At 36.6% G+C, this 1,036,128-nt stretch overlaps 52 protein-coding genes, 1 long non-coding RNA gene and 1 other non-coding gene across 108 annotated transcripts; 28 read left to right on the forward strand and 26 right to left on the reverse strand.

Annotated features, from left to right (window-relative positions):
* The first annotated feature begins 2,493 nt into the window (after nucleotides 1-2,493).
* LOC105232632 (uncharacterized) lies at nucleotides 2,494-16,010 on the forward strand. The gene is made up of 5 exons (XM_011214394.4): nucleotides 2,494-3,035; nucleotides 13,602-13,783; nucleotides 13,902-14,059; nucleotides 14,135-14,312; nucleotides 14,632-16,010. The coding sequence occupies exons 1-5, from the start codon at nucleotides 3,000-3,002 to the stop codon at nucleotides 14,813-14,815; spliced, it is 738 nt and encodes a 245-aa protein (XP_011212696.2). The 5' UTR covers nucleotides 2,494-2,999; the 3' UTR covers nucleotides 14,816-16,010.
* A 910-nt stretch (nucleotides 16,011-16,920) lies between these two features.
* Nucleotides 16,921-23,229, forward strand: LOC105232631 (serine/arginine repetitive matrix protein 1). Of its 4 annotated transcripts, XM_019992599.3 has the most exons (7): nucleotides 16,921-17,096; nucleotides 17,210-17,255; nucleotides 17,308-17,420; nucleotides 18,338-19,716; nucleotides 20,166-20,663; nucleotides 20,775-21,406; nucleotides 21,463-23,229. In XM_019992599.3, the coding sequence occupies exons 3-7, from the start codon at nucleotides 17,409-17,411 to the stop codon at nucleotides 22,683-22,685; spliced, it is 3,744 nt and encodes a 1,247-aa protein (XP_019848158.2). In that variant the 5' UTR covers nucleotides 16,921-17,096; nucleotides 17,210-17,255; nucleotides 17,308-17,408; the 3' UTR covers nucleotides 22,686-23,229. The 4 variants fall into 4 exon arrangements, with proteins under 4 accessions (XP_019848158.2, XP_049313222.1, XP_019848157.2 ...); XM_049457265.1 differs by having other exon boundaries at nucleotides 16,921-17,255; XM_019992598.3 differs by having other exon boundaries at nucleotides 17,210-17,420.
* A 1,186-nt stretch (nucleotides 23,230-24,415) lies between these two features.
* Nucleotides 24,416-26,116, forward strand: LOC105232630 (40S ribosomal protein S4). The gene is made up of 5 exons (XM_011214391.4): nucleotides 24,416-24,565; nucleotides 24,867-25,125; nucleotides 25,192-25,289; nucleotides 25,546-25,717; nucleotides 25,778-26,116. Exons 1-5 carry the CDS (start codon nucleotides 24,563-24,565, stop codon nucleotides 26,029-26,031), a joined length of 786 nt encoding a protein of 261 aa, XP_011212693.1. The 5' UTR covers nucleotides 24,416-24,562; the 3' UTR covers nucleotides 26,032-26,116.
* Nucleotides 25,327-25,471, forward strand: LOC115066610 (small nucleolar RNA psi28S-3327). Its single transcript, XR_003846162.1, has one exon. It is a non-coding gene; the product is annotated as a small nucleolar RNA psi28S-3327 (small nucleolar RNA).
* A 2,968-nt stretch (nucleotides 26,117-29,084) lies between the features above and the next one.
* On the reverse strand, nucleotides 29,085-38,733 carry LOC105232629 (mucin-17). 2 transcript variants are annotated; one of them, XM_011214390.3, is made up of 4 exons: nucleotides 38,453-38,733; nucleotides 31,993-36,448; nucleotides 29,940-30,328; nucleotides 29,085-29,870 (listed from the first exon to the last, which is right to left on the reverse strand). In XM_011214390.3, the coding sequence occupies exons 1-4, from the start codon at nucleotides 38,456-38,458 to the stop codon at nucleotides 29,628-29,630; spliced, it is 5,094 nt and encodes a 1,697-aa protein (XP_011212692.2). In that variant the 5' UTR covers nucleotides 38,459-38,733; the 3' UTR covers nucleotides 29,085-29,627. The 2 variants fall into 2 exon arrangements, with proteins under 2 accessions (XP_011212692.2, XP_011212691.2); XM_011214389.3 differs by having other exon boundaries at nucleotides 31,825-36,448.
* Nucleotides 38,734-48,210: 9,477 nt separating this feature from the next.
* Nucleotides 48,211-53,119, reverse strand: LOC105232628 (uncharacterized). Of its 2 annotated transcripts, none has more exons than XM_011214387.4 (3): nucleotides 52,887-53,119; nucleotides 50,615-50,740; nucleotides 48,211-49,587 (listed from the first exon to the last, which is right to left on the reverse strand). In XM_011214387.4, the coding sequence occupies exons 1-3, from the start codon at nucleotides 52,896-52,898 to the stop codon at nucleotides 48,457-48,459; spliced, it is 1,269 nt and encodes a 422-aa protein (XP_011212689.2). In that variant the 5' UTR covers nucleotides 52,899-53,119; the 3' UTR covers nucleotides 48,211-48,456. The 2 variants fall into 2 exon arrangements, with proteins under 2 accessions (XP_011212689.2, XP_049313689.1); XM_049457732.1 differs by lacking the exon at nucleotides 52,887-53,119 and adding an exon at nucleotides 52,173-52,356.
* A 17,704-nt stretch (nucleotides 53,120-70,823) lies between these two features.
* Nucleotides 70,824-85,093, reverse strand: LOC105232627 (uncharacterized). Its single transcript, XM_049457688.1, has 14 exons — nucleotides 84,347-85,093; nucleotides 82,999-83,097; nucleotides 82,829-82,912; nucleotides 82,587-82,745; nucleotides 82,340-82,525; nucleotides 80,865-81,206; nucleotides 80,586-80,791; nucleotides 74,507-74,684; nucleotides 72,676-72,774; nucleotides 72,324-72,407; nucleotides 71,935-72,093; nucleotides 71,642-71,827; nucleotides 71,230-71,571; nucleotides 70,824-71,161 (listed from the first exon to the last, which is right to left on the reverse strand). Exons 1-14 carry the CDS (start codon nucleotides 84,536-84,538, stop codon nucleotides 70,979-70,981), a joined length of 2,499 nt encoding a protein of 832 aa, XP_049313645.1. The 5' UTR covers nucleotides 84,539-85,093; the 3' UTR covers nucleotides 70,824-70,978.
* A 4,964-nt stretch (nucleotides 85,094-90,057) lies between these two features.
* On the forward strand, nucleotides 90,058-114,862 carry LOC105232807 (uncharacterized). Its single transcript, XM_029552990.2, has 15 exons — nucleotides 90,058-90,770; nucleotides 92,242-92,576; nucleotides 101,099-101,294; nucleotides 104,914-105,050; nucleotides 105,487-105,612; nucleotides 105,678-105,782; nucleotides 106,326-106,417; nucleotides 106,567-106,803; nucleotides 106,920-107,078; nucleotides 107,566-107,744; nucleotides 107,938-108,125; nucleotides 108,191-108,814; nucleotides 108,931-109,862; nucleotides 109,924-110,177; nucleotides 110,357-114,862. The coding sequence occupies exons 3-15, from the start codon at nucleotides 101,099-101,101 to the stop codon at nucleotides 110,608-110,610; spliced, it is 3,483 nt and encodes a 1,160-aa protein (XP_029408850.2). The 5' UTR covers nucleotides 90,058-90,770; nucleotides 92,242-92,576; the 3' UTR covers nucleotides 110,611-114,862.
* Nucleotides 114,863-120,384: 5,522 nt separating this feature from the next.
* On the reverse strand, nucleotides 120,385-128,908 carry LOC105232625 (glycogen-binding subunit 76A). 14 transcript variants are annotated; one of them, XM_011214383.4, is made up of 3 exons: nucleotides 128,777-128,908; nucleotides 122,143-122,332; nucleotides 120,385-122,073 (listed from the first exon to the last, which is right to left on the reverse strand). In XM_011214383.4, exons 2-3 carry the CDS (start codon nucleotides 122,308-122,310, stop codon nucleotides 120,433-120,435), a joined length of 1,809 nt encoding a protein of 602 aa, XP_011212685.2. In that variant the 5' UTR covers nucleotides 122,311-122,332; nucleotides 128,777-128,908; the 3' UTR covers nucleotides 120,385-120,432. The 14 variants fall into 14 exon arrangements, with proteins under 14 accessions (XP_011212685.2, XP_011212686.2, XP_019848166.2 ...); XM_011214384.4 differs by having other exon boundaries at nucleotides 128,461-128,825; XM_019992607.3 differs by lacking the exon at nucleotides 128,777-128,908 and adding an exon at nucleotides 128,280-128,414.
* Nucleotides 128,909-131,157: 2,249 nt separating this feature from the next.
* Nucleotides 131,158-166,056, reverse strand: LOC105232624 (heparan sulfate 2-O-sulfotransferase pipe). Of its 10 annotated transcripts, XR_007423026.1 has the most exons (7): nucleotides 165,134-165,946; nucleotides 159,574-159,740; nucleotides 159,129-159,187; nucleotides 133,523-134,082; nucleotides 133,309-133,463; nucleotides 131,584-132,810; nucleotides 131,158-131,310 (listed from the first exon to the last, which is right to left on the reverse strand). XR_007423026.1 is itself a non-coding variant. In XM_019992630.3 (6 exons), exons 1-6 carry the CDS (start codon nucleotides 165,220-165,222, stop codon nucleotides 132,629-132,631), a joined length of 1,212 nt encoding a protein of 403 aa, XP_019848189.1. In that variant the 5' UTR covers nucleotides 165,223-165,959; the 3' UTR covers nucleotides 131,161-132,628. The 10 variants fall into 10 exon arrangements, 9 of the variants coding, with proteins under 9 accessions (XP_019848189.1, XP_029408848.1, XP_019848188.1 ...); XM_019992630.3 differs by having other exon boundaries at nucleotides 131,161-132,810; nucleotides 165,134-165,959; XM_029552988.2 differs by lacking the exons at nucleotides 131,158-131,310; nucleotides 131,584-132,810; nucleotides 133,309-133,463; nucleotides 133,523-134,082 and adding exons at nucleotides 134,113-134,819; nucleotides 134,888-135,042; nucleotides 135,128-135,687 and having other exon boundaries at nucleotides 165,134-166,051.
* On the forward strand, nucleotides 149,209-155,531 carry LOC125778919 (uncharacterized). Its single transcript, XR_007423027.1, has 2 exons — nucleotides 149,209-149,488; nucleotides 155,178-155,531. It is a non-coding gene; the product is annotated as an uncharacterized LOC125778919 (long non-coding RNA).
* Nucleotides 166,057-169,482: 3,426 nt separating the features above from the next.
* Nucleotides 169,483-176,204, reverse strand: LOC105232623 (uncharacterized). 2 transcript variants are annotated; one of them, XM_011214373.4, is made up of 13 exons: nucleotides 174,741-176,204; nucleotides 174,523-174,626; nucleotides 174,368-174,449; nucleotides 173,655-174,306; nucleotides 173,457-173,566; nucleotides 172,789-173,004; nucleotides 172,482-172,674; nucleotides 172,035-172,183; nucleotides 171,743-171,977; nucleotides 171,479-171,556; nucleotides 170,950-171,299; nucleotides 170,719-170,877; nucleotides 169,483-170,281 (listed from the first exon to the last, which is right to left on the reverse strand). In XM_011214373.4, exons 1-13 carry the CDS (start codon nucleotides 174,813-174,815, stop codon nucleotides 170,084-170,086), a joined length of 2,601 nt encoding a protein of 866 aa, XP_011212675.1. In that variant the 5' UTR covers nucleotides 174,816-176,204; the 3' UTR covers nucleotides 169,483-170,083. The 2 variants fall into 2 exon arrangements, with proteins under 2 accessions (XP_011212675.1, XP_029408893.1); XM_029553033.2 differs by lacking the exons at nucleotides 174,523-174,626; nucleotides 174,741-176,204 and having other exon boundaries at nucleotides 173,655-174,302.
* A 394-nt stretch (nucleotides 176,205-176,598) lies between these two features.
* LOC105232622 (putative aldehyde dehydrogenase family 7 member A1 homolog) lies at nucleotides 176,599-179,788 on the reverse strand. The gene is made up of 4 exons (XM_011214372.4): nucleotides 179,635-179,788; nucleotides 177,831-178,479; nucleotides 177,326-177,763; nucleotides 176,599-177,191 (listed from the first exon to the last, which is right to left on the reverse strand). Coding segments are annotated over exons 1-4 (1,653 nt in total). The 5' UTR covers nucleotides 179,637-179,788; the 3' UTR covers nucleotides 176,599-176,627.
* A 191-nt stretch (nucleotides 179,789-179,979) lies between these two features.
* Nucleotides 179,980-182,001, forward strand: LOC105232621 (acetyl-CoA acetyltransferase, cytosolic). Its single transcript, XM_011214371.4, has 6 exons — nucleotides 179,980-180,431; nucleotides 180,493-180,614; nucleotides 180,671-180,783; nucleotides 180,845-181,274; nucleotides 181,344-181,529; nucleotides 181,589-182,001. Exons 1-6 carry the CDS (start codon nucleotides 180,380-180,382, stop codon nucleotides 181,868-181,870), a joined length of 1,185 nt encoding a protein of 394 aa, XP_011212673.2. The 5' UTR covers nucleotides 179,980-180,379; the 3' UTR covers nucleotides 181,871-182,001.
* Nucleotides 182,002-182,402: 401 nt separating this feature from the next.
* On the reverse strand, nucleotides 182,403-184,326 carry LOC105232620 (putative neutral sphingomyelinase). The gene is made up of 5 exons (XM_011214369.4): nucleotides 184,178-184,326; nucleotides 183,926-184,105; nucleotides 183,674-183,857; nucleotides 183,443-183,600; nucleotides 182,403-183,289 (listed from the first exon to the last, which is right to left on the reverse strand). The coding sequence occupies exons 1-5, from the start codon at nucleotides 184,213-184,215 to the stop codon at nucleotides 182,596-182,598; spliced, it is 1,254 nt and encodes a 417-aa protein (XP_011212671.1). The 5' UTR covers nucleotides 184,216-184,326; the 3' UTR covers nucleotides 182,403-182,595.
* A 266-nt stretch (nucleotides 184,327-184,592) lies between these two features.
* On the reverse strand, nucleotides 184,593-186,321 carry LOC105232619 (tubulin alpha-4 chain). The gene is made up of 2 exons (XM_011214368.4): nucleotides 186,163-186,321; nucleotides 184,593-186,097 (listed from the first exon to the last, which is right to left on the reverse strand). Exons 1-2 carry the CDS (start codon nucleotides 186,163-186,165, stop codon nucleotides 184,712-184,714), a joined length of 1,389 nt encoding a protein of 462 aa, XP_011212670.1. The 5' UTR covers nucleotides 186,166-186,321; the 3' UTR covers nucleotides 184,593-184,711.
* A 686-nt stretch (nucleotides 186,322-187,007) lies between these two features.
* On the forward strand, nucleotides 187,008-188,321 carry LOC105232616 (lipid droplet-associated hydrolase). The gene is made up of 2 exons (XM_011214366.4): nucleotides 187,008-187,273; nucleotides 187,333-188,321. The coding sequence occupies exons 1-2, from the start codon at nucleotides 187,075-187,077 to the stop codon at nucleotides 188,064-188,066; spliced, it is 933 nt and encodes a 310-aa protein (XP_011212668.2). The 5' UTR covers nucleotides 187,008-187,074; the 3' UTR covers nucleotides 188,067-188,321.
* Nucleotides 188,242-192,449, reverse strand: LOC105232618 (RNA polymerase-associated protein CTR9 homolog). The gene is made up of 9 exons (XM_011214367.4): nucleotides 192,294-192,449; nucleotides 192,130-192,228; nucleotides 191,133-192,065; nucleotides 190,441-191,075; nucleotides 190,168-190,378; nucleotides 189,757-190,095; nucleotides 189,481-189,599; nucleotides 189,071-189,408; nucleotides 188,242-188,993 (listed from the first exon to the last, which is right to left on the reverse strand). Exons 1-9 carry the CDS (start codon nucleotides 192,333-192,335, stop codon nucleotides 188,347-188,349), a joined length of 3,363 nt encoding a protein of 1,120 aa, XP_011212669.2. The 5' UTR covers nucleotides 192,336-192,449; the 3' UTR covers nucleotides 188,242-188,346.
* A 1,735-nt stretch (nucleotides 192,450-194,184) lies between these two features.
* Nucleotides 194,185-196,915, reverse strand: LOC105226506 (uncharacterized). Its single transcript, XM_011205397.4, has 5 exons — nucleotides 196,585-196,915; nucleotides 195,724-195,800; nucleotides 195,315-195,662; nucleotides 194,930-195,184; nucleotides 194,185-194,853 (listed from the first exon to the last, which is right to left on the reverse strand). The coding sequence occupies exons 2-5, from the start codon at nucleotides 195,744-195,746 to the stop codon at nucleotides 194,586-194,588; spliced, it is 894 nt and encodes a 297-aa protein (XP_011203699.1). The 5' UTR covers nucleotides 195,747-195,800; nucleotides 196,585-196,915; the 3' UTR covers nucleotides 194,185-194,585.
* A 165-nt stretch (nucleotides 196,916-197,080) lies between these two features.
* On the reverse strand, nucleotides 197,081-200,212 carry LOC109579554 (RING finger protein vilya). 2 transcript variants are annotated; one of them, XM_049458783.1, is made up of 4 exons: nucleotides 199,547-200,212; nucleotides 199,225-199,376; nucleotides 197,359-197,585; nucleotides 197,081-197,292 (listed from the first exon to the last, which is right to left on the reverse strand). In XM_049458783.1, the coding sequence occupies exons 1-3, from the start codon at nucleotides 199,922-199,924 to the stop codon at nucleotides 197,420-197,422; spliced, it is 696 nt and encodes a 231-aa protein (XP_049314740.1). In that variant the 5' UTR covers nucleotides 199,925-200,212; the 3' UTR covers nucleotides 197,081-197,292; nucleotides 197,359-197,419. The 2 variants fall into 2 exon arrangements, with proteins under 2 accessions (XP_049314740.1, XP_029406134.2); XM_029550274.2 differs by having other exon boundaries at nucleotides 197,081-197,303; nucleotides 199,547-200,202.
* A 533-nt stretch (nucleotides 200,213-200,745) lies between these two features.
* LOC105226504 (claspin) lies at nucleotides 200,746-204,302 on the forward strand. 2 transcript variants are annotated; one of them, XM_011205395.4, is made up of 10 exons: nucleotides 200,746-200,935; nucleotides 201,102-201,227; nucleotides 201,298-201,368; nucleotides 201,420-201,578; nucleotides 201,640-202,152; nucleotides 202,217-202,448; nucleotides 202,512-203,269; nucleotides 203,331-203,589; nucleotides 203,644-203,970; nucleotides 204,029-204,302. In XM_011205395.4, exons 1-10 carry the CDS (start codon nucleotides 200,873-200,875, stop codon nucleotides 204,137-204,139), a joined length of 2,619 nt encoding a protein of 872 aa, XP_011203697.2. In that variant the 5' UTR covers nucleotides 200,746-200,872; the 3' UTR covers nucleotides 204,140-204,302. The 2 variants fall into 2 exon arrangements, with proteins under 2 accessions (XP_011203697.2, XP_011203698.2); XM_011205396.4 differs by lacking the exon at nucleotides 200,746-200,935 and having other exon boundaries at nucleotides 201,160-201,227; nucleotides 201,436-201,578; nucleotides 204,029-204,301.
* Nucleotides 204,303-205,220: 918 nt separating this feature from the next.
* On the forward strand, nucleotides 205,221-209,753 carry LOC105226503 (ubiquitin carboxyl-terminal hydrolase 36). Its single transcript, XM_011205394.4, has 4 exons — nucleotides 205,221-206,010; nucleotides 206,163-206,878; nucleotides 207,108-208,829; nucleotides 208,958-209,753. The coding sequence occupies exons 1-4, from the start codon at nucleotides 205,677-205,679 to the stop codon at nucleotides 209,294-209,296; spliced, it is 3,111 nt and encodes a 1,036-aa protein (XP_011203696.2). The 5' UTR covers nucleotides 205,221-205,676; the 3' UTR covers nucleotides 209,297-209,753.
* Nucleotides 209,668-210,708, reverse strand: LOC105226502 (nucleolar protein 12). The gene is made up of 2 exons (XM_011205393.4): nucleotides 210,553-210,708; nucleotides 209,668-210,471 (listed from the first exon to the last, which is right to left on the reverse strand). Exons 1-2 carry the CDS (start codon nucleotides 210,591-210,593, stop codon nucleotides 209,829-209,831), a joined length of 684 nt encoding a protein of 227 aa, XP_011203695.2. The 5' UTR covers nucleotides 210,594-210,708; the 3' UTR covers nucleotides 209,668-209,828.
* Nucleotides 210,709-210,847: 139 nt separating this feature from the next.
* On the reverse strand, nucleotides 210,848-213,946 carry LOC105226501 (fidgetin-like protein 1). The gene is made up of 9 exons (XM_011205392.4): nucleotides 213,836-213,946; nucleotides 213,414-213,746; nucleotides 212,836-213,349; nucleotides 212,607-212,776; nucleotides 212,381-212,520; nucleotides 212,033-212,322; nucleotides 211,884-211,961; nucleotides 211,469-211,810; nucleotides 210,848-211,281 (listed from the first exon to the last, which is right to left on the reverse strand). Exons 2-9 carry the CDS (start codon nucleotides 213,545-213,547, stop codon nucleotides 211,153-211,155), a joined length of 1,797 nt encoding a protein of 598 aa, XP_011203694.2. The 5' UTR covers nucleotides 213,548-213,746; nucleotides 213,836-213,946; the 3' UTR covers nucleotides 210,848-211,152.
* Nucleotides 213,771-220,556, reverse strand: LOC105226500 (NK-tumor recognition protein). The gene is made up of 4 exons (XM_011205390.4): nucleotides 219,922-220,556; nucleotides 219,404-219,851; nucleotides 215,805-219,347; nucleotides 213,771-215,735 (listed from the first exon to the last, which is right to left on the reverse strand). The coding sequence occupies exons 1-4, from the start codon at nucleotides 220,280-220,282 to the stop codon at nucleotides 214,487-214,489; spliced, it is 5,601 nt and encodes a 1,866-aa protein (XP_011203692.2). The 5' UTR covers nucleotides 220,283-220,556; the 3' UTR covers nucleotides 213,771-214,486.
* Nucleotides 220,557-220,929: 373 nt separating this feature from the next.
* Nucleotides 220,930-223,733, reverse strand: LOC105226499 (transmembrane 9 superfamily member 3). Its single transcript, XM_011205389.4, has 8 exons — nucleotides 223,356-223,733; nucleotides 223,103-223,298; nucleotides 222,688-223,049; nucleotides 222,479-222,610; nucleotides 222,252-222,418; nucleotides 221,732-222,166; nucleotides 221,421-221,651; nucleotides 220,930-221,300 (listed from the first exon to the last, which is right to left on the reverse strand). The coding sequence occupies exons 1-8, from the start codon at nucleotides 223,437-223,439 to the stop codon at nucleotides 221,156-221,158; spliced, it is 1,752 nt and encodes a 583-aa protein (XP_011203691.1). The 5' UTR covers nucleotides 223,440-223,733; the 3' UTR covers nucleotides 220,930-221,155.
* Nucleotides 223,734-225,004: 1,271 nt separating this feature from the next.
* On the forward strand, nucleotides 225,005-236,225 carry LOC105226497 (multidrug resistance protein homolog 65). Of its 3 annotated transcripts, none has more exons than XM_011205386.3 (12): nucleotides 225,005-225,112; nucleotides 227,758-228,127; nucleotides 228,715-228,960; nucleotides 229,083-229,254; nucleotides 229,736-230,050; nucleotides 230,184-230,640; nucleotides 230,913-231,013; nucleotides 231,086-231,467; nucleotides 231,638-232,331; nucleotides 232,497-232,793; nucleotides 233,201-233,567; nucleotides 235,491-236,225. In XM_011205386.3, exons 2-12 carry the CDS (start codon nucleotides 227,823-227,825, stop codon nucleotides 236,046-236,048), a joined length of 3,894 nt encoding a protein of 1,297 aa, XP_011203688.2. In that variant the 5' UTR covers nucleotides 225,005-225,112; nucleotides 227,758-227,822; the 3' UTR covers nucleotides 236,049-236,225. The 3 variants fall into 3 exon arrangements, with proteins under 3 accessions (XP_011203688.2, XP_029406124.2, XP_049313110.1); XM_029550264.2 differs by lacking the exon at nucleotides 225,005-225,112 and adding an exon at nucleotides 225,412-225,435; XM_049457153.1 differs by lacking the exon at nucleotides 225,005-225,112 and adding an exon at nucleotides 225,418-225,439.
* Nucleotides 236,226-236,265: 40 nt separating this feature from the next.
* On the reverse strand, nucleotides 236,266-239,233 carry LOC105226498 (enhancer of mRNA-decapping protein 3). The gene is made up of 7 exons (XM_011205387.4): nucleotides 238,711-239,233; nucleotides 238,381-238,653; nucleotides 237,695-238,329; nucleotides 237,406-237,628; nucleotides 237,189-237,340; nucleotides 237,035-237,119; nucleotides 236,266-236,899 (listed from the first exon to the last, which is right to left on the reverse strand). The coding sequence occupies exons 1-7, from the start codon at nucleotides 238,872-238,874 to the stop codon at nucleotides 236,674-236,676; spliced, it is 1,758 nt and encodes a 585-aa protein (XP_011203689.1). The 5' UTR covers nucleotides 238,875-239,233; the 3' UTR covers nucleotides 236,266-236,673.
* Nucleotides 239,234-240,639: 1,406 nt separating this feature from the next.
* LOC105226493 (E3 ubiquitin-protein ligase Nedd-4) lies at nucleotides 240,640-245,275 on the reverse strand. 2 transcript variants are annotated; one of them, XM_029550271.2, is made up of 15 exons: nucleotides 244,773-245,275; nucleotides 244,334-244,416; nucleotides 244,098-244,179; nucleotides 243,992-244,030; nucleotides 243,746-243,915; nucleotides 243,350-243,488; nucleotides 243,165-243,292; nucleotides 242,917-243,019; nucleotides 242,607-242,847; nucleotides 242,395-242,519; nucleotides 242,202-242,343; nucleotides 241,986-242,142; nucleotides 241,483-241,776; nucleotides 241,028-241,426; nucleotides 240,640-240,963 (listed from the first exon to the last, which is right to left on the reverse strand). In XM_029550271.2, the coding sequence occupies exons 1-15, from the start codon at nucleotides 244,815-244,817 to the stop codon at nucleotides 240,861-240,863; spliced, it is 2,250 nt and encodes a 749-aa protein (XP_029406131.2). In that variant the 5' UTR covers nucleotides 244,818-245,275; the 3' UTR covers nucleotides 240,640-240,860. The 2 variants fall into 2 exon arrangements, with proteins under 2 accessions (XP_029406131.2, XP_019845913.2); XM_019990354.3 differs by having other exon boundaries at nucleotides 243,350-243,491.
* Nucleotides 245,276-245,721: 446 nt separating this feature from the next.
* LOC105226496 (putative RNA-binding protein Luc7-like 1) lies at nucleotides 245,722-247,680 on the forward strand. Of its 2 annotated transcripts, XM_019990339.3 has the most exons (5): nucleotides 245,722-246,992; nucleotides 247,104-247,137; nucleotides 247,199-247,359; nucleotides 247,420-247,488; nucleotides 247,541-247,680. In XM_019990339.3, exon 1 carries the CDS (start codon nucleotides 245,858-245,860, stop codon nucleotides 246,902-246,904), a length of 1,047 nt encoding a protein of 348 aa, XP_019845898.1. In that variant the 5' UTR covers nucleotides 245,722-245,857; the 3' UTR covers nucleotides 246,905-246,992; nucleotides 247,104-247,137; nucleotides 247,199-247,359; nucleotides 247,420-247,488; nucleotides 247,541-247,680. The 2 variants fall into 2 exon arrangements, with proteins under 2 accessions (XP_019845898.1, XP_049315247.1); XM_049459290.1 differs by having other exon boundaries at nucleotides 247,104-247,359.
* A 1,559-nt stretch (nucleotides 247,681-249,239) lies between these two features.
* Nucleotides 249,240-250,087, forward strand: LOC109579190 (SOSS complex subunit C homolog). The gene is made up of 4 exons (XM_019990338.3): nucleotides 249,240-249,377; nucleotides 249,440-249,570; nucleotides 249,638-249,744; nucleotides 249,808-250,087. The coding sequence occupies exons 2-4, from the start codon at nucleotides 249,537-249,539 to the stop codon at nucleotides 249,991-249,993; spliced, it is 327 nt and encodes a 108-aa protein (XP_019845897.1). The 5' UTR covers nucleotides 249,240-249,377; nucleotides 249,440-249,536; the 3' UTR covers nucleotides 249,994-250,087.
* Nucleotides 249,914-251,287, forward strand: LOC105226492 (rRNA N6-adenosine-methyltransferase Mettl5). Its single transcript, XM_029550262.2, has 4 exons — nucleotides 249,914-250,129; nucleotides 250,453-250,584; nucleotides 250,666-250,892; nucleotides 251,044-251,287. The coding sequence occupies exons 1-4, from the start codon at nucleotides 249,998-250,000 to the stop codon at nucleotides 251,201-251,203; spliced, it is 651 nt and encodes a 216-aa protein (XP_029406122.2). The 5' UTR covers nucleotides 249,914-249,997; the 3' UTR covers nucleotides 251,204-251,287.
* On the reverse strand, nucleotides 251,223-256,961 carry LOC105226491 (probable E3 ubiquitin-protein ligase HERC4). The gene is made up of 16 exons (XM_011205381.4): nucleotides 256,806-256,961; nucleotides 256,399-256,594; nucleotides 256,185-256,347; nucleotides 255,492-255,728; nucleotides 254,854-255,431; nucleotides 254,633-254,790; nucleotides 254,314-254,572; nucleotides 253,935-254,249; nucleotides 253,694-253,867; nucleotides 253,498-253,617; nucleotides 253,300-253,437; nucleotides 252,761-253,221; nucleotides 252,591-252,678; nucleotides 252,397-252,534; nucleotides 252,212-252,325; nucleotides 251,223-252,159 (listed from the first exon to the last, which is right to left on the reverse strand). Exons 2-16 carry the CDS (start codon nucleotides 256,465-256,467, stop codon nucleotides 252,007-252,009), a joined length of 3,165 nt encoding a protein of 1,054 aa, XP_011203683.2. The 5' UTR covers nucleotides 256,468-256,594; nucleotides 256,806-256,961; the 3' UTR covers nucleotides 251,223-252,006.
* A 6,636-nt stretch (nucleotides 256,962-263,597) lies between these two features.
* On the reverse strand, nucleotides 263,598-264,926 carry LOC105226490 (uncharacterized). The gene is made up of 2 exons (XM_011205380.2): nucleotides 264,805-264,926; nucleotides 263,598-264,511 (listed from the first exon to the last, which is right to left on the reverse strand). The coding sequence occupies exons 1-2, from the start codon at nucleotides 264,805-264,807 to the stop codon at nucleotides 263,726-263,728; spliced, it is 789 nt and encodes a 262-aa protein (XP_011203682.2). The 5' UTR covers nucleotides 264,808-264,926; the 3' UTR covers nucleotides 263,598-263,725.
* Nucleotides 264,927-291,007: 26,081 nt separating this feature from the next.
* LOC105226489 (cytadherence high molecular weight protein 1) lies at nucleotides 291,008-292,422 on the forward strand. Its single transcript, XM_011205379.3, has 2 exons — nucleotides 291,008-291,147; nucleotides 291,257-292,422. Exons 1-2 carry the CDS (start codon nucleotides 291,145-291,147, stop codon nucleotides 292,223-292,225), a joined length of 972 nt encoding a protein of 323 aa, XP_011203681.2. The 5' UTR covers nucleotides 291,008-291,144; the 3' UTR covers nucleotides 292,226-292,422.
* Nucleotides 292,423-299,114: 6,692 nt separating this feature from the next.
* LOC105226517 (uncharacterized) lies at nucleotides 299,115-401,906 on the forward strand. 3 transcript variants are annotated; one of them, XM_049459381.1, is made up of 28 exons: nucleotides 299,115-299,372; nucleotides 330,710-330,909; nucleotides 331,262-331,483; nucleotides 334,162-334,273; nucleotides 337,506-337,663; nucleotides 340,150-340,940; nucleotides 344,265-345,067; nucleotides 346,948-347,068; nucleotides 348,854-349,016; nucleotides 355,194-355,343; nucleotides 359,093-359,214; nucleotides 363,552-363,644; nucleotides 364,627-364,773; nucleotides 365,286-365,444; nucleotides 374,856-375,000; nucleotides 375,564-375,658; nucleotides 375,891-376,050; nucleotides 376,161-376,258; nucleotides 378,318-378,408; nucleotides 378,809-378,922; nucleotides 386,493-386,687; nucleotides 387,081-387,238; nucleotides 387,662-387,795; nucleotides 390,747-390,856; nucleotides 395,158-395,327; nucleotides 395,582-395,763; nucleotides 395,946-396,070; nucleotides 398,760-401,906. In XM_049459381.1, exons 2-28 carry the CDS (start codon nucleotides 330,757-330,759, stop codon nucleotides 400,116-400,118), a joined length of 6,330 nt encoding a protein of 2,109 aa, XP_049315338.1. In that variant the 5' UTR covers nucleotides 299,115-299,372; nucleotides 330,710-330,756; the 3' UTR covers nucleotides 400,119-401,906. The 3 variants fall into 3 exon arrangements, with proteins under 3 accessions (XP_049315338.1, XP_049315337.1, XP_049315336.1); XM_049459380.1 differs by having other exon boundaries at nucleotides 299,116-299,430; nucleotides 331,253-331,483; XM_049459379.1 differs by having other exon boundaries at nucleotides 299,116-299,372; nucleotides 331,253-331,483.
* A 5,264-nt stretch (nucleotides 401,907-407,170) lies between these two features.
* LOC105226488 (protein scarlet) lies at nucleotides 407,171-416,770 on the reverse strand. 2 transcript variants are annotated; one of them, XM_011205378.4, is made up of 7 exons: nucleotides 416,004-416,770; nucleotides 412,589-412,638; nucleotides 410,804-410,940; nucleotides 409,771-410,736; nucleotides 409,366-409,607; nucleotides 409,133-409,233; nucleotides 407,171-407,533 (listed from the first exon to the last, which is right to left on the reverse strand). In XM_011205378.4, the coding sequence occupies exons 1-7, from the start codon at nucleotides 416,543-416,545 to the stop codon at nucleotides 407,358-407,360; spliced, it is 2,214 nt and encodes a 737-aa protein (XP_011203680.2). In that variant the 5' UTR covers nucleotides 416,546-416,770; the 3' UTR covers nucleotides 407,171-407,357. The 2 variants fall into 2 exon arrangements, with proteins under 2 accessions (XP_011203680.2, XP_049315339.1); XM_049459382.1 differs by lacking the exon at nucleotides 416,004-416,770 and adding an exon at nucleotides 412,833-413,239.
* Nucleotides 416,771-420,060: 3,290 nt separating this feature from the next.
* Nucleotides 420,061-427,340, forward strand: LOC105226516 (proton-coupled folate transporter). 6 transcript variants are annotated; one of them, XM_049459384.1, is made up of 9 exons: nucleotides 420,061-420,224; nucleotides 423,293-423,526; nucleotides 424,610-424,690; nucleotides 424,774-424,944; nucleotides 425,445-425,808; nucleotides 425,875-425,981; nucleotides 426,044-426,382; nucleotides 426,447-426,781; nucleotides 426,865-427,340. In XM_049459384.1, exons 2-9 carry the CDS (start codon nucleotides 423,509-423,511, stop codon nucleotides 427,058-427,060), a joined length of 1,611 nt encoding a protein of 536 aa, XP_049315341.1. In that variant the 5' UTR covers nucleotides 420,061-420,224; nucleotides 423,293-423,508; the 3' UTR covers nucleotides 427,061-427,340. The 6 variants fall into 6 exon arrangements, with proteins under 6 accessions (XP_049315341.1, XP_049315343.1, XP_049315345.1 ...); XM_049459386.1 differs by having other exon boundaries at nucleotides 423,362-423,526; XM_049459388.1 differs by having other exon boundaries at nucleotides 420,078-420,216; nucleotides 423,362-423,526.
* Nucleotides 427,341-429,337: 1,997 nt separating this feature from the next.
* On the reverse strand, nucleotides 429,338-601,231 carry LOC105226514 (elongation factor-like GTPase 1). Of its 3 annotated transcripts, XM_049457680.1 has the most exons (9): nucleotides 600,670-601,229; nucleotides 600,378-600,611; nucleotides 599,681-600,304; nucleotides 599,273-599,619; nucleotides 598,920-599,208; nucleotides 598,068-598,854; nucleotides 597,891-598,004; nucleotides 446,802-446,986; nucleotides 429,338-429,629 (listed from the first exon to the last, which is right to left on the reverse strand). In XM_049457680.1, the coding sequence occupies exons 1-9, from the start codon at nucleotides 601,030-601,032 to the stop codon at nucleotides 429,441-429,443; spliced, it is 3,132 nt and encodes a 1,043-aa protein (XP_049313637.1). In that variant the 5' UTR covers nucleotides 601,033-601,229; the 3' UTR covers nucleotides 429,338-429,440. The 3 variants fall into 3 exon arrangements, with proteins under 3 accessions (XP_049313637.1, XP_049313639.1, XP_049313638.1); XM_049457682.1 differs by lacking the exons at nucleotides 429,338-429,629; nucleotides 446,802-446,986 and adding an exon at nucleotides 489,151-489,179 and having other exon boundaries at nucleotides 600,670-601,231; XM_049457681.1 differs by lacking the exons at nucleotides 429,338-429,629; nucleotides 446,802-446,986 and adding an exon at nucleotides 543,944-544,220 and having other exon boundaries at nucleotides 600,670-601,231.
* Nucleotides 451,855-487,947, forward strand: LOC105226487 (protein giant-lens). The gene is made up of 5 exons (XM_011205376.4): nucleotides 451,855-452,267; nucleotides 455,054-456,355; nucleotides 484,578-485,254; nucleotides 485,332-485,503; nucleotides 485,681-487,947. The coding sequence occupies exons 2-5, from the start codon at nucleotides 455,756-455,758 to the stop codon at nucleotides 485,891-485,893; spliced, it is 1,662 nt and encodes a 553-aa protein (XP_011203678.2). The 5' UTR covers nucleotides 451,855-452,267; nucleotides 455,054-455,755; the 3' UTR covers nucleotides 485,894-487,947.
* LOC105226486 (uncharacterized) lies at nucleotides 535,628-596,906 on the forward strand. Of its 2 annotated transcripts, none has more exons than XM_029550278.2 (5): nucleotides 535,628-538,969; nucleotides 588,625-588,776; nucleotides 589,331-589,409; nucleotides 594,820-594,973; nucleotides 595,155-596,906. In XM_029550278.2, the coding sequence occupies exons 1-5, from the start codon at nucleotides 537,509-537,511 to the stop codon at nucleotides 595,919-595,921; spliced, it is 2,613 nt and encodes an 870-aa protein (XP_029406138.2). In that variant the 5' UTR covers nucleotides 535,628-537,508; the 3' UTR covers nucleotides 595,922-596,906. The 2 variants fall into 2 exon arrangements, with proteins under 2 accessions (XP_029406138.2, XP_011203677.2); XM_011205375.4 differs by having other exon boundaries at nucleotides 535,631-538,969; nucleotides 594,823-594,973.
* A 286-nt stretch (nucleotides 601,232-601,517) lies between the features above and the next one.
* On the forward strand, nucleotides 601,518-603,803 carry LOC105226484 (tyrosine--tRNA ligase, cytoplasmic). The gene is made up of 7 exons (XM_011205371.4): nucleotides 601,518-601,845; nucleotides 601,903-602,341; nucleotides 602,406-602,591; nucleotides 602,717-602,897; nucleotides 602,959-603,288; nucleotides 603,351-603,468; nucleotides 603,527-603,803. The coding sequence occupies exons 1-7, from the start codon at nucleotides 601,645-601,647 to the stop codon at nucleotides 603,653-603,655; spliced, it is 1,584 nt and encodes a 527-aa protein (XP_011203673.2). The 5' UTR covers nucleotides 601,518-601,644; the 3' UTR covers nucleotides 603,656-603,803.
* Nucleotides 603,804-604,399: 596 nt separating this feature from the next.
* Nucleotides 604,400-606,463, forward strand: LOC105226483 (probable glutamate--tRNA ligase, mitochondrial). The gene is made up of 7 exons (XM_011205370.4): nucleotides 604,400-604,614; nucleotides 604,684-604,918; nucleotides 604,974-605,384; nucleotides 605,443-605,829; nucleotides 605,890-606,038; nucleotides 606,113-606,261; nucleotides 606,326-606,463. The coding sequence occupies exons 1-7, from the start codon at nucleotides 604,506-604,508 to the stop codon at nucleotides 606,446-606,448; spliced, it is 1,563 nt and encodes a 520-aa protein (XP_011203672.2). The 5' UTR covers nucleotides 604,400-604,505; the 3' UTR covers nucleotides 606,449-606,463.
* Nucleotides 606,464-606,501: 38 nt separating this feature from the next.
* Nucleotides 606,502-609,411, reverse strand: LOC105226482 (serine incorporator 1). 4 transcript variants are annotated; one of them, XM_011205369.4, is made up of 7 exons: nucleotides 609,232-609,411; nucleotides 608,406-608,955; nucleotides 608,240-608,349; nucleotides 607,993-608,176; nucleotides 607,721-607,927; nucleotides 607,099-607,237; nucleotides 606,502-607,031 (listed from the first exon to the last, which is right to left on the reverse strand). In XM_011205369.4, the coding sequence occupies exons 1-7, from the start codon at nucleotides 609,265-609,267 to the stop codon at nucleotides 606,893-606,895; spliced, it is 1,365 nt and encodes a 454-aa protein (XP_011203671.1). In that variant the 5' UTR covers nucleotides 609,268-609,411; the 3' UTR covers nucleotides 606,502-606,892. The 4 variants fall into 4 exon arrangements, with proteins under 4 accessions (XP_011203671.1, XP_049313644.1, XP_011203669.1 ...); XM_049457687.1 differs by having other exon boundaries at nucleotides 607,099-607,246; XM_011205367.4 differs by having other exon boundaries at nucleotides 607,099-607,249.
* Nucleotides 609,412-609,599: 188 nt separating this feature from the next.
* Nucleotides 609,600-618,864, forward strand: LOC105226480 (aspartate aminotransferase, cytoplasmic). Of its 3 annotated transcripts, none has more exons than XM_011205362.4 (8): nucleotides 609,600-609,691; nucleotides 610,126-610,316; nucleotides 616,341-616,448; nucleotides 616,654-616,727; nucleotides 616,798-617,275; nucleotides 617,347-617,512; nucleotides 617,808-617,950; nucleotides 618,020-618,864. In XM_011205362.4, the coding sequence occupies exons 1-8, from the start codon at nucleotides 609,615-609,617 to the stop codon at nucleotides 618,157-618,159; spliced, it is 1,377 nt and encodes a 458-aa protein (XP_011203664.2). In that variant the 5' UTR covers nucleotides 609,600-609,614; the 3' UTR covers nucleotides 618,160-618,864. The 3 variants fall into 3 exon arrangements, with proteins under 3 accessions (XP_011203664.2, XP_011203665.2, XP_011203667.2); XM_011205363.4 differs by lacking the exon at nucleotides 609,600-609,691 and adding an exon at nucleotides 609,902-609,919; XM_011205365.4 differs by lacking the exons at nucleotides 609,600-609,691; nucleotides 610,126-610,316 and adding an exon at nucleotides 613,444-613,649.
* Nucleotides 618,865-631,235: 12,371 nt separating this feature from the next.
* On the forward strand, nucleotides 631,236-703,812 carry LOC105226479 (uncharacterized). Of its 2 annotated transcripts, none has more exons than XM_011205361.4 (6): nucleotides 631,236-631,749; nucleotides 639,714-640,230; nucleotides 684,243-685,388; nucleotides 688,840-689,390; nucleotides 691,376-691,665; nucleotides 701,585-703,812. In XM_011205361.4, the coding sequence occupies exons 3-6, from the start codon at nucleotides 684,327-684,329 to the stop codon at nucleotides 703,609-703,611; spliced, it is 3,930 nt and encodes a 1,309-aa protein (XP_011203663.2). In that variant the 5' UTR covers nucleotides 631,236-631,749; nucleotides 639,714-640,230; nucleotides 684,243-684,326; the 3' UTR covers nucleotides 703,612-703,812. The 2 variants fall into 2 exon arrangements, with proteins under 2 accessions (XP_011203663.2, XP_049313635.1); XM_049457678.1 differs by having other exon boundaries at nucleotides 631,236-631,490.
* A 10,695-nt stretch (nucleotides 703,813-714,507) lies between these two features.
* On the reverse strand, nucleotides 714,508-788,196 carry LOC105226513 (dual specificity protein kinase splA). The gene is made up of 7 exons (XM_049457684.1): nucleotides 787,121-788,196; nucleotides 748,094-748,868; nucleotides 730,561-730,675; nucleotides 727,319-727,541; nucleotides 724,840-725,017; nucleotides 719,101-719,237; nucleotides 714,508-715,951 (listed from the first exon to the last, which is right to left on the reverse strand). Exons 1-7 carry the CDS (start codon nucleotides 787,950-787,952, stop codon nucleotides 715,794-715,796), a joined length of 2,418 nt encoding a protein of 805 aa, XP_049313641.1. The 5' UTR covers nucleotides 787,953-788,196; the 3' UTR covers nucleotides 714,508-715,793.
* Nucleotides 788,197-804,142: 15,946 nt separating this feature from the next.
* Nucleotides 804,143-819,833, forward strand: LOC105226512 (uncharacterized). Of its 3 annotated transcripts, none has more exons than XM_011205405.3 (7): nucleotides 804,143-804,936; nucleotides 813,751-814,191; nucleotides 814,269-814,553; nucleotides 814,617-814,761; nucleotides 814,936-815,439; nucleotides 815,583-815,786; nucleotides 815,843-819,833. In XM_011205405.3, the coding sequence occupies exons 2-7, from the start codon at nucleotides 813,987-813,989 to the stop codon at nucleotides 816,546-816,548; spliced, it is 2,049 nt and encodes a 682-aa protein (XP_011203707.2). In that variant the 5' UTR covers nucleotides 804,143-804,936; nucleotides 813,751-813,986; the 3' UTR covers nucleotides 816,549-819,833. The 3 variants fall into 3 exon arrangements, with proteins under 3 accessions (XP_011203707.2, XP_049313642.1, XP_029406149.2); XM_049457685.1 differs by having other exon boundaries at nucleotides 804,143-804,558; XM_029550289.2 differs by having other exon boundaries at nucleotides 804,145-804,936; nucleotides 815,152-815,439.
* A 2,531-nt stretch (nucleotides 819,834-822,364) lies between these two features.
* On the reverse strand, nucleotides 822,365-831,560 carry LOC115066173 (homeobox protein 2). 2 transcript variants are annotated; one of them, XM_029550288.2, is made up of 3 exons: nucleotides 831,160-831,560; nucleotides 827,846-828,353; nucleotides 822,373-825,865 (listed from the first exon to the last, which is right to left on the reverse strand). In XM_029550288.2, the coding sequence occupies exons 1-3, from the start codon at nucleotides 831,269-831,271 to the stop codon at nucleotides 822,637-822,639; spliced, it is 3,849 nt and encodes a 1,282-aa protein (XP_029406148.2). In that variant the 5' UTR covers nucleotides 831,272-831,560; the 3' UTR covers nucleotides 822,373-822,636. The 2 variants fall into 2 exon arrangements, with proteins under 2 accessions (XP_049313636.1, XP_029406148.2); XM_049457679.1 differs by lacking the exons at nucleotides 827,846-828,353; nucleotides 831,160-831,560 and adding an exon at nucleotides 825,991-827,770 and having other exon boundaries at nucleotides 822,365-825,865.
* A 7,092-nt stretch (nucleotides 831,561-838,652) lies between these two features.
* Nucleotides 838,653-844,065, forward strand: LOC105226478 (tectonin beta-propeller repeat-containing protein). The gene is made up of 9 exons (XM_011205360.4): nucleotides 838,653-838,925; nucleotides 839,194-839,689; nucleotides 839,746-839,910; nucleotides 839,975-841,821; nucleotides 841,883-842,029; nucleotides 842,102-842,215; nucleotides 842,279-843,246; nucleotides 843,306-843,628; nucleotides 843,717-844,065. The coding sequence occupies exons 2-9, from the start codon at nucleotides 839,201-839,203 to the stop codon at nucleotides 843,753-843,755; spliced, it is 4,092 nt and encodes a 1,363-aa protein (XP_011203662.2). The 5' UTR covers nucleotides 838,653-838,925; nucleotides 839,194-839,200; the 3' UTR covers nucleotides 843,756-844,065.
* Nucleotides 844,066-844,452: 387 nt separating this feature from the next.
* On the forward strand, nucleotides 844,453-845,637 carry LOC105226477 (programmed cell death protein 5). The gene is made up of 3 exons (XM_011205359.4): nucleotides 844,453-844,615; nucleotides 844,914-845,034; nucleotides 845,091-845,637. Exons 1-3 carry the CDS (start codon nucleotides 844,553-844,555, stop codon nucleotides 845,312-845,314), a joined length of 408 nt encoding a protein of 135 aa, XP_011203661.1. The 5' UTR covers nucleotides 844,453-844,552; the 3' UTR covers nucleotides 845,315-845,637.
* Nucleotides 845,638-845,783: 146 nt separating this feature from the next.
* Nucleotides 845,784-847,652, reverse strand: LOC105226476 (protein disulfide-isomerase TMX3). Its single transcript, XM_011205358.4, has 3 exons — nucleotides 847,356-847,652; nucleotides 846,420-847,300; nucleotides 845,784-846,356 (listed from the first exon to the last, which is right to left on the reverse strand). Exons 1-3 carry the CDS (start codon nucleotides 847,414-847,416, stop codon nucleotides 845,970-845,972), a joined length of 1,329 nt encoding a protein of 442 aa, XP_011203660.1. The 5' UTR covers nucleotides 847,417-847,652; the 3' UTR covers nucleotides 845,784-845,969.
* Nucleotides 847,653-847,927: 275 nt separating this feature from the next.
* Nucleotides 847,928-850,520, forward strand: LOC105226475 (U3 small nucleolar RNA-associated protein 4 homolog). Its single transcript, XM_011205357.4, has 4 exons — nucleotides 847,928-848,168; nucleotides 848,231-849,104; nucleotides 849,162-850,199; nucleotides 850,273-850,520. Exons 1-4 carry the CDS (start codon nucleotides 848,044-848,046, stop codon nucleotides 850,390-850,392), a joined length of 2,157 nt encoding a protein of 718 aa, XP_011203659.2. The 5' UTR covers nucleotides 847,928-848,043; the 3' UTR covers nucleotides 850,393-850,520.
* Nucleotides 850,521-866,991: 16,471 nt separating this feature from the next.
* Nucleotides 866,992-1,029,476, forward strand: LOC105226474 (putative uncharacterized protein DDB_G0277255). The gene is made up of 6 exons (XM_049457683.1): nucleotides 866,992-867,246; nucleotides 871,234-872,902; nucleotides 1,010,849-1,011,036; nucleotides 1,026,302-1,026,390; nucleotides 1,026,505-1,027,195; nucleotides 1,027,264-1,029,476. The coding sequence occupies exons 2-6, from the start codon at nucleotides 871,906-871,908 to the stop codon at nucleotides 1,028,269-1,028,271; spliced, it is 2,973 nt and encodes a 990-aa protein (XP_049313640.1). The 5' UTR covers nucleotides 866,992-867,246; nucleotides 871,234-871,905; the 3' UTR covers nucleotides 1,028,272-1,029,476.
* Nucleotides 1,029,477-1,036,128: the final 6,652 nt, after the last annotated feature.

Below are 1,036,128 nucleotides of genomic sequence, written 5' to 3' on the forward strand. Positions count from 1 at the left end.
AGCCGTCAGTACGTTGGATTACCCAGCAGACAATTTGGATTTAGAAGAAGTTAGAAACTTTCTTTCAATTACGAAAAACGAATTGTAAACATATAACCGCACCTGAGAATTAAAATAATAGAGAAGGCGTAAATATTAGTTAAGACAACAATAACACTACGAGAGAAGACATTACCATTAAAGATTTTTCGATTGAGTATAATCTGCTAACTAACATTTGTGCTCCCTCCATTCTTAAAAGTCTATTTCTGAACGGTTAAATTAGTTTTAATAATTTAAATTAATTTTATGACTGATGGTCGTGGAGTTAATGTTGGATGTGGCTTCTTAAAATTCTCTATGATTAAAAGATCTTTAATCTTGAAACTATTTTTCATCGAAGGCGCCGATGTAAAAGGCCTTGTCTAAAGCAGATAATACCTGGGACGCAGTGCCGATGGATATTCTATAGCTTAGAAAAAGGTTAATGGATGTAGCTGGAAATTAAAATTTCGCACTTAAGGGAACTACTACATCAACAAAAGCACAACCCAATGAAAAAGAAATTATTTGTATGATTTCTTAGCAATGTTTCTAATGTGATGTTAAAAATGGTGATTTGTGTGTCAAAAAATTAATTTCGGGAAATTAAACTATTTGAAAACAGTTACCATTTTGGGCTAAGAGAAGGTGTAATAAATTGAATTATATATCTAGATTTGCATTTGCAAAGAACGAAAAACTCGAAGTTCAAAATTAAAACAACCTCGTTAAAATTTCTAAAGTTACATATATAAATTTTAATTTTTTTATATTCTAAACTGGGTATATTAAGTTTGCCTCGTAACACCCAGAAGAAAGCCTCGGTGCTCTATAAAATATATATATAAGCTGATTTAGCTACGATCGTCTGCCTGTCCGTCCGTTTGTATATATGTACATAGTTCTTCAGTTTTTGAGTTAGTTTACTTTATGCAAAAGTTTTTCATTAGATAAGATAACTTCATTTCGTACGGATTACTATATAAAACAATGCCACGATCTCTGAAGAAATTGTTGAGACAGTACCACTATAACATATATCTGCCATGCAAACTGAAAGTTCAAAATCAAGTTCTTCTAAGGAAATAAATTTTATTCGACAAGATATCTCCACAAAATTTGGAATGGATTATTTTCCAAAGTATTACTATAATATTTGATTAAATTTATTAGATCGGACTACTATAGCATATAGCTTCTTTGGAGAAGGGTATTCTAGCTTCGGTCCAGCCGAAGTTTACATTTTTTCTTGTTTTAAAGTTCCTATGGGGGAGAGTTGTTTCAAAAATATTTCGTTTCAGAAATGTTTGTATTCACTATGTTATGGTTCAGTTTTGTCAGTAAGGACAAAACGAACCCTCATCTCTAACTTACGTATTTTCAATTTAAATTTTATTAAACCTTTAAGACCTAAGTTAAAAAACATCAGCATTCTCGAAACGTTTATCATGATATCCGGACTTTTAAAATATGGCAAAATACACTGGGAGGTTTCTGTATACAATTAATTCACACTGCCTTTAAGTATTAGTTCGTTGTTAAAGAGGTGATCAGAAGATCCGATTAAAGTATACTGAGCTAGCTTTAAATCTACTTCTTCCAGCTATACTTGGAAAAAATTATAATGACTATTGTATTACAGGTTAAATGAGTATTTAACTTTGGAGCAACAATCAACATTGGCTAGTAGGTCGCTTATTGGTCGAAAGCGGGGTGGAAAAGTTGTCTGCCCTTTCCAAGTCCCGCTATAGCCATCGTTACACTCATTGTGTTCCAATAAGAGTTTATTATGTAAATCTTTTTGTCATAGAATCAGTTTTTCTCAGAACTTCCTTAAAGGAATTCATTTCTAACAAAAAAATTTATTGCGCACTTTGTACGCAACATTGTTTGCAATAAGCTGTTTGTAGGTTTTTTCTGTCATGCAAAAGATGTTGACTTAAGATTGTCAGCTTAAAAGGAAGGGTTTAAAATTCACATATTTCTACGAAAATGTTATATTCATTTGTAAGGAGTACTTGCAATTTTTATCTCTACTCAGGTACTTAAATATCAGTCATTGTCTCCTTATTAAGCTACTTAAATAAAATGTTCCATTATTATTATTATTACTATTATTAAGCGATTACGTATGTAAGTCTGGCTTTTTGATATGTTTAGTTGAAAAATAACACAAATTAATTTAAAGGCACGGTCGCGCTATCAAGGCAAACAGAATGGGAAAATGAAGCGCGAGAAATTTTCAGCTTCATCACACACATACTTATTTATACACCTGTACATATACATATACAAGCGCATGTGTGCGTGTGGATATAACCGCGAAGAAATTCGTATAGCATGAAATGCAATGGTGTGTGTGGTAAAAGAAGAAAACACAGTTCCTGTGGCAGAGAAAGAGCGCAAGCACAAAAACCTGCTAAGTCAAGCAAGCGACCAAATCATTAAGCTGGGGGACTGCTCGCTAGCAACGCCAAGCAGCTGTTGGACAAGAACTGGCTCCAAATCACAGGCGAACGCTTAAGAAATCGTAAAAGATATTTTAACCGTCAGTCTAAGGTGAGCGCTCGACTAGTTCGGTTCGTGTATTGTAAAGCAAACGCTCGTTATTGCCATTCGCTGATCGCTGCTGTCGTTCCTTACGCGTTTCAAACGGAATTCCGCTTAAAATTTTTACCATTAACCCAAACCTTGGCTCAAAAGAGAAACGTTACATGCATAAAAATAAACATATAATTAAGAATTCCAAAAAGTCACACACATGCACACGTACATATGATTATAGTGATCGATAAGTGAAAAGTGAATTGAGATTTCTTTTTATGTAAATGTGCACATTTTTTGAATTGTTTATATTTATAACATAAAGGCAATTTGAGAAAAGCATTCGTGGAGAGCTGCCCCTTCGGTTGTGACTTTGTGTTCTGTCTTCTTGGAAATAACTATCTGCTGTACAACAAATACGCGCATTACCCAAAATGGCATACCGGTGCTTTTGGAGAAGCATAACCAATGTAAGTGACCCCATTAAAAAACGAACAGGGAGAAAATCGTGTAGAAAATGGATGTTGTTGATTCTCTGCTCACTGCTTATTGCTCATTGCAACAGCATGTTGGTGTTGTATTGGTGCATGGCTATGGTATTATGGCCATGAACGTCTTGAATTCTGTTGCTGCTGTTCCCGACTTCGGTTTCTTCTTCGGTGGCAAACCAGTATCGCCTTGTACAATTTGGTCTGCTTACTGTTTTATTTATGTATTATGCATCTCTACATATGAGTGTAGATTAATACATATTTAGGCAACTATGCGGGATTTTGTATGTTAAAAAAGTCAGCTTCACAAAAAGCTCTTCAAAGGATCCACATTGTCTATATGAATAAGAAACATCGCAGAAATATGCTCTGAAGTACTGTTCAGAAATCACTTTATTTACACACATGTACTTATATACATACATACGTGCATATTGATGGTGGCACGACTCATGTATTTAAGTTTCCAACGCTTTTTTTAAAAGCAGGTGAAGTTGGTTTCTGTTTTTTTTTTCTTTGGTTGCCTGGCCACTTAGTTCCCTAACAATTCTGTGAGCAATTTGCGGTTTACGCATAAAAATATTAATTAAGAAATTTAATCTTTAAAGAGCTCTCTTTATACTCTTGCAAAATGTTGCTACAGAGTATAATAGTTTTGTTCATCTAACGGTTGTGCGTTTCGCCTAAAATGAATCGAGGTATATAGGGTTATATGATCAGGATGACGCGACGATCGTAGCAGTAAGGGTCTCCTGTGGCCAAACAATTTTGAAAAAGGGTGCCAATCTCGCCCTCTAATACATAAGTTTAATGTCCATATCTCCTAAACTGCTAAAGCTACAACAAACAACCTGAGCGCAAATATTATAAGAATTACTGACAGTGTGAAATGAATGAATCGGAAGCTAACCCCGCTACCTCCCCACATAACGGTACTTTTAGAACTACTAAAAGCGCAATAAATCAATAACTAAATATTTCAGAGACATTAAATTTTACCTCCGAAACGGTATGAGAGGAATTTATAGGAGCTAGTGCGAAAATTGGACGATGGGCGTGGTACCGAACGATTTTGACTAAATTTAGTACATAGTATTATTCCCATATTCCCACAGGGCAAAAATGGGCAAAATCGGACTACAACCCGGCCTACTTTCCATATAGCACAATTTTAATTCCATTTGATTCCAGTACACAAAACAGGAAGTAATTAATATAGCGGGATAAAATTTTGCACTAATAACTCCTTTAAAGTATGCCACCTTATGCCCAAAAATTGCTCCAATTCAACCAAAACTATTTAAGCTCCTAGGTGTCGAATATGTGGACCCCAGTCAGAGCGAATCCTTTCCTGACAATAGTAACTTTTTGTATCAAAAATGGATTGAATAGGGTCAATACTTTGAGCCACCATATACCTAATATAAAGATTTTCGAACTTTCAGGCACAAGTATATATCGGCTAATATTTGGGTTATCTCAATGAAAATTACAGACCTTGGTTTACTCATAACAGTGTATCTTTGTGCCTAAAATGGCTATCTTTCGGTGAAAACTTGACCTAGCTCCCATATAACTAATATCAGGATTTTCTTACCTACGGCTGACTTTACGTAACTGATTATGTGTAAGATCCCTTGATGAAATCTAGGAAATATTTTTTAGTATACGGCATGATAAGATTTAATGGATTAAATCGGGACGACACTATCCCAACTCCCATATACTACATATAATGATTATCGTTTTTCTAATAAACTTTATGCCGAATATGTCGGTCAGTTTATGAGTTATATAGATATGTATATATAAAATTACTTGGATTCTGAGGCTCTGGTTGACGTTTCACATCGTAGGCATTTCCCTGGCTTTGATTCTTGCAACTTGTAAGAGTATAACTTAGGCCTTACTTACCTGTTTTAATTTACGAAGATAGAAATTTCGGTCTGACTGTCTATCGGTATAAATATTATTATTTTTGGTTTTAAGGTTCAAAGCATAATTTTAAGCTAAAAAGGGTATACATCAGCAGAATGCTACTCGCTGAAGGATGAGCTGCCAAAGCTTTTTTAAAACAAATGTTGTATGGCAATCTGAGCTATATATACACCATAAGTTTATTATAAACGATTGTCAATAACGGAGAATATCGAATCTAAGCTTCTTCACTAATGCAATTTTCGAAAGACTTTTCACAGAACAAATGCGATAATATTACAAATAAATTTTAAACAATAATCATAATAGAAGAATAACTTCGCAAAGTGAAATTTCATACGTTGCTGTTTCCAATTGAATTCACTCAAAATATACTGCTTTATTGAAATAATCTCAATGCGGATAATGAGAATATTATCACACATACATATTTGTGCGTACACCCATATGATGAGCGAGATAATTATTCGAATGATTCATTTCGAATAAATCTGATTGCGAGGAGAGTAAGAAACTAGGTTAAGCATATTCACGGAGAAAGAGTCATTTCCATAGCCAGCAGTCGAATTAACAGATTTACATACACATACAAATATACATACATTTACTGTAATTACATACGATATTATAAAAAAAAATATTAAAATATTCAAGCGTAGTGGCGTGAAGCCCAACCCATTAACAGCGTCTTTCGAGTGTTTTTAGGTGAAAAAATACGTATTTTGGGTCAAACATTTTTGGCGCTGAAGCGATTGCAGAGATTTCAGAAAATTTGCTGTCAAATGGCAGTAATTACTGGCGTAATGCCAATGTCGGGTACCGCTTTGAGACTTTCGTTTTGATACGAACGCACAAGTTGGCGGGCTATTCTTGTTGTTTTTGTTGTGGAAATGTGATGGAAAATGAACATTAGCCTCCTCCGTCATCACATCATACACATAACGAACAGCATTCAACATCAATCTTAACTGCTCAATGTACATACTAGCTGTGTACGCTTATAATTTGAGAATACTCACAGGTAAGTGTGTGTGTGTGTATATGTGGGGCTTTGGGGGAATAACTATTATGGACAAAGTGAAATTCCTGCTTAAGGCGTTTGTAAAAGTAACTGGTTACTGGTTAGAGAATTCCCACGACCATAGGAGTCAACGGTAAATGGAAGCATCCAAATATTTGAACATTTTGTCTTCAAAGCGCTGTTGTGCATATTTCTATAATATTGTGTGCAACTGTTAATAACCATAGTCATGGTTATTTGGTATGAGGCACTCATTCAAATCAACCGTAAAACGGGGAATTTAAAAATTTTATCAGTTGCGCGCGGTATGTTTTCTATTAAAAAACATTTATGTGAATTTGGTAGAGAAAAAATTATACCCTCATTTCACACAACCTCATTGAGTTACTAAACTCTAATATAGGCGTATTTATTAATACATACCTGACGACTATTCTATATAGATATGATTTCTTAAAGCATCAATGCCACAAGGCTCCTACCAGCATTCGCTTCTTTCTCCATAATACAGAGTTGACCACCAACGGGTATTGAAAAATTACACCATTTATGAGATCGTATATTTTATATGTCTTTTCTCCTTTTCTATAGTTTCAGTAGCAAAATTCATATTTCTGTTGACTGGTTTTACAAATTACTTAAGCGTTATGCAGTCATCTTCGATGCCATCACTTCAAACGTGAGGCGACACAAACCGGTACTGTGATGGATTTCAAGCGTAAAAGTGCTAAACGACTAGAAAATGTATGTGAGTGCAGACATGTTGAAGTGTCTGGTGGACTGAAAAGAAGTTTGTAGGTTGTTTGTTTAGCCGGAAGCCATTACAGAACATGGGACAACTGAAAACGGTATTAAAACTACTCGAAAGTATTATAAATGGAAGTGCGCTAAACTTTTGGCAGCCAGCAGAGGTAGCGTTATTTTCAATAATAATTGCATATAATGTTAAATATGTTGAATAATTATAAGATTGCTTATCGAGTAAATGTTGGCTGTTTTCCACATCTTATACATTAACCTGTCCAATTTGTTTGCAATAGTTTATTATTGCTGTGATAAGCTTTTATCAGTCGGTTCAAAAGTTAGCTGGCGAGATATCAAAAGACTTAAGAAACGAACTTGAACTGGTGCAGCTGAAGCGGTGTAGCGAAAACTACTTAAAATCAAGGAAACATGGTAACTTTTTAGGTAGAAATGGACGTGTGCAAAAACTGGAAGACTATTTCGCGTATTTACAGACAGACGAACGGACGGACCGACGGAGATGCCTAATATATATTTTATAGGGTCTCCGACGTTTCCATCAGGATGTTGCAAACTTCGTGTCATACCTAATATGGCCTGTTCAGGGTGGAATAAATTACGTAGGTTGTCTTTTATATTTCGTGATTTTGAAACCCTAGCTTGCAATCGGGCAACTCACAACCTTAACGTAAAGTTTAACATTTTTGACAGTATACATACTCGAAACGTTTTGACATACAAGCGCTTTTTGTTGTTTACAGTAACTTGAAATATTCATTTCGGCCAAAAAATGGAATTAAATGATTATTATATTAAATGAACTAGAAAGCTTTACCTATGTTAAAATATTGTGTATTCAACTAATGATATGAGGAAAAAGGATTTAATCTATAACTGAACGGAGACTTAATATCTTCAAATCAATTATAATAATTTTAATGTAACTATATATAGTTCTTCTGAAATGATTTTATAAAAAATAGATATATATGATAATTTAAAATATTACTTCAAAGCTTCTATTGGAACTAACCAGAGGTTATGAATTGCACTCGAGTATAAGCGTGTGGGTTTAAATTTGTTTACTATAAAATTAAAGATATTCGATTGATCGGCGTTGAAATCATTCGTATAGTTCAAATGAACCCCGAAGCTAACGAAGGAAGCTTTAGGGTCAACAAACAGGCATAATGTTAAATTTTTACTGATAACTTATGCAGTCTTAATCCCAAGTTTACCTAATTTTTTGTCCCATAAAATTTGCATAAAAAAGCATATTAAAAAGTTTTATACTTTAACATGCCAAACGGAAAAACAGCAAAAACAAAAAAAAATCTCATTATCAGTGGTCTAGTTTCAATCCAAATTACATTTCCTTACTGAAATGTGTTGCGGAAATGCTAAAGCATACATATGGTATATAATATCTGCAAAGCCACACATGACAACTATTTTTATTTAGTAGAGTTCGTAACAAGCGACAACTGATCACCAAGAGGCTACGATACTAATAGCTGTTAATGGATTTAATTGCAAGCAAACACATTCATTATTACTCACGCACACTCACAAACACTTCTGTGCGCGGATGTAGAATAGAGATCACTGTGCTCGGCCGTTGTTCAACATAAGCATTAAGAACTCCTCTGAATACAGGTATATATGTACATACATATATTGTACAAACACACTAGACTGTATATATACTGCATACATATATACTTATTATTGTTATTGGGTATTTATTTCTGACCGAACAGTAGCGGTGAGTATTTAATTTTGATCGCCAATACAATTTTTACTTCCACTTGACCATATATGGGTCATCGACCTCAATCTAACGGTGTTTGTCATTTTCTATATACCACATTGTGCCAGTATCATTGGTGCGTACGCGTATATTTCTAAACATACTGCAAGCGGTCACCACTTGGTGTCTTCAATCCCGAAAGCTTGCAGAGAGACAGAAAAATTGTACTGCATGCTCCTCTGTCTGCTTGGAATCTGGAGAATAGAAAAATATACTTTTTTGGTACTCAGTTGTCATTGAACCGCCGTGAAATACATTAATCCGAATGCCATTGAAAGCTTTTTTCTCTATTGTTATGAGCAGCTAATTATCAGGAAATACATACTCTAGTATATCAGAAAAAGGGCTGAGCATTTAGGAAAATTACTCCTAAAAAGAGCCAAGTAATGAAAAAGTAGTAGAAATTGAAAAAAAATTATCAAAATATGTTAAAAAAAATAATTGCCGATACTATTCAAAATAATGAAAACAAATCATCAATTAAGCAGTGCTTATAATAAAAGAATCTGCAAAATCTTTGCATTGAATGCACTCCAATTTCATACGTATTGGTTTGAATATTGTGAAGAAAATTGGAAATATTCTACAGGACTTCATTGGAACTCTTAATATCTTTTAAAACAACAATTATTTGAACAGATAAATAATTATAGTTGCTAACAGAGATTTCTTACAGCCTGTAAAAGTCAGTTGATCATTAGGCTCGATAGCGATCCCGAAACCAAACATATTACGGCTCTCGGGTTTTACAGAAACAACTTAAGCCGTTCTTTGTTCTGTCTATTTGTTTTGTTTGTTCTTATGCTCTGTAGTGTTAGTTAGTTCACTTCTGTTGTGTTTTCTTTCTATGGAATGTTAGATGAGTGTGACCAGCAAAAAGGTTACAAGTACAACAATGTCTCCGCACTTTTCTATGGCAACAATAGATAGCCCGAATAGAGCAGAGTGATTGTTAACAGACGCGCACGCGTGTTGATTTTTGCTCGTGCGGATACTTATATGTATGGTATATTTTATGCCATCGTGTTGACGGAAAGGCCTTCTATGGCTCAATGCATAAGTCTTTCATTCGTTGCTTAAGAAAACCGATCAAAAGAAAGCCAATGAAAAAGTTAAGCCCATTTATGGATAAGTATTAATATGCAATACGAAATTATTAAATGGTAAATAAATGACCGAAGCAATTTGTATATGTATATAATGGTGATATGTAAGAAGCCAAGAAATGAATAACCAATTGGGTTATATGATACCAGGTCAGTGTGTAAAAACGAAAGTGCGTGTTTTGATTATTCTGTTCGTATTATTATTTAGATGTCGATATTTATTCAGTTGCGTTGGAAAGGGAAATTATAATTTCAAGTAAGTAAAACAGTGTCGATTATCTACTCGAAAAGTTTATCAGAGTTGAGGTTAACGCAAACATCTCTCAGATATTTTATTGTAACTAAGAAAAAAAGTAAGCAATTTTTATAAGGTGTTTGGAGAAATTCAAGTGTAAGGCTCATTTTCAGTTGAAAATTCTGCTGGAAGTGTTCTTTTTATCAAAGATTTATTTTCCTAAGCAGTTTTGCGGTAACAGTCAATTTTATTGACAACCAAATGCCTTTTGACTTCTTACAGAATGCCTAAAGGCTTAAAGTAATGCGAACAATCCTTTTATGATTCAAACAATCAGGAAACATTTTAAGCAAATAGTTTCGCTTTTAATCACAACTTTTGTCATGCTCGTCATGTCGTGTAAATCCTGTCCAAAGTATGCGCTTCCTTTGTTTAATTTTATTTTAAACCTTTCAGCACCATATATAAGGTTATAATAACATACATAAATGACTGAAAAGTCCTGAAACTTACTATTCAGCTCTAATTCATCTACCTCGGTATTCAAAACTAAAATTACCAGCGGTTCAGTATCCATAATGAAAATAAGTTTTTCGCCAAGTAATGAAAAACGAAACCCTATTGAGCATTAATAGTTTTCGAAAGTTGTTAAATAAACATGAATTTCGTGAAACAAAGTTTTTATTATTGCTTTTTCTTTTATTAAATCTCAAAACATAGCTTTTCTTTTTAACATTGCCGCTAGTGTGTGGCATTAACGGCATTTCATTGTATAACTTTAATGCCTTTAAACCATGTAATAGCCGAAGAAAAAAGATTTTGACTTCGTAACTGATAATTATGACGATGACGATTGACTAAAGTAGAAAGTCTCATTTGGTAGACTCGAGAAATAAAACATACGGTAACATTGGTTGGTCATTTTATGTTCAGTGTCTTATATATTAAAAAAACCAAAAACAAAGCAAAGAATAAAAAATTTAGCTTGACAAGCTATTAATTCAATGACAACAAATGTCATTGCCCTTCATTGCAGGCTATTTACCTAAGCGGCTCTGCAGAAGTATGTATTTGCCTGCAATGTTCAAATAAGCATACATACATATATGTATGTATATGCATAAGTAATTACATGTAAAAGACTATTGCATTAAATAGTGTTTACATTTTAATCGAGTTGAAAAACTTGTACATTTACAGTAAAAAGGCGAAGAAGAAGAGAATCATTGAAAAATAACGTGCCGTTATGAGTCGTACCGTGGGCAGTGAGATGAAAGTGCCGGGTGTTGGCGAGAGTGATTCACACGGTAGGCCATTAAGTCATACAAATGTACATACCAACGGGTATTTACGAAGCATGTGTGTGTATGTGTGTGGTAGCAAGTGCTATAGCCACTAAATCACATAGACACGACAGACTAACGACTCTGCATGCCGTGCATACATTTGCATGTATGTATATACTCGTATGTATGTATGTATAGGCGGCAGTTTGATGGGCGAATGTAATAGCAAACTTGATCGTCTTCTTCATCAAGGCGACGGCTCGGCCATATAAAGAATTGAATAATAGAATTTCGCTTTCGTTTCTCGCGGCAAATGAAACTCAAACTACAAACAACTACAAATAAAGTGCAAATAAAAATTCAAGCAAATTTAGCAATTAATATGATTTTCCCTTCATTATTTTACTAAGCATGTACAGTTGAGAGAAATTGGAATAGTAAGAAAAAAATTTCAAATATAAAATCAAAAGTAATGAATGGACATTCGCCGCCGCTGCGTACGTTTTTGAGAAGAAAAGAAAGTTTGTCACTTGAGTCTTTCGTTGTATTCGCATGCCCAAGCCTTACTGCATGCCGATCACTTGTCAGTTCACAGAGTTTCATGTACAAGTATGTATGTATGTGTGGGTATATTATACCAACGAATATTATCGTATCATTTGCATTCTATAAACACTCTAAGCTTATGGAGGTTAGTGGGGCGGCATGCAGCAAATATTTACCGGCGCTGATTGAGTTCTCGGCTCATAAAAGTAATTAATTTGCTCTTTACTTTTACACTCTATGCATAGATCGGCCACTTATGCAGAATTTTCGATACATATAGCGAAAAAGAAATTTATTTCAATCATAACAGACAATTTTATTTCCCTTGATTTTAATTCAAAAGGAGAGTGTAATCAGTGGGCGCATCAGCAGCACGTCGAGCGAATTACATACTTAAATATATGATTATACCATACACACACACATATGTACATGCACACATGTCTTGCTTTTCGCATAAAATCGTAATTAACAACTTCTAAAAGAGGAAGTTTGTAGTGAAAGTGAATGAGCTTATACACTCACTAACTTGGCTTGACCTATAAAGTTTAAAGAAGTCTCCAATTGATCGCCATATATAATCAAAAAATCGCGAAACAAGTCCACTCTCTTCACTTATATGTATGTATATATGTATGTATGTCTATAAAGTGTGTTTGTATGTATGGACAAAATTTCGCGTTTTAACTTTCACACCAACTATTTCTTAGACAATGAAATCACTAACGAAAAATAAAACAAAATTGAATGTTAATAAAACGAGGTACAATAAATAAATATATATACATACATATTTACACTTAATAATATACATATGCATATAGTTTTATAGCAAAGTGTTAACAGTTTCTATAGAAGAACAAAGCGTTTGTGAGCAAACGAAAGTGAATTCATGACTCGGAGCTCGTTTTATGCCACTTAAGAGTTACAGAAGTCAAAAAACTCATAACAATTTTTATAATTTAAATGGCATTTAGTTCTGCACACAAGCACAATTAAACACTTTATATGTTTGATTTTCGATTTAGAGGTAATATACTAAGATGTTTTGCTAATAAGCCTAAGTAATAATTTTATTCAGGTCGCAACAGATAGAGAGAATATTTATTTATTCAAATAAATAAAAACCAGGAAAACTCCTTACACCGAAGCTATAATATTCTTCACAGGTGTATTTTTATAGCATCTTCTTCTTCTCTACTGGCGTAGGCACCGCTTACGCGATTATGGCCGATTTAACAACAGCGCGACAGTCGTTTCTTCTTTTCGCAACATAACCAATTGGAAATGCCAAGCGAAGCCAGGTCCTCTGGAGAAAGCAGAACAGGTCCATTGGAGAGGCCAATGATATCAATATCTTCATTGTCGCCTTGTTTGAAACCTCGTTTGGTATCGAACGGCTCGGAGAGGTCTTCCCCGATCGTGACGAAGCTTTTGGTATTGCTCAACGTCAGCTGAAACAGCCGTATTAGTTTTGCGGGGAAATCTTCTGAATTAGATTTCCCCGCAAATCGCGGCATAAAGACAGCAAACTTAAAATTAAAGTACACATGAAAAAGTTTTGATGATCAATAAATATTTAAAAAATATTTTAAAAATTCCCAAATAATGGCGTACATATTTATAATTACTCGAAAAAACCTCACAGTTTTTGTAACCTAACCTTAATCTCTATCAGCTAACATATTTGTCCCAATATTTGCTATAATTTTAGAATTGATCTAATAATATGCAGCTCAAGCTACCTCACAAAAACGAAGCTAGATTTCGATTTAGTTCCTCATACATTCTTTTAGTCATTTTCTCATTCTGTTTCAACTTAACCGCATAATTGATATTAAATTTTTTTTCTATTACAGATGAAGTTGGCTATCGTTGTAATTGCTTTAAGTATGCACGTTGCAAGTGCGGCACTTTGGTCGAATTACGATACTGAAAAGGCGGAGAAATGTAGTGGCGGTGCGGGGTTGAAATATTTGTCCGGCGATGCGCTAATTGATTCTCCCAATTGTATGGGGCCGAACAACTCGCCCTATCCAAGGTAAAATAGAAAAAGCTGTTAGACTCTAAGGTGAAAATTTAAAGTTAAAATCTACACCGTAATTTTTAGCGTTTTCTTAGAATAAAGTATTTATTAATAACTTCCTTTTTCTCATCAGTGCGGCTGTGGCACGAACCTTCTCGAATTGGAACGGTAACTCCAGGCGTGGGCGTCAAAGTAAATTCCCCTCAACGCTAGATCCGGCGATAACAACGAGTGCTCTACTACGTGCCTATGACGAAGTCAATAATGATCTTCCTACCAGCAATCGTTTTGGTGAGCTATTTCAATCCATTTGATAGCTGACAACTTTTATAATTTTTTGTTAAATTTTTTTTATAAATCACATAGGTCGCTCTTTGGGAAGTGCACCTGTCAGTCAATGCAGAGAAACACCATCTCGTCTGTGCAAAACACGCTACAATACGACGGCGCCAATGTATGGAGTCAGTTTGACATCTGGACAGCCGGTTACCATTGTTCAAAAGTTCCCTGATCTGTTACAACAAGTCGTATTCGAAGTTTGCGAGTAAGTCGGTTTAATAAGAAAGTTGTGTGATGATATTATGTAGCAAAATTCGATAAGAAACGATATTTTATTAAATGCTTAATTTCCTAACTCTTGATCCATTATGTGTTTTAAGAAGATTCCGTAGCTTAGATATTTTTATGACTTACACTTCTAGTATCTTTCAAACGATTTTAGCTCTTACGCTGAAAAAGCTGTGTTCTGAATAGATGTTTTGAAAAATACTTGACTTGCGTCAGAGCTTATTTGTTTTGCAACTCTCCATAACTCCTATTCATATATCTTAATACTTTTATAATTCATTTATTATTCTCCCCAGATCGGGTGAATGTGACGTTGTACGTGGTGAATGCACTCAGACATATGTGCCGTATCTGTTTCTTGTAATTCCGTTGGGTCCAGTCACACTGACTGGTCAGGACTACGTATTGGTTGAGAGCGGGTGTGTATGCAAACCCAAATATTCTACGGGGGCCGCACAGGAGCCAAATATGATACCTTAGTTTATTTTCGGAACCAAATAAAAGTTTAATTTGTTAACATCTGATATACTGCTACACAACTACATACAAAGTAAACTGTTTAAAATGGACATTTGTACGCACAAATGATGTAACTTTTCGCTGTATTATATTTGCTACGAATGCCCATTTTTACTCTAAATAGGATCGATTCAACAAGTTTTCTCTGTTGAATTTACAGTTATTAATATACACACATATTTAGTTGTAACATATTTATTATTATAAATATACATATTTATGAATTCATATTGAGATAAATATGAGTAAATATATTTCTCTAGAATAGTTGTATGTTGATTTCAAATAATTTAATTGAACAGCAAATTACTTGAATATTAAGGTTAAAAGGGCTTAAATGAATATTTGCAATATTATTCTTCATATACAAAATTTTAAACAAAATTTAGCATATTTATTATAACGATAAAAATCATAAATTATGTAAGTGGTTAAAGAAAACATGAATTTCGCCATGCTAATAACGAATGCAATACGATTATTTCTCGATATTCAGGGTTTTCTTTCAAAATAGTTTTTTTAAATATCGTATTTTCATATATAGTATTCTCGTATCTGTCTATTTGCCAGGATATTTTGGTTCAAAACAATGTATTTCAAATAATTCTTTATACAGTATAAGAAAAAAACATACAGACATATGTATGTATAATAAGAGTACATATATACAAACTAAAATAAATACGATATTTTAATCGCATAGATTTGTTATTAGGGGTTTCGTTATAAGTCAAGTGTATGTACGCCTTTCCGTAACAGTATATCAGAAATAATTAAATATACGAACAAAAGCTTAAGTTTAAGATTGCCTATTTATTGTTTGCTTAAAAGTTTTCTCTATTAAATTATATTTAATATGTTTTATGCTAATGACATATATACAAATAAATACAAATATCTATCCTAAATGAAAATAATATGTTATATATTAAGCTAGCGTTAATATTCTTGTATGTACACTCGTACCAAACGCACTCGCAAGTGCGGATTTGTTTTTTGCAAATGAAATAAAAAACTATGAATGTATGTAGTATAAGAATTAAGGAGGAAAACTAAATTTTGCATTTACGTATGTATGTACATATGTATTTATGTATCTGGAACATTTGTAACAAATAAATGATTTTAATAAACCATAATATCAACAAACGTTAGTCTACTTCTGAAGCGTTTTTTAATAAATTTCAATTTGATATATTTTTATAGTCTAATGAGAGTACGAGTACTTCTATCAAGACGATGGACTGTTAAATCGAAATTTATAGAGGTAAGTTAATTAAATAAGACAAGTTCTGTTCAATAGTTTCACACTTGATTTAATCCTCTCAATTCTGTTATTCGGATTAATATTTAAAATAGCTTAAAACACCTCTGTAGTAGGTTGTATTTAGTAAAGAATTATAGTAACTTACTGTGACGAGGCAAAGTACATTGGTATATTATTGTTGTAAATAATTCACATTAGCGGCAAGAAAAATGCCTCTTTAATATCACATTATAAAAAGTAAATAATAATCAACTTGATTTGATAGTTAAAATTTTATTTAAAATAAATTGAAGCTGGTGTATTATCCTCAACTAGAATTGCGCTGAAACTTCCTGTTCCTGTGAATTTTGACATATTCGTTTGACATTCTTCTTTAGCTTCGGCTGAAAATATATGTATGTATTTACAGGGAAACTTAAAACTCTCAACACATAACTTTAAGGGAATAAAAAATGAAATGCGTCTACACAATTATGATTTAAATTTTATCAACATTTAATATTAGTACATTTAAAAAAAATATGACGCAAGATTTTAAAATGTATGCATTAATTATAAGATGATCCTGAATATCGATGTCCTGAATTATAATAATAATTGTAGAATACTTTAAATAATCACTTTTTCCATATAAACTTAAATTAATATCAAATATATATCATTTTCTTAAAGTTCAATGGTATTGTAAGGATTTTACAAAACTGTAGTTATTTTTAGACAGCAGCTATTGTGAATTTTTCGTTTTGTAATTACTTTTGTATTAATTTTCCTTCATGAATATGGCAGCCCTGATTTCGTTGAATTTTTCGTTGCGTCGTCTCCATTTTGCAGTGCAGCAGGCCGCATTGAAAAATTTTTAATGTGCGAAAAAAGTTTATTACTGATATAATAAAGTAAAAATATGTGGAGTTAAGAGATTAAACGTTGTGGAAATATATTAAATAAGTTTATTATACTGAGTTGATAACGTTTGAGGTTAGTTTGTGTGCTAAAATAACGAATGTGGTTACTTACCCCCGCCTCCTGTTTTTTTCTGTTCAAAACGCTGAATTTTACGCTTGCCGCCGTGTGCGTATCTGAAACCCCAGTTGCCGGGCGCAACTTTTTCCGTGTGGCAGAAACAACTAATTGAGAGTAATTAAGAACAAGGTATATAACTACTATAACTGAACCAAATCCATTAAAGGAAGATTTTGAAACACTGTCATGACGTGAAGGTGCTTATTTGTGGATATTTAAAAAAAATTGTAAGCCACTCGCAACTGTTAAAAAAAAAACTGCTTAAAAATGATGTTCACGGTAAGTAGTGTGATTACTTTTAAATATATAATAAGATGGAAATTAATATTACATCACTTCCTTTAATCAAATAATTAAATATATACAATTTTTAGAAGTAAATTTTTTCATCTCAATACATCATCTATTTCACATAAAAAGACGTATAAAATTGAAAATATGAAAGAACTTATGTTAAGAGAAAAATGCTACTCACACCTTATCGTATTTTTAATCAAAATGTTTTACATAGACATATTAAATATATTTCTGCGAATGAGGTATCCCAGAGGTTGATTACCCGCCTATTGCTATGCCTGTGAGAACTATAAACAAATAATGCGAAAAAATTAGGTTATGTCTTTAAATGCATGTTAAAACAATTTTGGATGTGAAGTTAAATTATTAAATAGTTACCACTATAAATTATTTAATATATGTTTAAAAATATTTTGTAATAGTTTCATATTTCATGACATAATTTTAATTACTTAAGGTTCATTACTTTCATGTAAATAACACAATCAAAGTAAAGTTAAGCGAAAAGAATCGCTCATGCTCTTGATGGATTAATGTGCAAATATTTATCTTTAACATTAGATTACTTAAAAGTCAATGTAAAACGTGCAATAATGTTGTATACGCTATCTTGTCTTAACATATAAATTTCTAGTAATTTGAATTGAATAATAATACATGCCTATTCCCAATATTTTTAATATTACCACTTATTTGTACTTATATTTACTTTGGGAAACTGGTGAAAATCATTCCTTTGAAATAAAAGTACACTTATTACTATGTCAAACAATTTTTGTCTGGAATAAAGTAAAAGGATGTGACGTTGAAATATGTATTATTTTTTTTTTTTAATTTTGAAACTACATATATTCTGTTTTGTAAAAATTAATTTATTCGGTAACAATAAATATTTCCAGGGCACCACCCAACAGCAGGACACTCGCTTCAGCGACAAGGAGAAGAAATTAATGAAGCAAATGAAGTTTGGAGACTGTTTAAATAAACGTGTGGATATGTCCAAGGTGAAACTAGATGTGTTGCGGCCATGGATCAGCAAAAAAATCACGGATATTTTACACATCGAAGACGATGTTGTGGTTGAATTTGTTTACAATCAGTTGGAGGAAGAAAAATTTCCTTGCCCAAAGAAGATGCAAATAAATATGACAGGATTTCTAAATGGAAAAAATGCACGACAGTTTATGGGTGAATTATGGTCTTTATTACTATCTGCACAAGAGAGCGAGAGTGGAATCCCTGCCGAGTTTATTCAGCAAAAGAAAGATGAGATACTTAAGAGGGAAGAGCAACAACGTCAAAATGATCGTTCGCGTTCACGCGATAGGGATAGAGACAGGGATCGCGATAGGGATAATGAACGCGATCGGGATCGCGATCGTGACAGACGCACCGGTAGAGATCGTTCTAACGACGGACAACGCGATGAAATGAGTCAACGTGAGCAGCAGTTACCACCAAGTACATTGAGCGCTATCGAGCAGGTTAGGTCACAATTATCAGCTAAATCTAGATCGAATTCGGCTGAAGAAACTAATTTAGGTAATGTTTCCCAAAGCAAGCAATTTGAGGGGGGTAATTCAGCCGGTGTGAATGCTGCGGCAGCAGCAGCTGCAGCTTTACTGCGCGATCGTTCCAGGTCACCAAATGCTAGTGCAAGATCTGCAGCAGCAGAAGCGGCCGCATCAAAAATACGCAATCGATCACCAAGAAAACGCTCCAGAGATAGATCAGTGGTGCGAAAATCATCTCGTGAGCGCAATTTGTCACCGCAGAGACGGCGCAATTCTCCCAGAGATAGAAGGCGATTATCGCGTTCACCGAGGCGAAGATCATCTGGCGGAGATCGTCGTCGTCGTCGCAGCACTCGTAGTCGTTCCAGGGATCGTAGTGTTAGACGGCCACCAAGCAAGAAACGTCAGATTTCACGCTCTAATTCGCCTCAAAAACGTCAAAGTCCGAAATCGAAAAGTCGTCGTTCGAAAGATAGACGATCGAGATCAAGATCACGTTCAAAATCACCTGTAAAACGAAAGCCATCCCCAGCGGCAGTAAGAAATTCCAAAAACACAACTTCATCTCCCTATCGGAAGCGTTCAAGCTCGCTACACTCTAATCCACATACACCTGTCAATGGGCATGAAGACAATGGACCTGCTAAAAAGCGCGACACTAAAAAGCGTACTCCCTCCCCGAATCATAGTGAAAGCTCTCGTGTATCTGATGGTGACCAAAGGGCCCCGGCACGCAAATTATCTAAAGGCCGTTCTCGTACAAGGTAATTTATACAAAATCTTTGTTATATAGTAACAACACATATTTAATTTAAAATGTTAGAACAATATTTTATAGTTAATATGTTTTTAGTTTTACATTGATACCGAAAAACAAAATAATCTGGTATATCCTGAACTACATGTGTATACGTATAATACGTTTTGACAACAAACATTTTTGGGATACACCATTTGAAGCTTTTATATATACACAAATTGTTCTTATATTTCCAAAAATAAGGAAAAACAATTTTGAAAAATATAACAATTTATAAAGTAATATTTAAAAGTAAGTATATTATGTGAAAAAAAAGGAAAAATATTTAAAAATAAACTAAGGTTCTTTTAAATTTACATATGTTTCTTAATATAAATTCTAAATATACATATATTTTTTATTTATATCAAACAATGGCTTATAGTTATGTACTATAATTTATAATTTTGATAGGTCCGCTAGTAAAAGATCAGCAAGAGGTGCTGTGTCTTCACGTTCACGTTCACGTTCAAGATCTTCTTCCCGTTCGTCAAGAGCTTCTGAACGTTTAAATAAAAAAGCTGTACGTCGATCTAGCTCACGAAACACCAGTCTTTCGCCATCGCCTGAGCGTAAAGAGGACTTTGAGATACGACGTAACAAGAACAGCGTTCAAAAGAAGCGACATTACCGGCATAATCGTGATTCTTCAGCGAGCTCCATGGATAGGGAACGTGACCGTGAGCGCGACCGAGACGGTGGGCGAAGAATGATGGCGGACAATAGAGGCAGACGAGGAGACATGCCTGGCCGACGATTCTCACCACATAATCGTAGTCCGCGAAATGATGGTGGTGGCGGCGGTGGACGCAATCAACGTTCTCGATCTCGTCGCCGTTCAAAATCTCGTAATCGTTCTAGATCACGAAATCGATCACGTTCTCCTATGCGACGTTCGCGTTCTCCTCGACGGTGAGTAATATTTTGAATACAGCAATATATTTTGTTCGATATACATACATATGTATATATGCATGCATATTTGATAAAAAATATGCTTATGGAAATTTTTTTATATTACAGTTTTAATAGACGCCGCTCTCCAATGATGCACTTTCGTGGTCGAGGTGGAGGAAATAATCGTGGTCGTATGAACTTCTGGCGCCGCAGTCCGAGCAGAGGTCGCGGTGGCGGAGGAGGAGGTATGGGTGGTCCTGGTGGACGCTTTGATCGCCGTTTCTCACCACAGCGCAGATACTCGCGCGAACGTGATCGCGATCGCCGTATGTCACCGATGCAAAATCAATTCCGCAAATTTTCTCCGCAACGGCGATTCTCTCCTCCCCAAAATATGCAGTACCAAAGAAGGTCAAGAGAACGAAGATTTAGTCCAGCTCCACGCGATCGCCGACCATCCTCTCCAATGCGTGACAACTCTCGTGATCGAGGTGGAGGAAACAATTTCGGTCGGTGGGATCAAAATAACCGCAATGTTCAAAAACCAAAAGCCAGAGCCTCATCAGAGAGTTCGAATTGGGAGGTAGACGATGAACCTGTCAAAGAAGCAGCGAACCGTCAGCCCAGCACAACTAAACAAACTAGTCCAATTAAAAACAACGGAGACCGTTCAAGAAGTCTCATACGGTCCCGCGATAGAAGCGGTCGGGATTCCAGTCAGTCTTCGGAAAGAATTTCAAAAGCTCGTGAAAATTCAGGTAACTATGCACATTAGAAGAATTTGACGAAATATTCTAATTTATAATCCATTCAGGACGACGATCATCTGTTGAATATGCAGGTCCCTCGGTCAAAACCATTGACTTATCCAAAGAAGAGCGTGGTGAAAATCGTAAAGCAAAGGTGGATGCAAATCAAAGTGAATCTCACCAAGTAAAGAAGCAAGCTCCGCTGACTGTAGCCGCTGCCGCTACTACTGGTTCAAATTTACGCAACGAGAAGTTACGTGATCGATACAGTTCGAGCTTGTCTCGCACACCGTCACCATTTTTGAAGCCTCACGAACGTGAAAAACTTCAGAAAAATGCGCTAAAGAAATCGCAAGAGAAGAAGCCACAAAAGAACCGTAAAGAAAGCTATACCTCGTCTTCAGATAGCTCCGGCGATAGTGATGACAGTGAAGATGAGGAGGAGCGTATTGCAGTTGAAAAGACAAGAGTGTCTGAATTGCGTACCAAATCTAAAAGACGAAAGTCAGTAACAAGTGAAGACGAATCTGACGATGATAGTGAAGATGACCAAGCTAAGAAAAAGTTGAATTCTAAAGGATCAAGCAAAGCTCAGATATCGGCAGAATTACCATCAAGTGGCAAGGCTGGGCGCAAAGAAAAGAATACACACGCGGAAGAGAATCGAGAAGAGCGGAATTCTGTTGAAGTGCAAAACAACCGCGGTAAAGGCAAATATGTAAACGAAGTACCAGAAGTAGCGGTTCAAAGTAGTTCGAAAGCACATAAAAAAATAGTGGTCGAGAAACATGCCCCAAGGGATAACGATTCATCCAATTCAAGCGATGATTCCGAAAAGGAACAGTCAGAAAGCAAAACAGCTAGCTCGAAATCGAAACAAACCGCTTCTCGTAAACGTGCAGTTTCTATTTCTGGTTTGAAAAAATCTAAGCGCGAATCATCGGATTCAGATGATGAACAAGTTTCAAAGAAGAAACGAAAGAAGGCAAAGAAAACATCAAAACGTAATTCAGACGATGATAGTTCTTCGGATTCCGAAGCTGAGGCAATGTCGAAAAAGAAAAAGCATAAGAAGCATAAAAAACACACCAAGAAGAGTAAGAAACACAAGAAACATAAGAAGAAGAACAAAAAGGCTGATAGCTCTTCAAGCAGTGACGAGGAAGATGAAGTCCGCGAACGTACCGGCAAGTCTACATCAGCATCTTTACTTCTAGGAGGAGTAAATGAAGATTTGGAGAAGCAGTTACGTGAAAGGGCTTTAAAATCAATGAAAAAGAACGAGTAAAGACCTGAATTAACAATGGTAGACAGACATGTGCAGGAACGACTGGATAATGTGTATGCTCCACATTTTATCATTTTCCCTGAATTATTTTTTTGTACTCCACAAAATAATTTAGTTTGTAACCCACACAATTATTAATACTATAACTTTAGGTAAGTAGGACTTTTGGAGACACCACCCCCAATAAGATCTAATTTTCAAAACGAATCCTACTTGCGTTAAAAATCTTGAAATTTGTTTTGAAAAACAATTCATCATCGCATGCTAAGAAATTTGTAACATACATACATGCCTACTTTTAATATAGCTGCAGAATGAGCAATTGGAAAAGATTTGGGTATAATTGCTGAACAGAAACAGCAAACAATACAATATTTAATTGCTACATACAAGATTTTACATTCTGTTGAGAGTTGTCAACATTTAATTGATTGATTTGAAGTTTAGGTTCTATTATTTAAGTAGATTATATATTATATAATGCATTCACGTTTGTCAACTCAAAGAAACAAACAAATAAACATAACTACTACGGAAAAATGTTTATATATTATATTTTTCTTAATGGAGCAAAAAGGGGAGTCAACAATTTGTCAAAATTGTAATTATTTATCAGGTTGACCGGAGACGGAGTAAGGTCGTTCGTCACACGACTCCTTAAAATCATAAGTCTGCCCCTAGATATACATATGTATGTATATGTATACATAAATATAACATCTTCCGACCGACAATTTTCAGGCTGTTGAGTAGATTATCTCACTAATCTACTGGATTAAACAAGATTTTGTTTGTTTTGAATGTTTACTTTTTGTAAATATTATTGAGGACAGTCGAGATAAGTGAACAGATTAAATGTAGTCCAATCATTTCAAATTATAAATTTACTTGATTCAACAACTATCTGATGAAATCCTAACATCCTTATATAGAATATGGGTTTCGGAAAGAAAACAATAAGAAGGTGAAGTTATTGATTCTTCCAAGAGCAAGGGGCCACCACATTCGAAATGCATACTTAAGTATTTATCCAATGTGGGGACATTCAAGAAGCTGTTTTAAATCCCTTATTCCTTCAATTAAAGCATTACATCTTTTTTCTGTGGTGGAGCAATCTAATTGACAAACAGCAAAACCAATAAAAAATTTAAAAATTACATTTAATAACATTCCTGAAAAATCATTCCTGAAAATTCAAACAAAGGTTAATTTATTTGTATTTGACAAAGATAAGTTTTCCGATAAGATTATAATACAACCTTTCATATTCCAACAAACTGTTTAGAGCGCCATCTTTCGCGAAATAGTAACAATAGGTACACCGGGTTTCTTAACTTCTTCTTTAAATAGCACTTAATAGTTTTCAATGTTTTTTTTTAATGCTCCTAATGTAAAAACTACAATTTAAAACATAAACGTTTAATATAGCGTTTTCCATATTAATTGTTATATTTTAATATTTGCTCATAGTATTTGTGAAATGATTATATTTCTTTAGAAATGGGGCGAATGTCTTTCAGGATGAAAACAAAAATAAAATAACTAAAATTAATTTTTGAGTGTAAATACATATGTACATAGAATATTGAATGTCTCCCATTTTTAAATAGCTATACTTGAAATTAATTCATAAATCTATTCAACACATTTATTACTTTTCAAATAAAGAATAAATTAAATTAAATATAGAATAAACTTACTTCACCCTTTGAAAACCACGACCTCGAGGTGTCGCTGTATATTCATTTTAGCCGGAGAAAATACTCTCCACTCCACTGAACTGTCACTGCATAATCACAACAAAGCGAACTGTCAAAAAGTCGATTAGCATCCGGCTGCGTTGCCGTCTTCCTTTCCTTTTCACGTATTTTGACAAGATGGTAGGTGGTGTAAAAGTTGCCGGGGAAATTCACTGCCATCGTACGTTTTAAATATACCAATTTATTGAATAATTTACAAAAGTGTTGCTGAATATTTTGCTTTAATGTATATGTTAATATTTCGAAGTTTAATGTACGGGTTCGTGCAGTTAACCAATAGTTTGTTGTCGTTATTTGTTGTTCGGTACTTGAGTGAAATAGCGAACTATTGGTACTTTGGTAGTGAAACTCGCAGCTGGCTAATGATTACTTTTAAAAGGATAGTGAGATGTGACAATGTATCAGTGTGTTTTGATTACAGGCGCGAGGTCCCAAGAAGCATTTGAAGCGTTTAGCAGCACCCAAGGCATGGATGTTGGACAAATTGGGAGGAGTGTTTGCTCCTCGTCCCTCCAGTGGCCCACACAAATTGCGGGAGTCATTGCCCTTGATGATTTTCTTGAGAAATCGTCTAAAGTACGCGCTGAATGGTGCTGAGGTGACCAAAATTGTTATGCAGCGTCTGATCAAGGTTGACGGCAAAGTCCGTACCGACCCAACATATCCAGCTGGTTTCATGGGTAATGCTTTTCAAATTTCTTGATATAGAATATTGTATATCATTATATTGAAATCTCTTATTACAGATGTCATCACCATTGAAAAAACTGGTGAATTCTTCCGTTTGGTGTACGACGTTAAGGGTCGCTTCACCATTCACCGTATTTCTGCCGAGGAAGCCAAGGTATGTTTCGTATTCACTGCTTTAGTAAGATTCAAATAAATTGGCTTGATCGAAGACCATATAATTATGATTCCGTACATATATGTGGTTCAAAAGTAAGCCAAAAGCAATTTTTGTTACGACGGTCACTGAATGTCTTGATTTTTGTGATACTTTGGTAACACTTACGTGCAATTACAAAACTTCTCGAAGAACTATGAAGACTCATGTTAGTTCTAAAAACATCAAATAATTTCTATTTCACTTATCCCTACAGTACAAATTGTGCAAAGTCAGGAAGACACAGCTCGGTGCCAAGGGTGTTCCATTCGTGGTTACACACGACGGCCGAACCATCCGTTATCCCGATCCTCTTATCAAGGCCAACGATACTGTTCAGGTAGACATTGCCACCGGTAAAATCACTGACTACATCAAATTCGACTCAGGTAAATACCTTGACCTAAATAAATTAAAATGCTGGTATATTCATATGTTGATTATTTTAGGAAACCTTTGCATGATCACTGGAGGTAGAAATTTGGGTCGTGTCGGTTCTGTTGTTAACCGTGAGAGACATCCAGGTTCCTTCGATATCGTTCACGTAAAGGACTCGCAAGGACATGTGTTTGCCACCAGATTGACAAATGTTTTCATCATCGGCAAGGGCAATAAACCCTACATTTCTCTGCCAAAGGGCAAGGGTGTTAAATTGAGCATTGCTGAGGAACGCGACAAGCGTTTAGCTGCTAAAACTCATTAAGTAGTTATTTAAGAACGGTTTCTAATTTAATGAAAGATGGAAAATTCGTAATAAATAGAAATCACTGTAGAATAACTCGGGAAAACTGCATTTATTATCTTATTTGAATAAGTTAAGATTTAAAGGTTAAACGCTATACTTTCCCCGTTGCAGTAAAAGAATTCAGTAACGCGGTTGTAAAACATACGTAGCAGATGTTATTTTGGCAAAAGTTGTGAATAAGCGAATATATAGTACGTGTGGAAACTGGTTAAGATTTTTCGCTAAAGTGCCAAAGCAAGAAATGAAAGGTTTTATGATCCCAAAATCGACCATACATAATTGTTATAAAGAAAGCGCTTGCTACAAAACCTGGAACAGCACCCACTCCTTAGAGTACATTGGAGGAGTGAGTCCTGCATACTCCTTGTTGAGGAGCATAGCGATATACTCTCCAAGCAAATTAATTCGAGGACAGACATGTCATTACCCTCCTTTTCGCTTTTCTAATAGATCTCATCCAAATGTTGAAAACAAATAACTGCACCAAAATTTCGACATTCTTTTTTTTTCTGGAGATACTTATACTGCAACGTTATTTTTTGCTTTGTTGGTCAAGAAAATTTGACCACACTTTGGGTGATACCATCCAAAGAAGATTCACCTTAGCAAAAAGATGGTCAGTAAACGTTGGGCTTAAAATAAACCCATCAAAAGTGGCCTTCATTCAATTCGCACGATGGAGATCTCTTTCATCCCTGAGAACGCTAACGTCCATTCCACTGAACAACAATTGGTCAGAATTGATAAAATAAAATATCTAGGGCTGATAGTTAGATTCAAAATTTAGGTGGTGTGCGAACGTCTAGCTGGCAGACTGGATGTACACAATGATAGCCAGATCAATGACCACATAAAGGGCGTCTAGAGTCTCGCTCACAACCGTTAAGAAACATTTGACAAAAGTGCCGAGGCTAGCATGCATTTGTATCAAGCGTACTATGTTTATGGGCTCAATTGCTGCACTTGAGGTGATTTTTGACCTCACTTTCCTCCATATCGTGGTGGAGATGAAAAAGGTCAAATTTAGCCCGCTGTCATCAGGGCATGGAGCGCCATTGGAGAGAGTTTACTATTGGCACCTTTTCCTAGAGGCGATTTTACTTTGCAAAAATAAAGGACTTTACCATTGAATAGTACCTTCGTAGTAGTACAATGCAACGTATACAGACGGTACTAAAATTTTAGCATTCAAGCTATGGCTTATGATTTGATGATTTGTTGTTCTCAGTGATAGTCAGGCGATACTTTACATAGTCTCGTCGGTTGAAATCCAATCAATAATGGTACTGGAATGTAAAAAAAAGCTTAGATGGGTTATCGCTAATAACAATATTATTAGTATGGATCGTTGAGCATAGGGGAATCAATGGAAATGGGCTAGCAGTTTTCCTTGCGAAGGAAGCTGCGACAAACAGCCGGTTAGTATCAGAACCGTTTCTCGCTTTAGCCCTCTACACGTTACGAGACCAGGACCAGTAGATAACTCCACTGGCAACAAATGTCTGCACGTTGATAGGCAAAGATGCTTCTTGAGGGTATGATACAAAAATGTTGTATCATGTTAAATAGGTCACATAATATTAGAGTGTCCGCAATTGCAAGAAGATGGATTCAGCCAATCGACCAATTAAATCCGCTGAGATAACACATTACAACCATTAACCTAGGAGCTTTACTAAGTCTCTTCAATGTTGAACAAATTGTTGTCTAAAAAGTTTTCCATACAAGAGCATGATTTTGATCAGACAGTTTACTATATATGACAGCTATCCTATAGTGGTCCGATATTGGTCATTGAGACAAAATTTCAGAACTTTATCTCAAAACTTAGGAGCTAGTTCGCCTATATATGTACATACAAAAGGAGAGACTCGAGAGCTCGTGTATGTATGTATATACAAGGTGCGTTCCAAAGAAAACAGGACTTTTTGAATCTAGCGCCCCTGGTGGTGCCATCTATATGTCGACTATTGCGTTTGAGTCTGCTATCTTTATCGATTGTCCAGTGTGAATCTCATGACATTTCATGGATTGGAAGTGAAGTTATTGCGTTTTAAGTGTCAGTATATTTGTTTTATCGGTGCGAAAATGAGCATCGAACAAAGATTATGGCGATGATTGCCTATCCCGTAGCAGAGTGCACGAGTGGTTTCAACGTTTTCAAAGTGGTCGTGAGGACATACATATGTAAATGCGATCAATATGTGAGGCAATCAGTATCCGTGATCACCGGAAATTCCATCGAAACTGTGCGTAAATTCATGAATAATCTGCTGAAGTCATCATTGAAATTCATGGAAATGAAATTGAACATCTCCAAAACATCGATTTATCGCATTTTGACCGAACATTTGGGCTTACGAATGGTGTGTGCACGGTTTGTTCCCCACAAATTGACTGGCGACCAAAAATTGCTCAGAATCCAACATTCGAAGGTCGATTATTTGACCAAAAATCACATTTTAACCATTAACAACTCCCCGTATTCACCTAATATGGGACCGTGCGACTTCTTTCTTTTCGGAAAAATGCATTTGTCTATGAAAGGAAAGCATTATGTAGACGAAAAGGCATTCAAAAGGCTTGCACCGGCATACTGGCGGCCATACCGGCCAACGAGCTAAAACATTCGTTCGACATGCTTTTGGATCGTGCAAAAAGTTGTATTGAAGCAGAAGGAGACTATTTTGAATAAAATAAATTGAGTTTGACGAAAAAACCATTTGTTCCGTTTTTTTTAAGGTCCTGTTTAGTTTGGAACGCACTTGGTTGCAAATTTTATAGTTTCCAGTGTTTCCTTCTGGGTGTTTCGTGGCAAACTTCATATACCTTGTGCAGGGTTTAATAAAGCAAAGTTTAAAAGATGGTTTTTCAAAATCTCAAATTTCTTTCTGAAATTTCTAGAACAAGAAAATTCGAAAAATCGTCTTCCAAAATCTTCGAAAAATTTCGAACATTAAAACTAGAAAACCGCGTCTCGACAAAATTCCAGATGTAAGAAAAACATTACATTCTAACTTATACGTATTTATTTTATTATTTACAACGATCTTTATCAGCTGAAAAATGGAGGGTCTTGATTTATTTGTGAAAAGTCGCGATTCGTCAATATCGTATGAAAGATAATTATTTTAAAAATATTTACATGCATATGTAATATAGAGTATATCTCTAACTGCTGGGATAATGCCACGCTATTCATACATACAAAGATATGTGCATAACTAAAATAGAAACACTTTAATGAAAGGCGCTTTCGATTTTCACTTTTTTTTAACAAACAAAACAAAAATGGTGGCAAGTTATGTCATAAGGTCTTGGACCAAACTTGTTTGGGGTTTTCGGATTACATAACACGACTAAAGGGAAAAGTATAAAATGACGATAAATATCTGGTTTTATATACATATGTACATATGTAATGAATATGTAAATGCTATGCGTTGTAAAGTCCTTTCATATTTCCTTTAAACTAACTACAAATACGTAAAAGATGATACAAAATGATGATGAGTGTATTTAACTAAATTTCATTCATTTATCTTAACAATTATTCACGATTTCGGTGAACTCCGTTTTGTGACTAATTTTCCGGAATCTCGACTATTAATGACTTCAGCATGGAATCCAGTCTCCCAATCAGCATAGTATTTGACTGTACGCACATTGCCATCGGGTTCCACCAGAGAGTATTCACCTTTTACAACATCACCGTCACGCTCTTCCTTTTGATGTTTGATATCGCCGGTATAAGGATCGTTGACACCATACTCGAAGGCGTATCTTGCATGATCACTCTGAAAAATTTATGAAAAGATACGGTCTTTTAGTACAAACTCTACATATTTCCTCACTATTGTACACACATAATGTTCGTAGTGCTTTTCTGGAATCGTTTTAATAACAGCTGGTTGTATTTTAAGTGCCGGTTGGGCTTTTAGGTACGCTGTGGGACTGGCACTCTGTGTCAGTAGGGGCGATACTGATGGCGCATATCTGTAGAGTCCACCGCCCAACGGTCCAATGCCGCCAATTCCATGTGAATAGCCACTAAGTATTTCTCCTTGACTCTTTAAAAGTGGCAAGGCTGGTTGGGTTCCTAATTTCAATGTTGAAATACCTAAATTACCCCCGAGTCCATGCAAAGCACTTTGTCCCGAACCATCTAGTTTCAAAATTGGTGATAGACCGCTGTGTCCTAAAGCGATCGCTCCATAGTATGAACCATGCGCAATGGGAGCGGGGGAATAGCCAACTGATGAATAAAAATACTTATTAATTTACAGTTTCGAAAACGGATTATTTTAAATATTTTTTTTTACACACATTTTGAGTTGGCCGATCTTGCACTTATCCGTTGATATATGTATTATAAAAAAATTAATAATTTTATAAATAAAGCGGGAAGGTCAAAACACAATTAGCGATTCAGGTGTTTAATATGATTGCCGTGTAAAAATTCGTTCTTGTAATTGTGTACGGAGATATAAGCATAGTGTATTTCTGACCTCATTTTGAATAATTCAAATTAGTTTGAATATATACTACTGTGATCAAATTGAAAGGTGAATTTTGTCCATTTAATCTGCTTCAAAGTAATCCCCTCCCTCTGCAATACGCTTACATCAACGAATTTTCCAGTCATCATAGCACTTGGAAAAATCCTCCGTCGTGATGGCCATCAGGCCCTTTTTCGATTCAGCTTTTATATCCTCAATTGAGTCAAAACGGTGTCCTCGGAGTGGTCATGTGAATTTGCTGAATAGCCAGAAGTTACACGAAGGTAAATCAGGCGAATGCGGTGGTTGCGGCACGATATTAGTTGAAAATGTGGCGAAATGATCACGAATAACCAATGCAGTATGAGATGGTATATTATCGCACATTTTTGTTCAAGGAAAAAACGAAGAATTCACTTTTAGAGCCTCACAAAACGACGCGTATCTCAAATACTAATGAATATTTTTACGTGAAATTTAGCATAGATGTCACTCACCAACTTACAGAAAAAGTTACCGATTCAAAAAACACGCGAAGTAGAAACTAAAAAGTCACCTTTCAATTTGATCAGAGTAGTATATAAGCCGTGATATATTGATATACATATTTTCAGCCCCTCACAAATTAACCAAGAAAATTGATTTCTATTCCAGCTAGCTTGCCCCGCTAAAGATATGCGATTCGAGGTATGAGCGTATGAGCGGGAAAGATAAAAAGTCTAGCCTCATGGATGCCAAGGCTCGAACTTCTGTAACTTCACGAACCTTAGGGCAAGGAGTTAACTGAAACTTATGTCTTTTTAAGTAATCTTAACCTCATCGACATAAAATAGCAATTATAAGGAGCTCAAGCAAACTGAAAGCTCATCAATAATATGCTTGTCTATATGAGGGTATAGTTAGTTCGAAGGTTTTATGTTACTTACTACATACAAGTATATCTTGCAGAATTAATAATATATAGGTATATTTACATATAGTTCAAAGAAACTCGGATATGTTGTTCAAACCCGTAAGAGGTATTTGCATAAATAATAAAGCATTTGGATTATATTTGGAGATATTACTAAATTAGCATATACATAACCTTTTTATTTTTCAAACAGGATTTATGAATTCTATTAGTAGGACAATAAAGAACTATGACAGGTGGGTTAGGTTTGAGGATTTCATATTTAGGTCACGGTCACCGGTTAAACAAATATAAGCAAGGATAATCGCAAGGATAATCAAATACATTTTATATTATTACTTGAGCTAAGCGGTGTTGAAGCGGAATAACTGTAGCTAGATTTGCCAGAAAGCGGTTGTGCCAAACTGGTTGCGATTGGAATTTGCTGCTGTTGTAGGATCGCGCCATTGGATAAATATTTACCCAAACCTAAACTGCCCGGTGAAGTTAGGGTTAGTCCAGCTATACCTGTTTTGGAAGATATACCGGAGTATTGAGTGGATATCGCACCACTCGTGGATAATCCACCTAAGCCAGTACTTGTATGGACCGTTGATGTTAAGGCAGGTGCGGCATAAGTTGCTACTTTAGCTATCGCAGGACTAGTTACCACTGTCGCGGCGGCGGGTGCTGTGTATGCGTTAACGTTGCTTATCGTGACGCTGGACCCCGATTGTAGTATGGGTTGTCTGGAGACGTATTGTTGTGAAAATGAGCCGCTGGAGCCATATTTTGCAAAGCCAGTACTTGATTGGATAGAGGTTAGGCCTGGAGCTGGATATGCTGACGTTTTTGTTATACCAAGTGCAGGCGCGAGATAACCTTTAGCTGGGGTTGTCAATGTTGCAGCTTGTGTGGCGAACAGCAGAGATTGTGCCGGCTTTGAAACTTGTTGGTGTGAAATAGCGCCTCCACTAGCGTAGCTTAGAGATTGTGAACCCGACTGTATCGATTTAATAGACGGACTGGCAAGTTGTATGGTTGCAGCTGCCGGAGCCGTGCCGTAGCTGTAGCCGGCTTGTGAAACTCCTAATCCAGAAGAATATTGGGTAATTGCAGGTGAAGCGTAAACGCCTACCTTTGCAACGGAGGGAACAGCAACTGCTGCTACTTTTGCCACAGGTGCTGATCCATAACTTACGACAGGTTTCGATACGTACTGGTGAGAAACTGCGCCACCACTTGCATATTTGACGGACTGTGCACCTAAGCCTGAAGAATATTGGGTAAGAGCAGGCGTTACTAAAGGCGCTGCGGCGGCGACTTTAGTTATTGCTGGGGACGCATAAGTCAAGGGCTCCGCTGCTCCGCTTGTTATACCGAGACCGGATGAATATTGCGTGATAGCAGGTGCGCTGTAGACTCCAACCTTTCCTACGGCAGGTATAGCAATGGCGGGAGCAGCGACTGCCGCTACTTTCGCCACAGGTGCTGACGCATAACCTACAGTTTTCACAGGCTGGGATACATACTGATGTGAAACTGCACCTCCACTTGCGTATTTCACTGACTGTAATCCCGTATGTACAGACGTTAAGCCTGACCCCGAAGAGTATTGGGTGAGTGCTGGGCTTACAATAGGTGCCACGGCGGCAACATTAGTTATTGCTGGGCTTGCATATGTCAGCGGTTGTAGGGGCTTAGAAACATGTTGATGAGAAATAGCTCCACTAGAGATTCCGAGACCTGAAGAATATTGCGTAGTAGCAGGTGCGGCGTAGACTCCCACTTTTGCAACGGCAGGTATAGCAATGGCAGGAGCAGCAACTGTCGCTATTTTTGCTACAGGTGCTGACGCATAACTCACAGTTTGTATTGGCTTGGATACGTACTGATGTGATACAGCACCACCACTTGCATATTTCACTGACTGTGATCCTGACTGTAAAGACGTTAAGCCCGACCCGGAAGTGTATTGGGTGAGAGTAGGCGCTACAACAGGCGCCACGGCAGCAACTTTAGTCAGCGATGGAACTGAATATGTTAAAGGCGTCGATACATGCTGCTGTGATATAGCTCCTCCTGAGGAAATGGATGGAATGGCTGGGACAGAGGCATAGGTACCATGCTGCGAAATTGATCCACTGCTTCCATATTTGATGGATTGCAAGCCGGAACTTATCGATGTTAGACCAGAGCCCGATGGGTATTGGGCCACAATAGGAGTTACAGATGATATCCCTGTAGCAACCTTTGCAATAGCAGGAGCTGAATAGGTTAATGGTTGAATGGGTTTCGAAACATACTGATGTGAAATAGCGCCGCTTGATATGCCATGGCCTGATGAATATTGTGTTACTGCAGGAGTCGCATAAGTGGCCACTTTAGCTATTGCTGGAACGGCAAGCGTCGGTACTTTTGCAATTGGAGCAGGTGCATAGCTCACTGTTTGCACTGGTTTGGATACATATTGATGTGAAACAGCGCCACCACTTTCGTATTTGACCGATTGTGAACCTGTATGTAATGAAGTTAATCCAGAGCCCGAAGCATATTGTGTTAAGACAGGTGCTACAACTGGTGCCGCTGCAGAGATCTTAGTTATTGAAGGAGCTGAATAAGTAACTGATTGTACAGGCTTGGAAACTTGCTGGTGCGATATAGCACCGGACGAACCGTAAGAAGCATAACTGCCGCCACTAATAGATGTTACAGCTGGAGTTGCATAGTTTATAGATTTCGATAAGCCTTGACTAGATGAATATTGGGTGAGAGAGGGGACGGCAATAGCCGGAACCGCTACCGGTGCCACTTTAGCTACTTGCCTTGCGACGTAATTTACAGTATTTAATGGCTTCGAAACGTATTGGTGCGAAACCGCACCACTGTTTTCATACTTGACAGATTGAACACCCGTAGGAATAGAAGTTAGTGCTGGTTGTAAAATTGGTTTAATGACAGCAACTTTGGGTGCTGCAGGTGCGGTGTAAGTTACTGTTTGCACCGGTCTAATGACTTGTTGATGAGAGATGGCGCCACTGGAAAGTCCGTGACCTGAAGAAATCTGAGAAATGGTGGGTGCTGCAATGCTGCCATATTTTGAAACTCCCAAGCCAGACGTATACTGAGTAATAGAGGGCGAGGCATAAGTTTCAACTTTACTTAGAACCGGAATGCTAGCAGTTGGGATTTTAGCAATTGGTGCAGCAGCATAGCTCACAGTCTGTACTGGTTTCGAGACATACTGATGCGAAACTGCGCCACCACCGGAATATTTTACAGATTGTGATCCTGAATGTATAGATGATAAACCGGAGCCTGTTGAGTATTGTGTAACTGCCGGTGTAACGACTGGTGCCACCACGGCAACTTTTGAGATCGCCGGAGCTGAGTAAGTAAGTGGCTGTAGAGGTTTAGAAACTTGCTGATGGGAAATTGCACCGCTAGAAATTCCATGACCTGAAGTATATTGTGTAATAGTAGAGGCTCCATAACCGCCAAGTTTAGAAATTCCAATTCCAGAAGAATATTGAGTTACTGTGGGTGCAGCGTAAGCTTCGACTTTTGATAGAGCTGGAATAGCAACAGTCGGCACTTTGGCTATAGGTGCGGCCTGGTAGCTTACTGTTTGTAACGGTTTTGAAACATATTGGTGTGAAACTGCGCCACCACTTGCATACTTTACAGATTGAGATCCTGAATGAATGGATGAAATGGATGGGGTTGCGTAACCTATCGGAGTTACTGCTGGCGCTACTAATGGTGTTGCTATAGTGGCCACCTTTTGTACACCAGGACTAATATAACCGACAGATTGTAGAGGTTGTGAAACAGCACTACTGCCAAGGCTTAGAGAAGCACCAGCGGTGGGATATTGTGCAATGGCTGCTGCTCCTATTCCTGATACATAGGATGTAGATTGCACTGGCTGTGAGATCTGTTGATGCGAATAGGCACCACTTGTTCCGTACTTTGAGACACCGGCGCTAGAGAGAACTGCTGGTGCGACATAAGATTGCACTTTAGATACTGCTGGTGCTACAACTGTAGAGATTTTGGGTAGAGCCGGAAGGCCGACGCTAATTTGTTGAATAGGTTTCGAAACATATTGGTGAGAAATCCCACCACTTGTGCTATATTTCGATAAATCTTGGGAAGACGTTAGATATTGGGATTGATATCCTGCTGAAGACGGTGCGGTTGAAATATATGTGCTTGCAAGCTTCGGCGCGTACGAGTAGGAGCCAAGTGGAGTGGATGTTTTTTCGGCCAACAAGTTACCTTCCAAATTCGTTAATGATATCGAGGCTAACGCATTTCCTAACTTTTGTGTGTATGGAGCGCTATAGGATATTGTAGGTGCATATGATCTTATAGGCCCAACCTGTAGTGGATTAACATACGCAGTGGTTTTCGAAATTGTTGGGCTGGACTGATAGTAAGAATAACCAGATGACTCATATGCAGCACTCTTTGAAATAGTTGGCGTAGACAAACTTTGTAATTGTATATTGGGTAATGGGGGATAAGATTTTGATAGTCCCGGTGAAGTAAGTGCAAGTTTTGGCACGACATTAGCGGCTGGCGGTAAATAAGCATTAGAGATCGTTTCCACCTTGGGCGGTAGAAGAACGGTTTTTGAAATAGCAATTTCGGGTTGTAAAATACCCGGCGTTTTGAGCGGTTGGTCTGCATATGTAATACCTCCCTCTTTTATTGCTGCATTTGTGGATATTTGTAGCAGTTTTTCACCAGCTCCACTCTCGTAATATGATTCGGAAGATTTTACCGTATCAACATTTAGATATCCGCCATCTGATTGACTTGATAATTTATATTTAGCTCTGGCAGGAGTCACTGAAAGCTGGACTTTTGGTGGTGGATAAGCATAACCGTCCGATGCAGCGAGTATACAATCTGGAATCGCAATTGGTTTCGTACTAGCCCACACTGTGCTACAAAGGCACAATAATGCTAATGCTACCTGAAAGTGAAAATAAAAAATACCATAACATGAGGCCGAATACATAGTTAAAAAAATATAATATAAGAGAAATTTAACAAACAATTTAAAGACCTTGGTGGCCAAAATGTCACTCGGTTGTAACATAGATGGTTTTAGATTACACACTTTTGTATATTTATACTCATGCAACATGTTGATACAGAGTATAATAGTTTGGTTCACCTGACGGTTGTTTGTATCGCCTAAAACTAATTGAGTTAGATATAGGGTTATATATATATAAATGATCGGGATCGAGACGAATTGAAATCCGGGTGACTGTTTGTCCGTCTGTTCGTGCAAGCTGTACCTTGAGTGAAAATTAAGATATCTTGATGAAACTTGGTACACGTGTTTCTTAGTAAAAAAGTGAAGGCGAGTTTGTAGATGAGCGTCCACAAAACGCCATTAATCAGAAACATATAAAGTGCCACAACTAACCCGTAAATTAAGAAACAGAAATCAAATTTGGCAGAACGAATCTCCTGTGGTTTGAAAATCTTTGAAAAGTGCGTGTGGCTCCGCTCTTAATAGTTTAATGCATATCTCTTCTTGTAATTGTGTGAAAATTGGTGAAATCGGATTTGACCCCGTTCACTCCCCATATAGCGGTACCAAAAGTGTGATAATTAAATTAAATTCGCCAGAGACATTAAAAATTATATCCAAGAAATCGGAAGAGGGCCGGTTTCAAAATAGGACGATGGGCATAGTACGCCCTTTTTTAAATTAAAATACATATCTCTATCCCTACTCAACCGATTTCAGCTAAATTCGGTTCATAAGATTCTTCTAATATTCCAATCTTGCAGTACTAAAATACTTCCCACAAAACATAATTTAATTTCCATCTGATCTTTTTACATTCTGGCATACAAGATAAAGCACCAACTAATGTAGCTGGATAAAACTTTTCCCTAATAATGTCTTAGCAGTGTGATACCTCAGTACTTTTAGTTGACTTTTTACCGAAAATATCGCTCATTGTGTGAGATATATAAATGAAATTCGGAGAGTGTTCTTTCCTGATAATAGTATGTCTGTGTGTAAAAAATGGGTTGTATCGGCTCAATACCTCTCTTAGTCACCATATACCTAATAGTTATAAAGATTTTCGAACATCCGGGTGTCTTATTAATATTAATAATATGTGTTATTGGTAAAAATACGTAAAAACAGGTTGATATTACCCTCAACTGCCACATTTTAATATAAAATTTTGCCAGAGCCTGAACGAATGTCGCAGGATTTGAGTTTTGAAAGTTGTAAGATCCCTGCTTGATATTTAACCGTACTCTTATTGTGTCTGGTATATCATGTAGCAAACAATTTTAAGTGTTCCGATTAATCTTGTTCCTCGCGTTAGTAAGGGAAATTGCAAAGCAATAATGCTGAGGGAGTCCCCAATGAGGGTGTTCCATATTTCTAGGAAATATCATCCTCATAATTTTCTTTAGAACATTCTATCTCCCACTAGATTATCAAATTAGCCAATAATTTCAAGGAGATTCAAAACTTTATTGCTAATTTTGAAATCCCTTTTAATTTACATGTAGCAAGGTAATAATAACTATTTTATATTTTATGCGAAGCTTTCTTCAAGCAAACTGATTTATGGAAAATTTCTTACGTTTGAAGTATGTAGATCAGAAGGATTTTCGAAAAAAGAATATCTATATTAGATTTATACTTAAATAAGTATTTGTAAGTGTTAATTTCCAAATCAATATTTTGATGGTACAATTCGGAACACACTCCACGAAGTATTCCTACACAAATTACATCATCACACATCCTTCAGAATTTTAAACATTTTCAATGAATTAGTTTCAGTTGTTTGTTATTGCACTGAAATTTATAAAATTTACACTTCCATTTATGGCTCCGACTAACTTACACACTTTCTACAAATCATACTCATACATATGCATGTAGATATGACGGATCACACCTCGACTGTTCTGTTTGTTTTTAAGCACTCACCTTCATGCCTTGTTCTCTTGATATTTTCTTAATTACAAACTGTTAATAATATAAATTGTTTTTTCGAAGACTTCGATTTCACTACATATTAAAAAGGTCCTTATCACATTGGACAGTCACTGGCAATAGATCACTGAATTCAATCTTTTATATTATATACACACACATATCCAATGATAGAATTGTTGATTTTGTCGCCGGCGCGCGTATCCTTTATAATGGGCGTTAACGGTATTATTTGCGCTCCAACGGACTGAAGCGTCGCGAAACACTACCAGCTAGCCAGGCCCTATTGTCGTTTATATACGGTCAATGTGGACCCCAAACGCTCACAGCATCAGCGACGGCGGCTGCATTGGCTGCAGTGGCGGCAGCAGCGGTGATGGCTGCGGCAGTGACAACAAAAATTGCCTAAACATCCAAAAAGGCTATGACAAGCAGCTCGAGATTGTGCATACACGCACGCACACACACATCTATGCACTCATATAATGGCATGAATCAAAATTATGAATTCGCAAAAAGGCGAAGCATGCGCCGAAACGCTTTTGAGCAAAACAAACAAAACAACGACAATTGGTGCGTCTATTACTATTGGTTGCGCCGACGCAATGCACTTTGCGGCTTTTAGTTTGTTTATTGGCGTTGCCGTTTGCTACACTTTGGTTTATGTTCTCTGCCAAGATTGTTACATATGTATGTATGTATGTGCAAGCATGTAATATATACATATGTATGAAAAAAACGAGTGCACGATTTTTCGGCAACCGAGCATGCGTAGCTGCTGCGCCGATACGGGTGCGTTGAGTTGCGTAGCTTTTCTTGCTTTTATTGTTGTTACTTTTGGTGGCAAGTTTTAGCTTTTCGCTTCTGAACGCATGCCCCACCTTCACCAATACTGACTTACTGATCTATGGTACATTATGAACGCGCCAGTGCGCGTACTATCTGCGCTGGTGAGTATGTCATGTGCACAACATATACACATGTACTTGTATAAGAGATGTTTGTGCATACATATGTGTGTATTTGGGTCCATGCGTTCTTTTATAATTTCTAGGAGCGTTTTCTTGAACAAAGCTAATTAGAAAATTGTCAATGACACAAAGAATGCATAATTTAGACATATCAAATTTAATGGCATGCTAAAAGGTGGTCTTCATATGCATACATAAGTACATACATACGAGTACATATATAGAATTCACATATGTGTACTTTATTTATGGATACTCAAATGTCGCGCTATACTTATGTATCTACATGCACATATGTAAGGATTGCCAAAAGGAAAATTATATTACAATTTTATCTTTTTTTTACATTCATAACTACATATGTATTTCTGATTACATGCTTACCAGCTCGTAAGAGAAAAAAAAGGAAGATAATGAAAAAAAAAATTTTAATATAGTATGATTGCATTATAGCCCTAATTGAGCGAAGATAAGTTCATAAGCACACCAAAGGAAAGAGGCGTCGGAAACCGGTTGATTTTTACGCTCCTCCACTTAATTTATCATTTAAATGTTTTACAAAATCTCTTAGGAATAATATATTAAACTTGTCTTTCACTTATTTCTTAATAATATATACATGTGGTATAAACTCCTTTTCGAATTAAATAGGCTTAATTAACCTAAATCACATTCCCTGGAAATCGGCGGATCTATAATAATGTTAGAAAAAAGCATTGCAAATTCTGTTACCGAGTAGTAGTTTGAGCTGGTCGACATTCATCAGAGAGAATGTAAAATTATCAATAATTTGTTTGACGTAAACAGCTGGAGGATGGAGTCCTGTGTAGAAGTTCACGCAGGGAAGGGAGTGGCCAGAAACGAATCTTTTACATTTGGCTCAAGCAGCTTATGACTTCCGGTCTTTGACCAAGTATCCTCTAGCTAATTGAAGGCTAGCTTAAAGTGAGAAGGCGAAACATTCCTTCCACAGAGTTGTGCGCTGGGGTTGGTTAGATGAGAGACCTCCCTTTTGATATAATTCGAGCTGCAGAACTTAATCGAGCAGGTACAATCTTCTATAGGAGTGTACAGCTGCTGCCGTATGCAGAAGATATTGATATCATTGGCCTCAACACCCGCGTACAAAAACGTTCCAGCTTTGAAAGTATTCGGCGCAATAATGTTGCTAACTTGGCAACACTCACGTAAGCGGTGTCTGCGCCAGTAAAGAAGAAGAAGAAACGTTGCTAATAAAGCTCAGTTAAATCGTTGGATCCGGCTCTACATTTTGAATATAAATCGAGATGGCATCCAAAGTGCGACCTACAGTTATTTAAGAAACAGCTTAGTTGAGTCTCAAACCTACTTCATATGGTATTGCTTGAAAAACTGGCATGTACTCGATACCCACAGGTCTTAAAGTGGGAACTACCTTAGTATATAGTACATATATATTAGTATATAGTACATATATAATCTCTTATTATATAGAAAAGAGTCGTGAATGCTGGACACTAATTTGTTATGATGTTACATTAGACTTCTTAAAATGCTGAAAGTAATTGTTTAGCAGCTGTTCTTATTGTCCATAATGTGTTTTTTACTGTAACGTGTTATGCCAGTGTCCGAGCAATTCCTGCCCTAATCCTTAGCAACATAATATCTACCCTCCGGTTATCAAATGCAACTGGTTATGTGTTTCTATGCAGTCTATAGCTTGTCATTTTGTGGTAATTGAAATTTTCCAAAGCCTAGCAATAGATTTAAGTGCGAAGGATGGAATATTTTCACTTATGCTTTAGCAGTGTGTTATCTCTTTGGGATAATAAAATTTATGTATGCAAGTTTAAATATTGCCTCATATAAATCTGCGTACATATGAACTTATGATCTCATGGCTTAATTACACACACACGCACACACCTCGATAGCCACAACTTCACACTTGGCATGTGTACAATTGTGTTTGCGTTACGAATTTACTGCTATAAATTTCAATAAACAAAAAACATTAAACTAATCCGAAATTTCGTCATGCAAATCGATATGAATATGTAATTTGGCGTTGGTCTGCTTTTTACACGCGCATGTGTCTGCGTGTTTCGCATCGTGTGCGTGTGTGTGAGTGCATGGAGCTATAAAGTACGGTACCGCAGGCAGTTCATAGTCTTATGTAATGAGAGATGCAGTTTTTCTCCTATGGCACATTCGCACTGTGGAAGGCGCAGGCGCAGGCGCAGGCGCAGGCACAGGCGCTGGCGCGTATGCGTGCTTGTGTCAACTAAACCACGCCAAGGCATGTTAGACTGCGTGCTAAAGCCAGCAGCACTAAGCCAAATGGCATGTAAATCGAATTGAGTTGAGATATACTGAACTGAAATGAACCGAACTGAACTAAACTTGTTCGAATTTAGGTTACACACGCACTTATTTTAGTTTATTTCGATTCGAGTGCAGAAATTAAAATTCAATCAAATTGCAAAACAACGCATTGCAGGACACTGAACTGCACTCCCAAGCCTCACAAGCCGAGCCAGCACACGCGCAGCCATATCGTCATTTGTCGTAGGTAACGCAGAAATGTTTGACGGCGAAAAATGTATGAATCTGTCGTATCTGCATGACCAAATAGTTTAAGCTGTTGGGTGCTAACTACGCAATACACACTCCCATGCATACATAACATGCGTGTACGTGAGCGTGTATGCATGTCGGTCCCGCTGTATGCTGGTCTACATTACGTAGCATATGCGTTTTTAATCTAAAGGAGCTGATCGCATTGGTCAACTGGGGCGGCGGTGAATTATAAAACGTGTTTATATTCAATTAACGTCTAAAATGAATAAGCAAATGAAATCGATATTCAGTTCGAATTCAAATGAAAAACTCATTTTTCTTTGCACAATTTTTGAATATGTGTATCAGCTTTAGACTGCGATGTGTGACCAGATCTGTTTCTAGGCAAGTCAAACATACTTACAATTACATACATATATATGTATATGAACTTGCAAATGTAGCTGTATTTGCGGATTTCTATATATTAAATAGATAAATATGCTTGACCACGACATACCGCAGATTCCACTTCGTCTTTCCTTTCACTTACTCTACTTTGCATACATATTGTATTTAACTTATCTGTTTTTGCAAATTAATGAAATAATTTTAAACAACTTACATATCTCTAAACTGGGTTCAAATGACCAATATTCAATAACGTAATCCACAATCTACAGTTCTTCCAACATGCTTCTTCTTATATTCAAGAAGATTAGACCACGAACCACTGCCTCTAACAGTCGTTTTTAAGCTCCCAAAAACTTCAAGGAAACATATGGTACATATGCAAACGATGACCATCCTGGCCATGGCAAAATGGATAAGTAGGACTTCACAACGATCTAGACTTCATTGACGTAATATTTAAAATAAAGAATATAAACAAGAAAAAATCTTTAACTTCGGTTGCGCCGAAGCTGGAATACCCACAGCACAAATAAATAAGTTTCCACATAAGAACTGGATTTTGATCATTTAATTTGGCAGTTATATGTCATATTGGTCCGATATCGGCGTTTCCAACAAATGAACATTTTCTTCAGGAGAAAATGACTTGTGCAAAATTTCGGATCGATAACTCAAGCAAGGACTAAAGAACTAGTTCGTGGATATACATACATACATTGGGCCACGTTTCCTTCTAGGTGTTAGAAACTTTGTAGCAACTTTAATATACAAGCACATAGCCTGTTCAGAGTATAAAAATTCCAAATACTGTGGTGGAGTGAGGTGAGGTTAGGTTAGATGGCTGATCAATGATCGCACGTGAACTGGTATATATAGTCCTTTGTGAAGCCATAGGAAAAAGAACTCCTGCATTCAGACTTACATATTGACAGAACGCTTTGTAGCCAATACAAATTTACAAAGGCAAAACCCGTTCCCATTCTATCGATAATGGTTTTGGGTGTCTTTCCTTGTTAGCTCATCAGCTTTTTAATAACCTGCGACTCCGTTATGGACCGGCACCCATGCCAGTCTTACCACAAAGACACTTGATGCTGTGGATAGTGATGTTAGGCACTCTTCCACCAATACTGAACACATTCTAGATGAGTTCAAGGCTGGTATCGCCGCTCTACTATCTGAGTGAATGGTCACTTCTCTAAAGGAGGCCGCACTCCGAGGCAGCAAATTTAAAGCTACCTTGATGGATGCAACCTTAGCCTGGAAGACCCTACAATAGTCAGGAAGTCTGAAACTGGAGTTGATAGAGGGCTTCAGACAGCCCTTCCACTAACCTTCCCACCAAGCTTTAACCTTCATCCATCCGTAAAGAAGCCCAATACCCCTCTCGTCCAACGGCTTCTTCCCACCTATAGCTCCCTCGTCGATATATGAGCAGAGAAGGAGCTGCCAGAGATCGGTTTGGCGACACCATGATCCAGGTGACCCGGTATGCAGACAAAGTGTGTGAGAATACGCGTTCTTTTTAGAACCTTATTCTCTGAGTCTAATAGCCACATTCGCGGCCATGCACCTTCCATGCACTCAACTTTAGTAGTGAGTTGTTTAGTCGGAGAGACAGAAACCCATGTCGTCGGGCATTATGTTCAGAATGACGTTAAGTGCCATGGTTGTAGTTGACCTTAGTGCACCACACATGCTGATGAGCGCAGCCCGTTGAACGCTCTTGAGTTTCTTTGCAAGTGTGGTCTTCTCTAAAGCCCTCCACCACATATAGGCTCCGTAGAACATAATGAGCTTGACTATGGTGTCATAGAGCCAAAGGACCACTTTCGATGAGAAGTCCTAAGACAGCGGTGCCACCTGGATCTTATATCTTCTACAAGGTATACAAAAAACAAAGGAGGCCTTGTCTATTAGCTTAAGTTCTCATAGAGCTTCTTGTTAGCCAAAGTCAATAAGCTGTGGTCATTTGCAAATAATGAGAATGCTAAAATATGTACCAAATATTACTGTTGAATTAGTTGCGATCTCTGAATATCAAATTAGTATTAAAGGTTACTCTTCTAGTTTTATTTCCAAACTTATGCCTGTAAATATTGTTGAGGCAGATACCAAGGAAGACAATAAAAAGTATTCTTTGGAGACTCAAAACTAATGAGATTTTCTATTTTCAATACACTATAGATAAGTTCCAGTAATATTAGGACATACTTACTCCATAACTCAGCAAAGGTGTAAGCACTAATTACATACTTATATACTCGAATATTTGTACATGTAATACTATAACATTAAAACTCGTATATACATACATAATTATATTTGATTTGAATAATGTTCGTGCATAAATTTTACTGGTAAGCAATGCATTGTAAAAATTCGAAACATCAAGAGTAATTAATTTTCGAATTTGTCAATAATAACTAAATATCTGTATCAGCGCAAGTATGTGATCTCGTTCTTACAACACGTACTTCATACAAAAGTATAAATAAACGAACACATAGAAGTAATTATAATCAATTCGAAATCCTTTAAAGCATCTGAATATCGGCAGCATTTAGAACCGGACCTGAAATTTAGGCGTATTTAGCCACATCATTCAATGGTAACCAGCAATCAAGTGACACTGTTTCATTTCGTTGGCTTATATATTCGCTTTTATTGGCATAATGTTGATTTTAAAAGCATTTGTTGGTGGCTCAGGTTACAGTGAAACTTTATGGAATGCAATTTTATGCTACCTTGGAATATAGTTGGGATTTGTTCAATAAATTTGAAAAAGTTTTCAATAATTTACGTGATATCAAAATAGTCACAGCTTTGGAACTAAATATGGGCGAGTAAAAAAAAAATTGGAAGCAAAGACCTGTAAGTTTTGCTCGTTGATAATAGTAGTCAGGTAGTAGTGGGGACCAAAACTCTCGAGACTCACTTTGATTAGTAATACAATTATTGGAGATATCTCTCTATTACTGATAAGTATAGTGAATGAAATTTCCCTTTTGAATGTTACCGACCTTTTCCGCAAAGCCTCATATAGCTTTGAGAGTCATGTCTAGGAATGACAATTTTTCTATTTCGTTGAAAAGCATTCCGTTTGTAGCCTTTACTAGTTATTCTTTATTGCAGAAATATTTCAGTACGGGCCAAACTCGATTAAATAGTATGCCAATAGTTCCTCTGAGGACTCAGAAGTCCACTAAATCACTGTTTTTTATCACTAAAAATATTAGGTATACCTTATTGACAAATACAACAGAATTAAATTTCTTAGTTAAATGCACTTATTTAATACAAAAACATTAAAGAAAAAAGTAGAGAATTATAAATAATAACATAATGATACAGAAAATGCGCTAAAGTGTGCCTTTGCTTGTCAGCAGCTGTTCAAGGGGTGTTATTAGAAGTGCGGCGGCGACACGACGTATGAGTAACATTTCATACTCGAAACCTATGAATTTAGGTAATTATTTGCAAACATATTTGTGAACAATTTACTTACCACCTATTAAAGTCTTTGAAAACACTGTTATGAAATAATTTCGCTACGCCGAGATACTGTGCACAGCTTGATATCCATACGACCAGCTGCAAACACTACAACAACAACAGCAAACAACCATATGCATCATAGCTTTATACAAGCTATTTGCTGTGCGGGTTTTTTGTTTTTGCTTTAGTGTTCGCTTTCAATTTAAGCTGCGTGTGATCATGCGTGTGCTATATTTATTTGCACTACACACACACACATACAAGCAGAAAACTATACAAATAGTCAATATTAAAAAGGTGTGTATGACAGGCTTAGAACTTTGCTTGTTGCTAATCTGCTTTGCTCGAGTTATTGGACGTGGGAGCACTTTGCGCAGATTGTGGGCTACACAAAATAAAAACAAATATTTATGCACGTTTGCATGTCTGTGCGCCGCCTGTAATGTGTCACATTGAGGCCCAAATATTTTTTGTTCTATTAATATTTTCATGATTGTTGCAAAAGCATGAATGTATGCGATAATTTGCTGCAATTCACGCTTCAAAAGTTGCCTAGTCTTGTCGCCAATTTCTTGACTAGAACGCTACACACACACACACTGGTACAAATATGTAGATAAAGCTACGCATGCAAGTAGATCTGTCTGTGTGTGTGTGTGCATGTGAATGTGAATGCACTCGCATGTATGCCAAACTTATTTGCATTTATTTTAAAAGGAGCTTGAGCGGATTACCTAAATTAGCTGCTGATATGTGTATGCATATTTGTACATTGTACAATTTCATGATTGATAAATAGTTGGTTGTTCGAATCGAACAAGTAGCAAAAGACAGACCATGAATGATTGAAGTTAATTAGATTAAATCAGTTCGAACATACAATTGCACAAATGCATGCATGCGATAATATAACTTAGTTTTCGTCTACATATGTATGTATTTATGTATAGTTGTAAGTAATAAGCGAGTGAGTGGTTAATATTGCGCCCGCTATGTATGTACGTATGTATATTGCAACTTTGATATATTTTAATTAGGCAAAACTCGTATTTTGCTGTCGAAAGAGTAAAAGATAAATGTTCCCTGGTAGTGGCGTATGCACCAGACGAAAATATTGTGGTAATTTTTCCAAACTCAGTTAATATACATACATACCTTTATTGAATAAAGCAATTAGCTAATCTTGCGCTACTACACACTTTTTTTATATAAAGAATTATGAATTTTTCCCACACAAAACTCGACAAGAGCCGATCATTCTTAGTTCTTAGTTTTTTCTAGCAAACATGCATACTTGTATATGTATGCCATACATTCATAGATATCTGGCTTCATGTGCAATTAGCCAGAGGTTGGTGATCTATTAAAGTGACCTTGAAATTTGAAAACAACGCGTAAAACTAATGTATTTTATTTATTTATATATACACAAGTAATTGTAGTTGCACTATGCAGGCGCTTATGCAAGCACATACCGGCGTACAAACGTATTTTGGTGTGTTTCAATTCGCTTGGGTGTACTCGTAGGTGCATTGGACGTAGACCGGTAAGTTGGTGGTAAAAATAGGCTTTGCTTTTTACTTTTGTTGCATGTAAAAGTGCGTGTACGTATGTTTGTGCAAAAGTAGTGCAAACAAATTGTGCCAAATTGTTGCATTTAATACGAAATAAAAAACTTTACTACTCTTGGTCTAAGGTACGACTGCGAATTATCAGCTACCAGCAGCTGTGGAGATCAAATTTAAGTCTTAAAACTATTTATAATGTTTGAGCAAGAGTTATGACACAAGTCTTGGTAAGTTTGCGAATTACAAATTACAAACCCAATTTACAATATAACAGAGATCCGCTGAAATTTCTGACTGCACGTAGATCTAATTAAAATCACACCTTCAAACGATCGAGAGCTTAAAATGATTACAGTGAGTGTTACTGACCATCCGATGCAGTTCTCCTTGCTATTCTCAACCAACAGAAAGTTTGTTCAGAGTTCACTTAGGTTGGAAGCTTTCGATATCTTAGGTATAAAAAGGCTACCAATAAAACTTATAGTCGCCTGACTTACTCGTATACTATACTATGTAGTATAATCTCTACAGATTCTGAAAATACCTCATAACATTATAACTATGTACTTTGTGTGAATATATTTTTATTTATTGTATGGATGGAGTAGAAAAAATAAAGAGAAACTCTTCTTATAAGACTTGAGAGCTACTGTGAGTAATAGGAGTCAAGAAATAGTGTATAGGCTAATTCGAAGAAGTAATTCGTTTCGAGCTCAGAGAGTGTTTTTAAGTTTCGGCAGAAGTTCAAACAACGAAAATACCAAAGATTTCAAAATTTATTAACGTGTAATTGCTATTGTATGAAAAAACTTAATTCTAGAAAATAAATAAATAAATATACAGCCACATACGTATACATTTTCATTGAAATTCAGGATACTTTTTATAACAATTTGTACAATATCTATATGTGTATAGTAATAGAAATACCTTATTGATCTTCGCCATATAATTTTCCATTACACACGAGAGTACCTACACAGAAAACTTAACTATCCGTATAGTAAGTCTAGATTGTACGGTAGCGTTGATGACGATATTTGTCCGAGCTGTAGCGATTGGCATACATGGGCATTATATGCTTTCGGTCGAGTCGAACCATCGATTGCACCATTTGTGCCGAAGCTGATTTCTGTTCGTCGCCGGTATGATTCGGAAAGACCACAGGGCCTGCAGATTCTTTGTGATTGAATTTCTTGGTTTTGCGTTGAAAGTAGTTAATGTAATCGGGGCGATTTTGTGGCGAAGACGCTTTGAAATTCGACTGATATTTGTACTGCGATGGAGCCGAGTAATGTTTTGGTGTGGTTAAGCCAAATTTTTTTCCATGCGATATGTTGTTTATATTAGGATCGGTGTAAGAGGCATGTTGCCGTTGATGTAATGGTACGGACGCAATAAAATCGTTGCGCAAGCCATTGCCAACGCTACCAACATTGCCTGCACCGCCTACTCCAATGTTCTGAGCATTTTGCGCTATATTAGCGATAGATTGTTTTGAAGCAATGTAAGTTTCTGCATTGTGGTAACTATTTGTATTATGATGTGGAGTAAATAACGGTTTATATTCCGAATTTTCATTCAGCACTAAAGCTCTCCATTCATTTTCTTGACTGCTGTACGAATCTTTCGCGGGGGTGACTATTTGCTGTGGAGCTTGTTTGTGATAGTACTCATCTCGGGCGACTTGCAATCGTTCGCGCATACCCGGCTCCAATTCCATAGGCACTTGCTTGATGCGGGCGTGTGGTTTGAATTCAATCAAACTGGGTACTTTTGGATGTGCATGGGAGAGGTCTTCAATCGGTTTCTTTAGAGGTTTAATATCTGAACTTAGTACTATGTGTTCTTGATCTTTACTATAGTGATTTATTTTCGACTGAGATGTATCGTCATTGAGACTATTTTCACCGTGCGGTGAATCGGTAACGGGATGGGAGTTTGCGCCTACGGTCTTTACGACAGCATTGAAACCATTTTTCGAATCAGCTGTGTAATGAACAGTACGTATGGAACCATCTGGTTCGAGTATGCTGTAATGGCCCTTAATCGAATCACCCTCTCTTGACTCCCATTGCGATTTGACGTCGCCTGTGTGTAGATCTTTCACCCCATAACTAAAAGCATATTCAGGATGTTGCTGAAAAATTAGTGTACACTAAGTTAGTAAAAAATAAAATGTTTTGAAGCATAGTTCAAAAATATGCTTTCGAACAATATTTTTAGTAATTTTTTTGAATGATTATGGTTGTCGATACATTGCTGTCGTTGTTTTCATAAACTCGAAATCGCTCGTAAAAGTAAACATTTTTTAATAACAAAGAATTTCTTTCGAATTTAAAAAAATATTTGTTTTTTTAGGTTTTAGATAAAATAAACAAAATTTCATAATTGATGTTTATTTTCAAAATTTAATTGGAAATGCTAAAAAATCCACCACCCTAATCATTATTTGCAGCAAATGTTTGAAAAATTAATCCTGCTTAGATATGCGTACAAAAAGCCTATAAGTTTCAAACACTCTTAACTGTTTTACATATTTTTTAGAAATAACTTATTGGTTTGAAAATATATTTTACACATATTCACGTATGCATATATATTTATTTAATTTAAAGCGAACACATTTTCTCACCATTAATTTTATTTAGACATGTGGACTTGTCAGTTACCACGGAGGCTTTGCATAATTTACTGACATACAAACATTTGCATGCTGGTATATTGTAATCGTAAATCACTCGAGACCCACAGTGTGCGACAAATAAAAGAAATGCAAGTATTACTTAGTCATACAATATTTCATCATAATAAAAGATTGACATTCTAGAGTTATTGTCACTAAATTTTGACAGCCATGCAACGCCCATTTTGTACATAGTACACTCACTTATGACATTTAACGAGATATATTGGAGTGGTTAACAAGTGTTTGCATATTCTTATAATTTATTGGGGTAGTAAAATTTTTCTGTCGCTCAAACAGCAATGTACTCGTACGAATAACAACTACGATAATGCGTATATTTAATAGAGTATTTTGGTTAGGTTATTTGAATTTTATTTATATCATAATTCAGATCATAGTTATGCAATAAATATATATTTTAAGTTTAACTTCATGTGCTTTGGAAATTTTTGTTTGAAATATCTACAATTGAACTTACGAATTCTGGCGCATATTTCATCGTTCCATCATCGGTCGCATTATTTTCAGCGCTAGTTTCCGAATCAGCGTTAATCGCAGGCAAATTACATAATAACGGCAACAATATTATACATAAAGTTTGCACCTATAAGAGATAATAATTAACATATGCAAATATCTGTAGTTTCTATTTATGTTTCCTATATTTAACAATTGTTGAAATTTTGGGAACTGTAAATATTACATAGGTATTTAAATATTAAGACAATTGGTTTTTGATTATTTTCTCCTTTTGATTTCGACAATTTGAAGTGAGTTACTCTTAAGGGGCTATATACCCTTAGGGTTCTGGTAAATATTTTCGGAGTTACACGCAAATTTGAAAGGCGATTTAGAGTGCTTGGAAGTGTATTCCAATCTTTAAACACATTTTTATTAAATAGTGTTTTCAAAGTATAAAATATGTTTTTTAATTCTTAATCGAAGATTTTTTCTTACCGATAAATTTTTTTTTGTAAATAATTTAAAGTCAAAAATTTGATCACAACTCGATTTTATTTTTACAAATGGCTACTTTGTCAAAAAATTTTATTTTGTTTATTTGAAATATCTGACTTAAGGTTTTGATTAGTTGCTATATTTAACATCACTTTAACGAAATCTGTTTGGTTTTTTTAATTTCAGACGATCCAATTCCGAGATATGTATGTATGATATGTGAATATGTGTACTTATTTTTGGATCAATAAATTTAAAAGTTTTCTCCGAACAAATTCTGGAAAATCGTTTATTCATTTCACAAATCACTCAAAACACAAATAAACCCAATAGAGTAGCATCTGGTCAAATGTGACTGGGATCTAGTCCATCTGAACTGCACGCGCATTACCGAAATAAAGATTTTTTTATTTCGGATTCAACTTATACTTTATCACGGACTTAGTTATCAAAAAAATTTCCTCATGCGCATCGTCATCAGAAAAATAGTAGAGGATAGTAGTACCAAATCGTACCAAATAAACCTCCATATTTTGCAAAAACGTCGACTTCGAGTAGAGATGGCAAAAGAGATGTTTGACAACGTAAGTGAGAATCCTACAGAGGGGTTTTCACTATAATGTCGAAACTATCCAACAATGAAACGCATGACGTTCTAAAAATTTACGGAAACTCATAAAACCAAAATTCGCTGAAAGTACAGAAAGCTATCCCAACCGAAACATACAAATGTATGGAAAAGTGGGGTTAGCCTCAAAAGGAGACTATTTTGAAGACAATAAATCCGAGAACAACTAACAATGCAAAGTGCAGTCAAGTCTCCGTCAATTCATGTTTACATCTTCTACGCCTTAACTTTCTGGGATTAGTAACTGTGGACATTTTTATTGTTGCTTCTTCTCATGTTTCAATCAAACTCCAACTTCTGGTTTTCGATGTTCTTTGTTGGGTACATGAATAAGTAGAGGGAGCTACTCCAAAAAGTTTTTCGTAGTAGAAATATGCTTTGGCGGTTTGCGTTTGCACATATGTAAGTATTTTTTGTGTTGGCCTGTAGACTACACGGTAGCAATGCATACCTTTAACTTATACTCCCCAGCCCTTCAAGATACTTAATAACAAGTTTAGGACGTTTATAAAAGAACTTCTGGATACTTTGGGATGCTCAGGAAACGATATTAAGTCGGCGAGAGAATTATTTTATTCAAGGAAGATGGTTTCTCAAAAAAAGCACTATTCCTTGACATGGATGGTCGGAAAAAATCGATTTACATCCCACAAAATAAGAACAAAACATGCCTAAATCAAAAGAATTAGATATATAATATCGATATTTCATTCATTTCATTTTTGTGCGATATACGTAAAAGGAGTAAATGTAATCATGGCAAGACCTTTTTTGATAGTAATACGTTCACATCTAATAAATATTTACTAGCACTGATATAACAGATGATAATTCGCATTATCAAAGCATGAAAAACAATGAAATCTTAGTCAAATATAATTTTATAAGAATATGTTCACTAAGTAAAAGAAATAAATTATTTTAATCTTAAATTCAATCACAAATTTTACACCATTTTTATATGTATTTGTAAGGACCTCAGGCAATTGCTTGTTATTTCAAATTTTCATTCATTAAAGAAACTCGATTCCACTTTCACTTTCGTTGGAGAAAGTTTTAATTTTCATAATCACTTTACACACACTTTCTATTATCTATGTGTATCTGTAATTGTGTGTTTCTTATCATAAACTAAAACTCATATGTATAAACACAAAACACTCACAACAATCTTCATTATTATCTTCACGTTGTAAATTATTTTGAAACACTTCGCTTCTGTAATAAATCTAATATTATCAATTTTCCCACGCACTCCAGTATATGTACATATGTTTTTATTTAATGTTTGTCTTAATCCCCGTTGTATTTATGTTTGTTTCGTAATCCAATTGAAGTAGTGAATATTTTCCAGCTTGTGATGTGCGTAAGTCAAGGACAGATTTGCACTAAAGTTGCAATCTACAATGCATACGCTATTTATATTTGGCTTACATGATTATAAATATACATATATTTCCATACTACACATGTGTGTTGTGTGTTCATATGTTTGTATGAAAACGCTTGATGACGTCGTTGTGTGGGCAGCTTTGCGCTACTCGTCGCATCAGTTTCATCTTCCCAGCCGGCCAAACAACTTTCGGTTGGTTTGTTTTGCTACAAATTTTCACTGGATTGACGGGATTTTCTTGTGCACATCACACACTGGTTTAATCTACTAATTTTTTGGATAAAACTTTTAACTTGTTCGAACGATTTATGACACGATAAAATCAAATGCAGATGTATGGGTATATATGTAAGCTTAAGTTATTAGAGCACATTTCAATAAAATACGATTTAATTCAATAAAAAATTTCTTTTGACAATATATTTGATCACGCCTTGGGTAAGTTGAATTACATAGTTTGGTATATCACCATGAATAAAGAACTAAAAAATAATTTTAGAAAAGTTTACATATAATCATCAAAGTGATATTTTATCATTCAGTTTCATATTTATTATAAGCAAGGACATATTTTCATTACAACTTTATTCATAATTTTTCGTCGTTTACTGATAAAAATTTATAAAACTTACGTTCTCTTGCACATGATCTTGGCGTTTCTGCATATCCTTAACCATGGTATCTTACCCTGATCCGTCTGTCAGCCCTTTGCGTATTTTCTGTATCGGTTCGGTACCCAAGAGGATGGGAGTTTTGGCAAGCGCATGGGCTATTTCACTTCATTTAACTCTCACAACATGTCACCACAGAGTATACTAGGTTTGTTCGGAAAAAAATTGTCTATAGCTGTTCTCGATCGTATATTTAAACATTCTATCTCTTCCAAAAAAATTTAAATTTTACACAATTTCATTTCTCTGCAAACCCCTGTAGTAGTAGAAAACTAAATTATATGACAATCCTGGAAAACATTTGAACTAAGTTATCTAGTAACTGATTGAAAAGCGTGCGAAACAAGTTACTTGGTCGCAATTGTCAGTGACACTTGGCGAAGTCAATAACCCCAAGGTCCGCTGATATTGCTAAGGTTGCTGTTCTCACTATAGGTAAAAGGGTAATTGACCTAATAAATGTTGTACTGGCTAAGTGTCAACAAAAGGATCATAAACTTTGTGGAAGGGCATTGTGGTTCCCTTGAACCAAATTTATGTTCAGTATATTTATATAAAACCTCGGAAATTATTCTCAAAGCTTTGATTATTTAAAAAAAAATTACATTTTCAGTTGTTGTCAAATATCATAAATTCTGATGTGGATTCCACCAAAAGCAACCATTTGAAATAAAAATGACTCAAGGCACGATTGCATGAAACTTACTCGTGTAACATTTTCTCTATGTAAAGCATTCCCTGAACTACGTTGATCGGCGCATTTGCATTACATCGCCTTTCCCCTGGGACCCTTTCCCAAGGAGCCTTTAATCATAAAAATTTAATTCAAATGCTGAAAATTCAATAAAATTCAGGCCTTCCTTTTATCATCTGATTCTAAATGTTATTCCGCAGTGAAAAACTCATTTTTCAAATATTTAATGAGAGTTGTTTTTGTCCATATAAGACGAAATAGAAGCAACTAAACCAAAAAAAGAAAGAGAGGAAGAATTGCAATGCCAATACTTGTGGAAAAGGTCATTACGAAAGAGACTTGCCGAAACAACGAATAACCACCAATGTTGCTACGCCACACTCGGTAAATAGCTATACCTCTTAGTGGGTTCGTGTGTAATCCACTCGTTGCTATAAATTCATACGAAACAAAGCATTTAGTGCCGATATTGATTTTGGTTTGTTTTTTGTGATCATGAAAATCGCAACTTTGGTGATGAATGTTAGTTGTGCCACAAACTCACAATCAACCTCATTGCCAAGCAAAGAAAACGTGTTTTGTTGCATTAGGTGCAATCAAAGTGATCATGGCTGTCAATGCGGCAACTTTTTCTCAGAAAATTTCAGCTTACAATGCACTGAGTAACTGGAAAGTCATTAAATCGGTATAATATTGGAGACAACGAACTACTTTAATGTTGGCGTAATTCTTAATATACTATATACATATATGTATATATAGATATGAGTGTGTTCTACAACGGAAATATATTGTGAGATCTTTGAACAATTTTTTGGGCAAAATATTTTTTCAACAGTTTTACAAAACGTTAACCGAAGCTACAACACTAAAGTTTCTATACAAGAGCTTGGTTTAGTTCGGTCTGTTTGTATGACATCTATAGGTATGTACGTATGCAATAGTGGTCTGAACAAATTGTTCCTAGACTGTACCGCTTCCTAGGACAATAATCTATGCCAAATTTCGTGGCAAACTTATTGCACCTTGTTTGGTTATCAAATTCAATGAAAATCGTATACCGTATTTTGAGCCATTAGAAAAGTTTGTTTGGCGTATGATTTTTGTATGGCCTGCACTGTGCAACTGAGCTTTAAGCTTTGTGTTTCATTTTAAGTGGTTAAAAAACAACGATAGCAAGTTTTGGGCGAAACAATTAACAATCGCTTTTCACGCTGTACTTTACAGACTGACTTGTTTAAAACTTTCGTTTTTGAGATTCTAAACGACTGTTGTATTTAAAAAGCTTTACATTTTTTTTCCTATTAAACAAATTTCTTTGAATCAATCATGGTATTTTAAGTGAAATATATACATATGCTACCATATAACATAATTCGGGGATCACTTTCTGATTCTGGAAAATAATGTACAAATCTCGATTAAAGACTTTCGAAAACAATTCAGAAGACATATTTTGGATTTGATGATTTCTAAGCTTATTTAATATTTATAAGCGAAAATTAATCGGTTCAGAAAATAACTTCTTTTGATTGGAATTCCAATCAAGAACAATACCTTGTCACTACGTAACACATGACTAATACTAACATACTTATGGGATCAGTACATATGAGGATAGCAGGTTTAGTTCGGATTAAAATTCCACTCTGACATGAGGTTCAGTATTTCGATGAATAAAAGTATTTTCTCTTCAGATAATGTCAGACCTATAAATGATTTTTATATGAGAAAATATTAATGGTGAGTTAATACGAAACACCTACACATTTATAGATATATTCTTACCTTACTAAACATATTCTCACGATCGATTTAATACGCCCAATCACAGCTTCCAAAATACCCAGTTAAACTTACTTACAGGGTATCTGAAAGTGGGGCATAAGTTCCTTTAATTTATTATCCACTATCTGAATGTAATTGTGTAAAACAGGACTTAACCGCAATCCCGCATTGCATCGCGCGACTTTAAATAGGCTCCCATGCTGTGCATATAAGTACGTATGTATATCTGAATGTGTATACGTATGTAAGTACGTCAGTTGCGGTCAAATGTTGGGCTATTTAACCATGTAACTACATATGAATGTATGCGTTTTTTATAAAATGTTCTTGTACTTACTCAGGGCCGTATGCAGACCAAGTTATTAACCAGGCGCGAGGCGGTAGCGACAACCGTTTACGAAGGAATAATGCTAATGGATTTTCTGATAATATACATATAACTAGTATATAAAGGCGATGTATTGAACTAAATTCCATGACATGACAATGCAGTAAGCTTCTAACGGTCTGCAAAATTCTCATCACTAAAGCTTTCGTAGTGGTATAACACTAACACTGACTTTCTGCCTCTTCCGTGAATTTTTGAATGACTTGTCACCCTTGAGTTTTGAATAGTTTTTGAATCAGTTCATGACAAGTACTAAATAATTTTGTGTCAAATATTCTGCGGAACTTTAAATTTCTAAACCTGATCGCCCCTCTTACTTAGTCCGCCATTTTTAGAGAAAGCATTTAAATCCTCCTCTGTACACACAGCTTTATTGTAGTTTGTATCAGTGGCCGCAAGGACGGATGGAAATGATAAAGCACACTTTGTATTACAAGTTCATTGCAAAAACGAAAAATTAACTAGCTCATTCCTGCGAATCATCACTTCAAACTATTATTTTGTTCTTACACAACACATAAACACACATACTAAGTACATATGGTGCATACATACATATACATATTTCAAAGTCGCGACATGAGAGCTGTTTACATCGCAGATAAACAAGTATCTACATATGTACTACATAGTGTATGCTGTGTATACTTTGTGTGGTTACGTAAATAGGGCCTTGAAAAGTTGAGCGCTAAAGCAAAAAGTGGAAATAAATCCCAATTGTGGTTACTATATACATACTTTCATATCCTTCCAGCCATATAGCAATATATTGTCAAAAAAGAAAGATCTAGCTAGGTAGTCCCAAAAATTATTTACCTAGGTTTGATATAGGGAAATATATCTTTGAGGTTTAACTTTCCAAAAGGTTGGACCTTGGGGTAGATTAGAGTGAATATACAAATATTAATTTTAAGCGGGAAATTGTTGCTTCCGTAACGTAGTTTTGGAACATCGGTGTCAAATATGGATGCATCCTAACCGGCTACAGAATAAAATCCGCAATTTTACAAGGATTACCAACTCATTGACTGTTTCTCTGTTCATGACGTCTGTGTGTACTTCAAAGAAAACATTAATTTCAATAAGAAAAATCAAATTAATATGTTTAAAGAATGTAAAAGTCTTACCAATTTTAGATTAAAATCAAAAGCCTTTCCTAGTAGTGTTTTACATTCTCCAAAGGTAAAAAAGCGTTGTACTTGCAATTTACTTTATTTTCTGTGAGCATCAGTATAAACAATCGTGATAACATTTATACTTGTATGTATGTGTATAGCTTATAGCCATAAATATTCCATGTGCATTGAGTTATGTGAGGGCCGAGTTGCGTTTACCACTTGCCAAAAGAGGCGGTTAGCCAACAAACAATAAAGTGTGAAAGTAAAAACAAATAAACGATAAGAACGAGCATAAAATTAATGAGGCCATAAGCTTCATTCGGATTTCGAAACATTTTGTGAAATTGCAAACTAAGCGTTATTGCATCTGAAAAATAGTCAGTGGCCACACGAGGAAACTGTTACGAAGTAAGGTTTAGAGCATTGTAAAGTTCGTCACTTGGACACGTTAACAAGACTGTAGGGTAAGGTTTCTTAGACCAGCTTAATAATTACAATGTACAATCCTGCCGTAGGCAGAGATGGTGATGGATTTCGCAAAATTATCGTTTCGTCCTCGGTCGCCTTAACCTCAGAGCGAATAATCGGGTTAGAGATGTTTGAGCGAAAACTTTTCGATTATTGCGCTGGCATTTCTTTTGCTTCAATGGCGAGGCAGCATTATGTTAAAAGCCTAAGTCATAATACATTCAATGACCTCTGGAAAGGCTCTGAGCTATCAAGTATTCCCATATCTCTGATTCTTAAAGTTAGATTTTTAATATTCATACTTAAAAAAAATACTTAGATTTTCACACTAAAAAGCTTTATTTATACATGTATCTTTTACCGGTTTGAAGAAAGGTCTCTTTAATTTTGAGAAATAACATGAAAACACCCTCCACTTAATCGAATAGTTGGAACTGTGAGCCTGTCAAAGTTGTAAGTACCTTATTATGTATGTGCGTATATTTTTGTTGCAGATATTGCGATCAAATCCACCAAATGAAATTTATGTAAATGACTGAATACACATATACACACATATACTCGATTAAATTCGCAGAAGTACCCAGTAAGAAATGTATCGCATGCTTTAACAGCCAATAATGTTTTGAAGTTTAAAGTTTAAAATCTCTAATGTAGTAGATATAAGTATGTATGTAGGCGTTAAAGGTAAAAAGAAAACCGAAATAAAAGTATGTATTTATCGGCTATTTATTAGATATAAAATTTATTTAGCTGAAAGAGTAAGTAAATATTTTTTTATATTTTTCACACTCTTACTAATGCCGTATACATTATTTCCTATGATTTCTTGTCCACTGAGCATAATATTGCACATATCGTTGTATCTATTTTCTTAGCATTTACGTTAGACAACCGTAATAATATTTATTGTGTGTCAAAATAAATGTTAAGTCGATTCAAAAATGGCCTAGTCAATTACGCGAAATGAGGGTTTCCTAATACGCTGCTATTTGGCCATAATACTTATGTTTCGACCATCTCTTTTGCAATCACGTTGTATCGAATAATGCATACCGATGTGTTTTCTTCTGAAATACACATACCAGTATACGAGTCTATGTTATGCATGTTGTCATAACAGAGGGGTGCTCCGCGAGAAAAAAAGCGAAAAAGGGAAGAAAAGAACAGAGCATACCCTAATCAAACCAGTGACCGAAAAAGCTCAACGAACAATTTTTTCATATTTGATTTCACGCATCGCGTATTTATGAATTGTTTCCTCTTTCATTTACTTGCCTTATTTGATATATGAACATGCACATATGTAAATATGTATATACTTTTAAACGGAATATAATAGAATATATAACTTCATATACATATACATATTTATATTATAAAATTAACATACAAATTATACATTATAGTTTGAGGAAGCAAATTTGATTTTACAGTGCCTATGAATCTTTTCAGGAGGCGCCTGTAGATTATTCGCCCATCGTTAGCTCATCTCGAATGCTCTTACACCCACTTGCAATATACATACATATGTAGTATATATGCATACATTTAGCCGATATAAGCACGTATTTAAGTAAATTGGGTTCGTAATAATTTGAAAGAATAACTTGAATAATTTAAAAGTGCATATAATTTATTGTCTATTTATGTATAGGTTTTTGGTTACGTTGACATGTCGTTATCTGATGCCAGCATTTTGAGATTTTCATATAAATAAGCAAGTTTTCAGATGGATAACACAATTAAGTTCAGCTTTAATTCCGGGTAAATGTTTACAGTTGCAAATATATATAGTATATTTTCCCCCCGAAATGTTTCGGTCTATTGTGGTTTCGCGGTTGGGGCGGCACCAGAAATACTTTTATGTGCAAGGTGGTAACTTCACCGTGTGAAATCAATTTGACAAATTCGGATTAGGGGTGCGGTAAATTCGCTGTATTTGCCTACCAGGAGTGGGACTCTGGCAGTGCGTGTCCATCTAACAGCTAGCAGCAGTCAATGTGAACGTTTGCAAAATAAAACCTGACAATTTCATGACCCCTCGGATGAAACCATCTATTGTTGATGGCAACCAATTCAAACGAACTAAAAAAAGTAAGGAAAGTTGGGGTGTAAATGAACATTTTTTCTCTCGCAAGGTAAAGTGATATATGGACAAAATATATTTCAATTAAAATAGGAAGTACTGCATATATTTTTTATAATCATAACAGTAGTGTACTCTGTTATTAGGAGATTATTTCTGATTTTATTAAGGAAATGTATGAATTTTGACCGAGAGATGCATAGTCGGAAATTCGATAATATTCATATGTAGGTTTATGGGTCTAAGGGAAATATTCACGTGATTTTATCCATTTTTGGTACAAGGACAGACTGTTATCACCAAAATATTCTCCAAGAACTTCAATACTAGAACTCAAAATTGACCGATATGTTCGATAAAATATTAGAAAATCGCGCTAGGGTCCAGATATTTGGTGTTTAGGTTCTTAAAAAGTTATAGCCCGATTTCAACAATAAAGATTAAACCTTGAGGGAACTTGATTGATTTTCATACTGGAAGTGAAATATTAAGATCGAATTTAATTTTTTTTAAGGAAAATAGGCGTGGTTGTTGTCCGATTTCATCTATTTTAACAACGTATGAAATGGTTAGATAACCTCACATACCAAGTCTTGTTAAGATTGGTTGGGTAGTTCCTGAGATGTATGATTTCAATTAATGATGGACGCCGACTTTAAACTTAGCCAAGAAGTGTGCCTTGTTACTGCGATCCTGTGTAACAAATTACTGTCATGTGTCATAACTTAGTGCTTAGTTAATGGCGTTTTGTGGGCGAGGCAGTAGTCCGATTAGCCCTATCTTCGGTTCTAAGGAAATATATGTGATTTTATTCTTAACAGACACTGATAATCTCTAAGTTTTATTAAGATACCTCAAATACGATCATCTATCTTGCGGGTGACTTGGAAATGTGATAAATCCCATACGGGATGAAGAAAATTGGAGATAGCTTTGTCTACTATACTTGGGCGACGAGGGTATAAAGCGTGAAATTGTAGCGGTATTTGTGAAAGGATAGAATACTACCGATGAATATGTAACTACGGGAGTAAAAAGGAAGGTATGGACCAATGTTATAATAATGGAAGTCCTTCTTAATCGAAAATAATACTCTTAATTTCGAAGTTCATAAGGTTTGGAATCACAATTTCTTTTTCTTTGCGCAGAACAAGAAATAAGGAGCGCATCCTCGATACCTCCATCTATCCAGCTATCCGTGCCGTGTGATACTGAAGAAGGATTCGGGCCGGGGCCGTTGAAGCAAACAATTAGAATAGCAGAGCAAAATCCCTCAGACATAATGAAAAAGTTAATTGAAAAAAGACATAGATTTATTTTGCGTTTCAAATTCAAATCGATGAGGCAGTTATATGACAAATCAACAAGAAAAAGTCAAGTCATAGTTCACAAAGAATATGAAATTCTAAATGCAAGATATCCAAAGAAACGTATATTTATACATACCCCCGTACATTTAAATTTAACTTTTGGCTTAGGCTTAATTTTGATACAACTTGAGCATTGTCACAGAGCTGTTTCCTTATAAATTTGCATTAAGTATTGTCGTCTACGTCTGCTGTTACAACAACTTCACAGTTATCAAGTCAACTTTCTTAGCCTTACTAAGTAATGAAGTAATTTTCCACACCTTTATTAAGCAATACACAAAAGCTAGGCGAACTCGTTCTCTCGCCCCTTCGACCTCGAGATGACACCATGGTTGTTAGTAGTGGGGGAATACGCTGCATAATGAAAACATTAGTCGTTACGCTCATGAAATTAGCCCAGAATGTGAATAATTCATAAAGATGTAATTGGTGTTGCTCTTGTTGTTGTTTTTTATCTTGTTGTTGGTGGTTTTATGCTTATCCTTCTGTCATTGTATCCACCTGTCAAGCAACTCAAGATTTCGACAATACGCGCGAGCTACAACTTCCTTTGTTCGTAACCAAGCAGTACTTACTCGTACAATCCTTTCACACATGGCTCTGTTGAGGTCCTTCAGGCCTTCAGGACGGTGGACTATTGTTGTTGTGACTTAATTTGCTGCATTTTAAGAGCTTTTGGGTTAGAATGGCGCGTTGCGGCCCCCAATACATTGCCTTTACTGCTACTGTTACTGCTTCGGTGGTGTTCTCGTTGAGTAAACACAACACAATTTAAATTTTAAACAAAACCAACAACACTTGCACACATACATACACAATGAATATTGGGGGTATTACGCCAACAGACAAATCCCTGTGAGAGTTTAGTTATTTTCGTATAACATTTATAGGTGTATTCATACTTACAACGGTAACGTGTGTTTAAATGTGGATGTTCTTGCATATGTGTTTTTGTAGGCTTCTTTTTTAATATTTTTTGTTTTAATTACTCATTTTGTTGTTTTGGTTACCTTACAAGGTAAGACATTTTATCTGGGGTACGTTGTGCATACAACATTAAAGTTAACCCTCGGCAGATGTTAGTGCGTGTGTGTGTGTGTGAGGGGAGAAAAATATTATACAAATAATTATTTTGGCTTATTAACAAAGTTCACAGCCCAATAAGGAAGGTTTAAAGTAATTTAAGACTTAAGTCTTAAATAACAGTTACTGAGGATTACATTTTAAAACACAGGCGAAGCTTTTGTATGCCGTAAAACAAATTAATATGTTGGCTATTTTTGTTATTTTTATGGAAAAGGATAATTGGCATGCTTGTGACTTTTAAACTTAGATTCAAATATGGAATTAACCTTAAAGTGCTCTAATTTAATGTATTTGAGTGTGAAGTAATATTGCTTGGATTATGCTAATACCATATGCTATATTACTTTATGGTATTGCGTACTTTATAAAGTGCGCAAGTTCAAAAAAGCACCTTTGAAAAATGAAAAATGTTCCGTTTTACAGAAAACTAGTTTAAACTGTTTTCAAATAAGCATCAATCAGATCTCTGATTAAAGAGTTTTAAGCCCCAACAGTGAGCAGAACTCTACATACGCAGATATATGCATTTACACATGCATATAATATGGCATATAGAAGCATTTATCTTCACATATTTGCAAACGTGTACATCACAACATCACAAGGGGCTATATTTAATTGACTTCCTACACGAGTTTTCACTTAATGTTGACATTGGTAAGTCACGCATTTTGTACAAAACCAAAACAGCAATGGTGGCACGCAAATGGAGTTCGCCGCTCGTCATCAGAGCGAATTAGAATTAAAATTTGTGTGCTTTTGTGGACATAGCCCAAATATTATGCACCTCACACCTAAACATACACACTCAACGTGGTGGGCAGTCGTAAGGAGTGAATTGTGTAAAAAAGCTTGTTGCTAAAGATACAAGACCATCAACTGCAGTGATATTTCGTGATAATTTATATTAACGATGCAATTTTTTCATTCGTTTGGTGCCGTTGTAATTCAATGGGCCTTACACGTTTTATAGTAAACGCGTTGAAACTCATTTTTATCGCTTTTTCGAAACAGAAGTCTTAATAGTTTATAGATGTTTTGGTCCTGATAATATAAGGTTAACTAACGACGGGAAAAGCTGAATGGACAATAGAGAGTACGCAATAGCTTTTAATAGTAAAGAACTGAACTGGTTTTATGTATGCATTTTTATATACATATTTGATTTTCAATCTATCTGAAGACAATCAGCAAATTTTATAAATATAAGCATCATAACAGAATTGATTGGGCTCCATTGAGACTAATCAATATATTCCTAATTAACATAATTTGCTTAAAAATATTCTTAAAACTAATTAAAATCTATCTGGAAAGTCCAAAACATGAGTTATTTTTAAGCGTCTAACATCCACACTGTTATCCAGTAGATGTATTGACGTAAATTTTCATGAATAGAAAGTCTATCAAGGTATCTTCGACAAGTTTTGCTGATTTCGTCTTTTTCAAAAGATACATTTAACTCTTTGTGGATTTCGAAGTTGCTTACATAACAAGGAGAACTTACAATGATTCTTAAAGTCTTATATTGCTATCTTTGGAGGATTTCAATGTTGGATGTACTCGCCGTCCCCGTCCATACTGGTTTAAGGATTGACTTGTGAGTCGAACTTTATTTTCAAAGCTAAGTTGTAATCGCGATCCTAAAAGCCAATACATTTTTATTTTTCAAATTTGAGCTGCATCAATTTCTCTTTTATGTGTGTCTTCCAAGTGTGTTTTCTGTCCAAATAAAGAATTATGTATCTGATAGTTCCACTTTCAGGTATTGTAGAGCCATTTAATGATACAGAAGCACATTTTTCGGATTTTAATGTAAACATTTTTTGAATGGACTTCTGTTTATTTACTTCTATCTTCCAATTCTTAGGCTTTTTTCGACAATATTAAGTTGTTCTTGTAAATGATGTGAATTGTCAATATGGGTAAAACTTGCGGCAATAAATGCCGTATCATCAACATAAGTTGCTACTTCTAGATTATTGATGATCGGCAGGTCAGCTGTAAATATTGTATATTAAACGGGACCCAAGACGCTCCCTAGCGGAACTCCAGCATCAATTGAATATAACTTAGAAAATGCACCTCTTCCTTCGACTTCATTAGTAGATAGTAAGGCGCTGGGAGCCATTTTTTTATTTAATGAAGTAACCCTGGATGCCATACTTTATCGAATTCTTGTTTAACTTGCAAAAAGACTTCTGCACAGTATTGCTTGCGTTCAATAACCTTCATGATAATTTTAACAATTCGATGGAACTTCTCAGGTGTTCCATGTCCTCTTCTTATCCCAAACTGGAGTTGTATGAGTAATTTTTATTCAATTAAAACAATTTCAGAATAAAATGACTGTTCACCCCGCCTTCTTTCGTCTTAGGAAACACAGTAACTTCATTTACTGATCCCAGACGTTTTAGCGATGATTTCGATTTAGAATTATTGGCACACACTTCCGGGAAGCAATAATTTCTTTAACTCTGCCCTCTTCGGAGTAATGATCTCTTCTCTGGGACTCTGAGCATGCTCTTTTGAAGAAACAACTTTCGCTCAGCCTCTACTAAGCCAACAGTTCTACTCAGTGATTCCGGCTGCTATTTTTTGATATGGGTGAACAGCTTTCTGCTTTTTAACCCTAATTTTGGAATTTTTATAACCTCAAAATACTCCTGCAACCACTGCTGAAAAATGAAAGAATACCAATATGAATTTACTTTCTAATTATTGAATATTTTCATGCCAAACGAATTACGAACAAATATTTTGATAGTTTTTCGATTTTAGTTTATTTAAAGTTAAAAAATTCCTTTTTCTTAATAACAAACTTTGCAGGTGCACTAAATAATTAGTAGGAAACACGAAACTTTTAATGCTTTGACTTAAAAATGCTTTTAACGGAAAATTGGCAAAGGTTTCGCTTGAGTTCACAAAAGCGAATCACAAAGACCCATTTGCCACTAGACAAACTACAAGACCCAGTGTCATTGTGTTATTTTCGAATCCGTGACATACGAACTGTGGCCATTGTTAGTGCTTAAAACTGAGTACACAAACAATTGAAAAGGAAAATAGTTTCGTTGCGCAGTTTTGGATATTATCCAAAAATGTATAACCTGCAGAGGACCTAACTCCGTGCACTCATAAAAATTTACTTCACGGAAAAGAGTGAACGTAAGGCAACACAACATGTACAAGTATACTATACATGTAGGCAGAAGAATAACTGAATATACCCGGTAAGAAAAAATTTAGCTCCTTCACGATCCGAATATTTTAACGAAAGCCAGCTTCTGTGTCTAAATAAAATCAGCTGTAAATAGTTAGGCACTTTAAAACATAAAAAATATATATTATATGTAAAGAAGGCAAATTCTACTAGAAAAAGAAATCTTGTAAGTTTTCTATTCGTTAAAAACATTCATTAAAAACGAAGAACTTTTCTTAGTATTAGAAAATAATTTATTTAAATTAAATTGCGATATCTTCAACAGTCAAAAGTTTAAATAATTCGTATTTTTAGTCAGGTTAGCAGAACAAAGAAGCAAACAGAAGCTATTGTTTAGCCGAAAAGTCAAACACAGCATGTCAGTAACTGAAGTAAGTAGTTATAAGACATTGAAGTAAATCACTATTTTTATTCCCGCACTTTCGATAACACATTTTTCCTACTCGGTCAATACAAACGCTTGCACGCAAAATCATATTCACAATTAACTAAACTCAAGAACGTTGAATAAATACATTTGTTTGTTTATATGTGCGCTGATCTGTTTGTTAGTGTATTTGTCATGATTTTAAAGCCACTTAAGCCTTGGATGGTAAAGTGACTATGTAAATAAATCCTTTTCTTTGCCTTTTATGGACTGTGTCCATTTTGTCAAAGTGATTATGTGCATACAAACACACATAAATTTTTATTTAAAATGGAGCATACTGTTTGCAACTGGATATCTTATAGAAAACGGCGAGTATTTGCTATAAGGTTGTCTTTTGTCTGCTAATTGTTTATCGTAGAATATGTTTTAAGTGATATATGCAGTACAGCGCCGTAGCGCCGTGGGCGATGAGGTGATGCATGAGTGGAAGGCTGGGTGCTTAAATCGTGACTGAGACATAAGCTTCAAATGTACATTTTATGAAAGCTACAACTATAAATTTTATGAAAGTTAAGAAAGATTTGTTTTTCCCAGTAAATGTCTGACATTAATAAGAATTATAAAACAATCTGTCACGCTACTGTCGGTAGGCAGGAATTTTAAACACGATCTCAAACACGCAAACCGAATCAATACTAATTGTTTCCTAACTTACTCAAATCTTTTCCATATGTAAATCACTCTATGTTTAGGAGGTGTGTGTTTACGACCCGAAAAGTTTGTCTGACAATTTTTACCACTCAAAAAGAAATTGGACAACGAGTTTATTTGAAATTTTGTGTTCTAATGGAATCAAGGCTTCCGAACCGTAGAAAATTAAACAATTTTGGGAGATTACTTTTTCACGAGAACAAATATTTGAGTGACGCAAAGTATTCAGATCATAGGATCTCAACAATTCTTATGGATTGAGCAACACATACATATTGGTTGATGTTTTGGGTATGAAGCGTGTTAATGCTACAATTGTACTAAAAGACCTGAATCTTTGGCAAAAAGGACAACGAGAGATCGCAAAAGAGATGCTTGACTATGTAGCTGAGGACCGTAAATTCATCAAAAGCACCAATACTGCTGACGAGACAAGGGTTTATGAACACTGTTGAACTGTCCACTATCCTACAATCTAGCGAAAGGCGCTCCAAAAATGAGCCAAAAGCGAAAAATCGAAATTTGCGAAAGGTATCGAAGGCCACCCCAGCCGGGGCTTATAGCAAGTTTATGGAAAATTTTATTAAACGTTAGACTGCTTTTATTGTCTTAAGATGCAATAACAATAATTTGTTATTAAAATATGTGAAAATGTAGTTCTTTTTAATATTTGATCATACCGAAGTTTGATCATACCAATCATCTAGTTTCAGCAAACCATCGGTTACATTGATAGATTTATGTAAAACATTATAATTTGTGCTGAAACTGAAATTAAAGATAGTAATTATTAACGAAAGTCATTTCTCAGCAATTTAAGCAAAGCCACGAAAGACGAATAATTTATTCAATATTTTGTCATTATGTACATATAAAAGTTATGCTTACAATTTGTAAGTACCAAAACCTTGGCAACAAATCCGAGTATCTGTCATCTAAGCGTCAAACCCCTGGAGGCGCATTTCATTTATCTCATGCATTTATTCGTTCGTCTAAACTGGCAATCAATAAACTACCCAACTGTTAAAACTTCACCAAAAATATTTTATTAATTCTCATACACATTCACATGCCCTGTGTTTGTGTGACGGCGCATCTTCTATTTACCACACGCAAACGAGCAAGAAAATTGCCGATTAATTTGCATTTTATTTACTTTGTCACTTTGGCAGCAAAGCTACAAAGTGATTGAAAAATTTGCATCGCAAAGCAAAACCCAAAAGGACTGCTGGATGAAGCGTTCCCTTATTGCTCGCATTTCCACACCGGCTCCTCTCTGAGCCGTCAGTCGGTTATTCCTTGGTGGTCACATTTAAAGTGTAATCGTTCGTTCGTTTCAGTTTCTCGTTTTTGTTTTCGCAAATTTTGACTCATCTTCAAACAAAGTAAAGCCACATTCATGTGCATGCTCATTGTTTTAGCCAGCGTTCACCCCATGATGTGAAATATATGATGATGGCCTCGAAATTTTACTCTTTCGGTGAAGAATATAACTGGAACGTTTTTATATATTCAATTGCTTAACTTACTCGCACTGGATCATAGAAGGTATATCGAAATTCGTTTACATGCTAAGTAGTTGGTGCGTCGAGCGGGCATACCGGAACCGGAGGAGTTACGAACTGTATATATATATGTACTCGTATATGTGTTATTAATTTGATTTAGATGAAGAAAATCTGAAAACTTTGAGCAAGTAAATTTCCTCTGAGCGATTGCTCCTCTAACTATATTAAAATTTTTTCCCAAATTACTTATATTTAGGTCCAAATTAGTGCGCGAATACGCAGAAAAACAGTTTAGAAGGAAACTATACTCAAATAAAGTTTTAAAATCGTCTGAATGCTCCCGGCATACTCTTGTTTGGTCGATAAGAGACATTTTTGATTCTTTGCTTATCTAGTTTTATACTGTATTGTTATTAACAGACATTGTGAACTACGACTTATTCCGGAAATAGATTGAAATACGTCTCTCAGATTCGCACCGCAACTTGAATGGTACAGTTAACACAGAACTCAACGATTTGTAGTTACGCACGAGACGCATCCTGCTCTGACAGTCGGAGATCAATCATTTGACGTTGATAATTTCAAACGTTCCTATCTATCAACTAAGCCATTAGTAATCATTAATTATATCAACATATACATACATATGTACATACATATGTATATGCTGTGCACGAGTATGCATGCGTATACCCCAACAAATTTCCACTAATGTACGTTCTTTAACGATTTGCATACCCATACATACATTTTATGCCGAAGTATAGCCAGTAGCGGAGATTCGGTAGCGCCAAACGTGGCAAAGCAACAAATTGAGAGGGTCTAGAGAATTTTCACAAGTACGCTACAAATTTACGGAGTTTCAACTACCTGAAGCACAAATGTTAAATCACAAAAAGTGCTAGTCAATAAGGCGTATCTAATGTTGCCCAACTTTACAATTCAACGGCAGCGTAGATGCGCACCAACAAAACTCGAATGAAGTTTAAGTTCAACCGAAAATGCTAATGCTGCTGTTCCGATTTGTTGAAGGTGGTTGCTGTGTGTTTGGGTCTGTATACACACTCCCAGATATGTTTGTGCATATACATACATACTACATAGAGTGTAAAGTAGTGGCGGGGTCTTGCACTGGGGGCGGCGAAAGGACAGAGAATGAAGTGATGTTTCAGTTTTGCAAAAATTGCAACTAATGCTGAGCGGCTCTTGAAAAACATAATGGGAACTTTAAATTGCATTTCCCTTTCGAAGCCGAGTAGTGTTTTTTGCTGCATTGAGATTGCTACTGTGCACTTACATACATGTGTGTGTGTGGGTTTTCAAGTATTTTCAGTAAACAAAGCATTTTTATATCGTTTGCTTTCAATGAGCGAGTTGGTCTGCATTTTTTCCTTCCTTAATTGTGGCCCTTGGAGTCATTCGCGTTTTTTAGTATGTAGAACGAATTTAAATTTATTAGTTGAGCAATGTGTTTTTATGTAAGTGTGTGGGTAAAGTGCGTATAATATTTAAAATTGTGGAACAAATAGTGTTTTCGAAACAATAACAATAAATAATTCGAAATCCGGGCTTTCTAAATTAATAGTGATCAATTTTCTCAGGATTAACTTTAATTTTCATTCATTAAATGCTTCCAAAATAAATCTGAGTTATTTGTTCTTGATGTGCTCGCCTAGAAGTAGATTGAGCTTCGGAACACCGTGCGTAGATTGACTTAAGATCCGACTTCGCTAACCTGATGCTGTAAAGTTTTATTTTTCTAAATTGTAAGAGTTCACTAACCAAGCAAGGAAACCTTTAACATAGTTTCGTCTTAGTATTTGAAAGAGCTAATGAACTACTAATTGTGTGGCCCCTTTCTTAGTGAGATTGGGATAACTCCTTGAAAGTAAATTTTGATTAGATCATTCTCTTCTCTCGTCTCACTAATATTCAGCGCTGGACGTAAAAACTGAATTTTTACATATTGAAGACAAGAGTTATTTTTCCAAGATATATTTCTCATGATTCTGTGGGAATGAGCATATTTCATATCAGGAGACTGCATCTCTTAGAAAAGTATTGGTGTTGAAGAAATTTTATAGTCTAAATATATAGTTGTACACATTTTTTGAACTATCATTTTATGCATTTTCCAATTAAGAAAGTAATATTGCTCTTAACGCTTCATTTAAAAACTCCTAAATCTACATAAAATTCCTCGCAAATTTCAAAAATCCAAATTATAAACAATTATCTATAAATTAATTTATTTCCACATACAAACAATTTCATTAAGAACTTAAAACTGAATTAAATTTAAATATTCGTGCAATAAATAAAATATTACAAATTAAATTACGCGTTATAAAAATACTTTTTTCTATGTATATATCACTTATGGTCCTTTGAGCGGTGGCTCCGTGAAACCTTCATTCTTTGAAGCACAACGCACATCATATGGCTCATTTGGAAGTACATCACCACTTAGTTCAATTAGTTGGTCTAAGGGGCATTGAAAATCACAGCCTGGTACTGTCAGCTTCTCTAACGGCGCTTTGGCATGACTTCGGAAGTAAACCTAAAATCACATAAGATCGCATTGAAGACGATTCGACAGCTGAATTTTCAACTATTTGAATAACTCACCTCTACATAATACTCTCCGGTAATCTTATTCTTGTGCAATTCAAAAATAGTCATAACCGAGTAACGTGGCAACTGTCGCTTCCATATTTTTAGGCTAGACAGAATATTGACTACTGTCGTGTCATGTCCGGTGTAAATAAATATTTTGCGAGTCTGTGGCTTCAGTTTGCCATCTCGTTTTTCCTGCATTTCCGTAAACATTTTCTGCAAAAATGGTCCAGCCTTTATCTTTTGCATCTCAGGCGTAAAAACATTATAAATGTAACTTTGATCGGTTAGGAACTGCATTTGTTGAGGGAAGTAACTCTTCGTCCAATCCGGAAGTTTTAGACCAAATTCTTGCTATATATACGTAATTAAACTATTATAATTAGTATTTATTTCATTATTTTATGGGGGACTGAATAACTACCTCTGCTAGAAGTGTTAGGTAAAGCGATTGTACGTCTTCGGGTTGCGTTAAATTCATGCCGGTTAAGAGTGACAACTCGCTCAGCATGCCGAGGTATGGTTCAATTTCCGCTTTTACATTTGGCAACTCTAAAACTTCGCCTAAAGCCTCAAAATAACGCGGACAAGGTGTGCGCACCAACAGTAACTGTAAAAAGATATACAAAAATAATTATAAATTTCATATTTTGCACAGTTTTATATATATAAAATCGAATGCAGTTGGCACATTAAGATGTTAAAATCTCGACTTACAGAATCCTCATTGAGTGGCTGCGAAAATACCGGCACCGGCTGCCAATTATATTTCGGATGCCATTCCATGGGCGTATCTTTTGGGGGGAACAAACTCGCCAGCACCGTCTGCAGTGTCATGTGGGTGCGTGCAACACCCGTTGCTTGAGCGTGTGCCTGCTGTTAAAACAAAAAAAAAAAACAATAACAAATACTATCATTACATAAATATTAGTACAACCACGCTACAATCGTAGCAACAGAATTGCTAATAAAATGCATCCAAACATTTTTGCCGGCCAGCGCTTGACCGGAATGGAGTGCGCATTACATTGATTTTCGATGCTAAACTACTACCACACTGCGACATTCCGTTTCCGGTGTCAAGCGCTGTGCTGACCTGCCCTTACGTCTGGCGTATAGTATGGCGACATGAAGTCTGCGTAACGCTTGCGCAGCCACGTTCCAATGCCAAATAGCTCACGCTTGCCGTTCTGCATAAGAGGCAGGTTGTTGAAGTCCGTTTTTGTGAATAATGATTTCCGTCAAATAAATTTCGATACCATTTGTAGCATATGTACATAGAAGGAAGGAGGAGGTATATAATATAAATAAAAAGTTTGTTAGTAAAAATGTAAGTCGGAGGATAAACTATGAAACAACTAAAATATATTATAAAAGTACACGAAAATAAATAAAAATCGCATAATTTCCTTGCAGTAATTATCAAAGAAAAAATGACTTATTCAAGCTATGACTTACATTGGTTATGTGCCCCCATCCGAAAGGAGAGAAGGTCTGGTTAATGTGTGGGTCATTTGGATATGTGTCTGCGGGTGTTCGTGGTCCGTGTCGGAAAACCTAGAATTATAAATGATAATCATAAATCGGTCAATAAACATAAGTATACATACATATTTAGGTAATATATACAAGTAATTATATAACTTTGAATCTTTCATATATTCGTCTTTATACTTTAAGAAGGGTATATAAAGTCTGTCACGGAGTTAGTAGCACCCAGAAGGAAACGGCGGATACCCTATAAAATATTTATGTAATTGATCAGCATGATGAGCAGAGTCGATTTAGCCATGTCGGCCTGTCCGTCTGTTTGTTTGTCACTCAGTTTTTGAGGTGTCCATCTAAAATTTTGCACATGTCCTTATCTCCCCAAAAAGCTGCTCATTTTCCAGTACCGCCATTATCAGACCACTAATCCTTACAGTTGCCATAACAACACACCGAGTAATATCAAGTCCTTGCATGGATAACTTTATTATTTGACAAACTGCCTTCACACATTTTGGCAGAGATTAATGTCCGAGACAATGTTACAAAATATGCAGAACGACCGGGTGTTATTTTCTTGTATGTGAAACAATCACGGCGCTTTCGTGTGATCGCAATTAAAGAGTTAAGGGCATCGATAAGAACTGAGACATATGCGACGCGCGCTTTGAGTAAACATGGTATAAAAAGTGAAAATTGTACACAATGATGTGTGCATAAATAATTACATAAAAATATTAACATAATTCAAGGACAGCGTCATTATTGAATATAACTTTTCACTGGTCTTAAAACATTATGGTGTGCATTTAAATTTTAATGCAAGTCAAGGCGTCTTTAAATCGAAATAGGCAATTTGTGATTATACGATTTTGTGTATTGAAGAAACTCAAACCAGTTTTAACAAAATCTTTCTGGATGTAACTACTTCATGTGAGACTATTTAAAAAAATTGAGGCTTTAACAAATAAGGAAAATTTTGCAAAAAAATATTAAAAATTGAATTCACATTTATTATTGAATTATAGAATAGTATGTGTGTTTCAGTTTTGTTTTGGTAGTCACTCAAAATTAAAAACAAAAAAATTGTTGATGACTACAATATGTCCTACACACACCAAAAATATTGCCACTTCACCGGTAATGGAAAATCTTAGTCTGCATTTTTAGCATGAAAAACTGCTAACGAACCCCTGCGCTATTCGGAGGAAGTTTTAAATTTAAAGAACCCGCCATGTACCGACATACATACATATTAGTTAAAATGTCGTCGAACTCTACAAAGAGATGGATGAGCACGTCCTGGTATTTATTTCATTATACTTAAGGTGGCATAGTATATATGAGTTTATTTTACATTGCGAATGAATAATTTTTTTAAACACTGTATTTGTATTAATAGTATAAAATAAAATATCATTGAGTGCGCATTTGAAAAAGTCCGCTATTGAAATGTATTTTCTTATTAAACGTAAATCTGTCGATCACTTTTCACAAAAATAACCGCAGTTAAAACACGTCCAATATCACTTTAATTGTCAATCCGATTATATTGATGACTTATAAAACCAATATTATAAGTGAACACGAGCTTATTACATGCACACCCATAAATGCACTTCCCTCACATAAAACACTATCACTTATCACTTTAGAGATGTAATTAAAACAAAACTGTCATAGAGCAGTTTCAAGTGCGACTTTGTCATGTGCTGGAGTATTGCACCCAGCCAAACGTGCGTAGTATTTGCATATGTTTGTTAGTAAGCACATTTGCGCGTTTACCGTATTATCAACTCACCACATGTAGTAATTCTAAAGTATCAGCATCGGCTTTGTCTTCGGACACGAATGAAAGAACGTTTGAACTTAGCAAACATAACAATAAAAGCACCACCGCCACCGCTGCGCCAGCCATAGCTAGACGATGTTTATTAGAGAAATGTGTGCGCGACATTTCAGATTTTACTTTTATACGAAAATTTCAAATATTCTATATTATTTTTTATCAATATTGCTTGTTTTTAAGTATGATCGCTGTAGTACATATACATATGTTTCTTTTTCAAAATTGCTTGTCTTTAGCCTGCATCTACATATGTTTGTATGTATGATTGTGTGTATGTGAGAGAGGTATAGGTGTGCGGCTTAACATACGTACATATGTATGTGCATACATTCTAATCGTGTGAGTACTGTGCTTATTCCATATTCTAATGTAGTGTTAAAACCTAAAATAAAAAGAGAAATGATAATTATTAACACAGTTGGTTGGTCTGAGTCGCAGCTGAAATACACTACACTTTTATTTAGTTCGATGGACAGGTTTTTTTTGAAACTGTAGTTTTTTTTATTTTATATTAAACGCGTTCGATAATTAATGACTTGTGGTGGCAACGACTTCAATTTCTGTTTAAAATTTATTTTTGTGCCCCAAATAGTCTTCAAAAGGATTGATTAAACCTCAAATTCAGCTTCAAAGCATGCATTTACACATGTACTAGAGGTTAACTGTAAAATGATTCAAAGTTTCACAGCAAAATGTAGTTATGATAGTTTTCAACTTCAGCAGAAATGTATTAAATTATAATTTACATGCTTGCGCACTTACATCTGCACAAATGAACAATTCATCAATAAATGACTTTACAATTTGAAGTGTTTCAACAATACGGATTAAAATATTATAGATGCACTTAATTGAACAGCTTGTAATTATGATTATCAAAGAATTTGCTGAATTACATTATATTCACACACTTACATATATAATTACTATCGTTGAGCTTATGATTCAGAAAGGTGTATGTAAAATTAATGAATCAATAAGTATTATGCGATACTGTATTATATTGTTGAATATATGTACAATGTTTATTTGAAGATCAAATTTTTTTTGAATATTGATATTTTCTCCCTGCATTGTGAAACAGTAATAAGACATGAATATGACTATTGTGAAAGCGTAAAACATTCATTTCGGACAAAATTTTTTACAGTGTACCGCAACTTTTCTGTTCAAGCTGATCCAAGTTATTCAAAAAATCCTAGCTTTAAGAATCCAAGCAAATTTCTATATTAACCTTTAATTTCCTACCTCAATGGTCAATTTGGTCTGCTTTGAAATATGTAAAAAAAGTAAACTGTAACGGTATATAAAAATGTAGCTAGATTTAAAAATGCCTTAGAATGAGTTCTTACTAACATCCTTACTTTTTTTGCCAGCCAGATTGGAGCACAAATTGTTTCATGAAACTTCGATCCGCTAACAAGCACATTGAGGTTACTTTGAGTTAAAATGAAAATATTCTTAATTAGCTATGTAGAGATGTTTTGAAGATTATCATATTTCAAAACAGCCAAGCTTAGCCGCTGCAACAGCTCAAGCACTACCTTCACCTTCCCGTTCCCAAACTTTCACTAAAGCTTTACAAACGCTTTATAATTTTTGGAAATCCACTTAAAAGCGGAACGCGTGCACCTATTGTAGAGTGCCGGCCAGACTGTTAGCGTATGCATTAACGGTAATTAAATTTATAACAGGTTTACCAAAATTTCGGTTTGACGTAAGGTGAGAGCTATTAAGTGTTAAGATTTTTTACAAACACACAATATAAACGTACATATGGATATTTGTATGTTTGTCAAAATGTATAAGGCGTGCACTGATTAGCTAAACGTTTAATTAACATTCTTAATCATCTCCACAAATCATAAGCAATTCTTATTTATTTTCTTCAAAGCTGGCACATAAAACACATCTAGTTTATAGGTACATTATTGTTTACTTTTAACTCATTTTATCTGCATTTATATATACATACATACATAGGTCGCAAGAACTATGACACTTATCAGACACCTGGATGTCGTTCCCATTCATTCTCTACCATGTTTTGTTTTTTTTTTTGCACAATTAAAACACACACGAAAAGAGACTACAGAATAAAAGAAATTAAAACACACTAGCGATAATAAAGGAAACTCCGCAAAATGACAGTTAGTCAGTTCAACGCGCAGCGATTGGCAGTCGAGCGGCCGATCCGCGTACTCCGGCGTCGAATAACTGGCAGTGGATAAGTTAGATAGCATATGAAAACGCAGTCACTTGTTATCTTCGCGTCGATTTTACTGTTCTCTCATTATGATCTATTACATGTTTGTGTGTATAGGTAGGTATGTAAATGCGAGTACCTATTGTATTCGAGTTGAACTCTCCGCTCAACGTAATAATTTATTTATTTTGTTTAATTTGATTGTTGTTATTGTTGTTGTTTCGTGTACCTTTTTTCGCCAGCTCGATTGCATTCGAGCGAATTGAAAAGCACGAGTAGGTTTCACTTTGCCCTTCAACTCTAAATTACACCTTTGTAAGTCGATTTATATTCACTTGCTTATTTATTTATTAAACGATTATATATACAAGTATGTATGGTATGTATGTCAAGCCGTTGGTTGTTTGTATAAATTCATATTTTTCCGAATATAATGCGGGTGTCTAAACGCTTACACATGACGACGTATACCATATGCACAGCACTAATTTGAACTTAATATAAGGCAAAAATTACTGCCTCGCTCCCATTTAAGTAAAAAATTCCCAATTTAAAACCGCAAAATTAGCACATGGTCGCTGTCTACTCATACGAAGGAACTTTTGATTCAAGGAACAGCGCGAAAGCGGCAGCTGTGTACTTACACGCGTATATGTATGTATTGATGTGCATATGTGTTCTTAATGAAAAGGCCCGTGCTCACAGGTAGACAGGTAATGAAGTTATTTATACGCCTCTTTCAACATTTAAACAATAAGACCATTTTGTCAATAAAACAATAATTAATTGCATTTTATTTTGGGTAGACTGTTGAAAGATTGCAGGCACTTGTAATGAGTTATATGTTTATCGTTAGGAATCCGGCGGGCAGCGGCTATTATTGGGTGTTTGAAGGAAATTGCGATTGCAGTTTCAAAATTCTTCCGTTTCCTTAATCAAGCGCAACTTTGCTTGTATTTGCAATGTAACGTAAAAAGTTATGTATACATGCGGATGCTTCCAAGGCTCGACGTAAAAAAAATATTACGAAATTCACTCGGGAAGCACCACGTTTGGTGCTTTTTGCGCAATTTCAAGTGTGAGTGAAATAAAATAAGAATAGCGAATCATATATGAGTAAGCCATTTCTTTAAATACCAAGATTTTAGTTGCATTTCAAAATCAGAAAATAAATAAAGAAATGCATTTTTGAAGATTTTAAAAATTTTTTATTTCCTATATTCAATTCAGAGAAAAATGATTGTAATTGATCTTAACGGCTGTTCGTAGTTAAAAAAAAAATCATGTTGTAGAATATTACATGTATAGGAATATAGAGATATATGTAAAACACCTTTCCAGTTAGCCTATGTATGATCAATGCTTTTCCTATATCCTTCACCGTTCCAATAAATAATAACCGAATTCCATTCGTATCCAAGTTTTTCTAATTCTTCTCATAAAACTCCTGGGTTATCTTTACAGTAATGCTATATAATCACTAATAAGCGCAAACCTTTTCGGCGTAGCGCTTTTAAATACTCACAAACACATAAGCGCTTAAAGAACAGTTACGTTTGCAGTTGTACATGTTGTATAAGCTTGATATTATTAGTGTGTGATTTCTGAGAATAAAACATAGTTGGTCTTAGTCAGTTTGAACAGCACGAGACTTGCACGAGTAAGCTCGGCTTTTCTTACTAGGCAAAGCAAATAGGACAGAATGATAAGCCGAGTTGAGATTTGTCTTGTATGATAGACGCCAATATTCGCAAATTATATACATATGTAGTAGTAATTCAACTATTATTCCGCTATAATTAGAATTATTTATATTGAAATCAAAATCACATTTTATTTTTTTTGTTAATAAAGTAAATGAAACTGTATTTTGAAATGAAATCTACGCTTATCTTATCGCAGCTTAAATTTTGATTAAATAAAGCGCAGTTTATTTATTATTATTTCCTTGGGTAAATCATAGAGATCAGGAAATTGCAAATAAAATCTTTTATGTACCACAAGACTTAACTATGTATGTATCGGAACCTTTAATTCACTTTATAGTATATGTGAGTTGTAAATATGTATGTATGTCAACTCAGCCCAAATCTTAAAGGAGGATTGAATATAAAACGAGCGAAAGCAATAAAATTAATACAAACCAAAATCAATGAATTTCATTGTTTTGGCAAACATTTAAATGAAGATTGTGTCTGTCGACAACACGTGACAGTCTGGCATAAAATTAGAAGTTCGACTTAAAGCACACACTTGGTTAATTATTTAAATCTTATTCTACAATCTCTTGAATTTTAATTGTTTTGATAAGACTTCAATAACAATATCATTTGTGTATGCGTATTATTATATTAAACGATGTTTTGTCCCATACTCACAATGAGACAGCACATGTGTGGCCATAAAATTATGCACGTGTCTGAAAAGCATTAAGTGACGTCAATAATAGTTAATACAGTGACTTTGGAGGCATGAATAATTATTGAAAGAAACTGAAATTTAAACTCGTTAGGAGCAACACTAATTTTGAATGATAATACCAAGTGGAATTTAAACTCTTATCAGATGTATGAAAGTCTGAGAGCTGTAGTACATTTAAGTCATAGTGGAAAATGATATTTGCGTAACAGCACCTGAGTTTTTTTTTATCAAAAAATGACCTCGAGGTAAGATATTTCTACCGAACATTTGATAATGAACTAACTCTGGAAGGGAGACAATTTTCTTTGTAGATAAAGATACCTAATTCATGGCTTTACGTTATTGCTAGGATAAAATAATATTTTTGATAAGGCTGGATTTGCAATGACTGCTTTCAAATTCAGCCCTTTCTTTAAGCTTTTGGTTAATTTCCTGTAAAACTTCAAAAATAGTTTCTTTCTCAGCTTAAAGTACCTCGTACCACCTCTAGTATTTAATGCAGTAGCAGAACTTTATAGAAGGCGTCTTTTGAAAGGTTGCAATACACTGTTACTAATTAAAAATGCATTTTATATAAACAATATCACGTTGTGTTCGAATGCAATTTATTACCTTGAACCTTTCTCAGGCATTGCAATATAATATACATATATGGATGTACCTATGGCTTATCTGTTCTAAGCAAATAATGTTCATAAAAAAGACCGGTATCAGTGTCTTGCAGCTACTTAGCTATTTTAAGTCTTGTTATTAAATTTTAATTAGATGTTGTTATGTCATCACATTTGTGCAATTGACATCTCATTACGACCTACGACTCGACAACTTAGCGAGATGATCGTAAATAATTTTTATTTTAAATTTTCCTATGTCGTGTAGGTCAATAATTGTAAACAGATAACATTTCATAGGGATAGGTCGTTACTAAAAAGAAGGTGGTGGAACAAAATCTTATGAGAGCGGATAGGCTATACTATGTATACAATGTTATCTAGACGGCAACCTAAAACTTTAGGTTGAAGCGCACAAAATTGGTTCGGCTTCATAAAATTTAGGTGACGAGCAGCATCTCGTTAGTTTTTTTTTGTTTTAAGCGGAACAGTTAAAGGCATAGCAGTAAAAATCTCGCTGAAAAGGTATGGACCCTTATCAAGCAACAAAAAATTACGGATATAATTAAATATGTTATTTAGATGAAGAGAGACGACAAAATATATAACATTTGCATATGTTTATTTAAAATAGTTTAAGTTTAATTTTCATCAATTAAAAGTAAAATAATTAGTACTATTTTACTCTTACACTTTTCAACTAGATTCGAAAATACATAACAGTAATCATAAATTAAATATGTTAATACTTTCTGCACTTAATATTAATACTTGTTGTATACATAACTTTTACTAAAGTTTCGAGTTCGGATCACGTTCCACCGCACGCTTTGGCGGCTCAACGAAATTAGCATTTTTCGCTTTGCAACGCTCCTCATACGTTTCATTAGGTATGACATCAGCATTCAAGTCAATTAGTCTATCCAGCGGGCATTGCGCGCCACAATTCGGCACCGACAGCAACTCAGCACAGCCGTCCTCACTATTTCGTAAATAAATCTGCAAAACATCAAAAGAAAACCATTACTCTCCATGCAATTAAGTAGGTCCAAGTATGTAAGCATGAACGCACCTCAATATAGTACTCGCCGGTGTGCTGATTTTGGTGCAACTCGAAAATAAGTGTGACCGCAAAGCGCAACATTTGACCTTTCCACAGATTCAACGACGCCATTATGTTGCCTACCGTCCAGTCATGGGCAGCGTAGATGAATAGCTTTCGATTACCGGGACTAAGTTTGCCGTTACGCTTTTCCAACATCTCGGCAAACATCTTTTTAAGGAAGGGACCTCCTTTAATCTTTTGCATTTCTTTGGTGTATGCGTTATAGATAAAGCTTTGCTCGGCTAAAAATTGCAATTTTTCAGGAAAGTAATCCTTGGTCCACGAAGGTAAGGTGTAGCCGAACTCTTGCTAAATATTCAAATAAATAAGACTTTCATTATTCGATTTTTAAACATGAGAAATTGGTGCCAATTGGAGGGCATAAAATTACTTCAGTCAGGCTGAAAAGTTGTGAACTTTTTAAAGCGCCAAATCATGCGTTTGGTTAAATTATTTGAAATAGTTGTTTCTACCGATATACAGGTTTTGTCCGGAAAGTAATAGGACTGAGACGATTTAAAAAATTGCAACGCTGCCGGCTCGATTTCCAAGCATTGCTGCATGGATCCCCTTTGCCAGCGTGTGCCACTCGGAAGATTGCCACTTTGTCTCAGGATCATACTCAAAGAGTTATGACTCGTCACCTGTAATTACGTTATTCAAAAATTGGGGGTCACTTTCACGCATGTTAAAATTTTCTTGGCACACTACCACTCGTCGCAATTTCTGGTCGTCAGTGAATACTTTTGGGACCATCTTCGCGCACCTTGCGTATGTTCAAGTGCTCTGTCACAATGTCATGAACACAGATTTTGATAAATTTAACATCTGCGCAATTAAATGAATACTTAGTCGACGGTCTGAATTCAAAAATTAGAGCACACGAGTCACATTGTCGGTATTTATCGAAGTCGCAGGTCTCAAAGCACGGTCGTCACCAGCGATCTCTTCCCGGCCCTTCAAAAAGCCCTGTTGCCACCGAAACACAGCACTTCTTGCTAAAGCAACATCTTTGTAAGCCTGTTTGATCATATCAAATGTCTCTGTCGCAGATTTACCGAGTTTCACACAGAATTGAATCGCGTACCTCTGCTCTAACGAACGCTGCATTTTCGACTTGCACCACTCACCGAAACACGTCGAGCGAAAATGTTTGTCCTGATTCTCCATGTGCTCGGAGATAACTGACCAGCTGCTCGTTCGTTAGTTAGGAACGCTCTATACCGAATCCAGTCGGTGCGCGCACGCTCCGAAGTACAGACACGGCCGACGAAAATCAGTCGCTTTGCTTTCCGGACAAAGCCTGTATATATATCGATTACAACTATACTTCAACTTTTAGTTTAGGATGATTGTAACTTTTGTGTTGTTGTATTACAAATACAAAAAACAGCTTCCTCAATTTTTGTATAATCTTAGAGATCGGTATAGTGATTACTCACCTCCGCTAATAGAGTGTTGTATAAGGAATTGACATCATCGGCATTTCTGATAGGCACGCCAGTCAATTTGGTCAAGTTTTGAAATAGATCTTCGTGCTCAGCCAATTCTGCTTTCACCTTCGGTAATTGAAATACTTCTTCGCGCGCCTCGAAAAAACGCGGACAGGGTGTGCGAACCAAAAGTAGCTGAAAATCAATAAGAAATCATTTAGTACAAGCTCTAGGTAGTAACGTTTTAAATTCTTACAGAATCTTGCTCTAAGGGCTCTGAGAAAACAGGTATTGGCTGCCAATTGTATTCGGTATTCCATTCCATATCGGTACCGCGCGGCGGAAAGAAGCTAGCTAGAACGGTGGACATAGACATTAGTGCACGCGGCGATGCCGTTGATTGAGCGTAAACGTACTGGAGTGATGCATTAGGTAATTAGTATATATATTAATTTTTATGGTATTAAAAAAGTGTCTTTTAACGCATATTAAACATACCTCCGGTGAATAGTGCGGTTCCATAAACTTTCCATAACGCCTGTGTAGCCACTCTCCAAGGTGATATAATTCGATTTTTCCTTTCTGATATTAAGTAAATATGTAAAGCAAAAAAGTGAATTACAATACAGTTATTGTTACTAAAGTGAAAGACCACATGTGATACTCACATTTGTCACATGACCCCAGCCAGTGGGATGAAACGTATCGTTCACGTAAGGGTCATTCGGATAGGTGGTTACCGGAGTACGCGCACCATGACGAAACACCTGTGAAATATGGTTCATTATTATTATTATCCACTTTATAATTCAAGCAATATTGTCTGTAAAAATATTTTGATGTTAATATTTCGGGAATGTTTATGCGAAAATCATAAATAATTATTCCAATTAATTGCTTATTGACATTGCTTGTTCACATTTTTGAGATTTTACATACTAATTTGTGTGACCCGAAAATCTCTTAATTAAGATAAAAAAGAAACACCTAATTAAAAGTCCTGAGTGACTCAAAGACGAAACGAGAAAGTACATGTCCTATATATGTATATGTATCATAATACAAGTATAATAAGTGTACGATTAAAGGGACTTCCCCTCTTACTTTAATCAACTGCGAAATTCATTGAATGAATTGAACTCATTTTAACCATTTAATTGCTTCAAAATTATTTTCGTAAATATAATATATTTAAAATTTTGTTTTTATACTCTCACAACATGTTGCAACGAGCATAGTAATATTTTTTATTTGAGTGACCTCCGTATGTTCTGTTACCTCCGAACTTAGATTTCCTTATTTGTTAAAATTTCATGTTTTAAAAAAGGTGAAAATAATTTTCAGAACACACATTAAACCGGACTACAAAATGAAACTTTAGAGTTTCCAACTGTTCGAACTTTTCAACCGCCAAATTGTAATTTTAATCAAGTATGGCGAGTTGATTCGCTATGTTAAAATGTATCTCAGTATGTCATCGGTGCTTTTTCTCACTGCAAAAGCGGCAGATTTGAGTTGGGGTTTTCGCTCGCATTCTGATTAATACCAAAAGCCATAAATGCTTGTAATTATATTACCCATGAACATTTTATCATTGCATTTTTGTTCAGCTGTTATGACTTATTGCTGTTGATTTGATTTAGTTCTGAATTGTCTACTGGACCAAAGCTGCATAAAAGCACAAATACATACATGAAGATAACAACACCAGAATAATATTTCCATTGTTATTATGTGATGGAAGAGTAAATGTCTGTTAGGACCTTTTCGTGTCTATTATATGCAAAACAGCACTTATTGACAAAAGTGACCAAGGTTTATGCAATTATCTGATAGTAACAGAAATTTTGACATTATTGTACATATGTCAAGAGTACGCTGAATATATACATATATTGTATGTAACTGAATTATTGTTGTAACTATATTTTATCAGATATCGGTCTGTAATACTATAATTAATTAAGCTTTATTAAAATTTCGATTTAAGACTAAACTTTCTTTACCAACACTTACCATATGCACCAGCTTTAGCGTGGATTTCGAGGTGTTCACTGATACTGTGGGACAATTAGCGTCATTTATCCACCTATCATCTTCCCCACGCCGACCAGTGGTGGTGTAGAAATATATGAGAATTACAGCTATTACAGTACAAAGGCTCAGCAATATTATCACATGTTTGCGCGTAATTTTCTGAAGAAACATTTTTGAATAAAAAACACAATTACACACACGAAAAAGTTATTTTAAACTCGTCGCTTAGCCAAACCGGTCATTAGGCGGAAGAAAAGTAATTAACGAACAAACGAACAAACCAAAAGCTGACAATTAAAATTAAAAACGAGCTTTAAAGTATATTTGTATTAATTTTTTTACAGAACTGCACTTAACAGCTTCAAACACACTCAAATCAGACGTTTAGCTCCGCGCTTAGTGTTAAAATGAATAATTATTGTAAACTGCTGCGTGCTTGAGACTCGCAGCTTTGTTTGTACACACAGTTGTTGATAAAAGTGAATGTGTACCGACCGACACTGCACTGAACTGCTTGGATTCGCTCTTGATTCTAAACCTTATGACTGATTCGACAGTGGATTATATCTGAGAAGTTGAAATGGTGCAGCAGGCGCTGCCATTCAGAATTGAAAATGAATTTCTGTCGCTCGGCGGTCTGTCCGGAAGGGAAATCACAAATGCACCGAAAGTCTGATTTTCAACAGAACCGTTGAATTCTTTGAACCAGCTAACCTCCAGCTGCCAGCCAAACTTATGCTAGACCGAATGCGTTGCTTAAGTAGTATCTTATAATTTTGTATTTGTATATGTGTATTTGCTCTTAAATCTCTAGAATGATTCTGTAGATACGCGATTGAGGTTGTGTGTTTGTATGTATTTAAGTACACTTGGGTACATATCGCTCTTTTTACTAGTGGTGCTTGGTTAAAAATTTAATTGAGCCATTATTATATGGTAAGTATAAACAACTGCAAATATTCATGTTTATAGACACCTATGGACATACAATGTATATGTGGATATATGGTGTGATAGTTAAACAGAATTTCTAACAATTCAATAAATATATACATATATAATTATGCATATACAATGTGAGCTTTACTAATAATACAAAGAATGTATGTAAGTATATTGAAATTTAGATATTTTCATGCGAATTAAATCGGTGCATGTTTGTGTTTGGTGTGACATTTTGACCAAATTCTTATGTTTTGTGGACTTTTCGTAAAATTTTATTAATAAATTGAATTCTTGTAAGGTAACAGAGCTATGAGATAGTGGTGATTGATATAATATGTTATATACTTCTACTAAAATGCTTGTCATAAAACAATTGAGATTTCCAGGTCTCACCATTTGTTGGATATAAGCAAATTTGCAAAAATTGTTTTTCAGCAGTGTTGACTGACTGTTGAATTTGCTGTTGCTAAAATGACACCCTGTATATACTATATACGGTAAGTTAATGCATGTGAGTAAAAAGCGAGAGATCAAAGCGCTTTTGTAGTATATTTTGTATAGCTAGTATTATATTAATTTTCACACAATTGAATTTAGCTTAAAACACAGCAGGCATAAATTGGACATCACCTCTAAATATTTTAAAACATAAGCTAATATTTTTTTGCGGTTTTCTTTGATTGAGGTAAATAATTGTATGTAAATATATTTTTCTTGTCCTTTGAAGTATTTTAGCTTCTTTTAAATACCATTCGGTATAATGGGAAATCATTAAGAAAAATTTTAATTTATAATTTTAAAACTTTTTTTTTAATTTACTAAACTTTATACAACTATTAAATAGTAAGAGAACTTCTTGAGGATATGACGTGTAAACATTACTCTGAACATATATATGTATTATTATAACTATATTTGATAAAATAAATTATGTAAATATCACATTTTCACCACAGCTATATCTTAACGGTTTTTAATTCTTATGTACACTTTTTTATGCCAAGAAATACCATGTTCAGAGGTTCAGAGGTATATATCATACCTCGGATTCGATTCCAGTCCACTCAATTTAATGTTCTTATTCGGCTCCAAAATTGTAGAAACAGCAAAGCTTCGAACACAAATGGTAATAAAAGTTCGGCCAAACCTCTACTTAAAGAATTTAAGTCCGTAATTATAGTATACTCATAGTGGAAATGTGTGTTAACCATACATTTATATGATATGTACATATAAATGACGAGTATGTATATAGTTTATATGGGATTTAAAGAGAAATATTGGCGTTTCGCAGACAAAAGATAAGAGCGCTTAAATATTTCTCGCGGCAATTAACGATCATAAAGAGTATACCTATGCATTATTCAGTATATATACTTATATACATGTACACATATATATGTACAGATTTATACAAGTTAAATTACAATGCTTTTAAGTTCATTGGTTTATTGTGTTGTGAATCCTTAAGAAAACAGAGCTATTTTCTTAGTTGATGCCGGCGAATTACAATCAGCTCAGTATGTACGATGATTATGAGAAATAAATGTTTCCAACACATCGTAATTCTTCTTGCTCAGAAGTAGTACAATTACAAAATAAATAAACGAATAATAACATAATAATATAATAACAACTTTTAATAGCGTTTAGAGTTTCTAATTGAAATTAATATATGGTGAGTATATACATATATCATTATTATAATATTATCGAAAAAAATAAAAAATTTTTTTTGGTACATTGAAATTTAAATTTATGTGTTTGAAAAAATTTCAATTGCTCGAACAATTAGTTTTATTAGTATTGTTTTTATATTATTATTTAATATGTTATATAATTTAGTACGGTACATATGTATATCAGCAATATCGCACGCAAATTTATGAATTACGCTATGAATATGTATGCAAGTACGTATTGCATACATACTATATGTGCATGGCTAAAATCATGAAAGGCTTTAATTAATTTTATCGCGCCTACTTAACCTAAAATCTAATATTTATTTGCATTTTTATGGTGTTTGCTGTTTAGTAAGCGAAACTAAATAGTCTGTGAACTTTTTGCGATAGTTATATATAGTATATACATATATAAATGTATATCAATAAAAAGATAGCGAGTACTGAATGTACAAGCATATAAAAATTTCTATGCATGCTACGCAATGCATACGCCATACATACCCAGCAGGAAATAGCTAGCTTTATAACGCCTATGCTCAATGCTGCTGACACCATGAATTTCCCTAATCGTAAATAGCTTATGCTTTTTTGCCGTAATAGTTTCTTGTTTATAGTTTTACAGTTACATTGCTTGCAATTACCTAATTATTTGTGGTTTATGCAGTTAAAATATGATGCAATAATGCAATTCCATTGCATAATTACTTACTAGTTGATAAATAACACGTGGATGCATTTACACAGTGCGCGTATGTGTGTTTATTTGAGTATGTATGTATGTGCAAGTTAGTGCATTTTTTGTACAAAAAATACGTAGACTAAATTAGATTAAATTTTAGTAAAACTTTGTCTATATTTACAATTTTATTCTCATTTTGAGTCAAAGTTCCTTGCGAGTACTTAAGTATAACAAATTATTATTTTATTTACTAAAATAAACATTGTATTTACATTCTAAATATTTATTACAGAAAGCAGAGGGAACAATTCGCCATGTATTTGACGTGATTTTTTATTTGCTGTTGTCTTCGGAGTGGCGTTCTTTACAACAGAGAGCTTAGCATCAGATATACCAGATTTTAATCACTTAATCTTCTTGAATTTCATTAAATCTACTTTTTGGATGATTTTGAGTAATAAAATAACTAATACTTCACGAAGTATTGCAAATTAAGAACGAGTTCGTAAATGACCGTAAAATAGAACTGTGATTTGGTGCAGAGGATCACAGTAGTAAGGGGCATCTATCGGCAAAAACATGGGGCTTGGCTCCGCCTTCTTATAACTTTAATGTACATATTTCCTGAACCACTTAAGTGACAATAACCAAATTCACTCAGAATAAATCCTATCGGCACTGTAAAAATAGATGAAATCGGAAGAAAAATCCGGCTACTCCCCATATAACGGTGCCGATAAAAGCTACTAAAAAAAACGATAAATTAATAACTAAATACGACAGAGACATAAAATTTTACACCATAAATGGTTGTTAAATTTAGTAGTCTGCATTCTTCACAACCACACCCACTTCCTATATAGCGCAGATTTTAATTCCATTTGAAACTTTCCCTTTCCAGTACACAAATCAAGAAACAATTATTTATAGTTGACATTTGACCGAAAATATCGGAAAATGTATGGGATATACAATTGAAATTCAGATATAATACTTTTCTGATAATAATACATATCTCTGTGTATCAAAAATTGGTTGAATCGAGCCAGTGCTTTCTTGAGCCCCCATATACCTAATCTAAAGATTTTCGAACTTCCAGGTGACTTCATACCACATAAGTTGGCCAATATTTGAGGTATTACAAAAATTTTACAGATTGTGTTTTACCTATAACAAGGCATCTTTGTGCCTAAAATAAACATCAGAGATGTTCGGTTGCTGCCGAACTTAGCCCTAACTTGTTTATAATATTATATGTTTATATCAGACTATGTGACTAGAAAAAACTAGCAAAACCTTTTTTGTTGGAAGCAAACCGTTGGCCGGTTACGTTCTCTGATTTAGTTATACATATAGATGCTATGAGAATTGCTGAGAGGAAGGGTATTAAAGCCGAAGTTATCGCCTTTCTCTAGTTTCTTTTTTATTATTATTACTTTGAGTTTTTCATCCCCCCCAAAAATAAATAATTCTAATAATTTAATTTTGGTTGGGAAGATAGCTTCATACCCATTTCAAAAACTCCGACGAGCTACCGACTTAAGGGGTTCAACTTCCAATATGAATTATCTATATAGCTTGATTGTTATGATTTTTTAAACAACTTGTTACAGGTTAAAATTTACCTGTATATGTAGCGATAACGTTCATTTTGAAAATGCGCTCGCTTGTTGGCGTAGATTCTTATTTTAGGGCTTATTTAAATCTTAATTAAAAAAATCTGAGTATATAAATTAACTTATATACACATATTTAATCAATTTGTTGTTTATTTTTAACAGGAGAAGGTCTATAAGTCAAGAAATGTGAATGTGAGTAACTATTTTTAAGCCATTTGTTACATATTTCTGTGTACATGTGTACATACCTATAAATATTACTACGAAATCCTGAACCATTAAAATGCCTTTTAATAAACCAAAATGTGTAGAGCATAGAAACGTGCACACACACACAAGCACATACATATATATATATATGTAGGTATTTCATTTATTAGTTTATTTATATTTAATATTCCATAGTTAGTGACATCTGCTTTTGACGTAGCTACATGCAAATAATACGAATATGTGTATGTGTATGGATATGCATGTTATAAGTATAAGCTGAGCATGTGCGTTGAAGCAGGCAAAGGCTCCTTATAATCATTATACGCACTGTAGCACCTCGAAACTCAAGGGAAACGAACCTTTGCTAACATTTAATGAGAAAATATGTCGCACATTATGATGCACAACAAAATATTTAGTAAGCAACGAACATAAACAAATGTTTGTCAAGGCGCATGTGCGTTGAATGAGTATGAATAAAGTCATATGTTTTTCGTTTTTCAACATTTGTTATCCTACACAGATGGAGACACGAACATGGCAGCAAGCTGGCAAGCGGCTCGGAATGTTTTTAAATAATATATGTTGGCACTACACAGTGTGTGTGTGTGTGCAAGTGTATTTATATGTATATTTAGCGGTAACAATGTCAGTATGGAACTTCGGACAACACGTGCACAAAATAGTTTGGATAGCCGAGACTTTGAGTGGCAGACGTACTGTAGGTGCACACACACACACACACGCATATACAAGCACGTACTGTGTTTGTTGGCCTCTAAGCAGAATTCTGGCCGACCGTTACGAAGTGTGGCAAATATCAAGTAGAAAAGTCAAATGTTGCGAATTTCCAATGCATGCGCACCAAGCGTTCGCTGAATGTAACAAGGCCGACAGGCAGCGCTGCTGAACCATAGGCATAACGCAGGTAGGCATACACGAAAGGGACAGCGACATGGTGCACCTAGCAGCGAGCAGTAGTAGCCGCACGAATGAGGCACGAGCTGAGCTGAGCGGATGTTGGTTGTCGTCGTGTGGCGAGAGCAGCTCGTTTCGTTTACTTGCCCAGGACCAAGTAAGCGACTAGCTGTGCAAGCTGGTAGCGGTTAGTTCGAATAAGGACGTGAACGACGATGAATAGCAACGGTGCCGCATAGCCGACGGTGGAGCTAACGAGTCGCAGAGGGATACCAATAGGGATTTTGCTGAAACAAGTATGATGAATTGATTAAAGTGTAGGGCACGAAGTGTAGCAAAAGGTGACAGAAAAGTGGCCAAGGTGTAAAAATAATAAATCAATGCGCTGCAATTCCTGTAAAAAGTGTATAAATAGCAATAAATGGATGCATAAAGGGCATGAATAGTTTAGCAGGCGCTCAAGTGTGAAATAAAGTATTACAAATGTGTATATGTATACGTGTGGGTACCTACATATATGGGTGCCTCTAATCGTACACATATATACATACATACGCATCGCAAATACCTGTGGGTGTGAATGCGCAATCATTTCCATCACCATGCAAATCTTATCCAGTGCTCTAGCGTACATATGTGTGTGCTTGTGTGTGTGTAAATAGAGTTAAATTTTGCCAATTAGATTATGCTTGCATAGAACGAAACTTCACAGTGCTCAGTTTTTTTATGCCGCCGAAATTGGTACACCCAAAATGTAAATAATTTGCATCGATTGCGAAATAAATACGAATTCGAAGCAAGCAAAGAATAACAAAAACAACAACCAGTACAATTCCTTCCAATTCTATTGGAATGGTGTTAGTGCAATTCTTTGATCATTTGTGTTGGTTGTGGGCCCCTCGAAATTGTCAGATTAAAAATTTATTCGCGAGCAGCACGGGGCATGAGTGGATACACCCGCGTCAGAACTACCAAACGACAACCCCACACTCACACGCACTCACCAATAGTGTACAACTTGGTCAAATGTGTGCTCGTTTTTTGTGGACGCATGGAATAAGGAAAAGTTGAGATCCGCAGCGCTCAACTGCTCTTTCCTGTGCACATTAACGAATTTGTGTTATGGTTCGTTAGATCCTGGCGAAAGAAGAACAAGAGCAAAATGCTTAAAAAAAAGTGAAACAAAAACAATAACACAAACAAATGCACGTAACATAAGCGTACGCCATAAGAATTGAAAGTGATTGTAGAAAAAAAATCGAAAGTGTTTTTTTTTTTATTTTTATTAATTTAGAGGGGAAAAATATTGTGACCTGTGAGATTTTTAATGATGAAAGCAAAAATCAAAATTTATTAATTGTGTGTGAAATTGAGTTAGCATTTTTTTTATTTATGAAAAAATATATGAAAAGATATATATTTATTTGCATATATGCCTGCGAAAAATTATTTATAGTTCTGCATTGCAATCTTAGCCCATCGACACAGATTACGCCATTGCGCTGGCGTCATTAATTATTAGGCACCCACTTGCGCTGACTTTCGAGTTTCGAGTTGTTGTGCTAGCAAGCGAGAGTGTTAAGTAATGAAAAGGCAGTTTGTTTTAAGCCTATACCTTGTATAGCTATAAATTTACCCAAAAAGCAGTTCGAAGTTTAAAATTTCAATACATGAAAAGCAAAAGAAATTATTATGCGCCAAAATATATTAAAAAAAAAAATCAAAAATTTGTATCCATTTATAAAAGAAAATTGTTTGTATAAAAAAAAAGAAAAATAAATATTAAAAGAATGTAAATTTTCATTTTTACAGTGCATTTAATAAAATCAACTGTGTGTGTGTGTGCGTAACAGCGCTCCGGTTCATATCAAATATATGCCTTTATGTATGCTTTACATACATATGCGTGACTTTATAGATAAAAATTGCAAACCGTTATTTGTGTGGCAATACAAATGTACACTTGGCTTGGATGGCAAACGACGGCACAGTAATAAGCCACAACAACAAAAGCAACAATCAACTATATTGGAGACGCGAATTCGCGCCGCTTCAAAGCAGTGGACCACGCAACGCGCAAGCATAATTGTGGCTGCGTCGAATCTTGAAACTCAATTCTTGCACCCTCGTTGGCATAAAGCACAAAAGTAAGTGCAAAGACACTTGTATTTATGTATGTATATATGCTTCTAGCTATGCATTGCATGTAAATATGTTTGGCATTTGTATATAGGCATCTGTGCAATTATATAAGGACAACGAACTTTTACTTATTGACAAACATACAAATGAGCAGGAGTGCGCAAATCTATGTATGCATTTGTAGGCACACATCTTTGCCCGTTAACGCATATTCACATTTAACCATCTGCGTGTGTGTGCGTGTGCATATGTTCAAATGCATCTTATGCCATGCAACACACATGTACAAATCCGCATCAGCATACCTACACAATCACATTCACACAAACACGCACACAACCACACGCATTCTCACACATGCCATTACACACTTTATAGGCAACGAATTCGTGCTAAAGTATAACTGGAAGGATTTTAAACACTTTGTCTCGCCCACATGTCAATACTCGCAATAATTCACCTAAGGCTGTGTGCTTTTGTGCACAACACTCGCCTTCGCAGTGCAAATGTGCACTCGTGTACTGAAGAGAGCGGTAGCAAGTAAGAGAGGCCAAACTTATCAGTTGTACATTTGTTAGATTTTTGCTTTCTGTATTTTATTTACTTTTATTTGTTTACTCAAGTATTTAGTTATGGTCGTCTATTTTCAGATAGAAATTTTTAAAATCTGTCGCTGTTATATCGAATTCGTGTACATCAAACACTTACATTCTCACACTCTCGCACCTTAATTGCATACGTGCGAAGCATGAAAGGCATCGTAGGACACACCTTGCTGTCTATGGCTTTTTATTTAACACATTAGTACTGTGAATTCGAATGGTTGTACAATACTCACGTATAAAGGGGGGTTCTGAAGTCATACTCTCGTGCCAGCAATCAGCAATATATTATATACATATATATATTACACGAAAGAAAACAACTGTTGGGGACATCTTTTAAGACATAACCAGGCTGTTTTGAAAATGTTAATGCAGTATACTGCTTGTATCTTTCATGTTTCCGAAAAGCATAATTGGTTATAATAAGTGGCTTAATTTGCATTTAATACGGTTCAGATGCTGAGAAGCTAAATAGAATTGTTAGGAAATGTATATATGGTAGTAAATACAGTTAGTATGGTTTTCACAGCCATTTGCTTCCTTATTGAAGAAAAATATGGACAAAAATGACTCTAAAAAATGCAATAAGAACACTCTCAGTGTTTGTTGTCCTCTAAAGTAGAAAGTGGGGGTAACTACCTAAAATCCTAATGATATTGACAATAAAAATATAATTTTATTTAAAAAATGTAAAACTTTTTTGTTTTAAAAGCTTGTCTTTTACGGTCAGAGCACAGTCTCGCGGCAGTTATTACGAACACTCCCTTTGTATATGAGATTAGGCTGAAAAAATTTCATTATACTGCTAAAAAGGATTACAATCATAGTACCTTATATCATGAAAGCTTCTTCCGGTCATGAATTCTTAAGAAACAGTTACGCGACTGACATAAACAGCTGCTGTAAACACACTGGTTGACAGAACGCGCTATGTTTTGGCATCATAATTAAAGACAGTTCTACCAACCTAGGAAAAAAATTTCCTTGTTTTCCATATAAGCGGGAGATGAGCGGTGGAAATGAAGAATTTCTTCTTTCTTGACAGGGTGTATACCATACTAAAATCAAATGTTGGCTTTCGAAAAGTGGAAATTAGTACTCAGCTTGGTATATAAGACTGAGTGACAAATTTAGTTCTGTTGAATACCCTTTATAGCGAGCCAACGAATAGCGAATACTGTTTCTTGCATTTGTCCCGTTTTTGAAGAGCCATTCGCTAGATTTTTGGACAGTTTCGATATCATAGTCGTAAACCCACGTCTTGTAACCAGTAATGATGCGACTGATGAATACATTATCCTCAGCTAAGATATCTTCTTTGCGACCTTTATTCGAGATCTCGATCTTTTGATACAAGTCTACCGTTGCCATTTTAAACAACAATGGTTTTCATGAATCTCAGTGTGAAATTTTCAAGGAATCGATTATTTTTGTTGAATTATCGGGCAGTATACACTATAATAAACATTCTCTCAAATTTTGAAATCGAAATTCAAATTATTACGGCCGCTACAGCATTTTCTTTAGAAACGGAACAGAGTGGAAACATAGCGTTTTTCTCAGAATGGTGTTTTCAAAATAGTTTCCACTCTCCAAGGAAGAGTTTTGAAGATAACTAGTCTCAATTTAGAGAGAATATTTTTAACGTCATTCGCTATAGCGCTATGGAAGCTTTTTTTATAATGTTCATATTTTTTCTGCGAAAGCCTGTCGAAAAGAGGACCAAACTCGATACAAATAAAATAAGCTTCCATAGTTGCTAGCTCGATAGCGACTTTCCTACAGATTAATACTTTTTTTGAAAATTTTTTTTTAGCCCAAAATTGGTGGACATCGTACAGGATCTTTGTTTTACGTGTCATTTCAATAATTTATTTAACTATTATATATAAACATAAAAAAATTATTTTGTATTTCTCATGAATGTGTTTATTTATAAAAAATTAGACTGATTAGTTAGTTTCAACATTAAAAAAAAGCGAAAAACAGTGATTTTTCGGAGGGGCACACGATCCCTTAAACTTTTTCAATACTATCGTCATTAACTGAGATAAATGGCTTACTTGCATTAAGCAAGCTACCATTACTTCACAACTTTCACTGAAAGTTTTGTGTCACTCAAACTCTTGAGTTCGTGATAAAGTAAACTCCAAAAAAACTTGTGAAACACTTTCAACGATCCTGTAGCCGTGATTTTGTTAGAAACACAAAACTTTAAGCAAGATCGTTGTTAAGTTTTTTCATGTTAAAAATGTTCAGACAATATCACAACTGCTAAACACACATTACTTGACATACGGAGATCAAACTTCTCACGAACATAAGAAAATGTTGTATCAAGATAAGAACATTTTTTTCAATTCAATGCATACTCAAGGTTTAAATAGACTAGTCTGGATCAAATAATCAGATGGATGACTAATTTTATTCCAATACAGAGCTCGGTGCATTTCTAATAAAATCAACCAATATCAAAAAATATGTTAATACATTATTGATAATTAAATAATTATGGAAAATACTTAGTCAATAAATACTTTTTTACCTAAAAGATTCAGAAAGATTGGCCACTCGTTAAAGAGTTTCATTTACTGCCCAGTGTAACATGAAATTTGTATATAATTTTAACATTTCATTTTTATTATCCACCAGACTACATTTCACTAACGAACATCACTAATTATATAAAGTAATTCTTCAGCTAGTACAATGGATGCCATCACTGGTAGTTTCAGTACACCAAAATACGCTTAAACTTTTATTTTATGGTTGCTGTGTTAGACTACCTCGGCTTATTAACTGTATGGAACACAACTTATCGCCCCTTAATAAGGGTTCTGGGTATTAAAAATAAATTGGGACATATTTTTTGTTAACCCTTGTAGCGGAAATCTAATACTTTAAATAAATCTTAATTAGGACTGCTCTTCTTTCAAGGGCGAGACGCTTAACAGGCGTACATACCTTACTAAATTGGTTGATTTATACGCAGTAAAAAGTTTTATATACATATCAATAAAGGTAGACTATTTTATCTGGCTCAATTGTACTAACATTTAGCTTCACTAACGCAGCGTGTTTATTTTTATTTTTTGCACAGTTTTTCATTATTTCTTTTGACTTTTTGATTGTTGGATTTGTTTATTTTTCGGCTAAACTCTAAACTGTTACCTTAAGCTCTGGCTATAAGAATGAAATTGAATTAAATACGAGTGAGTTTTGTGAAGCGATCACAAATAAAGGAAACCCTCTTTCATGAAAAACGTATTCAAGTCTGCTATATTAGATGCAATGAATATTGCAAGTTCGATAAGAAAGCGCTAGAATAATTTATGGTTAAAAGGACAAATGATATTTTTAGAAATAGTAAGCATAATTTATGTAAGATGATAGCCATGTAATTGTTATAGCCACAATGAAATAAAAAGGTTTATTATTTATGAATACATTTTTTTTTGTAAATTTCTATATACATTCTTAGAATCTGTTTAATTATAATACACAACAACTAAATTTCATGAAAACAAAATGAGGATGAATTATGATAGTACGACATTAAATAAATAATAATATAAATTTAAATTAAATTAAATAGAATTAAATTTTTACATAAATTAGTCAAGAGGTGAGGTCTAGCGTTTCATCACCTGAACCTGAAAATAAAAGGCAAAAAATAAATAAAATTCCCTTCAGAACGCTTGTATATGTTGAAAACCCCGCATTGTTAACCGTAATATTTTGAAGTGACACTTAAAAAATCGATGGCTGCTTTTTAATGCAGAAAAACTTTTTAAGCAAACTTCTGAAATTGTCCGCTTGTTGGGAATCAGAAGCCAAATTGCTTTTGCAATCGAATCACGTACGAGATACGCAGTAAACATCGCTATAGCTCCAAGGCGTGTCATCATCGTACAGCATTGCGCAACATTCCCATGCATTCCCGGCTAAATTTAAAGGACAACCAAACACACTGCCTACCCCACTGCCCGACTGCCTACCCACCAATCTGCCAAGCTGCCTACCTAGAAGGCAACGGAACCGGAGCTAACCAAACCCCGAAACCAGTGCAGCATCAATCACCGCAAGGTGGTTACATTGCCATAAGCCTCAACTCTTGAACAAACATAAGTACATAAGTACACATTCAATGGTATGAATGCACATACATAAAAGTGCTTATGTGTTTCAACATATGTATGTGTGTAAGTTCAAGTGAATACTAGCAAGCGAAGAAATAATAAAAAGAGCAGCAATACTAAACTCTGACACCAAGTGAAGTACATACATATGCAGATACACGTGTAGACTTGTACAGAGTCATAAAGTGTATAATGGTAATGTGTGTTAGTTATTGGTTAGTCATTCACAGTTTGTCGATAAAAAGTCGTATTTAGAATCGTTTTTAAGTAAATAAAAACACTTTTCTCTTGAGACCAAAAGTTTAAGTTTCTTCGCTGAATAAACAAGTATATATATAAGTGTGATTTTGAGTGACTTTAAATATGGTCCATTTAGGATGATTTAAGATGTGGAGAGAAGAGTTTTAATCTTAAATTTCTTACTACTGCAAACAAAGTTTTTACTTTTCATTTTATATTTTTTAAGCTGATATTCAAATTCATATAAATTCAGAAGAATACAAGTACGATAATCATAGCTTATATAAATATTTATTTTAAATTTATTTAACGATCTTTATTTTATAAATAAATCATGTCAGCCAAGTTCTAAGATAGTATAGTGTATAACTAAGTATAGTTTACTCATTTTGAGATGGTTTAGAGATGTTTTCCAAGAGACTAATAAAAATGCGGTGCGCCTAAAAGTAGGCTTCCATGAACTACAGTGGCGAATAAAATAAAAGTGATATATTTGAATATTCACTAGCGCTTTCTTAAATGCAGCTTTTGAAATTACCGTTTTCTTATCGTAATGTTACGTATACGCCCCACCCGCGATTGATATGGGACAATATTACTCATACGCCCAAGAGCCCATTGTAGCTCACGGAATTAACATAAAAGAAATTGAAAAACGTTAGCTTCGGCGATAATACCCTTCACAGGTGCATTTTTATAGCAAAAAGGAGTAAAAAAAAATCTTTTGATTAAGTCAGTTTTTATGACTGCTATAAGTCATAGTGGTCGGAACCGAATAGTTTCTTCGGAAATTGCATAACTGTTTTACATAATAATCCTTGCTAATAAAGATCCCTCGCCAAATAAAAAAATATTCCATTCAAGCATTTGATTCTGATCGTTTAGTTTATTTGCCAGCTATTAGCTATAGTGGTCCGATATCGACGGTTCCCAAGAATGAATAGGGCTTGGTGAAAAAGGGACGTATGCAAAATTTCTGGTTTCTCAATTTCTTAATAACTGAGAGACGCAAATATACAGACGGACGGATGAAAATACGGACATGACTAAATCTACTACGCTCGTCACGCTTTCTTTCTTTTGAGTGTTACAAACTTCGCGGCAAACTAAATATACCATGTTGAGGGAAGAACTTTAAACCAGAAATGTAAAAAACCAAAAAAATATTTATACACCAAAATATTTATTAGAAAAAAGTATCACTTTGAGGGTTGTAAGCAGCACGTCGAGTTTAGTAAACTATTAATGAATGTTGATTGTATAGTACATATGTAGGCTTTTTCTCCGAATCCTGTAAAATTAATGGGTGGTAGAATTATCCTTCATTTTTTAAAAACAATAACTTATTCTGTAAAGTATCTTCATTCAAATTTTAGTTTTCCAAATACATTTGGAACATTTCACTTGATCCATAATTATTGGAGTTGTCGTGATAGACATCAATTTTTATCAGAAACAAGTAACTGCTTTAAATTTTTTGTATACTGACTTTAAGAAACTCACTTGAAACCACCTAAGGTACATAAGTATTCGGAAAATGACATTAGAGAGAAAGATGATCTACCATCAAAGACGAATGTTCCCATATGGAGCAATTTCTTTTCTTTATAATTTTCAACTTTATATTTTAGTGTCAGACTTTTGTGTTTTACTTCATATTGTTATTTTTCATATAATTTTTCTTATATTTTTGAGCAATTATTCTCATTTTCTGTAAATTTATAATAATTTTATATAATTCAATTAGTAGTAACTTGTTAACAAGCTATCACAGCTTGACCCTTACACAACTCAAAATACAGGTTAATTGAAAGATTTGCGTAAATGGCCAGCCACGAGTGTCTCGTTTAATGCAAAATACAAAATGGCACAAAGTTGGACGAAATTAGTCTACTTTAAATTTTCTTTTGGCTACTAACTAAAACGTATACTAATTCCTTCAAATTGTGTGTACAAGAAGCACATCATCAAACTTGGTACATATGTATGTATGTGCGAGCACTAGCTGAGCAAGTGAATTTTCATTGAAAATTATCGATTTGAGGCAAACTAATTGTATTGTTAAATATTGAATGCCATCATTATATACATACTATTTGTATGTATGTACTTATAGTATATTATGTAATAGCTATGATTGTTTGCGTAAGTTTATGTGTTTGTATGAATATTTGCTTCGGTCAACAATTATTTCATAAGGATCCTTATAGTTTCACTGCCACTTTGAAAACAAACTTCAGCTACAGTATGGTGCAACATTTACAAGTACATACTTAGCAATCGCCAATGTTAACAACACGAGTCAGCGATTTCTATCGAATGGATATTTAAAGGAGAAAAGCTTGAAAAGTAAATTGGTCGGTACTCGCAACAAATACTCACACACACACATAGCCACACAAGCACATTTCTACAAACGTATATGCAATAAAAATAAAAAAAATGAATAAAGAAGGTAACAACAACAAAACAACAAAAAGCGCACAACATTTAAATAATCATTCTGCAACGATTTCTCGCCTTCCTTTAATACCTTTCGCTGTGGCCCCATTGTGAAGCGTTTGTGGGCGCTACTTTTATTGTTTGTTAGTTGAAAAGGCGGCGGTATTGTTGTTGCAAGGCAAATGGTGAATTTGATGGCATCATTTGTTGGCGAGTTCCTGTTAAGTTTAGTGCACTTAATACCCTCGCCTCGACTAAGCCACCCGCAACGGCACCGGCACCGACACCGGCACTTGCTCTGACTCTGGCTTTGGCACTGGGGCCGGCACCGGCTTCAGGCTTCGACTCGATTCCTGCAGCATCAGTGGCCGTGCTGGGTGCATGAAGTGTCTCTCCTTCCACCTTGGCGGTCACTACGAACAGCTGCTGGCTGAATAAATGAAGCGTTTTGATATAACAAACACAAAGAAGGCTGCAGGATGTGCAGAGAGCAGGATATTTAAGCAATTGAAAGCAGGCGCGCTCGATTCGCTCAACCACAATGGCAGACCAACACCAAATAGCCACCAACATAAACACACAAACACCAGCATCGGCAGTTGATCTCACCCCTATCATCCCACCGTTTTGCACCGTTTCCGGCTGTTTGACTAAATAACGGTACGGCGTAAGCTGAATAAAGTTTGTGAATGCGCGGTGACTGTAGCAAAATGCACTCCATTGTGAAGCAGTGAGCGACCGCAGGGAATTGCTGTCAATTATAAATGTGGGTGCCCACGGTGGCATCTTAACCAGCCAGCAATGGACGGCGTGAAAGTGGCAAACTTTGGATGATTTCAATTTAATGCAGAATACATTCGCTATTTGAGAACTGAATACAGTAAATGAAATCGTTTACCGTAGCTGAATTCACACACACACACATATACACAAACATAGTCATATGCATGTTATTTGTGTATCAACTGAAATGTTATTTACATACATTATGCAAACATAATTACACACTCGTTTTATAGATTTAAGGAAGGTTAATTATTTTGTTGCTGTTTAGCCAAAACTCATTATGGTAATTAATGTGTTTATGATTTCGCTTCGCAGATGTTCGGTTACACTGGCAAATGGGGTACTTGGTTCACACTGATTCTGGTGCAGCTGGCGATTATGCTCGGCTTTGCCTGCCGCGTCTCTGAGTTTTCTTGCAAAGGCAACAACAATATTTGCATACCGCTGGACAAATACTGCGACGGAAGAGCGGATTGTGAGGACAACAGTGATGAACCAAAGCATTGTTCGGGTAAGTAATACGCCAAACAATAATAAATTAAAGTGAAGCATGCCAAAGCTATATTGAGTATCATTAAAAGTTGTTTTAAGAGATCACCAGTGCAATTATTAGCTGCTAGATCAAAGCAGACAAATTCGTTATTTTTCTGAGAAATCCCTTTTTAAAAAAAAAGGGTCACAATTCGACAGAAATCACTGCGAATGAAGATAAGTTTAAAGTTCATCTAATAATAGTTTTCTTTACGTTTTCGAATATAGCTGTGTGAGGATGTGGTTCCTCTCCAAAATTTCTTTGCATTGCTTTCTCTAGGGATTCACGAATGAGGTATTATTGGAAATGACAGGAAGAAGTTAATTTTGAAATAAATAAATAACAGTTCCCTTAAGACCATATTTAGGTTTTGTAAATGTTGCCGAAACTCTCCTTAAAACATCTCTCTTTTATGCATTTGAAGAGAGGTTGTTATGTCCATGAATATTGTCTTTATACTCTTGCAACCTGTTGCTACAGAGTATAGTAGTTTTATTCACCTAACGGTTGTATGTTTCATCTAAAACTAAGCGAGATAGATATATGGTTATATGCTTATATAAATAAATAACCAGGATAATCAGGAAAGTTGAAATCCGGTTGACTGTCTGTCTGTTCATCCACCCGTGCAAGCTGTAACTTGAGTGAAAATATATACATATATCTACGAGTATATAAAACTTGGGATGAGGCTTCCTTAATACCAAAAAAATTACGAGCTCGTAGATGAGCGTGATCGGGCCACTACCATGCCCAGAAAACGCCATTAACTGTCGGGATATACCGGAAATATGGACTCCAATATCGGTGTTGACTTTTGAAAGCAAATATCGATCAATGTATGGGATATACAATTGAAATTCAGATAGAACCATTTCCTTATAATTGTATCTCTGTGTATCAAAAATGTGGAATCGAGTCCGTTCTTCCCTGAGCCCCCATATACCAAATTCAAAGGTTTTCGAACTTCCGGGTGATTTTATGCTGCGTATATCGGAGTTATCTCAATGAAAATTACACAAAGTCTTTTAATCATAGCAATGTGCCTAAAATAAATAAAATGGACCAAAACTTGATCTACCCCCATATAACTTTGTTTGGCAATATTTCTTTATTTATGGGATCTGCTTTTTCTTTTAAAAGACTAACAATAGGTTATAAATTCTTAAATCTATTTAAAAACTAGACAAGCTCAAGCAAGTGAATGAGCTATTTTTGTTATACGTTGCTCTGTAGTAACTTTGCAGACATATATTTTCTTTTTATGCGAGTTTGATGGCAGGAATGTACTAAAGCAGTAGCCAATGGGCTTGGGTGATCTCGGAGTTTAGATATATGTATATTTCATTATGCTGAATATATAGGAATCCCAAGATCTTAATGGATATTTTCATTATGCATGTGCCATAGCGAACAAATGATTGTTCTAAGCATTTTCGAATGGATCCTTTGTATTATATCAATATTAGTTACACAGGACGTACACCACAGTTGAATGCCATACATCCAAATCGACTTTATGACCGCATTAGAGTTTTTATTTAAAAGCCAATTTAAATTTGCAGCTCTTCATGCAAGTTATTTTACTAGATATATGTTTACTCCACGTAAGTCTTCTATCTGTGTGAATACTAAGATAAGTTACTTCATTCGCTTGGGACTCATTTTTACTGCCGACACATTTTGGGTCTTAGCTTTACTACTGTTCATTTACCTTTATACGCCAGTTGGCTAGCTATTCTTCGGCAGAACTTAAGTGCTCCGCTAATATTCTTGATTTTATTATGTGGCATTTGTTACTGCTAACTATAGCTGTGTCATCCGCAAAAGTTGATGTCAATACATTATTAGCTGTTGGTAAATCTGCCGTATATATGATGTATAGAGTTGATCCTAAACTACTACCCTGTGGTACACCAGCCCTTATCGGTCGTTCATCAGATATGAAATCTCCTAATTTAACCATAAATTTATTATTATTATAAGACTCCAATGTTTTATAGAAGTCTAAAGGTAGAATATAACTAATTTCAGGATTTTCAAACATTCGACTTTGTTTTTCTAACAGATCTAATGCCGGATTTGTCGGTCAATGTTTGAGTTACATTGAGTATATGTATATATAATATTTCCAGGTATTTCCCTGCCTTTGATTTCTGCAAGTTGCTGGTGTATAAAATGTTCCCGAACTTAGCCCTTCCTTACTTGTATAATATTAGTTTTATACAAAGGTCCACTCTAATAGCGGGATTCTGTAACCAGTCTCTAGTCTCTATTTGAGACATTTTGAGACAAAGTCTCAATTTGAGACTAGTTACTATTAACTAAATAGTCTCTAGCGTTAGTCTCAAAATGTTGAGACCTGGTAGTTAGCAGGTCACAAAACTAAAAAGAGCTCTTGTCTGCCATTTTGAATATACTGAATAGAGTTCATCATAGATATTAATCGATTGTCGTTTCTTTATATTTTGTAAGCAACTCAAAACACGAATATATGAAAAATAAATCAATTTTACATAAATTTCGTAAATATTAGGAAACAAAGTCAACATATATATTTATTTTTATTGATAATTATGTGTTTTGACTATGGTTTAGGAAATTTAATATTTGGTATCGACATATTTATTTTCATTCAAGTGTAAAAACATCTCTGAATAATGAAATGTAATAGATTTTGAGACTGTCACTTACAGAATAGCAAAATCATCTCAAGTCTCAAAAATTGTCTCTAACTCAAAATCTCAAATTTAGAGACTTGAGACTGTCTCACGTTACAGAATCGCACGGTAAAGTTTATATCGTTTATAAGAGCTACAAGCTCTTTCACTAGTCAGATAAAATTTTAATGCCGGCGCTCAGTCTGAGCTCACTGTAGGATAAAAAAGTGAAGAAAATAATAGCGAAATGCCGTCAGTGTCCTTAGCCAAAGTTGGTTCAATCAGATAAACCATCAAATGATTGTCGCTGCATACGAGTATCTCTTCAATGAAATTCAAAATGAGAAGGAAGGTCACAATAGACATTAAGCATGAATATAAATCAAAATGACTATGTATTAGTTAAGAGGTAAAGAAGCGAATTAAATAAAGAAACAAATTCATTATTTTTTTCATCATGTAGTGGTAAGTAGCATACAAATTTGGATTCTCTGTTGTTCATAAACAAACAAAGAGAGTTAAATTTAAACTCAAGTTGCGCAGTTTTAATTCACGTAAAAAGTAATAAATGTACTTTTTGGTCAACACGAGAGGTGCTCAAGCAGTGTTGACGATTGGAGGCTCGTCCATCTTTCAGGCAGGATGTAATCAGCAAATATATAAGACACTCCAAACAGATTTCCGGCATAGAAAAGTTCTAAATAAATTCAGCTTAAAATTAAAGTTCTAAATAAACTCCTTATTATTCAAGCAACGCAAAGATATGAAGAAAACCGTTTACAAATTTTAGAGTTCACCTTTATATAAAATAAGAACTGAACTTACAATTTTATTGAAAAATCATTGTAAAACACTAATTTTATATGCACATATATATGTATGTGTTACGAGCGCATTGCCATGCCTATATACATAAATAATTTATTTTCAATTTGCAGTGTGCAACCGAACTTATTATGGTGACGTTGGCCGCACCTATACATTAAAGGTACCAACACCACAATGGAACCGACTGCCTTTTTTATGTCACTTAACATTCACCGCTTCTGGGCGTGAACAAGGCGATATTGTGCAAGTAAGTATACTATTGAGTATCGCTTTCAAATTTACTGACTATTTATAAACGCATACAAACCAATGCGAGCATTCACAAATGCCCAAGAATACACACATTCATATATATGCTCCATTTGGCCTGAATACTCGATTTCTAAAGAGTCAGAAATAAAATTTTAAACTACACCTTTACCAACACCTGGGCGCACAAGTACAACTTACATCAATGTATTCCATTTGCATACACTCACACACTTGCTAAAGTACATGTATAAATATACAACTGCTCGAGATATATGTATATAAGTGTATGTATGTACATGTTCTATTGTGCTTTACCAATATCCTTTGCTACAAACCGCCTTAAATAAACCAAGATCTTATACGCGCTTAGCTAAAGCAGTGTACTCTACAATATTCAAACCAAAATAATTGCAACTTTTGCATATCTTCAGATTATTTTCGACAGTTTCACAGTGGGCCGCTTTGATGAGGGCATGGTCGACTCAGATGTAGAAGGTTATGAGAGTAATGTTAACCCCGTGGGCGAGTTGCCGGGTTGTCCGGAGGGTTTTATGCAGGCGAGTTTTAATTTATTTGAATTTGGAAATATGTTTTGTTTTTAATTTTAAATTATTTATTGCAGCTAAGTGAACTGGGGCGTCCATTCACAGGAGGCTCTTGGTGTGGGAAAGCCACTGGTCCACAATTGTATTTCAGTGAAACAACAACAGTAACAGCTTCTGTTAAAGTAAGTAAAACTAAAAACATTTGAATGTAAAATATTTTCAGAATTCAATTGAAAATACAATATGACAAGAATAATAATAATTAAATTATAAATTATAACCAAGCTGAATATTGGAAATACTGGTTATAGCTGAAAACGTTTGGTAAAAACATTCTAATTAGTTAGGGAATAGAAAATACATTTTAGTAACAGTATATATCTTTCACATTAGTCGCAAATTTTTCTTTCAAAGTTATGTACTTAGACAAGAGGAAATATAATAATACGAAACTATCAGTCAAATATAAAAGGATTGAGATAAATAAACTGTTAGCTGAAATATTACTTTGAAATTAACAAATAAAATAAATGTATAAATTATAAAAAAAAACATAAATGTGAACGGAAATATACGTCCGGTTTGGTCTCATGCTTAAGAATTCAATTTATCAAATATTTGGTACCGCCCGACCTTTTCCTCTTTTATTTTCTATATCGACAAATTCGATAAACATAATTGTCATTTTATGAATATTTCAAACATTTATTCAACTATATTTGCAGGTATTTCATCCGCCCAAGAATATACACGATGAAAAGCCATTTGAATTTAAAATACGATACAAATTTATCAGTCAAACCGATGCTGTAGTTAGGTACGTATGTAAATAAGAATGGATATAATGGATATTTTGAATACAGTTTTATTATATGCATGGCGTAAATAATTTTGCAAAATCGCTTAAAATTTTCTCACACACATATTTATATGCAACAATTGCATTGTTTTGATTTTGATCAATAGGTATGGTTTGCCTGATAAGCCTTTGGAATTGGGTCGTGTTACGCCCGGCACTTATTGCACACGCCAGTTCGATGAGTGTTATCGCAACAAATGCCATTTGCAGAGTCCAAATTACCCGGGAATGTATCCGAGAAATGTAACATGCTATTGGACTATAAGGCAAAAGGAGGTGCCGACTAGTAAACATGCCATGATTGCCGTTAGTCAAGAAAATCAACACAAAGCTCTCGTCAAAAGGTATTTATCGTTTTTCAGCTACAATAACGGGTGAAACAACTACGCGCTACCAGTTCTAAGTAAACTTTCTGAATACTTATATTATATTATATGTATATGTTTTATTATTTGATTAGATCTATTGCGAGCTTCAACAAAACTTCACGTTCCATTCGGGCGTGGTCGGACTGTACAGGGGAACGTGATCATCTAATTTTTTATGATGGCAGTTCAACGAATGATCCGGTTTTGGCCAAATACTGTGGTGGGGATTGGTTGCCACGTGTGGTATCACGGTAAGTGAATGGGTTATATATCACTGAAAGAAATAAGCTTTTATTTAGGCTAGTTTTTAACCCCAATCAGAATTTATATTTAAATGCTTCTAAGCACTGCGGTCAACTTAAATGTTTGTGGTAGTTTCAAAAGACTATAATTATTCAGGAAGTAAAGACCTCGTAAATCAAATTTAGTTGCATTTCTCGTTAGATTAAGACCAAAATAGTTTTGGGAAATTACGAGATTATAATAAGTCGTGATCGGTTATAAGTATTTTATATTAATATACTTGTAGACTCGGCTATCTTGGAAACTAGAATTAGGTGTTAGTTTTTTATCGACTGACTGTGGATAGACTTTCGGCATTTTGTACTTACAATTTGATATGAATATATGGATATTTATAAATTCCAATAGCACTGCTGTATGGGAGCTCCTTGGTTCAGTCGGATTCCTTTACAAAAATACCATTCGTTAAAAAATGTACCTCTTTTTTATTTCCAGTGGCCCAGAAATGTTGGTGGCATTCCACTCCAGCCCCTTTTCAGCGCCTCTACAACAAGGTGTGCCTAATCGCGGTTTTGAACTTGATGTCGATATAATTTTCACAGATTCAGACTCTTACGATTTTGCACAAGGCACAAAGAATACGTGCGAGTTCCATATAAATGCAACAAATCCAGGTGAGTATAGAAACTAGTTCATGCTGAAATTATATGTAAAATTTAAAGATCTTTTAAAGTAAAAAATATTCAGAAATAATAATAATTTGTACTAACCGCATATTTTAAAACATTTCTGTTCGATCGCGCTAATATACGATTTATAAAATTCTTAAAATTGAATTATAAAATAATTTAAATATAATTGCTCTAGATGACGTGCTATTTTCGCGGAGAGGACGCATGGGTCGCATCGTAAGTCCTCGGCATACTCTACCACCGAACACAACATGCACATACCACTTCCACGGCTATCCAGGGGATCTGATTTGGCTGTCGTTCACAAGTTACAACCTGCAGATATTACAACAAACTATCCATGACAACAACACCCTAGGCAGGGTATGTATTAACTCTATTTTCAACTTCCTCATAAATGTTTACCCTTAACTTCGTTAACATTTTAGGCTGATCTGCCACCTTGGATAACACGACTAAGAATGTGGGATAGTTATGGCACATATGTTTCTTCCAAAACCACAACAACAACCGGACTACCGCCCTCACCACCACCCGTGGTATCATCCGCCGCCGGTGGCAAACCGACAACACTAAATCAAAGCTCGTATGGTAACTACTATTACAGCGCTCAAAATCCGAAGCTAGGGAAAAATATACGCGTAAACATAGATAATGCGTGGAACCCCGTGGACACATACATATACGGTCCAACACAATCGAGTATTTTTAACAATGAAAATAAATATAGTGGTTACCAGCAAGCTGGAACTGGGGTGGGTGGAAAACAAAGTGGCGGTGTTGTAAATGGTGGTATAAGCGGCATTAAGGAGAGCCTGAATTATATTTCCGGTAGCAGTAGTGGCAAAAGTAGCAAGGACGCGACGTCAGCCGAAAAGACTTCAGTTTCGTTGATGAGCTCGAAGGGCAAACGACGTCTAATGTTGGAAATATACGACTATGAGACACCTAAACTCTGTGACCACACTGCCATTAGCAATAACGCACTCGGTTTCAATAAACTGAGACCTTGCAGTCCCTTGGAGAGCTATGTCAGTTCTGGACGGGACTTGGTAAGTGAAATAGTAACTAGTTTCTAAGAATTTAAAATTAATTAAAAGGAAGCATTTTATTTTTTGCAAATCCTGTTTCAAACAAACGTAAGTACATGTGTGCCCTCTTTTTGCAGAAATTGGAATTCCATACTCACACCGGCACTGCACTTTTCCCTGCTCAATTTTCTCTCAATTATGAATTCGTCGACACTGAGCAAGGTGGCGAATCATGGCTGGGACGTCGTGGTGAAGACCCTGTACCTCCACTTTGTTCACGTGTATTCCGCAAACGTAAAGGCAATATACAAGTGCCACGAAACGTATTTCTCTATGGGCGAGGAGGTGCCAAAAACCTGACATGTCTGTATCGCTTTGAGGCCGGTTCATCGGAGCGAGTGCGTTTGGTGTTACATAATGTTACATTTGGTGAGGGAACTACATGTACAACAGACTCCGATCTACACACCGGTCGACCACGTTGTAACCAATTGGATCCAGAGGGACGTATCACGGAATTACGTCTGTTCGATGTGCCATTTCGTGATGTGAAAATACAATTGGGTTGTTTCTGTGACAATTCTAGTACACTTTATAGCAATGCACCGTTAACATTTATATCCAATTCACGTGTTATGGAACTAACATTCACCGTTAATCGTTTAAATATATCGGAGGATTTTGCAGATGTTTTCTTTTTCGCTTCATACGAGTTCAAACGGGTTAGTGAATGTCGCAAACGTCTAAAACTGAAAGGATCCGGAGGTGAGGATGAAATTAAGTACCCAATGAAGTCACAAGACTCGAGTTGTGAGGGTCTCTCTTGGTGCATAGAAGCACAAACCTTGGAGCATTCACTCTTCGTTCAAACTTGGGGCTCTTATTTACCGATTGATCCGACGTCAGAGGATGCAATGCGTTGCCACACGAAAAATCGTTTAATTATATATGCTGGACGACCGTTGAAACCAATGCGTGTCGTTTGTCCGGCACAGAGTGGACCAAGACCAACTTCGTTGCATATATTCTCAGAAGATTGGACAAATGGTCAACCCTTGTTCACCAATAAGTAATTCACTTAGAACATATATACGAATATAAGCATTTAATTTAACTACCCTTAATTACAGGCCCGTTAGCTTGGTTTTGGAGCCCATATTAAAAGAACCAGGCGACATAGCTTTCACATGGTTGGAAATATACCGCACACGAAACTCGTTAATTCAACAATTGGACTTGCAAAGTAACGCCAGCGTTATGACTGGTGGTACCAGCGGTGGCAATGATACGCTGACCGACATTGGCTTTTATCCAAAAGAATCCGATTGTGAATATAAATGCCCCGAATTGGATGCGTGTATTGCGGGGAATCTGTGGTGTGACGGTAGGTAGATTTGCAGAAATGTTTTTACAATATTCCCAGTGAAATGTGGATTGGGCACTTTTTGAGCATGATAATATAGAAATTAAGGCAGAAATTAGTTTTAAATATCTTATTAGTGTACTAAAATTCCAGTTACATACAGATTGAGTAAAATTGGTTAATTTTTTATACAAATACAGGCCACAATAACTGCCCATCTGGATTTGATGAATCTGAACAGGAGTGCGGCTCGGCGCGCAAACTGCTCGAACTGCCTGGTGGTGTATTCGCGGCGCTCGGATGCATAGCGGCAGCTATTACAGCCTGCCTCATACTCTGTATTTTCGGTTTATTGAGAAAACGTAAAAAAACTGTTGGTCAAAAGATTACCATAAATGGTACACTCAAAAAGGACTTCAATAAGGAGTCATTATTTATTGATCCAGCCTCTTGACACGGGCTACAACCGGTCGAATATATACATGTCGATCGGGAAACGACTGTGTGATATGTTGCCGATGAATTTTAGTGCTGCTATTGCTGTCGCTTTAAAAATACTCCAACGAGTACGAAAGAGGGCGGGGCCTACGTCGGGGATGATATATCGATCCAGCATGCATGACCCAGTGCATTGTGTACGGTGTGCCCTAATTAAAAGATATACTTACAGACATACACATATAGTATACATAAGGAATTTTTCTAAGCGCTTGTTTTCAAACTACAACAATTACATACAACAACCAGAGAAAATACGAAGCAAAAAAAACTGTTAGAATTGAGCAAACGCAGCTAAGCTAATTTATGATAAGAAAACGATACAATCACTGCCTTTTGATCATACTTAACTAATCGTTTCTGTAATTAACTTAAACAATATTTTTAAATGATTACACAAAGTGACAATGCATATTCCGTCAGACGAAAGAATGCACGCTGAGTTTTAAATTCGAAATCCATTAAGAGAATGCGAGGTTATGACACAAATGCCATTTCACAAACTCAAATTGTTATTTTTTCAATAGAAATCGCCCTGCGACAACCAAGCTCAATCGTTCCATATATTTCTGGGAAAAAAACGGCTTTCGCAAAATCGAAAACGAGTTAACGTTTGTAGATCCCGCCATTTCACATAATATCAAGTAACGTTTAACAAATAGGGAGGAAATTCGGTCAAGCATCTAACATGACGATAAAGTTGGTTAAACAAATTTTCAGAAAATTCTTAAAAATTCGTATTGTAAAAATTTCCTCAGAATGCTCAGTGCTTTGGTTGTGAGTTTTACATTTTTAAAAGTTAAAAAACTGTTTTAACCCAAAAAACCGATTTTGAGGTTCAGTAGTTATATTTTCCCTGCCAGAGCAATACCACTCAGCGTGTTTGTATGATTAGTATGACCGAGTACGTTCAATTACGATGTGTAATTTCTAAATATTTATTTCTTCACACTAACTTGAGGGAATTTATGACTATAATAAGTTTGATTTACTCAGCTACAAAAGTTTTATTATGACTATTTTTTGTATAATAAAAACAACAGTGAGAAAACCGAACTCTAGACTTGTAGCAATAGTGGTGCCAAAATCAAAATGCCCAACAATCAAATAATTACGTTTTTTTTTATATTTTCTTATTAGGGTAGCAGTTGGTGTATTCAAGTTAATTGAAAAATTCAAAATTTCCAATAAATATTTCATAATTAAGTAATGAAAAGTCGTATGCATCACTTAAAAAGCAATATTCAAGAATTTCCGCTCTCTGTAAAACCCATACTCCTAATTCTCATGATTTGAGATTACTCAAAAATATTCGCAATACTGTGGTTTGGCATGAATTTCGCACATAAAAAGTTAATCTATTAATTGATTACTTTTTCACATTTTTTTATGTTGATTGGGTATTTTGAAAATATTAAATATTTGTAATGCAAAATTTACATTTAAGCTGTAAACTTAAGTATCGATAATGTTGTACGAGTATGTCCGATTGTAGCGAAAAGGTTGAAAATAGGAAAAAAAAATAAATAAGAAAACTATTGTAAATTAGGTACCTTTTAATTAATGGCATGAAGACTAGGTAATTATAGAAAGGATGAAAAACATAACAAAAAAAATCGCAAATTCTAGAGATACATTGAACAAACTAAAGTAATTTTATTAATATTCAGCCATTTTCAATCAAACACATTTGAAAACGAAACCAAAAAGGAAATACCATAATTTAATCTCGGAAAAAGTACGTTGAAAAGAAAAACTAAACAAAATAATATAGCGGAGTCATGAAGATGTGCTCACTTACCTAATTAAAGTATTGTATCTTAAGAAGGCTACACGCAAAGTATAAATTTGGCAGTTATGCAATGCATAGCAAAATGTCAGAAAAAATACGAAATTATGGGCATAAAAAATGATTTTGATTGGGTATGGACATGATTGATGGTACTATTTGCGTTATGCTGTTTTACGGAAATTCCACCCAAAATATATGTATGTAATATTAAGATTTATTTTGAATATATATTTATAATTTCATAACAAAGTTTCAATTGTATCTAAGTTTCTTACAACATATATATTATATGCAATAATTGCATATGGTCTGCATGGCGTATGAGTAACCTTATTGAAATATTTTTGTAAATACAAAAACACGTCTGATTCGTAAGATGCTTTATTACAAATGTATGAGCTTACTTTCAATTTTAATTATTTTTAAGAAATCAGAAAACTTTTATGATTTGATAAGTATTTATATTTTAAATCAAATTCGCTGTTTAAACCTATTAATTTGTTATCTGCTAACCAAATGTTGAAACTTTTAACAAAACTTTTATAGATTTTTATTCTTTTGATATTTTATTCACTACCTTTTAGGTATGAAGTTATTTTCTCTGTGAATATAACAATTTTAAAACATTATTGAAAAAGAAAATAAAATTTTCCAAAATTCGTTTTATAGTTAAATTTAATTTTAAATCGATTTATTTATTTTAATTTGATACTCGTATCATGCTATGAAGCTGTCAAATAAAAATATATGAAGCTTTATTTCTAAGCCTAAAATAATAATAATAAAATTAATTAGTATTTACATTTGTTTTAAGACTACTTTGTATATTTTCCATTCATCCATTTGTTTGTTATTGTTTAAAAAAGTGAGTCATAAGCGTTTTAAGACTCAAAAGTACTGTACTGCAAAGTGTAACTTTTGCATTTATGTATACTAAAAGAACTACTTACTAACTTAGTTACTTATTATCTAATTATAAGTAATATAAGTTTTTTTTCTATTTTACAGTAAGACACAAGCATGTACACCCTTTAAAAATGTATATATATAAAAATTAACTATAATTAGTTTTCTAATTTACCGACTCATATAAAAAACGTTATTCTTTAGTATCGAAAGAAATTTGTATATGCTTTTCAACAAAAATATATACATTCTCCGTAGAAGTCATGGGTAATTTTACTGCTTCTGATAATTTAAGGAAACTGCTAAAAATGCAGTGTAGTTTTTATAATTAAATTTGTTTTTTTTTATATAAATTTTATTGTGTCTGTAATAGAGAGAAGCAGACCCCTTTGTGCCGTGGAAAGGCCAAAAAGCAAATGGAACTTTAAGAACTAGTCATAATTAAGAGTAGTGGAATATATATTCTTTAGGGCACTTATATAATTAAATGAAAACACACGATTTAATGTGTAAGAGTATCGATGGCAAAGTGATGCAATTTATTTAGGATACAGATAAGTAAAGATATTAAATATCAACAAAGATATTAATTTTAATGTACTATAGTAAATAAATGGATATTTATGTTAATAATTTTAAGCAGCTTTCTTTTTCCTTAATCTCCCAGCAATTGGTACAACTATCTTCAAGAATGTCAAATAATTCGTTGGAAGTATTTTACCCTTTTATACAATCGTATGGACACTTTAATTTTTTTAATTCATAAATAAAATTTAGTATTTCTTAATACTTTAATCTGGTAGCAGTGCATATATGTATACAATATATGTCTGAGCGATAGGTCATCCCTACAACTTCCATCACTTTGCCATCGACGCCCTTTTCACATAAGAGAAAATATTCGTACAAGAATAAGAATATTACAAAAGAAATCTCGAAAGCGTTGTGACGATGAAGCACGTATGTAAATCTTATGTTATACGTAATAAAGACAGTTTATATAATAAGACTTACATTAACATACTACATAAATAAATGCATACATACATACATACTAGTATATTAAAAACACATTGCACTCAAGTACGTATGTACATTAGTAGGTATGTAATAAGTTATTGAAAGTATAGCCAAATAAGTACACATTTGCAAGGGCAAATGCAAAAGCAAATGAGAGCAATTACTATATACATACATTTATATATATATACATACACTGAAACATATGTATAGATATATATATATACATACATACGTACGTACGTACGATTATAATGTAAATCCCTGCACAAGTGGGTAACGACAACTTTGGTCTGTTATATTAAATAAAATAGATCATTATTTATAAAAATGCACCACACCTACGAGTAGATAACCAAACCTTAGAAAATATGAAAAAACGATGTTTCCAGCATAAATGTTTTAAAAACATATAATAAATAGTTCATATATATAAAAAAGACAAACATCACAAAAAATAGGCAAATAAAAACACACGAAAAATACAAAATTGCTTTAGTTTCTTTTTGTAGTTGAAGGGAAGTCTAATTTACTTCAATGGGGTTACGAAGACAAATATTCCGATAATATATGTATACAACTCTAAATAACGGTTGATCCAAGAAGAGGTAGTTTTTCAATAGCCTGTTTTTGACAGATCACACGTGAGTCGTTTTCAGCAGTCAAGTTATTTTTGTTCGGTATTGTTTGGCATTCCTTCATGGAAAAAATGACGCCTGAACAACGTTTACAAATTCTTCAACTTTATTCAAATTCACGTTCTGTAAAGAATGTGTTTCAGCCGTAGCTGAGTGTGTACACGAAGACCGTGAAGACTTGATTCGGCGTCGCTCACAGCATCTCGAACTGACGAATGGAATGACTCGGCGCCTTGTACGTCGAGATATTGAATTGAAAACGTACAAAATATAGTTTATGCAAGAGCCGAAGCCTTGACCTTCCCAAGCGACATCGCTTCGCTCTATGGGCTCTTAAAAGTTCCAAGAAGATCCGACGTTTTCGAGTAAAATTTTCTTCAGCGATGAGACCGATTTCTAGCCCAAAGGGTATGTAATCAAGCAAAATTGCCGCATTTGGGACGAAGAGCAATCTGAACTTTACAAGAGCTGCCAATTCAATAAGAAAAACAACGAGAGGGTGTAGTTTGTAGGCCGGCGGAATCGTCGAGGGCGAACGTTATCGGGAATAGATAGCCGACTATTTGACGCCTGAAATTGAACCTCGTGATCTCGGCGACATTTGATTTCAACAAGACGGCAGCAATGGATTTTGGGCCGTTCGATTGGCCATCAAGAACGTGTGATATCACACCGTTAGACCTTTTGCTGTGGGAATATGTAAAGTCCAAAGTCTATGCGGAAAATTCTGTTTCGATTTGGGCCAGCTACCAGTTGAAGTGGACCATCTGAGACGTAGTTGCGGCCAACATTTGAAAAAGATAATCTTCAAAAAATAAATATCAAAGATTAGTTGTTCTAGTGATAATAAATATTCCCCATTAAATTTGAAGTTTCCGTATTTTTATTTTTAAATACGGAGCTTTGAAATGGATCACCCTTTACAACGACTAAATCGCTTTTTGATCTGATGAAAAATAGAATCGAGATTTGGAATAAAATTCTACTTAAAAGGAAACGCTGCAATTTTGTCCATTTATAATTTTTTTCGTGGATCATTGTACGCAGAATATCTTTTAGTTTAACAAGAGGGTTTCATCCCCGGAGAATACCGGGATCACTGCAACAGTAAAGAACTGCTTCGCTTTAGGAGATGTCGTTTTCCATTGTATATTTTTAAAACATGTATAAACGTACTCTGAAATTTTCAAAAGAATCAATACAGTAGTTTCATTTTTAAACCCAAAAATCGATGTGTTTAGGTTGTCACAAGTTATTCGATCTCTTTCGATTGATTGTCTGGTATTCATCAGATAATACTTCTAAATTAATGTCGTCATTGCAACGTTGTTTCTTCAGATTAAGAAGTATAAATAGTTGAGAATGTTTGTTTGGCAAAAGTCTTGCTATATCACTGAGCGTAGTTAGTATGAGATATTCAAACTTTCGGCCGTCCGCATGACTATTTTTCGTTTAATAGTAATGTATTAAGTAAATAGGTTATATGCCTGATGTAGAGAGATCGTACTTGGACTGCTTTATGTGATCCTTCGTGAAGCCATAGAAAATAAGTGCTTCTGTGTTCCAACTTATCAATTATCAAAACGCTTAGTAGCCAATACAAATTTGCACAGGCACTTAATTTCCATTCCCGCCAGTTCGTGGGGACGTCTAAAGGTATGCGCTCCGAAATACTTAAGACTTGACCTCCCAAACAAGGGACAGTCAAGAAAGAAGTTATGCCATAAAAATATGCCAAAAATGTGCATAATTGCTCCATAAATCCACACCACATGCGCTGGTTCTACAATACATCTGATGATGATGATGTATTCTGGATATTAAAAAGAAAACATGCAAAATAATGCACCCCTTTTCTCAAACGTTTTGAAATTTCAAAACGGAAAGTTTGGAAAGAAATAGAAAAGTCAAATCAATTTATTTTTGAATTATAAAAAATTAATTTCTTCCGCAGAATTTCTTCAACGCCGATTCAAACAACATTGAAGGGTTAAAATGGATCTTTTGATTGCTTTTCGTTTTACTGTTATAGCAGTGTTGCTCTTTTTAACGATTATCGTTCTTTTGCTTCGTGTGGTAGCTACTTAATGTTAATGTTAATGAGAAGAAATAATTTACAAAGCAAAGGTAAGTTAATACTGATCAGATGCGTTTTGAGTAATAATTTATTTTTTTAGTTTTCGCAAATTTTGGGAAACCCAAAGCACAATATATACTTGTGTTCTAAATTGAAGAGCCAGGATAGATGGGCATAAAATACCAAACCAAGCAAGTTCACATACACATATGCATATGCGTTGCAAGCACTTTTAGATGTAGTTTCTTGTTCTTGAAAAAATATCTAAATACTTCTATGAAATGTAAACAGTAAAGATCTTGATTTCAGTACAGCATCGTGTATAGCAGCTCAGTTGCACCCTATGTTTCTCGCTGATACAGTTTTGTATTTATTGCCTTTAGTTATGTAAAATATATTGGTGAAGTAAATCAGTAATTACTCCGATCATAAATGTATCCCTTTCTGTAGTCGTTGATATTTACTTATCTCAGTCAGCGCTGCTGACCACTTTTGACTTCAGCACGAACATCATTTATGCAGTCGACAAGAAATGAAGCAGCCATTATTAGCGTAAAAGCTAACCTGTATAACCGAGACCTAGTGTACACATACTCAACAATAAAATATGGAACAATATGCCCAAAATATTGCAAAAGTAAGTTCTTTGATGAAGACGTACCTTAAGAAATAAATAAAGTTGGCTCTCTTTAGAGTTAAATTTTTTTATATGGAACGAAAATCTTACCAGTCGACTATTGTACGTTCAGACGCTTTGAAAGTAATAGGACTGAGTCGATTTAAAAAAATTTATTGAACCAACCGTTACAATTCTTTAAAAACTTCCAAAATGGGCTCCGGAATAGCCTTGAGAGCCGAGGTGCGTGCCGCTTGCATCCACTCTCAAAATGCTTGCTTTTCATCGGCCTTTTCAGGCAAGGAAACAAAAAGTCCAGGGGACCACATCTGGGCTGTAGGGCGGCTGCGGAAGCGGAAGCGTTGGGATACCGGCCTTGGTTAGGTTGTCGCGGTGCAACTTTCAATTGACTGCGATTTCTTGTCGGACCCGATTGACCCTTCGTTTGAGTCTCTTGAGGACTTCCACGTAAACTTGGCGTTGACGGTTTGTCCAGGAGGAACAAATTTATGGTGGCCGATGCCTTTGATGTCAGAAAAGACATTGAGCATCGTTTTAATTTTGAACATCAGCGAGCTCTTTCGGCCCTCCAAAAAGGTCTGGTGCCACCGAAACACAACACTTCTTTCTAAAGCAACATCTAGGTAATCCTGCTTGATCATATCAAACATCTCTATCGCTGATTTACCGAATTCAATGTAGTTTAATCACGTACCTCTGGTCTAATGAACGCTGAATTTTCGGATTGAGCCACTCACAGAAACACGTCGCGCGAAAATGTTTGTCCTGACTCTCCAGATGCTCGGAGACAATTGACAAGCGGTTCGTTCGTTAACTAGGAACGTCCCCTACCGAATCCAGTCGGTGCGCGCACGTTCCGAAGTACAGTCACGGCGGAAGAAAATCAGTCCTATTACTTTTCGAACAAACCCTGTATATACTTGCCTTTTGGAATCGTTTTGGGAGCGTCATTCCATAAAAAATTTATGTGTGCTTTTGTCTGTCAAACATTTCAGACAGCCACATTTTTTTTGATGATTCTAGCAATAAATTCTGCAAGTATGTATATATAAAGCGTTATCATCCACTTGACCTACGTCTACTTGCCAAAAATTCATTTGCATGCACTTGTGTATAAATACAGAAATGTTTTGGCTATTAACTGTGTTATGTTAGGAAGGCGAACTAAATGGAATAATTTCTCAATCGATTAGAAGCGATAAGCGATAAGAGCTAATCACGCATGCCAATAATATGCGATAAAGATAAAATGCCAACAGATTGCCATATAATTGTCGTAAAAGTAACGAATTAGGCGTACAAATAAATTGAAATACATACATACATACGTTCGTAAATGAGCGTTGTATTTAATCGTCGAATTATGATATAATATTTATAGGATTGCTTTCCGCTTAAATTATGGAAATGATTGGAGTACAACGCAGGAAAAAACCTTTAACTAAAGCAAAAATGAACTAGACGCATTTGCTTGTCGTCACGTGTGCTGAGATCTCGGACTATATTGCTAATAAAATAAAGCGGAACTATTGCTCTTAAACCCCCGACTCCCGCTTAGAAGCCGACTACTATATTTGCAGGTTGTTACCAATACCAGATAAAGATATACATACATACTTGTATATGATTCTGTAAAAAGGAAAACTGTTCATTCCAATAGTTACGAAATAGCCAATCATTCAGATTTATGAATGTGTATATTTAATTATACCATAAAAATTAAAAATTGCGTCAATTTAAAATAAAAATATAAAACTACTACAAAACAGAAATTATTTTAAATTAAAAATAAATAAATATGTATGTATAGTATTATTGCATTCGATAAATAATTTACACAATTTTTTCATATATTTTGTTTTCATTCCATAATTCTGTAACCATAACTGTTATTAGTTTTACTTTAGTTTTAATTTTATTGATCACTTTTTTGTTATCTTTGTTATACAAAACGGCAACATTTGTAGGGAGATTTTTCTAACAGCTCCACATTTCACTATGTTTGTATGTATAGGTGTAGATTTAAACTTTCTCTTTCAAAAAGATTTTCCTTCATAAATTGTATTCACTATTACGTACGTATGTACATGCACACATACAAAAACATACGTATGTATATGTATATAGGAAAATTCATATGTTTATTAGCTAATAACTCGATAGGCACATGCATATAAATACATATGTATGCACATATATGGCTGAGTATATTAAAGGCTGCTAACCGGCTGTAGTTTATTGTTGTTGTAAATTGCTAAAATTATTTAGTCTTTAGTCATCTGTTCGCAAATACAGAATATGCTTTCTAGTTCGTATCTACGTATTTATGTATGTGTGCATACACTAGTACATGTGTGTAGATTTATATTGTGTTAATATTTACAAAAAATATACATAATTCCATACATATAATAAGTTTATATGAATGTAACGTTCGTGATTTTGCTTGTTCTTTGGCTTTGGAAGGGTGGGTTCACTTGTTATATGTATGCCTGTGTATATGTATGTATGCAGGTGGAAAGTTAGTAGGAGTCTTGAGAGTATTTTCCCTGATTTTTTAGCTAAATGTCTATGTGTGTTTCTGTATATTCGTGTACTTGTGTGTGTGTGTTCGCATGCAGTTGCTCTGTATTAATAACATTGTAATATATATATATGTATTTGGTTTTTTTTTTTTTAACATTTTTCTCTCAATATGTCTCAGGTGCCTAGTAGAAGGAGCTACACCATGCATCACCGACCGTGGGGCTGAACAACCCAGCTGTGTGACTTGTAGTCGTGTGCACGTGTATTGGATGCGTGGTGGCACTAGCAGGACTTGATGCTGGCAAGCATTGGAAGCAGTAATTAGTTCCATAGTTGTTATCCCAAAACTGTTGGCCTTTACATTGGAAACGACAAGCAAACTCAATGCGCTGACCAATTTGCAAAGAATTACCAAAGAGATAAAAGGTAAATTTATCTGAAAAGCCGTCACAAGAGTTTTCAGCATAGTTTGCCTGCAGATCGGCATAGCTGCGCCAATTATCCAGCGTATAACGTATGTGCACTGACTTGTTGAAGTCCAAATTGCGTACACGCACAGTGCCGGTAATCGTCTGATTGATGTGATCCGTTACCGCGGCGTTCTCCAATGAAACTTGTTTTTCGCGCACAAGATCTAAAAAGTTCGGCAGTCCACCGGGCTGTTGAAAGAGCGGCATGAGCAGCTTATCAGATTTTGGTCCGAGCTGTATGGGCGGTTCCGATTCCAACACTTCCAAATCTTCAAATGCAGATTTCGGTATGGTTGGTATTTCGTCGAGAAACGTTTTGATATCGGCCAAATCGAGACCTAGTACATCTGCGAAACGCACAATCTTCTTGCGACCTGGTGTACCCGGTGGTGTTTTACCGGTTTTCAGTGATGAGCAGCGGCGCACACGTTGCGGCCGACAATCGTCTTCATCCTCTTCGTGTCCATCGAATGTGGATTTCTCATCTTTGGTTTTGTTGTGCAGTTGTTTAGTTTCAGTGGTTTCCTGAGTGCTTGTACGGGTGGACTCGTTTGTGTCTAACCCTATTTGTACTTCGTTTTGGGCGGTTTTTTCCGTATTGCTAGTTTCAGTCGTTTCAGTGTGCAATTGTTCAATATTGTCAAGATTTCTGTGTGCATCAGTTTCAGTGTCGCCATTAGAGAGATTAGTGTGCAAAGTTTCGGAAGCAGTACTGTTATTTTCGTTATTTGTTTGAATTTGCATGGATTCAATAATATTTCCAATACGTGCGCTGTGTTCTTGCAGTTCATTGATAATCTCATCTTGTATATTTGCCAAATCCACAGGTGTTAAAGTTTCGTCATGTTTCTGCGCCTCCACCAAAGGTTCTTCGGATAGTTCCTTATTTACAACCGCTGCATTGTCGACATCGTCCTCAGTTTTGCTGTTTTCTGTAGACACGTTGTCATGGTGGTCATGGACTTGGTCATTCGTGCCGTAGCCATTGTGTAGTGTAGGCGAAAATTCGGGTGCGTCGTTTAACGTTTGCTCATTGTGTATATGATCAAAGTACTGCACATCTGTGGAACCGCGACTACTCGAGGTCGACGCACAAACACATCCCGACTCAGCCGCCGAATTGTGTGGTGTATTCGATGCTGTCTCTATTAGTCGCAAATATTCACACTCATCCACCGGGCTACCTGGACTTTCCAGCTCACAGTCAAAATCAAAGAACGAATCGGACTCATGGCGCAGTGGTTGCAAGTCTGTCACCGCCTGTTCGGAGTCATTTGTGGTTTTCCATGTATTGGTTGTGTTGTTTTCATTAATTATCGACACCTCCTCAGGCGATAATTCGCCATCGTCATTCTACAAAAATATGTTTAACAAACTTGTACATTAATTATTTGCTATTGTAGATATTAAGCACCAACACACCTGTGTGCCCAATGTACGTAACTTCGATGATAAACTACGTGCAAAAGCCTCGGCTCTACCACGACATGATGACATGCCTAATGTGGGAATTACAGATATTATACTGCAGGATTTTGTGTCAGGGGTGCCACTGTTCTCATTCAATGGAATATCGCCGGGTCCGTTCATTGGCCTTAACCAGAATCACGATCTGAAAGATAGAAATAAAAAGATATGTTATTTATAAAATATTCGAGTAATTTAATAATCGTTAACACGTTCTTCACCTTTACAGCTAAAACCTATACGAGTTTAAGTTTGAGCTTCGTCAATTTTCTAAATTTTATAATTTATAATAGCTTGATTTGAATCTATGTATTTAGTTATAAGAATATAATACTAAATCTCAAATCTTTTTTTTTTTTAATCTCAAATTTCTGAATAATCAGTATGAGAATAGCAATTGGAGGAAATTTTTGCTTTCTGAGTGCCAATTTTAAACTCGTCCTTTGCAATTAATATCCAGTACTATATAATATCTTATGGAATTAAAGAATGTACAACTTCAATATTTTATAGTACCTTATTTCTTGCTTAACTGTGCTACAGCTACGCTCTTTCTAATCACAGATATATTCTCTTATACAGTCTTTAAAACTCGAAAGCAAAAAATAATACGCTTGCACTTATATTTAAAAATCAAAACGTTTATAACCTAAAACTGCGCTTGTTTTGAGAAATCACTCTTCAAACAGATGCATGCTTATATAAACTGAAAAAAAATTATCAAATTATGAGCAAGTTAATGCTTAATGCATTCGCTAATGATAACAACTTGTAATCTAATTGGCTTATGAATTATACAACGAGGCATTAAATAATGCAAAAATCAATAAAAACAAATGAAAATCGAAGGAAATTCAACAACGACTTTTCGGTGCGTTCGAATTTTGATTTTGTTTTTATTTTTTGTTTTTGGGTTTTTTGATCACACTCTCCTCTTCACAGCTAAAAATATTTCACTCTCTAACTTAGTGGCTTGTGGCTCGTGTTAAGAAAAGGAAAAATAAAGCAAATTAATTAAGATTACTTTTTAGTAGGTATTTATATATTGTTCATTGTGTGTTTGTGTGAGCACATGCAAATGTACGTTTATTTGTAAATAATGGCGAAGCGCAATTGTTAACGTACAGCCAAATAGCACATAAATAATTTTCATTTCGCTTTTTAGTTATCTCAATATGAAAAATTGGTGCAATCGAATTTGCACGTACATATGTATGTGTATGTACATATGTATATGCATGTATGTGTATAGATACTTAATACATTTCTGTTATTTATTAGGCGAAATAAATTCATAATTTAAAAACCGCATGGAAATGGAACTTTTAGTGACTTGCCTACATTCTATTTACCTATTATTATTATATGGTATACATACGCTTAATACCAACAACATATTTATCGTGAAGACAAGTTCTTCGGAAAGAATTATCATTCCCTCGCAAGTCAGTTTATATATACACATTAATCTAAAAGGAAATACTTGTATATATGCAAATAAATGCGTGTGTATATAATAAAACAAGTAAGGAAGAGCTAAGTTCGCGTGCAACCGAACATTTTATACTCCATCAACTTGTACCTAGGGGCTTGAATAGTTTTGGTTGGATTTGCACAATTTTTGGTCATTAGTGGCATACCTTGAAAATACTGTGCATACAAAGCTTTGAAAAATGAGGGGAATGCCACGTACCAAATTTGGTTAAAATCGGCCGGGAAAGGTACCGAAATATATAACTTCACCTAAAAGTGAGCGTTGCCACGCCTATCGTTCAGTTTTACCCCGACTTCTATTAAGCCCTCTCATATCATCTCGAGTATATAATTTTATGTCTCTGGCGTATTTAGTTATTGATTTATCGCGCTTTTAGTAGTGTTTATTAGCACCGTTATATGGTGAGTGAGCGGGGTTCTGGTTCGATTTGATTAATTTTTACAATTTCAACTCATCTCGTCATTCTTATTAGTTTTAGGTGATACGTACAACCGTTAGGTGCACAAAACTATTATACTCTGTAGCAACATGTTCCAAGAGTATAAAAAGGAAACCTTATTATAACGTATTCAAATCCACACGCAGTAATTACTTGTATTTGTATTTGTGTGGCTCCATTGTGGCCAAACCGACATGACTTAATAAAACAACTAGTCAATAAAAACAATTTCAAACTTTCTTCGTAGAGAACGACAAAATGATGATATTATCAAAGAAGTTTATGAAAAGTGCCCATCAGAAAATTAAAATCAATGTAGATGTGCTTCTGATGTACTGTATTCAGAAACTGGGTGGATGGTAAAAAAATGTTAACTAACAAATCACAGTTTTTCTTGTTGACTATGTAGAGAACAAAACCGATTAAAAGACTCCCTTGTTGAGTTAAGAGTGAAATTATTAAACATTTGATTATTAAAGAACGTAAGAAACCGTACAAATTTTAAAACCGAATTTAAATATCTTATATTTTAAGATTAAACTTCCGAAATTAAAAAAAAAAAACAAAGTGATTCAGTTCAAAGTCTCTACTAGCAGTAACAAAACCGAGTTTCAGCTTCCAATTCATGACTAAATTATTTTTTCTGTTAATTTGTAACTAGTATGATTTATCCAGAGTATACCGTACATGAAGCAATGACATAAAGTGTGTTCACTTTTGCAACTATCCTCCAATTGGTTACTTTGTAATACAAATTAGCATATACGAAATTATTTTACTTAATGCTGGTTATGATGTCATGCCATAAATACTGTAACGAGCCTCTATTACATAGCGCCAATAATTGAATAATTTTCTTTTTCACAGCCCATCTAATCAAATAACAATAGACAGCATTTTGACATGTCACTCGGCAGCTAACAGCTGGCATCTGCCAGCCGCTTTCGTCGCTGCGTAGCATATCAGCTGACAACCCGAATATAGACACATTCGAGTATACTAATTATTTCGACAAAGCATTTCAATTAAGAGTGATTCCTTTTCTCATTAACTTATATGGAAATGAGTCTTATGTAAAGATGTTTCACTCTCTGTTTGTGGAATGATTATAATTATATTTAGTACTTTTTGAACTTATAAAAAATATTTTGGTACTAAAATTTCAAATAAACTGCGTGAATTAATAAAATAAACATCGAATAAAGATGATTTTATCTGGTCTGGACTGTTATATATTTTTACAGACCTGCCATCCTTTCGTAAATTTGACTTTGCTATTATTGTTGCATCGTTCATGGTACTCACTATGTGGTCAGCCTAAAATTCGCCTATCACGTGAAGTGAAGTTTGTCACACTACGTTGAATCGAAAATATGTACATATTATATACTCGTATGTATGTACCTAACAAGCCACTCTTTATTGGCTTGTTGACTTTGAGCGAATTAAATCATAAACAAATTATTTTTAATTGCAAAAGGCAAAAAGTAAAGCATGTGAGAGAGGGAAACTTAAAACAACAATGTTTCTAAGCCCCAATTAAAAAGACAATAACAGTTTTGTTCTCAATATAGTATTGAAGTATTTAAAAGTTTATGGCATTTACAAAGTAACTGGAGAGCGATTTGCGAAATTTGGTTTGAAATGTTTGTTTTTTTAGAAATAGAATATATTAGTATTTCAGAATCCTACATTTCTGTAAATATATAATATTCGCTTTAATTATTTTGATAACTAAATTTATAAAACTAATTACATTGAAAATATCTCATGCTACTTCTTGCATTAAGACTAACATTTTATGTTTTAAATTAAGTAGTTAATTATTTTTATGAGCGTCGAAGAAACTTTTTGGGAAAAAAACTTGTGAAGAAATTTAATAGATTTAAAGTATTTTTTAATTATTGTGGCGTTAATTTTTACAAATGCATTTGAAAAAATATAATTTAATAGTAAAAGAACGCCAAAATGTAAAAAATAAAATAATTTTTCAATTCAAATATTAATTGTTTTAATAAATGAATTAATAGTCTTACTTCACGGTAAAAATGTGAATAATTTTTTCAAATATTTCAAAAAATATATTTTGACACATTTTGCTTTAAGATTTTTCATAATTCTTTATGCGTTTTTATGAATTTCAAAAAGTTTAGCATTCGTCGTTACATTGCTGGATTGAAACCCGGTTAAGTTTTATTTTCATGTGAAATAACTACTGTAAAATGTAAACAAAATATTGTACATATATTGAAAAGTTTCTGATATGTACAGGCTTATAAATAAACTGCTGTGTATATACAAACACATACTAGATGTGAGTAAATGTGCAATGTACTTCTGTGTGAAACTTTGGCAGCGCAGATTCCGGTTCAATATGAAATCAGCTGTCACGTTGCACCCGCCACCTAGCTTGTCCTTACCATTCAAAGCGATTAATTAATTTCACTGCGCAGAAATTTTTCAGATTTTCTACTTGATAAAAAATTAAAAAGTAACTAATTTTTGGCAAGAGTTTTCATAGTCGCCAATTTGAAATGAAAATTTATTAATGAAATTATTTCAATGCTAAATTTGTTTATTTATATTTTCTAATTTTTTTTTTCTTAAAAGTCACTTGTGGGCCGCGTGATATTATTAAATTTTCACAGCTGCTTCCATGACAAAGCTAATATTTTACTATTTTTACAAATAACTTTCCATTAGTGGAACTTGCGGTCACACAAGGCGGTTAAAAATCAAAACAAAATAGCAAAAACATACTCACACATACATACATAAAATAAGAAAATGACACTTACGTATGTATGTACATACATACGTAGTGTTTTTATATATGTAGGTATTTATGTGCAAATTCAGATGTATACACATCACATGAAATATACAAACAGACATAATACAAACTAAAATAAATTTTCGGCATTTAAAAATAGCATTATAAATTACACAAAAAAATCTCAAATTGATAGCGAATTAGAATTAATTAAAGCGATGACCCTTTGCCCTATAAACATTCGTTTACGCACTTATGTACATATGTACAATATATGCTAATATGCATATACAGTTAGTTGTATGTGACAAAGCAAAAGACATAACAGAGCGCAAAAATTTAAATTTGAAGTTAATATTTTCTTATTCCAAGCACATTTGTATGTATGTAGCTGTTACCACACTGTCTCTGGCGACGAGTCTGCTGCACCCGGTTAAGGAAATTAAAAGTACCTGTCATTCGAGATAAGCTTTCTTTGTTTATTATAATTATGTTTTAAATAGTTTTCGTGCGCTTATCAAAACAAAAAACAATTAGTTTGTTTAATAACACTTGCTCAATTTTGAAAAAATGTAATGATAGCTTAACAGAGACACTGCTTCACTTGAACGAGTTAACGAGTATTTGGATTTTATTTTTTACTTTTATTTTTATTATTATTATCAACTATGCATATACATGTGTACAGAGCATTTGGGGTTGTCCACCTTACGATTTTAGCTTTGACCTTGCGTAAAATTTCTCAAGTGAATTGACACAGATTTAAAGCAGCCAGTTGTGAACGTTTATGATTATATTGTAGTACATTTTATTTTAATCAATTTTAATTGATATTTATTTTCTTTAGCACATTTATCAATATTTTTTTCTGTTTTTACTTTTATTATTATTATTTGTAATAAGCGAAGGCATGAACTACACGAAAAGGCGAAAACACACAAAGTTCACTTTTAATATTTGACTTCTACCGTTGCGTCGCTTGTGTGCTCGTCTTCATCTTGGACACGGTGCGCACAATAAGAGTGTCATTCAAGGGTATTGCAAGGTCGTAGCGCGCAACTTGACGGGTATGGCTCGTTGGTATACGAATCCACGGCGCTTGCTTTAGCGTCAGCTATAGTCCTCCGCTCTCCGTTTATTTTTTGTATCTCATTTTGTTTGCAAATATCACCCTGCTCGCTGAATTTCGGTAGGTAGGTATATAACTTTTTTGTTTTGATTTTTTCGTGAATTTTCTCTTCTGACATTCGGCACGAGCACAGACTTTAGATACTCCCAATTAGATTTGTTCAGATACAAATTAACACAACACCTGCTATACTTAATATATGTATGCACATATGTAGAAAAACAACACAAAATTGACTTATATGTCGGCAGCATACAGTAACAACTGGCACAATTATTCACGTGCGGCTTTTATGTATGTAGTTAAATATGCAGTATGTGGTACGTGCCACAAGTACCATTCTAAGTATAAGCGCTAAACTTTCTCAGACGAAATTTGGCATTTGAGTGGGCGCTTATACACATATATTTTTAAGAAAAGCAAACAAGGCTGCTCACCAAAAATGCGCTACAGTGCTACTTGCATTTGTACATACAAACAAACTTATATTTGTAGTAATCATTTATGTTTGAGTTAACTTGTGTACTCTTATCTCTCCGGTGCGGTCCGGTAGGTCGGCGGTCTCACTCTCATTTGCCTCGAACTTGTATCGTGTCTCCTAACAATATACGCATGTTTATTTCTCGGTGGCCACTGCACTCCTTACTTTCGCTTTCAACTTTAGCATTTCGATAATAATTTGTGCGTCTCGCTTCTCACTATAATGGCATTACGCTGCAATTATGTAGAGTTTCATATACGAGGTACTCATACCTATGAAATTACTATCATATTTATTTGTTTATATGCTCGTATCACACCGATTATAAACAATTCCAATATTTGCAAAAACCTTTGCACTTGCACTGTAGTTATGAGTATTTTAAGCGTACTCCGCATTCATATTCTCAGTTGCTCTTCTATAAATACGAGTGCAAATCATAGGTAGCAGCGGTACGAATACAACAAGGGTGGTGTAAGAGAATGAGAGCGAGAGAATCAAGTGATTTTTATGTTCAAAACAAATAATGAGTGTGAAACTTTTCATCGTTGCCACTAAAATATAAATATTTTATCACCGATATTGATAATCTTGATAATTCGAAAGAGTATATAATTTTTTACTTTTCCTATTTCCAGCATTCCATATTAGACGCTATTTGTGTATGGTATACACTATTTGTACAGCGAATAAATGAAAATATTTCAAATATTTGTGCTGCTTGTCGAAACTAGCAACGAAAGCAAATTGTATGCATGTTGTATTTGGCAAACATTTGCTATCGATAAATAACTCAAGGAGAACTTTGACATGAATTTATTATCTCTCACTTTTACATGCGAGAGTAAAGTAAATTGTTTTAAGTAAAACGAGGTTTACAAAATAAACATTATAGTTACTAGAAGTATCTTGGTCGAACAAATTGATTAAAAAAAACTTAATTTCTTATGTTACAAAAATGCCTACAAATGTGGCTTAAAAATTAAAATCGCAGAATTGAAGTAGTCAAGTTTTTGTGGAACGTAGATAGAACATCGCGATGTCAAAAATGATAATGGTAATACAAATTTCAAATATTGGCTACTAGTTCTACTACCATCTTTTCTATATAAAATATTATTTTAGGTAGTAGTGGTTTTAATTCCATTTGTCATAAAGAACTCAGTACTACATAGTTTCATTTAGGCTATGTCAGCTTACATACTATATGTACATATGTATGTATGTATGTATGTGTACATGTACATATATTATTGAATGCTAGATTTAACGGTCATTAAAAATAATATGATAGTTATGATTCTATAAAAACTATTTCTAATGTCAATATAATTAGCAAAAAAATAGAGTAATGAGTCAAAGCATGAAATGAATTTTAAATTCAACCAAGAAGTGTCAGATAAGATTTTCTTTCCGATAACATTTTTGATTAGGCAATATTATTGTTAATTTTTTAGTAATAATTATTTAGTACATACCGAAAACTGGCTATTTTCAAGCTGAAACGATATCGTTTCTTACAAAGCATATTAGATCATATATTCACATAAAGCTTATATGCAGATCATCATATGCGGTTTTAATTGTAATAGGTCAAATAATATTTATACGAATCATTCTTCATTAAAGCAGAGAAAGTGGAAGTATAATATCTATAAATTCAAATAAAAACTGTCACACTTTTAGTTAACGTACGGTTCGATGATTCTGCAATAAATAATTCAATCTCTAATGGTGATTCCTAAAAGTAGTTCTCGAATATACTAACTCTTTACTAATAATGATTGAAATCCATACCTTTTCATATCACTGAAATTCTAACTAAATATATTTCTGTTTTTTTTTCGTTATTTTCAATACGTACTTTATATGTATGCAACTGTGATTAAATTGAAACGTGAATTTTGTCCATTTCATCTCCTTCAAAGTAATTAATTCCCCCTGCAATACACTTCTGCCAATGAATTTTACAGTCATCATAGCACTTGGAAAAATCTTCCGTCGATTCAGAATTTATATTCTCAATTGAGTCAAAACGGTGTTCTCGGAGTGGTCATGTGAATTTGCTGAAAAGCCAGAAGTTACACGAAGATAAATCAGGCGAATGCGGTGATTACAGTACGATATTAGTTGAAAATGTGGCGAAATGGTCACGAATAATCAATGCAGTATGAGATGATGCATTACCGCACTTCTTTGTTCAATAAATTCAGACATACATATGTAGTAAAAATCGAAGAATTCACTCTTAGAGCCTCACAAAACGAGTCGTATCTCAAATACTAATGAACATTTTGAAGACAAATTTAGCATAGATGTCACTAACAGTACTACCAACTTACAGAAAAAAAATAAACGATTTGAAAAACTTAATTAAAAATTCTCCTTTCAATTTGATCACAGTAATATGTGCATCAACTAGCTCCTTCGTTTCTTTACACTTAAATCTGCTCTTCGTCCACTTTGTAAACATATGTAGGACTGAAAATTTGTTCTATTAAAGTTGATATTGCCTAAAATGACTACGGAAATTCGTTTATAACCGTACCTTGTCGTCAGCGTTAGCTAAGTACGAGTAAGTAGCCAAATAACGAATGCTAATGATGAGATTGCTGAAAAAAACCCTTACCATACCATTTACGTAAAGAAAATATCTTGATTTTAAGTACAATAATATAACAGCATTTAATTAATTGATTATTAACATAAAGAAGCAGGAATTACAAATACAAAAATTTACAAATGTGCCATGTCAGCCGATACCGCTCAACATTTAAAGAATAAGTGATATTGATCGCTATTTTAGCTGGAAATAATTATATAAATGTAAATAATATAAATTAATGTTTGAAGACTAAGTCTTGTTGAGTATATAAGTGGTTTTAATGATTTGTCGTAATTTTAAAATACATAATAATATTTAAAATATTTTGTGCGTACGAATAGTTATCAAACCAACTGTTATTTGTTTAAAGGAAAGTAAAATGTTTTTTTTAAATATTTTCACTGTTTATTTTTCTGCCTTTGAAATAATTAAAGTTATTGTTGGAAAAATATCATATTTCACCCATATACATACGTTTTAGTTAATAAAGTTGAACTTCGCCCTCGTACACACATCCATACACACATAGATATACTATATGCATACGCATTAGCCTCAATCTAAATAATATAATCTGAAAGTGATTACTCTTCTTGCTCCTACAAAGATAATTGTCATACACAAATACACAAACATATGTACATATTGATTTTCGAATCCGCACAAATCTAGATATGCATGTAATTTAAGTGTAGCCACAAAAGTAATGAAAGCTGTGCACTTTTCACGAGTTTAGCCCTCGAGTAAAATCTCTCATAGAAGTTTCAAACAGTTAACTAAACCATATCTGAGTATTTTCAACGTATGCATATATGCAGTCATGTGCATACATATATACATACAGATAAACGTTTATAAGTTATTGACTAGAAATTTCGCATCATTTTTTTTTTCATTTTACTTCCATATATATGCACTTATGTGTGTATGTGTGTTTGCAATTTATAACTACATATGTTAATATGTATGTATGTTGTACTTTTTACGAGTGTGTAGTGGCTTTAGATTCTCAAACTTAGTTTTGACAAAACAACTTATCTCGACTTAGTAAGCAGTAAAAGAAATTATTCTTAAGTAAATCGAAACTCAACAATTTTGACAAATTATTTATGTATTGTTTAAGGAACCATCTTCTTTATTTAATTAAATAAAATATTAAATGTTTCATTAAAGATCAAATTTAATGTAATCAAAGAGGAACTTGCTAAAGCTAGAAAAGTTGTTTTGTCAAAAATTGTCTGATATGTGTGTGTGCCTAATAAAAAAATATATATTTTCATTTCAACAAAAATTAATATAACTGCAATTTCGCACTAAAATCACTATAATACTGGTTAATTAAATAAAACAAAATAATAATAATTATAATTTATTCCAGCTATTTACAAATAAGCTGATCAAGACATGCTCTTTGTGTCTCTGCGAAATCTCACTGGAAATCTGACATTTAGCCATGCACAGCAATTAGTGTACAACAATGCAATAACAACAATCCATCTATCATATGCGAGAAAAATTTTTAAGGTGCCAAAATCTTCTGCGGAATATGTGTGGCAAGGTACTGTTTGTGCAACCGTTGTAAGCAGAACTGATAGAACTCGATCTCGTTTGTGAAATTATGTCGCACTATATTTTTCACCTTCTCACTCACTGGCGGTTTGAAGTTGTTCTTATTGATCTTCGTTAAATACTCCGCGCTACCTAGGAAAGCAATAAGCAAAGAAATATTTTCAACAGGATATAATAAAGATCATTATAATATAGTAATTAATAGTATATTCATGGTTTGAATAATGATATATTTCCACTTTTAAAATCATATGTTTCTATTCGGTCTGCGGTAACAAAACCAATTTATTGAGTAAGGTCTCAGGTGATCATGAGATTAGTCTTGTTAATATGTTAGAAAATTTACTAATCGACTTTATATTTATATAAATTTGTATTTTTCTGTTGAAGAAAGTCCAGACCCAGATAACCGGAGCCACCTTTAACAAGCATGACCTGACATTTTCTTAATAATGCTTGATAAAATATACCTTGCTCACAGCTAAAGTGTCTTGATATGCATACTACATTGAAGTTATCACTGATCTGAGTCGTAGCGTTAGAAATAAAACTCATTCCTTCCTTCTTGACCCACTTGTTGCTACAAAACTTACACCCCAAATATACCTGAAACTGTATTTGTATACGTACTTTGGTAAATATCTCGAACACCTTCAAAGAACCGTGGTATATATTTCTCAAATACAGATAGGGTCGTATTCATATCCTCCAGAACACCCACAACAGCATATTGACTCTCAACAGCGAACTTGGCGCGCTCCAATGCACCCACCGTATTGAAGGGGCTGCAAAATCAAAATTATTATGCACATGCGTATATAAAATTCAATATTTTTATTCTCACGTGCATTCATAGGCATGACCACAGAAGAATAGACTCTGTCGCCGGTGATCACCTATACCTTCCACGGTCACACCCTGCGTATAGGTACATTCCTGATCGCCGGATAGCACACAAGTCTCGAAATCTTTTTTCAACCATGCTGGGTGTGGTAGCGGTAAATCGGGAAAGGCTGCTTTACGTTCGACAAAGTACCAGGGAGCGCGTACGTAGTAAAACCAACTAATCACACGTTCAATGGGATCTCTTACGACATTCACATAAATCGGCATGGGCAAATTGTATTTTGTAAAATTCGTGTAGCATACGTGCTTGATGAAAACAGATGGTTCAGGTAGATCGCTTATCACTTCGGCAAGCTCTTGCTGCTGATCATCGGCCAGGCGTATCGTTTCCACCTTTTGCACTGCATCTCGATGAAATTGAAAATTATTTCGCTCCGATAGGCGACGTAGAAGTTCCATAAATGTTTGACTGCCAACTTTTGGTACTCGATTAAAGAAAACTATACCCAATTCGGCTTTTCTCGTGTTGTTCAGCTCTAGTGCATTTAATGATTGCATCTAAGTGATTAAAAAATATGCGAAATTATTAAAGTTTTTATCACAAAATACCTAAGTAAAGAAATGCTGGGAACAAAAGTTTGTTTTATCCATTTCATGGTGCCCTTTCAAAAACTACTGCACTTATTCGTAACTCAAAAGGATTGAGTAAAAGAGATCCCTGATTCAGAGATTGTCATAATACTTACACGGTTCCTTTTATACTAAAGCGGTTATTCAACCACTCTTCCTCATCACGTCGCCAATATTTTTACTAATTTCAACAAGAAGATCTGTGTTTTAAACCTTTTAAATAAACATAATGACTTCACATCAAAAAATTAATCTGAATCTGGACAACTTACGATCACTCAGATTTTACTTCACATCTTAATTTACCATAAATGGTTCTCCTTCACTCAGACATTATTTTGTTTCATTAATTTTTTAAGAAGATAGTGTAGGCTGATGGTTCCAACTGTGTGAAGAGGATTACAACAAAATTTGACAAAAACAACAACATATTTTAAATATTATTTTATTTCTTATAACGAAATTTCATCTAGTCTAAATATAATTTTAATTAATCGGAAACTCCTTATGATTAAGAGCTAGATATTGCTTGAACAGCCGCTGCTTACAAAAGTGATAAAAATCGTATTCATTTGTAAAATTCTTACGTATCATCTGTTTCACATCTTCTGCCACGTATGGTTTCCGATTATTACGATTGCGATTTTCGAGACTCTCCTTATTTACTAAAAAACAATGAAAATAATATAATATTCAATAATATAGTAAAAGAAGTAAAATTGTGTAAAATTACAGTAATAAACGCGTTTTGCTCCGCTGAAGAAAAGTGGAATGTAGTTCTCCAAAACCGTTAAAGTGACATTTGTCTCCTCCCACGAACCAACAACGGCGTATTCACGTTCCACACGATCCTTCGCCATCTGTATTGCATATGGAGAATCGAAAGGCCTTAACAGCGATTTGGAAGGTGTAAATATATTTCATCATATAAGTTTACTTTTATCAATAATTGGTAGTATTTACATATACTTACAAGCAATCTAAATTTTGACCACAAAAGAACAGCGATTGCCTTTTGAAATTTCCTGTACTGTCCACAAATGTGTATGGCACGTATTGACATTCGGGATCTCCACTGCGCACACATTCGTTGAAATCCTTTTTAAACCATACAGCCGACTTAAGATTTGCATTTGGGTTTTTGCGAAATACCCAGGCATTTTTGTACGCGTTGCGTGCATAGAAATACCAACTGATCACCCGTTCCACTGGATCGCGCACTAAATTTATATAGATCGGTTTCGGTAAACCAAAATCATAAAAGTTTATCCACGAGATATGCTCAACATAAGCTGACCCGGCACCCAAGCGAAAGACATAGTCGGCAACTCTCTCTTGTTCTCTCGGAGGGAGGTTACGTCTGGTTCCTTTGCCCGGGCCAAAATGGTCAAGGTTGAACCCATTAATTGTTTCCAAATTGCCTAATAATTGGATCATCGATTCGCTTCCCACTTTTGCGCAGCGATTAAAAAACAGTATATCTATATCCGCTTTTCTTGTGTTGTTCAGAGATGAGGTGCTTAAAGAACGCAGCTAATTGAAGTAATGGAGTTTATGTGAGCTTATATTTTTACAAGTATACATACATATTTCATTTTATGCACACATATTCTAATGTAACTGATAACACTCTGCAGAGTTAAATGTTTTTAGCGAAGTGCTCTGACTTTATATGGTGGAACGCCAATATGTGAGTAACGCTCTTCAACATTAATGTTCACATATTGTACATATACATATATGTATGTTTGTATTAAAAAATTTAAACCCAAGTTATGTATTATTTACGAATGATTAACTCTTACTTATTAGGATACTGTAATGAAATGAAACGATTGTGTTCGTTTGAGACCACAGTCAACATGACATGAATTCTTATGTAATAAAAACACAAAAATACATATTGTGGAACAATAACATACTATATACTCGTATATGTGTAAAATGTGGATTAGCCGTCTAATAACTTTAAATAGCCGGAAAATCAAAATGGTTGCCGAAATCTTGGAAATATCTTCCTTGTGAATCTCAAACTCCAGAGGACGTATTTTATTCCTTATCGCTATTAATCGATATAAATTAATTTTTCAGCGAATTTTGTGAACTAAACGCGATATATTAAGTCCATTCACTATCCATGCTACTAACAAGGCCTGAGAGCAACTTTGTTTATTTCCCTGAATAGTGAATCCCATTCTAAACTACATATTTCTACTCTGCAGAAAGAAATAAAGTCAAGCAGGAATAATATATAAAGCAAAATTTATTTTTTTTATTTTTATTCGTTATGTATTTATTAAATCCAAATATTAATTCAAACTTTCTATGGTCTCTATGTTTTTAAGGTTCACAGCCAAATATTGTTTGTAAAGACGTTGCTTGCAGAAGTAATAAAAATCATACTCGTTGGTGAAGTTCTTACGTATCATTTCTTTGACATCCGCGTCTATTTTAGGTTTTCGTTTGTTCTTATTCCGGGTTGTTATTTCATTATTATGTACTGAAATGGGAATACAATTATAATCGAAAATGAACACGTTCGCTATATTTGAAAATACAAATTGTTTATTAAAATTCGAAAACCACATACTCTCAAACAGAATTTTCGCTCCCTGGAAGAAACGTGGTATGTACTTCTCAAAAACAGTAAGCGTTATATTGGTGTCCTCCCAAGAACCAACCACCGCATAATCTCGTTCGACATGCTCTTTTGCCATCTGCACAGCTGCCGGTGAATTGAAAGGTCTAGCGAAACAATTTATACAATTAATGCAAAGAGGTTCTCATGTGTCAAAAATACATCCAAAATCGCAGTTATTCGTTTTTCACTTACAAGCAATCCTCATGATGGCCACAGAAAAAGAGCGTTTGCCTTTTGTAATTTCCAGTAAAATCCTTGGTTGTGAATGGCACATATTGACACTCTGGATCACCGCTTCGCACGCATTCATTGAAATCCTTTTTATACCATTGCGTTGATCTTATTGGCTTATTGGGATCCTTGCGATATTCAATGGCATTCTTATAAGCACCGCGTGCATAAAAATACCAACTAATTACACGCTCCACTGGATCACGCACTAAATTTATGTAGATCGGTTTTGGCAAATCGTATTCTTCGAAATCAATCCAATTCACATGTTCTATATATACCGAACCATCAGCGAACCCAGATATGGTTTCGGCCAATTCAATCTGTTCTTTTTTCTTCAATTGACGTTTGGTAGGTCTACGCAAACCTTCACGCTCTATAACCAGGTTGTTGAAGTCTTCAAGTTTGTTAAAAAGTTCAAGTAACGATTCGCTACCAACTTTAGCACAGCGATTGAAGAAGATAACATCAATCTCGGCTTTACGCGTGTTATTCAAACGTTCAGCACTTAGTTTCTTTAACTATAAAAAAATGTGGGCATCCTTTGAAGAATGTTTGTAGAACGATATTTATTTGCGATATGACTACCGCACCCATTAATTTTCGAATGCCGTTATAAATTAGAAAATCTGCATCTAACTATATTACTACAGAACATATGTATGCCAATAAGAAGTGAAGAGGTGAAAAAGAATTGAAAGGATATTTTGAAATCCCTTATATACCCCGTTCCGTTATGAGAAATCTTGTTAAAGGAAAAATATAGCAGAAGGCCTAAAGTTCATATTTTGAAAATGTCTACAATTAATAGTAACTTAGAATTTAGATTAAATTTTCGCTTATTATTTAATTAAAGATGTATTCTTTTAATTCCGTTAAATTGTAAATATTTATTTATTCTCTCAAAATACATATTTTCATATGATTTAATGTCAAATTATCACTTAGTCTGTAACTTGAATATATTTATAAATTAGTTCAAATTCGGATTATTGGTACTAGGTAACACTATGTTCCCGTTTCCAAGCATATTGCGTTGTAAAACAAATCAAATGTTGAGCTGAGCAAAAAGTTAAGGCTGCAGAGTCGAAAAAATATTTGACCAATGCCAGTTTCAGTAGTCTCAAAACATATCACTACACACTCTTAGCTTTCACACATTTTACAAATAGTAAAATTAAAACAAGAGAGATATTCAGCATTCCAGCAATGAAATTGCGTCTCAACAACCCGCAACCGAATGAGCCCCAAGATAATGTCATTATTTGTTTTAAATAAAATTCCGATTTAAATTATTCTGTGAATATGAAATGGTAATTTTTAATACAACAAATTAATCTAATGTGATTTTGTTAATGTATTTTAAGTTCGTGGCGCTAAATCACGTGGTTCCTGCAAATCTTTATCAACCTGTTTAAGATCATTCAATTTGAGGGCTATATATTGCTTATGTAGACGTTGGCGGCAAAACTGATAGAATTCAATTTCGCGAGTAAAGTTTTTGCGTAACATATTTTTGATATCTTCACTAATGTGTGGTTTCATCGGATTATAATTCCGGATGTCCTTATTCAGACCCACTGTAAAAGCGCAAATATGTAAGGGTTTTGATTTCTATAATTTATTATTTACTCACTGTAATACATATTTTTAGCGCCGCGGAAATATGATGGTATGTAATTTTCCAAAACACTCAGTGTCACATTTGTATCCTCCCACGTGCCCACCACAGCGTATTCCCTCTCCACCGTTTGCATAGCAATTTCCAGTGGTAATTTAGTATTAAAGGGACTGAAGTTTAAAATACCAAAAATTAATAATAATGTGGGCGTTACTTCTAAACCAGCTCCAACTGGCATAACTCACGTGCATTTGCGCTGATTGTGACCGCAGAAGAATAATGTTTGCCGACGATGATCTCCTACTTGCTCCATAGCCGAACCCTCAATGTACGTGCACACTTTCTCTCCACTCAACACGCACTGATCGAACTCTGTATTCACCCATTTCGGGTTTGGCATTTCTCTGTTACTTTTGCGGCGATTCGGTACAAATATCCATGGCGCTCTTATATAGTAGTACCAACTAATGACCCGCTCCACCGGATCGCGCACCATATTCACATAAATTGGACGTGATTCGCTATATTTGGAAAAGTTTAAATAATTCACATGGCTAACAAAGACAGTGCCATCCTCTAAGTTCGCAATATTATCAACTAATTCTTGCACTTCGTACTCGTCGAGCAGGGTACGTATGCCGCCAACCTGCGGATCGACCTGCACCTCAAAGTTGTGTGCTTTTCCCAGTATGCGCATTAGCTCTATTAACTGTATGCTACCAGTTTTGGGCACACGATTGTATACAAGTATATCTAAATCGGCCTTAACGGTATTATTCAAATCGCGTGCATTCAAATTGTGAATCTGTGAAGCAACATTCGGATTCAGTGTTTTTAAAAGTATTATTTCTGGGATGTAAATATATTTGCGAATATTACTATGTCATGAAAGATGTGGCGACGCACAGGTACTACAAATGTAGATATGTACAGTTTAGGACTAAGTGGATGAAAATTGCCCGGTTTGAAAGAGAGAAATGATTCGTACATAAATTGGAACAAAAGTTGTTTCTTCTTATTTAAAAAATGCAGTGAAGGAAAAGTAATTCCGAATCTGAATATGCTCGAAAATATCATATATTTATGGTATTAATCTGATTTTCTTGAAACCCAGATATTATTGAAAATTTATTTAACATTTTTCTGCCACCAGTAATTCAAAGATATTAGCATGTAAATAATTGATAAGTAGATATTAAAAAGGAAATTAAAGCGACGAAATGTTAAAGGCAATTGCAACATAAACTGGGAAAAGCACATATGAAAGAGCTCCAAAAGGTACTAACGGTTTAATTATTAGGTCTACAACTTTGCTTCCGCCGTTTTTTTTGTAAATTTAAGTCTTTATTGTATAAAAGCGGTCCAAAATGTTTTCCCTTATTCCCTCAAAAAGCAATGCTTAATTAACACACGAAATGCGTTATGATCCATTTTTTTGTAAAATAACACAAGTTGCTTTACAAAAATTCTATATTTTTTTATACCTAATAGAAAGCATATAAATGGTAGTAGTAGAGTTATAGTATTATCTATGTACATACTATGTGTCAGCCTCAGTAAAGCGTGGACGGGTCCTCAGCTGCACTTTTCTTGGAATTAAAAAAGATAAGCGAAATTTCCCGTAAATGTCGATAATTCGGCTCAAAAAGTGACATTTTCAGTTGGGAATAACTTTGGGATGCAAACAGACCCCTACAAATATTTTGTTGGGTTAATGTTGACACAAATGTCCAAGATCGATATAAAACGATTTAATCGATCAATATTTTTAAATAAGCCCTTTAGAAAAGTTGTGAACATTATATTTAAAATAAGGACGAATTTGACATTAGAAAATGCGTTTTTGCAGGTTCTTTAGAAGTTCTTCGTCGTATCAAAGTAGATATTATACTCGTATTACTAGAATTCTAAGAATGGTATAACTAGCACTCGGATTCTTTGTTTTGTTGTAAAATCCAAATAGTTGGATTATATTTTTTCAACTATGGCAATGCGGTTAGTCTTACAATGATATATAAATTATATCATATCCTCGACATCTGATGCCATACAGTTCCGGATAACATTCGGATTTTCCCACTTGAATCATCAAATCTTTTACTTTCGATTGTTGAAAGATTAAAAACCTGAACCTAATCTATACAGAAACGTGCACAGTTAGAAAAAATATACTTTTTCTAAGACGCTACAACCAAACATAATAAAATATTGAAAAATCAGTAAATTTGTCAAATCGCTCTATTATTGTCGTATACTCGTAATATTAATTTAAAATTTGCACATTCGCAGGTATCCTGAGCTTATTTTATTTGTACATTATTCTATATGTATCGATGAAAATTCAATTAAATTATTATATATACATATATAGGACTAATTGAAATGTCTCATCATTTCATCCTTTTTAATGGCAATGTATTGCTTATAGAGACGTTGCTTGCAAAAATTGTACAATTCGATTTCGAAGGAAAATTGTACTTTCAAATGTTCTTCAATATCCGGATCCAATTCGTTCTTGTGTGGTGTGGCATTTTTATGAAAACGCTTTGGGTCACCTAGTCCAGAGAAAGGCGGTATTAGAGGAAGTGGTTTCGCTTTTTAATATAAGTGCGCAAACAGTTTTGCACTTTAACAGCTATTATTCGAATCTAGAAGCTTGTCAAATTAAAAATACTGTAAACTGAAGCCACGCTAAAATTAGAACGACAAAAATCATTATTATTTGCAATACTATAAAATTTACTTGATTTCGTTCAATCACAAAATCATCTTCAAAAGAAGCACTAATATATTTCCTCAAGAAACATATAGTTTTCGAAAATTAACCCATTATATTTGACATGCTTCTAGAAACAAAATAAAACAAACACACATAAATTGGCGTACACTTCAGTGTGGGAAAATAATTTAAAATATTATATGTGTCTTTACCCACCCTAATGTGTCACACATTTTGTATGATTGTTAAGAAAATTATATGTGAATGGGTAAAAAAACATACTGTAAAACACTTCAGTCGCGCCACGGAAAAATCTCGGTACGTAGTGTTCCAAAACTGTTAATGTTATGTTTGTGTCCTCCCATGAGCCGACTACCGCAAATTCGCTTTCAATATTACGTTTGGCTATTTGTGTGGCAGTCTGAGAATTAAATTGCCTGCAATATAATTGGAGTTTATGGCCTTTATGACTTTTTGAATTTTACTTATTGCATAGACGAATTCTTTCATAACCCTTTAACGGCATTATATTTTATTTTGAAATGCTTTAAGCTAATTCGAAACTTTTGATAAATATTCAACTTTTAAAACTTTTTTATTACTCAACCTAAAACTTATTTATAGCACTTAATTTTATTAATTTTCCTCCGCTAAAGGGTTAATTTAGAAATACCTTAAGAAACATTTGTCTGTGCATGTATGTATACATATATTTATACAATGAGTTAAAAACTCTAAACTTAATACTTAAATACAATACATAATTAGATAAGGAATAAACCATAATGTCAGTAATAACGTTACTGCTGCGAAAAGAAATTACATTTCATATACAATCAAAACTCAATAACTCGAGCAAGCATTAATTCCATGTAACAAATCTGTGAGCCGAATGTTTACTTCATGCACTTTCGTGTAAATGTAGATTTTTGGGACTTCTTCAAACAAATTTTCATATGTATAACTGTTAAAAAATTTCGGAAATTCGATAAGCTTTATCTATCAATAGTCCGAGTTATTGAGTTTTGGTTGCATTTTTTGGTAACTTCCACTTACTTGCATATCTCTATATTGCCGCAAAAATGCATAGCAAGTCTACGCCAGTCTGCGTTGTACGGATTATGGGAGTCAAATATACATTCTTTACGCTTTTGTCTTATGCAATCGTTGATATTCGTATCGAAATATTCCTTATCTTCCATTTTATGCCCGTTTTGTACGTAGAAAGCAAAAACAGCCGGATGACGTATATAATAGTAAGCGCTTACTACTTTGTCAATTGGATGGCGTACTAAATTTATATAAATCGGTTTATTATGACCAAATTCAGTGAAGTTAATCCAATTGATATGTTCCACATAAGAGAGTGGTTCATTTTCGGCAATTATCTCTTCAACAATTTGGCGCTGCACATCAACGTCCGTTAGGATAGCGGCATTCTTTAGCGGTGCATTACGGTAAGGTTCAAAATCATTTATTCTCGAGAGCACATTCAAAAGATCGGACATTGATTGGGAACCGACCTTTTCTACGCGATTAAAGAAAAGCACTTCTAGCTCGGCATTTTTGGTATTATTTAGTTGTTTCGCGTTTAACGTGTAAAGCTTTATGAATATTTTTGGAAAAGAATTGGAAACAATGGGAAGACTCAGTAAATCCTTGCATTTCTATGATGTATATTTTATGTTCAAACATGTGCGGGTTAATGGGAAAAAATTGTCAGAGTTGAGCTGAGATGAAATGGTACCGCTACTATGTAATGCACCTCTACTTATTGTTTGTGTTTTTATGTGGCGAATTTGAATTAATTGAAATTTCTAAAATCTAAATAAATACTTGTTAATAAAGTGCGGTACTCAAGTACCAAGATATTTTTTATTTTCTCATTTAATTTCTACACGATTCAAGCCGAATTGACTACCGGCGAATAGAGTCAAATTTGTATTCCTATAATATGTTTTTTTATAATGCGGAGACACCACATTCTCATCCAAATGTTACTTTATGAGATTGAATTTGACATTATGCAAACCACGCATACATATTTACTTACAATGCATAATGCATTTTTTTTATTTGGCTCTTTAAAGTGCATAGACTTATCTATCATCTATATATGCCTAAAAAAATAATTAAAATAATTACGAGCAGGTATTAAATTTACATTTTGCGGTTGTAACAAAATAGCCATTTATACCTTGTACATATGCAAGTAATATTTATGAAAAATCATTCGAAATCCACTGGATTTTGATCTTCTAAAACCGCAACGATATTAACGTTTTTTTTTAATCTTTTACTAAAACTTCAAGACATAATTTTGTTGAAATTTCGGATTTTACGATATCACTAATCTTATTATAAAACATACTTTTATACTTACACTAATACTTAATTGTATAATTACTGTTAACACAAAGATACCTAAATACATGCATCAGATAGGGTATAAAGAAATTACCAAAATGTATATTTTAACATAACTCAAGAATTTATATCTATGCAGCCATATACTGTACAGAAAAATACGTACTTGCAAACAGGATTATTTCCACAGAAATGCATCGAAAACCGGCGCCAATCACCGTTAAACTCAATATGCGGATCAAATATGCAATCGGGTATTTTGCCGGCTCGTACACAATCGTTGAATGAAGTATCGAAATATGCGAAACTTTGCGTCTTTTTTTTGGGATTTCTCAACAATCCATTGTTATAGATAAAGGGATGTCTCATATAGTAATAAGCACTCTTGACCTTTTCAATTGGATGTCGAACCAAATTAATGTAAATCGGTTTCGGCATATCAAGCTGAGTGAAATTTATAAAATTCCTATGCATTGTATATGCACTGGGTACGCCGTAATCGAAAATTTCATCGGCTAATTCTCTTTGCTCTTCAATTGTATCAAGCATATTGCCAACGGTGCGCACTCTGATGTTATATACAAAATGATTAACCCTTGATAACGCCCGCAAGAGTGTGCTCATCGACTGGCTGCCCACTTTTTCCAAGCGATTAAAAAACAAAATGTCGATTTCCGCTTTTTCGGTATTATTGAGCATCCTTGGGGTTAATGCATTGAGCTTGTTTCATTGAGAAAGGTAAATTTTTTTCATGAAATATTTTTTTCTATGAAATTTTACAAATTATTGCCATAGACGTGTGAATGAAAAGAATTTACATGTTGATGATTCGCCACTTTGCCGAATTTGAGTTGATGACATACTATACGAACCGCAATACACAGCAACTCTTTCAATCACGTTTTATGAGAATTAAATGATTAAAACATTTGTTTTGTTACTGAAGAAAATATTTGGTTTAGTATGGAAATTCTTATTGTCTTTCACTACCTCAATCTCCACAAAAAACCTAAGGCTGAACATTTTTAAGTTGTTTCGAAAAATCAAATTACACTTAGTAAAATATTTTTTAATTTTATATTTAAGTATTTTTCTACTATTATACTATATACTCGTATCATTACTAATAGGGTTTATTTATTTTTAAAGATATAATTCTTAAAATAACTTCGCAAAATGCATTTAAAAACAAGTATCAGAAATGTATTTTGTTGGGCATCATACGTAAATCTAATCTTCGTTTAAGATAACCGTTGTATATGTAGAATGGTTCATATGTATCAGATAATAATTTATGCTCACTGGCCGAATGACCCACAATATCACTTAACGATACACTTATACGAGGTACTTTCATTTTCATTGCCTCCACGTTTAATGAATTCATTATAAAACAATCACAATTTAATGACCGAGTTAAAAAATGTTTTTGCATATATGTACGAGTATGTGCATATACATGTAATATGCTTGCTATTTCAATAAATCGGTAACTTTTGCGATTATCGATTTAACAACTATTACACCATGTAGCACTGATTATTAACAATTGTTACGAAATGCCAAAAGGCAATTAACATCAGTCGAATAAGCAATGATAAGTGTGGATCACACATATATACGTGAAAGAGTTTTTATTATTAAGTTATAAATTTGGCATATTTTTAGGAATGGTTTTACTTTTCATAGCTTTTTATAGTAATTAAAAGCACAGAAACTATTACAAAATTCATAACAAAAAATTCAGAAATGCGGTGCATGGAGTGCATTTTTGTACGAAAAAGAGGGAATACAATTGAAAATGTTGCTTATGTGGGCATATCACTAATTATGACTACTAATGAGTACAAGTGGGTTACCACATAACTACAATAGATTCAGAAATATTTTATATATTTATTGATTTGAATTGTTTTCAGTGTATTGCTTGCATTGCGAAAATTTTTATTAAAATACTGAGTTGCAGACATCGAAAGTCCAAGCCAACCAAAAACTTCTTTCTCTTTCATCTCTTAACTTCAGACAAACCATGACTGTTTTAGACGAATGATCAATAAGTCACCACTAATTCACTTAAATATTTTTTTAGTATTTATTAATTGAATGCTTTCATGTTTTGCAGTGCATAATACTGCTTATATAACCGTTGTTTACAAAAATTATAAAACTCATATTCTCTTGTGAAATTCTTTCTAATCAGTTCCTTTATGTGCGCACTTATAGACGGTTTCCAAGGATTGACATTCATTGGCGTCGATATCATTCCATTTTCAACATCTATGAAAAATATTCAGTAATGAAAGAATGTTATACTTGTGAATCCAGGTCTTTATGTATAGAAGTTAAATTGTGTGAAGATCATCGGGGATGCCAAATGTTTCTTTAAGCGATCTCAATTATATATGTATATAGTATTTTTAGCAAAAGTTACCGTATTTTTAGATTTTATAATTCTCCGTTAAACGAAGATATTTTTCTTTCTAACATCGATACAAAAAAAATTTAATATTTAAAATGATTGTTTAACCTTAATGTATTATACTTGTAAATAATTGTTTTTAAGAGTTGCAAAGAGCTTATAGCTCAGCCAACTACAATGACCTTCTTCAAATATATGTAAATATATCAACTCTTGGCATCCCTAAAAATATATTTTTGAAAACTATTTCTCATTGTTTATAAGTTACTTAAACAATTTATAAGTTCTGTGAATAAAATGAGCTATTATGCGTTCAATTTACCAAAATACAGTTGCGTTGCACCTCGGAAAAATCTCGGTATATAATGCTCGAGTACTTCTAACGTAACATTCAAATCCTCCCACGAACCAACCACAGCGTACTCATTCTCTACATGCTGCATAGCCAATTGTAAGGCCCCGTTTGAATTGAAAGGCCTGGAATTATTTTAACTATGTAGATTCAAAAAAGACAACCGCGCTACCGGAAAACGAACATACTCGCAACTTGGATCATGTCCACAAAAAAATAATGTTTGCCGCTTATGATCCACAACGGAACTTTGAAATTTGGAGTCTACCTCATAGCGACACTCAAGATCACCTCTCACAACACAGTCTTCGAAGCCCTTCTTATACCATTGCGGTTTGCGGAATTTCTTAGTTAATTTATACATTTGCACAGCAGTCCAAGGTGCACGCTTATAATAGAACCAACTGATAACACGCTCCACCGGATCGCGTATCATGTTGATATAAATCGGTTTTGGCAGTTCGAAATGTGTGAAATCAATATAATTCACATGCATTGAGTATGCATAGGGTTCGCCAAAACCGAGAAGCTCATTGGCCAGCTCCTCCTGTTCATCCTCATCGAGACGTTGCCGCACAGGTTCGGAAAAGGGTGCACGACTTACACCGAAGCCATTGCGCTCACTCAACCGACGAATAAGTTCAATTAGCTGTTCACTGCCAACTTTTGGTACACGATTGAACAAGAGTAAGTTTGTTTCAGCAAATTGTGTGTTATTCACATCCTTTGGTTTTAGCGATTGCAACTGCGCCGTGTTTTTGGCAGAAAAGAAGGTAAAATAATTAGGATTTTTGTCCTTTTTTAAATATTTGCCTAATTAAAGCTTTTATGGTTTTCTAAAAAGCTCAGAAGCATTCATTAACATGCATAGGCGAAGTTGGAAAAAGCGAGCGAAGTTGAGTTCGAAAAATTAATAGAATGCCAAAAACTTTGTGTATATTTTGTTTTTAATATCTCTTATATTTATAATGCATACAAACAAAAATACTAGGGACATATATATACATATATGTACATATGTATTAGTAATCATCATCGTATATCTCATCATCATCACTGTGCTGCGGTAGTAGCACATAGTCATCATTGTCTATTCTGCCGAAATTACTGATCGCACTATATTGCAAATACAGACGCTGTTTACAAAACTCATAAAACTCAATTTCATTGGTTAAGTTCTTGCTAAGGATCTCACGCGTTTCCTGACTCGCTGATCGTTTCACCGGATTCTTATTAACTTTCGACAAGTGCTCTTTACCCACTGAAATATTGAGAGATTTGTATTGAAGATTGAATAAGTAAACACATTTAAAAATTCCTCTTACTATAGTAAACAACTTTCGCGTGTTTGAAAAATTTCGGTATATAATGCTCTAATACGGATAGGGTGATATTTGTATCCTCCCACGTTCCAACCACTGCATAGTCTTGTTCTACCGTACGCTTGGCTTTCTGCATTGCCGCAACAGAGTTGAAGGGCCTTTAATCGTGTAGAAGAACAATAGTCGATTTGAATTAATGTTTCCCTCTTACACTTAAACACATAACATAACTGCAAATAAACACGCTTGTATGTACATTAGGGCGGGAGGCAAAAAAAAATATAATAAATTTTACTAAGCCTCAAAAGCTTACAATGTGAAGTTTCCTAACTACATAATCACTACCACCGCAAAAATTAATCATATCTTTGGCTTTCAAGGCATTCGCTTTCAACAACAATTGAAAAAGACTAGGAAACTGCACAAAGAAAATGAAAAGAAATAACTCAACTATAAACTGGGAAAGTATTACCATAAATAATAAGTGAAATTTTCTCAAAGATCGGTGATTATATAGATATACATATTGGGTTGTCAAAAAAGTCTTGCGGTATTTTTATTGAATCAATTCGTGTGGCACCCATACATTGAGCTTCTTAGTGACTCCAAGCTTCTTCAAATGGTTTATAACGGTTTGATGACTACTATGCCGGTCTCTTTCGACCAATTCAGCGATTTTATCGCAATTTTCGACGACAGGCCTTCCGGAGCGTGGCGCATCTTCGACCACCTCTACACCAGAACGAAAACGTTGAAACCATCGTTGTGCGGTGGAAATGGAAACTGTATCGGGTCCATAAACTGCACAAATTTTATTGGCGGCTTGAGATGCATTTTTACCTTTATCGTAGTAGTACTGTAAAATATGCCGTATTTTCTCTTTATTTTGCTCCATGTTTGCGACGCTATAACTCCCGAACGCCTTAAAAGAAACGACAATCAATCTAACACGTGTTAGCGCGTGAAATGAGCTTTCGGAAAAGGTATAGCATGTCCCGATGCGACGAATAAAACTAGAACTACGCGCTTTCAGCGCCAACTAGCGAAAATACCGCAAAACTTTTTTGACAACCTTATAACGGGTGATTTTTTTGAGGTTAGGATTTTCATGCATTAGTATTTGACAGATCACGTGGGATTTCAGACATGGTGTCAAAGAGAAAGATGCTCAGTATGCTTTGACATTTCATCATGAATAGACTTACTAACGAGCAACGCTTGCAAATCATTGAATTTTATTACCAAAATCAGTGTTCGGTTCTTTTCTTTTTTATCGACAAATTTTGTTCAGCGATGAGGCTCATTTCTGGTTGAATGGCTACGTAAATAAGCAAAATTGCCGCATTTGGGGTGAAGAGCAACCAGAAGCCGTTCAAGAACTGCCCATGCATCCCGAAAAATGCACTGTTTGGTGTGGTTTGTACGCTGGTGGAATCATTGGACCGTATTTTTTCAAAGATGCTGTTGGACGCAACGTTACGGTGAATGGCGATCGCTATCGTTCGATGCTAACAAACTTTTTGTTGCCAAAAATGGAAGAACTGAACTTGGTTGACATGTGGTTTCAACAAGATGGCGCTACATGCCACACAGCTCGCGATTCTATGGCCATTTTGAGGGAAAACTTCGGACAACAATTCATCTCAAGAAATGGACCCGTAAGTTGGCCACCAAGATCATGCGATTTAACGCCTTTAGACTATTTTTTGTGGGGCTACGTCAAGTCTAAAGTCTACAGAAATAAGCCAGCAACTATTCCAGCTTTGGAAGACAACATTTCCGAAGAAATTCGGGCTATTCCGGCCGAAATGCTCGAAAAAGTTGCCCAAAATTGGACTTTCCGAATGGACCACCTAAGACGCAGCCGCGGTCAACATTTAAATGAAATTATCTTCAAAAAGTAAATGTCATGAACCAATCTAACGTTTCAAATAAAGAACCGATGAGATTTTGCAAATTTTATGCGTTTTTTTTTTTAAAAAAAGTTATCAAGCTCTTAAAAAATCACCCTTTATTTATAAATCCGTTAGTAATGTCTAGAATCAAATTTCATGATATAATTCCAAATCAGACGTATTTATAAAGCATTCACGTTAATCGAAAAAATTGATGAACAGACAAAATATTAGTACACCAATTTTTAATAAGAAAAAACAACATATTATATAACATAACAATGTTAATAAATCACAATATTTAAAAATACCATGGCTTTCGTTTTAATTGTTCAAATTCGGGATTATAGAAAGATTCTCAAAACATTTTTCTGCATTTTATCTCTAACAGGGAAATTATTCTTAAGCCGTGGAGAATGTGTTCTCTAAAAACAAAAGTTTATTACGAGCGCCCCACCCTAATGCACATATGCGCGTTTGATTGAACTATGATTGTGAACGTGCAAAATCTTCTTTGCAAATAAAGCCTTTTGGTTTTTGTACTATAAACTACTTACATGCACAGTTTTCTATTTTGTCCGCAAAAGAATAGCGTTTGCCGACGATGGTCACCGGCTGGATTTATTATCTCATCCTGATTGAACTGACAGTATAAATTGTTTGTTTTCACGCAAGTATCCAAATCCATATTCATAAATTCATCTGAAGGTCTTGGTGGAGCTTTATCTCCCAACTTATCCTTCATGTCTTTGTAATACCACTCGGCACGAACATAATAATGCCAACTTATAATACGTTCGATGGGATGTCGAACCAAGTTAATATAGATCGGTTTTGGTAAGTGGAAGCGGGTGAAATTTATATAAGCTAAATGTTGACTGTAAGCATGCGGTTTCGGCATCGTCAATACCTCCATCATCAATTCACGCTGGCGATGTGGTCCAATTAGAACAGTCTCGTAGCGTTTACCCGAATCACGTGATGTGGTGAAACCGTTAAGTTTGCCCAAGCGAGTCATCAGTTGCATTAACGACTGACTACCCACTTTAGCGACTCGATTGAAAAGTATCAAATCTACGTCCGCATTCTTGGTATTATTCAAGTCGTTAGTGCTTATGTCGTTATCCGCAGTTTCCTCATCATCGTCACTATCGTCGTCGCCTATTGCGTTTGCTGATTCACGAGTGTCTTCGAACTCGTCGTGATTATGGGAATCCTCAAATTTACTAGTATGTTGCCCATGTGGTCGCACTTTATGTAATTTTGAGTGAGGATGACCTTCCTTGTGTACCTTGCCGCCATGGTGCGCAGCATGGTGTCGTTGGTGCCCCTCATCAATATTATCATTATTCAGATTGTGAATATTATTATTAACATGATGTCGCCTGCGTACATTTCGCGGATTGCGCTGTTAGGGGATTGAGTTGTGGCAATAACATTCAGCAAGAACTTTCTTATTTCTTATCGTAATGAGACCGACTTGAACCTCAACCATTAATAGGCTTACAAACGATTATGGACAAAAATAAAGACGTAAAGCAGCTGAGGTATAATGATGGAAAGCTATTGGAAACAGGGTGTCCACTACGTGAAAATCAACGACTTGTAAGGAGATTAGTAGCACAAATGTATATAAGATGAACATAACCGATAACAAAAACGTTTAGGTCAAATGTGACAGCACATCATATACGTAAAACTAATCCAGAAGTTTTCAAATGTAATTACCTAATACTTTTTAAGACTCAAAAATCTCTCCAACAGTACCACTATTTTTTCCAACAGAGCATTGAAAATCATGATTCATATTCCAAAAAGAACATTTCTTTATTACGGGAGAAAATCTTATGTAACACTAATGAGTAAATATAAGTTCTTCTTGACAATTCTTTAATTTTTTTCGAAACTATAGCGTTTATCACATGTCAAATAATTTACGAATTTACTACTATTTTGATTATAGAAATAGAACATTTAGTATGCATATATTATGAGGGTCGACCTTCATAACTCAGAAAGAAAATTGGAAAATAAAGAATGTTTGTAAGTGGAGTAAATAGTATATGAATACCGCTTCGATAGTAGCACGAAAACCACTGATCTAATATAGTTAATTGAAATTTCAATTACCATTTATTCATTAAATTGAGAAGATAAAATAACAAATTAAAAAAGTAAACACAAAGTAAAAAGAGGAAAGTAAAAAATTACAAATTATGCTACATGATACTTAGTTGTTTATAAAGCTCACAAAACATATGTATGTCATATTAAATAAAACTAAAAACTCTTTCTTTCGATATAACAGCCTTTCAAGAAAATAACTTTGAACTCAAGCTTCTTATGATAGTAACATCCTTTCAAAGCGAATTCAAATTTCTTGACGTAACGATTTAATAGCAATATATTGTTTATAAAGACGTTGTTTACAGAAATTGTAAAATTCAATTTCATTCGTTAAATTCTTATGCAATATTTCGCGCACTTCCTGTGAAACACTGGGCTTAATTGAATTCCTATTAACGTGATGTAGACGATTTTTAGCCTCTGAAAATTTAAATGATATGATAAGTAAAATAAACATATTGAATAAATATGAGTAAAAAATTGCTTAAAATTTTGTTTTCAATAAAAAAACTCAACCTTATATGAAAATCAGACAGAGCGGATCAGAGAAGCACAGAAGTGCTTAAATTTTACGGAAACATCTAAGCTTAATGCAAGACGTGGTCTAAAATTTTTAAAATATCATTTGGTATGTCTGATATGGAAGCTTATATCGAAAAAAATAAATCAATACCACAGTTTTAAATTCATGTAACTTCATATGAATAAATTAGAATACTTCCCAAAAGCCAAATGTCTCGGAAGTAATTATAATGTCTCAACTAGTAGTCACAAAAAATTGTCAAAAATTCGTTCAACTTGGCCACAGGGTTTCGAAAATTCTCAAAAGTTGTACGAAATTTTCATATCAGCTTATTTCGATTTCATTTAGGCCTGCTTTTATGGCGACATTGAAATTTGTACATGTAGTATGAAAGCAAAAACCTGTATATATAAATGTAAAATAAGAAAAATGTATTACGGTAATATGTCTCCGTTGCTCCTGAAAAGAACCTCGGTATATAATGTTCCAGCACTGTCAGCGTAATATTAGTCTCTTCCCAAGTACCAACCACTGAATAATAATTTTCAACATTTCTTTTAGCCCGCTGCATTGCCTGGTATGAATTGAACGGCCTATGTGTAAAAAATATAAAAAGAAAAACATAATGTCTTTGCTTACTAATCTTTTTTCTCAAGTTCATTTCCCTCATCTATTCGTTAAAAGTAAATTTTAATATATTTTTCGATTAGCTACTCAAAAACTGAAATCCAATAACGACAAATTAATCTGTATAGAATTTCATTTTAAAATTATAGAATGAAGCAGAGAGTACTCATGCTTATGAAAGAAAATCTAGTTTGACCGAAGAAGTTGTCATATAGAGCCTATATAGGCAAACAAGAATGAAGCCGCCCAAGTAGTGAATGAATCGACAAATAATGTGTAAATTACTTTTCCACAACAATCGGTTATTCTCATCTATAAATGTCACTTGACGCAAAAACATTACCTACAAAAGTTTTACTCACATGCACAACTCTCTATTTTGCCCACAAAAGAACAGCATTTGACGACGATGATCACCCAAACTATGCTCTTCACCTTGCGTAAATGTACACTCCTCATGGTGTTGTAGTACGCAAGTTTCAAAAGATTTCTTCAACCATTTTATGGTGGGAACTTTATATTGCCCGGGGAAATTCCGCACACGTTCCGCAATGTACCAAGGAGCACGCACATAATAAAACCAACTAATTAAACGTTCGACCGGATGACGTACCAGATTTATATAAATGGGCCAAGGTAAATCTAGTTTCCCGAAATCAATGAATGCTACATGTTTTGTATATGTTGTTCCTTCCCCTTTCTCCATAATCTCATCTGCTAAATTATTTTCGAATGTCTTTGTCAGCATTATGGTCTCCATTGGAGAGGGCATATCGCGGCGTGCCTCGAATTCATGGCGTTTTGAGAGTAAATTTAAAAGAGCCATCAACGTTTGGCTACCCACTTTGGGAACACGATTAAATAGGACGATCTCTATTTGAGCTTTTGATGTCTGGTTGACACTTTCCGGTGTCAAATACGGCAACTGTCAATGGATCGAAGTGGAAACAAGCGAAAAGCAGGGCTTAGATTATCATATATTTTACTGTTATGTATTTACATATGTACAAGTATGTACATATTGATTGCTACAGCTTTTGTTAATTTGAGTTTATACCAAGTTATGAAGACGATCAGGCCAACCCCAAAATTGTTAGCGTGATGATTGCGAAAATATTTAAAATTTGTACGATAACCGGAAAGACAACTAACTCTGCTGATAAAGGGCTTATTACTGGTCTCATACGAATTTTGCTTCGACTTGATGACAAGTATTTGTATTGCCAGTAAAATACCTTAAATAATAACTGATACTTACCACTTATTTATATTTGAGAAATATCGAAAAATCATATATGAATAGGAAATATATATTCGAGCGTGCAAGCATATATAACAATAACGTACATATGGTATACGTACACAGAAGATATAGTGAATGAATTGTTAAACCAAAAAAAGCTCAACGCGTTGTTTAAGATAATACCAGTACTTAAACCAGCTTTGTTAATTTAATTGGCCATAGTCGCTAATTTGTGGTATACTTTCTTTTTATAAAATTAACGAACTACCAAGCCACCTTGTAACAAAATACTAATCAAAGAATGAAGAAACAAATGATAATATTCTCATAAACTATGTAACGGGTGATTTTTTTGAGGTTAGGATTTTCATGCATTAGTATTTGACAGATCACGTGGGATTTCAGACATGGTGTCAAAGAGAAAGATGCTCAGTATGCTTTGACATTTCATCATGAATAGACTTACTAACGAGCAACGCTTGCAAATCATTGAATTTTATTACCAAAATCAGTGTTCGGTTCGAAATGTGAAAATCCGCTTTTTTATCGACAAATTTTGTTCAGCGATGAGGCTCATTTCTGGTTGAATGGCTACGTAAATAAGCAAAATTGCCGCATTTGGGGTGAAGAGCAACCAGAAGCCGTTCAAGAACTGCCCATGCATCCCGAAAAATGCACTGTTTGGTGTGGTTTGTACGCTGGTGGAATCATTGGACCGTATTTTTTCAAAGATGCTGTTGGACGCAACGTTACGGTGAATGGCGATCGCTATCGTTCGATGCTAACAAACTTTTTGTTGCCAAAAATGGAAGAACTGAACTTGGTTGATATGTGGTTTCAACAAGATGGCGCTACATGCCACACAGCTCGCGATTCTATGGCCATTTTGAGGGAAAACTTCGGACAACAATTCATCTCAAGAAATGGACCCGTAAGTTTGGCCACCAAGATCATGCGATTTAACGCCTTTAGACTATTTTTTGTGGGGCTACGTCAAGTCTAAAGTCTACAGAAATAAGCCAGCAACTATTCCAGCTTTGGAAGACAACATTTCCGAAGAAATTCGGGCTATTCCGGCCGAAATGCTCGAAAAAGTTGCCCAAAATTGGACTTTCCGAATGGACCACCTAAGACGCAGCCGCGGTCAACATTTAAATGAAATTATCTTCAAAAAGTAAATGTCATGAACCAATCTAACGTTTCAAATAAAGAACCGATGAGATTTTGCAAATTTTATGCGTTTTTTTTTAAAAAAGTTATCAAGCTCTTAAAAAATCACCCTTTATAAGTCACCTATCAGTTAAAGCTTTATAAAAAGTTTTTGAGACTTTTAAATGTCACCGAATTAACAAAGTAAAGAATCGAGCGAAATCTTAATTTTTATAATATAATGTATGTTCACTAAAGCGGATCAATTTTTTTACTATGAAAACGCGCATGCGGTAAATATTCAACGGATCCTTCTAAACAACTTGCCTAAGAGACTATGGATCTAAATTGGATTCCGTGACAGCGATTTTTAAAGCAAAGTTTAAAAAAATCTCAATAATCGATTCTATGGGAAATATGCCGATTCCGACAAATAATCAACAGAACAATAAAATGCTCCTACGTATGATATTGAGATAGCTCAAAAGCTGCCGAACAAATTTTTATAGTCCCTAAAATCTTCGCCTTAAAAACCGCTAGCTCGCAGCCTCTTTTAGACCCAACGGTAAAGTTGTTTAGAATGATACATAGAACATTCCCTACATACGAAACTTTTTTTTGTTTTTTGGCTCCCTGTAAATCGAACCGCTCTAATATACACATCTGCATGCCACAAAATAGCTCACAAACGAATTACAAATAAAGCAGCAAATAAATTTTATTCTTTAGAAAAAAAGAATTTTACCCAAGCAAATATTCCTCAAATCCGTAGAATTCGACCAGAGAAATAAAAAAATGGCGCAATAGATCACAACCACTCTTCGCTCAGTACAAAACTTCTTTTACCCAGACGTTTCTGGAGGCAAAACATTGTTCTCTAACTTCGATATATTTAATAATGAATATATCTGAAAACCTTAGCTAAACTCGTAGCATTTAACCGTTAATTGTTCACAAGAATGCATACACGAAACTAACACTCTTATACGATTATACCTATGTACGTATGTATATCACACTATCAAAAAGATATAATCACTCATATATCAAATATCCATATGTTCATATGTATGCATATGTATGTACATGCATATGAGCCAATATAAGCGTAACTTTTTGAAAGACTTAAAATAATAAAATAATTACTAATTAAATACACTTTATTGATTTCAATTGCTCGAATTACAACATATTTTTTCAAACTGGGCCGATTTAAATAACAAAATATCATTGACATCGATAAGTTGTTGGTTTTTTATTTGCAATGCAATACTCAGCGCCTACATATGTATATACAAGAGTATGTATGGAAATGTTGGCAAGCGCAAACTAAAAATAATACAAACTGTTTCTCATTCAACCGGAAAAGTTGGCGAGAGCAGCAAGTTGCAGTCAGCTGAGCCAAAGTAAGAAGCCACTTTTGGAGACAAAGACATGCGATATTCAAGATGCCATAGAACCACCGTTGTGGTGAGCAAGTACACTACACCAAGTGTATGTGTGTGTGTGTGTCTTAATAAAGCCTACTCAGAGCTTACATATGTCAAACCACTTTATTGGACGATCTTGAAAATTCAGGTATTCTATACGCCGTGGCAAGGTCAGGGTAGCGTACTACTTCGAATGGTGTCTTCCACACTGATGGCAATAGTTATTACGTTTGCAGAAAATTAAATGAGCACCTGACTATAATTCGAAACATAAGTATGCAAAAGAAAATTAATAATTGGTGAAAATTTAAATATTTATGAAGACGCATGTCTTTAGTGCAACATAACATTGCTCTATTACGCCTTCAAAATGTTGTAAACGAAAATGATTTAAGTCGTCAAAGTGAACATTCAATAAATATTATTCTTTTAAAAAGCAGAAGGGTCAAATGTATAACAATATTTTTCCCTTTTTTGTTTAAGATATACACCAACACGCATCGTTTTGAATTTATCATAAAGTCAGTAAAATTATGAGAAAAGGGTGAGAGTAGACGAGCATATACGATTTAATGATGTAAATCTAATTATCAGTCATCGAGACTTGAAAAAATTGAACACGACATTTTCAAATTGCAGCAATTGAAGCATTATCAATTTTGTCTTAAGTCCTTTGCATTAAGGGAAATGAATTGATAATTTATAGCAAAGAAATATATATTCATATTTATGTCCATATGTTAAGGAATCCACTAATTTTCAAGAACAATAAGTACAAAGTCTTATTATGCCGCCATGTGTAAAAAACTTTCACATTTATTCATATATTCATAGTTATGTATATCTTCTATGAAAGTATTTAATATATTGTAAAATTTTTAAGGAAAAATATTTACTATAGCAAAATAATTTTCCCCAAACAAAAATTAAAAAAAAATAAGTAAATGTGGCAATCCGCTTTAACGCTACCGTTAAATATTTTGAAATGATGAAATTAAAGCGTTTCTTATAACTAAATAACACATTTTTCTTGTGTTTTATAGAAAGTTATTCCAAATTTGCACACAAGAAACTACCAATTCACTTATAAAAAATCAGTTAAACTCACACAACAAATTTCTGCAATACACTTTGTCACACTAATTCGCACAAGTCTATGTATAATTGTGTAAATAATTTTCAGCTTCGATTGAAATTATTTTCGCCTTGAACTTTTTCAAATACTATAATATAGTTTAAACCGCCTACCTGAATTATCCGAAATTTATAATTTTCCTTTAAATTTTTCAAATAATTCATAGACCCTGACACAAAGTTGAAAGGTTAGTGAGTGGCCAGAGACATGCAAAAGCATAGTCCAAGTAGAGTAGAGAATAGAGAGAACAGCATTTATAAATAGAAGGTATGTATGGTATGCTAAAGGCCAAAGGAGTAGATGGTTTAGAGCTAAAAGGCGAATTTTCGTGCATTGAGATGTGAACTTCAATCATTTTCAAATATGTATATGTGTATATGTGTGTAAAATATAGGATGTATTTATGTATATGTGTTTAATGTGTAAATTGGGCGTTGATCTGCTTTGGTATGTATGAAAATGTGTAAAAGTGTTTCTGCGGGTATGTATGTTTGAGTGTGTGTGCTCTTTTAGAAGGCCCCTTAAATATTCAATGCAAAAACAGAACATGTGAACGATGGATATATGTTTTTTATTAATGTCAGAAGGCAGATATCTTTCGCCCGATTTTTTGTACACAAACATTCCACGGGATCAATTACAAAATATACTATTTTGCGAAAAATTATTGAACATAAACTTTTATATTTAATTAAAACTTATTATGGCACTCAAATATTATTAAAAATGTTTTAATAAATTAGCATTCCGCTGTTGTAATTTTTTTATTAAAAATAACATATACTAACAATTGCAAAAAAAAATGTTTTTTGATACTTTTTTGAATCTTCACTTCTTTTAAGGCACATATTTTGCTTGACATAATCTCAGGCGAAGATATACGATACTCTTCGCACACACACCGAACAATGCATATGAAAACATGAAGATATGCATTTCAAGACGAAGTAATGTCCCGTACCACTAACGCGAGGCGTGCAAGCACTTCAAAGTAACCGATGTTGTATGGTATGAACGACATAAGATCTATTATAAGTATGTATATGCATACAGTTGGACCAAAACAATATATGTCCAGTACCATGACACCATGAAATGAATAATGGCGAATTTATGTAATGGCTTCGATGATTAAGCAATATAATTTTCTCTTTCTTTTAACGCTAAACATACCTGGCCGGTGCTCTTGAGATATTGATAGGTGCCATGAAGTGTGTTGATATTATCACGTCCTGAAATCGAAGAAATAAATATTGATTAAGTTACTACTATGCTCAGTGTACATAACTAGATATATGTATATATTTCTTAATATTTCGCACAATCTTTGTATGGGGCGTATACGTAACATTGCATTTTTCATTGATTTTTTTTTTTTTTTTTAATTACTCTAATTTAGCTTGTAACAGTATTCCACACAAACCAACTTATTTCTTTTTTTAATCTCCAACCCTTTGTATCTTTGGCTTATGACAAATTTCCCTCATGCATGAGCATTCAAAAGTGTTAGAACTACTAAAAATGTTTTTGAAAGGCGTGGTCCTCATAGGTCAAAATATTAGTAAAAATATAAATGCAAGAGCTTTCGTTGGTTATAACTCTTTTTTTTATTACTCACTTGATGACTCCCTAGGACTGATTTGATTGCCTGTTAAGCCAAGCGCTGAGAACTCCGATGGTTGAAGTTTGATTTCCATCTCTTTGAGGCGACTGTTTAGTTTATTTGTATGCATGAAAAGGAAAAATGTGCATGATATTGCCAAAATAGCGATGAGTTCAACGGATCTGCAGGAAAAAGAAGTCACAAATATGTTATTTAAATTATAAAAAAGAATTAAAATACATAAAAAAGTTATGAAAATATACTTTTACAAAGAATTTTAAATTGTTAAATAAAGTAGTATGTTGGCTCTTACTAAACTTGGAATAGTAAATAGACGCTTCAGTAGCGAACGAATTTACATCATGTTTATTCAACCCCAAAATTTAGTACTTATGCAAATAATCGAATAATTTTATAGGAAAAAGTCATCCTTAAGTGACACTGTCTATAAGAAGGCAGCAATATGTTAACCAGTGTGATCTCCTTTATATAAGATATCTTTCTTCACTAAAAAATATAAAAATGTTAAACCTGAGCACTGACAACATTTGAATGCGATGTTTTTGAGAATCACAAGAAAGAATCATTTGAATATTTAATTATACTCGTAATACATGTATGTACATATAACCATTTCTCTTTAAATAAACTAAATTTTGGAAAAAAATTACACGTCGCGGAACTAATGCTTAAGCTATTTTTTGATTTTTTTTCTACAGAAGTGGGATAGATCGCAAATTTGCTTAGAGATATTTCTACAGTCTTGTTGTAAATGTAAATGTAAAATTATGTATAATAATTCACTCTGGTGCTGCTAATGACCTAACAAAAAAAAGAACAGTAGTCGTGTTTGTTAGCAAGCATATTTTTTCTTCGAAAATTATTAATAAGCATCTCAAGATATTCAAATAGGTCTTTGAACTCAAGCGTACGCACCCGCAGGCAGGTGATATGGCGGTTAGCAGAATGAAAGCACGCAAAAACAAAGATAAGTCAATAATATCCATATGTTTGCATGTAAGTATGCTGTTTGTTTGTCTTCTACACATTGCAGATCAACCGTACAAGAGTTCAAGCACCTATGCCTCTTCACGAATAGTTGTTCAATAAATTATTTAAGTGACCAAGCCATGGGCCGACTAAGCAGCCGAACCAACGATGAATCGTCAAAACTAATTTGAATAATGAAGGTAAGGGTCGATTTGAATACCGGTTTGATGCATAATAACTGTAAGAAATTTAAATGAAATTTAAACCGGCGAAAAAAAGGGTCTGTCTGTGAGTTCAATGAACGTCTTGACTCCGAACGCATGTTGGACGCTTAAATGAACTTGCCAATATGTGAAACAACCCATTATACAATATTTTACGCTAATCCGCAAATTTTCATCTTATTAATTTAATTTTTTTCGTTTGATAAATACTTTTTGTTATATAGGAAGATTTATTTAATAATGACGAGGGTATGCTACTGTAGTATAAACTCTTACTAGAAAAGAAGTCTCACTAAGCTTTAAACATACAAGTATACTATATTAAATATTTTCAAGCCAATTAAAAATTTATATTTTCTTAGCGGGGTAATTTGGCCTGGGATTGTGGTTTTACTTCCAAATTTTATTAATTTTAAATTTTCTAGGAATTTCAAAATATATAAATCTCATATTTTAAAACTTATACCACTTTGATGAGGTGACATTCTTTCTAACATTGAAATTATTTGGCACAATTTTTAGTTGTTTTCCGTTAACACGAGAGCAGAGCTCAAACATAGCGCGCTCAACAAAAAAGTTGCAAATCAACAAAACTGAATTAATTGAATTTACACTTAATTTACATACTATTAACATCAAATAAAAATTATTAAACGCAGCTTGCCGTTACATCACTAAATTAAGCTATTCATATTCGGCAAAATAGAAATATTGTCATTATCTGCCAAATAAGTGCATAAGTGAAATGAGACTAATTTTGACCTATATCTATATTTAACTAAAATACACTTATTAGGTTGTCAAGTGTGGGTGTCAAAAACGTAAGTGAAATTTCGAACATTTTTTTTTAAATAGATGACACCCAAAACTTGTGAAAGTTTACATTGCGCTTTTAAGTGGTATAAATTAGCAAGATTCAAGTTGAAAAAAAAATATAATAAATAAATGAAAACAGGCGGCAATACGCAGGAGAAAATTCGCAAAAAGCCGTGACGAGAGCACATAATGCTAATCAATTTGACGGTAGCACACAACAACCAATCTTTAACGGCATACTTTGTGCATATACATACATACATATATATTTAAGTATGTCTATATGTATACACATATGTATATTATATGAGCAAAACCATTAGCATTTTGCAGACGTCGGTGTAAGTATCAAGATTCATATTTTTTCTTCTTTTATGTAAGTAAATTATTTGCAAAGTCTGAACATTTTACGTCTGTGCCGGATTTTATCTCAAAATCATTAAAATTACGCAAAAGAGCATTAGAAATGTAATGAAAACAATGAAGTGAAATGTTACAAAATTCACTATTGGCAGTCAACTTGCAGTTGAAAGTGAACATAGAAAGCGGCGACAAGATTTACATTACGGATAGGCAGAAGACCTTTGTTTATATTTACGGTTTTCAGAAAGAGAATAAAAATTATACTTATCTTTACATACATAAGACACTTTTAGCATAAATAATCCTGAATTAAATAGCTTAATATTTATAATATTTGGTAAGGTATCAACTCAAATAGCCTTTCATGCCCCACCTTCCAACTATAATTAGTGATCCAGATTTAATAAAAGCGTACAAACATGCACTCTTTGTAATCAACGAAAAATCAGTGAGAGAACAATACGTGTATAGGGCATGGAATATTATGCTAGCAAGTACTAAGTACTATATTTGATTGCTATTATTATGGGAGTTCTACAAAAATATTCGAGAGGTTAAATTTAGAACTGATCAACATAAACGGCTTCATCTTCCATTGGAGACAACGCTCGACCACACATAGCTTTGATGACTCGACAAAAACTGGGAAAGCTTGGCTGGGAAGTTTTGATGCATCCACTGCGTAGCCCTGACCTTGCACCATCGGACTGCCATTTGTTTCGGTCAATGCAGAACTTCCTTAATAGAGTAAAGTTGGTTTCAAGAAAAGCCTGATGGAATAATGTCTCTAGCGAAAGAATGGCAAAAAGTGGTCGACCAAAATTGTACACACTATCTTTAGTTCATTAAAGTTCATTATAAATATAAAAAAATAAGCTGAAGTTTGACTAGAAATATGAAAAGGCTTTTTCGACTACCCAATATGTATTGTAAAATGCGTTTCAAAGTATTTAGCCATGTAATTTCAATATTTTGCTGGTGCTGCTGCTGCTTTATGGAGACAAATTATTTAGCATCAAAGGTTCCATAAAACGGGTTGGAAATTTCATCAAATATATATGAAGTTAGGCAAAGGTATACGTAAAGGGGGATGGGAAAAAGTTTTTAAGTTCCTTACGAAACTTTCTTATATTGATAATTAATAAACGACCTTGCTCTTCTCAATATCCGTTGAGATATTGATATTTCGAAATTTTGAACATTATGGCTTCACAGCCCAGAAGACTGGGGACTGAAGGGGACCCCTGCAAGACTTTTACTAACCTTTATACTCGTATTGCTGCTTTTTCTCCTGAATGAATGACAAACCTTCATACTATACATCATCCTTTGAAGAATCGTAAATAATAAACAAAGCAAGATACGAAACTTACATTCAACGCTGAGCCCAGTGCTTGAATTATTTGTGGCATTTTAGCTGAAACGAAGTGATCAACCCGTAATCTTTCGTATATCTTCGCGGTTAAAAAAATTCGATCTTTCCAATTTCCATTTGTACCGCCATAGCCTTAAAAGACATGGCCAAAAAATGCACAGCTTTTTGAGAAAAAATTATTATTATTTTTCCAATTATTTATCAAAAATAGGTCCGAAGCATGAACGAGAGATAAACGACCTCTTTAATATTTTGCCGAATTCTACAGATTTTACAAATATTCATGGAAGGAAATGAGACGTGTTTTTATGAGAATATTGTCACTGGTTTCGCCTTGCTTTATTTCTGCAAATTTATTGCGTTAGAACCATTTCTGAAAACATTTAGAACAATTAAGCAGAGTTGGTGCGTTCCGTTGCAATGTGCTAGCAAATGTATCTAAAATGTTTTCATACTGACTTGTTTGGCTTAGAATGTTGAGTTAGCTATACATTCCGTCCCTACAAGTAAGCAGAAATGTTTAAGAAATGCATAAAAGGATTACTTAACCGTAGAAGCGACAAAGATAAAACCCAAAATCAAATTTGGCGCATTTCTGCACCAAAGAGAACGGCGACGAGGTATGGATGTCAAATTATCACAATTAAGTGGATCGTACACCTGTAATGCGCAAAATTGAATACATTTATTTGTATGTAGCTGTTTGCGCGTCTAATTCAAAAATAATGAATTTTAGCTGCGCACCAGTCGCATTAACTAAATTTGCGTCAATTATTTACAGACAAATTATATAGTAGTATTATAGCAAAGAAAAATGCTCGCCTAACACTTTTCCCAGTTGGTGTGTATAAAATGAAAATGGAGAGTATCAAAGCAGAGATTTCACCCATCTGGATGTTAGTTTAAGTTGCTCGAAATCTATAAGCCAATATTTATGTACGTATGTATATGTATGTTTATGTGCATAGATAGTTAGGCGTGTTCGTAGATTTATAAAATGCAATTCACTTTTCCACAGCCCAAGTGTGCTGTAGTCGCCTTCAAGCACACGCATATTTGCACTACATAGCCAACCAGTTATTATTTGCAACAGCCAACTTCAACTTTATTTGGCCGTAAATGGCGCTGTTGGCAACACGTACACATCTATGCACGTACATAGATTAAGTGTGCGTCTAAAACAATTGATACCGGTTTGCATTTAATTGGAAACTAGGTGATATCAATTTGGAACACAGCTCCTGCTGTAGTCCACTGCCACTTGCTTAGTTTCAATGATTTTTACTCCTCTGTTTTGGTGCTTTCTAATGCTTTCAATGTTTTTGTTTCTATTTTTTTTTTTTTTTGTTTTCTTGGTTTTTCTTCGGCCTTTTACCATTTCTGTAATGTCATTATGTTAGGAGTACAAACGTACCGTTTCGGTATTGCTTTATGGCTTCTTTTGCTCTCGCTTGGAGTCATTTCAATTTGATGACTTCAATTCGAGTTTAGTAGGTTTTATCTAGTTTTTATAGTGATATTTTTTTCATTATACTTTTTGTAAATGGGTGAGAGCGCGAAAAATTGGTCAATTGTTTAGTTGTGCAACTGACCACCAGGAAGCGGATTTTTCTTTCGAAAATATTTACAAGCTTTACAAAATATTCAACAGGAGAGCACACTCAATCCATTATAAGTACATAGTGCATACTATATATTATGTGTAATAGATATTTATCATATTTCCTGTAACACTAGTTTCAGTAGTGCGGACTTTGACAAAACTGGCCGATTCGGCCGCTTTAAAGCGTTTAAAGTGTAGACTCACCGTTTTGGGTATGGTATTCGGCGGTATTTGAAAGCGTTTTCCATGTCTCGCATCCGCATTTTGAACGATTTTTCCCCGCCCAAACTCATTTCGTCGACGCGATCTTGGCAATGGTAAAAATGCTATATATGTATATTTGTAAATTGTACACACGGAAATGTTGTTAAATGTGTATTCTAAAAAATCACTTCAACGTTTTGCAATAGTTAGTTGTTTCTAAGCACTTTAATACGCAAATATATTGTATTTGATTTGTTACACACACATCTATGCACATAAGTATGCACGCGCGTTATTAAAACAATTAAGAATTATTGCATTTGCGACTTTGTAACATGTGCATTCAATGCTTTAAACTTGGCTATTAACTCGATTCAATTTTTTTCTTCGAACTGTCTTGATATGTGAACTTGAAGCCAATGCAGAAAAGCAAAAATATTCAAGACCGACTTCCAACACAGTAAAACTTTCAAAGACAGAATGAATGTAAGCAACGAGGCGCCGTTGATGATTTTAAAAAACGTCTTAAGCGATTGGCAATCGCGGTTAAACTGAAATTTTCTGTCGGTCTCTGACCGCTTTTTGGCCAACTTGCTAGCTAATTATTGTCAGCAACAGCAATGAGCAGCGGCGGCAGCGGCAGCAACAGCAACAGCAACAGCCCAAGACATAACCATAGGCAGACAGAACCGTCGCTTCGCGTCAAGTCGCAGCAACTCAGCGTTTCCACTCGGTGAAGTTATGTGCGCTCGCTCGCTCGCAACGCTTCATGTCTTTGCCGCATTTCTACTTTTTCAGCTGCGATCGTTAGTGCGGCATCATGCTCCTATTACAGTTTGTGTTGTTGTATAGCTTTCATTTTGCTTCTTTCATACCATATTTCTTTGCACAGCTGCTGCTCCACTCAAAAGAGTCAATATACGAGTGTGTGTATGTATGCAAGTGCGTAAAGGTGTAGACAAATATGAACAGACTTAAGTATGTTGGATCTTGCTATGAACGCAGTGCATTTTTACCGTCCGTAACAGTTAAGCTAGAAGCTGAAGCTTAGAAGTAAACTGAAAAGCCCAAGCGTAGCATCGGGGCTCTCTGACCGCGTAGAAAAGTTGGGATACTTTTGCACATGATCAGCCCACTATGGGGCATATGAGTAAATGTACATATGTATGTACACTCAACGAATATTACATACATATATACATACATATGCATTTATGGGTGCTATGAGCTTAGTAGTAGCGTGTCGCTAGTATCTCCTTCATTTTGCTCACCTTCACTATTGGGGCAAGGTAGTAAGGAGAATTCGCTACAACTTGCCTAACAGTTAGCTAAAGGCGGTAGTTTAGTTTGGTTTGTTTGCACTCAGGTATATGCACATACATGCATACATCTAAATATAGATACGTACATAAATATGTCTAACTAAACATGTACAGTTGTTAGCATACAATAAGAGAATGGTTACCGTTTTGTAGAGCATGAATATATTTCTAATAAGAAATATGTGCATATGTACATGTACAATGCATATATGCACGTAAATATTAACCATAGTTGCAGCATTGCATGCACAGGTGTAAATGTTTGATCAACATATGTACATACATGAGTTTGTAAAATGTAGTACAGAAGTGCATAACATCGAGATGCACATGGTGGCTTCGTACGCGTTTCAAAGAGCATCACAGCAGCTCTGAATATATTCACGACCCTATGAAAACACACACAGAAGCTGCTTATTATTTCCTCCATTTGTGGCACATGTACGTATGTATGTATGTGCGATAGTGGAACGGTTTCAGCACGAATGAGAAAAAAAATTGCTAATCACATCAACGCTTATTAATGTTACGCCAGCAGTTCACTCCATACGCAGAAATGGCTAACTAAATTCGGTTATGACATTTGATGCGTGGGCGCCCTTATTTACAAATATACGAGTTCAACCGACTGTCTTTAGAAAGTGTTTTTATGCATCTATGGAACTTGTGTGCCGTTTTCGCCTCTGAAGAGATATCAACAACAGGATAAAACATATTATGCATAGAGGTTCCGCTCAGCGTTTATTTATATTTATATTTAAAATTACCTATCAAACGCTGAACAGTTTCTCATTTAGTTATTGTAAATTAGTTAGACTCTTTTCGTTCATCAAACCAAATCAAGTAAAAATTTCTAAGCAGAAAGTGCAAATGTTATATTTTACTGTATTCTAGTTAGCATCAAAATGAGTGATACTCTAAATATATTTCTTACGCATATTTTAAAATAGGTCACATGTTTTTTTTATAAAAACAAACCGAAGGAAACACCCATCAAACTGAAAACTTTAAAAATATCGTCCGTTCCACTACTAAATTAATTCGCAAAAAAAAAGTACCCAGAAATTGTAAAATAGCGCAAAATATTTAATTTTTCACCAACATTTATTATATTTTGTCGCCTTCAAAATAATCCCCTTCAGATGTAATACACTTATGCCAACGAATTTTCTAGTCTTCGAAACACTTTTCATAGGCACTTTTTGGTATGATTTTCAGCTCTTCAGCAAATTTTGTTTTATCTCTTCGATCGACTGAAAACGGATACCACACGAAGCCAAATCTGGAGAATAGGATGGTTGATCGATGGTATTCATTGCGTTTTCGGCTTTAAATTCGGACACAATCGTACTCTTTTAAAAAAACAATCATCCTTTGCAAATATCCTTTACTTTTTTAATATTTTCACCAGTTGAAGAGGTCGAAGATTATCCAGTACGTAGTATGTCTTCAACGATCTCTCGCCCGTCTTTGAAGACTTGGTACCACTCATAGACTTGTGTTTTTAAAACATCGTAAGCCTTTTCCAACATTCGCAACAATTCCGCTCACGAAATTTGATTGGAAATACAAAATTTGTGACAAATTCTTTGTTCGATATTTTTATCCGTTATAAAAATATTAACGGCTTACTGAGATGTACCGACTTAAGCAATTACTGTCAACAAACTGGTTGACGGATCGCGCTCATATTTGACATAGTAATCAAGGACAGTCCTACCAACCCAGCAAATTATCATATATCCGGGAATTTAATTACAATTTCCGGGTGCTTTCTTGTCACAATGTAGATCCACTTATATTTACTTGCGTACTTTGTAAACTATTGAAACAAGTGTTATGAATGTCAAACATTTGGGTAAATATACCAGAAACTTTTTACTATTAAGTTTATTTCTTCCAGAATTTCACCTAGATAAATGTTCAAATAAATAGGGCATTAAACAGGCTGTACTTTGTAATTTGCGTATAAAAAAATATATATATATATAAAAGTATACATTTGGTAAAATATGTACTTTATATTGCTTTCCATTCATTTTTTAATATTTAATCATTTTTAAAAGAACATAAGTATTTTCTACGATAAGTATTATCAAACAATGAAAAGGAGATTGGGCAAAAATTGTGCCTCCTTTGAACAAACCTATATTTCCGCAAACAGTATATACCTGTATTTATCATCTCATCAAATTTTACCCGCACTGGTTCATATAAATTGATACAAGTTTTTTCCTGGCAGGTATATTCTTTTTTATATTCGTGTGGAGTTTGATCTCCAATTAATGTATGAGAGGAGCTAAAATTTGGTGGATTTCACTAAATTGTGTCACATTGGTAATTTTCTAAACATATTTGCACCGCAATATTTTTATGTACTTTGGTTTGCATCTAAAATTTTACAAAATCCAGAATCCTTGGCAGCATGCGGTAAACGAAGAATGAAACCTGAAACGAAATCCCATACGATGGTATTGATAATACATTATTAAACAATCAGGAACAGTCTGTAAAAATGAGCGTAAACAGACCGACCACTGTAACACCAGCTAATGCAACCAAACATCGTGCTGTGGTTTTATCTAGGGTTCTTGGAAATAAAAGGACATTCAAACATTCTACTTAGTCTTTCTCAGTTTTTCTGACAACTGCTCAACCGTAAAAACAAAATAAATTTTTATGTCATATATAACCTACCAACACCTGTGTGAAAAATAATCGCAAAAAAAACTGAAACTATAGAAACCTTTCAGTTAATTCTTTTAAAAATGCAGCTGAGCGATTTCAGGTGCGTCTGTGTACTGTTCCATGATACGAATTTCTAACAAATTTACACAGATGTTTAATGACAGATGTCAGACCAAGCATGTCGGAATTATGTGCATTATTTATGCCATGCAGTCACCCTGTAAGTGTGTTTATGTGAAACAAATAATAAGCAATTAAGAAGATATAGTTCTTGCAGTAAGTTCAAATTTCTTGATTTTCCGTGTGAATTCAGTTCGATTAAATGTTTCTGGCTATTACAATTTTTTTGGCATCAGCAAAACATATAGATTATTTTACGCCCATAAAGAAATATGGGTTATATGCACTTTGCAAAAACTGCCATAAATAACGGTAAGCAAAAATCAGAAAATTACTATAGCAATACGCAAGTGCCTGAAAATGCTTTCGTTAGCATATTATTGAACATGTTGTTTTGATTTGTAGAATTACTTGTAAATGTGGTTTTTTGTTTCAATATAATTAGCAAAAAATACATTAGCTCTGCTCATTTGCAGTAGAACATCAAAAGCTTAGTAGGATTACCTTTTCCCTAAATTTTTTTTCTCATTTTTTTTATTTTCAGATCGACATACATATGTATGCATAGAATTATGACATTTGAATAGTTTTTGTTTAAATTAAGTTTTATCTAATTTATAAACTAAATCAATTAAAGCAGTCGTATACTTATTCCAGCTTAATTACTTCAATACCAAACCAATTACTGTCTACTGGCTTCACTTTTATTTATTGGACTACTGCTGCAAACACAGATTTTTACGCTAACAAACTAGCAATGTATGGTACATATGTGTGTATGTATGTGTATTTTAAGTATGTGTGTCAACTAGAAATATGCTTAAAATTTCTTTGGGTATTTCATTTTTTTCATGACTTGCGTAATACCAGCGACCATTGTCACCTCGGGCATTCTAAGCTTCGAGTCTTCCTGGAAATCGCAACGACGAGACAAATGCAACCATGCTCGTTCAGCATTCAAAGAAAGAGGTGTTTGAAGCCAAGTAATGTAGTCGATGTTTAGGACACCGCTGAGCAGCTGAAAAGAAACAATTATTTACATATATGGGGTACTACATATGTGGGAGTAACAGTGAGCACATAGGACTTGAAACAGACAGCGAAACGGTGGGATTGTTAGAGGGAGTACTTTTTATATATAATTTAATTTCAACCGCCCTCAGAACTTCATTAAATTGAAGGTCATAGAATATTTTTGTGGGCATTTTACTATTTCTCAATAAATGGATATGTTGTTTATAACTTGTCTTTAGTGACGATTACTTAATACATAACTAAACTATTTATGAAAATTGTTGATTTCCGAATAATGGGAAAGTATAAAATGCGCATAGAGCTCGTTAAATAATTACATATAAAAAGTAAAGATTACTAAAAACCATAAGATATTAATATCCTTCAAACACCCAGGCTATTATTATTTATTATATTTATTTCTTCATTTCTGTTTCTTACCTGGTCAAACGTATGACTTCCAACAAAAAACATTGTTGACAATATCGAATCCTTTGGTTCATTGATCCTTTGTCCCGGATTTGGCCCACTAACAGGAACACCTGAACCCAATTGTTCCTCTAACCAATCTGCATTATTCTTCAAATATCTATAACTTGTCTTTAGTGCGAATCAATGAAAATATGAAGTGTTATAAGCACTTATTAAATCTCTCATTAGATTTAAGATTACCTTTAAAGCTTGCCTTCCAATATTACTTGTAAGTACATCACTAACCAATATGTCTGCTATATAATCTGCTATTCCCACATCTAGCTCGGAGGCATAATTTATCGGTGGACTTTGTGTTAATCGTTCGGTGTTTGTGTTATTTAAATCATCAATCTTCACCGTACTTAATGTGCTCACCCAACTGCGGGCTCCACCGTTAGATTCAAAATGAGAATTTGTTTCGACAGCTATGGAGTCTCGTGCTTGCTTTAAGAATAAATCGATTTGATCGGTGTGTTTGTCGTCTTCGTCTATACAGCATATAGCTTCGGAAATGGAATAGCAGGTTGATGCCTTCTCCATTTTGTTTTCTATAATAAATATTATTTAACTTTTATCAACAAATTATTTATTTAGAGAGCATTATTAGAGAGTAAAGCAAGTGAAAAAATTAGATATTTATGTCTCTAGTTATATTGGAACGAAATAAAAGCCCCCAAAAGTATTCTTGTTTACACACAACCAATAAAAACTTTAAATTATTACTTACCCTTTTCATAAAATTTAGCTTTTCGAATAAGGTCTGTGTATAAAGCTGCAAAAACTACTTGCATGAGTACCGAATCGCCTTTATAATAAACAAAAAAGGATATATAATTATTATTTAAAGAGGGTCAGAGCTTATACTCTGCTTTTCGCTGCAAATACAAATTGACTACATGATACTCCCTGAAGTACCCTATATATCACACATATAATATATAATTGGAATTAATATTGGCGAGCATTTACGGCGTTCGCAGAATATACATACCAAGAGGACGAGTTGAAACTGGTATGATGTCTTGCAATAAAATTGTTACTTTGTAAAGGCTCTCTGGTATACAATCCCACATCTCGGAAACACATGTTAAAGCTAATGACATTGCCTGGTACATACTAGCTCCCGCTTCGACAGCATTAACTAACATGTCAACAACACAATTCAGAAGCGGATATACAAAATGCATGATTGCTTCCAGCCAAGGTGGTCGCTTTTGATTCCAAACCTGAGTTTATGAATTTATCAATATGAAATCAAATATTTCTCGAAAAAATTTTGATACCTGGCGCTTGTCAAGACAGTCACTCCAACCAGCAGAACTCTCTTCTAGGGTTTTAATGAGGCACGATTTAATATCGACAGCTTTTCCTACCGCCACCAGCAGATAAGTTAGGGATAAAACTATTTGGTAGTTAGACTGGCCGACAGGGTCTGCATCCAGAAGTCATGTTTAAATAATAAATACTAATTATGTTAAAGAATTTCACTCTAACTAATTCATATGAAAACATCTTTGTCTTGTGTATATTTGTACCAGTAAGTATTATGTATACCAGTACCAGTAAATATATAAAATAGTGTGAGCCATTACTTCTTTCATGCTGAACCTTAGAAGAATATTCAAATAAATGTTATAATAATCTTAGAAATTCGGTGGGGTTTTGCTTAAACCACGTCGCCGTCGCATTACGTAATATTTGGACCCACATTGTATTATTCATGACCTTACCTGCTTGATTTCTAATTTGATCCGACAAATCTAAACATTCACCCCGACATAGAAATGCCTCGCATTTTTTCTGTTCACCAACGTCGCTGAGAAATGAGCTGTTCTCGTTATTGAAATTCTCCGGTGATGGCAAATGTGAGAAAATATGACGAAGAATTATACCGGTCACCTGTGCGTTGCGCATTAAAAGCACCTTAATTGTAAAAAGAAAACTATGATTAACAAACTGCAAAATAATTAAAATATGTTTGGTCACAAAAACAACTTTCGCTACTTTTCTCATCGAAAATATTATAAATTTATTTACCTTCAATAAGTAGGCCCAATCCGCTTCGGGAAACGCCAAAAGTACCTTCAATTCCAACGATATTGCAATTCTCGCGCTGAGATCACCGAACTCAGTTACCCACTGAAAAGTCTTATCCGTAGAAAACAGACGTGGTGATGCAAATAAGATCCAAGCACATGGTAATCCTTGTCTGGATGAAAACATTTCCATGTTTTCAATATTCTTACGACAAAGCTGAAATGCAACAAAATTGTTGACTGCACAAATTGCTATATTCTACTATTTAAGGCGACACGTGGAACTATTTTTGATACTTAATTTTACATGCCAGATTTTAAAATAAAAACACACTAAACTTATGGGCATGCGCCGGACTATTGCAGTTGCTAATTTATGATATCGGACTCACTAGCTAATATTCACTAACATTCCTCTCTTATACCGATACAAATCATTTCAGATTTTTCGTATATATTAAGAATTCTATTATTGAAATACAACCATTGGTTTGAATAAATATGTTGAAGTCAGCTTAAAATATATCATCGAATAATAATTCGTTTGCTCCCCCAATCTACGCAAAGGCAAGACTGTGGGATATCTGACCCAATAAAAAGCCATATCCTATGTTAATATAAATTCAGTGGCTAGTAAGCATGCATATGTACATGGAAGTAGTAACTAACCTTTGACAACACTCCTAACGGCGCACCACGTAACAAAAGGCAGTAAAACAACTCTCGACACTTAGCGTGTACATCGCGGATTATAGCATTTTGAGTAGGAAGCTGTAGACCTGTTTACGAGATCCATAAAATACACACGTATTATATGTACAGAAATGATGTTTAATAGCAAAATTTCCATTTCCTACATTCACTCACCTATATAGGCTTCACCACTTTCACAGATGAAAGGCAACAATTCTGCCACGCAAAACAACATATTAGAGATATCTGCCAAGTGTAACTGAGCTCTTTCGACACTAGTTAAAATTAATGAATAACGTGCTGTAAGAACACCCAGAGTTTCATTTAAAATACCCGCAAAAATACGTTGGGCCATTTTTGGTGGTACTGAATTCCACAGGTCGTCCTTAATGCCCTGAATGTAGTGCCACCACATTTGTATGGTGTACGAACCGCGCTCTGATTCAAAAAACGGTTGACTATTTTCCCAATTCAGACAATCTGCATCTTGTATGATGTACAACAACAGCAGTCTGCAATGTAAATCTAATAGCCTTTCCGCTAGCGCTTCAGCCATTTGTAAGTATTGCTTGTAGGACAATCTTAATGCGCCGCCCTTTTCATTGCCCTTTGGGCGATAGACTTTTACATTAGCTGCTTGCATGTAAATATTTAAACAATTTTTTATGAGCGCCGCCGCACCAATTGTTGCAGTCAGCACAGATAGGTCGGCATGATCTAAGGACTCCTGCGATAGTATATGTAGATGCTCCAAAAGCATATCAGCCGACCGCGTTACGAGATTTACGAATTTTTCCGGATCTGATGTTTTCACAATAACAGCTGTCTAAACGTGACACGTACGTAAGTTAGTGCTTTTTTAGTTATATTTCCACCATACTCCTTACCGGATCATGTGACAACAGATCCCATTCTGCATGCAATAATCCAGAATGCTTTTGATAGGAAGCATAATATTCATCTTCCCACCTTTGTAACCGAAATGATAACCAAAATTTGTTCGCAATTAATAAAAAAATTAAGTTCGCGACATACTACTCACCATAGAACAATTTTAATCGCGGCAAAGGAGGCGTAACGTGGAAAATCTAATTTACCTCCTACCACACCAAGGCAAATGCGCTCCTGCAGAACTCTTTGATGTGTCTTCTCACAGGTTTTTGGTAGGTATGTAGATAAATAAAAAATTCAAAAATTGCATAATATCATCATAAAGCAAAAGCATTTACAAAAAACGATTGCTTTTTTTATTTTGCTTACCTGGTAAAACTGTAGATCTCGCTGCAACAATACTGGGACCCTGTCCATTAAATTTCCTTCTTCCATAACCTCCATCTTTAAGCCTTTTTAAATTGTTTGTTTTTTATTTAATTAATAAGCCAATTCAAAACTGAGCTGAAGAACAGCGCTGAAAGAGAACGAATTATTTATCGACTAAATAGATCGAAAGTGTCCATGGAAACTCCTCAAAATGGAAAAGTGATTTAAATTTGTAAGCCGACGAGCTGAACAAAACAAAAACAAGAAAAAAGGTTGGGTGCAACCGAACATTTTATACTCTTGCAACTTACTTGAATCATATCGACTAAAATCAGCCGGATGTTCGAAAATCCTGATATTAGTTATATAGAGACTAGGTCAAGTTTTCACTCAAATTTATCTATTTTAGGCACAAAGATACACTGTTATGAATAAAACACGCTCTCTTATTTTAATTGGGATAACTCACATATTGGCCTATATTTGCGTTACAAAGTCACTCCGATTTTCGAAAATTTTTATATTAAGTATATAGGGGCTAAGGGAAGTATTGGTCCGATCCAACCTATTTTGGACATACCATTATAAGAAAAGAATTATCCCTTAATTTTAGTTACATATATGTATATCACACATTGACCTACATCTTCTGTATTCTGTATCTTGGGGCTTGACCGATTTTCGTTGTATTTGATTAATATTTGGTCATAAGATGGCACACACTAAAGTCATTATTTGTGCAAAGTTTTATCTTGTTATATTAATTGCATTTTGATTTGCATACTGGAAACTGAACGAATTAAGTGGAATTGAAAATTGTGCTATATAGGAAGTAGGCGTGGTTTTTATCTTCTCATGCCATCTCGATGGTAAAATTTAATGTCTCTGGCGTATTTAGTTACTCGTATTAATTTATTGAGCTTTTAGTGGTTTTGATCAGTACCGTTATATGGGGAGTGAGCGAGGTTATCATCCGATTTCATCTACTTTCACACTCTCGATAGGAGTTCTTATAATATTTGTGCTAGGTAAATTTGATTGTTGTAGTTTCAGGTGTTTTCGGGATATGTACATTAAACTTACATATTAGAAAGCGGGCCACGCTCACTTTTTCAGAAATTTTTTCACACAGACGGCACTTACAACTGCGTCCTCTGTGCCAAAATACAGCTTTATATCTTAATTTAGTATTTAGTTATGGCACTTTTTGGGTTTTCGGTTAATGGCGTTTTGTGGGTGTGGCAGTAGTCCGATTACGCTTATCTAAGGAACTCGAACTTTATTTTTTGTACTAAGAAACCTGTGTATCAAATTTCATTAGGATATCTCCATTTTTGCTGAAGTTACAGCTTCCGAGGACGAACGGATATACAGACAGACAGTCACCTGGATTTCACCTTCTCTCGTCATCCTGATCATTTTTATATACAAAACTCTAAAACTATCGTTGAACAAAACTTATACTCTGTAGAACATGTTACTAGAAAGAGTATAAAAACGATAATTTCAACTAATCGGAGATTGTAGCAATGCCTTTGATAATAATCTTTGCCAAATTTAGCAAAGATTTTTGTGAAGATATTTTGTCAAAGAAAAAAGTTTACTATAGAAGGACTTGAGATTGACAGGAATTTCTAAATCCTCCCAGCTCGTCACGCTGATGATTTATATTTACAGTATAATTTAGGGTTAGGAGCTTCACATCCAATTATTTCGTATACTTTTTTATTTCTTTTACAATATAAATATAATAAAACATTAAAAATCCCACCATTTATACAATTGATCTCTACGAAATCTACACATTTTCTACACAAAAACACATACCTACACATTTATGGTATAACAATAAAAAGTATTTCATTTTTTCGTATAAGTACGTATCGTTTATTCTACATTGAAAACCACACCTTGTGCACATGCTAATTTACCGGAATGATTCAGTGTTATTGTCGAACGTTTGCAGTATTGTTTCCATGCATCGGAACCGGATTCTCTACCTCCACCGGTGTGTTTTTCGCCACCAAAAGCACCGCCTATTTCCGCTCCATTAGTTGTAGTATTTATATTTACTATACCACAATCAGAGCCTTGTGCGCCAATCCATTTAAAAGCATTCGATATGTTCTCCGTAAATATCGCTGAAGACAGACCTTGATCTACTTCGTTATTCCATTCGATAGCCTCTTCAATAGATTTAGCTTTCAGAATGTAAACAATTGGAGCAAAAGTTTCACGATGCACCACTGGCGAATCATGTGGCAAATCAATTATTATAGTCGGTTCCACATAGAAACCTTCAGACTCTATCACTTTTCCGCCAAATGCAACTTTTCCGCCGAGTTTGACAGCTTCGGCAACGGCGGCTTTATAATGTTCAATATTTTGTTGAGAATGCACTGGACCAACCAGTGTATTGGGATCTAATTGATGACCGACCTTTGGAAGAACCTGCAACATATTTATATGTAAATCTACGTATAGCAACAACGGCATATAAATAAATATACCAAAGACTGGATTTTTTTATATAATTTTCACAGTCTTTAGCCATTTTAAGAGGTCGAAAATAGTACAAAGCGTACCTGTTTGTATTTGACTACCAATTCCTTAACCAGGCGGTCATATAGTTTCTCATGTACGATTATACGACGTGTTGTGGTGCAACGCTGGCCGGAAGTGCCAATGCAACCGAAGAGTGCAGCTTCTAATACCATGTTGAAGTTAGCATCCTGGTCTACAATCAAAGCATTATTACCACCCAATTCCAGTATAACTTTGCCAAAACGTTTTTGGACCTCCACTCCGACGTTGCGTCCAGTTTCGCAACTGCCAGTAAACGACACAAGTTTCACTCTAGAATCGTTAACAAGTTTCTGACCCACATCGGCGCCTCCTTGGCAAAGCACTGCAATGGGTGGTAAATTATTACGTTTCAAAACTTCTGAAAAGATTTTCATGGTCGCCACTGAGACTAGAGACGTAGTAGGGGCCCCCTTCCAAAGAACGCTATTTCCTGTTGTCTGTACAAAAAACAAAGAATACCATAGTAAATAGCTCAATTGATACTTATGAATATAAAGAATTTACCAATGCGATTGCAGCATTCCAACCAAAGACGGCATTCGGAAAATTGTATGCCGATATAATGCCCACTAAGCCTAGAGGACGCCAAGCTTCTAAAATTGTATGCTCCGGCCGTTCAGAATTGATTACCTGTCCTGAGTAAATTCGCGAAAGCCCTGCTGCATAATCACAAATATCAATAAACTCTTGAACTTCACCCTGTCCTTCGCTAAATATTTTTCCAACTTCTAAGCTGACAAGCTTTCCCAAAGGCTCTTTATATTTGCGCATTTCTTCGCCGATTTGACGTATAATATCGCCACGTACAGGTGCTGGCACCTGACACCATTGCTGGTATGCATTCACTCCAACTTTTATCGCCTCATTCATTTCTTCAGATGTTCCCACACGTACGTTAGCGATCTTGCGCCCGGTTCCTGGGTCTATAGATGTTAATACCTCCCCAGAACCTTTCCACGATCCATTATATACACCACAGTTTTCGCGTTCTATACCAATATCCTTGAGGAAAGCATACTCAGGTGAATCAATTAGATAGTCATTCTTAGATTCTAATGAAGAGCTTTTGTGAAAGAAGCATGAGTGCACCACCAGTGCCGTCTGATTGCGCTTCAGCAAGATTGATCGGTTCAAATGCCTTACCAGTGACATCCTAAAAATATACAAATAAGTCATATTTTAATTAATAAAATTTTTATATTTACACTGATCGATTGTTATCCACGATATAAATTAAAAAATCCGAAATAAAAAAACATATTGCAAGGAATATATACATAATTTATCTGGATCAATACAGATGTAATAATACCTAGGGGTCTTAGTGTTATTTATTCGTCAATCCAGTCAATATATTTATCAATTATCTGTACTCTCCAAGTGTTCCTTACATTAAAGGATATTTATGTATGCATAAAGCACTAAATTTCTTGTTGGGGTTTTACCGGCATTATACACACATAATTCGAAGGAACAAAGTTTTAAATTGTTTGTTTGAATTTCCATATACAACTTTAATACTGCCATTTCATTCTTATCAATAATCCACAATCTAGCTGAAATACTTGTACATGGCATAAATAAATTAATATATGTATGTATGTATGTATGGGTGAGCAAAATCTTTATCGTTTCTGAATGCTGCGGTTATCTTGTTATTCTGAGCTGATTTATGAAGCAAAAACTTACGTACACACGCATCTATTGTCATAATCTCAAGTGTTTATTATATAAAAAGTACACACGTACATAAATCAGGCATTTTAGTTTATAATTTAGATAGTTGCTTTTCTAAACCAATTTGGTATTTCTAGTACTATACTTTGTTGGAGTGAACTGCAATTTCACTTGTTGTCATTAAAGTCGATCTTAGCATGTCAATCAATCCTTTTGTATATGCAAATTATATCAGATCAAGCAACTGCATATGTATGTATGTACTATATCAATATGTGTTTGTATGTATTTACAATCAACGATTAAGACATCAAGTTTATTGCTATAAACATTTTTTTATGATTATCTTCAAAATAACAATAATTAATTAAGTAGGTACCTAAGATTGTGCCATTTAGTGAAATATATCTGGGTAAAAAGGCAAAATCAATGTTTTGATAACAAGTTTAGAAAATGAATTGTTCTTAATTTATTTGCCCCACTAAATATGTATGTAGTATATTCATATATAAATACAGACATTTAGATGTTTATCCAAAGAAACCTTTTACAAAACATGCTTATGAACTTTTTAACTAACACACATACACATAGACATATGTATATTTAAATTGAGCATTTCTCTACTTACATGTAAAAGATTTTTTATACGAAATTTTAAATATTTTTTTTTATAAATTAACACAGGACTGTCTTAGCTTGCGTTTACTTCCGAACTGAGTGCTTTATACTGTACTCATAGTTGAGAGATGTATACGGAATGGACCTCCTGCACTGATAAGCAAACTTCAGCTGTCGTTATCTCTGACTGATAACAATATATTATTATTTAGTGGCTTATGGTGTAATCCCAAAGTAATGACTGACTGGTCTACTTTTCACTAGTAAAACTTTTAAGCTCTCATTGTGGCATTCGAAGTTTGAAGTCACATTTCATGAATATGCGTCTTTCACCGGAAACTGACAAATTTCCGATTATAACAACTTTTGTTATGGAAGGAAGCTGAGTATTAGCAAATTTTCAAATCGGAAAGCAAATATTCCGTATTTCTCATTTTAATCTATAAATTGTATAGCATTTTATAAAATATCTCTTTGAAAAAGGAAGTATTTCTATCAGGTGATTTCAGCAGTGAAATATTATCAAAAAAACCATATGATTTATAACAAATGACTTCATTATCACATATCAATCAGCAACAGAAAGAATACCACAACATAATTGTTATCGATTATTAAAATCGTTTTATTTATCGATATTTCACCACCACCACCTAGTGTACTTTGTATCAACTAATCGTCTACAGCTTGTTTGCAACCTGTTGGCACTTTCTAAATTTAGTAATTTTATTAATTTTGAATGAGAAGTTTGTAAAATGGCTAACACTGGAGACGTTTATATTGTATCCGCTGCGCGTACAGCAATTGGTAATTTCATATTCGATAGAGTCCTCCTCTATATGTGTTAATTCGGATCTAAAAATTATAGGAAGCTTCAATGGATCACTTTCTAAATTGAAAGCATCGGAACTGGGTAGTGTAGTTATTAAAGAAGTGCTAAAGAGAGCTAATGTTAACGGTGGTGATGTGGACGAAGTCGTCATTGGGCAAGTGAGCAATATTTGAAATTAAAAATTTCATGTCACTTTAATGAACATATTTTCTAGAGTCTTACCGCTGGACAGGGTCAAAATCCCTCACGACAGGCTACCCTACAAGCAGGACTTCCTATAAATGTCCCTGTTTATAATATTAATATGCTTTGTGGTTCAGGATTAAAGTGCGTACAAAAAGTATAATTCGTATATGTATGTCATTTTATAGTATGCTTTTATTTTCAGAACTGTTGCCTTGGGTTTCCAATCTATACGATGTGGCGATTCTAAGATTTCTATTTGTGGAGGCCAAGAGAGTATGTCTTTGGCCCCACACGTTATCCATTTACGAAATGGTATCAAAATGGGTCCTGGAACAATGTTGGATACAATGACTCACGATGGCCTCACTGATGCTATGCATAACATACATATGGGTGTCACTGCCGAAAACCTGGTAAAGCAATACAATATTACTCGTGACGAACAAGATGAATTTGCGGTTCACTCGCAAAACCTGGCTGAGAACGCGCAAAAAAATGGCTTCTTCGAAAAGGAAATTGTCCCAGTCGAATTGAAAACTCGTGCGGGTACTCAAATTTTTGAAAAGGATGAGTACATTAAACCAGGCACAACAATTGAAGCTCTCAAAAAACTGAAACCATGTTTTATTGAGGTAGGGAAGATATTATAAAAAAAAGTGTTAATTAAAGTTTCCATTTTGTTCAAACATATGTTTGTGTAGAATGGAACTGTAACAGCTGGAAACGCTTCAGGTATTAATGACGCGGCTGCAGCGGTATTATTAATGTCAGGGGAAGAGGTGACAAAGAGATCCATTAAACCAATGGCGAAAATTGTGGCTTGGGCACAGACTGGTGTAGATCCTAAAATCATGGGAATTGGACCCGTGACTGCTGTTGAAGCGGTTGTAAGTAAATTTTAACGCATTAGGCTTATACTGGCATTGAATTCAATTTCATTCTAAAGTTGCAAAAGGCTGGTTGGACAAAGGAAGAAGTGGATCTATTTGAATTAAATGAAGCATTCGCAGGTCAATCTATTGCAGTATTAAAGGAGCTAAAAATCAACGCCGATAAGGTGAATGTTAATGGCGGTGCCATTGCTTTAGGTCACCCTATCGGTGCATCGGGATGCAGAATTCTAGTTACATTGTTATATGCGCTTGAAAGGTTGAATGTCAAAAAAGGCGTCGCATCATTATGCATTGGAGGCGGGATGGGTATCGCCATGGCTATTGAACGTGTTTAAAAACGAGAATAATTATTATTTATATTGATATGATAATGAGACATATGTGTATGTAAATTATTTGTTATAACGAAAGTCAATTGTTATTAGAACTAGAAATGCAAATATATGTATATATGAAGCTTGCATAACTATTTTAGAATTCATTCAGTAAGCATACAGATTTTGGTCAGAGGAGAGTAATTTACGTAATGTTACCTTTAAACCTGTGTACTTTGAATTAAAAACAACAAGAAAGTTTGTGGTGAGCTTTTCTTATAAAACTTGTGGTGTTGTATACATATATAAAGTACACATGAATATAAAACTATATATAGTATCTGTAACTAGATTGATATTGTTCAGAGTCTATCACCAACGCTATTTGATTACATGTTCCACCGTTGCCTATTTTACGCTCCGAGTATACGTCGGTTGAATTATAAATAATATTTGCCGAATGAAAACCCATTAACGAGTATAAGTAACAAAATTCTAAAATCGCAAGCGCCTGTCTACTGTTTAACATATCTATACAAAATATAGTAGAATATATAGTTATGTATATATTTTATTCATTGTACTTAGTCATATATACATACATACGTTTACATTATGAGAACCAATGTAATATAAGTAATTCAATAATAAATGCATTTTGAGCTTATTTATGTAGTTGGAATAAATTAATGTGTCTTTTAAATATAGTTTTAACCAACAAACGTACGGTCACCAACATAAAAGCTTCAATTCTTTGGTACGCTTTCAAAAACTTCAATGGACCGCAACATTAATTCCATGGCTACTTTTCCAGATAATACACCATTCCATTCCATATAATTCCACACAGATGCCATGAAAATGCAAAATAATAAACCACCTGATATGAAGAGTTTCAATATTATGCACAATGTTCTAAATCCTAATGGAGATGGATATTCCAAGAAAACTACTAAAATAAACGCAAGAATAAGAGCGACACTGTAGTAAAATATGCGATCTATATTCAGTTGATCTAGTGATGTTTCGCATAACGATATTGATTCATGCAAAACAGCTACACGTCTCGATATAAGACATCCGTCAGCTTTAAGCGCCGCTTCTTCGCTAATGTGATGCTCTTTATTTATAGAAGTAACAATACATGCTCCTTCTCCAATATTATGATCAGCATCTCTTAAATGCAACTTTGCTAATACAGCTTCGTGGTCGGAATAGCTGAAATTTTGGCCAGGTACAGGTTCGGTCAACGGCAGTCCATAGTCAATAATAGAAAGAGCAATATTTTCAGGGCTTCTTGCGAATATATGATCGATATGAACTCCAGGTGACATATTGTTAATAGTATTAGAAGCAGTATACGAATTTTTTTGATATTCATTTGTTACAATATTTTTAGAATTGCAACAATCTTTCATTTTTGATGTATACAAGAGAACCCTAAAAGTAATAAAAAGCAATATATTAGCGATTAGTATTTTGAATAAAAAATTTACATTTAAAATTAGTAAGTAAATACATATATGTATATATTTATGACTTTTTGAAAATATTGTATTGTAAATTTAGTAATAAAATTTGGATATTAATTACTTGTATGTCAAATCATGAGGTTGAGCATTTAAGTCTCCAGCAAGAACTTGTAGAACAGAGTCACCTCTTGTTGCACGAATAAACTGTGCTGTATCAAAAGCCTGAATTACCCGATGAGTTTTGTAATCATCATTGTTGTTATTATATTCCGCATGAAGCTAAAATTATTAATATAATAACACATTTAATATATATACGTATATAGATTACTAGACTATATATGATATTTACATGAGTATTGTACAGATGTACCACATGCTTATCCACGAGGATTCTACATAAACCAACTCCTTTGCCCCCAAACCAATCAGCATGCTGAATACGGTGAAAATAACCATTAACACTCCAAGGATGAAAGAAAGAGCTTAAAATAGGATATTTAGACAATACCAGGAGGCCTGAACCTATAACACCACTGAAAATAACACAGAAATTTGCTTTAAAATTATGAACAACTCCTTAATATACACCATGAATTTTTACCTGTAGAAATAGTGAGCGTAAGGTAATACTGACTCGGTAGCGTTTTTCAGTGTTTCGCAGTCTTTACGAGACCAAACTTCTTGCAGAGAAACTATATCATATTTGCCTGAACTAAGCTCTAAGCCTATTGCAGCTATCCGTGCCTCACGGTCCTTTGAAATAAAAGGAAAAGGAATTCCCCTGGAATATTATAAAACAGATATTAAAATTTCCCTGGTGTTGACATGATTGTACTGCGACAAAAATACATACCAAACATTTAGTGTCAAAATACTTAAATTTAGCAACATATTTATATAAAAAAATATACATATAGATATGTAACAAATATATTTATGTATGTTTATGATAGTGATAGTGATAACAGTATCGGAATAGTCGGAACACAATAGTCGAAAAGTAAAATTTTGTGTTGATCGACGATGTCATCAAGAATTTATCAGCTCTAGTCTGTACTATTTTTTATTGCAAGGATTTTTAATATTACTCATTTATATAAATAATTAATATTATATAAATAAGTGATCATTGTAAACTTCCACAAAATGAAATTAATACAGCATTAATTTTACAGTTTTGTTTTTCAATTGTAGTTTTATGCACTTACTACTTCCACTTCTCAAAAACTACTTAAATATTACCTACCAAAAATTCTCTAGTAAAAAGATTAATTTGTTTCATTGCCTTTATTTAGTACACGTTAAAATCAAATTACATTGTTATATTTTATATTTAAAAATGTATTTTACTTAAAAAAAAAATTATTTTCTATTGAAATAAAACAATTTAAAGTTCATAATCGCCATTAACACTTTGTTCTTGATCATCTGTACCAACTTCTTCAAAATCTCTCTCTAATGTAGCCAAGTCTTCACGAGCTTCCGTAAACTCGCCTTCTTCCATTCCTTCGCCAACATACCAATGCACAAATGCACGTTTCTTAAACATTAAATCGAACTTGTAATCCAAGTTACTGAATGCAACAGCAATAGCAGTTGTATTTGATAGCATACAAACCGCACGAGGAGTCTGGGCTAAATCTCCTCCAGGTACGCATGCAGGCTTCTCATAATTAATTCCAATTTTAAAACCTGTTGGACACCAATCCACGAATTGAATATGTCGCTTAGATTTTATAGCCGATACTGCCGCGTTTACATCTTTTGGTACAACATCCCCACGATAGAGCATACAACAAGCCATATATTTTCCAGCACGTGGATCACATTTCACCATCATATTTGAAGCTTCGAAACATGAGTTTGTTAATGCCATTATAGTATTGTGTTCATGCGATGCATTTGATGAAGACACCAGTGGAGCGTATGCAACTAGTGGGAAGTGAATTCGAGGATAAGGTACTAAATTTGTTTGAAATTCATTAAGATCAACATTCATAGAACCACTGAAACGTAAAGAAGCTGTAGTTGAACTAACAATTTGTGCAATAAGGCGATTCAGGTTACGATAATTGGGACGATCAATATTCAAACTATTCTGACATATTTCATAGATTGCTTCATTGTCAACTATAAAAACGCAGTCCGAAGTCTCCAAAGTCGCGTGTGTAGTGAGAACTGCATTGTATGGCTCTACAACTGACGTTGAAACTCTTGGTGACGGGTACACTGCAAAATCCAATTTACATTTTTTACTATAATCTGCAGTTAAGCGTTCCATAAGTAAAGAAGTAAAGCCCGATCCAGTTCCACCACCAAGACTATGAAATATTAAGAAACCTTGAAGACTTTCACATTGTTCAGATAATTTTTGAATGCGATTCATAACTTTATCAATTGCTTCTTTTCCGATAGAGTAATGGCCACGTGCATAATTATTGGCTGCATCTTCTTTTCCAGATATCAGTTGTTCTGGATGATACAAACTCTTAAGGTTACCTGTACGTACATCATCTATAACTGTAGGCTCAAGATCAACAAAAACAGTACGTGGTACATGTTTGCCCAGACCAGTTTCTGCGAAAAAGGTATTCGAGTCATTCGTGGTTTCATTTTTAGTATCTTGTGATAATTTATTCGATCCATTTGTATTCTCTGCTTTACTTTTAGTAGAGCCGTCAACATCAATGCCGTGCTCCAAAAGGTACAATTCCCAGCAAGCATTTCCGATTTGAATTCCTCCTTGCCCGATTTGTATTGATATTACCTCACGCTTAAAAAATAATTATCTTTCATAAATACTCCTTCTAAAAGATAGCAATTATTGCTTCATCTTACCATTTTTAAAGAATTTGTATGTGAAAGTTAAAAAGGCGCCAATATTTCAACCCCAAAGCAAATTACAAAATAGCTGCTTTGCGAATATCTTGTATGCCGTTAGGAAAGATAATGTCCTTAGTGTCAAGGCACAGTTAAAGCCTAGCACATTAAGCTTATTCGCGTACATACTTATGCCGTAGTTTAACAAATGGTATATATTCTGTAGAAGGGAGGAAAACCGCCCTGACTGCTTTTGAAATATTTTTTCGCGCCATTTTAAATCAATTACACAATCGGTATCAACGTAGTTTTAACTATAGTATAACATTTAAATTTTTTAATTGAATAGACATATGTATGTACATACTATTTGAAATCAAATTTCATTTATGCTTTTATTTATATATGTATATTTATATAAAAAAATTGATATACATATTGTTTTCTTTAAAAGCTCAGAAGTTTAATTAATTTTACTAATTTTTAAAAAATATTTTAAATTTATAGGCTTGTGTGACCTCGACTTAAATGTATAACCAATAATTATAATGGATAACTGTTGTATATGTAGATAATTATATAAATAATTTAAATAATGATATAACTACCCGATTTATTAACTGGTATTAAAAAAGAAATTGTTTAAAATAATTTCTATTATTCAAATTTCCGATTCTAATTATCCAAAAAATCATGGTTTATTTAAAATATATTTTTAATATAGTTAGTACTTTCATTATATATGAAAACTTTTGCGATGAGGGAGATCTCTCAATCCAGATATATTCGATATTTCCAATAGTTTTCTATATTGCCACGTCGGAGAGAGTTTTCATTAAAATTTCGATATATCGATAAATACATTCGATAAAACTTTACTTAATCTTTACATATCGCTTATTAAACAATTTAATAACTGGTTTTAGGAAGATGAAGGAAGGTTTTATCAAAATCTCTGGTGGACCCACTCACGTAATTACTTGGGGACGTTGGATAGAAGAGCCCTTGGATGATGTGCCCGAGATTGTGATATGTATTCCAGGTAATCCCGGCTTAGTTGGCTTTTATACCGAATTCCTGCACTTATTGTATGAGCAATTGGGTGAAAAAATTCCGGTTTGGATAATTGGTAAGATTCGCAGTTTTTAAATTGATTTTTTTTTTCAATTGCTGTTTTTGTTTTTAAAGGTCACCTGGGACACGAAGAACCTTCAAAGGATTGCAAAACGGAAGTTCCTTGCCTTAAGGGAAATGAGAAAATATTTGATCTAAATGGACAGTTATATCATAAAAAGGAATTTATTCAACGTTTTGTGCCACGCAATACAAAAATTCATTTAATTGGTCATTCAATTGGAGCATGGATGGTGATGCATTTGTTAGAATTTCAGGATATTCGGCAGCTGGTCAAAAAATGTTACCTTCTATTTCCAACAATAGAGCGTATGATTGACTCATCGAACGGTTGGAATTTCACCAAAATTGGAATTCCACTATACACAGTTCTAGGATTTGTAATTCCATTATTTAATCGGTTACCAAAATATCTTCAAATATGTGGAGTACAAATATATTTCTGGCTCTTAAACATACCGAAGTCGTTTATTGAAACCGCTTTAGAATACTCGAAGGCTCCTGTGATGGAAAAAGTAATATTTTTGGCAAAAGATGAAATGGTTCGGGTACGTGATTTAGATCAAAGTTTGATGGAGAGACATTTATCATTGTTAAAGATGTATTATGGTACAACGGATGGGTGGGTACCAGTCGAGTACTATAAAGAAATATGCAGAAAGTATCCCAAAATTGACGCCGAATTAGATAAAGAGTCTATAGATCATGCATTTGTATTGAGAAACTCGGAGGCAATGTCTCGTATAGTAGGTAAAATGATTAAAGAACATTCAGAAATTTTGAAATGAATGCATATATGGATATACATATGTATGTAGCTTTACTTATATTTTCTTTGCCATAAAATTAATAATATAAAATAATTAGAAAAATGTTTAGATCCATATACATACATAGATATCCATAACTATCATTATCGGATCAAATTAGACTAATAATTATATATATTAAATGAAACAAATGTTATTGACATTTTACGCTGAGGATGATTTATATATATATATATTTAGTGGTATTTTGGTTGAATTAATACATAGCTACATATATTAAAACAAAAAACATAGTATTTTATTCAGATTCTGAAACCGATGGACTGCGTGAATGAGATTTTACTGAAGACTTGTCCTTTGTACGTTGGGGTGAAGAAGAAGGTGAGCGCGAAGCAGATCTCGACTTTGAAGGCGATCTAGATCTTGAGCTCGACTTTGAACGCGACCGTCTTTCAGATCCACTACCAGAACGTGATCTAGATCTAGATCTAGACCGGGAACCGGAACGAGATCTACTTTCACTATGAGAACGTTGTTCTGACGGTGATCTTGATATACGACGCACGCGCTTGGACTCAACACTACCGTCACTGTCACTTTCACTTTGATCTCTGTTAGCAACATGCTTTCGCTTGCGTCCACCAGCATCGCTATCGGATTCACTCGTGGATATCGTAGCTTTCGAAACAATCTTAAGCCGTTGTTTGGCTGACAACTTTTCTTTCGATTCCTTTGCCTCTTTAGCCTTCTTATTTTTCTGTTTCTTTTCTCTAGGTTGGATTTCACCATCACTGTCACTATCATATTTGTCTTGTGCCGATTTTCTCTTTCTACCAGCACCCTTTTTGCGTTCCTTGGGTTTCTTCTTAGAACGTTCAGCACCATCAACTTCTCCAACATCACTACCAGAATCGGAAGCATAACCATCCTTGCGTGGACGACCACCTCCATTGTTAAATGTAAATTATATATAATAAATGCCAATAGATGAAAATTATTTCTATATATAGATTTTACTGTACCTTTCTTGCGTTCTTTGGATTGAGGCGGATTTTCCGAAATAATCAATATGCCCTTAGTTTTCTCAACATATTCCTGGCGTTTTACAAGCATTTGTTCTCGGGACATCTTTTGTTCTTCTTCTCGGCGTTTACGTTCTTCTTCTTGTTTCGTCTTAAAGGCCAATCGTTCCTCTTCCTGCTTGCGACGCAAAGCCTTTTCTTCTTCATCGATACGACGAGCTCGGGAAACATGATATTGGGCTTGAGACAAGAGATCCTGACACTGATTGGCCTCAATGCCAGCAATCTCAATATTGAAACGTGTTTTATCACCACAAATCGAGAGGTATTGAAAATATCTTAGAATTTCAAACAAATGTTCTAATTAGCAAATTTTTCACATGAACCTGATAGAGAAAGCTTCACAATACCTTTGCGCTAATTCCAATTCATGAACAGCTTGCAACACTACATCAAGAGTTGACTTTTCGTCTTTAAGGATAGCCATAGCCAAACGTTGCAGTACCACAGCAATGTTGAAAAGTAATACCTGTAAATTTGAGTTTAACAAATTAAATAATATTAAAAATGTCTTGTTATTATTCGGCTGCACCAAAACTATAATACCACACACTGATGTACCAGAATTTAAAGATGTAACCACCCATTTTACTTAGGGTACAACTATCCCTATTTCATTATCTTACCGTATCTTGTGGCGCAACCCTTCTCGCTTTTAGCAGGACTGTTTTTGCTTCTTTGAGTTTACCTGCACGCAAGTATGCACGTGCCAAATACTGCATCACCTCGACATTATGATGTTTGTAGAATTTTTTCATACAGTTCTCGTACATTTGTATTGCACTGATGTATTGCTTCTGCTCAACATATATATGAGCAATATTTAACCAAACATCTGAGAAGTCAGCCGTTGCCTCTCGAACCTGTGCGAATATATCTCGTGCTTCTATAACACATCCTTTATGCGCCAATACAGCGCCGATGCCATTAGAAGCCCAAATATTTCGAGGATCATTGCGCAAAACCTGTCATTTAAAAATTTATAACGTAATGTAATGTAATGTAAACGGGTTGATATATCTATGTTAGTACGATACCTGTTTATATATAGATAAAGCTTTTTCCTGATGTTTTCGTTCCTTGTCCTTATCTCTGATCGGCTGATGAAGTGTTTGCAATGAAAAATTTCCTAGTGCAATCAACGAGTATGCATCCGTAGCAGTTGTAGGATTTTTCAAGATTGTTTCAAAATTTTTTTGTCCCAAAGCAAATTGCATTTTTGCCAAATGTAAATTTCCTAACAAAGACCTAAATAACATTTATGATAATTATCATCATATATGTATGTATATCAATATTAACCCAATTACCTTGCATCGGGGTTATCGTTATTGATATTTAATGCGTCCTTAAAGAAATCAGATGCTACGAAAATGAGACCCTTGTCACGTGCCATACATCCCAATCGTAAGTAGCAGTCAATATAATTTGGATGTTCTTTTAATATATCTTTGAACAATTTATCGGCTATATCAAAGCTGCACATAGCTTCATTGAGACGAGCTAAATTATAGGTCATTGTCACTGATATGGAATCATAATATTGTTTATCTGCATTCGAGCTATCTGCTTCCACTCTAGCTCTTTGTATTGCTTCGTTTAACTTTTGTTTAGCTATAGTTAAATTACCAATTCGATAATGTAGAGCGGCGACATTATTTAATATTTCTGCCGGTAATTCTACTTTAACCTTTTCGGTTAGAATATTTGATGCTGTAGCGTAGGCGTTTAGAGAAGCTTGAAGATCATTTTGTTCTAAAATTTGGGCTAGCTCTATCCAAGCTTCTACGTCATCAGGAAACTGTTCAGTAACCTTCTTTAAATGTGACTTTGCCATGTCACGTTTTGCTTGTGAGTTTGAGTTTGCATAAAGAGAGCCCAAAATCTTCATTGTTTCGTAGTTTCCTGGTTGAATTTTCAACACTTTTTCAAAACATTGAGCAGCCTAAAAAATAAATAAATGTAACTATATTTTAGTGGTTAATAACAGAGTATTTCTTACATTTTCAGTATCACCGCGATATATATACATCTGTCCGAGACCATAATGAGGTAACACAAAATTAGCAGGTGCGATTTGGGTTGATTGATAGTAGTATTGAAACGCTTGATCATAATCACACTGGGCATGGAAACTGCGTGCTAATTGGTAACAACTCTCTGCTCGCATCGCTTCATTTTCGGTGTTATGAAAAGCATGCAACGCCAAATGTTGAACTTTTTGGTAGTCTTTTTTGAAGAAAAAGTGGTTTGCTAAATGATTTAATACCATAGGGCTTGTAGAATCAATAGTATAAGCTCGGGATAGCATTTGGACACCTAATTTGTTTGAGTCGGGTTCATGCAAATTAAGTTTTAATATTGCCAACCCAATTAAAGCCCCAACACAATTAGAATCGAGTTCTAGTGCTCTTTCAAATGCCTGTTTAGCTTTTTCTTGATTGTTCATTTTAAGGAAACAATGACCCATGCCCATACGAACGTTCGCTGGACAATTCGGATTTGTACGTAGTGCTTTTTTATAAAAAGCTAAAGCTCCTCTATAGTCCTTTTTATTGAAGGCGATGCATGCTTTGCCCAAAAGCGATGGAATATTTGCAGGTGATTGGTTGAGTACGAAATTAAATTGGGCGTCTGCTTGTTCCATTTTATCGCCTTCTAACAAGCAGAAATAAGCTCTACCCAACAAATGATTTTGATCGTACATAATAATTTTATCAGCAGTTGTGTACAAGTTTGTGGCCTTCATAAATAACTCTCGCTTTTTCTCTTTCGATTTTTCCCGATTTGCTTCCTGTACGTAATGTGCAGCCAACATATCATATGCACGCATTTGATCTTTCTCCATGTCACGATAATCGGTATTCCCTTCAGTTCTAGCCGTTTCCAAAAGCCTTATAAAGTCTGCTGTTTTTTTCTCCTTGTAGTACGCCAACTATATATAGATTATGATATTAGAATATATACATTTATAGAATAATTGATATATAAAAACTTACCGCCACGTTCACCCAGGTATTTAACTGGGAACGCTCTTGGCGTAAAATAGCTAGTACTTCCTGACATTCTGGTAACTGATCTGGATGAACCTCAATAACCTGATAGCATTAAGAGAAAAAAAATTCATATCTATAAAACAATAAACTGCATTATGTTATATTACCTCGTCAGTATCCCGCAATGGAATTTCAATAGGCGCTGACATGATTTCTAATAATCTTGAAAACGCAGCAACCAAAACAACAAACTAAATTACTTCGCCAATGCTGGTTAACGTTGAGAGCAATATATCGATTATAAAAACTATCGACTAATTTACTTAAGCTAAGGCTGCGTGCCAAACGGTACAAAAATGAAAATTCTGACAGAGGAATGTGAAATTTTGACATTTTTTGTGGTGAATTCGAATGCTCCCGAGCTGAATAAACTTTTGACAATTTATAAATATGAATACAGACATGCATTACGCGAAACGAATTTAAAATAACAGCAGCATACATAACATGTATGTTATAAAATATGTTATTAACCTGTAATTATTATTTGTTTCATTCAATGCATTCTGAATAAGAATTTAATTAGTGGAAATAAAAAATGAAAAATTAAGAAGATAGAATTAAATTAAAAATAGTGTTTTAGAGTAGCAAATTTTCTTTTTGAATTTTTCAACTAAACGACTTCATGGTTTTGCTCTCAAGAGCTGTTAAAATGTGTACTTATTTTTACGTTTTAGTTGGTTTACACACCGCTACACATTTGTTTTTCAGAATAAGCAGCTCTTGGATTATGGAAAAATGACTTCGAAAGTATGCAATTCATTAAAAAAAAATTGCAACCCGTACAATATTGAATTTATGTATATTTTCCAACAATGAATATAAAGCAGTGAATGAATTTGAAGTAATCTACATTTGACATGCGAATATTAACTTCTTCTTCTTTACTGGCGTAGACACAGCTTACGCGATTATAGCCAGTTTAACCACAGCACGCCAGACGTTTCTTCTTTTCGCGACGTGGTGCTAATTGGAAATACCAAGTGAAGCCAGGTCCTTCTCCACCTGGTCTTTCCAACAGAGTGGAGGTCTTTCTATTCCTCTGCTTCCCCCGGCGGGTATTGCGTCGAATATTTTCAGAGCTGGAGTGTTTTTGTCTGTCTCTTAATTCGCTAAACTATGTCAATGTCATTTGATCGTATATCTCATACAAATCATCGTTCCATCGAATGCAATATTCGCCGTGGCTAAGGCGCAAATGACCTTAAATCTTTCGTAGAACCTTCCTCACGAAAACTCGTAACGCCGATGTTGTCATCATCCCTGCTACTGCACAGTCATGAACAATTATAAAGGGGCTGTGTGTTAGTGGGAGGATGGGGTCATGTGTAGAAGTTCACGCAAGTGAGGAAAGTTCTCTGATCGCCATTCACTTGGGAGTGGGCAGAAACGATTATTTTACATACATATGGCTCAAGCAGCTCACGACTTCCGGTATTTGGCCAAGTATCCTCTGGGCAGCCTAAGAACATCCGTTTTAAGGTGAGCTAAAGTGAGAAGGCGAAACATCCCCTACATAGGGTTGTGCGCTAGGTTTGGAACCCGCCACGTAAAAAAAAAACACCCAATGAAAACTTCGGCTATAATCGCGTAAGCGGTGTCTACGCCAATTAAGAAGAAGTGTGTTAGTGAGTGTGAAATTGAAAGTTTTGACATTTAAAAGTGAATTCAACATTTTTCGTAGTCTATATAGAAGTTAGGATCAACATACCGAATTAGTTACCAGTTTAATAAAAAAGTAAAAAGTGATAAGATTTTTTAATTTGAGTTGAAGAAACTAGTCCACATATGTGGTTTTAGTTTATCGAGGTATGGCTTATAAGACTAATAAAACTTTAACGCATGTATCATCACGCTTATCGTCCTAATAATGAAAATTTTGAAAATCCTTAGATGTTTTCATTCTGTATGAAGGCTTTTGGATTCCTTTGATTTAATATATGACATTGTCCAGTTAAATATATCAATCACAACGACCCTAATATTCATAACAAGTGCTTATATGTATATCGTGCTGTGTTAATAAGTGTTTTATATTTTGTATATATTTAAATAAAGTATATAGATACATAGGTGTGAAAACTTATTAACTGTAAGTACAACAACGTTAAAGTCCAACTTATCACACAAGTTGGCCCTGGTTTAATACATTTGAGTATGGTTTAAATACAATTCATTGACCCATAGTTAAAAATAAAATCCGATCCTTTTTAATATTGGAAATTGTAGAATTTCAAGTTTTTTTTTTGAAAAAGTTCCCTAATAATTTTAAAATACATTTCACTTTTAACTGTAACTATGGGTATATATTTTAATAATTCACAACTGATTAAATTAATCGATTATTAATATTAGTTTCGTCGTCATGAACACCTTTATAATACAACATATTCGTATTTTTAATAATGATTGCTACCACGATCTGAGTATTTTCCACTAACTTTGCTTATCGAATAATGGTCTGAATAACCGTCATATTTGTTCCCTTTATAAGAAATCTCTTTGGTAGGTATATAACCGATGTTATTTTGCCAATGTCTTGTCCAGTAAAGATTTTCATTACGCACTTGAGAAGGTGTTTTGGCGTCTCTGCAAACATGCACGCAGTATATCATGCACCCAATGAGAGTGAGGAATCCAAAAATTAAAAATATAATCCCAAGTATCCTTCAAAACAAAACAAAAAAAAACATTGGGGTATAATAAAGAAAATGAAAAATGAATGAAACTAAGAAATGCATACCACACATATAAGGGATCATAAAATTGCACAACAATCACAAAACCCAAAGTTACGAGAATTAAGCCCAGATTCAAAAGCAACATAAGACAGCAAACTCCTTTTATATTAGGGCAAAAAGGGTTTGGCGCTGACATCGCATCTATTTTTACACCTCTTTTCGTTGTTGAATGAACACTTGGTCCCGTCTTTGCTGTGCTTGCCATCGAGTAAACACTATGTGATGCCGCACGTGATTGTGGTCGATGGCTATACCGACTATGAATGGAATAAAAAGGAAACAAATTAGCAAAGAAACAAAAAATTATAAGATTTCCATTGTGTAGGAGCAACAAAACGTTATTAATTTTATAATTACAATATTTAGTATATACGTTTTTATATTCACCTTATTTCTGAAGGTTCTTTATAAGCAGCACTAGTCACATAAATTTCACTGCTTACATCACCCCCTTGGTCATAAGTAAGCGTAGAAAATGCGCGGGCTTGCGGTGATCCATTTGACCATTTTTGATTATAAATTACACTACTCTCCTCAGCTGGACTTTGCTGGTTTTGATATAAATTTGTTTTGCGTGCAGAACTGTATGGATACTCCTGTGAAACTGTATATCCCGCCGCCGATGCTGCATTATGTGATTCTTCACCATCAGTAGAGTAAGCGCGATTCGAATGCGTATATGCAGGGTATCCAACGGGTTGACTGTGTGTTGCAACATAATGGCCACCTTTAATTCTAAAGGAGTACAGATAATTTAATCGATTTGGAAAAACTATAAATTATATGTCACACTTACTTCTCAACGCGTCTCTCGTGCATTATGTCTGTGTATATTTTCTTATTTTAGTTGCGCCGCATTAATGTAGCAAGGACCTGGAAGAACATTTTTTAGTAAGAGTTTACAGACATCTTTACTAATATGTTATCAATTATAGCTATTATTCTTAAAGAAGTAATCAATGAAGCAGGTGTTAAACCAACAAATAACTTCAAACTAAACATACATATACATATATGTACGTGTGTGAAACTAAAAAATATATTCGTAAATGGCATATTCATATAGTACGTGGGTATGAAAATTGCAAGAAACAATGCATGAGGAAGCAGTCATACATAACTTTATACGTTCGCTTGTATGTAAATATGTATTTCAATAACCACGGGTACAAATTTACAAACGCAGAGGTATTTGCAAGTGGATTTTACCTTACAAAATGAATTTTAATTTTGAATAATTTAAACCGTATATATGTATGTATATTAAAAAAATAGTAGCAGGATACAAATGGAGTATTATAATGCAATATAAATGTAAGCACAGCAAATGCATTGTCTGCCCACCTATCTATATATGTACATATACCACATACATATATACATACATAAGTATGAAAATACGCGTAAAATAGCTGTTTAACATGTGTTCATACATGTATATGAATAACTAACTACATATATGAGTTATACACTTCCAAACTGACAAAGGTTCAGTGAAAACTGTATGCCAAATTAATCCAAAATGTCTAAAACTTAGGCGGAAAATAAATCTTTCGCACATACATACATATGTACGCCTCCACCTACGTGTTTTTGCATATTTGCTTGTAGTATATACAAAAAATATGAATAGTTCCTTTTTATATGGTATACTTACGTAATAATTTTAAAATAGCACCAACAAACACTTGTAAACTAAAGTAAACACTCACAGATTTCAACTCGCCATCAAGGTTAAATATTGAAATCTCTATTTGAAAAACTTACACCTAGAATTTCAGTCTATTTTCAACTTATTTATTTATGTTTTATATATTGTAAAACACTCCTAAAAGTAGCAGAAAATATTTTCGCAAATCTTATGTCTACTTTGTTCGCTGTATATGTATCAACAAACTAACTATTCTCCATTTTCTTATTTCTATAATCGAAAGCTTTTTATTATTGCCAGGTTATAAGAACCTACGCGTTTAGCGTCAACTCTAATATCATCAAGCAGAAAGTCGGCGCTTTTAGCTTTAAACATAAAATGCATTTGGAAACCAGTTTTGTACGCCAAGCTTAATAATCCCAAGCTCTAAGCCTGAACTTATTGTTGCTAAAAGTAACCGATTATTTGTTGCGTTGTTTAACTTTATCACAAGAAACAAAACTTACGTCACTATAAAAATCTTTATTTTACACTTATATCTCATTTTATATTTATATCTCTTACAGTCTCTAAAACGTAATTTTACTAATATATACGTATATAAGTTTAAGAACTCAAATGTATTGATTGTAATGTGGAATAAGTCCTCCGTAGTTAAAGTCCAATAATGCCAATAAGATGACACCTCTTCGATTCACTTCGGAAATGGACTTGCTATTTAGTTGCTAAAAACAAAAAACATTGATTTAATACAATTACCTTTAATGTGAAAAATATTACCTGCTCCTAAAATCTAAGTCGTAATATTCCAGATTTTTAATAACATTTCATAGGAACTTTTTTAAAATATAGTTAATGAAAATGATTTATTTAGCGCTGTATGTGATATATTATGACCACTTATACGGGGGTGCGTATTAGTGTTTGCTCGCTTAACTCCGGTAAAGGTATTAAGATTGAACATACCATTGGTAGAAATGTCTCCTTCTGTTGTTTGAAAATATTTACTGAAATTCAAAAAGAAATAAAAGCTGAATGAAATGAACTTTTATTTTAATGTTTACTTGGAAAAAATATGAAAGAAAATTCAGATTTTACAAATTGCAATTATTTTCATTATTTTTGAAACTATACTTCAGAATTTTTCTCATCCACAAAAGACTTAAGCACCAAACGTGCAGTGATATGTGTGTGTGTTCAAAAAACAACGGGAATTTAAAAATTAAAGCTTTGTGGGATTGGAGAATCCAATCGTCAATTTTTTTATTATTTCGATATACATACAACTGAAATACAATAAAATTTTTCGTTGTATTCATTCCTCTCTTTGTTGAGCTAAAAGAAATGGATCAAAGAATTTGTTCGTAAACCAATACTGTAACGATGTGTCATGCTTCATATTCATCAGACAAGGCTGAGTGCTCCTTTTCCTGTATTCAAAAATAAAGATAACCTTGAAGGGCCGTCATTTTACGAGCATAGGTGACATTAAAAGCGCATCGCTGAACCAATAAAGGCTATCACAAAAATCGAGTTTAAGAAGTGATGGCATAACTAAAATATTTCGAAGGCGACAACTTTAAGGGGTTTCACGACTCGAACACATTTTTTATTGTCTTCTTTAATTATACTCAACCGATCTTGATGAAATTTTACACAGGTCTTCGAGATATAATTTACAATGTGTTGAACGAAGGTTAGGTTCAATTATAATTGTTTATAAAACAAACAAACAAATTACTTAAATTATATTTTTTTATCGAAATGTGCGCGCAAAAACACACACTTTTTTGTTTTTCCTTCGTCCAATACCTAGTTTATGGTCTTAATTTGATGATCCTGTAAGAAGCTCTGCTGTCAACTCGGAGACACTTTTTTCCGAGAAACTGACGGAGATGACATCGTAGCCGAGTTTTGAATATTTTTCATTGCAAATTTCACAAAATCTTTGTAAAAAAAAATAAGTTTAAATAAAATATTTCATTTTTTAAGAGAAAGAAATATTGAAAATATAATTTTTTTGCTCTACCAAACACATGTAACCCCTTAAAGTAGACAAATTTATCAATTTTTTTCAGAAACGAAAATTTCCGTTACTTTTTGAACACACCTCGTACGCTGTCTGACACAAAAAATCATCAAAACAATAAAAATTACTTTGATTAAAGCGAAATTGCTTTCTAAGATGAAATTATTATATAAATAACGATATTGGTTACATATTTATATACATGATTTACACTAACAAAGTTATACTTGAAATCACAAGGTGATGCAAATTTTTCCAGTCCGTTTGACTTTAAATTAAGTGCACATATAAATTAATAAATAATTAATAAACACCTTGAAGCTTTCGTAAATATAATTGAATTACTATTTGAATTAAACTCTAGTTTTACTACCTCATACCGGATTAAAACAAAAATTAATTAAAGAAATCGGATTAAAATTTATTTTTAATTTTAAACTTCAAATATCGAATTTGAAAAAAAAATGTAATCCCATTTTTTCACGTTTGCGTACTTCAAGTTCTAACATTTTCATTATTAAACTTTTTTTGAGTAAAAAAATTTACCACTCTGATTATTAGCCATTTCTTACTCCTTACTCTTTACTAATTTACTTTATTTGTTTATAGATACAAACCTTTTCGGCTGCAATTCAAATTTCTTTATTTTAAGTACTTCCCTTTCCAATTGTTTACGCTCATATCGCAACTGCTCGTATTTTTCGTATTTCTGCTTTGAATTAATCTCCAAAGCATTACACTTTCTTTTAACTTTTTCCATTTCAGTTCGCTGAAAATTAAATAAATAAATATAACTGTATTTTGGTATGAATACTATCATAAACTACATTTCATTAAAGCTCAACATTATTGCGATAAAAAAAAAATTATAAACTACATTAATTTTAGAATTAGTTTCTACATTAAATAGAGGATTAATTTTTCATTTTGGTGACATACCTTACGAAACATCCCTATTTTAAAACTTTCTCGCTGTTTTGTCTGAAAATTCAAGATGCGTTCATTGGGTTCACGCCATGGTTCAGGATTTAAAAGCTCTTTTGCATGTGCTGGCATAACGTTGCATAATACTCGATAACGCTGTGTTTTATTACAAATTGGACAATTTACTTCACTGGACACATTTATATGATTAATAGCGAGCGTTGTTGTACATTTTTCGCATATCATATGATTACAAGATAGCAAGAATATTCTCCTTCGCTTACGTATATATAATTCTAAGCAACGGTTGCAGTGTATCCAATATAAACCCACATCTTTTGGCAATTTTAAATTTGAATTTGTATTAAGATCATCGAACGATTCTCTCTCCATAGTTTTTATTTCAGTAATTCAAATTTAAAGATGTAACTGGTTCTATAACTGTTTGTATAAATGATGTCCGTTAACATTTGTTAAGCTCATTTTACACAAGATAAATATCACAGTTGGTTTGTGCATTTTTACTCTAATGCCTGATTCACATACAACTTTGGCTTCGCTTTGCTTCAGACTTTTGCTTTGACAGCAAAGTTTGATGTATTCTTTTGTATGATTATTTGGCAAGCAAAATATTGGGCAAGTCTCATCTTTTTACGCATTGCTAAGCAACAGAGACTTCGTTGTTAACCGAACCGAATTCGTACTGGTTTAATGCTTCGCGATAGAATTCGGCTTCAATTTCTTGCAGACCTATGATTTTATTGATAAAAAAGTTTTATAAGAACTTACACAAACAAAGTACGTTATTATAAAAAGTTTTCAATGTGATGCAAAGCAAACCGAAGCAAAATGTTGTACAATAACCAGTTTCAGAAATATTAACCAAATTTATACATTTATTTTATAAGCAACATTAATATTATGTATTAACTGAATTGTATATATTTATGTATATTGCTTATTGTTTATAAGTATTTATTTATATATTTATGAATATTATTTATTGTTTTGACGCGGAAAGTCGATATTTCATTAATTAAACTGTGCATCTACACATGTTTTTTATATTTTATAAGTTTATTTTGAATAAGATGATATTAAATTCCATTTTAATGTTACATACGTAATATTAAGAGCTGCCAAAAACTAATGAATCACCTTAATATGTTATATTATTATAGTTATCGATTATTAAATTTTATCGGTAAAGTATTATGTGAAATAAGGCGGGAAATTTGCTGAGTGTGCGGAAAATATTAGTAAACATTTCAATGTGTTTGAGCACTCGAAAAGGAAAATTAGGCAATAAAACAAGAACTATAAGTGGAATATCGAAATAAAATGGAGAAAACTCTGGTTGACGAAAGCAATGATGATAACATTGCAAGCTCAAGTAATTTTAAGGTAACACATCCATATAAAAATATATCATTAAAAACATCTAACTCGAACAAAAACATACACATTTTGTAGAAAATAGTGTGAATTGAGGGGTTTTACGTTATAATTTCATATAATGACATGTTTATAAAACAAAACAATAAATGTAATTATTTCTATCAATATGTAGGAGATAGAAGATGATGACCCCAACAATAAAAATAAAGAGGACCAAAATAATATTTTTGATTTTGATGAAGGAACACACAAAGTGGAAGAAGAAAATATTTCTCATGTTCCGGAACAGGTGGAAAAGGTAAAATTAAAATTAATAAGGGTGTATGTATATATTTCGCTCTTTATTGATATAAAAATTTATTTTATAGCCATCGATACCAACTGATAAGCAAACCATTCAAAGCCAACAACAGCGTCTACAAAGAGAAGCTCAATTTAGGTAAGAGCACTGAGATTTTATCTACCGTATTTTTTACATTTAATTGTATAGCATTCCGTACCATAAGCCAAAAAAATATACGTTGAAGGAATTTCTAAGTCGGCGTACTATTATCAAACCATGTGAACCCACCAAAGAGAACTGTTTTTCGGAAGCCTTGGGAAGATCAAAAAATTTGAAAATGTCCAAAGAAGAATTAGAAATTTATTCGTAAGTCATGTATATTAGAAAAAAGAAACAGTTTTATTTTGAATCTCTTCTATGTATATAGGAAATTAATGGAAGACAGAGCCAAAGAAGCATCTGAATTCTTCAAAGATGATAACACCGATGATTCAAAACAGAAGGGCAGCAATTGTGAGGAAAAAGTTTCTAATAGTAAACATGAAACAAGGAATGAAGCCAGTACCATTTCACAAAAACTCAACGAATCAAATGAAAATGAAAAATGTCGAGATGAAAATGTGTCGAATATTGTAATTACGGAAATTGTAGAGCTTCCAAAATTGAATATAAGTGATATAGCTAAGGACTTAAATTTAAAAAATATCATAAATCAAACATTGATGTCCAAAGAAAGGACAGAATTTCCAATAGAATCAAATTCAAAAGTTACTCATCTATTAAAGGCGAGTCCTACATTAAACGGAAAACAGGACATCACATTCGATTTGATATCGACTGAAAATGATACCCCTAAAACAATTAGCAGGGCTAATAGTTTGCTGGAAAGACTTATGAAAACGAACACTTGCCATAAACCTAAAACTAATGACACTATTGGGTGAGTGGTTCAAAAGTGAATTTATTATCTTTCATCATCTAAGAATATAAAAATATCTTTGTAGAATTAAAAGAACGAAATGTAAAACAAATACTCTAATTGATGAAGCTGAAACTTATTCGAATAAAAAACCTGGAGAATCGTTTTTAAAATTGAAAGACAACCTGAAGTCCATCATCTTGGAAAAGCGTAGAGAAGAACTGAAGAAAAAACAAATGGAGGAAAATAATACGAAGAATGCTATTGATAATCCTGAATATTTTGAAGATTATATGGAATGCGAGGATAAACTATCGGTAAGAATGTGTTTGCAAAGTATTATATATAAATGCTATATCGATTCGTAATATTCATTCTAGCGCGATAGCTCTGACAACTCTGAATCCGAGACCGACGGAGAATCTGTACATGAAGAGCATTCGGAGGTTGATGATGAAGACGATGCGGTTGATAAAAACCAAACACCTCTCTGGGATTCTAAACCGTCAGACGTTGGCACAATTAATAATTGTCTCTTAAAAATTGACTCTGATGATTCCAATGAATCCCAACATTTTAACCCATCAGTCATTAGTCAAGTACCCGCAACACAAATATGTAATCCAGATGAGGAAGCAGATCAATTAATAAATTTATGTTCTGGCACTTTTGAAACGCAACCGACTAATACACCAAATGAAACCATCGACAAAGAAATTCTATCATCAAGTGAAGAAAATTCTCCACATTCAAGTGGTAAAAATATACGAACTAAAAAGTTTACAAAGAAAATAAAGAAATCCAAAATGAAATTGGGTTTCTCTGATGATGAGGCTGATGAGTCCGACGACCCTGACACAAATGAGGTCACAAGCGAAAAAAATTTTTCCATTAATGACGAACCTGATACTTATATTGATTATGACTCAGAAGAAAATGAAATAACTGTGGAACTGACCAAGCAAGACTGCTTAAAGAAAGCAGAAACCTTTTTCGAAAGGGAGGCAGAGCTTTCTGAATCCGATTGGGGTAGCGCAGATGAAGACGAAAAGAATTTGGATCAATACGAGAATGAAGTAGGGGACGAAGATGTGTTCGACAAAGAGGAAATAAGAGATGAACTAGGGAAAATACACGCGTGAGTATTGAACGTAATTTGTCGAATTGTATTTAATATAAATTTGGTGACAAATGTCTAGGCGTAAAATGTTAGATGAGGATTTGCGGCAAGTACATAAATTGCAAGAAATTCTATTTGAAGATGAAGACGAAGCTGCACAACGACAACGTAAATTTCGGTGGAAAAATTTAGACAATTCATTCAACCTTGAAATTAGTCAAAACAATGTCACAGAAACAAAACCGGAAGAAGAAGGTAGTGATGATGAAAACGAGCATTTATGGAGAAAAATTCGTTTTGAACGCGAACAGGCGATAAAGGATCATTTTTTAAATGAAGTATGTTATTCATAAGTTTGGTGTAGGTATTACTAAAAAAAAACTTATTTTTAGAATGTCTTAGAAGCGAGCACCTCGGATGTTACTTCCAAAATAAATGATATTAGAAATGTCACAAGGGTAAATATGTCGAAATCTATCGTCGATGGGTCTGAAGAAAAAGAGAAGTCGCCATTTTTGATATCGAAAGAACTTATCAAATCTGAAAGCGCCAAAGCTCGAAGCTCATTTCTGCTAAGGAATAAAAAGGTTTTATCGAGAACAATATGTTCGGTTAAAAGCAGTAACAACGATGTAAATACGTCACCAGACAAAATAGGAGTTAAAACGACAAATTCTAACAAATTTGTTTTTACTACGTTAACATTTGAAGAACATGAGGTATAATATCACAGCCTTAATCATATAATATCTAACGTTTATCCCATATTTATCTTAGACTTTAAAAAGGAAAGCCGATGATACGAATGGAGGTATCGACACCAAAATTATTAAGAAGACTAAAACCGAAACAAAAAAGGGGGAATATTTAATAGATAAATTATTGTAAATTTTATTTTTGTCCATAACATTATTTTTACTTGATTTAAATTTAAGAAAACACATGCACAAATAAGCTATATATAGTAGTATAACACATTTAATAAATTGGTAAAGTCTTTTGCTTTAAAATAAAGTTTTTTACACACAACGAACGAAAAAAAAAAATTTACAGAAAGGTGGTGCAGGATATATTTTTTGGAAAATATTGCCTATTTCATGGGTAATTATGTTCTCCTGACATTATTTGACTACCTAAGCCTGTAAATTTTTAGGTGTTTGTTTATTCAAGACTTTTTCTTCAAAAACTACAACTACATAAAATAAATTCGCATAACAAACAATACATTTTGATTATATTTAAATAATACAAGACAAAAATAACGGTAATTAATAGATAATTACATTTAAAGTGTTGCCAAGGTAGTGTACAAGTTTTGCTTGGCTGCTTAAAAGCGATGTATTTTATTTTTTTGTAATCTTTCATATCAAAATTAATTTATTGTTAAAATTTTTATAAAATACATTATATTCTCATATTGTTACTCTTGGTTGCAGTGTAAAAGCTGAAATAGTTTAAGAGAAAAGCCCTTTCAAAATCAATGCATTTCTGCACAAATATTCTTTTTTGGATGACAGTACGAAAAAATGTGGCAACTACGCGCCGTAACAATGTGAAAACATCACTAATGAGGTGTTCACGCTTTCAACATTTCTTATATACTGAAAACAAAGTTTTTTAAATTTAAAAAGCCACATTTGAAGCATGTATAAGTAATTTATATTCTGAGTGTCCGAAACCATAGCATAAAGTTAGGTGTTTTGTAATCATGAAGTGGAATTCATACAATAACCAAATCAGCTGTTCCTCATAACCACCAACGTCAGAGTATACAGGTATATATTTTATATGCCATTTCCGTTGGCATTAGTTGTAATTTCTTTAAAGTTAGAGCTATCATGTGAATATATATTTTAGTTCGAACTTATTCAGAAATTGTAAAGTAGTATATTGCTCTAAAATTAATATTGAATTTTGTACCCGTTTTTCTAAACATTTGTTAAGAAATAATAATTTTATCTGGCAATGCTAAAAATACCATCGTGTATAGTTGAATAACACGCATGTGGCTTTTGTCGCGTTTTTATCGGAAACAATAGGGGAAAATATATTGGAAACAAAACACACAGCGGCTAAGTTTTCGACATTTGCAAAATCGGAAAAGCGCATTCGAATTGTTAAAAATAACTTCAATGAACCGCTTTTGTTTTTAATATTTTTAATTTAAATAAAAATTTGATTAGAGCAAGTGATGTTTTATGAAGTTCCATAAAAGTGTTATCGAGAGAAAATTTGATAAACCCAGAAAAAAATTGGGTATACATTCTGTAATATACAGACACGCAAATGCTAAAGGTCTCGTTTACGACGTAAAGTTGTAATTAAAACAAAAATTGACTACATCAAATATAAGCGGCAGTCATTAAAAGGCTGTTTGATTAGATCTGTGTAAATTGGAATTCCGCCATAAATCTACTTTATACCCATGCCAGTTTCAGTGTGTGAACCAGTGGCTAACGTTAGCGCAGTTTTGCGGGAATCACTGGGAAATGGGTATTCAAGCAATGGTAGAAACATTTGTAAAACAGGAGGTGTGGGCGACAACTACAATGCCGATGATGATGGATGCCTACAAGCAAAACTTGCTGTTACAGCAAAACGTGTGTTACTATCGAAAATAGAATACGAGGAGGTAACAAACTACGGTCAATCTGTTTTAGGCGCACTAAAATCAAAATATGATATATTAAAAGCTAATACAACTAATAAAAATTCAAACTATGATTACCTCTCTCTTGGGAAAAATTCGGAACAAAATGGTAAGTTGATAGTGCATATATACATACATATATTATCAAACAATAAGAGTTTTTGTATATATTGATTTGAGCACCCATTTGTCACTAATAAAAAATTAATTCATACAAAAATAAACAATTACTTAATAATTATATTTCATCATCCAAAACAGACTCAATTACTAATGCAGCGCCGAATGGTGCTGTTGGAACTCCAAAGCGACAAAATCCTAACGAGTTGCCACAACCAAAGCGAGTGTTATATCCACGAGAAAATGTTATAATTGGTTGGAAAAATTCAGTACGTAAGTGGCATGTCGGAGTCGGTATGATGAATGTCGGAAATACATGCTACCTAAATTCCACATTACAAGCCCTATTTCATGTACCCTCTATGGCGAACTGGCTAATTTCAGATGCCAAACATATAGACGAATGCAATTCCTCGGAGAATTGCATAATTTGTGCAATGATTAAAACTTTGGAGGCATCACAGAATAATCAATCAGCGATTCGCCCATACTTGGTTTATTCAAAACTTAAGTTTATTTGTAAACACCTACTTATGGGCAGACAAGAGGATGCACATGAATTTCTTAGATATTTAGTGGAGGCAATGGAGAAGTGTTTCCTTACCCGTTTTCGAAATTACAAAGAATTAGACCAATATAGCAAAGAAACCACACCGCTCAACCAGATCCTGGGGGGTTATTTAAAATCTGCTGTACGATGTTTAGCATGTGGGCATGTGTCTGTAACTTTCCAACATTTTCAAGATTTACTATTAGATATAAGAAAAGCAGATACAATTGAAGAAGCCTTAGAAGGCTACTTTTCCAGAGAACGTCTTGAAGATATGGGATATAAATGCGAATCTTGCAAAAAAAAAGTGAGTATGTGATATGTTTCTTTCTTAATTAATTTTAAGAAAAATGAGAAACAAGTTGACTAAATTTTATATTATATTAGGCATACACATGTATGCACATATATAAATAACTATTTAAGTTTCAATCTATTATTAATTTTATTTAATAAAAATTAGTTTTTGTATAAATATGTTCTGCACATCTATTAATATTTGTCTCATAAATTCCATATTTTTTCCACATTTTTAGGTATCTGCTACCAAACAATTTTCATTAGAGCGCGCACCAATTGTGCTTTGCATACAGTTAAAACGGTTTTCAGTTATGGGTACCAAGCTTAATAAACAAATTACAATCAAACCACGAATCGACTTATCTAAATTTGTTTCTCGAAAAGAAGTCGGAGAACAATTAACTTACAAATTAGTTGCTATGGTTACCCATTTAGGAGCTTCACAACATTGTGGTCATTACACTGCCATTGGTTTGACCGAAACTGGCTCTTATTACAACTACGATGATAGCTATGTTCGCCCAGTTTCTGTACAGAATGTATGCAATACCAATGCTTATATTATATTTTATGAAATAGATAAACACCAGCGTATTCCAAGTAATACTGAGCCAAGCAGCATAAGTGAAGTTGTTAAGGAAAATTCACAAAAACAAAATGGTTATACAAAAAATGAAAATATATTCCCCTCGGAAATTAGTAGTTCAACAAATTCACAACAACATCTTGACAGTAATTTATTCACCGGAGGTATTAAATCATCACCATCATATATTAATAAACCGTCCACTAGTAATGGATCCATATCTAGTAAGTTATCCGTGAACCGTCAGCTTAATTTCAAATCTCAAACCACTAGCACACCTTTGACATCGAGTGATTCACCATCAACCAAATTCTCATTGCATTCAGAAAATAGAAATATTATTCAACGACCTTCGGAGCAAAACACTAGTACTTTGCAAGGAAAACATTATGATAATAAAGATGTGGAGAAAAAATTAAACTCATCAACTAACGATAACCATGTGGCTTTATCTATTGAAAAAAAGCGTAGTAAAGGTTCAGAGTTGGTACCGCTACATAAAGCAAGTGGAAGCCTGCCAAGTATGCCAACTTTATCCGATGTTCAAAATCAAACTTTAAATCAACCTGCCAAATATTCTGCAATTTCAATCACGCCTTTAAAGAGCCTTGTGCCGTATGAATCTGAAACCGATGAAGAATCGGCGTCAGAAATAGGTTCGGGAGAGAATGAAAAGAAAAAAAAAGATGTCAAAAGTGCTATTAAACGACCTATAGATAGCCCTTCACAGAACACTATCGCAACCATGGAAAATGTAAAGCAAAAAAGGATGGCTATTTTGAGTGAAAATGATTGCAATCCTGCTCCTAAGCAAACAATCACATGCAAAACTGATTTGAATACCAACAAAGCAGACGAAACAAATACCAATCGCTCAAAGGGTAAACATAAAGTTGATATATTTGATGAAATTTTTAATCAAAAGAAATGTGTTAGTAGCAAGGATGAGGATTTCATAAATAAATCATCACACGATGAGGAAGAACGTGATGATAATATAGTGACATCGAGTGTATCTCGTCCACCGTTTGTACGTTCACATTCTACACCACCATCACCACCTGTTATTAAAACGAAAACAGGTTTATGGCAAGTTACTACATTGCAGCCAGTGACTGCGTGTATCAGTCCGCCGGAGAAAAAAGTTTTAAAAAATGTTAAGAACCCATTCGCCAAGAAATCATTAGATACGTTCAATAAACGTCCGAAGCCCAAATCAGAAGTGAAGTCTGAAAAGACTTTTGCCGGTAATGGATATAGATGTAGCAATATAACTGAAGATTCCGTATCGGGTTTGTTGAAGCAGTCCCATCGCGGTTATGGAGTTCCCGTACTTTCGTGGAAGGGAGAACAAACAAAAATATCTAAAGAGGTAAACGTTTGTTTGAGGATTTTAGAATATATGAATAGTTTTTAGTGCTTTTTGAATATTTATGTACATGTTTATTATTGTTTTTGAATTTTGAATCTCACCAATTATTTTTATTTATCTTAAAAAAGGTGGAAATAGATGCTCAACAGCAACGGCAACACGACTGGCATAACGATGAAGATGCTGAAATCGACCGTGGACGTCAGAAAAAAGTTAAAAAAGAAGAGTCTTCACATTTGGATAATCGAATCCCGGGATGTAACCCGTTTCAAGAACAAGAAAATCAAAGACGTTGGAGAGCCAGCGGGGCCACAAATAGAAACTATAGCGGATATGTTCGACATCAATTCCAACGCAGCAAATTCAAGTTTCAACGGTTCAATTCAAAGTTCCAGCGAATGTCTGCGATGTCTTATAAGCGAAATAATCACAGATTGAATAACAGTTATACACGACGGAACTCATAACATAGCAATAAAATGATTTCTATAACTATAAATATTAATTATTTTTCAATATAACTTAAGTGACTGCTCGATTAAAATAGCTGAATAGAAATTATCCTTCGACAGAGACGCAGTAAAAAATATTTATTAAGTAAAAATAAGAAAATAGCACACAGTGCAGAAAGTATATAATATTAAGTAGGAATGTATTTAATAGTGTAGGGGAAATTGCATTACCTACTTGTAAATTTTTGCGATTTCTTCGGGATACTGCATATTATATAACTGTACCACCACTTATAATTTCCGTCATTAATCTTGCTTTATAATAAACAATAGTTATTTACTTACAACTGAAGTTGAAAGTTCCACATAAATTGTGAACAAAAGACTATATTGTACAATAGATGAAATTTTAATCATTTTTTAAGGTTTCAATTAAAATAAAATATAAATATTATTATATACATATATAAAAGTGTATCTGATTTTTTAATGCTGAAAGCAGCATACGAAAGTTTCGCCCGATTTAAAGATTATATGTGGTATATTACTATCTCCGTTTTCCTCGTCCTGAAGAATGGCCTCGCTTGAACCGATTATGTTTAGTTTTATTTCCAAATGTACCATTTTCGTTTGACTTAGATTTATGCTTCAGTGCACGTCTAGCTTTGTGTTGTTTCTTCTTATCCGCTCGTTCTTTTTGTTTGAAAATCTTGCTTTTTTTAAATTCTTTTAATGCTTTCTTTTTCTTTAATCTATCTAACGTTTTTTTGTTTCCTATTTTTCCTAACTCTGACAATGGGTTGTCTACTTGTTTGGGTTTCTTCTCCTTTTCTTTTTCTACTGATTCAACATTCAATTCCATTCCTGGTATAGAATTTATATGGAAGCCTTTGTCAGTGGATTCGCTTGAGTTAGAATCATTATCGCTTTCTTCATCCAAGTTTTTATTTCCTGGTGCCAATTCTATAACATTTATTTCGACCTCATCGTCTTCATACTCCTTTTCAAGTACCTTTTCCTCTATTTCGGGATCCAGGACAAGTGGTTGAAATGTTTTCTTCATATTTGCCATGCTGTTTTTAATATCATTTCTGATCCTCTTGCGTTCCTCTTTAATTTCACGCTCAAGTTGTTCTTTGGCACGAGCTCGACGTTCATTTTTTCGTTTTTGGAAACCAGTCAAAAAGTTTCTGTATAAAAACGTTAATAATTATTATATAAATACACATAAAGCTCATCTATAATAATAAATAAATTTGTAATGTACTAACTTCCTTTTTAGTGAATCAAACACAATTTCTTTTTTCTTCATTGTAGCACATTTACTTTTTATAAACTCGACCGCAGTCTGAACCAATATATTACAAATATCGATAAATTTTGCTGGTTATTTTTGGAAAAATCGATTAATCCAAATGCTTAATAAATTCCGTTGCTATTCACAATATACGAGTACATCAAGAATGATGAGTACATCTATCATTCTTGCGAGTACATCAATTGTATTTGCTTTTTTTTGTTGTACCAGCGGAAAACATAATTTTGGGGAATGCTTGAATTCTTTATTGCAAAAGATTTAGCATTACTATTTTTTCTTGAGTTGAGGGAATAGAATTTTCAATCTATAACCACCAGCATATTGTTACATTTTAATATACTCTTAGGTGCAATGTGATCCCTATTTGGAAACATCGATTCCAGGGCTTTTATGCGCCCGCAAACTGCTATGCATTTAGCAGGTGTTCTGGAGTTTTAGACTCCTTGTAAATTTTATTTAACATTAATAACGCATAACTTTTTGCACACTAAGTAGGAAATATTTATTTGTGTTCATTTACATATTATTTTAGTCAACCAGATAGCCAGAATTGTTATTTTAATTGTCGAAATGCGCCGTATTCTTTATTCCACTCTATATATTGAGCTAAGTCATCTTTTGACACGCTCGGGCGCACACTTTGCAAAGCTGACATAAAATCGTCGATATTTACTGGGCGCACCTGAAACAATATTAATAAAAGACTATTTAAAGAATTTTTAGGATCGCTTTCTCAATGTCTTGTTGGTGGCCATCTGACAGTTAAGGTAACCAAGACACCTTCTTCCGGTAAAGAACCTTTTTTTTTAACCAGAACTTACTGACAGATGGCTGCTAACAAGACATGAAAACTGGCCTTAGGCTATTACATTATCTTTTACTATATGGGGAATCTGGTCCGGTGGTATTGAACGCAATGGCTCCATGGAAGCTTCACGGCAAAGAATATCCATGTCTGCACCGGAGTACCCCTTAGTTTGATTTCCAACTTCCTGTATATTACTTTCATCTAAATCATTACATACAGTTCCCAACAGATTTTTTAGAATTTGTTTTCGAGCACTTATTTCCGGAAGGGGAATGTATAAACGTCGGGCAAAGCGCCTTCGTGCGGCATCATCTAACTCCTGTGGCCTATTAGTAGCGCCCACAATAAGCACCCGATCTTCATCATTCGTTGCAGCACCATCCAATTGCACCAAAAACTCGTTCTATCAAGATTTTTTTTATCAAACAAATTCCTAAATTAATTAATGTTTTTACATTTAATATTTAAGTACATACTTTTAATTTACGTGAGCTATCATGTTCAGATTCTGAGCGTTTTGACAAAAGAGAATCTACCTCATCGATAAATACTACCTTTGATAAAGGAAAATGCAAATAAATTATTCAAATAATTAAAAAATAATAATAATAAATGAAAAACTCACCGACGGTTGATAAACAGCAGCCACGGCAAATAGCGCTCTCACCATTTTTTCCCCTTCACCAACCCATTTTGATGTCAAAGCAGAGGAGCTAATACTAAAAAATGTTGACTGCGATTGAGAAGCAATGCATTTACCAATAAGCGTTTTTCCCGTGCCTGGAGGTCCAAAAAGCAATATACCACGAGGAGGACGACGTAAACCAGTAAATATATCAGGCCGCAGTAAGGGGTAGACTACAGCTTCTTTAATAATCGATTTTACGTATTCTAAACCAGCGATATCATCCCAATCTATTAAGTATTAGCAAATTTCAGAAAGGTTTTCATTTCTAATATCATATTTGCATACCCATGTTCTTATATTTGTGCATTATTTCATTTTTAATTAGATCAACCATTTTTGAATCTATATTTTTAAGTCTCTCATCAATGTCTTCAGGGGTTGAATTCAGTGGTGGTGATTGGGTATGATGCGGTGATGAATTCATACTAAATGTATTGGTCAATTTTGTTAAAACAGAAAGATCAAACATAATTTTTTACTTATACGACATATCTAATATTTTAAAAGCAACCTGTCTTTTGCTACTGGTGAAACAAATCCTGACTTCATTGTCCTACGAGAGCCCAAAACCTTTTTTGTTATGCCATAATTAAAATACATTGGTACTTCTGCTTTCTTAGGAGGATTTAGCATGTCTTTTAAATCATTGTCGCCACTGTTGCTGTCATTAGTATTTGCTTTCTACAAAAATCTGCAAGATCTGAAACGATCCTAAAAGCAAATTTCTAAAATAACCTTACTTGAATAGTTTTAGTCAATAGTATTTCTCGAGCTGTTCGAAATTGGTTTTCTCCAATAGACGGTTGTTGTTCTTTAATGTTGGCTTTTCCACAGCTTAGGAATTCTTTTGTAATTTTATTGTTCGATGCCTCAACACTTTCAATAAGTTTAGGTTGGGTTTGTTGATGTCCAAAGCTTAATGCACTTTTTCTCGGATATACGTCTTCATTCTGATTACAGAGTGTTTCAGGTTTTTCTCTGTAACTTGAATTTTGCAAACGCCTCAAATCATCGTCAGTTACTTCCATTTTTTTACAACTTTCATAAACACCGCTACATGAAGACTCAAAATCTGAGTCTTCAAATACGTAAATATTTTTCTTATAATCCTTGGACAGGGGAATGTGATTATTCTTTTTCAAAAGCGATTTTACCGAATCCACACGTTGCTTCTTATATTCGTCTAGGGTGTTAGAATTCAAACGAGCATAATGATGTTGTAGTAGTGCGTAGACTTCAGTTTTTGGCAAATTACTTAAATATAAATAAATAGTTAATTGATTATACTAGTTTTGATAAGCGTACAAGGGAAACCCACTGTTCTGGATCTTGTAATAAAATAAGCTGCCGTCGCCATGCCGCTGCTTTTTCCGAAGCACTAGAAGATGAAGAGTTCCAAATATTTTCATCGACAACATATTGCCTAGCGCAATCCTTTCTCTTTTCGCACATTTCCTTCAAATTGTTCAAAATCAAATACCCGCTTTAAAATTCTTGACATAAACAGTGGGCATTGCCAGATAAAACTGTGACGTTCAAATTCAATCATAAATATACTAGTTCACAGTAAATATTATTTATTAACAAGAATGTTTATCAGTACTTTCCTATCGATAATGTTTGAAGTATATAAGTATGTACTGTCAAAGATCTACGAAAATAAAATACCAATATGTATGAAGATGAATATTAATCTTGTATTTAAATGTACAATAAATAGAGTTGACAGAAGGTTCGTACTTGTTGAAGCTAGTATACTATACATAATCTATAGAAACCAAAACCATGACCAAAAGCTTTCGATCTGCCGATATAGACGACAATAACTTAGTAGTCGAATACAAAACGTAGTTAAAAAATTACTACCCAATGACGATTTCAAGCTTGCCTACTGAGGTCACGCTCCAGTGCTCAAGCAGATTACTCAAGGCGATGATGCTACAAGGATATCAATTTGTTGCACATCTGCCTATATATTCATTCAACTTACAATAAATAATTCTATTACCAAATGAAAAATTATGTATGAATTAATTTCATATATGTATGTATGTATGTAATTCGATGAATTTATGCATATAGTATTTAACTTCACCAATGCTTTTGCTAAGTTTTAAAGTATTCTATATTCATACATATATTATTACACAAATGTAGATATTGTTTCGCAATGATTATAAATATATACACAAATGTATATAGGTATGTACATAAATGGAGCCTTAGTCGGCAACTGATTCATATTTTCTATGTATTTTTCCATTTAAGGCGATTCAAGTAATAGAACATATTTGATTAAAAAAAAAAAACAATTTATGGCTAATCCTTTTAGTTTACAAATACTATTTCTATTCTATACTTATATATATATAATGTAAAATACCAGCTCCTTTACGGTCCTTTAAAATTGAATGGAATCGCCATCGTTTGTGGGCTAGTAAATTTATCCAAGTCGGAATTAGCAGTTTCTACGGGATCTACCAAGTGACCGATAGGCAAGTTCGACGAGGAGGGACTTGGTTGATTCTGCTGACCCATATAATTTGGTAAGGGCCGGGGCATTCGATGAATCGGGGGATTAAAATATGGTTGCACCCCAATTGCCATATGTGGGTTGTTTGTTTGAGCTATAGATGGGGGCACAGTGTAATTTTGATTAAGTGAATGATGTGGATGTGTATTTTGTAGCATTGTATGTGGAAATCCAGGCATATATGGTTCTGATGTAGCCGACATTACTTTAGGGACTACTGTTGGTGGTACACCTATAACTGGAATACGGGTGTGTGATGTGATTGGTGTATTTTGCGATATAGGAGGGTGAGTTACGGGTAAAGGTAACAATCCCATTGAAATATTTGTACGTGTGCTAACAGCGTCTTTTGGAGAATCTTGTCGCTTTGGTAATAAATGATTCGCTATCGGCCCAGATGAGATTGTATGAATGGTGTTACCCTTTATGCTATTAGGCGATGTACTCGGCAATGTGACATTACTAATTTCTGTGTGGTGCACATTTTCGATTGGCGAATAAATTTTAAGATTTATTTTCGGGCTTCCAGTCTGTTGCAGTGCTGAAGTTGAAGAAATCACTTTTGGAGAAAGATTTTCATTTCTATTCGGGCGGGTGAATGTTGCAAGGGTATCCTTTTTACTTGTATGCAAATGTGGTGCTACCGCGGTAATTGGTGACTGCATGTAAAGTGGAGATTGTGAATCAGCATGAGTAACTATGCCAATACTACTTGATGTTAAACACTTCGGATTAAGAAGTCGTGGAGGTATTGGTCTTTCCATTTGCGATACATACATTGAATGAACAACTCCATCGAAGTGAAAGTATAAAAGTGGTGTTGGTGTATGAGTTCGCAAATAAATTGGCTGCTCCAAATTTGTAGGTGGAAAACCATTTGGGGGTGGCGGTGGCTGTTGGTCCTTTTTATTGGAGCTTCCTTTTTGCTTTTCTTTACGGACTTTATCTTCGAACAAATTATAACATGATGGCGTAATCCCATGTTTCTTCTTCAATCTGCGCATCTTCACACGTATTTTCGCTTCTATCACCTTACGGTCTTCTTCGTCACTATTGTGATTTGGAAAGACTCCATCTTCGAAATTTACTTGTTTCTTCTTCGGTGCACTGTAAGAATAAATAAAACGGACTTATGTATCTACGAATATTTGCAATAAACATCAGGTTTTTTTTTACCTCACCAAGCCGGTCTGCAATGAATTTGTTTCACCATCCAATGCCTTCAAAATACTGCGTTTGTTTTTCTCACCGTTAGAACCGGAATTTTCTTCTATAACCTCTTCATTAGAACTATCTTTTTTTATTCGATTTTCACTATCGGCATGTGTATTTCCTGCGACGTTACCTGTTAGCAAGTCACTACATGGAACAATTTCAAGTACATTTCCCTTTTGCACTGCTACCGTGGCTTTGGGTAGCTCCTTTAGTAATGGTGACGGTTGATTATATCCGAAAGGCTGTGTACCAAAACGATTGTAGTAAAAGTTGGATGTATTCACGTTCATGTGCTGCTGTATTGATGAAAATACCTCTGATTCATCTGTACCAACAGGTCTAAGGTTTGGGTATGACTGTTGAATGGCATGTGTTGGAGGGCCACTAGCTCCAGAGTTTGTAATGTGTACGTATTGGTTTGCGTAAAAGCTATTGGTGTCGCCTGGTAAAGACATATAAGCTGCTGGCCCATACTGACCATAATGACCGTAATCTTCGTATGCTTGAATGTTATTGTTATTTTCATTGTTACCAGAAGACGGTCCATTGAGCACGATATTTATACGGGCATCCAAAGATATTCTATTCGGCGAGTGATTGAAGTAATATGATGTGCTGCTATGGTGGGTGGGATGTTGTTTATAAAGCCGATGTTTTGGTGATAATGATCGATGTCTGCTACTATCGTAAGATTTTTCAGACGGTGATGTAGTTCTCTTACTCGGTGAACGGGAGATAGAACGAGACCGTCGTTCTGGAGAAAAGCTGCCACGGCGTGAGACAGTTGGAGATAAATTGGGGTCTGTGGGTGGAGAGGGCGGTTTAAAAGGCAAAGGCGAACGAGAATATCGACCACCGCGATGGCGATTAGGAGGCGAACATGGAGATCGAGAATGTGAGCGAGAATCCCTTCTGGGTGAATGTTTCCGGAATCGGTCGTCGATATTTAAAAGGGATCGACGTTTTCTAGGAATTGGGCTGATATCACCGGAACGCCGACTAATTTGCCGGCTGAAACTGGGACTACGACTCCGGCTTCGGCGCTCGAAATTACGGTAGCGTGTTGGCTTTGAAAAACCACTGCGTCTTTGAGGCGATATGCAGCGTCCGCCACTATTTCTAGAGGGACTCACAGACAGTGAACGCACTCGTCCTCGCCTCGACCGAGACCTTGATTGGAGAGTATGGTGGGATATTATTGGTGATCGGCGACGTTTTTGATGATGAGCAGATGTTGACTCCTTAGTTTCCATTATAGGCTTGACTATTGCAACTTCTTTTGCGGGTTTTGGTAGTTTAACCGTAGAGTTATTTTTCTCAAGGGAATCTATTGCTTGTTTAGAATTTTCCATATCATTATCTACTTCGAATATAGCAGAAGTTTTAGGCAACTTCACAGGAGATATAGTCAATTTAATTACTTCTCGATTTGTGCTAAATATATTTGAAACTTCGGGTATACCGTCCTTGTTTGGCAATTTTTGTAAGGACTGCACGAACTGTCCTCGCGTGCATGAAGCCGATTGTATTGAGTCCACTGTCGGTTGGATGTTTGTATCCAAATCGCTGTGACTTTCTTTTTCAATCTTTACTGATTTATTTGCTGAAGAGTCCATAAATTTATTTAAAATGATATTTTTCTCGTGTAAGAAAAGTTTCTCCATTTTCAATAATTCATCGCTTATTTCATCAGCTGAATCATAATTAGCGCGCATCATTTGTATTCGTAATAAGTTTGCTTCCAGATTTTCTAATTTCTTTAGATCTCTGGCAACATTTGGCTTCGAATCATCCTTTGAGGCGGTAAGCGGTGTCGCTTTTTCTCCATCAGATGAACGACGTTTGATGACTTTTTCGGATGCGTTTTCATTAATGCATGCTGCATTTGAATCATTGTTTTTAATAATATCCGTATCATTACTATCGTCCGATGCTGAATCACTTGAGCTCGTAGTACTAGACGAGCCCGATGATGAGACCGAGGAATCAGATGATGAAGAGGAAGAGGACGAATAAGAAGTGGATGATGTCGATAATTGTTCGATTTCTTTCTCCTTATTAGTCTTGCTGATTGACATGTTTTCACTTGACCTCAGATCACTTTCAATATCAGCATTTTCAACACTTTTCATAAATTGATTATATAATAATTGCATATCTTTTGTTTCCTGACAAACTATATTTGGCCTTTGATGTTTTTTGGAATCGTAACTGAATTTCGGTGAAGGGCATAATTGAGGAGGTGGTGAATTTTTTGGAGTTGTACTTTGCACTTTTGAATTTGAATCTGATTCTGCACTGTCCAGAATACTTGACGATGGACTTTCCATTCCGATATTTGTGACATTTTTAGAAGTTTGCTGATTTATATTTGGAAAAACTGAGTTTAAATCCATTTCGTCATCATCATTCTCCCAATTATCCGAATAGTCATCTGTATCTGGACTGCCGTTGTTAACACACGTTACAAATTTCGAAAGCACACAAGGAGAATCTTCTAAAGAACTTGTAAGTTTGTCAGATTCTCTTTTTACAAATTGTGAGTTTTCAATTGGTTTTTGCTTAAAATTTGACGAATTTAGATTGACAGAAATGTTATTAACACTTTTGCCATCAGAGCAATCAAGAGAATAATCTGGATCACCTTTTGTATTCTTCCCTACATCAACCTTTGATTCTTCGAAGATATCGAAAGATTTGCCTTTTAATTTAGTTTCGGTTAGGGATTCATGTACCAATTCTTTCTCTTTAATACGTTTCTTTGAAAGTTTTCCGGGTAGTTTGTCCTCTGTTTTTGAACTATTAGGTGATGTGTTACCAATCGGCAAGTTCAAGCCCTCACATTTTTTTGTTGAAAGTTTCTTAGGATGACCAATTCCTATATGCTCAAGAGATTTTTTTAATAGTTTTTCCTTAGTTGCTTGTATGACTTCAAGTTTAAGTTCATCATCATCAAGTAGTCTGCCTATTCGATCTTGAATTTCTTGAAGCTTGTTTGTTATCTGAATATTCGATGATGAGTTTGAAGAGTTTTTCACGTCGATAGCCGGAGAATCTTGCTTTGGTGGAGTCAAACTTGCAAACATATCCAAAATTTGAGGTTTCGACGAGTTGACAGTTTTACTCGAAGCATTTGTATTTTCGTTATTTGTGTCTGCTTGTAAAGAACTTGGGACTACGCTCTCTGCAATTGGGTTTTCATAGCTGACGTTTGGTTCTGAATTATTAATTTTCATTGAAAAAACTTCGTCATTTGCAAATATGGAATTTTTTAACGGTTGTAATTGTAATGTTTCTCGAATTTTTCTAATTTTCTTTCTTTTACTCGATTTTCGTCTACTTTTGGGACTTGACTGACTTGACTTGCTTTCCTCCCGCTCTTTCGACTTTTTGTTCTTTTTCTTTTTCGAAATATTTAATTCCGATGCTTTCTTACTATTTTTAGAAGAATTCCTATCATGTAAATTGTATGCATAAGATATGGAAGGTTTGGTTTTGGTCCACCTAAATTAAGAAATTTTATATTATGTAGTTTGTTAAAAACTTTACTATAGACTTACAGTAACTGTGAATAAGGTATAGTGGGTTGAACTATTGAATGGCAAGACTCCTCCGATGGTGCGTTAAAACCCCCTGGATTATATTGTGAACGGAATCGTGGGAATCGTGTACGGTTGTGTTTGTGGAAATCATCTCCCCTATGCCGGAAATCAGTACGGTAAGTTCTCATAAATGGATTATATGAGCGATAATTCGTATTGTTATTCATTCCTGTAAATCCACGAGAAAAATTGGACGCTACATTAGTTGTAGGTGTAACAAAATCCAATGGCGGCAATAGTGGCATTGAAACAGCACTACCAATGGATCGCATGCTTTCGAATGACTCTACAATAGGTCGAGTAGAATTTATATGATCTTCATGGATGTTCTTCTTTTTAGTTTTTTTTATAGAATCATCTTGATACCTATCAGGAATATGATCTGCAGTGGCGTCAACCTTGTTTTCTAAGTTTATAAAATATATGGGAAAATATTCTTATTCGATATTTGTAATTTTTGAATGAATGCCTGTTACCTTCTTTAGTACTTTTGTGTCTCCTTTGTTCCTTTTTCTTATTTTTATTTTGGAGTGATAAGAACTCCGACTTCTGTTCTTTCTTACGTTCTAGTTCTTCCTTCCGTTTAATTGCGTCTAATTCCAGTATAGCACGCACTTTCTCTGCACATTTGTCAGTCTCTTTCTTAGAGACTGATTTCACGAAGGGTAAATATTGGTGTGTACCACATTTGGTATTTATTTCCTCAGACGTTTTTGGCTTCATTGACTCAGAGCCATGTGGAGGTGTTTTCACTTCACCAGGTTCTAAACTGCTGTCACCCTCCTCCATTAGTATATTGGTCTTCGCACTGTCTTCTTTGCAATTGATTAAAGACATGCCTTAATTCAGTCCGCTTATATACTAAATATAAATACGGTGATATTGACAAATACAACTTGCTTATCACTACAACTATATACTTTTCGTATGTAATATTGCAAATGGCAAAAGTTTTACAACGTTCACACTGTCACCAGTTAAACCGTAGTGAAAAATGTAATTGAAAAATTAATATTTTCACATTTTTAAATATCTTCAAAAGAACTAAACTCCAATCTAAAGATTTGTACATAAGCAAAGATAAAATCGAAGTTTATAGTTGTGAGCTAAACCTATCGAAATATCGATTGCAGCGATTACTTCATAACAAATAACTACAGGAACACACTTAAAACATTCTTGACCAAATATTTAAAAATATCTTTTAACAAATTGACATAATTGTTACCAAAATGCTCATAGGAGCGTATTTTATAAGTCTCGATGGGATGCACTGTCTCCATTGTGTTTCAAAACTAATATTTTAGGAATATATTTGAAGACTTGTTTTTAAAATCAAGATTGCTGAAAGTGAATATCATTACTTTTAAACTTTTTAATCTGGTATGCTAAGCTACTAAATGTGCTGTATTATTTCCAATCTTCTCTCTAAAAGCAGCCCTATAAAAATTATTATGCCTTCCGCAAAACATAGAACACAAATGTTTCTCTTTTTTCGTCATACTTAATATATGTATAACTTATATTTTTAGTGGCGACGAGATTTATGCGTTGAACATTTAATTACAATAAATAATTCAGAGTTGGTTCTAAAGAATTAACATTTAATTAAATTAAATATGAAATTAAATCGAACCAAAATACTAAATATACGTGGAGTTTAATAATTACAATAGGCTGAAGGGCCAAGAAGATTATAATATACGCATTCTAATCTATTTTAACATTAGAATAGATTTTTCGTACAAATACACTTGTGCCCAAATACCCAACAGTACCACATATAATTCCTAAAGCACCGCTGAACAATGCCATATATCCAAAGTAGAAAGCAGTTTGAAAAAGACCATACATTCTGAAAATAAATGGAAAAACATTTGGTAAAATGATGATATATTTAGAAGTATTGTTTAATTTGCAAACAAACCGGTGCTCGTGATAAAGAAAATAATCTAAACATAATAAAAATACTCACTTTGTTTTAAAGAAGAAATAGTAGAACGAATAAGCGTAAACGTAAATTGAAGTTGATGCCGCTGACATAAAGCTCGTCCACTGCCACCGATAATCCTCTGCGTTTAAAAGGAAATAAGTGCATACAATTGTTACGCATACCGTTACAATCATTAATATGGTGAAAACTAATAGCATGAAACCATACACGTAGTAAATTTTATATGCCCAAAATGACGTGAAAATAAAGTACCTGGAAAAGAGATTGTCGAATTATTTGCATATAACTCATATTACATTTCAACTTGACAACTGTTGATCATATTAAATTACATTTCTATAAAAATTGAGCCAAATGGTAATACTCCACCAAGTAAAATTATAATAGCTGGTTCCATAAACCACTTCTTTTCGGGTATTGGACGAGGCACAGCGTTCACTCGACAAGGATGATCTGGCTGTCCATCTAAATTGCGTCCTACCACTGTGCCTGCTAATGTAAGTGGCAAAACAACAAAAATGCATATACACGTGACGGCAATCATTGTTCCAAAAGGTATAGCACGCGATGCATGATAACCAATAGCAATAAAATTAATAAAGAATGCTGTGCCGCAAACAAAAACTGGAACCATAAATGCAGACACCAGCATTTGACGTATCCACATTCGGCCTCCTAACCGAGCATATAACGATCCACCAAAATATCCATTGACAGGCGACGTTGCTGCGTACACAAATATGGCAGTAGAAAGCATTGATCCACGCCTATACAAAAAAAGAAGTGGAAAGCAAAGAGCAGTTGATGATTCGTTCCATTATTGTATAAACTTTGTTTAAATATTATACTTACTCAGTGTATAGTTCCCCAACAATCGCAAATAATATGACGCCAAGCACTACGGAAATTAATTGACAACCAGCTCCTATTACAGCAGAAAATACTAATGCGTGCGGTGGAGTTCTAAAAACATCACCATGTACTTGCTTCCAGCCATATTCATCTCCTAAGTCCCGTTCCTGTTGTCATTAAGTGGATTTAGCTCAAAGTTTACAATAATTATATTAATTTAAACCAACCATGTCATCTATTTCTTCATCTTTACTGTAACGAGCGTAGTCTTTACGCAACGTTCGCATGAGAATCATTGACACCAATCCAACCAAAAATATTACCATCATAAAACTATTGAAAATACTGAACCAGTGGATCTGTTAAAGTGAAGTTTTATGTTGCTTAGTAAATGGATATATAAGTATAAATTAAAAACACATGACATCCAACTTACTCTATGTTGAAAAAATTTAGGGTCCAAATATTTATCAAAACGGTTTTTGAATTCAACTGAACTCTGTTTCCAGTTAACTTCATAAGAAAATTTAATCTTAGCTCCTGGTGTCAGTAACTCTTTTTTCTCGTTGTGAAGAGTTATGTCAACAATTTGTTGGCCATTGTAGCCAATTTCAAATCTTTTGTGTGTGAAAATACCATACTTTTCTTCCTGATCGTCCTTTTTACCAACTTCACCCCAAATAGGTAAACCATCTATATACATTTGATACCAGTATTGGTTTTTAACCGCATATGTAAAGGCTTTAACTTTATCAATAGTTAAATCGATCATGCATATTACGGTTGGTGATACGTCCACTGCACAATTCTCAATTAATTTTTGAAATTGAAATGTAATCCATAACACCCACCTTTAAAATCAATTTCGTAGCCACTGAATTCCAATTCAACTCCTTGTAGCGCTTCGCTAAGCGTCTCATGATAGTGGGAGATGCTTTGTTTTGCACCACTACAGAAAGGCAAAGAGAAGTATGCATATGTTTCTTGCCGGTTGTGATATGGGCCAACTGTATTCATCCATAATACGACTTCTTCACGGTCATTGTACTAAATAAAGGGTTTGAAATTAAATTAATAAAACATATATATTTTTTTTTTAACTACCTTATGATTATGCTCATCCGCCACTACACACCAAGTGCTCAATAATAATATCAAACAAATTGGGACCGCACTTATTAGCCACATCACAGTTTATTTGCAATAATATAAAACAAATAAGATTTTTCTATAGAATTATACTTGTCTCATTCGCATAACACTGTTGTCAAACTCGAACATTGAACTCCTTATGGGCACATATACAATCGTTCCCTTCAACAACAGCTATAAATCTTTAGGACATTTAAGCAGCTGGAATGCCAAGTTATGCTCTTTAAATTTTTAAGGTAATTGTATTCCTTTAAGTGGGGTAATACAAATTTAGGTCTTTCGGGAATCCAAAGACAATACACGTATTGAAAATTCTACGCAAACACGATAACTCGATATATGATCGCCCGGTCAGAGATTCAGATAAATGTTGTTATCGGACAGAGTTGTTAACTTTCTTTATTTCAATTTCTAAAAATTTTAGCATAGAGTATAGAAATTTGGATCTAGATCATCAGAGCTACGTCTCAAGTGAGGCAAAGCTGGCGACACTCCAATACCTTGACGGAAATCCACGCATACACACAGAGCGTAAGAAAGGGATGAACGATTACAAGTACACAAGAGTTTCGGTTGGATGTGTCAATTCGGCATTAAGAAACTCATAGAAACTTAAACAGAAATATTATTGTAGTGGCAGAATTCTGCCGAGTTGACTATCCTTGACCGGACAAAAAATCCGTCCCGGTCCAGAAACAGAAATCGCTGGTAGTAATGGTGGGTTATTAACCGGTGAATTAACCGACAGGTAGCTTTACGCAGATAAATATTATACTTATGCAGTCCGTGTGAAAAGGGGAGGGCCCTCAGCTCTCAGCTACAGTACAAACGTAATTTGTGGCATTCCATTCTATGCCATGACATCATTTATGCACGAAAGAATGAGCACATTTTTGTAAAATTGTAAAATAAAGATAAACTTGTTGAAATTATTGCTAATTGAGAATTAATCTATTGATTGCTCTGGTATGAAGTTATACAAATTTATGTTTAACTTTTTGAAGAAATCTTTTTCCCACTACGCTCATTTCTAAAAACAAATCCACTAATATAATTATGTCATTAAAAGCCCGAAAGGTCCATTCGCTTTACTTTTGATTTTCGGCACTAAGAAGATCAGGAAAATATTTACACAAAATTTTGTAGGATGTCTTGTAATTCAATGGATTACAGCATGACCAAAAACCGGATTTTAAATTTATGTTAAACCCTCTTTCAGAATTCAGGAGGTGGAACTGTACTTGCAAAACAAGAACAACAAAAACTAATAGCTAATGCCTGAATTCCATTTTAATTTTTGTTTTTACTTATAGTACACTGAATACGACTTATGTTAGAAAACAAAAAGATCCTATAATATTAATGCTTTATCCGCGATATATCAAGTTATCTATCAAGCGGCGCTATTTATCTGTTTATTATCATATATTGAAGAGGCTGATGCAGAAGACTTAAATAAAAAAGATTTCTGATCACTTCTTAAAAAATACTTTTTTTAATTAATTAATTGTCTTTAGCAAGCAAATTAATTTTGCTTTATTGTTTAAAGCTTCAGAAAGCGAGAGAAAATAAAACTATGAATTGATTGAGACAATCGAACACTGTTAACGAATAAAAAGATGCTTAGACAATTTCATTTCTCACATTAAGTGATCAGTTTGTGGAAAGTAGTCACTTGGGTCAGTGCTTTGATATTAAAGTGTGCATAGGTAAGAAAAACCAAATAATCGGGATTTTTTAAACGAAGAAAGGATTTTTTCAAACATGAAAAATCTGTGGGAAGTACCACCTACATCTATACATATCTATCTTTGTTATTTTCTGTTCAGTGCATGGATATTAGTGTATTAGAGTAATACTAGAATCCTTAAAAGCAATTCCTTTTAAGCATTGTTTACCGAGTTTCATAGTTAAACGACTAATATTGGAAGATGAAGTAAACGACTGATAAACTAATATTAAATAAATAATATAAAAATATTTTATTTTATTAGGAAAATTCAAATAGCCGTGGAATACAAATAACATCGAGGCAAGTAAGGAAATGAACCCAATATCCACATTTGATATTAACAATCTTATGGCGCTTATTCGCGTTATATTGAATAATAAGATAATTTTAAATATCACATAAAAAAAGAAAATTATAAATTTTACAAACAAAATGTAAACTCGCGTATCATTAAAAATTTTTGATAATTGGATAACATTAGTGGCGTTCAAAATAGAAATAAATTGTGAAAACTTTAGTGTTATTATTTTTCAGGAATGTTCGACTTGTATTTCGAAAACCAGAATGCATATATAAACTAAATTCTTATAAAAATGGCATAATCGTCATTTAGCTGCATTATTAACTTTATCACTATTTAATTATTTATATTTATTATAAACTTTCGTGTGCAGGAGTATAAACAGAAACCTTCGCACAGAAATTATTATTCTCAAATACCTCAAATATTAATTAAATTAAAGATCATATTCAATACTGTACGATTTTGGGTGATAAATTGGCTGAGAGGAGCTAGAGGCCGAAGGTGCATACGCTCATATCTTCTTTTACCTTTTTAATATGTGCAAAAGTTATGTGAAAATATTTAGAATTACTCTTTTTAATATTATGCATTGGCCATTGCCGTCAATTAATTTAAATTAGTGGCAAAGTTCAATAGTTTCGGTGCACATCTCTGGAAAAAATACCTTAAACGTTAGAGTGAGAGAAAGAAAAAAATAAATTGATTTGGAATGGATGTGTCAATACATGATTACAACTGTAGTGGTAGATCTATGCGTGACAAATGCGGTAATTTCTCAAGCAAACTCTATTGTCGTTACTTTAAATGTTTTTATTTTTTTACCATTTCAAACAATTTTAGACAAATTTAATGAAAACCTTTTCTAATGGGTCTACAATTGAACAAAATTAAATTTTGGTGATAATATGATTGATATTTGGATATACATAAGCCATTTTCAATCACTTACGTGAATACAAGAAATAATTCACTTATTTCCTGAAAGGCAGTACATTTGACTTATATCAGTTTTCTGTTCCATTCGCAATCCTTAAAGCCTTAGTGAATCGAAGACGATCTATAGTATGTTATTCTATGTTTAGTTTTAGCGCGCATATGACTAGAAAGAATATTTAAATTTAAGGGATCAGTAGGGTAATCTTTCAAAATTTTTTTTTTGCATTTTCTGTTTCGTTATATCTTTAGAATTAATGTAGAAACCCACTTTACCATTGGAAGGTTTCGAAAAAAACCAAAAAGAATAATACCGCTCGACGTTCGGAGCTCTCGGAGTGCACACCTCAAACTTTAAATACCTTTTTCTCAAAACACATTTGAGGTACTCACAACGTGTCCTAAAGCATCGTAAAATCATCAATTTTTATACTAGTTTAAAAAATTTGTTATGGGATTGCATACTAAAATACGTTTACGCAAATACAACTCTGAACGCTTATAACTTATGTGAAACCCCTTACCTTTTTAAACTGACGGACATGATTCAGGTCGAACTACTCAAGCGATTTGCTTAATTTTTTTTTTAATATTCAAAAAACGCCTGGCTATCGTCCCTACTAGATTCATTATTTTATTGACAATGTTATGACAAAATTTATGTACAAAAACATGGGGAAAAATTAAAAAAAAACGTTAATTACTTTTTTATTTATCAACATTTTTTCATGATTCTAGTAGGGACGATAACCATTCATGTACATTCTAAGAATAAATTGGGTTTTTGTGTTTAAGAAGATCCAAACATTAGAAATCGTGTCCGCTAGTAAAAAAAAAACGCATCTCATTCATCCAGCCAATTCTCCGACAGATGTCATCAAAAAATTCCGAAAAAATTTGTTTATACACTCCATGATATACCTCGTGATATATATGTATATGAAAAAAGTTCTATTTTAGAATAAAAATTTCTATGAACAAAAAAAAAAAAACAGGCCAGATTACCCTACTGACCCCTTAAAGAATATTTTTCTGATCGTACGCATTGTGAAAATATTTATATTTAAGATCATCTATAATTACTATATTTGCTTAACCTTATTATAGAAAACAATTTGAAATCAATATAAAATAGGCATTGACTACAAAATTTAATTACCAAAGAAATTAAAAAAAAATATATCAAATATCGTCACCTAAAACGCAAACAACGTATCGGCTAAAAATTACTAATGAAATTGAATTTTTCGTTAATTATGATCCTTTACATTATATTACACATATGTATCATACAAATTTCTGATATACCCAGTTATATCCAAAATTCAAGATTTCCTTTTCCTCTAAACTTATGAAAAGTGATGTTCTGTCATTTTGTATTTTAGGTGACGGTGCCTCCACATTAATTTTGCAGAATACACTTATAATATAACCATATAGTATAATCAAAATGAATGGAAAGGATGAAAACGACTATGACGAAAGGACATCCGCGGGTATGGAAGAATACTCAGACGAATGGGAGCATGGAAGCAAACGAACCATAAGTTTTTTCAAACTATATCGATTTTCATCGGCTTTTGAAAATATTCTACTATTTATTGGATTAATAATGTCCCTTATAAAAGCGCTTACACTCCCAGCAGTGGTAATAGTTTATAGTGAATTTACCGCAATGTTAGTCGATCGCACATTGGCAATTGGTACCAGTTCTAAAACGTATGCACTACCCATTTTCGGTGGTGGCAAAATGCTGTGAGTTTTTTTTTAATGTCATGTATTTAAAAGAGTAGTGTGTTCAAAACAGTTAACGCCAATATTCATGTTAGCACCTTCAAGGTCACTCTTTAAGAAACAATATCTACACTTTGGGCAACGCTTTTTTTTTCAAAAAGTATATATTAAAAGTACGTGTTTCGTAAATACCTTTCAGTATTGCATTTATAACACCTCAATTATGACAAATTAGTGGCTCTTCCATTGCAACAATTGGGTCTTGCTTCGAAATGATTATGATTAAGAGAAAGAAATGCTCCGGAGCTAAATGAGCTCGTCATTTAACAGATCACAACATATCTAAAAAATAGTATGCCATCTTTGCACGAGAAAAGATATCTGCCGCATCAGCATCTCCTCTGCTTCAGCGATTCCCTAACGAAATATTATTCACTCTTTAATGCATTCGCCAATTTTTGAAACACCAAACCGGTAGTAAATATGTACATAAGTTCGGCTTCGCCTTTGAAACATTCTCTGAAAGTCTTCATACTTTTTGAACACACCTCAAGTACAAAGTAAGAATATAGTATAGTAGATTCAAATATAGCCAAGCTAATTTTCAGAACGAACGCAACAAACGAAGAGAATATGTCGGAGTTGTACAATGATTCCATTTCTTATGGCATTCTTTTGGCAATAACATCTATAATTATGTTGATATCGGGTGTTCTAACTGTGGATATTTTTAATTTTGTGGCGTTGAGACAAGTAACCCGGATGCGAAAAATATTATTCGAATCTGTTATTAGACAAGACATTGCGTGGCATGATATGGCGACTAAACAAAACTTCACGCAGCAAATAATAGAGTGAGTAGATTGGAGAATTGAAATTATTACGTTTGCATTGCCTTTTCATAATGTAACATTTTTTTAATATACATTCATTATTTCAATGATCTTATGGGTGTTTTGTTTATTTTTAAATTTAGTGATGTAGAAAAAGTCAGGGACGGGATGTCCGAGAAGGTTGCTCACTTCTTATACCTCATATTTGGATTTATTATAACAATATGCATATCGTTTGCTTATGGTTGGAAGCTCACATTGGCAGTCAGTGTATACATACCAATTGTTATTTTACTGAATTATTATGTGGGAAAGGTAAGAAAAAGCAGTATCGTGGTATTAAACTTATTATTTTTTTATGATAACTGAAATTTTTACAGTTCTTAAAGTTTTGTGGGTAGAAAAAAGATTAAAAATACACCCAACACTTTTTTTACACGGTAAATACGTTCCTCAGAAATCCGTGTAAAAAAATAACGTATAAAAAAGAGCCTTGCGCCGTCGACTTTTTTACAAAAAAAAAAATTTTCAACCTTGTAAAAAAGAGTTGGGTGTAATAATAAATAACGATCAATTCAGTACAATTCTGTATTTAACAATATTAAATTATAAAAATTGGACCACCCTGTTAAAAACGAGAGAAAATTTTCATTACTGCGGTGTAAATTTCGCAAAATATATTTAATAATAAAGAAAGAATATCTTTATACATATGTATATGTATATCTGACTGCACTAACAAATTGTCTCCTAATTTTTCACTGTATTTTTTATATCGAATATGGTGCTTCAACAGTATCAAAGTAAGCTAACCAAAAGAGAACAGGAATCCTACGCCGGAGCCGGAAACATTGTGGAGGAAGTTCTTACTGCTATACGAACTGTCGTAGCCTTTGGTGCGGAGAAAAAGGAATCCGAGCGCTATGATAACTATTTGATACCTGCTCGTAAAGCCAGTCAAAGCAAGGGTGCGTTCTCGGGATTTAGTGACGGTGTTTTAAAATCAATGCTCTTTCTTTCTTGCGCTGGCGCATTCTGGTATGGCGTTAACTTAATTCTTGAAAATAGAAATTTGGAAGACAAGGAGTATACCCCTGCAATTTTAATGATAGTAAGTACTGTTACATAAATTAAGACAGCATATAAACAATTTTTTATCAAATATTCGCAAATTCATTAAATTATTACTTAACTTAAAATCAATACAAATTATACCCACTACTTTTGAACTCTACAAATTCTAGGCATTTTTTGGAATTATTGTTGGTGCTGATAATATTGCACGTACGGCACCATTTTTAGAATCCTTTTCTACTGCACGAGGTTCGGCCACAAATATTTTCAAAGTTATCGATACGAAATCAAAGATTGACCCATTATCCAGTGATGGCAAACTACTTAACTATGGATTGCGGGGAGAGATTGAATTTAAAGATGTATTCTTTCGGTATCCATCTCGTCCAGATATTATTGTACATCGCGGGCTGAATTTCAAAGTTAACGGGGGTCAGACTGTAGCTCTCGTTGGTTCATCTGGTTGCGGAAAATCGACTTGCATTCAACTTTTGCAGCGCTTCTATGATCCAATTTTCGGTTCAGTTACTTTAGATGGTTTGGACATTAAAAAATATAATATCCATTGGTTGAGATCTAACATGGCGGTGGTTGGTCAAGAACCGGTATTATTCCAAGGAACTATAGGTAAATATAATAAACAACTATATTCAATGCTCACACAATTTAATGTCCCATACATATGCATATGTATGTGGGGATCGAGTCTCGACGTTATGTTGCTATCAAATAATTGGAGTCGGAAGTTTCAAGTTCGAAAAAAAAAGATAACCAAATTTTTAGTACTTTAATTTAAGTCGACTTAAGCTACTTTAAAATATTTTGATATATTTATATCATATATATTATATACCATATCGGCATCAAAAAATAATAATAAAAAATACTTACTCGTGTAGCGGATAATATTAGTTATGGCAAAGCAACCGCTACTCAACGAGAGATAGAGGCTTCAGCCAAAGCTGCTGGTGTGCATGACTTTATTTGCAGTTTGCCTGAGGTGATTACTAAATCAGTTGTTGCATATATTGTGTTACGAAAACACTGTTTCAATAATTTCACAAATATTTAGAGTTACCTTACTGTTATCGGCGAAAAGGGATCTCAGCTCTCCGGTGGGCAAAAGCAGCGTATTGCTATAGCGCGAGCTCTTATACAGGATCCTAAAATACTATTGCTGGACGAAGCAACATCTGCACTAGATTATCATTCTGAAAAAGACATTCAACAAGCTTTGGACTTGGTAAGCAAAGGTCGAACAACCATTGTTGTATCTCACCGGTTATCAGCTATACGCGGGGCGGATAAAATAGTATTCTTACATGAAGGCAAAGTATTCGAAGAGGGTTCACACGAGGATCTCATAGCATTGAAAGGAATGTATTATAATATGGTACGCGCTGGTGATATAAATGTAGCGGATGCTACTGAGGACAATGCAATGGAAGAGAAGAGTAAGTACGAAAGTTTTACGAATCAGTGAATTTTGAGCGAATAATCGAGATACAATTTGACTTAAATTGGACTTTAAAGGCCATCCATCCGATTTTAAAAATAATTTCTCAAGTGCTTAAAACTATTTCCCATTCGTACAATTAAAAAAAAAAATTAAACCCTTTTCCAGAAATTAATGTCAGCTCGTTCGAGAAATCTTTCGAAACTGATTTAATAAATTTGGATAAAAATCATATTTCATATGAACACCCAGTCTTGCATGCCAATCATAAAGAGAAAACAACAGATGATGATGACGCTTCTGGAGGAAACTTCTTTATAACGTTCAGACGAATTTTAAAGATTGCACGCCCGGAGTGGTGTATGCTTCTTTTTGGTGCCGCATGTGCGATAGCGTTTGGCTTCACTTATCCAGCATTTTCGGTAATCTTTGGAGAATTTTATGCCGCTTTAGCGCAACCTGACGAAGAAGTTGCTTTGCATCGCACTTCGCTTCTATCAATTTACTGCTTAATATTGGGAGTCTTAACTGGTGTGGGCTGCTTTCTACAAACATATTTATTCAATTATGCGGGTGTATGGTTAACAACAAGAATGCGCTCAATGACATTTATGGCGATAATGCGACAAGAAGCGGCTTGGTTCGACCAAGAAACTAACTCTGTGGGCTCACTCTCAGCGAGATTAACCGGCGACGCCTCCGGTGTACAAGGCGCTATTGGCTATCCACTAAGCGGTTTACTGCAAGCATTTTCTAACTTTGTCATCGCATTAACGCTATCACTTTATTATTCATGGAAGCTGGCTTTAGTGTGCGTATGCGCTTGTCCCGTTATAATCGGATCCATCATATTTGAATCCAAGTAAGTAAATTAGATTACATACATACTATAACGAATCAGTTATATGCATGTATACATTTATATTAAAACTATTGTAATAAACTTTGATCTTTCGATCTATAAATACGAGTATTAAGTAGTATATTTATACCGGTCTGAGATATGCTTCCTTCGTTTTTATTTTAGATTCATGAGTGCTTCTTTGGTACACGAGAAGACAGCTTTGGAGGAGGCGTCTCGCATTGCAACAGAAGCCATATCGAATATTCGAACAATCGCTGGTTTGCGGCGCGAAGCTCAGATTATCGAACGTTATAACCTGGAAATTGACAAAGTTAGGTCAATAATCGGACAAAAGTTAAAGTATCGAGGTTTGATCAATGCATCTGGACAAGCATTCGTATTCTTTGCTTATGCAGCGGCCCTTTGCTATGGGGGAGTGTTAGTGTCAGAAGGAAAGGTTCCATTCCAAGATATTATCAAGTATGTTAATGTATGAATATTCTGTATGTATTGAGTGAAATCATGCACGTGCATGTACTTAAATACACCATTATGAATTCAAACTGCATGGCTGCTAATAAAGGAGAGACGACGGCGATTGGGAGTATCTCGAGTATTATTAGTAGGTACTTGCGCACTCATGAATAATATTTGTCACACTTTCTATGTATGCATGTATGTACATATTTGTTCTATATGTTAACATCCTTATATTATACGAGTATATCATACTAGATCATAAGTCTGCCGTATTTTAGTTTCTGATAGGTAAAAACATTTAAGCAAGTTGTCGCTAATTCACATTCAGACTCTTGTTTTAAATAACTGTTTGTTCATTGTCACGTTTGAAACTTATTGTATTTGTCATATATAATTGCAATTTACAGAGTATCAGAAACACTTTTATATGGGTCCATGATGTTAGCTCAATCATTAGCCTTCGCTCCGGCCTTTACTGCTGCTCTAGTAGCGGCCCATCGGCTATTCCAAATTTTAGATCGTACGCCAAAAGTTTTATCTCCTCATGGACGAGAGAACACGACCGCAGGGAAAGGGCCAATAATGTTCGAAGGTGTACGATTTTCAAATATCGAATTTAAATATCCCACACGACCGGATGTGAAAATTTTAAACGGACTAAATTTGGAAGTGCAAAAGGGAAAGACTGTGGCTCTGGTTGGACGTTCCGGCTGTGGAAAATCTACGTGTATACAACTTTTAATGCGTTTATACGATCCAGACAGTGGCACTATTGTAAGTTTAATTTTCTTACCACTTTATTTTTGTATTGACAATAACAGTTTCATTATTTTGAAACTCAACATATTTTCAAAAATTATAATTATTGAACGGTACTTATTTCTAAGCAATGTACGTGAAAAGTAGTAAACCAGAACTTCATTTCTTAAATAGGGTTTTAGTTAATTATTAAACCGATAATTAAAATTATTTGATCAGAACTGAAAAGTGAACCAATTTTAATAAATGTTTGTGGTTCATTTGTTTTCTCCCTATAAAATCCTGCCAACAATATATAGAGAACGACTCCAACCTTTCTCTATTCGTAAATGGCTTTAACACTGTTTTATAGAAAAAACGTAGAAACTTCAAATTTATTGGTGAATTTTTATTATTCGAAAGATCATTCTGTGGCATTTATTTTTTGAAGATCATCTTTTTTAAATGTTGGCCGCGGCTACGTCTCTGATGAGTCCAATTTTCGATGACTCGTTCGAGCATTTCGACTGTTAAATAGCAAATGACACGCGTAATGTGTTGCTCCAAGGCTGAATCGAAACGGGATGGTCCACATAGACCATATCTTCACAGGAAAAGTCTAATGGTGTGATATCATACGATTTTGGTGTCCTATAGACCGGCACAAAACGTTAAATTATCTGCCCGCCGAAGTGTACTCTCAAAAAACTCATTGATTGATGCGATGAACGGGAAGTGGAAACCAACTGTCGCCGAGATCACGAGCTTTAATTTCAGGCATCAAATTGTCGGTTACCATTGGGTGATAATGGTCTCTATTGACGTTTACGTTGTCATCACACAAAACCATTATTTTTTCTTCTCGGATCTTCTTGAAGCTTTTCAAGAGCGCATAGAGCGAAGCGATGTACAAGCTGTATTTTAAATGCGCCAAGTCGTTCCACACGTCAGTCCGAGTTACTCTTCGTGTACACTCTCAGCTAAGGCTGCTATATTTTCTTCACTGCGTGCTGGATGTCGTCTATTCGATCTCAAGATGGGTTGCAAATAGTACGGTCAGTAGACCGACAGTGTTGACCATAAGCCGAAGACCGAAGACCGAAGCTCGCGAAACACATTCTTAACAGAACGTGAATTTTCAAAATAAAGTTGAATGATTGGGAAACGTTGTTCAGGCGTAAGTCTTTCCACGATGAAAAACCAAACGATACGGAACAAATATAACATGACAGCTTGAAACGACTCACGGGTGATCTGTCAAAAAAGGTTATTGAAAAAGGTACCTCTACTCGTATCACCCGTTGGAAATGTTATACAAATTATATTTTTTTTTTTTGTTGGATTCCGAAATATTGAAATGGTCCGAAATTATGAAACGGTGATCCAAAACCACTTTAATGAACCAATTAAACATATATGCACATACATATGAATATGCGGCAGGAACCTCTTGAACCTAACCGATCAAATTCTCAATCCTATTAGTATAATTTAAACTAGATTTTTTTGATTGTGTAACTTGTACGGTCGTGTTGGACAAATTTAATCTTTCGGCAAGCTATTGAGTTGTTATTCAACGATTTGCCTCGACCAACCATTCATTGCCTTGGACAATAATCTGTGCAAAATTTTGTGAAGAAATATCACCAACAAATCTACTTTGACATGTACCTACATATGGCCCCTATATATAGAAAAGCTTCTTGGTGAGAAAAGGACATGGGCAAAATTTCAGATAAATATCTAAAAAACTGTACATACTTACTATATAGTCGGAATATTATAAACTTCATTGGTAGTCAAAATAAATATTTCAATAAACATAATTGCGTAAATTAATATTTATGCAATTCCATACATTAGATGTTGTTTGTATGTATAATAAATTATCTTTCTTATTAAATATGAGTTATAAAACGTTTATGTTAACATATTTATGATATGAATGTATAATTTAAGAGATTGAACGACGACGACATTCACAAAGATGTATCAATCGAAGGTTTGAGAAGAATGCTAGGGCTTGTCTCACAGGAGCCATCTCTCTTTGAGCGTACAATTGCTGAAAACATCGCATATGGTGATAATTCGCGCAAAGTGTCAATGGATGAAATAATAGCAGCCGCGAAATGTGCCAATGCACATTCGTTCATTGTGTCTCTGCCAAATGGATATGACACACGCTTAGGTGCACGAGGTACTCAACTATCTGGCGGTCAAAAGCAGCGCATTGCAATAGCTCGAGCTTTAGTGCGGAACCCCAAAATCTTGCTATTAGATGAAGCAACATCTGCTTTAGACTTGCAGAGCGAACAGCTAGTGCAACAGGCTCTAGATGTAGCATGTACTGGACGCACGTGTATAGTTATAGCACATCGTCTATCAACTGTTCAAAATGCTGACGTAATTTGCGTTTTGAAAAATGGTAAAATAGTAGAAATTGGAAACCATCAGCAACTTATTGCACTTAATGGAATTTATTCAAAGCTTCACAAAATGCAGAGTCACGAAAAATAATTCTTAATTGAATTAGGTTAGGGGATATTGTATGAAGGATTTTTAACGTGATGAATTCGATGTGATTGGAAATATCAAATTTGTATGTATATTTAAATGTATGCTTTTATGTTTACTAAGTGTAAAGATGAAAAATGTAATGTAACGTATGTATTTTGATGCTATAAATCCTTTTTACTTTGACATACATATACAAGTAAAACACAAACAAAAAAAATTAGACAATGTGGACAATTTTATTTGACAGGTTTGCATGAAATTAACAATTTTGAAAGAAACATAAAGACCGCTAATTGTTGCATATAATAAAAATGTAAAAGCTTGGATATTGCTCACTTAATTAATCTATGGTAGTCAAGTAAATTTAATACTAAAATAACATTTGAAATGTACATTTTTGGAAGCTAACAAAAATTTTCCTTTGTGATCACTAGGTGATTATAAGAAAAGAATATCAAGATGTCAATCTCTTAAGTAACAATTCAGCTTTTAGTGGTAGTTAAAAAAATTATCTGCCGAAGATATGGACTTTATCCTCAGCTGGGCTATGGAATATCCTTTCTTATAATAAAATTTGTTCCCATGCGTAAAAATTTATTTGAACATTTCGTTTCATAACATCTCCTTAATCTTTTGAGTGTATTGGTATCACAAATTTGTGGCCGAAGGGACTTTTGTATTTGATCCCAGCATCACGATAAAATTTATCTGGTATGCCTAAATTACATAAATATAATTTTCCGTAGTTATTAGATGAAATGCCATTTAAAGGTAATATCGGTAAGATAGCATATTTTATGCAAACATCATCAATTCCATCTGGGGGAGGGTCTACTGCAAGGACAGATGCTCTGAAAAAAGAAAGTTTATAATAATTCAATTTTATAAAACTAAGATGATCTATTTGGAAAAGCAACTTTTTTTTCATTTTGGAAAAGTTGTGTTCAATAATTTGCAGATGTATAAAAACAAGACTTGATACTCACCTATTTTCACTCAACCATTTCCTTACTTGGCTATTTAATTTTTTTGAATCCGTAGATAGGATTACAAGGTCCGGTGTAGGCAATTCTATAAAAAAAAAAAAAAAGTGGTATGTGTTCAACAGATACTTATTTGCTCTTTCTATATATAACCTACCATCGACGGAGTAAACAATAACATTGTCCGTAGCTTTGAAGAGACCAATTTCCCTGCTTTTGTTAGTTGTATTTTCGTTCTCCATATAAAGTAACACTTTTAAACCATGGGACGCCATTTGACGTCCAGTTGCAGCACCAATGTCACTATTCCTTTACAAATTAAAAATAATACATGCGTCAGAATGCAGTTGTTGCCCTACAACAATGTTACTGACCTTAAATTAATTGATTTTGTACATATTATTACAACTTTTGGCCATTGGTGGTAGTTGGTTGGTGTAAGTCTCCTAGCGCCTCCTAATATTAATATGGCGAGATCAGTTACTCCTCTTGCAAGTATGTCCAATTGTCGTGGGAGGGAAAGTCCTTCTTTTTCAGCTAAATTTTCAATTTTTGCACGTACAAAATATGGTATAGTTGGTATTATTAGTCCTTCATCTAAAATACATTAATTTTATTAACATTAACAAATTTTTCACTTAATTTTACTCTAGAACTCTTCACCCGTAACAAAATCAGTAGATCCATCGAAAATATTTTCAATTTGTCTCAGTCTTACAGGTTCACTGACCAATATATTTTCATCATGCCGGTATTTTTGCATTGATATTGAAGTTTGACGCACCAAATCTGGCTTTTGCTCAGACTCAATTATGTCCCAAATGGCTTGTTTATTAAACAGTGCTAAATTGCCCTCAAAATCGAAATCCTCATGTATCAGCGGATCATCGACTGACGTGCCAAATGTTTGGCTATGTTTCATGTTATCTTTTCTAAGTTGTTTTCTTTGTTTACGATTATTGCCATTGTTATTTGAACCGTTATTAACATATCGCGTTTTTGTATTTCCGTTTCCGTTACCAGGAATATCGGGTGCATTTGGAAACCCACCATTTAGGATTTTCTTTGATTTTATATCTATGGGTTTGGAACAAGAGGCCGCTTCTTCACCCACCATATTCGCAGTATCAAAGTTATCAACATCGTATACGTTCACAGAATTTGGTGAGGATGGAAATTGTGTACTTCCCAAACGAGCCTCGACTTTTGGCGGTAGCAAGTTTCCGAAAAATTCTTTAACACTGGAGTTAAAATGCATTTTTCCATTATCAAATACTTTACTTTCTAAACTTTGTACACTATGGGATATAATGTTAGTAATTATTATCAAATGTTAAAATTTTACTTACCTTCGATATTTGCCAGAGTCAACTTTCACTTTTGATATTCCTTTTGCAAGTTCACCAACAGGATTCTCATCTTTTGGAAAAGTGCTATTTGGTAATGAGGAAGCCTGATCTCTTTCAAATACATCATTTCTCTCTGGTAAGGCCAGTGCAATTTTACCAGCATTAGCGAAATTTGGCAGTTTTACAGATGCAGGTTTTTTGAAATCAGTGGTTGTGATAGTACTATGTCCATTGAATGTTGGTAATAGGGAAATGTTAATGATATCTGTTGATCTGTAATTACAAAACTTCGTAAATTTATTATAATTAAGGGAAAATATTTAAACATACCGTAAATTCACCTCCGCATCTTGCTTTTTTAATGGTATACCATTCCGAAATGCTCGTACAATAGTTATTACGTCTGCAGTTATATTTTTGATAACTCCTTGAAATACACCTAAATTTGCGTCGCACTCTATGGAAACCGCTTTGCCTAGCCAACCATCTCCCATTTCTTCAAAGTTTATGATTTGTAAATAAAATTTTTAGGTATATGAGCTATATGTATATATTTTCACTTATGTTTACAATGATAAATTATATTTGTTATAAAGCTTTTAATGTTGCAGGGGGTTTTGATCTCAAAAGTAAAAATTCATTTAAGTACCCGGCTGCAAATTAGCCAACCACTATGCAGTCAATATTAGAGATGCGTTAAAATATCGATATTTGTAGGCAATTTATAAAATTTCATCCAATCAAGTATTGTATTTCTAACTGAATAATAAAATGACTACGAAAAAGTGACTAAAATCTTTTAATAAATGATAAAAATTACAATACATAAATAATGCCGTTAGAAAACATTCTCGCAATATATCATCAATATATAACATAAATAATCGACTATTCATATATCGAAAAATACCGTAACATTGGTGCGATGTTTATCGTAAAAGCAATCGGCAAATTTGGCAAACTGGTAAGTTTCTTAATGTCTTATAAGTCAATGACAAAAACAAAGTTATATTTTAAACCCACCACTTTTATGGTTAACCATTGTATCTGATGAAAGACCTCGCTTCTCAAATTAATCGATTACGGAAGTTATCGGATATATGCATAAATACCCATTTACACCTAGAATAAAGAGCACATGCTCACGTATGCATCTACAGTGGATTCAAAAATAACGTTTTTCCTTCTATCTATACTCCCAACCATCACATGACAAAACATTTCAATACATTTTAAATTTCGCCTTTTCTTGTTTTACCTTTTTGTTAGTGTTCTTGAAGTCGGTTAAATGATTTGCGCTCTCATTTTCAAGTTAGGCATCTCTTTATCTCCGTTGAGAAACGTTTTCCTAAAGGACTTTAAACAAGTAAGGAAGAACCAAGTTCAGGTAAAACCAAATATTTTATACTATGCAAGAATCGTAGCCAGGGGAATACCTTAAGGTGTTGGAAAATCTGTATTTTAAGCAATGCTTCAAATGAACTCGACGAAAGGGTTCAAGGATTACAATCATATGTCGTTCCTATTAAGTTACGTACATATATTATAGTTCATGTACTCACTTAACCTCATTACCCTATTTTTATTTCATATCGGCGATATATGTAGGTACAAAAAGCGACATATGTATGTAGTTAACTCAAACAAAGTACATGCATACCATGTACATATTTGATTTAACTCAAGCAAAGGGACTACATATGTACATTAAATATGTATATTTTATATAAGAGGAAAATATAATGTCATAATCAAAATGTTGGGAATCGGGTGCTACTTGTAGTAATGACCCGATTTCATTCATTTTAGACAATACAATGTATTATTGACAGGGAAACATATTCTATGAATTGTCCACATTTTCTTTATTTGGGGGCTTGAACAGTTTGTCATAAAGGCACTATTGGTGTAAAATTGAATGCCCTTGGCTTATCGTGCTTTTAGTAGTTTTTAACTTAACCCTGATATGGAGAGTGGGGGTAATATTTTAGCTGATACACTCATCACAGTTTCCAGAAGCCAATCCAACGGAGGATGTTTGGGCTTTAATAAAAAAAAATATCAAGAAAACATGTAACGTCAAAAAAAGATTTCATTCGGTTACTCGAACATATCTGGCGGTCTCTTCCTATGGAATATGCTTAAAATGTAATTGCAAGATGTCAGGCTTTAATAGACAATGCGGGAGATTGGAGCAATTATTGAATACACTCTGGAAAACCGAAACGTCATTTGGAAATTAATATAAACAAGGCTATATTTCTTATTCATCAGCTTAGTGATTCTGTATTTGAAACAAAAATTGTTTGATATAATTTGGTATTTATATTTTTATAACAGGAAGTTCGTAAAATTATTTTTATGTAATAAACAGAAAAATAAGTACACAAGTCAGCGTAAAAGGCCTCGACACCGCGCTTTATCTTATATGGCGGATTTTTTCGTTGCTATTGGGAAATTTACAACTACTACCAGAGATATTAATCGACTCCAGCAAAGCCTTGACTACCCTCAATAGCTTTTACTAATTTATCTTTTAATTGGACGTAGCCTTCATAAGGTGGTAAATCCAGACGATTGAAACTGAAATAAACATATATGAGATTAATTTTCAAACCATTTGTAAGCTAGTGTTGAATATAAATACCAGGTATGTGCTCGAGGATAGTTATTAGGAGTGCCCCACTTTTCAATGGTGAACATTTGTGGGCCATTGGAACCGTACAACTCCTTAAAGCCATTCATTGGAACGCGTGAAGTGCCAGTTACAAACTGTAATAAGCGCGAACGCATCTCGTTTGAAAAGGAGAGTACAGCGCGCCAAAACCATTGTATAATTATATGATTTTGGTGATAATCTCCCTTATAGAGAGTATTTTCTCGCCAATCTTTCACATCAATGTTTTGTATTCCACACATTAATAACTCCAACTCGTGCTCATCAAATATCTTAATTAAATTTAATGGAATTATTGAGCCAAAGCCATCCAAAAAAGATGACATCTGTTCTTTAACACGTGCAACGAATCGCCATTCAATGACAAGCCTGGAAGAAACAATAAAAATAATATACTGATAATATTTAAGTTCATAACTCCTCACTTTATATATTCATCCTTGTTCTCATCCGTAACCTCAATATTAGAGCCTCCCGGCTTTAGTTCGTGTTGGCTCTTTTGGCCAAACGTGTCTTCGTCTAAAGAAAATGTCAATTCCAATTGCCGTGGGTCGTTCTCTTTTATCCACATCAAGGAATTATAATACTCGGTATCAACTGATTCCATATCTTTCAAATCAATTGGCTTTTGCAGCATCATTTTATAAAATGGACGTATGAAAAATGCATCTAGCAGTTTTCCATGGTAGACAGCCATACCGGCAATACGACCGATGAACCTGCAAGATATTATGTAGTTGTTTACTGTACTATTTGAAATATATTCACTAAAACTAAAAAAGTGTCATTCGGATAAATGTGTGTAAAGTTTTTGATGATAATTATCCGAAATTTTTTATGTGTTTCCAAATATATACAAGTAATTTTTCTATAAAATGTGGTTATCAGCCTAAGTTTAAATGCTAAAAACAAACTATTTTTTACGAACTTGAAATAACTTAAGTGCTCCTCATTGCACAAACCACTGCCATTATTAATTTGTAGCGTATAATTATCCATAGCTGAATACTCAAAGAGTCCATAGTATGGGTTAAACATTTCCTTTGATAACAAATAGAACCACTCTCTTGCCAGACCTCCATAATCTAAAAAGAAAATCACTTTTATATATTTTTCAAAAGGAAAAAGAAAATATTTCACTAACCCAATCCGGTTTCACCTTCGAACTCTACCCACAATTTAGTTTTTAATAAATCGGTTTTGGTCACAGAGTTTATGATTCTGTAAGAATCCTCTAAAATTGAGGAACGGCGAATACGAATCTCAAATTTATTCGGAACATTTGTCTACAAAATAAATTTATGAGAAATTTATAAAATTCTAAAAGATAAACTTACGGGTTTTCGAATATGACTCTTGAAATATTCATACTTTTGCTTGTAATCTCTGGAATATGGTACAGCTTGGCCAGCAATATTTGGATTAGATAATCGTGGATCTTCCCACTGGGTGGTGCGAGTATCTAAGAAATTATTCAATTTAATTTTAACAATCATATATACATACATACATGTAGTTTTAAGCAATGATTTTCTAGTTCAATACTTACTATGATCAATGTAAAACACTCGTCCATCTGTATGAACACGTTCTTCCCAACCTTCCGGCAAGGGACCCAAATCATCTTCAACTCTTCGTGTTTGATTTGGCATTGGGCTAGCACGACCATTCCTTGGATCTATCCATGTCGTACGCCGCGCAGCATGATCTATAAAGAAAGTTCTACCATTTGGTGCCACCTGCATTGACCAATTTGGCGGTAATGCGTCTTCATCCGATCTAGGGGTGACCTACAAAAAGAAAAAGAAATTCAGGAAAAAACGCCTCTATATACATATGTATATTTTTTCAGGACTTACTGGAGGTCGGCCAGAATCCGATTCATCCACACTAATGTGGAAACGTCGTTGGAAATCAGAAGCAGCTGCTTCAACGTTAACATTACTGTTGTTAGTTGCTGAGCTAATGTTAAAGAAGATTTGTTAAGGCATCTTCATATATTAAGAAATTTTTAGTAGAAAGTAAATAAAATTACAATAATTTTTGCATAAGCTTAATGAAAAGTGAAAAATAATTAATTGGGAAGTTAATTTAATACAATACTTACACTAATGGGCGTTCCCACTGCGTAGTCCGTGCAGTATGATTAACATAATACGTTCTTCCGTTTGCGTCTTGCCTTTCTTCCCAGCCCGACGGTAATGGCTCGTGGTTAACACTGGAGGGGAATTGGCCCTGAATAAAAAAGTAAACATTAAACATAAATCAGACAAATAAGCAATTTACTTTTACCGTTGGAGTTTCGCCCATCCGTGAGACAGTTTCCATATGCTCCCACTCTCCGTCAATGGTGTCACTTTCACTGGTCTCCCCTGTTTCATGTATAAATGCATGATATATCTCTAGTGTGCCTTTTATCCGTGACTTTGCGCTGCTTGAATATTAATGTGCATATTATAACATTGATATGTATATATATATGTATATTTTATTTCATTAAAACAAAAACTTTCGAAAAACAAAAATTAAAACAAAAATAAACAAAATTAATTTTTAATATATGTATAAAGAAACGAAAAACAGATAACAGATCTTCGGTGTAAAAAATACAGTTCACTCCAGTGCATCTTCTTTAATTCAAAACAAAAGGAATAAAATATAATTGTGTAAAAAATGAATTTAACATACCCTACTGACCTTCTCGGTCTTAGTGAATAAGATTGTGGGCTTATAGTGGTATCTTCTTGCTCTGTAGGTAAGTTATTGAGCGTTAGTTCAACCATGCCCAAAAAGTCATCACGTGTTAAGCGATTTTCGTCAAATACTTGAAACACTAATTTGTGCTCGGAAGGTTTGACCTGGAAAAGGATAACGAAATTGTGCACAAGTACAACTTTAATGTAGTTCTTTGTTTTCACTAAAAAGTTAATTTACCCTGAATACGAATTCTTCATTCCAGGTAGGATTGAGTGTCTAAAATACAACGATTAGTTATATATATAGTATATTAGATAGTCCTTAAAAAATTGTTAACACGTACCTTCTTTTTGGTCTTCGTTAAAACGGAATCTATATTTATATCACCATTAATTGTATTTAAATCAATCCTTACGTATGGGTCACTAAAAGAAAAAAAATATTTTTTCAAAACAAATTTAAGCAACATAAATATTTTTAATTAGAAATATCACATAAAAGTAGATTTAAAGTTTCCCATGTAATTTCAAATAAATTTTAAATATGGGAACATATAAATAGTAGTAAAGCAATCCTTACCTCGCCCCAAATATATCCTTTTTTGCTAATGATTTTCCATTAATGATTATAATACGTAAATGGCATGTATCACTTGAGTCGTTCTAAAAAAGATAAGAAAAACAAGGTCCATTCATAGAAAAGTACCACATACTTTATTAGCTTTAGTAAATTAAAATATTATCATCCATAAACAAATTTAAATTTATTAATGTAACTAATACTAATTACCTAAAGTAATAAATGTAACTTTAGTCTTAATTATACACTTGTTGAAAGCAAAAAATGGTGTAGGAGTAGATTAATAAGTGGTTCTCTATTAACTATTGTGAATGAATCACAATTTTCACAAGAACTAAAGATTTGGGATAAGTTTATAAAAAGAAACAAATGATTTTTAAATCTTGAACACCTTGTAATATATTAATTATTTAGCAATAACACTTTTATTTTAACTTACATCATGATAACCATGAATTTGCTCATTCGCTGCCGCCTCAGCCATATTTAAAACAAAATTAATATATAGTATTTTTTACAACGCAATGCAAACACCAGTCAATTATAGATTATTTAAGTTCTTCGTATACGCTCTCTAAACCACCAATGCTATAACTTTTACTAACTAATAAGTTACACCAATTTGTAATTTAATTAAAACCGTACTTTGCATTTAGTTTAGGTTTCATACTTATAGGTGTACGATATTTTCAATAATTAATTGGCCACTGTAGTATTTTTTTAACTTTTGGCTTCTCATATTCGCAAAAAAATATATGCATACACCTTTGCTATAAATATGTGGAACTTAAGCAAAGCACTTGGCCTGACGGTGTAATTGATTTATAACAAACACGTTGCAAAATTTACGCCCAAAATTAATTAAACATTGCTCATTTATTACTTTCGTTGTGCAAATTATCATCTGACAACCTACCGCGGCATACCCACACAACAACACTTTAGTAAACTTCACTTTCTTGAACAACCTGCCAATTATGCATTTCATAAGTGTAGCCACTTTTTACAATGTATTCAACATGGAGGATTTTTGAAATAAGCTCAGTTCTTTGTATACGACGTTATTATGTCATTCTCAACAAAAGATAATAAAGATAATTAACATTTCGTCACAAGCAGTAAATTTTTTTTTTTTTTAATCAGTGACTCTACAGCAGTTACTTAGATTCGGCTTAAAACAAGTGTTCCTATGGTTTTAAAACTATTGTTCAGTTTTGTTAGAAAAAATAGTAGAATTCTAATTGTTATAACTTAATCAAATTATAAATACTTCTTAAAAGTTTTATTATAAATATTTTTTAATTTTTTCTATTTTGTTGAACGCGCTCTTTCCAGATATTTGAATGCAGTAATCAATGAAAAACTCAAAATTTGACATGTTATCGAAACGCGTTAACATTGAAAAATATCGAAAATTCGCTGCAATAACATAAATTTCTTCTCTAGACAAGGTTATTGTGTGTGTTTGGGGAAAATATATATTTCGATCTTAAAAATATAAAATAAATAGATAAAAGTATCAAAATGTCGGCCACGGATCAAATGAGGGCAATGCTTGATCAGTTAATGGGCACAACTCGCAATGGAGATGATGGACGCGGTCTTAAATTTTCTGACGCCCGTGTGTGTAAAAGTTTTTTGCTAGATTGTTGTCCCCACGATATTCTTGCTTCAACTCGCATGGATCTTGGAGAGTGCCCAAAAGTTCATGATTTGGCATTTAGAGCTGATTATGAAAGCGCAGCCAAATCACATGACTTTTACTATGACATAGAGGCGATGGAGCATTTACAGGCTTTTATTGCCGATTGCGACCGTCGCACAGAATCTGCTAAACAGCGACTTAAGGAAACACAAGAGGAATTAACTGCTGAGGTGGCCGAAAAAGCAAATGCAGTACATGCATTAGCTGAAGAAATCGGAAAAAAACTGGCTAAAGCCGAAGCGCTTGGGGAAGCTGGAGAAGTGGAAGAAAGTATGTCTTTGATGAAGGAAATAGATGAATTGCGAACTAAAAAAATTAAAGCAGAACACGAGTATCGTACATCAATGCCTGCATCAACGTATCAACAGCAAAAGTTGCGTGTATGTGAGGTTTGTTCTGCCTACTTAGGTATTCATGATAATGATATTCGACTAGCTGACCACTTCGGTGGTAAGTTGCATTTGGGATTCCTCACTATTCGTGAAAAGTTGGTTGAATTGGAAAAAACTGCAGGTCCACGTAAAGCAGAGCTTAAACGAAGCGGAAAAATTAATGAACGCAGTGATGATAGACAAAGATCGCGATATTTTGTAGGTGGTCGTGAATTAGATCGACGTTCCCGTGTACATAGGTCTAGATCTAGAGACCGAGCACGCCGTAATGAACGGGGAGGCGGAGCAAGTAGTTCTGATAATAGATCCGAGAGACGATCAGAAAAGGACAAAGAAAGGGAAAGGGATCGTGACCGACGAGTAAATGCTGCTTCTCCTGTGAGGGAAGAAAGAAAACGGTCAAGATCACGATCCCGTGCACATAACTACAGTTCTAGACGGAGGTCACATTCACGTGAACGTCATCGTCGTTAAAAACAGATTTTGTTGAAAACGGAAATGCAACTGTATCCTACAACATCATCATATGATTTAAATGTGTACATGACGATTCCGGTAGCACGTATGTAATTAATAAAAATATTTTCCGCATTTTATTATGTAACTAATCATAAATTCGATTGAATGTTTTCTTTTTGCGATTTCTTGAATAAAATCTCTTTCTCGATTATAGAAAAATATCATAAACCACCATTGTTCAGATTTTGGTATGTAAAAACTTATTGCTTATAAATTAAATATAAGTACGAAAATAGTAAACTTATCTAGGTAAACTAATGACTGACCAGAACAGTAAGCTGAGTGGACTATTTCAGACCCAGGTGTCACGAAAGAGCGTGTAAGAGCGTGGTCTTATGATTTCAGTACTTATGGTTCACAAATTCACATTCTAGTTAAAATGATTTGTCTTGGTACATATTTTACTGATGGTATGTAGTAACTTCAAATACACAAAAATTTATTATGTAAAATGATTTTAACATCATTAGCATTGTCACCGGCTACCTAATTGAACTTAAACCAAATTCAACATAGTATCCTCTTTCCTGGGAATTTGGGTATGTATTTGAAGTACAACAGTTATTTGAAAATAACTGAGTTTTTTTGTAGCCCCCATCTATGAAATATTAATATGGTTGGGAAATGAAATACCTGTCTTATTGCGTATAGAGTTTTTAACAACCTGTGGATAAGAAAATTCTAATAAATGTTACAATTCAATTGGCCCTGGTATGTATTTAAGTATGTATTTTGTACAACTTTTCAAATATACATAAATCACAACTATTATAAATCTGGTTTTCTCTTTAATCGTTTTCTGCTATTGTAAAGTACTTAACTGCGGTAGGAGGTGTAAAAGATATATTTAGTAGTTTTAATTCAAGAAAACAAGATAATATAATTGGATGTCCAAAAACCAATTGATTACCTAGATGACAAAATATAACTATTTTTATTTATAAATCATCACAATGGAACAATTTTTGATGTGAGTAAATGTAGAAAGACAAAAGGAAAATGGTAAGCTTGTCCACTACAGATATATTGTATTAAACACATGAAATTAATATTAAGTTTATTACACAATTTGTGCGGAACTATCTTGACCGTGTTAAGTCGACAACTTCCGTGACAAATATATGTATGTAGGTCTGTATACGATATAATATATACCACATGAATACTGCTGAATTGGTACAGAAAATGTTGTCGTTTTGCTTAAGGGCAAACAAAAAAGAAGAGGGAGTACATAGATGACCAACATCTTGTGGATATACAAAACTATTAAATCTCTTCGAAAAAATATACATTTCATTAAATTTAATATGTGATTTAATAGTGAAATCAAGTATTAAGTAAAAACATCTCTTATAAATATATTAGTTATAGCTCAGTTACCGTGCGTCGTGGTGTCTTTCTAATTGTCAAGAGTGTCAGAAACTTCTATAAATAAATTAAATCGCAAAAATTAAAGAATGTCAATTATATCTGCTTATTTAAGAAAGTAAAATATGGCAACCATGAAGACTTGAAGAGCTATCAGCTGGCACGGTTTTACTGAGAATTACGAACTGTTGCATTATTTTCTATTCTCGCCATATTAGGCCAATTCACATAGAACTTTTGCTTCGCTTTGCGTTTGACATTTGTTTTGAAAGAAAACTTCTATGTACACTTTTGTATTGTTTTATATACGTTCACACAAAAAGTTTTCAAAGCGAAGCAAACTATAGGTAGGAGTGCAGCCCTATCGGGCTCAATTAGCACTGATGTGCCATTTTGATAAAGCAAACTATAAGGCAACAATCTTTTTTCGGATTGCCAAGCAAATGTTGTTTCAGTATTACTGTCACGCAAAGCGAGAAATGTAATAGGGTGACAATATTAACATATGTAAATACCTGAATTGCTTACTACGCCGCAATGCCTCAGTTAGTGACTGACGCAAAACCGTATCTTAAGAGAACGCAATGTAAATGAACATTCACCACCGCTTCTGCGATCCGTGTACGCAGTTTAGATATTTTGACTTGAATTTATTTGAAATGATCTTAAAGTAACTCATAGTCAGTGTCGAATAATATACCTATTTATAAATAGGTATATCATTCTTTAATAATTGAATTTTAGTTTTTTTGCAAAATTCTGTATATAGATTGAGTCAGTCTTCAATTCAGTCCTTGGATAAAAATACGAGTCTGTTTCGGTTCCGTAGAGTATTTACTTCACACAGCGTCAAAAGTTTGATGTCATATATGTCATACATATTCCGTATACGCATAAGAATGTAAACACATTTAGTCACAACATTACGAAAGTGCTAACTAGTCCATAATCAATGCTTGATTGATGATATATTGAACAGCCGTAACAAAAAAGTTTGTAAACTCTTAACTTAAATATCAGATGTTAAATAAAAGTTCTGAATTTTAAATACTTATATCAGGTATAAAACTTATATTATGCCTGGGCATTATACAAATAACAATTAAATATATTTTAATTTAGATAATTTTGTTCCCTTACGCTAAATATAACTTGTTCTTGAAGCACATTTTTTTGATGTTGCTTGTTTGTGAGTTGCATCTTGTAAGGAATATCATAAATGGCGAATTTTCCTACTTTAGGTGCTCAGCAAGGTGAAATATAATTTGAGAAAATAATTATCCTGAAGTTAATTTTGTATTGTGTTTCCTTGCGTCTTAGAAACGAATCGTAAAATTCTGGAGGATCTACAGTTAAAAAAACAACTTTTACAAAAAGGTAACATTCCAGGATTAGGTACTGGAATATCCACCAATACGCTTTACCAGGTATATAAGTTATATTTTATAAAACAAGCATATGGGTAAACATGCTCGTCTGTTAAATTGTAGATTCCTGCGAGCCAATTATTACCATCGTCGGATTTTTCTCAAAGTAGCGGATTGGCAAACGCGCCTCGTTCGGTGTTTAATGCAACTACATCCACAACGTTAGGGTATTTCGTCTCCCAGGACTCTTACTACGGAAATACCTTCATACCTGTGCTACCACGACTCGATCCAGTGCCTTTGAACTAAAATAATGGCTTGTATAAAGCTAAAAAAGTTGGAGGAGTACTTACATGGAGTAGATACATTTGAAAAGCCGAAAATCAAATTAGAACAATACATAACACCGCCCCACATAGCTAGTTGCGTGCTTTATAACATTCAGGTCGAGATCAAAGCCAAACAACTGCTGAGAAATAAGTAAGAACACAACCACCACGTTGAAACTTTTTATTTGAACATAATTCATGAGGATAGTTTTATCTTACCAATGACTAAAAGTTGTCTGAAAGATATCTTAAAGATTTGCATGCTATATGTTTCAAATACTTTGTCATATTTTGTTTCTAACTACTAACTTTTAATGTTTAATTCCACAGTTTAAGGAAATACGAGTACATTAATGTCGTGGTTGTGTTCCTTCCCAGTTTGTTTAATATTTCACACTTGAAATTGAAAGAATTTTGTTTAAATTAATTCCATTTTTAGACCCTATACGGAGATATTGAAGGAAAATATGTAGGAGACTTAGGGTGTGGAAGTGGCATGCTAAGTATCGGTTCATTCTTACTTGGTGCTGGCATGACCACAGGTTTTGAAATCGATGACGATGCTCTAAATGTAATTAACGTAAAACAAAAATTGAAAAAATGTGTATATGTAATAATTGTGAGTTTGTCCTATTTTTTTTTTTTTTTATAGATTTTTCAAACCAATGTAACAGACATGGAATTGCCTGGTATAGATTGTGTTTTATGTGACGTACTAACGTTGTCTAACAATGAAAAATGGGAAAACGCGTTTGACACAATTGTTACCAACCCTCCATTCGGGACGAAAAATAATAGTGGAATCGATATGTTGTTTGTTCAGACTGGTGTAAATCTAGCTTCGCGAGCAGTTTATTCATTTCACAAAAGTTCCACACGGTATAGATACATATAATCATATTTATGTTCATGGCTTTAAGTTTTCTTTAGTATGACATCAAAATTTATATATTTTTAGCGGCAGCATCGAACGCACATAATTACTAATTATTTGAATCTATTCACTGTATTATTCTTTTTATTTTCACAGGGACTACATTCATAAAAAGGTGAAAGATTGGAACGTAAAAGGGAATGTGGTTGCGGAACTGAAGTATAATATTGACACCAGTTATTCCTTTCACAAAAGCAAAAGCGTTGACATCAATGTGGATTTTTGGAGATTTGATGTATCTGAGAAAAACCTTTGATTTGATTCACTACATAAAATATTTTGAATTTATTCTTTCATTTATTTCAAATACCAAGAAAATGTATACATAAGTGTGTATGTACGTTTGTGTTTATGTTAAAACTAGAGTATCATGAAAAAAGGCAGACGTGTGTTTCTGATCACCCGCTTATAGCATTTTTCGAAGCATTTACAAAAATATCAAAAACTATTTCACTGATGACAGGAAAATAGTATTTTTAACAGTAACATTTCCTAGAATTTTCTATATACAAATGTACCAATACAGATGGTTAATAAGGACGATTGTTTTTAAACAGCTTTTATACAGGTACAAGCTAGTGTAAATAATAAGCAAAATATACGTATACATGAAAATAATTTTAATTTAATACAAGCTTTCAATTCATTTATTTCCTGTAGATAATATGGCATATGTACACACATGCAGTAATTTAAATTAGAATTTGGATAAGACAATAAAAAATTTTATGAAATCAACTTAAGAAAACTAGAAAATTCGTAATACATCAACATATATGTAATTGCTTCACGAATATATATTTCATTATTCTTAACGGCTTTTCTTTTAATTCATTCAACTCATTTATTACTTGTGGCTAATATGTTTAAATAACATATGTACACACATGCAGTTGGTTCAATTAAAAATTTGGATAAAACAAAATCAAAAAATAATGATATTAATCTAAGTCAACGAAAAATTAGGCAATACATGTACGGTTACTTGTAGGAAATTTTTGTTTAACGAATATGTTTCATTATTCTTAACGTAGGCTTTTCTTCCAAATGAATTTTTAGTTATACTAAACTAAAACCCTGAGTTTGTTGAATAGCCTGAAGCAATTTGTATTTTAAACGCTCTTTAGTCTTGTACTGAGGCAAATCTAATAGATTGAAGCACGTGTGGGCTACAGGAAGAAATCGTTCATCATTTGTTGGCTGTATACAAATCTGAAAATACATAAAATTAGAATTTAGGTCAACAAAAATAGTACTGGTCTACTTTGATCGCTTTCATTCCTTGAATGGGAATTCGGTCGCTTCCAGTCAAATATAGGAGAAACTTTTTCTTTTCACTCTCCGGCAACTCATGGAATACTTCCCAAAACCATCTTATCTAAAAGGGAATTATCAGTAGAAGCATGTCATACAACAACTTTTCTTTTCTACATATATGAATGTACTAACTGTTTGATCGCCAGAGTTGTAACCGTTTTTGTATTCACACTGTAGCTCGAGAGCCTGCCAGTCGTATTCCTCGTTTCCCACAACCACAGCCATTAATTCATCAGGTTTGAAAATTTGTAACACTCGTCCCCAACAAACCTATTAATTTTTAATATTCATTATTGTAATAAATATGGATTAATTTTTCTGTCTACCTTCATAAATCCTTTGCGAAAAGCTTTAAACTGAGTTTCTACCGCTTTGTTAAATAGAAAGTCAACATATAAATCGACAAACTCCTTTCTGTAAAAATTAAAAATAAATGAAGTCAGAAATATACCACAAACTAAGAATAATTTTAGTAAAAAAAAGGTGAACAACTAACTTATTTTCCAAAGTGACTGGTGTTTGGCTGCCATTTGGTTTCAATTCCTCCGTTTGTGATTCACCGAAAATATCGCGAGATATTTCAAAATTTAAATTAAACACTTCCTCAAAATCAAGTTCGTCGTATTTTAGTATGGACTCCATCGAATTTGCCAACGTTGGCGATAGGTCACGCAAGTCAGTTAAATCGACAGGTTCATCCAGGAGTTTTTTATATAACGCCAGCGGGAATGGTAGATTTATAATTATAAAATTATATATTGCTAAGCCGCAAATTACTCCAATCAAGAAGTACATATCATCTGTTTCAAATGTAACATCCGCAAACCAAAGTACGTGTGAGTCTTCATATTCTTTGAACATTCCATATTTCGGATCCAAGAGGTCCCTTAATAAAAGCATGAAAAATTCTTTTCGCACACCACCGGCATCTTCGGCCTCCTCGCCATGGAATTTGATCTTTTTTAATTGAAATAAATTTATACGTATCAACATTATTTTCTTAATTTCTATTAAAACTAAGCTGGCTTAAATTACCTTAAGCGGCTTTTTCAAGTCACTTTGATTATACTGCATAATTTCCCGTAAAGTGTCCTGCACTAGATTCTCACGTGAAACATTCAGCACAATAAATTGCGATATAGGTGTTCCAAATGTAAGAAGCGAGAGGATTCCCTAAAATCGTTAAAATTAGAAATTAACCGTTACTGACATCAAAATGAATTTTGAATATACCGAATTGGCAGCATTTTGCATGGCGGTGTGCATTTGTATGGCTTGATCTGTTTGTAATAGTGTGGTTTTAGCAGATGCGTTGAACAAAAACGGATAATTACAGATGTTAAAAGCTTCAGGCTGCAATGGTCATTTATCATAATGATAAGTTTCATTCATTCATTGCGAGTAGTCAGTAGGGGATACTTTCACTTACATTTTTTTCGAATAGCCAATGTATATAGTCTTGTTGGATATCAACGTAATCTGTCAGCTCTGGCCAGTGGAAAATGTCACAATCGATTTTTTCTAAACGCTGTTTGTGATTTATTTTATGTAGCACGACTAACAGGTTTAAAGCCGCTGACAAATTAGAATTATAAGTAACTAACTATATGTGAATGAAAAAGTGCATATAAAAATTATGTAAAATTTGATTTTATATTAATACTGGTTACCTTCTTTTCAAAGTGGCCGCCAGAGTTTGCAGCAATTTTAAAACTGATTATATGAGCTACCACGTTTTTGTAGTTCGATACCAGGTTTTCGAACCAGTCTATCGGCGTCTGGGCCCACCACATCACAACAATTTTTCTAGGTATTTCTTTAAGTCTGAGGACAGCATTGCTGAAGGGTGTATGTAATGTTTCATAGTTTTTAGAATTGACAAATTCATGATATAATGGCAAAATCAGATATAGTCTCAAAGTTTCAACGTCCGCTGGCGATGGCATGAGTGATGCAATTATTTCATTGCATATTTTGTCCCAAATCTAATATGGATTATAATACACACAATATCTGATGTAATTACATCCTTGCATTGAAGTTACTTACGATTTGCTTAATGCTTTCATGTTCCACTTTGCGTATAAAGTCAAAAGTTTGTTTAACTTGCAACAAATCTACGCCGGGCTGTTTTGAGGTACAACAGAAATGCTTATTTTCTATCAAAAATGATCCGTTGAGGCAAGCTTGACTTTTAAATATCACTTCAATGGTTGTTAATAAGTCCATATCGATCGACGAATCCTTCTCCACCATAGCACACTGTTCAGCCAGCTCCCTGGTCAAACACATAATTTGAGTCCGTGGCCTGGAAAGTATTTCCATTAATAAAAGGCATTAAAATATTATATTATCATTAAATAATTACTCGCTAATTCGATAATCTGCGGCAGGAATTTTATCACCGACTTTTGTGGTTAAGACAAATGAGTGATTGCCACCACAAAAGATTTGTCGTACTAAGAGGGAGCCGTCTATATTTTCTTTGGTATCAGTATCTACTAGTTTAGAGCTATTGGGAGAAACCTGATATTGGAGATATTACAGTTTTGTTGGAATGTTCACATAAATAAGGTATATATAACAAACCCACGGTCCAACTATAACATGCGGTACAGTACAGCTATTCACTTTTCTTGTGTCAAAATTTCCCATACAACCCAATCCAAAACCGTAGACCCGCCCTCGAGAAGGCACTAATGCGAGAGTATGTTGCGCACCACACGAGATTTGTGTAATAGTACTTCCCATTAACTCTGATACTTTGCGAGGCAGTGCTTCGTTCAAGGTACCACCATGTCCAAGTTGACCGTGTGACCCTTTGCCACATGTAAATACACCACCGTCGTTGGTCAAAAATACGGAATATTGTTCGCCACATGTTATATAACGCACGCATAAACTACGAAGCGTTCTCAACTGTGTTGGAAAATGTCGATGTGTACAATCGTTGAGTCCCAATTGCCCACAATTATTGCGTCCCCAACCAAACACAGCACCAGATTTCGAAATTATAAATGAATGATTGCCTCCACATGCTATAAAAGCTATAGGTATGCCAAGCAATGATTCCACCAGGCGAGGAGAAGTGGAGTGGGCCAATTCATTCGGCGGTGATATGCCCAGCTGGCCATAAATGTTTGAACCCCAAGCGTATAAAGCACCACCTATAAATGCCAATGGAAAATATATTATAATAATAGAATTAATTATAAGTGTTTACTAACAATTGGTTAACGCAAGGCTGTGATTATAGCCACTGGAGATTTGAATAACAGTTTGAGCAGCAAGCTTTTTCACAATTTTTGGTGAACGTACAACATCGGACGAATCTGGCAGCGCCAATTGACCATAGTCATTATGTCCCCAGCTGTAAATCTGACCCCATTCACTGAGTGCCAAAGAATGTTTAGCGCCACAACTTAAATCCGTAAAGACAGTATTTCCAAGGTCACTTATGAGTTCTGGAATATGAAAGTTGTTTTTAGTTTGTTGTTGAGGTAATACCTATTGTCTAAATTAGTGCTTGAAAAGATTAATTGCGGTTTCAAATATATGTATTAGATGACTAAAATATGCTGAATAAGACAACGAAAAACAGTGTAATAAACAACATAACTAGATAAAGAATGTGAAGGAAGAGATATGTGGTAATTGTGGTTTTTACATTTTACTTTCATTGTTACGTTGTTGAATTGGGTTTTGTTAGTAATATATATATATAAACTAGTAATCCTTGTTAGAAATAGGGGACACAATTTTTCAATCACAACTTTGGATGACCTAATCCTTGACTCAACTATTGTCATTTGTTATACCACGCACCTGCATACTCAGCTATGGTGCTAACATTGCTAAAAGTTGTTGAACAATACGTTCAAGGGAAATATGGAAAGATTAAAGTTTTTTATATCACATACGTGGCCGCTTTGTCATCTGTTGGTGACCCAATTGACCATAATCATTACATCCACTTGAATAAACTTTTCCGTCTTCCGTTAAAAACAGGGTATGTTTGAGCCCGCATCCTATGCTCACTACAGAACTTTCTGGATGCCAGGGTATTTCACGCGGTTCCAATATCTGAGAAATATATGTATCACTATAATTTCATTTTCAAGATAATTAACTAACCTCTTCTTCTTCAATGCCGCCCAGACCGAGTTCGCCATGCTCTGTGTTACCCCAGCAATATATTGACATGTTGGGTATTTGTCGATTATTTTGAAGTGAAAAAATTACTTTTATGATAAAATGTAGATAACATTTTCCAACAGAGACTTTTTGTTATATTATGTGCTCTGCTTTCTTCACACCAATGTTATTCAATCTGGAAAATTGGTGTTGAGATTTTATTTTAGTAGATATATTAACAACTTCTAGTTGCTTCGAATATTTAGAAATCCCACATTTCCTAATAATTATTTCACATTAGAAGTACAATTTTATGGAATCAATAATTTTCAAGGCCATCAAAGCAATATACAAATTTTTGAAGCCGTTCTCACGATTAATTTTGTAATTAGTCTAAAATATCATACCTTAAATCTTAACAAAGCCACTAATTTAAAATTCTAGTTGATAATTGCTATACGATAATCAGAAATATCCAAAAAGCACATAAAGATGACTTCTTCTATTTGTCTGCTCCTAAGAATTTTGAAATGAAAACAAACATATAAATTTGACAACGACAATGGGAAATGTCACAACTAATGAAATGGCAGAAAACCTCTTAAAACTATATTAACTGGCAACATTGTAGAGTTGCAAGGCTTCCATAAAAAAGATTTATACTGTTAATTTTTCTGGAACAAACCTAAAAACGGAACAACTTATTTTTAAGAAATCCACCAATAAGAGTAGGAGCTTAAAATGTATACAATATTCAGAATGCTTGTTTTTGGTTTACGAAAACTTTTTTTATTTAACGTATTTTTAATATAGCAGTTCCCTTGCGAAAATTCAGTTATTATAGGACACGTTTTGTCTTGTGCACAAAAATGGGTATAAGGATAGTTGAATTTACAAAAATGGAACTGAATGTTTGCAAAGAGCAAAACATTGCCATACACTTGTAAAAAATATCATTTAAGAGAAAATAAAGTCTGAGAGGCGGCAGAGTAGCGCTAAGCGTACGATCAAATTTGCCTTTTTCTAGTTTTAGTTTAAGTTTAGGGGGTGTTTTAACACCAATAGTAATTTGAGGGATTGCATTCAGGTGACTGAACTGATAGATAAGCACATACAACTTTGGTCAATTTTTTTCAGAAATTACATAAATTTTGCGTTTCTTCAGTGTTTACACCATCTTGTTTACTTTAATGCTCTGCACTGTTTCGAGTTTCTGTTATGAATAGATAGGTATTTATTTTGTTTTGCAGTTGAATGATACCGGAATAAATAACATATTGAATAGTTCTTTTGAAATTAATGTTTTGTTTGAAAATTAGCTCACTTCCAGCTGAAAATAGAATCAATTAAATGAACCATATGTGACAATACAATTTATTTTGCCCATAATTTTTTATATTTTTTTTCGTAACTTAAAGTATTGCGATTTCTCTACAATGAAGAAAATTTCTTTGAATTAGTAAATGTAAAATTGAAATGGAAACATAAATAACCTACATATGTATGTGTAACACGAATATTAACATTTACTACATACATACATATATAGGTATTACAAAATAGTGTAAATTCTATGATAACAGCTTTTGAAAGTTTTGAGATACAAGAAAATGATAAAAAAAATTACAACTTACTACGATGAAGCCAAAGGCAATGTGAAAAGTCTTCTGAAATTCCAACAAATCGTTTCTACTAGTCTTTAATTGTGAAATAAACGTTCTGCCTCTTTCTTTGAATGCTAAATAGAAATAACAAATAAATCAGAATTAAATTGTCTAATCAACTTACCGTATTACCAAAGCGTGCAATAACAAAATTTGTAAAAAAGAAATTTAAAATACATACATACATAAATATTTGTATGGTGCAGCTCTGACCTGTTCGACATGTCGTATGAGTGATGTCTTGTATATTGCTGTCTCCTTTTAATGATTACTCCACACCCAGAGGTTATCTGATTTATATATTTTTTGTTGTTTTTGAATTTCACGTCGTTTATTGTGTTTTCCTGTTTATTTTTCGCAAGAAAATCAGCTCAGCCCTCGGTCTGCTGCGCTGCTTTGCACGAGTATGGCAAAATATAATTAGGGCCGCAAGCAGCAAATTGTTAAAATTGTATTTATTAATATTACGGGTGTTTATGTCATGTTTTCATTGCCTTAAAACATGTGAATGAGAAAGGAACACGTCCTCCACATGCAAAATAAATTAAAAAATAATTGCACATTTTCGCGAAATTCAGAAATATGTATGTGTGCCTCTATACTATATCGTTGTATATATGTATCATATTGTATTCTTGTCTTATATATGAAAATATATTGTGAATTATACCCCAAACAGGGCTGTTAAGCATAAAGTATATATAAATGATTAGGATGATGAGCTGATTCGATTTTGCCATGTATTTCTGTTTGTCCGTCCGTCTGTCTGTAAATACGCTAAGGGGTCCCTAGGTTTTTGAGATATAGGTCTGAAAATTTTTCCCAGAAGTTCCATATTTGTTGGAATCTTTAATATCGGACCATATAGTATAGTATATAGCTGCCATAAAAATTTTGGTTTATCAAAATAAAGTCCTTGAACGAAAAATTCTTTAATTTGACGAGATATTCTCATGAAATTTGGCATAGATTAATGTCCAAGGCAGTGTTACAATTACCGAACATATTGTTCAGACCAAACTGCTGAACTGCTGTCTTGTAAACTGAACGATCAGAATCAAGATAAATATCTCTTTATACCCTTTTAAGCTATGAGAAATGCAAATACTATATTATCACACTATATATTGGTTGTCAAAAAAGTCTTGCGGTATTTTTATTGATTTTTTTTTTTATTGAAATTGAAATGAATTTTTGATGACTCATGCCCAGCTCTTGACCGATGCTACGGCTGCTACTAGGTCGGTCTCTTTCGACCAATTCAGCGATTTTATCGCAATTTTCGACGACAGGCCTTCCGGAGCGTGGCGCATCTTCGATCACCTCTACACCAGTACGAAAACGTTGAAACCATCGTCGCGCGCTGTATCGGGTCCATAAACTGCACAAATTTTATTGGCGGCTTGAGATGCGTTTTTGCCTTTATCGTAGTAGTACTGTAAAATATGTCGTATTTTCTCTTTATTTTGCTTCATGTTTGCGATGCTATAACTCACGAACTACTTAAAAGAAACGACAATAAATCAAACACGCGTTAGTGCGTGAAATGAGCTTTCCAAAAAGGTATAGTATGACCCGATGCGACGAATAAAACCCGATGCGAAAAAAACGAATAAAACTTTCAGCGCCAACTAGCGAAATACCGCAAGACTTTCTTGACAACCTAATATTTTCGGTGTTTTCTATTTCTTAACTAAACGCATATTATATGTATTTATTTTTATGTTTTTTAATATTTTTCGGCGCTTGAGTTTCAGATTCTATATATAGGTATATATATAGAATCGTACTTTACGTGGTTTCGTTTGAATTGAATTTACATACATTGTAAAATAATTTCTCGCATTTTTCTTTTTAATAAATTTGTAGGTAAATTCTTTATAATTTTTTTTTATTTCTTTAATCTACTCTTTCTTCCTTTGTGCACACACAATATTATATATAAAAAATTAAAAATCAAAAATTATTTCATCTAATTTTAAATGTGCACTTTACCAGCTTCACAGGTATGTATTTGCTCTCTTGTCTGGCAACAAGTGTGTCTTTGCTCTTTAATATTTAACGCACCCTTATTTAACCCAAGTGCCTCTTTAAAAATACATGTAATAATGAAATTGCAAACGAGTATTTTAAAGAATGCGCTTAACAACCGTATTCGTGGTGAGGGTTCCATTCATTTGGAGGGCATGCCAATTTAAGGGAATGGTATATATACCATATATTACATTTTAGATTTCAAAAGCTTTGGTATTGATCAGGGACTTCGCCATGGAAAATACTATATGCATTTCATAAAGTCTTGTTAAGTACGAAATCAGATTTTAAATGGTATGTTTTAATGGCGATAAAGTGATTTTTCGGCTTCAGTCGGCTATTCAGTATAAATGTTTAACACCATGTATTTCTCTAGTTTAAGAAATAAAGCAAGTTGCACGAGCTAAAAGTTGAAGCAATGAAATTTAAGTTTTTATTAATTTGGAAATCATATTGTGGGTTTTAAATATCCATTTATTTTATTCAATAAAACCGAAAAATTGCATCTCTTGTATCTTTCCAAAGCGCAATTGTGTCAGCTATTCCTACTGTTCGCTTCCATGGATTTCTTTTTTAATGGTGATGTATTTAGAACTAATTGAGCTGCTTTCGAAGTAGAGCTAACTTCGATCTGGGGTTGAAAATGATTCAGACATAACAGACATATTAGAAGGCTCAGAACTTAAATTTTGAGGTGCTCCAATTCGTAAGCATACAATATTACCGCCAAGTCTTTGTATGTTTTATGGATTTTTTTCTTTAGCTAGCTAGACATAATCTCGTATGATTGCGATGTTGAAAAAGTTTAGAGTCATTTGGGCATATTTTGATATTCGAACTACGATTTAAATTTTCGCCGTATAAGATTTGCACCTACAGTTCTCTGAGTGATGGTCTCGCTTGCAACGTACTTGACTGCGGCGGTCGCCCGCAAGTGTGCCTCTATTCATAAACCTACTTAATTAACGTTAACGCTTAAAACATCTTTAGATCTGAAGTCGCAATGGAGTAGCAATTCATCAAGAGGCTTAAGAATTTCACTCACGTACATTTTATACCCACCTTTTAACAACTTCCTCGCCGAATTTTTAGCCAACGAAATGCACCCTCTGAAATCGCTCGTATTTGCTTAAGTTTATTTTATGCGCCACCTAATATGATACACTCTTCCACAAATACTCATATGCAATAAACGGCTGCCATTCGCAACAGGTCTTAGCCTTAGACACATACTTATGTGTATACCCTACACACGTAAGTATGAGTTTGGGAAAGTAGCTCACCTTTGACTTTGCATTCGCAATTTGAATTTAGTCCAAGTTGAACTTTTGTCGTCACTACAGCAAAGTCGTTATTTCCCCGTAAATTATTTTACGCATAGCCATAAAAAAGTTATAGCCTCCGCTGTGTGCTTAAGGAATTGATTACCACCCACTGTGGTACCACAGTAATTGCGGTAAGACAGTAGACGGTATGTTTATGTCGTTAGTACTCATGTACTAGCTGTTGTCCTCTTGTTCCTTCACAACTGTGTCTTCTGGCTTGTGACTTCAACACACAGATATACTTGCATATGTGTATGTATGTCTAAGAATTTATGTGTTGCCTTCGCGCCCTCGATGTTTACCAATTAAATACAAAAATTTGCTGTCGCGCGTTCCACTGTATGCTATTTTATACAGTATTCTCTGCTGCTTTGTTCTTGGTTCATCAGCGTTTGTTGAAAACAGACGGCAACATTGCTTGTTTTGTTGTTGGCAGGTGAAGTTATGGCGCAGCAAGTGTCTTTGTTGGTATGCTTATGTGTATGTCTGTACGTGTTAATGGCTAATTTTCCCTTAATTAAGTGTAATTACTGGGAAACTGCATTACTCAAGAGAAGTGTGATTTACCTCAAGGAACTTATGGAAATTTGTAGTTGTTTGAAAACCTTTCGAAGTCTAATGATGCCATATGATATCGATGCCGGTTAAATAATTGATTTGCTCTTGAGAAGAAGTTTTTTTACTCTACGACGAAAATGTTTTAGGGTATTACAACGGCATGGCGGGATAAATAAATTGCTCAATTTATAAAAGTAGTAATATTATACTTCAGCTCACGTAATGTGTTATTTATATAGCTTATAAAGATCGATGTTAAGCAATAATTTAAAGCTACGAAATAAAAATGGAAAATTAGCAAATCGAAATACATTACGTTTTCGAAATAACATAATTAAACATTGAATTAGACTATCGTAATGAAATAAAGCTGAATAGAAAGAGGTTATATTACCCAAAGAAGCACAAATCATGTCAGTTTTTGACTTCATGTTTTGATGAGAATTCTATTCCGGTGAGGGTGTTCTACATCGTGGCCAGAAGAGGCAAGGTCTTGGTTATAAGTAAGTTGTTTTCTAAATAGTTTTTAACCGATCTCGTAACAGGAGTCCGAGCGATGTCATGACATTTTCCGAATAACCACTTAACATTAACGGCCCATGAAGGATGTCACATTTAGAAAATAGATTAGAAGGTGCTATAATGTTTACACAGTTTACTTGAACAATAGTTTTTTTTTTATTAACCAAAAGGATTAAAGTAAATACGGCCCCTACAATAATAATTTTCAAGAATAGTACAATAGGAGCCAAATTTATTTTGTGATTTCACAAATTTTAGGACAATTTTTATCATAGTCTATTCCCGATGCCCTTTTTATTGGTTATACAAACACGAGAGTTGTTTACGAAATCCCATTTTTGTTAGTTTTATTGTGTTGTTCCGTTGTCAACAATTAGAGATTCCAAGTGTAGTCAAGTTATCTACCTAATCTTTCCAACGAAGTGGAGGTTTTCCTCTTTCTCTGCTTCCCTGGCGGGTACTGCGCCCAATACTTTCAAAGCTGAAGCGTTTTCATCCATTCGGTCGACCAGCGTAGCCGCTGTCTCTTAACTCGCTGAACTACTTGTATGTCAATGTCGTCGTATACCCCATTCAACTCATCGTTCCATCGAATGCGATGTTCGCTGTTGCCAATGTGCAAAGGAGCATAAATATTGCGCAGATCCTTTCTCTTGAAAACTCGTAACTTCGATTCATCAGATGGATTTCGAAGCCTGTTGGTGGTGTTAATACTGATTCTAAGATAGATGAAATTACCTACGACTTCGAAGAAATGACTGTCAACAGTGACGTGGGAGCCGCGAGTGTGACGACTAGTAGTTTGATGACGGGAGATATTTTGTTTTCTCTCGCTCACTACCAGACCTATTTGCTTCGCTTTCGGCGGCTGTTTCCTTCTTTTCATTTGTAGCGTTTTTTTACGTGGTGGGTCCTAAACCGTGCGGAGGGATGTATCGCGTTCTCACTTTAGCTCGTCATCAAACGGATGTTCTTAAATGTTTCTGGCCATTCTCAAATGAATGGAGCTCAGAGAACTTTCATCACTTGCACGAACTCCTACACATGGCTTCATCCACCGAGGTTTTGTATTGATTTAAATAAAAAGGCAAGTATATATTTTTAAAATAATAAAAGTATATACATATATGTATGTATGTATGAATTTAATATGTGAATATTTCAATGAATAAACAAATTAATAAATTGTGCTATTTTCTTTTTACAATTAAACTAGTAAAACTTTTACAATCTTAAACGCTTAATAGCGCGGTAGTGATAGCCATCCTTGGCCAATACAGCCGTCTCCTCGGGACCCTCAGCCTCAGTCTGGCCTTGTTCCAGTGGTGGTAAATACTCACTGTCGAGTGCCTTCGGTAGAGCCATCTCTTCGGCGGGTTGCTTGTAATGATAGCCATCATCCATTAAAATAGCGCTATTTTGGGGGACTTCCTCCTCTCCTTCTTGTGAACGCACTTCTGGTTGGGCGTGTTCTTCTTGCTGCTGCTGTGCTTCTTCTTCTGGTACTGCTGGTGGTTCAGTCTCGACTTCTTCCACAACTATTGGCGCTTCGGTGCTCACTTCCTCTGCCGGGGGTGGCAAGTAGACTGGCGCCACTTTCGGGACGGCTGCATTTAACTCTACCGTATCATCGGCATTTGGTGGCAGATATGATGGGCTGGGTGGCAAGTAGCTTGGTGACAAGTGTGAGACGTCACGACGTACACGTTGACGGTATTTCAGACGACGTACAGCGCGATATTCATAACCGTCGGCACCGAGTACAGCGCTTTCTGGTAAGGGTTCGGGTTCTGCGTTGGCAACGGGCGTTTCAGTCTCAGCAATGATAGCCTCAGTTGTGGCTATTGTCTCCTCAGGCAATGCTAATTTAGGCTCAGGTGGCAGATAATTGTAGGCCGGCTGCTGTGCCGCTACCAACTCGGAAACATCGCGCTGCAAGCGCTGATGCGGCAATGCTGAAGCAATTGCTGTGGCTGCAGCCAGCACTAAACAAGGTACCAGAGTGAATTTCTGCAGAAGAAAAAGACGTAAAAGGTAGTAATCAAATAGTTGTCGGTTTATTGAGGCTATCTAGTGATTATATTTTTCGAAGTTCTTTTTACTATTTTTTATATTAAATCGTTGATTTTAATCTTAGTCCTTCTTTTTCATGTTTTTTTATGATAACACTGGATTTATATATTTCATATTTCCAACTTTTTAAACTGTCCTAATTTTTTGTTGAACTTTTATATTTTTGAATTGTAAGTTTTTTAATTTGAATTTCAAAATACACGTTTAACTATTATCTCTGTTTTACACACCATTTTTTATTGCTCCACACACAATTTATTTCGACTTTTATTAAATTTGAATGTTTTGTGAGCTTGCCGCTACAACCAACAGATTGTTAATGATATCATTACCGCCAAATGCAAACGTTTTTATACTAAAATATGACATTCAAAATTATTACTTAAAAATAAATAGTCAATATCAAGTAAAATTCCAGTTGAAAAGGCATAAACCAACGTAAAAAGGAAGAATTCATCGATAAAAGCTGAAAATCCAACTCATTCAGCTATAGCAAAACTAAGTGAAATAAGAGCAACAACAACAACAAAATAGCTCAACCTGTTCATCGATACCACAAAGTTTGCAGCTCAATTGCTCCGGTTGAAAATTTGAAGTTGAAGTGTCCACTTCGGCTGCTCTTAAGTCGCACTTAGCACGAAAATATTTCAAAGCTATGCATACATACATATGTACATAGAAATATATTTTTTTACACAGCCGCTTCATTTACTTGCTATTGTATAGATTTTGGCATGAGACCGTAGTTTTGTTTGTAAACAGTATTTACGGCGTTTAGGGCTCAATGTGTACATGTATGTATGTATGTATATATAAATATGTATGTACATACTTGTGTCAACCATTGTATTCATACTTTGTATGTCAGTTTGTATGGCTATTAACACGTATTCACGTGTTCATGGTCTAGTCATAATTTTGTTGCAATGTCAAGAGCACCACTTGTGGCAAAGCCAAATAAAACACATTGTTCTTCTTCCAGATTTGTTTTCTTTGATAAGAAGGCCATTTTCATAAGTAATTCAAAAGCAGTTTCTTTTTGCTGTTTAATTTTTATACTCTATTTATTATAATCTTGCAACATCTTGCTACAGAGTATTATAGTTTTGTCCACTTAACGGTTGTACGTGTCGCCTAAAATTAATCGAGACACATATATATACATTAATAATCAGGATGACAAGTCGAGTTGTGATCCCTGTGATCCCGGTCTGTAATTTGAGTAAAATTTGAGATATTTAGATGAGACTTGGCGTTCCTTGACAAAAAACCTGAGTACTGAATATGTGGACCCCAGAGCCTAAAGTTGACATTTTATCGAAAATATCGGTAAATGTGTAAGATATTTACATGAAATTTGGAATCCATTCTTGATAAAAGTATCTGTATGCATCAAAGATGGGTTAAATCAGGTTAATACTTCCTCTAGCCTAGCTAGATGGACCTAATATAATGATTATCGAAATTACGGGCAGGTTTATATCTCATATGTCGACCAATATGTGAGTTATCTTAATAAAATTGAGAAAGCGGGATTTTCTAATAATGGTTAATTTCTGCTTTGAACGAATACAAACGGGTGAAAACTCGCTCTAGACCTCATATAAATAACAAGATTTATTTAGCTAAAAGTATTACCCCGATTTTAGTCCTTGAAAGTTGCAAGAGTATGAAAATATCGGTTGCACTTGAACTTAGCCCTTCCTTAGGCACTCATTACACGCCATTTGTAAATATAATTAAATGTTATGTTGGATTTTGTAATCTACCATAGTTATGAGTAATGTTGTGGGAACTTTTTCCTTAACCTAAGAAGCAAAAGAAATCATATTAATTCACATATCGGCCATCAGTTAATCTTGTCTATATATATTATGTCATTATTTTGTTGACCGAGTGAGTTATAATAATTTATAGTCAGTATTGTGGCAGTCCCTTTAGTATCGAATAATCACCAAAAATATTTTTCTTCATCTTACAGCTGGTTAAGTGAACTTGGCAGAGCTCATAAGAGTGCAAAAAGTATTTCCTTTCTCGGATAATTGTCACTAATTCAAAACACTAAATATAGCCAAGTTACTTTCCACGTTATTCATTCTTGGAGCAACGATTTCTTCGATTAACTGAAGAGAACTCCCAAATCGCGGGAGAGTGATTCACGTCCGTAACAGGACTGACAAAGCCAGATTTTGTGCCCAAAGGCTAATTATTTTACTTGTTGTTAGGTGCAATTTCCCCTAAATCACATAATTTCTCTCATCCAATTATACTTGATGTGAAACACCGAGATGTTTATCGTGTTTTCATTTTCGTTATTTACAGTTAATCACTACTGGAACATGAGTACATACATATGTATGTATATCCCGGTGTGTATGCTGGCTGTCATTTTAGTAGCTGTTAATACTAGTTAGTAATAATGCAATTTATGTCACTCGAATTATGTGCGGTTTGGCTTTTGACATCAGCCCGCATTGTTCTGATCATTTTCGGATAATACATTTTGCATAAGTAGGTGCGGTTGTGCCACATATACACGTGTATGTACTTATGTACTATATAATCCAGGTTCATTAATGGAGTATATAGGCTCCATTGTTACACAGAAAATTAATAATTAAAAATAATAAGTATGTAAAGAATTTATTAACTTAATTGAAATTGCGTTCAAAATTATTCCGTTAGTATTTACTTACTCACGCTGCACCATATCTAATATTTGAAATAATAAAAATGGCATTATCCTAGGGTGAACTTTTTGGGGGGAGTCAATAAAGATTACTAAAGGCCATAGAAATCCCAGCATGACTTCTTGCTGTTTGCTTTCTCCCTCCTGCTGGGCAAGTTTCTAGTAAGGGTCGACTTTCGATTGAAAATCTCAAACCAACGAAGTTTTCAATAAATGAAATTTGTCAAAAATTGTTCAGAATCGCAACTAGCTCGTCGAAGTTGGCCGAAACTGAGTTTTTTAAGGTTGTTTTACCGACTATGCCAATTCACTACATAAGGTTAAGAATTCATTGATGAAATTTTCTAGATATTTTCCCAAGTAATACGTATTTATCGCTAATTATTGAGCAGATAACTCCAAAATTTTTGACCACGATTCATTTTCAATTCAATGGTTGCTATTAAGTTTTCCTATTCCTTGCACTTTGTATAGGCTACTAACGGCAGTTCAATGTGGGGATTAAACGCAATTTTCCCACTAAAGGGTGCCTCCTTCTTGGTGTGTTTTTGCTGGGAGCGTCCCAAACTCGATGAGAAAAAACTTTTTCTCAGTATAAAAACAAACGACTTTGTTATGAAACAAATTACACTTTATATCACATTTTTATTACAAATCTAAGGTAATTTGCTTTTAATTGGTCACATGAGGTTTGGATTACATAAGATACAAACGGTTGACTTCATTAAAACAAATTGTCTTGAACTGCTTTTGTTAGGTGTTTTTATATTGCTATCTAACTGTTTAACTATATACTCGTACACACATAGCTTCCCATTGTACTGTCAGCTTCACACAGTTATATGGGCAACACATGAGTCAAATGGTCCAGTCCTTATTGTAATATATGTGCTATGTGCGGAAAAATCAATTTAATTACTCAGTAAATTGACGCTAATTAGAAATTACGTTCATTGAGGCAGTAGCATCAGCTCACATGTATTCATGTACATATGTACTTATGTTTGGGTAGCCGCATTAATGCCTTCTTGTATACTTAAGTGCAAATTGTATTGTAATTGTAGACTCGTGTCATCTCATTTGGAGTCTAATGGCGCAGATTAAACTGATGTGTTTAGCAATTTTTGTATTGTCCAGTCATGATTAAGTTTTAAAATCACGGCAAATATTTTTAATATTAACATACGACAAAAGGAAGTAAGCAGAGTTCTCATTTCAATCATTTTGTACAAACGTTGAAAATTTTCGCTAAAAGCGGGGAATATTGTATCGGCTTCTAGAGCTGATTTTTTAGATATTGTGATATCCAAGTTAATGGCTTCGAATCCAACCAACGTAAAATCGGTCGTTTTTTTGAAAAAGTCATACGAGTAGTGGTAGGCGCTGGGCTGAATTCAATGATAAAGATATTATATTGGTTTTAGTAGCCGCCTTGCCTTTGAAGTCGGATGAAACTCAAAGCTCCTTACAAGAAGGCGCACAACACAAATGAGAAGAAGATCAAACAACGAATTTCACTAGTTTACAGTCATTTTGTAATTGTGGTGTTAGAGGCTGTTGCTAGCTAATTTTAGGTTGCCTAAACCGAAAATGTTAGTAAAAATTTCCTGACACCTGAGATTTTTCGTGTTGTAGTTAAGAGGTGTAGGGGTCAAATCACCACTATTTACTAAAATAAACTCAAATTCATAATCGGGACACCACAAATACTCCACCGACCTCTTAGCACATTAGTTGACAGTTTTTCCTTCAGATTTGTTGAGTAGTGTTATGAAAAGTAGCCGTGCTCAGAGACGAATATTTTGTCCACTTTCGACTAATTATTTATAAAAAAGCAATTTTTTTATTTTCTTAATCGCGGCAGGGAATTGCCAGTATTTACTCGATTGCCAGTACATTTCAAAAACGGTTGTCCACAAAAAGCATTGAAACAACCGCCATTTAATATACACATGTTTATATACATATGTATATATATATATGTACACATTGTAAATATATCGCAATATTTGTTTACTATACCACTAAATATATAGACATTGTATATGACTGTATAAATTAATTATGCGATAATGCAAATGTAGTCACAAATTTTACATCAACGCAAATATTTATGCGAACGTGTGGCAAATAAACAAGTAAATTTTGGTTAAACACAATAAATTGTTAGCATCCCAAATTATTTATATACAGAAACAAATCGGCGCGCTTCCTGCGATATAGTGTGTGTGCGTATTTTATGTGTGTATAATAAATGTATTAATGGCTAACAGTACATATTACCACCGCCCCCTCGTTCTGCGTTTGTTGCATTTGAATAAATTCACTTATTTATAGAACGCACTGCAAAACGTCGCGAATGCCAGTGCCAATGAAAACAAATGGACTTGTCAGGTACTACAACGATCCGCTATCTATGGTATACCAACTACAGTGGCACGAAGGTAAAAACCTTATTTGGAAATAAAAAACTATTGTCTATGAATACCCTTAACATATTTCTTCGAAAATAGCTCCTAATTTTATTGAAAGTACTTATATGCTTCGACTAGCATGAAGGGATGTAGGGTACACACACATGAAGCGCTTTGAATTAGAAGACACATTTTTATTTCTCAACAGTGTACCGGTTTGTTTTTCTACATTGTAATTTATTTGAAATTTCGCATACTTACTGTGCTATATTGCGGTTTGTGTTTAGTTGCCCAAATTTTGAACAGAAAACAGTAAATCCAGCCATGAATTATTTCACCGGAAACGGATGAGCGATGATACTCAATGGGTGTAACAAATTAATGGATTATAATTGAATCTAAAAATGTGGTTAATGTAAATGTTAATATAGGTAAGTATGTAGGTAGGGAAAAAAGTTTATATAATTTTATGCTTTTTTATATACTATGGCTGTGCATTAATGGCAAACCCAAATATTATATTTTCAATTTTATGCTCTTCATTATTTTGAAAATTTCGTTTTACTGCTGCTTAGATATTTTTGAGTTTTTATTCTCCTAGAGGAAATGAGGTTTACATTTTTTGGAGTTTCTTCTTATTTCTTTTAGATTTGTATTTTGAAATATAAATACTAAAAATCGAATAAATTGGATATTTTATAGACAGATTAGTAAAAGCAGCCACTAAATGAAATGTTTTGTCCACCAGTTGCCTCAGCAATAACGTTATCGCTGGCAATACCGTCACTAAGGCGATTATCTTTTACTATTCGTTTTGCAACAATGTTCTCACCGTTTTATGCTATTTTCTCTCACCTAAATGATACCGTTCTTAATTGCTGTTTTTTATTATTCTTTCTCCATTCGGAGATTTTTCGAGTGTTTTCTTAAACTTTCGTTTAATCCAATTCGCAGAACTTTTTTTCATTTAATTTACGACATACCGTTTGTTTCAAATTACCTACTTGTATAATTGTTAACCGTAAATTTACAACAATGAACGCTGTTGCCTCTATGCTTAGTTCAATCAAATAATGTTTCGGCCATTGTTGGTAGTAAAAGTCCATTTAATTGTTATGTAACCATAAAACAACCGTTTATCGTCGCTTACAATAAAACAAATTATTGCCACTTCACTCATCCCACCCTGTAGACAAACGCAAACAGCCTGTGACCAACGGCCAATACCTGAAATCATAAAAGTTAATGATTCTCCGTTGGACAGGCGCTTCGGGCTATTTCCGCAATTAGCGAGGAGGAGTCGGCTAATAAAAAATGCTTTGTATGGTATCGTATTGACCCAAGAAGCAGCCAATTGAGTAAGGTAAAAACGGTAAAATCAACAACAATGAAAAATAAGACATAAAATGACAATAACAACACCGTTAGACATATTTAAGGGAAAGTGTTCGCCGTTAACTCGAAAGGACGACAAAAGCGAATTGGCATGAATAGCCAGACCGTAGTTGATCGAGCATAACTGTTTCACAATGAACGTGTTTATGTTTTCACGGTGGTGACAGTTACATATATTTTCGAAAGTTAGCAAAAAAAATCATAAAAAAAAAATTTTATTACCAAAAATCATGGCAGATTTCAGCAAAATAACAACGACGATTAACATAAGCACTTACATTATTGCTAAGTATTACTTTGGCAAAGAACATATTGCTATAAAGTCGAAACAAATAATGAAATGCATATAAATTATAGAAGTTGTTCGTTCAGGCTGGTAAAATGTTCAGTTTTTAAAAAAAATTCTCAAACACTAATCAGGAACCTCATTGATTGTGATTGTTAATGCCACCACTTTATAGTAGAGTGCGTACTGTGGAATCGAAACGATATTTAGAATTTAGAGGCACGAAAAATCCCCTTCTATGCGTGATCTATTTTGAATTTCTTTGATATTTTTATGATTTCTTCTTGTTCTTCAATATGTTGACATCTACATACATATGTTAAGTAGGGCTATACTTACCCCAGAAGTTCGGGTATGATGTTTAAAAGTTCTTACTCATATTTTTAAGGAAATTAGTGTTATATATTTTGTTTAAAAAGTGAAAATCCCGTTCAGAACTGTTAACTGCAATTTCAAGAAAACTCTATAGACTTTATACAACTAATTATTTTAGATTGGACAATTGCCTTGTGCTGTGTAAAAAGGTAAGTGTTGATCAGAATTTTTCCACTATTGAAAGAACACTTTCTATTATTTTCTTCAAACGGGTGGAGAAATAATTCAATCTTCTTATTAGAAAATACTCCAGTTCCTTGTCACGCACCAGTCCTTATATAGGTACATATACATAGATCTAAATGTAAGTATGTATCAGCATAAAGTAAATTAAAACGGCATGTAGTGAAACCAACTGAATCTCTCGATCAGTTGCCAATGAAAGGTGAATTCCCAGGCCGATATCGAGTGCAATGCATATAATTTCCCCAGACACATCTATTTAGAACCAATAACAACACAAACAAATTACAAGCCAATTGCAGAAGAAAGCAATACAATATTTTAACATTGGACAAACAACAACAACAACAACAGGGTAGCTTAAAATGAAAAAGTCGACTGTGTCAGGAATGTTTGTTTACACCGAAAAGAAAAAAATAAACAATAAACAATTGTCAATGTTGATTCTGTCATGTTTATGCAATTTTATGAGAGTGGTTGTTGCCGCTAGTTAGTATACTTTGTGAAATTCCACACTTTCTCACCGCCATGGGTCAACGCCCTGCCCCACTACTGAAGCTGAACATAAGAATATAACACATTTTCCTGGTACTTCTGAAGTTTTCGGTTTTGTTTGCTTTCGCTTTCTTGTTTAACTTTCTCGTGAACATAGTTACCTGTGAAGCAAGTCTTGCACGGCGCGTTGAAGTGTAATTTTGTACTTTGCTGTCAAAATATGTACATAATTATATATGTATGAATGTACATATTTACCACGCAGTGCAGTTGCGGTGCGTCCTATGTAAATACTTGTTTCTGCTTTGGGTGGCGCCAATTAGAAAGTCCAAGCTGTGACAGACACTTCTCCATCGCAATATATTTGTATAAGGTTAAATATTCAACTATAACCGCAAGGAGCCGCCTTAGTGTTTGTAGCCATTTTTATGATATAATCTTAATAAAGTAACGTTTTGTTCTTAGATGGCAGCTCCGACGAAAGAATATTCAAACAGTTGTTCTTTGAAACACATTGGAAGCCGCAAAAATATTGAGCTGACTTGATTCGTACCTTCATCGCACTCCGAATTATGTATTTTGAGCAGTTTCCTAAACTTAGAAACAACATTAAATTACTCTTGCTACTTCGATAGAACTTGATCCCCCACTTGTTTATAAAATTGATAACTGAAAACCATTATTGCAAAAACTAACTTCAACACCAAACCATTCAATAGGTTTGCTCATGTCATTTTTTACTATAACGGTTTTCAGTTACCACTTTTATACAAGTAGTTTGTACTTATGTATATGGGTTAAATAAAAATAGTGCCTAAATTCAAACCCGCAAATTGAAAGAAAAGTTTTCAAATTATAATGATTAGAAACACAAAAGTTGGTTAAATTTTCAAAAGTTGCGTTGTTTGTTTCAACCACAATTCCACAAGTATAAGTAATATGAAACTTTTCATTTCCTTTACCTTTATCTATTTGAATAGCTCAAACCGTTTTTAAATTTTCACACAACAACATCCATATAAAGCTGGTTGTTTTACTCAATACTCTGCCATTGAATAGCGTACCAAATTAAAACTGAATTTTAAATAATATTTAGGCTGCCAGTGAGTTTGACCCTTTTCGGTATTATGCAAATAGCGGAAATGGAAGTTTCTATGTTGTAATGGTAGAAGGATAATCGCATGTAAATTTTGTGCGAAATGTTGGCAAGCTGTGAAATGAGTAAACGAGTAGTTGATGGAATTGTAATGAGCCGTACATACTTAGACTCATATGTATGTGAATCCATATGTATTTGTAGAGGTACTAATATTATATTTCGAAAGTTTAAAACTCTTTGTTTTGGTATAATGCTTTAAAAGCTGGGATGGAGTTCTAAAAATAAAAGTTATGAGAAAATTGAAGGTTAAAATTAGATTTTTGTCAAGCAACTTTGGAGAAATATACATAAATTACAAATATGCAAATAAATATGTTTCACCTCCCATGAGCTCTCAATAAGAACTCTTTCATAAGAATAACTAAATGTTAAAACGCTATTAATAAATAGGTTAGATTAGGTCAGAAGGTCGATCCTAAGAAGAATCTCATTTAGACAGCTTAGAACGCCGGGCCGTTGTGGTACCTATAAACTCCTTAATACTGGATATAAGACCCTTAGAAATCGATAAAGTGCTTTGAGCCTGTTACAAATTTGTTGAAACAGCTAATATCAATTCCGACTATATCTTCTGGTTCGCCGATAAATTGGTAAGTTTCTGTTATGTAATTTTATGTAAATTGTGGACTTTTATAAAGTATAAAATTATCAAGTGAGCAACAGCTGAATTTATTTCAATTCCTTATCATCTTTAAAAAATATAACAAGTGGTTTGAAAAAGGTTAAGTTATCGGTAATTTTCAAACCGTTTCAGGGTATTAACGTGATTCCAAATATCAGCAGAAGCCAAGTTTTCCTCTCTTCTCTCCAACTGCTAATGAAATAATTGCTTTTTTTTGGCTTTACAGGAGGATAGTTCTCATCCATCACTTACCGGACTTCACCATAAAATTCTGGATAGTCATACATCACCTAAACACAGATACTTGCCTTCCAGTCAGACACTTAAATGTAATCTCGAACATTTGTAGGTGTACTATGTCAAGTGCAAGCGGGTGTTAATTAACTGTTAAGCACTCGAGCTGCAAGTAAGTCCTTTCAAAGTCCATTGTAAATGCTCAGCGCCTAGCCTCAAAGCGCTTCACTAAGCCGCACACATATGCAAATCCCTATTCGTTTGCCTGTGTATGTGTTTGTAGGTGGAGGAAAGATTGAATTGAGGGCAAATGCCAACAGTTTCCAGCAAAAGCATTGCAGATTAAAGTTAAGCGCCGTCTATACGCCGAAGCAAAGGTTATGCCGAGTGGCTATGTAGCCGTACTTGTGGCACCCCGCAGCGGTTAATGTGAATTTTTAAATAGCGCGCAATTACAAGCGGTTGGCTGACATGCACAAATGAATGAATGGCTTAACATCATCAGCCGATAAGTGTTTGCGGTGCTTGGACTCTCTTTGTGGCGAGTTCATTAGCTGTTAGGTTCTTTAGCATTAACACGATATAATGAAGACGAGGGCGAAAGCTCCGGCTGATTAAAGAATATTTATTAACTAAATTGAATTTAAGTATTGGTTCAGTCTTCTATTTTTGTTGTAGTTGTATTTTTTAGTTCTTTAAAAATCAGGGAACAAGTCGATATGAAAGTTAGAGGAAAGCTAAGTAAACCTTGACAATTACTTCAACAAGGGAACCCAAATGAATATCTTTTGATAAAAGCTGTGCTACAATCTCCAAAGAAATTTCTCAGATGGGAACACTCCAGCATAAAGCTGTTGTTAAAACTGATCTATCAAAATCAAAATAAAGATCTCTTTATATCCTTTTGTCCTACAATGAATGTAGTTGTGAACGGTCGAAGTTAACGGGTTTTTTTGTAATCATGCTCAGTCTAGAACACGGCTTCTCGGGAACTACTGAGAATTTTGTCACAAGAAAGAATTAAAAACCAAGCTTTGTCAAGCTTTTCTTTTCCCAAAGAAGGGAAGTCATGGGTGTTCAAGATTTCAGTTAAATATGCTTATGGCGGGACTTAAAATCAATAATAAAATATTTTATTTTGATTTGGTAATAACAATAGATTTTTGATTTGTTCTATACTATATTTATATTTTCTTGTAAGGCTACAGGCTATATTACTATTATCATTATTTCGCCCGACCACTTTGTTTGCTAGCCCAGTTGGTATTAACCTCTTATTTCTGACCATAACTTTTTTGGTCCCATTGCATGTACCCCAGATTACCAGTTGCCTCAACTTCTTCTCTAAATCAATTTAATAGAATAAAACCCGTCAATGTTGAATAAAGTATGTCGGTATGTCTTAAGTAAATATGTATATATATGTAAGTATATTAGAGTGGGTAAAAAAAAATTTGTATTTTCTCTTTGTACTCTGAAAAACAGATGCTTAGACCCTTATAAAAAAGTTCCTCGAAGTATGAGCCTTTAATTGTTACGGGAAGGTCCTGCGCCTTACAGTTTTCTATATTTGTTTTTACTTAAAAAAAAATATCTCGCCTATAGCTTTTGTAGGAAATTGAATGCTAGAACCTATTTTTCAGATTATCAAGCGAAAAAAATATATAGGTTTTTTGATAAATCCTAAAATATATATAATATACTACAAGTGCATTGAAGTTAAGCCATTAGGTATTCCATTTCAACTTTCTCTCATAGGCATGTATGTATGCAAATGTAGTCGTGCGTAGTATATAAACATTGACACGCAAGTAGATCACAACTTTATGCTTACTTCGGGCTCCGCATGCAAGCCAATAAAAGTCACTGCTGTTAACGACTCCAGCGCCACGTTTTATCGCATATTTACACACTTGAAGTTATTTTGATAATTCCACATATGTAAAGTAAATTTACTACTACTACAAGTGCACACAAATACATATGCATGTTTATTCACGCCTAATGCTCCTCCATTTGTGGCGTCTACTCGCGCATTTGCTGCTTAAAAGGATTTTCGTGTTCTCACTTTGATTTGTGCGCGAACAAAAATTGTTATCCGCGAATATATTCAATCAGACAATACAAGCAAATTTGTGCACATAAGTAGAATATATAAATTATGTAAACGATTTTGAGCGAAAGTTAACAGCCTTTATTTACGATGCGCTGAAAATCGTGTCGAATTTACAATGTTTTTGTTTTTGTTCTTAGCATATGTAATGAAAATAACGACAAATGACTGCCGTTTTTCATGCTTGCTCAATTATGTAAAGCTTAAATGGTGAGAGTATGGAGGAGGGAAAATAGAGAGGTGAAAGGTGTGGTCTAAGGAAAGCTCATTCATTTCAAACAGCCGTGCTGCGGATTATGAGTGCTGAGTTAAGTGTGGCGAGTACTGTGCTGAGCAAATATATATTTTCAAGAAATATTTTAGAGTATTTTCTATTTTATTTTCATCAATTTGATTCTTGTAATCAGCCAGGGCTAACATTTTTCGACGAAAATTACGAACGACATTTTTCGATTGCTTTATTAACCATAATTAAATTGATTTGATATGTAAGCAAAGCTCAGGTCTAATAGCATACAAGAAAATATCAATGATCACGTTGGTAATGATACTGTCATCAGTTTTATATAATATATATATTTATTTTTGCTTCCTCAAATCGCCGCTAACTGGCTAGACTCGCATTTTGGTTGACCAACCTAAATACAACTCGATCAATATGTTGTCTGTGATAAACAGCCCCCAACAAAGCCCTTGTATCAGTATCTTTATAAGCCCACGCATATTTAGTACAGCTTCCCAAATTGTGGGTTGCATATTCGAGTTATTTCACAAAAGGTTCAAAAGTGAATTTCCCTCTTAATTTCAACTCAGCCAAGTTCAGGCGGCTCTTTACGCCTGCAGCGCTGTTATTCATTGACTTTTTGTTGGTATAGCTGATGAATGTACATAAATATGAAGATATGTTTGTCGTTTCATCTCTGCAAACTGTCATAAACAAATTATGGGGAAGCAGTGAATGCTCATATGACGATGTGTAACCCTTGGCGTATGAGCAACCCACCACTGACATCCTAATTTCATTTCCATACATCCATCATAAACATGAATATGTCCTGCGGTGCGGAAAAGGCAAATAGTGACTAAATTGTAAATAAATAACTGTGTTGAAAGTGAAAGTTCAGAAGAAGTCAATAAATTGTTTTGTTTTCGTGGATATCAGCTTGATAAATACCAATAGCATGTATAATATTAAACGGCCAACTAAACAGAGCAAACGAAACTTGTGTTTCTTGTCACAGTATTTAAAGTAAGTTTTCCGGAAATTTTCACATTCATTTCCAAATTCTGCTGTTCGTTTGCGTAAATGCCTGCGCGCGCCATTTTTTTCCTATCTCTCTTTTTTCACTCTTCAACTTTTTTGCGCCTAATTTTGAACATACAAATACTCGTATACATAAGTTCGTGGCAAAAAATCATAAATTTTCATAAAAAATTACTCATATTTACAGCGCAAACCGCATAATGAAGTGCGCTGAATATAAATATATAATAATTTATGTAAAATATGCGTAATATCAGTTTGTGCGCCTAATGGTATGCTTCGCATCATACAATATACAGACAATGGAAATGTTTCACAAACGCATACACCTACCATGTTTTCAAACTACGTTAACAATTTACAGCTATTTTTCGGCTACTTAGCGGTATGCGAAGTATGTATGTATTTGTATCCGCTTCTGAATACAAAAAATAAAAAAAGAAAATGTGCCATTCATTTATGGTTTTACTTTATTTACGATGAATACTTCGTTTTGGGCGCTTCCGCGTAAAATAATTCAATTCAAACTGCGCTGCAAAGCTTTCTCACATACATATATACACATAAAGGTTACGAAATATATATAAACTTTTTTCTCGAAAGTTTGTAAATTTTGCATTTATTTCATCAAAAAGCGTACGATAATTTATGGTTTCGCCGGAAATGGTTAGTTTTTTAAAATTACTCAGTTTTTAAAAATAATATTTTGCATTTGCGAAAACTTAATTTACATTATCGATTTTCACGTTTAAAGTAGTCTTCATCTGAGAGCGTTGTAAGTAATAGTTTATTTGTAAATATTTATTATAAATATTTGTACATATTTATTATATAATTTAAATTTCCACAAAATACCACAATTCATTCACATTCATACTTTCCATGCATTTCTGCAATCCACTTCGACTTTAAATTGGTTTGTTCTCCATCAATGGTGTAATTCAATATGCATTCCTCTAAATGCTCCTTTCCTTTGAAATTTATGCAAATGTAATGGCGTCGCGAGCAACACTTTAGATGCACGAAAATCGATGGGACATACTCGTAAACACGTGAATACACACACACATGTGCTTACATGAACATACGCGGATAATTCTTGATGCGTCTCGAGCGCTTAACGTTAATACGCAATGTTTTGAGCTCGTGTGGGACTAACTTTGAGTTGGCGCGTTATTTTTGAACTTAGCCGAAATGGTGAAAACAAAAAATATGATATTAAGAAAATTTGAGTGGAATTTGTGTCTTCTATGATTCATAAAAGACAAACATTTTTCCATTCGAAGACAGTTAGTCGTCAATACAATATAATATAAAATATATAAAAAGCGTTTTGTTTGCGGTGAAAATATAATTATTTTATTGAAGATAAACTTCCTCTGTTGGTCAAATTTAATTATACTAAAAACTAAAATTTAAAGCTCGAAACTTGTTTTACCATTCTTTGCAACCATTGGCCGCTTTTTTCATAAATCAAAGTATAAATATTTTCCAATTTTAATTAATCGAAGGATAAATTTCATGACTATCCAATTTAGCTTCACTTCTGCCTTTATTAACGTAAATGTGAATGAAACATTTCCGAAATTTTCTCATTCTACTTCTCAATTAATTGAAAGCCGTTAATTATTACAGCTTACATTGAATCTGATTGAAACCATGTCCGAAATATTGATTGAAATATGGGGTAAGCGAACTTGCGTTTAATTTTTTTTAGATATTTTAGTATTCTGGAATTTTAGCAATTAATGGCTTCTAATTAAAAGAGATCCGACAAATGCAAATCTCAGCAATTATGTACAAGAAAAGTTCCATAAAGAAACTCGATATTCTTCAAGTTCAAAAGTAGAAATATATAATATCTAAAAAGGTCACAAGAAAACCGTTAGGGAAATTTAAGTTACGCTTTCTTTTGGTATTCGCGCTAATTTTAGAATTTTTAGGCCCTTTTTCTCATTGCGAATTTGGTATTTGCTTGCTCCTCGCCAATTTTAATATTAAACGCAAATGAAATATAGGTGTGTAGAAGAGTGAACTCTTTCAATTTCACAGTTGTTTAATTAAATTCTTTTTATTTTTACACTACATAAGTGCGGGTATACTTATAATAAATATATTTGTGTATATAAATCTAAAATAATTAAAAAATAATAAAGTGCGAAAATGTTACTTTGGGTTCGACCTGTTTACAATATAAAAATATATGCAAAATTTCCATAAAAGGATACTCGTATTGACTCACTAATTTGTAATGAGAGCACTCAACCTTTCCATTTGGGAAGACTCTCCAACGCTTACATACGCGTTTTCGCCATTTTTCGCTTTATTTGCCAACCAATCTGGCACAATAAGCGCTAATCAAAGTCAATTCAACAATAGCCACATCAATCAAATACGCGCTTTGTGGCTGTTTGACCACACCAAGGCTAAACACTAAAGTTTTCATGTTTGGGAAAAGAGAAATTGATCTGCTTTGCAACTCAACAACTCTTACAACAAAGATATATGTGTGTATATCGTAATATCGGATTGCCAACTCGTCAAGGATTACAGTGTAAGAAGATAGCGTAACGAATGAAAAAGTTTGCCTTTGACTTTTTCTGACTGCTGGATAAACGTGGTAGTGCCACAGTCATTAACGGTTGCTCTTCGTAATTTGCGCCTGCTGGTAGGCTATACTTTTAATATCACGCAGCACCCAGCTATTGGCTTACTCTTCAATGCGGCGCCTATAGAATGTCCAGGCAAACAAGCAAATGCTTACATACATATGTAGATATGTGTGTACACGGTTTGCTGGTCAGCTTAACTGTATTACGCGCATTTCGCTTGTTGCTCTTTCCAAGAGAAAGGGGGGTGCGTTGCATAATTGCCACCGCAAATGTGACGATTTTTGCCTTTCATCAAATGGCTGCAGAGCGGATGTTGAATTTTAGTCACATGACTTCAGCTGCTGCACTTCCCTTCCACGTCTGACTCGCTTGCTCAGCTATTTGAAACTGAGACTTAAAGGTGTACGCATGCACGCCCATTTACTGCACGTCTTTTTATGTTTATATTTATATATATATGTATGTGTGTGTGTGTGTGTGTGTGAGGAAGTTGGCCAGCATGCATTCGTTGCGTTGCCTATTTATTGCCTGGCTTTCGATTTTAATTTCGAATGCAACACCATGGCCTGCTGTGTGCCACTTTCCACTTTGCCGTGGCCATTGGTGCAGCAGACGCCATTATACGGCTCGTGCGTATGTACCTTACTTGCATTGCGTGTATTTGACATAAGCAAGGCATGCATAAAAGTTTTTACTATCGCATTAAATGCAAAGCCGGCTTTGCTTCTCTAATGCAGATGCTGGTTTAGAAGTAATATATAATCAAAATAGGTGCGGTGAATTTGTTATGAATGAAGATGGAGGAGCCGCATGCAAGTAAAGTTAAATTTCTTCGAAAGTCGGTCGGACATGTGCAGAATGCGTAAATACCTTTTTTTGTTTATTTAATAAATTATGCTCTAATTAAAGAATGCGCAGGCTAAACTGATTAATATTCTTGGTGAGTGAGTTTTTAGTTACTATTTCACAGAAATATTTATGCTGTGTTTGGGATTTCATGGATGTGATGATTTAAGAGTAGTATTAAGTAAGGGAAAAAATTCAAAAGGCAACTGGCAAACATTCGTATTCTATTCGGTCATAATATACTTTTAAATCAATGGTGTTTCAGAAAATTTCCACGAGTTTTTATTTTAATAGCAAATCAAGATGTCTTTATTTATTTATAATGAACTTTAATGAACCAAATATTTACCATTTTTGTCGATAATTTTTTGCCATTTTTCCGATAAAAATTTTTCTGGTTTCTTGGTGAAAAACTGCGACAAGTAATTTTTACAGGCTTCTCTTGAAGCTACCTTAAGTCCACTAACAGAGTTCTGTATTGACCGAAACAAATGGTAGTTCGACGGTGCCATATCAGGGCTGGGTGGATGCATCAAAACTTCCCAGCCAAGCTCTCTCAGTTTTTGCCGGGTAATCAAAGATACTTCAAAATTTTATTATATATCCAAAAATTTGCATGCGATCGGTTTTATTTCTCCCATAAGTGGGAAAAATTATCTTTTTTTACGGTATCCTTCCTCTTAAAATATATCTGCATTTTCTTGCTTGACGTAGCCTACATTCTACGCTATTGCTGGAAAATATTATTCTTAAGAATCAATAAGCTTAGAGCTACTTCACTGAAAAATGTGGATGTTTGTGACATTTCTAATTTTTCAAGCTGAAAAATTAAGAGATCTCTCTACGTCTGGCGAAAATTGATGTATGACATTTATTATGAAAATAAATCTCACACATTCGATTAGCCTCACCATCATTTCATCTCTCTCTGCTCTTTTTTCTTCAAGCATAAATAAAACCAGCTTCGCACATACATATTTTGCACTTGCAATTTAACTTTTGAAAGCCGTCTTAATTGTACCAATTACAAGCGCAATGTTACCGCAAACTTTCAGCAACCTTTTGCCAGCAAGCTTACGAAGTTCACTCAATTTCTTCACTCTCCTACTCTGCTTTATCCACTCGCTTACTTTTCACTGCTGGCAGTTTTTGTTTTGTTTCTCAATTCAATTTGTTAATGGCTTAGAAAATTATATACGCATCGCATAATTTCTTTCATTGAGTGCACAACGCCGCGGCGGACTAAGAGTAAACTACAAAAGCAACAAAGGCAAAACAATTTTCATTTGGATCCTTCGCGCATTTATTTAAACTATGTTGTTTATTTACTCTGTTTTGTACATTATAAAGTTAATGCTCGACTGGTTATTGGAGGGAAATCGCTTGAAATTGCAGACGCCAAGAGAACGGGCAAGAGAGTGTTTGGAGATGATGGAGATCATTGTTTTCGTGTGTTTAGAATTTGCTATATATAAAAAAATAAAAGAAGGAGATTAAAATTGGAGTGTGATATTTTCCAGATTTTCATTAATGACAGAATTTTACACGGAGCAACTATGGAATGCCTAGTATTCGTTAAGCTAGATTGAGACAGTGCAGAATGGGTGTGTGTAGAATTAAATATAATTGTATAGAAAGAAAAGAAAGAGCCATAAAAGTTTAGAAAATATTATTATACGGTTATATAAAAAAATTATAATCAGAAAACTTTTAAAAATTATAATCTTTGAAGCATTCTTAACTCTGAAGAAACAATTACACAAAATTGAAGTTTCAAAATTGTTTAAACACTTTTTTCAATCACTGAGAAATATAACTTTGCACAGTAGCCACTCTTTAACAATTTATAATTAGTACGCCAGGACAGTCGTCACTAACCCCGGCGAAAATACTTTTGCATTATTTTGCACACGGTTGAGCGCATTCTTCCCTCATTAGCAAGCACCTGCGAGCCTGCCAGGCTTAACGGTACAACCTCAGTGAAGCAACTCTGCATAACTGAAGCGAATGTTAACGAACTCAAAGAAACAGAAAACCAAGAACGTAGAACACAAACAGCAAACAAAAAGGGTTTCGCATTACATAGCGCCAGGGATCAACACAAAAGTGCTGACACATTTCGGAATAAAATACGCTTTAGTGATTCAAGTACGTACAGGTCTGCTACACAAAAGGCATAAATAAGTGGAGTAAGGATAAAACAACCGCAGCACTGAGAACCATCAACAAAAAGCTTAACTAACAACGGCAAAACAAAACAAAAACAAATGATTGCGTGAAAAATTAAATTTTATTTAAAAGTTTGTTGGCTAAAACGATTTTCCTTTTCTTTGCCAACATAAAGTGAATTAAATACTTATTTACAAGGATCAGTGGTTTGTACGAGTGCGAGGATTAATAAAACCGCAGTCAAACGTTAGTGAGGGTGTGCGCTGGGTGTTAGCAAATTGCGGGTAAGCTTGTGCTTAAATAAGAACAAATGGAAAGTAAAACATTTCATTAAAACTAAGTTAGAAAGTAAGCAGTTAAGTAAACATTGTGAACTGTGCAAATGCTGTGTAATGCACTCTTAACTCTTGGCGCTGTAAACAAGGTGGGCTGTCTCTACACTTCAGTCTTTTCAGTTGTCGTGCAGGATGCTGTGGCGTATGAGCAACATTCGTGGCGCAAATAAACACAATTCGAGTTTAATTTAATTATTTTGCAATGCGCGGCGTTGGGGCTGTAGAGGGGATTGCAAAAATGTTCTGATAGGTTTTTTACTATTTTGAAGGTGACGAAATAGTATTGCGGCTTCGAGGGGAAAATTAGTTTCTAAAGCGAGTATTCTATATTAGAGGCCTGAGTTTCGAGTGTTTTTTATTGATTAAAGAAGCACTTTATAATTTTACTACCCATTTTTTAACATTTGTTTATTTATATTTGAAAAGTATACAAAAAAGAGACATTTATTCATCCCCCCGGTCCAGTTTCCACGACACTAAAACGGCCATAACTTCGAAAATAGTTTGAATTTTGAAAAGTTCTTTTAGGATGATATTCTTGAATATATTAGCATCGAATTATAAAAAATATAAAAGAAAGTTTTTTTTTTTAAATTGCGAAATTTTCAATAATTTTTTTAAATTTCTATAAATTTAAATATGTAATATATTAGAAATCTTAACGGTGTTTTGTTTTGTAAGCTTTTCATGTTGCGCAAAGATAGGAAATTCGGAACCTGGTATAATAGCTTCGTCGGCTTTTTTATGTCGGAAATATCCTCTTTTTAAGTGTCTGTACATCCTTAACGAGAGCACACTATACTCAAGTATACCTCTGGCTCAACAAACGACTTATTTGATTATTATTATTGGATAAGAGATCAAGCGCTTAGTGAGCCGTTATATTCGAGTTCTTCTTTTCCAATGCCCTACTCAAATCCATTTCGACTTATCCCAATATAATCATCAGCCCAATCCATCCTTTTAAGCCCACTTCCTCAGTCTTTTCGTCACATTTTCTGTGCTTTAAAACTAACAACTAAATCACTCCATATTACCATTTACACACACAAGTATTTCGCTCCGCGCCCAAACACCGAAATACTCTGCCAAAAATGTCACGGACTGCCATTATTTGTTTACAACCAACAATTTGGAAACAACTACGAAAACAATTTCAATCGAACACAATAAACCAGCATAAGCCCACATAAAATCCCCTCAACTCCCGACCTCAACAAATACATGATTTTTATGTGTTTGTTGTAGTCAGTTGTTTGCTTGGTGCTGCCACATTGCGTGTGCCACCAAATGTTGGTGTTTGCGTGCGACGGCGGCGCCAAATATGACAAAAGTAATAGTGAAACGAGTGAATTCGATTGTTTTTGTGGGTTTGTGCCACTTCGGCAGACATGATGGTGTGGATTAGTGTAAATTGAAAAAGTTGCCTCTACCGTGGGCGGTGGTGACCGGGATGCATTGGATGGCGGTATGTGCCCGGATGCAGAAAAACGCTGTATGAGTGTGAGTATGTATGTGTGGCACGAGGCACGTGTTGCACAGCGGCACGTGAAATGCCAGCACGAGCTTCAAATGTGCGCCAGGGGCTTCCTATTTTTATATTTTCGCTCGGCGTAAATGCTTGTACATATGAGCTTGTATTCATAGTCACTTCTATTTTCGTTTCGAATAACAAGCGAATAAATGGCTTGCGTGTGTTTTGTGGAAAAATCGCAAAACATTGAATTTAAGAGTTTTGCGTGAGTAAACTTTCAATTTCACGGATTGAATGGCTAGACTCCGCTTGCAGCCTCACAGTATTAAGCATACACACATATTTATACATACATATATATATATATATGTAGCAAAATAGTTAAAAGTATCTGGTGTACAGTTAGATATAATAAAAAATTATTTTCTTTTTACAAATCTTCATTGCTTTATTTTGCTTAGTAACTGTCATTTAGCATTGCAAGGGGAGGATAGAAATTGAATCACAAAAATGAAAAGTAACAAAGAAAGCGCGCCACAGGCATCTCTCCTTACCCACGCAGCCATCTTGACTTAATGCGTGTTGCAAAAGATTCCCGAAGAGCTATTTGTGGCAGCAAATTGGCCGCACAGCAGGTATTCAACACTGCTGCACTCAACTTTACCACAAATTGCTGTTTACGCAAAAGTTTAAACTACAAAGAAGCTGCTAACTTGTGCTTAGCGTCTTGCAAAGCTTCAAATAGCTGTGCAGCAAGCTCTTAAGGGATCAGAAAAATAAGTATTTGGTACTATGGGCTTAAAAGGCAAGTTTATCGCGTGACAGTAGCATGAAAAAAATTGGCTTGGCTCTTCAGATTGAGGTATAACTGAATGATTTTTTTTTAATCTCTGAACAGGGTATACTAAGGGTTTTTTTTAAATATTTTTTTCAAAATCTTAAAAAATTTTAGTTAAGGTTAAGGTAAAAAGTTTAATTTTTGGCAGACGTTTTCACTAAAATATGTAAATTTTGGCGAACATTCCACGTTTTTTTGTTTTTTTTTTTAATATACCTTCTTTCAAGACTTTGTCAATTTTCTAAGATTGGTTCAGTAGCTCGCGAAAAATCGTGATAATTGACTTTGAAAACATAGTTTCGAGGAGAAGGAGTTCAAAGTTTTAAGGAGCTGGGTGGGTTACAAAATTTCAAAAAACGCTTTCATCATATTAAATTGTACAATATGTTTAAAATATTTTCCCAAAATTTTATTTCGATCCGAGTAAAATTCTATGATATAGACCCTTCGGAAGTTCCGCCCATCGCACCTCGTCGGTGAAGCGCACCAACTTTAAATGCGTTTTTCTCAAAACTCCATTTTTGAAGTCGGTACCAAAAAAAGAGATTTTGTGTTCAAAGTCTAAGAAAATATGAAAAATTTAATTTTTGTTCTTTACTCAAACACGAGATTTATGTGTGTACTAACGGAATATTTTATTTATTTTTAGATGAACCAGTAATAAGTTATGCTGTCAACGGAGAGAGCACTTTTTTGTGAGACACCCAGGGAGATGAGGTCTCAACAGCTGAATTTTCAAAATTTTTATATCAAAATGTCAAATATGTACCTTTGGTATGCCATATTATATTTTTGGAATATACGATTATTTATATTAAAAAAATCAAAAAATACCTTTTTTGTACCTCTGAAACCCATCTAACCCCTTAAGTGACAACATAGCTGACCTCGAGCGTGCAACTTGCGCAATTTCCTGTATGGGTATTTAATATAACAAAATATCTTATTGACATTTGGCAAAGATTATTATATAAGACTACACTCTCCAAACAAATTTTTCAGATTGGGGCATACAAATTAAACGATTAAAAAAATGCTAAGACAACCTAATTTGTAACATTTTCTTTGCCTTTCATTTAATATTTATCATAATTTTCGCAACCTGGTATTTTATAATTGACGACAAAAAGTTTCATACTATTGCAATAATCCATGGCTTGTAAAGCTAAATCTACTTGGTCGGTTCTAAATAAGTGATAAAATATTTAATTTAGCATTTTAATGAATACTTAATTCCGTTTTTGTCATTCTTGGAAAATTATGTACTAACGATTTACTTTTAATCGAAATAGTATGAACAAAATTATGTACACATTGTATTTCTTAAATGACTAAGCTCTAACAATTGATATGTATATTCATAAAAACAATCGCAAAAATAATAATAATACAAAATATCAATTAAAGTTAACCACAAAATAAGTTGTTTTGTTTGTAAATTATTTTGATATGGATATTTCCGACTTTGTTTAATTGTTTTCCGACAAATTGGCGGCTAAGATTTCAATCGTCTCAACACTGCTTAAAGCTGATCACGATTTCTGCGCGCTAACAAGCATTCCACAAACAGTGTACTTTTTATTATTTGCAATAAATTGTTTTAAGTGTTCAATAACTAGAGGCTGTCAATATTGGCAACATGACAATGAACTTTTTGCCAGCACCAATCTGACGTCGGTGCGTTATAGGCCAATGGTAAGTAATAACAGCAAAAATAATAAAATATTTCAAAGTAATTGAAAAATGAGGAAATATGTGCGCATTCATGTTGTTTTAAGAAATATGTATATATTTTTTTAAACAATGTTATTTTGTTAAAATTACTCAAGTAATGTTTCCTCAGTCATGACGTGCTGACCCGAACATTCTTGGGACACTGACGTCTTATTAATATTTATATATTTTTACATTTTTATAATTGAACAAAAAATGTACGCCTACATCAACGAAGTTTAAAATTATTAAGTTAGCTGAACTGTCGATTTTTATTTTACGCTTTTCAAGTGCTTCAATTTCGACTTTTTGTTTGTGTTTGTGTTGCTTCGGTTTGTTTTTATTTGGTGTTCTTTTTGGCGTCGTCTACTTTTGTTTGCCTCTTCAGCTTAAGCGCGTGTCTCATTGCGGTTCTATCGCACTCGATGCCGCGCTTTTCGTTATTTCACTCTCATAACTGTGATTTTGTATGCCATACACACATAAATACAGTGCATGAAGCATTATTTTTTGTATATACAAATATTTGTCTTCGTTTTGCCCGCTGTACTGCTATTGACATTGAGTTTCGACGCAGCATAACGCTCATTGCGCTTGACATTGACTTGTTCAAAGTATTCCAAATGTGCGTTGAATGGAGTTGAATGAAGTTGAATAGAAAAAATGTGTAAGGCAGCGTTGAGTTGAAGCTGAAATTCGGCTTCGAGAGATTTGTAAAATAAATTTAAGATACAAACGTGTTATTTTCTTTAAAATGGATGACTCTTGCAATTTTTATTTTTATCTTGTTGGGAGAAGTGCTAGGAATTCTCTAATACTTTTTTGCATGCTTCTGAGTCTAATTCAATTAAAAATAAAGTATTGTTTCCCAACATTTTTTTTGTGATGAATGCAGATTGTAGTGATGTTATCAGCTCAGCATTCGCTATTTTCATAAAATCTTATGTAACAGTTTTCATGCGTTAGCGTTGAATAAAAGTATAATACCTTACATAAGCAAGGTAACCTGGGTTTCATGTGGAGTAATAACAATCTGCTTATTAGAGATAAAAAATGCGTATACAGTGGGCTGATACTTGATAAATGTGTTACACTTTTTCTGAAGAATGGTATATGAAATAATTTCCGGGTCGAAGGTTGGTTCCACGTATATTATTTTTGCTAAAAATCTTCCTTTCGCAGTACTTCCTGCAATTTTGCCATTTATATAATGCAAACGTGAAATAAAAATATCACATTTTTTTAATCTGTTGAAATTTCCAACTAACTGCATCAGAAGATCGAAATAAATTTGTGGAAAAGGGTTGTTCTAATGTTCGAATTACTCACATGTTTCATTTTATACTTATTTAGCATTCTTTTATTGGCAACTAGCTTGCAACATGAAGACAAGTATATGATTTCAGAAGACTGCAGTGTTTAAGATATATAATTAGTGTTTTAAAGAACAATTTAGTTGATGAAGTTCAACAATTTAATTTTTTAAAAGAGGAAATTTTTAATTTTATATGCGTTTTGCACCACAGTGCAACACTTTTAGAAATTTTTAATAACTAGCCATTAAACTATTGACAGTTCTATGAAGCAATATTGACAGTGTCAATTGTAGCGGAACGAACGAAGTTGAGAGCGTATATTTGAAAATAGCAATCAAATAAAGAATTATATAGCAACATTTAAGAATCTTAACATAATTACATGCTTCTCAACTCATTACATCACAAATGACGGCATTAAAAGCAGCAAATAATGAGATTGCAAAAACAAAAAAAGAGTTTGGGCATGCGTCACAGAATTATAGTGTTTAATCGATGCTTAATGGCTTTTATTTCAATTTTTTTTCATACTTTACTACATAATGTGCACTAAGTACCAAGTGGTCTATGACCGTGGTTCTGCATTACATGCCAAGCATTTAAAATCCAATTTTGGGTATTGTGACATTCAAAGGTCGCGAGGTGAGCCATTACACGCTTGTCAAAGCGTCAAAGTGCTTGGACCTAAGCTGAGTGTTGATCGAGTGCCAAAGCGGAAGGCAGCTGATGGATGCTGCCGACCGATGAGTGGTTAGATAGCAATAGATGTGCGTGTATATAAAACAGGTGAGCATATATCAGATACTACAATCCCGAAAAGGATTATACATACTATTCTTTGATTATATTTAGATTCGGAAATATGTCACGTTTTATTTTTTATAAGTTTGTAATACGAAAGGTTTTATATTTTTGTCAATTCGGGAGAATTTTGCCGCTACAACAAGAACAATAATTTGTTTGACCTATTATATATGTACTAGTTTCCAAAATTTTAATAATTTATTTAGACAACATTTTTTAGTTCGCTTTACTAAATTAGTCAAAAAAATATATTTAAAAGGTATTAGAAGCTTTCAAATATAATTTATATTATAATTTCTAACAAATAATTTGGTTATTTTTTATATCATATTCTTATCACTCTTTAATAAAAAGTTTTGAAATTAGGTTCTTAATGTGTGAGTCCAAAAAACGGAATCGGAACGTATTTTAAGCTTACCAGTTTCTCAAATAGAAAAGTTTATTGAGTTGAACACAATGTATCAATAGTTCCATGGCCTTTCATTTTTGGGATTTTCTTTTTTATTGCCTTTAGGTCTCAATCAAAAGGGTTTATAAACCATATATGAAACCAAATTCGGGATCCCGTTTTTACTTGCAAAAATCCCGAACCACTCAACTATTTTTGTGCATATGTACTGGCACACAAGCAGTAGAGTGTGTCTAGCAATCGTGCGCTACAGTGTCATATTCAAAAATGCTGCGGCGTCTATAGGCCCTCAAGCGAAGGGAGAAATAATGTGTGCTTGACAAAACGTGCGAGATGAGTGATCGATTTGTAGCGATCGGTAAACCATGGATGTTGACTGAATTCATTAACACTTGGCGGCAGCGCATGCGTACATTTTGCAGACAATTTCGATAATGCTCTGCGCACCTTTAACGCTCTTCACAGCGCTCAATTGGTTTGAGAGTTCGGCCGCTGCTTTTGCCGGCTGTTTGCTCATTGAGCGAAGTGTGAAAAGATACAGAGTAGCGGCAAATGAAAAAAAGAAAAAAAACGGAGTGCAGACAACCCACAATAGGAAGAGTTTACCGTGGATGATGGCAGAGATCGAAGAGATCGATTGTTGATTTTAATTTCATATTTCTTATTTTGGGACAGTTGCGTTGATGCGTTAATTTCTCGTATAAATAGAAATAACAATTTCGTCATCAACATCATTCGATTGCGTTCAGTTCAGTGGACCATACATCCAAACAGCAAAAACAAAAATCATAATTTTTGATAATTTATAATTTGGTTACACCGAAAATGGTAAGTGGCGATAATTAAATATTAAATATAAAGTAAACAATTCGAGAAATCAGATTGAAAATGTTACAATAATTGTTTTAAAATATTTTACTCCATCTGGCAACTTTAGAAAATCGCATTCGTTACTTTGTGTCTTGTGGCAGCCGTTGCGGCTATTCCTTTGCAACAGCAACAACTAAGGCGTGATGTCTCTGAAATTTTAGCAGAACCTTTAAACGAATACCTACCGCCAGCATCTGAGGCTGCTGAACCACAAAATATCTATTTGCCACCCGTGGAATCGGTCACCGAACCAGCAGAGCCAGTTGCTGAAGAAGTTCCAGCTGCAGAAGTTAACAGCGCCGTAGAACCTGAAGTTGTCGAAGCCGCTGATGAAGTAGTACCCGAGTCCGCCGTCCTCGGCGAAAATGGCTATGTATACCGCACTGTGCGCAAGCTTCGACTCCGCCAACGTCGTGATGTCTCACATTTAAATCTGGGTTATTTGCCACCGGTAGCAGCTCCAAAGCTGGCAAACAGTTATTTGCCGCCCCATTTAGATGTGCCAGAGGAAATTCCCCAATTGAAACTTGCCAACGAATATTTGCCACCTGTACATGAGCTCCCAGCTGAGGAAGCCACTACGGAGGCAGTTGAAACTGAAGCGCCAGAGACAGAAGCACCCACTACTGAGGCAACAACAACTACAACCGAAGCACCTACCACAACCGAAGCAGCACCTGTGGAGTCAGCAGTATTCGCAGATGATGGCTATCACTATAGAAAGCCAGCAGTGTTGCCAGACTTGGGTTTGTTGCCTTTGGTTAAAGTAGCTGAGCCAGACGCGGCGCCAGAGGCTGTAACTCAGCCAGAACCTGTGCACGAAGCGGAAGTTGAAGCAGAGCCCGAACCAGCGGTGATGCAAGAGCCCGAGCCAGTTGAAGACTCCGAGGCAGTTATTGCAGCTGAGCCCGAACGCGCTTATTTGCCTCCTCTAGAACAGGGTGTGGTCGAAGCTGAGGGTCCTGAGGGGGAGTCAGCTGCATTGCTCGATGATGGCTATCACTATCGCGTGGTCAAACGTGTTAGATTGTTTTAGAGCAAAATAAGTACAGTTATTAGAATATTAAGATGTCGCGACTTTATATTACTCTTTTTTCTTATTCATAAATTGTTGACTTGTTTTTAGCACACATTTCCAACAAACATGCCAACACGTATATATTTAATTATTGAAATTGGTTATTCATCATATATATGAAAAATACACATACATATTTACAAGATAAATGTATTTGTTCTTCTTTTTATATCTAAAGAAAAATTGTATTATACAGTATGGTTTATGACTCGATTTGGCTGTACAGGTACGTATGTATAGCTACATACATATGTAGCTCATAGACATATGAGTTCAGATTCATCTAATTTGAGAACTGACGATTGAACTAATCTCGAAGAATATCGATCTCTGCAAATTTTTTATAGAGTAACATATCTATTGGTATAAAATCTGATCAAGTACAATCTGGAACTGGACTCAAAATATATTGAGTTGTCGAAAAAGTATTTTGTCAATAGATGTCGTAGCAGTCGTATATCTCCCGTGCTACCAATCACATTTTGTCATACCGTATAGTGTTGGAAAGGTAGGATTTTAGGCTTCATTTAACCAAAAAAAAAAATTAAAATCGGGGAAGTTGAAGAAAAGTTACAGTTGTTCAAAAATGACTGAAAATAATGAAGATTTTTGCTATATTTTGAAATTTTTGAATAAAAAAGGGAAGTATGCCAAATAAGCCACTAATGAAACTTATGAAGTTTACGGAGACGATGCTGTTTCAATTAATTTGTGTAGCACAACAACAATGGTTCGCTCTCTTCCGTTCTGGATATTTCTTTGTGAGAAATGCACCTTGCTCTGGTCGACCTCTCGTTGAAAAAGTCGATGAAATTATGAAAAAGATTGATCAGGACCACATAAACACCCATGAGATCGCTAAGAAACTTAACATTCATCATCAAACAGTTTTGACCCATTCAAAAAAGGCTGGCTACCAAAAGAAACTCAATGTTTGGGTACCACATGAATTGTCTGTGAAAAATGTAATGGACCCAATTAACATCTGCGATTCTTTGCTGAAACGAAATGGATCAAATACGAAGTGGGCGAAAAAGATCATGATCCAAACGTGGTGAAGTTCAACAAATGGTCGCAAAGCCAGGACTGATGCCTTGAAAGGTTATTCTGAGTGCTTGTTGGGATTGGAAAGGAGTCATCCACTATGAGCTGCTCCAGCTTAGTCGAACGATTAATTCTACATTTTACTGTCAACAACTTATAAGATTGGGGCAAGCAATCGGAAAAAACGGCCAGAACTGATCAACAGAAAGAGCTTCGTCTTCCATCAGGTCAACGCTGGACCACACACATTTTTGATGACTCGACAAAAACTGGGGGAGCTTGTCTGGGAAGTTTTTATGCATACATATAGCCATATAGCCCTGACCTTGCACCATCGGACTACCATTTGTTTCGGTCAATGCAGAACTCCCTTAATGGAGTAAAGTTGGCTTCAAGAGAAGCCCGTGAAAATTAGTTGTCGCAGTTTTTCGTCGAGAAACCAGACAATTTTTACACTGATGGAATAATGTCTCTAGTGGAAAAATGGTAAAAAGCGGCCTACCAAAATGGTACATATTTGGTTCATTACAGTTCAAATACATAATTTACATATAAAAAATATGAAAAAATAAGAAATACGAAAAGACTTTTCGACCGCCCTTTATTTATATAGTGTATATTCTATTGTAGGCGTACTGACACCTATATCAAAATGAATCCAACTTTGACAAACAAAGAAGAAGCTAGGTTCTCTAAAGATAGTTTTTAACCGCTTGGTAGGCAGAGCGAATCGTTTATGAGCTGACTCGTTTACATTTCGGCTCTCATAGTTAATCAGAGATCTCGATTGTTATGGTCATCTAAGTTCCCAAAGAGCCGAAAAAAAACAAAAACTTTTGATTTTACAGTTTCAGAGAGTAGTGCAAATTGATAAATTATATTTTTGTATAAGACGCTTGTAATGCAGCGTAAAATAGTTCCATTTATTTAAATTACAATATTTATTCAAGTAAAGAGCATATCAAACCTATATTCACGTAACAGAGCCAAGCCAGCAATGTTTCAGTGTATTATAAATGCCATTTAAGCATGTTAACTCTGTGGAAATATGTTGAAACAAGCTAAGTTTACTTAAGCTAAGTTAGGTAATTTGGCTGCTAAATAAAGATTGATCACTTTCTTAGTATGTTCTTTTATTGCAATATTCAGCTACCGAGTATAAGGATTCTTCGGTTTTAAAAACAATATCGACTCTCGAATAAGTTAGTCGAAATAACCCAAATTTTTGCCAATAATTTATGTCGATTTACGTCACTTTAACATATTGCTATAAAACTACATTTGCGGCTTCGCAAGCACACACACATACACATACGCAGCAAAAAGCTGATTATCTCGACTCGAAATGATTATTAAAGTTTGACAGCTCCCAAAGCTGGGAACTTTTGTAACTGTCGGTTATTTTAATCATATTTTCACATGCTCATAAAGCCGTCGGGTCGATAGGTTCGTAGGTACACACACATATCACAAACATAAGTTTGCAATGTGCATATGTATATATATATATTGACATGTATGTATATATTGGCAGCTACTACCAGCAGGTTGTTGCTGTTAATTAACTTGAAGTTTAATGAAATTAAAATCACACATAATCACGCAGCGTTGGCGCGAAGGGTTGGCGAAAAGAGCGCTTAAGGGTCGTTATTGACGCTATTGCGAACTGGTCAGTTATTCGGTGGCGAAAAATGATTATATAATTAACATGCATAATGCATAATGCATACATGTGTCAAAATATGTCAAGAAAAGCGGAAAAGTAGAAATTGTGTGGTAAATTTTATGAAAAAACTGAACCACAATTTAATTTTCGGAAGCTATGGCCGTGAGGCCGAAAGTTCTGGGTGAAAAATTTTAAGGTAACGAAAAAAAATAAAAGACATTTAAGATTTGTATTCTTTGAAATTGAAGTGAGGTTTCTAATGTATTGGTGAGGTTTTGTTATTTAGTATTGAACTTAAATTATTAAAGAAATAGACAAGTGGCTACAGGTGAAACTTAAAGCTGCAAAATGTCCTTTACATCTTATTGTACTTTAGAGGCGGTTGTACTACTGTGATCAAATTGAAAAGTGAATTTCGTCCATTTCATCTCTTTCAAAGTAATCCCGTCCAGCTGCAATACACTAAAGCCAACGAATTTTCTATTCATCATGGAACTTGGAAAAATCCTCCGTCTTGATGGCCATCAGAGCTTTCTTCGATTCAGCTTCCTTAATTGAGTAAAAACGGTGTCCTCGGAGTGGTCATGTAAATTTGCTGAATAGTCAGAAGTTATATGAAGATAAATCAGGCGAATGCGGTTGATCACGAATAACCAATGCAGTATGAGACGGTGCACTATCGCACTTCTTCGTTCAATAAATTCAGATATAGTAAAAATCGAAGAACTCACTTTTAGAGCCTCACAAATCGACGCGTTTCTCAAATTCTAATGAATATTTTGACGTCAAATTTAGCATAGATGTCACTACCAGTACTACCAACTTACAAGAAAAAAATTTAACAATTTAAAAAACCCGCGAAGTATAAATTATAAACTCACCACAGTAGTAATTTAGGCTCGGCTACACCGAAGCTATATACCATTTTCAGGTGCATTTCTTATAGAAATTATATGCATAAGTAAGCCCGATTACGAATACACAAACGGTTGTATCTTATGCTTTTGCTAGTCCACTCTAGCCACCTTCAAGTCGTAATAAAATTAATTTATAAGGAAAAGGGATCAGTTTTGAAGATCTATATCTTAATTTTTATCGATCAGTTTGTGTGGAAGCTATGTGCTTTAGCGGTCCGATCTGAAAAATTTGTTCGTAGATTGTGGTCTTGTCTTGAACGATCATCAGTATCAAATTTCGTGAAGATATCTTGTCACATAAAAAAGTTTTCCATATAATGACTTGATTTTTATTGAATGGAAGTCTTATGTTATAGTGACCCAATAGCAGTGATTCCGACAAATGAGCAGCAGAAAAGGACGTGTTCAAAGCCTCTAAAGGATATCTAAAAAAATCAAGGGACTATTTCACGTATATACAGACAAACAGATGGACATGGTTAAATCGACAGAGCTCATAATGTTGATCATTTACAATATATATTTTATAGGGTTTCCGACGTCTCCTTCTGGGCGTTACAAATTTCATGACAAACTTAATATACTCTGCTCAGTGTGTAAAAACCCAATGTCGATTAGTGATGCTAATCAATTCCTTTCTTTGAGAAGTATTTCAGTATACTTTTATAGGATATTAATTTCAAAGTATCATGGGTTTTAAACGTAAAAAGTTGTAAGGTTAGCTTATTTTGAATTTGCGCGTGGTAAAACTTTCTTTTAGAAATTTCTGTATATCAACTCTCATTGGATATATTTTTATAATATTCCTTTTTGCTACTTGGTGCCAATTGGATATTCCAAGTGTAGCCAGGTCCTTCTACACCTGGAGTGAAGGTCTTCTTCTTTCTATGCTTCCTCCGGCGATTATTTCTTTTTTCAAAAATTTCTAAAAATTATTTATTAATTTGCTCTTGTCTAAGTTATACTTTCATTTATCGCATTTTAGAAAATTCAAGTACTTCAATAGTTCTTCGTTAAACATTTTTTGGATAACTTCTAAGGCATTACATAGACTATTATTATTTATATTTGAGTCATATAAATGGTACTCTTCTCAGCAGGCGGTGTAACGGATGCAGAATTGATCAACAAGTGGGTCGCTTTGGAGGTGGCAAGCAGCGAAGCAGCACACGGCATTACAATATTCTGTTTACTCAGCTCCTGAATTTACTGAGAGAAGAGCGAAACTTTGGTATTTGCTACTTTATTTGTTTTTGCCTAATTTCCCAACGCTGGTTAGCGGCTTTTGCTGGCAGACAGCTGTTGCGCATTCACAGCGTTGTATATTCTCTTATATAGGCGGCTAATGGGATAATGGCTAACGAAGGGTGTGCGTGTGATATTATTACTTCGGCGTGTGTGTTGCAACCAATTTTTGGCGGCAAAATTATTACTCATTTAGAAAGCACTTTAATAGTTTAATGAGAATATTGAATCGAATTAAATAATACACAATTTATTTTAATGGTATTTCGTAAAACAAAATAATTGCTTGCTGCATTTTTTTCGGAATATTTTATTATTAGAACAATAAAAAAATAAACCGGGGGAAAAACTAAAAGAAAACTGCTAATTTTTTACGAATTTAATTCAGAATTAATTTCCACTTTCATTCCATTAAATTTATTATATATGCTAAATTTGACATAAACAAATTTTTACCGCGAAAATTTGCCGGCACATTCGTATAAGAGCACCTTTCGCCGACTGTCGAAGAGCCTACGCACGGCATGTGAGAGCTTTTCCGTTACTGCGCAGCTTTCCGCACACATAAACAAAATTTCCTTATTCACGGACAACATATAAATTCAGGCACCGACGAGGAGCAACTTCAGTTGCGGATTTTACAGCGTTCGGAACAGTGCTAAAATGTAATAACGGTAAACGGACGCAGCGTTAACAAAAAAATGAGTCAAATATAAATAACAAAAACAAATATTATACTTACAGCTCTACATATACATACAAATTAATGTAAATGTGTTTACTTAGCAAGTAAAGTAGTGTGTGTATGTATGTGTATGGGGTGAAAAGTGCTTATATATGCACAAAGGAGTAAGAAAAATGTACTTATATGCTAATGTGCATATGTGTAACTAAGTGTCATGTTTAAAATAAATAAAAAATAATGAAGATAACCAAATTAGTTAAAAATTATTAACCGCCTATAAACAGTTTAAGTGAAACAAAAAATTGAAACAATTATTTAATTTGTGGTGATCGACAAGAGTAATACAACTTGTTTAAATTTTTTAAAGAAATCCCTTCTTTCTACTAAAAATTTATAGAAAATAGGATAAAAATATAAAAGTTTGTGGTTTCATGTTTTAATGATTTTAATTAATTAATTTAATTTAATAAATTATTATTAAAAATAAATTTTTATATTTTTTTAACAGCTTATCTATTTAATTTAATTCAGCTTCTAGAACAAAAAAAATTAAATTTTTTAAAATTTTAAATTAATTAAATTAAAAATTAAAAAATTAAATTAAAAATTAAAAAAATATTTTTTTTTAATTTAAAATTAAAATTTATTTTTTTTTCTTTAATTTAAGACATTTTCTATATTTCGTGTTGCGAATAATACATTAAAAAAAATATTATTAAAATTTGAATTAATTTTTTTGTTTTTATTTTGATACCTCTAACACGGGATTAATATACATATGTAAAATTTTAACCCCGCATACCGGAAAAAATAATAAAACAAAAATATTAATCTCAAGCATATAAGTAAGAGTTAAAAAAAAAATCGCGTTTACTAAAATTATGAAATACAATTTTCAATTTTTAATCCCAAACAATTGCAATTTTTAATTTTGAATCAAAACTTTGGGAAAAAACGAAAACTTAATTGTTATTGTAAATTTTTTTAATTTAAAAATTCTGAACCCTGTTTATGTTAATAATTTCTGATTTAAAAGATTTTAGATCGCATTCTATATAAGTAGATTTGAATATTTTATTTTTTAATATTTTTTATTTAGACATATACTGGTAATTTAATTGTTTTATTATTAAAAAAACAGTAGATAATAATTTTAAAAATTATTTTATTTATTTTTTTAGCGCTAATAATATTGAATATATTCTAAAAATAAAAAAAAAATTGTTTAGTTTTAAATAAAAATATAAAATACTGTAATCAAAAAAAAAAAACCAGATTAATTTTAAACGTGCTTGTATTTTTTCCTAAAATCCAAATAAAAGTTTGATTTCATTGCAAAAAAAACATATACAGTTAGTTTGGTTTTTGCAACCAGAAATATTTCAAAATATTGAAAAGAAACCCAAAACAAATTGTGAAAGTGTAAGATTTTAAACAGGAGTGTATTAAAAATAAAAGTGTAAAGAGAAATAAATTTAAAAATTTAAAAACTTTTCCCCAAGTTTCTTCCGGATTTTCTACAAGCAATGAACACAGCTGTCAGTGAAAGTGAATAAATTGTGCCAAATATTTGGAATATTACAATTTCTGGCGTGTGTAAATGTAGGTGAGAGCATGCATGTAATTAGAAGGTCGAATTTCAAAATTCCATTTCCAATTTGTTTTATATTCACCTTCACATTTAAAATACGCTTAGTTCTTTTTGTTGCTCCAATCACTTTATGCCGCCATTAATGTAGCAATAGAATCTTTATTCGATTTGCCTAATAGCCTTAATGCAAACACATTTTTATTTACAATGAAATTTACATATTTACAGGTTCGATGCTCATTATTCTTGAATTGTTTGCATGAAATGACAAGTGGCTGTGTATGTTCCCTTATAAATGCTACAAATTTGTTTTTGCTCAAGTGATTTCGAACAGACAATTGTCTGTGAATTTTGATTTGTTTACATGAAAGTGAATTTATGAATATTTAATGTACGCAAAGACACACGCACATACATACATACGTATTTGGAGCAGCAGCGCATTTTTTTTTTTCTATTTTTGTTAGATTTTTGCTTAAACGTTTGAGGAGGCAAACTATTGTTAAAACTGTAGCATGAGTGCTAAAAGAGACTTAATCTATGAACAAATGCTTTCGACAAGGATTTGGTGTTAATATAAGCTATGTAAAATTATGAAGCGTCCGTGGAGGGAACTTCTTACAACTGGGCACTTCAGTTATAGAGACGAGTGCATATATAGTAAGTACTTCAATATTGACTCAGTACACATTTTAAGTAGCTGATTCGAGTCTTCTTGCACCCGGTACATTTCGAAGAAATAAATTTTTGTGGACTTTCAACGCCAAAGTTGCTTTGATATCTCAAATTCAATGTGCTATACACAATTAAGCAATAGGGCGAACCAGCGCCACTTGTTGCTGCAGTTCATAAAAAATCCGCTCTAAAATCAAGTTTTGGTAAGGTAAAGCATCAAAGAAATGTTTATGAGACTCTTGAAACTGCAAATAGAAAATCTCTACTTTAACAAGTGAATAAAGTTTCCATAGTTACACTATCGTTGTTGATAAATATGTATGTGTATTTTGCCGCTATTTCTCATGATTGAAAAAATAGAGCAATATAACGGGTGATTTTTTTGAGGTTAGGATTTTCATGCATTAGTATTTGACAGATCACGTGGGATTTCAGACATGGTGTCAAAGAGAAAGATGCTCAGTATGCTTTGACATTTCATCATGAATAGACTTACTAACGAGCAACGCTTGCAAATCATTGAATTTTATTACCAAAATCAGTGTTCGGTTCGAAATGTGTTTTATCGACAAATTTTGTTCAGCGATGAGGCTCATTTCTGGTTGAATGGCTACGTAAATAAGCAAAATTGCCGCATTTGGGGTGAAGAGCAACCAGAAGCCGTTCAAGAACTGCCCATGCATCCCGAAAAATGCACTGTTTGGTGTGGTTTGTACGCTGGTGGAATCATTGGACCGTATTTTTTCAAAGATGCTGTTGGACGCAACGTTACGGTGAATGGCGATCGCTATCGTTCGATGCTAACAAACTTTTTGTTGCCAAAAATGGAAGAACTGAACTTGGTTGACATGTGGTTTCAACAAGATGGCGCTACATGCCACACAGCTCGCGATTCTATGGCCATTTTGAGGGAAAACTTCGGACAACAATTCATCTCAAGAAATGGACCCGTAAGTTGGCCACCAAGATCATGCGATTTAACGCCTTTAGACTATTTTTTGTGGGGCTACGTCAAGTCTAAAGTCTACAGAAATAAGCCAGCAACTATTCCAGCTTTGGAAGACAACATTTCCGAAGAAATTCGGGCTATTCCGGCCGAAATGCTCGAAAAAGTTGCCCAAAATTGGACTAAGACGCAGCCGCGGTCAACATTTAAATGAAATTATCTTCAAAAAGTAAATGTCATGAACCAATCTAACGTTTCAAATAAAGAACCGATGAGATTTTGCAAATTTTATGCGTTTTTTTTTTTTTTAAAAAGTTATCAAGCTCTTAAAAAATCACCCTTTAGTTTCGTTGTTATTGATTTTTGTTCAAGAAGCTTTATTTAAATGTTACGTATACGCACTGTTGCCATCAAGTACTTTAGTTGAGTATTTATTTTTAGTTTGAAATTTTATTATGTTTCGTGGAAACTAGCAGATTTTTGAACAAGCGTCCAGTGACACCTAAAATTATTACGTATACGCGGTGTTGCTCTAGTGAGTTTTTAAAAGTAATAACCATTATATTGCAAATATTGGCAGAATTAGTCTAAAAAATTATACTCATGAAATTAAGCAAGATTTCGAAAATAAAAATTAAAATTAAAATATGGTTGTTCTAGCATTAGTAAATATAATGGCGAACTAACTGTCGGAAATACAATCCACTAAGCTTGTCAATGAAGTATAATGCTGTGTTAGTAAGTTAACTAAAACCGATGGCATTTTTGAAAATTGAAGGCGCTATTTCTTAAAAAAATTTGCTGTTTTCAAACACAAATTTGCGTCTACAGATCTTTTAAGCCGCTAATCAAGTGTAAATCTTGAAGTTAAATAATTTTTTTAATTTCATTCTCGCAGTAATTTGCAGCTAGTTGCCCTTGCAGGATGTTAAAAATATGTTTTAATAATGTATTTGAAGAATATAAAATTTAGCATAAAATATTGCGTATACGCACCATATTACTTGTATTTCTTCTGTGCGCCAAAAGCACTCTACTGTGAAATAAATAATAAATTTAAAGAAAATGTAAACAAAAACTGTTGCATACATTACCTAATTATATAAATTGGCTTGAGTTTGCTGCTGAAATGCACCTGCGCTTGAGCAACTTTTAATTAAATGCTGTGCAGCCCATCAAGCAATTAGAGAGTTTCTAATAAAATAATTAAGAGTTTGTGTATTTTGACCTTCATATCATCGTATCACGTTACAATCTAATTTTATATGCAATCGGTGTATTAATTATGCAAAATATACCGAGCGTGCGGAAATTGCACGAAACTGTAATTATAACGCTATTAAAAAATAATACGAAAGGCGGCAGTGTCGATAACAGTTAGACAGATGGATTGGTGGGGTACCCTAAACAACTTTCTTAAATATATTTGAGATGGTTTTTTTTTATAAAATTTATTAATCTTTTGCTTGCACAATTTACTCATATTTTCACGTTTCGTTTATATTTGTGGAGTTATTTTTTAATAATTTATTCTCAAAATAAAATTTTTGGTTTTCTATTTTTATAATTGTAGTGTAAATTAAAAAAAAAACCTATTGAAAAAAAGGAGCAATTTTTATTTAGTTTTCTGTATAATTTTTGTCCAAATTTTTTTGAAAGTTTGCTCGGCATTATTTGTGTTTATTTAGAAAGAATAATTGAAAATCTCATTGTGTTTGGCATGCACACTCGCTTGCCACAAAATCTTCTTTCGCATACACATCCAAACCATTTTTGAAAGGCCGACAATATTTTTATGCATGAATGCATGTGGTATTTGTTCGAACCATCTTTTATAGAAATCCACATGTAAATGCCAACATACATGCAAACTTATGCATTTTTCTGTGAATGTAAACATATCTGCTTTCATTTGTATGAATGTACACATGATTTTTTAATTATTTGTGTCGAATACAAAACAATCGATTTACTGTAACTGGAGTTTAACCACAAAATCGCACACAGAAACAACAGCTCTGGTAAATATTATATTGTTTTCATAACTATTCACTTGGTTGCATTTTAGGTGGATTTGGAACTTAGAATATTTTCCGAATAACAGTAAATTTTTTTTTGTATTCTGCCTTTCGTATTATTATGCTCCAAAAAAGTTGTTAATGTGATAGTTTTATTTTCGTTAATACATTTAATATTCTCCGACACAGATACTATAAACGGTGATCTTCACCATTTCCTCTGCCTTGTATTTACTCTTTATATGTTTGTGAATAGAAACAAAAGCTAGCGAGATTTTTCGTTTATACGCCACAGATTTATTAGCTCTTGTGACATTGGTGCCGGCACCCTCTGTTTGCCTTTGTGAGCGAATCCTTTCTTTGTTGTTTATCGACCCTTTTGATATCTTGAACACCATATTTTCAAGCTGCTTCAAAGTAAGGCTTCAGCATGCCTAAATTTCCATTTACCTTCAAGTGAAGCCTATAATTAATAATTCGCAGAGTTTTGATGAGGAAAAAAACACAGTTTCCTTTTATATTTTCCTCTTTTATGTTAAAAATTCATAAAAATTAACTCTCTTTCAAATTCGTTTCCACAAAACCAACCAAATATTTCATGCAGTTAAGAAGGAAATAACCGTAAAACAACAAAAGCAAGAAGAAAGAGACACTCGCATGTAGCCTTTCATGTTCCAACTTCGCATTGAGTTGTAGTTCTTGTAGTCTCGACATTACCGTTGTACAAGCGTATTACACAGGTATTATCTGTTGCTGTTAATTAAAACGACGTCAGCTATATAAATAAATATCACAAAGCGTTGCTTTCGCTTCTCTCCAACGTTTCCCGTGGAACAGCACAAGTTCGCATCGCTCTTTAAACATATCCTTTGAGATTTCCTGCTTATGCCATTTGTTCGCTTATATTGATTGGTTTTTGTTTTCCTCGCACAACCACACGTGCATTATTGACGCAACCAGCCTTTTGTGTTGCCTTGGCTTTGCGGTTTTTCCGGTATTCGCAGCTTACATTTCCGGCTTTGTCCGCCAGCACATTCGAGGTTGAAATGTATATGGCTTAGCAAATATACACATACAAATGCCTACATTCGCTTGCACTGCCACTTCATTATACCATAACTAGGCACACACACACACACACATTCGCAAATATGAATGGGTAGACGTCAGTGATCGGTGATTGTGGGAGTTTGTGTAAGCATGTGCTTTATGTTGCTGGTTTCCTACTTTCCGCTTTCATGTTTTGGCATTTGGTATTTTGGTTTTTGTTTTAGCTACCGATTGAGTTTGTGAGTTGAAAATTCAGACAGTGAGTATAATGGAGGGATATTGTCCTTTATTGATGAGTTTGTGTTTTGAAAATGTGGTGATTTTATAGCGCCATTTACTTTACAGTGGAGGTTAATTTCCAAGTTGTTTACACTCGGTCGAATTTGTTGCTTTAGCGGCTCTGGATTCGATTCGCTTGCCTGTGGTCAATTACCAAAAATTATTATTTGAAACTTTAAAGACAAATGGTTTTCTATACGAGTTTAATTTAGGTAAGAAATGAGCAGTTTTCCCACTGACTCAGTTGTACAATTGGTTTTAGGTTTTGTTGATTTGTGAAGGAATGTTTTGTTTGGCTGAAATTAACTATATTTACGTCTTGATTCTATAGAGTTTAAGTCATTTGAGTTACCGGGAGAATTTAAAATTCATCTCTCACACACACACTACCAACGAGATATCATCATAAGTAACTTCCCGGTATCGTTATACCACGTCTTACTTTGGGTGAAACGGGTGAAAATAATGAAGAAATTCGCTATATTTTGTAATTTTTGTATAAAATGAAAGATTGCCACGCAAGCCTCCAATGAAATTTGTGAAATTTACGGAAACGATGTTGTAACAGTTCGTGTATCACAACAATGGTTCGCTCGTTTCCGTTCTGGAAATTTCGAAATTTCGATTTTAATCAGGTTCTAATATAAGTGCCTTTGTCAAGTCAAAAAATATTCACCACATCGCCTACCTTAATTTGTATGTACTTTCGAACACCACCCGCAACATGTGCTTTTGCGCGTATGCTCCAGTAAACAACCACTTTCAACAATCATTTCCAATTTTCATTTTCATTATATTGATTGCTTCGATCCTCACGCCAATTGTTAGCGTTTTTAATTTTCCAATCTCAATATTCTGAAATATGAATGCTCTTGCCTTTCTGCTATACGAGCATTATACGAATACATAAATACAGACGAGTACGTTCGTTAGCATATTCACGCTAAGTCAGAAGTCGGTGCATGCAAAACAATTACTCGGTTGCTTTCTGGTTGATTGCTTCGTTGCACTGATTGTTACATTTCGTGCAAATATTTATTTTAATGGGAAGCACTCGTATTTGTTTTATTTGCACATTTGCCATATTTTATAGCAATGTTATTCTCGTTGTTGTTGTAGTATTTCCACAACAACTAAATGTGCATGCGAGTGTATCAAATCCGCGCCTAACAATCGGACTTAGAATTGCCAATCATTGTGCTTTGTTTTATAGTTAATCGCACAAACACAACAAGCAATAGTTTTTAGGAGTGATTTTAGGAGTATGGGGGCCTCATTGTATACCATAAGCCATTCTATTTTTACTGGCACTTTATTAATAACTTACTCGAGCCTATTGAGGCAAATGTCAACAGTTTTCTCAATAGTAACTGAACATCATGATTAGATTTTACTTGTAAGGATACTTGAAATAGCAGGGTTTTCAGATATAATACTCTTCTGACATGTGAAAACTCGGTTATTGTCAAAGAAAATGCTATAATGCCGAAACAAGAATTATTTGAAAAGAACTAAAGTTTATAGGGAAAATTACAAAAATAGATTGATTTTTTTTAAATTTCTTTCATATCCTCCTTAAATTGGTATAATTTGAAATAATTCCGTAGGCAGTAGGATCTTAAGATCCAAGCTATTTTTACTATGATATCAGAGAAAATTTACCCGAACTAATTCTTTCGTATAATATTTTAAATTTATAAGGTTAAGTTAGGTATTTTTGTCTCGTCTCTTTATTTATGTAGAGCTCACTGTTAGCTTTCTGCTTACGTACATGCTTGGCAATCATTTCCGCTTGCCCTCTTTCGCAGCAACGAATTTGTGTGTTTGTTATTGTGTCGGCTAAAGAATTGCAAGCGCAACAACAAAAAGTAATTGCAACTGTCTACAAATCACCAAAAGATTTTGCAGTAAATTGCAAGGCACTTCGGCGACAAACTCTAAACTTCGGTCTGCAGACAATGGCGCCTGACGCTCTTTTGCCAGCTACTCGGTCTTTTGGCAAAGCTCGTATGTGTGTCAGGGGATACGATGGCGAATTTGTGCCACTCGAAAGTTTATCAAAGCGACAATTTTCTATCGGCCTGCTGCTGCTTTGTTTTATTATTATTTATGGCACTTTGCTTATACAATATACATATATAAATATGTTGAAGTTAGATATAAAAACCGAAGCACGCTTTGACGTTGAAATGGAGAAACCTACTTAAGAAGGAAATAGATATAATATGTTTATATTATGATTAAATTTGGCTTGATTCATTGAACTGAAAATGAGAACTTTTTTCATAGATTGGCCGAGCATTCTCCGCGCTAAAAGGAAGATAATTTTTATAGGCTGCCATATATTTCTTTAGGAAAATATATTTGTGTGGTGATATTTTCTTTTCAAAACAGCTTTGACAATATTTTTGAATTTGAATTGCTGCTTTGGAGTTAAAAACAAAATGTGTTTTAGCAAGTTTCCTTTGTCGAGATGGAAAGTGTTGGAGGGACATGAAGCATTCACTGAGATCCATGATGGCGTAATAAATTTGACTTAAATGAGTTTGTGACCTTTGGGAACACAAAAGTTATGCGATTATTTTCGAAGATCATTGTGCTGACATTCATTCTGACATATCATTCTTTGAGGATATAAATTTGCCACCAAGAGGCTATTGCGATCCCGAAAATAAACAAACGAACACATTAATAAAATTTACTTAGAGTCTTTGCTCGCTAGAAGTTACTAATGTGCTGCTGAAATTATTATACATATGTAGAAGGACCTAGGATTTGTTTACAACCCAAGCTATTTTGACTACGACGAAAGCAACTGTGATTTCTACAAAACCCGTAAATATCTATGAAATTTAAAACCTCAAGCAGATTTGTAAATGTTTTTATGGACCCTCCCTGCGAATTCTTCGTTTTGTATCAAATTTGAATTAATGCATTTACACATTTTCAGATTGTTTTCCGTCGCCCTACCTCTTCCTCACTTCTTTCGGGAAAATATTTGACTGAATATTAGAAATTGTTGGCAGACTTTTCAGTAAATTGTTTTGTATTTGTTTATGAGTGGCAATTATATGCCAAAGTCGGCATTCCATGTTAAAAACACGTGCAACTGCTGTGAGCTACTGTCGCCATTGTTGTACTACACCACCTCATACCCAACACTTTAGGTACATACAAACATACTTATAAATATGTATATACGTGCTTTTGTTTGTGTATTGCTTTGTTATTGTTGCTGATAATTAATTGGCTTTGATGTGCCGTAGGCGGCGACAAATGCCTTCGCGATCGATATGTAAATTAACAAACACACCTACTTATTTTTGAATATAAGCGCCGGCAATATATACATGCATAAGTACAGCGCAGCAAATGTCTCTTGAATATATGTATGTAGTTAAACATTGTTGCTAAATGTTGCGTGGTTGTGGCACTGCTGTAAATGAGCGGTAGTAATAGCATTACAGCATCAAAGTACACGCACTCTTACTTAAATACATACATTTTTACATTCCTTTTCATTTCGCCATCTATTTTTGACAACTTAGACTGCCGTTTTGAATGTTCGTGTCTCGGCGATAGTGTTGTGCTTTTACACAGTCGGCCAGTTTGAAATTTTTTTATAATATTTTTGAAAGCCGACAATGATTAATTGGAAAATTTCTTTTATTATCAAATATTGGCGAAAATTAATAATAAAATGAATAAATTTTCATTTGAAAATATGAATAATAATTTCTCAATGACCAAATATTGTAAAAAATAAATATAATATGAAACTGAATATACATGTATGAATATCTCCGTGTATTTAAAACCCTCAAAAACCTTACATTGAAAAAGTAGTCTAGTTCTTAATATAGATAAAAACTTCTTGACTGTTGATATGTAATAACAGGAAATACTCATAATAAATCAATGGTATTATTTCTTAAAATTCAATTCAAATATTTTTCATATAAATTATTTATAAGAAAATGTCAATAGAACATTCCAATACAGATAACTGGGTTTTTATTAAACTTGATTTTTTTCGCTCGTCTAGAATTTATAGCTAAATTCTCTGTCATTTAAGTTACTCCTCAGACCACCTGGGCGTATGAGCGATTTCGCTGAATGTGACTAGTCAAAAGAAAACTGATTTATAAAAATATTTTAAAATGTAATAGCTGGAAATACTCATACATAATAAATCAATGGTATTATTTCTTAAAATTCAATTCAAATATTTTCCATATAAAAATTCCAATTTTTCCAGTGTATCGAATTTATTTATAAAAAAATGTCAATAGAATAGATTTGCGTTTTTATTAAACTTGGTTTAACTTTCTCTCGTCTAGAATTTATAGCTAAAACCTCTGGTTACTCCTCAGACCACCTGGGCGTATGAGTGATTGAATGTAGTCAAAAGAAAACTATTCTATAGAAATATGTATTAAAAACAGCTTTTTAAAAAATGCATAGAAGGTAATACAGCTATACAAAAAATATGTTTTGTTTGTTATTGTAGCATATATTTATGGTTTCAGGTATCCTTACATGAACATAATGAATCTGCTCTTTTTTATGATGTTGCATTACTTAAATTATAATATTTTATAGGCTGGTTAGTAATAATATTATTTTTTCCCGTCATTATTGGGGTTCAGCGCATTCCTTTTGCTTATACATTCATAATTTGACCCCCACTCTCAGACTTCTTAGCGAAAAAATTCATGTAAGAATTTATTAAAAAAGAACATTGAAACTAAAAGTCTACAAAATGTGCTATTATATTCAATGAAAACCTTCTTTTGCGTTTCAAAAGTTATTGGCATGCTTTCGGAAACAATTATGTCTAAGAAATATGTCTACCAGTGGAAGTCCCATTCACATATTAACTCTAAAGTTGTATTATAAAAGTAAGCCTTAAGATTTTAAAACGTCATCCAGTAAGAAATAAAAAAGCGATTTGTCAAAGCGATGGGCGTGTAAGGATATTGTTGGAATTGATTTTATAGCATATTTTTGAGTAAAAAATGAGTGTTCACGAGGACCTTTAGATGTAAGAAATGTATCAAAATTATTTGAAAGTTCAAATGATGGCAGATTATTGCTGATCTTTAAAAAAGATTGCCAACTGGAAAATTATAAAAGAAATGCTCTTAAAAGAAGTCTTATTGTGATATCAAATATATTTGCGACAATTTTCTTTTTATATATCTTCAAAAAAACTGTCATTATGATAATATCAGTTGCTTTGAATCAGAAGACGTGAATCTGATTGTAATTTAAAATGTAAATAAAGATTTGAAAAATAAGCGTGAGCAAATATTATAAAATTAAGGTTAATTTAATGAATTTTGAGCAAAAATATATATGTAAACCCAAAATCGGTCGTATATCTATGGCAACAATACCACTATAGACCAGCGTAATCTGAGTAATAAAAATTGTCTAAATACTTGAAATCGAGTTGACTTCATACGTTATTGAAAATGCGCACATATTTACAAATTTATAAGCACGCAGACATTAATTACATTTAATACACTTATACACATTGTTTTCTAAAAGTATTTACAAAGTCACTTTCCACTACAATTATTAATTACACATATTGCTGCCAACTACAAACATATACCAACATAAATGCATGCAAATTAACCGTTCCACGTTTACTAAAGACGACTCAGGCAAAATAAGGTAACCACAGCGTAGCTATTTTTACACACTCGCGACCACATCAACACAAGCGAGTCCCCTAGCAGCACACGCCACAACATTAGAATTTACATTTTAAATTGCTTACCAAACTCAATTTGTATCTTAGTAGAACAGCACAAGTAAGCGCAACACAGCCACTATCATAAACACTAACAACAACAACAACAATATTAAGAAAAACACAAGCCAACAAAGCACTAACCATAAAACAATGCAACCAAAACACAGACGAGATATTGAAAAGGGTATACTCCGCACACGGCGAGCACATACCATCACATGTACGTAAACACACAAGCGCACACATATGCGCATATGTATATGGTTGTTGGTGGCAATAAATGCAGCCAGCATCTATTGAAAATAAATGGCAAGGTTAACCAAATAACCGCAACATTAGCGAGCTAAAAGGCTATGAGGTGGAGCGAGTGTGTGAGTATGCGCATGTGTGCTTGTGACTGGCTGCGGGGCGAGCGCTGCATGAAGGTTAGGAAAGCGAAGTGTGGATGGAGATTGTGGTAATTTGTGGAGTACATGAGCATAGACGCTTTTAGCTAACCTCACTGTGATATTTGACTTGATGCATCAATGACACATGATCAAGGACAAGGACACGGAAGATTTAAGTATGAGCAATGAAGTTAGTGTGTAGAAACATTTAAAATGAAAAAAAAGAAATAGTATGTGTTCTTACACACGAAATTTGTTATTACTTAGAAATGTATGTACTTCTCAGTCAAATATTGGTGAGAATTAAAGGCTAATTTGAAAGTGGCTGTCGAAATGGTTGTAAATTACTTGTAGTAATTTTAAGACTTTTGCAGATATTTTTTGAAAAATATTATTGTTTTCTTTGTATTTTTTGAATATACAAGTCCGTGTATATCTCGAAATTAATAGAACAATTGCGTTTATCGATGCATATTGATTACACAAAAAGGCAGGTAATTGAATAATTTCTTGCGAAATCTTCTTATATTATCAGGAAAGTGCTTTGGATGAATTTGTTCTGAGAATTTTAGTAAAATTTGGTGAAATTACATTGTTCAAAGCCATAAAAAACAAAAAAAAAATATACTCTTCACAGCAAATATTAGTTTTTTTGGTACAACCCATGAGATCTCCATTTAAAATCCACAATCCCCAAATTCCCAGAAATTACAAATCAATTATTACACATTTCTGATTAATAATTGAAAGCAGGCATGTAACAAATTCCTATAACGAAAATGTAGCAGCGCCAACAAAAATTAATAATGTAAAAACATCAAAAGCGACACCAAAAATCCCATCAATTCATGAACTCCTCAGTCCTTTGCTTATTTCACGCAACGCCACGCAAAAGAAGGGGGACCCGCGTAGAATGCAATAAAAAATATTAATTTCGAATATACGGAGTCATTGTGTTGTTGTTGTTATTGTCATTGTACAACAAGTTTGTCAATTGCCATATACAGGAGCGTTTACTTTGTTGCTTGGTGCCTGCTGCCTAGACATCCAACAACTCAATTGCCTTTAGCCCGTTTACCGACGCACTTGAACCTTTTTAAGGCCCTTTAGCCTTTAATTTTACTTGGCATCCCACCACGAGAACAGCTTTGAAACCCCATATCTGCCACAGTTGGCATCCAGTTCCCACCGAACATCATAAAATACACAGTAATTGGTTTTTCTCTCGGATTTTTTTTATCCCCCTTTCTGGTGTTTGCGTGCGTTATTTGCTTTTCGAATCCTTCCACGGTGTTTTTGTGTGCCCTTCTGCACGTTCATTTGGTTTCTTGTTGCTTTTACTGCACTTTGTTTACTCAAAAATTTTCTCTTTTCACACTTTGTTAGCTTTTTTCGTCACCCAGCAGTTGGCAACTAGTACACGCATGCACACACACACATGTTTCATTCGCAAGTTGATGAAAATCTGCCAGGCAAAATCACATTTCCGTGTTCTTAATTTCTTCCTTTTCATTTTGGAGTTTTTCGCTGGCTTTTTTTTTGCGCCTTTGGATCGAGTAACAAGTTCTCAGTGGCGGGTTTCTTCAATTTTCCGCCGCTGCAAACATTCTGCTGTCAACCAGAAAAAATCCTAAATCAACGGCTTCATTTTAATGCCATAGTTGACCCGGCAGTTTCGCGGTGTGTTACGATTTTGTTGTTTTCCTGCTGCTATAGTTAAAGCAAAAAATAAGCGGAAACATAAGACAACAATGACAAACGGTACAAGCGGCCCTTTCTATCTATGTCACTTTGAATTTGACGCGACGCTAGTGAAAGTTTAGGTGTAAGGAAAATGAAGGTGAGCCGCCAAAATTCGAAAATAATTATGAAGTATAAACATGCGTAAAATGAGAAAAATGTCATCCTTCCTAAAAAAAAACAGTTAAGTAAATTTCAAAGCGAACGCCTTAAATGTTAATGTTGGGTTGGGACCGCTTACACCGCGCTCATTGACACACACTTGCAAATGAACAAATATATTTACATCCATTTAAAATTTATTTGTTTGTGTGCTTCTATTGCTGTTCAGCTTAAAACGACAACAACACAAATTCAGTATTTCTTTTTTATTATAATTCCAATTTTTTATTTTCGCCGCACATTTCCGGTCGCATTTAAAAGTGTTTTAAGGTTTCGCGTTACATACAAACTCACGCTCACAATCGCACATTGGTGTATGTGTGGGTGTGACTCAATGCTAATGCGAAACGAATTGAAAATTTTATTGTTATAAAAGGTGTGCGGGAGCTTGATTTTGCTTGGTGTCAACAATCAACATTTAACGTTAACAACGCAACCGCTTCGCAACAAGTAACGGTGCTATCGTTTAGCCATCTTCAAATGAAGACATAAAATTACCATCAAATTATCATTTGGCGTGAAAGAATTAAAAATGAATTCATTTCAATTTGCTTGAGTGGAAATTGTGGGGAACTGTGGGTTATAAAGTATTTAAATTAGAATTATTCTAACAAAAAAGTTAATGTTTTTTATATTTTAGTTCTGTATTTGAACGTGTGTAGTATAGTTGATATGTATAATATCTTTGAGCTGCAATATTCTGTATCATACATATTAGCCGGGACGTTAGTAGTCACTTGTGCAGAGTGGCGATATTTTAAATGATTTCGAAGTTTTTTTTGCTTATAGAGACTTCTCTAGAAAAAGCAACAGGTCTATAGATGAGGTAAATAAAATATATTTAGCGGCTTTCTGGGTGTCTCAAAATCTTTGCACTTCTCTATCAATTGTAGTCCGCTTTCATACACAGGTTCACTTTTATATTTGGGGATTTGACAATCCCAGTATTCTAATCTGCCAACGCACAACTTTATCGTAAAATTTGATCTCTAGTGCTATTTATAATAGTACTCGTGATAAGTCCATTATTTAACTTCGACAAAAAAAGAATAAAATCGGGAACATTTCTGAGCGATTATTTTTTTTCGACGTAGATTAAATCAACAACAGTGGATGGGGTAACTTTATTAAACTTTTGGGAATGAAGCACCATCAAGGACCGGTATGATGATTTTAATCGAGTTCGTCAACGGTTTTCGACACCCGAAGAGGCGGTGCGTTGGTGCGTTTAAAACATATGTTTCTGAGATACCTCAATCAGCATGCACAATTTTAAAAATCTTAATAAAGAAGATTTGTTTGAAAAACTAATCCTGAAATATGAAAGGCAACCCTCGTGTTTTCTCATCAATTTTATTAATATTTGTTTAACAGTCCTCTGGCTGTCTATGGCTTATATCTCGGGAATGTGGATTTCATCAAAAATATTACGATCAGGTAGTTTTTGTTTTATAACAGGTGTTAGAAGAGCACCGGCTTATCGTCTGAGCTTTTCAGGTTATATTTATATTGTAAATTGATACTGTCGTTCTATCAGGGTAGTAATTCTATTTTTTCTTCTTTGTTGGCGTAGACCACTTACGCGGTTATAGCCTAGGTTCAGCGCGCCAGTCGTTCTTCCTTTTCACTGTTTGGCACCAAAGGCTATTTTGTTCTTTTCATTTAAAGTGTTTTTTTCCTATGCTGAAATATAGTACTACAAGGGTGTCGGCAAAGTTGGTTTGCAGCAAACCATTTGGGGATGTTTCATCATGGATAGCTGTATTTACAGACCGTTGTGCGAAATAAACCTCTTTTGCCCAACCTGGCATTAAAGCCTGATTTGGACATCGCGGCAGCTCTCATAGGTGCGTTCTAAGCGTTAGATATCAACCAGATGGGCAGTGGCACAAGGGATCCTATATTCTAGGTGTATTTCTTAAATCATAGTCCCTAACACGCTTGCAGTAATCGCTATCGAAAGGAAGGTCTCTCTTCCGAGGCTGTTTTGATTTTTTCTTTCGGTTTTTTTGTAAGTGGCGGATTTCAAATCCAGCGCACAACCCTGAGGAGGAATTGTTCGTCTTCTCACTTTAGCTCGCCTTTAAATGTATTGTTGGCTATCTAAAGAATACTTGGTTTAAGACCGGAAAATGTCTGCTCGAGCCATATGTAAAAGAATTATTTCTAGCCACTCCCAAGTGATTGACGCTTAGAGAACTTTCCTCATTTGCATGAACTTCTACTCTTGGCCCCATCCTCCAGGATATTAATTGTATAAGTTTACTCCAAACCATCTTCACTGCAGATTTGTATGTGTGAATTATACTCGGTTAAAAATTTGTCATTTGTCAGTCTTTCTTTCCTTCATTGCATATGTTTTGTAGCAACTTCATCATTCAATATTTTTATGAAAGGACCATAGAAGACGAATGAAGTGTGAGAGGTAAGATTAGATAAGTCCTCAAATTAATTATTGTGTGCGAAAAAGGACGAACTCAACAGCAAAGCAACCAAATGAATTGACATTTCAATTGCTTGCTACTTAACTAAATCCGATTTATTTCATTATTTTTCATTACTACAAATTCCGTTTGATAATTGAATTTCAATGAATTTTCATTTTTGCTTTTAATTAATTAATTGCCATTTAATTGAAAGATTACTTTTGTGAGCAAACTGGACAGGGAATGCTCATACCCTGAAGTCTATTTAACTGGTAACTTCCTTTTCAACTAGTTGAAATCACAGCTCAAGATTGTAGTTTTTCTATACGAGCTTAAGGATTACCTACAATTGAGTTGTCTTTCGGAATCATGTCCAAGAAATTAATATTAGTATGCTTTTTCTGACGATTTTTAGATTTGATGACGACGCTCCACCGAAGTGTAATTGTAATAGGAGTGGACTTTCATATTAATACTGATTAGGTATTAACTTAAAATCATAATTTTTGAGAAATTATTTTTTCAGTTGACAGTAAACTACTCAGCGTGCTTCATTTGAAGATTTCTCTTTCTGATAGCTCTTTGGGGAAACATTTTGGGAGTTCTGTCATCAAATTCACCAAAGAATTTATTTATACTCTTACACCTTCATCAATTGTGTTTATAAATACTCAAAAATGTTGTCTACATAGATGTTTGCACATCCTAATGTTGGTAGGGAGATTAAGATCTTCAGATTTTAATACACATACTTGCACGTGTACGTTGTTGGAAGCATATTTCTTCAAAATCCTTTCAAAATTAAATTAAATTTAATGCCAGGACACGTTCTCACTTGAGACTTAATGCTAGCTACTGTACGCTAGCATCGATATACTCATTGGGAAATGCTTGCGACAGATTTTACACTTGAGAAATGTTTATAGCAAATACAACACAGAAATACAAGTATTTACTTTTTAAACACGAAGCATGCTCATCTATGTAAATATTTTCTTTATTTTGACCTAACTGTTTCTTTTGTTAACTTAATGTGTGGGGTTCGTGAAAATATTCTAACATTTGTTGTGCCTTAACCTGAAAATATTTGCCAACAACTCATGTAAAATTGTATGCAAATATTTAAAACCGGTAAAGGGTTTGTCAAAACGCAAACAGGAGTAGAAAATTTGGAGATGTAATAATGCATTTTTTTTTAAATTTGTTTGAATTTTCAGAAATTAATTTTAGATTTAGGAAAAAATATTTCTATGACTCGGTGTGCGACTTTGCTAACACTTAGCTAGAAAAAAGCCTAAATGTAGGCAATATTTTAGCTGTAACGCTAGTTTGATTAGTTTGTTTACTATAAATTGCCTGCATTTAAGATGAATTTGCGTAGAAATGGGAATGAAAGTATACTGTCACCATTAGAAAAGTGAAAAAATTGATTTTTGAAATACCTTATTATTTTACCAGATTTATAATTTTATATAAGTTACGCAACACCCTTTTTCAGCAAGTATTATACCTTCTATGGCTGCTGAAAAAGTGATAGGCACATTAAAAGACCGCCCATATGCAAATTAGTTAAAGTGACAGATGTGGCAGCATAAAAAGCAAAGTAAATATATATGTACCTAAGCACACAAACATATTTACATATTTGCTTTCAACGACGGAAACACACATTTTCGGTTGTAAGCAAGTCATTTGTGTGTGAAAGTGTACGCGTTTCAACGAAGCAGCTGCTCTAATGTCGGCAGCAAAGGAGCAGAATGAGCTTAGAATTATAAAAATATATATATACATTGATATGCACACATACACAGATTATCGTGCTACTTTTGCTGTCACAAAAATCCATCTTCGCACTGACGGTGCTCCAAAGGCTCAACGTCAGCTGCAAAGCATCAGCCGAATATCTGATTTGTGTAATTCTAGGAGACTTAAGTCGCTGTGCCTTTAATCTACGATTAACAGTTTATTTTAAATTCTTAATGTTTCATTCGGGGAATTCACTTTGTTGCTTAGCTGATGCTTTCACGTAATGTGTTGCCATGCCTTGCTGCCAAGTGTTAGGCAATATAATTTATGTTGATGTTATCGGCGGTCATTAGCTTCGTTATTTTTATTGTCAGCCATTTATTGAGAAATGTGCACCCCACCCGATATTTCATGGCGCTTCCTGTGTGCCGCATTTCACATTTCACTTTTCTGCCCATATTGCGGTAGTTAATCTGCTTATCACCAATTTGAATTATTTTATATCATTTCATTGCCTTTCAGCGCTGTTTGCTTGACTGCGTGTAACTGTCATTGTAGATATTTTATTTTATTATTGTCACTTCTGTTATATGCCCGTTTACTTGGCAATCTTGCAATGTTGCGTTATTGTTGTTGTTTATTTGATAATTTATTTTGTTAGTGCGCACATGGTGTAGTGGGTGGGTGGCTGTGTTTACACCGCCATTAGCCTCATTAAAATGATTATTTACCAGGGGATGGGGAGCTTAAACGAATGCACATGTCTGTATGTGTATGCGTGTGTTTAAATGTGCTGGCATTTCGTTGCTGTAGCTACTTTAGTAGCTACTTTAGTATCTACTGATGTTTTCTGCTGCTGTTTAATTTTCATTTAAGCAGCTTTCAATAGATTTTTATGTGTATATAAATTTCATGAAAAAATGTTGCTTATACGCCCCGTGTGATTAAATCGCAGTATTTGCATACATATAGGAGACTTTTTCTTAGTTCAAAATTTGAATACTTAATAGTAAATGCTTTAACAGACCCTTAAAAATTCGTGACCAAGAGTTTACTTTTATACATCTTGTATATGTGTTATAACCGGTGATCCAAGTAGATGTGCGTTTTTCAAAAGCCTTTATTTGACAGATCATGCGTTGGTCGTGTCAAGCTGTCATTTACGCCTGAACAACGTTTGCAAATCCTTCAATTTTATTACGAAAATTCACGTTCTGTAAAGAATGTGTTTCGCGAGCTTCGCTCAACTTAGGGTCAACCTATTCGGCCTACTGAACTATTATTACTTTTCGCAACACCATCACCTTTCTTGAGGCCCAGCATTCATTATTGGATAATTTTCGACTGAGTGGACCACGTCGAGCACGCAGAGAAGAAAATATAGCTACCGTAGCTGACAGTGTACACAAAGACCGTGGAGAGTCGATTCGACGCCGTTGACAACAATTTGGACTGACGTATGGAAGGACTTGGCGCATTTTATCTTAAATTGAAAGCGTACAAAAAACAATTTGTGCAAGAATTAAAGTCGCAAGACCCTTCCAAGCGATATCGCTTCGTTCTATGGGCTCTTAAAAAGTTCTAAGATGATCCCACGTTTTCGAGCCAAATTTTTTTCAACGATGATTCCCATTTCTGGCTCAATGGGTATGTAAACAAGCAAAATTGCCGCATTTGGGACGAAAAGCAACCTGAAAAGATTCAATCGCTTCCCTTTATCAAGAAAAAAAAAACAACGGTTTGGGGTGGTTTGTGTGCCGGTGGAATCATCAGTTCATATTTCTTAAAAAAATAAATGCCAAATAATGTTCTTTTGAAAAATAGTAAATATTCCCCATAAAATGCGGGAGTTCTGTGTTTTTTCTTAAAAAAAAAATAGGGAATCTCGAAATGGATCCCCTTTAGTTATGGCTTATCTATCCTATCTCTGGCTTAATGGCTTCATCAGCAAACAAATTGTCGATATTGGAGTAAGTCAAGTCCTCGTGTGCTTCAGGAAGCTTAACTGAATCACCAAAAATTTACCGTTTGCTGCGTATTATAGTATGTCGACATCATCGGGTTTTATTTCTTTTGAAATGAAAAATAAAATCTGGTGCTCTACTATTATTTCACCTCTGTTAATAACATCTGTTTAGGCAATCACTGAAAGAGATAGCTATGTTACAAAGTGCTCTCTCAATGAAACAGTCGTCTCACAGCGCTAAAATATGTTTAATTTCAAGTAAAATAACGGTAATTAATTTATTTTTCCTTAAACTTCAAAGATTCCGAACGGGTAGTTGTTGTTGTTGTTGAAGCATATTTGGAATTTTCGGTAATTGCTGACATATTTATGTATTTACGCACATTTTGCGTTCATGTGTATTTTTGTACGAGCGTTTAGCTACAACTATTGAGGGTAAACAACAAACAAACATTCGAAGTGCGCTGACAGTGATTAATAACCTAATTTACGTTAAAAGAGTACGGTAAAACAAAACAAGAAAATATGTGTATAAATAAATGTAAATACATACACAGATTCATACATATCTACATATATGTATGTGTATAGCAAGCATAACTTCTGCTTTCACTCGGCTTCTGTGGTAACTACTGTAACGGTGAAATAATGCGAGGTTATGTTTTCGAGTTCATGGTAGGCACAAATAAATGTTAGGAACAAAAACAACAAACACGCATATAGTATATTATAAGCTGATTGTGAGTTTCATTAAGAACATGTGCATGAGAAATGCCCCCGATTATATTCCAACATGAAACCCGATTCTTTTTGTCCCATCGCAGATATGTGTGTGTGTATGCCGTTTAGGGGGTGGCACCTGTGTGATTCTGCTTGGCTTTTTCGCCCCTGTCTGGCTGATTAAATTGTTTTTTGACAGCTGTGTTTTTATCGTTGTTGTTGTGTTATGTTGTAAACACAAATTTTCATTAAATGCCTGCAAACAGCCACTTAATAAAAGGTGAAAAGTGAGTGTCATTATTTCATTGTTATTACACGCCGCCTTTTGTTATTGTTTTTGGGCGAACTGGCGATATAAAATAAACTTACGAAAGTTATACTCATCTGCTCGCCTGTCTGTCTGCCAACACCGTTAGTCGCTTCGAGCATTGCATAGGTCATTCGATGTTTGTGTTGTTGGATATGAAAATACTTCGCTTTAATTCGCTTGTGACTGGCATAAATTGTTTGTGAAGTGAATTAAACTGAATTTAATTTAATTCTCAAAAAATGCATACATATTTATTATAACGGCCAAGTTTCGTCCGTTAAGTGTTTAGTTGCACATTTTCGTTATTTATATATAATACTTGCCTATTATTTTGTATCTCGTGCTGCTTGAACAAGTGGATTGCGTTAAGCAGCTTAAAGTGTTATGTTAAATCGATTGCTGAGTTTCGCCTTTGTGTTTTGGATGTTTGAGATTTTCTTAGCCAAATATTTGCCATTCTTCTGAGGTGAATTGCAGCATCTATTTTCGTTCACTTTGCCTTTTCATTGCTGATTTTAAGTTGAATTATTCAATACAACAAACAAAGTGTTGAACAGAAAATATGTTTCTTTTGCAAATTATATTTAATATTTCAGAAAATACTTGTAAAAGCATAAAATTAGCTTGTGTTATCCTAATTCATAACTCATCGAAAGCATAAGGTCTATATCTATTAAAAGATTTTGATAGGAAAGTCTGTATAACCAGTTATGTTATTTCGGATATTAAAGCTTTTCCTTGCTCATTACTTCAAGCCAAATTTTGTGAAGCTGTCTTGTTAAATGAAGTAGGTTTCCTTGTAAGGAAAAACCCAAGACCAGTTCGATTGGTATACAGATGGACAGCCGGAAATGGCTAATTCACCTTAGTTCGTCAAACTGATCATTTATATACATACAAGGTGTATTCTAAAGTAAACAGGACTTAAACAAAGACAGAACAAATGGTTTTTTCGGCAAAAGCAATTTATTATATTCGAAATAGTCTCCTTTTGCTTCAATACAGCTTTTCGCACAGTCCAAAAGCATGTCGAACGAGTGTTTTAGCTCGTTGGTCGGTATGGCTGCCAGTATGCCGGTGCAAGCCTTTTGAATAGCCTCTACGTCTGCATAACGCTTTCTTTTCATGGTTAAATGCATTTTCCCGAAAAGGAAGAAGTCGCGCGGTGCCTTACCAGGTGAATACGGGGAGTGTTTAATGGTTAAAATGTGATTTTTGGTCAAATAATCTGTCACAAGCGTCGATCGATGAGACGGCGCATTATCGTGCAACAAACGCCAACTTTCATCTTCGCGAAATTCGGGTCGAATACGGCGCACCAAACGCTTCAAACCGCCAAGGAAGTGTATCGCATTAACGTTTTGGCCAGGTGAATTTGAGTTTCAATGATGATTTCGGCTGATTTTTGATGAATTCACGCACAGTTTCGATGGAATTTCCGATGACCACGGATTTTGATTGGCCCACATGTTGAACATCACTTATGTCCTCACGACCACTTTGAAATCGTTGAAACCACTCGTGCGCTCTGCTAGTATAGGCAACCATCGCCATAAACTTGTTTCATCAATTGAAACGTTTCGGTAAAAGTTTTACCAATTTTAAAACAAAATTTAATGTTGGCTGTTTGTTCGAAGCTCATTTTCGCATCAATAACAAAAACATACTGACGCTTAAAATGCAATAACTTCACTTCCAATCAATGAAATGTCATGAAATCCTCACTTGACAGTCGATGAAGATAGCAGATTCTATTCTATCGAACTAATCGACATATAGATGGCGCCACCAGGGGGCGCTAGATTAAAAATTACTTTGGAACACACCTTGTATCTGTATGTATATAGATTATATGACCTACGATGTGTTCTTATGGGTGTTACTTCGTGGCAAACTTAATGTACCCTGTCCGAGGTATGAGTATATGATTGGAATGTATAGGCATATATTAAACAGAATGGAACATTTTTTCAATATATTCGTTATGTTAACATCAATTTTGAAAAACTTCACAAATTCGGTAATAAAATTTTTGAGTATTGGTGAGCGTCTTAACTATAAATTGGCAGGCTCTAAGCAATATACAAAATCCTTCTAAAAAAGGGTTTTATAAGAACTGGAGCTCACTATTTATATTTTAAATAATATTATGAAAATAGAGTGCTAATTCATTAATATTTGTTGTGAAGCTCTATTAAATTTAATTTACATTGAAATAATGCGATTTAAAATGATTTCATAAGCGGATCAAATTTCAAAAAATTGGCAAGCAAATTGTACGCTTTCGAAAATTAAATAGTGAATGAATGAAACTAGAGGCATTTGTGTTGCAAGAATTTTTATTAAGTTGGTAGAATCCAAAATACGTACAAATACAAATATATTGATTTAAGCATTTTGATGCTGGAAATTTAAATAGCTTTATTTGGAGCATCAAAATGAATAAACATAATAATATACATACATACGTACATAAGAACAGATTTATGTGGCATGTTTATGCAAAGCCTCCACACTTTATAAGCAAACGGGAGCCTGCACTTACTTAAAGATTTACGAACGGAAGATTGCGATTAATGGGCGCTCTTGCAAGCGGATTTACATATAAGAAAGGAAAAGCGCCAACAAGTGAAGAAAAGACTAAATGATAAACTGAGACTACACAAATAACACTTACAAGCACACCCAAAAAGTTTGAGAGAAAGAAAAAGTTTGGAAAGAAGACACAAAACAGATATTTTCTTTCCTTGAGCCAAACAATGGTCAACAAATACTCGTGTGAACCAAATTTGTTTAATTGCAATAAACTTTTTCTTAAGCTTTCGACAAAAAGTGGCAACAAGAGGAAGAGCAGCAGCGCGTGAGAAGGAAAAAACCAGTGGTTGAATGATTAATTTCGAAAAAAAAAAAATCATTTGGCCGCAAGCAAAAAATATTCAGCAAAACAATTATTCTATTTTTTCCTCTCTTCCGCAGAGGACTACTCACGCTTCTGTATGCCGGGGTTTGTTTATGCAATCGAAAGTGAGAAAAAGCGGAATTAATTGGAAGAAGCAAGAGGGAAGAGCAGAGCATGAAAAATGACCAAAACCTTTAGTAAACTAGTATTCATGCTTGTTTAGTTTATATATATGTGTGTGTGATTATTCATTCCTGTTTATTTATAAGATTTAATGATTTGCTTTGGGCAACATTTTCTCGAAGCGAAAATTCTTTGCCGCCATGGGCATTAGCAAAACAATTCCCACAATAATTTCTCTTATTGATTTAATCGAATTGATATAAATGAAATCATGAAGTGTGTTGTTAATTGGATTGAATTTTCTCCCAGCTTTTGTGTTGTTTTTTGTGTGAAACAAATATGAAAAGAGGTCTGTTAGTATGTAGGAAAGGAAAAGTGTGTAATTAGCTTTAATTATGAATGTATTGTCATTGTCATTAATGGTATATTACATAAAAATTTCAATCAGTGCAGTATATCCCAGAGCTGCTTATGGTGAAACAAAAGTAATATGTGCAAGTTTTCTTGAAGTGCGAACATATTGACTGTGATTAAACATTTTAGAAGGAAACGGTGGAGCTTAAAGTATATACATAAGTGATCAACTTGATGAGCTGATTTCATTGTCATGTCCGTCTGTCTGAGATATCAATCTGTAATTTCGGAGACATTCTTTTTTACCAAGAAAGCCGCTCTTTTGTCGAAACCGCCGATATTAGTTATACAAACTGATCGATCAAAACTAAGTTCCTGTACCGAAGACTTTTTTATTTGACAAGATAGTTTCACGAAAATTTTTATTGATTAATTTTTCCAAATAAAAAAATTAAATATGATTCAGTATATATGTAAATAAAAAATCCTCTTTTCTTGCCTAAATGTATACTTAGTTCTAATTAGTATGGTTTATGACTTCGCTAAAATATGCCTAAATGTAGGCTGCTTGTTTACAATTGTGATGCAGCCAATAATAAAGCCATTTTGTAGTATGAGCATCACAAGATGAAATACTTTTAAAAATAGTCTTACTGATAAATAAATAAACTAATGATATACCAAATATCTTCAACTAAAAGTAATTTGTGCTTAATTATGCCGCTTTTATTAATAAATATAGCACCATCCAGGCCTAATATTTTAAGTTTATTATCTTATAAAAATACTGCACAGTAGTCAATAAATCATCTGCTTGTTGTGTTATCATTCTCTATTGCATTAATAAGCGCAATAAATCACATTCATTATTTTTCATATCGATTTCACTTCCTTCTAACCCGTATCCGCATCTATATTTGTTGCTCATACGCTCTGTTGGTCATGACTTAACAAGCAGTGAACGTCTGCAAGTGTGCGAGAATTCCACTTGAATGTGTGAATATACTATACGGAAGGCTGGTGCAGAAAAGGCGAACTATCTGAATTGTTGTTGTATTGCCTTACGTTTATGCATTCATATGCCGGCATATATCTACTTAATAGTCATATGTTTGTAGGTCTGCATGCCTGTGGTGGTAAATGGCTGACGTCGAAAGCTGCATCAGCAACAAAAGTTAATCAGTTTTGTTCAGGTGTCAGGGCAATTTAAGGCGCTTTCTGACATCACAAAATACATGCTTACACATGTGTTTGTATATGTTTGAATGAGGCTTTCCTTAGCGATGGTTTTCAGTGCATATATCATATAGTATATTGAACTGCCGCACATTGTAATAGTGCAACTGGGTATAGTTTGCATGTGCTCTTGTGTGTGTGCGCGTGATCAATTTTTCACCTTCTGTAAGTTCAATGTTAAGTGTGCTGGCTTGCTGCTCACTTGGCACAGCGCCCAGTGGCAATTTGCTTCGGCTACTCAATGTTATGGTAAATGAGCAGAGAAAATGAGAAAAACAATGCCTTAAATTAAGCAGAAATATTGATTTTCGTGCAGCTTTCATACAATCAAACTTTTTTTTCGTCTTTAGCGTGAATAATGTCTGTGTATGCATAGCAATTTTAATTGAAACTCTAGACACGTTGGGGGCTATGACTTGTATTGAACTGAATTTTACTGTAGAAAGCTTAATGCAAACACACACTAGGTCAAATTTGAAATATGGAAAAATCCAAAAAGCACAGTACAACATAGGTATGATTATATTTATTGATTGAATGATATTGAACCTGGTTTCTTTTGTTCAATCTTCAGTTGTGAAGGCTTTATTTAAAATTAACAAATTTATCTCCGCCCTTTCCACAGGAGTGTGTTTACTAAGTAAGCTCTTCATTTCACATTCAAAACTCTCGGAACCATAATCTTATTATTTCAGCAACGAAAATCAAATCGGCTAAAAGTATCCGCTTTAATCTTCAAAAATTATCAATATTTTGGACGACGACGCAATCATACTTATAGCATAAGCACACGTATATATTCGTAAAAACCCACTGACAAATTTATTGAATAACTTAATAGGCAGTTGCGACAAGTGTCAGTAACAGAACACAGACATTAACCCAGATATACATATATACATATATATTTAGATATTGTTCTTTGTTTACAACGAACTTTTCGTTCACTTGCGCAGAAACTAAGCCGTCTGAGTATTTCTATTTTTGTGCTTTGCAAAGCCGCTTTTTGACAGCAAAATCTTCGAAAATCCTTAACGATTTGTTGCTGGAATTTTCAGCAGCCCTTCTGCTTTGTTATATCGCGCTCATCCGGCCACGGCTTAAAATTTTCATTTCAGAAACTTCTTTCTTCTTGGATCGTTTACAGCACTGCCATTTTGCCTACAACACCTGACCTTGCGCCAGTAGCACGGCGTTACTCGGAAATCCACTCTTTCTTCTTCTACATGGATTCTTTTTGAATTGTGTTGCGTTTATTACACACATATACTATTTAGTATATATATATAAAGATAGGAAATCGTATCGTATGAAAATGCAATGAAATGAAGGCGAGTATTAAAGTTCTGCCCGAATTTTCATTGTGAAAATTCATTGAACGATTTTGCCCGCTCTCATTTGGTTGTTCTGAATTTTTATGATTATTTGCCGCTAACAATTGATTTTAATGCTTATTTGAATGAACGAGCGTTGCTAGTGGAATGGTTCTTTTTTATCTTCTCGCATGATTTATGTATGCACATAGTTTTTGTAAACAAATTTCCGCTTAAAACAGAAATATTTTCGTTTTCCTGTCAGCAGTTTCATATATTCGCGAAAATATTTTCGTTTTGTCGATATTTGTTGTTTCGTTGCAAGAAATGTGTGTATGTTTAGTGTCGGTGGTAGTCATATGTGTATGATACACAGGTGAATTGAGGCTTAAATGTGTAGAATTTTAAAATAGATTTTTAATGTATTAACTTTGTTCACACCTTGTGTTAAATTTAAAGCTTGGATTTGTAGACTGTTTCTACTACTCTACTAGTTGATCTCAACAGAGATTATTGTGCCAAGCTGGGATCACTTATATTAAGAAGACTGAAGCCAAATATTGTATTGTTAATATATGAAGATTTGGAATATAACTTTAAAAAGTTAAAGGTTTCGAATAAGGTTAAGTTATGCAACCGCAGTAGCCGAGTGTCTTGAGAGCTTGCTCAGATTAGATAGTTTGTTGAAACCCCGTCCGAAACTGATACATTTTTGTGATACATTTTTGTGACTTTCTGACTAGGAAAACGGCAGTTCTTTAGGGGGATTTAAAATCATTTCAATTGCTAATAATATCAAGAGTGGAAGAATTAAAGGAAGGAGAAAAGATATGTGCTAAATAAAATAAATAATTCTAAAATCTTTAAGGATCATATATCCTTCTCCTTTCATCGCCAGATTGTTCTTCGAGTTGAGTTGTATTTTAATAATAGATGTACAAATCTTAAAGTGAACAAAGCTGTCATAGCTTTACAATTTTAACCTAAAGCTTATCAACGAAAAGCTGTAAACAGCAGAAGGAAGGGAGTAGTAGAAAACTGCAGTGAACAAGAACAAATGCAGCAACATTAGCTGCTCCTTGTCAACACTTTTTATTGTGCCGTCATCAACTCCTTTGTTTTAGTTGTTTTTCCGTTTGATAGCAAGGAAAAGGTACTTACAGTTATGAGCAAATATCCTTGTTTTTTGCTAAAGTCAGAAACAGCTAACAGATGAAGGATGAAGGTTGAAGGTTGAACTGCGCGCCGAAGCGGTAAATGGAGAAGCAAAAATTGGGTAGTGGAGAAATAATAAAAGGAAAACAAGAAGAAAATTCAGTGAATCAAAGGCAAATGAAAACTTATTTATTGTGAGACAGTGCAATATTTTGCCAATGAAATTAGATTTCTGCACAACAGAGGATGTAATGAAGCTTGAGGCGATTGCGACAGCACACTGTGCGCACCGTGGGGCTTGACACTTAATAATTAATTTATAAATGAAACAAACTTTGAGAATAAGAGAAGTTTTTTATCCCTAAACATACGAAAAATAGGTGTCCGAAGGGGTTGATGCAATTATTTCACTTACGAAATATTAGTTTTTTTGTCTTTACTAGTCTAGTAGCTAAATTATTTAATTTGAATTTATTGTGGTCAGATCAGCCCAAATATGGCATTGAGTCTTCCTTTTGGCGTATTTTTTCGTTAGCAAATCAAAAGTAATTATTAAAATAATTATTATTGTTATGACCTTAACTTTAGTATTATGAAACTGGAAAGAATGATAAATTTGATGAAGAACACTAAACTATCAGCAGTTAGCCACACAGTTGAACAAAAATAGAGCTCATTTGCAAACACTTGTATTGAGTAGAATTTATCCATGAGGCCTACATATAAAAATTTTATTACAGTATTAACATGCTTCGATTTGCAAGTAATTTAATTAATTTCCTTTCACTCTTTTGCTGCTGTTTCTGCCGTCCCTTAACTAGCCGCTACGTTCTCTTTGAGAGTAATAATAAATAATTTACAGTTATCTGTGGGAGAAGTAAAGCAACTTGGCTGTAAAATATAATAAACAATGCATGCTGAGGAGAATTAGTATACTAAAGGCGCATTGTTCGACTACAAATAGCAGCTACATAAATATTATCTGAATATTAAACCAATAAACAGCCAACAATTTTGTGCCCCATTAAAACGTCAATCAAACAGCCATGCATATACCTCGATTATGTTCATATAGAGCTGTTGCTGGCAGTTGAGCTGGCATATTTTGTAGTAAATTTAGTAGTAGTCCTGGGGTATATTCCGCTGTTTAATAGCCACAACGATTATAGAACTTCGCGTTAATTCACTACATTGCCATGATATAATTTACATTACACAGATATGCTCTGTGCAAATATAAATATCTTTGAAATTATTCTGTATTTTTGTAATCCGAACGATATTTGATTAACTCATGGGCCTTTTATTAGCCCATTTATCGTTAAAAATCGCATCAGATGACTACTTAAATAAGGAAGTAGGCAACATACAGGTGCGCCATCTATACTTATATAATATTTTATTTCGATACAAATTTGTCCCTATTTACCGTTACATAAAGTATCGATTTTTATACCCCTTAATACCCGGGTGCTTTGACACGATTTTCGATTAAGTATCTTTCTATGATTTCTTTGATTTTTATAAGATTTTTAGATAAGCTTGAAAGTAGGCAACAAATTCAGAGAACATGTTGATTTAATACAGATGTGACATCTCTAGTCCCAACTAAAACATGAAAATTTTCAATTTATTTATTTTTTAATTCAGCGCCAGAAAAAAAATTGTTTTTTTTTTGTTTTTTAAAACATATTCCAAGTATATACTGTTATCATTGTTATCGTTAAGTTTATTATGTTTCCAAAATATTGTTTTGTGTGTATCAACTCAAAGTCATCGTTAGGCCAGAAATGGTAGACAGCAGTGTCATTATGGTACTATATGTTCTTCAACAGACAAGTATGTATCAACGATTGGTTTTGTTTATTAGAGAAGAAGATATAAACAATTTACGATTTAATAACGTTACATATTTTTAATAGATTTAATGTTTATGAAACTCTGATAATAAATTGAAGCCATCACTGTATTCATATTATGAAGCACTTCATATAAAATCCACGTAAACGTTAATGTAGTAAGAGAGATATATGATCCCTTACTGTATACTGAATTTAAGTATGTATCAGCAAACACTCATAAAAATACAAATTGTACTATAATTAATAAATTCATCAAATAAATCTGCAATAAAAATACAATTTTATTCTCGCCTTTTCATTATATTTCTCTACACTTTGTAAACAACTCACTTATAAATTTATATAAAAATATTTGCATCGCATTCCACACCCCAACGATTTCCTGCTGGGATAAGTACTTATAGTTTCCACATGTGTATGTTAAGTGCACAGTCGGTGCGCTGTATAATTGAATAGTTGGGAGAATACCTGTCGTAAATGTTAAACGTCAATTATTTTATATGATAGCAGTTTTAAGCCACGACGGCTTAAAAAGAAGGCACATGAGCATATAAAGGCATTTATATTTTTAGTGTGCACAATAGTGGAAAATCACAAGTATTTAAGCAGACGTTTTCGTATATCATTCAGGCACAGCATGTGATAAATGGGCTTTTGCACTTCATGAGTAGCTAAATATTCTTTTTTTTTGTTTTTAAATTAACTAATCGCAAAATATTTTTACCGACTTTCTATGCTGTGTAAAACAATAATTATTTATTTGAAATTGGTATGTTATTATTTATGGTAAAAATTAAATAATTGTGTACTGTTCCATTGAAAATTACCTCAATTTCTTTATACTCTTTAACGCTTTTAATTCGAAGTATCCACTATTTCCGTCGAAAATTTATTTACAGCGACCAAACACGCCAAGGGTGCTAAGGGAATTCACTTCTAAATTTTTCAAACACTCCATAAAATATTTAACTTTTGTTTGAGTACAAAGCGTTACCAATCGTCTTTCCCTTCTTTGCATAAAGTGTTGTTTAACATTATTGCCAAAATGATTGCGAATACTTGCTTTGTGTTCTCATTATTTTGGCAATCGCGTGTTTGGCGCTCATTGATTAAATTGGCTCAGCGCAACAACAAACACACAGGGGAAAACCTTCTTAGGCGGCACAAACAGGTGTAGGAACAACAAGATTAGAAGCACTTCAGTGCCGTATAAACACAACAACAACACACATACTTGCTTTAGTGTTCATGTGTAGCTTACCGACACAAAAGCAACAACATACGCGCTCAATTCGTAGGCATTGACTTCTGGTTGCCTTACTTATTTATGCTTGTGTGTAGTAATTTATGCCGTTATCGCTGTTTCGAAAATTTATGTTCCCTTTTATTGATATTTACGGTTAATCGTAATGTCTGCTGTAATCGAATATTTGTGTTTTGCTCGCATGTTACCTATGTTTGGCCCAAAACTACTTTAATTAATGTCGTTAATGGATGTAAATTAAATGATAATTAATGTTATTTATTAAGGTGACACAGAAATCGGTTGTATTTCGTGATTTGATAAGGTGATTGGTGCAAAATATTTAAATGTCTTGTATTGTCCGAGGTACTGTGTTGGTTTAAGTGACATTTTTTTTTTGAAAAAGTAAGTGTAGGATCTGATAAGATTAAGAAAAGGCGAATATCATGAAATGACTTTACACATATATTACGCGTAAAGTCAACTGAAATTTAGTTTCTAAATCTAAGTGATGACAAAACTGTTTTATTTTATCGAAAATGATTGGAAGACTTTCTCTTCAACTATGTGCTATATTCTAAAACTTGTAGAAAATGTAGAACCTGCAATTTCTAATCACTTAAAAATTGTTGTAAAATATTTCCAAACTAATTTCCGTGAATACCACTGTATACTCTGGGAATTTTATGTTGTACACAGCGTATAAGTAACCAAAACCATACGGGTTAAAATAGCTTACAATCTATGAGGTTTGCTTTGTTGGGATCAAATATGTAATTTCACATAAATATCTTGAAAGAATTACTGTTAAGCTGCACTCCATACCACTCATCAAAGCAATCGCTACTTTTATCTTTTTATTAAATATTCGCTTTCAATCGCTAAAAATAGCATTCTGCTTTCGTTTACTTTCAGGACGCTGCGTCGCTTCGTGAATACGACCAACCCATTTTGACAGCAGCATGACGACATCCGCAACCGCCACTGCCGCAGCCTCGGCACAGATCTTTCGTTCGCTGTCATCGGAGAGCCAGAAAAATGATTGGTCCAAGCGTTTGTCGTTGCGCGGCATGCGGCGCGGTGGCAGTGCTGGCAGCAGCAACATCAGCAAAGAGGTAAGTACCTACACACACACACACACACTTATATAACGCTTGTAACAGTAAGTGCACTCCAAAGCGCAGACACCATTAACAAGCCTGCACATAATATGTTTTACAATGTTTGGCGAGCTTGTCGATTCCTCTTCCACTTGACAGCAACGACATTCGCGTTCGCGTTCACGTTCGCTTTTATCTTACTTCTTGACTCATGACAGACAAACAGTGGCAGCGCTGTGTGGCCTTGTCTGCAAATAATGTTGATTTGCCAGTTAAGCTTTCTCCATTTGTGGAAATTTTAAGAGAAAGCTTTTGAAGAAATTAATTTTTGCTTTATTCTTGTATTTATTCTCTCGAGGAACCGAAGCTCAAGCACAAATTCTTTAATCGCTCTTCCTCGTTGAAGCATGCTAGCGCTTCAAAGGCCACAATGGAACTCCAAACGCCATCACAACAAACATCACACCAACAACTGGTGCAACAGAACTCGGCCGCGACGCCGAAAAAGTCAAACTGGGAGGTAATTGAACATTTCAACACGAGCAGCACTAAGGGCGGCAAGGCGGTGGTGAGTAGCAGTTTAATAGCGGTAAGTAAATACCGTCCATAACCACATATACATTTACTATAATAAAATGCTAGTTTTATAACAGATGTGCGTATTTGACTAAGAAAATCTTTACTTGTCAAATTTTGGGAAAACTTTTTTAATACGCTACTCTAATTTTCGGGAACAGGGAGGTGATTCCGCCACCTCCATCCAGATCGTGAAATTTTCGAGAGTTAACACATGTTTATCAACTGAGATTGGACAGAGCTCTTTCCTTTATTTAATATTTTCTTTAGTTTTCCAGTGAACGAGTGATCCAGGTGTCCAAGAGTAATCGGTAAACGGATAGCCGAGCCTTTATTAGTTGCTGGAATGGTCTCAACAAGGGTGCTTGCTTTGTTTTCCTTCCTCCTATTTGGGACAAAATAGTTCGGCAACAATTCCTTTTTTTATTAGAAAAATTCAATTATTTATTTCAACTGTGCTCTCAATATCTCAACCCAAACAATTTAGTCTTCTTATTTATTCACTATTCTATCATTTTACTTTAAAAAATTTTGTTATTGACCTGAACGGATAGGCTCTGGATCATTTGCAAAGTTCTTAAATTTCTTGAGAGTAAGAACCAATTATCGAAAATCATCAAAGTGGAATTCAGAAATTAACATTATTTTAATTGAATTACACACGAAAATTGTGTGTCTAGTTAACACTTGTCTAGCGAAACTTTGGAAATATATAATAGCCGATATAAACTTTCGGAGCTCGTTTGTCTATTCACTGAAAATTTATTAGTTCGAATAGAAATTCTTTCAAAATGCAAAACTTTCGGCTACAGTGAGAACTAATCTCTTTGTCTGCGAGAAGCTTGTGTCTCAGTTCATTAATTGAATCAGCTGACTTATTTCTCACTGCTGGCACGAAATATAGTGTAGCAAGTAAACCTCTCAGTTTCTTGCCACTAAATCAAAGCTTGACCCAAAATAGAAAGAGTTTGTCGGCAAAGTGTCTCAACTTGTTGAACAACTGCCAAGTTTTGTTTATTTTCGCATAACATATTGCCACACAGTCACATCTACGATTATGCATGTATGTGTGCGCCTCACTTGCATGTGTATGTGTGTGCTGGTAGTTCAAGCAAGCTGTGCGAAAGTTTAACAAGTTTTGACAGACAATTCCCAAGGTCATAACTACCCGGCGCAGCGGGAGTAGAGCAATTGAAGTGTGCTGAGATTGCTTAAGTGCGTGTGCGAAACACTGCCACACACACACACACACAACCATGAGCGAGTGAACACACTAAATATTTATGTTTATGCGTTTGTGCGCTGGCACGCAGATGACAGTAGGTGTAACGAACGATGAGCATATTATATAAATTTAAATTGACTTTTATTAAAATTTAATGACAGCAATTTGCTAAACTTATGCGACAGTTAAAACAGGCAACAACAAAAACAAAAGCGCAACCAAACTGGCTACTAAACAAAACAACTTATAAAGGGTTAGCATGCTCTTGCGTTGTTGTTGGGTAATTTGAAATAATAGCATGCTTTGCATGGTGAACGAAGATTTGGAGATTGAAAATGAGTCTGAAGGTTCGCCCTTAAAGGTAATGTGTCAAAAGCAGATTGAGGAATGCTAGTGACAATAAGTGGAGTTGTCGAAATATTTTTTAAATTGAAATGCTCGCAAATTAGTTAGGATAATTCAAGGTATTCATGTCAGACACATACAGTTCGTTTGAATGCATCAAATTCCAAGCCTGAAATTAGTACTGTTTCACCAAGATAATGTACTTTGTCACAAAGTCATAAAGAGAAGACTATGGCGAAAATTCATGAATAAGCTTTATTTCGTTACCGCAACCATCATATTCTACAGATCTGGCTACTAGCGACTTTTTCCTGTTCTCAAATCTCAACAGAATGCTCGCATGGGAGAAATTTGCCTCAAATGTGGAGGTGATCGCCGAAACTGAAGCCTTTTTTGAAGCAAATGACAAATTGTATTATAAAAATGGTAAAAAGTTGGAGGGTCGCTATAATCTGTGTATTAAGCTTGGTGGAAACTATTAAAAAAAAAAAAAAGCCAAAAAATGTATTATACTGTGGTAGGCCCGCAACTTTTTCTTCGGAACGCTCAGCTCCTATCCAGTATATAGCTGAAAATATAGAAACATATTCTAGAAAGTAATGCTCTGGGGTTTAGAGTAAAAACAGTATAGGAGAGAGTGGTGAAGATGGCTCTTATGGGGTACGCAAGGTTCACCAAATTCAGCCAAATTGATTTAATAAGCTTTGCCTGTCTATTCTTTTGTGTAAAACCTATATCAGCTTATGCCAAAAAAGTCTTATGCTGAAATCGTAGAATCTTGTTCTTATCTTTCCCTTGTCGTAGATATTAAAGACTGTAATGAAATATCCTTTATATCGTTCTATTATACCGTCTCTATTTTATATTTGTGTGAATATAACTTGGCAAAGCTTTCTTAATCGCTGTGTTCAAGCGCAAAACCATGCTTTTACAAACATTTAGTTGGAAATTTATTTATGAAATTTATTGAGCAGTCTTTTGCTAATATTTATCTGGTGTGGTATAGTTTTGGAATAACTCCAACTTTTTGCAATTTTGTGATTCGATAAAAAAATATGAGCGAACGCAAATATTTATTCAACATTTATCTTATCAAAAACTGTTTTTTTGTGTTATTTCAGGCGGGTATAACGCGCTGCAACATAGACGAATCGATCGATTCCACCAACTCCAGTTCAACGTGCCCCAGCCCCATGGTGTATCAGCGCGATGAAGCGCATTTACTGCAGCAAAGTAAGCGAACACGTTCAAACAGTTTGGTGTGCAATATATTGCATGAACTATTTTTTTATCTCCACATTTAGGTTATATGCGCATTTTTTATTGAAAGCGAAATTTGTATTGTGCAATTGCTATGAAATAAATGTTTACGCTGTATTTATATATATTATTTGATTTCTAATTGATTTTAACAAATATTGATATTTGAGAATCCGCTTTTTCATGATGTTTGATTCGCAACAAACATAGTTTAATTTTTTGTTTAGAATTTTGGTGATTAAAATCAAAAATACTGTAAAATAGAACACTTTTTTGATCGGCCTTTATATTTTGGTAGCTTAGGAACGTTTTATTTCAAATAACTTTAACAACTGTCGTGTTGTAGTAATAAAATAAAAGTCTAGAACCAGAAAGAATTCATACACATTTTCACAGACTAAAATCAATTTCCCAGTTTTCTTCCAATTTGTTTGCTAAGCACGCATGCGTAGCTAAAGGATGTGCAGCCTTAACTAATTCACAACTTTAGTGGAAGATGGAATACTTGTATCCTCATAACAATATGCCATTGTTTAGCATATTTCCCAAGACAACTATTGTAGTTGCGTCAGCAGCTGCCTTAACTCATATGAATATACATACAATATTTCTGAAAATGCTGTCAGGAAACCTCGCACATGCAAACACACATCTAAGTTAGGGCTTATTTCAGCATTTGCATGCATTTCCCTTCTGTTTACCTACCGTTTGCCGGATTTTTGCTTTGTTGGTGTTTTAATAACAAATTAAGGTAGCATTTTATGATTGAATTTTAATAAACTTAATTCTATTGCAAAGGAAGTGCTGACAGCCACACACACTTTGCTTTGCTGTACAGTGTAAATTATAGTGATTAGCTTGGTAGTTTTGAGAAAATTAAAATTCCTCACAGCAGACGTAGTTAATAGTGACAAGAGGCTTTAGGAAGAGCTTATCATCCTTTTCAAGGATGCTACTGAATGTTTCACATGTCATTGTTATTAGTTTTCAGGATATAAGCACACAGCATACTTGAAAATCATTTTAGATTTATGCTTTGGTCCAGCTTAACTGCTAAAATTTTACATAGAGCAGTAAGTGCAATATTAGGCTATGGTGCAAGTCTCCAATGGCAAATTCGTGTATTGAATGTTAAACAAATGCACACACGAAATTGCCCTGCACTGCTTGCCAAAAATTTGCACGTTTGCCTTTTCGGCATTTGCCCGAGATTGCTTGCGAGTGTGCACTTGCAGTTCGAAGTAATCCGTGCTGCAGGGCGTATACGTAATCATATTTCCAAATGCTCTTTCTCTTTGCATTTACTTGGATTACTGTGGGAGTATCAGTTTTTCATTTGGATTAGTGCTGATTTCCTTATATTCTTGCAATGTTGTTGCATTCGAAGAAAGTGTTGAGTTTAATCATAGCCTTAAAAGTCGAGGAAATTAAAAAGGTGACCATTATGGTTTCCACTGGCAGGATTGATGGCAAATTATTGAACGATCGCAATTAAAATCAAGTGTTATAGTTGTGGTATTAAGTGCTGGAAAAACTATTCAATAAAAGATTAGATTTTTATAATGTTAATGCCATAATAGAATAATTTGAAGGCCATGTTTTTCTTCAAAAAAAAGAAATAAATAATAATAAATTGGAAAAATTGAAAATTGTTCGCTACGACTCAAAATAAATCCTTACAGGTTTTGCAGCTGCTGTAAGGTTTCTAGTTTTCTCAACTTTATATAAGGTTTGCTTAGTTTTTAAATATAATTTGTTTCTTTGATTCTTGAACTTGTTGAATGTTGTGGAGGTGATATTATACTGTGTCCACTTGAAATTTTCCAACGGTCTTTTTAGATAAAATTATCAAAGACATACATTTTTTGATAATATTAAATGTTTTAAGCCACTCTGAAGAGTAGGGTTTTCTACAAAAGAACGATTTATTTCTTTGGAAAGCTACCAAACATTTTCATTCATCTATAAGTATGTATGTCTAATACCTGTTTTTGTCTGTAATTTAAGCAGAATAGTTTTCTCAACGCCAGAAAGTTTTTTCCGAGACCCTCCTGGAGATCGGCTCTGGTAATCCAAAATTTTTGGAAACAAATCGTTTGTTTTTGAAGTAAATTAAATTCTGTAAGGATCTATGAGGTGGTTATAAAATGATGTGCACACTGTGGCTGTCAGCAGGATAAGAGAGCTGCTCGTATGATGCGTAGTCCTATGTAGTAATAACCGCGGGCGTCCTCAAGCCTAACGGTTAACTATGTATTCCTTGTTTCGTTTTTTGTCGTATTCGTTTCAGCGTTGCTTGTAAGCCAGGCGCAGCTGACTTGCTGAATTGCTGACATGATGTTGCCATGTTGTATTAAACGTTGACATGTAATATTATAATATATTGTGGCTCGACCCGCAATCTACATTTTTCTATTAAATAAAAGGCCTCTACGAAAAGCACGCGATTTATCTGACTCGAAAGATACAACCCCCTAAATTGGTTGCATAATACTACTTGATGGTTTCGGATTAAATAGTTTGTAAATATAATACTTTTTAGTTTTTAAAAATTACAAATAATTAAAAAAATATTACTGCTTGAATTGAAAGAAAAACAACTTTAGCCTAAATGTAGTCAACGTTTTCTTAGATTATTTAAATATTTTCGACAACAGCGATTTAAGAACGAATACCCAGACTAAAGAAATTTTGAGAAGAACAAGTTCAAGTTTGTCGCATACGAATATATTATACCTGGGTTCAGTTATATTTCAAAGTTGTACGCAGTTTTCTTTAAGGTAGTTACTTTGATGAAATTTCTTAGCTTACTTGTGATTTCTTCGTAATTACGAAAGTGCTCGTTGTAAGTATTGAAAAAGTTGCTAAGCTTTTCTGTGGTAAATTTCAGTAGAACTCCATCTGATTTACGAAAGCGAATAAACGTATAAGACTTGTTCCAAATTGCCTTTGTGGCTAAAATTACACGCGTATTCCGGATATGCAAACATACGCGAAAGTAGAAAGTTTGAAGTGCATCGCTAACTCGAATTTACATTTGAATTTGCTCAAGTATACAGCCATCCAAACACTTTTCGAACAAACGTCTAGTGTCCTGAATATAGATTTAGTTAACACATACCGTACACGCATATATCTATATCCACTAATGTTTTCTAGTTAGTTTGCTTGTCTGTATAGTTGCCACTTCTTTCTCGCTCAACAGATTTCGAATCGATGGATGGACGCAACACAGAGGTGGGCAGCAATGCAAATGGCACCGGTGGCGGCGTGGGCGGCCTCAGTCCGACGATTTCATTTTGGTTTCGTTTGAATCGTGTTATCCTACGCCTTTGTACAACACATCAATTTAAAAATCTACAGGTACGTATTTACACACATACATATGCGCATGTGTGCGGTGCACGTGTGTTTGCATGTAGGGGACGCGTTTGCTCGTCCAACCAATCAACTGTTTACCATGCACTACCGAGACTACTTAGCATGAAAAATATGTAAATTCAAATCGCACGAAGCGAAATGGAAGCGGCGCGTGACCGGAGGAGAGGGAACGGTTGAAGTGCTGCCGGTAATGTGAATGCAAATTGGCAGTTGGCAATTGAGCGTTAATGAATTGTTGTTGTCTGAAGCGGACCCAACAAAATGGAAAATTCAAGTTTTAGGGTCACTTAAATGCATTTTGAAGTTTGTAGTTTAAAAAAGGATTTTTACTAGAAAATATTTATAAAAGGTTATTTGCAATTTTTTTAATATTTCTGAAAGAAATATAAAATCTGCTACTCAACAGAAATTATAACGCAAAAAGTTCCATACATCAGGTATACTCGCATATGCATAACTTTTGCCGACAATTATGGCCACACATACACCAGCTCAAATGCAAATATATTTTCCGCATTGCATACATATATTAACGTCGGTAACATTCTACAAAACCAATTTCCGCAGTGAGCTTATGCTTTCGCCAATGTAATTACATTTCGTTAATGTGTTCACAGCACGTGCTCCGTGAAAGGATAATAGGCCTGCACCGCAACATGTTTACCTTTGCGACCGCAAATGTGTGTGTATTTTCCAGTGGGACTTTCGGGGCACTATTTAACGCTTATAAACATATATTAATGGTGTTAGTGAAATTAGCACGAATTCATAGCAGTAAACTAGGGTCAACTGAAGTGGGCGTTAACGAGCCCTCGATTATATTATAGAAGCCGAAGCTACTTCTGCTACTTGATTATTTGGGGGTACAGATTATGGGCTGAGTGTAAAGCAAAACTGCTCATAATTGCACAACATGTTTTCCAAGTGTACATATGCCGAAATTAGTGGATTTTAGCAGTAAAATCATTTGTGAATCTAATTTCGCTTGGAGCGTACTTGAATGTGTTTAGATATTTTATAGATTGTACACATATTTGATACATGATAGCCTTGGCGAGGTTGATTATGCATAAAAATCTGTTAGTCTTCAGTTTATTTGAAAGTTTAGAATCTTCTTTCTGCTTTTAGATAAATAAAGTATTGCATAAAGTTCTCAAATATGCTTAAAATGTATCTCTAGAACGTCCCAAGAGGCGCCTGAATGAAATTTCATATACTTAGCCTACTCTTTATGGGCTTCAATGATCTTTTCTAGTTTCATATAGTTTAAGAATTCAGAAGCTGAATAATTTTTAGATATCGAAAACTAGATTTTGGCAAAGACAGACCAATTGGTAGACCATTGCTAACAACTTTTAAGTGCAAAAAAAAATTAAATAACAGTGCGATGAAACCTTTTGGAAAACGCAAATAAAATTAGAAAAATGAAATGTAATATATTGGTTAGTCGAAAAAGTATTTTCGTATTTTGTCAGTAGATGTCTTTGCAGTCGTATCTCCATGAAATTTGTGAAGTTAACAGAGACGATGCTATACCAGTTCGTGTAGGATAACAATGGTTCGCTTTCTTGCACTCTGGAAATTTCGAAATTCCGATTGACACTGATGAAAGCTTATACTGTTGGAATAATGTCTCTAGCGGAAAATTGGCAAAAAGTGGTTGACCAAAAAAGAAGTTGAAGTTTGATTAGAAATACGAAAAGACTTTTTCGACTACCCAATAGTATAAGGCCGAGCTAAGGTTAGCAAAAGGAAGGGGAAGAAGTTTGTTGGATTTTCAAGTGATAAATTTTTTTTTTTACAAAATTTCAAAGTTTACTTGAAAAATAACCAATTTTCCCGTCTTTTTCCAATGGATTTCATCATACTATGATTTCTTCTTTTTGTGATGACAAAAAATATTCCCAAAATAATTTTGAAGAATGGATGTAAATTTTGTTTACTCAACTCCGTGCACACAAAAATAGTAACCTCGGTAGCCACATATCCTATACACCTGCAGGCTTTTCTTCATAAATAAACTAGGCTCAATTTCCTTTCAGTCATTTAAGTCATGCTTGAATGCCTAAGCCATTCTTGAATACGTTAAGTTTTTCGCTCTACTTTTCTGAACCATTCTGCAACAGCCTTTGCTCTATTCAATTACTTATCCTTCGCTTCACATAATTTCCCGGCTAGTTTATCTGCAAAGCTGTCTATTCTATTATGTAGTTTTGCAAGTAGCCCGTAGAGCAAATATTTTCCCAAGCGTCTAACTTCATTGCGAAAGTTTAACGCAATTGGCAGTCAGTGGCTTAAGAGGCGGGGGAGGCTGCTGCCGCCAGAAATGTTTTCCGTGTTACTAATTCCGCAACACAATTTTTGCTGCTTCAAACTTTTCCACTTTACGTATTATGCAAGAATGTATGTATGTGTGTGTGCGTGTACCCATTGAGCTCACCGCAGCGCGCACTTTGCTTTCATTGCAGGTGGAAATGCTTTATCAGCGCTACTTTCTGCGCATGAATCAGAGCAACACGACGCACATTCTGGCGTTGCTGCTGGCGTTGATTGTGGCTTTGTCGAGCGCGCAAATCGTCTTCACCACGCTGCAGCTGCGTCGCAACACGACAGGAACAACTTTCGTCAGAACGAACGACACGCGCAACAATGCGGCTAACGGCATGAGCGGCGATGGTGGCAGCCACACTGTTGCTGGTGGCGGTGGCAGTGACGGCGTAGCCATCGGCGTGAGTAATGGCAGCGCGACAGCGGCAACCTCAATTTTAACATTAACGGAAATGGGCAATCACCAGGCGCAACTCTTAAGCCGACATTCGGTTCCAACTGACGCTACGCTGAGCGGGTCCTCAGCGCAGCCGTTGTTCGGGCATGTAATCGTTGGTGATGTTGCTGATGGCTTAGGCACGACAGTGAGAATTAGCGCACAACAATTTGTGGCAAGTGCGGCATTCAAGCAAACTCCAACATTGCCACCAACATTATCATCGGTTACATTACCGCCGTTACGCCCAGCCACCACCATTGCACCGCCTATAACCACGAAATCATCAACTTACCTGCCGTATGCGGCACAAGACTGGCGTGATCCGCAAATTTTCTTCGCACCTCAGCCCCTCAGCGAACGCGCTGCTTATGCAGTCGACCGTCGAAGCAGCTCGGAGTGGTGGCTGCAAGCGCCAGCGGCTTTTAAGCGCCTTAAACGTAAATACCATCAACACAGCCATTGGCCGAAGTTGCATCGCTTCAAGCGTTCCAGGTGAGTACTCATTTATAGCTTGTGCATAATGCAAACTGTTGTTGTTGTTTGCAGTTTTCTAATAGGAATTTGTTAAAGCGAACTTAAGCAAGTGATTTATTTGGTTTGTATAATTTAGTGCTTTGACGCTGTAAGGATTTAGTGTACCTTATTATTCAGTAGCTTTTCAAGTGTCCAAAGAAATTTCGCAGTATTTACGCAGTAAAGATTCGGCGGCTTCAGGGGTAGATGCAATGAAGTCAACTTGGTTTCTTATAGTTTTTTTCCAAGAGTTCGAGATTAGATTTAGATTAAGAATAGTGTGACTATTGGAATCTATCTGCGACTGTATACAACATTTTTTGAGGTTTCAACTCATTTAGATGTTTGGACGAGTTTCTTTTCCCCACTTTCGGTTGCATACGGTGTGTGTATCACCTCTACGAGTGACTGCAACTAAGTTTTCTCATTCATAATTTTACAAAAGTCGTTCTAATGGAATTTATGACCAGACACTGACTTAAACATTCTATGAACTCTTAACGCCAATTCCACTAACAATGCATATATAATATATTCCGTTCTAGACAGAAAAGTTCCCACTACCATAGCAACCGATTGCGCTGACGCTATTAGACCGTCCTTAAGCTCTAAAACGATTTTGTCAAATAAAATAATTCATCACATATAAGAATTTATAGTATTCAATACATATATGATATTTACGCTGCTGAAAATCAGAAGGTATCGCGTTTCTCTTAAAATACCAACATACCGCAATTATATAGAATTTCATCAGCTCACCTTTTACTGAGCAGAGAAGCAGCAACGATTGGATTTCCAACGCGGAGAATTTGACTTTAAAAGCAAATTTATGAGCAACGCGATATGAAAAATCTATTTTTACATTCTCTTTGTTACTCCAACAACAACCGTTGGCATAAAGCGTGGGAGCCCGCGCATAAATTTCCGCGATAAGATTCGAAATGCCGCAGAGACGTCAATAAATATTAGGCGGCAAAAGCAAATTCCAGAAAAGGTTGACATTTAGGGCCGTTAAAAAGAATTAAAGTGAAAAATATGAATAAATTCTATGGTGGCGCAGCAAATAGGAAATGTTGTGGAAAATAAGAACGGAGCAGACAATAATTCAATTTACTTTGACTTGAGTAACTGTGAATAAAAGTAAAAAAAAGGAGAATGCGTATGAAATATGGTCTTGTGCTTGGCTTACAAATCGCTATTGACATATAAACACTATAACCTAATGAAAATGGAATGTATTGGCAATGGAATTGGTTAAATCAAATAGCTGAATAAATTTAAACCTTTAACTGGGTTTAAAATTACGACAAAGTATGCTAAACTGAATATTAAAGTGAGATTATTTCGATCAACCCATCTTCAGTCATCATTGAGTAAAATATTTGTTAGAATAAGATGTGAAATAATGAACTTAATCTTTAATATCTTAACCAGAGACTAGCGAATCGATAAAAGAGCAATGTAATCGTTTGAAAGCAAGCCAACTCTCGCAGGCAGAAAATTATGTCAAAGCCGCTTTGTTATCACTAAAAATGCCAAAATTCAGATGAAAGGCGACGCTTATGGCCCAGACAAGTGTATCAAACACACGCACAAGCTGGGCGTCCAAAAAGCACATATTTGCCTTAACATTGTGTTATAAATACAGATACCCAGCAAAAAATTACAAAAAGGAATGCTGCTTTGATATGATAAGCCGGCCAGAAAAATAAGCAGGCATATTTTGATACTCTTGCAACATGGCGCTAGAGAGCACAATAGTTTTGTTCACATAACGGTTGTACGTATCACTAAAATTAAGCGAGATAGATTTAGGCATAAGTATATAATAAGTATATAATAATGACGGGACCGAATTTCAGCATGGCACCGCCTACTTTTATGTGAAAACACATATCTCGAGACCCGCTCGATCGATTTCTACCAAGCTTTGTACTCCGACAGTTTAATGTTACAATGTGAAAATGTGCGAATCGGACTACAGCCACCACAAATTCCTATATAAAATAATTTTAAATTTCATCTGATTATTTCCTTTCCAGTGAACAAATCAAGAAGATTGTATGAGTAGTTGAATGGGGTCAATATTTTCTTTAGCCTCATATTGTACCTAATATAAAGATTTTCAAACTTCCGAATGACTTTTTATCACGTACTATATATCGGCCTATATGTGATTTGTCGTAATAAAATCGAGAGCGTGTTTTTTTGTGCATTTTGTGTTTAGAATGAATAAAATCGGATGAAAACTTGCTCTAAACCCTATATAACTAACAGCCCTTATGTACATGAAGGTAGTTTCCTGGCTTCAATCCTTGCAAGTTGCTGAAATGAGAATGCACCCGAACTTAGCTCTTACTTACTTGTGATGTTTGTTGTTGTTGTGCATGTCAGTTGGCAAACTAAACGGGTCATAATTTCTTGTGAGAATTAACTTTCTGACATATCACAAGCTTTCTATTTTTCCACACATTCCGCACCAACTCCTGCAGTTCTCGCAACAGCAAGGGAGCACCTTCAATGTCAGACTTTTTCAGGCCTTCGGCTTTGGCTTTCTGTGTATCTGGCTTCATTTCAAAAGTGCTGAATTATTTATTAATGCCTTCTGGACGCTGTGCACGTTTTGAAGTATTGTTTGTTGTTGTTTTAGTACATGAAAGAAAACATACATATTTTTTTAGGACAGTATACTCAATGGCTATTTGCTAAAATTCTTTTTTAATTCCATTTTTCTATATTTTCGTATGGTTTGATTATGATTTCTTAATGATTTGAAAAAATAATAATAAAACCTTATTTTTTTCATCGATTTACTTTTATTTGGCTTTGATTTTCAACAGAATACAAGTTTGTCGGCTCATGAGCTGTTAATATTTCTTAGAAAAAACACATAAGCTTAACTCTTGGCCCTTAAAGTTAGGTTAAAAGGTCGAGCCAAAAGCAAATCCCATTTGGGCAGTTGAGACCGCTGGTCTCTTTGATACCTAAAGTCGTGGACACACTTTTAGCATTTCTAAAATGGGCGTGGAGATGTGTAAAAACTCTGATTTTATTAATTGTTTTGTGACATATGATTCTGATCTACTTTATTTTTTCTTTTACTCAGCTTTCTTCTTGCAACAAATATGTCATGTTATGCAATATAAATGTGTGCAGTTAATTTTATTTATTACTCTATGACAAATGATGCAGTAACTCGTTTATATGCCCTTATATATACACATACATATATTTGTATACTGATATATAAATCTGATTTACGTGCTTGGTGTTCTTTCTTTTCAACCTCGATCAATACAGATTGAAATCACCACATTACAACAACAAACTGCTAGTGGAGCATAACGCAGCGGCAAGTGCGGAGATGGAATATCGACGAGCGACAACGAGGCGAGTGCGAATTATGCGACGCAAGCGAAATCACAGCAATGCTCTGGGAATGCCATGGCATGTGCGGGGCTTCGCGCGGAAACAGGACCCATCATTGCCCGAATATACTAGTTATACGAGACTGATAAAGCGACACGAGCACGCGAGCCGATTAGCTGCGCCCATGAAATACGAGCAACAATTGGCAGCAGGACCTAGTATAAGTGAAGCGACAGCGGAAGTCACAACGAATGACGGTGAGGATTCACTTGACGCTGGAAAAAATAATGAAAAGATTTATACAAACAACCATAACAACAACAATTACAAACAACATATGGCACGTACTGTTGATGAAGTGGAGTATAGCGTGCGCAGCAATGGAAATGTGACAACGACGATGACGACCGGGCACCACGACGCCATAAATGAGCACACGCTGGACAATGCAACCAACACAATTGCGGCGGCAACAACAACTGCTGATGAGGCTATGCTAGCGAATGCTGGTGGTGGCAAACGTATGGCAAATCTGCTAGCTGCGAAAGCTTCATTAGAGCAACGGCAGCAAGTCGAGCCGTCGGCAATGCCCGGTGATGTGGAAGAAATCACAGCTGCGCCCGGAAATGTCGCATACCCCGACTTGCGTCTGTTGTTCGAAACGCTGTCAGCAATTGATGAACGTGTACTGGTCTTCCTTGTGGTGATGACAATTTGTGTGCTGGTCTATGCATGTGAGTACACACTCGTACAAATGTCAATTGGTTGAGGGACCAATAAGCGTGTCACCAGTAAGAAGTGAAAAGTGGTTAGCTCGTTGTGTTGGGTTTGGGGTTGGGTAATGAAAGCTGTGAGGGTCACAAATCAGTTGAAAGCAAATTTCTAAAATGTCGGCTCTTGCTTTTAGCACAAAGCATGTTTTACTGTTATGTAGGATTTGTTGCAAGTAAAGTGAGTTTTTTTGTAGAAGAAAATGCGAAAAATATGCAGGGTTTATAGTATTGTAGCCATGAGGTATAAAATTATGAACGAAACAGTTATATGTCGAGGGAAAGGATAGGTATCTGAGACCTAAGATATATGTATCAATTATTCAAAGTACCTAATACAAATTGAATACAATAGTTACCACAGTAAAAAAAGCTATAATTTCACATATTTTATTACAAAGGTTTATTGTCGTCAATACTTAATCCAATTTTTCATGTTTGCATCAATCATTTTTTGTTATCGGTTCTTTTTGCGCGCTCAGTCCGGGTCAAATTTGATCGCATAGTAGAACTGTATACTACTATGAGCAAAAAATAGAAAGACTCTGTTCGTTCAAAATTTTAAATTTATTCTTCAAAATTTATGTCGTACCCTTCAAAGTAGTGTCGAAACAGTTGTTAAAGTCAATTTCCATAATATCCGGAAATATCGGCCCATAATTCTGGGATCTTTTTACGAATACTCGTAGCTTCCCGCAAACGCCGCATAACTCTCAAATAGTATTCCTTGTTGACAGTTAGGTCGGTCGGAGTGCGTCACACCTCAATAGGGGAAGGAAACTGTCAACATACCTTGATTTTTTGCCGGTTTTGACGTTGTTTATTTTGTCTTCGGCTCACTTTTGCCACGATATTCGACCGATTGATCGTTTCTTTTGGGTCGTAAGCATAGATCCAACACTCATCGGCTTTAATAATACGTTTCGTGACATCCTGGTAGTCGGAAAGCACTGTTTCACAGACGTTAACGCTGTTTTTCAAAGAAGTTTAGTGATTTTGGAATAAACCGTGCTTCCGTTTTTCTTAGGTCGCCAATAAGATCTCTTAATTCTTGATGTTGATGGCCGTACTGGACGTGGTTCGTCGTCAACACGTTCCAGGCCCTCTGTAAATAATTTGTACCAATGAAAAAACCTGCTCTTGGCAAACCATTATCTCCGAAAGCCTTTTCCAACATACTGAACGTTTCGGCACCGGAAATTTGATGCAACTTCTTTGTTGAATAATTTCACTTATGGCAAAAATCGCTGAATGCATTTTATGTACTTCAAAAGGACGAGCATATACTAAACACCATTGACTATTTTGACAGCGACAGTTGGCACAGGTGCCACTGACAGTCAAAGAACCTAGAAAAAAATATTTCAACGAATGGAATTAATTAAAAGTCTTACTATTTTTTGCCCACACTAGTATGTAGCGATATTTCCAAGTAGCCAAAGGAACAAAAAAAAAAAAACTCAGAACTCAAAGGGATTCGAAGAAGTACTCGAAAACTCGAAGTTTTGAAAAACACTCAAAATTACTAAGAATTTTCTTATATATTTTATGAAATTTCTTCAAAGTAAGTAACGTAGTACTAGACTCGGATATATAATAGTTAAGTTATAGTATGCAGTTCCATATAAATCAATAATTCTGGAATAATTACGTCCACTTTCATATTTGAAATGGTCAATAGTACTAATAGATTTCCGTAGAAAGTTTCATTTCCATTTTGCGTGCAACTTGTGGAACCCTTAACTCAATTCATGCGAACTCAATTAAATCATATGGAAAATTTTATTGTGCAATATTATTTGTTTATTTATTTCAATTTAATTTCTATTTGCCATCTGCTGCAGCACTATTGTGCATACTCTCGAAACCGGCAATGAATGAGATCTTCCTGGTGCTGGTGTCTTATGTAATTGTGGGCACATTTGTTGCCATCGAAATCGCCGTCGGCTATGCGACGTTGCCAAGGTGAGTATATGAATATTGAACATCGATTGCCTTGTCACAAATGATGCTTCCGTTATGTGTGCCGATCGTGGGCGCATATGTTTATTTGTATGGATTTATGTGTGAAGTGCACATTTATAAGTGTGGATTTGTTTTGTTGCTATAAATAGTACACACATTTGATTTTCTTGTTCGTGTTCAGCTTATGAGCACTTTTGTACTCACTGTAATTGAAACGTGGGCGGAGTTTGTGAGCATAATAAGCTGCTGATTGCGCTTGGTTGCATTTAATATGTTTCAGTGCTGATATTGTTTGCAGCGAGTCTACAGAACTTCAAGCTATAGCGCAAATTGCAAGTTAATAGGCAGCAACGCTATGCATTTCAGCTATTAAATTTCATAGATTTATGCAATGCCTCATTAGAATACGAGTATAATTGGTGTAATATGCATTTCTGTTATGAAGTTAGATGCATTTCAAGTTAAGCGCGCCGAATTGGCGTATTTGTACGCTAAAAGCTTATCTGATTGAGATTTGGTTTTGAATTTTACTTAAATTAAATCATTTAAGTACGAAACAAAAAAAAAATAATTAATTCCATTACAAATGCTAAAACTTTATTAAATACTTCATAAGTATGCCGAATTACTTAATTTTTTTGGTTAAAAAAAAGTATTGTGTTGCTGATATGAAAAATAGATGTATATAAATTTGAATATAATTAATTTATTTCATAAGCAATTTAAAATATTTTAATTGCGTCATATATGTATGCATAGTCAACTTTTTCATTTTCATTTGCAAGGAGATTATTAAATGTTATAAATTTTTATTTGCTTTATTCTGATTATACCCTGAACAGGGCATATTAAGTTCGGATGAAGTTTGTAACACCCAAAACAAAACTTTATAGTCCTTATCAGGTGTATGTATATATAAATAATCAGAGTGATAAGCTGCGTCGATTTAGGCATGTCTTTCTGTCTGTATGTATGTACGAACTATTCCATTAGTCATTGAGATATTGATCTGAAAGTTTGGATACGTCCTTTTCTTCTCAAAAAAAATTTGGCAGTGGAAAACTTTCTTAATTAACGAGTTATCTTCCTTAAATTTGGCTCGGCTTATTGCTCAATATCACGATACAACCTTCCAAAGAAATTGTTAAGATCGGAGCACTATAGCGTATAGCTGATATACAAAATGACCGGATCTGTTCATACATTTTTATGCTATAAGAAATGTCCATATGAGGGGTATTAAAGTCACATTGCAGCCGAACTTAATGTTTTATTTTTTGCTTGTAATATGAAATTCATGCACAGCCATGTTGTTGACATTAATTAGCGCATTTTATTTGCACTTACATTTTAAGCATTTCATAATACATTTATGCTTTGTCTAATTAATAGCTGTGATTTCTTGTTCGAAAGCAAAAACACGCGCAAATGAAATCCCTCGCACGAAAACAATTTGGTTTACAATTTTTTGTTGTTAAAAACTCGCTCTAAAGCGCATTGTTTTTCCAAAGCGCATAACAAAAGTACTGACACCCGTGGAGTATACGCAACATGCGCTGCTTGTTGATCATATATATGAATTACATGTATTGGAGTATGTATGACTTGCATACGCTCACTCTGTAATGCATAAAAACCACACACACACCAATAAATATACAAGCATACTTCATTAAATTATTATTTCTTGCGCAATACCCCAGGAGTCTCTATTTATCTCACTTATTTCTTTATATTTGTGTGTGTCTGTATGCGTTTGCTTATGTTTTCCCCTCTGTTTTGCAGCAAGTCGTACAATGGCAGTTCCTGTTGTGTTGTCTTCATCTACATGACGTACACAATGTTGCCGCTGCGTCTGCGTGAGGCCCTCATCGGCGGCATCGTGTTGTCGTGCATGCACATCTACACCAGTCTGCGCTACACAGAAGCGACGATTCATTGGCAGGAGGTGAGTTGCAACGCACACATGCACATGCATACTAATATTACTTTACGCTAAAATATATATATATATATACATATACACACTTATCATAATAATAAAGTAATATTGCAGTATTGAAGAGAGTGCAGTCAATTTGTTGATGTAGTTTATTATTTCGCAAGAATGCGACAACGCACACACAGCCAGTTACCTCACTCTAGAAGTGGGTATATGAGCAATGAGTGAAAATTTTTCTATTTAATGAAGTTCCCTCGCTCCGAGAAAGCAACAGGCACACATCTGCTTCTTCTTCTTCTTATTTCAATGGCTTTGCAGTGGCTTAGTTGTTTTGTGCGGTTGTTGCACATCGCATGACTTCTGGGTTGTTTGTCTCTGTCGCTGTTGAGAAATGTCGCAATGCGATCGCTGCAGGATGAGTCGTTATGTTTGCGCGTGGAATTTTTGTCGCTAGAAAAATATGTTGGAAGACGACAGATTAAGTTGATGATATTCACTGCAGTGCAGCGTGTTTATAGTGGAGTGTGTTCTTATATATGATTACAAGAGCTTATTACCATATACTTTACGTTTGGTTGGTGGGGATGACTGGCGCTTAGAATGCAAATCCTTGAATAATTTAAACAGGGTAAATTTTTCTTTTTAAATATTTTTAGACCATCTTCATATTAAATAAAATGCTTGTATGTTGAATGGGAGCACTTTGCTAGCTTCTTTGAGTTATGATAGAAGGTGTCATCCGATCGTAGCAAGTTATATATTGCAGCAAGCCATTTCCACAAATTTGATCTAAACTGACGAAAAAACTACATTTTCAGGTCTCTTGCCAAAAATCTTTATTATCGCCCTCAAAATAGGCCTCTGAGCTAACACAAGCACCCTAACGCTTATTTAAATTTTCCTTACACTTGCTATAAGCCTCGTTTGGAATAACTTTCCGTGTCAGTGTCTTCAGAGAATTTTGATATTTTTGGTTTCGAATTATCACTATATTGTTGGACAGTTTTGACGTCATAATCATAAACCAACATCTAGTCAACAGTAATTCAGTATTTCATGAAAGTAGGGTTACGTTGTCAAGCAACTATTTGCAACTCGACGTTGTTTTTTGCAAAAAATTCAGGTCTTTTGGTATGAGTCTGGCATGGACAAGTTTTATACTCAAAACGATAACCAAAATGAGTTGGGTCGGTTCATAAGAGACATTGAGATCCTTTGCTATCTCTGTAATGTCAATACGGCTATTTATAAGCGCTGTTTCAAATCTTCGAATACTACGTGACCTTCACTGTTGCTTAAATGGTCCAATCCGAATCAAATTTGATCAGATGTCATTAGCTGCTTCCTCAAATTATACCTTGAATTATTTAAATATCCATAAAGATCGTATTATTATTCGTAATTTTGTTTCAAAGAAACGTTTTGGTGAACATTGGAGATTATAATTCGACATAATTGGTTCTATGATAAAATTCAGTGTATACTTCCAGGCTCCTCTATTTTACATTTAGTGAAAACGGATTTAATACAAGGGTCGTTCAAAAGTAAGCAGGACATTTTGAATCTAGCGCTCCCTGGTGGCACCATCTATATGTCGACTGGTGCGTTAGAATCTTCTATCTTTATCGATTGTCCAGTGAGAGTTTGATGATATTTCGAACAAAGAGCCAACATTAAATTTTTTTTGAAATTGGTAAAACTTTTACCGAAATGTTTCAATTGATGAAATAAGTTTTTGGCGATGATTGCCTATCCCGTAGCAGAGTGCACTAGTGGTATCAACGTTTTCAAAGTGGTCGTGAGGACATAAATGACGATCAACATGTGGGCCAATCGGAATCCGTGATCACCGGAAATTTTGACCAAACATTTGGGCTTACGAAAGGTGTGTGCACCGTTTGTTCCGCACAAAGTGACTGGCGACGAAAAATTGCTCGCATCGATCGGCGCTAATGAGCGATTATTTGACCAAAAATCACATTTTAACCATTAACCACTCTCCGTATTCTCCTGATATGGCACCGTGTGACTTCTTCCACTTAGGAAAAATGCATTTGCCCATTCAAAAGGGTGCCACCGGCATGATGGCGGCCATATCGGCCAAGGAGCGAAAACACTTGTTCGACATGATTTTGGACCGAGCAAAAAGCTGTATTGAAGCAGAAGGAGACTATTTTGAATAAAATAAATTGATTTTGCCGAAAAAATCATTTTTTCTGTTTTTTTTTTTAAGTCCTGTTTACTTTGGAACGCACCTTGTATATGAATCGTTTTAATATATAATATAATTTCTGTATTGTATGTTATTTCTTATTTAAAATTAATACTATTTTCAGTAAAAATTTTCGTGAATGAAAATAACAATTTTAATATGATTTAATTAAATAACTTGTTAAGTATATACAGGTGCGAGTTCTTTACAAATGTTATTTGTTCATTTTAATTACACAGAAAATGCTTTTGAAAATATGTACTTACATTAGGGTGGTGCTAGTAAGCTTAAGATTTATAGAACAATTAAATTGGTTGGATAAATTTTGATGTTGACTTTGGGGCTTTAGCAAGCAACTTATGCTTGGTATGCCAATGTTTACGAAAAATGTAAAAAAAAAAATTAAAAATATTTTTTTTACTAATAACGAAATAGCAATTTCATGTGAAGCTTCATCCTAAATGTAAGCAAGAAATCTTAATATTGCTTTAAACAAACTAAGTCAAAAAAGAACATAAAAAGGTTACTTGTATTTTTTACATAATCGTTGAATCCAAATAAGGCCGGATTAATTTTAATTTACAAGTATGATGTGATACACTAAGAGAAAATTACCATAAAAATTCACCCTATTTAATTTTTGCACGCTCTAGTATTTGTATTGTACGTGTGCAAATGAGCTTGTCTGTTTAAAAATATTTAACAGCAAACTCAAATATTCAGTTTGCATTTTAATAATGTAATAAAGGCATACAACCGCAGTCAGTCAATAGCAAAAAATTCACTTACATAAAAAACCGTGTTATTTTTCCATTGATTTAAAATGTTCTGCACAAATGTGTACGTACAATTACATATTCGTACATTATACGTTTATATATATACAATTATATACATATATATGTATAGATATAGATGCATATATTGATATACTAGTATATGCTCTGATTCCTGCCAACTTCATTGACTTAAATCAATCAGCTGTGAATGTAATTGAAAATTCTATATTAAACGCATTTGCAGGTTTTGCATGGTAGGTATTTATATACACAGGTATTAACGGTTGTTTGCGAAATGCTGTTATAATGCCTGCATAAGTTGTAGGAATTAGCACACGAGCAATGTTGTGTTGGCCGCAACAATACAAAAATATTTTCCATTTTCAGGGCATGCAACTTTGGATGAAAGAACATTAAATGTTTAAAAATATTACGTGCGCTCGTACGACGAATATAAAAACAATATACACAGTTAAAGGTTAAACCTGTAAAACAATTATGATTAAAAACCTTAATCAAATTAGTGCATCAATTGCATTTCGAATGATTCTATGGCGATTATGTGGAAATGCGAATATAGAAACAATTTTGTGAGAATAATTTTTTTTATTTCGAAAACGATTTTAATTAATTTTAACAGACATTTATTTGACAACTTTTGTTGTAAATTATCCAATAGAATATTTATTATTAATAAATTAAATAATGGATTTGATGGATTTTTAAATTTCTTCTTTATGAAAAAAAAGCAAGTATACCTTCTGTAGAGCTTTACTAGAGAAACGAGTTTTCGTTTTTTTTGTTTAAATTTCAAACCGTTCTCCATGTTATTATGGAATCCAACTACCGTTCAAGTTGATTTTAAGCATTTTTTCTAGTTGTTTGTTCGATTCACAGCTTTTCATAGTCTGGCGAATTACAGATAACTACAATATATTTAAAATTATATGATATTTTTCATCAGTTAAACAGGGTTTGTCTGTAAAGTAATAGAACTGATCTTCTTCCGCCTGTAGATCAGTTGTCTCAAAGCACCTGGAGAGTCAGGGCAAACATTTTCGCGCGACGTATTTCTGTGAGTAGTGCTAGCCGAAAATGCAGCGTTCGTTAGAGCAGCGGTATGCGATTAAATTCTGTTTGAAACTCGGTAAATCTGCGACAGAGACGTTTGATATGATTAAGCAGGCTTATGTTGCTTTGGCAAGTTCCGGTGAAGACCGGAAGAATGAGCAAAACCAAAGTGAAAATGATGTTAATTGTCTTTTTTGACATCAAAGGCATCGTTCAACATGAATTTATTCCTCCTGTACAAACCGTCAATGCCAAGTTTTACGTGGATGTCCTCGAGAGACTCAAAGAAAGGATGAATCGGGTCCGACAAGCCATGGCAGCCGATTGGAAGTTGCACCAGAATGTCGCCGCGGTTCACACTGTGTTTCTTGTGAACAACTACCAAACCAAGGCCGACATCCCAACGCTTCCGCAGCCACCCACTGTTTTTTGTTTCCTTGCCTGAAAAGGTCGATGAAAGTCAAGCATTTTGACACGATCTAGAGGATCCTAGCAGTATGCACCTCGGCTCTCAAGGTTATTCCGCAGAATGCCTTCCATGACGCCTTCAATGCTTGGAAATCGCGCTGCATCGACGCCGCATTTAATGATTGCTTATATCTTAGCAGAGGGGATATAAATGACGATCAACATATGGGCCAATCAAAATCCGTGATTACCGGAAACTCCATCGAAACTGTACCTGAATTCTACAAACATCAGCCGAAATCATCATTGAAATTCATGAAAATGGAATTGAACATCGACTTATCGCATTTTGACTGAACATTTTGGCTTACGAAAGGTGTGTACACGGTTTCTTCCGCACAAATTGACTCACGACCTAACATTCAGAATCCAACAATCGAAGGACGATTATTTGATGATATGGCACCGTGCAACTTCTTCGATCGACCGACCGTTGATATTTTATACATAATCGTAACTGTTATATGATTGTATGCAATATATACATATACATTATGTAAGGGAGTAATTCCACTTAAAAGCGTTCGGAAAATTACTCTGCGGAGCGAGAAAGAATATTCTTATTTGATTTTACGCCCAACTTTTAGCCTTTCCGTCTGATTGTTTGCTTTCAGTATTTAGACTTTTGGTTCAAATATGTTGTGGTTTTACTAATTGTTTGCCGGTTCAGAGGACCTAAACATGTTCAAGAAACTTAAAGCAGTGCGCTAATTGAACAAATTGTGGAGAAAAAGCAATATTTGTATGAAAGATAGAAAATCTTCTGAATCCAGTTATTGACCCATAAGTGTACACACCCTTCGAGACATCCGAAATGACTATGAAAATACTAAAAATAAGATTCGTTTTCGTAAAATCCTAGAACTTTCAATGTGTAGAGTAGTTCACACACATACGTACATAAAACGAAAGCACTCAGTGAATCTTCCAGTACTCAAACAAGTAAGCTACACAAGAAAAGAATAAGTGCAGGGAGCCATTCAATTTGCTGGCGGCAAGAACAGATGTACAACAATGGAAACTGACAGGAAATTACAATAAGCACGGTAAAATCTGTTAAACGAGCACTACGTGAAGCAGCAATATGTATAAACGAGTACATACATATTGTATATTACATACGACTGCACCAAAGGATGCGCCATGTACTTCTGAAGAATGCTGCAAACACTTGTAGTTCATGCATAAGACTAACTTAATAGGTCTCTGGTTGTGGACACAAAAAACGAGCATACACACACATATGGACATAGATACTGAACTCACGTGTAAAAGCGACAAATACTCCGCCACAAATAAACCAACGCTTTCACTTACGATTGCAATTTCTTGTGGCGTGCCACATGCATGGCTTGCGTTCACAAGGCAATTGTGTTTGCCTCTCTTCACCACAAACATGTGTCCGCTCACACACACACACACCTACAATACAAAATGTGTGCACAGTGGCACTCTGCGAGCTATTCTTAAACGTTTCTCCCCACTCGAGCTGTGTGTGCCTAGTTGCAATAATAGCTGCATATATGCGCCGAATAGAATGTGATAAATTGTTCCTTGTTGCCACACATTTCCACATGCTTTCACCCATTTATTCATTTACTTTATAACAATTTTCTCTTTTCCACTTCTTGGTCACAACTCAACGTGCAACAGTTGTTCTGCAGCCTCTTGGCATTATTCCTCTCCAATCTGACGGGCATTTATACACACTGGCCGAAGGAGAAGGCGCAACGGAAGGCGTTCATCGAGACGCGGCAGTGCATTGAGGCGCGGCTGCGTACACAGCGCGAGAATCAGCAACAGGTGAGTAGTCGCAATTCGTATTCGCTCAAAAACGGCTCATAACTTAAAAAGTATGAGTGGGTGTAGCGGCATGCATGTACATGTATGTGTGTTGATGTCACTTTGACTTTATACTATTCCCGTATTTGTTTGCCACTTGTCAAGTGTCGGGTGATGGTGCTGGGGGAACTTCTTAAAGTGTTTGTAGAAATTTCGGAGACCTTATCTCTGATACTTTACAAAACAAGTTTTGAATCTAGTGCAAAAAGATAGAAATAAGTTATATGTACTTGATTTAATGGGTACTCGCACATAACTAAAAATAAAAATTAATATTTTAATGTACTTTTATAGTCGGTTATGCATTTTATAAAATTTTCGATTCATTTGATCCCGTAGTCGATGCTTGCGAAAGTCTCAGAAAAGACATGTCTGACGGTGAAGAAGGGTTATTGGCTCTAACTTATATCAATTCAAAATTCAAAGTGATGGATATGAATAAATACGGGTAATGGATGAAAAAGTAGTCCGAAATTTGATTTTTGAAAAAGGTGTCTATTCAAAAAAATTTTTTTTTCTGCAAAAAATGTGCACTAAAGAGTGTCTTAAAAGTAGAAATTAATATAAAAAATTTGTATTTCTTCGATCATTACCTGAAAAATATATTTAAGAAGCTCGGGTTAAAATTTCAATTCAATGAAGGCCAATACTGGGTATAACCCAATATATTTAAGCGTAAATTTGTTTGTCTTTTATTTTCAATGAAAACGCCTTCAACCCTAAGCTGGATGAACAAAGAAACTTGCGTGTTGACCTAACTAATTATTTTTTTCTTTCCGATCCATCTAAGCCTTAACAATCACCCGCCAACAGCCAGTAATTCAAACCCACATTTCCCTGCAAGGGCTTCATTAGGAAAAATTTTCCACATTTGCTCTGAGTTCCGGCGTCACATTCACGTCGCCTGCAATTTTTTGCACTTTCGCTCGGCATTGTTTGCTTTCAGCGGTGCCGGTTGGTAAACTCACCAGCCACATATTGTTTTAGTGCATTGCTCCCTGGGCGCACAGGTACGAGTGCACCTCGTTAGCGTGTTGGTGCTTGCACGTGCGTGTGGGCGTGAGAGCGTGGGCATTTTTCACAGAAACACACACACGCGCTTATGTGAGTTTGCTTTTGTTTTTGCTCAAAAGCTTAGCTTTGTATTCTTCTTTTGTGCATTCTGCTGCAGTGCGTGCAGGGCGGTACTCCCACAGTTGACACCTCGTAGTGCACAAATCTGCGGTTTTCCACTACACATCATTCACCGGCAGCTTAACACATATTTGTCGCTATTCACCAGCATTTTGGCTTTCATGTCACATTGCATATTCATGGCAAACCAAATTATCGGTGAGTATGTGCTGGGGATATACAAGGCTTGCGGAAAGAGGATATATGGAGGATAAGCATTCAGAGGAAGTGAAGTTGAGAAGTTTTCGTAAGCTGACGAGCCTGACGAGCTTAGTGAGCTATTCATGTTTGCTTCGAAAGCTAATTTGAATAGTCACATTATATAGATTGATAAATTTGTATGTCTATGTGTATGCTGGAAAGACTACATTAACATTATGGAATTAATTAAGTTACACAAAAGCCAGTAGCTATTGAAATGCGAATTTCAGCCTCTAGTTTCTTACTCATAACCACTTATTCCTAAAGCAGCAGGAAAGCACTCGTGTATTAGTTAATTTGCACTATAATAGCTAAGAAAAGTTACATAGGAGGGCCATTAAGCTTTACCTTTGGGCATTTAAGAATAAATTTTGAATTCCCCCAGAGGAAAACTCGTTTGGAAGTATTTTCCCTTTTCCATTCCAATAAATAAATCAAATATAAACAAAATTGGAGACTTTTGTCAATAACCAGACTTTGGCGCCATCTGACAATGGTCGGCCAATTTCTTCGAACTCGGTCCTGCGGAAGATTTATGGTCCGTAGTCGATGGAACGATGAGTTGTGCGAGATAAACGAAGACATTGACATAGTTCAGCGAATGTTGAAAAGGCTTACGGTAATTCAGTTTTATCAAAAAACATGCTTACGAGTGGTACGAAGCCGTCAAAGACGGTGGAGAGTTCATTGAAGACATGCGTCGTACTGGACGACCTTCGAACTCGTCAACTGATGAAAATATTGAAAAAATGAAGGAAAATGTGCTCGAAAATAATCAGACAAGTGTTAGAGAGTGGAGAGAATGTTCGACATCTCTGGGGAGTCCGTTCGAATAATTTTGGTGGATATTTTGGGTACGAAAGGCGTCCCAATAAAGGTTAACTTTTTTTCAAAAAGAGTTCCGTAATGATGTCTCTTTGGGCATGCTTGTTCATGCGAATTCCGATCTCACATTCATGGAGAGCATTAAAACTGCCGATGAGACAGGGGTTTATGAGTTTGACTGCAAACAAGTCAACAATCATCAGAATGAAACCCGCCTTCGGTCGATCGAAGAGATAAAACAAAATTCGTTGAAGAGCGGAAGGCCATCCTAAAAATTGCTTATGAAAAGTGTTTCGAAGGCTGGCAAAATCGTTGGCATAAGTATTATATTATATTTGGTGGAGATTACTTTGAAGGCAGACATATAAATATTGATCAATAATTAAATCTTTGCGTTTTATTTACAATTTCCGGTTTTTGTCGGAATGTATATACTGGTCCTTTGTACTCGTTTCTAGTATTTTTGATTGCCAAATTTTCCTCGCAGCTTTAATGCGCTTTATTAGATAAAAGTTATGTTTTTTGTTTTTTTCCGAATGTCAAAGCCAAAGGTTAGTCAATTCCCCAAATAAGCTGATGGCGCTTAGTTACTTTGAGTCAGTGCTCAATGCTAAAGTGTACAGTGCACAATGGTGCACGATTCTTCCTTGACCTTAGCTTCGCTTTGACTTTACCAATTTAAAAGCGCCGCAAATAATCAAAATGCCGCAAGTGTATCTTGTTTAGCATGTAGTCCGAAAGCCCTAAGCGAAAAACTGCAAGAAAGTTACATTTTGTATAATATTATAACGGAGCCAGTAGTCACACTTCACCGAAACCAATATGCAGTAGCGGCTGGTTGGACGATGTTGGAGATGGTGTTGCAATTCTGTTTCCATTAAAAAATGAAAAAGCAAGGCAAAAGAAGAGTGAAAGTAACTTGCATGGCATGTGCTATATGTACAACATATTAAGGTTTGTATGTGTGCATGTGTGGGTGTGTGGTTGTGTTGGTAAGAGATCGCATAAGCTGAGCGGCGCTGTCTGAAGCCAAGTCTACCAAAAAGCGCAAAAGTCGCCAAGTTGCCGCGAAAGCACATAAGTACATAAGTAAAAAAGTTCAGAAAGCAAATAAAACTTTGAAAAGTCGCTCCAACAAAAAGAAAAATATGTAAGTTATAACAAAAAGAGTTTCACCATTGTTCTGCTGTGGAGTTTTTTCCATCGCTAAATTGTTGTTTATGTATTATGTACATATGTAAGCATCTGTTTAATTTTAACAAAGTGAAATAAATTTTTTCTTGCTCCCCAATATTTAATAAAAATTTTCTGTTACATTTGTTTCCACATTTTTTTTCTTTAATTTGATTTCTCCCCTTCAACCGCAATTCAATTTATTTTGGGATCAATTATTCAAACATTTCTGCTTTAATTTATTTAATATTTAAGCCAATTTAAATTGATTTTTTCTTCGTATTTTTCAAAGTGTTTAATTTCATGTTGTTGTTTGTAATGTTTTTGCATTGCCGCAGGAACGTCTGCTGCTGTCGGTGTTGCCGCGTCACGTTGCCATGGAAATGAAGGACGACATTGCAGGGCAGCCACGTGACACGCAGTTTCACAAAATCTATATACAACGACACGAGAATGTCAGGTGAGTCAAGGCTAAGGCAGCAGAAAATTGAGTTGGACTGATATTTTAGCTAGTAACTGTATAAATATACAGCCATGCATAAATCATGCTCACGGACCAAATCACGTATGTTTTAAGAAGTACGAAATGCCGGTTTTTATTGTAAACATTAGCGTAAAAGCTTGTCTGAACAAACAGTTTTGCTGTTCTGAGCCTATTATACTTGATTAATGGCAATCCATGGTAATGGTGGCTGTATAGTTCTAATTAGTCACAACTGGTAGAGAATTAACCTTTAAAATCTCCAGAAATAATGAAGACCCATCCTCAGAATAACCACTTTTTCATTCATCTCCACATTGTGATGAAAATACCATTCGTATTCTGATATTTATTTGAAGGTAATTTCTGGAAGACGAAGCAACTGTTTAATTTATTAAAAGGGAATAAGTTAAATAAATTATTAAAATTTTATTGGTTTGTTAGTGTTGAGTCTCTCAGGAACATCAAGAGGTCATTCCTCGACCACATTAAACAATATGCCGACTAGACTTCGGAAGCAACAAACTTCCGACATGAGTCATCAGCACCTGCACAAACTCTCTTACCGTAAACGACGCACTTAGAATCAAACCACCGCCCATTGCAGAGGAAGAGCACGAGTTGTCGCGAGAAACGAGAGTGGTTCTTGCGCTGCTTCGTTCCGGATACTTATCCAAAATAGACCCCGAATTATCCAATATATGCCCTGCGGCCAATGAGTTTCCGCATGATACTGGCCAGCCCTCTGCATGCCCCACCAACCCCACTCATCTGATACACCTCTCCCTTTGGTCTGACTCTGTCGAAACAGGACGTTTCTTGGGCCTTACGATAGATTAGTTGTTAAAGTTAATTTATGGAATAGCCTACAATGCAGGTAGCGATTTTCGTTTAATGTCTTCAGTTGACTCAGAACGGTTTTCCTGTTTATGCTGAAAAGCCAGAAATCACACGGAGTTAAATCCGACGAATACGATGGTTGTGGCATGATATTGATTGAAAATTTGGCGAAAAACTCAGTGCAGTATGCGACGGTGCTTTGTCGTGTTGCAAAAACCAGGAGATGAAGGCCTATAATTTCGGCCTCTTTTTACAGCCAACATAGCCTTGATTTTTGACTGCTTTAACATGGTTTTTCGGCTTCGAAATTTAAAATAAGAAGTCTTAATATTTTTGTAAGTAATAAATCCCGTATAATGTAAATATTTGGTTAAAGTATCTTCTTTTATATGATCCAGCTACAGGACTAAAAACTTCTCAAGAATCTGCATTGTTTTTCGCTTACATAGTAAATTTTATGGACGAGAAGGTGATTGACTATATTTTCTTAAAAGAAAGAGGAAAGCAAACTTGACACGATGGCAGAAAAACTTTGTAAGAGAGTTATGCGGGATCCCACCAAAGGTCTTTTTTCGGCTTACAAAATTTGATTGTCTCGAATAATATTTTCTCCAAGTTCATAATAGTCCTATGGTTGCCCTAGAGTAGAGTGGATCGTAGTTAGTCTAAAAAAAACCGAAATATTCAAAAACGAAGCTGTTGCGTTTAGAAATCGTTCCTAAATATTTACTTGACCCCGGTATTGCTAGACTGGCGAGATAGAGTAAAAATCGCAATTTCTATTTTAAGAACTATTCGAATATACAAACACATTTTTATCTCTATTTTCTCTATTAGCCAACAAGTTGAAATGCCGTTCATTCATCAACAATGGCATTTTTCTATCCGAGTATAATTACTAATAATCTCAGGCTACATTCTGCAGAAGTAGCAAATCTCTTGTGCCATTGCATGCACAGCCCCATAAGGCGTCTGTACCGTTACACGCTCTCAGCGATTTTATGAAGTGAACAACAATTTTCTTACAATTTCCTATTGCCACACAACGCTCCCCGACCCCAACAACAAAAGTGTTATGAGTTAAGCTGTTATGACCCACGACGACACATACATTTAGCATATTTACCAGCGCCAAGTGGGGAGGGTGCGTAAAAAAGCGCAAAATAAAACGCGTCAAGGTGATTACTATGTGAATTGCTCTTTTCCTGTTTTCTGAATTGCCACTTTGGCGGAAAACGGAATATGCGCGAGGGGAGCACACAAATATTATGTTCGTAGGCAGGTAATTTCGACGATGCCGTTTCGCAGAGAGAATGAGCATTCATGAATATTTGTGGATATGTGGGTGTGAGCAAACAAAAAAAAAAAAAGAAAATCTCGTGCGAAATCTCGCAAAAGAAGAGCCTGAGATAAATTTACTTCTGCGAGTCTGATTCGCTGAAATGCGAGTCACATGTACATATATGTATAGATGAATAAGTGTTAAGTTTCGAAATATTTCTGTCTCGATATATTTATCAGTTATGAGTGGCCCAGTCAGTAATTGCATAACTAATTGAAATAAAGCTTCTTACATAGGTGTAGGAAAGTGGGGGGGTTTGGAGAGAAATGTCAGCATTTAAACTATTATGAATAATTTATGGCTTTGTAGAATCTGAAGCCAAAATTGTAATTTGTAATTAGTAAAAAAATGCTTTGAAGTGGACAATGTATGGAATAAATAGACTTTATTTCTTCGATATGATCAAAATATACTGCAAATTAACTGCATTCCTTTGCCTTTGCACGTGTTATACAAACAAAGCTTGACGCCAAAAACTGTAAGTATACTTACATTCCGAAGGCTTGTGTCATACAGTTGTCCTGCTGCATGGCGTTGGCATGGATACACAAATACAGAGTATATTACACATACAGTTGCATATTGCCGATAACTTTCGGTTATATTTAGCTTGTTCACTGCTTTGTTTAGTCATTTGTAATTATCGTTGGCGCCACAAAATATAGAGACAGTCATGCTGGCTCCGGGCGCACTCATGTGCTTTCAGGTGATTTGCAACGTATTTCAATTTCCAAGCTAAACCGATAATTTTTCCAAGCAATTAAGCATTGATTATACTTACTCCAAGAATTGGTATGTGGCAGAGCACAAGTGGTGTGCAAGTAGCTGTGTATGCAAAGCAGGAAACAGTGGAGAAAATGATTATTTCCTCAACATGTACGAAAAATTGAGAATTTTGAAACGGATTTGTTCAGATTAGCGTAAGAATATTTTTAAATCGTTTTGATATACATATACCCATGACTTTGAACTCTTTTAGTAACCTGGTCTATATAACAGGTGGGCTGAAAAATACGTAAGCTAACTTAGAATTTTTTAATTGATTTTATTATTCAATACAGTTATTTTCGGAGACAATACAACGATTATAGCGTCAAAAATTTTTTCAATACTATTTTACAATACATTGCCTTAAGCCTCAATATAAGATTCTGCGATTACCTTTTCTTTGTTTCTTTTCGGCGAGCATCATCTTGAGCTCACTGGGGCCATGAATGGAGAATACGATGGATGCCGAATCATGGCAAAGACTAATTCATGTAATTTTGACATCTTGTTCATTGATTTGTGACTCGGTGCGTTGTCTTGTTGAAACATCGCTTTCTTCTTCTTAAGGATGATCGATGAATATTACACTATATGCATATGATGTCATAACCTTTCCAGCCGACTTTTGCGTTTTATTGTGATTCAAGAGCTTCAGATACTTCTCAGAATCAGCAACTCGTTGTTGTTTTTGTCGCATTGTGATCTTGCGCGGCACCCACTTTGCACAGTATTTTCGCATACTCATACATATCATCACGATATAGCTTTAGAGTCTTAGTTCTCTCGAACAACTTCACGGGTATCCGAAATTATTTCGTGGACTTTTTTTATGTTTTCGTCGGTAAAAACTGCTTTCCTTTTATCCAATATTAAATTACGAGTTGCTGTGGTATACATAGATTTTATACTATTATTCATATTATAAAATATTCAATACAGTGAAATTTTTATTTACCATTAAAGGCGAAAACGTTTTTGCCGGTATAAGAATCTAAAGGATTGTACTTGAAGTTTAATTTTGAATACATACATACATTTCACTGAAGAAAAAACGAATTTAAGGCTACTTTCTCAATGCCTTACTGCCCAGTTAATAGAGCTGTCCGCTTAATAGAGCGCCCATTTAATAAAGCTTTAACTGTATTTTTTATTTATGAATGGTTTTTATTATCCTATCTTTTGAGTTGGTTCGAACTGGACACAGTGTGCTAAATTTTACTAAAATAGCTTCAGTGATTTAGGAGTCCATCGCGGACAAACAACGTGACACGAACTTTTTATATATAAAGATTAAATTACATGATATCTGATAATACTTCCATCCATAATAATTATTTAAATCTTTTCTTTCGCTCTCTCCGAATAGCATCCTCTTTGCGGATATCTGCGGTTTCACCAGTCTCTCCGATCAATGCACCGCGGAGGAGTTGGTACGATTGCTCAACGAATTATTTGCCAGGTAAAACTAAATACTGTTTTATTCAATAAAAGTTTATTAGAAATTATTCCATGTTTAAAAGACATACCTATATTTTTCGGATATAAAGTCGTATTCGTCATTTTTGAGATATATGTAAGGATTTTGTTAAGTTTATTTTGTTAGAGAATGCATCCGAAGGCCAGAAATACAAAATGCATCTTAAGAAGAAGAGATGAACCAAAAATTTTTGAAAAATATAGAACTTTTCATAATTACTTTAAAATTGTTGACTATTTGTTCTTCACTTTACTCCAAATATGTCTCTAAGCAAAATTTTGGCTCATCCTTGACAGAGAAATAGCCGCAGAAATGACAAACTTTACAAATATTTTGTTTGCTCCATCTTTATGTGTTTACGAGCCTTTATATGGTATACAAACATCAATTTTCAATGGCAGGTGTGTGTTGAAGCACAAGTGAGCCATAAATCCACAAAGCGATTTGTCTTGATCAACAAAACAAAATAATTAATTGTTATACCGTAATAACATACGATAACAAATAATTAAACATAATTTGCTTCTAAATTGTTTCAGGTGTACGCATAAATAATAAGTCACATGTGACGCTCACACATAGGCTAGAAATGCATTTGTGTAAGTTAAGCTGTCTAATCGCCAGCTTCGGCATTGTAAAATGATTAATAATTCGATGTGTGTCGAGACGGTGCACAAGTCATTTGAAAAGTTGTCGAAAGGCAACAATGGAGGCCAAAATGTGCAGTAAACTCATAAATAAGTACGCTAGGGTGGCTCTTATGAGAATGAGAAAGTCTCTCTCAAAAAATATACAAAAATTAGCACGAAGAAATTCATGTGGCCATAGATATTATCGTGAACCTTCACTTTGTATATAAAAATACATACATACATATTATATATATATGGAATAATTTGGGATATCCTTATTATACACTTATTTATCAGCATTACCGCTTTTTTTAATTTTCGCAAACATGTAGATTTGATCGATTGGCCGCTGAGCATCATTGTCTGCGCATTAAACTTTTGGGCGATTGTTATTATTGTGTTTCTGGACTGCCGGAGCCGCGACCGGATCACGCACACTGTGCCGTGGAAATGGGCTTGGACATGATTGATGCAATAGCGTAAGTGCAAGGAGCTTATAAACATAATTTGCTTACACCTAAATCTTCTAAGAAAATAAGAAAGAAAAAGAAAGTCGCTTATGTGGTTAGGGAGATTATTATAAGAGCGATTGAAATTGCAACATACATTTAGGCGCTTGAACATGTTTTGACACTTCAATATGGTACATCATTCCCATAGACGTTTTGTCAACATTTCGGCTTTATTGTGAATATTTTTTGGTATTTTTATATAAAGAAATAATGAAGAAAAAATGTTATATATAAAATAATTTTTTCTTTAGGTACACAATATTTTTTTATTATATAGTTTGTTTTTGTTATGTTTTATTAAATACACGAAGCGATTTCGTTTAACTTTTTTTACTAAAAAATATTACATTTTCTAATAATTCCGCGAATTTTCATATTTTCGCCCCAAGGTCTTCCCTTTTAAGCCGAAATTAAATATTTTGTATATATTTTCTCTGACCGACATTGCTTTTATTTACTTTATTTACTCGAAACCGTAGGCTTGTTCGCGAAGTGATGGCTGTCAATGTAAATATGCGTGTCGGCATCCACACCGGACGTGTGCATTGCGGTGTACTTGGTTTGGTCAAGTGGCAATTTGATGTGTGGTCGAATGATGTGACACTGGCCAACCACATGGAAAGCGGCGGCATACCGGGGTAAGTGTTTAACGCCAGAAATTTGCACAAAATATACAATGTAACTGTGTGCACATAAACATAATACATACATATACCGATGTATTCTTACAAAAATCTACTCACACTTGTATGGAAATGCAGTTCATTGGCACTTTGATTAGTAAGAGCCAAATAAATCTAATAAAATATAGAAAGCGAACGCTGAATTTTGCCATCAATCACTTAGTTTGTAAAAAATTGTTTGCAATTCATATAAAAGTACAGTTTGTGTGTGTTTAAGAAAACTTTAGGAAATGCGTTGCTCACGTATGCTCCACAGTCTATCTTACTTGACTGACAGCGAACACAATAACCAAAATGAAGTGGCGCGAACACCTGGCTTCTGAGTTTGGTGCAAAGTGGAGCACACTTTTCCGTGGAGTGACGCATTGGTTCAGACGAGCTGGCAGGTGCACGCGTTGCAATTCAGCAGCTCTATGTTCATTTCATACTAATGTTTCAGCTAATTTTTCCACTCTTTCACCTGGATGGAGAAGGAAATTTGTTTTTTTTTATTTAACATAAAGTTATACATGTCGCCTAAAGCATATTTAATGACTTCTATTAATTATACCCTGGATGAGGAAGTTCAGTGATGTACAAATATAAAATGCGATATTTTAACTATAGAATAAGAATTTTCAGTAATGAGGACTGCACTCCATATTCTCACATTACCAAAAAGAGACAACATATTTCCGGTGCACTGAAGTATCCTGTATTCATAACAAGTTTCGTCTAAAAACATTCCCATCGTAAAGAAATATTCTAAAGTATAAGTTCTCAATACTTATCATTTACAATTTTTCGCAGAATTTTTTTTTAAGAATCTTTGCACTGCACCCCCATGGTTGAATTCCGTATCTCCAAATGGGTTTTGTATATTTTCCTTTGTATATGCTCCTTCCTCTTCAACTTTGCATCCAGCGTCATACCAAGATATTTCGCCGAGGTGGATTACGGTACTACTTCATTCGCAATATGTGAGGATATATTGTATTATATGTAACACTTTTGTTAGTGAAGTTTATATGGATAGACTTCAACTAGTTTAAAGTAATGCACCATTTCTGAGTCCATTCTACAATTTTATTATTTAAAGACTGCATTCTGTTCCACAACACAGCTTCATATTTTCCGGTCGTAATGATGCAGGTATCATCTGGAAATGTTGCGATTGTCCAGCTTGGCAGCATAAGCATGTCGCTGGTAAACAAAAACAAAACTGGTTGTAGCGTAGTGTATGATTGTCCCTGCTTAATTCTGGAGAAGCGGTTGCTCAGGTAAGAGGCAGCTAGGTCGGTTAGATGCTGTGGAAAGAGAAGTCTTAATTTATGAGGTAGACCATGGTGCCATAATCTATCGAACCCATGGAATACGTCAAGAAAAACAACTGTGCAAGTGTGCTTTTTTCCATGAAGTCCTCTTATGTTTCCAGCTTCAAGTAGTTTGGACAAAATAGGCAATAGTGAGATTGGACCTTATGACGAGACCTCATGTGCGCTTTTGACTGATTTTTGTACTATAATGATTTCAGATACTTCCATGACAATGGGAAAAAATTCGTTACTATCGGTTTAGAGGTTTCTTGATGATTTGCCGCAGTTTCACAGATAAAACTTTTCGTGCTGATGAACTTCATCAGAAGCATTTCGTGGTTCAGAGAGGAGACATTAGAGAGGAGAGATTTTAGTCCCGGTGGTTTTACAATGGGCTTCATAAAGGCTTAGGTGCGTAGTCAGACAGCCACTCTACCTACCTATCTAGATGATAGTGGAGATTAAAAACTTGTTTAAAATTCGTACAAGGCCGTACTTTGATATGTGGTGAACATAAAGATTTCGTTCAGACAAAAAATGAACCAATTATTGGGTATCGGAATAAATCTGTGTATCATTTTTAATAACACATTGATTTTCGACATTGAAGTGCAGCCAAAGATTAAAAATACCTTGGGCACAGCTATTGAAATTTTCTTGATAGCTGCAGTAGTATTTGGGCTAAAATATTGCACTCAAATTTAACTGTTGCCCGTATATCGATCTCTCACCACTCTGGTTTTACGTACGTAAGTATTGACTCTAGAAAATAATAACGAGGCATTCGTTGTATTTTCTTGCATTTTTTCCGAAATTTACTGCAATGGATCAGCAACAACTCGTGTAGTGCTTAAATCACCAATTTCCCACTGAATCCACAAAACAAAATGTGGCTCACGTGATTTCACAAGCGCTTCAACATCACCACAGCTGTATGGTTGTATGATATGCACCGATTTTTTAACTGATGTTATGAGCATAAAAAGCTTGCTCGCCCATAATAATTTTTTATTGACGCAGCTTGCTTTGTAGCACCCGTGAAATGGTGGTAAATGTGTGAAATCGTGAAATAAAATGGTTGTCAAGCAACAGTCGATGTTAACGATGCGGATGCTGTCACGTGGTCGATAAACAAAAAAGACGTTTGCTTGACGCATGAAAACCGATTAAATTTCATTCTTATTTAATTGAAAAAATAAAGCCGTTTCAATTTCACTTTTTGCTCGCTGAGAAAAACGCTCACAGCTCATTGGTCAGCGCGCGCTGGTGGCGGTGATTACGCGCTACGTAAATGCGATTTTTTAATCGTGAATTAAGCGGCATAATGTCAGCGTGATGCGCGTGCCTTTTTGCGCAGACGGAAGGTGTACACACATGCATATCTTTTGTTGACGGATAAATACACTTGGCTGTATTATTCACTCGCTGGACTTTATTTGATTAACGTATTGGATTAATTGCGCTTTTGTTTGACGAAAACCGCTTTAAAGTTGCAACGGAGTTGGCTTTAATTTTCATTTCCAATGAATTGTAAAACAAATGCATTTTAAATTCCATCAAGAGCTGGATTCTCTTCTCATATTTGTTGGTATTTACTCGTGTGTATACAAATATACATATGTAAGCGTTCACATGGCATGGATCTTTTGCTGTCGTACCTCAAATATTTGCCATAATGGAATATGTCTGTGCGTTTGTGTGTGAATTGCAGCTAATTTACTATAAAATACTCAACTTCATGTTATATTAAGCGTGAAACTGAAATAAGGCCAACATAGTGGCCAAATGGATTGTGTGGTACGTGCCGAGTAGAGATGAGTAACTGCGTGTGTGTGTGCATGCATGTAACGGGGTCATGCGTGTATGTGAGTTCAATCACGTGGATAAGTGTGGCTTTGTTGTTTTACAATGTGCTACCGAGCAACTCAACCGCAACAGGCGTTTACAACGGTAACGATAACGAGATAAAACAGACAGACACATCGACGTACTTAAGCCATGCACATACAGAGACACTTTCATAAACATATATATAAAACATACATATATATTACACATACATATATACACAAACACACTTGTTCACAAATACCGAAATTAGTACTTGTTAACGCTGAAATAACAACAAAAGGCTGCAAATACACAAAAAATGGCATTGCCATCATTCGGCAAGAACAACAAAACTGTAATCCTGATTATTATTGGTTATTTTAGGCTCAGCCAACATAAGTACATACGTGCATGTTGCCTTTTTAATCTTTTTCCACTTTGTTAAGTCTTCGGCTTATCGTTTCACTGTTCAAATAACAAAATCATGTCCAAATTGAAAAACACCGTTCGCATCGTTTGAGGAAATAATAAAACGAAATCCACTAAAATGAAGCCAGCAAAGTGACCTTTTCATTACCTCAAAGAGAAACGTGAATTCTTTTGTGGCATTTGACCGTAGACCAACAGCCGTGACTGGGCATTAGACGAGCTGTGCAAAGGAAAAGTTTTCGGCACGCACTTTTCAACAATTTATTTCATTCATATTTTGAACTTTCAGTATTGTTTAAGCATTATCATAGTCAAAATGCGTTTTGGGGATCTTCAAACGTGAAATGATTTTATAATATTTAATAACATAAAGGTAAAAAAAAAACACTTTTGAAGATTTGCATTTAGGAGAATTTTAGGGAAAGTGTACAAATGGAACTATCTTAACATTGGTGGTAGTTGCTATTACGATGTTCTGTTATTGGACAGGGGACTAAATGTTTGTAGAATGAGTATATATAATATTAGGTTGTTAAATATCTCCCTTCCGTTTCTTTGCTTTTTATTCAATGCTCTGTAAAAAGTGTTACAGTGATCGAATTTAGTTCAAATATACGTCGTTTCGTACAATAATCTGCTTCCATCTAGACGGCAACTTCTTAATACCCCCCTCGTAGAAGCGAAGAACCCGGACAGCCACTTTTCACAAGCCTTTTTTGAGTTCAACTTTACATCAACAAGGACGATCGCCTTGGACAGGAACAGGTGGTAATCACTTGGCGCTATGTACAGGCTATATGGTAGAAGCGATAAACCCCCCATCCGAGCTCCCGTAGCTTCTGACGAGTCATAAACGAAGTGTGTGGTCTGGTGTTATCCTGGTGGAACACTACACCCTTCCTGTTGGCCTTTTCTGGACGCTTCTGGTCGATATCCTGCTTCAAGCGGTCCAGTTGTTCGCAATAGATGGTAGTGGATGATTCCCTTCCAATCCCACCAAACACATAGCAAAACCTTCCTGGCCGTCAATCCCGGCTTGGTCACTGTTTGAGACGATTCACCGGCCTTCGACCACGAAAGTTTGCGCTCGATATTGCCGTATGTGATCCATTTTTCGTCGGTTTCGATTTCGATCATTACCTGACAAATATTTCATAGAAGGGTGGCTGCGAAAGCGTAGATATGCCAGCCTTAGTTAGGTAGCTGCTTACAAGAAAGGCGGTGTGAGCTGGGGCGTCGTCTTGTCGGACCCGATTGACACTTCGTTTCAGTCTCTTGAGTATCTCCACGTAAAACTTGTCGTTGACGGTTTGTCCAGGAGGAACAAATTCATGGTGGATGATGCCTTTGTTGTCAAAAAAGGCAATGAGCATTGTTTTCATTCTCTCAGCGCGGTCTTCATCAGTGACCTCATCCCAGCCCTCCAAAAAGGCTTGACATAAAGAAACATTGAAATTGTTACTAAAATTATTAAAATTAAAATATCCGTTTAAAATAAAACATAGAAAGTTTCAACAAAGTTGCGTGTAACGCAAAGTGTGTTATATCCACATTAAATGAAAATTTTGAAATTTAATATGGCCCAACACAGCTGCCCATAAGGACACATCCCACCCGGTCGTTGACCTGACTTTCTAATATTCACACAAATAAAGACGTCTACAAAAAGCTTATCAATATTTCTACAACAAAATATTTCAGAGTGTCTCTGTGTGTTTGTGTGAGTGTGTAATCGTCGACTATCGGCCATCGAACGGAGGCTTGCGTGTGCCAATATCGATTTTTAGTTTGGAAAATTCAAGCATACTTTAAAATAATTAGAACAGTTATACCACAATCACACGCACACACACACCCGTACGAACACTCACCCACTTTATGGCCAATGTGTGTTGGTGAAGAAATCTAAGCAATCACTTAAACTAGTTTGATTTCACTTTCATTAGCTTAATTTAATTTTAGACTAGCGCATAGTTTTCTCAACCGAACACGACACGCACACTACGGCAGCTTAAAATTCAAACGGGCCACACACACACTGACACACCCGGCGGTCGGTGCTTCACCGAACTCTATTTGATTCGTTGGCGTTGTCGGCACGAAATCAATTTCTTGCCTTGTTGGGCGCTCAAGTGCTTTAATGGCCATTAAAGTATAAAAGACGAGATATAACACAATTTAACGACGCCGCCCAACAAAAGCGAGCTCAGCAACCACATGGACGCGCTGTTACGCTGTTATGTGAAAAGTTGAGGAACCCTCGAAGTTGTTTATGCTTCCGCTTGGGTTTGCGCGCTTTCTTCCAACCGTCTTTGGCTTGATGTCGCTCTCTTGCGCTGTCCGCCGTGCCTTCCACATCGCATGTTGAGCAATGTCTCCACGATTTTTCGACCGGGCATGTGGTGGAACTGGCGCAACTGCGATTAAATTCTTCTTTAAGTTCGTTTTCTGCTGTTCTTTGTGTGCGTTTGCGCGTGTGGGTGTTGGTTTGTGGCGTAAACCGTTACTGCAGATAACAGTGGCTTAAAGTACGCTGACACTCAGCAACTATATGTGGCATGCACCTGCTTTTGCTTTCTTCGTCGCTAAGCATGAAAAAGTTCGAGCATGAATTTATGGAAGAGATAGCTATTTTAATTCGATTGGACTTTACAACTACTTTAAGGCACTTCACCTTCTTCTTTCGCATAGTTTGAAATTAATTTTGCGTTTTTATCTCGTGGTCTTAAAAAGCTTTAGTTCAAAGTTTGCGACTTAAGAAAAAATTAGGTGCGCGACAGTTGACGAGGTTGCGCCATTAAAGCCCGATAATTCTTCAGTAAAACAATTTTTCATAAAAGTTTTTAATTCTTCAAAGAAAATATTTTTTTATTTTCGCTAAAATCTGTTCGGTTTACTTCATTACTGCACGATTAGCCTTCGCATTAATTACACTTAGCACTGATATTTGTATGGGTAAAGCCATATTGACCAATATTTTTTGCCATTTATGTGAATTGTAGGTTTGTATTTAAAATCCTTATCCACTAGCATTAAGTATGTATGTATGTATATATAAAGTACTATATTTAGATAGAAGCATATGAAAAGCTCAAAGATATCTCACTGCCAGAGATTGTACTTTTGCGGCTATTGCTTTGTCACTTCTCTTTATTTATGTCCTTAAATGCATTGCAATTCCGTTATATTAGCATTGGCTAACGGAGTGGATGGCGCAGTTGCTGCGCTGATAATACTAACGTGTTTTTATTCCTTGAAATCTGCGGTTTATTGCATTTTGCCATTTCACCATTCCCTGTCTTCGCTGTGGTTTCAATGACGACTGTATTAATTTTAAATTTATGTGGCAGATATTGCCGCCAAATAAACTGCGACATGTTTTTAAAATAATACAAGGTGCGTTCCAAAGTAAACAGGACTTAAAAAAAGAACAGAACAAATGATTTTTTCGGCAAAATCAATTTATTTTATTCAAAATAGATTTCTTCTGCTTCAATACAGATTGCACGGTCCAAAAGTATGTCGAACGAGTGTTTTAGCTCGTTGGCTGGTATGGCCGCCATTATGCCGGTGCAAGCCTTTTGAATGGCCTCTACGTCTGAATAACGTTTTCCTTCCAAGAAGTCGCACGGTGCCAATCAATTGAATATGGTTAATGGTTAATTCTATTTCCATGAATTTCAGTGATGATTTCGGCTGATTTTTGATGAATTCACGTACAGTTTCGATGGAATTGGATTTTGATTGACCCACATGCTGATCGTCATTTATGTCCTCACGACGACTTCGAAAACGTTAAAACCACTCGTGCACTCTGCTACGGGATAGGCAATCATCGCCATAAACGTGTTTCATCAATTGAAACATTTCGGTAAAAGATTTACCAATTTTAAAACAAAATTAATTGTTGGGTCTTTGTTCGAAGCTTATTTTCGCACCGATAATAAAAAAATACTGACACTTAAAACGCAATAACTTCACTTGCAATCAATGAAATGTCATTAAATTCTCACTAGACAATCGATAAAGATAGCAAATTCTAACGCAATATAGATGGCGTCACCAAGGGCACTAGATTCAAAAAGTCTTGTTTACTTTGGAAAGCTCCGTGTACATATTTTAAATCGAAAAATTAGTGGCTAGGCATTACAATAATATTATTGGAGTTTCTTTTTAAGAGAACAAGGAACTCCGCTTTCAGAACTTCGTAACCAAGAAAGCGGCCGAAGTTGATCTCAAAGAGTCTACTTCAAAATGCTTTTACATAGTTAGTGGAGAACAGATGAATAGAAATTGTTTCTAATGTTTCCTGAGGGTGCGTATCAGAAAATATAACCAGTTCTTCTACAGAAAAATGTCTTTCTACATCAAATAATCTAGGTGGCTTGTGGCACCTGTTCATACAGTAATGTGCCGGTCTTGATCATTACGGAAGAAGTACGGGCCAATGACGCCGCCGGCCTTTAAACCGCACCATACCGTAATTTTTTCGGGATGCAATGGTGAGTGATGGAGTATGTGTATATTGCTGCCTTACCAATAACGCATATTTTGCTTACTGACAAAGCCATTTAGGCAGAAGTGAAAAATCCCGATCATTTTCAAGTTGTTGCTCAGCCCTATTTACGAATAAACGATAATTCTGGTTGTCTTGTAAGGATATAAACCATGATCTTCGACTTAGGACTGATTTGGGTTTTCCTTAACTGATTCGCTAGCGGCAGAAATGTTCTCGACACCGGTACTTCTTTGTCTCACTGCCACGGGAACATTTTGTGTTGTGACCGTGGCTTCAAATTTTTTACTAGACGCTCAATTGTTGATCCGACAGGACGATTATGATGACCATAAATTGGGCGTAACGAACTTAAAGTTGAGGCCATTGACTCCGAATTTCCGTAGTAAATTTTAATAATTTCAATACATTGTTGGATCGTATATCTTTTCATGAGAAAATGAGAAACCTTACTGAAGAGAAATGTCAAAAGAGCGGGAAAAATAAGGCGTCGTTTGCTGTCCCTATCGGTATACTTTTGTAGCGTCCGTATTGAAAACCCATTCTCATATGCTTTATGCTAAATCTCTCTAAAAAAAGGTTCTTTTGAAAATGTGCCTGATGCTCATGCCGTCTCCTAACCAAAACTTTTGTGTAGTATGAAGGGTTTCGGTTAGTCTCTCATTGACAAGGAATTCCATAAATTTTTTTTTGTAATATTCTATTTTTGAAATCCAAACCTTTTCCTACTCTAAAAGGGACTTATGTATGTATGTCAAGTAAAATTGCGGCACCGCAATAACCAATAGTCTTGAATTAGAATGCGCTAAATATTAATATATTTATTCAACTATTTCTCATATGACCAAGATAATTTTTTAGTTTTAGAATTTTCATCAAAATTTGTATGTGAACTATTCAGAAACATTATTTAAATTAACTCATTTAAAATCAGCGCCACCTATCGTAACTTTTTGGTTTAAATTCAAGGCACAAACATAGATAAAATTGCTTAGAGATACTTGATTACATCACATATACTTAGATATTAATATTTGAATCTAAATTACTTGAGCATAATTTGGTAATATTTGACCGCACTCAAATGTGAAGAAGGTCAAGTGAAATTCAAATTTCTAGTTCATATATTTATATACTTGTATCTATACTCATGTGGTTTTTTGTGTGGAAATTATATACGTTATCAAGTAGAAATTTGTGACTTTATCCAATTTGTTTCATTTGTGGCAATTTTCTTATTAACATAACTTTTCACAACATCTCTCTCACTCACACACGGCACTCACATACACACAGACGCGTGCACATCACCAAGGAGACGCTCAAGTGCTTGGATGGCGATTACGAAGTGGAGGAGGGCAAAGGTGCGGAGCGCAACACATATCTGAAGGATCATCAAATCGAAACTTATCTCATAGTGCCAGGTGATATTTATCGACCGGTAAGTGTAGCTGTGTATGTGTGTGTAAATATACAAAAATGTACCAATAAATATAGAAGTAGTTCTTTGACGATTGCAAAGCTGTGAACACGACTGCCAGTCACTCGACACGGGGCACGTGTTGCACACGCATGACCGCACACACATACAGGTGTACATGCGTGTTTCCAGCGGCGCAACCGAATACTCGTATATGCTAAATAAGTTATATCTTCACATGATTGTTCGCACACAAGCACACAGACGCAGGGTTGCATACGCGTGGGGCGGGCGGGTTATGCAAAGCGTCAAAAGGCAATGAAATAAACGCCTAAAATAACAACGGAAATAGAATAAGAAATACGCTGCGAGCACAATAACACATATGCACACATACACATACATATATGTATGTATGTATGTACAACATATATCAACATAGATAAATAGAGAAGCACCTGTGCCACACGGGAAGCTGTGCGACACACACTCTCGCGAACGCAATTTTTTATAACAAGAAACATTATAAATATTTTCTATTTTCATGTTGGCGTGTTGGCGTGTCGGTATATGTGTGTGTGCAGCACAAAAAATCACGCAACCGACTGCAGGTGAACGGCAATATTTCGAAGGAGCTGCGAATGATGGGACATGCTAGCGCACAGAAGAATACCTCAAAGTGAGTACGCGCACACCTACACACATACTTATTTTCAGATTCGCAATATGTATGATTTGGCATTCGAGCAGCTCAATTTTATACACCAACGTTTGTAAGCTGCCCTAGTTGCTTTCCCTTTTTGATATCTTTTCATTTTTGCTTTCATTGCTATTCACCCATTTTTCTGTGAATTCTCATTTGTTGAATTCGAATGTTGTTCCAAGTAATGAATGTGTGAAAATCTTTACAGATTTGGCTTCGGCGACAGTTCGGAGGGTGCCAAGGATCCGGAGGACGAGGTGAACGAGTATCTGATGCGTGCGATTGATGCGCGCAGCATTGACCATTTGCGTGCGGAGCATTGCCAATCGGTGTTGTTGTCCTTCAAGGACGAAGCGCTGGAAAAGAAGGTAATACAACAAAAAACACTTGTGACTACAAAATGTGTGTTAAATTGAATTATATTTATTTATGGTACGAATTTTTTTGTTATTTTTTGCATTGTCTCTTTTATTTTCAGTATGGCTCGGAACCGGATCGCATGCTGGGAGTATATTTCTACTGTAGCTTCATTGTGTTGATTGCCACGACACTTATAAGATTTTCTATATTTAAACCGTAAGTAGCACTATAGTAACCATTCTATAGCGGAAATTCACAAATAGACTATACTTTGGTGGTAGAGTTTCTGCACTTTTAAAAGAAAACCTTTTTCCTTTCGACTATAATTAATACAATAAAACTTCTGGGGTGCTAGTTATTAAAATGTTTTTGAACATCTTGAAATGACGGCTGATATACAGAGATTGCATGTGGACCTTGTATTCGAACTAATAAATCAGCAAAACGCTTAGTAGTCAATACAAATTTGCGCAGGCACTTTATTTCCATTCACGCCAGTTCGGTGGGATGTCTGAAGGTATGCGCTTTCCAACTCATCTTCTTCCATACAGCTTCTGCAGATGAGGTCTGGTAAGATTCCAAGCCTTACGGCATGGATGCCAATAGGGCAATGGCCTGGTAAAAACCCCACAATCAGAGAGAGGCTAGCCATACTGAGAGCTAAAATATTACTAAATCTCTTGTGATCGATCTCGGACTAAAACGTTTCTGCGACAGCGCTGGCCAAGCTTCCGCAAAATCCAGTAGTAGAACACAAGAGAATACGGGAGCACCGATCTGCTTCCATTCCACCGATAGCTGCGCAATGGTGCCTTTCCTTGTTAGCTCATCAGCTTTACAATTTCCTAATTTGTCCTGGTTACCGAAGTTAGGCACTCCTTGACCACCCCGGAACGCAGTCTTCATGAGTTCAAGGCTGATATCGCCGCTCTGCTATCTGGAGCTTCGGGGCATTAAATTTGCTGTTACCTTAATGATTGGAACATCGACTTGGAAGGCACTGCATTTTTTAGGAAGTCTGAAGCTGGAGTTAATAGAGACCTTCTGACAATCAACCCCTCCACCAATCTTCCCTCCCAGCTTTGACCCATCCGTAAAGAAGTCCCCCAACGGCTTCTTCCCGTCCACAACTCTCTTGCCCTTATATGGGCAGAGAAGTAGCCGCCAGAGTTCGGTTTGGCGACTCCATGATCCACGTGATCCAGCATGTAGTCAAAGTGTGACTTGACTATGATATCGTAAAGCCAGAGGACAACTTTCGGTGATTGATCTCTCCTATTGCTCCTCTACAGCAGTATAAGCCTTTTTTGCTCTTTCTTCGATATACGGCTTCCATGAAAGCTTCCTATCCGGAATGAGCCTAGATATTTCACTGTATCTGCTGGTTGCAGACGGATGTCTCTCATTTGCGGCAGCGATGCCACCTGGATCTTGTATTTTTTAGTAAATAAAACCATTTCGGTATTATTTGGAGCCAGTACTGTACTTCACCTTTTTTCTGGTCACCCATATCCCATATATTTATATAAATTCAGAATAAGGTAATAAGTGGTCAGATAGACAGATAGCGCTTTGATAAAAAAATATTATGTAAGGATTACAGGTTAACAGACAGGTAACGTCCATTTTTCAATTGATGTATTGGAATAAAAAACAAGGGATTATATCTACTTCCAAATCAGAAATTCCTCATTTTTTAAATAAAAAAAATATTTTTATTTAATAAAAGCTAAGAACATTTATTATGTTTAACGGTCTTTCATAATGGCTGATTTATTTTGAAAATTTATTGATTCCCTTGATCCCGTAGTCGACCGAGGAGGATTTTTCTGTTTTATATATTTATAATCCCAAAAATTATTCAAAAAATAGTTTTGCAATAGATGAATACAGCTAAAGATCGAAGGACTGGCATAAGTTGCGATTCTTGACAAAATGCAGCGGTCGTTTTTGTGAAAAAATTCACACTACAGATTTGTCTAAAAAATATATATACATATGTATGTATAAAAACCTTATTCTTTCTTATACCTGAGAAATATGTCTAAGAAAGATCAGTCCATTTGGAGAAATTTTCCTAAAGAAAAGCTGTTTTTGCAAATAAGCTCATATCTCTAAAATTGTTTACTGAATCATCTAAAAAGTTAAAATGGATTAATTATTTTAAAAAGAATGTGATATAGAATATTTCAAAAAAAGAAATTTGCTCACCTATTTTAAAACTTTTTCGTATCACATATACTTATTGAGAAAATATTCAAATATTTCATTTCAGGAATTTACTCACAGTCATCACCTCATGTGCGACAATTGTTGTTGTGCTGCTGATTTCGCTGCTCGTCGCCGCGCATGTGATCAATATGAAAGTACGTATACGCAATGGCAGCCAAGTGGCAATAACAATTCACATTCGTACACAATACATACAGACAATTGCACCTTGATGAGCGCGCTTACAACATCAAATGTTGTTAGATTAAAGTACATTGCTAACTTTGGCATTTAAATATATACATATACATACATACCGACATTTGGAACATATCTACATCGGTGTTTTGTCCACACCATTAGTGCGCAAATCGAATTACATTGGAAATACCGTTATATTCAATTTGATACCATCAACTTTGCTCTGCCTTTGTATAGTTATATGCTAAAACAATATCACACACACACACTCACATACATTTACATATGCAAATAAAATATGAATGTGCGTTTGTTGCAGCCGTTACAATTCTCAGTTGTTGTGTTTACTTGCAGCTACCGATTGGCGTCAAGAGATTCTCTTCACGTATTCATAGCGATCGCTTGTTGGCGCAGTGTTTTGCTTTTTTAACCGTTACGCTGATTGCCCTCACAACCATATTGACAATGGTGAGTAGCAAATATGTGTGCATTGATTACGGTCTCTGTGTATTTTTTCCCCAATGGGATGTTTAATTTTAAATGCATGTTTTTGTTGTTGCTGTTATTTGTTTTCAACAATTTATAAAATTCTGCGGGGAAAAACTCTTTTAGGGCATGACTTGAAAATTAATACTTTTCGTTAGTTTATTTTAATTAAATATCGGCTGGAAATTTGAGTCGGCGGATGGGAAAGATGTAATAGTAAAAAATATTTGAGTTTTCCAAAAAAAAAATAAATCATCAGCTTGTCCAAAGGGTTGGTGTCAAAAATATTTGTTCGATTTCAGCAACTTGAGTTCCAAATAAAATTGAAAAGAGTTTCGGTTAGTTATTCAGTTAAATTTTTAGTTATCAAAAATTAATTTTTTTATTTTCAAACAACTACAATTAAGAATTTAATTGGTTTAGTACACTGCGACAAAAAAAAAATACCCGAAAAATTTAACGCAAAATATTAAATCATTCATCATTCATTTATTTTGTCGCCTTCAAAGTAATCACCACCAGATATAATACAATGATGCCAATGATTTTTACAGTTCTCGAAACACTTTTCAAAAGCAATTTTATGGCAGGCCTTCAGCTTCTTCAGTGAATTTTGTTTTATCTTTTAAATCGACTGAAAAATGGTTCAACGGAGAGGCAATTTCAGTTTGGACAACAAAAAAAAATCACACGGAGCCAAATCTGGGGAACACGGTGATGAGTGGTCGATGGATATGTTGGGTTTTTCGCTTTAAGTTTGTTCACAATCGTGCCTCGTTGAAATGCTGCATTGTCATCATTTAAAATTCATGAATTCTTCTTCCACAATTTCACCCGTTTTCGACAGATGTTCTCAAGCAAACGTCTCAATACATCCAAATAGAACTCCTTACGGACAGACGGTCCCTCCAGCACAAATTCATGATACACCAAACCACGAATATCGAAAAAACAATGAGCATCAACTTGATTTTTGAGCGGCTTTGGCGTAGTTTTTCGGTTTCGACTCGTTTTTTCGCTTCTTTCCGATAATTGCTGACTTGCTTGACCAATCTTTTATCGGCAATTATACCGCTCTCTATGAATGTGGCATCGGTATTCGTTCGATCAAGCATGTCCAAAGTGACCTGTTTACAAAATGTCTTCGAACGGAATCGCGGGAGATGTTTAGCTGACTTGTCACACCTCTAAAATTTTTGGGGATTCAAGAATACGAAGGTCGTGCAGAACGAGGCATATCTTCAACGATTTCTCGATCATCTTTGAAGGCTTTGTACGAAATTGTGAGCAAAAGTAGACCGGGACACAATGACTTCATGTTTTTTTTTGAGGGAACAATTTTCATAATCACTCGTATAATTTGGTCAAGTTATTCCTTCAAATCAAAACAACTTAGGGATCTTACATATCTTGTTGATTAGAAATATTGTGGAAGAATTAATAGTGAAGTATTTTTCTGTTGCTCCAACACGAGTAATAAGTAAAACAATAATAATACGTGGGTAGTTTTTTGTATTTTATGAAAACACTTTCCTTATATACACTTTTTCATACCAAAAGAAAGTAGTAATTTCATGGAAGAAAAGGCCTGTAGAAAAGGCCATTTCATTTAAATTTAAAATCTAAAATTTTGATGTGAGAATTTTTGAATGAATGTTCAGGTTTTTTCGATTTTTGGTCGAAATACGGCTTCCTTCTTATTACAAAAAAATACATATGTACATATATTTTCAACATAAGAAACTAAGTTTACGCCAAAGTTTATGAATAAAAACATGTTTTTGTAAATGTAAAATCGGCAAAAACTGTGTTATATCAGTTTTTCACATAAATTTTGAGGTTATTTGAAAAAAGTCTATTAAGAGAAGTTATAGATTTTTCCATTACCTGAAAAATGTTACATAACATTTTTTCATGAACTCGTTATTTTGGCGGAAATCCAGATAAGCAATTTTCAACCTTTAAAAATTCAACCACGTCCGTGCTCTTCCTTTTACCGACCTCACATCGGCCGTATGTTATTTTTCCTTTAATCTTTATTATATTATCTTCCATTTCCGATGGGTTTCATTCCACTATAGTTTCATTGTTTTCAAAAAAAATCTACTCTGTTCTATGTTTGGTGCCATCTTAATTCCTATGTACATATATTGCTCATGTCGTTAAAGTAAATAATTACGCTAAGAAATCTCTTAAGTTGAGACAGTGACAGCTTTGTGCCAAAAATCGTTGACTTACTTTAATATAATACTTTTGCAATTGAAGTCTGGAGGCTTACCGATGGATGAAAGCAAAAGTCTTAGTCGACTTTAGTCGTGTGTTCGACACATGGCATTTGGCAGACGAGTATGTGCTTAAGTAAATAAGTGTAAGAGCATGCGTTCATATACTTATATATGTACATAATATGTACACGGTTATCTAAATAGAAAGATAAACAGTAAGCTGTGCAAGATGTATCGCTGCGCTGCTGCCGAGTATTTTGGCATATATTTATGCATTTATGCAAAATAAATGCGAAAGCTCCGAAGTGGCGCTTTTGGATTTGTGTGAAAATTTACATTACCATTTCAATTTGAAGGGAGCGTATATCAATTTGTAACACCTCAATCTTTACAAACACACACACAAACATATGGATGTGAACAATTTGTATAGCGGTGAAAGCATACAAACCTTTTTGTGTGTATGTGTTAGTGTGAGTACGGCTGTTGCGTGTGTGTGAATAGTTTTTTGAGGCGAAAGAAAAGTTTACATCAAAGGTATTTATTTAAATATATAGTGATGATTATCATTTTAGAGTCTAATCACGCATATGAACTCGGTGATGCCAGCTCTTCAATTCATGTGCGAGAATCACACGTGCTTTGTGCTAAAAATATATTTTTGAAAAAAGTTGCAAACAAAATCCTTTTTTTTCAATGAAGCAAAACTTCATGCCATTTTTATCCTAAATAGGAAATAATAACAACATTTTACTGTTGAAAATCTTTAATAAGTTCCAAAATGTCATTGTTGACTCGTTGATGTATGTAAATGTAGTTTAGAATCTCACCTTTCCAACGCTATAGGGTATAACACAATGTGATAGGTAGCATTAGAGATATACGACTGCAACAACATCTACTAACAAAATACAAAAAGGCTTTTTCGACTACCAATATACATATGTATATATTTTTGATGTATGCTTAGGCATATTGTGTAAACAAACATATAAAGAAGTGAAAACAAAAATGCTACAACAAAGTCTGTGTTAAAATTTCATGTAGCGGCAAAAGTTTTTCCATTAAGGTTTCACCGCCGCAACAAACACTTTGCCCTTGGCTTTATGCCCACATAACTCCAGCAAAGCTAAGCAACACACACACGCAGTGCGTTGTGCGCGCCCAAAAGTGTGCTAAAGTATGTGTGGGAAAACCTTCGAGCGGCAGACACGTTGCTGTCAAACTTTTCTTCTCACTATTCCACTTGATTTGTAAGCAAAATGTTGTTACACAAATGACTAACGGTGTTTTTTCATTTTTGCCTTGCTACTTTTCGTTTACAGTTCCAATTTGTTGTTTCTATTTCTGTTTTTGTGGCAAAATGGTTAGACCACACATTAACCTTTAGACGTTGGCGTCTTAATCACAGTCAAGCTGAAATATCTCATCAGTCATTAGGACCGTTGACCAACAGCTGTGAGACTGACAAATGTGTATAGTCGAGAAATAGAAAGTATGACTTGTGTAACTCAGAGTTTTGTAGGTTTGACTACTGAGTCACCAAGCAGACATTTGCGAATCAATTCGGATTATTTGAATACTTATGTCAAATAAGTGTTTTGGGTGTGCTTTTTATGAAAATAAGTTGTTTCGCAATAAAGTTTTGAGAAAAAGTATTCTTGAAGTTGTAATGACAATGTACTTTGGCTTTCCTACATGGTCTTTGGTCCACAAACGCACTTAAATGTACACTTAATCGCACATTTTCAAAGGAGGAGCCATCCAGAGCAGGGCGCAACACTTGTGTCAAAGCTAACGAGCACACTTGTTGTTGTTTGTTGCTGCCACTCGTTGGCATTTCTAATAGTCTTAGAGCAAATGACCTACGTTTGTATGGCACTTAATTCATACAATTCTTTTCCGTTGCCTGTTGCAATTTCTCCGCTGAAACTTTTTTGGGCTACGTCTTTGTTCTTTATAGGATCTGCAGTTATACTTGGATGATTTTTTTGAATTTTTTTTTAAATCTATTTTGCTAAAAGCTTTCTTTTCTTATAAATTCCATCAGCTGGTCGAAAATGGTGGAAATCTCGTAATCCATCAACCAAAATGTCAAATAAGAGGGTTTATCTTGTCGAAATATGATAAAATTTAGGAAAACTATGCCCATGACAAAATACACATATTGCCATATACTTTGATTTGGCATAGAATTCATACATAAAAACATTGCGATACTCTTTTGAGTGGGTTGGCTTTTATATTTAGAGATTAGAGAACATCGCTGTATTGTTTTTCAAACTATTCTCCGATAAAATCAATACACTTTTACACGCGTTCCAATTAATCGTCGAAGCACTTTTGACACTCTGATTGAGGTACCTCCAAAACATGACTTTTGAACGCATCAACCGCCAAAAAACAGCGTACCATTTGCTTGGAAGTCTTCGTCCAATAACAAGTTTTATTTGATTCAGCGCATCTTGGAAAACCCATGCAGTTGACTGCTGTTTACATTCAGGCTCATACGTGTGAGTCCACGATTCGTCACCTGTCGAAGCACTGGTCTCTTATTGTTTTACTATTTCTTTTGACCAATCGACACGAGCCTTTTTCTAAGGGACTGACAAATTGTGTGGGATAAACCGTGGACAAATTGTTTTACAGTCAAGCTTTCATATAAAGCTGAATGTATGCTGGTCTCACTAATGCTCATTGTTGTTTCTATATCGTCACATGACGATCTTATTAATCACACACAGCACAGCAACAATAGTTTCCAGAACAACAACTGGTTTTGGATGAACTCCACGAATTTCGAGTTCGGTGAGCCTCACTCTCTCTCTCTTGAAAAATAATCGCGTGAAAATGTTGTCGATTTAATTCCATTCTTTGGCTGAGATGAATATTTTAAGTTACTGTAAACATCAAAAATAGCACCCGTATGCCAAAACTTTATGAGTCGTCAGATTGCAACAATGGGGTTGCCAAATCCTGAAACATAAAAGGCAACCTAGGTAAATAAAGCCCCCAAAAGCAAAAAAATGGCGAGTGAGAACTTATTTTAAAGTTAAAACAATTGTTTTGTTGCTAGCGCAAAACAATTCACGACCCATACACTGATTCTATAATCTAATCTTTCTTCGTAAAAAATTTTGGTCTTCACAATTTGCATTTATCTCGACCATTTTTCTTGAAATATATTCAACTTGCATTCATTCTTAAAGATTTTACATGTCACCTATTAAATGCCTTCATAAAGACTTGCGCCATTTCATTTGTGGCACGGAGCTACTAATAGCTGCTCTAATGCTAGCAAGAGTGGGGGAAAGAGCGATAGTGCGATAGGCAAATTGGTCGTCTAACGGTATTGCATGTCGCACCACGTACAAATTGTCAACGGAGCCCATTACTGTGTGCTTTCAACAGAATTTACGCAAAGTTTTCGCTTTTTACTACAAACATTTAGCCATAATAGCTTTCGTTTACAACAAAGCAGAGATCTTGTTTTGCTCTTCTGGGTTAAGAGTGTGCCATCTTAGTCGTTATCGCCGTTTTATGGAGTTTTAATGAAAGTTCTATTATGGCAACTTGTTGGCTCCTGCAGCCTCGATGTTATCCCCTATTTTGCTGTTGTTGTAGTTTTTTATTATGATGTTGTTTTCCTCTTGTCATTTGTGTTTTCTTGATAAAGCCACTGTTTGCAAGTAATTTCCGCACGGGATTTATAAAAATTTTGTTTGCGCTGAGTGTGAGTTTCATTGCAGGCATCTGCTCTTGGTAATTGCCTAACACACGATTAATTAAATGTGTCATACGGCGTTTCTCATAGCGCCTTACGATCATACTTTTTTCTTTAAGAGGGAGCAACACATCTCGAGCGGACTTTAATTTAAAGTCTGTGCATTACGTTTTCGCAGATTCGCGATTGTTTTGAATTACCTGTTACAAGCTTTTGGAGTAATATCAAAGAAATCGGAAATTCATCATTCACTGTTAAATATTACCATATAGTGGGTAGTCGAAAAAGTCTTTTCGTATTTTGTCAATAGATGTCGTTGGAGTCGTATTTAAATTCGGGCAAGTTGAAAAAAAAGTTATAGCTGTTCAAAAATTAGTGAAAATGATATATAAATTCTCTATAATTATTTTCGTATAAAAAAGAGAAGAATGCGATTCAAGCCACCAATGAAATTTGCGAAGTTTACGGAAACGATGCTGCATCAGTTCTTGTAGTATAACAATGGTTCGCTCGCTTCCGTTCTGGAAATTTCGATGTGAAAGATGACTTTGACACTCTGGTCAACCTATCGTTGAAAAAGTCAATCAAAATATAGAAAATATTGACCAGGATTGTCACACAAGCAGCCATAACATCGCTAAGGAACTTAATATTCATCATACAAAGGGTTTGAATATTTAAAAAAGGCTGGCTACAAAAAGAAGCTAAATGTTTAGGTACAACATGAATTGTCTGTGGAAAATTTAATGGACCTAATTAACAACTGCGATTCTTAGCTGAAACGAAATGAAATCATGAATAACAGGAGACGAAATGTAGATCAAATATGACAATAATGTTCGAAAAAGCGCATGGTGCAAACGTGGTGAATCTCAGAAAATAGTCGAAAAGCCAGGATTGACGTCTCGATAGGTTATGCTGAGTGTTTAGTGGGATTGGAAAGGAACAATCCACTATGAGCTGCTCTAGCCTGGTCGAGCGATTGATTCTACATTTTACTGACAACAATTGATGAAATTGAAGCAAGCAATCGGAAAAAATACGGTCAGAACTGATCAACAGAAAAGGCTTCGTCTTCCAACAGGACAACGCTAGACCACAAATATCTTTGGTGGCTTGGCAAAAACTGGGAGAGCTTGGCTGGGAAGTTTCATAGCATCCACCATATAGCCCTGACCTTACACCATCGAACAACCATTTGTTTTGGTCAATGTAGAACTCCCTTAATGGATAAAAGTTGGCTTCAAGAGAATCCTGTAAAAATTACTTGTTGTCGCAGTTTTCGCTGAGAAAACAGCAAAGTTTTACACTGATGGAGTAATGTCTCTAGTGGAAAAATGGCCAAAAGTGGTGGACCAAAATGGTACATATTTGGTTCATTGAAGTTCATTATATAAATATAATATAATTAAATATAAAAAATTGAAGTTTGATTAGAAATACGAAAATAATTTTCCGACTACCCAATATAGGACTAACTTAGACTTAAAACACGTGTTTTTTATATATTTTTTTATGATCGAAAATTGTTTCTTTTTATATTATTGGTGTCTTTGATTTATTTCATTAACCATTCACTTATATCTTTTCGTTTTATTTGCAGGCATATGAAATCTTCTACAGTGTAAATTTCGAAATTTCACCAATTAGTAGCCAAACTATTAAACCCATACTTCCGGACAATGCTACAACGCGTGCAGCTGAGTTAATTGCGTTCGATAGTGATTTTGCGTCGTTTGAGAGCGCAAATAGTCCCGAAGTGGACGATTTTAGATGTGATTATTTTTTGGCAATAAATGTAAGTAAAAAACGGTTACATTTAATTATTAATACTTAAATAACAACAATAAAAAATGTTTACTACAAAAAATTATAAAAAAAAAAAAATAAAATAGAAGTCTAAGAATCCTGCCAACTTTACCATTTAGTCCATCAAAAGTACTTGCTTAAGTTGTAACACAATTAAGTCCGTTAAGGGCAGTCAATTTCCATAATAAGTTGTTGCAGCTTATTGCTCGTTATTTATTGATTGCCTTTTGTAGTTCAATAAGTTGTTTAAGCCCCACTCAGACAACGCTTCCTCTCTACACTCTGCCCTCAACTTGAGATATGTTAATATTTAATTTTTTTCTCTTTGTCATCTCTCTCTCTCTCACACACTTTGTTGTTTTTGTATACTCGCACTTGACAGACTTTCTTGCTGCTGACGCTGCTTTCGATGATGACTTGTGCCACTTACCAGGTGTTGCGACTTGTATTGAAGTTGTTATTGTTACTGCTTGTTGCTGCCTTCTACACCGGTTTCTCGCTGTATTTGTATATGCGCAGGGATGTGCGCTTCATGCTGGAGTGAGTATCAATTTCAATTACAATCTTATCATTGACAGAGACAAGCATTGAAATATTTCGTAGAAATTATTTCCTTTAAATATTTAAAGCACTTTTTTGTAACAAAAGTTTTTGCAAGAAAAGTGCTCTTAACAAAGTACACCATTTAAAATACTCCTTACCTTTGTCATGTAATCAACTTAATAATATAATTGACCTTCTCGTGCTTTCTTTTCAATATTTGCCTCATATATTATTTCACTTGCCTTCAATCTGCCGTCCGACTATTCATCAACGCTGCACTCAACAATTAACATCTTGCCTGCATCGGAAAACTGCATGTGCCTGTATGCCCACAATTATCACCAACAATGCTGTTGAATTCTTATTGAACGGTCCGGTTGCCATTCGCACACGACTTGACTTGACAATGCCTTCAAACAGCATGGAGGAGGCTCTGCTGCGTTACATAATTGATTTCATTTTCCTGTTTGCATTCATGTTGGCGCTGATTTTTCACAGTCATCAGACGGAGGCCACTTATCGTCTCGATTTCATTTGGAAATTACAAGCCACAGGTGAGTAAGCGAAGGCACACAGCGAAAGTGAAGTAATTATTTGCAAAGATTTTTAACTCAAATCACTGAGGAATGGCGTCTGTTTTCTTTAATTGAAGAGTTTGCTCAATAGCTTTAAAGAAATTTCTGCTGCAGCGTTGAAATCACAAAAGTAATGCACTAGGACGTATACGTAACGCAAGTTAATATTATAGTTCAACAGTGCGTATACGTAACTTACTAAAATGCTGCTTATTTAGTTAAAGTTCCACCTCTATTTTAACAGCTGCAATGGCTGCAACTGTTGGAAAAGTTAATGACTACTTAATATTCCATGTTTCAGTTATTGCAAACTTCTCTTCTCAAAAGTTGTTGCGCATATAAAACCGGCACACGCTGGCAAGCGTGGTTGAGCAAGTGTAAAACTACAAAAGTTAAGTGGTGCAAGCACTTAGGGAGCATGAACTATGCGTTTTTATATATACTAATTGATTAAAAGATAAAAGAAATCAAAAGTCTTTATTAGGCGAAGCTTTATCTGCGTGTTTTTATACCCTGGGTGGCGTTTATTAGGTTGGCCACGAAGTTTGTAACCACCAAGGAAACGTCAGATGATGTCAAACGAGCTGAGACGATTTAGTTAGGCTGTCTGTTGGTTGTACGAACTAGTCCATCAGTTTTTGAGCTATCGATCTGACATTTTGCAGCCTCCCTTCTTCTCGTTGCCATTTTGTGATTTCAAGGTTTGGTGCTTGATAGATTCGAAGTGTTCTGTGTCGGATCTGCGGGCATTCATTGAGAAAGTGGAAAATTGTTTCCTTATTCTGTACTATTTCGCAGCCTCGGCAGATGTTGTTGTAAGGCATATCCAATTTGGACGCATGTTCCCAAAGGGCCAATGCTCTGTTATGGTAGCAGTTAGTCTTTAGATACTTTTTCGGGATCTATTATGTATTACATATTGGCCATAACTGTTTAGTTATATTGCATTTTGTTATATTTTTCCATCTATTATTTGCTAATTGTTGAAATTGTATATTAAGCTCTCTCCAGATCAATCCTAGTGGACTTGGTATTAGCTCTGCCTCGGATACGTTTAAGAAAGCTCCTGCCTTTGCCAACTCATCTGCTTTTTTGTTGCCGAAAATGTTCCTTTGGCCCGGAACCCACTTCAAGTCTAGGTGGAGCTTGTCTTCAAGTGAGCACAGTGTCTTCTTGCAGTTAAGGGCTATGCTGGAATCAGTCATGGGCGATGAAAATGCCAGGAGAGCTGCTTTATATATGTTTAATAGAGCCTCGCAGGCCTTCTCTATGTCCAGTACTTCCACTTAGAAGATGTTAGCCAAGTTCAGTAGACGGATAGAGAGATAATATAATCTTCCAACATATTTTGTTGATCGAACCACTTTATGGTATAAATAGATTCGATTTTATTTTGCTTCTGGTTTTCTTTAGTATTTTAAATTAGAAGTTTAGCGAAGGCTTTTCCAAATTAGAAACAATTGCAATAATAATTGTAAATTAGCTAAAAATATAATATAGAAAAACGTTATAGCACCAAAATGCCTTTCCATTAACTTTTAAATATTTCGACTGAGTCTACACATCGTTGCTTATATAATCCAACATACTGCATTTTAAAGTTTCTTGCGAGCAAGATTACTTTCTCTTATTGCTCTTCATACGCTCTCTCTCACTTACATTCTTTTGTTCATAAAATTCTACTTCGCTGCTTTAAATATTTATCAGAGTTGTCTGGCACTGCGATTTCTCTCGCAAAAAACGTTGTTCTCTGCCATGGGAAGATTTCTGCCTGCCACGTGGATTGCCAACATTTAACTAATTAAGATTTCATTGTAGCGCAAACACTGCGAAAGTGACGACAATTGAGTTTTACCCAAACTTCCATTACATGCAGACATATTGTATTAAATATTTAGGTGTCGCGTATACGCCATGGCGTACTACGCTTTCCCGAAGCAATGCTTTTGTTATAGCTGCGTAGTTTACAGTTGATTTTGTTTTTCACTTTTTATTGAAATTCAATTACGAGCGCCTTGCTACAAAGCAGCAACGAGTAAAACAGCTCGGCAAACTGCCACAAAGAACCAAAGCGAAATGTGGAAATAAAGATTCTGCTGAAAATAAAAGTTTCATGGCGAAACACTGAAAGAGTAAAAGAAGCGCGAAAACATTTGAGACTTTTCCTGCGACTTCTGCCACGCATCAAAGAGCTGCCGTGCGTTACGCTTATTATTGTTGCACCGCTCATAGTTGTCGCAGCGGCAACATTATTGCATTCCCTCTGACAACTATTTATGACGTTCGTTCTGCATAACTGCAACGCAAGAATTCTTATTTAATTTGCATACACACACCCAGCCGCCCCCAGTTACATGGTGAGCCAGTCAAGCCGTCAGCTACCAAGTCAATCTAACAGTAACTAACCGGCAAAGGTTGGCAACAGCTGTCACTCCAACTCAATATACCGAGAACCGCACAAGCTGTAAGTCATTTCTGCAGCAGCAGCATCGTCGTCGCCATTCATGTCACCATTGCAGCCACCAATTCACCAATACTTGGGCAACGTGCGACCTTCGCTTGCTCCCCCCATTGCAATGCAGTGAATCCTTCGGGCGACCCGAACACAACAACAACATCAAATATATTTGCACAACTTGCCGCAATATTTAAATGCTGATGCAGCCAAGCAACAGCGTCAATCATGCAAACTCAAACACACAAGCATGCATACACACGAACAAATGCAGAAATGTGCGAATATTGTGCAGCGGTGCGCATTTCAGCATTTCTCCGTTGATATTTATTTATACGATTTTTCTGCCAACGCTCATATTTGCGCAAAAATATTTCCATTCATATTTTTCTTCAAATTTCTCTTTTATGCTTCGTCGTCGGTTTGGAAACCCTGTACCCGCCTGTTGTGTTGTTACAATCTGCGCGCTGTTTAGAGGAGAAAGAGGACATGGAACATCTGCAGGCGTACAATCGCAAGCTGCTGGAGAATATATTGCCTGTGCATGTGGCGGAACATTTTCTGAGTCGGGACAAAAATATCGACGTAAGTACTTGCACACACACACACACGATATTCATAACCTATATATTTTTAACCTTTTTGATCACCACAATGACATTTCCCTATAACCAAAACTATGCATTTATGTAGAAATTGTATCTTTGGGGACATTGAATTTGCCTAAATTGAAGTAAGTTCGCTGGAAATACACAAGGTTACGCGATATTTATTTTGGTAAAAAATTGTGTGGAAGTGCTGAGCAACTCATCTCTAAGTTCAGTGTAGAAAATAACAATATTTCACATATCTTTCTGACTAAGTTAAAAGACTTATGGCTTATAAATATTTTTGTTCGAATACACATAATCAGAGATGCTTTGATTTTTTTGATGGTTAGGCGGAATAATATACGCTTATCTGAAACCTTAATACACTCGTCATAAAGCTGAAACAGTGAAAAAAGGATTTGGAATAATTCATTCTTCAATCAGAATCTTGTTCCTGTCGCCTTATCATTAGTCTCTTGCCATAAACCAATTTGCTCTTAACGGGTAAGAAAGAGCTCAGTTCGGTTGAACCGCACATTTTATACTTACGCAGTTTACAAAGATCGAAGTTGGGCGAATATTTTTAGGAGTTGACAAAGGGCACGCTAAGACACTCTGGACTACTGTGCCCAAAAAATAAGGTGACATTTGAATTTAAACTGCGCGCGTCGAAGGATTTGAAGAATTATTTTTTTTTAGGTTGGTAGTACTGTCGGACACATTTATGTCAAATTTCATGTCAAAATATTCATTAGTGTTTGAGATACGTGTCGTTTTGTGAGCTGCTAAAAGTGAGTTTTTCGTTTTTTGCGATGTCGAAATTTGTTGAGCAAAGAATTTGCATTAAATTTTGTTTACGGAATCAATTTTCTGCTGCGGATACGTTGAGGATGGTGCAGAAAGCCTCTGGTGATGAGGCTATGTCTAAAAAAATGTTTACAAGTGGCAGAGTGAGTTCCAAGCCGGCCGTGAACGTGTCAAAGACAAAGAGCGTTCAGGGTGACCATCAACCTCAACCGACGAAGCTCACGTGCAACAAATCAAAGATTTGGTGTAGAAAAACCGTCATTTAACAATTAGAGACCTCGCTGATGAAGTTGGCGTATCGAAAGGCTCAGCCAATACCATTTTGAAGGATGTTTTAGGCCTCAAGCGCTGGTACCGAAAACATTGAATTTTTTGGGAAAAAGACATCGCGTTGAAGTGTATGAAACGATGCTTTCCGACTACCAGGGTGTCATGAAATGCATTATAACTGGCGATGAGACTTGGATCTATGCTTACGACCCCGAAACAACCGATCAATCGAGCGAATATCGTGCCAAAAGAGAGTCGAGACCAAAAAAAGCGCGCCAAAGTCGCTCAAAAATCAAGGCCATGTTGACTGTTTTCTTCGATTATCGTGGTGTTGTGCATTATGAATTACTTCCAACCGGTCAAACAGTCAACAAGTAATGTTATTTGAACGTTATGCGTCATTTGCGTAACGCTATCCGCCTAAAAAGGCCGGAATTGTGGAAAGACAATTCTTGGTTTTTACACGAAATTTATTTGGAAGAATAAATAAAGAATTTTCAAAATAAATACAATGTCACCTTATTTTTTGGGCACCTCTATCTCCTTCTTTACCAAAGGAATATGAAGATTTTTATGAATGTTTTCATTACGCATGTACCAGGGTGAACCAGTGTTTGTTCTAAGCATTTTAAATTGGAACCTTTATATTATATCAATGTTAGTTGCACAAATCGTTTTTATGATTGCATTGTATAACAGGACTTTATTGTCTAGGCTAAGTTTACAATATTTCATTAAAAGCCAATTTAAATTTATTGCTCTTAACTTCATGCAAATTATTTTACTCGCTATATGTTTTCGCCACGTGAGCCTTCGATTCAGGTGAATCCCAAGATAAGTTACTTCATTTACATTGGGTACTCAGACATTGTTTATTTTAACTGTCCGACACGGTTCTGGTCTTAGCGAGAATGTAACATGCTTGCATTTTTGCTCATTAATATTTATACGCCAGTTGGCTAGCCATTCTTCGGCAAAAGTTCAGTGCTGCTCTAATACTCTTTCTGTGATTTGTTACGGCTTACTAGAGCTCTATCATCCGCAAAAGTGGATATCAATACGTTAACAGTGGTTGGAATGTCTGCTGTATATATTATGTACAGAGTTGGGCCTAGCACGCTACCCTGAGGTACACCACCCCTTATTGCTCGTTCTTCTGATATGAAGTTTGCTACTTTAACTGAAAATTTCCTGTTTCTTAAATATGACTCCAAAGTTTTATGCAATTCGTAAGGCAAAACGTTTTTGATTTTCCATAAAACGCCTTCATGCCAGACCTTATCAAACGCCTGAGCTTCATCTAGAAAAATTACTGAACAGTACTCTCTGTGCTCGAATGCTTTCCTGATTTCGTTGGTAATTCTATTTACTTGCTCTACAGTGCCATGTTTAGCACAAATAACGAATTGTTGCATTGGTACTATATTATTTTTGTGGAGGGAAGGAGTCATCTTTGTTAGTAACACTTTTGCAAATATTTTAGAAATAAATCTGTTATTGGTCTGTAGAAAGACGGCTGTGTTAGGTCTTTCCCAGGTTTCTCTATCATGATGACTTGCGAATTTTTCCACGAAACGGATAGGTAATATATTTGGTAGCTCTATTAGCTTTTTTGGAGTAATATTATCGTGTCCTGTTGCCTTTTTCGGATTTAGCTCCCATATGATTCTAGTAACTTCAGAAAATAATTTTCAAACCCCTGAATGCACTATTTGCGCAAATTGATTTGCCGATGTCTTTACTAAGGCTTGATTTATACACTGTAAAATAAAAGAATCTGAAGGAACTTAAAACTGTGTATGAAAAATAAAAATACCAACAGTTCAGGTGGTATAGGATTCAAACTGGGTAGCGCCACGCCTATTGTTCTATTTTATACCAGATTCTATAAAGTCATTTCGTAGAATCTTAGTTCGGAAATTTAATACATCTGATGCATTAATTTAGTGAATTATCAAGTATTTATATCGAATTTTCTACATAACCGTTATATATCCCACATATTACGTATTTACCAAATTCTCTATATAAGTTTTCGCTAAATAGCAGTGGGCGTGACAGTAGTTTGATTCCGTTCATCTACAATACCAACCTTCTTTGGATGCCAAGGGGCACGTATACCAAATTTCTCAACTTTTGGGTAGGTTTTATCCTCTTGGAACATGTTGATATAGAGTATAATAGTTTTGTAACACTGTAAACTAATCGATATAGATATTGTGTTACATATGTATTAGGATTTTTCATTTAAAAAATTTTATTTATGTTGAAAAAAAAAAATAATAATTTCTTGAAGTTTGAGCCCTTTATTTTGACTTAAAGTTCATATTGACTAGTTCTCCAAGTATTAAAGAGACATTACTACTAGTGTGGACCATCTCACTGTGCTTTCAGAATTTCAACCGCAGAAGTACTTCCATGGAAAATTATTTTTAGAAAACACTCCATAAACTCATTATTAGAAAAGTTCCAGTGCAAATATTTAACTTATATGTAAACTACAAAAGAAAGTTTATGCTCATAAATCATCATTATGATAGTCTTAATGGTACTCACGCGAGTATTTCAAAGACTTTCCTCTGCAACTTTTCCAAAAAAAGTATGTTTCGTTTAATTTAATACTGGCAAAAGCTATACTGCGAGGTTACAACAATTCCCTTTTAATTTCCGGCGTTCTCCAAATAAATAATAAAATAATCAAAATTAAACTACCGATTACATCTTCCTGGTATTATTGTAATTTCATTGCCACACGAAGAGCATATAGTATTTCCATATGCACAAATGTATAAAAGCCAAACACATACGAATTGTGCAGGCATAACTGTCACTCCGCCACTGCACACAATAAATATTAATATTATTTCATTTACATTTTATCCCCCGCGCTACCAAACAAACAATTGCCAACCGCTGTGCATGTGTGTGTATGTGATACGGTATATGGCCCTACAACACTTCCAACTTCACGTCCACCAACGCCGCTGCGACCACTAAATCAACAATCAACACTTGGCTGCCACTCAATGAACGCCACTAACGCCAACAAATGCCGAATAATCCACAACAACTGCACCGTTATATCCGCTATGCGCAACATATTCTGTATTGTGTGCGGTTGCTTGCACTGATGGACCATTCACACTGCCACACCATATTCACACTGCCACCATCTTCGCCATCGCGTCAATTGGCCACACCCTTGCAACGGACATGCAGGATCTCTATCACGAGCAGTGCGATAGTGTGTGTATATTATTCGCCTCGATTCCGAATTTTTCGGAGTTCTACGTAGAATTGGAAGGCAACAATGAGGGCGTGGAGTGTTTGCGTTTGCTCAACGAGATTATCGCCGATTTCGATGAACTGCTCAGTGAGGAGCGTTTTCGGTGAGTTTTAAGCGCAGAATTATATTCGTACAAATATAAAAACATGTTTGCTTGTGTGCGTAAATTTTGTGTAAATTATTTTTTTGCATGTAAATCGAAAGTTTTGCGAGTAATCCTTAAAATGAGTATGAAATATTAAATTATTTATAAACACCTAAGTAAATTATAAAAATTATACGTAATTTGCCTGTGAAAATAAATATTCTTATTTTATGTAATTTTTTTTACAAAAATGTTGCACGTTTTCTGCCCAGATATATTGAAAAGATCAAGAGTACGGGCGCAACATACATGGCTGCCTCTGGTTTAACGGCAAACACCTGTGATCAAGTGAACTTCGCCCATGTTACCGCTATGGCGGAGTATGCGCTACAGTTATTCGACAAAATCGAAGAGGTCAACACGCACTCATTCAACAACTTTCGACTGCGAATCGGTAAGAAAGATCCCAAACTACTTAAATAAAATAATAAAAAAATATATACATTAAGTATTTGATATATGTAAGTAAATATGTTATGTTATATAATATATATAAACAAATGTGTATAATATTATAAAAATAGCTTCAAGCATAAACCGAACATTTATGAAAATCTTTCATTTTCTTTCGAATAGGTATCAATATCGGTCCAGTCGTTGCTGGTGTTATTGGCGCACGTAAACCACAATACGATATTTGGGGTAATGCAGTTAATGTGGCATCGCGCATGGACTCCACTGGGTTACCGGATCATATACAGGTAATTAAATCGAAAAAATTTCAACTTTCAAAAAGAATGTATAAATAAAACTGAATTTCCCACCTGAATTTTATAATGAAGGTCGTACAAATCAATATTAAGAGATTTTCGTCGCAAGCTATACAAGAGACTTTTAATTGATCACAAATTTTTGAATATTATACTAACTTACATATATATTATTAGCTTAGTGTTATCCAGCTCAATTACTTACATAGCGTCCATAATACGCGCCTTTTGATATAATCTTGAGTTCTTTCAGCCACACATTTTTGATACATTTTTATTTTTAATTTTTTACTTTTCTCATCTCCTTGGCTTTGCTAGTCACTTATATCTGTTTTGCTACTGATGTAACTTTATCCAACTAACATGAAGAAGTGTTCATCAAATAGTTCGAAATTGATATCTTTTCGCCACTTCTAAAAGAACGTATGACAGGGTGGACTTATAAAATGGAATCTAAGTTTGCAAATTTGAAAATTCAACTCACCTCATCTTCTACGTCTGATTTTTGATTACAAAATGAGTTCTTTTAAGACTATTCCATATTCACATACATATTTTTCCTTCAAGAAAAATGAAGACGTGCTTTCTTCAAATATTTCGCTCAACTGAAAACTCATCGCCTCCAACGTGGAAAGAGAAGTTACTTTCAGTCAAAATTGCGTCTTAGGCAAATAATCTTGCACTTTGCGTGTTTGTGACTTTCCGAGTTATTGCTTTTGTTCATTCCAAGAAAAATTAATAAGAGAGCTGAGATGAATAAGGCAAAATAATAAAAAGGTCAATGCTCTTGTCAATTGCCAATTGGAGATAATAATTTTATCCAATATGTTGTGGCAATGCAAGTGAATGAATAGAAAGGGGAGAAATAAAGCAAACAAAGACTTAATAAGTATATTTAATTGCCACTCATAAATTGATTCTGTTGTGGTCTGCATTCAGAGAACTTCTCGGTTAAGGTAAAAAAATATGCTTTAATATTTTCCGCACATATGTATGGTGCATTTATATACTTCTATCAGAACTAACGGCGCGGATGTTAAGGACAATATATCAATATCATTGGCGTACGTCATCGGCTGTACACTCTGGTACCTTCTCTAATCAGTTCTGCAGCTCAAATTATTTTCCCCAGGAGTATATTGAAGAAGTCGCACGATAGGAAACTTCGCTTGGTATCGAACGGCTCGGAGAGGTCCTTCCGATTTTGATGGAACTCAACGTCAGTTTACACATATTAGCTTTGCGGAGATACCAAATTCAGATATAGCGGCATAAAGGCAGCTCCTATTTGTGCTGTCAAGAGCAGCTTTGAAATAGACGAAAATGTGGTGTGTGTCGTTCCTGTCAGTTTGCTGACGGTGGGACACAATACGCTCGATATGCGATATGTTGAGGAGGCTTATCCCACGGTAGTTGGCTTGTGGGGTATCACTTTTTGTGGACTGGGCAGAGCACACTTAAATTACAATCGTCGGGCAGCTTTCGTCCGACCATATTTTACAATCAATTTATTATTATCAGTTATTCGCTGCCGTGTTTGAGAAGCTTGGCCGGTAATACGTCCGCCACGCCTCTTTGTTGTTCTTCATTCAGCAGGCCGTAAAAGTTTTCCCTCCATATTTTCTGTACGCTCAGGGTATCTAGATCACCTCTGGGGCTTCTACAAGAGAAGGATCCGATCGTGGCAGCATTGAGTCAAGTGTAGAAGTTTACGCAAGTAAGGAAAGTTCTCTGATTGCCTTTCACTTGGATTGACTGCAAATAATTGGAGAAATATGTATGGTATAGTAAAGTCAACTCGAAATAATAATTAGCGACTCTTCGTATGTGATTCAAACTATTAAAAATTCTTTGTAATGTCTACAACACTCTCAAATTTTCCTTCGTCGATGACGATTTGAAATTTTTTCTAGATAAGCGTTTATACAACTTCTTACCCTCCAGATATATACTCTAAAGTACATATTTAAATTTCAGAAGCAGGAAAATAAGGCGCTGAACAATATCCGTTGATTTTCAATCATCTAATTACTTTCTATGGTAGACTTATAGGTGTCCCAAATTATTTATTTGCTAAGTCAGGTGGTACAGTATAGTCAGTTAAAATTTTATAAATATGCCACAATCACATTAAAAAAAAAAACACTTGTAAAACTGATCAAATAATATGATTATGTCGAACTCTGTTCCTATAACTGAAGTAATCATTAAATTACTCCCCATAGAGAGCATTTGCAACTAACTTGGAACGCATTGCTTAGAGGAAACCAATCTCATATGCCTCTTACGTAATTTTTATACACAAAGTATTGCTACATTTCGGTTTCAATTTGTGCTGACGGAGCCAATCCAATAGAGTCAACAAGTTGTATTAGTTATTTACGCACGAAACTTTTGCTTTATTTCAACTTATTGTTTTCCCGCGTGGCTGAATTTACTCACAGCGAAGCTAACTTACTTACTACCACTTACTTATTTATTTCATCAGAGCACCAGAGATGTATGAGGGACATGTTTATAACAACACTGCCAACATTTTCTCTTTATTGTTCTTGAGCTAATATAAAAAAGATTTGTGTGCTTTGCTGCTTTTCCAATCAACTTTCCAACACATTTACACAATTTCCACACTTTCATATTTCATGTTATTTCGCCACTCTCCCCCTCACTTTTGATGCAGGTGACACAAGAAATGTATCAAATATTGGTTGGACGTGGCTTTGAGCTCACCTGTCGTGGCAGCGTCAATGTAAAGGGTAAAGGCTCCATGATTACATATTTTCTGAAAGGAAAGTCAACGCAAATACCGGAAGTCCCAACGGGCAATTTCAACACAGCGACGTCGCTGAGCGAGACCAAAGATGAAAGTGTCGAAGACAACAAAAAACTCATTGAAACAACAACTAGTCTACCAATTACCTCGCCTCAAGAAGAGAAAACTGCAGCAAGTAACATTGAGATCGTTGATAAGAAGCCGGAACTGCTGGCCACAACGCAAGAGCCCAGCAAAACGGCTGAACTATCCAGCATACTACAAAATGAGCACAACCAGACCAGCATCGACTCTGGCGATGATCTCTCACCCGACTCGGAGTTGAACTCTTACATGCAGAGTGCCACGGCGCAGCGGCGCAAGTCACTCTGTCGTCAACACAACATATCATCTTCCTTCGGCACAACAACCAGCTCGACGTCAGCACTCACGCCCACCATGTCGAGCAGTTCCAGTGTGGTCACAATAGCCGTAATGCCCGCCATCGCCAAGACTGCCTCCTCATCCGTGGACAACTCTACGGAGGGCAATTTGGGGGGCGGCTCCCTGAATACCGCCACGCCCGGGAACTCGTCGAATGGACGCGGCAATAGCCAGCCACGCACCTACGTTGACGAACTGAAAGAAGAATACAAAGATGACAGCGACAAGGCGCCACTCAAGGACTCCATTGAAAATTTACAAATTCTACTGAAAAACAATATAAGTTTGTCGGATCTCAGCAATAAGCAGCAATTGAATCTCAGACCAAGCGATGCCAAAATGCAACAGCTGAAAAAGGAGACCATTGTCACATTCCGCACCGAAACGCTTGCCTGCCGACAACGCAATTCGATTACAACGATCGCCACGACAACGCGGCTGCGCAGTTTTGACGAATGCATCACTTCTGTCTTGACAACGCCAACAACAAAAGCAACCGGCGCTCCCAACAATACTCAGTGGACAAATGGCAGCGCGCATAAAAGCGCCGAAAACTCAACGAACGACAAGCAACCGATGCATAATGGCCCGCAACAACGTCCACAAGACTTGTCGGGTCGTCAACGCGTCGACACACATCGCAGTCCCATCAGAAGTTCGCAGTCGATGAGTCCCATCGGTCTGACCGGCAGCGAAGTGTTCGTGCTGCCCAACAGCCGCAGCATGATCGTGTTCAGCAGCAGCGGGAGCAGCAGCAGCGACGCCGCCAGCTCCAGCAGCGAGAGCAGCAACACGGCCGCCGACAGCACGATCGCCTATATGCTGCAGGACGTGAGCACCTAAGCCCTCGTGGAAATAATGTACCAAATTGTAAGTTTACTGTTATTTGCTGTAAATTATCCAAAGTTAGCATTTCAATTGTAATTACGTTAAAAGTATTTGTTGGAGCTTGTGTACAGAGAAAGAGAGGTTTAAATACTGTTAAGTAGAAGAAGTAGAGTAGAGTATGTACAAAGCTATTTAAGTAAGTAGTCTAATTAGCGATCGTGTATATATAATGAACAAACGAATCAAATTGCAAAGGGAAAAGTGCAGGTACATTAGTTGAATAGGATGTCAAACATACTTACTATACATACACACTTAGTGTTAGGTCATTGTTCTTCTTCATTAGTGCTTAGTTTACTAGAGATCTCTGAATTACGCCATGCTTTGCCTCCGATTTAAGTTTGTGTATAGTAGTCGTATGATGTACATAAATGCAAGCTGGAAGTTGGCTGGCTGGTTGATTGAAAAGGGATGTGCCAGAGTGTCAGACCACAGGCGGTCGCACTTAGGCCAACAATAGGTCAATTGTGTTCTCGCCTAGTAACCTAATCAAGCCTTATCCAGCAGTTCATCGTATTTGGTTAAGCTTAAGTTACTCTTCTTTATTTTCCTTCACTTAATATGAGTTTTCATTGTTTTCATTTATTGGTTAACTAATCACTTAAGAGATCTTCTATGACTTTTAAGGAGATACAATTCACTACTAAACGAGAGGACTGCACTCATCTAGTGCAGGCTTTCTTCTATAGTTTCATCAAAAATCATTCTACATTGGCGTTCAATGTTGGTTTTGCTTTCGGTGTTTATATTTGTGCCAAAATCAATGAAGTTAGCAACAGCCTTGAGGTGTGGCTGTCATAGTGGCATATGACTCAAGTCGTAAGCGCGTTGACTATTTATTTAATAACAAGAGATAGTAAATTCATACACCTTTCTCCATTTGTCGTGGGCAAACATTTTACAAAAATTAAATATATTTTTTTTAGTTACAAGAAAATGGTTAACCCGAACTTATTCAATTTTTTGCTTGAATTGATCTGTCAAAGTTAAAATTCTACTAATGATCTAAAAATAAAGTCTGGTTGTTTTGAGGAATATAATATGGAAATAAAATATAGAATAAAGAGTAGGCTATGAGATCCACTACTATACTTGACTAAGAATCTATCGTTATTAACATAAGAAAGTTCTTAATTTATTCACTTTCTTTAAGGCAAAAGTCTTAAGAATCTGTAAAGTTATCAAATTGCTTCTCATTGAATATCCATAAGAAGTTTTTGAGTTCAATTGTCAACAATTGTTACAAAATTTTTGTTTAAACTAGTACGATTTAAATAAAAAACTATCATTGAATTATAATTTTACTTGAAATACTATTTTTTAGCTAAAAGTAAAGTCTAGATATCTTATTTCTTAATAAACTTTTTTCGAAGAGAATAGTTTGTAAGGGCCACTGCTTTATCGTATACTCTCTTCTAAGGCCATATTTAACTCTCCAGTCTCCCGATCTCCGCATATGAAGTTCTTAAATTACTCACTTACGTCAAAGTGAACATTTTGAGATTCCGAAAACGTACCACATTGGATTTCATGATTTCATTAGTTACTTTTAAAAATATCACGTGATTATGATTTGCGCAATTTTTCGAAGAGATTGTTTTTTCACTAAGTAATAAGAGGGTAGTTGAGGTTCCTAAGAGTTAAAGGTACAGCACATCGAAATATATATGTATAGAGCTAACGGTGCTTCTTTGAAAAAAAAAGTTTTGTTCTGAATGACAGCGTATGTGTTTGTAAATATATGTATAATTAGCATATACCACAAAAACTTATAATTTTGTTATAGAATAATATTATATCACATATTAGAAATTGTATTCTTTTCGGTTTTCATTAAAAATTAAAACAAGTTAACTGTAAATATTATATAATTATGTATATATGAGGAATAATAAGTAAAATGGTTTCAAACCCAATTTAAAAAACCCTAAAACTTAAGCTTGAAGCAGTAAATTAAATTGCTTGGATCAATATGAAGAAAAATATCGACGATTTTAAGGGCAATAAAAAATATCACATTTTTTGAACAAAAATACTTCAAATTATACTGATTAGCAACAAAGTGAACGCCCTCAACAGCTAAATTATTTGCTTTTGATTTAGATACAGTTAATTTCATTATAATATGTAGGAAGCCCATAGGTCAGCTGTCTAATGCTGGGGCGCCAATGAAAAAGCTTAGCGTTATGCATATAGTAAAATATTGGCTGCAAATATATGTACATACATACAGGTATAAATTTGTTAATTGCAGTTAATCAGTGTTTTTGTGATTTTTAAGTACTTATTTATTGTTGTTGTTGTTAGAATGATTGCAAATCATTATTCCCAAAGTATTAATAATCGTTCAGATGCAAATTGCATTAAAAGTGAATTAAAAATGCATTAAAAAGCTATTTAATTGAAATAAATCTATATTAATTAAGTACACTTAAGCAGTTATAAAATATTACTCTGCGCTTATATGTGTGCAAAATAAGTATAAGCATTAAATATTTAAAACTAACTGTAAACCTGTTGAGGCAGCTAAGCTCTTTTTAGGCAAATTTAAGTGAATAATATTATGAAAAAATGCAACTCTGTCAATTTGTGGCTGTATACGAAACACGTACCGTTCATTTCCACCAGAAACAAACATATATACTTACAAACAACAAGTCACACATATACATACATGAATTAATCAACACATACTTACATACGAATATATCTAAGTTTAACTCACGCATACAAGCAGTATTGTGTGTGCAAATAAATTTAGTAAAATTGAATGTGTACAAAATAAATTACAAATCATTGTATATACATACAAACAAACATAAAAACACACTTGCTATGCAAATTATTCAAATTTTATATACTCGATTATTGCATTTATTTACAACCACATGCATTCACACCCCATTTATTATGATGTGAAAATAGAAATTCTTTTATGCAACTCATCTTCAATGAGTGAGTATACTGTGCGTCAAATGGAGAGTTACATGAAGCAAATACTTGTTGTTATATAAAGTATGCTTATATCTGTGTGGATCGATTATTTTGGGTTGTTAAATCTTAAATAGTCATTTAACTTCCGAATGCTCTCTCTAAATGGAACTTTCTAAACTATAAAATATTTAATTTTGAAACTGCAGAGGTACATTAATACAGCTGTGGTAATCATTTTCGGGTAAAATAAAGTTTATTCTTCGTCTTTGCTTTGATATGATTATTTTAGTCTTACAGACCATGGGAGACCTTTACACTTGTTTAATATAAAAGTAACATTTTGTCGTCGAAGATTTTCCACCAACTTCCCACATAGTACCGAAAATGAAGTGAACCCCACTCAGCCAGTTTAGATAAGCTATTCAGTTCAGTTAAGGGGTTATATGCACTTGTAAGTCAGAAAAAATTATTGTTTGTAATATTTTTTCAAAGTTACTTTTTATTTAATAAATTAACAAAAAAAATTAAAATTACATAATTCCATATACTTTGGTAATATCCAGGAGAATTATCGAAAAAAGATTTCTGATGTTGAGGAAATTTTTTCTGCTTAAAATTATCTCAAATCCAAAATCCAAAATATTGTATCAATACATGAGTACGGGTAATGATTGAAGAATTTATCAAAATTTTAATTTTTGACAAAATGACGGCCTGCAATAAAAGTATTTTTTATCAAAAGGTAGGGCGAATGGTTCCTTAGTTTTAAAAAGGAACAAATGTCCCAAAAAGTTTTTCTTCAATTTATAAGGATCCAGTTATTCTATATTGCATTATTTTTTATTATGAACATTTTACTTATAACCATTTTTTGTATATTAGGATCTTGTGATCAAAGAATTTTGGTAGTAGTATGTCGGACCATTGTCCTATATAACTTTAATATAACCTTTAGAAGCCTTTTGCATTTTACTAGACGGTCATTCTCCTTTTTTTTTGCACTTCAATTATCTTAGAGTGACTTGCTGTCGCACAGTGTACTCATCATTTATTTATACATACATATATCGCTTCGCTGTGGTTGAAAATTACTATTTTATTTACGAAACCATGAATTGATTGATCAAATTAATTGCGAATTATGCAAATTCAAGTTTTAACCGAAAAAACCAAAAGTTATTTATTAAAATAATTTATGCAAATAAATTTATGTAAATGTAATTACTGGTAATCAGTGTTGTAAAATACACCAACAAAACAAAAAAAGCAAATCGCTAACGAAGCATAAATGTACAAAAAGCACCTAAAATAGAAAAAAATATGTCTAAAATACCCAATGTCTTACTGTGATTGTATCTATGTACCACTAGTATATCGTATATACATAAATATAAATAAATGCATATTAGTGCATATGCGAATATAATTACGAGTAAGAGTGTATAACATAAATTGCCTCAAAGTAAAGTAAAATAAATTTATGCGCAAACACTTTAAGTGAATTCTCTTTCGATTTTCTATTAATTTGCTTAAAGAAGCCACTGACATTGTTTAATTATTAGTATCGAACAGGTTATCAATGCTTATGAACTTTTATTACACTCCCTCTTTTATGTTAGATCAAAGCTGACACATCCTTGACTTAATGCACTAAGTCATATAGAAAAGGAAACGTATAGAGACTGCTTCTGTTTCGTTGTACTATGTACATACAAGTAGTACTAGTTTCACACTAGTTCAGAAACAGTTGGCTGACCGCCTCTCTCACGACAAGAACTCGACATACACATATGTATATACTCATCATAATAATGCTACTTATCGCAGGATTTTTTACAAGGAAAGTTTTCAAATTGTCTATCACACTTGTAACATAAGGTCTTGGTCCGATAAGTGTACTGTTTACAACAATGCGATTCTTCGATTGAGAACATGCTTTAGAACATTCTTTATGCATTCTTAAGTAAATTTTTAAACTAGTTCACACACTTTCCTGTAAAGCTTTCTTCTTGAAGATACTTATGGCAGTTGTAACAGATTTCCTCAAACAGTTTGTACACTCGATCATCACTACTTATGATGGCCAAAGAGAGGTTTTTCACAGGTTCAGTTTTACTTTAGTTAATGCTCAACCTCCTAACAAAAAATCAACATCTTTTTGGTGTCGATCAAAAATCTCAATCGACAGAGTTATGTGCTCGCAGACAGCCGCCTGTCTGCTGACTTAGATATTGCTGCTGCTAAAGTGTCCATGAGTTGTGACCAGCTGCTAATGGAATTTAATTTGTGTTTTATAAACTAATTGAAATGTATAACGGACACAGTGGCATTGCGGCCAAACGATGTCTGGTCTGACGGACAAACATATGTATACATATGCATATGTATGAGTGTATTATATACATATGTACTATATGTAAGTACTTTGTCGTATGTGCAGGAAATAAATGCTTGGTCACTCAGATTTTCAACTGAACTCAACATTTCACGCATTTTCCATTAAACATATCATACATATGTATACATGTGTGTATATCTCTACCATATTTTTAGCGCTTTTTCGGGAAAATCTCCCCACGATGACTGTCACATTTTTAGCATAGCTTAAATGCTTAGCAATTAATAATCTAAATACCAAAACAATTTGTTGAGGACTCTCAAAGCAATTAATTTCACATTTGCGCTTTTAACAAATAATTAATTACGCTTTTATTAACACAAAATATTTTTAGAGACTTTTTTTTGGGGATTTCAAACACTTTTCATTAATATGACAGATACAAAAGTGAAAGTTTGCAAAAACGAATATTTAAGAGAAATTCACAGAATAATGTGAATAGTGCATATGTATATGTATGTAAGTATATTTGTATGTATATAATACTGTTATATTGGTGTATATGTTTATGTAGTTTAAGTGCAGAATACAAGGAAAATATTGAAACTCATATGAAAAGTTATCTATATTTGTATCATACAATTTAAATACATAAATGTCTGTGCAATAATGTTTATTAAATGTTAAGTACTATTGTATATGAGAGAATTTTAAATTTTAAGACTAAATGTGCTGTTAATTAAAAATGGAAAATATTTACAAATGAATAAAGAAACAGAAATTAAAAAAAAAAAGGTTGTTTAATGTTGAATGAAAACCTGAGTCCTGGTGACATTCTTCTCTTACTCTCTTATTTACGAAAAAGGTTACATGCGTTAAGCAGCTTGAGAGTGTTCAATGAGCGGCCCTCATTAGCACGTCTGGTGCCGCAAAAGTTACTATCGGTCTCAGAGAAGCAGATGATCTAGATAATAGTTGTGTGCCTAGACGCTCCAGAATCCTCGCAAATCTTGACTTCATTCCGGATTACTATCCACTCATGTAGCAGGGCAGCAATACCAGTTTTGTGTTCATCACAGTAAAATCGTGGTGTGGTATTGGAAGTTGTTTGGAAAGAGACGATGTAGCATCATTTTAACACTTCCGAAGTAAAAGTGATGATTATTCCCATTTCCTCAAATAAAAGACTGTGAAATAAATTGAGGAGGGGTTCAAAGCGACTTAGCTAGACTAAAACCCACAGCTCTGGTATCAGAAATGATTCTGTTTAACAAGAATATTGTCAAGAATTAACTCAATGGCTTTGGCAATGCCAAACTAGTTTAATTATATTTTCTGTAACAATTTTATATAATTCTTAAACTCGAATTTATACCTACTAAGTAGTTTTCCAAGAATAGTTCACGTAGAAAAGTGTAATTTTGATATTTTTCCCGGTATTTCATTAGTTTTCTGGCAGTTTCTCCTTGGCTTGCTTAGGAGGACCAAAACCATACCCATCTTCTTCTAGAATCGTGATTTTAGATAATAAAACCCAAAGTTATTTAAATGTGAGTTCAAAGTTTTGTTTATTCTTCTTCATAATTTCCAAATTAGTTTGACCCTCTTCATGAACTTCACGAAGTGAATGCAAATAAAACCGCCAAACCATAAATATGTAAGGATGATAGAACACACCTTGGATGGCAATAAATCTCATTTAAATAAGCATATTGGAGGCAGTTCTCGCGCAAAATGTAAATATAAAAGTATAATTGTTGTAAATATGCGATTGCTAAATAATAAAATAGAAGGGATGAAATTCATTTAACAAAACACACGAAGTTGAAATTTCACGTGCCCACATCAAAAAGTCTTGCGTTCAGCTTTGCCTCGCGGCGACGCAACGGCGCAGCTTTCGACGGTTGACACTCCATTAAATCTTAAATCTTCTTAGCACGACGCCACAGACAGTAGTAGCCCAAAATGTGGAAGCCAAAGTAAATAGCCACAATCGCCAGCAAATTTCGGTAGAGGTTCGACTCATTAAAACTGTATTTGTCCAGCACATCCTGACCGGTGTGGAAGCACGGCAAGTTCTCGCTCTCCTCGAAGCAGGCTGCAAAACAGGTTAAGAAAACATTCGTGGAATGAGAGAAACCAAAAAAATATGAAACAGGAAATTAATTACCATTAAAAAATGTAGGGACGCTACGGGACTGAGTGAAAGTAAGGTAGAATTGTGGGAGTGGGAACGCTTATGCAAATAAGGCAAAGCAGCTTAAGTAAATTTTAAATTGGCAAAAATACGCCGAGCCAATGGCCGTTACAAGCGCAGCTAAGTAGGCCAGTGGCGACTGAGAGAATGTGAGGCAGAAAAGGTAGAACTTCCCGCCGAATGTATGGTAAAGCAAAGCATAAACTACAGCCAGCCGACACGTTGAAATTAATGAAATTTAAGGTGAAATTATGGACACAGGTAAACAAGACTTTTGCATAAGCGGCAGATGGAGTGAAGTGAGGAGAGAGCGAGAGCAAAATTAAGGTTAGTGAAACATGAAAATATGGAAAGCATTAAATAAATAGAAATTTGGTTTAAAGTAGAACTTATCTAAGTGCGTAATAATCTTTCGGTTATAAATGAAGAACACTTCAAATAGATTTAGCTTACCTTAAATAGATATAAACTTAAATTTCTTTCAAGTAGTAGCATAAGCATAGATGAAAATTAATATTATTAGGGTGGCGTGTTTTCATAAAGTCAGGTGGGAAAATATGTATTAAAAAAAAAATTAAGACAGTCGGAATTTTAATATGTACGGCTATTTATTTAATGAAAATTGGTGCATATGTTCCTTAGCATCTGAAAGTGCCGGTATTGCAAATGAGCATAATCGGACCATTTTCACGCCCACAAAATAATCGAAAACCTATAAATTGTCATAATGTAAACACAATCTACATAAAAGGTAAACAAAAATGTAAACAAAGGGGCTAGTGATCAGAAATATAAAAAAAGGTTGTTGACTTGGCTAAGTATAAACAAAGGTTGAGGACTAGGCTAAATGTAAACAAAAAGGTCATTGACCTCATAAAACGTAAATAAAGGGGTCATTGAACCACAAAATTTAAATAATAGGTTTAGTGACCCCAAATGTAAACTAAATTTGGACTTGACGAAGTGTAATAAAGGGATGTTGACTTGGCTAATGAAAACAAGGGGTCATTGGCCTCATAAGGTCTAAGGCAAGTTGCACGCTTTTTTTTAAACTCTTCATTAAACCGAAACCGAAACCGGTGATTTCGGGCCACTACAAGATATAGCTGCCACACAAAGCAGTAAAATTTAACAAAGCGGTAAAATTTAAGTCTTTGTATCTACTGATTTTAATTGACAAGATTTTGCAGGGATTATTGTCACGTTGCCTTAGATATAGCTGCCATACAAACTAATCGGTTAAGATACAATTTTTCTAATGTAAATTATCTGTTCTCACTTTTTCCATATAATTATATTAAAAAATACTCATCTTAAAAATAATTGCGAAAAAATCTTAAAATACGCACCCACCCTACTATGATTACTAAACAAAAAGAGTATGTAAATGTAGGTCGCGCAAATATGATGCCAATAACTCAGTGCAAATATGAACACACTCAAGCATTATTGGTGTTAATTTAAAAATAAACTTTTTTTAATATACACATTCATACTCACTGATGTTTTGGACGCCGGACCATTGTGCAATCGTCATCGCTTCATTTGCATATAACATCCATGACAGGAATTGTGTCCAATAAAACGCCATTGGCAAAGTGCTGCAAGTTAACCGCAAACATATGTACATACACGTCTCATTAAATATTTATGTGCACGCGGGTATATAACCCAAATAAATGTATGTGTGTGCGTGTGACAAGTGAGCACGTTGGGCATTGACAGCAACTCACCTAATTTTAATGAAAATTCCAGATGTTATCATGAAAATGTAATCGACGGGCACCAAATAAGCCATGGCCAAAGGAACTGAATTGAACGCTGTGGAAAAGAAGCAGCCGCAGGCTGTTGCCACATTCATAACCAGAACGATTGATATGGCCGTTATGCTGAAGGCGAAGAATGTGGCACGCAAACCGGTTATCCAATAGCAGATTATTACGAACAGCAGCGGCTCAATGATCATTCCAGGTAGCTAGAATGCATAGAAAGATGGTCAATTCACTAAATATGAATTCTCTTTATTATTAAATTCACATTCTTTAAAGGCTTCTTCCAAAAAGTAAACCCTATTTTAGAAGGTCAAAATCACAAATCTGGTCAAAGTTTTTGCCAAAATTACGTTTAAATTCACTTACCATCGCCAGTATGTTGGCCACATAGTATTGTGCCGTCGAATACATTCCAGAACGTGTTTCGCGTAGAAATAGGGGGAAGCCCTGTGGGAAGACATTCAAAACGGAATACATCGGATGATAGGTATTTTCGGATATCATAACGAACAGCGCACCCTGTACGGCTTGCACTCCCAGCTGTGAGACCGTTATGGTGCCGGCAAAACATGCGCCTATAATAACGGCCATAGCCATTTTTTGGAAAAATCGCATACGTTGCACCGTTGGATCACGCATTAACGACAGCGACGCGCGATACCAAATCATATGGAACTTTTTGTACCAAGCAGCCGAACGAAAAGTATCTACCTCCACGTCGAAGGGATAGTCACCCGTCTGCGCCATATGAATCTCCAGATTAACCAGCATATCGCGTTGTTTCGCTGCGCCGCTGACCGCAAACATATCGCACAAATGCTGCGCGGAACGTTGAGAGGCTTGCTCATATCCCGGATCCGTGGCCAACACGCCAATCAAGAAGTCCGCCGGATTATAAGCCTCCGGACAGTGATAACCGTTCTCAGCGAAAAAGTTGAGCGCATTTTGTGGCGAACCAGTGAAGGCCACACGCCCATCGGCCAAGAGTAGCACATTGTTGAACATATCGAAGAGCTGACTGGAGGGCTGATGTATGGTGCATAATATAGTAGTGCCCTTTTTGGCCAGGTCGTAAAGTGTTTGCACTAATTGTTGAGCGCTAAACGAATCCAGCCCGGTGGTGGGCTCGTCACAGAACAAGATGACCGGATCGTTAAGCAGCTCGACAGCGAACGCCAGCCGCTTGCGTTCGCCACCCGACAACATTTTCTTGTCATCGCCGGAGCCGATGCGCGTGTGTGCGACGGACAGAAGACCGGTGCGTTCCAATAGATCGTTTATAATTTCCTTGCGTTCGCGACGACTCACACGACGATCCAAGCGGAGATGAGCCTGCATTAAGTAGGGATAACAAAAGGTAAAGTGGAAATCTAAATAAAATTAAATTGTGTCTACTCACCATGAATGTCATGTGCTCCAGTACGGTTAAAGTGTCGATAAATAAATCATCCTGATATACATAGCCGCTGATACGATGCATAAATGGGCCAATGCGACGGCCGTTTATCAAGATGTCACCCTGAACAATGGTGCCGGCTAAAGATAGCGTGCGTGAGATAAATGCAAACGGAAATAAGCGATATCAGTGTTATCTTAGGCATAGCCATGAACATTCAAGGTACACAGCGTTAGTTAAATGAGTACATTGGTATGGTCGAACGTTAGGGGTGTCCTTTTTTTAAATTTGCTAATAAAATTTTTTTGCGCCGAGTTTGAGGGTAGAGGTTGTTGCAATTGTAATACAAAATTACTACCAATAAATCACAGAAAATAAATTTTTACCAGATTTTCTTTGACTAAAATCGTCATAGAATATGATATAAGAATCTCTAGAACACCGAGCTGCCACACGAAGTTCTAAGTTTATTAATTATGCCATTGACCTGATGGATAGAGTTGAGTTTCTATCACTGCATTGTTTTGACCTCTTGCATGGCTTTTGGCTAGTGTTAATCATTGCTTTTCTCCAAACAGTTTTGAGAACTGCAAACCACACTGAATCCGTCTTCGGACGTCTGGTTTCTGGATTCTACAGCTTCGTTCATTCCAGCATTCATTATTGGATAATATATATATTTGAATGAAGAGAGCCGTAGCTGAGAGTGTACACGAGGACCGTGGAGAGTCGATTCGGCGCCGTTCTGCAACAGCAACTCGGACTGACGCATGGAACGACTTGGCGCATTTTATGTCTTATATTGAAAGCGTACGAAATATAGCTTTTGCGAGAATTGAACTCGACATTCCCAAGCGACATCGCTTCGCTCTATAAGCTCTTCAAAAGTTCCCAGAAGATCTCACGAGCCAAATTTTGTTCAGCAATGAGGCTGGCTCAACGGGTATGTAAACAATTACCGCATTTGGAACGAAGAGCAACTGAAGAAATTCAAGAGTTGCCACTTCAATCAAAAATAAACAACGGTTTGATGTGGTTTGTATGCCGGTGGAATCAGCGGTCTATATTTATTTTAAAATGATGCAGGTCAAAGGCGACCGTTATCGCGCCATGATAACCGACTATTTGATGCCTGAATTTGAAGCTCATGATCCAACGACATTTGGTTTCAACAAGACGGCGCCACATCCCACACTTCGCATCAATCAATGGAATCATTGAGAGACCACTTCGGTGGGCAAGTTTTGAGCCGGTCGATAGGCCACCAAGATGGAGTGATATCAGCCCGTTGCAGTTTTTCCTGTGTGGACATGTAAAGTCTAATGTCCATGCAGATTCAGGCCAGTCGAAACGCTCGAACGAGTCATCGAAAATTGGACTCAATGGATGAACCAACTTTTGAAAGAATAATCTTCAAAAGATAAATGACAAAGAATGTTCTTTCGAATGATAATAAACATTTCCCATTAAATTTGAAGTTTCTGTGTTTACTTCCTTAAAAGTTGCAAACCTTGAAATGGATAATCCTTTATAACAATATCTGGACACACCAGAACTTATCAGAACTTCTTAAAAGTTGTTTAATATAATATCAATAAAAGTCATCTTGGGCTTACAAACTTAATTAGCATTAAAATTATATCTTGCATATACTAAACAGCAGCACTAAAAAGGACACCCTTAATGAAAATAATTATTTTGATATATGCATAATATTTTACAATGTACGTATGCATTTATATACATATGTATATATTTTATCTATGTGTTGCATATTTATTTACTAACCTGGTTGACGGAAGGCGAGTGTTGACATCAGTGTCGTCTTACCAGAGCCACTGTCAATGTAAGTAAATTATATTTTCACATTTACATATATGTGGCATTTTTGTAATTAGAGAAGAATGTGAGTTACCGTTTTTATATGCACACAAGTGTGTAAATAAAAAAAAAACAAAGCAAAGATAAAAAACTTAGAATACATTGACCCGCAAACGTAAATCTCTCTATACACGACCACACACACACTTACATATATGTATATTCACTGACGTATCGTAGAATGCAAAAAGTAAATAAAACAATTTTATTTATTTGCATGAACATTTGCCCCACTGGGAGGCGTTCGCCATTGAAGAGCACTTGACAACAATTACACTCGTGCAGCATGGCTTTTTCGTTGCATCCACAGAGGCGTTGCATATTCACTATCTAACTGTTGTTCAAGTTTATTTGCATGCTTGCGCACTCGTTCGCTGTTCATTGGCATCACTCATGTTTTCAGGTAATTAATTTTTATGTTGCTTTCAACTGCTTTTAGTGCTTATCACAACCGTTATCTCTTATGTTAGAACATAAATAAAAAATAACTTATGTTTGTGGCATTTAGAGAATTATCTCCATTTAACGCAGACTGAATGTGTAAACGTTTCCTAGCATGGCTTAGACATTTAATATTTTTTTTCTAAAGGAGAAGTGGTATGAGAGCAATCCATGGACGCTCGTTATACTGTGGCTTGTGCAATCTATATTGTCACCTTTTTAAAAGGTAGTTCATAATCATATACGCTATTTTTAATCAGCATGAGGTTCCTATCTATGTAAAGTAAAAAACTATCCGTAACAGATTTGTTTACCTTCAATTTGCAGTTGTATTACAAATTTTGTTTCATAAAAAATCTCACAAATTTCTGACAAAATTCATGAGTACAAATTCGCCTCGACTTATTCCGCTCTAAATGCATTGGTGATATCAATCTTGAGAGCTGTAAAACGTCACCATAATTGCATTTACTATTCTCAAAATCATTACAGTTATTTTCCGGTATAAGAAGTCAATGACTTCTTGCTTGATTACCAACTCTTTTGCTGCTAAACCAGAAGCCCTATAAATAAGTAGTGCAGATGTAATTCGAAACTTGACCGCATTCAGTGCAACGAATGCAAAGCCAAAGGAGAAGGCGAAGGAAATTGCGTGAACTCAAGAAACTCTCTTACAGAAAGCGGCAGTATCGGTTAACGGTACAACAGAGTCTTTAAACATGTACATATATATGTATGCGCCATTAGTTGTAATTATTTTAAATGTGATTGACTAATTCAATATAATGATTGGATTAAATAGTAGTAGAAACGATAAAAATTTGTTTTCGAGATTGGCACAATCTTTTTGATTTCCGTGTGCAAGCAGTGTTTTTAAATTTTTTATCGATTCAGTCTGTTCCGACCGGTCCGGGTCAAATTTGATCTTTCGTTGGTAAATTAAAATACCAAAACACTCATGTAAGGGTTCTTTCTTGCACCATTTTATTACTAGCATAGATTATGTTCGGGATATGTCTGGAAAATTCACAATCGATCGATTCGAAATTTCGTCGACTTCAAAGCTGTTTTTGACAACACGAAAAGGCAGCTCATTTCCTTTATGTCGCTATGTCTGAATTTTGTATCTTCTCAAAAGTGTTGCCGAGTAAACTGATGTTGAGCAATACTAAAAGCTCCATCAAGATCGGGAAGGACATCTCCAAGCCGTTCCAAACGAGATTTCAGACAAGGCGACTCCCTATTGTGCGACTTCTTCAATTTCCTCTTGGACAAAATAATTCTAACTACAGATCTGAATAGAGAAGGTAAATCAGTTATAAGAGTGTATAGCTGCTGGCGTACGCCGATAATATTGATATCATTGGTCTCAACAACCGCGCAGTTAGTTCTGCTTTCTCCAGACTGGACAAGGAAGCAAAGCAAATGAGTCTGGTGGTGAATGAGGGCAAGATGAAATATCTCCTGTCATCAAACAAATAGTCGTCGCAATCGCGACTAGGCACCCACGTCACTGTTGACAGTCATAACTTTAAAGTCGTAGATAATTTCGTCTATCTGGGAACCAACGTTAATACCATCATCAAAGTCAGCCCCGAAATCCATTGCAGAATAACTCTTGCCAACAGTTGCTACTTTGGACTGAGTAGGCAATTGAGAAGTAAAGTCCTCTCCCGACGAACAAAAGCCAAACTCTATAAGTTGCTCATAATTCCCATGTAGAGGCTTGGACGATGACATCAACAGATGAGTCGACGTTGAGAGTTTTCGAGAGAAAAGTTCTGCGAAATATTTATGGTCCTTTGCGTATTGGCCACGGCGAATATCGCATTTGGAACGATGAGCTGTACGAGAGCTGATACGAAGACATTATCTTAGTTCAGTGAATTAACAGACAGCGCACTGGCGAGGTCATGTGGTCCGAATGGATGTAAACAATCCAGCTCTGAGAGTATTTGACGCAGTACCCGCCAGGGGAAGCAGAGGAAGAGGAGGACCTCCACTTGCGAAATGCCAGGCGGAGAAGAGCTTGACTACATTTGAAATCTCCGATTGAGATCGGTCAGGATGAGACTTTTTCTTTCTTGAATTTCCAAAATTCTGATTCTGAAGAATGTGTAATTTTTTAGGTCTTCGATGTAATGAGGTCATAAATGAACATTTTAAAAATATATTATCACATCTAGAGTTCGCAAATTTTTTATCGCTGTAAACCACGCCGTGAGCAGCTTAACCAACTTTCGACCACTGTTCCAACGATACACGTTAAGATGAATATGAGTGGATCATTCCAAACTTACTTTACACAAAACTATAACAGATTAAATAACTTTTATTTGCACTTTTTCTTTCAGCATTTGCAAATCTATTTGCTTATTCATTTAATTACAAGCAAAACGCTTATCAATATAAGCGCAAGTTGATTTCTTCACTTCACTGACTCTGACTCTACATAATCTAATACGACCGTCTAGAGGAATTCGATGCAAAACAAACAAACAGCGAAAATATCTCAGGGCTAACCAGTTAGATTATCAAATACGCTTATCTCACACATTCACACATACAGTGTGTGTGTGAGTGCGTCTGTGTGAGATCAGTGATAGCAAAAGCAAAAATTCAAATTTCAAGGATTTTCATGAAAATTAAAATCATTTTCACATGTTCACACATGCCATGCTAGGCCAGAGGTGAATAAAGCGCACGCCTCGGTCGCCGAAAAGCCGCAAAAAGCAATCTTGATGAAGGTGCGAATCGCCAGTGACAAGTTAAGAGTCCTTCATTGCGCGCTGCACAAACCAAAATACACACACACACACGCGCGCTCACTTAACGCACACAAACAGCACCGTTACACAAGCGTATGTACTTGTCCACCCACCTGGAACCCATTAGCGCCATCAGATTGCCCGGCTGCACCGCACCTGTCGAGTTGTTAATGATGCGCTTCATTTTGTGCAAACTGCCGCCACCGCTCGCGCCATTCGGCTCGCCCGTCGTGTAGACGCACAAGTCGCGCCACACCAACGTGGCACCCTGCTCCGTGGGCGACCACTTGCTGTAGCTGCGCAGTGGCAGACTACGCTCCGAACTGTTGCGCGTGGAGGCGGTGCGCGGCGGCGTGGTGGAGATGTCGGTGATGGCAATCCGACTGCCCGCGCCACTCGCGCCAGGACTTCCCTCGGCGCCGCTATTGCCATTCACACTGCTACTCCTGGCGCGCCCGTTATCATTGCTGTGCTTATTATTGCCGTTGCTCGGTACTCCAACAACGTCCTGCAACTCAATTTGCTCAGCAGCATCCATGTGGTTGGTGTTGTTGTTGTTGTTATTGGGGAAGATTTTCCCGTTCGTCGCGTAGTCAGCGCGTGGCGGATCAACGCTGCGGGTTTGCTCCATTGAGATGAGATTATCTGTTGACATTTTTATTGTATCCTTAAGGGATTTATCGGTTTTGTCTTATTTTTGCCCCACTTTCACTTTGCACTATTTTCACAGTAGAATCACACACATACATACACATGCACTCCTGTCCGTTAAGTGCTCATTTGCAGTAGTTAAATGTGAAGTGGCAGCGCTCGCGTGTTTGCTTGGTTCCGCGCGTGGCGAACAACTGATTGTGGGGTTTCTTCGAAGCTGCCTAGGTACCGTGTGAGGCAAACACACGGATCTGTGGAAAACATATATAAATACCTAAGTACGTGTGCGATTGTACTGGCTTGCAGCCGTAGTAAAGGTGTGTGTGTGTATCTTTGAGTAGTTTGCTTTGGGCTAAAGCTCAACAGTAAACACACGTCTATCACCTAATCCCACAGTCTGAAGATACGCCTGAGTGGTATTCTAACTGTTATATGGCTATAGAGGTAGACATATTTGTTTGTACACACTTCTCACCTGTGTAGGCCAGACAGTTTGTTAAGCAGATCTTTTCGAACCACTCAACCACTGAACATAACGGCAAGTTGTTTGAAATGTGACAGTCTAAAGAGAGGTAGCTGCAACTGGCCTAATTATGATAGAACGGAAGGAGTTAACAACAGATCACTTTTATTAAATTTGAGGCGTCATAACTGCTATCTGAAGGCAAGACCAAATTTTTTGACACAAATTATGCATTTCACAAAATAGAAAGGCCACTCGTCCAAGCAGTAGACCAAGGAGTAGGCAAAATGGCCTACTGGACGCAACCGTTATTGCAAGTAGACGCAGCATACACGATAATTTCAACATTTTGCCTCGAGTCTAGTTGGAATTAACGATCCATTAAGTACTAATTGCACAATAAGTAACGTCGACAGAGTGATGTAAAGCGAGAGATAAGCTTGCTAAATATGCAACCGAAAGCTCAGTTCGCGCAATTGAATTATTTGTGTCTTGAAAAGTAACATATTACAAACTATTTCACTTACATATATTTTTTGGTTTCTACATAATAACAACATGTTGTCGAAATGAGGGGAGCACATTCTTAAATCTAACTGTATGGTTCCATAAACTGATAATAAATTGTAAAAAAAAGGTGAAATATTTAATTATTTATCAATATTTACGCTTTCAAAGTAATTCCCACCGAATTTAATACACCTACTACTGTGATCAATTTGAAAGGTGAATTTTGTCCATTTCATCTCCTTAAAAGTAATCCTCTCCCGCTGAAATATACTTTGTCAACGAATTTCCTAGTCATCATAGCATTTGAAAAAATCCTCCGTCGTGATAGCCATCAGAGCTTTACTCAAGAATCAGGCGAATGCGATGGTTGCGGCACGATTTTAGTTGAAAATGTGGCGAAATGATCACGAGTAACCAATGACCAGTATGAGATGGTGCATTACCGCACTTCTTAGGGCTTTACAAAAGGACGCGTATGTCAAATACTAATAAATATTTTGACGTGAAATTTAGCATAGATATTACTAACAGTACTACCAACTTACAGAAAAAGTTTACCGTTTCAAAAATGATCATTGATCACAGTATATACCAACGATTTCTTCATTCCTCAAAACACTTTTCATAAGGTTGGCCTTCAGCTCCTTCAGCTCTTTCGGAGAATTTTGTTGTATCTCTTGGATCGTCTGAAAGCGGGTTCTACGAGTCGGCAATTTCAGTTTGTGGAAAAAGAAAAAAAATCACACGTAGGGAAATTAGGTGAATACGGTCAACCGCCGTATTTATTGTTTTTTGGCTTTAAATTCGGACACAATCGTTCAGCTTTCAAATCACCAAAATATCCACCAAAATCATTCGAACGGACTCGCAAGAGATGTCGGGCTCTCTTGCCATGTCTCTAAGACTTGCTTGAAGATTTTCAAACATCATATCCTCACTTTTTTGTGTTTTTGATGAAACCTTACGGTGATTAAGTTTTCCAACATTCGCAACCATTCTACACGACAAAATATTGTTAAAAATACAAAATTTGAGACAAATTCTTTGTTCGATTTTCTTATCCATTGTAAAAATCGTAACACCCTACTAAGGTGTACCGACTTAAGCAGTTGCTGTAAACAATAATAATAAGGACAGTCCTACCAACTTAGCACTCCACATTTTTTTTTTTGAGTTTTCGTTTACCCGGGAATTTGATTACAATTTCACGGTAATTTTTTGTCACAATGTAAATTGTTTCGACGGCTACTCTTAATTACTTGCTCATCTATTTGCATTTGTATTTAAATTCCGATTTCAGCTCGTTTGCAATTACTGCAAAAGAAATATATGAAGTTTACTATTATACCGTTATCACTATTTACTTCGGCTGTAAACGGACTTCAAATGCCTAATGCCACATAATAATAAAATGAATAAATTAAATTTTCCAAAGGCGCACTGATTAGATGCTATTAAAATGTTTTTACTTTGAAGTACCAATACATACATATGTATGTATGTATGTAGATTACACGCAGATATTTCAATGAATTTCAAAGGTAATTTATTTCTACTTACTATATGGATTATGGCGCTACACATCGATAATTTGTGAAAGCTTCATTGATTGATTCGTATATTATTAGATGAATGAATGAAGCCGAAAGGATTGATTTTCTGTGGGAAGTAAACGAGCTCTTCGTTTGATTTTGCCTATTCTGAATCTTTAATGAAAGATCAACTTAAGGACATTATGTTCCAAATTGGTTAAATTGTACCTAAAATTTAGCGTGGTCCCATTCAAAGTAAAATTTTTGAACTGATCCATAAACTCTTACATTATTCTCATAAAATTTTATTTATAGAATATTTTCAATTTCAAAGGTACCGGCCCGAATTTGACCACTCATAGCAATTGTTTCAGAGGCTTGGTCGAAAAATGTTATAAACATTCGAAATAAGAGGGAAACGTAGATGATATCTATGTTTCTAATTTTCTAGAAACTTAAATATTTATTAATATTAATAATAATATTTTTAATAAGCTTGATTTAAAACTTCGAAGGAGCATATTTCAATTTTGAAGGCCAATTAAAAAAAATGGAGAATTTAAGTTAAAAAAAAAGTTGGTTTGCTTCAATACCAAGTCAAGTGTTGCACAATGTGAGGATTGCTTTAGTAGACAGTAAAAACATGAACCATAACCAGTCGCTGCTTGCATTCTACATATCAGATTTTTATTCATTGGTTATGAATTGTTCTAAGAGATAAGATTGACTGCATGTTTGGTTCGTCGATCGTTAATTTGTCTTGAAACTATACCCTGTTTGTAGTATATCACCTTGTGGTAAACCCATCCCTCATAAATCTGTTAATGGTGTAGCTCATTCGATATTTTATTTATGTCCGCAGCCAATTGTGTGGAATCAGATTTCATAAATTCACTGCCATAGTTAAGAGCTTAAGAATACTCGTCCACATGTGAATATCGCTGCAGAGATCGCTGAGCACGAGAATGACTGTGCTATTTGAATAAGTTCTAAGCGCTCGGCGACCATTTGAAATTTATAAAATCAGTTGGAACACGATCAGCGTAGTGATCGGTGCGGCGTATCAGCTCAAGTGAATGAAATTATGGAAAGAATTTCAAACTCGTTGTAATTGCTGTTTTTGTTTTGCTACGCTCGGAAACCGAACACGTTTGCCTAAAAAGTGAAAAAGTATAAATGTAAATAAAAAATAATAATTTTTTTGCTATGCAAAAGAGAGTTGAAATATTATAATATTATGCAAAATAATTACAATAAAAGCAACAAAATTAATATAAATTAATATTACGAGTATATAGCGGCTATATGCGTCATTTTTTTTATGATTTGAAGTTGTGTTTTCCAAATTTTTTATAAGCGGATATTGTGATCTTTAAAGAAATAGTTATAGAAAAATAAATTAATAATTAAAATTCCCCAAAATAAATATATAAAAATATATTTAAAATACAGTGCACTCCCGTTAAACGAACAAATTAAAACCACTTTCGTTGAAGAAGTCATTTTTATTTCATTTGAGATATTGTTGGTCTACAACAAACGTCCTACAATAAGGTAACAAAGCACTAAAACGTTGAATATACTTGGATTTATGGGTTTACTTTAAATAAAACAGCACGTATCTGATAAGCTGTTATGCACGCGGAAGTTTTATTTATGGCAGCCTGATATCTCGCCAATTAGCAACTAAAACGGCGCTGCATCTCATCTTATCTTTCAATTAATTAACAATAAGTATACAGTAAATGGGCGTGGCGTTCAGCTAAGGTGTCTAAAGAACCTGAAAACAAGCTATAAAAATATCTTGTGGTTGAGGTAAATTAATTTAGTTTGGAGATAAAAAAATTCCTGCAATTTTCGATAATGCATGAGATGTCAAATTTTCGTTCTAAAAATGTAGAAAACCCCTCCATAATTTACCTCCACAAGCTCTTACTACATACATACTATGAATGCAAATATATACGAGTGTTGATTATCACTTATCGACGCAAGTGTAAATATGCGTCACGTAATCTAATCGCAGATGTCATTAATGTCGGGAAAAACGTAGTTCTGATAGTAAGACACAACAACATAGCGTCGCGACCCGGCAGTCGTCTTCACTGATGGCTTCTTCGAGCAGCAAAAGCCCCTGCATTGCTTGTTTATTGGCCTTATCTTTGTTTAAACACATTATTCTATTAATGAATTGTATTTATATTTGTCTCTAGACTGTCAATAACTATGGTTTATGTAAATCCCATATTAGCACTACATATTGTACTCATAAGCTCATAAGATAATGCAAACAATAATAATTTGATAATAACCCCACATTTAATAAAGCACAACATTTTATTGAAAGGAGAAGTGTTTATTATTATTGAAACTAACTTGGTCTTTTATTTCAATAAAGTTTGAGGCGGTTAGAGAGTGAACAGTGAACTCTACTAGTCGTGGTTGTAACGTTGAAAACGTTCATTGCATGTTAATTTTCGCTCTCAATGCAACCCTCTGAAATTTTTAAATTAATATTTTTCAGTAAATTTTGAACTAATATTGGATCAGGATTACCACATGGATTGAAAAGCCTTTAAAATAAAGAACCTTCTTTGAATGAAAATACATACATATGTGTACATATGTTGTTATAGCTTCGATAGTCTAAAGCCTCGAAGTAGCCACAGTAGGGCGGACTTAAAGGTTATGGCCACTGTGAATTTTCAAAAAATCGTTTAATTATTTTTCGCTGAAACCAAGCTTCATAGTTGTTACAAAAAAATGTTAACTTCAATTGCACCGAAGCTATAATACCCTTTAAAAATACAAAAGGTGTCTTATAAGAACTTGATTTCGATCGTTCAGTTCGATCTAAACGGTTTCTAATTTCTTTGGAGAACACAATATTGCTTTAGATCCAAGCAAAATTTCTTGAAGAAATATCTTAAAAAGAAATACATACATATGTACATATGTAGTTTTCTATTCAAGCAATTGATTGATTGATTGATAGTCCAGTTTGTTTGTCAACTATATGCTATAGTCCAATATCGGCCGTTCCGACAAATGAGCAAGCTGCTTGATAAGGAAAAGATGTGAGCGAATATCAGATCGATATCTTAAAAACTGATGGACTAGTTCATATACATACATACATATGTACATACATATATTTTTCAAGGTCTGCAATGTTTCCTTCTGGAGTATACAAACTTCTTGGCAAACTTAATATACCCTGTTCAGAGTATTAAAATAAAAGACTTTAACCCTTAAAAGTCTGACGGTTCTTCCAGGAACCAATCGCTACTTTTGTAAGATTTTCATGTTTGAACATGCATTTTTAAACATTGCATCACGTCACATGTTGCTTTGTTATCTCCGTCATCTTTTAGCTTAGTCGCTACTCGTGTGTGAGCTTTGCAGTCATTTACTTTTTGACTTGAGTAAGAGTGCATCGAAGAAGTAATTTCAAGGAAAATTTTGAATTCTCCAGTGACTATTGTGAAAGTAATAATAATTAATTAGTGCTGAAAATTGGGAATCTGCATCGTTATTACACTTTAATTTGTAAGTGTTGATAAAAAGTTTACAAGTTTAAATTTAAATTTTATGAAATAAAACTTAAATGGTCCTTTGAGGAACCATCAGGTGCATTTGAGCATCCTAATTGTTCATCACGCACGCAAATTTATTGCATAAAATGTGGTACATCTGCTTGTTTATCGTCACAGCAAAAGTGTTTTCTGGATTTCCATACAAACTAATGTATTTTTTTTTATCAGTTTAATAACAATTTTATTGAATTTTTAATAAAATATAGATTTGTGTAAAAATATGTACTTAAAATGAGCACCACTCCTCAAAGGACCAATCAATAAAACACCCTGTAAAATTTAAAAGAATGATTTTTAAGAAAAATCGTACAGGAAATTTTCTGTGTAATCGACAATTATAATACATATTCAAATTTTGAATGAATCGGAGTTATCAGGCGTTTAAGGGTTAAGCGTATATGGTAAGCCAACATCCTGCTCAGTTATAACTTTATATGAATGCTTTTTTTTCAAACCTACTACAACTGGCGAGATAAATAGCTTTGACTATCCGATCGACTTCAAATTTTGAGATTACCTTTAGAATAGGAATTTTTTGCAAAACTTTTTTATGGCCAGTTTATTATGAAATTTTCGAACAAAAATTGTCTTGTCTATAAGTTTTGAAGCGATCATTATTTTATATATTTTCCCATTTTATTTTGTCCCAGGACGAGAATTTGTGTAAGAAAATGTTTACGCGGCACGTGAAAATATAAAAATTTTGAAAACATTTTCAGATTTTTGTATAAATTGGCATAATTCAGTGTAAAGTGTAACAAAATATAAGAATAAACGGCAACCCTGCAGACAAAAGCGAAATTATATGATTTAAAAACAACAAAATAAACAAAGTTGAAAGCACGTGTGACTTTATCAGCCGGTAAATGGATTCCACAAACGAGGTGAGTACAAAGGTGTGAGAGACATAGAGCGAACCGCGCTCAATCCGCTCACCATGGTGAAAAAGTTTGAATTCTTGTGTTCAATTAGATATGTATGTATTTACAAAAATATTTGCCATAATGCAGCCGCAAGTATCCGCGCATTATCGATACAAACATTCAATGTTACGAAATATTTGAATAGATATTGGCAGTGATAGTGAACCACTCATAAAGAATATTCGCGCTTATAACATCTTCAATAGTTTCCGTCTAATACTTTGAAGTGTACAGAGCACTCAGTCGTTTGGCGCACTAGTGAGAGAATTAGCGCGGTGTTGTGTAGCGTTTCTGCTTGGAAATGTTGATTAAAGATTGACTTTCGCGAATTCATTGTAAACAAGTGGAGATTCGCTCATAATACCAGCCACAGCTGCCGAAACTATCGTGTTACGTGGATTTTCCATGAAGAAGTTATAACATTGTTTAGTGACGCGCTAGTTGTGTGTTTACGCCATTAGGGTTGCCAAGTGCCCAAACATTTTTGTAAATAATGGCAAACAGGCCACGGGTGAAATATAGCCCCACAAGCACAAATGATGTGAGTTCAGTGAATACAAATATATAATTCGTTAACATTTAATAATAATAAATATTAATTTGATGAGAGGAGCTTTTCAAAAAAGTATATTTTAAGAAGATGTCATTCATCAAAAAATATTTCGGAGTTTATTTAAAATTTTGAGGGAAAGTTTGAGCCGTATAAGAAAAAGATACGTTATATAGCTAAAATAGCACTTACAAGATTTCCCATGAGCTACATTTCTTCTGATTTTGAAATTGCCAACTTAGTTAGTTCGAGATATCTGAAGGAAGCTAAACTATAATTAAATCTACACTACTATACTATACTATATGTTATAATTCATCCAATGTAAAATTTTCAAAATTTTGTTTAAACACACCAACAACGTTATAATACCGAAACATGGCAACTCCGTCCAAATTTTGTTTGCGCATGTCTTCTACAGCAACGCATATGTGTGGAACATAAATAACAGCTGTTTCATGTTAACAAGAAAGTAAATAATAGTATACTTTCAGGATGTACGTGTGCGAACTGAGCAATCCAACAGCCGTTGGGCTAAAACCAAAAAGAATTGCATGTCACCATGGTACAAAAAGGTGAGTATGTGGCGTGGTATAAGTTCAACCCTTGAAATACGTATGCGATATTTTATATTATATTTCAATTATTCATTTATTAGGTGTCCGTTGAACCCACAATGTTCCTGTACATGTTTGCCTTCATGATTACTTCCGTGGTGGAACAGGACTTTTTCGTACAGAAGGCGTGTCGCGTCAATAACAATTTTACCGATGAAATCTGTTCGAACATTCAAGCGGATGAGAACGCCATATATAAAAAACAAGTGCAGGTAATTCAGTTTAATATGATAAAGGCTTAAAAAAATTAACCAATAAATAAAAAAATAATAAAATAGTAAAAACAATTCCATATAGTATGGAAAATTAATTAAAAATAAGTTAAAATAAATAGGCTAATTAACAAAAAATTAATTAAAAACATAAACTCATTAAAAAAATTAAAATTAGGTTTTTGAAATGAAATTAAATCTTACCTTCCATACGGCAAAAATATAAATCAAAAATAATAATTTATATTTTACGTAATATTAGGTAGTCGAAAAAGTCTTTTCGTATTACTAATCAAATTTCCACTTATTTTTTATATTTATACTAATAAATAAATAAAAAAATATGTACGCTTTTGGTCGACCACTTCTTAAAAATATGAAAATGAAGTAAAATTATTGTTCAAATTCCAAATAAATCTCTAAATACCGATTCATAAACAAAATTAACTGTAAAAAATTACAATCCAAATATATTTTTTTTATAAAAATTTTATTACCAGATCACAACGGCGAAATTCCATCAAATAGAGTCGATTTCAGCACATATTTTCCCCATTATACTGGCGCTCTTTATTGGTTCCTTCTCCGATCGGCGCGGTCGCAAATTTCCGCTCCTCATGGGTCTCACCGGCAAACTTATCTACTCAGTTATGATCGTTGTGAATGCGCGCATGAAGACTTGGCCATTGGAGTACGTCATTTACACAGCCACACTACCGTCGGCGCTAACGGGTGCGGACGTTGCCATATTCGCTTCATGCTTCGCCTACATCTCGGACATATCGACGCTGAAGAACCGTACGCTTCGTGTAACCATACTGGACGTCTGCTATTTGAGCGCTATGCCAACGGGTGTAGCATTAGGTGAGATTTTAATGAAGTCAGTGTGTAGGGTTTAGAGTTTGTCTACAAATATGAGGGAATTTTCAGGTTCCTACCTCTTCTACAATGCATTTGATAACTCGTATGCGGACATGTTTACGGTGAATGCCGCATTGTTGGCGCTTGCTATAATTTATACCGTATTTGCGCTCAAGGTAAGTTGTTGTTGTTATTAAATAGGTTGAGTGTGGATTGAGTAATGATGGAACAATTTTAGTGGCAAACTACCGCTAAGCAACGTTCTCTGCGCGAACTCGGCTGTTGCGGTTTCTTTCCGGATTTCTTCGATAAAGAACATGTCAAGGACTCTTTCACTGTTTTGATCAAAAAACGACCTGGTCATCGACGTCCCTTCCTCATCATTTTACTGATCGCCATGGCTTTGTATACATTCCAACGTGATGAGAATCAGTATTTATATCTATACACGATTTTCAAATTTAAATGGAATGTCGATGTGTACAGCACATTCAAAACATTCAAGTCCACTGCCTACGTCGTTGCCATGTTGGTGGCGGTGCCGTTGATGAATAAAGGATTCCATTGGAAGGATACGGTGTGTGCGCCTGTGTTGACCGCATTGCTTGAGTTCTAAGTATTTTTTCGATTTTTTCTTGCAGACCATCATCTTCATTGGCGCTTGGGCGCACGCAATTGCTCGTCTCTTTTACTACTTCGCACAGACTGGCACATTTTTCTATGTGGGCGCGCTAATTTGTAGTTTGGGACCCATAGTCGGTCCAATGATTCGTGCGATGACCTCGAAAATTGTGCCCCAATCCGAGCGTGGCAAGGTCTTCGCTCTGCTTGCTGTCTGCGATAATGCCGTACCCTTCATTAGCGGCGTGTTTTATTCCCAGGTCTATCGCGCTACCTTAAATGACGATGGCAAAGGTGGTCGGGGTGTTTTCCTACTGACCATTGCCACACAGCTAGCCGTCTTCGTACTGATACTGTACGTGCATCTAATTATTTTTTTTTTTTTTATTTTGATAACATGTTTATTTCTACAATTTCTATTTTGTTTTCAATTCTTAGCGCTATTCATATCATCCTTGGTGAACAATCTCTAGCCGTGCCGGAAATTAGCGAAAAAGAATCTCAACTCATACATGAGAATGAAGCTAACCCCGCGACTAAGAATTCTGCCAGTGCCATTGAGCCCGTTCAAGTGCCTGCTATAAGCGCAAATATTGCAGAGAAGAATATTTCGACGGAAGCCGAGAGTGCGTAACCGAAACAAATTTACATCTGACCGAGCGCTGCCACGCCAATAACTTCTTCAAATTACATATTTACATATGTAACTATATGGGGTATGTGTTATGCTTTTATAACAGCAACAATAACATGGTAGCGAAGTATCGTAGAAGTTAAGTTTATTGTACAATATAATATTAGTTATACTAATAATAAGAGCTTATATATGAAAAACATTAATATTACTTTGTTTATTACATTTATAAGAAAAGTTTTGAGATAAAATATATATAGGCACATTTCGGAACGAATAACCGATGCATGAATTAATTATTGATAATATCGGGAGGTACATTTATAACAGCTAAAGAGAGAATTTGAATCGTAAGGCACTAATGGCACTTCATGAAACGGATTCACATCACCAAGCCAACATTGACAATTCTATGGGCATTGATGAATCCTGAGTTGCTAAGATAACAATTATTACCACATTCTGTGATTCCACGACGGCAAATTCTGAAAGAAGCACTCTTGTTTTCTAATTAAGTTAATTAATGTTTCATGGTTTTAATTGCTTAAAAAACTGGCTTAAGTCGATAATAGTAAATTTGGATTGTTTTCTTTCTAAGTACAGAGTTTGTCCGGAAAGTAATAGGACTGAGTCGATTTAAAAAAATGTATTGAACCAATCGTTACAATTCTTTAAAAACTTTCAAAATAGGCTCCTTCTGCGTCGATGCAGCGCTGCCAGCGCGATTTCCAAGCATTGAAGGCGTCACGGAAGGCATTTTCCGGAATAGCCTTGAGAGTCGAGGTGCATGCTGCTTGGATCCCCTCTGTCGTCTTAAAATGCGTACCTTTGATCGGCCTTTTCAGGCAAGGAAATAAAAAAAGTCCGGGGGCTACATCTGGGCTATAGGGCGGCTGCGGAAGCGTTGAGATGCCGGTTGCCGGTTGGTTAGTTGTTCACAAGAAAAGCGGTGTAAGCCGGGTGGTCGTCGTGGTGCAATTTTCAATCGGCTGCGATGTTTTGTCTAACCCGATTGACCGTTCGTTTGAGTCTCTTGAGGACTTCCACATAAAATTTGGGGTTGACGGTTTGTGCAGGAGGAACAAATTCACGGTGGACGATAGACCCCACCGAAACACACCACTTCTTGCTAAGGCAACCTAATCGCGTACCTCATAAACCTCGGCGAAAATGTTGTCATGACCTCCATATAGTAAACATACGAGGTATGACAATTAAGTAATGAGACTGGTTCCATAAGAACCGTATATTTGAAAATTATTCTACAACTCTGCCATCCCCTTCAAAGTAGTCCCCTTGGGCAGCTATACAGCGATTCCAGCGCGTTTTCCATGCTTCGTAACATTTCTGGAACGCTTCGACTGGGATGTCCGCGAGTACCCTCGTCACAGCCGTCTGGATGTCCGTAATCGATTCAAAATGGGTTCCTTTGACCACCGATTTTGTGTTAGGAAACAAAAAAAAGTCAGAGAGTGACATGTCGGGCGAATAAGGCGGCTGTTGCAATCCCGCGATCCCTTTAGAGCCAAAATACTGAGACACGCTGAGGGCGGTGTGGCACGGCGGTTGTCGTGGTGAAGGATCCAGTTACGAGCGATGTCTGGGCGCACCTTGTTGAATAGTTTTCGCAATCTTTCGAGTACTTGACAATAGTAGACTTGATTCAGTTTTCCCCGGTGGAACGAATTCTTTTTGGACGATTCAAAAAAGGCAATAATCATCGTTTTCCCCTTCGACTTGCTCATGCGAGCTTTTTTTGGGCGGGGAGACAACCATTGTGAGCTTTGGCACGACTAAGAGCACTATCACCATACACTCTTACAAATGTAGCTTACGTTTCCGAAGCTGTTTCGCCCAATCTGGCGCAAAATTTTATCGCGACGCGTTGCTCTTGATTTCGTTTTTCCATTTTCGTGACGAGCACTACAAACACACGTCTACTCAACTTGACGCAGTAGGCGAACTAAATAAGCTAGAGCAATGGTACATATATCAATGGAGAGGGGAGGGATGCCGGAAAAAGAGGGAATTTCAAGGTCACAGGTTTACTACAAGCGAGGCAATAAAATCAGTCTCATTACTTAATTGTCAAACCTCGTATTTCCAAAAAACATCACCTGAAATTTTGCGTCGAAAGGGTAATCGCTCATATCTATTTATTTATTATTGTCCTGTCGACCGTAAAAAAGATTGTTTCTTTGTTTAAAATGATTATTCTACTCGAACTCTGAATCCAGCGACAACTGGCCACACAGCAGAATGACTTTAAAATGAATGTCTTAATTCAGTTACAAAATTTATTCAAATGAAATTACAATTTTTAAAAATGAAAAATACACAAGCACAAATGGAAAACATGGGCATCATTGGAGAGTGAGTCTCATTTATTTTTCGACAAAGTGCGCTGCTTCTCCGCATGCTCGACAACCTTGTCGTCCACATAGAGTCCTTTGCGTCGGCGCACGCTGTCCATGTATACTTTGGCACGGTTCGCTGAGTCTGCCTTCTCGCCATAATGTGCAATCTCCTCCTCGGTGGTCGGTACCCAGAACGGATCAATGTTGATTACCTAAAACGAGAATTGAATGTAAACTGAGTATGTATGTGTGTGTGTGGGCTTGGTATTAAACGTTTCTAAGCTAGAATGGGATTAAGTGAAAATCTGCAATGATTCTGGCATTGTGTGGCATGTGGCGCAAAGCTGATTGGCAATGGTAATGGTAATGCCCTAGAATGTTGGAAGCGATAAATGAATGGAAAAGGAAACTATATTGCAGTGATGTTGCAAGAGTGCCAGTGCAAGTGCCAGCAGATGTAACGGTGGTTGATGTTGGCCGCCTGGTGACATGTTGCACGTACAGCAAAACGTCATTTCCTTTGGCTGCAGCCCGGCTAATGCCTGTTTGTGTGTGTCTTTCACGCTGAAGTGGCACTTCTCGGCCACATTTTCATGTTCGAACTCTTCACGCTTCATTGAATTGCTTTGTCAAAGGCTCTTAGCGCTCAAGTGTCCTTTATGCATTTTTCTTGTGGGTGCTTAGGTGTACGCAGCACCGAAGAGTGTGAATTTGCGTGTCATTACACACACACACACACATATTTACACGCGGACACCTTCATTGCCGCCTGTGACGCTTTCAAGTGTTCGTCTTTCGATTTTCATTGAATTTACGTGATTTTCGTAAATTTCCAAGGATACTGCAACACCTTGTCCTGCGTCGTCGGCACCTTTCCAGCTGTGTGCGTCGTTCGCCACGCTCGTTTGTTTTCGACACATTGCCATTGTCGTCCTTTATTACACCTCGCCGTCGCTGGCTGTTTGCGTGTGCGTGGGTGTGTGTGTGTGTGTGGCGTTAAGGTCCTTTGTGCGTTTCAAGTGTCCTGCGTGCGGAAATGCTTAGCAATGACGCCGAAACGAATTCAATTTCTTGTGATGCTTGCAAAATTGCATGCACGGGTGGGTGTACCATGAATGGCGACTATGTGTTGGTTAGTGGACCATAGGCGGTCTCCAGAGCACACCTTCAATGGAGCGAGCTGTGTTGGTCGCGCGGTGAGCGAGCGAATTTTCACAGTTGCTCTCGATAGGACACGACAGGATAAACAGCTTATCTCGTATGAATGGCCACCGCAACGCTTTCTATGTGTGTGTGTTGCATGCTCGGCTAGGTGCAAACATAAATTCATCTACGAAAGCAGGTGAGTTGGCACTTTTAGGAGCCATCAACTTTGTTGTTTCTTATTTTTTTTTTTGCTTATTGGCATAAAGGTGTGATTTTCGATTGATTGATGAACTTATTGAGGCAGCAACAGCAAGTCGCCGCAGGAGATCCATCATAAGTGCGCAAAACGGGCATTCAGAGAAAATGAATTGTCATTCACTTAGCAGACAAGATAAAAATGTAAATTTTCATAAATCAAAATGAAAAGATGCTAAAAACCGTATTGTCGCATTTTCAAGGTTTTACATTCACCTGCAGCTTCTTAAAGTGCTCAATGAAGAGCAATGTATTGGTTCCCTTTTATTCTACTTGAACTTGATAATACATTTTAAGGGTTAACCTTAAGCATCATTGAATTGATATTTAGTTTAGTTATTTTAGACAAATAAGTTTCTTGAGAAAACATGGTCGATATACTACTACGAGAGCATAGAACACTAAATGGATCTCAATCTGTGACTGTAATAGATTTGTTTTATACAAATGTACTCCAATAGTTTAAGATCTATGACAACCGAAGGCTGGGTGTTGGCTTTCTTGATTTTCTTTTGTACCCTTTCAATGGTATTCTAGCCTTTTTTAACACCAGATCCTCAGTGGATCCCGGTTGTGAAGACATATTGATCCAAACAAGAACTTTATTTAGATTGGTCAGTTTATACGGCAACTACGTGCTGTAGTGGAGTGAACTGAACAATTTGTTCAGAAATTGTAGCACCGCCTTGGAAAGTAACCCTTATCAAATTTATCAAATTAACGAAAATTTTCCACATAAGGACTCTTTTCTTTTTTGTTTAGTTTGTATGACAGCTTTATCCTATAGAAGACCGATATAAGAGGTTCCGGGTAAGCCGCTTCTTAAACAGAGAATAATGTGTTAAGAATTCCTAACTATCTCCTAAAATCTGTAAGAGCGCTTCGCATTATAGAACATGACCGACTCAGTTCGTCACGCTGATCATTTCTATATGTGCTTTATAGGGTTTCCGAAGCCTTCTACTTGGTGTTACAATCTTTGCGGGTTTATTCGGAATTTAATAGCGATGAGAGTACCAGAAGCGCTTTAACCGATAATCAGATCTAACTTAGGGCAAGAACGCAAGATTGAAAATAAGAGCAACTATTGCCGGCCCCCACGAGCGACTTTTCGGAAGTAGAATTAATTGAGGTATGCACTGCGACCTTGGGTCTACTCGTATTGTGCCCAGTCGGAAGTAGCTTCATGTCATATTAAATGTGATTGTCAGAAAAAATTTTTAGAAATCAAACGAGTTGTCAAAAAGTTCTATGATCCGAAACAGTTGAACTTTATTTTGCTCTTAGGTCAGAAATAAGAGTTAAATGAGGAGATAAGAGTGTGAATTGTATATAACGGGAAGAACTCCGGAAAAGTTTCCATGTTTCTTGCTCAGTTTTATTTAAAGGTGTCTCCCATTTATTGAACATAGTTGGAATAATCGATATAAATCAAGTCTAATCGGTTAATTTCAGTTCACTTAACATCGAGATTCTCAAAAAAAGTAATATTTCTAGAATGTTGTTCATCGCATTACTGATCGTTTTGCCCAAATGTCTACATTCCATGTCTTCATAATTTCCAAAGACGCAAACAAAAAGCTATTTGAAGGGTTCAATATGTTCACCATTCATAGGTTGTAATGATTTAATAGAGATTCTAATGTAAAGGTGTTACACCTCTTCACTTTTGTGAAAAAGGTGTTAAAACTGGAACAAAAGTGTATCAGTTAACATTTGAGTATGCGTGGTAAAAAAACTTAAGCAATACCGTCTTCCATGGAGCGCATCGGATCTTTCAGCAAGAGACTGCGCCAGCACACAAGGCAAAAACCACACAACAGTGGCTTACAAGTAGATGAGGAGATATCTGTAAGTTCAGATTTGAATCCATTGGATTATTGTTTGAGAACAGAGTTGGAGAGCATGGCCTGTCATATACGCCACAGAAAATTGAAAAGTCTCAAAAAAACTTTCGCTCGAGCAGTGTCGTCAATACCAATAGAAACTGTGCGTGCTGCTAATGATCAAGCCGAATCGTTTGAGAGCTTGTGAGAAAACAAAAGGTCACCATTTCGAATAAAATTTTGAACATGGCATGCATTATGAAATGAAACTAACTTCATTAAAAAATTAAATCAAAGTCTAATTTATAGAACGGCCTGAACTTGTAACAGAACTTATGGCACGATTAAACTAAATTGCACTTGAGTGGCGGGCTTTAACATATTTTAGTATTAAATAGCTCCCAAGAACAGATAAAATTAAGTCCAACGAATTAAACCCTCAAATATTTATGTATTCAATAAAAATATAAATTCAATAAATTAGGTGAAAAGAAAAACCCTATTTCAACTTAAAAACATCTCAGCTTAATAATAAATATCAGAGCTTAACTAAAATTACATAGAAATCCGCAAACCCAAACACACACATATCTACAAATCAATGTAAGATAAGCACTGATTGACATCAACACCAAGTTATCCTAATCAGACACTTCACACACACATCCCCACCGACCTATCAGCGAGCAAAAGGTAAAAGAGCAGCGTAGCAACAAAACGTAGACAACCACAGGTGAGTTCAGGTGAAATTGAGTGAGGGATTTTTACTGCTGCGCAATTTCGTCGAAGTTCGAACACACCTTCGAACGAGCAGTGGTACCGTACCATCCGGGTATGCCGTCATTGGGGCCACTTGGTTGCCTGCGGGCACCACCACCAGCTGCCATCACATACAAACTGATCATTATCTGCCAACACTTTTGCTTGTTTATCACACCAAAAATCACTAGAAGGGAGTAGTAAATGCCATGCAAGCAACAAAAAAAAACTCGGCAACAACAACAAAGACTACAATGAGATCAGCCAATTGAGGATGCATACGAGAAAATGATGAACCGTGACAGCGCACAGTGACGAGCGTTGGGATAACACGTAATTCAACTCAAATTATGCACACACACACACATATGTATGTATGTACACATGTATATGGGCATAGTATGTGTGTATGTGTTTGTTTGCGAAAAGGATATTTCAAAGGGGAGAAATTGAAATGAGCATGAGTAGGTGATCAAGTGGCTCGTAAATATTCATAAATTTCGACAAGTCGTGATTGTTATGCGAGGATTCATTACAATGCCTTAATAACAAAAAGAACACAAATATGCATTTATGTGGACCTCTATAGTATTTATATACTAGTACTCGTACGCATTAGGGTGTGCTTGAATTCTTCGGCTATTCGAATTAGTTAACTACATGTAGCATCTGATCAAATTTGACCCGGACAGGATCATTTACTATAAACTGTGCCCGTAAATCGAGTCTGGGAACTAGAACTTCCTTTATGAGGAGCTAAGCTTCCTACAGATCAATAACCAATCGGAATCTCAGGGCGTATGTACTATATATTCGTTTTTTGGAATATTCGCTTTATATGGAAAAAGTATTTACGAATTTTGTCAACAGATGTCGTTGCAGTCGCACATATCTCCACATTGTGTCATACCATTAACGCCTCGAAAGGTTATGCTGAGTGTTTAGTGGGATTGGAAAGGAATCATCATCAATGAGCTGCTCCAGCCTGGTCGAACGATTGATTCAACATTTTACTGTCAACAACTGATGAGTTTAAAACAAGCAATCGAAAAAAAAGGCCACAATTAATCTACAGAAAGGGCTTCGACTTCCAACAAGGCAACGGTAGACCACACACAACTTTGATGACTCGGCAAAAACTGGGAGAGCTTGGCTGGGAAGTTTTGATGCATCCACCATATGGCCCTGATCATGCACCATCGGACTACCATTTGTTTCGGTCAATGCAGAACTGCCTTAATGGAGTTGGTTTCAAGAGAATCCTGTGAAAATTACTTGTTGCCGAGAAACCAAAAAAGTTTTACATTGATGGAAGAATGTCTCTGGCGAAAATATGGCAAAAAGTGGTTGACCAAAATGGTACATATTTGGTTCATTAAAGTTCATTATGAATAAAAAAAAATATGTTGAAGTTTGATTAGATATACGAAAATACTTTTTAGACTACTCAATATTTTCGGTGGATACCCTGGAGTACGTCAAATGTTCTTCTGTTACCTTGTGATCCTCTCCTTATTTTTTTAGAAAATAAGGTAACCGATTGGTATGCCAAATTTCTAATTCTTTCAAAAGATGGTATATTCTTAACTATATCCCTCAAAATTTGCATGTCTTCAAATATTATTAGAATTCAAAGCAGCCATTCGTTCACTGCAGTGTAAAGAAGGGCTGTAGATTGGTAAAAAACTTTGAAGCAAACTTGAGATTTTCATGAGAAAAGAACTACATAACCGGAACGGACACAGATTTATACACTATACGATCTTGGATTGACATATCTGCAGTGTTCCCAACATTAACTCTGGAGAGGTTTTCTACCATAAAAGCAACAACAATAAAAGCTTTATTATCTCATTTTGGTCTTTCAAGCAACACGATCCCAATAATGTGGGATTTCTGTCCAATTTGTCTTCGTTGCTTAGATGAAAATGTTATTAGAACCGTCTAACAGCAGATTAGCGACCAACAGACCATACGATTGCTTTGAAGACCAGTAAAAATTTTATAACTGAGGCTTTTCGAATATCCACCAGAGTAGAGTGTGAAATGTTGCATAAAACCTAATTTCTCTAAAAAAAATAGTAAATAAAAGCAAAACGAAAATCGCCGCGTGATGTCTTAAGAGCACACGCGCTGGACACATGACATGTGTTTGACGTAGGAAGCAAGCATACACAATGAGTTGGAGTATGCATATTAAAAATACAACAGCAACAGCAACAACAACCGAAGGCAGTTGAAGCAGCAAATAAACGACGTGACCGGGCGAGAGATTATGCGCAGAGGATCGGCAACAGGTCCAACGAAAACCGAAATAAAAACAAAAATTGAAGCACATATGCATATAGATAAGTATGACGCTTTAAGAGGATGAGGCAAGTGTGTCCTTCACGAGTGCAACAACAACCAACTGCAAACAATGCAAACCAACATTAAGAGGATTGCAAACACGAGAATATAATACACATGTGTGTGCGTATGGATGTGTAGAACGTGTGTTCCAATCTCTACAATTTGAGCGATCGTAAAAGATATGCATGCGCAAGATGACTGTGTCCGACGGTTCGGGGTACGGGCGCGAAGGGCTGCCACCACCATCGCCGCCGGCTTTCAGGCTCAATTTACGCGGTTAGCTACCGGGCTACGCACGGTCAAGAGCGTGGAGATCATAATCGGCCCAGCGGCACTAAACGAACATACAAACTCATACACACACACTCACACAGCTATATATGGGCGAGTATGTTTGTAGCTCTGATTTGAAATGTTGGCAAAGGCAAAGACACGATGTGGAAGGAAATTATCACGCGCGGATCAGAGCGGCATGAATGTCGTTTTGACAGCCACGACTGCACGCGCATGCTATGTACGTGTACGTGTGTGTATGTGTATTTAACAAATGGTGGCATGTACATACACACAAACCCGCATACAGGTGTTAAGAAGACGCTCAAGTGGCTGGCTGACTGGCTGGCTGGCACTGCGTATGCGCTCGGACGCACTGATCTAAATATTTTAATGCACGACAGCTGCTATGCAGATGCACACACACATGCGCAAATGCTTCCACATATATGTAAAACTTATATGCTGCATTACCTGGACAGATTATTGTTCTACTTGGATCGACATACACACATACACAAGTGTTCGCAGCAACTCATGTATGGACATTGGTGTATGTGTATGATTTTTGTGATCGCTTGGGTATTATCAATCGCCTCCATTGTGGTTAAATCGAGAGGAAAAACGAAAACAAAATCAAATCTCACTTATAATTGTATTGAAAGGTTTTATTACTCTTCAGTTATGCTCCACATTATTATTGATATTGTTGTTGTTGTTGTTGTTGCATTTCTGTTAACTAAATAAAAGCCGTTACTACTACAGCATAATAAATGATTGCGGAGCGCATTAGTGCTCGGCTTACAATGGCCAGCACAACGCTTTGAAACACGCACACACAACAAAAGCAACAACGCACACATCCACACACACATAAATCGGCATACAAATACAAAAACTCTGATTTCTTGGTTCCAAAAACAAGGAATGACTGGAAAGGAGAAAGAGCGCTTCTGCGTATAGCCAGCAGGTAGTCGGCGGACAGCCAACCGGCGGTCGCTTTCCTACGCAGTTACCTGCCGCGCGTCGAACACATGCCGCTACACAAATAATTTCTTATCAGATTATTCATACTTTACTCCTCACTTTTTTACGTCTGCGTTGTTGTTGCTGTTGCTGTTGTGGTCGTTGTTGATTTTTACGAGCGTCTCTTTGCTTTGTTGGCCTCTTGTTGAGATTAAGCGCGCTAAGCATTGCAATCCGACCGCGTCAACTGAAGTGTAGCAGCTACCGAATTTGTAGCGTGAGGCAAGAAAACAAAAACAAACACACATGCATACCTAATACACTCGTAACCTCCGGCAACGCGGTGTTAGGCCGGTCGCTCCAACTTGTTGATATGCGCGGCAATGAAGTGAAGTAAAGGTTGCTTTTTGAGGAAATCATTGGAATGAACAATTTTTTGTGAACCGAAATTGAAATTGAAATTTCGATCGTTTCCTCTGTGGCATGAACAGCCGATTGATTTGCATTTAAATGGTTTTTATCTACGTGAATCTTAATTAGTAGATTATGGAATCGGTATTTCTCGAAATTAAATTTTAATTAACATAAGTCGTTAAGGCATTTGTGTATGTGAGTATTTCAGTGTGCCTAGATCTAGCTTAACGTTACATTATGCATCGGAAACAGCGCTCACTAATTCCAAGATCACCCCGAGGTATTAGATGACTCTAATAGAAGATCGTAGTAAAATAATGTTCTGAACCAAACAACCAATTTCCTCAATAAATATTTTCTTTATTTAGATTTTCCTTATATACAAATATATTTGCGTATGTATTTGCATGTCTAACCTCACTAACAATAATATTGACGGCAGGTGACCCATTTTACGACCTAACCTTATAACATTGATATGGGTAAGCATATCCTTAGCAAAAAATCCCATATTCACAAATAAATCGCATTACGGCTCGAATTCTATTGAAGCTTTTTTATATAGAAAGTAAAGTTTCTCGTTCCTTTATCTACGTGCCTATCTTCACGTACAAACACTGTTTCAATCTTGTTATGTGTGTATGTTCATGTTTTCTTTATTTCAATCTCCATCTCTATCATTATCGCGATCTTAACTCTATTCCTATCTACCTCTATCTTAGTTACTCAATCACTATTATCATGTGAATTTTAATTTCTATTTTACTTTTATTTACATTAATAGGTCCTCATCTCTATTTTTACCTCCCTCTGCCGCAACCTCGACATCTCTTTCTGATTATCTCTCTCTATCTTCACCGGCATCGCTGTCTGTCTCTTTCGCTATTTACTCCTCACCTGAATTTGCAACGACTTGCATAGCTTTAATTGTTATTTTCTACAATAGGTATTTATTACCTCATTGTGAATTTCAAAAATAAATATTTTCCATAAATATACGTAGGTGGCCTTTTATATTTCGGGATTTGGCAAAATTAGTCGTAAAAAGTTTGACATTTCTGGTGAAATGAACGTTTTGACATACGAGCGCTATTTGCATCGTTTACAGTAACTTAAAATAATCTTCTCGACCAAACAATGTAATTAAATCGCGATTATTTTTTACAACTTTCGACGTGGATCAACTCAGCAACAGTAGATCGATGAACTTAATTCAAATTGTCATAATGAAGCTCCATCAAAGACTCGTGTTTATCGATGGTATGGTAAATTCAATCGACGTTGTAGATCTCTTCAAGGTGAATGTCGGAAAGGTATACTAAAATCAGTTGTTGCTCCGAAAACTATTGGTGCTGGGCGCAAGCTGATGTTGAAAGATTAACATGTGACCTATCGTAAGACGGAGACCATTATAGATTAGCTGGACTATCATACATTCAATACTGTACATTCATGACTGTAAAAAAATGTATTGACGTTGGACCCCACAAAATGAGTTAAGCGCTTAAAAAAGGATTATTAGTCGAAAGAAATGTTAAACAAAATAAGATAACGTTGCTTCGAAACACGTCTATCACATCGTCACATACAACCATTTGTTTGTCAGTTGCCTTTCAATCAGAAAAAGTAACCGTCTAAGACGGACTACTCTTCACCAAGACAATACAAGCTTTCACACCTAGACTGAAACAACTGCATTTTTGAGCACTCAAAACATCGATTCGATGAGTCTTCCTCATATAGTCCTGACCTAGCACCGAATCACTTCTTTTTATCCCCGTTTAAAAAGAAATTAATGAGACTTGAAGAGACGGTTGATGCAAAAGACATGTTTTGGAAATACCTTAATCAGAGTGGCAAAAGAGCTTTCGAAAATTAGTTTAAGAACACGCAAAAGTGCATATCGTCACTTAAAATGCAAAATAACGTAACATCATTTTCAAAAATTTACAGGGAAAAGAATGAAACACGTAATGAATTGGAACATGAGTAAAACAAAATTTAAATATTGGTTAAAACTGGGTTATACATATCCGATAAAAGAACCTTAAAATGTTGGGCATACGAACTCAGATGTATATAATTTGAAGTAGTGGATCATAAGCAATGAAACACTCAATTTCGACTTTTTTGATCATACGTTATTTTGCATTTAAGGTGACGATATGTAGATCTTAATGGAGAATATTTTGAAAAACAATAAATCGATTTTGATGATTAAAATTTCTTTTTGTTCTCGAATCCCGAAATATAAAATAAAATCCTTTCGGTTTGGAGATATGAGCAAATTTCTTACATTTTTTAAACTTTGTGCAAGTGGTTTATTTTTCTCGAGGAACAAATTTCGTTTACTTGTGGCACTTTACGCCTACTGTAGACTCAAATATCACCTATTCAACATGGGTAAAGTTTCTTGAGCTAACTACCAGTTCTGAAAAATGGAATTGGAAACTCCCGAGAACCTGACGCCAGGCTGCACGGCAATAAGTACGCGCAGGATAAAGGCTCTTGAATGTACTATGTATGCGAATAGGGATCACATTGCCTTTTCCTCATAAAATTTCACATGGAATCGTATTTTTTCTAACTTGAAAAAGTACTTCTTAAATCAGTCATATGAGGGTCTCCACATATTTTCTATGCTAATGCTATTCTTTTCGGGTTGCCCATGCAATCTATGCAAAGTCCACATCCTTCCTTCAATCCTTGACAAGCATAGTTTTGCCTTTGACCTATTTTCTTATTTTTGGTTTCCTGTTGTATTTATGCTGCCTCAGCTCATCTCATGCCCATGTCGGTTAACGAGTTCAGGGAAATGTATAAAAGAAATGACAGGTACTATTTTAGGTATCCACGGTATTCTTCCATATCATGGAAGCACAACAAATCTACATATGTACGTGCTTACAAACGCACACACACATAATTCATTAGTGGGGCTCGTATGCTTCTGAAGACTTCTGCAAACTTTCAACTCGTGTTGCGCACGAGGCGAATGACAAATGCATACATACACACACACACACACACATGTGTGATGCCGAATGCTAGCAGTTAAAGCACAACAAAAATTGAGAGGTATCATTAGCAGCAAAAAACGACGGTTATTCTGATTCGACAACGCAAACAACAACAACAGCAGCAGAAGCCGCATCATCATCAACACTGTCCGAAAGCAGATGAAGTGGAACACAAACAACTGCAGCAACAAGCAAAGCAGAAAATCGCATTGAGCGCAGCGAAATGGACAGTCATCAACGCCGCCGAGAAGCATCACCAACCGAAAGACAACAACAATAACAGTAACTAAAACAATCAACACTGCGGCAGCATAAGCCGAGTGGAGTCACAACCTGTGCTCCGACGCTGGAGGATCCACTCGTAAGTCCACATGTATGCATGTATGTGTGTGTGTGTACTTTGTGTTAATATCTGTACAAACAAGCAGGCTGATGGTGATATGCTCATATCTCTGCATATTTGTTTGCTTGCATGTGAGCGTGTGTGTGTGAGGTGTTTGTGGTGCATGTAAGTGCGACTGGCCGTACGTGTGTTGCGCGCATGCGCGTAGCCCGGTAGCCGTAACAGTCAACAGCGGCAAGACCGGCAGCCGTGGCAAACGAGCAAAGAAATAAAAAATAATCATAATAATCAACATGAGCACCAACAACAATAACTAATAACTGCGAGTACGAGCACAAACCTTCAGCACTCAAAATAAGCACCGGTAGCCGCCACAGCAAACCATAATAATAATAACAATAAAGCGCAAGCGCAGTGAAAAAAAAACGGTTTTGTTTATTGTCTTTCGCTTGTCTACTCCTGAAATTAGTTTTTGAATATTTCCTCAATTTTATTTTATTTTTTTTCGGTTTTGGTTTCACCTCCTACAAAAGTGAATGCTAAATTAACCGCAGAAAACTGCAAGGACAGAGGCAAAAGGGAAGACTAAAGCTAGTGAGTTGTTAAATAAGCTAAAGTTCGGACGGGATTTCGTGCTACGAACGGAGGGTAGACTAATAGTAGTAGACGTTTACATATTTTTGGGAGTTGAATTTTTAATTCGACCTCGGATCTGTACCTATATACGCTTCCATCTGAAACTTATCGAGGCAAAACATTTTGGAAGCGAAGAATAGATTGAACTTTAGACTTTCAGACCCATATTTCTTTCAACGTTCTATACTATCCAATCCAGCCTTCGATGAACAAAAACAATATAACATTAAAGAAAACGTTTTTTAAAGCGTCTGACCTTTGATATGCAGTATCGAAATCTCGGGAGTTTCTTTGTCATTGATTAGCCTTTCACAAAACCCATAGGTTCGGAACTTGGTTGAAGTGAGAACCCGAGAAACAAAAACGAGAGACGCCACAACGTACTGTTATTCACTACATCTCGCTAAAGTTAACGTTATTAATTACTGAACTTCTCCCAGATATACGCCAACGATATACGCGGAGAAAGCAAGCATTCTTTTTGGCATCACTAGGTGTATCCTTCATAATCAGCTTCTTTTTAAAATATGGTCATGCATGCCCGATGATTGGAATTTAAGTGTGCTCTGTATAATCTAGAAAAAGGGAGACTCACAATCTGCGCTAACAACCGTAGGATAAGCCTCATGAGCTGATTTCAAAGCTGCTCTCGACAGCACGAAAAAGAGCTGCCTTATGCTGCGATATCTGAATTTGGTAGACCCGCAAAACTGATACCGCTGTGTAAATCGACATTGAGCAATACCAAAAGTCGTGAGCTGCTTGAGTCACATGTAAAAGAATCGTTTCTGGCCACTCCCAAGTGAATGGCAATCAGAGAACTTTCCTCACCTGCGTGAACTTCTACACATGACTCCATCCTCCTCCGAATGGTGGCAATCAAGTCAAACCTTGGCTTCAAAAGAATTTTTTCAGCCAAAATGGATTGGTTTACTAGCACACGAAATACCTTTTAATAAATTTTTTTAGTTCGTTCCCTCAAAATGCTATATCTCATTAACTAATAGTTCGACAGTTGAAAAATCTACAAGTATATTTCAAAAAAGGGGGTTATCAAAACCATATGGATTTAATACCAGTAGAGCCATCTACTACTGTTTTTTCAGCCCTCTTCATACTAAAGACTTGATAAAACGCTAAACAACGACCGAAGAAAACACATGATTGATACAGTGATGGAGACACATCCAAACCGCTAGGCGATTAGATCGCCAATCAAGCAGATGTGCAAAGGAATACTGAACTTATTTATGCTTCTTCACATAACCACAAAATTCACCAGCAAGTAATTAAGCTAGTGAGAGATGCTCTCTAACCAAAGTATGTATTAAAAAAAATTTTGAAGCTTTTTCTTTTAATTATGTAAGTTGGCAGTGTGACCTCAGCTGGCCCTCAAGTCCGCGGCAAGCAGTAGCAGCAGCTCAAATGCCATTCAAGCAGCTGGCAGCCCGGCCGAGTGATGGACAGTGATTTGTAAATTCTTTCAAACTTCGCCCAGCGAAGCCAGCGACTCCCTGACGGTTATGCAATGTGCGCAAATTAAGCGACAGTTGGTTTACTTTGTGAAAAAAAGTCTAGCTAAAATACGCGTACTATCTGCATATACATTATATACATACATACACATACCCGTCTATTAGTGTGTGTGTCGATTTGGCATTCGTGCAACAGGGCCAACTGGCTAAGAAACTCAGTCAAGTTGGTGCCTTGTAATTTTAGCCTGTTGCTATTGTTGTTGTTGGGCTGTATGTTATGCAAATGTGAACGACGCAGGTATAATGAGGCAACAGCAACAAAAACACTTGCCTAAAACGCCAACAATAGCATATTGCAATGCAATATGGCACGAACTGAGGTTGTTTCCTTGTGCCACATGTGACAAGAGCGACAACGACAACAGCAGCAGCAACAACAATAACAAAAGCTACAACAACAGCTAATGCAAACACAAACAACATTATCAACATCAACACCAGCGACACTATCACCGCGACATCGCGGACAACATAAATATTTAAGAAGCAAAACAACTACACAACAACAACAAAATTAAATTAAATAAAAAGCCAATGCGTTGAGAAAGAAGCAGCAGCAGCGGTAAACAAGCTGTGTTGGCAAACAATCAACAACATTAATAATAATAATAAAAGCAACATGCAACATGCAACGTCATGTGTCAGCTCCGCCTCAACGGCAACGCCGTCTCCTGGCAATTGCGTCGAGGCTTCATCACATGCTCGCATGCCAAGCACTCGTCTGACGTCGGCGCATGCCCGGCCGTTTGCAATGTTTGCTTGCGAGGTAATGCAATTATCGTGGCCGGCGCACGTGACAACTCCACCTACGCGCCGGCAGCACACAACAGCAACAAGAGCAGCGCGTCAACTTCACAACTTGACAGTGTGAGCAACCAGAAAAATAACAAAAACAACAGCAATAATAATAACAGGAGAGCAGTTGTAATAATGACATGAACTTGCCGCGCATACAAAATGGCTTTGGTTAACGGTTTTAATTGTCAAGCTGATTGTCGCACTGTCAAGTGACATTTTTATTGCAAACAATGGATGGGCGAACGAAGAACGAAGAAAAGAGTATGCGAGTTGTTGTACATATGTATGTGCTTGCAAATGTGTGTTTAAGACCCAAGGGCTGGGGACACTGCGAATTCATTTTTGCAGCAAAAGCATTACAGGTTTTTGACCATATCATTAGTTCTCTGGCCTTAGGTGTTCCTCGCTCTGAGGTTATAATCTAGTTGGTAGTAATGTACCTCTCTTTCGCACAGTTTCAGATTCCTTCGTTAGGTTAGGTTTAGGTAAGTAGGATGACATTTGGTGAGTCCATGCATAACCCTACTTGGACAGCAAGAGACGCCTGTTTGTTGCGATGCCCAGAAATCCTACGTATAGATCAAAAGGACTGTCGCATACCGACAAAGCCTGCGACAAATTTACTAAGACGACTAATATCAATTCCAGTCAATTCGGCGGGTTCGTAAAAATTATGGAAACAAATGGGTCTGGTAGTGAACGAGTGCAAGACGAAATATCTCCTGTCATCAAACAAGCAGTCGTCACACTCGCGACTTCGGACTCACGTCACTGTTGCCAGTCATAACTTTGAAGTTGCAGATAATTTCGTCTATCTTGGAACTAGCGTAAACACCATCAACATTGTCAGCCTAGAAATTCAACGCAGGATGACTCTTGCCAACAGGTGCTACTTTGGACGGAGTAGGCAATTGAGAAGCAAAGTTCTCTCTCGACAAACAAATACCAAACTCTATAAGTCGCTCATAATTCCCGTCCTGCTATATGGTGCAGAGGCTTGGACGATGACAACAACCGATGAATCGACGTTGCGAGTTTTCGAGAGAAAAGTTCTGCGAAAGATTTATGGTCCTTTGCGCGTTGGCCACGGCGAATATCGCATTCGGTGGAACGATGAGCTGTACGAGATATACGACGACAGTGACATAGTTCAGCGAACTAAAAGACAGCGGCTACGCTGCCTAGGTCATGTTGTTCGGATGGACGAAAACATTCCAGCTCTGAAAGTATTCGACGCAGTACTCGCCGCGGGAAGCAGAGGAAGAGGAAGACCTCCACTCTGTTGGAAGGACCAAGTGGAGAAGGACCTGGCTTCGCTTGGAATATCCAATTGGCGTCACGTAGCGAAAAGAAGAAACGACTGGCGCGCGGTTGATAACTCGGCTATAATCGCGTAAGCGGTGTCTGCGCCAATTAAGAAGAAGAAGAGATGCTTCAATCTCAGTTAGACCAAAGGTGGACAGTGGAGGACAATGTGTCTAAATGTGACTGTGTCCAGTTAGAGTATCTATCATTCCGGTGACGTGAGCCCTTCAAGAACAGAAGTTGAATGAACCTTATACCTTTTACTTTGTGCTTTCGAAACTCCACAAGTTCTACTTGCTGACCAATGCTTATTAAGCTCGCGGGAGGCCTTTAGAACCCGCGTTCGAACGATCGAAGACAGGCAATCTCATCGGCTTTACAATTTCCAATTAGGGTATATGGAATATGGTAAATCTCTTCCTCAAATTAAAGAATAAAATCCAATCCGCTTAATATCCTCAATTGTAACTGATACCTATTTCAACAGTCCCAACAGGTGATGGCTGATATTTTGACACTTTAGAGCATGTAAAAAATTCAAAGACGTGTGTTCCTAAAAGCTCAAATATCTATAATTTTGCATGTGTCTACATGCAAATCAGTGAAACCGTAAAAGTCAATAAATTTACAGAATTCACAGCTGTTGCTAGTCTTGAGCCTACAGCTACAACAAGCCAACGAAACGAATCAGAATTCATAAAATCAATAAAAAAAAATGACTTTAACAAAAAAAAAAAATTAGCAATAACATCATCATCATAATTATAAACGGGCACATGTCGAGACGGCAAACAGGAATGGGTTTGACCAACCGATATTTTACCAAAATAATAAGAAAAAAATGAAAAACTCTCCAAGCAGCTTGCAGACGTCAAACTGAGATTTCAAACATAAAAAAGCACATAATATTAGTAACGCGACATTAATTTGCAATATGAAATCGCTTGGCAACACAGACATGCCCCATACCCGTACACCGCTGGGCATGCCGGAGGTGAAGGCTTTGGGCGACGAAAGACGAGCTAAGAACCTTTGGTTAATCACTTGGAAGGACGCTGGCAATTAAAACAGCTGCCAGCTTCGTAGCGACGGACCGACAGAAGGGCAGCGCAGCAGATTGAGCCACCACAGTGTGGCACACGGTGATTTAGAGCATTGGTTCTGCTTTCAATTTTAGCCCTTCCATAATTAGTAGGAAATATGGTAAATGGTATTACGACACGGTATTAAGTTTCCAGAGATGAGACGGCAAAAAATTAGACAAAAACAGCACACTTTTTCATAAGTTTAGCGTTTGATGATTCTCTTATATGATCAATCTATTTGAACAGCTGATTTAATTACTCGGGAAGAAGTCATTGGCTTTGCATCGACCAAGCGTGACCGCACACAGTCGTACCATCATCCACTCATGTAGAGATTAGTCACTGGAAATTCATTGCTTCGTTGCGGAAAATTGGCAAATCGACATGCGATATACTCGCGTTAATAGCGCGATTGATCAGCTTCCGAACGGAAGCGGTGTTTTATTGTGAGAATTCGCAAGAAATGATTGGTTGCGTCAATAAAACCACATTAAAATGCAGTTATAGCAATCCGCGAGAGAAAAGCAGAAAATCAGAACGAATTCCGATTACTGCGCCGATTTCGACTTGCAATCGGCATCGCAGAATAGGAAATGTAATGATGGAATGTTAGATGATGACTTGTGATTTTTCCAAGGAGATTTCTTACGGAAAATTTTGTTTGTACTTACCTCCCAGTGGCTGAACATCAATTGTGGATTGGCTAGTCCTGACGTTTGTTTTCGTATTTCCTGTGCAAAATTGAACGATTCAATGACGGGTAGAATGGCCAATACCGAAAAATTGCCACTGCCTTGGATTGAATCGCCCGAAAGAATCTTTCCATGCCGCCGACCAATTACAGCGTACATTTTTCCTGAAATAAAGAGAGAGAGAGAGAGAAATGAGAAACTGAAATTATTGAATGAAATGTGTTTAGTAGATTTGGAAATAAGTTTTCGAAAAATTTGGTACAAAAAGATGGCAACTTAGAGCTTAATTGAGTAAAACGAAAATCATCTAGTAAAAAGCAATCGCAAATTGTTGTAATACTAAATTGAAAGTTTTAAATTTAATTCCAACGGCGGTTCTTGAACTGGTACTAAACTTGCCACCTATAGACCTCTTTGCTGAAAACTGTGCTGCAAAATCTGTGGACGATTACTGGCGGCGGGAGAATTTACATATAGAACCTTCGGGCATAGGTCGGTGGGTAATGGCGGTTGGGCAAACACCGACTACATGACCCCACATTTCAACTGGGAAAGAAGGTTCAAAATAAGCATAGAAAAAGATGACTGGCGTAAAGGTATCTTAGTTATGCGCAACACTCTCAACATTTATACTAATGGCTCGAATATGGTACGATGACGGTCATGCGGGTATATACTGTCCAGAGTTAGGCGTAAGGCAACCTTTTAAGCTGCCAGACCACTGCAGTAAATTTCAATTTAAGGTCTTTAGTGTTGCAAAAGCTGCGGAGCTGGCCTCCAATGCACCAGCAGGCAATTCCAGAGTCAACATCTATGTAGATAGCCAAGCAGTAATCAAGGCAGTAACCTCGTATCGCATATCGGCCAAAGTGGCTTGGGAAGCATGGCAGAAGTTGAAAGTGTTGTCAGAAGTAAGCAACTTCACTTCTATCGAGGGCGATGAAATAGTGGACGAGAATAAAATAATGGTGTTCGGCTGACATCCGAAAACGTGATCAACTTTGAGAAACCCATGCATTGTCTATACGACGATCTAGAAAGAAGCGTGGTGAAGAATGTCAAAACCGATGAAAAACGTTAGATCGGAAGTACACAAAATTCCTATTGGCATTCAATAGAAGAGACTTTAGGAACATGATGACAATACTAACTGGTCACTTTCTGGTAGCGACACACGCCCGCAAAATGGGGCTGACAGATCGAGAAGACTGCAGAAAATGCCTAGAACAAGTCAGCAGGGAAAAGTCTTTTGTGCAATTGTCCCGCATTGGCAAGACTACGCTGTAAGCATTTGGGGTTAATCCAGTATGATACACTGAAAGAGGTATCGATAGTGAGGCCGCAGAGTCTGTTGAAACTCGCGTCAAGCACAGGCATCCTTAACAATGACTACTCCTCTTGGACTTAGCAAGTAAACTCCATCTGGTATCGCAAAGGTACAAAGTGGTCTATGCCTGCCAACCAGATTAACCTAACCTAGCCTAACCTTGGCCAAGGCTGGCCGTTTCTAGGCAATTGGTTCTTTCAGGCGGTTGACTATACAGATCCGAATCAATAGTTTGAATATAGGGGTATTTGGGGTATAGTTCATAATATATGATTTCCCGCATGTCCCACACCCCAACAACCGCCAAACTATTATCGATATTTTCGGCAATTTGCCTTTCGATAAAATACGGAACTTGCCCGAAAGCTCAATTGTGTTCAAAGTGTCTTACAGCCAAATTTGCCAAGCTCAACTCTAAGAATACTCTTAACGAAAACAAGGTCGATACTTTTTTAGTCACGAGAAAATGCTGACTTTGCAGTCGTTAAAAATAAAAACGCCGGAGACTGTCTAAGCACGCGGACAGGAAGCGCTTGACGACCAAACTATTCCTGTTTTTCATTCATTCATTCATTATACAGCATCCCAAGTGGTTCTTGTTATTGTTATTGTTATTATTGTGGCCGGTTTGGCATGCGCACATTTAAAGCAAATGCAAACAACAAATCAACGCAGCTGGAGATGAAGAGCAGCGGCCTGCCGCCATAGCCACATACACCTATACGCAAGCCCTGGGCTTCGGATGTTTCGCCAAGCTCCAAATGAGCCAATGGAGCGCGCTAAAACAACAACAACCACAACCGCGTTCGGCATGCTATAACTCTAAAAAAGACAAGCACACACAAACACACACATATGTACATTTGAAGGCATACGACAAAGCAACAACACCAGCAATGTTAAGTGCCAACTTCGCGCTGCCAGCATGTAGTGGTCAGAATATTCTTGAAAGTGAGACGAAAGCGTAGAAGCAGGTTGACCGGCGCTGGACCGGACGTTGTTTGGCCGATTGGCACTCGCGCCAACTCGCCGCGCGATGTCTTGACCGCGGCCGCAGTGCTTGAATGGACGGAGTCGGCAAGCGCAGCGGCGCTCAGCAACGCAACAGGTAAGCAGACCATTCAAATCGAAGACAAATAAGATGAAATGGAGAAGACCATAACAACAACAACCATACGAACGGCTCGAACGGCGTCAGCAGCGGCCGATCGAACGATCGGCATGCGAATGACTCGGCAGTACCAGCAGGAGTAGTGAAAGAAATCGTTAAAAAAAACCTCGATAGAAAAAGAAAATCAAAACATCGCCAAGAAATGATAGCAACAACAAGCAAAGCGCGTAAACAAGACGGTGAGCGAACCAAACCGAAACAGCTAAAGATGAAACTAAACAAACAACAACAAAAGGAACTAGTTTCCGGTCGTAGTAAAAATGACAAGCCAAGAATGTGCCACAAAAACAAGAAGAACAACAGCACAGCAACAACAACGATCACTTCATAAATTTAACAAAAAACAGCAACAACAACAACAGTTACATCAGCAAAAAAGGCGGAGAAACGCGTAGTAGAATATCACGACGACGGACGGATGGACGGGCAATGAGCAGCAACAGCCGCACAACGGTCGAAAAGAACCGGGTCGGGTCGCTGCTGGACGGACACTCGCCGAATGAATGGACACCAGATAAGTAAACAAGTCACAAAAACAGCAACATTGACGATGGCAACAACAACAACAACAACGGCAAGAAAAAGAAGTCAGCGTAGTTTCAGAGAAGACGATTCAATAATATCGAAGCAGTAACGACAATAAAATCAACACGACAACAGCTCGTCCACTGCAGCAGCAGCCGCAGAGCCCAAGTCGTTGGACATCCGCCGTAGGAACGTTTGAGTTTGCAGACCGAAGACTGCACGGCTAAGTGAGTGTGGATTGCCGTCTCGACGGTGTTGAGGACGTCAGGCGATCTGGCGAGTGGGCACGCGATCGAATTGTGGACAGACTGTTGTAGAAATGAAACATATTGGATATAAACATTTAAGAGCTTATTTTCCCAGAGTCTGCGCTCTGCCTCGCAAAGTGGAATAATACACATAACGAATCAAAGTCTCCTTGATTAACTCAAAAAAAAATATATATATCTACATTTATGTAATGTAGTCACATATCTTTCTCGAGAGAGAAAAGTTCAAGAACTTTCTGCTCCACAAAATTAACCAACCACCACGTCCTTTAAATATATTTATGTACCTACATACTTCTCAAAACTAAATATATTTTCATTTAATTTTTAACTCAAACACTCGGCAACCCTAAGCGCGTACACTTTACGGCTGCGCAAAAGTGAGCTCTAACCACCAACTGCTGGCTGGCTAAAAATATAAAAAATCAGCAGCAATCTCAACTCACTTTAAAGCAACAACAACAACAATACAAAAATGAATGCTCTGTTTCTAGAATGAGCTGAGCATCGACATCGGCGGTGCGTTGGATGCTGTGCACCGGCAGCGACCGCAGCAGCAGCAGCGTCAGTATCAATGGAAATATGGCTGTGTGAGTGCCTGCGCATGATTAGGGAGAGGAGTGCTGAATGAATGAGCAGCACATCGCAGCAGATGCAAGCGAGCAGCAACGCGACCGCTTACGATTCATTCATACCTTCGAGCACTCATTCATGAAACGCTCGTACAGCAAGTGGCAGAGACGAGCGGAAACGTAACCGCAAAGATATGTGAGTACGTGAGCAGCGAAACTGATGCTGCAGCGAGTGGCCCCTGTAGGAAATCTATAAATTTTCAACTGGATTTTTAGTAAAGTTGGATGCCTGAAATCATAGATCGAAGTCTGTGCCTACGTTTATGGCTCATCTTCGAAGCTTTAACGCTATTTGTGAAAAAGTAGAGCTTTTTTAAGACTGTAAACATTTGTAGGGGCAAAGTGCCGTTTGAAGGTCCACTATTTAAAAAAACGGTAGTTTTGGTGTTTTCTTTTCTTGAGGGATACCTAAAACCAAAATTTTTGAAAAGTGCTTCAAACATTTGAAGGCATGAGTCATGTGCTGCAGGAATTTAAAATTTGTCGATTTTATCTTTGAGTTAAGGTTTTTTTTTTAATTGTTAAAATTTTACTAAGAAAGTATACATAATTATTTTTCATTAATATTTCTCATAATAGAAAAAATATATAAACCTTTAAAGTAAAATAAAACGGTATTCTACACCTCGATCTAGATTAAATAACGGTTGTCAAATCACTTTTTCCTACAGACCATCCAAAAATAGGCACTCACACACTGAAACTCAAAGACTACAGCGACGACTACGACCACGAGCGTTGCGCAAGTCGCCACTGTGTGGTGCAGGGTATACGTGCGTTGCATTCGTGCCATTGCAATTGCATCGAACAGGTAAACAGCGAACACACATACAAATGCGACTCTGTGTGCATGCAACAGCACGTCTGCCGACTGCCACATTTGTATGCCTGTGTTGGTTTTCATTCAAGTTTTCCGTTGGCGACGACTAACCAGCGTCTACGCTAACCACAAGCACGAACGAACAGCCACGACAACCGACAAACGATGATCAACGATTGACAACGACTACCGACGACTGTGACTGCAACTGCGACGCCGCAAGACGTCCGACGCCCGACGTGCGACTTGTACTTGTGCTGCTCGCGTCGACGACATAAGACGGCAGGCGCACTGCTCACTTGGCGACGAACGATAAGCAAATGCGAACGTTGCTGGGTTTCGTATCTTTCAGTTTGTTTGATCAGTTCGAAAAGTGAAGTCGAAGTCGCAAGCGAAAATTCTACTTTGTGCGTTGAGCGAAAGACGCCACAGGCAATACAAGAAAAATATAGAAAAAACGAAGACGAATTAAATACGAAAAAACATATACGAATGTGGCTAAAACCTAACTGTAGTTCGATGCATAACTTTTAAGGACTTTTGCGCGTTGAAGCCTTGATTCGGCGAACATTTTTAAGTTTTTCGTGTGACATTTTTTCGTTGCCTGTTTTTTTGAGAAAACCCATTGAACACCGTTCGTGCGCCGTGAAGTTGGTGTATTCGCGCACACGAGGGAGTCAAAACTCTACCAGCCTGTTAGAGTGAGTTACAAATTTACGTGTGTGCATAGCTACACAGTCGATTTTATACATGCAAATGTATGTATGAATGCGTGTGGTTGTTGTTGCTGTGGTGCGCGATCAATGAAGTTTTTTATGAATGAATGGAAACAAGTTGTAAATGCGCGCGCGCACTTCATTCAATAAATACTTGCCCATAAACTGCCATGCGTTTGTGTGTGTGCGCACACATGTATGTGCGTGTGTATGTATGTATTAACTACGGAGGTTATTTTTTCACCGACTAGTTTTTCGAGTTACGCGGCTCGCGACCAAATGCGCCGACGACAACGTTAACGGGCGTGATTTCGATCTAACGAATATTCATCTGCATGTGTGTGTGCGTGTGTACGTGAATATTTGGACAAGTGTTTTTTGATGCCAATTATTTTGAGACCGACTTTGTTAAATTAAGTATAAAAATATGTACGTGTTTTCGTGTTTGTGGAAAACTGAAACTGCAAAATCTTCAACTGTAAATACGAAAATAACACACATACATACATACATACATATAGTATATGAGTTAGTTGAGGAGGACAAGGAGTATGATTTATGAATAATGCAGAAACTTCATTTTTGTAAAATTTGTGTTGGAACTGTTGAGTGCTTCGTGCTGATTGGAAAATATACGCTACAATAAAATTTATTTATAAAAATTTCCTCGAACAAATATATTTCTAGCCTGTTTTCGGTCTCTATTAAGCGCTTGCTTACATAGCTAATTAATTTTCAATTCCCAAGTTGCCGGAATGACGTGATTCTCAACTAATTTTCGCCGTCAATCAGCCGGAAAATAGTTTAACTAGCGCGGCAATTAAACGACCGAAAGTTGAGCAAAATGGCCAAAGTAAAAAAATAAAAACAAATTTGAATTACGACAGTTTTATAAGCGAATGGAAGCTCGCAAAACACACGTCGGTGAAAAACAGTCAATTACGCATTTGAAAAAGGTGCTTTGTTTACAACTAAAATAGCGGCGCGTCAATGCAAATCTCAAAAAAATAAAAATCCATAAAAAATACTGATGGACATGTACATATGCATATGTATAATAGCGTCCATTAATATATATACAATAACACATAAACTTATTTGTAAAAGAGCGTGCTAATTTAAAAGAAAAATATAAAGATAATATTAAAAAAATTAATAAATAAATAACAAAAAATATTATTTGTTTATATTTAAACAATATACATACATACATACGTATTAGTTTGTTAATTAAATAACAAATATTTATGCTTTTGATTTAAATATACATTTTATAAATAAGTCACAGTTGATAACCAGTTTTTTTCGCAGAAAATTTATAAATCTTAAACATTTAGATTTAATTTTTTATTTATTTTTTTTCTTTATTTCTTTAATAAAACAATATAATAATATAATTTCAAATTGGTTAGACTTTGAAAAAATTTAAAAATATTTATTATCATCAATTTTACAATTTTTCATCACGCATAAAAACAAAAAAATTAAATATGAAATATTTTCAAAAATTTTTAATTATTATATAATTCAAAAAGCAAAAAATAAAATAAAGTTTTTAAGGTGGTAGTCTGGTAACTTGGGTTCAAGAAATCTAAAAAATTGTTTGCTTAATTTGAAAGTATAATACAATGTCTTGAGAATATACTGTGAAAATTTCAGAGAGAAATTCGAAATATTTCTGGAGTTATAACGAGTTTCCTAGAGCGGCTCGGAGTCTTCTCTCTCGCAGTTGTTGAACTTTAAACGCGTTTTTCTTAAAACATTGTTTTTCTGGTCGGCCCGGGTCTCAACTTTTAGCCAAATTTAAACTTTCAGCTATCACTCGAATTGCCATTAAACGAATTGCATTGACCAAATACTTTATTTTAACCACATCGGCTTCAAAAGGACCTCCAAAACTTGGTTGAACGACATTTTTACCTATTTTTTAGTAAAAGAGTAATTCCTTCCATCTGATTCAATATTCTGTAGGAATCAAAAACTATTCCAAAAAATGTAAGAATTTTTTTTAAAAGCAAGCCATATTATGTCAGTTGTTCAAATATATAACCGTGAAGCAGTTAAGTGTGAAGTTGGCTGCGAAAAAGATCAATACGATTATTACTTAGTGAACGATCAATATAATATTTCGAGGTTTTTGTTTATATACAAGAGCATGACATTTCTAATAAAATGCAAAATACCGTAGCATTACTTTTTATAAGTTTACAAGCGAAGCAAAACCATATAATATTGAAATAAAATTTGAGTTTTCGTTATAAAAGGTTTATATATTAGTTATATCTGACAGCGGAAGCTGAATATTTTATGCTGTATAGATGTAACATGATATAGTGAATCGAAAGCAATTTAAAACTCAAATCGATTATTTTGTTGATACGTTGTTTTACATTTTAGGAGACGATATATTTTTTAGACGACGTCAAAGGCGTTAAAAAATTAAAAAAAAAAACTTGTTAAAAGTATAGAATTCAAAAGTGCATTAAACGATTTGAAAGAAACCTAATAGCTTTAAACAGGAAAGCAGACACACAATAACCTTATAAAATAATTAAAATTATTATGAATGTTATTACGAAAATTGTGAATGAACGTGTGGAGAGACAAACATATATAAATACGTACATAAATCTAAACACACATGCATTCATACATACATATATATGTGCATTAATCATTACACGCAACAAACGCAGAAATGTTGATGGGTGTTTATAAAAAAAAAATATTAAAAAATTATTTATTTAATTTCAAATTTTTTTGCATTCTAGAAGACACATACATATAAAAGAAACACTATCACACAAGTAAAAAACATTTAAATTTACACAACAACTGCAAATCAACACTCAATACGTCTTTAGGTAACGCATTGCAGAAGAAAATTGCAGGAAATTGCAAAATTTGCAAATCAAAAACTACTTAAAAGCTCTCTGATATAACATATAGATTGCCATATACGTATGTATGTACATATGTGCACGTCAAGCAGGCGATCGCTGCCAATCGTTTATGAACTGAAGCGCATGTGAATCGAGTGCCAATGAGTGATTGAACAGAGGCACAGCGGCAGCCACCAACGGAGCGCTATAACTGCACAAAATGTTGGCGAGACAAATAGCGCCTTAGTTGCTAGAAACAGCCGATACACGCTATTTAAAATAAGCAAACAAAACAAACACACACATACATACACTTAAACTACAAACAACAAAAAAGACAAAGCAAAATACAATAAATAAACAGAATTGTGCAAAACACGCTCAAGGTGCACGAGTGGAGCGTTAAAGTGTCAGTTACAAACGGCAAAGTGTTGCTTAAGTAACAACAACACCAACAACGGCAACAACAATAACGAAACTCATAATAAATTCGAGGCGACAAACAACAGCTCGAAAACAACGTCGAAAAATAATAAGAAAAAAATTATATTTTTCCTCAAATCAAAAAAAATTAAAAAAATTTACAACAAAATGTTGCCACACACAATCCTGCTAGCGCTGCTGCTTTGCTGCCAACAGCTCAGCCCCGCACGGACGACACGCCTGCCGCTGGAGGTGTACGAGCTGACGGCAGCCGCCGCAGCCACCGCCTGCAGCGCGGCCGATGACAGCAGCGCCGATACGCGACACAGAAACTTGGAATATGCCACAGTCAATGCGAAAATGTTGCAGCAAGCCGCAGCAGCCAGCAATTCGGCGGTGTCAGCGACAACAACAACAATAGCAACGCAAGCCGCCGCGGCAATTGCAACGGATTCACAGCATGCGGCAGCAGGTGCGCCGTCTGCAAACCAACACACGCAACAACAAGCGAAGCAACAGAGCGATCTGCTTCTGGATCAGCGACGTTCACGTCAGATGTTGGAGATCATCGAGCAGCAACAACGCGAGCATCAGCAGCACAATTACCATCGTGAAACGCTGTTGCAGCAACAACAACAGCAGCTAAAGCTCTCCAAAACCGCCAGTCCTTTCGCAGTATACGAAAAGGATAACAACAGTTATAACCGGCAAAGACACGGCGCTGGTCGTGCGGGCGTACAAGATGTACGCGTACTTTACCAAGTCGGGGTAAGTCACAACGAAGAGTAGCTTAGCTTATTAAACTGTAATAAAATGTTTTTATATTTATGCTCTTGAGACCTATCGGAGCTAGCAAGTTCTGTATTCACAACTCGTACTATTTGTAATTGAAGGCACTGCTCTCTCGCTCATATCTTCGGGGAAATATGCGTACTGAATGTCCTTGAATTGATTTATTGAGCGTTTTGCAGTGCTTCTATGGTCCAAACGGACTACAGATCCATTATATAGTCCCTCAAGCACTCTGTTTTTATATAGTTAATGCAAGCACTTCTATACATTAAATATTTGATCGTTTGTTACAACTTCATATCAGGCGTTTTCAGAAACTCTGGTATTCAGCGCTTTATTCAGCTAGCATTATCTAAAGCTGAATAGCGCTGAAAACCTTGTGGAAGTTTTTCTTTTCTTGTATAAATATTTAAAAAGAATTAAAAACAAACCTCATTTGGAATATTTTCGATATAAATTTGTTGTGATGTCTTGTTTGTTGTAAGCAGTCAGTAATGATTCAGAAAGTATAAGAATATATTATGATTCTTATAAACATCTTAGAGAGCTGCGCTTATAAAATTTTACAACTAATTTCGACTCTTGACAGATGTGAATACAACAATTGCACGATGTTGCTTGAATTGAAATTATAGAAATGTTGTTTTTTCTCGGATTTCCACTTCCTGTACTTTTCTTTGACATTCTTGAAGCCGAGTAAGAACGAGAGTTCAAATAGGTCAGTGCTACAAACACGTCATCAGCAATAATTCCGCCAGAAAACGTGAATAACTTAGAGTATTACTCATGGGCTTATCATTAATTATAAGCCAACTTTGGACCCCGTTGACCCAGCAGTGACCTTATTCTACCAGCGGCATTTCGCATTTATGTGTATGTATGTATGTCAGTATGAATATTTACTTCCTTTCTTCCGATCGCACATTTTGATGGACGCTTACATACATACATACATACATACATACAAATGTACTTGGAATTCCATATATACACTTGAATGAAGCTCTGCTTGGCCGTTGACTTTATTCCTTGACTTGCATCTTCGCCCCAATTGGACTGAAATAGAAGTTAAATTGTGTGCATATGCTTTTTCTCCCCATTTGTGTATGTATGTATGTGTGCGTGTGTTTTTGTGCACGCCTATGCTAACGCGTCTTTGCTATTATGAGTTGTAACTTTATTTTTAATGTTCCACTTTATTATCTATTATTCAAACTGTTGTTCGTGTTGTTGTTGCTTGATTGCCTAATGGCCTGCTCCCAATTAGTGATCTTCACCATCAACGCAGTGACTGACTGTGTCACAGCTTTTCGCCCGTTGCATTTGAATTCGCTGCCCACCCAAGCATAATTTAAGCAGCAACTGAGAGCGCCGCTTGGGCGCTTGACTTTGGACAAGCCATAAACAATATTAACTATTTTTAGCTTAGAAAAATAAAGGGTGTCGCAATTGGTGCATAAGTAGGAGATAAGACATTAAAGAAAAATCGCCAAAGTAATTATTTATATGCAAGTAATATATTTTATTAAGTAAATATGTGCATTGGTGCTTTCATATAGTACATACATACATATGTACACGTGTATATTTTATACACACTGTTTATTATATACCCACTATGTGCTACCTACCATGTATACAAATATTGCTCAACATGTTGTTTTCCAAAAGTTCTATTTCGTTACTCATACACATACGCACACGCATACAAACATATTTACACATATGTATGTTGTAGTCTGCATATCAAGATGTGTGTGTGCTCTATCTTTTTCATGCTGTTATTCAATTAAACGCTGTCAATTAATATATGACGACGTACGAATTGAGCAACTGTTCAGCTCGTAGGCACCTTTGGCCAATTATAACGGAGGTTGAAAGTTCAAGTTTTACATATTTATTTATTTCTATGTATTACACAATGCTCCTACGATTTGAAACGATGCTTAGATCCGCTGGCGTGTTTCTCTTACTTATTGTGGGGTTTCTCGAAAACTTCTAATGACGATTGCAAGATGACACATGCACACAAACATATATACATACGGGGGTGATACCCTAAGGGATCACGAAATTATTAGTAACATGTACAATGAAAGTATTCCAAGAAATAGCGAAATTTCCCAAAAGTTTACTGCCTAAGGAAGGCGGGCGCAAAATAAGCGCCTGAGGGCTAAAGTGAGCAGTAAAACTAAGCTAATGATTGATAGCAAGATGGAGAGAGAATATAAAGAATTATATACTTTATTTTTTATAATTTATGATATGAAAATAGCTGTCCATACAGGAACATGATTTTGATCGGCCAGCTTGTACGGCAGCTATATGCTACAGTGCTCAAATCGGGACAATTTCTTCGGAGCTTACAAACATTCTTTGGATAATAATCTGTGCCAAATTTCGTGAAGATTTACCGTTAAATAAAAAAGGTTTCAATACAAGCACTTGAGTTTCATAGATTAGTTTGCATGACAACTATATGCTATAGTGGTCTGATATCGGCCATTTCGACACATGTGCAGCTTTTTGAGCAGAAAACAAAGTGTGCAAAATTTCAGTTCGATATCTCATAAACAGAAGGACTATTTCGTGTATATATAAATAGATGTTATCGGATAAATCGGCTCAGCTCTTCATAAAACATTTACATATCTACTTTTTGAGGTCTGGATGTTTCCCTCTCGTCGTTACAAATTTTGTGGCAATCTTAAAGTACCCTTTTCGGGGGATAAACTATTAATATTCCTTTATTAAATAGAACTATATACTTGTATATCCCTAAAAGTAGGCAATAAAAAGGAAAACGCAAAGATAAGGGTGATTTTTTAAGAGCTTTTTTAAAAAAAAAAACGCATAAAATTTGCAAAATCTCATCGGTTCTTTATTTGAAACGTTAGATTGGTTCATGACATTTACTTTTTGAAGATAATTTCATTTAAATGTTGACCGCGGCTGCGTCTTAGGTGGTCCATTCGGAAGGTCCAATTCTGGGCAACTTTTTCGAGCATTTCGGCCGGAATAGCCCGAATTTCTTCGTAAAAGTTGTCTTCCAAAGCTGGAATAGTTGCTGGCTTATTTCTGTAGACTTTAGACTTGACGTAGCCCTACAAAAAATAGTCTAAAGGCGTTAAATCGCATGATCTTGGTGGCCAACTTACGGGTCCATTTCTTGAGATGAATTGTTGTCCGAAGTTTTCCCTCAAAATGGCCATAGAATCGCGAGCTGTGTGGCATGTAGCGCCATCTTGTTGAAACCACATGTCAACCAAGTTCAGTTCTTCCATTTTTGGCAACAAAAAGTTTGTTAGCATCGAACGATAGCGATCGCCATTCACCGTAACGTTGCGTCCAACAGCATCTTTGAAAAAATACGGTCCAATGATTCCACTAGCGTACAAACCACACCAAACAGTGCATTTTTCGGGATGCATGGGCAGTTCTTGAACGGCTTCTGGTTGCTCTTCACCCCAAATGCGGCAATTTTGCTTATTTACGTAGCCATTCAACCAGAAATGAGCCTCATCGCTGAACAAAATTTGTCGCGAAACACATTTCGAACCGAACACTGATTTTGGTAATAAAATTCAATGATTTGCAAGCGTTGCTCGTTAGTAAGTCTATTCATGATGAAATGTCAAAGCATACTGAGCATCTTTCTCTTTGACACCATGTCTGAAATCCCACGTGATCTGTCAAATACTAATGCATGAAAATCCTAACCTCAAAAAAATCACCCGTTAATAACGAAATATTGATTTTTTTAATAATTTCTTTTCCTTTCAAATACTTCCAGCTTTGTACATATATGTGTATGTATATAGTATGTACATATCGACTTATTTTTTTATATCTTCATGGTTTTATACATATGTATGTATGTACATATGCCGGTCCCTGTGAATCCAATGTTATTTATAAGCATTTATGAAATCAAAGCTCAATGCGTTAAAAAAGAAAAATAAACACACATACACATATGTATGCATACATATAGAATTTTATGTAAGCTCGTGGCAAGCTGCATTTCGTCAAGTAATCTAATGTCAAGTCATAAACAATGCTTTCGCCAACAGCTGCAAGCAGCAGCAGCAGCAGCAATCAATTACAATAACAAATGGAGCAGCAGCAATAGAAATAGCGGAAAGGAAGATCAATAAGTGACTAATAAGACCCATGAAAAATTGCTGCAAAACATAACAGTGATCCAATTGAGGCACATAAATTGTGGCCAACAACTCATAAATTAAAAAATAGAAAGAAAAAAAATTGAAGAATTAGTGTTTGGATTTCAAAATCACGCTATCATCAAGCATGCCAAAACGAAAGAAGTATTACAGCATCGTGTATAAAATATTTTAGAGGCCAGCGATAATTATGCTAATTTGTTGGAAACTAACATTGCTGTGTACAAATATACAAATATGCATATTTATATTGGAAATATTGAGATATGCGCATATTTACCTTTGCTACGTGCGAATGTGTGTAGATATGTATGTGCATGTGTAAGTGTGTGTTGGCCATATCGTGTTTTATTTCATGATTTATTTAGACAACATTCCATTGCTGGCTGTTTACGGTATTTAACGCGCAACGAGCGTGGGCCGATACCACGCCGACGACCGACGACCGGCAGGCAACCAGCAATCGAAAGCCAACAACTGCACATATGAATTAGTATTTACATATATACATAGTATGTGTGTGTTTGTATAAAAGTAGTTGGCTGATCTGCCATTGATGTTGGCTAAAATACAAATATACATACTTATCCACATATGTTTATATGAAAACAATCAGCGCCGAGCCGGGTGATAGCGCTCTTATGCTTTTTTAATCTAGGCAGTCAGACAGACAGTTGAGCAAACAAGCAACTTGCTATAAACATATTAGAGTGTGAGTATATGTTTGTATATGTCAATATGTGTGTAGAGTGTTCATTGACTGAAAGGCTTGAACTGTTCCATGAGCAGGTGTATCTCTAATTTTCAATGTTTCTTTGTATTGCATAAATTGTATTAAAGAAGTTGTCCTTTAGAATTAAAGCCTATAGAAGTTACCCTTCTGGAAAGAGCTCAAGCTACACTTTCCTTAATGCATATATGTATCTTGAAGATGTCCCACAATAAGGGAGTTTTCGTCTAAAAAGGTGTGTGAAATGACGGACATGTTTACTGCTAGCAATATGATATAGTAGACCGACCTGACAAATTTCTTCAGATATTGTACAGTTACTAGTACCACGGACAATAATCTAGGCCAAATTTCCTCTAGATTTATTGCCAAATTAAAAAGTTTGCCATACAAGTACTTAACTCTGATCGTTCAGTTTGTATGACAGCTATATGACATAGTGATCCGATCTCAAAAATTTCTTCAGATATTAAAGCATTGCTATAGTCAATAATTCACGTCAAATTTTGTGAAGATATTTCGTCGAATATATAATCTTCCATACAAGGACGTGATCCCGATCCTTCAGTTTGTATGACGGCTGTATGCTAAGTGGTCCAATATCGTCAGTTCCGACAAATAAGCAGTTTCTTGGGGAGAAAAGGACGTGGGAAAAATTTCAGATCGATACCCCAAACTGACAGATGGGCGGACAGACGGACAAGGATAAAACAACTCAGCTCATCATGCTGATCATTAAGATGTATATTTTACAGGGTCTCCGAATTTTCCTTTCCTGAACATATAGATGCATACATATTTTATAGGGTCTTCGTATTTTCTCCGAAATGTATGCATTTTAATTCATTTGGAAATCTTAATTTTCTAAGGAGATTTGATCAATTTTAAATGTTTAGTTTGAAAAGATTTCGAAGGATTTTAAATTTTGTTAGCTGTGAACAATTTTTTTAATTTTCAAAAACTATTTCGAAGCTAATTCTAATAGTAATCCCAACCTACTTCGACGCTGCTTTTAGTATTGCAACACCAATAAATTAAAACAAAACAACAACATTGTGTCACAACAACAATTTACTGTAGAAATTCGCAACTTCCGTAAGCATTTTTTTGCTATCCGGTTTAACGTGTCAAACGAACACACAACCAGCCGCCCCATTTAGCGTGCCGAACGCCAGGCAGCACAGAAGAGGTGACACATAAAAAATGAGAGATAAAGAAGAAAAAGTCGAAACGAAGACACAACAATGCATTTATGAATGAAATATCAATGATCCATTTCTCCGTCGCCGTTTGCCACACGAATTAACTGGCAACCGGCCACCACACACACACACACACACAAATGAGTACTATGGCAACTATGCAGCCGCATGGACTGGCAAGTATGTTTGCTATGTTGCACGATTGGAATTGGTGTTGGCGACACTAAACAACGGCAAAAACGACGACGATGCCCAAGCATTGACTTCGATGACAACAACAACATGTACGGCAATCGACACAACAGTTGGGACACCATGACGCTTTTGGCTGCTTGACAGAGCTTTTGTTATTGTTGTGGCAGGGCGAATTGTCGCTTTTTTGTTATCTTCGGTGCTTGCTTTAATGCCGCAATGTTGCATTTGGCGTCGTGCGTCACTTGACTTGACTTGACTTCCTTTGGGTGCTTTGTTTTTTTGCTTTTCGTTTGTTTTGTTATGCCGTTGAGCAGCTGAATATTTCCAATTGGCCGAGTGGAAGTTGCAACAACGAAGCGCACTTTTGCAATTTTGCACTGTGTGTGTGTGTGTTCGTAAGTGTGCAACAGTGTGTCAACAATAATAACAATAAAAACCGAATGCAACGACAAAAACAATGACAATAACAACAGAAATAGCTTTAGCATAATTTCCATTCATTTGACTACTTAAGTGGCGCATTCGTTTCCGCTCATTGATCGGTTGGTTTGTTGCGAAAAAATCCACAAAAGGAAAAGTGAAGTGAACAAAGCGAAAGAAAAGCCACGCGCTTGCATTCCGTTAATAAGCAAGCAAATCGGTGGTGTTGCAAAAGGTGTTTATGAAATTGAAACTTTGAAAAAGTTTGGAAAAATTTTTGAGAAAAAAATTCTATAATGTGGTAGGAAAGTTAAGTAAATATTAAAAGAATTTCCAGAAATTTCAACAGGGTCTTCTGTGACATACTAAAAGCCCTTTTACAACTAAAATCAGACATGATTAAAAGTTTTCAGTTACAGCTGGGGCTTCGTCATTTACACTGGTTTACATTCATTTTGAGGTTTTGATATTAGAGGCTGTTTCCAGCTATCTTTGGGTTGCTAAAACCAAAAGGGATAGTAAAAATTTAATAGCGCGTAGGATTTATTTGTGTTCTAGTCAAAGGTTGTAAGGGTCAAACCACCGCTATTTACTAAAATGACAAAATAGCTGTACGTAAAAATTTGGATCTCAGATTCGTAATTAGGACACCTCAAATACTTCACAGATCTCTTAGCTTATCAGTCGCATATTTTTCCTTCAGATTTGTTGAGTAGTGAGAGATTCAGCTAGAGCAGAAGGCATCGGAAACTCTTTCTTACAACTATAAATTCTCTCTTCGTCCTCAAATAATCATTGATATATAATATTTTTGTCAAAGAGCAAAGTTTCGAGAAATATCTCAATGGAGCCCTTATATCTAATATATGTATGTACAGAAGATCTATGTATTAAGGTGTTGCAAGTGAATATGCTATAATTAAAAAAAAACTTTCTTCGCTTATTTATCGAATGTGAAGCTATTTGAAAATTTACCCGAAAAATTTAAATAGGATCCAATCAATAGTTTCGGAGATATAACAGTATTCGAAAATATGTTTTAACTCGGTGTAATCGGCGTTTTTCTTGAAACCCTGTTCTCAGCGCCGCTGACGAAAATGTCTCTGAAACGGCTAAACCGATAGATTATTAAAGTATATTTTCATTTATTTATTAAATAAAATTTCTCTTCACAAGAAAAATCACAGATAATCCTTTTTTCTGACTGGAAAGAGGATATAATCACTTAAGTCATTGAGTCACCGTGACCAATTAATTGTAGAAGAAAGCCGTTTCTTTGTGAGTCATTATCGTTTTTGGTTTAGAAAAATATTTCAAGAAAAATATCAGGGATGTTATGCACAGGCCTTGTGATTCTACAAAGCTTCTAAATATTTTAGTCTGCTTTCTTCTGCCTCTGTAAGAGAGGTCCCACCAGCATAAAGAGAGATTAAGTAATGTTTATTGCACTTTAATTTATGATTAACTGCTTAATGTGCCTTAACCTCTTAGTTAAACATTTTATTTTGAAGAATTCTAAATGAAAACTATGTTTAAGATTAATTATCTCACACCTGCCGCCAATGTTACAATTAGTGGCAATAAAAAGAAAGAATAACAGATTTAATGATGCCAGGGAAAATGGAGAAACACCTTTGCAAGAACAAAATTTGAGTTGAAGAAATGAAATAAACAAAAAGAACTGAGATTGCAATAAAAAATAAACTTACTTTAGCTAAAGTGGTACATTTATGGGGCACTTAGGAGCTGCGGGGCAACAGCAACAACAATAAAAAAATAAAAATTACCATTAAAGTGACTACTATGAAAGCAAAAACACAACAAAAAGCCAAAATAAAAAGGAGAAAAGTATCGTAAATAAATAAAAAGTAGAAGGAATGTAGATGTAGATGCTTATGAGGCGAAAAAGTAATCCGTTGTAGTGGAATTGAAATAATTTAATTTGAGTGAAATTCTTGACCGGCGTGCCTTCGAGCACAAATACCTGCAAAGACACATACAAGCACACATACACACTTGCAAGTAACTGTCCGTTTTATTATTTACACGAGTGTGTGTGAGAGTGTGAGTGAAGATGCCCGAGACGTTTAAGTGCCATTCACGGAATTAAAGTAAACAGAGCCACACGGCTAAGAGCGGACCGAAATACACACGTCCCTGCACACATACAGACACATAAGCAAGCGGTTCGAATAAATATTGTATGTGTATGCTAATGTTTAGTTAGATTTGCATATGGACATGCTTAATCGTTGCCCATTCATATATGCATGCTTGTACAGTTGTGTGTGTGTGTGCCTGCACATCCTCTGTGCACACGGCGAAAGCCAAATATTTACCAAATGAATCCACGGCTAACTGCAAGCACACAAACGCGCACACATTCCAACTCCCATATGCATACATGTACATAAACGTATATGTGCATATGCATGTGTGTGAGTGTGTGTAAGCGCGCGCTGCTGGAGAGATACTTGAAGTCTCTAAGAAAAACAGCTACCGGTGTTACGGGCTCTCGATTTAATGACCATCATTAACATATGCCGGACGAAGGTAACCATAGCAACAACAACACCAATGCTACTGCAACAATATTACCAAAAGCGAAGTGAAATGAAATGAAAAAGGGGTAAGGGGTACGTATAGGCCGAAATGTGTACGAGCCAACTGCGCGGAGAGAAGAAAATATGTGAACGCAAAGCGAAATTCCAAGCCGAACGGCTCAGCGGTCAATATTATATGGTCCAGCAACGCAAGAAAATAACTCGGAGCAAAATAAAGACAATAACAAAAATCACAAAAACAGAAAAGTCAAGAAAGAAAAGCAAACGAAATTCATTTCAGTCCAAACGCGTTGCCCCAAAAATCAACCAGCAAGCGTACAGCGCCAAAACAACAACAAAACAGAGAAGCAAAACCCCACTGCATGCAACAACGAACGCTTTTGATTGAGTTTTGAGGCCAAATGCTCACATTGCCTCACATATGCACACCCATGTGTGTGCCGCGGTGCGACAGCTGTTACCACATGAAGGCCGACTGCGAGCTTTGGCCAGTGCGTCGGTCACATTAACGTTAACTGTTTGGTTAGCCAACGTATGGGGGTTAAGAAAATACTCGAAATACTCTCGAAGCAGCCGTAAATTTCGCTTCAATGTTGTGATAGATCAATTGAACTGGCGCAGAAGCACAGATTTCTTATGTTAGGTATAAGGAATTTGGGGTAGTCATTTGTTGAATTTCACATTAGTTCTGAAGAAAATCACTTTTTTGGCGACAAAATTCAAATTTTTCTTTGAAAATAATTTCTGGTACAATACAAGCTAATTTTCAATGCTGAAAATTTGTAAATTCTACGATTTATTTTGAAAATAATTACAAAGTATATTAGGGCGGATAAAAAAAAACGAAAATTTTGTTCACTTGGTACTCCAGAGGAGTAAATTATTAGACATCTCTAACAAAATTTCCGAAATATGAGCTTACTGCCTTACCGTTATCTATTTGCTTTTTATTAACAAATCAAATTTTTCTTTTTTTCTTATGAATTATATAAGTAAATTAAAAAGAACATTATAAATTGGAAATGTCATAGTTCTAGATGAAATTTATAATTTTTCGGTTAAGTTAAGCATATACAAGATGTTCATTGTAAAACATCAAAGCTTACCATATACATATAGTTTTTTTATTTTGTAAAGTATAAGAAACCAAACGACAAACAATTTTTTTTGACCCACCCTAATATTGGGTAGTCGAAAAAGTATTTTCGTATTTCTAATCAAACTTCAACAAAATATACATATGCAAATTATAAAAAACCAAGCCACCAAAAAAAATTTTTTTGGTCCACCCTAATGTGCATGCTTTTCTATTTGTATTTTAATTTTGAGTTTTAAAAGTTTCAATCGAATTTCGTAATAAACAATTTTGCAAATTAAATTTTAATTTCAAATCTAAAAATTTATTATTAATAGCCCGTCCATTGTATACTTTTAAAATGCATTTCCGCTCCCAGGCTAGCTCTAACATCTTGTGCACACATTTTAAAATGCTAGTCTTCTGCAAATGACCACTTAACTATGCGCAATTTGTCTATGGAGATCTGTTTTTATTGACATTAAATATTTATTGCACAATTACAATAACACTTTATATAAATGTCAATAGCAACGGGATCGCTGCATACAAGTGTGTCTTTTCAAATAAAATTTAAGTGGTCTCAATGAAACTTTACGGCCTACGCAGCATAGCGAAAGGCGATGTGAAGTTAGGAGCTAAGATGTGTGGTAATGGCTGGTTAAGTGGGCAAAAAATATGTATATATGTATAAAAATATGCAAATACATATTTTGCGAGGATATGCAAGGATTCTAAAAAGGGAGAAAAGTTACAGAAAAGTTTTCAAGCTGAGAAGATTGAAATTTTAATTTTATAAATTCATATTTCTTTCTTTTCATAAACGAAAAGTTAGTTTCGAAAATAAGCTAGCTCTTGAACACCAAAATTTTGCTGAGCTATAAATTGTTTAAAGCGTGCGTCAGCAGAACGTCAGCCACATGCTGATCCCGTCAGCAGCGTGCAAGCCAAGAACTATAAATAAACGGTTCACAGATTGTTTGGGTGTTGTTGTTGTTGTTTTACACTTAACTACCATATGTACCAGAGTGCAGAGTGCAAAGTGCAGTGCCGGTTTATGTTTATTTTTTCATGAATCCACACACATACATACACACATATACAAACATTTAAGTATGAGTGTTTGTGCCTGACAATCTGCAGACACCTGCCACGTACCGAACTGGTTGCAGCAGACGGCGTCAGACGCACACACACTCACACTTGAACACACACACACGTGCACCATTGTGTGCGAAGCGAAAGGTTTTCTGGGTTAAACCGGAAGTCCGGAAGTGATTTAATGCATTCCTCAATATAAGGATGCAAACAAAGCAGCAAAAAAATGTGAAACAACAACACCAACAGCAATAAACGCTTAGAACACTTGCTCACAAATACAAACATACATATATACGAATTTTATTTTATAGTAGGGCTATATATGTGTGTATGTATGTGAATATGTTTGTGAACCCGGAACAAGGATATACAAACGCGGCAGCAAAAACAACCAGCAAATACCCAACAATAACCGGAAGCACGGAGTAGGAAGAACATGTGCAACAACAATAACAACAACAACACGCTTGGCCACTTTAAAAGGAGATTAGCAGCAAATGTGCGGATAGAATGCCAAGCGAACAGGTTTCTAAAATAAGGCAGAGAAAATAAACACGAAACAACAACAAAAGACGAATGAGAAAAAAGTAAAATAAATCACTAACAAAGCAGGAGGAACAAATAGAACAAATAAGCATGCTGGGAATGTGTCAGAGAAATTAGAAGACGACAGCAGCAGCAGCAGCAACAATAACAACAACGGAACAAGAATCCGGAAGTACGGAAGTGGATTGAACTGCGTTCGTCCGGCTGGTGGCTGCTGCTTTACATACACACACACACTTGAACATTCTTATATGTGCTCTTCTACTTAGTGTTTAGCGCTGTTCGTTTGTTTGTGCACCGATGAAATGCCGGGTCTTTGTTCTTTATTTGGTTCCGAGGCTATTAACTGTACATATGTATGCAGATGTAGATATGTCTGTGTATGTATGCGTGTGTGTGTACAACTAGGTTGCCGTTGTTCGATTTTTCGTCTTAGTAGCGTCACACTTCCGGATTGCGTGGCATAAGCGAGCATCATTTGCTGCACAAAGGTGTTCACACTCTCTTACATACACAAACACACATATATATGTATGTATAAATATAGGTATATGCAAGTAAATACACACAAATATATATAGCCCAGCAAATGCATCACATGCTTGTAGGTATGTAAGTTGTCAATTTCGAACTGCTGCCGCCGCTGCTTCTTTCTACTTCCGTTTCTACCGCTCTTCCCCTTTCCTAGTTGATTTACACATGCAATCGGTTTTTTATCTCATTCACTTCCGATCATAATGTCAATGCTGTCGCCAGTTGGGTTATGATCTTTTCTTGCTGTTGTTGTTGTGATTTTTAGAATCAGCAACAGCCAGAACTGCAGTTCCGGTATTAATTACGTTTCTATTTGGCTGCGATTTTTTAGTTGTTCTTTCTTTTTTTATGAGATTCGCCTTTGACGATTACTTCCGCATTTATGCCGTTTAAGTAGGGTGAGATTGTCGAATAGCAAATACCTACATATAGGTTACTTATAAAAGTGCTTATATAGATTTGATTTTGTAAAAGTCCAGAAGAACAAGATGGTATAAAAGGCTATACGAAGTCTGCCTCAGAAAGTAGCTTCACAATAAAGTATTTGCCTAACTGATTATTGTGCCGAGCTGAAACGATTTGGTCATGTCCATCTGTCTGTATATACACGAACTTGTCCCTTATTTTTACAAATATCGTTCTGAAATATTGCATACGTCCTTTTCTTTCCGAAAAGCTGTTCATTTGTTGGAGTCGCCGATATTGGATCATTAAAGCATATAGCTGTCACACAAATTGCTCGATCAAATCAAATCCTTGTATGGAAAACTTTTTTATTTGACAAGATGTCTTTGCCAAATTTGGTATAGAATATTGCTCAAGACAGCGCTACAACCTCCGAATAAATTGATCAGATCGGACAATTATATCATATAGCTGTCATACAAACTGACCGACCAAACTCAAGTCTTTATATGGAAAACTTTTTATTTTGACAAGATATCTTCACAAAATGTGGCATAGATTGTTATTGCAGGCAACGATATAATCTCCGAAAATATTATTCAGATTAGTCCACTATATCTTATAGCTGTCTTACAAACTGGCCGCGCGATGTCAAGATAAAAATATTTTTATATGATTTTTTACTCTAAGAAATACAGCCGTGAGGGAGTAGCTTCGGTGGAGTTAAAGTTAATATTTTTTCTAGTTCTTTTTAACTAGATTCGTTAAATTTTTCCAAGAACTCATTTTAACACATAACACAGCTCATTCATACATACAATCTCAATTCATATTCATCAACAATTATATACACGATTTTATGTACTACATATGTATGTACATATAAGCATTATATATTTGCGAGTCAACCAATTTTCCGCTTGATAAATCTACAAAACACTATTTCCGCTCATCGATTTCATTTTCTAGCGATATTTTCTTTTACACATAGTTATGTTTCCCGCTACTACTTCATCTACAGCAGCTAAATATGCTTAGATGAGCCACTATATGCACCTGTTATAAAGCAACAATACGTCCGCACACACACCCACACACACACCCACACACATGCAAAGACTCGTGCATTCAAATTAACATCCTTTTACGTAATAGTAGTGAACGTCGCCACAGCATCCCTCACCTGCGCTAAGAGCCAGTTCAACCTTTTTCCATAGATCTTACTCACGCCATGGAGTAGCGATGACCTACATACACGCACACACACATATAAACTTATAGAAATGACTTACAATAGCGTTGGACACACCTGCCAGCCAATTCTTGTGACAAACAAATCACACAAACAAACATACATTATTATAATGAATTCCCGGTTCTTTAAGCGTTACATAACATGAAGGGTTCCTTTCAAGGATGAATCACAAGCGATGTATAGGGAACTTTTACACTCCCCCTTCCGCAAGTGTTTGACAAATTCTCAAGAGTTTTTTTCAATTTGTATTTTTATAATGAAATTCTTTTATATAAGGGCTCTTGCGTGCGTTAGTTGGGGCTTGTTATACATATAGGTATTATACAATGCCACATTAGGGGTGTACTTATTTTTAGGGATTTGAATAAAAGAACAAGAAAACGTTAAGTTCAGTTGCACCGACTCTAATTTTCTTGAAGATATCTTATCAAACAAAAAAGTTTTTCACACAAGAACTGAGTTTCATCGATTAGTTTGTATGGCAGCTATATGCTATAGTGGAAAGCATCTGCTTTATGAGAAAAGAACGTGCGCAAAATTTCATGTCGATATCTCACTACCTGAGTACAACAAACCCAACAACTAACTTTGGTCCATACATATATGACTGTCTGATTTCGAAAGCTCTGCAAATAATATCAAAATTATGTTGCACAACAAATATTTTTGTAATAATTATAATATAAAATATATTTTATAAAGGGTTGCCACTTATTTATTATATCAAAAAAAATTTGAAAGTTCAAAAAAAATTCAGTAATTAGAAAAAATTCCCAAAATTCTGAGCATCCCTAATATTTAATACATTACGCAATTAACATATAGTAATCCCGTATGCTGACATGCTTGTGTGAAACTACAATAAGAAAGGGGAGAAAGCCTGTGATTTGGAATTCTTGTTGTTTGTTTGTCTTCAAGGCAAAAGGAGAGAAGAAGCACGCAAGGATTTCTTGGCATGAAGTGAAAACTTCAAAGCGCAGCAGGGTATTAATCGAAGCACTATTTAGTTATTGTATACTTAAGGGGTGTCTGTCTACTTAAGAAGCGTGAGAATATGCTCCTGGCGTTTGTTTCAAGAACTTCAAGTTGAAGGATGTGCAAAGTCTTCCGTCTTCCCTCGTCGACTTGTAAATATTTGTGTAGTCAAACCTCGCTAGCTGGCATGTGAAGAATTAAACACTTATGCAAGTGTGTATGTGGGTGCAATCAATTGTTGGAATGGGCGCCAAATGTTTAAATTAAATCAAAATTATTCTTCTTCTTCTTTACTGGCAAAGAAACCGCTTAAATCAAAATTACAATAGGAAATTATTAATTATTACATGTAATAATTATCTAAAATTAGCAGAGGTTTAGTGCCAATAAATAGTGCCACAACTATTTTCATAAATTAACCACCGAGTGGCAACATTCCATTATTCATTTTCGAAATATTTTACAGTAATCTGTCAAATATGTAATCATTAATAATCTGAGACCTCAATCCCCTAAATCGCGCGCCTGTTGCCTTTAGAAACCCGCCTTAATATACAATGATTACTTATGTGGCGAGTAATGATGTGCAATTGTGTGTATTTATGTGTGTGTGTGTGTGTAAATACAATTTATGATATTCATTGCAATTGAAAGCAAAATTCTTGTGGAATTTTAAATGCATTCTTTTGGTCTGACCGAGACCGTAAAAGGAATTTGATATGCCAACTACCAACGCATACATACATACATATGTACATACATTAGTACATATACTAAACTGGTTCATTCATTCATATAAAGCTGTTCTATATATACGTATGTGTATGTATATGCAGCAGAAACTTGAGTAATAGTAACTGATTCATTAACTGGCATATTACCGTCTCTTCGAATGACAAATTTACTGTGCTCGCGCTCTAGTAAGGCGCTAATTTGAGCTTATGGGTATATTGAAGTATTGGCGATTGAATTTGGAATAAAATTTACAATTTATGAATTGAGAATCTCAACATTTTTTCTACTTCTCAGTGATAATAAATTTTGGAGTCGTGCCTCAGCTTTTCGATCTACAAACTTTATTTATTTATTTCTTATATTTTCCAACAATTTTTGGATCACATCTGTTTAGTCAGGTATGATTGGGTTTCAATTGAAATTTTTGTGAAAATTTTATTATTTTGAATTTGAATTGAAGGAACTTAAAATTATACTTAGCGCTAATTGGTTCACCTATCACTCAAATCCAACTTGAAACGCTGGACTAATGCCGCCACAAACAATTTTCAATCTGGACCGATGGACCTGAAATTTTCACACGACCTTCATTGATATATTTATGTATTTGTCAAATAATTATCAAAGACATACGATTTTTCATAACAAGTTCGAATTTTTATTCCACCCAGAAGTACAGATTCTTTTCAAATCACGGATTTTCACAAAAATCAAACTTTTGACTGGTCCTTCGATTATTCATCTCCTGTATTCATCTATTCCGATAACAAATTCTTAAAGTTTTTGGATTCGTGAAAGTTTTAAGCAGAAAAATCTACCTCACGCTACTTACATTCTCTCGGAGGCTGGAAATCGGTGACGGGATAAAGGAAATCCAAAACTGTTTATTAAAAAAAAAATTCACAAACAAACCGTTATTTTTGATTTGCAACTAAATACAAACACATCTTCTAATCCGTCGTTGCTAGTTATTCAACTATCATGAATTTAATTTAGATGTCGGCTGACACCTAAGAATAATACCAAAATATTTCCACTACTTTTTGACCTCCCTTATAAATACCAACAACAAGGCAGGATAAAGTGACGTATGCAGAATGGAAGTCAGCGCATTTGCTGTCAAGCCAAAAGCAGTCTGTGCCACTAGGCATCAAGAAAAACAACAACTCGCCAGACTTAGTAAGTGAGTGCAGCAGCGGCAGGCCGCGCCTGACATTGGCTATGGTTAACTTGGTTAAACTACTTCCTATAAGACACACAAAAGAATGCGCATCTTATGTATGTGTGTGTGTATGTACATTTTAATGCTATGCGCCGTTGTGTATTTGTGCTGTGTATGAAACTTTGTTACTTGGCTTGTTTGCCCATAATGAAGCTCGTATTTCAATTTCCCACTAAAACCAAACTTCCATTAAACTGCAGCCTGCAAGTGGCTGTGTGTGTTAGCGGTAAGTGTCTGAGCGTAACCAACAGTTGGCTTGAATGGATGAAAGAATGAATGGATGGATCATAAGTAGTGACTGCCAGGCAGCTCGTCCGCCCGTCAGCCAGCGCGCCACTCAGACGTCCAGTTAGTCAGCCGCTGAGTCCACCGTTTTAGCTGCTCGGTTAGGCAAGTTTCCGTCTAAGTGAATCAGTGGCATACCCGAGTTGAGTTTGACATTGACATAAGATGTAAGAATGTTTGTCGCCGATAATGGCATGCGAAGCGTTAGTCGCGGGAAGAGGTGGAAGAGCTGTATGGAGAAGCGCAGCGACAATGACACGAGGTGCACCATTTTTGATGTTACAAAGTTTGGACTGCGAATGCGGCTAATGACAGCAACTGCCAATGTGGGCAATGCAAGCATACATATGTATGTAAATATGTATATTAAGTGGAATATTCATATATATTTACATATTTGTTATGAATATTTGAGAGCAATTAGACGCAACAGCTGGACATATATAGATAATAGACGGTCAGTGGCGGCAGAGAGGTTTCAGCTGAGATGTTTGCGAATGTATGACGCATTGCAATATATATTATGTATATAAATATGTATGTGTATGCGTGCAATGTTTGCATTGGTGGCATACTTTGAGCGACTGCAAGCACTGCAGTTGACAACATAACCAAGTAAGCATGCCGCAATGCATATACATATGCATATGTGTGTGTCTGTATATATGTATGTGTGAGGATTGTTAGTTGAGCTGAAGATTAGTTGCTGCACTAAAATTAACCGCAAAATGCGGGCTCAGCCCAACACATACACACTGCAATATATACTATACATACATATATATACAGATGTGTGTGGATATAAGCATATATATAGTATATATGTAGCAAATATGTATGTACATGAGCTTTTGTGCGGTTTTCTTTACATTGCTGTACGTTTACGATGAGCACTTCCGGTGCGTGTTGCAAGTAGCAAATGCGGAATTTTACGTACCTTCATAAATATGCTGCACGTATGCGAGCATTCCTTCGCACACACACACACAATGCTTATTGAGAATCCGATAGCCGTTAAAGTGAGCGAGTCGCCAGTATCTGGGCACAGTGGTTGCAGGGTTAATTTAACAGAAATTCTTTACAAGACAAATATTTTCGCTTTCGACGTTACGCTGCGAAAAGCACACATGAGATACATACAAACAAGTATGCCTCCATAGTCCTCACATATTTAACTGCACGTATATGAGTGTGTGTGACTGCGTTCTGGGAAGCTTTGCAACTTCCGTTACCGCCATAATCCTTCAATGCATGCACACGCACACTACAAACACAGGCGATTATGTCACAGCCACCCCTTTAAGCTAATTGTTTTCCCACACACACACACATACATGTATGCGATGCTATGCTTACCTGCATAAAGTTAAAAGTTGAGTTGAAAATCATTTGTGTCGGCACGTTTCACTTCTTCTGCATTCACACGCCTCATATTGTTGTTATTGTTTTGCAATTTTGCCCCCCTAAAGTGGCTTTTGCTTCCGGCTTTGGCATTTTTTCGTCATAATATGCATTTTTGTTGTATCTGCTGCCTTTGCCCGTCGTTTTTGTGTGGCATTTTTGTTGGAATTTTTCATATCTACTTGGAGAGCTATTGATGTATCGGCTAAAAAGGTTTTCATAGTCAAGGACATACACGATTTTTTTTTTGTTTGTAGCTATGTCAAGGAAGTGAAGTACTTTTTTGCTTGCAGAGTTTTCGCATAAATTTTCAAATTAATTAATTTTTACATTTTTTTTTTAAATATACTCTGAACAAGTTATTACTATGAAGTTGTCTGTCTATAAATAGTTCTTGAGAGTTCGAAATTTCGATCTGAAATTTTGCACACATCCGTTTCTCCCCAAGAAGCTGCTCATTTGTCAGCACCACCGATGTCGGACTATTATAGCATATACCTGCCCTACAAATTGAGCGATCAAAATTAAGTCTTTGTAAGAAAAACTTTTTTATTAGACAAGATATCTTCACGAAATTTGGCGTAGATTATTGCTTAAGGCAATGGTGCAATCTCGGAAGAAACGGTTCAGATCGGATCACTATAGCATATAGCTGCCAGACAAATTGACCGATCAAAGTTCTTGTAAGGAGTCTTTTGTATTTGTGAAGGGTATTATAGCTTCAATACCGAAGTTAACCTTTTTCTACAATTTACATATTTAATTTAATTTCACGTAATTGAACTAAAATTAAAGATTTTAATTACAAAGTCTTATTGTTGACTCATTTTCGTTATTTTGTATTTTTCAAGCGCTTTTTACGTGCTTTTTATCGCCGCACGCTATTTTCACACCCGGTGACGTATGCTGTTTACGTTTTTGCGCTTCACAAAACGCCCGGAAAATAAGCGCTGAATGAATGAAATCATCGAAAATATATGGTATTTTGGTATTTTAGCAATCGCAACAACAACATCTGTGAATGGAGCAGCAACACGCCACGAGCAGTTGCTACACGCGAGGCGCAGACAGCTGCTGCTGAAGTCAGTCATGGATGCACACACACACATACAACTGCGTGATTTCAAAAATATCGAACAAATTAAAACCGAAGTTGTCGGTCCATTTCTCGTACGCGCTGGGCTTTTATGCCGCAATGGCCTGTAGGCCCGCAGGCTCGCCGTCTAAACAACGGCGTAATGTTCAATCAACCATTCATTCAAACATTCATTTACCTCCTTAGTCTGCCCGCTCAACGCTCTGACTGTCTGTCTGTCTGTCCGTCCGCATGTATGTATGTAGGTGTGTGTGCGTGGCTTGTAGACCACGTTTACTTTGTAGTCTTCTTGGCCCATCTTTGGTCGTTGCTGTGGTTGTCTGCACAGACGTCTCTTTTTCATTGTTTTGTTGGCTTTTATGCGTGTTTATTGTATTTTTTTAAATATCCATTCGTTTTGTTGATTTTATTGCCGTACGCATTGTTGTTGTTGTAGGCGCGCTTCACATTCCTCAATAATGTGCGACCAACACACACACAATCACACAGCATTCCACGGGTATGCACCTCCCCCGCTCTATGCCGCCACACACTTTCGATTCATTCATAAGATTTCATCGTCGACTGCACACACACACACACACGCACGCACACAAATGCCGTCGTCGTCACACAAACACTACTATTTCATTCATAAAAATGATCGTTCATTCATTCATTCATACAATCAATCGCCGTAAACACACATTCCTCTTTGTTTTTGTCTTTTTTGTTGGTTTTTTCTTTGCCCCCCGCTCGCGCTAGCGTCAACCTTGCTTGCTCGTACAACACGCCAGATCGGCGAGAGCATCCACAGTCGTGCTTATCTGCGCATTGTTGTTGCCGCGCGCCACCCGCTCGCCCCTGCGCCACCACGCTGCTGCGATCTGTGATGTTTGACAGCTTTTTCTTCGATTTGGTTTATTGTTGCCTTACTCATACATACCTAGTTGTTGTTGTTGCGTTCTGGTTGCTCGCCGCTGTTGTTTTGCCCATTTTTTGCTTCGCCGCTTTTCCGTTTTACTGCCTTTTTTCCATTGGTTCGAGTGTGTGTGCTGTTTAATGGCGTTTTGTTGTATTTGTCATTTGTGAAACGAGAAAATGACTTGTGTTCTTCCCCCACCGCGTCCCCATCTCTTTCTCGGCTTGTTTGCTTTAAGACCGGAACCAAATCTTAGCGGCTCTAAACGACCAAAATTTCTTCCGTTCTATTGAACGACTTGTTGTTGTGTTCGTTTCAACAAATTTTATTCTTTTTTGTGATGCATTTCGTTTTAGTTGGTTTTTGTGGGTTTTGGTTAATTTTTACGGGTTTTATGGAGCTACGACTAGCTTGTTTGTTAGCTGCAACGGAAATGGTTAGTTGAGTCTTAAATTGACAACCGATTGTGAGATATATACATACATATGTACTTGTATGTTTATATGTCTGTATGGGAGCTCTCATCGTTTGACAGAGACTTGCAGAGTGGTGAATCGAACAATGAACTGGTGTAAAACAAGCATATTTGCATATTATATAACAATGCAATACCGATGAGGTTACCATACACTACTCTTGCTGCTTTGTTGGTCATTTTCGAATGCATATTTTCTGTTTGGAACCTTAACTTCAAAAATAACAATCAGAAAAGTAGCGGTGAGTCAACATTTGTCTCCTTCTGTTTATGTTTTCTTATTTACTAAGCCGATGTAATCTCCGAAGTGCGGTTTCCTTCAGAGAGGTGTACATTCCTCCGACAGTCAAGTGACTATGTATACTGTTTTTGAGCTCAAAACTAGCCAGCACTCCTTGGCATCATTAGCAGCTTCAAGCTTCTTTGTTATTGCACTCGTCTGGGTATTCGGTCACAGCGGAATCGCAAGAAACTGCAAAGTCGATGAGTTGGCTAGGTGGGGTAGCCTTTCCCCAATTTCATCTGTTTGGAGTCTAGTCGGTCCGATGTCTGTTTCTGTTCGTGCGTTGGCCTTTGGATCTCCAGTGATCTCAGCAGCTGATGGTCAACGTCCAGAACATGTGCGACTGCGAGATTTTTTCTGGTCCAGAGTGACCCATAAGAGGTCATCCGAAGTACTGGCTCTTAGCAAAGTCAATCTCGCCGCAATTATAAGTTTCCCGACTAGACATTTCCGTTAGAAGCTCTTTGCCAAAACTGGAAGGCGAAGTAGTCACTTTTTGTCACATTTCATCGATTAAAGAGTATTTGGGGATCGACCTTTTAGGAATAGTATGTACAGCGAAGCACCTTCCCGTATTCCCGTAGGAGTGATTTTCTTAGAGGCATCTAGGAACGTTGTTTTCACAGTACCAAGCGAAAAAAAAATATATATTTTTTTTTGTGACCACCCCTAATGTATATGTGCAATATATATGTATACAAAATATACTTATTTTCAATATAAAAAAGATCAAAGCAGAATTACCAAACAATCAATGACATCACAAATAAAATCGTGAGAAACGCAAATCGACAAAACGTTTCTGACAGCAGAGAATCGAAGAATTATTTCAACTCACTCCATCTTAATAACTTCCGCGACGCACTTCCGTTCCACGCACAACTACAATTATTCACACACTCACATACACATACAAGCAATAGCTGGTAGAGCCGCATCCGGAAGGTGTGTCGATTTCTAACCGCAATTCTAACACTAAGCACGCCAATCGCCTAGGCGATGAAAAGAATCTGGCATTCTTCATAGCCCACGGCTGCCGATTTTAACACAAGACGAGCGTTTCCAGATAAGCGCAGACTACACATGCATATGTATGTGTGCATATGTGCGCTTTGGACCAAAGGTAACAAGTGTGTTGGCCACACGACTGTACGACAAGCGGGCATTTCCCACAGCACAGAGACTCCACGCCAAACTACATGCATGCATACATGTACGTGTGTGTGTGTGTGGCTGTAGGTTTGCGCTGCGAGTCGTCTGAAAGGAAAGTCGCTGGTCGAGGAAGTAGACTTATGGCACGCCGTCGTCGTCGTTGTCGTGAGCTGAAGAAGAGTTGCTGGTTGCTGTGAAGAAAATTGTCGCCGGCTAGACAGCAATCTTGTAAGTGGCCAGTCGCCAGCGGCATAAAGATATATAGTAAATGCTTACTTGTCTCTGTATGAATGTATGTATGTGTCTTCTTTAGATTACCACTTCCGCGAAGACTTTAAAATAGGTTCACTCTAATAAATATCTATATGTATGGTTGTGGCTATCGACAACCGGAAGGATAGTTTTTGAATAGTTTCATGCAGGGATTGAGAAGTTGGTTTGCAATGACAACAAAAGGAGAGATCATTAAAACTAACACCCACTAAAATTTAGTGTTTTATACGAATAAATCCTATAGTTGGATGTAAGCTAAGCGTCCAGCTAGGTTTGGTATTTCACCTGGATGTCTAAGTGCATGAGATCGGGTTTGCTTTTATAAAAAGCTGGGCATTCGAGGAGGAAAAGTTGAGAAGTTTCTTCTTTCAAACAGTTGATGCATATAGCATCCGATACGATTCAATCCTACTGCATAAATCCCGATGAAATAGCGTCTATAATCTCTACAATCACCGAAAAATGAATCTTGCTGAATACCAAGAGCTCCTTTGACCCCTTAATATTTCACCAACGCTTATTGAGCTGATCTGTGGACCAACGGTTTAATAGCAAACCACAGGAAGCCAACAGAGCTCCTACTCGTTCCTACTTCGCAGTTATTAGAATCGAAGTACCTGTCCTAGGAAGCTAATCAGTCTAACAGTTTCCTACAATATCGCTGGGACCAGCCTTAGTGGCCAATCTAATCATAAAGTAACTTAATACTAGAGATATGGTGTCGAGACGAGCCTTCCCTAGTCTAGAGCGCACAGTCAGCGAACTCAAGACTAATATCGCTGTTTTACTAGTGGATAGTTAGGAGTTGATAGTTATTGGGTGCATATAAAGCAGTAACTGTGTCGGTTACGAAGACTTGACTACCAGAAAACCTGCTCTCGAGCAATTTGATTTTCGTAACCTGTCGATTTTAACTGTTTTCAGGGTTACTGATTACGATGCCTTGACCAACATTGTTGACCAAAAACCAGTTAAGTTTTTCAACTTTTTATGGAGAGTTATCAACCTCTGGCATCCTTCCTAACCACGGGTATACATATGCACTTACATAAATACAAGATACATATGTATGTCATATGCGATTACACCCGAGGATAAGGCAAACTGCCTGCGATAACCAACAATCAATCAGAGTAGTCAGTAACAAGTACTTCGATTTAAGTAAAAACACCTGTTGCAGTCAAAGCATTCATTTTCAAAAGATATCAATAACAATCGCTGACCTGCTGCTGCTGGAAGTCCATACACGCACACATGCACAACTGTGATACCATGCAACAGCAAAAACAATGCATCGGTAAGAAAGAACATATTGCCGTTCAAGCGTAACTCAATGCAAGCACACACACATTCACACATACATGCAGACACTTGTAAGTCTCTGTATGTGTGCGTGTGCGCATGTGCATTAAGCAAATGTTGCTGCAGGCAAAATCAACAGAGAGACTAACAAACACACTGAGGAACACAACAGGAACTGTCAGAACAGCTGTGTGGCAGGCAACAGGCAACAAAAGAAAAAAAATCAAAATGAAAACTAAAATCGAAAATAAATAAAAAAAGAAAAGCAGATAGAAAACGAATGTGATTTGTATGTAGGTGGAGGAGGAGCAAGTGCGGAATGCGGTGTGTAGGTGTGTACCCGCACCAACAGTTGTCAATGCGAGCGGTGATAATCACCGTTTGACGCCGGGCAGATGAGACCAATGGCAAATGTTTGTATGGAGAAAAAAATAGAAGAAAAAACCGAGAAATCATTAATATGTTTTTGCTTTTGAAAATTTCAAACGGAAATCTAAAAATCATCGCCAGTCAGGAAATACTTATTTAATGCGGAGCAAGAATTCGAGTTTCCCACGCTTCGCGGCCAACTGGCACAAGTGTTCGCCGAAGAAGGCGAACAGCTGAACGGTGCAGGCGCAAGGAGGATTTGTAAAGAAATGATTTACTGCGCATGCCTGGCGCACTTTGCCGTTGCGCGCGCAGTGCGAACGAAAATATGAATGCGTGGACTTGTACATATGTATGAGTGTGTGGTTTGGGTTGTTAATGCTCCTACCGAGAATTATAACTCTTATGCGCGCCAGTTAGGCAAGCAAACACCTGCTAGTGCCGCTAAGAAAGCAGTGAAATGCGACTTTTTGGGGGAAGAGCCGGCAGCAAGGCGATTCTTGGGAGTTTGAGGGTGAAATGCGGTGTTTTATTTAAAGATTAGAGAAAGTTTCGATTTACTTCATTTGATTCAAAATCGAAACGTCAGTAGGGGAGCTAAAATGCCAAGCTCAAAGAACTTTTGTATATTTTCTCAAGCAGCAAAACTTTAAATTGTTTTCACAAAGGGAAATTAAATCTAAAAAAGCCACCCGAAATGGCATTAAAACTAGCTCCACTTAGATAAGCCAATTAATTCAATTGTAAATGGTCTAGTTCAACACATTTTTATCACCCAAAAAGCGATTTCGAACTTTCAGTTCAACTTCCTCTAAGTAAACAACTGGCACTCGGCTAAAAAAAGTTCACTTCCGGTACGGCACATTCCATTCAAATGCCGTATTTCCTCATCAATTAGCATTTCTTTGCTTGCCACATCAACAATGGCCTAACAGCTAACAAAATAAGATAAGCATAACAACATTCGACAACAACAACAATGCCGATTTTATATCTTTTTCTTCGTTTGATATGTAAATAAGCATCTTCAGCATGAATAGAATGGCAGCAATTGTAAAAGTTTACTTGAATAATAAAAAGGTGGAGCTGCACTAAGAAGTGAGAAGAAGGTGTGTACATTTCTAAATAAACTTAACGTTTTTCCTAATACACACACACACAGAAGTACGCATGCCAACATACTAAGGCAATAACAAAAAGGCGTCAGAGAAGGCGCGTGATGGGTCATTAAGGGAACGCATCCAAAAGCACGTGTAAATACACAAACACACACACATACATGCGCACCTACACACATGCGTGCAGTTGTAAACATTTAAGTTTATGGCTTTGTGTGTGTTGGTTTGTCAGTTTGCTTTGTAAGCAAACAATCTCCATTCGCGTAAATACACACATCAGCTGAAGCTAAACTAAATGCGCGTATATGGGCATGCTTACAGTTGTTGTAGCAGCATTTACAACAACAATAGAGGAGGCAGCTGCAGCCGCATCACATATTACTCCATGTCATTGGCACACGGTTGGTGTTGGAGGGGGCAAACGGAAAACCCCTCGGAAAACTGCACGTTAATGAATGAGTAAATGCATGCTTGGATGAATGAATGGCTGAATGAATGAATGAAAGAAACAATAAATAAACGCTAAAATGCGGCGAAGTTGCTTACTTACTTCATGCCAGGCACATTCCACTGGTGGGAAATGCCGAAGTGCAAAAACAATAACAAAAAGTGACTTCAGGGGAAGCAGAATGACAAAGGAAGTTAAGGGAAGCTTACAAAAGAAAAAAAAATATAAAAAAAAAAAATAAAAATTAAAATATAAATAAAAAATAAAATAAAAATAAAAAATAAAAATTAAAATATAAATAAAAAATAAAATAAAAATAAAAAATAATGAAAATATATAAAACTAAATTATATTAAAAATATAAACAAATTGACTTTGGCTACACCGTAGCTAAAACACTCTCTACAGGTGCATTTTTAAAGCATAAATGGTATCAAAGATCTGCAAATTTATTTTGATCGGCCAGTTTGTATGGCGGCTATGTGTTATAGTTGTTTGTTCTGAACAATTTGTTCGGAGATCATAGTGCTGTCTAGGAAAATAACACATACTAAATTTCATGAAGATATTTGGTCAAACAAAAAAGCTTTCCATACAAGGACTAGAGTTACATCAGTCAGTTTGTATGGTAGCTATATGCTATAGTTGTCCGATCTGAACAATTTGTTCGGAAATAGCGCTGCTTTGGAAAATAAAATACATCAAATTTCATGAAGATATCTGGTAAAATAAAAAAGCTGTCCATACAAAGACTTGATCAGTCAGTTTATATGACGGCTATAGGTATAGCGGCTATATGTTATAGTAGTTCGATAACTGAGATATCGACAAATAAGCAGCTTTTTTGGGAGAAAAAAAGTGTGAAAATTTTCAAATCGATATCTCAAAAATGTAGCAGCTTTATACCAACAACCAAAAGGACAGAAGAAAATTTTCAAAAACTAAAATCGAAAGGACTACGATTTAAACGCCCCATTTTAATATTACAAAAAATATGTTAACTAAATTACAGCCTTAACATTGCACTTCAAATAATTTATGACATCTTTTTCAAATATAACAGAATATCTGACGCATAACGGTGGCACTGTCAGAGGCCTTGAGCGAATCATCACGCATAAGTGGACTTGAAATCGCCAGACGTGCGCCACTCAGGCAAATAGCTGGACATGTTTCACCGCATAAAAATGCAAAAAATATAAAAGTATTTGAAAATAAGAAAGCTTCTAAAGCATTGTGATGCTGCTGAACGTGAAAACACGATCACATCTGCTTTGTTTAAAAGTCACAGCGAGAAGCTCGTAAAGATTTCGTTTTGAATTATAAATAGCAAAGCCTTCATTCATTTCATATTTTCATTTAGTGCGACGTGTCATGCATTGCTTATGCACCTCTATACCTCTATGCATCGAGTAGGCGTGACCACTGATTTCGCTTTTGTTGTAATGCAATTGGAATGGAATTGGTCGTGCTCATGAGTTTGAGCGAAGCGATTTTTATGTGAAGTAAAATGGGTTTTAAATGATTTGCATCGAAGCAGGCGGTCATTTATATATATTTATATAAACAAATGAATTATAATAAAAATTATGTAGGTATTTGCTGGTACATATTTGGATTTTTAACGAGTGTCAGCGCGGCCTTCAGATGGGAAATCGTTTTAGATAGCCAAAAGCGGTCATTCCGCAGCTATATTTAAACCATGTGACAGCAATGAGTGCAGTAAATTATTTATGAAATATGACAGCAAATTGTTTGCGTGGGGTTACCCACTTTGGAAAATGCAGGGGAATTACGTGTGCATAAATTACACGACTCAGACTAATAAGCACTGAAAGAGAGCATTTCAAAATAGTAAAGAATTTAATTTTTAGCATTTTAAAAACAAAATCTACGATTCTCAATAGCTTTACTAACTCTACTCTTTCCCTTTATCCCACTCTTCAACACAGGACTCCGAAGACGATCTGCCGATATGTGCGCCGAACGCCGTTTGCTCCAAGATCGACTTGTACGAGACGCCGTGGATTGAGCGCCAGTGCCGCTGCCCTGCAGTTAATCGCCAGCCACACATCGTGCTGCACCACCACGCCCACCACAGCGCTGGCGATGCAGGCGTACTGACGTCACATGCCGCTACTGCTGCCGCCGCGCACGACAAATACCGTAGCTACTATGAGCGGGAGCGCCTGTTGCAACATAAACGACTGCTGGTTGGTGATTACAACGACAAGAAATTCGAGCAACTGCATTTGAAGAAGCTAATGCAGCGTCTGGGCGCAGTCTATGAAGAGGACTTGCACCTGCCGCCTAGTGATTATGCGGCAGCATCAGTTGCCTCACATAGTGAGGATAACGATGCGCTGCCGAATTCGCAGGAGGATGAGTTACTGAGTGAGCTGAGCGACAATGAGTTTCCACATACGCCTTCGCGTCGTAATTACTACAGCGTTGAGCCGAGCACGGCGCATATGCGGCACTCGGGTCACAATGGACATCGTGCAAAGGAGCCGATCAACTACATTGGTGGCTGTCCCAGCGGTTTGGGTGTGGAGGATGGGCACACCATTGCCGATAAGACGCGTCACTATAAGATGTGCCAACCGGTGCACAAGCTACCCGTCTGCAAGTGAGTAGAAGCGATTCTGAAATTTGAAGGTTATGTAGCATTTTATTAACTTATTGACTTTTTCTGCTTTTTTGTAGGCATTTTCGCGATTATACGTGGACGCTGACCACTTCGGCGGAGCTGAATGTGACCGAGCAAATAGTGCATTGCCGTTGCCCGAAGAATTCAGTGACATATCTGACGAAAAGAGAACCGGCGACAGATGGCGCGAGTGGCTACACATACCTCTTTGCATGTTCACCCATAACAGTAAGTGTCTGATGATGAGAGTTTCGTTATTTTTTAATTTTTTAATTTTTATTGATGGTGTTTTCCAGTTTCATTTCAAAATAATTGCATTTTTCGCGTTTCTTCATTGACTTATTTTTTAATTATTTTAACCTTATTACTTTTAAATTCTTATTATTTTCTCCTCACTCTTTCCAGCGCATACGCTGCCAACGTAAGCAACCCTGCAAACTTTTCACGGTACGAAAGCGTCAGGAGTTCCTCGACGAAGTAAACATCAACGCGCTGTGTCAGTGCCCGAAGGGACATCGCTGCCCCAGCCATCACACACAATCGGGCGTTATACCCGGCGAGAGCTTCCTGGAGGACAACATTCAAACCTACTCGGGCTACTGCATGGCCAATGATTGATGGTCTTCGGCGGCACCGATGGGCAAAAGACGACAACAACGAAAGCGAAAATTCAAAAAACATAAAAAGCAAAAGCAACAACCACAGGTGAAGCCGCTGCAGCAGAGCGAAATGAGCACTGGGCAGCTGACCACATTCCAACTACAGTTATATGTGGGCATTACAGTGCAGGCGACAGCAAGGGTACAAAGAAAAACATTTGATACAAATTAAAAGTAAAATACACACACATAAGAGTAATAAGAAGTGAGAAGTGCGAGTTGCAAGCAGCCACAAGCGAAAATTTAGTCAAAAGGAGAATGTTAAGGAAAAAGCAACAAACAAATAGTTGACTGAGCCAGTTGAGTCTCGTCTTTTTTATGAATTAACATTTAAGTAAATGCAAATTAGTGTTAAAAATTGTTTTGCTTACTTAAAATATTTAAGTTAAATTATAATTAATTTATAAACAACAACAACAAATATGAATATGTTAATATTTATTTAATTAAGCTATTTTATTGGTAAACTAAGCGCAGCTACGGGGAGTAAACGACGAGTCGTTAGTAATTACACACACATAAATACAACTAAAAGTATATAGCTTAACACATACATACACAATTATTGCCTTTGCCTAGTATAGGGTGTGCAGAAAGTGGAGTTTTGTAAATTGTAAATAATTTAAAGTCGCGTAAAGTTAAACTATTATTGATAAAGTTACTAAAATACAAACAAGAAAGGCTAAAAAAATTTATAAAAATAAAAAGAAAAATTAAGAAAAGAGAAAATATTAGCCAAGCGTGCCAATTATAGGGTGCAGTCTTAATTAATTCTATTAAGTTATGAAAATCAGGTACTCAGTAACTTACCAAGCAAAGCAAGAATCAATATGAAAAACGAAAAAACACATAAAGACAAGCTGAATTGTACCTGAAAGCAGTTTTAAAGGAAATAAAGCGCAAAAAATGCGAAAAGTAAACGAAAGAAATAAAGTAGCAGGCAGATAGTTACTAACGTAACAAGAATAAAATAAAGCAAAATAAATATTGAAAAAAAAATAAACTGAATATGTAAAAATATTAATTTGTAAATATAGAATTTAATATTTAAAAATTCTTTTTTAATAGAAAAATAATATAACACAATAACTTTTATAATGAAAAACAGTATAAGCATACTTCAAAAAAAGCAAAAAAAAACAATGAAGTAAAAATATTTAAACCGTTAAAAATACAACAAAATTTCACTGAATTTTTTTTCTTAGAAAACTTAAAAAATTAAAAAAAAATCAAAACAATAAAAATATTAAAGTAAAAAAATGTTCAAACCATTAAAAAATACAAAAAAATTTGATCTGAACTTTTTTTTTATAAAACTTAAAATTTTCAAAACAAAACTTAAAAAAAAGATAATAATGTAAACAAATTTCGAAACCATTAAAAAAATACAACCAAATTGCATTGAAAACTTTTTTATAAAACTTAAAAAATTTCAAAAAAAAAATCAAATACCATTTTTTTAGCCTCCACTGTGCCTACGTCTAAATTACACTAGCATATAATAATTTATTCGATTAGCTTTTATTGCTTAGCCAACTATTTATATGTGTAAATTATTAATTTAAATTACAAATATATAAAACGAAACGAAAAAATGCAAAAAATAAGCAGCGACACGCGCTAGCACTTAGCCACAGCAATGCTTCCAACAGTCTTTAAGGCCCTTCACATTTGAGCGCAGCATTAATTCATACAGACACACACACACACGAAAACATTTAAATTGGCACCAAAATTAGTTCGTAATGGAAAAATGCATAATTTAAAAATATTCAAAGTTAATTTTAATTTTAACACACACATGCACATAGACACACATGTGTACTAATGTTTAATTTAGCTGTAGACTCCACTTTAAGTTGCGGTGTGATTGAGTTTCTTTTCTATTGCCTTTATATATGTACATATACATATGTACATTACATTTATATTTTGTTTTTGTATAAAGACCTATTTATATGGAGATTTGAAAATTTATACATAAATATATACGCAATGATGATTAACTTATAACATTTATTATTATTAAATTATATGAATAAATAAAAAAATGTATCGAAGATAAAAAAGCTGTGTTTTCATTAAAAGTAATTATGCTTATGCATTTTTATTACTGATATTCCCTTCCCGAATTCTGTCGAAAAAATAATTATTCAGCCTTAACGACAATCAACACATCACTTACATAGTCTTCTAATCGCCTTATTTCCGACACGACGATAATTTCTGCCTCACAAAAAGAACTTGATTCTGATCCTTCAATTTGTAGGACAGATATATATGGGGATTAAAAAATAATAATAAAATGGCAGAAGGATCCTAAAATAAAAAATTTTTACAAAATTTCTACAGCAGTTAATTTTTGTGAATTTTAAGGAAATCTATAAATAAATTCAATATTTGAAATGTAGAGAAACCTTATTTATTTATCGTTCTTTTCATTCTGAACATTATTTATGTCATTTTGAAACTCTCGCTAAATTCTTACGAAATTCACTTTTATTTGCGAAGCAATATACTTTTTCCATTGAGAAATATTGCCATTTAGGGCACGGTATTACAACTTTAACCTTTAACTGGGGACGTGACAAATTTATAACACTATAAGGGACGCGTAGTCTCACAGGCTACTACTTTCAAAGTAATTTTTTGTTGTAAAAATCAATTTAAATATTTTAAAACTCTGTTTATTTTTAACCATTGCTTTGTAATAAAATATCGAACTAGTTTTAATCAGCGGTTTTATTATGAAATATTAAAAAAAATACAATGAACACTTAATGGTACTTTTGAGCCGAAATTGACTTTGCAAAACGCGCGACGTCTGTGAGGCTACATGTCACCAGTTAAAGGTTAAGATCGAGAGGTAGAAGTATAGCAACTTCTATGAGTTATGACTACAACACATATTCCTGATTAGTTGCGATACCAGGGAAACGGAAAGCAGAGCTCACTTCCTTTAAAAGTCCGAACTTAAGACTTAAACCCTTTGAAAATTCAATACAATTTTGCTGACACTGGAAAGTCACTATTATATCTGTTATACACTTTGAGCACCTAGAAGTATGCAATGTTGTTTACCGATCATACGATCAGCGGTTCTTGTCTCTACCAGCAATCTTTCACACTGCTGGCGAATATTAGTGGTTTGAAGTTTGAGTTAGCAAATGGTAACCAATGGTTGGTGACGGCCTGGTTGGTAACAAATACTGGGACGCGATTTGGTTTCTATCACGAATACATACCTGAAACGAAAAAAATGAAATGTTAATGAAATGATGAAATTTTTAAGCAGTGAGAGAAAAAGTGCATGTAAAAATTTCAGCTAAAAACATAAATAAATGAAAATTTAATTTTTTCTAAAAACGAAATTTACAAAAATATTTTTAGAAAAAAATTTAATTTTTCTAGACGAATTTAACCCGTCGCACAGTGGCATTTCGGCGGAAAAAATAGGATTTTTCCACTTTCCAATTTCAAAACTTTAATGATTTTGTTTTGTAAAGAAATATTTGGATAAGAAAAACTCAACAATGGTTTTTATAAAAAGTGAAATTTTATAGTTAAATAATCTAACAGAAGTCGACGGAAAGTTATTCAATAAAATCAGATTAAAATTATTGTCCAAAAAAAGAATTTTTTTGTGTGTAAGTTTACAGCTATGGCTTTTCTTTTATTTTTTAGTGAAAATATAGAACCTACTTGTTTATAAAAACAAAAATTTATCGAAATTGGCAATGTAAGCTAATTTTTATAATTTTTCAAAAATTATACTAAAAAATATCAACTTTTCATTTTTTGATGGAAAAAAACTTTATGTGCTTTGCCTTGCTTAGCCCTCTTACTATAAAAAAATGAAAGTTCCAAGTCTGTAATTTCAATTAAAAAAAAAAAAAATAACCGCCAATTAGTAACATCGATTTTAATTTCAAAAGTCACTTCCAATATTTCATACAAATGGTCAATAAGACAAAAAATGTAGTATACTTTCAGGCTCTCATGTAAAGGGCAAGGAAATTAATGTATTACACAAGCTCCTTTTTACCATGCTGGATGGTAAAACCGCTCAGATAGTGACACATACTACTGCAGCAGCAGTATGCTACATTTGTGGAGCGAAACCTACTGAAATGAACAACTTAGAGTTAGTTTCCATGAAAACAATTAAACCTGAGGCATATGAATTGGGAATTTCATCCTTACATGCTAGAATCATGTTTATGGAATGCATTCTATATAGCTTATAACTTACCATTTCAGAAATGGGCTGCAACCTTCCAAAACAAAGAAATTAAAATACAAAATAAATTAAAAACACAAGCGGCCTTTAAAGATAAAATGCGGTTGCGAGTTGATTTTGTTCAACAAGGTACAGGAACTTCTAACGACGGGAACACAACAAGGCTTTTTTTTTAAACCCACAAATGGTTGCGGATATTACTGGCGTCAATGAAGACCTTATCGATCGATTCAGGATAATTCTTCAAATAATTACATGTGGCGAAAAAATTGATAGTGACAAATTTAAATTATATACGTCGGACACTGCGAAACTGTTCGTACAAAATTATAGTTGGTTTTATATGCCTGTTACTGTGCACAAAGTACTAATGCATGGTAAGGATATAATGGATGCTGCCGTATTACCAATAGGAATGCTTTCAGAGGAAGCCGAGGAAGCCAGAAACAAAGACTACAGGAAGTATCGATTGATGTTTTCGAGAAAGTGTGATCGAATTTCCACAAATACTGATGTCTTCAACAGACTTCTTATAACTTCGGATCCTTACATAAGTAGCTTAAGGCGTCATTCGAACAAAATTTCTTTAGAACTAGATCCCATTGTTAAAGATATGGTGCTTGCATAATATTACAAATAAAAACTAACACAATTTTTCGCCTGTTACATATTCAATTAAAACATTGCATATTATATTGGATTTTTATCAAGGTAAAGGTATAAATAACGTCACTTTGTGTTTAAGTTATAATCTTTTTTCATCCGGAGAACTCAATTAAGAAGTGTCCCGAATTTCAAGTCCCTAGGTCCAAAAATAAAAATTTTGACAATTGCAGTTATATGGGAGGTGGGTGTGGCAGTGGGCGGTTTTCCAAGATTTTTTCAAAATTTCTTAATTTAGTCCAGAGAAGTGTTTCTGCAAAGTTTCATTGTTGTACGACCACTCCTTCTATTTTTTTACAAGAAATGTATGGAGCGGTGCCACTGTGCGTCGTGAAACCCGTCAAAATTATTTTTATATAAAAATACACTTTTTTATTATAAAAATATCGACAAACAAAGCCTGCCTGTCATCACTGCGCATATTAAGTTCATAAAACAACAAAACGACAGCAGAAGCTTGACCAAATAGCTGTCAAACCAATATGTTAGTCATATTCCTATTTTAATTAGTACGAGTATCAGTTAAATGATTTCTACAGAGAGAAGTTATCGCGCAACCTCTTCTTTCGCTCTTGTCTTACTAAGAACACATCTTACATAAATACTTGCGGCTAATTGTAAGTTTGTGGCTTGCCTGAGCAATTCTGTGGGTTCTGTTTTTGGGTCAGTTATTAAATTAATGACCCTACTTAGTAAAGTAGCTGATGATTAATCAATAAATCTACACTCCCGTTATGCATTATACGAAAGTGAGAACAACTTATTGAGTTGTACATTTGTAATAAGCATTTAACTGTCGAGTTGTACTTCTGTATGTTTGTACATACATGTACTATATACATATTTATATGTCTGCATGAGAATTGTTTGTAAGTGTTTCAATAGAGGTGTATACATCGATAAAATCGAGGGCTATTAGCTTTTGTGGAAAATCCAACTGTTTTAAGAATCTTCCGTTGAGATTTATAACTACGTTTTTCGTTACGTTTTTCATTAAATTTAGTTAATGGAAAGAAGGTATATCTAGGTATGTCTGTGTATATTATATGAGTACATAAGAAGAGAAATTTCTAAAAATATATGTATTAGGGAGAATGGAGTCCTGTGTAGAAGTTCACGCAAGTGAGGAAAGTTCTCTGATCGCCATTCACTTGGGAGTGGCCAGAAACGATTCTTTTACATATGACTCAAGCAGCTCACGACTTCCGATCTTTGATCAAGTATCCTCTGGGTAGCCTAAGAACATCCGTTTGAAGGCGAGCTAAAGTGAGAAGGCGAAACCTTCCCTCCACAGGGTTGTGCGCTGGGTTTGGGACCCACCACATAAAAACAGTATCAATTAAAACTAAACTACAGCCTTGCTGTTGTTAACTCGGCTTTAATCGCGTAAGCGGTGTCTACGACAGTAAAGAAGAAGAATAATAATATGTATTAGGGTGGGTCAAACGAAAACGAACATATTTTTCCTCGCTTGGTGCTCTGAAAAGTTGATTTTTTAGCACCTTCACGAGTTTTCTTAAAGTTTTTGTATGTACTTAAAAATTGACGCCTGTAAAAAATGTTTTTTTTATATTTTTTTATTAAGTAAAGCGTTTGAGATATTCATTCAAAAATCAGCAAAAATGAAAATTATAAAAAAAGACATAATTAAAAAAAAATAATAAAAAATATGAGCTTTTAAATTTTTTCTATTTTTCAGAGTACCAATCCTAAATAAAATATTAGCTTTTTGACCCACCCTAATAAACATTGATGTAAATAAAATATAGTGATACATTAGGGGTCTAGACAAAATGACTTTTTAGATTAAACGATTACAATAAAATCATACAATAAACCCATATTGACGGTTGTCCTGGACGTGGTGCGTCATCAACGCAAACGCAAACAAAATTTAGTGGAACTTCTTTGTTGAGTACTTTCGCTCATCCTAAGAGTCGCAGAATGTACTTTATGTACTTCAGAAAGATGAGCGTATACTAAATACTAATAATTATTTCGATGTGACTTTTGGACAGATGTCACTGACAGTCATAGCAACCTGGGAAACAAATTTCGATGAATGGGTTTTCGCGCGAAATAAACAAGTTCTTAACTGGTGAGCTTTTTTTTCTCAATTTTACGTTATATAACTTATTGTCGCTAATATATATTTAGTACAGATTGAAACACGTTTTTTCTGAAAAAAACTGAACCTTCATTAGAATGACAGTTTTTACTGTTCATCAATTATCACCATCACGAGCACATACAAAAGGCAGCAGACGTGTCAAAAATACTCATGAAAAATGCTAAACTATTTTTCGCTGAAATATCAATTTATATGTAATATGCACTAAATGAAAGAATGCAAAGGGGAAATGCGAAGATTACATAATAATAAAGACGAATTGAGCGCGTCCTTAAATCGACTCTGTGCATGCGCATCGTGAGCACTGCAATAATTGGGGGACACCGGCCACTAAACGCCTGGCTAATTGCGCGCGCACGCATGTCCGGGGCTCATTTGCCACAAAGGTATGCCACACAGAATGCATGGGTAACTGGGAGTTGCTCGGCTGGGTTACGGCAGACGACCGGCGAGGCAACAAACGCTTGCTGATTGCCGTTTTGTGCTCTATCTAGCACCAGAGATCTACTAATAACACAATTAAGGCAACATGACAGCTACTAATAGACCTCACCATGCTTGCCGAGGGAGTGCAAAGCGCTATGATACACTCGCAAGTACACAACAACACACAGACACATCAATAGAATTGACTTGATAGCTGAGCTCGTGGGCATTTTCCATTACGATTCTTAAGCTTTATGAAATAGTTTATTAACAGTGTTTGCTTGTTGTTGTTGCATTTTTTGTTTAAGAGCCAAGCTGTAAGAATCGCTGCAGCAGCAGTGTAACAAAGGCTTGTGCCAAGTACTGCTTTTTAGGGCAAGTGGGGGCGCGCAGCACCATTGAATTGTCGAAGCTTTACGGTCACAAACGACTTTGTTGTTGTGTTTATTGCGCTTATTGTTACAATTTGTTGTAAGAGTCGTTGCAGCCAGCTGGTTAATCGCTTTAAACCGTTGCTGGGCAAATTACTGGACTCGGCTGGAAGCGCTGAGACGCTCTCCGACGACCCTTTGTAGCGGCTCTATGCTCCCAGAAGGGGGAAAACGTGTGAGACAACAACAAATAAATTTAACAAAAACAATTGAAATAACCAAAATGCAAAAGTGAAACATACAACAACAACAACAAAAGCAACGTGTACAACAAAAGAATGCCAAACACCAAAGAAAGTTAATCACAAAGCGCACAATGACGATAATAAATAAATAAATAATTACAACTCTTGCCGCAAAATGAGAGAAAAATAAAGCAAAACATGAAAAGGTGGAATAAAATTAAACAAGGAAGGAAAAGTAAATTTTCTTCACCTTCAGCAAGAAGTAGTTGTTGTTGTGGCTACTTTTGTTTGTTTTCATTTGGTAAGCAGTTTTTGTTATTTATTTTCATTTATTCTCTTTTCACCTTCTTTTGGCCAGTGAAGCGTGCGCCAAATCACAGAAGACTCACTTACCGTCACGCTTTTCGCCAAAACCGTACGTCCCCGTTTACTCAGTTGGTTTTGGAAAAATTCCAATCAGCCTTTAAGCAGACGGCTATAAGTTAAGGTTAAGAATGGCAACAATAATATAAACTATAGGTACGGCAACAACAAAACAGCAAAACTAATAAAGAAATAAACAACAATTTGAAGTCAAACAGGCCGCGGTCAAAGTAACGACAGATTGGTCGGCCGGTCAGCCAAATAGAAGACCCAGCCATCCGTGCACGAGTATTGGTTGAAGAAGAGAAAGTTCAAATGTTTACCTACACACACACGCACACACACATTCCAACAAAGCTGACAAGTAATGATAAAAAAAATTTAAAAAATACAAAATTACAAAACAAAAAAATTGTAATGATTTAGTCCAAAAGTTCGTGCAAAAGCAAATTGAGGAGTTAAACTTTGTTGGCTGAGCAGAAGAGATGTACATCAGCATTCTAAAGTGTATTTAAATCACTTAATTAACAGTTGGTTTGAAGAAATAAAAAAAATCTTTTGGATTATTTTGTGGTAGAAATATTTATTTTGTAAAAACATGCTGGGCATCTTATACAGAAATACTACCTTTCAATGATAAATTACATAATAGCTTTTCAGATTCTATTGGAGTATATTTAACAGCTTGTGCAGGAACTGAAGTTTCTCGACCTTCCCAAGCGACATCGCTTCGGTTTATGGGCTCTTGAAAAGTTCCAAGAGGATCCGACGTTTTCAAGCCAAATTTTGTCCGGCGATGAGGCTCATTTCGGGCTCAATGGGTATGTAAACAAACAAAATTCAAATGCGAAAGGCAACCTGAAGGAGATTCGAGAGCTGCCATTTCATCCAGAAAAAACAACGGTTTGGTGTGGTTCGTGGGGCGGTGGAGTCATCGACCGATATTTCTTCAAAAATGATGCCGGTGAGAGCGTAACCGTCAATAGAAATCGATAACCGACTATTTGATACCTGAAATTGAAGCTCGTGATCTCGGCAACATTTGGTTTCAGCATGACGGCGCCACTTCCCACCTTTTGCATCAATGAATGGATTTATTAAGAGGGCACTTCAGTTGCCAGTCGAAATGCTCGAACGAGTCATCGAAAATTGGACTCAACGGATAGTCCATCTGAGAAGTAGCCGCGCCCAACATTTGAACAATCGAATTTTCAAAAAAATAAATGCCAAAGAATGTTATTTCGAGTGATAATAAACAATCTCCATTAATTGAAAAGTATGGAAAAGAAAGGCAATTCGAAAGGAAATCTTTAATTCCAAAAGAAATATCCCACATAATAACAGAAAACGTTTCTCGGATGGAATTATAACTTGAAATATTATGTATTTAAAAAAGCAACAACTAGAATATTTCAAGTAATTTTTTCTTTTATTATTTTTATTATTATTTAGTTATGCTTCATACACGTGAGCTATTCGTTTGGCAAAGCTTTGAAATATTCATGCATAAATATTTAAAATTAATAATTTATACATTTTCATATATTATATACATATTTATATGTATGATATATGTACTTGTACACCATGTTGCATGTAAATTGACTTCCCCATGATTGTGCATTTCTGTGTTCGCTTTAAACCCTCCCCTCTCTCTAGCATGCTCTCTTATGCTCTTTGTAGGCATATTTGTTAACAATTTAATTTTAACTTTTATTTTCACTTCTTAATTTCGCTTTTATTACGCTTTTGTTTGCATTTTTTCTTAACGTCATTGAACAACTAACACTTCAGTTAAGCTTTAAACAACACTTCAAGTGCTACCGCATTGCATTCCACTTCAGCACAGCACAACATAACATAACATTACAACACGATTACTCCACCGCTGCACTGCGCTCCACTTTAGGATTGCAGTGCAGCAGAGTTTCCTCAAAAGAAATCAAAATTATCAAAAGATATAACAAATGAAACCTTTCACTTGCATTTGTCTTAACCAAATGTACATATGTATCGTAATAAAAAATTTAAATTAAGGCTTCCTAATTTCTCAAAGAAGGAATACAAATGTTTTCTATTGGCAATACTAGTCTTGATATGACTATATAGGCATATGACATCTTATGTTTTAAATTTCAATGAATTTGAAAATTGTTTCCAAAAATATGCTACAACATGCTAGGCGTCATCCATCTATGTATTTATCATCATCAACTATATATAATGTGTTTTTATAGTAGAAGGAAGCATCGAAAGCCGGAGTGCGGGACTTTAATCCACTAAATCTAACCTATTCCCATCTCATGTCTATCTCACGGGACACTGGACAAAGTATTACTTCATGGGATAGAAGATGACATTTAAATCTCCTCTTTGTGCCATCTATTTATATGTAAATATGTATCTATGCAAGTAATATGTGTATTTCATTATATTAAAAAAAAATCTTGACCACCTTAACATATTCCAAAGACATACATATCTTCCATATATTAAACGTGTATAGGTATGTATATATGGAAGTCAGCTCAAAAAACCTTCATAGGCACACTCCTACATTCATATGTATTAATATATAATAGTAGAACAAAAACAATGACTCTCTCTCTTCAATAACACGTGTCCAATAAATAATAATTCCGTTGAACTTCAACTTTCAATTTCATTTCAAAGGTTCAAAGGGCTTTACTGACATACATACATACCTACATATGGACATGAAGAGTATGTATGTATATAAGCATATGCGTTTTTATATTCTTTATTTGGCTTTTTCATTTACACATCCATAAAATATACTTGTATATGCGTGTGCAGGCACTTACCTATGACATATCTTTTGTTTGAATGGATGTATGAATGTATGGGCGCATGTGTGTATTTTTGTTTTCAAAAGGCTTTGAAGTGATTTGAATTGTGCGACAGCAAAAGGCATCGAAAATCATTTCACTCTCGATGGCTTCCTGTTGTTTGCACTTTTTTCATCACGCACATATTTTTCTTTTCGGAAACACGCAGACAAATAACTTTTATGGCTTTCCATTTATTTTCAATTTTTATTAATACATATCAGACTGGTTGTTGTAGCAGAGTTTGTTTTGTATGCATGGCACACGTGATCTATTAAAAGACTTATTTGTGTTCTCTCGCTATACTTTTTGAATACGCTTGTTAAATCTTTTTTCGTAACAGAGATGAAAAGCGCTAAAGAAGTTGCGGGATTGCATTTTCGGGATCCCGAAATATATGTACTATTGTACTCGATGGTAAACATTTTTTCAGTAACAGCGATGAAAAGCAACATACAAGTTTCGGGATTTCGGGAGTGCATTTTCGGGATCCCGAAAAATATTTTAACATTTACGTTAAACAAAGTAAAAAAAGTACTAAATATTTTTTATTACACAATCATTGAATAAAATTTTGGAAGAGCAATTATTTTAAAATGAGTGTTCTCCAGGCAAATATTTTTGGAGCATGTTACGGAACATCCCTTCAACATAATTAAAATTAAAATGAAAATATAATTACATATAAAAACATATGATGATGTTGTGTGAAAAATATATTTGTTAGTTATTTTGCTTAACAAATATATAAAATTCTAATTTCGGTATCTCGGTATTTAGCAGGATACGGGACTTAAGGTGATACATTTAAGCATTGATAAATTTACACTGAAATGGTTTTCATATTTATCAAAGCAGAATTCCTTACATAGTTTTAATTCTATTGCGGAATTCTGAGATTTTTTCGGTTTTAATTTTTTTTATTTCACTGAAGTGAACTTTGTCAATAACAATTCCATAAATTCCTCGTAAAAAAATTGCAAGTAAAAGCAGAAAGTATCAACATTCCGAACTACAATCAGCTCATCAGAACAATGAATCACAAACAATTCAAAAAACTGCATTGAACACTGAAATATTATTAAATTTAATCTTTAAAAGTCTTTCACTGAACTATGTCAAAAATAGATTAAAATGTTAATTAATTATAAAAACTCCGAAATATCAAGATCCAAAAATTTGGTAGTCATTGGATATTTTTGTAAGTCTTTGTTATTATCCATCCAACAATCTCTAATAAATGCACAAACAACATAATTCCTGTTGTTGACATAAGAACACAATAAATCAAAATATGAATATTCTCTTCGCAGCCGACATTGAGAACACTCGCAAATTAATAAGTCCATGCCGAGGCAATCGGCAGCAAAACTATGGGGTCAATGAGCGTGGAATGCTCTACTAAAAGCGTGCCACTCAATCTCAGTTAATATTTACATATTTTCCTTTTATTAGAATAAATGTATTAATGATATTTCTAGACAGCCGAGGCACATTGGGAAAATTTCCTAGACCGCAAGTGACATCAATAATACCGTAATGGCTTGTACATTTCACAAATCTGTATGTGTAATCCCACTGCGACGGTGGTGTGGGTAAGTAATGTTGATGGAAATAATGGAATTATTGACATTTTTGGTTTTGGAAAAGTAGCACATAAGCAGACAAATTGACAAGCAAATCCACACCGCTGATACGTTAATGCGCTGGAAAATGAGCTGTGGGATGATGTGGTCACCACGCTTTCGATGTCTCAATAAAGTCGAAGTGAATGAGGCGTCTGAATCGGCTATGGTTGTGCAGTTGGTTGAATGGCGCGCTGGTTGAATGGATGGATGGATGGATGATTGCTTGATTTGTGGTTGGCGCAATGAGTTGCGATGTCAGGCGAACACTTCATAAATCATAGCAGCACCCAGTGCAAACACACAAACAACAACACGAGAGCTGTGCTGCTATTTTGCATATCAAAGCATCTTAATGCTTGCGTAGTTATGAGAAAAGATGCAATCGGCTTTTACGACGACGACGCGAACATAAAACGTGCTTAAAAGTGCACAAACAAATCGACGGAGGCGGCATATGCAGCGACATGAGAGTATGTACAAAAATATTTGAATTTGAAGAAAATAGAAAGAAATAGGTTACTGTAAATCATGAAAATTGAAATGAGTTCTTTTTTAGGTCTTAAGGCCAAATTTATCCACAAGAATTAATGTTAAGGGTAGAATTTTTCTAAATTTATTAGTTTGGGAAATATCAAGCGTATTTCTGAAACAAGTGATAGCGTAACTATTACTTACAATGGAATTATTTAGTGCTGGCTTATATTGAGTTATCTAGTAGGCTGAACTGGCCGGCTATGATCGTAAATAATTGGCCCTTATGAGGATATTAGAGAAACACAATGCGATATATTATTGTTATTGGGTCTATAATTATATTCGTGCGGGTTACCGCCAGATGATGATTTGATTATTCCAATATACCAAACATGCTTTGGAAAGTTTCAGTCCTACTGCGTCTTTTTCAGTATAATAGTCTCATAAAGGGTGATTTTTTAAGAGCTTGATAACTTTAAAAAAAAAAAAAAACGCATAAAATTTGCAAAATCTCATCGGTTCTTTATTTGAAACGTTAGATTGGTTCATGACATTTACTTTTTGAAGATAATTTCATTTAAATGTTGACCGCGGCTGCGTCTTAGGTGGTCCATTCGGAAAGTCCAATTTTGGGCAACTTTTTCGAGCATTTCAGCCGGAATAGCCCGAATTTCTTCGGAAATGTTGTCTTCCAAAGCTGGAATAGTTGCTGGCTTATTTCTGTAGACTTTAGACTTGACGTAGCCCCACAAAAAATAGTCTAAAGGCGTTAAATCGCATGATCTTGGTGACCAACTTACGGGTCCATTTCTTGAGATGAATTGTTGTCCGAAGTTTTCCCTCAAAATGGCCATAGAATCGCGAGCTGTGTGGCATGTAGCGCCATCTTGTTGAAACCACATGTCAACCAAGTTCAGTTCTTCCATTTTTGGCAACAAAAAGTTTGTTAGCATCGAACGATAGCGATCGCCATTCACCGTAACGTTGCGTCCAACAGCATCTTTGAAAAAATACGGTCCAATGATTCCACCAGCGTACAAACCACACCAAACAGTGCATTTTTCGGGATGCATGGGCAGTTCTTGAACGGCTTCTGGTTGCTCTTCACCCCAAATGCGGCAATTTTGCTTATTTACGTAGCCATTCAACCAGAAATGAGCCTCATCGCTGAACAAAACACGCGCGCGAAACACATTTCGAACCGAACACTGATTTTGGTAATAAAATTCAATGATTTGCAAGCGTTGCTCGTTAGTAAGTCTATTCATGATGAAATGTCAAAGCATACTGAGCATCTTTCTCTTTGACACCATGTCTGAAATCCCACGTGATCTGTCAAATACTAATGCATGAAAATCCTAACCTCAAAAAAATCACCCGTTACATTACCCGGACCCGAAAATTGTAAATAAAACCAGATAATAATACACTTATGCGAACGATTTTCCAAGTCCTTGAAACACTTTTCATTAGCACTTTTTGGTATGACCTTCAGCTCCTTCAGCAAATATTGTTCTATTTCTTCGATTGACTGAAAACGGGCTCCACGGAACGGCTATTTCAGTTTGGGGAACAAGAAGAAATCACACGGAGCCAATTTTAATGAACACGGTAGTTGATCGATGGTATTCATTGGGTTTTAGGTTTTAACTTCGGTCACAATCGTGGCTCGATGCGATGCTGCATTGTCATTGTGAAAAATCCATGAATTTTTAATAGATGTTTTCACGCAAACGCCTCATTACGGCCAAATAGAACTCTTTATTTACCGCCTGTCCCTCCGGAACAAATACATAATGCACAAAATCACGATTATCCAAAAAAATAATGAACATTACCTTGATTTTTGAGAGGCCTTGGTGTGTTTTTTTTTTGGTTTCGGCTCGTTTTTTTTCCTCCATTCTGATCACTATTGACTTATTTGCATGTAAAACTGATAAACCCACGTCGCATCGGAAGTTTTAATGCTCTCCATGAAGGTGGGATCGGAATTCACACGATCAAGTATGTCCAAAGATACTTATTTACGATACTCTTTGAAAAAAAACAGCTTTATCGAGATGAGTCCAGCAATTAAACTTGGGATGGATTAAAACTAGGTATATTTTAGTCAGATAAAACCCTGTGCCGTGGGAACTACCCCAACACATACTTGTATGTATGTATCTAACGCGAATGAAAATTAATAGGGCAGGAAATTTTACTGGTATGTCATTACCACTGTGTCTAAATGTCGAAACGAATGCAGACAACAAGTAAACTGACAAAATCCGAAGCAAATCAAGTCAGTAGGCAGATGAACGAAATCGAAGAAGACCACCATCACAACGGACGACAGTTCAAAGCGGTACGAGGAGCACGCCTGTGGCAAGCACAACAAACGCCAGTCAATTAAAGCCATCATTGACCCACTTAACGAAGGCTCAGAGACAAAATCCACACCAAAGGCAAATAGAAGCAAATTAAATTAGAGCTCGGCTGAATAAGTAAATACGCCACGGCGATGGATGGATGTGTGTGTAGCGAACCAAATGTGTGCGGGGACACAAACATTGAATGAAATCAAATCATTTCTGGAGTGGTAAAGCGAAATGATTACCGTAATGCCTAGTTTATAGCGTACGACTGGTGGTTGTGGTTCAACACATGTAGATGTAGGGTATATGGTAGCAAGTATTTGCCACAAAGCCTTAGAGCTCAAATAAAAGCTGCTCGTAAGCGATCTTCTGCCTCGACGACAGTATGGGAAGCACAAAGATACATACTTACATACATACTTATAGGTAGAGAACTGGTATACTTTATTGATGGGAAATGACAAAGTCGTAATAGTTAAGCTGGATTGTTTAGAACTTCATTAGCGAAGAATTTTTGAATAAAAGCGTGTTTTTATTACATTTTTCTCATAACTTCTTTTAGATTATGACACAAACATATGTATGACTGGCGAAACGCAAACCAAAACAACAAGAATAATAATGTCATTTGCTCTTCATGCATTTCTCTTTCTTATGAGGCTACACACACTCGTGCATATGTATGTATGTGCGTGAGGTGACAAACAAAAACCACGCAGACGTAAAAGAGTACAGTGGCACTAATGCCAAGCTTCGGTGTCACATAACTAGAATACAAATACAAATATAAAAATAAAAGCGCAACAATTATAAAAACAAGAATGACATAAAATGCCAACACCAGAAGCTTCCGAAGTCATGGCGATTAAATGAAGCGGCATGAAGTAATCAAAACATAAGCAACAGTAAATGTGAGTACAACAAAAACAAATATAAATAAATAAAATTAAACCTGAATGACCCCAGAGTTATGGTTAATTAAAAACGCCAAGTCCAAGACCAAACGGAATGAGGGAAATACTCAAGACATGGCTGATGACACATTGGTGTTTATATAATATACATATATGTGATATAAATTTTAGTGTGTGTAATACTTGACAATGACGGCAAGCTTTTTGTACTATGCATGCATCACATGTGTAGAAGGCATTGACACCTGGCTGTGTAAAGCAAATATTATATGTAGTTGACCGGCAAGCTACACAAACAAACACTTGTTTATGTGGAGCGAAATTAGAGTGTAACGAATGCGCTTACGGAACTTTTCACGCCCCTTTTGCAACTAACACAAGTATCAAATATTTTCGCTTCGCCTTTAATGCCCAAAATATACTGTTATTCTGGCTGCTGTAGGTGTGAAGCAACGGTCTGCTCGTCCGTAATAGTTTCGACTGGTCACTGACACTTTGGTTATGTAATGGTGAATAGGTTTTGAAATAAAAGTTAAATAATCTTAACAGAATGTAACTAGTTGTGTTGTTGTAGCGACGCATCGTATATATATGTATAGTATTATATAATGTATGTATTTATTTTAATAATTGTTGGCCAGTCAGCGAGTTTGTTCCTTAAGTCTTTTGTTTTGTGGATAATAACATGAGGCCTAGTAAAATTAAATGCATTATTTTTGCTCTAAATTGAAGGTTTTATTTAGCATAGTTAGATTGACCCAATTTAGATCAATTCCGGAGCGTTTTGGTCGATAAATTTTTACTATTTCGAAGGTAACTTTATAATGGCAATTTCATATAAACTTCTGACCGATTGCTTTCCGCAAACAATACAGGTCTGAATTAAGATTGCGAATATAGGAGAGCAGTTCATTGTAGATGATTCTCCGCCAATCTTATCAAACACATAGCAAAATCTTTGTGACCGTGAATATTGGCTTTTCCACTGTTTGCAGAGGCTATCCCGACTTAACAAGGATCGTTTTTACTTGACTTTATCGACGGTAACTCACTTTTCATTATCAATAATCATCCGCTTTGATATTGTTCCACTTTGTTGTGATTCAGTACCGCTTCGCAAATGGCAATTCCGTCCATAAGGTTTTTTTGAGTTAATTAGTCTGACACCCATCCAATGAGCTCCTTTTTATATAGACGATTTTTAAGCCATGTTTAGCTCCTGGGCAATGGAAATAGTGTTAATATGAAAATCGGATTCGACGATTTCCAGTATTTTATGTATTTCTATGAATGCATATCATCAAAACTAAGTGAGTGGAGTCAAAATTGTGCATAATCGACTCTTACAGTATCGGAACCATATACACCTTCCACATTTCAGTTGTCTGGCTTGCATTTTCGGCTTTATCGAAAAAAATCGAAGAATGTTATTAACAGGTGAAGTTTGGTTGTACAAAATCTTAGCTTTCTAAACTTAGGCCTTCAACAGTGATTGATTCGATTTTCGAGAGAATAATGTGCTGATGGGGATCTCTTCATGAGCATTTTGCTATTGCCACAGAGCCAATATGATGTCTTTGCTTCTAATTCTGCGTTTGAAGAATGTGAAATGTATATTTCTATACTAAGTAAAATCACCCTGAGTCAGCACTTAAGGCATATTAGAAACGTTTTCTTGATTAAATGAAGCGAAAAATATATCTCATAAGACATTCCATAATAGCTACATAGCTTTAAGGCCTCCATTTATGTCTAAAACCACGCCGAAATCATTACAGGCCACCATTAATTTCGCCAATAAAGGCTGCTTGAGTTTAATTAACTGGCCCGTAGAATTAAGTGTACCTTTAATACAGCTAATATATGTGCTTAATGTATATATAAAATCACTCAGTTGTCAGCATACAAATTACAGCATTGTTGGACGTGGAAATAGTGAAGAGGATTTGCCCATAGACTCCACCTTACGGCCACTTTTGGAACGCCCTTATTGGCTGGCAAAAGCTAAAATTGTTATTAGCTGCACTTACCTAGTAATTAAGGCTTGCATAGATGCATACACACATACACACACACACACTAAGGTATGAACAAATGTGTGCAGCACACGCGTGATTTTCAAACACGAGCGGTTTATATGGGCGAGCAACTTTATTACTTAAGTAAGGTGGGCTATGGCTATGTTGCGGATTTCTTGGATCATTTAAATGTCTTCGAATTGTTATCTGCCAGTTTGGCAGGTTGTCATGTTGTAATACATGAATATTATTCCTCTTCCCTCTTACCTTAAAAACATCTTTAATCAAACGTTGCCTACATTTCAGCGCGGCCAAAAAAAACTTTCTTCTCAAAAGCTTATTTTCGGGTTTTTTTGAGACTTGTGATCAGTATATAGGGAATTCGGGAATTCTCACCAATGATAAAACGTGTGAAAAGAAAGGAACAATCGGCTTGTAAATCAGGCCATATAATTTGTTCTATTTAAAATGTTCCACTCTTGAGTAATATAGTTCTAAGACTGTCTTAGCCTTGAAAGTTTCATGCATGCAGGAGTATAATTTATGCGATCAGAACATATTTCCTTAGAATAAAAATTCAGTTCTTCCTTTAAGAAAATGTAAACCGTTTAAAGTATACATATTTTATCTCGATTTGTGGATCATCATTTTAGCTCGATTCGGGCAAACCAGTTAGAATGAAGGTATTAAAAAATGCGTTATAATAAATTTCAAGGGTTTTTGAATCCCTCAAGATACTTTGAATTTGTTTTTCCAATTATCTGGATGGCACCAGTTGAGATTAAAGCCTCTGTAAGCTCCAAAGTGAGCCATCGCAGATATCATTTAGTCGCATGAGCAAATAGCTTTTCTCATGATCTTCGCAGGATCCACATAAGGTCACAATGAAAACTGCTAACTGCTATAAGCTACACCTCAAAGCTGCCTACAGCTCCATAACTACCTAATAGCCGCTCATCTACTCAGTCTGTTTTCCTACTGTTTTCTTTTTCGCTGATTGCTGTGACTTCACTTGCACATTTGCATAATTAGAGTTGATGTCAGTCAGCGAGCTAGACAGACAGCCTGTTAATCAGCTGGTTAGTACTTTAGTACCTTAGCGACGCCAACACTCTGGCACTTCAACTTGACTTTGAGGCAACCACTGCCAGCCCAGCCACAAGTACATGGGAGAAGCAAACCTAGGCAAGCGAATGGCCGAACGAGCGCTAAGTTCGTAGGTAAGGTGGCTCATCTCGTGGTAAATTATAGTCTGGCATGCATATATTTAAAGCTTAATCGCCACTCGATTTTTTTCTTTAATTAGCCAGGGGCCATTGTCGGTTGGTATGAAGTTATCTATCAACTCGCGCTGATGTATGTAGCAGCCAACAGCCGATCTACGTGAACTCTATGCGATCGAATGTAAAAGATTTTTCACCTAGTCGTTGTTGTTGTAAATACCAGCGGCATGACGGTAGTGGGGCGTAGCAACGACAGGGGTGAAGGCGTAAAATTTGAAATAATAGAAATTTGATATGCAGGAAGTGAAATCTCACATTCTGCCAATTTTCACTGCCAGCGCTTGGCGGGCTGCGAATTGAACGGTGGAGCGTCGGCCTTAAGCCATCATAATCAGCGTGTTTGTTTACTTACATAAAAGTAGTGGTGTTTTAACTTCGTTTTATAGACGTACAATCAAACCAGCTACTTGCCAATGGCGTGCCGCCGAAAGTGAAATTTCGTCTGTGATTGTAGCTTTTTAATTTGATCTTCATTAATCTTTCTTATTGCGGTGGAATGCCGCGGCTTTTGGTGCTTTTTGGAAATCAGTAAGTACTTTGGCGAGTTCAAAATGCTCAACGCGCTTTATTCTCTTTGTGCGTGTGTGTTACTTGCGGCTTTTAATTAAATATCTATGCAGATTATGCTGTCAGCCAACGACTAATTGATTGTAAGCCAGCTGCTTCAGAGGCACGAAACCAAATTTTCCGCTTGAGCAGTCATTAATTGTGTATCAAATATTGTTATTCATTATCCGGAGTTGATGAATTCATTGCCTCTGCAATTAATACAGAATTCCGTTACTTTAAACTCCCATTAATTCAGCGCTCGATCCGTTGAAAACCGAATAATTGTTACTTTGAAAAATAAGTTAGCTACAGCATAATCGAAATACTCAAAATATCTTGGATTAGAAAATATGAGTTTTGTCTGTCCACAAACGGTTAACTTAAGGTTTTTAAGTTTCTAGGGACTAAATTAATACATACTCATAATAATTAATAAATACAGTATGACAAATTGACTTCAATCTATTCCGAATTGAATTTACTTGAAAAGATTAATTAAATTCTCATAGAAACGAGAACGCGTTGACGACGAACCACGTCCAGGATGGCCATAATATCAACATGATCAACACGTCAATAAAATAAAGGAATTGGTGCTGGAGAATCGACGATTAATAATATACTAGCATCGTTGGCATATCGAAAGGATCGGAGGATTGGTTTTAAAATCACCAAATTTGTCCGAAAAACAGCATGGCATTGACGTCTGTGAAACAGTTCTTTCCGACTAACAGAATATCATAAAACATATAATTACTGCCGATGAGTCTTGGATCTACATATACTTACGACCTGGTGGTAAAGATGAGCCGAAGCCGAAAAAACCACATCAAAGCAGGTCAAAAATCAAGGTCATGTCGAGGTGTGGTGCAATCCGAATTACTTCCGACTGTCCAAACTTTCAACAAGGAATACAATTTGAGTGTTATGAGTCCTTTGGGCTAAGCTATTCGTAAAAAGAGGCCGGAATTATGGGCCGACAACTATTGGTTTTTGCATCAAGATAACGCACCGTCGCGTACTGCATTGATTCTTCGTTAGTTTTTCGCCAAATTTCCAACCAATATTGTGCCGCAACCACCGTATTTCCCTGATTTAGCTCTAGTTATGGAGGAAATTTAAAGAAAGAAGTATATTTAACAAAAGCAGACCCTTATTAAATGGCACCAGACATGCAATAGAAGATAGAGCAAGCTATTTCGGACTAATTTTTGACAGAAGCTTTCATGAAAACCAAGCTTAGTCAATAGGGTAAAGAAAACAGCTATACCACTTTAAGAATTGGCGTCTTTTCAATAAAATTAGACACCATAATCGTATACCAAACCACCGTAGTGTCTTCCAATCCGAAGATCACTGCAGTTTAGGAAAAGCATCTTGTTCTGACAAGAAGTATTTAAACAAAGAATATTTGTATGCGTTTGGGTATATACAATTCATCTTGTTTTTTTTTTAACTATTATGAATATTTATATAAGAAAAACTGGTACAAATAACATTTTCCCATTCTTTTGACAATTTGTGGATTCCATATCGAAAGATGACCTGCTTGGCGGCTAAGAATGAATCAAGCTGATACCCTTTTTTAATGTGAACCTCATTCCAGTGAGGGAGTTCGGTATCGGCCGGTATAATTAGTAGTCAGAAGTAACAAGATCTGTGGCTTAAGGCGAGTGAGCCAAAACTTTCAGTCGCTGTTTTTCACAGAAGTTTCAACCGGTGTTGCAACATGAGGCCGTTTCCGGCAATTACTCGCTTCAGTTTGATGTCTTGTTGTCGGTAGCGTTACCTTATTATCCCATCAAATACAAAACAACTATCTTTATCCTGAAAGCTCGATATCATAGTTCATCTTCATAGTTTTTATTGTCGCCCAGAACATTCGCTCAGCTGGAACAAGTTCATCTGAAACTTCTACCAAAATACGACGACTTTCGATTGAGCTCCCGAAAAAAAATTTTCAGGCACAAAATCTATTGGGAGATTTTATAATGATTTATTATAGTTCTCAAATTTACTTGCTAATTAAAATACAAGCTTGAAAATAGTTATTTATGAATTATAAAACTAAGCCATTTACTAAAATCTGAAGAGTAGCTACTTTTAATTCAAAACTCTAAACATTTTGTAGTTCTTCCCACAAACCCAATTACTTTCTTAAATATGTTGAAAGGGGTTAAATTGTATAGGCAGACCTACAGTGGCAAGAGCTCGACGCGTTTTACAGTTTAACCTCGTTAAAGAAATTTAATGCTTTAAAATGTAAATTGAGTGCAACTAAGCGAAGTTCTCACCAACTGTTTGCGCATCTCTTGTTGTCGAAATGGATTAAAGAAGATATTTTGCAAACGAATTGGCTGAAACGGTGACAGTGGCACTTGGGTAATTGGGTAATCACCAGCAACTAAAGTAATCTGTGAAGATACATTTAGAGCGGCACCAATAATCCACATTGCAACGTGAAAGAAAGAATGAAAATGTGAGCGATATAAAAATCCGAAACTGAGCAAAAAGCCACTGAAAAAATTTAAAATGTTTATAAAGAAGCCGATTTCAAGCACTTAAACAAAGGAAAAATTAATAACGATGTTCATGGAAGAGTTTCAAATCTTAGCTAAAATTGAAATTTCTTGTCGCATTGATCAAAGCGCCGTCAACCACGAGCAGTTCAAACGGCGAACAATAACAGTAAAGTGTGACCCCAGTTTTGAAAAATAATAAATACAGACACTTCGCAGATATAAGTCGCTGGGTGATCATTGCTAATAAAAGAGCTTCATTCAATGATGATTGCATTTCAGAAGTCAAATGTTGCTCTGCTGGGAAGCAAACAGTGTGCGGCACATTAAGTTATGAGCTCGTGCAGCGCAACAACAACAAGCAGCTTTGCAATAATGAATTATGAATAAAAGAAAGTTTCGCCGATCTTTGTTTATAGCAATTGATTTCGTTTTACGACAAGTTTCTGTCGCGATTTGGTTTTGTTTTTGTATTTCTTTTTTTCTTTTTGCATTTGCTTGGTACCCACGACTAATTGCTGCTTAATGAACGGAAATAATGTAAATTAGATACTTAAAAGTGTAAAAGTGGTGAGAATATCTTAAAAGTGAAATAAAGGGATGAGAAAAATCATTTGATAACATACTTATTTTTTATGATCAACAGTTTTCAATAAAATGGCGCCGAATATTTGCAATTCGGATTTGAGCCCGAAATCTAATCGAAAGCGGTCCAATCAAAATAAATGTTAGTGAATTTAAGGGAATTTCAAAAAAACATTTTTTTTTGCTTGTATTGCGAATGTAAATATGCTTATTTGAAAATATTATTCGAAAATTTAAGGTTAATCCGGGATTTAACTGGTTCTCCTAGCTTTAAACGCGTTTTTTTCGAAAATTTCTTTTCAGAATTCGAAGCGGTCTGAAAAAAAAATCATGTGTGATAGACGAAAGACACGTCTCCTGTGTTTTAGACGTGCTAAAAAGTCCTAACATCGACTCGGACTACTATCTTGTTGCAGCCGAGATACGCACCCGCCTCAGAAAACTCGACTATAAAAGCGTAAGCGGTGTCTTCGCCAATTAAGAAGAAGATTCACTGCAGTTTATCACCAAAAATATGAAATGAGTTCATGATACCTGAAAAAAACTTAAGTAACTTAAAAACGCTTTCGTTTAGACATCTCAGCTCGTAGTTTTTCCTCAACTGGTCTTCGTACCTATGTACTGTTTAGGCTCTCACAAAATTGTTCTTCAATTTCAGGCTCATAGTAAAAATGGTACCACTTAACACAATAGGATGGGTATTTCCATGATTAAAAAAAAAATATTTGTTTGTGTCTAATTCTATAACACCTCCAGAACATTGTCCAAAGTACTCGAGTTGATCCGATAGGTTTGAAAAGAAGAGCCCTTGAGGTCAGCTAAGAAGATACCTAAAACTTTAAAGGCGTTTTTTCAGAAACTGTGATTTTCAAAGTCGGTTGTCAAGATTTCTCATGAACTTTTAATGAAAATTTACATATGTACATAGGTCTTCAAGATATAGTTTACAAGGTCTTGAAGCAGTTACAACTATTTAAAAAAAACGGCGAGGTGCTTATTTGCTTTTTTTGTAAAAACGTCAGCCAAAAATACAATTTCACTTTTCTTGGTTTTCCCTAGTCCAATACCTAGCTTAATTGAAACAAGTACAAACAAGTTTTTTGTTTACATTTGATGATCCTGAAAGAAGATCTGCTGTCAAGTGACCACAAAGGTAAAAATCATGATAATCGTAAAAAAATAAAATTTTTAACAATTGCCAACATTCTAGCCTAGAATACATCAATAAAATGATTAACGTTTGCTCTGAACGCCTAATCCTTTATATAAAAATTGGATATTTTCCTGTAATATTTCAGTTGCTTTTGCTAGTTTCGGCATAGATAAGTTTGTTTCACAACACATTAGCAGCGATGCGCAAAATAAAAGCCACTCTCACTTGGAGCTATTTAAAAGGCATTAATTTACACCCAAAAACAACCCAACAAACATATGTATATGTGGACATTTATTTATCTAGATATATTTGCAAATTGTGCGAGCACACAAGGCGGCTTTAATGATTAGCAAACAAAAGTACACACTTCTATATATGTACTTGTGCATGTATATTTATATTTAATGAGTTTTGAGTAAAATTTTTTTCGAACAACACACAGATCTTCAAACAAATGCTGACATCGCGGAAGGGCCACCAAAGCCAACTCATTATCACCAACAAAAAAAAAGTGCGAAAAAACGGGAAGTAAAAATCAGAAAAGCAAATGTTGCAAGTCTCAACGCGTCCAGCTGCCAAAGACGTCAATGCCAGTTTCGGCAGTAAAAGTGTTCACGAAAATATCGACTAAATGGCGCATATCCGTTTATGAACTCCACCTCTGTACCCATAAACAACAAAACTATTCAAGCCACATCCAAACTTGCATACGTGCGTTTGTGTGTGTGGGCAAATACTTAATATCAGTCATCTATTTTGACTGTTACTTTCGACTTTTGCCACTATTTTGGTTGTTCGCATGTTTTTTGCTCGTTTTTCCCATTTCCCCCATTTTTATTGTTTTTGGCAATCGCATGTGAACTGGGCGGCTCCGGGTCTGCAGCAGCGGCGGTAGAAAGTTTTGCATAAATATTTTGGACATTACGCAGCAACAGCTGCAACAACAACAACAACAATAGAAGTGGTAGTGGGGCAGTGAGGCAGTGGTGGACTCACCAACAGAGGCTTACTATTTAGCAGATTTTATTTTGCTTTTGGTTAACTACTTTGCAATTGTTTTTGTAGTTTTTTCATGTTTTTCACCTGGTGTGGAAAATTAGAGAACAACTGCAAGCGAAAAGGTGTCCAAGGCAATTCGGGAAACATCTGTTTCTATTTTGGCGCCAACATTAAAGCATACCCACATTCATACTTACATACTTACATGCATATACATGTATACACGGTTATGTGTAGGTACATAGCAGTTCATTGCGGTAAAGTTAGTTGATCAAGTAGCCGCTTGCTTTGCAGTAATTTTAGTTGAACGAGCATAGTTGAAAAGTTAGCACAATAGTTGGTTGGGTTTGAACTTCTCACGAGATTTGGCAAATTTATCAATGCTGGCGCAACAGCACGGCATAATTACATACATACACGGGAAACATTTTCACTGTTCGTTTTACTTTTTAACTCCGAATGAGACGAAAGTTCGGTCAGCATACACAAGGGCATCCTCGGTCTTTTGAAAAAGGAAACTTTATTTTAGAGTGAGGATCTTGTATACAAACTTAAAGACAATATACCTTTCTTACGGACATTAGATAATATATTAAATCGGGCTTATATGAAGCCAAGGTAGCATGCAGATCTGAATAATAAAATAGGTCATGATACCAAAAATCACTTTTACGAAACCTTACATATGCCTTCGTGACAAAACTAATCGGAATATAAGTCGATTTTTTCGATGTTGATTTTTTGTTCTTCTAACAAGCATTACAAAGATTCCCAAAAAAAGGAATTTTGGCCATAGTCGCCATCCGTAAAATTTGAACTATCATCACTAAGTTAAAAATGTCGAAGTCTTCTAAGTTCGTTATATGCCGAATAACGAGAAATTGGTTACGACAGGTTTAAAATGTCATATGAAGCTAACAACAATTTCTTAATTTGAAATTCAGGTATTGAAAAGTTGCCATATCATACCCGGCTTATGGAACTTTTCATTTTTACGTCGGGTTAAGACTTGAAGTTCAATGATGCATTAATATTCAGCATGAATATATCAAAACCGGCATCTTATGGAATCTCACACGACAAATTTCTTTCCAGATGGACGAGCTGGTGCACTGTTCGACTTGAGCTAAGAGTCAATCGCTCCAACAGAAGTCAATTAAAGTTTGAAAATCATGAAATCGAATTTGTCGACATATTTTGCCACCTCGAAAGGGTTATAACAGCTGATAGAGGGGCAGTAGCGGCAGACAACTGTAAAATAAACTAGGCCATGGAAGTGTTTTAACGGTCTAAATCAGTGTGGACAAGCTCACAGATCTCCAGAAAAATAAGTGTCTGACTATTCTTTGCATGCGTGAACCCGACGTTGTTTATGGAATGGGAATATCGCTTGTCTTGAACTACAACCCTTAAAAACTTCAAACATTTATCAAAAATTGCTTACGAATCATCTGCAATACTCTGACTTCCAATTATAGGTATGCCACTGTGGACAATGTAGAAGAAAAGATCACCCACCTACGTGGAGTAGGTAGGTAGGTAATGCGCGAATTAGACGACGCCAAACTCAGATGGCGACACCTTGTACAGGTGCAATGCTCTAGAAAGGAGAAAGAACGAAATAGGTTTTGAAAAATCAAAGCCTGTTTTTGGGTGCTTGAAAATGGCACGCTTGAAGTTCCATCTTAGAGGTGAGATGAACTCGCAGCAATTACTTAGAGAAAGAGAGCAAGTTTTCAAAACAAAATTTCTATCTTTATACATTTTTCGCTTTTTCAGTTGAGAGTAATCCTAAATCCTAAATTATGCTTAAGCAACAGAATAAAAATTTTCGCGCTGTGTAGGCATGCCTGACGCATTCACCCATAGATTCATGTTAACACTTTGTGGCGGAATTTCGAACAGAATTTTACACTTTCATTTAGGGAAGTTTGCAGAGCTTGCACTTTTTTCTTGTTAACCTTTCCTTTCTGTAGTTCGTTTATTTTGTGTTTTACGCTGTTTTACTTTTGTACATATGTATTTTTGTGTGAATATTTGTATGTTCCGATGTGGAAGTGCAAAAAATTAAGCATCTGTGTGTGTTTGCGCAAGTCTTTAGCGGATGAAAGTTGCTAATTTAATTTACAATCTTAATCAGGCGAGCGCGTACATAACACCAAACACACAAATACAAACAAACATGCCATATAAATATAAGTGCGAACGATTGCAAATGGAAGTGTGCGAATACTAATGACTGGCTTCGCTCCTAATTTGATGTGCCGTAATGCGTCTGTCATGTGAGAGGTGTGATGACAAAGCTCGTTATTTTATTGCCTTAATTAGCTATAAGGCAAATTTTGGTTTGTCTTCGGGAGAGACTTTTTTTAGAATTTGTAGACCAATATTTGGTGTATCGTATAAAAGCATATCGACAAGCAAATTTGTTTGTAGTTTTGGTTAAGTGATAGGAATTTTACTTTCTATACTTATTTATGACAGAGCTGGTCAATAATGAGGAAATAATATTCGGTGTGTAGAAATATATTTATAAAATTCATTAAGAAAAATACTTTTAGAATGACGCTGATACTCAAAAATACTTCAAGTGTTTTATAAAAGTTATCACTGCTGAGAAATTTCTCATCTCTGTCATTATAAAAATTAATTGCGGAATTCCGCTAAAGATTTTCTAACTAAGAACAATTTGTGACAGGTCGGTTTTCATGTTTTCAGGCTAATTCCGGATAATTCAGACTGATTCATATAATAATTTTATTTAATGAGTTATTATTTTCATCTCAACATCTGTTTTCTTCCAGTAATCTTGACAAATGCAGGAGGGAAAGACTCCCGGGACGAGAAGCCACGGACAGGAGCGGCACCAATGTTTAGCGAAATCGCTAAACCTGTAGGCTCATGGTATTTGACCGTAGCAGAGGATGGGACCATCTCCCACGATGAGTGGAAGCGTGTAGCGGGGACTATAACTTCAGCTTTTATGAAAGTGGTCATGGGAAATCTCGGTATGAACCGTGGAAAACCCATAGTCCCTGGCGACCAACAATACAGGTAGACCCAGAACTTGTCTGTTGGTCAGAAATCAGCAACGAAGATGTTGACACCGCTGAGGTAAATGATGGTGCCGGAGAACTCTGGGCTACAGCCTCTCGACGACAAGGGGAACCACATCCTGAAGTGTTAGGGAGATCTCTGACAGAGGTAAGGCAAAGGAAAGCAAATGTAATAATTGGTTCGGACGCAAACTCGAAGCACTCGGTCTGGGACATAGATGCTAAAGGTGAGTCACTTTTTGATTTTATTTGTGTGGATGATCTATTTATTGTAATTGCGGGCAGGGAGAATATTCTTGCCCTCACCCTAGTCTAAAAAAAGCTGGACTGGACTGGAGGGTTTTGAGCGACCACCCTTTATATGATGATCATTAGTTTCAGTTTGGACGGCGCATGTCCAGTTAGCAAACCTTATAGGAATTTTAGAAACACGGATTGGTCAAGAGAGTTTCATGGATATCATTCTGCGAAGGCGTAGAAAGGTGTCACGAATTCTTAAATTTTAAGCACACTTTTATGGGTTATCTTAGAAATGAGGGTGCAGACTGGACTTCGACTGCAGCCATGGACTACTGTGACGCAAAACGTATTCGTATAGCCATCTTCTTCGCACACATTGATCCTCCGAGAGCCATGTAGGTGAGGCACATTAGCCACTTCAATCAACTTGGGGCTCACTCTAAGCGTTTTGTCGATATGGGACGGTATTTTTGTTCCATACCTAGGAGTTCTGGGCATCACAAAGTAAATATAAGCGTCTATAGTAGTCCAATTGGACTCATTTGTGACCTGACGGGTATTCTCCCTATTTACCCCACCTCCACAGTACGAAACACTTCAACATAGTATACATAATAAGAAATTTTGTCCATAAAAACGTCGAACGATCTGCTAAACTTTTTCAAATTTAAGTTTGCGAAATTGAATATGACAGCCGATAGGCCTCTGTTTCCTCCAATGCTGGCAGTGAGCTGTTGGAAACATGCTTTAAGCCAACAATGAATTTCTTGGAAAACAAAAACAGAAAAATCCGACTACAGCCACCTATCGGGATTTTGGAATATCTATCTATGACTCACTCCAAAAAACACTAAAAAAAACATAGAAGAAAAGAACGCTTATGCTAACAGGCTTATTACCAAATAATATCTACTTTAGTCGAACATTTTATTGTAATTAATACAATTTTTTCAGCTTCCACTGCAATAACCGAAAAGTAGTATAAAATATGGCCTACATTTCAGCGCGAAGGTGAAAACAGCACGGCTGACACAATGTTCGAAATGCTTTGAGAGCGTAACTATACACATGTAACTAATTTATTTGAATTGCTAAAAAGTTTACATATGTACTTACGTACATTAATAATCTCAGCACTTAAAGTTTCAGTTAATGTTTGCGGCATTTAGAAAAGCACGCATAAATGAGGTTATCTGCTAAGCGAGCTGGTGGATAGACCCTCCAAGACACTTTTAATATAACAATTTTTATATATTTTTTTTAATTAAAAAGCGAGAAACAGTAAGCGGAGAATTTATGTGTTTGCTCGAAACGGTTTACGATGATAAATCTTGATGAAATAAAGAACTAAACATCACTTAAGTAAATGCTAATCTAAATTCACATGCTTAAGTGCATTCACGCAAGTCATTGTTCGGGCTGGTGCGCGCTTCTAAAAACGCTAAAAGCCCGCCAAGGAATTTAATTAATTTTTTTTCTCACATGCTTAAAGATTATAATTATTCTGCTCATTAGCTTTTATGTTGACACCTTTTATAAACTTAACGAGCTCTCGCAGACAAACAAACATCACATCTACGCAGGTAATTATAATTTAAACTGGCTTAAATGGGTCGAAAATTAACACCTTTCACAAGAACACAAAATTTATTGAAAAAAATAAAAATCTTAAAACATCTCTTAACGCCGGAAGAGAAAGGTGTGGAACAGACGCAACCGGCGAAAATAACCGCAACAGCGGATAAGTTGAATATGAAGAGCAGCAGATAAGCTTGGGAGATAGGCAAATGTGAAGTGCGGCGACTAAGTAGGCAATATTTTAAAGCAAACCGTGATGGTGACAGTTAAGCCGTTTAGCCTCAGGCGTTTTGGTGGCTGCTAACTTGGTTGGGTTATTGTTGGTGGGTTGGTTGTTGTGGTAATTAAGAGCGTGAGTAAAAACACATTGGACAACGTTAGCGTTGCGGTCCGATCTAATACCGTAAAGTGATTTATAGGCAGGCGTGTGTACTTAGTGTGACGGCTTGCATGATTTTTATTGTTGAAGCAACGTGTTTGCTCACCGGCGAAAGTTGTAAGCTATTGCGAAATGCTTTGATTAGAATGATAACAATTTAAATAAATTAAAGGGAGAATGAAAATAGTGTGATAGTGATAAAGGGTTGGACTGTCTGAGTGGCGTCTACGAGAAAAGGTTATCGCTAGTGTCTTGTAATACAACAAAATGGAATCAGCTCAACACTAAATAAAATGCCTAAGTAGATTTTGATGGTCAGCCTAGAAATCCAACGCAGGATAACTCTTGCCAACAGGTGCTACTTTGGACTGAGTAGGCAATTGAGAAGCAAAGTCCTTTCTCGACAAACAAAAACCAAACTCTATAAGTCGCTCATAATTCCCGTCCTGCTATATGGTGCAGAGGCTTGGACGATGACAACAACCGATGAGTCGACGTTGCGACTTTTCGAAGGAAAAGTTCTGCGAAAGATTTATGGTCCTTTGGGCGTTGGCCAAGGCGAATATCGCATTCGATGGAACGATGAGCTGTACGAGATTTACGACGACATTGACATAGTTCAGCGAATTAAAAGACCGGATGAACGAAAACACTCCAGCTCTGAAAGTATTCGACGCAGTACCCGCCGGGGGAAGCAGAGGAAGAGGAAGGCCTCCACTCCGTTGGAAGGACCAAGTGGAGAAGGACCTGGCTTCGCTTGGAATATCCAATTGGCGCCATAAAGCGAAAAGAAGAAACGACTGGCGCGCGGTTGTTAACTCGGCTATAATCGCGTAAGCGGTGTCTACGCCAATTAAGAAAAGAGATTTTGATGGGTTGAAAGTGTTTTGTTGATACAAAAGATGCAACTACTGGACTTGTCTTTAAAAACTTAAGCGCGACCCTCATACTGGGCATCAGGCAAAGTATCTAAACTAACATTTCCTTCTAAGTTCACGCCTTTTCAATCAAAATGGTTTTGTCGAATTATACAGCGGGGGTTGCACAGGGTGAATCGAAATATATTAGGTGTCGATACATGTTGGATTTTATGTATGGATTTTAGAAAAAAATGTGTATTCTTGGTGGTTTTAATCTAAGCCATATTGTCTAGTCCGGTGGTTATATCTCATTGATAGCCTGCGTAGTGTCAATCTGTTTCGATCCACTCAAGATCTGATACATATTGTCCTCCGTGGAAACATAATTGTAGCTTGCTTTTTCGTATTGAAGACAGGGCTGCCAAAACCACCAACCACACCGTTATATTCCCTATGCTTTTAGGCATATCGAAACGGTACATTCATTGTATGACATGTTCTCAACATCAAGCGCTTCATATTTTTTCATGCAACACACATCTGCAGGTATTAGTGAGAAGATCAATAGACTCTAATGGCTGTGACAGAGAAAAACTTTCGCTTTTCCGCGACTAAAGTTTATTGGCAAAATTTCATGGCATTATAATGAACGTAGCGATAAACCAACACTGGTGAGAAAACTACGAAAAAACACGAGCTATTGTTGAAAATCACACGAAGAAAGCAATAAAACCTTAGATTAAGTTCCAGTGATATATTTGTGTGTGTATGGGTGTACATGTCTGCAAGTGAGTGGTAGTTCACACATAGAAATGCAAAAACAAAAAAAAAAACAATTGATGATGCGCTTTGGCCCAATTAGGGCTGCATGCAACATGAACAGCAACAATGCCTACCACAAATTTGCAACAACAATAACGTAACTACACACACACACACATACATATTTACATAAAACCTACGAATGCCGCGTGGCACATTTGTGATTTTCTCACGGCGACGCAATGCAGAAGTCGCTGGCGATGTGTTGCGGTTGCGCGACACCATTCCGCCAACACCAATATCGACACCAACGCCAGCAGCAACATCAGCGGCTACAACAACATGGCCAAGAGAAAAATGGCTAGTCACCGAAAGCAACAATGCCGATGCGGAGCTTAGCTGTGCATTAGCAACAAGTATAACAGAAAACACAACAAAACCAAAAACAGAAACAGAAACAGTAAAGAAACAGCCAACTCATCACCACCATCAGCGCGCCACCGATGGCGGCGGCACGCAGTTGCATACAAATTCGAAATTCAAATTGTGGCAACGTGCCGCAACGATGCTAATGCGCAGCGCGCCGCACGGGGGCGTCGAAGAGCCGCAATCTGCACACCAACTGCTGGCGCGCTGGCAACTCGCACGGATGCGCTGTAATAACTGTAGTGATTTTCACTGCCACGACATAAGCAGATGGCAGACGGCAGCCAGCCTCAGCGCGGCGCGGCGGAGGGGCAAGAGCCCAGCAGCTCGGAGGCAGCAGTCGGCAGTTCAGCTTCATTTGCCAGCTAAATGGGAACGGATGATTGTGGTTGCACGCTGGCGCTGTTGATGAGACAGCGCGGCCCTACAGGCAGGGGCGCGCGCGCGGGCAGCCGCCCATCAAGCAGTCGTGTTGGCGGCAACGTGTGCCGTTGGCACATTTTATGCGCACATTTTAATTATATGACTGCCATAATTTTGCGCTCTCAACAATTTCATGACAGCGTGCTATGACGCATAAGCAGCCAGTCAGCCAGTCCGTCATGCAGTCAGCCGTTCAATCAGTCAATCGCAGTGCTAAAAGTCAGCCGTAAGTAATGAGCATCAAATCAGCATGTGGCAAGTAAATCAAGGTGCATAGAAAGATGCCACTAAATGCAGCCTACTGTCTGTTGCACATATGATTGCATGTAAGCAAAAAATATTTTCGTAAAGTGTAAAATAATTGATAATTTTTCAGGCTTCTAGCTAAATCTGTTCAAACGTGGCTTAAAATTATAAAAGCTTGAATAATTGTTGTGTGGATATAATTAAGGTGGAGCGCGTTTGAAACATATACATACATATGTCTATATGTGTGTACGTGTCTCTGTGTATGAGGTAATAAAATGTGTGATTATATTTTGCAATTTTATTCTGCAAAAACATAATAAATTTATATAAAATGCCAACTCATGTTTAACGGCACTTTTATGCTGTCGTGTTTCTGTCTAGCGATTCTTAACTGTTGCTGCGCTGTTGTTGTAATTTTATTCTAAAATGATACATTGTTGCAGCTTTACGCTTTGACGCCGCTTTGTGCGCTCATTAAGGGCGCGCAGTCGGCATGAGATTAATGAAGTGCCAACCGCGACATTTGCAACTGCAATCTGGAGCAACTCTGGCACTGTTTATGTCACTGGGAAGATTTCCCAAATTTAATATTAACGCGTCAGAGAAATAATGCATTTAGAATTTAATTAAGTAATGAATGTTTTAATCACGCACCACTTTTTCCCACTAACCGTTACTTTATTATGAGAAATATAAGAAACATACATTACGTGTCTTCAGTAGGGAAATGACAAAAAGAGTGAAGAAAAATCTTTAAGAACTTGGAATAAGACACTAATAAAGATATAGATTTGAAGGTAATGTCAATTCAGTGCCGCTTCGGCTCCATGAAACCCTGGTTAAGCTTATAATGTTTAATGGGATCGTTGTTGGTGTAGGCCGCTCTAAAAAAAACACTAACTAAGCAGCGTGTCCCAGGAACGATCCTTATTGACATCTGTAGAGCAAAAAGGACAACCACAACAATGGCACTCAATACTATTCTACATTCAGACATAGTTTGAGTATTTTTGAATACATTTACTATACAATGACCCACGATTTTTTTGATTGGTTGAAAATTGTTAATTTGGTATTAAAAGAACGGTCATTTTTTACCTAAAAAACGAAAATTCACGAAAATCGCCTAATTTTTCATGCGTCACACTGGTATAGCCCCTTAAGGTAGCAGAATTTGTATTCCTGGTCAACAACTGCGAGATAGGACGATTACTTCTGATGGTGATCAAAAAATATCACTTTCATTGAAAAAACCAGAACGTTTGTAAGAGTATTGAGTCATGGATTTGAGGTAGACATATAGCACCTTCTGAACTTTTGCCGACAAGTGCTAGGTTCTGCCGAGGAAGCAATGGATAAGTTTGAAGCTATAGCTAAGTTCGGGTGTCACCGAACATTTTATACTCTCGCATGATAAAGTGCTCGATTATCACTTTCATTATCCGTCATTTATATATTTTTTCATTTTGCTGTAAAATTAATTAGATTAGTAGTTCCTGAGGTGTGGTTTTTGGTCCATAAGTGGGCGACGCCACGCCCATTTTTAATAAAAAAAAAAGCCTGGGTGCAGCTTCCTTCTGCCATTTCTTCCGTAAAATTTAGTGTTTCTGACGTTTTTTTTTAGTCGGTCAACGCACTTTTAGTGATTTTCAACATAATCTTTGTATGGGAGGTGGGCGTGGTTATTATCAGATTTCTTCTATTTTTGAACTGTATATGGAAATGCCTGAAGGAAACGACTCTATAGAGTTTGGTTGACATAGCTATAGTAGTTTCCGAGATATGTACAAAAAACTTAGTGGGGGGCGGGGCCACGCCCACTTTCCAAAAAAATTACGTTAAAAGATGGGAGGGGCATATTCCTTTGTGCCAAAATTCACTTTAATATCTTTATTTATGGCTTAGTTATGACACTTTATAGGGTCGGTTTCCGGCATTTTGTGGGCGTGGCAGTGGGCCGATTTTGCCCATCTTCGAACTTCTTCTTATGGAGCCAAGAAATACATGTACCAAGTTTCATCATGATATCTCAATTTTTACTCAAGTTACAGCTTGCACGGACGGACGGACGGACGGACGGACAGACGGACGGACAGACAGACAGACATCCGGATTTCAACTCTTCTCGTCACCCTGATCACTTTGGTATATATAACCCTATATCTGACTCTTTTAGTTTTAAGACTTACAAACTACCGTTATGTGAACAAAACTATAATACTCTCCTTAGCAACTTTGTTGCGAGAGTATAAAAAGCTGCAAAAATCAGAGCAGGACACGAACAAAAAAACTGATGACGTGGCATTAGTGGGAAAAATGAGCTGTTGCGAACTTTAAGCCACGGTAACATAAGAGAGGACCAATATACAGTCAATACGTAGGCTAGCGAAGTGATCCAGCAAGGATGTGCAGTTTTGAACTAAGACCGTATGTAGTACTGGCAGCAAAGGAATCTTTCAATCAAGTGGGAAATCTTTAGTAGAAGATTTTGTCTGAAACCAAAGATCTGATGGAGAAGATTCCTTTACTTTTCAGTAGTGATTATATTGGTATGTTTTGTGGTTACTCTTGGAAAGCTTGAACTGTTTAGTCATATTAAACCCGAACTTCAGCATGGATTTGTGGCAATAGAGGAAAGATAGTGCCATCATTCTACTCTGCAGTGCAATCGTCAATCATCCGAGTGGTATGTATTAATTTGTGATAAGAGACGTCTAGCTGTTACAAAGCGATATTGAGAAAAACAGTATCTTCTGAAGAAGAGAAAAAATGTTTCAACCAAGATAATGCATCGTTTCACATATCAATAAAAACGTTATGAACTTGGGCGACAGACTCTTTGGATTTGACCGCTAGTGAATTTTTCCAGCTCTCAGACTTTAAAAAAAAGGTCGGCTGATATAATTAAGTAAGAAAAGAGGTTATGATGTGTCTTTGCTTATTCCATATAAGAAGAACTCTACCCATCCAAAAAAAGACTAAGTATTCATATTGCTTGTATTGGATGATCCCAGTTTCAGGCTAAAGTAAAAGTTGCCACAAATATCTCAAATTAGCGTTTGAAAATACCATTCGGCAATGTACAGTTATAGTAATATGTAAATTTATTGGGCCAATAATAATAAATGGGATACTAATAAGACAATGCAATGACCGCAAAGACCAAAAAAAAAGAAAAGGAACATAGTGTTAGATTGAAAACAAGTTCTAGTAAAAATTGCTGCGTTTAAGCGAAATATGAAGTCACTGTTATGCTTTTGCTATTATTAATCTGGTAACTAAAAATAAGCATAAAAGAATTGGCTAACAGCAAAGAAGGAAGCACAATAGACGAGATATGACCAACAATTGGTCAACTTATTAGTTGAAGCGGTAAAAAAGCAAAAACAAAAAGTAGACAACAAAATTCACGCAAACAGCTCAAGTGAAAAATATTCTTTGTTCTTCAAAAATTCGCACTAACCGCTATGTCATATTTAAAAACGCACATACAGACACAAAACGCTAATTCCACGCTAGTCCATGCTTTCATTCATACATTCTGCCGGAGCTGAAGAGCGTACGAGCGAGCAGCGAGTAATAAAATTCGCATTTCTAATTCGCCATGGCAAAGCTTATATTTTAGTGGCTTTTTGTGTGCCGCAAGCGTACCAACAACAAACACGCTGATAAAGACAAGGCAAAAGTGCTAACCCACACACACACACACCCATCTATTATACCGCCATAAAAGTTCTAACGATGGACGTATGACGAGTAATGGGAATCCGTTTCTTTTTCACACAAAAATGTCATAAAATTAAATTGATTTGAATCACTGTTACCTACAAAGATTTTGTTTGGCAGATTTCTGCGAGGCGAATGCCGGTAGTGTGTCATAAAAATCAATATGCATCACATTGTTTGTGCACACACTAGCGCGCACACGCACACACGTGCATGCGAGCATTTTAATGGCTTTGAGAACAGTTTGATGGCCGTTTGACCGTTGCTGATAACAAAAGGGAAGTGTGAACAGCAAGTAGCCCACTGGCCCATATTCATGTGATTTGCCATGACAAACAACAACAACAACACCAATTACTATAACAATACAACGTAAACATACCGATATGTGATGTCGTTAGTGTTGATGGCTGGAAGAACCGGCGGGAGCTTGCCCCCATTTTGATGTGATTTAAAGGTTTTCGGTTTTGTTTTCGGAAACTTTAAAAATTCACTTTTGTTTCTTTCATTTAAGAATACCTCGATGGCACGTCTTCGATAAAAGGATTTTAGAAGAAGCAAGAAAGTGAGGTAAGAATCTAAAAGGAACTTTGAGAAATTTAAATAGAGGTTGAGTGCTATTTTAATGTTTGTCTTTACAAATTCAGATATATTTCGAATAAGAATCGACATTAGTCGAAATTCTGAAGCTCCTTCTTAAACTGAGTAAACGGAGTAAATTCACCTTGCTACATTTTCCTAAAAATCATGAAGAGTGTACCAAATTTAGCTTAAACTCAGCTGAAAAATCAGTTTTCTGAAAATTTTTTAAATCAAAATTTGAGAGATCCCTAATTGGCTGGTCAAACCGTGACACGACAAGGTTGACTGTCGATTTTTGACATAGAAAAACAAATTGAACAAACACTTTGTCCAAAATTTTGTGTTTCCCATGCATTCACATCTACGAAATTCTTGAAAATGCAACAGAAATGTTTTGGGGAGACTACTTTATCGCAAACCTATGCATTCGAATGTCTTAAAGCATTCAGTGAAGGTCGTGAAGTCATCGAAAACTTGCCTCATGCGAGTCTGTGGAAAAAGTTCAAGAAAGAATGCTTGGAAATCATCGCATTGGTATCAGAGAAATAACAGAGAATCTCAACATAAATCGACTCAACACTTTATATTTAATGTTAGACCAAGAGACCTACATCATTTGCTAATACAAAAACATCGAACAAATGATATCTCCTGGTGTTTTCCATTGAACAGCTTCACAGCGACTGACTCCATCCCGGTGAATGGCGTACTTGGAATCCAAACACCAGTCATAGCAGAACAAGAGCTCGAGTTGCTGAGCTGAACCAGAGTTACTGCTGTGGAACGTCCTTTGGAGTATTGTAGCAGGTTAAACTCCTACTTGTCCAAAATAGAACCTAAAATACATAACCTATGTATATCATGCATGCAATAAGTTGCCACATGACACTACGAAAGCAAATCACTTAACACCCCTATGCCTATGGTCCGAATTCGTCGAACGGTTCGTTTTTAGGTCTAAGTTAAGTTATTTCGAATACAGTTAACTTATTGCATTACAATCGATACAATTCAGTTCTGGATATAGCATCATTCAAATTCTTTTGTAGGAACGAATTCTTTGAACCCAACTTTGGAGTGCTTTTTCCACTAAAACAAGTCGTATGTCATGAACAGCACTTTAAATATTGGCTTTTAAAACTTGAACAGAATCTGGTTTATAGCTAATTACCAATGACTTCAAATAACCCCACAAGAAATAGTCTATAAGTGTTAAATCGCAACTTCTTGAAATAATCAAATCTCCAAACATTTCTAGCAATATTTCGGTTGTTGCACGTGCTGTGTGGCCTTCGTCTTGTTAGAACCAAATATTGTCAAGTTCAACTTCTTCCAATTGCGGTCATAAAAAGTTGATTATCAACGATCTATGCCGCTCTCCATTGAGAGTAACGGTGTCACCAGCTACATTTCGAAAGAAGTACGGACCGATGATTCCATCCCGAATTGTCTATTTAGGTGAAAGTAATGGTTGTTCATGAATAACTTGTGAATTTTCTTCGCATCTGAATCAACAGCTTGGTTTATTTACAGCACCACTCAGATGAAAGTGAGTCTCATCGGATAATGATTTCTAAACAAAAAAATCGTTATTGTTTTCAAGTTGTTCTAAGGCTAAATCAGCAAGTTAACGACGTTTACGGTGGTCCAATGGCTTCATATCTTGAGGAAGAACGGTTGCAAGCCAAAATCCTTTCTTAGAATTCGCCAGGTTGTGGTTTGGGATAGTTCTAATTCTTGAGAACGTCTTGGAATCGACAAATCACGGTCTTCAATGACACTTAAAAGTCAGATCAGCTACTACCAGAAAACTCGGTATATGTTCCGACAAAAGCACAATTACATTGGGACCTATTATGCAGAAATAATACATGTGCATATGTTGATCAAGGACTTGGAACTATAATTTTTAATATAATATGATATTTCCCCCTTACAAATTTTAAAGACTAATTCATTTTATTTTCTGTAAATGACCGCTTTCAACAAATGCCAACAAAGCTCAGAATTAATTGAAATTTCCACATGAATTGATAACCCGCCCTACAAATAACAAGGAAGGCAGAGGGCAATCGTATCGTTAATTGAGTAAAAACATAACACAACATAGAACAACAACAAATTACTCGTCACTCACGCCACCAATCGGTAGCTGCTAATAACTCATTGTGTGACATAAACGACAAAAATTGTTGACTGCAACGGGGGAACAAAAACCTAACACAAACAGACGCACGTAAACGCACAAACACACGAAGCATAGATAAGTGTGAGCATACAAAAAGCCAACAACGGGGTCCACCGCAAATTTGTGACAACACCAACTATGACAAATTACACAAAAACAATAAGCGCATTACACACATCGCCGGCGCTGCAACAACAATAGCAACAACAAAGAAGAACAAGTTGTGGCGTGCAGCGCTGCGAGGGTCCAGTGTTGCATGTCGCCGCGATAGTTTTGTTGCAGCGAAGCGATTGCGGCCGAGCGGCAACAGTTGCCGTGGCAGAGGCAGCAGGATGCATGGCTCAATGATTTTGCATTTGGCTGCGCAGCAAGGAAAGCTGACACGAACGCACACTGAGAACGTGATGCATTCTTTTCTTTACCACCGTTTTTCCGAACTTTTCCTTTGTTTTTGAAATATGAATTTGCTGCTAATTATTTAAGAGTTAATTGCCGCCATGTAACATCATTAGGAGGGCAAATCGTGCGTCCAACACGCATATTTCACTGCTTGGCTGCCTACAACAACGCTGGCTAATTGTCGGGAAAGATAATAATCTTTTCTGGTGTCAGCGACGCAGGTAATAAACTGAGTAGAGACTATACAAGCGTCACCTCTCTGAGTGTTATACAAGTTATACTAATCAATCTCTGAAGAATGTTCGATGGTCAAATATTTATTTGAGATAATCTAAACATATATATATATATACATAAAGATATCATATTAGCATCATCCTAGTTAAATTGTTGAAGAGGTTCTTCTATGGTAATTTGTTGTAGCAGATCTACAGTAAAACTTTGTTCGGCAGATCTACGCCAAGTGTGATTAATAGACGAACGAAATAGCTTCTGCAATAGTCAAATAGTTATCGAATACCTTCGAAAAAAGAGTTGAAGAGCGGTTTCCGTTAAAACTTAACAGCTAACAAATGGTATGTGCATTCCTTTTCGTGTTTTTTTTTGTTTTTTTTTTTGTTTGTTTTTTTTTCTGAACTCAAAGAGATAAAACACGAAAAAATAGAATAAATTTTACTCGTTTCCTTGGAGCGCCAGTGGCAATTTTGCGTTTTTGAGTTCTTCTCCGTTTTCCTCGTTATCGCATCGGTGTGATATAAGAAAAATGCAGTTTCCTTTTGCTTAGTATTTAAGCCAAATTATCAGCTGCACTTATGATTAGCCGCGTAAACATTTTGTAAGCTGTCAAATTAGTAGAAATATGTAGTAATTAAATGAGAAAATTGGAAATATACTAAAGGTTGCCCAATCTGCCAGTTTCCCCAAAAACCAAGATATTGGTACAGTGACAGAAAATTTCAGTATGTCACGTATATCTATAACAATTTTATGTTCAATATTTTTGAAATCTCTCTATTAAATTAACACAAGTTCATTTAATTTCCTAATAATTTAGGTCTTCTTATTTTTGAGTCTTGATCTTTCCCTACTTAATTCGAACTCTTTACAATTCATCTTTTTCATCTGATCAAATATGACCCGGACTGACCAAAGCGAATACATTTGCATATACTTTAATATGAATCGCCTTCAAAATAGGTTCTTGCACCAATAGTTTTGTTGATTTTTCCCACATCAAATTTATAAACTCACGTCTCGTTACCAGAAATGATGACGTCAATTGTGCAGAAACCTGAGTCTAGCATTGACACGCTTCGTAGCCAAAACATTAGCCAAAATGTGCTTAGTGGATCCATAGGAGATCCCCTCTGCTATCCTTTATCCGCTTTTTCACTATACGATGATTTTCAGGCATGGTTTCTTTAACTTTAACAGAAAGGGCCTTTCCAAAATCGAGGACCAACATTACTAGAAAACGACTTTTAGTCATTAATAGAAAATTTTTTTCTCACCGATAAATATTTTTTTCTATAAATAATTTTAGGCCGCAATTTTGGTGAAAACTCAATTTTTTTTAATTTTTTTTGAGAAACCGCAATTTTGTCAAAAATTTCATTTTGCTTATTCCTTCAATTAATCACTAGATTTAATATTACTTTAACGATATCTTTTTGGGGTTTTAACTTCAGAAGATCCAGTTCAGAGATTTAGTGGTCACCGCAAAACGTCTGCTTCGAGAGGAGCTCCCGGAGATCAGCTGCAGTTCCTTTCTAAATAAATATTTTTACTAATACTAAACTTAAAAATACAGTTAAAAGACACCATGTGTCACAAAAAATTCTGGAAAATTCGTTTCTGTCGGCCTTTAAACTGTTTTCCTCTTCAATTCATCAGATATTTACGAAGTTGCGTGGTTGAAAATGTTCTGAGTACATTTCTGAGTTGAGAGTACATGTTGTTTTCAAATCACTCACACATTCTATGATTTGTGAAATTTCGGTCGGTAAGATCTGTCGTTAGAATTTCTGGTTTCATTGTTAAACCAACTGATTCAGAGGGTCTCGAAATCTTTTTATATTGTCCGAAGCCAAAAATTCGTTATTCTTAATTCTACTCTGACGGTTTCGAAAGCTTCCGCGCTCGTTAAACGCATCATTGTCTGTATGAAGTCAACATGTTAAGATAGTTGGCATAGAATTTAGATCTCTTGAAATTTTGTTCTCAAGAGTTATGAATTTTGTTTCACAAAGTTCTTCCACTTATTACCAGATCCAATCTAATTGCTGTCAGCGCTCAACAATTTCCAATTGGCATCTATGCGCCCAACAGCAGGCAACTAGTCGAACTGGTAGACAAGGTAAGTGGTCTATTAGAACGTTGAAAAAGTCAACCAGGTTTTATAACCACAAACCCAACCGCCGACCAGCTGAATAATCAACTTTTTCACGAACTTTCTTCACTCGGCGACGAAGATGCCATAAAGTTGGCTGAGTACGAGTGGTGGCAATGCATGCAGCATAGAAGTGTAGAAAGAAAGACCGCAAACAGCCACTGAATGCAACATGCAAAACAACAACAACAACAACAGCCACAAAATTGATAGACTGATAGCAGCAACAACAATAAAAAAGTCATAACCAACCACACCAGAAATTACAATTACAATTATAATAAGATTTAGAGGAGTAAAAACACATTGCGAACAATAGCAACAACAAGTCAGGCGTTGCGATGCTTGCCGCAACTAGCAATGAGTCGCTTGGTGCGCACGCTAGTTTTTGCAGCTTGCAGCAGTTGCAGTGAGAATGGCCGAGAACGTGTTGGTGCCACAAAAAGCAGAACGACGCATTCAATGCGCTGCTGGTGCTGTTGGTGGCGGTGGCAAAGCGATCATAATCGTCATCCACCAACGGCGAGATGACCGACCGACCAATAACTTGCAACTTGGCCGACTGGCTGGCTAGCTGGGTGCGGGTTTTAGGCGGCGGCAGCTGATCTATGTCATCAAGAACTACCAGACAACAACAACAACCAGACTGCTCAAGCACAGAATGTTTGTTGCAGCGTTCAGCGCAGCGGCAATCAGCACGCGTTCACAATGCGCCGAAAGTAGAAAAGTTGGTGTTGCGAGTCATTTGTTGCAAGCAACGATTACAATTTGAAAGAGGCATTGCAATATGGAAATTAAGTCGTTGGTGCAACTTTTGCCGCAACGCCGTCATTATGGTCGCTTATCAGCAGGCAGCGAAATGGAAACTTTTCTTTGGCAGTTGTCGGTAAATTTCGCATGTTGTTTGCCACTTGTGTTTGCAGCAGCACACACCAAAAACAGCGACTAATACTAAGGCTGCGCAGCCAACCCACCAGCGTGTGCCATGCGGCCGCAACTAACCGATCGGCCAATTTCACTATGAATGACTCGGTGGAAGCTTTATTTCCACGCCACAACCGTGTTGCAACTCATCAATTCGTATGCGTGAAGTGGTTATTTGCACCATCCGTAGGCGGCAGAGATGCAATCGCGTGTATGCTTGTGGCATGGAGTCGATGCATAAGTGTTGCAAAACATATTTATTGTCGATGTTTCTAATTTCCATGCGAGAAGCCAAATGCAAACATGTTTTTAGCTCATTATTGTGCCACTTACACGCCTCTTTAGCGGCTCACGCACTGCACGTACGCACACCAATACAAATACAATTGGATTTTTTGCTAGTTCACGGCGCTTACATCCGAGCTTAGCGGCTGGTAGCCCTTCTGCTATGGCAACATTCATCAGCGCCGCGCTTGTCGCTTTCCAGCCAATCGCTTGCATTCGTGTCAGAGGTTTATGGGCTGGCAAATTGGCATGGAAATTATGCCAAAGCAAAAAAGTTGTGAGGAAAAAATTTTAAATAGAAGAATTAGACGGCGTCAAGCTGCGGTTTGCCTCCGCATCCACAAATACAAATTGCCATCTTCACTGCTGCAAATATCCCCCATTCACAGTAAAGCGTGTGCGTGTGTGTATGTGTGTGTGTGATAGCTGCAATCGCGCTTTCTTAATCAACATCGAGCTTCTGGAAGATTATGGCTGCCATTTCTTTCTTCTTTAATTACAAGCAATTTGTAGTGAACAACATTCCCAAGTAGTTGAGCGCGATCTCGGTGAGCGCGGAAGTTCGATAACCTATAAAATTGATTACAGTAGAGTTCATGCGTTTATCTACTCTTAAGAAACTACACACATTTGTACATATGTGTGTGTATATGGAGTCGATCATTGATTTTGCAATATAATATTTATTGTACTAAGAAACATCTTTCATACTTGTACTTTTATGCGGGTTGCGAATTTGTTAAGTGGGTATTCTCCTCCAAAAATTTTAAAACATAGGCATTTTTACCATGATTCGATAATTTAGATGTTCATTTTTCAAAACTGAAGTTATTTCCGAAGTATTAGCCGTGTTAGCGCCGCAGCAACTGGACTGATCTCGCGGACGACGAAACTTCAAGCGCGTTTTTCTCGATGCAGTTAGCACAATATTTCAAGTTCTAAGCAGCCGATTTACTAGAAATATGGCATACATGTTCCTTGACATTCTCCCTATCACATGAAGCAAGAAAAAATAAGAAACTGAAATCTAGATAAGTATATATATATATAAGAATGTCGTGCTGGTTACATTATCTATAACTCAGGAACTCAAGAATCATTTTATTACTTAAAAAAAATAAAGAAATAATTAAAATTATTTATTACTATATGTGTACAATTTCAAACTGATGCTTCCTCAAAACTAATACAATTGCTGAATATTGAGAAGAATAGAGCTGCAACCAAATACTCAGTGCAATGAATCATAACTGGCTCAGTAATCAGTCGATGAATATTATACCACGTGCATCCCAAAAGGCTGATGCCATATCCTTGCCACTTGGCTGACTGTCGATTAAACACACCGACGTTTATTACGATTAAAGAACCCTCAAACATTCCTCATAATCAGCAATTCGTTTCAACTCTTTAGGGCGTCCACTGCCTTCATTGTAATCGGTGCTCATTTCGCTTTTTTTCAACTTAGCAAATCTCTTTACACGAAATGCTTTTTGATTCATTTTTTGTAAACTAACAGAAGTTGCTTCACCCAAAATGCTATATCTCATTAATAGTTCCTTAGTTGCATAATTTGCATAAGATTCTTTTAGGGCTGACTAAAATTCATATAGATGGTATTGGTAGTACTATCTAGGTATCAGCCACAGTAAAGCGTGGACGGGTCCTCAAGTAATATTTTAAAAATAAAATAATTAGTGAAAAATCTACCTTTATTTCTGAGTAGCTGCCATTTTATGCATGTTTCTCAGTTTAGCGCCTTCTTTAAATAGATATGTTCATACGAATTAAGAGTCGGATGGAACTCTTTTTCCTATTTTGGTGTGTGCTTTATACTGTCCGCGATCGAAAAGTTATTGATCGCCTCTGAATGGCTAGTGACTATCATGAGAATTATTTTCACGTAATTTTTGAGTTGAATGGCGACCCCTAGCTACAATTGAAGTTACATTTTACATGTTCCGACAAATGTGCAGCTTCTTGAGGAGAAAAGAACGTGTGCAAAATTTCAGATTTATATCTCAAAACCTGACTAAATCGACTCAGCTCGTCACGCTGATCATTCAGATACGGTGAAATTCCTCATAACCCATTGTCGCTGTTTTTGGTTAAGCTAGCTGTCTATATATGGTGTCGTGAAAAAAACGTGTGTCTAAAATGTATTCCAGCGTCAGAAGCTGCAACTCAGAACCATATTTCTATTGAACTAATAAATGCGAACCTGTCAGCCAGTAGTGAATGAATGACAATTATTCCATTAGTTTCCGTTGAGTTATCGCGAACTAGACGGCACCAACGCAGGACAATTTGTTTACTGTGTTTTGAGTGAGTTATTTTTAAAAACAATATGTTAGTTCTTAAAAATAACAGTCTCAAAACATCAACAATTATTAAGTATTCAAAAAAGCAGGAAATATTGTCCAAAATAACCTCCGCCTTTGGTCATTGGAACGTACTCACGACCGCTTATAGGAATTGGTTTTGCCAGTTATGGGAGATGTCCGACTATTAGTACTGTCCGTAATGCGGAATTTCACTATATGTATGGTACTTTAGAAGGTCTCCTACGTCTATTTCTAGGTGTTACAAAAATTGTGGCAAACTTGATATATCATGTTTCGGCTATAATAATAATGTATCAGAATATGACTAAAGTTTGAAGAAATTATCTGTCTAGAGTTAATAATAAACACTGGTTACTTAGAGACATCCATGGGACTAAATTATTACTATCATAACATCTGATGAAGAAACGTTTTAGCAGACGTTCCTGTGATTTCATAATTCATGTGCAACAATTCCTGAATCCATTGCCATATTATTTTTAGAATATCAGACCTTTCTGTCAGACCATTCAAATTTGAGACCCACAATCTCACAGGATTATTATTGAGTATTGTTTAGAAAGCTTAGAAAGAGTTCGAAATAAAAATCTTTGGTTTGCTAGATGTAGCAAGTGAGACCGAATATCCCCATCACTGCAACTTTCCATTTTGAAAAATTTGTAATATCTTTTGGCATACGAGTCTCGGCAGTGAAAAATAATAACTTTTTTCGATAACTATTTAGAGTTTATCAGTAACTGCCATTCGCGTTTATTCTTAAAAATTTCTACTTTTAACACAACAGCAATAATAATTTGAAATCCTTTAGGCCATGAATATTCTATAGTATAATTGTATGCAAAACGAAAGTGAGTAGAAAGGTGGAAAATTTATGAACAAATTATTATTAAAAACGGTAAAAATCGACTATTAAATAAAAATCTAAGAAAAATCATGGAAAAATTATCAAAAGTATAGATAAAACGGTGAACTAATCTCCGCGAAAGCATCGGCAATTATCAACCGAAACAACCCCACGCAAATACCACCAAATCTAAGCACAAATTACACATGCAAACGCCCAATTGAAATGCTTGGCAACGCAACGCAACGCAACGCTCCGAGCCTGCCATTTATTAGCAATTTCATGCCGCAACTGTGTATGCATGTGTGCGTGTGTGTGTTAGCATCTCGATATTTACATGCGGTCATTCAGTTCGCCTCCAGCGATTTTCATTAATAAACATGCGCGCTGCGAACACAAGAGCAGCTTGTTGTTGCTCTTGTTATTGCTTTGTTGTTGGCGCTGCAGAAGAAGCGCAAAACGGGCGCAAACAAGTTAGGAAGCTGCCGCCAAGTGCAAGCCATGCGACAGGAACAAGATTAATGCGAGCGGCCGCTAAGAAAATTGTCGTCTTGCGCGCAGCCAACGGCAGCTGCGGGGAGGAGAAGGCGGAGGGAGGCAACGCAGCAGTGCCGATGTTGGCTGTACAAGCAGTTGACCACAAAATTGCGCGTTAATAGCAGCATGGAAGAATGGCGCGGTAAGTGAGCCAAGAATTATGGCGGCGTGGAACGGCGCTGAAACGCTAGGAATTCGCTAGCGAAACAGCATTAGCATTTAGCGCTTGCCACATATGGCCACTTCGGTGTACGAGCATATGAGTGAGTGCCACCACAAAGAGATATATGTGTGTGTGTGTGTTTTAGCGCTCATAAATTACAACAAATATACATTTAGCATATGAGCAGATATATCTTTGAATTTATTGTTGCTGGAAAGGCAGCGCGCATATGTGTGCCTGCATGCATGCATGTACGCATGTGTGTGGATATTTATGGACATTATACAGTGTGTTTCCCACCGCCGCGGCCAAACGGTGACATTTAATTGCGTGTGGTGCAACCAATGGCACTCTACTAATCAATTAAGCGGTGCTGCTGCGCCAACAACGGATACAGTTTAGTTAAATATGTGGCATATAGAGCACGAGGCGGCGCTAAGCATGGTACTTAAGATATGCTGTATTGCAGCAGCGCCGGGTTATGAAACCGAGCGCGAGATATTCATTGTCGCTGCCTCATTCTATTCACACATACATATATGTAAGTATGTAAGTATGTATGTATGCAAATGCTTAGTTGCGCTTGTGTTGGTTGTCTGCGCGATTTGTACCGGTACGCTGTCAGCAGCACATAACGGTATTTGCTTTGTCTCATCGAATTAGAGTCTTCTAAGTGGAGCGTTATCGCTGTTTTTTTTTCGAATAACTAAATCAATTCTAATAAATATTAGCATATAAATATGTCTGGAAAGCTAGAATGCTTTTAAATATTGCCATAAATTAGATTAAAAATATATGTTTCAGAAAATGCGGGTAGGCGGGTGACAATCGGTAAATTTAATAGATTTACATGTTTAGTTAAACAAAATTATAATTTGATGCCTCGGTTTGAGTATCAGCTATATTCAAACACGCCCCTCCCATGACCTTTTGACGACTTCAATTTGCCCGTAAATTATTTTTAGTAGCTCTACACCTACATACATACATATGTATGTATATACATACGGACATACGTAAATTGATTCAGGCTTTTGCGCTGTCCATTTATATATAAAGGCCCCGCTGTTTCCCGATGGGTGTGGAAATCCAGCCAAAATAGCAGTGTTAGTTGTAAATTTTCTTAGTTCTACATAGTTTGATACCCATTTGCACTCATTTCTTTATTGCAAAAGTAAACAGGTGGCAGCCCACTAATTTTTTCTCAAATAAAATATATACTATGCTTATTTTATATAATCATATAGAAACAGTACAAAGAATATCTTAAAATATTAATTTTTGTAATAACAAAAAAAGAAACAGGTGGCAACGCTCCGCAAAACATGCTAAGCATTTCGTTTTACCGCTAAAATTTTGTATTAAAAATACTCAAAAGTGTTCACTATTTCATCTGTGTTCCAATATTTTAGATACATATACATATCTCATAAACAATTAGCATGTTGCTAGCAACATTTTGCAATTCCTATTTAGGAAACAATTATTGCTAAAAGTGTTTAAATTCTTTATACATCGCTTGTTTTCCAAAATTCTATTTGTATGCTTATTATAAAATTTCAAAACAAACCATTTTTATAAATCTCACTCTTAATTACGCTTCATAAACAAATCCCAAGTGGCTGGCAACATGCTGCACTGCTACATTGCGTATCTAACGCAATACAGGTACACGCAACCAACTCTGCGATCGCATAAATGTTGCTAGAAATACCAAACACAGATTCTGTTACAACAACACACCTCGCAGCTCGTTGAGAGCGCGCTAGAAAGTGTGACGAGTACTGGCGCTCAGAGCGCCACAGAGCACGCAAGGTCGGAGTGAAAGAAAGTGCAAAAGTTGCCAAGCGACAACAGTTAGTACAACAGCATACGCAAGCTAGGGAAATGAGAGCCGACAATCTCTGCAGGAGAGCGTATTAAATGAGAAAAACCAAAGGGGACAAGCAGGCAAACCTGTGTAACTTGCTATGGCACAATCACAGCTTTGGCGAGACCAAAAGAAAAGCCAGCACACAAAGCGGGCCAACAAAGAAATGCAGAATATTGCGCTGAGCATATGGCAATTGGTTGCAAGCAACAAGTTTGATGTGCGCTTCAAACTGCCAGTCAACAGTGAAAGAACTGACGGCAGAAATGAGCGCGCTGTGACTTAGCCATGACCAGTTGGCGGTCACGGCCAACAAAGCTGGGAAAATGCTTTGCAACAAATGCCGCTGACGAGCTTGCGCATGTATGTATATGTGTGTGGCGCGTGTTTGTTGCTTCAGATATTTCTTACTTGGCGTGCTCTCACAACCAACTTGTGCTGGCGCGCTCAGCAGCTGCGCGCCTGCTTCGCTTTGTGGGCTTGGTGACGCTGTTGGCACCCGTGCTGCCTCCCTGGCTGCACTCTGGTTGCAGATGGCCGTCGCAGATGGGTTTGGTTGAGCCAAAAGAAATTTTAAAAGACGCTGCAAAATCTGTTTGCTGAACATTTGTACCGCTGCGGTGCTACTAGTTACAGCTCGTCGAGTTCGTCGCTTAAGTCTTTCGTTTTAGAGTTTGTTTCATAATTGTTAAATACTCTTTTGTGTCTAAACGTTTGTGTGCTAACTTGATTTTTTCCTCGGTTCATAAAAACACTGATTGGACACTATTTTTTAAAGCGTTTTTTGTGTGTGTAATCACTTGACTGTTGGTCAAACGGGCACTTTAAAGCAGAAAATCCGATTTTAAACGAGTGAACTAAAAAAAGAATGCCAGAAATCTTTAAAAGTAATTTAAAAACATAGAAAAAGAATTAAACGGGCATTGTGTGTAAATGTTGATGCTACAGACATACTTATATATAAAGAGACTAGCTGCTTGAAGTGGATGTGGCAAGCGTAACGCCGTTGCGGCATTGCACGCGAAGTGAAGTAACCGACCAACACAAAGGTGGAGGCTTAAGCTTGAAAAGAAGTCAAGAACAGTTAGTTGACACTAATACGGCTTGTCGCTGAATTTATTATTTTATTTTCATTTTTTGTTTGGCTCGCAGCAGCTGGCAAAAGAATCAGCAAGAAGCTAAAGACAAAGAGTTGTGTAAAAAGGTGGCTGGAACTGTGAGTTGGGCAGCAGGACTACGGCAGACGTCATTGAAATGAAGTAAATGTGAAATGCAGAAGGAATTAGTGGCGCTGGTTAGATAAAAACGTGTGAACGAATAAGAATTTTATAGAGATTTGAAAAGAATATAAAAACATAAGTGAAAAAAATAAAATATTTTAAAATTTTATTGAAAATAGCTAGGCTCATATTTTTTAAACTACTTGTAATTGAAGTAATTGAAGGAATATCGTAAGAGTTTTTTCCACAAATATTACAAATAAAAATACTAAGTGCTCCATACCCAAATTAAACAAAGCATAGAAACTAAAATTACATACCACGGATTCTTAAGCAAAATTGCACAACAAAAAGTAACAATGAGATACTCGCGTTTATCCTCACTGGCAATGCTGGTTGCTGCCACATGCCTCACCAGCTTACTACAGCACTGCAGCAGCGCCAACGCTGAATATCCTGGCGTTATCGAGCTAGTCGGCTATAGTAATCGGCGCGCCCGCACACACTATATGCCGCCAATTGGCGATAGTCCCACACTGGCGCCACCCCCGGCCAAAATACAGGCTGATATCGAGACGGTGAAAGCGAATATCGAAAAATACAATAAACTGCTGACGCTGGATACGAAAAATCTGCCAGAATCGCAAAAGGATATGCTGGAGCGCATCGTGGAGCGTGTGGCACGGCTCAAGGAGTCGCTCGACATTAATGAAAGCGAGCAGCAGAGAGCTGCTGCGAAGCCAGCGGATAGTGAGAACAGCAATAGTGAAGCTGCAGCAGATAAAACATCGTATGCTACCACAGAGGCCGCAGCAACCAACGCTGAAGCCGAGACCGATCCCACTTTGGTCTTGGATGAGACTACACTGCTACAATTGCAGACCTCTATGGATGAGTTGGCTGCGGCACAAGCCGCTGTCACTGCACAAACCTCGGTTGCACACGAATTGCCAACCACCACGGAATACAATTACAATGCTGGCAGCGATGAGGTCGAACAAACGGAGAGCGCCACAGATAGCGCTGAAAATGAGGATACCACTGAAGGTGCATTGGCATCTGGCGCTGATTATCCCACCACCACAATTGATCCACTCACCGACGCCACCGACTCCGACGATCAATTCGTTGCAGCACGCTCCAACAACAACATAGCAGCAGCCTCAATCAAAGCCGAACCAGAGGATCTGAATGGTGGTCTTACCACAATTGGCAGCCAACGCACGTTAACCACCAGCGGCAAGTTGACAAAGACGCGCGCCACCAAGAGACCCGGTTCTGGCGGTATTACCAAAACGGGACATACCTCGAAACGTGGCCAGAAACCTGGCACCACTGCGAGCCTGCATCGTCAACCGGCCGGCAATAAGCAGAAATTGGCCACAACCACCACGCAACCACTGCAAACCTATCATCATCAACAGCAGCCACAACAACAACAATACGTGCACAAACAGCCACAGCTGCAATATCAGAAGCCCCAAACGGCGCAACTGCCGCAGTCCGCTTCCTCGCCCATGTACCAAGCGCACAAGGTGTCTGCGTTGCCGCCTGCCACACAGTCCACCGATAAGACTTCAGCTGCCGCCGCCGCCGCTGCTGCTGCCGCTGCGGCTTCTACAGCCTCCATCGCTTCGCTGCCGTCCACTTACTCCTCCACGCCGATCACTACTACCTTGGCCAACAACTATGGCAATGCCAATAATAATAATGACATGGACTACGAGCCCCAAGTGAATACGTCGGCGTTAATTGATAGCCTGAATCATGCACGCGAGGAATTCTACCAGCAGAAGCAAGGCGTCAGCAACAAGGATAAGGTGAGTTCACTACTCTTAGCCTGGGCGGGATGAGGGGTATGGTCAGTGCTAGTTGCGTGCGCGCTTATGTGTGAAATGGTGTCACACTTGGCGGCAATTGGACACTCGCTGAGATGTCTGACGGCGATAGGCCAAGTTGGCTGTGCTAAGTCCACACACCTACTTGTTTGTCTTATTAGGTTCACTCCCGTTAATGGAATGTTAATGAATACTATTTATGGCAGACACTGCTTATTATTCGCTTTTTTTGCTTAGAAAATTGATATATTATAATTAACTATATTTTTAATGCGACTTCATTTTCGACTCACGCAATAAATGAAAGCTTTGAAATTAGATGGTTGCGGTGGCGTCTGCGGCTCGAATACTAAAAACCGTTATGAATTCAGAAAAAAAGCTTATAAATCTATTAAATTTAGTACATTTTCTATATTGCGTTTTAACCTCTCTTTTCTAGAAGATTTACATCTTACACGATGATTTTGAAACTCCATGAAAAAATCCTCAATTCATTTTAAAAAACAAGAAAAAACGTAAGCCTCAGTGGCACCGAAATAACCTTCAGAAATAAATTCCAAACCAATACATCATTTTAATTGGTCGGATCCAATCTCAACAATTTTTTCAGAGATTGTATTTTCTTCTTTTTTATTGGCGTAGACGCCGCTTGGGCGGTTATGCCCACGTTTACAACAGCGCACCAGCCGTTGTTCCTTTTCGCTGCTTGCCGCCAATTGGCTAGTCCAAGTGTAGCCTGATCCTTCTCTACCTCGTCTTTTCGACGGAGTGGAGGTCTTCCTCTTTCTCTGCTTCCCCGACGGATATATATTGCGTCTAACACTCTCAAAGCCGGAGTGTTTTCATCCATTTTCACAACATGACCTAGCCAGCGGAGCCGCTGCCTCTTCAATTGCTGAACTCTGTTAATGTCGTCATATAACTCATACAGCTCATCGTTCCATCGAATGCGATATTCGCCGTGGCCAATGCGCAAAGAACCGTAAATCTTCCACAAAACCTTTCTCTCGAAAACTCGTAACTTCGACTCATCAGAACTCATCTTCCATCCCTTTGCACCATAAAGCAGAACGGGGATGATGAGTGACTTATAGAATTTCGTCTTTGTTCGTCGAGAGAGGACTTTACTTCTCCTACTTAGTCCGAAGTAGCCCTGTATTTGAGAGCTTTGCAATCCTAAATCTGCTTTGAAAAATGTTTTTGACGCTCAATAAACGTAAATCAAGTTCACCTCCCAATCGCAAAATCTGACGCTTATAACCAAAGGGACCAGCAGATTCTTCAATGTGTCTTGTATACTTGTATGTATGTTCAAAATATCTCGTTGAAATTATGAGATCAACCAAAACACGCACACACACTTGCAAGAAGTGGCAAGCGACTGCAACAAAAGCACGAGTAATAACAGTATCTATTGACCGGGTATAGAGTAGTGATTGCCTGCCAAGTAATACTACAAATATGTGCAACAACAGCAACAACATCGGCAACATTATAAATGCGTGTAGCGCAAGGCAAACGATTGTTTCGGTGAATGCCACTTGTTGCAATCGAACAAAACCGTTTCACAACATTAACAACAACAAAAGCAACAACATGCAGCCCAACAACAAAAACAACATTAAATTCAACTAATGCTATGGCGATAGTTGCAACTGCATTCGACTATTATTGCTGTATTTTCAATACAACAATGTTGTTGTTGTTGCTGTAGTTGCTATGAATTGATTGTGATTGCTCGGCACTGAACTCGTGGCCTTACCGTCGCGCTGCCGCGCCGGAGCAACAAAGTAGAAATTATGAAGAGATATTCTTGCCGCATATTTCTCTGTGTGTGTATATGTGTGTGTGTCACAATATTTGTTGCAACGCTGTGTTGCTTTGCGCTGATGCTGGTGCTTTCAAAGTAAATCGATTGTCATAAAAGCAACTACACATACAAGTATATACTTCTTCAGTATGCAGGTATACATATATCTACGTAGCCATTGACAACAACAACAGCAATCGTGCCCGAAAGCAATTGTTATAAACGTACGTATAAAAGCACAGTTTGCACTGGCGAACTAACGGCAATTGTAATATCAACTGCAGCAAATAGCATAATGGCACATCAATAAACAACAGTAATGAAACAGTTGAGGACAAGTACTCGCTACTCGTTGCGCTCTTCTATGCTCGTACAATGTATTTATATGCTCTCGTGCATCTATTCGTCTGTGGCGAAGCAGAATTCGCACACAAGTGCTAAAAGCAAATCGTACGCCGCATTAAAGAAGAGTGGAAATACGGTTGATCGATTGTGCACAGACGTTTATGGCACACTGTAGACGGTATAACTGTATAGGTATAAGTTTTTATATGCTCACTTTGATATACATACATATATAAGTACATATATACCCGTAGCAACAAATATTAGAAAGTTATGTCTATGTAATTTTAGCCACACTGAAATGACCAAGGAACTCCATAAGAAATATAACGGCGTTGCAGTATATGTAGCTAAGGTCACGTGCAATAAATTGCAAAAAGTTTAAAGTGAGACATAGGGAGATGTAGGTATACAGAAGTAACAGAAATATTTCGGAATATTTAAAGGTTCTTTCACGCATTTCTTCAGCAAAATTTATTCGGAAAAAATTGCCGGAATCGATGTTTAAATTTAGCCTGAGCAGGGTGTATTAGGCTTGATACGAAGTTTCTAACACCCAGCAGGAAATGTTAGAGACTCTATAAAGTATATTCATATATTGTATAATCGAAAATGATCTTCGTGAAGTGCCGATTGAGCTTTCTTCGCTTCCCAGTCCGTCCGCATATGTTTGAACTAGTTCCTCAGTTTTTGATATACCGACCTGAAATTTTGTACACCTGCTTTCCTCCCCAAGAAGCAACTAATTTTTTAAAACCAGCGTATAGAATCACAATATCATATAGCTAAAGTCTTAAATTTAACAAGATATCTTCATGTGAATGGCTTGTTGTCCAAACGCTAGAATGTCCTTAAACTCAACCATAGAGATTAAGATAAAGATCTTTACAAAACCGAATTTTTCGTCAAAATAAAAATGAACAATGAAGATTATGTTTGCCAATACCACCAAAGGCGCAAAAATTTATTTTTTGACTTCAGAATGAACTTCCCAACTCGGGTGGAGAAGGTTATGATGTATCGAAACATCTTCGGTCTATGAAAACTCGAAACGAGCAGTATAAAACGAAAATAAAATATCGCTAGGTAAGGTTATGGCAAGGACCACTGACATAAAAAATAAGGTCTGCAGATTTAGATTAGCAACTCACGCTCTCAGATTAACGTTGCCACATTATTCTTATATTTTTTTGTCAAATTTTCATTTTTGTTTATTTCTCTCACTATTCCTATACGTTCTTTGCATTTCTGTAGCTGCGATTTCTTTGCTTCATTTGGAGGCTTAACAACTTCAAGTACTATTAATTTCTTAAAGGGGGAGCCTGCATTAGAGGCTTCAAAAAATCGACTTTATGACAATTTCTTTGGGAGGGAAAGAAATAATTGATTAAAGCGAAATTTCTAGGGTTTATAGTTATATATTTAAACATCATTCCCAAATTTTTTGGATACGAAATCTTTGATATTCTGCCTTTTTGAAACAATTGCTCAACGCATCATGCATGTCCATTTGTCGGACGGCGGGAAGGATGCAGGTCGCAATTTCTATCGAAAAAAAAAAAATTCAAAGAAATTTATATTTTTTAATAATATACATATCTTTTAGTTAAACTAAAAAAAAATCCAAAAAATTGTAAAATTTTAAAAAAAAATTTAAAATTGGAAAAAGGATGGTTTTTGACAAAAAAAAATTGATTTTTTGAAGCTTCTAAAGCAGGCTCCCCCTTAATACAAAATTTCAGTACTAAAAAGTGTTGAAAGGATTTTGAAAAACTGTAATGGGGAGCAAAGACAGATTTTTATAGTTGGAAAATGCAAAATTATGAATAATGCTGCCATATTTTCCAAGTTGTCGCTGCTTTAATTCACATGTTGCGAGAGCATAAAAATATATATGTGGAGTTAATGTAATAAAAATATTGTTTTGGTTATTAAAAAATTTGATAAATTACATATTTTCTCCCACTTTCATTAATTCGCAACACCTTCATTATAATAACCTGATGCGCGATTGCTCATCCTAAGCACCTGGCAGTCTCTAACGGCACCCATTGAAACAAAGACAGAAATCAAGAAAACTCGCCAATTTCGATCCAGCAAACCGCAGTGGGTGTTGCAATGAGCGCCGACGACTTTTTCCAGCTTTCCATTAGCCATTGCACGCTTTGTTTGGCGCACACTGTGTCTTTATGCAAGCACATTAATATACTGTTGTTGTTGCTATTGTTGTTACTTTTGTGTTTTTGTTTTGAGAATCCAAGTGTGGTTTGCAATTTGTTACTACTGACCTATAAATTTAATTCATTCGCTATGGTCAATGCCAACGGCATTTGTGGTGGTGGAGTGGCCGTTGCCACATAAATTATCCGCACCAGCGTATCTTCTGCCTGCCCGCGCCTGCAGCAACACCAAATGCCGCTGCGGAAAACCACAAAAGCGCTGAGTGTGGTGTACAAATCAGCTACATCTTCGCTGATTTTTGTTATTATTATTGCTTTTGTGTGTGAGTGTGTGTGTGAAACTGCTTGCGTCGCACACTTCAATGGACATTAGTGCCAATATCTGCGGACATTGAGTGTGTGTCTGCAACGTCATCATCATTGTTTGATATTCGATAGAAAATTCTCTCGTTGGCAATTGTAATGCAATCGCAATGGCAATAACAACAAAAAGCACTGACAATTGTTGCGGCAACAACAACGCCATCACAATTGTGGCAAGCCATGAACTATTAATAAAAATGTCAATGTGCTGGTGGCATGCCTCACGTTCACCTACACTTGTTGCTGCGACTGTCGTTGCTTGGACATTCGCCTTATTTTTGTTGGTCAACAAGTCACACACTCACTCAACGGCAATTCGCAATTCACAATCCATCCACTCGTAGCCTGCGGCTCACACACACACACACACATACTTACGTACGTAATTACACACACGACTTGTGTCGTTGGTACACTTCTGTTCGGCGGCAGCAGCTGTTTTATTATGCCACATTCTTGCCTTGTCGTCCGCCACTCGGCATCAAATGGTATTTATGGTTTATTGTCGATAGAGAAACGTCTTTATTGGACTTACCTGCAAAGAGAAGAAAGCGAAGAAAAATCTTTAGCATCTTACGGTGATAAATATGGAAAAGCAAAGCAAAATGTTTTAATAATACTAAATGGCATCGGTTCTTCGGTTTTCATTGTTCGGCGCTTAAGACAAAGACTAAAGTATTTTTTAATTAAAATAACAAAGACCGGTTGTAACGGCTAACTGTTATTAATTTGATGTTCATTGGAGTCTATTGTTTTATATTGAGGGCATGGCGAGCACGTGCTCATGTCTTTATTGTGTTATAATGATTGTAATATACTTAGTAAATTATTAGTTTTATTATTTGAATAATTATTTTCATATTTTTATCCAAATTAATAAGTGGGAGCGTTACTATGATATATAATTTCGATTTAATTTAAAAAAAATCGAAATTTCTGAAGGGTGGCAACCATGTTCTAATTTTTGTTGATTTTTATGGCTTTGTATAAAATACAAAGGGTGGCAACCACGTTCTAATTTTTGTTGAATTTTATGACTTTGTATAAAATACACACTTTGCACTGCAATTTTCAATAAATTAGCTGCTTTAAAAAAATTTTGAAATAGGTGGCAACGCTAAGAAAAATGTTTTTGCCATAAACGAGTTTTTTAAATTTACCAGTATTGCACAACTGGTTAAATTTTTTTTTATATTATATAAATTTTTTGTAAAATATCTGGCAACACTTTTTTAAGTAATTTTATATAGATATCAACTTAAAAGATGTTTAATTCAAAGAAAAATAAAAACTTTGCACTGAAATTTTTAATAATTTCAGTATTTAAAAAAATTTGAAAAAAGGTGGCAATGCTATGAAAAATAATTTTGCTATAAATAAGTTTTTGTAGTTTACCAGTATTGCAAAATTAAATTACATTTTATTTATATACACAATTTTTATTAAAACGTCTGGCAACACTTTTTTGAGTAATTTTATATACATAGATATCAACTCCAAAGATTTTTAGTTCGAAGAAAAACTGGCTACAGTTTCTAATAATTTCAAACCTATTTTATAGATAACTGCTTAGATTCACTTCGGCTACTCAGTATGGAATTGTTATTAATTTGAAGATACAGAGGCTTCTTCTTTTATATATCAGAAAGCAAATTTAAAGTCAGGCTAACAATTGATACCAACTTTTATGTAGATGCCATATGCGAAATAATTATACTTAAATTAATTTACTAATGAAAATAAAAGACGTTAAAATAAGCTAAAAAGCTAACGGTACTAGTAGAACCTCAAGAGATTAAATGAAATAATTTCAGTCCAATACAAACCTAAATGTTTATTATTACTTATACATTAACGTGTAACAATAGAAGAGCTTAAAAAGAAGCGAAGAAAGTTCTTCTCCCTAACCCTACCATTTTGTGCCATAACACCATATTTCACTCTAACCTTAATCTCAATGTTTATGCATTGCATATTTCAACAGATTTTCACTTTGTCTACCACATAGCGTAGATCATCAGTCTAACGTTAGCTATAACGGTGTTCTAGTGCTAGTAATCAGCGCCTAAGATAATAATGTGAAAAAGTGTCAGTTTCAAGTTGATCGATCGCCGCAGACACAAACCACAGCAGACTTAGTTGTAGCTACCGATTGTGGTCAAAGCGGGCACACACAGATGTACACACATGTATATGTATGTATGCGTGCGTTTTGTTGTAAAACAAAAGTGTGTCACCAGCTGTGCGGCTACAAATGGCACATTGGTTGGCCGGGAGAGCTTTGTATTTGGAGCGCCGCCGCCGCTCCCCGCACACTGCAGGGCCGCAAATACCACAGAGACAAAGCCGTTTTTAGTTACAGTATTTAGCTGTTTGGAAGTAACTGTTCTACAATAGCGATTGAAGAAAGAAGAAGTGAAAAGAAACCGATTTTAGTAAAAAATGAAATAAGTTACTCATCTAATGGGTCTTTCTTTATCTCACTATTGTAAGCCCTCGACATTTTTCGGTTTCTGCTTCACGCAAATGTCAAACTCGCAAAGATCAAAGGGCGCAGCTTGTAGATAATGTGCATGAAAATTTCGTATTACAATTTTTTTTGTGATTTTCTTTCAATTTCCAAATCCATTTTAGCGCTTAAAGAGCTGGCAAGTTCAGAAAAGTGTGTCTAAGTATAAGGAGGGTCTTTTTTTTAATAGAAATGTGTACAATCAGCGTGTATGCACTCAGATTCCCGCTAGTGACCACGCTGCCATCAAGCGCGTAGCACTTCAAAGCAACAACAAATATGTATGAGTGGGCGCCATTCGTTTGACTCCGGCAATTGCTTTGTTTTTATCCGATTTTTCGTGTCAACAAATTCACTTTCTTTACAATTTCGTGTCATTTGACAAAGGGCAACAACACTTTACGTTTTCGCCATGCCGATGGTATGTGTGTGTTTTTAAGTTGCGATACATTTATGCGGAATTATAATGTTATGCCCGGTTGATTGATAAAATCGTCAAATTATTGCTGTTGACTGAGTTTGTCGCCTACACGCAAGTGAGGAATATTCAAAGACAAAGCTAATAAATAAGCGAGTGCGAAGTGGTTGCCATAATGGGAAGAAAAATGGAAAAAAAACCAATTTAGAGTTCACTAACTGATAGGCACTTGTAAATGTAGGGGGTGTGTTAGATAATGATGGCTTTGAGAGGTATGAACTGCGACAAGAGGGAAAGCAGCCAGCTATTCCAGTTCCGGTTTGGTGATTGGTAGTAATATAATATCATACATTCTGTCAAGAAAGTATCGGGAATTCCTCATCTCAAATGAAATTTAAGATAGTGTTATTTCGGAAGTAGGCGTGGTTGTAGCCCGTTTTCGCTCATTTTCACATTCTAACATAGGAATATTAGAAGAATCTTAACTTAGTGTTCTTGAAATCGATCGAGGAAGTCCTCAGATTTGTGATTTTACCTAAAGGTGTAGGGTGTCACGCCCATTGACCACATTTTACCGCGGCTCCTTTAAAGTCCTCTCATACCATTTCGGAGGATAAAGTGACTTAAGTTATCACGGACGGGCAGACAGAAAGTCAACTCGTCTCATCACCCTGATCATTTATATATAACCCTACACCTAACTCGTTTGTTTTAAACTGATACAAACAACCGTTAGGTCAACAAAACTATAATGCTCTGTAACAACAAGTTGCAAGCGTATAACTAGCACGACATAACTCTAGGACTCATGCATTAAATCATTGACCCCGTTGTTCTTGTGATAAAAAAAAAGTTTGTACATATGATTTTACAGTTTAATTATTCTACAGCTGTTTTTTTATAATTGCTGAAGAATCGCAGCGCTGCATTCCGCAACATAATGAAATAATTAAATTAACAACTTCATTCAACAAGCAAAACAACAAGCGAGTCCTTTCACCGTAACAACCGAAGCGCACTAATGACCGCAACAGCATTCTCGCTGCAAATAACTCGGCAATTGGAGGACAAATAAGCGGCAGCCACTACAACTGCTCTTGGTGAATAGAATTTTAATTGGCACAATGCACAATTAGACAGTTAGTCAGTCGAAAGCAGCAACTACAACAAAGAGCGGGCACTGGCGCACACATAGCGGTTGCCAGCAAAGCTTTATGTCTCGCAAAATGGCTAATGGCGCTTTGACATGTGGCACACAGCAGCGACACATACATATGTATGTGTGTGCACACAATGAATTGTAAGCGCACAGTTAGTTGACTGTTTGATCGCATGTCGTCGGCATTTAGTCGAACTTTCGCCTCTATCAATGGCCAATCAAAAATAAATCATGCTCAGAACAAGAATTCTTTTAACAAAAACAACACATTATTTGCAACCGCTGTCGGCAGCCAATCAAAATACAAGCCAACAACTCAGTGACTTTCTACAATGTACTAATTTCTATAGAAAATTTCCGCTGTCCCGTTGCATTAATGCAAAATAAATAATGGTTCAATAAAACTTACATTCTAGCCGGCTAACTACTGCTTGATTAATTAATGGAGAAGGAGGCTTTTGCCGCAATGTCACTTCCACTTAACTGGCAACTATCAAAGCCACAAAATGCTATGGCAATGGCGTGCTTTCCGCTGCGCATGCGCAAATGACGCTTGCCTAATTGTTGCGGTTTTTTATTGAGTGGTAGTTACTTACTAAGCCGTTGGCTTTAGCATGTGTTGTAAAATGTAAAAATGTAGATATGTATGTACAATGCTTTCGGTTGACAGGAAAATGTTTTATTTCAAAACAATATTAGAAAGTTCCGTTAAATTTAAATTTAAGCGAAAGAGGGTTAAATTTATAAGATTAATATTCAAATTTTTTTTTTATTTTGAAATTTGGAAAATTTTATTTTAAAAAAATTTTGAAATTATTTACTCCAAAAAAAAATAATTTTTTTTTTAATTGGAGGACAAACAATTTTTTTTTTTTAATTTATAATGAAAGTTTATAGCAAAAAAATTAAAATTTACATTTTTCGCGACTGCATACTTCCGTAAGTCTACCATCTCCAACTAGAGCTCTCAGAGAGAATACTCAAATTTTATATATAAATCGGCATTTAAGTGTGACCTTATATAGTGAACAGTATGAAAGTACCGTTAAATCTGCACACAAATCACTTCCAAGCCTTTCAAAATATGGAAAGAAGAGAAAGATAAAAGAAAGGGTAGCATGTGCCAGCAAACTACTATCAAATGCATCGATCTGCACAAGCGATGAATCAAATTTAAGCGAGCGATAAAGCAAAAGCGCTCCAGGCAAAATAAAAAATATGTTAAATGGGTGCACTAAAAACACAAATCAGTTCAGTTAAAAAAAAGAGCTGGCCACTGGCGGACAAAAGCCGATACGTCCGACCAGAAGCGGATCGCCTAAAATCATTTCCACCAAACCATTACCATATAAGCCGGGATAAAGCCAACCGTTTGGTTTGTTCTCACAGCAACAACAATGGTTTTCTTCCGGCTATGAATGCAAACCAGCTGTCACAGCGATAACTGTTTGGCACTGGAGCTGAAAGCGAGCACATATGAGACTCAGCTGGCGATTGTCGCCCAACGCGACGCTGTAGATCGCTGGTTTTATGCTTTACGCCGCTTTGACTTTTTAGGTTAACACATACGCACACACTTGTATGAGCAATATATAATTTTATCAAATTTACAGTAACAATAAAGTCGGCTTGTTGCCGAATACTTGGCTTTTTCTAATTTATCTTATTTACATTTGTTTGGTTTACAATGTTTGCTTTGATTTGCGCCTCCGCTGCCTTAGCAGCTAAGTGGCACCCTATACACACACACATACATACAAAACATGCGTATATATGCCGGTGCGGTGGCATGTGAATTAGTAAACAAAGTTCGCTGCTTAAGTCTTTCGTTTTTAATGCCCACGCTAACACTTGACTTCCAACGCCCGGCGCGCTATTTCATTTTCATTTTCAATCTATGCTGACACGCTTTGTAGGGCAACAGCTGTTGCTGCTACACTTGCCGCCGCCACCGCCGTCAAGTGCGTCTTAAGCGATTTCGTATGCACTGCTGGGTTTTCATAAAAGACAACACGGCGCTGCATACTAATTTCACTTTTCGCTAAGTAAAAGTGCTGACAAGTGTTCTGTCGTACTTTGGGCATTTACATGCATTTCTTATGTATTTATAATTTCCTTTTTCTTGATTGTCTCTTTCTTTTTCGATTTTTTGACTTTTTTACAGATGCTTTAAGTGATAGTTTTCCTTAAGTGGGAGTTTAAAATAATTTCCACTGTGGGCTCTCGCTTGTTGATGTTGTAGGTAGTGATTGCCGGGAGAGCGCAACTTTCATATTTATACAAATAATGAAAATAAGAATGCACTATGAGCTGTTGAAGACTTTGAATGTAACTTTCTTAATCTCTGAATATTCTTGACAATCTTTTTTTTAAATGTTTAGAAAATTTTCATTAAAAGTAGTACCAAACATGGTACCAATACTAGACCTTAGCGAACTACTTTTGGTACTATTCTTACTGAAATGTTTCTCATTTTCAAATTAAAATTCAAAAATATATTAGATCGCTCTCTATTATACACTTATACGTTATAATTCTATAACGGGCAAAGACTATTCCTGTGTTTAGTTGTATTCTTTTGGAATAGCCAACCTTTTTCTTCATAAGGTATTTGAATTTGGGAAAGATTTTTCTAGTTGAGATCTCATTTGATCAAATTATACTGGTAACGGTTCTAAATAAGCAACTCTAACCTAGATTAACGTCTTCATGAAATTTCTGATGTTCAATGTTTGACAGGATTGCCAATTTTAGGTATTTTCCATCTAATTTCTTCTTTAGAATAGTGGTCAGACGTCTTGAAATGCCAGTTGAAAAGTCCCCGGACTGATACATAGATAGTGCTACTAGAATTAAATTCATATGATTTTTAGTTAGCCCTAACCTTCAAACGGCACGTGCATACATTGGACAGTTGTGGAATCATTAGTTTGTGAATTACATCATTTTGAGTTAAGCAACTTTTGTTATTGTGAAAAAAAATGATAAAAAGAAATTTCGCGTGTTGATAAAATATTGCTTTTTGATGGGGAAAACACAGTTGAAGCAAAAACTTGACTTGTTACTGATTTTCTAGACACTCTCCTAGGAAAATCAACCATCAAGGATTAGTATGGCAAGTTTAACGTGATGAAATGAGCACCGAAGACGGTTAACATAGTGGACGCGAAAGAGAGGTGGTTAGCAACGAAAACATGAAAAAAAATCCACAAAATAATTTTGAATGAACGTAAAGTGAAGTTGTTTGAGATAGCTGAAACTCTAAAGATATCAATAGATCGAGTATATCATATCATTTACTAATATTTGAGTACTAAAGGACCCGCTTACGTTTTTACTGTGGCTGATACATAGGTAGTACTACTAATACCATCTATATGATTTCTATTAGTCAGATTATAAGTATTAGTTAAGGAATAATCGCATTTTTGATGAAGCAACAAAAATTAATCAAAAAGCATTTCCTGCGTTAAGAAAGATGTGGTTTTTGGGGTAAAAATACTATTGAATTTGGGCTGTGCATGAGTGAAATCAATCGAGTCCAATCGATTGTCAGCCTGGTGGACTGTATATTAAGAAACGGTTCTCAAGCGTGGAAAGACCAAAAAATCGGCTGGCAAGGTTAGGCATCCTTCTTTTTGGATGACCGTGGTATATAATTCATCGAATGATAAATGAGCCAGTTTCAATCATTGCATTGTGTATTTGATTGCATTTATTCCCATTCCCAATATTTAGCTATTTTATTATTTTTCAGGAAGAATCACTTTGAAATTGTACTCATAAATATACATATATATTCATTGTTCCCGTTTAAATATTGCATTGCTCTGTGCAATGCTTCGAAAGATTTCTGTATATCTCAAATTTTTATCACACTTCAGTTATTTTTTTTTTTTATGCCAGACCTTTTGCAATTTTAAATTGCCTGTCAGGGGTATCTTAGTCCTATAGTTGACAGGTATGAAAAAAATGTTATAGTTACCCATAGATGTATTGAATCACCCAATTTATTACTTAAGAACGAAAAACTCTGTCCACAATATAAAAAACTTGATCCACAGATGTCGCCTTTTACTTTGGCATCGTTTTCTTTAATGAACGTTTACGCCCATTTAAGGTTTGAATATTGGATACTGCGATGGTAGCGCCATCTATCGGTCAAACATTAATAATTGATTAAAAATGAAAAAATAACTAAAAAAACATTTTCCAGTGGACCAAATTGTAAATCTAAACCATTCTCGAATCTCCTTGAACATACACACAAAATTTCATCAAAATCGGTCCATCCGTTTAGGAGCAGTTCAAATGCAAACACATGGTCAGAAGATTTATATATATGAAGATAGAAAGGCTCTGTACAAGGAGGGTGTCGCGCGAGCTTACTTTTAAGCAAAAACAAGGACGAGTTGATGATTCATAGCATTGTTTGGAGATGTTCACCGTAACAAACCCGAATTCTTGCGTCGATATGTGACAATGGATGAAATATCCATCACTTCACTCTGAAGTCCAATCGACATGCACACGCATGAAGTCGCTCCAATGGGTGGAAAACCGAAACAGTCGGATGGCAAGGTAATGACGTATATATTCTGGGATGCCCTTTTTGTTTTTTGACTACCTTGGAAAAGGAAGGATCATCAACCACTACTATTGCGTAGCGTTATTGACCGTTTGAAACGAAATCGCCGATAAACGGCCTCATTTAAAAAAAGATCAAAGTGCTCTTTCACTAAGACAATGCGCCGTGTCGCAAGTCTTTTTTTTTGTTGAGTTCTCCATAAAAATGCCTCCGAATACAAATTATGGTTTAGTCAGATTATTCTATAAATTTGAACTCAATCACTTGGGATATAATTTACGTGACCGAAGAGCCAATGAAAAGAAGGAAAGGAAAGAATTCTTGTGTTATAAGAAGCTTAATTTCAAAGCGTTAATAAAAGTTTTAATAAAAAAAATTTACCCACAAATGTTTTTAAATCAAAGAGAATTAAAGACATATACACAGTAATATTTCTATAAATATGTATAAAAACTATATATTTCATTACCAAAAAGTCAGAGCAACAGCTTTCATCTTCAAATACAGACTAACTCATTCACTTATTTATAAAGCACATAAAATATTTATGGATTTAGCTAACAAAGCGCGATAGCGAAGTGCACGAGTGAATGAAAGTGACGGTCGCTACTGCCGGTGCCGAAGCTGGTGCCGATGCCAAACTCTTTAGTTCTGGTCTATAAATTTTGCTTTCTAAATAAGGCGCAGAGGCGCTCCTCCTTTCGATTGCGATACTGAAAAGCAGAAAATTGCGCGAAAGCAACAACAACACGTTACAGATAAAGAGGAAAATCAAAACCAAAACACAATAAAACAGGCAATGAAAAATAAATAAAAAAAAACAAATGAAATAAAAAGTAAAGTAAAAAATAAGGGGAAAAAAGTAAAATAAAAATAAAAAAGTAAAAATTGTAAAAAAAACTGCAACAACAAAAGCCAGAGCGAACAACACAGCAGTAGCTTGTTGGCGGTATTGAAATCGGCTGGCAGCGGCGGCACCCTGTTGCTTGCCAACTGCAACTCGCTGTGTGGCTTTCGTACATTTGACGCTATTTTATTTATTTTCCGCTTGTTTTGCTTTTTTTTCTTATTTTGCTTGCTTTTTCGTCATTTTTTATTTAATTTTACTTTGAAGCGGCACTTTTCCGCACCCGTGTCTCTCTGCTGCAAACGAAATCTACAAAATCTAGCCAAGCGCTTGTGTGCAAAGTCAAAAGACTGTAACAACAACAACAAAAGCGTTGCTTAGAAACATTCAGCAGCGATTTCACTGCATTGATTTCCTCATCGAAAGCCATGAGCCACAAACGGTTGCCATTTAACGTCTAATAAAAGCCAATTTCGTATGCTTCTTTCACTGCTTGCAACCGAAGGCATGCTGCTGCTGTTGTTGTTTCTGCATTGCTTTTAACTGTCGTGCATGATTTGCAGCAGCCAACAACAGCAAAAAGCAGAAATGAATAGGCAAAACACCTTTAACCCTTAGGCTCATTATTGCTTTGATAATACACACACACACATACACACATGTAAGCACATATAAAGTGGTTTCTTAAAGGCGCGGCGCCGCCAAACCGAAACGCATGCCTAATCAGTGCGCTGCATCTTAATTTGTGCGCGCCGGCTCTTTCCCAGCCGCAGCCGCAGCCGCAGTCTTGTAGATTTGTAAGACTGTGCGCTAACATCTTTCTCCCAGCGCTGGCTTTTCCACCCTCATAGCGCTGTGCGGATTCTGCAGCTATGTTTCTCATACTTTTACTGGGCAACGCGAAGAATGCTGCTTTGATTTCTTTTTCTTCTGCTTCTTCTTTCTACGTTTTATATTTTTTTGTTTGTTTTCTTTTTCCTTGCCTCGCCGAGGTAGCGCTCCCATCATTACAAGCTTGCAGTTTGCTGCATTTGTTGTTGTTATTACTCAGTAAATTAACTTTTTTTTCGCTAAAAAAAACTTTCCAACACACACACACCTTACCACTTGCACACACACACACATCTACACATATGCACTCCCTAGTTACACTCCCTAGCTGCCGCGGGAATGCCTAGTTTTAGGCTCTGCGCCCGGCCTCCGAGACGAGGCAAAACGAAAGCAAAACACACGCAAAGTTCAAAGTTGCCAGATTTATCATGCTGATTGCGGCATTGACCAGACAGCGTACAATGCGGAATGTTTCTCTGCTTTGCCCCGCGCAAGCCATCGGCACTTCAGTCAAGTCGCTGCTTAGGTCGGTGTTTTCCACAGTGATCATGTGTGTGTTTGTGTGTGGGTACTTTGCTGATTTAAGGTTTTTACAACTTTGTCTGCTTTTGGCTTTTTATCGCGCAAGTTTTAGTTTTTGCTTTTATTTCGCTCTTCATAAATGAGTGTGTAGATGGCTTATCGCTCGATAAGCAACCACTAGAAATTGCTTAGATATTTATTGGCATTTTATGGCGTTTTGCTGTTGTTGGCTTGCAAAAGCTGTTGTTGCTGTTGCTGTTGGGAGTAGCGCAAATGAGCCGCGCGGTTGTTTGATGCCAGATAAGCCGAGGAGGTAGCTTGTAAGCACTTTTTTCACCACAATCTTTTTACATTTCTAATCTTGGCTTCGGTTACCGATGCCACCACTTATGCCGTTGCTTTGCCACGGGATGGCAGGGGAATATATATGATCAAAAAAGACAACGCTGTTAAATTCCTTATTGCAGAAAAGTGCAGCGCTACCGAGTTGGACGGTCGTTGGTGCCGCAGCTGGAAGTTTAATGTACGATTTTTATTTCCCTGAAACTCAGAAAGATGCAAACCGATTAGCTACTGTTGTTAATGGGAAAGCAAATAAAGTCATAACTTTTTTAATTATTTTCCTCGGCATGCTTAGTTGAACACAGCTAATTTTGGGTTAATTAGCGTATAAAAAATATTGATTTAAGTACTTGATTTCACCGCGATTCATGAACTCACACAAGAACCAGCTATTCAAATCGCTAGTCAGAGCCGGGCGAATAGCACAAACAATTGGTATATACATGTCTAATTTCTTTGTCAAGAAAGCTCAAACGAACGAGCAGAAATGTGGCGAATGGAAGACATTTAATTATTTTTCGTTACAATGAAAAAACAATCATTCGCGATCAATAAATCTGTCAAGTTTAGTGTTGAGCTGTTTAGTCGAAGAGACCGAAACCCGTATCGTCGTCTTCCTTTGAACTCATCACTATCACTCTTCGCACTAAACGCAAGTTGAAACATAATATTCTGATTAGATGTGTCAAAGAATGACAACTAATAGCATTTTCTGTATTCATAGTGATTTACAGAGTTGTTTTTTACTTAGTCAAATTAGTGGCGGGCCGGCCATTCAAACTGACCGCGAAAACCAAAAACATTGAACAAATTTTCTTGAAAATTTTGCCTTTTTAATTGAATTCCGGTTTTTGGGGAGCCTACCTTCTCATGAACACAGCTAAATACACGAGTATTTGAGTGGCGGTTGTAGTTGTAGCGGAAGAATTCTGCCGAGATGACAATCCTTGACCGAAAAGAAAATTCGGGTCAACTGTTGGGGAAATGGTATTTGAATGGCTCAAAGTATTCAGTGAAGGTATTGAAGTTTTCAAAAACTTGTCTTGTGCGTGTCGTCCTTGTAACTCTGCTAATAATGGGATACCATCGAAAAACTAAATAGATGGACACAAGATATTTTGGTTAATGTTTTGAGTATGGAGCGTGTCACGGGTAAACTCGTGCCAAAAGACCTGAATACGACGATAGACCCCAGCAAGAATTGGATTGACTTTCTGACACCGTATTCGTCCTAGGATTTTTTTCTGTTTTCGTTACTGAAAAATTCGCTACGAGAAAAGTTCCTTGAGTCCATTGACCTGATGTATAAAAATTGCCAAAACAATCATAAGGGCAACAAAAATATTTGGGGTGGTATACCCATTTATAACCGTCCACCAACCACATATTGACAACAAAAATCATTAAAAAATTATTAAATTATTAATCTGAGCTATTAATATTTTGAACAAACAAGGTGCATCACATTAATCATTAATTGCTTCGATAAATTATTCCGACCAAAAATCATTTTTTCACTTGCCATTTGCCTCCTCACTCATTCACAGCACATTCGTATGTATATATTTATGTAGAAGCAACCATTTGTTGTTCGCACTTCAATTTAGTGCTTTTACACTGCGCTGCAGCAACGTGTGGCAAGTGAAAGAAGGCGTGGCATGACATGACGCAGCGCCTATCAGTTAGCGCTGTTATAATTTCACAGCAGTGGCATAATCGATTTGTAGTTCGACAATGATTTTTAGCAACACAGCGTGCAACAAGCATTTACTATTTGCACTGCAGCGGTTGCATGTTGCAAGCTGCACGTTGCACTTTGTTATTTAATTGCCATGCGTCGTTCACATGTTCAGAGGCGGAAAACGAGCTTTGCTTTTGCCTGACTGCCGCTTCGCCTGGCTCACTGCATCGATTTGGCAACAATGAAAAGCAAATACGAGTAGTCCCAACTCGCCCGCTTACCAGCGAATCGAACGCGCATCAGCGCTCATTTATCATTTCAATTGTATTTGTATTTTGCCATTTATAAACTTGGCTGCCAAATTGCTGGTTTCGTGTCGATGGAATGCAATGCAGTAGCACTTAATAACTGTTCAACAGTGAAGGTAATACATACATACATAGTTATATGTATATGCACTATCGGGAATACAAAAATAAGGAAAGTCTAAAACGATCAGCTTTAACTGATGAGTAAATCAAGGGAATCATTAAAAATTATTTTTAGTTTTCTACAGCTTTTCAGTTTGAAAACCAATGAATTAGTTACCAATTTTACCAATAAATTAGCTACTACACCGTAACTCGAAAATTTTTCAAGAATAATGAGCATGAGATTTGAAACTCCTATTTCTAGATTTTTTATTGGACAAGTAAATACTGGTGTTTGAGATTCTTCTATAATTATCCGTTCGTATTAGCTTTAATAAAAGAAACGGTACCATTATAAGAGCTAGAGCCGGTATGTTTATGCTCGTATGAAATCAGAGATATTTAAATAATATATATTATATGTATATATATATTTTCTCAATTTCTAATATATTTTCTTTGTTTTATATTTTCAGGTATGTAGAACAGTTTATTCGAAACAACTTAGACTGTGGTTTCAGCAAAGAATGTGAGTACCAAAATATTACGATCAACGAATTTAATTCTTTTGTCTTCATATAAAAAGAGCTCACAAAAATTCGTATAATTTTCGAATCGTTTTGGATTGAATTGCTTGGTATCATTTTCAAGGAATCAATGTTTTCATTGAGTTATATCATAAAAAACGAGTAAGATAGGGCCAAAAATTCAAAACACTAGCTTTCACTAAACATTTCAGCAAATCATAAAGACTACAGAGAGCGATAATACAAGTAAATATATCACGGATTTTTTAGAACAATTAAATGAAAATGGCATTTAGGGATGCTTTTACTTTTGCTTAAGTGACCTCTTCAGTTGGAGAATAAGTATTTCAGTGACGAGGTTTGTTAGTATGGTATTCGATATTAGCAAGACCTCAAGCAATTTTTATAGTTAAATGGCAGCATCCCTAATAATAATGAGAATTTAATTCACCGCGGTTTAATTTTAATATATTACAAACAAAAAGCACAAACACTTTCGGTTTTTCTTCGCGCAACTCTTGAATAATCCAACGTCAGATTTTTTATATATTGTACCATAATGAGTACTAAAAAATGTATTTAAGCGCGGCGGCAAAGAAAAATGAAAGTAAAACAATTTTTTTCGAAGACTTGATTTATTATTTGGATGTTGAGTGAAAAGGTAAATAAACTCGCTGAATCCAACTTTAAATATCCAAATATTATCTAATTGCACTTTAATTGCGAACCTAACAACCGAAGTTGTGCGTTTACAAAAGTAATTATGTAAATGGAGTTAAATACAGACTATTTGCGTGAGCAGTTAGTAACCTTTCGCTTTTGGTCATTTCTTAGACACGCGCGAGGAAAGTAAGAGTAACAACTGTTGTTGTTAGTGGGTTTATAGTCAGGTGATTTAAGTGCTGAGGGTGAGAGAGAAGCTGTCGAGCAATGAGATAAAGGTATCGGTAATTTTAAACTATTAAAAAAATATATACTATAAGATTATTTGAATATCAATAAAAGATAATATGAGCAAAGATATTTAAAAATGCCATATTAAATAATTTAGTGAAATCAGAGACTATCTGTGTATATAAACCACAGGCATTAAACAAAAGTTATTACATACGAGTATGTGTAATAAATACAGTAGCAACTCAGAGGCAAGAAAAACTAGAATTTTAAGATATTAGAACAGAAATTTTCCAATTTCAATCGAACAATAAAAAATATGAAATAAGTAAAATACCGGGTTTTCTACTGGATTTTCAGGGTCGTTTTTGCTATTTTTAATATGTCATGAACTATAACTGTATTCTCCAATGTTTACAATTTCATCATGGCAAGAACAAACACATTTTGGTGTGGTTTTTGATCTGGTGGATTCGTTGGTCCATACTTTTTTCGAGATGAAGCTGGTTCAGCGTTACTGTGAATGGAGAGAGGTATACATAGATCGATGAGCAATTAGAAGAAATTGATCCTGACATCTCAAAGCAGTTTCTTATGGAGACATTACATGACATGTGGTTTTAATGAATTATTTCGAAGCATAAATTTCTAATAGGTTAACTTAACCTCATATATTAATGCAAAGACGGGTAAAATATTTTTCTGCAGGGTTGCCATTAAATAGGTAAATGAACTGATAAAAAAAAAATGCAGGGTTTTGGAAACTAGAATTTTGGAAATCAATATAGTATAGATTTTATGCCCCGATATACCCACTCTGAAAATAACGAAAGTTAAATAAAATAAAAGCCAACATAAAAACTATTGAACATTAAACTGGAGAAATCACAAAAAATCCATGACAAACTGGACTTTGTGCTTCAAGATACTCTTTTCCAATCCATTTAAAAACCATTTGATCAGCTCAGCTAAACAAAGGAAAAAATTAAACGATTAGAAAAAAAAATAGAAAAACCTTTTCTAAAGCATTTTCATGGTCGAGACATAAATGTCAATGGCACAGCAGCGCAGCGCCTGACAGGCGGTCACAGTTGTTCGGCGTATTTTTCACAGTCACTTTTGATTGATGGAAAAAGTCAAATTTGAAACCGCAACCACACTGAGCGGCGAGCAACTAGACAATGCTGTCATACCACCATGGACACTTTTATGGCATATATCAGCCACTCGACGCAGCGCGCAGCAAAAATGGGCCGAGCCGGGAGGCTGTGCTGGCGCTTTCGAGCGCACTTGTTGCATATGCTGAAAGTTAAGCACTCGTTGTTGTTGCAGCATTGAAATGCTAAAACGCTTGTTGCCAGCATAAAATTTCGTATTTATGAGTTGAATTTAAAGAGAAATGAAAATGTGGCTAAAGAAAATATTATAAAAATCACAATGGGTGACTGCGCCTCCATATCGAGTGACGTTGTTGCCACGGCGCAGCACTCTACTAAGACTGACGGTAATTGTTATAGTGACGGCGCCGTTGATGGCGATGGTGACGCTGACGATGATGGTGATGGTGAGTGACTGTCCTAGGTGATGGCCGCCGCTGAGTATGTCAATCGCTAACTATGACTCTCGAGAGTGACGACGAGTGCGGTGCCGTTTAACTTTGTTTTTGTTTTCCATTCGCTGTATGGGGCAGTGGCGACCCCTCCTTGGCAATGCAAAGTGCGCGCTGTACGAGTGTGTTTGCGTTTATGAGGCGCAGACGCGACCAATCTGACCTTAGCCACTGGCATAATGAAAAATGCAAAAGAGAAATTGCGCATTCATGGCTGATGATGTGGCAAATGGAAATACTACAAATACATGCATATACAAAAACAAAAACAAAAATTGTAAAGATATGCAGCACAATTACACAGGCGTTGCAAACCGCATAGAAATGCTTAAAATACATCCGCGCGTAGTACTTATATAAACTTATATAGTTGTATATATAATTACTTTTAAGATAACAAGAAACGAGCTGCGGCCTTTGTGACGAGATGAAATGCTTGTAGAAATTGTTATTGTTGTTGCAAACAAGCTTGTTGGTATGCAGAAAATTTAGCGCGCAAATTAGCATTTCAAATTATATTTGTTTTTGTATCAAACCGCATGGAATGCAGTACAATTGCGGCGACAATGTTGGAAAGCGTGAAAAATGCGTGGAGAAAAAACGCTTTTTAGGTTTTCACGGTTGCTTATTTTCTGGCAATCAATTGCAACCAGCAGAGCAGAAGAGACCGATATCAGGATTGGTTTTGTTGTGGTGTTCTTTAACACTCTTCTGATCTAACCGCGATTGATGACGGATTCTGCAAGGTTTTTTATATTAAGATATGTATTCGGAGCTGTAGAGATTCGCTCCCAAGCATTCTTAGCTTTGAAAGTAAAAGAAGCGATGCTTCTTTGATGATTTCTTGGAGTATTTCTGTAGCCTTAGCGGTCGAAGACACACAGGATAGTATAAATTATGAACTGTTTTGAATTTTCTTTTATGAAAATTCTTTCTAAATGGATAAACATATTTTATGGACTCAGAGAGACTCTCGAATTCTCTTGGATTCAACTTTGGAATAATATACTACTACAAAAACGGAAAAACAATCAAGACAAAATTTTTCAGCATAAAAGCAAACTATATCAAAGCGAATCCAATACTTGAAAAGATATCAACCTTAAGCATAACCTAACTTTGTCTATGCTATGGCTTAGTCGCTTACACCCACAATTATTAACTTAAGTATATATGAAGATGGTCCTCTATGGTATGTAAAAGCTTACTCGCCAGCTGAATCATGAGTCACTGATTCAAAATCCAATAATTTGTTCTGAGATTGTGGGTAAAAAAAAGTAAGACCTTTTAATTTAAATTTTAATGAAAGCCCATTCGTCGAAATATATTTATTTTCAAAAATCAAGGCTATGTTGCCAGTTTTCTTCGATTATCGAGGTGCACTCCGAATTCCTTCCGACCGGGTCAACAAGGAACACTATTTGTTGAGTTATGCGTCGTTTGCGCAAAGCTATTCGTAAAAAGAGGTCAGAACTTTGGACCGACAAGTCTAAGTTTTTGCACCACGATAATGTACCAACGCTTGTGTATTGATTCTTCACGATTTTTTCCCCAAATTTTCAACCAATATCGTACGTAACCACCGTATTCACCTGATTTACTTCCGTGTGACTTGTGTGATCCGATATTTGGCAGCTTCTTAGAGAGAAAAGGGCATGTAAAAAATTGCCATATCTCAAAGACTGAGAGATTAGTCTTCGTTATACAGACGGAAGGTCAGGCAAACGTAAGGACAGACGGTGATGGCTAGATCGACTCAGTCTGTCATGTTAATACATAGAATATGCACTTTATAGGGTCTCCGATGATTCTTTTTGGGCGTTACAGACTTTGTGACGAAGTTAATATTTACCCTGTTTAGGTTATAAAAATATCTAAAAGCTAAAAACCTATATTTTTCTTTTTAACTCATAACTCATAGAAAGTGATCTTCAAATGAAATCTATTCAAAGCAACTGATGGGAAAATGTGTAAATAAATTTTTTGACACATTCATTCAATCTAATATGTCGCCATTGCTTTTTTCTATTTTATTGCATACATTTTTTTAGACTTTCTTTCAGCGTTGAAGTTCTCAGGCGATGAGAAAATTACGAACTCAACTATGTGCACCTCTTTTGTATGTATGTGCGTATGTATGTATGTATAGATGTGTGCGTGCGCATGGCATGTGCTTTTTCAGTTTCTCTCACGAAAAAAACGGCTGCAACAGCAACAACAACAATAATAGCGGCAAAATTCACAGCACTCATAAAAAGTGAAATCTCATTTCCGTAGTTCCTCAATTTTCTACTTCATTTGTTTTACACAATTCGCGTGTCATGCACAATGATGGTGATTATTACACTCTCGGCTTTCCTCCAGCACTACTTGTGCTTGCAACAGCAACAGCAGCAGCAACAACATGAACTAACACTGCATACCAACAGTGTAAAGTTTGCATTTTATTTGCGATGTGAACCAAAAACACCCAAACGCACACACACACACATACACAGGCAATGGAGCAGGTAATTGCAAATTCCAGCACAACTAACTGCAGAAGAGGAAGAAGAACCAGAATGGTGCTGACAGCATCCGCAAATAATTTAGTGCAAAAACTATGTTCATTTGTAACTGCCAACAACAACAACAAGTAAAACAACAAATGAGAAGTACACGGAAAGTGTAAAGTACAATTAGAGGCGGGACAGAATGTGTGTTGGGCGCGCTGCATAAAGGCGAAAGGTAACTCCAACAGCAACAAAAACAACAAGCGCAATGAATTAGCCACTCGCTCAGACAAATTGCAGCGAACGCAGCCAACGCCGAAGCAAATAATTCATATGAGCCAACTAACGACACTGGTGGGCACAAAACGACACTTCGTGTAGGTACTATACATGTACATATGTATATATGTGTGTGTGTGTTTGAGCGCATGCGTTGCAGAAAATTGTAGGCTTGCTACAACGAAGCTGGCGAAAGAACACTAAACACTTGCACCGCTATTCACGGTCACGACAATTGCTGTTTTTCTTGTTGTTGCTGCGGTGTTATCTGCAACTTGACAATGAAGCTTGATATTACGGCTTTGCAACTTTGTTGCATTAGACTAACATGTTTTTTGTTTACCTTTCCTCCTCTCGCGTGTACTTGATGCGATTTGACCTCAATTGAACTTTCATTTTTATGTAAATGCTATAACGGTGCTTTGCTTTTTAATCATCACCTTTACTTGCATGGACATTAAAACTTAATTTTACAGTACTTAATCAAAGAAAGCTTGCATAAAGCAAAAACTAATGCTATAGTGAGCATATTCTCATCGAATTCGAGAGAGAAAGAATGCAAAATCAAATATAGGCATTAAAGCCTTGATAAGCCAACAGGGGCCTATAAAGAGCCGATCTGAACAATTATCAATGCAAAATTTTGTAGAAATACGTAGCCCTTCGAGAATAGACTGGACCATTTCGTGAGATAATACGTTCACCAAAATTGGTTTTCAATTAATTGATTGTGACACTCGGGCCAAAAATATTTGGTTATCATTGAGCGATCGCGATTCCCATTCACAGTGACGTGCCGGTCTTCATCATCACGGATGAAGACGCCGTCGGCCCATAAACCGCACCAAACCATAATTTTTTCAGGGTGCAATGGTGACTAATGGAGCACGTGTGGATTGCTGCCTGATCAATAACGCATATTTTGCTTATGAACGAAGTCATTCAGCCAGAAATGACCCTCATCGCTGAGGATGATTTTTCGACGAAAATCTGAATAATTTTCAAGTCGTTGCTCAACCCGATTTACGAACATACGACGATTATGTTGGGCAAGCGGCTTCAGTTCTTGCGTCAATTTGATCTTGCAAGGATGTAGACCAATACCTTTTAGCAAAATTGAACACAACGACGTCACAGAGATGCCCAACGCTTGAGAACGACGTTGGAGAAACTGATTTGGGTCTTCCTCAATTGATACTCTAGCGGCAGCAATATCCTCCACACTACGGGCACTACTTTGTCTCACTGGCACGAAAACATTTTGTACTGTGCCTGTGGATTCAAATTATTGATCTGGCAGGGCGATTATGACGACCATAAAGTTGAGGCCACTGACTTCGAATTTCGTAAGTAAATTTTAATTATTTCGACCTGTTGTTGGATCACATATCCTTCCATGATGAAATGGCAAACCTTACTGCAGAGAAATGTCATAAGAGCGGGAAAAATAAGGCGTCGGTTGCTGTCCCTTACTTTTGTAGCGTCCTTATTGAAAACCCCATAATATATACTTTATAGAGCGTATCCGACGTAAATTGTAATAATTTGAAATTAAACTACTTGTGAATGAGCCTGGGAACACAGCTAGTAAAAAGCGGCTAACTTTACATACCAACCTTTATCATGCCTGAAGCATGTAATCCCAATTATGCTTTTAAAACCTTTCCTTCTTTATACGATTTAATAATCAAAAAAGATTTTAGTAGCACAAAAATTTCCCAAAAATTTCTAAATCATCATTCTTTCATTTGCAATAAGTACAAGTAAATAGGTGCATGGAAATCGCAAGAAGGAACAAAAAATCTGGTTCTAAAATAAATATCCTTGCATGAAAATTACTTTAGAATCGATTTTACATTCAAAGGAAAACAAAACATCACTGGCCGAAAAAAATAAGAAGACTTTGAACTAACGCTCTCGTCCATATATTGAGCACCATATAAAATAGGGCTCATGGTAAGGAACAAGAGGAAGACGATTTTTGTCAAGCAATCTCCTTTGTTTTCGATAAGATTTGAGATTTTAATTCACACAAAATTCATAAATAAAAGTAGGAAACAACGGAATTTTTTCAAATATTTAGTTTTCTGCTGGAAAATTTTCTTTCTAAGACTGCCAAAGTGGCGGTTGGTAAAACCAGTTAAGGTTGCAGAGTCGCCGCGCCTGATTATGACTACACAACTTTTCCACCGAATTCATTAAAATAACAAATTGCACACGAATCAAGTACTGACCTAACAGCTACAACAATAGCAACAACAGCAGCAACATTATTGGCTAGAATAAACCCAAAATGCTTACAACATAAAGGTATTTGCCCTTCACCAAAGAAATTTAAAGGAATATATATGCGAAAATCCAGCAATCATTTCCCAAAAGCGCATTCAAAGCAGTCTCTTCAATGCACACACACAAACGTATGTATATGAATCCGTGTTCTTATGAGTTTGGTGTGTTTACTTGCAGTTGCTCGTAAATGGCACGTCGGCATGTTGCTGCGCTTCACGCTGCAATAACAACAATAGTACGGCAATCAAAGCAGTTGGTAGCAGCAATAAGAATGGTGGCATAAATAAGCATAAAATTTATGAAACCGTTGCTTGCAGCCCGCATTCCTTGCTACTTAGCTGCATGAGCCAGCGAATGTTTCTTTGCATACATGCCTTGGCATCCAATACACATACACACATATGTATATATGTATTCATACATACAAACATATGTACATATCTGCATATACGGTATGTGTACATTTGTTGGTGCAAGTAGGCATCGGTTGGATGTTGCACGAGAACTTTATGCATAATAACTGGAATAGCAGCAACAACAACAAAGGAATGCTGGTGGTCTAGGAAGAGCGGCAGCAATAAGAAAATTTAGAAAATTAAAGGAACACAATGAACTGTACCGTTACGTTCAGAACATTGTGTGTGAGTATGTGTGTTGCTGTAGTGTTATGCGATAATATTTGCATTGAGTAGAGAAGTGCAGTGCTTTTCGGGATTCATCAGCATTATAGTATGAGCATAAATGCAACGGGATTAATCAACGCAAACAACGCAAGTTAAAAAGAGATCAGTAAACATTATTCACAAAAATAAAAATAAATAAAAAATTAAACGTTGCCTACATTTAGGATTAAAATCGTTGCTCTAAGAAAGGTATTAATCAAAAAACAATAAAACTTTATGTATATGACTCCATTAATATGGGACATAAATTTGTGTATAAAATCAATGGAAGCTTGGACTTCCTACCAAAACAATCAAAAGTTAATTGAAGGACCCTTATATATTTTTGGTACATGGAAATGAAACGTTGCCTACATTTAGGATTAAATAATTTTAAGAAAGTAAGTTATAAAAAAAAACTTAATTCACAATAGGAAGGCAATATTTTCAGTACCAGTAATAAATATATTTACTACGCTGATTTAATCCTAATTTACAGTTTTTTCGATATCGTTTCACATGTCTTAAACTAATTATTTTTATCCCCGCTAGCTCTGCCCCATCTGAACGCTGCTAGTTACTTGAAAACACATTTAAGAGTCGGTTCTACCCAAACAATGCGCATCCTTACTGAATTTTTTAATTACCAACGCGGCGCCATGCATTACATAAATTATACGTGAGGTCATACGCTCATCTAAACCATTACACAACAACCGTTCATCAGTTGGGTTACGAACATGGGGGCAATAATCTCGGTGGAAAGCATAACCGATATGAAATGCATTTTCATGGCGAAAAAACGCTTTAATTAGAAATTTTTAATCGCATTACATAAATCGCCTCATTACAACGTGACAACTAGACGTAATTAACTTACGTAATAGGGTTAATACCACGTTTTTTTTTACTTTTGTTGTACATAAACGTTTTCAGCCAAACAACTTAATGCCACGAATTATGATCACAAAAAGGAAAAAAATAACAAAAAAAACAGAACACAGAAACGCTGCTTTTGTGATGACTTAATTAAAGAAAGCAAAGAAAAGCCGGCTCCCGGCCACATACATGAGCACGCACATAGACGCATGACTGTGTGTGTGTGTATTCGGTAATGATGCGGGTTGAAAAGTCATTAAGTTTACCGTAACAAATCAATCAACGAACTGTTAATTCAACTATTTTTCCACGGCTGCAACACAAGAACAACACAGCAGCACGCTATTTCACGCCTATAAATGCGTACGCGTGTGACCTCATATTTGTGTATGCATGAATGTGTGTGCGTGCATTCAATAGTTCAGCTGCATGTGCACTCGTCATTAACTGTATTCTTGTTATTAGTGGTGTTGCTGATACCAAAGCTTTGCACCATTTCACAGCTATCAATCATAATTAAAGAGCACACACATCACAGATGGAGCTTAAAAGCTAAAAAGCCACAAAATTAACCGCAACTACACCTACATATTATATACGGTATATACATACATATTTACATTACTAGGGAGTAAGGCATGCAATAATATGGATTTAGGTTTATGTCAGAAGTGCAAAGTGCAAAGAGAGTCCAAAATTCTTGTTTGATCTAACTGAGTCAAGTTTAGCAAAGCTACAAGAAACATACCAAAGATCTTTAAAATCTGGAAAATCATATTTTTTCATTGTTTTGAAAATATTAAATTTTCTAACGAAAAGTTATGATTTGCGGAAAGCATTAATTTTTTGTTTCCATTTGAAGAAAAGTATAGTCGCATCGAATGCTTGTCGAGGCTTATGACGATCATGCTCTATCAAAAGCAACAAGCAAAAGATAGTTTCAAGGGTTCAGAGATAATTATTTTGATGTGAGAAATTGAGATCGTGGAAGACCAATAAAAAGGTTTGAAGTTTGAACTGCAAGCAATATTGGATGAAGATGATACTCTGAGTCAAAAGCAAAAGGTAACGTTGTTAAATGATGCAGAACTCACAATTTCAGACCGTTTGAAAGTTATGGGAAGGACCCCAAAGTGCGGAAAATGGGTGCCGCTTGAATTGAATGAAAGCCAAATGGAATACTGGAAAAACACTTGTGAAGTTTTGCTACAAAGACACGAAACAAAATCAGTTTTGCATCGAATTATCACTGCTGATGGAAAATGGATTGATTTTAAGAATTCTAAACGTAAAAATAAATTATCGAAACAATTAAAAGATCGACCGCAAACACAGATCAGTTTGGTAAGAAGGCAATGGCAATGCTCTGTGTTTCGTGGGCTCAGAAGGGTATGGTTGATACTAATCGGTAAAGACAATAAATGATCAAGTTGAATCAAGCATTGATCGAAAAACGTCTAAAATCGGCCAGAGGACACGGCAAATTAATTTTGTTTCACGACAATGTAACTGAAAATAAAGCAAAATCGGTTCAGGATGAAACTTGGGTGTCTGATTGGTTTGCTTCAAAAGACGTTGCATTCTGTTGGCATGACATCCTCAAATTGGTGGTCAAAATGTGTAAAAAGCAATAATCAATACTTTGAATAATTTTCTTTTTTTTGCTTTCCAATTCAAAATTAGTACTTAATTTTCACCCAAAGCCGATATACCCTAAGCGATCTGCGGGACGAGTTGATTTAAGCATGCCCTTCCGTCGAGAACTAGTCCCTCAGCTTTTGGATCACACTTTTTTCTCAGCAAGAAGCTGCTTATTTGTCGGATTCCCTGATATAGGACTTCTATAAGATATAGCTGGCATACAAACTGATCGATCAATTGATTTCATCGATTTTTGTATTTGACAGGATATCTTTATGAAATTTGGCACAGATTATTATCCAAGGTAAGTCTACAACCTCATCATAAATTGTTGAGATCGTACCACTATAGCATATAGCTGCCATTCAAGCTGTTTAATCAAAATCATTATTAAGACCTTCATCTTCATTAGAAGGTCTAGAAAAACGTTGTCCGTTAGATGCAAACAGAAAGTCTAGCGCTTGTGAAACGTGTTATAGCTTCAGTGCAGCCGAAGTTAATGCTTTCCCTTGTTCTAATAAAATTTACGATACCAAATCGCTTATTTTCGAAACTTATATTGGTGAGAGAAGATCTTTCAGCCGTTACAAGGAATTCGATTCTCGTAGTTGTACTGATTTTACGAAATAATTTGGAATACTATATGGTCATTCAGTCGTAAATGGACAAATGTCATAATTGGCCAAAAATGTTTGATGTTAAAAGCAAGATAAATACTCGTATTTTCCAAATTTTTTCTGTTTTTATTAGAAAAAAATATTAGAACTTCGGAAAAATATATATTAATATAATATATTATATAATATATTTTTTATAGTGCCTTTGAACTAAACTAAAAATGCAACAAAAGTATGTTCTCTCCCATTAAATAACAATAAATAATGCAAATAAGATTTTCTTCACACAATAAAATAATATTTTACAAGACCACATTGAAAAGATACTGCAGAATAAGCCACCGAGCGCTTAACATACAACTCAAACTAGAAAATCGACGAAGCGAATAAACTTGCATAAACACTAACACATTCACTTACACACAAAAAATATAAAAAATACGAGTCAAACCAGCGGAATATTTGGAAAGCATGCAAATAAAATGCGAATTGCGAAAAGTGATTTGTGAATTGTGATCTGCGCGCTGTGCACTACGAGCAGTGTGCTGTTGGCTGCGCGATGCCCATAAATTCCGATGCGTCTTTCGCACTTTCATAGCCAGCAGTGGCACACGCGAGTCCGACATTCAATACTGCCATTTAGATTTCCTCCGTTGTGTTCTGGCAGCGCTTGCCTTAACCCCCTTTTTCAGCTGGCGATTTTTGCATACATTTTTGTCGCGACAAGTTTGTCGTGTTACAACAATTTTTCCATCATCGCTTGACACCGGGCTTGCCTTTGCGACAGCGAAAATGTTGCAAATAGAATAAAGAAAACGAGAAATGTGACAATGTAAATTTGCGCACATTTTGTATGCCCTACACGCAGTGGACCCCAAACACAAGCCTCAATTTTGGCAACAACAATGTCTGCCACTAAATTTGAAATTCAAGAAGTCGCTAGTGAATATGCACAAATGTCGCTACACGCTGTGTTCAATTCTTATTTGTGCGTTTGAAAATCTCTCGCTCGTACACATGGCTGATGGGTATAGTTTTATGACAGCGAGCTGAAACTAGAATTTATCATTTCATTTGGCCTCTATGCATTCGCGATTGCTTTTGATGCGAAAATTATAGACTTGCCACAGCTACTATCAGCAACAATAACAATAACGGTGCCAGTAATGCAATGTCAGTGTCAGTGCGAATGCGAATGCGTAGTGCTGGTGCCAGCGCCAAAGCCCCAATCGAATTCCATATTCGCACAAAGCCGACAGCGCGGCGATTTTCACTTTTTATACAAAATACCACACACCCACATGTACATACCATCATGTGTGTGTGCGGTGTCCGTTGCAGTTGCAGGAAAATTACAGATGATTTTATGCAGATATGGTCAATAGTCAATGGCCAAAAGCCGTTTCGGCATGATGGCGCGTTGACAGCTTTGGCTTCGCTGTGCGCGAAATTGGCAACGCCAAAAATGGATTTTGTAGAATTTCCAAGTGCAGTGAAAACGAGCGATTTAGATGTGTTTGTGGAGCAGCGGGCGCAGCGAATTTCTATGCGCTGACGGTGATGACTGACTAAGTTGAGTTTAATTGAGAGTTTCCACTCAAAATTCGCTCTAAGCTCTTCTTTTATTTTACTCGACTCAATCAATCAATGTGAAAATATGGCAGTGCGGATTTATTCTAAAAAATGTTTAAATCGCTTCTATTCATTTTTGTTAGTCAAATAAATGGCTATGGAGAGATACGATATGCAGAGAAATTGAATAAGACTTAACTTTTTCCACTTTAGTGAATTTTTAACTTTTGTTTGCTGAATATTAAATAATAAATTTTAGGAAAATACCTTTGAAATTTGATATTTAATAGTTTTTGACGTTTGATGTTAATATTTGATTTAAGAAACATTTTAGCATAATATAAAGTATCAGTAGAATATATTTTGTTGTCTTCTTTTTAAAATATTAATACCCGATAAATATCATAAAAAATATTATATGCAATCCCACAAAAGCACGTTTATATAATATAGCTTATATCTGGTCAAAAAGAAAAAAACTATCAACAATTCTATCGGGTAGTCGAAAAAGTATTTTCGTATTTTGTCAATAGTTGTCGCTGCAGTAGTATGTCTCTAGTACAACCAATCACATTGTGTCATACCATACGAGTATAGTGTTGGAAAGGTGATATTTTAAGCTTCATGTAACATATCAGTTCGTGTAGCACAACAGTGGTTCGGTCGCATCCGTTCTTGAAATTTCAAAAGCTCTAGTTGACCTCTCGTTGAAAAAGTCGATGAAATTATGGAAAATATTGACTGAGAGAGCTTGACTAGGAAGTTTTGATGCATCCACCATATAGCCCGGACCTTGCACCAATGGACTACCATTTGTTTCGGTCAATGCAGAACTGCCTTAATGGAGTAAATTTTTCTTGAAGAGAAGCCTTTGAAAATTACTGGTCGCAGTTTTTCGCCGAGAAACCAGGAAAGTTTTACACTGATGGAATAATGTCTCTAGCGGAAATATGGCAAAAAGTAGTAAACCAAAATGGTACATTTTTAGTTCATTATAAATATTAAAGAAAAATAAGTTGAAGTTTGGTTAGAATTGCGAACTTTTTCGACTAACCAACATAAATTAAAATAAGTATTGTTTATTCGAAAATATTTCGCTTCAATATTAACTTAACTTCCCTCATAACTTAATGCTCTCGGCCTCTTGGAAGAGCATATTTAATTGCATGTTCATCTAACCTATTAAAATAAGTTAATTTTAGGTCAACTTAGAGCTCTACCCATTCACATAAACACACATAAAACATACTTATACAGGCATACTACAAAAACCGCATAAAAGTCTACATAAAATCAAAGCTAAACTCCTGACTTACTCACAACTCGTTTGCTTTTAATCACCGAACAGTCGAACAACTAAGCAACAACAAAAAATTAATTTATGTGATTATTGATTATATACTCGCCATCATGTCGCAATTCAATAGTATTTACCGTTTGTTTTTATCTTCATTTCATTACAGGTAAGATGACGCGTGATAAGACAAAGACGAAACACTGGTGCGGTGATTGGCATGAATTAAATGCGGTGAGCTTGTAGAATTTGATGGCACAACATCGTTTTAATCTATTCAAGTCGATCAAATTGAATACCAATTTGCTTTATTAACCGACTTAATAGTGGTCGAACTGGTAAGGAATTCGGGCAACACTTTCTATTTTGAAAATAAACAAAGCGAACAGCTGAATAGAAGGCTTGAGTGGGCAACAAAGAAAACAACTACTTGTATTCAATAATTGATGCAACTAAATTTGCATAAAATTAGGTCAAGACTACAGCGAGTAAATATAGAATGAGAATGGATGGAATTCTTGTTTTGTAAGCGAAAGTAAGCGCAGACTATTCGGCATCAGAAATATTACTTTGATATATGAAGGTTCTGGAGACTAGGCGACGTTCGATTAACAGCCCAACCAATTTCTTGTATTCGGTGTTCTGCCGCTTTATAGCTGATAGCTAAATTTTTAAATGGTCCGAGAATTTTTGTCTACTTGACCTAATCTGGGATTAGTGTTGGCATTGTATTGTTGCCATATCGCATGATATTTTGAGTAAAAAAAATAAATCTTTTCGTCATGTTATTCATTTTCTTGTCCATGTCATTTTGATTATATCGACAGAGGTGGAAGGTCTTCCTCAATTATAGTTATGGGCACTGTAACTTTTTCAAGCAGAGATGGGTAGCAGTTGGGTCTTTGTTGTCCTCTTGCATTTCAACGCTGATCTTCTGAACTTCTCGTGATCTAAGCAAGCGCTGCTCAACAACTAGGTCCTAAGGTTGACCTTGCCGCAATTGTATGAGTGCTAACTGCTCAATACACAACAGGAGTACATGCGATAAGGCTGCGAATTTTGTCGGGCACTAACTTTCAAAGTGAGATAGAACAATCCAGGCACTTTCTCCTTCGTTGTCCAGCTTTTACAAGACTGAAGCTCGAACATCTTGGCAGTTATATCTTCAGCGATTCTGGTGATATCACAAATTTGTGGTAGGCTCAAACCGTTTTGTCGATTTTTGAGAGTATTTTCGTCCCATACTTGGGAATGCATAGGTGTCACAATGAACTGGTGTTCGCAGCTATCCAAGTAGGATCCGGTTTTGGATTGACCTTTAAACCCATCAAAAAAAAAAATACAATACAAAAATTAAGGATTTAAACTAACATTCGACTTCAGTTACTACCTTAAACCCGTTAAAATAAGTTAAAAGAGAGTGCGAAGGGGAACACAAACGAGCAGGAAGTTGCCTGAATGAGCAATTGATGGCATAAATAGTAATCCCGTCCGCTCGACATGCGTGCGTGTGCGTGGAAGTTGTGTGGAAAAATGGTGCATGACATACCGGTGATGCGTGTATCGTGTAAATTGCAACAGCATTCAACAACGCAAAAGGAAAAGTCACAGCCGCAGTTACAAATGTAACTTATTTAGTTATGAATACCGCTGTGAGCATAATAAAAATTAGCTAATCTTGTAGAATTATAAAATGAGACGGCGAGACTGGCGACGCCTACTTGGAGTGACAAATTAGCCATTGTCGCGTTTTTATGCCGCCGTGCCACAAGGCATGTTGTTAGTGTAGCAAAAGCTCAGTTAAGTAAGAACCGCATAGAATGTTCACTTAAAGGCAAGAGCAACTATAATAATTATGGCAACAATTATGGCATTTACACATACTTGCAGCATGTACAATAAAAAAATTGTCTGCATATTACAAAAACATCCCGGCGATGTAATGAAGTGACTGCTTAAAGCAGCGAGTCAAACTACTTCGAAACGCGTTTTTATAGCACACAAGCACACATACAGGCTATAAGGTACTACAGCAATGTAACAGCAATAACGCCAAGTACTGTTATAACATAAAACGATTTGCACAGCAACACTTATAGCAACAACAACAACGTTAGGCAAAGTGTGACAACATTAAAGCAACGTTACTTCGGCGACAAACTCGCTTGTCAACGGTCACCTAGTTGTAGGTATTTAATATCTTGTTTGCACTTGTAGCTATTTGCACCACGCTGAGCCGATGCGGGCCGGTTACATGCCACAAACAAATAGCTACAAGCGGAAAATGCGTGCGACACTTAAGCGCAGCGGACAGTGTTATGCCTGCAGGCGATGCCACCACACTTGTTATGGAGTTGGTACACATGTAGAAATGTGGTTGTTGCTTCCACACATTATACATACATACGAGTACCTATGATTTTATGCTGCATTTTAAAAAAATATACAGTTTACACTAATTCTTCTCACTTAAATCAACATTAATGTATAATATTACATTGAAGGCAATTTATTTCATTTCAAAAAATATGTGGTGCGTTAGGCCAAATATTTTAAAATTTTCCATCATTTAAAGCACAAAATATTTTTTTTTCAATTTCCGACAATCCCAAATGCCACCATTTCGACGCATTTCTACTCTAAAAAACGTAATTGGCACGTGTTTAAGCAAATCATTGTGCCAAATCTTGCCAATTTTGCAATTATTTTTGCTAAAACGTGCGGCGGATAAATGTGAGAGAACATCATAAGAAAGTATAGATTTGACAAACAAACAAAGAAGCGATTTAACAGTAAATTATACAAGCAAGCGGTAATTGTAACAGAATCCATTATTCTTTTGGCAGCGCAAATAATTAACCAAAGTAAAAGGTATTTAATTAAAGAACAGTTAAGAAGCAGAGACATACCGACTGAACAAAAGACTTAAGCGACAAACTCGCGCATGTTACGAGCATAGATGGAAGTAGAAGCGCTGACAAAACGAAAATAAACAAGCAAATAAACTATTTTAGGCACAAACTCAACAAGTTGGAAATGTTTAACGAGGAAAGCAAGCAGCTGTTGATCTGTTTATATTTTTCCTATGAAAACGGTCATAATTTGAAGATTACATAATTTTTAAAAAATAATTTTTTGTTTTAATTTAATTTAATTTTCACATTTTTTTGGTTCTAATATAAATTTAAACAAAGTCGATGAGAATTTAATTTTATATTAAAACCAAAAAAAAATAAATAAGTCAAATTTCGGCCAAACAAAGATCGAAACAAGAAAAAACGTTAACGTTGCACCGAAGCTAGAATACCCTTCACAAATACAAACGATTCCTTTCAAGATTGAACGGGCAGTTTATATGCAACTATTGGGTAGTCGAAAAAGTATTTTCGTATTTTGTCAATAGATGTCGTTGCAGTCGTATGGCATATCTCCAGTGCTACCAATCACATTGTGTCATACCATATAGTGTTGGAAAGGTGAGATTTTAAGCTTAATTTAATTTATGCTGAGTGTTTGGTGGGATTGGAAAGGAATTATTCACTATGAGCTGCTCCAGCCTGGTCGAACGAATGATTTTGCATTTTACTGTCAACAACTGATGAGAATGAAGCAAGCAATCGAAAAAACGGCCAGAACTGATCAACAGAAAGGGCTTCATCTTCCATCAGGACAACGCTAGACCACACCTTGCACCAGCGGACTACCATTTCCTTTGTTCGCTTCAAGAGAAACCTGTGAAAATTACTTGTGGCAATTTTTCACCATAAAAGTTTTACACTGATGTAATAATGTCTCTAGCGGAAAAATTACAAAAAGTGGTCGACCAAAATGGTACATATTTGGTTCATTAAAGATCATTATAAATATAATAAATATGAAGTTTGATTAGAAATACGAAAACACTTTTTCTAGATGAGAAAAGGACAAATACAAACTTGCCAATCAATATCTCGTAAACAGAGCGACTAGTTCGTATATATATAAACAGACGTTCAGAGGGACAGACAGTCGGATTTAGCTCAATCGAATTTTCTCGTTAAGCTAATCAAGTATATATAAAATTTATTTTTTCAAAATAATGTACTCTCTTCAGGCATATTGAAACAAAATAAAAAACAAATAATAGGAAAAATAAATTTAATACAAATTTAAAGAATTAAGTAGAAATAGAATACAGCAAAATTATATACAAAAGAAATATAATTTAAATTTTTTTATAACGTAAAAAACAAAATCCAAATCTAAATTGGTCGAAATTACCGAAACTTGCATTAAATAAATCAAGTGCTACTTGCAGGAAACTCCAAATACAATAAAAATGTAAACCTTGATCAATTAACTCCCGTAATAACCGTTATTATGTAAAAATTATATTATCTATTAAAATCGTTACAAACTGTTGGGTAACAAATTTCACCAAAATCACCAACGAAGTGTTGCAAAACAAAAAACGAAAAAGCAACAACAACATTCAGGCCAGTATGCTTTCTTTCGTGCTCAGCCATCGATGTCTTTCGTAATTGTGCTTTCAATTAAAGTCATTTTTCATCGCTGCAAATAGGCTTTTCATCTATTTTATGCGGCTTCTATTTAAGCGACGCCATTTTCATTGCAATTGTCATGCTTTGTTGTAGTTACTTTGTGTCTTCTGCAGACAGATTTCACGCCAAATTAACAAAGCACATTCACTGCGCCGAGCATGTGAGCCCAAATATGTACATATGTATGTATATACGATATGCGTGTGTATTTGTGAAACCGGAGGCAAACACCCATCGCAATTGTTGTTATTTGTCTGTACAAACAATAGTTTGTTTGCTTCTGTAATGTAAGGCCGTGCAAAATTTCATTTTCACTACAATGGAATTAATGTATACACATGTATGTATGTCGATAGGTCGGTGTGTGATGAAAAACACTTTCATTATGCCGCAACAAGATTGTTGTTATTTCCTCGAATATTGCTGATATTGCAACAATTTACAATGTGTAAGCAAATTAATCAGCTGGCTGGAAGTAAATTTCAATACAAATTAAAAATTTTTGCTCAAAGCTTGATATCAAGTGCTCATTCAGTGCTTTTCACGTTGGTTAATGGAGGAAGGAATGATTGCTTTTGTACAGAAATGATTCAGAGATAATTGTGAGCAGTTTTGCCTGCTGGGTATTTCTGAGGAAATTGAGTCTATGCTTTGCTTTTGAAAATGCTCGCTGATCCGCTAAGGCGGTATATAATTATAAGTAAATCATATGAAAAGCAAGCAAATGAAACAAAAGCGTGCAGTGGCCAACAGCAGCGTGTGAAAAGTGATTGAATTGAGTTAATTAAATTATTATACATATTTATCTACATATATATGTGTATATAAATATATGTGTGGATTCCCATTGTATTGTTCAATATCTCACACTTTCATATGCAATTGAGTTAAATGAAAAGTGGTCTTTACATACATACGATGTATGTATGCTAAGATTATGGGAACTTCAAGAAAAAGTGAAAAAGAAAAGAAAGAAAAGAGTCGCTATTTTATTATGCCAAGGCGCCAAAATGTAGGCAATGTTTATAAATATAGACTTTTGGTTATAAATTTTAAAGTTGAGGCCAATTACTCCGACTTTTAAAAATTTCGACTCGTTGGCATGAAATGACAAACTTTCATGGCGTCTATTGAAAACCCTTTACTTTACATGGTTGCAAATCTCCACCGAAATTAACGATGAACTTTAAAGTAAATTTTCCTTATGTATTTTGGACCACTAAAGGGCCACTTTAAACTTATACCGAAGTTGTCTTTTCTATTTCAGGATTTGGTAACCCTAGTATTGCAATCTGAAAACTCACAATTTTATAGGAAAATTTATACAAATACAAGCGTTATTTGTGTTGTTTACAGTAACTTAAAATATTCATCTCGGCAAAAAAATGGAATTAAATTGCGAACATTTTCGCGCTATTAGTTTTAACAAAACTTCAACGTGTTTTACCTCATCAACAGTGAACTTACTTGACTACATTTTTGGCCATGAAGCTCTATTAAGGACCAGTATTTATCGATGGTACTTTGAATTCAATCGAGGTCGTAGATAACTCCAGGACATTTTTGAGCACTCAAAACATTAATTTGATAAGTCATCCACCGTAAAGTCTTGATTTGACACCGAATGACTTCTTTTTATTTCCCTGCGAAAAAATTAACTAAGAGAGCAATGTTTTTCGATATCTCAAGAGGCAATTTGATGCGTTCAGAAGGCACATTTTGGAGAAACCTCAATGACGAAAATCCTTCGGCAATTTATTCAAATGCATGCAAAAGTGGATACGTAGATCTTAATAGGTAATATTTTGATAAACAATAAAGCGATTTTAATAATTAATATTTATTTTTGTTCTCTAATCCTGAGATATAAAAAGCAACCCTCGTATAACTCTCCATTTTCGGCTAAAAACAAAGACAAGCTAAATATAAGCACTTTTCTGCCATAGCCTTTTATACCCTTGCAATATACGTATTTTAAAGGGGAAAACGCCTAAAGGTCTTATAGAAAGTTTTGAAAAAAAGTTTTTACTTCAGTACAACTTTATTGTTTCATTTTTTTTACAATTGCGCTTTGATTATGTTTATCATAGTTATTATATAAAGCGAAAATTACCGAAACTCGCTGACGAAAGCTCTAAAATTAAGAAGCATAAAATTGACTAACATGAGAAACTGAATACAGTACAATGACTCTGCTTAGTTATAAATAAATTTATTGCTTTATCATTCACCTATAAATATATTTCCATAAACGCGTACAATTATGCATTTAACTGTAAAATTTATTATAAAAGCGTTATTTGAGTGCATTGCGCCGATGAAGAGAGTGCTTACAGTTTATTACCGTAATAATATGAGCATTTAATTAATAAATAAATGGAAATACCGCGAATCTAATCTAATAATTATAAAGTGTTTGAAGTCTTGAATAAAAACTGTGATTAATCAGACTAAACTTTTCAATGAATTTTAACTGAACTTTTGGAAAATTAAGTGGACTGAAAAAAGGTTATGATTATCGCTACATATTTGTAAAAAAATATTTTATATACAACATTGAAATATTTTGTTGTATTTGCTGTATTTTTTATAATTTTTTTTTTTTTTTCAAATCCTGAAATTTCTTCAATTATATTTACAACATAATTGTTTATCTCAAAAATTCATTATCCCTTTAATAAATGTAAAAATGGAATCAATGAGACCTAAAACCCTAATTTTTTTATAATTTTTGTAAAGATATTTCGTAAAAAAATACTATCATCGGAAAGTGTCTTTCTGTAATTTACACACAATTAAAAATATTATCCCAAAAAGTCAATTATTGTAAAACATAAAATAAATATGGAAAGTCAACCTACACAAATTTCTCTTCACCAAAGTTTTCACGCGAAAGTGTTGAGCAGCAAATATACAATGTAAAATGGTGGATCCACCATAAATTTTCTTAATGAGCCAATGGCAATGTTGGGCTGAGTTATAGACCTAATGGGAAAGTTTGTAATCAAATATGCCATTACTTATCAGTAGGCGCACTTATGTGCATGTGTATGTGTAGGCGAAAATGAATGGAGCATAAAATTGCAACACACGCGTACATATGTTGCAGTTGCAACACTGGGTAATAGTTTTTTCCAACAGTGGACTGACTAAATGCATATGCATGAAAAACGTTCATCAAAGAGAAACCGCCTGGCTGCCTAGCGCGGGGTGGCTGCAGTTCGTGTAGGCAAAAAATATGCAGCACTTCAATAATTACTTACCACAGACTAAAATGAAATGCAATGCAACATTGCTCTACTATATGTTTAAATATAAGTGGAATAGTTGGGTCTGGTTCGATTTACATTATTTTTCAAAGCTTCTAAAGTACTTGCCACTGCGGTGCAGTAGAAAATGAACAGCAATTATAACAATCACTCAAAACATTTAATCGCCAATTTTAATAACCAACAGGAAGCTGGATATTGTCCAAGTCTATATCATTTAATTTGGGCCAAAAATATTCGGTTCATTCACAGTAACGTGCCGATCTTGATCACCACGAAAGAAGTATGGCCTAATAACACACAGTGCCGCACAACGCACCAAACTTTTTAGGGATGCAATGGTGACTCATGGAGTAGTAGTGTGGATTGCTGTCTGACCATTAACACATATTTTGTTTCTTGGCGAAGCCATTCAGCCAGAAATGAGCCTCATCGCTTAAGATGATTTTTCGATGAAAATCCGGATCATTTTTAAGTTGATGCTCCTGAACTTACGAAGATTTTGGTGCTCAAGCGGTTTCAGTTCTTTGATCTTGTAAGGATGTAAGCTAAGATCTTTTCACAAATTTCGCCACAACGACGTCACAGAGATGCCCAACTCTTGAGAACGACGTGTGAGAGACTGATTGGGACTTCCTCAACTGATGCGCTAGCGGCAGCAATATTCTCGACACTACGGGTACTTGTTTGTCTCACTGGTACGGGAACATTTTGTACTGTGCCTGTGGATTCAAATTTTTCCACTAAAAGCTCAATTGTTGACAGGACGATTACGGCGACCATAAATTGGACGTAGCGCTGTTAAAGTTGAGAGCACTGACTCCTAATTTCGGTAGTAAATTTTAGATCGTTGTTAGATCGTATATCTTTTCATGATAAAATGCCCACCTTTACTGAAGAAGTTAAATCAAGCTGAAGGCATAAATTGCACCAAAAAATAAATTTTAGACCTTGAAGCACTACTAAAATGACTTCAAGTTTATCTATAAATTTAAGTTTATTATTTAACATGAACTTAAGCTTGTCTTTCGGGTAGTCCATTAAACTAAAACACAGCACACAACAAGAGCCTCACTACTCAGCACATTTAAAGTCTTCTTCTTTGATTTCACTGAAGAGCTGCTCATTCCTTAATGGCGCAAAAAGTGTTGAGTTGGTCGTTGAAATGTTCCCATACACATTTGTAGTAGTCGCTAATGGCGCAGTGCGACTTTTGCCACAAATTTGCACGAATTGCATATTAAAATGTTTCCACAACCCACACAGCGCCACACAGTGCCGCACAACGCTCACACACAGCCCGCCTTCCACACGCTTGCGAACGCCTGTCTGCACTTCAGCAAACACTTTTCGCTTTTTTATTTGCATCCGAGTGCGGAGTTGCGATTTTCTCTTTTCATTAGGAGCGTTTTTGCCGGTTTTATGGCATGCCATTTCAGTGGTGCCGCGCGCACCAAACGGGGTTAGAGTTCAAGCAGTGGCTCTGGTGAATTTTTTTTTGTGATTTTTTCGAGCTCTCCAGTATTTATTGATTACTTTGCTTCTTTCGATTTTTATTTGAATTTTACTTATCGACAGACAACACTCAATCTTTGCTGCAATTGACGTTGCTGTCGTTAAGTTGTGTTGCAGTTGGGTTTGTTGTTGTCACGGCAGCGATAAAATCGTGTCTGACGTTGTTGGTTTTAGTTGGCGAAAAGGCAAAAACAACAAAACACAAGCCAGCGCGCGTTCTCAATTATCAACCAGTGCGGAAAACTTAAACACGAACGCAGCAATACATACACACCACATAAATATATACAAATAGATATATTTTTGTATATGTATATTGAAGCGATATGCCGATAGATGTCGTCAGATATATACTATATGTTAGGTATATTTAAACGTGTAAGCACAAATTCACACAGATTCGGTTTCAATTGCAGTTGGCGTTCCTCCAGTTGCAACCACTCACACACACGCAATCCGCACACTTGTCGAAGTATTGGTGCCTGTTTGCAGTTTGCTAACCAATATTTGCACTGTTTGATTCTCTCGCGCCACCAGCGACTTTTACTTTTTTTCTGCGCCGCTTATTTGCATTTCGGTGCTTTTTCGACCGCTCGTGTGTCGTGTGCCGATGTTTGCTTCTTTTACGACCACGAACACGCTTTCCACAAACGCCTTTTTCTCTTCGCTGCAGTTCGAGTGCTTTTGGCGCGCTTTCGTGTCATGTCGGTTTTTGATGATATTTCTGTCATTCACCATTGATTTTTGTGTTGTTTGTGGACTTTTCCTGACTCCACGTTCGCTGCTATTTAAACTCAAGTTGAAGTTGAGGTTGAAGCTGACATTGTTGTTGCGGAGATTGAAAAGAAAGCGACATTTCCGCTGCTGCGTTTGAGCTGATTTTCAAGAGGTCTGTCACTTGAACTTTGAAGGTGGTGAAAATCCGTGCAGACTTGCATTTACATATGTAGATATATATAGAAACTCCCTTCGAACATAAAATGCTTAAAATAGTTGCATTTTTGCTTGTCACTCATATTTATCTTTTAGGTTCACGGAGTTAAGGTCTTTTTATTGGCACGAAGAAAGCCACGGGACTCAGTTCGACCCACACTATTAATCATTATTATGCTTTCACGCGAATTGGTTTGATTATATTATATCATTGTAACATTTATGTATTTATGTAAACATATTTTAAAGGCGAGTATTTTATAGTTTTGTTCGCCTAACGGTCATCTATCAAACTGATCAGAATGTATAGTCAAACTGATGTTTCGAGCTCTCGAGAGAAATTATACGATCTATGTTAAATATTTACTGCAAGTTCTGCTCTTTATGCAATGATATACCTATTTCTCTATAAAATTTGATAAAAAATCGAATTTCGGCAGGCCAAAAGTTATCTAAGTTTTGGGTATTTTCTATTGTAGAACGACGCTATTTTGTTAATGTTTGATTCTTTTCAACGGAATTGGACATATTGTTATTTACAGTAACTTAAAATATTCAATTCGGCCAAAAAATCGAATAGAATCCAGAAAATTTTCGAGAGACTATTTTTCATCACTTTCGACGTGCTTTATCTCAGCAGCAGTGCCTGATGAACTTACATTAATACACTTGCTCCAACGATCCTCCAATCTGTGGATCCTATCCCTGAAGTGAGAATTCGGAAGGTCTACCGCTTGCCATGCATAAATTTTTTGAGATCTTTAAACAAATTGAAGTTGCTGGGGGCCAAATCTGGTGAATACGGTGGATGCTCCAATCATTCGAACTTTAATTCGTGGATTTTAGCCATTGTAAAAATACAATTGTGACACGGTGCATTGTTCTGATGAAAAAGGTTTTTTTCTTCTGCAAACCGGGTATTTTTCACGAATTTTTTCCTTTAACTGGTCCTAAAGGTTGCAATAATATTCAGAATTAATTGTTTTACCAGCTAGCTAGTAATCCACAAGCAAAATTCCTCTCGCATCCAAAAAAAAAAAAAAATTATGTCATAACCTTCTTGGCCGATTTCGGGGCACGAACTCGTTTCGAAGCCGAACAACCAGGTTCACACCACTCTTTAGCCTCTTGTTTTGATTCAGGATCATGGTGATAGACCCAAGTCTCATCCATAGTGATGAATCGACGCACAAAATCCACTTTATCCTTTTTAAAACGCTCCAAATGTTGCTGAGAAAGTCGCATTCGAATGTGTTTTTGTTCCATTGTTAGCGAATGCGGCACCCATTGTGCACACAGCTTTCTAAAACACAAAATTTCACTTAAAATATTACTCGCACTGCTTAATGTGATGTGTAGAGCTTCTACTAAATCTCTCTCAGTCAATTGACGATCTACTAAAACCATATCCTGTATTTTGGCTATGATTGTTGGTGTTGATGCGCTTTTTGGACGTCCTTCACGTGTATCGTCTTCAAGGCTTGTACGACCACGTTTAAATTCAGCATCAGCCATCTTTCTACTACTACAATTGTAGGTGAACAATCATTAATTAATTAATTTCGTTTGGTGTTACACCTTTCAAAAATAAGAATTTTATCACTGCACGATATTCAATTTTTTCCATAGTAAAAAAATACTGTGACACGGCAACACTAAATGGCTTGTAAACAAGAATGATTTGACAGATTGAAATGAAACTTCACAATACGCTCATATGAAAAGTGTACCAACAAAACAAAACAAAATTTTGAGCTAGTAGCTACGCCTTCTCTTATCGAAACACAAAACTTATTGAACAACCTGGTATGTAGATTTCAAGAGATCGTCTCAGTGTGAAATTTTCGAAAAAAATCGATTTTTTTGTTGCATTATCGGATAAGTAGTATACACTGTAATAAACATTCCCACAAATTTTGAAATTCTAGTAGAGAGTATTTTTGAGGTTTCATCCACGCAGAAGGCCGAAATTACTATGGCAGAGAAGGATGGCTTTGGTGCATTCAGAAATTGCGCATAACTCGCAAATACTCTGATTCGATTTTCAAAAAAATTATCACCATATACATATGTTCCTAAAATATTTAAAAGAATTATTACAGTATTTTTTTTTATTCCTAAAAATAGTTGTTTGTTAGGCTACCACGCTAGGTATGCCCCTGAATGACGTTTTTTATTACAAAATTTAAAAAAAAGTGCAAAATCATAAATAATAATAAATTATACAATTAATTATCTTAGTACAGTGGACAATAATTAGGAGGGTAAACATCGACTTCGTCATATAAACAAACACACTCCCTTTTTTACTACATCAAAAACAATTTTTTCGAAATTCGCTGGATTGATAGTTTACATGCAAAAATTCAATTACGCGAGTGAGTGCGCCACAACAATCGCGGTGCACAGAAATAAATTCAACTATATAAATAGGAGGTGCAACGTTGCCACAGAATGGATATTTTCCGACATCAAACCGGGCGGGAGAGTGGTGTGGTGAGTGGCACAATGGGGCATAATCGAATGTACATATGATTAAAAAATTGTTATGTTGCACTTTGCAATAAGCATTTATAGTATATACAAGTACATATATGTATGTGTGTGTGCAAACATGCAATTTCACGTGATCATCTGCGTGCGCAATCAACGCTCAACTCTTGCGTTGCTATCTTTTGTGCTGACATGAATAGAGGAGTGTTTGTATATATGTGTGCTTGCTGCAAACAAGCAGCGAGCCACACTTGCAGTTCGTATGTACATACGCCATCACATAAACACTCACATATATGTAATCACATGAGTGCATTTCGCCTTGCAACTTGCCAGTTGAATATCGGTGGCCATGTGTATGTGTGTGTGTCCGCGTGCAAAACGTGAAATTTAGACGTGTGTGAAGGTCTTGATTTTGATTAACCTCATTTTTATGCAACATGAGGCAGGCACTTAGGAAAAAAAAAATACACCAGAACAACAATAGCAACAAATAATTGAATTATGCGCCCAACACGCGCCCGCGCACATGCCACACTGATAACAACTGTCGGATGTGGCAGATAGACAGGCGGACGGACAAGCAAATATACGCGTGCGTGCATGCGTGCGTTAGATATGTAGATAGAGTGAAGATGGACAGGCTAAAGCGCTATCAGATAGTTATATATTTGCTTGTGTGTAGCAATACTAAATAACCGACGGCTTCAAGTCCTAGACAAGTTCGTGTTGCAATGTAATCTGGCTACTTTCGAAGTGTTCTTTGATATGAAGCACTTGTGCAACACGCCAAGGTAAAATACACATACTCATATCAAAACATTTGTATGCAATGGTGGCAACAGTTTTCCTCGGTGGTGTACTGACCTGCTTACAAATAAATATAATATTGATTGCCTTTCGCCTCCATTTTTATTATCTCATAAATAATTTTGACAGCTGTTTACATAGTTTTTGTACTAATCCACATCACATCCGTTTTGCACTAGTTACGAATTGGTACAAATGGAAAGTGGTACGCAACTAGTGTCGTTGATTATAAAATCGTAACATTTACTATGGCGTCTATAGTTGAAGTATAAGTATAGGCTTGCAAATATTTATGAGCTGTTATGTTCGTGCCACATGTGTGGCAGCTGGCTTCACTCACCGCAGTTAGGCTGCGTTTCAAGTGTGGCATGCCAAACGGCGGTAAAGTAAAAACTTCGCATTTCCCCCAAATGCCAAATAATAACAAGCAGAAGCCTCGTCATTCTCACCTTACAAGCTTGAATGACTTTCCCACAGAGCGTGCTATTTCGAAGGAGGTAGTTCATGAAGCTTGCGCTTAGTTGAGAATTTGTGAAAGTTGTGATGAACTTGAAGAGTTTTATTGAAAGAAGGACTCCAAAATTTAGTTAATAAGGACTCCAAAATGTAGTTAATAAGGCAGTAGGTGTTATCTCTGCCAAATAGAAAAAGAACTCAGAGACAAAAGCATCAATGAAATCGATTTTGAACAGAGTATATTAAGTTTGCCCATTTCTTCTTCCTTCTATGGAAAAAGTTTTCATTTGAAGAGATATCTTCACGAAATTTGACAGAAACTACTTTCCAATGTAACGGCACAACGTCCGAAGAAATTGTACAAATCCGACCACTATAGCATATAGCTGCCCTACAAACTTACCAATCAATATCGAATGCTTGCATGCAATCGTTTGTATTTGTGAAGGATGTTATAGCTTCGCCGCACCCGAAGTTGACGTTTTTTTTCTTTTTTTATAATTTATGACCATAAATGCGTGTGCATGCTTAATTTGGCACTAAGTTGCAAGTTTAAGTTCAAATATTCACCCTGTCTTCACAAGGAAATCTGCAGCGCGTCGCTTATGTACCGTATGTCAATATTGCCACTTTATGCATTGTGTGGCAAATATTTGCACTTGCATTTAACGTTCAATGAGCAAGCAAATATTTGCGAATTTTATTACTACTGTGTGATGAAGTGCGTTCGGATATTTGCAAACCGCAGTGATGCAACAAATTAAGTGTTGCTAATGGATGGGAGTGATGATACGTGTTGAGTGGGTATGTATACAATATCTACATATATCATCATGTAATCGCATAATAATAGATAATATAGTCAGTTTCAAATATACAATTCTCTATTGCACCTGATTTTTTGGCAAAAATAAGTATAAGAATTTTTTATATGTATATCTTATTATGCATACCAACCACTATTTTAATTGTCAACTGATCCACTAAATCTTGGAAAGTGGCGAATCAAACAAACAGCTCTCATATATATAAACATAATTGGAAACGAAACTTTTTCAGAACGTTATTGGCAATTAAAGGCATTTTAAGACATTAAATATTATATTCTCAAAATATATAATGGGTAGTCGAAAAAGTATTCTCGTATTTTTTCAATAGACGTCGTTACAGTCGTATATCTCTAGTGCTATCAATCACATTGTGTCATTCTATATAGTGTTGGAAAGGAGAGATTTTAAGCAGGCCACCAATAAAATTTGTGAAATTTACGGAGACGATGCTGTATCAGTTCGTGTAGCACAACAATGGTTCGCTCGCTTCCGTTCTGGAAATTTCGATGTGAAAGATGCACCTCGCTCTGATCGACCTATCGTTGAAAAAGTCGATGAAATTATGGAAAAGATTGACCAGAACCGTCACATAAGCAGCCATGACATCGCTAAGGAACTTAACATTCATCATCAAATGGTTTTGAACCATTTAAAAAAGGCTGGATACAAAAAGAGGCTCAATGTTTAGGTACCACATGAATTGTCTGTGAAAAATTTAATGGACCGAACTAACATCTGCGATTCTTTGCTGCAACGAAATGAAATCGAACCATTTCTGAAACGAATGGTAACAGAAGACGAAAAGTGGATCAAATACGACAATAATGTGTGAAAAACTTTATGGTTCAAGCATAGTGAAGCTCAACAAATGGTCGCAGAGCGAGGAGTGACGCCTCGAAAGGTTATGCTGAGTGTTAGTGGGGATTGGAAAGAAATCATCCAGCATGAGTTGCTCTAGCCTGGTCGAACGATTGATTCTACATTTCACTGTCAATAACTGACGATATTGAAGCAAGGAATCGTAAAAAAGGACCAGAACTAATCAAGAGAAAGGGCTTCGTCTTCCATCAGGACAACGCTAGACCATACACATTTTTGATGGCTCGGCAAAAACTGGGAGAGCTTGGCTGGGAAGTTTTGATGCATCCACCATAAAGCCCTGACCTTACAGCACCGGACTACACTTTGTTTCAGTCAATGCAGAACCCCCAATGGGTAAAGTTGGCTTCAAGAAAAGCCTGTGGAAATTACTTGTCGCAGTTTTTCGCCGAGAAACCAGAAAAATTTTAAACTGATGGAATAATGTTTCTAGTGGAAAAATCGCAAACGTGGTCCACCAAAATGGTGGAAGAGTTCATTATCAATATAAAAAAATAAGTTGAAATTTGATTAGAAATACGAAAAGACTTTTTCGACTACCCATATCTACACATTTTTTTAGTTCTTGATGGCAGTCAGTGACTGAAATTGAATGAAAATCGGGTGCTACTACCTTTACACACTTACACATAACTCTCATGCCATCAAAAATGCCTTTAAAACAGTGGTCAAACGCTTCAAATCCTTTACACTATGCTACCTGCCTACCAGTCAAGATTTACGTTTTTTAGAAATTATTTGCTCACAAGCATAAGATTTCTTTAACAGCAGCAAATTTCGCAGATATTATGCGCATAGGCTTAATTGATTACTCAGTGGTATTTTAACAATATCATTACACTCGCAATCTTTATACACAAACATACATACATATATACACATATACACAGTGTAGATAAAAAAAAACATTTAAGCACTCAATTTCACAGGAGTTCCATTGGAGATTAATTTGTTAAGCAAATATGCAAGCAATGCGATGCAAAGTGGCAAAGCCAATCGCCGCATTTCTGCCATGCCATTCATGCCGCCGCAGCCATGCTATCCGTTTTATTTTCTCATTTAAGTAGTAAAACAAATTACTAATCTCTTTCCCATTTGATTGTGTTTAACTTTATTTTCGCTTTGTGTTTTTGTTCGTGGCTTCATTGCAGAAACCATCGGCCACCGCCAAGCCGACAAAGTATCACTACTATCCGCACAATCAACATATCTACTTGCTGCCCGAGTGCGCGATACAGCAGGTCTGCAATGCGGTCTATGTGCGTCTGAATTACACACAGCCATTATGCGCCTGTCCATCAAGGTGAGTACCACAACGAAACAACCTAAATTAGCAAGGATACATGTAAGTGCGAATGCGAACGTGTGTGTGTGTGTGAGGCAAGCTTGAATCGACAACAACAAGCCGAGGCTTGAATAGACACATGAAGCAGTGCTTTGGAAGGCTAAACGGACAAGCCAACAGACAATCAAATATACAAGCTGACAGCCAAGCGAGCGTTGAGCGGGACGCGACCGAACGTGCAGCGAGCGCGAGCGGAACGAAGCGGCGTGGCGCTGGTTGACTGGCCGTGTAATGGATACAACAGTCTGCAAGCTGGCAGCTGGAAGCTCGGTTGCGCTGCCTAACATGCCACTTGCAACATGCCACATGCCAGCACCAAGTGCACGCCACAACCATGCTGCCTGTTGCATGAATAGAGTTAAATAATTTCACAATTGATTATTTCATTTTATAAAGTGAATGTTGGAGCTCTTGTTTTTCTGTTTTTTCTGTTTTGCTTCTGCAATTTAATTGTGTTTTCACAATTGTTTTATTGTTTCTCTTGTTTCATTACTTCTATGTTGGGCCACCAGATACCGTGATCCCTGCTCGGCCAGTCTGAATGAGGACGATCAGCATACAACGAAATTGGTGGGCGACAGCAAGAAGAAGGTAAGTGGGTGGGGTGAAGCGGTGGCGGCGCATGCAGTTCGCTGCATTAATGGTTAATTCTGTGCAAGTGTGTATGTGTGTGTGTGTGGTTAAATGTGTTGGCGTTGTGCGGAAGTGCAGCAGCAAATTGGAAAAGTACCAGGCTAACAAGGAATCGTTAGAATTACTAAACGCGCGGCCAACGGCAGCACAAGTTGGTGAGGGTGGGAGTGTTGGAGAAGCAATGCGAGGCGTAAGCTTGCATTTTGCGGCTTTCGATGCTCGTAAATAACAGACGGTGAGAAATGGAATTAAACGATGAATCTACAAGCAGTTAGAGCTTATTTTTTTGGTATTATTTTCTTTTGTTGTTGTGTAATTATTTTAAATAAGCAGTTAGGCGTAAGATTAACCTGCACTGCAGCTTGCTTAACTAGAGATTAAGTTAGTCAGGAGAGCACATGGAGCATTAAAATTAAGGAAAGTATGAGAAAAGTTCTAAAAATACAAAATTTTCAATTATTTTGATTATTAAGCAGTTAGCCCAACTAACCAAGCCGGAAAATGCTTAACAGTAATACTGAAAGTTCAACTTTTTCTCTAACTTTTGAAATATTTGGTAAATAGATAAAGAAACGAGTGAGAAGCGAGCAGAAGAGGAGGGTTCTTAAATTTAGTTTCATGTTTGTTGCTACAAGTGTTTTAAAAATGCGCTAGATGGCGCAGTGATCATAATAATCGCAGCAACTTTGTTTTTATTTGTTGGTTTTTTAATCATTCCAAGAAAACAAAAGAGGTTTCTCTTCCGCGGCTGTTTTTTACTTTTCACGGGCGATTTTTTTACGTGGCGGGTCCCAAGCCCAGGGCACAACCCTTAGAAGGGAGCCTTCTCACTTTACCTCGTCTTCAAACGGATGTTCTTTGGCTACCCAGAGGATACTTGGTCGTAAGGATTACGGAAGTCGTAAACTGCTTAAGCCTCGAAATCCAACGCAGAACAACTCTTGCCAACAAGTGCTACTTCGGACTGACTGAGGATGGAACAATGAGCTTAACGAGTTATACGACGATATTGACACAGTTCAGGTGGAGAAGGACCTGGCTGCACTTGGTATCTCGAATTGGCGCCAAACTGCTAAAAAAAAGAAATGACTGGCGCACTGTTGTCAATTCGGCTAAAACCGCGTAAGCGGTGTTTACGCCAGTAAAGGAGTAAAGGTATATGCATACATACATAAGCTTATGCAATTTTATGCACAATTCAATGCTAATAAATGGATATCAGCCCGACTGAAAAATTGCAGTTTACCGCAGATCTTAAATCCTTAAAAAGGGCCACAAAAATGTAGAATAATTTTCATCTCAGCCTTAAGTGCTGCAGTTGACGTAACCTGAACACATACATTAGCTATACTACAGTTGCTTTCCTAGCATCAGCTATTATGGTAACTAAAGCGTTTAAGCCAAGTCCCTTCGTGCAATTCTTCAATAATATTCCCTAACCGCTTTTCAGATCATTAAAACACCAGCTTGATCCATTATAAGCACTAAGAGCATTTAATTCAATTACCAGCTGCCGTAGAACGCAATACCCCCACACGCTCGGTTTATATAAGTGCAGCCCGAGGATGACTTGTAAACCGTTTCTGCACATTTTAGCGCCGCAATGCATTTTCGTCTGACTTAAATTGCTTTATTAGGCATAATTGCGAGTATTTTGCATTCAACAGCTTCATATCGGCTTCAAGTCGAACGCGCAACATGTGTTGCACAATCAGGCTGCAAGTCTATGAGATTATAATGAGATATTCTACTGCCTAGCATATACTTATCTGGCTCAATTCTTCTTCGTGTTGCTACGCCAGTTGTTCGTGCGTGTGTGTGTGAGTGCGATAATCCACCAGAGCAGACTTCGGCACTGAACGCACTTAAATGTAAAATAATTTGCCTTGAGTGGCATCTGGTGGTGAGGCAATGTAAATTACCGGAGCTGCTGTGGGGATGACAAGGAAACGGAAATCTGGCAGTCCATTAAAGGTGTGAAAACTAAATTATTGCGCTTGGCACTAATATGCCGCAATATATTGCTCGCACAGCCGCTGAGCTTGTGACCGGAACAGATGCCCCTTTGCTCGCAGCTGTTTAGGAAGTAAATAATGTAGTTTTAACAACTTATGTGTCTTTATTTCGTAAGCATTTAAAGTTTTTATTCTTCTTCGGGACGAAATCCTAAATGTCAAATTTACATATCAGCAGTTTTTCATAGATTTCGATCACTATTAAAAAAAAACTCGGCGAAAAAATGGAATGTTCAACTTGTCAGACGATAGCATTCTTGCCGATTTACTATCCGATCAAATTTGAACCGGACTGGTACATTTCAATCTCGATTAGCTTACACTGGTCCTTGATAATGTCAGATGGAGGCCCAGGACATCAGTGCTTCTTGTGAAGTTTAAATGATACCTGATATCTAGTTATGATATTTCATCCACTCGCTTAAAATACGAGCTCCTAGATATCGAAGCTCAGAAAAGGCAGATGAGGTGTTCCAGCGAGTATCCCATATCTACTTCTCTGCACTTTCTACATATGCCATTATTAAAAATGCTCATACATCTCACATAAACTGTGACATGTGACCATCTTGCAGTATTTTTGAGACCATGGGAGCAGAAAGCTTGGGTGATGTCCTTCCACTCCCTTGCACATGACCTTTGCCATCCTGCGTGTCCCTAAGGCATTTCACCTTACCCAGATCCGCCAGTCAGTCCATTCGAAAAGTTCCTATCTGAGACTCTATAGTCATTATTCATCAAGCGCATCCTAACTGGTGAAGAGACGTGGGTTTATAAATATAACGTCGAATCTGTCCAACAATGTAGCGAATGGCGCTCCAAAAATAAGCCGAAATCGAAAAAAGCCAAAGACCAGCCTGGGCTTATAGGAGATTTATGAAAAATTGTATTAAGCTCAAGATTAAGGAAAGTTTGTAAAGGCTCAAGAGCCTATACCAGGTAATAATATAGATTTGCATTAAAATACGAGAAAGTGTGGTCAGTCCGGGTCAATCTTGATCAGATGGCAAAATTAGGTGAAAATTGAGCGGTGATCGGTCATCTAACATTTTTTTCAGACAAATTAGAATATAAAGACACATTAGAAAACCATGCAGACCATTCATATATCACATTGACGCTCTCATAATGGACCCACAGACAGGTTAGACATCCCCGTCACAAACAGAAATCAAACCAGCAAGATGCAAATGAGATTTCATTTGGCGATCATCCCGCCGCCTCAAACAATATTTGTATCACTCATAAACCGCGTAATGATAAGCCTTCTTCAGCATCTCATTTTCGACCATTTAAATGCACTAAAGCATTAGTAATAGGACACCGCAATAAAATATGTGAACACACGGGCCCACAAAGCGGCAAACAAACAGAATCTGCACTAATTGCATAAATAAAGCAAATTATTGTGTGTCTCCCCAAATCACCAGGTGTCCGCCGAACGTCGCTGCTGTCAATGCTACCGAGCATGGTGATGCTGATGCCACTCTCATTGTTATTGTTGTCGTTGATAGTGCTGCTGTTGTTGTTGTCTACCATTCTAACAACATCGCATGGCATCGCGTGAGACAGAAAAGCCTCACAGCTTTGGCGTAAATTAGACGGCAATTTGATGGTAGCTGGAAGTGGCTGGAGCCACGACAACCCAACGGCAGCACAGCAACCAAACAACAACAACTACGGCAGGCGCAGTCATATGCATACATAAATGCCAGCAGGCAGCAGAAAACATGCAAAAACAGATGCCACAAGAAAATTAGAAAAAACTGCAAAAAAAAACAACAGCAACAAAGTCGGAAATAAAAAACAGTGGCAGCGAGGCTTGCGGCAGCGCGGTCGGGGCACATTGCTGGCCTGCTTCGCTATTTCACTGCGAAGCCAAGCCACGGCGTAGCTGTGGGCCAAGTGCGGCGCGGCGGCATGCTTGCAGGCGCATTGACTTATTCCGCAACCAGTTGAGCTGTTGCTGTTGTTGCAGTGGCGAAGCGCCGGCAGGCAAGCCGAGCTGTGCGCGATCTGGCCTGTTGCCGCTGGGCGAACTGTAGCAATGCTTTTTTGCAGTGTTTTCTTTTTTTCTGCATTTCGCCCTGCTGCACTTTAGTAATTGCTGCTGCTGTTGTCGTTGGTGTTGTTGTTGTTGCCGCTGTTTCGCTGGATAGCCGTGCATGTGCAGATATTTATTGTGCTTTGTTTGTTGTTGTTTTGGCTGGTGTTTCGCCTTTTAACATGCACTTTAGTTGCGGCGTTCGCTTGCTCGCTGGCAATTTCTTCGCGTCCGCACGGCGGCGTGTGTGGAAAAATCGTGATTAGCGGTTTTATTTGTCATTAAATGAGGTTTTAATGCTGTGCTGCCGCGGCAAGGCGCCCGTTTTTCAGGCATTGCGCCACAGAACTTCACTGGCGGAACGCGAAATTCGCCAAGAGGGGTGAGAGCTAAGACTTTATGACCAGCAGCTAAAAATATAGCGAGCTTGGACTTGGTGGCGCAGCAAAGAATCTATCTCTGATGTGAGTAAAATGATAATTCGCTATCTTATGGAAGGTTTCAAAGGTTATCTGGAAAAGTTTAGGGTTATGGAGATAAAATATGCAGAGAGATGGAAAATTCATCGAAAATTGACTTTACAAGTTTATATACTTCAAACCAATGGGTTAAGATAACATTGTAGAGAAAAAAAAAGAAAGATAGAGGAAAAACACTGTTCGGGTCTGTAAAAATCAACTAAGATGGGCGAATATCTGAGCCGCAGAGGTGACTGATAAGGATTCTTAATCAAAGTTCGACAATTCAAAATAAAAAATAGGGATTCCTGACGTTGTCTAAGCATTTGTCGAGGTCGCATCCGTATAAAAAGAGGAACAAGCGATTTATATGCAGGATTGAGGGTCTCATAAAATCAGCTATAAATAGCCACATATCGGAAAGGGTCTCTTTTAAGACAGATGGTACTCAGATATCATATTGGTTACTTATTTAGCGAAAAAACCGTAAATAACACAAGAATAAAGCGAGAAAACGAGAGTAAAATGAGGATACGTTGAGAAGAAAAAATGTTTATTGGAAATATAATAACAATAACAAAATCTTCAGAACCAAAATTGAGCAACTCATAAGGTTAGGAAAGAAACTCTACTCATTATCTTATCAACTGCTTGAAACAGGGGTCACGACGTAGCGGAAGTTTTTACTGCAGCACCGCACTCTCTGAAAAATAATGGATGTTTCAGTCAACACTTTTAGACCACACGCAGCACATTTTTCCATAGAATCTTCTAATTTATACATTTCCTTAACATTTGAGGCAATCTAAAAAGTACACGTACTTCCCTTCTCCGCTCTCTCCTTTATCAAGCAGGCAATCACTTTGGCGAAGACATGCGAGGCCACCACCGAGATGCGTGAGTGCAGCTCACCGAAGGACTGGTCTCTATTGGCACTGCAGAATATACGCACCGGCAAGTCGCACTATCTAATCATCTGCAGGTGTCCCGACCACTTCAAAATGGGTAAGCGAAAACGAGGCAGAAATGCAGAAATGCAGAAAAATTCAGAATTATGCGCAATTAATAAGCAATTTTGCAAAGCAATCGACAATAAAATGTTTAATGCCGCAAAATTGCGAAATAATTGTGGATAATTACGATTTAATTAAACTAATACACATTTCATTATACCCCGAACGCGCAGAGGGTCCCATGGCTCACGATCAACCCAAGTACGCCAGCGTGCCCGGCATACGTGTCTTCGGCATGATGTGCGTCAAGCCCGGCTACTCGGTACGCAAGCCATCCGCACAGCCACCCAAGCGCTATCAGCTACAAAAGCCATTCTACCGTCCCAGCACGCAAAGCAGCAGCGCCTACATCAACGTACCACAGTACGGCGCTAAAGACACCTATGGCCGACCGAGCTCATCATCGTACGCCGCCGCAGCGCAGGCCGCAAGCAGCAGCAGCAATTACCATTCGGAAAATAGCTTTGCTAGCCAACACGGCCAGGCCGGCGGCTATCAATACTTGAACCGGCCGGACAGTAGCAGCGGCATCAGCAACATTAACCCACATCAATCGGCCATTAATGTCGGCAACTATCGACCGGATACGCTCACTTCGATTAACAACTTCCAAACGGGCATCTACGGACGCAACAACGAACGCAAAGGCGAGACACCAATCGAAGCGGCCAAAGATGAGGACAAGTCGCTAAATACGAGCACACAACAGTCGGCAGAGACGGCAGCTGCTGCAGCTGCTGCAGGCGGCGGCGGCATCGAGGAGACAACGTCGAGCGGTGATTTGGCGGCGGCCAAGTCGCAGCAGCAGCAAAATGAAGAGGCACAATTGCGCGCCAGGCGTTCGGTGAACGATATAGCGGCCAACGAGTGGGACGATGACACACCCGAGTTCCCATGGGATCGTGTTATGGAGTTTCAGCAGACGATCGTTTGGGATTGAGGTGAACGTACGTAAATACATGAACTCGGGTGAAAGGTGAGGACGTGGCGTATGAGTAATTCTTTTTTAATTTTAGTATAGAAGTGATCGAGAGCGATCACGAGTGCAGTGGTAGAAGCAGGAATAAAAACAAAAACAAAATTTTAATTGATAAAATCGCATATTATATAAATACGAAGGAGTTAAATAAAAGTAAAACTGTAAGAATGTAAGAGTATAAGAGCCGGCAGTTCCAAGCGGCGTTCAGGTTTTGTGAGACAAAACTTTAAAGTGAAAGAGGCGAGTTTTATAGAAAAATTACTTAATCAAACGATTACTGTGACTGAATGAACGATAAGAAAATTAAAAAAATTATATTAAAATTAAAAAAAAATATTAATAATTAAAAAAAAATTAATTAAAATTAAATTAAAAAATATTAAAAATTTAAAAAGGAATAATAATAAAAAATGACAGCAATAATAAATACAACAAAAGGCAGTATATAACGTAATGAGCCTATGGTATATACCAACAAATATTAGAAATTCACGGAAAATTAGTGTTTGCTCAGCATAACCTTAAATTTTTAAGCAAATAACTATTTTTTAGCTTAAAAAGAGGAGTTTATTGTAATCAGTAAAAACTGTAACACATTTCAAATCAAAAACTACATAATTTCCCATAAATGATTCTTGGAAACAAAAATTTTCGTATCTACCCTAGAAATATTGCAATTCGTGGTAGTTTCTTTTCAGCGACACTGAAAAGGTACAACAACTTTGTACTAAGAAATTATTATTTTTAGATGACAACTAAAAGTAAATTTACCGTATCAATTAAGTTCCACTATCGATAAACGTTTATCGATATACTAAATTACTTTTAGCGCGAATATATTTTAGCATTTTACTTTATCTTATTTTTATATTTACTTAAATATATTAATTACATACACATTACAAATTAATTGAAGCATTTCGCGCTTGTTTTTGAAGTGCTTCGATGAATTTGTTTTATTTGTGCGCAACGCCAAGGAAACAGCTATTTTATTCATAAAAAGTATGCGAAAAAGAAGAAAAAATGTAACGGTTTCTAACGTTTGCGAATTCGAAAATCGAAATTCTTAAGCATAACACGATTTAGTATTTATATTATGCAAATATTATTTATTTTATACATTACATTTAAGCCGCATTTATTAGTAACTAATTTTAGAGATGACAGAAACGCAATCGATTGCATTTTGTACGATCCGCTTGTACTTTGTAATAAATTATTTTTTACTAAAAATAAAACTGACGGTCTTTCATTGGTCAAATAACGGGTAAATGCAAGATTTCAAGCCAAAGGAGTTTCAAGGTCATACTGAGTTGTGATTACAGATAAACGATGAAATTTAGCATACAGATGCATTAATGCTTAAGAGGAAAGCTGAAGAGGCAAGTACGTTCTACAACGGTAAAGAGTTTACTACAACACAAAGTGAAAGAAGAAGCTAAAAACAAAATTTTGGATGCCGTTATCACACAATTCATTGCCTTATCAGCTTCGAGGCTTTGACCGACTAGAGAATGAAGATAACTTTCGACCTCTTAGTAACCCGCCGACCGGTTGCCTAGAAAGTTAGCAACAAGGATTCTTTGTCTTTTCGCCATGAACTGCCGGCTAGAGCCTTGAGGATTTCGCGGCGACTCAGTACTTTGGCAGTTATTGCAGTAGCACAGACTTTCGAGTGTTACGCATCATAAATCATAGAATTATTGACAGTCGGAATTTTAACGTCACAGATACAGTCTGCACTACTTGGACCAGTTCGTGAACATGAACGCTGTGGGTTTAGTGGAGATAATTTTCGTCGTCTCTCCAGCATTTGGAGGTTGATTTCAAACGAACTTTTTTTTATAATAACACTAATTCCTGTACCGTTATAAGCTTAACCACAAATAATTAAAGCAATAAAACAAAGAAAATGTAAACTTTGACTCACCTAAAACTTCTGCATTCACCACAATTGTAGAACTGAACATAGGGCTGACCAAACGTTGCGGTTGCGCCTGGAATGCCATGCGACAAGATTCCTTCACTGCAGTCAACACTTGTCCTTGAAGAAGTAACGCATATAGGTTTATATAGACGTACCAACAACTGATTCCATTTGACTTACCAGAAAATGGACCAAAAGACTTGGAATTCAAATCATCTCCCTCCTCGACCGACCACTGGAGCACCACAAAAGCAACGCCTTGCATCGGCTCCTCGCAAAGTGGCCCAGCAGCGGTCGCCAACTGAAATCCATTGACAAATGAGCTGTTATAATCTCTGCGCACGTCACTCGTCACTTTAGTAGCGGCATCATTATCCGTTTGGTTCGTCAGCGACTGCCAAAAATTCGGTTGCTCATAGTCGCTCAAATTGAACAGTATATTAGTACCGCAATTGTGCGGACCGAGAGCCCAGATACGATCCACCAACTTGCTCGGCATTAGCTCTGACAGACCCTTAAGGTCTAATTCACACAAAGTGTTACAAATTTGCCCTCTTAGCTGAGCTAGAAACGTGACGTATTTTTCAGACACTGCAACGCCTTTGCTATTTGCTGTCAACTCTTTAAAGAAGCTGTGATATGTTTCTAGCACTGTAACAGTATGTTCTGGCAGCGGCAACGCTATAATGCGCAGTGTGCCCAACTTGTTGGCTGTTTGCAGGGTGATGATCTTTTTTGTTATGTCTTTATCGCTGGCCGTCTTTACTATGGCCATATTGACCATATCCATTGTAGCTTCAGGTACTATGGTCTCACGGAAAGACACTATAGGTTCAGAGACATTGATTTTTATCTTGGCATAGCTCTCTTCCAGGTCGCGCACACACTTCTCCACATGCACTTCGCCCAGAGTGGTGATAACATGCTCGCCGGTGGGCGCCATCGATACTTGCACACATGCATCAGCCTGCAAGTTTTGTAGCCAATGTTATATATACAATTTTTTTTAAATTTTCAAATAGCATCGCTTACCTGATTCAACAATTTAAGACCCTTCACAAGTTTGGGTAAGTCTTGCGGATTCACTGGCTCAATAGCCACACGCAACACAGGCGTAGCCATCAGGTTGAGTTCGCTAAACGATGTGCAGTTCATGGTGCTACTCAATGTTGCTGTCTTGATGATATCGTGATCCAGGCCGCCAATGCCCACAATGTTACCAGCTGGCACTTCGTCCAGCGATTGCAATTCGCCGCCCATAAACATGTACAGATCACCAATCGTCACCTCGCTTATGTAAGGCGAGTCCAAATTTAACTGACTAAAATATTTGTAATGAACTTTTAATAGTAAAGGATATGTAAGTGTGTGTGATAAGTGCGTACTCTTTATTTCGAGGGTCATGTTTAGGTGCTAAGTTGTACAAGCGCATGCCCGGTCGCAGAGTACCACTGAAGACGCGGGCAAATGCAACAAAAACGTGATCAGGCTTTTCTGGTTCTTCTTGTCTGGACTCTTCTTGACATTCACTGCTGCTTGAAGGCACAACGGACGTTTCTGCAACATTCAATTGTTGTACGCCAGCCGTAAGATTTTCTAAATTTCCATTTTCTGCCGCTTGTTTGCGCGCTTCAATGCGTCGGCGCACTTCTTCCCGTCGTGCTCTCAGTTCCTCTTCAGTGAGATGCTTCTCCTTATTTTGCGGCAGATGTGAGACATGCACAGGTGCCATCTGAAGATAATGATATGGTAAATGAAGTCGACTTGTAAAAAAGATATAAATAGAAACATACCTTGGAAACAAATACAATGATGTTTTCACTTTTGCTGTTGCATCTTTTGAACTCTTCTTTAAGCAATAATGTCTCCGGTGGATAACTGTCTAACTTGGCATTTTGTTGAAAAAGTAGCCTTTGGGAGCGCTCATCGGTGATTACATTTGGTGCGGGTACATGACGCACCACCATCTCCAAGACGGTGCGATCGATGGGCAGCCAGTGACCGAGCACAGCTTTTATTTGAACTTTGGGATCGGTGTTACGCAAATCACGCGCTTGCAGTCTAATGCCTAATGTGTCGGCGACGTTTTGAAGTTTTTCCATATCCTTACGGAATGCTACAACATCGTAGAGACCCCATATATTATCAAGTATGCACTGTACGAATAACGGTTTCTTTGCTTTTTCCTGCGCACCAGGAAAGGCACGTTTCTTTTTAACATTGTAATAAAAGTCGCCCCAAAGTACTTGTTGCAAGTCTACTGGCGACATTTCTAAACGGTCTGCAAAGATTCTAACAAAGTCGCTCACTGAGAAAGCCCAGCCGTCATATGCAGAGCAAAAAATAACATTTCCCTCAGTTGGAGAGAAGTATAATTTTGAATCGTCTGAATCTTCCAACGCCGACTCATAGTGGTCCTTTGAAAATATATTTAAATATAAACAATCAATTGAAAAAAGAAACGGTACAAAATGTTCACTTCACACACACCTTATTAGTGATATCTTCCTTTGCAAGCACATCCGAAGCAAATATACTGCCGAGTACAGCATTTACTCCCTCTAAAACTTGGCGTATGTGATAATAGGCATCTAACGGCTTAAGCTTCCTTTCCATTATGAGACGGTCAATTTTATTTAGAACCAAAACAGGCTTCAGTTGCTCTTTGTAAACTTGTTCTAAGCATAAACGTGTTTGTGGACAAACACCTTCAATTACATCAACCTGTGCGCAGAATAAAACTTTAGAAAATTTCCAGTACTTCAACACCCTATTAACTTACCACAACGATTGCACCATCGCACAAACGCACAGCTGTGGAGACTTCACTGGAGAAGTCAACATGTCCAGGAGAATCGATCAGATTAACCAGATAGTCTTGATCGCGACCATTTCTAGCATTGCCACGGTAATACAACGATATGCTGCTGCTCTTCATGGTTATGCCACGTTCCTGCTCATCTTGACGTGTGTCCAGGTAACGTAGTTTTCCTGCCATACGTTGAGAAATTATGCCATTGCTAGCAACAAGTGAGTCAGCTAGTGTGGTCTTTCCGTGATCGACATGTGCTAAAATGCAGATATTACGCACACGTCCGATGTCTTTTTGGAGATTTACCAACGAATTTGGGTCTATTACGGGCATCTTTATTCAATAGAATTTAAACACAATTTTATATGAACGATGTTTTCACTCGCGTACTAAGAAAAGCAAATGAAACGAATGTAATGCAGTCGCACCGATATGCACGTGTTTTGTTTACAGTTAAGTATTTCGTAAATAAACGGAATACCAATAAGAATGTGAAATTTCGCGACCAATCAGATGTCTTTTGTTTACATCCAAATGGTGAAATTGGAAACTTCACCATTCACAATTGTCAAGGCTGTTGATGATTAATTAACACAATGAAAATCTGGAAAATTACAAGCACACTAGTGTTCTGTTCTGAAGCGCTTATTATTTGAATATGAATTTTAAGCTAGCGCAACGCCAATCTACTATCCAGTTAAAATAAATACTTTGTGAAACTAGCAGTTTTGGGAATATAAATCGTAAGTAGTTAAGAACCTGGCAGCTCTGCTCGGGTGAAGCTCAGCTGAGTGGCTGTCATAATATGCTGACGTTTATTTTGCACGTTGCTACATTGCAATCGGTATTTCTTTCACGAAATTCTCCACTTGAAAGTGGCAAACACTTTGACTCATAGACATAAAGTAAAAAAAGAAAAAATAATAACTAGAAAGTTACTTCAAAATGGTCGAACTAACTCCAGAGGAAAAGAAACAGTTGATCACCCGCAACTTACAGGAGACACTGGGTGAAGATAAACTTAATGCAATACTCAAGGAACGTGATTTGAAAATTTACTGGGGCACTGCCACCACAGGCAAGCCACATGTAGCTTATTTTGTGCCTATGTCAAAAATTGCCGATTTTCTCAAGGCCGGCTGTGAGGTAAGGAAATTCTCCTAAACCAAGTATCTTCAATCACTAACTCGGCTTCATTTTTAGGTCACTATCCTCTTTGCTGACTTGCACGCCTATCTAGATAATATGAAAGCCCCATGGGCACTACTCGAACTGCGAACACAATATTATGAAGCAGTCATAAAGGCAATGCTGAGCTCCATTGGTGTGCCATTAGATAAATTGAAGTTCGTTAAAGGTACCGATTATCAGCTGTCGAGAGAATATACTCTGGACGTATACAAATTAAGTTCGGTTGTAACACAACACGATGCGAGAAAAGCTGGTGCCGAAGTGGTAAAACAAATAGAATACCCGTTGCTTTCGGGTTTGCTTTATCCTGGGCTGCAAGCTTTAGATGAAGAGTATCTAAAAGTAGACGCGCAATTCGGTGGCGTTGATCAGCGCAAGATATTTACATTCTCTGAAAAATACCTGCCACAATTAGGTTATGAAAAACGCATACACTTCATGAATCCAATGGGTAGGTCTACATATGAGATTTGTTGATTGAAGAACTAAAAATTAAAATTTTGTGCTAATTGTAGTTCCCGGTTTAGCCGGCGGCAAAATGTCCTCGTCCGAAGAGGATTCAAAAATAGATTTGTTGGATTCGCCCGCTAATGTTAAAAAGAAGTTAAAGAAAGCTTTTTGTGAGCCCGGAAATATTACGGACAACGGTCTTTTGTCATTCGTGAAGCATGTGTTATTTTCGCTTTTTAAGGAAGGTGAAGGTGTGTATAAAAATGAATTTATTTCTCTGATAACATCCAATATATTTATATATATGCCACGTATACGTATTTCATACAAAAGCGATGTATTTTTTACAATAATAGATTTTAAATATTTTAAATAGGTTTTTCGATAAATCGTCCTGCGGAATTTGGTGGTGATGTAACATTCCTTACCTATAGTGACTTAGAGAAAAGTTTTGCCGATAATGAGCTCCATCCTGGAGATTTGAAAGCTGCAGTAGAAAAGTACATTAATAAACTTTTGGAGCCGATAAGAAAAACTTTCGAAAGCCCGGAGCTACAGTAAGTACTTGATAGTTTACGTAATTAATTGCATTCTGAAATGAAATTTATTTCAATGTAGAAAGCTTAGTGCAGCTGCTTATCCACCACCAGGTAAAACGAAAGGTGGAAATAATGCGAACAACGCCGCAGTCGTTGAGGAGGATGGACCCCACCGCTTGGATATTCGTGTTGGAAAAGTCGTCGAAGTGTCTCGCCATCCAGACGCAGATACCTTGTATGTATTAAAAATCGATTTAGGCGAGGAACAACCACGTACCATTATAAGTGGGTTGGTGAAATTTGTAACAATCGAAGAATTAGATCAACGATTAGTGGCTGTGCTGTGCAATCTGAAACCATCTAAGATGCGTGGAATATTGTCCGAGGGCATGGTGCTCTGCACATCGAAGTATGCAAATTAATATTTCGATCTAAAAATGTAACTCCAATTTATGCAATTTACATATATAGCGCTGATCATACTGTGGTAGAACCCATCATTGTGCCAGCTAGTGCTACACCGGGTAGTCGCTTGGCTTTCGAAGGTTATAGCGGTACCCCTGATGAGCAATTAAACCCCAAAAAGAAGGTACGCATTTTATATTATATTGGCAAATAAAATTTTACGGTACTATATGTATTTTAAGGTTTGGGAGAAATTATCTGTGGATTTAAAAACAAATGCCGAGGGTGTTGCTGTCTGGAAAGAAAACTTTTTACTTACACCCGAAGGAGAGAAACTGACCAGCAAATTAGCGAACTGCAACATTAAATAAATGGAATAAGTTATGGGTGTTCACGTGGTGTAGTTTTAGAAAGTCGTTAATGCGTATATAGCCACTTTGCATCATTTAATATTTGTTTGCAATATTACTTTTATATATGGCATAATAAACACCCGCTTTCTATGGCAGAAAACTCAAAGATTGTATTGATTATATACATACATATATTATAATCAGAAAGTAACGAAATTATAATTATTTATTATTAATTTTAATGTGATGTTAAGATTCTGAATTTGTTAAACCTTCCTGTTTATATAAAATCCAGTTAAACCGTTAGTTGGGGATAACGGAACTTCTGCTATGTACTAGGTTGAGCTAAGACGTCGTCAGAAAATGTTTTCATTTGATTGGCTTACGTCAACAATCTAACTAAATATTTATTGGTCCTATACCATAATAAACCCCAAACTTTATTTATTTTATGTCAATTATGCAGAAGAAATCAAAAATGTATTAAGACTGTGGAATTAGTTATTCAGTGATTCATGCTTCAAAATAGTACTCACCCAAGGTTATTCGTACAATATCTGATATTTTTAAACTAATATATGATTAGTCTAAACTTTTACTCACTTCCTTCGAACCGACAAAGACAAAACTGACACTTCCGCCAACAGCTCAGTCTATTGTAACCTAATAAAATAAAATCACAATGGAGTAGTTCGATTTATACTTTTTATTTGCGAATAATTATTTTCTTGACTTCTGCGAATCTATTGTGACCTTATTTTCAACTTTTAATGTCGGAACAGCTGACGTGCGTAAATTTTTCTCAATTATCGCCGGCAATTAGAAAATATACAAATTTTAATTGTTTTGAATGAAATATTTGCAATAAATGTATTCCCAACGCGGATTAGTGACGCTTTTAACACAATACAGTCTCCGAAGTACAAAGCGATGGACACATAACGAAGTGCGTGTGCGTTTCGCGCCTAGTCCAACAGGTTAGTAGCTGAGAATTCCGACATACTTTTGTAAAATAATAACATATCAACACTTACAATTTCACCAAGGTCACCTGCACTTGGGAGGACTTCGCACAGCATTGTACAATTATTTATATGCACGTAATAAAAACGGGAAATTTCTGCTACGAATAGAAGATACAGATCAAACGAGACTGGTGCCAGGTGCTACTGAAAGTTTGGTTGAAGATTTATTATGGGCGGGCTTGCAGATCGACGAAGGACCGGGATTTGGTGGAGAACGTGGTCCATATGTGCAAAGTCAGCGTATGACATATTATCAGTGAGTTGGCAGTTTCCTTGCCTTACATATATAATTATTAGATAATTTCTTACAGTGACGCTGTTCAGGCTTTGCTAGAAAATGATACGGCTTACCGCTGCTTTTGCACCGAACGACGTTTGGACCTGTTACGTAAGGAAGCACTACGTACACGCCAAATACCACGATACGATAATAAATGCCGCTACTTAACACCCCAACAAGTAGCCGTTTTATTGGCGAAAAACACTCCATATTGCATACGTTTTAAACTAACGTCGCATGAGGAACCATTGCAAGACTTAATTTACGGTCCAGTATCGCATAACGTTAGTGAAAGCGAAGGCGATCCAGTTATTATAAAAACCGATAATTTTCCAACATATCACTTTGCGAACGTAGTGGACGACCATTTGATGGGCATAACACATGTATTTCGCGGAGTTGAATGGCAGATATCGACTACAAAGCATTTATTGCTCTATAAGTGAGTGTGTTGAATTTAGAACAAAAGCTGTGATCGAACGTACTTCTCTCGATTACAGAGCATTCGGCTGGCAGCCACCAATGTACGGCCATCTTCCGCTTTTGGTCAACTCCGACGGCACAAAATTGAGTAAACGCCAAGGTGATATTGGCATTAGACATTTCCGCGAAAAAGGTTACTTCTCCGAAGCGCTTGTGAACTATGTGGTCAGTGCTGGCGGTGGATTTGAGCGTACACCAGGACAAAAGCAACTAATTTATTCGATGGATGAATTAGCAGGAAAGTTTGACATTAAGCGCGTTAATTCACACCCCAGCCGTTTAAATCCTGATCTGCTAAACGACTTCAACCGTTTGCACATACTCAAAATGCTGCAAACCAAAACTAGTACAGAGCATTTGGTACAAAGCGTGCAGGTGTTGGTGCGGCACGCTTATCCCAATGAGTACGTTATTTGAATGTGCATAAAACTGACGGAAGTTATTTTAACATTTTCTTTTTGCAGACGAAATCTAGATTTGGGTGATCAACACATTGAAAATGTCCTAAAATGGGCCGCTATGCGTTTGACATTCATACAGGACTTGACTGCGTCGAAGCTAAGTTTCCTTTGGGTCCGGCCTGCAGACTTCAAACTGAAGCACATAACAAATGGTAAGCATCATGTGCCTAATTAATATTTTTTTAAGATATTTCTTTTCTAAATTATATTTTGTGTGTTTCACCAGATCAAATGCAATCGTTGATAGACAGCTTAGTGGGTGTGGAATTCACAAAGGATAATCTTAATCAAAAATTAAAGGAATTTGCTGAGGTAAATCATCTCAAATTCGCTGTTTTCATGAAGACACTCCGTTCAGCTTTAAGCGGTTTGAAAGTAAGTATTTGTTTTCCGTACTAAAAATATAAATTAGCGAAAAACCGAATCCGGAAAATTATAGGAAGGTCCAGGTGTCGCAGAAATGATGGATATACTTGGAAAGGACTCTGCATTGCAGCGTCTTAAAAGCACTTTAAATGTGCCAAGCACGACAGAAGCGGCAAAAGCCGCCAAAGAAACATAGCCCTTGTTAATCTGTAAATAAAAGTTAACTACTATTTAAGAGAAACAAATGCGTTTTTGATTTGGCGTTCAGCGAAATTTTAATATTTATCGTTCGCGCTTTGAGACTACTTCCTTTAGATTATGTATATAATAAGTTATGGTATGTATTTAGTACACTTGCACTTTTTGAATATATATTGGTTAAGAGCATTCGCTTGCATATATGTACGAATGTCTGTTTATAGAGTTTAATATACTTTGATAAGGAGTATCATCATAGAATCATCACATTAAAAGATATATTTCCAATATTTATGTAGCTCACAGACAAGTAAGGTTAGTAATGACTTCAACTTATGATTGTTCGACTAATCATAGTAATTTATACTTGACAGCGTCGAGTTCTTACTGAACCTAAAGTTCTATTTAGTTTGTTGAAATTAATTGTATGCCATCAAACTCTTTAACTAAAATCACGGTTAGTTAGTATTATGGGTGCCACCAGGCTCCAACCGTATATGAAAACTCCAAGCCAACTGGATATTATTTTAATCCACATCGAAGCTGCATTGGCGTTGAAGAGCTCAATGTCGGAATTGGGTCTAAAAAATCAAGGAAACCATTTCACAATTATGAACAAACAGCACACACACAAACACGAATACTTACTTGTACCAATTTGTGAGCGTCATCATAACATAGAGGGAAGCGCAAACAAACACAATATGGAACATCGACCAGGAATAAGTAACACCCTCATTTTCATTATCGGTTCCGTTCTTGCCATCACCATTGCCGGCTTCTGAATCTGAGAGAGCTTCTGTTAAGACTTTGTTAGTGCATTTGTACAACAATTTACAGTCGCGACAGTAAGAATTACATATAAAAATATGAAAAATTTAAATGAACCAAAATAACCAAATCCGTAGCACAGATTTTTGAACCGTTGCATTTCGCATGGTTGCATGTTAGTTCGCATTTACATTAAAGATGACCGAGAGTTGAAATCATAATGAAATAAAATGAAAAAGATAAGTGTTAGCAAATTGCATTAAAAAGTTAATTGTGTTTATACAGTGTGGAAATTCGAAGTGCGTCGGTGATACAGTAATGTAAGAGTGCGAAATAAGCGTAAATTCAGTGGTGCTCATTCTTAAGTGTTAATGGTTTAAAGAAGGAATGTGTTTCAAATGCTTAGAATAAATTGGTAATGCTTTTTATGGGCATAGTTGATTGATGGTTAATTGGTGAAGCGAATGTCTTTAGTTATATCATAAATGAAACCACTTACCACGTTTTTCGCCGTCATTATTGATTTTGGAAACCTCAACAGCCGAACTAATGCAATTGTAGAGAATGCAGAACAACCAAACTACCAGACCAATTATATTTGTTGTGTCAAATGTTACTTTGGAGTTGTGTGTTGGTGGTGCAGTGGTGGTATTTCCAGATGTAACACCACTGATAACACCATACAAGCCGGGATTGCATTCTTTTTCTGAAAGAAATTACACATAAGTTAATAATTCGTAAATTTATCAAGTGGTTTATCCTCAGCCTAACCTGGGTTATTGGCAACAGCGGACCAGGTCAAGTAAATGGTGTAAATTGTGACTAAAGAGCTTTGCAATAGACCTGAGTGCGGTAAACGATCCTGAACAGCTGGTAAAACCGATATGATGCTCACAATAAGACAGAGTATAAGATTGAACGAAATGAAGAATTTGTTGAGACCGCAACCGCTGGACTGAGAATGTGAAATAAGGTGTAAAAATATTTAAAGTAAAACAAAACAAAAGGTATACCTTACCTGGGTGAAGTAAATATACAGCAACGAAATGCCTACTACGGATAAGGCATAACTCACTAGTGTAACTCCGACTAAAGCATAAAAGTAGCCTTTATTATTTTCGGCATTTTCTGAAGAAAGACAATATCAGATAAACAACCGTTTGCAAAATGTAAGTACTACCAACCAATCCAATTCTCCGCAATAGAATGTGCAAAATCCACAATTATCACTAATTGTACCAAAATGAAGGCTAAACCACCTATTAATCCTACCCACATCATTGCCGGACCGAAAGAGCCATCTGGTATGAAAATAGCACCAATTGCAGCTCCAAAGCAAATTAGAAATTTCAATCCCCAAAATTCATTTTGTATGTGCGAGCGCGGATCACGTGAACTCTTTACGCCCAACATGATTAGTGCCATCAACATGAAGAAACATGCGAGTCCAAAACAAAGGCGATAAACAGCCATGTAACCGAGTGCATATTCACAGTCGACTTGTAGATTTCCAGAAAAAGATAGTGCCTTAGAGCTTATTGTGGAGGTTGAATTTATACAGAAAGGTAACTTTTTAAGAGTATCCTGAAGACCCGGCGATAATGCAATAGCACCTAATACTGTGCCCACCAGTAGCATGAAGGCATACATAAAACGTGATGAAGTCGAGTTCTTGCAGGAGGGGCAAGCATTACAGCAGCAACTGGCAGCTGTACCAGTGCAGCATAATGCGCACTAAAAATAGAAGAGAAAAGTCCATATGGGAAAATCAAAATGTTTATTTCTAAGAATATTTTGTGATGAGTAATTATGGGAATATCTATATTCGTCATTTAAAATAAATTCATTTCCACAATTAACTTATTAGATATGTTGTACAGACATATTTATAGTCACATCTCTAATTTGTCACATAAAATATTGATTTCTGTATTTTTTTTTAACACACGAAGAACGTAATTTCTTTAAATATGAATTTTCATATTTTTTTTCCATTTTGACTATACTCACTTGAGCTGCGGAGCATAGGCCTAGAACGGCTCCCATTTCTTCCAAAAATCAGTATCCTTTTTAGCAATAAATCTGTAATTTGTGAAATTACACTTGAATTAATTTTTGCTTGTCGTAAGAAAAATAATCTATTTCTTTGTATTTCTTGATTTTCGCTTTGTTTGTAAAATGTCAACAAACCTAAATAACGCAAGGTTGCTTTCTGCAATCAAGTAGTGTTCAGACATTTAACAGACTTTTATTTGAAGAACGCTTTTTTTATCTAGCAATTTCCTGAAAAATTGTAATGAAACACAATCACTTACATATAAAACGTTTTGAAACCCTCATATATACTCAACGAAAAAGAAGTAGTCAATTTTTGTGTATATTAAAATAACGCAATGGTTTTCATCTTCAAAAAAATTTATAATAATATTTTCGATATAAATTCAAAATTAAGATGTCGATTAGAGCAATTGTAAGTTGGGCTAAAAATTGGCTGTTATAGTGTTAAAGGCCTACCGTGTTTAAAATCTATTCTCATTATGCCTATTCTCATTTCGCTGTTTTCATTCGTAATCTTCGCAAAACAGCTGACTTTGGATTTATTTGACATTTTTTTTGTATTTATTGTTTGTATTTAAGAACACTTCAAAAGTGATGTTTTTAAAGATTGTACACTCCCTGGAATAGCAGTCTTAAACTAGTATTAAAACCACATTTATTTATTATCTTCCTACTTTTTTATTTACACTTTCAAAGAAGTGGCGGATTATCGACAATTTCACTGTGTTCTCGAAGTGATTTGTTAATCTTTCATTAAGTTCGTGCGCGCGTTGTGTCATCTAACGAAGACGTGCACAGCGAGAGGCATCAACTCTCACACAACGTTGTTCTTTACTATATTTTCAGTTTGCTCGAGCATTTCTGCCGCGCGGTTGATTTTCTATTAAACGTCATCAGAACATATTACCTAACTGAAAGAAATATGTCCAATTCTTTGTTCGAAGCTGTTCAAAAGGGACCAGCCATAGAGGTGTTCGCCCTAAATCGGGCATTCTTGGAGGATACCGAACCCAAAAAAGCTAACCTCGGAGTGGGAGGTAAGTTGCGACAGGGAATGTGGTAATGCAGTAGTAAAAGAAATCGTAAAAAGGTGAATGCACGCGAAGCAACAATTGTTCCAACTCGGCAATTTATCCAACTTACACCTACACATATCAGGTATTTCTTATTGGCGAAGTAGTGAAGTTGTATAGTGCTGGATTTTATGAATCAAACTCGACAAAATCACATATTTGCTTACGTGACTTTTTTGGCATTAACGCCTAGTTTTTGGATCTTGCCTTTTACCTATTTCTTTATGGAGTCACCAAAAGGTCACATCAAAGGTCAAATGTACTGTATATACACAAGGCAGTATTTGCCAAACATTTCGCTGTTTGTTAGCAGAATATCCTTTGCACTTTGCGTGTGCAAATTGCTTTTAAATTTTGTTATTTGTTATTACAAGCGTTTATGTAGCCCTGTATGTTTATGTTTGATTGAAATTGTTTGATTACCGGCATTCTTTAATAGTCAAAACAAACAATTATCTGTCGGCTGTATTAATTAAACTATAGTTGTATTCTCATCGATTCTATGTATGATATAAAAACATGGCATAAATTTAAAAACACATGTTTTAAATTAACATACAAAATGCAAATATAGAAGCTAGCAATTTTTGTTCATTCCTAACAGCGTGAAAGTATTACATAAGCAGACATGCTAAGAAAGTTACATTAAAACCTGTTTTTTGCTGACTAGTTACCAAAATTTATTTACAACCTCTATAATAAACGAGTATATTTTGTTAAATTTGCTCAGAACGAATTGAGCGGCGTTTAGGTCATTAACTATAAGTTGGGTCAATGTACTTTAAATTAGTTTTGCTAACTAACATTAGAAACTGTGAAGCTAGCTTATTATTCGTAATCATGAAACAAATATAATAAAATTAATTTTTTTCATTTTAAATTTTTATATTTGTTCATTTATTAGTATAGTTATAACCGAAACCCTTTAGTCGTATATATGTGTTACATATAACTTTATTAGAATAAGTTATGACAAAACATATATTTCTTAGTGTACTTGTGTGCGTTGTGTATGTATGTACTTACATATGTTATAAGCGTATATATAACATTTAACAACTTTTTATCTGTCCTGCACTTCTATGCATGATTATATACGTATGTTAAAATGTCACATCCTCCTTGTCGTCAGAATATTTCTTTCTATTTTTGAATCTATAAGTAAAAATGTGCACGTAGCCACACATCAGTAGAAATAATATATAAATATCCAAACTCATATGTAGGTGTTAGTAAATACTTTCATTAGTACCTTTTGGCATTGATCTTGCGAAAGAATATTTACGGTAGCAATATAAAGAAAGCTGAAATGCAAAAATTTGAAAACATTTCATTTCGTAAGCAGAAAATAAATTAAAATGCTGATTTCGTTTTTAAACTCACTCATGGAAAAATAAATACATACAGATATTAAATAATTTATTGATTTTGATTTCGAAATTCTTTTCCCAGCATTTTACTATTTTTTATTACATGTTATATAATCGCAAACAAATAACTTTTACTTTCTGTTCAGACAAACATCTGTGCTTTATTTATATTAACGTATTCTTGAGGTAGGTATTATTTGAAATTTCTATTGTTGTTAATTTTATCTTGTTGGCACTTCTTGCCCCCTGGGATATAAACTGGTGCAACACCGGCATTGCCAATTTGTAAATGTAATTGTTGCTTGTAAATAAATATGTAGTTCTTGTATGCATACAAATATGCAAAAAGAAATTTACCTGGCGATCTGCCGACTTTAAAATTCCTAACATTTAAATGCAACTTTGTATTATCATTTTTTTACGATATTCCACGATCCATTTATCTGCATTATTTGCTATAAATAACAATTACTAAATGCTCTTCCTGTCTTTGAGTAGTATACAGTTCAATGTTTTTTATTTATTCAAAGTGGCAATATGAATAAAATATTCTAGTATCGTTTGCCTCCACTTAGCTGCGCAATTCTATTAATTATTAGTACGGTTACTGCACTATAACCGACAATGAGCAATAAGTACTTACGTGTGTTGTAAAAATTATTGTATCTACAGTTATGTTCACAATAATAGCATTGCTCGTTTTGGAATGATAAAAATTAAAGTTTTCACAATTTAATTTAATTTTAAATCAACTTGTTTTCGGATTCTAAAATATGGTCGAATACCTGCATATATAAATTACATAATATTCTTTACTTTCTTTCGAAAATTAATTCAATACATGTTTAATCGAAAAGGCTTTATTCCGGGTTCAGGCGGTACATATTCGTAGGATGGTGTGCATTAAACCTCTGCACATGCCATTTCAATTTTATTTTTTTAAATTAAACTATTTTGTTCATATCTCCCCACATATTTTAGATGGGTTTCTAGTATTGGATGTGATTTCTGGCTTTTAAGTTGGAATTAAACAAATGTTTTCTGTTTGTTCCTGTGCTAATATTATGATTAAACTCTTTCCATATGAGAGCTGTAACGCGGATGCCTTCCAACAAATTCTATGACTTTTTCGTTCAGCATATTCCTCTGTCTGGCCTTTTAGGGCACTTGTTGTTAGTTTGTTTAGGTGACTTGAAACTATGTACTTTTGTCGAACATCAATAATTTTTTATATATCCCTGTTTTCCGTAAAATTTTAAAATTTGTTATTAAATTTTTTTTAATATGCAAATTCGCGGCGTAGCAATCATTTGTCTTGGACAATTTGAATTGAGTTATTTTAACAGTAATTTTCTTTGTTAAGGTTCATTATACAACGAGTAGTTGAAGACAGCGCTGACGTTATAAACCATTGTAGAAGGTCGATCTGCATGAAAAACGAATAAAGTAGTTTATTTCTACTAAACATTAATTAGTATTAATCATGTATAATGTGTAGTTGTGCTAAAAACTCATTTTTTCAAGTTGGGACTGCTGTTAGTCAATGTTTTGCATTAGACCATAGCTCACACTGCTATTGATATGAGCAATACTGTACTTGTATATTATAGAGATGAACACTTTTTACTCGACTCGCTGTTAATGACTTATTTTATCGGATATTTGATAATATTTACTTTTAATTGGTTGCCTTCCTCTGCACTTGAGCTCATTTGGTAACTGTAGTTAAAGCATTAATGCAGTACAGTTAGAATTTTCTAGTTGATGTGCTAAGTTTTGCAACAACTGAATAATATCAAAAAATATAAAAAGATGCAGCAATCCGTCTTCAGTAAAGTCAATAAAGGTGCCGCGATCGAGGTTTTCGCCTTGATAAGGGCGTGTGCTAAGGATACATCCCCTAGTAAAGCCGATCTCAGTGCGGGAAGTATGTGGATAACGCTTATAAAATCGCTTGGCACATGTATAAATATTTTTCATACAATGTTTGTATATGTGTCTCAGTAGGTTTTTTTCATAATTTCAAAATTCGTTGCAGGTGGTACAGTTTTTAACAATAATAACGCTTCACGAAAATTAACGCAGGCGAATCACACAATAAAAGTGCGAATTATGTGTTATCACGAGCGTGTTAAATAAAAGCTCTCAAATGTTGATTAAAATACAACAGCAATAACAAAAAAAAAACTGAAAACATAAATCAATAACGTTGGGGTTAAACACGTGATTTCCGAAAAAAAGATTCATTTTAATGTTTACATTTTCAACTAAAATGTTTTAAAATTAATGTGGAATGACAAAAGCCGTTTGTAAATAATATTTAATAATATTTATATAGTTTAAAATGACTGTCGATCACTCCTTTATACATACATATGTGTGTATGTATATTTATGTTTTATTTTAAAAGCAACCAAGAAATGCCAACAAAATTGCAATGTCAAGGTCCACTTATAAAACGCTCTAGTGCGTGTGACGTCAATTAATTTATTTAAATTACTTTCGTTCTACAAATTCATTATTATGGCGTTTATTTATATTTCTGTTTCTTTATATTTGACCCCTCGGCTGGGTAATCAGCTGTTCTCTTTTATATTTTTAGTTTTTGTTGATAAGAGAGGGAGTACATACATATATGTGAATTGCTAGTTACGCAATTATGAGCTAAATTGAGAATCAGCAAAAATGCGAAATCAACCAGGCAAATAATTCTGTTAGCGTCATTCAAAATACATATTATATGTGATATATGTATGTACATATGTATGTATGTATGAATATGAATGCATGGGTGTACTCACGTAACTAGCAATAATATCAGCACTGTCAACATTGATTTGCTCTGTACATACATACATCCGAGATTGTGTGACATATGCATATGTATTTAAAGATGAAAAAATATTTGTGAATATATTGCAGTGGTTAATTTTATTGAAGGTCATATTTCTTTATTTCTGGACAAAAGCTCTGATAAGAACGTCCACACATTGTAGTTGTTTTCTACCTGAAGCCAACAAACACAAACTGCTGTAAGTAGGCAATTCAAGTAATCTAACAAGATTAGTATTATGGCTTAATTTTTTTTCTGTTAACAATAATTGTGTTACCAAGCTGAAATAAGTTTCCTTACAACTCTTTTGCCATAAAAAATGTTATTCCATGGAGACTTTGAAAAATTATTAATTACTAATTTATTTTACCATTTACGTTAATACATTATTTTTTCTCTGCTTTTTCATTAATTACCTCCTTTAGGATTCTATGTGCTTAGCTGTTCATTCATGCAAACTCCCATATATGCAAATATACTTACATATGTACTTATGTAATCACTGTTTGAATTGCCACTCGGCCAGCCGTGCAAACAATCCAACTCATTAATGTCAGCCATCTGTCAATGCGGCTAATAACAAATAAATAAAGCGGCAAAAATCGTTCAGAAACAAGGCTATCACGTGTCAAGCTTAAAGCTGTGCATTTCTTTTTATGAATGAATTGAATAATTGCTCTATAAGTGCATATGTGATATATTTTCAATGTCATTCATCTTTAAGCGGCGATTCAAATTGCCATGAAGATATTGCCCGTGCTACGTTTGAGAATTATTATGTAAGAATAAATATATTTCTTGTTTGATGCAATAAAAAATGCAATGCAACGATTATTAAGTAAAAAAATTATTTCAAAGCGAAAGAATTACAGATCCTCAGTAAATTTTTTTTTTAATAAACGGGTCTTAGCTCGTGGCCGGATATCTAATTCCTTTCTAGTTATTTAGAATAGATTCCGCACGACAATGGTTATCTTGCCTCTAATGGCTTTTTATTGGATTTTTGGGAAAAATTGCTTTAAAATGGAGTAACTTATAGATAAGTATATTTATACTTAAAAGGGCAGTCCTAAGCTATAAGGGTTGTTATTAAAGTAGTTCCGATCTGTTCAGCACAACTTTGGAGGAGAATCCCCGAACCAAGAGTCCAGTCGGCAGCATAGAAATTGCTCCCAAAAATTACAGAAACTTCATAGCGATTCGCGACATATAAAGAAGCGGACAGTAAACTTTCTTAGTTTTTGTAAACAAACACTTCTTCTCGTTTCGTTCATATCTCACCTATAGGGTTTTTGTGAAATTCTCTCCAAAAACAAGAACCAGATCGTTCTTGCGAAGCAGACACTTCTGTGAAATAAACGATATTACATCAAAAATTGCTTTTTGTCAGAAAACTATTTTAAAGACGTAAAGCTGAGCTTAAACATATGTATATATGTATTTTAAAATTTTTTTTTGGAGAAAGTATGTGTTAAAGTTAAAAATATCTTGCTTCATAAAAAAAATTCGTATAAAAAGTATTATGTATAAAAAAGTATATACATTTAAATGATAATGTTGTTATGATAAATGGTAATAAATGCATTAACAGTAAAAAGCTAGAAGCATAAAAAGGAAACCTCATTAATACATTCATTCACCTATTAGTGTAATAAATTATTGCTTTGCGTCGCTCACCTTTAATTGAATTGAAGCAGTTTTTGTAACTGTAATTTAATAAAACAAAAAACATTGTAATATAATTACCATAGATTAATTAATGATTTTTTAATTTTTTACTTGCAGCCTACCGCACTAATGAGGGCAAGCCCTGGGTGCTGCCGGTGGTGCGTAAAACCGAAATCAAAATTACCAGCGATGAGACAATCAATCACGAGTATCTACCAGTATTGGGTGAGTGTAAAAAACACTGCGAGCACACATACATACAGACGTATGTATATTAAATTTTCACTGTTATATATTATTATAAAGTAATGGATTCCAATTGCCTTTTGAGTTAATAAAGTAAAATAAAAGGCAGAAACAACTAAATTTTCATACAAACAAAACCAACACACTGCATTGACTAATTTACATCGTTTTATTTCAATTAAAGGCAATGATGCATTTACAAAGGCCGCCACAGGCTTGTTGTTGGGTGATAACTCGAGCGCTATCGCAGACAAGCGCGTAAGTAAACATTAATTGAGTTCCGTAAAACCCTAAAACTATTTATGAAATTGTTGTTGCACTCTTTCAGGCGTTCGGCATTCAAACGCTCTCCGGCACCGGTGCGCTGCGTATAGGCGCACAATTTTTGCGCGTCATACTCGATCGCCGTGTTGCCTACTACTCAAATCCCACATGGGAGAATCATCACAAAGTATTTGCGGATGCTGGCTTTGAAACGCTGCGCTCGTACCGCTATTGGGATCAGGAGAAGCGCACCATCGATTTTGAGGGTCTCTTGGCCGATTTGGATGCCGCGCCCGAGGGTGCTGTTATCATCTTGCACGCATGCGCACACAATCCCACCGGCTGTGACCCCACACAAGAGCAATGGAAGCAAATTGCCGACTTGATGGAGCGCAAGAAACTTTTCCCATTCCTGGATTCGGCATATCAAGGTTTCGCCAGTGGCGATCCGGAGAAGGATGCCTGGGCTGTGCGCTACTTTGTGGAGCGTGGCTTCGAGTTGTTTGTCGCCCAATCGTTTGCGAAAAACTTTGGCCTTTATTGTGAGTAAAAGCCCCTTGATGTGGGAAATATTTCATTGTTTTTAATGTGCTGTGTATAAATTACATTTTAGGTGAGCGTGTTGGTAATTTGACGGTGGTGCAACGTAACGCTGCTTCGTCGGAAGCCGTAGCATCGCAGTTTACTTGGTTGGTGCGTGGCATGTACTCGAATCCACCAGCGTTTGGCAGTCGCATTGTTGCCACAGTATTGAATAATCCAGAGCTGCGTAAGGAATGGTGAGTTATTTTCGAAATTCGAAATCAAGTTCGAAACTGCGTAGTTTGAACTGTTACAATTGCTAAATGAAATTCTCATTTTTAATCAGATCTGTTTTTTAAAAATATACCGTTATTATTGAAACTTATAGCTCATTTCGGCTTTATTCTGATTGTGTTGAATTATAAACCCGATATAATTTCTGTTTTTTTCTGAAACTTTATAATTGTTTATCAATTCATAAAGCAATCATAACCTTACTAAATATTGCGCATTTTAAGCACACTAATTTCTAAATTTTAATAATTTCCACAGGATGGAGTGCATTAAAACGATGTCTGGCCGCATCATCAAAATGCGCAAGGCGCTATTCGACCGTCTCACCGAGCTACAAACACCCGGCACCTGGGATCATATTGTCTCGCAAATCGGCATGTTCTCATACACTGGCTTGAATGGTGCGTTAATTGGAATTCTCCAACTGTAATTTTAAACTTAATCAAATGTAATTTTCGTAAATTTCACAGAGAAACAAGTGCGCGTGCTCATCGATGATTTCCATGTGTATTTGCTGAAGTCGGGACGCATCAACATGTGCGGCCTCAATGAGAACAACGTCGACTATGTGGCACAGGCCATACACACGGCCGTCACGAAAGTCATTTAAATTCCATGCGTGTGTGTGTGTGTAAAACTCAAACCAGCATTTACAAATGCATTACAAAAACAAGAGCAAACTATAAATAATGTCGATGCGAGGAGGTTTATAGTTTGCCGAAACGCCGATATTCAAAAGCTTTCAAACGTGTACACATAAATTTATTAGGGAATGTTTATACGTTATATAACTATATATACATATATATACAAATACATAAGATGCTAGTAATTCATAAGCAGTTCAACAGCGAGCAAACCCCTACAAAACCAACTAACAACCTCTAAAAATGTTTTTCCGAACTCCCCACAGAGCAAAAGAAAGAAACAGAAAACAAATACAATAATATTGTCGTAAAACAACAAATATAAGCAACCTATAGAATTTATTTTGTATTAGTAATGCAGAAATGCAGAACCGAAATCAAAGTAAAATACAAATATTGAAAGAAAACAACAACGCCAAACAGTTTTGTAGCGAGCGTAGAAAATGAACAATAAATAACCAAATATGAAGTTTAGGAACACAAACAACGCTATGTATTTACACAATAATAAGAGATAATATTAGAAATTATTTAAATAAAGTGCTAAGCAATTATACTCTACTTTGTATTGTAATATTTAGTAAACATTTGTTGAGCGTTTAGCGAGCAGGTTCCTCATAATATTGTATGTCAATGTGTATGTTGAAATAAAAAAAAATCAATATATAATTAAAAAATGGTTTGAGTTTTTTTATAAATAAAATAATGGCATTTTAGGGTAATTTTTTATTGTTGCTTTCTCGGCGCCTTATAGAGGTTATGTTCTCTTAAAAAAATTTTTTTCTGAAGTTTAAGTGATTCGTACTTCAGCGCCAGAAGGACGGAAGGCAGACGAAAATTAAAAATAAAATAAATTAAATTAAAATTTGCTAAAAACAGGGTTGCAAATGATGCTTTAAAATAAATAAATGTATTATTATTTATTTTTTTGTGATCCCGAAAATGGAAAAAAATGTTTAACTGAAAAAATTATTATAATTTCATGTTTATAATTAAAGCATAAAAAAATTGAAAATTTCGAATTTAAGTGCAAACTCCTACGTTCAAACGATTTATATTTTATCAAACTTTTAGTCCGATTTTAGGACTAAAAAAATAAAAAAAAATAAATATATTTTCAATATTATTGAAATTTAAATTAATTAAAAAAAATTTAAATGAAAAAAAAAAATTTATTAAAAATTACAATTTTTTTTTAGTCTACCACAATCTGTAAAAACATGTTTCAACATGTTTTATTATTTTATAAGCCGCTCAAAAAACTACTAACAACCTAAATAACGCTCGTGGAGTTGCAAGTTCCGAATTAGCAAGCCTACCCCTCATCCACTTAGCGCTTTTTCACATCTATTTGGTTCCCATTTCGTCTTCTTGCTTGCTTAATTTCTTATTTTCAATTATTTTTGCCATAATTGCCGCGTCAGCGGAAGCGCAAGTCCAACAATATTTCCCCCCAAGCAGTTAAAAAAATAATAACAACAAACAATAACAACAACAGCTCCAAAAAAAAGGAAGAAACTGAAAAATAAAATTATTACTGTGGAAAATGTTGAAAATGGAGCATAAAAAATTGTAACTCGTGTACCCGTCGCCGGTTTGTTAGGCATCCATAATTATGGCTGCGCGCGCACAGCACTTCTCTAACGCCCCTAATTGCCATGTTGTTACAAATGTGTGTGTTTTCTATGTGTTTTTGTATGTATGCAAGCAATTAGATTTTTTATATGCACTTTTTAGTGGCTTACTTACAAGTTCATTAATCTTCGCGCTAATACACTCTTGATTTCTTTATTTCGCTATAATTTTTTTCGAAAATCGTCAGTCGGCCGCTTTGCTGGTGGTCGAAAAAGTGTTTAATGTTATTTATGTACATATGTATTGGCTTGTCCGCTACAAATTGCACCGTAATTGGTTGGCGGAAGCCTTAAAGACAAAAAAATGATGTTTTTAACCATGGCATTGTGCTCGGTGGCCTTACAACAAAAACAACATTGATGTAGTTATGTTTTATAGCAAAATTAAGCCTGCTAGTTAATTACACAAAATTTTCTTGAATGGACTTAAAACCAATCCTTGATTGCCCGGTACCACAAAATATATACAAATGAGTTTGCATTGAAGACATTACGATTTTCTATACTTTATAATGTATTTCCTATACAGATTAAGCATTCCCAGCGTGGTATAAATACGAGTGCATTTTCCTAACCTCACTTTAGCATTCAGTGATATCAGCAGTGCTTCGAAACCTTCAACATGCTTCTTACGAAACTGATATTGAAAGGGTGACGTCGAGAGATTGGATGTGTGACTGCAAATTTCAGAACTTAAGGGTTATATTCACTTAAAAATTCAAAAAAAAAAAAAAATACTTTTTGCATATTTTCTTCTTCTTTACTGGCGTAGATACCATTTACGCTATTAGAGCCTAGTTAACAACAGCGCGCCAGTCGTTTTTTCTTTTGGCAATGTGGCGCCAATTTATGATTCTAAGCGAAGTCGGGTCTTTTTCCATCTGGTCTTTCCAACGGAGTGGAGGTCTTTCTCTTCATGTGCTTCCCGCAGCGGGTACTGCGTAGAAAACTTTTAGAGCTGGGGTGTTTTTGTCCATTCGAAAAACATGAACATAAATATGTCAATGTCGTCGTATATCTCATACAGCTCAGCGTTCTATCAAATGCGATATACGCCGGGGCAATCTGCTATAATGAAGTGACTTATAGACTTCGGTCCTTCGTTGGGGTCTCCTTTTTGTGGATTGGACAGAGTACACTTGAATTCCAATTGTCGGGCATGCTTTCGTCTGACCATATTCCACAAAAAAGCTGATGCTTGCTCCTAATCAGTTCTTCGCCGTCGTATTTGAATAGCTCGGCCAGCGGCCACCGCCGCTTTGTTGTTCTTCAGATGGGTAACTGCTATTCGGACTTCTTCATGGTCGGACAATGGAACGTCTGCTCCATCCTCATCGATTGGGGAATCGGGTTCGCCTTCTCCTGGCGTTATACTTTCACTGCCATTCAGCAGGCCGGAGAAGTGTTCCCTCCATAATTTTAGTATGCTCTGGATATCGGATCGCTTCTCGGGTTCTACGAGAATATGCTCCGGTCTTGAAACCTTCTGTTAGTCGACGCATCTTTTCGTAGAATATTCCAGAATTACGCCTGTCGGCCAGCTTGTCCAGCTCTTCGTACTCACGCATTCCTTTCTTTTGTCTGCAAATATGCCTCGCTCTGTCTTCAACTCTCGGTATCTATCTCATCCCGCACGTGTTCTGGTCGATTGTAACGTCTCTCCACTACGGCACGACACTCCTCATCTTACCAGTTGTTCTCTTGCATTTTCCGAAAACCAATGGTTTCGTTTGCAGCTGTACGTAAGGATCTTGAAATGTCGTCCCACAGTTCTCTTATACCGAGTTGTTGACGAGTGCTCTCAGAGGGCAGGAGTGCAAGCCGAGTAGAAAATCCTTCGGCTGCCTGTTGTGATTGCAGCTTCACGACTTCGAACCTTCACTGTGTTGGTTGACGTGCGCTTTTTGTTGCACAGAGGCGGATAGGTATCTTGGCTACAACAAGATAGTGGTCCGAATCGATGTTAGGACCTCGGAGCGTACGCACGTCTAAACACTGGAAACGTGTCTACCGTCTATTATAACATAATCGATAATCGATGGTTTGTGGCTTTTCAATTTGGAGGGAGCCAGGTAGCTTGATGTATTTTCTTGTGCTGGAATCTAGTACCACAGATAACCACCCTTGCGTTAAAGTCGCAACTCGGCACCAGTAATTGAAATTGCTTCAGGAATCTTTTCTGCTACAACAACAAGAACAATAATCCTATAGTGATCACACGCTAAATCGGTTGCTGAGGTTAAAGCTGATTGTAGTTAAAAAAATTTAATTAAAAAATAAATATTGTGATCTCTCAATCAATAATTATGTGGCGACCCAAGCAGAACATTCAATCTAAGTTATATCCATCTAAATAATTCAACACCCAGTTCTATGCAGGCACCTACTTGTCAACATCAGACTGCCTTCAGCACTCATAGATTTACATACATACATATACACATTCAGAAGTGCATAGATATGATAATTTGCCTCCATTTGGGTTAAATATTGCACTCAAATGTCTCCACATTCCAACATTCCCACATATCTTTGTTAAAAGTATGTTAAAACCTGCAATTAAGTGGATCGAAAACGACTCCACAAAAATGCACAGAAAAACAAAATCATAAAAAATAGCATGAAAATATGTATGACACTTATGCCCGACAACAGTTTCGCATTGGCGATCGATTAACAACTCACTTAAATGCTTTTCAACACCATTTAAAGGCCATCAAACAAACGGGCCAGCCAGCGGCCGATTGGTCAAATGGACGATTGGACGATTGGACTCTTTCACTTTTGCGCGAAACTCTATTAAAACTACTTAAAATGCAAAACGTTATCTCGTCATAAATTATTTCGTTCGCTTTTCATAGCAATTTTCCTATCAATAAATGCAACGTTTCGCTGCAATGTTGTAAATAGCAAACAACTCGACTCACACCACACACACACAGACACACTCGCACAGCCATCGAACAGATAGATTATGTCCAGCTTATTGCTGTTTAATGCGTTATAGTTTTGTAGATTGCTGTCGGCTTGTTGTGCTCGTTGATGGCGTCAATGTTGTTGCTATTGTATTTAATTAATTCGGCGGCCACTTAGAATGCCACATCAAAATTCCGTTGAGCAACAAATTATTGCATTGCTAATGAATTGTTATGTAATAAAAAGCGAAATGGACAAATTTATGAAGTTTTGCAAAAGTGGAAGCTGAAAAAAGCTGTAAACATTCAATTAGTCCGTACTCGAGATCACTTGCAGTCAGCGACTGTCATGTAATTCGCGGAATTAGGAACGTAAAAAGGCTAGTTCTGCCCCAAAAATCTTATGTCAATGATATAAGTCTCTCTGGCTCTACAGCTTCTTAAGAAATTCTAAAGAAACAGCATAGTATATGACCTGACCAAGTTCACGAATTTTGTCGGTCCTTCTGATGTATCACTTTAGACTCAGAAATTATGGCGTACCGTTCACACGACAGTCAACGTAACCGGAACCGACCCGGTTTTCATCCACTCAAGGATTGTCAACTTGGCAGCAATCTTCCAAACTACTTTAGGGAGGTTTTATGCCAAATATTGGAAGCATCACCTGAACAATTTGAATTGTGTATGGATGCAAATGTAAATTGTTGTGGAAATATGTATTTAAAGTCACATTAAAGGGTTAGCGCCCTTCGATTTCGAGATGGAGTGTTAGCTAGAGACTCTATAACTTTGGGCTCTCAAACCGCCAGCATTGTGATTGCATCGTCATTTTACTCATTGCCTTGATCTTCTGTACCCTTTACTTCATCAAGCTATGGATGTACATGCCTACGGCATATTTCCGAATATATTCGGTGAATGATAGTTTCGATAAAACCAGATTAAGGTTCTGTTGACAACAGAAGCATAGTCTCCGCCTCAGCTCAGTATGAACTTCAAAGAAATATCGCAGTTGGACTCATGCTTTAACCGTGATACAAAAGATAGGTCCATTTAAAACTTTTTAAACTTTCTTTAAGTTAGGTTAGGTAAATTGGCTAATTCGTGAGACTACGAATAATCCCACTTGGCTTAACCATTGTGACGTCCAGAACTTCTAAGTACGAATCAAAATGACCGTCATATCTACAAATAGCCTAGAGCCAGTCACAAATTTATTGAATCAGCCAATATCTACTCCTGACAATTCACCGGGTTCGTAGAAGGTATGGCAACTGGATACCTTAGTATGGCGCAAGCTGGGGAGTGAAGTAAAAAGTGTCTGAGTGTTTCTACCTCTTCTTCCTCCCTGCAACTATGTCAAGTTGCGTTCTCCAAAATTTTTAACCTCACCCCATGAGTGCCGATAAGTTTAGTTAGGACTCCTACCATTCTGGACAGGTGAGCCTTGCTAAGGACTAGTAATTCCATGGACCTTTTGGATTCGCTCTGGACCAGAAGCCTTTCGAAACCCCACAAGCCTGGTTGCTTACTAGTGTTTACTGAGCTCGCGCGAGGCACATATCATAAATCTGGCAGTCAGATCAAGGTCTGTATATCAGTAGTTGTATAGTTCGCAGACCTTTTAGAGCTCTTAAACCAAAGATTCAACAGCACGACCGTATAACTTTAGTGTCACTTTAGAGCAAGACTTCGGCCAGTTACTATTCTTTAGAAGCTCTCATTGGGTATAAAGAATTGTGTTCTCAATTGCACAAATCATGGGTATATTTTCGTTGATTTCTCATTTAATTTTTAATGCAGTCAACATTATATTTGTATTACCTTTGTCGCTGCTGTTGGCATTTTCTCATAAATAAAGCACTCAATTACTTGGCAACACCGCCGATCGAAGCATATAAATGTAAGTTTTCGATGGCTTTTCCACTTTTTCATACATTCCCGCATAATCTACTGTTGACACACATCATTTGACGTTCGATATGCTTGGCAGGTCGCCACTCGCAGCGCCTGCACACTAACCAACTGCCAAAGTAGTCGAACAGCTACTCCACGGCACTCCACTCCGGGAAGCCGGTGGTCGGCAGCCGGCAGCAATGAGCGTTTTTCGTTTTTAATTAAAATGCGAGCGCGTTAAAATTACAGCAACGAGCAACACGTTCAAGTCGGAAAAGCGCCGTTGCCACTCAAATCATAACTTGCAACAGGCGGCGCTGCCAGTGACGGGCTCCGGCTGACTGCTTGGCTACTGTGCGCCAATTGCAGCAACACTTAAGCTGTGTGCATACGAATTAAACGCCGCTGCGTCGCGGCCAACTGGCGGTTTTGGGGGATCAACGCTTGATCGGCGTCGGACAGCGAGTAGTAATTGCTTGTTATGCCACCGCATGTCGGAGCGACGAACGCAAGCGGGCAGGCAAGTGGCCAGGCGTGAAACCGAAGACAGTAACCGAGCGCTGAAATCGAAACTCAGACTGTAAATAAATACCAATTGCTAGTTGCAATGCCACAAAGTTGGACGGACCGACCGACCGACCAACCGTCGGATCGAGCAAGAAAGCTGAGCTGCGTTAAGCTGCAAACCGACATGAGGGTATTAAGCGATTTGGCGCATGAGCCGTTCGCCGTTTGCCGTTTGCTGCCTGCCACATGCAACTGTAATTTGTGCGCCCGACTATCTGCAGTGTTTGCTGGCGTGTTGTTGTCTGGCGTAGTTTTTGCTGCCGCCGCTGCTGCTGCTGCTGCCGTTTCTTGTAATTTGGCTGCGAATACCACTTAACATACATACTTAAGCAATCAGCACAGTCACTGGCGCGCATGCTCGGCACTTCAGCGCTCTGCGAAGGCAACAACAAAAACACCAACTGCACATTTAACCACCGTCATCGTAATCATCAATAACACTAGCAGCAACAACAACAACAACATACCAGCTCATGATGATCATCAATAGCGTCGTCATTGTGTTGCAATTACGTCACAGCTGCAATGAATTGTTGTGATGCCGACACAAGTGTCTGCAGGCATTTATGCAAGCGCCTACGTGAGTGTGTGTGTGTGTGTGGTTAAGCGCCGAAAAGCGCATTTTGGCCTCTTTCACTCCTCCTTCACGGCGCTGGATAATCGCTTCTCAACCATGGCAGCCGCTTGGCGTTCCCCCCACCGCGGATGCGCTGCTGGCATTCATTTGCGATTGACTGGCAGTCACCGCATGCGCGCAGGTGTGTGTGTGTGTGGTGTTGTGTGGGGGCTGTTGGTGTGCTCGTGGAAGCGCTTAGTATCACGCAGTGTATAATTTTTATGGTATTTACCATAGCACTTAGCCGTTCCCGGTTGTAATAGACTGTTATCGCATAGTGAGATTTACTCACTTTAATTCGATTTACAGTTACGTTTGTCCATTGTGTACATGTGTAAATAGCTTAGGATGCTATAGCAGACTACTTATATGGAATGTATGTAGGTCACACTGGGTGGGCTAATCCTATTAGGAGTGAGGTTAGAATGGAATTAAACTTTAGCAGCAAGTCTACAGAAAACTTCCGCTTCTGATATGGAACAAAAATCTCTGGGATGTAGTGCTAAGATATAACTTTTGGATCTTTACTTGCGGCGTCTTGAATCACAAATCAGTGTTAAGAGCATATAGCAAAGAGATCACCTGATCTTTTGCCATCTTGTGCCAAAAGGCTTTTGCGACCGTGCATGTACCGATTGTGTCCCAGCGCTGACCATTTAATAGTAGACCACAAGAGGATAAGGGTGCACCGATCCGCTCCCATTATACCGATAACGTCTCTAGGGTGCCTTACCTTTACAGTTTCCTGCTATTCCGCTGTGGTCTGGCACCCATATCAATCTTATCACAAATGCATTCGATGCTATTGGTAGCGAGATTAGGCAGTCTTCCACCAGCCTTGAAGGCACTGTAAATGAGTTCAAGGGTGGTATCGCCGCTCTGCTTCTGAAAGAGGCTGCACTCCGAAGCAGCAAATCTACTGCTACCTTAATGGCTGCAACCTCGGCCTGAAAGACACTGCATAGTCAAGAAGTTTGAAACTGTAGTTGATGGAGAGCTTTCGACAGTAGACCCCTCCACCAACCTTCTCCTCAAGCTTTGACCCATTCGTGAAGAAGCTAACTGCCCCTCTCTACGGACAATATGTTCAGCATAACGTTGAGTGCCATGGTTGGGGTAGACTTTAGTGCACCACACATGCTGATCTGAGTAATACGTTTCTAGATTACAGAAGTATAGAACTTTACGGATTACATTTATTTGGTTCATATAAAGAAAGTCATATAAAGAAAGTTCTTTCCTTCAGCGGTTGTATTTTTTTGAGCGTAGGAACTTTCAATCACTTGATAAAGTGCTTTATTTGTAGATCTTAGAATCAGAAACTCTATAACTTATGGAGGTACGAGTATTTCAAGTTTTTCCAAATAAACATTTTTAGGTTATATCGGCAAGTCAAAGCTATAGTCTTCATTAAACAACAATAACTTATTTTGATGTGAGATCTAAGTGGTTAGGTTAGGTTATATTAAGAAGTCGATCCTAACAAGAATCTAACTTGGACAGCTTAGAATTGTGGTCCTTAAAACTCTGTAGATCATGAGATCCTCATAAAATCGACAATCTGTTAAGGCGGCTAATATCAGTTTCGGCTCTGTATCTTGATTTGCTGAAAATATGACTGCTGATATGTTTCAACCCCAGTCTTGCAAAAGTCGGATAATGGAAGAGAAAGTTTCTGGATATTTCCACAACACCTTATTCCAGACAGCTTTGATAATTTAATTCCGACAAGATTTTTGCCTTACCACCCGAATGCCCATAAGAGCTCCTACGTTACGGTAAGATGAAGTTTGTTGAGGGAAAGTTACTCAGTAGATCTCGCAGTCGCACAGAAGTTGGCCGTCGACCAACGCATGCAAAGCGCGGTTTATAGTTGCAGAGCTTGTTGTAATAGGTCGGCAGCGCCATCTCGCACAAGGATATAAGTTTGAGACTGGTTCTACTAAGGATGGACTAAGGACATTTTTCTCAATTTTTTCTGTACTCACATATGTACATCACTCATTATTACCATGAAACTGTCGTATTAGCAGGACCGCTAAGAAGTCACAAAGTGTATACACAGGCATACAAAGGTCTGACCTTCGGCCATCAGCAGCAACTTTTTAAACCAATAAACAGAATAAAAAGACCAACAATAAATTAACAAAAGGCCAAAGGGGCTTTATCGAATTTGTTATATTGCAACACTGCAAACCGCAAAACTGTAATAAAGCTGACAATAAAAAGCTCACAAAATCCAAACAAGTGGGCTCCGAAACGAAACCACAAAAACTCATTGAAGATAGCCCAAACAGTGTGCAGCCGATGCGAGACCGGTCCGCAACAGCGCGCTGCGTTTACTGCTTGTTTGTGTGTTTATGGCCTCTCGCCCCCTCTTCTTGTGGCAAGAGTCAAAAACTCAAAAAACAAAAACAAATTCAGACGCTTTGCTACACCTAAAAAATTCTGAGGTTTGGCAAAAATGAGTATCAAAACAAAAACACAAAGCAACAAGCGCAAATAAAACGAAAGTAAATATAAACTGAAAAGAAATAACAAAACACAAACAAACACATAGACGCGGTGGCAGTCAAAACACAACTGAGCACACAACTGTTGCATGCGACGTTTTGTTGTTGGTGGCGCTGTGACAGCACCGTAAGCAGTTAGCAACTATTTACATACATACATACGAACGCAACCGTGCATTCTATATATTGGTAATGTTGTTGTTGTTGTTGCATGTTGCATGCTGTCGTGTTTGCATTGACAGTCGCTGCTACCCGCCATAGTGAGACAGCTTGCCACCTCTATTCCGCTCGCAGCGCCGTCGCCACCAATCGACTACCAAAGGCACACAGCCACACACACACATACATCCGCACATCCACCAGCATTTACATATGTTTTGCCATTCATGCGCTCAGGTGCTGTACTGCGTGCTGCATATTCATTTACGACATCCGTCCCTGTGCAGCCGTTTTGACGTCTGTGACTTCGAAAACGGCGAAAAACACACACAACAACAACAACAGCGAAGTCTTATTTAAATGTTAAAGTTTGGCTTGATACTTAAAAGTTGAATGCGAAAAATGCATGAATGGCACACAATTACAATTCATTCTGTGCACTTTGCATGTTTCGAATACTTTTTTTTGTAGATTTTTGTTTCACCCATTCAGTACTCACCAAAGGAAGACCGGATTTGAAGGCGAATATCGCAAAACACTTGGAAGTGCTTAAAAGGCGTTTTTCTTTTCAGAAAATTTTATTGAAGTGTGTGTGTTTGAGGCACGTGATGTGGACGACGAAAGCGGAAATACAGGAAGCTATCAAAAATCATCCCTGGGAGTCAGTAGCTTACGTTCAGCTTAATATGAAGTCTTATGCTAGGTTAGGGTAGAGTTTTAGGTTATTGCTGTTAATGGAAATTGATGCTAATATACCAAAAATAAATGAGGAATATTAAGTAGTTGACGAAATGAAAAACTAGAATTGCTTTACATGTTAATCGAGTTCTTTGAGTCGGAACCCTGAACTTCTATGAAGTTTAGAAAGACATTATGGAAGAATATTCAAGTGAAGCCATTCATCATTTTAACGATAAAAAATGTTCCAACACTCTCTAAAAAGTTTCGAACCTGAGAAATTGATCTCTATATATTATATACATACATAGTAATAGGATCTAGAAAATATGTTCGGGGATTATATAAAAATTCATACCAAAAACTCGTGAAGATAGAAGAGAAAAACCTAATTTTGGTAGTTATATGTTATAGAAGTCCGAGATCTCCGGAATAGCCTTGAGAGCGGAGATGCATGCTGCTTGGATCCTCTCTTTCGTCTCAAAATGATTGCAATTTCTGGCAAGGAAACAAACAAAAGTCCGGGAGACCACATCTGGGCTGTGGGGCGGCTGCGGAAGCGTTGGGATGCCGCCTGTGGTTTAGTAGTTGCTCACAAGGAAGGCGGTGTGAGCCGAGGCGTTGTCGTGGTACAACTTCCAACCGGCTGTGATGTCTTGTCGGATCCGATAACCCTTCGTTTGAGTCTATTGCGGATTTCCACGTAAAACTTGTCCAGGCGGAACAAATTCATGGTGGACGATGCCTTTGATGTCAAAAAAGACAATGAACATCGCTTTCACTTTGGATTCTTCCCTTTTTTGGGCGTGGAGACGGAGTGTGCCACTCGGAAGATTGCCTCTTTGTCTCGGGATCATACTCAAAGATCCATGACTCCCTGACATCTGAGTAAGCCTGTTTGATCATATCAAATGTTTCTGTCGCAGATTTACCGAGTTTCACACAGAATTTAATCGCGTACATCAGCTTTAACGAAGCTGCATTTTCAGCGCCACTAACAGAAATACGTCGCGCGAAAATGTTTGTCCTGACTCTCTAGGTGCTCGGAGACAAACGACCAACCGCTCGTTGTTAGTTAGGAGCGTCCTCTACCGAATCCAGTCAGTGCGCACACGCTCCGAACTACAGTCGTGACGGAAGAAGAGCAGCATATATTACTTTCCGGACCAGTCCTATATATGTGAGAGACTGGTACGTATATACAGACCGACAGATGCACGGACATGGCTAAATCGACTCATCTCACGTCACGCTGATTATTTACTTGCTGGATGTTACGAACTTCGTGGCAAACTTAATACACCATGTTCGTGTATGTATGTGTATATGTGTGTGTTTGCAACTATAATTTTATTTCAAATAATTTCCGCTTTCATTTCGCTTCAAATTTAAATTCCTTCAGCGACACAAGTGTGGCGAATTTCGCTGTAAATGCGACAGCACGTTCGACTCCAATGCAGGAAAGTTTCAATTTCTTTTCTGTTAGAAACCGAAGACCAAAAGCAAATCGAAGAAACCGCCGTGCAATTTCCAAGCATAAAAAGCTCCAACTCAACAAAGCGAGGCAAATGACAACGGTCTAACCAAGCATAGCTCCAACAACAACAACAATAAAATAGTCAACAATAAAGCCGCAACAACCACAACAACAATAAGACAACCAACAATAGTGCCATCAACAGCGCCAACGACTTGGGCAGCAGCAGTAAAAATGTGGTGGCCAAACAACAGCAGATAACCTGCAACTTACAAATCGCTCATTGCCGACTGTTAGCATTTGCCAGCGATAGCTATATAATGCCAGCGCCATACCCGGCGATAGCGACGGCGCAAGCGCCGGCTCACACAAAGTCGATCAACATGGTAAGCACGATTGCGCTGCGTCAAGCACTCAAGCGCTCACACGCTCATTCGCTTAACTTCTGAACGCTTGCTTGCTTTTGCTTTTGCTCCGGCTTTGTGCTTCATTTTACAGCGTTAAGTTCAACTGTCAGCGCGCTTAGTTGAGTATGTGAACCAACTTCAAAATCTACAACCTCTTCAACGCTTTTGGCCAAAGCGCGACCACACCACAACGCGTCGCCGCAACAAAAACCCTCCGCGCTGCGCTCCACAAACTGCCGCACTCAGTGGCGAGTAGCGAGCGACCGCAGCAGAGCGATCGCTGTATGGGGCCTCCACAAGCGCTTGCTTCGAGTTGGGCTTTTCAGTTTCTTACAGTGTGTCAGCGCGGATGGCAGTGCTGCCGTCTTCATTTGCAATACAAATTTGTTTTCGTTCGTCGACGCGTCTACGTCTTCATATGCTTTTAAGGTGTGTACGAGCATACACAGCATAAAAATATGTTTGCATATGTCTGCATATATCCACGTAAATACAAAGCCAAAGCGTTCGCAGCCCAACCGCTCCGCGCTCATTAGTGTTGAACAAATTGAAATGCGCCCGGGCGCGCGCGCGCTCTAATCGTGTAAGAATGCATATCAACTGAAACGTACTACAAATGGAAATGCATATGCGCGTGTGTGAGTGTGTGAACTGCTTAGTGAAATAGAGTAAAAAACGGAGGTAAAAGGTAAAATAACAACGCGGAAAAAAGCACGTTGCCGCGCCATACGATTTCAATGTAAACGTAACAGGTGTAACAGCGCTGCTGGCGTTCTGCTGTCAACGTTGTTTTTGTTTTAGCCAGTGCTGTTATTATGATTGTTCGGGTTTTTTGCATTTTTTTTTTGTTTTCACCTCATCGACATCGACTGGCATTGTTATTGTGAATTGTGTTTTGCGGGTGCTGATCGACGCGATTAGAAACGGCGCGGCCGCGTCTTGGCCGCCGCTTAGCCAAATGTCATGCCGCGCCATGTGTCGTGCGGCTGGCCGCATAGCCGCATAGCCACAGCGCAGTAATTTGCTTAGCGCGCATGTGTGTGTTTGTTTGTGTGTGACAAGCAACGGACCAAAATAACCGTAGCTAAATAACTGTGCCGTTGAGTGCTTTTTAAGCTACGATTATGAAACCGTAATAGTGCAACAGCAACAACAAAACCACAACAACAACAAAGCGAACTACATTGGTTGTTACAAATGTGAATAAACAGCGAGAATTAGAAGTTCACAAATCAAGATCGAAAAATAATAGATATATTCACAGAACAAAAACAATAAATAATGAAAAGGCGACAGTAGAAATTAAATGAAAACGAAACACAATGGAATGAGTAAAAGCAGCAGTTACTGCTGTATAATTTATAGAACCACACAAACATATGTATGTACATATATATTTACATACATATCTATACAACTGTCATAATAGTGGGAAGAAGTTGTTAACAAAACTATTAATCTTTGGCTCAATGAAATAGATGAAGTGAATACAAAACAGTTACAGACCACAATTTATATATAAAACAATTACGTAAACAGCTAAGCAATATGAAATGTAGAGAATCGTAATGAGAAACATACATATAATATCAAATAGTTACATATAACTTTTATGACTTTAAGCAAGTAGTTTCTACGTAGAATCTTAAAACGTTAAAAAAGCTTGAAGAAAAATTTCGCCTTTTGTATGTAATTGTTGCATTTATTCAGTAGCTCGCGGAACTTTGGAAACATGGTCTGCTGTTGAATGACAGAATTCTTATTAGATTGCCTTTGATTGGGATTGTCATATGCCACGAGAACTCATTGTGTTCAAAGTATAATTGTCAGTAAGAAAATCTTGTTCTCTTAGCTTCATAGATCTTCTCAAAAAACATGCTCAAAACACCCGAAATGTTAGCAAGTGCTTTAACTGGGAGGCAGAATAAGTAGTATGTATTGATGAATTCACATTTCCACGGGAGAAGTCTCTCCAAAGAGATATCAAAGGTTTATTTATTTCAAATTAACTCTTTTAATAAAATTACATAATACATTGCTATTCCTTTCTTTGAGTCATTGCTGTTCTCTTAGTCGCACAACTTTTACTATCCTCCAGATGTAGTGAATAGCATCCAATATCTTTTGAAATACCAGGTTGTTCAGTAAGTTTTGTCGTTTGATAAGAAAAACACAATTTTGTGATTCAAAATACACTTTATTATTCAGTATAATCTCCCTGAACATTAATACTTTTGCTTCAACGATCGTCCAATCTGTGGATCCCACCACTGAAGTGGGAATCCGGAAGGTCTGGAAAATACGCTTCAACTGCCGTTTTGACGGATGAAAAATGCTTGCCACATATAAATTTTTGAGTTCTGGAAACAAATGGAAGTCGCCGGGCGCCAAATCTGGTATGCTCCAACAATTCGAACTTTAATTCATAGATTTTAGCTATTGTCAAAATGTTCTTGGGACACGGTGCATTGTCCTGATGAAAAAGAGCTTTTTCTTCTGTAAACCGGATATTTTTTCTCGAATTTTTTCCATCAACTGGTCCAAAAGGTTGCAATAATATTCAAAATTAGTTGTTTTACAAGTTTTGCAAGTAATCCACAAACAAAATTCCGCTCGCATCCCAAAAAACTGATGCCATAACCTTCTTGGCCGATTTCCAGACACGAACTCGTTTCGAAACCGAACAACCAGGTTCACATCACTCTTCAGTCTCTTCTTTTGATTCAGGATCATGATGATAGACCCAAGTCTCATCCATTGTGATGAATCGACACACAAAATCCACTTTATCCATATTAAAACGCTCGAAACGTTGCTGAGAAGGTCGCATTCGAATGTGTTTATGTTCCATTGTTAGCGAATACGTCACCCATTGTATAAAATATGGCTCACACTGCCTAATAAGATGTGTAGAGTCGCTACTAAATTTCTCTCAGTCAATCGACGATCTTCCAAAACCATATCCTGTATTTTGGCTTTGATTTGTGATGCTGATGCGCTTTTTGGATGCCTTCACGTGGTTGTCTTCAAGGCTTGTACGACCACGTTTAAATTCAGCAACCCATGTTTTTACTGTTTTAATTGTTTTTAGACGCCCCAAATATATGAGGGATATTCGACGAACCACGATCTTCAACTCTGACCACAAACTGCAGTCCAATGAATTCACACTTCCAGTTTTTTTTCTACAGCTATGAAAGGAGAAATATTGCATTTGAGCCCTTGCTAGGCGGTTTTTGCCAAGTGTGCTTAAGATGATTGTATAATCTATCTGGAAGATTTAATGCTCTTCATCGAAGAGAGCAGTGCTTAACTGCTTTACCACGACTTCTAAAACATCCGGCTGCCACACTTTTGCTCCAATTTTACTAGCTTTTTCACAGGGGTAAAGAGGTGTAACGTCTTTACAGCAGACTCCCCATCAAACCATTACAGCAGCAACGTCTTTGGTAGTTTTTACGTAGAATTTGTCGGCTTGCCTTTTCAAAACTTCTTCAACATCAAAAATGTATTCTTCTGTAAAAAGGATAATTTCATGGTTGCTGCAATGAAGAAGTGGATTTCAAACGTATTATCAGTTGACTGACGGTAGGCTTTCATGCAGAGACCATCTCAAGACAAGTCTTGTCGTTGATCTTTTCGATTTATCCGTTTCGCTGGATATAACTTTTTTTTAAGGGAACTTCAGCGAATGTGCTCTCGAACAATTTCATGGTTAAATTGGTTGGTTGCACGCTAGGGCTTCTTTTTCTGTCATCAACTATAGACCTTTGGAAAAACCATCATTAGTGCGGTAAACAAATATCGAAATCTTATTTTTTTGTTTTTGAAAAGCTCAAACATTTCAAATAAAAAGTAGTTTGTGTTTTATTCTAAACATGAACTATGTAGATCAAAGTTTCATATACAAATCCACCACATTATTAAAATAACAGCACATTTCGGCATTGTGTAATAACCTCATAAACATAAGTATTAACAACAACACTTCCGCCACCAATGTGTAATAATTCTCTCAGCAGGTGTAAAAGCAACCTAATTCACCGTTATTTATGTGGAAATTGTCAAACCCAAGCTGCTGGCATTTTTATTATTACTACTTTATTTAGAATGTTTTTGAAGATTTGTGTGTTGGCTCGGAATGTGTCGTTAGTAATTTCTTCATTGACACGTTTGGGCATAATTTTTAAACGTTGAACATAAGTGAGCGTGTAATTTCCATCCGCTAGCTCTCTGGGCTATTATTATGATAATTATTGTCATCACTACTTTTATAGCTTGTTTTTGTTTTATTACGTTTCTTCTTGGAGTTGCGCTGGTTCTTTCACCTTTTGCGTTGCTGTGGCTTGTAAGAACGCTTTTGTGCGCATATTTATAGCTCTGCGCCGTCTTCAGTTTTATTGGTGTTGACTTTGACATTTGCATAAAATGCGGATAACAGAATTGAAAAACACAGCAGCTATTTTGGGTTTGTGTTATAGTTCTTTAGAAATGTTTCAGGAAAGGTCGCTGGTATTCCAAAATCATAGATGTCGAAGAATATTTCACTTGTTATGTTAAGACTGGCTTACATTCGAGACAATGAATTCAATTGTCTGTGCAGTATTTTCGATATTATTATAGGTTGTCAGCAATTACTTTATGATCAGTATTATTCGATTTTGGAAAACCAACCACATTTTTAAAAATAGTATATAGTAGTATCAGAATACAATACCCAAGATTACAAGGTTCTGAGCACCAATTCTGGTAAAGATGGCCAAATCTCCAAGTGTGTTTTTGAGGTTAGGAACCTCCATCTTCTAAACCTCTGTATCTCTAAAATCAGAGCTAAGCGAAGAAGCTTTGGATCTACAGAGTGTACCCTTCTGCAATTCTGTTCTTATCACGAGATTTTGTCTCCTAATACGAACGGATTTTTGAATAGAATTAAAAGGGAACCAAATATTTATTAGAAAGCAGAAGGCGTTCTCAAATCTACTCCATTTCTGAGCTCAAAACACAAATGAAAATTAAAATTGACATAACTTCGAAGCCTTGTGTACTTAAAGTCTTGTGGTTTATTCAACTTAACGGTGCGTTCAGCTTAGTTACGGCAGGGAGGGCAGGTCAAATTAGTAAAAACACTGACATATATGTTCGTATGAACGTAAGTATGGCTTTGTTTGCTTGGAAAAAGTGTGTGCTGAAAAGCCATTCATATACCATGCAGCCATTTATGATCGTATGTCTTCACATGTGTGGATGTGTACGTGCATGACTGTTGCCACAAGAGGTCTAACGGTCAGGCATTCAACCTGAGCGGCAACGACTTGCAAAACACACAGCACCGCCAAGCCACGAAGCTGCTACTAAGCTTTAAGCGGTCACCAAAGCGTTAAGCAATACGCTAATGAGCGAGCAAATGAGTCGCCTGTGTGCGGTAATGCGTTTCGAAGGGGACGAAAAAAATACCGGCGACTAAGCTCAGCTTAAAAAAGGCTGAAACGCAAATGACTTCTTTAAACTTTTTTCGTTTCGGAAGCGTTGCTCAGTCTGTCGAATAGAATAAATAGAGAATGAAAAGTGTTTCTAATTACAACAAAAACGAAGAATGCTCGTGGCAACAGTAGCTTAGCAGCCAACAAGCAATATGTACAACAACCTTTTTTGCGCTGGCAATGAAATAAATTTGAAAAAAGACAAAAAAATATTAAAAAAAAAATTCAAGTAAATAAAGTCAAATGTCCAATAATGAAATAAAGTTGTACTCGTGGAAATTGCCTGCACAAGTTCGTGACGAAGTCGACAAAAACTAGTACTAACTTATACAAAAGTGGCATTTACACACATACATACGTATGCATAAGCAAGTAAGTATGACAGTGTCCAACGTTAGATGATGTAGTGTTCTGAAGTTATGCGAAATGTAAAAAAGTCTGCATTTTCATACACCTATACATAGATATACGCATATGCATGCATGTGTGTGTGCATGTTGTTTTGAAAAATTCTACACCAAAAGCCATAAATCTTTTAACTTCCATTTAACTAAGCAAATGGGCGAAAATGCCAGCGCGAACACAGCGCACATGCGCACTGCGCATTATGAAAAACTGCGAGCACACGCACACAAACTTACATGCCCTGTTATGCTCATATCTCATAAATATATGTACATACATAAGCTGTTCAGTGTTTTAAATATTAGTAATAAAAATTTAAAATTTAGTTAAAGTCTTGGGCATACTTTGTGGGCATGCCACATCGCGTCTTGATTAATATGACGCAGCAAAAGAACACTCGGTTAATTTTATTTTATAAGTTTAATATAAAAAACTAAGTGCTTAAGCAAAACTTTTGTCAAAAGAATAAATTTAAAATTAATAGAAAATTAATTAAGCGAAAAAATATATATTTGGGGTACTCACAACCCGTCGTAAAGCATCGTAAAATCATAAAATTATAAATTTTTACACTGGTTTAAAAAAATTGTTGTTGTATTAGATACAAAAATGAGTTTACACATTTACAATTCTCAATGCTATGTTTTCGGATCGTTATAACATATAACTTTACGAGACTACGTGAAATCCCTAACTGATTTTCAAATTTTTTTCACATACAATTGCTAAGTAGAAAAAATTCAAATATCAGTAAAAATCGCTTAATTTATTACCAACTTTTCTCGAGTTGTAAGTTTCTGATCTATTCATTTCATAAGGTCAATACAATTATTATTAATTTGTAACCCAATCGTTCATTGGAATTACCTAATTTAGATATTTCCTACTTTAATTTAGCTTCTTTAAAATGGGGCTAACCGTTCGGTGCAATTAACAATTAATGTAAAGTCGGAAGGAAATCTATTCTAAAGAAATAATAGAGTTTAGAAAATAGGGAAAAATCGAAGCTACATATACCAGGTTTTTCAATAGGTTTTGTCGTTTCATAAGAAAAACACAATTTTATAATTTAAAATACACATTATTCAGTATAATCTCCCTGAACATTAATACACTTGCTCCAACGATCCTCATATCTGTTGATCCAATCCTGAAGTGAAAATGCGGAAGGTCTGCAAAATACGCTTCAACAGTTCTGGAAACAAATTGAAGTCGCTGGAGACTAAATCTGGTGAATACAGTAGATGCTCCAACAATGCGAACTTTAATTCGTGGATTTTAGCCATTGTCAAAACGCTCTTGTGACAGGCTGCATTGTCCTGATTAAAACGGATTTTTTCTTCTGCAAACCGGGTATTTTTTACGAATATTTTCAATCAACTGATCCAAAAAGGTTGCAATAATATTCAGAATTAATTGCTTTACAAGTTTTGCAAGTAATCCACAGACAAAATTCCGCTCGCATCCCAAGAAACTGATGCCATAACCTTCTTGGCCGATTTCCGGACACGAATCCGTTTCGAAACCGAACAACCAGGTTCACACCACTCTTTACCCTCTTGTTTTGATTCAGGATCATGGTGATAGACCCAAGTCTCATCCATAGTGTTGATTCGACGAACCAAATCCACTTTATCTGTTTTAAAACGCTCTAAATGTTGCTGAGAAAGTCGCATTCGATTGTGTTTCTGTTCCACTGTTAGCGAATGCGGCACCCATTATGCACACAGTTTTCTATAATAAAATCCAAAATTTCATTTAAAATATGGCTATTCACTGCTTAATGAGATGTGTGGAGCCTCTACTAAATCTCTCTCAGCCATTCGACGATCTTCCAAAATTATATCCTGTATTGTGGCTATGATTTGTGGTGTTGATGTGCAAGTCCTTCACGTGGATCGTCTTCAAGGCTTGTACGACCGCGTTTAAATTCAGCCACCCACTTTTGTACTGTTGGTGCTACACCTTCCAAAAATAAGAATTTTTTCACTGCATGATATTAAATTTTTTCCATTGTAAAAAAATACTGTTACACGGCGACACTAAATGGCTTGTAAACAAAGAATGAATTGACAGATTGAAATGAAACTTCAAATCCGTTCATATGAAGAGTGTACCAACTAAACAAAAAAAATCTCTTCACAGGGTTACCATCAAATATTTATACATTATGTGAGGCCTTTTGCAATGTAGGATTAACATTAACTTTGAAACTACATATGCAATAGTAATCTTGGAATTATTCTATTTTTAAGACTTCATGGAAAGAGGTCAGGTGAAACTGTAAAATAGATTAGAAAGTAGTATAGAGTAGAAAGTTTTTAATATCTTTCTCCTTCAGAAAGTGGTAAGCTCTCGAGCGCATTTCTGTCAAGAAAAATGTTCTTAAAGCTGACTTAGCTCTTGTACAATCAATGCTCCCACCAAATATTGCAGTAGAAACCCGATCAAGCATTCGTTGGAAGACACGACTGAATTTTTGGCGAATACTATATATGTATATATTTTTTCAATTTAACAATCTGGGTCCCTCAGCCATACTACATAGTGGGCACTCTCAACAGGGCTTAACATTATTTATGTGAATGTGTGTGCGCTGTTTTCCGAAACTAAAACACTGTGCCAAGACATGCGTGCCGACATTCGTGCAGTTGTTGTAAGGTAAATGCGCGTGAGCGCGTGTTACTTCAATAATCTCGCTGTTTTTCCATTTTATCCAAGTAATCAAGATACATGGCTTTTTAATTAATGTAATTCAATAAAATAGTGAACATGTCAAAAAGCGAAAAAGGAATATAGTTAGAAGCCAAAACAGTTTCATTGCAATTATTTATGTATTTAATTCGAAATTAATGCAAAACAAACGAGCCAATAATGAAAGTGGACCAATAATTCATGAATTTGCATTGAAAAAAGTGTGAAATTAAATATTATACGCGGTAAAAATGAATTTTTCTACAAGTTTTGAAAGATATAAGTATGAGCAAAGCTTTTTATGACAAAAACAACAAAAATCATAACACTAATACGCAATAAGAGGCGTTAATAACATAACCGCAAAATGCAGGTGAGTTGCGTTCGAAAACGGTGGCAATCTGGTAGCAAAAGATCAACTATAATACAACAACCACACGCAATTATATTACAACAATAATAAGCTAACGCATATTGTATGAATGGAGGTGCAGAAAGTGCAAAAAACTACAAAATAAACTTTAGAGCTCCAAATTGAATGAAATTAACAAAAGTAACAAAAATAACAACAGAAGCTGCAAGCGGGACTTGTAAGTATTTTAAGGTTTTCTTTCATTTACACACACAAACGTAGTGTTTGTTTGGTTACACCGTAGCTATATTTTTGAACTATTTGTACGATATTTTAACTATACTTAACTGTTCTGAACAAATCAATTGTCTGGGACAATTTATATTTTACTTTTTGAGTTTCTTTAAGGCTAAATTGTAGATCTGATAGTGAGAAGAGTTTCTGATGGAAAATTGGATCCAACCTACTAGTGTTCTGCCTTGATCATCCCCATCGGATATTTTCATTGCCTTCGTACAATAGCTTTGAACCGTATTCTAAAAATTATTCTAGAAATTAGTTAGACCAAACGGTCGGACAGCTGTAATATCCTTCACAAATACAAAAGATCCCTTACAAGCACATGATTCTGATGGTTAAGTTTGTATGGCAGCTATATTCAATGGTTATCCGATCTAAACAATTTTTTCGGAGATTCAATCAATGTCTTAGGCAATAACTCACGCTAAGTTTCGTGAAAATATCTCGTCTAATGAAAAGGTTTTTCATACAAAGACTTGATTTCCATCGTTCAGTTTGCATAGTAGCTATATGATACAGTGGTCCGATATAGACAATTGCGACAAATGAGCAGCTTTTTTGGGAGAAACATGCAGACGGACGGACAGACAGAGGGACATGGCTAAATCGGCTCAGCTCGTCACGTTAACAGCTTATATGTATATATAAAACTTCGTGACAAACGGTATGACGGCGCAGACAGCTTGTTGTTTATTTCAATATTGTTTTTTCAATCTCCTCAGAGACTTCATTATATGAATATTTCCCAAGGAGAGTTGATTTTCCGGGTGTCTGTTCTAATTAATTAACAATGTTTCTCACAGTGCACTCACTCAAAGTAAGTGCACAGACAGACACAAAAGCTTTGTAAGCGCTCAGCAAAACAGTGGCGGCAAGGCGAACAACAACGGCGGCGGCGGCGACCATGGCTGCTGTGGCTCCGTGCACAAATGCGTGTGCGCAGAATTTTAAATGAATTCGTGCTTTCACGCGTCCAGCGTCCAGTGTTGGCGACACCACCAACAGACCCGACCAAAGCCCACCACATTGCTGCTTTTGTTGTTGCTAGCTGCTTTATGCGCAACCATGACCATCCAGCGGCGGCAGTGACAGTGGCAACTACAACGTCAACGACAATTGCTCACAAAGTTGTCGCCACCTCACAAACATATGGACGCGGTGAACGCACGCTCGCTCCAATGCCATGTTTGCCGCTTGTCTTACGCCGTCTAGCTGTCGGCGCGCGGCATTTGTCTTATCTAGCTGCCGTAAGTGTCGGTGCGGCGCGTCGCGGCGTTGGCGTTGTGGTTGCGGCGACGGGCGCTGGCATTGCCGCTGTCGTGTTGGTGGTCGCCGTCGTATTTTTCCAACTAAATTTAATTTCTATTCAATTGCTTGGCCATATAAGCGCACGCACACACGCACACGTGCACATGCATGTGTATGTACGTGTGGTTTGCTGATTTCTATGTGGCGCGCATGGCTCTAGAAATGGTCTGCTGCCGCTGCATGCATATTCTAGTAGCGGCAAATTGTCTTGGACTCTTCAGCTTCTTGCAGCGCGTCGCATTTGCAGCTCTGCCTTTGTCCTGCCCTTTGCTTAGCGTTGTTTTTTCTGCGGCGGTCGTTAAGTACTTCACTTTTATGAATTTTTACTTTCGCTTGGAAAAGGATTTTTTTGCTCCTTCTGGCACTGTGTTTATTTGCGTATTCGCAATGCATTTATTTATGCCATTTACTTATTCAGCTGGCGGCGTGGCAGAGGGGCGCTGAACGCGGCATGCATATTATGTGCCTGACTTGCATGCTTATCAGTTAGACGGCACACACACACGTGCGCGCGCATGAAGGAAAATTCATTTTCACATTAAACGCTTTGTTGACATACGCAAGTGTACTTGCTGCTGTTGTTGTTGTTTTTTATATTTTTTGAATGTTGGTGGATTTTTTCTGCATTTCTGCAGAATTTTAATGCCGTGCGGCGCACATACTTATCCTCTTGCACCAGCTGGTAACCTCACAGCTCCAGCGCCGCCTCCACAGGCACCACCGCAGTCCGCACCTCGGCCCCGCAGCGTCTTCGGAGCGTCGCTGCGTCCATTGCGCCACCAGCCAGCCACCTCCGCAGACTTGGGAGTGGCAGCCGCCGCTTGTTTGCCGACTGTTTGACGCAATCGCTACTCGCTCCTACCTTGTGACGGGCATTTCTGCAGGTTTTTCTTAAGTTATGCATAAGTAGTTTGCATTTTTGTTTGCTCAATTCTTTGATTTTTGTCCATTCTCTGGCTGCGACTTCTTTTTCTTGTATTCTTTTCTTTTTTTTTGTGGTTTGGTGGCACAACTTGGCCGTCGCGCCGCTGGCAGTTGGCAATTTTTTCGCGCGGTGCGTCAATGAATTTTGATTGCGCAATGCATTGCGAATGCCGCATGGCAAATTTGTGGCTGTTTGTTTGCCTAACTTGTTTCGCCAGCCACTTCTTGCTCTTTAAACTTCTTGCTTTTTATTTACTATTTGCTCGGCACATTATTTTATTAATTTCCACGCTCTTGCGTTATTCTGCATATAAATCAAGCAATTCTGCTGAGTTTCACTTCAAGGGTCCAGTGGCTTGACACTTTGCCACTCACACACACACACACTAATGTATATATTTTGCTGCTACCCACGTAAAGACTTGTTAATAATTGTATGTGTATGCGTGTGTGAGGCTGTGACGGGTTTACAGTGTTTTTTCTGCTTGCATGCAGTTTACGGTAATTGAAGCTGTCAAATTGTTGCATAATAAGTCAATCACTCGCGCTGGAGGCGTTCGTTTTTTGTTTATTACTCAAAATTAATTAAAATGTCACATCTGTTGCTACAGAATATGGGTCATGGATGTTAATGATGTGATTTTTTACAAAAAAGTTCAGTTCAATCTTTGCCCATCGTTGGAAATAGAAAAGTTGCCAGCGTTAAAAAAATATAAATAATTAAGTGGCAAAGCGGATGTCGACATAATGTTTTAATACTGCATTTATATATAATAAATATTCTTTTTTGTTCAACTTTGCTGTTTATAAGAACTTTTGATGATGTATGTCAGACCATTTCGATTCTCTGTTTTTATTTTCATATTCTAGAAGTAGGTGTTAATGCAGAAGTTGAAGAGGCGTCCGGAAGACATGACCTTAAGGACCATAAATCGCAGAACCGCAGAACCTTTCTCTCGAAAACTCGTAACGTCGACTTATCAGATGTTCCCTCTGCACCATACAGTAGGACGGAAATAATGAGTAACACTATAAAGTTTGGTTTTTGTTCGTCGAGAGAGGACTTTACTTCTCAATATCCTACTCAGTCTGAAGTAGCACTTGTTGGCGGGAGTTATTCTGCGTTGAATTTCAAGGCTGACAGTGTTGTTAATACTCGTTCCAAGATAGACGAAAGTATCTACAACTTCGCAGTTATGACTGTCAACAGTGGCGTGGGAGCCTAGTCGACGACTGTTTGTTTGATGACAAGAGATATTTCGCCTTGCCCTCGGTCACTACCAGTGCCAATTCTGAATCGGTTTCGTAACAGCGTTCACAGCCTCTATTGGTTCGCAAAGCATGACCATAGATAGTGTAAATGCAACAATTTAAAGTTGGTTTGTATTGAAGAAAAAAAGGTTTGGATTGTATTGGCAGACAAATCAAAAAGAATTTTTTTCTTCTGATGGAAATAAATGAAAAATAGTAAGCGACAATTTCTCATATTCAAAAATTCATAGAATATTTTAGTAAAATTCGAATTAAGTCCTCCGCTGAAACCGTATATTTTTTATCTTTTAAAAGTTCTTTATAGTAGTTTTATGTCTATTTTTCAATAATTAAAAATGGGTATGATTATTATACGAGTAAGTTTCTAGTATAACAATGTCACGGCCTTTTTGCCATTATATACATATAAAGTAATTCTAAGAGAAATCGGAACATATTTCCTATCAAGGAACGTACTTAACATACAAAGCAATCTATTGTGAGCAAAAAATACTGAGATTTTTAAGTTTAAATTTCGAGCGAAAACCCATTCGTCGTCATTATTTTTTGCTCATGGTAGTATATCGTGGTTGTATCTTGCACATATTGCCAGTGAACATAGCCAAAAGGTGTATGGCTGCGAATGTTGCCATCAAATTCAGAGAGTCTGGGTCATTTTAGGAGGTTCTATCTAGCATTTATGAGAGATGGAATAACCACCATTGTTGCGAGACAGATTTCGAAACATTTACTAAACGAATAAGAACCTCGATGTTTTAGTTGGTTATTGAGGGACTCGATTTCAGTCAATAAGAAAATTGGCTGCACAAACAATTAAAGCTTTCAAAATCTTTAGAGAGAGAGTGTGCATAATATTCCCAACTAGTTGCTATAACCACTAAAAGATCTGTCGATTATGTCTCTTTTCTAAAATTATTTTGTGTAATATTATATAAGTGTTAAATTGAGGCGTAAACTAAAATCCCTTTTGTCTTACAACTGTGAAGTCATTCCGAGCGACTCTGTTGTCATTATACAAGATTACTGTTATCTTTTGTATTCCCATAAGTGCCGCTGCTTCATTGGAGCGTTGCTCAAGATATTGATTCGCTAAATTTGGCAGCGCGTCATGCATTATTTGCCAAAAGTCAACAATCTCTTTGCTCATAATCCAAAGGCTGTGTTTTTGTTTTTATGCAAATTGATGGTGTAAATACAGAAATGGAGTGAGTGAATGGCCTGCTCCAACGATTTGCATAATTTCCTTATAGCTGCAATGCTAAAATTTAGCGCACAATGTTTGGATTGTGTGTGTATGTGTTTCCTGTTCAAACTCAAGTTGAATGAAAGCTTTCTTTAAAGCAAGTGAACTGAAACGAATATCGAAAATTTAATAGTTATCAAAAGAGTGTGTGTGTGTGTGCGTTGGTAGAAAATAAAAACGAACGAGACGTAATCGTGTATCGGAGCCTGAGAAAGAAAACTTTGTTGGCAGGACGGCCTAATTGGATCCTGACGTTTTGATTACATACTTTGACTCATATGTTTCCTGAGTGCAGTTTCAGTATCTGCTTTATGAAGTAAAACACATTTTATACCCTAAATAAGGTATATTTAGTTTACCACGAAGGAAATTTCGAAGGCCCCATAAAGTATAAGGTAACTGCAACGACATCTATTGACAAATTACGAAAAGACTTTTTCGACTACGCAATGTGTACGAGTAAATGATAAATTGACGAGCTGAGTCGATCTCTTCGTACGCCTGTATATAAGAGAGGAACTTGCTGTTTTAGATATCGATTTGAATTTTTGCTTACATCATTTTCTACTAAAGAAACTGCTATTGGTCGGAACTGCTGATATCTGACCACTTTATCATATAGCTACCATACAAACTGATCGATCAAAGTCAAGGTCTTGCATCGAAAACTTTCTTATTGGTTTATTTATTTAACGGAATTTGTACGGTACAATCTTTGAACAAATTGTTCTGACCAGAAAACCATAGTATATGTTTAGCTGCCATACAAACTGACCGATCAAACTCAAGATAATTACTTTAATATTTTTTTATGCTTTAAGAAAATTTTCTGAAGAGGGTATTATAGCTTCGGCAAGGCCGAAGTTACTGTTTTTTCTTATTTCCCTTCACTTCAGTCAAGGATAATTAAACTGTTATGTCTGAAGTTTCAACCAGGTGGCATTCATTGTTGACTCATATGCATACGCTTGCGATTTTCATACATCTGCTTTGACTTTTATTCCAATCAATGTTGATTGATCAGGCAGAATGCTTCAGTAAGGTGTGATATATGGATGACGTATGCCAAATGGTGCTTGTGGAAATTAAAAAAAAATAAGACCAAATATTAAAAATGCTTTTATTACACCATTATTATGATATATTGAAAAAGCTATTAAACGAACCTTTAACCGACATTTTTAATTTCTTGTCCACGAGTTTCTACCACAGACACACACGCAGCATCTTGCAAAGTACTTATAATTTCAAAATTGTCCGCCAGCAGGTGACAGCAGTTCATTTTTACACTGTCTGAAATAAATATGTTAAAAATATCGAAAGAAAACGTATTATTTATCAACTTTCACCATGCCAGCGTGGTTAAAATGGCATGAAAAGTGGAAAATTTTCACATTTTCTTCATTTTTAATCTTTCCGATTTTCCATTTATAAGCTTTTGTTGATATTAAAGTGAACAAATGAACGCTTATATATATTCGAAATGATGTAAAAGTTTAACACACTCACACTTATACACATTATATATGTATGTATGTAGAGTTTATAGTGTATTGCACATACATATATCCAACTTCATACATTTTCGCCTGTGCTACAATTAAAGATTTATGCAGTTTTATATAAAAATACAACCGCACCTACATATATATACAAGTACATACCATACATACATGAAAGCCATGCTGCAAGGTGGCTTACGTGCAGTTGATTGTGTCGCTGCTCATCTCAAAGTTGGTGATAAATATTTCTCATACTTACATGCCATATATACACATACTCATATACATGTGCGTATGTGCGTTCAGCTGCCGTGCTTCTGCGCTGTCATGTTCATATTGTCAATATGAGTGATCACGTCTTTCCCACACATGTCAGTTGTCTCGTCTCGATTTAAGCGTCGGGCGCTCGACTCTTACAACAAGTCCACACAGTGCGAAGCTGGTTGTAAACATATGTTTGTATATTGTAAAACGTTGTTTGTTGTAGTTGTTGGCGTTGCATGGGTTAATGCTGCCGTTACACTTCGTTAAGTGGAATCATTGGCGTGACAGCTTTTTGTAGGCATTGCGAGCGATTAATGCCACCATTTAGGGATAAACAGCTTCAATGTGACATTACTTACATGTAGATGTACATACATACATATATGTATATATATATATGTATAAATTTATATTTATTCATATATATTTGTATTCTGCTGAATTGGCAGGTGGGATGTTGCACATTCATAATAATTTTTCTTTTGGTTTAATCAAACCGCCTCGAAGTGTGAGATTTTCTAACGGAGTATGCTGTATATATACATACATTATGACAAAAAGTACCCGGAAATTGTAAATAAAAATCACAATATTTAATTATTCATTAATATTTATTTTAAAAAGAAGTCGCCACCAGACATATACATACTATGCCAACGATTTTCCAGTCCTCGAAACACTTTTAATAAGCACTTTTTTGGAAGGCCTTCAGCTCCTTCAGCGAATTTTGTTTTATATCTACGATCGACTGAAAACGGGTTCCACGGAGCGGCAATTTCAGTTTGGAATGCAAGAGATGATCATTCGGATCCAAATCTGGTGAATGGAGTGGTGGGCCGATGGTATTCATTGCGTTTACGGCTTTAAATTCGGCCACAACGTGGCTCAATGCGTTGGTGCATTATAATCGTGTAAAATTCATGAATTGGTCTTTCATAATTCCGGCCGTGTCCACGGGTGTTCTCAAGCAAACGCCTGAGTACATCCAAATATAACTCCTTATTGACCATCTGTCCCTCCGGAACAAATTCATAGTGCACCAAACCACTAATTTCAAAAAAACAATAAGCATCACCCTGATTTTTGATCGACATTGGTGATTTCTGTTTCGGCTCGTTTTTTTCGTTTCATTCCGATGATTGTTGACTTGTTTGTATTTCGGACTCATAAACCCATGTCCATCGGCAATTATAATGCTCTCCATGAATGCTGAATCGGAATTCCCTCGACCAAGCATGTCCTATCTTTGGATCCTGTCCTGTTTACAGCTTTTATTTTGGAAAAGTTTAGCTTTGTTGGGATGAGTCGAGCAAAAACGAGTTTCATAAACAAAATATCCTCCAAAATTATTCAAATCTAATTTATCACTTTTTACTATTTTCATCAGTTGAAGAGATCGAAGATCGTCCAGAACAAGGCATGTCTTCATCGATCTCTCGAGCCGCTTTGTACCACTCGCAGGCTTGTGATTTTGAATCACCGTAAGCATTTTTCAACATTCGCAAAGATTCCGCATGCTAATGAGATTTACTGACTTAAGCAGCTGCTGTAAACAAACTGGTTGACAGATCGTGCCCATATTTGGCATACTAATTAAGGATAGTGTTCACAACTTAAGAAATACATATTATTATACTTTCGCAACAAAGTTGATAAAGAGAGTATTATAGTTTTTGTTCACATAACGGTTGTTTGTAAGTCCTACTAAAAGAGTTAGATATAGGCTTATATATACCAAAGTGATAGGGTGACGAGTAAAGTTGAAATCCGGATGTCTGTCTGTCCGTCCGTCCGTCCGTCCGTCCGTCCGTCTGTCCGTCCGTCCGTCCGTGCAAGCTGTAACTTGAGTAAAAATTGAGCTATCATGATGAAACTTGGTACATGTATTTCTTGGCTCCATAAGAAGGTTAAGTTCGAAGATGGGCAAAATCGGCCCACTGCCACGCCCACAAAATGGCGGAAACCGAAAACCTATAAAGTGTCATAACTAAGCCATAAATAAAGATATTAAAGTGAAATTTGGCACAAAGGATCGCATTAGGGAGGGACATATTTGGATGTAATTGTTTTTGGAAAATTTTGGAAAAGTGGGCGTGGCCCCGCCCCCTATTAAGTTTTTTGTACATATCTCGGAAACTACTATAGCTATGTCAACCAAACTCTATAGTTTCCTTCAGGCATTTCCATATACAGTTCAAAAATAGAAGAAATCGGATAATAACCACGCCCACCTCCCATACAAAGGTTATGTTGAAAATCACTAAAAGTGCGTTAACCGACTAACAAAAAACGTCAGAAACACAAAATTTTACGGAAGAAATGGCAGAAAGAAGCTCCACCGGGCCTATTTTTAAAAATTGAAAATAGGCGTGGCGTCGCCCACTTATGAACCAAAAACCATATCTCAGGAACTACTCGACCGATTTCAATGAAATTCAGTATATAATATTTCCTTAACACCCTGATGACATGTACGAAATATGGGCGAAATCGGTTCACGACCACGCCTTCTTCCAATATAACACTATTTTAAATTCCATCTGATGCCTTCTCTGTATAATATATACATTAGGAACCAATGATGATAGCGGAATAAAACTTTACACAAATACGGTATCTGAGCTGAGGTATCCCTTGTGGAAAAATTGTCGTGATCGGTATATAACTTTTCAAAGTCCCTGATATCGAACACGAAGAACTCAGTGCCTAACCTAACCTAACCTAATTTTTCACCGAAAATATCGGTAAATCTCTCAGAATTTAATTCTAATGAATTTTACAGCAAAATAAAAAAATATGTAAATGACGGATAATTAAATCTCGATTATCACTTTATCATGCGAGAGTATAAATGTTCGGTGACACCCGAACTTAGCCTTTCCTTACTTTTGAAATATCATTTGCCCGAAGAATTTACTTACAATTTGTATATGTGTTATATGTATACCTAACAGCAAAATTCTTTGGCTTTTTATGTAAGAAAACACTTCAATCTTTGGATTTTACAAATGTTGATACTGAGGGTGTTGCCTACATTTAGGGTTTAAGGGGGTAGTATGGTAAACATTTTTCAAAACATCGTAAACATTTTGTTTGCTGTTTTGATTACTTTAAACCCTTAATAACAATGTAAAAATCTTTTTTAAATGAGATCCCCCACTAGGTGTCTTCGCTCGAATCACAAAGCTGGCGATCTTTAAACGCGTTCTTCTGGAAACAGTGTTTTTTGAACTGGTACCCACGATTCCAGCCAATCTCCTGAGATTACATGCTCCTTGGCCGTTTTGTCCCATTTTTTTTTTCAATTTTCAGAAAAGACTTGGCTATCTAATGACCTATAATCATCATTGTTAATAGATATTTGACAACATTATGACACAATTAGTAACAAAAAACAGGCGAAAAAACAAAAAAAAAAATTAAAAGTTGCACTATTCATTAATTTATCAATGAATTGTTTCAATGGAAGTTCATTAGAAAGCTATTTATAAAGGGTGATTTTTTAAGAGCTTGATAACTTTTTAAAAAAAAAAACGCATAAAAATTGCAAAAATCTCATCGGTTCTTTATTTGAAACGTTAGATTGGTTCATGACATTTACTTTTTGAAGATAATTTCATTTAAATGTTGACCGCGGCTGCGTCTTAGGTGGTCCATTCGGAAAGTCCAATTTGGGCAACTTTTTCGAGCATTTCGGCCGGAATAGCCCGAATTTCTTCGGAAATGTTGTCTTCCAAAGCTGGAATAGTTGCTGGCTTATTTCTGTAGACTTTAGACTTGACGTAGCCCCACAAAAAAATAGTCTAAAGGCGTTAAATCGCATGATCTTGGTGGCCAACTTACGGGTCCATTTCTTGAGATGAATTGTTGTCCGAAGTTTTCCCTCAAAATGGCCATAGAATCGCGAGCTGTGTGGCATGTAGCGCCATCTTGTTGAAACCACATGTCAACCAAGTTCAGTTCTTCCATTTTTGGCAACAAAAAGTTTGTTAGCATCGAACGATAGCGATCGCCATTCACCGTAACGTTGCGTCCAACAGCATCTTTGAAAAAATACGGTCCAATGATTCCACCAGCGTACAAACCACACCAAACAGTGCATTTTTCGGGATGCATGGGCAGTTCTTGAACGGCTTCTGGTTGCTCTTCACCCCAAATGCGGCAATTTTGCTTATTTACGTAGCCATTCAACCAGAAATGAGCCTCATCGCTGAACAAAATTTGTCGATAAAACACATTTCGAACCGAACACTGATTTTGGTAATAAAATTCAATGATTTGCAAGCGTTGCTCGTTAGTAAGTCTATTCATGATGAAATGTCAAAGTATACTGAGCATCTTTCTCTTTGACACCATGTCTGAAATCCCTACGTGATCTGTCAAATACTAATGCATGAAAATCCTAACCTCAAAAAAATCACCCGTTATGTACTCTAAAATAAAAAATTATTGAAAAAAAGGTTGCTTTTACGTACCATACTACTCCTTTAATATTAAATGAACATTTAAATGAATTATAAAAATGGCAATTTCTCTCTTAGGTAAGATGATTAAACACTATTAGATTACCTTTTTTAGTATATGTCAAGTGAATGGTCTATGCTGATAAGAGAAAAATGGCTGATCAGATGGAAAACCAATACTAGACGACTTATCAGTTGTATTTGGGGAAAGAGTATGAAAATTAACCGCTTTAATCTTTTACCAAAATGAAATAAACACCGTTTAAACTAAGCCTCTTTTTTACCATTATTACATAGGTATTAAAATTAAATATGCACATAATATATAATATTATATAATAATAATTAAATTAAAGAAATTAAGCTTTTCACAAAAAATTTTACGTTAATTTTCTGTCAAAATCATTTGATATGCTGGTTAAGGCAATTATTATTATTATTATTCTTAATATCATCGTTGTCATAATTGTTGGCATTGTTTTTGTTTTCATGATATCGGCGATTAATATTAATGATTGGAATTTAATTTGTGCCGCTTAATTTGAATTTGATTTCGCTTTTTTCGTAGCTCGCAGCCACATGTTCGGCGCATTTTGTACATTTCGCAGTCCTTTTCACTCACTTCGCTCCTGCCACATGCCAAGCACACGTCTACAATTTCGCAAATAAAGAGAAATTGATTATATTATTATTATAATTTCAGCAAGCATGTATGGCACATGCAAACGCACACACAAACACTCACACGCACACAAATGTATTTTGTTTGGCGCACGTGCTGTAATGCTGAGGCAAATGTAGGTACAAAGCCTGCATTAAAATATGCCCACCAGCCATTAAATATGTAGGTACAAATACTATACTTGAATGTACTCGTATGTAAGTACACGTGAATTAGTTTGATTTTGAGATTACATGCTCAGGCATATTCTAAATATAAGCATTGGCGTGCCACCGTTGGCTTCTCAGGAACCCGATCATGTTTTGAGGGCTCAAAATACCAATCAATGAGTCAACAACTGTCAACTGACAGGAGACAAGCATTGACGGCGATAACAGCCGTTATGACACAGCTTGACGGCCGTTGCATTAACCGTCAACAAATGTCTCAACTGAATTCATATGAGCTGCAAACGTCGAAATATTCATACATACTTCAATATACAAGTATATATACATAGGTGTATTTCAATATCTCTGCTAACAATATTGGTATTCATGAAGACTTCAAGGAATTGCACAGATGAAATAATACACACATAAATATTAATAAGCCACTTGTGGATAAACTAGATATTAAAGAGATTGCATGTTATTATTTTTGAAGGGTGGAAATCAAAGAGTTATAATGCTTTTCAATATTTAGAAATTTAAAAGTGAAAACTATTGAAATATTAGATGCGCAACTAAGATCTCACTGTTTTTAATGAAAGTGCAATTTCATTGTAAGGAAAGGGTTACAAATAAATTATTCGAAGTATTATTATTCCCATCCTTCTGGCAAAGCTCGAATACCATTACGGCAAAACTGTTCATCTTGTGATGCTAACCAACAATCAAGCCGTTTTTCGTTGGCATCTTGTGAGTGGAACTGCTTGTGAGCAAGACCTTATATCATCGACCGAAATAAATAATAATTGGACGGGAATATAGCGGTTGGTTCCTACCTCGCCGTCTTACCTTAGCTCGCATTCAAACGGAGGGTTTTTGGTTCCCCAGAGGATACTTGGTCTACGATCGGAACACGGAGCTGCTTGAGCTATATGGTGGAATAATCATTTCATCAGCTCTATCCAAAAAATCGGACACCCAAAAGTATATTGCACATAAACCAAGTCACTAATGTGGAAACGCAGTTTCTTTTTCAAATATCTAGGTTAAGTTTATCACTCTTCGGATATAATAAAATCGATCACCACTAACTTCTGGAGTCATCTATTGACAAACAGCCGTAACTTAGTAGCGCACCTAATAACATATGTATAAGAAGAAACCACACTTCCATCAATCCATCATTCAAGGTATTGCATCCATAGGTATAACCTGTGTGGGGTAGATTAAGTTCGTCAAGAAGTGTGTAATACTCAGAAGGAAACGTCGGAGACCATATAAAACAAATATATAAATGGTAAACATGATGAGCTAAATCTGTTAAGACATGTCCGTCCTTCCGTCTACCTGCATATACGCCAACTAGTCAAGACCTTGTTTCTGCTGCTCGTTTGTCGAAACCGCCGATAGTTGACCACCAAAGCTATAGCAGACATACAAACTGAACGATCAAAATGTTCTTGTGGGGAAAACGTATTGATTTGAGGAGATCTCCTCCCGCAATTTGGCACAGGTTATTATTTAAGATTAGAGTATAATTTCCGATGAAATTGGTTAGATCAGACCACTACAGCATATATCTGCCATACAAACTGCAAAATGCAATCTCAACATATTCTTTCTTTGTGACAAGCTCCAAACCAATGCTGACATTCGAATGCAACTGGTTCGGCGATTGAAACCTTAATCTGAATTCCGAAATTGAATACTTTAGCTCTTAAATTATTTAGGGTAAATGGGTAGAATTATAGACATTTATTCACCTTCAAAGCCTTGAGCAAAGGCCTCCAAAGCTTTTGCTACTTAATTACACTAAGATGTACCTTTCTGGAAAATAAGTAAGAAAAGCTAATACATTTCTAAAGCAGACAGCGCAGCCTATTGATTTCCCTAAAATGTCTCGGATACTAATTAATGCATGTACATATGTATGTGTGTTCCATTGTGTGGACTTCCATTGAATTGTACACATTAGCGCATCTGTCATATTCACACAATCACAATCTAGCTTAATGTGCCAATATGTCGGCTGGCAGATGAAATGATTGCCGCCACATCTCGATAACACGGAGATCAAGATACGCAGAGGCGGAGCAGAGTATGAAGGTGGGGCGGGTAGGTGGGAGGTTTAAATTAAATTGTAATTTCGTTGTCAGCTCATGTTGCCGTTATGTTTTGATGCGTTGTTTGTTGGCGTTGTTGAAGTAGATGTTGCTTGTCACTTAAAAATCAATTGCCAACACAAACAAGCAACCACGTACAACCTAACTCACACGCACACACACACCTATCCAATAAGGCACGAATTATTGTGTAAACATACGTGGCACCAAGAAAGCATTTACACACACATGCACACTTGTAAACACACACATAGGCATGCAATCAACCAATTCACAGCTAAATGTACACAGCGTATTGACGAGATAATGAGCGCAGCGCCTTCAGAGGAAACTGTTTTCAAGTGTGTGTGTGCAGGTTTGAATGGGAGTTGCTTGAATCATAAAGTATGCGAATTTACGTGGCAGATTTTGAAAAAGTTGTCAACTAATTAAATTTCAACTTTCGACAAGCCACAATTACAGTTCGTTTTCCAACTGCGCGCGACTCGAAATATGCACTGAGAGAAATGAGTGTCTTACAGTGAAATTGAGGGAGTTCAGATTTCGTGGTAATCCTTTCTAATTTTAACTAAGAGATTGCATCATTGTGTCGAAGATTGTAAAGGGTGATCCATTTCGAGCATTTTGACTAGTAACTGGCGAATGACACGCGTGATGTTTTGCTATGCCAATGCCTGAATCCAAGCGAGATTGTCCGGCTTTAGGGACAGGTCCGGAAAGTAATAGGACTGATTTTGTGCCGACCGACTGGATTTAGTAGAAGGCTTTCCAGGCTAATGCAAATGAGCGGCTGGTCAGTTATCTCCGAGCACCTGGAGCGTCAGGACAAACATTTTCGCGCGGCGTGTTTTTGTGAGTAGTGTAAGCCGATTCGCAGAGCAGAGGTACGCAATTAAATTCTGTGTGAAACTCAGTAAATCTGCGACAGAGACGTTTGATATAATAGAGCAGGTTTACCTTGCTTTAGCAAGAACGATTGTATTTCGGTGGCACCAGGTCTTTTTGTAGTGCCGGAAAAGGCAATTAAGTATTCCTTTAATTGCCCAGATGTTAAGTTCATCAAAATCTGTGGTTAACGACATTGTGGCGGAGCACTTGAAAATGCCCAAGGTGTGCGCGAAGATGGTCAAAAAGACCAAAAGTGCCAAAGATCCCTGAAAAGACGGATAAAAGGTAAGCATTTTGAGACGACAGGGGATATCTAAGCCGCATGCACCTTGGCTCTCAAGGCTATTCCGGAGAATGTCTTCCGTGACGACTTCAATGCTTGGAAATCGCACTGGCAGTGCTGCATCGACGCAGAAGGAGCCTATTTTTAAAGTTTTTAAAGAATTGTAACGATTGATTCAATAAATTTTTTTAAATCGACTCAGTGCTATTATCTGCTCACCGAACTATAGATCCATTGATTGATGCGGTGTGTGGAAAGTGGAACCGTCTTGTTGAAATCAAATGTCACCAGGCTCCCGAACTTCAATTTTAGTCATCATATAGTGGGTTATCATGGCGCCATTGACGGTTACATTCTCACTGGCATCACTGAAGAAATATTGACCGATAATTTTATAGGCCCACAAACCACACCAAACCTTTTTTTTTGAGAAGAAATGCCAGCTCCTGAATCTCTTCAGGTTGATTTTTGTCCCAAATGCGGTTATTTTGCTTATTGACATTCTCATTGAGCCAAAAATGGCCCTCATCGCTGAACAGAATTTTCTTCGAAAACGTCGGAGCTTCTTGAAACTTTTCAAGAGTCCATAAAACGAAGAGATGTCACTTGGTAAGGTGGAGCGGCTTCAGTCTTTGCACAAGTTGTATTTTGTACGCTTTCAATTTAAGATCTCGACGTAAAATGCGTCAAGTCGTTCCATATGTCAGTCCGAGTTGCTGCGAACGGCGCCGAATCTACTTTCCACGGTCATCGTGTACACTCTCAGATCAGGCTGCTATATTTTCTTCACTGCGTGCTTGACGTGCTCTATTTGGTCGAATATTATTCAATAATGAATGCTGGGTCTCAAGATGGCTGTCGGTGCGACGAGTTGTACGCTCAGTAGACCGATTATGTTGACCATAAGTTGAGCGAAGCACGCGAAACACATTTTTTACAGAAAGTGAATTTTGATAACAAAGTTGAACGATTTGTAAATGTTGTTAGGGCGTTGTCATTCCATTTTCACAAATAGAAATAAGAGCATAAAAAATTACGCAATCAATTTTGTTGGAACAAATACACCGGTCATTAAGACAAATTTAAGTATCGTAAATATATTTTTCCCTAAATGAAATAGTTGAAAGCTTTCGCCTCCGCAGAGATTATAAATAGATTGATCAAATACTGTTTTAATAAAAATTGTTTGGCTGAGTTTCACTGCACTCCGGACATTTGTACACAAACACACACGCGCACATAGTCTCATTTATTATATTCTCTGCATGGGTTCAACTTTGAGTGTCGCCAACATTAGAAACAAAACATTTCCTAAATAGAGTCTCATTAGATAAAAATAGATAAGGAATGTTCTGTTATAAATAATGCAACGTGCGGCGCCTGCAGTTGAGTAACAATACAAATGTGCACGGAGTGTTGCGAGTTTGGAGGTGTTTTGTATTTCCGTTAAGAAAATAATTTGTCTCATTTGTTTTGAGTGTGTGAAGATGAAATTAAAAGAGTGATTCTAAAGTTTTTCAGAACAAGGTTTTGAGGAGGAAAAATTAAGATGTGCAAAATAACATTTACTTTGGTTATAATCAACGTTTTCAAATTAAATGTTTACAATTTCCAAAGAGATATGAATGACTTATATAATAGACCGCCGTAACCGAGGCTTTTGAAAACTTAAAGAGGTAATAAAGTATTTTTAAGAATTCTTAACAGTGTACCAGAAGGCTAATCTTTTCGCCCACCCGCCGACACGTGCTGGAACATTTGATTACATACTTTACGGCTGTGTGCGTCATACGCCCAGGTGCCTACAGTGTTTCTGGCTTACCGCTATGTGTGGCTAACTCAAATTGAGTCAACGCTCAATATTTTTTGGTGGCTTAAAGTGCGCTACGAACCAAACTACCAATTGCTGCAGGTGAGAAAATCACTTTAAGGTAGAGCACCATTTATAACCAACCAACCAGTGAACCGCAAGTTCCGCAAGCACCACAAAGCCACAGCAACCTCTGCAGCAACTAGTAAAAGTCAACCAAGCGCCTAACTTTTGTGGTCCTAACAGCAGCATGAAGCGCATATGTTCACACACACACAAACACACACCTACCATACACATCTGCACCGGAGCAGGTGTATGTGACAGCGCCCCAGCGGTGGTGAAAACACCCGAAGTGTCACATGTGCCGGTGCTGTTTGTGGTGGCGGCGCTGCTGGTGATGGGTTTAGTGGCGGCGAGTCGAGTTTCGCACCGAGCACAATTGCACTCTTTGGTTAATATAATTCTTTCGAGCACAAATAAAAATGTCGAGAAGGGAAATTTAGAACAATAAGCGAGTGGAGAAAAAATCATGTGAAATGTGGTATATGATTTCATGCTTCGGCAATTCTAAATGTCATGCCACAGCAGCAATTGTTACTGTCCGCTTCACCGCTCCGTCGCTTTTGCCAGCGTCTACGGACAAAACAATGGTTTTGTTGTTGGCTTCTTTTTGGTTTTTGTTGGTTTTTGGCGAAAAAGGACTACAGCCGTCAGTATTAAAATGAAAAGGCTGGCAAAAACCAACTAAATAAGCCGTGAGCTTTGCAATTCATAGCTGAATGCGCTGCAGAATTGAGTCCGAAAAAAGCAACAAAAACAAAACATGTGTGACGTGGTACTTTTTGCATCATAACTCAAACTGACCTCGCTGCCGCTGTGACGTGAGTACAGTGGAGGGCAGTGGGTTTACGGATATGGCTCGGCCGAAAACTGTGATATCGAGTTCATTGCAAAGGGAGTTTGTGTTTTTTGTTTATGCCTAATCTCTAGGTAATAAATTTTGAGCTTAGCTCTTATCTTTGGAATTTAAACTCGTTGAAGTAATTCAATTTTCTGAAAGTTGCTGACAGTTTTGCAGTTTTAAACGCACGCGTCTGATGTGAGTTGCAGCGTGTTTAGCGCCTAAAGTTTGCTAGCCCTTTTGATGTGATATTTTGTCTAGATCACCTTAAGCTGGTGCAAGAAACTGTATTTAATAAATAATCTTTGGGAGAAGTCGTTGTTCTTTTATTCAGAAAAAGAAAAAATTGCATAACTCTGTAGCTCTGCAGTTTCCGATATGACTCTTTACTTATATAACAGGTGTTCCAAGTAGAGATACTTTTCCAATAGCCGTTTTTTAACAGTTCACGCGTAAGTCATCTCAAGCTGTTATGTAATTTTTGTTCATATTTTTTTTTAATTTAAAATCTATTTTAATGTAATGCAATTATTACCAAATTTGTAGTGCTTTGTTAAATATATTCTTAGTAATGAAGTGATTTGGCTTTAATACAACGATTGTGTATCCGATACTACGAATTTTCTTTTTAATTGCTTTATAAATTTAGTTTGTTGCATGCACAGTAATTATCACGCAATCACCTAGAAGCGCACGAAAGCATGTCACGTAGCTACATTAAACCAAAGAATGTCCGAGTGAGGATATGAACAATGAAGTCCAACTCGGACGTTCTTTGGCTTAAAGTTCTTACAAAATTCAACGGTTCTTGGTAGACTTAATAACAACACTAAATAAAAGCATATCGATTCAATTCTAATTGCGATCGGTCATAGAACGACTAAAACACGACTAAAATATATCCGATCTATACCGAATTTCTTAAAAATGTGTTGATGTATGATATGATAATGTTTTATATACTTGCGTAGTTGAGTAATAAGTAAAGAAATAATTAAGATTTCTATTTCGTTCCTGAATAATTAATCATTTCAGTTCTCTGGCAGCCGAGCTTAATAAAGCTTACTTCGGCCGAAAGTTCAGGTTATTTATGATGTGCACGCAATACAATTTTATTACTGAACACGATTTTAAAAAACTAAGCTCACAGAGCTGCTCAAGAATCATTGTCGATGTAGGTGGCCTGACATTGCCCTGATGGAATACGTTTTCTTTATTATAGACCAAAACTGGCCGCTTTGGAACGAACTTTTCCTTCAGAATTTGATTTTGCTGCGAATCAGCAGCGATTCACATATGTAATTTCTGTCCATGAAGTTTTTTTGAGTTAACTTATGTAGCACCAATACAATGGATTGTATCCAGCGTTTTTTAAATTGTTTCGAAAACTTTTTTTTTGTAGTGTTTAGCTCCTGAGGAATCGGGACAAAAAACTCTACAACAAAATTACCACAACGGAATCAAATGATTGGTTGTTACTGTATCAAGACCATAAACACTATTTACATTTTCAGTCGCCTAGCTTGCGTTTTCGTCTCTTTCGAAGAAAAGCTTTAAAGCATGGCATATTTACTTTATGCTAGTGTCGACCGTTGACATATGTTCAAGCAGGTAAATAACGGATTTATTTTTACTAGACCTATATAAGATAATTACACATACTAAATAGACAGATTTCGTGGTTAGGAAGTAGTATATAGTACCATAAACTGGAAATAAAGTCAGTGTCCTTCTGTCGCCTAGATACTTAGCACAAGTTCTTAAACTTTATTCCCTCTCAACAAAAATATCACTTAAACATCACTTCACAAGAAAAGGTTTAAAAGAAAATTGCAATAATAATCATAAGTGCTTTTAAACTGAATGCTAAAGTAATCAGTGATGTGGAAAATTGTAATATGAAATAATGCGAAGAAGGAACACAACAACGAAATCGAAGCGCAAAAGCTACGTAAAATGCATACATTCAAATATAGACTGTTGCTATTAGTGACAAAGGAAATGCTGACAGATTTATTCGAATTATAAATAACCGACAAATTATTGATACACAAACCATACACACAAACATAAGTGCATACATATGTCCATTTATAAGTACACGCATACAAATTGTAACAAACGAAGTGGCAATTTTGTCGTCAATGCGCAACAACAAAACACATACAATATCAAATTTGCCACCAGCATCGGCAATTTAATAATAATGACAAAGAATTAAAACAAGAGAATCACACACACACACACAAACATACGCCCATGCGTACTTAAATGCATTCACCTGATGAGCTGCAAATGAAAACATGCATGCATACTCATAAGTACGTTGAATAGCTACAACAAACACACACACATGCACATATACATTCGTGTGTATTTATAGCTTGTGGCAACCGCAAAATGTGGAAGAATAGTAAATATTGTGAACACCGCCTGACAGCGTATAATTAACAAATTGTCAAGCGTAAAAATTGTATTTGGAAAAAATTCCCACTCACGCGGCTTTCCATATTTTATGTGCTTGTGTGCATGCACACTCACACACACACAGCGAAACACATAAGTAGCTACATATGTACGTATGTGTGCTTTAATGAAAAAGTTCTGTGTACTTTCGCTGTTTTTCACGCTCATCGCGCGCACAGAGAGAGGCGGCCCATATGTTTCCTGCCCCTGCCGCCGATCGCAGCCACAACGGTATTTATACGGCAGTTTTTTCCCATTTTTTATAAAATATTAAAATAGAAAGTTTTCAACCTTCATCTGTATGTGTAAGTATGTGTGTGTGTGTGTTCGAGTGCAGAATAGCAAATGAAGGTAGCGTACGGGTTTCAGATGGAAAGCAATAAAAGACAAATCAAAATTAATTTACTAATTATTACAAAGGTTGTTAAGGCAAATTGTTCACAAGTTACATACATTTGTGTTGTTGTACTCACCTAAACACAAATATTGATTAATAATAAAAACACGTTGTCATAGATATGTTACGGAGCGCCGTTGTTGTATTTTTTAACATATATCTCGACCAAGCGACACAAGCCATTCTTTTCAGATTAAAAAATTGTGTGGGATCCGGTTTTTTACAGTCAAATATTCATGCAATATATATATATGATCCCGGTAATGTCTATAGTTGTCTTAATCACATCATAAATCTCAAGGCGATCTTGCAATACCCGTTTGCACACAGCGAGTATAGTTTTCGAAAAAACAACTGCTTTTGAACTAAGTACCTTTACAAAAGCCGTTTTGGAGTGATCTACGACCTGGACTAAATTCACAATATCATCGATAAACATTGGTCCTTGATGGAGCTTCATCACCAAAAGTTGAAAAAGGTTCCATTGATGCACTTTTGCTGAGTGAAGCGCGTCGAAGGTTGTAAAAAATAATCGCGATTTAATTTGTAATTTTTCGCCGAGATGAGTATTTTAAGTTACTGTATACAGCGCAAATAGCGCTCGTATTTATAACAAGAAAAAATATAACTCTCAGAAGGAATGTCGGAGAGCCTAAGCGTGACAAACTGACACGATTTAGCCATATCCGTCTGTACTAGCCACTCAGTTTTTAAGATATCGGTATGAAATTTTGACTTCGTCGTTTTTTCTCGTAGTAGCTGTTCTTTTGTCGAAAACGCTGATATTGGATCAGTATACCATGAATATAGTTGCCATATAAAATGAAGATAAAAATAAAGTTCTGTGTGGTAATGTTTTCTACTTGTCTAGAAATTTTCAAAACATTGTACAAATCGGACCACTGTAACATTTAGCTGCCGTATAAAATGTCTCTTCAAAGTCAAAACAAAGTTCTTTTTCCTTTTTAAGTAATCTAAATTTGACCTAATATCAAACAACGTGACAAGAAAGAAGTAATATTGGTTACCGATTTAATTTAGGCTTTAAGTAGTTATTTACAGTTTGTGTTTCATTTCATTTCTTGCTATTAGTATATTTTCGACAATGTCAACTTATGTTAAAGATTTAGAGTGGTACAAAGCCTCCAAAGGCGGCCGAGAGATCGTTGAAAATATGCCTCGTTCTGGACGACCTTCGACCTCTTCAACTTATGATAATATTTAAAAAGTGAAGAACCAAAAGAGCTCGATATCTCTCGCGAGTTCGTTCGAATGATTTTGGTATATGTTTTAGGTATGAAACGCGTTTTTGTACGACTCGTCCCGATAAAGCTGAATTTTTCAAAAATACTTCTTTGAACAAGCAAGCAAAAAAGTCAACAATCTCCGGAATGGAACCCATTTTCAGTCAATCGAAGAGATAAAATAATTCGCTGAAGGAGCTGAAGGTCATTCAAAAAAGTTCTTAAGAAAAGTGTTTCGAGGACTGGAAAAATTGCTGGCATAAGTGTATTTTATGTGCTGGGGATTACTATGAAGGCGACTTTCTTGTCAGAATGTACTCGTATATGTATATACCTTCGAATTCCTTGAACTTAATTTCATTATAAGTTTCAATAGACTATGGTATTCAGTTTTCAAGCGGTAAGGTGTCTTATTCCGGAACTGGTTTGTTTTAAGCACAAGAACTAACAGTTCAAGAATTTACTGCCAAGACCTAAGCTAGTTCTTAAGTATTTCGAAAAGTATTAAATAATCAAGGAGACGCTATCAAGTCTTTTGCAAGCCCGACCTTTTTCGAAGGACAATCTAATCGAAAATTGAATGAGATTTAACCTCCCAGCTCATAAATATGGGAATTAATTCGGGATTCGAAGTATGCAAAAATTATTGAATATAAAATTAAGAAGATTGTTTAATTTTATAGTACATACGATTCAATATGTTTGCTTATACTGAATTGCACGCAGTTCGCTTGTCCGCGGGCCGAGGTTTCGCTGTTGCTCATACAATGGGGCATGTAGGCAGACAGAAAAGCTCTTACGTGCCCGTTTATAGTACATTTTGGAGTAATTGGCTGCACGTACTTGTTGCTCATAAACTTACAAAGACGCATACATACATACTTAAGTAAACGCTCAATCATAAATCTTTTCTTATATATACATATGTATGTATGTCTGCAGGTTGGTTTGTAGTTTTCCCTTAGCCGAAAGAAAAAAGCGAATAAATAAAGTTGAAATATAATAAAAACGTGAAGAGCGCACGAAAATTATATTTACGCGGGAATTGGAGCAAAACCGGCACTGCCGTCAGCGGCGAAAAGCCTTTACTCTCCACCACTTCCCCTGCCACTTCCACACATCAATCTCGGCTTTATCTGCTCCCCACATTAACCTAGAGCGTAATTACAGTGTGGAAAATTAATTATCATATAACTATAAAGCAGACGCCGCAATACACGTGTATACACATACACTCACACAAGCACACACGCGCGAAGAAACTTATATTGTTACTTGCCTCTTTAAATATATTTGTACTTTAACACTTATTCATACTTAAACATTTATTGTTCATATCATTCACGCTCAACCTCGCCGAAAGTATAAAATGGCAACAAAGTTGCTTGCGAGCAAAAGCTATAAGCAATACACATACATACACCAACAATACAAACAACATATTAATGTGCGCGTGTATGGGAGAGTATGTGGTAATGCCTGGAGGAAATTGAACAAACTTTTAAATTCACTTCATATTCTCCACATTTTTGAAACATAAATAATAGCATTCAAGTGCACGACAGTGGAAAGGTCAAAATTTTTTAAATTAAAGATTAAAAATGTTATGGGTTAATTGTTACCTGAACATGGTGTATTAAGTTCACCGCGCAGTTTGTAACACGCAAAGAGAAACGTTAGACGAACTGTGTCGGTTTAGCAATATCCGCCTGTATGTCTCTCTCTGCGTTCGTCTATCTTTAAAAACGCGAACAAGTACCTCAGTTTTTGAGATATCACTCTGAAATTACGGTACGACCGATATCAGCGCACTAAAGCATATGGCTGCCATGCAAACTGAACGATCGGAATAAAGTACTTGCATGGAAAGACTTTTCATTTGAGGAGATATCACAAAATTTTACTTGGGTTATTGGCGATGGTGTAATCTCCGAGTATATTGTACAGATTGAGTCACTATAGCATATAGCTGCCTCGAGACTGATCGAACAAAGTTTTTGTTAGGAATCGTTGGGGTGTTACAGTGCAAGGATGAAGTCGTGTGTAGAAGTTCACGTGAGTGAGGAAAGTTCTCTGATTGCCATTCACTTGGGAGTGGCCCGAAACGATTCTTTTGCATATGACTCAAGCAGCTCAGCCAAAGAACATCCGTTTGAAGGCGAGCTAAAGTTAGAAGGCGAAACATCCCTCCACGTAATAAAACACCTACCGCTGCCTAACTGTTTGAAGTCCTAGTCAGAGTGAAGGCGGACATCACTGTCGTCCAGGAAATGCGATAGACGGGACAAGGACTGAAGCGAGTAGGTTCTTATGGCGTTTAGTACAGTGGTCATATAAATGATGGCAAATTCGGTATGAGATTCGTGGTGCGAGAGAGACTTCGTCGCCGAATACTCTCATTCACCCCGGTGGATGAACGTCTAGGCGCAATCCGCATCAAACCGAAGTTCTTCAACATATCTCTGACTTGCGCCTACGCCCCGACGGAAGAGCACGACGATGAGCGCTTGGAGCGCTCCTATGAGAGCTGCCCCCGCCATGATGTCAAAATTGTTCTTGGTGACTTCAACGCCAGGGTGGGTAAAAAAAGTATCTTTGGCACAACAGTCGGTAAATTCAGCCTCCACGAGGAAACATTCCCAAATGGGTTGAGGCTGATCGTCACCGGGCCTGAAATATGGTTATCTGTAGTACTAGATTCCACTACAAGATAATACATCAAGCTATCTGGCTGTTTCCGGATCGAGAAGCCACCAACCAGATCGATCATGTTGTGATATATGGAAGACACGTCTCCAGTGCTCTAGACGTGCGTACGCTCCGAGGTCCTAACATGGACTCGGACCACTACCTTGTTGCAGCCAAGATTTACATCCGCCTTTGTGCAAGGTTCGACATTGAGAAGCTGTAATCACAGCCGAGGGATTTTCTACTTGACTTGCACTCCTGCTCTCTGAGACCACTCGTCAACAACTCGGTATAAGGGAACTGTGGGACAGCATTTCAAGCTCCTTACGTACACCTACCAAAAGAACAGTTTGTACGACGAAGAGTGCCGTATCGCAGTGGAGAGAAAACAGACTGATTACTTCGCAACATTACGATCGACCACAACATCATCGGCATACGCCAGCAATTGTACATTATTATTACAATATACCTTTTATATTTAGCTCTATGGCTATATATATATATATATATATTCTCCAGTATCTGTTTAAATCCATAAGTCGATAAGAAGTCACCCTGACCCAAGTGTTTTGTACCAAAAGATCCAAAGCGTTTGGATGCCAACTTTAAAGATAGCGGAATAAAAGCAACCTTTTCGTCAGTCAGCTTGATTAATACAATACCTTATAAAACTGTGGACTTACCAGGTCCAAATCCACACGTATAAAGTCCAATCAGCTCGTTGCCAATGGGCTTTGGCTTCTCACACGCTATATGCGCTACCGAAGAAGCTGTACTGTTACGTATATTTATTAAATAATTTACAAATATTTTGATTCTAATTTCGAGTCGATACATATTTTATCAAAATTTTCCCCCTTCGAAAATTGGGCTTTATTTCCTGAAGGGTTGCTAATCGGCTTGTGTTCGGCGTTATGCGTACAAATGTGTGTGGTCGCACGGGGAATTGGACGTTAAAAGTTGCCGTATTCGCATATGCAGTTATTATAGGCAATAAAGCAAAACGGGGGCTTCTGCTTAAGCTAACTGCCGACTTTAAAGACGAAACGATCGTTTAAGTTTTAACTAGTGTGGCGTGAAATGAGGTAGAAGAGCAGCTGGCAGTCGGCAGCCAGAAGCCAGCAATACAAAGAGCCAACCATTAACTTCGACAGCACCGCTTCAGTGAGAGGCGAGCAGGGCAGTGAGCGCTGACGGCTATTGGTCACTTTACAGTTTCATTGAAATTGTGGCTTATGCTTCTTCTTTTTCTTCTTTCAGATGCTTCTTCGCAGTCATTCTAGTTGCGCAATTGTTTGAAATTATTTCGTGGCTGTTGCAATCGGCGTTCGCGGCTTCATTCTAGTTGTTAGCACTTCTGACCCACACTTACGCTCGAACGCTCGACTGATTGCTTATGGTGTTGCAGCAATAGCGATCATACACATGTGTATATATACATATTTATAACCATTTCATTTCATTATTATGGCCATCAGCAGTCAACGGCAACAGCCACAGCAACAAAGCTTGAACGCGTTGGCAGCTGAAATATAAAAAAGCGCGTAGCAGCAACCGCAGCCGCAACAAATGCCGCTCGCATGCCTTTATTTGTATGTGCTACATATGTGTGTGTGTGTGTGGTTGCTTTCGCTCGGCGGCGATATTCTTTTTATTGTTACTGTATCTGCCATATTTCGCCATTTATGTCGAGTTTATGAATGAGTTGCAATAATAAAAGGTATTTTATAACCCCTTTTACGCCGCCCAGCGACCTTTGCTCACACATTCGTGCATATTTTTTGTTTGAGCATTTTTATTTTATTGTTGTATATACTTTCGCGTTTTATATTCTGCGCATACGAGCATTTGTACTTTCGACGTTGTTCGGCGAGTTAATGGCCGGTAGACCCAGCAGTTCAATGGAAGTGGCGCAAAAGCCGCACTGCATTGCCAGCTAACGTTGTTGTTGTTGCTTTATTTTTCGCGCTTTAAGCCGATATGGACACACATATAGTATTGTATATGGAATTAAGCTTTAAAAATCGTTTGCTTTTTAAGATAAGAATCCATTCCAATAATCCGGCATAACGGTAATGAGTGCTGTAGTTTCTGCTTAAAGCGCATATTTATTTACCGTAATTATCAAATAATGTTTTCCTATAAATGCAATCTTCTTAGATATATGTAGTAAATATATTTCAATGCCTTCTCCAACCCTCGAAGCATTTTCCGATGTCTGGTTTTATGCTTGTTCTTGACTTCTTACGGAGAAATTGTCTTCTTTGACAAGGCTTGTAGTCTTTCAAGCTGCTGCCAACTATATGATTTTAGGGGCTTTAAGTAGCATTTGACTTTAACCGTCCAAATGTGATCCTTACCTTGAAGTTCATCCATAGACCTTACCTAACACAACCCTTTAATGGTCAGGTAATCAGGTTAAAAACACGATTTACCGGAAGTACTACATTTCTATTACTATGCACCACAATGTTCTTTGTTTTAAATTAATACTCGCTTTCAATTTGCAAAAAATAGGAGTCAAATTACTCGCTATGCCAGCCCAAGCTCTCACACTTGAGTTCAAGAAAACGTCAATTCGATGTTTCGATGTCTCGACTGTTCGATGATTCATTCTAGTGATCTCAGATAAAAAATTAATTGAAAATTTCAATTGTAGGTTAGTTTTTGGAAACTCAGTTATAATGAAATAATGGATTTGTATACAAAGCAAAAGCAAAATCTATTTTTTCTAACTAAAATATCAAGCGGAGAGTACTCTTATGCTTTTTCGTTCACAATTTCGATACGCATATACTAGTATTCTTTCTTAAAACCTCATAACCACAACATCTAAAATACTGCAATCTATGTAGATTCCTTAGAGAAAAAAGTTTATAACTCCCCCCATTTAGGTCGCAAAACAGTTTCTAGAGCAAAAAATTATTCACCAATAAGTTTGAAGCACGCAAAAGAGCAAACTCAACAATAAAGTTACCTGTTTTTGTAATGTTTCGTGTACAGTGTGCTTCAAAAGTATGCAGAAATGTAAAATTCAATAATACCAAATATAATGCAAGCAATGAGTTTCTAAAAAAAAAAAAAATATTAAAAAAAATATTTCAATTTTACATTTTATAGTTTTAGTGAATAAAACATCTTCTCCTTCCACTTTCGTCGACTGTTACTCACAGCTTCTTTGCCACACTGTATTTGTGCACTTGTGAGGAATATATTTTATGTATTTTCCAATATTCAAAGAGCTGCCTTCGCTGCTTCCTCTTTCAAACACTTCTACTATGCCTTTGTGGCCGTTACCTTTTTGTCAATGTTGGCACTCGGGTTGTTATAGCCATTGTTGGCTGGCAACTTCCTGTTCATTCATAAAAGCATCGACGACAATGCAACGCTGCACTCCGCTTGTACGCACAGCGCCGTTACGTGCAGCGCTAGCTGAGTACATGCATATATGGATGAGAAAAATTTAGGTGGAAGACAAGAGCGCAGTTGGGAGGAGAGGCAGTGATGGGTAAAAAGTGTCTGGGGCTTTAACACTCCTTCAGTCTGTAAAATTTGTGACCTCGAAAGAGTCTGAAGAAGATAGGTTTAAATCTAAAGAGTATTTGAGCGATTATCAGAAGAAAGAGTGAGGAGTATAAAGTAAGGAAAATATCGCCGAAGTCACATATGTGATAGAGAGATGAAAATCTTCATATTTTGAAGCGTACATTTATATTTTTTCCAAGGTCACAGTGGTCTTTGATCTGCAAATACAAACTATATAAATATTGGTTAGTCGAAAAAGTCTTTTCGTATTTTGTAATATGTTAGAAGAGGTGAATTTTACCCGCTTTGTGTTATAGAACTGGCTATGAATCGTTGGATTCTCGATTTACAAAGCTTTTTCTAAGTAGAATGTATATCAAACCGTGGCAATAGTGCCGACTGGGTTGACTCTTTAATTACCTCCTAGAGGATCATTGGTAAGTTCGGAGAGAGAGCTGTAATGTTGGAAACTCGAAATTGTTAGAAACTCTCCTTCTCGTTTAGCGTTTAGAGCCGCCTATGCCTAACTAAGCCCACATCGCAAAAATCATATGTGCGTCCACACTTCGCGCCTCACTTCAGTGTGCACTTTTTACATCCGTCGGCCACTCGCTCCATTTCTTCGCTTCGCTTCACACTACAAACATGACAAGCAGTTTTTGTGTGTTATGCTTCATCTTCTTCTATTTATTTCTATCAACAACATTGTGCTCATTCATTCCTAAGCTATCGTCTTCGGCGCGCACTTCTTGCACTCCGCCAATCAGCTGGGCTTTGGCTTTAAAGAATTGCAGTGCATGCACACACTCACAAATACATGTGCACATGCCTGACCAAATCTTGTAGCAGACGCGCAAATGGTTACAAGCGTTTTGGCAATGACGTGTGTTTGTTGTAGCAACATTTAGCGAATGCGTACTTACAACTCACAGCAGCAAGCGTCGACGAACTGCAGCGCAAGTGGACTGTGCACAAGGCCTTATCGGGATATCGACGTTTGCTGGAGTGTATCCGTGTATTGATGTGCGGCGAAGTGCTTGTTTGGTCGCTGACGCAGATACTTAGATACAGTTTTGTCCACACGACATTCTCACATTTCCTTAATGCGGCAGCAGTGACAGCAGCAGCGGCACTTGCTGAAAAAGAATAAATCGTTGCTTGGCATTTTGCACTCAATTTTTGCACACTCGAATGTGTAGACATGTACGGACATACATATGTATGTATTTGTGTATATGTGTATGTGTGTTGTTGCATCGGATGGATGGCTGACTTGATGGTCAACACAACTGCGCAGCCAACCGACCAAACAAACGAATAAACAAACAAATAAACGAATGAACAAATGCTCAGAAGGACAAACGGACAGACGTGCTACAAGCCATCGGACAAATAGCAAGCCGATCGAATCAATGCACAGTGTTTAATTTTAGTTTAAAAAGTATGCAAACTACAAGTGGGAGGGCCGCTGCCAGGTCGGTATATATGGAATTATAGCAAGATTATAAAGCTTGCAGTTTCCACTGATATAATTGAAAGTGAGGTAAGAAATGAGCTAAGAACTAAATTTTATACTTTCGGTGTGAATAGTTGTCAGCCTGAGAGAAGAAACATTGGATCAACCGTTTTCTTAGTGACATGCTCCTCATATGCTAGAATGGTCAAAACTTGAGTTTCTGGAATGTTGACAGTAGTAGGTTCCTCCACCAACTTTTTATTGGGGTTTGAAACCATAATCTCGTTCAATGCTTCTTCGCCACACCGCCATCATTATATTGTATATACAGTGTTTGTCCGGAAAGAAAATTTGAACATGTGTGGAAGTGACCCCAATTTTGAATAACCTTATCACAGGTGACGAGTCATGGATCTTTGAGTATGATCCGGAGACAAAGTGACATTCTTCCAAGTGGCGCACGCCAACGTTTGAGGAAATTCAAGCAGCGTGCACCTCGGCTCTCAAGGCTATTACGGAGAATGCCTTCTGTGACGCCCTCAGCGCTGGCAGCGCTGCATCGACGCACAATGAGCCTATTTTGAAAGTTATTTAAAAATTACGATTTGTTAACGATTGGTTCAATCAATTTTTTTAAATCGACTCAGTCCTAATACCTACCGGACGAACCCTGTATACATATACTGCTAGTGTAAATGTAGAAAAAAACCGTCAGAAATAACATTCATCATGCATTGATCTATTTTAAGAAGGAATAGAATCAAAGTTTCAAGAATTTCGCAGTCTGCCTTTTACTGCAACCATTCCTTCGCATAATTTCTGTTGACGTCACAAATAATACCTCTCAAAACACATATATTTCGCCGAACAGATTTGCCTTAAATTTGACTTTAATGAGACAATTGACTTTGTGAGAAACCCCATGTCTCAGCCAACATCTTCCTCACCCTTCTCTTAACATTAGACACCAAAGTTACCACGAAAGTTACCTCTTTTTAATTAGGGCTTCAATATATCGGTGCGAGAAATGAGATCCTTCCAATAATGGAGCAGCAACCTCTAAAATGTATGGCTGTTGGTGAATAGGACGAACATAAATTTTCAAAACCTTGAAGAGTTGCGAACAATACACCCTCAAGAAAAAGTATTACACCTTTACTCATTTAAGAGGTGTAAACTCAATTTAGAAGACACCAAGACACCACTGTAATGAAATTAAAGTGTAGCACAGTGTAGCGCTGAATCTAAGCGTGAAACTATTCTATGCGCAGAGCTTCTTCATTACGCTATTCACATTATTGCCACTCCTTTCGTTGCTGCCCCTTGACTTTTCACAACATACAAGTATTCTCACTTCCGCTCATCATTGTCAGGCAGTGCTTCATACTTCCGAGCATTTACCCTTTTTCATGGTTGTGCCACACAATAGTTAAATAAAAATAAGAAGAAGAGCGCAATGAAAGCAAGTAATACGCAAACAAAAGGAATAAGAGTCGAAGTGAAGACCGAAAAGGTTGTTGAAAAGCGCTAAGAGAAACAATGTCAGCGCAGCATAAGAAAACAGCGACGACGACTACTACCCACATGCAGTGGGAATAAAAGCTGCTATAAAATGACTGAAACCGTATCATATCGCCTCATGACCGACATCAATCCCAAACGCAGTCGAAAACCATCGCTCACACACACACAAATACACATGCAACCGCATCGTATAAGAGAATAGTATTTACGAATAAATACTCGTTCAGCGCGCGCTAAGTGTGTGCGGAAGCACCGAAGCAAATGTTCTTCATCGACACCGTCATTGACATCCACATCCACGATGGCTTTTCCACTCACCCGCTCTCCCGCGCTATCGCTTTTTGACTTTGTTGACTTTGATGTTATTATTGTTGGTGTTTTGTTGTAGCTGCTATTGCAGTTGTTAATGTCATTGCTACGGTGTTACGTTTCTCAACCCACACACACACACGCACATACTCATGCACACATGTAGGTTTTCAGCAATTGTTCTTCAATGACATGAGCTGCTGCTATAAATACGCGCGCTGGTGTATTGTTGCCTTTGTTTAGCCACCAAGCATTGTTGACAGTTTTGTGGCGTTGGTGGCGTTTAAACTTTTGATTTTCGATTCCGCATGTTGATCTTAATTTCATTGGCATGACAGCATACCGTTAAATGCGTCAAATGCGTCAAATGCGTATCGCCTTTCACTTTAATGCCGATTTCTTAAACTTTATAGCCGCAATGCATCAAAACGCCTCGGAAACGAATGCGCAGTGCTGGAAATTTTACTCAAGTAGAGTTTTCTTATTTGATTTCCAAGTGTTAAACGTTGACACCACTTCCTGTCGTTTGAATTAGAATATAATGAGAACAATTGAAGTGCCATATAAGGCTTTACATAACGGTATTTACAATGATTTCTTCTCGATCTCGGTTTTCCGGCATCACTTTGAGTCGAGCTACAATTCAGTACACGTAAGATATCTTAATTTATAAAAGGTAATACGCATATATGTACTTTATGCCGCCATGTCTGAATTTGGCTGTGTAAACTGACGTTGAGCAATGCTAAAAGTTCCACAAGTTTCAGACAAAGCGAGTTCATATCGTGCGACTTCTTCAATCTACTGCTGGAGAAACTTATTAGAGCTGCAGAGCTGAACCGAGAAGGCACAGTCTTTTATAAGAATGTACAGCTGCTGACGTACGTCGATAATATTGATATCATTGGTCTCAGAAACCGCACCGTTAGTTCTGCTTTCGCCAGACTGGATAAGGAAGCGAAGTAAATGTGTCTGGTAGTGAACGAGGGCAAAAGGAAAGATCTCCTGTTATCAGATAAACAGTCGTCGTACTCGCGACTAAGCTCCCACGTCACTGCTGACGGCCATAACTTCGAAGTCGTTTATTATAATTTCGTCTGGAACCCGTATTAACACCAACAACAATGTCAGCCTCGAAATCCAGTGCAGAATAACTCTTGCAAAGAAGTTTTACTTCGGACTGAGTAGACAATTGAGAAGTAAAGTCCTCTCACGACGAACAAAAGCCAAACTCTATAAGTCGTTCATTATTCCCGTTCTGCTATATGGTGCAGAGGTATGAACGATGACAACATCTGATCAGTCGACGTTATGAGTTTTCGAAAGAAAGTTTCTGCGGAAGATTTATTGTCCTTTGCGTGTTGGCCACGGCGAATTTCGTATTCGGTTGAATGATGACCTGTATGAGTTATACGACTTTAACATTGTTCATCGAATTAAAAGACACCGGCTACGCTGGCTAGGTCGTAGCTCTGAGAAAGCAGTGCTCGCCAGGGAAAGCAGAGGAAGAAGAATACCTCTACTCCATTGGAGGGAACAGATAGAGAAGGAACTGGCTTCGCTTGGAATCTCCAATTGGCCCCAAATTGCGCGCGCGCTGTTGTTAACTTGGCTAAACCCGCGTAAATGGTGTCTACGCCAGTAAAGAAGAAGAACATACATACATTGGAAACCTTGAATTCAAGAAGGAATGAAGAATTGGAATTATCTACATCCTTCATTGCCAATAGTGTTTAACAGACAGAATATGAAGTGAATATTCTCTAATTCCCTTCCAGGGTCGCTGGAGGTCAAATTGTAAGTTTTCCTCCTTTTAACGGGATTCGACCTTTCAGATCAGTTAGTATTTAGATTTATTACAATACTAGAAAATCGGTCTTACAGTTGAAAGGTAATTAAGGCTTTAAGTGAGTAAACATTGTAATCTTCATCTAGTTACCAGTGCAATGTTGGATTAATTGAACAATATCTAAAGTAAGGAAAAGAAATGAACCATCTCACTGGCTCAATATTTTCAAAAGCTTATGCTGCTTTATTAATACTACAGTTTCGCTGAAGATTATGACGTTCTTTCGAAGACATTATTCATGGTAAGACGTCTATGAGACCAAGGCAAAACAAAAAACAAAGCAGCATTTAATCGTTTAAAGTTTCGTCATTGCAATAAGTTTTGTTGTAATCTAAAATATCAAAACTTAGAAGAATGCTCATATCTTCTTCTTCTTCTTTACTGGCGTAGACACCGCTTACGCGATTATAGCCGAGTCAACAACAGCGCGCCAATCGTTTCTTATCTTCGCTACGTGGCGCCAATTGGATATTCCAAGCGAGGCCAGGTCCTTCTCCACTTGGTCCTTCCACCGGAGTGGAGGTCTTCCTCTTCCTCTGCTTCCCGCGGCGGGTACTGCGTCGAATACTTTCAGAGCTGGAGTGTTTTCATCCATCCGGACAACATGACCTAGCCAGCGTAGCCGCTGTCTTTTAATTCGCTGAACTATGTCGATGTCGTCGTATATCTCGTACAGCTCATCGTTCCATCGGATGCGGTATTCGCCGTGGCCAACGCGCAAAGGACCATAAATCTTCCGCAGAACTTTTCTCTCGAAAACTCGCAACGTCGACTCATCGGTTGTTGTCATCGTCCAAGCCTCTGCACCATATAGCAGGACGGGAATTATGAGCGACTTATAGAGTTTGGTTTTTGTTCGTCGAGAGAGGACTTTACTTTTCAATTGCCTACTCAGTCCGAAGTAGCACCTGTTGGCAAGAGTAATCCTGCGTTGGATTTCTAGGCTGACATTGTTGGTGGTGTTAATGCTGGTTCCTAAATAGACGAAATTATCTACAACTTCAAAGTTATGACTGTCAACAGTGACGTGAGTGCCAAGTCGCGAGTGCGACGACTGTTTGTTTGATGACAGGAGATATTTCGTCTTGCCCTCGTTCACTGCCAGACCCATTTGCGTTGCTTCCTTGTTCAGTCTGGAGAAAGCAGAACTAACGGCGCGGGTGTTGAGACCGATGATATCAATATCATCGGCATACGCCAGCAGCTGTACACTCTTATAAAAGATTGTACCTGCTCGGTTCAGTTCTGCAGCTCTAATAATTTTCTCCAGCAGCAGATTGAAAAAGTCGCACGATAGGGAGTCGCCTTGTCTGAAACCTCGTTTGGTATCGAACGGCTCGGAGAGGTCCTTCCCGATCCTGACGGAGCTTTTGGTCCCGCTCAACGTCAGTTTACACAGCCGTATTAGTTTTGCGGGGATACCAAATTCAGACATTGCGGCATAAAGGCAGCTCCTTTTCGTGCTATCGAAAGCAGCTTTGAAATCGACGAATATGTTTTAAAGGGGGGTCTCTCATCCGAGGCTGCGTTTGCTTTTTCATTGGGGGTGTTTTTTTACGTGGCGGGTCCCAAACCCAGCTCACAAACCAATGCAGGGGATATTTCGCTTCCTTACTTAGCTCGTCTTGCAACGGATGTTCTTAGGCTACCCAGAGAATACTTGGTCAAAAACGGGAAGTCGTGACCTGCTAGAGCCATATGTAAAAGAATCGTTTCTGGCCACTCCCAAGTGAATGGCGATCAGAGAACTTTCCTCACTTGCGTGAACTTCTACACATGACTCCATCCTCCACTCTATGCTCATATCATACGGCACAAATAACTTAATATTTAACAAATCGATCATCCGTTCTCACCTCCCACGAGGTGTCAACGTTAATGCAAGAGCAACATCACCTTCCTTATCAGAGTCCCACAAAATTAAAAGGAAATTCATCATCGACAATTTAATGATTTCGATTCTTCATGACCGACCGACCAAAGACCATTAACCACTTCCAACGCCATTTCCCGTTTGCCGTTTGCGACGGAACCCTTAACTGGCGGGAGAAATCTCAAATGGCTGAAGTTTAAAGGCTTACCATTTCAATCTCCGGGTATGGTAGGGTGGGATGAAAAGGTATATACGTACTGTCATGTGTGTGTATGACTGTATGAGTATGTGACATCATATGTGTGTATTCTCATGCACTTCGTACAAGTTGACTTGTGGTATGTTCCAATTGACTAACTAGGTAAATGACAGACCGACTTGACGGACTAGTTGTGAGATCGACCAACTGGCTGACTGACCCTTCTGACTGATGGTTACGAAGGGTTATTTATTGTTCGAACAATTTTGTTTGCCCCCCTCTTTCCGTATCAGTGATCGCTGTGTTCGCTTATCGTCTCCGATAGAGCTGCGATGGCAGTAAAATTGTAGCAAAAGCTGTAAAAATACGAAAATGCACACTGAAAGCGAACAAAAATACCGAGCAACACACACGCGCACACAGCCGAACGGGAGGAAACGGTGCGGAGATAAAAATTGAGTTCGCTTAAATTGCATTCGTTTTCAAATTTAATGGAGTTTTAACTGTTTGGCAAAAGGGGAATATTTTCAGTGCTTAAATGCTGACAGCGGTTTGTTGTTGGTTTTGTTCTTGTTAAGCTGCGTTGCTGCGCTGGACACTTTAGCAGCTGTCGATCGTAATGATTGTGAGCAAGAAATTTAATTTAAATACAATATTATATAGTTGAATACAGGGTGCATTTGCCAGTGTATTAAATACACATACACACATACACAGATGCATACATATGCGACTGCATAAATTGCATATCCTTATGAATGTTATACGTTGCTGCATATTTAAGTGGCCACATTACGCAAACGTAAGGTTTCGGCGTTATTATGTTATAGAGTTGCTCTTTGTTGTTGTTTTTGTTGTTGTTATGCACAAATGTGTGTGGGAAACTGTAATTACAATTTCTGTTGAAGCGTTGATTAAAAACCTTACAGCGAAAAGGCAAGCGAATGTAAATATACTGAAAAGGTCAAATCAAATGTATTTATGTGCAGAAGTATATATACGAGGGTTGCCTTTTACATTTTGGGATTAGAGAAGAAATATAAATATTAATATTCGAAACTGATTTTTCTTCAATGTATTATTAATTTATTGTTCTTTAAAGTATTAACCATTAAACCACTCCGATTGGTGAAAAATGTTAACCTCTTAGTTTAATTTCTACGTACGGGATTAAAAGGAATTTTTTCGGTTCCAAGTTCCCCATTACGGTGGATGACTCATTAAACCGCTCCGGATTTTTTGAAAGACAACTGGCAATCCAATAGTTGTGAACCACTTCGGATGAACTGCTCTGCATTGCTTCAGTGTTATGGTCGCGATATGTCCAGTTTTTCCAAAAACCAGTCAACCATTTGCTTAGAAGTTCTTCAAGCACGAATACATTTTTTTGGATTCATCTCATCATGAAACATCGCTATTTACTTTCGGGCTCATACGCGTAAATCCAGATTTATCACCTATCACAATTTCATAGACGTATTTCGAAGTACCACTAAGCAATTTTTTTTAATATTTTTCCCGACCAATTGGCAAACTTTTTTTGGGCGATTGACAAATTGTTTGGGAGTCAACATGAACAAATTTTTTAACAATGTAATGAACAAAATTGTATCTATCCTAGTCCCACTAATGCCTATAGTTGTCTCAATCTCTTGATAAGCCACATGAATATCTGGCATTATCAGTTTGCTGCAACAGTTTTCGGAATTGATTTTGCACAACTTTCACGAAACTTCGTCTTGTTGTGATCTACAATCTCGATTGAATTCGATAAACACTGGTCCTTGATGGACCTTCATCGCCGAAAATTGGATAAGTTCAGCTCAGCACTGTTGCTGAGGTAACTCACGGCGACTGTTTTTTCAAAATCGCTCGAAAATGTAAGCGATTTACTTCAATTTTTTGAGTGAGATGAATATTTAAAGTTACTGTAAATAACAGAACTAACGCTCATATACCGAAACGGTTTGAGTAAGTATAACATCACTTTTGTCAAACTTTACGACGAAGTTATAAGATGACAAATTACAAAGATAAGATTGCCAAATTCCCAAGTATAAAGGGCAACCTACGTATATACACAAATACATATAATAATTAAATACATAAAATACCCATATTTTCATCGTGTATCTATACATGTAGTACATACAATGGTTAACATCAATTTTCCGATGTTAAAACATTCACTTTCATATCCTTCCTGATCTGTAAATGTTTGTCAATGAGCGAGGGACGTGACTATGACATGGTGGATCAATGCTCGAAATCCAACCTTGTAGCTGTGGTGCTTTAGTAATTAAATTATGAAAACTAGGCGCTCTGTAGTTGGCTATATAATCGTGCATTGTCTCTCTAACGTAACAAAGACTCACATAAAGTATTGAAGGAAGTGGTGGTTGTAGAATTTTAAAGTTGTACTGAGACCAATTCAATACCTCCTACATAATTACTATAAAATGATATTTTTACAAATTTGTGAAGATTATTTCAGAAAATAATTTTAGGTTTCTGATCTTATTATTTCCATCATCTAGCTGACATCTAGCAGAAAGAGGGGAAGAGCAAACTTAAGGTATTGCACATAAATTTTAAGAGGTGTAGAAACTAATTTCCAGAGATCTATTTAAGCCAAAATCAGTGTGAAATGTCCTTCGATCATTATTTGAAGTCTGATATTGGGTAGTCGAAAAAGTCGTTTCTTATTTTATCAATAAATGTATTAGTTCATGCAGCACAACTATGGTTCGTTCGCTTCCGTTCTGAAAATTTCCATGTGAAAGATGCAGCTCACTCTGGTCGACCTATCGTTGAAAAATTTGATGAAATTATGGAAAAGATCGACAAAGACCACCGTCACATAAGCAGCCATGGCATCGCTAAGGAACTTAACATTCATCTTGACTGAGAAGTTTTGATGCATCCACCATATAGCCCTGACCTTGCACTATCGGACTACCATTTGTATCGGTCAATGCAGAACTCCCTTTATGGAGTAAAGTTGGCCTGTAAAAACCAGAATAGTTTTACACTGATGGAATAATGTCTCTAGCGGAAATATGGCAAAAAGTAGTCGACCAAAATGGTACCTATTTGGTTCATTAAGGTTCTTTAAAAATAAAAAAAATAAGTTTAAGTTTGATTACAAATACGAAAAGACTTTTTCGACTACCCAATATATATACATAGTAACATAAAATTTTTTGATTTTAACTAATTTTTAGTAGAAAAATTTTCGTCGTCGCGAGACCTGGATCAAGGGGTTGAAACATCTTTCCAAATTAATTAAAGCATTAAATTTTGTAAATATACATTATTTTTTATTTATTTATTAAATCAAATGCCTCTCAAAAAGCATTCCTAAGATCGCATATTGTCTGACTTGCAAGTGAATATGGCCCCTTAAATCTATCAAATACAATCTAACCTAACTTTTATTATATTTGACGAAAAAGTGATTCAAAGCTAGTCGTAAAAACCCTAGTCTCAGAAATCCCAATTCCACTTCAACCAATGACCTTGAACTCATTTCCTTTAGTTATTAATAATGAAAACTTTTAAATATAAAAGTTAATGACTAATTCAATTTGCTCTTCCATCATTTATGGAATGCACGGATTATGTAATTATCACAAGTGCCCACAATTTATTGGAAAAATTAATTTGAACAGTACTTGTGGCAATAAAGAGTCGTTCAATTGATAAGTTTAAGGTGCAAATACATCATACGCACTCAAAAATGCGAACATGAGGGAAATGAGCTACGGCCAACCCTAAATTAAACTTCAGCGGTTGCGTTGGTGCATACACGCATGCATATATGTATATATGTATGTCTACATGCATGTACGTGTGTGTGTGTGGGCAAGTGAATAGCTCGTTGACTGCTGAGTGCCTTTTGAGGGGAATTTTGAAATTTATTAACAGCGCTTATTCCCTCATAATAATAAGGCTGTCAGTCAGTGCGCACACACACACACACATACACATATATGAGCTTACGACACACACACACAATTGCATGCGTGTATGTAAAGCGCGCACATTACAATGGAGCGAGGACATGATTGAATGTCCTGTGGTGTAAGAAGTTATGCGCTCGCTATGTGCATGTGTTGGTGCGCGCACATTCCAAGCATATCACACGCAAACCACTTTGTTTAGTTCATGAAATTTAGCTTCATTTGATGAATTTCTCGAAATAAGCTCTTAAGCTGCATAAATGCCAGCGAGACACGCAAAGTGGTCGCTTTTTTGACATTTCTTCTGGATTTGCGCATTTAATTGAATTAAATACAATTACAATGGCAAACGCGCAGGAAAGTCATATTTAACTGTAATTAACGGTGATTAATGTTCATAAGTAATTGTTCAATTATAACGCGATATATCAGATTTTAATGAAGTTTTTCAACTTCTGCTCACTTTTCTTTATATATATATACTCGTATAAAATATATATATATATATATAAAGCATATGTATTCTGTTGAAGCAAATATAAATATATATTGTATATAAATATTAGGGTGGGTGAAGAAATGGAAACTTTTTTTTGCAATCTTTTGGCTTGGTAATAAAGTAAAAAATTCAAATCTCTCTTCCAACTATTTGAAAAAATCTTTCGAAGAGCAGTAAATACGAGTATCTTACAAAACTAAGAGTTTTCCGCTTCGTAATGATTTTTTATTGAGTTATAAAACTCAAAAGAAAAAAATTTGCCTTAAAATAGTCAAACTTTTATCAGTTAATATCCTTTAAACGGCTAGATTCTTGAAAAAATTGGAAAAGACTTTTTTGTAGAGCATTCAATTTACTACAAAACCTAATAAACGGGATATTTTTTCTATTAGTTGAAAAGAGATTTGTAGTTTCCTATTTGATAATCAGAAAAAAATGGAAAAATCTAAGGCAGAGGACCTCATTATTGGAGAAACTTTCGTAAATGTGTCTAACAACATAATTTTCAGAGTACCAAGCAAAAAAATATCGATTTGTCCCCACCCTAACATATATATATAACTCATATTCCTTCGAATTACAACCCATTAGTTAATGCTCAAAGCAAAAGTAGAGTTAATTGCTAAGGAGTTTGTATGTACAAATTATTGACGAATTTGAATCTTCAAAAAAACGCCGCCTCAAATTAAGCTAATTTGACTAATTAATAGGAGGCGATAAATTTTGTTGGGCAATTATTTAAAAGTATATGCGGATATAACTATTTGGAAGTATTTATGTATATGTGTATGTATGCCGTTGTTTATGTGTATATCACCAAATCCTGCGAAGAGCTTCCTAGAACTTTGCTTGAGTCGATGGAGGGTATTCTTAAAAAAAACCTAAAAAATACATAGTTTCAAGAAAATAAGCTTTGATATATACGAGTAGCCTGCACATTTTCACTTACTAAAATTCGTCGAAATCACCACCAAGAGAAGTAAAAATTCAGTGAACTGATCCCTTTGGGTTTGAGTAAAATATTTAAGGGAGCGTTGGGGTTTCAAGTTAAAAAAAAAAAGATTTTTTTGCGAATTTATTTCTTAAATATTGATTGAGTAATTTCGGATTCGGATCTTTTGTACATTATTGAACACACTTTTGACAATATACGGCAATTTTCTCATTAAGAAATATTGAAGGATAAGCCAGTAACAGAGCTTACCCCCAAACGTCTCGAGAAAAAAAAACAATAACTCGGCTAGAAATTATTTGAAAATAAATATCTAAGAAAAATTAGTCAAATTATAATCAAATCTCTGAATTTTTTTTTTTCATAAAATATTCTTGGCGGCCATTTAAAGTGTAAACTGTTGTTTTCTGAAAAATGCCTTTAATGTAGGAAAACAAGTAAGGAAGGGCTAAGAATTAGAGCCAGGAAAATACTTTAAGGTTTAAAACCAATCATACAGAGTAAAGTCAGCTGGATGTTCGAAAATCCTGATATTAGTTATGAGGGGCTAGGCCAAGTTTTCGTTCACAGTTAGGCACAAGGAAACACTGTTTTGAGTAAAACATGCTCTCTTCTTTTCATTGGGATAACCCACATATTAATAGTATTAGAAAGTTGAAATTGTGAAGCAACAGATCATGAGATATTTTAATATCAAATTAGTTAATCTAGCAAAACTATCGGCTAATGTCGAAATTTACTTTCGGTATTTCGAAGCCCCATAGTATCTTTGGAACGGACTCAATATTTTATTGTGCCAAAGTCTGTCAACTCGGCAGAATTCCTCAAAACTATTTACGGAATAATTTTCTAGCTCTTAGTGCTCAATCCGTCTTAATGAAATTTATGTAGAAAAGTTTTATGGTACCTAGAGTTATACAAACACAAATATGTACTATGTATGTCGAATAACATGGATTTTGAGGTTCTTCAAGTTAAAGCTAAAACAAAACGTCTGTGATACTATCATCTATTGAATACTATTATCTTGTATAGCGGTATATTCTGATCCTGAGCTTCAATAGTATGCCAGATCAAATAAGAGTAAATAAAAATTATTCAGCTGTGATTTATTGACTAAGGTTAAGGAGGCATGAGCAGCCAAAAAACATATGAGACATGGCTATGGCTTCGAACTTTTGAGCAAAAATTTTGAATTCCTGTTTTGGTTGGAGCAAATATTTGCAGCAAATGGCAACATTCCAATTATTTTGAATTCACTATAATTCCACAAAGATCAAGAAAACGGCGAAAGATAGTTTCAGATGGATTTTCGGTGAGGGCGTAGATCGAAGAAGTCCAAAGCGGGTCTTTGTGCTAATAAATTTTAAGAAATCTTAAAGAAAACTTTTTGAAGATGAAATTGGCTCATTTCTTACTTTTAAATTGTTTATTTGTTCTTGTATGTAATAATACGGATATTCATTTTTTCTTCATTTTTGTAACATCTCAATAATGATTCAAATGATAGAGCTGCAAGCTAAAAAAATGCTAGCAATCGCATTCGTGGGACTTTTCACAGAAAAAAATCAGTTTCTGCCGAAAGTGCGTTTCAGTATGCATATCAATCAATTCGAGTGAATTTTATTATTAACAAAAGGCGAAAGTATCACTCTTTCCCCGAAACTGTCTCCATATAACGCATTTAACTGTTATAACTCTCCTCACCCTCTCAGCCTTTACGACACGCTCAGTGGAAATGAACAGGTCCAGCTTTATTAAGCTCTGATATTTCAGCACATCATCAACACAAGAAATCACTAGTCAATTTGAATTTTACCAAGAATGATACTACTAACGACAACGCCAATCAATTTTACACCTCCACCAACAGCAACAACATACCCGCACACAATGTGACAATAAAGATTTGTATGCAATCTATTTGTAGGCGATATAATTTAATACATTTGCATCTATGTATGTATGTGTGCATGTGTTGGTGTTTTCCTGTAACAAGCGGCGATTACAACAACAACGCCAGTTGCAGCAGCCATTAATCGGATTTTCTCTATGGTTGGTTATTTGGTTAGTGAATTCCGTCGCGAGTCTGCCGGTAATTGGTTGTATCGGAGTGTGCGTGTGTCCGTGTGGATGCAGTGTGTAAGCGGGTATTCTAGCTTTCAATACACTAATCAAATCAGACATCACATCATTTGGCCGTTCATGCTCACATTTCTAGTTAATACGCCAAAATAAATCAATTCATGCGAACGCCTGCGATTTTTTAAGTTTTTTTCTCTTTTGTTATGTATATTCACTGAAAGATTTATGAAGCCCTCGTTGTGTTTGATAGTATATACAGGGTTAATAGGTTAGTCGACTTTCAAAAACAACATATTATAAGAATGGCTGATGTAGAAAATCTTTGGTTTGGTTTTTGCCGCGTCTGGCTCGCGACGAATATTCTCTTCCAAGACGTTAATCCTCTCGGGCTTATCTACGTTGATAAGCGCCTTCACAGAACTCCACAAAAAATAGTCCAGCTATGTTAATTGGCTCGATGCTGGAGACCACGCCGGAGGCTCACGGCGCGAGATAACACGCTTACCAAAAAGCGTCCTCTAACAAATTGATTGTTTCGTTGACTGTACGGCATGAAGCGTCGTCTTATTGAACCCAAAGTTGGTCCACGTTCAACATCCGCCAATTCACGACAATATGAAAATCGGGACCATCTCATTTTTGGCCCAATTTTCTACCGTCTCTTACCTGAGTCTCACGAGACTCGCTTTTACATAAGAAGTCTGAAGTTGAAGAAGAGTAGCTTTTGAATGTCCGACCTTCTGCAGTTCTGCTGATGGGACCACAGATCCGAAAGCCTTTGATGTTTTACATTTATTAGTATTAGGCTGACGAGCGTTGAACCACGCGGAGTCTGTTTTAAGACACAAGTAAGTGCTTTCTAGCACAGACTGCAATCTTCTGGAAAAGTCCTTCTGATTTCAACAATAGGCATCCCAAGCCTGGTCAACGATCTTTGTTATTAACTCTTTCTAAAATATATTATTTCTTATTAAAAAAAATATTTTTCCCCTCGGCGTGCCGCTTGAATAACCCTGTATTTGTATTTTATGTGACTTTATATTCATTGTTGTATCGCTTTTGTAATTCATTGCCTATTCTTCACCTCTTCTGTTATATTTTCAGCAAAAATTGGCAGACGACAGGCACTGAGACAGTTAGTGTAGCAGCAGGAGCAGCAAGCGCCGAGCGACGGTGGCGACAGCAACGATGACAGCGACCATGGCGGCCAAAGATACAAATCAATTGACGCGGACCAACGCCAACATCACCGGTACCAGCACCACCAGCCACCACCCAATAAGGCGGCAGCCATTTTACCCGCAGCCATCAGCACCGGTGAATACAATATCGGCAACAACAACAGCAGTGCAAACAACGATGGGCCGAGCGATAAATATTGGTTTTGCTGGCTACACACACGCGCACACAGAGACCCAGCATGCGGGCGATGGTGGAATAATGCATGAAAGGGCGCACCAACGTAATGAAGTGCCCCCGTCGACCCGAGTCGCCGCATGTGTCGATGACGATGAGGCCATTGTCGATAGCAACGGCAATGCGTATACACGCAGAGATAGTGTCGCCGCCACGGCTGCTGCAGCTGCCGCCGCTGTTGGCGATGTTAATTTTCCCGTTGACACGCGCACAGGTGTGACGACGGGCGGCATTATGCTGGACGCTGTGGACGTTGATGTTGACGATGATGATGAGAGCGACTCGTTCGGTTCGATGGAGACGTTGTCGGACAATGTGGCTGTATGGGTGGACGGCGAGAAGCATTGGGTGGCGGGTGTGGATGCGAGTACGACGTGTGCGGATTTGATTGGCGCGTTGCTCAATTATCAAAACGCACAGCAATTGCAGGAAAAACACTACCAGCAGCAACAGCAGCCACAACAGCATATGTTTAGTGTCAATAGCGGCAAGAGCAATAATAATAGCAACAGCAACAGCAAGAGCGCGGCAAATCCAGCCATCAATCAATCAACGTTAATAAAAACATCAACGCATACCAAAGAAAATTGCGATCCATCGCTCGCAGCGAGCGGTGAATTGACTATTGGCGGTTGCCTTCCCATGGCAGCTGCTGTGTCGATGGCGCTAACTGTGCCGGCGACTAGTGGTGGCGCACCTCTGTGTGGCAACCGGCTAACGAACGCCACTGAGTACGTCATTGTCAAGCAGCATCGCCATTGTGAGGAGTACTTGGATGGTAATGCGAAGGTATTCGATGTGATGCCAGTGCAGGATGGCCCCTCAAGGAAGGAGGTAAGTGCTGTCATGTAGTAAGATGTTGCGTGCAAATGTGTGTTGCATTGTTAGATAATCGTGGCAGCGAGTTTGGAATGTTTTAAAAAAGCTGTGTGAAAGCCGCTAGTTATATGCTTTCTACGGTATGTATTGCTGATAGTTGGCAATTCCTCAAAAATCTGTAAGATCTGCGCCGCTCTTTGCTTGGATAACGTTTGAGGATTGCCGCCCTTTAAAAATATCTTTTGGTTTCTTTCTTGTTGTTGTAATAAACTCTATAATTTTTAGAAAATGTTGTAGAAGCGACACCCTGGGCCTGGCCCTATAAAAATTTACGGCCTTCTGGTTATTTAGATCCGCTCTAATGAGAAATATTTATTTTCAGTTTTCATAGCAGTTTTTAGAGGGATAACTGTTAAACCAGCTCTCAAACTTGAGTTTGAGAATAAGCCAAGCTAGGCCTGCCACCAATCTTAAAGAGGCTTATGAATTAAAATGAATGCATTGCATCTTTTTATGTCATAGATTCTTAAAACTGAAGATGGAATGAAGGTAATGACTGCTACAAGCTAAAGGTTCTTGGATCTGTAATCCTTTACGCCAACATTATTCGTGTAATTGCGAAATGTTCCGACTAAGACGGAACTTCTAATCCGAAGAATACATTGTGAGAAAAAAGCACCCATTTCTCACCAAATTCCGTGTGCGAAAACGTCGCGAATGTTGGAAAAGGCCTACGATGATTCAGTTTTATCAAAAACACAAGCCTTCTTCTTCTTCTTCTTAATTGGTGTAGACACCGCTTACACGATTATAGCCGAGTTAACAACAGCGCGTCAGTCGTTTCTTCTTTTCGCTACGTGGCGCCCATTGGATATTCCACAAGCCTACGTGTGGTAAAAAGCCTTCAAAGACTGTCGAGAGATCATCAAAGCCATGCCTCGTTCTGGACGACTTTCGACCTCTTAAACTGATGAAAATATTTAAAAAAAAGTACAGGATATGGTGCTTGAAAATCTCGAATAAGCGTTAAATACATGGCAAGAGAGCTCGAAATCTCTCGTGAGTATGTACGAATGATTTTGGTGCATATTTTGTGTATGCGACGCCTTCTTGTTCGACTCGTCCCTTTAAAGCTGTTTTTTTTCATAAAGAGTACCGTAAACATGTCTTTTTGGACATGCGTGGTCATGCGAATTCCAATCCCGCATAACTGCCGATGAGACATGGGTTTGCAAGGTTTATCCCGAAAGTAATAGGACTGATTTTCTTCCACCTCTACTGCACTTCGGAGCGTGCGCGCACCGACTGAGATCGGTAGAGGGCGTTCCTAGCTAACGAACAAGCAGCTGGACATTTGTTTTCGAGCACCTGAAGAGACAGAACAAACATTTTCACGCGAAAGGGGAAGAATGAGCAAATCCTAAGTGAAAAAGATGCTCATTGTCTCTTTTGACATCAAAGGCATCGTCCACCATGAATTTGGACAAACCGTCAACGAGAAGTTTCACATGGAAGTCCTCAAGAAACTCAAACGAAGAGTCAATCGGATCCGACAAAACATCGCAGCCGATTGGAAGTTGCACCACGACAACACCTCGGCTCACACCGCCCTTCTTGTGAACAGCTATCTAACCAAGGCCCGCATGCAAACGTTTCCACGGACGACAGAGGGGATCCAAGCAGCATACACCTCGGTTCTCAAGGCTATTCCGGAGCATTCCTTTCGTGACGCCTCAATGCTTAGAAATCGTGTTGGTACCGCCGCATTGGCGAAGTAGGAGCCTATTATGAAAGTTTTTAAAGAATTTTAACTCAGTCTTATTACTTTCCGGCCAAACCCTGTATGTGTTTGGCATGCAAACAAATCAGCAATAATCGCAATGGAACTCGGTTTCGGTCGATCGAAGAGATAAAACAAAATTCGCAGAAGGAGCTGAAGGCCATCGTAAAATGTGCTGGTGAAAAGTGTTTCTTTTATTTGCTTTTTATAGTTAATAAATGCTTTATGCGTACATTTTCTATCTAAATCTGACTTTCCACTGGAAACACGAAGGATTAATTTTGTGTTTGTGTTATGCAATTTTTTTTTTTCTTTTATTTCAATTATTTTTTAAAGTATATAGAGATTCCAATAAAAAATCAGCCATTCTTTTAAAAATACTTCAAATTGCAAAGCCTTTGATATATGTGCCTTCAAAAAATGTGTCCACATTTCCTTTGTAACATCAAATTGTATTTTCTCTTCAAATACACACATATTCACCCTTCACCCACGTTTCCTTCGCTACACTAACGACGCTGACTCGATAACAATGAAGTGTTGCAGTGATACACTCACCAATAAATCGGTGTGAATTGGCAAATTGTTGCCGATGTTGAGCTCCAACTCCAACGCGCTGTTGGTATAAGTTACGCGCAAAAGGAAACGACTGTTGCAAGGACAGTTGCTGGCGCGGAGCGAGAGGCTTTCGCAACCGATGCGGCAGCTACACACAATGGCTTGCGAAAACGGCAATGCGTTGTAGCTGTCGGGCGAGCAAACAAGTCACGCAATGCCTACTCAATGACCTACGATAACAAAAACAACAACAACAACGGTAGCTTAATAGCCTAACTACCGATTGGCCTACGGCAGGTACCACAACTGATGAGGTTGCTTGCCACTCGCGAAAGCAGAAAAATGTTGAATTGCCCGCGGTAGTTTTGGCAAGGGCGTGCAGGGTGGAGGCAAGACGAAGGATATTTGTATGTAGTTAGCGTTTCCTTGATTGTTGCGAGCAGCCTTTTCGTTGCCGACAGGATGTCGAAAATTTTTTAAATCGTTCGCACAACTCACAACTCACAACTCACTATTCACATTTCACATTTCATTTCACACTTTTCTCGTTGGCATTTTGCGAAATGTTCAACTTTTGTGCAGAAAGTTTCTTTGAAAATTTCCTGCGGCAGCAACAACTCGAGCGCCCGTCTTCATTCTTTCCATGTGTTTGCTACCTACTTATGGTTATTGCTATTGTTATTGTTCTTGCTGCCGTTGCTGCTGCCGGTTGTCGGTGAGCGCAATTTGCGATTTGTAAGACATGCAATTCCGTTTTAGTGTTAAGTGTTGAGTCACGCAAAATTTTTACTTTTCACTTTCGCAAGAAACCATGCAATTTCTCAAAGCCAATATTTCCGTTCCACTTTCTTTATTTCTTGCATGACAACGAAAAAAATTCCAACGAAAAACAACAACACCAATACAACGATAATGCAACGCAACCACAACAACAACAACGAATGAACTGCATGTATGCGCGCACGCACGGACGGACGCACGCACGCACTGTGGCAACATCCACCAACACGCATAACCAACACCGTTGCATACTCCGCCCAACTGCAACAACCGCACATGACCACACTCTAACTGCGACCTCATCAATGACGAACACGACCTGTTTCGACCATCCATTTAATCCACCAGTGCGAATTGCTCTTGCGTCGCCTCACTGCCGCCAACAGCAGCGGCCATGGCAACAACAACTGCAATGGCAACAGCAATAATGGCACTTTCACGGCATTACCTAATGCGCTGCATCGCGCCAGCTCACCGTCGCTCAATCTGAACACACAGGTCTCCTCGTTGCTCTCCACGGACAAGGACAGCGGCATGGGCAGTCCGGTGGGGAGTTCGCGCAGCGCACGGTTACGTCGCCGCAAGTACAAATCAGCCGCTACGGTCAGTTGGTTGGCACAGGCGAATACGTTGCATCCGCGCGTCTCACAACGAGCTGTAGCCGCTTTCAGCGGACTCGGCAACGCGTTGACCAACGCACAGGCGACTAAAGGCGGTGGTAAGCACATCGCTGTGATCGACTGTGGCATGGGCGAGGAGGATGATGTGGCCGCGGATGCGCTGGATGGCTTAGAAGTAGGCATCGATGGTGGTGATGGGGGCGTAAGTGCAAATGAGCGGCTACTGAAAATTATTCTAGCGCAGGACGAAACCATTCATCGACAGTTGGCCCTTTTAAGGTAAGCTTATGTAACCCGGTTCGTACAGTCACTTACGAAAGTGTGCATGTTATAAATAATTGAAAAATATTTAGTACTCGCTGGTCAAAAACGATCTTGGATAAATATCAAGAAAGGGGTAGATTTTGCCTCTTCTTTTTTTGGGGTAGTTATCCATTGGGGATATGTAACAGGTTTTCAATAAGAACGCTACAAGAATAATTAACTATATTAAATAAGACAAAAACGATTTGGGATGAAATTTTTTGGTTTTGTCAAAGTATAGTTCATTTGATGTCATTATAGATAGAACTCGATTTCTTTCGCATGGCCATTACGGGCACGCTTGTAGAAATCCAGACCCTCAACTGAATTTTTCACGATTTTCAAGCATACATCAGCCAATATTGCTGCATAAACCATAGACTTGACGTAGCCCCACAGGAAATAGTCTCACGGCGTCAAATCGCATGACCGAGGCGGCCAGTTGATTGGGCCATTTCGAGAGATAACACGTTCACCAAACTTGATTTTTAATAAACCGATTGTGGCATTCGTTGTGCGGCTTGTGGAACCGTCCAGTTGGAACCACATATTGTCCAAGTCCACATCATCCAATTCGGGCCAAAAATATTCGGTTATCATTGAGCGGTAGCGATTCCCGTTCACAGTAACGTGCCGATCTTGATCTTTACAGAAGCAATACGGCCCAATGACGTCGCCGGCCCATTAACTGCACCAAACCGTAATTTTTTCGGGATGCAATGGTGACTCACAAACACAGGAATAAAGAATTTAATTGGTCCCAAACCGTTTTTCTTTTATTTAAAAAATAGATGAAGCGCTCTTTTTGAAAAACCCGCTGGTAGGTCAGGTTGGCATTCTTAATGGTAGTTCTTGAGATTATGAGCAGAGTCTTAAGAATCCCTGGGGGGTTATTCTGGTCTAGAAGCATGAATTTCAGGTAATTTTTAAAGTGTCGTAAAAAAAGGCAATTCATATTTTTACTATCCATTTTTTATTAGTTATTTATTAATTTTAGAAGAGTACAGAAAAAAAATAAAAACTGAAAAAAGTAAAAAATTTCAAAAATTATGAGCTGACGAAGTGGTGGGTCTCTAAAAATTTCCACGTGACCATACTTATGATTTCAATTCTCTTCGTTATCTGAAACCCAAAAAAAAAGATTATTAATCTAGAATAATGTCGCAATGGCCGGAACTACGGAAAACTGGGGAAAAAATTTGTTCACAAAATGGCGACTGCCTGAAAAAAAAAGTTTTTTTGGATCACTTTTTCTGACTATTTCGAATTTTTTAAAAATAATAAAAATAAAAATTTGGGGATGGGGCTAGTTCCAACCATAGACAAGCCTATAAAGAAGACTCTATAAAAATTTCAAGTAAATCGGTCCAGTAGAACCTGAGAAATCGTGGGTATCGTTCCGAAAAAGTCAGTTTTGAGAAAAACGCGTTTAAAGTTTCCCTAATGTCTTTTGTTCGATTAGTTCCGGCCGAACCAGTTTGGATGCCGGGTCAGAAAAATGCCTATATCTCCGAAAATAATTTGAATTTTGAAAAATCCTCTTGTACACAGATTCTTGAATAGTTATTCTTTGAAAATATAAAAAAAAATTTCGATTTTTTTTTAATTTCTAGACCAGAATACCCCCTTAATAATAATGATGTAAAATTGCATTATTTGTTTCAAATTAGAGATCTGAAAGAAACCATGACACTACGGCATAATAGTATCCGATGTCCCCGGAATAGTTAATAAATATATTAGTGAAATAAATAATACTCTTTTCCTGCACACTCTTGTAAGTAACGGTACTTTCTATATGTATTTGCTATTAAACACAATTCTGTATGCTGTTGCATATTTTGTTTACTTATGCCTTGTTTACTCATTCACTCTTTCTCATCCCTACACCTTTTACACCTTTCTGCTCATTTTGCGTGCACTAAAAAAAATACACCTCCTACGCACACACACACATACAGAGAAAAGGAGCGACAAATTTCGAAAATTGAGGAGGAGAAGCATCGCGTCCGCGAGCGTGAATTGGGTAAAAATTACCTACTCGAAACGTACCTGAATGGCCTGGATGAGGCGCACGCTGAGCCCGATTTGGAGGCGTGCACCGATGTGGCATTGGCCGATAGTCCGCTTAATGAATTCAATGATGTTCGCGTTGCTGATACCAGCCTCGTTCATTACGGTGATGGCGTTGCTGTTGGCGCCGCGGATGGTGTTGGCCGTGATGATGATGCTGAAGTGGAGATATATATTGGTAAGTTCACTTTCGACATTTTTTGTTTGTTTTGTGTTCGGCAGTGCGTAGATTTAAGTGCTTATGTATGTGCGGGTGTGCTGAGGCGAGAATTTGTTTGGCTTAAGCTAGTGCCGGGTATTGTCACTTTTACGGTGAGTTCGGCTGAGCTGGTTAAAAGAGCTTGGAAACATTTAAATCAAGTGCGGTAAGGCTGAGTGTGGGTGCATTCAAACATTCGATAGGTACATAGGAAATACTTTCAGAGGTTTACGGTACGAACAGATTCCGCTTATTTATGGTAACATACAAGTATTAACATATGGCATGAATCACGTGATATTTTTAATTTCATTAGAGATCATGATATGCCAAGTGACTAATTTGTCAACCTCAAAAACAAAAGCTAACATTCACTTCATCAGTTATAAGGAAAGGTATAAACTAATTTCACATATTTGGGACTTTAAATTATACGGTCATCATTAGATCGTATATAGCACAATCGTCATTAGACCGTCGTAACTTATGGAGCACTGGTTCGGTGGCTACCATTAAAGAAACGATATAATATCGGGAAAATAAATGGAATACAGAGAACAGCCTGTGAAGGGGGTTATTAATTCATCTCCAACTGATACACTTAATATAGTTACAGTTCTGCATCTTCTGTTCTGCATAGTCAGAAGATAGGAATAAGTTCAGCTTTCAGAATTAAGGAATTAGGAAGTTGGAGTCGAAAATATTAAGAACACTGCGCCATCGTAAACATAATCAGATTAATTTCTCCTAAGGTTAGATTTCAATAGTTACTTTCGGATGACGTCGACGTGAATGGGGAAGAGGTTTAGTGAGGATATGGGTACCTCTTTTATACCAACGGGTCCAAAATGGACTACGAAGTAGGTGCAGTGATATACTACAATGACCTTGACATTTCTATTTCTATTCGCCTATTTAACTTAGCCAGAATCTTCCAAGTGCAACTTCTAAACATAGAGAAGGCTTTGAAGTTCTAAAATATGTATGAGAGGATATATAGAGTACTTGTATATGAATAGCCAGGCAGCATTGCTTGCCTTGTCGACATCACAGATTCATTCAAACGTAGTCAACAACTACAGAAAGGCTTTAAGCTCATTAGCAGGAAATCTCCACCTTCCACAGTGTCAGGGACATTTTCGGCAACGAAAAGGCAGGCGAATTGGCAAAGTAAGGAGCACCTTTAGACCCCAAAACCATGCTCACAGGGAACAATTAAAAGACAGCTTTGTATACATTTCAAACAAATAGCCCAGAGTAGTTGGAAATTAATAAAAAGCTGCCAGGTAACAAAATAAATATGACCTAAAATCACAGAAATAGAATCAAGGACCTACTATTTAGGACCAGAAAAAGTATATACAGACTTACAGCTACTATGAGTCACTGGCCTTTTGTAGAGCATTTCCCTAAAGTGGACCTGCCTTTTAAAAATATTAGGGAAATGTATTTCTACTATCTTTGGAAATTCCCAGATCGATCTAAAACTCGACACAAAATACTTGGAACCCAACAGGTACCAAACCTTCAATGATTGTCCATAAAAAAGCATAACGCAATAAGTAGTTTCATTGAGAACCCAAACGTTTTGACCCTAACCATGGTATAGCAAGATCATAAGGTCCTACGATTGTGATTCAAAATGGCGGATCCTACGCTAATTGAGCCCATGGTAACAGCACTCCTACCTAGTTCATATAATATGGATTCGCAACATTATACACTGAAAATGTATTCCTAAGACAACATTACATTAACATTTTCCTTATCTAAATTTTTAGTGGATCGACCGTTGTCTTTAAATGGGTGATTTCAAACTCATGTTTAGCAAAATTTAATCCGATAAAAACCTATTTATTTCTATTTGAGAAGATAATCAGTAGGAAATTTTTTAGAGCAAAATGTAAGAGTCTCGAGATAACTGGTAGAGAAATATTTTCGATGACTAGTTTATACTATAAAGTGGTCTAATACGAACTTCAGATATAATTGATATTTTTTTCAAGGCATTGTAAAAGGCAAGCATGACTCTGGAATATGGTAAATTAAATGATGACTTCTTCTGTGATATAAATGACATCTATAACGAATTTATTTGAATCACTTTCAGCCTGTGATGTTCTGCATTCCCTTTTGGCTTATGTTACTGAATATCCTGGTGCTTTAAATACATTTTCATATTTTTTTTTTTTAAATACATTGACTCACTTTTTTCTGCGCCTTAATGGAACCTCACTCCCATTTCACCCATGAGTGGTCACTCTGTGCAGTGCCACCAAATGTGTCGCCAACGTAATTTTTAAATGGAAACACGTTGACATTGAGTTATTAAAAAGGCATTTTTTCTGTCATATGAATGTATTTAAATTAGTGAGGACTTAAATTTGCATTTGCAATGAAATTGTCAAACGTAAAGTTCGTAACACACACACACACACATGCACACAAGGGCTCGTTGGCAGTTGCAGACGTGCAAGAATTCGATGCATAATGTATAATGAATGAATAAAATCGTCGCACTCGCGCTGCCCGCCCAGCGCTGTCACACTTTTTGCAGCGCGGTACTTTAGTATTTCGCTCGGCAAATGTAAAAAAAAAGTCGTGAAATGCTCGTGTATGAATTTTTTGTGTCTGGCGCTTAATTTTTTTGCACTGGCCTCTGGGTGATTTATGAACTTTTTGTGCGCGCCCGGCTGACAGCTTCCACTGACATGTTTGAGCATGTGTGTGTGTGTTGGTTTTTTGTTGTAAAATGCTTAACACGCATGAACATGCACACCTGCGAAAGTTATTACTGAGATATTTTCATTATTCTTGCGTGCGTACTTAAATACATACATAAATATGTGTGAGTGTGTGTGTGTATGTGTGTGCTTATCAGCAGCGCAGAGGTGCGAGCCCTAAAAGCCTTGTATTTGCATATGTATGAGTTCATGTTATTTGCCTTTTTTCTAGATCACCGTGGCAACTTCTACTCGGTTTCATTATGCATTCGCTGAGCAATAATAACAAAAACAAAGCAGGGAAAAATCTGCTACTCAAATAATAAAAGTTTGGTCTATGCTAAATATGTGACAACCAACTGAATAATAAATTATTTGTTTTTATTTGACTTTCTTTGGGTGACTCAGGTCCCTCCATATTCATACCCCTTTCTTATATCATTTAAAATGATTTTTTTTTTGCACACATGGCTAAGTTTTATTTGACTTTCATGTCACACATGCGCATGCAACAGTGTAGAATTGGCATTTGATCCCGGCTTTGCAAAAAACCACTTGAACTTGGCTCCACGAAAACAAAATGTTAAGCCCAACAAGTACGAGTACTTACATATTCAGGAAAATTGAAATTGCCTTAATATACTAGTAATGGACTTAAGTTAGGTTAGGTAAATAAATAGACTGAAATTCGTGAGACCACGAATATTCCCACTTGGACTGCTATGGACGCTTGTCTGTTGTGATAAGCGAAACTCCTAGGTATGAGTCAAAAAGAACATCATATACATATCTACGAAGCGCCTGGAACCTGCCACAAATTTATTCAGCAGATATTACCCTGCTTCAGTAGAAGAAGAAAATGCGTGGATATTTACTCAGCGCCTTCCACCAGGAAAATATGCCATAGGGCAGTATTGATTGACCTACGGCCAAGCCACAAATCTTGGTGAGAAACTGCTTCTCAATGGAGCCTTCAGAGCAATATAACGCAGTCAATGCCTTCTCCAACCTCACCTCAACATTGGGCTTCGATGATAGCTTTCTATACAGGATGAGGCCAAATACTTCTACTTTTCGACAAGGTGAAGCCGAGAGCCCCGCAATGACGGAAGGGGTAAGTCCGGAATTTTGTACCCGTACCCCCTGATAAATAAAACCTGTTCAGTTTTATTTGAATTGGTAACTAGGCCGCTTCTTTTCACCCAGCTAGCTACCGCTTTGAGATACCCTTGTGTTAGCTCTAGGAATTTTCTTCAACCATCAGATCAAGATGCAGAGTAAAGCAGGGTGCGGGGTGTCTCAATTGACCTTTCGTAGTAAACGCGCATTTCCCCACTCCACCACAACAGTTCTGTCGCAGAGAATAGAACATACTATATGTGATGCTAGAGGTTCGATTCGACCTCAAACCTCCGGTAATAAGCTTACTCTAGTAAAGTAGTTTTAGAATGTCCCCTAAGAGTTTATCATCACAGTTATTTTCTAAAAGGAGGCCTTTCTTCATTAGTCTATCTTTTGATCCTTTTAGATGGGCAGATGGCTCTACCCTTTTTTTCTCTTTCTTTTTTCTTTCTCTCTGTGTGATGTCTGCCACTGAGATTTTACTGTTGTCGACTCACTGAGATCTGCAAAGCATTCACAAGTACTGGTACTCAAATTTCCGAATAGTCTAGCCAACGATTCCTCAATGCGCCTTCAAATAAACATTACCAAAATTGTTATACCTTTCTTATTCGATTTGGGCTTAGTTGTTGCTATAAGGTTACTATTACAATGGTAAGAAAATTGTCATCTAAGATTGTCATTAATGTGATCACACATCCACTAACCACGGAAGACCTTTTGCATATTGGGATCAATTCTAGAAGTTTAATATTTCCATGACATAATTTATCGAAATCTAAGTTTCTCTATCTTTGTGTTATTGATCTGCACACGCCCTTTTGAGCGATTGTAACCGTTACTGAATTATGCTTTATTTTCGACCCGCTAGTAGCAAGTTAGATGACTTAACTAACCAGATTCTGTAAAACAGACCTATTATATGTAGACTCACTAAGGTTTTTGAAGTATGCTAATTAGACTGGATCTGCAATTTATATCTTGGTACTAGCGTCGAAATATAAAATAATGAGATGAAGGTCACCGTCTTCCTTCCTCACTCAAACATTAGAACAACTTCGTAAAAGTTCAGAAATGCTTAGCATCCAAAGGCTAGAGCCACATATAGAAAATACTCTCAACTATTCCAGAAACTAATATCGTCAATACTTATTTCCTACGATTTTTGTTACGTTCTTGAGTAAATCGAAAATACTTTCATTGGCGCTGTTAAAGCACTAAAGATCTAACAACAGCGCGAAGCACAGTGACTTCTCCTCGGAGAAATGAAAACACAAATCGCTAACTAAATTCGGTGGCAGTAAAGACAGCTGCATGGCAAGCCGCGGGACAAATTATGGCTAAAATGTGCGCACGTCCGACGAATGATGCCACACACACGCAGCTGAAGAAACGAGGATATGCTCTGCCACAAATACACACGCACATACAATAATATGCACCCAAATGGAAGCCAGGATGCAAACGTTGAAATAACATTTGCGGAAGGCTACAGCAAGCTAACACTCACACACACACGCACACATAACAGCATATGCAAAACAGCACACGCGCGCACCTCAATACCGCAGCAATGCAAACAAGCTCAATACAAATAGGCAACAACAAAAAAGACGTGGCCTGATGCTCATATAAAACCGCTAGAGCAAATATATATGTGTGTGTATGTATTTATATACACATTTCATTTGCATTGAAGCATATTGTGCGATCTAATGTGGTGGCAATGCGTACACAGGGTGTTGTGCTGGGAAAGCCGCTAGATAGGTGTGAGGGAGGGGCGCGCGCGGTGTATTTGAATGCCAACAAAAGTTGTTCGTATAGCAAATCATTTTAATAAACTCCGAAAATACTGAAATTTTAATATAAAACGCAACGATGCGTACGTGCCACACATACACACACCCATACATACACTCCCATAGATTATTGCGAAAAACGGTAGCCGCGAGGCGGGCGCGCAATGCGGTTAAGGCAACGACGGGGCGTGGTGTTGCAAGTGTGCGCACATTAAAACACCAAATGCTTTCAACGCTTTAAAATTAGCGAACGAGTGTAGTAAAAAAGTGGTGCTGCCAGCGAAAACCGCGTAAACGCACACATACACGCATGTGCACACATTAAGAGTACATTTTGGGTTTTCGTTTCATTGGATATATAAAACTACATGCTCACATACTTATGTACATATGTATTTGTGTAGTTAGAAATTTAATTGAGCCGCCTGTGATATCAACCTTTCACTTGAATTGTACTGATCTCTCTGGTAATCCAGTCTCGGAATAAGATATTTCCAATAGAGAGAGGGGTTGGGTGGCAGCTTTCGACTAAATAGGTAGGTTAAGGTATTAATTTTTATACAACATGTTGCTAAAGAGCACAATAGTTTTGTTCACCTAACGGATATATGTCAGAGAACTCCAACGAGTAATAAAATTTTGTTCATAATCGGGATTTGATCCGTTACTCTCCCTGATTCTGTCACTTCGATTCATGTATAGAATCAAACCGTTTGTCTTCAAATCAGCGATAGAGAACAACTTTAAATCACTAGCGATCAGATTTGTTTATGTAGGTTCGCATTAGCAGAAAATGCCCGAAGTGATGCAATCTTTTGCTTCAATGATTGAAATGATCGACAGCGTTCGGTTCGTATATCATCCCCTAAACACTGATTTACTCGTGCACTTCTATTCTATTTCAAATACATACATATGTATGAATATGCATATGTTATATGTATAATGGAAGTTCCATCAATAATGTTTCAAATCAATACAGCAGAAAATTGTTGTTGTTTGCTGTACTCGTAGTTTACCTCCAGTTACACATCGATTCAAACAATCGTTGCAACGCTATGAACTGAAATAATACGATTGGAACCGAAGCCAGCCATACCGTTTACTCGATCGTGATTGCCGAAGAATAGATTGTTCGTGTTGCATCATATCAGTTGACGCTGGCGGGTACTCGAATTGATCGACAATGTTGTCTGTGATGAACTGAATTGATTCGATTGTGTTTTTGGTACGAGTGTTTGTCCTGATTTAATCGTACTCGTTGCAGCTCTCTGATGTATGTATTACCTTAAGCTAATCAAGTAGATATAGGACTGCATACATATCGGGGTGACTGTCACTTTGTCTGTTCATCCGTGCAAGCTGTAACTTGAGTAAAAATGAAGATACATTGATCAAACTTGGTTTACATGCTTCCTGCCAAATAAGTAAGGCGGGATTTCGTTAGAGTAATCGGACCACGCCCACAACACGCCATTAACCTATAACGTAAAAATGTCATGTGTAACCTCAAAAATAAGATATGGAACTCCAATTTCTCACAGGAGATCTAAGTACTTATGGCCGGTAACAGTACTACTGAAAGTGTGATAAATCAGTAACTAAGTACGACAGAAATATAAAATTTTTCAACCGGGATAATATAAGATGGCTTAATGGGAGCTGGAGTAAAAATTGGACGAAGGGTGTGGCACCGCCCACTTTTAATCAAAATCACATATCTCTGGACCCGAACAACATTATTCGACTAAATTCGGTTCGAGACATTCTTCTCATATTCCTATGTCACAGTGTCAAAATGGGTTTGCAGCCACGTCTACTTCTCATACAACACAGTTTTAAATTCCATATGACTGTTTCCTTTCCAATGTACAAATCAAGAAGCAATTAATATAACCAGTTACACACTGTATCTTTGTGTTTAAAATAGAGAACAACTTGACCTACCACCGTATAACTATTGTCAGATTTTTCGAAGATCTGGTTGGCTTTACTCCATATGATTGGTGATGCTATGTGAGCTCCTTGAATGTATTTCAGGGAACATTTTATTAGTATGTGGCAGGTTAATATAGATAAAAACGGTGCGATACTATCCGAACTGTCTTAAAATGCACATGATGCTTCCCGTTTTTCTTGCAAACCTTATGTCGATTACGTCGATCAATGTGTGAGTGATACCTGTATATATGTACGTACCCTTAAGGTATTTACCTGGCTTTGATTCCAGCAAGTTACAAGAGTATAAAATATTCGGTTGCACCCGAACTCAGTAAAAAATTACATGTGAAAGCAGTAGCAAAGTTATCGAGTTGAACTGAAGCAAGAGTGTATACAAAGTCTTGTTAGCACAAGGTTGCACCACAAGTGCTCCCCGTTTGTTTGAGGATCTGGTATAGTTTGTTCGATTCGCGGGAGAGTAACGCTTGGCAAATAGAAAATAGCTAATCATGATTATATGGATGAGGTCCTTATATTTTTTAAATATTTTTTTTGCAAAAGAAGGTTATAGTTATGGAATTCAAAAGAAGGTTTGTGAATCTGAACAGATTTTGTCTCTATTTCGACAATATTGCATTCTTCAGATAAGATTCTGAGTAGTTTTTGGTCGTCAGTCAATTTATGCGGAACAAACCGTGCACACACCTTTCGTAAGCCCAAATGTTGGATAAAATGCGATAAATCGATGTTTTGGAGATGTCCAATTCCATTTCCATGAATTTCAATGATGAAATCACGGATTTTGGTTGGCCCACATATTGATCGTCTTTTATGTCCTCACGACCACTTTGAAAACATTGAAACCACTCGTGCACTCTGCTACGGGATAGGCAATCATCGCCACTAGACTTGTTTCATCAATTGAAACGTTTCGGTAAAAGTTTTACCAATTTTTTTGGCGCCACCAGGGGGCGCTGTTTACTTTGGAATGCACCTTTTATAAGGATTCTAAACCTAATTTAAGTTAAGGCATTGTAAGCCATTCATTTTAATAGAAAAACAGAAAGTTTAAAAAAATTACTATCAAATCAGTGTGAGTAAATACTGAGAAAAATAAACATAAACAGCTGTCAAAGGCTTCAATTTTTTAAGTTCCACTAGCTCTTTACTACTTTTTCATTTTAAATTAAAACTCTATAAAAATTCGTAAAATTTCAAAAAATATAAAAAAAAACTCAAGTCTATATGTAAATATGCACTTACAAACAAATAATCCCGTTTTCCCGCTTTTTCTGCTAAGCAACCAGTTTTATTTTTTGATTATAAACACTTTTAATAAAGCTCCACGTGTGGTTAAAGGCGCCGCGAGGGTAAAAACTTCGACACCGCAAAAAATTACACGTACGAGTAAACACAACCTTTCCAGGTTGTGCGCATTTATTTACATACGATTCGGAATCTGTGTGTGTTTGTTGTAATTACAAGTAATAAAACCAATACAACTGACTTACGGTACACACAAACAAAACCGCTCAGGCGTGAACTGTATGCATGTAAACAATGGCTACCCAGTAAACCAGGATTTGGGGACGTTTTTAGCACAGAGGTTTTAGGAAGGTTCAAATTATAAAAAAAAAAATCGTTTCCATACTTTTTGTTGCCTCAATAGTAAATGCTTAGGTTCCAGTAATACAACGAGGATATTACTGTATCTAGCCTTCAATGATTTTTCCAGTCCTCGAAACAGTTATCATAAGTACTTATTGGGATAGCCTTCAACTCCTTCAGCGAATTTATTTGAAGAGCCTCGCGGGAGATGTTGAGCTCTCTTGTCATCTCTTTAACGCTTCCCTGACGATTTTCAAGGATCATATTCCCTTTTTGATATTTTCATCAGTTGAAGAGGTCGAAAGTCGTCCAGAACGATGGTATGTCTTCAACGATCTCTCGACTATCTTTGAAGGCTTTGTACTCGTACCACTCGTGGGCTGGTATTTTTGATAAAACTGAATCAAGGTAAGACTTTCAACATTCGCAACGATTCCGCACAGGAAATTTGATACGAAATTCAAAAATCGATTTCTTTGTTCGATGTTAAAGTTCTTCTTTTGTTCATTGGGTAACGCTTTTGTTTGAGTAATACATATTTATATATTTCGGTTTACACGACAAACATGTACATAGACATAGGTACGAAAATACACATAACATATAATATAATTATATTTATAGGAACTCATTAAAGTACTTCTTGTATTTCACTCCACTTGTGTTTTCCTCCAAGTAATTGCACTTCTTTTTCTTTGTGCGCAGACGAATCGTATCAGCGGACAGCGAAGACAATTGGCGCGCATACTACTGTGGCAGGCGTAACAACAACAACGGCAACAAACAAGGATACGGGCATATCTAAAGCAAGAGATTTCCATTCGAATGCGCGACACTCGAAGAAATTAAAGGGCGACTTCAGTGGAGACGGTGGAGGAGGGGTTGCGGCGACAGGCGGGAAGATTGAAACAAATAAGCAAGCAAACGCCAATTGTGAAGATAACGAGACGGACGTGGAAGCACAACTCGTGTGGCTGGAAAAGATCTACGCGCTCAACAAGCAGCTGCAGCGCGAGGAGGAGATGCTGCTGAAGTTGCACGCAAAAATACGAAAACATCAAGTGAAACGTGCCTACCAAACCAAACGTGAAGTGTTGCAACAAATTGAGAAATTGGATGCGGAGTTGACGTTGCAATGTTGTGACATACGCGCCGTCGAGAGCAAATTGCACGCGTCCAACGAGCAACTGAAACAGAAGCTGGGCGTGTTGGAGCGGCTGAGTCAGGAGTTTCTGCAGACGATGGAGACGCCGACGGCGGAGGAGGGGCTGCATGCAGATGCGGCTGACGTGACGGTGGCGGTTGTTAGTCAGATGCCTGCTAATCGAATGCCAGATGTAATTAACAATGACGGGCACAATCTAGCAACAATGTTGCCTGCCACGGAGGTGACAAGACCGAGGGAACTGCGAGTGGCTGATGTGTCGTTGCATGCTGCGAAGCAGACGACAGAACAGCTGGCGGCGCAAGAAAGTTGCCAGCTACAGCAAAGTGGTGGCATGCAAGAAGCTGTGTGGCACTTACAAGATGAAAATATGGACTTGCCACAGACAATGCACGCAACCGCCGCTCATGCCAATAAAATTAAGGAATTGAGTGAGCTAAAGCAAACAAATACAACAGCAATGACAACAACTCAAATACAATCAGCTGCAGAAAACGAAATAACAACAACAACAAATGCGCCGACATTGAGGCATGCAACGACGCTGGTATCAAAACTGACAGCGACAAGTTGTACCCCATCATCGTCACTGTTGTCGTCAGCCACACAAACGGCAGCCGTAACGACAACAACAACACCTTCAGATACAACAACACACGCGCTATCAACCGACAAGGCAGCCGTAACTGCATGCAACATGCCAGCTATGTCGCCGGCGGATGAAAAACAAACCACAGCACTACATCTTCTTCAGCCACAGCATCTGCAGCAACAACAACACCAGCAACAGCAACAACGAGCGCAGCAAAAACAATTACCAGCGGCGGCGGCTGAAGACGGCAATAACTCACAACAATGTGTCGCCGCTGATGACTTGCTCGTCGATGCACTGGCAGCCGTTGGCGGCGTGGCACTTCCGCAAAGCAATTATCCAATTAGTTGCATTAATCAAGCGGCCATACACGCCACCAGTGCGCTACCAACACAGCCGAGTGTTGTTGCAGCTGCAAATTTCACAGCGCCTGAGCAAGCGTTGCCAACAGGCGCAGCAGTATTGCCAGCCGCCTATTTAACGTCTTCAGCTACGCACTCCGCGGGAAATATAACAAGCTTGCAACAACAACAGCAAGTGCAGTTAGTGGCGCAACCGCAATTGTTGCCGCAAAGACAATATTTGAGCTACATGAATGCTAGCTGCTTAAGCAACAACAGCAACAGTAACGATGTCAGCAGCAACAACAACATCAATACCAACAACAAGAACTTATTACCGCCCTCACATGCCGCCCACACGAAAACGCTGCAGAAACAAATGTTCGGTCCGAAATCTCTCAATCAACGGCAGCCAACTGCAGCGCCGCCGCCGCCTAAAACAATACACACCTCAGCGACAGCGTGGACCACACCTACCGCCCCCATGACAACGCCCATGCTTGTGGGAGCGCATAACGGCTTCAGCATGCCATCAATATTAGCACCTCTCCGTCCGACGACGCCGACAGCACTTTCGGCTGTACCTGTGGTTCCGTCGGTTGTGGACATCACGCAGCTGGGCACACTGGTCTAAAGATAACGATGGGTTACTCGGTTGTTTGCTGACCAGCAACCGCACATTTGCGCAGCCAGTGGGCAAAGGAGCGCGCCTTGAGTGCTCAATACAGCTGGTGTAGGTTACACGGTGACTATAAATTGTTGCACAGTGTTTTGGATTTAGTTCATCAACAACTAAAGTATATAGAAGGAAAGTTTTTGAAAAGAGATTTTAAAATTATCTAAAGATTTTGAATTTCGAGTTTGTAAAATGAGGCCAGGAAAATGAATAGTACTTAAGGAAATGTTCCGTTGCTCAATTAAAACCCATCCAATCGGAAGCACAACTGCGATGCAAAATTGTTTAAGGATTTCAAAAACCAAGTCTGATAATATTGAAAATTATTACCCTCGCTCTTCTGAGCGCGTTAGAAGTTATTGTGCATGTCCTCCATTTTTTCTCATCAAAACTAACAACTACTGAGCGTAAATGGCTCTCAGACCTTGCTGGTACCATCTAAAATTTTTCCAGTGCGACTCAACCCCTCACTTTACATCGGGAGTCATTTTTACAAAAGCTCGGGTAAAGACAATTTTTAAAGTTTCAAGGTCGCTGATGTCATATTTGTAGATTTTCTTTTCAATCGGATTTATATATGGCGACTCTGGTGGTGAATTTTGTTGTCTGGAGGTATTATACAGAAGCCACTTTCGAACAACGTGCGCATTGTGCTTTGCTAATACTTTCTAATACTCAAACTATACACAATTGCCTTCAAATTATATTCCAATATGTCCAACTATCCACAATTGTCTTCAAATGTTCCAATATGTTTTTATAAACATAGCGGTCCATAGTACCAAGTGTCCGACTCTAGATGAAGCCGTGTCACTCCAAGGCTTAGCGCTGAAGTCTCCATATTTGACTTTGATATTCTTGACATCAAGCACAAAATTTGGTTTTCTCCGAACTCTAGATCGGTCATCACTTTCAAAAGTACATATTATACCATACTTGCTTCCGTCAGTAAGAAGGCGTAAGTGCACTTTTTTCCTTGATTGTATATGTCAAATACGAGTATGAAGTAAGAAAGCGTTTATGAAAATTCATTCGGTATAAAAATGAATGGTGGAAGTATATTACCTCTTTTCTCCAATATATTAAGAAGTATCTATTAGCAATTATCATTTAATCAATGATCTCAAACTCGTACGTTCTAGCAGTTGTTATTGGTCTATTGAAAAGTCCTCGGCCTGTCTTAGTAAATCACATAAAGGTAGGCAATAAAAATTATTTCATGGGCATCCCAAAATAAAGACGCCATATCCTTATCAACCGATTGTTGCCTCTTTCCACGCTTTGGAGCGAGCTTATCGTTTGTAATCCACCCGTATGACTGTCGATTGGTCTTCGGAGTCAAATGATGGGGCCATGTTTCATCCACTGTCACAAATCGACGCAAAAACTGTTATTTATTACGCTTGAACATTTCCAAGCACTGCTGTGAATCATCAACTCCTCGCTGTTTTTGGTCAAAAGTGAGCTCGAGCGACAAGCACTTTGCACAGAGCTTTCTCATACCCAAATATTCGTGAATGATATGATGCACGCCTTCAGTTGATATCTTTAGAGGGCCTACCATCTCGAACAACTTCACTCTACGGTCATCTAAAATTATTTTGTGGACTTTTTTGATGTTATCGTCTGCAACAAACTCTTTTGGGCGTCCATTGCGTTCACCACGTCTAAACTTTGCATACCAATCCTTGATGGTTGATTTTCCTGGGGTAGTGCCCGGAAACTGGTAATCAAGTCAAGTTTTCGCTTCACTCAAATGACATAACTCACAAACACGCACTTTTTGAAAGTTAGGGCTAAATAAAAATCTTATGAATTCTAGTAGCGCCATGTATGTGTCAGGCCGTGAACTTTTTATTTTACCTGTTTCATATAGGTCAATGGAGAAGTTCGGAAAAACACCTATAATTTTATTTTGCAATTATTTTATTTTTTTAATAATTTTATTGTCTGTAGGAAATAATTGCACACAAATTGAAAATTTGCGATTCTAAGGCACTGTGCAGCAACGTTTATTGTCACACGCCGTTTTCGTATCTTCCTGGCTGCGCCCGCGGCAATGGCAACGCTGTGGAACCACTTATCATTAAACGTTGGGAATTTGCGGTGACGCTTAAGCGGCATTACAATGCATAAATATATTTAGATATTAGTGGTTTTACATACATATACTTGTACATATTTTTATAAGGACTTGGCCACCAGGCGTGCCTTGGTGTCTTTTGATGCTCGCTTTTTAGCAATTTTCTTTATTTTCCACACATTTTTCTCAACTCTACAAAGTGACCTTACTTACGTGTCGTTTATGGCACATTTTCATTTACATACACATATATATATACATATGTATACATATATATAGTAGCTTCATAAGTATGTATTTAAGTAAGTTTGTGCGGGCATTTGTGTATTTGCAATGGAAATTTTTTCACAAAGAATATAAAATAAAATGTGGTGTTTGTAGTTGTGTGCGTATTTATACAACGATTATGTACATATGTAAGCAAACGTATTATTATGTAATCTTATTTATGAATTCTATTAAATCAATGTAAATACATACGTTTTTATTTCGCTCGATGTAAATGTAAATGGGTGTGTACAGCAACCCATATTCGTTTCCATGAAAATATTGCGTGGGTTTGCAAATATACACGTGCACATACATATACATGTATGTGGTGGGTGGGTGTGTGTGTGTGTGAAGCCCTCAGCAGCGTGTTTTTGCGCGCTTTTCTATTTTTTTAGTGAATATTTGTGGTTATTATGCGCAACAGCCGAAAAAATGGCAAAGTAATATTATTTAATGAATTTAAATGCCGCCTCACGCACACAAAAGCACATAGCAACACACTCGCACACACACACCCACACAATATTTGTATGATTAAATTTTGCCTTTGAATATGTACCAAATTGTTGTTAATTAACCAAATAAATTTGATTATACATATGTGCGTATGTATGTATTTTGAATGATCGCGGTGTGGACCAGCATTTAAATGCTGATTTTGTGGTTTTTGCTGTTGTATTTGCGCCATTTGTTTGATTTTAATTTAATTTCCGCTCCGCCATTGACATTCTGTATTTGTTTTTGCACACTAGTCGTCGCACAATTATCGCAGCAGCGTGCGACCAAACAAGTGCATGCTCAAATACACACGCACACATTCACAACTACGCATAAATGTATGTGTATGCATTGTTGCATTACGGCTTTGACGATTGCAAACGCTAGTTTTATTGATTTCCATTATAATTTCGATTGCTGATTTATTACTCCGCGGCTGACCACGATTGTGCGGTTCGTTTGTTTTGTTTTTGCTTTTGGTTTTGCTTATCGCGCTTTTTAGCCAACTGTCACATTCGCAATAGAGCGCCCACTCATGCAACTACAGTGGGAAATTTGTTTTATTGGAGCGTTGCTCCTCCAGACTTTCCGTTTTTGTTTTCTTCCCATTTTTCTTTCACTCTCTTCCCATTTTCATTGCTCCCGCAATACCTTCACAGATCCCACGTACCCATACCCCTGTCCCCTCCCTCGCTCTTCTTAGTTGCTGTCTGACCCTTTGCGGCGCTTTTGTGTTTAGTGTCTGCGGTAGCTCTGGTGGCTTTGTTGCTTTTGTTGTTGGCTGTATGCTCACCAGCGTGCATTAAGTGGTGCTCATCAATTCGTAACATTCCGTTGGGGATCACAAAGCATTGCTGCAAATTGTGGGTTCGAATTTGTGTATTCTGCTCGGCTGTCTGTGTGTGTGTTGAGTAACTATGTGTGCGGTCGTTCCGATGGATTAAGCGCGTTTGGTCGTCGCTCGTTTGTCGAATTCTAATGCGGTTAAGTGCGCGCGTGGCTTTGTTACTAATGCATACCCTATAGGAATTATGGTAGTGAAGTAGGATCAAACGCGGTTCGGTTCAAAAGACTCCACAATGGTTTCTGCAAGGAGAGTTTATGCTCAAGGTTAACCACACCGATAATGAATGCTGATATGAGAAATTAGTGGCGCCGAGCCCCGGGAAGTGGCTATGCTGGCTAGGTCATGTCGTCCAAATGAATGAGAATGCTCCAGCTCTGAAAGTATTCGATGTAGTACTCACCGGGGGAAGCAAAGGAAGAGAACAACTTCAACTCCGTTGGAGAGCTCAGGTGGAGAAGGACCTAGCTGCACTTGATATGTCGAATTGGCGCCAAATTACGAAAAGAAGAAACGACTGGCACGCTGTTGTAAACTCGGCTATAACCGATAGCGGTATCTACGCCTATAAAGAATAAGAAGCTCCTAGAATGGTCAACATAAATCGGAGCCCAAATGGATAAATCGAGGCGGATCACCTGGCCTAGTGTGTAAAAGAAGTAATTGGTCATCTTTCATAATTAATCTGAGGCATCCTATTGACGCAGCCAACTTAGATGGTGTCGCGAAGGTGGGTAATTTTTTTGGAACTTCACTGTACTCCTATAATCTAAAACCCTTATTTTCAATATTTAATATGATTTGTTAGTTATTATCCAATACTCTCTTAAATACAACTACCTCGTATGCGGAGCCTAAAAAATACCAACCGGGAAAATGTTCAAATGGTCTGATGGAATCTACAGAAGAGTTCACCCAATGGGATTCGACACAGTTTCAAAGAAAACAGTCAAAATCGTTTGAAGTAATGTTGCCAGAGGATCAAATATCTGGATCGAAAAATTTACGGCCATTAAATCCCGTTAACGCGTTTTCGTCTAAAATTTTCTAAAAAGTAGAAAGCACCGTTCTTCTTATGACAAATCCCAGCCGATTTTGAAGTATTTTATTTGTCTCGAAAGCATTTCTTTGATGTAATATTTGTTACATATATAATAAAAATTGATGTTTAATGCAAAAGTTTTGCCTGAAACCTCAAGGTCTGACAGGTTCTGTACATTCCGCAGCGATTTAAAAACCTCTTTTTATTACAATTAATGCCAAACGGTAACTACAACAGATTGTTTAATGATGGCTTTCCTACACACCATTCATACCCACTCACTCTTCCACCAATTTAGTTAGCACTATTGGCATGGTACTTGCACATGAACACATCGTTACTAAATATTCGGCAAAGCATTTGCTCGACTCTCGAATGAAATTAATTCGCCTGCAGTTTACGGTGTTCATTATCGAGTTTTGCATACCGAAATTCATGGCATTTCCAGCGAGCAACGCATCTAATGTGCAGTTCAAGGAGAAATTATTGTCGTCATATATGAATAAGGTCTGCGGATATTGAAGTGATGACTCATTTAGCGAAGCCTTTCGATACTGTTAATGTGGTCGGTGAGGATTAATCGGAAATTTCTGGTTTCGACGATGTCAGCGATGCGCACAAAACCATAAATGAGAATAGTGGCTGATAATAACCAAATAAATATTTATGCGACCGTCTGAGTGGAAGAGAATGCCTTTTGTGAGTGTTAGGAGCAATGGCTTTGTATTGTTTGGATGATATTTCTGGTACTGAGAATTGGGTGTTGTAATAACAATATAGACCATACTCTACTGGGACAAAATAAGCTTCTGCCTTGAATATTATTTTTCTGTTGATTCTGAGATCCTCTAAAGCCATTGGCCACGAAAAATGTGAAAAATTGTACTTCGGTATGAACTTCACAATGAATATTCAAATTTTTATAAAAAGCTATCTGAGGTTAGTTTTTCGATATTCTAACTAAGCCTAAAATAAGTCACTTATTTTGTAAAGTTCATGAATAATTAAATATCTCAACTCTCTCTGTGAAACAAATACAAAAATGGTTTTTCTTTAATAGGCAAATATTGAAATCCAAGCAGGATAATTATAAACTATTTCATATGTGTCGGTGTGTGCTCGATAACAAATTATCTTTGTTAATTTGTTGTTGGTATGCAGAAAATGCATATGAGTGCGCAGTTATTACTCTCCACTGCACGCTACTTTCACTAATTGGTTAAATAGGCTTATTCCAATGGCTAAACTAATAAAAATTTAATTACTCTACAATTAGGCAAATATTTTAAAAGACCATGTGAAATAATTGAATGAGGTTGATTGAAAATTTCGACTTCACACAATGGCATTACCGTGGCAATTTGCTTTGGCAAACTGAACACACAGAATATTAGTCGCTTAACTGTGAGTTAAATGAAATGCCGACGTAATTAGGTAATTTGCAATTGTTTGTGTTTTAATATGTTAAATTCGTAATCACAAAGCGTAATTACGAAATCGATTTGAATTTACAAAATATTTAAAATTTATTTAATAGGATTATCAAATGCCTATTAGCGCTCTTAACTATTGAACTTAAAATATTTTTTGAACATAATCAGAGAACAAACTATTCGTGGACGAACTAGTAACCGGATAGCTGCCCATGTGGATATGAACAAGATTTTACTGTTACAGCTGAATTAGCGGAACTTTACCTTTTCGTAAGAGTTGGACGTTTTTATGCAAGAAATAAAGTTGGTCGAGTATCCTGCAAAGAACACAACTGTTTTATGTTTCCTGAACGACACAGTGGAGTAAATTGCATTTCAAAATTTGTTTTTAAGAACACTCACATAGATACAGCTTTTTTTGAACCTTCGCATGCTACGTTAACTGTTATTGATAGAAAACAAGCTTGTCAAAGGACAAAATAGGTAAGACATACTCTGGTGTATCATCTGATGCATATATAGCTTTTAAAGGTAGCAATTAATTTTCGGATTTACTCTTGAAAATAAATATTCTTTCACGATTCCGAATTAAGTCTTCGATGTGCCAAGTAGTGGACAAATAGTGCACAGCATGCAACCATGAGCTCTTGGTTCTAATCAACTCATTATTACGGAATCTATGTATTAAATTTTAAAAACTAAACTTCAACTTAAAGATCGCTAGCACTAAACCGCTTCTAATCCAATAGTCTCAGTAGTTAGAATGATCCGTAGAACATATTCCGCTCATGCGATTTTACAGAAAAAAGTTGACCCGCACTAATGCACATGCATGTAAATCCCAAGTACATATATTGGAGAATATTCTCCGAAAATTTGAAGTTGGTTCGAAAATAGTTTTGAAGATATGAATGTGTTTGTAAGAAATGAATAAATCAATGTAATCGGCTCCAAAACATTAAATGAATGTTTCTTGAAAGGCTGTTTTCAGTTTCTCGAACATGCAAGGACCGATCAACTTGAAATCTTCACGCGAGTTACTTAGTCAGGTAATAATTGAAAAAATATTCCATTTTTTAGGCGGCTTAAACTCAAGCTACCGGTTTCAAAAAATCAATTTTTTATTGTTTTATTAGTCTTTAGCACCTCTAAAATATTTTCCTACATTTTCAAGTTGATCCGAGTAAAAGTTTTGGAAATACAGCCTTCAGAACTTGTGCGCTCGAGGCTAGATAGACTAAGTGTACCCTCTTTAAACGCATTTTTCTTGAAACTGTCTTTTTGAAGCCGGTTGGCAAGATTTCTCTGGTACTACATGACCGATGTTCATGACACAGGTCTTTGAGATACAAGTTTTAAAGAATTGGACGAAGGATATTTTTCGATTACAACTATTTGAAAAAAAATGACGCGGAATTTTTACTGCAGTTTTAATTTTTTTGTAAAAATGTCTGCCGAAAATCCAATTTTAATTTTTGTCCCTTCGTCCAAGTTCTAAGTTAAGGTTTTAACTGAAATACGTATTTTTTTCACATAAGATGATCCTGTAAGGAGCTATCCCGCCAACGCGGGCGCATCTTTTTTCCGAGGGATCACCAGAAATGGCGTCGCAATCCTGTTGTAAACAAAAACACGCATGTTTTTGGTCCTACAGGTGGATATAACCCTTTAAGAAAAGTAAACTCAGTGAACCCTTTTTGCAGCCTGATTATAGGTTGGCATTTTTCAATTAATCCTTCTCACCTTTGGACACAATAATCCTCAGGTTGCGGTGCAAACCTCAATTAATTTCTAACAATCATCTTTGGGAGTTTACTGCAAGAAAATCAGATGAAAAGTACCCGAATGAGTTAAACCGCGTCCGTTTGTCCAAATATTAGCATTTGCTATCTATATTTTTGTGGTTTAGTAAATAAAAAAAAAACTAATTCAGTAGAGCTTCATAAAGACTAAAACAACAATTTTTTAAATTTATTTTCTATTTTTGATTTATTTCATTTCAATTCTTTTATTTTCCATTTTCTTGTTTACATATGCATTTCATTATTTTTATAACTATATATTTTATATGTTTCACACACACTAATGTAAATTATTTTCGTTACGGCTTTCAAATGTTGAAATTCATTGCCGGTTTATCGCTATTTTTCGAGTGTGAGAGGGAACTAGAGAGAGAGAGAGCAAGACAAATTCTGCTTACTTGCAAAATCAAATGCAGCAGTTTTGCTTGAATTTAAGTTCTAGCATTTTAAATTTAAAAATGTGGCAGCTTTGCGTAAAATTATAAAAACAAAATTGGCAGAATATATTTACATAATAATTTTCATAAATTCGTTGTCACATCAAGTGTCAAAAAAAGCTACCCTCAGTTCATTTTTATTTACTTTTTAAGTTTGTATATATGCAGAGATGTTGCCTGTGTGTTTGTTCAACAAAATGTTTATTTTGCCAAATCATTTTAAATATATATAGTATATATATCTACAGATACTTACATATTTATGGAGTTGGCTTTTTGATCTTTGACTTTTGTGATTTTTTCGTTTTATTGAAATCTGTTGGTCTTTGCTGTCTTTATTTTAATTTATTTTATTTTGTGTCTTAGCTCAAACTCACTGAAACGTACTTTTTTAACTATTTAAGATGCTTAGCGCCATCTCTTCAACTTGAAGTTGACTTTTATTATTGTTTTTGTAAACGCATCATCGCCTTTCACCTTTCACACTACGCTTTAACTATCTTCAGCTTAAATATTGTATATTATTTTTAAGGAGAAATTTTATTTCATAATTTTTTATAGCTAGAGTTCTTATAAATTTGTTTAACATACAATCTTCTTATGAATATAAATGGTATTCTAGATATATGGATATATACAAATGCAAGTTCGCTTTTATATGTGTGTATGTGTGAATATGTCGTTTCATATGTTCATAAATGCATGTATATTTAACTATGTCTGCGTTAACTTCCCTATTTTTAAATAAAAAATATATTCTTTACTCAGTATACATAAATTTCCTTTACAGTTATAACTGTAATTCTCGTTTCATTGGCAATATTTTATTGCTCAATCGTTTTTAAACTACAATTTACCTACAGTTGCATTGAATTATGTTTGTATGTGTGCACGCACATTTAACGCAATCATATTTATTCACTGCATTTAACAAAAATAATTTACCTCTCCGGATTTCGCATTCTTTTGGAGAATTGTGGTATTTTATGGGAGTGCAAAGGTTGTCCGCCGGTTTACATATATTGGAACAGATTGCTCTTAAACAATTTAAGAATTGCTTAAAGAATTTGAGTTCAGAAAATATTTAACATGAATCAGTAATAATTGAAATATACAAAGAAACAAGTTAGGAAGGGCTAAGTTCGGGTGCAACCGAACATTCGAAATTCACCCGAAGTTCGAAAATATTTATAAGTAAATATTATATACGTCGGACCACAAATTCTCGGTCCGATTCAACTCATTTTTGACATACAGACATACCTATATAAGAGAAGGATTATCCCTTAATTTCAGATATATATATCACACATTTGCCGACATTTTCGACCAAAAAACGAATATAGTTGATTTGTGTACTGGAAACTGAATGAATCCAGTCCGATTTCGCCCATTTTCACACTGTGACATAAGAATGTAAGGAAAATGCCACGCACTATATTTTGTCGAAATCGGTTTGGTCGAGTGCCGAGATATGGGATTTCACCAAAAAGTGGGCGGTGCCACACCGTCCCCGGTTCCCATTGGCAAAATGATCACGAATAACCAATGCAGTATGAGATGGTGCAAAAACCAAAAGTTTTCGGCCCGCAATTCTGGCCTCTTGAGGCGAATGGCTTCACGTAAATGGCGCATAACGCTCAAATAATGTTCTTTGTTGACAGTTTGGTCCAGCGGAAGGAATTAATAATGCACCACACCACGATAATCGAAGAAAACTATCAACAGGAACTAGAATTTTAGCGACTTTGACGTGGTTTTTTCGGTTTCGGCTCGCCTTTAACAAGATATTCGCTCGATTGATCGGTTGTTTCGGGATCGTAAGCATAGATTCTAGTCTCATCTGCACTTATGATGCGTTTCATTACGTGTTGATACATAGATTCACAGCTGTTAACACGAGTGTTTTTAGAACCATTCGAGATTTGACTCTTCTCAAGCCCAATTCGTCTTTCAAAATTGCTTGCACCGATCCAAATGATATGCCCAAGCTATTAGCAATGTCTCTAATAGTTAATCGACAATTTTCAAGCACCATTTCTTTGACTTGTTTGACGTGATCTGTCGATGTTTTTGGCCCATTTGACACCACACTTTTCTCAACATTCTCACTACCGGCTTTGAACTTGTTATACCACTTGTAAACACTTTTAGAAGACAGAGTTGGATCCACAAAGACTTTTTGCACTATCCTCAATGTTTTTTCAGGTGAAATTTTATTCCGCAAACAAAATTTAATCCAACTTCTTTGTTAAATAATTTAAGGCATAGTAAAAATCGAAGAATTCACCATTGGAGCCTCACAAACTGATGATTGAGAGATTGTGACGCGTCATGAATATTTGAGTATAATCCCAATAAGAAGAGGGAATCTTCGGAGTGGAAGAATGAGCAAATCCAAGCAACATGCAGCTTGACTCTCAATGATATTCCGGAGAATGAAAGTTTTTAAGGAATTGTAACCATTGGCTCAATAAATTTTTTGAAATCGACTCAGTCCCATTACTTTCGCGACAAACCCTGTATAACTAAAAAGAACCTAAAGAGAGACGTAAAGCAGCGAAAACATAACTGACTAACGCCGGTGTGAACATCTCTGTAGCGCTAATATGAATATGTTCGTTTGTCATGGGTGGAATTCGCCTCAGCAATAATTCAATAAATAATATTTGCTTGTGTTTTGCGATATTTATTTAACTGTTATTCGCTAGAAAATACATGCGTGTAGTTTATTTCGCGAAACGAATAAAAAAATAACCTCAAAATAATTGTTTAACAATTATTAATTTTATTCACCAATTATAACACATTCAAATTCGCATTTTGCACACAATAACATCACCAATTTGCTGTTTACACTATTATTTTGCAGTTCACATGCGCTGCATATGCGCGTTTTTACCGTTATTTACAGTTTTTCCCACTGCAATTAGTTGCTGTGTTGTTGTTTATTTTGTGTTCGTTTTGATATTTTTTCAGTGCTGCCAGCCAGTTGGAATATTCAGTGCATATATTTGACTTTTTCGCTTGAATTATGCAACGATGATTTGCACTAATCCCCTTCGGGTGCATAAATTGTCAAAATATTTCGCCCGACTGGCTGCGCGGCTGCGCTCGCTGGCGTACTGTTTGTGCAACAACTTAAATTGTTTGGATTCAGCGGGGATTTGGCGCAACGTTTTGTCGACTTTTGATTTTAATTTCAGTTTTAACGCAAATTCTCGCCATTGATTTGTATTTTTGTTGTTATTTTTACTATTTTATGCTTTGCATTTTCGTACACATATGTCTGTAGACATATGTACATATGTTTGTATTGTTATTTGTAAAAAATGTGTTTCACGCTTATAATAAATGAACTCTGTGGTTTCACCCACTCCTCGTTACACACACAAACATACAACTGATCATGAAAATAAATTCACTTTTACACATTTTCTCTTAATTTCTTTATAAATTCAACTTTTTGTCCACTACCTTATACAATATAACTATAGGTATGTATGTATATATGTATGCAAGTTGTCTTAATTATCGCTTCGTTAACTAATTGCTTCAATTAAATGTCACATTAATTTACTTAAGCTACTTAATTAGTGAAATTATAAAAATTCAACTATAACGCTGCTCGGTCCTCCGTCTGCCGGGCAGTTGGCGCCTCCGCCAACGCATACTTGCCTTGTTGGTTAGGACTTCGTTTGCGCTATCCCGTTTGGCTAATTGAGTAACTTTTACCTGTGCACAAGCGTGTACGGCTGGTGTGGGGCGTGCAGCAGCAAGAGCAGCAACAACAGGCTGAGCAACGCGCAATGCACGACCAACTGCTGGTGGAATGCGCTAGGAACCGTGGGTGCTGCGGCGCCGTGATGCAGTTCGGCGAAACTTTCACCTATACACAGTCGAATGATAGCGCGGAGGTAACGGTGAACACGGAGTGCGAGCGGCGCCGGAAGTGCCGGATGCGCATTAAGTCGTCGTCGCAACAGCCGGTGCAACAGCAACGCAATCAATTGTTGCATGAACGGCATGCGATAATGCAGCAGAGTGAGAAGGAGAAGAACAAGAATAAAGCAAATAGCTTTGTTATAAATAAGTTATGAAAATACATTATTAGCGGAGTATATCTGTTTGCAAGTATCTGGCTTGGTAGATGAAGGTTGGATAATGCAAGTTGAGTAAGAATTTGTGGATTGCGCTACACAATACTGAGGAGTGTAAGAATGGGGTGATGATGGCTTGAAGTATAAAATGATTAGTGGAAGTGGCAGTGAAATTACTTTATTTGCATTTCAAGTGTGAAGGAGGGAAATGCGAAGGAAATGAAAATCAGTATTAATTTGTGTAAGATTAAAATAATTCGTACATTAAAGAGGAGGGAAATGTTGCGGGCTTAAAAAAATAGCGATAGTTCGAAAATAAATAAAATCAACGAAATAGCAAACTTTGAAGAGTGGCGTATCGAACAGACAATTGGCATAAATTTGATAAACTGCTATAATCAAATGAAAAAATAGAACACTAAGAAGTTACAATTTCGTGTTATTTTTAAACCAATTGAATTAGCGCCGAAGTAAGTCATCCAATACAAAGAATATATAAAATAAAATAAAACAATAATAATAATGATGTAGTAGTGTTCTAATACTAATATTCAGGTTGAAATGAAAGAATTGAAAAATATAATTTCTAGAAAGATAATAATGCAATGAATGGACAAACTTAAATAAAAGGGTTAGATATCCCCTTTTTGAATACCTGTCTGGTTGAAAGTTTTTCTTTTACAAACCAAAGTGAATCTAAGTACGTAGGTTGGCTTTTATTTATCACTTTATTTGTTTAAAAATATTCTTCATTAGGATCTATGCACTTTTGCATGTGTTTGAACCAATAGTCAAAGCATTTTTGCCATTCTGATTGAGACACCTCCAAAACATGGGTTCTAAAGCGTCAACTGCCTCTGCAGGTGTGCAAAGTTGGGTCTTTACTTATATTTTATATACAGGGCTAAAAAGAGGTCATTCGGTGCCAAGTCAGGACTAAATGGAGGATGACTTATCAAATCGATGTTTTTAGTGCGCAAAACTGCAGTCGTTTCAGTCGATATGTGAGAGCTCGCATTGTCGTGGAGTCATCCGTTTTCGGCGATTGGTTTTCTTGATTTCTTGAAAGACAACTGGCAAACATATAGTTGTCCAATACACAGAATTTACTGTTCTGCGTTGTTCTAGAGGCATGGTGCTAAATTTAACAATTCTCTCACAAAATTGATTGGAGCTTCGTCATAAAAAATTTAATTAAGTTCGTCGCGAAGAATATTTACTGTTACTGTAAACAACACAAATAGAGCTCGTATGTCACGATAGATTTGTAAGTTTCCAGAAAATACCTACAGAAACCTTGAACAAAAAAAGTTTTTTTTTGATAAAAAAGGAAATGAAATTGATAAAAAAAAATCTAGAATTAGGATATAAAATTGTTTACATGTTTTTTCCTGAGAGCCAACTGATATATAATTTGACCGGATTATGAGTTAGCAGATTTACTACCAAGGAAATTGTCAATCAGACTAAAATGAGGAAATATGTTTTAAATCCGCCAGGGGAAGAAGAAGAAGACCTCCACTACATTGAAAAGACCAGGTGGAGTAGGACCTTGCAGTACTCGGAATTAGCGCTACATTGCAAAAATAAGAAACGAATGACGCTCTGTTCTAAACTCGGCTATAGCCGCGTAAGCGGTTTCTACACCAGTAAAGAAGAAGAAGATTGTTTTGAAATTAGATAATTTTGTCGTGAATTTTTTCCATTATTCTAATAAAAAAATATAAGGAAAATATGTTTTCTTCATATTTCTCTCAAACAACTTGTTGTTTTTTACAAAAATATGGATTTTATACAGGAAACTATTTTCTCAAATCTCTTGGATTGTCATTTTCTTCGCATAGAAACTGATTATAAATGCATTGAATTAAATTACCGAAATAATTATTTAATTACCGAAAAATTGTAGATGTATACTTATATAACATATAATAAAAATAACAAAAGTTCATTAGATTAAAAATTTTAATAGAAAAAATAATATGGCATTATTATACATTTAATAAAATTTTTTCTAAAAAAGAGACTAATTTAATATAATGGGTCCTTTAGCTAACTTTTCATCCACTACGCCACTGAACAATTATTATCTATATGAAAATTAATATTAATAATATTCCTCCAAACAGCAATCCACTTGTTCGCACAATTGAAGAAATCATAATCGTCACTATAAGCGCTTATAATCACAATAAAAGTCAGCCACAGCTGCCACAAATACACACACACACACACAAATGATTATGTTTGTATATGTCTTTGCATGTTTGTGAATGTTGCCGCACATAAAACGCTGATGAACGTGAGCACAACATTGACAGGAGCATTGAAGCAGATAAGCGACACACCGCCGCAGCGTCGCCAGGAGGGAGGAGAGTACGCGCTGAAAGGATGTGCTCGCTTAATGAGCGACGTGTGCATTTCCCCATTTAATTAGTTTGTTAAATGCTTGTGACGTTAACTGAATTTGCACAACTGATTTCACACAATCAAACAAGGAAAAGGGGAGAAAACACAAAAAAGCTAAAAAAAAGGCGCAGAAAAACTCAAGCGAAAGCAAAAGCAAAGAGGAAGTGGCTTATGAGCGATTCAGTGAATTCACAGGCGTGTAGTGTGTGTGTGGAAGGCGAAAGAGTAGTTGTATAATAGCCGGTGCGGCTTAGTGGTGGCAAGTGTGTGTCTTCCTGTGGCACGTTGAGTGCTTACAAAAGGCAGGAAAGCAGGAAAAGCACAAACAGGTGGCACATCCTGGCTGAGCTCCTTTGACGGAGCACATTCACACGCACACACACAGGTTTCGTGCCATGCAAATGGGCGTGTGTGAGTGTGTTCCAACTGAAATTAGCTGCTGCTTTTCGCTGTTTGCCATAGTTGCATACAAATGTTTGTACAGTGTTGCCGCTTATTTAAAGAACATGTTTGGTTGCGGGCTACTTACCATTCAGTATGTGCACGACTATGCTGAAGTTTTGGAAATCACTAATTGCGCACGTATAGTTGCCGGAGTCGGACTTGTTGATTTTCGCTATGGATAATGTGGAATTGGCGCCGTCGTCCATCAGCTCCGTCTTAACGCTGCAAATCGGCGGCAAGAGCGGGAGGAAGAAGAAAACAAGAAACACGTTAATATGTACGTATGTTAGGCAAGTGTGTGAATGAGTGAGTGGGTGAGTGAGAGGGCGAGTGAGTGCTCGTATGCGTGCTTCGTTTATGCCAAACAAAGTTAATATGCAAACATCTGCGTTAAATTAGTTCTGAAGCGGCGCATATTTTACAGTTTTCGGAATATTTTTCGTAAATTATTTTCCCCCTTTACTTGGCGCCTTCGCCAAGCTCATACATAATCCTTGTTCGCACTCACGTTTATCCAATGCGGAGCCACTTAAATTTTAATGAGCATTTTAATGCGCTCATGAGTGTGAGCAACAGCAAAAGAGTAACAGTAAAAGTGAGAAAAAAGTTAATCAAAATCTCTGCATATGGCGGCGGAGTGAGGACGTTGTGGCGCTTGTTAGTAGCACTTTTCGTAGGCGAGTGCATTTGTTGCTGTAAGCATGTGAATTTGTGTATGTATTGGCTTATGAACGCCCTGTGAGAAATTTATGGTTTAATATGAAACCACTAATAACCCTTTTTTTAATCTAAAATTTGATTCTGAAACAATAATTTGTTCTCCACTCATACGGCGTCGAAAAAGATCGGTAAGACCCCTTATTTGGAACAAAGATTGCCTATGAGTGATTGTATTACAATATATTAGCAAAACAGTCTGGTTTCAAAATATATAAGTCTTTTAAGAAAGCTGAACGATGCGCGTTTCTGGTGTAAAAAATAAGGTATAGAATCTTTTCAAAGTTGAATCAAAGTATTAAGCTCTATACTTAGGACTCTGCTACATGGAAAATCGCTTATAAATAGGCATAAGAGTATTATATTCTGTTGATATATTGATTAACATCCATGTCTTGTTCAGATGCTTTTAATATCAGCTATAAATTCGGTAGATCCCTAGACAACCTATTACAGATGTTCGAAGAAAAGCACTTAGCCCTTTGTGAAATACATCAATATTTAAAAATTGGATTACTGATCCCACATATTTCTTACTCAGTATCTGCAAAACTATCTCAGCTCAGTAATCCCTTGTTAAAGAACTCGAATTTGAAAGTAGCTGTTGTAGTGGTAGAAAGATCAGAAAACGTAAGAAGTAGTGGTTCAAGGAGCTTAACTTGAAAGCAAAGACATTATAAAAGGTATTTTAGTAGTGACTGATTCAATCATTTATGGTATAGCTGCCACCACAATCCTAAAAGCAATCAGAAGTCGGCTGAAATGGAGGTTTTCCGCGTCTTAGAAGATAATTATATTCATACACTCGACTACAGCTTGAGATAAAACTGTTTTCAGCAATATTACTCTCCAACAAATAGATAAGGATACCACAAATCCAACCAAAGAACTGGACATTTGTAAGTTATATCACATCTCTGGCACTTAACGCCTCCTGTGTTGCATGAAAATACCATCAACAACTTCAACTCAAGAAATATTCCGCCTAGGTTCTGAGTTTAAAGATTTCATAACAGCAATTTGCTTGAATTTCCTACAGACCATTTCGTTGCAGCGAAGTAGGCGCCCTTAGAAGCACTTGCATGAATAGTGTTTTTGTGCTTGGACGCTCGTAAAAAGTGAATTCACGTTTTTCTTCGTAATTGACGCACTTATCTTGTTTAAAGTTTTTATTAGCGAGTTAGCTTGAGGGTTTAGCATACATTTTTGCTGCTTTTTCGCCGCTCATAAAGAAATTGAATGATTCGGGGTAAAAAATATTTTCAAAGCAAAATGGCTAGAAATTGTGAGCCGGCTATTTATGTTGTATAATATCGTTTATTTTGTTTTTGTGCATTTTAAGTACATAAATTTGGCAGGATTTATAGTGAGTTCAAAGGATATCTTTTATGCATGCCATAAAATTGAGTGCAGCATATCATATTCATGTCATGTCTAAAGAGCAAATGCTTGGATAGTCCTCGCTGATCTCGCATATAAAATGTTCGTTTTTTATATTTTTTGGTTTTGTTTTAAGGGCCTTTAAGTCAGTGCGTTATGCTGGCCAATACATTTTAGAAGCTTTCTATGCCATTTGAAAGAGAATGTGAATATGTGAGAATCAGGTCGAGTTGTGTTTTATATCGTTTGGAAAATAGCTAGTGGACCAAAAAAAGGCATTTACATTACGCTCGGGCTAACAAGTTAATATGCTAATAATATTTTTAAAGAAAAGAAGATATCTCTTTACAACTACTTACAGACACTAAACACTAATCTTTAATTTGATTTGAGTCTAAATGTATATTAACTTGCGGAGTACCGTCCCATTAGCTTTACAATATGCTGAATATGAATTTAAGGGTGGTATTTAACCAAATTTCTCAAGTGTTTTTTTTAATTATGGTGTTTAATTAATTCAGAGTTTAATATAATATTTGCTTTGTAATCAACTCTAAGTTCACGTTTCAAAAACAAGAAATTATCTAGCTAAAAAAAGTTTTCGCTGCGAATATTTTCTGCAGAACCTTTCACAGCTCATGTACTTGGGAGCGATTTGTGGGTAGGGCGAAGTCGTTAAAAAATGGGTACACTTAATTTTTTCACAGATGGCTCGAAGTTAGGAGGAAGTGCAGGTGATGTAATATTCTGTCGGGGGCTCACCTTTACTGTAGTGTCTTTCAGTGTGCAGTGCGGTGTGGAGGTACCTGCAATCAAGTTAGCAGTAGATATACTACTCCAAAGTGCAGTTTTCTTCAAATAAGTGTGCATTCACTCCGATAACCGAGCGCTTATCTGGCTTTAACATCAAAAAACTGTTTGAGGAATAGAAAACCTCATTAGCAATAGCTTCAATCTTTTGTGGGAAACTTGCGAGGTAGGGCACGACTTTCCCAATTTCATCCGATTTGAGGCGAGGTGGTTGAGGCGGTTTTCCGATGTCTTCTTACGTTCTGTCGTTGGATCTTTTGACTTCATGAGAGCTCAATAAGCTCTGAGCGATAACCACAACTTGTACGACTGCGAGATCCTTTTGGTCAAAAGTGAACCATAAGAGGTCCTCCGATTTATGTTACTGGCGCTTAAAAAAGTCAGTCTCGCCGCAACTGTAGATGTTAAACTAAATACTCTGTTGAACATTCTTTGCCAAAGCTTGAGAATTTCTTCTTTATTAGCCACCGTTTTCCTCGGTAAACACACATTTGGCAAACCTATCGGACTTCCTGGAATCAATATTAACCGCCTTAAAGGGTTATTCGAATCTCAAAAAATCGATTTTTTTTTATTATCTTATTAAATTCTACAACACCTCTAGAATATTGTCTTACATTTTCAAGTTGATTCGAGTAATAGTTTCGGAGATACAGCCTTGATAACTTGTGCGCTCGAGGCTAGCCAGGCTAAGTGTCTTTAAACGCCTGTTTCTCGAAACAGTGTTTTTGAATTCGATTGGCAAGATTTCTCAAGAACTACTCAACTGATCTTTATGCAATTTTATACAGGTGAGATACAATTCTTAAAGACTTAGAAGAATGAAATTTTTTGATTACAAAAATGGCTGAGTTTAAGATATTTTTTTCCAAACAAAATCAGAATTTCATTATTAATAGTGTATATTTGTAACAATATTTTTTATATGAAAAAAAATTGTTGAAAAAAACTGTCTTTACCCGAGGAAACCTATATAATCCCTTAATAGATTTGTGGTAAGCTCAAAAAGCTTCGTCAATTTATGAGAATCTGCTTATCCACCTTAAGGGGTTTAGGAGTAAACAATGGAGGAATATCTGTCCCAGTGATATATATCTATTGTGATCAACCCTACTAATTAAATTTTTTTTTAAATAGGTGTTAGAAAGAATATAAGGATATATTTATTTTATTAACAACAGAATTTAATAACGCATGATCTAAAAATCCCTTCTGAAAAGTTTTAAAATATCTTCGTTTCTCTTATTGGATATGAAGCAAATCGCTGTCAGACTCAACTAAAATTTTGTTCAAAGGAAGCACCAAAACAAAATGTAACGCTTGATGAAGAAACTCATTAGAAGACAATAGTTAGTAATGTAGGGTTTCTATTATTATGAGATTTTAACTTAACTTGAAATTTACACTTTTTCATTGGAGGTGTTTTTTTGCGTGGCGGGTCCCAAACCCTGCGCACAACCCTATACAGGGAATGTTTCGCCTTCTCACGTTAGCTCGCCTTCAAAACGGATGTTTACCCAGAGGATACTTGGTCAAAGACCGGAAGTCGTGAGCTGCTTGAGTCATATGTAAAGAATCGTTTCTGGCCACTCCCAAGTGAATGGCGATCAGAGAACTTTCCTCACTTGCGTGAACTTCTACACATGACTCCATCCTCCTCCGCTATAATCGCGTAAGCGGTGTCTACGCCAGTAAAGAAAAGAAATTTACACAGGACCTTCTTAGACATATTGGTCAGGTAATGATCGAAGGAATTAGATTTTTGATAATAATTTCGAATTTTGTGGCACTTTTAATGTCTTACTCACCAGACACATGTTCGCTCAGCTATTCCTGGAGATCGACTACGGAATTAAGGGTAATCAAACTTCTCCAAAACCGTTGATAATTAAATTACATTAAATTCTCTACACCTTTAGTACTTTCATTCATTTATTAAAGAAAATGCCTCTTCAAAATTTATTCATAAAAAAAGGAGTTTTTTCTGGCCTTAAAAAGCTTACAACCGTTAGGAAGCAAACCGTTTGTTTTACCTACGTATTCCATGTGAATTATTTCATTTCAGTGCACTGAGCAAAACAAACGACAACGCAAACTTAATCTCGGTTCGTATGAGACTGAGAGACTGCCACAACGCGCAGCATTGCGTTGCATGCAACTGTTGCAGCTTTTAATAAAAACACAAATTGCGTAACGGTCCTTTGTTCTTGCTTAATAACTTATTTCAGTGTTAATTTGTTGCTGTCTGCAAACAAGAAGCGGCTTATGGCTGATTTACTTTTCATTCTCGCTTTCTGCTTAAGAGAAAATTAAATTGCAACGACGACGCCATTTGCAAATGTGTGTGTGTGTGAGTGTGCCTGCGCTTATATGCAAATAGGAGAGCTCGCAGTAATAATGCATTTGCCTTTCGCCCACATACAATCGCATTGATATTGCTCATGTATACATGTATGCACGCATGTGTATGTGTCTACACACATACATTTACAATGGCGCTTTCGACTGAAAGCCAGCAGAAAGCTAGAACAAAGTGCTACAGAAGTAAAAACTGAAAAAAAAGTTGTGTGCTTGGCAGTCCTCCCCCAACGCCCCTTCGCCGGTGCGCTCATACAACTCATCTCATTAAGATGAGCTTTGTAAATTTTAATTTTAATAATAAAATGTTGTTGCGCCGCCAATGCTCGCCCCAAGAGGAATGTGCGCAAAAATGCAACACTGCACATGGCAGAAAACACCAGGGTGTGTGACAGACAGACTGACGGCGCGCGGGTGGCGTAGCGCATATGCAGGATATGCACAGCGCCAACAACTGCAAATGTTTAAACGTGAGTGTACATGATTGTGTGTTGGTGTTAGTGCTCGATTGCATGTTTGGGTGTTTATGTGTGTGTGTGTGTTGCATGCGAATACATACCTGATGCCGCCGCGCGTCACATCGTAGTTGAGCACGTCGACGCCGTGCTTCCAGTACACGACCGATGTGGCCATGGCGACATTGCGGACCACACATGACAGCTGCAATGTTGAATCGATTTCGTAATATTTTTCCTGTAGCGGATCACCGAACTCATCAACAATCATCACTTTCGGTGCTAAGGGATTTGCGGATGCGGAAGAAATGGTAAAACGCAATGGTTAAAGAGACAACAAAAACAATGTTTACAATACATATACATATACACATAGACTTTCACACACTCACACATAAACGCTTGCATCTAAGTACGTGTAAATAATTTATATACCCCACACCACAGCGCATTGCGATTTCAACATTTGTGAGATTTAAATTCACTTAGCGCGCTTGTATGTGCGCGTGTGCATTGTGTAGGGCATATTCGTGTTAAAATGGAATTCACTTAAGTGTTTGTATGTATTTGTTTGTATATATGCAACGTGTGACTTATAACTGCATGCCATTAAATCGTATATTTATCAGCGTGTTGCCATTTATTTGTTTGAGTTCACCTCAAACACTTACAACATGCCCAACAACAGTTGTAGCAGTCGTACAACAACAACAAAACGAAGTGAAAAGAACTCAAGCCAAGCGATTTAATGACATGCTGTGTTGTAATGTCATGCACTCATGCGCCACTCAACACTTCACACTGATTACATTGCCACATCGTAACTCACACATACACACTTATAAATAATTAAAGTGTTTACAGTGGTGGACACGAAAATATTACTACGAATTTATTTTTATTTTATAAAATATATTTTAATTTATAATATATATACAAATTAATAAAATATGGCAACCCAAAGATTTGTAAAAAAAAATTATGTATGGTATTTCTTTCAGAAACTATTTTCGAAGATATGCCGTGCAGCTTTATGATATTTTGGTTAGTCGAAAAAGTCTTTTCGTATTACTTATCAAACTTCAACTTATTTTTTTTATTTATAATGAACCAAATATATACCATTTTGGTAGACCACTTTATGGCATTTTTCCGCTAGAAACATTATTACATCGGTGTAAAAATTTTCAGGTTTCTCGCTGAAAAACTGCGACAAGTAATTTTCGCAGACTTCTCTTGAAGCCACCTTTACTCCATTAAGGGAGTTCCGCATTGACCGAAGCAAATATTAGTCCGATGGTGCAAGGTCACGGCTATATGGTGGATGCGTTAAAACTTCTCAGCCAAGCTCTCCCAGTTTTTGCTGAGTCATCAGAGTTGTGTGTGATCTAGCGTTGTACTGATGGAAGACGAAGCCCTTTCTGGTGATCAGTACTGGCCGTTTTTTTCGATTGCTTGCTTCAATATCATCAGTTGTTGACAGTAAAAATGTAGAATCAGTCGTTCGACCATGTTGGAGCAGCTCGTTGTAGATGATTCCTTTCTGATCTCACCAAACACTCAGCATAACCTTTCGTGGCGTCAATCCTGGCTTTGCGACCATTGTGACCATGAGCTTTTTCGTACATTATTGTTGTACTATATTTGATCCACTTTTCGTTTCCTGTTACCATTCGCTTCAGAAATGATTCGATTTCATTTCGTTTCAGCAAAGAATCGCAGATGTTAATTCGGTCCATTTAACAGACAATTCATGTAGTACCCAAACATTGAGCTTTTTCAACTTCCCCGAATTTTTGTGAATTTTTTTTTAGTTAAATGAAAATCTCGCCTTTTAAACAATATATCTTCTGACCAAATACGAAAAGACTTTTTAGGCTACCCAATATTAGACAAATTCAAATAATATTTTCGGAGATTATACTCGTATCCTTGACTTGAACAAGAATCCCTCTAAGATTTCCAGAAGATATCCTGTCAAAAAAAAAGTAGTCTGATTTGAACAATATGTTCGCAGATTCTAAATTTTCTTAGAAAATAATTCATGTAAAATTTCGTGCCAATTAAAAAAATTTCCATAAAATAACTTAATTTTGACCGATCAGTTTGCATGGCAACTACATCCTATACATGTCCGATATCAATCAGCATTTCCACCAAATGAGCAGTTTCTTGGGAAGAAAAGGATGTGTTCAAAATTTCATATTATTATCTCAAAACCTAGGAGACTAGGTTTTACATGTCTCAGCCCGTCTCTACTTTTGCTATCCTATAATTTTTTTCTAATCCCCTTTCACTATTTTCGATATTTTATTTTCTTTCTTTTAACCCTGAGCACTAGTAAAAGATTTTGCTAGTTGAAAATCCATTATTTGCAAACGTACATATTTGCATGTCCGCCGCTGTATGTGCAACACGTAATGAAATTTCCTTTTTCGAAGCATTTTACCCATCACAAATGCAATGCAAGACTTAAAACCACATCATCGGCTGATTATATGATCACTTTATGATTGCATTCAGTCCCAACGTTGCATAATCTCCCACACATACACACGCTTACAACCACATTTAAGCACTCACCATTAACGAAGAGATTAATTTGTATCACACGCGGCGGATGCGTCGATATCTGACACTCGTACATCGCTTCGTCGTCCTTCTTCACGTTCGTGATTTTCAGCCGCCAATTGTTGGGATATTGAAACTCCATTTTGTAGCGCTTATCGCCCGTGTATGTGTGCAGACCGACCGTCAGCAGGTCGAGTGCATTTTCGCCCTGTGCGTTGCGACGCACCCAGGACACCTAAGCAAAGCGAGCAAAACATAAAAGACATAAAATTAGATTAACGGCTACATAAGAGAGGAGAAAGGAAGTAAACATAGAGAACTTAGAAAAAATTGCAAAATAGTCAAGTGTGGTGGTAATAAAGACATGTTAAGTAAGAGTCTCAGAGCCATGTGTGAGTAGTGCATTTCATTACTGCAACAACACTTCACAGACACATTTGCACTTTCTTTATTACTTCGTGCTTGTATTTGACGAAGAGCTTTGTCGCATGCATAATTAAGAAGTTGCAAGACATGTCTTATTATATGAGCAGCAGCAGCAGTACAAAGAGCTGCAGACGGCCATAAGATTGTGGGATGACTTATTTACCGAGGGACAATGGCAAAACTCAAGCGATGCTTTCAACTCGAAATGACACAATTGCAGATACTCTAGCTCCCGACTATGCAAATACAAACATCATTTTCCTTTTTGAATTAGTTGAAACTGTTCCTGAACTCTAAGAAGCCACAAGGTCGGGTGAGGTCATCTTTCATTATCCTACTAACATGAGTATGTATGTTTATGCTTGTACTCCCTTTTTCTTACATGTAGGAAGAATCGCTTATATGTAGTTTTTAACTAAGGAAGGGGCTCGGACGGTTACATTAATATTGTATCCACTGTTTTCAACTTTTTAAAATTTTTTTCTAGTTTTTAAGAATACACAATAAATTTTTAAAGAAAAAAATTGAATAAATTGTGGGTAATAAGCATTCACGACAGTATTAAAAATGGCTTCCTTTAACACCATGATTTCAACTTTTTTCATGGAAGATGTGATGAACATATTAACCGCGGATGAAAATATTGTCGAAGAAACTCAAAAATTTTGAGAGTGAAATTTGTTGTACAGCGTATCTTGTAGAAAGAGAGCAGAGTGGAGAACATATCGAATCAATGATTTTTCGGAGAGTCACACTGAGACGATCCCTAAAAATGAAATAAAACACTCAACTTTAGTCAAAATGGGTTCCGACATTAAAGATTTGAACGCTTGCATATCCCCACTCGTTTACGCCAATTCTCGAGGACCCGGTGCAGCATTTCAGCTATAGTGCGCCGAATGTTCTCTTTTAGCACTATGAGCATTGCTGGTTGATTGGCAAAAACCTTTGATTTAAAATACGACGTTTTAAATACGACGAAGTAAGAGACAGCGGCTACGGTGGCTATGTCACGGCGTGCGAAAGGACGAAAACACTCCATATCTGAAAGTATTAGACGCAGTACCCGCCAGAGGAAGCAGAGGAAGAGGAAGACCTCCACTGCGTTGGAAAGACCGGATGGAGATGGTTCTGGCTTCACTTAGAATCTCCAATTGGTGCCATATTGCCAAAAAGGGGATCCGACTGGTGCGCTATAAGCGCGTAAGTAGTTTCTACGTCAATAAAAAAGAAAATAAATTATCGAAATATAAAAGATTAGATTTTTTTTTTAATTTCATACTAGGTGTATCCCCTAAAGCATATTCTCTCTTCGAAGATAGTTTTGAGATCTTCGATTTCAGTCAGTTAATATACAAAAAGGACTAAAATAAGTTAGAAATGTTGGATTATAGCATAAATTATCGTAGAAAGTTTGAAATTCCAACTAAGGAACTCTGCTCTGAGTTTACCGAAGTTAATTGATGTGTGATGTAAATTTTAGTGGAAAAGAAACTATGCGGTACAAACTATGTTTCAGGATTTCTTTTCAATGGTTTATAGACACTTTAAGAAGAATGGATATAAATTCCTCTATTATTTTTAAACATTAGGAATCTAGTTGAAGAATATAATAATTATATGTATCAACCGAACAAAGAAGAAAGGGTCAAAACACTTCCATGTTCGACCTTTACTTGTCCTTTGGCACATTATGCGCGATATCCTTCAAGTCGGTTAATTCAACTACTTCTTCCATGTTGGAAAATAGTACAATATGCTACTCTAACGCAAATTGAAAACAAATAATTTAGAACAAAACCGCGAGTGCCGCTTTCATTATCAGAAAATAATAGCAAAAACCATTATAGCAAACTTCAATATATTGCATATATTTGTAGAATTTATATAAAGCGAAATTGGTGTAGCAGTAAATTATAATATTGAAATAAAGTTAATGTTTTCGCTTGTAGAACATTCCAATTGAAGTAGCTAGTTCACCAATCAAATTTAAATCACTTCGCTGTGCAACAATGCTATATATGCTTTGTCATCTTGTTTTTGTTTTCATTGCATCACTTTTCAACTAGTTAATGCTGTGCAAGCGCCGTTAGAATATAGGACTGGTGGAACGTGGAGCGTGTCGAAACTGTTAAGAGGGTATTAAAAAATGAAATATTTGTGGCAAGAAAAACTTTGCCGCTTTGCTTCTTCCATCACTGTGACTGCCTGCCACTCGAGACCTGCTATTATTTCGCCAGCAAACAGTAGAGCGGAGGGGAGAGAAGCGAATTTCATTCATTTATGTGGCGCTTGCAACTAGGAGAAGTCTTTGAGTGCTACCTGCTTGGCAAACGCTCAATTTTGTTGTCGTTGTTGTTGGAGTTTTTGTATTTTACAGCTATGCCACCTTTAATGACATACAGCACCCGTAAGGTGGGGAGTAAAATTGCAATTTGGTTGCGTACTTAGGTAAAAAGTTGTATATACCATTGCCTAGTATTTCTGGGAATCCCGAAATATCGGTATTATTAAGTTTTCATTATTGTTCAATGCAATTTAAGTGAAAAGCATAAATGTACATAAATAGCAGTATCTATTAATGTCAATAACATAGAATTATCCACTAAATTTTTTTATCAACTACATGGAAATTTCGGGATCCCGTTTTAAATTTTCGGGATCCCGAATAAAAAACACAAAATCACTAGTTAGTTGAATATCATTAAAAAAAATATTTTTAAACTTCCCGCGAATTTTTTTATTATTTGAAATATTCAACAATTTTTTTTTTTTTGCAAATATTTCTGAAACTTATAGTCGTACTTATTTCTACTTGAACAACTTACAGTCTTATCTTGCAGCAGCGAAATTCTGCAATTCAAATGTATGCTGCTACCCGCCTGCACCGTCATATTCGTTGGCTGTCCCACGCGCTGCACATCCTCAAAGTGCGGTCCATATCTGTGCGCGCACACGCACACACACACATGTGTGCGTAGATTTGGAAAAGTTTCATACGGGTGGTGGCAATCGTGTTGCATGCGGCAGGTGCAAATCGAGTTGTTGAGTTCGCAGCAATTGCGGCAAATGGCAGCAAATGACAATGAAAAGAGACGATAAAATGTGTTGATTATTTGTTATTACAGCAAGTTGAGTGAGTTAAATTTCAGCTGTGTAAGTGTGAGTGTGTGTGTGTATGTGTGGATTAAGCACAAATGTTCACAAATATGACATAATCTTATCCGATGACGTAGTGATATTGCCAAAATTCACCCTTGCTCCAACTAAAATGAAAGTTTATGCAGTTTTAGGAATGTTAAGCCAAAAGGAAGGAAAGAGAGTATCTAATAAAAATGTAATATGCTGTCATATTATTATTGACTGCAGTTTGAAAGGGGTGGCGCTGCTACTTTTCTCCTGTCTGGTGTAGTATACTCGTTCCACCCGCAGTAAACGGCTGAGGGTATGGGTTTCTAAAAATACCTTAAAAATCCTTTAACTGAAATTAATTTAAAGAGGGGAGTTGCCACATGTGTAATAACTTAAGTCATATATAATATATATAATATAATAAAATGAAGGAATAATTGCAACATCCGTGGCTAATTAAAGAAATTAAGAAATTTCAGGCTTGCAACTTTTTATTTTGGAAAATTTGTCATAAGTTTCGACGAATTTTTGTTTAATTAAAGAGATTTAGAAAAATAATTTTAATAAATATGTTTTTGAGAAGAATTGATACTATTTTTTTTAAATGTTCAGTTATCACAAACCAAAAATTGGCACGTGAAGATACCCACGATTCTAACTCTCCTTCTCATCTGAACCCAAAAAGTAAGAAAAACAAGTAATCTAGTATAATGTGGCAGTGTCTGAAACTTGAAGTTATGACTAGTCCAGACAAAATTAAGTCTCTAAAGAAGACTTTCTAAGAATTTCAAGTAAATCAGGTAGAGTAGAACTCGAAGTCATATCCTCGGTCTCGTTTTGAAAAAGACCGTCTTGAGAAAAATGCGTTTAAAGCTTTAGTTTTACTTGTAGTTTAGAAATAATAAAATAAAATCTTCTTATAGACATATTTTTGAATAGTTAAACTTTGATAATATTAAGAAATTCGAATTTTTTCTAGACTATAAAATCCCGTTTAATGATGACTATGATATAGTGGAACGAGGGTTAGTCAATAAGACGTCGAAATTGGCACTCCAAAAATGTGCCGAAACCAAAAAAACCAAAATTCTTTGACAGCACTGAAGGTCTTATCGAGGTTTATATGAAATGAATGAGCGATTCGAGAAGGCGATAATGAGAAGTTGTGTTAAAATACGTGACAAAGTATTTGGTTGGATAGTCCGGGTCAATTTTGATCAAATGATAAATTTGCTATTATATAAAACTCGGAGCAAAGCAAACTTAATTAGGACTTAAGAGCTTCTCACCATACTTTATACACAATTCTTAAAATATTCAAAAATATACTTTAAATTTAACTAAAACAAGAAATAAACGTTAACTTCGGCTGCACCGAAGCTATAGTAATCAGGTCTGAACAATTTTTTCGGAGATTATCATGTTACCTTAAGCAGTAATCCATGTCAAATTTCGTAAAGATACCACGTCAAATGCGAAAGTTTTCCATGCAAGCATTCGATTCCGATCGTTCAGTTTGTATAGCAGCCATATGCTATAGTAAGCCGATCTGAACAATTTCTTCGTATATTACATTATTATTTTAGAAAATATCCTGTGCCAACTTTTATGAAGAGACATTGTCAAATGTGAAAGTTTTTCATACCAGCACTAGATTCTGATCGTTTAGTTTGTATGACAGCTATATGTTATAGTTTTCCGATATCGGTAGTTCCTACAAATGAGCAAATTCTTGAAGAGAAAATGACGTTTGCAAAATTTCAAAACTTAAAAATCTTAAAAACTGAGGGAATAGTTTGTATATATACAGACGGGCAGGCAGGCAGACGGCTAAATCGACTCAGCTCAACATACTGATCATTTATATATATACTTTATAAGGACTCCGACTCCGACGCTTCTTTCTGGGTGTAACAAACTTCGTGGCAAACTTAATATACCCTGTTCAGGGTATAAAAATCAAGAGCACTTATGATGCTATTTATGCGGACAGGTACTTAACACTATGTTAGACCTTTCACGTTTGTTTGTGACGTCAACTACACTTCTGTTGCATTTTCACCTATGGCATAAATAAACACCATAAAAAAGTAATAATCTCGAATTGTAAGCATTTCGAAAATTTCAATTCTAGCTCGTCTTACTCTAACACTCCTGTAATCTAGTGAAAAAAATGATAAATTTAACATTTTAGATGACACTTACACTGCTCGTAAAGAATTAGTAAGCATAGAGACAGAATAGCCATTGGCCATTTGAAATTCTTTACAAGCGTTTTCCAGCTCCTTCTGTAATTTTTTTTTTATGTTCCATTCATTCATTTGCTAGTCATTTACTGTTAAACTGAATTTTTAAATAAGTTTCTTTGCCCACTTGTGGCACAGCATGACGTATACGCAACCTCAGCACACTTGCGATGGATACAGCAAGTGTATTACAGCTGTTACACAATTCCTTTGATGTCATGTGCATTTAAAGGACAAACCTTTCGTTACAAAACAAGTCACACTCACACTCACACTCACATAGATATCAAATTAAAGTGCTTGTATAGCGGCAGATGCAGCAGACACAATTGGTGCGTAGGGGCGTATGAGTGACCTACTTCTGCAGCTGAAATAAAGTAATCACTGTGCAACTGCGTTCGACGAAAGCACAATATTTTCATGCCAATTCGTTTAATCGCAACAAAAGTTTGAAATTAACTCATTTAAAAATTCAGCAGATACATACATGTGTGCGTGCAAGTGTGTGTGTGCGTGCGTGTGCCGGTGTGAATGTGGCAATTCTTTGCCGGTTTATGGCTTCGCACGCTTTCAAATGATTTTAATTGAGTTCGCAGCGCCACAAATAAAGTGCATGGAAATAAATTTCATTGTGAACGATTACTTTAAATTTAGCCGCTTTTATAGTAGGGGAAGTTTTTTGTTTTTTTGGGAATTTGCGACAATTTCACTTGAATGTTCAATGAAACCACCAAACTGTGGCTAATGGCATAACGCGCCAAGGCATCCGTTGTTTCAACTATTTTAACATTATATACATATATTTTTGTTTTTTTAAATACAACCGCTTTTATATAAACATTTTTTTTAGTTGTTGTGCGTTTTTTATCAACAAGTGGAATCCAATTATTTATTCGGTTGAAATATTTGTTACTTATTATTTAGGCATCATAGTGGAATTAGTTAAGTGCAGACATCGTTAATTAAGAGTTTATTGTAAAAAGCGGTTTATTGATTCAGATCTCAAAAAGAAAAAAAAGAACGAAACAGATTTCGAAATTTATAATTTAATGGAATATTTTCAAGTGTCTCTTCAATTAGTCGCTTTTGTCTAAAAACGTATTGTATTTATTTATATCTTTAAAATTACAGTGTTAACAAACGAAATACCACTAGTACTATCGTCATTTTTTTATGTTTTAGAAACCACACTAACCAAAATAATCAATGGCTTTAATTAAGAATTACAAAAATATATATTGCAATAATAAAGAAATTTTAATTAATTAAATATATTTTCCTATAACCAAAAATGCTCGTTTATTTATTTTTTTTCTATTGCATTACTAATACAAACGCTTTTTATTTATTTATTTATAAATGTGAAAAAAATAATACAATTATTTTTTACACGAAAAAAGGAGCACTGGCTGCCAAGACCTTCGACAGTGTGCAAGTTATGTTTATTATCTTTGTTGTTTTATTTCAATATGCATTTAGTTTAGTGGAAACAAATGTAAAGTAAAACCCAACAGTTTCAAAAAAAAATGTAATGTCTTGTTCCTTTTTTACTTTTACTACATGTTGCGTAGAGCATACAAGTTTTCTTCACCTATCGGTTGTTTGTGTCATCTAAAAGTAATCAATCCAAAAATAGGGTTTTATATATGTATATGGAAATTTATTGTTTTATTTACAGATTATTTAGAAATTTCAAAAATAAATATTAAAACAATATTAAAAAAAGTTAAATACTTATTTTAAAAGATGAAAGGTTTATCCGTGAGCACCTCCGTTCGGTAAGATGGTTTGTAAGAGACGGGTTGCTTACCACTAGAATGAAAAAGGTAGTACTACAGCGTTGCTAAAGGATTAGCAAAGGGTTGCTAATAAGCAGCGAAATCAGCGTTGCCACATATATAAGTATAAATGATCAGGATGATAAGGCAAGTTGAATTCCGGGTGATTGAGTGTAGATGCATCTGTCCATGCAAATGATAAATTTTTGAAATTGCAAAATCCACATAACACCTTAACCTTAACATGTCTTTCAAATCGCTGAAGCTCACTCAACCAACTATTGAATTACACAAATAATATGGTGGAGAAAGGCTTTATATTGTCTATAAGAATATGTAAAGTTTGACAAGGGGGTGACAAAGTCCACCTTTAGGCGAAATCAAATATCTCAGGATGTATTCAACCAATTTCAACTTAATTTGACATTTGAGGTTATTCAACCATTCACATTTACACTGTAATGAAAACTAAATCTTTCAGTACCACCACACAAATTGAACATCGATAAATATATCGAGAAAAAACTTTGTTCAAATAGTGCCCTCAAGGTATATCTTATTCAAGAATTGTCGAAATCGGATTATAACTTTTCAAAGACCCAGGCAACAGATATCTGGATCGCCGTGTATTTGGCTGATTTTTTACAGAACAAATCGGTCAAGCAATGAGGCCTAGTATTGAAATTCTATTTTTTGATAGTAGCATACCTTTGTGCTGAAAATGGGTATAATCCGACTATTACGTCCCTTAGCCCTCATACACTTAATGTAAATATATTTAAACTTGTAAAAATATATTATTTTTTTCATGTAAAATTTCTGTTGAAAATATAATTTCGGCAAATAATTAGAGCAAAATACAAATTTACAGTTATTTTTTAACATTTTAACGATTTCGTTTTTGTTTCGGGATATGTTGTATTTGTACTTAGTACAAAATTTATTCAAATGTGCAGCATGGCGTATGAGTAATATGTGAGCACTTGTATAAAATGTGTTATTTTTTGCAATTTTGTCACAAAAAGGGAAGCACGACAATTAAAACTATATTTTATAGGGAAAGCAAGTATTGTAGAATCTTAGTTAAGACGTCAATTATTGGGTAGTCGAAAAAGTCTCTTTGTATCGTATCGTTTCGTATTTTAAATTACTGATTTTTGAAAGCATTTCGAGATGATGTCCGTGAGTTTGTTTAAGACAACTGAAAGAATTGATCTATTTTTAACTCTTACAGTGAAGACAAAAGAATATGCTTAGCAACTTTACTAACCACTAAACTAAGTCTTTCCCAGTTATCATATTTTTAAATTATCAAGTGCTATTAAAACCTTTAACGAAATATAAAAAAACTACTAACAAAAATTCAAAAACTCAAATTCAAAGGGAATTCCTCACTGAAACCTTGCAACTTTTATCTGTACTCCTTATAAACTTTTATTGCCAGCACATCTTTATTGAAACTATATTTTCATCCACTATATTGTTATCACACATGCACACACCCACACACTTGCAATATAAATTACAAGCGCCAAACTCTAAGACACGCACACACCACTTAAGTTGCATTTACGAGCTAACTGCTCGTGTGGGAGCGTGAAGCGCACCATTTTCAACGTAATTCAAAATGCATTAAATGCGATTGCTACCTTGCCGCCACGCACCCACACACACACATGCCGCTTTTGATGCACTGCGAACAAAGCTCTACCGTTATATATGACTAGCAGACGCGTATGTGTGCATGTGTGTTTGTATGCGTGCGTTTAACAATGGTGAAGTGATAAAAGTTTTACAAGCTTTATTTGTCACCCGGCCACAAAGGAGCAATTTACAAGAGGAGTCTAATAAATTTATGAGCATCACTTCAAAAGCGAAATATTTCGACAATGTAAAATTTGCAAAATATGGAAAATATGAAAAAACCTCGCATAATGCATACTTCATTAACCAGCAGGAAAAGAGCGGAAACTATGCGCACACAAGCGCACGAGTATCAATTACAGGGAAAAAGTTTTGATCGCCTAATAAACTGTTAGTTAGATGCATTGTTCACGAAAGTGGTGTTTAACCATTTTTTGGAAATAAACGAGAGTTTCGCCGTCATTTGAGTTGCAGCAATTGCGTTAAATGCACCGACATTAGGGGGATTCAGTTTTCTTTGTTAGAGAAAAGTTAGAATTACTTTTTTTGGAACTCAAAATTTGTTGTTCTTCAGAGCTTCTAGGGCCGAAAGGGAAGCTCTACATTTAACGGGTGATCCAAGAAGAGGTACTTTTTGTATTTTGCGCGCTTCGCTCTATTTATGGTCAAAATAATCGGCCTACCGAGCGTACTATTCGCAACACCATCACCCATCTTCAGACGCAGCATTCATTATTGGATAATATTCGACTGAATAGACCTCTTACAACACTCAGGGAAGAAAATATACATGAGAGTGTAAACAAAGATCGTGGAGAGTCGATTCGGCGCCGTTTGTGGCAACTCGGCCTGAAGTATGAAACAAATTGGCACATTTTACGCCAATTACAAAATACAACTTGCGTAAGAGCTAAAGCAGTTCGACCTATTCAAACAACAACGCGTCGCTCTATGAGCTCATGAAAAGTTCTAAGAAGATCCGACGTTTTCGAGCCAAATTTTGTTCCATTTCTGGCTCAATGGTTATGTTAACAAGCAAAGTTGGCGCATTTCGAAGAAAGAGCAACCTGAAGAGATTCAAGAACGTAATCGTCAATGGCGACCGTTATCGCGCCATCATAACCGAATATTTGATGCCTGGCATTGAAGATCGTGAACTCGCCAACATTTGGTTTCTATAAGACAGCGCCACTTCTTACACATTGCATCAATCAATGGATTTATTGAGAGAACACTTCGGTGAGCGAAAAATTTCAAGTTTAAGGTCGGTCAATTGGCCACCAAGGTAGTAATATCACAACGTTGGAATTTTTCCTGTGGGGATATGTAAGGTCTAAAGTCTATGCACACAATTCAGCTTCGACTCGGGCCTTGGAACAACATTCCGCATTTCATTAGCCAGTTACCAGACGAAATCCTCGAACGAGCCAACGAAAATCGGACTTAACGGATGGACCATCTGAGACATAGCCTCAGCCAACATTTGAAAGAGGCAATCCTCGAAAAATAAAGCCGAAATAATGTTTTTTCGAACGATAGTAAACATTCTCCATTAAATTTGAAGTTTCTGTGTTTTTTCTTTAAAAAAGTAGGAAGCCTCGAAATGGATTGACCATAATGGACTCAACCAGGCTTTACAAGCATGAAGAAATCTTCGAACAAAATTAATTTCTCAAAACGGCGAAACTGTTGGTTTCACCCTAATGCATCTAACAGCGTGCGCTACCTGTGTTTTCAAAAGTTTTCGATATTTTGACTCTGAACTTTTGATGGAGTAATTAATTTGCGCTCATAAAATTTGTAAACGCAACTCAACACACAAATATTGTTGCTATTCTTACCCATATACATATATAATAGTACATGAAAACTGTGCATATATAAACTAACGGTGAAAGCTATGCTCCGACTAATTTAGACTGCTAGCAAAGCGAAATTAAAAAACTAACACAAAAAATTAAAATTTTTGATCAAATTACGTTGGTTATTTATTTTCCTCGCTCGCTTTTGATGTTTTCAAGCTTTGTGCCACAGAACTCTTACAACTCTTCCACACACTTTTTAAATAAAGTTTGCCTGGCCTGCGTTTCTTATGTCTCTTTTGGTGCATGTTTTCCTTGTTGCCTTTTGTTTCTTTTTTGTCGAGTATTTATCTTGCTCATTTTGAGTTGTGACTTAAGTCCGCTGCACGAATGCTCCTCGGCGCAATGTCAACCACTTTGGCAACTTTTCACGCCAGCTAATAAGCAGCTGAACTTTCGCATAAAGTCTCAAATGGACAAACACTTGAAGAGTGCAACTCAAATTGCAGACATTAGCACTCGTTAGCAGCAGAAGTGCAGAGCGAAGGGGTGCTGCAGGCAGAAGCGCCGGTTTAACACAATTTTAATGCTGTGGCAAAAAAATGCGCTGAAGGCAAGCGTGCTACTTAGTGTGACTCTTGTGCGGAATTTCACCAAAAAATGGATATCAAATATAAGTACACTTCAAACAAATGAAACAGCGATGATAAAAGGATTTACAGAGCGTGACAGAGAATTAAGAGCGAAAGGAATGAACTTTTAAGCTCGAGGTTGGTATGTGCGGAATTTTAGCTTCAAAAGTGTGGAAGAATTCAGTTAAGGCCCTGCAAAAGTTAATACAAAAACAGAAACAGAATATTTAAGCATTCTTTAAAAACTAATTAAAGTTATATTAGTAACTTGAGTTTTTGGTTGGGGTTGAGGTTGGTCGGCACGCTCACTTTCGAACTTCCACAAAAATATAAAAGTGATTGTTAAATGTTGCCTACATTTGGGCGCATCATGAAATAGAAAATGTTTCAAGGTAAATTTATGGTAAAATAAAATGAGATTTACTCGAGTTTAGCAAAATTACTCAGCCTTTTAGCGCAGCCAAATTAATTTACTTCATTCAAATTATAATTACGAAACCAGTTTTGACTTTTCGCACGGCCATCTACTCGACTAACGATAGGCTTGTTCAGCGATCAGTTCAGTCTGTTATACCTGCTTGCGTTCTTCATTTTGTAACTTTTTTAGTGATTTAAGTCAATTGATTGCATTTTTATCAATGCACACAAAGAAATTTAGTGCCTGGACCACAACTCGCTGTGCCTTAATCCAGCAATGACCGGTTAATTGATCAATTAAGTCCTATGCCAGAAGACTCTTAGGCAGAACTTTTTTCTTTTCTGTCTTTCCTTTCGCTGCTCTTTGATTTTCAATTGAAAAGAGTGATTTCCTTCTCTCACTCATCAGTCATGAACGAAAGTGTATATGAATTTATTTCTAATTAAATACAAATTGGATACATCATGAAGCTGAGAAGTAAAATTGTTAAGAATTTCACTTAATAGAGATCTTTGCAAGGATCATGAAGTTTTTACTACACTTTATTGACAATTATACCCTGAACAGAGTATATTAAGTTTGCCACGTAGTATGGAACATCCAAAAGTAAATGTCGGAAACCCTATAAGAAGGAAATATATAAAACGAGCTGAGTCGATGTAGACAACAATCAACTGTCTGTCTGTACTAGTCTACTATTTTTTAGATATTGATCTGATTTCAAACAATCTTTCCTTCCCAACAAGCTGTTTACTTTTCGAAACGGCCGATACAGGTACACAAGAGCATAAGCTGTTATACGAACTGACCGAAGTTATCATGTCCTCTTGTTTTTGAAAAAATTGCTGAACCATTACCCAAAACGCTTCAGAGGCTGGCAATCAGTTTTCATACTTCCATTTTTTTTGGCTTACTATTTATGAGATTCTCTAAAATATTAGAGCTTTTTTGGCAATGCTAGGAGGCCTCGCTACCACAATTCATTTGAAATTCTTGGAGCTTCCTTTGGAAAAAATTTTCTTTTTTAAAAAGGCCTAAAGGTGCTCAATTTAGGGACTGGGCATGGTGAGTCGAGCAGCTTAATCCAATTATCTAGAAACCACTATTTGATAATTTTTGCGGTATGCTTCGGATCGCTATTCTGCATGAAAATATCTGTTTGTTCATGTTCGAGTCTGTGAGTCCTCCAGAATATCAATATAATCTGTAATATGCATTAAACCAACGATCCACCGTAGTAGACCCAGTTCATTTCTACGAAAACTCCCCCAAGCCATCAGTGATCCACCTCCAAATTTCAATGTATGGCTTATATTGGATGTTGTACACCAACCTGTTTGACAACCCATGTCCATTCGCAGCCACCTCATTCTTTTCGATTAAATTTGGTTTCATTGGACAAAGCAACTGTCTTCCAATCATCAACGGTGAATTTTACATATTTTTAACGAACGGCTATCGGGCCTTACAGTATTTATCACTTAAGAACGATTTTTTACCACCGCTGTAACCTTGAGCTCGTTATTTTTCAGGCATCTTTGTACAGTCTTGACACTGAAATTTTACTTCACGGACCTCTCTGATGACTATGTCGGCTTACATTTTATTTCTTTATTTTAATGTTAGGTCCAAAGAAAAATTTTTATATTTAGAGACTTATCGGTAAGAAACATAATTCTTTATATATTCCATCACGTTTTCGTTCATAGTAGATTTTACGGATTTTCCATCATAAAACAACTCTCAAGTTCCCAAACTGCTATATTTCATATTTTTGAAAACAATTAAACTTTTTTTCTATTCACCTCGATTGAAAGAGTAAAAGTCCCGCTACTTTAAAAAAAGTGTTACCAACTGGTAATTAATGCAACACTAAAGAATTTTAAATAAAAAAATATTGCCAGATTGATATGATATTGATGAAATAAAGAGCGTACTCAAATTACATAGATTCGTGAACACTTTGGTCCCTTACTGTACATAAACACAAATACTCCATACATACATATATGCACAATTCAAACAATCAAGGTCACTACGCACAGGTCACAGGCTTTTAGTCGAACTTAGGCAAAGTCCGGCATTTCCAGTGGGCTATAAATCAAATAACACGCCTTAAAGATAGTCTCATAAATGCCAAGTAATGAATTTTCATTAATAATCTGTGAATTATTCATTGGACTCAAGCCTAAACTGGCAGAGAATTATGAGCGCATGTGTGTATTTGTGACTGTGTGGCAGCACAAAGCCAACAACAAGAGCAGTGCGGGCAGCTACCGAAGCTTTCGTTGCTGAGACTTCAATTTTAATTAACTTTTAAGCCAAATTTTGAAAACACGCACACTAACACACCCTCACTTGTGTGTGTGCAGTATGCATGTGTGTGTGTGTGTGTTTTCACAATAAATAGAGTAATAAATAGTGAGCTTGTCCATAGATTAAGACAGTCTATTTACGCTTTTATCATACCTTTATTAGCCGGATTATTTCCTGCAGAAATTTGGAACAATTTCGAATGTAATTTTCGAGCGTAAACTGGTTAAACAGTTTTGTGCAGCTGCCAGCAGCACATGGCGAGAGTTTAGAAATTTCGACAAGCGGCTTTTTACAGATTCCCATTTTAATTTCACTATAATTATTATTTAGTTTATTTGCATTGCTTTTGTTTTGTTTTGGCGCTCATAGTTGGCAAATTTCCCTCCAAAAAGGGGCGCTCACAAACTATAAAACTAATCCACACACACACACACGCGCGCTCGCAACTTTCATTTATAATTCCCAAAAATGAGCGAACAAAAAATTGTTTATTACAAGTGCCAACTTTTAAGCCAGCTAATTGCAGTTTTTGGCGTAAAATGTAAATCTCTTTGAAATAAAAGCGCAAAAACGGGAAAAAAGTAAATGTTGGAAAAGCGTAAATATTCAAAGCGGCAAACACCACAAAATACATGCCAACACATTTGTCCTGGCACTTGCCTCCGCGCATTCCGCTGTTGGCTCTAATCTCTCTTCCTCGCTGTCTCTCCCGCTAACGCCGCTTGCAAGAATTTGCGCTCGGCGACCGCCTAATTTCATATCCTCAAGACGCGAGCTGCGGTCATGTGCTGCTGTGGTGTTGAACATTTTTGGCAAATACTCGTATGCAACGCAGCGCGGCAGGACGACAGGAAGGCATGAACGACCGCAAAACATACAAGCATATTGCCGGCTAACGAACTTTGGCGCGCCACCGAACAATTTCCCTGCAAATCATTTGCCAAATGACCTACAAAAATCCACATATTTACAACACAAACAGAAAGTGGCGCGCAAAAGAGAATTCGCCACAAAATGTAAAGAAACGAAAAAACCAAGTGAATGCAAATATACATTGCAAATGTGTGTGTGTATGTATGTACGTGCGTCCTTTTTGTTTAAATGCATCCTGTTGGGAAATTAACTGTTTAAAAATTAATTGTTAAACAAGACCTCACTGTTAATATTTCAAAAATAAATAGTTGTCTCCGAAGTGACTACAGAAGTGCAATTAAAGAGTTGTTTTGGAGCTCATTAATAACTAGTTATTTTCGATCCAGTCATTGTATAATGTTAGAAGAAATTCTTTTTACATCTAATTTATAAGTTTGAGAATAACATAAAAACTGATGGCATACTCCATACAAGAAATATTATCTAAATTTAACTTCTATTAAGAAAATTTATATTTGATACTTTTGAGCAAAAGTTTTGACTCTTTTTCAGTAGCCACCATCAGTACTATTTCGTTTTATTCGCAAAATATTTGAATTACCAGACCAAAAATCTCCAGCTCTGAAAGTATTCGACACAGTACCCGCCGAGAGATGCAGAGGAAGAAGAAGACCTTCACCAAGCCCTTGAAATCTCCAATTGGTGCCACATTGCGTAAAGAAGAGACAACTGCCGCGCTGTTGTTAACGCGGCTATAACCAAGTAAGCGGTGTAAACAAAAGTAGAGAAGAAGAAGAATATTTCAAAGTCACGCCATACATTTTCTAAATAAAAAAGATTAAAAATCGTATTACAGTCTATATATCAAAAGATTTTAAATATATTCACTCTTTATCGAAAACTTCTTCTTTAACCACTCAAAGCAAAATTGCTCAGATATAGCATATTCATGCCCACACGACTTTCAATCGTTTAAGCACTTCCAATAAACACTTTTTGGTCTCTTCTAGCCTTTGTTGATTCTTGGATCCTTTTTCTGTCTCCTCAATGCTAGAAAATAACGGTTCCTTTTTGTGTCATTTTCTTTCAAGAAAAAAGGAAAGTCAAAGGGGTCAAAGTCTAATGAATATGATTATATTTGTGCCAACTGATTGAGCCTGGTATTTCCTTTCCTTGTCTTTATTTTTGACATAAAATCGAATATCCTTTAATCACCATTACCAACCAATGAGGATACGAAGTTAGTTAATTAAATTGTTCGGAACACGTTATTACATATTTCAAACAAATTTGCATTTATTTTTTTTTCACTACTAAAAAATTCCCCCTAAAATCCTGCAACAAATTTTTGTACCTTTCACCTAGATTTCAATAAAAAATATTTTATCCTTTAATAAATTTATATAAATAAGTATTTGTGAACAGTGAAATTATTTATGCCGTTACTAAAAATGTAGTGTTTTCTAATCAAAAATTTTCAACTTAAAATTTTCTTACAGTTGGCAATCTTCGAATTTGTTTCTATTGCAAACCTTTCGTATGCTACGTATCGAATTAAATAGCTGTGGGATCGGTAGAGTTTTCATCATGAAAAAGGCGTGTGTTCTGGTCACGTGACGGATTTATGTTGCGCCTTACAATTTCGTGAAGTACAAAGAAAGTAAATATAAAATACTCATGTGTGTATATTTTCTTGTAGGGGGTTATAATGTTTTATTTGGCTATGTTCCAGGCACTACTGTCTATGTTTTGTTGCTGTTATATTTGCTTTGTTGTCTGGTTAGCCTTTTGGCTTGTTGGTTCCTTTGTAATGGGGTTTGCCAAGCAAACGTTCAACGTTGAGTAAAGAGAGTTGAACAATCTTATAAGTTTTATAAAAGCAATGTCAAATCCATTTTTGGGTTGGTGGAGAAAATATTAAAAAAAAATATATATTTATATGTTTTATGTTTGTTTTGTGTACTTTAAAGGTTTTTCAACCATTTTAGCAATTTTTATGTCCAAAACATACAATTCAAAAGTGAAAAAAAGACGAATCTTAATATTGGGACAGTGAAAAATAAAAAGGAAGAAAAGTCAGAGGCAGATAGTCATTAACCGTAATGTCCTTCAAAAGGCATATAAGTGATATACTATATAATTCGAACTAACAGCGATAATAATATAACCGGAGTTCAAGCGAATTTTTCGAAATTTGTAGAAAGACCATCAGTTATCAGAGTATATGATTCATAAAAGACGACATTTTATCTTAAACGTTTTACTATAAATTTTGTGCTATTGATATCTGGATTCCTTGACCGATAAAGGCATTTCTCAGCTATATAGTACAAGCGTAAAGTGCTGAAAACGTGATGAGACGATTTTGGAACTGTTGTAGACAAAAACTGTATCGTCTTTTTCCGAACCAGTTGCTGCTGGCAGGCAACAGAGATTTGCCGCTTGGAGCATGCTCTCAAAAGCTAAGGGAGGTAGGGTTCGGTGTTTTTATGCAAAACAACTGCGTTTTCACAACAAAATCCGTACTTAAGTTGTGCTTCCGCTTGTAAAATAACAACTCTTAGAATGATAAATTTACAGCGTATCATAACCACATAAATGCCGGGGTGTATTTCAAGCAGTTCCACGCAACGTTATCTTTGCAGAATTCCACCTTAATCTTATTAGCTAAAATAAAACAAACAGCAGAACAAACAAAGTGACATTTTTATGCATTTTTCCCTTGCCAATACTAAAGCTCATGTCATTTGCATATTTCCAAAACATACTATAGCATAAATTCCACACACATACATACAAAAACGCACACGCAGGGATTTCCATAAAATAAAAACTTTTTTATTTTCACTTGACTGGATTTAACAAGAAACTCAAACGATGCTTTTGCAACTTTTCTTTTGTATATTTATTTTCAATTACAAACCGCATTGCAATGCGCATACACACACACACATACAGACATGCATTTAAAAACATACATAATAGTTGGTTGGCGCGCACAATATGCAGATACTCCACAACACAGCTGACGGGCTCAAATCGTTGCCCGCCTTTTCGGTCGCGCGCTGTAACGCATCGGATTTGCTTAAGTGCACGAAGCAATACACAGTTACATATGCAAATCCATATATACAAATGCACAAGTGCGGGCGCGCAAGCTAACAATCGATGGGAATCTGTTTATGCACAAGTAGTAGTATGTCAACTGGAAATACCATCTTAATAGAGGTTATGAAGAGCTGCAACACGCTCAAGGACACAGTGCCACCGGAGGACAGTGCAAAGCCCACGCTCACCCACAAGCATAATGAATTGGGAGCGCACAAAACATGAATGCCAAAATTCCAAAGAAGACAGGTATCAATTTTCTTTTAGTCTGAAAACAAAGCAACAATGTTTTTGCTTTTATTTTGCTTTTGATTTGATTTAAGCTAAGATTCTGTGAAGAAATGTATCGAATTACTGTGAAGAAATGCTAAGTAGTCTATTTCTTTATATAGAGGTATTGTATATTCGTATACGGCTGCGCTGATTCCGGTGGAGTTTGTAATAAAAAAGAATTCCTGGTATTTGAAAATTCCGCTTTCTTCGACTGATTTCACTACAACTCCGAATTACGGTGTGGTAATAAGACGATGAACATTCTTGAAATTTTCCCACTTGATTGTTTATGTAGCTAACAGTAAAAATCTTGCTTATTAAGATTTTATCAGTAACGTATATATTGGTTAGCCGAAAAAGCTCGTTCATATTTTGTCAATACATGTCGTTGCAGTCGTATATTTTCAGTGCTACCAATCACATTGTGTCATACCATTTAGTGTTGGAAAGGTGAGATTTTAACCTTCATTCAACCAAAAAAAAAATTTAATTCGGGGAAGTTGAAAAAAAGCGGTTGTACCGCTCAAAAATGATTGAAAATAAATAAGAAATTCGCTATATTTTGAAATTTTTGTATAAAAAGGGAAGAATCCCATGCAAGCCACCAATGAAATTTCTCAAGTTTACGAAAACGATGATGTATCAATTCGTGTAGTACAACAATGGTTCGCTCGCCTCCGTTCTAGAAATTTCGATGTGAAAGATGCACCTTGCTCTGGTGGACTTATAGTTGAAAAAGTCGAAATTATGAAAAAGATTGACCAGAACTGTCACATAAGCCATGACATTGCTAAGAAACTTAATATTCATCATCGAATGGTTTTCAACCATTTAAAAAGGTTGGCTACAAAAAGAAGCTCGATAGCTGGGTACTACATGAATTATCAGTCAAAAATTTAATGAACCGAATTAACCTCTGCGATTCTTTGCTGGAACGAAATCGAACCATTTCTGGTAACCGGAGACGAAAAGTGGATCAAATAAGACAATAATGTGCGCAAAAGATCATGGTCAAAGCGTGATGCAGCTCAATAAATGGTCGCAAAGCCATGATTGATGCCTCGAAAGGTTTTGCTGAGTGTTTGGTGGAATTGGAAAGGAATCATCCACTATGAGCTGCCCAAGCATGGTCGTACGATCTATATTACATTTTACTGTCAACAACTGATGAGATTGAAGCAAGCAATCGAAAAAATGGCGAGAACTAATCAAAAGTTTTGTACTGATTAAGTAATGTCTCTAACGGGAAAATGGCAAAAATGGTCGACCAAAATGGTACACATTTGGTTCATTAAAGTTTATTATAAATATAAAAAAAAAAATAAATTGAAATTTGATTAGAAATACGAAAAGACTTTTTCGACTTAATATAACAAAAATAAAAAAAAAACAAATCCTGAATCGATTTATCAACATCCGTGAACTTCATCACCTGATGATGCAGGCACATTTCCTGCAGGGTTCCTGGATTTACACGCACTCATTCATTCAGAACTTGAGTGCCGGTGTGTGAGTGTGTGTTAGTCTGCATCATTTAGCCGTGACACAAATCGAAATATACAAACAGATTTCCATTTACAGGAAACATTTCAATGTGAATGAATATATGCATTTGCCTGTATTTGTAAGCATCAATGTGCTGCGTGGTGGTGTGAGTGTGTGTGAGTGAGTGAGTGCTCATGCGAATGCAGTTAAGCAAGAGTGCTCTTGAATGTATGTGCATACACTTGTAACATAATACATTTGCACACACACACACTCACATGCAAGCAGATGGTGGCTTACAAATGTGCAAAGTTTGAATTACAACTGCCTGGCAGCTGCTGCATTGCACCTTGAGGCAGCGCCTATGGCGCGCAGCCAGTGTGCCAGTGGCGGCGCGAGCTCCAGCGTCTGTGCCAAGCGGCATTCGTGTAGCGCTGGCTGGAATGGCGCAGCGCTGCTGCCGCAGTCAACCACATGAGTAACCACTTTTGTCCAACACAAACTGCTGCGCTAAGTGCACCGCACACACATTACCGCTACGCCACCGCACACCGCGCTGCCCTTGCCCAACCGAGCAAATGCAGATGCGATTGCTTTGCCAATGACTCGTGCACAAGCATATTTTCAGGCGCTTATTTACACTTAGGCACTTACCGCTGATCGTGATGATGATGTTTGTTCGCCGTCGAAAATGTATCGAAAATGTAGTTGAGCATTGGCGCATCGGTCTTCTGCGGTTTGGGTAGAATGTATTTGCTCTCCACCTTTTTCGCTGAGCCGCGCTGACGCCCGGCCGCGCCACCGGTGGCGGCTGTTGTAATCGCCTGTGACTTGGCCGCATTGTGCTGGTGCTCGGTGGCCAGCGTTGTTTTTGTTTTCGCTGTCGTTGTCAATGCAATGCGCTGGGTGCCAAGATGTTGCATATTATTGTTGTTGTTGTGGGTAATGGTATTTGCGCTCTCATCGGCAACACTTGCATCGCTGGCTGTTCGATCAGCCGCCGTAAGCGACGCGGACTCGGATAACAAAGATGATGATGACAATGATGCCGATGATGGTGATGCTGCTGCCGCTGCCACGGGTGAGCTGGAAGATGTCAAGGACGCATCCACCGCCATTTCCTGTGCCATGGCCGATATTTTCATATTATGGTCGCTTACGCTTAATAACGATAAGGACCTCAAATCGTCCCGCGTTTGATTATTGCTACTACTGCTATTGTTACCGTTGATATTCATGTTGCCGCTGCGGCTGTTGCTATTGTTGTTGTTGCTGTTATTACTATGATTTTTATTACTATTTGCGTATGCTGTGAGTCTTGGTGCGGCACTCGCGCTCACACTCGTTGCGCCGTCGTCGCCTGTCGTATGCGTCAGCGAAGCAATATGTTCCGACATGACGTAATCCATATTATCGATCTCTTGCGAATCTGAAATGCAAATAGACACAGTAGATGAGAAAAAACTGTTAGAACGTGAGTTGGTGCGTGAGTGATTGAGTGAGCAAAAAAAAAGGAAAACATGGAAGCAATTACGTAGTTGCTTAGGCAGAAGCCATCAATTGATGTGTACATATGTATGTATGCGTGAAAAGAAATACGTATATACTATATACTATATTAGTCATTTAACATTATATATGTATGTATGTATATAAATAAATGTGATCACCCAGTAAACCGAAAATCAACTCACTTGCATAAGCATACACTTGCATAATTTTTTCCGAACCGAGCTGCTCTAATGTTTTCTGGTATATCTACGCACAAAAAATGCTAAAAAATTTGGGTACTTTCATATTTGTGAAGCAAAGACGTATTAACACACGCATACACATACCCAACATATGCAATCAAGCTAAAAAAAAGCTCACACATACATACTCACACGAGCATGGAAATACTAAGCTTTTCATGGGTGGTACATAAGAGACAAATGGTTAAGTGTAATTGATTACCATATCGATAGCGCCCTTTTTAAATCCCAATTTCCCTAAAATTAATCTCTGCAGACCAAGCAAAACACAGCCAAGTGGGACCCTTGCAATGACATATTGAATGTGAATTGATGACCATGCAAAATGAAAATGGATCAGACGAAAACAACACTAATTACGCGCTATTCATTGATGTATTAACATAAATTATATGAAACTGGCAGAAAAAAGCAGCAAAAAAGGCGAATATGAAAAAATTCAGAAAAGGTGCAGACCGCAAAAAGGACAATAAATGGAAAATTAAGCGAACATTTCTTTCATTTTGTTTTAAAGTTAATGTTAACTATTAAATAAACACCAGACTGTCTGCTGCAAATCGATGAATGGCAATAAGTCACGACTATTAATCCTCATTGCCGCATAATTAATTACAAACCAAATAAGGCGATAAATTATTATTTGTTTTTTTTTTTTTGCTGATGATCATTTTACAGTAATTTATAACTGCTTTCATGGAGAGCATTTAAATTAAATGCGTGAAGTTGTTGTCAAAGAGCATGCCTCAATGCTGTATGCTGAACAATCACTGGAAATCAGGGATATGTGGTCAGACATTAAGCGCCAATCAATCTTGGTAATTAATAATAAATCAAAATAAATCATAATTTATAATTAAAAAAAAAAAACAATTCTTTCTTGGCCATAATTATATTTATATTACTTTCTTGCTTCTTGATTAATCTCCTATCATCCCAAACCTGTTTAATCCTTATTCATCATATTGTTATCATTAATATTTGAGATTCCGAAATTAAAAGTCATTGGTCATATCTTAAATCAAAAATCATAAGCATTAATCATTGATCATAAGTCACAAATCTTAAATCTTCAATCATAAATCATAAATCGTAAATCTTAAATATTAAATCTTGAATCTTAAATCTTAAATCTTAAATCTTAAATCTTAAATCTTAAATCATAAATCGTAAATCTTAAATATTAAATCTTGAATCTTAAATCTTAAATCTTAAATCTTAAATCTTAAATCTTAAATCTTAAATCTTAAATCTTAAATCTTAAATCTTAAATCTTAAATCTTAAATCTTAAATCTTAAATCTTAAATCTTAAATCTTAAATCTTAAATCTTAAATCTTAAATCTTAAATCTTAAATCTTAAATCTTAAATCTTAAATCTTAAATCTTAAATCTTAAATCTTAAATCTTAAATCTTAAATCTTAAATCTTAAATCTTAAATCTTAAATCTTAAATCTTAAATCTTAAATCTTAAATCTTAAATCTTAAATCTTAAATCTTAAATCTTAAATCTTAAATCTTAAATCTTAAATCTTAAGTCTCAAATTTAAAATCTTAAATCTTAAATCTTAAATCTTAAATCTTAAATCTTAAATCTTAAATCTTAAATCTTAAATCTTAAATCTTAAATCTTAAATCTTAAATCTTAAATCTTAAATCTTAAATCTTAAATCTTAAATCTTAAATCTTAAATCTTAAACCTGAAATCTTAAATCTTTAATCCTTAATCTTAAATCTTAAATTTTAAACCTGAAATCTTAAATCTTTAATCTTTAATCTTAAATCTTAAATCTTAAATCTTAAATCTTAAATCTTAAATCTTAAATCTTAAATCTTAAATCTTAAATCTTAAATCTTGAATCTTAAATCTTAAATCTTAAATATTAAATCTTGAATCTTAAATCTTAAATCTTAAATCTTAAATCTTAAATCTTAAATCTTAAATCTTAAATCTTAAATCTTAAATCTTAAATCTTAAATCTTAAATCTTAAATCTTAAATCTTAAATCTTAAATCTTAAATCTTAAATCTTAAATCTTAAATCTTAAATCTTAAATCTTAAATCTTTGAGGCACAGATTATCTTCAATCGTAAATCTGAAATATTAAATCTTAAATCTTAAATCTCAAATTTGAAATTTCAAATCTTTAATGTATAATCTTTAATCTTTAATCTTTATCCTTTAATCGTTAATCTTTAATCTCAAATCTTAAATCGTTAAAAACTAAAACAATTCTCTGATTAAAAAATTAACACTACTCGGCTTAATCGTTCGGCTCGCTGCCTGCGAACGCCTATACCCACATCCAATGCTATGCACAAAGCACCTGCAACTCATTTTCATTTTCGCTAATGGAGGGAGCTGCAAACAAACTTGGAGGGTGAATATTTTCAAGTATTAAAATATCAACTTTTCTACAATAGCAACAAATTTGCCTTTCTCGTATGCAATATTTTTCCGACCGTAAATTCAAAACATTGAACCATAAAATTCGAAGTCGACGAAATGAAACCACCTGTGCCTCAAACACACACATAACAACACATACACCACACAATGTTGAAACATGTGAAGGAGGCAGTGCAACAAACAGCTGGCGTACATACATATGCACTTATGCAAATACATATGCCCGGTGTGTGTGTGTGTGTGCCATATTTGTGTACCTTTGGTTAGGAAGCAAATGTTTTTACACAAAATTGCATGAAAAATTGCAAAGAATTTAGGTTTACTAATAGCAATACATGTCCTTGCATTCATGGGTATGTGTGTGTGTTGATGTTTGCTTTTATTTATGTAGGTGAGTGTGTGTGTGAGTAAATGTTACGTTAAATTTAGTAGTAAAGTGACAATTTGGCTTTGACTTCGGAAGCCTTAAAATACCTCTACTGCTAACTGTTGGTGTAAGTGTAAGCGAAAGTATTTATTTACCGTTATATATATGTAAGCAGTAAAGGCTTTTGGTAGCAAGTTACTTTTGCGTTGTTTACGTTGCATTTAAGCTTTCAAAAATAAGTTTTCATAAAAAAATCAAAACAAATACTCGAAATACTTTTCACAAATAAATATTTGTAAGTAAGGCTATGCAGTTGAAAACAGGAAGGTTAAAAATTAAGAAAATCACTGTTATTGTAATTTAGCAGGCCTATGCAAATATGTACATGGTGAGCTGTCAATATTTATATAAATAAATAAAATAAATAACTAGAAGATTCCTGGTCATTTGTAGAATTGCAATAACAGAATTTGTTTAAATTTTTTTCACATTTTTATACTCTTTTGTGCTATAAAAAACCCACTTGTGTAAGGTATTAAAGCTTAGGTGCATCTAAAATTAACTTTAAAGTTCGCCCACGACCAAAATTTCAAACTGAGTCCCGACTTTTGGACTCACACAGGCAAGTTAAAAAGTAGCAAGAGCAAGCACCGCAAAATTCTACACCAAATTGTTTAAAGCTGTAATCAATCACCAAAGCTAACTGATGTGACTATACAAACTCGCATATATTTTGTTTCAAAGTTTTTCAAACACAACCGCTTATCGAGACTTTTTTGTAGAAGCTGTCAATTATTATATGCACCTATTAATAACGTTTGACATTTTCATATTTTGAGAGTTTTTCCAAATGTAACGCACATATATATGTATGTATATGTGTTGCTAGAAATTTCCACGACAACATTTTAATTGAAAGTGAGAGCGAAAGTAAATCCAACTTTATCCTTCCTCTCTGCATACATGCTTTAATGAAAATTAGCCTTCTTGCTACAAAGAAACTTTTAATGAAGGTTACCATGAGCGCCATACACACACATAAATAAATAAGTATATACGTATATGTGCATGTTTACAGCAACTTTGGGGCATAATTGAATTACGAGCCAATAGCAGCGCCACCAACGGACAACAACAGTATGCCGAGGCAAAAACAAAAAAAGGAAAAAGAAAAAACGTACAAAAATTAATTTTAATTGAACTTTGGCCGCGGACGTTGTACATAAAATTAACGGCAAAAAATGTGGGCGAAATAAGTAAAATTATTTTGCAACTTTTGCGAAGAACAGCGGCGCCAATGGAATGGACACGCTGGCAAGTTTCACTAATGGAGACACAAGATGCTACTGGATGCTTTATTTTTGTAATAGTAATGCAGCTAATTATGCATAAGAAGCAAAAAACTATTGTGAACATTCATCCCTGATGTTCCAATTGCTGTATTTTCGGCTGATCAAATTGCTAGAACATTTAGTTAGACCGAGCAAGTTTCACAAACAAGAAAAAAATCATTGATTGTCGGTGATGTTGGGAAAGTGGCTCAAACGCAGTTTCAAACTGTTGGGTTAGGTTTACTGAAAACTGAGTCTGAGCTTAACCTCATCTGCGCCGTAGGGCGACTGCGGAAGCGTTGGGATGCCGGCCTTTGTCAGGTAGCTGTTCACAATAAAGGCGATGTGAGCCGGGGTGGTAAGATGGTGCAACTTCCAATCGGCTGCTATTTCTTTCCGGACGCGATTGACCCTTCGTTTGAGTCACTTGTTGTCTAGGAGAATCAAATTCATAGTGGACGATGCCTTTGATAACAAAAAAGACAATGAGCATCGTTTTCACTTTGGATTTGCTCATTCTTCCGGTCTTCATCAGCGACCTCTTCCCGGCCCTCCAAAAAGGCCTGGTGCCACCGAAACACACCACTTCTTGCTAAAGCAACATCTGGGTAAGCCTGCTTGATCATATCAAACGTCTCTGTCGCAGATTTACCGAGTTTCACACAGAATTTAATCGCGTACCTCTGTTCTAACGAACGCTGCATTTTCGGCTTGCACCACTCACAGAAACACGTCGCGTGAAAATGTTTGTTCTGACTCTCCAGGTGCTCGGAGAGAACTGACCAGCCGCTCGTTCGTTAGCTAGGAATGCCGTCTACCGAATCCAGTTGGTCCGCGCACGCTCCGAAGGACAATCGCGGCGGAAGAAATCAGTCCTATTACTTTCCGCACAAACCCTGTATGCTTATCATTCTCAGGAGAGATATAGGTTAGAGCCGTCCACTTGGCACAATAAATTTTCATATCGGTGGTATCATTAATCAGACTTTGAGTTCGAAGCATAATAAGATTAAGCTTCAAGAGAAAGCTGTAGTAAATAAATGTAAAAGCCCCTAATCAAAAATCAAATATTTAAAGTATTCACAACACACTTTTGAGGAGCAAAGCTGGTAAGTGGAATACTCTAATTAATAAAAATCCTTAGGATTACAATCTGCATCAGTAACTTTCGCTATTCGTACGAAATCATGCGGTAGGTGTTGTTCGATTGAAGTTGTCATGCTTTTTGTGCGACTCGTCATGAAGCGATATTAATTGGATAATATTTTCTGAATACGCTGCAGATATCAAATTTTCGAGGCACGGCGAAAATTTCTGCTGGTTTTATGATAAAAACTATGAAGATAATAGGGATTTGAAAAAAAATTGGCTTGGCAGTAAATGTGCTGAGCTGACCACAATATAAATGTTAAATACTTTGTAGTAATCCCTATGCAACAAAGGAGTACAGAAGACTTAGAGTGGAAACCTTTGACAAGCCTCAGAAAGCTTTTCTGCGTATTTTGTATTATTATTTTAATATTTAAAATTTGATTAATAGCGTTTTACCAGTAACAAATGATAGCAGCTTAGTTGTAATTAGATACCACAAAACTCTCCTCAAGCGCAAGATAGGAGAAAAAGGATTGAACAAACAAACAATTCCGGGAATAAGATGCCACAAGCAAATTGACTTTATTACACATGCATATTCAAATGTTTATTAGCCAGCGTTGGCTTCCTTCTAAGAATACCCAAACCCATAGAAAATCAATCTGAAAAGCCTTCAGCTAATCCTTAGTAAATTAACTTAATGTTATGACAGAAATCCGAACCCGCACCAATAAAATTGAATAAATTTGCCTGTAACTAAAAAGTTTTAATTCAGGAGAAGCAAAATTTGTTCAGCAACCAATTCTGTGTGCAAATCTCTCCCTCAAGTATTCTAGGAAATACAAAATTTCTGAGAAACTCATAAATAACATAAAAGCGAACCTTGCTAATAATCTGGAGATAACTAAATGTAAAAAAGGGAAATATTTTCCATTTAAAAATGATAAACCACCGAGCACATAAATGTTATCTACATTTTTATGCCAGCAATATTTCTGCATGACACACATAACATATATGGACCCAGCTGCTACCCGAAATACACACCAAAGTGCTCGTATACATACGAATGCTTATATTAGACTTTAATTGGGTACCCAAACTCGCGCGTACAAATTGCACGTACGAAATGTCGATGTATCAGCCCTGCCACATACATATTTACATTACATGGGGACGCATACATATGAAGGCGGTTACAGATGGATTCAACATTTCTGCTCGCATTACATCGAGATACGGAATCAAATTTTCTTTCATCACGTTTCTCTCACAGTATTTTGTTGCAACAGCTTAAAATTTTTAATTACCAACTCAATAAACCCAACAACACGTAGCAATACGTTGGAACCCTGTAGGAGTACTCAGTGTAATGCAGGTAAAGATGTTAGAGGATTGGTATTTTGAGGAAATTGTAGGGTAATGCTTCAACCAATTTAGAAATTGTTATACCTATTCCTCGTAATATAGCACACAGTTTTACCAAATTCTACAAGTCACTTTTCATATCCGTCCTGCTATATGGTGCAGAGGCATGAACTATGACGACTGATGCGGCGTTACGAGTTTTCGAGAGAAAGGTTCTGCGGATTATTTATGGTCCTTTGCACTTTGGCAACATCAAGTACAGTCGATGGAACGATGAGCTGTACGAGATATACGACGACATTGACATAGTTCGGTGAATTAAGAGACAGATCGTGCCGTCCGAATGGATGAAAACACTTCAGCTCAGAGAGCATTCGACGCAGTACCCGCTGCGGTAAGCAGAGGAAGAGAAATACCTGCAATCCATTGGAATGACCAGGTGGAGAAGAACCCGGCTACACTTGGAATCTCCAACTGGCGCCAAACAGCGAAAAGGAAGAACGACTGGCGCCAATTATGTCCGGTCTTCTATAATGGACTTATAACCGAGTGATGGGCTTGACTTTTCCACATAGAAGAAGTCTACAATGAACCCATAATAAGCATCAAACCATCCCGGCAAGCCTTCTTTACTAGTATGAACAATAGTTCCAACATGTAAGCTCTGATTTCACGAACATGTGCCAGGCCGCATTTCAACGAGGGAATATTTGTGTCAATAGGTGACTAAATTGGTAAATATCTGTATGCCAGTATATGCATGTATGTATGTGTGTGTGTGCGAATGTGAATGGGTGCCATTTGGCTGAGCTATCGAATATCGAATGTCGGAGCAGTTGAATGGAGTATGTATCCTCCACATTTACCACAGCCAGCTGCTTAATTTGTAGCGGCAACCGACAAGAGCACATGCATACACACATACACGCCCACACATGCAACCTCACATGAGATTAAACCGGCGATATCGTGGCGAGCTTTTGAGGCGAACGAGCGAATTTGATGCGGAAAGCTAAAACAGATAATGACTGTTGAATGAGTGTAGGATTTTGTCGAGAATTTTACAATATAGACGAGTATATTGCTTTTGCTGTCGCTGCTCCTTGCCTGGCGCCAGTCGACAGCACTGCAGCACACGTGACGATTACTAGATCTCATTGGAAATTAGTAATACCCGAAAGTAATTATCGCCGACCATTAACTAAATGTGCATACTTTCACACAGCCAACAAACAAAGCCGTGTTTTCAAAGTGCAAAGTATAATAAAAGAACGAAGCAGATCGAGGTAATGGAATTTTAATTTTTGCTGGAGAAGTAGAGTATTTGATAAACTCGGTAATTAAGCGCTGATGAAAAACTGATACGGACAGATATTTATTGAAATATTTTTGTTTTTCCTGTTGACATTCCTTTCTTTTATTTGTTAATTGCGAGCCATTTTCTTTTATGATAATTGTTTGCAATTAACGGACTTTTTATATAAAACTTAACCAAAACTTAATGAGCCGATTAGCTTAATTGTTGCTGATATGACTTTTATAATGCAAAATTGATTCTTCAGCACCTGCTCTTCAAGGAGTATATTAAGTTAGTCTACTGAACTACGTATATACTCTTGTAAAGAAATTCTTTGAGAAACACAGATTCAGTGTGATCTGATTGGGATAGAGCGAGAAAGAAAGTAGGTTAATTAATCGAAATAAATTTTGACGGTATACAATTGCAAAAACTTAATCAATTAAGACTAATGTGGAGGAAGTATTCTTTTCAAGATTCAGGCGCTAGCATGCCTAGTTAAATTACCCTATCAGCATACTTCCAAAAATTAGAAGTTTCATTAGGAGAGATGGTACTTTTAGGGACGCAATACACCATTTTAAGATGGACTATAATGAGATTCTCCTTCCAAATTGATAATATGAAAGGATCAAAATTATAACATCGGCTACAAAGAGAGACAATACATAAAACAACTTAAAGGCAGACAAGTTGAAAACGTCACGCACAGGGTTTGTCCGGAAAGTAATAGGACGGGTTTTCTTCCGCCACGACTGTACTTCGGAGCGTGCGTGCACCGACTGGATTCGGTAGAGGGCATTCCTAGCTAACGAACGAGCGGCTGGTCAGTTGTCTTCGAGCATCTAGAGAGTCTGGTATCATATAGTAGAACCGAGCTTGCGACAAGGCAAGTTATTGGTCTTTTGGTCTGCCTAACCAAATGTCAGGAGTGAGCAAATATTGGACTGATATCAGCAAGAATTAGATGAAAAGGTTTACTCAAGAATAAAAGATTGTTTAAAGACATAAGATCATTCAAAATATGGTACACTGATTTCGCTTCCTTCCTTGGACCCTTCCTCCTACCCTCTTCTTAATACCACACTACCTGTATCGGGAACTAGACTAAAGTTGGTTGAACTCTCAATTTGGAAGCAATTACATAATCTGTATTTGAGAAGGTTGATTTAGATACTCTCCAATATCTGTATCCATCTCGCAACTTGTTTCCCATCACTCACGTTCATGTAATTGGAAAATTGAAAAAAAAAATAGATTCAAGCACCAAAAACATTGTGGAATAAAAAGTTTGTTGGTAGGAAGAGCTACCGAAAGCAGAATTCTTCAGAGCGCTCGGTTTGCCTGCCAAACAAGCCGAAACGGTTCATTAGAGCAACCAAAATTTGACTCATTACGCTCCTCACTCTTTTCGCAGTTCAGCCATTTGCATAACAAACGGCTTCAGTCAGTATTTTGACTCCAACTAACGGTAGCATTAGCAATAATAATAAGTACACGATGAAACAGTAGAACTTACTTTAACAAAATACACACATAAAGCGAACAAAAAAAGTTAACCGACAAACAAATAAACAACAACAAGAAGGGCGAGCACGAGAAAAAAGTTTCGAAAAGTTTTTAATTAAATGACCCTTTGTTGTTGGTGCAGAAATGAAATTTAATGCTGAAATCAAGACACTCTGAGACTCGTGACGCTGCAATCCGTAGGCAGGCAGCCAAGAAGCCACTCAGAGCCGGGTGTGAAGCTGGGCGTGAGGCACACGTTCACAGGCAAAGCGCACCGCAGCATGACAAGCCACTTCCGGCGGGACGCTCACTCAGCTCGAGAAGCGTGTGAAAAGTGTGCAAAAAACGAGCCAATGAGGTGTGGCTAGATCTCCGGCTTATTGGAAATGAACTCAGAGTGAGCGGGAATTGCATTAATTGAAATTAATTCTATGAATAGAGGCGGGTAAGTGGCGATAAAGCGTCTATACTCTAGTGAGTGTGTGTTTGTGCGGTCAATGTGCGGAAAATGAAGAAGGTAGTGTATAAAAGGTGCTCGGGACAAGCAAGTCAAAGGGAAGGTAATTCAAAAGGAGCATCCACCGCAAGTGTGTTGAAAGGTCACTCCAAGGACCACTTGAGCAACGAAGCAGAGAAACTGTGGCGGTTGTATCAACTTGAAGTGTCAATTAATTAAAGCAAAAGAACTTTAAGTAAAAGTTGTCAAGTTGAGGGATAAAAATAAAAACAAAAAAGTGCATGTTTTTAATAGCTATCGAGTTGAAAAGCAAAAGGGTTCAAGGACATAAGTAAAAATGCACACAACGAAACATAAAGACAGCACACGAGAAGAAGCGGTACAGTGTCATGTGCCAACAGAAATAGTAAAGTAATGGAGTTTTTTTTAATTTCATTCCTTTTTGAAATATCATATTTAGGGAAGTTGAGATATTGAGTGACAAAAAAATTTTGTGACAAGAAATTTTTGTAGTTCCTTCATAGAGAAGACCACACTTGCAAAGAAACTCGAGAGCGGTCAACGGCCTGGTCTCCTCAGCATGTGTGGTGCACTCAAATCCACTCCAACCATGGCACTGAACGCAATTTTGAACATAATAACCGTGAACATCGCGGGAAGGTGTATGTCCGCGAAGGTGGCTATAAGACTCAGAAAATCTATGTTCTTAAAAGAACGCGTATCTAAATACTCGGATACCCTTACAAACTTTGACTGCATACCAGATCACCTAGATCATGTAGTCGCCAAACCGAACTCTGTCGGCTCCCTCTCTGCCCATATACCGACGCAGGAGCTATGGGTGGGAAGAAGCCGTTGGAGGAGAATGGTAGTAAGCTTCTTTACGGATGGGTGAAAGCTTGGGGGGAAGGTTGGTGGAGGGGTTTACTGTCGGGAGCTCTCTATCAACTCCAGTTTCAGACTTTCTGACTATTGGAGTGTCTTCCAGGCTGAGGTTGCAGCTATCAAGGTAGCAGCAGATTTACTGCTCCGGAGTGCGTTCTCCTTTAAAGAAGTGACCATTTTCACTCACATTTAGAGTGGGTTGGTCGAGGAGTGCCTAAGCTCGCTATCATTAGCATCGAGTCCCTTTGTGGTAAGACTGGTATGAGTGCCGGGTCATAGCGGAATCGCAGGAAATTGCAAAATGATGAGCAAGCCAGGAAAGGCATCCTAGAATCGTTATCGGTAGAATGGGAGTGGATCGGTGCCGTAAGATTGGGAATCTTACCAGAAGCACTTCCTTCTAGACTATCCTGCGTTTGGGAGGTGGACTTAGACACTTGCGAGTGCATACCTTCAGGTATCCTACCGACCTGGTTGGTGATGAAACTAAGCGCCTTTGCAAATTTGTATTAGCTACTAAGCGTTTAGCCAATCTGTAAGTCCGAACACAGGAGGTCCTATTTTCAATGGCTTCACAAAGCTCCTCGTGCGATCTTTGATCAGCCATCTAACTTAACCGAACCCTTCATACCACGCATGCTTGAAATTTCTTGTTTCCTGTGGACTCACGACTACTCACGGATGAAATACAGTTAAGACCTGAGCCTTTTTCAAACAAAAAGTAGAGGTCGCAATGGAAAGAAACTCTCCAACATTCAAGCGAATGAATTTCCGAAAATGAGACGAACCCGAACTAACCAAAATTTGTTGAAACAATGAAGGTTAGTTATCCAAGCCGAGGCTTATAAAAGGGGTATAGAAAATTGTATAAAACACTGTTTCAGGAACCCGCTATGAAAACGATAAATATTTGTATTGAAATAAAATAATATGAGTTGTTTTTTCTTAGTCCAGACCAAATTTAATCAAATGAAAATTTCTTGATTATTTTTCAAAATATAAGTTAACATTTTTGATATAAAGTTTTGAAATCTGGCGAAATTTTTTGAATTTCTTACGTTACCAAACTTTGCAAAATTCAAAACCTGAATATTTTCCTGCACCTCCTAGCATTAGTTCCTCTGTTGCACTCCAGCATTTACCTCTCAACGCGCCAAATACCCATGTCAATGGCACTACCGATACCGCCAATGTGGAAAGCTCGTATTTTATGCGCTTTAGATTTTTAGTGATACTCGAATGCGACCATAAAATACCGAACCAGTGAAAATAAAACCGTAAGGCAAATAAGATCAGCGAAAACATTTGTAAAGGCAGCAACAAAATAAGAGCAGCTCAACCTTGGCACATGCGCTGGATATGGATATGAATGAATGTAACGGTATATGTTTAAATATAATATATGTGCTTTTTATGCCACATCTAATGCTCGACCTGGCATATACACATATTCATGTGCATGTGGGCGAGTGCAGGTAGAGGGGGTAAGCACATCAACGAGATACAGGAATGAAGTGCCTTCAAACGGCGAACCGAATGAATGAGCGAATCTTGAATGGCTGAACATACGAGCGGAGCAAATGAGCAAGCGAATACTTGAGTGCATGAGGCATGTTGCATACATATAGGCGGATGAGCTGCTCTGGCTGAAGGCCGGACCTTCGCGCCCCAATAATTTATACGGCAATGGGCAGTGGTCGTAAAATAGAAACTCTCCGCTTCCATAGATTCAATTATTTTGTTATTCTTTTTTTCCTCAATTTTATTTTCTTTACAGCGCTACTCGTTGCAATTCGGTTTTGTTTATTTGACTTGCTGCAAAAAAAGGCCGCAAAAAGCGAAAGCTGCAATACAAAAACTCGCAAAGGCCACGAAAATGCTGTAAATAAACTCGTTTACCTTCAGAACTACACAAGCACATACATATATATATATATATATATATATATTATATGTATATCGCCTCATATACATAGCTGAATGAACGTTTGTATGTATGTATGTGTATGCCAGGCGAGCGCAAGCGAAAGTGAAGAAAATAGAAACGGCAATGTGGAAAGTGCCACTATGAATTTGGCTGCCAAAAGTTGTCAGGTCCTACAAAATTGGTTAGCAAATCTAAGCGTTGACCCACAAGTTAGTAGAATGCAGTGGCTTGGAAGTAGGCGAACTAGCAAAAGGCGGAAACCATTAGTGCCATTTAAATGGTGTAAATTAGCTGCCGTTTGAGGCCACCGTTTAGTGAGTTAAATTTCGTGCGCAACACACACACACACACAGTCACATGCAAACACTAATTACCTACAAATTTGTGTGTTTAACAAATTCACGAATTTCGGCAACAAATTTACAAGGCGCAGCATTGTATTTAATAAAATAGATTGCCAACAAATACATACATCTGGGTCAAGGGAAGCAGAAGTGTTTAGTTTAGAGGTCAATTTGAGTTTGTTTATGTTTTTTTTGGATGTTCGGGTCCTAACGCAACCAACATTAATATTCATAAGTTTGAATGCAAACTGTTGAATGCTAAATCCTCAGATCAAAAAAGAAATTCTTAGAATATTTTTTATAAATTTTTGTTGTTTTTGCAAATTATATTCCAAAATATGGAGCTACCTTGATTTGAGATTATGCATTCAAGGTTAGATTTATGCTTGTATGACAAAAAATTAAGAGAGGATTCATTCGATTACAACTTACAATCCATAGAGATTAGTTTATTTGCAACACATCCAGTCAATAGTTACAATGGTATACTTTTAAGCTTCTCACATGAATTTTTAGTATTTGTAGAAGAGCTTAAATAAGTGATTGGGTCCCCCAAAGGAACTATATTATATATTCCTTAAATAAAGTCAAATATTTAAAACAAAGCACAATCGAGCCGAACTAATGATATTGCTGCCGTACAGGCAAGTGTTGCTGAGTACCTCAATCTGTCGATTCCAAGACGTTCTCAAGAATTGGGACTGTCTGAAGCCAAAACCTGACGGATTTTGAGAAAGGGTTTGGGGTTGCAACCATATTAAATTATTCTCACTCCATTACTGAAGCTCTTGGACCACCGTAAACGTCTCGAAATTGCTGATTTTACCTTGGAACAAATTGGAAATGACAACGAGTTTTTTTGATGTGACATTGAATGGTCTTGAAGTCAATATTGAACGTGCTATTCATGACACTGTTTCTCTTTATTTGTACCTTACTATTAATTCTTATCAAAACTAATATTGGAACTGATTCAATATAACGGACATTCTCTTTGGAACAATCTGTTTAACATCTCAACATTTATATGAGGTCCTCTTTCTCAAAGCGGTTTGGTAAATGGAGTGATCTTCTAGTATAGTATAAAAAGGATTTAGGTGAAGGAATGTAAAGTTCAAAGAATTAATAAACATTTCGACTTTCAGATTTTGCAATACACTCTTAAAATAAATCAGTACCATCTGATCGAATTTCACACGGACTGTTCCATATCGAATCGATAAACAAAACTTTCTAGTTTTATACAATCTTTACTAATGCTTGAGTGAAGTTTGATCTCTACTCTGCCCCGGATGCAAAAAGAAATAACAACAAATTTGCTTGAAATTTTGTGTTTTCAATGGAATCACGGCTACAGAAACATTGAAAGCATTGTAGAAGTGTTTTACAGAACCGACTTTATCACGAACACAAGAAGTTAAGTGACACTAAGCATTCAATGAATGTCGTGAAGTCATTAAAAACTTGCCTTATGCAAGCCGTCTATCCAACTCTATTAATGAACATTAAAGAGATAGCAGAGGACCTCAAAATGGTTCGCCTCAATGTTTGGTTAATGCTTTGGGTATGACTCGTACTATAAGACCGGAATCTTTTGTAAAAAGATGCGAAGTAGATGACACAAAAAAGATTGTTGACAACGCAGACGAAGATCCTAAATTTATTAAATGCGTGATTACAGATGATTAGTTGTGAATTTGTGAGTTTATGATAATGTCGTCGAAATTATCTGATAATCGGGCGAATGGCGCTCCAGAAATGAGCAGAAATCGAAAAAAAAACAAGGCCTCTCCCGCCAATTCTTCTAATGAGTTTAAGTAATATCGTATTAAGCTTTGGCGAACTCGTATTGCCTCAGAAGCTTATTTGGAGGGAATAATATATACTAAAATGTGTAAAGACGTTTTTTGTCAGTTCTCGACTTTCTTCCTCGCAACAGGCATTATTTCTTGGGAAAAGAGCTCTACCACATACAAAATTCCCTTGAATAGTTACTTATTGACAGTTATTATGCATTTATTGCTAGTTGAAATTCATTCAAAATTTTGATTTATAAAGGAACAAAAATATTCGAATTGCTTTTACATTTCTCAGCAATGAATCGGCCCAATTACGCTTATCTCTTTTTGCAAACTATTTTTGTTTAATTAAAAGTGAAAATGTGCCTACTTTTAATGCGAAACACATTTTCCGAATAACACTACATTAGCTTCTTTGCAACTGGCTCGGCCGGCAGGCATGCAACTGTTCAAACTCGGTATTAATTACTTCTTTTAATGCAATCGAATCGCCATAGGGAAATGCTATGCCACTAGTTCGAGTACTTTCTCAATAACAACTATTTGTGCAATGGAAAATTATTTTGCAAGCTTTGTTTAGTGTACATTAATGCAATTGCAACGCACTTCACCGCAGAAGCATTTCCAATAGCTCTTCGCTTATTGTGTTGCATGCAGCTTTGCTAATCAGCTAAGTAATGCCGGCTGCAATGTGCTGTGTGTTAGTTTCCAAGAGTCAAGCATTGGAGTTCATTTACTTTACTTCTCTCCCTTTTTATCAAATGCGTTTTACACTTAATGGAATTGACCATGTATGAAAGAAATGTCTTAAAAATAAAAAGTAAAATTATAAAAATTTTTTGAAAGTGTATATTAGCAGTTGAGTATGGAAAAAATTTAAATAAAATGTTGAAAGGAATTATTAAAAAATGAAAAAGGATATATAGATTAATATGCGAAACAACAGCATTCCAAAAAAATATTCAAAACAAAAAATTTTTTTTGATAAAAATTTTAATAAAATAATTATAATATTTTTTTTTTTAAATAAAAATTCTTTCATTAAAAAAAAGTAATTACAATTTATGAATATTTGGCACCTTCCTACAATCGGTACTCGCAATCAAGCGCGCATTTCCTACTAGGTCTACGCATGCCAGTGCCAGCATTGATTGAAACAAAAAATTCTTCTTTAATGAGGAGTACATTTGATTTATTTGATGAGATTCTCCCTGTACGAGGATTTTATTTGTTTTGCTACGCACATGCACGCACATGTACATATTTAAGTGGCATATACTCGGAGAAAAGTGCTTTGCTTTTTGCATTAATTAAAGCCCTGCCCAGTGTTCTCAATTAATGGTTTCTTTCTTTTTGTAGGATACGCATTAAACACAGATCAAATTGTGAATTTTCGAAATCTCGATATTGACTGGATTCGACGAAATTTTGAAGATGCATAGGTTTACTTAAATTCGTACTTAATTAACGAAAAGTAAGACACGCCTGAAGTATGCAACGAAGATTGCAAAAAAATACTAAAAATCACAAAAACACGGCTTCATTATTATTAAAGTGAAAAAATGTTCAAATAAATAATCGTGCTGCTCATAAGGCTTTTTTTGAAGAATTTTCTAATACTTATAATAAATAGATTTTATTCGAGCGTGTGACACAAAATGTTTTTCAGCCACAAATTTTAGTTTTTTTTTGATAACGGAATCGCAATTTTTCAAGAAACACACTAAAGGAGTTCAAAAAAAACAAACTTTTGACTCGCATGTGCTGTAAAAAGACGAGATACAGTTTCTTCTAGACATATAAACATCCGAAGCTATCTCATCCTTTGCTCATAGATCAGAATTTATTCGAAATATTTGAAACACAAAACCAAGTGGAAGGTAACTAATTTTTTTATCAAAATTTCCCTCAAGGAAACCTTAAAGCTCCGCCATTTAAGCATTTACTTATCAAAATTAGTTCTCTACTAACAAGCCACAAACTATTTTACCTAGTTTCTACCACAGCTAATGCCAGCTAAGAACCTTGTATGCCTTCGCTTTGCTCACTCTCTATTTGTAACAAAGCAGTGATGTTAAATCCTTTAGCTCTTTCATCTCCTTGAAAATTTCACAACATTTCTCCTCTCAAATCAAAAACAAAATTCAAATCGAAAATCAATTTCATTTTGCTGAATTCGCCGAAACAACGAATTGCACTCGAAACAAAAAAATAAGAGGGAGAGTGTGGAAAATTCAAGCTTTCATCTGCAACAACTGAAGTTTGCTTTTATAGTTGTGTTGCGGTGGCTGAAGCGGGCATATACGTGCACACATTGGGCGCCGGCTTAGCTGAGCTAAGACAGGATCAGCTTAACACTTCGATTGCTGCAGCGACGGCGACACTTTGCGCTGCGCCTGGTAACTGTACAAGCGCTGCAAGCGCACAATACGGAAAGAGGGAATGAGGCAAGAAGCTAAGAGCAGATACCGCACACAATACCCGTTTACATAACACGAAGAAGTAACTGGAAATGTAACGGCACAGAGTCAATATGTGGCGCAAAAAAATAAAACGTAAACACAGCAGATAGTTCAGCGAGCGAGTATCCTCTTTTTGCCACTTCCAGCAACCTTTTTCTCTAGCGCGGCGCGAACAAGAGTGAATGTGAGGCAAAGCGTGAGTTGTATTGTGGCAGCCAATCCATTAACCGATATTAGATACAGCATATGAACGAATCGCGAACAGAGGAAATGCGCAACTTGTTTTACATTTTCGCTTCATTTAGGTCAGTGGTCGGCAGACGGTAGTCAGTGGATGCTACTTTAATCAAGGACGGTATTGGAACAGACTTCTTTCATGATTTGGGTCAGCCAAGGATGTGAATGCTCGAGTTCGAATATTCGAATATCATTTTTAATATAATTAACAGTATTTGACGCTAAGAGGATGGCGGAATGAGCTTCGGCCAAGAGATGAGTTCGAGTCTTTATTTCGTAAAATTCAAGTTAGTATTTTTCTTTTTAAAAATAGTTGTGCTACGCTGGCTTAAGTAGAATATGAGAATATATCTTTGCCGTTGTAAAAAATCAACCCTGCGGGAAATTTGACAGTGAACCATACCCGAGAAAAATCCTTCTCATCGAATCAGTTCTCAGCATGCACCACTGTCTCGTATTTTTTCAGAAAATAATATGGACTCGTTGTAGTTGTAGGCCAGAGTTTGTAATTGCCACATGGCGGTGTCATTAAACATACATCCCTGCAGGGGTGCTCGTGAGTAACGAGAACGATGAAGGCCTTTTCATATATGTGTGTATGTGTTTGTGCAACAGCACCGACAACTTACTCCAACCGTCCACCTGCAGCGTTGGGTTTTACGGCAACAACCGTATAAAAACTGATGGCACAGGTGGAGCTGTGTCGGCAGCTGAACTGCTCAATTTATGCTGTGCATGATTTTTAATTTTTTGCTTCATGGCTTGTGGCAAGTACAAAAAAGCAACATGCAAAAGACGAAGGAGCAGGAAAAACACGAATATGTGCAAAAGAGAAACAGAAGGGGCCAAGTAACAAAATTTCTTGACTACATGTTGCAACAAAGCCTAGGTGTATATAATGTATATATATGTCTGTATGTATGCATGTATGTATCTAAGTAAGTATATGTATGTGTGGCTGTGTGAATATTAGCACACTCAGCTGCTAACTCCAGCCACACGTCCGTCGCAGCGCCGTTTTGGGACAGCAACAGTTGCGGACAGCATATTCGCTGTATGTGTGTGTGTGGGAGAGAGTGTGGGTGGTGACAGCCGCTGAGGGAGGCGTCAAAATGCTGTTGCTTGTGTGTGTGCATATGTGTCGCTGTGCAGTGGAAGCTTTTAATTTAGTGCCCTGTCGATTTTTGTGAAATAGTAAAATTTATGTGCAGTTTAGTGAAAGCAACGAATTCGAAATGAAATTGACGAAGTGTGATGGCATGCCATAGAAAATGCCAGCAGCAGCAGTGAAAGAGCACAGCAGCAGGGCACCCCAAATATACACTTGAGTTTTGCAAAGTAACGAAAAACGCTTTGCATACACCGACTCTGAAATAAACGAAATTTACGAATTTCATGCAACTTGAATTCAAATTTATGAGCTTTTCACTTTCTTCACAGAGGCAAAGTCAGGAGTGTGAAAAAAACTTTCCGCTCAAAGTACGTGCAACAGCCGATCGGTGCAATAATTGAATAATATGTCCATCTTGCATATATACGTACACACACACGCCGTTGAGTTGATTTTTTTGGGTACCAAACTGCTCGCTCCTTACCGCCTCCGCTTTGCCTCGAGGCGCAAGCGTATGAAATTAAATTTTTTATTCAACATTTCGACATTTATCGCACTTGTGACCCTTTTGTGCTGATGAAATGGTGATGTTGTGTAAAATAGCAGGCACTTGTATAGAAAAATGGAAGACAGCACAACTGAGCTGGCTCGTAACTGCACAGGTGTTACATGTTTTGGCAGTGGGTAACAAGCTTTTAAATTACTTTAGCATTTTATTAGACAAGTTTAGCAATGGATTGATTATTACAGTTATAACTTGTATTTATGAGGCTTTAAATCTCCTGATGTATGAAATCGTGTGTATAATTTTTCTAATTTATTTTGGACCACTTTTCTTATAAGCCAAAAGCTTAATACAATGCACCCTTTACAAAAGCAATGAGCTGTAATAAGCCTATTCATATCAGTTAGAAGCTTCTCCGTCATATTGGTACAGCTCAATTAGAAGAACTAACTCTGTCTTAAAAAGTTAGTACACCTCTGTGAAGAGGCAAGATTTTGCACTCGAATGTTTCACATAGCCGACTAAGAAACTTCAGATTTGAAAAATGATTTTCAGTCATATAAAAATTACATAAAACGATGAATGATGACCATCATAAAAATATCTAAGAAATAACCCTTTTATATACATATATATTTTATAGTAATGAACCGGTATGAAGTTCTCGTTAAGATACAAATGTGTTGGTAGAACGAGTCTTAGTTTTTTTTCTGTTCGGTTGGCATGACATCTGTCAAACATATTCAATACTCATATTTTCCATGATCCATTATACTTTGAGTCAAAAGCAAATGACAGCCAAGTTTAAGACCGTTTGAAAGCTATGGAAAGATCCAAAAGTGTAGAAAATGGGTTACACATGAATTGCAAGAAAAACAAATGGAAAACCGAAAAAATCCGTTAATCCGGGACAACCATCAACATCGACCGCAAAAACAGATTATTCGGTAAGAATTCAATACCAACAGAATCAAAATGTGTGGTATATCATGAGCTTCTAAAACCTGATAAGCCGTCGGTACTAATCGCCTCAGTCAACCGATGATAAATTTGAATAATGCATTGATCGAAAAACTACCAAAATGGTCCAGAAGGTATGGTCTTATACGACAAAGCACCTACACACAAAGCAAAATCGATTCAGGGTACACTCAAAGTACTTCGCTGGGAGCTGTTACCCCACACGGGGTATTTACCAAATTTGGCCCCTTCCAGTTACCACTTGTTTTCATCGATGACAAACACTTTGCCTGAGCAGCACTTCGATTCGAACGCAAAAGTCGAGCACTTCTATCGACATGGTATTCACAAATTGGCAGAAAGGTGGCCGAAATGTGTGAAAACCAAAAAAAGCATTGTGATTCCCAACTCTACTCTCTCAACGCCGTAACAATGACTACTTCTTTCCGTCTAATTGTTTACAAGAAAGTATTGACTGAAAAAGTTTCATATAAATGCAAACCCGATTGTTGTTCGATATATACACTTCCCAAGAAATGTCTCTGTAAACCAGGTCAAATGAACAAATAAACAGCAAGGATTTCTTGGCTTTGCTTGAGCACTTCTGCGAGTCATTGTGGCATGGAATGGAGAAATTTGCATTGTCTTGTTTAATGGCTTTACACCATTCCCCAATGAAAGTACTATTTTTGAGCACATCTTTCAACGTTATGCTGTATTTGCGATTGATCAGATCCCACAAATGCTCTATTGGAATAGATTTTACTAACTGTTTATAACTTTCTTTCATAAAAGTATATTGATCCATTTTTGACTCTATAAAACTCATCGAGAACGCTTCCAGCCGCCCTACATCCCCATGCCATTACATCATTTCCTTCAGTCGATTGAACGTTTCAATTTCAATATTTGCTTTTATCCGAGAATAGGACCTTTACCCGAAATTCTGAGACTTTCTATATACGCCCTTTCAGAATCCTTCTATCGACCTCCGAACTTATTTAGGGATTTCTACTATCCTTTTTTCGAAATTTTGCATGATGTTCTAGATAAAAAACGAATATTTTCTTATAATTTTACCTATTTAACAGAATTTATTTCATTATTATTTTTTATACTCTTGCAACTTGTTGCTACAGAGTATAATAGTTTTGTTCAACTACTGGCTGTACGTATCACCTAAAATAATAGAGATAGATATAGGGTAATATATAAATGTATATATATGAATGATCAGGATGACGAGAAAAGTTGAAAACATTTTGACAGTCTAAGCACTAAATTAAGATATAAAACTCCAATTTGGCAGCAGGGGATTGCAGTAACAGCACCTGTAGACGTGGCGCCCGCTCACTCCCATATAACAATACTGTTATAACTACTACTATATAAGCGCAATGAATCAGTAACTAAATTCGCCAGAGTTAATAAATTTTTGGAAGCCGTTGTGAAAATTTTATGGGCGTGGCTCCGCCCACATTTTAGAGAAATCACATATCTCGGGACCGGACTTGACATTCTTCTCTCATTCCTATGTCGCAGAGCGAAAATAGACAAAGCCGTCTACTTCCCAAATAGCACAATATTAAATTCCATTTGATTCCTTTACTTTTCAGTGCATAAATCAAGAAGCAATCAATATAACGGGATAAAACTTCACATGAATAATGCCTTAAGTGTATGCCACCTGACCAAAAAATTTTCAAATCCAACAAAAACTGTTCAAGCCCCTAGGTACCGAATATTTGGACCCCAGTACCTATAGTTGACTTTTGTTCGAAAATATCGGTCATTATGTGGGATATACAACTGAAATTCAGAGAGAACCATTACTAGGCCAATACTTCGTTGATTGCCTTATAAAGATTTTCGAACTGCCAGGTGATATGTCAATATGTGAGTTTTCTCAATGAAAATGAGAGGGCGTATTTTACTCATAACAGTGTATCTTTGTGCCTTAAATAAATAAAATTGGGCGAAAACTTAACCTAGCCTCATATACCATAAGTAATATTAGGATTTTCGAACATCCGGCTGAATTTACTAAAATGTGAATGGTGATTTTATGTATAAGTATGTGACATATTCATGGTATTATGTGTTAGCAAAAAATAGACAAAATCGGGTGGATCCTACCATATACTACATGTAAGGATTTTCGTTTTTCTAACAAACCTTAGTCGAATACATACCAGGTTGTTTAATAAGTTTTTTCGTTCGATAAGAGAGGTCGTTGCTACTACATAGGCTGCTATATATATTTCTGGACTAGGCAACACTAAGTGTTGCCAGGTGCAATCTGACATTTCCATTGGAAAGTTTGACATTTTTTAGCATAACATCACTCAGAACGTTTTATCATTTAATCGTGAATTGTTTTATTTACAGGGAATTAAAAAATTCATCTCGGCCAAAAAATGGAATTAACAACTTTCGACGTGGATTATCACCACAAGAGTGCATCGATGAACTAAAATCGTTGTATCGCTATGAAGCACCATCCTATAGCATCTGTGAAAAACTGGTACAACTAATTCAATCGTGGCCGACGCTCGCTCAAAGACGAATTCCATGAAGGTCATCTAAAAACAGCCGTTGTGCCAGAAAACATCGATGCCCTACGTGAACTGATAATGCAAGACCGTCATGTAATATACCTTCAAATAGAGGCATGCCTATGCATTTCTCACGCCAGCATACATTCGATATTGCTGAAAAAATACGATCGCGGTGCTTCAAAAGACGTTTATAAGATCGTCACAGGTGACGAATCATGGATCTATGCGTATGAGCCCGAAACAAAACAGCAATCGACCGTGTGGGTCTTCCAAGACGAGCCAAATCCAACGAAAAAAAAAAAAAATGAATAAATAAACATTTTCGTTGATAAATATGCCTATTTTCATTATTAGGCCAGAAATATATATAGCAGCCCTCGTAGCAAACATTTTTTTGTTGTGTTTGTATATATGTATACAAATTACTTGGATTCCGACCCCTTGGTTGGCGTTGTACACCTTAAGGTATCACCATGGTTGCACCCGAACTTAGCTTCCTTACTACTTATTTTTTGTTTCTGGATTTTTTTCTTTCACCACTACTAATTTTCTTCTCTTTGAACTCTATCGTAAATTCTTTTATACAAAAACTTCGATGTTTTTATTAAATAACTAATTTCGTGTATTAAATTCCTCCGTATAATAATATTATTTTGATGCTTATATGGAGACTTTTTGCTGGTAAGTGTTTTATATATAATAAGTCTACAAAGGCTATAAACTTTTTCAAGAATCAATTTAGCTCTTAATCAATAAATTGAGATAATTGTTAGTAGTTACTTTGTATATGAAATTTCATAAAAAAATGTTAACCTTTTATTAAAAAAAAATTCATAAACTGAATCAACTCGCCAATTATTTCAAATAAATATTATTGCAATCCCTTCTCATTGTTTTCACTTGTTTGCCACACCTGGCAGAAAATAATTCAAATGGATTCCAAAATGATTTTATCGGTGTAATTTTTCAACCTTCATAAAATTTCCTTCACTAGTCCTGCGGCGTGCCGTAATTTAAAGTTGTTGCAAACATTTTATTAATGCAAAATAGAGGAAAGTTGAGAACTCGCATGAAAATTGCATTGCGGCAAATGCGTACAAAGTGTAACGAACATATGAATAAATTTCAAACTACTTGGCTGGGCGAACTTTTAATATTATTTGATGCCATGACCCCAGCGACGGCAAGCCACCAATGCACCAGCAGCACATGAAGCACACGAAGCAAAACTACTTTTGCGACGAGATTTCAATAGCTGATATTTAAAAAGTCATCAACGAAAGTTAAAGGGTCAACTAGGCAGCTGAAGGCGCAAGGAGACTAAGTGGAAGCGCAACTTCTACTTTCGCATACTTTGTTGCAGAGAAAAGAAAGAATGTCAGGTTGGGACATGGACGTACACAAGCATACATGGTAGAGCGCAATCGAGTTGGCTAATCCCTGCCAGCCAGCCAATAGTTTGCCGTAATATGCCGAGACTCCATCCGAGCCATTTGCCTGTGTGCTCAGCAAATGGATTAAACGAAGGTCACAACGCCACATATATGTACATATGTGTGCGTGTGTGTGTTGGGGAAAAATCGCACAAAAAAGGCTTAATCTGTGTGGAATAAAATCAGCAGGCTAAAGTTGCGTGCAACACGTAAGCAAGGCAAGGCAAGAGTAAGTAAAACAAAAAAGTAAATAGGAAAATAATAAAAAAGCACGAAGCAACGAGAAAATAGAGATGAAAGTATTAGAATATTAGTGTAAGCGCAAAGTAACCAACAGTTGAAAGGCTTGCCGTGTGGCAACTGCGCACGGCATTGGGCGAATCTACATAAATGGCTTCAGTGCCACAGAAAACAGCAACTACACACACACACACACACATAACCATGTATGCTCTCACTATGCCAAAGGCTAATAAAGCGAATGAGAGTGAAATGTTCAACAGCATAAACGAAGCCCAACAGTGTAAGTGTATGAGTGTGTGTATTTGTATTTCTATGAGCCTCACTAAAAAGGCTGTGGCGTATACTTAACTAACGCTAAGCTCATCCACACTCACGCACACACATGCATGGAGAAGCAAGCGCTACAGTGATGGTGTCACATTCACTGACCATCTTGATGGTGATTTAATGATTGTAATATTTATGTTAAAAATATGCGGATTACCATATAAAATTAACCCTTTGAAATGGTAGAAGGACTAAACGCCTCGTGTAGCGCTAGTTGAAAGAAAACTGGAAGGAATTTGCAGTGCGCAAGAAAGTGTGTGAAGTGGGCTTCTTCGGATTTCTAAGGAAAACTAAAAAGTGTCTTGGTCTTGGTGTAGCTCATTTGCATTTTTGTTGTTGTTGCCCTTTCTAATCTGCATGATCTGTTCATTTGTGCGACAAAGTCTTTTTGATAAACGATTTCGTGTAATACAAGATGGGGGGGAAAAAGCTGGCCAGAAACTGTATAAAAATGTTAAATCTAATTATAATTTGAGATAATAATTTTTGTATTTTTTTCAGTTCTGAATTAAAAAATTTTCTTAAAGATGAAAAAATTCTTTGTTTATAACAGTTCTCAACAATAAAATGTTGCCAGTCAATATTCTAAAAAAAATTGTAGCAAATAATTTTAAGTTTGGGCTCATACCAAAGGCTGCGATTCTTCTGAATTGGTGCGTGTCTTTACTCAAAAATTTTATATGCAACCCTAAAAGTAAACTAAATTTTTTAAACCACTAGTACTGTCTGTATAAAAATTCCATCCTGAAAGATTTCAAAATAATTATTTTATACAAACATACGAGTATGTAAACAATGTGAGAGTCTTACGAAAGTACCGCAAATAAACAACTACTCAAACCATAATTGTATACGAACTGCAATCCGTAAAAAATCCAACTCCTGTCTAATTATCTCACACTTTTCCCTCTAATAATAATTTGTTTACTCATTCAGAGTATTGAAATGATCTCTCATTTGCCAAATAGACACAATTTGGCACTTAATGACTACTTTTTATGGCCACATAGGAAAGCTAATTCGAAAAGCAGCAATTTCACCTGGCAACACACAAGCGATAAATTTGTTTTGCCTCCAACACACGCCAGATAACGAATGTAATTATTTAGAAAATGGGGAAATACAATTGTGAATTCCAGGACCTTTACTTAATTTTCTTACTACATACAAAGGTGTGTTGCTGTCAATGGGAAGGAGGTCATCCATCTGCGTTTTCTTCCAACGCCAACAGGCTTGTTTTTGCATCAATTATGTTTGGAAAAAAGACATCTGTTATGCTTTTGCAATGTGTTTTGCGTAATTTCCATGTTTTTCTATTCACTTTTTTTCTTTGTTTTTTTTTTGTTTAGTTTCTGCATAGTATGAAATTACTGTCTGGAGGGTAATTGACTTAATGGCCCGCACGGAGTTAACAAGAAAATTGTTGGCTGAGTGACATTTCGAACTTGGAATATCTATTGCTGACGTTGATGTCTTTGAGTTTCAGTTGTGCGAATTGTTTTCTATTTTTATGGTTGGAATAACTGTCGAGATGCAAATTGTGTGGCTTTAGAGTGAGATAGCTAACATAAGACAACAAAAAAGGAGCAAGTAAATAGTATGCTCGCTTGTATTGGAAGTAAAATATTTTGCTGCACTCTTAAGCCGCTAAACAGTCGAATAAATTCGCATATTTTTTTATAAAATTCATATTTTTATAATAAATCAAATCATTTTTTTTAAATTAAAATTAAAAAAAAAAATACATTTCTATTCCAAAAAGTTATTAATTCTTATTTATGGCAGAGATATTTTACTTTAATTGTGTTTCGGCTATAAATCCTAATACGTATATATCTGTCCTTCTCAAAAATTATAATATTTTTACGAAATTGTTGTCATATGGTAACACTAATTTTACTGTTGCAAGTTTCAATTGAATTTTATTATAGTCAGGTCGTTGAATGGAAAACGACCTCTTCTGAAGCACAAGTAAGTGCTGTTTTACCAAGACAATGCACCGTGGCCAATGTCAGAGCAAACGGCGGCGAAAATCCAAGAATTGGGCTTCCATCTTTGGTCCCCAGCGACCATATCCTATTTTCAGATCTCAAAAGAACGCTTTATATGAAGAAATTTTCGTCGATTAAAGAAAGGGATCGCCGAAACTTTAACTATTCTGAAGCAAACGACAAATCGTTCCACAACAATAGTACAGAAAATTTGGAAAGTCCACATAATCGACTTAGCATACTCTAAAGGAACTAAGTATATTGCATAAAACAACGAGCTTTGGCAAAAAAATGTGTGTTTGTTTTACTATGGTAGGCCGGAGACTTTTCAATTGACCTCTTAATAAAATATTTTTTTATATCGCAAGCTTTTGCCAAAGCAATTGATTCGGTATGTAAATACGGAATAGTAATAGTGAAGATATGAGTGGCAAGAAGACAGTGGAGATACAATTCACCCGCCATCTTCAGGACAAGTACATCAATTAGCAACTGGAAAAATTTAGTCTGCCTTTGGCAATTGATAAACTTTTTACTAGTCAAGTCAATTGATATAAAACACTAATTATTGGAGACTTTACTTAGTCAAAGAAACAAAAACAGAAAGCTATAGAATTTTACTCTAAAATGCCATGCGAAATTAATACAAATTTAATATAAATTTTCAGGAAAATATTTTTTTTTCAACGGAAAAGCTTTTTCAATTCTTCTATAGTTGGTAAAATATCACATTTTGCTCAGCTAAAATGCCACATTTTCAAGCATAAAGCTGGAAGTTTAATTTTTTTTATAAATCAAAGAGACAAATGAATTTGAATTACAAAGCAAAGTTAAAATAATTAAATTAGTCACAAATTAAATTACAAAATCATTAAAGCAAAAAGAAGCATGAAAAGAAAAACACAGAATTTATTTAAAAAGTAGTATTTCAGTTCTACTGGTTAGCATAAATTTGGTTTTTGCATAAAGTGCAACCATAATTAAAATGTATATATGTATTATGTTGATCATTGACAAATTGCTAATTGCCAGAAATATTAAAATCGGATTAAATGTGCAATTATATCGCCCCACGTTTCTATTTTGTTAATGTTTCTGTTTTTTTTACAGCAAAACAAGTAATAATTAAATTATTATTAATATTAGTTGGCCCATAAAGAGCAAATATATCAATTAAAATTAATTGCCTCGCATTGCATAATGGAATGACCTACTTTTTTGCACTCGCAACTAGCAATACTTCACTCAATTGGCTACGCAATATTATTTAGCACATAATTCCATCTGCGGCGCTAACAAATGTGACTAAATTAACGATATTGGTTGATTAAAATCAATACCAAACACATTTAGTGCGCGCGTATTGCTTGTGTTTAGTTCACGCTCGAAATGCAACCCTGTGCCGAATTCGAAAATTCAGTAAATGCAAACAGCATTTGCAATGTGCCGTTAAATATGCACATTTTCAGCTAAAACAAATTATTTGCGAATGCAATAAAGCGCTAAACAAACAAACAAAGCAATTAAAGGCAGCCATAAAAAGCAACAAACAACAAACGGCAACAACGCAACAACGCAGCAGCGTTGCAGCGAAGCAAACATAATTAACATTCAAATAATGGTGAGAGCAGTCAATTTTCAATAAACAATGGCGATATTACGCACATAACAAATTATTTTAATTTACTGCTGTGATTCTTCCTCTGCTTCTTTATTGTTTTTTCGCCCCATAGAAACATGCCTCAATGTTGTTTGACAGCCAACAAGCATGCACTGACACACACACTGCTTAAGTGCACAAATTTACTGCGTTTTTTCTATTATTGCAACTTTTTCCTGGTTTTGCGGCTGCCGAACATGTGCACACCTGCGGCCGCCGCTGCGTATACGCAACACATGCTCTGAGGCGATGGCGACAGCGCCGGCAGCAGCTGTGCGTTATGGCTACAGTCGGGGCGAGCGGCTGAGGAGTAGCGGCAATAATAATGATTGCACATAATGAATGCATGAAATATTTATGAGCGCACTTTAAAGCCGAAGCAGAGAGGCAACAGCAACAGCAACGGCAACGACAAAGGCAAAGGCAAATATGAAATTCGCATGATAACTCAAGTGCTGCACAAACACACGCGCGCTGCCGCTTGAATGATGGGCTTGCATGTATTTGCGTTTTTGCGTTGAAAGACGGCACTCACACACACACACACCCATACAGAGACCGACACGCGTAATGCAAATAAATTGTAGGCGTTTGTTCGAAATGAATGGAAATGCGAAATTTCACAAGAAACAAAAACAAAAGCGGCAAAAGTGGCCCAGACAACACACTTGACGGTGCCGTTTGTTGTTGCTTTGTATTCTTTTCTAAAATCGCAGTGACGGCTACAAATCAAAGGCAAACACGATAAAGCCCAGAAGGAGAAGTGTCTGTGCACATTGTCTTGATTTACCGCCGCATTTATGGTGAATGGGGTGCAGAGAGCGTGCGTTGCCAACCAGCAATGAAAAAACACCATAATTTTTAGAATTCGCATGAATTACAGGCTGTTTGGTCGTGTGTTGATTTTTGTTTTAGGTTTCTCGCTGCTTTGCGTGTATTTTTTCTCTGTTATTTCCAATTTACATTTGTTTTTGGCTGACAGTGTTGGTGTGCCATGGTTGGCGCATGATATACGCTTTGAAATTCAACAAAAAAAATAATAATAACTCGATCGGAGTGAATTTGTGATTTATCCATACGATGATTGGACAGATTATAAGCAGTTAATTTTTAGGGGTTTTGAATTTGGTAAAATAGATTATATGTAGCTCTTTTGAGTAATTTCACAATTATATTTGTAAGGGTAATTTGGAAAATCGATATCCCCCATAATAATGAAAATCCTGATTAAAATTTCAGAGGTATACATTGTGAACCTCTATATCGAATATCAGTCTATTCAAATACATAGGCGCCATACCCAATTCTACCAGTGGGGCATTCATATTATAAATAGCGATTTGATTAATAAACAAAAAATGAGTGATTTCAGCCAATTAAGGTAACCTTCAGAAGCATCTGTACTACTTAATATATTAAGATATATAAGGACATAATATTTTTGCCCACAGTAGTATGTATATGGTTCTTCACATATTTCCTTATCAGCTTACCTTCATATGTGATCCGCTAATGTTCAATGCGAATGATTTACATGAGCCGCATTAATAACGGCAAAGGCTTAGCATGTGCCCCAGCTGTGACCATGTGTGTTGTATTTGAATTTGAAAATAAATTGCTGCGTATTAATTGAACTGTGTTATTGTAATGAATGCAATTTGTAAGGTGTCGCTGAAAGTATCACCTTCCTTTTTTCGCAGCCTCCACTTAATATATCTGCCACCCGCATAGAATTCACATGCTTCTATTTAAAGCACCCCCAACATTGAGTCATGGAAGACAAATATGAACGCCACGTATGAGAGCAATCATTTTACGAAGTGGCATACTGTATTATAGACTCATTGACGTCACTTTAGCGAATGTTTCAGATCAGAAATATATGGTTGCTGCTTATCTTCTCTTATATAAGACATTGAATTACGAATGTGCATGAGCAATGCGTTCTTTTTGGACTAGCTTTCTCATTCTGGAATACTTTTAGCACAAAACTCATTCGAACGAAAATAAACTATATAATCTACGGCATGCCAGTTGGAACTTAGAAACCGTTTTAAGTTAAAAAAAAAATATCGTAAAATTTCTAGCTCGGAAGATTAATAATCCACTAACACAGAGCATCTAAAACAATGCAGTAAAACGCAAGCGAGGAAGCTCCAGACTTGTCAGAACACTGCACTCCGAACTACGACAGGATGCCTCTTGATGTATCCTATCGAACACCTGCATAGTGGGGTCCGTATGCTCCCAGTTAAGGAGCATAATGAACTCCCTTCCAAGCAGTTCCTGCAGGGGAGCTTTCGCAGAAATCATGCTTTCAGTCATCTGCTTGGAGCGGAACCGCCTTCTAGGAGCACCAAAAAGTGATTCCTCAACTATGTCGACGACATCAAACAATACGCTGACCAGTCTTAGGACGCTACAAACTTCCGACATGCAATGACAGGCTTTCACAGAAGAGCCAACAATGCCTTTACTGACTCACTCTCAGTGAATTGCGTACTTAGAGCCAAACCACCACCCACCGCAGACGAAGAGCTGGAGTTACCGCAAGAAACGAGAGAGAGTCTTGCGCAGCTTCGTTCTGAGTACTAGAGCAGGTGAAACCCATACTAATCCAGAATACACCCCAACTTATCCAAAATATGTCCTGAGTGAGTCTCCGCATGACACTGCCCACCTCTTTGTAGGCCCCACTAACCCTACTCAGCTGACAACCCTCTCCCGAACTCGAGAAAACGTGGCACATTTCTTGGACCTGCCGTTGGATGACGACGACGATAACTTATTTAATTCTTACCACCCTAACTCGGATTCGGTACCCGTTATAACAACAACGACGGCTTCGAGAACAGCTTAGAAATCTAAAGGTCTAAAGCTGATTACATCAAATTATACGAAATGCTGATTTGAAAAGTGTATCGAGTCTGGAAAAGTCAGAAGTACGAAGGAAAAAAACTGTTAGCATTCCATGTTCACAAACCCACTATTAACCGAAAAGTAATTAATTTGCCTTCAATGAGCCTGAAATGTTATTCTAAATACAAAGCTGACTAAATACCCTGTACGTAATCGGGCACACGCGACATTGAGCAAATATACATATTTCCGATAAAATATTATTTACACGAACACACAAACTTTTATGTATGTATGTATGCGTATAGCAATTCGTTGCGTGAGCAGGAAATCTAATTTGATGAAATGCGAAAATTTATGACACAAAAGCAGAAGTGGAGGCGACGATAAATAACATTCAAAGGAAACTGCCATCATTACGCACAACCGCACATATTCTACAAAAATAAAAATGAAATGAAATACAAATAAAGGAATAAACAACAACAACAACCACAAAGATGATGCGGAGAATCGCCATTAGCGGAGTCAAATGAGAGCCAAAGCCAAAGCAATTCACACGCTTTGCAGGCGAAGCACCAAATCGTCGGCATTAATAATGATAAAGGCGCAGAAACAAATAAAACGGGTAGGCGCACGAGGTGAGATGGCTAACAGAAGAAAAGCGGAAGATGGACAGTCATATCAACAAATAAATGTCAGTTGAACAGACAAATAGACGCGAAGACTTGCTGATGGGGAAGCAATGAATAAATATGTGTGCGGAAGCGGCAGAAATATGAAGCAATGGGGGGATGATAGACGCAGCAATCGCAAACGCATGTCGGCTAAGTGGCCCTATGAATAAATGAAGCGATGCTCGCCGGAAAATTGCGAGCAGTCGCCGCGCGGATACGGATTAAAGCGGCGCTGCTCACAATGCCTGCATGTGAGTGTGTTTGTGTGTGTGTCAGCAGTAGCATATGACAATGACAAAGTGATAAGTGTGTTGGGTGACGGTGGCACGTTGCCACTGCCGGAGGCGCAAGACAGTACGAAGCGGAAGTTGGGCTGAAAACTTTTGGAGTATTTAAATGTCGCTGGCGCAAGAGGTAATCGGAGTGGAAGGGCATACATTTGTTCGTTTTCGAGCGCTTGATTCCGTTCCAAATTGGATGAATGCAAGTATAGTAAGAGTATACCAATGGCAGCCCAGTAGGAAATCAGACAGTGAAGCGCTATTGCTTTCGGTGGCTTTTGTTCATATTTATATAATACATTTCTCATTTTTAATATAGTTTTTTACAGTTACAGTTACTAGTTTCATAATAGTGTTACCATACTTTAAATATTTTGTCACTAAAATATTACTTAATATTTTTTATACAATTTTTTCGTCTGATAGCTTGTCTTAAGATAATCCACAGCTACTCATTTTCCTTTATAGTTTTCATTTAAGAATTAGAAAAATATATTTTATTTGTTGCCTCTTTCCCGCTGGGTACCTTGCGATCCATGTACATGTACATAACGGGTGATTTTTTTGAGGTTAGGATTTTCATGCATTAGTATTTGACAGATCACGTGGGATTTCAGACATGGTGTCAAAGAGAAAGATGCTCAGTATGCTTTGACATTTCATCATGAATAGACTTACTAACGAGCAACGCTTGAAAATCATTGAATTTTATTACCAAAATCAGTGTTCGGTTCGAAATGTGTTTCGCGCGCGTGTTTTGTTCAGCGATGAGGCTCATTTCTGGTTGAATGGCTACGTAAATAAGCAAAATTGCCGCATTTGGGGTGAAGAGCAACCAGAAGCCGTTCAAGAACTGCCCATGCATCCCGAAAAATGCACTGTTTGGTGTGGTTTGTACGCTGGTGGAATCATTGGACCGTATTTTTTCAAAGATGCTGTTGGACGCAACGTTACGGTGAATGGCGATCGCTATCGTTCGATGCTAACAAACTTTTTTTTGCCAAAAATGGAAGAACTGAACTTGGTTGACATGTGGTTTCAACAAGATGGCGCTACATGCCACACAGCTCGCGATTCTATGGCCATTTTGAGGGAAAACTTCGGACAACAATTCATCTCAAGAAATGGACCGTAAGTTGGCCACCAAGATCATGCGATTTAACGCCTTTAGACTATTTTTTGTGGGGCTACGTCAAGTCTAAAGTCTACAGAAATAAGCCAGCAACTATTCCAGCTTTGGAAGACAACATTTCCGAAGAAATTCGGGCTATTCCGGCCGAAATGCTCGAAAAAGTTGCCCAAAATTGGACTTTCCGAATGGACCACCTAAGACGCAGCCGCGGTCAACATTTAAATGAAATTATCTTCAAAAAGTAAATGTCATGAACCAATCTAACGTTTCAAATAAAGAACCGATGAGATTTTGCAAATTTTATGCGTTTTTTTTTAAAAAGTTATCAAGCTCTTAAAAAATCACCCTTTATATAGGTGTGTGTCACATTTGTGAACGCCATTCAGCATTTAGTAGTTCGTTTATGTGGCAGTATGTGGGAGCATATGTGTGTGCAGGCATTAATAAGGCTTACAGGCGCCGCATAGCATTTAAACTTTTCGTCATTGTGCCGCAGCTTTGGGCGTACAACTTTTTATGATCTTATTCACGCTCTTTTGCGGCCTTCAAAGTTTCTGCGCACGGATAAAAAAGTTTCACGTTTATCTAAAACTTGAAGAAGCATGTTAAATTACGTGAAGTAAATTTTTATAGAACAATTGGGTGCTCAGTTCACCGTGAATTGTATCGATAGATTGGAAATATAATTAAGATGAAATTTTTGAGTAGAAAAATCTTAAAGACATTTAGGGATAACAAAATTTCATTCTCGTAGATACCTTTAAGTGGTCATTATATGTGATCAAAATTGATCCGGACTGCCAAATGAAACTACATTTTTATGTCCACTAAGACAAATATTTATTATCGTCTTCAAAAGAGGATGCTGAACCAATACAAGCTTGTTATGTTGGAATGGCCTTCTTTGCCTTCAGCGAATTTTGGTTTTTTCGGTTTCGGCTCATTTTTGGAGAACCATTCGATAAATTGTTGGTTAGTTTTACCATTAAATCGTTATTAAATTTGGTTTTTTTTGATGAGTATAGGGTACTCAGGTCTTTTTTCTACGACCAGTCCGGGTCAAATTTGATCACTTGGTTGGCTAGAACCATCTTTTGAAAAATATTTTCAAGAAATTTTTGTTGTCATCAAATTTGATTTCCTTTATGAATGTGAGTACTCAGGGTGTTTTACAAGGGCCAGTCCCGATCAAATTTGATCACTTGGTTGGCTAGAACCATCTTTTGAAAAATATTTTCAAGAAATTTTCGAAGAAATTTCAAGTAATTAAATTTATTTCAAGAATATTAATAGTATTTTAAATTTTTTCTCAAATTTTTTCCAAGCCAAAGTAGTTTTTAAGTACAATTTCGGAGAGGAAAAGCTTTCGAGTCATATTCTTACTATTATACAAAAGACATCCCTACTTGTAGTCAGATTTCGTTTAAATAATTCTCGAAAGTAAGCTTTTAACCCCTTAAAAATATTTTGCACTCAATCTTTAACCCTTTCCTCACTTCTTCTGCAGATTTTTCCTTACGCTTTCGCCCCACCCTAATGCGTGCTTTCTTACCAATGAATAATGTCGGTTAATTGCGAAAAACACTCGATTCTACAATCACAAACATACTGTTTGTATATACAAGTAAGTGCAATATATTTAACGTACGTAAAGACGTCTAACCCTCCGGCTTCTGCGTGTGCGTTCAGACGCTGACACATTTCCCGTTTTCAAATAATGTCAACAAGCTCTTCCTTGACTAATTTCACACCCCTTTAAACTCAAATAAGAAAGTTGAAGCTGCAACAACAACAACAATCAACAAACACCAATATCACCATATTTGGGATCATCGCCCCTACCACCCCACTCATCCCCCCTACCGCCCACCAATCAATTCAATTTCAACAAAAGTTAATTGAAAACTGTTAAATGTTTGTTTTTTCCACTTGCGATTTAGCCGGAAAAAGTTTTGCTTCGAACTTCCATGAGTAGTCGTCGGGTTACATGCTCGCACATAAAATTCCGAATGTTTGTTCAACGGCAATAAGTAAATCACCTAAAGCATGCTAACATTGGCAAAAACTTTTACAAGTAAGTTCCAACCACAGGATTCTTCAGCCTCAGCTGAGTGAGTAAGTAAATGAAGAGGCCGCCGTTGCGTTGCGGGGTCTGCTCTTAATTGAATCAAAAGGAATTGGTCAAGACTGAATTAAGAGTTAACTTCATAAATATGTAATTGCACGTAAGCTTTTAATTGTATGTATGTATGTGTGTGTTTGCGGCTTAATTCGGTTAAAGCATATCGGTCAATCGCATTACTCGGAGAGTTGAACTCGACTTTACTCAAACGCTAGCAGCTTTCAGCTTTTTGTGTACCCACATTTTGATTCGATTTAATGGAAAACTTAAGTTTAATAGGGTTTTTGAGTACTAGATTAACCGCAGATGCTCAGATCCCAGCATAGATTAACTAAATGGTGTTTAGGAGCCTAAGTGCCCCACAATGACTTGTCAGTTTTGATCAGTTCTGGTAGAAAGTCGGACTTTGGCAGCTAAAATCGGAAAATATTTTGCGTAAACTTGTTTTTATTCGAACCCCGTTATTTTGTAATTTTTTTCCAACATATAATCATTGTACGGATAAAATATTGCAGAACAAAATTTTTTTCGGTTTCATCAAAAGAGGTGGAGCATTAATTCTTAGCACAGTCGGAGTTCGTAGCGACTCGAAAAATATTTAATTTTTTTTTTAATTTTATTATGTATTCTTAAATAAACGAGAACAAGAACGACGTCAAGTTCAAAAGAAACAAAGCACTTACTGATCATAATGAGTATTTTTTTTGCCTTATACCGATAATTTTATGCCATTGAATAAAATTTCGGCCAAATGGCCATCACGCTACGTATCCATGATTAGATGTGGAACATGAGTGGGCGCGTCGTCTTGTTGGAAATAGAGATCTTCCGCGCTAATGTCAATAAATTCCAGGAAAGAAAAGTCGGTTAACAGTATGTTACAAGGCTTGCTCTTAATGGCAACGGTATTCATTTCGAAAGAAAGAAATTCCGATGATGCCGCCATACAACAATACGCAACAAATGGTTTATCGGCTTCAGTTCTTGTGCCAACCCAATTTTATGCGGATTCAGAGCCAAATCCAACAGCAAAATTCGCCATGATGTCATCGAACCGACTGTTTCGGATTGATCTCAACACAGGCTTGAACGACAGCGAATATTTCCTTCATTAGTGGCTTCACTTTGACGAGAAGGGGGTACACTGTAGTGGAAATTATAATAATGTTCGAATTGTGCAATATATTTGCAATAAGGAACATAATGACAACAGTGTTTTGCGCGAAGAGTTCTTACTGTAGCCACCGGAGAAGGTGAATTTACGTAATAGTTAATCTTGAACAATTTTCAGTCGTTGTTCCAAGTGAAAAATGAGATAATGGAATGGCAAACCTTCCTGAACCCATCGACGAACACAAATCCTTATACAATATGTGTACCACGAGCTGTCAAAATTACATCAGCCCTGTTGGTAACGACCTTGATCCACAAAAATTTGTAGTCTTTCACACTTGGTATGAAGTAGACAAGAAGCTCAGTAACTGACCCTAAGTCAATAGAACCTTCCTTCGATAAAAGGTTTATTCAAGATAATATATGCAAGAGATTTCTTGGAAAACTTAGAAATCTTAAGAAATCGATCGACATAATTACATTAGATATATTTTTTCAAGAAGAATGCAGATGAAAATCGAAAACTAGCAAGAAGAACTAATTATACAAATTGACACAATTTTCAAGTTTTACTGAAGGATTTTTCTGAAATCTCAATTACTCGTACAGACATTTTTCGTATAGAGCAAAAGGTATGTTCTTCATAGTATACAAAAATAACCAAACACTCCTTTTTAACAATTGATATCACTCGAATATTTCTATATATTTGTGGAAACAAGAAAAACTTATAATAAAAATTAAACCTTAATTATAAATATTCAATTACATAATTCGACAGATTGATTATATGAATTTTTGATGAGCATAACCTTCCACGCACATCATATTTTTTAAGCACTTTATCGCCATCGCCAGCGCCACCATCATTATCATTTTAAAATTCCCTCAGCTTTTCAAAATATCTTAGGCAAATATAGAGTCTATAATAAACAACCCAGAGTTTCGTTCCTGATTAGGCCTGCTATGCAATTATCGCTAATTGGCAAGTGAAGCTCAAGATTATCGCTTTGAATATGCTACATTTTAATTAAAGACCCGGCTTCTCGGAAATATGCTCACTCATGTTGCTTATGAAATTTTATAAATGACTAGCATCTGTGGGCGTTTTAAAGCGCAATTTCGTTTTTTATCAGCATTTCGTGCAATTGCGGAGGTTATTCTCAAAGCTAAATCAGATAATTTTTCAAAATGGCATTCAACTAAGGAATTATAGGGCAAACGGATATAAATAGATGGCGCTAACAAAGCACGCAAGATCTAAGGAGGCACGTGTTAGTTAGAGCCTCTACTCAAACGCAAGCAAATATCTCGCATCGGTCCGTCCGCACTGCCTCCTCAAGTTCAGCGTGAAATATGTGAGTGATTAGTGGCCGCCGGCTGAAGGCCTGGCCAAAGCGAACAATAACAACAACGAAAAACACGACATCAAAAAAAGGAAAGAAAAATTGTGTTTAACGAGCAGCTACTCACCGTTGGCACTGTCACTATTGACAGGCGGAAGCTGTGCGTAAACGCCGTTATGTTGCGTGTCCTTTGAAACCCGATGCAGCGCGTGCAGGGCCCACACGGAGGTTCGCGCTGGGTAATTTCGCATGTCCGTAGGCTCTGCACCCACACCAGTTGCAGCGCTAATGCTCATCATCGGAGCGGTGGCAGTGGCACGGGCAGTGGCTTCGTTAGCCGTTAATGTGATCGTTGTGATGGGTTGCGTATACGCCGCGTCGCCGTCGGCAGCGCCTGTGGGCGCCCTATTGTGTTGATAATTTTTTGTAATTATTGGTGTAGCGAAGTGCATGTCATGCGTGTCTAATGATGATGGCGATGATGATGATGACGCCGACGAGTATGATGACCATGATGCCGAGGCCAGCGACGAGGATGCTGTTTGAGGGGAGGATCTAGCTGGAGATACAGTTGTGGTCATTAATTCCATTTTGTCGTGTCGGTATGCTAATCCTGGCGAAGGTTCACCACCGATGGTTTGTGCGCTGCGTTGTTGGAGCGTGTGCGGCGCTAGCTTATGCATTTGCTGTTGCTGTTGTTGTTGTGAAAAGTGGTGTTGCTGATGGTGCAGGTAATGTAATTCTAGACGTTGCTGTTGTTGTTGCAGCTGCTGCTGCTTACTCAATTGTTGTTGTTGTTGCTGTTGGTGTTGTACACGTTCCGCACTCATGCCCTTGGTTTCGCACTGTTGCATGCCACTAAATGGCCAACCCATTATGCTGAACACCACCAATATTTGCAGAGTCTCGGTGAGAAGCGTGTCTAGGACATTCGCGTTGCGTCGCAATGGAAAACGCATTTTTTGGGCTTATTAGCGTGCATTTAAGAGGTGGTGGTGACACGGAAATTTATTAAGGATTTTCTAGTGGCAAGCATTTTCGGCAGCCTCCGGTCTTTACACTTGCACTAATTACGCTGTGTTGTTGTATTTGTTTTAGTGTTCATTGCAACTTCATGCGGCTGTGCAAACACGTGGTGCTTAACTATTTTGCACCTCACATCTTTAAGAGTGTCGATGGAGCCTGTGAAATGAGAAATAAGTAAACAAATAATTCACTGAGGTATGACGTATTATATAACTTACAAAATAATAGAATCAATCTATCATTAGCAATAAGATAAAAAAAGACAAAACATTAACCTCCGCTTCACCGAAGCTTTGGATATCAACAGATACTTTAAAATGATACATCAGGATTTTTATCATAATTGCGATCTGATTGATGACCATTTGTAAGACTGCTGTATGTTATGGTAGTCCGATCTAAACAATCTTTTCGGAGATTCTAGCCTTGCGCTGCTTGTGTGGCAACTCTGGTGAAGATTCCACGTCAAATCAAAAAAATAGGTCATACAGTTCCGTTATTGGCTGCTTCTTGAAGAGAAAAGAATGTGTGCAAAACTAGATCAATTAAAAAGTCCCCAATCTATCATAGTAAAACACATTCTATTTTGTAAAAATTCCTTTTTTTATACAACATAGTTCCCTTTAAGGGTGATACACTGATTATAGCGATCCTCCATTCGATACCGTTTTTGTAGTGCGATTTGTCTTTTGCTTCAAAATTGGTTCGGTTTCGACGATCACCTCTTCATACGATGAAAATTTCTTCTCATAAAGTATTTCTTTTAGATCTGAGAATTGGAAAGAGTCGCTGGAGGCCAGATATTGCGAATCCGGTGAATGCAGAAGCAATCCGAAACATCATATGGATTTAATTCTAAAGAACCATCAGTGTATCTTTCCGGGGACTTTTCAATTGAGCTGTTACAAAAGGATGGACTGGCTGACATATCTTCAAAAAGCTGGACTAAATCGTGCTATCAAATATCTCCAGAAAAAATACGTGATCTCTGTACTAGGGTATTTTTCAATGAGACCGCTGCTAGTATTATGCTAGAAAGCAAGTAAAACGTCCATGGAAGAAAGTAGCTGAGCGCATAAAAAGAACTAAGAATTACATCGACACCACATACTTCTTCTGGCTGAATAAAGAATTGCAAATCACTATGATTAAACCTTAGCGAAGCAGTTGAGAAAAATATGCTGAGACGATCTTCCCTCTGCTTTTTGCAGACTAATGCAAAAATGGTAAATTTGAGCCTCCCACATTGGCGCTAATCGAACGATGCTCATGTGGAACTCCTATAACCAGAGAAAAGTATACCTTCTCGGAAACAAATAATAGCGCCCTAATCTGTATATAAATAGACAGTAACTATGATTTTCTAAAGTGGGGGATTATATCCCATTTTTCTTGGGAACACTATGTTTCTCTATTTCTAAGTTAGCTGTTCTGTAATGATAGAGATTAAAGAAAGAGAGAGAGTATTTATTATCACTTAAGAGTACACTAATATACACTTTTATATCAAAACAATTCAAAAGATCTTCAATTAAAAGATCTGATTTAGGGATCTCTCTCAGACTTTAGCTTTACTTTCACTGAAAGAAGTATCAGTAGTTTCGGACAACTTTTACTGCATCTTCCCTTTATACGCATTACTTGCACATACTAATTCCATTTGACGTTTTTCGTGATGTTTTTGTTTATATTTGTATTACCGCGTTGCAGCTGCCACAAAAACGCTGCGGTCACATTGACCCATTAACAAGAAAACAAGCAGACTCATGCTTGCAACATGTACGCTCCAACCACAACAAAAAGAAATACAAACACTCATATATACACATACATATATACATGTTAGTCGAAGGTGTGCACCATGGCGTATACGCGCTTTTTAATAATGCTACTGCTTTCACTCTATACGGAAGGGTTTTTGCATTCGTTTTTGTGTGCATCGTTCGTGGGTCACCTGCTCGATTGTTGGATGGTAATAACTTTCACTTTCAGACCATAATTCACTGCGATGGGCTGGCATGCATGAGCCAGCAAAGGCAAAGGGACATTACATATATATGGTACATGAGCGCATCTATGTATCTATGTATTAGTGCGCCAGTATATATACACAGTTATCTACTGCTGGTTACAGGTGATTGCGGGGCTGCGCAGCACGCTCTGCTCGGCTGGGGCACAAACTGATGCAACTGTAAGTGTTTTATGTCACCCTCGACGAAGCAGTCACCGCTGCCGCGACCGCCACCACCGCTGCGTCTGCTGCGTACATTTTTCTTCAGCTTGTTCTTTCCTCTGTTCCCTGCTCCCGACTTACATGGGTCGCAGGACGTGGAGCACTTAAATTTATAGTCCACGTTTTATGCTTCCGCTTCCGTTGCCGGTATTGCACTCACCGACACTTACTCACTCTGTCCCCTAACTCCGTCTGTGGGATTGTTTCTGCTGCCTTACTGTACCCACTACCCCTCTCGTACAACTAGTCAAGCTCGTCTAACGGCGCAACACGACATCAATTTGGCTGTTGCACGCGCCAGTTCCGCACTCATTCCACCAACAAGCGCCCCTCCCCAGCACATATGTTCATTTCAACGTGCTCTGCATGCATGTGTGTGTGCCGACACACATTTAATAGATTACAATGTCATATTTGTTACAACTCTTTGTGACACACGATTTGTTGTTTGAGCTCGTAAATACGTGTATCTCATGAATACGCACAAGGCATGCCGCAAGACACACCGTGGAAAGTGAAAGGAAACGTTGTGGCAGGGCGCACTCTCGGTAACACAGCACCGCTTTGTTCGCTCGGTGGCCCTTGGAAGTGGAATTTGATGCGATTTATTCAGACAAATAGCGCGTAACGATTTTCCACGCTGGCAGGTGCAAGTACGTATGTATGTGTGTGTGTGTGTGTCTTGCGACTAACTACTTGGCTCTGTTACTATGTGCTTTGTTGTCCCTGCATACCGCGTTTACCGCCGCTTACCGTTATGCTCGCATTCAATTTCAAACTGTCAAAACGGTTTCTGCTCTGCGTTTGCTCAATGCTGCTCCACTATTTCTAATTTTGGAGCAGCATTACAGTTATTTAGCAAACTTCTACTATTTTCGTCCTTACAGAAGTCAAATGCCTAACATTCGTCTTAGCCTAAATAAGTGGGTACACACATATATGTACTATCCACACACACATATTTTCAGGTTTTGTATTTATTTTACTGTATTTGCTTTATATCGCCAAGGTAACTCAAAATAAATAAGCCCGAAACATATTTCAGGTCGTGAACTTTTAAAGCACGTCAATCCAAAATGAATTCAAAGCATAAATAATTACCTAAACAAATAAATATAAATGTAAAAGCGTTATGTTTTTATTGAATTAAAATATTTGTTTTCAAAATATTTTGCAGAATTATTTTGTGTAATAAAATTCCAGCAAATGAACACATTTTCTTATGATTCATAGAAATATACGCTGCTGTAGCAAAAATGTTAGTTCAGCTGACCCTAAATGTAGGCAATATTATTTTTAATATTTGATATTTTTCATTTGCAACTACAAAAAACGCCAATTTTAATTTAACACCATCTGCTTTGAAATACGAAGCCTTAATTAACATTGGCACGAAGTGAGCCCAAATGTAGGCAACAGTTTTTGCAAGTTGACGACTCTGTCTTTGCGCGTATTTTAATTCAAAGATTTTAATCATAAAAGTGGTTGAAAAATTATCGAATTTTTTAAATTACTTTTGATGAAATATATATTTACAAGTTCGGAACCTTCTTATTGTACAATTTTTTTAATGTGAACGGTAAGTTCTGTTGAGCTAAAGCTACAATACCCTTCACAAATACAAAGTATTCCTTATAAGAACTTGATTTCTATCGTTTAGTTTATTCAGCAGTTATATAATTGTAGCTATACTGGTGGAATGAAGAAATTGCCACGCTGAGGAAGCTCTGCCACTCAGCTCGACGTCGCTTACAACGCAATCAAAGTGGTAAAAACGAAAACCGACTCAAAGAAGCATTTAGAAGCCATAAGGAGCTTCTAAGGTCAGCTACATATTATCAATAGCAAAAGAAACTGCTTTGAAAAGATCTGTGAAGAAGCGAATATAGACCCCTGGGGAACTGCTTATAAAATCTGTATGTCCGAATTCCAATTTAAGTGACAGCATCCCAAATGCGCTCCGTTTATGAAAATAATCGTCGAGGTATTATTTCCGACGCACGCTCCTATTTTAGCGTTGAGCGACGAAACGAAGCGGCTGAATCACCCCCGACGGTTACAGAAGAAGAACTATTGGCCATAGGTAAAAATCAAAAACAACAAGGCGCCTGCAATTGATGGCATACCAAACCGAGATCGAAAGGTAGCCACATTTTCAAAGCTCACTCCCTGGAAAGTCCAGCTCTTGGTCTTAATCCCAAAAACCAAAAAATAAACACCAAACGAACGTTCATCATAGACCGCTTTGTATGCTCAACACAACGGGCGCTGCCCCTAAGCATCTCATAACTATCGTTAAGAGTTATTTTGAAAAGAAAAGGCTGATCTACAACATCAACGAAGGCATCAAGTGCTACCCAATGATAGGGTCCTAAGAATTCGTCAGGTTAATCGCATATGCCGACGACCTCATAGTGGTATCAGTAGCTAAACAACTTGATGACCTCCAAAATAAATGTTATAAATGCATAAATCTTCCATGAAATAAAGCAAATTAGATTTATAATACCTTATCAAGAATGGATACCAGTATGGATACAGGCACTAAACATAAAAGCGATAAGTAGAAAGCTGTTAGCGAAGCGGTAACTTCCATCGTGACTAAATTAAGACAGTTACAGAATAGCAGTCGTCAGTCCGCAACAGAGGAGACGTAAAATGACTTGTCATTCCCACGAAGTAAAACTTTATATGGTGGTTACGTGCGAGAGTCTTGAGTTGGGAGTAGGTCAGGTTTAGCCGATTAAAGTCCCTACTTTGGCTTTCGATGCTTCCTTGATTGCACTATGGCTTCAGGCTTTGACTCCTGTTAAATTTCGTGGAGCTATATACGAGGTTGGTTCGATATCGGCAGTTCCGACAAATAAACAGCTTTTTGGTGGGAAAAGAACGAACGCAAATAATGGTTTGCAATAATTTAACAAATTTTAAAAAGATATAACATTCTTGCTACTTATTTTCCAATAATTAGTTATCTACTGAGACTCATAAATATATTAATTTTCAATGAATATGCTGTAAAGCAGAATAATTTGATTGACGAAATTACTCAAATGGAAATTTCAACTCACAGGAATCAGCTCTAAGTAAGGCCGATGCTCAAACTCGTAGAAAATTTGTAGCATCTTTTTAGTTTTTTAACTCCTAAGACAAATTTCTGAAATAAATTTGTATGTGTGTGTATTTTTATCGTCTTGTTGTACACAAGTACTTTACGACTTAAGTGCAGAATAATTTTTCTCTTTGTTATGTGACAATTCTATTTTACAACCAAATATCTTTCGTCTAACTCCATCCGCTAAAGCAGCAAAAAATTTTTAACATTTTTTTAAGGGTTTTTATTTTGATATAATCTTGATTTTTGCTTTGTCACTTTATTTTTGTTTTGCAGCCAAAAACAACAGACCGTTTTAGATGAAATATTCGAAAATTTGTTTGTTTACTCGCTTGTTCATTGGCAGCTCATTAAAATTCTTTGCATATTTTTAGGCGCGCGCACACGCAGGCCATCACGCCTCACTGCAAGCAGGCAGCAGAACCAACAGTTTGCAGCGCCGCGGCAGCACAACGACACCAACAATAAATAAAAGCACGGCCAATATGTTCATTCGTATGTCTGTATGTGTGGAAACACCAACGCGCCGTGCAGTGCAAAATGTAATTTCTATGTTGTCGCTGCTTTTTCTCCCAACTGCCCGGTGTGCTCTTTGTAACATTGTTTTTGCCTTTGTTTTTAACACGTCTTGGCAGCTAAGTTAATTTGCGCATACCCCGCCAAACGGTGTGTTTGTGTGTATATGCCACTTGAGCGTGTTTTTGTATGTGTGCTCGTATTTGGGCTGCTGCTAACACACTTTAAGGCAAACAACTAAATTTGTACACACTTCAGTGACTACTGACAGTTACGTGCCGCTGTGAGAATGGACTCGTAGGCTTAGCGATTTTTATACCCATCGACCGATTGCAGAGGATGTGGAAAGATTTCGATTACTAGATTTAAGTAACATAACTATATTGAAGAGACTGATGTAGTTTAGCAGCAGATCGAATAATATTGACCGGCGGATACATTTGTATATATTCGGGAATGAAATAAGGACATTTCTAAGTACTCATAAAAGTGATTAAAACCAACTTATTCAAAACAAGCCAATACTTTTTTTAGTTATTCAAGAGCTTATGCTGTCGACCAATAAAGACTTTTTGCTTTTTGAATTGTTGCAAGCAAATTCATGTTATATTACAGGGTCATTGAAGTTGCTTAGCGAATTTTCAAATAATTTCTATGAGATCTTCTGAGATAAAGATGCTTTGTACATAAAAAATATTAATATTTATCGCACAATTCTTTGAAAATAACGCGAAGTACATGTTAGGTAAAAGACCTAAGAGTATCTATTTAAAAGCAAAAATAAGCATGGAACCGAAAGAGCTAAGCTTTTTTTGAAACAAATTTTATCGGAAATATAAAAAAACTTTTCATTTTTCTTACAAGCTTCCGCATAGTAACCTTTTTATATATCAGGATTTCATCAAAAAGGTCGAACGGTTCAGATCAGGAAAATTACTATACGATAATTATGGAAACAGTTTGTTCAACGCTCACACACTTGGTTTACCAAACACCTCTAGAATATTGTACTAAATTTTCAAGTCGATTCGAATAATAGTTTGTCTGCTGGAGGATAGCTAGGCTAAGTGCATCGTCTTTAAACGCGTTTTTCTCGAAACTGTGTTTTTAAAGTCGGTTGAAAAGATTTCTCGAGAACTACTTAACCGATTTTCATGAAATTTTACACAGGTCTTTGAGATACAATTCTTAAAGACTTGGACGATTACAACTATTTGAAAAAAAATCGCGAAATTTGCAGTGAAATTTAATTTTTTTGGAAAAATGTCTGTTTTTCCTTCGTCCAAATTCTAAGTTAAGGTTTTAACTAAAACACGTATTTTTTTACTTTAGATGATCTTACATGTATAAGAAATTATCCTGCCAACGCGGGTGCATCTTTTTCCCGAGAGGTCACCGGAAATGGCATCCCAATCCCGAGTTTAAAATATTTTCTTCCAAACTTTCCAGAATTTTTTCTAATTAACAATTAAAAAAAAATATTTTTTTATTCCAAATATTTAGCAATTGTATTATTTTTGAGAAGACTCTGTTTAAAATTGTACGCATATATTCCAATGAATCCTAAAATATAAATGGTGTAACTAACATCAACTTTCTTTTATATACATATATAGATGAGAAAAATTTTTTGGAAAAATGCTGTTTCTTACTCGAGGAAGCCCATTTAATCCCATAATGTAAGAATTTAGTGAACTGACTAATATTAAACTTTTTTCTTTGCCTACAAAAAACCACGATGAGATTTAGTCTCCCGGAAAATGTTCTAGGCAAATAGAGGGCTTTTGTTAAATACCAGAAACTCCCGTGGCCTATCAAGACTCCATACTGATCTTACAATTCTGGATCCTCGTATAGAAGCCACACTACAATCCTTTCAGCGCCAAAGGCAGTTGTAAAAGTACCCTAACTTTGAAACATGCTGCCACCAATTTCAACTTTACTTTCTGTTCGACATGTTTTGGGTGAAAATATTGCTTGTTTCTTTTAGATACAAGATTAGACTTCATTATTAGTCTCTTTTTCCCTTTTTTTCTTGACTGCTGAATTTTTTATTTTCCAAGGATTACATGTTTAGGGCCGACTTTTTATTATTATTTAATTTTGGCAATTCTTCATTTCTCTTTGGCGCTCAATCGCAAACGCCGCCATTGAGGCATTCAGTCATTGCACTCGATTTGTACAATCAATCATTCGAATTTGCCGCAAACATGTGTTGTGCCTACATATTTGAGTGTATGCCGGCACAAACACACCCAAAAATGTGCACACACACACACTAGCATAGAAGCATGGCCGCGCATTGTTAGCATTCATGTCATTGCTGGAAAGCTTGTAGCCGTTTTTTTCCAAAATGGCTTCGATATTGATAGATCTATTGTTGTTGTTATTGATATTGTTGCTGTTGCTGCTGCTGGTTGCGATGTGCTTGGCACAAATTGTACGGAATTTCGCCATGGCTTTATTTGCTGTATATCAAGCGCAGCGCTGTGCGCTTGTCTGCCAAATATAGCTTTTTAGTATGCTTGTCCTGCTATTAGGTGAATTTCAAACAAAAAAGTTTGCCAGCCTTCGGCGTTTTGGTCATTTTCCCTCAGTACTGTTGGGTCCTAACTCGATTTTGCGTTTCGTTTTCCGCTCACCGAGGCGTATACCAAGTTCACATATATTTTACATCATCGATTCCAATATACTTACTCCTCTACTACTTGTTGTTGTGCTTACAACTACAATTATTTGGAAACAGAAAAAAAGAATGTATTTAGTTTACATTTTGGGAGCACATTTCCGAGTGTGTACATCCATGGCCCCAACGCTCATTTCATCTCATCGGCATGTTCCAACAAATACATGTGTGTTTAAGCATAAATTTGGGTCATACTGCTAGCACAGAAATGACTGTCATGGGAACGATTTTAAATTGATCTCGCAGACTGCGCTACTAGTCTACTTTTAGGCGCGCCAACTTGGCTAGTCAAACTTTTGACTCAACTAGCGGCACTTCAAATCGAGTATATAAATTTAAATGTCGCTTTTACCATATATTATTCGATTTTCATTTTTATTTCAAAATGTGCCACTCTGGTGTGCACATAAATGTGCACGGGTGCGTCTGTGTGCGTAATTTTATTACATTTTATTTTTCTTACTTCGCCAAAAAGTTGCCTCGCATTCACATAGTCTCATATCACACACACTCACACACATAGTCATGTATAGCACACATGTAATCCCCCGCACCTCGCACACAACCCTTTAGCACTCCGAGCGCCGAGTGGCCTACTCGTTCGTGGGAGTGTTCTTGCAACGCTGTCTTGATTTCAGCAACTTCTTCAGCAGCATCTGCCGCCCTCTTCACTTGCAGTCACAACTCAATTCAGTACACTTCACGACGCGTAGCTTTCACATTTTTTGGCACTCGAGTCAACCTGCTAGCTAGCTAGATGGCAACATGGCTCGGAATGCGCCTAGAAGCGCGCTACATTACATTTGGCACTTTGTTCATTTTTATTCACTCCTTTCATGTTTGCTCGTTGTTTCTTCTACATTTTGCCATTGTTTTTTGTTTTTTTTTTTTTGTGTCTGTTCTTGTATTTGTTATTGTTGTGCTTGAAAATTGTATCTTGCATTTTATAGGGCTTGTTGTTGCGGCAGTAGCAGCACTTAACACACATTTTCGCACTCAACATTCAACAACATTACGGCGGCTCAGCCGTCAGGCAGTCAGCCAGTCGCTCTATAGGGCAACCAGTCGGTCTATGAGGTAGTCAGTCGGTGCGTCACTGCGTCAGCTCTGTGTGTCTGTTGGCCCGTCTGTGGGGCGCTGCCTGCCTTATTGGTGGGTGCGTCCTCTAGTCGCTTGGTTGCCAGCTTCGATTGCCAGTGTGGCATGCAATTTTTCACGCACTTCATGGTCATACTGTTTTTAATATTCGTTTGTTCTGTGCAACTTTACACCATTGCAACGCTTTTTACACTTTCTCGATTTCGGTTTTTGGTCAGTTTTGGTTGGTTTCGGTTTTGCAAGTATTTAATTTCGACTCCAGTAGTTTACCAGTTTGCACACATTTTTGCATTTTAAATTTTCCGTTTTTGTTTTTGCGTTTTTTTACGACACGTTGTGGGATTACGCTTCACACTGCGTTGGCTGCGAGCGCACTGGGTCAGTGCGTGTGGAACTTGTGCGCTGTGTGCGTGTGTGTGTGTGTGGATTAAGCCGCGCGTGTCACATTTCACAAAGCCAAAATATGAATATTCAGGCGAATACACTTTGGTTTCGGTTCGTTAAAGTGGCATTTTATTTCAAAAACATAATTCCATGCATTTTTTACGTGAGAAGTTCAAGCGTTGAATTACATATGCGGTATTATATTGGAAGAGTGATTTTGAAATAGTTTCAACTTTTAATTTTGTATTTTAGAAACTCTCATTTTCTAGTGTATAATGCAGTTTTATTTTTTCTTTAAATATTTCAAACACTTTTTTAATTTTTTACAGAATTCATTTAAAAAAGCCTGAGTACTACTGGAATATACTATTTATATTCTAATATCAAAATTATATTTGAAAAGTATTTGAAAAATTGTAATTTATAACTACATAGCAGATAAGGTAGCGTTAATGATCGAATCTAACATCGAATCTTTAGTTAGTTCCTCAGAATACTGCAAATTGTCACTTTTAATTTAAGTGCACTTAAGCTGCTTAGATACAGCATCAATAAATTTAAAACAAAGTCCTTTAACGTAGAAAGTTCTGTTTCAAATACAATGAATTTGTATAAAAATCATCCGATAGAAAGCGAGTTCTTTGTCCGAGTCCTCTTGTAAGCTTGTCAGGCGCTGGTCAGCGACCACAACCCGTGTGACTGCGAGGTCCTTTTTAAGCCAAAAGTGAACCATAAGAAGTTCTCCCAAGTGCAAGAACACTTAGCAAAGTCAGACTCGCCACAAAAGCGCTCTCTGTAAAATCTGTATGGAGAAAGGCGAGATGAAATCATCTTGTCACATTCTTTTTTATAACCTGGCTATTTACGGACTGAGATTAATATCTATCGGTCGACACATTTTTGAAAAATCTAGAAAAATGGCTGGGACTGATATTTTAACGGATTTCTTGATAAATCTTCAGCGCTGTAACTCACTCTTGGGTTCGATCACTGGATTGTTAAATAAACGTCCCAGTTTAATAGCTATGTGTATTCTTATCTCTATTTCTAACTGCTTGCTTAAAGAATCTAAAGGCCATGGAAAAATCTTCGACAAAAGTGTATTACATCTGGTGGGAACTACTTTGAAGGCGATAACATAAATATTCAAGAATAACCAAACATTTTGCGTTTTATTTACAATTTCCGTGTGTTTTTTGGCACAATGTCTCATTTGTTCTTAACCCGACAGCACTTTAACAAGAACTGTGTCAGTTGCACAATCCAGCATTACTTATATAGTAAATTATTACAAAAACATTGCCTTTCGAACACTGTGGCATATACGAATTTCAATGTCTAGCTGATTATGGCAATTTATCATCGACCCGATGTTGTTCTATCATGCGTGTTCGTCACAATATTAAGCTACTCAAAGAATTTGTGGTAAGCTCACAACAGCTTCGTCGATCTATGAGTTGAGGTGCTTTAAAGAGTTTTTGGGGAACACAAAGGGCAAATATTTATTCAAGAGAGTTCCATTTATTTGGGATTAACCCTACAACCTAACCTAACTTGTATAAAAGAAGTTATTCTATATTTGACAACGCTAGACTAAAGGTGGTTTATGTTAAGTGGTGGATTAGGTAAGAAAGAGGTTAAAATGATAAATTTGATATAAAAGATTTAATTAGCAAACTGTGGAAAATTATTGATATTATGTACCATAATGCTGATTTCATTATATTACGTTGAAATTGTATGAAATGTACTTATAGAAGGAGACAGGGAATTTTAAGACTAAAGATGGTTGTATATGTACTCCTACAATTATCATCACAAGTCAGACGAAATTTTGACAGTGTGCGGGATTCATTTGATATCATCAAGGGATGTTGATTGTCTGATTTAGTTTACGAACCATGAGTGTGGGTCTGAAAACAAAAATAATTTGATTCTTCGGCGATATTCTTCTTATGGCATTAGGGATATTTAAGCTCCTTTGATAGTTAGTGAGTCAAAACTGCTGGCTATGCAATTAAATTTATGTTTACATATATTTTACTTAAATTCATGCAATTTAACGCCCATACGCTGCTGAATCGATAAACACATAAATAATGTTAGGAGAATTTACTGCCTGGTCAATGAATAGCCGACTTGTATGACAACGATAACATGACACCACTTAATAATGTACGTATGTCATTATAGCTGTGAATTGATTGGAAAGAAATACTTTCTATTTATTAACTAGATATACAAATATACATAAATGTTTCTTAAACTGTATATATGTATGTACATATGTTTTTTTAGACATGCCGATTTCAAACAGAAATCAAACGCATGCAATTTAAAGTTATGGTCAAGAATTTTGCTTTAATATAAAGATAATGGTTTGCAATTATGTTTTGAAAATATTTCGGGGAAGTGACCGGCTTGGCAAGCTCGAATAAATTCCAGCCGAAAGTTCCAATTTTCTTGCACTTTTTGCAGCAATTGAGACCGCATGTCAGCGAGCGGAATTATCTCTTCCATGGCATCAAACGTCTCGGGCTTATCGGCGTAGACAAGCGACTTCACATAACCCCGTAAATAGTTGAGCGGTGTTAAATCTCACAATATTTTTTCTCGATTTGCAAACAGAGTAAGTTTGTTGATTATGAAATGTCAAACCAAACTGAGTATAAATCAAGCAGTCAGCAAGATCAACTTCGCAGACTTATTTTGTGGTTACTTCATTGAAAACCACGCATCCAAAAGACACACGCTATTATTTATGTGTCTATACAAAATATAAAGCTTTCAGCTTAGACTATATCCTCATTTCTCAGGTCTTTATTGTAACATAATTTTAGTAATTTACAATTATTTTGGTAACAGAGCAGTAATTGACTTAAAATCATCAAGAATAAATATTATTCCTGTTTATGATAACAAGTATAGGAATATTTACACATTTGAAACGATTATATGCTTAAAAAGCTTAGAGACGATTACTATAAGTTGTGTTCGTGTAAAAATTCTGAAAGGAACACAAAATGCTAATTCACTCTACAATCACGAAGGCTAAAGAAACATAAAAAAAATAAAATAAATGAATGTGAATTAAATGGAGTCCTAAAAGTATGCTGCATTTCATTTACTTTCAGAGTCAACAAACATATTGCAGTAAATTTTAAATAATGTTGAGTTAAAAATATATTTTTTATCATGATAATTTATTTATTTTTATGACTAAGGTATGTAGTAGTGGTTCCTTTACCTTTAAACCAGAACTCTTTGATGTTTTTTTTTATTTTGCTTCAAGCGCTTGATTCACTTGTCGCACCGATATTTAATTTGCATTAGTTAAAAGCTAATAGCTGGCATTCACAAACATTTTTATATTTTTTATTATTATTGCAATTTTATTTTATTTATTGTAAAATATTTTTTCATATTTTAAAGATTTCATATTTGCACAGTACTTCGAAGCATGTTCGTCAAGCATATCAATTATTTAAAAAAAAAAGAAAAATAGCTGCAAAGATTTTTAGTGTATTTCAGAAAATTTTACTGCACATTCATTTCACACTCGCGCGAATTCAGTTAAACACTCATATTTCTCCACTAAATATCTTTGTATTTCCTCCTCCATTTTCAGTATTAATATTTATGAATTAATTCTGTTTAATACTCGGCTCACTGCTGTCAATTAACAGCTTTTGAAATAAATCCACATTCACAATCGCATTTCAAATGCATAATGCCACTCATTTCACTCTTATCCCTTCTCAACTTCTCAGCGCTGCGCTCAAACAAATTGCAATTATTACAACTTTTGTTCAGTTTGATACTTTGGACTTTCCGCCTCAGGCACTGCTTTGCCCTCAAAGGCGGCATTGATGCCATCGGATAAATCACTCATTGCACTCATTGCTCCATTCTGCGCCGACTTATTATTATTATAATCCCAAGCTCGGCATTCAACACCAAATTCGCATGAATTGTTAATCCGTTATGTTCACACGAGCGTCGCGCTGCTGTTTCACACAATTACACGCTTATGTATATTCACCGTACGGTTGCGGTATACGCGTCAACACGCCGTTAGTTGTCCTTTATGACTATTTCAAAAATATCTTGGCGCTGATTTTGCCTTTTCAAAAATCCTTTCGCGTTCGTTGTGCTTTGGCACTGGTCCACACATCGTCCCGTATTGTTGGCTCGCCTCGTGCGTTCGTCGTCCTTTCGTCTTATCGGTTTGGTTGGTGGTTCGTTCGTTCGCCAGCGTGTTGATTGTCGATTGTAGGTTAGTTGCTGGCACGACGTGCTCTGCACAAAGCTTTCAATCACATGTTCTTTTGCAGATATGCTCTTTGGGTTTGCCTCAGTCTCAGCTGTGGTGTGTGTGGGCGTTACTCTGCGGGTGAATGTATTCACCATTTTATCAAAGCATTTTCAACACTAATACCCCATTGCTAGTTGCCGCGGTTCTTCATGAAAAAGTGCCCCTTTCACATGTAGTGTTGAAAAGTTTCAGCTTCACGTGAAACACCACCACCACCATTGAAGGGCACTGAATATGGCTACAAAGGGGAAAGTATGGTGGATTTATATTCAACACATCTCTGCTGTGTTTTTACCACAACAACCTTTTGTGGTTTTCGTTAAATATTGACTCCTGTTGTGCGAAGCGGGGAAAGTGTTCAAATACTGGAAATTTCATATTTGGTATAAAGGGGGCAACAACAAATAAAAGTGAAAATATATCATGCAATAATTTATTTGAACTGAAATGCTATTTTCGGACACCATGAGGAAAGTGTCACCGAAACGGTAAATCCACCAATTTGATTGATTTTTAACGATTTTTATTGATAAGATAGATCGAAGGAATAAGACTTTTGTTAATAATTTCGATTTTTAAGCCCGTCTGAACTTAAAATTTTTGTATATTATCACATTCTAGTGCAGGGCACCAGGGAAAAATGTGTGCACTTGTCCCGCATTGACAAGACTAAGCTGTAAGCATCTGGGGTCCCCACGGTATGATGCAATGGAGAAGGTATCGAAAATGAGACCGCATAGTCTCCTAAAAACGCGTCAAGCACAGTTATCCTTAAGGATGACTATTTCTCTAGGACATAGGAACTGAGCTCTATGTGGTATCGGAAAAGACCAAAACTGGCATATGCGTGGTTTATTGGTCCACATGGACGATGACAACAGCTGAGGAGTCGACGTTACGAGTTTTCGAGAGAAAAGTTCTGCGGAAATTTTATGGTCGTTTGCATATTGGCTACGGCGAATACCGCATTCGATGGAACCATGGGCTGTATGAGCTGTACGATATATGTATTACCATAGTTCAGCGATTTAAAGGCCGGCTACGCTGGCTAGGTTATGTCGTCCGAATGGACGAAAACATTCCAGCTCCGAAATTATTCGACGCAGAACCCGCGGGGGAAGCAGAGGAAGAGGAAGACCTCCACTCCGTTGGAAAGACCAGGTGGGGAAGGTCCTGGCTGCGCTTGGAGTCTCCAATTGGCGCCACCTTGTGAAAAGAATTGTTTTTAACTCGGCTTTAACCGCTTAAGCGGTGTCTACGCCAGTAAGGCAGAATAATGCTCTTACAAATGAAACTCTATTACGAATAAGCAGCCAGGGAAATATTAATCCGACAAGTTTCCGTACTAAACTGAAAATGGTTTAGAACCATACTTTTATAACAGGGTGCTCGATAATTGTAGAATTAAAAATAACCAATAAAGAAGTAAAATATGGGGTCGTATTTTATCCATATCCGCACCAAGCTAAATAGGGGAAAATAATTAAACACCCAGTTAAAAGTATAACAGTTGGTGCAAGGTTGGGAAAATCTCGAGGACTGGTCGAATAGATATGAAATGTAACAAATATCCCTACAGATGTCGCTACATTTACTAAAACTATGAAAGATAAACTTTTAACCAAAGTAGCTGAGAGCTTCTCAGCAACACAAAAGCTTCAAAAAGGTTTAAAAACTCAAAAAAGCTTCCATGCACAACAAACGCAAAAGCACTGAAAAAGCTCACTTAACATTTGCCCCTTCATACTCAATATGGAAAACTTGCGCTGATAACAGCAACAGCATCCCAATGTGTCGGGAGCACCGCGTAGGATGTGTCCGACACGGCAGGATGCTGTCTTATCAGATTGCTCGGAAAGCTCGTCGTGTACGCACGCATTCGACGGATGTGCAACGCAAAGTGAAACAAAACAAGGCACAGTGTGGAAAGCAAGAAGAAAAATATTAAATAAATTGTGAATTGTGTGTGCGTTGCTGCTTTTTCCTCCTTCCCTCCAGCATTAACTGGGGCTTCTATAATTTATAAAACGCTTAACAATGCATTGATATGAGTATTGATTGTGTCGTGCTCAAACAAAACAAATCTTCTGCAGATGCCTAGGTGTGTGCAAATCGAATGAATACATACATACACAACTGGATTTAGAGCGATTTAATGCGAAGAAAGCAATTTGTGGCGCGGCAGCGGGCAGGTGAGCGCGGTTAACGCGTATAGTGCCGTGGACAGCAGACAATGCCATAATAGAAGTTGTGTGCGTGTGTATGTGGCAGTGAAAAAGTGCTCTGCTCCTACCCACTGCTTCAGTGTGATGGTAACGCCGAAAAGCATGCAACAGATCCTTGAAAGCATATTAAAAAATTGTTGCACGCACGCAAATACATAACTAAAGCAACAACAGTGCTTAGCGCAGTGTCTGAGTGTACGTGTGTGTTAGTGTGTATCCATCAGCATTGCTAACTCTTTTGTGGCTTTTCAGTCAAGAATCATAAATACCAATCCGACTGGATATCGATGGCGCACAAGGAGCACCATAAACTGCGTAAATTCTAATTTGTACGAAAGGAAAAAGGTTCGTGTCACACATACATATATACGCTAAGTGAGTGCGTGTGTGTATTAGCGTGCAAATAAAAATAAGACTTTATTAGTGCAAGTGAGCAAGGACCTTTGTCTAATGCCGAAAAACACGCTCGATTCCCTGCAGATCCTAATTCGGCATATAAACAGAGAACTGCTTGCGCGTGTGTGCATGTACGTGTGTGTGTGTGTGTGTGTGGAGTGCAATTACCTACCACAACGGGGCTGCCCATATTTTCCCAGAACGATTTTCGCAGATGTATGGGATATTAATATAATATTCCCCGTGTGTGTGTGTGTTGGTGTGTGTGTGCGCCGTCTGCTTTGCTGCGGAATTGAATATCATTCCCATTTTTCTGTTGTTGTTGACTTGTAGCATTATTGTTTCTCGTTTTTCTTTGCTTTCGCTTTTGTTTCCACTCCTCATGTTACTTTTCTGCCATTTATGTTACTGTCACTTGCCATAATGCTTTGCGAGCCGAGCTGAGACCTTTTCTTCTCTGCATACCTTTGCCATACACACGCGCACACACACTCACACACAGAGAAATAAAAGTGTTTCATTTCATATGTTTTTGCTTTCTGTTTGTATATTTGCTCACATCCATTGTCGAACTGTCTGCCACATGACCCCTTTCGAGGCTTTCGAGTTGGCAAATGTTAAATGTCGAAAGGTAGATATAATTCATATTTGTTCCACACACACACACAGGCAGACATACCGACATATTTCGGTATACAACAACGTTCGCAGCCAAACAACAGGTGCGTGTAAGTGCAGGTATTTGTGTGTGTTGGTAAGTTGCTTTATCTCTTGTGTGTGGGCAACAAAAACGCCGACCAACTTTGCTGTGATTAAGCAACCCACAGGCACAAAGGAGACGTTGCCTTAATAGCTCGCAACTCACACTCTGTACTGTGTGTTGGAAAAGTGTGTGAACTCTGACTTAAATCATTTTCGTGTAAATAAAAGCTTCAATATGTCTTTGTACTTTAGAGTGTCACACTGTGCCCTCACGATCAGCCTAAATGTAGGCAACGTTTAATATTTCGTAAACACTATAAGATATTGCCTACATTTCGGCAATGCGCAATTTAAAATACAACCTACACACCGCTTATCATAACATTAACATAATTCAATGTTTATAGAAAACAATTTAAATAGAAATACAATCTTTATTATTTACATTAGTTATTTGCCATTAAATTTTATGGAAAAATTTTGTCAATATTTGAATAAAAATCAAGCTTGAAAAGTGATGGTGCAATATTGTGGTGGCGAATTCATAAATTTTCTACAACTATCCGGCAACTCACCATGAATTTCTTAACGAAGGCACCTAAAAATTACCAAATAGTGTTCTCCCATTGACCATTTGGCCGCTCATAAAAAGGTTATATAGGGCCGACCACATTATACATATGTGGATACAATGTGTTTGTGTGGGGCCGATGGATTTTCGGTAGAGCTATTCAAATACAGTGTCGCAGAACTGATGCTCCAGTTTGTTTGTAGAATATGGTCGGACGGATCCCCGATGATTGGAATTTAAGTATGCTCTGCTCAATCCACAAAAAGCGAGATCCCACAATCTTCGCCAACTACCGCGGGATAAGATTACTCTACATCGCAACAATAGGGTTAAGATTAAAGCCCACCGTCAACAAACTGATTAGGCTTTATCAGTGTGGCTTTAGGCCTGAAGTCTCTACAACTGACCAGATATTCCCCATACTTCAAATCTTGGAAAAGTGAAAAAAAGATCGACACGCACCACCTCTTCGTCGATTTCAAAGCTGCTTTTGGCAGCACGAAAAGGAGCTGCCTTTATGCCGCGATGTCTGAATTTGGTATCCCTGCAAAACTAATACGGTTGTGTAAACTGACGTTGAGCAACGCCTAAAGCTTCGTCAGGAGCGGGAAAGACCTCTCCGAGCCGTTCGATACGAAACAAGTTTTCAGACAAGGCGATTACCTAAAGTGCGACTTCTTCAATCTACTGCCGGAGAAAATAATTCGAGCTGCAGAGCTCACTCGAGCAGCTACAATCTCCTATGAGAGTGTACAGTTGCTGGCGAATGCCAATATCATCATATCATTGCCTCAAAAGCTCCGCCGCTACTTCTACTTTCTCCAGACTGAATAAGGAAGCAAATCAAATTGATCTGATAGTAAATGAGAGCAAAACGAAATATCTCTCATCATCAAACAAACATTCATCTAACTCGCTCCCACGTCACTGTTGACTGCCAAATCTCGAAGTCATAGATAATTTCGTATAGCTTGGAACTAGTATTCCCACCAACAACAATGTCAGTTTCGAAACCCAACGCAAAATATCTCTTACCAACAGGTGCAACTTCGGACTGAGAAGGCAATTGAGAATTAAAGTCCTCTTTCGACGATCTTTCGAAGATCAAAGTCACTCATCATAACGGTCCTGCTATATGGTGCAGAGGCATGAATGATGACAACAGCTGATGAGTCGTGACGAGTTCTCGATAGAAAGGCTCTGCGGAAGATTTATACCCATTCGAATGATAATATGCTTAGTCCAAGCAAAGGATTCAAACGTCAATTAACATCAAAAAATGTTGAAAAGGTTTCATGCGCCCAGGGTGTCGAGATTAGGAGTGCGAAGGACATGGTTTCCACTCAAAACCCAAAAGTTCATTTAAAGGCGAAAGGAATCCATCTAAACTAAGAAAATATATCTGAAGCAATTCTCAGTTATACGAAGACGTTTTGTATATGATCGCTCTATTGACGAATAATAACTGAATGTATTTCAGAGCAAAATGGTTAGAAGCAATATGTTATACTGCCTGTGAGTAATATGGCCTTCAAAGTTCGTTACTGGCCAATTTGAAAACAACGAGCTGAATGGGTCCAAGGTCATAAGTCATAATAATAAACAATGAAACATTTAGACTTCACCACTAATATTTGATCTTAATTTTTATACCCTGAACAGGGGAGAATGGAGCCATGTGTAGAAGTTCTAGTGAACAAAGTTCAGTGAGAAAAGTTCTCTGATCGCCATTCACTTAGCAGTGGCCAGAAACGATTCTTTTACATATGGCTCAAGCAGCTCACGACTTCCAGTGTAAGACCAAGTATTCTCTGGCCAAACAACATCCGTTTAGAGCATAATCTCACTTGCACTTCTTATCCGTTGTGAAGAACTGCTTGGTACAGATCAAAAAGACCGTCGCATATCGCCAAAGCTCCTAGAGTTTGCCATAAATTTGTTGAGCCGGCTAATATTTAACCAATCCAATACATCGGGTTCGTAGAAAGTATGGATACGGAAATGCGTCAACCTTGGTCTGGCGAAAGCTGAACAGTGGAGGTGAAAGTGTCTAGATCAACTTTGATAAGTTGCATCCTCCACAATCTGTAGCCTCGCTGCATGAGTGCTAATGGGACAGTGTTCAGTTGGGTTTGAGTGCCTTTTCTTGCAAACTCATCGGCTTTATAGATGTAGTAGCAATGGCTTCTGTGAAGGGTATTATAGCTATGGTGCAGCCGAAACTTACGTTTTTTGTTTACGAAGAAAAAAAATAAAATAATATTTCCTAGAATTTGCGTACAAACATACCTAGGCATCACATAAAGCTTACGATTCGTCCAAATCCTGACATTCCTACAATAAGCATGCTTGTTTTGCATAAGCCCGTGTCAGCATTTCGCATTACCGTCAAATGAGCTTATAATGCTGACATTGCCGCCCCAAACTACACGCTCACCTGCATACACCTGCCTGTATGTGTGCACGTGCGTGTTTCCATTTGTTTTATTTCGCATAATTTCTGCCTGCTTAACTGTTTTATGACGCTTTCGTTTTGCGACTGTTGAAAGTTTAAATTTGACAAATTTTTCGCAACAAACGAAAATGGTTGTTGCCCTCCTCGCTCCTCGCTGCATGTTTCGCACAAAACTTTCTCCTCTTGCATAGGCACATAAAGCTACACACACACACACAGGCACGGAATTTTCAGGCACTTGCATTAGCCGCAATTTTTAAAAATAGTCTCGCGGCACTTGACGAGGATTAAGTTAAGCGCCACCAAAGCAAAGTTGACGGTTGACAAATATGAGTTCGCTGGTGGCACAACACTTAAGCGGCGGCAACTTGCTACCAAACCACTATTTAAGTAGGCAATTGGCGAGAGCGGAGCGCGGCGGTTGCGGGCGGAAAGGCAAAACAGCTCCTGTACTTTCGCATTTGTGCAATTGCTCGACATAAATAGGCATGTTCTTGCTCATGTACTTATGTATGTACATATGCATGTATGCATGTGTCATATTTATTTTTAAAGTCTCACTTGTATTTTGAGAACTGCTCCAACCCACTGGACCCTCAGCAATGTCACTGTCGCTGTCACATCTCTGCTGCTTGTTGAAATGCTACTTGCAAGGACTCTTTCAATTGCTTGTCAGCAGTGTGAGCCTAGTTGTAACAGTGCAAACCGGTAAATTACAAGTGTATACATGCGTGTTCCTTTCTACAGTGACTCACAAGAGCTTTCGAGAAAAAAATTGCAAAACAACATTGCTCCGATTCTTCTTAAATACTAAGACAATTTTGATAACCTCTTTTAAGTGGAAGTAATAAAAAACATACAGCTTTTGCAAGAACTGAAGCCGCTCAACATACCCAAGCGACATCGCTTCGCTCTGTGAGCTCTTAAAAATTCCAAGAAGATCTAACGGTTGTGAGCCAAATTTTGTTCAGCGATGAATTCCATTTCTGGCTCAATGGGTATATAAACAGGCCATTTTACCGCATTTGAGACGAAGGCCAACCTGGTGAGATTCAGGAGCTGCCATTTCATCCAGAGAAAACAACGGTTTGGTATGGTTTGTGGGCTGGTGGAATCGTCAGTCCATTTTTCTTCAAAATGCTAGTGAGAATATAACCGTCAATAGCAATCGTTATCGCGCTATGATAACCGACTAATTGATGCCTGAAATTGAAGCTCGTGATCTCGGCGACATTTGGTTTTAACAAGGCGGCACCTCTTTCCACACATCGCAACAGTCAATGAACTTATTGAGAGAATACTTCGGTGAGCAGATAATTTCACATTTTGGGACGGTCGAATGGCTACCAAGATCGTGTGATATCACACCGTTAGACTTTTTCTTGTGGGGATATGTAAAGTCTAAAGTCTATGCGGACAATCCCGATTCAATTCAGGCCTTGGAGTAAAACATCAGGCGTGGCATGTGCCAGTTACTGGTTGAAATGCTCGAACGAATCATTGAAAATTGAACTTAACTGGTGGACCATCTTAGGCATAGCCGCGGGCAACATTTGAAAGAAATAGTCTTCAATAAATGAAAGCCAAAGAATGTTCTTTCGAATGATAATAAACAGTCCCCATTAAAGTTGGAGTTTCTCTGTTGTTTTAGGACCATCGAAATGGATCACCCTTTAAATATACTTACTTTATACGGTCTCCGACGTTTCCTTTTGGGTGTTACAATCCTCGTAGCAAACTTAATATACCTTCTTCAGGGTATAAGAACTACATATAACCTTCTTACATTACTTTTCCTATCCATTTCACACTCACTATAAATGTTCGTCATATTTTCTTGTGGTTAGAAGATTCCTTAAAGTTCAAAAGGTGTAACATCCATCTACCTGCTGGTACACAATACCAATTGACCACCGAGACCGGAAAATTTGTGTAATGTCAAATAGAAAAGTGGGGGAGTTTCAATAACAAGCAAGTGGTTCTAAAGCCCAAAATCAAAAGACCAAAAATTAAAGTTATGTTAATGTATGGTTTAATTTTTCCCATAAAACTTGCTCTTTAAGCACACACTGTTGACTTTGTGTGTATGTATGAGTATAAGTAAAAATATTAGAAAAATTTGTCATAATGCAAATGTACAAGTGTTATATGTGAGACCTATACATATACATACCTTTGAGTATATACATATGTATATAATATATCATATATAGTATAATTGTATATATGTATGCATGTACTTGGCAACTGTGCCGGTGTAGTTGACACGCAATGCGACTAAACGAAAGGCAATCGCATTTCGAGTGTGAAGGACTACAACTACTGATTCCGTTATCCAATTAGTGATTGTGCTCGCATTTTACCTTCATTTTCTCGTAAATCGATTTTGTATACTGAAGATAAGGGAAAATGAGAAGGTTATCTTTATAATATGAATCGCATTGAGAAAGAAGTAAACTGGTACATACATATGTGTGGTTAGAACATAAGTCATTAAATACATACTACCAGTTACTACCTGTACTCGTGAGTTCAAAGCCAACATCAGCTTGGTGTAATATTTGGTTGAGTCTCTCACTATTGATTGGACATTAAGGTTTTTCTATAAAACCAACTAACGATTCTTTTGCTAATTTACTTAAAGTTAAAAGTCTCTGCTCATTGGTTCCAAGAGTCTTTTTTTGACTTTTAAGGTCCTCAAAATCCATAAATAAACAGCAGAACTCAGCTACAGCAGCTTTAAGTCGAAGAAACGAGAAAGCTTTAGATTAGGTTAAGTCGTAAGGTTGACCCAAAATCGATTAACTTCATTTGGACAGACATGGTATTTATTTATGGATAATTTGGTCCTTTGTATAATATTACCCATAAACTCTTAAAGGTGGATCACCAGATCCACATAGATCGCCAAATCGTTTTTAACTTGCCACAAATTGTTTTTAGGCAACTTCGTTAGGTTCCCAAAGATGTGTCTAACGAGATATTTCAATACAGGCTGACAAAATCCGGGCAGTAGAGGAGGAAGTGACAAGATGTTCATACCTAACCTTCCTCAAAGCATCTTTGGGAAAAAGGGTTCGACAAAATATTTAACCGCACCGGGTGTGAGCCAATTGGATAATGTTTTGTCTTAACGCCTACAAATGGAGCGAGATTGACAATGCTAACAGCCAATAGGTCGAAAAACCTCGATTTTGGTTGTTCACCAGCGCATGCTGTGCTCACTAAAGGTCCAAACGATCAAAACCAGAACGCACGAAGACATTGGAGAACCGACCCTGTTCCAATCGGATGAAATTAAGGAAACGGTGCCCTCCTTTGCAATCTCATAGTTTTTGAAGTTTCCGGCAATTTTACAAGTCTAATACATAAGAAAGAAGGTTGAAGCTATTACTTATAATGTCATTTACTCCTTAACTAGTTTTGAGCGTAAACTTAGCGATCTTAAAACCGGGATATCCAGATAGCCGCTCGGCTAAAGCATACCTCTCTGAAGGAAACTGAACTTCTTAGCAGTACATCTACTTCTACCTTGATACAGCGGTGTTGTATTCTGAAATGGAGACTAACTTGCGACAGAACTCTCCATCAGCTACTCTTCCTCTAAAATTCGATCCAATTGTGAAAGCTGACTACACCCCTTTTTCAACAGCTTTGTTCCGCTGACAACTTCTTCGGAGGTATGTGAAGTGGGAAGGAACCTAAGGAAGAAGGTTCTGCGATGCAGTGAGCTAGATTGTAAAAATTGCATTCGAAACAGTGGATAATCTCTGCGAGTGTCTGCCCGAGCTCCTCATTCCCAGCTTGAATAAGTATATTAACAGCGTTCGCAGTTGAAGGCCGCTCTTTGAACATGTTCCAGCTACTTAGCTAGTGTGATTTTTCCGAGCGCCCTCTACCAGATAACAAACCCCATAAAACATTATTACCTTAAATACGGTTTTATAAAGCCAGAAAACCACTTTTTGTAGAAGGCTCCACCTTTTAGAACTGCTAATTTGAAACAGTATAAGGTGACCGAAGACCGACGACCCAAGAGCTACATTGTCTGCGTAAGCAACCAACTGGCAGCCAGTTCCTTCAAAATGTCGTTTACCACTAGGATCCAGAGAAAAGACCAATGACCTCCACCTTGCGAAATTCCCATATTGACTTTCCGAAGTGCCCATGCACTTTCACACTAGGAGACTATAGAAAATATGATTGAGATTAGCTCCCATCTCATACTTATTCAGAGCTCCAATAATCGCCTCCGGCCGTACGTTGTTGAAGGTCCCTCCATATCAAGAAATAAGAAAGGATTAATCGTTAATAAAAATTATACAACAAAGACAGTAATAACACCTTCAGACTGCGATACGAACTCGAGCCAAAGAGTTTAGTTATGAAGAAATACTGCCATTAAGATATGCAGGAAGCGTTGAGTTGCGTTTAAAAAGCCATTGAGTCTATCTAAAAACTTTTTAAGAAAGCTGAAATATTGTTTCAAAATATAGTAATTTTTTATAATTACATCAATGAATTTATTTTTTAGCAAATAATAATTTGTAAACAAAAACTGACTCAAAGAAGCTATATACATATATAAAATCCAGCTAATATGGCACATTCCGAAGCTTTATAAAATGATTGTTGCCAATGAGTTCCATAAATCGGCTACTATTGAGTACAGGAGAATAAGGAATGAAATCCCGGAAGCAGGCATAGCTCAATGCGCCTAAACATAATTTAATACACCATAACCGCATTAACTCTGGTCCATTGTGTTGGCATATATTGCCACTGCCGTGGTCCATTACTGTCGTTAACGAGTGTTCTCCATGAGCACAATTCTATTGAACGTTTAGTATGAACAGAGACATGTATGTATATATCTGGGTGTAATCAATTGTGCGAGTGTATAAGTAGCCAGCTAACTGTACAACTAAGAGACCTAATTAGAAACAGTTATTGACGGCTCGCAAAGCCTATCGCCCACTCCACATCCTTTCATCATTCGAATACGCTTTCATTGTTGACATTTTACTATTTACAGTTAGCTCAGTTCATATCATAAGCAATGATAACCCATACATCGACACACAAGTATGCGTAAATATACAATATCAAACAAATTGACAGAGGAGACGTCAACTAATTAAGAACGAAAACGAGTTGTCCTTATTTAAGCGTACGGTAACTGAAACCCATAACAACAGCAAGAACAACAAACAAAAGTAATTGTAATTACAACAGAGAACATAACCTGAAGAGCGGGTTGAAGTCGATGTGATGCCTACGCGACGGTCGGGCGGCGCCACAGTGCGACGCAAGCACTCAATTGGAAATTTGCGTCGCGCTCATCCCGCCTCGGGTGCCACATGGAATGTGCAAGTGGTACGTGGTAAAATGTCATCTAAGTGCCTTTGGCATGCTTGTCGCGCACTTGTGCTAGGTCTGACGCTGATGCTGCTCGGCGCCGGTATGGCTACGATAGGTAAATTGCGTGTGCTCGGGTGGTGACCAACCGCCTGATTACGATTCAAAATACAAATGTTTTTGTTTTTACCCTAGGTTATTATGCGGACCACCTTTCCACGAACTCTGAACTGCGTGGCAATGCGACGGTGAGAGTCAAGAATGACCTGAAGGGCTTCCATCTCAACAATCTCTCTTACGTCGGGCCGATTGTAATGGGTTTCGGGGGTTTCATTGTCGTTGCTTCGTGCGTTATGACATTTGAGGCGCGTGACTCGGCGGCAAAAGTGGTGCCAGCGCGTTTTCGTGCCGGTGCGAGTGGTAGCAAGACAACGGTGCGTAGTAATCAGAGCAGCGCAACTTCACAGCGACGCGCCGTGGGTGAGTGCTGACTATTGAGAAATACATTGACTCTGAGTAACACCATCTCTTACCCTTTTGCAGGCATACAATTGCAGTCCTCGCGCTGGGATCAACAGTTTGGTGTGTTTCGCACATCCCCAGCCGAGCCGCCACCACAGAACACACCGCAGCCCTTCGATCGTGACGCGCTTACCGCGGAGCTAGTCAAATTTTCCAAATCGCTCAGGTAAATGTAGTTTCCCATATTATGTTTTGTTATGTTCTGACACATATCATTTAACTGCATGCAAACGCATTCGCTTTCCCGCAAGTAAACATTTATGCCAAAATCAAACTTAGCTCAGCTCTCAGCTCTAGCGTTAAAATCAAGCAAAAATCGCTTTCGCTTTCATTCCATTAGCGCATCCGCTCGCTTTTCTCCACAACTACGACGCCTCACCCACACTGGTTCTGTGCCAAATCTCTCCACACATGTCCCCCACCCCATCGCTTACTCCACTAACCTCTCACATTTGCTTTCGCCGAATCACAAACCACTTTTGTTGTTGGAACAAAAACGTCACCATCGCCACCATCATCGGCACCACCACCACCATCGCCAAACACCCACGAGCAGCAGCGGGCGACAAGTGAAGTCGCGCGGACCACGCATCAGCAACAGTTTGGTGCAACGCAACACACGTGAAAATGGTGGCCCTTGTGCGTTGCTCCAGCCACCAGGCACAAACAAGCTCTACTGGCATGCGGCCTCTTTCGACGACGGCCTTCGTGGGGATAAGCATCTTTCAAGAGCCACGGTGGCTGACATGTCGCGGCGCTCTGATACGGCCAAACGTCATGTGTTGGCACGACAGAAGCCGATCGAGCATGAAGAGGACAAAAGCAGCCCTCTGGGCAATCGCAGGTGAGTCGGTTATTGTGAGACCAATGAGAATAGTCCACTTCAGATTTACACAACATTCCATTCGCGAGATTTGTGTGTTACTCGATCACCAAAATCCGAATTTTTTATACGCACTTCTAATGGAATGTTTTTCTCGCCAACAGAAGTTCTACTATGTCAGACTCGTCGTACAGTGGCCGCTGGACGGCACGTTGCGCTTCGATGGCTAGTCGCGCATCAAGTATCGATTCACGACGTATACAAGTAGATCTGCATAGCCCCGAGGTATTGCCGAAATCCATACTGCGTTCACCGAAGCGCTATAGCTCTGGACCATCCGCCACACCGTCGGTAGAAAAAGAGTTCAGGTAAGAAATGACACCTTCTCCAAACGCCATCTTACTCAATTCATGCACTATTTCAGAAGCCAACTAAGTGTTTGCTCAGAACCACCCGCTCCCATACACCAGCTTTCCGGTCAATCGAGCTTAGAACCTTGTTTCCCCGAAGAACTCATAGATAACACGGACGAAAAACCATATACCAGCATTAATGGGGTCGCACTATCACCAGATGCACTAAACGTGGCCATTCAAACCATATCCATGACAACCACAAACCATGTAGAAGAACTACCACCATCACAGCCACCCAAGAAATTAAATAGCATTCTAAAGAAACCACGCCCCGACACACTTTGCCTCGCAACCAATACAAAATCCGCCGTAGTAAGTGAGATCAATAAATCACTATGCCGCAGCAACTCCTCGCGCACTTTCTATAGACCCAAACCACAACTGCCCAACGAACTGGATGACAGCATCTTCTACATACGTTCCTCTAGTGAACGACAAAGCATCGATAGTAACGAGCTCTATGATTCAGTGCAAGTTATAAATGAAAGACGAACAACACTGCTGAGAGCGGAGAGTGAAGCTGCGCTCTATAATGTGAAAAAAGCGAGCAGTTTCTCACTGCTAGCCGAGATACCGGAGCGTGCACAAAACAACTCGATAGATGTGGAAGAGAATACGCCCAGCGAGCCGGCCAAAGATACGCAGCCGAAAAATGAGACCACCGTGGAAATCGAAAGTGAACCAACACAACCACCGACAAGTGAGATCACGTAATGGAGTGATCGAAGTGTTATACGTATATAAATCAAATACTGACAAGTGTCAGCGTTCTTACGTTCAGGAAACATTAGAAGTTTTGTAGAAACCTCTAGGAATATAGGAGTATATTTTATACCAAAAGCACAGAAGACATATTTTGTAGACAAATATTTCGGTACTAGTATATGTATGTAGTTATGTTCATAGGTAAGTATACAGTTAGATCAGTTCGTATTACATATTTAGTGAGTTACTGAGAAGAGTTTGGGAACCACTATGAAATCGATTTAAGAAACAACCGGCTGACAGAATTTATGCGTAGATAGTGGCTCAATCAGGAGGATATTTGTATTATTTGGCTTTATTTTTTAACTGTTATATTTTATTGGTTAACTTACAAATATAGAGATAGTGATATATAGTGCTCTCTCTACCACTAAATACTCAATTAATGAGAGCGTCAAGCAATAAACACTAGAACTATGAACTTGTTACGAAACAATTATTTACCGATGTTGTTGTTATTTAAAATATTGTTGTTGTTAAATGGCTGTCTTATGCATAGTTAAGTTAGTAATTATTAGACGTTTCTACGGAACAATAAAATATAACTATCAATAACTTAAGTATTGTAGAGCAAACTCTCTCAATAGCAGTATCGCATAGAATAGACACGAACGGTGAAGTTATCTTGCAGATCCGATGAGACTAAGTTTTATTTCGAAATCTATTCATGTCAATGTTTTTATTTCTAGAGAAATAAATAGTTTGGGGTCTCATGGAGCCTAACTTTTGGTTTGAGTTTACGAGTTGTATGAGGAGAAACATATTTTCATTTCATGAATTATTTCCTTTAAAAACGACAAGTCTATTAAAGTAATTCAATAATATATATCATTCTTAAACGAGCTTCCACAAAGTATTAAATGTAGAACATCTATAACTATATAATCGCATGTGTTCTAGTAGTATCTAATTAACTGAGTCTGCATATCTTTTTGTGATTTAAAATTTATTTCCGTCAATTTGCTCAAACAACTAAGAAACTGAAACGAATCTTTCAAAACATCAAGTAATTTTTCTAACGAATTTTATACTAATAGCTTACTGTGTTTTTAAATATGTTTAATAGTGCTTAAACAAATTAGTCTTCCCTACACTAAATGTAGTTAATTTATTTCAATCCTAATTTATGTCAAACCAACTTAAATGACGCAACGAATTGCTATGATATTTAATGTAATTTTTTTTATTTTTTTCTTCAAAATATTTTTTCGATTAAAATTCTTTAAAATAATATATTTACAAATTATAATACAGCTGCCCCAAAATGAGAAATCACGCGAAATAAATTTCTTTTAAGGTCGTTAGATAGAAATTGTGGCCTATAAAAGGAGCTTATTTATGTTTAACCATATCATTTATGGGTTTGTTTGGAACATACTTCGACTATCCTTTAAAATATCATTCACGTCGAATTTTACTTTAAAATTTAACTAAAATACACTTTTCTTAAGAAACCATACTTATATTGAAGACTGATGTGAATAATGAACACCGTTAGCATGTAATTGCAGTAGAAACAAGTGCCGTCTACAGAAAACTGATATCAAAATAATGTCTGGTATGAATTCATGAAGCACACAAATGTCGTAAATTTATAATTTATATAATTTATAAAGAAAGTTATTTAGGAACCATATCTACATATATATGATTAATTGTCATTTACTGATGATGACATACACTTTAAAAAATAGTTTTTACTTGTTATATATACTATTCAATTTACCGTTGAGTGAACAACTATTTTGTCATTGTCAAAATCTTATCAAATACTTTATATACAATATATATTTAAATATAAAATATTCTTTTCCTAAGTGTACATATTCTCAACAACCGTAGACTTCGAGTAATCTAATTTTTCGAACTGTATTGATTGTGTTCGGGTTCTTAACCCCTGTAGAGCACGTTATAAAGATCCGAAATTGATAGGTAGTACATATTAATCTTACTAACGTTACTGATTATTCGAACTGACAAAAGAGCAGCTTGTTTAGTTACTTGAATAGGTGCCAGTAATGCGTTCTAAAAGAACCATTGGTTATTTTTCTCAAAAAGTGTGGAGTAGAATTTCGACATATATTGCTTGTAGCTCAGGGCAATTTTTGTCTATTTTTCGTATTTATTGAACTACACTGGTCTGCAGAGTTTTCTTTTGTCCTAAATGTAAAATCGATTTTGGATATATACATAGCACAGTTAATGAAACTATCAATGGTTTTGTAAGATTTGCTCTCATTTATTTTTAAATATTTATTTCCATATTACACTACGAGAATCAGAAAACTTAAACCAGTATATTTATTTCATATGTCTGCTTTTTTTAGGGAAAAAATAAGAATACTTCTAAGTAAACACAGAGAAAAATGTCGAAAACTTTTCTTTTATAGTTTTTTTAGTGTCAACATCCTTTTAAGGATCATATATAATCTGCCATCAAATGACGATCTCAACAAACTTGATACCATTCTTCCACCACTTTTAGATTCTAGTTGAACCTATCTCTACCTCTTCCTCACTAAAATTTCCAAAATTATCCGAAAATTTGTTCAGATGATAAGGAGGTAGTCTAAGTTGATATAGCAGTCTAACAGTTTGCCAGCATATTTTTCAAAAATTTTTTCAAAATTTGGTACTTAATGGTTACCTAGAAAATTTTCGACTATCAACACAAAACTTTTTGATGATTCACTTCCTAGAAAAATCATTTTTCAGTATCAATATTCCACTCTTAAGGTTTTCCATACTAAAATTGGAAATTTTTTGTCGACGTCACTAAAACAGTATCCTCTCACGTTGAATCGATACCACTTTTATTCAACGCTTTGACTAATTGCTTTATTTTTCCTAATTAGATCACGTATTAAGGGGCGAGCCTGCTTTAGAAGCTTCAACAAATCGATTTCCTTTTTGCTTAAATCTCTTTAAAAATAATCTAAGAACATGTCCTCAAAGTTATAGATGGGAATTCGAAATATTTTCAAAGAAGGGAAATAGTGACCGAGCGTCCAGCAGACATATTAGCGCTTGGGTAGAAAGGGAAAACTTTGACGCGCGATTTCTTGGTTTTTCATTTTTACGATTTTTCTTAATTGGCAGACAGGATAGAAAAAAACGTAAACGTCGAATCGAATTGGGGCAAAGTTTGTTATCTTTGACATTAAATTATCTTCTATTTAAACCAAAAAAAAACTAAGAAAAGTCAAGTTTGAACATATTTTAAAACAACATAAAAATAAAATATTTTTGGTGAAAAACCACTTATATTTAAATTTTTAAAAAATTTGTAAAATTTAACACATTTTTTCAGAATTTTTATAATTTAACTAGAAGATAAATTATTAAAAAATATGAATCTCTTTGAATTTTTTGTTTCCGATAGAAATTGCGACCTGCATCCTGCCCGCCGTCGGACAAATGCACATGCGAGATGCATCGGGCAATTGCTTCTCAAAGGCAGAATATCAAAGACTTCGTATCCAAAAAAATTGTGAATGATGAATAAATATATAACTATAAACCCTAGAAATATCATTTTAATCAATGATTTCTTTCCCTCCCAAAAAATCCTCAAAGAAATCGATTTTTTGAAGCCACTAAAGCGGGCTTCCGCCTTAAAACACTGAGTTCATTTTTAAAAGGAACTTATGTATAGATCTTTCACACTTTTCACACATTTGGGTATTTGGCGGCATTATTGTTTCTGAGTGATTCATGTGGATTCCTTTTGAATCGAAAGCGAAATTTTCATTGAATAAAACAGGCCTGTAATTCTAGATATCTCCGCGTTTGATTTTTAGTAAACCCTTTAGACTCTCCGAAATTTCAACAAAATAGGTGCGTCAAAACATAATAATTACTGTATAACTAAATTTATATATATTACTAGCCAGCCGATAATTAGCAAAATATCAGAAATGCAATTATTTTAAAAACAAAGGCACGTTACATATTTTTCTGAACAAGCTCGTAATCTGGGCGATTAAAAGCATCAAAATTTGTTAAGATGTACAGAGCAACAAAAAAAGTTTTTGATTTGTAGAGCTGTGTTATATATGTATACTTACATTTCTGGCGTCGGAAATATAAGTTTGAAAACATATCACAATGTAAAGACTCAAAACTTGCTTGATTTGTGTTTCTTTCTCATTATTATATCGTTCATTTGACTACTATTTTATTAAAGTAAATGAGGCAATCGTGTCTAAACCCTTATTACAATTATGAATCGACACCACTTTTCTACGTATATACATAAATTTGTCAAAAAATAAACAAAATGAAAAATCAAAATACTTCCATGAAATCTCGAAAATCAAATGTATGAAACTCAAAATTTAAATATACGAAAAAGCCACGAATATTTGGAAATTGTATTTTCAGAAAACAAATCTCCAAACAACACACTGCAACACAAAATTATTTGTACATTTATTTACTATAATTGTGATTCCCATACAAATATATGTATATCTTAATGTTAGTAACGGCGAATGTCAAGCGGAACATTGAAGCATTGATATTCAGTTCTAGTGATTAGCACATAGTATCAATGTGTGTGCATACGTAACTGTAAGTGTGTTTTTTCGGAATTAGCGTTTTCGAAGCACTTCATTCAACAGGTGTTTCTCGTTCATGTGAATTGTTGCCTAATTACACGGTTAAACTATACAATGTAAGTTAAAAACAACAACAAAAAGTAAAAAAAAAAATATTTAAAAGCAAATAACACAAGCAATGTACTTATGAAGAACTACTTTGTATTCATTATAGAAAATTAACAAAAAGAAAGAAAAAAAAATTAAGCAAAAATTTAATAAAAGCAAAGCACTCACAATAATATACTTTACTTTAAAAAATTATTGAATGTATGTATTTGTGTGTATTTTATAAATGTGTACATTTCGTATAAGCAACAAATTAGTGTAAATTATTGGAAAAGCAATTTAAATTGTGTAATTTGTGTACTTAATCACATGCCAAATAATAACAAAATAAAAATATATTAAAAAAAATAAATCAAATTTTTTATTGACAACTTTGAATACGAAAAAATTAATTTAACTTGTCGGGAACTCGCTAAAAATGAACTGAGCGGTAGCGAGTGCACACAATCGTTTGCTTAAGTGAACTAGTTCGAACATTTTCGAAGATATTCAAACCCTCAAGAGTCTGAAATGAATAAATATATTCATTTGTCGAAATGACCCTTCGGTTGCCGATCTACATTTTATATCTTACAAACAATCTCTTCTTCTTTATTGACGTAGACACCCCTTACGTGCTTATGGCCCGCCTGTCGTTTCTTCTTTAGCAATTTGGCGACAATTCGAGATACCAAGTGCAGACAGGCCCTTCTCCACCTGATTTGTCCAAGATCTTCACACCGTCTTTCTCTTCCCCTGCTTCCCCCAGCGAGTACTGCGTCGAATACTTTCAGAGCAGAAGTGTTTTCATCCATTCCGACGACATGACCTCGCCAGCGTAGCTGCTGTGTCTTGATTCGCTTTCTATCGAATGCGATATTCGCCGTTGCTAATGCGCAAAGGACCATAAATCTTCCGCAGAAGCTTTCTCTCCAAAACTAGAAGGATGGAGCCATTTGTAGGTTCACGCAAGTGAGGAAAGTTCTCTGAACGTCATTCACTTGGGAGTGACCAGAAACGATTCTTTTACATATGGCTCAAGCAGCTCATGACTTCCGACCTTGCACCAAGTATGCTCAGGGTAGCCCATAAAACATCCATTTGAAGGCCAGCGAAACATCCCCTCCACAGGTTGCGCGCTGGGTTTGGGACACGCTACGTAAAAAAACACTATCATAGGACACAACAGTCTCGGATCTTACAAACGTATTGATACATAAAATGTATAGGAGAACCCACAAAATTATGAAACAGTAGTCAACCCTCTGCTAAATTCAGTACAAGCAAACCACGGAAACATAATACCTAGAATGGTTGAATTTAAAAATGAACACTTTTTTATTAGTTAAATGCATCTCTTCATTTAGGCTAGGACTTTTGTTACAGTTTAGCTACTTTATCACATAAGTGTTGTGGCACACATCACAGCGATCGATCTTTTCGGTAGGGCTCAGTACACATGCTGACCGACTACGCGCCACCGAGCTAAGCTCGCCGATAAAGAGCACTTTCTCCAACTGATCACTTTCATACGACGACGAATACCGTCGGTACGATGAACTAGTATGTGACGGGCTGTGGAAAAGAGATGTAGGTGGTTTGAGAATCGAGGGTTTGGGTTTTAGCGGCAGCATTGTAGCGCTACGACCCAAATTGAGGTAGGCAGTTTGTGGAGATAGTGTGTTAATTAGATCTTCACTACTTGAGGAGGCAGCTGAATAATTATCAACATCTGTACGTGAGCTCACGTCAGCGTCGGTGTGTAGGGCTTCTTCGTAATCGGTACGAGAACTCTCCTCATGATCGGTACGAGAATATTCTTCCAGATCGGTTTGTGAATCTTCCTCTATGCTAGCGTGTTGCGAGAAGTTCCTTTCATCTCTTGTTTCGCTGTCGTAGAGTTTGAGTTGTTCAAGCTCTTGCGATAATTCACGATTCAATACCTCCTCATCGTAGTCTTCGGTTTCAGGTGTAGAAAGATTCGTGCGTATGACAATGCTGCTGGAAGACTTTGACGATTTCGAAGGCGAACTATTATGCGAGTTATGACTCGGAGAATACACAGTAGTATTTTTTGTTTGTTTTATTGGACTCTTTGTAAATTGGTGCGTTGGAGTTTTTTCATTTTGTACATTTTCTTCATAATTCATTTGATTTGTGCTGAGATTGTCATTCGCTTTCAGAGTTTCTGTTAGATTGTGTATATGATTTGTTATGTGATTTGACTTGTGTTCATTATTGTTCTGTTCGTGGCTATTTATCGGTTTGGTTACCGGACTGTTCTTACTGGTTCTAGGTGAGTTTAGGTGGATTTCTCGTTGTGGGCCATGTATTCCTTCTGAGCGATATTTCATATTTTCAATATTACTTAAATTTTCTTTAGAAAGAAGAGAACTTCGCTCATCATGAAATCCCTTATTGGCAAAATTAAGGTTGAATTGTGTACCTCGAAGAGATTCATCGCCGGTTGCATTTTTCACCGAATTATTCGCCTCCCCGTTCATTTGCAAAACATAATTTATTTTCTCCACTTCTTCCGGACCCTGTTTTTCGTGGTAGGGGCTCGAGGTATTATATTTTCTGGGGCTGCGATTTTTTTCTCTCGGTAAAGAACTCAGGGTTGCATTGTATTCAAACCTATTACTAATATTTGTATATTGCTCTTTACTATTTCTTCTGCTGGAACTGTTCCAATTATTTTTGTTGGAATACCTGTCATTATTGTTGACTGTTTTTGACTCTTGACTAATATGATTTCCACGTGAACTGTTTGCCCTTACTGTATTATTGATGGGAGACCGATTTTCTGTAAGACTATTTCCACCATTTTCTCTTCGTTTTAAATTTGGACTCGTGCGACCCACTTTTCCAAGACTTTGAGTAGAACCACCTTTTGTGCTTAACTTGGTTTCTAGTGTTCGATTATGGCTACTTGATATATCTTTACGTTCGGGACCGGTATTTGCCCACAAATTGTGCGTCTCATGATGAGCCGGAGACTTTTTATTTGGACTCGTACTGAAACGACCACTAATTGCTAAATTTTCAATTTGAGCATCTTTTTCAGTATTTTGTGAAGGACTACTCTTCTGTCTCGAAGTAGAGGGCTGACTTGTGAGCTTGGTGACATTATTACTTCCCTTACTTCCGATAGTTGAACTACTCTTTGAGTTTCGCCGCACAGGACTAGGGACCGGTTTCTTACTACGAATGGAACTTGCATTCGAGTTCGAAGTATCCTTATTTTCAAGCCACATATTGGACTTGCTTCCTCTCTTAATGGGGTCTTTGTTTGGTGATTTTTCATTTTCAGCATCTTTCCCGTTGGCACTTCTCTTTCCCCCGTTTTTCTTTACCGTGTTCGGTGACTTTGTAGGTGTTTCTTTCTGCCTTTCGTCTTTCACAGGTGTCTCTTTCTTGATTTTCAACGCTTCTTCATTCTGTGCATTTTCCTTCCCATCTTTCGAATCTGAGATATCTCCACCATTTTTTGCACGTTCCACAGCTTGCTCAACAACCTCCATGAGGGAATGTGCCACAAACGTTGTCCTCTTTTCGTCACTTTTCAAATGTGGCAACGAATGCGTCTCTGCGGCTATTTTAATGGGTGATAGAGCCTTCGCTAATGAAAATCCATTTGTAGGCAGCTCTTTTGTATCAACCTCTTTACTTCCTTTTACACTGGCTTTCCGCTCTAATCTAATTTTAGTCGGAGTTTCCGTTAAGGGTTTTACTTTAGTTTTCCTCTCTACCTTATCCTGTATAAGCGCTCTTATTCTTTCCGGTGAACCAGATCTGACATATGGAACGCGACCCTTACTCGCAGGAGGCGAACCCGATCTTCTCGCAAATACTCTTCTATTCACGGGTGAACCGGAGCGTGTTTGTCCGAATATTCTTGATCGTCCGTTCGTGTCACCTCTCAGCGACGCAAAAGCTTTCGTAGACTTCAGCTTCGACTGCGAGATGACATTTGCTGCCAACTGTGGATCTAACGGTGCTATGACACGCGGTAACACCCGCCCCATATGTGATGGAGGCGAATGCAAACGAGAACTGGAAGCACCTCTTTTCCAGCTGGCACTTCGTTGATTGGGCAGTAATTCAGGATGCATCATAACAGGCGTTGAGTAGCCAGAACGAGTATAACCAATAACCGAAGGTGTAGGTGAACTGATACACGGACGTTGTGGATTATAGTCGAAGTGACGACTAATGGCGGGTAAAACCGTGTGGCGTAACGCGCTGGTTACATTACGTCGATTACTAACAAAAGTAGCGAATTCGCGCTGCATACGTTTAGCGTTCGCAGCAAGTACGCCATTTGTGGGTAAGCGAGCACGTCGTAACCTCGGACTATCGGACGCCGTCGAATGCTGCGGACTGCTGTTACTATTATAATAAGCATCACTGTAACAGCTGTCATCCTCGAGCAGCGTTCGCCTCAGATTTTCTATGGGTTTAGTGGGATAGTTCGCCGGTTGCGTTGGCGGTCCAAAGCGTCGAAATTTTCCGCCACCTTTGAATTCATTCATTTTGCGGGTTTTCGACAAATGATCGGCGTGCTTCTCCCACTCGGTGGTGCCCGGTCGTTTCTCCGCCGCCAATAAGGCAACCATGCTGTGAAGAGAGCATTTGAGAGGGAAAGAGGGAAGAAAAGAAGAAGAAGCAGAAAATAATCATCCATTTTAGTTTGCAGTCCTTCATAAGTGTGCAAGTGTGAGTATCTCAAAATCACTACGTACTTTTTACAGGGTTTGTTGCGGTTTTACAAAACTTTGCGTTGCTCGTTTACGGTTCGTAAGCAGTTATTTGACGTATACGAGTGCATACGTATGTAATAGATAAATCGGAAAAGAAATCCATCGAAATGTAAATGTAATTGTAAATGAAAAGGCAAATATTTACATTCAGAGTTGAAATAGTATCGAAAAATAACACTTTATTGATATGTACTCGAGTAAGTATGGTAGTATATATGTATAGTAGAGAGGTAAGTATGTAAAGGCATTGTCAACATTGAACTACAATTAAATTACGTATAAATGGCGTTTCTAATTTACTTTATATTCTGCACTTGAAAGTTATTATTAATATTTATTTATTTATGTGTTTAACACTAAGAAATGTTGGTGCATGAATGTTAACGGTATTTTATTATTTATTTACAATTTACATAATTCTGAAAACTAACTACAATTAAAGAAAATAAAATTCATTAGAATGAAATAAGCTGAAAAGTTCTGAATATAATTTATGAGATAAAGAGGTTCAATGCTTTCAGGGACCTCAAGTCACGAAGTCTTTAATGAGTTATTGAAGGAATTAATACTCTTATTTTTTTATGTGAAAAAGGAGCAACGTTAAATTGAGGTTAAATCACCATCGAAACAATATGCATAAAGAATCCACTTGGAGTAAATCTAATAAAAATTTTATTTTCAAAAAACTAAAAATAAATATAAATTTTTTTTTTCATTTCGAAGGGATTCTGAAAAATTCATTATCCACTTGTTTGGTTAGGATGGAGTGTAGGATCAATCCTCGGCTATTGTTGTTGTTGTAACGGATACCTAATCCCCGTTAGGATGGTAAGGATTAGCTAAATTGTCGTCAGCGTCATCCAACGGTAGGCTGAATAAACGTGGTGTTTCGACGGGGTCGAACCAAAGGGAGAGGGATTTCAGATAAGTGGTGTACGTGGGGCATACAAGGAGGTGGCCAGTGTCAGGCGGCGACTCATTGCATGCAGGACATATATTAGATATATCGGGGTCTCTTCATAATAAGTAGAAGTTCAACCTACTACAGTATCCAGAACGAAGTCAATCTTCGCGACAAATTGCGCTGGATCTCACTTGAACGGCTTTGAACTTTGGTCGTTGCGATACCAAAAAACTCTGAAAATACTGCTAATAGAACGAAAGCTTATTAGAAGAGACGAAGTGTTTAAAGCTAAATAGAAGAGAAAGTGCCGATATGAATCCACGTTGCTTTCCTCTACAAAGTTTTGGCAAACAAGGCACGAAAAATCGTTTAACCGCATTGCGTGTGAGGTCCAGTTGGACATTATCTACACAGAAGATCCAAAATTGCGGCGAGATTGGCTTTGCTGAAAGCAAAAAGTTAAGAGACCCTTTTGCGTTTCCCTCTAGGCCAGAAGGATTTCGCTTGCATGGGGGTTTCATATGTCAGTTGATGGAAAGCTCCAGTCGTAAAACTAGATCACGCATAAAACGAGATAAGCTTTCTTCAAATTATTGAGCTAATTATGAAGAAGCTCTTGACCGAACACATATGAAAGCCGGGAACCTCGTAAGGTAAGTACAACTAAACGTTAGTTCTCAACATATACTCATTTAAAAAAAAAACAACTACACACACATTTGCAAAGTACATTCAAAACAACAAAACAAATACATTAAAATAAGAGAGCATTTACTGCCAACAAAAACACTTTAATCAACTCAAAATGTCAACCAACCCATTTAAAATAAACAAACAATAAACAAATAATAAACCATAACACCAACAACGGCTGAACTTCAACACAAAACCAAAACTCTTATAAAGTTACAAATGAAATGGACGCCTACTCACTCCACGGCCGGTTCAGTGGCCGCAGTTGTTCCAGTTGTCAGCACCGCTGACTCTTTAGCCTCGACAACGCCATTGGTGACGGCCGCCGCCAACGCAGTTGTTGTCTGTGTCGTCTGCTTCACTTCCGCTGTTAACTTTTCCAGCTCGGCAATTGTCGGTTTCGGTGTTGGCGGCATATCCTCGTGCGAATTGGCCAATGCACGTTCTATTTCTGGTTCGGGTGTTGACGTCTTCAAACTATCCAAATCGGGCGGCGGTGTGGGTGCGCGTGCAGCCATCTCCAAAGCTGTCGTGTCCAAATGATTGGCCGCCGCCGACTCATTTCCATGCTCCAGAGCCTTGGTGGCGCCACCCAAATGCAGTCGTTCCAAGAGTTGGTTTTTCGCTGTGTCCATTTCGCCTGACTTCTCCGTGAAGACATTTCCTAGATCGTGCGCGATACCTGTGACGGCGGTGCCAACCGTCTCCTTGGCGTTCTCCAGTGTTTTGCCAACGCTTTCGGTTACCTCTGTGATGGTAGAGAAAAGAGAAAAGTTTTCAGTTTTCAATTTTACTTATGCACTCACATATGCCATATGTTGGCTTGTATGCAATATAACGGTTTCGTCAAATGAGTGCAAGCATGCTTCTAACCATTATTATTATTGCGAATTTCCCGTTTACTCATTGCTTTATGCTTTTAGTTTCCCTCATTTGTTTTTTTTTTTTTGCAATGAAATTTAACGCACGCACACGCTGAGTAATCAATTATATGAGTGGCTTAATCAGCTATTATGCACCCCTGCCAGCGTCGCTGCAACAGCAGTCTCGCGTGCAGACAAGTGCCACCTGACGATCCCCACGCCCCCGTCGAGCATCCCCATGCCATCGCCATTGTTCCATCATAATATTGGCCTTTTGGACGGCATAAATATTTGACCATTTACAAGCAGTTTACCGACTGCCAGTCACGCGAGCGCGGTTACACATCCCTCATTTGCTTGCGCATATTAAAGCCACCGCTGGCTGTCGCCCATGAATAATGGAATTTTTCACTATTTTCTAAATTTGTACTTTTATATATTTACGAACTTCGTATTCATTACTATTAGATTATTAGTGCATTTGACTGTTTGATTCCGCGAAAGAGAGCCAATGTCTCTTAGTAATAGTATGACCAAATCATTTTATTTTACTCATTCCCTCTCATCTCTTCGGAACCTTTAAGACTGAATCACCTCTTTTTATTTTCAATAACTGTCACAAGAGTGGAGGCAATACATTTAAATCATCGTTCTACATCGATATAACCGTGGCGGCGTCTTCATCTTCTGTGGTCAAAATATTATTTCTACAAACATTTATTAAACGAACGAAATGAAATACCTAAATGTCGAACTATAGTTGTTAACGGTATTAAGGTACTTAAACAGATTTTCTACAACTTCGAAAGACCGCACCCCCACATATCTTTCGGAAATTATGTGGAGTTAAGTGACCTTTCTAGCTCTGTGATGCTGGAGCTACTCCAAGATACTTGGAAATGTCGACCATTTCGGAGTTACGGTTTTCAGCCCTCTATTGAAGCACAAAACTAATACTTTATAAGTCTGTTGTTATGTCTGACTTAATGAAGGTGCGGAGCAACGGACTGTGTTAAGATCCGATGGGTCAGATCTCAGAGTGTACGACTAAAAGACTATGTGAACCAGCACATCATAACATACTTTCTAATCGGGTCTCCATGCGTTAAATTTACTACTAAAGCTGAAACTTAGTACTGGAACGGTAGAATCTCTTAATCAACAAAAGTAGAAATGCCCCCTTGAACTTGATATTTTCTACTGATGACACCTTTAGCCACGAAAGAAGGACCCTTGCTCAATTAAGTAAATCTTGTGCCATAATTTAGAACGTTAGTTGGTCTTTAAGACGTATAAATATTTATGGTTAAAGCTTACAGTTCCCCTAAATGTTCAGATGAACTTCTTGAATGTTTTCTCCTCAATTTGATGGAATGACCAAATCCTGTGAAAACCTTTTACTTTCATACACCGATATTTTCATTCGTGGTATAGCAATAAAATGTTACATTATCGAGTTGAACACAGAAATTTCACTAAGCTTTGATCCCAGCGAAACCGAATAAACCTATGTATAGCATTCGTAAGGGCTTACGGTCCTCTAGCTGAAGCTCTTGTATGAAGAACTGAGTTTTTTCCTTATGAAAACGTAATTTAACGTGTTCGTATATTTTCGTAAAGAAGTGGATTTTATTTGTAATCAAATTTGTTCGCGAAAAGAGTTGGACAGATCATACCACTGTTGCCAAAAATAGTTAGACTTCTTAATTTAAATTTCGCACATAAACTCATTTGTTTCGAGCAAGTGTTTTTGATTGGTACAAATTATTCCAAGAGCGTCGAGAACCGTTGACGACGGACCACGTCCAGGCCGGCCATCAACATGAACTGATGACCAACACGTCGAAAAACAAAAGAATGGGTATTTGAGAATCGACGAATAACAATCAGAGATCCTATCGACATCGTTGGAATATCGGAAGGATCAGTGAAAACTATTTGGAAAGATCATTTGGGCCTACTCAAAGTAAGAGCACGATTGGTTCCAAAATCACTAATAAGCATCGCATGCGACTACCAGAATGTCATGAAACGTTTTATTACTGGCGATGAGTCTTGAATATATTCTTGCGACCTGGAAACAGGCGATAAATCTTCCGAATATCGTGGCAAAGGCGAGACGAAGCCGAAAAACCACGTCAGAGCAGGTCAAAAATTAAGGTTATGTTGACAGTTTTCTTCGATTTTCGAAATCACTCCGAATACCTTCCGAACGGCCAAACTGTCAAGAAGGAGTACTATTTGCGTCGTTTGCGCGAAGCAATTCGTAGAAAATTCCCGAATTATGGACCGATAACTCTTGATTTTTGCATCACGATAATGCACCGTCGCATACTGCATTAATTCTTCATGGGTTTTTCACCAAATGTTCAACGAATATTCACGTATTCGCCTAGTGTAATACTACATATTTTCGACGACTTTTTCAAAACTTTATTATGCACTTCTTTGTTTAGCATTATTTTTGAATTCCTCGTCACGATTCCCACGACAGTTGATTCTAAGCACCGGAATTGACTTGGATTTTATCCGACCAGGGGCTGTTTTTTCGGCCATCTAACCCCGTTTGGATCAGTTAATAAAAAAAAATCCTTGTCACATTATTTAGAGCATTCACATTGCCAATTATTATTTTTTTCAGCATTTTCTTACACTCATTGCCCAAAGTTTCAAATCAAATAAGAAAACTACCTTCCACTGCATGCTCGGCTCCCTTGGCTGCATCGGAGGCCGCATGTGTCGCTGCTTTCAACATATCACTCCCGGCTGTGGCAATCATCGGGGTACTGCTGGCGCAACCCATTTTTATTTTATTTTTTTTTTACAGTAAAATTAAGGAAAATCTTATAATTAAAACTTAATTTTATTTTGTTTTATTGAAATCACAGTTCGTTTATTTTATATTTATTTATTTATTTATATTACTATTTTTTAAGTCGATTGTGTAAATTTTTTCTTGAGTACCAACACATTTGTGGCTAGAAAAATGCCTTAACTTAATAAAAATTCAAACGCGCCTCGGACGGCAATGAAATAGTTCACGTCTGCTCCTTCAGGTGGTCACGAAATCGACTAAATCGCGCGTTTCCAGCACACAAATAATTAGTTGGTCAATTCAGTTGGCCAACCACAACCGCCACTTCGGCTGCCAGCAGAAGAGCGAAAACGGAGTTGGGTGAAGAATAGGTATTTAAATTTCATATGGCGCAATAGATTAGGCGTACGTACGCCTTGTTGAATAGTTGGTCACATGGGCGCCCACTCGCCTAGGTGCGCTTGGATGGTTTGTAGCTTTGTGAGTTGACTTGGCGCAGTTTAATTGGCATTTGGTTGGCTACGGTGCGGCGCTTCCTACACACAAACACGCATTTTCCTAAGCTCGTGGAAAATATGTAGTCATATACTCGTATTATTATAGTAAATTTATAAGTGCCGTGTGGCACGTGCAACGTGAGAAGTTTCACCCCTTGATGAGGTCATAAACGCGTTATGTGAGAACTTACATATTAGTTAAGCAGTAATTGAATGCTTATCGAGTGGGATTAGGTGAGTTTTACCAGAATTCAAGGCAAGATTTACATTAACGACCGTATAGAACGTGAAGTGTTGAGAACACATCCGAACCGATTCTTCTCTCCATTTGAACAGAGATGAGATAGCATTATATCAAGTTGGGCTTTTTTGTACTCTAAATATAAATACATAACTGCCTCATATATAAGGTTTGTCCGGAAAGTAATAGGACTTTAATGATTTTTTTCCACCGCGATTGTACTTCGGAGCGTGCGCTAACCAAAGAACGGATGGTCAGTTGTCGCCGAGCACCTGGAGAGTCAGGACAAACATTTTCAAGCGACTTGTTTCTGTGAGTGTTGCAAAATGAAAATGCAGCGTTAGTTAGAGAGCCGTGATTAAATTTTTAGTGAAACTCGGTAAATCTGCGACAGAGACGTTTGATATGATCAAGCAGACTTACGCAGATGTTGCTTTAGCAAGCAGTGGTGTGTTTCGGTGGCATCAGGCCTTTGTGGAAGGCGGGGAATAGGTCGCTGATCAAGACCGTGCTGGGAGAACTGTGACTTCGACAAACACAAAAAAACCGTCAACGGCAAGTTTTTCGTGGAAGGCCTCAAGAGACTCAAACGAAGGGTCAACCGGTCCGACAAGATATCGCCGCCGATTGGAAGTTGCACCACGACAACGCCCCAGCTCACACCATCTTTCTTGTGAACAGCTACCTAACCAAATCTGGCAGCCCAACGCTTCCGCAGCCGCCCTACAGCCCATAACTTTGATCCTACACCTACTTTGATGTGTTTTTTTCGGCTTCGGCTCACCTTTGCCACGATATTCGGACGATTTATCTTCTATTTCCTGGTCGTAAGACTCTTCGCCAGTAATAATAAGTTTCATCACATCCTGTTAGTCGAAATGCATTGCTTCAAGAAACTTAACGAGACGCTGTTTTTCGAAAAAATTTATTATATTGGAACCAACCGTTCTTTCACTTTTCTTAGGCCCAAATGACGTTCCAAAATGATTTTTACTGATCCTTGCGAAATTTAAATTGTATAGTACATCATAAATGAAAGCACAAAAGAAAAATCAATGACACATTTTCCTACTAAAGGCCATTCCAATAATGCAATTGCCCAACACGTGTCTTTCTGATGATTCCATTTACCGTTATTGTCTGTTCGGTCATTCTGTTTGCTTTCGTGTGCGACTCCACATCGATTACGAACAACCCCAACGGAGTAAAGTGAGATTGGGATTTCATTTGCGTTGAGAGCCGCACAGGCCGCTTGTGGCGTCTAACAACGTGTTGAACATTTTGCTGTGGCACGTTGGCAGGCGAGCGAAATTACAGCGGCGTCAAATGTCGGCTCACAGCGAAAGCGCAACTAAAAATGGATTTTATGGCGTGTCTCGGAATTTTGCTACACATTTTTCACGTGTTGTTGGATTTAGCTAGGCATAATAATCCATCAAACGAATGTGTCGAAAACATCAAAATTTAGAAATGAGTTCATATTTTTAGCAGGGAAGAGTTGTTTTACTTTTATTAAAATCCGAATAAATTTAAATATTATGCTCAGACTAATAATATTTTATTCGCTTTCAGCACGCAAAGGTTGAGATTAATGTTCCTGTTCGTTTTAAGTAGCAATTCTGACGGCAGTAATTCTATCGTCGGTGTGAGTTCAGCAGTCCCAAAAGTATATAAGTGTATATTTTTGCATTTTCCGTTATTTATTAAGTGCTCTTATCAACCCTCACATATTTACTGTTGTTTCATATACTTTATTCGTATTTCTATACATCTTTTATTGTAAATAGTTAACCGAAAGCTCTGACGAACAAAAGGCATAAACAAAGGAGCCTTGAACTTTCAAAAAAAATCTCAAAAATTCAGCATTTTTCTTCGAGAGTATGGAAGTTTACAGTTTATTGCTAAAACTGTTGATATTTCCGACTCTAACTCCGCAAATCATCAGGTTATGAAGTCCGATATTCTCATATTTCAAGTGCTTTCATGAATGTAAATTCTTGGTAAGCTGCGTACCAATTCCGGACAACCAAACCTCGGGTGTCGGAACAGGAAAACATCCATTTGCTTAATTGATCGATGGAATATTGATTCTTTACTGGGTCCCATCTCATCTCACCGCTTACCGCGAGGTGCCACTGGTTTTCGTAGTCTAAGATTCACCTTTTTTGATATCAAAACAACCGTTGAACCGACTGAAGAACTTTATTTGAGCTTTATCAGTAGCTTCTGCACTTTTAATCGGCTTTATTAGAAGTTGTTGTCATCATTAGGTGCTTCTTTTTACTACTGCTAAACCCGTACTATCCTCAAGAGCTATCAAAGCTCTCTATATACATGACTGTGGAATCGACTAGCAAGGACATGTATAAAGCTTCCCTTACATTTCAAAAATAGACAAAAGGCTCGCCGAAGGTTTGGAAATGTGGACTTTTGCCTCTCACCTGCGATGAGTTCAGCTCACATTTGGGTGCGTAAATTGTCGAGGTCAGGAGCTCATTACTTATTGAAAAAATGGCAAAGTCATTAAAAAGAAAAATAATCCACTACCAAATTTTCCAAAAGAGAGTAGCAAAAATCAAACAACATAAGTGAGAGAGGCCCATTAATTGAAAACCTTCAATGTCAATCATAAGCTTACACACACACACACGTACAGCTCAAACATACAGCCACATTATGCGCCTTGCAGCAAGAAAATTGGCACTATTTAGAAGTCACATAAGCAAATGAGGGTCTCCATTGCTTATCTATGGAAATTTCAGCAAGTCACAAAACTGCTGCACTGCCCCTTGTCGCAAAGCCGCCAAGAGTATAACGTTTGGCACTCGCCACGCAAGGGTTACACTTGATTTTTTTTTACTTCACCGTTGTGTACAATTTGCGAGTAACGGCAAAACGCCCACCAAGTGGTCGCAAACACATCATTACATTCACGCCAATCACTCGCTTCGGCCCCTGCAATGTTTTCGGAGGCGGCCAAACACTCGCCGCCCCTTCTAAGGACCCGAAAAACAACGGTGAAATAATAACTGTGGCAGTCTTTTTCAGCGGCAAGTTGAATGGCCGTTTTCAAGGTGGAACAACAACAAAGCACGGCAGCAGCAACAAAGCGAATAAAAATAGCAACAACAGCAAATTATTCATGAACCTGTGCAGCGCTTTTGCGGCAATGACGTTGGCAATGGTAAGTGCCCCTTAACAGTACTCAGAATATGTATATGCATGTGTGTGTGTGTGTGTAGTCGGACGTCGTTCACAAAAACTACTTACAGTAAGCATGCCAATTTGATTGCGGACAACACGGCTATTTATGATATGAAACTTTGATTCACGCAGAGAAAAACTGAGCAAAGCGGAAACTCACCTCTTAACTCATTCCACACACACACGCGCATTTAAACGCTTATTTGTATATGTATGTGTGTATTTGGTGAGCTAATTGCTGCTGTGTGCGTTTGCCGGTTAAATTGCCGGTGTCTATTTCTGTCACTTCGGTGAGACCGATTCAAGGCTCCCCGCTGGCGATTTAGTAAAAGCTTTTGTTGCAAACAATTCACTTTTCATTTGTTGTTGTTGCGGAAATGAAGTTTTCTTTAAGGGCTTGTGTTTTGATTGCACACCATTTTGTTCCCAACAATCTTAGAGGAAGTAAAGCCAAATAAAGAGCAACAAATTGTTTTGTTGTACATTTTAATTTGATAAAAGAAAAGGTGAATGAGTGAGGATGAGACGCTGTAGCCGCTTTTAGTTCAATGCTTGCAACAACGTGGGGTCTGTTCATAAAGAAAGCCTAACTATCTGAAAAACTTGCTCATTCCTTTGACTAACCGCTTAACTCTCTCTATAGACCATCGCAGAAATGACTTGGAAAGGGTTCCGGGAGTGTTTTCGTCCATTCGGATGACATGACCTAGCCAGCATAGCCGCTGTCTCTTAATTCGCTGAACTATGTCAATGTCGTCGTATATCTCGTACAGCTCATCGTTCCATCGAATGCGATATTCGCCGTGGCCAATGCGTAAAGAACCATAAATCTTCCGCAAGACCTTTCACTCGAAAACTTGTAACGTTGACTCGTCGATTGCGACGACTGTTTGTTTGATGACAGAAGATATTTCGTCTTGCCCTCGTTCACTACCAGACCCATTTGCTTCGGTTCCTTATCCATTCTGGTGAAAGCGGAATTAACGACGCGGTTTTTGAGCCCAATGATATCGATGTATCAATGTACAATAGCAGTTGTACACTCTTATAGAAGATAGTACCTTCCCTATTTAGTTCTGCAGCTCGAATTATTTTCTCCAGGATTAGTGGATGGAGTCATGTGGAGGAGTTCACGCAAGTGAGAAAAGTTCTCTGATTGCCATTCACTTGGCAGTGGCCAGAAACGATCCTTTTACATATGGCTCAAGCAGGACTTTCGGTCCTAGACCAAGTATCCTCTGGGTAGCCAAAGAACATTCGTTTGAAGTCGAGCTAAAGTGAGAAGGTGAAACATCCCCTCCACAGGGTTGTCCGCTGGGTTTAGGACCCGGCAAGGCATTTGGAACCACCATAATCATAATTCCACAACCTGTCAATCTGCCAATTTGAAAATCTGATTTTTCCCGTGACAACTTTTTCGGATAGAGACGGTATAGTAGGTAAGTATGTACATATATAAAAAAGGAAGATTGATTAATTTTCACGTACAAAGGAATTGCTCAGCGAAGAACCCATGCTTCCAATATATCGAACTATGTGAAAATATTTGCTTCCAACGTGCTCCCTACTTCGTTATCCAAACTCCAAACCTTTCAGAGATCATCCCAGTTATTAACCCCGGCGCATTGAACCATTGACATACTCGGTAGGTATATAACCTAAAAGAGCACACGAAGCATAAATATTCTTGTATTCTTAAATTCACTCGGTTTTGAGCTGGCAAAATAAAGGTACATTAAATTTAAGTGCATTCAACAAAGGATCTTAAAATAGCGCACAACCGTTGATGACTTATGTTACGGTAGTTTGCTTCAAATACAACACCAGCTAAGCTATAATGACCGACCTTGAAGGTCAGTAGGGGAATATGAAAAGCCGAGAAACACTTGAGACTGTTGTAAGAACGAAACAACGGTACATACATACGTGTCCGCTAATAGTTCAGGCCAGTAAAAACCGTTTTGGCCAGTTATACACACATTCACATGAACATGTATAGACATGTTTCTTCTGTGTCGCAAAACGCATGTATCAAGTGCCAAGCAAGGGCTAACGCAGCGCTGGAGAGCAATCAACACGCACAGCCGAGTGGGATGAGTGTGTACTCGGATTTTCCGACCAACAGTTAGCTGAATATAAGCTATTGTTGCGTTGACGTTGCTCAAGTAAATACATAAGCTTTTCGATGAAAGTGTTGCTGGCATTAACTTTTTTCCTATTTAAAGAGTTTCGAGTTTGTCCACATATTATTTATTTCACACTTAAAGTCATATTTCTTGACTGACATGTGTTATGACTTTAGTATGTCCAGCAAAGCCCGCAAGTACAGTGTTAGCCAAAATTGAACGAAGAATTTTGAAAAAAAAAAAAAAAATGCTAACTTCGGATGCACCGAAGCTATAGTACCCTTCACAAAAGACATACGGACAGATGGAGGCATTGACAGACGGTTAGACAGATGCTAATGCTAAATCAATTCGACTCCTGACGTTGATCTTTTGTGTATATACTTTTTAGGGGTTTCCCCTGCGACCTAAGGTCCGATCCCTTCACTCAAACAGACCTTCAATTAATTAAATGTGTTTATTATCCGTTCAATCGGCGAAATACTTTAAAAATCCTTAAATTTGTTTAGGACTAAAAGTTGGCTCACTTTTTTGTCAACTTTAAAGAATCTTTCCAGAGCATAATGAAGTCATTTGTTGTCATAGGTTTTCCAAACCCCTCATTTCTAAGATCGCTATGGCGATATTTATAAAATTATAGTACAACATCACAAATCTACACACTACCTGGTTTACTTTCATTAATTAAAGCCATCGACATTCCTCCCCCTAACTTTCCAGGTGGCCATTTGTTGCATACCGATTTTTATTGATTAGTTTGTTTATAACACAAATCGGCATTTAATTTGTTTGCGCTGAAGGATATTGAACTCAATTTTGACAATGTAATTATATGAACTCCCCCTTCGCACCTCGGTAATCGATTGCGGAAATACATCAAACGTGTATTTGAATAACTTTGACCTTTGTCTCACTATAAGTATCATATAGATATTTACAAACCTTCATACATATTAAATGACATGACCTCCACGTAAGAAATGTAGACTCAATGAATGATTTGGAAAAAAATTTAAGCAAGCAAGCAAAAAAACTTTGTAATTTAAATCGCCAATTTCAAAAAAAAACATGGAAGTAACCACGCAGTGTCGCTAGTAATCGGACTACTAATATCGTCATAACATCTCACAACGATTTATAAGAAGTAGAAATTGCTCCAATAATCGATAAATGAGAGCACAGTTTCTAATTAGTTGTGCTTTCACTATTCCTTAAATGCAACATTGCTTTTTTCAGTTTTTGTCTTTCCTTTTCACATTCTTCGCAAAATGTAAACAACAGTACTATCAGCTGGTCAAACGCGAAATCGGTACGAAGAATATACAATTATTGCAAATTTTCGACGGCAGGAATGGGAGACTGTGAATCACTTTAAAGTGGACCCAAAAATTCAAAGGATCTGCAATAGCAAGTGCTTGATTAATTACTAATTAATTGAAAAGTTATTAAAAAAACAGTGGGAAAATGCGAAATTAGACGGGAAGTGTGGAATTAAATAATTTATTGCTTGCAGTTCTGCGAATTCGCTGGGACAAAGAATATTTTTTTAGATAAAATAATATATTTAAAAAGAGGTAAGAAAAGAAAACGTTATGTTTCCTTTGAATGTTGGTGTCACTACAAAAGTTAGCGTTCCAGAGAAAAATTTTTGTGTTTAGAAAAGTCGCGATGTCTATAACAACGTTGCATCGATTTTGTACCAAACTGAGGACACGCGTTGCGCATTCAATTCGTTAAATAATCGCTTTGTTTGATTATTCGCGCGAAATTTGATTCTCAGTTGAAACCAGATCTGTTGAACTTTTTGTACGTACATATATTTTAATATAAATTATCATTTAGCGTCAACATGCCAAGCTCTTTGCTATTCGCCACCAATAGCGAAGGTCGTGTCTACACGCTGTCAACAAATTCAGCGGCGTGGCGTGAGTTTCCCTATTTGGGCTTGGAGTTCAAGAAGATCGCTGCAGTACCGCATTTTGTCTGGGCTATTGGCGGAGATCGGCAGGTATATGTATATGTGTATGGCTTGGATGTACCAATACGCGTCAAAGAGGAGTCCTACGAAAATGAGCGTTGGCTACCTATTGAAGGATTTTCAAAAAAGCTACTACCTACCGATCGCTACAAGTATTCTTCAGTTGATGGTAGTGTGGAACGTAATATTGACAAGATAAGATTGCCTTCAATGGCCTGGCAATGGGATGGGGAATGGCATTTGGATCTGGATATGGATGGTCAGCAGTTGAACGAAGAAGGTTGGATGTATGCGTTAGATTTTCCTGCTACATACTCGGTGAAGAATTCATGGAACTCATATGTGCGACGAAGGAAATGGGTGAGTTGATGAAATGAAACCCTAATAATTTTGTTACTGAAAATATTCCATTTTAGGTACGTTTCCGTCGTTATAGTGCCCTGAATAGTTGGTGTGCAGTAGCGCCATTACATAAGGATCCCACACAAGAACCCTTCATCGATGTATCTGTAGGCGGAACAAACGTGCCAAACGCCGCTTCGGGCACAATGATCGTGTGGGCTATTACAGCGCATGGCAGGGTGTGTACCTCTTGTGGTTTTTAAAATTCTACATATAATTGCTTTTACTTTTTGGTTCAATCAGGCAATGTTTCGCACGGGTGTCAACACTTCGGCTCCGGAGGGTCTTCGATGGAATGCTATAAACACACCCCCGGGTTGTGAACTGGCGCAAATTAGTGTCGGCCCGACGGGTCTCGTGTGGGCTGTGCTCTATAATGGACGTGCCATTGTTCGTACCGGAGTTACGCGCGAGAATCTTTCTGGCGAAGCTTGGTTGGACGTCAAACCACCAGTCAGCAGCAACGATGCTGCGAGTAATCTAAAAATCACTCAGGTGTCTGTGGGTACCGACTCCGTCTGGTGTGTAACCAACGACAGTCACGTATGGTTCCGACGTGGCGTCAAAGGCGAGGCAGCTGGCATAAGCGAAGACGCCGCTATCGGCAGCGGCTGGGTGGAGTTAATTGTCAATATATCTTCAATCTCGGTGGCGCCTAATGATCAAGTTTTCGCCGTCGGCTCAGCGGATCGTGCGTTATACTTTCGCTCAGGTGTGTCCGCTTCCGATCCGACCGGCAAACAATGGCGCCAAATACAGTGTTCCATGCAGATAAGTCGCACTTCCAGCTCAATGTCGATTGTGTCGCGCCGTAGTGGCAGCGGTTCAACGCCTGGTTCAAAACACCAGAGTTTCTCAAATCTTTATAGCAAGGACAAGGAGAAAGGCGTGGTGGAGACATGTGCACCAATTGAAAATATGCCGGCCAGTCCGGCGTCCACGAATAGCAGCACAGCAGGAGCGGCGGCTGCACAGGCGCGACTCAAAGGTGACATTTGGAAATACTCAACCGATTCACCACCCAATATCGGTAGCTTGAATTTGAATGAGCGCCACAAGAAGCGTACCTCGGCTATGCGTGAACATGCCACCCACGCATGCAGCGCACCCGCAACAGAGGTAGTGACCGAAATATCAGGCAAACACTTTGAAACGCAACTCAAGAATCCACGTGCGTGGTCGCCTGTGCGTAGCGTTGGCTCAATTGTCGGCACGGAGGCGCACCCTGAAAGCGATTCAGCGGTATTCGAGTCAGATTCAACACATCACGGTTCAGATGCATTTCTAGGCGAGGATGAAGATCACGCTGGCTCACAGTTTTGGACCGAATGCGAGGTGATGTGGAGTTGTGTGGCAGCAGGCGCTGTGTGTGTCGATCCGACGAATGCGCCAAACTGGTTCAATGAACAAGCGTCCGCCAATGGTAAAGTAGACGTGGATGCCACATGGCGCAAGGATATTATTGAGAAGCTGCAAAAACAAAAGGAGTTGCTTAAAAAATTGAAACATCCAGAAAAATACGAGAAAGCCGTTGAATTAACTTCATGGATTAAATCCGCTGAAGCACGTTATCAACGTCCCGGTGGTGAATTCGAAGACTGTTTAATAGAATTGGAATGGGTAAGTGGTGCTACCGGCGCTGGTGCTAGTGCAGATGCAGCCAACACCAGCACAGATTCCGATTCGGGTACCTTCACAGTGCTCAATCCAGATGGAGTCACTACAAAAATCCAATTTTCGCTCGCCAACATCACGTGCGTGCAATGCTGCAGTGAGCCAAGTGCACCGCGTATTGCCTTGCACGCACCACGCCTACCAGCCAACTGTTCACCGATCAAGTTGCAGTTCTCTAGTGACGCCGAAATGGAGGATTGGCTTTCTCACCTCAGTTCGGTTTGCTGTCAGATCAATGAGGTGCTGGGCAAACCGGCGAACAACGCCATTTGGATCACCAGCGAACTTGGAGAAGTTTTTGTTTTCGATCCGCTCAATATGAAGGCGAACCAGTTGGACAAGGAGCGCAATTGTTATGTGCAGAAATTCGATGTAAATACAATGGAAACGCCTTACTACAACACACTCTCCAATGGGTCGGTGCACTTCCAATTTTTTTTCTGAATAATTATTAACTTTTTTGTTTTCTTTTTTCAGCATGCCTTTTGGCACGGAACTGGAGATATCTGGCTGTGTCTACGATGATGCCGATCAAATACGCTTCGATTTGCAGTGTCATCCAAACATAAAGACGCGTCCTAAAGTGGAAAAATTCCGAGTGATTGCAATGCACATCAATCCAAGGTAAGGCATATTTATTATTTGATGTAGAGATGTGTGCAGTTGCAATTTTTAATTTATTTCCATTGCTTTTAGGTTCAATGAGCGCACCATAGTGCTCAATAGTATGAACGACTCCGAATGGCTGGATGAAATACGCAATGACAACATGGTGTTCGCGCCCGGCGCCACATTCACACTACGCATCAAGTAAGCACAAACCGTTATAAACTTTTCTTTGTCTTTCTCTACTAACTGCATTTTTGTATACAGAGTTTTGGAGAAACATTACCAGTTGTTTGTGAACAACACACACTTCGCCGACTACAAATACCGTACAGATCCGGCCGCCGTCACCTGCCTCTACGTTAGTGGGCGTGTAAAGCTCTTTAACATCGTCTATCGTTGCCCCACGCTGATCATCTCCATGCAGGAGATGTATTGGCGGCAAATAGGTGGTCACATAAAGCGTGTATTTACATGTTCTGCCGGCGTTGTGTGGGGTATTTCGTGCGACAACACTGCCTGGGTGTACAACGGCGGTTGGGGTGGCCAGTTTCTGAAAGGGCTTGAGGGTGGCACTGGAAAAATTAACAATATGGTCGATACGCACACCTACTATGTGTACGAGAATCAACGCTGGAACCCCATTAGCGGCTTCACTACGAAGAGTCTACCCACCGATAGGCACTTGTGGAGCGATGCTAGCGGTCGCCAAAGGCGTAGCAAGGAGCACACTAAACTCTTGTCCACACACTGTGAATGGGTAACGGATTGGATGGTGGACTTTAATATACCCGGAGGTGCTGATAAAGAAGGTTGGCAATATGCAATTGACTTTCCAGCCACATACCACGCTCAGAAGAAAATTACTGATTGCGTACGACGACGCCGTTGGTTGAAGAAGTGCCGTCTAACTAGTAGCGGCCCTTGGCAAGAGTTGAGTCATTCAAAGATTTTAGATGCCGCTTTGCAAGTGTTCGACAACGATGTAGATAGTGCCAATAGTTTAGGTGATTGGGAAGATTTGCCGGTGTGCGCTTGGGCGGTAGCATCCAATGGCGATGTGCTAATACGACATGGTGTGACGCAGCTAAATCCACGCGGTGAGAGTTGGGAGCACATACCCAGCGAGCAACCGTTGATTGGAATAAGTGTGGGCCCGACTGGGCAAGTGTGGACTGTCGGAAGGAATGGCATGATTTATTTTCGTTATGGCATTACAAGGCACAATCCATTGGGTATGTTGAGAGTTGAAAATCTTATAAAGTACATGTTATATTTGTAATATTCACCACAGGTGACGCATGGCAAATGGTGGAAGCGCCTTCGGGTGTAACATTCCGTACGGTGGCTGTGGGGCGTGTGGGCATTTGGGCACTTGACAACCACAACCGCTTGGCTGTGCGCAAAGAGATAACTAAAACGTTCCCCGAAGGCTCACATTGGCAGTTCTTGCCGAATATGCCGAATATTCCGCCGCATACGGAAACCCACATCGGCTTTAAATCGGTTTCAGTGGGCGCCGAGGTCTGGGCGATTGCGTTGAATGGCGTAGTTTGCCAACGCTGTGGCATTACAAAAGAGAATCCCGCCGGCGCAGGATGGAATCTGGGCATACCGGTTTGTATAGCTTTTGTATTATATATACATATGTGACTGGAGAATGCTCGAAAATATTATTACTTCTTGACTTTATTGTTTCTTTCAGGGCCAATGGCAGCATATATCCGCAGAGAGCTTCTCTTAATAATTTTGAAAGTAATTCCTTCAATGTGTAACTATTCCCAAAGAATTAGTGTTCCAATACTTTCTTTACTTTAAATTTTTTAATTATTAAAGGAACGTGCGCTTAAAATTCATTATCATTTGTTATATTGCCTGTAAGTCATTCGAGTGCATTTTTTCCTAGCTTATATACATATGTATGTATATGTAACTTAACCATTCCATTGCAGCTTCATTCTAATCTAAGCTTTATTAAAGTATTGTTTTGTATTTAAATTTATGTATTTCCTTACATATAAAGTATATGCTAATTATATGACATAAACTAAAAACTCGGATTTTTATTGTTAAAAAAGGGAAGGTATGTGGGATTGATCAAAAATATATTTTAGCATATTCTCGACTTTTGATCTTGAAATTATTAACTGTTCGTGATAAAATACAAGCGGGCGAACTGTTGGACAATAGTCAACAATAATGAAGACGAAGAGGATATCAACGTCTAATAGGTTCCCGTTTAAATTCAATTGGTAAAATATTTGGCATTTTCAACATCATTGTTATTGTAAAAAACAACAATTTTTAAATATAGATAAAATGCAAAATAAAAAAAAAATGTAGATAAAAAATTTGTAGAAATGTTTCGTTTCCAAACCGGTTCGTTTCAATTAGTAACAAACAATTTATGGAAGGTTGGCAGCTCTTATGAATGTCGAAAGTGACTAACTCAATCTGAAGAATTATTACAGTTTTACTCGTGTGGTTCCTTCATCTAATATTTTGGTTTAAGGAAATAAACAATAATTAAAATAAAAAATAATGGCAGATAATGATTTAGACGCTTTGCGTGCTGAGCGTATGGCTCAATTGCAGCAGCAATACGTGAGTATTTCTGTGGCCAAAAGGCTTGGGGTAATTGAAACAGGTGCCGGCAATAGACGCAGGGATTACGGGGAACAAATCATATTATATACTAAAAATAGATTGTGAAAATAAGCAAAAACTATTATCCTTTTGACTTGGATCTACCTAAACGGAATGAACACAATTTTGTAACGGGGAAAATCAGACAGCTATCCTTTCGGAACATTTGTTATGCTAAATGAACAACTTGGTTGCCTTATTTTATGTCGATGTGATAATATCTATTATTAATTCATTTTTTTTTGTTAATTTTTAGGGTAGCAGTGGTGGTAACAATGCTGAAAAGCAACAGGCCCAACAGGAGCAAATGCGCCAGCAGGAGGAAATGAAACACTCCATACTTTCGCAAGTGTTAGACCAACAGGCACGCGCCCGACGTATGTATATTATTTTCAACATTCTATACACAATTTATTAATTCCTTTGTTTACAGTGAATACCTTAAAAATCAGCAAACCAGAAAAGGCCCAAATGTTTGAAAATATGGTAATACGCATGGCCCAAATGGGGCAAGTGCGTGGTAAGCTTGATGATGCCCAATTTGTCAGTATATTGGAGAGCATAAACGCTCAAATGCCACAAAGTAAATCAACAGTTAAATATGACAGAAGACGTGCTGCCATAGATTCAGATGACGATGATGACTATGGCTGCTGATTGTACGCTCTTGACAAAAGCCCTAATGAAAGAATCTATGCGATGCGGGATAGTAGCAATTACTTATTTTGTAAAATGCAGATCTTTCATACAGCAGTAGCACATTTGCGACCATACGACGTTTACAAAATTTTTTTAAGCTAATTAATGTAAAATTTAGGCATTTTTTAAAGCACAATACGATTTGAAAGGTGCCGTAAAATCTATTTATTTCCGCTTTCATTAACATTTAAAAATTGCCGAAAAAGTTACTCGTCCTAATGCTAACCTCTATTTACGTATAATGCTAGAAACATAGAAAGAATAAAATTAAATAAAACTTTTGTCAATTCTTTTCATTACGACGAAATATAAAATATATAAGTATGGAATGACCACCATGATGAACGCAATATAATTTTCTCAAATGTTTCTGATTTTGTTCTGCCAACTTTGGATTGTAACTGATTATTTCAAAAATGCCTGTCCATACACACTACACATATTTATTTTAAATGACGTTGTTTGGGCATCAACTAAGTGCCCATAAGTTAAAATATATGACAGCCACAAATTATACTATAAACCGATACAATTAGACTAGAATTATAAATAAAAGCAGTAAACATTGTTTCAAAACACCCTAAAGCATATGACTCAGCATTCTGCACAAAGTTTACTCGGTTTTCTCGTGATCATCGTCTTCATCCGATGCCACAAAGCAATCTCCACAGAAGGCGGAATATAAAATGAGCGATAAAAAGCCACATGGTAAGCCCAAGATAACAGTCGTAAGTACGGGATTGCCCTTCCACATATCACTTAAACCTTTCCTAACCTCGAAGATTGCACGCCGGACACGCACCAAAAGGGTGTCACCACCAAGTGGAGTAGCACTTTCATTGTGAATGGATTCGAGGAAGACATGAAGGGCTTGTGGTGTCATTTTAAGTGGTTCATCGTCTGGAATGTAATGTTCTTGAGTGGTCGAGTTAATCACAAACAAATGAGGTGTGGGCGGCATATCCAGAACGATTGAATGCGCTATGCTAGGATCACCAATCTAATAACAAATATATGTGTTTTCATTAAATATTGCATTGATGTAAATCCATAAAAGACTCACCCAAGCGAATTGAAATTTATCATGGTACCTATCTCGATGCTTACGTATAACACCTTCGACCATATCACGGAATTCTAACTCATGTGTAGCAACTTGATTCAATTTATCTTCTTCTACAACTGCCACAACTAAATATTTTTTCGTTTTCATTAATTGATTCATATTGAAACGGGTAATTTTTGGGAATGTTACGAATCTTTCGACATTCACCCAATGATGTATAGTGTCGTTAATCTCCGACACATCCATTTCGTGGGCTACATGTGCAAATGGATATAAGTGGTGTTGTTCTTCTTTGTAAACCACTACAGCAGGCAAGTGTTCAAATTCGAAATGCTGTGTTGCTAAATCTGGTGTGGTTGCGTAGAAGAATCCGTGTTCTTGATAGTTTTCCGCTGCTGCATAATATGATTCCCACATCACACCCTCCTGCTGGCCAATAAAAATGAAGAATATTGTATGTGAACCCTTAAGCATATCGATACTTTCGGCTCGAGTCACCAATTGTACCGGAGGACCGCTCATGCGCAGCGCATAGTCAACCAACTCCTCTTTGACGCGATCACCTTTATATATATACTTTGCGCTTCCTTTTATGAACATTATGGTTGGATAGGCACGAACCTCCATCTCACGTGCCACATGTGGGAAGCGAGTGCAATCTACTTTTCCTACACGGATACTCAATCCATGTAATTCCTGTGCCACCTGCCCAAAAATGGGTTCTGTACGTTTACAATAACCACACCACGGTGCATAGAACATGACCAGCCATTGACCTTGATTGTATACTTCCAGAAAACGATCGCTCAAATCAAGCACACGCGCAGCTTCGGCATTAGCGGCATGAGTAAGGGGAGTTGCGAAAATGGCAAGCAACACTTAAAAATTGTCAAAAAATTAGATATTTTTCTAATCATAGAGAGAGAAACTTACTAAATAGCGGCTTCCATAGCAAAGTACTTCTTTCAGCATGGTTTGTGTAAAACCAAAGCATTGCTGCAATTTATTTATGGATTTGTTTATAATTATTACAGGGACACCAAATTTTAGGAACCACTTTTAATAGAGTATAAATACACTTATTGCGCCATATTGATAACTATATATCACGTGATTTATAAAATGCTAAGTTGATTAATTACTAATTCAATTAGTTTTATCCATTAATCTGAAATATATGCGTGAAAATCTGTTGAAGTACTATAGGATATACAAAATGAAAATTCTTGCAGCTGTCAAACGGAATCTGACATCTTAGTGTTGCAACACTCTGTAGTTACTCGGTTTTTAATTTTCTCAAGGACTAAGCATTACATGGGTTTAGATGAACATAAATTTATGTTTCTATTAATTGTGTATATAAACAATTAGTTTAAAACATTTGCCAGAATATTTTTGCAGTATTATTTAAAATTGAAACATATAAAAATTAAAGTAACCAGATTGTACATTATGAATTTCTTTTTCCAACAATACACCTCTGGGGACATGTCAACTGTCATATTGTTTCTTTCCAATCGTTCCCGATGTGAGTGCACGTGTGACATTTTGTTTATCATTTCAACCGCATTTTATTTTGGATTTAATTTTTAAAATAGAAATAATTCGTTGAAAATAAAAAATGAATGGAGGAAATGCTCAAGTCGGGCGCACAAAAACTCATAATGTGCGTTTTTATAATCTCACGCCTCGATCTATACAAAGTATGGCTTATAACAAGGTTTGGCACAAGTTAGCAATATCTAGGTGAATATAACCACATTTTGAAAAGGTGCATTTCGTTTTGAATATTTTCTTATTATTATTAGAAATGATGGATCTATAGAAATTTGGGATATGCAACATGCCTCCTATTTGGAAAAAGTTATACCGAAATCGCCTGGAAACTCCGTAGAGGGTATGGTTTGGGCTGGCGAGCGTTTATTCTCAGTTGGTCTTACGGGCGAATTGGTTGAATGGGATTTACTATTGCTAAAGCCCCGACGTAAGCAGTTCGTAACTGGAAATGCTATATGGTGCGTTGATGTAAACTCCACCGGAACAGAGCTAGCCGTCGGGACAGAGGAGGGTTACATCAACATATTTGACATAGACAGCGATCAAATGCAATACAAACAACTATTTGATAAGCAAGAAGGTCGTGTGCTGTGCTGTAAATTTGATCGTACCGGCGAATTTCTGGTAACTGGTTCAGTGGGTGCAATACGTATTTGGGATGTGAAGAGTGGCCATGCGCTGCATAAAATGACAGTTTCGCGGGCGGAAAAGAAAAAAGAGGTGATTGTTTGGTCATTACAAGTGCTAAATGACTTCACAATTATTTCGGGTGATTCAAGTGGTCAAGTCTCAGTTTGGGATGGTAAATTAGCAACACACTTAGAATCACATCAGGTGCTAAAGGCTGATGTACTGGCGGTAGCTGTAAATGAAGAAGAAAATATGTTAATGTGTTCAGGAATTGAACCGATAATCAGAATATATGCCAAAACAAAAATTAAGCGTGATGATATGGAGTATTATTGCTGGGTAAAATATTTGCAGAGAAGTGTACACGATAATGATGTGAAAGCGCTCGTATGTGCAGGTGACCGTATATTCTCAGGTGGTATGGATGGTTATTTAGGAATATCCTCGGCCTCAAAACGTAGCTCCACAATATCTAAGTATGGTCCATTCCTTAAGGTAAGAATCAAAATTCAAATACCTAATTGCATTTGACATTTCAAAGATATTTCTTAGAATCCATGCGTTGCCGTATCAAATAAAAGTCGCCTGTTATTACTTCGTTATACAAATTATTTTGAAGTGTGGCGTCTTAGTTCTACGGACGGCAGACCACAGCTAGTAGCACCACCGGAAGATAAAAAAGTACAGAAACCAAAGCATAAGAGTAAAGAAGCTGAGCGCAGGATGCTTGCTTTAAATACCGCTCCGGAAAAGCTATTGGAGTTCAGAAGCAAAAATGATGAACCCATTATCTGTGCCACCATCTCCCCTGACGGTCAGTGGTTGTGCTACTCGACCCAAAAGAGTATCAGACTTTTCCGGTTTCTACCATCAGTTTCAAGGAAAAATGACACACAACTTGCCCGCGTCAAAGGCCTGCCAGAGCAATTCGTTACTGCCTCCCACATAATATTTAGCAGCGATTCGAAACGGCTTTTCCTTGTACAACCTACTACCCGTCAAATAAACATATTTTCAATAGTTAAAAATGGCAGCACTGACCTAGACTTCGTCGAAAGCATTGAAACAAGTAAACACATAAAAGACGTCGTAAATTTATTCGCCGTATCGGAATGTGGTACATACATAGTAGCAGCAGGTGCAGATCGCACCATTGCGGTGTGGAGAATATTTGAGGGCAAACATTTCAAACATCATCTCAACATGCCGCGCTACTCGGCCATTACAACGGCTTTGGCAATTCATGCGCACGAGCCTAGGCTAGTGGCAGCCTTTTCCGATGGCAAGATAATTGAATATGATCTAGAAGAAATGTGCTTTACGTGTTCGGAGCGAGAATATTTTGTCGAGAATGCGGAAACGCATTGTGTTTCAAATATATTATTGGATAGCCGCAATGTCAACAATATTGTACTACATAACGATGCGTATTTATATGTGTTGGAGAAAGTTTTGGACACGAATGGCGAAACGGAATACGATAATGATGATTCCGAACCAACAGGCAAGAAGGTTGGAAAGAAATTGAAACGTACTGAGAGTGACAGTAAAGTTAGCGGTCTGCGCTTGAAGTTTAAAAAATCGTATGAGGTAAATGAACTGAAATAATTTTTTTGTATAATTTAATTAATGCAAATTTTATTTTTCTTAAATTAACGCATAGCACCTTATATCACTCAGTTGGCTCAGTACGGATGAATTGGTCGCAGTCGGTGTCAATCCTGTCACATTAATTGAGCAACTACCGGACGCTTTTAAACAAAAGAAATTCGGCACCGCTTAGTGTAAAGTGTACATAAAAGTGAAATTTTTTGATTTCTTATTATAAGAAATTAATATTGTTTTAATAATAGTGTATTGTTAAGGCTACAAATTAAATTTAAAATAAAAAATATATATATGTATGTATATATTTAAATTTATGGTTTATTGTGATACTTCTCTCTTTAATACCTTATACAAGCTCTGCTTTGCGTAACATGAATGCTGATTATGTTCTAATGAGTGCTGTCATTTTGCAACTTTTTACGACGACGTATGTACATATGCACTGACACTTGTTGTATTTCTGTGTATGCGAAATTTTTGGTCTATGAAAGCTTCACTTTCAACTTTTCACACCACTATCAACAATTTTTTGTTGTGATTGCATTGCTGCTTTTTTGGTTAAACACGTCTAGTCGAAGTCTGGACCGTCGCGCGCATACCACATGAAATGTGACAACATCCCCTATCAAAGTTACAAAAGTACTAACAGACAAAAGAAAATATGGATTGAAGGCAGAGGAACGTCATCGCGGGTGTGAATTGCATGAATGCACGTTAAAAAATAAGCCCGTCAGCGTTACTATGACGGCGTTGCACAATCGTTTGCTTATATGTGAATTACTATTTTGCCTATACTTACTGCCACATACAGAAATGTGTGGAAAACTGGATTTATGGAAATTGTAGAATTTGAGATCAGGCTATTGAAAGGTAGTTGGTAGATTTTTCTACGCCTTATAAAGGTAATGTTAATTAAAGTTCCTTATAAGTACAACAGATAAGGTGGTCAGTAGTAATTCACTCACCCGAATTATATGCTCGTATCTGGTTATGCCTACAAATTCGCCTTTGATCAATAGTAACACAAAATTAAAATCGCAATCATTTGCGCCGGAGCAAAGCGCTCCTGGTTCAACTTTTCACTTGCATACATATAATATTATAACATATTATAAAAGCAAACATCGTAGGATCAAATTCACTTATGTAACACATAATAAACTCACACAACATACGTACATATATGTATGTATATAATATGCACAAAAACAATTTTAAGAAAAATTAAATATTATTTTTGAAATACGACATAATCACCAATTTTAGAACCTGTTTAAACGGAAACTGACAACTAAGGTTGGCGGCGAATTACAGAGTTGCATTGATCTTGTAGAGCATTAATAGTTCACAATAACTTTTTCGCCGCTGATTTTTAAAAGATATTTCAGAAATAAATGACGAAAGTGATATGAGTGTTGAGTCATATACATATGTATTTTATTGTTTCTAGGTGCTTTATAATGAAGAATACTATATTAAAATTCATTATAATATATATAATTTGTATACTGTCAAATATCGGAATGTCAAATTTTTATCGTACGTAATATAACGTTATTATTTACCTCATCAAAATATTTTTGATTTTTCGCCGATTCGAAACATTCGTCATTGTGCTGAATACTATTTCGAATTTCGAACATATTCAAAACATTTTCTGATTATAATTCTTCTTTACCAGTACGTTTTTCTGAATCGGAAGTATACATTTTTCTGTGCAATATTCACAATAGAAAAATTTTAAATTCGTTCAAATCGAGGCGAATATACGTTGAATTCGCCTTCATTCAAATTGCCGCATACAACTCTGTGCGTTATTGCTCTTTGCCGCCACAATGATCGTTTGCTGTCAATTTCCGTCTTCGTGTGGGTAAATATTTGTTAAAAATTAGAAATCATAACTTTAAAATAAATTAATTTTCAAACAAAATGATTTGAATAAAATAAGTTGGTAAAACTTGTTAACTAGTAAAGGCAATGGAATAAATGGCTCCGGCTGTGTAAAATATAGCTTTGCGACGGCAAGCGTCCTCGAAAGTGTCTTTGACTGGATGGGCTGATTTCCAAGCAGATAATTGTTTTATTGCTGAGCCATCCGCACTCCCAAAATTAGAAAAGGCAATGCTCAACATCTCGTAAAGTGGTAAGCAACCGCCAATTAAGCCGACAAGTGCAATATTTATGTAAAAGTGCCGACTTAAGATGGATTAAAATTCTAAAATTCACACTTCCATACAAATATAATACACAGGGAAAATTTCGCCATAATACCAGTTTGTTTTTCGTTTATTAAAGTCGGATTACCTTTTTATTTCATTTTTAAATACCCGTTCTTGTTGTTATTGCAGCAATACATAGATTTGTGGCCGCCGCCGTCGCATGTGCTGCAGACAGCTTGACGCTAATGGCATCGCGCAACATATCAACGAGACGATCTTCTGGCGAGACACAACAACAACATAAGCAGGTCGGTTCATTTATTTATTCTTATTTTTTATATTAAAATAAAATGCAACCATTCGTCGTGGCTGTGACAACTAATCAGTACACACACATACGCACACACATGCGTGAATGCAAATCCGCGCACAGATGTGTGTGGACCAAACAGCCGCACGTCTCCCCATTTGTCTCGGCAACGAATTGTGACAAATTTATTTGGTTTATTTATTGCCTGTACTGTGAAAGATTTACACGGCAATTTGGCAAACGTACAAAAGTTTGCTTGTGTGGCATGCAACATTACTGCGACGGCCAGCGCATAGCTATTGCAACGGAGTTGCTGCCCCTGTTACATTGTTCGGATGGTGCAACATTTCACATGTTGCATTGCATCGCTAGGTGTTCGGCGCGTCCTGCACTCACATGCAGTCGCCGGCCAAGAGAAACAATGATTTTTCGTGAATTTTTATTTATAGTTTCGCCGGACGTTTCTCTCTTCTTGTACCGCGGTGGTGGCGGCATTTTTAACATTAAATAGATTTGGCTTCATTTCCTCTTTTTACCCGCTATTTATTTGAAAAAAAAACCCCAAGGTGGGTTGATGGCGAAAGTTCAACTCGGTACAAGGAAAATGAGAAGGTCGTTTTGTGATATTTTTACTAAGTGATAACAAGGCGATGGGCTTTCTAGGCTAATATTAGGTTATATATGATTTACACGCACAGAATAAAAGAACAGATTCTCATGTTTTTTTTTCACAAATTTCATTTTTCCTTTGGAAACTGGTTTACTGAAAGAATATTCATTATAGTCTGAATAGTTGTTACTATATACAAGGTGCGTTACAAAGTAAACAGGACCTTTCAGGCGATGATTGTATATCCCGTAGCAGAGTGCACGAGTGGTTTCAACGTTTTCAAACTGATCGTGAGGACATAAATGCCGATCAATATGTGGGCCAAATAAAATCCGTGATCACCGGAAATTCTATCGAAACTGTGCGTGAACTCATTAAAAACCAGCCTAAGTCATCATTGAAATTCATAGAAATGGAATTGAACATCTCCATTTATCGCATTTTAACGGAACATTTGGGCTTTCGAACGATTTGTGCACGGTTTGTTCCACACAAATTGACTGACGACCAAAAATTGCTCAGAATCCAACATTCGATCGAAAAGTCTTGCACCGGCATACTGACGGCCATGCCGGCCAACGAGCTAAAACACTCGTTCGACATGCTTTCGGACCGTGTAAAAAGCTGTATTGAAGCAGAAGGAGACTATTTTGAACAAAATAAATTGAAAAAACCAGGTCAAATGGTTTTTTTTGTCCTGTTTACTTTCGAAAGTACCTTGTATTTTAACTCTCAAAAGAAAACATCGGAAATCTGGTTTGACTAGCGCTTGTACATTATTTTTCAGACTTCATAAATTCATTTCGAAAAGATCTACTATTAGAGAAGTAAATACTCTGAATTATTGGCTTGGATGATCTACCAATGTTCGCTCTCCATTAGGCCTCAGTGCGCCCCTTAAAGTTTAATTTAATGATTTATTTGATTTTTAGTCTGGTCTTAGTATAATTGTACAGTCTTCTGCTAAAATTTATAATTTTTCAACTTTATTTTGGATCATAGTAAGTTTAAAAATTTGGTTTATTTCTGCTTTTGACTTGGCAATTATTTTAATCCACCAAACTTAGCACATTTTGACCACAAACAGCTGTCAGCAGTTCGTAGTTATTTTTTTCCATTCCAAAGAAAAAGTTGCACCGACAAATCATTATTCTTTTGCGTACACACACCGACCTAGACGTCCTGAGGTACGAAGCGATTTAAAGTCGGCTGTCAATGCACTCATGCATTTCCGTTTCCGGTTTTGCGTTACACAATGGAGGAGCGCCGGCACCCAGTAAACTAAAATTGCTGGTTTGCCTGAAAATGTCACAAATGTCATATGATTTTTACCTCTCGATTTCTACCGTTAAAAGGTACGTGTACCAATTTGACAGCTATTGAACTTTTAGCTTATGAGATATAGCATTTTGGGTGAAGCAACTTGTGTTTCTTTACAAAAAAATGGATCGAAAAGGAATTCGTGCGTTATTAAGCATTGCTTTTTAGGGGGAAAAACACTCTTGAAACCAAGTTTTGGATTTATGGATATTATTTGGACTCTGCATCAGGTAATTAACCGTTGAAAAGTCATTTGCTCAGTGTGAACGAGGATGAACCGAGGACGATGAAGGCAGTGGATGCCCTAAAGAGGCTATTACCGACGAAAATAGAAAAAATTCCCAAAATAATTTCGATTGACCGTAAAGTGAAGTTGTTCGAGACAGCCGAGACTCTAAAGATATCAAATAACGTATTGGAAATATGGTGGATTAATAATTGGTTATGTGAAAGCTTTGTGCAAAGTGCAAAAACAAAGGCAATTTGATGATCTGGAGCAGTATTTGAAAATGTTCAATCGTAATAAGCTCAAGTTTTTACCTTAATCTGTGGCAGTGCATGAAACATGGCTCCATTATTTCACTCCGAAGTCCAATCGACAGTCATCCGAGTGTTATGCACACGATGAACCCGTTCCAAAGCAAGGAAAACGCAACAGTCGGATGGTAAGGTTATGGCGTCTGTATTTTGGGATGCCCATATTTATTGACTCCCTGAAAAAAGACCATCAACAGCGATTATTACATTGCTTTACTGTATCGTTCGAAGGACGAAATCGCCGAAAACGATCTCATTGGGAAAAAGAAAGTGATCTTTCACCAAGACAATGCACCTTGTCGCTCGTTTAGACTTCAACACCTTTGGTTTACTGGGTTGCCACCCTACTGCACACACATTTGCGCGAGACTAATGCATTTGCACAAAAGTAAAAGTTTTTGGCATTCAATCAAAAATATTTTGGTGGATTTCAGTGATTGTTTGGTTTTTTACAGCGTCTGCTGCGAGCATAAGTAGAGCTGCTGGTAGAAGAGCGAAGCGTCAGCGGAGGGAGACGCTTTTTCTGTCGCCAAAGGCGACAGCAAATGAAAAATGAATTTAAACTTTGGCGCACGTCAAATGCAGCACTGCCAGCCACAATAGACGCGATAGTCTAGTGAGGGGCGAGGAATGAGCGACAGACTTAACTGTGCGGAGGAACTTTTTACTTTGACTGCCAACTTATGGGAAACTATGAGACCGCGCTGAAAACACAATCAACAACGCCAAGACGTGCGTTGTTGGTGGGCCACGTAACGGTGACTGTAGATCTACACTAATGACTATGCTGCCATTTGCATTGTTGTTGTTGTTGTCGGCATCTAGCATCATCCGCCGGAGCAAGACATTTCTTGTGAAAAATAGAGTTTCAACTTTTCTGGCGCTGCTCGAATTGTCTTCCATTTGCAAAGCACACTTTTAGGCGCGGCAACTGTGTGGTGTACTACGCAATCCCAAATAGCGGTACTGTAAAAGTTCTGCGGCTGCTTTGACTGCGGCGAACTTTTGCGTATTTCCAGCGGGCGGCACAAATGCTCATTTAATTGGTTCGCAAATTAGCGAATTACGCGCGGTCTACGTGAGTGCCGGAGAGCAAGTTGTGCCAAGTGCGGAGGGCGAGTCGAAGTGTATATACAAAATTCATAGCAGTTATCGAAGTTGTGGATGGCTGATATTGAAAGCATCTTTAGCATACACTTCACTTATACATTCTCCAATGTTATTCTCAAATATCGGCGGCTTGCGTTAGAGGGGAACAGCACCAGAGACCAAATACGCCATATTTGCCAGCTTCAAATGTGCATAGTGTTTATAGTCCTGATACTGTAGGTGTGATCATGATGCGTCATTTTGAGGTCTTCATTGTTCCATAATGGAGTCTAGTAATATTGATGTCAAAGACATATCACACTCACACACCAATTGTCGAAAGCATCAATAATATAATGATGATCGCCGAGTCTGACCATCATTAAATAAAGGTGGTTATCAAAAGAGCTCTATATATGGTTGTCACACGAATTATTGAAAAAAACCCTATGGACCGAATTTTCATCTACAAATCACTGCCGAATCTCAACCAAATCGATCCATTTCTGCAGGGGATTGTCAAGAATAGTTTGCTGTATGATGAATTTGGCCCGGAATCATCGACTTTGTGCTTCTTTCTCACGATCAAACTTTTAATTAGGCCCTGTACCGTCAACAATTGGACCGTCTGAAGTAAAAGCAACCCTTACGCAGTGGACAATTTGGCCAATCAGAGGAGAATTATGTTCCATCTGGACAACGCCAGGTCTTGCACGTCGCCAGGAACTCCGACAGCTTGGTTGGGATGGTTTTATGCATCCATAACGGACTTTAAGTGTCATCACAAAAATTTCGCCTATTAGTAAAGTGGGACTCTGGATCGAGTCTGTAAAACACTAACTCCATAGCTGAAATGAATGCGAAAATTGCATACAGCCCTTCTATTGTAACTTCCGTACAGTAATTGACTATGCATTTTCTCGTACCTCAAATAGCTAACGTCCGATGAAACCCATCTCATCAAGGTTTATTCTGCAGATACCATCTCATCTAGTCGGAAGGACTTTATTTGGTGCTACAGTTTAATTTTGAATTTTATACCTCCAGAAATATGGGATGTCAATTTCATTCCATAATGAAACGATTCAAGCTTCACTTGTACCGTTATGGCTAAATAATCATTGAAGGTGCCATGACGTATACGTAACTTGAGACAAAATTGGAAAGGAATATGTACAATATAATCATATAAACTACTCTTGTAAATATATAATTTTTTATAGCAAAAACCATATATGACATGAGTTCAACGGAGGTGCTGTTTACATACATAAATATGTATTTGAAAATGTGCACTGAAGTGATATTTATCGACAGTCCCCCCTCCGGCCCTGTGGCTGGGTAACAAAGCATATTTTCAAATGTGTGTGTGTGAGTGGATTTGTGGCAGCTGCAACACTGCATAGAGGTCATTGTAAGGACAAAGTTGTGTGGCACATGTGAGCATAGTTTATTGAATTTTACGCTCCATTGTAACGTTGCAGTAACGAAGTTAAGAACGAATGTGGTAATGAAGATAAAAGTAGTGTAAAGTTACACCCATTCGCCATGATGTCGATAAATACTCGGAGCAAACAGTTGGGTCTTCGTGTTGAAAGTGAGGGACATATTCTTAAATAACTGCCATTGTTATGGCTTGGAGTGCAGTGATCGTTCCTCGGAGGAATCATTTTTCAACTTCTCAGCAATTATTGAAACGCCTATCGCTGTACGAGGAGCTTCCTTCTTAGATTTTCCATTGCGTAGAGCAGGCTTGAACCTCTTCGCTTTGTGTTTGGAATCCCCAACGGAATGAAAATAACAAAAATAACAGACACTGATGGTATCCGAAATTCCTGCCAGACTCGAAAGTTATAGCATATTCCAGACCCTAATTTAATATAAGATATACTTTACATAGATTTCTGAACCTTGTGAAAGGAGGCGAGATCTGAGCTCAGTAGTTTCTGAAGGAGAAAATCAAAATTTTTGCTTCTTTGCTCTAAGAGTTATCAATGGTTCTATTAAAAGAAGGTTAAAAGAACGTCAAGGGGCAACATATTGTTTGCATTGTAATATTTACGTAGTAAATATATTTGCTTTTGGTTCAGCGGTCATGCATGTACCACTTTGCAGTTGAAAGGTGTAACCCTTCCCATAGATAATTATATTTTCGACGAATATTACCCTTGTTGTATAGGCAACTTCGGTGTTATTTTTGTTGTAGTGGCTGTGAATTGTGCCAACACCATTTATGGTCCCGAATACTCTCTGAAAAAATCAAAATTTACCGTTAAATTGCTAAAATCAACTTAGTATCGTTGAGCCTAACCTCAAAATTCATATTTACCAACTGATGATAGGTTAGTAAATTTCACATTATTATGGCAGTAATCGATATGACCCCAAGAGTGGCTGAATTTAATATATTTTCTCAGCAGTAAAGTTGTTTTGATAGAATTACCTTTTAATAGCGGCATTGTAATTAAATGAATACAACAACGGTGAGGGGTTGCCAGACAAAGTGGCTTTTCAAATTGTGCGTTCAGTGTGAAGGGGTGTAATATTTCCAGCGAAGCAGCAATTTTCTACACCAATAACATTAGAAGTGTAATTTTCCGCCTTCCGACAGTGCAACGACAGCATTTGCAGCATAAACTGTTGCAACTAGTTAAGTTCCACAAGTGCGCACTACTATGCTCCACCAATACGGCAACAATGGCAACAACCTTTCTGCTGACAGCAAATTTCCGTTCATTGAATTTTGTCCTTTGCAACAATGGTAGAGGACAAATGCACACTAATCGGTGGCAGTGGCGGGGGCAGCTGCAAGGGGTTGTGGCCGCCAGCAGTCGGAGGTGTGGCGCTGCAACGGTGCAGTGTAGGTGTCTGCCACTGCCACTGTTAGCAGGTTAGTTCCCCCGTCAATGCGAAGCTGCTCTAACAAACTATAAAAATTGCTTTGAATTGTTGTTTTTGTTTTTGTCAAAAATGTGTGCAACTTTGTATGTTTGAGCGAGCGTATATTACACAATCACTTCAAGCAGCGCTTCCCATCGCCCCACTTGCAGCGTCTTCGCTGTGTTGCAACGCCGACATCTTGTCAGCTGTAAAATTTATGTTGCTTCTACACGACTTCACCGCTTAGAGCAACAGCTAGAGCTAACTGTGTGCAGTTTTGGTTGTTTTAGTGTTGCTGCTGTTGTTGTGATAGTCGCCATCGGCTTTGAACACTGCCACACTCCCTTCTTTGCCGCTGCTCACATGCGGCACTTTTTTTCCTCCCCGTTGGGTATATTTACTTCTTTGTCTGTCTGTGCCAAACGCAATGCATACTTCTAGGGGCGCCCACAGCCGGTTGCCATTGGATGCAACGAACTGCTAACGTCAGTAAGTTGGCAATTTCAAATTTTATTCGCCATTTTCTAATTCTATGATGCGCTCCCCCTGCCGAGCTTAGAGTCCAACTCCCCTTTTTTTCAATGGGTTCTTTTCCCTTTTTAATTTGAAGGTGAACTTTGCCGCATCTCTTCTTCTCAATTTCATCAACGTGCTCTTATGTAAATGAGCAGTTTCAGCGTTTCTCGGTGGCAAATAAAGAAAGCGATAAGTTGTTGAGGTGGATTATTTCAGTTATTTCATTGGCAACAAAGTCTGTATTTCAGCGCGAGAAATGGAGTGCCTGATAGTTATCGCGTCGCAGCAGCTGTGCGAGAGCCATCAGCTTTATTGGAGATTGGTTAAGGATTTGCACAATTGACTGCGAATGATGTGCTAAAATATGCTGAATGGAAGTGAGGTTGTGCCAATAGCATAGAGTAGACATGAACACCATTTTCAGTTTCAGAAAAATTCAAACTTTGTTTATTCTTATTTGTGAAATAGTTTTCAAAATTTATGTAGCACGAACAAGGTATAATGCTATAATCTCTACAAACCGAATCCAGGCCTTACAAGTTTGGTGGATTTTCATTATGTGCTGAGTGTGTACGTTCTTCTGCCGATGTACCAGGAATTTCGAGATACGCTCTCAAGCCTCTCTTCTGCATAAAACAGCATTTACGTTAGCTAATGCGGTCCTGCAGTTATCCCAACCATGTAAATTCTCATTATTATCGATCCATAATGAGGAATGATGCCGAGTTCACGAGTTCACATTCCTCGTTCGAATATAAATCAGATACGTGTGGGTACGTACAAAGCCATATGGAAGAAGGCAAGATTAGGAAACAACTAGACACTTTATTCTCAAAACTCTGTCTCGAAAACTCGCAACGTCGACTCATCGGTTGTTGTCATCGTCCAAGCCTCTGCACCATATAGCAGGACGGGAATAATAAGTGACTTGTAGAGTTTGGTCTTTGTTCTTCGAAAGGGGACTTTACTTCTCAATTGCCTATTCAGTCCGAAGTAGCACCTGTTGGCAAGAGTTATTCTGCGTTGGATTTCAAGGCTGCCATTGTTTTTGGTGTTAATACTGGTTCCACGAAAGACGAAATTATCTACGATTTCGAAGTTATGACTGTCAACAATGACGTGGGTACCAAGTTGCAAATGCGACGATTGTTTGTTTGATAACAGGAGATATTTCGTCTTGCCCTCGTTCACTACCAGACCAATTTGTTTTACTTCCTTATCCAGTTGAGGCCAATGATATCAATATCATCGGCATACGCCAGCAGCTGTACTCTTTTATAAAAGATCGTACCTGCTCGATTAAGTTCTGCAGCTCGAATTACTATAGGGAGTCGCCTTGTCTGAAACCTCGTTTGGTATCGAATGGCTCGGAGAGTTCCTTCTCGGTACTGACGGAGCTTTTGGTGTTGGAAGGATGAATCCATGTGTAAAAGTTCACGCAAGTGGACCGCCTTAAGAAAGGTGTGATAGGCTTAAATCGCTTCGTCATTTTACAAGGCTCTGGTGATCCATATCTGGGAGTTTTTGGAATCACAAAGGACCCGAGTGCGAGGATCAGTTTTACCTAACCTAGGTACATAGATCAGCTCACCGGAACGGTTTATTGTTGGATTTTCGTTCACGCTCAGAAATGAGTACTTGGAAGAAAGTTCTTTCATTTCAATTTTCTTTAGTTTGTATTTCCGGACAGTGTATGAATTCCATTATAAAGAATTTAGGGACCTTGTAATTCTTAAATTCTTCTTCTTTTCCTAAAAGTATTTGTATATGAAGGAACTACAATGTTTCTCTCAATATCAAGGAATCAGTTTTTGGTTACCTTTTTAGGATCTTATTACAGGATCTTGATAATACGAGAAACAATCTAGAAACAGAATCGCGATCCATTCTAACTATATGGTCTGGTAGTAGATCAATTGAGGTGTAGTCTCTTCTAATGAGTTTTTCTAATGTACTTTGAAAAGACTTGATTGTACCAAATCTAACATAACCTAACTTATAATCGACAAATCAGCTTGATACATCAATTCAATGCTTTGAGAACTTCTTTCAGCTTTATTTTTATTCATTTCATAAATGTGATAGGAAAAATAAATCAATTGTAAAGAGCACAGAGATATATAAATAAAAGGTTTGAAACGTCGAGTGTCTGCATCCGCGCCAGACGACAACAACAAAGGCCGTGTGGCATAAGCAACACGAATTAATATTACATGTGCACAAAGGTATTTGCGTCTATGAACAACAAAAATTAACGAAACAACAATATCAGCGACATCCACAACAACAACAATAATAACAACAACGAATGACAACAATGAACAACATAAATTTGTATCCACAACATTTTGAATAATAAATTGTCTTTCGGTTGAGTACATTCAACGTATCCCAGAAGGGTGGATACACACACAACAACAACAACAACACACACCCATGCATGACACAATGCAGCACATTGGACGCTCCATTAGTGGATATGTAAATACCGAAGTAAGACACGCTGTTTGTATGCGGTCGCTCCAGCCCTCCCCCTCCAAGCACCCCGTCTGCTCCAGTCTACTTTGGTCTATTTCGGTTCGGCTTTGACTTGAGGTGTGCGTGTGTTGTTGGCGCACAGGAGCTGGGCATAAATAAAATTATATGCGGCCGCTTTTGTGGCTGAGACGGTTCCTCGGTTGGCTGGCGGCGGCGCTCGGCAGACGTTGCACACGAAAAGTTGAGCCACAAATTGCACTCGCCGTTATTTGGTTATTTCGCAGTAGTGTTGGTGATAGTGGTTACTATAGTTGGTAGCTGCTTTTGTTGTTGTTGTTGTTGTAGACGCCTAACTAGGTCTGCGCTATTTGCTACTAATGCCGGCTCAACCAACGGAGCTTCCTTTCCAGCCGTCTATGCTGGTTGTTGGTGTTGTTGTTGCTGTTTCGCTTTGTGTTACGGTGCCACACTTTATGCAACTTATTGTGTTGCTGTCGTATGTTGCATTGTTAGGCAGTTACTGTTACTATTGTTGTTGTTGTTGTTGGCATCTACCACAAATGCATAGCTGTCAGACTGCCGTTATTCCGCCTAAAGTAAAGTAAAGTGCAATTGTATTGTTATTGCGCTTACCGTTACCGACACCGGCGTCTCCACTTCTGTCACCACCGTCACGGAATCCGTCTGCCACACAGCTCTGTGGTCGCAACATCAATGCGCTGCAGACAGTCTGTCTGCCGTGTCTGTCTGTCTGTGGTCTCCTTTTCCTTCCTTTATTCGCCGCTAATGCACATATGCCTGCGTATGTATGTGCGCGCGCCTCGTTTTGCTTCCTTTGCCGAAAAGTGAAGTCTAAGGACTTTCGTCTGAGTGGATATTCAGTGTTAATTCCTGTCGTCTTCCGTTTCCTGTGCACTTAGTCCCACTTGTTTTATTCGCTTAGCTCTTACGAATTCGATTCGTACACTTGAGATTCTCATACGGCGAATTTATTGAGAGCTCTGCTGATACTTATCGAACCAATGAACTTCTGTAAAATATGAAATTCGATTTAAGAGAGTCAAATATAAATTCTCAAATGGTTTTAGGCTAGTTTAGGTTAGAATAAAAGGCTGATATTGTTACAACCGGCAACAGGGATCGCACAGGACAGAACGCCAGTTCGCTGTGTTACCTAAAAGTCCTATAGAATGACCATAAAGACCTTCATAATTCGGCAAAGCGTTTTGAGTCTAACACAAAATCGTAGTTTGGTCGACAGCCGTACTTTGGTCGAGCCAGGATAGATAGCAGAAACTCTTAGCCGCCTTAATTCTTCCACCGATAGGTTTCAATCTCGGTCTTGCAAAAGCTGGACAATGGGTGATGAAAGTATTTAGATATTTCTACCTCAGCTTCCTCCAAAAACTTTGACAATTTGCCCCCCATAAGATATTTAGCCTTACCGCATGGTTTTGTTTCTTTAATCTATCTATTCAAAGTGCTTATGCTCGAAATTCTTTGCCAAATCTCTGTATATTAGTATATAAATATATTATTATTCGACAGTTTCTATGTTGTGACAACCAGTTTGAGGAAGAAAACACGAAATCTTAACTTGCAGTGAGTAAGAACCAAGTGCTTATCAATCGTAAAGGAAGGTGGTACTAAAATCTTTACAAGAAAGCATTTGATTCCAAAATATTCCTCACTGCCCAAAGCTTGAATATTAAACCAGTATACCTATTTTGAGAGATTTAAATCCATTTCGTTGAAAAGCATAGAGAATTGGGTTGTAACGGAGATTCGTTATACTAAATGAAATGTATATAATGGAGGATAGAGCCATGTCTAAAAGTTCACGCAAGTGAGGAAAGTTCTCTGAGCGCCATTCACTTATAACTCAATCAGCTCACGACTTCCAGTTTTAGACCAAGTATCCTCTGGGTAGTCAAAACATTCGAGGCATAGACGATGACAACATCTGATGAGTCGACGTTACGAGTTTTCGAGCGAAAGGTTCTGCGGAAGATTTATGGTTTTTTGCGTATTGGAAAAGGCGAATATCGCATTCAATGGAACGATGAACTGTATGAGTTATACGACGCTCCAACGCTAAAATTTTTCGACGCAGTACCCGCCGGGGGAAGTAGAGGAAGATGGAGACCTCCACTTCTTTGGAAAGACCAGGTGGTAAAGGGCCTTCGCTTAGAATCTCCAATTGACGCCACCTTGGGAAAAGAAGAAGCGATTGTCTACGCCAATAAAGAAGAAGAAACCAAATGTATCTGTGGCAGATTTCGTGGTCACTAAGCAGCTAGTTCAAAACTTGGAAACATATCATGTGCCATTTGATCAAATTTGACAGGCACTGACAAAGAACAAAGCATTTTAATACGAATATTGTTTAAGCTCCTGAGCCCACAGAAGCATGTCAACGCTTAATTTGCAATACACTTCTACTAAGCTTCGGCTGGGATGATTTTCAGTACCTTTACCGAATTTTGGTTTCTTCATCGACTCGTTTTTGAGCGCCATTCGTTAAATAATTGGACATTATTCGACATCATATTCATAAAACCCCTTATGGTCACCAGTAATGATGCCTTTGATGAATATACGGACTTCAGCTACTTTGGCATGCTTTTGCGACCTTTTCTCGACGTTGCCCAAGTATGTTGGTACGAGTCAAGCATGTTGAGTCGATTCATAAGAGATGTTGAGATCCTCTGCTATCTGTCATACCAATGTAGGACATTTTTTCAACGGTTTGCGTGGACAGTTTTAAATGTAAGAAACTTTAGTGTTCTCTCGAGCACTAGGCCTCGGTGTCGATGAAATTCTGGTCATATTGGTGGAGATTAGAAAACATAAAGTTATTCTCCAAATAGGAAGATGCTCCACGATGTCTCCTACTTATCGCTTACGCAAACCTGTTGAAAAGTTATCTGAAGATCACACTTGGAATATCATTCTGACATATATCAAACATGGGATATGCTCATCAGGGGATCGAGAGAGAAGCAGAAGGCAGTGCGCTGTCTCCTCACATAATAAAAACACCACACGCCCCCCTCGCAACAAGAGCTTACTCATCATGTAATTATTTGTTGTTATTGTTGTAAATATTTTGTTATTGTCTCTAGCGTTGCACACACATATCTTTCTATGATGTGAGCTGCGTACGCGCCACAGCCGGCCCATATGCAAGTAAGCGTTTGTGTTGTTGCTATTTTCGTAATGCTTCAACTTTACTAAGCACACATTTACTAAAAATAAGAAGCAACCGTGTTTTCCTTACACTCGATTTGAATAAAATTTATGTTGTAAGCTATTTTTAGTCGCTTGAGAGCGGGCATACGCGTAGACAATAAACAGCGGCGAAGCGACGAAGTCAAAATAAAGCAGAGAAAATGTACAAATGGAAAAAGAAGCCAAACAACAACAACACAAACAGCAATAAAAACATCGCGAAAAATGCCGCTTTCGAAAATCAGATTTTCACATTTTCGAAATGAGGAGTCTTCTGCCCGCCTTCAGAGCGCGGCGCATTGTCACCGCCATGTCGTGTTCGCGCACCGCGTTTCGCAGACGTCCGCCGGCTGCCATCAAGTACGCGTAGGTACATATTTAAAAATACGAAATTCAAATAAAAGTAGTGGATATACACTTTTACACACACTAGAAATTATTTTAAAAGTACGTGTGATTCGCGATTCGGCAGCGACGTGGCCGGGTGATCTTTGCGAGGACTACGAAGTCGAAATTGCATAGGACTGTGTGAGGGGCTCGATACTGGTGGCGGCTAACATACATGCGCACGTAAATTCGCACATTCAGAGACACTAGATGTGCGCTGGGTAGAGATGAGCACACAACTTTGGCTTGCTGGCCGACTGACTAGCTGGCTGGCTCGTGGTAGACTCTGGCAGCGGTAGGTGCGCCGTTTGGGTGTTAGTTGGCGTGTTCAGTTGAGAACGGCGGTCGTTTCGGCAAAGTAACGCGAAAATCGAAAAGTATTTTCCCGATCGGCGTGCAAAAATATGGATAACCAAAATTACATTTTGTGCCATAAAAATTTTATCATATTTTTCGGTTGAACAAGTAGAAAATACCACCCACCACCTAAGCAAGTTGTGTGCTTCAAAAACGGTCGAGCAAACTTTCAGCAAAGTATTTTTATTTTTTTTTTCTGAAAAATTGTGAGTTTTAACGAAGTCCCGTGTCACTTGGAAATATTGCGTTTACTTATTTCAGATTTAATCAACGAAATCGTACTCGTTTACGCGCCAAACACATTTGTTGATCGTTTTCGAACATCAATCATTGATGACCGATCGCCTTGTGATCGCGTGGAATTCCTACGCTCATTCGAATTCGCAATGACAAATCGCTCGTGACGAACGCGTCGCCGATCAAGCGGTGTTGGATGAGAAAATTTACTTTTTATTGCATAGAAGGCGTTTTGCAGGCGTTCGATTTGTCACATTTAATGCGGCGGTGTACTTCTTGGAGACTTTCGCTCTCTTTTTAAGATCAGCTCTTAGCTGTTCTTCAAAATATGTAACTTAAGAAGTTTTATTATATTCCTTACTCCCTATTGTTGACCTCGGTATATACTCATTTTCATGATATTTCCTAGTTTCAAACTCCTTCGCAAAATCTTTCCTGATAAATGTATAATTCTCTCATATAGTATAATGCTGTCTGATCGCTTCACAAAGTTCGCTTGAGTTTTGTTGGTTATTCGCCGCGTGTCTGCGCCGGAATGTTTATCGCGCGGCGGGCCAATGGCTGCTTAATTATCGTGTCTTCAACATTTTGATTTCGCTATTTTCAAAAATATATTCTACGCTTTGCTTTATTTTGCAGGAATCTCGCTGTTATCTGTGGCCGCGGTGGCTATGAAAATCGGCGTATGCGTCAATGTATTTCTGTGCCTATTTTTATGTGCAAATTCTAAAAATTCGAAAAGAATCCAACATAGTGTGTGTTAAAAATAGATCCTGTGGAATGTGTCTTCGCCAGCATGGGAAATATTTGTGTATGTGAAGTTGAGTGCTTTATAAAAATAAATACAACTCGGTATATCTGAAAATTTCGTGTCAAAGGCAAAAGAATTCGTCCACATGTTTCCCGAAATCGATAGTTGTAAGTACTACTGCCCTGCCTACGTATGTATATATGTATCTTTATTTAAGTACCTGAAAACCTCGAACCGACCTTGAAATCGGAAATACCTAAACTCAAATTGAATACCAATATTGGCATCTCTATATTTTCAATGAAAGGTTTCTACACTCACATTGACCATTGTAAAATATTCTTTTAATTATGCTAAGACCCGGCTCACTTGGGTCTTCCAGCTCTTTTCCCTCCTACCGATACGAATTTCTAGTTATAAAAAATGCTTTCGGAAAGTCAGAGAACTGAACCAAGATTGGAGCTAATAGATCTCTGATCTTAACATAAATGCTTATACGAATTTAGTTAAGACTAAAATCGAAGTCGATAGGGCCTCGCACATTTGAAAACCAAAATAAGTTGACGGGTTTAGTGCCATATAGTTTACTCCTCATTAGCCTTTTAGCTTGTAGTTTCTGCTTGCGGTCGAACCTAATGCTGTTGTTCTAAAGTCGAGATGAGACATTACTTCTTTGCAAACAGCGGAACGACAAGTACGTTTTGAACTATATGCGGGATTGTGCTGGGGCAGATCTTTGGTCGTAAGGGACTTAGTTCTTCCTCTTTATTGCCGTAGACACCGCTTACGCGGTTATAGCCGAGTTTACAACCGCAAATTGGCGCCAATTCGAGATACCAAGGGCAGCCAGGACCTTCACCGCCTGATTTCTCAAATAGAGTGGAGGTCTTCCATAATAGTAGTGGAGGTCTTTGTTTTCCTCTCTTTTCTCTTCTTTTTCTTCTTGCCCTCATTCACTACCAGATCCATTTGCGTCGCTTCCACTCTTATAGAAGATTGTACCTTCCGAATACATCAGCCAGCCATCCGGAGATATATAATATATTATATTGAAACAGCGACCAAAAATCTTCGAGGTCGCCGTCATCACAAACCTTATTTTTAGCTCATTTTGATTCTTTTACCTACCGCTTCAAGTAGAATTAGTTCCTCGAACCTCGAATCCAGCCCTTGTCCGGATAAAATCGGGATTATTTCCGATAACCTAGAACCGGCTGTGGGAATTGGAGCTGTCTTTCTACGGGCCTATCTCAGGCATAACGCCTTCCTGAAAACAAGAAGTGAACTACTTGATGTTCTAATAAAATTTTCCGCTTTTTATTAGCTCCACCAAAATGATCGCACACTCGCTGTCTACAATAAAAATAGCAACAATAATTGCTTATCATTAATTTAAATTTCAGCAAAGTATTCTTACAATTTGACCGTTGCCATCGACAAGTGTTGCGGCACCAGCTAGGAATGCGGGCACAAAGGCAGGATGCTAAGCAAGTGAAATGATCGCTACATGTTGATAAACAAATTCCGCTGCGACTCAGCTATGAAGCATAGCGAAGGGGTCTGTCCGTTGTTTTGTCTGCTTGCCAACAGGAGCTCTTACATATACATACACACGGACACATACAAACTTCGGCAGTCATGTGACTGTGCAACGGGAACATGGGCTGCTGCGGCGACAAATCAACGGCCGGCTGAAAGCAACAATGTTGCTTCTTGGTAGACAAGATTTTTAATAATGCATAACGAATCAGTGATGATCAGCGCAGATGATGCTGCAGTGCCGGCAACAACCCGGCAAACAACACTACTATGCACCGGGAGGGAAGCCAGGAACATCTTAAATATGCTGGTGGCGGCACTCGAGCCCGCCAGAGTCGGGCAGACATGCGCTCGCTCGGCTATTCTTGTGGCAGCTACGCGGTTTCTGCGACAATCAATGCACACAGTTGCTGTTGTTGTTTTCGCTCGATCCGTTGTTACTGCTGGTTGTTGTTATTGTTGTTGTTGATTAGGGGATTAAGTGTTTTGTTTTTGATTACTTGCGTGCGATTGTTTTGGCTTGGTTCGGTTGTCATTTGGCGGGCGATGCGTCAACTCGCCTGCGGCCTCGAGCAACTGCAAAATACAGCAACAACATCGGGACAACATCGGCTTTGTATGTGTATGTGCAAACTTCAGCATTGTGCATTGGCAGTTGTTGTTGTTGTTGCTCTTGCATTTGTGACTTTTCTTGCTGATTGCTATCGCTCTCATTTGCCACCAGTATTATTCCGGTGGCAGTTTCGCTTGCTTCGTGTTTACTTTAATAAATTATGGTCTATATATGCGCATGTGTGTGTGTGTGCATGTGATTCCTACTTTCCCCGTACATTTTAGTTTTATTTTGACTTGTTGTCTTCGCCGCAAATATTTGCATTTGTGTTTTTTCTTATCTCTGCCATTTGCTTTTCTATTTTATGTTCCTGCTTTGTATTTGTATTCTCGCCCATTGGGGTATTTGCCCAGCGTTGGCTGCATAGCTTCTGCATTCTATTATGTGTGTGTGTGTTTGTGTGTGCCTTTATGCATTGCTTGGCTTTGCTCAGAAAGTCTTAGGAGATTAAGATTTATGGTTATGCTTATGGTTTCTGTTGCAGTCGCTGCAGTCTTTGTTGTTTCGGCCCTAGCCCGCACCGACTCGTGTGGTTTAATAAAATGACAGATTTATTCTTTTGAGGAGAAATTGGAAAAACACCATTTTAGTCGGTGCAATATGTTGCGCAAGAGAAAAATAAAATATTTATTACAAAAAAGTAATAGTAAATGGGATTTCTTAAGAGGGGATAATACAAGGAATGCTCGAGAAGTAAAGCCACTTCCTAAAGTTATCTAAAATATTGTGTATACAAGGTGCTTTCTAAAGTAAACAGGACTTTGCGAATGTAGCGGCCAACGAGCTAAGACACTCCTTCGACATGCATTTGGACCGTGCAAAAAGCTGTATCGAAGCAGAAGGAGACGATATCGAATAAAATAAATTGATTTTCCCGGAAAAACAATTTGTTCTGTTTTTTTTTTAATCCTGTTTACGTTGGAAACTTGTATAATGCACTATTATATTCTTGAAATCGTCAAAACACTTCGGTGAAGCTATTAACTCCTACATCGACTCCACTTTTCGCCTCGGCTTTTTCTTCCTCGTAGAAGTGATCGCTTCTTGACAAATATCCGGATGAAGACTTCTAATAAAAAACTGTTAGTTTATCTAGAAGATATTGGTTTAGCAAAGTTACGCATTTTGAGGAGTGATTGGGGTCTCGGACGTCGTTCTGTCCACACTATATATCGTGGCTTGTTTGTGGCCTGCGCCGCTTATAGAGTCGCTGTGAGAAGCAGTCACGACAGTCTTGGGGTTCCAAAAACTTCTCTCAATTCATCGTTGTATGATTCTTGCCTGTTCGCCTGTTGGATGATTAGATGTTAGCGGTGTGATCTTCACTAGTCGGAATGCCGAACAGTTATGGTCGTTTATGCGTGAGTTGTTTAAGCGATGAAGGCGTTTAGCTGGGACTTAGGGTTAGCTTTTGTATGAGTGGTCCTGGTCACCAGTCCAGAGCTATATGGAAGCTTAACTGGTGGTAACTGGGCTACCAGATCTGACCGGAGACTTAATTCTGGTACCACTGGCAGCAGAAGCGCTTGGAGTGTGCTCCAAACTACTCATGTGGACTGGCCCATTCCTTTCGCTTCCTTATCTAGTCTGAAGAAAGCAGAACTAACGGCGCGGTTGTTGGGGCCAATGATATCAATATCATCGTGGTACGCCAGCAGCTGTACACTCTTATAGAAGATGGTACCTTCTCTATTTAGTTCTGCAGCTCGAATTATTTTCTCCAAAAGTAGATTGAAGAAGTCGCACTATAGAGAATCGCCTTGTCTGAAACCTCGTTTAGTATAGAGCGGCTCGGAGTCACAAATTTGTAGGGGTTCCTCGACTAACTTTTTAATTATCATCCTCTTATTACTCGGTTTCTTTATACAGATGTTTTTACACGGTATATATTGGGTCCATATAAAAAAATAATCACCTGTATTCCCAATTGAGAAGTTGTTGTGAATTATGGTCTTATATCTTTATATCTCACTAACCTCGCTTTGTTTCTCTTTGTTTGCAGATAATCTTCCAGTGCTTTGAAAATATTATTTCAATATTGCTATTTATTGAAAGAAATGCCGAAAGTGAAAGAATCGGTTCAAAATTATTACAGAATCGTTAAGTCCAAATTATTGAAATCCAAAAGAGTGGGTTGCAATCATGGCCTGCCCGAGAGGTGAGCTTACACGCCGCAACCAAATTAGCTGACAGTGTCCAAACAGCTATTTTTTTAAGTAGAATAAATTTTAATAGAAAAATAACCGAGCTCACACGATATTGGAAAAAAAGTTCGAAGTGCGGTTTTCGATGAGCCTAACGACGGCCGACAGCTGTGCGTTTGGTGAACGAAGTGTAAGCGAAGTGCGAGTGCGCCTCATTTGGCGGTAATCGATACACTGTGGCCCCCACGCATGCAGCCAAAGGCGCCGCGGGGGCCCACCCATCATTGGTAGCGCTGCGCGCATTGCTGTTTCTGGCAACAACAACAACATTTCTGGTGGGGTCGGTGCCAGCCCTCGCGGTGTCCACAGCCCAAAGACAAATTGCGCATCGAATTGGCCAGACTAGTGTAAGGAGTAGCAACAACAACAACAATTATAATAATTACAACAACAGCAAACGTACAAATCATGCAGCAAACAAAGAGTCAGAAGCGGATGCAACATCTTTATGGCCATTTTTCACATGGCCGATGACACGAGCCGGTGTTGCAACGCCAACAACAACAGCAACAACTACACAACTAATGCAAACAACAAATGCCTCAGTAGCATCAGCTAGAAATAGGAAGGTGCTCATAAATTTGCGCGCCAATAGCGGTGATAGCGGCAGGAGCCCCAACAATAATAACAACAACAACAAGAACAGTAAAAATAATAGCATAAGCAACCAGCCAAGCGTAGGGCGAAGCAAATATTTGACATGGTACAAAATAGTGAGCGAACACAACAACAACAACGACAATTACACATACAAATCAAACAACTACAACGAAAGTTACAACAGCAAAAGCAACAGCAACATTGCAACAGCGACAGCTACAACGACAACGAGGCGCAACGAACAAATTGGAAACGTAGACGGAAACGCCGGCGGAAACGGAAGCGTTCGGGTAGCGCATACGGGAAATGCCAATAAAAGTAGAATAAGAAAAAGCGAAAATAGTTACTACACTGTAAATAAATTTGTGTTAGCAACCAATGAACGGCGCTCTGTCGGCAGACGCCATGTAAATAAAAGCCTTGTAAATAGTGTAAATAAGCATAAAAATAGGCGTAAAAGTAAGAATCGGCGCCGTGCCAACGGCCACGGCTCCCAAGTGAAAGAAGAAAGAGAAAAAGGCAAAGCGTTTGCAAATATCACGCGCCCACATTTCGAGCGCGAAAGGCAGTTGAGTGTAAATTATTTGAATAAAAGTGTTAGTGCCGGTGCTGGTGTTAGTATTGAGTCAGAGCGTGTACAAAATAGTTCGCAAAATCTTATTGCCAGTAAAGAGGTGTCAATATTTTCGGGTGCCTTTCCTTCGCGTGCGCAAATCTCTACTGACGACAAACAGCAGTCGCTCGCAGTAAATAACAGTGCAATAATTGCAGCTACAACAACAACAACTACAGCAAGCACGCGGCTCGATTACATTGTGATTACCGATTACAATCGGCCACGCAAGCGCACCTTCTGGCAGAAATACGGTGAGTAGGTAATGCAATTTGTTTTTAACTATTATTTGTGAATTAAAATTTTCTTTGCTTTTTTTCATTCTATTTATCGACTTTTGGTTAAATATTCTGGTGCCCACATCAATCTTTGAGTATTTTAAATTCTTCTCAAGCTTTTTGTACAACTTTCATACCCCTGAGGTGCGAATAATTCGATAGATTTTTGTATTCTTTCTCTAATGGCCTGATGTTATGGATTTTACTAGGTTATACGGTCATCTTTCGTCGATGAATTAATAATACTTCTTATATATGTCCAATAGATTCATACTCTTCATGAATTGGTAATTAAATTTTCTACCCTTTTTATAAGTATCGCCATCGAACATTGTTACTTAAAAATCAAATTTGCTGTTTTTACATAATTCAGGTACTCAACATTCAAATGTGTAAATTTTAAAGCAAAAACTTCTAAAGATTCATGTATCTGTTACTTGGAGCTTTCAAAACATTCTTCGAACTTTTCCAACGTAATTCTTTTTCTAGACATCTCTTTGGCAGTCACCGAACTAATAGAAGTGTTACTATAGTAATATACAAAACGGGTAACCTCAAATTTTCTCCGATTTATGATCCTATTGGACTCAGACTTTTCTTCTCCAGCATTCACTCCGATTCATCGTGATTGCATTCCTTTCCATAACTGCAAGTAATTGAGGAAAAATTGTATTTCTACAAGTACCCTCGGATCAAATTTGATTCGGACTGGTTTTGCGAGCGTAAACCGAATCGTTGAAATCAGGTGGGGTAGTATATAGATATTAGAAAAATGTAAATTGGTTATTAAATTATAAAGAAATAGAAATTTAGATACAAATATTTCAACGAAACATTTTCCATACAGATTAAGCTTTTTATAAACTGTTTGAGAATTATATGGGTGAGCAACTGATCGAATCAAATAATTTTTAGCGCTAAATATGTAGCATCTAAAAGTATGCTTCTAGAATTTTAATTGTATTATGAAGACAGTACGATATTCTTCCTTCTTTACATGGCCAATCTTGCATTATGGTGCTTTGGTGTAGAGGACCGCTGTCAGCAAAATTTCATACAGAAAACCGTTGGAGCGGTTACAACGACTCGCTGTTCGCTGCTTAACAGCAGCGCTAAGAGCTCCGAGTACTCCGACGGCTACACTAATAAGGTTATTGAACATACTACCAATCGATATTGCGTTAGGTGAATTCTATTCTAAGACCTTCAGGCATAGCTCAATAAGAGGGGAGTTGGTAAATAAAATAGACCACATATCCTAACGCTTTTTTGGGAGAAAAGGTTTCAAGTCACACGAAAAAAAGGAGATATAGCGCCGGAGCATGTGTCTCGGCAGTGGAACTTACACATCTGCACAGACGGAGTAAAAATAGAGTAGGAGCCTGAATTCATAGCTTATGAGATTGCCAAAAATGCCATCAGTCTGGCCATCCAACCAATACAGGAAGTCACTAAAAGCGACATAAAGTGAAATATCCGAAAGGGCTGACAGACAAATCAGGGAAAGATTGACGATGTCCTTAAGGGCATGCTGGGTTACAAAGATTATGATCCCGGAAGATGATTTTTACTTACATGGTCTCGAAAGGATTGCAGGACGGTTATTCGGCTAATGAAAGGTTATGGTCTACTGGTATCACATGCCGGATGGGCATAAATAACGACCGAAGTAGGCATAAGAAAGATGCTGAAACACCTCCTAAACTTCTATCCAGCGTTATCTAGAACTTGTCTTACATATCTGTAAGTTTCGCAGTTCAAGAGAGTGGATGATGTGTCCAAAGTATATGTCAAATCGCTCTGAAAGTTCGCAAAAAGCGGTGACGCCCTATATGACGCATCCTTCAACTCAAATAAAATTGATCCTCTATCTGACATTAATAAGGATCGGTAGGTCCTAACCTAAATAAAAAATAAATGCATTGACGTGAAACTAACTTCTTACATTCACCGGCTCTATCGAACGTTCTCACAAATTGTGACTTTTAAGAAAAGATTCACCTTCTAATTTTAGCGACACCGTTATAAATAAGCTAATAACGCAATTTTGGTTAATAGATAATTAGACAATACTTGTATGAGATAATTAGTCTACAATTTAGTTCAACCACAACTGCCATTGACTTTTCATCCACGCATAATGATTTAATGCCAATTAACACTTCACTGCCAGCCAATATTAAAACTCACACACTCACATATCTGGCTGCCTGACATGCCATGAAAAGCATTTGTCAGCACTTACCACACACACACATACCACTCGCCTCGGACTTTATTATAAGAGCATTTCGTGGACTCGCCACATGTGCAACTTTTATAGCCATAAGCCAAGTCTATGGCCAGCCAGCGAAATTGCTTTATTATAGTTGAGCGTCAAAAAGTTTTACAGCCACAATAAAGCACAAGGCAGAACAAAGAAGAGAAAAAAGAAAACAACAAAATACACAGACACACACACATAAAAAGGATTTGGCAACCTACTCTCTTTGAACTAATAAAATGAAATTACCTTTTAGCTATGTGCCTCGTGGCTAAGCATTTATTACGTGTATACCATGTCAGCTAGTCGAAAGAGGGAGCCGGGGTGAGCAAGCGTGCTGTGAGGTTAGTTGATGTCCGGTGTCTGGTCAACGCGCGCGCAGAGTCATGTTTAATTATTCAAATCCATGTCATGTCTCGAGATAATTGCATGCATAGCCAATGTGTGCAATACACACACACACTCACACAAACATCACATGCGAAAGTTAGTTGGCCATCAACGTCATTGTCGCTGCCACGCCCACTCCCTTTACTCAGCTCGCACTCGAGGTCCACTGGGCACATTCGCCCATTGCAGCCATCACGTCCACGGCGACGGCCTGCCATCAGCTTTTACTCAACACTTCCCTAGGAGACAGCAGTCCCAAAAAGCTCCACACATACACGGACTCAAGCATGCTGCAAGTTTACGTGTTTCGTTTGTGTCGCTTGTGTCCCAACATGACATTACTCCCACACGCTCGCTCGAATGGCAGCTTGTCACAGTCGTCGGGGCAGCCAGCTAAATGGAGGCAGCTTTGGCGGACGGACAAATTGACAGACAAACGACACACATGTACTCTCGTAGTACTTCACACACACACACACACAAACATGCGGCCCAAGCAGCTCTCGATAAACTTTCCCAGTTAGCGGCTTGGCGTGGAACATGTGTGCCTGACAGTTGTTAATATTGTTGCATGTGGAGTTTATTATTGCTGCTGTCTCTGTTGTTGCTGCTGTTATTGTTGTTGTAGTATGCTTCTACTACCGATTGTAATGCCAGAAAATTTTGATTTTACTTCATTTCACTCGAACCCGTTAATCGCTCGGTTTGCTAGTTTTATTTCGTTTTGTTGCCGTTGTTGTTGCGAATTTATTTCATTTTCGTGTCTTGCTTTATTTTATGCGCTGCATTTGAATTGCAGACGTGGGCTCCAACAGCGTCAGACTGTCTGGGTTGTTATGCCCCGCATACAGACTGTCTAATGCACGACGCCGACTGGCACGCTATGCGGCACAGTGTGGCAATTCAACGAAATTCAACGAAAAATAATATAAAAGGTTTGTTCATAGTGACTGGTCAATGGAAATTCGCAAGTTTTAAGTTCCCTGTCCATCAATCGATCTGATGAAGATTTCAAGGGTCAATTAAAAGATCAAATTACTAACTCGACCATACTTTAATAAATCAAATATGTACCATTTTGGTCGATCAATTTTTGACATTTTTTCACTACAGACATTGTTCCATCAGTTAAAAACTTTTCTGGTTTCTCGGCTAAAAACTGCAACAAGTTATTTTCACAGGCTTCCCTTGAAGCCAACTTTACTCCATTAAGGGAGTTCTGCATTGACCGAAACAAATGGTAGTCCGATAGTGTAAGGTCAGTGCTATATGGTGGATGCGTCAAAACTTCCCAACCAAGCTCTCCCAGTTTTTGCCGAGTCATCAAAAATGTGTGTGGTCTAGCGTTGCCCTGATGGAAGACGAAGCCCTTTCTGTTGATCTGTTTTGGCCGTTTTTTTCGATTGTTTGCTTCAATCTCACCAGTTGTTGACAGTAAAATGTAGAATCAATCGTTCGACCAGGCTGGAGCAGCTCATAGTGGATGATTCCTTTCCAATCCCACCAAACACTCAGCATAACCTTTCAAGGCGTCAATCCTGGCTTTGCGACCATTTATTGAGCTTCACCACGCACATTATTGTCGTATTTGATACAATTTTCGTCTCCTGTTACAATTCGCTTCAGAAATTATTCGATTTCATTTCGTTACAGCAAATAATCGCAGATGTTAATTCGGTCCATTAAATTTTTCACAGGCAATTCATGTGGTACCCAAACATCAGGCTTCTTTTTTTAGCCAACCTTTTTTAAATGGTTCAAAACCGTTTGATGATGAATGTTAAGTTCCTTAGCGATGTCGATGCTGCTTATGTGACTGTCCTGGTCAATCTTTTGCATAATTTCATCGACTTTTTCAACGATAGGTCGACCAGAGCGAGGTACATCTTTCACATAGAAATTTCCATTGACAAAATACGAAAAGACTTTTTCGACTATAAAATATTTTCCAAAATAGTTGTTCTAAATTTCTAGTATTGCGAATATCGGAATGTAAATAAAACTTTATTGACAAAATTGACTAGAGCGCCACCTCTTTGGTTGGTCATAGAAATACATACATTCTCATGCTGCTGCAACGTAAAGCTTAGAGCTCTTTAGTACCTATTTTTTATCTCGATTTCCGTTGAAGACAATGTCGATTTGACGAATATAGGTACATATTTCAGTTATCTAAAAGCTGCTCATAAAATCCATTAATTAATGTCAGATCCAGCTTCTCTTCAAAAGTCTTAGCAAAAGACATGTTTTTAAGATCGGTTCAGTAAACACTTATTATGGCAGCATAAGCCTACTCTATCCACTGGGTTCTGCCGACTTCAGTTTTAGTGAGAAAATTTAACTTGATAATAAAAAGTCAGTGTACTCGTAAAAGCTCGTTAGTCTTCGTTTATAGATAATTTAAACTTCGAAAATAAAATCGATCGAACTTTTGAGGAACTTAAAGTAGATTTGTGTTCTTTCTCAATTAGACATAAACTATGTATGTGCTACCACATCTCTGTGCATGAGTAAGGCATGCGTCTCAAATTCCCAAAAATATTTTTAATAATTAAAAATTATTAGTAATAATTAAATTATGTATCACTCAGCGGTCGCAATTATATTTGTAGTGAATACAAAACCAAAAAAATCAGAGCACAAATAGTTGTTTGGCGACCGCAGACCGCGTGTTGGTAATCGGCCGTCAATTTGTGAATGTCAATAATTTAGTATGTGTCGCTTTATGGTTAAAAGCTTTTATTAACGAACTTTCACACAGACTATGCGTAGTGATATGTGTTAGTTTGAACATTAGGTTGGTTCGTTTTTTCATTTCTAAATAGGCAACAAGTTCTTATTATACAGAGTTTATGTTTATTGGGAAATGGTGAAAGGCATGAAATCCGCTAAAAGCAACTTTTTGTGTTTTCAAAAATAAAAAAAAATTCGAATATGTATTTTTAAAATTTTGTGAGCAGACCTGAACAGGGTTGCAAATTTTATAATTCAAATGTTTTAGAATAAAAATTAAATTTTAATTTTTTAAGCCAAGATGTTTGGGATTAAAAACTAAAAATATTAATTTTTGATTTGAATGAACAATTTATTACAAAATTATTAGCAAGATATTAAAATTTTTCTTTTTTTATCTTTCAATCCAGCAGTTTGATTGTTTTTATTCCGGTCTTTGAGTTCAAAGATTTTCTTTTATTTTTTAATTCGGTATTTAAAAAATTCAAAAATTTTAAATTTAATTCCCCTTAAGCATTATTTCTCTGGATCTGAGAGATTATCACAAAATGATAAGTTCAATTTTGCATAATTTTTTGGTTCAATCAAAGCCACTAATAATAGTTTGTTCTTAAGAAAACCGCTTCCCACCCTACTGTCAACTAAGTTTTATCTAAACAAGAGGCGTTTATGTAAATACGACTGACCATATCTGCCTATCTCTGCAAGTGGGTGGCGTTAACCTCGTAATCTGCGTATTTAATTATGTATGTGTGTGTGTGTGTGTGTGAGTCCGCCTCCTACCTCTGCAAATTGCCAGCAAATTGCTATCAGTTTGGTAACCATGAAATATTGATTATTGATTTTCATTCACTTCATCAATATTTAATGCTCGAAATAATTGCATTCACATACACTCATACACACATACACATATATTCACATATGAATGTGCATTTTGTGGTTTTGGGGTTTCACATTGACAATCACAATCAGTTCATTTAACTTGTTGTCAGCTGATTTAAGTTATTGAATTGTTAATAATTTATTACTTTGCGGGGTTTTGATCAAATTAATACTTTCAAAGTCAATATTTCCAGATGCTGTTAATTTAATGCAGAAAAAAATAGTAGTACAACACATATTTAAATATTTGGCCAAGCTGCTGTACATTATATATGAGGCCTTAATGTTGCCCGACATGATAGTAGTCCTAAATCGCAATTAGTCCATTTTATTTTTTCACAAGATTTTTCATATTGAAAGTACGAGTATTATGAGAGATTTGACTTCACTTCCCGCGCGGCGGAAGCTGCTTCTTTAATTTCAAATTTAATCTCAGTTGAGGTTTGACAGCAAGAATAATGGTCTTGAAATAAGGCATGAATAATGGTCTTGAAATAAGATCATGTGAGATGGCTTGGTTAAACAAATAAAATAAATATAAAGGCTTATCTCTTAAAAATGATGAAGTAATGAGAAGTATTGAACTTCCAGCGTTCGATTTTGATTTATTTCGGCAGAGAGAGAGAGAATGAAAATAGCGAAACATGCCGGAAGAGGCATCTTTTGGGTATGGTAGAAAAATTAAGAGAATTCTAGAAACATTAAAAAAGACATTTCTTTCATATTTTTTTAATGTTTAGAGAGCTAAACTTGCAAGTATCATTTCCTGGGCCATCCCTTAAACTAACTCATTATTTATATTTTTAAGGCATTTCATCGGATATGAATATGGAACGAAGTTGCTTTATACGAAGTTTCTTTTGACGGATGATCAGGATGACGAGAAAAATTTAAATCCGCGTGACTGTCTGTAATTTGAGTAAACATTTTCTTGATGAAGCTTGGTACGCGAGTTTCTCCGCACAAAAAAATCACGATGGGCTTAATCGCACCACTACCACCCCCACAAAAAGACTTCTGTATCTATTGTTGACTTTTGATCGAAAATATCGGTCAACACTTCCCTCAGCCTCCATATACGTAATATAAGGATTTTCGAACTTCCGTGTGCCTTTACCCCGCACATATCGACCCATATTTGAGTTATCTCCAATAAGAAAGCGTATTTTATGCATCACATTGTATCTATGTGCCTAAAATACATAAAACTTGACCTACCCCCTTATTACTAATATCAAGTTTTTCGAACATCCGACTGAATTAATATAGATAAAATCGGGGCGATACTATCGAAATTTTCGATTTTTCTAGCCGAATATGTCGGTCAGGGCAAGGGTTATACTACTGTAATCAAATTGAAAGGTGAATTTTTATTCGCGTGTTTTTCGAATCGGTAATTTTTTTTCTGTAAGTTGGTAGTACTGTTAGTCACATCTATGTATGCTAAATTTCACGTCAAAATATTCATTAGTATTTGAGACACGTGTCGTTTTGTGAGGCTCTAAAAGTGAACTCTTTCGCTTATACCATGTCTGAATTTATTGAACAAAGAAGAGCGATACTGCACCATCTCACAATGCATTGGTTATTCGTGATCATTTCGCCACATTTTCAAGTAATATCGTGTCACAACCACCGCATTCGCCTGATTTACCTTCGTGTAACTTCTGGCTATTCAGCAAATTCACATGACCACTCCGAGCACACCGTTTTGACTCAATTGAGGATATAAAAGCTGAATCGAAGAAGGCGTTATGACCATCACGACGGAGGATTTTTCCAAGTGCTATGATGACTGGAAAATTCGTTGGCATAAGTGTATTGCAGAGGGAGGGGATTACTTTGAAGGAGATGAAATGGACAAAATTCACCTTTCAATTTGATCACAGTAGTATACAGTGTATGTAAAATTGCCTGTATTCTGATCCTCTGGTTGACATTTTATGTCTTAAAGTATTTCCCTGGTTTTGATTCCTGCAAGTTGCAAGAGTATAAAATATTCGGTTTCATCCTCGGAGAATGTCGAAGTCACTGCAGCAGTGAAGTACATTTTTTGGCGCCGTTAGAGGTCGTATATAACTTTATTCTAATAAGGAAAAGCGTTAACTTCGGTTGCATGCTTTCACAAATACAAAACATTCCTTACAAGCGTATGATTCCTATCGTTTAGTTTGTACGACAGCTATAGTGGACCGATTCTGACAAATGAGCTGCTTCTTGGGCAGAAAGGACGTGTGCAAATTATTATATCGTATGCACAGACAGACATTTATATATGCACCTTATGGCGTCTCCGACGTTTCTTTCTCGGTGTTTCAAACTTCATGGCAAATATAAACTTAAAATTTCAAAATTGATACCGTCGCTTTTTTATTTCCCAAAATCTTAATATCACTTCTGTTTTTTCGATTGGGTTTACAAACAGGTGAGATTTCTTTGAGTTATATTTAGAGATAGATGAAGCGTGGACTTATCCTCTTCCACGATTTTCATATATGATCCATATTTGGCTTCCTGACTTCTATAAGTACAGCTATTTAAGCTGAGACTGCGACATTAAGAGATGGGATATTTTCTGAGAAACCTTTACATTACTGTGGTCTTTGGGCGTTGGTCCCTAGAGAGCTTTAAAATACGCTTTTTGCAATTTATTAAATTTATTAACCATTCGCACTGCATTTGTATCCACTAAATTGGAATGGAAAATGAAAGCAACAACAAGCACATTATTTATAGTTCAGCAAGACCAATAACTACTAAGTTCAAGTGCTCATATTTTCATATTAACTAAGAAATTGTCACCGCTTGCAGTAACCCACGAGAAAAACGTGCACTCGCGCACCCCTCCGCTGCGCAGTCGTTGCACCCCTGCACGCGCGAACTACAAACACAAGCCGCGCCATTCAACGCATTTCAAACATTTGTTCTTATTTATAGCTCAACTTGCATTTCGTTATTTGTTAGCGAAATTTGTCGGCGAACTTCAAAGGGTGTACGAGATAATGCAAACATGCGCTTGCGCTCATTCTCGACCGATTCGCGCGCCGTCGGTTCGTTTGAAAGCGCAGCAAAAGGCAAGCACGGCACACTAAGTGGCGGCAAATCACAAAGGCCGGCGCAGCGCGCTGAGACACGCCGGTCACTGCAGTTGACCAAACACAGCTAAGGGAAGGTCAACGGACGGACGAGTGCGTGTGTTGCTGCGGCTGGAAATTTAAAACTTGCCACTGCACCGTCACACGAATTGAATTGCAACAATGCAAGGCGGCGATTGCACAACCTCAAGCCACTTCCACAACGCGGACCAGGCCATGCTGCAAGGCAGGTGCGTGTTAATTGCATTAAATGCTTGTAATAGTGCGACCACAAAGTCGCTTTGGAACGCCGCCACGTGAAGCGTAAATTTAGAAGGAAAATTTAATCGACGAAAATGGGTGGGCGAACCTAAATCAGCTCGGTGAATGCCTCGCTCAAACTGGCCGCAATCACGTTGCAACACACATCGCCCGCCGAGGGCGAACAATTGGCGATCGGGTGCTCCGCAAAGACGTCTCAGTGCACCATGCCACTGTCAGTGTCGCCATATTGCAAGCGCGCGTCGTATTCTCCTTGAAAGGGCATTTCAGCGTGGCCACTATTTGTTCGCCGACTTGACTGCTGTCGTGCGCACCGCCAATGGCACCATAATTGGCATAATAACATAATATGAGACTGGCCGTTGTATACAAATGCAATGCTTTGCTAACCAAAACAAACAAATTACAACAACAAATTGCAAAAACAGAAAAACGAGAGACATAACAACAATTAAATCGCAGACGAACGCTGACAAATGCACGTAGCCCGGGTCGGGTTTCTGCGGCAGCGCCGAATATGGAGCGCTTATAAATTCAATAAAGCTCCCAATACGTCAGAGCTGAACGGCACACAGACAATAAAAATAATGGTCGCACCAGACCCGTGCACATGGCCAGATATATGCATATTCATAAAGAGACCAAACTTGCAGCGCAGACAGTCGAATATTCACACATACCCACGTTCAACAGACAATCGAGTAGACAAAACAATTGCAAGCTGACACGTACGATCGTCAGCAATTATTGCCAATGATGGCAACTATAGTTGGGCGCAGAGTGCACAGTGTGTTCAAACTGAGTAGAAAGGAAGTAAATATTACTCAACAATTATTCTACTAGATTTTTTTACAGACGCTAGAAATAGGCACTATTAGGTAAATTTGAGATTAAATCGCCATCTCTAATGCTTTGTTCACAAACTCTTCCATAATAGCTTATAAAGATCCAGGCTCTGCTAAGTTCCCAAGTTATTCCATAACACCTCATTAGCAGCGGACGAGTTATTCACCGCAAAAAATCTCTGTAACTGTCTTAAAAAGTTCTCCAATCGTATGCTGGAAGGAAGAAGCATTTTCGTAGCATAACTTTAGTACAACGCACTAGGTTTGCCCTACCTGTCTTCTGCCCTTCAGCTGCTTTGCAGTCTTTCGCGTTTGAGGAACGTCAATAGCGAACCTTTCTTCACATGTATCTAGTATTATCAAGGTAACAGTTTTAGAGAGGTTTTTATGTACCGACTTAACCTTGATAATCTTACCAGTAATTTGATTATTCCGATGACCTAAATGACCTAAATAACGAACGGTATTTTCCTCTCCAAATATGTTTTATATCTGAGAATCGGAGAGTGAGAGCGATTTTACGAGTAATGTCGCTTCGTTTCCTTTACAATGACTCATTCCATTTTGTGCAATCTATCGTTATATGTATTTTCTCGTTTATTTCGATGCTAGCAGGTTCAAGAGTGTAGCAATTTCTTTGTCGTAAATCTTGTGGAGTGGTTATAAACTGGTAGAGAGTTCATTTTGGTTTTTTGTTGTCACATTAGATTCAAAAGAGCTTGGGAACTTCTAGTCTCTCACTCTGCTTCCTAAAATTCTTCGAAGATCTTGAATTTTAAAGCCCTTGGTGGGTTGATTCACCGAACAAGTATTTACCATCCTTAATCCTACCCTTTGCAGTTGACGTGTTGATCTTATTCGACGATTGGACGATCCTACATCTGCAAAGTTGCAGGCAAATGACAGACAGGCTTTATGCACAGAATTTTCGTAGTAGATATATATTCGGAGTTTTCACCTAGCTTATTGACATAAGATCTCTTTTGAAAAAATCATTTTAAATTACTTGAATTAAGATCGAAGTCAGTGCTTGGGTAACGCTCCACGGCGGTCGACTCCGATGCCATCTAAGCCATTACTGATTATTTATGATTAATTTTCTATGAATCTTTTATCAACTACCAGAGCTTATTTTATGTTTTGGCGACCATGATAGAGAAACCGATGAAATCACTGCTGAAGTCGTCTGCTGTCGCACATTTTGGGCAAACTGGTGTCCGCCAACACTTCCTGCACTATGGTACGCCTTTGTGCGGTTTGCTTTCACAACCAAAAACAGACACTTTGCAAGCTGTTGCTGGCCATCGTCTGGTGGCCTTCTCGCCACCAACCACCTCAACCCTGCGCCATTTGCTGTGCATTTCGCTGCCAGTTACGCCTTTTCATTTATGTGTCTATGAATGATGGCGGCAAATGTGTGTCTGCCGGCTTTGGTCAGTGCCATTTTCCCATGTCTGCAATGGCACAGTGGCAACAACAAGAACTTGCAACAGTTATAGTCATTGCAACAAAGTGTAACAGCAGGCAATGCCTACAGTGTCTGTTTGCTTTCGCAACTAAACGTCCGTCTGCCGGCTGTCTGGCTTAGCAGACACGACGGGCCGCCCCTGTTGTGCCTACGGACCTGTGCATGGTCTGGCAGTCTGTTTTTCCTGGTTCGTTATTGACGTTGTGCTTGCTGGAAGCCTGCGGCACGTACAAAACCACCGCACCACACCCGCCGACCCCCTCGCAGCCGTCACTATGAAGCTTTCGACACAGTCGTGTCTGTCGCTTTACTAATGCCGCACATTCAGTTCGGAGATATTGTGTTTATCAAACAAAAATTGAAATCAAAGCGAAAACAATGACACAGTAGCTGTTTCACGTTTGAGTTACTACAATGGGAGCAAAATGCTGCAACAACAGCAACAACTACAATAATACTCATAGCAACACCAATGGCAATGGTAATAACTGCAATTGCAGGAGCAACGGCAACGGCAACGGCAATAGCAACAGCAACAATAACGTGTGTGTAGCAACTCAGTGGTTGTTGTTGCCTTTATTGGCAGCAACAGCTTTGCAATCGGCGGCAATTTGCCGACAAAAAATAGTCTAGACACAGACTAGACTCCATAAAAATAATTATTATCGGTTGCAGTTTCTTCTTCCAATTTTCCTTCATTTTTCGCTTCACATCACCATTTTAGCCGGCTTGTGGCGCTTTTTGTTGCTCTGTCGCCTCGCTTTTGTAAAACTATTGTGCAATTTTTTTGTTTTGTTTTCGCTGTAACTTTGGCCGTTTTGTCGATTTTTGTTTTTATTAATTGAGCTTGTGCTTTGATAATTTGTTTGCCTCTGTCACAATTTCCTCTGCTTTTGGATTATTATTACAAAATAGCGACCGTCTGCAAAAGGGGTGATCGTCCGTGAAAGCCGAAAGACTTTTTCAACTTCTTCAAAAGCTCCAAATTCCCTACCATCATCAGTTTTCCACTCGGATTTTTTTCTTTTTAGAGATTCCTGACTACTTTTTTATGGTCTTCCATTTCTGAGGTTGCCTTCTTGTCGGAAATTGAGACTTCTGGAAAATATTGGGATACCTTTGCGTTCTACTATTGGCATATTACTTACCTTACCTTGAGTTTCCGAACTATATGCTCTTAGATTGCTGTTTGAGCTATTTCCCTGGTTTCAGTTTTTTTGTTCGAACCACTCACTCATTCTGTAAAAAAAACATTTTTTCCACTTTTTCCAAGCAATCTAAGTGAATGGATTCTAATATCTATTTGTAAAGAGCTCATCGCTCAAAGTCTGATATCTTCTGCAACACATGTCCATATTGTCTTCTGCGAATCTTGACACTCACAAATTTTGCCAACACCTATCAATCTTTCACCAGCAAGTTCACTTTGTTCACTTGTTCATGTCTTTATTAAAGCGTGTAAACACTAAGCTTTCTCGCAGTCATCACATCCACCAACCTGCCATAAGTTTGCGCCAACAATACGTCCCAAACAAAGCAGCAGTCATCAGTAAAACTGTTGCTTTGCTTTCGTTTAGACGCGACTGGAATTTCGAATGAGTTGTGCTCGCCGCAGATGAACAGTTAAAAGTCGTGGGTGGCACAGACCGACAACGAATTGCACTTGCTGCTCACATACCCACAGAATTATAATCTACAGGAGTTTGGTGTGAATACTAACAGCAAAACATGGAGAGACATACATACAGACATCCAACAATAACGGTAGCGAGGCAATGGCGCATGATATCACCAACCATGAAACCATTGTTGGTAGTGTTCGTACGTTGGGTCCCAATATGGAAGATCATAAAAAGCATTTAAATGAAGATAATTTTATTTGTCTCGTCATGGGCTCTTGACGACAACCAATGACAAGGGCAAAATTTCTCTCTTGGTGATGATGATGAAGGTTGCAATTACAGAAAGATATTCCAGTCATGTGGTGTAGGGGTAAGGGTTAAAGAATAGTATTCAAATTATAATGATAAAATAACATGGTATGGTCTGTAAATAAAGTTTAATTTCATGGGCTTTTATTATGAAGTGGAGATGACGAAAGTTAGGGTCACTCCACAATTATTTTCTAAATTTATGGAATTTGCAGCCTTGAAAACTAACGAGAATCGTGGAGAAAGGCAAAGTTCTCCCCAGTCGAACGATGTCCAAACTCTCTAAGTCCCTAATCATTCCGTCCTACTATATCATCATTGGATGATGTCATTGTTGGCCTTTGGTGTGTTCGAGAGAAAAGTTTTGCGGAAGGTTTATGGTTACAAATTTGTTAGTAGACCCCACTATGACAATGCTAATACATTTACTTTTTAGTCTCAGTGTTGGCAAGACATCAGCCTAAACATCCGTCATGCAACACTACTAATCATTTGCGAAATCATATGACAACCAGAAAATCATATGATCAATGGTCAAAGTTCTGTGCGCTCATGCAACAAGTCGGCGAAAGACATTTGATGTACTCGTGCTGTCACAAAACACACGAACATGCAATGTGTGTGATCTTGGTGACAATGTGGGATAAACCATCTGCAACAAATAAATAAGAATAAAATAAATATTGTAATTACTTTGTGTTGCAGAAAAGGAAAACGAAAGAAAAAGAAAGTGCCCTTTGTGTCTCTTTCAATGCTCTCGAACAAAAACTACCCAAGCGGAAGTGAATGCGGTCGTAAAAATGTGAGGCATTATATGAAATGTCGCATTCCTTTCAAGTACATTATTTAATGCCGAAAATACAACAGATGAGTGTCAATAATACCAGATGATTAATGGTCAACTGCCAGAGGAAGTGGCGGGCAACAGAAATAAACAAAAAATCAACACAACCGCCACCTGAGACACAAAAAAACTGTAACATATGCACACATATATTTTTATATAACTATGTAGTGTACATATAAATATGTATGAAGCTATATAATATGCTGTATAAACTTTCGAAAGCCTCTACTTATGGTGGTGCGCTTGAGTTGAATCAAATAAATGCAGGTGCTTACGGCGAGAGGCTTTAAGTGCCACTGCGATCGACTACAAGTGATGTACACTCTGCGCAATAAGTGCATGGATATGTAAGGTTTGAAGTCATCTCAAATACCGGCTGAATCACGACTTTTGTTGCTCGAGCCTGCTATTTTTTTTTCGAAGACTTTCGACAATAATACTCAACGTAAATATTTTTCAAAGATTTGTATCTAGCTTTTCTGCAGTTTTGTTGTTGTTGTGAAATACATATAACATAACTTAAGCAGTTGAGGGAAATTCTGGTGGATGGTTCCAGAAGCGCACTCGTATATTCGAAACTTTTTGGAACGATGAAGTGAAGTTCTATACTCTTTAGGTACATGTAGGTAATTGCTCTATTCTACCCAGCAGTTGATTAGAACATCCAACAAGTGGACTAACTTTATTAGTAAAAGAACTCGAAAAAATATTGCCTGATAGAACATGGTTCTGGTAGCATATAGAGTCTAATTTTCTTACTAAATTACCGAAATTACTAAAATACCAGTTATATATTAGTAGAATACCAATTACCTTACCAGTTATATATTAGTAGAGCACCAGTTACCATACCAGTTATATATTTAGTAGAATACTAGTTACTATAAAAGTTACCACATTCACAGGAAATTGCGAATATTAAGTTCGTTGAAAGTTATCTTCATGTTGCTTGAGTAATTGAACCCTGGACGTGCTTTGTTAATCAATTCGACAAACAATCATCGTGTTTTGTAAACAGCAGCAAAATAGATACATATGAAGCATATAAGCACATGAAATCCGGTTACTTTTCTAACACATTACTCAAGCATATAAAAATAAACGGGAGCAACAACAAAACATTTGGGAACAAAATAAATAAATGATTGGCCGAAATAAGCCAGACACCGTCCAACACAGGCAATTTTGCCAATCATATAATGCTGCCACACGGCTAAAAAGTCGAAATGACAAAAATACGAGACTCGGACACATACCCAACGAACACGCCGCACAAATTATGACAGACACTGAGTGTAGGAGAGCACACACTTAGGCTGGGGAAAGATGAATTGCTGGCGAAATTCGAAGAAAACAGCGACAGAAAACACAAATACAAAAGCAAACGTACATACAAAGAAATGGTGTTTGCGGGTGTGTGTGTGTGTGTGTGCAGACGGGCTAAACAATTGCAACAATTTACCGGCTATTTGTATGTTTATGCCTCAATGGGCACATATGTGGGTATTTGTATTATATGGATTACGTATATATGGTATAAGTATGGCGATTATTGTTGTTGTTGTTTTTTGTTTTTTCTTTTGTTTTGTGTGTGCGTGTGCAGGTTTCACCGTCTAGACGTTGTTACAGACGATTGAACGCGCTATCGTTCCCGGTACTCACACGAGAGTGTCAAACGGATGTGTGGTTTTGTCAAATTGAGGCCCGCAAGCGCAGCAAACGATTAGTTTCACGAGCCTCTTCGGAAATAGTGTGATTTGTTGTGCTGTCTTTGGCTGCCTGTGACGATTTATATTTAGAACACATAGTTTATTTATTTTTATTTTTTTTTTTTTCGAGCGCAAACATATTTTCGTTAGCAAATGAGAAGCAGATTTGACGATTAAAATATAAATATTTTTACTTCATTGGGTCTTTAGCAATATTTTGATGCTTTAAAATTTGTCTTTCTTAAGAATTAAGTACTTAACATAATTAACAGAAAACCGTTAGGAGATATTTATGCTTGACTGTGGACGAATTGAAAACTAATTTTATATTTCCGATTCCTATCGCATTCATCATTTCTTTGGCTGCTTTCCAAATAGTCGTGGGCCTAAAGGTTGTCCATGATTTTTAGTTGTTTTGATGTCCAAGTAGTTAGCTCTGACTTTGTGGAGGTCATTCTTCTTCTTCTTTAATGGTGTTGGCACGGTTACGCGGTTATAGCCGATTTAACAGCAGTTCGCCAATCGTTTCTTCCGTTAGCAAATTGGCACCAATTCGATTTACCAAGTGCAGCCATGTCCTTCTCCATCTGATCTTTCTAACCTTTCTCTCGAGACTCATCAAATGTTGCCATCGTCCATGCCTCTGCACCATATAACAGGACGGGAATAATGAGTGACTTGTAGAGTTTTGTTTTTGTTAGTCGAGAGAGGACTTTACTTCTCAATTGCCTACTTAGTCCGAAGGATATTCTGTGTTGGATTTCGTGGTTGACGTTGTTGTTGGTGTTGATGTTGGTTCCAAGATGAAATTATCTACAGCTATGGGGATGGGGAGTCACCTTGTCTCATTTGGTATCGTACGGCTCAGAGAGACCCTTCCCGATCCTGACGGAGTTTTTGATTGCTCAACGTCAGTTTATACAGGCGCATTAGTTTTGCGGTTATACCAAATTTAGACATAGCGGCATAAAGGCGCTTCCGTTCTTTTTCGTTCTGTCAAAAGCAGCTTTAAAATCGATGAACAGGTGATATGTGTCGATCCTCGCTTCACAGAATTTTTCTTAGATTTGGCTCATGGTGAATATCTGGTCAGTTGTTGATTCTTCAGCCTTAAAGCCACACTGATAAAGCCTAGTCAGTTAGTTGCGGTGGGCTTTAATCTTTCAAACAGTACACTCGATAGAACCTTATATGCGATATTGAGGAGACTGATCCCACGGTAGTTGGCACAGATTGTGGGTCTCCCTTATTGTGGATTGCGCAGAGCACACTTAATTTCCAATCGTCGTATATGCTTTCGTCCGACCATATTCTATTCGACCGGGAATCCATCGGTCTCCTCCGCTTTGTTGATTCTCAGATGGGTAATTGCTTTTTGAACTTCTTCATGGTCGGGCAATGGAACATCTGCTCCTTTCTGTGTAGGTCATTGGAACAAGAAAATATATGCTATCTAATTTACATAAAAAAGGATCTCTTCGGCAGCACCGAAGCTATAATAAATTCCTTATATCATAAGTGGGAACAGAAAGTAGTTTGATTTTCATCGCCTGTATGGCAGCTATGTATATGCTATAGTGATAGTACGATCTAAAGGAAGTATTCGAAGATTATAGCTATATCCTAAAGTAGTTCGATATCGGTAGTTCCGATAAATGCCTCTGGAGAAAAAAAGACATGTGTAAAATTTCAGGTTTATATCTTAAAAAGTGAGATACTAGCTCCGGTATATACAGAAACGTTTCCTTGTGGGTGTGAAAAACTTCATGATAAACTACTTTAAGCTTTTTATTAAAAAGATTTTGCTTCTTAACACCCTAGTTCATCCCCAAGAAGATTTTGTTTCTTAAAACTCTAGTCCGATCAACCCCTACATCATAATACATGTGTCATATAGACAGAGCCTTAACATTACTCACAAAAGCGTCAGCCAACTCTTCTTATGATGATGTCTGCACGGATAGTGAAAATTTCGAAACTAGGGTTACTTTCGCAGTGAATTTAATTCGACGAAATACGATGATTGTTGCCCACATTGGCAACAACAACCAAACGTAACGAATATTTTCGCGTTTTATGACTTTGCATGAAACTTTAATGAATCATCGCATCCGCTGATTGCCACCGAATGAAATTAATTGTATCTACTCACTGAAGTCACCACACCGACTGCCACGCTTGACTGCCTATTTGGGTCATTTGGCGCACACTAACACGTACACACTTAGATACATACATACGTTTCCCCTTGTAGGCGCTTGCCGGACCGAAACTCTGGCCTTGGCTGTTGCAAAAAGTTATAGAGAAGTAAAGCAAAAGCAACAAAACAACAACAGCATTATGAACGAGACGAAAACGCTTGAAGCTTTGGCGGGGCGCAACCCAGTTTCGAAGGTGCGAGCGCGCTTGAACACAATTAGGCGATGCGATGGTGCGACTCGAGGCAGCCACGTCGGCACGTCACACTTAGCCAAATGGCAATACGATTTGCACACGGTGGCGAAGTAGTCACAACACCAACGTCAACTACAACAACAACAGTAACGACTAGCCATCGCGTCCTTGAAGCACTCAACAGTAATGCGCCACTGCTCTACTTTCGTGCCGCTGGTGGAACCTTGATTTTGTTCAGCTGATGTCTATCGGTTTTTGCTGTGTTCCTTTTTTTCTTATTTTTTTGGTTAATTTTTTTCTCCTTCCGTTTTGTAGTTTTATTGCGAATTTGATTACATACCCATTTCTTTTGAGTTTCTTTCATTTTTGGCGGCTCTTGTTTTCTCTGTTGTTGCTTTTTTTGGCGCTCACGCATACACGTAAGTACACACAGTTATCAGCAAAGTGAGCAACAAGATTTGTAGGTCATTAGGGAATCGAAATCATGTGAGAATTTCGCTGATACTTCTTGTTAACACCAAATGCGTATGCTGATATCAAGCACTTTATACTAGACGGCCTCCCGGATTTCACTTGCTCAAAGTTTCCCTAAGCTTCGAGGGCTCATTCATTTATTTATACACCCACTTGCCCAGTCTGTGTGCCGTGGCACACATTATATCAAATAAAAGTGCGTTTATTCAATGATTTGTAGAGTGCTTTTAGGCGAATATGCTTATGAAAACAGAAAAGTCAAAAAGAAAGCACGAGCATAAAAATACAAAAATAAATCAGCAGACTGTAAGATAAATTATTATTATTGGCGCGCGTTTCTGTTGTATTATGTGAAGAAATGTGATTATATATTGAGCTATGTATTTTTGTATGTATGTATATGTATGTGTGTGAGTCTACAAGCGGCTTTAAGTTTTCTCGTTTGCTATTCTTAAGTGTTGTCGCCGGTTTAAGCTCTGCATTGGGTGATCCTAAATGCAGTTACCAGCTTGTTCAATAAGTTTTGTCGTTTGATAAGAAAAACACAATTTTATGATCTCAGATTGGAGTATTGTTGGAGTAAGTGTATTAATGTTCAGGAAGATTACAGTAATAATAAAGTGTATTTCGAATCATAAAATTGTGTTTTTCTTATCAAACGACAAAACTTATTGAACAAGCTGATCCCTGAAGTGAGAGTCCGGAAGGTCTGCGAAATAGGCTTCAACAGCCGTTATGACCTCTTCATTTGATGAAAAACGTTGCCACGCATAAATTGTTTGAGTTCTGGAAACAAATGGAAGACGCTGGGGGCCAAATCTGGTGAATACAACAATTCGAACTTTAACTCATGGGTTTTAGCCATTGTCAAAATGCTCTTGGACACGGTGCATTGTTCTGATGAAAAAGAGCTTTTCCTTCTGCAAACCGAATTTTTTCCATCAACTGATCCAAAAGGTTGCAATAATATTTTGAATTAATTGCTTTAATTCACAAGTTCCTCTCGCATCCCAATAAGCTGATGCCATAACCTTCTTGGCCGATTTCCGGACACAAACTCGTTTCGAAGCCGAACAACCAGGTTCACACCGCTCTTTAGCCTCTTGTTTTGATTCAGGATCACGGTGCCAGACCCAAGTCTCATCCGCACTAAATCCACTTTGAACACTCCAAATGTGGCTGAGAAAGTCGCATCCGAATGTGTGTCCAAAAATATGTACCATGTAGCTATTTGGAAACCAAAAGTGTATGTCCGCTAGATGGCGCTATACTTCGGATCATATTTGAAATATGCGAGGGCAAGGTATAATACCTTTACAGATCATCTTTTTTAATTACTGTTTTGGACAAACACCAACGTTTTTCTACCTGTGCGTTGATTATTTCGACTTTCGGCAGTTTTTCTCTATTTAATATTTAAAAAATTTAATTTTTATATGACCTTTAAGAGTTTTGTATGCAACACCGTTTAAGCAACCCAGTATATTCGCCCCTTGATTTTCGTGTGATTTTCATGTATATGTTTTCCTCCACTTGTGCTGTATTTGGCAATTTCATTTCATTTTTATTGATTTGAATTCTATTTTAGATTGCAGGCACTCAACTGTTCAATTTTCGCAGCCTTGTAAATATTTTCTTTTCAATGAAATTATGCCAGCGACTTCATCAGCCTTCACTTTGGCACTCTTTTCGATTTTTTCGCTTTTTTCTCGCTTTTTTCTGTCTTATAACAATTCGATTTGAGCTGATACATCTAAGAGCTCGTTATATTACAAAAATACATATGTGTTTGTATATATGTATGTTTGAGTATATGTATTTTAAATTGATTGTGTGCTTGTAGGTTCGTGTAGAATGAACGCCTCATTGAAGAGTGCCCCACAAAAGCGATTGAGAATGTCAACTTTTTTTTCTTTTTTATTTCAAATTATTTTTTTCAATTTCTTTTCCGCCACTTTGTTATCACAACGTTTTCGCTGAAGTATCAAATTAAGAATTTATGCGGATTAACTGCTTATTTTGTATTAAACTTGAAGTGTGGCGTTGAGGGATGGAATTAAGCTTCGCTATCATATTCGGTAATCATAAAGTGAAAAGTTGAAAAATAATTCCATGAATTTTTCATCACAGCATATTAGAGCATTTTTCGATTGGTATTGATGATTGGAATTACAGAATTGAAATCAATACTAAGTTGCGTAAATAAGTAATCGGTAAAGGATATTTGGCTCTTTAAGGTTAATGACAGTAATACTTGTACTAATTTCCTTGATCGAAAAGGGTCGAAAAATTAAATATTTTCTAGAAATTATTATACTAAGAATAAGAAATTTCAGCTGCTTCTGTATTTTCAGTGCAATTATTATTTAACATAAGTTATTAACTAGCAGTAACTGCATCAGATTAACTTGTCTTCCAAAAGAAAGCGCTCAAAACCACGAATTCTCCAAATTAGCGTCTACAAACTTTGCACACACTTTGCTGGAGCCTCTCCCATCAAATCATCAAATGAGAAATATGCGGGTATTGCATAGCCGAACTTCTTTCCGCCACAATGTCTAGACGGTAAAGTCGCTACTGCCATTCACCGGCATTCTGTAGGAAGTTATGCAACAAATTGTGCTGCAAAAAAAGTTCGAAATAGTTTTTTTTCGTCTGCAAGTGAAAATTTGCGAAATTTATTTCATCAAATCGCTTCAGGTATGAATATGCCAACAACAAGGACTATAATAGAACTGAATTACAATGGCTGCAATTGACTGGAGGTATCTACACCCGCCGCATAAAAGACGCTTCTCATATTCATACATACATTTGTACATGTTGGATTCCTTCGAAATTTCCCATCGGTGACATATGCGAAAAACAACAACAGTAACATCCATGTGTCTATTTACATGCGAGTTGGTAAATAGTTTTAGTGACTAGCAAACGCGTCAAAAGTTTAAAATGCAGTGATGAGTCAGGTGGCGGATTAATCTAAGTAGTGGCGGAGCTCTGCAGTACCCTTCCTTTTCATTGCTGAATTGACGTGGCTGTTGTTGTTTTTCTTGTCGATTTATATCGCTAAATAACGCTATTGTCTGCGCCAAAATTGCTTTTACCGAGTGCCCTTAAGAAAATGAACCGCAGTGTAGATTATTTCGAGTGGTTGGTGAAAAGATATTAACAAAGACGTCAGCTTGAGTTATATTGAGCATTAGCATAAATTTAACCAACGTAAGCTTGGCATCATTTCTAAAAAACGGGGAAATTGAGGAATACCGTTCCTCTGTAGTGGTAATAGAACAAGTTGAACTTGTCGCAAACAAAATCTCCGGTGAAGCATACTGGTTTTGCTCTCAAAACCTTTGGGATTGATGAGAAATTAAACAAGTGATACAAAAATGGATGGCAAAAATATAATTTGCTTTTCCATCAATTGTCAAAAAGGTTCGAAATTCGGACTAGAGGCTCTAGACTCTAGACTAGAATACCCCCTTAAATCTATACACAAACTATAATAATAGATTATGTAGCCCTCGTTATTACCGAAATCTCTTCTGCTCTTCTCAAGCCAAAAATTCGCCTTTACAAACTTTTCTCCCCGCCTCTTTATGCTTTAATCGCCCACTTTGCGTCTAGTTGAGGGGTTTGCTATCAACTGCTGTTTGCTTTCACGAAAACTATCCACTCGCTGCGTAATCAATGCGTCGGCATTTATACGAGATTGACATGCGAAAACACCTTCGAACATGTCGTCTAGACGGCGCAAATTTATTTAATGCGTTTATGCGCTTCTTTCTATCTTTAGTTTTCGCTATTTTATTTTATCTCTATTATTTTTCACCCATAAGTTTTTCATTCTATTATTAGCGTTGCTGTAGACTCGCTTACTTTTGATTACATTTCGTCTGTTCGTTTTCATTATAGACATTACATACATTGATGCATAGTTTGCTCTTTAATTTTATAGAAAAAGTGTTTTTTCTTTTTGTTTTACGCAAACGTTTATATGGCTAGTTTGTATGTGCGCTCATTTCGTCGTATTTAAGGGGCCACTTCAGAATTTCGGTGCGTAGCTAAAATATTTTCGAAACTATTTCAAGTTCACTTGGCCGGTAGACGCGCCGAAATATTTTAAGCCGATTACTGTTCATGTGAAAGTGTTTATACGAGTAACGTGTAGTTTTCTCTTGCTTCATCGCATATATTTTTTTAAAACATATTTTCGTAGGCATTAGAGTGAGTAAAATAAAATAGTAATGAATTTATGGATTGAAAGGAAATTATATAAAGAGAAAAATCGAACTCTCTAAGGTAGGATTTTTAGCTCAATTTTAAGAGATGTCGATGTGCATTTAAAGCTTGCCTTATAAATAACTCGTAAAATCGGTTTTCATTGAAAGCAACATAATATTTGATTTTGGATACCATTTTTTACATCACTACCTCTTATAGAACAATTTTTTTAATTCAATAATTTGAAAATATGAATATATATCCTATATTCTCTATATATAGGTTCGTCTGAACCCATAGGTTAGGTTAGGTCAAACTGGTAGGCCAATATGCCACCCATAGACCAGTTTTCGTTCTTTGCGACACCAGATGGAGTTCAGTTGCTTGGTCCATGGGGGGCAGTCATCCTTTAGTTGATGGCAACACACCGTGACTATCGCTATCGATACTTCCTCCAGTGTATGATGCCGGGAGGACGCCTTATGCTTACAGCGTAGTCTTTCAAGTGCTCAAAAGTTGCTCCATTGTTTCCCTGGTACCTTGCTCTAGACATTTCCTGCCGTCTTTTCGATCTGTCAGCCTCATTCTGCGTGCGTGTGTCGCCACCAGAGAGAGACCAGTTAGTATACCGATCATGTTCCTACAGTATCTTCTATCGAACCCATTAATTAATTTATTTTTTTTGCTCATTCCAGAAGGTATGACAAACAATCGAATGTAGTGCTATACCAATGTCCTCCACAACAACTACAATACTATTGCATATTGAACAAGAAGTTGACTTTTCAACTCTTTATTTTTTTATACCAATGAGTGTCTACTGTTTTTCAACCTTGAGCATCTTTCTTTGATTTGACTTTGCCATTTTAAAAAATCTAATTTTTTTCTAGTATTCGTTATTGTTGTTGCCGTCATAAGTTTTTATAGAAAGTAAGTCACCATATATCCCTTTTGAATTTTTTTTTCAGAGTAATGAAACTATCCAAGTTCTGATAAGAGTTGTGTCTTGCAATAGTTGGCCTCATGGCATTCTTTTCGATGGATAATTTTTGGTATGTCAGCCGTTGGTATGTTTGACCGTTTGCTTGATCAAGTAGGAAACTTTTTTGTCCCTTTTTTGAATATGTGCTAAAAATTAAGTCTGAAACAAGGTTTTACGAAATTCGTCATAGCTTTTGTAATATGTCGAGTAACACAGAGACATGGCTGAAGTTGTCAACGAGGTTTGACAATTAAGTAATGAGACTGATTTTATTGCCGCGCTTTTGGTAAAGCTGTGACCTTTAAATTCCCTTTCTCTTTTTCCGGCATCCCTCCCCTTTCCATTTATATATGTACCATCCCTCTAGCTTGTTTAGTTCGCCTGCTGCGTCAAGTTGAGTAAACGTACGCTAAAATTGTAAGAGTGTATGGTGATAGTGTTCCTAGACCCGGAAACCAAACGCCAAAGCTCACAATGGTTGTCTCCCCGCGCCCCCCGCCCGAAAAAAGCTCGCATGAGCAAGTCGAAGGTGAAAACGATGATTATTGCCTTTTTTGATAGCCGTGGAATCGTCCAGAAAGAATTCGTTTCACCAGGAAAACCAGTGAATCAAGTCTACTATTGTCAAGTACTCGAAAGATTGCGAAAACGAGCCAACAAGGTGCGCCTAGACATCGCTCGTAACTGGATCCTTCATCACGACAACGCGCCGTGCCACACCGCCCTCAGCGTGTCCCAGTATTTGGCCTCTAAAGGGATCGCCGTGTTGCAACAGCCGCCTTATTCGCCCGACATGTCACCCTGTAACTTTTTTTGTTTCCTAAAACAAAATCGGTGGTCAAAGGAACCCATTTTGAGTCGATTACGGACATCCAGGCGGCCGTGACGAGGGTACTCGCGGACATCCCAGTCGTTCCAGAAATGTTACGAATCATGAAAAACGCACTGGAATCGCTGTATAGCTGCCTAAAGGGAACTACTTTGAAGGGGATGGCAGAGTTGTAGAATAATTTTCAAATATACGGTTTTTATGGAATCAGTCTCATTACTTAATTGTCATACCTCGTATATAAGACTTTGTAATATCCAGACTCAGCCAGAAAAAGTTAACAGAACATAGTGCTTTGTAAGGGATCGAACTTCACAGCTCTGTAATTAAATTGTATACTGGCTGCGTTTTAGTTTACTAAAGGAGAATTCCTTCAATTTTCAGGCTCTTATATTATTATTTCCAAAATATTTAATATTTCAAAACTAATTGCTTTAATTGAGAACCATACAAATTGCATAACTGGTCTGGTCTCAGAGATTCTGATATGACCTGTTATAGGACTCCTCCTTTCGGATTATATTATTGCTTTAAATCAATCATTCTTCACAGCCCACAACCTTCTTTGAACTCATAAATGACCCACATAGCCCCAAATCTCTCGCCTGCAGCGGCTCAATTAAATAACGGATGTCTTTATAGCACACAAGTAACGGTATTACTGTTAATTAAATAACCCTATATTGCTGATGAAATTTCAAAACAATTTCATATACAAATCTGTATATCCATTCCGGGGGGTATGTTTTATTTATGAACCAGGCAATTCATTCATCACACCCCGGCATTAACGAAACGGTTCATCAGCATTGTTGTTTCGAATTAAATCAAAGGACACAAATTGCGGCAACTCAATGGCACCCGAGCCCATCAACTCGGTTAACGAAAAGCCACAGACGCTGCATGGCGGTCGTCACTGAAATGACACCGAGTGCCCATAAATCTTGCAAAAGCTTTCAATTTCACGCTCAGACCCCAGCTGTGGCGGCGCATGTCCTTGATATGCACACAACCCAACGAACACAAGCACAAGCACATACATAAGTCGCAAAGACGACTTCGAAAGCGAACGCACGTGCGATATGAATAGTTAATTTTGTTGTTGTTGTTATTGGTTTATCTACCGCATTACAACAAGGCAACCGCAAAAATTGCTACCAAATATTTCAAATTGCTGAATTTTGTTTAAAACCAAAAATTTTGATTTATACCCGAGCTTAAATGAGCTTCGCCTAATGTTTGTGGGGCGAACCCCTAGTCCTCAACACCCGCCGCCCGTCAGCAGATACTGCTGAAGTGCTTTTCCGACCGGTATTTGTGCAAAATTAATATGAGATTTAACCGAGAAAGAGTTGTTGTTGTTTATGTTTGTGTCACTGTTTGTTGCCGTTGCATAATTAAAGAAAACTGACGAATTAATCACCACAAGCAGACGTGGTAAATGATAATGCTCAGCTCAAAAATGTCTGCAAAATACTTAAGGTTTCTGCGTCCAGAGGCCAATTGCGGTTGCCGAGGCACAGGGTAGCCCCGCATAACATGGCATTGCGCTGCATAACGGAGCTATAAAAGCCAATGTGCCATCGCTTGTAATCAAGCAGCAGACTCCTACGGGCCGCGGCGAGACGGCGCGGCGCGTTAGTGCCGCCGGCTGCCGCGTTGTGTGTGTTGGCGCTCAGTGCGCTAGGGCGTATACGCGGTCTATGCGCGAGTACTTTATGGCCTGCGCCGACAAATTTATGAGCGCCCACAGGAAGCTAATAACATTTCAAATTTCTCTGCTTTATTATGCCGTCGTCGTTGTTCTTGTTGTTGTTGTAGTTTTCTAGCTCGTAATTTTTACTTTGCACTTTGTTGCTTGTTGTTGCTGTTTATGTTTCAGCTGCTTCGCGGACTGCTTGCTCTTAGGCAAACACTTCGACGCCCGCACTCACCCAACACACACACACACAATGATGCATGGAAGTGTGTTTTGTTTGTGTGTCGGCGTGGCGCGTCGCGGCGCATTTTTAGCATCAAATGAGAATTTTAAATGTCAAATGGTAAATTGTTGCAAGTGTCTGAAGACACATAAACCGTCAGCCACCCGGCTTCCCCTGCGCTCTGCGCTCGTTCACACACACAAATATTCTGGCCGCGAGCGAAATGCCACCGCGAAGCGTGTTTTCTGCCACTTCCACTGTCTCTGCCTCTCCTTCTGCTTGGGTATGACTGTGCGTGCGTGTGTGTGTGCAGAGCGCGGGGGAGCACGCGGCTGGACGGTGGTATGTCGATAGCTGGCAGCTGGCTGCCGTAAAAGATTTACAATCGCTCAGAAATTAACAATTAGGGAACGTTAAAAATTAGCGCTAGCATTTTCGACGCGCCAATACTCGCATTTGGCAGAACGAAACATTAAATTAAATTGAATTGAAATATTGCGAGCGCGCGCTGGCTTTGGGGAGGGAGGGTGGCTGCTGGCATGGCATGTTTGTGGCACATTTGTGTCATATAAAGTGGCTGCCGTCGCTCACACACACACAAATCCATTTGGAAGCGCCTGTGTTTGTTTGCTTTGATTTGGATGTTTGTTTTCGTTTGCTGCGAGTGGAATTTTGCATTTTTAATTGAAAAATTTTCTAAGCGTTGTGCAGTTGAAATTCGCATTTTTCTTGGGGTTATGAATAATTGAAAGGATTTACGGCATTTATAAGCAGTTTTGAAGCGTTGCTTATGGCATGTTGATGTTGGTGTTGTTTTGTTTTCATTAGTACTTTGTAGACTAGAACAAAGTTAATTACAGCAGCAAGTAAAGAAAAACAAATCTTGAAATCTTGGGTAGCATTCGTAAATTCGAAATGAGGAGTGAATGATGGTGCCTAAGGAATCACTAAATAAATAACTTAAGGAAACAAAAACGCTCTTTAACACAGGGTAACCCATTGATGAGTTATCTTTATAAGCCCGTAAAAAAATTAAAAATTTGTGTACTATGAGTTTATGGTATTTGTTGTGAAATCCGACTTTTTGCTTATGGCTGTATCGGCTCTCTTCGCAACGGGGTTCTCGCTTAGTCTTTCCTCACCTTGTTGCCCAGTTTAGATTCTAAAACGAACGATTTCAGTGAGTCAAAACGTCTTTCTTTGAGCGAAGAGAAGCTTACAGCCTCATTTTCATTGAAAAACTCAGCAAAAAAGTGAGGTTAAGATTGCAATTGAACTACTGGTGCCTTGCGAGCTGAAAAAGCGGGCTTTTGTACAAATTATTATTCCTAAAACTATCAGATGCTATCAAACTTCTTCGAGTTTTTTTCTTTGCTTACTCGAACTATTTTGTTATTAATATTTCACAATTTATCAGTCGCAAATAGATAAGACTTGCTCACAATTTTACTTTTTTTGTCACAGGAAATCTCATATCAAATTTTGAATGTTCTTTGTAATTTTTAAATTTAAAGTTTCTTTGAAAATTTTCGAAAACGTTCACAATAAATTTCCACGCGTTTTTTCCTGATCATTCAGTTTATTTTTTTAAAGCTCTTATCCTTCATCAGTTGCCGTATTTATAGACCTACAAATATTCTTTGTTGCTGTGGTCATTGTAACGGGTACCTAATCCCCGTTAGGAGTAAGGGTTAGATAAGTTGTCGTCGAGGTCATCCAACGGTAGGCTCATAAAACATGCTGCTTCGACGGAGTTGGACCATAGGGGAGGAGTGACAGATGTGTAGGGTTAGCGAGCAGCCAAAAGGTGGTTAGTTGACGCTGGACATATGTTTGATAAGTCATGGTCGATTCTGAATAAGTAGGATGTTAACCAGCTACAGTATCCAGAATGAAGCTGCACAAAGGTCAATCTCCATTTTCGCTGCAACTTGAGCTCTTCGTCTGCAAGGGATGGTAGTTTGACTCCAAGTACGACGATTTTTGCGAAAGCATTCCCGTAGAAACTGCTAGGAGAGGAGTTCATTATGTTCCTTAACTGGGATCATACGGGGAATACGGGGAGTGTATAAGTTGTGTTTTTTATGAAAATTTCAAAAGATTATGCTGAGCTATAGAAGCTTCGAATATCGTTGAAGATTTTTAGGGTAAGTAACTAATTTAAATATTGAATTTTGGAAGGTGAGGAAAAATATAAAAAATGAAACGTTTAAAAGTGAGAGAGAGCCATGAGGGATCTAGTGCAAACTGAAGCTGTCCGACTATCGTGTTGTTTGTGTTTTCGTATGTTGAATACACAAGAAACAAACTTCCAAAAAGTTTGGAAGGTGAAGGTTTGGAAGAAAGGTTTAAAAGTGAGAGAGAGCCATGAGGGATCTAGTTCACATTGAAGCTGCCAGACTGTCGTGTTGTTTGTGTTTTCGTATGTTGAATACACAAAAAAAACTTCCAAAAAGTGTGCAAATACTAATTGACATGAAAGAAGATCCAATGCTTGAACAATTAATTTTTTTATTATCGCGTTTTAGTAGTTTATACTTCAACAGAGCTTGGGCAAAAGAAAAAATTACAGAGGAAATGCCAAATTTTTGCAAAGAATGCAACAATGCAAAGACGTTGCGAAAAGATGTGCCAACACCCTGCCTGCATATCTCTTTATTGTAATTATTTTGTGTACTCACGAATATATGCGGGCCAGCAGACCAGTTCTGAATTACATTCTCTGCCCTTTTTTCTTTCCTTACAAAATGCATCCACGCAGGGCAACAACGAAAGCAAAAACGACTGCGTGTAAGAGCAATGCTTTTCTGGCGCGATCGCTGGACACACACCAACACATACACAAATGCATTTTCAAAAACTTTGCAGACTGAACTTTCTGCTGATTCTGCAACCACGACTGTCGTCTGGGCCGGCGAGGGCATGTGTAAGTAGTAATCTCGTCGCGTCATCTGCGTTGATCGACACGACCGAGGCATTGCACCTTTGTTGCACAAAAAAGCTGTCCGCTGCACAATGCAACGAAAACATTTCGGCAATGCAGCGGTCTTGTACGAGTATGTGTGTTTGTGAGAGTAAAGATCGGGGCTCATTGACCCTAAATTTTGCTGGAGATTGGTATTTTTTATTAAGGTTGTTACTGTTATTTCATTCTTTTTATACTCTGACAACATGTTGTTATAGAGTATAATAGTTTTGTTTATCTAACGGTTGTACGTGTGTATAACCTAAAACGAATTGAGATAGACATAAAGTTATACATATAAAAATAAGAATGATGATGATGACGAGTCGAGTTGAAGTCCGGGTCTGTCTCTCCATCCGTGCAAGCTGTAACTTGAGTAAAAATTGAGACATCTTGGTGAAACTTGGCATGCGCGTTTCTTGGCAAAAAACAGTATGAGTGTTAGCTCCGATGGGCGTAATCGAACCACTCCCACGCCCACAAAACGCCATTAGCCGAAAACATATAATCTACCATTACTAGACATTAAATTAAGATATAAAACTCTTACTTGGGGCAGGTTATCGCAGCAGCAAGCACTTGTGGGCAAAAAATGGAAAAATGGGCGTGGCCTGCCCTCTAATAAGTTCATTGTACATATATATTAGGATAAAGCTTTGCATGTATAGTGCCTTTGAGGCGTGTCTCCTTATGACTAAGAATGGCTCAAGTAGTACTAAACATAGTCAAGCCTCTAGGTTCTGAATATGTGGACCAGTGCTTATAACTGTGTTACAGTATAGTATATAACTAAAAAACCTTATGTACCTGAGAGTACAAGTGCAAGAGTATAAAATGTTCCGTTATACCCGAACTTATATCTTCCTGACTTATTTAATTTTTGTTTCTTTTCTTGACTAATGTATGTTTGTATGTATGTATGCTTTTTATTTTGGAAAGTAGAGGACCGCACTTCTTGTAGCACATATGAAAATGCAGACACTGACAGCACCACCATTATTTCGACAATTTCAGTAACAAGAAATTTGACAAATAAAATAAATGTACAATGAGGGATAATACAACAGTAAACATGATATGATCAGGGATGTTTTTGTTGAGAATGCTTACTTAAATTTAATAATATTTCTTGCAATTTTAAAGATAGTCCGAAAGTTAGAGTGTAACCGGAGATTTCATACTTTTGGCAAGATCACAGCCGATTCAAGCCATTTTCGACATTCAGGCATATTTTTTGCAGAAATCTGCTCTCTCCGAATTGCAATAATATGCCTCATAGAGTGTCCGATATTGCCGCTAAAAATTTAGCAACAGGCAGTGGGGTATCCGTAGTCGGTATAAGAGGATTTGAACAGATATGGGCCGATTTTGATAATTTTGGGATGCTATGCCTTACAGGCGCAAATTTTTATCCTATTAGAAATTTCAAAATGTGCTGTATGAGAAGTAGGCGTGGTTGTAGTCCGATTGTTCTCAATGTAACATATTATAGTCAAGATAATTTCATGTGCCGAATTTGGTTGACATTGACTGATTCACATATCTCCGGATGTGATTTCACCTTAACGCGAGCGGTGCAACGCCCATCGTTCCATTATGACACAGGCTCTTAAACTCCTTTTTCCTGGCTTTATTGTTTTTCAAAATATATCTATAAACAACTATGTACTTTTACATGTGTTTTCTCAGCACTTTTCCCGCGCTGATTTAGGTATCAGTCGATATATCAGAGTCCACGTTGTTGTTTTCAAGAGTAATCCGTCTTTCGCGGTTGGTTTACCTAGTTTCTTAAAAGCAAACTGGCACAAAAAAGATTATGTATCACTCACAATTTACTGTTCCTTATTGTTTTAGTGGTATGGTTGAGACAAATTTTGCTGGATTTGGGCATCTTGAAACACCCATACAATTTACTTTCGGTCACATACGCGCAAATCCACATTTCATTGTCTCTCACAGTTCATAGACGTGCATAGAAGTACATCTATCGTATTTTTTTAACATTTCTCCTGACGAAACGCATTTTTTAGTCCAAACTACTGTTGCCTAGAAGCTTCTGTTTTACATAGAAGCCGTTCAAAAAAGTTAACAAATTCGTAATATTACGAATAGATGCACATATTTATATGTATTTGTAGATGCTTGCAAAAGGCCTTGTCAACAACGCATTTTTCTTCTTCTTTCCTCTTCAATGCCAGCTATTTTGTGGAATTCGCTTTTCGCCTTTCGCATTAACATTTTGCTTTTATTCTTGTACGCAACTAAAATTATGTTCGTGGCTTGTCTAGACTTGAACCCGTTAATGTAGGGCGTATACCCTTAGCGACAAAGGGCTCGATGCTGCAAGTACAATTGCCGCACACCAAGGGCCACAAATGAGACATGTGTGCACTGGCTGCCAGACATTCAAAATTATTATACCACGTTATTAGCGTTGTTATTGTTGTTTTTGTTGTCATCCGTACTATCACATTGCAACTGATTGTGAGATTTTTATTTGTTGTTGACTTTTGCTATTGGCTGCCACCTATCCGCTGTTGTCTGTGATGTCGTTTGGCTTCTTCGCGTCCGTCTGCGTTGCGAGTCTGTGATTGCTGGGTATGAGCAATCAGCCTCGGCTTGGGAGTCGGTGAAATTCTCCAAGCGCTTAATTGGCAGATCGGCGACGGCACGCGCCATCACTTTGTTGTGCCCATTAAACCGTTATTTGTTTAGAGTTTACGTCAAGCTCGGCTACTATGTAGACAAAACATGTGCCACGACTGTGATTTACATACCCAAACTGCTTGGAGGGCATCACATAAAGACGACTATACGAGTATGTTTATAATAATTCATTTCATCACTACATTTAATAAATCACGATTTATTTTCGAATTCTGATAAGGGACTAACGATTGCATTATTCATATTCCATATTTACCCTCATCACAGAAGCTTTGTAATTTGTATTTCGCGAAATTTGACGATTTTAGCCTTTAGAAGTCCCATTATGATACCATCAACCACGTAAATATCAGTTAATATTCATAACATTTACTAACCGGTTTTTCTATTAATCAGTTTTCATGTTGTTCGAATAAATTTAAGAGCCCTAGTTTTAATGGTCATAAAAGAAGAAAAAACTAACTTCTTTGCACCAAAGCTAGAATAACCTTCACGAATACATAAGTATTCCCAGGACTAGATCTTGATCTAACTTGATCTTTTCATTCAGATCCATATCTCAAAAACTGAAAAACTAGTTCGTGTTTATACAGACGGACTAACCAACCTGGCATTAGCATTAAGTCAGCCCGTCAAACTGTTCATTTATATACAGGGTTTGTCCGGAAAGTAATAGGACTGATTCTTTTTCGCCTAGCTAACAAATGAGCAACTGGTCAGTTGTCTCCGAGCACCTGAAGAGTCAGTACAAACATTTTCGCGCGGCGTGTTTCTGTGAGTGGTGTAGGCCGAAAATGCAGCATTCGTTAGAACATAGGTACTCGATTAAATTCTATGTGAACCTCGGTAAATCTTCGACGGAGACGTTTGATATGATCAAGCAGACTTACACAGATGTTGCTTTAGCAAGAAGTGGTGTATTTCGGTAGCACCAGGACATTTTGGAGAACCGGGAAGAGGAACCCAAAACAGGGGAGAATGAGCAAATCCAAAGTAAAAACAACGAAGCTGATTGTCTTTTTTGACATACAAGGCATCGTCCCCCATGTGTTTGTTCCCCCTGGACAAACCGTCAACGACAAACTTTACGTGAAAGTCCTCAAGAGACTCGAACGGAGAGTCAATCTGATCCGACAAGACATCGCAGTCGATTAGAAGTTGCACCACGACAACGCACCGGCTCACATCTCCTTTCTTGTGAACAACTATCTAACCAAGGCCGGCATCCCAACGCTTAGGCAGCCGCCCTCTAGCCCAGATGTGGCCCCCGAACTTTCCGTAGTAGACTCGACATACCCTGTTCAGGGTATAAAAATTACTAATTGCATATTTAGATCCATTATATTGAACATATTAGAACAAAAAATATAGTCTCCAAAGTAAATTTTCGCTTTGGCTTTGATTTGTGATTTAAGCACATTTTTTCGTACGGCCTCTTTATCATCACCCAGCCGCAAGAAGTGCTTTACATAATAATGTATACATATGCATCTCGCGAAACTTTTTCGCAGCGCTTAGCAGTTCATCAATGATTCCAATGAATTGGCACTTGACGATTTATCAGTTGTCATGAAAACTAGACTAAACTGATTGCTACAGTCATCAGTCGTGAGATGTCAGTTGCCACTTGTCAATGTGACTGTTGACAGCCGACAAACGGCGTGCTCAATGAATAACGTCGTGGGTTAAGTACTCAGTTAGCCAGCCGTCAATGACGCGGGCGGTGAATGCCTTCTTGTTTCTTTTCTTTTCAGCGCGACATTTTTATAAAATAATGTGGCTTGTGGACCGATTTTTGTTTTTATAAAGTATTCACATGGCCTATAAGAAAAGTATATATATTGTAGTAAATGTATGTGGACAACTATATATATGACCACATAAAAACATTTAGAATTTTTTTGTGTTGAAATAAAAAACCAAGGCTTTCAGATTTTTGCGCCATACTCTCATACTAAAGGGCTGATACCTGAATCTTAGTTATCTGTTTCAGAGTCAGTCGTAAAATAAGAACTAAGTTATGTTTATCTTCGTGCTGTAATCCTTGAAACCGTATCAAACCGGCAATAACCAGCGAGAATTCTGAGATCATACAAATATCTGAAAGTTTCAGATTTGGATAGCTGATTTTCACAAAGATTGCTGAAGCAACTAAAGATTACCACTATCGAGATCTATCGTCAGTATATGGAACAATCTGTATGTCAGGTCTTAAATTCAATCTTAACGATCGTTTTGCGGTTAAGAAAATAATCTTGCATTTGAAAACCTTCCATAAGAGGGAAATAATTTATAAGAAGAATTTGTGTTGGCGGCCGTTACAAAAACTGATTTGATCAAGACTGCAGGCGGTTATTGTTGCTGTACTTATTTTTAGTCGACTTAAAAAACATATTTTTCTACCAAAAAGTGAATCCCGTCAATTTCACTTACCTTCAACCTCCAGTAGAAGTACATAAAAGAGGCAACGAGTTCAGCGGAATGTCACTAATAAGTAATTGGCTTTGTGAAATAATTAAAAAGGTTGTCAGTTAAACACTGACAACTTGAAAGAGTCGCTAAATACTGCATTAACCGCAAACAAAGGCAATCTCTACAATTCGGGAAGATAAAAAATTACATGTTTTTATAATAATAAAAGGCAACAACTGGAACAAGTACACGAACTTGATGACTTGTCGGCGACAAGCGGCAGTCAGTGTCGCTTCCCCATATATGTATGTATGAATACCTACAAACATAGGTTCGTATGTTTGTGTGCTAGGCACTATTTAGAGATATAAGGTAGCAGACAGCGAAAAGCGAGGCGTTAATTAATAATTGTTAATATTTGCCAAAAGTCTGGCAATGAAATTACACACCGCCGGCCGCCGACGACCGGCGACCGAGCACAGTCAACCGACCGGCAAGAGCAGACACCGCCACAGACACTGCGTACTGCAAGCGACACGACAGCAGACAGGTAAGCGGGTGAGCGACACAGCAGGGTGGCAGAGATTGACACACACTCGCACGGCCACAAAGAAAGGGGGAAGGAAGCATAAAGCACGACAAAAAGAGGAGTTTTGTTTTATAAAACAAATACCATAATTCAATGTAGTTTGACAAATAATAAAAAAAAACACAGAAAATTACAATGAAATACGCTGAGTGCGAGTACAATGCCGCCACGTTCAGCCGCAAGCAAAGTCAGACAAATACAACGCTGTTTGACGGGTTGAAGCGCGCGGGCGGGACATTGCTTGACAAACAGTTAAACAGTCAACTGCTTTGATCGGCACTCAGCTGTGCAGCGTCGTAAAAAAACGTCCAGAAATGCGATAGACCAGACAGTACCGCAGACAGTGCCGACAGACAAGCAGACCGTGAGACAAACAGATGATTCAAATGGGACGCACGCGCTGACTGTGCCGCTTGCTTACGCCTTGCAGTATCGCGCCGGTTCCGTCATTATCAGCGCGCTTTTTCATTGGCATTTGGGTATTTGATTCCGCGAACCAGGGGAATTAAACTTGTTTCAATATAAAAAACAAAAACCGTTGCTAAAAATGCGTAAGAGTCTCAAAATAGAAACGAAAGACTTTAGGCAAAGTTTTATTAGGCAAATGAGTTGGTGTTATGACTAAGCTAGCTATTTTATTTAATGTTTTAGATGTAATACACTTAAGCCAACGATTTTTGCAGTCATCGAAACACTTTTAATAAGCATTTTTTGGGATGGCTTTCAGCTCCTTTAGCGAATTCGATTCGATTTTGCCTATTCTCTTCGATCATTTCAATATGGGAACAAGGGAAAATCACACGGAAGCAAATCCGGTGAATGCGGTGGTTGGTGCATATACATTGCATTTTTGGACCAAAGAGACCTGTTTACGGTACTCTTTTTGAAGATTGTTACCATCAAAATCATTCGGACGATATCGCGAGAGATGTCGAGCTTTCTTGCGATCTCTCTAACAATTGTCTAATGAATTTTAAGCACCATATCCTTCCCTTTTTTTTTAATATCTTTATCAGTTGAATAGATTAAAGATCGTCCAAAACAAGGCCTGTCTTCATCGAACTCTCGACCGTCTTTGAAGGCTTTGTACCACTCGTAGGCTTGTGTTTTTAATAAAACTGAATCACATTAGGTTTTTTCCAACATTCGCAAAGATTCCACACACAAAATTTGGTATTACAAAGCATATTTAAAGAACATACTTATTTTGGACAGGTGAGTTCACGGTTCGAAAATTGTATGGCTTTTTTATCTAAGCAATATTTTTCACAAATTAATAACGGCAATAAAACAAAATTTGTAGCACACATTTGAACGGCATACACACATACTTCTGAAAGGATATATAATAAGGTCTGAATTGCACATCTGAGTGCATCATTTTACGTGGAAGCATCTGTGAACCCGGGGCACTTGCCACAGCTGCATTCGCGATTCGTTTATTGTCTGTCTGCCTTCCTGTTTATCTCCATGTCTGGCATGTCTGGCAAAGTGGCAGACTTTGATGATCCCAAAGCATATGAATTTTTACACATCTCTTTTTCGGCGTTTATGATTTGCCATTTTCATTGTTGCATTTAAGAGCTGAGCTGATGCCTGTATTGGCAGTGACATTTGATGCAACACACTCGTGTTGACGCGAAGCTCGCTTATCAGCACAAATTCACTCCGCTTTTACTCCACTTTGTTGTACGTTTTTTGTGACTCCTTTGTTGCTTTTCCATGGCACTCACAGCCATTCAGACGAATTTCAGTCCGCTGGCCGAGCATTAAATTTAAAATTTGTTTTTATTTATGAGTTCGTTTGCGAATTTTTATTCGTAATAAAATCGTGAAGTGATGAGTGCAGTACACAGGGCACAGATGTCGCTCAAAGCGATTTTGATATCGTTTATGGTCATGGTTTGTCATCTTTAAAAAGATAAGATATAAAGTATGGAGAAGGGTATTCAGAGAGCATATCAAGCGGAAGTAGATAATAACAGAGATGCTCCATTTGATGACCTTATTTCAGTGGACGGAAGATCGTATTTGGAAAGACAGTTCTGACCCTCGATTCAAAAATACTAAATCTCTCTCTGATCCTTACTTCTGTACAAATACTCGCACATTTTGAAGGAAGAGCTATCTTGAAGACTATTCTGCATAAGGTTCTACCGGAGCTATTCACTGCAGTATCTAAGATGTTAAGCTCAGGTTTATTCTCAAGAGTATGATGATAAATAACTGGCCTTAACAATATGACAAGAAACCATTTTCCTCTTCTATGAATTTGAAAGTAACAAAGATACTTTATGTGAGGGGTTAGAATGAAATTTGGGACTACTCTTTGAGCTTTTTTCTCATACACTCATTAATGAGAATATGTGAGGACAATGGGTCTAATGTTGTACCCGGCCGCACTATGATCAGGCGGTGCGTACCGGCTACTTTTTCTACAACCAGCCAACCAAGTATATCATAAGGTCCAAGATTCGGTGAAAATCATGTATATTTTCAAAAAATGACAAATATGTTTCAACTCTATATGTCATCTACAGCGACTGAGCTCGAATAATAGGAATATGTTTTAGAATCCTGGTTCGAGCAGATTAGAGACCCTCACAGCTTCATCTTTCGAAATGAAATAAGATTTAAAAAATCAAGTCTCTGCTTAGCTCTTTCGCTTATATCTTCATATTTGTGAATTTCCTCAAAAATTTCCATCGAAAAGGTTTATTGGAACCCCCTTCATTCATTGTATAAATTGATTACTCAGAAGCAACAATGTATCGCATTCGGCATCTACTTGTTCCCACTTCAGTCTGCGTTCGATATTTAGCATTTCCAGTGAATTTCTCGGCGAATTAATGAATGAAAATGCTTTGAAGCACTAAAAGTGTTTGAATATTAGAATGGCCGACCGCTGAGCGCTTTGTTTCAGTTGGCGGCCACCCGCCGCAATGCAGACAGTAAACTTCCGTTGAACTGCAACGGGGTGTACGACACAATCCCTCTCCGCGCCAGCAGGTATCCACCGAACCAAAGTCGATAAATGTCAATTTGATCAATCGTGTTACTTTTAGTGCAGTTCGCTCGCACAAATGCACTCGCTGGCTGCTGCTGTGAAGTGGCACTTTGCTGGGCGACGCCGTACATTGATTCGTCCAACGCCTGAGTGCAGTGAATTAGTAAGTGGCCGTGGCAGTGACTTTGTTCTCGTTCGAACTCGAACTCGAACTGTCTCGCCAAATGAATTGCAAAAAGAAAGCAGAACAAAAGCAACTGCAGAAAATTGTAATTGAAATGATGATTGTGGGGCGTCCAGTGCCGCAGTCATCTGTAGCTTGCAACGTGCCATTGTTGACGCCTCCAGACGCCATGGGTTAAGCCATTATGCTGCACACTCCGGCTGCTGGCGCGACGAGTTCATTTGCAAATCTTAATCAGAGTTCCATCGAAATGTCAGGAGATCTGAGTTTTGATTTAATGTTGATTGATTAAGCATTTCGTGGGAAATGTCTGAGTTCTTGTTGCACTTTTTACTTTAAGGTCGCGAATAATGAATGAAAGGCATTTATTGTCCTACTGATTTGTATTTTGGTCTGATGGATTAAATTTGGCAATTGAAAGAATTTCATTTGAGTTTGAAATAATAACCTTTGTTCCAAAAAGGTTTGGCAAAAAGTTTGTAACTCACAGAAAGAAACGTTGGACACTCTAAAAATAGAGATATACATATTTAGATCAAACAATTTAATCAGGTCCATCTGTCTGTCTGTATATGCGCGAACTTTTCCCATAGTTTTCGAGATAACGAGCTGAAATTTTGCACACTTACTTTTATTTTCAAGAAGTTGACCATTTGTCAGAAGTACCAATATCGGACCACTGTAGCATATATCGACCACACAAACTTAACGGGTAAATATTCATATTTCTAAAAATTTAAGAGACTATTTCTGGATACTATTCCAAAGATCATTACAATCCATAAATAGTGATTCGACTAGTTTACTTCTTGCATCATATTCAGCATTGAGTTTTTAGCTTTACTGTTTATTTTTATATTCCTGATATAGTCAGACCTTACTTAAATCAGGCACTAGATCTCCTCTGGGAGTCCTATAAGAGTCTGCTCCGGTCTTCAAACTTTCTGTTAGTTGCTGCATCTTTTCGAAGAATTTTCGAGCATTACCCCTGTTGGGCAGCACATTAAGCTCTTTGTACTCACGCATTTCGGCCTATTCAACTCTTGGTATCTATTCCATCCCGCACGTGCTGTGGTAACGTTTCGAGGTAGGCAGTCTGCTTTTTCTCCACTGCGACACGGCACTCCTCGTCGTACCAGCTGTTCTTTTGAATTTTCTGAAAACCATTGGTTTCGGTTGCAGCTAAACGTAAGGAGCTTGAAATGCCGCCCCAAAAGAAATCTCTTACACCGAGTTGTTGACAAGTACTCTCAGAGAGCAGGAGTGAAAGTCGAGTAGAAAATCGTTCGGCTGTCTGTTGTGATTGCACCTTCTCGACGTCGTACCTTTCTTATGTTTGTTGACGTGTGTTTTTTACTGGACAGAGGCGGGTGCGAATCTTGGCAGCAACAAGGTAGTGATCCGAGTGGATGTTAGGACCTCGAAGCGTAGGCACATCTAAAATACTGGAGATGTGTCTGCCGTCTATCACCACGTTACCGATCTGGTTGGTTGCTCTGAAGCTTGATGAATTTTTCTATGCTGGAATCTAGTATTACAGATAACCAGATTTCGGGACCCAGCGAAGTCGATCAGCCTCAACCCATTTGGGGATGTTTCCTCGTGGAGGCTGAATTTAGCGACTGTTATGCCAATGTCTTTACTCATCCTGGCATTAAAGTCTCCAAGACCGATTTTGATATCGAGGCGGAGGCATCTCTCATAGGTGCGCTCCCAGGGCATCTTTGGCAATATCGTCCTTTTCTTCCGTCGGGGCGTGAGCGCAAATCAGCAATATATTGAAGAACACAGCTTTGATGCGGATTGTGGCTAGATTTTTATCCACCTGGGTGAATGACACTCTCTCCAACCTCGAACCCCCCACACCGAATTTTATATGGCCACTGCAGTAAATGTCACAAGAACCTACTCGCCTCAGTCCTTGTCTCATCCATCGCATTTCTTGGATGGCGGTAATGCCAGCCTTCACTCTAATGAAGACATCAGCACCTTCCCAATTAAGGACCGGATATTCCAGTTGCATGCCTTTAAATCGTTATCCTTAATGCGTTTGCCATGGTCGTCATGAAAAGGTGGTCTCTCATCCGTGGCTGTTGGTAATTTTTCATTGGGGCCGTTTTTTACGTGGCGGGTCCCAAACTAAGCGCACAACACTGTGGAGGGAATGTTTTGCCTTCTCACTTTAGATCACTTTCAAATGTATGTTCCTTGGCTACCCAGAGAATAATTGGTCTAGGGTCATATGTAAAAGAATCGTTTCTGGTCATTCCTAAATGAATGGCAAGAGAACCTTCCTTACTTGCGTGAACTTCTACACATGACTCCATCCCCTTATTTATTTATCTTGCTACCTCCCAGAAATACACGAGCGGAGTGTTGTATTTATAATTTTTTAATAGGATTTCAATCTAGCCCTTTCAGTAGTTTCAATTGTAAAACGTCAAAACCTACCCGATCCAGTCAACTGTCAAAGTCGGGTAGGTGGTTTGCTCTCTAATTTCCAACGAGAGAAGAGTTGGGCTTCTCTTTATCTCTGAGGATAGCTTTCGCAAGCCTAGCCTAAACATCTCTACAAACGAGTTCTTAAGCATTCTCCAGCATTAATTTGGTGCGATTTCACTTCACCGGAATTGATCGATTCAACCAAATGAAAAATGAAGGCAAATCATCATTCGCTTTCCAGCTCATCATGCCCCAATTATGCTTCGAAATGCTACACGAGACAGTCTATTAATATAATTGTAATTAATTGATAAGACCAAACAGATGTGCCAGTAGAGTGATATGCAAACAATCGTATCCAATTACGCACATATGTGCATACATACAAACATAAAAAAGTACTTAAATGCGCCGCTGTCTTTTCTGGCTTTATGTGTTTTTAATAAATATTTTATATCAATTTCACATTACAAAAATAAATTGTACATGAGCACAGACGCTTACCGCCCCAACAACAAAAACAAATGCAAATAAAATGCCGCAATAAAAAAACACACAAACGAACAAATATAAAATGAAGGAAGCAAATAAAAAAGTCACCGTAAATGATACTCCACACAATGAGGTTTACAACAACAACAAGCACGTCAGCGTGAGCGTCATTTCATTTCACGCGAATTTCAATTTCTCTAATGACCTTCGGTAGAAAGTACCTATGCGAATTGGAAAAAAAAACAAAACAAAAGCAAAAACAAAAACAGAATTACAAAAGCAAATTGTAATGAAATTCGGTAGACTCGCTTTTTGTACATTTCTGTCCGAAGCAGTAAAAAGTGTACATGTCTCCGGCGACACATGGGAAAGCTGGCATATTTGGGTATTACTTCGACTCAAGCACGTCAAGCCGACGACGAGCAATTTTCTATAAATGCTCTGTTTTTATTGAGTCTTCATAATTTCGGCACAAAACGCCAGCGCCAGACACTTGCGAAGCACAGAAGCATTTATTACGACCGCGCTATAAAGAACGCACACGCACTACCAAAGCCAAGGCAAGCAGGCAGTCAGACAGACGGGCACATAAACACCTTACCAAATGAATCGCCAAATCGCCCACACAAATGCTAAATTACATTTTGACAACCGAAGAGAATGAACGCAATCGACGAACAAGTTAACGAGGAGCGCCTGCGTGTGACTGTGTGTGTGTGTGTGGAGGGTGTAGTGAAATATTTTATGCCTAAAACGCGCCGCTACTCAAGTCCCAAAGTCCTGCGTCAGACAATCTTCAATGATGACATGCAACAAGGTACAACATCGGCAGACGGACGGGCGAACAGTCGCGTAGGTGGGGCGGCTTTAGTAGGGTGTACAAGTAAATATTTCATTCAACAAATGCGTGCACAAACAACAATACTCACCCTGAAAATGTCTGCCGCATATATTTACACACCCATACTTGCATAGCAGCGTAAATATATGTATGTGTGTGTGTGTGTGTGCGCTCGCCAGACAGGATATGCGTGAGTGCGACCCAACAGGCAGAACTTTGCCGGCAATAATACGAACACAACAATGACAAAAACAACAATTTCAGCAGCAGCCAACAAGCCGGCAATGCCAGAAATCAGGAAAAAACCCGAAACGAGTGGCAGACGGCGCTTAGTAGGCTGTATCCGAACTGCCGAAGCGGAAGTAGGAAGAGAACAGTTTGATAGATTGTTAGAGAGAGCGCCCAAGCACGAAGGCTGAGCAGTTAATGAGCATGAGAGTGCGCACAGTGGCTTTGATTGTTGTTTTTCATTTTGTATATTAAAATTATAATTTAGTGTCTGCAAGGCGTACGGATTTTTCGAGCCATAATAGGTCAGGTACTGCAGAAAAAGATGATTTTAACTTGGACATGGTAATGCTTGGAACTATTTCAATCGTCATATCAACCACATTCACAATTGGCCAGGTTCTGCGACTTGAATGCTCCTCAGAAAATCCGTACTTCATAGAATTTGAAAATCTCGACAGTTAAAATAAAAAACTTTTCTAGTTTCACAATGACAGTAACTTGTTGAAACTTCGAGCCGGGTTCATCAGCTTTTCGTAGATGGCATTAAGCGCTTATATTCCAATTGTCGATCATGTGAACCATAAGGTATTGAGAGATATTGATTTCATGAGCAGTGTTTTGATCGATCTATCGAAATAAATAATCGGAGCCGATTTACTGGTTTGAATTGCCACAAAGACGGCAACTACTCCAGCCCTCAAGAAAATGGCGAACACAGTGATTTGAGGGCAGTCTCGGTGCTTCGAGAAATTTCATTGCCGTTATTGTTTTTCCGACAGAACCTTTTCTATTAACTTAGACCAAAGGGAATTCAAAGAATGGCCAGTGGCATGCTGGAATACCTTGCATATATGAGTTCAGTAAGGCATGATTGAGACTGAAAGCAAGGAGTTGACCCATTTTCAATTTCCAGAACGAATACTTGGAGTTTTTTGTGTAACCCTCAAGGTTAAAATATCTCTTTATAAGCACCAAACGTAAACAAAAAAAATGAGATTAAAAAAGACCACTGTGCTTAGAAAATGGCAAGCCGACTGTAGCAAATTAATGCAAACGTGTTTGTATTAAGCTCAAGGACACCGAAGGATATGTCTGCCGACACATATAGACAAACACAAAGTGGCATACATTGTTGGTTCATGCGAGTATTTGCGCCCACACAGGTTCGCATTACAGTCCCATTTAGCTCATCTACTAATCTTGGCTCTGTCTGTCTGGCGGCGTCTGCTTGCCTCGCAGCCTTCAAATTAATGTCGGCATCCAAATGAATACTTCGTGAGCGCGTGTGTGCGTATGCGAGTCCTTTTGTGCCGAGCTTTATATTTATTTACACTTGTCGTAAATGCAAATAGCTAAGCACCGCACAGAAGGTCCATAAAAGTTTACCTTGCAAATGCATAAATAAATTATTTGGCAGCGAAAGTGGAGAAGCCTCGAATTTCATATCCTACTCAAATTGATTGTTTTGTGAGCAAATTGGAAATTACATACTCTACTCGACAATACTAAGACACAAACATAATACTTAAGCATGCAAAAGCAAACATTTAGTAAAAGCTAGGTCTACTTAGCTTTGCGATATTTGTGCATAGAAGGTTATTTAATTTTGAAGAGATAATGGGAAAGTTTCTTAATTATTATGCCATCAATTCTACATATCTGCATTTCTCAAGGTTAACAATCCAAAAACAAAGTCTATGTGAGGTGCTTTCGAATTAGCTCATGCCACCAGACAAACGTATTTCTACTGAGATACCGGTCCCAGTACAACAACTATGATATCTTGGTTTTTCGCAAATTATTAAAATAAATATGTTTCAAAACGACTACGTTGAATCAGCCGTTTTCCAGATTTTCAGATTTTCTTCTATTATCTATAACCTTATCGTTAATATTTCAATATACTCTTCTGGTGAACCACGAATGAGCAAGTTCAGGTGAAGATTTCTTTTGGAGCAGGTGTGTAGCTCACTTGGCTTCCAACAACATCATTTACAATAAGCCCCTTAAAATGTAAATATTAATGTTTGTCAGATGTCCTAATTGGAACTCAAACTCTCTTTCATTAGTTCAGTAAAGCGGAATTCCATATAGAAACATAAAAACTTGGACAGAGAACCTACTAAAGAGACCGCTAGTTCAAAAAATTGCAAGCAACATATTAATGAGGTCAGAGCCTGGAAACTTTACGCCGTCTTCAAGAAGGCAATTGCAGGCAAGTAATCTTACGACAGCTTTACCCACAATTTTTTTTATATAAAATGACCATGAGTCTATTGAGACCCCCATTTCACTCTTTTCAACGCGTTGGTTTTCGATTACTTCAGACGAGTTTGGATTTTAATCAATAGTTACATACATGTTTCTTGAGAAGTGTTTTCAGGTCGTTGAGCACAAATCGGTATATTTCCAGTATTTTTTTCACATAAAAATAGAATGTTTTACTCAAACTTTTTATTGTTCCAAAGATAAATATTTTAGAAAGATTTTGTCAAGATTTCAAAGGAAAAGATTCAAAACTCGGCCAATAAGACGTCATATCCGGTAGAGATTCGGAAAGAGGTTGCCGCCGCATTGACAGCAGAACTTCTTACCAGATCAACAAAAGTAGAAGAGTGCTTTAGTTGAGATCTTTTATGACCATCAGCTAGGTTTTGGACGAAGTAAAAACAAAATTAGTGAAAATTTTAGTTTTCGAAATTTGAATTTTTACAAAATAATGCTAATTTTGGTGAACAGTTTTCAACGTTATTGTTTTTTAACTAATTGTAATTGAACAAAAAAATCCTTCTTTCGAAACCTTGTTTAATATATCACCAAGACTTGTGTAAAATTTCATTAAGATCGATTGAGTAGTGCGCGAGAAATTTTGGAAACCTACTTTGGAAACACGATTTTGCGAAAAACCCGTTTAAAGCTTTGAGTGACTAATAGCTGACTTCGAGCGCGCAACATTTAGAGATTGTGTCTCCAAAACTATTACTCGGATTAACTAGAGAATTTAAGGCAGTATTCTGTAGATATTTTAAAATTAAATAAGATAATGAAAAAAATTTGAGGCCATGAAATCCATGTAATCCTTAATGCTGATTCGAAAATTAAGCGGCTTTGAAGAGATTTCAATGCTTGTTTAAGAACTATATTTCGTCGAACTGCCGAATGATACGCATAACAATTGATTTGCATCCTCCTCCCACAAACAATTTCGCTACTAATTAAATCGAAAAATTACAGAAGGACCCATCACTGTTAATGACACAAATGCAGACACAAGAAACAACAAAAAAGAGCTTGCAATATTGCAACGAAAAAAGAAGTTAGAAATTACTCATCCACAAACACCTAAAGGCACATGCCCTCACACCCAAAGGGACAAACAAGTGTGGCGTAGGTACTCATGCAGTTCAAGCGAAAATTGTTGCAAAAACAACAAAATGGAATTATAAATAACAACAAGGTGTACAACAACAAATGAAATTTAGCAAAAAAAAAAAAAACTGTGAGCATAACGATAGAAGCCAAGGCATGCACTAACAACACTAACACGAGCAACCACTTGCTTAAGAAGCAGCAGCGGCCAGTGGTTAGCAAGGTGAAGGCATAAAAAATCGTTCCAGACACTTCCCAAACCAGACATGTCTGGGCGATAAGCTATAACCCGCAGCAAGTATGCGTATGTAAGCGGTCGAGTGGGACCCAGCCGCCAAATTGGTCGTGCACCGAACTGTCTGGTCGGGTCGAGTGCGGCCGAGCAAATTTGCGACGCTTCATAATGCCGAAATGTGCAATGCGTTGAACTGAGCTGTTTTACACCGCAACCTTGCAGCCCTTTGCACTTTGCGTTGTGTGCGGTTCCACAAGGGTTAGCATTTTCGACTGTCTGCCATGTTCATACATACAACAATAAATATGTATGCATATGTATGTACCAAAAAGTAACCACCAACTTTGGTTTGTCATTGTCGTTGACGATATTTTTGTTGTTGTGCTGTTGTTGTTGTTGCTTTGCTTTTGGCCTGGTACTTGGCCTTACTTTCGGCTGTCAGCATTCCTGTAATTGTTTGGGTTAGTGTTCGTGCAAATTTCATCGCTTGTTATTGTTGTTGTGATATATTTTGAAATCCATTATGACATCTGCAGAGCACAGCTAAGCAAAATCGGCTAACGGCATATATTCATAAAGCAAGTGCACATTAACCCAGTGAACCAAAGGTGAGTGGGTTCACTCAAATGAAAATAGGTCTAAATGGACTCATCACACTCGTCTTAAGTAGCGCTCTGACGCACTACATAATTTTTCGGAAGATTAGATTAACTGAAAAATGCCAAACTAGTTCAAGTTCAAAATCGACCTAGGCATTATCTCTTCCAGCTTCAGCATTTATTTTTGCATTTTTATCGCATGTGTAGATATGAGAGAAGAAGTAAGAGACCCAATTACATCCTTATAAATATTAATCCTTTTTGGATTCTTAGCGCATGTGTAGATGTGAGAGAAGAAGTAAGAGTCCCAATTACATCCTTATAAATATTATATTAATCCTTTTGGAAGCTCTTTCATATAAAGTATAGAAAAATTAAAGGAACAATATGCCGCATCTGTAGAATCGAAGTCGTAGTAGGTCCAGGTCTTATCCAAATCTCTGTCAGTAAGAGTTAAAATCGGTGAAACATGAATTCCCCTCAAACTTGGGAAAATCTATATCTAGGAAACTATAAATGACAATGCAAATATATGCTCGAACGACTACAAACTTACCGACGACTTTGTCTTCAGGGCTTAAACACGCTTTAAATCCTCAAAATTCACACTGTTTACTGGGCTTCATTAGAGACTTTAGGGCGCACAATTTTAAATTTTTTTTTTTAAATATTGTTTTTGAGATGCAAAGTCTTTCAAGTAACGCCTGATTGCATTAGCCGCAAACATACCGACCGACATTCAGACAAATCAACTGTCTGGCATACCCATTAACAACAATAACAACAAAACAGTAGACAGATGACAAAGGGAGCTGTAGATATGCAGACAACGAGGGGATGGGATCATACGAAGCGCAAATGAAGAACTTAAATGGCAGACATACAACAGTCAAATACGCGCTAGACACTCGGACCCCATTGGCGTAGGGCTGGGATGTGGCAATTGTGGCAGTATTGCACCCTTAAGCGACAGGCGTGTGAAACGCAATGCATCAGCTGCTTTATGTGCACCGCTCTTCTCCATGCCCCGCCATTGTGGCGATTAAGTGCCGATGACGATGGCAGCACGACCAGCTGACGAAAGCGGTGCTGGCTGCGACGCTGGCTTCGACTTAACCTTGAAAAACGAGTCCAGCCAAAGTCAAACCGGGCTGTGGTGGGGTGCAGTGATGCCGGGCCAGACGAAAGTCATGAAATGAAATTTTACGATGTTGCGCCGCCGGTGGATGCACAGACGAAATAAACGTGAGCACCGCAGATGCGTTTGTGTGCGTTTGTCTGCATGCGTGACTGTTGTTGAGTGGGTGTGCTCAGGGGTGGGCACGTTAGACGGTGTCTGAAAGGTTGCTTGCATTCTGCGTACATGCTGTGGCGGGCGGACGGATGGGTGGCGGCAGCCAGACAGTTGCGGAACGGGTTACGATATTCTTTTCTCATATCAAATCAAATCGAATGCGAAATTGGTTGAAGTAAATTTGCTAACGTGAATTACGACAGGCGTTCGAGTGACTACAATGGCGGCGCTCAGTCAATGCATGCGGCAGAGGGGCGGAAACGCGCACGACTCTGCGTCGCTGAGTACTTGTGGGTGTTCTTTTATGATGCGCGCGAGATTGCAATATGTTTGTGGCATATCTGTCTGGCGTGTCTGCTCGTCGTTGATTACGCTGTCTATTTTGTTTGTCGATGAAGAGGCGTCTCTAATGCACATGCCAAATGAACTAGTCTTTTCATAAGTATCTAAGTTGGTTATGTATCTCTCCTGGTATGTGTGAGCATGTACTGAGTTATGACCACCACTACTCATTGGGACAGACAAGCAAGTGTGGACGGACAAAGAAGAACCGTTAGGCAGACTACATGAAGATTAGGTGTCATACATGTACACACACACACACAAGCTCACATGCTGACTTTGATATTGGCAGTTTCAACTTATCTGATGCTTATTATTGACACCGCTCACTGCTCCAAGGACAATATGTTAATTTACAATGCAAAGTTACACAAAGGAATTGAAATGTGCGCGACTGAAGCTGCTGAACTGAAAACTTGAGGAATTGGGGGTAAGAAGGTAGTGAAAGACCCAATGAAGATTATATTACCATGGCTTTTAAAGAAATTTAAAAGTAAAAAAAAAAAAATTTTATTACATTAGAACACGTATAAATTGTTTGTGACAGTTGCTAATCATTAATATATGTATAATTAAATCAGGTTTAAAAAATGCTCCAAAATACTTGATACTTTCGCAAGAGCCCGACATTCCAATCTTCTTCTTTATTGATGAGACAGCGCTTACGTGGTTATAGCGGGGTTTACAACAGCGCGGCAGCCGTTCTTCCTTTTCCCTGTTTGGCGCCAAGCGAAATCAGGTCCTTCTTCACCTGGTCTTTCCAACGGGGTGGAGGTCTTCCTCTTCCTCTGCTTCTCCCGGTGGGTACCGCATCGAATACTCGCAGAGCTGGAGTGTTTTCATCATCATGTCGGGAATAATGAGTAATTTATAGAGTTTGGTTTGTGTTCGTCGAGAAAGGACTTTACCTCTCAATTGCTTAGTCGGCCCGAGCACATGTCAGCAAGAATTATTCTGCATTACATTCGAAGCTGACATTGTTGTTTGTGTTGATACTGGTTCCAAGATAGACTAAATAATTTGCGACTTCGAAGTTATGACTGTCAACAATGACATGGGAGCCTGGTCGCGAGTGCGTATTTCGTCTTGCCCCCGCTCACTACCAGACCCATAAGCTTCGCATCCTTATCCATTCTGGAGAAAACAGAACAAACGGCGCGGTTGTTGAAGCCAATGATATCAATGCCATCGGCGTACGTCAGCAGTTGTACACTCTTGTAGAAAATAGTACCTTCCCTATTTAGTTCTGCAGCTCGAATTATTTTCTCCAAGAGAAGATTTAAGAAGTCACACGAAAGGAAGTCGCCTTGTCTGAAACCTCGTTTGGTATCGTACGGCTCGGAGATGTCCTTCCCAATTTTTACGGATATTGCTCAACGTCAGTTTATACAGCCATATTAGTTTAGCGGGGATACCAAATTCAGAAATCGCGGCATAAAGACAGTTCCCTATCATGCTGTCAAAAGCAGAGATAGTGAGTGTCTATTCTTTTTTCATGGGTTTTTTCCAAGATTTGGCGCATAGTGAATATCTGGTTAGCTGTTGATTTTCCAGGCCTAAAATCACACTGATCAGGTTCAATCAGTTTGTCGACTGTCCAGTCTGTTTGTTGACGGTGGGCTTTAATCTTTCACGCTCGATAGAAACTTATATGCGATATTGAGGAGGCTAATTACACGGTAGATGGCGCAGATTTCGTGGTCCCTTTTTTATGGATTAAGCAGAGCACATTTAAATTCGAATCGTCGGACATGCTTTCATCCGACCATATTCTGCAAGCTATTCGGCAACGCCGCTTTTTTATTTCTCAGACGGGTAATTGCCATTCAAACTTATTAATGTTCGGGAGATTGGGGAATCGGGTTCCCCATCTCTTGGTGTTATGCATTCACTGCCATACAGTAGCCTGGAGAAGTTTTCCCTCCATAATTTCAGTATGATCTGGGCATCAGCCACTAGATCACTTCTGGAGATTCTACAAGAGGATGCTCCAGATTTGAAACCTCAAGTTGAAGTTTGATTTAGTTAGAGTTTTAAAATTGTAATAAGTTAAGAGAAAGGTCTCTTCTGAGTCAAAGCATATGTCTATACAAACTTTTATTTTTGGTTCACTGTAAGGCAAGTTTTTCGCACTCGGCCAGGGGAAATTCTAAATAAATTTCTATTTTCAATATTGCTATCGATTAATTTCATGTAAATTTTAACTGAAAAATTGCCTCCATAAATTCCGTAATAAATTTACTACAATTTTGATTAGTATATTTTCTCTTGCTGTTATTGTTTTATGTTTACGGCTTATGCTAGAGCTAATGGATGGTGGCGATTTATTTAAAATGTCGGGTTTGCTAACACCGCAATTAATTTGTCGCAGGTGCGCCACCTTCACAAGCAAAGCCTCTGAACTGCGGTAACAAATCCAAGATGTAAAGAAAAATGAGGAGAAAAAATGAACCTTAAATATGTTTAGCCAAGGGATTTCGGCCACCCAAAAATGAAACTAATTGCAAAATTAAAATGGGCACATGTTTACATACTGCAATATTTTAAATTTTATTCTTATATTTTTGAACATGAAGGCATTTTCTTGGAGGCTACTTTTAAGTTTTTATTTAAGGAAAGACGAAAATAAATTGAAAATGTTTAACGTAGAATGCTGAAGTTACTTGTTCAAAAAAACTATTTCTAAGAAGATTTGAGTTCCCTTAAAGTATATTTGTAAGAGAATAAGGATCGAAAGTCTTTCTAAATATCTCATGGGCAGTAGATGGCGCTAAAACCATATGCCTTTTTCAAGCTTTCTCAATTTTTCACCGCAAAAAAGGGTTAGAGTCACAAGAACGAATATCAATTTAGATAAATATTTACATTCTCTTATCACAATGTTAAAAAAAGTGAATCGAAGTATATATTGTTTCTCTACATTTATCGTGATGCTAACTGGCGGTATATACTGATACATACTGATGGGCTTTAAGCACTTTCCTGAACCTCAAAAACTGAAAAATATAAAAAATGCCGACAAGTAAAAGCATTAATATTTATTTGTTTTATTTTATTTGCAAAAGTAATCTTCATAAGCACAGCAGCACTCGTTTCCACACCCCTTCCTTAAAGAACGGAAAACAGCTCAAATATTTGAAGGTCAAAAATGTGCTGCATTGCAAAAGTCATACAAACCCCCACGCCCAGGCGTGCACTGCCAATTTTGGCTTACAACTCAATAAGAGAGCTGACCGTTAGCTGTGGACTGGCTCAGCAGCCGCTAAGTCAGTCGTAGTTATGCGAGCATCGCCGACAAGCTTTCATAAATTATTTAAAATCAGTAAACTCAGCAATGTGCAATGTGCATTCACACGTCGCCACACCGAACGGAGGCTGCCGCCAAACAAACCGACCAAGAGACCGAAAGACAAAAAGGCCGAAGGCCCAATCCAGCCAGCCCAACTCAACGGGAAACTTTGCGGGAGTAAAGTGCTAACCGCCCACGCAATCGGCAGACGCACGTACACGTTCACGCCCGCGCGGGGAAGTCTACGCAGCAGTGTATTCGTTCGTTGGTTCGTTTGCGTGTGTGTGTGTGAGTGCAGTCGCTTGCCTTAGACGTCTGCAAAGTTATACCGAGTTAAAAGTTTGGCAAGAGTTGGTGTAAACTTTTATATCCTTCATAAAATTTTAGCTTTTTTACTCACTTAACAACAACAATAACGATATTCACTTCATTTTGTGTGACTCATTCCCATAAAAGCATTTTCAGCATATAAATATATTTATGCTCATATAATGGGCCTTTCCCTCCCCAAGACCAAACGGATATGGATGCTTGTTGGTGGGTGCATGTGTGTTTGTTGTGTAAGTATGTATGTCTGCTGATGATTATTTCACGAGTGTGTGTGAGTTACTTTCACACTCTGCCTGTCTCGCGCGCATCCCTTGCTGAAGTCGGCTTTTAGGCGCACAACACTTCGTGGCTCACTTAATTGAGATTTCTTTCGAGTTGTTTTTGTGTTCCCCTTTTATTTGCGAATTTCACTAAGCGTTTTTAATTAGTTTCAAAAGTTTTTATGTGCAGGATTTTTGACTCATTTCTCAAAAGTATTTTGGCGTAATGTAGCCTTTAACTACGTCGATTTGGCGTTCTGACGTGAACTTGACTTGTGCCCCTTCGGTGCTAGTGAGTTGAGGTGTGCAAAGTGTTGTAAAAAGAGCACAAAATTTGCGAGTGAAATTAATGAAGATGAAACATGTTTCACTATTGGTGATGATGCTCGTTTACTGTTATGAAATAAGTTTTTACATTTTTATGTCCCGAAGATTATTAAGAATGTACGTAGGCAAAAAGAGTGGGAGAAGGAGAAAGAGACATATTTGATTGTAAAATTTAACTGAAAAATGAGAAAAATAAAAATAAAATTAGTATCAGTATTTCTCAACAATAATGCCGATTATTTCTATTGATCTTCCTGATGGTTTGAATGATCTGACAACTGACTAACATGGCTGTCTCTGACTATTAAATCTGAAGAAATAAATTGTTTAGTAATAAATGGAGTTCTATGCCACTCTAATAGGGACAACTGAGCTCATCGTCAATACAAATTCAAGATCTGATAACAACGACGAAGAGGAACTGAAGTGCAATAGGTTCTTAACAATTGAATTGAAAAGTTTCCGACCTGACACATAGATGGCGCTGCTAGAATTAAATCCATATAATTTTTAGTTAGCCTTAACTCTTCACACAAAATTTCAAGTAAATCGGTGGTATATGTAGAACTTGAGATAATGCCGGTACCGTGGAGAAAAAAGTAGTTTCGAGAAAAACGCGTTTAAAAAAGTGAGTCTACCTACCTACCGGGCTAGGTACTGCGTCATAATAATTTCAAATTTTAAAAATCCTTTGGAGTATATGTTCTTAAGTATCCAAACTTTAAACATATAAAAAGAAAACGAATTTTTCAAAATTCTAGAGTAGAATACCTCCTTAACTCTTTAAAGGCGGGTGTGACAGCTGTGGGATCATAAGTTTGTTTATTATATCATTTTGAGAACAGCTACTTTTGTTTTTGAGAAAAAAATTAATAAAAAGGGATTTTGAGGTTTATAAAATATTGCTTCTTGAAAAGAAAAAAATATACACTCGAAGAAAAAACTTGGTTTGATGACAAGTTTTCAGACAATATTCCAGGAAAATCAACCAGGAAAGACTAGTATGCTAAGTTTCGACGCGGTTGAATGAGCACCAAAAACGGTTCACACAAACGAGGTTTTTACTAACGAAAAAAAAAACAAAAAAGTCAACAAAATACTTCGGTATGACTATAAAGTGAAGTTGTTTGAGATAGCAGCTACTCTAAAGACATCTACTGAACGTGTACATCATATTATTTGTGTATGAGAAAGCTCTGTGCAAGTGGGTGTCTCAGCAGCTAACTTTTTACCAAAAACAAAGACGAATTGATGATTTCGAGCAGTGCCTGGAGATGTTTAAGCATAATAAACAGGAGTTTTTGCATTGATATATGACAATGGTCACTCCGAAGACCAATAGACGGTCATCCGAGTGGACTGCACACGGTGAACCCACTCCAAAATATGGAGAAACGGAAAAGCCAGCTGGCAAGGTTATGGATCCTTTGAGATGGGCATGAAATAATTTTTATTAACCACCTTGAAAAAGTAAATACCATCAAAATCGACTTTACGAGTACATTACATTGGGCCATACGAAGGACGAAGTCGATGAAAAAAAACGCATTTGAAGAAAAAGAGAGTGTTGTTTCAACAAGACAATGCATCTTGTCACTAGTGATTGGAAACGAAGGCCAAAACCCATGAATTGCGCTTCGAAATGTTTCCGCATCCACCGCATTCTCCATATCTGGGCCCCAGCGACTACTTCCTGTTCTTATATTTCAGAAGAATGCTCGTTGGGAAGAAAGTTTCGTTGAATGAAGAGGTGATCGCCGAAACTGAAGCCCAATTCGAAGCATAAGAGAAATCACACCACAAAATGGTATCAAAAAGTTGGAGGGTAACTACAATCAGTGTATCACCCCGGAATGTGAAATAAAAAAAAAAAATTTGCAAAGAAATTGTGTTTTACTATGGTAATCCGAAGACTTTTCAATTGATCTGAGTATCATCTCAGATTTAAAAGTAGATTTGCTTGGAGTTTCGAGAGACGCCGAAGTGACTCACCTGAACGCTTCGAAAGTACAATGGATTAGACAAGAAAACATTGTTTTTCACTATTCCTAAAATTCAATAATGTTGTGGAACCACAAAAATATAACTCATAAACATGTTTTACATTTCTAAATTAGCTTAATTATGATAAGATGAAAGCTCCTTTTAAAGCCCATTGATGAGCTTACACTTCACAAGCAAGCATATGGCCACATTGTGAAAGATTACAATTTTAAGTTATTGAAATTGAAAAAAAGAAATATTTCCGACCAAACGATTTATTTTCACTTCAGTTTATGGTATGTAAAATTTCACATGCAATTAAAAAGCTCACGAATGCACTCCAATGAGGCCAATCATGTACAAAATGGGTGGCGAAGCGTAAGAACGCATAACGGTCAGACGGTAAATACAACAAACTCAGAAAGCCGCTTTAACAGTTGGACGATTCGGAACGCCGCTTGCTGAATCTTTAACAAATCCTATAATGAAAGCACAAAAAGCGCTTTTTTGGCAATTTCGCCAAACCAAAATGTTTAACCGATCCGATTGTAATTGTGGAAAGCCGGCAGACAGATGAACAGACATGTGTAATCATAAAGTAATGCGTGTCCCACTGCATATGTGTATGTGTGCATGTGAATAAAGCAACCAGCGCGCTTGGATTGGCTTAAATGGGCTCAATGCAAATGCAAGTGAACAGTGAAATGTTGAACTGACGCTGGCGTTGTTGTAGTTGCTCTTAATGTGCAGAAAAAGCAACCCAATCGCAATAAAATGCTCACAGAAATGCAAGCACACATCCACACACAGTGAACTGGGGTGGACGTCGTGTGTGATTACATTGAAATTTATGTGCATTTGCAATTTCTTTCAGCAACACAAGCTCCAACTTCAATTGCAACTCAGCAGCGGCTGTCGCTCGGATGTGCAGCCGCAGTTTTGATTTCTTCAATTCTCTCGTGTCGCTTTCGCACTGCCCACAATACCCAGACGCAACAACTTTTTTCTTGCATTTTGCTTTGCTTTTTCATCTGCTTGCATCTCTTGCATTGCATTTTTGTCCGTTACATCCGCAGCTTTAGTCGGTTGCACATCTTGCACATGGGCTCGCCCGCTAGACCGTACCGCAGACCGCTTGGTAGGGCAGGCTGCCCGCTGCGCTGTCCTTTGGCCGCCGGCTGCATCTTGCTGGACGAACCTCCGACGTCACGGCGCGTCATGTGAAGTGCTATGCATTGGTTGATTTGGACTTGAATACACATTCATGTAGCTCGAAAGCTGCAAGCAAATGTTGCTGCGGCCGCTGCTTGGCTTGTGGTCCGCATTGCGTCCTTGTCGACATCGCGTCTTCGCCGCCTGTGACATTTTGACAGCGCACAAGTTATGGACAGGATGTCTGAATCCGTACGAACGAACTCGTGTGCATTTTGCATATGCGAGCAACCGGCTCTTGCGTATGTGTGTTTGTGTGCGCATTAATATGTGTCCCCTCAGAGCTTATTGTCTGCTATCTGTCTGTATGCCTGTTCGCCTGTCTGCATCGCTTTACTTCTACCTTCCAGCGTGTCTGTCCGCATATGCGGCAAAGCTGACAAGTGTCCAGTTGGCTGTCGCTTGTTGGTCGTTGCCGGCCACTGCTGCTCAATGAAGAGCTGTAGTTACTTTTGCTGTTGCCAAAAAAGAAGTACAAAAGCTAACCGCACCATCCAAAAACCAAACCAGTTCAGACGTACCGCAAAAGCCAAATGAATCAACTGCCCAATAGCAGACGGTTTTTTTTTCATGATCAGCACACGGATATACCCTAGTCCAGACGTGTTTTACGACCTTATGGTCAGTGCGCTGTAAGAAATGTGATTATTTAAAATGAAGCGAGAGAAGTGTAGCCTGTGAAGCGCTTGCGATAATTTAGTAGCTTTACTCACTTTTTTCATGCTTTATATTGGGAACACGAGATGGAAATCTAGCATGTTAACACATGTTTGGCGCACATATTTCAATTCGAATCAAAGCCATGTCTTACTTATTATTCCACAAATCTTACATATTGAGAGAGTTTTGGAAACCGTTACACTTAATCAAGTAAATAAATTTTAAATTCAATAACAAAACTAACGGAACTGGAAAAATATTTTGTGAAGCCAAAATTGAGAACGTTTTCTTCAAAGTTTTCATGAAAGCTATATATTATAGAAGCTTTCATAGATATTTATCTTCAAGAAAAGTCAAAATTTATTTGTTAAGACCATAAAAATCACAAAGGATTTTGACAAACTTTTAAATATTTTTTAACTTAGAAAGAATTACTTTAATAAAAATTCAAAGGATCAGTGAGTTGACTAATAGTTTCAACAAAACGTTTTAAAAAGCTTTTAGCTTAAAAATTCAAATAAAACTAAAAACTTTCTTAAACTAAACATTTATAGTTACCATGTAAATATTAAAAGAAATCTTTTTAATAAACTTTCATATTATACACAAAAAATTGCTGAAAGCTTTCAAAAATTAGTCTATTTAAGCTGCTTTCACGGTCAATTTTACGAAAATTATTTAAGTGTTGGTTTTATGTAAGTATATTTGTCTGTATATTTTGTACAGGAAATGAAACCGTTTTTTCCACATGTGAAAGCTCTCTACTCTGAAGTGAAAGCTTTCTTTGTTATATTTCATTACCCTACTCTTTTGAAGCACGTTAAATTTACTCAGTATCAGCAAGAAATTTACTATACATATTATAAACTGTTAAAGCTTCGGAAGTGCTGTTAAAAAAGTAACTGTTATATATTATGTCGTAAAAAAAATTATATTTTTTAATAATTGAAGTTTTATAATCTCTGAAAGACATTCAATAATATAATAGTATTAGTTACTATTTTCATAAATACTTAAAAGCTTTGCAAAAGCTTCTTAAGTTTGTAACATGTTTAAAGCTCCAAGGCCGCCGTATAAACTTAAATTTGAGTGCAAATAACATGAAAAATGCCAATGTTTAACATTTTACCATGATTTTCTAGTGCTTACCACATTAAATCACTTTAAAGAAGCTTTCGTTGGACTAATCAAAACTTTAATGACTTACATCAATTCGCTTTAAGAAAAAATACAAAAATATATAAAATTGCTGCAGAAATAATTGCAGAGTGCGTTGCACTCAAAAATCAAGGTGTACTAAATATAGATACATCAATCGAAGGGCTCACTTTCGTCCATACTGTTTAAATGCCACAATGTGAATTTGCCTGTGTAAATAAATATATGATTATTTGTAATTTGCCGCCGCCTTTGATTGGCGTTCAATTACAATAAATATAGTCCACCAGCAATTGCAAACACACTAAGCGCATCTCTCAACGCACGTGTGTGTGTACATAAATCTCTTTGTATTGACCGTCGCCTGGCGCATTTATCGGCCCTGCTTCCAGTGTCGAGTGATTAAGGCGCATACTTAATTATGGAGGCTGTGGTAACGAAAAATGGCCATGACAGCTTTTAATAAAATTAATAATTGCACTCCATTTGACGTTGTGGTTGTTGTAATCGATACGAGCACATCATTGTCTACGACACGACAAGCCGCGGTTAAGGGCCAAGGCCGCAATGTATGGTAGAAACTTTGTCTGGTCGGGTGTGTATTGGCAGCTGTGTGTACAGATAAATTGTTCCTGTCGCTCTAATTGAATGTGCTAGGCATGCTATTAGCGATAATCATGACTTAAATGTGCTACTGTGATATTATTTAAGTGTTGATAAGCGCTTTGATGCTTGATTTTTTAATAGGTACAGTGGGCCTATTGCACGAAAGATATCGTTAAATTAAAAAAAAAAATTCAAAAGATTAAAATATCAGTTTTTTTTATTTATAATTTGCAATAATTTTCAAGGCAGTAAGATGGTATTAGAAAAGAGCTTAGAATAAGCTTTCATTTCCATACTGTATTGATATCAATTTGGTCCATCGAAGTTTAAGAACAACTAAGTCTATACCATACCAACCTTTACCAGCGATTCAAGGGAGAGACGTCAGACTGAGATATTGAAGTATCACGCTTTTAAAATACAATATAACTTCGAAAACAAAGTCATCTGTGGGTGCGTAGTTGTTTTTTCATTGAGCTCAGAGTGCTCGTTCGAAGCTGTTAGCATAAAGACATGCTCTGAATGAAAGTTGATGTTGAAAAAAAAGAACGTAGTTCCACAGAAGTCAAATCTTAACAAATTGCAACTTTTCTACTGCCAGGCAAAGGAATTTCACTCTCTCTCGGACAAAAAAGTCTCTCTAATTCTTACTTTGGGACAAAGCTGCAGTATTTACAAGTAACTAGTTGACCCTTTCTACGGCTACTTTCATTTCACCAAGGGGTCGCTTAGCTTTCAGATACTTTGCGTATGCCCATAAGTTAGACAAAATTCTTTTGAAATCACCTGCCGTGTATAATCATGAAATTTTTACACTGATTAGAAAATGCGATCTCTTTCAATAGTAAGAGGGTTTTTAGTATAGCCTCGAGCCTCTCTACAGAACAAAATTTAAGCTAAATTCTCAAATATTACAGTATCAAGTCGAAAATAGCCGGTTTTGACTAAAGCAGGTGACTTCAACAGGAGAAAACTATAACAGATACCAACTACAATCTGAGGCATATCCTCAAGGTACTTTTCAGTTTCAGTTCTCGATTAATTGAGGTCAGTTTCCAAACCTCACCCTACATTTTATGGTTTCAATATGTATACAATTTTGGTGTTGTGCAAAAAAGCCACTCTATCACTAACAATAAATTTAAATTAAGCTAACAATTAACTCGTAGCATGAGAAATACATTTATTCCGATTGATTGCAATGCTTCAAGAAAGGCGCGTCCATATCGCTCCAGTCATTGTCACTTCACACACAGACCGGTTCCATTCACATCAGTTCGTTTCCCCCCTGCCCCGTGCAGCAAGCAGCCCACAATCGTTTATTATCACTTCGCTTTGTCGTCGAGCACGTTTGACCGTCTGCGATTGCGACTGCGTCTGCGACCTGCCTTGCCATATCTGTCCGTCTGTCAGACAACATCAATCAACTCGAGACAAGACATTCCACTCAACCAACAACGGCCGAACTTCCCGCCACCGCCGCAGCCGCTATGTAGACAGCAGCGGACGCGCTGAAGGCCAACCGAAGATGCACTCGCACTCTGTTTTGGCGCGCTAAGACGCTATCAACTTCAGCTTTCAGCTTTTCGACATTCGCTTGGGGACTCTTAGAGCTCTTGACGATGCCGCTTCATGTACACTTCAATGTAACTTTAAATTTCACAATTTCTGCTTCATTACTTTTTGAGTTGAGCACAGTAAGTACATAAAAATGAAATTACGCCTACAACAACAAGCCAGTGTTTATGGCAAGTCTATTACTGACACCGTCAGCGTCACTGTCGCTCAATGCGCACACATCTCAGCCTCAATTCACTTAAGCGAGTCGTGCGGACTGCGTCGGAAGATGCAACAATTCCCAAATCAACTGTCTCAGGGCAACAACAGTCAGCATCTTCGGACCCCAAGTGCAGAATATCAAGCCACAACGTGGAAGGCGTACGCATTTCATACCACAGACAATACAACAATAACAAGCAGTACGAAGTGGTTCGCGCACCCGGACACAATGTGGCCGGCTAAAAGACTATTATTTCGTGTAATTGTTTTTGTTTTTCGTCGATTTTTTCTTAATTTTTCTACTTTTGGCAAGTACCATTTCTCAAGCTGGGGTTGAGCGCTCCGACTGCTTGTCTCGCCGGCTGATGTCTGCGACTGATGACATTGGTCCATAAGCACAAACACGTCCACCCTTGTGTCTCTGTGTGTACGTTTGGGAGTGTGGTTGTCTGGCGCGGCCGTCTGGCGGTGGTTAGGTAAGACGCTGGTGGTGGCTTGCAGCGAGGGTGTCTGCGCTGCACTCGAAAATTCGCCGTTGCAAACGTGCAATGCATTTTTCGGTTCAGTCGTGCTTGTTGCTTTTTGTTTTTGTTGTTGGTCTGCGTGCTACGGTTTATTTTTAAAATTTCCGCAGCCTTTGCCAGCGGCCTATCAATTTTTGACGAGACAATCTCGCGTGGTGCACAACAATAACAGCAAACAACAAGTACAATAATAACGGACGACCGAAAAATACTGGCAGGCGGACAGACGGCCGGTGTGCAAACAGTGCAGTTTGTCTGTCCGTCAAGCGAACTCAGCTCAGACGAAGTTGCACCGCAGCCACCAGCAGTCAGCCAAGTAAATTTATGCCTTTTGGTTTTGTTTCTTATTGTTGTTTTTCACTCCGCTTACTGTTGTTATTGATTTCTTTTATAGCTGTTGCTATAGTTGTTCTTGTTATTGTTGTCGCTGGTTTTTGCTGCCTGTCTGTGCATAAAATTACGATAAGCCGCGTCAGTGTCTGCGTCTGCAACCGCGACAGTCGGTTGACCATTGGACTTGGCTGCGACACAGTTGGTGGCAAAAGTAAGTCCCTAAAATTGATATTTTCCTTACATTTCTACAACAATATTAACTAAAAGTTGTCGGAGTACTATAATAAGTATATTCAAAAAGTCCTAAAAGGATTAGAAAAAGAGCTTTTGAGCTTAAAATAAAGCGATCTATTATAGTTCCAAAGCTTAAGGCGTCGTGACCGTGGAGAGCAGCCAGACGTACTGAGATTAATATGAACCTTGTTTCGATCTCAGTTGCCAATTAACAACAAAAACTTTGGAAGTCAGCGCTCGGTATAGTTACTTCGGGTGGATCATGTTTGGATGTCGGAGCTTGGTCTTGCACCTGGTTGAGTTATTGCTGCCTATTATTATTTCATAAAGTAGTGATCGGTTCATTTGTAAATGACACTAAGAGCTCTTGACTTGTAGTTGGCGTGAGCTTCTCCTCAAGACTATATTCTCTTACTAAATCCTGGGGCGGCAAGAGGTTGCTGATGAAGACCGTGCTGCGAGACCAGCGACTTCGACAAACACCGGTAATGTGACTAATGTGCGCAAAGTTTTGAACTCAGACCGTCGACTAAGTAATCGTTTAATTGTCCAGATGATAAATTTATCAAAATATTCATATTCATGACATTGATGATGGAGTGATAGAGCACTTGTACATGCGCAAGGGTCCTACAAGGCAACGCAGCTGATTGGAAGTTGCACCACGACAACGCCCCGGCTCACACCGCCTTTCTTGTGAATAGCTACCTAACCAAGGCTGGTATCTCAACGCTTCCGCAATCGTCCTATAGCCCAAATGTGGTCCCCCCGATTTTCGTTGTCTCCTTGCCTGAAAAAGCCGATGAAAGCCAAGCATTTTGAGATGAAAGAGGGGATCCAAGCAGCATGCATCTCGGCTCTCAAAGCTATTACGGAGAATGCCTTATGTGACGCCTTCAATGGAAAATGCGCTGGCAGCGCTGCATCGCCGCAGAAGGTCCCCATTTCGAAAGTTTTAAAGAATCGTGACGATCTTACTGGAAAAACCGGACAAAAAAGCTAACAAAATTGAGTGCAACATACTATTTGCATGCACTGTTGCAAAACAAAAATGCTTGTATCTTTGCAAGCGCTCGTTCACGTTCACGTCTGACCCGCATATCACACGGTCGCGCGAGTTTTGCTGTTTGTCCGTCTGCTGACTGCATGCCATGTCGTCTGTTCGCCCGCCCGTCCGTCCGTGAACGTCGTCATGTCCGCCGCTGGCCATTGGCTGGCCTTTGCTGTTTATATTAAATTTTTTGCGTTGTTTCATGTTTTGTTCCCTGTTGCATTCTCTGCTCTTAAAGCCGGTCAGTTGTAATTATTTGTTGTTGCAATTGTTGCTCGTTGTATGGCACCGGACTCGCATGAAAAATTGTATTTATAACTTAAAATGCACTTAGTTGCCCGTCAGTTTGACACTTACAAGGGCGTTACAGTTGCCGGGAGCAGATTCAGGCGGCTGCACACACACACACTCGAACATAAGCAAGCAAGTAAATATGAAATAATGCCTGTCTTGCAACAAAAGTTGCACTAAGTTATATTTCTTCGGCATGTCTCGTAGAGCCCATTTATACTTTTCACCTTATCCATTCACATACATACATACAGGTATAATTATGTACGAATATACATATGTATATAATGCACTGCAAGTGTCTCGTGCTGCACTTAATCGAATTCAATTCACTCGGAGCCCATCATTCAGTCGGCTCAAATTAATTTCGCTTCAGAAATCTTTACAACTTATCAACTAAATGTCATTTCTCCATTGTGATGCAGACAATTTCGCATTTTCCCATCTCCTCCGCCCCGCCTGAGCTTGTGATTACACAGTTTCCTGTCTGTCTGCTCCATTTGTTTTGCGAAACGTGTCTGAAATAAATAATTACGTTTTGGTGCTTTGGTGCACAACGTCGACGGCCTGAGGTTGCAACAAACAAGGTAGACTAAAGCTTTGGCTTAGTCTTTGTCTGCTCTTTTTAGGTTTATAATAAGCTCTCATTAACATATTGCTGACATTGGTACTTGTCTTCTCTTCAATCCTCATACTTAAAATTGTAGATTTACACGAATTTGGCTTCATTCAGGTGTGCGCTTTTACCAAAAAAAACTCTCAGTATTCCGTGTAACTTGAAGAAAGATCGAAAATGCTGCTTTACGTAAAATAAGTTCAACTCTACAAAACCGAAATATTTATTAATATTTATGCTGAGATCTAGACGCTGGCTACGTCTGAATTAACTCCTTTCCATTTTCGTGAAAAGTGATTACGACTGTATGGTGAAATTATGGTGAAATTTTGGAAGCTTTACCCCGTCTAATTTAATACTATGTTTGATGAAAGCTGCCTCGTTGGCACTTCATTTATCTATGTAATATTGGAAACTAATGCGAACTTGAAACTGAGTTGCTCCGTTGTAGTAAGTTGCAGAAAGGTACAACATGAACTTATGGATTTATTAACTGTAAACAAGATTAGTATGGAATACCCGTAGCATCAAATAAATTTTACATTTAAGTCTTGTCTTTGTTGTACCAGGATACCATCTTCTCCAATATACTGATGAGATAATATTCCTTGTTTGAATATAATTTTTTTCGCAAGGTAGATCCTTTGTCAAGCGGACGAAAAGGTAATTGACTTCCTCGACATCATTGACAGTTATAGTCTCGCAGTTTTACATAAATCTAGGTGGTGTCTTCTAGAAATATCGACGATTCTTAAATATTAATATGTGAAAGATACAAATCTGGATCTTAGACCTCCCCATAAAAATATGGTAAACAATAATTAAGGACTTCATAGCGACGGAAACATTTTCTTCGTTACTCCTTTTTGTTGTTTGCGCCAATTAGAGATTTCAAGTGTAGGCAGGTCCTTCTCCACCTGGTCTTTCCAACGGAGTGGAGGCCTCACACTTTATTTGCTTCCCTCGGCGGGTACTGTGTCGAATACTCTCAGAGTTGGAGTGTTTTCATCCATTTGGACGGCTTGATCTATCGCAGCCGCTGTCTCTTAATTCGCTAAACTATATCAATGACGTATATCTTGTACAGCTCATCGTTCTATCGACTGCGGTACTTGCCGTTGCCAATACGCAAAGGACCACAAATCTTCCGCAAAACTTTCCACTCGAAAACTCGTAAAGTCGTCTCTTCACATTTTGTCATCGTCCATACCTCTGCACCATATAGCAGGACGGGCATAATGAGTGACTTATAGAGTTTGGTTTTTGTTCGTCGAGAGAGGACTTTACTACTCAATTGTCCACTTAGTCCGAAGTGACAGCTGTTGTCAAGAGTAATTCTGTGTTGGATTTCGAGGCTGACATTGTTTTTGGTGTTAATGCTGGTTCCAAGATAGACGAATTATCGACAACTTCGAAGTTATGACTGCCAACAGTGACGTGGGCCCTAGTCGCGAGTGCGACGACTGTTTGTTTGATGACAGGAGATATTTCGTCTTGCGTTTGTTCACTACCAGACCCATTTGTTTCGCTTCCTTATCCAGTCTGGAGAAAGCAGAACTAACGGCGCGGTTGTTGAGGCCAATGATATCAATATCCTCGGTTTACGTGAGCAGCTGTACACTCTTATAGAAGATGGTACCTTCTCTGTTTAGTTCTGCAGCTCGAATTATTTTCTTCAAGAGTAGATTGAAGAAGTCACACGTGACTTGCTGAAACTTCGCTTGGCATCGAACCGTTGGACTTTAGACAGCAATATTGATAAGAGTTATTAAAGGCAGTGTTAGCTAGGTTCCATCGTCCAAAGAAAATCACTTCAGTTCTACGCAAATATGGCTTTGAGTCACAAATCAATCATATGTGCTAAGAGCTCCAGGTCTAGGAGATATTGGATTTATCAAGTGTCTGTGTTACTACAGACTCAGCCAAATCATCAGATTGTGACAGCGTCCACCAAGAAAAAGATATGCAAATGAAATTGGTGCGAAAAAACGGCAGTAATCATACGAGATATTGGAATCGACATCAGACGTCAGATTCAAACTCAGATATATTTGCAGAATAAGAGAGCAGCATTAGTGTAATCTCACGAATTCAGGAGTAAGTTTCCAATATCAAACTACCTTCATACACCTCAACAATGTCACCTTTGCATCGATTACATCTCAAACCCAAACAGGCGTAAATTTTGTGGTCACTTAAGATTAGCAGTTGAAGCCTCGGCATTTTTTATCAAAGAATATGCAAATTTACATATTTTCACCAGCAATCCATCATGCAACCCTCTGTATACAACTTTTCGACAACAAACTTAATTTTACCTTTGCAATAGATGAGACATCAAAGATGGCCATTAAGTCAATTGTCTAGCTTGAATGGTTAGAGAACGCCACGTGGTGTGGACTTCAGTATTTAGGCTATGCCATTCACGTTACTTCGCACACTCATTTTTTCAGAAGGCTCAACCTAAAGCCTACAGTTGCTGAGCGGCCATAAATAAGCTGACTGGCGGGCTGGCGGATAGCTGTATGGGTAAAGTGTGTGGCCTTGCCTATGGCATCGCTTGGCGTCAAGTACGGGGCAGACATTGCAAACTCGATGCTTAAGTTTCGCATCACACAGCGCTGCATCACTAAGTGCGCCAGCCACACAAATACACCCAACAATAACAAAAACAACAACATGAACAAAGGCAAGCAACGCATCCTTCCAGTGGCTGTCTGGCCTTGCAATAACTTTGTCTGCATGTGTATGCGTGTGTTCTTGCTTTTGTTGCGTCGGCGTGCAATGTGAGCACTTAAACACACACACACTTATTAGCGTCTACGTATATGCGCCCCCTCTCGCCAGTGCTTTGTGCGCGTGTGTGTGCGAAAGCATGTTTGTCTGGATAAGCTACCCCCAACTTAGACGCTGCGCGCAACAAACACGCTGGCATTGAAACGCAGCACATAAACATACATCCAACCATACATGAGTATATATGTATGTATGTATATATGAGTGCCTCTGTGTGTGTGTGAATTTTTAAGTGCCTGTGGACTTTGCCGCTGCCACCGCTTTGTGTGCTGCCACTGCTAATGCTGTTGCAACATTGTTGTTGTTATATGCCCGTGATGAACATACACACATGCATGTGTTTCTCTCTGTGTGTGCGTGTGTGTGTGTATTTGCATGGGTTTGCAAGCGCAATACCGAAATTCCAGCTGTGACCTTGAAAAATATTCCAATCCTTCGTGCAACGATGACGAGACAAGCAACAATATTCGTAATACAAAAACAAAAAAAACAACAACAACTGCGACGCAAATGCCGACCGGCACTTACTTAAATGGTGGTTGGCTCGAGATGTCTGGCTTGTGTGTTGCCATTACACGCTTTGTTGCTATTGTTGTTTGCCTGATGTTGCTTTTATTGCTACTGTCTGCATTTTTGCCACTTTTCGGCGACGTCTCGTTTACGCAGCTACTTTTTTGTGTTTCTTTTTTTTTTGCTTTATTGGTTTTAGCTTTGCGATTTTTATTTTATTTGCTTCTCTCGCCGCACACACACGTCCCCCGTCTCTAAAGTGCAATTCACCCAGATTAATGAGTCCCTGCAGGAAGTTTGCTCGCTTTTAATTGCTGAGAGTGTTGCCAATTGGCACTCGTCTAGTTTTACGCTGAGACTTTTTTCCTCCGCACATCAAGAACTTATACCGAGTATAATGTATGGATGTAGTATGATTTCAAGAGCTCCTCGTGAGTATAGATTGTGTAGTTAGTTTATGTGAGAAAGCTAGGACAGCTGACAGCTAGGTGACACTTGGTAATATCTGAGAAATCGGTTATATATAATAACTATTATTTTTAAAGAGCTTCAATCGATGGTTTCACGTCCAATCGACAATTCTCTCTAATTGGCCTTTTTAATGCAAGCGGCGGAATACTTTCAGAGTCGGAGAACTTTCCCCCATTTAGACCACGTATGGTACCCAGCTCCGCCGACATGTCTTTTGTCGACTTTGTAACAAGTTTCTACAGAACATCAATAATAACCAATACGTTCTTCTAAAGACTCGCCCCGAAAAGAAGTACTATTTTGGTAGTAATACTTGCTCAAAGATTATAAAAAAAGAAGTCCCACAAGCATTCTCTGAAACTTGAACTTCAGACGTTTCGAATATGACTTTTTACATTCCAAACTTCACTCGCATTGTTTTTGTGATTTTATATGTAGATATACAAGATCTACCAATAAAGACGACGAGATGTTTAAATGAAATATTATAAAATACTCAAAATTGGTCAAAAAGGGTTCTTCTTTTTACGCTTTTTTGATGTATAGATAAGTTTATGCCATGTCAGATTTGAACAAATCATCAGCCAATTGGCCACCACGGCTCGAATTAGAAATCTTCGTCCATCCATAACGAATCGTCATGTGACCATATTAGATGTGAATCATGAGGCGGCGCACCGTTTTGTTGAAAATAGAGATCGTCAACATCGATTATATCAAATTCAGGAAGAAATCAGTCGGTCACCCTTGCGTTATACCGCTGGTTGTTGATAATAACTCACTTCGAAATTTATTTCCGTAAGTTGGGGAAGTAAGCATAAATTCTGGCCAAGAAGTTTAACTTAAAATCTCTAACTCAAAGCAGTCGTTGTTGGGCTTTTGTTTTTCGGAACACTTCAAAGATTTAGTGACTACATAGTGCATAGTAGGTTTCCCAAATCAAAAGTACCACAATGAAGATCGAACTACAAATTTTATTGACAAATCAGAGCTTGTCAATAGATGCTCAGTAAAACTTCGACTACTTTTCTTCATAACTCAAACTGACATTAAATTTGGTAACCCTGGGGGTAAAATTATTGAGATATTGAAAATTGTGAAGACGAGTTCTGTGAAGAATCTGAAGCAAAATAAAACACCAGATCACAAGATTTTATAAATTAAAATAATTAGACAAATGTGGGATATCCACACATAATGAACATAGCCAGACAGAAGAAATTGTCAAACAAACTTTGAGTTAATCTCTCTTCCGAATTTGAGGTAATGTATAGGAAAGCAAAGCTAAGAAATATCTTCGCTTACTTTTTCATTGGCGTATTCACTCTCTTCCATGCTTCCCTTAAATAATTAATTAGAAATTTCGTAGATTTCTACCTTGGTCATAGAGTTACAGCCCAGAGGATCACTACTCTGGAAACGGAATGTCTTACATAATATCTACAATGCCGGATCTAGTACAGAAATTAACTATAAAAGTAATTTCAAATGAAGACTCAAAATTGTAGGAATGGTTTCTGCGTAGGAAATATTATCCCTAAATATTGTATTTAAACGATTCTCGAAAATTCAGAAAAAGGAATCAAAAAATACCAATCACATTATCGAACCAGAACTTTACCTTCCTGCAATTGTTCGATGGCGTTAACAAAGAATGCTGCAAGCAACGACTAAAGACACCAATTTATCACCTGATCATTTGAGCGGTTTATTAGGTCTGCAGCCAGCGGCTGCTTTGTGAGAGAAAAGTAGCAAACAAGCGGCGCAAAGCACACGCAATGCTCTGCGGCACCTTAATTGCTTGATGAACTTCTCGATGTGCGCGCCATATGCGCCCATTGGTGCTTTCTTCTGGCTGCCGAGAAGCTTTGATGTCAACGAAAGACGACGCGGCAGCGGCGGCGACAGTTCTTTGTGGCAAATCGCTTTTTGTTTGTATTCAACTCCAAACTTGGTAACAAATGCAACCGCAGCGTTGCGCCGACAAACAATGTCTGAAGTGCAACAAAAGCCAGACGCAACAACAACAGTAAGAACAAGCAGAAATCAGTTATCCACGACGACGAAGACGAGGCTGACTACTGCCATTGTTTGCATTCAGCGTGCTTGCAGCTTTTCGAAGCAGTTGGCATTGTTGTTGTACGCTGGGTTGTGCAACGTGCATCGTGCAACATGCATTGGAAATCGATGGCGGTAAAGGGTAGCTGCTTCCCAGACGCACTTACTGTAAATACAGACACATACATACATTTGAATGCATACATATGTACTGTGTGTGTGTGTGTGTATGGATGCATCAAACGAATATTTATGGACGGTGGCACGCAGAGCGTCTGCTTCCTGTTCTGCTGCGCTGCTCTGATTTTGCGCCTCGCTGTGCTTCTGGCCAACTGTCTGGCTGAGTGGCTGCTTCTTTGCTGTTTTCTGCTGAAATACTTTTCGTTTAAAAATCTGATTTTATTTTTGTTGTTGTTTAGTTGTTACAACGAATTTTGTTGTTTTATTTATTTATTTCCACTAAGGTGAGTTATTTTGGCCTTCGGTGTTTTCGTGCATATTTCGCTGCATGTATGGCACACACACACACTCACTCAAATATACTAGTATGTATGCATATGCATGTGTGTGTGTGTGTGTAAGCATACTTTGCATACCGAAAAAATATTTGCCGGCGGACACATCGACAAAACGGCAAGAGACCGGAAATTTTTGCCACATCAGCAGGCGGGCTGCACACACACACGTACACACCTATAAACATGCATGCTGTTGTATCGATGTTTGTCGCTCACCAGTGCTCTGGCGAGGGTGATGCCGTAAAAGCAACCAAAAAACGGAGTTTTACCGCCACAGACGCGCCGAGCAGCGGCAAGTAGTGTTGTGCCAAAGGCCAGACGCCTTTGTTGTTCATATACAACAATCACAACAACAACAACAACAATGATGACAACAAATTGGTATCAAGCCACCACCATCAGCTGTAGTAAAGCTCAATCAGCCCGGAATTGGTGACGCGCTGTGAGACCATGGTGACGCCGGCAGTCGCCAAAAACAGCAACAGCAACAACAACACTAAACTATGCAATAAAACGTAAAGCTTAGCGGTGAATGCTGCTCAAGTGAAGCAAAGTGCAACGCTGGCAACAAGAACAACAACAGCCACACGGCTGTACTAAATACATGTGTGTGTGTGTGTGTTTGTGTCTGCTTGTGCCGCATGTGTGCCTGTGTGTTCTACGTAGTGCAGACAATAAAAAATCGCAGACGTCAACAACGTCTGGTTGCATTTTTTTCGCATTTCGTTTTATTTATTGTTTTTGTTTTTGTATTTTTGTTTCGTGTTTCTCCTTTTTCAGCGCTTTTTTGTTTGCTTGCTACTTTACACTCGCACTCGCCTGTTTGTTGTTGTCGTTGTTGTTATTGCTACCGTGCCGCCGCTGCTAATCGCTGCTGTTCATATTATAGCAAATAGCTCCGCCGTTGTTGTTGTTGCAATTGTTGTATACATTACTCTTGTGCAATCACAACGCTGACGTGACGAAGGCCGTCTGGAGTCGAGATTTTATTTTATTATTATTGTTTATTTATTTGCATTTTTTCTCAATGTTTGTTGTTTTTCTTATGTGCTTTTTTTGTTGTTGTTTTTTATGTGCTCTACTGCTTTCCCTTGGCGCGCTGGGCTTTTACAGACGCGGCGGCTTCGCGTGTTTGCCATTAAATCGTGGACGACGCCGCCGCCGTTCTCCGTCCGTCGTCCGTCGTTCGCTTGTTTGTTGCTATGCCTGCATATTTGCCTTTATGACGCTTTGTTTGTTCAGCGTGTCTGCACGTCTGCCTTCTAGTTAGCAGCAATCGAATCGAAGTCTTCGAACTTCTGCGCCAATTCACCCAATGCAAATACGATCATACAGACAAAGAGACATAAAGACATATTTGGAAAGACATTAGAAGTCAGTCTTTGAGTGACTTTTTAACCAGAGTCTTCAAGAATAGTTGAACAATGCAGTTGAGACTTGTAACCTGAAAAAATGTTGGATAAATCGGATAAGGTTTTTAAAATTCAACCATCTGAACTTCTTGATCTTGAGATCTGACGCGAGTTTATCCTTTCAATCACGGTTAGATTAGATTTTTTTTACAAAAAGATGGTTTGAAAATACTGATCCCCTGTCAATGTGAAACCGCCAATCCAAACTACAATTTGTACTGTGGTGTATGGATTGCTTTTCAGAACCAATGCCAAGTATTATATTGCAAGTGATTGCTCTCTCTCCCCCTCTCTCTCTCTTTGTCTTGGTTAGACTACTTTTTAGTTTAAGTCAACTTCATCATATAATAGCTTGAGTTGAAGAAACCATCGTGATGTAAAAACTGAACCTGCGCACTTGCGAAGGATTCCGTTAGTTTCCGACCAACGTTAAACCAATTTTGTTTAGAATGACGTCACACTTCGAAAAGAAAGTCGTAATTCCGACAGTATGGAAGCTTCCAACATAGAGAAAAAACATCTCAAAAATTCTGAAAGCGATTGAGAGCTGACTTTGATGTATTTTCTTTCTTTGGAAACTCGGCTAAGCTTCGAGTGTAGGCTAGCTTTCTACAAAGTGTCATTTATATTTGAAACTAAATTTAAGAGATTTGCACGAAATCACAATCCTTTTTCTTGTGGTCTTGATACTTGATATAAATGACAATTCCAATTAGAAGAGGCCAGTGAACGCGAGTAGGAGAAGATAGAAAACAGCCCTTAGGATGGTCGGATTTTTTTTTTTTTTTAGTTGGAGGAAGCCTCGAAAGCCGGAGTGCGGGACTTTAATCCGCTAAACCCAACCTACTCCCACCTCATGTCTCTCCCACGGGATGGTCGGATGTTTTGCAACAATTGTTTGCAGATTTCTGTCTCCAACAATTCACTGCCTTCAACTCCAAGCCCCGCTTTTCTCCCTAAATCTAAGGAAAAGGTGGAAATCTATAGATCGTTTTAGTTCCGCAGCCAATTCCCAAAAAATAATTACTTTAGACCACATATAAATCAGAAAATTCTGCACCACGGGACAATCAGTGCGACTGTTGGGGGATGTATGTTTAGAGGATCTTGGAAATCTTTAAAAATCGCAACATATTTGAGATGTGACTAGTGTTCTCTCAATGTCTGCCCTTAAGCAATGAGACCAAAAGGAGTCACTGAGATGAATTACAACAAACATTACATCAAAAGAGAAACTCTATAACTCACGAAGCTACAGCCACTCACCGACGAAACACGGACACATACACGAAAGTAATTTTAAAAGTGTATGCAATTTCAATCCCTGCAAAAAGCCAATCATAACCCTTCAGCCCTTACCCATACATACACACTGATGTGCGGACTCCTAGTCACACGCACCCGCTTGGGTATGTCGCACCCACAAAGTTGCGGCAGTCACTCAAGTTGCCTCATGTCTGAGGCTTTAATTGTTTGCCGAGTTCAAGACGTCTGACAACAACAATAATAACAATTAGAGTCAGCGTGAACAATAGCAATTACTGCAAGTCAACGGCAAAGTGGGGAGCGATTCTATTGTTACCGGCGAATATTCTTGTCCTACGAATATTGACTGCCGCCGCTAAATTCAGTTGGCTACTCCAACACAATTGGAACTGCTGCTGGTGTCGTAAGTAGGTTGGCTGACTGTATTCAACGCCTCTTCACAGGCAAAGCCTAGCGCTAGTTGTTGTTGCTGGCACCAGTGCCGTTACGTTGGTTCCCATATGTGTCATTTGAGTTCCGCAACTGCCATAGGAGCACCTACTTTCAGCTGCCGCAGCTGCCGACGTCGTCGAGACTGACTTTTGCAACTATTTACTCAGCCACACGCACGAGCACATACACTAATGGATGCATAGCGGCGGCTCATATGCATAACAAAGAGAAAAATGCGCCGAGTCGTCGGGCTTTGAAGTGGCCCATTGAGAGGGTTGCTGCCATTGGGTTGTCAAACTACCAACCACCACCTTCTTGATTGGGTGGGAAAGCGAACGATCTCCATTCATACAGTTACTTGACGATTCCATCGCTTTGCGGTCTTTTTATTGTCGCCTTGCCGCAAAGTTGCCGGGGTAGCCCTTTTACTACATACAAATACTTGCACGAGGTCCGTTTGTGAAAACGTGCCTTTAAAATAAATTGTATTTTCTGCAGTGTAAGCTAATATAAAATTTAGTGAAGCCTTAATTTAATGGTAAAGCATCGGTCAAGTAGGTAAAGTCCGTTGTTAAACTTTGTCCGGTTAAGGGTTTGAACATCGCATTTGATGGAACGATGAGCTGTACGAGTTATACGACGACATTGACATAGTTCAGCGAATTAAGAGACAGGGGCTACGTTGGCTAGGTCATGTCATCCGAATGAACGGAAATACTCCAGCTCTGAAAGCATTCGAAGTCGTACCCGCCGGGGGAAGCAGAGGAAGAAGAAGACCTCCACTCCGTTGGAAATACTAGATGGAGAAGGACCAGGCTTCGCTTAGAATCTTCAATTGGCGCAACATTGCGAAAAGAAGAAGTGACTGGCGCGCTATTGTAAACCCGGCAATAACGGCGTAAGCGGTGTCTACGCCAGTAAAGAAGAAGACAACTGAAAAAGCTTATTAACTAGCTGAAGGCCTTACCATTCAACTCGAGCCCCCTCCTAGCTCATAGTTTGTGCTGACGGCAGCAGATTTTACATCGGTTATTCTCAGCCTCCGGTGTCACGCAGTGAACTCATCGATCCTTATTTTGAAAAAGATTATGAAAGGATAAAAAATCTTTTCGGGGTCTTCATTGCACCTTTGAAGTAGGTCAATTATTGTTGCTGCAATATCATATCAGATTTTCCAAATAATATAAATAAATGTTTATTTTATTTAAAGAAACTGAACCACCTCGGGAATATATTACTCAAGCTTCTTTCGATTCTCTTTAGTGTTGCGTCTGCAGTATCCAGCACCCTTTGCGATCATATTTCCGCCTTAGTGACTCTTTTATCAAGCCACCCTCGTGTGCCTATACTTTTATCTGCTCGCCGCTAAAACTTTCTCAGCTGCGGGTCGCTCAATGAATGGTGATTGTTAGATTTTATTGTCGTCTGAAGGCAGCGGACCTATTTGCGCACCCAGTTGGACATTAAAATGTAGAAACAATTTTAAAGTGTTATGCATTCAATACAGTTACTAAGACGTAACATATAAAAATTATATAAAAAGCTCAAGTTTCCTTTAAAGCTCTTCTCACAGCACAATATTTGCCGCAACCGTCCTATCCCTCAGTCGCAGAAAAAGTAGGTTCACCGACGTTCACCTTCTTCGTTCTGCACTGACACTTTTTGCTGTTCAACGCAGACAATATTTGTTGTTATTGGCGTTGTTATTGTTGTAGTTGCTGTCGCTATCTAATGGGAGCATTTTGCCACCTTTGTGTGGGCTAAGTGACATCTGAATTTGCCATCCACCTCATATAACTGTAATGTGAAGGATGTTGTTGTGTTGGGTGAGCGCGCGCGTGTACGTGTGTGTGTGTGCGCCTTTGCTGATTTGCATTTGCACGTGGCGTTCATTTTCGATTTTATTGCGGCGAGACGTTGAATTCATTATCGCCCGCTGTCGCTATCGAGGAAAAAATGTGGGCAAATGCAAAAGTTCGAAAAGGGTTGTATTGTGCTTAGGCACTAAAGACCGCACGGAATCGATAATAATGTGTGGACACGCACACACATCTACTACACTTACATATTCATATTTTATATACTAACAAGCGGTGACTTGAATTTGCACACAATTGCTGCTGTTGCCAGGCGGAAAAACTGCTGAGAGAGTAAGTGGGCAGATGTGAAGTGAGATTTGAAGAGCGGAAAGTCACCGAGGGGAACGTAAAAACTACATCGAAAGCTAAAAACAACAACATTTTTAAATGTAATTATTATTTTTAAATTCAGAAATATTATTTATTTTTCAAAGATCCGTTGCTTTTAAAAATTTCATTCATAAATTATTTGCAATCGCTTCTAAGAATAATACCAAAAATACATTCAAAAAGCGAAAAGTGATTTTTGCCCTTCCTTAAGTGTCAAAAATTTCGTATATGAATATCAGATGAATGCAAAACTCGCACACCATCCAGCTTGGCAGCTTGGCAGTTTGGTATTTACTTTTGTTTACCAGACATTTCGCCAGTCAGCTCATACTCGTAAAAGCTATATTTGCATTTAAATGCGCGTGTGTGAGTGTGTGCGTGTATTTGTGTTTTGCGGCAAGAAGTCAGACAGCCACGAGACGCTGGCGATGGGTGTGTGCGCATCAATTGCGCTCAACGGTGGAATGAGTCAAATGCAAGGTGATGAGGCTAGACGATGTTGAATTGCATAAGGTCATCAAGGGCACTGCAAGGGCTGAGGAGTAATAATCTGAATGCTTACACAGTAAATATCTTTGATGTCATTCGTTTTTATGCCGATTCATTTGCTAACGAATGCGAACGCCTTTTTAGTCATAATACGAAAAGACCAATAGACTTCCCACTCTTCACAGGGAAAGTGAAGGTAATGATAATAAAATAGGAAACTGCTCTTCTATTATATTATCAGAGAATAAAGGTTTTATTTTTCTAAATCACTTAAAACAGCCTTTTTAGCAACCGTTTGACAATAGTTTCGTGAATTGATACAAATTTCTTCGTGAATATGTCGCCGAATTCGAAAAGAGATACTGAGTCGCTTCTTACATTGAAGGCATCTCACAAAAAGCTGAAATAAGCCGTTAATTTCTTCCAAAGAATTTCTGTTTGTAAAGTTGTTGAGTATTGTCCCATCTTGCATAAATGCACATGGAAGTTACGAGGTTTGACAATTAAGTAATGAGACTGATTTTATTTCCGCGCTTGTGGTAAACCTGTGACCTTGAAATTCCCTTTCTCTTTTTCCGGTATCCCTCGTCTCTCCATTGATGTATGTTCCGTCGCTCTAGCTTGTTCGCCTGCTGCGTCAAGTAGACGTGTGTTTGTAGTGCTCGTCACGAAAATGGAAAAACTAAATCAAGAGCAACGCGTCGCGATAAAATTTTGCGCCATATTGGGCGAAACAGCTTCGGAAACGTACTAAATTTGTAAGAGTGTATGGTGATAGTGCTCTTAGTCATGTCCAGCTGTTTCGATGGCACAAAGAGTTTAAGGAGGGGCGTGAAAGCGTAGAAGACGAGGCGCGGAGTGGCGTGGAATCGTCCACAAAGAATTCGTTCCACCGGAGAAAACTGTGAATAAAGTCTTCTCTTCTTCTTCTTTACTGGCGTAGACACCGTTTACGCGATTATAGAAGAGTGAATAAAGCCTACTATTGCCAAGAACTCGAAAGATTGCCAAAACGAGTCAACAGGGTGCGCCCAGACATCGCTCGTAACTGGATCCTTCATCACGACAACGCGCCGTGCCACACCGCCCTCAGCGTGTCCCAGTATTTGGCCTCTAAAGGGATCGCCGTGTTGCAGCAGCCACCTTATTCGCCCGACATGTCACCCTGTGACTTGTTTTTGTTCCCTAAAACAAAATCGGTGGTTAAAGGAACCCATTTTGAGTCTATTACGGACATCCAGGCGGCCGTGGCGAGGGTACTCGCGGACATCCCAGTCGAAGCGTTCCAGAAATGTTACGAAGCATGGAAAACGCACTGGAATCGCTGTATAGCTGCCCAAGGGGACTACTTTGAAGGGGATGGCAGAGTTGTAGAATAATTTTCAAATATACGGTTTTTATGGAATCAGTCTCATTACTTAATTGTCATACCTCGTATGTATATATATCCGTCATTTAAACTAAATGATTATTATGAAGTCCTTCTATGGAAAGCTATTTTATTTTACAACTTATTTGGCACACAGAAAATAGTACAATATTGAAATTGTTCCAAACGGACAACTATAGTATACAGTTGCTATTCAAACTGATCGATGATGTTTCGTTGTAGTCAATGATAACATTTAATATCCTAACTAGTGAATTATATATCTTGTGACTTTTTAACTTGACTTAACATCCGAATAAACTTTCAGACAATTTTGAAAGGTATTGTGGCGAACAGAGAGTGAACGCTTCAACCGGGATCCAAAAGTGATGGAAAATACTATCAAGGTCGTTCAGATTGTCATAAAATGACAAATGGCTAACATAATCGGCCTACTGAGCGTACTTTTCGCAAGACCAACATCCATCTTGAGACGCAGAATTCATTATTGGATAATATTCGATCGAATAACCGACTATTTGATGCTTGAAATTGAAGCTCGTGATGTCGACGACATTTGGTTTCAGCAAGACGCCGCCACTTCGTACATAGCGCATCAATCAATGTATTTATTGAGAGAACACTTCGGTGAGCAGGTAATTTCATGTTTTCAGTCAATCGATTGGGCACTTAGATCGTGTGATATCACACCGTTAAACCTTTCCCTGTAAAGTCGAAAATCTTCAATACGATTTAGGGCTTGGAGCAAAACATAACGCGGGTCATCGAAAATTGGACTCAAAGGATTGACCATCTGAGACGTAGCCGCGACGAATATTTCAAAAATTTAATCTCCCTAAGAATGTTCTTTCGAATGATAATAAAATATTCCTCATATATATGTCATGAACTGTGGGCTCTAATATATCCAAAACGATCTTATGGCAATAAAAACATTTTAGACAAGTGTTATTTATGCTGCAATTGTGAATATCAAAAAATTATGTATAAATTATAGTTTAAGGCAAAATCATCTCTCTCAACTCTTTGCAACAATGTTGCATATTCGAGCAGCAGAGCGAAGATAAACGCAACTTCACAGAAATTAGCCCAGCAAATACCGCCGTACATACAAATTAAAGCAAAGAGGAGTATTTACCACCGCATACAGACGTACAAATGTACATACACATATACTTGTTGTTATTGTATCAGCAACGCGATGTCGGCAGATCAAAAGCGCAAACAGTGCGTAAATTGCATTGCATTTTTTCATTAGTGATATAAATTTATATATTTTGTTGTTGCAACTGTCTGTCAAATGCGCAAAGTTGAGTGGAATTGTGAAACAAAACAAAAAATATAGCGAAAACAAGCATAGCGCCGCAAAGCACACTACAGTAATGTCAAGCACGACCAAAAAGGCGAATAATTTATTTATGTTGCATGCAGCGCGTACAAAGTGCTTGCAACAAGCTCACAATGCAGTGAGACAATTGCTGTCATTATATATCAACCAGACAAGCGGTGCGACCGCGCGTACACAATTAGCTAGACGCTTGGGCGCTAAAGCGCAGCGCAAAGAGACGGTGTGAACCTCGACAAGTGAGAAGGGATACGCCCGCACAAATTGGTCTGGTACTGCTAGATTTGTCAATGGTAGTACTACTATTTCTTTAGGAATAACAACTTGGTTTGCTTTGGTGCTGAAGCTCTGCTTGATTACAATTTATGTGAAAGTATTCTGAATTCAATTTTTACGAGGGATGCTTCGCTTTTTGATAAATATTGGATTGTCGAAAAAGACCTTTCGTATTTTGTCAATAAATGTCGTTGCAGTCGTATATCAATCACGTTGTGTCTTACCATATAGTGTTGGAAAATTGAAGATGTTGCCACCTGCTTGACATTTTAAAGCGAAAAAGTATTGGTTAAACCAAGCTATACAAAGTTTTTGAGCAGTGATACAATCAGTTTAAAAACTGATCTCAATAAAAGTCTGCAGTAGGAAATTTAGCTTAAGAGTTGGTCTTTTTATAGAGTAGTCGAAAAAAAAAATTCTAATAAATTATTTTTCTTATTTTTATATTTATAATGAACGTTAGTGAACCAAATATGTACCATTTTGGTCGACCACTTTTTGCCATTTTTCCGCTAGAGACATTGTTCCATCAGTGTAAAACTTTTCTAGTTTCTCGACGAAAAACTGCTACAAGTAATTTTCACAGGCTTCTCTTGAAGGCAACTTCAATCCATTAAGGGAGCTCTGCATTGACCGAAATAGATAGCAGTTCGATGGTGCAAGGTCAGAGCTTTATGTTGGATGCATCAAAACATCCCAGCCAAGCTCTCCCAGTTTTTGCCGAGTCATCAAATATGTGTGTGGTCTAGCGTTGTCCTTATGAAAGACTAAGTCCTTTCTGTTGACCAGTTCTGACCGTTTTTTCGATTGCTTACTTCAATCTCATCAGTTATTGTAGAATCAATCCTGCGACTAGACTGGGACATCTCATAGTGGATGATTCCTTTCCAATCCCACCAAACACTCAGCATAACCTTTTGAGGCGTTAACCCTGGCTTTGCGACCATTTGTTGAGCTTCATCACGCTTGGATCATGATCTTTTTCGCACATTATTGTCGTATTTGATCCGCTTCCCGACTCCTATTAGCATTCGCTTCAAAAATGGTTCGATTTCATTTCGTTTCAGCAAAGAATCCTAGATGTTACTTCGGCCCATTAAACCTTTCACAGACAATTCATGTGGTATCCAAACATCGAGTTTCTTTTTATAGCCAGCCTTTTTTAAATGGTCCTTAGTGATGTCATGGCTGATTATGTGACGGTCCTGGTCAATCTTTTCCATAATTTCATCGACTTTTTCAACGATAGGTCGACCAGAGCGAGGTGCGTCTTCCTCATTGAAATTTCCAGAACGGAAGCGAGTGAACCATTGTGGTGCTACACGAACTGATACAGCATCGTCTTCGTTAAATTCACAAATTTCATTGGTGGCTTGCGTGTCGTTTTTCCCTTTTTTATACAAAAAATTCAAAATGTAGTGAGAGGTGATATTACTCGAATTTCTTCCATACATTTTGAGAATTTTGTTTAAAAATCTTTTATAGGGTAAGAGTTTTGTTAAATATGATATTTTACCCGGTTCGCGGTGCCATGCACAACTTTCCCACTGACCAAATATCATTCAAACAAGAAATGTTAATCTTTTGCAGAATTGTAACAACTTTGGCACAACTTAGGAACGTATACCTCCAAAATTTCCAAGTATTTGTGTCCACTAAAACAAACTACTTCATCCCCGTAGACGCATTTGAATAATCTAACATACGTCTAACACATGTTGCACATTCAGTTCAAATATATTTGAATTCACAAGAGATTGATGATCATCTGGACGTTTGTCTGCAATGCCACTGAAATGACCGGCGTTATCATGCAATGCAGTACCTTCACATTGTGGCAGGCTGCAAGTCTGATGGCCTACGGCATTTCTACAATTGCTGCATTGCACTGGCGGTTGCTGGTTTATGTCAGGCTTATCTGATGGTCAATCGCGTGAATAGTAGATTGTCAGTGGCGCAACCAGACATTGCCGGGCCGCTCAGGCAGTCATTCAGGCATGCGGCGCTGTCAGCCATCAATACAAGCTGCCACTTCATTTGCGCTTACCGGTTTGTTGTTGCAGCCTTTGTTGGCTTACACAATATTTGCAAATTGCCTGCGATTCCTGGAAATTTCGCTGTTGGTGTTAATTCAATTATTTCAATGCGTTTCTTCGGCGCTGTTGGACATTCACGAAGATTTTCAAATGACTCTGCCGCTGGACAGTGGCCGGCTCGTGCAAATGTGTAAAATATGCAGCGCTATACCTCTGAATGCATTTATAATTTTCTCTTCACACCTGAAATCGTCATCAATCAACTTCATTCAAGCATGGCGGCAAGCCTCAGACATGCGCGTGTCATTATGGCCGGTGCGTGCAGTCTGAGCCGGCCAATTTCAATGCTACTGCCTACAAACCGCTGTTCGTTATTGTTGAGTTGAAAATGGAAGGCTTGCCCTTTCGGTAATTAAGAGTCGGCTCACGTCCGTCTGACGGGCTGCCAATGAGTCTGGTATTCGCGTGACAAGCAGCTTTATTCATTTGGGTCAAAGCTTGAATACGAGTATAAGTGCAGCATAGTAAGTGGAGACTGCCCTTTTAGTACAGATTTAACTGTTAAAAAAAAGTTGATTATTTTTATGTGTTACCGAAGCTGTTATTCCTCAGTTAGAAGCTGTTATTAGCTCAGTTAGGTAACATTTAATCTGCGGATTTATAATTATCAAATATTCCGTTTCTAAACGAAAAACGTTTTTTTGGAAATATTATGCTTAAAATTTTTACTTTAGTCAAGGTCCAAAAACTGGATATTACTGATGACTTAATTCGGTTCATTGTGCCGAAAAATTTAATGAAAACAAGTAAGGAAGGGCTCAGTTTATACCTCGATTATTTGTAGGTTATACTTAACTTATACCCTGTACAACATGTTTCGAGAGTAATATTGAACACTTAATGAAGACATATGCTTTGGGGAAAAGTAATGAGTTACCAATTCAATGTTGCAATGTGTTCTACAGTGTCCGGGAAGTAATAGGACTGAGTCGATTTAAAAAAATGTATTGAACCAATCGCTACAATTTCTTAAAAACCTTCAAAATAGGCTCCTTTTTCGTCAAAGCAGTGCTGCTAGCGCGATTGCCAAGCGTTGAAGCCGTCACGGAAAATATTCTCCATAATAGCCTTGAGAACCACGTTGCATGCTGCTTGAATCCCCTCTGTCGTCTCAAAATTCTTGCCTTTGATCGGCCTTTTCAGGTAAGGAAACAAAAAAAGTCCGAGGAGGGCACATCTGAGCTGTAGGGTGGCTGCGGAAGCGATGGGATGCCGAGCTTAGTTAGGTAGCTGTTCACTAGAAAGGCGGTGTAAGCCGGGACGTTGTCGTGGTGCAACTTTCAATCGGCTGCGATGTCTTGTCAAACCGATTGACCCTTCGTTTGGGTCTCTTGAGGACTTCCACGTAAAAAATGGCGTTGACGGTTTGTCCAGGAAGAACAAATTCTTGGTGGATGATGCCTTTGATGATAAAAAAAAGAAATGAGCTTCGTTGTTTTTACTTTGGAGTTGCTCATTCTTCCCTTTTTGGGTGAGGCGATGCCGGCATGTGCCACTCGAAAGATTAACTCTTTATCTCGAGATCATACTCAAAGATCCATGATTCGTCACCTGTAATTATGTTATTCAAAAATTGTTCAAATTTTTTTGTCACACTTCCACTGTATTTTCTTGCAAGACTCACAGAAACATCTCGCGTGGAAGTGTTTGTCCTGACTCTCCGGGTCCTCGGAGACAACTGACCAGCCGCTCGTACGTTAGCTAGGAACGCCCTCTACCGATTCCAGTCGTTGCGCACACGCTCCGAAGTACAGTCGCGGCGGAAGAAAATCAGCCCTATTAATTTCCGGAAAAATCTTGTAAGTAGTGATGTCTAGATGTGACATTTGAAATGGCCAGATTCTTAAATTCCCTAAGGAGACTACCGTTCCCACGACAGTCGAGTCTACGTAATCGGACGGATCTCGAAATCTATCCGACTAAGGACTGACAGCCCGGCAGTCTTCGACCAAATTACTCCAGGGATGTTTTTTAACACTACAAGAACACCATTATGGAATCAATCCTTATTATTGTATCTAGAAAGCCTTTAAGTCACCGATCGACCAACCGATTGCATGAGAGTTTTCCGGTAGAAAAATGCTTGGATTTGCTGTAAGGCCTTATTTGTTTTGAAGATTAAGGCAAATGATTTTGATTGCGATTAAAACTCAATGAAATGTAACCGAAAACTTCACTCACCCCTCTCGCCAGTATACAAACTGCAGATTATGATTTTTAATGGAACCGATTGACAGCTTCAATCAAACCTCTGAAACTCTTAAAGCTTGACACATTCTGAGTATCTTAGCCATAATCACTGCCAACCATAAACCAAAGAAAAATTGCACATATCCAAGCGGTTCACTTGGGGTCAAGTTCAGCTGCGCAGCTTTCGGTGAATAGAGACCGGCGCGCCACGACATTTAAGTGCCAAAAGCTGCTCATAAAGCAATGAACCCGTTCAACGCAGCTTAACATGCCAAAAAAGATGTGCGTTAACTATACATACACACAAATTTATAAGGAATAAAAATAGAAATCAAAAGTGACGCACCAATCGTCGGTCAAACACCGACAGATTCTTTCTACCATCCATCTATTTTCAACACTTTTTCCCTTCTTTTCAGCACTTTTCCATTTAATTTTGGTTTGATACAAATCATTGCGCTCTGGCTGGCTGCCACATTTAATGACACTGTGTTTATGAGTTGCGCTGTCAACAGCGTTTATCTGCAATGACAACATTAGCTCAGTCAGAGCAACAGCAACAACCAACACGTGTGTGTGTGGGTGTGTATACCGCGGCGCCATCTAGCGCCATTGTTCTCCACATAATTGCACTTGCCACGCGGCCAACAGGCATTGCACTTGCGTTGCATGCAACGTCACTCAGCGAAGCATGTGTTAGCAATAAAGTTACATACACTTTACGCGACCGATTCACCGCCAGACAGTTAAGTGTATGCATTCATTTTGTATCATTCTACATTTTTGTTGTTCTTGCTGCGTTTGGATAAAAAGGAATTACACTTCTATTAAAGATGCAATGAGCTTTTGACACTCACTTAAGATTTTAAGGTTAAAGTTTGGAAATTTTAAAGTCTTTCCTCAAAATTTGTGAAACTTAATAGAAGGAATTTAAAAGCTTTCTATATTCTCATAAAATATTATGCCTAAATTATGTAGTGATGCTTTCGGATTCGTAGGACAGAGACTCACCTTAAGCATCAGCTATCTAAAGTCGATGTTTCTCTGTAAAGCTCATATCTTGCAAGAAAAATTTGAAAACAAAAGCAACCACAAAGTCATCGAATTGAATGATTCTACTTGGCATAAATTTGCCCAGAAACTGAAAAAAGAGACTCCACTAAACAGCTGAAAAACGGTTACGAACTTTTTTCGAACAAGCAGTTTTGTCTCGCCTTTTTCAGGCTATCACAGTAGTTCCAGGTGTTTTCAGTTCTACCAAATTACCTCTAGTACCGTTAAAAAAGGATTTTTTACCACTTTTATTTTGGGAGACTAACAATTGTTTGCCTATTTTTTGCATATATGGTTAGTCGAAAAAGTAGTGCAGTGAGATTTTAAGCTTTACTTAACCAAAAAAGAATTAAATTTGGAGAAGTTGAAAAAAAGTTACAGCTGTCCAAAAATGAGTGAAAATAATGAAGAAACTAATTATATTTTGAAATTTTTGTACAAAAAAGGGAAGAATACCATGTAAGCCACCAATGAAATTTGTGAAGTTTACGGAGACGATGCTGTATCAATTCAATAGGGGATGGAGACCCCTAAAAAGTTCCATTGTTAAACAACTGTCAAAATAGCATTTTTCTATAACGCACTTGAATATAAAATCGGCACTTCAGCCTCAAAGATTTGATACTATACAGCCGCTGCATGAAGTACTATTTCTTCGAATATATCCGGAATAAGCCAATGAAACTTCCATACTATATTTTTGAATAGTTTTTCAATTGATTATATAGAACGGAAAAAATTTGTTTAATTTTTTGAAAATTCTAGAGATATCTTTTCCCCTAAATATCACTATTGTCCCAACATCTTAAGTGATTTGGCTTTCATGAATAACACATTTAAAGAAAGTACTTTTATCACTTGCATTTGTCGATATGAGTAATATGCATTCTTATCTTTATCCCTCTTTTCCACGTGGAGAAGTTTCTTATTGATACTCAGCTGCAACAAGATTCATCATGACTCTTCGGTGTCTAGAAATGACGATACAAGTAATCGAGAATAACCTGAATGTGCTGTTAAACTACAATGGAACCTTTTATTGATGTTATTAAGGGCCAAATCCAGTACTTCAAATGCCTTTTAAGATAAAGTTTTTTAAGCTATTATAAGCCCTTTAAGGTATTAGAAGCTCTTCTAAGGTATTGAAATACTAGTAACTGAAATTTCAAAAGCCCTATGGCTAATAACATCGTGATGTCATTTAGGGAAATTTAATGAACCTTTAAGGCGCTCGTTTTATCAAGAATAGAATAACTGACGCACAACCGTGATTATCGTCATTGAAAACGTGTGAAAAACCAAAGACGCCAGCTTAAAGTCTCAACTTGTTTGAAATCGGTAGGTAAATAACGACGTGTTTATTGTTGTTGGGTTTTTTTTCGCTACAATTCAGATGCACAGTCTGTGACCGCATAGCGATAAGATGTTAATTAAGCGTGTCTGACTAAAGTCTGCACTTGCCTAGAAATCCAATCACTAATAGAAATATAAGCGGCCACCGCTTCCCGCGCACACCATCGTGCGGCGCATTCGGCAGCAATGGCCGTCAGCTGATGCAAGCCAATAATGTTCGATGAATACTTGTTTATGAGACCTAAATACCACACCGTCGCTTCGTTAAGCAACCAATTATGATGTGAGTACCCTCACTGTTGGTATGTATGCGTGTGTTTGTACATATAGCCGTGGGTGTGTGTGTGTGTGTGAGTGCACGTCAAATTAATAAACGAATAATTTGCACACGCGGTTTTGATTTCCACTTATACTCTTGGCTGTCTAGACGACTTTTTCACATTGATTTCGCGTTTGTTATTGCTTTCGCTGTTGTTGTTATTGTTGTGCACTATTTTCACGAGATATTCATTACGAGTTGTAGCTCTTTTTTAATGTCATCAGCAATTATCTGCGATTTTATTGAATGTTGTATGCATGTTTGTGTGCGCGTGTGTGTTTCTTTGTGCTCTTGCCGGTTGCACGTGGCGTATGAGTGATGTGCGTGACAACCGGAAGTCGATGGCAATCGATCACTGACAGCGCTGATTTCGCCGTGTAACGCAAACACCGTTTACTGGGTCTGTGATTATTTATGCAATAAAAGACAGGCATTACCGTTGGCTTATATTTGCTTTATTTGATTCTTTTTGCGTCACTTCGTAGAAGTAGCGTTCATCCCCTGAGCAAAGTGGCAAATATTAGCGGCGATTTGGCGATGCTTAACGATGTTATTATTATATCGACTGCTCACTTGGTTCCGAGAACCGAAAGCATGCTAATTGATATGAAACGGTGTGTGATTGTTGTTGCTTAATTTTATTACAAAAAAAGCGCCGAAAATGTATTCTCTGAAACTCGCCAAGACTAGTTAAATTTTGAAGAAATTTTTCGTCAATTTAATGCGAGCCTAATTTTGAAGAAATTTCGCATTCACGCACTCTTAGTTAATACCTTCCATAAAAGACATTGCGATATGATCTGTTACCAGTCTTCAGTTTGTCTGCAAAAATTGACTTTTAATTGAAATCTAGATTTGTTGATAAAGCTTCAATGCGTTTAACGGTTGTTTGTCAACACACCTACTGCGCTCACTGCTAACTGTGCATAGTAAAGCGCTGCTCATTAAAGCGTTTGACAAACAAATAAACGAAAGCAAACAATTTAACCAAATTAAATTTATTTGTGAGTGCCAAAATCGCAACGCTGGCCGACCAATAAATAAATAGCAGCAGCAGATGTACGAAAAGCTGTTGGCAAGCTGAGCAACAAATCACAAGCCAAAAACAAAAACAAAGAAGATTTACGCAGAACACAACGCCGCCGGCAGTCGCAGTCGAGCAGCTGGTTGGCGGCTGAGCAGCACAGCGGCAAACGGTGCCGAATAATTGGATACCTCTTCGTCTTTGTTAAGTGACGTTAATGACTATTACAACAACAAGCGATATTGTTTGAATATTTGCAAACACCATTTTGTTTATTATTGTTGTTGTTTTGTTTGCGCGCATCTAATCGGAGAATATGCACGAAGCGCACGCGGCTAATGTCATTGTAAGCTGGCAATTGCATGGAAAATTACTCATACGTCACGTCGACAGTTGCCCATATTGTTGCTGTAAATACAATATAAACACGCAGCTAGTGTTTCAAAACAATAACAGAAACATGCAAGTGCATTTTTGAAATTTCTACGCAAGTGTTTGAAGAGCCTTTGAGCGCTCAACGCAAGCAAGAGAAACAACTGTGCTCAGTTGCTCAAAATGCATTTGCAACAACAGCAATAAAGGTCGTGTGACGTAAGCAGCAGATAACAGAGGCAACACAAGCATATTGGCTTGTGAATGAGAGCACCCAATCGGCGAGCGAGCGCCAGCTAGAGCGTATAGAGAAACGGCCATTGACGGAGGAGACCTGCGCACGGCAGCAAGTCACGAAAATTGCATTTCCTATCTGTCGCATGACGCAATTCGCCGACGAGACGTAGTGTCTACAAACACATATACATATGTACATACATACATATATACGTACAAATCTATTAAATGGCACACGTGCTAGGCAATATAATGAATATTTACTGCTTGTATGTATGTCTGTGTGATTATTTCACTTTAAAGTCATTGTGATTGCCGTGTTGTAAAGGCTCTAATTGGCAGTGCCATAACCTCGGTTGCTGGGAATTATGAAAATTATGCCCAGAGGTGCGAGCATCGATAATGCAGAGAGTGGGCTTTGCCTCTTCGGCATTTGTTCTTGCATTTTGAGATAAATTTAACTAAAAGGTAATGTCACATAAGAATTTCCCTCTCTCTCTCTCGTTTTATAATGCACTTACCGCTTCTTACAGTCGCTGACCAAAAATCAGATAACATTTGACAGTGATTTTTAAAAGATATGAAAAAATAAAGAGAAATGCACCATTGCTTTAGATAATGATCCGTGTCAAGTTTTGTGAAGATATCTCTTTTTATGAAAGGGCTTTCTGTACAGCTCATTTACTCCGATCGTTCAGTTTATTTTGGTACTATATTCTATAATAGTTCAGCATCGGCGGTTCCGAAAAATTCTTGGAAATAAAAGAAGTATACAAAAATTTAGATCGTTGCCTGAGAAACTGTGGAACTATTTCGCTTTTATGCAGACTGACGGACCGGTGGGTATCGAAGTAAGGTACTTTCTTCAATAGCCTTCTTTTGACAGATCACTCGTGATCATGGACAGACTTACATCTGAACGAGGTTTACAAATTATTCAACTTTATTATGAAAAAGTAAAGAATGTGTTTGGTGTGTTGTGGGCCGGTGGAATCATCGGCCCATATTTCTTCAAAAATGATGCCGTTGAGAACGTAACCGCCAATGACGACCGCTTTCGCGCTTTGATAACAGACTATTTTATGTCTGAAATTAAAGGTCGTGATCTCGGCGTCATCTTATTTCAACAAAACGGCGCTATTTCCAATCATATCAATCAATGGATTTATTGAGAAAACACTTCGGTGAGCAGATAATTTCACGTTTTGGGCCGGTCGATTGGCCGCCATGATCGTGTGATATCACACCGTTGTCCTTTTTTCTGTGGGAATATGTGAAGTTTAAAGTCTATGCGGACAATCCCGCTTCGATTCAAGCATCGGAGCATAACATCACTCCTGTAATTCGACAGTTGCCGGTCGAAATGGTCGAATGAGTTATCGAAAATTGGATGCAATGGATGGATCATCTGAGCTGTAGCCGCTGCCAACATTTATAAGAGGTGATCTTCAAAAATTGAATACCAAAAAAATGATAATAAACATTCCCGAATAAATTTCAAGTTTCTGTGTTTTCTTTAAAAAGTAGGGAACCTCGGAATGGATCACACTTTACTTTATTGGTCTTCGTGGCAAACTAACTAAACATTATTCATGGTATAATTACTATTTATTTATTTCAAATGCTTTTAACTCAACTGTAATACCAACAGCTAAGCCACGAAATTTTAAAATATATTCGAAAATAAAATTTTATTTAAAATCCCTATACAAGCCATTATTTTGAAACTAGTTTTAATGCAATAGTTTTTATGCGAGCTCTTAATTCCGCTCGCTCACACCCTCGCTCCAAAACATGCGGTGTCCCTAACTTTTACTCATTACCTTTGTCTCTCCCACTCTCTCAAAAACACATGCGCTCATTCCTTCACATATGTGCACCAACACTGCCAAAATTGCGGCGAATTCAACTGCACCAAAGCATAGAAATTTTCGTGCATAAAAATGCTTTGCTTGAGATACTTTTTGTTGCAGATTTGCGATTTTAATTAATATTAATTGAGTAGCATGCAAATCACTCGTATTTCTGAAGTATTTCAAATACGAAGTTAAAGCAATTATGAAATATATTGCGCTTGCCGCCCGGGCGTTCACCTACAGACAAACAAGTTTACATACAACATACACACACACACACATAGGCACACGCGACTGCTCGTAATTAGCATTGCAGCGGCATGCAACGTCTAGCGTTCGCCTCCCTTCTCTACAGCTTGAGCGCGGCTTCATCAACAAGCCAACCAGGTGGTGCTGGTGCCACACACTTGCCTCGCACATCAGCTGCTCCTAACATGACTCTGGTGTTGCTGATGATGATGATGTTGGCGCTGTTGATGATGACGATGGCGAATTGAAATGTCTGCAACATCGAGCGGTGCAACTCAGTCACTCCGCAGACGGCAAAGCATAAGCTTACGTTTCGTGTACGTACGGTGAGAATTAAGACACAAAATGCATCGCGCATAATGATTACACCATAAAAACACCAGAAAAAACATAAACACACCCACACATACACATATACTCGTATATATATGTATATATGTATATACATATATACAATCGCATGCAAATTTAAAAGAAAAGCATTGCAATGTGTTTCAGTATAAAGTGACGAAAATCAATTGAAAGCGCAGGCCAATAAAAAATGCCTTCAAACAAAAGCGCAAACTTGCCAACACACACATACACGCAGACATGTGCATGTGTGCGCGTGTGCGTCATTTGCATACCTGGCTGGAGCTGGGCGTCTAGTGAAAAGTGCGGCGTGTAGGACAATGTTTGCGAAATACTTTAAAGAAATACGTTAGCAACCACGTTGGGATCGGATAGTGAAAAACCAACAACAGCAAAAACAAAAGCGAAAATAAATAAATAAAGCATTCAACTCGTCAGCAGCTAAGCTGTGTATGCCGGTCGAAAAGCAAAACAGCAAAAAATTTGCAGACGCGATTCTAGCGAAAAGCGGCGGAAAGAGAAAATCGCACTTCAGCGAAAACACACAAATCGAGCATCGAGTGAATAGCGTAAGTAATGCAATGGGTAATAGGAGGGTAAAATAAATGTCAATGTAAAATTGTGTAAGAAAATAATAATTCAATGTAATTTTAATAAAAAATAGTTTCAAGAAGTGTCGTACATATTAACACAATCGCGAGTTCTTGGAAAATATTTATGTTGTGTGTACTGAAGTTCAACGAAACTGTGCAGGAAGTGGCAACGAAAATAAGTCGCCTTATTGAAGACAGTAGGGCGTTTCAAATGCTTTCGATCGCATATATTCGCTAATATTTTCAACAACAATATTTAACCGTTATTGGCTTTTTGGGGTATAATTGGATATTTTTTGCGTGGAAACGAAATTCATATAAGCTTTTATTCCAAAAATTTAAAAACGAAAATTTTGTCGAACAGTTTTACAAGCATTTTCGTTTTGTTAGATTTAGTGTCTTTCCGTAAGGATTTAGCGTCATACTGGAATAATCAACCAAGTATTGTGGGTCTAAAGCAACTTATCATTAAAGCAGGTCAAGAAAAAGCACTTTACAGCTTGATAAGTGTCAGCTTTGCCTCAAAATGAAAGTCATTTATTAGAAGTTTACAGTGAACTTAAAAACTTATGTATATACATACCCGTATATTTTTTTTCGAAATTGGAACCCCGTCTTGGTCAATACTTGTGTTAATACAAGTATTTTTATCTAAACATGAATTAACATGTACCAAGCCACCCACATTTGTCATGTAACTAGCAATGATCTATGGCGAAACAGTTTGCCCTCAAGATTTCCACGACTGCAAGCCATCCTACTCCAAAACCAGTAAATAAGTACAGCATTAGAACATCAAGAAAATTGCTCCAAAAAACATAAAGTTAGTTACGTCATAACACGATTCACCATCATCGACGCAATCGGCAAGCAGACTCTTTGCGTGACGTACTCGTAAACGGAAAACAGCAACAATAAAACTGGTTTGGAAAACATAAACAAAGCGAACAGCAAATGTTCAAAGGAAACGAAAAAGCTAACGACCATCGCCACCGAACAATCAAGTGGATGTGCACCTACAGATACGCGAATACACACGATTGTGTATACCCTACAAGAAATGGGAGCATCAGCTGGTAATTCTAATGAAAAGCAACTCTGCCGAGACTGCGCATCATATGGTTTGGCTCATTTAGGTTCGAAGGTAGATATTTATAGATGAATAACTGAGCCATTCCAGTTCCCCCAATATATTTTCTACACTCAGAGACCATCAGATTTATTTTCTTTTTAAATAAGTATTGCTGTTGTGAACATAATAACTTACGACCGATCCGTACGGAAGTTAAGTATGCCTCATATTACCTATGTATGTATATCCCTCTTTTCAAAGTCTACTTCTTCCAACATGCAGAAACTTTGTCACAGCTGTTCCACTCTATAATGAGAGATCATCAGCCTCCGAACTAATCAAAAACTTTCTGAATAACTCTATGTCTGCGATCGTAAATAAAATTGGCAAATTCTCAAATAACTTACGGCGAGTTTAGACCTGTATTTAAGAATCTGTATACTAGTTGGACACTATGATAAAGTTCTAATAAAAACTACAGCTTTTCGCTGGAACTAATTGCGGCAAAGCCGACAAAAAAACGAGACCATCAAAGTTCTTAGAAGATTTGGGAAAAACATAAATAGGCGCAAGCGGAAATTGCGAAAAAGCGATGGCTGTGAAAAAGTGGGAGCTAAGAATATTACAAAAAAAAAACAATAAAAGCAAAGCAAAGCAAAGCCGAATTTAAAAGAAAATCTAAAAAAGGTGCTTAAACAAATCATTAAAACGCGCTGAAGTGTGTGAGTATTTATTATGGAAATCAAATTAGCTGGAGAGGGAGAGACACAGAGAGTGTGGTGTATGAGTGAGTGAGAGGAAACAAGAACAACACTAAAAGAGCAGGAAATAAAAATTTAACGGAAATAATGACGAAATAAATGCGGTAAAAGTGGCAACAACCACAACTCAATAGACGAGGAAGTGTGAACTAACAATTCGCAGAGACAAAGACAAAAACAAAAACAATACCAACAAAGTGAGCTAAAAGTGCAACCAAAACACAACTCGCTCAGTTGAAAGAGAGCTTTTGAGCAGCGAACACAAAGTGAGAGCGTCAAACGAGTGCAGAAAAAAGCGAATAAAAACAAACTTGACAAGAAAAAGTTGTCAACGAGGCAAATAAACGAACACGACCAGCTGACGACGACGACGACGACGACAATCAACCACCGACAACCACCAGCGCACAGGCAACAACACCAATTGCAATAACAACGACAATATCAAAGTCATAACAGCAACAATAACAACAACACAACTACTAACGACAACGACAGTCTGCGTCTGTGCTGTTGCTCACCAGCACTCATCATCATTATCAGCAACGGAGCTGCTGAGCCACAGCGCTACGGAGCAACACAACGAACCGCCATCAAAAAGGCTAGCTAGTTCGGTTGGTTAGTCGCTTGACCGTTTCACCGAGGTGGTTGCTTGGCTCAGTCGCTGAATGCCCGTCAGGCGCGTCGGTTGTAAATTCTCGTGCGCCATTCACATTGCGTATGCCATTAACGAAAGACGCCGTGCGAATAAGAGCAATTATAACACTACTATACAGCTACAGCCAGAGCTTTTGCCATTCACGTACGTGTAAAACGCAATAAAAACGCTCCCAACGCAAAGTGTGTGTGATAAGATTAAGGCAAACAAATCAAGAAAGCACCAACAAAAATCGAAAGAGGTAAAATAAATAATAAATCTAACATTTTCGTGGCGGCTAATGTCTCGTCTACGTCTACGTCTACAAGCGTCGTCTGGTGTGTGGTGCGTCGTACACTTGGGCTATTTTCGTTAGCTTAAAATACTTGTGCACCGACGTACGAGTAGTTTTGTGCGATAATTTTTAATTTTTTTTCGGCCGAATTTTCGTATTTCATTCCGCTGATTTTGGCTCTTGTGTTTTTTCGACTTCGTTTCTCGCCTCTTAACGTCGACGAGACGACGCAAACAACGTCTGTGTTGAAGAATTATCTACAACAACAATAAGAAAAACAACAACAAATTAGATAAATATGAGTGGCATGAAATAAATATCAGAAATTCCTTTGGCTTTTCGCGTTATTATTATTTACGGGCGTGTGTGTGCGCGTGTGTGCACAATATCTTTACGTAATTGCGATGCGGCCAGACAGCGCCAATAAGAGCAACAAAAACATATAAGTATAAAATAATTAAAATATCAACAGTAATCGCAGACATTGGCGCAAAGCGGTGAAGGCAGACCAGATGATTGCATCGAAATCGAATGAATTGTCGTGATTGAAGCGCAATAATAATAAAATAATAGAGCCAGCGCCGCACAGCTGTGGAGTCTACTCGCTAAAAATCGCAAAAGTAGGAGATTAATTGTCTGCCAGACTGAAGCGTAAACAATTCGCACAACAAGTGTTAAAACGTGTCAATAAACGCTTCGCTTTTCAAGTAAGAAACACGCGAAATCTGATTTTCATGCAAAAACAACTACAAAATAGACGTAAAAATAGCGAGAAATTTTAATTATAGCAAATCCACTAAAATAACGATAAAGTTATGCAAAAGTAATGATAAAAGTAAGCAAGTCAACGCATGACCAAGCAAACTCCGCAAAACAATAACGCAAAAAAAGCAACAAAAAACATAAAATTAGATAAGTAGTGTATCTGTCTGCGTTCCTGTTAATCAATCATTCCTAAGCTACAACAGAATTAAAATAAATAAAGTATATAAATAAAACACAACAACTATAACAATAACAAAGTAAGCACACACTCGCCGGTGCACACAAGCAACAAGTTTCCAAGAAATCGCTAAAAATATATGCATGTAGATAACAAGGGCAGAAACTACACGCCAGTCTGCACGCAAACATACACACACACACACATTTGTGCAAGCGCTAAAAAATTACAAAAAATTTCAAAACATAAAATCATTACTAATAAGCGAACGCATTAAAAAAAATATCTCTAAAAATACGCCTGTCGTTTAATATTTATAGATCGACGCACAGCAGTAAGCAGCAATAATAACAAAAACAACATACAAAACCTCTGAACAGCAAACGACACTGAAAAAGCATAAAGAAAATAATTTGTAAATAAAAAAAAATTATATATTACATCTTGCGCTTAAAAACTCTAACAAGCTAGTCTAATTGCCCGTTAGACTAAACAAAAATTATTAATCATTTAATTTTATAGAAAAAATGCGCAATTCGAATTTTTTTTTGTTTTAATAAAATAAATAATCAAAGCTGCAAGTGTGTTTTAGTCGGGCGAAAGTAAAGCGTTAAGTGGAAATTTTCAAGTACATACCTTTTTTGTTTTATAAAATAATAAAAAAGCTAATTTATACACACACAAACACGCGTGTTTTGTTGTACGTGTGTGTGCGCGCCTAACGTTGCTCGCAAAGTTATTAGAATTATCAATAGAAAACCAAACAAACAACAAAAATAATTAAATGACACGCCACAGCCGCAGTCAGCGAAAATAATCAACAAGCAGTAAGTCTCACAATTATTTGTTTTTGTTGTATTATGTCGCCTTTCTTTCTATAATCAATACAAATAAGTCGAAAAAGATTTTATTTGTTTAATCTTAATTTTTTTTTTTGAAAAACATCTTGTAGTTGTGTTTTCGAAAAGATTTAAAACTAGAATAATTAAAATTTTTGAATTGTAGAAAAATATGCGAGTTATTTTCTCTCAATAACCTTATCTTGCGTAGTCGAAAAAGTCTTTTCGTATTTTGTCAATACAACTCGTAATATTTGTAGTTATATAGGCGTTATATTACATGATCTTCTTTTCTGGTTGAATTTCGTAGAACATGCTTAATTTTGTAGCTTTTCCAAAGTTATTTAAATATAATTTTGTGATATATTTTTTTTTGCATTTAATTTTTATTTCTATTGAATTTAATTTTTAAAATTTCTATAGTTAACTAATTGACTTCGAACCTCTCAAAGAAGTTAATTTACGAAATTTTTTCACCAATTTGCTTGTTTGTCTCTTTAAAATGAGTTACAAATCTGTGCTAATGGTACTAATGTAAAAATATAATGCAAAATAATTTCACAAATCATTATCTAACAGATCTAGATTGTTGTCTAGAACTGGAAATGCCATTCATCATTTAATGGAATGAGTATTCTTGAACTGAGAAAAAACTGCGCAGTTTTTAACATAACCAAACAGTATTATCAAAGTAATCTGAAAAGATAAGAATGCAATACTAGTGATTATAATGGCATTTGCACTGATTCACCAAGTGTTTTTCGACAGCACATTCTTAGTAATGCAGCTCCCATGTGAGCTCAAAACCAACACATAAACCACCCTCTTGTATGCGAGCTTCTAAAGACATCTGCGACGAAGCAGTTTTCGTTCTATAAGAATAGGAGGAACCCACATGACAAGCTTCGAAATTAATCCCAGCCGTTTCTTGTGCTAGTTAAGGAACGTATTCCTTATGATAAAAACAGAATGTATCAAAATAACATTAGAGAAAACGCATCGAAACAACCTTGAGTTTGAATACCACAACAACCTTATCTTAGAACAAAGGGAACGTATCTAAGCAAACAATATATATGTAAATATACCAAACAAATAATATTACATACATCTGTATCCGAACAAACTATTAACTAGGAATAAGTAAATATGCTAGTTGGTATAAAAAGAAGTAAGAACCGTGAAGTCAGTTAGTCTTAAGAGTATCAATAAAGAGTACACATTACGATGCAGCTCAAAAATATATTATTTTGACTCATTTTTAATTCATGTAAAAATTATCTTGCTTGTGAGCGATCAAATTTAACCTTATAACAATCTCTAGAGTTGTTATTCGACAATTTACATCAACTAACGACTTTATTTTACCCAGAACATAGTGCATCCTCAAGATCGAAACTGCCGGAACGAAATTTACAAACCATTTTGACATTCGCATTCGGTCAACACATTTTTTTCATACACATCCCATATTTTTCGCCTTGTTTCAACCGCATTTTTACACGTTTGATAGTAAAATATGCCGAAAATGATCGACATTTGATATTTCGTCTTCGATAGGGTAGCAACCAAACTTTTCCAAAAAATTAACAAAAAAAATTTGTTCAAACAAGCCTTACTACTACATATAAACTATTCCAATGTATAACTGTTAAGCGGTTAAGTGTGAAGTTTCAATAAGATCAGCTGTTGTCATCAAACCAAGTTACTTAGTGAACGACCCAATACTTATATACATCGATATTGCAGCTCGATATCCCAAAATACAAGCAAGTCACTGAATCGGAATGCCTTAACTATGCCAAGAGCAACAACAATCACATATACTATAAAATATACATATATCGGTGACCTTATAGATATTGATATTAATATCGGTATTCTGCTTGAGACGATTGTCTCATGTCTCTAATTGTCACAATCTTCTTTTAGTGACTCTGTTATTCAGGAGTCTCATTTTGATATTCTGGCAGATACAGTATATTACTATACAGTATACTACTTTACTGTATCTGCCAGAATACCAAAATGAGACTCCTGACTAACAGAATCACTAAATAACTATTGTGACAGTTAGAGACATGAGACAATCGTCTCAAGCAGAATACCGATATTAGATATATTTCCTTGGTCATTGGCAAGTGTGTCTACGTGGGCGCATTTATTATGTTCGATAATTAAGACAAATGTTCCCACTTTAACGCTCCATTTTTTTAGTTTCTCTTTCACATGTAACCATAACAAAGTGACTCAAAAATTCCAGTGGTGCCTCAAAAGTTGGTAAGCTGTCTGCATACATAATACTCGGTCAATAAACATATATTTAGTTATAAATACGATATGGTCATAACCATATACACCCCAAAATACAAACACCTGTATATTTAGCCGCTCTACGTACCAAATATAAAGCCGCGCGTTGCCAATTTGGTCAGCGCTTCGAGATCCAGTGTCTGGCTTTTATGATTCGGCTAATTCCACAAAAAAAAGCCGCTAATTAATTCAGATTTGTTTTGGAATAAAATCTGAAACAATGCACAGACACTTTTCGACTGCGAAATAACCAAATTTGTCTGCGCTACGCCAGACGCTCCAACACCGAAATGTTAAGCAAGTTATTTTTGACACTTACTTAGCATGCTCATGAATTTGGAGAGCTTCAGTCAGTGTACGCACACAAGCACATACACACCTACATGATTTTAGTGGCTTGTGATTAAGCAAAAGTCTATTTTTAGTTCTGAAGTTCCACGCAGTGCAAGCGCATGAAGAAATCGGCGTCCATGAGCCGTCGTCATGTGAACCCGCTCTCAAGCGAACCTCATTCTTGTATGTACATATTTGCAAAGATCGCACTATCGCTGGCAAAGTGTGACGACGGCGATGAAGATGGTACGCATGTATGTACATAGATAAGCGCAAAGTTTGGACATTCAAAAGTCAACACAAAGTCTCGAGTTGTTGTTGCGACTATAGATACGCGTAGCACCATGAGTTTTATCAAAAATATATAAAATATATACTCGTATGTTATTTTTTGATATATTAACATATACAAATATATATATATTTCCTTGATATTTGTATTTATGTTATATATATATTTTTCTTGTTGTGCGTGTTTGTGTACACAGCATTTTTCTAGCTAAATATCCAACTATCCAGCGTCCAACAAGCGACTGTGAATTCGCAATGTTCGCTTTCAGCGGTTTTTGGCTTTTGTGCACGCTTCGAGAACGTGGTAAGACATAATTACCGCACACGTTTGCGGCGCGTGATTCAAGTCAGAGTTAAGCGAAAGCATTAGAAATATTGGGGAAGAAAAACGTAGGCCATGAACGCGTTTTATTTACTCAAGTATATTATTTTCTCTATTTATTATTAACCAGCGTGGAAATTCCAGCGAATTTGACAAAATACTATATGGTGCTGAAGAAAAGAGTTGTGGACGAAACGACTGCCAGTCGGAAAGTTGTGTCAAGCGAAAAGCAAAAGAAATATATTCGAAATATTTTGTGTTACATTTTTTATAAAATTATATATTTATTCAAATAAATTTAAAAATTTTTTTTTTAAATATACTTAAATTATATGTTTGATAAATGTTTGAAATTTTTTTTTTCAAATTATAAAATTATATTTTGACGTCGTCTTCATAAGGATTACAATACAGATTTTGACATTTTAAAGAAAAACCCCTCAAAAATATTAAGCATATGGAAAATGTCTATGTAAAGTTTTAAAAAAGAAGGAAATACGTTTACCTTCGTCGCACCGAAGCTATAATACCCTTCACATACACAAAAGGGGCTTTACAAGAACTTGATACCGATCGTTCAGTTTGTATGACAGCTATGTATGTGATCATACAAATAAATGTCAATGGAAAAAATAATGAATTTAAGGTTGATTTATCAATTAGGTTAACAAAAACAGATTCTTTACCGAAAGAAGGAATCTTGGTTAAGTTTACCAAAACTTACTTTACAAATGGCTGCTAACCAGACATTAATAAAATGGATTTGACATTTTACTGATAATTATAATCACCATAATCCGCACTAAAACTTCGAGTTATGGCAGGAAATTTGTATGCAATTTGACTTCATTGCTAATTCAAGAGCTCGAGTTATAAAGAACTTCGAGTTATAGAAGTTTGAGTTATGGAAGTTCAATTTTTTTGGGGGGATTGTGAATACATGCGTTTGTTTAGGAATGTTTCCCTTAAACAGACACTGACGAAGCAGTCTTTCTGTCCACTTATTAGAGTTGTCCGCTTAATTGATAGCAACAAGTTGTGGGACCGTCCAATGTGCATGGTAATTGGAGATGTCCTCTTAATAAAACATCCATTTAATACACCTATCAGCAAAGTAATTATGCGTCAGCTTCTCTAAAAGTAAACTCCACATTTCACTCCTGCATATTTCTTCCAGCACAGTTGTCGCAACAAAATGCTATGCAACTGCAACTTAGCAACATTAAAATGGCTGCATGTATGGTTGCCTGTGTGTTCTCAAAAATATTATACCGCATGCCGATTTAAATAATCTGGCTTAGTTAACTGTTTGTCGCATTGCAGCAAAAGCATTTGTTGTTATAACGGCAACAACGAAAAGTTAGCAGCGAATGCATAAAAAGGTGGCAAGTATCTGGCAAATTTATTGCATTTGTGGCAAGCTTTGATCGTTAGGCAAGGTTAATTTCATAGAAACTTTTGCAATGTTTAGGCAAACGGACGCAGAGAGAGAGAGAGGGAGAGTAAAGAACTGAGAGATATTGTATCTAAGCTTAAGTTCGGGTTGTAGCAAGTTAAAATAGGAGTTAAGAGACTTGACTTTCATATTTAAATATATAAATTATATATTAAATATATATATATTGTGTATATACATACGTAGGTATATACTTATATAACGAAGCTCTCAAAATTATTAAATTTGAAATTAGCGAAACTTTTATTCGTATTACATCGTCAAAACAGTTTCGCTTTCCAAAAAATTTATTCCAACGAAGATTAAGCAGTTATTTTCTATATAGCAAATGTCTCTCTTGCTTAATTACATATCGAGTATGTACATACATATGAATACATAGAAATATATGTATGTATGTATGTACACTGTTGTTGATTTCATTGTTATCCTATTTTACTTCACTCCACGTCTAGTCTTCGTTACGCCACGAAAGCCCACAAAAAGGGGGCACAAACAGTCAGTCAGTCAGTCGTCCAAGCGACAAGCAAAAAAGTTAGCGAAGCGCAGGCAAGCCTCTAGGCTCCATATTGGTAAGAGAACATGGTAGGAATAGAAAAACAAACTAAGCATGTAGGAGCGTGTACTCCATTACGCATGAGTTCATTGAACGTAAATAATTTGCTTACCTACATACAGCCGTATATATGTACATACTTATGTGCAGAAATACATATATACATATATACCGATACAAGCATTCGCATACATTTATGTCTGTATTGTGTTTATGGATGTATGTATGTGTGTGCTAGAAGCGTAAAAGTGCAAAAAACACATAATAGTCAACAAAAGAAAGCAAGCAAGAAGAAGCATATTCATGCGATTTTTTCCAACAACGCCAGCTCAGTAGGCAGGGCCTGTATAAATCACTGATATGTGTGCGTGTGTGCAAAAAAATATGTATTTGCGTACATAAAACTATGCGTGGCCGAATAGCCGCTTCCCTATAGGCACACACACACATATAGAAATGCAAGTGAGTAGTAAATAATTGATATATGTATGTACGTATATAACCACGTATGGTAGCACACCTGTCCCGCCAATGAACTTTTTGCACAAGTAGATGTGTATCCTTACATACATGCATGTATGTACATACATACATACACACGTTTAGTTGTTGTGCGTGCCTATTTCACTACGACAAAACGCTTTTATGCGCTAGAATACGGAATAGTTTTTCAAAAGCTAATAAATGCGGCGTATGTGTACACAAATACATACATATTTACATAAGTACGATTTAGCTGTTGGCAATAGAGTTACGGCGCAAAAACACACCATTATTTACTTGAATGCATAGAGCAGCTTCGCTTCGCTCCTGTGTACTGTGCAATGTTATGCTTTAGTTTGGCCATTCTGACCGAACTTTGTACTCCCGCCGGTTGAGTATATATGTATGTATGTATGTAAACGCATTTGTATAGCGCACGCATGCAACGTAATGCAAATTGCGAATATATGTTGTTGTTGTATACAACTTTTTTCCACTTATGTGTGCTTGTGTGTGTATTTATGCCGTATATGGAGCCATAAAAAATATTATTTATTTCGTTTCTTGTTTTTATTTTCGCTTTCTTTTTATTGTCAAACGGTCAAACACCTGCGTGTGAAGAGACTTGATTGCATTTAAGCGTTTATAGCGAATAAATGAGTTTACATGACTCAGTAAATGTACATAATGTGTGAAAGAGAGAGATTTAAATTAACTACTGTATTAAATTTAAAATAATTATAAATATTAAAGTTTAAGTTAATTAAATATGAGAGTTGATTGAGTTATTTATAAAAATTTGGTAATTAATTTAATTACATTTTTCATTATTAAAAAGAAGATGAAAATAAAGTTAAAATAACTAATTTAATAATACTAAATAGACATAATTATGAAATTAAATAATTATTAAAAAGTTAAGAATTGGCTAATTAATTAATATAAAATGAAATTATAATTATAATAATAAATAGAAATATTTATATAAATGAAATATCAAATATTTAATAACTAATTTGATTTATAATGAGAAAACAAGAATATATTTCATTACTTATTTGATTATAGTAAATTACGAAAATATATTATAATTTAATTTTTTAATTAATGAATTATAAAGAAATATTTATAAAATTAAAAATAAAACCTTTAATAATTAATTTAATTAATATTGAAAAAATGGAATACATTTATTTATTTTCTTAATTATTATAAATTATGAAAATATAAATAAAATTAATTAATTAATTAACTATAAATATTTATAAAATTAAAAATAATATTTTTAATAATTAATTTAATAAATTACTTATTTAATTAAAGTAAATTACAATAATATATTTTAAATTAATTAATTAACTATAACGAAATAACAATAAGTAGAGACATTTATAAAAAATAAAATTAGTAATTAATATAATTAATAATGGAAAAATAAATTTAAATTTAATTGCAAAATTATTATAAAATAAAAAACAACAAAAAATTGGGAGCAAATAATTAAATAATAATAAACACAAAAATAAAATTTAATAATTATTTTATTTAGTAACGAAAAAATTAATATTAACTTAAATACATAATTAATAACTATGTAATTATATAAAGGATTAATTTAAATTATTTAATGGAATAATAATATATTAATAGAAATAAAATTTAGCAATTAAATAAAACGATAATGAAAAATAAGAGAAAATTTAATTACACAATTAATTTCTATAAAATAAAATTATTGTAAATTAAACAAAAAATTTATTTAAATTAATTATGAAAATAAAAAGGCAAAGTAATAAATATTTATAAAAAAATTTCAAATTTAATAACTAATTTAATTACACAATCAATTAATAAAAAAAAAAATAAAAAAAAATTAATTTAAACTACCTAATGAAATAATAGTCTTTAGAAATGTTAATAAAAATGTAATTTATTTTTTTTTAATTAATTCAAGAAAATTATTGTAAAATAAAAAAAGATATGAAAATAATAAAACAAAGTAATAAATGTTCAAATATTTGATCAAATGAAATAATTAATTTAATTACATTATAAATTACTATGAACTAAAATTAGTTAATAAAAAAATAATAATCTAAAAATATATGCATAAAACTAAAACTTTATTTTTTTATTAATTTAATTAATATTGAAAAAAAAATAATTAATTTAATTACACAATTAATTATTTTAAAATAAAATAAAAACTTACAACACTTAAATTATATAAAAATTATCAGTATCAGTCAAAACTATTAATTATATTTCTTTCTACTATATATGTATGTATGTATGTATATGTTGATGTAAAAATTTTATGTAAATTTGTTTGTTGAACACTTGAACAGTAATGAACAGTTATTCAACTGTATTGCTTGAAATATAGCAACTCTTATAAAACCAGTGCACAGTTATTCAATCATAACTTGTTTAAATAACTCCACTATACCCATTATACTTCAAAGGCTGCATGTGTATTTGACAAGGTTGTCACTTAAATAAATTTAAAAAATGTTATCAGCATTCGTTAAATAATATCATATAATATCCATATAAAAAATATTAAAATAAAATAAAAAAAGTCTAATTTTTCAAAATTCCTTGTAATCAAGTATATATACAAAATCAACTAAATATTTGATCAGTATTAAATCGTAGTCTCTTTGAAAATGTAAATTTATTATGAAAAAAATGCTTTTAAGATTCTTGGGCTGATAAAATCATATTCCGCGTCACTGTTGTTTGTTTAGCCTTTTTATCGATCCATTGCAGTTATTATTAAAAACATCATAAAATAAGGAGCTTTGACCCTTGAATTTTGCTTGAAGTGAACTTTTTAATCATTAGCAGGAAATTGATTTATATTTATTTATTTGTGGCGCTATATTGTTATCGGGAGCAATGAAATACCCTCTTTATACCACTCAACCTGATAATGCAGTTGCTTTGTCGCAGACTATAAAAAAAATATTTAAAATATTATCAATGGGTGAAAATCAATTTCATTGCACACAAATATACATATATGCATATATTTGTATGTATAATGGATGTATGTATAGAGTCTGGGTGAATGCCAGTCATAAGTATGCCAATATTTCCAATATTACATTCATAAATGGACTACTGTCAATAGCTAACTTTAAAATGCTTGTTCAACTCAATTTTATAAAATCATCGATTTGTTTGTTCATAAGTAAATATTAGATCAAACGTTTCTAAACGTGTGAAAATAACAAAATTTGTTTGATTAGAAAGCGTTCATGACTCACACATATAAAAGAAAAAAGTTAAACGCAATGAAATACAAAGTTGCAGATTATATTCGGTGATCAATAAAACGCTCGTGTGCGTACATAAAACAATGTTTTGATTAGCAAAAGAAATATAGCACAGCAAGCGCTTAAGCAGCACAAATGTAGCGGTGAAATAGAGCAAACCAAAATATTATCAAATATAAGGAGCAGGAGAATCCAAAGTTCAGTTGAAAGCAAATAATTGTTTATGACATCTTTACCCAAGCTCCCACACATATGAGCAAATAAATTTTGGAGGGCGAACAGCAGTTTCCGTGTATGCAAATGCAAATAATTTAAACAAGTGTTTTTGCTTTAGTGCTGAATATGTTTCGCTCAAGTCAGTTGCTCATACGCACTGTCCCACCCAATTAGCATTCAAACAAATTAACTGTTATCGACAATCAGGCAGACAGACAGCGGTGAAATAAAAGCACAAATTAAACAATAAAACAACTCAACAGATAGCGCATAGAGGCGGGGCCGGCGTAATGCAGAGCAAACGGTAGGGCTTAAAGCCCAATTACATGGCTTATGAAATTAATGAATGCGTGCAGCACAGACATTTTACATACCCGGTGTAGCTGTCGGTTGTAAGTAAATAAATGACGCGCCATAATAGAATTGACAGATTGCATAAATATTGCGTTTGGTTGGCGATGCGAACGCAGCGGAAAAACGATAGGGGAGCAAAATGGAAAATACCAATATGGCATGGCGCACGTCGATTAACTGTCTAGACACTCAAGGTGATAGATTTTTACATAAAAATATTGATAAAAAAAAGGTTTCATTAATTGGCATTATCAGCGTGATGACAAACATTAGTCTGCACATATGGATGCGGCAATAAACAATATGGGTCACATTGACACAGCAGGAGTTGGAAAATATAATTATTTATTAAAAACAAAATGTAACTCTTAACAAAGTACAGAACTCTTTTGCAGAAGGATTAAGGATTACAGAGTACTGTTAGAGAAGAAGTATGAGCTGTAAAGCAGTAATTTAGAAACATTATGTTCTACAAAACAGTTTACAAAAACTCTATATTTTTCAAAACACAGTCTTCTACTTCTAGTCTACCACGTTTCTCATCATTTCTCACATCAAAATCATTATCTCTCTGAACCATTGAAACGATCTTTTGCATGTTGCTTCTGATAGCGCATGATCACCATTAGCCTCGACAAGCAATCGATACGACTCCGTAGCTTTTTTCTTCAAATTAAAACAAAACAATGAATACTTTCCGCAAATCATCACTTTTTGCTACAAATTTTGATATTTTTAACACAACGAAAAAAAATGATGTTGTTTGTTGAATGAACTGTAAGGTTATTCAATATGTTTGACAGTTGTCATGCCAACTTTATACAATTTACACGACTCAATTACATAGCAGTTATGTTTACAGAGCTCTGTTATGGAACAACTACGATTCGCAGAATATTTGCAGAACTGTTACAAACTCTGCGCCGCTGCGCCTACTGTAATAAATCATAAACTGGAAACTCCTGCGAAATATGTAGAAAACCCAACTGATAGTTTTTTTTTTTAATTTATAAACTGCAGAGAAAAACTGCTGCTCATATAGTCCCCAGTTTCGGCAATCACCCATTCAAGCAGTCAGCTCTTAGCCGTCATAATGGCGACATACTCGTATTGCGATAACTACGATAAGACGACGCCATTGATATCAGCGAGTTGAAGGTTACCCGCAGTCTGGCACAACATGCCGACAAACGTGTGAATGATTAGTAATTCGGCCTGTACACAGCCAACAGCAACTGATATAACGGAACAACAATACGATAAATTGCACAAACGAATGTAAATCAAGACGAAAATGTTGCCGAATGTACTAACACCGACAAGGAATTATCAGAAATATTCAAATGAAGGGCAGATACTCAAACTTCGAAAGTCTTTCAAGTGTTGAAATGGAAAAAATTTCGTTTCACAGGCACAAATTTAATTTTGATAAAAAATTTGTCTTTCAGATTTATTTAGTAGTATAATTAATTTTCTTTGTTAAGTTTGTATACTTTAAAGAAAACTGTAATACTTTTTATTTTGACATCATCATTATATAAAATGAGGTATCAGACAAATATACCGCAATCTGTACGAAAAACTGCGTAGACAAGTTTTTTTTTTGAGTTACACGCTTGAAAAAAACTACTTTTAAGAGGCCAATTGAGAACGCAAACCGCTTATGAACAACTCCAAAGCAACGGCGTCATTACTCATAGATATTAATCAGGGTGCAAAGTCTCCAACTGTCAAAAAATGCTACTAAGCAGATATGAAAATAATATTAATAATTAATGGCTTAAACCAAAAACATTGAATGGAGCGAGAGAGAGAGAGAGGGAGACCATAGTTGACAATGAACAACTAATCATTTTCGGCCAAAGCTCAAAACTAAAAACGAAAATTTATAAACTTGAATAATTAAAAAAACAAATTCTCGAAAATAACGCATAAAATGCACTCTTGTTCGCACGCATGCACCAAGAGTGATTACACACTGCTCCCGCTGCACCTGAAAAGCATGCCACCGGCACACGCTGCCCCTGCGCGAGACTTTGAACTGCCCTAGGCAGATAAGCATGCGCGCAACAGTCAGCACATACACTCCGAATATAAACAAACAACAAATACCCAAATCAAACGAGCAGCACAAACGGCCAAATGAACTGATCACCGATCAGCCGACAGTCGAAACTGTCGTACATTGACTTTCAGCGACAGCGCGCACCGTACGCTGCCATTTCCATTGCAAACTAGACGAACAGGCTGAGACCGAGAAATTCAAAGAAAAACGCAAAAAGCGAAGTGTATAAAATCAATTGAACAAATTAGACTTGATAATGAGCGCTTGTGATCACGGGGCCGCGACTGTCGCACGTTGAGTGAAGTGAAATGAATTGAAGTTTATGAACAAACAAACAAAAAAAAAGGCCAAATGTATTGCTGATTTGATAGCCTTAACCCTTATCTTCACTGCTGTTTGCTCGTGTAATAATTTATTTATACTTTTTCAAGCATTGTGCTCACTAAGGCATTATGTATGCTAAGGTCAATGTAGAATACAATTCGTATATTCTTGAAATATATGTATGTAAGAAGCTTGCGCTGCATTTTATTTTAAATTTTTGTAGAAGAAATCCATGTAACAACATCGTTTTAGTTATTTACTGAGTTATTTTCCAAATATCAATTATTCCTTTTCAAAGTCCAAATACTTTGTTTCAATTATAGGAAAATTAAAATTCAGTTATCAATTTGTAAAGAAGAAGTCTGTATAATATTAGACTTCTCTATCTAATTTAGCTGTATTTTCTTTTCACAAAATCTATCTTATCTGTGAAAGGAACAACAATCAGCTGAATTTACTACAAGAGAATACTTTTATAACACTATTTAGATAGCTCTGTCTACCTCATTTATATTTCAGTGGGTCAGTCTGTTATAGTTATACCAATTGCTTGTTCGATTCGCCAATTTCTAAATTATAGCACCACCCATGAGGTACTCTTAAAATGAGTACACAGTAGCCTCCTCTCACGTCCGTTATTTCCATTAATTGGAAGAATCTACCAAAATTCACCGTATAGAGGCTTCTAGTCGGCTACACCCCCTTAACTGAATACGAGAGAGGAAGTTTTTATTCTAACCTCTATTGCTAACTGCATTCGAGCGAAGCAAAAAATAAATAAAGAGCATTTAATGAAATGTACACAAACTGATAATGAAATGCAAACTAAGCGTGGAAGGGTTGGAAGTTTTATATTTGGTTTCGCTTACTTAATAATTTACATAAGTTATTATTCGATTATCGCTGAGATTCGCTGTGCCAGCAACGACACGTGCAATTAGTGGCTGAGCGCTAAAGATGATGCAATTTCAAATGCTCTTTCATACAGCTCTCCCTCATTATAGTTCGGAATTGATGTGCTCGAGTTTTGCTTTGATTCTGAACTCTCCTTCAGTACATATTTTGATTAAATAACTTTAAATACCAAATGCTAAACGCTTAAAAATAGCATAACAGCTCTCATATTGGAGGTTTTAAGAAAAAATTCTCTGTTGAGCATATTTTGTTTCACCACACCCGCGCTTGCTTGCTAGTTGATAAGAAGCCACCGCCTAATGTCTAAGCAAACACACGGGTGTAAAAGTACTTCTTTATTTAGCACATTTTGGGCAGGTGAACAACGCGAAGAAACAGCTGATAAAGGCAAAACAGGTTTCTTGTGTCAGCATTTTTATTTGCCAGATTTGCTCGTTTATATAATGCCTTCGGAAAATTAGTAAAATCAATAAAGTGCCAACAAAGCTCTCGATATTTTTCTAAACATTATATATATTTAAATCGTCGCTATAGCACTCTTTCAACTGAGCTCTAATCTATTTTTCAAAGCATTTGAGTTGAGTTTCAGTGTGTTGCTAAGCGCCCAATGGCATATGGTACACGTGTGTTCCCATTTGAAGAGACCAAAAACTTTTTGCTTTTGTCGCAGATTCCGTAGACGACAATCACATGTTTTGGAAATAAAATATTTTTTAGTCAGTATCTTTCACTTCATTAGCATCTTTACGACCAGAAGCTGGTTTATGCGTAAAACAAGAATGACTCACACACTAACATTTTAGTGTGACCGGGGCATAAAAGACTTCACTCAGCTTTGTCAGGAGCAGAAAAAATATTAACATTATTAGCCATTGGTCGTATCAGGCTGTTTGGAGCATATGAACATATATTTAAAGTAAATAGAAATAATTCACTTGAATTTCATGACCCTTCCAAAGTTGTGTTCTTAAGAAAGTCCGTAAATATTATGCGCAAATCGCTTTTGGACCTGCTACTTTAACTGAACGAGCAGAATTTGGCATAGCTAATGCGTCATATTTGCACTTCGATTGCGCACAATTGTTGGGTCACAAGTGCGGAAATTACTCAAGTGAATACCTCAACTAATCGTGATTAAACATACATACACATCTTATATTCACTATGACACATGATCGATTTAAGTTATTTCGTTTATCAAAGCTCTCATGGCTTAGGCGCCGCAATTAAGTGCGTTTAAGTACGCGCTCTTTGGCCATTAAGTCAAATAGTGCAAAGTCCACAGCGGTCCTCTTCGTTCGTAAACAATTTTTTCCTAGACTTCTAGTGCTACATATATTCCTTTTTTTTCAGAAACCATTCAAATGGTAAGCTTTAAACAATATGACCATAATTGTAGTGTGACTTTGCTAAAATATATGCAACTGCGCCTAAATGTAGGCAATAATTTTTTTTATTTTTTTACACAAAATTAATGTGTTTTCCGCTTTTTTAATAGTGTAAAGAACAAAGACATTCTGCTGGGTAGTCTTTAATATTTATTGAATTCTAATTTTATATAAAATTGTGTATAATTGATTTCACTATGACTTCCCGAAGAATAAACTACATTAATCATTATAAAGTTACGTAACTATTTCTCTGTTCGTCAAGATTAGGATTTCCACTTGCGTTCGCCAAATGTTCTAGCATTTACGCAATAGAGCTAAGGAAGTTCCAAGATTTTTGTCTCGTATGTAAATAAGTTCAGAAACTGACGTCATTCGCCTGTTTAACTTTAACACACACACACATGTATGTCGGCTTGTGCGTGTTTGTAAACTAAGTCGAGCGAGTGCTTGGCTCACAACGCGACTCTCAATTCTCGTTTCTGCTGTCTTGCGCTTTCGATGTCTTCCTTTAATAGGTTTATTGGGCCACACTTCCTCTCTGTATTTCAATAAAACAATAACGCTAAACGCTTACCTGCCGACCTATCCCAAAAAATCGCTGCAAACTGCAAACTGGCCTGCGTTGTTGCTACACAAAAATCCTGTTTTCTGTTTTCTGCTTCCTTGATTCGGTTTTCTATTCTTTTTAAAATTGACGTTTTTGTTGTTGCACACACATAGCCACAAACCTTCAATCTTCGCTGCTCGTTCGCGCTCACCAGCCACCACTACTTCGTTTTTTCGGTGATTTATATGCGCATCGCGTGTGCAGACATCATTGTTATTGTTGTTTTGTCTCTATTATATAATACGGTGTTGTACTTGTTTTCCATGGAATCCGCACAATATCCTCTGGCAAAGTTCTGGCGTTGAATGTTTGAGCTTTTCGGTGACTTCCTGAACGCAGGTTGTTTATTTGTGATTTGGTATTTTATCTTTTTACATACTCACACACATTTACATTTTATTAGTTTTTATGTACAAACTTGTTTTGCATTATTTCCTACATAACATACCTGAAGTGCTTGAAATATCTAATTGTTTGTGCTTTTGTGAGCTTTTTTTTGTTAAAGCTCTTCTTTTGCTCTTATTTCAAGCTAACGAAATGCGAATTTCTGTCTGTCTACGCATGTGTGTCCTTGAATGCCAGCCAATCGTCGCGTCGTCTTCCTCGAAGCCCCGCCGAAAGTAGGTCAATTATTAATCGTTCAGTCGCAAAGGCAATGGATTCCTGGAAGGCTTCCGCATTCCATACAATTTCAACGCGAAAATTAACGACAAAGAGTTGCGTGTCTGCGGAGTAACTTTTTTTGCCATCGGTTGGCCTAATTTTAGCGCTCACCATTGTGTGATTTAAGTAGGGAATTTCGTGCAAATTACCTAATTCAAAATGTAGTTTATTTCAAAAATCGCTTATATACCCACTTATACATCAATATGATCATGAAAGAATTCCTTTACATTCCTACTAATAAGTCACTTATTCTAAAATGCACATGCATATCTTCAAGGTTGCAGCTTCTCGCGAAACTTCATCAAGTACACAAAACAGTATTTGCTCTGTGATAACACAAAATATTAATGCCTCACCTGAAGATTGTCTCATTGAGTCTTCGCGCATGCAAGTCAGGTGACGTAGATAAACACAAATATTGTACAAGTATAATAATTGCTAAGCCAGAGTAAATGGCGAAACACAAAATATTCGCCTATATATTTATTATAAGCCAGAAGTGCAGAAAAAATCACCAAAGATGTTTCGGTGGTTGTTTTTGATGTCTTGAAATATTAAATGTTGAAAATTGAAAAAAATAGAGGAATATTGAAAAGTTCCCATTTAGAAGCAATAACCAATTACGAGTATGTTAACAGTGATGTTGAGCTTTAAACATAGTAATTTTACGTAAATGAAGGTCTAAGAGAGTAGCTTGCAAAATTTGAGATTAAAAAACACACATAACGTAACAGCCCTAAAAAAAGTAGATTTTTGGGAATTCTCATAAAAATCTGCAATATACATAGATTGTTTTTAAACTTTCGGGGGTTCAAGAAAACACAATTTTAAAGATTCTTCCATGACCTTGCACAATTTTGGAACCAAAAATAATTAATAATTTACTCTTAAATTAAAAAATTTACAGCTTATTTTTTATCATTAACATTTTTGAAATTGAAAATTGCAGTGCAGAAAAAAAAAATATTTTTTAAAATTTAATTTAATGTTTTTCAAAATTTTAAAAGCTTCAAAATTATAAAATTTATAAATCTATAATTTCCAATAATGCAAATACAGTTTGGAAAATGTGTAAAAATGTTGGATTTCTTCAAAATAGCTGCCAAGCGTATTTCAAACTGATAAAATTTGTTCAATATTTTCTAACGGTTTCGCAATCAAGTTTAAATTTTCGAACAAATAGTATTGATTTCAAACGGTTGGGTTCATTTGTACTTGCAAACTTGAAATGCACAAACATGCCTGAATGTTTGTATACACTCATATATGTATACATGTGCATGTGTATGTACGTCATTCGTGCCGAAACTATCTAAAGTTTAGCAAGTGACATTTAAGCAGCCAAAACAACAGAGCTGCTATGTACATATCAATGCATACATATGTATGTATATGTATACATATATATGTTTATATATGTACATGTATATAAGTAAATAAGCTGTGTGCACTTGTGCTTACGTACATTCACCACCACATAAGCCCGCATGCACATATGTATAAATAATATTTACTCACCGTCGTCTGCAGTTTGCATGTCGCGACAATGTGTCTGTCTATTTTTAGCGACAAAATCGCGACAGACATAATATATATGTACGAACGTGTGTCTGCGAAACACATTGCACCATTGCAGTCGAATCAACCGGCTTGATCTGCAGACAGCTCTATGCATCCATACGCCAGTCTGCTTGCGCGCACACGCACACACACACCCACACAAGTGTGAAATTGTAGTCAACCTTAGCCCGCGACCTCGTTGGCCATGCCGTCAATTGCAATTGCGATTGCGGTGCTTTTACATCACCATGCATTTGCTGAGCTGCACATGAGTGTGTGTTGTATGCATGCGGGCATGTGAATGGTGTGGCGTGGCGTGTTTCTATATGCATTGAGACGTTTGGTGCCACACGCTGTTGCCGGTGGTGGCATGCGGAAAATTTTGTTTTGATTTCGCGATTTAAAATATGGGCCATGCACGAATATCATTTTGCCAGCGCTTCCACGTACATACATACATACATACATGTGTGTGTGAGATGATAATGCAAATATGGGTATCTACCGTCAGTTGTGTGGGAAAAAAGTTGTGTGCATATTGTGTAGTGTTTTTCATGCCGCTCCATGTTTTATACATACTTATTTTCATATGAAATGTATACATATGTACATATATTTTTATTTTATATTATGAAATTTTGTTAATAATATTTATTATCAGTGAATTTCATTGCTGGTTTAGTGAAACAAAGCTGACTCAGACGTGAATACAAAGCTTGATGGCAATGAAGATGAAAAAATTTTTCTAAAATAAATTAAAATCGTTTTATTGGTTTGAAATATCTATTTATTTTATTTACCGTTTATTTTTTCATTTATTTTATTCTTAAATTTTTTTTATACTCTGGCAACATGTTGCCACAGAGTATAATAGTTTTGTTTACCTAATAGCATTGACAGACGGCAGCGTTAACCCCCATTAACTGCATTAATCCGGAGTTAGTGAAGATAACTCCGTTGCTAACTCCCATTTAATCCTCAAAATTTTGGAGAGTTAGCTGCATTTTCGTTGGCAACATTGTTAAAAATGGCCAATTTTTAGCTATTGTGACTGAAAACAAGCAACACTGATAGCAGTTCTTCAATTTTTCTATAATAAAACATGAAATTTAAAAATAACGTGTTGATATGTTTTTGTAATAAAAAATGGTTTAAAAATTGGTCGGCTAACAACGGTAAGGTTTTTCTTCTATTTTTTTCATTGAAAATATCATAAAAATGACAATCAGCTGCTTACGAGAGCTTCAAACTCGCATAGCTGCCGTCTGTCACCTACAAATTTGGATCTGATTAAGGCACAATTAATCCGGATTAAAGCTGCGGTCTGTCAAGGCAATACGGTTGAACGTATCATCTAAAACTAAGTGAGATAGATCAGGATGACGAGATGAGTTGAAATCCGCGTGACTGATTCTCCTTTCAGGTCTTTTTTATTGCCGCCGAGAAGTCTTACAATTTTAGCACCGCAATGTAGGCAATGAAAATTACCTGTGCTTTTATGACATCTTTGTAATTCTAAGAAAAAATAATTTTCAAAAATAATAATATTTTGATGTGAGACGTCCTCTTATTCCTAAGAAATTGCAAATTTCTCGAAACCACTGATAAAGAACCACTATAGCATAAAGCTGTCGTACAAACTGATCAATCAATGGTCAGAAAAATATATAATACTTATACCTTTTATGCTATAAGAAATGCACCTTTCGAGAGTATTATAGCATCGGTACAGCCGAGGCCAATGACTTCTTCCATTTTATCAAAATGTTTTTACACATAATTTGGGAAATCTATAACCTTCATAATACCAAATTTATATAACATACATACATTTGAATGAATATATACATATGTCTATCCAGTTTCTAGCGGAAATTGAATTTCATAAATATTAATAAGCTAATCAAACAGCCATATAAAAAAAACACATATGTATGTATGTATGTATGTGCGTGTGTAAAAATGTTTGAGCAATTTGTAGGCACGTGCTCACAAACTGATAAAGTTTTCGAAATAAAAGGCGGCTAGACTGACAATTCGACAGATGAGATTTCGAAACACGCCAAGAAATTGTGAAATATTGCGCATTGGTGATAACAAATCGATCGTGTGACGTTGATGTCGGCTGATAAATTGTGAATCAAAAGCGGGTAAATCGACTGGAGAAGAAATTTATGGTATAACAGTGAAATGTATACTAAAATGTAAACTGTATATGTATGTGTAGTCGTTGTTTACAACAACCAAACGGACGGGGGTTTTTCTTAAGTTTTCAGTATTCTGACAGCAAAGCGCTAAGGCCATTATGCTCATATGTATGCATGTACGTATGTTGTTAAAAAGCGGAAAAGATCAAAGCGCGCATATTACACTATTTTTAAATGACTTAGAATGCGCCTTTCAACACTAAACTGCATTTATGGGTATGTGCATATGTGTGCAGCATAATTGCAGTTGGGAAATGCAAAATTGCGGCAGTCATAAAGTAAAAAACGCAAGCACGCATTTTATGCGACATAACACACACACACATGTGGTAGTGTGTATGTACTTTATGGTTATAGCGTGCTTGCCACCCCACTGAAATGGCACTCAGCCCTTTTGCGGCACATTAATTGAATGCTTTGTGTAACTCAACGCCACCGAAATGACATTCCCATACCCAAGCGCACATAATCGGGCACATCTTATTGCATTTACGACCGCTTTTCGCTTCACAAATGCACACACACACGCATGTATTTTAAAGGTGTGAAATGGCTTGACAACAAGCTGGCGTTCTGCTTTGTGGCATGGCGGCACTCAAGCACACCTTTAATCGGTAGCAAATGCCAAATGCCGCGTCGCTGCAACACTCAATTTCCTTGTTAAAGAAGCCTGCAGTTGCGGCTGTCGCCTCGCGAGGGACGCTTGCGGTTGCAGTTACAGCTGCAGCTGCTGCATGCGGCGTGATGCAGTCGTGTTGCAAGCATATGCGGCCACTTTGAAGCTTTTGCTGTGGTTTTAAAGTCATCGAAGTGCAAGTTACTGCAATTCTGTCGTTTTTTTTTGCAGTTTTCTGTTTCTTTTTTAAAGATTGCCGCCAGATGTTGGAAGACTGCTCCGTGATAAAACAAATTAATATGTATAATGCCAAAAAATATATACTATATATTAGTATGCAATAAAAAATATTAATTTAACAGTTATTTCAATGAAATATTTTTTTCGTTAATTTTTTATGAAATTTTAAAATTTTTTTTGTGATAATTTTTAATAATTTTTTTCCATAATTTTTATTGAAATTTTAATAAGTTTTTTTTTTTGATAATTTTTAATGAAATTTTAATAAAATATTTTTTTATAATAATTTTAAACAAAATTTAATTATTTTTTCTCGGTAATTTTTTATGTAAAAATTTGTAATAAAATTTTAATAAAATTGTTTTTCGATAAATGTTTTTTTAAATGTTAATATTTTTTTTGATAATTTTTAATGAAATTTTAATATATATATTTTTTGATAATTTTTAGTGAAATATTAATAATTTTTTTTCGATCATTTTTAATGACAAAAATTTTTTTTTTGATAATTTTTAAAGAAATTTTAATAATTTTTTTTTCTATAATTTTTATTGAAATTTTAATAATTTGTTTTTGATAATTTTAAGTGAAATTTTAATAAATTTTTTTTCGATAATGTTGAAGGAAATGCATTATTTGCAACATATTTATTTAATAAAATCTTCATTATTGCATTAGAAGAATATTTTATGTGGAAATTTCGAAAATTTTTAAAATTAAATTTAAAAAAAATTTTTTTGCTCCGAAATTGCTAAACTTACTTTTTTTACTTTAAATGAATATACATAAGTTTTTTACATTTTTAATTTTAATTATATTTATTTTATTCTTTTTTTTCAATATCACATTTCCTTAAATCATTAATTTCATATATTTAAATTATTATAATCGTCGGACATTTGCTTCAATTATTCCTAACGGCCTTCATTTTTTATATGCACTCTATAAATTGATAATATATTTTGTTTTTGCATTTTTTTGTTGTACTGCTGCCCTTACTTTACTCATGTCTAGACATAATTTGCACAAGCACAGTATAGCGCCCATATATTCACACACACATACATTCAACAGCGCAGCAGATAGCAGCAATCAGTTCTAATAAAAGCGAAAAAGCGAGCAAAGCTTGTATTTTCATTAAGCGAATAACGCACTGCGCGGCTAAATACTTGCAAATAAGATATCAAATAATTAAATATTTAAAAAAATGCACGAGCAAGTAATGAGTGTGTAAAATAAAAATTATAAAACAAATGCGGTGGCCGCCGTCTTTGCTGATAAGCTCGAGCGCTGTAGGCTGAAGAAATAAACACCAATTATTGCACCCAACGCACCACTCACAGCTGGCATGGCAAACTGTTATGAGTCGAGAAGCTGAAATTTTGCTACTTATAAACTTATTTGATATGGCAACTGTGAGGCGTCGGCACTAAGAAACAGCATTTCAACTTGGCGCTGAAATGTAGGCAACGGTTTTTTTAGTTTAAGACAGATTTTAATGAAAAACTGAGTGACTTCATTTCCTGTTTCAAGTGCTTTTATAACATAATATTATTATGTTTTTATATATATTTTTATATTTATTTATTTTTTTCTAATTTCACATTTGAATAATTTATTGATAGTATAATGACATGCTTCGACAGCCAATTTCGCTTCCACAGCCACAAATATCACAACAACAAATATGCGTATAAAATAATCACGTTTACGATCCGACCCAGAGACATACTACATCGGCACGTAATGGAAGCATATGTGACTATTCAAAGACAACTAGCACAGCTTATCGCTGGCTCTGCTCACAAGTCCGGAAGATTACGCCGCACGAAAGGGCTGGCATTTATATATCAATTTCTATATTTACGCTACACACATATAAAAAAATATCCATGTACTTACATATGTGTGAACATCGCCGCTTTTATGCAGGTCAGTCACTTGTTTGTTCGATTTCCTGCGCCACTGCAGTTGTGCCCTGCATATGGGAGCCAAAGAAAGCAGCTTGAGTGCCTGCACTGCAATGCGTATTTGCCAGCCAACTCGCCCTGCATGCCCCGCTTGGCTTGGCGACATTTCGAATTTGAAAATGCAGTCACTCCAGTGCACTTGCATGTGCCAAGATCGACTTGAGCAACCCCTTTTTTATTTTTTACTTCCATTTAGTTTTTGCCTCTTCTTATTTTCTAACCCTCAAGCACTGTGCTCGCCTAGAAAGAGGGTCCGACACAATGACAAACGACCCCTCCGTACAAATGTCCGATTGTTGTAAGCCTCAGCGCCGCTTTTACGAGCATTCGCTTATACATATGTACCTACATGTATAATATGTGGGGATGTGTATGTAAAGTTCAACAGAAACTACATATGTTTAGCGTGCGGTCAATGACTCATTGACCCCGATTCCATTTGCCCCGCTTAATTTATAGCATTTCTTTTCTACGCTTTATGGCGCACTTGAGGGGCATACACGCTGCACACTTACACACATACATGCACATATACACATAGCTGGTTGTTTTAGTTGTAGTGGTGGTGGCAGCCTCATTGTGGCAATAGTTTGGCGCGAAGTTGCAACCACGGGCGTCACGGAAAAGACGCATGCTTGCCACTAACATCGGTTGTCAGGCAGCGGCAAGTTCGTGCCACCCGTAGCCATATACAAAATAAACGACCAGCCCCTATGCACCAACGCTAACTTATGCCAAAGTCACACACATGTGTATGTGTGTGTGTGTGAGTTGCAATTGTATTGGGTTACATCCTTTGCCACCAATTGGCGGCACCATAGAGGCGCCACGGCATGTTTCTACAACTTGCAACTTGAAACTTTATTGTTGTTGCAATTTCGAGCAATTTTATTAGGTTTGGTGGAATTACTTTAAAGTTCTAGAGTATGCCCTGCTGGCCTGCTGGAAAGCAAACTGATTGCATAAGAAGACTTAGTTTAAGTAACTAGTTCCAATACTAACTACTTGAATCAGGGGCCAATTATATAGTCAAAAGCGTGTAAAATATGAAAGCAATTCGAAGTGATAGAATTTGTGAAGTGATAGTGAGTTTACGTTGAAATTTTCTGCAAACTAATTCTTCGAAGCTTCAAATTCCAGAACACTCGTTCGTATTTTCTCTCCCTCTCGCCCTTTCTTATAATTAGGCTTGTTTTGGACACTTGCGTCGATCAGTTTCCTTATGTTACTCATTTTTTTGACGCAAACACCCCCAATTTTCTTTAAAAAAAACTTTCCAAACTTCCCTTCCAGCTTCGCCTAGGCGAAAATTAACGCTGAATATATCTATAAGTTGGTGCAGAGGTTTGTATATTTCAAGCGCGTTAACAAAATACTATTTTTTAATATTTTTACTAAAAGTTGGCTTACATTTAGGCGTAGAAATTAGTTTTTAGCGAAGTCACGAACCTAATAACAGATATTATGTACTAAGTAAAATTAAAGAAGCCTTTTATAGAAAACATTTCCCCAAATATTAATATTTTCTAAATTCTTCAATTCCAATTTCATACCTTCAACCATAAAAGCAAGTAGCATTGCGCTTACATATTTCCAATTTGCTCAAAAAGTGTCCGCCATATGGAGCGAAGAGTGCTCCAAATGCAGTATAATCGTTAACTATAATGCGGCAACGTTGTCAAAGCGAACCCTCGGTGCTTTCGTCTAAGCTTACAAGCACGCACACACACAAGCGTGTCATTTCACATGCATGTGAATGCGCAAATTCTATGTGCCTCGCAACTTTTTGTTACAGTCAAATTATTTGCAGACTGTCACGCTATTTACTTGCTGTACATACAAATGTATCACACAGAGCAGCATGTATCCTTCGAGCGTGACGTGGAAGTATTTTGTTAGCCTCAATGCATGCCAGCATTGAAAAGAAGGCGCAAAACGAAAACGACGTCCTGCAGTCAGACAAGCGAGGCAGGCCATCAAATTTAACAACATACATAAAAATGAACACACACACACATATGTACATGTATATACAGCTACTTGTGTGCACCAGCTAGTAATAAGCGGGCGCATTGATGCCGCCGAACTACTTATGCCGCTTCCTGTCTGCATTTCTTGGCACTTTTCCCGACTTCCGGTTGCCTGCTGCTGGCAGACATTGCGCCTCCGTGACTCTCTAGCCTCTTGCGCCTTTGTCGGCGTTAAAGAATAGCACATAAAACCGTTATTTTTCGCTTCTTTTTCGGTGTCTGCCGCATTATGTTTGCTTTTGTTGACGTGCATAGACACATACATGCACGTAAGTATATGTAGTTGCGGCGGCGTCTACAACTTAAAGCAGTTAACCTCATTTTCTTGAATTTCTCGTTTTGGTTTGTTTGTCAAAAACGCAAAGAAAGACTCTTGTGAAAATAAAACTAAAAATCACCCACCTAAATGCAGCAGTTGACGTGCCTGGTGTAACTGTATATGCACCTATGTATGTGTGTGAGTAGTGTTGACGCTCAGCTGCATTTGTCGCCATCAACGCAATACAAATTAGATGTCACTCATACGTCATGTCGCGCGCTCAAACGAGACACCACCTACAAATCTACATATACGCACAAACATACTTACATATACACATAGTGCCTCTAGGCAAAAAAGTGCAAAGCGCAAATTATTCGGTTACTTTTGCTGCTATTGTTGTTGCTTAGTGCATTTTTATGCAGTAGTTGCTGTGTTGTTGTTGCTTTCAGCTGTGCGCGCTCGTTGGAATGTGTGAATTTATTATTTATTCGACTGCCGACTTCAAAGGAAATCTTGCTGCCCAGCGCATCTCACAAAAGCCGAGCCAACTGACACGCAGAGCATCCACATTGTAGGCGGCCAACAAACACACATGCGCACACATACACATGCGCGTAAACAAATAATATTATTGAAATTTGCTTTTTTATCTAGGTCTATTCATCTGCGCTTGGTGACGAGCTCCAATGATGCCGCCGTTCTTCGTCTGTGACTCATTTGTGTCACGCGTCTGCGGCGTGTGACGCGCTCTCTCACTATTCACGTTGGCAAATTCCAGTTATTTCGTAAATTTTTCCGTTCGAATTAGATAAGCACAACGTCATTTACACAGGTGTATTTCACATTGCCCTCAATAATATTGCCTTCCGACTCAAAACAAAACATTGTGTGTGCTTTGTGTGTTTATCGTCAGCGGCTCTTGTGAACGCGGGAGAGCTAGAAAAGTGCTTAGTAATGATGGGAATTTCCTAAGCACCGTGTACTAGCGCACATAGAAACGAAGTTAGATGTGCTTACATACAAATTTATTTGTTTTCGTACATTTTTGTTGTGACTGCGTGGAGTTTCGGTATCCATCAATCAAAGACATCGTACAGGAAACAGAGAGAAGGAGACTTCACAGCAGCTAGATAACGAGAATCAAAATTGTTTATTTTCTGCTTAATCAAAACAGCGGGGAAAGTTTGTTGCTAATTTAACGGTTATATTCCACTCGTTCTCTGTTCGTTATTTGAGAACTGCTACTTTGACATAATATTCATCATTGAAAAGGGCAACACATTACCACTCATTATCACTTACCTTTTGAAGTACATATTTCTATGAAATTTGTATCAGTTGTCTCTTCGATTCACCACTCTCCAAGATTTGACCGAATGGTCTGTTAATGTCATTCAAAGGCTCAAAATCAAGCAGACACATATATTTCAATACATTTTTGTTTTGAAGTGTAAATTTTTTCATCCATTTATTTTAATCTTTGTACAGCTGAAAGACATTGAAAGTCCGGACAGGTCGGTTGATATTTTTTCTTCTTGTTTATTGGCGTAGACACCGCTTACACGACCCTAACAGAAAAATTAATTTATTTATTTATTATTATAAATATAAAAAAAATATGTTGAATTTCGATTGGAGATACGAAAAGACTTTTTCGACTACCCAATATATAAAGAATATGTCTTTTAAGCTTTTTTCAACTTTAAGTTAGTTATCGTTATAGACAATTTAAAAATTAAAAATAAAATAATAAAATACGATTTTTTTGGTTATTTTGAGCTAGAAAATATAAACATCCAAAATATTTGTACCAAGCACGCTTACAAGATACCTCAAAAGCACAACTTCATCAAATGCAAATCCAAACAAATACGACAGGTCCCACTCATCGCCTGTCAACCGCAGCTTTGACTGCGTCACCACAATATGCTTCTTTGGGTATAAATTAGGGAGTGTGATGCCTAAAGCATAAGCCGAGCACTAAAATTCTTACCACAAAATCCATATATTTGCATATATGGTTACATATATTTGTATATACATACTTACATATATATGTATATATAAGAGAAAAGCAGTTAAAGAGCATATGCATGCATGCCTATATATAGTATATATGCATGTAAGTGCATGTGTGCTTGGCAATCCTTCTACAACAAAAGTAGTTGTACATTTACATACTGTTACATACATATGTATGTAAAATAAGTAAATAATGTTTGTGTGTATGCGTGTGTACTCTGCTGAAGTGTCTACTGTGCAGGCAGTCTATCTGCAGCTTTCTTTCACAGTATCGCACTTATCTGGTCGCATGTATCTTGAGCTTTACAAAAAGAAAGCAACGGGTGACAACGTGAGCGACAAAAGTCAGACAAAGCCAATGGCTGCTGCGTCGGCGGCGACGTTGGCAACGGCATCAGCGTCGGCGTTGGTGTTTGTGTTATCGCTGGCATTAGGGACACTGCAGCTGACATCTCGAGTTTGTTTGCTTGCTTGTTTGCCTTGTGTTAGCCTTAGCTGCATATATTTGCCTTAGTGAAAGACTTTTTGCCCCTTTTGTTCCCATATTTTTCAACTTTCTTTTATTTCAAACGTCAGCTGCAATTTCGCCTGCTATTCAAACGCGCCACATAGCACAGGGCGCACTCGAGTGTCTTGATATGCAAATTCCCATGCATAACGGTACTCGTAAGCATACGAAATACACACACATAATGTGTAAGGCACTCGTGCAACGAAGACTTGCAGAGTTATGCTATTTGGCATATGTGGCGGTGTCGACTTGCGCTTTACCGTTGTTGGCTTGTGGCACAAATGGCAATTTTGTTTTGCGAAAAATCGATAACCAAAGAGAAGTGACGAAAAATGCATAACTCACATATACAAGTGCACATGCAGATGTATTTTTAAGCAGACGTCTCAATCCTGAGAGAAAATATAAGACATTTTAATTTAAAAATAAATGTTAAATTATAAATTATTAACATAAAATTAAATACATAAAGTGTGGCATCAATTTAATATAATAAAAAATTAGACTCGCTTAGCTTACAAAAAGTTACTGAAATTGCTTCCAACACACTGCTGCGTCTTGTGCAAACTTTTCTTGCGACTTGTGCGTAAAGCAACTTTTAAGCTGCCACAAACTGCTGACCAGTCAGCCGCAAATTGCAGACAGACAGATGAAACACCGGTCAATACCAGGCGTACCTTTATCAGGCGTTTCAAGTCCACCTGCTGACCACAGGCTGTAAAGTCAAAAAATAGCTTTGAATTTTGCATATAAAAAGCTATTGTTTTTTATTTAGTTTGTGCCACGTGTCTAGGATTATACCTTGACACACTCATGCTCGAAGCCGAGACACATTTGGGTGCGTAAATTTATGTTGCACAGTACGTTTAATTTCAATTACCAAAAATGTGCTGAATTTAGAATAAATTAATTAAAAATAATCATAGAGTGTCTACAGAACTAGCTCACGGGCAAGCGAGACCCGCTGCATACTCCGCAAAAGTTTGTACTTTTACTAGATAAACACGAAAAAATAAAAATTTAATTATATTTTTTTTGACACCCTGTTATCTTATTTATTCCTTATTTTCATTAAAGCTTTATTTTTTGGAAGTTCATATTTATTTTTCATCCCAAAAGTTAGTTTCTATGCTTTCTGCGTAGAAAATCATAGGCGGCTGCATAAATAAGAGAGTTTGAGTCTTATAGGTCACCTTGTTTCGACGCAAATGGCCGCCAACGTTGATACATTTGCACTGTAAAGCGATTTTTGAGCGATTATCACGCCCGTAATAAGACTATATAGGCAAATGGTGTCTCTAATTAACATGCATCTGTGGCTATATTAAAAAAATATTTTTTTATTATCTAGGTAACCCTGTTTAGCTGTTCTGAACTTCGAAAAGATGACTCGTTTGCACTGAAGATTATTTTTTTGGCGATTGCAATGCCCGGAGTGGGGCTATACAAGCACTACAAAATAGTTAACATGCATCTGGATGTTTTCACCCTCCACCTTCAAATTATTCTTCAATCGTTTAACCATATAAACGCCATCGATATCCGATTACACAATTTCCATACTCTTTATTACATTACATATTCGCTTAACATACTCATAAAGGGTGATTTTTTAAGAGCTTGATAACTTTTTTTTAAAAAAAAACGCATAAAATTTGCAAAATCTCATCGGTTCTTTATTTGAAACGTTAGATTGGTTCATGACATTTACTTTTTGAAGATAATTTCATTTAAATGTTGACCGCGGCTGCGTCTTAGGTGGTCCATTCGGAAAGTCCAATTTTGGGCAACTTTTTCGAGCATTTCGGCCGGAATAGCCCGAATTTCTTCGGAAATGTTGTCTTCCAAAGCTGGAATAGTTGCTGGCTTATTTCTGTAGACTTTAGACTTGACGTAGCCCCACAAAAAATAGTCTAAAGGCGTTAAATCGCATGATCTTGGTGGCCAACTTACGGGTCCATTTCTTGAGATGAATTGTTGTCCGAAGTTTTCCCTCAAAATGGCCATAGAATCGCGAGCTGTGTGGCATGTAGCGCCATCTTGTTGAAACCACATGTCAACCAAGTTCAGTTCTTCCATTTTTGGCAACAAAAAGTTTGTTAGCATCGAACGATAGCGATCGCCATTCACCGTAACGTTGCGTCCAACAGCATCTTTGAAAAAATACGGTCCAATGATTCCACCAGCGTACAAACCACACCAAACAGTGCATTTTTCGGGATGCATGGGCAGTTCTTGAACGGCTTCTGGTTGCTCTTCACCCCAAATGCGGCAATTTTGCTTATTTACGTAGCCATTCAACCAGAAATGAGCCTCATCGCTGAACAAAATTTGTCGATAAAAAAAAATTGTCGAACACTGATTTTGGTAATAAAATTCAATGATTTGCAAGCGTTGCTCATCAGTAAGTCTATTCATGATGAAATGTCAAAGCATACTGAGCATCTTTCTCTTTGACACCATGTCTGAAATCCCACGTGATCTGTCAAATACTAATGCATGAAAATCCTAACCTCAAAAAAATCACCCGTTACAACCGTGAAGTACGCGTGGTCAATCCACTTTTACAACAGAAATATTCTGCTCCATGAAAATTTGTTTTATTATAAAAACTACAGTGACAAATATTGAAAAGCTATCACAGAGCGACCATCAATAATTAAAAGACATTACTATCGACCTTTATCTTTACTTTTTAATAAAATGTCTTTATTTTTTTAGAATTTCTCTCATGTCCTTCCACCTTCAAAATATTCTTCAAACGTTTAACCATATAAACGCCATCGATATCCGATTACACAATTTCCATACTCTTTATTACATTACATATTCGCTTAACATACTCATGTAATACAACTCAGCTCTCTCGGCACGCTCAACGCTGCCAATCAGCGAACTCATGCACTAAGCTGACAACTTAGAAGTCCCGAACAGCTGTCAGCGCTGCTAAAGTCAATGCGCCATACGATAAGTATTAAGGTGAATAATTTTAATCGTTTGCCGGCTAGACGCTACGTCATTTATTTCATAGCCATTTTCCAGCTAATAGTCTTTTTTGGTTCTGTTTTTTTTAAACAATTCACATAAATTCCCTGAAACCGCTTTGAACCGGTTGACATTTAAAGTTAAAATGAAAAATTGTTTACTCTGCACTTTTTTAACTAGAAAATATTTGCTTAAACTATAAACATCGAGCGAGTATTTGCAGTTTAATTGTTGAAGAAATTAAACTGTCTGGCGACTTTGGCTAGAATAATTTCAGAATAAATACAACATAATGATCTATGAATTGAGCATGTGAAAATATTGAAATTAGTTCGTCAATAAGCGGCTACGAGCGCACAAGGCGTTAACAAATATGTCGAATAACACGGTTATATTTGTGAAATAGGCCGACTCTTACGTAGCTGTTTGCTTTCGAATTTTGCTCAGCGATTTACGTCAGACATTTGCATACGAACTTTTCGTGTTGCTAAGTTTACAGTGCTAAATAAATAAGTACAATTTTAGTGTAAATTTCAAGTATTAAATATAGTGAATATATGCAGTGCGTTCAGTGAACAAATCGCAACCTAGAACTAGAAAATATGAAACAAAAATAGTTTAAAAAAATATATTCGAGGTTATTCCTTGCAAAAATATTTAAAATCGCTTGGTTGGCAATGGTAAATAGTAAATTTCGGATACTCTATAAAATATTTATATAAATGATCAACGTGACCGCGTGAGTCCAACTGTTCGCCTGTTTTTATATACGCGAATTAGTCCTTTAGTTTTGGAAATATGGATCTGCAATTTGCACACAGTTTTAGCTTCCCAAGAAGCTGCTAATTTGTCGAAGCCGCTGATTTTGAACTAATGTAGGCTATAGCTGTCATACAAACTGATAGATCAAAATCAAGTCTTTGTATGAAAACTTTTTTATTTGACGAGATACCTTCACGAAATTTGTAATAGATTATCAAACAAACAACGCTACAATTTCCGAACAAATTGTTCAGATAAAATCACCGTAACTTATGGCTGCCTTACAAACTGAAATCAAGATTGAAATTTGTATACTATATTTTTATTACTATATAATGGACCTATAAAGAGTTTATAGCTTCGGCATACCGAATTTAACGTTTCTTCTCGTTCTATTTACTTTCTTGTTGTAAGGAATACTCTTTTTCGCCCTGTAAGTACCATCGATTAATAAAATAATCAAAAGTAACTTTACATAATTGTCCATTTTTTTATTATTTATTTGTTATTGCATTTTTTAGCAAAAAACTATATTCATAATTAACTATTTCACCGCTAGCTGCCGCTAGCAATCTGTTGCAGGTGCCACATAGGCCCATCAATCATACGCCATGTTGGTCGCACTTTAGCACAAACACTCATACCACATAAATGCATAATTTCAGTTGGTTTTGTTATTGTTTTTGTATAAATTGCGCTAAATTACAATGTGCCAATTCCCATAAATGCAAATCTAAGCAAATACTCATACCATGGTATTTGTATGTGTGTGTATGTGTTTGTACGCCAAGCGCTCCAACAAAGGCCGATACACAAATCTAATTTACCCACTCAAAGCCACCAACGCATTTTCGAAGCCCCACTTTGTGTAGCATGTACATAGCGCACATAAACCGCCGCAGTAGCACTGATGCTTCATCCATAGCTAGTGTTGTTGTTGCTGTTAGCGCTATTAACAATAGCTACTCCTGACGCTGATAGTTCAAATTTAATTTATTTCAAGTTCAATGTCATTCGAATAATCCACAGCGCTATATGTATGTATGCATGTACATATGTACATATATAAGTATGAGTGTGTATGTATGTGTATGTGGATAAACGCATGCATAACTGTCGTTTCAGCATAAGCGCTTACCCCAAATTGCAAACATTAAGTAAGCGCATACATACCTACGAACATAGCGGCACACAAAGTTATATGTGTGTAGGTATGTGTGCGCCTGCCCGCTTGTCAAGTGTCTTCAAATGGGCATTGGCAACCTTGACATTAATTGAAATGTCACTGATCCCCAGCGGCAATCGCTGACAATGCACTTAAGAGCATTTCAGCAATCGCGCTCTCCCTCTCACTCGCTTAACGTCGCCGCGATCCAAAGCGCACTGACTAACTGGCCGGTTGCTGCCATCGCTGTCATAAGCGCTGCTTTAATCAGTAAAATATTGTTAAAAATTTTCGAGTTTTTTCTTTCGATTTAATATTTTTTATCTCATTTTTTTATCTTTATTTTATTTTATTTTTTATTTTTTTTTTTTTGGTTTCGTTTCGCTTTGAGTGCGATAGAGAGTGTGCCCCTCAGCGCTGATTCCTGTGAATGCGTTGTCACCCCGAAACCAAGTAAATGTCATCAAATTAGATTGTTCACACAACCAAAAAAGAAACTCAACAACAACAAAAAGTAAAAAAACGCAACAACAACAATGTTTAACAGATTATTCAAACCTTTTTTGCAGCAATTGCATTTGAAATTTCGTTTGATGTGCACGCATTGCTGTTGTTGTTATTCATTTAGCAAGTAAAATTGTGGAATATGTGTGTACAAGCACAGCGCACAACAACAGCAGTAACAGCATCATTTTAATTTAAAATTATTCCACTAACTCACATCAGTTTTGTTGTTTTTTGTTGCTTAAACTGGCAACAAATTGAAGTGCACTACAATAACAACAACGACAAGAAACAAATATACAATATTTATTTCAGTTGAATTGTGTGCAAACTGCATAATTGGCAGCGGGTCAAAGAACTTGGCTATTTAGAGTTCCATTTGTTAAATTGGGTTTGAATGCTAAAAGGAAAGCGATTTCTCTGCGTTCAAGAAAGATTCTTTATTTACTGTGCGCCTGCAATATTTCACATAATTTCATATTGGGTTGTCGAAAAAGTATTTTCGTATTTTGATAATGCATATCTTTGCAGTCGTATATCTCCTGTGCTAGCAATCACATTGTATCATACCATATAGTGTTGGAAAGGTGAGACTTTAAGCTTCATTTAACCAAAAGTTAATTAAGTTCGGGGAAGTGAAAATAATGAAGAAAATCGCTATATTTTGTTTAAAAAAGGGAAAAATGCCTCGCAAGCCACCAATGATATTTGTGAAGTTTACGGAGACGATGCTGTATCAGTTCGTGTAGCACAACAATGGTTCGCTCGCTTCCGTTCTGGAAATTTCGAAATTTCGATTTACACTGATGAAAGTTTTACACTGATGGAATAATGTCTCTAGCGGAAAAATGGCAAAAAGTGGCAAATGATTAGAAATACGAAAATACTTTGTCGACTACCAACTTTATATAGTAAAACTTACATCACAGATATTGTTCAAACCATCTGAACAGAATTGAGCCGGACTAACAAAGAAACATTTTCACATACATAATTAAATGAGGATTACGCCATGACATACGGTCTATTGTACTTACATTTTCACATATTTCAATAACTGTTATATCACCTTCAAAATAGGCTATGATAGGTTTCATACCCAAAATGTTGAACAAAATTTGCTAAGTCATTCCATAATGAATGTTAGGATCTACTGCTAACTCTCTGTTGGCAACATTACGCTTTTTCGATGTTATAGACATTAACAGAGTTTTATGGATATTTTAGATATTTAATTTAAAACAAAAATATTAAAATTGCTATGCAATTATTTGCATCATTTAGACAATCTTTTCACTTCGTAAACAACCAATCGGCAAACACACACTAATGGACATATGGGGCATGATGAAGCTTTACATAAATATAACAAAGGTTGTAGCAATCTAGTGAAAAAGTATATAGCCATTTTTACTTGGTTAGTTATTCCCAGAATACGTCATGGAATATTTATTAATAACAATTCATTAAAGTTACTCAGATCCACCCACCATCTTGATAACTATTTCCAAGAATTTTTTTTTTATCTGTCGCTAGTCTGCCGCATTATAAGTACCATTTCAATTGAGCTTCAATCCTATATCTCCTCATAAAATGACATCAAATACAGAGTACAATAAAAACCACTTTTTAAAGTGGACTTTCACCTGGCAACCAGTAAATTGAATTTCAAATCAAATTTGCCTTTCTAATTGCCAAAAGTGAAATTATAACACAATGAGCTTTTTTTATGTACCGTATATTTCCGTTACTCATTAACTGCGCTGGGAACGCGGTCTAAGTGCCAGCCGCGCAAACACGGCTTAAAGTCTAGACGAATAAATTTAACGAATTTCGAAATAATATAAATGGCAGACAAAATTCGCGCTCCAACGTCAGCACGCTTAGCAAACAAACCAAATAAATGCACACGATCGCTTTTTTGCTCCGACGCGAACGGAATAAATATTCAATAAAACGAAATTGCAGACGACACGTGCGAAACAATTATGCAAATTATTTGCTATAAAAACACGCACACACACAAACGCTCACAAACGAAAAGCTCGCAAATAATCAATACAAAACTATTTGACTCGCTCTTCGCTTAATGGCGCTGCATGTGTGTGGCTACCTGAGCGCCGACAAAACGCTTACCAAATTTATGCACGTCTACGAAAAAGCCAAAAAAGTCCGGGACCAAAGCCCACAAGAAATCCCGCAATTATTCAATGAGTAAACTTTCTAACAAAACGAGAATTAAATTAATTTATTGCCAACCGCAGACGCAACACATGCTCGCATACATATGCATATTGAGGGAATTAAGAACAGACAAAACAAAGCGGCGATGGCAACAAGAAATGCACACAAATAAAGCGGCATAAGGCGAGTAGCTGCGAGTTTCAGTGGCACACAGCGAGCGTTCATTAATTAGCCATTAAGGTGCATGCCACACATGTACAAGTGTCCGTATGCGGCACGAATCCCAGACATGAACCGACGAGAAAACAATTGCGCCTAACTGCTATGCAGACAATTAAAACAATAATAAAAGCAACAGCACGCCGGCGGCGGTGAATTAATAGCCTTCAATGCGGAAAAGTAATGCGCACACACATACATACATACAAATTACATATATACATATGTTTACATGAGTATTTGTACTATATGTGTACTCTATCTGGCTGCCTTGGTTTGTGACTTGGCATTTGGCAATAAAAAGGCTTAGAAACATATATGAAATTACGGGGTCCCTTTTTTATACAACTTTTAGAGGGATAGCTGTCAGATCAGCTGTCAAAGTAAATAACAGGTGTTCTAAGTAGGAGTAATGTAGTAAGAAGTGAATAGCCTTTTTTTTTGACAGATCACGCATGAGTCATGCCAAGCTGTCATGTGATTTTGACTCAGCATTCTTTGGCAATTCATAGTGGAAAGACTTATGCCTGAATAACGTTTACAAATCGTTCAAGTTCATTATGAAAATTCACGTTCTGTACGTAATGATCGTACTATTCGCAACATGATCACCCATCTTGAGACTCAGCATTCATTATTTGATAATATTCGACCGAATAGACCGAATAACTGTTTCGTACAGCACGTAGTGAAGAAAATATAGCAGCCGGAGCTGAGAGTGTACACGAAGACCGTGGAGAGACGATTTGGCGTCGTTCGTAGCAGCTCGAACTGACTCGAGATCTTAAATTAAAAGCGTACAAAATACAGCTTGTTCAAAAACTGAAATCGTTGGCCTTTCCCAAGTGACGTCGTTTGGCTCTAAGGGCTCTTGAAAAGTTCCAAAACGATCCGACGTTTTCAAGCCAAATTTTGTTCAGCTATGAGGCCCATTTCTGGCTCAATGGGTATGTAAACAAGCAAAATAGCTGTATTTGGGACAAAGAGCAAATTGCAGAGATTCAAAACCTGCCATTTCATACAGAAAAACAACGCTTTTGTATGAGTTGTGGGCCGGTGAAATCATCGGTTCATATTTCTTCAAAAATGATGCCGGTGAGAACGCAACCGTTAATGGCGACCGCTATGGCGGCATAATAACCGACTATTTGATGCCTGAAGTTGCAGCCCGTGATCTCAGCGGCATTTGGTTTCAACAAAATGGCGCAGTTCTCACACATCGCATCATTCAATGGGTTTCTTGAGAGATCTCTTCGGTGAGCAGTTAATTTCACGTTAATTGGAAGTCACTGTTTGATCAAAATTTTAAATATTTGAAAAAAATTTTTTACATAATATTTACAATGAGTTCGGTTTTATCTATTCTGAAAAAAAAAAATATTTTTTTCGTATTTTTCCAAAATTATTTTACTAACAAAGAAATTCAGTTCTTACAGGGTTCAAACAGATTTCATCGGTATAGCCAAAGTCTACACCTATTGGCATGAATATTCTGTTTGGCTGCGCTATGAATTTTCGGTTATTGTTAGTTGCTTTTATTTTCATTCCTGTCTATGATTCTATATTTAGCCTGTGCACCGCTAAATACCTTTTGCGTTTGAATGAAAACAATTGTTGCCGCGCCAATGGCCGAAAAACCGAAAAATAAACAGCAAAAACTAAATTAGAAAAAAAACTTGAAATCTAAAAATAACAAAAACAATAATAATGAAAGCAACAGTTTCGCTGTGTGTGTGTACATGCTAACTCAAAACAAAAACAACAATCGAAGGCATTGTATATCGGCGCATATAGACGTCTAGACGAGCCAGCAGACAGCTGAATTGCCCGCCGAATGGCAAATGAGCTTGTGATCAGCAAGCACACACGCACACACACATCTACTCACATGTTTGTATATATGTGAGCGAAAAAGCGGCCAGCGCTAACGCAAGAAATAGTTTGTGCAAATCACCGCGCGCAACTACTCACACTCATACACACGCATATAAACATAAACATATGTGTATGTATGCGTGTGTACGTGCAGGCGCGCACTGCTTTATGCTTATCAATACATTTGCGCCGATTTATTGTTTTTTCGTTAAATTGGTTTAATAAATATTTTTGCGGATGGTCTGTCTAGCACAGCCGGTTTGAGAGTCATTAACGCACACACACACACACTCACATCTCCACATACATACATATTTATGCTTATAACGGCTACGCATTTGGCTGACTACCAGACCAGTCTGCACAACCAGACATCTTGCTGCTCGCCGACCGCTTAATAGTCCATGCGAAATGTTTATTGCAAATATATGTATGTATGCATGTACATATGTATGTATGCATGTGCCCATTAAGGCCTATTTGTTGCTTGCGCCCCAGCAACTTCAGTCTGTGAAGGCATGAGTTGCGGCACAAGTTCAAATAATCCGATCGCTGGATTTTCGCGCTACAAGACAGGAAACAGGTATTCAGCGCGTAACTGGTGCGCTCTGACGCAAACACTGACGTCGTCATGCGGCAAAAGAGGCAATAATCCAGCACACGCGTTGACTTTAATGTGCGTAAAGACACATAGGCAATTTGGCAGCAATGGTTTTCGCTCCAGAGTGTTGAAGAAAAAATCAGATCTTCCGTACTCTTACTTATATCAAAAATAATACCTAATAGTGAAGGAATATGAAAAGGGTTACTCATACGCCCCGACATTTTTCGCACAAATAGCGAACAACCTCAAATTTACATAAGACAACTAAGAATACGTGAAATTTTAAGCGCAAGCTATGATTTCAAGCAAACTTCAGAACTCAGAAAGCCTTTGACACTCCCCTCAAAATAATATTGGAATAGAATAAATTATTATTGAAAAACTCAATATTATCAAGGCAGCTATTTTTGAGAGTATATTGTTCTAAATATTAATTTAATTTTTTACACTCATTCTGCAGAGCCAAACCCGAAAAAAATATGTTATTTATTTCAGCAGCAATGACTATACATAAAAATCTCCAATAAAATTTCCACTTTCTCACTTAAGCTTCTTTCTGGCCCAAAAGTCAGAATTAAATGCAACAATATACATATTTACACACGAGTATGTACTATAGACACACATGCGCAATAGCAACCCATTCATGTTTTGTTGTGCGCCATGAACGAACGGTATACAGGTGGTCGAATGTGAGCAACGCCACTGAAATAACCGCCACCCATTGGCACGGCGCGCTCCCGCGCTCGCCTGTCGCACAAAACTTGAACGATCGCCGTCGTCGTGGCTGCAGACAGGCGAGCGCAGTGCGGCGGCGCGGGCAACTCGTAGACTAAATAACCGCACGCTGCAAGCTGTCGGGCAGGCAGGTAGTCGACAAGCAGACAGATAGGTAAACAGGTGATTTTATGGTGACTCAAGTGCACTGCGATCATTACTCCGCACACACACACACACACACAAAGGCACGCGCTCCACTGGGGCGTTGAGGCGGCGAGGCGCCAGTGGTGGCGCATATGGCTGACTAATTGAGTGCGTTGAAATTATAGACGCATCGTAATTGCCGTATCGTGCGCTGGTTCACTTTGTCATGCGCTCTGCTGTGCACCAGCGCTCGTTCGCTCGGTCGCGCGTTTTCCGCACTCTTTCTCTCTCTTGGTTTTCCATGCACGCATACATACACGCACACACGCAAGCACACTCTGTGGCCTTATCGGCGGCGCATCGCACTTTGGACTACATACTGCGCGCCACTATACTGATTTACAAGCACTTTTTAGGTTAGCGTTACAGAAATTCATTTAATCCGCTCATCAGACACAACAACAACAACTAGCTTATGTAGTTATTTTATTATTATTTTTTTTTTTTTTGTTTTTGCATTTGCTATTTGTGTTTGCTGAGCAGGCATTTTCGTCTCAGCTTGCTGACAGGCAGTGGCACATGGCGTATACGTGCTGGTGAATGACAAAGCCTATCAAGCAGCACCGCGCCCGCCCTAACCAACCGCCGCCGCCGGCGTCACCATCACTTGCCCGCCAGCCCACCTAACTGGTTCGATCGATTTTATGCCGTTTGGCAACCGGTTACTCGTCTGTGTCCAATCAATTGTTTGCCTGTGTGTCGCGCTCGCTCGCTATCTCTGTTGCATTTGCAGTCACGTCCGTATTTACCTATCTGTCTGGTTGTCTGGCTGTCTAGCCTTAAAGCTGCCCGTACGCCATTCACCGTTCGTCGTTCACCGTTGGCCGTTCACCGTACGCCGTACGCCGGTCTTCGTTTGCCTGCCACCGCTTGCCGCGCCGCATACACAAACACACCCCTTTCTCCCACTGAGCTTGTTTAGCTATTGAGTAATTCGCTGGTCGCTGGCAATAAAGGCGAGTGAGTATTATTCACTTGGAGAATTCCATGAGTTGCGACAAAAGAAGTGGAAAAAGTATATAAAAGTACAAAAGCACCAGCAGACCGCCAACAGTCGGTTAACCAAAGCGTTAAGTGTGATTACCTGAGAACCAAGCATTCCTCGGACGTTTCGAAAAAACAGTTTACAAAAACAATATAAAAATATATAAATTGTAGTTTTCATTGTAAAATAAGTGAGCCGGAAATAGAAAACGATCAACAAATACAACAATAACAACTGTCTGCGTCATTCGGTAATTATCGAAAATGCCATAATAAATGTAGATAAGTGAAATGTGTGGCAGCTCATGCCTAAGCATGCCCAAATACAATATATATCTATATAAATAGCGACATTGGCGCGTTCTTAGTTGGCAATCACTAGTGAAATCACATCGTCGATACTCTTTATAACTGTGAATGGCGTTGCGTAGTGTCTGGCGGTGGAATTAGTGTCAATGAATGGTATTATTAATTACCGCTATTTGACGCGCTATAAACGGAATGACTTAACCAGCCACTTCACTCGCTCGTAATTGATGTACTTCGAATATTTGTGTATGGAATTACCGTTAGACGTGCTTAAATGTTTTAGATTTAGCGCCATGATTTGTAACTCCGCGAAGTACAAAGTTCAAGCTCTAAAAGCAAGTGTCTGCCTTGAATGGATGAGCTTTCGTAATAGTTCGGCGTTGTGAAATGATCATGTCTCTTGGCATATCGTAAATCTTTTTTATCAAGGCGCCGTTACTTCAAGTGATTACTTCAGGTTTATAGTCATACTTGGTTAATATATGTATGTACATGTATATGTACTATATATGCGGTTTGCAGCAAATAGCAATATGATAAGCCCTTATTTGGATTATATAAATTTGTCATACATTTTAAGGCTTAATTACTTATGAGTCTCTAGCCCTTTTCATTCGTCGTATTTGTTCTGAAAAAGATTACTAAATTTATTTATATACATATATTATTAAAACTAGTTGAGCAACTGGCTTTTTATTTACATATGTAGATACAGCTCTGCCACCGAAAATATTGAAGAACGTTGCTCTCTGCTGCAAGAAAAAGCTATAATTTAGGCACTAAAAGTATAAAATATACTAAAGGTCATTTTTAAAGAGTTTTCGAGTTTTTTTTTCAATTCATTAATATTACTTCATAAATAAAGAAAAAAGTAATTAAAAAATGTCGGAAAATATGTTTGAAAATTAAAAAAAAAGAAATAACACTAATTTACAGCCATTTTCCAACTGTCATGTTAGAGACGGTTTCTTGCTAATTTTGGTTTGCTAAAACCGAAAATGATAGTAAAAATTTCCAAACACGTAGAATTTTTTGTGTTGTATTCAAGGAGTGTGGTGACAAAAATAGCTTTACGTGAGCTCAAAGTCATAATCAGAACATCTCAAATACCTCACATACCTCTTTGCGCATCAATTGCGAATTTTTCCTTCAGCTTTGTTGTTCAATTTTGTTAAATTTGTTTGTAATAAATTTTATGAATTCGAACAAACTGTATATAACATTAACTCAAAAAACTTCTCTGAAAAAGTCCAAATTACTGCCTCAAAACATTGAATTTAAAAAATTCAATTATCTATGATTAACTATTGATCGATGCATCGGAATTTGATATTAAGTAAATTAATTTAAATGTAAATAACTAAACTTTTGATTAAAAAAGTTGTAGCAACCACCTTTTTTTGTATGTCAATATTCTAAGAAAATCGCTTCCGACTTAGCAAGGAGATAAGCAGTTGATACTTCAACATTCTCTGGAAAATGAGTAAACGCTGCCGACTTAGTATAGAAATATTCGATGGCGATAAGCAGTTCAGGAAATCATTTTTTTTCTCGATTTTATAAAGATAATTAATAGATTTGAGGCAATAAGAAAAATAAATACTTCAATTGTTTGCTCGTAAATAATCGATTCGTATCGTAAATAATCGATTAAAATCGATTATGGATTAAAGAAATCGATAAGTTTTCGCTTGTGGAAAGAAATAATCGATTAATTCAACGAAAATTAATCGCTTGTAAGTCAATCCCTAACCGTTAGTACAAACAACACCCTCCCGGGTACCTCAATTCGAGACTTATAGCGGTCGCGTACTTTGACTATTTTCAGATGTCAAACACAAATAACTAAAAAGTGAGTAATTTTTACTCGAAACTATATTTCACGCTAGAAAAAAAATGGATTCGAGCATTAACAAAGGAAAAACCGGTCTGCTGCCCAGACATATGCCTACAAAAGCACAGTGAAATCGGCGAGTAAATATTCCACATAAATACGAGAATATCTAAATATAGCCAATGGTAATCATAATTTCCTCCACACAATCTAAGTTGTAAATCAAATTCACTCCATTAATTTCAAAATGTCAAACAACTGCGAAGCCAAACCGCACAAAAGACAACAACAAACACACGAAAACTGACAGCCAACCGACACACACTCATGTATGTACATATGCATATACATATTTATGTATAAAGAGTGTGTATTTACCATTGTTGGCAACTGCTGTTGCCGTTGCTGCTGCCGCCGCTGATGCATGAGGTGTCAATTGTGGGTGTCAAATGTTGCTGTCAACACGCCAGCAGCTTTGTGTGGCAACCGCCGAGCGGAACAGCACAGCAGCGTCACTCCGCCTTGGCAAGGGGACGGTGCAGCTGCATTGTTCGGAGTCATAACTGATTACATGCAATTTGCTTTGCAGCAGCGTCAGCGTCAGCGACGCCAGCAAAATGCTTAAATAAATATTGACTATTATTTTTCTTCTTCTTTTTGTTCTGCTTTCGTTATTATTTATGCTTAGGCGACTGTGAAAAGCACACGTACGCGTGTGAGTGTGTATGTGTGTGCGCGGTTGCATGGTTGAGCTGCAGCGAAAAAATATTGCTGCGCGCAATCATAATGAAAATTGTAATTAAATATATCTAATGAATGCAGGCGCTCAGCAAAAACGAGCAAAACCAGCGGCTGGTGGCAGGTAGCGTGAGGCAGCAGCTGCGCTTTTATTTTTATCACTGTTGGCTGAGTGATTTTTTGCTGCCATTTTCATTGTACGAGTATGCCTTCATGTTGCCTTGTAGTAGCGGTTAGCGAGCAGTTCAATTGTTTTATTATTTTTGTTGTTGTTGACCAACTAGCACACGGGTGGTGCGCTGGCGTTGTGGCGTTGCTGGCATGCCGGTCTGTCTAGCCCTTCTGTCTGGCGTCGCACGCCACGCTTCAGCAAGGCGTCTCAAGGTCTTCGCATTCACTCGCCTACAAAGTTGCCAACAAATAGACGTTTGTTGTTATTGTTGTTGTTACATGTATTGTTGTATTTGCATTGTATAGCGTGCGCCTGGCAACAAACACGCAACACCTTTGTGGCGCACAAAAACGAAAGAGGGAAAACGGGAAAAAATATATACTGAATATATACCGTTAAATGCGCAGTAATGTGTTTGCAATACATTTCGGTTAGCGCTGGGAAATCATACAATTACACTGCATCAATTTATTAATTTCCACTAATCATTGTGTGCGTTTGCGGCAAGCACATTAATTTTAATACGCTCTTTAGCTCGCTTAAAGCTGAGAATGGCGTGCACGCAATCTGCGTGGCTTACGGCTTTAATGTTACTTAAATATCAACTTTTAACTAATTTTTCATAATTATGTAATTTAAAATATTATAGGCTAAAATAATATATTGTTGCTCATACATTTCGCTCTCTCTCTTTTTTGGCTCTTTTCAGGTCGTATACTATTGATTGCGATTGGCATTTCACTGAGCGTCGCATGCATCAGCGTTTTGATTGTTGCCATAAACTGTTATCGTGTCACGGCGCTGAAACGTCGTGCCACTGTCGCTCTCACATTACCAATTCCACTGTTGCCCGAAGATCAGACACTTCTGCACACTGAGCCGGACAATCCTGTACCCGTAAGTGTAACATATTTACATACTTATCTATTTCTAATTTAAATTTATTATTTTTTTTAAATATTTTTTTCGTCCACTAAAAGGTATATATAGGTATATACAAGTATATTGAAATATATTTAATAATACGATTTTGGAAATAGTTCCGAATATACTTTACTGCCTCTTAATTGAAAAAATAAAAAAAATTAAATATTGAAACTAAAAATTAAAAAAAAATAATAATTTAAAGTAGTTTACAAAATTAAAAAAAAAATTCCATTAAAAAAAAATAATTTAAAACATTAAAAAAAATAATTAATTTAAAAAGTTTAAAAAGAATTAATTTAAAAATTAAAAAAGTAATTAATTTAAAAATTAAAAAATGTTAATTTAAGAATTAAAAAAAGTCATTAAAAATTAAAAAAATTTAAACAAAATTTTTAATTTAAAAATAAAAAGTTTATAAAAAAATATTTTAATTAAAAAAATAAAAGAATTTCACCAAGAAGCGAAATAACAGAAAGAAATTTAAAAATATTTTGAAATTAAAAAAAAAAAAAAACTAAAAGTTTTCAATAAATAAAAATGAGTTTCTGCTTGCGCCTAAATGTAGGCCTCATTTTGAAATGTACGCTTTTCTATCGGTCATTCAAGACCTAAAAATTGTTGTATGGATTGTCAAATATTTTCGAAAAGCCAAGCAGTTTTAACTACTACTTCCGATGCCACTTCCTTTAATACATACACAAGCGAGCCAATTCGGCCGTTAGAAATATGAATTCGGTTAAACTCGTGATCTTCGTAGGTTCTAAAAACTAAAAACGTGCGGAATCATTATTTGTCAATAAAATTTTATGGCAACTGCGAAAGCGTTATTTTATTACAACTTGACCATAAAGTTAAGGCAAACATTTTATTAACAAACTCAAGCGAGTATGTGTGTCTGTAGCTGTTCGAGCGCGTAAATTGCGCAATGCCATTTGTAAGTCACTACCCGCTCATGCAAAAACAATGCGAATTATAGTGAATTGCATTTCTTCGACAAATTTGGCAAACGATAAAATTTTAATGTTTCAATTTCCTCTTTTGCTCGGCGCTAACGACTGCATTTGCAGACGCTAAAACAACAGCAACAACGAGCGTGACTAGGAAAGAAACAAGTGGCAAGCCTGAGTGCGTCAGTGATGCGCCGTTAAGTGAATTGGAAAATGAATGAAGCCGAAAAGGCAAAAAATGTAATCTAACATGGCGAAGTTGTACATTTGTCGTTTGGAAATATGTATTTGTTTAGGCTCCGCGTTGCCAACGCACCTGCAGCTCGTTTGGTTAAATGGAAAATATTTTGTCTGCCGTGCTAAATGTGTTTACACACCAACAAGAGACGCATAGTTTATTACAACAATAACGCCCGCATGCCAAATATTGTTGTGCATATTTGTGTTTGAGTGTGTATGTGTGTGTGTGTGTGCGTAAATGTCCTTTAATTGTTTACTTTGCTATGTTTACTGTTGCTCTTGTTTTTATGCAAACATGCATATGTATGCGTATGTGTGTGAGTGTGTGTTTGCTGTCTTGTCTGGCTAGAAATTGCAAACGCGTGCCACACGCCGTCTGCCCCGCAACAGCGCTATTAAAAGGCTTTTATTAATGAATTTATGCGTCTGCCCTTGCGTTTGACATAGATAACTGTGCTGTAGGCGCCATTTTAATTCACTCAAACGCGCACATACATATGCTGCTTTTAAGTAAATATATGTATGTATACGATATATATACTCTTAAAAGATAATCCACCCAATGTAATTTGTATATATGTATGTATGTGTGCGTGTGCGTGCGAATGCAGGTACATATTTATGCATATTTACGTCCTGTAATTGGGTTGCCAGGCTGTTGTCGACATTAATTGCTTCCAAGCTATGCTCAAATATGTGTCGAAATTTAGCGGACGTCTGCATATTTAAGCGTGTGTGCATGTGCTTTGCGTATAGGTGGGATTTAGCGCTTGTTGCTATGGTACGGCTATAATGAATATTTGGCGCGTCTTAACAGAAATCTAATTTTCAAAGTATGTTAGACGTCTAGCAACTGTATTTGTATTGCGGCTGAAAAGACTCAGACAAATAAATGTCACTCACATATGAATGCATGTTTGTAGATTGTATAGGAAAAAACAACAAAACAGTTTTAGTATGCAATTTGTACAGTCGAGACTATTAAAGCAAGGCAGACTACACTTTTTACTACTTTTTTGGAAGACTTGTTCGGTTAACTTTATTACACACAAAGTTCCTTCCACTCGACAGCTGCGAGAAGCTCGGCTTAGTGTAGACTGACGCTACTTATTTATCCAAATTGCCAGGCAAGATGCAGCTACTAATCGCTCTCCAGCTAAATTATGAGAAAAAATTGCATACAACTAATAAAATATGTATATTATTACTTTCAACTAGACAACTCCATTAAATAATACATTATTCCTAAATTGCGTTTAGAGGTAATGCTGATCCTTTTATCAGAACATCGGAAAATAGTCTGAGTGTATTGTTGTTTTTATTGTTGTTAAAAAGGATACGTAAATGTATTTATTTTTTTAATTTGAAATAAACTTATAAGAATTTGGGGTATTTTGGAAACAATATTTATAACCAAATACCCAAAATATGGCGGTACCACGGTGCGTATAAGTAACGATCGATCAATGATCGAATGATCGATCGCTTTGTCAACTCAGCGCTTTACTTTTGCCGCAATGCTGTAATAAATACAATTTTCAAGTATATAATTGATAATATAAGAACAAGCAGTGCTTAGATGACCAAGTGATCGCTCAAAATTGGCTTCTACAAAAAGGTACAGGCACTCCAACAGCCTCAGCTTTTTGGCAACAAAACACACACACTGAGAAAAGCGTGTAATGCTCGCTTTCTGAACTAAATGCTTTTAATAACTGTCAAAAGTGGGTTTGAAAAAAATTTGCTGCCTGTAGGCTTACCAGCGCTGATCGGATTAAGGCTGCCAAGTTTTTGTTTCGGCAAATACCTCTTATTTTGCTTCAAGGTTACTAAGTATAAGCGAAGAGTTGACATGCCTACAAGTCTAACAAATAGAAAGCAGAAATACTTAGTATATTTTCGTACTTTTTTACTTGCCGAAAAGTTTGCAAAAGGGTTACCTTAGAAGCAGCCAACATCTAAGCATTTAGGCAACACTTTCCAACCACTTCGAACAGCTCAAATTTCAAAGTGCCACACACTCGTTTAGCAATAAGTAAAAAGGCAACAAAACAAACGCCAAGAAATAACGAGCAACTTAAGCCACACGGAAATGAGAAGCGCAGACTGCCAGACGGGCGACGTCCTTGAAGAAAAATTTGAAAGTACTTAGGCAAAGCAAACAAATAAAATCAAATCAAATAAACAAAGCAGCAAGGCAGCAAGGAAACTTGAGCCTTGGGCGAGTAAATGAAGAAGCATTGCATTAAATATGTATGAGGGCGCATTTTGTGGGGCAAAAGTTTCGAGTCTGCCGCTGACGCCTACGTGCCACACAACAAAGCGAACGAGCAACAGCGAAAAGCGGTTAGGCAGAGAGGCGTTGAAAACGATGTGAGAAGCGTAAAGCAAAGAAAGTGGCGCATTTTGGGGTAGGCGAAATGTTATTTGCTCATATTTGAAGTGGAAGAATGCTTTTCTAATTTCTTCATAAAACTTTCAGCATAAGAAGCGAGTAAATATTATTAAACTAATCTCGATAAGAATCCACAAGAAAGCTTGGCTCATAAATGCTTTTTATATTCATCGAAAATTAAAATTTTCACTAAACAAACACTACAGATGGACGGACGTTGTTTGCGAAGCATTCAGCGAAATTCTGCCGATTCTTGATCCACTTCTTGGCTGATTCGTGTGGGCAGCTGCGAAGCGGATTATATCAGAATATGGCTGTGTGCTTTCGTGAGACAGAATTTCCTTGAGCGATTATGCCAGCCAACGACAAACAAACCGAGCCAAACCAACAAAAAAGCACACAGACTGAAAAAAGGAAAAGAATTAAAGAAAAAGGACAAACTTTTATAGCGAAGGACGTTAGCGATGACGCCCACAGAGCGCTAGTGACGTGAAATTCTCCGAAACAGGCGTTGCATAATCACAATCGTTCAAGTGAATGGCGGGCATAAGAAAATGTGAGCTTCTTAAGAGAGGGAAAATGGTTTCGTGGCACTCAGCTGAATGAAATTTCAGACTCTACAACAGTGTCTAAAGTGGAAGTATTTGAGGCGTCTACCGAAGACTTCAAGGACTTTTACTTCCTCCTGAGCAGCTGAGTGTTTGTTGCGAAAGCGCCGCAAGAGCACAGAAATGCACACAAAAATTAATATGAAACAAGAGGGAAAAATCGTTTACCACGCCACATACAAACACGCACACACGTACACATCTAGATATAATGTAATACGACCAGCTTCGTGTCGCTTGGAGTACCGAATCAATTGGCGCGTCTGTGGAAAGCCAAAGGCGCTGCGTGCGAAGTATAGCGGTATAGCGGAGCGCAGTGTGAGCTTGCGAAGGCAAACTAACCAGCGTTAGGCAGCGAGCTATGCAGTTTCGTGTGCTGAAAATGTCGAATCGCTGGCAGCAGTAAACATTGTGACTTCGAGGTCGTTGGTGTGGTAAGGAGTTTACATGTGTGTGTGTGTGAGTTTCTTTCTGCTGATAAAGGTGTCGGTAGCTCCTTCAGCAGACGTGCCATTAGGCTGTGCAGTAAAATTTGCAAGTTTCTGACACGTGCAAGCCATCACCAATCAAAAGCACACACGAAAATCAAAGCTGTGTGTGTATGTGTGTGTAAATATCGAAAATACTCGTGCGCTTTTGATGCTAAGCTCATTTTGCCACAAAGCCAAAGTTATTTGACTCACAAATGTGCACACTTCGATAGGCTTTGATATTTCGGGAATATATTAAGATATTATACAGATTCTGATTGATTAGTTTTTCAATATTTTTTGGCTTAACGGGATTCTTATATGTTTTTTTATTTATTATTATATTTCTCATTTAAATTATTTTTTTTTTTGAGCTCACATGCATATATTTTGTCGCATTCAATTTTAACTACCAGCATTATTTTTTTTTTAATTTTTTTTTTCAATTTCTAATTTTTTATATTTCTTATTTTAACCCAAATTTTAATGTAAACTTATAGAAAAATTTTATTCATTATTTTTTTTTTAGCTATTTCACTATGCATAAGTTTAAAAAGATATTAAAACAAGCTCCTCGTCTCTATTAAAATTTTAAAAATAGGTATCTTCTGTATATAACGGTTTCAAGAAGCCAAATTTGACTAAAATTTAATAAAACTCAACGCTGGTGCTTATATTTAAAAAAAACAAAACACATTTTTTAAAAAGTTTTGAATAAAAAAATATTTTTAATTCATAATTAAAAAAAAATTGGTGGAGTAAAATTAAAAAAAAAATTAAAACGACAATATAAAACCATAAATTACCTACTTATTTATTATTATTACATATTTTTTTACAATAATTGTCAGATCTCGAGCAAAAAAGCAGCTCGACCTTTTACATGCCTAAGTGCACCGTCAGCTCGACTTTAACCTGTAGAATAGCGCGCAAGCGAGAATGTAAGAAGCTGCTCAATTAAAGCTGTAATTTAACAATCTTGTCGCCGTCTGATGCGGCGGCGAGTAAAATGAAAACCAAAACAAAATCACTCAGGCAAAAAATGCTGTTGACGTAAATGCCAAGGGCAATGACGCATACACACTTACATGTCGTATATACATACATACATATTATACATTTTCATCATAGCTGCGGGTTATAGACAAAACAAGCGCCAAAAGTGGCGAACAGAAGCAAAAGAGCAAGAAATGTAATTAAAATGTTATAAAGTTAAAATAAAAACACAAAGCAACAATATACACACACACATACACCTTGCATACATGTACATACCTACTTAAAAATACATATAAATTGATTAAAAGCAAGTGGAAGCAGCATAGTGAAATAATTCATGCTGAGCTCTTGCAAATCGAAAAAACATCAAGAATCGTCAGACAATCGGAAAAAATAAAATCCCATTGCGAGCAGGGAACGTGAAGATAAGCAACAGTAATGTAATATTTATGGCTCGATCGCCTGCAGGCATTATCTGGCGATACATTTTTATGCATAAGTACGTATGTATGTATGTGTGTGCATTTATATAGGAGTAAATGCCTTTTACACTAACGGAAAAGGATAAAAACCGAGTTCGCTTCGAATGAAAAGAACATTCTGAAGAAAGCCGTATTTTGATAAGGGCGATAAATGAGAGTAAAAAATGTAACTACAAAAATAAAAGAAATGCTGCGAAGGACAACACAATTAAATTTCATGGCCAAAAAACAAAATGAAACAGTTGCCGGCAGTTTTTTATTGTATATTTTAAAGATAAAAATGGAATTACATTAAAAAAATAATGATTTTGTAAGTATTTTAAAACGGGAAAGAAATTTCGTAGAAATATTTCCATGTGTGTAGTATAAACAGTGATAGCATTTAAGGATATTTCACAATGAAATACTGTATAAAAATTAAATTAGTTATTATTTTGGTTAGGATCAGCATCAGCGTCTTCAATACGTTCATGAAACATTTCTGGAATATTATATTATTTTATTATTTAAGTTTTATATATATGTGGCAGCTCTGTTCCTAAAAATATTTTGGAATTTATTTTATTATTTTAATTTAAAAAAAATGTGGCAACTCTCTTCAAATAAATACGAGTAATTTGAAAGCACTCTTGAGCTGAATCACTTTATTACTATAATTTATGTTTGAATTTTTTATTTTCAAAGAGGTGGCAACCCTGCCAAAATATGTATAATAATACTAGTAGTAATAAGGCTACTTATCAGTATTTAAATCATATCATTCCAGCGTGTGGTAATTTTTCATTTTTTATCTTGTGAAATAGGTGGCAACCTTCCACCTTTAATTTAAAACTTATGCATATTACACCCAACAAGCCAAGCAGTTCAATCAAATCGGTTCAGACTTCACTTAAGCGTTACTTTTTCTTCTGTGTGTGCCTTTTGAGCTTTTTTATAACACAAATTCGTTGCAATCTAACGGTTTTATCTCCATTTAATATCTCCCTGCATCGCTGATACCAGGAAATGACTCAACATTTGCATATTCAACATTTTGGCATTTGACGCAACTATCAACGGCGAAGTCACTTTTGTCGCTGACATTATATACTCATCCGCATGTACATACATACATACACATATGCATTCTTAAAACATATGAGTAAACACTGTTTACATTCGGTTTTTTTGTTTTTCAAAGCACTAAAGTGTCATGTTACAATAACAATTTTTTATAAGCATGCAAATGCTATCTGCTATCTGCATACACATCCACATGCATACACATACATATATAACATACAAAATATATATACACATACATATTAACACATATGAATATATGTGCAACCGTCTGTTGTTTGATATTTAGCGCAGCCAATGTAATCCAATACAAAACATCCTGTTTTGACCAGACGCAATGCAAAATGCTGCATGCCACTTGAACGTGCATCGTTTGTCATTCATGGTAAATCTGCAATACAAACAGGCGCAAAATGTTGAAAAAAGACATAAATAAAGAAACATAACTAAATAAATATCTCTATGAATATTCGGTATATGTACAAAAATGCATGTGTGCGAGTATAGTTAAGCTTTGAATGCGAATCGGTAACTTTTTCTGCGAATTCAGTGCTGCTCTTCGCACAGAGTACAACTCAATTTAGTTTACTCTTCAATGTCGTTAAATAATTAGTGCAATTTTTTCATTGCCAGCAGTACGTGACCGCATTGCTGGAAACATGGCGTTGGAATGCCAGTATGCATGTATATACATATGTTTGTGTGTATGTGTATGAATGTGTGTGTGTGTGTGTTCGTGAAACTTTAGAAACAAATGTCTACATTGCTATGAGCAACCTCTGTACATTTGTATGCATTCATGTATGCACTTATGTATGTATTTACATATATAAAAGCTTATATATGTATGTGCATATGTATAAATGTGTGTTGCCAGCAATTTCGCTTTAAGCCCTTGAGCAACTTTTTAACAAATGAAGGGAAGTATGCGAGTATATATAAATATATTATTATTTTTAAATAAACTGCGCTAGTTAAACGCGAAATATGCACATCGTTAAAATAAATGGGTACAGGGTGCGCCAAATAAATAAAAATATTTTTTTAACAGCAATGATTATAAAATGTTAGTACATACACATATGTATGTATGTATGTATGTAGGATTTTAAAAAATTTTTAATTATTTCATTTTCCGAATTTTTTAACAAAATATAAGTATGTGTCGTAAACGTCAACTTATTTTGTTGTTGACTCACAAGTTTTTAATCACTGCATACTACATTTTCTGCTCTAAGCTAAGTTAAAAGGGCACAAAAATGGCTTATTTCCAATAATTTTCTTTCATACAAAAATTTTAGTTTTGGTTATAAAGTGGTTATGTACTATCTGGTTAGTAGCTACGTATGTATGTATATGTATGTAGTGAAGCGTAAGCAAGAAAAAGCTCAATTTCGGTTTTTTATGATACGTTGTTTTGCATTTATGTATGTGACGATATGTAGTTTACAAAGATTTTGTGAAAATTTCAAGAGAAAATATTCAAAGAACTGCATGACGTCATTTCCAGCAGTCTCTCGGGAAAAAGATATCTGCGCGGTGACAGCAGAACTTCTTACAAAAGAACTTCAAAATTCAAGTAAAAGTAATTAAGACCATAAAACAAGGTAGCGGAAGCGAGGGAACCATTGTTGTGCTACACGAACTGATACAAATTTCATTGGTGGCTTGCGTGTCGTTTTTCCCTTTTTTATACAAAATTTTCAAAATATAGCGAATTTCTTCATTATTCTTCTTAATTTTTGAAAAGCTGTAATTTTTTTTCAACTTCGCCGAATTTAATTTTTTTTGGTATGACACAATGTGATTGGTAGCACTGGAGATATACGACGACATCTACTGAAAATACAAAAAGACTTTTTCGACAACCCAATAAATCACTATGAAAATATTTTCTCCAAATAATAAGAATATTCAGATTCGATTTGATTTTGAAACTGGTATGAGAATAATATTATTAAGCGCAATTTTACTTAAATTTCACTGGCTCACGCAGGAGAATTCATAAAAACTGTGCATATATTCATATGTACATACGTATGCAGTCATTCACTCTGCGTTCGCATACCCACACCACACACAAAAACAACAATAAATATGCACAAGTGCAAATGGGAAGTATTTAAGTTGTTATTGCTGGAATGTCTGTGTCTATTGTTGTTTTTAACCAGCTCCATTATGGGCACATGAGTATAATACATACATAAATATATGTACATATGTACATATGTATGTTTGCACGCATGTGCATGTAGGCATTCCCTGCACTAACTTCCCTGCATTGCCAACGAAGACTGCACTCAGTCGCAGATTGTTTGTTTATGCGTTCACATCGTCTGCTGCTGATGGTTACTGTCTGCCACCGCGGCCTGCACCCCTCTTCTTCTCCGCCCAGCGATAAACTGCGTGACGGTAGCGCATACTCGCCATAGCTGAAGATTACGGATCGCAACTGCAAACAATGCTAGCAGCGCCCGCAACACAACCAACTGCAACAGCATACAACACAAACAGCAACAACAACAGCAGAAGCACTAACAACAAAGGCACGAGAAAACAGAGCGCAGACGCACCAAATGCTCGCGACGTTGACACAAAATGCAATGCCACTGAACTTTAATTGGCACATTTTGATAATGAACCGTCAGCGGCGGCGACTGCAAACAACAAAAACAGCTACAACAATAGCAGCGCAATACTTGTAAGCGCAATAATAACCGACAACAGGCGACAACAACATAGACAAACAACAAGACTAATTGCTCGTAAATACATACATACATATGTATATGCGTCGAGTAAAAACGTAGCGACAACAACATCAACAACAACAAGAAATGCATGCATTCAGCTGCTGGTGATTTACATACATACTTATGTGTGTTTGCATGTAAGCGCGAGGCAATAATAACAGCAGCTATAACAGTCAATACAAGAACAAAAGCAAAAACAACACAAGCGAGTCACTGCGTCATCGCTTCACCTTCATCACCTCACACTCCCGCGATCGTTCCCGCTTAACGCAAACAAACTCACTGTGTGACTCCAAAGCAAAATCAACGCAGTGACAGTGGCATTCACCGCAATAAATGAACTGTTTAATGAAAAAATTTATAAGTACATAAGTATAGTATACAGATACATAGTATATATTTACATATAAAATATGTATATTATTTCGTTATGATTGCTAAAATATATATTTATGCAATTTCATACATGTTTGTTTGTGTTGTTGTTTCAATTGCAATGAATTTCCGCCGGATTTGGTGTCTCTAAATATTCATTTCTAAAATACAAAAACAAAAACATAAAAAAAAAAAAACTATATTCTTTTATAAAAACAGCATATTTTTTTAAAAATACCCGTAAAAATTAAAATTCGTTTACAAAATTTATTTTTAAATATTTATTAAATTTTATTTCAAAAAATACGCATCAAAATATTTGCTTACAAAGTGTACAGTTTTATATGATTTTGTGCTGTAATTTTGCCTAATTATTCAGAATTAACTGCAAACGCTGACTGAAATTTAATTACACCACAATTAACCATATTTTATTTGACCCTTTATTGCCTTGAGTAACGCCTTTAACACATTGAATCAAGTCAGTGATCCGGTGAAGAATAATTGTCTTTGAAATTCCGTGCCGAACCGGTTCTCGGCGGTTAGAGACCTCTGCTGCTTTAGGGGGTCAGTCGAGCAACTCAAGTCTGTAAATATGTATTTTTTTTAATCAAATTTTGCCAAACAAACAGGGCGAACGGTTTTTGCTGTTCTTAATTGTTTTATAAGGTACTACAACATTTCAGATTATAACCCCGAATAATTAAAGAAAATTTGTTATTTTCTTTTTGGTTAATTTTTTAACTAAAAAATATGATACGATAAAGAGATGAAAATTGTTCCGCCCTCTACTAAGTCATTAGTGTCCACCTTGCTCCAATTTATCTATAAATCGTAAGAATAATCTCGTATGAAGAAATCTGTAGAAAAAATTTAAAGCAAAAAGTTTAATAATGTTTCATAATATGTATTTAATAATTTTTTTTTTATAAATGTTTTTTAACATTTTTTTTATAAAACTTTTTTATAAATTACAATATATATATTTTTATTTTTTTATAATCTTTTTTCAAAACTTTTTTATAATTTTTTTTTATATTTTTTTTATAAATTTTATTTTATAATATTTTTTTTATAATTTTTTTTTATAATATTTTTCATAATTTTTTTTTTAATTTTTTTATAAACTTTTTTTTTATAATATATTTTTTATAATTTTTTTCATAAATTTTTTTTTTTTTAATTTTTTTATAATATTTTTTTAATAATTTTTTTTTATAATTTTTTTTTTAATTTTTTTATAAACTTTTTTTTTATAATATATTTTTTATAATTTTTTTTTTATAATTTTTTTCATACATTCTTTTTTTAATATATTTTTTATAATTTTTTTTTATAAATTTTGATTTTTATATAATACTCCAGTTGACGTTCTGTTGAGAAGCAAAGTTCTAAATTTGGGATGTGCAATAGTTCTCACCTCGAGCTTTAAGTTGACTGCAAACCAATTATTTCACTCATTTATTTACCAATGTTGTTCTGATTTCTCCTCAGCAACTGTTAAATGTCTATAGAACACGAGTTTATTTCTTGAAAGTGTGTTTCGCGTCTGCCATAACACTATAAATAATTAAATAGCCCACTTGGCGATGAAAATTTAAACAAAAAAAGTTCAAAACAAAACAACAAAAAAGCAATTGCAACAGACAGTAACAATAACAATTAAATTACGTTATTATATGAGGAAACAAAAACAAATGTAGCAAAATGAAAATGCTATGAAATACACACAAATATTTAGAGAGAAAAAATAAAAACAACGGCGGAGAATGCAGACAGGCGAAAAGCAAAAAAAAGAACATTAAACTTAAATAAATAAATGCCTAGTCAACAACAGTTCAGCCACCAACAAACGCAACAACAACAACAGCGCATAGCGCAAACAAGCCAAGTAGCAGTCATTGCAAAATGCAAGTACCGTTTGTGGGCGCGGCGGGACGGTGGGGCGCGCCGTGCGAAGGGGTTAAGGTATTTTTTGTTTTGTCTGCCCACAGCTGCGGTGCTACGCCGACTCTGCGGGGCACCGTTCAATATAAGTACACATAGTAGTTAGTATGTAGCCGTGTGCAATGTTCGGCTGGCTGTCTGGCTGCATGTCTGACCGTTGGTTGGCAGGCCTTAGCCGCGCCGCTGGTGGTTGACCATCGACTGGCTGGCTTGTAGGCCATGGCGTATAAGTGCGCGCGGGTAGGGCAAGCAAAAAACAACAAGCCAAGTAAAGTAAAATAAAATAGGAGCGCGCAGCGCATAGGAAAACAAACAAATGCGAAAAGTGAACACGAAACGCGAGCACCTCCTGCGGCCAAGTGGGCGCAGCGCTGGTGCTAGACTCTCTCGTGACAGTGAGGTTATGTGGTCAACTACAAGCTCCAAACATTGGCAACGTGATTATGCGCATACTTTTCCCTACTTACTTAAATGCATTAAATTAGTTGCGAAAAAACTTCCTTATTCGTGCGCTGCTGTCCCAAAGGAATTTCATTTCATTGCCCCATAGCATACCTCAAATGAATAACTCTCCTTATGTGATTGCGTATGTGTGTGTTCATAATTCGCCTGTTATTTATTTTTGGACATTTTATTTTATTTTTAATTCAATTTAGTAGACGTTTTCTCATTTCAATTTTCGAAAAAGTTTTTCATTCATGAATTTTTGGTCACTCGCGCCATAGGTGCTGTGGTGGACAGCGTTGTCTGACGTTTGAGTTTATTTTATTATTTCATTTCTTTTCGTATTGACTTTTGTTGTTGTTATTACGGAGCAAAAAATACGCTGGATTTATCTTTCGACGCCAATATTTGGGCGAAAATTATTTCATTTCAATTTTTTTTTGAGATTTTGCTGCTGCCAAAAGAATTTGTGCGCTTTATGAGATTTATTTAAAATGTGGTATCGTAGATGCCGCACGCTATATGTAGTACTTACATTTCGTCAGTTAAAATGCAAAACAACGTATCAACAAAAAAAATTTAAAATCGTTTTCAGATATAATAACCAATATATAACCGTTTTATAACCAAAACTCAAATTTTGTTTCAATTTGAGTGTATGATAACCAATATATAACCATTTTATAGCCATTTTGAAACCAAAACTCAAATTTTGTTACAATATTAGTGTATGATAACCAATATATAACCGTTTTATAACCGATATATTGGTTATATATAACCAAAACTCAAATTTTGTTTTAATATTAATTAGTATTTATATTCTATTAGTATTAGTATTCTATTCTATTCTATCGTTTTTTCCTCGCCTGTAAATTTATGAAAAATGTTGTTACGTTATTTTGTATTTTAGGTAACGATATATGCATATGATGCAGTGTGTAAGAGTACCTCTGCAGCATACTCAACCACAAACAATTTTACGAAACAACAAAAAAAATAATTAGTTTTTAAAATTAAAATATTTTAAACGTTTCGTCTGACGATTGAAATATTTAAAACCTTAAGCCCCAGTGCCTAGCCATAAATAAGATTATTTGATGCCGCAGAAAACCCTAAAATGTTGTCTCTGCGAAACCGAATATGCTGTAAACACCTCTGCTGCTTTATACATATGTATATTTATATATTTGTTAGTGTAATCGCTTTTGCGTCAATTACCGGGATCATACCCATGTGTCTTCTTTAAATTTTCGTGGTATTTCTAGGTGTTTGCTTTAATTTTATTTTTTAGTTATTTTCTATTTATATTATACACTTTTTATACATTGTTTCGTTTGGCAATCTGCCAACTGTGGCGACTGCAGCGTCAGCATACTGTCTGCCCGGCTGAAGTGGTGAAAAAATGTACGAAATCGGGCAAAAAAAATTGAAAACAAAAACCAACCAACAAAGTGACTATTCTGTAGAGATGGCGGTACAAACCCATGCACATACATACATACATATATACATCCACGCATGTAATACAGTTGCCAGACAAACAAATAGAAAGCCAAAAACCCACAAGATGTCTGCAACAAAAGATACATGCTCATATCTGAAAACATACACACAGACACACAGACATACGTACACAAGTAGGAGACTTAAATGCGCTGGCGGAGACGCTGTCAGTCAGACAGCCAAGCAGGAATAGTAATAACCGACAAACAACGTTGCAGTCACAGTCACCAACGCCGGCGACGTCGTCTTCTCAGACACTCAGTCTGCCCGGCTAGAAAAATTGTAGAAAAAATGCGCAAATAGAAGAAAAATAAAGTCTCTAGGAAACGTGTTATTCGCATTCGCTGCATTTTGACTTGTATTTGTGCATGCTTACATACTGCATGCATGTATACACATACTTATACATAAGTATGTATATATATTTCATATACATACATATGTAAGTATGTAAGAAATGCTTGAGAGAGCCAAGTGTGCCTTACTATTTGTCCTTTTTATTATACTTCGAGCGACTGTTGGCAGGAAAGGCCGAAGCAGGCTGCGACGTTTGCGAGTCTTTCAGATAAAGTGGGGTTTGAAAATTTCGTGATTTTAATAAAAAAAAACTCATTACAAAACAGTACAAACTAAGCCTCTTATTGCAAACGTGGGTCTAGAGTTTGTATTCACCTCTGTACATACTATTTAATACTTAGATTTAAACTACAACTAATTAATTGAGAGTTCCTTTTTTGTTGACAGCTGTCATTGTGTAATGCATTTTTTATGTCCCTCAGGAGTAAACTTATGTAAAACTGTTAAGCATTTGCGTAAGTCTAGCTTTTGTCGCCGAAACAGCTGTCAGGCTTTAATGACGTCAGCAAAATTGACGTTGAATGTTTGAAGATTTCTAAAATCAATATATTTCATACATATGTACATACATATATACATATACTTCCCGAATTTAGCTATATTGGACTATAACAATATTTCTTATACAAGTTTTTTCTTCTTCATTCCAGATGCTATCGGTACAGACTGCCGGCTACGCGGGAATGGAGCGGCTCGGCGTTCCGACCCGCACCACACTTAACTCACCACCTGACGACAGGTAATAAGACAATGCAAACACACATATACGCACACACACATATACACAGACTTGAGTGACAGGCGTTAAACTAACCTATGTACCTTCTGCTTCTTCTCACTTTCATTCTGACAGAGGGCAATATAGCTGTAGAATGCGCGTGGAGACACTGCCGGCGCGAGACATTTTAGTACGTAGCGAAACTGTGATCCGTAGCAACAACACAAGCGGCGGCTGTACGAGCGCTTGTATGACCACTGCCAACAGTAGTGGCAATAAGAGTCAACAGCAGCAGCAACAACTATTAAATCAAGAGCATCACAATCAACATTCCCACCATCATCAGCAACAGCATCATCACCAATACCAACAACAACACTACCAACACCACCATAACCAGCAACAACATTACCAGCGCATGTCAACGCAACAACAAGAACAGCAACAGCAGCAGCAGCAATCGGCGTGCAGCAGCGCAAGCAGCGCGCGTAATGGCAACATGCCCGCACGCAGCACAACAACAAGTATTAGCAACAGCAATAGCAGCAGCAATTTCATGCGTGGCGGTATCGAGGCGGCCACCCTCAAGTACGGCAGCATGGGCAGCGGGAGCGGTGGCGCCGGCGGCGGCTATGGCAGCAGCATATCGGGCAGTTCCTGTGGCAGCAATAGTTCCTGCAATAGTCACAGCATTGACCACCATCAGCACTATCAGCAAGCGAAGCAGCCGAAGCAGCAGCGCACGCCACGTTGTCCACATCATGTGCCGCTGCCGGATAGCGAATGGGGTCAGGATCGCAGCATGCAACTACGCGCAAGCTATCAGGTTGGTTTCAATGCTTTCGCTTATTTAAGAAAACTCTATTTAAACGCGATTTTCCTCTTCACCCACAGCAATCTGAATTAACGCGTTCCTACATCAAACCTCCGCCGAATAAAACCATAAAAGACGTTCCAGAACAATCATCCTACAATTTTAATGCGCTGTCCGCGCTTAGTGGCTCCAATATAACGCTATACGCGGCGCCCGCGGCATCGACAGCAGCACAGCCACAACAACATCCACCAAAATCAAAGCCAAACGTGATCACAAAGCTTTTTTCGCGCAAAAGCTCGCCCAAATCGCCCACAGCGCTCGCATCGTCATCCTCTTCCACGTCGGCGTGCTCCTCACTGCCCACGTCCGCGTCTATAACGTCCATGCCCGCATCGACTTCGTCCTCAACGTCATCGATAGCGTCCGCAGCTGGTGGCGCTACCCTAGCAGCGGCAGCTCTATCGCCTGCTTCATCATCATCAGCAACGCCATCGGCACTCGCTTCGACACCCCTAGCATCAATGCCCATATCGACTGCGTCATCGCTAAAGACGACCGCCTGCAGTTACGGCGCCAGCTCATTGCAAGCGTCCACGCCACCTTCCATAACGGCCGGTCTAGCGACCAGCACACAACTACTGACCACCATCGGCGTCTCGCCCACAGCCACACCCGCCTCCATCGAGCGCATACCAACGCCGCCACTTTCGGTGACTGTACCCATTGGTGGCTACCATCACCTACACCACCACCTGCACCATCATCACCACCAACATCAGCAGCAGCAGCGCTTGCACCAACAGCAGCAGCAAATACTATTAGACAGCATCGTGGCCGAAAGCGCCACGCCCACAACATCGTTGCAGTCGCTCAAGAGCAGCAGCTGCAATTTGGCTACGGCCGGCGCCGCTGAACGCAACAGCAGCCGCAGCAGCCTGGTCGCCATGGACTGCTATCCGCTGACCGCCGCGGCGTCAGGCGGCATGACGCCACGTTCGCGCACACCAACAACACTGGCGAGCAACAACAATTGCAATTGCAATAGCAAAGACTGTAACACGTGCACGCCGAACGCAACCACATAGCGGCGTGTGGCTGCCGTTGCAGGCACCACACTTGATGGCATCGAAATCGCGAAGATGGCATAGTGTGGTGGTGGGGCAGGAGAAGTAGATAAAAGACACGGGTACGGCGCAGCGTGAACAAGTTGTGCATTAACTAGCAACAAATTCCTGTATGCGTATGCCTAGGGGCCAAGGGGGAAATTCATAGTCTAAGTCGCTGCAATATGTTGCACATACACACACTGATGTCTGTATGTACAGCAGTTATGTAAATCTATTTAATTTGAGCATGGAACTACTTTAACGCTGGTTTCACATGAACTTTGTATTCACATCATTTCCAAACGCAACAGTACGGCAGAAGGGACAAAACGAAAAGGCAAAATAAATTATGAAAAATGCATAAACGCACCGCGGTACATACATACATACATAAATACGCTTGTGTGCGAGGTGCTTGAGCACAGAAGTGACTGTCGCCAAAAGCGCTCTGCCGGCTGAGATTTAAAAAATTATTTATGAATTCGCTTAAGCTAAATATGTATGTTTGCGATTATTCGAAGCCTAAAGTAATTTTAAGCCAATATTTTATATTGTATTTATTAAATTAATTTTTTAACTATTCAAAATTTATTTTAGCCAATTAAACGAAAATTGATTTTGGCGCCAAAAAGTAAATCAAAGCGCAAAAATGTGTAGAATTGTGTTCATGACTTTTTTCTCAATTAATAATGCGTGTGTGCGTGCAATTGCCTTTGATTATTAGTAAATTATATTAAAATGATTATTTATTTAGGAATAATGCTGGCAGAACACTGAGGCGAAAAAGTATTCGCACTGCGCATTCTTTCTCAGCCTCCCGCCCTTGAATGCTGTTGTGTTTTTAAACGATTTTAATTTGTAAAGATTAATCTAAAATAAATTACAATTTAAGTCAATCCAATAAGTGTAAATAATCTAAACATTAGCATAGGTAATAAATATACTAGCCTTGTCCGTACTACATATAAGTAGACATACTATTTGTATGTAGTGTAAGTGAGGAGAAGAAATTATATAATGGATAAATGGATTTTTAATTAGTCTAAAATAGCGGAAAGTAGCTGTAAATGGATAATTAAATAAAATAAACTGAATTAAATATGCTATATATTAAATATATGCAGAGCTGTAATATTAATTTCAACAAGCAGTTAGCAAAAATAAACTCTAAAATTTTTAAATAATCAATGGTTTTTTATTTCATTTATTTATTTATTATTATTTTTTTTTTGAATTAAAACCGTAAAAATATAATTCGTATGAGCAAATTTGAGGTAATTCAAAGGGTTATATGCAGTTAGAAGTCCGAAAGAAGCGTATTTCCAGAATTTTTTCTGAGAAAACTTTTAAATTTATTGATCAAAAAATGTGTACACATATTATGGTATCTTTTAACTGTATTTTAATACTTCGTATTAGTAAAATTGTTTATTTGGAAAGCAAATACAGCGGAGCTCCTTTCAAAAAAGACATTTTGCGGTGACCACTATATCTCTGCACTGGATCCTCTGAAATTAAAAACCCAAACAGATTCCGTTAAAGTAATGTTGAATCTAGCAATCGAAATCGAAGCATTAAGCAAAATAAAAGTTTTTGACAAAATGGCGGTTTAAAAAAAACACGATTTATGACCAAAATTTGGACTTAAATTATTTATAAAAAAATATTTATCGGTTAGAAAAAATCTTCGGTTAATTACTAAAAAATATTTTTAAGAAGCTCGTGTTAAAATTTGGGTATTCGGTGTAGGGTTTTCGAGTAATGTTGGTCACCGACTTTGAAAATACCATTTTGAGAAAAATCCGTTTAAAGTTTAGCCTTCTACTTTCAAGCGCGCTGAAAAATTTTTCAAGTTCGCGTGTAACTTCGAAAATATTTACCGGAACGATATGAAATTTTCTGTGTGTATTTTTAAATAAATATACCTTAAGAAAATAATTTGCAAAAAAAATCAAAGCTTTAAAAATTCTAACTGTATATAACGCTTTAACTAAATTTCTAAATGTTTAAAAGTAAAATAAAAATTTCTGTAAACATATATAACTGTTAATACATCTTTTTTTAAATTTGCATAAGATATTATATATTTTTTCTTACTGAAAAGTAAAAGCATTCGGAAATAAATAAATTTCAGTAACAATTTTGTAAGTTTTTTTGTTTTAGATTGAATTTTAGACAAACAATTTATATTTTTTATTTAAAATTGAATTTAGGATAAAAAATAAAAATTTGAAAAACAGATTTGCTCATTCGGAATAAAATTAAATTTTTTTACCTTCCAAATATTGATTTTGTACACTAACAACAAATGTTGAAATTCTTTTAATATTTCTAACGGCATATGAATTCAAGTCTCGCAATTAAAAAATCGTGAATTGCCATGATTGAAAATACCGTTTTTTATTCCCAACCTCATTTGCGGCATACTCTTCGCTTTTCGCCAAATATCTATACGAATGGTTTCAAAAATTGCGTCGAACGATCAATTATAGTTAAAATAAAGATTAAATATTTAGCGAAAATTATCATAATTCAACTTATTTAATTTTAAATAAAAATTATATCAAAATAAAAACTCAAAAAAAAATCAATTAAAGAACTGCCAGCTTCATTTTAAGAGTTTGAGAGCAGGGAAACTATTATTTATTATTTTTGGTAAAAAAAAGTTATTAAATTATATATAAAAATACTTAAATTAGCTATAAATGCAAAAAAAAATCGGTTTATTCAATTTTAACGAAATAATTTTTGGCAACATTAATAATAGGTTTTCGAAGTTGGCAGCATTACCTTTAAAAAAAGAAACTAATGCAAATTGTGCAAAAGAAAAAATTGTGTATTAGCAAATAGCATTAGTTCTTCTTGATGTCTAATAAAAATAATAGCACTGCGTAGCCAGAGTTGCATAACCTCAAAGATAATAACATTACGATATTTGTAGCTACTTAAAATTTGAAGCATGAGGCTGGCTTTTTGGGGAATAAATACAAAGAATCATGAAGTAATAAAATAAAATACACGACAAAACAGAACAAGAAGTATTGAAAAATCTTAGACATCAAAAGATAGTCATTTTGTGACATGAACTAATCTAATACAACGCCAAACCCAAAAATTTAATTATATCCAAAACACAAGTCAAAACCAGTAAATAAAAACTCATGGCCACTTAGACAAAAACAAAAAATGCATGTGACTTGAAAATACAATACTTTAAACTGTATGTGTCTACTAGCAAAAACTAAATATTGTACTCAGAATTTCTTAAATGGCGTTATGCTATCCACTTATCTCGAAATATCCACTCTAAAGCATATTCAACCAACATTTTTGTTTAAAACCGAATAAGTATAACTTTGTATATACCCTACTCACACTTATCTATCCAACACTCCAAATAGTAGAAAGCAATAGCAAAAATATTGTTTGAAATATAACTGAACAACGACAACCGCACTCTTTTATGCATATAACTGTACATATATTTGTACTTATATGACACTTGATCGCTACGCGAAGCCTTTGTTAAAACTCCAACGAACAATAAAAAATGGATTTGCTAAGATTGAAGTTATTTTTTTTTTTTTTTTTGAGTTTACCAAATCAACGCCAATGTGAAAAATTATAAACACACTAGCTGACCCGGCGAACTTCGCCCCGCCCAATTTTTATTTTTTTTTTGGAAGTCATAGACTCGTATAATTTTACCACAAATAATATAAACTTCAAACAACGAATTTTCATTTAATGTTTGTAGCGCCATCTACTGTAACATACCGCACTCAATACCGCTCTTAGCGCCACCAACTGGTGGTTGCTAATAATAAACAAATAATTTGCAATAAATAAATAATGCGACTATAAGGAGAGTTATAAACTATCCTATCTTTCAAGTTGGACCAAACTGCCCACAGTGTTAAAAATTTCATTAAAACCGGTTCAGTAGTTTAAGAGTCCATCGCAAACAAACAATGTGACACGTGATTTTTATATATTAAGATAAGTTTGTTATGAAAACTACAAGCTTCTAAACAAAATGTCATTTAATGTCTCTCATGTCAAAAAACAGTTCCGTTCACCCACTCCAGCTGTCAAGTGTGGGAGATTATAAATACATATAATGTTATTTCTCTGGTATTACGTATTAACCACCTGTCATGGTTTTGAAGCCTTTTGATCTCACAAGATAAAGCTGTCTTATAAAAGCATGCTTATCTTTAAGCGACTCAGGCAGGATGTTTTTAAAAAGCTGTTGGGGGGTTTACAGGTATTTATTATGACGCAGTTGATTTTATCTTCCCTAAAATTTTATTTTTATTGGCTTTTAAGGAATTTTTTTTTAGGTAGTTATAAACAAATACATTTCGTTACTGATGTTTTTGAGTGATGTTTTTATTTACAGCGATTCAGAAAGTTATGTTTAACCAATCAACGCTAGACGAGCCCCTTAAGGTGGGACATATATCAGAAAGTGTTAATTCATGTCTTTGTTCATGTTACCACGAGACTGACATTCACTTCCGGAATTCAAACCTTTCAATACCTTCTTTTTCGTTTATATGTAAATAACTAGAAACATCTGTACTTATACTATGGGCAAAAAATAATAAAACTTTTTAATTGAAATTTCGCACAAAAACCCATTTGTCGGACAATCTTAGTTGGTATGACTGTCAGTGACATCGGTGCCAAATGTCACATCAGAATAAACATTAGTCTTTATTATACTCTTGTCTTGAGGTAATTCCATAAAATTTTGTGTGCGGAATCACATTTCTGGTGCCAAAACGCTCAGAATGCTGGAAAAGGTCTTCGGTGATAATTGTTACTCGCGAGCAAGTGTTTTTGATTGATATAAATTATTCGAAGAGGGTCGAGAACGCGTTGATGTCGAACCACGTCCAGGACAGCTAACAACATCAACTGATGATAAATGCGTCAAAAAAATTGGTGCTTGAAAATCGATGATTAACAGTCAGAGACCTCACAGACATCGTAGGAATATCCGAAGAATCAGTGAAAACCATTTGAAAGGTCATTTGGGCTTAAGGAATGTGAAAGCACGATTGGTTACAAAATACTTAAATATTTCGAAAAACAGTGTCGCGTTAACGTCTTTGAAACAATGCTTTCCGACTACCAGGAAGTCATAAAACGTATTATTACGGGCGATGAGTTTTAGATCTGGCTTATGTCCCGGAAACAGACAATCAATCGGTCGAATAACGTGGCAAAGGTGAAGACAAAAAAAACTCCTCGAAGCATATTAAGGTACTTATGTCGACAGTTTTCATCAATTATTGAGTTTTGGTGCACTCAGAATTCCTTCCGACCGGCCAAACTGCAAACAAGGAATACTATTTGAATGTTAGGTGCATCATTGGCGGAGAGCTATTCGTGAAAAGAAGCCGGAATAATGGACCGAGCACTCTTTGATTTTGCACTATGATAATGAGTCTTTCGTCAAATTTTCAACCAATAACGTGCCGCAACCGATGTGTCTGTCTGATTTAGCTCCATGTGACTCCCAGCTATTCAGCAAACTCATACCGGGGAAACCGTTTTGAGTCAATTAAAGACATTAAACGTGCATTGAAGGATATTCCAGAAATTGACTTTAACAACTGTTTCGAGGATTGGCACAAGTGCATTGTGAGCAAGGGGATTTATTTGAGGGGGAAGACATAGATTTTGAAAAGTAAATTTAAAATTTTAAATGTATTAACAAAGTCTTATTATTTTTTGCCCACTATATAACTCGATAGCTGGTTCCACGAGTTCAGGTTTCTACTGGAAGGTGTACATTTCCATCATAATATTATTATTGTCAATGAAGAGCGTAAAAGAAAAGTTGTTTTCAAATTTTGAACCTAATTTAAACTACCTCCATTAATGATTAAGTAAACGAATGTGTTGCAATCAAAAAGTGCAACAACAAAGTAAGTAAATATTTATGTAAATTTTCCTTTACAATAACACTAAGTAAATATATATGTAAGAATAACAAGAAACAAATAAAACTGTTGATTAAACCACAAGGACCAACACGAAAAAAGGTCGGGTGTTAAAAGAGAAACAATCATTTTCTATTTTAAGAAAGAAATCGAAATTTTACGAACCTTTATGTATGCGATATTTGAATTTAAGCAAGTGAAATTTAGTAAACGCAAGTCATGGGCGTCGAACAGTGCAGGCAAGTCAAAGAGGCGGGCTTTTCGCCGCGACCAGCAAGCCAAAACAGCTGTCTGAGGTGGCGCGAGCGTCGACTGATATTTTAATGTTTGAAATTAGAAGAAAAGTAATCTAAATTAATATAATTAAATTACAGCTAAGCTAAAGAATTGTAAATTCCATAAGAATGTAAATAGTTCGTAGAAGAGAGAAGCCAGTCGGGAGACCATTTATAAAATGCGGACGGAGCGGGTTTGTTGGGTGTTAAATTGTAACGAAAGCACAAGAGCCCGGGCACCACTTTTCACGGCAGAACAAAAATGTGTGCAGAATGCAAATATATTGAAAATGCAACGTTTTTAAAACAACTCAATAAAATCAAAATTGAATGCAATAAATAATTTTAAATAAAAAACAAAAAATGCTAATGAAATTTAGTGAAATTCAAGGCATTAAATAAAATATAAAAATAGTAAAAATTATACAGCGAAAAACGTGAAACAATTGCTACACACAAAGGCAGCAGCCATTAAGTCGGCTGAGAAAAATCATATTCTAAACACAGTTATTTCGGCGCAAAGCGCAAACCTTCCAACTAATAATAAAAATAAATAAATTGAGAACAAAAAACATAAATGTAAATATTATTGTAGAGCATAGACTTTTTCAGTTAAACGCGATTTTTTCTCATAGAAAATTGTTGCTCTGCAACGCAGAGTTGCAATGCAGCAAAGGATTTAATTTTAAACTTATTGAAATGGCAAAAAACATTGCAAATACCGCTTACAATCCGCCCTTAATCGAAATACAATCTTTTGCATTTTAGCATTTTCATTTCAATTCAATCTAGAAACAACTCAAACACTCACATCAGCGCATAAACGCATAAACGCCGTAAGCGTTGGAAACTAAAAACAAAAATATTAGCAAAATTTTTTAAAAATATCACAAACCGTGGAGGCAACTGACTTATAGAATATATAAATATGTTAGTATGTAGTATATGCAGTCGTAGGTTGCAGACAGTTGTATGTATAAAAATATTAACTACTTATTATTATTGTTGTTGTCGAATATTGAAAAACCAAATAAATTAATGAAATAAACTAGAAATGTAAAAATGAAAGCAAAATGTAAAATAGATATACGGAAAACCTTAAATCTATATACATACATACAGAAATCAATATATTTAATTATATAATGAAAAGCATGCAGCAATTGAAAAGCATAAACAACCGCCAGATCTCCGATGTCCGCTCGGAGTTTCAACCAAAAAAAAAAACATTCAAATTCTAGTGAAGTGAAAAATAAATTAAATAAAGACTCGAAAATTTAAAAACAATATATAATATATATATAAATATAAATATGAATGTGCTTATATTATTTGTTTTCATTCATTTATTTCTAAATGTAAGTATTAGTCCACAAAGAGGAACTTCGTTTATTTTTATAAAATGTTATTAAGCAACGGTATGGAGCCCAACAATGTGCTAAGGATTGTTGCGACGTCGTTATTGATAGTTGAGTTGTCTACGATAATGTTGAAATATCCTCCTACTGTTATGTCTACAGCGAGCAGTCAAAACTACTCCCTGGGGGACCTTCGAGAGGGACGTACAGCCTACTTGGACTTTTTGAATGAACACCACCTTTTCTGGA

The sequence above is a fragment of the Bactrocera dorsalis genome, chromosome 5 (genome assembly GCF_023373825.1).
Source record: "Bactrocera dorsalis isolate Fly_Bdor chromosome 5, ASM2337382v1, whole genome shotgun sequence".
In the NCBI taxonomy this organism is placed as follows: Eukaryota; Metazoa; Arthropoda; class Insecta; order Diptera; family Tephritidae; genus Bactrocera; species Bactrocera dorsalis.

Excerpts from the sequence above, each read along its gene's own strand:
- LOC105232632 (XM_011214394.4), top strand. The coding sequence starts at position 3,000 with ATGGCATACCGGTGCTTTTGGAGAAGCATAACCAAT. Across the intron at positions 3,036-13,601 it reads TTTGGAGAAGCATAACCAAT|ATGAAGTTGGCTATCGTTGT; the intron begins GTAAGTGACCCC and ends TTTCTATTACAG. Across the intron at positions 14,060-14,134 it reads TCCTACCAGCAATCGTTTTG|GTCGCTCTTTGGGAAGTGCA; the intron begins GTGAGCTATTTC and ends TAAATCACATAG.
- LOC105232631 (XM_011214392.4), top strand. Across the intron at positions 20,664-20,774 it reads CGTTCGCGTTCTCCTCGACG|TTTTAATAGACGCCGCTCTC; the intron begins GTGAGTAATATT and ends TTTATATTACAG. Across the intron at positions 21,407-21,462 it reads AAAAGCTCGTGAAAATTCAG|GACGACGATCATCTGTTGAA; the intron begins GTAACTATGCAC and ends TAATCCATTCAG.
- LOC105232630 (XM_011214391.4), top strand. Across the intron at positions 25,290-25,545 it reads TTTCTGCCGAGGAAGCCAAG|TACAAATTGTGCAAAGTCAG; the intron begins GTATGTTTCGTA and ends TTATCCCTACAG. Across the intron at positions 25,718-25,777 it reads CTACATCAAATTCGACTCAG|GAAACCTTTGCATGATCACT; the intron begins GTAAATACCTTG and ends TGATTATTTTAG.
- LOC105232629 (XM_011214389.3), bottom strand. Across the intron at positions 30,329-31,824 it reads TTCAACACCGCTTAGCTCAA|TTGGCTATTCCCCCGCTCCC; the intron begins GTAATAATATAA and ends TTTATTCATCAG. Across the intron at positions 29,871-29,939 it reads AAAAGCACTACGAACATTAT|AGTGATCATGCAAGATACGC; the intron begins GTGTGTACAATA and ends TAAATTTTTCAG.
- LOC105232628 (XM_011214387.4), bottom strand. Across the intron at positions 49,588-50,614 it reads TGAAATATGCGCCAGAATTC|CAACATCCTGAATATGCTTT; the intron begins GTAAGTTCAATT and ends CTAATTTTTCAG.
- LOC105232627 (XM_049457688.1), bottom strand. The coding sequence starts at position 84,538 with ATGTTTCTTCAGAAAATTACGCGCAAACATGTGATAATATTGCTGAGC. Across the intron at positions 71,572-71,641 it reads ACCTAACACTTCTAGCAGAG|CAAGAATTTGGTCTAAAACT; the intron begins GTAGTTATTCAG and ends ACGTATATATAG. Across the intron at positions 71,162-71,229 it reads CCGGAGAGTATTATGTAGAG|GTTTACTTCCGAAGTCATGC; the intron begins GTGAGTTATTCA and ends ATGTGATTTTAG.
- LOC105232807 (XM_029552990.2), top strand. The coding sequence starts at position 101,099 with ATGTTCGGTTACACTGGCAAATGGGGTACTTGGTTCACACTGATTCTG. Across the intron at positions 101,295-104,913 it reads TGAACCAAAGCATTGTTCGG|TGTGCAACCGAACTTATTAT; the intron begins GTAAGTAATACG and ends TTCAATTTGCAG. Across the intron at positions 107,079-107,565 it reads TTGCCACGTGTGGTATCACG|TGGCCCAGAAATGTTGGTGG; the intron begins GTAAGTGAATGG and ends TTTTATTTCCAG.
- LOC105232625 (XM_011214383.4), bottom strand. The coding sequence starts at position 122,310 with ATGAACGGACCCGGCGATATTCCATTGAATGAGAACAGTGGCACCCCT. Across the intron at positions 122,074-122,142 it reads TACGTACATTGGGCACACAG|AATGACGATGGCGAATTATC; the intron begins GTGTGTTGGTGC and ends ATATTTTTGTAG.
- LOC105232624 (XM_011214374.4), bottom strand. The coding sequence starts at position 165,222 with ATGAGTTTGGGCGGGGAAAAATCGTTCAAAATGCGGATGCGAGACATG. Across the intron at positions 151,130-159,128 it reads ATCTCAAGAGCACCGGCCAG|CGCAATCCGCGAAATGTACG; the intron begins GTATGTTTAGCG and ends ATCCCCTAACAG. Across the intron at positions 147,985-150,278 it reads CAAAATAGAAAACTGTGCAT|GCCCTTCAACTCTGTTGCGG; the intron begins GTAAGTAGTTTA and ends ACACGATTAAAG.
- LOC105232623 (XM_011214373.4), bottom strand. The coding sequence starts at position 174,815 with ATGGAGGTTATGGAAGAAGGAAATTTAATGGACAGGGTCCCAGTATTG. Across the intron at positions 174,627-174,740 it reads GAGATCTACAGTTTTACCAG|ACACATCAAAGAGTTCTGCA; the intron begins GTAAGCAAAATA and ends ACCTGTGAGAAG. Across the intron at positions 172,675-172,788 it reads ATTGGGCCTACTTATTGAAG|GTGCTTTTAATGCGCAACGC; the intron begins GTAAATAAATTT and ends TTTACAATTAAG.
- LOC105232622 (XM_011214372.4), bottom strand. Across the intron at positions 177,764-177,830 it reads GGAATGCTGCAATCGCATTG|ACAACAGGAAATAGCGTTCT; the intron begins GTAAATTCTTTA and ends TTTTTTGTACAG. Across the intron at positions 177,192-177,325 it reads TGGTAGTCAAATACAAACAG|GTTCTTCCAAAGGTCGGTCA; the intron begins GTACGCTTTGTA and ends AATATGTTGCAG.
- LOC105232621 (XM_011214371.4), top strand. The coding sequence starts at position 180,380 with ATGGCTAACACTGGAGACGTTTATATTGTATCCGCTGCGCGTACAGCA. Across the intron at positions 180,432-180,492 it reads CGCTGCGCGTACAGCAATTG|GAAGCTTCAATGGATCACTT; the intron begins GTAATTTCATAT and ends TAAAAATTATAG. Across the intron at positions 180,784-180,844 it reads CTTTGTGGTTCAGGATTAAA|AACTGTTGCCTTGGGTTTCC; the intron begins GTGCGTACAAAA and ends TTTTATTTTCAG.
- LOC105232620 (XM_011214369.4), bottom strand. The coding sequence starts at position 184,215 with ATGTTGCTAAATTTAAGTATTTTGACACTAAATGTTTG. Across the intron at positions 183,601-183,673 it reads TACATCTGTACAATACTCAT|CTTCATGCGGAATATAATAA; the intron begins GTAAATATCATA and ends TAATAATTTTAG. Across the intron at positions 183,290-183,442 it reads CCTCATGATTTGACATACAA|GGTTCTCTTGTATACATCAA; the intron begins GTAATTAATATC and ends TATTACTTTTAG.
- LOC105232616 (XM_011214366.4), top strand. The coding sequence starts at position 187,075 with ATGAAGGAAGGTTTTATCAAAATCTCTGGTGGACCCACTCACGTAATT. Across the intron at positions 187,274-187,332 it reads AATTCCGGTTTGGATAATTG|GTCACCTGGGACACGAAGAA; the intron begins GTAAGATTCGCA and ends TTGTTTTTAAAG.
- LOC105232618 (XM_011214367.4), bottom strand. The coding sequence starts at position 192,335 with ATGTCAGCGCCTATTGAAATTCCATTGCGGGATACTGACGAG. Across the intron at positions 192,066-192,129 it reads ATACCTGGGTGAACGTGGCG|TTGGCGTACTACAAGGAGAA; the intron begins GTAAGTTTTTAT and ends ATCTATATATAG. Across the intron at positions 189,409-189,480 it reads GAATTGGAATTAGCGCAAAG|ATATTTTCAATACCTCTCGA; the intron begins GTATTGTGAAGC and ends TGAAATTCTAAG.
- LOC105226506 (XM_011205397.4), bottom strand. The coding sequence starts at position 195,746 with ATGCACGAGAGACGCGTTGAGAA. Across the intron at positions 195,185-195,314 it reads AAAGAACCTTCAGAAATAAG|TCGGTATAGCCATCGACCAC; the intron begins GTGAATATAAAA and ends TTCCATTCATAG. Across the intron at positions 194,854-194,929 it reads TATGATCCCTTATATGTGTG|GATACTTGGGATTATATTTT; the intron begins GTATGCATTTCT and ends TTTGTTTTGAAG.
- LOC109579554 (XM_049458783.1), bottom strand. The coding sequence starts at position 199,924 with ATGGAGAGAGAATCGTTCGATGATCTTAATACAAATTCAAATTTAAAA. Across the intron at positions 199,377-199,546 it reads AAATAGGGATGTTTCGTAAG|CGAACTGAAATGGAAAAAGT; the intron begins GTATGTCACCAA and ends TTTAATTTTCAG. Across the intron at positions 197,586-199,224 it reads TTTGAATTGCAGCCGAAAAG|TAAATATTTTCAAACAACAG; the intron begins GTTTGTATCTAT and ends TTTGAATTTCAG.
- LOC105226504 (XM_011205395.4), top strand. The coding sequence starts at position 200,873 with ATGGAGAAAACTCTGGTTGACGAAAGCAATGATGATAACATTGCAAGC. Across the intron at positions 201,228-201,297 it reads TTCCGGAACAGGTGGAAAAG|CCATCGATACCAACTGATAA; the intron begins GTAAAATTAAAA and ends TTTATTTTATAG. Across the intron at positions 201,579-201,639 it reads GAAGAATTAGAAATTTATTC|GAAATTAATGGAAGACAGAG; the intron begins GTAAGTCATGTA and ends CTATGTATATAG.
- LOC105226503 (XM_011205394.4), top strand. The coding sequence starts at position 205,677 with ATGCCAGTTTCAGTGTGTGAACCAGTGGCTAACGTTAGCGCAGTTTTG. Across the intron at positions 206,011-206,162 it reads GAAAAATTCGGAACAAAATG|ACTCAATTACTAATGCAGCG; the intron begins GTAAGTTGATAG and ends CATCCAAAACAG. Across the intron at positions 208,830-208,957 it reads AAACAAAAATATCTAAAGAG|GTGGAAATAGATGCTCAACA; the intron begins GTAAACGTTTGT and ends ATCTTAAAAAAG.
- LOC105226502 (XM_011205393.4), bottom strand. The coding sequence starts at position 210,593 with ATGAAGAAAAAAGAAATTGTGTTTGATTCACTAAAAAGGAA. Across the intron at positions 210,472-210,552 it reads TTTGATTCACTAAAAAGGAA|AAACTTTTTGACTGGTTTCC; the intron begins GTTAGTACATTA and ends GTTTTTATACAG.
- LOC105226501 (XM_011205392.4), bottom strand. The coding sequence starts at position 213,547 with ATGTGCGAAAAGAGAAAGGATTGCGCTAGGCAATATGTTGTCGATGAA. Across the intron at positions 212,777-212,835 it reads TATTGACTAAAACTATTCAA|AAAGCAAATACTAATGACAG; the intron begins GTAAGGTTATTT and ends AGATTTTTGTAG. Across the intron at positions 212,323-212,380 it reads GCACAAATATAAGAACATGG|ATTGGGATGATATCGCTGGT; the intron begins GTATGCAAATAT and ends AATACTTAATAG.
- LOC105226500 (XM_011205390.4), bottom strand. The coding sequence starts at position 220,282 with ATGTCTTTAATCAATTGCAAAGAAGACAGTGCGAAGACCAATATACTA. Across the intron at positions 219,852-219,921 it reads ACACAAAAGTACTAAAGAAG|AAAACAAGGTTGACGCCACT; the intron begins GTAACAGGCATT and ends TTATAAACTTAG. Across the intron at positions 219,348-219,403 it reads ATACCTTATTCACAGTTACT|GTGGACCAAAACCAAACCTT; the intron begins GTAAGTCTATAG and ends TTCTTAATTTAG.
- LOC105226499 (XM_011205389.4), bottom strand. The coding sequence starts at position 223,439 with ATGTGGCTAATAAGTGCGGTCCCAATTTGTTTGATATTATTATTGAGC. Across the intron at positions 223,050-223,102 it reads CTACGAAATTGATTTTAAAG|TGGACGTATCACCAACCGTA; the intron begins GTGGGTGTTATG and ends AGAATTGTGCAG. Across the intron at positions 221,301-221,420 it reads TATTTCTTCTTTAAAACAAA|AATGTATGGTCTTTTTCAAA; the intron begins GTGAGTATTTTT and ends ATTTATTTTCAG.
- LOC105226497 (XM_011205386.3), top strand. The coding sequence starts at position 227,823 with ATGAATGGAAAGGATGAAAACGACTATGACGAAAGGACATCCGCGGGT. Across the intron at positions 228,961-229,082 it reads TTCACGCAGCAAATAATAGA|TGATGTAGAAAAAGTCAGGG; the intron begins GTGAGTAGATTG and ends TTTTAAATTTAG. Across the intron at positions 229,255-229,735 it reads TGAATTATTATGTGGGAAAG|TATCAAAGTAAGCTAACCAA; the intron begins GTAAGAAAAAGC and ends GTGCTTCAACAG.
- LOC105226498 (XM_011205387.4), bottom strand. The coding sequence starts at position 238,874 with ATGGGAGATGGTTGGCTAGGCAAAGCGGTTTCCATAGAGTGCGACGCA. Across the intron at positions 237,341-237,405 it reads ACAAAATCAATTAATTTAAG|GAATAGTGACATTGGTGCTG; the intron begins GTCAGTAACATT and ends TAATTTGTAAAG. Across the intron at positions 237,120-237,188 it reads TATTGTTTACTCCGTCGATG|AATTGCCTACACCGGACCTT; the intron begins GTAGGTTATATA and ends TTTTTTTTATAG.
- LOC105226493 (XM_019990354.3), bottom strand. The coding sequence starts at position 244,817 with ATGGCTGAGGCGGCAGCGAATGAGCAAATTCATGGTTATCATGAT. Across the intron at positions 244,180-244,333 it reads AAGGATATATTTGGGGCGAG|TGACCCATACGTAAGGATTG; the intron begins GTAAGGATTGCT and ends TTTTTCTTTTAG. Across the intron at positions 243,916-243,991 it reads ATGAAGAATTCGTATTCAGG|GTCAAACCTTCCGAGCACAA; the intron begins GTAAATTAACTT and ends ATCCTTTTCCAG.
- LOC105226496 (XM_049459290.1), top strand. The coding sequence starts at position 245,858 with ATGTCGGCCACGGATCAAATGAGGGCAATGCTTGATCAGTTAATGGGC.
- LOC109579190 (XM_019990338.3), top strand. The coding sequence starts at position 249,537 with ATGGCGAATTTTCCTACTTTAGGTGCTCAGCAAG. Across the intron at positions 249,571-249,637 it reads TACTTTAGGTGCTCAGCAAG|AAACGAATCGTAAAATTCTG; the intron begins GTGAAATATAAT and ends CTTGCGTCTTAG. Across the intron at positions 249,745-249,807 it reads CCACCAATACGCTTTACCAG|ATTCCTGCGAGCCAATTATT; the intron begins GTATATAAGTTA and ends GTTAAATTGTAG.
- LOC105226492 (XM_029550262.2), top strand. The coding sequence starts at position 249,998 with ATGGCTTGTATAAAGCTAAAAAAGTTGGAGGAGTACTTACATGGAGTA. Across the intron at positions 250,130-250,452 it reads GCGTGCTTTATAACATTCAG|ACCCTATACGGAGATATTGA; the intron begins GTCGAGATCAAA and ends TTCCATTTTTAG. Across the intron at positions 250,585-250,665 it reads TCGATGACGATGCTCTAAAT|ATTTTTCAAACCAATGTAAC; the intron begins GTAATTAACGTA and ends TTTTTTTTATAG.
- LOC105226491 (XM_011205381.4), bottom strand. The coding sequence starts at position 256,467 with ATGTCAATATATTGCTGGGGTAACACAGAGCATGGCGAACTCGGTCTG. Across the intron at positions 256,348-256,398 it reads GCGGCATTGAAGAAGAAGAG|ATATTGGAACCGCGTGAAAT; the intron begins GTTAGTTAATTA and ends TATATTTCTCAG. Across the intron at positions 254,573-254,632 it reads GCAGATTATCGAATTAGCGA|GCCACGGACTCAAATTATGT; the intron begins GTAATTATTTAA and ends AATACTTTCCAG.
- LOC105226517 (XM_049459380.1), top strand. The coding sequence starts at position 330,757 with ATGACGACATCCGCAACCGCCACTGCCGCAGCCTCGGCACAGATCTTT. Across the intron at positions 349,017-355,193 it reads CGACGATTCATTGGCAGGAG|TTGTTCTGCAGCCTCTTGGC; the intron begins GTGAGTTGCAAC and ends AACGTGCAACAG. Across the intron at positions 387,796-390,746 it reads TTGGAAATTACAAGCCACAG|AGGAGAAAGAGGACATGGAA; the intron begins GTGAGTAAGCGA and ends CGCGCTGTTTAG.
- LOC105226488 (XM_011205378.4), bottom strand. The coding sequence starts at position 416,545 with ATGTCAACAGATAATCTCATCTCAATGGAGCAAACCCGCAGCGTTGAT. Across the intron at positions 412,639-416,003 it reads ATGGCGCTAATGGGTTCCAG|TGGCTCTGGTAAGACGACAC; the intron begins GTGGGTGGACAA and ends TTACATTGACAG. Across the intron at positions 410,737-410,803 it reads TGGAGCACATGACATTCATG|GCTCATCTCCGCTTGGATCG; the intron begins GTGAGTAGACAC and ends TACTTAATGCAG.
- LOC105226516 (XM_049459383.1), top strand. The coding sequence starts at position 424,059 with ATGGCAAACAGGCCACGGGTGAAATATAGCCCCACAAGCACAAATGAT. Across the intron at positions 424,691-424,773 it reads TGTCACCATGGTACAAAAAG|GTGTCCGTTGAACCCACAAT; the intron begins GTGAGTATGTGG and ends TTCATTTATTAG. Across the intron at positions 426,782-426,864 it reads GCCGTCTTCGTACTGATACT|CGCTATTCATATCATCCTTG; the intron begins GTACGTGCATCT and ends TTCAATTCTTAG.
- LOC105226487 (XM_011205376.4), top strand. The coding sequence starts at position 455,756 with ATGTTGCCACACACAATCCTGCTAGCGCTGCTGCTTTGCTGCCAACAG. Across the intron at positions 485,255-485,331 it reads CACAAGCTACCCGTCTGCAA|GCATTTTCGCGATTATACGT; the intron begins GTGAGTAGAAGC and ends GCTTTTTTGTAG. Across the intron at positions 485,504-485,680 it reads TTGCATGTTCACCCATAACA|CGCATACGCTGCCAACGTAA; the intron begins GTAAGTGTCTGA and ends CACTCTTTCCAG.
- LOC105226486 (XM_029550278.2), top strand. The coding sequence starts at position 537,509 with ATGAGATACTCGCGTTTATCCTCACTGGCAATGCTGGTTGCTGCCACA. Across the intron at positions 538,970-588,624 it reads GCGTCAGCAACAAGGATAAG|AAACCATCGGCCACCGCCAA; the intron begins GTGAGTTCACTA and ends GCTTCATTGCAG. Across the intron at positions 594,974-595,154 it reads TCCCGACCACTTCAAAATGG|AGGGTCCCATGGCTCACGAT; the intron begins GTAAGCGAAAAC and ends CCGAACGCGCAG.
- LOC105226514 (XM_049457680.1), bottom strand. The coding sequence starts at position 601,032 with ATGCCCGTAATAGACCCAAATTCGTTGGTAAATCTCCAAAAAGACATC. Across the intron at positions 598,855-598,919 it reads GTCTTAAATTGTTGAATCAG|GCTGATGCATGTGTGCAAGT; the intron begins GTAAGCGATGCT and ends CAAAACTTGCAG. Across the intron at positions 429,630-446,801 it reads TGATGTTCAGCCACTGGGAG|GTAATCAACATTGATCCGTT; the intron begins GTAAGTACAAAC and ends TTCTCGTTTTAG.
- LOC105226484 (XM_011205371.4), top strand. The coding sequence starts at position 601,645 with ATGGTCGAACTAACTCCAGAGGAAAAGAAACAGTTGATCACCCGCAAC. Across the intron at positions 601,846-601,902 it reads TTCTCAAGGCCGGCTGTGAG|GTCACTATCCTCTTTGCTGA; the intron begins GTAAGGAAATTC and ends CTTCATTTTTAG. Across the intron at positions 602,592-602,716 it reads GCTTTTTAAGGAAGGTGAAG|GTTTTTCGATAAATCGTCCT; the intron begins GTGTGTATAAAA and ends TATTTTAAATAG.
- LOC105226483 (XM_011205370.4), top strand. The coding sequence starts at position 604,506 with ATGTATTCCCAACGCGGATTAGTGACGCTTTTAACACAATACAGTCTC. Across the intron at positions 604,919-604,973 it reads CAGCGTATGACATATTATCA|TGACGCTGTTCAGGCTTTGC; the intron begins GTGAGTTGGCAG and ends AATTTCTTACAG. Across the intron at positions 605,830-605,889 it reads CGGCACGCTTATCCCAATGA|ACGAAATCTAGATTTGGGTG; the intron begins GTACGTTATTTG and ends TTCTTTTTGCAG.
- LOC105226482 (XM_011205366.4), bottom strand. The coding sequence starts at position 609,267 with ATGGGAGCCGTTCTAGGCCTATGCTCCGCAGCTCAA. Across the intron at positions 607,259-607,720 it reads TAATGACGGCGAAAAACGTG|TCTTAACAGAAGCTCTCTCA; the intron begins GTAAGTGGTTTC and ends GCACTAACAAAG. Across the intron at positions 607,032-607,098 it reads ACGCTCACAAATTGGTACAA|ACCCAATTCCGACATTGAGC; the intron begins GTAAGTATTCGT and ends TTGATTTTTTAG.
- LOC105226480 (XM_011205362.4), top strand. The coding sequence starts at position 609,615 with ATGGTTTTCATCTTCAAAAAAATTTATAATAATATTTTCGATATAAAT. Across the intron at positions 609,692-610,125 it reads AGATGTCGATTAGAGCAATT|TTTGCTCGAGCATTTCTGCC; the intron begins GTAAGTTGGGCT and ends CTATATTTTCAG. Across the intron at positions 617,276-617,346 it reads GAAAAACTTTGGCCTTTATT|GTGAGCGTGTTGGTAATTTG; the intron begins GTGAGTAAAAGC and ends ATTACATTTTAG.
- LOC105226479 (XM_011205361.4), top strand. The coding sequence starts at position 684,327 with ATGACAGCGACCATGGCGGCCAAAGATACAAATCAATTGACGCGGACC. Across the intron at positions 685,389-688,839 it reads ATGGCCCCTCAAGGAAGGAG|TGCGAATTGCTCTTGCGTCG; the intron begins GTAAGTGCTGTC and ends TTAATCCACCAG. Across the intron at positions 691,666-701,584 it reads TGAAGTGGAGATATATATTG|ACGAATCGTATCAGCGGACA; the intron begins GTAAGTTCACTT and ends CTTTGTGCGCAG.
- LOC105226513 (XM_049457684.1), bottom strand. The coding sequence starts at position 787,952 with ATGCGTTTTCCATTGCGACGCAACGCGAATGTCCTAGACACGCTTCTC. Across the intron at positions 719,238-724,839 it reads GTGACGCGCGGCGGCATCAG|CGTTAAGACGGAGCTGATGG; the intron begins GTATGTATTCGC and ends GCCGATTTGCAG. Across the intron at positions 715,952-719,100 it reads AGTCGTGCACATACTGAATG|GTGAAAGTTTCGCCGAACTG; the intron begins GTAAGTAGCCCG and ends GACTGTGTATAG.
- LOC105226512 (XM_011205405.3), top strand. The coding sequence starts at position 813,987 with ATGCCTACGCGACGGTCGGGCGGCGCCACAGTGCGACGCAAGCACTCA. Across the intron at positions 814,554-814,616 it reads TTCACAGCGACGCGCCGTGG|GCATACAATTGCAGTCCTCG; the intron begins GTGAGTGCTGAC and ends ACCCTTTTGCAG. Across the intron at positions 814,762-814,935 it reads AAATTTTCCAAATCGCTCAG|CGCATCCGCTCGCTTTTCTC; the intron begins GTAAATGTAGTT and ends TCATTCCATTAG.
- LOC115066173 (XM_029550288.2), bottom strand. The coding sequence starts at position 831,271 with ATGGGTTGCGCCAGCAGTACCCCGATGATTGCCACAGCCGGGAGTGAT. Across the intron at positions 828,354-831,159 it reads AGCCGAGCATGCAGTGGAAG|AGGTAACCGAAAGCGTTGGC; the intron begins GTAGTTTTCTTA and ends CTACCATCACAG. Across the intron at positions 825,866-827,845 it reads GCCACTGAACCGGCCGTGGA|CATGGTTGCCTTATTGGCGG; the intron begins GTGAGTAGGCGT and ends CTCTCTTCACAG.
- LOC105226478 (XM_011205360.4), top strand. The coding sequence starts at position 839,201 with ATGCCAAGCTCTTTGCTATTCGCCACCAATAGCGAAGGTCGTGTCTAC. Across the intron at positions 841,822-841,882 it reads TACAACACACTCTCCAATGG|CATGCCTTTTGGCACGGAAC; the intron begins GTCGGTGCACTT and ends TTCTTTTTTCAG. Across the intron at positions 842,216-842,278 it reads ACATTCACACTACGCATCAA|AGTTTTGGAGAAACATTACC; the intron begins GTAAGCACAAAC and ends TTTTGTATACAG.
- LOC105226477 (XM_011205359.4), top strand. The coding sequence starts at position 844,553 with ATGGCAGATAATGATTTAGACGCTTTGCGTGCTGAGCGTATGGCTCAA. Across the intron at positions 844,616-844,913 it reads CTCAATTGCAGCAGCAATAC|GGTAGCAGTGGTGGTAACAA; the intron begins GTGAGTATTTCT and ends GTTAATTTTTAG. Across the intron at positions 845,035-845,090 it reads CCAACAGGCACGCGCCCGAC|TGAATACCTTAAAAATCAGC; the intron begins GTATGTATATTA and ends CTTTGTTTACAG.
- LOC105226476 (XM_011205358.4), bottom strand. The coding sequence starts at position 847,416 with ATGCTTTGGTTTTACACAAACCATGCTGAAAGAAGTACTTTGCTATGG. Across the intron at positions 847,301-847,355 it reads GCTATGGAAGCCGCTATTTA|TGTTGCTTGCCATTTTCGCA; the intron begins GTAAGTTTCTCT and ends ACAATTTTTAAG. Across the intron at positions 846,357-846,419 it reads ATAAATTTCAATTCGCTTGG|ATTGGTGATCCTAGCATAGC; the intron begins GTGAGTCTTTTA and ends ATTTGTTATTAG.
- LOC105226475 (XM_011205357.4), top strand. The coding sequence starts at position 848,044 with ATGAATGGAGGAAATGCTCAAGTCGGGCGCACAAAAACTCATAATGTG. Across the intron at positions 848,169-848,230 it reads CACAAGTTAGCAATATCTAG|AAATGATGGATCTATAGAAA; the intron begins GTGAATATAACC and ends TATTATTATTAG. Across the intron at positions 849,105-849,161 it reads AGTATGGTCCATTCCTTAAG|AATCCATGCGTTGCCGTATC; the intron begins GTAAGAATCAAA and ends GATATTTCTTAG.
- LOC105226474 (XM_049457683.1), top strand. The coding sequence starts at position 871,906 with ATGACACGAGCCGGTGTTGCAACGCCAACAACAACAGCAACAACTACA. Across the intron at positions 1,026,391-1,026,504 it reads AACTCACCACCTGACGACAG|AGGGCAATATAGCTGTAGAA; the intron begins GTAATAAGACAA and ends TCATTCTGACAG. Across the intron at positions 1,027,196-1,027,263 it reads AACTACGCGCAAGCTATCAG|CAATCTGAATTAACGCGTTC; the intron begins GTTGGTTTCAAT and ends CTTCACCCACAG.